The 1,012,956-nt window shown below is 36.9% G+C and overlaps 5 protein-coding genes, 5 long non-coding RNA genes and 5 pseudogenes across 57 annotated transcripts, besides 20 other annotated features; 7 read left to right on the plus strand and 8 right to left on the minus strand.

Annotated features, from left to right (window-relative positions):
• Positions 4,141 to 4,470: a silencer, noted in NCBI's record as "silent region_12159". NCBI's record gives its function as "represses an Ori minimal core promoter by ATAC-STARR-seq in GM12878 lymphoblastoid cells {active_cell/tissue: GM12878}" and the evidence as "EXISTENCE:reporter gene assay evidence [ECO:0000049][PMID:35858748]".
• On the plus strand, positions 4,264 to 43,272 carry ITPRID2 (ITPR interacting domain containing 2). Of its 15 annotated transcripts, none has more exons than NR_109843.2 (18): positions 4,264 to 4,811; positions 5,149 to 5,194; positions 8,564 to 8,613; positions 9,442 to 9,498; positions 11,414 to 11,453; positions 11,548 to 11,646; positions 13,230 to 13,438; positions 14,300 to 15,000; positions 22,433 to 22,505; positions 26,379 to 26,467; positions 27,750 to 29,539; positions 31,132 to 31,209; positions 31,289 to 31,416; positions 31,830 to 31,980; positions 33,131 to 33,196; positions 34,482 to 34,946; positions 40,695 to 40,812; positions 42,095 to 43,272. NR_109843.2 is itself a non-coding variant. In NM_001130445.3 (18 exons), exons 1-17 carry the CDS (start codon positions 4,601 to 4,603, stop codon positions 40,797 to 40,799), a joined length of 3,780 nt encoding a protein of 1,259 aa, NP_001123917.1. In that variant the 5' UTR covers positions 4,264 to 4,600; the 3' UTR covers positions 40,800 to 40,812; positions 42,095 to 43,272. The 15 variants fall into 15 exon arrangements, 13 of the variants coding, with proteins under 13 accessions (NP_001123917.1, NP_006742.2, XP_005246870.1 ...); NM_001130445.3 differs by having other exon boundaries at positions 27,750 to 28,961; NM_006751.7 differs by lacking the exon at positions 40,695 to 40,812 and having other exon boundaries at positions 27,750 to 28,961.
• Positions 4,761 to 4,900: a silencer, noted in NCBI's record as "silent region_12160". NCBI's record gives its function as "represses an Ori minimal core promoter by ATAC-STARR-seq in GM12878 lymphoblastoid cells {active_cell/tissue: GM12878}" and the evidence as "EXISTENCE:reporter gene assay evidence [ECO:0000049][PMID:35858748]".
• Positions 44,662 to 44,862: a silencer, noted in NCBI's record as "peak3962 fragment used in MPRA reporter construct". NCBI's record gives its function as "represses an SCP1 promoter by STARR-seq MPRAs in K562 erythroleukemia cells {active_cell/tissue: K562}" and the evidence as "EXISTENCE:reporter gene assay evidence [ECO:0000049][PMID:32103011]".
• Positions 44,902 to 45,102: a silencer, noted in NCBI's record as "peak3963 fragment used in MPRA reporter construct". NCBI's record gives its function as "represses an SCP1 promoter by STARR-seq MPRAs in K562 erythroleukemia cells {active_cell/tissue: K562}" and the evidence as "EXISTENCE:reporter gene assay evidence [ECO:0000049][PMID:32103011]".
• Positions 56,742 to 56,942: a silencer, noted in NCBI's record as "peak3964 fragment used in MPRA reporter construct". NCBI's record gives its function as "represses an SCP1 promoter by STARR-seq MPRAs in K562 erythroleukemia cells {active_cell/tissue: K562}" and the evidence as "EXISTENCE:reporter gene assay evidence [ECO:0000049][PMID:32103011]".
• Positions 67,014 to 243,919, plus strand: PPP1R1C (protein phosphatase 1 regulatory inhibitor subunit 1C). Of its 6 annotated transcripts, none has more exons than NR_048566.2 (6): positions 98,387 to 98,725; positions 100,373 to 100,433; positions 173,976 to 174,013; positions 176,265 to 176,325; positions 229,741 to 230,002; positions 241,508 to 243,919. NR_048566.2 is itself a non-coding variant. In NM_001261424.2 (6 exons), the coding sequence occupies exons 1-5, from the start codon at positions 98,645 to 98,647 to the stop codon at positions 229,827 to 229,829; spliced, it is 351 nt and encodes a 116-aa protein (NP_001248353.1). In that variant the 5' UTR covers positions 98,387 to 98,644; the 3' UTR covers positions 229,830 to 229,835; positions 241,508 to 243,919. The 6 variants fall into 6 exon arrangements, 4 of the variants coding, with proteins under 4 accessions (NP_001248353.1, NP_001248354.1, NP_001074014.1 ...); NM_001261424.2 differs by having other exon boundaries at positions 100,352 to 100,433; positions 229,741 to 229,835; NM_001261425.2 differs by having other exon boundaries at positions 229,741 to 229,835.
• Positions 67,146 to 68,345: an enhancer, noted in NCBI's record as "MED14-independent group 3 enhancer chr2:182819339-182820538 (GRCh37/hg19 assembly coordinates)". NCBI's record gives its function as "activates an origin of replication core promoter dependent on BRD2, BRD4, P300/CBP and CDK7 cofactors, and independent of MED14, by STARR-seq in HCT116 cells {active_cell/tissue: HCT116}" and the evidence as "EXISTENCE:reporter gene assay evidence [ECO:0000049][PMID:35650434]".
• Positions 73,674 to 75,059, minus strand: KRT18P29 (keratin 18 pseudogene 29; annotated as a pseudogene).
• RNA5SP113 (RNA, 5S ribosomal pseudogene 113) lies at positions 161,356 to 161,439 on the plus strand (annotated as a pseudogene).
• LOC102724288 (uncharacterized) lies at positions 163,320 to 171,901 on the minus strand. Its single transcript, XR_001739816.2, has 3 exons — positions 167,950 to 171,901; positions 165,136 to 165,219; positions 163,320 to 164,529 (listed from the first exon to the last, which is right to left on the minus strand). It is a non-coding gene; the product is annotated as an uncharacterized LOC102724288 (long non-coding RNA).
• Positions 223,022 to 223,523: an enhancer, noted in NCBI's record as "NANOG hESC enhancer chr2:182975215-182975716 (GRCh37/hg19 assembly coordinates)". NCBI's record gives its function as "activates a minimal SCP1, AML or CMV promoter by ChIP-STARR-seq in primed H9 embryonic stem cells {active_cell/tissue: H9 hESC(primed)}" and the evidence as "EXISTENCE:reporter gene assay evidence [ECO:0000049][PMID:30033119]".
• Positions 243,920 to 252,574: 8,655 nt separating the features above from the next.
• Positions 252,575 to 829,331, minus strand: PDE1A (phosphodiesterase 1A). 25 transcript variants are annotated; one of them, NM_001395265.2, is made up of 17 exons: positions 635,152 to 635,195; positions 634,810 to 634,920; positions 576,132 to 576,193; positions 376,835 to 376,948; positions 352,644 to 352,826; positions 346,966 to 347,032; positions 343,549 to 343,665; positions 342,540 to 342,680; positions 336,398 to 336,498; positions 318,474 to 318,599; positions 314,222 to 314,323; positions 313,973 to 314,093; positions 301,513 to 301,594; positions 299,002 to 299,122; positions 298,426 to 298,613; positions 259,570 to 259,686; positions 252,575 to 255,572 (listed from the first exon to the last, which is right to left on the minus strand). In NM_001395265.2, the coding sequence occupies exons 5-16, from the start codon at positions 352,727 to 352,729 to the stop codon at positions 259,613 to 259,615; spliced, it is 1,326 nt and encodes a 441-aa protein (NP_001382194.1). In that variant the 5' UTR covers positions 352,730 to 352,826; positions 376,835 to 376,948; positions 576,132 to 576,193; positions 634,810 to 634,920; positions 635,152 to 635,195; the 3' UTR covers positions 252,575 to 255,572; positions 259,570 to 259,612. The 25 variants fall into 25 exon arrangements, 24 of the variants coding, with proteins under 24 accessions (NP_001382194.1, XP_047300644.1, NP_001382187.1 ...); XM_047444688.1 differs by lacking the exons at positions 576,132 to 576,193; positions 635,152 to 635,195 and adding an exon at positions 829,225 to 829,331; NM_001395258.2 differs by lacking the exons at positions 576,132 to 576,193; positions 635,152 to 635,195 and adding an exon at positions 635,637 to 635,840.
• Positions 426,818 to 427,078, plus strand: RN7SL267P (RNA, 7SL, cytoplasmic 267, pseudogene; annotated as a pseudogene).
• LOC124907915 (uncharacterized) lies at positions 444,591 to 454,997 on the minus strand. Its single transcript, XR_007087329.1, has 2 exons — positions 453,343 to 454,997; positions 444,591 to 450,563 (listed from the first exon to the last, which is right to left on the minus strand). It is a non-coding gene; the product is annotated as an uncharacterized LOC124907915 (long non-coding RNA).
• Positions 611,961 to 612,091: a silencer, noted in NCBI's record as "fragment chr2:183364154-183364284 (GRCh37/hg19 assembly coordinates)". NCBI's record gives its function as "represses an EF-1alpha promoter that drives an FKBP-Casp9 reporter gene in an ReSE screen in HepG2 liver carcinoma cells {active_cell/tissue: HepG2}" and the evidence as "EXISTENCE:reporter gene assay evidence [ECO:0000049][PMID:32094911]".
• Positions 612,184 to 612,742: an enhancer, noted in NCBI's record as "NANOG hESC enhancer chr2:183364377-183364935 (GRCh37/hg19 assembly coordinates)". NCBI's record gives its function as "activates a minimal SCP1, AML or CMV promoter by ChIP-STARR-seq in naive H9 embryonic stem cells {active_cell/tissue: H9 hESC(naive)}" and the evidence as "EXISTENCE:reporter gene assay evidence [ECO:0000049][PMID:30033119]".
• Positions 666,182 to 666,391: an enhancer, noted in NCBI's record as "active region_16835". NCBI's record gives its function as "activates an Ori minimal core promoter by ATAC-STARR-seq in GM12878 lymphoblastoid cells {active_cell/tissue: GM12878}" and the evidence as "EXISTENCE:reporter gene assay evidence [ECO:0000049][PMID:35858748]".
• Positions 704,283 to 704,915: an enhancer, noted in NCBI's record as "NANOG hESC enhancer chr2:183456476-183457108 (GRCh37/hg19 assembly coordinates)". NCBI's record gives its function as "activates a minimal SCP1, AML or CMV promoter by ChIP-STARR-seq in primed H9 embryonic stem cells {active_cell/tissue: H9 hESC(primed)}" and the evidence as "EXISTENCE:reporter gene assay evidence [ECO:0000049][PMID:30033119]".
• Positions 738,333 to 738,870: an enhancer, noted in NCBI's record as "OCT4-NANOG hESC enhancer chr2:183490526-183491063 (GRCh37/hg19 assembly coordinates)". NCBI's record gives its function as "activates a minimal SCP1, AML or CMV promoter by ChIP-STARR-seq in naive H9 embryonic stem cells {active_cell/tissue: H9 hESC(naive)}" and the evidence as "EXISTENCE:reporter gene assay evidence [ECO:0000049][PMID:30033119]".
• Positions 749,083 to 757,416, minus strand: LOC124907914 (uncharacterized). The gene is made up of 2 exons (XR_007087328.1): positions 756,185 to 757,416; positions 749,083 to 749,556 (listed from the first exon to the last, which is right to left on the minus strand). It is a non-coding gene; the product is annotated as an uncharacterized LOC124907914 (long non-coding RNA).
• Positions 764,385 to 765,584: an enhancer, noted in NCBI's record as "P300/CBP strongly-dependent group 1 enhancer chr2:183516578-183517777 (GRCh37/hg19 assembly coordinates)". NCBI's record gives its function as "activates an origin of replication core promoter dependent on BRD2, BRD4, P300/CBP, MED14 and CDK7 cofactors, with strong dependence on P300/CBP, by STARR-seq in HCT116 cells {active_cell/tissue: HCT116}" and the evidence as "EXISTENCE:reporter gene assay evidence [ECO:0000049][PMID:35650434]".
• LOC101929976 (uncharacterized) lies at positions 779,084 to 827,144 on the minus strand. Its single transcript, XR_427200.3, has 7 exons — positions 826,695 to 827,144; positions 798,602 to 798,671; positions 786,958 to 787,052; positions 785,924 to 786,020; positions 785,435 to 785,556; positions 784,615 to 784,752; positions 779,084 to 779,114 (listed from the first exon to the last, which is right to left on the minus strand). It is a non-coding gene; the product is annotated as an uncharacterized LOC101929976 (long non-coding RNA).
• Positions 828,274 to 828,423: an enhancer, noted in NCBI's record as "active region_16836". NCBI's record gives its function as "activates an Ori minimal core promoter by ATAC-STARR-seq in GM12878 lymphoblastoid cells {active_cell/tissue: GM12878}" and the evidence as "EXISTENCE:reporter gene assay evidence [ECO:0000049][PMID:35858748]".
• Positions 828,444 to 828,513: an enhancer, noted in NCBI's record as "active region_16837". NCBI's record gives its function as "activates an Ori minimal core promoter by ATAC-STARR-seq in GM12878 lymphoblastoid cells {active_cell/tissue: GM12878}" and the evidence as "EXISTENCE:reporter gene assay evidence [ECO:0000049][PMID:35858748]".
• Positions 828,791 to 906,998, plus strand: DNAJC10 (DnaJ heat shock protein family (Hsp40) member C10). 5 transcript variants are annotated; one of them, NR_073366.2, is made up of 25 exons: positions 828,791 to 829,017; positions 829,550 to 829,606; positions 830,475 to 830,824; positions 832,541 to 832,703; positions 834,559 to 834,609; positions 841,110 to 841,192; positions 841,397 to 841,528; positions 842,382 to 842,475; positions 843,564 to 843,641; positions 845,033 to 845,076; positions 848,783 to 848,920; positions 852,079 to 852,922; positions 853,777 to 853,890; positions 856,132 to 856,246; positions 864,192 to 864,319; positions 864,606 to 864,722; positions 867,237 to 867,339; positions 867,537 to 867,638; positions 868,848 to 869,003; positions 870,226 to 870,359; positions 871,371 to 871,424; positions 871,694 to 871,841; positions 875,216 to 875,335; positions 887,850 to 887,954; positions 889,655 to 906,998. NR_073366.2 is itself a non-coding variant. In NM_018981.4 (24 exons), the coding sequence occupies exons 3-24, from the start codon at positions 830,621 to 830,623 to the stop codon at positions 889,664 to 889,666; spliced, it is 2,382 nt and encodes a 793-aa protein (NP_061854.1). In that variant the 5' UTR covers positions 828,791 to 829,017; positions 829,550 to 829,606; positions 830,475 to 830,620; the 3' UTR covers positions 889,667 to 906,998. The 5 variants fall into 5 exon arrangements, 2 of the variants coding, with proteins under 2 accessions (NP_061854.1, NP_001258510.1); NR_073365.2 differs by lacking the exon at positions 867,237 to 867,339; NM_018981.4 differs by lacking the exon at positions 867,237 to 867,339 and having other exon boundaries at positions 852,833 to 852,922.
• Positions 828,858 to 829,462: an enhancer, noted in NCBI's record as "H3K27ac hESC enhancer chr2:183581051-183581655 (GRCh37/hg19 assembly coordinates)". NCBI's record gives its function as "activates a minimal SCP1, AML or CMV promoter by ChIP-STARR-seq in primed H9 embryonic stem cells {active_cell/tissue: H9 hESC(primed)}" and the evidence as "EXISTENCE:reporter gene assay evidence [ECO:0000049][PMID:30033119]".
• Positions 829,024 to 829,183: a silencer, noted in NCBI's record as "silent region_12161". NCBI's record gives its function as "represses an Ori minimal core promoter by ATAC-STARR-seq in GM12878 lymphoblastoid cells {active_cell/tissue: GM12878}" and the evidence as "EXISTENCE:reporter gene assay evidence [ECO:0000049][PMID:35858748]".
• On the plus strand, positions 900,607 to 900,952 carry RPL31P15 (ribosomal protein L31 pseudogene 15; annotated as a pseudogene).
• Positions 905,092 to 905,292: a silencer, noted in NCBI's record as "peak3967 fragment used in MPRA reporter construct". NCBI's record gives its function as "represses an SCP1 promoter by STARR-seq MPRAs in K562 erythroleukemia cells {active_cell/tissue: K562}" and the evidence as "EXISTENCE:reporter gene assay evidence [ECO:0000049][PMID:32103011]".
• Positions 931,121 to 932,001: an enhancer, noted in NCBI's record as "OCT4-NANOG hESC enhancer chr2:183683314-183684194 (GRCh37/hg19 assembly coordinates)". NCBI's record gives its function as "activates a minimal SCP1, AML or CMV promoter by ChIP-STARR-seq in naive and primed H9 embryonic stem cells {active_cell/tissue: H9 hESC(naive and primed)}" and the evidence as "EXISTENCE:reporter gene assay evidence [ECO:0000049][PMID:30033119]".
• FRZB (frizzled related protein) lies at positions 945,809 to 979,171 on the minus strand. The gene is made up of 6 exons (NM_001463.4): positions 978,609 to 979,171; positions 971,320 to 971,367; positions 955,012 to 955,077; positions 950,943 to 951,147; positions 950,482 to 950,545; positions 945,809 to 947,499 (listed from the first exon to the last, which is right to left on the minus strand). Exons 1-6 carry the CDS (start codon positions 979,084 to 979,086, stop codon positions 947,383 to 947,385), a joined length of 978 nt encoding a protein of 325 aa, NP_001454.2. The 5' UTR covers positions 979,087 to 979,171; the 3' UTR covers positions 945,809 to 947,382.
• On the minus strand, positions 959,109 to 969,937 carry LOC124907916 (uncharacterized). The gene is made up of 2 exons (XR_007087330.1): positions 966,665 to 969,937; positions 959,109 to 959,626 (listed from the first exon to the last, which is right to left on the minus strand). It is a non-coding gene; the product is annotated as an uncharacterized LOC124907916 (long non-coding RNA).
• Positions 978,334 to 979,302: an enhancer, noted in NCBI's record as "H3K4me1 hESC enhancer chr2:183730528-183731496 (GRCh37/hg19 assembly coordinates)". NCBI's record gives its function as "activates a minimal SCP1, AML or CMV promoter by ChIP-STARR-seq in naive H9 embryonic stem cells {active_cell/tissue: H9 hESC(naive)}" and the evidence as "EXISTENCE:reporter gene assay evidence [ECO:0000049][PMID:30033119]".
• RNU6-1122P (RNA, U6 small nuclear 1122, pseudogene) lies at positions 986,375 to 986,481 on the plus strand (annotated as a pseudogene).

The following is a 1,012,956-nucleotide window of genomic DNA, read 5'->3' on the forward strand; positions in this document are numbered from 1 at the left end:
CTGTATAAATAATTTGCAAGGCAAAATTCTAGTGGTATTAACACCTGCTTCTCCTTCTTATCTGTACTTGGGAAAATAAGAGAAATCAAAATAACGGACTATTCTACATATTAATGCTTCCTTATGAGGAAAAGAAACTAATCTAAAAATCCTTGAATTTTTGCTAATATGGAAGAACTCTAAGATCAAAGGTTTATAGGCTTTAAACATGTAATTCTATTGCTTTAACATATATACAATAACCAGAAATACTAAAATCAGAAATACTTTAATAATTAATAATGGTCTCAAAAATAGAGGAATATATCAATAACCCAATCTAAGTCAGACTAACCAGCATTCCTCATAGTTCAATTACATGATTTGTAAATAAATCTCTGAAAATTTTTGAAGTGTTTACTCTTATTTATTAATATTTTTTCTTTTATTCTCTTTTATGCTATTGCAAATTATTTCACTGGTATCCCTGGAAATGTTAATGGATACATTGAGGGGCCAAAAAGATTTACTGTTGAAATAAATTTTATAACTATTGGGTTTAAAAAATTAAAGTTTTAAAAAACAAGTTTTGAAGACGTCTCAAGTCTTTAACATTCATTGTGACTGGGCTGGGGTGGAGGAAGAGGAGGGGGTATAATATGCAGTGTTTTCCATTCTTATTTTATATAGAATTTTTTTCTCCAGGCAATACTATCAAAATATAAAATGCTACTTTGTTCATTTAACCTGATATTCTACTTAACCTTATACCTCTGAGGCCCCTTTTGTCTTAACAAAAGATGAGAATTTGAAGAAATAACTGCAACTCTACCACTCTCTAATCAGATTCTAAATAATTAAGATTTTGATGCACAAAATACAATTTTTGAGCATATAAATATTATTAAAGAAACAATACCATAACTACAACCAAAATGGCTTAGCCTACCCAATAGTAAATCTTGTTTTGCAATTTTAAATATCTAATTAAACCAAGAACAATGTTTCCCTTATGATTCATGCTTTCCCATATAAAACTGCCTGATTTAACCAAAGTATACGTTTTCTATCTTTGCCTGAACTTATGCCAATTTTAAAATACAGCTGCATAAGCATGATGATAGATGCCATTTGCTAATATGAGAATTATTCCCCCATATGAAATTGATTTATTTTTTGCTTTCTGCAATATAATCATTCTAATAGCTATACTGAGCACCTACATTATTTCTTGTGAGATTCACATCAATTTGGGAAGGTAGTTATCATGATTGCTATTTCAAAGATGAGAAAAGTCATGGCCTTGGGATATTAGCTGTCTTGCCTTATACCATACAGCTAGAAAAAGAGGGAAACATTTCAAACTTCAGTCTAACACCAAAGACCACGTTGCTTCCACTATGTCATGCTGGATGGAATTATCCACATTTAATATACATTTCTTTCTTTTTCCACCTTGCAAACATCATTGATTCAGACAATACTCTTTTTTTTTTTTTTTTTTGAGACAGCGTTTCACTCTTTTTGCCCAGGCTGGAGTGCAATGGCACAATCTCAGCTCACCGCAACCTCTGCCTCCTGGGTTCAAGCTATTCTCCTGCCTTAGCCTCCCAAGTTGGTGGAATTACAGGCATTCGCCACCATGCATGGCTAATTTTGTATTTTTAGTAGAGACAGGGTTTCTCCATGTTGGTCAGGCTGGTCTCAAACTCCTGACCTCAGGTGATCTGCCCCGCCTCAGCCTCCCAAAGTGCTGGGATTACAGGTGTGAGCCACCATGCCTGGCCCAGACAATACTCTTTATGTAGAGCTTCGCAATGTATATTTGCAGTTGGTGTACAAGATAGTACTTGTTTGGGAGAAAATCCTCGAAGAAGCAAACATGCAGACTTTCTTCATGTGTAGTATTCATTATCGAATAAATGAAATACCTTGGGCATTTTAAAACATCTGTAAAAGTTGAGAATACAATGAAAAAACCTTACTTTTCAAGGCAATAGCATACTACTTCAAGGATTTCCTTCTCTATTACTTCTATACCCTCAACATATTTCATTAAAAAATGCCATGTAGAAGAAAGCACACATTTGTGCTACCGGAAACTGAATAATGTATATATTCTACTTTGTTACCTGCTGGTAATTTTTCCCCCTTATTACTTGACTCTGGTTGTTTGATTTTTTTTTAAACTATGGTTAATTATTGCCTTTCACAAGAATTCTTTGTTGTTGTCATCTGAAAGTGTATTTAAACAACTGCAAACCTAAATAAAATATAAGCATTATAGAAATAACATGAAGCAAATTTTAAAATAATCAATTTAGGTGTCTCTTTGAAGAACACAGAAAACAGAAACTACCTCAAGAAGACCCATTATCCCTTGTGGGATCAGCATTTAAAAGTGTAAGGGGTGCAAGAATACTGAAGAATGTTCTATCATCTCTCACAATTTACAATCTGGCTAGTAAGCCAAACATACCTTCCAGGGCCAGTCATATTATTTACTCTACAATCCAGTCCCCAAATAAATGACATAGACATGCTGTTGTATATCAGATCCCTGTGGGAGGGGTGTGATCAGGAGTGGTGGAATGGTGGAGTCAAAAAGTTCTGGCTTAGCTAGATTTTGAAAGTCATGAAGGTAGTGGACAGAAAGAACAGGAATGAATTAATTAGCAAAGACAGAGTAGGCAACAGCACTTAGATATGATAGAATTGAAGCTGGGAGCAGCAGAGGAACAGGGTGGATACGTAAGAACCCTGGATAAAACTTTGAAGGCAGCATATTTTGTGGCACTTGACCAGCCCTTTCAATGCTTCTTCTTAGGTACCTTCTTTATTCATTCTCTTTTTCATCTTCCACACAGGCAGCGAGACTCTGACCTATTTTGGAGAGCCATTAAACTGTTAGCTGCATCCTACTACAGGACCCTTGAAGGCTGAGAAAGTCTTATAGGTTCAAAGAAAAGATTTTCTAGTAGTGAAATTTCAAGCCATAGAGATATTAATATCACTGTTCTAACTCCCCTGACATTTGGCAGTACATAGATGAGACTCAGGAGAATATTATGATGGTTCTGGAAAGCTAGTCTGGATTTTGGATTTGATCTTGGGGATATTAGTAAACCATTAGAAGATGTCTTGGAATTGTAAATCTAGAGCAATGCGCTAGAAAGGAGATAGGAAAGAATGAAGGCAGGAAAATCAGTGTGCTATTTTAGTAGTCTATGACTTATGTGTAAATGCCTGGACAAAAACTAGGCACTATTTCATCTCCAGAGCATTCTTCATTCCAAATTCTCCAAAAGTTATGGTTTCCTGTAGCTATCAATGACAATGCACTTAATTACCTTGTAATTCGAATGCTTCCATTAGGAATTTTACTATGCTCTGGATTTTAATTTCAAATGAAAAATAATTCCTTCCTTAAAATATTTTGTCTACGCAAAATATTCTTTTCAATCACGTTAAGATTTTAAAAAGTGTTCTAACTTGTTCTTCAGAGCATAGCCAAGTACAATAAAATATTGGAAGCCTTACTTATATGTATAGTTCAGATGTAACATTTAGGGGAACAATGCTGCTTGATAGGTCTGTCACATTGTGTCTGGTTTTGGATAGAATTTGAGTATTTTTGCTAATGAGAATTTAAACATAACAAAACGGAATGCCAAAGCTGGCTTTAAAAAGTTTTGAACCCTGACATCATTTGTTTCTTGTATCATGCTGTCTCACCAAAATCCAAGCAACTATCTCCACATTGTCCCAATTGTTTCCTCTATTCTCCCTCACCAAAGTCCAACTTCAATGTGAAATTTCCAGATTAAATATCCTTTCACAATTCATTTTCATTCATAACATAAACACGATAAATAACTTTAAGTATGAAAGTAGCACTCCAGGAAGCTTAGTCTTTTGCAGTTTTTACATTTTGGCAACACCAATCAAGCACCTCTTTCCGTCCTTACCCCAATTCCTTGGACACTAAAGAGTCTATATTCAGGCGACTCTTTCAAGTGTATGTTTCAGGGTGCCCAAGCAGACACTTGTTTTCTCGCGGGGGATGTTTTGTGAGACTTGGCCTCCCCACTTACGTTCTATTTTTAGGTGAGGGAGGAGGAGGAGGAGAGGAGGAAAGATTATTAACAAACTAATCTTGCCCATTCCGCGGGCAGTAGTCGGGGGCTGGCCTGCTCCGCGTCGCGCCGGGCGCGCCCCGCCCTACCGCGCCCCGCGCGGCCCCGGCCGGAAGGGGGCGTGGGCCGCCGCCGAGGGAAGGCGCGCAGACGCGCAGCGGCCGGCCTGCTCCGGGCGCGTCAGGCAGGGGGTGGGGAGCAGGGGCCGGGCGGGCGCTCGGCTCCCAGCCGCGCTCCCTCGGGCCACTAGCGCTCCCGCGCGCGCCCGGCCGCCTTCATGTGAAGCGCCGGCCCTCCGCCCCTTCCCTCCCCTTCCTTCCCTCCCTCCCTCCCTGTCCCCTCCTCCTCCTCCTCCTCCTCCGGCGCCCGCTTCAGCTCCCCGGGGCCCCCTGCCCGGCCGGGCGCTGACAGCAAGGGCGGGGGTCCCTGCCGCCGCCTTGTCTCGCGCAGGGTCCGGCTGGGGTAGCGGAGCCCCCAGTGCGGCCATGGACCGGCCCCTGTCGTCGTCGGCGGAGGCGGAGGAGGAACTGGAGTGGCAAGTGGCGAGTCGCAGGAGGAAGGCCTGGGCCAAGTGCCGCAGCTCCTGGCAAGCGTCGGAGACGGAGGATCTGTCCACAGAAGCGACGACGCAGGACGAGGAGGAGGACGAGGAGGAGGACCTCCCCGGCGCGCAGCTGCCGGCAGCGGGGGGAAGAGGTCGGTGCTCCCGGCCGGGCTCCGGGGGGAGGCTGGTGGGCTGGGGAGAGTCTCGTGCGCCCTGGGCGCCTGCCACGAGTTCTGGGAGAGCCTCGGGCACGGTAGGCCGAGGGGAGAGGGGACACTTCCGACCTTCAAACGCGCGCGCTGAACGAGGCGCCCCCAGCGTCAACACAGACAACTGGGTGCCATCCGATTTCCCTGCCAAGGGACACTGAGACGTGTCGCTTAGGCTGCATTTGCCGTGGTAGATTTTCCTACTTGGGAGGGTCCAGGGTGACTCCGCCGTCGTAGTGCTCCTGGGTGGTAACGTGCTGTCCCCTCTCTCTACCCCCAGGAAACGTGCCCAACGAGAAGATCGCGATATGGCTCAAGGACTGCCGGTGAGTGCTCCCTGGTCCGCCCGCGTCCCGGGGGAGATCCGTGCGGACGGGACGCCGGAGCAGAGCCACTCGGGCCGCGTCCCTGTGGGTCCCGCGACCGTTGTAAGCTACAAACCGGAAAGTGAGCCGGCGGATAGCTTCCTCCTCTAAGCGATTAGAAATGGAAGTGCTGTGACCGCTGATTATTTGGTGACCGTGTTGACTTTACAGTTAGGACTTGAGCTACTCACGCATCGTGTTAGCATCAGAGATCAGAAATCCAGAACAGATAATCATGCCATATTTGTTCTGTTTTTATTTGAAAGAATTCTCACATCTCGAACAGGATATTTTGTTTTGCTTTAGTTTTGGCATCTGTACAACTGGCACGGAATCATTTTCCTTTCAAATGTGTTTTAGACGAGTTTAATTTACCTAACTACACTAAATGGGCTTTAATTTTGTTTCTGTTTGGGGAGCTATTAAAACTAGCTAACTTTGTACTTATAGTTTACTTCTTGAACATGGAATTGTCAGATGGCACTGGAATTCTCAGGGAATAGAACTTTTAAAAGCATTCAGACTGCATAAATCTGTTTAATTACATGCTTTGGCAACTGGTACAAAAATGTTTGATAAAATACAGAGGAGATGAATCATGTTGCACGTAAATCTGACTACAGCAAAATGTACTTGTTTCTTATTCCACTTTGCTAGTTGTAAAATCAGGAATGTAGCCTTTAAACTTTTGTTGGTGTTTGCTTTCGAGCATATTTTTGCTTTCTCAATTTAGATTTTCTTAATATTTTGTTCAAATATTAGAGTTAGGGTAGTTTGTTTTGTTTTGTTGTGGAAAGTGATTCATATGCCAGTTTGCCTCCTCTAAAGACAGACAAGATATTGGCTACCATGATATTAATGCCTTGTTTTGATGAATCGACTGGAACCTTATTGAACACTCTTTATTACAGAACTCGTACCCTTTATTGGAAGTGTCATAGACCCTTCTGAAATATGATGACATATATGGAATAACTTCTGTTTAAAGATGCACAGAGGCAAATACACTGCTTGAAGTCCTTGGACCCCAGATTTACAATCTAGCTGTAAATCAATCTCCCAGTTTTCAGATAAGCCTTAGATATTAGATACTTCACTCAAAGTATGGATCAAGAAATTGTATTAATGTGCTATTGGTTCATTTAATTGTTAAATACTAAAATAGTCTATAATGTAAAAGCTTGAAATTTTGAATGTACATGTTCAAGACCTTTTGGGTGAGATCTGATAAAACTAGTATCTTTCAGGTTTCCACTTAGAAATGTGTTTGAGAAGTTGTTTTGTAACTTTTACTTAAGTCCTTTAAAGCCTCCAATCTGACTCTTTATTTAAATACAGTCCTAAGTACAGTATTGGCTTACTTTAGGTTTCTTAAAATAGGCTTAGCATTACAAATACATTTATAATGTTTTATTGTTTAAATTCAAGTGCATATTCAAAAGAATTTTAAAAATTAAGAACAAGAGAAGAATCACACTATAGTTTAATGACATATAGGATTTAAGATTGTATAAGAGATCCTATCAATTAGACAGTAAATAAGTGCATCTTTTTTGAGACAAATGCAGTAGGCAAATGTTGACATTCACCAGGGCACAGTCAATCCCTGACAATTTCAGAAGTTTTGTTGCCAATACTGATTTATGTGGGCAGATTCTGTAGTCTGCTGCTCCTTCTCTCATGGATTACCTTCTTGTTCCTACAGTTGCACCTATTCTACACAAGAGTGGCATTCATTTGTATCCAGGAAAGCTAGAACAAGTAGTCTTTTAATCTTGGCTATATTATCACAGATTCGACTTAGGATATGTTGCATCTGTATTTTTGTTTTAAATAACAACTCAAGTTCCTTCTCAGAGTTGGGCATCTATGTATTTTGTTTATTATGTACAAATGACCTGAAGACAGCATTTTACCCACTTGATAAGTTCTCAAATAGTCTTTGTTTCTTAGTGCCGTCCATATCCTGAATAAAGATACCGTGTTTTCTTTCCTTAAAGGGAGTCTTTATTTTGATAACCATTTGTGGGGGGACTAAGTAAAAACTGCTTGAATTAACATTTAAGAAATGGTAGAGATTTTGATAGAATTTGGAAGGGAGCAACTATAAAAGTAAGATATTTGTTTTCGAAGGAGGATTCCTGTTACTCTGCTTATCTACCATTTTCTGTTAGTGCATAGACCAGTAGAGACATCTGTGGACAGAGTAATACAATGTTTACATCCAAGAAAGTAGCCATCAGGGAAGGATGACTTTTTAAAGACATACATTAGAATTTTATTAAAATATATGCAAAAAATAGATTAAAGCTTTTATTAATATATTTATGGTAATTGCTTGTGATTCTTTTACGTTTCAAAAGCACTAAGTTTTAAAGAGCTGCCATTGTTAGTATACTTGTAGAAAGTTTTAACCTTTAATTGGCATTTCAGTAACATTTCCTTGAAACTGATATTTTCATGATTGATCCCATGTCTCGTGAATTTTTAACAGCTATAAATTGTTACTGAAGAAAGGTGTGCATCACAAAACAGACCCTCCAATATAAAACAATGTGTTTCTTACTATAACTTGGTTTCAGAGAATTAAAAGTGTTTATTTTTGTATTTGAAAAAAAGATATTTCTCTCATCTGTATTTGAACTACAAGAATGAAAAAATTTTAGCAATGGCTAATCTTAATGTTGATTCTCAAGTCAACTTTTTAGTAATTTTCAAAGTTAAATGAAGAATATATATATTTTTTAGCTTAAAAACAAAGCGAATCTCAAGCTTCTACATTTACATAAAAAGATAGTTGTTGGGGCAAGGGGGAGGCATTAGGTGATGCTCTGAAATGCTAGTGATAGATTAACAGATGAGGTTTAAGGAAACTATTGGGCCTCATTTCCAACTACTCTTCACTTTTTAATTTTATTAAGGTTAAGTTACCTATGACTGAAGATTTGTTTTCTTCTAATTCTGTTTTCTTTTTTGATGGAAGGGGTTGAGAAGAACAGACATTTTCTTAATGCTTATTGTCAGTCATTCTCTCTTTTTTGCAAAGAAAAATGCCAATTCAAATCATTTGTCATTGCCATTTTTGCCCCTAATTGTTAGCACATCAGACATGATTAAATCATTCCTGCTGAACTGACCTGATGGCAGGTATTTGCTTAGTTAGTGAATATTACTTATGTAATCTACTTGCATTCCTTGTGTGTTTTTGGAGGAGAGTTTAACTGTGATTAGAAGCTTATTGAGCTGTAACTCTTTAAGTAAGGCTGTGTAATGACAACTTTCCAAATAGCCTTTCACAAGACTAAGGCTTATACGTTTATATGGTTTCAGTACACCTTTGGGAGCCTCACTGGATGAACAAAGCAGTAGTACACTCAAGGGTAAGAGAAGGTTGCCTTTCTAAATCTGTTCTTTATGACAGTTCTACTTCTTTGTCCTCTGGGTAAAAGTGTATATATGACTTATAAAAGTGATATTCATGTTTATAGTATATGCTATTCTGAGCTAGAAGCAAAATGGAGAAACTTTGTTATAAACCGTAAAACAGTAGGGAGTTTAAGCAAATTGCCTAGCCTTTTCACAACGTGAAACTTATATCTTTATTGTCCAGTTAGGTATTATAAAGACTAATTAAATATGAATATATAATATGCAAATATAAGGAAAATACTTATTGAGTGAACAAAAGTTTAGTCAACTTTCGTGCAGCATTTCTTTGCTTACATTTACTGAAATTGCCACACCTAAAATTTTACCACCTGTTCAAGACAGAATTCTAAAGTTCAAAGTACAACAAGCATGTGCAGGCAGTGGCAAGGCATATAAAAAAACATTTACAGTGTCAGGAAAATCCAGCTCCTGACTTAATATGAGATGGATAAGAAGAATATTTGCTCCAGGATCTGGTTTTCCATGAAACTCTTGGTATGTAGTCTGATTGAACATCTTCAAAAATATAAGTTTAAAACAGCCTATAGGTTGGCTTCTGAGAACTTTATGTTGCTGGAAAAGTGGTTTCTTTACGTTAAAGTAAAAGCTTATACCTGCTTCTTGAAGTTATATAATCAGAATAATGTCTGAGTACATTCAAGTCTGAAAGATTTTACTGTATAAGATATTTTGCTGGGTGAATTTAACTAAAACAGTGATTTTATATGAGGGTGGAGAGGAACAGAACACCAGGATGAGTTTTCAAATGTGTCTTTCAGGTGTGCTTGTGAGAAATGGAGGAAGTTTTGAAGATGATTTGTCATTGGGAGCTGAAGGTATGTTTGTTTGGAAGAACTGTATTTTTGTGTAGTTTTCAAATTTAAAAAAAATGAGAAAGCTGAATGGTTTCAGGTTTATGATCCTCAAGCTAAATTTAAAGGTCTTGAAAATGGCTCAGGCATATTTTACATTACCTTTCTTTGTTAATAATCTAGTCATAGTCTGTAGGATACATGTAGGGATGACTCTGAAAAACTATGTGAAGTGTCCATCTGTCTTTCTTGGACTAAATGCTTAAAGGAACAGTTTGTAACAAACCGTGGTAATATAACTGAGGGAAGAATTGTCCTGAAAAAGGAAGGACACTTAAATATTTATACATGGGAAAACAAAATTGAAGCTTATTTTTAGCGCAAAATAGACTTATGTCATACTTACAGCTGCAGCTTGTCTTTCTCTTTGCATTTAAGTGTCTCCTGTCTTTTCCCCATTTTCCTGATTTTTAGAAAATTAAAGGGGAAAGACAAAATAGCAGAGCTAATAGAATTTTATTAGAAATCATGCTGGTGTTTATTCCAGAAAGCATTAGATTTTAAAAAGTGTGTTGTGCTATTTAAAAGTTTTTACAAGTTATGTAATGTTTTCCAGTAGATTTATAATAAAGCTTTCTTGTACAAAAAATAAGAATTTTTAATTATTTTACTGGTGTTTTAAAAGCTATTTTATAGCTCATTGATCAAATTGCATAGATTATTCATAGCTGTATAGCTCAGTTATTAATGTGTACTTTTTTAAAAAAAACAAGGATTTTTAAAAAGTCTTTAAAGCTTACAAGTTGGTGAATAGTGAATTTATACATTGAATTTAATATTCTTGATTTTTTCCTGTTTCAAATGCATCTGTAAAGTAAATTACTTATTTAGAACCTTCTAACATTTAAAACTCTGGAATATGCAAATATATTAGTTCTTATTATTTCTGTTCATATATTTTCAAGCTCTATAAAGAGCTTAAACTTACTGATTCCCACTCAGTACAATTGAACATGTTGTCAATCCGTTATTAAAATGCACTTTGCACTTTTGATATTTGCCTTGGTAGTTTGATAATATTGAATGATTTTATTGGAAACCAGAACCTAAAAAGGAGTCTCATGAAAGAGTAAATCTATTATGTTGTTTTACTGAAAATTATTTCAAGGCTATTTCCATTCATTAAGTAAATAATTACTGAGTGCTGTGAGTTAGGCACCTTTCTGGTGGATGTACAAAGAAACACAAAATTGTCATAACTTTGTAGATCAGAAATGAAAAGCAATTCATGTGTGCTGAAATAGATGTGTTTATAATTAATTTTATTCTTTGTATTTGTCTATAAATTTAACTTTAAACATTAACACTTACCTGTTTAGAACTTTAAGCTAAAGTTCTATCATAAAGTTGAAAGGCAATTTTTAAAAGAAAGTTTATATTGAAATAAGTAGAAATTTTCATGTTATATGTGTGAAAAATCAGTTATAACCTTAAAAAAAATTCACATTAGAAACTGACATATACTATTGCCACACTTAATGTTAAATCATGTTTTCCTCTTAAGATATTATTCATTAATAGCTTTTAAATTTAATAATTAGTACCACATATATGGTACATATCTTCCTCATTACTTATTTCTAACCTGTTAAAGAAATTTAACTGGTTCCCTATACGTTTTTTTATTTTAAGCACTCAAGTGAGAGTAGTTAGTTTCATGTTGCCACAACACAAAAACACCCTTCAAAAGCTCCTGGCCCTGTTCTTATCTATCTGTATATCACTTTTAATAATGCAGATTTAATGGACCAAGATAAGTGTTTAATATATTTGGCATTTAATTCTAATATTGTAGGTAATTAGATTTCTTGATAATTGTATCATAGTAGTTATAGTCCTACTAACAATTGTGCTCTACGTTTATTGTTTTTACCTGTAGCCAACCACCTCCATGAAAGTGATGCTCAAATTGAAAACTGGTATGTAGCTGTTTTGTTCTATTTCTTTTAAAAAATGAAGACCTTTAATGAAAATAAAGTTATAAAGTTTTATATAATCTGATTTTGTTCGTAGCAATAATATCTTGGCCAAAGAGAGAAGATTACAGTTTCATCAGAAAGGGAGAAGTATGAATTCCACTGGATCTGGGAAAAGTAGTGGGACAGTTTCAAGGTAACTTATTCTGAAATTGTGTTGGAATTACATTGTGCTATAGATGACCTACTCTTATCATTTTTTCAATCTTGGATTTGACCTTGATCATATGAAATCAGAAAGAACACAAAAAGAGCGTTTCCTGTACCAGCACAACTGATAGGAGCTTTTTGTTTTGTTTTGTTTTGTTTTGTTTTACTTTGAGATTAAATAAAATGCAATAAATAGGCTTATACTGCTGCTGGAACCCATAAATGAGTATTTTGAGCCCTCTCAACAGCCTGAAAGAGGAACTCCATAGCGGAGTAACTTGTAGTTGTAGAGAACCAAAATTCATTGTTAAGGACTTGAGTTAACTCTGACACAAAAATCAGAATAAATTTTTCTAAGTTACAGCTTGATATTTAAGCATACTTTTTTTCAACACATTAAACCAAAGATCTTTCAAATATATAGTATAGCCAGGCCCAGTGGCTGACACCGGTAATCCCAGTGCTTTGGAGTGTCAAAGTGGGTGGATTACTTGAGCTTAGGAATTCAAGACCAGCCTGAGCAATATGGGGAAACGGCGAAACCCTGTCTTTACAAAAAATGCAAAAATTAGCTGGGTATGGTGGGATCCACCTGTAGTCACAACCACTTGGAAGGCTGAAGTGGTACCCAGGAGGTTGAGGCTGCAGTGAGCTATAATTGTGCCACTCCATTTCAACTTGGCTGACAGAGTGAGACGCTGTCTCAAAAAAGCCAAACAGAAAAATACCCTTGCCCCTCTCCCGCCCGCACATATAGTATATTAAAATACATCAGTGCATGTGCCTATGGAATCCAGTTTAAACTGTTATCCAAATTATAATATTAGAATCTGAGCATTTTGTCTGAAACAAATTGAAATGTCTCTCTGTTGAAGTTCCATCTCTAACTTTCCTGTTTTCTTCAGTGAGTCTTAGAAAGCTTGGATTATCACTGGTATGAGAGAGAAGGGATACTAAATATTTAATTCCCAATAGGATTAGAGTAGTTACCTTTGTGTAACCCACACTCTCTGTACCTTACTCCTCCTACTTCCTGAGTGGAAGTGGTTGGAGAGAAGTTGAAAGTAAGCTCCTCCCTCGCTTCTCTGAAATCAGCTTGTTATCTTTATTGTTCCTCCTAGGACAATTGCCACTCCTAGGACAAGGATAACAGAAAAGCTCAAATTTCACAAAATGTCCCTCAGTTCCTTTTAATTTCTGCTTTAATCTGTTCATTCCTTATTCTTCATCATCTGTCTTCTACTTGTTTTAGCTGCTTTACAGGGAATCTCTTAAAATGACAAAACAAATAAGGTGAGGAATCACGTAGGGAATCTCTGACTGTGTTCGTTGGGGTTAGCTCTTTTCTGCAACTCTAGCAACTTGAGACAATGAACCCTTTATAAGGGCTATTTATTCCCCAGTACACATGTGTAAACATGGTAAAATAAATAATGGTTTCCAGAGCAGAAGCTGAGAAAAAAGATTTTATCACAGGAAATCAGTAATATGTATTCATTTATAATGTGGTGTGGACTATCAATTTATTTTATATTTTCATGTTTCCTTTTTTGCCCCCTTTTTTTGTAGTGTTTCAGAATTGTTGGAACTTTATGAGGAAGATCCTGAAGAAATTCTTTATAATCTTGGATTTGGACGTGATGAACCAGATATTGCTTCTAAAATTCCTTCCAGATTTTTTAATTCATCATCCTTTGCCAAAGGGATAGATATTAAAGTATTTTTGAGTGCTCAGATGCAACGGATGGAAGTAGAAAACCCAAATTATGCTTTAACAAGTAAGATTTTTAAGTGTTAGGCATATTATTTTCTTAAATTATAGCATCTACAGCAAGATGGTCTTATTTTAAAGCCTTAATTTTCAGGAATAGCACTGGAAAGTAAAGAGATTGATTAACGCAAAAGCCATTTTTACATGTTAAAATTAAGCTATTTTATTACTCCATTTATAGTGGTTAATTTGCCTATTTTTCCCCTCCTCCCCAATTCCTGACTTAAGTGCTACCATAACTTATTTGCAGAACCTTATTGTTGTCTACAGATTGCTTTTATTCAAGAAGAAAAGAAGTAGGAGAGGAGCCTTGTTAATCTTAAATGAAGTCAGTCTGTTTCAGGAACTAGTCTGGCTAATTTGATCAGTTTCACTCATATCTTTGCTTGTTTTCTTTCTGTTAGCCAAAGATTCCAAAAATAGGATTCCAATCCTGCATTGTTCATGGATCAGTTTTAAGAGATCAATAAATCCCTCACCCTGCAAATTAGGTATAAAATATATGCTTACATGCATTTTCTTAGGAGAATTTTGAAAGAGTCTTAATGGAGTTCAAGACTTCAGAATAGAATCACAACTGTAGATTCAATAGCTAGTTCTTTCTGTTTTATTCAATGTTGCCATTATGCTTTGTGCTTATTTCTGATTTTTTAAAAATACAAATTCTAGTGCTTAGAGTAAAAATCTTGCTCCTTCCCACCCAGTGAATGTAGAGAAGGTTTAAGTGTTAGATGAGGAAAAAATAGGGTTTTATAATCTTTGTGATCTAAGTGTAGTTTTTGGAATTCTAAACAATAATATGCATTTAATATATGTGTATGTATATATATAAATATAAACATATCATTAATATTGTTTCTTTTGGTAGGCCGTTTTCGTCAAATTGAAGTGCTTACTACTGTGGCCAATGCGTTTTCTTCTTTATATTCTCAAGTCTCCGGGACGCCCCTGCAGAGAATTGGAAGTATGTCCTCAGTGACCTCTAACAAGGAGACAGACCCACCTCCACCTTTAACTCGAAGTAACACTGCAAATCGTTTAATGAAAACACTCTCAAAACTGAATTTATGTGTTGATAAAACAGAGAAAGGAGAAAGTAGTAGTCCTTCTCCATCAGCTGAAAAAGGAAAGATTCTAAATGTTTCAGTGATTGAAGAAAGTGGCAATAAAAACGATCAAAAGTCTCAAAAAATTATGAAGAAGAAAGAGTCATCTTCTATGTTGGCTACAGTTAAAGAAGAAGTCTCTGGTAGTTCAGCAGCTGTTACGGAGAATGCTGATAGTGATAGAATTTCTGATGAAGCAAATAGTAATTTTAACCAAGGAACTGAAAATGAACAAAGTAAAGAAACTCAAAGTCATGAGAGTAAACTGGGTGAGGAATCTGGTATTGTAGAATCCAAATTAGATAGTGATTTCAACATATCCAGCCACAGTGAGCTGGAAAATAGCAGTGAGCTGAAAAGTGTCCATATATCCACACCTGAAAAAGAGCCTTGTGCACCACTGACAATACCATCCATAAGAAATATAATGACACAGCAGAAGGACTCCTTCGAAATGGAAGAGGTAGGTAAAAAATTACTGAGACTGGTTTCAAGTTGCAGACTAGGAAAAAAAGTACCAAAAATGCTTATAAAATGAGAGGTAGCTAATAGATTTATACTAGAAAAATTTATTCTAATTTTGACTTTCCAGGTTTATGTTTCACAAACCAAGAATTGGTCTCAGGATAATGTGATGTCGAGGTAATGGGACAGTTCAGTAACTCCTCCAGATCTTTATCCACTAGTTGATATTTGAACCTTAACCCTCTTTTCTCTCTCAAGGGTAAGATTTTGATGCTCAAGAAAGCCCTGAGAGAGTATATTTAAATTCAAAGCAATATTGCATAATAGTTAGAAACACAGGCTTTGAAATCAAACAGGGCTTTGAGTTTTGTCTGCCACTGAATGACTGTATGCCTTTGGGCAAGCTTTTCTTAACATATCTCAGTGGTAAGGATATGTGAAGGCGGCTTTGGGGATAGTTCTTGTTATATGACTGGAAAGAACATGAAGATATTACGTACCTGCATGGGGAGGATAGGGACCCTAGAATTAGCAGGTTTGAAAGGCCACTGAATAGGGTTTCTGCAAGCCCAAAAGACCAATGTTTGGTTACTTGTTATTTGTGTCCAGTAATATACCTGATAGTTAACATAAATTTTTAATTGGAAAAGATAAAAGATACTTATTTTGAATGAGGTTCAGCTAAAACTGCTTCTGAATAGTAGGAGCTGAATAGCTTGGGGCAGGAAAACTGATTTTACCAAGCATCTACCCTGTGCTGGGCACTGTTCTTGGCTCTTGAAGTACTTCATTGCAGTCTGTGAGGCACATGGTAGTGGTCTCATTTTATACATGAGGAAACTGAGGCATATGTATGCTAATGAAGAGTTGTGGCTATAAATTATATAATGCGCAATTTGTCTTTTGTAATTTATTACATTAGATGCGTTTTAGTAATAGTTCACAGTAGTTTTAACATCACACACCATTATTTTAGGGAATTAGAAAATGAAATAATTGATTCAGCTCATAAATGTCCTCTTAGGTGAGTGTCTCTCTCTCTTGCTCCCTCCCTCCCTCCCTCAGATTAGTGAAGATTTTTCATTTATTGTAAAATTTCAGTTGCTGATACAGATTTTTGCCTTTTTGTGGTCTGTTAATACTTTAATTACAACTGAATAGTGAAATAAAAAGGGAGTAGGAGCAGCACCTTGGAATATTTTACATTTTGAGCTTTTTTTCTTTTATTTCTTTGTATATGTTTATATTTCTTCTATCTTTTTACCTCCTGGTATAATTTATTTCTCATCGTAATGAGTATGGAAGATGACTGTGATGACTACATTAAAACCTCTGTTTGTTCTTTTTCACTCTGATAACTTTTTGACTTTGTTTTGGTCTAAACTTGTTCCAGCACTCATAATTAAAGTGTAAATTTTTGCCTACCATTAGGGCCCTCTTCTATGACAATTAGATATGGCAGTTAATTTCCTTGTTTAATACAATAGCAGAGCATAAAGATCTAAACAAATTATGTTAGGTAATTGCAAATCTGATATTGGCGACTCCGAGTGAACAACACTCATATTTTCAAGTAAGTCACTCTTCAAAGAAGTCAAGGAAGTTTATTTTTAATTTCTAAAATTCCTGAATTCTAAGCTGTAGTTTTTAAAATTTTTTAAGATGCCATACACAAAAGGTTTTTTAAACACTTATAAAGTGCTAGATGTACTTTTGTGGCAAGTTAACCTTTAATGATAGTCTGGGGGTTTTTTGCCCCCTCTACTGGCAAAAAAGGTTAATGAAGAAAGCAATGTAGCATTGACGTGAACATTTTTTTGAAGTACAAGATTACATGCATTGGTGGAAGAATAATGGGAGATTTTTTTTTTAAATGAATTTATGGTCGACCACAGCTACATTGTAAATATGGGGAATTTTAAAGAAAATAATGTATCTTCAGATATATTTAAAATATGGATAAAAACCTCCTGGAAGTGTGTTTTCATCCCTAAGGGAACATTAAAGAGAGCTTGTAGAACAATGGATAAAGGAAATAATGTGTTAACTTTAATTTCCTCTTCTCCCAAACACTTGAATCATATTGACAAATGAAGAGAACAATCTTATTGAAACTGACTTTTAGATCCTATTCAGTGTAGTTTGTTGCTATTTTTCTTTTGGACCTCTTTCCATGAGGTTTGATTCTTGCTGGGAATTTTCTTCTTGTGAAAACCATGAGTAAATATAAGTTAGAGCTCCCTCTGTCTCAGTAAATCAGTTCTCAGAAACATTATCTGAGCATGAGCTGCTTTAGGAAGCTAGGAAGGAGAAAATGTTGCAGATATGTTGACTGCATGAAGCTGCCTAATCCATCTGAGACAAGAGGTAAGATCCAACAGTCACCAGAAGCAAAGAGACAAAATACTTAAATGTAAAGAGAGCTAAATAGATGATGAGACTGCTCCTGGCCTGGTACAATGAAGTGTCTGTTTCTTATGTTAGAAAAGGAAAAGGCCAGAGACTTTCAGTTAAAAGTCAACTTGCCTTATAAAGTGTCTTGTAGACTGTTTAAAATAGTTATGAATGTTTATAACGATGTTTTTTCTTTTTTTTTTTTTTTTGAGACGGAGTCGCGCATTGTCACCCGGGAGTGCAGTGGTGCAATCTTGGCTAACTGCAACGTCTGCCTCCTGGGTTCATGTAATTCTCCTGCCTCAGCTTCCTGAGTAGCTGGGATTACAGGCACATACCACCACAGCCAGCTAATTTTTTGTATTTTTAGTAGAGATGGGGTTTCACTACGTTGGCCAGGCTGGTCTCAAACTCCTGACCTCGTGATCTGACCACCTCGGCCTCCCAAAATGCTGGGATTACAGGTGTGAGCCACCACACCCAGCCTATAACTATTTATAAAAAGTTATTAAATCCTGTTCTTGAATTTCTAATTATTCCAAATGACTTGCTTCATTAATTCTTGTGTTCTTCTTGAATGGCTTATTTTGAATACGTCATGGTAACTCTCTGAAGCCATAGATTAGTAGTGTGAATGATTCACAAGTTAAACCAAAATGATCCTTCTCAAGCAGATGTTCATCTTTTAGATGTAAAGGAAAAACTTAAGAAGGAGAACTTTTATCTCAGCATTTCTGTAAGAAGTTGACTGTGTGGTCTTCTTGACCTTTAAATGAATTTTTATTTAAATATAACCATTATTGGATATACACATAATCTTTTTTAAGCTACTGATGTGTTAGTAACTGTTTCTAATCCTGTCTTCATACTAATTATTGATTTAACTAATGTACTTGACTTCTCATTTTTAGCTGTTAAGTTTTAGGATTTTTCTATGTTTATTGGTCTGAGTTAAAATAATCCCACATCAGTCAGATATTTGACAGATAATTAAGTTGTTCCTTTGGCCTTTTAAATGTAACTGTGTATGTTTTGAAGATAAGCCTGCCCTGGAATATGAACTCTAACATATGACATGCACAGATATCTGCTACTCTAAAGCCCAATTAACCACTGTTTTGTTATTTGATATTTACCTAAAAGACCTTAGTCAATTTTTATTGAAAATTTACCTGACAGTAAAAATAAATGATATTTTTGTGTGTATGTGTAAAACTCGATAGTATTTGTTTAAGATAAACATTTGCAAGTAATTTATAGAATCATAAACTAGTACGGAAAGAGATACTTTATTCATTTTCTAGTTTCTTCCCTTTACAAATGAGGAAGCATCCCCTCCCTCATTTGATATTGTTTTATAGCAGTGGTTCTTCACCATCTTTCTGAGGGCTATAATATTCCTTTTGATATCAGTGCTTCACAGGGGGAAGGAGCACAGCGGGTGTCAGTGGAGGATGGCAGAGGAGGATCTCCTGTTGTACATTCTTACTACTTTACTGTTTGAAAGTACTTTGACTTACAGTTACATTTGATCACCCCAAGGACCTATGAGGTAGAAATTTTAATTTTAATTTTGCTGTTAATTTTAATTTTGAGGCTGAGCATGGTGATTCACACCTGTAATCCCAGCACTGTGTGGAGGCTGAGGCAGGAGGATCACTTGAGCCCAGAAGTTAGAGACCAGCCTGGACAACATAGCATGACTTGTCTCTACAAATAGTTTTAAAATTAGCCGTGCATGGTGGTGCATGTCTGTAGTCCCACTTCTCCAAAGGCTGAGGTGGGAGAATCACTTGAGCCCAGGCAGTTGAGGCTGCAGTGAGCCATGATTCCACCACTGCACTCCAGCCTGGGCAACAGAACGAGACCTTGTTTCAAAAAAATGAAATAAAAAAAAAAAATACGGATATTTATCGCAGATAATTGTCAGAGGCCGTTAGCCAGTAAGTGGCATGAATAAGACTTGAATTCACGTTACTTGTGACTATACTATACAACTTGGTGAAGGTCAGATATGTTGGTATGGTCAGGCATTGTACAAGAACTAATCATCTGATGCACAGCACCATGCTACTACTTTGGAAAAAGAATGATTTCCTCTGACATTTTTTTGAGCTGTCATTAAAAATTAGACAGAATTGTAATTTCTAAAGCTCTAGTTTTGATTTTCTTTGAAAACCATTTTGATATACAATGTTTATTCAATGATGACAGCTATACAGTCTCTTTTTAAACTTTAGAGGAAGGGTTATTTGAGTTAGAACATCCATGTATTGCTGTCCTGTGCAATACAATACAGTAGTATTGTGCCTAGAAGATCCCTCTTAGTCAAGGTAAACATGACAGCTGTTAAGAAACCAAAGTGGTTCACTGAAACAAAAAGTACATTTTTTAAACAAGAGAAAGAAACCAAAGTGAGTGCCTGTCATTTTAGCAGAACATTGATTTAGAAAGATACAGTCATTGTTTCATGAAAACTTTTTTAAATGAAGTAACCCAAATGTGTGGGTTATTCTAAAGCTGTTTTTCATCTTTGAATCCCAAAACATTGAGACCATGCAATTTTATCACTTTGGTTTAGTGGTTTTTTTTTTTTTTTATATTATGAAACAGTTTTGTTATGAAAAGTTTCAAACTTACTTGAAGATTAGAGAAAATAATATCATGAACACCCATTACTCATCATTCTAATTCAGTTTTATTTGGCTATTCTTGTTAATTATGAAAGGCTGCTTATAGCAAATGACCAGAATTCTACGGAGCATTTGAAACCACTGAATAGGGAAAATCTTGTCACATAAATCTAAATTCTGTGTTCTATATTTGCTTCATAATTCTCTGTGGTGTACCCCATCTCAAATTTGACTGCCGCCTTTTGCACAATTGTGACCAATAATAAAATAAGAAATTCACCCATTATCACTAGCATGTATGTTTCTCTCTTCAGCAAGTGGGTACTCTGATTTTGCTGAGTAAACAAGAAGAATCCCAACTTTAGTTTTATTAGTAAAATGTGACTGTCTCAGCTTTTTGAAGTGCTCCTTTCTTGCACTTAATTATGGAGTTTGTAGTAAAAGGAGAGAGTAGATTTGTTTTTGCCATTGAGTAGCATCTTGAAGAATAGAATGCTGATGATATGTGTTTATTAAAGTCATGTTATTTTGTGATTAATTTCATAAGTCTAAGGAAATAGAATATGTGATAATTCTGTGTTTAAAGGTGAGCAGCCGGGTGCGGCGGCTCACACCTTTAATCCCAGCACTTGGAAGGCTGTGGCAGGTGGATCGCTTGAGCCCAGGAGTTTGAGACCCCAGCCTGGGCAACATGGTGAAACCCCATCTCTACCAAAAATACAAAAATTACCCAGTCTCATAACCCAGTCTCAAAATAAATAAATAGATTAAATTTAAAAAAAACATGACAGTGAGAGATTTGGTATATTAATGCTGTGCCTGAGCCAGTATTCCTAGAACATAAATGCAGAGGCATTGGAATTCTGCTATAATTTTTTGATCTGGTTGATATTTACTTTACAGAAAGATACTTGAAGTAGACCGAGCCTGAATAGAAGCTAATAATAGACATTTTATTGAATATAAAAAGAAAACGCACATTGTTCCCTTGCATACAAGACAATGGTTTTCCTGTTGAACATGTATCTGCTGCTTTGAAGAATTATTCTAATTTTAACAAGATAACAAAGAATAGTAGAATCTATTTTTATATATCTGATCTACAGGTGATGGTTTTGCATGAGTAGTGTGCTTTCAGTTTTCAAAAGATTCATAAACTTCGGTTCCTGGAGCTATGTAGAGCAAAGAAATCACAAATTAGAGCAAATTTTAAATTGGGTAATACTATCTTTAACCTTTGGGCTTTTAAAAATGTTGGTTATTTCACTCTTATTCCTTTGGAATATTTCTTATTCTTGAATAGCTTCATAACTAAAAACTACCAGAGTTTTCCCTAAAATGTGTTAACTATTAGCGCTTTGATTTTTTTTTTCAAGGTTGAAAACCCATATGTTCAGCTAGGTACCACACTTTACTAGGATGTTCTTTATGATTTAAGAACCAATCATTACAGAGTAAAGTGACAGAAATTACCGTGCATCTTGCCCATTCCCTATGTATTTAATGTTGACATAGAGTTAATTATGTTAGAATAGACAGAGTGTTTGTGGGGTGGAGGTGGTGATTTAGGAATCTGAAAATTTCTAAATTATGTACTTGTGCAGATAGAAAAATAAACACAAAAAGACAACTAAGTTTGATATGTTCTTTGAACAGTGTTTTCAGGGAAGATTTATGGTTAATATCTTTCATTATTTTAGTTCTGTAATGAAACCTGCTTTTCCACATACAGCTCCCAAGTTATGTCTTGAAAGAATTTCAGGACAAAGCAGTCTTAAACCTGAGCAATTTTTGATACCTGAAAGTTTGGGGGAGTTTAGAAATTCTGCAGTGGTAGCACTGTGTTCTATTTTCAAAGATGCGAGACTTATAATTACCTCAACTGTGTGTTGGTCATAATGTGCTGTAGTGAGTGTATTAGTGTTTCTCCTGGGATTTACCCTACTTTGAAGTTTAACGTATAGAGAACTTTTCCTTATGGATCTGTTTTTCATATAATAGCAACATTTTTTTTGAATGAAGCAGTTATTAAAATTTATTCAAGGTTGAAAACCCATATGTTGGGCTAGTTTGCACACTTGACTACGATGTTCTTTACTATTTAAGAACTAACCGTTACAGGGTAAAATGATGGAAGCTAGTGCACGTCTGATGCACTAATTTCCATCAGTTATTTTTCTTTGCTACAAACTTGAGTGCTGTTGTTAACTGGAAAATAGATCAGAAAATTTAGTTGTGGAGCATTCTAATAATTTTGAGGTCAGATTTCTTAAAGTTTGAATATATATATAATGTTTTGGTGCACTTGAGTTAGGTTGATTTGTTTAATAGATATTTATTCAAGAAGTTATACTTGTTTGCCTTAGATTCATTTGGTTTTAACTACTTAAAACTCTTCTTAAGGTTCAAAGTACGGAGGGAGAAGCTCCTCATGTTCCAGCCACTTACCAGCTAGGTCTTACGAAGTCGAAAAGAGGTAAGTGGACCAGTATCCACTAGTTCTGAGCACATTATCAAATATTAGTTGATTTGGAAAAGGGGTTTTATGTATCAGTATTTGTAGTATTTATGAGTGTGAAAAGGCAAAGAACACACACAGGTAGGCATGATTCACTATTGTTTGTAGAACTTTTTTTGTATTTTTTAAAAGACTTTTTAAAAATTAGTTTGCTAATTAGTTTGCTTATTCTGGAATGACCTCATTACACAATTGTGTGTGCTCTAAGTATTTTACACTATTGCATAAGAGCTAGTTGGGAAGTGATAGAGCAATGGATTAAGACTACCTTTTACATTGTTATGACTGAAAAATATACTGGTATTATCTATCTTTGGTGTTTCACTATATAAATATAGCTCCTAGGTATAACACATGAATATTCCTCTAGCAAAACCCACCAATTTTTTAGCAATAGTTAAAGCTAGTTAAATTCAAACTATGGGTCGAAGGTGAGTGGTTGTAGATACTGTTCCTCTCTTAAATTATTAATTATTGACCAAAGAACCTTTGAATCCATCCCTTTCACTTTTAACTTGCAACAACAACAACAACAAAAATGTGTGATCTTTGGATTTACAAAACTTTTGAGCTTTAGAGAAAGGGAAAGAGGAAGAAGTGAAAATGACCACTGAAGGTAGGACTGTTTATTTTTGAAACTTTACACATGCTGAACCACCCTGTTTTTTTTTTAAACAAAGATTCGTATGTATGTTCCTAGAATAGGAAATTACATGTTTGTTGTCTCCTGATCTCTGAAATTACTTCACAGGAGACAATTTGCATAAATTTTTTTCTTTTATTGCAATATGGTATTAAGAAACAAGAGCTTCACTCTCACTCGGTCACTGCAGCTCTGGTTAGACTCAAAATTGAACTTTACTATTTAATTTTCTTCCCCTTGTAAGTTCATAAATTTATGTATGTGTTTCTGAGCTGAGTTCATGGTCATCAAGAAGTGTTTGCTTTAGATAGGTAGACAGGGGATACATTGGAAAAAGCAGCTTGCCATGCATTAAAAGGAGGATAAGAAAACAATAAAATTACTTTAAGGTGTTTTAAGAGCAAGATCCCTGTAGTAGGAATGATTAGATGTGGTTTATATTCATATCTGGGTTTTTTCCTTTTCTTAGTCAGATTTTTATAAAGTAACAGTAAAATGGTTCTGTGTGTCTGTGTGCATGAGAGAGAAGAGAGAACAACATAGTTTTCATCATCTTGAAAAGTATCCTATATCCTATGTAAGTATCTTAGATTGATCATAACTGTAGAGTTAGAAACACTCGTAATATATTTACTTCAAAAGTTTAGGAAAAATGCATATAGCAGTTTGATAATAGGACTTTTGAAATCAAAATTATCTTAATCTCAAATCCAGTCCAAGATTTACATACTGAAGCCCAGAGAGGTTTAGTGACTTAATGTTTGTTACAAGTTAGCATTCGGTAGTTATGTTGAGAAAAGTTCAACATTTTTCTTATTAAAGAAGACATACAATATTTTCTTTAGTCTAGGAGAGAATAGATAGACAGTTGTTTGGTTTCTTTATGATGATACTAGACAAAGTTTCCAGATTTTTTTCTCACTTTAATGTTTCCTCTAACTTCCTAGTTTTTAATTAGAAATCATATATTGTATCTTTAGGACAGAGATCTAATCCTTTTTTATAGTTCCATCTTTTTCTGTTGAGAACTGTGTTTTTGGAAACAGAAGTGTCTGACTAAAGAACCTAGATTGTGATTTATGGTTTACAAAATAGTTTCCCCTACATTCTACTTAGTTTCTGAAGTAGCCCTGTGAGATAGATAGAAGAATTATTATTATCTCGTTTTGCAGAGGAGAGAAGCTATATTGCTTATGACGAGAAACACAGCAAGAACTTGAACCCAGGCCTCCTTGTTTTACCCATTGCCCCAAACCTGCTCTGAAGTCTGAGCAGTCTACCTGCATTATGACCCAAACTGTGTACTTAGACAGGGCTTAGCAACTGTGAGGTGAACTTGGCAGACTGTACTCTCTTGCAGATAAAACATACCTTAGCAGAGAGAACCAGTCAGAGCTGCTCACTCTGTCTTCCCTGCACTCAGGCACCTGCCCTTGCCTAGCCAGATAGACAGTTTCACTTCTAAATCGTTTAAATGACTGCATTATTCTTTTGTTGCTTTAAGGAAATGGGTATCATTGATTGAGGTCAGCAAACATTTATTCTCAGCTTATTCTAGGTACTGGGATACAAAGAAGAATAGTTTCTGCCTTCAAAAGGCTCACAATCTAGTTTAAAGATATGAAAATACGTAATTATAGTGATAACTGCTATAGCATAAGATGTTAATCATTTTACCAAGAATATAATGCCTTATCAGTACTGGTGGTAACAGCTTATTGCAGTTCAGTTTCACAAGTATTCCAATTTACGTAGGCTTATCAAGGATATGGAATAATTCCTTATATTTCATTTTGCAGTCTTGTTACTATCAAAATGATATTACAAAATTATTCTAAATTTTTAATGGGAAAAATGTATTCCATGGAAACTGAGTCTATAGTGGGGTATTTTTCAAACCAAGTTGACTTTAATAGATTTTAAATTTTATTTAATTATATTATCTGGCTCTTTTTCTATGTGGTTCATATCTTAAATGAATATGGTTTTGGTAAACACACTTTATTTAGCCTTTTGCTTTTGAAGTTCTGCAGAACTTTGCTGTCTCTTGAAGCTTCTGCCTTGATGAATGTAAGAACTGTACAGTCTCTCCCATTGTGGTAGTTGTAGTGTGGATAGAATGTGAACATACTTGCTATGCTTAGTTGGCCTTTTTACTTATGTAAAACATTATAGATCATACTAACCAGGAATTAGAATTTTGAGGCAGAAAAATAAGCAGAAAGATTTTATAAGATTAACAATATTATGTTGTAGTTGAACCTATTTGGTTGAGTTTTATGTAATTTTTATGAAAGAATTGTTTCATACCTTATACATTTGCATCATTTAAAACATCATAAAACACCAGAGACATTTAAGTATGCTTGCATTTCAGATTATTTAATTTACTGGCCTTAATTGTATTTATTTATTTATTTATTTTTTTTGAGACGGAGTCTTGCTCTGTCGCCCAGGCTGGAGTGCAGTGGCACAATCTTGGCTCACTGCAACCTCCACCTCCCAGGTTTACTCCATTCTCCTGCCTCAGCCTCTCGAGTAGCTGGGACTACAGGCACCCGCTACCACGCCTGGCTAATTTTTTGTATTTTTAGTACAGACGGGCTTTTACCGTGTTAGCCAGGATGGTCTCGATCTCCTAACCTCGTGATCCGCCCGCCTCAGCCTCCCAAAGTGCTGGGATTACAGGCATGAGCCACCGCGCCCAGCCCTAACTGTGTTTTTTAAATTGGGAAGATAATAGAAATCTTTACACACTATGCTCTCTATATGAACTTCTAAATTTACCTCCTAAATATCTTTACATATTTACATAATGGAAATGGTTTACTTTGGGACTTCTGTTTTTATTAGAGCCATCTTTTACTTCAGTTTTCCTCCAAGGATAAAACATTGATTGGATTTACCAAAATAGATTATAATTAGAGCTTAATTAATGAGCGAATACCGAGAGATTCTAATAGAAGATCTGATACAGTTTTTGTTTGAATTTGAGTTACCTCCTGTACTTTGAAGACATAATTTTGCATAAGTAATGCATATTTTTCTAAGAAGCAGTCAAATATTGTGTATCTTATATCTGCTGGGAATCATATCTCTGTAGTAATATTGCTCTCAGTAATTTCTTATAGCCACTTTTTTTATTTATAGATCATCTGTTTCTTATAGCCACATTTTTTTATTCATAGATCATCTGTTACGTACTGCAAGTCAGCATTCCGATAGCAGTGGTTTTGCTGAAGATTCTACAGACTGCCTATCCCTTAATCATCTTCAGGTAAAATTTTCTGTTCTAATAGGCACTATGATTAACTTCCTCATTTTAAGGTGGTTTTTGTATTACTATATATTTTAATATTGAGTCTGTATAATCTTTATTTTTCAAGTGACAGAACAAAACTCCTGGCATGTAGATGTTATCTAAGCATTTGACTATAAATTTTAGATTTCATTAATTCTTCTCTCTGAATATGTTTTTAAAAATATCTATCTTCCCCTTAATTTTTGGACCACCAGTAAACAGAGATTATTGTGATCATTAACCTGTTTTGTCTGTTGTTTTTCTTATTTTTTTAACCATCATTATATTTCATTATTTTACAGTAATTGTTTTGCCTATTTAATAACTGACATTAATTGTGGACCTATAGCTTGCTGAGTGTTATACTGATTTTTACACTAGGTTGTGTGAGATAACCCAGAGAACAGGCACATCTTTATCCCCAAGAAGCATATAGTCTATATGTAGAGTACACAGAATGCACAGAAAAAGCATTTGAAACATTTTTTAAGCAAATTCTAAAGAAAATTGGGATGAGAAAACTCCCAAAGAGCCTTTAGGAACATAGCATTTAAGGGGTAAACAGACAAGAGGCATATGTAAGTTCACTGAGAAAGAGTAATTAAGTGAACAGAAACACTGGGAGATGGAGGAGAAACTTTCAGAAGGTATGGAAGAAAAGATAGGAATGTTGACTGGTTTTCAAATATGAATGATAGCTTAAGAGTGAGGGGTCTTTTTGTCCTTTTATAATAACATGAAATGACTTGGGGAAAGTGTTCAGCTAAGGGAAATAACCGTAAGAGAAGAACTGATTCAGAAAAATCCGGGCTGAAACTGGAGAGATACCCTGGTCTTGGAGAGGATATGATCAGGAACCCAGGTTGGAGGGATTCGCTTTGAGTTTCCTTTCAGAATGGAGAGAAGGAGGGAATGATGGGGAGAGATACAAGGAAGTTTTTAGATGTTGGGGAAGAATGTTAGGAAGTGTTTGTCCATTTTCTCTATGAGTCAGTGTGTTGTATTGAAAGGAAAGGGGGAGGTTGTTGGAAAGGGAATTTTAGGAAAACAGTGAAGTTCTGAAATAATCTTTGTGAGAAAGTGAGAGGAAGGAGGGATGTGGTTGCTGCTCAGGAGCAATAAAACAATTTTGAGCAACAGCAGGGCCACAACTGCAGTGGAGACAGTGAAATTATAGAAGCACCATGTTGGTTTGGTATTTTGTTAGTGACTCTTCTTACATATATTCTTCATCTTTCCACCTATTTTCTTTTCACAGGTTCAGGAGTCCTTGCAGGCTATGGGGAGTAGTGCTGATAGTTGTGACAGTGAGACAACAGTTACGTCACTTGGTGAAGACCTTGCCACACCAACAGCACAAGACCAGCCTTATTTTAATGAATCAGAGGAGGAGTCTCTTGTCCCTCTTCAGAAGGGACTAGAGAAGGCAGCAGCAGTTGCAGACAAAAGAAAATCAGGTAGCCAGGATTTCCCTCAGTGCAACACCATTGAGAATACAGGAACTAAACAGTCCACCTGTAGTCCAGGGGATCATATCATTGAAATTACTGAAGTGGAAGAGGATTTGTTTCCAGCAGAGACAGTAGAGCTACTGAGGGAAGCAAGTGCTGAAAGTGATGTGGGTAAAAGCAGTGAAAGTGAATTTACTCAGTATACCACACACCATATTCTGAAATCATTGGCTTCTATTGAAGCTAAATGCAGTGATATGAGCTCTGAAAATACAACTGGGCCTCCCTCTTCCATGGACAGAGTTAATACAGCTTTGCAAAGAGCTCAAATGAAGGTTTGCAGTCTGTCTAATCAAAGGATGGGGCGTAGCCTGCTAAAATCAAAAGATTTGTTAAAACAAAGGTACTTATTTGCAAAAGCTGGCTATCCTCTAAGAAGGTCTCAGTCTTTACCAACCACCTTATTGAGCCCAGTAAGGGTTGTGTCCTCTGTCAATGTTCGATTATCTCCAGGAAAAGAGACCAGATGCAGCCCACCTTCCTTCACCTATAAGTACACACCTGAAGAGGAGCAGGAATTGGAAAAGCGGGTGATGGAACATGATGGTCAGTCTTTAGTTAAATCGACCATTTTCATCTCTCCATCATCTGTGAAGAAAGAAGAAGCCCCCCAGAGTGAGGCGCCGCGGGTGGAGGAATGCCATCATGGAAGGACTCCTACCTGTTCACGGCTTGCTCCACCACCAATGTCTCAGTCTACCTGTTCCCTTCATTCCATCCACTCTGAGTGGCAAGAAAGGCCCCTGTGTGAGCACACAAGAACTCTGAGCACTCACAGTGTTCCCAACATATCAGGGGCTACTTGTAGTGCCTTCGCTTCCCCTTTCGGGTGTCCTTACTCACATAGACATGCCACCTACCCTTACCGAGTGTGCTCTGTGAATCCTCCTTCAGCCATAGAAATGCAGTTGCGAAGAGTATTACATGATATTAGAAACTCACTGCAGAATCTTTCACAGGTATGAGAAAAAGTATGTTATCATTAGCTTTTTTCTTTTACTGCTCTGAGCACTTTTTAATTCACAGAGAAGCTAAGGCACATCAAGTATGAACTACCTCAGCTTTATTTTCTGACATGTCTAAACTTAATCTGCATCTGCCTTCGTTTTCTATCTTCCCTCCTGTTTCAAGGGAGAAGCTGTAACTAACCCTGATCAAAGTCGATTTCTCTGCTCACAAGTCTGTCTCCTTTCCAAGAGGAGAGATTTTTCTCGTTAAGTATCCTCCCATTTTTAGTCTATCATCCACTGTCTTTGTTTTAGTCTAGAATCTTTTGTCATTTCTATTATTAAAAAATCTTCCCTCTTAAAGTTCTTTCTCTCTTTCTCTCTGCTATTTGAACATGTTGACTACCTTTTCCTTTTCCAAGTTTTCTCCCTGTTGGCTTCTGTGGCACCACGTTCTCCTGGTTCTGCTCGTAGCTCTCTGACTAAGCTTTCCCCTTCACCTACTGACCCTCGATGCTGTGCACAGAGTTAGTCTACTTCCACTGGACTCAAAGACTGGAACTACTCCAGACCAGAAAATAACAAATCAGGTAAAGTGTGAATTTGATTTAAAATGCTCTGTATGTCTTGTCACTTTTAAAGTCATTCTCAGATTTGTTAGTAGACTGGAAATAATTTTCCCAAAAAAATTTTGAAAATAAGTACGTTGTCTTCAGTTTTGCCTTTTACATTTTCTTGAACATTCTCTCTGAATGAATCATGTTTAGACAATTGAGGGATTGAAGAAAATGACAATGTAATATAGTCATGAGAGCATTCAACAAAGAGTCAGGAGGCCTAGAATGAATGTAATAGACCTCTTATCATGACATAGTAGACAGGGAGCCACTTGGAAAGTAAAAATCAAAGGTGTAACTTCTCAAGTTATAATAAGATATACCTCCTCTTAACTGTAAGTTTTATCCTCATGACAATTGTCCCCTAACAGTTTTCTGTTTAAACAGAATGTGGGTGTTTCTTATTCCTCCTTACAAAATATAGTTCTGTCTGTGATGGAACTTGCAGCTGTGATTATGTCAAGCTGGGGATTTCCAGGACCCTGTCCACCAGTACCGTGGTGCATCTTTCTAGGCCACCTAGTTCTTCTGCTCCAGCTGTGGTCTCTTTCTCCTGGATATCCCAGCAATAACTCAGCTAATACATCTCCCCATGCCTACCCCACCCTACACTAGTGGACAGGTGCTTTCTATGATGTGGTCTCTGACTATCTCTCCAGCCTCATTCCTTAGCTGTAGGATTGTGCACAGGTCTCTAAACAGTTGTGTGTTCTTAGGTATCTGCACATGGCTGATTTTGTGTTTTGTTTTTTTAAAATAAAAAGATGAAGTTTCTGTTTCTCGCCCACGTGGAGTGCTGGAGACAGTGGTGTAATCATGGCTCCCTGCAGTCTTGAACTCCTGGGCTCAAGTGATCCTCCTGCCTTGGCCTCCCAAAGTACTGGGACTATAAGCCACTTTTTTTTAACCGAGATCACCCAGTCTTTGCCTTTCTTTGCATAATCAAGCCCTATTTACTGTTAAGGCTCAGTTCAAGTAGTGTTACCACTTTTGGGAAAGTTCACGTAATCTGAATTTTTCTGTGTTCATCATAGCACTCCTTCCACAGTATTAGAATTTTTTTAAAATTTCCTTTATTTTTCTTTACACTGTGAGAACACCTGAAGGCTGGGAATACCTTTTATGTTTTTATCTCACTGCCTAAAATAGTGGCATATAGGAAATGCTAAGATGTCTGAGAAAGACGACAATGATTGCTTGCTCTCCAGCAAAGTTAATAATCACTATAATCTCATGATGATATTTGCAATGGCTTCTACATTTTTGCGTTTTGATTTTGTTTTTTTTTAGTTTCGCAAGAGGGAAGTCCTGAAAGAAATAGATGTGAACTATGTTCCTTCGCCTCCTCCTCCCACGTAGATTGACTTATACCTGGAACAGCTAGCAGTACTAGGTGTCATTGGGAACTGATTTCTTTTTTCCTGCTTACAATATGAAGGTTTTTTGGATCCTTTTGTCTTAAAGAGAAAAATATATAGGCCCCAAATTCTGCCTTTTAACCCCTTAAGTGATTTGGAAGTATTCACTTTAACATTGGTTTTAATCCTACTTTTACTTTTTTGAAGTACCCTATGATGAGAGGACCTGATCCTGCTGCTGCTCCATATAGTACTCAGAAATCATCTGTTCTACCTCTTTATGAAGTAAGTTCTTTCTTACATCTTTGTGTTCCAAAATAATTTGTAGAATTTAGAAGTGTAATTTTGTTATATTGCATTCTAGAATACTTTTCAGGAGCTCCAGGTAATGAGGCGGAGCCTGAATTTGTTTAGAACACAAATGATGGATTTAGAATTGGCAATGCTGCGTCAGCAAACCATGGTTTATCATCATATGACTGAGGAGGAGAGGTAAAAGTTCATTTTGTCTTAGCACACCTCAAAAAGCTTTTCATTCAAAGTCTTCTCAACTTATATTTTTTAAAATTAGGTTTTGATTCTACTGCTGTGTACCTTGTATCTGTTTTGTGAACCAGTGTAGATAAGATTAGTCATAGATAGTGTTTTACTAAGTAAACTTGTATGCCTTCAATATCCTAAGGGTAGTGGTAACCTGCTTTCCCGTGTTTGAGATATTTGTGAGAGGATAGGGGAAGAAAGACTAATGTCCTTGTGGATACACCTATTGTAGTTGATATTGTACTAATTTCTAGAACCTGAGATTTCCATGCCTTCTGTTAGCATATAGTAGTTGTTGAAAGATTTGTGATTAGGAATCTCCAAACTGCATTTTTCCAATTTTGTGCCCTTCACCATACCAATAGGTTTGAAGTTGATCAGCTCCAGGGTTTGAGAAATTCAGTCCGAATGGAACTTCAGGACCTGGAACTGCAGCTGGAGGAGCGCCTGCTGGGCCTGGAGGAGCAGCTTCGTGCTGTGCGCATGCCTTCACCCTTCCGCTCCTCCGCACTCATGGTACGCTACCTGGAGGGTGGTCGGAGTTTTCACCAAAGGTTTATTTATAATGTTCCAATAATTTAGGACGTGTGCCTTCATTTCAAGTCATTTATTTTAATGGTATTAAAAGCATGCATACTGTTTAAGGAGCTTTCCCACAAATCAGTTGAATGTACAATTTGTAATAATTGTCATAAATAGTATATTTAGAAATATGTTGAAAATTTTTAATGATAAATTTTAATAACAGGAAAGAATAAGGGCTTATACGAAAGTTGAGGGTTTTTAAAGGAAAAATGCTAGTGAATTAACATATGACTAATGTAAATTTTAATTGTTGCATGTAACTGCAGAGAACACAGATGCATATTTTGCTGTTTTTTTTTCTTTCATGCCTTTAAATAAAAAAGTGTTCCTTTTAAACTTTTTCTTTATTTTGGATTCTTTTCCATTTGTTTTTAAAGGAATCAAATGATACCTGTATATTTTCATACATATATATACATACACATACATATATGTATTTTCCTAAATATATAGATATATATCCAAGAGAATAAAAAGAAACATGTTTTTGTACCACTTTTCATACTTCTAATGTTTCTTTCCATAACATTTGAACTTCAACAGTTGTATTATTTTTGCAAATATCTTTGAAGTTGTAGAATATGTTGCTTTGAAATGCTGAAATAGTGAATTATTCTTTGTTACCTTAACAATGTATTTGATTTTGTTAAAAAGAAATGGATGAATATACACACATACAATTATGTGTGTATATACTATAAATGAAGTAGAATAAACAATGGTGTATAAACACATATATGTATAGCATAGACTAAGGATGTTCTGTATTGCTAATGAATGTACTTTTCAACATGGTTTTGATTTATCATTCTGAGAAGTGTATGTTGGTGACGGGAGAACTAGAACATCCTTTTTGCATATTGTATCAGTTTTAACTCACAATAATGCATTTTATGGGATCTGTGACACTTGAGAGTAACCTTTGTGACATAAAGGGATGCTTCCAGGCACTAATTAGCCAATTAATTTTATTATAAAAGTCTTGTGATTTGAAAAAATATATATGTACATTATAATTATATATGCATGTATGTATATATACACACACATATACATATATATATTGTTCTTACCTTTTCAGGGAATGTGTGGCAGTAGAAGCGCTGATAACTTGTCATGCCCTTCTCCATTGAATGTAATGGAACCAGTAAGCTTCTTTCCTCTTAAATCACTGGGGAAGGGAATGATACAACATTTCAGACACATAGTTTCCCTAGTTTAGATGAAATATATGTTTATTTTAAATACATAATTTGATAAATTATTGTTGATTGGAAGTGACTTTCACCTTTGAAAGTCCATTGCTGTCTGAAGCCACTAGAAAGCCACCTGAATTGCAATAGTGATTTATCTTTCTGACTAAAGGAGGTAATGCACCATAAAAACATGTACAGTGGCTCATGCCTGTAATCCCAGCACTTTATTTAAATGGTTGAGGTGGAAGGATTGCTTCAAGCCAGGAGTTTGAGACCAGCCTAGTCAACAAAATGAGACCCTTTCTCTACAGAAAATTTAAAAATCAGCCAGGCATGGTGATATGTGCCTGTAGTCCCAGTTACTCAGGAGGCTGAGGCGGGAGGATTGCTTGAGGCCAGGAGCTCAAGGCTACAGTGAGCTATGATTGTGCCACTGCACTCCAGCCTGGGTGACAGAGCAAGACCCTGTCTTTAAAAAATAATAAGCCAGGTGTGGTGGCTCATGCCTGTAATCCCAGCATTTTGGGAGGCTGAGGCAAGTGGATCACCTGAGGTCAGGAGTTGAAGACCAGCCTGACCAACATGGTGAAACCGCATCTCTACTAAAAATACAAAAATTAGCTGGGCATGGTGGCAGGCATCTGTAATCCCAGCTACTTGGGAGGCTGAGGCAGGAGACTTGCTTGAACCCGGGAGGCGGAGGTTGCAGTGAGCCGAGATCAAGCCATTGCACTCCAGCCTGGGTGACAGAGTGAGACTCCATCTCAAAAAAAAAAAGAAAATTGATTTTTAATTTACATTTCAGGAGACATGTGCTTTCACAGTTTGATCCTGGTTCTTTAGGTAGTTAGAGCTGTAACATGACCACGTTTTTAACAGAAATCTGTCTTTATTGTGTTAGACAGATTGGTTCATTTGGGGGCAAAAGCACTATGAGTAACTATTTTTCACTAGTTACTCTTCCTTACAAGTGATTTGGACACTTTGGTGGTAACAAGTAAAATTTCATCCTACTATGTATTCTGTTTACCTGTTTTGTTGCTTCATCTCAATAGGAATTTAAATTTTACTTACCATTTTTGCAAATAAAATTGAGTAGTTATTAAATTAATGGAATAGATTTATGTCTTTACAAATTACATGATTTTAGGCAATAATGACAACCAGGACTTTAACCTTTTTAGCTACCAATCTTAATTCCAAGAGAGAAGAATAACATTTTTTTATGATCTCCAGGTCACTGAACTGATGCAGGAGCAGTCATACCTGAAGTCTGAATTGGGCCTGGGACTTGGAGAAATGGGATTTGAAATTCCTCCTGGAGAAAGCTCAGAATCTGTTTTTTCCCAAGCAACATCAGAATCATCTTCTGTATGTTCTGGTCCCTCTCATGCTAACAGAAGAACTGGAGTACCTTCTACTGCCTCAGTGGGCAAATCCAAAACCCCATTAGTGGCAAGGAAGAAAGTGTTCCGAGCATCGGTGGCTCTAACGCCAACAGCTCCTTCTAGAACAGGCTCTGTGCAGACACCTCCAGATTTGGAAAGTTCTGAGGAAGTTGATGCAGCTGAAGGAGCCCCAGAAGTTGTAGGACCTAAATCTGAAGTGGAAGAAGGGCATGGAAAACTCCCATCAATGCCAGCTGCTGAGGAAATGCATAAAAATGTGGAGCAAGATGAGTTGCAGCAAGTCATACGGGAGGTGGGTAAAATCTGTGTTTCATTCATTTATTTGGAGGTATATGTTAGAGGAGATTTTGTCTGAATATTAATTATTTACAGAATGTTCTTTTGATTCACTGTATTCAATAATTTTCACAGAGCTTTTAAATTAGCTTTCCTGTTGATCAAGTTTGTGTCAATTAAGATATATTTGTAATGGCATTTCTGCAAATTTCATACTCTAATGTGAAATAATTACAATTCTCTGTGTTCAGTATGGTGAAAAAGATATGTGAAGGACTCAAAATAAACATGACGTACTCTTTGGACCTCTTGTTTCCACATCTACAAAATGAGGATTTACAGTTTAGATCTCTTCGAGGATTAAAAACTGCATTTTATAGCTGGACGTGGTGGCATGTGCCTGTAGTCCCAGCTACTCGGGAGGCTGGGGTAGGAGAATTGCTTGAACCTGGGAGGCGGAGGTTGCAGTGAGCCAAGATCATGCCATTGCACTCCAGCCTGGGCAGCAGAGCAAGACTCCATCTCAAAAAAAAAAGAAACTGCATTTTATAATTACAATTGATAGGAGAAAATGATTTTGTGATTTTAATAAGTATAAATAGATTGATTTGGTTTGGTGTTTTTTATTCAAAAATCAAAATATACGAAGAAAAGAGGGTTTGCCCTAGGTGATAGCAGCATAAGAACTTGAAGAATTACCATAGTTATGGATGACCAAAAGAACTGCAAAAGGAAATTACATATGATTAGTAGTGAAAGTTCAAAAGTTGAGAAAATTAGTAAAATAAATGTTTTTTGCACTGAGATCAGGTAATAGGAAGGAATAGAATATATCGTTTAAACAGCTCAATGCAATTATCTCTGTTTACCTAGTAGTATTCTGTGGATTAAATTGTACATAAGCAAATGTGAAATTTGCTGTATATGCAGTTCTCTAGTATTTCAATCATGTTGAATCAAATCACATTTTCAAAACAAGCATTATAGCAGAAGACTTCATATCTGTAATTTATTTTCATGATATGACTCTACCAACTAAATGTTTAAAAGGTCTTAATTCTATAAATTTATTTTTCCTACAAATGTAATTATTTTTGTAAATTGGTTTTGGCTGCCTAATGTTTAGCAAACTCAGCATTCACCCTACTCGGTCAGGTGTGTCTATGATTAATAATCCATTCCTGTTTACATGTTTTATATCAAAGATTAGTTTTTGAGTGAAATTATGTAATTATTCTTCTCCACACTATATTTGCTAACTGAGGAAGTGGGTTTTAAGGTAATTTTTTTTTTTCTAGAAATGTGATGGTTTTGTTCCCCTTAGCTTGCTTTGGTATGAAAGTTTTCTTTGAAAACTTTATATTGCTCTTTTAAAACAAATACTCCATTCAATGCACACTTGAATCCTCATTTTTAGAATTTTAATGGCCTGATATGTCCTGTAGGTGATTTCCTAAGAATAAAGTGTTCATTTCAGACTAGAACATTGATTCTTTGGCTTATAAGACACAGCATATAGAAAATTTAGTTATTCCCATTAGGCTGCCTTGGTCCTAGAGAATTAATCATTTAAAAGAACCTCTCATTAAATATGAAAGATTTTATAATTTGCAAACACTTAAGCTGGTATGCAAGGCAAATGTTCAAAGAATTTTTCAGAATTTGTTATTTAAACCATTAATTAGAAACTACTTAGTTCTGAATTTGGCATAGGCTTGAGGAAATTGGGTTTAACATTTATTCTTTTACTGTCTACAAAGGGCCTACCCAGCAAAATATGTATAGATCAAACAAGGCATAAGAGGAGTATTGTTGTACTTAAGAAAACAAATTATTTTGAAGTACTTTAAAAGCATATTTAATAGTTTAATGCCAGTTATAATTTAAAAAATTATGTTAATATTCTCTTAGTTACAATAGTTTTCTGTTTATAAAGTATTTAAAATTTAGTTTGGTTTTTATTCCAGTCATTCAAATTGGTAACCTTTTTACCTAAATACATACTGTACTAAATTCCAATTTTTTAAAATCTTGGTGTACAGCTACCAAGAAAATTAAATTAGATTCTGTCTTCCTAGCAGATCTGAGCCCCTAATCCCATTAACAAAGCCACCATTCAGGAAGGCAAGATTTAATCTTGGGTTGAACAGTTTTGCAGGTGAGGATTAAGCATGTTTGGCAGGCACTTTCAGGAAAGTTTTCTTACTGCGTTCATGGATGCATGAAAACAATGGTATCTGTCAGGCCTTTGTTTCTTTCGTTGTACCATTAAGTGAGGTTTTTAAAAAGAGGGTTTTCATCATTTATAATGTGTTAATACAGTAGAATTCTTTTTTTGAAGGACAACATTGAAAGTCTTTTCAGACAAATATTTAATACACTAATTACATAGCTAAACTTTTGTCATATTAAAGATACCTCTTTTCTGCATGTGCATTGTACTAGGAAAAAAGTACACACTGTCTTAAAATTTGCCCAAGTCATCTGTGATGTATGTGATCAGTGGCCTGAAACTGTTTGCAGTTACTTTAAAAATGTATAAATGTGTGTAAATAAAAAGATTACTTAATAGGATGAATGAATACATGCCCACAGAAGCCAATTCAGCAAAATTAAATGTCAAGGAGTAAACATAGATTGCTTTGTGTTTAGAGAGTTATTTGTTAATTAGAGTTCATAGACTTGATTCATGCCTTTTGGGATCTTTATTAGAGCACGTCTGACATGTTTTACCCATGTATTTTGGTAAATACACAGCTTGCTCATGTGTTCTTATGGAAATTTCTTTTAGTGATCACTTGTAATAGCTGCCACTTAGTAGGCACTCAGTAAGTGCATAATAAGTGGATGTGTTCCCACATACTTCAGACTTGTAGTCAGTCTTTTTGTATTGTCGATCAGCATGACTTTCTCAATCTCAGGTAGTCTGTATTTAGCCTACATTTTTTTGGAAATTATGCTCATAAAGGTAATTTTACCATCCATCCCAGGGTAGTTTCCTCACTTCTAATCCTTCCAACCTCTCCATAGCATGGGAGACTTTAGAACTAAATTATTTGTCCATGCATTTATTCATTCAATAAATTAATAAAGACATTGTATCATTTTCAGGGCCATTTTATCTGTAGTCTGCTTTCGTTTTTCTGCTTTCTCTTCCTTTTTGTGTCTGATATTGTCTCTCACCCTTGTGCTTTCTCACTCTCTCATTGATTCATTCATTCAGACGCTTACTGAGTTCTTACTGTATGCTGAGATACACTGATAAATGAGACCTGACCTGCTCGCTGAAGGAGCTCACAGTACACCTTCCATCTGACCTCACCCTTCCTATTCTGATTCCCTTCTGCTCTCTAGAGGGAACTGTCTTGGCAGTCAGGCTCCATTATACTCCCCTCTTATTTGAGACCGTCTTGCTACAGAGTTTTCTATCTCCACTGTCATCTGAAATTGTTCTTTCTTTGTTGTGACATACCATGTAAAAGCTGCCATTCTCTGAGAATTTTGTCCCACACTAGTCTCTCATTTATCAAAATTTTTTGTTCTTATGTCATTAATGAATCAATAAATTATTTTTCCTTTAGTATTTTATGAAACCGACGAGGTGTGGTGGCTCACGCCTGTAATCACAGCACTTTGGGAGGCCGAGGTGGGCGGATCACCTGAGGTCAGGAGTTCGAGACCAGCCTGGCCAACATGGTGAAACCCCATCTCTACTAAAAATACAAAAATTAGCCAGGTGTGGTGGTAATCCCAGCTATGCAGGAGGCTGAGGCAGGAGAATTACTTGAACGTGGGAGGCAGAGGTTGCAGTGAGCCGAGATTGCGCCCCTACACTCCACTCTGGATGACACAGCAAGACTCTGTCACAAAAATAAATAAATAAGAAATATATTTTATGAAACAGTATTCATTTTGTGTCCATTGAGATTATATCATGCTTGATGGTAGGGATTCTTTTATACTTTATTCCAATAATGCCTGTACTCCCAAAAAAGATTGGCACACATTCCTGGTTTGTCAAGAATACATTTTGGCGACTGGGCGCGGTGGCTCACGCCTGTAATCCCAGCACTTTGGGAGGCCAAGGCGGGTGGATCACAAGGTCAGGAGATCGAGACCATCTTGGCTAACATGGTGAAACCCCGTCTCTACTAAAAATACAAAAAATTAGCCGGGCGTGGTGGCGGGTGCCTGTAGTCCCAGCTACTCAGGAGGCTGAAGCAGGAGAATGGCGTGAACCCAGGAGGCGGAGCTTGCAGTGAGCCGATATTGTACCGCTGCACTCCAACCTGGGTGACAGAGTGAGAATCCATCTCAAAAAAAAAAAAAAAAAAGAGAATACATTTTGGCTAGTTTGTTTTTTGAGTGATGAAGAATAATGAGATATAATAAAATGGCCATATTGCATTGGTAGCAGGACTGGAAAGACTATACTCATTGTTGTGAATATAGATTTGCAGTGGTCCTAATTCAGTATGTTGTATTTCTGTTTATATACTGTGACTAAGAGATTCTGGTTTTTAAAATATTTGTATCCAACACATACTTGTTTGAAAAGTAAATCTGAAGTGCTGTGTGCTTCAGAATCTTCTGATGTTGTTTAAAGTTTAGAAATATTGATAAAAGGTAAAGTGAAAAGCTTATAGTATTTAAATATATTCCAGTACAGATGGTTGGTAGCTAAGGAGTGTTTTGTTTCTTTAAATAACTATGTATAAATCTATGTATTGTGTACCAATTTTGCATGATAGACTAATACAGGACCATTTTTGGAAAGATTATAGTTAAGATGTGTTTGAGATGTACTTAGGAACATTGTAGGAAATAAATCAATTTGGCTGACAGGAAACTGGAAATGTAGAATTTTTAAAAGCTTGTTGAGAGTATCTTGAGTGCTTATTTGGGAACACATTATCACTTTATTTCAGGAAATACACATTTATAGCTTTCACAAAGGGCTATTTAAAAGTGATGCTGTATCATTAGAGAGAAAAGGTGGAGATAGGCATATGTAAGTGTTTGGACACCTGTAGAAGAAAATCCTGATGGAATTGTCATTTCCTCAGGTCTGTTTGCCTTTTCCAACAATAAAATGAGATGTATATCCTCATATCCTATATGCATATTGGAAACAAAAGCTTAGATGGCTGGCAGTGATACCATGCAACTAAAGAAAAAGTTATTTCTTTAGAGTTTATGGTTGTTTTGAGGATGTTTTTTATATTATAAAATAAATTGTACTAAATGATAATTTCTTCTTCCCATTTTAAATGTGTTAGGTTGAACAATATGTCTTTAGATACCTTGCTGTCAGTTGGCATAAACAGGCAGTATACCTGTATACTATTTTGCCTCTAAAAGATTTTCTCAGCAATGAGAGCACTTGTGTCTCTGCTGATTACCTTACAAAGTTAGACAATACTAAAAACATTTAAGAAGTCCTTCCAGATTATTTTTTTGACATGAGGTAAAGTATTTACTAGAAGTTTTTTAACTTATGAAATAACATTTTCTAATGTCCTCACCTTATGAATTGTGATATTTGTAATCTAGTTAGCTGAACAATTCTAGACCAGTCCTTGGGAGTCTGATCTGGGTTGGATGATAGATGGACTCGATTCCCCACTCCCTCTCTGTATTGCAGGGAGATTCACATGAAGGTGAAATTAAGAAATTGAATGCTATTTGTATTTTTTCCAAAAACAGGAAAAAATGAATTCCATTCATATTGGTAAATTTTTGTTTTATTGTTTTTCCAATCTAGATTAAAGAGTCTATTGTTGGGGAAATCAGACGGGAAATTGTAAGTGGACTTTTGGCAGCAGTATCTTCAAGTAAAGCGTCTAATTCTAAGCAAGATTATCATTAAACAGAAATTATAGGTAAATTTTTCTGAGTTTCTTTGTTGAGCTAAATGTAAATAGTAACTGGCATTTTATTCTTTGTTTTGTTAGTATACAGGTTTGGTTCTCTAGTTAAATTTTGAGTTTTAGAATGTATGTAATATGTTATTTTACAATGTGAAAATTTCACACAAGCCTATTTGAAGTGTAAGTCAAATCCCATAATACAAATCTCCAAGGAATTACTTATATTGGGTCATTCTACTGAAATTTCATTATAGTAATAAATCCTGGAATTGGACCTTCAAACCTGAATCTTATTTTGATTATAATGGTATTTCAGATGTATAGTTTTAAAGAACAAGATTTTGTGAATTAATCACAACTTCCTTTTTTTTTTTTTTGAGACAGAGTCTCGCTCTGTCGCCCAGGCTGGAGTGCAGTGGCGGGATCTCGGCTCACTGCAAGCTCCGCCTCCCGGGTTCACGCCATTCTCCTGCCTCAGCCTCCCAAGTAGCTGGGACTACAGGCGCCAGCCACTACGCCCGGCTAATTTTTTGTATTTTTTAGTAGAGACGGGGTTTCACCGTTTTAGCCGGGATGGTCTCGATCTCCTGACCTCGTGATCCGCCCGCCTCGGCCTCCCAAAGTGCTGGGATTACAGGCGTGAGCCACCGCGCCCGGCCGAATTAATCACAACTTCTAAGTATCTTTCCTAATTATTTTTATCTTTTAAAGAAACATATCCCATAGATTCATTTCTAATAATAATTTATTTCAAAAAACTCTTTTATATGTCTGTCTTAGTAAAACGAATTACTTTCATTTTATCTCGTAGCTCTAATTACATTAAAAAATTTTTTTGTAGAGATGGGGTCTTGCTATGTTGCCCACGCTAGTCTTAAACTCCTAGCCTCAAGCGATCCTCCTGCTTTAGCTCTAACTTCATTTTATATAATATATATTAATAATAATTCTTGGTGAATGCAAAAAGAAAGAATAAGTTGAGTAGAATAGAACTAAAAATATTCATTGAATAAGACATGAGAAACAAATGTAATTTGAAAAGTATAATATACAATTTCAGATATAGGAAATTGGAAAGTATTTTAATAAATTATGTCACAAAGCAATTAATAGGAATTATTTTTTTTAAAGCCAGGGATATAAGAATTAACTCTCAGGAAGATGTATAGAGATTACAGGATAATCATGTTTCTGTGTATATATATTTGCATAAAATTCTCATCTTCCTTTAAAGAAGCTTTTAATAACAGTATTTGAAAGAGGTTTAAAACTGACTTCTCTTTTCTTTTTTAAGGTTGGCATGGATCCTATTAGCTGTGTAATACTGGAATTATCAATGATATGCACTGGTGGAGGTGTTATTTGTGCTTTAGAAGATACTTGCTGTTGAGCTGGGCTACTGTATACAGTGTACAATGTGTATTTCTTCAACCATATATTTTAAAAAGACGTACATAGAAACTTAGGCACTTTGCTATTTCTTTTCTAAACTATCAAAAACTCTAGCAGTTTGAAAAGCCTAATATTTATTTGTATGTCAGTATTTTTCATTTGATTCCCTATTAGAATTAATTTTAAAACTTGAAGACTTCCAGACTTATCCAACTTATAAATAACATATTTCTTCAGACTAACATCTTAAAACACTGACCTCTATGAGGTATTTACTGTGCAATAACTGATTCATTTTTTTCAGAGCTTGAAGCATCCAATGATTTTTCCCTCCACTGCTGTTAATTAATGTCACTTCCAAGAAGAAAAACTGTTCTGTTGTAAAAAATATAATTGCTCTTAATTCTTGGGGAGGTTACTAATAGCAGTAGGATAGAATTTTATGAGGTTACCTACAACTACTTAATGTACTTACACTGTAAGCCTTGTTGCTTTACCCAAGACAAATGTAATTTTATCATTGCTTATGTAGTATTTTTCTTTTGGAAATGTGCCTTATGTTAAACACTATGTACTTTTACTTTTTGCATTGTCCAGACTTCTTTATTAGATGGAGATGTTTCTTTTTCTGTCTTCTAGACTAAATAGAGTATCATCCAAATAATGGGGCCTATGACTTGAATGAATAGAAATGAATAAGCTGGTGTTTGTTTTTTCAAAATGGAAGTAATTTAGATTTGTTCTCCTCATACATAAAATGATTTTAGTTCAGTTTTAACCAGTGAAAACTTTGTTTTTATGAAAAAAAAGGAAAATGGTTTCCCATTTGGTTTTATATGTGTTAAATAAATGTGTAAAGTAACCACCAAATGTTATTAGAATTTTTCTTCTAGCATTTATAATTTTTTCAACTCCTATTGTGTTTCTTTGTGTGTGATATTTTAATCAAAAGTGGTTGAGTTGTTAACAGTGTTCTTTGAAAGAATCTCTAAAAGGCTTATAAATGTTTGAAATATCACACAAAGGCTGATTTCTAAAATATATATATATTAAAACAATAAAGTATTTATTTTGCCTAAAGTGTTTTAGTGGTTTCTTAAACTGCAACATGAAGATTTTGAATTAGATTTGATAGGTAACAAATGAGGTCCAAAAGAATTGCAGCATATAACCCAATAGAGTGATACTCTCTTTTCCTAGGGAAGTGTTATGATACTTTAAAAAAACAATGCTTTAAAAAATGCTGTTTAAGACTAGACCACCCTGGAGAGAGGGCATGATTGAGGCCTCTTTGGCTTATCTAGTTCTGTGGTCATGATAATTACCATCAGAGGTCAAATAAAACTTCTCTTTAAAAATAAGCTATTAAACTACAAACAATAGATATTAAAATACTATTTAACTCTTTGTTCAATAACAGCAGTAATAACACCTATCAACCAAATGCCCCAATTTTTTTTTTATACTTTAAGTTTTAGGGTACATGTGCACAACATGCAGGTTTGTTACGTATGTATACATGTGCCATGTTGGTGTGCTGCATGCAGTAACTCGTCATTTAACATTAGGTATGTCTCCTAATGCTATCCCTCCCCCCTTCCCCCACCCCACAACAGGCCCTGGTGTGTGATGTTCCCCTTCCTGTGTCCATGTGTTCTCATTGTTCAATTCCCATCTATGAGTGAGAACATGCAGTGTTTGGTTTTTTGTCCTTGCAGTAGTTTGCTGAGAATGATGGTTTCCAGCTTCATTCATGTCCCCACAAAGGACATGAACTCATCATTTTTTATGGCTGCATAGTATTCCATGGTGTATATGTGCCACATTTTCTTAATCCAGTCTATCATTGTTGGACATTTGGGTTGGTTCCAAGTCTTTGCTATTGTGAATAGTGCTACAATAAACATACGTGTGCATGTGTCTTTATAGCAGCATGATTTATAATCCTTTGGGTATATACCCAGTAATGGGATGGCTGGGTCAAATGGTATTTCTAGTTCTAGATCCTTGAGGAATCGCCACACTGACTTCCACAATGGTTGAACTAGTTTACAATCCCACCCCTAAATGCCCCATATTAATAGAAATATAGTAATCAACGATTTTAACTATTTAGTTTTGAAGTCACTTTTAGTTAATTTTTGACAACACAAGATACCCAGATTTTGATAATCAAAATTAGAAATATAACAGTTGCAATAATAGGCTGAGACAATCAGCAAATTACCTACATAGTATATGAATCAAATAAGAGGAGTCTCAACAACTATCAGAGTTTTATGTTCCTTCTCCCCACTTTATTGTGTACTTAACATTTGAAAGCTATCAAGTTCAAGCCACCGTGCTAGCTGCTATGTGGAAATGAAAAATGAAAGGGTCAAAAAAAAGACAAAGTCAAGGCATCTTTTAATTTATGGATACGTTTAGAAGTGTCAATGAATAACTAAAATAATTTGAGAGACTATAGCCTGGGGTGGTCAGAGAAGCCTACCAAGGAGATGAGATTTGAGTAAAGTCTTAAAAGTAGTCAAGAACATTAGCAAAAGTTATCAAGAATACATAGAGTTTGAATTACCATGTACATGATCAAAGCAATACTTTTTAAATGCCAGGTTCATTGTGTGTATTGTGCTAAGAGCTTGCACAAAGCATAGAAGAGAAAGAAACTTGAAATGGTGATTTTGATGTTTGGAGTTGCTATGAATGATATACCATGAGAAAAACAGGCAGATTTTGAAGTACATTTCAGATTTGAAGTACATTTGAAAAATTCTCAGATTTGAAGTACATTTCTTTCCTCTAAATATATTCAGTTGAATTTCATACATTTAAAAGTACCGAATATTTGCTCAGCTGGCCATCTTCAACCTTTTCAGAGGAACATAAGAATGCAGTAAAGTGTATATAAAAGAATGTAAAGAGAACGTAAGTTTGGGCAGTTTCTGGAGAATTGCTGCATTGCCCATGTTCTTCACCTGTACAAATGGGAGTGTGGTCTTAGGGAAGGAATTAAGCAAAACTGAAGTGTATGTTCTTCTAGAATTTTTCCTCTCCTGGAAAGAAGGAAATTATAGCACTCCTAGGAAGTGGGAAGAGGAAACATCCTATCACCTTTTAATTGAAGCTGAGGGTCTACACTTTTAAGCATCACTTAGAGTTACTTATGAATATTGGAAACATTTAATTAGCACTTATTCTAATTGCATTCTAAATGTATAAAGTTAAAATGTCATAACTAATAGTTCCTCTCCTATACAGTTTCTTCTATGTATTGCTATTGAATGAGGCCTTTTCCTTTTTGTTCTCATTTCCACAACTGATGTTCCATTAGTCATATTGAGTAAATAACAGTTTATATACAGTGTCAGTGTAATAAATAATACTGTCACAAATCATAAGTAATAACTTGCATACAGAATGTCAGTGCTCAGCAGGGAGTTACAAATATATTAAAAGATAATGCATATCAGACAAATATCAGAGTCCATTTTCCTCACAAGGGTCTTTCTGCACACCCAAAGGAGAAAGACTTAAATTTTTGTGAACAATGAGCTTATTTGCTCACTCTATCATGGTAGTATTAGTACCTGTTTCTCAGTTGATAGAGAAGAATGTAAAGGAACTTTGCACAGCGCTTGGCACAGCTCAGTAAGTTAGCTGTTATGGTGATAGCAAAGATGGGTAAAGATAGGTGACAGGTAGATGAGTTTTGGCAAGTCAAAGCATTAAATGGGAAGGACAGAATATGGACTTATAGATCCAGGACTGACCTTTTCAACTTTAATGTGTTCTTTCAAGCAGTTGAACTAGGAACTGGTACCAGACTGCCGATTCTGATATAGCAGGTGAACATTAATTACTGGTTTTAACATTTTCAAGAAATTTTGTTATTTGAAACCAAAAAACTGGTCATGGAATACCATTTAGAACAGTGCTTCTCAAACTTTAATCATACAAATCAAATTACCTGAGAATCTGTAAAAAGGAAAATTCTGATTGAGGTCTGGGTCCTACCTTCTAGGATTGAATTTCTGCATTTCAAGAAGCTCCCAGGTGAGGTTGATGGTGCTGCCATGGACTGCACTTTAGTAGCAAGGACTTAGGATAGTAGGTCTTCACTACCTGTCTGCTAGATGCTTCAAAGGAAGGAAATTGTTAAGTAGGAAAAGGATTTTAATCTCCAAGGGTACGTCATCTTACAGGCCCCTTCAAGAAACTTTTCATTATAGCCAAAGTTCAAAATGAAGAACAAATGTAAGCAAAGCACATAGAAAGGAGACCTCAGGAGGGCCCACCCAAGGCATTGTGGAATTGTGCAATGGCCAACGAATGATCACAGTAAAAGAAAAAAAATTGCTGATTGCTGTTGATGGCAATGAATAGTAAGTCCTTATATTGTGTAGATTGGATGTTGAGAAAATGCAAAGACCATCTGAGTGCTTCTAGAATCAACCAGTCAAGAACCAGAATGAGACCCAAAAAAGAATTAGTCTAGAGATGCTGCAGAAAGAGATCGGATCTGGGATATGGAATTTATTTATAGCCGTTGGAGTTTGAAGGAGTTTATCATTCCTTTCAGAGAGATTCATGATATTTCACCTCTGCAGAGCACACTAATTTCTTATTCGTGTTCCTGAGTTAATTGTTTAGTAAATCCATGTACTGATGATTCATGGTTTTGCTTCGGTACATCTCAAATAATTTTATTATTTCAGCAGTCCAAGATAAAAAAGAAAAAGGCCCCTGAAGTATAAAGCAGACATCTGAGGAGTAGATTCACAAATATCTGTTAGAACTCTGTGCCTGGGCAGAGACTGCTCTTGATAGAATCAGCAGGGTCATCAGTTAAATCTCAGTTGTGAATGTCTTGATTTATGTTTAGTCAAAAAGGACTTGCATTGTTATTAACCTATTGATATCTGTAAAATATAGACATTTCAATAAGATGATGTGTTTACCCAATCTTCTTTAGTCTGTGATGACAAATGGGAATGCATTAATGATGACAGATATATTTTTCTTTTTCCATCATGTGTTGAAAGATATGTTCCTCTCCTAAATCTCATGCATTAATATTGGGGCTCCCCGAGAGTTATTCATACATCTTCATGACAGTCCTAATACGTCAATTCTAAGTGCTTTGCTCTTCTCTTGCTCTCTCTGTTGAGGGACCCAGTGCTCCCCTGCCCTTCTGCTGGGGTCCTCAATCGGCCAAGGTTATGATGATAACACACTGTATGGAAGTGGAGGGAGTGCTTCTCTTGCTGAATTACCCCTTACTACCTTAGCAGCATAGCAGCATTGCTTATAACCCAGCTTTCTCATATGAATCCCTTGTGAAAGAATCTTAGGTCATTTCTGCTTTCAGACACATCTTCATGGGGCTTGGCCATGGGTGAAAGCGCTTGAGGCAGACATTTCGCTGTCCTTCCTATCCTCTCTTCTCCTCTAATGCTGGCAAGCTCTCTCGCTCTCTGCTAAAATGCCCCCATTTAAATCAACTCATTCAAATCTACCTTGGCTGAATCATAGTAGGAACACAGTGTGGGACCAAACTGTTCCCTCCTACTTTCAGAAACAGACATGCATTTTAATGACAGATATGAGCATTCATATTTTAACTGTTCTATTCTGAAACCTTACCACAATTAATTTCATTCGACCAACACTTAATAAGCTATTGAGTATAAGGAACTAATGACAAAATTAAATTTTTAATGACCTGATTATACCATTTACTAATTTACTAATTTTACTAGCATTCGAGTCAAGTCTTTCAAAATTCACAAAAGTGAATTTTTATTTTGATGTAACTTATTAGTTTTTCAATTGTTGTATAAAAAGCTGAAAGCAGAACGCAAATAACATCATGATTTCATCAGGTATATTCCTAAACCATTTTTTAGAGTAGATATAATTCTCTAGAAGTCTTTGGTTGGTCCATTCTGCTCTATAATGGGAAAGAGAAATGAATGAAATGGCTCATAATTGCCTAGATTCTGGATACATATTATGGCAGAAATTATTTTTAGAGGAGCATAGAAACATTGAAGGAAACAATTCATCATCAGAAGTGTAGATGGATTATAGTATACAGTTGTAATTATTACTCAGGATTTTAGGGCAATTTTTCCCAATCAGGGTTAACCTCCCACAGGTTTTGAATTTGTGTCTAACAGTCCACTTATATTATTTCTTGGTTGATGGATTAGCTGCATTATGGCAAAGCTGGCTGCAAAACAAGTTTCTCTAAAATACTTTATACTTTCCAGTTAATAACAAAAGGAAAGGGAAAAGAGAAAGAGGCAGTTGGGAGAATTAGTAACAGGCTAAATTTAGACCTTTTAATGAGAAAAATTCTTCTACTATGAAAAAATTCCAACCACTGGTACTCTTAGAGCAATATGTATTTTTTTAATAGTGTGTTCTCAATTTCAGCATTACCGTTCTGCTCTTTTCTTCTTGCCCTTCAAGAAATTCCCTTGAAATTTCAGGTTGTGTAAAACAAGCTAGTTCTTGATCGGATCAGACCTGTATGTTTGAGTCTGTGTACTGAGCCTGCTAAACACCAAAGACATCTGTGTTCACTTCTTTTTCAAAGAAAATAGTGCTGAAAACATACATAACTGAAGGGAGTAGAAAAATGTAAACATTGATGGGTCCAATTTAGAGGCAGATAGACCTCGATTCCAGACCTAGCATTGCCACTTTCATACCTGTCTAAGTCTCACCTTCCTGTAAAATGAGAAGTAACAATTGTACCTACCTCTTTGGTTTATTGAGGAGATTAACAAGTGTAATAGCACAGGGATATTTAGTTAGCTGCCTAGTATATGGTAAGAGCTCCATAAATATTAGCTATTAGCAAGAGGTAATAATAGTAGAAGAAAAATACAAAATATATAGCAGTATATTAAAATATCAAGATGATACACTGCATTGGTTATCTGAATCCAACATGAGAGAAAATACAGTTGATTTTATTCCAACTTTATGTTAAACCATTAAATGTAAAAATTATGTAATTAGTCCTGCCTAATCTTTATTTAATTCAGGGAAAGTTCAATGTGAGTTACATTTTTCAGAAGTCTCTCTAACTATTTTGAAGAATACACTTAATTGGCACCATTAATTGGGATCATCAATTAGGATAGTTGCCGATGATAAAATGCATCATCCTGTATCACTTACTTAGATTTGGAGCTTCAGAAAACTGGCATTTTTAGTTCGGTTATTTGTAGCCCTTTAGTGTATTTTTATAAGAATGCCTTGACACTAATATTCTCTGATGATTATCCTGTTTCTCTTCCGTGTTTCTTATTTTTAAAAATCAATTAATGAACAATTGAACTGAGCTTTTAAAAACCTTCTAGCATAGTGATTCTCAGCGGGGCAAGGGCAGTTATCAGAGTATGTGTTGTGTGTGTATATTTGCATGTGTGAATGTACACACATATGTATGGGCATGTCGTTTTTATTCAGTTTTGTGATTTTTTTGTTTGGAAAATACTTTATTGAAATACAAACTATAGAAAAGAGCCTTTTAAAATTTCCTGAGCTGGTGAATATAGGTTTTTTAAAAGTTGAGAACAAACTTTCTAACAAATTAAGCCATTTATACTTGCTAGCATTCAGAATTAAATGATTTGATTTGTTATCAACATAGAAATATTACAAATAAAATATAATCTATCCAGTGTTCATTGTAATATTTACTTTTGAAAGGTTCTGCTCTTCAGAATATTAGAATTCTAACGGATGTGTGATAGCCAAGTGATTTTCAACTTGATTTAATTCTGAAAGACATACAATCTAAAGTTGAATAAATATTCAATAGCTAGATATTACAGAAAATTTGAACAACAATTTTTAAAACACTACTGTGGAACAGGCAGCATCTTCCTGCTAGAGGGAAGAATGTACAGCTCTGGGTCAGCTGGTTGCTGAGAGAGGAACACTTACTTAACTATGACTCGTGTATCTTAAGAGATTGAGAATCAGGAAGTGTGGACATCAGTATTTTGTGACCTTGCCATTTCATTACAAGCAAGAAAAAGAAGAGGCACTTAGGGGAAGTGACGGCCACTGCCAACTTTTTGTTTCCTATTCAAACAAGGAACATTTAGGCATCTCCAAAATATTCTGGTACAATGCTAGAAAAACATTCTGTATGCAGCAAGTGCCTCTTCTCAGCCCATCTATTTTTATGGTTGCTGGTGAGAAACTTCATAGCTATCTCCCTAAAAATTAAGAGGCTTTTAATTGAGGTGCTGATCTATAAACACAACTATAAAGAAAGCTTCACAATATCCATAAAAAGCCCCTGGCTTGGTGGTTATTTTGTTACTAAACTGTGTATTTGGCTTCTCCTCAAGAAGAAATGTGTGAGTGGTTTTATATACTTGAGCCCCTCTCTACAGATTCTAAGTACATAAAAGTACATTTATAGATTATACTGTAAGTAATTTCTTTCCCTTCAAGGGGATATTATATACAAAGATCATGCCATCTGAAGCATTAGCCATTTTGGATTACTTTTTACATTTTCCCTTGTTGAAATAGCTAAGTAAAAGTTCCACTAAGGTCCAATTACACTTAGCAAATATGTTTTATCTATTGTATGCCAGGTACTTGGCTTCTTCTCACCAAGTCATGAGATTCTATAATAACTCCTTCATATCCAGTTGTCCCTACTGTTAATGTCTTAGTTTCCACCCTCTTACTTCTTGAATTATGGCACTATTTCCCACCTGGGCCTTTCTGCCTACCAGAGTTTGCCAGTAAGCCCATATTTTTCCATTTTGTTAGAGTGGTTGTTCTAAATGCAAATATGATCCTGTCACCTCCTCACTCCTATTGCTCAGTGTCATCCATGGATGTCTCATTGTTTTTGAGTTAAAGTCCAAATGCATCCCTTTCTTTCTTTTTCTTTTTGAGATGGGGCCTCACTCTGTTTCCAGGCTGGAGTGCAGTGGTGCAATCACCGCTCACTGAAGCCTCAACCTCCCAGACTCAGATGATCCATCCATCTCAGCCTCCCAGGTAGCTGAGACTACAGGCACGTGTCAACACACCCAGCTAATTTTTGTAATTTTGTTGAGATAGGGTCTCATTATGTTGCCCAGGTTGATCTCAAGCTCCTGGGCTCAAGCAATCTGCCCATCTCAGACTCCCAAAGTGCTGGGATTACAGGTGTGAGCCACTGCGCCCAGCCAAATGCATCCCTTTCCTTTCTCCAATCCTCATTTCTTGAATCCCTCAATATGCAACTGTGCTTCAGTCATACTCAACCATGCTGCTCCATGCTTCCCTGTATTTGCAAGTTTTGCCCTCTCTGCTTGGAAGTCCTTTCCTTTTTCTCCGATGCCACCCATGCTTCAAACATCTATCTCTCCATGAAGCCCTTTGTGACCCACCAAGCAGAAATCACCGCTTTGTGTTTCCAATGTACCTAGGACATACATTTAAATGTGTGTGTGTACATATGTGTGTGTGCAGATGCATATTAGCTTTATTGAAATATTCACAGATCATAAAATTCACTCATTTAATAATACATACAAATCAACGGTCTTTAGTATGTTTACAGAGTTCTGCAACCATCATCACAATTAATTTTAAAACATTTTCATTACCCCCTAAAACTCCCAGTACCCACTAGCAGTCACTCCTTATTTCTCCTCAACCCACACCCACCATAGCTCTAGGTAGCTACTAATCTGCTTCCTGTCTCTATAGACTTGCCTATTCTGGACATTTCATATAAATGGAATCATACCATGTGTGACTTTTTGTGGCTGGTTTCCTCACTTAGAATAATGTTTGCAAGGTTTATCATGTTGTAGCATACCTCAGTACTTTGTCCTTTTTTATTGCCAAATAATATTCCCTTATATATACATGCCGGCATTATATGAATATGCCCTCATTTTGTTTACCTATTTATCAGCTGATAGACATTTGGGACATTTGGGTTCTTTCCATTCTTTGTTTATTATAAATAATGCTGCTATGAACATTTATGTGCAAGTTTTTCTAAAGACACGTGTTTTCATTCCTTTTGCGTAGACAGCTAGGAGTGGATTTGCTGGGTCATATGGTAACTCTATGTTTAACATTTTGAGGATCGTCTTTTTTTTTTTTTTTTTTTTGAGATGGAGTGTCGCTCTGTCACCCAGGCTGGAGTGCAGTGGTGCAATATTGGCTCACTACAACCTCCACCTCCTGGGTTCAAGTGATTCTTCTGCCTCAGCCTCCCAAGTAGCTAGGACTACAGGCACACACCACCACGCCCAGCTAATTTTTGTATTTTTAGTACAGACAGGGTTTCATCATGTTGGCCAGGATGGTCTTGATCTCCTGACCTCGTGATCCACTCACCTTGGCCTCCCAAAGTGCTGGGATTACAGGTATGAGCCATTGCACCTGGCCAAGGATTGTCTTCTAAAGTGACTGAACAACTCTACATCCATCAGTAATGTATGGGGGTTGCAATTTTTCCACATCCTTGCTAAACTTGTAGTGGTCAGTCTTTTTTTATTCTAACCATTCTAGCAGGTGTGAGGTGGTAGCTCATCGTGGTTTTCATGTGCATTTCCCTGAATGATGTTGAGCATCTTTTTGTGCACTTATTGGGCATTTATATATCTTCTTTGGAGAAATGTCTGCTTACATCATTTAACCATTGTTTTTAAAGTGAGTTATTTGTCTTCCTATTATTGAGTATGTGAAGTCTTTACGTTTTCTAGGTGCAAGTTCCTTAGATGCAAGTTCCTTAGATACAGGATTTGCAACATTTTTCTCCTATTTTATGGGTTGTCTTTTCATCTTCTTGATAGTGTGCTTTGAAGCTTGAAAGATTTTAGTTTGGATAAAATTTAATTGATCTATTTCTGTCTTTTGTTGCATCTGCATTTTGGTGTCATATCTAAGAAACCATTGCTTAGCCCAGGTCATAAAGATTTACTCTTATTTATTGCCTAAGAATTTTATAATTTTAGCTCTTAAATTTATGTATTTTATTCCTGTTGAGTTAATTTTTGTACATGGTGTAAGTTAATGGTCCGATTCTATTTATTTTCATGTGTGTGTAGTACATATCTTTTAATTTTTTTCATTTATTATACTATATTGCAATTAACCATTTAGTCTTCCCAATTATAATAAGACAGAAACATGCCTTACCTACTATCATATACCTAGCACAGTGTTTGGTATGTAGTAAGTGTTCTATAAATATTTGTTAAATGGAGTTGAACTAAATGGAAAATATTGACTTTTCCTCCATTATTAAAAACAACAGATAATTTTTATTGAGATATGTAATTATTTAAATTTTAGTATGATAATGTTTTACAAGAATATGTCCACTTTATGAACATAAGGATTTCCAAACTCGGTCAGATCTATAATCCATCTAGATATATTTTGTTTACTGTCAGGGAAGAAGAAGAGCTATATTATGGAGTGTTTAATTCTTCTCCATAATTTTGACATCATTGATAAAAAATATATCCTCTGAATTATTAATGTCTCTATGCAATTCTTTGTTTACTTAATGTGGCAGATTATATTTTTTAAAGATAGGTCCAAAAGAATCTCCTATCCCAACTACTCTTCTAAAACTTTGCAATTTCCTCATTAAGAACTGTAGTCTGTATGTCTTCCTCCTCTTGCAACTGGTTGGTCTCTGTGACTGCTTTTGAACAATATGAAAAATAGAATGTGGTGAAGGTAATAACCTGTGACTTTCAAGGTTAGAACATGAAAAATGCCATGCACTTTTATCTGATTCTCTTTGAATTCTTGGTCTTGGAACCCAAACATCATACTGTCAGGAAGACCAAGAAGCCTGGGAAGAGGCCTACATGGAGGAAGACAGAAGCTTCTGGCCTTTGGCCCTGGAGGAACTCCCAGCCAACAGACAGCACCAAATCGCCAATCATATGAGAAAGTTATCATGAACGTGGATTCTCCACCGCTAGTCAAGCCACCCCAGGTGATATCACAATGAATTGAAACAAGTTGTCCCTGTTAAGCCCTGCCTGAATTGTGAATTCATGAACGAAATGAATGATTGCTGTTGCTTCAAGACACTAAGCTTTCAGGATACTTTATGTGCGCATAGATATCTGTGACAAATTTTGGTATCTAGAAGTAGGATGCTGCCATAACAAAACCCTATATTTGGGCATTGGCTTTGGGCCTGGACTGTGGGAAGCAGCTGGAAGGGCTTTGAAGAGATGCTTAGTGAAAACCAAAGGCTCTCAAGTAGACTGCTAGTGGAAACCTGAAAGACCTTGAGGAGGCTCTCAGTGAAGGTTTAAAGGAAAGTGAGGACAATGGTATTGGAAGCTAAAGGAATGGGAAGCCTTGTTGGATGACGGCACAGAGTTTGCCAACATAATCATCTGTGTTAATGTGGCAAAGTGGAAATATACCTGCTAAACTCAATGATCTAGTTAAGATTTCCAGGCAGAATATTCAAAATGCCACCTGATTTTTTTTTCATCACCTATGATAAAATGTGAGACAAGAGAGATGAGCTAAAAATAACCTTTAAATATAAAAGAGTCAGAACTTGCCAGGTTTGAAATAAAATTGTGTCTTATGCCCTGATCCTCTAAAAACAATTACTAAATTAAAAATGGCTCTGGAAAAGATAAAATCAAGGGTGGATCCATAAGATTCTTTGTTAGTACTTAAGAAAGATTTAAGAGAGTGGCTCACAAAACATTTCAAACAGAAAAAGGTATTTTTATGGATCTTAAGGCCTGCCTGGCCATCTCTTCTCTGTTAAATAATTGGGTGCTCAAGTGCCCAAGACTCCTAAGGATATATTCCCATAGGAGTCTCAAGAAAACCCCAAATAGATAAGGGCTTATCTTGAAGAGCTTTGCAAATTTGGTTTTTGTCTAACGGAGTTGGTTATCAATTGATACACAGAAATCTACAAGGATTTTTAAAGAATGTATTAACTTGAGCTGAAGGTAGAGGAAACAATATAAAACAAAGAAGGCTTTGGATCTTCAAATGTTTAGAGTTTGGAAGCAGGCCTTCTCACACTACTGTTTTGTAGCATCAGATTATGCATTGCCTTGCTTGGGTAAATCATTCTCCTGTATGTGTCTTAAATCTTCATGTTTCTGTCTTCAAAGGGCATTTCATATTTCTAATATGACTGGGATTTGAGGAACAAGATGTTGTTTCCAATCCATCACTTTAGGAGGTTTTAAGGGCTTCAAATAAACTATCACTCTGACTCAGAAAAACACTAGACATTTTTTTCTTTCAGAATGAGGTCTCTTCCAACCCACTACCTATTATCAACATCCCTTTTACAGTTTATGATCCCCTTGTATCTATTTTCTGGCTTTATTTTCTATTTCTTAAAATGCATCAGCCAGGACTACATCTAATGCCTCAGAACAGATGTATGTTGCTTTTGCCAGATAAGAACAATGTTATATGTTTGTTTACCACAGTAGTACTCTTTTTGATGATCATGGAGATTATATTGTTTTACTAAATATGGTATAGTTGGAAGATTACATAAGTATCTTTGGCCATAAATCTCAGAACAAGGAGGTTACCGTTTTAACTGCTTAGATTAGGAACAGTTCAAGGATTATTGGAAATAAAGTAGGAAGCACATATCTTACCAAATGTGGTTGGTAGAAACAGTAAATATTGGCAGAATCCTGTTTGAATAGTGATGAAGGATTATTCTGTGTTTTCTATTATTCACTTCAATGATGTTGAATTTGAGGAGGTGAAGTGGAGCCTAAATACATCTGGAAGATTTCCTTTTGCATTTGGCATTTGGGGACTGGAAGATGGTGTTGCAACAGGTACATATTTGGAATTGTCTCAGACCTTGTGTGAAGTATGTCTCTCCCTGTTCAGTATGCATTTGGAGTGTCAAGAGTAACTAAGTACCAGTTGAGCTACATTCCTCATGAAACAATCTTATTATGGCAAACCCAAAGACCTTAGCCCTGGTGATAATTTCCAGAGTGAAGTGTTCACAAGATGAAATGGAAAAACATCAGCAGCCCATCTTTTTCTTTGTCATCTTTGTTTATGAAAGCCTAAAAATGTGAATGAGCTTTCCTTGTTTGTGTTTCCCAAGCTTAATAAGGACATACATGGAATTTGTCAATGTGAATTAACAATTCTATTCATGTTCTATACAAGTGGCTTTCTACTGTTTGAACAACCAGTCCCTTTTGCTGGATTTAAAGTTATTTACTTACAAAGAAACAAACTCAATTTGCTCCAATTATTAACTAAAGACCTAATGTTGATTTATGGTGCAATCTCACTTTTTAGTTCCTTATCATTTAATTAGTCTACTTTTGTACCGAATAACAGAGGGAACGTCAGGTCTTCATTTCTGATTTACTATAGCAGGATAACTTTTTTCATGCTGGTTTATGTTTGTTTTCCTAGTATTTTGCTCACTCTATTTAGAAGAAAAAGGCCAAGCCTTACAATCGCTTGCCTCAGGGTTGTGATGCAGGACTGATTTTCCAATATCAAAGGAAAATAGGCTGCTATCCTAGACTAGGCGCTCCACAGTACTCCACTCTGACCTTCGCCTTTTAACTGTTATTTGAGAAAAACCACCACTGCCAGCACCACCAGACAGCAACAACAACCTTAATATGTCAGGGTCCCTGGAGAACCGGGTATGGTACAGGCTGGGTATTCTCAGATGAGACACTCGCTGTTCAACTCAGATTACTCTTAGAGAAAAAGAACTTCCTGTAGAGAGAAGAACACACACCCTTTGTATAAGATAGTTCTCAGGGAGATGAAGGGACAAACTTTTGTGAACTTCAAAGTTCATTTAAAAGTAAACAATCTAATAGAACTTCCTGTCACTGGATTAGAAGGAAGTTAGGGACTTTAGACAAAAGACAAGGGACAAAAGAATTTAGGGGATTTCTTAAATTTGTAGTTTTCCCATGTTTGTTTGTTTTTTAATGTTCTTAATGTTCTTCTGCTTTCCCAAAATGATCATCAGTGATAAACATACATCAAAAAAGATATGTGCACAGCATCCTCCCCCTTATGCCTGGGACATATGATCCAAGAGGTTTTGAAGATGCCTGAAATCCCAGATAGTACTGAGCCCCCTATACGCTATGCTTTTTCCTATACTTAGATAACTATGTTAAAGTTTAGTTTACAAATTAGGTAAGTAAGAGGTTAACAATGATAACTAATAATAAAATAGAACAATTGTACCAATATACTACAATAAAAGTTATGTGAATAGGATCTCTCTCCCAAATATCTTACTGTACTCAACATTCTTGTGATGACGTGAGATGACAAATGCCTACGTGATGAGATGAAATGAGATGAATGATGTAGGCACTCTGATGTAGAGGTAGGCTACATTTGGATCATCTGCTTTTGGGTGATCTTGCATCATGGAGCCATGACATTGTCGATGGTTGGATGTCAGGAGCAGATAACGTCAATGACTAATGGGCAGGCGGCACGTACAGCGTGGATACTCTGTGCAAAGGGGTGGTTCACATAGCGGGCAGGACAGAGAGAGACATCCTGAGATTTCCCCATGCTCCTCAGAATGGCACACAATTTAACACTTGTTAATTATTTCTGGAGTTTTCCATTTAATAGTTTTGAATCGGCATTTACCACAGGTAACTCAAATTGCAAAGAACGAAATCATGGATGAGGGGTCAGGGGTGGGCTACAGTACTTTTCTCGGGGATCAGGTAGTGAAACTGTGCCCAGTGTTTAGACACTCTTGGGGGAAAAGTCCAAAGAATGTTGTAAAAAGAGGGACTCTCATCTGGTGAAAATTTGTTGATCCCATGCTGTTTGACTGATCCTACAACACAAATGAGGTGGGTATTTAATTCATTCAATGTGAATTGAATGTGCAGAAATGAAATTTTTTTATTTCCCTAAAACTGATGCTCATCATGTCCATTTGTATTTGGTGCTTATCAAAGTATAAATTTCAAAAAATTAAAAACACGATTCAAATATAAAATCAACAAATGTCAAAGACTGAATTAATAATCGAGGAAACTAGAGGGATAGTAAAGCTAATTGCAAAATGCACAGGACAAGCAGAAATATTACAGTACTTGGAAAAAATACTGAAATAAGATGATTACATTAAAATTTAAAACATTGGGTTTTACTCTTTTCTATCAGAACTTATTTATATCTCTACAGAGCAAAATTAATTTGAAATGTTATTGAACAAAAATTATTTGAATTTCTGTCAGCTTTCTACAAATCAACATTTCCTTTTTTAGAATTGTAATATACTTTAATTAATAGAAAACAGTAAGTTGAAAGAAAGCTATATACCCTTAGAGAATCAACCTGTTGTCTGTTTTCAACTTTGGGATTTTCCCTTTTAATGTGCTGATGTAATTAATTATATTTTCCCTCAAACTGGGAAGTACAGGGTAATTTCTTCTGATTTATAATTCCAATAAGGTGGTACATTGTAATATCAATTATTTTGACATTTATTTCATGCAAAATGTGAACCAGTATTGATTTAAAAAAATTTTAAGTGCATTCAGAAGTCTTAAAATAAAATGGTTAATGAAACTAAAGGCTTAATGAATTTTAAATACAAAGTGTATGAATATATTATAAAATATAATTTAAATCATGATTTATAAAAATATAAATGCCAAACACTATCATTTTATTATAAACCAACAAAAAATTTAGAAAAACAAAGTATTAAATCAAATACTCTAAAAGTGCTAAAAGTTTAATTAATCATAAGAAATAACATTATTCAATTTTAAATTACAAAAGAAAACAATATCTGTGAATGGTGATGTGGTTAAGTGACAAGGTTACTTTTGTGTAAATTGTTCCAGATGCTGAAAAACGCTTTTTGACTTTAGTCAGAATAGTGTGACCTCTAACTCCAATTTGAGTATTGTGGAGGTGTAAAAGAGATGCTTTCTAAATGAGGACACCATTGTTTCATGTAAGGTTTTGAAGTGGTGCAACTACTCTCCAGGAATGTCTCAAGATGTAATAATGTAAGATGTAAATAATACCAGTTCTACTGCCTACCCTTCAACTCTGGCTACTTTAAAGACTTTCTTCCTAATATAGTAGTTCCCCCTTATCCTGGAGGGATATATTCCAAGACTCCTAGTAGATGCCTAAAATTGTGAATAGGTAGGAACCTGATTGCTGTCAGTCAGAACACATTTCTGTTCATGTCTTCTGCACACACATTTCATGTCTTTTCCAACTTAACTAAACACTTATCACACACTGTGGTAACAACTTTCACAATTTGAAGTGAGACAGCAAAATGAGCACAAATTTCTTTTTTCTTCCCACTTTCATGGACAGAAGATTCATTTTTAATGTAGATCTTAGCAACTTCAGCATATATTTTTTGCCTTTTTTTTAAAGTCAAGAACTTTCACCTTTTCACTTAAAGGATGCACTTTATGGCTCCTCTTTGGCATATCCAATAGCCAGCATCACTACTCTTGTACTTTGGAGCCATTATTAAGTAAAATAAGGGTTACTGGAACACAAGCACTGTGATAGGTCTTCTGTATTTAAATAAGCCCTATGCCATTTCCATTATATGGTGCCCACCCTCATCTAGTATGGAATACTCTTTGAGGCTGCTTCCAATTAGAATTCCAGGCCCAGAGTGAAAAAAAGCTGTTTCTGCCCATAGTTCAGAGATATTTGGGCATTTTTGTCATGCAGCTTACTGTCCAACCCACCCTTCTCCCTACCTGAGTTGGAAGCAGGGCAGGGGCCTCTCTGTAAACTCACCTATGACTCACTTACCTGCTCTGCTTATTTTCAAGATTCTTTTCATACCAAAGAAGGTTTGTTATTTTTTTGTTTCCTTTTTTTGGGCTGGAAGACTGTTCTCATGTCATTTCCTGTATCATTTATATTTAAAGATTTTTAGTAAAATGATTTTCTCAGCCTTCCAGGTTTTGTTTCTTGATATTGAAAGGAAAAATTACAGAATTTTTAAAACAAAAAAAAAAAAAACAAAACAAACTCTGTATTTCTATCTCTTGCTTGCCTCTTGAAATTGAAAATAAATTTAAGAATTTTCTTGCTGAAACTAATTTGAGGGGTCTGTTTTTGAAAGCGAAAAGCCAAACTCTAAAAACTTTATATATTCTAACTATAATAATCTTATTCTTCCCGAAGTAATGAATATCTCTAATTGAATAGGGATAAGATTTTAAAAAGATACAAGGAAGTGCCAAAAAGAAAAGCATAGTAACGTATTCAAAAGTATTACCTCACTACACAAATAGAATACAAGATTTTCTACTGACACATAAAAAAAAAAAAGAACTAGGTAACCACAAAGAATTGTTTTAAAATAGCAGTATTGAGTTCTAAGCTACTTTTCTCTCTTTTCCTTGTCCATGGAACTGCTAGAACTCAGATGTTGAAGTCATTTTCTTCCTTGGCAGAGTTTCTGGTATGGATTCCTTATAGCTAGTGTGCATTTGCTGCTCCCCCTCACTCCACTGGTCTCTGGATTGCTGCCTGTCTACCATCTTCTATATCATACCTTGGAGTGTCATGTTGGGGTTTGCTGAGATCCCTCCATCTCTCGAAGTCCCAGGGTGTGCTTGGGCTCTTCTAGCAAATAATACTTCCCAGTAGTATTTTTGTGTGTGTGTGGTTTCTGTGTAGAGCAGTCTTTTTCATTTGCTCAGATTCTATTAATAATCCCATGTGTCATAAGCGTTTTGTATCCTTTTTAATTTTTTGAGAAATTAGAGTAATATTCCTCATAGGCAGAGTCAGAGGACAATTCATATGGCATTTGATTGAGTCACCTCAAAGTATCACCTTGTACTGCAAAATCAACCAGTTTCCTATGTGTCAATGGAAACATCTGGATGTTCCTTTCCTGGAGCTTTGTTTTATTTTGTTTTCTTTCTTTCTTTCTTTCTTTCTTTCTTTCTTTCTTTCTTTCTTTCTTTCTTTCTTTCTTTCTTTCTTCCTTTCTTTCCTTCTTTCTTTCCTTCTTTCTTTCTGTTTTTTTTGACATGTTCTCTAGTTCATTGCAATCTTGAACTCCTGGGTTCAAAGGATCATCCAGCCTCAGCCTCTGAAATAGCTGGGACTACAGGCGCACCACTGTGCTTGTCTAATTTTGTTTTGTTTTGTTTTTTAATAGAGATGGAGTCTCGCCATTTTGAGCAGGCTGATTTTGAACTCCTGGACTCAAGCGACCCTCCCTCCTTGGCTTCCCAAAGTGCTGGGATTATAGGTGTAAGCTACCAAACCTGGCTACTGGAGTTTTGTAGATATCTGGCATATTCTCTGAGAGGCATTGGTGTTGCCTTTATCCTCTTGTTTTTGGAGTTTTAGTTCTTGATTCCCTTTTTCCTCTGGAGTCCATTTACAACTTCTTCTTGGGGACCATCAGAATCTTTCTCAAATATACCCACTGACATTTTGTCCTGACATGTTAGAATTTTGGGTGAATATACAAATTAGGAATTTCTGGAATCCAACTCAAGCTGGTTAAATGACAGAGGGATTTATTGGCCCATAATTGGAAGCTGACATGTAAGTTGGCTCCAGGGTTGGCTTGAGTCAGCTACTCAACAGTTTCCTTTTATCTCCTCTCTGCCTCTGGCAGGGTCAGCTTCTTCTGAAGCTGGCTCTACTTTGTAGTCACAAAATAGTTGTGTCAACTCTCATAGCAATGTGGAGAAGCACATCTATGGAGGAAGAAGCTTACATTCATGGCAGAAGGTGAATGGGGAGCAGGCATGTCTTACACGGCAGCAGCAGGAGCAAGAGAGTGAGTCGGGAGGTGCTACACATTTTTAAAGGATCATATCTCAGGAAAACTCACTGTTCAGTGCAAGGACAGTATCATGGGGGATGGTGCTAAACCATTCATGAGAAATCTGCCCCCATGATCCAATCACTTCCCACCAGACCCCACCTCCAACATTGGAGATACAATTCAACATGAGATTTGGGTGGTGACACATATGCAAACCCTATCATATGACCTTTGTGTCAGGGACTAGCATATGTGCTAAAGATTCTACATACGTATTTCTGAAATGGTTCAGGGTGTCTGCCCAGCCTATTACTGCCTTTCTTTGAGAGTTTCCCTTACCAGAAGATGGACTTATTATAGCTTGTTTGTTTGATGAAGTTGATTGGATTAAGAATAGTTATTTGGTCCACATTAAGCCAATTATCTTCCCTAGGATTTTTTTTTCACTGTATTTTAAAAATACCGTCTCTAGAAATTTTGAGGTGGGATTCAAACTAGTCAGTTTCTGCTGGTGTGTGGGAGCAGAACAGATATATTCCAAAATAGAACACTAGAAGCTTGGGGTGGCCATTTTTTATATGTGCACAGAGAAACAGGATGGATTGTGAGCAGAGTTAAGGTAGTATTAGGGCCCAAAGAGGCAAAGACAAAGAAAAGCGTCCTTGGTTCCTGATGACTTTCACATTCATGGTTCAGCTGCACCTTGGGCCCATTATCTGTGCAATAGGTTTTTCAAATGAGGCACAAAGATAAAGAACAATATAATAGATTCCAAGGAATAATTATCTCTCCCTACCCAATGCCTCATAAGCTAAAGTGGGGTGCTAGACTGCCTGTGCATGATTTGCTAAGGGATAATCAAGATGGTTCTGTCAGCATGGTCATGTACCCCAGCTAGTATAACAGGGAAAACTTGGAGAACAGAGGTTTTTGTGTGAACTTTGAATGGTCTCCTCTGCCCCTCCTCATGGAAATAGCAGGATGCTTTATCTAAGCTCAAGCCAATGTGTAGGGCTTCATGGGGACTGTGAGGAGATTTTGATATCTGTATCCTGGAGATTAATGGACATAGTCAGTAGTGTTTAACTTAAGTCTGAAAAGTCTAAAGTCAAGGGATATAAAAGGAATCCACTGGGGCACTGGGAGTAGGCTGCACTTCCACTCAAATTGGCTCCTGGTTAAAAAAAAAAAAAAAGAAAGAGAGACCCTCTCCTCCCCTAACCCTGCAAAAGAGAGTTGACCTGGGGTTATCTTAAAACAGAAACTCTTAAATGACTACCTCAGTGGGTTGTATACATGAAAAAATGGTGTGTTACTGGGTGCTCAAAATGGAGCTATCCAGAAGAAGGCATTGCCAAGGTCAAAGAAACTACATTGCAGATCTTGAGTGAGAAGCTCTGAAGAAGCAACAAAAGTGTCCAACCAAGAAAGACTCAGCAATGCATCTGCTGTCCAGAGAGCATGAAAGCCACATTTTATCAGCTGCATAACCCAGCTCCTTCCTCTGGTCCCTCTTTCCTTAGTCTGACTTTGGAGAAGCCAGAGCCGTGGCTTACACAGTGTGGGAGGAGGCAGAGTTAGGAACTTCTTAAGAAACCAGCCACATCCCCACCCCACCTTCAGCCTCCATTCTGGGAATGAGGAAAGCTTGACACTGAATAAGAATTTAGATATTCTATTTCTTTACTGAACTGAACTCTAGCTTGGGTATTATTAGAGTAGCTGATATGTTTAATGCCAAAACATTACCTAAGAATGAATACACCAACTATGGACTTTATCTATAGTTTTATCTTTAATAGTGAGAAATAATACATCATTTTCTTTTCACATTTTATCACTGATGGAGGTATCACATAATCATATTAATGTATCTGCAGGATAGATGTTATCTTAGTAGGAATTATTTTCTTCCCTCTGTAATTAAGGAAACTGAAGCTCACAGAGTTTAAGTAAGTTTCCTAAGGTCCCACAACCAACAGTCAAAAGAACAAGGCTATGAAACATGAATGTTTCAGTCAAACAGTCATTCCCTTCCTGCACGCTGCACTGAACCTCAAGGACCAACAAAGAACTTGAGAATTCAAAGTGGGCAAGATTTTATCTAATTTGGGGAAACAAGGAGTGTTCATGCAAGGGGAATGGTTCATGAAATGGACTTTCAGGATGAATAGGTTTTTAGCAAACAGAGATGAGAGGAAAATAATTCTAGGACAGAAGTGACTAAACTAAGAAACTGAGGCTGGATAGGGTGTAGTCTACAAACTGTGGTAGTCTAATCTGGATACGTATAAGGTCGAGGAAGGGTTAGGGAAAGAGAAGTCTGGAAACACTGTGGGGCAATAGAATGGTAATTCTTTACTTTTTACCTTACTCCCTCTTCTGCAACTGCCTCTTATTCTTTGAGAAAAAAAGGAAGATATACTTTTCATATGATTTGGAAAGCAGAGATTATGTGCTAACATCTCACTTGGTATAGGGAAAAACTGCAAGAATTTTTTAGAGAGGTGGACCTAGTTTCAAATCCATTACTACTATAAGAATATACTATTTCTGAAACTCAATTTCCTTGTCTGTAGAGCAAAAAAATTACTCCATAGTACCACAGTGGAGGATAAATAAAATAAGATGAATATGATACACAATTATAAAATAACTGTGTGACCTTAAGCAAATTACAAATGTCATGTCTCTGTTCCTCAGTTTGCCCACCCCATTGTGTTGTCAATGACATGTTATATCACTGTTTGAAGGACTTTACAGCAAAAAAAGGTATTCTTATAAATGCTCAGTAGATGTCAAGCTTAATTTTGTATGTGTCCAAAATTAAACCTTTACATTTTAGTTACATAAAAAGGTCCTTTAAGTGAGGGTAAGAGAACATTTAAACTGAAAGTTATATATACTAGGCCTGAAATTTTTAATGGCCTTATTTAAAATGAATATAAAGGTACTTAAGGAAGGTAGCAGTTGTAGGCTTTCTTTTCTTAGGAAATCAATACTCATAAAACTCAAGGTTGGAAATGAGAATTAAAAACCACAGTGAGTTTATTTTAAAACATGTAGTCTGTCATCTTTATTTTCCCTTTGGATTACATAGTGTTTATACCCTGAGGTCTATTTATGTTGCTGCAACTCTTTCACTGACTTTGAAGTGAACTTTGTATGGTGCTAGAATCAGAGCACTAGGGCTTAGAGATCATGTATTCCAACCCTCTCATTTAAAAAGAGTAAATTAAGGTAAGAGAGTAAAGCGAATTTCCCTGATATCTTTGTTTCCTCTGAGATGTAAAAATCTCTGTTGTTCTTAACCACCAGGCTAAGTTCAGTGACAGCAAGAGTCATCCTAGTTCAGCCCCTAACATGGCCCCTGATCCTCCCCTTAACCTAGACAGTGCCTGGCACTTAGCAGACACTCCACTTATAGTTCTGGAAAAAAAGCACTTATCTCTGAGCAAAGTCTTTTACTCTCATTAGAAACTCTCTGGCATTCCTGGTATGGCTTAGGAGACTAATCACTGATAATAAATAAATAAATAAATAAATAAATAAATAAATAAATAATAAATTCCTGCTGTTCTTCTCCCAAATACATGCCTCATGGAGTTGCCTGCAGGAGAAAGAGTTCCACAGCAAATCAATACCTGCAATTTAAAGGATTCTACTCTTGCCAGGTGTGATGGCTCATGCTTGTAATCCCAGCACTTTGGGAGGCTGGGGTAGGAGGATTGCTTGGGGCCAGGAATTTGAAACCATCCTGGTCAATATAGCAAGACCCCGTCTTTACAAAAAAATTAAAAATTTAGCTAGGCGTGGTGTTGCCCACCTGTAGTCCCAGCTACTCAGGTGGCTGAGGCATGAGGATTGCTTGAGGGATTGCTTGAGCCTGGGAGGTCAAGGCGGAAGTGAGCTGTGATCGCACCACTGTACTCCAGGCTGGGTGACAGGGTGAGAGGCTCTCTCAAAAACAAACAAACACACAAAAACGAGGATTCTATTCTTGTAACTTCAAACCAATAAAAATAAGGATTCTACTCTTATAACTTCTCACCAGCAGATTCATTTAAAACCATTATTTCTTCTGTCCAGAGCATCCTAATACATGCAACTGCTCTCATCCAACTGGCAAGCACACAGATTTACTAGCAAAGTTTAGTACCTGTTGGTCAGAAGACTGCCTATTTCTTCTGGGTATCTCTTCAATGTTCCAGGAAACAAATTTCATTTATTCTTATAAGTCTGACTGTCCCAGACAAAGTTACTGTATGTACAAAAATCTGTGTATTTCTTTTGGTGTGATTCAGATGCAAGCAGAAATGAATTTTATTCATATTGTTATCTTTAAGACTGTGTGGGTTGGAGAAGGATTCATAGACAACAAAACAGGAAAAGATTAAGTCAAACAAAACAACTTAGTGGTTTTGTAATTTTGGAGGCTTTTGTCTGAAGGGAGATAGCTAAAGCTTGACAAAGGCTTCCTATGTGTGAGTAGAAGAGACAGCTCTTTTCCCTCTTCATTGGGGCAAGCACCATAGTAATTAGATTTAAAGGACACCAATAGACTTTTTTATTAGAACCAGATAACTTTCTGGTGTTTCTCAAATGAGAGAAAGGCACCTCCATGGAATGTCTTTCATCCGTTTTCAAATTCTACCAAGCCCAGTTCTTCTGCAAACTTCACCTAATGTATGTGTGATCTACAGCTGTGGTTTACAAACTGAATTCAGGTGGCCAGGCAGGGACCCCTCCCCCCGCGCCCCACTACCCGCTAACCGCCTCCCGCCACACACACACACACACACACACACACACACACCCCGCGCGCGCGCACACACACACACCCCACCCCACCACCCCGACCTCCACATACATTCCCCCGACCCCCTCCAGCAGTGAAGTCTAAGAGCACCGCGAAGTAATTTAAATTTTCGAGGGAAAGCACAGCGCCATCTGTCGGACATCATGCCAATTACTCTTGTTAAGTTCCTACCTGACGGTTACTTTATACTTTGAACTGCTAGGTACTCCTTTTGGCCTAAGGACACAGTGAAAAATGTACCGAGACCTTGGAGAGCCACGAACCAAGAAACTTCAGAAACCTCTGATATCTGATCAAGAGTTAAGAGACGTCAGAATCATCACAACTGACAAAAGGTTAGGAAAAAATTCTAAACATTTCTATTTCCTACAGACTTCCCCATTATATTTTTGGCTGCCTAAACAGAAACAGACTTCCATGATCAGGAGCTGGGCTCTGGCAGTTAACATTTTATTGCCATTTTACTGGTTATGAACTCTTTCTATGATATCTTCGTATCTATATGAATAGATAGGTGATATGTATCAGTATGTATGTGTTTAAAGAGAGATTTTTTTTCCCTAGGCATGTCTCCATACATAAATATTTTTAAAAGTTAAAAACATGGGTTCCATGTTTCGAAATGGCTAGGACAGGAGCTGTGGAGTTCTCAAATCCTAATTGAGGGCTGTCTCAGGGAAAGGTGCTGATACAAAAATCAGTCTCATCCTAGGTGACCTCTGTCAGCTTTATAAGCTCTTTGATGACTTATTATTCCATTTATAAAACAAAGAGAATAATACAGATGTTATTGAGGTTCGTGTTTATAAAATATTCTAAGATGGCCAGATGAAAAGTGTGACTCACAGGAAATGCCAAATCTGAAATAAATCATCCTTCTGAGTCACAACAAATACCTTTCAATGTGATGGAAACTTGATATTTGAAAACTCCCTTGATTAGATTCCTGTTTTCATCAGCTGTACTTTTCCTATGAAATTTGTTTACATATTTCTTTCCTCTTTACCATGCTTTCAAATTGGTTGACATTTATAACTTGAAAGAGGACCATTGAAAAATTACTTAAGGGAGACCAGCACAAATACAATTTTTTTTTCCACCAGGGAAAGGCCATGTGCGTGTGTTTAAATGTAATTATCGTTTCCCTTTTGATTTTTGTCAATCAAGGAAATAGTGTTACTAAAATGTCTGATTGTTTTATCTCATCACTACCAACAAAAACTGTTCCATTACAGTCTGTGAGGCTTTCTATTTTAGAGTGTTTTCTAGGCAATATGTGGTAATTCAAAGAGATCAAAGTAAATGTCTCCACCTCAATTCATACAAGCCTTGATAATAATATATTTTCAAAACTTGTCCATTCTAAAGTAACATTTGTCTACTAAGCCCTTTTTTGGGGGAAATTTAAATTAGTGGGAGGAGCTTATACACTATCTTTTTCATAAATAACACTTTTCTTGATTATTAAGAAGTAAATAAAATGATCTTCAATTCTAGCACACAGAGATAAGCGCCATTGAAATGTTGGTGTGCTTTGGTCTAGTCTTTTGTCTATGCATGTTTTAATATTATATACTTTTTAAATTTTATTAATCTCATTTTGTGTTACAGTTTCTTTTTTATTAAGTTGTGCAGGTTTGTTACATAGGTACACATGTGCCATGGTGGTTTGCTGCACCCATCAACCCATCATCTATGTTAGGTATTTCTCCTAATGCTATCCCTCCCCTATCTCCTCCCCACCTCCCCGCCGCCACCCCTGCCCACAGGCCTGGCGTGTGAGGTTCCCCTCCCTGTGCCCATATGTTCTCACTTTTCAACTCCCACTTATGAGTGAGAACATGTGGTGTTTGGTTTTCTGTTCTTGTGTTAGTTTGCTGAGAATGATGGTTTCCAGCTTCATCCATGTCCTTGCAAAGGACATGAACTCATTCTTTCTTATGGCTGCATAGTATTCCATGGTGTATATGTGCCACATTTTCTTTATCCAGTCTATCATTGATGGGCATTTGGGTTGGTTCCAAGTCTTTGCTATTGTGAACAGTGCTGCAATAAACATACGTGTGCATGTGTCTTTATAGTAGAATGATTTATAATCCTTGGGGTATATACCCAGTAATGGGATTGCTGGGTCAAGTATTTCTAGTTCTAGATCCTTGAGGAATCGCCACACTGTCTGCCACAATGGTTGAACTAATTTACACTCCCACCAACAGTGTAAAAGTATTTCTATTTCTCCACATCCTCTCCAGCATCTGTTATTTCCTGACTTTTTAATGATCGCCATTCTAACTGGTGTGAGATGGTATCTCCTTGTGGTTTTGATTTGCATTTCTCTGATGACCAGTGATCATGAGCATTTTTTCATGTTTTTTTGGCCACATAAATGTCTTCTTTTGAAAAGTATCTGTTCATATCCTTCATGTTACAGTTTCTTTTGGTAATTTTGATTACCATTCACTCCAATTAAGTCAGTCATGTAATATTTAACATATTTTTGCATGTGTTTAAAAAATGGCAATTTCAGATTATTTTAGATACTGTAAGTAAATTGAAATTGTGAAGTATAGATTTAAATGTATTATTTTTGAAATTTCCATCTGAAATGTTACATAATTTTGTTTGTTGAGTCACTCTGTAATTAATTCTAAAGCTCAAACCATGAGCTGTTCACACTGTTAAACCTTAAAATTGATTTGGGACCAGAAAAATTTCATCAGCTGTTTTAATTTAAATAAGTATGCATGTGCTTTGCCACTGGATAATTGTGCTAACTCAGGCCAGGTGCAGTGGTTCACGCCTGTAATCTCACCACTTTGGGAGGCTGAGGTGGGCGGATTATCTGAGGTCAGGAGTTCGAGAACAGCCTGGCCAAAATGATGAAGCTCTGTCTCTACCAAAAATACAAAAATTAGCCAGGCATGGTAGTGCACCCCTGTAATCCCAGCTATTCAGGAGGCTGAGGCAGAATTGCTTGAACCCGGGAGGTGGAGGTTGTGGTAAGCCGAGGTAGCGCCACTGCACTTCAACCTGGGCGACAGAGTGAGACTCTGTCTTAAAAAGAGAAGAAAAAAATTGTGCTAACTCTTATCAAGCAAGCCCTTGAAATTCCACTCAATTCATGAAGCCATCTCAGTTTCTTCTGGGACAGGTAGTAATTTACCCATTCTCAACCATTTAGAAATATTATTAAGTCCCTTTAACTTACTGAATCATAACAGACATTCATTCCATTGTTTATACGTAAAATTACTAAATATTAGTTATTGGGTAGTCCTAGATAAAATTTATGAAGTTAGGGTGTCTTCTTCTCAAAACTGTTTCTGTTTTGAGTATTCTTTATTTTCTTCTTATACCCAAATAATCAAAATCTGATAATTCCCATTGCATACCTTAGGAATCTGTCTCCCATGCCCCACTCAGCTCCCCTTTCCTTGCAAGGCTTGTACTTTGGACTTTTCTGAACACCACGCCTTACCCCATACTCATCAGCCAATGTTGATTCTTCTGGTGGCTGAGGGTCTTGTTGGATGACTGCATTGCTAATCTTGCCATTGCATTTCGCTAAAGTGCAAATAATTGATAAATGATTCATGAGTCATGCCTCCCAGAGTGTGTACTCATTTAATTAATGGAAGGCTTCGAAGGCTTAATTCCTAAGAGGGACTGAGTAATAATGAAAGTAGATTGAAGTATTTTGAAGGGTAGTGAGGGAAAGAAAGCTACACCCGTGTGATAACTGGGTTTCCAATATAGCTGTTTTCAGTCTGATTCTCAGAGGCTGACTTTGATATAAGAACATTTGAGCAGGAGATATGCTAAGGAAGCGCTCCCAAGAAAAATCAGCAGGGGGGCTTAATGGAAGCAGAACAGGGAAGTGGAAGTAGCTAAGCAAGGACTAATTTCAGGTCAACTCCCTTTCTCAGCCCGATCCTGCAGGGAGTTGTGCAAAGGAAATTACATTACTGATTTTGTCCTGGCTTGAGGAAAGGGAGTCATTTTCCATAGCTTGCCCTGTGGTGGCCATAAACTCCCTGGCACTTCCTGCTATAAGTATGGCCAAAAAGGCTGCAGTAAACCAAGGACAGTCCCCTTGGTTTTGAGACTGTGAGCTGTTAGAAGTACAAATACAAAAGCTGGGGATGGGCATAGGAATCATAAGGAGGCTCCATAGGGATGTGGATGAAGCACCATCTGTATATACTGCAATGGCATGAACTTAAGAGGGAACAGAGTGGATGAACAATATCCATGCAGCCATGAGTTGGGCAGTGGGTCCTTCTTCCTGAAGGTAATTACAGCACCAGATCAAGATATAGAATAGAAGTCTTTCTTGTACTCACTTCCCATCAATAGACCCCTTGAAAAGGTAATCAGTACTCTGATTACACTTAGTTTTGCTTGCTTTGTAGCCTTATGTAAATAAATCATACACTATGTACTCTTCTTTGTCTGTCTTTTATATCTGACTTATTGAGATGCATCCACATTGTAGCATCTAGAGGGTGGTCATTCTTTTTCATTGCTGTGGAGTATTCAATTATATAACTGTTTCACTATTTATTCTACTGCTGATGGGTGTTTGGGCTATTTCCAATTTGGGGCTATTATGAGTAATGCTGTTATAAATTTCTTTTAAGTGTATTTTGAGGCACAAATGTTTGCATTTCTGCAAGAAATGTGTAAATACCTGAGAGTAGAGTTGACTGCATAGACTACACATATGTTAAGCGTTAGTATAATAGATATTACCATATAGTTTCCCAAAGTGATTATAGCATTTTAACTCCCACTAGCAGTATATGTGAATTTCAGTTACTCTACATTCTCTACAATACTTGGGAGCCTCAGTCTGTAAATTTTAGTCATTCTAAATGCATAGCTTGTTTTTTAAACTGTCAGTAAATTGAAAACCTACGATTAAGAATTTTGTAGAAATTTCCCTTGATATTAGCAACCTCATTTTGAGAATGCCAATATTAGTAAATAACTACTCTCCCCACACATATGCTAAGTGCTAAATATTATTATTTATTTACTCAACTGATAAACTTGTTTTTTATTTTTAAGCATTTGGATCTGAATCAACAAGATGTCTCTCATATTGTGTATTGTGAGTAATTAATGGTTATGTCTATTTAAATTTGCTTTATACAGAGCAAAGTTTCATGCTACATAACCCATCAACTAGTTAATACATATCTTTAAAAAACATTTTAGGTTGGCTAGTCTTTAGCCTAGAACTTTCTAGCTCCAATTTAAAATTAAGACATTCCAGCAAAATATGTGGGAATATTTTGACATCTGTATGTATGTATATAGTAGGAAATGAGTCATTTTAGTGTCAGCTGAAAAAAAAGCCACATTTTAGGTGTATGAGACTATTTTTAAAAGTTGTAATTTTCTGTAGACTGAAACCTGATAGCAGGTGAGAGAGAGGTAGCTGTCTGTCCATGCATGGACTGTAATTGGAGAAAGCTTTGAGCAGTATGCCTGTCCTCCAGTATCACTGTCACTATACATCATTTTACTAGTATGACTTTAGCTTTTTAAGTGTTTTAGGACTCTGCAGTATCCAGTTAATAATGTTTTTAACTTAGGTAGTAGCCATGCTGCAAAATAAGAAGCCATTGTAGGAGGCTCCAATGATCTAAAAAAAATTAGGCTTTTATTAGATGGCAAATTTGTTCAACCATGTGATTCTTGTGTTAATTTTTCTCCTTATAACTAAAAGAGTCTTACAAAATAAAAGGTAAATATTGCCTCAAAAATTGTGGATACCTGTATAAAGCATCTGCCCTCGATCCTTATCAGCTAACACCTGCTTTATAAATTAATACCTTATCAGAGATTTGTAGAGTTAGCTACAGAGTAAGTCATTAAGACGTGGTGGTTGAAAGAAAGAAAACCAAAAATTATAGTGGAGAACTGTCTAGAGGGAAAGAAGATCTGCTTATAAATTACAGAAAACAACAACAATTTTAAAAATAATAAGTTTTTCACAATTTTTCCAAAGCCTGCCTCTGCTCATTTTAGGATGAGCACAAACCATATGGCTTCTATCTGGAGGCACTGTGAGATCAGTGGTCTGGTAATGTCTGTTGATTTCCAGTATCAAATTCATAGAAGCATACAGTAAGTAAAAGAGAAAGAGTCTTGGCAATTTTGTAGTTTTTGTTCTTTCATCCAAACAGGAAAACTGGAGCTCTGCAAAGAGTGAAGAACAACCTCAATGTCACATGAAACGTTTTCCATCCTCCATTTCCACCTATTTCTCCAAACACCTCTCTCTCCCCCTCTCTTCAACAGTTTCTATTAGTGTTTTCCGTTAACACAAAACTCAGAATTCTCTCTGCCATGGGCCCTTGTGTTTTTTGATGTTTGTGTCCTTTTTATGCAGTCTCTCCACTTACAGGCAACTGTGTCAGGCAGTGGGGACAGCTGAAATGTTGATGCTGCCATCTGGGAATCACTTTCTTGTGGGGGTCACTCATGTAAACAAAGAACACTTGCTCTAAAGTACAACGTAATCAAATCATGAAAATTATGAAACAAAACAAGCTCTAGCTCCCCTTCTGTGCCCGTATGAATTACAGAAATTCCATTGAAATGCGTTGAAATGATAGCAAACATTTTAGTAGACAATTCCATAATATACCCTGATTTTAAAAGATGGACTCAGACCAGAAATTTTGAGTGATTCTTGGAAGGTAAAGGGCAGATAAAATCACTTTGCTGGAGAAATCAGAAGAGGGACAACTGCAAAATAAAGGCTGTAACAGGAGCGTGTGTCACATCATCATAGCAGTTTTCTTGTCTTCCTTCCCTCCCTTCCTTCCTTCCTTTCACCTCTGAACTTTTTATTGACCTCCTGCTCCCCAAAGGGTACCCTGCTTCTGCTGGCTTGATGTCTTAGAACTTTGGTGTCATTGGTCTCAGACACCACTTTGCGGCGGGTGGTGGTCTTTGGATGGTTTGCATGGAGTTGCTGTTGTCCAGGGCATCACCAAGATTGAAGTCATCATCATCAAGCAGGCGGTGGTAGGTGGCGCTCTCAGCCTCCAGCTTGACCTTGATGTTCAGCAGAGCCTCGTACTCCCCGATCTGGTGCTGTCCCTCTGCCCGGCTCTGTGCCATCTCTGACTCCAGGTGCAGCAGGATCCTGTTGAGCTGCTCCATCTGCAGGGTGTAGCGGGCCTCCACCTCCCTCAGGCTGTTCTCCAAGCTGGCCTTCAGATTTCTCATGGAGTCCAGGTCCATCTTTAAGGACTGGACTGTACGTCTCAGCTCCGTGAGCGTCATCTCAGCATCTCCAACCTTGGTGGACTGCGTAGTGACCACTGTGGTGCTCTTCTCAATCTGCTGAGACCAGCACTTGTCCAGCTCCTCTCAGTTCTTTCGAGTCAGCTCATCATATTGGGCCCGGATATCTGCTATGATCTTGGCAAGGTCCTGAGATTTGGGGGCATCTACCTCCACGGTCAACTCAGAGCTGGCAATCTGGGCTTGTAGGCCTTTTACTTCCTCTTCGTGGTTCTTCTTCATGAAGAGCAGCTCCTCCTTGAGAGCCTCCATCTCTGTCTCCAGTGGCAGCCAAGTGACATTGGTCATCAGTGACCTTGTGGAGCCCATGGATGTCACTCCCCACAGACGGGTGCATGGCCAGCTCTGTCTCATACTTGACTCTAAAGTCATCGGCTGCAAGACAGGCATTGTCAATCTGCAAAACGATGCCGGCATTGTCCACAGTATTTGCGAAGATCTGAACCCTCAGGTCCTCGATGGTCTTGAGGTAATGACTCCAGTCTCTGACCTGGAGTCCCTTCTTCTCCAGGTGCTCCCGGATTTTGCTCTCCAGCTTCCGGTTCTTGGTCTCCAGGCTCCTCACTCTGTCCAGGTAGGAGGCCAGACGGTCATTCAGGCTTTGCATTGTCTCCTTCTTATTCTGGATGCCTCCCATTCCTGCCAGACCCCCGGCCATCCCCGCGGCCAGGTCCCCGGACCCCATGCCACCCCGGAAGCTGGTGGAGCGGGACACGGATATCCGGGAACCAGAGCCCCCGGCGCCTGCATAGACGCTGGCCATGCAGCTGGCCGGCCGGGCGCCGTAGTTGGACACCTGGACAGAGCCCAGGAACAGGTAGTTGGTGGAGAAGATGGAGCGAGTGGTGAAGCTCATGCTATCCAGGGAGGAGAGTGAGAGGACAGGACTCAGGCTTTGCCGACCCGTCATAGCAGTTTTCTAAGGAACCTGCAGAGAAACATCAAGCTCAGATCGAACAAAGCAAAGAGCGGGAGGGGCCCTTGGGCCAAGTATCAGGGCAATAAATTAAAGACTTTATTTGAATAATCTGGGTCCCACCCTCTAGCCTCAATAAGCAGCTGTTGACCCCAGCAGTGTTTACTCCAGAATGAAGCCTAGAGGGGTGTTTGTTTGATATACAGTGAGTTTTCCTAGGAGAGTCCCTTTTGTATGAGACTGTGGCTGGAGATAAAGGAAAGCGGAGCCTGAGCTAACCAGGGACCTTCACATCCACATGAAGACAGGGGAAGGAAGGAGAATCACTGATTCCCTTTGTCTGCAGGACACATTTGAGAGGGGGGATCTCTGAAGTAGGAGTTCAGACACAGGATACTCCCAGGGTGGGTAGTATACAAGGTAATATACAACACAGAGCAGGGCTGCCGATCCCCAAGACTCTAAATAAAAGTTATTTGTAAACCCTGGAGGTTTATCAGTCTGGCCTCCTCTCAAACATTCAAGGCAAGTTTCTATGTTCAGAGCTTATATTCAGTGACAATAAAAGAGGGTCTCATTTGATCTGATGAAATACAATACAAACATTATCTAACAATTCCGTTTGATAAAGATCATTATAAATAGCAACCCCCAAACCATAAACTTGCTAAATAAATTTAGGATAAAAGCAAGTCATTAAAAATATTTAAAAGATCCAAAATGTTTCTGAGTAGCATGAATAGAAAAAACACTATCCACATTTAAACATACCCTAATATAATTTCAGAATACCAAGGATAAATATGAAATTCGAAAAGTTGGCCAGGCGCAATGGCTTACGCCTGTAATCCCAGCACTTTGGGGGGCCGAAGCGGGTGGACCACGAGGTCAGGAGTTCAAGACCAGCCTGGCCAACATGGTGAAACCCCCTCTCTCCTAAAAATATAAAAATTATCTGGGCATGGTGGTGCGTTCCTGTAATCCCAGCTACTCAGGAGGCTGCAGCAGGAGAATTGCTTCAACTGGGACCCGGGAGGCAGAGGTTGCAGTGAGCCAAGATTGGGCCACTGCACTCCAGTCTGGGCTACAGAGAGAAACTCTGTCTCAAAAAACAAACCAACAAACAAAAATCCAAAAGTTTTTCAAGAGAAAAAAACCCAGATTGCTAATGATAGAGTTCCCATGTTGAAAGTGAAGGAATAATATTGAAGTTGTGAAAGACAAAAATATTAACCTAGAGTTCTTTTTTGCTTGTTTTTTTTTTAATTTTAATTTTAAAAAAAATTTCATGAGTACACAGTAGGCTTATGTATTTATGAGGTACGTAAGATATTTTGATACAGGCATACAATGCATAATAATTAACTAGGAGTAAATGGGGTATCCATCACCTCAAACATTTATCCTTTCTTTGTGATAGAAACAATTCAATTATAACTTTTAGTTATTTTAAATGTATAATGAATTATTGTTGACTGTATTCACCCTGTTGTGCTATCAAATACCAGATCTTATTTATTCTATATAAATATATTTTTGTACGCATTAACCAGCCCTACTCCCTCACTCCACAAGTACACGTCCCAGCCTCTTGTAACCATCATTCTGCTCTCTGTTGCCATGAGTTCAATTGTTTTAATTTTTAGCTCCCACAAAAAATGGAGAACATACAAAGTTTGTCTTCCTGTGCTTGGCTTATTTCACTTAATTAACATAATGACTTCCAGTTCCATCCATGCTGTTGCAAATGACAAGATTTCATTCTTTTTCATTGCTGAATAGTGCTCCAAAGAAAATATGTACCACAGTTTCTTTATCCATTGGTTTGTTGATGGACACTTAGGTTGCTTCTAAATCTTGACTATTATGAATAGTGCTACAATAAACATGAGGGAGCATATATCTGTTCAATTTACTGATTTCCTTTCTTTTGGGTATACACTAAGCAGTGGAATTACTGGATCATATGGTAGCTCTATTTTTTAGTTTTTTAAGGAACCTCCATACTATTCTCCATAGTGGCTATACTAATTTACATTCCCACCAATGGGGTACAGAGTTTCCTGTTTTGCTACATCTTCAATAGGATTTGTTATTATCTGTCTTTTGGAAAAAAAGCCGTTTTAACTTGGGTGAGATGACATCTCACTGTAGTTTATTTTATTTATTTATTTATTTATTTATTGAAACAGAGTCTCACCCTGTTACCCAGGCTGAAGTGCAGTGGTGCAATCTCAGCTCACTACAACATCCGCCTCCCGGGTTCAAGAGATTCTCCTGCCACAGGCTCCAGAGTAGCTGGGATTACAGCAGCCTGCCACCATGCCTGGCAAATTTTTGTATTTTTAGTAGAGACAGGGCTTCACCATGTTGGTCAGGCTGGTCTCAAACTCCTGACCTCAGGTCATCCACCCACTTTGGCCTCCCAAAATGCTGGGATTACAGGCGTGAGCCATCGCACTCGGCCCAACATCTCATTGTAGTTTAGTATGCATATCTCTGATGATCAATGATGTTGAGTGCCTTTTCATATACCTGTTTGCCATTTATATATCTTCTTTTGATAAATCTGTATTCAGATCTTTTCTCCATTTTTAAATTGGATTATTAGATTTTTTTCCTATAGAGTTGTTTGAGCTCCTTATATTTTTGTTATTAATCCCTTGTCATAAGAATAGTTTGCAAACATTTTCTGCCATTTTATGGAGTGTCTTTTTACTTTGTTGATTGTTTCCTCTGCTATGCAGAATCTTTTTAACTTGATGTGATCCTATTTATCCATTTTTGCTTTAGTTGCCTGTGCTTGTCAGATATTACTCAAGAAATCTTTGCCCACTCCAATGTCCTGAAGGATTTCATCAATGTTTTCTTTTAATGGTTTCATAGTTTGGGGTTCTTGATTTAAGTCTTTAATCCATTTTGATTTGATTTTTGTACATGGCAAGAGATAGGGGTCAAGTTTCATTCTTCTGCATATAAATATTCAGTTTTCCTGGCACCATTTATTGAAGAAACTGTCTTTTCCTCAATGTATGTTCTTGACATCTTTGTTGAAAATGAGTTCACTGTAGCTGTGTATATTTGTTTCCGGGTTCTCAGTTTGGTTCCATTGGTCTGTGTCTGTTTTTATGCCAGTAACCAAAACCATGCTGTTTTGGTTACTACAGCTTTAAAGTATAATTTGAAGTCAGGTAATGTGATCCCTTCAGTTTTGTTCTTTTTGCTCGGGATAGCTTTGGCTATTCTGGATCTTTGGTGGTTCCATATAAATTTTGGGATAGTTTTTTCTATTTCCATGAAGAATGTCATTGGTATTTGGATGGGGCTTGCACTGAATCTGTAGATTGCTTTAGGGAGTATGGACATTTTAACAATATTAACTCTTCCAATCCATGAAGATGAAATATTTTTGCACTCTTTCATTTCCTCTTTATTTTATTTCATTAGTGTTTTATAGTTTTCATTGTAAATATTTCACTTCTTTGGTTAAGTTTATTCCCAGGTATTTTATTTTATTTTGCTTGTAGCAATTGTAAAGGTAATTATTTTTTGATTTCCTTTTCAGATTGTTCACTGTTGGCATATAGAAGCACTACTAATTTTTATATGTTAATTTTGTATGCTGCAGCTTTTCTGAATTTGTTTATGAGTTCTAATAGGTTTTTGGTGGAGGCTTTAGGTTTTTACAAATATAAGATTATGTCATCTGCTGAGAAGGATGATTTGACTTCTTCCTTTCCAATTTGGAGGCACTTTATTTCTTTTTCTTATCTGATTTTTCCCTTGTACTTCCAGTACCATGTTGAATAACAGTGGTGAAAGTGGACATCATGGTCATGTTCCAAATCTTAGAGGAAAGCCTTTCAGTTTTTCCCCATTCAGTATGATACTAGCTGTGGGTATGTCATATATGGCTTTTATTGCATTGAGGTATGTGTCTTCTATACCCAGTTTTTTTAGTATTTTTTTTCATCATAAAAGGATATTGAATTTTATCAAATGCATTTTCAGCATCAGTTGCAATGATCATATGGCTTTTGTCCTTCATTCTGCTAATATGATGTATCACATTCATTGATTTCTGTATGTTGGACCATCCTTGTATTCCTGTGAAAAATCTCTGTTGTTCACGATGAATGATCTTTTTAATGTGTTACTGAATTCAGTTTGCTAGTATTTTGTTAAGGGTTTTTGCATCGATATTCAGAGATATTGACCTGTGATTTTCTTTATTTGATGTGTCTGTCTAGTTTTGATTTCAGGGTAATAATACTTGCCTCATAGAATGAGTTTGGAAGTATTTCTTTCTCTTCTATTTTTCAGAATAGTTTGAGTAGGATTGGTATTAGTCCTTCTTTAATTGTTTGGTAATATTTAGCAGTGAAGCCATGGGGGGTGCTTGGCTTTTCCTTACTGGGAGACTTTTTATTATAGCATTGATCTTGTTGCTTATTATTGGTCTTTTCAGGTTTTAAACTTCTTCAGTCTTGGTAGGTTGTAGGTGTCTAGGAATTCATCCATTTTTTCTAGGTTTTCCAATTTATTGGCATATGGTTGCTCATAGTGGTCTCTAATCATCCTTTGAATTTCTGTGTTATTTGTTGTAATGTCTTCTTTTTTGTCTCTGATTTTATTTATTTGAGTCTTCTCTCGTTTTTTGTTAGTAAGTCTGGCTAAAAGTTTGTTGGTTTTATCTTTTCAAAAAACCAAATTTTCCCTTTATTAATCTCATATTTTTTGGTTTCAATTTCATTTATTTCTGCTCTGATACCTGTGGGGTTTTTTTTCTTGTACTAATTTTGGGTTTGGTTTGCTCTTGATTTTCTACATCTTTAACAGGCATTGTAAGGTTGGTCATGTGAAGATTTTCCACTTTGTTGATGTGGGTGCTTATTGCTATAAACTTTCTTCTTAGTACTGTTTTTGCTGTATCCTACAGGTTTTGGTACAATGTGTTTCCATTTTCATTTATTTCAAGAAATTCTTCAACTTCCTTCTTAATTTTTTAATTGATCCACTGGTCATTCAGGAGCATATTATTTAATTTCCATATGTTTGTAAAGTCCCAAAGTTTGTGTTTCTGTTGTTATCAATTTTCCTTCCTTCCTTCCTCCCTCCCTCCCTCCTTCTCTCTCTCTTTCCTTCCTTCCTTCCTTTCTTTCTCTTTCTTTCTTTCATTCTTTCTTTCTTTTCTGAGATGGAGTTTCACTCTTGTTGCCCAGGCTGGAGTGCAATGGCACATTCTTGGCTCACTGCAACCTCCGCCTTCCAGGTTCAAGCAATTCTCCTGCCTCAGCCTCCAGAGTAGCTGGGATTACAGGCACGAGCCACCATGCCTGGCTAATTTTGTGTTTTTAGTAGAGAGGGGATTTCTTCATGTTGGTCAAGCTGGTCTCAAACTCCCAATCTCAGGTGATCCACCCGCCTTGGTCTCCCAAAGTGCTGGGATTGCAGGCATAAGCCACTGTGCCCGGCCTGTTATCGATTTCTAGTTTTACTCCATTGTGATCAGAGAAAATACTTGATATGATTCCAGTTATGTTTTTAATTTATTAAAACTTGTTTTGTGGCCTAACATGTTGTCTGATCTTGAGAATGATTCAGGTGCTGAGGAGAAGATTATGTATTCTTTAGTTGTTGGATGAAATGTTTTGTAAATATCTTTTGGGACCATTTGGTCTGTAGCATAGATTAAGTCCAAAGTTTCTTTGTTGATTTTCTGTTTAGATGATCTGTCCAGTGCTACAGTGGGGTGTTGAAGTCTCCAGCTATTATTGTATTAGCATCCATCTCTCTCTTTAATGCTAGTAATATTTGCTTTACATATCTGGATACTCCAGGGTTGGGTTTATACGTTTATAGTTGTTATATCCTCTTGCTAAAATGGACCTCTTTTTCATTATATAATGACCTTTTTGTCCTTTTTATAGTTTTTGTCTTGAAGTCTATTTTGTCTAATATAAGTATAGTTACTCCTGTTCTATTTTGGTTTCCATTTACATGGAATGTCTTTTCCCATCCCTTTATTTTCAGTCTATGTGTATTTTTATAGGTGGAGTGTGTTTCCTGTAGGGAACAGATAATTGGGTCTTGTTTTGTGATCCGTTCAGCCACTCTATGGCTTTTGATTGGAGAGTTTAGTTCTTTTACATTCAATGTTATTATTGATAATGAAGGACTCACTACTGCCATTTTATTATTTGTTTTCTGGTTGTTTTGTGGTCTTCTCCTCTTTCTTTACTTCTTTCCTTTTAGTGAAGGTGATTTTCTCTGGTTTTAAATTAAATTTTCTTTAATTTATTGCTTTTTATTTTTGTGTATCTGTTGTATGTTTTTTGATTTGAGGTTACTTGAGGCTTGTAAATATCATCTTACAACACATTATTTTAAAATGATGGATTCATAATGATTACAAAAACAAACAAGCAAAGAGAAAACAAATAAAATCTGTAAATTTTAACTTGATATCCCCCTGCTTTTTAACTTTCTGTTATTTCTATTTGTGTCTTATTGTACTTCTTATCCTTCCAACTTTGTTGTAGTTATTATTTTTGATAGGTTTATTGTTTAGTCTTTCTACTCAATATATGAGTAGTTTACACACCACAATTGCAGTATTATAATATTCTGTTTTTCTGTGTACTATTACCAGTGAGTTTTATACCTTCAGATAATTTCTTATTGCTATTAATGTCTTTTAATTTTGTACTGGAGAACTCCCTTTAGCATTTCTTGTAGGACAGGGCTAATGTTGATGAAATCTTTCAGCTTTTGTTTGGGAAAGTATTTATTTCTCCTTCATGTTTGAAGGATATTTTCTCTGGTTATACTATTCTAAGATACATATTTTTTTCTTTTAGCACTTTATATATGTCACACCACTCTCTCCTGGCCTATATGCCTGTATGATTTCCATTGAGAAGTCTACTGCCAGATATATTGGAACTTCTTTGTTATTTGTTGTTTTCTTTTTCCCTCTTGCTACTTTTGGAATCCTTTCTTTATCCTAGACCTTTGGGAGTTTGATTATTAAATATCTTGAGGTAGTCTTATTTGAGTTAAATCTGCTTGGTGTTGCATAACCTTCTTGTACTGGTATCTTGATATCTTTCTCCAGTTTTGGGAAATTTTCTGTTATTTCTTTGAATAAACTTTCTACCCCTGTCTCTCTCTCTACCTTGCCTTACAGCCAAAAACTCTTAGATTTACTATTTGAGGCTATTTTGTAGATCTTGTAGGCATGCTTGTTTTTTATTCTTGTTCTTTTGTCTCCTCTGACTATGTGTTTTCAAACAGCCTGTCTTCAAGTTCATCAGTTCTTTCTTCTGCCTGATCAATTCTGCTGTTGAGACTCTGATGCATTCTTCATTATGTCAATTGTATTTTTCAAATCCAGAATTTCTGTTTGATTCTGTTTAATTATTCCAATCTCTTTGTTAAATTTATCTGATAAGATTCTGAATTCCTTCTCTGTGTTATCATGAATTTCATTGAAGTTGCTCAAAACAGCTATTTTGAATTCTCTGTCTTGAAAGGTCACATATCACATATCTCTCTGTCTCCAGGATTGGTCCATGGTGTCTTGTGCCTTATTTAGTTTTTTTTTTTTTCCTTTGAGGTCATGTTTTCCTGGATGGTCTTGATGCATGTGGTTGTTTATTGGTGTCTGGGCGTTGAAGGATTAGGTATTTATTATAGTCTTTGCAGTCTGTGCTTATTTGTACCCATCCTTCTTGAGAAGGCTTTCAGGGTATTTGAAGGGACTTGCATGTTGTGATCTAAGATATTGGTCATTGCAGCCATATCTGCATTAGGGGGCACTCCAAGCCTAGTAATGCTGTGAATCTTCCACCCTCATAGAGGTACCACCTTGGTGGTCTTGGATAAGATCTTGAAGTATTCTCTGGATTACCAGGCAGAGACTCTTCTTCTCTTCTCTTACATTTCCCCAAACAGAGTTTTTCTCTCAGTGCCGAGCTGTGCAAAGCCAGCACAGCCCTAGGTCTTGACCAAAGTCCATGATAACCACTGCTTGGCTATCACCTATGTTTGCTCAAGGGCCTAGGTCTCTACAATCAGCAGGTGGCAAAGCCAGCCAGGCTTATGGCTTTTCCTTCAGGTGGCAATTTCTCCCTGGCCATGGGTGGGTCCTGAGATGCTGTCCATTAGCCAGGGCCTGGAGTCAGGAAGCTTAGGAATCTACCTAATGTTCTATTCTACTGCAAATGAGCTGGCACCCAAGCCATAAGACAAAGTCCTTCCTACTCTTCCATCTCCTTTCCACAAGCAGAGGGGACTCCTTCTGTGGCCACCACTGCCCCAGTTCACGGAGAGTACTGACTGGCTACCACTGATGTTCACTCAAGGCTCAGGGGCTGTTTAGTCAGCTCATGGTGAATGCTGCCAGGCCTGGGCTGTCCCTTCAGGCCAGTGGGCTCCCCTCTATTTCAGGACAGGTCCAGAAATGCTATCCAGGAGCCAAGGCCTGGAATCAGGAGCCCAAAGAGCCCACCTAGTGCTCTACCCCATTGTGACCAGGCTGTTTCCATGCCACAAGACAAAGTCTCCTTTACTCTTCTGTTTCCATTTCTCAAGCAGAATGAGTCTCTCACCACAGCCATGACAGCTGGGAATGTGCTAGTCACACCTGAAGCCAGCACATCTCTGAGTTACACCCAAGGCCCACAGCGAGTACTGCCTATCACTGCTGATTATTCAGGCCCAAGGGCTCTTTAATCAGCACTTGGCAAATCCTGCCAGGACTGGGTCCATCCCTTCAAGGCAGCGAGTTTCCTTTTCATCGAGGGTGTGTCTAGAAATGTCCAGGAGCTAGGTCCTGGAATGGGGGACTCAGGACTCTGCCTGTGGCCCTATTCTACTGTGGCTGAGCTGGTATCCAAGTTGCAAGACAAAGTCCTCTTTAATGTCCCCTCTACTCTCCTCAAACAGAAGGAAGGAGTCTCTTTTGGTGCTACAAGCTGTGCTGCCTGGGGTTGGGGAGTTGGCACAAGCACTCCCTTGGCCACCCCAGCTGGTGTCTCACTAGGTCACGTTCCCTGCAAGTCCCCTCACTCCACACTTAGCACAGCACCAGACCTTGCCAAGGAATTGCAGTCCTTGAGGCATAGATTGCCTTTCAGGTTTATTTAGGGCCCCAGAGTACTGTAGGCCATGGTCTTGAGGCTTGGTAGAACTCAGGTTCTGACTGTTGGGATGGATGATTCCTTTCTGTCTAGGGCTCATATAAATGCTCCCTCTATAGATGCCGGCTTAGTTCTGCCTGATGTTGCTTTCTGTTGTGCCAGGGCAACACTGAGTTCCAATGCAGTCCCACAATCCCTTTGCTCTCCTTTCCTCAAGTGCACAGATTCTCTTTGCTGCACCACATGGCCACTGCTGGGGGATGGAGAAGGGATGGTGTCTGCAATTCAAGCGTATCTTTACTACCCTCTTCAGTGCCTCTTCCAGTGATATAAACTTAAAACCAGGTATTGTGATTGCTCACATGATTTTTTTGGTTCTCATGAAGGACTTTTGTGTGAATAGTCATTTAATTTGGTGTTTCTGCCAAGGGGACAATTGGTAGAGACTTTTATTTGGCTATCATTCTCTGTCTCCTCTCTCAATCTGGAGTTCTTTACTCAGCCAAATTCACTAATGTGGGAAGGGAAAGAAAGTCATTTTTAGATATTCGAAGTCTTGGAAAGTTTAATACCTATGAATCATTTCTATAAAGCTTACTAAAGAATATACTTCAGTAAGTCAGAGAATAAATCCAAGACAAAATGTGTGATGTACGAAAAATGGCGAACAAATAGATGATTTCACTGTGGCAGATGAGTGAAGCCTGTGGAAAAGGTCATGCTGAGCATCTTGTTTCTTTGGAGGTGTATGTGGACAATAAACGTGTATTCATCCATTATATAAATTATTCGTGTAATTACTTTTTAATAGGACAAAAAAAAAACACAATACATCAACAAAGTCCAGAGGATTGAGCAACAAAGCACTTGGAGGACATTTTAGCAGAAGGAGCATTTGAACTTGGTCCTAAAAGTAGAGATGTTTGCTAAGTAGCAAACATAGGGTGGAAGGGTGCTCTGAGTCACTACAAGTGACCATATGTACAAAGTGAAAGGACTTGGGTTATTCAAGAAAGAGTAAGTTCAGTGGTGATTATGGGGTACATGGCCTGAGGTGCGCCTAGAAAATAAAGTTTTAATTTCTATTTTCTATAGAGTGCCAGATGATGAGCTAAACTGATTTCCTTATCATACTTTCTTAATTACCTACTCCTATCATTCATTTTGTTCCATGACTCATTATTTGTACTGGAAAATAAAGCTTAGCACATTACAACCTGCTAGAAATTTCATGTTCTTTCTGAATTAAGAATTATCTGTTTGCTTCCAAACTCATTATGCATATATTACACAAGCAGTATAATGAGTCATATGTTACGCTTTTTAAAACTGGATCATTAAGAAATCGTAAGAACAGATGTATAACAGTTCAAAATCTCAAGAAGCAGAGACTATGGGATGGCACTGGTGATCCCCAAAACAGGTTGCTGTGGCATAAATATGATCAGTAAGCATCTTTGACTCATAGGCCAGACCAGGCCCACCCCAGACCACCATGACCAAGACACAGAGGCAAATGCTCTCAGTCAATATAGGTTTCATGTTCTTACCGAGACATTTGCTTTTACTGGAAGTGACTCATCCTAATCAGAAAATTATTTTATTTTTAATGCTCCGTTATTTGTAGATATGAATAAGCCTACATTCTGCATGGAAACATAGGCAAGCACTCAAGAACAGCTCTTTTGCAGAGTTTACGCAGAGCCAGAAGATTGCTAAACTGAAGCAACATAAGTCCAAAACTTGAAATCATTTATAAAGAACTTATTTTTGTTTAAATAGATGTTAGAACTCAGAGAACATATACAAAGTACTAAATGTGTGTATACCATTTACATAGCAGATAGGGAGGTAAGCAGAAGAAGCAAGACAGGAGAGAGCTATTTGTCAAGTTTTATAGTGATAATAAAAAAGGCAAGACGAATGTTTCAGTGTCAACTGAGAGCTGATCATTTGTTGAAGATTAAAGGCAGAAGAAAAGGGACTTTTGGCAAAGCAGATCTTTCTGTAACGCTGTTAGTACAAAAAATAATTGGCTGCCTTTTGCAGAGATGTTCTAATCAAATACATTTCTTGAAAAAGTAAAGGCATACTCAGGATGAATACAGCATGTAATGTATGGCCCCACTGACATCTACATTCTATGAAACTTTCAAATTATATTTATATTTAATTTAAATTTACATCCCTGTTTTCTTTTTAAAAAATATTTTGAAAAGGTTGTCTAATCAATTACTGTTAGCACCAACTTTTTATTTCTGGGGATTGATTAATTAGTTTGTGGGTTATGCAGACATTTGATGACTTGTTTTTTCCTTGTATCTTGCCTTTTAAACATTATGTTAAATAGTAGCATTTTACCAAGATTGAGAGATAAGAGTTGAAATTTAAATCAGTCAATTATGCTACCTTGGAGTATTTATAAGGCTTTATATATGGGTGGGTAGAGACTTTAAGGTAAAAAAAAGTCATTAAGGAAAGAGAAATGGAACCAATATCTAGAGTTGACTTAAATCATGTATTTGCTGTTTGTCCTCTTTCCCACAGGAATCTAAGAGATGGTTGTGAATATTAATTAAAATAACATACAGAAGATTATACTCTGAGAATATTTCTTACTTGATATTTATCTATGTTACATAAATTCCAAATTGGATTCCATAGAGTATATTTGAAGGTGCAAATGAATTGAACAGAAGATGCTGTTAAAATATTTCACAAAACAACCAGAAATTCAATGAAAGTATCTTAACTGCACTTTAATATTATCACAGAATATATATATTCTAGTCTTGTCACAAACTGTAATTGGAAAAGACTGTGATCATACTCCCTTGCACAAAGATTTGGTATCCATTCTGAGATTGGATTCTTCTAGAATAAATATGAATCTGAAGCATCTCCATGTCAACCTTATATACAGTGGACCCTTCCTGGAATTGAGGAACTCAGATTTTCCAATTGTGCTATGTGATTTTCAGAAACAATTTGAGAATGTTCAGGTGTAAAGGTGTGAAATGGAGAAGACAGTCACTTGGGGTTGGAAGACACCCTTTGCCTGAGAACTATAAATCAGAATGCTCACTGGTTTCCAGAGAAAGTGAGAGTAGTTAGGCAGCAGTAGCTGCCTGGAACTACCTGATTTTCCACTAGCTATACCTGAACATCGTTTAAAAGGTTATACATATTTTAAAGTGCTTCACCATTATTAGGAGTGCAGTCTTTCCTGTCTTCAATCATTTGTAATGTCTCTCAATAAAGGCAGTACCCCAAATGCTTTTCCTGATACCTGCAAAATAAATGAAAGGAGTCCACTAAAATTCTGATGACTGTCAAGATTGTGTCAGACATCAATCATATGGGGTTACAAGGCACTGACTTAAGGGACTCTTAAAACCCTGCTTTGAAAAATTATAATATAAAATTTTGGGGGTAATTTAGATCAGTGTTCCTGATGAAATGTTTTGAAGAACTAAACTGGAGATAGTACATCAGCCTGGTAGTTATTTGTTGCCTTTTTTTTTTTTTTTTTTTTAGAATGTTTTCTCTCTTCAAGATTCTCTTTTGAAAGACATCTAAAAAGGTAAGACTGGGCAAGACTTTGAGAGAATTTGTTCTTTCAAGTCTTCCCTGATTGATAACTATTGCTAAAATATAGTTCATGGTTTGCCTACATCAGTGATGGTGCATAATACTATTTATATTTTGAACATTTCCTCTGAGTAGAAAATGTGAAGTTCATTCAAATTTATGGAGCTTCATCTTCGACTGTGTTTATTCTCTCTCTTTTTTCTCTCTCAGACAACACATTCATTTATTCTGTTTTAACTATGTAAAAAAATAAGAATATGTTGCACTTGTTATCCATAGCTTAAAGAAAGAATTAACAAAGCTAAACCAATAAAATAATAGCTATTTAACAGGAAGCTATAAGAAAACACTCTCCTGGTTCTTTCTCTTTTTATTTTTTATTTTATTATTATTATAATACTTTAAGTTTTAGGGTACATGTGCACAATTATTATTGTAGTTCGTTTCCATTGTATTACATATGTCAAGTACAATGCATATTGAAAGGCCCTCTGTGTACCTATAATATTGCTCTTATAGGTAAATGTAAGAATGTTAGGAACAGTGTTCTTTTGCATTAAGTAAGGGAGGTAAATTCAATATGATTTTGGAAATAATGATCTCATCCAAAGTAGCTTGTCCTTCATTAGAAGACAAAGCATGTTTTTTTGAAAAAGAGCTCTATTTTAATTTCTCTGATTTAAGAGAGGGTGTGAAAAATCTTTTTCTGCATCAAAATGCAAAAGAACCTTAAAAATATTATTTAAAATTATCTTTGTTATTCTGGCTCTTAATTTTTTATTAAAAAATTCAAATGTGCTCATTGTATAACATAGAAAATCATAAAGAGAAAATATATAACCTATAAACTCACCATCCAGAGACAACCCCATTAACATCTCAGAATATATTCTTCCAAACATTTTTCACACATCACACACAAAAGTATAAGTAAGCGTGTATGTATATGTCAGTAGGTGTTTAATGCATGAGTACATGCATGTGTATATATGGATACAAATCTATAATGAAATTATACTAGATACAGCTATACTATTTAAACATTGTGTGAAATTTTTGAAAATTATTTGGAAACCCTACCAACAACAGAGTTCTAGAAGTTACTCTGAATCCAAACCAAATAAAATCTTATAACATTATTTTCTTCCATTGTATTACCAAACTATTTAAAATGTGAAGAATTTTGCAAATGGGTTATTTATTCATTTATTTATTTATATCGTTGAGTAAGAGGATCATACCTATAATCTCCTACAAAGGCTACTGGCCTACTGTTCAGGAATCCTGAGTAATTCTCCTCACCTTAATATAAATTTTATCTATATATCTGTATATCTATATCTATATCTATATCTGTATCTATCTATTCCTCACTCCTCTCTGTCTCTTGAGTATTTTAAACATCTTTCCCCTCTGGCTACCTCCTTGCAGCCCAGGACATATTCAAGTCTGGTTCATCTATAAAATAAATCTAAAAAGCTCCACTCCACTCTTGCTCTTGCTCTCTACTGTAAGGTCCCATGTTTGAAGGAGGCTTTCTTTTAACTGTCAAGGTGTTTTTTAAAGAACTTGCCTAAATTATGGGCCAGGCACAATGGCTTATGCCTGTAATCCCAGCACTTTGGGATGCTGAGGCAGGTGGATCACTTGAGGCCAGGAGTTCAAGACCAGCCTGGGCAACATAGCGAGACCCTGTCTCTACTAAAAATACAAAAATTAGCTTGGCATGGTGACACATGCCTGTAATCCCAGCTACCTGGAGGCTGAGGCATGAGAATCACTTGAACCCAGGTGGAGGTTGCAGTGAGCTGAGATCGTGCCATTGCACTCCAGCCTGGGCAACAGAGTGAGAATCTATCTAAAAAAAAAAAAAAAAAAAAAAAAAAAAAAAAAAAAAAAAAGCTAGGCTAATTTTTTATCACCTACCTATTTCCCACTCTTTCCCTCAATATAACTACTAGAATTCAGTGGATAATTTTTAGATGTTTGTAATTACATCCTCTGTAGTTTTGACATGCTGATCACATGTTTCCTAAAGAAACTCTCTTCAATCTTTATTTCCATGTTGTTATTCTTTCCTGGTCTTCTTACTCCTCTGATTGTATTTTTGTGTGTGTGTGTTTGTTTCCATTTTGTCCTCTTTTCCCCCTTAACATTTGGGTTTATCAGAATTCTACACTTTTTTCTTATCTTTGCATTCCACAAACTGCTTGGATTAATTTATCTATCCCCATGTCTTTCAGGGCTTATTTGACAAGGACTCATATATTATGTGTATACCTTCAAGACAGACCACTCTTCTGTGTTATAAAATAGAAAACTGTAAGAATAATACTAATGATTTTTAAAGTGCCTAACAGGACACTTTAAAAAGTGTGGTGGCTCATGCCCGTAATCCCAGCACTTTGGAGGCCAGCAACCATTTTTTATGTCCATAGTTTCTGTAGGTCAAGAATCCAGGTAAGGCAAAGTGAAGATGACTTGTCTCTGCTCCACTATGTTGAGGGCCTCAGTTGGAACTCTCACAACTGGAGCTGACTCACGTGGCTGGGGACTGGAATTACCCGGAGGCTTCTTCACTCACATGTCTCATGGGGTAGCTGTGATGACTCAAAGTCTGGGCTCCACTGGGGCTGTTGACAGGAATCAGCATGTGACATCTTGTATTAGTCTGTTTTCATGCTGCTAATAAAGACCTACCTGAGACTGGGTGGTTTATAAAGCAGAGAGGTTTAATGGACTCATGGTTTCACATGGCTGGGGAGGCCTCACAATCATGGTGGAAGACAAAGAAAGAACAAAGGGATGTCTTATATGGCGGCAGGCAAGGGGGCTTGTGCAGGGGAAGTCCCAGTTATAAAACCATCAGATCTTATGAGACTTATTCACTACCACAAGAAAAGTATGGCAAAACCACTCCCATGATTCAATTAACTCCACCTGGCCCTGCCCTTAACACATGGGGATTATCACAATTCAGAGTGAGATTTGGTGGGGACACAGTCAAACCTCTGCATGCGACTTGGGCTTTTCACTGAATACCTTCTGGGTTCTGAATGTGCCTCATGACAGAACATTTGGAGAGTAGGCAGACAGAGCAATGCCAGAGTGTTTTTCTTTGCACCATGATGTCTGGGGCATCAGATCAGAGACTCAAACAGCTGGAGATGACTTGAATAGCTAGGGATTAGAATGCTTTGGAAGCTTCTTAACTCGCATGGCTGACACCTGGGCAAAAATGACTCACAGGTCAGGCTCAGTTGAGGGTGCCCACTGGAGTACTCACAGGTGGTCTCCATGTGGCTTTGCCTTCTTCACAGTGCAGTGGCTGTTTTCTGAGAGGGAGCAGTCCTAGCTGGAGGGACTGGAGGGGTGTTACACAGGAACTGAGTGGAATGAGCATGGCCTTTTATGAACCAGCCTCAGTAGTCAGGAAGCATCACCTTCTCTGTGTTCTATAGTTTACATATGAGTCACTTAGGCCAGCCGAGATTTGAAGGGAATTAGACTACAACTCTTGGTGGGAGAATAGTAAGGGCCATTTCAGAAAAATATGGGGAATGAGAGAGATTGTTTCTTCCATTTTTGCAAAAATAGATACCCCAATACCCCTAACTGAGCCTAGCTTTTGAGTCATTCTTGCCCAGGTGTCAGGCATGTGAGTAAAGAAGCCTCCAGAGCATTCTAATCCCTGGCTATTCAAGTCATCTCCAGCTGTTTGAGTCACAATTATGCCATGTGCTGAACAGTTTTCATGAATTACCTCTTGGAATCCTTATATCAATTCTATGAAATAGTTAAGAGTTTTATCCTTATTTTAAATTTTAATATTCACTAATTTTAACAATGAGAAAATGTAAGGAGTATTTCCATCTAGATAACATACTTGGACTAAACCAAGTCTAGAGTAATTGATTTTTATTGTTGTTCTACATCTTATCCTTACATTTTACCATTTAGTGAGTGATATGACCCCATATACTAGGCTGCTAAATCTGAATTCGTAGTTCATCATTGTTCCAACTCTCTCTTCCGTTATTATCATCCAATTTCATTAAATAACTATATTCTATGCATCTCCCTCTCCATTTTCACTGCTATTACTTTATTTGAGGCTTTTTTTCATTTCTTGAGTAGATTTTTATACATCCTCAGATAATCTTGTCTCTGGTCTTGACCCATTCCAATCTACTTCTACATGGGCACCACAGTGATCATTCTTTAAAAAACCTAAATCAAATTGCCATACTCTCTTATGTGAATCTCTTTAGTTCCTGTCACTGCCTTCAGAGTAAATCCCACATTTCTTTGCATGGGCAAGAATGACTCAAAAGCTAGGCTCAGTTGGGGGTATCGGGGTATCTACTTTTGCAAAGAAATGTGCATGGCATGCAATGTTGTCATTTCTTCCTCTAGGTCAGGGACTGAGTGAAGATAACTGGGTGTAAATAGAGTGTACGTAGTGTTAGAGGCGATGGAGCCTGTCTCTATGTAAAAATCACTTCTTTGCATAGAGAGGGCAGCTCTGTGACCTTGTGGATATCAGGGCCCAGCTTTGCAAGACTTTCTATTTTATTGAGAAGCTGAATATCTTTATTTTTGTGTGTTTTTGTGTATTTTTAAACATGGTAGCAATTAAAAACAACAACAACACCTGTAGGCAAATAAAAGAATGTCTGTGGCTCACAGTCAGACATCACCCTCCTACCTAGGTCCCCTTTCCACTTCCTATAACTCCTTTTGATCATGGCGTCACCAGCTCTATGGTGCTTATTTTTATAGGATTCTGCCTTCTTCTCTCAACTGTATGTTCTTTAGAGGTTGGGATCTTATTGTATTTGTGTTTGTATCACTGTGTCTGTCATAGAATGAGATACTCAATAAATATTTGTTGGATGTATAAATAATATTTATGAAAGCATTTTGGAAATGAATATATTTCTAGGTATACTCAGCAATTACAAGTCCAACTTCATTTAATAATCATCTCTCCAAAACAAAAAGCAGGGAGAGGCTAACATTAAGCTATGGAAATCCATAAAAGTGAAAGGTACCAAAACAAATGAAAAGGGAGATAGGTAGACAAGGGGTGAGAGCGAATTCCAAGTCTTCCTCACGTTATTCCTGTGCCTTTGCTGGACTTGAGCTAAAGCCTGTTTAAAAGTCTACAATGTCTAAAATTTCTAAGACTGTCCACACTGGGCTGTGATTGACTGTGTCCCCATGACACTCCTATTCCTGGGCTGTCCATTGAGCTGTTTCCCCAAAGTGGCATCAGTAAAGACCTACAGTGCCTCGGCTCTACAAATCTCTGTAGCTCCCTCTCTCTGATGTCAACTCACTGCTATAGCATCATGGCTAATATGGACTTGCTACAAACTCTTCATGGGTTTATGGCTTTCTTTAGTGAAACTGCCTCAACAAGAATAGAGATTAAACATAATTGAGTGACTACTCAGGAAAATTATACATTAAAAAATAGTGTCTGCATGGTTAGAGAAAAAAAATACTGAGTATGTAACACACTAATAATTCTTCAGTTCAATTCAGCACTCATATACACTCTACTGATTGATATGAGGATTCTAGAGTAAGTCAAAATTGTTAGAGTTAGTGAAGATGAGAACATGCAATCACAAAACAAATAAGGAGAAGTTTTTTTTTTTTTTTTTTTGAGACGGAGTCTCGCTCTGTCGCCCAGGCTGGAGTGCAGTGGCGGGATCTCGGCTCACTGCAAGCTCCGCCTCCCGGGTTCACGCCATTCTCCTGCCTCAGCCTCCCAAGTAGCTGGGACTACAGGCGCCCGCCACTACGCCCGGCTAATTTTTTGTATTTTTAGTAGAGACGGGGTTTCACCGTTTTAGCCGGGATGGTCTCGATCTCCTGACCTCGTGATCCGCCCGCCTCGGCCTCCCAAAGTGCTGGGATTACAGGCGTGAGCCACCGTGCCCGGCCAAGGAGAAGTTTTAAAGAACACAGTAGGCACTAAATAAATGTGGAATGAATGAATCATTGATGTTTGCCTTTAAGCCTGATAGAGATTGCAAGTATTTTATACTTAAGTGCTGTGGGAATTCAGATTTTAATATGAGATTGCAATATAGTGAGCTTAGTCTGGTAAGGCTTCTTATAGCTGTAGATCTGAAAAAATATCATATTTAAAATTGCATGGTTGAACTTATAGGACATTCTGAAAGAGTTAAAATATGGCTAATAATTTCCATGGGGGAAATTTAATTTAAATGAGCACTTGGAAAGAGTGGTTCATTTCACTTATATTACTGGGATTCGACCACATTTTATAGATAGGCCTCTTTGCCTCAATTAGGTATCAATGGTTCAGTAATAATTTAATATTAATATGAAGGTTTTGGAGTTCTCCAACAGGTTACATTGAATATAATTGAGATAATTCTATGAAAGCCCAATAATATTGTCACTCTCCCATGCATCTGTTTTCTTTGATGGAGGAAATGAATGAAGTTACAACTAGAATTGAAGGAGGACATACAAGGGAGTGCATCTGAAATGTGACTGCCAGCATTTGGGTTTTAAATAGAAGAGACAGAAAATCATTGCATTAGGGCTAGAAATCTTTTCAATGGACTCATATCTAGATGATATTGTATTTTTTCTGCTTTTGTTCATTATTGTATTTCCAGCATTTAATGTAGTCATGTGTAATACATATTTGCTTTTATTTTTGATGGCATTTAGTTAGCCAACCAATTGTTAAACAAAGTCACGTCTCATATATCTGCATAACTTTCAAGATTCATGAATTCAAGATATTTAAAACAAAGCCTGGAATAGAAAATACATTAAAAAGTTTAAAAATTTGCTTTTCCCTCTCCACCCCTCTCCTCTCTTCCCCTTTCTTTCCCTTCTCTTCCCTCAAAGAAAGCACTTGTTAATATCAGGTAACAATTAAAAAACAAGTATTGACAGTTATCAGATAAAGAAAAATAACTCTAAAAACAGTCATAAGAACTATGTATCTATGGTATTTGGAGGCAGTTACTATAGCAAGAAATACTAACAGCAAGGTGTAGGGCTTGAAAGGGTGAGCCATAGTCTTTTGGAAAATTCAGTTTATTGGAACACCTTACGTTTCTTGATAGTATTAGATAAAGCCTAATTGGACTTATTTAGTAACTACTAGATGACGAGCATCTTGCTTGTTATGTTTATGTTTAAGATAGGATGGGATTTGCAGTCTAGGAGAAGAGGCAAAAGAAACACATAGGAAATTATTATAGAATAACATAAAACTATATATAATTAAATACCAGGAGAGGGAACAAATTGAGTGATTCTTCTTGTGTGGAGAATCTGAAGGTCTCTTTCTAAGGAGGTGGAATTAGAGAATGAATATAATTTGGGTTAAAAAAGGGAGCGGGGAGGCAGGATGGCTTCCAGGGAGGTAGGGGAGGCCACAGAAAGACTGGTGGTAAGGTGAACTGCGGCAGCCTGTAGGAGGGTCTTGAGGAATCATGCAAAGTAGGGCAAGATAGATATTATAGTGTAAAATCAGGAAGGCCTAATGGCCTATTTTCCTAATGTTTTTCCATCTTTACTCCAGTATCACTTACTTTGAAGAGAGACTATAGTTGTTGCTTGTTCTAGAGGCCTTTTTAATCTTTAATGATTGAACCCATTACTTTTAAAGAGCAACGGAGAGGATTCCTTTTTCAGTCAGTTTGGTGGTACAACATCCAACTTTAGGCTCTCCTTTCTATATTGATATCTAATTTGCAATGATTGAGTATCTTGATTAATAGTATCCTAGTCATGCTACTTGCTTCTCTTTCATTCATATACCACGTCATCTTAAGATCTTTTACCATGGAATTGATGTGGTCAGAACCTCTAACCACTGCGGAGATTCTGTTGACTGCCACTGACTTCTCTACTGGCCTTATATTATAGTGGCCATCATGATGCTGTTGTGATTAAAAGCCCAAGCCCTATGCAAAATTGCCCGGGTTTGAAACTGGGCTTTGCCATATATTAGCTGGATGACCCCGGACAAATTATCTAAACTCTCTGACTCCCGATTACCTAATTTTAAATTGAGGATAGCAATAATATCTACCTCAAACAGTTGTCGGAATAAATTAATGCAGATAAAGCACTTAGAATAATTCCTGGCACATGGTATCATATAAGGGTTAATTATTACTCTTGTCTCTAATAGGGATAAAAAAATGTGCACTTAATATTTAGGAAAATTATACCCCCCATGCAAACTCTATATTAACATTTTTTAGATTATTTTACATTTAAGTTGCATTTTAAGTAGTTCTTCAAGTAAGAATTTAGCTTTAAAAGGACTTCAAATACCTTTTAACACAATCTCTCCTCTAGTGCCATAGCAAAAGGCCTGGTGTGGAGTAGACTATAGTATCTACTCAACAAATATTTGCTATGTGAATAAATAAAGTTGCAAAATACTAAACATTCAAAAGACATGTAGGTAGTTATTATGATAAATAGAGTTATGCTTCATTCTTTAAGAATACAGAGAGGTGAGTTTAAACCCAATGTGGAGAACAGTAAATCTACAAAGGCTTCCTAGAAGCAATGATACTTAACTGAATCTTAATGGACACACAGGAGTTGGCCTCATAAAAAACAAGAAGCTTAAAGGGTCTAGATAGCCCATTTACAATATTGTCTCTGATCAACCTATTCAAAATAGGGCAATTAGTTAATGAGAACCATTTTATTGGTATTTATACCAAACACATATATGAAATTTCACTTTATCACCTATTATTCTAAGTGGAATCAAATTATTCCAAGTAGATAGATATTCTTAGTGATTCTGGTTGAAAATGTGTATGTTGAAGCCTTTTGAAAAATCTGGCTGAAAGAAAAATAATAGCTATCTTTTATTGAGTGATTCCGTGCTGGCCTTGTAATGAGCTCTTTTCAGGAATTGAGTAATCTAAACCTCACAAGAAGAAAGTTCTCCTACTGCCCAAACTGATAAACTTGGTAAGTAGCAGAGCTAGAGCTTGAACTCAAGGTTGCCAAGTGCATGTTCTTAATTATTACATTATGTGAAGTTTTGTATTAACTCCTCACTAAAAATACTGTCTTGTCTTGCTTTCCTTTTATATAATTTGAAGATATATTCAAAGAAATAACTTCATTAATGATATCAATTTAGATTTTATTTCTGGAGACTTTTGTAAACTGTTACATAAAATGTAATTTATAAATTTCCCTTCGACACTACACGGATAAACTCATCACAAGATTTCTTGCTAGTCAGCACTGTTCTCCACTAAAAGTGCTTTCACATCCACATCTTTGCTTTTTCCCCTAGTGAATATAGAAAACTACTTCAATAATGCATATTCCTTTCTATATTCCTTCAACAGAATGTTGCCTATTTAAATCATTAAGATGGATTCCTAGTACAGAATCAAAATTTAAAAAATAAAAACTTCAATTGTAAATACCTGGAATCATAGTCGATGTCTAAATATATTAAGTACATCCAAAAACATATTTACAAATCTAGTATTCATCACATAATGCCTCTCAAGAAAGCAGAGATCTCAAGCAGTTTCATTTTCACACTTCCTTCATAAAAGTATTCGAATGCATGAAGGCCATCTGGCTATGTTACTACCTCCCCTTTAACATTAACTAATGTGGCAATCAGGCTAGTGTCCCACTGTTCCCTGACCACTAGCCAATATCAACCCTCTGAACATTACCCACTTCATGCTTTTTTCAAGTCCTTATCTTTACATACATTTCTACTGTTGACAACAAGCCATAATGTTGACTACCATTAGGTTTCTACTAATGTTTTCCAGTCATATTCTTCCAAGTCAGAGAATGTAACTGGCTCCACCAGGAAATAAAATAGAGGTCATTGAAGCAGCAGTGACTTCCAAGCTGTTTGCTAAATTTAGCAGCACAATACTTTCCACTCTAATGAAAACTGTGAACTGCAATTTTAGAATGTTGGAACAGGATGGGACTTTAAAGGTCATTGAGTCCAATCCCCTCATTTTTCTGATGGAAGTGTGGAGGCCTAGACGTAGCCAGTAATTTTCTGGAGGCCACAGAGCTTGTTAATTATGAAGATGGAACTCGAACTAAGATCTGCTCAGCCCTGCAGTAATGCTGCCCTCACTACACCACAGATGCTCTGCCTCCTAGGATGAGTTTAAACTAACCAGATCTTATAGCATAAACATAGCTGATATTATTGGTTGTGGCTTACCCTCCATGGCCATTCAACTGTTTCGTGGCTGAATGTGAAATAGCAAAGGTATCTGACTTATAAGTTGCTGAGAGAAATGATTCCATACCTAAACCCTGCCCCCAACTCTAAAAACTTCCTGCTTGATGTTCATCAATAATGAATGGCCCATCCCTGCAATACTCAGAGGGAGCTTACATTGCACTTTTGAGCAGCCGGTTAGTAATGTACAGTGGATAGAGCCTTTCTTTCAAATCCCAGGGCAGTGGGTCCTTCAAGGCTAGCATTGCATTTTCAATTAGCTGCTGAGTGAATGCTTGGCATGTGTATTAGTGAAGAGGCACACAATTAGCGTATTGTTCCTTTCTGTATTGTGCTGAGAGGATCCAAGGGATTGGTGGGGGAACAGGCAAGCCAGGCATCACCGTGGATGTTGAAGAAGGGGGTTACTCAAACCTCGGCATCTTCACTTGCTCGATCTGGAATTACAGCTATTTATTACGAAGCACTCTGTGTGGCTTAGTGGAGTGTGTCTGAGGAAACACATCCCGGACACCACTTAGGGTTAGTCTTTCTGAGCTCTTCACATCTCTGACTAATTATCATCATTACCATGGAGCCCAACAGTCCCAAAAAGATACAGTTTGCCGTGCCTGTATTCCAGAGTCAGATTGCACCTGAAGCAGCAGAGCAGGTATGTGAAATTGCATGGAGAACCATTCCTGTACATAAGGTAATATGAACATGCATTCTGGTTATTAATTGAAAGGTTCTTTACCTTTTGATTTTGCTAACTCTGACTTTCAAGATAATGTAAACAAGAAATAAGTTGGTTTTTACACATACTTGTATTTAAATTGCATTGGGAGAACTATTGTCTAAAATGTAACACTTCATTTGATACAAAATTAGCACCTCTGAGGGGAAAATGGCTCTGTAAGCAATTCAGATATGGATTCATAAATCTGTTCATTTTTGCTCATTAAAATAACAGTTTCAACATTTAGAGCAACTTTTAAAAATTATCAAAATGAGCAACATTTTATTTCATTTTTTATAAAATAAAATGATTGATTTAGCAATAAAATCATTAAATCCTGCAATAGTTTGAGACTATAGGCCTAATACTTTATTTTCATATGTTTTATTATTGTGGACACAAAACAATGATTATAAGTTTATATAATATATTACAGCTAGGATTTGTAGCTTTTTGTACAGTTTTAAAATCGTTTTGTTCAGACATTACAAACAGTGTTTTAACATTTCCTAGATTCTTTGTCCATGTCTAATATTGGTTTACATCTGTATCACCTTTCATATTCAGATTTACTTAGATTCTTGATGCAATGGCATCTCTTAGAACTGCAACTGTGAGGAGGCAAAAGCAAAGAAATTTATGAGGACATCAACCTAATCCATTCATTTCTTAAAACTTAAATTATTCTTGAATCCTTTTCCAAGTATTTGATATAAAGTCTTAAAAATAATTATTTAATCCGTGACTCATAGTGTTTCAGGATGTTTTGAAATCTGAGGTAGATGCACCTAGACTCAGGCCAGATAAATGTATCCTTGAACATGTGTCTATCCATGCTGAATGGGATGTTGCTTCTATCTTGGACAGGATGTCATTGATAAATTTTATTATCTATCCTACTGACACTTACTTTGGGTATTTACCCATAAATGAATATAATAAACAAATAAAGGATATTATATTCAAGGGATTCTGACAATACTATGCTCCTGTAACTCTTAAAATGAAAAAAAAAAACTTTAGAGTTTGTAATAAGTTGCATATTCTCATAAGATCCATATTTATTCTTCATTTGTTTATTTGTTCTAAATATTATACTAGAAAATAAAAAAGTTAACAAAATTAATTGAAATTCAAAGCTTATGCTGTTGATTTAACTCTGGTACCTGCTAGAAATAGGTTTCCAAGCTCTTCCTTATCCTGTTTAAAAATAAGGGTAATGAATCTTGAAAGCACCACCAATGTTATGAGGCTCCAAGCAAGCCACTAACATTATCAGGTCAACCCTGTACCTTCATTGTAAATTAATTTTCTGTTGTATCATTCAGTTGTATATAATTATTTCTTTTCCGTGGAAATGTAGCTTTTTGGTCAAAGAGGGTGATACTTCTATCAGACAGTTCAATTCTGTGGCTTTCTATTATTTCAAAATAAAATTAGTGAGCACCTTCCATGTGTCCTCCAGAAATTTGCTTTTGCATGTGGGGAAAAGATGAGGGTGAGACAGCTTTGCAAGCTGCAGAGTAACCTGGAGCAGTGTCTAATACTCACTGATATTAGCTGGGCTTTTGTCGTTCACAGATCAGGAAAAGAAGACCTACACCAGCATCACTTGTGATTCTCAATGAGCATAACCCCCCAGGTAAAGAAGCATGATGTGTTTCACACTGATGGAACAGAATGGAATTGTTTAAAGAACATCAAAGTACATGTCGTACTGAAAAGTTTCAATTTAGGATTTCACAGTTAGCAATACTCTAGAAAGCTAATCTATAAAATGGATCGTAAACAGAATCAGAAATAAATATTACAGGAATAATCTCAAGCCACAGCCTGTATTTCCTCTAGAATATCATAAGTGATGATATGCTATGAAATATTTTGCTAGCACTGGCTGTCATATGTTCAGGTGTTTGTATGGAACCTGGATTACTGCTTATTAATGAGGCTGGTGGAAAGCTGTTTAATTAGGTTTAAAAGCTCAAATTACAGCCCTAGAGATGCTTATATCTTTACAGAGTAAGTTTTTTATATGGAAAAGGTTGACATGGGGTGGGCAATGACCCAGCGTTGGCTTCAGCTTTGCTGATGACGTCATCTCTGAATAATGCAATTGACAAGTAACCAGATCAATTTTCAGCACTGCCTATTTGAGAGCCATTCTGAATGGCTGAATCCATTTGTTGAGGTTTTATTTTCCATTTCCTGTAAAAATGAAAACCGCATTATTATTCCGGATAAAAGACTATGATCTGTAATCCACAAACATTATTTACTTATTGAAGCGGGGTGATTTTTAGTCTCACATTTAAGTGCTGCTTCTGGATATACAAGTAGGATAGGAAAGGTCATGACATTAATTTGCAACCAGGCAGAACTTGGTGTTGGATTTTTTTGCAGGTATAAACAATAATGGGTGGACAAAAGGAGTTTAAACAGTGGAAACATAATATGTCTAATAATAGACTGTAGCGAGTGATCTAAGAATACCAGGGTGAAATAGTCCTTGACTTTTTCAGACTCTTTTCTAATTAGAGAAACATATAAAAAGAACGTAAACTAATAGGCTATTCATCATTTAGCCCAAATCCAAGAAAATTTTCAGGTGATGGAAAATAAGTAAGCTAATTTATTTCTGTTGAAAATGAATAATTATAATTTGATCCTATAACTTTAGGGTGCCATTGCATTTAAAATTATTTTCAAATATATTATCTCAATAAATCTTAACTTACTTATATTTGGTTAAATAAGAGGTGCAAATGATATGTAATTATAATTCTAAAATAAATACAAGTATAAAGATAAGTCTTCTCGATTTGGGGGTAATTTTATAGCAATTTTCCATCACTGCCTTGCTCATGGTAGCAAACATTTCTGTAATGTCCTAAAACTTTCCTCCCTATGCCTGCCTTAAGGTGTACTGCACAACTTGATTTCCAGGTGTTCTATCTCCTGGAGAGCAGTTTTCAGAGGTCTATAGGCATCATTGCTGTTTGAACATAGTGAAGTCATGTAAGTGACCTTCATCCTCTCATTTGAACTCCCAAAATAGCAGCTACATTCTCTTGAGTGCCAAATATGTGCCATTTGGATGAGGAAAGTGTGTATCAGAGAGGTGAAGTGATTTTTGTGGCTATTCCACTAGAAGTGACGGATTCCAGAGACAAATGCAGGTAATTCTGATACTGAAGCCCATACATTTCCACTGGCACTGGCTTTGAAAATATCAGTTTGCACTACATGGTGAAGGCTTTATAATGTGACTAGTCATTCAGGCCCTATAAACAAGCAAATCCAAACAAAGTAAATCCATTTTCTGGACCACTTATCTTAGTAGATTAAGGAATTGTACTTAAATATCCCTGGGAATAAGATTCAGTTTTTCTCTAGAAACCTTTTTTTTTGTCAGATCTCCCAATTACTAGATGGCATTGTCCCTTTTCTCTAATTGACCTCATACTTCTCTTTGTTTTTTAAGCACCACTGGAGACAAATTAGATGCAAATAGCATCTCACAGAGAACTACTTTATTTTAGTACATCACCTGCCTGCATCTTCCTCCCCCTTTATGGAAACTAGAATAGTCTACAAAGAATTAATCAGCTTTTGGCTGTGTATAGGACTTGGATAAGTGTGCATGGCAACTAGAGATTTTGGACTAGTGATGGATTTTTGTAGTAAAACCCTTAAAAGCTTATAGTTTTCCCAGTAAAAATGATCTAGCACCAAGCTTACTGGGGAAATAACTCTAAAGATAAAACAACAACAACAACAAAGAAACAAACAGCAAAAAAAGAACACTAAACCAAATCAAACTTGGATACTGGTCTTAACTAGCCATGTGATGTGATCTTGGGAAAGGGATATCTCCAAGCTTTCTTTTCTTTCTTTTTTTTTTGAGACAGTCACCCTCTGTCGCCCAGGCTTGAGTGCAGTGGCGCGATCTCAGCTCACTGCAAGCTCCACCTCCGGGGTTCACGCCATTCTCCTGCCTCAGCCTCCCGAGCAGCTGGGACTACAGGCTCCTGCCACCACGCCCGGCTAATTTTTTTGTATTTTTTTTTTAGTAGAGACGGGGTTTCACCGTGTTAGCCGGATGGTCTCGATCTCCTGACCTCGCTATCCGCCCGCCTCGGCCTCCCTAAGGGCTGGGATTACAGGCCTGAGCCACAGCGCCCGGCCTCCAAGCTTTATTTTCTCATCTATAAAATAGGGATCATAGTGTTCTTTCTTTCAACCTCACAGGGTTGTAGTAATGATCAAAAGAGTTACCATGAACATGACTTAAAAATTGCAAAGTGCAACAAAGATTAGGTATCATTAACTGATGTGTTCGGGAATACAATATTTGCATGTGATATTTAAGAACAAAGATATAACAAGAAAAACAGAATCTTCATAATCTCATCTGTTCTAAATATTTCTGCGCGATCCAACAGTTTCTTTTCCACACATTATTTGAACACTCTCTATCAAACAACAAAACAAATAAGAGTAACAACGAAAACACTCATAAGTGTTAAATGACCATTTTTAAGCAACTGTTTCTCCTGTCCCCCAAAAGCAATATGTTGTTTGAAAAACAAAAGCTGGGTGCAGCTTTAAATCCTGGTAAAACTAAACAAATCTCTTCAATTCACTGAAATTGGCCAGGGAATAATTGGCTGTTCTTGGACTCACCTGTCATTAATGCTGTTTAAAATTCAAAACCCTGCAAATCTTTCTTTATTGTCAATTAATAAAGCAAAGAAAATTAAATTCTTCATTATAGAAACATAAGTAATAAAACATTCCAATTCATATGACAAGATCAGTGTACTGCAATCACTGTTAAATGGATTAGACATAGCTTGCTTTTTTTTTTAACCTTTTGAAGTGTTTGCAGGAAGAGTAAATTATAGGAGTATTTGAAAGAATGATTATATATATTCTGTTTATATTTTGTAGAGGAAAAATAGAAAGATATTTCAAGATGTATATTCAGATTTTTTGTTTGCTAGTTCATCTATGCTGGTCTAAACACATAGATGAGATAGGCACCTGATTAGTTGTATTCTAGGGGCAGCATAATGTCCCATCAGTCCCTTTCTGACAAATAACCTAGAACTCTCAGCAGTAGAAGCACTATGTAAACAGATACTTAATCTGTTAAGGATATATCACCCTCTGGCATGGGTTAGTAAATCAGTTTAACTCAAAATAGTGGGAGATGAAACTAAAATTTTTAAATTGAAGGCATGAGTCAGGGAAAGTTTAGTAACAGAGGTGTGTCTTTAGGGTAGAAAAAGCAGAAACAATGTATTTGCTCCTAGGAATAACTCTCAACAGTCAGGTGGCAGCAAAAAGATACTGAAAAACTGAGATAGGGGAAGTAGGGAATCGCCAAAGTTCCCTATATTTCGTCTTTTTCAAATGTTTTCTGGGGCTACCAACATGAGTGACCTTTGTAGCAAACTGCCTCTCTGTATTTTCAGTTCCTCTTCTGATTAAGGGCCTCTTTATGATAAGCTCTCTGAAGCTACACAGGAGAGCATTATTATCTATTCTTATACTGTGTGCTGTTTGCTTTTACTTTTGTATAATCTGTAGTGAACTGGTTTGGTTCCTATATATTTTTTTTTATCTAGAGAGCTGCTTATGTGTAAATCCTCTCTGTAGGGAAATAAATGGCAAAGATACTTTCTGTAATTTATTCCATCACATCTATAGATATTTTAAGTCTACTTAAAAACAAGTAATGTCTTAAGTAGACTTATGAAAAGACTGTATATTTGGCTACCAGCGTTTGAAATCTAGAGTTGGAAAATAATTTCAGAAAATACCTACTTTAACCACACATCTTCATGACAGACATACATAAACCAACCCAAGTCCCTGAGACTCGCTCCATTTTATATACCTCAGAGAAGAATCCATAATTAACCGGGCTTTTCAACTCCAGCTCTGATAATTTCAGATGTTAGAAAATGATTTCTTATACCAAACTTAAATATAAATTCCCCACTTTATTCTAAAATAACTTCATTTGTTCTCTGCAATAAAAAGTCATTTTCTCACCTTTTAAAAAATATGAATGAATGATTATTTTCTTTTATTCTCAATCTCCCTAAGGGCTTTAATAAACTCTATCCGAATTCTCCCTATTGCTCTGCCTTTGAAGCCCAGAGCTGGACACAGTCTTCCAGTAAAAAGCCAGCCTAGACCAGGTCTTCTGAATATTAAAGTTTGTGGCATCCATTGTTTTCCATTTACCGTTAAGCAGAGACAATATGGTTACAGTTATATTTAATGGACCTGACGCCTACTAAACATGAGTGAGCTGTATGAGGCCTGGAGATAAGTGCAGATTTGGGTAAGTACCCAGGAGTTTTGACGTCATTTAAAAGCTCACTGTACATCTAAAAAGTGGAATCCGAAGCATAAGGTAAAATAGTTTTTTGAGTATATTTATTGAACTTCCTATCACAGCCAAATTTTGGGGAAATCGACTTTATCTTTGACCCTTTTAGTGTCAAATATCCTTTGAAATCAAGAATAAAAACAAAGGTTGTTCTCACATGCCTCAGGTTCCCAAAAGTTAGTTAATAGGAGACATAAGAGATATATGATACTAAATATAATACTATCTCCTTTCAAATTTGATAGCAGGCCTGGTCATTAGAGAGAACTGAGATGTGCAATTGCTTTGGCTATTCATTTCCAGAAACGAAAAAGAAGCCACAGTTTATACTGTATGTAGCATATTACTTTCTAAATGAGGCATACGTTTCAGGATTCTGAAACTAAGTTAAAAAAACAGATTTTGAAGCCTCTAGATTGGATTCCTGAGACACTGGATGATAGCTAGGAAATAATGCTGGACTAAGATTGAATTGTTCAAAACGCAAGGGGGCTCCAGAAATTTCTGGTGATTATTTTTTAATCCAAAAATAACAGGAAGTTTTTCAGGGTCAACAAAATGAAAGTAGAAATTTATTTCCAGTATTAAGGCATCACATGCACAAAATCTCTCTTCATGGAGACCCTCTATTTTGCAAAATGAATGATTGTGTTGTCAAGAGAAAATTGGGCTCCAGGGACCATACTGAGAAGTTTCTGGGGACTCTTAAAGATGAGTAAGACATTATCAGGCCCAGATCTTGAGGTACCAGCCACCCCCAGGGACCTCCAATTAAATGTATTCAAATAAACGCTATACTGGCCCATTGTCCACATACTTATGTTGCATTTTAAATGGTCTCATTTGAATGTGGTTGTAATTCATTTGAATCCACAATCTTGCCTTGTCTGTATTAATGACAATACAAAAAAATGGTCCAGTGTTTGAAGATCATTGAAGTGTTAGCTAGTATTAATTTTTAAGAAATTGTAAAAAAGCCTATTTATTTCCCTCAGCATTTATTTTTATGAGTTATTGAATGCTGAATGATTTTTTAAAAAGTTACACATGTGGCTTTCAGTGATTCATGTACTGTACAATTAATTGACTTATTTTCCCTTAACTCTTCAGTATGTGCAGCTAAATAGCCCAATCAGTTGGAATAATTGTGAGCCAAAGATGAGGTTCCAGTTCTTGATAGTGACAAGGCTTGCTACATTGTAAGTTTTCAAAGTAACTTGTCCAATCTTCAAAATAAATGAAAAAAAAATGAAAGGGACCTGCATTTCTTATTCAAAGATGGCCCAGCTTTTTTCTAATCCAGATGATGTTAGTCATTGGCAAATAGTTTTCCCAAAAAACAGTAGTAGTGGGTAAGAAAAAAAAAAGATCTATAGTACCCCCTAATTCATCAGGAGAGGAAGATACAATTGTGTAAGTATTATGTATCCTATATTGTAGTGTTGGTTTAACTGAGCATGCCCTGTTTGCCAATATAATTTTTGTGGAATATGAGTTCTTAAGATTTTTTTAAAATAAGCATGCTACTGATGCTTAGGTTTTTCATAAGGTTATGAAAAACATTATTGCAAATAATTGACATATTTGTGGCCAATTTGTGTTTGACCAAAATGAAATTCATATTCCAACAGTATGTAGAAAGAAAAAAAATGTAAGGATTGAGTATAAAAATCTTTTAGAGATATCTATCAAATACTCTTGTTGCTCAATTTTCATTCCACTCCATTTTTATTCACTTCTTTTCATACATCATCTCTGTTCTATATTCTGGCTAACCTTTCTTTATTTATTGAAGTAGTTCTCTCATGCTGACTTTTAAGACTTAGTCTAGACTGTCTCATTTGCATAAATCAGTCTCTGTCTTTTTCACGAATTTCTCTTATTTAAATAAACTTCAGCACAAGACTCACTTAAATTGCAAAAGATTTCCCTGAATAATCTGACCCATTGTCTGGTCATGTTAGTCTAATATTCTTCTCTTAGTTTCTACTCTTAAAGCTGTTTATTGGTTTATACATTCAATTCAATTTATTGAGTCCTTATTCTAAATCCTCTGGGAACATGTGGTCTAGGTAACAGAGAATATTATGTCTGGATGTACCATGATACAATTGTAATAACAGAAATCCGTGTTGCTGAAACCACAGTAAAGCTAATTCTGGCCAAGGCATAGAGGCACTTATTTATTATGCTTCCTAGTCTATAAAGCATTTGCATGACTTATTTTGATCTTTGGGCTTTAAGCTATTAAGGATTGAGGTCAGAGCTAAAATTTTACTGTTTATTCCAACTTACTAGTAGAGTAGATGTTAAATGCCTGTGAACGATTCAAAGTCAATCCTTCAACCTTTTTTTGGCACCAGCTCTGGTTAAAGCACAATGTTACTCTTCTAGGGGATAAAACAGGTAAATTAATTATCAATGCTATCCACATGGAGAAACTTATCTGAGACATATTTACAATCTGACATATGCATTTTTGTAGTAAAAACAATAGTATATGCCAAAAATACAAAATATATTTCATTCAGTAAAGAAGTGTCTGTCACAGGATTTTTAAAGATTAGATTAAAATGTTGTACAGTACACAGACTAGATGCCTGATAAATGACAATGATTACTTTGGGGAGGCAGACATGTAATACTTAAGAGTAGAGGCTTTGGAATCACTCAGGTCTGGATATAAATCTTAGATGGCTGTTTACTGCCTGAGTTTCCTCAGAAAAATAGCGCATCCTCCTAAGACCCAAGAAGCCACATGAGGTAGTTGGGCTCATGTGTCATCAAAATACATGTGTTTTCCCACACCACTAAATATAGAATACATTAATTTCAAAGAACTCTAGTCTGAGTCCATTGAATAAATAGGTGTCTGCATAGTAATAGACACAGATGACATCATTGTCAGTTGTTCTGGGTAGCTTAACAGTTGTTCAGTTTCAAATTTGATAGAAAAAATTACTAACAGTTCTTTCTAATTGCTTCTAGTTGATAGTCATATTCCACAAGACCATAAATTAGGGGACCTCTAACAATAAATCTAGCTAAGCTGTGTGCTTGATGGAAAAAGATTACTTCTAAATTTCTTCCTTTTTTTTTTTTTTGGAATTATTCAGGAGCAAGCCCTGGAGCCTTGGGATTTTTCTGTCTTTTCTCTCATCATTTTCTAGGCATCACTTCCACTAAGTAGTGATCTGACACAGTTTCCACAATTCCAGACACAATTCCAGACAGAATTTACCAGGGGCTTAAGCAGAAATGCCCCGGGACCTGGGCAGGTGACATAGATGAGAGCCTGGGCCCTAAGAAGGACAGTAGGCTGTGGTGGGGACTGTAGTCTACTTGGAGAACACAAGCTCCATCCAAGGCTTTCAAATTAAACAGATAAAACTGCAAAGGACATTGAGAAAGCACTATAACAGGTTGGAACACCTAAGTGGTAAGATTTTAGAGATACTGGAAAGTATCTCCCTAAATTAGTTTCCATACTACCTGAAATCTTACCTTTTGCAGTTGTTGCTATAACTTCTAAAACACAAGTACTCTGAAGATATAACACGTTGTCCTTGACACCTTAGAAAAATTGCCTACCTGGAGCTCAGGAAGGACCTGTGAAAGCCAGAGGTGGAGGGAAAGGCATGTCCTAAACAAATGTCCCAGCTGTGACAATCAGGGGGCTCAGAATTCACCTTCTCCCTCCCAGTCTGTGTGCGGTCTCTGCCCTCTCCATACTCATTTCAGATCTTCCCTAATACTTCAGGGGTTCCCAGCACATGTTGGAAAATGTTACACCTATATCTGTGAGTCTTCTCTGGGCTTGGGTAGAATATTATCTTTGTGACTCTACTTCATTTAGAATAATTTGATATAGTAAAAATTAGTGTTTAACAAAGCCATTTGTGAAATAAGTTGCCAAAATCCACATCATGAAAGACATATATTGACAATCTGATTAGAACACAATTACAATTTGACCTTGGTAATAATGCTGAGGAAAAAAAGGACTGTGCAAACTAAAAAGCTAGAGAATTTATAATCTTTCATGTTTTTTTCATTCTCTGGGAGCAATTTTCCATCATTACGGAAAACAATTTTCAGAATTACACTCTTTACATATAAATACATATTGACTTGCTTGTGAAAATAGAACTGGATGCACAACATAGAAGAATGAGAAGTTATTTTGGAATCCAATTTTTAGAATACTTTGCCTCAATGATGCAATATCATTTTATGCTTTTTCCCCTGTCTGATGATAAATAACAGAGTATTAGAAGACATATACACAGCCGGGCGCGGTGGCTCACGCCTGTAATTCCAGCACTTTGGGAGGCCGAGGCGGGCGGATCACGAGGTCAGGAGATCGAGACCATCCTGGCTAACATGGTGAAACCCTGTCTTTACTAGAAATACAAAACATTAGCTGGGCGCGGTGGCGGGCGCCTGTTGTCCCAGCTACTCCGGAGGCTGAGGCAGGAGAAAGGCGTGAACCCGGGAGGCGGAGCTTGCAGTGAATTGACATTGCGCCACTGCACTCCAGCCTGGGCGACAGAGCAAGACTCCGTCTCAAAAAAAAAAAAAAAAAGAAAAGAAGACATATACACAAATATTTACATGCATGAACACACGTACACATGATGCACACAGAGGTAGATATCCAACTGTATGTAAAAAAAAGACCCCACGTGGACTACTTAACCAAGTAATAAATCCATATCCACTAAGTAACCTGACTTACAAAAGAGGCCTGAACCTGCCAAAGTGTCTTGAAAAGCTTTGAAAATTCAGGTTTTAAATGGAATAAGCTAATAATAATTTTTTTGTTTCTAACATCTTGAATTAAAAACCAACAGATTAAAAGCAAATTGTATTATTTTAAAATCCAACCTTGAATAAAAAACATTGAAATTATTGGCATGGATTCAAGTAATGAGATTGATTAAATTATTTTTTAAAAAGTAAAGAGTATTTTAAAGAATAAATTGCATGTATTGAATATTAACAATACTTTAAGATTATATTCTCATTTGAGTAGGTTTCATATGCCCATTTTCATGATTTACGGACAGAAGTATTATAATTAGATGTAGAAATTGAGCTCCTCCAGCTACCACCTGAAAGTCAATGTCTAACTAAAATGCATCATCCATATTTGAAGACAACTTTTCAACTATTGACTTCAGCATTACAGTTAATTTTATCCCCATTCTTCTAATCACTAAACCACACAACGTTAGGATCATCTCTGGCTCCTCTATCTCTCCTTCATGTCTTAAATATAGCAATGTTTTTTCTGTTAACTCCATTCTATAGGTTGAACCTGTCCTATGTGTTTTTATTGTTTCTGCTGTGTCTGTGACACATATTGCTTTATTCTGAACTCACACTGTAACTTTCAAACTAGTTTTCTTTGACTTTGACACTGGGAGGCCATTTTGTGTAGGACTAAGAGCCTAACCTTAGAATCAGTGAACATGGGTTTCATTCGTGGCATGAGTAAATGTCTGAGTCTTAGTTTCCTCCTCCAGGAAGCAGGGATCCTGGTAACACTGGCATTGGTTGTGTTGCTGGAATCAAGTGAGATCATGCATGCTGGCAACACTATTGATGCTAGGCTCGGTCTTTGCCCATTCTGGTTTGTGTGAGAGGCTTTTGGCAGACATAATTATATGATATGTGATCGACTATGGCAGCTTTACTTTCATAATTGATTTGTCATAAGCTCTAATTTGTATCCTGTGATTTATCTGCCCTAGCTTGTAATTAGTTAAGATAAGGCACCTGGAGTCTTCTCATGAATAGCTCATCGATTTCATCATAATATACACATCATTCTCATTCCTTCTTTTGAATAAGTCAGCCATTATAGAATCTTATTACACAAATTGTTGACAACTGCACTAAAGCTGAGGCTTGATTAAAAGGAAACGAACAGAAGAAAGGGAGATGATTGTTAGATTATGGTTAATGTTACCACTTAACTTCCTCCTTTATTTTTGTGGAGGGCTCATAAAGCAGAACACAGGAACCTTGTTTATTTGCCATAGAGAACTTCCTATTTAAAATAATTTTTCAAAATGCGTAAAGATTTCCGATCAACTAGGAACAGGCTTAAGCTGGATTTGCTTCCCAAAACACTTTTAAGAATATCCACTCTTTCTTCGTGAATTTTAAGCACTTCTCACCTGCTTCTAATGGTTAAAAGGTTTTCAAGAAAGAATGCCAGAGACCCACTCACCATCACATTTCAGTGAAGCAAAACAGCATGAATGATTGGACTAAAACGGATCATCTCAATTTCTACCACAGGTCATTTTACTTGGTGAATAGCCCAGAGTTCCTGCTTCACTTAGCCAATAAAGGACAATTTTTTACTTAAGGGTCTGGAGATGTCTGCAAATATTTTCACACATTCTAGATCTACAGTACGCAGCCATCATTGGAATCAAGACAAACACCAGCTGTACTTTTCATTTAGACAGTTACAGAATAAGCAACATATTCAAAATATATTTTGAAACATGTTTAGGACACAAAAGAGAAAAAATGCCTCTAAGCAACAAGTAAAATAATTTAAAAAGAAAAACATACCAACTCAAAAGCAAATTTAAAGGGGGTTACAGAAATGTATCTTACTTTTGGTAGATTTACAGTTTGCAAATCCATTTGTTCTATAATACATGTCCTTACAAACTCTATCAAATGAATATTTTAAACTCCATTTTACAGAGAGAGGGTGATGGGTGAGCTGTTCAAGGTCAAAAGAGCTATTTCAGTAAGTAGGTCTGTAATGTACATATAGATTGTGTAACCAAGGTCAATGTACTTCCTACTACATTAATAACATCTTTATTTCTGTAAATAAGCAACACAGCACTCTTTCTATTTTATTTGTCTTTTTCATGGAATAAAATATAAGCAAGCTCCTCTTTGTAGCTTGGCCATGTGAGATTCTGTTTGATATAATATATCCCAATATGTATTTCATCTTTATTCCAAAATGAGTTGGTTTTGAAGTGGTAATTCTATACTTTTTTCTTTCTCTTCTTTTGTATTTATTAGTTAAGAAGACTGCTTTAGCATTGCTTATACTAGATATTTTATTCTATAAGCTAAAAACAAAAAAAAAAAGATAACCAAATAGAAAAAAGTAAATATCATCCATTATTCCCTCTTAGAGATGAACCCCGTTTTTTATTCATCTCTGTTTGCTTACCTATATATATCCATTTATTTTAAGAAATCATTATCTTGACTTAAATCATCATTAGTTGTGAGGCTGAGGGACATCTGGATTCTAGTTAACTCAAAACATGACCGATTTGTGCACATACAGTCATCTTCCCTTCCCTTCCATTTTAGTTCTTCTTGTCCTGTGAGACTCAGATCAAACCTCCCTTCCTTCATGAAACCTTTTTGGACCACTCCAGCTAGAAGGTTTTGCACGAGTAAGCATAATATGTCATGACACCAAACCAGGCTTGTTCTACCAGCTAGCAGTAAGTCAGTCATTGTGATGGTGGCCTTTGCAAAACAGAAAAGATTTTATTCACAAGGCTGCTGGGAGAGTAAATGAGAGAACAAATCTCAAACCCACCTCCCTGAAATCAGGGCTTGGTAGTACTTATGGGATAGAAACGGGGTTGGTCTAAAGTGTGGGGAAAGGTGATTGTTGGGTAGGAAAGGTGAGATAATCAGGATTCTGTCCAAGTGTAATCAATCTACATGGCTCTTCATAGGATGCATGTTCCAAAAATAGTGGCATTAGCATGATCTGAGGGTGGAGATTTTGGGCCTCCTGACATCAAAAGGTCACATTTTGGGCAACCAGGCAGGCCAAGCTGGAGGATCAGTAATCTCAACTAATTGGAATTGGACAAGAGTTTGCCCCCTTGCTCCTGAAAAACAACTTTTAGCAACAGTTACCATAGAGACATACACATTAGAGATATTATCTATAAGGAAGCTAATGAAAGTTTAGTTATGTATTATTTGGTTATGTGACTTTTAGCTATCTAGGTTTTAAGACCAACTAGAAGTAAGCCATTAAAGGTGAACAAGGCAGGTTAAGCTTGGTGGGCTTAATCAGGTTAGTCCTCGGTTTCAGTGATTGGATCTATTAATACATTTGCTCCAATCGATTGCTCAATGCCTTTCTGTCACCTGATAATGCCCTGAAGGAATAGATCTTGGAATTAATAAAATTTAATGTGGATGGAAAGAAGAAAGATCCATGTATATGAGGCCTTATAATTCCTCTCTGGATAGGATGGCTGCAAATAAAGCTCTGAGGATGGAGCAACCCTCACTGTGGAAGGAAAATAGAGGTCATTAAAACTAACCTGAGTGTTCCATGAGGTTTATTCTTGTCCTCCCAGTTCACAGATACCTACACTTGCTGATGCATAACCCATTGGATTATTATGAGCTCCTACATAAAATATTTATGGGCATAATTTAAAGTGGCCTTTGAAGCACAAAACACAGGCTGACCAAAGTTTTGGAATCATCTCAACAAGAATGAATTTTAGTAGTAGAAGACTTGAGCTGGTTGTTTCACTGTTTTAGTGTAGACATGCTTTGAGATAGGCATCACAGGTAATTAGTGACTGCAGATGCATAGACAATTTTGCATAATAATGATTTTGGGACTTCTGGAGTTTTAGAGGACAATTGAAAGACTGAGCGTGTTTTGTTTAATGACCAATTTTATTCTTTTGCTGTCTTTAAATTATTCACATCTGATTTTAAAGTGTCAATAAAATGGTAATGCTGGAAAACTGAATACACAATCAATTTGGCTGCTTTCTTCTAAGAATATAGGAGCTCAAGAGTCCAATTCAATGCCATCAGATAGTAACCATCTCTGTCCTACTGGATGGTCATATACTTTCCTTCCATGTGAACTTGGTATGTGCCCAGATAAATAGGGGCTAGGTTTTATTTTCATTTCCTTTGAGTTGTAAAATAAACATTTTACAACTTAAATTATTTCCTTTGTTAGCAATAAACTATCAGGGAATAGTTAGCAACCCTCCAGTCAGTACTGAAAATCAAACAGTTCATTACATATTAAATGCATTTAAAATCATACAACTTCACTCCAAAATCCATTTGATGTGTTTTCTGGTAAGATTTCTATGTAAGCAGAACTTAATGATTGTACGAGAAATCACTTTAGAGTGGACTTTGTACTATATCCTTCCTTTCCCTCACCTTATACACAAGGAATCTATAGAAACAACTTATTTTTACCCTACTGAATTATTTGCAGTCATATACGTATAGCTTCACATTACAACATTCCAGCTGCTATATTATTTTCTGACTGAGTCAGATAAGATTATGTTCCATGTATTTCTGTTATCTGGGTGCTTATTAACATGCGTATCATTGTGGACATATTGCTGTTATATTGTATAACAATGAGCTTATAGCAGGCACCAGCACCCTTTCCTTATTTCCAGCTTAGAATGTTGATATTCTTCTTAGCATTTTTTCCTGACATACTACAACCCACTTTCCATCAAGGTATTTTTTTTTCTTTTCAGTATTAAAATTTTTCTGTGTAGTAGCTAGAGTTTGCAATTGTCTCATTGTTTTTAGAACTATAGGTCTACCTTTCACTCCAGTAAAAAATCTGAAAAACTTTAGTATGAAATTCCTTATGAGAAAATAACTTTTTAAGATATGATATAAACTTGAAACTGACATAAAATAAATTGAGAAGGAATAAAAAACGATTACCTGCTCCAAATTTTATACTCTAAGAAATATATGTAAACTGAAACAAAATAATACCAAACAATAACAACAAAAACAAACCTTTGTTTCCACAGAAGTTATTGGATTTATATTTTTATTAATAAAAATTATTATGTAATAATGAGCAAGATTCCTTGGGCTTAAAGTAATATTTGAATCCCAGCTCTTTATTCATAATCTTGGTTAAATGTCTGATAAAGAAAAGAATGGCTAAGACTAATGCACCAAAATGATATTTCAAAGAACTGAAAAACAAAATATTAGAGGATTTTCATGACATTGTTTATTAATATGCTTCATGATCTAGACTGATTTACATGCTTTAAAATCTCAAAATTTAAATATTCTAATACCCTCATGAAATCCCATCAAACATTTGAGAGCAGAAAGATATATTTGAAATTTGTGTTTATAAGATCACCCCCTAGTATCTGTACATAGTCATTCTCACCTTCGTCTTCCATAACTGGTAGAATCATACCACCAAGAGTGATGCCATAAACCTCCCCCCCCCCACAACCCTGAAATCCCCCAGAACTGTCATCAACTATTATATTGGGAGAAAATTGACCTGTATTCTTTCCCATAGTCAAGCAAACCACAGGGAGTTTCCTTCAGCAGTGGAGGTTAACAACATTCTGCCAAACTATCAACATATAGGGGAAATGGGCCCACTGAATTACAAAGGAGTCACATAAATTGTCAATTTTTAAACTACTGTGATAAAGATATTTGCAATTTGTGCTTACATTTGAGATCTGCTCTGCATAATCTTGCCTCATCTTTTCCAAACAGTAGTCTTGTATTTCACTACCTTTGCTCACCCATTGCTCCTACAACTATAACACTTAGATTTCTTAGTCTGAAGAAATACAAAACCTGTAAATCTACTTTGCTTTATTCTTAGGCCTGGACCTGCATCTCTGGCCAGACTGGCTAATTGTCTTCTAAACCATTTCTACCTTAAACCTTTGATAGAATTTTTTTTCTACTTAGAATGCCTTCACCAGTACCCTATTTTACTAAATACTTGCATTTTTTAAGATACTCAGATTCCATTTTATTTCATTTTTGGACATGGACATACAAGAAATATGTTTTCTTGCAGCTCAGAGCTGAAAAAATATCACTAAGTAGAGTACAGTTAGGTAGCAGTTTATATCTCTGAATTTCCTACATTCTACCAAAAGAGGACATAAATCAGTCTTGTAGCATCTCCAAGCTAATAAACTCAATAGTCAGCCTCTATGATTTTTGCTGGATGTGTGTGTGTGTGTGTGTGTAGTGTGTGTGTATGTAAAATGGACACTACCATTTGGACTTTGCACAAATTTAATTATTAAAAAAAAGGAATGCTCAATAGCCTCCCAAGCTCCCACTAAAACCATCCCCTTTTCATTAACTTTGAAATAGATTGTTTCATAAACAAATCAGGTACACAGTAAAATTGATAAAAGCTTGAGTAGGAACACATAGCCCAGTTTTGATCTCAGCTCTATGCTGGATTACTTTCTCCAGGAATTTCAACTGATGATTAGTCAGATTCCACTTGACCATTTCCAGTGGTTAGGATTTTGGCTGGTTTTGAAGCATCACGGCTCTGACTGGAGAGCTCTAATTGTTAGAAAGGCGTGCCATATACCTAGTTAAAATATCTTTTCTGAAGCTTTCTCCTGTTAGTCTTGGTCAATTCTTTTAAAAGATCTCAGAAAAAGTGTAATACTTCTTCCAGTTGAACACCCTTCCTGTGTTTAGGGGCAGACATCTCATTTGCTCTAAGTCCTGTCTTATCTAAAATTTGCAGGTATGTTTAACTTTACAATTATGAAATATTTTTAGATGTCTCATTATTCTACTCCCTAGCAATACACAGATTTTCAGTATAGCACCAACATTTCATTCATTTAACAGATAGTTACTGAGGCCAGGTAATGTGCTGAGTTGAGGATTCACAATGAAAGGTGATGGAGTTTGTGATGGCAGAAATATAGGATGGTTTAAAAGCACACAGTAGGAACACATAGCCCAGTCAATGATAGGGAGGGTAAGGAAGAGTATGCTGAAATCTTAGGGTGAAGGCAGGGAAGACTATCCAAGACACAAAGAAAAGTAGAGGCAAAAGCCCAGAAACATGACAAGGCATTAGAGATTCAATGCTATGAATGGAGCCTGTTATGTGTGGCATGGTGTGCCATTAGGTGGAGGGTGGAGATTTGGCAGGTGCCATGTTGGCAGGCATTGTAAACATCTCAAAAGAGTTAGGATTAGGAACCACGAGATGGTTTTCAGCAGGAGGGCTCACCAGCAGGAGGGCTCACATGCTCATTTTTTATTTTAAGAAGGTCCCTGTGGCTGCAGAAAAAGAAACCTGAGTGCATAGAGATTTAGTGAACTTAATGATTTATTGGATGGCAAAATTGGAGGTGGTGATAAGAAAGAGTACTGGAGTACTGAATTAAAGCTATAGATGCTGGGGCCTTTTCTAACAAGACAGAAGCCATTTGGGAGAGTGGGGATGGTAATGAATTCAGAATGGAACCCATTACTCTAGACATGGTAGATAAAATAGCCCTCATTCTAATCTCATATGAAATATTCATAACATTCCTGGAAGTAATGGCTCAATAATGGAGCTGCTAGTATTATAAACTAATTTATTAGATGTTTTTAGAGTAAGCACAATGTGCTTATAAAAAACAGAAATGTTTACCTAGTAATTATTACTTTGATAACGTTGGCAATATATATACTATAGGCTCAATATAACTATCTTAAAAACAATTACTGCTCTTAATCATTAAAGTAAATTCAATTAGACATGTACATCATTAGCTAAGCAATTTAGATTAGTTACTCATATCTACTGATCTGCTGAGCAGTCACTGACATGCTGCCAGAAAATCTGGAGCATGGGATATTATCTCCGCTCTGACAACTGCTCCACATATAGGGGTTCTAAGGAATAGCTAATCTTAAAATGTATGGCCTCAGTTCAATATATCCATTCATATTCAAAGTCTAATGGGAGCAACATTTTTCATTCTTCTTTGATGAGTTTTATATCTTTCATTTTCAATTTTTAGGAAAGTGAGCATGTGTGACTGAACAAGTTATCTAAATATGGTTTTGGAATTTTGAAGATTTGTGAGTTAGAAGTAGCAAATTGTTTCTATCTGTAACTAGGGGCATCTGTTATATACAACATAAACACATATTTTGCATCATTTGTGTTATTTATACAATTATTTTCAAGTCTCAAATACGAGCTTACTACACTAACCATTTTCTTATTCTCTTCAGTGCCAATCTTAGAAAAATTATATTGCTTGCCAGGTAGTGTGGTATAACAGAAGAGGTTAACGTTGGAACCAAAAAGACCTAGGTTTGAATGTCATTTACTAGGTCTGTCACTTTAAGCAAGCTACCCAATCTTATGAGCTTCAGTTTACTCACATGTAAAATGTAACTAATAATGCCTACTTCACAGGGTAGTTTAAAAGATGAAAATAATAAATAAAAATGTTTGGCATTATGGCATCACAGTATTAGAGCCAAAAGTACTCACAGTAAATAAAACATTAATAGTTTGGAAGTTGTTGAAACAAAAAGAATATTCTTTTTTTCTTTCCTTAGCTGGAGATTCTGCCAATCTCATCATTGCATTTGTTATTTATGTTTGATGGTGATTTTATGAATTGAGGGATGAAGGGTCCCCAAAGATCAGTAGTTGAAATTAAAGAACTAGCAACTTAAAAGTCAATGAAAGAGAATTTGGGTTAATTTTATATTATTATCCATGATCTTACTAAATAAAGACTTCATGATATATGGAAGTGAGGCTTTGGTTATAAAAGATCAAAGACATACACTTTGATCTTCACTAGAACCTTTGAAGACTCTTAAAAATATTGCCTTTTTATTTCTTAGCCAGAAAATAAGGATTAGATGAGAGAGACTAAATGTGGATTTAAAGTTAATCGGATCTGCATATATGATATACAGCATTGATGAAACAAGATTTCCTAAGAAGAAAAAGAAGTGATACTTCAGCCAGTTTGTCCATAATTTCTGGTGACACACATTGGTTCTCAGGCCCGAAGGATAAGTGTTGCTGCTGAATGTGGTTACAATTTTTAGCAAAATCACATGGATCAATTGAAAATTCTCTAGACATGTTTTCTGGCTGGTCTGTTCCTTTTTAACAACTGTCTTAAGTTTTAAGCAGTTTCTTCTTGAAAGGCAGATGTGCTGAAACGTGTGTGAAGCCATGTGCCATTAGGAGTATAACACAAAGAAGTTGAAACACAACCCTGTACATGAACCATTATTGAAGTATTTGAGTTATTACAAAACAGCAAGAATCCTAAAGTCTTGAGCAATTATCAAAGTGACAATCATGGACATTGTAATGTTAGGATTTCAACTGGTTAATCTGCCTTCTTATTGCTTGTTGATAGCTTTCAGAGTGTTCATCATGTTGGTCTTCAAAATGAAGATGTAGTAGATATTTCCTTGTATAACTGGTTAGGTTATTTTATATATTCTCATGTTTCAGCTATAAAAATTGCTTATTGGTTTTTGTTTATTTATGCGGAGGACATAAGGGAATACTTAAAAAACTAAAACAATAATAACTAATCTAGATTTTAATCTCAAGTCTGCCATGATCTAGCTAGATAAAGGGCTAATTGCGTCATGTCTTTAGAGTTTCATTTTTTGAACCTATGAAATTAAGAAGTTTGATAAGATGACATTCTTGATCCTTGTGTTGAAATTTAACAATTTTAGTTATTGTTGGACACACACACATACACACAGGTCTATCTACGTATACACTAACATACCACATAACTGATTTCTCATGATGTTTCATCATTCTGTGGTTGTATATTATGGCTTGCTTATTTTCTACAATATCAATAAGAATACTAACATACTACTAATTCTATAGTTACATTTTATTCTACATTTAAATTATATTTAATATCCAATTGAAATTCCATTCTAAGCCTAACATTTCATAGCAGACACCACTTGAATTTTGATCCCCAAATCTGTGTTGTACATAGTGCCTTATTTGGAATTCTATGCTTTTGAGAATAACGCCACATTAAGGCATATGGTGGTGGAATAAAAGAGAACTAGATAGTAGTGGATTTTGTCCTGACTTCCACTAACCAAGTAACCTTAGTAAGGCAATTTGTCTTTCTTTTCCCAGGCCATGTTTTCCCCATTAGGCAACAGAGGCAAAGTGCCTGGAGACTAGGAGTTTTATCTGGACCTATCAAAAAATGTAAGGCCTGAAAATTTTCAGTGCATTCAGTATATGTAAAAATGTATCAAAATAGAAATCAAGGCTAGGCGCGGTGGCTCACGCCTGTAATCCCAGCACTTTGGGAGGCTGAGGCGGGTGGATCACGAGGTCAGGAGATCGAGACCATCCTGGCTAACACGGTGAAACCCCGTCTCTGCTAAAAATAATTTTAAAAAAACTTAGCCGGGAGTGGTGGTGGGTGTCTGTAGTCCCAGCTACTCGGGAGGCTGAGGCAGGAGAATGGCGTGAACCTAGGAGGTGGAGCTTGCAGTGAGCTGAGATCGCGCCACTGCACTCCGGCCTGGGCGAAAGAGCGAGACTCCGTCTCAAAAAAAACAAACAAATAAATAAAAAAATAAAATAAAATGAAATCAATACTTTTGCATAAATGTCTATAAACAGATTACATTTAGTGTGAGGTATGAGTGAATTGTATTATGCTTGATGTAATATGGGATAGACCCCTCAAGGTCATTGCCAATGCCTTTGGTTAAGGCAAACTGGTAGAGAGGGACAGACTCAATAGTTTCAAAGGACCCTTCCATCTTTAACACTTCATCATTATATTCACTGTTTTAAAATAATGTTTTTATTATCATTCTTGATGGCTTACAATAAAAAAAAACAGAAAATGGACTTCTCTGATAAATTTACTTTGAAGGTAGTAGTGTAAAGCAAGAAGGTTTTGATGTGAGATAGATGTGGGTTTATATCTCAGTTTTACCACTTAGCCATCGAAGGATCCTACAAAAGCGACATAATGTTTGTGAAATGTAGTTTCTTTTTAGAAATTTTATTTTTATGGGCATATAGTAGGTGAATATATTTATGGGGTACATGGGATATTTTGATACAAGCATACAATGTGTAGTAATCACATTAGGGTTAGTAAGGTATCCATCACCTCAAGCATTTACCATTCCTTTGTGTTACAAATATTCTCGTTATACCATTTAACTTATTTTAAAATGCACAATAAATTATTGTTGACTGTTATCACCCTGTTGTGCTATCAAATACTAGCTCTTATTCATTCTCCGTTTAGTCCCCACTATCATTCCTAGTCTCTGGTAACCATCATTCTACTCTCCATCACCATGTGTTTGTTTCAATTTTTAACTCCCACAAATAAGCGGGAACATGTGAAGCTTGTCTTTCTGTGTTTATTCCACTTAACATAATGATGTCCAGTTCTATCCATGTTGTTACAAATGACAGGACCTCATTCTTTTTTATGGCTGAAGAGTAGTCTATTGTGTTTACGTATCACATTTTGTTATCCATTCATCTGTTGATGGACACTTAGATTGCTTCCAAATCTTGGCTATTATGAATAATACTACAATAAACATGAGAGTACAGATATCTCTTCAATACACTGATTTCTTTTCTTTTGGTACAAATTATCAATGGGATTACTGGGTCATATGATAGTTCTATTTTTAGTTTTTTTCAGGAACCTCCATACTCTTCTCCAAAGTAGCTGTACAAATTTACATTCCCACCAGCAGCATGTGAGGGTTTCCTTTTCTGCACATCCTCACCAGCATTTGTTATTGCCTAACTTTTGGATAAAAGCCACTTTAACTGGCATGAGATGATATCTCATAGTAGTTTTGATTTGCATACCTCTGATGATCAATGACTTTGAGCACCTTTTCATATACCTATTTGCCATTTGTATCTCTTCAGAAATGTCTATTCAGATCTTTCGCCCATTTTTAAATCAGATTATTATGGTGTTTGCCTATACTGTTGCTTGAGTTCCTTATATATTCTGGTTATTATCCCTTTGTCATATGAGTAGTTTTGAATATTTTCTCCCATTCGGTGGGGGTGTCTATTCACTTTGTTTGTTGTATCCTTTGCTGTGCAGAAGCTTTCTAACTGGATATGATTCTATTTGTCCATTTTTGCTTAGTTGCCTGTGCTTGTGAGGTATCATTCAAGAAATATTTGCTAAGACCAAATCCTGGAGAGTTTCCCCAATGTTTTCTCTTAGTTTCATAATTTGAGGTCTTAGATTTAAGTCTTTAATCTATTTTGATTGGATTTTTGTTTATGGTGAGAGATAGGGGTCTAGTTTTATTCTTCTGCATATGGATATCCAGTTTTTCCAGAACTAATTTATTAAAGAGACTGTCCTTCCCTTGTTATACGTTTTTTTCACTTTGGTCAAAAATGAATTCACTGTAGGTGTGTGGATTTGTTTCTGGGTTCTCAATTCTGTTCCATTGGTCTGTGTGTCTGTTTTTATGCTAGGATCATGCTGTTTTGGTTACTATAGCTCTGTAGTATAAAGTCAGGTAATGTGATTCCTCCAGTTTTGTTCTTTTTGCTCAGGATTGTTTGGGCTATTCTAGCTCTTTTGTGATTCCTGTAAATTTTAGGATAGTTTTTTTTTTCTATTTCTGTGAAAAGTGTCATTGGTATTTTTATGGGGATTACATTGAATTTCTAGACTGTTTTGGGTACTATGGATATTTTAACAATATTTGTTCTTCCAATTCATGAACATGAAATATTTTTGCATTTTTTTGTGTCCTTTTCATTTTCTTTCATCAAAGTTTTACAGTTTTCATTGTAGAAATCTTTTACTTCTTTAATTAAGTTTATTCCCAGGTATTTTATTTTATTTGTAGCTATTTTAAAGATAATTACTTCCCTGATTCCTTTTACAGATTGTTTACTGTTGCCATATAGAAATGCTACTGATGTTTGTATGTTAATATTGTATCCTACAACTTTACTGAATTAGTTTACCAGTTATACTAGTTTTTTGGTGGAGTCTTCAGGTTTTTCCAAATATAAGATCATGTTGTCTACAAACAAGGATAATTTAGCTGCTTCTTTTACAATTCAGAGGCACTTTATTTCTTTTTCTTATCTAATTTCTCTAGCTAGGATTTCTAGTACTATGTTAAATAACAATGGTGAAAGTGGTCGGCCTTATTGTGTTTTAGGTCTAAGAGGAAAGCCTTTCAGTTTTCCCCCATTCAGTATGATACTAGCTTGTGGATTTGTCATATATGGCTTTCCTGTGTGGAGGTATGTACCTTCTATTCCAAATTTCTGAGGGTTTTTATCATACAGGGATACTGAATTTTGTCAAATGCTTTTTCATCATCAATTGCAATGATCATATGGTGTTAGTCCTTTATTTTATTGCTATAATGTATCACATCGTTTGATTTGTGTATGTTGAACCATTCTTGCATCCCTGGGATAAATCCCACTTGGTCATGATGAATAATCTTTTTAATGTGTTATTGAATTCCATTTGCTAGTATTTTGTTGAGAATTTTTGCATCATTGTTCAGGGATATTGGCCTGTAGTTTTCTTTACTTTGATGTGTCTTTGTCTGGTTTTGGTATCATGGTCCTTCTGGCCTCATAGGATGAGTTTGGAAGCATTCCCTTCTCTGCTGTTTTTCAGAATAGTTTGAGTAGGATCAGTGTTAGTTCTTTAAATGACGGGTAAAATTCAGCAGTGAAGCTATTGGGTGCCAGGCTTTTCTTAGTTGGGAGACTTTATAATGGCTTCAATCTCATTACCTGCTATTGCTCCATTCAGGTTTTGGATTTCTTCAGGACTCTATTTTGATAGGTTGTATGTGTCTAGGAATTTATCCATTTCTTCAAGGTTTTCAAATTTATTGACATATAGCCATTCATAGTAGTCTCTAATGATCCTTTGAATTTCTGCCATATTGGTTATGAGGTCTCCATTTTTGTCTCTTATTTTATTTATTTGAATCTTCTGTCTTTTTTCCTTCATCTGGCTAAAAGTTTGTTGATTCTGTTTATCTTTTCAAAAACCCAACTTTTCATTTCATTGATTTTTTATTTACTAATTCATTTGTTTCAATTCCATTTTCTACTGCTTTGTTCTTTATGGTTTATTTTCTTGTACTAATTTCAGGTTTGGTTTGCTCTTGCTTTTCTAGTTCCTTAAGATGCATTGTAAGGTTGGTTATTTGAAGTTCTTCTACTTTGTATGTAGGCACTTATTGCTATCAACTTTCCTCTTAGTACTGTTTTTGCTGTATCCCACAGGTTTTGGTATGTTGTGTTTCTATTTTCATTTGTTTCAAGAAATTCTTCAACTTCCTTCTTAATTTCTTCATTGACCCATTGGTCATTCAGGAGCTTATTACTTAATTCTGATGTGTGTGTGTATAGTTTCCAAAGTTTCTCTTCTTATTGATTTTTAATGTTATTCCACTGTGGTCTGAGAAATATTTGAAATTATTTCATTTTCTTTGAATTTGTTAAGACTTGTTTTGTGGCCTAACATATGGTCTCTCCTTGATAATGAGCTACCTGCTGAGAAGAAGAAGGTGTATTTTATGGCCATTGGATAACCTGTAAATATCTATTAGGTCCATTTTATCTATAGTGTAAATTAGGTGTTATGTTTCTTTGTTGATTTTCTGTCTGGATGATCTGTCCAATGCTGAAAGTGGATGTTGATGTCTCCAGGTATTATTGTATTGTGATTTATATCTCTCTTTAATAATATTTCCTTTCTATATCTGTGTGCTTCATGGGTGGGTGCATATATGTTTACAATTGTTAAATCCCCTTGCTAAACTGACCCCTTCATCATTGTATAATGACCCTCTTTGTCTCTTCTTATAGTTTTTCTCTCAAAGTTTGTTTTGCCTGATATAAGTACAGCATATATTGTATGTCATTTCTGGTTTTTGTTGGCATGGAATATCTTTTTTGATCCCTTTATGTTCAGTCTATGTGTGTCTTTATAGGTGAAGTGTGTTTCTTGTAGGCAACATAGTTGGGTCTTTTTAAAAAAAACCTTTTAGCCACTCTATGTCTTTTGACTGGAGAGTTTAGTCCATTTACATTTAATGTTATTATTGGCAAGTAAGGACTTGCTATGGCCATTTCGTTATTTGTTTTCTGGTTGTTTTGTGGTCTTCCTTCAGTCCTTGTCTTCCTTTCAATGAAGGTGATTTTTCTCTGGTAGTATGCATTAATTCTTGCTTTTTATTTTTTGCGTGTCTTCTGTATGTTTTGTGATTTGAGATTATCATGAGGCTTGCCAATAACATCTTATAAGACATTATTTTAAGCTGATGACAACATCACACTGATTGCAAAAACAAACAACTAAGAAACAGGCAAAGAGAAAACTAATAAAAACTGTTGATTATAACTTCATACACCCCCACCGCTTTTTAACTTTTTATTGTTTCTATTTATGTGCTATTGTACTTTCTATGTATTTAAAAATTGTTGTAATTATAATTTTTGATGGGTGCATCATTTAATCTTATTACTCAAGATATGAATAGTTTGCACACCATAGTTACAGTGTCATAATATTCTCCATTTTTCTGTGTACTTACCATTTCCAGTAAGTTTTGTACCTTCAGATGATTTCTTATTGCTCATTAATGTTCTTTTCTTTCAGACTGAAGAACTTCCGTTAGCATTTCATATAGGACAGATTTGGTGTTGTTGAGATCTGTCAGCTTTTGTTTGTCAGGGAGTCTTTATTTCTCCTTCATGATTGAAGGATTTTTCACTGTACATACTATTCTAGGGTAAAAGTTTGCATTTTTTCCCCCTTCATCACTTTAAATATGTCATGACACTCTCTCCTGGCCTGTAAGGTTTCCATTGAGAAGTCTGCTGCCAGATATATTGTAGCTCTGTTGTATGTTATTTTTTGTTTCTTTTCTCTTGCTGCTTTTAGGATCCTTTCTTTATCCTTGATCTTTGGGAGTTTATTGTCTTGAGATAGTCTTCTTTGGGTTAAATCTGCTTGGTGTTCTATACCCTCCCTATAATTGAATATTGATATCTTTCTCTAGGTCTGGGAAGTTTTCTGTTATTATTACTTTGAATAAACTTTCTATACCTATCTCTTTCATCACCTCCTCTTTAAGACCATCAACTCTTAGATTTGCCCTTTTGAGGCTATTTTCTAGATCTTGCAGGCATGCTTAATTCTTATCTATTCTTTTTCTTTTGTCTCCCCGATTGTGTATTTTCAAATAGCCTACCTTCAAGCTCACCATTTCTTTCTGCTGCTTGATCAGTTCTGCTATTAAGAGACTCAGATATGTTTTTCAGTACATCAATAGAATTTTTCAGCTCTAGAATTTCTGCTTAATTTTTAAAAATTATTTCAATCTCTTGTTAAATTTATCTGATAGGATTCTGAATTCCTTTTCTGTGTTATCTTGAATTTCATTGAGCTTGCTCAAAACAACTATTTTGAATTCTCTGTCTAAAAGTTTACATATCTCTGTCACTCCTGGTTGGTCCCCAGTACCATATTTAGTTAGTTGTCGAGGTCATGTTTTCCTGGATGGTCTTGATGTTTGTTCATATTCTTCGATTTTGGGGCACTGAAGAATCAGGTGTTGATTGTGGTCTTTATAGTCTAACCTTGTTTGTACCTGTTCTTCTTGAGAAGGCTTTCCAAGTATTGAAAGGGCATTGAGTGTTGTTATCTACCTGGTCACTGTAGCTGTATCTGCATTAGGAGGCACCCAAAGCCCAGTAATTCTGTGATTCTTCAAGACTCATAGAGGTACTGCCTTGGGGGTCTTGTTAAAATCTGAGGGACTTTCCTAGATTACCTAGCAGAAGCTCTTGTTATCTTTCATTACTTTCCCCCAAACAAACAGAATCTCTCTCTCTCTGTGCTGAGCTGTGTAGAACTCTGGGAGAAGTGATGCAGGCGTCGTGTGGCCACCACTGGGACTGCACTGGTTCAGACCCAAGCCAGCACAGCACCGAGTCTTGCCCAAGGCCCATGGCAACCACTGCCTGGCTACTGCCAATTGTCACTCAAGGCCCAAGGGCTCTTCAGTCAGTAAGTGGCGAATCCAGCCAGGCTGATGTCCTTCCCTTCACAGCGGCAAACCCTACTCCATCCCAGGGTAGATCTAGAAATGTTGTCTGGGAGCCAGAGCCTAGAACAGGGAACGTTAGTAACCTACTTGGTGCTCCTTTCTACTGTGGCTGAGCTAGCACCCTAGCTGCAAAACAAAGTCCTTCCCACTCTTCCATCTCATTTCCTCAAGCAGAAGGAGACTCTCTTTGTGGCTACCACTTCCCCAGGTCCATGGTGAGTACTGCCTGGCTACCACCAATGTTCACTCAAGGCCCAAGGACTCTTTAGTCAGCTTGTAGTGAACGCTGCCAGGCCTGAGTCTCTCCCTTCAGGGCAGTGTGGGCTCCCATCTTGCTCAGGGCGGGTGCGGAAATGCTGTCCAGAAGCCATAGCTAGAATCAAGGACCCTAGAAGTCCTCTTGGTGCTCTACTCCATTGTGACTGAACTGGTACCCAAGCTGCAAGACAAAGTCCCCTTTAGTCTTCCCTCTCCTTTCTTCTAGCAGAAGGAGTCCGATATGGTTTGGCTGTATCCCCACCCAAATCTCATCTTGAATTGTAGCTTCCATAATTCCCATATGTTGTGGGAGTGACCTGGTGGGAGATAATTGAATCATGGGGGCAGTTTACCCCGTACTGTTCTCGTAGTAGTGAATAAGTCTCATGAGATGTGATGGTTTTATAAGGTTCTCATTCTCTCTTCCCTGCTGCCATGTAAGATGTGACTTGCTCCTTCTTGCCTTCTGCCATAATTGTGAGGCCTCCCTAGCCATGTGGAACTGTGAGTGAATTAAACCTCTTTCCTTTATAATTACCCAGTCTCTGTTATATCTTTATCAGCAGTGTGCAAATGGACTAATACAGAGTCTCTCCCTCTGTATTAGTCACTGCAGCTGAGATTATGTTGGGTCACATCTAAAGCTGACACAGCACTGGCTCTCACCTAAGGCCCATGGTGAATACTGCTGGCTCCAGCTGATGTTTATTCAATGCCCAAGAAAATGTCAGTCAGCAGGTGATGAATCTTGCTAGTACTGCTTCCTTCCCTTCAAGGCAGTGGGTTCCTTTCTGGCCCAGGGTATGTCTAGAAATGTCATCCAGGAGCTAGGGCCTGGAATGGGGGGTCTTAGGGCTCTGCTTGGTGCCCTGTTCCACTGTGGCTGAGCTGGATCTAAGTCGCAAAAAAGTCCTCTTTATTCTATTGTCTGCTCTTCTCAAGCAGAGTAAAGGGGTCTCTCCCAGAGCTGCGAGCTTCACTGCCTGTGGTTAAGGGATGGGTGATGACTCAAGCACTCCTTTGGCTGCCCTGGCTGGTATCTCACTAGGTCATTTGCACCCCATGTGTGCGTGTGCCGGCTCCGAGCCCAGCACAGCACTAGGACTTGCCCAGGAATTGCAGTCTTTGTGGCCTAGATTGCCTTTCAAACATACTTAGGACCCCAGAGTGCTTTAGCTTGTGTTGGTGGGACTACCTGAGTCTCAGGATTCCAGCCACTGGGATGAGTGCTTCCCCCTCTGGCTAGGGCTGGTCTAAATGCCCCCTCCATGGGCATCCAATGCGAAGACTCACAATCTCTGAACTCTCTCTCCCACAAGCACACAGATTCTCTCTCCCCACCATGTGGTCACTGCTGGAGAATGGGGGAGGGGTGGCATCAGCAATTCAGGACTGTCTTTTCTACCTTCTTCCATGCCTCTTTCAGTGATATGACATTAAAACCAGAGATTGTGATTGCTCATTTGATTTTTGGTTCTTTCTTATGAAGTTGCTTTCTTGTGTGGATAGTTGTTCAATTTGGTATTCCTACAGGTGGGGAGGGGATGACTGCTAGAGGCTTCTATTTGGCCATCTTGCTCTGCTACCTCTTGAAATGCAATTTCTTTATCTGGAATATAGTGTAGTATTATTCACTTTATGTAAATATTAATATGAAGATTAAATGAAATAATACAGTTATTGGTACATGGTAGTGGTCTAATAAAAGTTTTCTTTTTCCTTCCATTTTAAACATGAAAGTCCATTGAACTGGTATTTTTATACAAGTAGTTATGCATATATTTGAAAGAGAAACTGATTTCTAGTCTTTTCTAGCTGAAATATGATAATACTACAGCTTCTATAAAACATAGGAACCATTTAGTCAGAATACACATCTAATTTTGTCCTTGTTTCTGATAACAAACTGTGAGTCTGAGTTCCTGATTTTATTGTCAGTTGTACTTATCCTTCTGTTAGCAACTTAAAAGTGGTTAGACATCTGTTTAAGTTTTATGTCGTTTTTATAGGGTAGGCCCTAAAGTATCTAATTTGTGTGATTCATAGCCAAATTTCCAATTACAGGAGTAAAGTTTCAATCTTATTTTAATCCATAATCCAAAAGGAATTTTTCCTTGTCATCACAAATTCATGACAGTATATAGTTTACCCATCTTTGAACAGGTTGAGCCATCTTTGAAGTCTTTGCCAAATACTTGGTAGGCCAACAGGCTTTATAAGTTTCTTCTAACAGTAGACATTCTAAGTGAATCAACTATATCTTTAGTGCATTTATTTATTTATGCATGTATTAAGTATACATTTAGCAATAAGTTAACTGATTATAAAAATTACATTTCTGGAAACACACTCATATATGTATGTATATATATAATCAAAATTTATCAATACATTTTAGAGTTATTAATTTATATTGGGGGACTGGTCTAAGTCCATATTTTAACTCTATAACCACTATCCAGCTACCTTTTCATATTGTTAAATCACTATCACCAGAATTTTTTAAATTCACTCTAATTTTTATATAACTTACTTCAAAAGTTATACTTATTTCTCCTTGCTCATTGTTTTTGCTTATATGGCTTAAAGTTTGTATATCAACAAAAAATGAGTGATTTTAGAGTTAGGTAAGAGGCTAGCAGTACAATTGCACAGTAGAATGTTAACATTTAAAGAATATAGGGGTGAATTGAAATAATTTTTCACTTATTTAATCAATTAATAACTATTAAGCACTAACTACATGTTCTAGGTACTGTAGATGCAGTGATGAAGAAAACAATTTATTCTGTGAGTTTGTGTTTTGTCAGCAAGAGAAATAAATTAAAACGTATAGTGCTATATTTGTCAAAATACATTCATTTACTTCCATGTATTTAATAGGAGTTTACTGCAGAACATGTTGTTTTCATAGAACTGTCATACTGTACATCTATTGTTAGTCTCAAAAGAGATGTATGTTGAAAAAGCTCTAGATTTCTGGGATAAGTCAACAAAGGGAAAGATCATACTTTTTTGTTTTGCATTGTAAAACAATGTGCTGTTTACATTGAGGAATGATCATTATTCTAAATTAATGTCAGATAAAAGAACATGGTTATAATTTAAGTTATAGTTTGAGACTTTATGTATTATACATTCAGACTAATCAATAATAGTTATTTCTATTGATTTCCTTCAAATTTTATATTTGTAATCCTGTCTTCTTAAATATTTAAAGCAAAAAATGGACAGTAATGTGAAAAAACGACTTTATACTATAAAGCTCTCAGCTATAATGATCTACCTAAACTAAGACCAAATAAAAACATTGAGAGTATAATTCCTAAGTCTAGTTTCTATGCTGGATGTGTTAGGATAAACCAGATCTCTGATTAGCGAGCTTACAAACTAGTTTAAGGAAACAAGACAAGGAAATTAGAACAGCTAACAGAAATGAGAAACAATATAAAGGAGTTGCAATAAGTAGATGATTCATTATTTAATAATGATGTCAACAGTAAATGCTGTAAGTGTTTGGAAGAGTGAGAACTCTAAGAAGATTGATGTTTTTAGAATTGACTTCATGGAAGAGTTGGAGTTACATTCCAGGCATAGCTTGTGGAAAATCATGGAGGGAGACCTTATAAAGTTTAGATTGTTCAGGCCAGTTAGACTAGAGCAGATGGCTAACACAGATCAGTGAGAATTTAGGTGTGTGGGGACCAGAGGGTTCAGGATGAATAATTCTGAATTTCTCTTGCAAAATAAAAATTATTGTCATTCTATGAGCTAGAACATGATGTGATTAAATGAGGTTCAGTCTTGCAGCATGCAATTTGAAACATGGAGTGGCATGAAAGTCAGTTAGGAGACCAGTGGAATAGTGTAGGAACGAATGATAAGGATCTGACTGGGGGATGGGAAAGCAATCGATTGAAAAAGACTAATTTCTGAGGCACTGAGAAAAATGAATCAACTGATGACTTGAATCATTGATTGGCTACTGAGTATAAAATGAGGATGATGAGAGAGTCAAGCAGGAGTCTTAAGTATGGATAATTGGGTAATTAGAAACCTGGAAAAGGAAAATACTTTTGTGGTGAAAATTAAGTTAGTCATTTACGAAAGTATAGTGAACATATATATCTATATTATAATATATTAAACACAGATAGTGAATGCAACATTACATTACTGAGATGTTATTATAAGTATATTTATGCCATGAAAAAATTCTTATACACAACAACTCAACTTCAAAAATAAGACCAAATGTAGAGATTATTTGAAAGAGTAAAGGTTTGTATCATTATAGATACAGCTTGAAGTTATCTAAGTCTTGTCAATCTGTGGAGCTAGATGTGGTCTTATTTACAATAATTCCTGAAGTTTCTTTGCATGGTAGCCATTACCTGCTAATGTGGGCCCTCCAGCCCCATGCAAAGTACTTTCTCTCATCAAATATTTTTGCCATCCCTTGGGTGGAGTATCACATGTGTACAATTTCCCATGATTTTTACAGCTCTACTGGGCACAGCTGCTACAACTTCACGCCATTTCAACCAGAAGGCACGTATTTTCTTAGTTGGTGGCCACCCTCAGCTCTGAGCCTGCTGATGATACAATGGTACTATGCTGTTTGTTCAAAAATGATTATTCTTTTTATTAACCCTTTAGAAGCGTCCCAAAATACTTAGGGCAGGTTTATTACAGAGAATGGGTAAGTGTCTCATTCAGTTTTTACTTATAGCTCTTTTCCCCATTTTTGAAGAGAAAATGAGTTCAGGGAGGTTAAGTAATGAGCCTGATACCATATAACAAATCAGTGGCAGAGCTAGAGTTTGAACTCAGAGATCTGATCACAAATCCAGTGTTCTTAAACACAGAATTTTTATGAAAGACATCCAGTTTCATAAGACAGCATTGAAATAAGCTCCAGGGATCAGATCCAGAAGTTTATCAAATCAGCAAAACATATTAAATAGAAATTCCTGAGCTGAAGCCAAGCTTAGCAACTAATTTGATGAAGTGTTCTTCAGAGTAAGCAGTGGCATATAGATCCATCTCTGTAACAGCGACTTGAGAACATCAGATATACTAAATAAATGAGATGCTTAAGAAATCAGTTCCCTGAAACTACGACCATTTGAAACTGGTTTAAACCAGTTAACTATTTGTCTGACATTTAATATTGAAGCCTCATTAGAGACATAATTAGTTTTCAGAGGAGCAGGAGATTGCTGATGACTGTAAAGATTTAAAGGACTACAGTGCCCTATGTGTATTTAAATTAAAGTAGCATCATTTTGATTTGGTAAGCTATTTTAGTATATTTAAAAATATTCATACTGTGATTCCTGATAAGTAAGATCTGAGGTAAACAGATTATATGTTTTAATTCCCACATTATAACTGCATAGAATTAGATGAAAGAAGAGTAATATCTTAGATAAAATATCTTATTAGACATGTTCATGCGTTCTGGAATTGGGGGTTAGAGAATGAGAAGGACTGTGCAACTTGTACTTTCCTATCCCTCTGTCTTTTTGAGAGCCACATGAGGATTCTCTTTGAGCATGAAGGGCCTAAGGGTAAAGGTAAACGTTTGCAGAAGCCTAGAGTAGAATAAGTCGTTCCCTAGAGGCCCCTCACATTTTGAACACTGTTTTGCATCTGTTTCCCTGACAGCCTCAGAAGAAACCACAACTCTTCTCAACATGAAGTTTCTTCTAATGTTCTTTGATTCTTTTTCTCTTCTCTTTCCATAAGGGGTTTAAAGTCCTATCCTTTCTGGTATCCTGATCCTCTCTTTCCCCACTGTCTTCCTTTCTTCTGCTTTTTAAAGTGAGTAGGAGCCCATATCTTAAGAGAAAGAAAAAGAAAATACTTTTGTTCTGACCTTCCCCAACCTTTTCTATATGGTATTTCATTTCTTTCTGGCTGTTTATGAGTCAGCTTTCCAAAGGTTAGTCTGACTTTGTTTTTGGATTCTCATTAGTCACTGAACCCACTTCAATTTGGCTTTCTCTAAATCTCCTCTCTAGAAGGTCACTTTATCCAAATACACTTGTCTGTGCTTATCTGTCTTGATATCTAAGCTTCTGTTGAAAATGCTGACAGTTTTCTTCTTGAAATTCTCTCCACCCTTTGTTTTCATGATCCCACGCCCTCTTTTTCTGTAATACCCTGGGTGACTTCTCTTTCTCAATATTGTTGGCTGGTAACCCCTGTCCCTCCTACCCTCCATCATGGGAAAGAATGGGCTGGAGTGTAAATGAATCTTTGGTAATTCAGGCAGAATCTAGATTGTTGTCTCTCATGCATGTGGTAGAAAGAGTCCTTAATTGTTTAGGAAGAAGTGAGGAGTAGACCTTTGTGAAGTTTCTTTGGGGTATAAGAAGCTATTCATATGGCCCAAGCCATCAAATTTTATGGTTATTCTTTCTCTCTCTCTCTTTTTTTTTTTTTTTTTTTTTTTTTTTAATGGAGTCTCGCTCTGTCACCAGGCTGGAGTGCAGTGGCACGATCTCATCTCACTGCAACCTCCGCCCCTTGGGTTCATGCAACTCTCCTGCCTCAGCCTCCCGAGTAGCTGGGACTACAGGTGCGAGACACCACGCCTGGCTAATTTTTGTATTTTTAGTAGAGACAGGGTTTCACCATGTTGGCCAGGATGGTCTTTATCTCTTGACCTCATGATCCTCCCACCTCGGCCTCCCAAAGTGCTGAGATTACAGGCGTGAGCCTCACGCCCAGCCAAAAAAAATGGTTATTTTCTTAAGATTTTAGATTCCTTAATATAAGAAAGAAGATGATGGCAATTTCTCTCTGCCTTTTAAAAACTGCTCCTGAAAAGAAAAAGTATCAGACAGAAAAGAGCTAAAGAGGTTAAAGGAAGGCAGGTAAAGGAGCAACTAATATGGTCTAGAAAGTATCAGGATATATTTATCCTTTCCTACACAAAACAGAAAGTGGTCATTTTAAAGAAATGAACGAACACTTTAGACATTAGAGCTAATCACCTGACACATTGCTTGATACTTATCTGTGAGGCAGCCAGAAATAGCAGGGGGAGGAGAGACCCCAGTAGAAACGCTCTAAGCCAATAGGGCTACAATCAGAGTTAAAAAGCAAGAAAGATTCTAAAATGCATTGGCAATGAACCACTTATGAGTAGATATTTCTTTCAGTCATGATCTAAATTGTATGTTTTCTTAAGAAATGTCAAACTGAATTAGTACCTAGTGTTTACTTAACTTGTGCTATTGTTTAAATTAAACAAATAATTTAATTAAAGAAACCACTACATGCTGTAAGACATAAATTGATGAAAATTTTTTGGTTAACACCATCTTCACCTGAAGTCAATTTATGTTTTCAATTAAATTAAAAAATATTTAGTGAGCATAGGCTAAATACCACTTTGCAAGGCTCTGGGGGGAAATCAGAGATAAAGCAAAATTCATAAATCTGGGTATAGACAATTTAATAAAGTTGCCTTCATTCTTTGTGAAATTAAAAAAGTAAAACCTGTAGGAAAGTAATAAGATAAAACTAGCAGCACCAAAAGAGGCAAACCAGTAAATCTCCATGCCATGAACTTTAAAATGTGGCAGTGAAGGAAAGAAATAGACTCTATCCCAACTCAGAGTGGCTGTTTACTCCTACTCCATCCCCACACACATACGTAGCACAAAATAATTCTGTGAATTTTTATTTAAAACATCCAATTTGAAAAGACTTTGATTAAAGGTGATTTCTATACAGATTTCCAAATCTTACAGGAGACAATAAAACCCTGAAGAGTAGTAACTATTAACCACTACTGTAGAATCTCAGGATCTTAGTAGAAGCTTGAGAGACCATTAGAAATCATCATGGCCAGGCTTCCATAATTAATGAGAAGAATAAGTGTATCTCCCTTATAAATAATGAATGTTGCTAACAGGTGGAGTGAACCCTAATGCAAGAAATTTAACAGTATGTTGAAGAAATATCAGAGCCAAGACCAGTGATGCCCTCCTTCCCCACTCATCCTTAGACATATGCTTAGGTTATGCAAAAGTGGATGTAGAAATACCCAATTCTCACTTGTAACTTGTGGCAAGAAGATAATAAATTAATGTGGAAATAATATCAAGAATGATCTATAGTTTGTCGTATCAAAATATAAAGAAATGGAATAGCAACTTTGTAAATATAACACATAGAGACAAATGTAAAAAACCACAATGTAGCTTGCTACAGGCAGATTAAGTAGGCAATATAGAAAAATTATCATGCAAGAAACAGAAAAAAATTTATTTGTCAATGCTCAGTGATGCAGAAATACTGAGTAACAACATGACTCTCATGATCCCACAGCTAAAAATTCAGATGATAAGAAGAAACAGTGAAATAAAATGGAAAGAATATACCAAAATGGTACCACTACTGAATTGATGAATAAATTACAAATAAAAAGGAAAATATAATAGGCAAGCTAAAAGTGAAATTACTGATCTGGATGAAAAGCTTGAGTTCATGTGTAGGGAAAAGACATGGAAACAACTTGAAAAAAAGAGTGAGGGCAAAGACAATCCAACATAAGGACAATTGGTGTCACCCTTGGCAACTGCCCCACCTCCAACAAAAGAAAACAACAAAAACAAATTATATAGTATCAAATTTTAAACTATAATACTGGAGTTGAAAGGACATTGATGATCCAACAACAACTTGCCTAGTGTGCTTAAGATAAAATATTATTATTAAATTATTGATTTTTTTTTAAGACAGGATTTTCCTCTGGTTCCTCAGGCTGGAGTACAGTGGCACAACCATAACTCACTGCAGCCTTGGTCTCCTGGGCTAAAGCAATCTTCTCACCTCAGCTTCTCACATAGCTGGGACTACAGGCATGCACCATCATGCCTGGCTAATTTTTAATTTATTGTTTTTAATTTTTTTTTGTAGAAACCAGGTCTCACTGTTTTGCCAGGCTGGTCTTGAACTCCTGTGCTCAAGCAATCCTCCCACCTTGGCCTCTCAGAGTGCTGGGGTTACAGGTATGACTCACCGTTCTCTCCCTGAAATTTAATAATAATTATTCAGATGTACAGGCATAAAAAGCAAATTTCTCCTTCTCATAATAGCGCTAAATTACAGAATATGGTAGGAGCAATATCCACATGATTTTAAAGGAAAGTGTGACCCAACATATATTTAAACCAGACAAATTATTTTTGTATTTCAAGGTACAGATATTCTCAAGCATGTAAGAATTAAAAACAGTTTTCTATGAGGCTTTCTAAAAAATAATTAATGATGAAATTCACTAAATCTGAGCAAGTTAAAAAGGACTTAGCATGAAGAAGCTGTGATACAAACAGTATTTGTGAGTGTATATCAATCCTTAGAATTAAGGTTAAATAACTATGTTTTGGAAGAGAATGTAAACATTATATCCCGAAATATAAGAATTAGAACCAAAAAATTTAAGGGTTACAAAAACAGTTTGAGGACAAATTAAAGTACTAATTTTTAAAATATTTCAGAGCACAGTCAATTGATAACCACTACACTTGAAATATTGTTAAAATAATATTCTCTATTTTTTCACAATGTAAAATTATCTTTAAAGAGCTGTTACCTCTCGGTGAAGAAATATTTATTTGAAATTTACTAACTTCTAGAAATTTACATCACTATCTTTTTGTTCATTAAATTGAAGAAGTATTATAGAACCTGTAAAAACTAGCAATATCTTGGGAGGCCGAGGTGGGCAGATTTCCTGAGCTCAGGAGTTCGAGACCAGCCTGCAACACGGTGAAACCTTGTTTCTACTAAAATACAAAAAATTAGCCAGGCATGGCAGCATGAGCCTGTAGTCCCAGCTACTCAGGAGGTTGAGGCAGGATAATTGCTTGAACCCAGGAGGCAGAGGTTGCAGTGAGCTGAGATCATGCCACTGCACTCCAGCCTGGGCAACAAAGCAAGAATCTGTCTCAAAAAACAAACAAACAAACAAACAAACAAACAAACAAAAATACTAGCAATATCGTGGATAGTAGAAATCCATTAAATTAAAAAATTAATATATTCTTCTTTTTTTTTTTTTAATGGGTACAATGTATGTTATTTGGGTGAGGAATATACACTAAAAGCTATGACTTGACAACCACCCAATCTCTGCACATAACAAAGTTGCACATGTACTGCATAAATTTGTGCAAAAAATAAAACAGGTTCTATACTCTTTATAAGGCAATTATTGACTTAAAGAGTAAATTGTTTCTCTTTCTCTTTGCCAAACCTCAAGTAAATAAAATTATTATTATTATTATTATTATTATTTATTTATTTATTTATTTTTATTATACTTTAAGTTTTAGGGTACATGTGCACATTGTGCAGGTTAGTTACATATGTATACATGTGCCATGCTGGTGCGCTGCACCCACTAACTCATCATCTAGCATTAGGTATATCTCCCAATGCTATCCCTCCCACCTCCCCCAACCCCACCACAGTCCCCAGAGTGTGATATTCCCCTTCCTGTGTCCATGTGATCTCATTGTTCAATTGCCACCTATGAGTGAGAATATGCGGTGTTTGGTTTTTTGTTCTTGCGATAGTTTACTGAGAATGATGATTTCCAATTTCATCCATGTCCCTACAAAGGACATGAACTCATCATTTTTTATGGCTGCATAGTATTCCATGGTGTATATGTGCCACATTTTCTTAATCCAGTCTATCATTGTTGGACATTTGGGTTGGTTCCAAGTCTTTGCTATTGTGAATAATGCCGCAATAAACATACGTGTGCATGTGTCTTTATAGCAGCATGATTTATAGTCCTTTGGGTATATACCCAGTAATGGGATGGCTGGGTCAAATGGTATTTCTAGTTCTAGATCCCTGAGGAGTCGCCACACTGACTTCCACAATGGTTGAACTAGTTTACAGTCCCACCAACGGTGTAAAAGTGTTCCTATTTCTCCACATCCTCTCCAGCACCTGTTGTTTCCTGACTTTTTAATGATCGCCATTCTAACTGGTGTGAGATGGTATCTCATTGTGGTTTTGATTTGCATTTCTCTGCTGGCCAGTGATGATGAGCATTTTTTCATGTGTTTTTTGGCTGCATAAATGTCTTCTTTTGAGAAGTGTCTGTTCATGTCCTTCGCCCACTTTTTGATGGGGTTGTTTGTTTTTTTCTTGTAAATTTGTTTGAGTTCATTGTAGATTCTGGATATTAGCCCTTTGTCAGATGAGTAGGTTGCGAAAATTTTCTCCCATTTTGTAGGTTGCCTGTTCACTCTGATGGTAGTTTCTTTTGCTGTGCAGAAGCTCTTTAGTTTAATTAGATCCCATTTGTCAATTTTGTCTTTTGTTGCCATTGCTTTTGGTGTTTTGGACATGAAGTCCTTGCCCATGCCTATGTCCTGAATGGTAATGCCTAGGTTTTCTTCTCGGGTTTTTATGGTTTTAGGTCTAACGTTTAAGTCTTTAATCCATCTTGAATTGATTTTTGTATAAGGTGTAAGGAAGGGATCCAGTTTCAGCTTTCTACATATGTCTAGCCAGTTTTCCCAGCACCATTTATTAAATAGGGAATCCTTTCCCCATTGCTTGTTTTTGTCAGGTTTGTCAAAGATCAGATAGTTGTAGATATGCGGCGTTATTTCTGAGGGCTGTGTTCTGTTCCATTGATCTATATCTCTGTTTTGGTACCAGTACCATGCTGTTTTGGTTACTGTAGGCTTGTAGTATAGTTTGAAGTCAGGTAGTGTGATGCCTCCAGCTTCGTTCTTTTGGCTTAGGATTGACTTGGCAATGCGGGCTCTTTTTTGGCTCCATATGAACTTTAAAGTAGTTTTTTACAATTCTGTGAAGAAAGTCATTGGTAGCTTGATGGGGATGGCATTGAATCTGTAAATTACCTTGGGCAGTATGGCCATTTTCACGATATTGATTCTTCCTACCCATGAGCATAGAATGTTCTTCCATTTGTTTGTATCCTCTTTTATTTCCTTGAGCAGTGGTTTGTAGTTCTCCTTGAAGAGGTCCTTCACATCCCTTGTAAGTTGGATTCCTAGGTATTTTATTCTCTTTGAAGCAATTGTGAATGGGAGTTCACTCATGATTTGGCTCTCTGTTTGTCTGTTGTTGGTGTATAAGAATGCTTGTGATTTTTGTACATTGATTTTGTATCCTGAGACTTTGCTGAAGTTGCTTATCAGCTTAAGGAGATTTTGGGCTGTGACCATGGGGTTTTCTAGATATACAATCATGTCGTCTGCAAACAGGGACAATTTGACTTCCTCTTTTCCTAATTGAATACCCTTTATTTCCTTCTCCTGCCTAATTGCCCTGGCCAGAACTTCCAACACTATGTTGAATAGGAGTGGTGAGAGAGGGCATCCCTGTCTTGTGCCAGTTTTCAAAGGGAATGCTTCCAGTTTTTGCCCATTTAGTATGATATTGGCTGTGGGTCTGTCATAGATAGCTCTTATTATTTTGAAATACGTCCCATCAATACCTAATTTATTGAGAGTTTTTAGCATGAAGGGTTGTTGAATTTTGTCAAAGGCCTTTTCTGCATCTATTGAGATAATCATGTGGTTTTTGTCTTTGGCTCTGTTTATATGCTGGATTACATCTATTGATTTGCGTATATTGAACCAGCCTTGCATCCCAGGGATGAAGCCCACTTGATCATGGTGGATAAGCTTTTTGATGTGCTGCTGGATTCGGTTTGCCAGTATTTTATTGAGGATTTTTGCATCAATGTTCATCAAGGATATTGGTCTAAAATTCTCTTTTTTGGTTGTGTCTCTGCCTGGCTTTGGTATCAGAATGATGCTAGCCTCATAAAATGAGTTAGGGAGGAGTCCCTCTTTTTCTATTCATTGGAATAGTTTCAGAAGGAATGGTACCAGTTCCTCCTTGTACCTCTGGTAGAATTCGGCTGTGAATCCATCTGGTCCTGGACTCTTTTTGGTTGGTAAACTATTGATTATTGCCACAATTTCAGCTCCTGTTATTGGTTTATTCAGAGATTCAACTACTTCCTGGTTTAGTCTTGGGAGAGTGTATGTGTCGAGGAATTTATCCATTTCTTCTAGATTTTCTAGTTTATTTGCGTAGAGGTGTTTGTAGTATTCTCTGATGGTAGTTTGTATTTCTGTGGGATCGGTGGTGATATCCCCTTTATCATTTTTTATTGTGTCTATTTGATTCTTCTCTCTTTTTTTCTTTCTTAGTCTTGCTAGCGGTCTATCAATTTTGTTGATCCTTTCAAAAAACCAGCTCCTGGATTCATTAATTTTTTGAAGGGTTTTTTGTGTCTCTATTTCCTTCAGTTCTGCTCTGATTTTAGTTATTTCTTGCCTTCTGCTAGCTTTTGAATGTGTTTGCTCTTGCTTTTCTAGTTCTTTTAATTGTGATGTTAGGGTGTCAATTTTGGATCTTTCCTGCTTTCTCTTGTGGGCATTTAGTGCTATAAATTTCCCTCTACACACTGCTTTGAATGCATCCCAGAGATTCTGGTATGTTGTGTCTTTGTTCTCATTGGTTTCAAAGAACATCTTTATTTCTGCCTTCATTTCATTATGTATCCAGTAGTCATTCAGGAGCAGGTTCTTCAGTTTCCATGTAGTTGAGCGGTTTTGAGTGAGATTCTTAATCCTGAGTTCTAGTTTGATTGCATTGTGGTCTGAGAGATAGTTTGTTATAATCTCTGTTCTTTTACATTTGCTGAGGAAAGCTTTACTTCCAAGTATGTGGTCAATTTTGGAATAGGTGTGGTGTGGTGCTGAAAAAAGTGTATATTTTGTTGATTTGGGGTGGAGAGTTCTGTAGATGTCTATTAGGTCTGCTTGGTGGAGAGCTGAGTTCAATTCCTGGGTATCCTTGTTGACTTTCTGTCTCGTTGGTCTGTCTAATGTTGACAGTGGGGTGTTAAAGTCTCCCATTATTAATGTGTGGGAGTCTAAGTCTCTTTGTAGGTCACTCAGGACTTGCTTTATGAATCTGGGTGCTCCTGTATTGGGTGCATATATATTTAGGATAGTTAGCTCTTCTTGTTGAATTGATCCCTTTACCATTATGTAATGGCCTTCTTTGTCTCTTTTGATCTTTGTTGGTTTAAAGTCTGTTTTATCAGAGACTAGGATTGCAACCCCTGCCTTTTTTTGTTTTCCCTTGGCTTGGTAGATCTTCCTCCATCCTTTTATTTTGAGCCTATGTGTGTCTCGGCATGTGAGATGGGTTTCCTGAATACAGCACACTGATGGGTCTTGACTCTTTATCCAATTTGCCAGTCTGTGTCTTTTAATTGGAGCATTTAGTCCATTTACATTTAAAGTTAATATTGTCATGTGTGAATTTGATCCTGTCATTATGATGTTAGCTGGTTATTTTGCTCGTTAGTTGATGCAGTTTCTTCCTAGTCTCGATGGTCTTTACATTTTGGCATGATTTTGTAGCGGCTGGTACCGGTTGTTCCTTTCCATGTTTAGCACTTCCTTCAGGAGCTCTTTTAGGGCAGGCCTGGTGGTGACCAAATCTCTCAGCATTTGCTTGTCTGTAAAGTATTTTATTTCTCCTTCACTTATGAATCTTAGTTTGGCTGGATATGAAATTCTGGGTTGAAAATTCTTTTCTTTAAGAATGTTGAATATTGGCCCCCACTCTCTTCTGGCTTGTAGGGTTTCTGCTGAGAGATCCGCTGTTAGTCTGATGGGCTTCCCTTTGAGGGTAACCCGACCTTTCTCTCTGGCTGCCCTTAACATTTTTTCCTTCATTTCAACTTTGGTGAATCTGACAATTATGTGTCTTGGAGTTGCTCTTCTCGAGGAGTATCTTTGTGGCGTTCTGTGTATTTCCTGAATCTGAACGTTGGCCTGCCTTGCTAGATTGGGGAAGTTCTCCTGGATAATATCCTGCAGAGTGTTTTCCAACTTGGTTCCATTCTCCCCATCACTTTCAGGTACACCAATCAGACGTAGATTTGGTCTTTTCACATAGTCCCATATTTCTTGGAGGCTTTGCTCATTTCTTTTTATTCTTTTTTCTCTAAACTTCCCTTCTCGCTTCATTTCATTCATTTCATCTTCCATTGCTGATACCCTTTCTTCCAGTTGATCGCATCGGCTCCTGAGGCTTCTGCATTCTTCACGTAGTTCTCGAGCCTTGGTTTTCAGCTCCATCAGCTCCTTTAAGCACTTCTCTGTATTGGTTATTCTAGTTATACATTCTTCTAAATTTTTTTCAAAGTTTTCAACTTCTTTGCCTTTGGTTTGAATGTCCTCCCATAGCTCAGGGTAATTTGATCGTCTGAAGCCTTCTTCTCTCAGCTCGTCAAAGTCATTCTCCATCCAGCTTTGTTCCATTGCTGGTGAAGAACTGCGTTCCTTTGGAGGAGGAGAGGCACTCTGTGTTTTAGAGTTTCCCGTTTTTCTGTTCTGTTTTTTCCCCATCTTTGTGGTTTTATCTACTTTTGGTCTTTGATGAGGGTGATGTACAGATGGGTTTTTGGTGTGGATGTCCTTTCTGTTTGTTAGTTTTCCTTCTAACAGACAGGACCCTCAGCTGCAGGTCTGTTGGAATACCCTGCCGTGTGAGATGTCAGTGTGCCCCTGCTGGGGGGTGCCTCCCAGTTAGGCTGCTCGGGGGTCAGGGGTCAGGGACCCACTTGAGGAGGCAGTCTGCCCGTTCTCAGATCTCCAGCTGCATGCTGGGAGAACCACTGCTCTCTTCAAAGCTGTCAGACAGGGACATTTAAGTCTGCAGAGGTTACTGCTGTCTTTTTGTTTGTCTGTGCCCTGCCCCCAGAGGTGGAGCCTACAGAGGCAGGCAGGCCTCCTTGAGCTGTGGTGGGCTCCACACAGTTCGAGCTTCCCAGCTGCTTTGTTTACCTAAGCAAGCCTGGGCAATGGCGGGTGCCCCTCCCCTAGCCTCGCTGCCGCCTTGCAGTTTGATCTCAGACTGCTGTGCTAGCAATCAGTGAGACTCTGTGGGCGTAGGACCCTCTGAGCCAGGTGCCGGATATAATCTCGTGGTGCGCCGTTTTTTAAGCCGGTCCGAAAAGCACAATATTCGGGTGGGAGTGACCCGATTTCCCAGGTGAGTCCGTCATCCCTTTCTTTGACTCGGAAAGGGAACTCCCTGACCCCTTGCGCTTCCCAAGTGAGGCAATGCCTCACCCTGCTTCGGCTTGCGCAAGGTGCGCGCACCCACTGACCTGCGCCCACTGTCTGGCACTCCCTAGTGAGATGAACCCGGTACCTCAGATGGAAATGCAGAAATCACCTGTCTTCTGCATAGCTCACGCTGGGAGCTGTAGACCGGAGCTGTTCCTATTCGGCCATCTTGGCTCCTCCCCCTATATTCTTCTATATGTGTTTATGTAACAAGAATTATCTGGCATAAGATTCACCTGATAATGATGATTATATTTGGATAGTAATATTGAGTGGCTTTCTTCACTATAGTGGACTGTCTTGCTTGAATTTTAAGAAGTGGACATTATTTTTATGTGAAGAAAAAAGTCGTTAAGTTGCTAAACATTCGGATAAAAATGTTTGGAGGCAAAAATAAAGTAAAAAAATTTAAATCATTTACTTAACTTAGTTATAGCCTGGAGAATTTGTATTTATGACTTAGGATGTCATCATTTCTTCAAACACATTTTTTAAAAGAATTCAACAATATGTTAAAGGAGAAATCAAAAGCCTTGCTGTAATTACTTAGGCATAATTTGTATTACAATAGCCTCACTTCTTATTTTCTTATCAAATATCATTTTAGTCCCATTGCAATATGAACACTGATACAGCTCTTTGACCACACACATTGTTTTCCCATGATCAACAGCTGCTGAAATGTTTTACTAGAAACTTCAAAATTTATAAATTCTATAATTTATGGTTTATATATTCTACTATGAGTAATTCTACTACTTAGCCAAACCTACCTAGAAGATTTTGTTAAAAGAAAAAAAGATTGATATTCACTTAGGAAGCATGTATGTATGATAAAGAAATTGTACCATATCTTATTTTTTCCACATTCCAGATCATAGCCCAATCTTAAACTCGGGAGATTGTTGGAGAGAGTTAGAAATTTTGGTGCCCCTTCATGGGGAAGTCCTATGGGTATCAGTTTAAAGTTTAGTATTTATTTTTGCATTGGTAGAAGGTAACTTGTTCTTTCCTAAACATTTAAATTTGTGGTTACAGTGATGTAATACACCAACAAATCATAGCAGATAAACATGGAAACTGGCCTTCTGAAATGTTCATAGTTCAGCCAAAAGTCAAGGGGGCCATCCCTTTCAACTGAGCTAATCCAATCTAAAGAAGAGTTAACATATTGGTTTCATCAGAACTGAATATCAACTATTGCATTTGTTTCTAGACGTGGTTAACTTTTTCACCTCTTTCAAACCTTGCTTTAATGTCGGTTTCTCAATGAGACCTACCCTGTCTACCATATTTAGTTTGCAAACCCATTACTCTGCACTACTGGTTCGTTTTTCCATAATACTTATTACCATCCAACATACCATATAATTAACTTATTTATTGTGTTTATTGTTTATGTCTCCATTACTAAGGGGAAAAGATCTTTGTCAGGTTTTTGTTCACTGGTATATTCCAGGAGCCTAGAGCAGTTTCTGATACATAGTGGGCCCCACCACATACTTATTTTTGATGAATTTATTTCCATTATGTTCAGTGTCTCCATTCGTGCTGAAAGGCAGTATAGTTAGCAGTGTGGGCTCAAAGTTAGACTGCTTGGGTTCAGGTTCTAGTTCCACTACTTACAAGCTGTGTGAGCTGCCCTGGATTATACAATGCCAGAGGTTCAATTTTCTCATCTATAAAAATGTTAATAATTCCACTACCTATTATGAGGATTAGAATAGCGTGATGGGATGAATAATGCCCAACATACTAAGTGCTCGATAAATATTAATGCTTTCTCCTTAAGTTATCAATATATTCAAGCCTCTTATTTTAAAAACAAAACTTCTCTTGAGCTCTCTAGGCATTACCTCATCTTCTGCCCTTCAGAGACAAACTTCTTGAGAGAGTTGTTGCAAATTCTTTATCTTTTATTTCATTTTAGCCTGTTGCAGTCTGACTTTACCCCCAAATTCACTCCACTCCAATTGCTTTGTTAAAAGTTACTATTAATAATTATCCAATAATTGCCAAATCCAGTAATCATTTTTAAAGTCCTTGATCCCTCTCTACTACTTAACATTGTTAGCTATGTTAACTTTCTTGCAATTCTTTTCTTCCCTGATTTTTGTGATGTCCTCCTTTCCTTGCCACATCTTGCTCTGCTCCTAAGTTTCCTACCACACAAACAATGATCTTTCTAGAGCTTGTAATACCTATTCTCCTCATGACACCTATACTTACTCTCTTAATTTTATTTACTCTCATAGTCTAAAACTGTCAGTCATATACTGATAACTTTCAAATCAGTGTCTTGAGCCAAAAATATTGCCTGATCTTTAGACGTCCATGTTTAAAAATCATCTGGATGTTTAACTCTGGTTGTCCCAGAGGCATATCAATTTAACATGTCTAAAAGTGAATTTATGACTTCCTTTAACTTTCCAAACTTGCTCCTTGTTATGTATTCTTTAAAAACCAACTAATAATCAATTTTTGCCCATTTTGTCTCTTAAAATATTTCTCAAATGTGGCCCACATCTCCCTTATGACCACTGCTTAACTCAGGTCCTTATCATCTCCATTCTTTTACGATAACCTTGTCTCACTCCTTGTGCCAACTTTGCCGTTACCCTTCTCTTTTCCAACAGTCATATTCTTAAAATACACATCTGACCACACTATTCCTCTATTTATGAAGCCCTTCAAAAATTTTCTAAGAAGTGCAGAAAAAGTTCCAAGCTCATTTGTGTGATATTAAAGGCCCGCCACAATGTTTCCTATTTACCTTTTCAATCTCATCCTTACGCTAAATCGCTTTGAACTGCTTCTAGGTACCAGGACGCAGAAAAGTTTTAGAAATGTATCATTGTATTCATGATATTCTCTGTTCCTGCAAAACTCTTCTGATCTTTCAGTGGCTAATTCCTCCTTTGTCAAGATTCAGGTTTAGAATCAAGAAGGCTTTTTAACTCCAGGCTATAATGTGTGTCTTCTAGAATTTTCTAGAATGTGTAGTGTTTTTTGACCCCATGAGCACACCATAATACATTTATTTATTAGTTTATTCAATCAATGAAATATTTTTGAGTGCCTACTATGTCTAGGAAACTGCCCTATTCAGAATAGAGGCAAAATCATTTTCTTATACATTGTGCTATTAAGGACAGGAAGACAAAGTTAAATCAATCACTACACAAATGTTTAATTTATGATAATTGTGATAAATGCTATCAAGTTGGATTAAAAGGTGGCATCAGAGTATATAACAAGACAGATGTAGCTTAGTCTAGGTGGTCCAAGAGGGCTCAGTCATGGAATTAATACTTTCAGTGCAAAATATGGAAGAGATAGAGTGTATATTTTTTAATTAGAAGGAAAAATATGTACAAAAGCCCTGAGGTGGGAAGAAGAATAACATGTTTGAGGAACAAAAAGAAGGTCATTGAGGCTGGAGAGCAGAGAGGTGGCAGAAAAAGCAGCATGACATGACACATTGATGTTTTTATATTAAACTGTTTCTCCACAAATAGACTATAAACTTTTAAGGGCAGGACTGGTTTGACTGATGTTTTAATTACTCATACCTATTCGAATTAATTCTGGTCAATTTAAGTAGAAGGCTTAAGTTGGAAGGATGTTAAGTCAGAAATGTGCGAATGTCAATAAGTGGGCAGGCCACAAGTAGATCCAGGTATCTAAAAGGCAGTCTCATCAAACTTATCCAAAGAGGAAAAATGTAACTCCTCAAAAGTTATTAGGTTGCTGTTGGAAAGAAAATAGGAGGGTAGGCCACCAAAATCAGCAAATGTTCACATCATTTATCATGGTCCTAGGCACATATTAGGAATACAATGAATGTTTTATGGATTGAACTGTACTCCTGTGGCTCCTTACACACCTTTAATGCACTACATTGTGATTATTTTGGGTCTGTCTCTTTTTGAAAGAAAGGACTGTGTCTGATTGCACTTTTTATTCCCAATACCTAGCCCAGTGCCTGGCACCTCCTTGTTGCTCAATAAATGCTTTGTGAGGGAATGGGAAGTGACTGTATGCCCATGTGCACATCTGTTAAATAGTTCTGTAGTCTTGACTGTGAATCTGGGCTCTTCATCGCCACATCACCTTGCTTCCTCCCATCCCCATCATTGAATAGAGTGCCGAATTCACAGTGAAAGTTTATAGCATGAATGAATGGCAAAAATGGTTGTTATTATACAAAGCTGCTTTTACATTCAAACATTCAAATGCCTAAGTAAAATATTTTTTCACAATATTTCATCAGCTTTTAGTAACTATTTAATTCTCAATTTTTCAACTGTAAGCCTCTAACAAATCATGTAAGTGCCTTACTTAAAAGAAATTGCCATGAGGAATTATGCATAATTTGTTTCTTCATAGAATTTACTTCTTGGCATTTGATATAGTTTGTCTCTGTGTCCCCACCCAAATCTCATGTTAAGTTGTGATCCAGAGTGTTTGAGGTGAGGCCTGGTGGGAGGTGATTGAATCATGGGGGTGGTTTCTAATGTTTTAGCACCATCCCTCAAGTGCTGTCTCATGACAAAGTTCTCATGAGACCTGGTTGTTTGAAAGTGTGTAGCACCTCCCCCTTCGCTCTCTCTCTCTCATGCTGGCCAAGTGAAGATGCACTTGCTACCCCTTTGCCTTCTGCCGTGATTGTAAGTTTCCCGAGGCCTCCTCAGCCATGCCTCCTGTGCAGCCTATGGAACTGTGAGTCAATTAAACCTCTCTTCTTTATAAATTACCCAGTATCAGGTAGTGCTTTATAGCAGTGTGAGAACAGACTAATACAGTATTCTTGCTACCAATTCTAAATATCCCAAGGGGAAAAAGCTTAATTGTTTCTGACTAATCCTAGAATGATTATACTATAAAGACTCATGCTATGTATGCTATACTCCCTCATTTCATTGTGTGTTTATACACACACACACACACACACATTTGCTTTTCCACATACAGGGATTGTGACTGAGCAGCAGAAGAGAAAACGGGCTCTCCAAAACAAGTCCTTTCAACAAAGTGAGTTAGAAGGCTGAAACTACAAATTCAACCTGAATTTGATTTCAATTTATTTGGTAACACAAAAAGCCCTTTTCCTTCTTACAATCTCTGTAACTCTATTTAGATAGTTTCTCCTCTTGAGGACTCAGTTGCTGTGCTTTGAACTGGTTTCAAATCCTGGTTTCTCCATTAATTATGTGACTTGCTTCTTTTATTGCCTGTAAATGGAGGCTGATAATAACCACTCAATAGTTTTGTTGAGATTAAATAGAATATAACATGTTAAAATGCTTAGCACAGTCCTGATACAAACTAAGTACTTATTAAATAGTTACTGGATTATTACTATTATTATTTGTTGCTTATTTCATGTATATAACTAAAATGCACAAACATTTTTAAACATGAAATTACTACACAGGTATACTAATACTTAATTCTGCTTTTCTGCATAAACATAATTTTTAGTATTTAGATAGTTAAAATAACTACATTTATCTAGGTGATCTCTAAGGTATCTCTGCATTCTACTATCAACATTTCATAATTCTAAATTTATTGAGAATAGAAACCGTTATTATTATAACTTAACCTGATATATACATTCTCTCTGTCTCTCTCTCTATGTGTTTGTGTGTGTGTGTGTGTATATATATAAAACATAATGGCAAATACCACAATTACTTTTGCACCAACCTAATATGTGTGTGTATGTGTATGTATAATACATGTACTATTAAATGACACATTTGTAAGTTGTAAGTTGCATTTTCAAGGTGAACTCACTAGAAGCCTGGATTTTTATCCTACCCTTCTGTTATATTAGCATGTTTCAATAAAGATAAGACCTTAGATGTTCAGTTTTTAGAAATAACACAAAGGTGAAAAAAGGAACACATAACAACATGTGAATTTCAAAGAGAGAGTGGATTTGTAGCAATTGTATTAGAGAGGCTAAATACCAGAACGGATTGAGGCTTGAAAATAACATACCATTAAACATATACATAAAATAGCTTTTAGATTCTCTAGGAGCAAAAAGAAGAAGGGCATTCCCAGTTGCTTTGTTACAATGCCAGAATATTAGATTAAAAACAAAAACAAACAAAAAAGGCAGAGGTTGTTGACTCATATTTCTTTCACAGTTTTCTACAAGAGAAATTCTCCTCCAAGTGAGGATGAAATGTAAATATTGTTAAAGAAGACTTGAATCTAAGTTCAGTAATAAAATAGGAGAGCTTGTTATTTAGCCTTCTAGGCTCAGGAAGCACTTTGGGAGGCCAAGGCCAGAGGATCACGAGGTCAAGAGATTGAGGCCATCCTGGCCAACACGGTGAAACCCCGTCTCTACTAAAAATACAAAAATTAGCTGGGTGTGGTGGTGGGTGCCTGTAGTTCCAGCTACTCGGGAGGCTGAGGCAGGAGAATCGCTTGAACCTGGGAGGCAGAAGTTGCAGTGAGCCGAGATCACGCCACTGCACTCCAGCCTGGTGACAGAGCAAGAATCCATCTCAAAAAAAAAAAAAATGTGTAAAACCAAGCAATTAAAGAATAGCAATTATAATCAACAAGCTATTGATGGCAACCTATAAAGATACAGGTGAAATAAATGAGCTGCAAGTAATCATGATGTTTATGAACAAGAAAACCTCAGAGTTTAGAAACTATGAACTGTTAATTTCACCTGAATTTGAAGCAAAATCTATTACAGACATCTCAGTAACCTAAAATGTCATTTCCTAGAAACAAGAGTAGGCTCATTAAAAGCAAATCACTTCCTCACAACTTTATTTCTACACTTTTATTAGATTATTCTATTAATTGATCAAAGTCATGCTGAAACCACATATATATCAGTAAGATATTTGGAAAATATCTCCTGATAGCTCTATATTTACTGTGGAGAATAATTGGGTTATAATATTAATATATTCAGGCAATTTCTATTTATATTTATATGTATTTTATTTTATATATATATTTGAGATAAGGTCTCACTCTGTTGCCCAGGCTGGAGTGCAGTGGCCTGATCATGGCTCACTGCAGCCTCCACTTCCTGGGCTCATTCCATCCTTCCACCTCAGTCTCCCAAGTAGCTGGGACTACAGGCACACACCACCATGACCAGCTAATGTTTTGTGGTTTTTGTAGATATAAGGTTTTACCATGTTGGCCAGGCTGGTCTTGAACTTCTGAGCTCAAGCAATCTGCCCGCCTCGGCCTCCCAAACTGCTGAGATTATAGGCACGAGCCACTGCACCCAGCCTTATTCATAATTTTTAAACTAACTATCCCTGTAGATTAGTGGATACATGGGCACCTGGAGTAAACTATCTTAGTGGTTTGCTTCTTCTGTCTCAATATTTGCATCCTTATATTTGTTTGATATTTTTTATTGACGACTTTAAGTGAAGTGTTGTTAATGCCCCCAAACTGAAAAGATATATGTAGGCATTGAATGGCAGGATCAAAGCTGAGGAGATCCTGACAAGCCATTTAGATAGGTTGAAACCCTTCAAGATTAGCTCTATCAGGGAAGAATGTAAGATCTTGTTTTTAACTAGTTAAAGTCGACTGCATACAGAAGAAAGGAAAAGGGTTTTTGTGAATCAAATCCATGGATTTAAAAAAGCAATAGGCTGTGTGTGCCTAATGTGTTTGGCAGCTGATACAGTCCTTCATGACATTAAGAGAGCTATGACACACCCTCATCAGGAATGTAGTGCTCAGTTCTAAGGATCAGCTTTTAAGAGTCATCAACTGCTATAAGTAACAAGGATGTGGGCAGAAGCTCCAGGCAGGTAGATTTTAGCTTAGAATAGAAAATAATTTTCTAATTGTTATTTCATTTTTTTATGAGAGGTTGTTTCAAAAGTCCTTAATTCACTCCCTTTTATTTAAACTGTGTAAGCTGTTATTGAAAGTCTGTTAAGACACACAGAAAGGATCCTTGCTTTGAGTACGAGTTTGGAGTAGATGTTCTTTATGTTCTTCCACACAATTCTAAACTTGTATACTCTATTTGTCCATAATATTGCAACATTTACTTTTCAATTTATATAAGTATTGATCTTCTTTTCTATGGTTGCTGTTAAGCAGAAGGAATATTTCCACTAGGATGAGAAATATGAACTTGTTACTGGCCTATTTTGAATTCCTTTCCTATGTTATCATCTTTGATTGTTCCATATAATTTTGATTGAAAGTGTCATAGAGGTAATCTGCAAATGGTACTGCTCAAACCAGCTTCCTGTTAGAGATGTCTCATTTTGTAGCTTTTGGAGTATAAGTGGGTTTTGGGTTGTTGTTGTTGTTGTTGTTCTTTGTTTTTGAGACAGATCTCACTCTGTCTCCTAGGCTAGAATGCAGTGGTATGATCATGGCTCACTGCAGCCTTGACCTCCCCGACTCAGGTAATTCTCTAACCTCAGCCTCCTAAGTAGCTGGGACTCTAGGCGTGTGCCATGATGCCCAGCTAGTTTTTTGTGTATTTGTAGAGCTAAGATCTCATTATTTTGCCCAAGCTGGTCTTGAACTCCCAGGCTTAAGTGATCCTCCCACCTTGGCCTCCCAAAGTACTGAGATTACAGGTGTGAGCCACCACTCCTGGCACAAGGGGTTTTTGGTTACGTAGACGAATTGTATAGTGGTGAAATCTAAGATTTTAGTGCATTTGACATCTAAGTAGTGTATATTGTACCCAATATGTAGTTTTTAATCCTTCACCCCCCTCACCCTCTCCCAATTCTGAGTCTCCAAAGTCCATTATTTCACTCTGTATGTCTTTGTGTACCCATAGCTTATCTCCAATTATAAATGAGAACATACAATATTAGTTTTATTCATTCCTGAATTACTTCATTCAGAATAATGGCCTCTAGCTCCATCCAAGTTGCTGCAAAAGACATTATTTCATTCTTTTTATAGCTGAGTAGTATTCCATGGTGTATAGATACCACATTTTCTTCATCCACTCATTAGTTGATGGGCACTTAGGTTGGTACCATATCTTTGCAATTGTGAATTTTGCAACAATAAACATATGCATGTGGGTGCTTTTTGATATATTCACTTCTTTTCCTTTGGGTAGATACCCAGTAGTGAGATTGCTAGATCAAATAGTAAATCTACTTTTAGTCCTTTGAGAATACTCCATACTGTTTTCCTTAAAGGTTGCACTAGTTTACATCCCCACCAGCAGTTTTTAAGCATTCCCTTCTCACCACATCCATACCAACATTTATTGTTTTTTGACTTTTTAATAGTGGTCATTCTTGCAGGAGTAAGGTGTATCTCATTGTGGTTTTAATTTGCATTTCCCTGATGATTAGTGATATTGAGCATTTTCTTCATACATTTATTGGCCATCGGTATATCTTCTTTTGAGAGCTGCCTATTCATGTCATTTGCCCACTTTTTAATGGGATTATTTATTTTTTTTCTTGCAGATTTGTTTGAGTTGCTTGTAGATTCTGGATATTGGTCCTTTGTTGGATGCATAGTTTGCAAATATTTTCTCCCATTTCATGGGTTTTCTGTTTATTCCAATGATTATTATTTTGCCATGTACAAGCTTTTTGGTTTAAATAAATCCCATTTATATATTTTTGTTTTTGTTGCATTTGCTTTTGAGGTCTTAGTCATGAATTCTTTGCCTAGGCCAATGTCTTACAGAGTTTTTCCTAGGTTATCTTATAGAATTTTTATGGCTTCAGGTCTTAGATTTAAGACTCTGATCCATCTTGACTTGATTTTTATATATAGTGAGAGGTAGGGACCCAGTTTTCTCTACATGTGGCTTGCCAGTTTTCCTAGCACCATTTATTGAATAGGGTGTCTTGTCCCTAGTTTATGTTTTTGTATGCTTTGTCAAAGATTATTTAGTTGTAAGTAACTGGCTTTATTTCTGGGTTCTCTATTCTGTTCCATTGGTCTAGGTGTCTACTTTTATACCAGTACCATGTTGTTTTGGTAGCTATAGCCTTGTAGAATAATTTTAATTCCTGTAATGCGATACGTCCAGATTTGTTCATTTTGCATAGGATTGCTTTGCTCTTCAGGCTCCTTTTTGGTTCCATTTGAATTTTAGGGTTGTTGTTTTCTAATTCTGTGAAAAATGATGTTGATATCTTTATAGGAATTGCATTGGATGTGTTTTAATCTAAGTTTCTTCACAATTTTAAAAAATGGAATATGTCATCGACATTAGATATGGACTTCTTATGAAGCACTTCTCTTACTAAAAATTGTTCCAGGCCTGGCGTGGTAGCTCACGCCTGTAATCCCAGCATTTTGGGAGGCCAAGGTGGGTGGATCACCTGAGGTCAGGAGTTTGAGACCAGCCTGGCCAACATGGTAAAACTCTATCTCTACTAAAAATACAAAAATTAGCCAGTTGTGGCGGCAGCTGCCTGTACTCCCAGCTACTTGGGAGGCTAAGGCAGGAAAATTGCTGGAACCCGGGAGGCGGAGGTTGCAGTGAACTGAGGTCATGCCATTGACTCCAGTCTAGGATGACAACAGAGAGACTCTGTCTCAAAAAAAAAAAAAAAAAAAAAATTGTCCCAAATGTAGCCACTTTCGGTATATAAACTGTATGAGCTAAGAAAATGCAATCAAAAAAGTTTAAAAATAAGAAAAGAAAAGCAAAAAAATTATCATAGTAGACCAAAGGGGTCATATAACATACGTCCGTATGTTCTTTCATGTGTTAATATAGTTGCCCTTTACCCAGCAACAAAATGTCATCATGTTTGCTTCCTTCTCCAAATTCATAACCTCTGTTTATTCTGCTTTTGGCAGCTTTATAGTGCTTAAAGTTTAATTTATAATGTATTTATCTACATTCCTTTGATCTAATATGTGGTTATTTCGTATATGTGTTTGTATCCCATTTTTCCAACTATTTTTTGAACTTCTGGTAATCTGGGTCAGTCATACTTTTTCCTTTTCCGTGTATGTAGCTCCTTCTCTTCCACTTATCTGTCAGTATATGTTGTATTTAACACATCTTACTCACGTTGAATTGTGATAATTGAATTATGTAGTTGTATTCACTGAAGAAGGTTTTCTGGAATAGAATAGAAAGTATGACTCCTTTTTTTACTCTACTTATTTGGTAAAATTTCAATTAACATTAAAGAAGAATAAATACTTCTTGATCTTTGTTCAATGAAGTTCAAGGATGTATTATTTCATGTCACAGATAAATATGAAAAATGAGTGACTTAAAGTCTCTGGAATGCAGAGACTAGAAAAGGATTTGGATGGAAGTACTTTATCTGGGATGGAATTTCAGAAAGCAAGAATAAGTGAGAGAAGGAGTAAATAAAAGACTCATTATCAAGGTCATTGCTGTGAAATGAAGGCTTGACTGTGTTGGGACCTCCTAAGATGCATCTAGCCTACCTTGCTGGGGCTGCCCACTGAAAACAGGAGGCTGAAGTTTTCACTCACTGGCTTCAGTCCTCTAGTGGTTGTGAACTGTCCCCCAAGAGCATTAACTTCACCTGCATTTGATTCTTCTAGGGTCAGAGAATGCCCTAGGGAGAAAGAGGAAAGATGCATGTGGCATGAGGTTGAGGTGGAATGAAGTAAACAAGAGCCTATTAGTCCTCTGCTACAATAGCAGAATTGTAATGCCTTATACCTTGGTCTGGAATGTTGTGTTCAGTTCTGTGCACCAGCTTTTGAGAGGTGGCATCAAGTCATGAGACAAACAGGAAAACATGGTACTGAAACCAAGTCACATTAAAAGGTACCAGGGAAGCTGGAGGTATTAGCTTTAAGAGAAGAACAGAAAATGAGATATGTTCGGTCAACTAGAGATGATTGTGAGCCTTTCTGGATGCAGGGCATCTGAAACATCTGCTACAATAAGAATCCTTAAAAAACTTGAACAACAATATTTGTTTAAAAACTTTCTCCTTAACCTTAAAAAATATGTAAGCAACTGCAAACAATGAGCCACCAGAAAAATTTTTAAAAAATTGACTATTAAAACATAATGGCCAAACATTAGAAAAGCAAAAGAGCACACAACTCAGCATTTTTGCCAGTTCACTACTCACAGAGTTATATTTAGATGAATGCAAAATGCATTTGGTCAACCACTTCGTATTCAAATTCATGTGTGTGGAAGTAAATTTGATCCATCTGTGTCTGGATTATTTTCTTAAACCACCAAAATTTTATTTTACAAGAACAGATTTCCAAAGAGTCTTGTGATACCCTCAACTTCCTGCCAAGCCTCCTCAAAAGGTCTGAAATATGGTTATTATATACTGAACTCAAAATACTTATTTAAAAACTTTAATAAGCAAAATAACAAGCAAAAGGATATCTGATTTATCTGCCGTAATGTTATTTATGTTGAAATCGAGCATAGAACATGAAAAAAATAGGAGAAAGCTCTATAAAGTATCTATTTTTTTCCACATATATGCCCAGACATGGTATGATACAAATGATCTACCTAAACAGCACGCCATGTGTAAGCAGTTTACACATGTGCCACTCATGTAAATGTGGAGTAGCTGATCCGGGACAACTTCATGCCTACCCTGAAGAGTATGCTGACGTAAGTTGTATAGGTTACCATGAGGTTTCCCCTCGAATCCTTGGTTTCTCTTGTGTCTTTTTACAGGCCTCTTCCCTGCAGTCTATTCCTTATTTGTTGCTATTACTCAGAGTTGCTACCTTGGCCCTCTGCTTCTCTAGTCCTCCACCGTCTTCCTGGGCATTCTCATCCTCTCTCATGGCTTTATTGACCCCCTAGGTGCTGAAGACTCCTAAATCTGTGTCTTCAGCTCCGCTTTCACTACTGAGAGTGACTATATCTGAATTCTACCCACTTGGATAATCAGTAAGCACCACAATATGAACAATTCCATGAACTCAAAATCTAAGCCAGAAACTGCATGTAATGTTTGACTCACTTTTCCTGTCACCTGTTCCCCCACCCTCACCTATGTCGAGTCATTGTGCAAGTCGAGTCCATTCTTTCTCTTAAGCATCTCTCTCACCTGGTTCCACCTTCATCATCCATCACCTGAATAACTGCAATGTCTTCCTAACTGAGCTACCTGTATCCAGGATGGACTCCTCCAATTCATTCTCCACATAACTGTCAGAATGATCTTTCTACGAAAGAAATCTGGTCATGCCTCTTTCTGCTTAAAACCCTTCATTGGTTTTCCATCACTTTTGGAATAAACTACAAACTTCATACAGTTTCAAATCCCTGAATCATCTAGTCTTACTAAATCTTCAACCCCTTCTCTCTGAACTCACCCCTGGCATTCTATAGTCCAAATATTTGAGCTTTTTCTAATTTCTAAAAAACGTCATGCTCTCTCACACCTCAGGGAGATTCCCACAAGCTGTTTCATCTGATGAAAATCTTTTCTCATCTCCAGTCTTACCCCACCCAACTTCCTTGCCCACTCACCTTTGCTGGCCATCTCAGCAGCAAGCTTATAAAGATTTATTTCCTTTAAGGAAAAAAATGATAAGATAGATGCCCCTGATATATGCTTCTCGCACACTCGGTGCTTCGTCTGTTGCAGCACTTATTTATCATACTGTACTGTGGTTGCTTTTTAATCATCTGTCTTTTTCAATAGAGTTTAAACTCCCCAGGAGGGTGGGAACTTAGTTCCTAAAAGGATGCATAGCACAGAGTATATATGCAATAAATTATTGTTAAAATATTGGGCACATTTTGATCCATAGTGACAGACAACCTTACATATAAGACACAGATTATCATAGGCGTTAATCTACAAACTGCATTTAAATGTGTTTTTATTCTATTTTTCTCTTTTATCACCATTATGAGAAAAAAATGGTTAGTTTAAGGCTTATACAAAGATAAAGTTCCTTTTCCTTCATCTTTCTGTCTCTCTATCTATAGATATATGTATATTCTGTTTTCCTATCTGAACTTGGTGCCAAACATATTGAGCTGGTATCTTGTTACATGTCTGTCCTTTCACAGTTCTTCCATATAGCTACTAGAAATAATCACTACAGTTTAGAACACACTGTGCAACCCTCAAGTAAATTACATTTGAGACAAGAAAACTGAGAAACTGCATGAAGGTTAAGATTTTCGGGATAGGTAAAAATAGCAAGAGCTGAAAACAGAATCCAATTACACAGGTATTTAATCCTTCAATCTTTAAAACTCAATAAATAAAGCATTGCTTTTTTTGAGGCATGTTATTTAGGATGAAAAGTGAATGTTTATTTCAGATGATCAAGTGACAAAAACTAACTTCTATATTTTTCAAGTCGATAAAAACTTATAGAAAGTGAAATAGGATTTTAAGGATATTTTTCCATTGACCTCTCTTTCTGTTAGTAACAAAAAAAAAAAAACTTCCATTGATGATAGGATGCCTTCAGTTGATTAAGCCATGAAAAGATTACCACTTTGTTTATAATCATCCATATGTATTTAATGTGTACAGTAACATCTTGTGATTTTAAGAATAAATTTTCCATCTATAACTAAAAAATAAAAGTTTTCCTCTTGTTATACAGAGTTCTAGTTAAAGAGAATGTTGCTTTATTTTATGTTATTTTTATAATGGTTGGTTTACTCATAATAGTGATACTCAGATACAATTATTTTGAAATTTGCAATGGTTATATCTACACAGTTCAAAATGCAAAAGGGTTTGGAAAAAATAAATGATTCATCCATGCAAGATATAAAATAGCATAGCTATAAAATAAGAATATGACTTAAATGAGCAATTCTGTGATTTGGCAATTTGATCAAAGTAGAAAAGCTTCAAAATTATCAAATATCCAATCATATTTGTCTTTATAAGAATACAATGAAACCTAATTTTATTTTACCTTTTACTGTATATATATTTAAAATATACAACATGATGTTTTGATATACTTACCTTAATATACATATGCATAGTGAAGTGTTTACTACAATCAAGCAAATTAACAAACCAAGTATCTCATATAGTTACTTTTTTCTTTCTCTCCCCTCCTACATTTCCTTCCTTCCTTCCTTCCTTCCTTCCTTCCTTCCTTCCTTCCTTCTTCCTTCCTTTCCTCCTTTATTTCATGGTAAGAGTACCTAAAATCTACTCTCTTAGCAAAGTACCAGTGTGAATACATTATTAACTATAGACCTCCTGTTGTACATTAGTTCTCTAGATTTACTTAACCTACATAATGCAACTTTGTACTTTGACCTATATCATCCCATTCCCCCTGCCCTTACCCCATCCCTAGTAACCACTGTTCCACTCTCTGTGAAACCCAATATTAAACATAGCTTTGCTTCAGTTTTTATACATGAATGATAATCCCCAAATTAGTCATAGAAATTATTAACTAGCAATTCAAAGGCGAAGTGGCTCATGCCTGTAATCCCAGCACTTTGGGAGGCCGAGGCAGGCAGATCACAAGGTCAAGAGATCGAGACCTTCCTGGCCAACATGGTGAAACCTCGTCTCTACTCAAAAAAAAAAAAAAAAATACTAAAAGTAGCCTGACGTGGTGGCATGCGCCTGTGATCCCAGCTACTCGGGAGGCTGAGGCAGGAGAATCACTTGAACCCAGGAGGTGGAGGTTGCAGTGAGCCGAGATTGCGCCACTGCATTCCAGCCTGGCAACAGAGCGAGTCTCTGTCTCAAGAAAAAAAAAAAAAAGAAAGAAATACGTTGATAATAATTTTAAGTTGGACAATCATGGCAAGTAATTAAATGTACAATATATAAAGAAATATTTTACAAGTTTACCTTTATATTCCAATATCTTCTCTAGAAATGAAAATCTGTTACATGTGCTCTGGCTGACTAATGCAAGTTACAAAGCAGATTTAGTAAGTCACTGTCAATGTTAGCGACCTATGTGGAAAAAAAAAGAAAACGTTTCTGTGAAGTAAAAAGAGAACTAAATATTTCAAATAGTGGTAAGCAGCTAATTCTATTCTAATTCCAGTGCCTCTCAGAACCATCTTTAAAGTGAATGCTCTCAAAATTTCCTGTCATCATCATTCAAATTGTTAACGTTTGAATAATTTTCTCATGCTCACCTCAATTATTTCCCCTACTTCTACTTGTAAGGAAATTGGTCATAAGACTTTATTTGGAGACTCTGATGAGAATACTTTTGTGATATCTTATGTAGAAAAATGAAATATTAGTGTTTTAAAATGACTAACACCTAAATTATTCAAATCCTATTTAAAGGAATCTATAGATCAAAATGACATAAAAATATATTATTGGAAAAGGATTAAATGCACATTGAATAATTACATCATTAGTTTTCCAACATTGCCTAAAACATCTAATAATTATTTCTAATCTGTAAAAGTTATGTTAAAAGTATGTTTACAATCAGTTCTCTACTCAAAAGAAGATACACTTTTTTAAAAAACTAGAATTACTGGAATAAATATTGCTGTTTAAACTGATGTCATCCCCAAAGAAAACCCATCCATTAAGTGAACCAACTTATTTTTCTGGAGCAAATTGGCAAATTCAAACTCCAAGAAGGCAGAAAAAATTGTACCAGTGATTGAAAAATCACTACTGATAAGATGATGCAATAGTTCTTTGGCTCTCATATAAAATGGTTGTGTGGTAGGATAAAATATGTCTTATAAGAGAAACTAAGTTCATAAAAATTGAGAATACTAATGAAAAGCAGACTCTTGAGGTTTCAAATAATCTGCTTTTTCTGCTCTTCTTTTACTGTGCTTGGAAGTGGCAGCAGAAATTATGAAATATAAGCAGAAAGGTAGTTTGGAAGATTTCCAACCTGAATCATGAGATAATTACTAGTTGAGAGTTCTTTTTGAATAAATCAACATAATCCATCTTGTGTTTTCTTTGTCATTTCTACCACTATTTCCACAGAGAATATCTTATACCAGGTTCTTATTGGCATCCCCTAAAATGAGCCATTTTAGGGGGTTCAGAGAGATAAAAATCTATTAAGTAATGAGGTTGTGTTCCCACTTTCATCATTTAAAATGGAAAGCTATAAATAATATTGAAAGAAAAATACAGCTGTGTGAATCTTGGCACAACAGGGTAAAACTATTCTTACCATTTTCTTCTTTTCTCCACATTCCCCTTTCCAGTGCATATAACTTTATTATTCTGGTGGTTTCAGTTTGGGCCCCAGTTTTGACTAACTCTAAGAACTCAAAGAAAAACACAACTGAAACCACTACCTAGTGGCTTAACGTGAAGCCCCAAATGATAGGCCTTCAACGGAGCCCAGCAAAGGGCTTATAAGCACAGCTCATTTTGGAAAGGGGAGAGTTTGATAAGTCAGGAAGACAGGCTTCACTATAGCTGGCTTAGGAGATTTTCATAGCCCTATTACATTTAGCCTTACTAAAAAGAAATTATAATTCTAATCCTCTGCTATACGTAAGAAATACATGATAGATTTCTCTGGCACTTTGAACAGATTGATTTTATGCTAGAATGCTAATAACACAAGGAAATGGCAAATATACATGCAAAATGAAATTGAGCTGTGCATAACAATTTCTTTCATTTCTCTTTGATTTATTCCCATTCAATTCTGAAGGCTCATGGGTCAATGATTGTATTGAATTAGTAGATCTAAAGCCTTCTATGGAATTTTTTGTTTTTGTCCCCTCCTTATATTGTTCAACTGTAGATGACCTAGTCAATAGTTGTAATCCAAAGGTCGCTGTAAAGAAAGAGATTCTACCTTCAAACATGTTAGATACAGTCTACTGCCCTACCACCCTGAAAGCGCCCCATCTCATTTGATCTTGGAAGCTAAGCAGTGTTGAGCCTGGTGAGTAGTTGGATGGGAAACATGTTGGATACAAAAATGGAGAATCTGCTGAAATGTGATAATTGAGATTTCACTGTTGTTTTCAGAGATCTGATGGTAAATTCCTTTGGAGACTGTCAAAGATAGCACCGATGTCCTTATGATTAAATCTCTGAGGCAGGCCAGGCATGGAGGCTCACGCCTGTAATCCCAGAACTTTAGGAGGCTGAGGCAGGCGGATCACCTGAGGTCATGAGTTCGACACCAATCTGGCCAACATGGTGAAACCCCATCTCTACTAATACAAAAGTGAGCTGGGTGTGGTGGCGGGTGCCTGTAGTCCCAGCTACTTAGGAGGCAGAGGCAGGAGAATCACTTGAGCCTGGGAAGTGGAGGTTGCCATGAGCCAAGATCATGCCACCACTGCACTCCAGTCTGGGTAACAGAATGAGATTCCATCTCAAAAAAAAAAAAAAAAAAATCTCTCTAGGGCACCTCAAAAAGAGGAACATAAATTGTTTTTCTCCGTTGCTACTTCTCTACACAATTATTTTTTTCCCACAAAATAGTGCAGGAAAAGATTATAAACAAAAGCTAATGAAAATATACTAAGGTTTTGAATAGTGTCCCAGTTTGCAGCCTTGGCTGAATATAATCCCTTGGCTGCAAACTGGGATACTATTCAACTTATTACACAGAGGGGTGGAACATCAAACTGAGAGATATGCTAAGCATTCTTTCAGGCCCCAAAACATGCAGGGGTTTACCTTTTCCTCTGTGAGGCAAAATAGGAAACTGATCATGTATTCCAATAATAAATTGTGCTAGGAAAGTCCCAATTTTAGTTTTAATACAATTCAGTTTACCTCTGATTTGTATATTTTCTAGGCCTTTCAACTAATGGTCTGTGGTCTTTGTATTTTTTAAATTTACGTTCTGTTTTCAAGAGATTTCCATATTATTTATTCACTTACCCAGTATAGCTTCAGAAACTCTCAAATGTCTTAAGGCAGAGACAAATTGCATGTTTTAATTCCCTGAAGTCTTCAATTTTATCACTCTAGTATTACACAATTGCCAAAATATCTTGTGGATTTTCTGTTCTCCTGTAGTGGGGCTCTGCCAGAGGCCAAATTTGAATAGTGAGCCTCTAGTTCTGAATGTCTCTGCTCTCTGTAGTTTTCTTTGCTTTGTCAGGTCTTGCTGTCTTTTATAATTTATCCTATTTTTATAGTTCTGTTAAACAATATCATTGGCCTGCTGTAAACCGATCCATACTACTTCAAGCAAAACTGCAAAATTTAATATCAAGGCAAGTTTTTTGTTTGTTTACTTTCCTAGTTTTATATAGATTATCCCCTATAGTTTCTACTCAGTTTTCTAGTAACTATTCTCCTCTCACAGCCAGGCTGTCAGTGGCTGTGTCTCTGATGCTAATGCTTGATTTCATAGAAGTTTATCTTCACCATCTGTTTATACCACCTTGCTATCTTGTACCGTTCTTTAAAAAGCCTAATTTTGGTCTTTAGGACTAAATTATCTCTCAGAACTCCACTCCATCTGCTGACTTTATTTCAGTTTGGTCTTTTGGATACAAAAGTGCTGCCTCTGCAGCCCACTCTCCACCCTCCAAGCCTCTGCTTGTGTATTCTGTTCATGTGTTAATTCTGAACAGCATGTCAGGACTACCTGCTCAGATGCCAGCCTTACCTGGTTCTCTGATCATAGTGTCACACTGTAGCAATAAGTCATCCACTGATTTCACAGCCTTGCCTATTTATTTGATTCTTCCAGATCCTAGCCAAATTAAACACTAATCTTACCTCAGTCATATCTGTTCACCTGTCATCCACAAGCCAATACTTAAACTTCGGCAAAAAGCACAGTATAAAACACATGCAAAACTGACAGGAAATTTCAAGAGAAAAACATTTTAATATAGAAGATTTTTCCACTTCATTTATTAATCTCAGTGTACTCTGCATACATTTCCTAGAGTATGAGTCTCAGAACACATTGTACTACAATTTCATCCAGATTTTTATTACAGCAGTCAACATTTTCTCTTGAGTAACTTTAAAAAGAGAATCAAACACATCCTGCCTTCAGACAAAAACAAAACAACAGCAGCAGCTGAGCTTCTCATGATGCAGCGAGATACACAGGCTGGATGTGAAAATAACCTATCCTCACCTGAATACTTTGAATTTCATGGAGGAAATTGATGGAGAAAGGTGCGGTATTTTGTTTTAAGCACTAACTCAACAGAAGAGTAAAAGAAGTGGGGAAAGAATATATGCATGATTGAGACTTTTATTCTGCAATCTTATTAGTGTTTTTTGTGCAAAATATGTTCTTAGTGCCTCCTGAAAGATAGAAGAAAAACTTAAATGCTGACCAGTGTTTAAAGTCTGTGGAATTGTAGCCATCACTCTCTTGTTACAGATTAAAGGAGGTGGAGAGGTAAAGAATCAGCCTCCAGTAATGGTTACCATGAGAGGTGTAATACTGTAGTTGAATGAATGACTTTTCCAGTGCAGGCCTATACAGGGAGAAGTGATAATATTCATAAGGCTTAGCCATGGTTTTTTTCTGGTAGCTAAATATTACCACCACATCAGTTACAGTATTTCCATTGATAGACATTTAAAAAAAACGGTCACGAAATAACTTTATCACCATACTTCATAAACTTACATGGCCTCTATTTTTCAATTTAAACTTCAGTGTGAAAAGATGTGGAATTTTCACAGCTGTGCTAGGTGAGTCCCACTGCCTTAGAAAACAATTAGACAACACTTCTTAATCATAAAATTTACTCACACATTAGAGTGAACTTGATATTGACATAATGACCTCTCTATGTTTATTCCCACTGTTTAAATACAGTTAAACCATTTGTTTTTTGATATTAGAGTGTATATGAGATGTTTTAGGTTTAGTGGAGATTGAGAGTTAATATTTTACAAAACCCTTTTTTAAATTGTGATAATACTGGTGCGCATCTGCAATCCCAGCTACTCAGGAGGCTGAGGCAGGAGAATTGCTTGAACCAGGAGGCTGAGGTTGCAGTGAGCCGCTGAGATCGCGCCGTTGCACTCCAGCCTGGGCGACACAGTGAGACTCTGTCTCAAAAAAAAAAAAATCATGATAATACAATGATTAATACTTAATATTTTTGACAAAATTATTAAGCATCAATTCTAGATTGATGATTTTTAAATAATACATTTGATAGAAGTTAAAAGGTATCAAATACCGTTGTATCTAACAAAAATGCTAGCAATATAAATAAAAACTTAGCTTTTAGTTTTTCTTTGTGGCTCCAGGTAATTCAGGAAATTTCTCTAACCTCTTTCCTAGGATTAGTTTTAAGGGATGGGATAAAAGTAAATCATCAGATTAAAAAAGTGTCAATGGAATGGTGAGAAAAACACGTATCATTGAACACAAATCTAGTCTCTGTCATGGCAAGAAAAGAATATTGGGAAATCTCAATTTCCTTTCTCCTGTTAGAGCAGACATGCTTGGCTCTATCAGCTAATAGTTATTTTTAGACAATGCCAAAGGAATGCCTTGATAAGTGAAATAATCAAGTTTATTTCTTTTGTGTGTCATATCATCCCACACAGCAATGGTAGTTTTGTGAAATTTAATTCGATTTCGGTGAATTCTACCTAACTAACTGGTTTAGGATTGCCCACAATCCTACATTCTCCTCTGACACTCACCTGCTTATGTATCTCACATTAATATGACAAAAGTGAGGCCATCACCCCAACACAGCAGGCTGCCACTTCACTGCTCAACTTGCCCTGTTGTAAATTAAGAAAAAGATATTATCCACTTAATCTTAGGATTAGTATTTGTGTTTTAACCTTTTGTTGTAAAATTAATCGAAATCACAAAACATACAATTTTTATTAACATGTTTGAATATTTTTAGTAAAATAAAATCATAATTTATTGACAGATGACTAAAATAGACTGACTTCCTGTCAGCTCATTAGAATAGCTCCCAAATGAGTGAGCCAAGAAAAAAAAATCGTATGTTTGAATTCTAAACAAAATATGGCAATATGTTTCCCTTTTAAAAAGAAATTTTCTGTTTCTTGGTACTCACCAAATATTCAGAATAAGGAGGAAATTGAAGTTATTTTGGAACCAAGAAAAACAGGCTTAGTACACAAAACAAAAGTGTATGTTTTTAAAAGAAAGGACTTTTATGTTGATAATTTCATCCGTTCAAGAAGGATATTAGTATGAAAAACAAACCAATTCTGCTCTTAGAGTAGGACAAAATTAGCTTTGGAAACAATTGTCTGCAGTTTCCTCCATCTTCCATTCTGTTTGAAGATGTATAATCTAGTTGTGGTGAAAAATGTTTTCAGCTAAAGGGTTTATACAATGTACAAATATTTGTTTTATTCACTTTGAGCGAATAGTTGATCTTTTATTTTTAAACACTTTGGAATGTATAAATATAAGTTGATCTTATTCATTGATAAAATAAAGGTCATTGTAACTATTGATCTTTTTCGATTGTCTGAAAATGGCTGTATTTTGTCATTTTTGAATACAACTTAGTGGGTAGAAAAATAGTTTTGTTTACTTCCATGCCTTTGCCTTTGCCATTTGTTATTGCAGGTGAGATTTTTCCACAGTTAATAATTGTCCTTTCTAGCTCTCATTACCCTTAAGATTTCTCTTTAAATGTGATGTTATAAACTTTTACTTCCATGGTCTGGGCGTAGAGTTATTTTCATTAACTTTCTTGGCATCTGTTTTATTTATAATATTTATGTATCTCTTCACTTATAAAACATTTTCTAACATTTCTTTTATCCTCTCATTCTAAATCTGCTCTTTTATATGATTTTGCAGATTTTTATTTATTTATTTATTTATTTTATTTATTTATTCTTTTGAGACAGAATTTTGCTCCTGTTGCCTAGGCTGGAGTGCAGTGGTGTGATCTCAGCTCACCACAACCTCCGCCTCCCAGGTTCAAGTGATTCTCCTGCCTCAGCCTTCTGAGTAGCTGGGACTACAGGTGCCTGCCATCACGCCCGGCTAATTTTATATTTTCCTCTGGGATTAGTGCTGGGATTACAGGCGTGAGCCACCACCCCCGGCCAGATTCTTTAATCTCTTCCTTATGTCTGTTTACCTTTGTTTCATGTATTTTATATCTTTATATTTTGGTATTGGATTTGGGTAAATTTCTCAGTAACATTTTTGATGTATTAATTTTCTCTTAAATTATTTCCAATCTTGAATTTTTGTTGTCATAATTTGTTTCTTTTAACTTTTAATTTGGAAATAAAAGATTCACAGAAAGTTTTAAACATAGCCTGGAGAGGTTCCAGGTTCCTTTCACTGAGTTTTCTGTAATGGTAACATTTATAGTACAATAACAAAACCATGAAATTGACATGAGTACAATGTGTGCTTATAGTTTTATGGCATTTTATCTCTTATGTAGATTTGTATACCTACTATGGCAATCAAATAGAATTATTCCATCACCACAAAGATCTCCCTCTTGCTACTACTTTATATTTATACTCACTCCTTCCTCCTCTCACTATTCTTGATCCCTGGCAACTACTAATCTCTTCTCCATCTTGAATAACAAAATGTCATTCAAGAATGTTATATGAATTGAATTACACAGTATGTGACCTTTTGAAATTGGCTTTTTTTTTTCACTCAACATAATGCCCTTGTGTATAGTTAGATTATTTTGATTTTTATCCACTGTGCCAATGTGTGTGTGTAAGTGTGTGTGTGTGTGTGTCTTTCTTTTTGAGACAGTTTTGCTCTGTCACCCAGGCTAGAATGCAGTGGTATGATCTCAGCTCACTGCAGCCTCTGCCTCCTGGGTTCAAGTGACTGTCCTGCCTCAGCCTCCTTGGTAGCTGGAATTATAGGTGTGTGCCACCACACCTGGCTAATTTTCATATTTTTAGTAGAGACAGGGTTTCACCATGTTGGCTAGGCTGGTCTCGAACTCCTGACCTCAGGTGATCCACCTGCGTTGGCCTCCCAAAGTGCTGGGATTACAGGCATGAGCCACCACACCTGGCCCAGTGTGTTTTTTAATTGGTTTACTTGGGCCATTTATATTTAATATAATTACTGCTATGTTAGGACTTACATCTACCATTTTAGTTTTCCAGTTGTCATTTTGTTTTTAGTTTCTGGTTTTTTTTTTATCTTTGCCTAGGTTACTTGAACATTTTTATAATTCCATTTTGATGTATCTGTAACATTTCTGAGTGTATCTCTTTGTATGGATTTTTAGCAATTGTGCTATTATGCATACATACTTATCACAGTTTGCTGGTGCCAACTTTTATCAGAGTATAGAAACTTCCCTCTAAGTGTCTTTACTTCCCTCTAAGTCTCTTTACCATCTCTTACTTATATGATTGTCTTAAATATTCCCTCTATATAGGTTGAGAACCATAATTTTTTATCTACTTGGCAAACATAATGTAGACAATTCAAGAGAGGTAGCAAAATCTATGATATTTACTCACATTTTTGCTTTTTCCATTATTCTTCTTTTCTTCCTGGTGTTCTAAGACTCCTTTTTTCAATCCTTTTTCTTCTGGTTATAGAGGACTTCCTTTGCCATTCATTTAGGGTATATCTGCTAGTGAGGGTATATCTGCTACTGGCAAATTCTCTTGGTTTCCTTTGTCTAATGGTGGATAAAGAAAAACTTTATTTCTCTTTCATTCCTAAAGGATGATTTTACTGAATATTGAATTCTACAGTTGATAGTTCATTTTGTTCAGTACTTGAAGACCGTTGTGCTGCTTCCTTCTGGCTTCATGATTTCTCATGAGAAATTATGCTTTCTTCTTCATCTCTTTGTAAGTCCAAAATATATGCATTTTAGAGACATTTTAAAACTGCTTTGATGTTTTCAAATTGCTCTGATGTTTTCATTTCACCTGGAAGAATTCATCTTCCACTTGCTTTTTAAGCAGCATTCCTAAAAAAGAATTTTCATTTTCTTCTTATGTTTTGAAATTTTAATTTTCAACTCCTTGTGAATGGGAGTTTTCTCTCCTTTATGCTCATTCTTCCTTGTTAATGTTCTTGAGTCTTTCTTTATTCAATACTATATACTTGTCATCTAGAATGAGATCCTAATTGGGACATCAAGGACTCCTGTTTTATGATGATACTAGAAGTAAAGCAGAGGCACTTACCTGGCTTGTGGTGGCTTGTTCTAAAATGACCACTTTCTCCCGTCTCGCTAGATACACAGATGAGTGCCTTTCTCAACACAGATGAGAGAGCCCTGCTTCCACTTCCAGGCAGCAAGTCTGGCCTTTGTCTTTCACACGAAGTCAGTTCTGCTGAGAGATTAGAAGTTCTAGTTGCCTCAGTCGACTTCTGGATCTAAAGACTTTCAGGCCCCATGGTTTCCAACCTGCTTATTGCATTTTGCTTTTCTTGTATTTATGGTCCTTGGAGATGTTTAACTAATTTTTGACTGTGGCTCTATCTTTTTAGTCATCTCTTTTTGTATTTAGTCTGCCATTGCTATTGCTTTTGAGCAGAAGAGTCTTCAAAGAATGAATTTACAAGACTGTTTTTATTGGAAGCCCTCCAATTTCCACTAAACTGACTTTTTTCCTCACATTTCCAAAATAGGTGCCTAAAATGAAGATTCAAGTGACCCTCTGTTATCTAAATTCATCAAAAGTCTGTATCTTTGGGGTTTAGTCTAAGAAATTGAGTCTCTTCTTACCAAAGCATTCTATATATGGGTCAGTGCTCTTTAGCAGCCAATATCCAGAATAAATCATTCCTTTCCATGGTTTTAGTTATTGTCTAAGGCTAGTTTCTGTAAAATTATATGTTTGATTTGACCTTGCCTACCGCTTATTTTTAATTTGTCTTATACATATTGTACTTGAAATAGATATCTTCTCAATCTCTAGAAACCAACAGAGGGAAGTCATACATCCTTATTTTTCCTCTAAGATTCCCTTTGAGCCACTTAGGCAATATTTATAAGAATTTGAGTGTCTGTAGCATTTGAACCTAGTACATTGATTTTTAAAAATGGAAGTAATGGATTCTGCCTTAAAAAGTTTGCAAACTGAACACTTAAAAATTGTTAAAAGTATGTATTTAGCACCTACTATGAGCAAATAATTGCACTACTATTGTAATTTGGAATGCAGAGAAGCAGCAAACAGATGGTCTGGTTTTATGAAACATAGGCATTAAGATAAATTTATTTGACAGGTTGTTATTGTGTGTCAGCTATGCTATTGTGCTCAGAGATGTGGAAAAATCAAACATAGAGGATAATCCTCATTCTTTTGCAGGTTGCCTGGGGAGATAAAAACACTAATGGACATGATATAGGGAATATGGTGATAAGTTCTATGAGACAGGAGTAAAGGAAGTGCTGTGGGTGTTGGTTGGGGAAGAGATGAGTTCCAATTGAGCATAGGAGAGACATGAATTGGGAAAGATTTCCCAGAGGAAATGCTGTTTGAACAGAACTCTGAGGGATAGTAGTATTTGGTATGAGGGCAGGAGTTTTCTGGATATGGGGAATAAATGCACAGAAGCAGCAAGCTGGGGGATATGTATAATCAAACAGATACTAGTGGTATTTTATTTTATGCTTTGTTCCATTATCTCCCCACATTCAGTCAGTAAGTAAATCAAGGTAAAGTGCTCCCATCATTATGGACTTATTTGAAAATTGTTTAACTCCCCATTTTTTCCTCTAACACATTTTTACTTGCATCAGCTTTCAACAACTTCAACTAAACTTTGAAATATTCTCTTTGTAAGCTCACTCTTGCCCTTCCTTATACCTCTTTAATTGGCCCTATATAACACTTTTAAATGATATTTTCATGACCTTGTTTTTAGTTACATTGTCTACTTTCTAATCATGACTCTCTGTTGCTCTTCAAAATACACGCAGAATTCTGACAGTAAGAACAAAAATGTACTCTTAGGGTGATTTTATTTGGATTTAGTGATTTTTTATTTTTCAAGTTTTTATTAATGGGCTTAATTTTTTTAAAGAGTTTTAGATTTACGGAAAAATTGAACGAAGGGCACATTGAGTCCCATGGAGCACCTTCTTCACACACAGTTTCCCTATTCTTAATATTCTAAGTCATTACTATTTAATTGTTACAATTAATAACCCAATAATGATTTTTTTAATTAACTGAAACCCATAGTTTATTGAGATAGTTTTATAATGCCTTTTTTTCTGTTCCAGAATCCCATTTAGGATACCTCATTACATTTAATTGTCATGTCTCCTTAGGCTCCTCTTGGCTATGACAGTCTCTCAGACTTTTCTTGTTTTTCATGACCTTGACAGTTTTGAAGAGTACTAGTCAGCAATCTTGTACAATGCCCTTGTATTGGGATTTATCTGATGTTTTTCTCATGACTAGACTAGGCTTAAGGGGTTTGAGGAGGAAGATCATTGATATAAAGTCTCGTCTTCATAGCATCATAGCAAGGGATCAACATGATTTATGACTTGTGTTGCCCTTGGTCACCTGGCAGAATTAAGTTTCCCACCATAAAGATACTCATTCCCTCCTGCTCCTTTTCCATACTGCACTCTTTGGAGGGAAGTTATAGTCTGTACTTAAGGAGTGGGAAATTGTGCTCTCATTTTTTCATTTTTTTATTCCTCAAAACAAACTTATGAGAAAATGAGGAAGGCAGAGTAAGAATTATTATGCTTCCTCTTTCCCATTTCACACATGAGGAAAACTCTGTAATTCAGGAATTTTACGTGGCTTAAGTGTGGTCACGACAGACAAATGGAAGAAACAGTATTAGATATTATGTATGCTCTACAGTGCTTTCTCCAAGACAGATTTTTCTGCCAGCCTCAACCATGGCTCTTTAGGCTTTCCTTAGCGTTGTCTCTGCATTCTGCCCGTTTCTTAGTTTTTATAGTTCTCATTCTATTATAGTTCACTTTTCCTTATTTTTTGACAATGTTCTTTTTGTTTCCTTTGCTCTTACACTTCATTTTTGTAGGCATTTAATTTTTTATTACAACTAGTTTTCCAAAATTGAATGAGATCTCATTGACAAAGACAAGGAGACGCTGGGTGTTTGTAGTTCACGTGTGTATCCACATGCATTCTCAGTTTGTCCTGTTCCTTTCATGAATTTAAATATCTTAAGGGCATTCTAACTAATCAATACTCAAAACAGAAATTTCTGTTTCTATCTTCATCTTTAATGATGACAATATTTCTTAAAATGTTATACTTAGATGAGTTTTACATTTTCCTCCCAAACCAAGAAATTTCTTCTTTCAGACTAAGTGGTCCTTGAGAAATGGAGAAATATAGACAAGATATGGCTGGAATAGCTACAAAAGCCTCTTTCAGAAAATTTATAGTTTTTGATTATGGGTAATCTACTAACACACTGATTTTGTTCAACCCTACTCCAAAATAGTATTTTTTTTTTCTGGTTTGATGAGAGAGCTAAACAATATTTGAAGACAGGGGTATATTCTTATGCTTCATGTGGGATCCAGTTTCCTAAAGACTTCTGGGACTGCCAACGGGGTCAGAATTTGAGGCCCTGAGGGAAAAAAAAGGAGACATTATTAAGAACATTTTGATGTTTTTGTTTAAAGAGCTGGCAACTATGATCTGTTATTGGCTTCCGTTGTACCTTTGTCTGAGTCAATTTGACCTGAAAAGTTAGTTATTTAATTTTCACTTTTCAATTTCAAGACAAGAATATAAGACTGAATTTTTTTAATCCTTGCCTTCACGACATAAATAATTGATTTTATCAGCAGAACTCAACAACAACAACAACAACAACAACAAAACAAACCTTTTTTCATTGAAATATTTAACAGTGAGGCCCTCATAATTGCCTTGGGAAAACACTGTTTTAGTGGGCATTGTAGTGAGACAGTAGGGAAAGTAAAAATCTGAATGATCAGATCCCATTGTGTTTCTAAAACATAAAGTTATAGGTCCTGGGTTGGATTTTGTAAACTCCTAATCAAAAGCAAAATATTAAGGAACCCCACTGGCATTTAATCATCCAATGGATCACAGTACATTGTTACAGTGGATCATATTTGATATTTAATAATAATGTGATAGCAAAAAATAGTGCACATTGATAGACAGGATTGTTCAATTTAGTATATCCATAGCTGCCTGAAAATGCCCCACATACTTACAGTCATTGCATCAGACACTTGTGATTGCCATACTAAACTGTCTGTCCTCCCTTATATAAAGAAAGTACAATGTATCAGAAGTTTCCATAACTTTTTAACATTTAGTAAGCAAGATATCAGATTAGAATAAACAATGGTTCCATATACTATTCCCATTCTAGCTGTTTAGCCAGTTTGTTCTCTTACTATATGAAATATCAACTTCAGGCATGGTTGGATTTATAGAGAAATTCTACTACATATATGTATATATTTGTGTGCATATATATGTATATCCACATACATATGTATACACTGCTTTTTTGTTGCAAAAGTAATACATGCTTGTTATAAAAAGAAAAGCAGTACAGATAGGGATAAAACAGAATGTGTTATTCAATCACCCCAGGATAACTACAGTTAACATATTGGTAGTCTTCTATGCATATATATATCACTTTATCTACATACATCTATCCTTTATTAAATAAAAATACCATTCATTTAGTTTTGAAATATTTTTCACTTATATAGCATGTATTTTCATGTCAATACAGATCTACATCATTGTCTTTAAGCAGATATTATTTGATGAACTTCTCATTCAGTTTTTGGATCATGGGGTTAGTCTTTGAGCCTTGGGCCTAGCATAAGGATCAGGAAAGAGGAACTAGGTGAAGAAGCCAAGAGGCAGAGGCCATACAATGTAGGTGACGAGGTAAAAAAGAAACCCAGCCCAGAACATCTTCCTGCTGTGGAAGGGGCATGTGTAAGCACCTCTTCCTCCATCTCACCGTTCCTCACAACCCTTCATACACAGCACAATCATAAGAAGCCACCCAAGCACTGTCATAAGAAATATTTGATGGAGCAATTAGTTCTTTCCAGATACATATATAGAGAGGATACTGCCTTCCTTGTAGTCATGGTGATTGGACTGAGTGGGAAAGGAGATTTGATTTGGGTAGTGACAAACTTGAGGAAATTTGACAAAGGCTCTCATTAATGGATAGTGGCAGAGGAGAGGAGGTTCCTGACACCTTAACTGTGAGGCTGATGACACCTAACTTTGTTCCAAGAGTCACTTCCCTGGTCCCCTTTCTGGACTGCTGAAAGGTGAGAAATCTGGGATGTCAAGAGGAAAGCTTTTTCTATACCTTTTTTGAAACTTTGGGAGAAGGTTATATCAAAAGGAAACCACCCACCTCTGTCCTCCTCTCCTTCTTAGCTGTAAGTTGTAGTTTTTGTATAAGGCAATTATTAAATCATTTTTATCCGTGTTGTTGAAAATGTTAATATATATATTACAAGAAAGAATATTACATGCCTAATACATTCTACCTACTTCTCTTACAGAAATAGATGACAAGAGGGGGCCCAACACACAAGGGGAAGTAAGTTTTTAAAAATATTTTGTATAAATGTGTTCAAATCAATTAAAAATGCAAAAATTTGCTTGATTTGATGTGATATAAATAATGATACAACTGTAATAAAACTTTAGATTGCTCCTTCTGACTGAATAAACAGTAATATAGTGTCATTAAAATCTCTGCCTCTCAGTTACCTTTATTCTCTACCTATGTAATGCTAACCCCTGAAAAAACTTTTAAAATAAAACATCACTTTTAATGGCAAAATGTGGTATTGACAACTTCAATTTATTGAGTGATTATATATGCACACCACAGGCTAAGCCAAGTAATGCTGGAACCCCAGAGCAAGGAGATGGGGTTGGAGGGATGACACCTCTTACAGGGTCTTCTGGTATGTGGAGCCAAAAGTCTGAGGCCAGAGTCTAGGGGGACTGAAGTCTCCAAAGCCTGAGTAAACAGATCCAACGGGTTCACCTAGAAATGTACTCAGATTTAAATTCAGCAGGCTGTCTGAACACTGTCACTCTCTATTCCCTCCACATACATGTGTAGGAGTTTATATAGAAAATAGAAACCAGGAGAGGCCAGGAGAGCATATAATATAGAATATATGAAACACAAAGTGAATAAACTAGTTCCCAGAAATGAAATAAATATTGAATAGGATGCTGTGCAGGGTTACCTAATCAATTCCCTTGATCGTAGGTGTAGGCAAACAGCAATACTTAAAGAGAAAAATGTAGAATGGACAAAATATCAAATAGTATATCACAAGACTTTTCTGAAAATTTTGTGAAACAGTAAAAGTGGAAAAGCTTTCAAAACTAAACTCTTACATAAATATAAATTAGTTTTTATTAGTAAGTTTACACTGTGTTACTAAACAACAACAATAAAAAAATTTCTGTAGATTTAATTTTCTATTTGATCTTTAAATATGTGTATGGAAGTAAATATTAAAAATCCCTAAACTGATTCGTTCTCAAAACCAGCCAGATGTGACTGAAACAGTAGAAGTGCCCCAGAAATGTCAATCATCCACATATTTAACATTAATGTAGAGTCACCCTGTCTACACCTGTGCATAGTATGTAGGTATCACAAAACTCTATTCTGGAGAAATTTGCTTACACTATTTGCTCATCTGCTATGGATTTGGTAACTGTTTTGTTGAAAGGTTTAGTTTTTAATTGATTGCTTTTGCATCAGATAAATAACATCTCGATGATACCTTTGAGGGCAGTTAATCTTTAGCAAGCACAAGGAAAGAGGCCTCAAGCTCTATTTACAACTTTGTAAAACAGTTTCTAGTTTAAACTTTGTACATTATGTTCTTGCTAATGTGCATAGCAAGCCTGGAACAATCTTCAAAAAGTATGTTGTAACTATTTACACTTGAGCTTTTCAAAGCAAAAATAATTGCCCCAGATGCAAAAACTCATTGATTAAGACCCGTACACTTGCCACATTAAAACATAAATCAACATGCTATTAAAATGGAGTCTTTGGCATTTTCCGATTGGGGGTTAGACCATGTAATTTATTAAATGAATAATATGTATATCCATTATATAGGGCTCTGTATCCTTATCTGTATTTTGACCCTGAAATAAGTTCTTATTTTTGTCATTTTGAAATGCAAAATCTCTTCAATAACTTTATCCTGATCCAATAATGCTTAGGTAAGAGTGTCACATAACAGTTTTATTAGGAAAGGACTTATCTTTTTTTTTAACATATGAAGAATGTTACCTCAACATTATAATTCCAAGTAAATGGAGGTAATAGTTGAACATGTCAATTCAAGAGGGTTAAAGATTGCTGTTACTTTCCAAGGATCTTCATTGTTCCTCTTGAATCACTCAATAACCCCACGAACAGATACTATTATTCCCTGGACATAGCTTTTGGAATATACTTTGTCATGGAACTCAGACTGTTTTTCTCTCAAATGAAAAGGATTGGTGTCTCTTTTTCTCTTTCTTTTTAAAATAAATTAATGTTATTAGGTGGGAAAGTAAAATGATTTCAAGGCTGCCATGAATGAAGAATTTTATGATTAAGTAGACCCTACAACTCCATGTATCTCTTAAGTCTGTGATATCACTAACATGTATATAATTTCTCATTAATTAGATTCTATTTCATGACAGGGAGAAATCAGAAAGCTTTTCATAACATGGCACAGTATTTATTTCCCTCACAGGTCTGATGGCATCGTACTTTGTATCCAAATCTAAGGCTTTTACTTTTTTCTCTTTCTCCACAGTTACAGAATGCATCCCCTAAGCAAAGGAAGCAGAGTGTGTACACACCACCCACCATAAAAGGTACTGTTCAGGTACTGTTTCGGGTTGTCATGAGTGGTGAATCATGGCTGGTCGGCCGTCTGTTCTCTAGGACCACATATCTGATGATAAGCTAGATCTAGTCTCAGCTCTACAACTTAACAGTGTTATGTTCAGTAAGATATCTTATCTACTTAAAACTTAGTTTCATCAAGAGTAAAATATGGGGTTGAAAAAGAAATAGCTAGTGATCTCAGAATTTCAGTCTAGAAATTCAGTTTCCAAAATAATGACAAAGATTTTTTTTTACCGTTATTCGCATACTTCCTTAAAGAGATTTTCCCAGAAGCCCTAATTACTCTTGCCAGTGTTGGCAGATGATTACTGTTTTTCTCTTGGCTAAAGCAAAGCAGAATAACTTGAATTTCAGGGAGACTGAGGATGAAGTGTTGCCTCATTGTATTGTGTCAGGAGCAGCTCTAAGAAACTCAATCAAACCAGCTATTCACTGTACATGTAACTACTGTTGAAACAACAACTAAGAATCTAGTTCAGATTCTGAAATTTTCCCCAGAATTGGAACTGCTAAAAGAAGACCTGTCAGTATCTTGACCAACATCAGTTCCAGGGAAAGCATCTCTTATTTCTCACACTGAAATGTTCTTGATTTGAGGTAGAGTCTGTCCAGTCTACTCTCTCATGTTTTTTCCAGTCTGGTGCTTGGGCTGTGGGCCCAGTGGCTGATCATACTCAATTTGTCCAGCTCAGTTTCAACTGCATGAGAGGCCAGCTGAGCAGCTTCCTCTGGAGTTTGGAGAGAGGGCTAAATTGGGAGTGAAATTTCCCACTCTGTATTTGCTCTAGATTTGGGGCCTATTCAGGGAGGCGGGATATAAATGGACACATTAATAGCTACTTTCAGTAGACTTCCTTCCTCATGCAGCTATAAAACACCATGTTTGCTTGTTCATAAGACTGCAGAACATAATACAATCATCAGCATTGTAGTTTATTCCAGGGTAATTATTGAGACTACTAGGCATCTCTCTCTGAAGATAAGTTTAATCATTTTAAAGATATTTTCCCCGTTGTAAGTGATTTTGTACTTTCAAGACACATCAGTTTTGGCATGAATGGGCAACAAGGAAAAATATATGTTCACTCATTTAATGATTTCCTCTGCTCTATTTTAGGTTCACTTAAACTAAATAAAGTAATACTGTTCTCATGTCCTCAGAGAATAATACTATTATTTTTAAAGGAAAATCTTAAACCGAAAGTCTCAAGGGCCGATGATGTTCATTATATTTAGTTCTCAAATATCAAAAGAATGTGGGATCATAACATTTAGAGAAGTTAGTCCTGTTACACATTTTTGCATAAAGCCTTATACTCTCAAGTCTCCCCGAGATACTCATTTAATGATAATCATTTGTGGTCATAAGTTAATGGCTTGAGAAAGCACAGTAATTGTTTCAAGAGGATATCAGGGTATTACTACAAGTCACATAGGTTCTCATTTATAATCAGAAATGATTTGGAAGTCCCCTGCTTATGATAAAAGAAAAGAGAAAGCTAAATGCAAATATTTTATTTGGTTTACCTGTCCCTAAGAGCTAGAAATAAATATTTTAAGACAAAATGAAGCAATGGTAACATATGGCATCTTGTGAGCACATCAAGAGGCTTCAATTATAAAAAAGATGAAAGAACAAAGGAAATGTTATTAAGATCTTAAATATAATGATACAATTGCTCTGAAATGTATAATTCTTCAAATTGCAGTTGAATGGAACATGCAGTTATTGAGTGTAAAAACATTTGCTGAGGGCACCATGGTACATGCTTATAGTCTCAGCTACTTGGGAGGCTGAGGTAGGAGGATGGCTTGAGCCCAGGAGTTGGAGGCTATAGGGCATTATGATTATGCCTGTGAATAGCCACTGCATGCCAGCCTGGGCAATATAGTGAGACCCAGTCTCTAAAAAAAATTCTAAAAAGAAAAAAAGAATTTGTACTCACAGATCCTTGTTCTACATCTTGTCATTTGTGAATTTTTAAATGACAGATATCTAAATATTTCAAGATATCTATTAGGTCTTTGTCTCATGCTAAATTTTCTTTTTTCCAGGTTGAAATATCTTGATGTCAGTTATACCTGTTATTTAGTTATTTTGCCTTCATTCTTGATCTTATAATAAGCTCCACTTTGCCTGTATCATTCTAGAAGTCCATCATTCAAAATGAATCTAATGGTTAAGATGTGTTCTGATCAGAAACTTGTGGAGACTTCAATTATGCCTGAAACCTCCTTCAACCCAGATACTTTAATTCTATTAATGCAACCCAAAATCTTATCAGCTTTTTGTGGCAGCATTACACATTGTTGGCAAATAGTGAGCTGACTATAAAATCAAAATGTCCAAGTATTTTACAGGTACAGCTTTCCATATTATTCACCATGTATTCCCCATACTGATGTCTTAAATTTGTTTATATCAGAAACTAATACAGTACTGTCATCTCAATTGAATTGCCTATGTTGGAGACAGATTGTTACATCGGCATGTTATATTTTGTATCCTGACTCTATTATTCATTCTATTTTCAGCTATCTCAATTGTGTGTCATCATAGATAAGATAAACCTATTTTGTTATTTTTATCTGATCCATAACAAATGTATGAAACAAAACACAGCTAAAAGAGAGCCCTGCAGCAGCCCATATATCCCCTTCTAATTCACATTGATCCCCTTGTCACCATCATTAAACCATTTATCAAATAGACTTATTATATCAGGGTTCCATCCCTTCATCAGAGGTTATCATCAGCACTCCTATTAGATAAATTGTTGTATTTCAGATGCCTTGTGCTAACCATGAGTCATAAATTTATGATATATATTGTGCATAAAAATGACAGAAGTTGAAGTTTGCATAGAAAACAGACTTTTTCATTATCTTGTGTAATATTGTGTTTCATGATTATGCACAGAAAGTTCAGATTATCAGAAAAATGACAGCTGATGACTAATACCCACGTACATTTCTCTGGTGTTTATATGGTGGTCAGCCCTGTAATTTACAGAACAGCCAATTAAATTATTGTTGGACTGCTTGAATCATGTTTTCAGAAAAGTGGATTTGGATGTTAGGACAGGAAATGGCTGACTCATTTCTATCCCAATTTTGTGTGTGTGTCTGTGTGTGTGTGTGTTTGTGTGTGTGTGTGTGTGTGTGTGTGTTTTACTGGAATGCAAATGCCTTCTACTGAAGAAAGCAAAGTAAGTGCTATTGATTTAAACGGAAATTGGAACATTAAACAAAGCAGCTGACTTAAAAATGACTTTGTAGAGCAGGGCCTATTAGTATTGCATTACCATTCTTAATGCATAGCCAGTCAGATTTTTCATTTACTTCTGTAAAACATCTTTTTCCTCCCATTCTTCATGATTTCTTGTAAAGACTTCAGTATCTAGATATTTTTCTTCTAAGTCAAACAGACTTCTGATATGTCAAAAATACCTTTGTATGCTTACAGCATTTTAACACTGAAGCTTTTTTTTTTCTCCAAGGATGGCTATGATCTTGATTTTTTTTTCAACCCCTTCTCATAATAAAGAAATAAATACAAATACAGAATAAATCAGAGAGCAAATCAACCTGGACAAATAAGAAGGCTAACATGGATTTTGGAGGGTGGAAGATGAAAGTGGCAATAATGGCAAGAATAAGACGTACTTCAGATCACCAAATGAAACATGATCTTCCAATCAGGGAAAACTGCTGATCATGGTGATTTCCTGGAACTCAATATGAAAGGACATGGACTTTGGCGGACAAGCCATCACGGTTCCACCCTCAATGCCACCACTTATTAGCTGTGCAACCTTCAGAAAATCAATGGGTTGTTCACCCCACAAAACAACAACAAAGAAAAATATATTCAAATATGCTGGATGTATTTGGGAAGTAGAAATGAAGATTATGACCCAAGACGCACAGTTAAGGCAAGCCACATATGCATCCGCAGTGGGAAGGGTAAAGGGAAGTTTTATTGGCACAGGGGGAAGTTCATGTAAGGTACTTGGAAACAGAGTTTATTAGTTTCGGACACTCAGAGCCAGATTTGGCATCAGTTAATTGCCAATATAATTGAATGGCAATTTAATTACATTGCTGGACATACCTGTCCAGTAATGGCTGCAGATGCCATTACTGAACCGGTATTCTTTTGAGAACATCTTATCTGAATTGCAGTAGTCCTAAAGAAAGAATTTCTTGGGAGGTTATTTTAGCAAGTCCTTGAGACAGTCTTTATCTCAGCCATATAACATGAACTCCTCCTTTTGGCTTTTTGCTTTAGTGTGTTTGGGCCTGACAAAAAAGTGATTTCATCCTAGTATCTGCAACTTTCACAGGATTAGCCTGTCTCACTTCTCTCATGGGGAAAATGAAAGTGTTGTTTACCACATATGATTGCTGTAGGGACTGAATGAAACAAAATGTGTAAAGAAAATGCTTAGATCAGGCACACAATATGTGGAACTATTTTGAATAATTATTTGAACCCTGAATTGAGAGTGGCGAATACTCCTCCTCCGTTTCTGCTTCACCCTGCAGCATGAAGGAATGATTTTGAGAGAGACAGAGGAGAGGTGAAAGGACTTCCAGGAGAATAAAATAGCTTTGTTTTCATCCCAGTGAGACTTGAAAAGTCGGGTTTAAGATGCCTAGATGTAAAATCCATGTGGATTACCACGCTTGCAACATTCACTCCACTTTTGTTTAGCACTAAGCCTCAGGTCGGCGTGTGAAGTTTATCTTCAACATTTTGCTTTCTTTTAAACAAATGTGGCTTTTCCCTCATTTCACCTAGCTCCGGTCCTCAGACATCATGTCCTTTATTTTCCGACTATTATAACATTCCTGTAAGAGATACTGATATTTCAATTAATAAGCCTTGCAGTTCAAAAAAGTTGAAAAACAAAATGATAGCTGATGTTGAATTTTGGGGTGCTATAGCAGATTATGCAATAAATATTTCTTGCCAGAGGGATGAGAAGGAAATCATCACACCATATAAATGCAGCCTACGCTTAGGCAACATAGGTAAATTAACCATGGCTGTATTGGAATGTGACCAGTTCACTCTTCCTGATTTCAAATCTCCTTAAAATTATGACTCAAAAAAACTCTCAAAAGGAATAGACTGCTGTAATATCCTGTTCTCATTACCCGTCGCACATTGAAAATTGAAGGCAGGAAGAGAAGGCAGCAAGATCTCTTAGCCTCTCATCAGGCCATCTCCACCACACTACATTCCTTTTATAAACACTCCTGTCCCTCTGTGGGTGTTCTTCAGGTATTCATCACATTTTCCTTTCTAAATCTTGGCTTTTTTGTTTGTGCTGGCTCAGTTTGTTTACTGTGTAGGGTGGGGCATATTTATGCAGCTCAAGAAACATTTTGACAGATTTCTAGATAACAAGGAACATTCTAAATATATACAAGTCTCGCTTTCTTTTTTTTTTTTTTAAACCCAAGTATGCTCCTATTTCCAGACCCACTTCCTCTGGTTCTCTTTAATTTCTTCCACTGAGTTTTATGCTCATCTTTCCTCACATCTTTGGATGTGGAGGGTGGAGTCAGGTTGGAGAAGCAATTTGAGAATGTACCTTTCTTGCAAGTCACTAAGGTATCTTTTTTTTTTTGGAGGTCAACATTGAGAGAGAATGAAGGAAGAGGAAAATACCAGCAAGTATGGGTGAACTTCATCTTTTATGACATTGTCATGGATTATTAGGTTAAAAGGTTTAAAAGACCTTGAGATAAATCAAATTGAATTGCAAATTTAAAACAGAGTCCAGTAACTTAATTAATCTCATGTGATGCCACTTAAACATTGGAAAAGAAGAGCACCATTTGTCAATATGGTTCCATTCATTTGTCTATATATATGTTAACCTATTTTAAAATTAATTAATCTTTTAAATTTATATTTCTCTGTATAAATAACATAACAGCTTTTAAAATTGCTTTCTATTTGAGAAGCAGGGAAAAAGATAAACTTTTGCATTGGGTTTGAATAGCTGAATCAAGAATCAGTTTCTTTAAATATTTCCCAAATAAGCAAATAGCAACATTCAATTGTGTAAGTACTAATAACACACTGCCACAATCACATATGAGCCTTTGCCATGTGTGGAATGCTGCATTAAAGTGGGGTGGATGCAGAGGTGAAAAGCAGAGCCCTGGCCCTGTGGGAGACCAGTCTGGAGGAAGCAACATACAAGTGGATAGAGCATAGCATGGTAAGTCCTTTAATAGGGATTTAGACAAAGACATCTGGAGATGGGAGGAGACTCGCCACAGGCTTACTGGACAGGAGGGTAAGGCCACTTTCAGATCACAGAAGGGACAGTCATATTTACATATAAGTCTGGAGAGTAAAATGGACTAGGTCATGGAAAAGTGGAATACGTGGCTCATACCATGATCATTCCTCCTGCTCATGCACACTTGTGAAGCATTTAAGATGATGCTGTAATGTGGGCAGTTAAATTCTGCATGGACCATCACAAAGAACTTTGCTGCCATGCAAAGACTAAATAGGTCTCATTAATGGGACTATGTAGATAATATCACTTTCCAAAGCATTTGAAGCCCTTGTTCATTTGATTCCAATTTAAAATTTCTGCTTCACATCTTTGTCTTTCTTCTTAATAATATTACCTTTAAAACAGAATAAATCCCAACCAAAATTACATGTTTTAAAGTTAGATTTTATATTTTAGAACAGGTTTGGATTTGTAGAAAAATTCTGAAGATAGTACAGAGAGTTTTCATATACCCCATATCCAGTTTTCCCTATTATTTATGTCTCATGTTAGTATGGCACAGTTATAATTGGTAAATCAATAGTTGTATAAAACAGTTCTTGCATTGCTATAAAGAAATACCTGAGACTGGGTAATTTATAAAGAAAAGAGGTTTAATTGGCTTATAGTTCCACAGGCTGTACAGGAAGCATGATGCTAGCACCTGCTCGGCTTCTGGGGAGGCCTCAGAAAACTTGCAGTCATGGCAGAAGGTGAAGGGGGAGCCAGCACTTTCCATGGCTGGAGTAGGAGGAAGAGAGGGAGGAGGGGGTGCTACACACTGTTAAACAACCAGATCTCACAATAACTCCCTCACACACTATCAGGAGAACAGCACTGAGTGGGTGGTGCTAACCCATTCATGAAGGATCCACCCCTATGATCCAATCACCTCCCACCAAGCCCCACCTCCAACACTGGGGATTACAATTGTACATGAGATTTGGATGGGGACACAGATCCATGCCTTATCAATATGTATACGTTGTTATTAACTAAAGCCCATATTTTCTTGGTATCTATTTAGTTTTTTTCCTAATGTCTTCTCTTCTATTCTAGGAATCTATCCAGCATACCACATTATGTGTGGTTTCATGTCTCCTTAGGCTCCTCTGGGATGTGACAATTTCTCAGACGTCCCTTGTTTGTGATGACCTTAAACGTTTTGAGGAATACTGGTTAGGTATTTTCTAGAATATCCCTGTACCGGGATTTGACTGATGTTTTTCTCAGGATTATATTGAGGTAGTGGATTTTTGGAAGAAAGACAGCAGAGATAAAGTAACATTTCATCCCATGATACGAGGGGCACATACTACCAATATGGTTTATCGCTGTTAATTTTGACCTTGATCACCTGGCTGAGGTAGTAGTTTTGGAGATTCTTCACTGTAAAGTTATCCTTTTTTTACTCCGTTTCCATACTGTACTCTTTGGAAGGAAGTCACTGTGTGTAGTACCCATTTAAAGAGTGGGAAGCTGCACTCTACTTCCTTGAAGGAAATGTCCTGTACACACATAAATCATTTGAAATTCTTTTGCACAGATTTGTTTCTCCTCCTCCATTGATTTATCTGTTCATTTATTTTCATCATTATGGACACATGGATATTCATTTTATACTTTGGATTATAACTCAATACTATATTACTTACTTTGTTGCTCAAATAGTTCCTGTTTTGGCCTTTGGGAACTTTTTCCATTGACTCCTGTGTCCCATTGACATATTCCATTAATGTCAGGGTGTTGGTTTGTTTTAGAATATCTTTACTTTCTGGGACTACAAGATTCTCTAGGCTCATTTTATGTATTTCTTGTCCCAGTCCTAGAACCAGCCTTTTCTCCAAGGAGCTCTCAAATATAATTTGAATTCCTATTTGAGTCAGTATTCTACAAAATATATGTGTGAATAAGCATGTGGTTGCTAAAAATGGAGAAATCTATCTCCTTGCAAAAATGTGTGTACACCACGTCCATTAATGTAGGCGCTATCAGTATGCTAAGGTGTACACACTCCACTCATACTAATGCTAATAGGAATCTCAGGAAGTAAAAACAATTCCTCATTACTAGAATAGGCAGATGCCATTTTTATGGACTTGCTCTCCTTTGTTTTATGCCTAATGGAGTGTTCCCTGATGTTTTCTGAGATGAGATTTGTATTATCCCTTTATAAATGTGGAATTAATAATAGACTGGCAGCCTTCTTGACGCTTAGCTGTTTGCTTTACTTAAATCAAAGATTTTAAAAAAGATGTTTATAATACCTTACAGTTGTGTAGTGTAGTGCTTCAACATATACAATGTGCTTTTGTATAATTATTTGGCTTTTATAGAAAACTATGAAAGGTAACTAAAATAGTTTATTTTGGAGGAAAGTGTGGATTACAGAGGAGCAGGGTTCCCATGTTAAGTGTCCTTCCCCTTTACAAAACTAAGTCATGACCTGAGCCTTTTTTTAGGGTGTCCTATGAAGTTTTGTTAGAATAGCAACGGGCCTCATTTTTTCCATTTGCCCATCTATCCTGTTTGCCCTAACTAAAATACAGAGACCATGCAACCTTATAGCTTGATGGAAAATTTTTACAAGATCTTTTTATACCAATGTTTTTACAAAATGCTTGGTATCTTTGTTTTTAATAATTTTAAACTCGTGTTATTGATCCTTATGTAATAACAGTTTTGTACTCAAACCAAGCTTGCCTTTAATCTTGTCTGTCTCCAGCTTCTCTCCCTCTCCCAGACAGCTGACCACACAAATCTGACTGTTTTGTTTTAGATTCCTTCAAGTGTTCACTAATTCCTTTAGAGTAAGTCCCTGGAAATGATGTACAGGTCTCTTTATGACCTTGCCTCTTCACTCCTGTCCTGCCTTGCCTCCGGCCACAGCCTTCTTTTTTCCATGCTGCAGCAATGCTGAGCTGCATTCAGTTCTTTGAAAATAATACGTGGTTTCTGGCCTCTATGCTTTTGTTCTGCAGTGTTATTTACATAGAGGCGTTTCTTCGTCCGCCTTCCTGCCAGTTCTAAATCCTTTTAGCTGTGCTTCTTTGAGACTGAGAATGCATTTTATATACCTATATATGTGATATCTGTAATTCCTTCTAGCTAGACTGCGGAGCCCTTGAGGGCAGGGCCCATGTCCTATTTGTCTTCCAGGAGCATTCTGATCTGTCTTCTATTTGAATTTTAGAAGACTCCTAGTCAATGGTGAATCAGTGAGTAAATAATCTTTCTGATTTAAAAATAAGCATCATTGGCTTAATTTTAGCCACATTGAACAAAATTATAAATTCATTCACTGACTCACACCTTCATTCTAGACTCTAATAAAATGCTTGCTGTCTGTCTTCCAGGTCATTTATTAGGCTCTTTTAGTTCAAGATAAGCTAATACAGTCCCTGTTTATATGAAAAATGTTGTCAAATGAAAAAGAAAGTTATTTAAAAAATTGTAACTTGTAAGTTCCCTGAGATTGATATGGACAATGACATTAGAACACAGAGAAGGAAATAGCTGGCACTTCCTGTCACAGCTAGGGAAGACTGTACAGAAGAAATGAATGGCATCTGTAAGTTGAGGGATGAGTGAGATTTTGCTAGAGAAATATCAGGGGTAGATTCCAGAAAGAGGGTTTGGCAGACCTGAAGGCACAGAATGTGAATGGGCACGTGAACTTTGAACACTGTGGGGTGGGGGCAGAAACTGTGGAGGAGAAAACACTGAACAGATGCAGGGGACTTGTCAAAGGTCTCCTGTGTCCTGTGCAAAAAAGTTGGGATTGTATCCCGAGACAATAGAGCACTTTTGGATAATTTTGAAGATTGCTTGACACGTTGCCATATTTCTTGTGAGTGCTTTGAAGATTTGGGACCAGGGCAAAAGGACAAAGTAGTTAAAAATTCTTCTTCTTTTTTTTTTTTTTTTTTGAGACGGAGTCTCACTCTGTCGCCCAGGCTGGAGTGCAGTGGCGCGATCTCGGCTCACTGCAAGCTCTGCCTCCCGGGTTCACACCATTCTTCTGCCTCAGCCTCCCAAGTAGCTGGGACTACAGGCGCCCGCCATCACGCCCGGCTAATTTTTTGTACTTTTAGTAGAGACGGGGTTTCACCATATTAGCCAGGATGGTCTCCATCTCCTGACCTCATGATCCGCCCGCCTCAGCCTCCCAAAGTGCTAGGGTTACAGGCGTGAGACACTGCGCCCAGCCAAAAATTCTTCTATGATAAGTTGTATTTGCCTCAGTTTATCTGCTTGTTCCCAGTGCTCTTATTTCTACAAGAATGGACAACTGTTAGCACCAATCTTTCTTTTTCTTTCATGCATTTAGACTTTCTAAGTAGTAGCTATGACTTTGATATGCCAAAATACTCATCATATTTTCTTCCAGAATAGATCAATTGAAATCCTTGTAAAATGTGTTAAAATATAAAAATGTCAAGATAAATTGAGAAATTGGTTCTTAGTGGGGCAAACTTAAGATTACATTCTTCACAAACTTGTCCTGGTCTATAACATTTTCCCTCCTAAAACTTTATATTCTTGCCTGAACTTCAAAAAGGAGCCTGATCTGCAAGATAATTTTAAGAACAGTTTTATTAATTCCTTTCTCAATAGGCTGTCATGACAAAATACCCAACACCTCAGTTGTGGCAGAACTAGATGCACTCTTTCTGTTGAGTGTTTTCTGTGGGACAGTAAAGATACCAGCAATGCTGTCAAACAGTATACAAATATTTATTAAACTTGTACTCTGTGCAACATTCTGAGATCTGTGTTACTTTAAACAAATTAACTACCAAATTCTAAACACCCTAGGTCAGATTTTGAGGAAGGTTTACAGTTTTGGATTTTTCATTAAGAGAAAAAATACCAAGCAGGATAAGAATGTTCAAAGGTTAGAATTTCAGGAAATTGCTATGTGCACAATATAAAAATTATGTGATAAGCATTGAATTTATGATCTGTATTCTACATTGCATCCTTTCTGGTATAATTACCAATGGGAGCTATGTTGTACTTTCATTATCCTTGGTAGGTATACTGAAGCTATCATTTTATTCTTTTTTATGTATAAATTTGTCACATTTTATTTTCAAAACCAAACTTAAAATGATTTTAATTGACTTCCAACAGGCGATCTTAGGAAAAGATTCTCCCATGCTTTCATCCATGTAATACCCACAAGGCAACTCATTTCCAAATACAGCTAAAGCTAGAATTGTTATAGAGCCTCTGAGAGCTTGAAATGGCTATCATTTGCCTTCTGAATCTGAGGCCATCAGCAGCCTATTACTAAATATTTAATTCTTAAAAGCCAGTTGGTCCTCTTAGACCATGGCAGTCTAAGAACCAATGAAAAGGAAGTAGGAAGTAGAAGTAAGGCACAAGATGGCTGCAGGAGATATGAGAGCAGGCTGCCTGATGAGCAGAGGCAGAAACACATAAAATTTACACACCATCACTGCGTAGGACAAAGATGATCAAAACAATGATTCAGTCACTAAGAAAATAATTACACTATTTCTATTGTAATGCATATTTTAAAAGGCAGGAAAGTGGTTTGAATCCCACTTTTCAAAAGCATTTTTAAATTCTTGTTGACAATTAACTCTATGCACTACTCTATGTCCATTTCAGGTTAAACTATGAAGTCTGAGCATCTCACTTCAAATTTTGGAGTTTCCTTTTGGGTTTCAATTGATAATCTTGAGATGATAAGCTTTGCCTCAACTTACAGTACTTCTGTGAAAAAATATATTTTATGTATCAAAAATTGTCACTGGATGATAATGCTCACATTATGTAAAAATAGGTCTCAAAACATATTTTTGTGTGGCAAAAATAAAAAAATTAAAGTAGTTTAAATGCTTTTTTTAGTATATGCTTATAATGTATTATTTTATCTTTAAGTTTTACATTTAGTCCCACAGCTTATTATGTTGATTTTTGCCTTGAAAAAGTTTACTCTGTGATTGTAGGAATTAGTCTGGATCTTTTAGAACAGTTCTTAATATCTCTAAAGTTATCTATAAATCAAGGATTTTGAACTTTTTTTTTTCTTTTCTTTTTTTTTTTTTTTTTTTTTTTTTTTTTTTTTTTTTTTTTGAGACGGAGTCTCGCTTTGTCTCCTGGCTCACTGCAAGCTCTGCCTCCCAGGTTCACGCCATTCTCCTGCCTCAGCCTCCTGAGTAGCTGGGACTACAGGTGCCCGCTACCACGCCCGACTAATTTTTTTTTTTTGTATGAACTTCTATAATAGAAAAAAGGGACCAAAAGAGAAATCCTCTCCTACTGTCTGTTCATCTTTTTTAAAAATGCAAGCAAGAAGTACTTGTTCCTGCCTTTGATGTTATTGAAGAAATAATATATGTAAAAATCAGGAGAATGGAGGGAAAGAGCATTGGATCTGTGATTTCATACACTGCACTCATTTATGCTTTAAGTCCTGATGGTTAATGAAGTCAATCAGAACCCCCCCACCCCAAACCTCCTAACTCTACCATTATTCCTTGATGTAATTCCCTCTTTGTGCAATAAGTTAATTAGTACTTTTACAATAATTTTCTTCAAAATACTTTTCTATTAATCTTTCTCAATTATGTATGGCTGTAGTATCTTGCTTATGCTATTTTCTTCAACATTTTAATTTTTCTACTATTAACAAACTTAATTGGATTTTAAATAACACATCTGTAAATCCTACCACGAAGAAATATGGAAGAGTGTTGTTTGCCAAAGATTCTTAGCCTATCTGATGTTGATCCCTGTATACTCCTTTGTACCAGTCTTACTCATCCTAAACTTTGTAAAAATAATAATGGAATTAGTTTTTCTTTGGGCCTTTCTTAGAAGATGGTAGGCAGTGTCATTTGATTATTATTAATTAATTTTTTACAGTTACTTGGGCATACAAATGTGTCCTAGACATAATGAAAACTTCTAGTCTACCTTCAAATTTTTAGAAAATTACTACGTGAATACTCATTTGTGTAAATGAAAACGAAAACTCTCTTTTATGACCTCAAAGAACCTCAAAGAATGGCAAAATAGGTTTCAAGTTTCAGATATGTAAACATTGCTACATTAAACTGTTTGTTTTAAAGTAACATAAAATGTCATAAACTTACTTTTTTTGGATTAAGATACATTTTGTGAGAGCTGAACCATGATAAAAAGGAGAAACGCCTGATCGTCTTAATTTTTATGTGAATCGACTTTAATTAACATATAAATGTTTTGAAAAATATCACAGGGCCTCACTGGCAATGTCAAAGCTTTATTTCATTTTATTAAGATTAATTAATTGTTGAATCACCACATGTCCCATGTTTTACTTATAAGGCCAAACCAAAGAATTCTTTGCATCTATATCAGCATCCTTAGCTTTTCAGACAGGCATTTTAATCTCTTCTGATCTCTGAGATAAATATATTTTTTCACGTAATTATGTAATTACTCAATAGACCAGAGCAGATCCCATGGAGCCACTGCAGTGTGTGCTGTATAAATAATGTTCTGTTCTACCCCTGATAATTGGCCAGTAGAGCCTCCTAGGAGAGTTTTTATCCCTTGAATAAACACTACATAGGCAAGGAGGGTTGACTCAGTATTTTCTTCATTGGCAATGAAACAGAAGCACTTCACACTCAGTGCTTATTAGATCATTTTAAAAAGAACACAGTGCTTATGACCCTACAGCTCCCTCTGCTGGTTCACAAAGTTTAAAAAGTACAAGTAGAAAATAATGTTTAAGAAGTGGAACCCTTGCCGGGCGTGGTGGCTCACGCCTGTAATGCCAACCCTTTGGGAGGCCAAGGAGGACGGCTTGAGATCAGGAGTTTGAGACCAGTCTGGCTAACATGGTAAAACCCCTATCTCTACTTGAAAATGCAAAAAAATTAGCCGGGTGTGTGGCGCACACCTGTTGTCCCAGCTACTCCGGAGTCTGAGGCAGGAGAATCGCTTGAGCCCGGGTGGCAGAGGCTGCAGTGAGCTGAGACCGTGCCACTGCACTCCAGCCTGGGTGAAAAGAACCTGAGCCCCTTAGGAGAAAAATATGTCATTTTTGGTATGAAATGGGGTTAAACTAAGGGAATAAGCAACAGAAAGTCTTCTTATTTTTATGATTATTAAATTGTGAGCCACCTTACTCACCATCTGTCTTTAATCATCCAAGCATATGTATTCCTGTCGTGTCTTACTTTTTGCAGTAAAAAGCAGGCTCTAGATAGAGTAGGCAGGTATTTTTTTCAGGACAACCGTAACCAAAGTGAGCTTCATGAGTCTATCAGCCCCACATTAACAGCTCTATTCCTTCATAAGGCAGATTATTATTCATAGGGGTCCTTAAGGTACCTTTACTCCATATGAAGGAGTGGCAAATGAAAGATGTAAAGAAATGAACATCTTCTTCAGACTGACTAGTTAAAATCCTATGTATCTCATCTTTCTGATATTGATAACCACCTTCATTTGGTACGGGAAAAAATAGCAGAAAGAAGGAGAACTGGAGTAGGAGAAACGTGGGCTTGAATCCCAGCTCTGACAATTCAAATCTGTGTCGTCTTCTTCCAGTTATTTAACCTTTATACTCTTTCTTGTTCACATCTATAATTTGAAGATAACCTCAGAGAGTCATGTGAGTGAAAAATAAAGTAATATATGTATAGTGCCCAATATGTAGCAGGTGTGTTTTAATTGTAGTAAACACTACTCCTGAGAAATCTGGGTTTCTGCCCCAACCAACAGAATGACACAGAGAATGTCAAAGAGAAATCATTTCCCTTCCAAACATTCTGAAAGTATGGCCAGGCAACATACAGTCAATCATATAAAATACATAGTTTTTATTTAAAGAAGTTAATGTGATGTGACTTTTCCATAGTTACACAATCTGCAATCAAATTCTATTTATTTTTTGATATGGAGACAAGATCAGAAATATAGTTGACTCTACAGAATTGTAGGTTCCAGAAACCATTAAATCAGGCTATAAAAGAAGCTATGTAAACACTATATTCTGATGAAGAGGATTTAGATAATGAGTTGTAGAGGTTGTCATAGATTATTACAAATAAATTCACGTCTCTGATAGCTCTCTATTGCTACTTACATAGCAGATGTGTTTATTTTAGTATATTAGGTTTTGACAAGACAGTAAACAATGGTTTTATAATCTAATAGCTAGATAAGGAAAAATGGTTTGAGCCTAATGTCTTACGTATTCTGAACAACAGTTTGCCTTCAGGTAATGCTGCGCTGTGTCTTGTTCCCTATACACAGGTTAGGTCATTCTTTATTATCAGGTAATAAAAAATAATAGAGGAAGTATAAGCAGTGGCTAAGTGCAAAAATCTGAAGCCTGAGAATCTCAGTTTGAATTCTAGTTCCATTTAACTGTCTGACCTTGAGAGAGTGGGTTGGATGCCTCATCTGTGCTTCATTTTCTTTGCTTCTAAAATGGAGGTAATAAAAGTGTGCACTTTGTATCAGTTTTCAAGGACTGCCTTAATAGATTCCCACAAACTTGGTACTTAACACAAAAGAAATGTTTCCTCTCACAGTTGGTGAAGCTAGATGTCTAAAAACCAAGGTATCAGTAGGGCCATGCTCCCACTGAAGGCTGTAGGGAAGATTCCTTCCTTGCCTCTTCCAGTTTCTGGTGGCCCCAGGTGTTCTTCAGCAAGTCCTCAGGTGTTTCTGGGAGTGGAACTCGTTTCTGTCTCACTCTTCCCGTGGCCTGCTCTTCTGTGTCTCTGTGTGTTGTTTCCTCTTCTTGTAAGTACATCAGTTATTGGATTTAGAATATTGGCTACTTCATCCTGTCGAGCCTCATTTTAATTACATCTGCAAAGGCCTTATTTTCAAATAAGGTCACATTCTGATGTTCCAAGTGGACATGAATTTTTGGAGGACACTATTCAACCCAATACATACCTCACTGGTTTTGAGGATTAAATAGGTTGCTATACATAAAGCACTAGAACAATGCCTGTTGCAGAAGTTTTAGTTAAGGTGACTTCTAAAATGCCATGCATAGTTCAAGCCATTTCCAGTTTCACCTAAGTTACAGATTTCCCATTGCATATCTTCTCGACAGCACATCCCCCAATAGTCTGCTCTATCTTAAACTTAAGCCATCTAAAACTGCCTTTATGTTCATCCCCAAACGAAAACCAGGGGATCCTCCAATTCCTGTAAATGGTATCACTATCCCCCATTTGCTCAGATTCAAAGCCTCAACATCATTTATAACGACTTCGTCTTCTTTGTTGCCATAACTAATCAACCTTTTGGTCCTGTAGAGTGGATCTTGAGAGAAGTTCACTTGTTATATTCTCATTTCTCCTTTTCCAGGTCAGGCTTTCTTTAACATTCACCCAGATAAAAAGCAGAGTAATACCGTAACACAATACATCACGTAATACACATTCACACATATTTCAGATAGAAACAGAACTATATTTCCTCTAATTCAGACTATATGTCTATTTAATGACAATGAGAAATATGAAATATCCAGTAAGTTGGCCTTATTTAGTGGCCCTGCATACAAGCTGACTCATTGCAGAAAAGGAGAAGCTTTAAGGGGAAAAAAAAAGGAAAATATTAACTGCTTCTAACCCACAACATTTAAATAAAGCCATTTTAATATGCATTGATTATGTTCAGCCATTTTATAGCTCTGGCCTCAGTTTTCTTATTGGTAAAATATGACCTTGAGAAAGTTATTTAAATTCCCTAATCATAAAGGTACATACTCATAAGGTTTTCGTAAAAATGAAATGAAAAAACTGTATGTAAAATGCTTCAGCATAGTACTATGCCCCTCATCCATGGTCAAGAAATACTAGTCATTAGATATAATTTTAGCATCATATTGACATAAACTCTTTAAAACTCTTACACTTATTTGGTTGCTACTTCATTTGATGATTAACTTCATTTAAAGCATATTTCCAGGTTTGATTGCATTTTAACAAGAGAGTGAGGTTTGTGCTCAGTGTGTGCAGTTGTTGGGAAGAATTTGGTTTCTACATCTTTAGCTGCTATTGGGCAAATGGAGAGGTAAGTAGTATACTCTTTCTGAGCATAGTGCCAACTGGTGTCCATATTTATACAAAAGGGGGTTAAAGGGAACGAGAAAAAGCACACAGTAAGCATTCAACAAATAGCGGCTATCAGTATTGTATAATTTTTTTTCAAGTTTCAGTTTCCGGGTGAATACAAATGAGTGCCTTAACCTCTTTTCAGTCTTCTTTCAAAGAGAAGATTCAATACATTGCAGTTGCAGTAGTTATAGAAAGTAGCTAAACAGAGAAGAGTAGAAAATTGTGATAGAAAATTTGAAATCCTTATATTTCTTTTGCTAGATTAATCAACATATATTCAGCACCTATTGAGTGTTGATTCTGAAAAGCATTGATCAGATAAAAGTGATCATTTAGTAAAGCAAATGAGAGAAACTTAATTCTAAAATACAGCTATCAGAGTTAACTTACAAATGAACTTCGATAACTTCTGGATGCATTTTGTAAAAAAAAAGTATTGTGTCATATTAAAATATGTCATAATAAAAACTCCTGCACTTAGCAGGAATTACATTAACTATGTCTAATGTGTGCGGTTGAAAAGCCACTTCAACCACTCATCACGTACACCTCATATCCTGCCTGCATAAAAGGCTGTGCCCATTTCACTATGGATATAGATTTGTTTATCCTGCATATTACCAATTCCGTATGTCCACATAAAAAGTCATAAATATCAGGGAGAAAAGCTTCATGTGCAGAAACTTTGTAGTTAATGGGAAAGCAAATACCAAGTTCTGACTACATACCTCCCTATGCCTATTTTTTTTAAAAAAAGGTCTTTTTTATTCCTGAAGCTTAAAGAAATAAACAAAAGCTATTACTTTGACAAAGCAGACACCAACATAATGAGATTTGAGCAGGATTCTGTATTTCCCTTTATCTACCACTCTGTTTTCCATAAGGGGACACAAAGACATTTTTTACACTTAATCTTGTGAGCTAGTTAGGAATTCTCACTTCACCCATGCAAAGAATAGAAACAAACTCATAAAGCAACAGATGAATGCATGCATGTGAAATTGGAAGTCATTTGCATTTAAAGTGATAGAACTTAGGTAAACAGAGGGGATGCATTTAGGATAATATTTTCTTTCAGGACTCAAAGTTCTCAAAAGAAAATATCTCACCTGGTTTTCAAGCAGGTTTCAAATTATGTTTGACAAACATGGGACATCGTCTCTAAAGCATGTGTGCACGTGTCTGGCATAAAATCAAGGGTGGAAAGTTACCCTGAAGGTCAAACGGACAAGGTTTTCTGAGTTTCTGCTTGGCCTGGTAAGACAGCCTTGGTCATGGAGGAGGCCTGATTCTGAAGACTGGGTCAATTCTGTCACTTGCATTTGTTTACTGCCCTGCCTTCGCTGGCTCTGCATCTGAGTCGCGGAAGAACATAGACTCAATAAGTACTGAATATATGTTGATTATTCCAGCAATAGAAATATAAGAATTTCAAGATTGATCTATTTTAACAAAAGCACTGTTAAACATTGAAGACCTAAGTAATATTACTAGAGGATCTCTCTGATCAACTATAACATACAGGCAGAAAGGGCATCCTTTCCTGTGTTGCCCCAGACCACCCTTTGACTTGGTCACAGAAGGATTCCAGTTAGCAATGCTTTATGGAGCAAAAAGGTACCTGTTGGGAAGCTGCAACACTTGGTGGAGTCTAATAATACCCAGCGGGAGACCACGGTACCCGGTGGGATAGAATCAACACAGCCCAACTGGAATACAGATATTTGGGAACACTGTTAGATATGTATACTCAGAAAAGCCTTGGAACATGACCAGAGCATAATAGATTCTTAAAGGGGCCTTAGGTGAGTCCTAGAGTCAAAAAGAAGTTTGAGGTATTTGTGATATTAGAATCTCATAAATTCTCCAGGCTGCTAAAGTCTAGAAGTCAAGTTACAAAAGAAAGATTAGATTATTGTCATACTTTCAATTGTGTACAAGTTTTTGGTTTCAGTCTTCAAAACAAAGATTTGAATAATTAGGTTGAAAGTGAATTTTTTCATATATATTTATTTTTATTTCAATAGTTTTAGAGGTACAGGTGGTTTTTGGTTACACGGATGAATTGTATAGTGGTGAAGTCTGAAATTGTGATGCTGCCATCATACAAGTGCTGTATATTGTAACTGATATGTAGTTTTTTAGCTCTCACCCCTCTCTCATCCTGCCCATTTCTGAGTCTCCAATGTCTGTTATACAACTCTGTGGCATAATGTATACCCTTGTGGACCTATAGCTTAGCTCCCTCTTGTAATCAGGAACATATGGTATTTGGCTTCCCATTCCTGAGTCACTTCACTTAGAATAATGGCCTCCAACTACATCCAAGTTGTTGCAAAGGATATTTTTTTTCTTTTTTAATGCCTGAGTAGTATTCTACAGTGTATATACACCACATTTTCTTTATCCGATCATTGGTTGATGGGCACTTAGTTTTGTTCCATATCTTTGTAATTGTGAATTTTGTGCTGTGATAAACACATGTGTACAGGTGTCTTTTTGCTATAATGACTTCTTTTCCTTTGGGTAGATAACCATCAGTGAGATTGCTAGATCAAATGATAGATCTACTATTAGTTCTTCGAGAAATCTCCATACTGTTTTCCATAGAGGTTGTACTAATTAAAATTTCCACCAGCAGTGTATAAGCGTTCTCTTTCACCACATCCAAATCAGCATCTGTTACTTTTTAACTTTTTAATAATTACCATTCTGGCTGGGGTGAGGTCGTATTTCATTGTGGTTTTAATCTGCATTTCCCTGATTATTAGTGATGTTGAACATTTTAAAATGTTTGTTGGTCATTTATGTATATCTTCTATTGAGAGCTATCTATTCATGTCATTTGCCTAATTTTTAATGGGATTATTTGTGTTTTTTTTTATTTTATTTGTTTGAATTTCTTGCAGAGTCTTGTTACTAGTCCTTTGTTGGAAGCACAGTTTGCAAGTATTTTCTCCCATTCTGTGGGTTGTCTGTTTACTCTGATAATTATTTCTTTTTCTGTGCAGGAGCTTTTTAGTTTAATTAGGTCCCGTTTATTTATTTTTGTTTTTGTTGCATTTGCTTTAAGTGTCTTAGTCATAAATTCTTTGCCTAGCCAATGTCCAGAAGAGTTTTTCCTAGGTTTTATTTTAAGATTTTTATGATTTCAACTGTTAGATGTAAGTCTTTAATCCAATTTGAGTTGATTTTTGTATGTGGTGAGAGAGAAGGACCCTGTTTCATTCTTCTACATGTGGCTATCCAGTTTTCTCAGCGCCATTTATTAAGTAGGGTGTCCTTTCCCCATTTTATGTTTTTGTATGCTTCATTTAAGATCAGCTGGCTGTATTTGGTTTTATTTCTGGGTTACCTATTCTGTTTTATTGGTCTATGCATCTACTTTTATGCCAATACCATGCTGTTTTGGTTACTATAGCCTTGTAGTATAATTTGAAGTTGGCTAATGTGATGCCACCAGATTTGTTCATCTTACACAGAGTTACTTTGGCTATTCATTTTTGTTCTTATTAATTTAAGGATTGTTTTCTTAATTCTGTGAAAAAATGATGTTGATGTTTTGATAGGAATTGCATTGAGTCTATAGATTGCTTTGGGTAGTATGGCCATTTCACAATATTGATTCTTCTAATTCATGAGCATGAGATGTATTTCCATTTGTTCGTGTCACCTATAATTTTTTTCAACAGTATTTTATAGTTCTTGTAGAGATCTTTTACCTCCTTGGTTAAGTATATTCCTAGGTATTTTATTTTATTTTTTGGCAGCTATTGTTAGAGATTAAATTGTTGATTTAATTCTCAGCTTGGTCATTGTTGGTGTGCTACTGATTTGTGTACATTGCATCATATAGTGATACTGATTTGTGTACATTGATTTTGCTGAATTCATATAAATCTAGGAGTATTTTGGATGGATCTTTGGGATTTTCTAGGTATATAATCATATCATTAGCAAACAGAGATTGTTTGACTTCCTGTTTTCCAATTTGAATGCCCTTTATTTCTTTCCCTTATCTAATTGCTCTGGCTAGGACTTCCTGAAGGTAAAACTTATTTTTTTCTTATCTATTTTACTTTGCAAGTTTTCCCTCTGTACATCCATCTGTATACACATAAACACACACACTAGTCTCTAAAAAAGTAAAATGTTATGAATATTCATCCTTTAATTGTAGAAAATGTGTAGTTACAAATTTTTTTCTAAAATGTTTATCAAAAGTATAAGTAGCTTTACCCTTCAGCCCCCATTCGAGTATGAACGTGAATATGGGTGCCAAAGATGGTACTTCTAGAAGATAATTAAATTCTGGTTCAATTTACTTTAGACAAAATGGGAAATGTCTTATCTTTTGTTGCCTCTAGCTTTTCACACTAAAAACAAACCCTAAAGAATTTGCTGCATGTAATGTTTTTGCTGCCTAAGGCAACTGTCTGCTCTGGCTATACAACAGAATCTATTCTAGTTATATTTGTTGAAGTTCAAATATTTGTAGTTTATTTTCAATGAAGAAATGACACTGCAACATGCCACGGGGGAAACTTGTAAAATGGGGCGGGTGAGCAGGGAACAGATAGGAAAGCTAATCACATAACACACATGTTTGTTCTACTTTGCCCTCCAGAATATCTTAGTTTTCTGGTCAAATGGAAATGTATTGATAAATCCATAAGAAAACCCCTAGATGGGTCATAAAGTAAAAAATTTTAAATGATATCACAAAATAACACAGAAGAAATATGTATACTAATCAGATATTAGATCTGGAAATATAAATATATTTACAAAATGTGTTTAAAATATAAGTGCAAAGTTAAGATTTTATAAAGAAAAAAACATGAGAAACAGGATTATAGATACCAAGAGGAAAATATTGCAATAGCTAAAACATTATTGAAAGATAAATGACAGACTAGAAAAGAAGTAGAAAAAAATGTTATCATCATTATATCAAGAGCTGTCACAAGTTAAGCTGTCATAAGCTAACACTTTAAAGGAAAGATGAATAAAAGTTGTAAACAGGCAATTTATAGAAAAATGATTGTGTTCCCAAAATAAAAAAGTTAAATCTCATTTATAATTGAAAAAATATAAAGCAAAGCAATCTACCAATTTTGAATTTTTCTTTAAAAGGATCATACTTAAACTTTGTAAGAGTGTGGGAAAAGATACACTCATGCATTGTTACAGAAATGGAAATCGATACCACTTTTTCAAGAAACAGAAAAACAAGTGACCTCTTGTTATAGGATTCTGCATTTATGAATCTGTTATAAATGTGATGTGAGGAAATTGCATACCAGAAAACATTAAGTGAAAAAAGCTGGATTCATAATTACCTGTATATTTGTATTATCTGCTGTATGATCTCAATTTTATAGAGAAAACGGAAGAAAATACAGCAAATATGCACAATAGTTACCAGTATGAGAGACTGTTTTACACCAAGATAGGAACTTAAGAATTAAAACTATAAGGCTCTATATATGTACACTATACTAATGAATACATATATGTATCCCTGATATGAAACATATAAATTCATTAATTAACACAGTAACTGTCTGTGTAAGACCTGCTATATGATTGGTCTGACAGAGATCTTAAACTTAACACGTCCCTGACAGAAACCCAGATTTTCTTCTGTCCCCTACCAGTATCTTCACTACAGGGGAGAAAATACCAAAAAAAAAAACAAAAACACTTCTTTCTCTCAGTTAATGGCCTCTTCATCCTTCTAGTTGCACAGGCCAAACACTTTAGTCTTTTTTATATTTCTTTTTAACTCTCACATTTCACATCCAAGCTACCAGGAAATCCCACTGGCTCTACCCTCAAAAAAATATACAATTACTTCTCACAAAGCCAGTTGTTATCATTGTTGTTTGAGCTGTCGATAGTTTTCACCTGGACTACTGCAGTAACCTCTAAATGGGCCGTATTGTACACCTTTGTACACTGCAGTTTATTCTTAATACATCAGAGTGATTCTTTATAGTCCTCGTAATGCCTGCAAGGCCCAGGAGCTGTAGCCTGTGACCTGTCTGACCTCTTGCCTGCCACTCTCCCACCAGCTTGCTCTGCCTGAAGCACCTGGCTTCTTTGTTGTTCCTTAAAAATGCCAGTCACCCACTTGCCTTTAGGGTCTTTGCACAACTGCTGAATTCTGTTCCTCTACTCTATATTTTCCCATGCTGCTTTCATCTTTTTAACAAATTTTATCATTTACTTATTAATCACATATGATGCTTAATATCTGGACTTTCCCACTAAAAATAAACTCCATAAGGTCAGGAATTTTTGTTTTTTGTGTGTGTGCATATTCCAGTATACCAAAGTATGCCTGGCACACAGTAGGTACTCAGGAAATATCTGTTGAGTGAATGAATGGACTCTGAGTGACTGTGACTATAAGCTCCTTGAAAAAGTGACCATGTCTGTTTTGGTCATTAATGGATCCCCAGATCCCAGCACACTATTTAGCACTTGGCACTGAATAAATGAAGGAGAATTAGATGTGGGTTGTTCAACCGTGACACAACTTTTGGTCAGAGTCCATAGTTTATAATATCATGTATTTTTCTTTGTTGCTCAAAATTGGAAATACTTACAAAGCTTTATAAGCTACACAAAGGTAATGCATAATAGTTAATGAGCTCTCACAGGGCATAACCATAGGCTAGGAAGTGGAGCGATGGCATTCTAGTGCTGCAAATGATGCAATGAAAATGACCTGATCCAAATGCTGTCACCATCTTCCAGAAGAAGAATGATCTCTTGCTGGCTTTCTTTTAAGTAATAAGATTATTTTTCATAGCTTTCAGTAGTTTTTTTTTTTAACTTTCATGGAAGTTTCCCTCTGACTTTTTATTTTGAAAAATTTAAAGCCTACATCCATTTCCCATCTGCAGACAGACACTGCATGGTATTTAAAGATTTACGGGTAGATCTCTTAGGTAATTGCCTTGAATGTTTCCCTCTGTGGTTTGCTGGGATAACCAGTGAAGATGCAAGCAAATCTTATAACAATTCTCCATTTCCTACTCAGGGCCTTTACTATCAGTAGATTTTGAGCTCAATGCTTTAGGCTATTAAAAACAAATACTTCTAACATGTTCTCGGACCTCTTGCTGTGAAAATCTTCTAGTCAATGATTAAATTTCAAGAGCCTGAACCATCACTAAACTAGTAACCATTGTTGGATAAATTTGGGAAGAGGTTTGTTGATGCTCATCTAAGCAGCCCCATATGTGGAGTTTGTTTTTCTCCTTGGTTATCAGAGTTTGTGGGTAGCAGTCAAGGCGATGGGGACATAGAATGAGGCTGTAACCAAGGAATACATGTTGGTGACTTCCATGACTAGTAAGAGTTTGGCAGTGAGGCAAGGCTAATGGGGGGTTTGGCAGTTTTCTTATCACTTGATTCTTTTTGCCTTGGAAAGTTGCATCGGTATTCCAACTACACTGACTATTTCTTTTTCTCTACTTCTTAGTAATGTGTTCTTCCCTTAGTCCTATGTGTTTGGTTTAATGTAATTAAGACTAATACAAACCAATTTGCTAATAGGATTACTAGTAGCAAGCACACTATAAATATGCTTAGCCTAAATGAATCACAATCATTCCCTGGTGCACGCAACATTCCTTATTCAACATTCCTTATTCAAATTCATTTACTCTATCTTAATAAAATCCCAATAGGAACTAGAAACTCTAGGCCTTTTAAACAGAGTCAGATAACCTCAAATGCTAGAGAGGAAGAATAAATAGAAATTTGGACCTTCTTTTATCTAGACAGCCAGGTCAAACTGGCCCTGTGCAGGACCACCATTTATTTCTTGGTTTTGTAAACTGAATCCTGTGATTACAGTGGAAATCCAGCTCTGTTCAAGAATTTTTTTCAAAGGCATGTCCAGCTGGAGCCAGACAATTCTGAAATAGATCCCAGCTGTTTGGATCATCTGAACCCGAGAATAACTAAATGCTGCCACTGAAAGCACTATCAGTAGTAAATTCTCATTTGAAGTTGTAGGTAGCTAGAATGCCAAATCCTTAAAGACCACCCCTATTTAGCAGCAGCTTGGAAAGGGTAGTAGAAGGAAGAGATTAATTCTTACTTGTGGTTTTAACTGGCCCAACTACCACAATCCATTTGGTAACTAAAATTTGTTCCAAGCATGAGCATGCTTAGATGGGCATATTTCAAAGTTGGAAAAGCTGGCCCTTTTCTAGGAAATCTTCAGATTTTTCTAACTTTGAGTTAAATGTTTCATGTATATCTTCAATAATCATAATTGTTTATGGATTGTGTATTTTGTCTCATATTTAACTTCTTTATCTTTTTATAAATGCAAGCAGGTATAGATATTTCCATAGCTAAAGTCTCATTTTCATTACACATACAAAACAGGTATTATTTAAAACAACGATATTCAAAGAGTAACATGGTAGATAACTAGAGGGTAGTTTCCTTTATTCACAATAATCATCACTACACTGTTAATTAATCTGATTGTATTTTGTCTCAGTCATATGCTTTGTTACTAATAAGATAAATAACAGTACATATCAATTTCTAAAAATTAGGTTTTATAATTTTGTTCTCCAGGTAAATAAGCCTCATAAGTTTTACTCTGTACTCATCATTATCTTCTAATGGCATAAATATTTTACAGCAATTTTAATATATTTAAATACAATTTTTAAATGCTTATAATATATTATCTTTTTATACTTACATATTCATAAGTAATATATTTGAATTTGGTTTTCACCTGAAAGTCTAACCAAAAGCAAATCTTTTCAAATATAAATATTTAGTCTCTCAAGAAATAGATTCATTTTCCTTTAGTATACGTTCTGTACACTTAATTTGTTCATTCCTATCTATGTAGAATTAATAAACCTATCCTACAAAAATACTCTGTGTACAGATGAATGCTAATTCTAATTGGGCAGCCGTTTGGAACTAAAGCCAAAATTCATTTTATTACCTGATATTATGTCAAACTACAGTTAAACAATTCTCTTGAACTATAAATTCTGTGTGTGTGTGTGTGTGTGTGTGTGTCAGAGAGAGACAGAGAGCAAGAGAGAAAAACTGAGAGAGAGACAGAAAGAGATGAAGCTGTGTAGTTCGATATGCTTTCTTAAAATAAGGCTGTGGGGAGGTAATTGGTAAAGAATGTTTTCCCAATCTTAAACAAGTAGTAAATTAGGTGATATTTTCTATTTATAACCGGTAAAAACCAGACAAGAATTTCTTTCTGCTACAACTTGCTGAACAGAGCATTTAAAACCTTTAATGACTAGATGAGTTCATTTTCTTTAAATGCTGTGCTTAATATTTAAGCTACATCTTATTTGAAATGTTAGTTTAGGATAAATAAATAAAACATTCCAGATGCAATCTTCCAGCAACGACATTCCAGCAATTTCCCTGAGAATAAAGTCAGAGAATATTCCAGGTTTTGAACGTCAAGTGTTTTCAGATGATAACTAGTAAGTTTTCCAAAACATCTAAAGTTTCAAACAAAAACTTTTAAAAAGCCTTTTCAAAAAAAGAAAAGAAACCAAATTCTCCATTTACACATGTACAGTCTTCACAGTTGAATGAGAATATAAACCATTACTTAAAAACATAAAAACTTTAAAGTTTGAGAATAAAAATAGACAATCTACTTCCTAGGGCAAGTGGAATTGTCCACAAGTCCTACCTTCCTTTCCCAGAAACAAGTAATCAAAACTGTTAACCAAGACCAGGATTAAAAAAGAATAAATGAGCTAATAGTTTTGGACATGTTGAGTTTATAGTGCCTGTATTGATGAAGGACTTTTCTTCAACCTTAAAGGAGTAATAAATTACCTTGAGCAAATAATTTCACTTAAATCTATGTAGGAAAAGCAGAAAAACAGAGCACAAAGGAGACTGAGAAGGAGAATTAATTAAAAGTAGTAGGGAGACTGCCCCACACCCAGAAGAATTATATCTCAGAAGCCAAGGGAAGTCAAATATTCAGGAAAAAGTGAATACTTAACAGTGGCAAAGACTGAAATATGATGAAATATTAAAATGTAAGAAACACTAGTTGGGTTAAGTGAATCAAAGTCTATCTATAAACAATTTCAGTAAAGAGATTGGGGTGTAAATCACACTGGATAGGTGGATGAGTGAACAGGCGGTGAGAAAGAGAAAGTGGAGCCAGCTGCAAAGACAGCTGTTTTTCTTAAAAAAAAAATAATAAAAAAAAAAGGTAAATACACTAGTAAGAGGAATGTGCAGGGTTAAAGGATTTTTTTATTTGCTTGCTTATTTCTAGGATAGAAGATACTTGAGTTATGTTTTGTAAACTGAAGGGAAGAAGGGAGTAGAGAGGATACAAAGAAGTTCTACAAAACCCTGAGGAGACTGGAGTTAGGATGTGTATGGACATCCCACCCGGCACCATCAGCACTTCCAATGACCCCATGCCCTGCTTGTTTTTCTTTTCTCTGTAGCACTGATTACCTTCAATAGTGCTATATACCTCACCTATTTGTTCCAATTATTCTTTCTCTCACTTACCTTTCCACCCTCAATCTCCTTTGGGATATTCTCATTTCCCACCATTTCCACTTACCCTTTAGATGCACCTGACTTCCCAGGGCTTTATAAAGTTTACAGATCTTTGTCTTTTGTTCTTTCTTATATTTTAAGCCCCTAGAACATAGTGACACTCAATAATTATGTGTTAAATAAAAATATGTTGGATTGTAGAATTTAAAAAAATGTAGGGATGAGTCTGAAAGTCTGCATTTTTTACCTACAAAGTAGGAATAATTAAGCTGCATGGAAGGAGGGCTAGAGAGAGTGTATTAGTCCGTTTTCATGCTGCTGATAAAGACATACCTGAGACCAGGCAATTTACAAAAGAAAGAGGTTTATTGGACTTACAGTTCCACATGGCTGGGGAGGCCTCAGAATCATGGTTAGCAGCAGACAGAAAGAGAACTTGTGCAGAGAAACTCCCATTTTTAAAACCATAACATCTGTGAGACCCATTCATAATCATGAGAACAGCATGGGAGAGACCTGCTCCTATGATTCAACCATCTCCCACCGGGTCTCTCCCACAATATATGGGAATTATGGGAGATACAAGATGAGATTTGGGTGGGGACACAGAACCAAATCATATCATTCAGCCCCTGGCCCCTCCCAAATCTCATTTCTTCACATTTCAAAGCCCATCATGCCTTCCCAACAGTCTCCCAAATTCTCAACTCATTTCATCATTAACTCCAAAGTCCACAGTCCAAATTCTCATCTGAGACAAGGCAAATCCCTTCCACCTATAAGCCTGTAAAATCAAAAGCAAATTATATACTTCCTAGATCTAATGGCGGTACAGGCATTGGTAAATACAGCCATTCCAAATGGGAGTAATTGGCCAAAACAAAGGTGCTACAGGCCCAATGCAAGTCCAAAATCCAGCAGGATAGTCAAATCTTAAAGCTCCAAAGTGATCTCCTTTGACTCCATGTCTCACATCTAGGTCACACTGATGCAAGAGGTAGGTCCCCATAGTCTTGGGCAGCTCTATCCCTGTGGCTTTGCAGGGTACAGCCTCCCTTCTGGCCGCTTTCACAGGCTGGCATTGAGTATCTGCAGCTTTTCCAGGTGCACAATGCAAGCTGTCAGTGGATCTACCATTCTGGGGTCTGAAGGACGGTGGCCCTCTTCTGACAGCTCCACTAGTTGATGCCCCAGCAGGGACTCTTTGTGGGGGCTTTGACCCCACATTTCCCCTCTGCACTGCCGCAGCAGAAATTCTCCATGAGGGCCCTAACCCCTGCAGCAAGCATCTGCCTGGACATCCATGCATTTCCATACATCCTTTAAAATCTAGGTGGAGGTTCCCAAACCACAATTCTTGACTTCTGTACACTATCAGGCTCAACACCATGTAGAAGCTGCCAAGGATTGGGGCTTCCACCCTCTGAAGCCACAGCCTGAGCTCTACATTGGCCCCTTTCAGCCACAGCTGGAGTAGCTGGGACCCAGGGCACCAAGTCCCTAGGCTGCACACAGCATGGAGACCCTGGACCTGGCCCACGAAACCACTTTTTCCTCCAGGAAAAAGGCTCCAGGCCTGTGATGGGAAAGGCTGCTGAAAAGACTTCTGACATGTCCTGGAGACATTTTCCCCATTGTATTGGGGATTAACATTCAGCTCCTCGTTACTTATGCAAATTTCTCCAGCCAGTTTGAATTTCTGTTCAGAAAATGCGATTTTCTTTTCTATTCCATTATCAGACTGCAAATTTTCCAAACATTTATGCTCTGCTTCCCTTATAAAACTGAATGCCTTTAACAGCACCCTAGTCACCTCTTAATGCTTTGCTGCTTAGAAATTTCTTCTGCCAGATACCCTAAATCAACTCTCTCAAGGTCAAAGTTCCACAAATCTTTGGCAAAAGCAAAATGCCACCAGTCCCTTTGCTAAAACATAATAAGAGTCACCTTTGCTCCAATTCCCAATAAGTTCCTCATTTCCATCTGAGACCACTTCAGCCTGGACATTATTGTCCATGTGACTTTCAGCATTTTGGTCAAAGCCATTCAACAAGCCTCTAGGAAGTTTCAAACTTTTCCACATTTTCCTGTCTTTTTCTGAGCCCTTCAAACTGTTCCAACTCCTGCCTGCTACCCAGTTCCAAAGTCTCTTCCACATTTTCTGGTATCTGTTTAGCGGTGCACCACTCTGCTCATACCAATTTATTGTATTAGTCCATTTTCACACTGCTGATGAAGACATACCAGAGACTGGGCAATTTACAAAAGAAAGTCATGATCTTCAGTAGGCTAGTCATTATTGGACTTACAGTTCCACATGGCTGGAGAGGCCTCACAATCTTGGTGGAAGGCAAGGAGGAGCAAGTCACATCTTATGTGGATGGTGGCAGGCAAAAAAAGAGCTTGTGCAGAGAAACTCCCACTTATAAAACCATCAGAGACCCATTTGCTATTACAAGAACAGCATGGGAAAGACCTGCCCCCATAATTCAACCATCTCCTACCAGGTCCCTCCCACAACACGTGGGAATTACGGGAGATACAAGATGAGATTTGGGTGGGAACACAGAGCCATACCATATCAGAGAGATTTCAAATATACTGAAAGTTAAACATTCAGTACAGACTGGTCCCCAATATGACAATTTTTCAAGTTTAGCCTGGTGGGAAAGCTATATGAATTCAGTAGAAAAAGTACTTTAAATTTTGAATTTTGATCTCTTTCCAGGCTAATGACAGGAAGTATGATAGTCTCTTGTGATGCTGGGCAGTGGCAGTGAGCTACAGCTCTGGGTCAGCCATATGTTCAGGAGGGCAGACAACCGACAGTCTAGAGTGAACTGTGTTGTGATACGATTTTGCCCAACTGTAGGCTAATGTAAGTGTTTAGGCTGGAGGTTGCACTTTTTTGAATTGCAGATGTGTAAAAAATCAGACCTTGCGATGACCTTGAGCAGTAGGATATATATAACTCCCACATGCTTAGTGTTCCAATAATGGAACAGTAGGCATAAATGGATTAAGGTAGGCCAGGCCAAGCTATGATCTTCAATAGGCTAGGTATATTAGATGCATTGTTGACTAGTGACGTTTCAACTTACTATGGGTTTATCACAATGTATCCCCATTGTAAGCCAAGGAGTATCTATGTATAGATCAAAGGTCATTCGTGGAAGCTCATGAACCCCATTTAAGAAGTGGCATGTTGGCCAGGAGCGGTTGCTCATGCCTGTAATCCCAGCACTCTGGGAGGCCGAGGCAGGCGGATCATGAGGTCAGGAGTTGAAGACCAACCTGGCCAACATGGTGAAACCCCATCTCTACTAAAAATACAAAAAAAAGAAAAAATCAGCTGGGTGTGGTGGCATGGACCTGTAGTCCCAGCTGCTGTGGAGGCTGAGGTGGGAGAATCGCTTGAACCCCAGAGGCAGAGGTTGCAGTGAGCTGAGATCGTGCCACTGTATTCCAGCCTGGGTGACAGAGCGAGACTCCATCTCAAATAAAAAAATTAAAAAAAAAGGAGTGACATGGTTTACTTACCCTATATAATCTTTTTAAAATTAGCTGCTATCATTAAACATTATTTAACATGACATTTTAGATATTTGGCTTGTCTCAGAAAGTAAGAAGATGTAGCCATATGGTCGTCATTTACAAAGTTCCCACCATTCATTATTGTATCCCTAAACCCTAAGTTTAATGTCAGCTGTCTTTTATTATTAAGCTTGTGCTATTGTCTTTTAGTGTGGCTCCTTTATCACTTCTGTCACTCCCTTGGCCTCTTTATGTGGTAGTGTCTATAATCCATAATATTGGTAGTTTTCAATGTATAAATAAGTTGTCTTCCAATGGGGCTGCAGAGGAGAAAAAGTAATATCTTTTCTTTACCCATCAGATGGGTAGTAACTGGCCAGGAGCAGTGGCTCATGCCTGTAATCCTAGCACCTTGGAAGGCCAAGGCAAAAGGATCCCTTGAAGTCAGGAGTTTGAGACCAGCCTGGCCAACATAGTAAAACCCCATCTCTTAGTTGGGCATGGTGGCCTGTGCCTGTAGTCCCAGCTACTCAGGAAGCTGAAGCAGGAGAATCTCTTGAATCCAGGAGGTGGAGATTACAGTGAGCCAAGATCGCGCCACTGCACTCCAGCCTGGGCAACAGAGCAGGACTCTGTCTCAGACACACACAAAAAAACTCTAAAAAAAAAAAAAAGGTAGTACCTGATACCCCATAAAGAAAGACAGATTAAAAAGACAAAAGCATAATACATTTATTTAAATGAAGTTTTACAAGCCTTCAGAAATGAAACCCGAAATTCTAGAGAAAACTGTGTATTTTTATGCTGTCTGATGAAAGAAGTAGGTAGTTGTGGGAAAACATAATTGGACAAAAAGGGCTATAATTTAATGGTAAAAACGGGGGAATTTAGCAAGCCTTGTTTGTTCAGATCCTTTTTGGCTTCTGGGTACAGGGTGGGACTTCTCTGGATTGAGGGTCATATGACCCTACTTTCAGGCAAGGAAGGTCAGAGAATTTCTTTATGACCATGTTTCAGTGGAGAAAGGCAGGAGAAAGACAGAGTGACCTTGCTTCTGTGGATTTCTGATTCGTTAAGGTGCCATCTTTTGGGGTATTGTATTCTGAGTCCGTACACGGCTTTCCAATGCCCTTAGAAATAGATCAAATTTCTTAGCTTAGCTAATCAGGCCCTACATGATCTGGTGGCTCCGACTCCCGTGACCTCCCCTCGCAAATCTACACCTGGCTTTAAATGCGCTCCTATTTTCTATCTTCAGTGGTCCTTTTTCTTGTTCTTAAATAGGCCAAGCAGCTTTTAGCCTTTATATTTTCAGTTTACTTTACTGGGATTCCCTTCCTCCAGATGATTAACATGGCTGGTTCCTTTGTTATCTCCCAACAGTGAGAGTGAAGGCCATAGTTCTCTTTCCGCAAAACCCTGATTCCTGTCCTAATTTTGCCACCCACACACACATTTGTTATCAAGTAGCTCCTTCTGTCAAAATCATGCAAGTTGTTCTGAAATTTCAATACAACTCAGCCTTCTGTCCTTTCAAGTTCTTCTAACTTCCATGAAAAGCTTGCTCAAGAAACAGCTGACAATTTCTTGGTGTCAGGATTAATTTAAACTTTTAGTCAGAATCAGGTGACAAAGACTGCACACAGAACAGACTGGAATCCTAAAACTGGGTTGCAGTCTGAAGAACATACACTATTACTAGACTTTTAAGCCCATTTATGCAAATGCAAGGGTACCTATTCGATATGTCCAGCTAACAGACATATCTCTGATACCACTCATTTCTCCAAAGAAAAATTATTTCTAGCACACTATATGCTAATTAATAAACTTTCTGGTCTTGATTGGAGTTACAAATATTGCTCTTCTGGAGGAGGTTTTTCATTAGAGTCCTTTAAATGTTCACTAACTAGTCCTCGAGTGGTAGTTTTCATTAATGTACTTGAAATATTTACCTGCCACCCCTAATGTGCTAGGTTAAAACACAGACTCACTCCTGAACACATACACTCACACATCACACATTCTCTCTTCTGATTTGTCTTCTAGTAAGTTATAGAAAACATAAGTATTGGGAATCGCTTCTGTATAGTACAAATGAGTGAGAATCCTTCCACTGCTACCCCCACCACAAACAACCACATACACACCAGTTCTAAGTGAATTGACAGGGGAATAAAAACTTAGTTTACTACTGGGATGGGGACTAAGAATCATTGGTTCACCCCTTTAGTCTTTCCATGAAACTGGTGAGATTTAAAGAAATTGTTTCTGGCACCTCCCATTTAACTTGGAATGTATTTTGTGACAGAAACAAGGCCTGTCTTAATTTGGCTTGAAATGGATCTGTTGGTTGTGCATTTCTGTATCTTTATGTGTTAAGTAGCTATTTCAGTCTTCCCAGAATGACTCTCATAAAACCTAGATTATGATTCTCCACTTCTTCTCTTCCTGCTCTCTCAGTAAATCATTGCACACAGGTGTACATGAGCAATTTATAATATACTGATCATTTTAAAGAATAAACTGAAGAGAGGGTTTCATATCAAATACTCCAAGGCAAACTCTTCTAAAATCATCTTGAGACATATCTCTTCTTTCAGGTCTCTTTTACCTCTCACGTGATCAAACAGATGTTTTTTTCTTCCTCTTTTCTTCCCCCAGACACTGCTCAGCTTCTGCTTAGTCCTTCTCTTCTTCTCTTCCAAAAGAAAAAGTGTTTCTTTTCTTTTACACGTGTAATAATCCTACCATGTCTCCATATCCTAGATGACAATTGATAACAGACACCCCCAACCCCTGGCCTCTACCATGAACAAGTTTATTGAAACAGCAAATGTAGGCCTTTCCTTCTAGAAGATTTGTATACCAGCAGCCTAGAAAAAAAAATTCCTCACACTGTTGCATTTGTACTTGTAGAAATATAGATTGAGTTCTCTGCACCACATGTATTTTTTGAAGCAGAAACTCATTTTAATTTGGAGATTTCTTGAGTAATAGAAACAAAAAATGCTCATTAACTTTGGATTTTCTTCAAATGTGATGGATGTGGTTTCTTATGATGATATTTCATGTATAACAAAAAGGCACAAGCTATTCTGTCTCAACACACACTAATCTAAAGTTATTTATGTAAAGAGTATTAACTTAAGAACAAATATCTAAAATAAGTAAGAGATCACCACAAGCTTTCTAAAATAATTTTGTTGAAAAAAATGAAAAATGTGATTCTAATAATCTACTTCTTCGACAGATGTAATCTGTCTCCCTACATTCTTCTGGTGATCATATTTTCTAGAAAAAAAATCAGAATTAAGAATATTTGTAATTTTGTAATAATATTAATGCAAGAAGTAGTTCAGATATTGGATTTCCTGGGACATTTCCATAATGTATGGGAAAAGTACTTCAGAACACTTGAAATTAGTACTGTCTTTGAAATATGTCTGCCTTATTCCAAAGTAAGCCCTACAAATAGAAAACAGGAAGCTATCTAAATATTATGATCTAAGGGACAGTACAAAGTCCTATGCCTTGCATTATCTTTACCTATCATAGTCTTTCTCAATGCCTGGACTAAAATTGCCATTACTTGAACGTTTCTTCTCAGGTATGAGAAAGTAATCTGTATTCTTCAGAAAAATATTGTTAAAATGTTTACTATTTTTTATTGCAAGGTGATGGGGGAGGTCACCAAATTAGTAATAACTTGTGACTAGAAAAATTAAGATCCTGGCAGAATGAGAAATTACACCATGGGGTGGGGGAAAACTAGATTTGAATTCAGGAACTTTGAGTTCCAGTGCTAGCTGTGATGTTGACTTGTCAAGAGATCATGGGCAACTCATGTAATCTTCAGCAGCCACAATTTCTCCAGTTTTGGAATAGAGTTAGTAGCAGTAGTACTTCCCAGTTTGATTTTTGCCTTAAAAAATTGAAAAGTGCTTTAGGATCAGGAAACTAATAGGGGAAGCAGAAGGGAATCGACTTTGGGTTGGCTAATGCTAATCATAAATATTGATAATATAGAATGAAGGTGCAAAGGAAAGAAGGAGGATGAAATTTCCAAAGTCATCCCTCCTGCCCCCACAAGACAGGTTAGCTGTCTCATGGGAACGCTGAGGTAAGTCATGCTTAAACAAAACCTCACTCTTACCTAGAATTGGCTGTGACCATAATACAAGGATAATTTAGGCAAGTGGGAGAATACAGATAAACAACAACAATAAAAATATGTATGGCATCAAGAATTATAGAATCATGGATCCTGGTTACTTATATTTTCAAAGCCAAATTGAAATAATGTGTTAGATAAGGAGGAAGCTCAAAGACTAATTTATTGGAGGATTTAAACAATTTTTCTTTGCTATGTTTCCCTAGAGACTTTAGGAGATTGCTTTTAAAGTCTTGTGCTATCATGCATGTCAGTATCTGATACAGTTTTATCCATAATTTACTAAAGGAGTAACAGTGGCACAGTGAAAGCTGACTGACCATAAATGCTTAGGGCTTTGTAGTATTAATATTATCGCCTCAGGAACCAAGGAAAGTATGAAATCAGCTGTGAAGATTTTGACCTCTGACCTGCAAGTCTATGATATATATCCCTTAAATAGGTGCCTTGTCCATAGGGAGACGATTAGAGACTTAACAAAAAAAAAGTCCCAAACTTTCTCTATTACCTCAGTTGTGGTACCGAGTCTAATGTTTAGACGTAACTTGAAAGATACTCCTGAGATAAAATGAAATATTTCCCATCTCTTTTTCTCAGTTCATCATAAGTGTCATTCAGAGGTAATGATACAGAAGAAAAAAGTACTTAAGTTGCCTTTCATTTCCCTTTTCTGTCTTCCATCTCAAAAGGAGATTCCAGGGAAGATATAAGACAGAGAGAGGCTGGGCGTAGTGGCTCACCCCTGTAGTCCCGGCACTTTGGGAGGCTGAGGCGGGTGAATCACGAGGTCAAGAGATTGAGACCATCCTAGCCAACATGATGAAACCCCATCTCTACTAAAAATACATAAATTAGCTGGGCATGGTGGTGCGTGCCTGTAGTCCCAGCTACTCGGGAGGCTGAGGCAGGAGAATCGCTTGAACCTGGGAGGTGGAGGTTGCAGTGAGCCGAGATCTCGCCACTGCACTCCCCACTAGCAACAGAGCGAGATTCCATCTCGGAAAAAAAAAAAAAAGACGGGGAGAATGCAAAAGTTAGGACACTTTGACACATCAAAAATCAAGTACAATTGGCTTAGGCAAAAGGGAAATTTATTGAAAGATTACTTGGTCACTTCCATTATTAAGTGAAAACCAACACCCAGGAAAGGAAGGAGGCAGCCTGCTGAACCTCAGGAAATAAAGGCTGCCTCTTTCCCATTCCCTTTGTTCCCTTTGTTCGCCTGTCTACTTCAGCCTCCACACCAGCTGCTGCCACCTTAAGTAGGAAACAGCGGTCATCAGGAGCAAACAATATCTTATGCCATTTACAATTCAAAAACTCCGTAATGATGACTTGGTTCTAGACAGCAAGATCATGGAGGAAGGATCGCGATTGTCCCAATGGTCAGAGGACAAGGCTGCATAAGAAGCAGGCAGGGCTGATTGTTTTCCCATGTTTGGTGGTCATGAGAAGAGCGGTTCCTGAAAGAAGGGGAGTGGGGAAAGTAATTCCCTATAAGAAAGGGAAGGTGGAGAGCACTGCTGAAAGAACTAAACAGTAGATCGCCATCATAAAGAACAAATTAGGAATATCTAGGGGATAATGTTACTCGGTGAGAAATAAACAAGCCTTCCTTAGAAACTTAGAAAATTATACCCTTTATTTCTGACTACTTCAAATTATGTTCTGGTAGTACCATTGGTGAATTTCCCGAGCAGGCAGCCTCCAATTGTAGAAAAGAATTGTGTTCCCAAAATTGACTTGTAAGGAGTTTGGATCTGAGAATACACAGAAACAATGCTACCAATGGTGTTTTTGCTTTTAGGTCAGTTTATAGGAGCAGAATCCTTAATATGCCTAAATTATTATACTAACAGTCCATTTCAATGTCACCAAATATCCATAAGAGAATCTTTCTCAAGAGTCCAGCTTCTGAGTACCATGAAATACATTTTACCTCCTAGTGGTGATTTCTTTTTACTGCATCAGGTCATGGTTGGGTAGATAAAGCATGAAAGGGAACTCTGCTGGGACTCCCAGGAAGTAGCAGTTTATTTGCTTTCTGTGTTGCTTTCTGATGCAGAGAATATGGAATAAAAGGCTGACAACCTGTGTTGTAGATTGAGTAACTGTTTCTTGCTCTGTGACTTCAGAAAACAGGCCTTGGTTTTCACATCTGTAATACGGTGTTGGTATGTGTACGTGTGCATATATGTGTGCTGGGAGCCAGGTGGACTGCCTTTTAAATTCAGCACTACCTTTTGAAGTTCTTTCCACCCTAAAAAGTCATGCTTCTGTGCTGAGAAAAGCACTTTCTCAAAGCCCTGTTACTGCTGAAGGGAAGGCTGCCCTCTGGGCCAGTAACTAGGTGGGGAGGAGACTAGAAGAGAGCAGCTCAGGAAAACAAGCTGCACTCCTTCAATGTCTGCTGATCTATATGAAGGCCTCCCTAGTAAAGCCAAGGGGGGTTTCTCACCACTCTCCTTTTTTGAGGTTCCCTGTATTAATAAATGAAGGAATGACAAAATAGGATTGTAAAAATTATGGAATTGTGAATATTTTCATTTGACAAATTAGCACAACAGAAATTATGATATAATTGAGCTACTAAGAATTAACTATAATATTTATAAAAAATCATTTATGGTACAATCTAAAGTAGTTCAGTAATTGAGTGTATGTGTGAAGTTTTATGAGAGACATGGAAAACATATTGTCAATAAATATGTCTGTTATTCTATATATGAACTCACCTGGAGATAGCATCAAAGACCTAATTTATGGCCACTTTTGTATGAAGCCCTAGTCAAAGGGCCTTTCTAGTAACTTTTGTGAGATGCCCTGTTCCCTCATGTTAGTAAAGTTATAGACTATTTCTAGTTAGAGTATCAAATCAGAAATAACAGTGCCGCACATTCTCAATGATCTCATTTTCCCTAATCATGTGATTGGTTATCTTATCAATTCTATTTTTTTCTCAGAGTAGTTTCTATCATTTGAGGAAGAAATAAAAGAATAAATATCCAAATAAAGATAACTAGACTAGCTGCACAATTACTTTGGGAAAAAAATTGAAATGATTATAAATCATATGCAGTGTGATAAGTCATGGACACAAGTTCAGGATACTTATTCCTCTCAAATTGTGGATTCAAATGAAATTCAATATGGGATTTTGAAAATACATCAATTTTATCAATGTTTAAAAAATTTTGTAACACAAAGATGATTTTTTTTGTAAATGTAATATATGTATGCTGAAAGTAAGGTTGTTTTCCCTACCTAGAGGAGCATTTGAAAATTTAGAAATAATGATATTTTATTAATTTTCTTATTTTTGAGGCAGGGTCTTGCTATGTTGCCCAGGCTGGAGTGCAGTGGTGCACCATCACAGCTCACTGCACTCCTGGACTCAAGTGAACCTCTCACCTCAGCTTCCCAAGCAGCTGAGACTACAGGTACACACCACCATGCATGGCTGATTTATTTTTTTATAGAGATGGGGTTTCGCCATGTTGCCCAGGCTGGTCTCAAACTCCTGGGCTCAAGCAATCCACCTGCCTTGGCCTCCCAGATTACTGGGATTACAGGTGTGAGCCCCGCTTCCGGCCAAGCCGTGATCTTAAAGCAATTCATTTATAATGTCTAAAAGTTGGGGGGAGGTTCTGATTTTGTTATTTAAAAAAAAATCTCAAGTTAGTGATACTTGTGTTGAGAAACTAAGTAAATTAAACACTTTTTCCCCTAGTTATTAAATTTGAATAGAGTGGAAATAACAAAAAGTTATCATTTTAAGCAAGAATTTTGTTTAATATTTTTTCTCTTTCATGTAATCTGTATGAAATTGCTAGTCCTTATAAAAGTTGAGCAATACATTGCTCCTTTGCTTTAAGTATTCTTCAGAAAATTTTGTAAATAGGAAGAATTAAAGAAGAGGTATTAGCTTATCTATGGAGTTTGTTAAAATCTATGTAAAAAGAAGAGAGGCTGTGATGTTACATGTGGAAGACAACTAAAACAGACCAACTGTAGGGCAGCAAATGAAAGAAGAAAGTAGGTCAGCGAGCCCCCTGGCGAACAACAAATTGCTATTATTTAAAAGGATGGTCAGAGAGTAAAACTGCCTGTGAACAAGAATGCTTAAGTGAACAATGGTAAATCTGATAGAAAAGCAGGGTCAGAGCAAAACAGTTGCAAAGCTCAGAGTGTAAACTGCATGTCCTCAGGTCAAGCAGAGGATGAAAAGCAGAACAATCTCCTCATTCAAGAAACTTCCTGGCGGCCAGCAAGCTGAGTAATGAGAAACAAACTGAGTGGAGGCCTTCCACAGAGTAAGTAGAAGCAAACAGCCTCAGGATATGGAGGGAATCGAGCAGATTTTGAGACTATAAACTCATCAGGATTCACACTTTCGATAAAAGAAAAGTTTCAGTAACAGGAGAATCACTGAGGGGACCAAAATACTTAATCAAATCTGTTGTCATCACTTACTTGTAAAAGCCATGGACCCGATGGGATTAATTAAGTGTGTTTGGTGATCAGAAAGCATTGTCAGGGAAAGCACCATTCCTTATTTTCATTTTTAAGATTTACTGTGCTTTTTCTTGCCACTAGGTAAAATTTGAGGATCAATTATATAAGATCATGTTGTCTGCAAACAAGGGCAATTTAACTTCTTCCTTTCTAATCTGTGTGACTTGTATTGCTTTTTCTTGCCTACTTGCTCTAGCTAGGACTTCCAATACTATGTAGAATAGAAGAGGTGACAGTGGGAACTCTTGTCTTGTTTCTGGTCTTCCATTGAGTATGATGTTAGCTATGGGGTTGTCATACATATATGGTCTTTATTAGGTTGAGGTATACTCCTTTTATACCTAATTTGTTAAGTGGTTTTATCATCCATTTATTATGAAATGATGTTGAATTTTGTCAAATACTTTTTCTGCACCTATTGAGGTGATCATATGGTTTTTATTCTTTATTCAGTTAATGTGGTGTATCACACTTATTGATTTGTATATGTTGAACCATCTTTGCATCCCAGGCATAAATCCCAGTTGATCATAATGTGTGATCCTTTTAATGTGCTATTGAATTTGATTTACTAGTATTTAGGTGATTTACTAGTATTTAGGATCCTTTCAATGTGCTATTGAATTTGATTTACTAGTGTTTATTTAGGTGAGGATTTTGCATCTATGTTCATCAAGGATATTGGTTTGTAATTTTCTTTTCTTGTGGCATCCTTTTGTGGCTTTGGTATAAGGTTAATGCTGGTCTCTTAAAATGAGTTTAGAAGTGTTCCCTCATCTTCAGTATTTTGGAAGATTTTGTTAAAGTTTGGTATTAGTTGTTTAAATGTTTGGCGGAATTCAGCCGTGAAGCCATCATGTCCTGGGCTTTTCTTTGAAGGGAGACTTTTTATTACTGACTCAATTGCCTTACTTGTTATTAATCTGTTCATGTTTTCGTGGCATTAGAAATATTTTAGCAGAATGGAAGAAACTGACAATGCAAAAGAGAGTGGCTAAAATTTTAGGAGTGTTCTTTGAAAGGGGAAGAGATATTGTAAAAAAAAATGAGGGGTGGAAAAAAAATGAAGGTTGAATCTTAGGAGATAAGGCAGATATATGGGTGCAGATTCAAATATATTAGTAGATTTGGCCAGGCTGATGTCATTTCTTTAATGATTGCTTTGCTTTACTATGTAAAATCAGCTGAGTTTGAGGAAGGTGTGGGAATGTTGAAGATTTGAGGAGTGAATAGCATTCTGAGACAATTTAAGACAGATTTAAAGAGGGAAATAGAGTAGATTTTTCAGGAAATGTTGAAGCCCACTTAAAAATTGTGGTCAAAAATTTTATGTGACATCCGTCAGCATAGTTTTAGGCTTTTGTCAGTTGTGCTTCTCCATTGGGGTTCAGGCATTCTGTAATTACAGAGAGGTGGATTTTTATCACAATTGTAGGTTTGTCAGATGAGTACCACAGAAGAGAGAAGGGCAAAGGTGTGGGGGTCTAGGTAAGGAAGCTTTATAGTGACGGGAGAGGGAATGGGTCATCTTGGTGGAGACTGAAGTCTTCAAGAATGATTTTAGGAGAACTGGTATAAAGAAATTTAGGGAAGTGCTATAATCTCCAGAGAATTTGATATGATCATGAAGTTGGTAGATGACAGCATAAAAGAAAGGAAGATTTGATATAGTCTGATAGCAGGTGCTTCCAAGAAGCTGAATGTTTCATTGGCAGCAGGAGAAACGCAGTAGCTGTGTTTTAAATCCAACTGAGGGTATATCACAATGGTATTGGGGAGGATGGGGATTTCCCATACACAATTCAACGCTATGGATGTATTAGTTTGCTAGGGTTGCCATCACAATGTGCCATAACAACCACAACTGGGTGGTTGAAGCAGCAGAAATGTATTGTCTCACAGTTTTGGAGACCAGAACCCTGAGACAACGGTGTCCTCAGAGTTTGTTTCCTCTGAGGGCTGAAGGAAAATCTGTGTCATGCCTCTCTCCTAGTGTCTAGTAGCCTCAGATTTTCCTTGGCTTATAGATGGTGTTCTCTGTGTGTTTTCATATCATTTTCCTTCTGTACAAAACTGTCTCTGTGTTCAAATTTCTCCCTTTTTTAAGGATACAATTGATACAGGAGTGGGGCAGGGAAGTACTGGGTAGAGAAGGGCTGTGTCCCTAGCAAGGGCTCCACCCTCGGGCCTGTGCCCAGGGGACCTAAGTGAGGACAGGCACTCCTGCTTTCAAGCCCCAATGTTGCATTTTCCAAGACCACTCTGGCCTGCCATGCCCCTATCTTGTGCCTATAAGAACCCTGAGATCCTAGCAGGCATACAAACGAGCAGCTAGATATTTAGAGGAGCAGAGGGGCAAAAAAGTGCACAGACAAGCACCAGCAGACGCTGTCAGGACATCGATGATGTGGACACCAAGGGGAATTTGGTTGAGGGTGGTGGTCGGACGAGAGCCCAGCCACTGAGTGGCCTGACTCCAGGGGAAGATCACCTTCCCACTCCATCCCACTTCTGGCTCCCCATCCATCTGCTGAGAGCTACCTCCACCACTCAGTAAAACCTTGAACTCATTCTCCAAGCCCATATGTGATCCAATTTTTTTCTTTTTTGGTACACTTGGGCAAGAATCCCCGGATACAGAAAGCCCTCTGTCTTTGCCATAAGGCATGGGGCCTAATTGAGCTGATTAACACAAGCCACCTGCAGACAGCACAACTAAAAAACTAAAAAACTGAAAAACTAAAAAAGCACACTGTAATATGCACCACTAGGGCTTCAGGAGCTGTAAACACTCAATCCTAGACCCTGATGTGGGGTTGGAGCCCCACGACTTGCCAGTGTGCATGCTCCCCATAGAGGTTTGAGCAGGGGGACACCAGAAGAAGCAAGCCACACCCCCACTGCATGCCCTTCGAGGGGTATAAGGAAAAACTCCTCCCATTTCACAGTCATTTTGGACTAGAGCCCAATCTTATGACCTCACTTTAACTTGAGGAACTGTTAAGACACTATTTTCAAATAAAGTCACATTTACAGATACTGAGGGCTATGAATTCAACATCTTTTTGGGGCACACAATTCAATCTATAACAGTGGGCTTTCCTTAAATTCTTCCAATGGTAATACATTGCCAGGGGAAAATGAACTTGCCAGAAACTTTGGTAATCTTTATTAATTTTTAAAATTTGTAATCTTTCAATATGTCATGGTCTGAGCAAAAATTGACTTTTAAGTAGAGACGTCAGAATTTGCATGATTCCAATGAAGTATTTTTGCCCAGAATTCTTCTAATCTAGGTATTAGAATGCTTAAAATTCATCAGTTCTTTCAGATTAAACGTTGTCCCCATCCTTGCCATTGTTTAAAATTCAAGCATTCTTGTCTGAGAGTCATTCCTGCCTTATTTTCCTGGAGATGTCATGGATATGAGAAAAATGTTTATAAAAACACTTTTAAAAATACAAAAACATTGTAGAGACGGAACGAAAAACAAATTAACAAGGTTTTACAAGTGGTGAGACCTAGTGTTGGCCTACTCCTCACCTTCTCTTATGCAACTGGACACAGCTTTACTGATGGTCTTATTTTGAACTCATGACTACAGAACCTCTGATGGGCACTTAGTACTTTCTGACAGGCACACTACCTTTCCTTAGTTCATTCTCTCTTCCACTCTCTGAGATGTCTATTACAGTGTATCCTTTCTCTGCAAACCTCCAGCACATCCTCCTCTTTCTCAGTCTTATCTAATGAGCTTGCTTTCTACTTTGAGAAAACCAAAGCCATGAGAAGAGAACTTTTGGACTCCCACCATGAGGTCTTCTCGCCTACCACATCTGTTCCTTTTCATAGCCTGCCTTTCTGCTTGCTATTGTAGGTGAACGTTTTGTGCTTTTCTCTAACAGCAACTCCTTCAGTTGTGCAATATAGCTATCCCCACCTGCATTCTGAAACATTGCTCTAGAAATTCTTCCGTCTGTTTTCTATGTCATAGTTTTCCTCCTCCCTATGGGATCATACCCATCAACAAACAAGTATCCTCTATTGTTTCCTAGGTTAAAAAATTCCTGTTTGGATGGAAATGTTTGTTATCTTGAATGTAGTAATGGTGTCACAGATGCTAACATCTGTCAAAACTGATAAAATTGTACACCTTGAATATGTGCAGTTTACTGTATTTCAAATATACCTCAATAAAATAGGAAAAAATTCTATTTGACCTCACTGTTCCTATAGCTAATACAGTATTTCTTAGCTCTCTCTTGCAGAAGAACTTCTTGGAGTAGTTGGGTACATTCACTGCTTTCATCTCTTCTCTTTTCAGACTCCTGGACAGTCTTCTTTTTCTGTGCCATCCTGTTCTCTTTGCACTCTTAATGTTGGAGTACTCCAGGGCTCAGCTTTTGAACATGTTTTCTTCTTTACTCATTCCCTTTCTCGGGGATCTTCAACTGTTTAACGGTTTTAAATGTTGTCTACATAATGATGACTTCCACATTAATACCTGAGCCCAGAATTCTCTTCTGAATTTCAGACACATAATAACCATATATTCATTTGGGTATACATTGTAACTATCAAATTTACTATGTTTGGCATCAGATATTCCATATAAAACTTTCTTCATCTAAATCTTCCCCATCTTAGTTAATGATTATTCCATTTTTTCTGTTACCTTGGCCAAAAACTTTGGTGACATACTTGACTGTCTTCTTTTTCTTATAATCCATATCCAGTTTTCCAGCAAATACTATTGATTCTGTCTTCCAAGGTTTTGCAGTTATTAATAAAGCTGCTATAAATATCTATGTGCAGGTTTTTTGTGTGGACATCAGTTTTCGATTCATTTGGGTAAATACAAAGCAGTGATTTCTGGATTGTATAGTATGTTTACTTTTGTAGGAAATTGCCAAACTCTCTCTCAAAGTTGCTGTACTATTTCTCATTTCTGTTGCTCCCTGTCTTCGCTAGCATTTCTCAGTGTTTTGTCAGGTGTTGTCAGTGTTTTGGATTTCAGCCACTCTCATAGGTGTGCAGTAGTATCTCATTGTTTTAATTTGCAGTTCTTAATGAAAGATGATGTTGAACATCTTTTCATATGCTTACTTGCCATCTATGTATCTCCTTGGCTGTTCAGACCTTTTTTTTCCATTCTTAATTGGATTGTTTGTTTCCTTACTGTTGAGTTTTAAGAGTCCTTTGTATGTTTTGGATAGTAGCCCTTTTATCAGGTGTGTCTTTTGCAAACATTTTCTCTCAGTCTATGGCTTGTATTCGCATCCTTTACATTGTTTTTCACAGAGCAGATGTTTTAATTTTAATGAAGAACAGCTTACCTGTTTCTTTTCTTTCATGGATTATGTCTTTGGTGTTGAACCTAAAAAGCCATCCCCATATTTAAGGCTACCCAGGTATTCTCCTATGTTATTTTCTAGGAGTATCATAAATGTGTGTTTTACATTGAAGTCTGGATCAATTTGGGTTTTTTTGGTGAAGAGTGTAGTGTCTGAATCTAGATTATTATATTTTTTTGCATGTGGATGTCCAGTTGTTCAAGTTCCCGTTTGTTGGAAAGACTGTCTTTGCTCCATTGTATTCCCTTTTCTCCTTTGTCAAAGATTAGTTGACTACATTTACATGAGTCAGTTTCTGGACTCTCTATGCTGTTCCATTGTTCTCTTTGTCTGTTTTTTCACCACACACTCTCTTGATTACTGTAGTTTTATAGTAAGTCTTAAACTAAAGTAGCATCAGTTCCCCACCTCCAGAGGTCCCTTCAAGTTCCCACCTTAGCTGCTGGCCAGATTCAGCCACCACTGGGCATGTTCACAAATTATCTCGTTGATGATGACTGAGAGTCAGTTGAAGTTGTAATATTTGTGCTCCATAAAAAGCATATCAGGACTGACATATATAACTAGAATGCAAATTTATTAATTCAAAATAAGAAATGTCATCGTCAGGTGAACATAAGACTAGCCTAATCCGTGCCTTCTCTCCTAGTAAGCAAGCTGGTGTTCTATTGCCCAGCAAGTTTACTACAATTCACAATAATACAGAGTATACCTCAAGACAGCTAAAAGACAGGATTTTAAATGTTTTTACCACAAATAAATTATTAATAAACATTTGAGGTAATGGATATACTATCTACTCTGATTTGATCATTTCAAAATAAATGTATCAAAATATCACTCTGTACTCCGTATTTATATTAAAATTAATGAAAAATAAAATTTAATAAGGTTCATTATTAAAATAAATAATACATTGTTATATGTTAATTAAAATAAAATATAACTTTAAAAACTGATATATAAAACCAGAATGTTTATTTATCAATTCAAAATAAATGACTACTATCAGGTGAAGACAATATTATTCTAGTCAGAGCCTTCTCTCCTTGTATGCTAGCTCTGTTGCTATCAGAGGTTTTCCTTGGTGAGCTCAGAGTCAGAGCTGGGTGATTGAATTATGTGACTGGGGCATACACTGGCAACAGTCTGTGGTAGCCTGTGGTAACCATTGCTTTAATAGGGAAGTACCCTGCCCAGAGGACAGAGCCTTTAAAATGCCAGCACAGGATGTTATTCTCTGGACATGGTAAAAGAAACACACACAACATTTGCTTCTGTGGCTGTAAATGCAACTCTCCTTTTGTTATTTTATTTTTAATGCTTTCAAGGCTAACCACTGACTCCTGCTGATCGATGCATTCTTTATTTTAGATATGCTATTGTGTTCAATCAATTGCAGTCAAGTCTTGCAGGCTAGGGAGCCATTCTGTCTCTTTCTAAAGTGAAATTGCCTAAACATTGTTTAGCTCCATTATGTGTAGGCTTAAAAATTTAACTCTACTTCTAAATTCATGGGGAATGCATTAGCTTCAGAAGAAAAATGGGCACTAGAGGGGCACATGACTGTGGAGGGCAAAAGCAGCAATCAGTCTATTAAAGTAATTCTCATCCTGGGCCAAGCAGCAGAATCCTTGCAACATTTTTAAAAAGAGAGAGAGAGATGATAAAGATGTGGGCTCTTTACGTTTTGATAAATGATACCATATTACTTTCCAAAGATATTGTTTGAATTCATATTTCTAATATTAATATGTAATAGTACCTTCTTCCCTACCTTCTTAGTATTTACTGCTAAACCTTTTATCTCAGCTTTGCTATTGGGTAACAGTTTTGGTAAAATATAGGTAAAAATATACAAAACATACTTATGAATAGCACATAAACATGTTGTCCCTATTTCCATGGATGATGAAGAGAAAATCATATTGCACGTTTATTCTTCTGCAAAGAAATGATGGCTTAAGTAATGGGGAGTTAAAGGATCATGTGTTGATTTGCAGCTTATATTAATTGGCTAGTCATTATATTAGAACAGAGATTAACTGTGCTGTCTACATATAATTTACGTCAAATAAAATAGAAAGGGATACATTTATGGTGAGTTCAGGAAATAATATGCTTTTAATTTTGAAATAAAATCAATATGTCCCTTGTTGTCTGTGACCTTCAGGATGTTAATGTATAGTTCTTTATTATAAATGAATGACAAGAGGATTGAACAATTACAATAAATATAAAAGCATTTTGAGAAATGTGAAATCTGAGAGATGGTGGACCTTTACTGAGGGGCCTTTCTGTTTTATATTATAGACTAAATATTATAGATTAAATTATATTGAGTCATAAAATTATAAATATATATAACTATACATACAATTATATAGAAATTATATTCCTAGCATTATTTTTGTGATAAACCTTAGGGTGCCAATACTCAAGGAACCCTTAGAAAGCCATCTTTCTAAGCCCACTGAAATCACTCCTTTGTATATAGGATGATTTCAGAAAATCAATGCCTGTTAAATCTATTTGCAAAAAGTTTTTGCGATAGGCACCAGGTTTGCTGTTTCCCATAATCTAATGAGTATGTTGCTCAATAAATGACAGTCCAAATTACTATCCATTGACTCGGAGCTCTTCTTTTCATTATCAGAATTTTCCTAATGCACCATTTGTTTTACTGATCCATAGCGCTTCTTCACTGAATTAGCTTCATTACATGCACACCATCGCCTTTTGGCTGACCTTCCCATCTGATTTGTACCTGTTTCTTTTTCATGCTCAGCACACAGTAGGGGCTTTATTATATTTAACACATACTGCTTGATGACTATGTCTCATCTCTACAGACTAGACCACAATATTTTTTTCTGTGTTTCCCAGAGTTCAGTCCAGGTTTGGGAACTGATCTAAATGCTATTTCTAACTTGGTTTTATCCTAGGAGTGTTCCTGGGCAAGGTTAAATTCTATTATCTTTCTGACTCCAAATTCTATTGAAAATCATGACAACCACAATAACAAAAGGATTGAAAAGTTATACCGAAATCTATCCATGATGTAATATCTTCTGATAATGAAAAGGGCCTCATGATCTTGAGTCACCATAGTTTTCTCAAATTCTAACTTTCTAAGAAATCAATAACAGTGGAAGATTAGGTCCTCGGAACCCAGGTAAAGAGCCCCCAATAGGAGTTAAGGGCCAAAGTTTGTGTCCCAGCTCAGCCAATAACCACTATGGGAATTTAAGCAAGTCACTTTACCATCTGAAACTGTTTCTTCATCTTTAAAGAGAGTAGAATTCAAATTCATAATTACTTGCAGATCAGAGACCCCACTGAGATTCTGCTGAAAACTATTGACCTCCTTCCCTGAAAAAGCACAAATACACTATAAATAGAATTCCAAGAAGGTCAGAAGCTCTTTAAAATCCACACATAGATTCCCTAAAGGACTTTAGAATGATTTACAATGGTCTAAAATATGTAGTTGAAAAAAATAAAATAAATCTATTTACATTTGCTACTCCCTATGTGAATTAGTTTTAAAATGTGTATTTGGGCCATTATATCATTTGACATTATAATTACTTTTTTGTAACTTATAGTACTCAAAACAGAGCTAATTTTTCAATAGTACAGAATATTTCCTTTGTGGATTAATAGCATCCTAGGATCTGCAAGGTTACGTGTTCACCCTGCTACTTAATGCAGGAATTATCTATAACCTGCCTCAGAGATGAAACTATAGCTTTGACTTGAACATGTACAGTGATGAGGAACTCACTCATTTGTTTATTTCTGGGCAAACATAAAGAATTTGGGAATTTCCTTTTTTATATTGAGTTATAATCTGCCTATACACATAAATGTCAGCCATTGACTCTATTTCTGCTCTTGGAAGCTACATAGATTAATTTTATTTCCTTTTCCAGTATTTTAGGAATTCAAAGTCAGGCTCTATTGTCCTCTATTAATTTCCTCTATGCTAAATATTCCAGTTTCATCTATAATTCCTCCAGAAAAGTGATGTCATAAAACTACCTTTTATCTCAATTCCCTTCTTAAACTAGTCCTCTTAAAATGCAGATGAGAACTAGGCAGCATGTTGCAGGAAAAGTCTGACCAACACGTGGTTAGAGAGCAATTCCCTTTCTCGTACTGCCAACTTCGCCACTAGGAATACCACCAACACTGCCAGGAGCTCTGTGCCTAGAAACACCAGGTCAAGTGAAATTGTGGTCACCTAAAATCCCTAACTATAATTAATTAAGGTTGCCCTTATACTCTTTTTTTTTTTTTAGAACTAAATTAACCTTTCTAAAAACAAAAATTCTGTTGAACTCTACCTTAATTGCTTAGACCATCATTCCAGCTCTTGGAAACCTTTACTCTTTGCCATTCATGTCATCTTTTCTTACAAATTTTGTGTTATCTACAAATGTAATGAGCCTCCTGTCTTTGGCTTCAGATTAATTGATTAAAAATATTGGCCTGTGGTTTGCCAAATATAAACCTCCCTCTATGGATTCAGTATTCAAAATTCTTCACTCAGTTACTTCACAACTTTTTTGAATCCACATTTAACCATTTGATCTACAGAATAGAGAAGAGAATAAGTATTATATTCTGCTTAGGGTCAAAATTTATTTCTTTTCCTTTTCTTCTTTTATTGTCTGCTTTCTTTTCTTCATTCCTTCACATTTTCATATGGCATATCCTTGTCTTCTAAATGGTCCCTTTTCCTGTGTGCTCATTTTGCTTCGAAGAAAAGAACCTTCAATGTGTTTTTTGGGATTCCTTGGTTTTCCGCCCATATGCAGCCCTAGCTGAGTCTGCACTTGCTCCTGAGGCTGATTGCCCTGTGCCAAGCCTCAAACCCTGTGCAGGGGAGGGATTTCCCTGATGCTTATTAGCATCTGGCAGAGGACGAAGCTCTGAGAATTTCAACAACATCCCCAGACCAATTCATTTTCATCCATCTCTAGAATTACATCAAATGTAAGTCTCCTCAAACATCAAATGGGGGTTTAAAGAAAATTAAACACAAATTATACGTGTGTTTTGGGATGCAGGAGAGGTGTAGGGAGAAAGAAATTATTACATAGTCCTCAGCAGGCTTCTCACTTTAATCTCAGCATTATTGCATCTATAATCAGATGAATATTGATGACAGGAAAAGAGAGAGATTGCCTTGAAGGCTGCTTCAAGGCACACATCAACCAATTGTTCATTATCCAATTGAAAGATGGTATTAGAGTAAACTGCTTTGGGAATCAAAGAATTCGTGGTAGATATTCTGCTGAACAGCTCTGTGGTAACATGTCACCTGCTCCTGCCTCATCAAAATGTTTCACCTGGAAATAGTAATGCCACAATTGTATAGGGCTAAGGAAGACCTTCTAACATTTGTCCAAGCGAGTGATTTTACTTTGAAAAAGGTTTGGCTTTTTCGTATAACTTTGTGACTATTATTATTATAAAATAAATTAAATGTTGTTCAGGGTAAACAAGCAGACCTATTCTCAAGTGTGGAAAGTGGGTGATTAATGGATTAATGAGTTAAACATCTTAATTACTGATTTTTTCCTTTATATTGAATCCCCTCATTTAGACAAATCAATAAGGACATTAGATTATTACCTCTTATTTAAAGAACATTATCTCAAACACAGATTTATTACTCTTGAGTTACCTTGTGAATGAAAAAGATGAGCTCTGGAGTCATTAGAACCTTTGCAAACCTGGCAAGATATAGTCAACCTCAGCTAAGGAAGAAGAGTGGTAGGTGGCTGAATGATTACTGTGTCTTAATATTTCAGAGGGAACCCCAAGACCTTGGTGCCAGGTTAATTGGTACTTCAAACCTATGATAAATCCTAGAGAATGATGGAAAGTTTGGGTCAGCAGCCAAAAAGCTAAAGGTGAAAATGAATCAGTGTCTCTTAATAATGGAACTTTATGACTTACTCATTCATACCCTCATTAATTCATTCAGTATATATTGAGAGACTATGATGTGTCAGAACTTCTCTTAGCATCACAATACTCTTACAACCTTGTACAAATCCTTTATCTTCTCTAAGTCTAAATTTTACTAGACAGGTGTTTACCACAAGGAGTTGTGAGGTTTAGTGAGTCATGTATGTAAGACTCAAGCAGAGTGACTGGTTGGACACTTAATAAACCCTCTTCCCTTTCCCTGAGCACTGAGACCTCCTTTTCAGGTAATTTATGATAATGTGAAGTGAATTCCATGTCTTAGCAACAAATTTCTCCCTACAGTCTTAGATCAAGAAGAATTGTGAGTAATGTAAGTTTTCAGATGAAATTAAAGTATTTAAATATTATTACAAGTGATAAAATATTTTTGCAATCCATGAAGTCCAAGGACGTCACTGTTTGCCAAATAGCATTCTGAGGCTTGCTGACAGCCGTACATGCAAACTTACACATTTCTTGAGACTCTTTGTTTTATAGCAAACATGAGGAATGACTTCCTTTCATTTATCAATTCTTACTAGAGTGTTTTTTAGTAATACTTAAAAAATCTAATAAACTAATTTTATAAGGTACAAAAAAGTGTAAAATTGCCCACGTTAACTATCACTATATGCAGAAAGTTTCAGCTACTCTGATATCTTAACAGAATAGACTCGAGGGAAATGAAAGATAATTTTGTAGATTGAGTGTGGTTGTTGTAATTGTCTTCTGATTTATACTCTAAATTTGAAATAATTTTGAAAAAAATCTAAAGATAGATTATTGTGGAACTGCCAAATGCATATACCAAACTGTTACTTCATTAATTCAATCAATGATTTAGACAATAAATATTAATGAGTACCTACTGTTTGCTAGGCACTGTGCCTGGGACTCCAAATTAAATTACATATTTCTCAGCATCGAGGAGTTTTCTCTGATGAGAAAGAGATGTAAACAAATACAGTTCTGTAAGGTAATTGACAATAGATGTTCTAAGAGCAGGGGGGAATATGAGAAAGTCTATCTACATGGGGAATTGGGGTAGCCATCAGAGAGGAGGCAAGCTGACACGAGAAGGGTGAGTGGGAGATTATCATGTGTGTGTGTAGGATGAAGATGTCTGGCAATGAGAACAGAACAAGAAAAGTATGAAAGCCTGAGGGAGCCTGGAGTAGCCCGGGGGAAAAGTAGGTTAGTGTTGTTAAGTGTAAATTACCCTGAAAGCAGGAAAGGCTGGTGAGAAATGGTAGAGAGCCCAGATTATAAGAGCCTTGTATAGCAGGCAAATGTATGCCAATGTTTTTCCCACTGTATAGGTTGTGGGGGAAGTTATTGAAGAATTTTGAAGAGAGAAGTTCCATAATCACTTTGGTATGTTTAGGTTCTGAAAGAAGATTCACAATATTCTGATTGTTTTGTTGTTTATAAGTTACAGAAATGGCACGCACACCCTTTTGTTCCTAGGGGTTTCAATAGTTCTTGTTGTAATAGAATTGAGGGATGCCAAAAGCAATATTTGAACTAAGTGATACATTAGAATTATAATAAGAATCTGTGAGCAGATTTTTAGTTAACAGGTTTTTAATAGGCTGTGATGCAATCCCTAATGGAGAAGCTTTAATTATGAAAGATAGCCTGCCTCTAATGGAAATTCAGCTGGGTATGTTTTTATTGCTCAGTGAATTAAAAGGTTTATATAGGATTACATTGTTAAGATTCTTGGAGAAAAACATATAAACACCAAATGAAAACTTTGCACTCTTTTCTTTATCTTTTGCAGCAAAGCGGTTAATATTCCAGAAATGAAAATCATTTAAATTTTGCATAATTTTTATAATTTCAGGGGTTAAGCATCTGAAAGGCCAGAATGAATCAGCATTCCCTGAAGAAGAAGAAGGCACCAATGAAAGAGAGGAGCAGCGGGACCATTAATTACTGGTCTGCAGCAAGAAGGCTTCTTGGAAATAACTGAACTATTAACTTTTCTGAGTATACCATGGAATTCCACTGCTTGACTTCCAGAAGCATCCTCCATCTCTGCACCCCACACTCATACAGTAGCTATGCACATCCTGGAAGTCTCCTTGACTGAACTTTAGAACTAAGTACACATTGTTCCACATCACTTATAATTAAAGAATAAGCATTTATTTTACAGTGATTCTTCTTTTTAACTATGTAAAAATTTGCATACATGTGACTGTTCTAACTTTAATACTGCCAGAGCTTAATCCTTGATGTCCTACTGATAAGGTTTGCATTCTAACAACACATGTAAATAACATCACTTTAAGAGTAAAAAATAAATAGTAAACACATTTAGACATGAGTGTGTGTGTGTGTGTGTGTGGGTTTAGCTTAAAGAGAAATATCTAATAAAGCTTTTAGCTTGAGATTTGCATTGATCATATTTCTGTATTCAGAACAGAACACAATGTTCATTTTTAAATGATGAAGAAATGCCAGTTTTCTTGATTCAATACACCACAATATTAGATACTAAACATCTTTTTCCCACCAACAACACATTAATGGTTGATTATACAACTACAGAATTCTCTTCATTTTCTAAGCTGCAAGATATATATTTCCCAGCATTTTCTCTAGTTATTAAGAAAGAAGAATGATAAATCCAAAAATCTATGCCAAATCTTCCTACCTCCTCTTTTAGCTATTACTTGAAATTTGGGCCATCTATTTCCTATTGCATTTTGATAAATAATATAGCAGTTTATAAATCTTCCATATCATAAAATAAGAAATTCCATTAATTCATTCATATAGTCATTTATTCATTAATTAAACAAATATCTTTTATGAGCTTATCCCTAGGAAGGTACTATGCTGCGAATTATAGAAATAAAAGAAAGATACTTTTACCCCTATAGAACTGGCAGAAAAGATAAAGCATTAGCATAAAGCAAGATTTTATATGACAGTGTATATTTATTGAATATGGCTTTTTCATAATTTAAAATTCTGGGCATTTTGAACAATTTTAATTATACATTATTTGTGAAGGCAAAGTATCTAAACTACAAAATTTAGGGGGAATGGAAGAATACTCAGTTTGGTCCTTTATTAATAATATTAATGAAATTCAAATGTATCATGGATAAAAAATAAAAAGATTTCTCAAAAGTCAGTAAAGGACAAATGAAGGCAGGAAGAAAAAATCAAATGTGTAATCCACTGTGGGATCTTAATATCAAGATTCAAATATGTAAAATGATTGCTTTTAATTTTGAATATGAGTTTTGTAATGTAGAAGTTAAGAGAGTTTTATGGAGCTATAAAGAATGCAGTGAGTTGACAACCATTTTCCTTAGTATTTTTCCCCAAGAAAATAAGTGTGAAACCCGTTGATAAGCATACCACATGTATAAATGACTATTCTAGATTCCTCTCTCTCTCCTTCTGTTCCTTTCTTCTGTCTTTCTCCCTCCCTCCTTCTCTTCCTTTCTTTCTTCCTTTTCTCTCTCCCTCTCTCCCCTTCTCCCTCTCCTTCTCTGTCTTTCTCCACCCCTCCCATGACTTTTTCTTTTTTTTTTAAATTATACTTTAAGCTTTAGGGTACATGTGCACAACATGCAGGTTTGTTACATATGTATACATGTGCCGTGTTGGTGTGCTGCATGCATTAACTCGTCATTTAACATTAGGTATATCTCCTAATGCTATCCCTCCCCCCACCACCCACCCCACAGCAGGCCCCGGTGTGTGATGTTCCCCTTCCTGTGTCCGTGTGTTCTCACTGTTCAATTCCCACCTATGAGTGGGAACATGTGGTGTTTGGTTTTTTTGTCCTTGCAATAGTTTGCTGAGAATGATGGTTTCCAGCTTTATCCATGTCCCTACAAAGGACATGAACTCATCATTTTTTATGGCTGCATAGTATTCCATGGTGTATATGTGCCACATTTTCTTAATCCAGTCTATCATTGTTGGACATTTGGGTTGGTTCCAAGTCTTTGCTATTGTGAATAGTGCCGCAATAAACATACGTGTGCGTGTGTCTTTATAGCAGCATGATTTATAATCCTTTGGGTATATACCCAGTAATGGGATGGCTGGGTCAAATGGTATTTCTACTTCTAGATCCCTGAGGAATCACCACACTGACTTCCACAATGGTTGAACTAGTTTACAGTCCCAACAACAGTGTAAAAGTGTTCCTATTTCTCCACATCCTCTCCAGCACCTGTTGTTTCCTGACTTTTTAATGATCACCATTCCAACTGGTGTGAGATGGTATCTCATTGTGGTTTTGATTTGCATTTCTCTGATGGCCAGTGATGATGAGCATTTTTTCATGTGTCTGTTGGCTGCATAAATGTCTTCTTTTGAGAAGTGTCTGTTCATATCCTTCAGCCACTTTTTGATGGGGTTGTTTGTTTTTTTCTTGTAAGTTTTTTGGAGTTCACTATAGATTCTGGATATTAGCCCTTTGTCAGATGAGTAGATTGCAAAAATGTTCTCCCATTTTGTAGGTTGCCTGTTCACTCTGATGGTAGTTTCTTTCGCTGTGCAGAAGGTCTTTAGTTTAATTAGATCCCATTTGTCAGTTTTGGCTTTTGTTGCCATTGCTTTTGGTGTTTTAGGCATGAAGTCCTTGCCCATGCCTATGTCCTGAATGGTATTGCCTAGGTTTTCTTCTAGGGTTTTTATGGTTTTAGGTCTAACATTTAAGTCTTTAATCCATCTCGAATTAATTTTTGTATAAGGTGTAAGGAAGGGATCCAGTTTCAGCTTTCTACATATGGCTAGCCAGTTTTCCCAGCACCATTTATTAAATAAGGAATCCTTTCCCCATTTCTTGTTTTTGCCAGGTTTGTCAAAGATCAGATGGTTGTAGATATGCGGCATTATTTCTGAGGGCTCTGTTTTGTTCCATTGGTCTATATCTGTTTTGGCACCAGTACCATGCTGTTTTGGTTACTGTAGCCTTGTAGCTGAAGGAAGTAGAGACACAAAAAACCCTTCAAAAAATCATTGAATCCAGGAGCTGGTTTTTTGAAAAGATCAACAAAATTGATAGATCGCTAGCAAGACTAATAAAGAAGAAAAGAGAGAAGAATCAAATAGATGCAATAAAAAATGATAAAGGGGATATCACCACCGATCCCCTGACTTTTTCTTTGTTAAGCCAAAACTTTCTGGAATTTCTATACCACCTGCTATGACTCTTTGTTTATTTCTCAAGTTTCTCTCTACTTAAAACCTGATTAAGGCCCTTATTTATTTTAAGTGATTTTGAATTACTTGTGTTTGGAAAACATCTCAATGCCCCTTGAGAGTATTTGAGACACCCTGAGGTGCTAAACATAACATTGCCCTTCCCTTTCCTTGAACAGATGCTTTTAAAATGCTTTTTCAAAGGGACTCAGGCAAACAAAAAGAAACCAAAGCTTTTGCTGATTTTGTAACATCATTTAGGGTAATATACAGTATAGCTTCTGGATTTTTCTGTTCTGTTCTCCATTCCTAAAAAAAAACACAAAGAAATCAAAATTAAGAACATAAGTTTTCTTTGGGAAATGGTTTCTTCCATTCTGTTCTCCACTCTCAAAACACAGAGAGAATTCAATTAAAAGCTTAAGTTTTCTTTGAGAAATATGTTGACTTTCTCAGAAATTTGAAGGAAACCAGTTGAGATAATGGCTTTTCACTTTACTTTTCACACAATTATAGTTTTCAAAAAAATTTTTTTCTAGAAGCCAACTTGGCTTCAGTTTGGAAGAATGGGCAAAGAAACTGACCAAAGCAAAGCAAAACAGAAACTATATTTCCCAGACCACATTTATAATATAATTGTTTGTAGCTGGACTTTGAGTCATTCTGACTTGGATTCAACTCCAGGCTCTACCAGATTTCAGACTCAGTTTCTTCATTTGTAAAATAGGTACAATCATACCTAACCTGCTGGGTTGTTGTGAGGCTTAAATGAGATAAGACCTATAAAATACTTAGCCAAGCTTAGTGAGCATTTAATAATTGGTATTTATTATTATTAGAGTTAGAAAGGACCTCAGAGGCCTTCTATCTTAACTTTATCTACTTCATGATCCTCTTCAACATCATGAACAAGTGATTAATCACCCCACTTATTTTACTTTTTATTTTTATTTATTTATTTATTTTTTGAGATGGAGTCTCGCTCTGTCACCAGGCTGGAGTACAGTGGCACCATCTCGGCTTACTGAAACCTCCACCTCCCGGGTTCAAGCGATTCCCCTGCCTCAGCCTCCCAAGTAGCTGGGACTGCAGGTGCCCACCACCACGCCCAGCTGATTTTTGTTTGTTTGTTTGTTTTGTATTTTAGTAGAGACGGGGTTTCGCCATATTGTCCAGGATGGTCTCGATATCCTGACCTCATAATCCGCCCGCCTCAGCCTCCCAAAGTGCTGGGATTACAGGCGTGAGCCCCCGTTCCCGGCCTACCCTACTTATTCTTGAATAACTCCAGTTCCAAGCCAACCAAAAGTTTTGATTGTTCTTCTATGTGTTAAACTCTCCCCTTCTACACCTTTCCTGCTTCTTTGATTCATCTCTGAAAACTCCAGATATTAAAGAACATTCTGATGTCATTTCTTTGATAAAATGTCATCAGTTCCTCCCAAACTTCTCTTCTCCTCCTGGCCACTCACTTTTGGATCCTGTTTAGTTGTTTACACTGACTCTAAGAAAGGCTCTGTCAGGTGAATAAGTTAGGGGTTATTTTTCTATCCTCTTATACGTGAGGAACAGGCAGACTGTGGCAGAGTCAGGCAGGATTCTTGACTAGAGTTATTTCTATTGGACGATAATTTTGTAACCCTTTATTCTTCCCAGAGTTATCCAAGGTAAGGGTATTTATAAAAAAAAATTACTCACTAATTTTTTTACCATTCACTTTTAGTGTTAATTTAATATATGCCAATGTTTTATACATTATGGAGAACAACATAATTTTAGGTTGGCCAGGAAAAATCCTTTTTTTTATAGTTACAAATATGATTATAATGTGTATTAGAAGAAATACATATCCAGCAACCCCAAATCCATGATTCCATACCTATTATGCTTAGGATGAGGCAAGTTTAAAGTGTGAGTATATTTTAGGTTTATTTAAAGAAAAATTTAGTAAAAGTGGTACCCCAATCAAAAAAGTAATATATAATTGAACGAAAGTTTGGAAGCACTAGTTTTTTGTTTTTTTGAGGAAATGATAATTTTATTGGGATTGCTAGCTAACCACTTTGGCTCTGTAGGGACAATGCACCCATTTCAACAGATGCATATTTAAATATGGAAAGATAAAATGGCATGATGTGTGAGATTTACTTTTAAATACGTAAGCCAAAACAGACATAAAGTAAGCAAGAAAAAAAAGAAAAAATATTGTTAGATAAATCAAGTAGGTGAAGTGTTCAAGAAACTAGGTCAGTGGTACTGTGAGATGTCCTACATTCTGGAGTTGTCTCTGTTTTTTCCTGGCACTATTTATTTATTTATTTTAGTTTATTATTATACTCTAAGTTCTGGGATACCTGTGCAGAACGTACAGGTTTGTTACATAGGTATACAGGTGCCATGGTGGTTTGCTGCACCCATCAACCTGTCATCTACATTAGGTATTTCTCCTAATGCTATCCCTCCTCTAGCCCCCCGCCTTGACAGGCCCCTGTGTGTGATGCTCCCCTCCCTGTGCCCATATGTTCTCATTGTCTAACTTCCACTTATGAGTGAAAACATGTGGTGTTTGCTTTTCTGTTCCTGTGTTAGTTTGCTCAGAATGATGGTTTCCAGCTTCATCCATGTGCCTGCAAAGGACAAGAACTCATTCTTTTTATGGCTGCATAGTATTCCATGGTGTATATGTGCCACATTTTATTTATCCAGTCAATCATTGATGGACATTTGGGTTGGTTCCAAGTCTTTGCTTTTGTGAATAGTGCCACAATAAACATACGTGTGCGTGTGTCTTTATAGTAGAATGATTTATAATCCTTTAGGTATGTACCCAGAAATGGAATTGCTGGGTCAAATGGTATTTCTGGTTCTAGATCCTTGAGAAATCTCCACACTGTCTTCCACAATGGTTGAACTAGTTTACACTCCCACCAACAATGTAAAAGTGTTCCTATTTCTTCACATCCTCTCCAGCATCTATTGTTTCCTGACTTTTTAATGATCGCCATTTTAACTAGCCTGAGATGTTATCTCATGGTGGTTTTGATTTGCATTTCTCTAGTGACCAGTGATGATGAGCTTTTTATCATACGTTTGTTGACCGCATAAATGTCTTCTTTTGAAAAGTGTCTGTTCGTATCCTTTGCCCACTTTTTGATGGGGTTGTTTGTTTTTTTCTTGTAAATTTGTTTAAGTTCCTTATAGATTCTGGATATTAGCCCTTTATCAAATAGATAGATTGCAAAACTTTTCTCCCATTCTGTAGGTTGCCTGTTCACTCTGATGGTAGTTTCTTTTGCCGTACAGAAGCTCTTTAGTTTAATTGGATCCCATTTGTCAATTTTGGCTTTTGTTGCCATTGCTTTTGGTGTTTTACTCATGAAAACTTTGCCCATCCCTATGTCGTGAATGGTATTGCCTAGGTTTTCTTATAGGGTTTTTATGGTTTTAGTTCTAACATTTAAATCTTTAATCCATCTTCAGTTAATTTTTGTATAAGGTTTAAGGAAGGGGTCCAGTTTCAGCTTTCTGCATATGGCTAGCCAGTTTTCCCCAACACCATTTATTAAATAGGGAATCCTTTCCACATTGCTTGTTTTTGTCAGGACTGTCAAAGATCAGATAGTTGTAGATGTGTGGCATTATTTCTGAGGCCTCTGTTCTGTTCCCTTGGTCTATATATCTGTTTTGGTACCAGTACCATGCTGTTTTGGTTACTGTACCTTTGTAGTATAGTTTGAAGTCAGGTAGTGTTATGCCTCCAGCTTTGTTTTTTTTTGTTTTTTTTTTTTGTTTTTTTTTTTGTTTTTTTTTTTTTGCTTAGGATTGTCTTGGCTATACAGGCTCTTTTTTTGGTTCCATATCAAGTTTAAAGTAGTTTTTTTCTAATTCTATGAAGAAAGTCAATGGGATCTTGATGGGAATAGCATTGAATCTATAAATTACTTTGGGCAGTATGGCCATTTTCATGATATTGACTCTTCCTATTCATGAGGATGGAATGTTTTTCCATTTGTTTGTGTCCTCTCTTATTTCCTTGAGCAGTGGTTTGTAGTTCTCCTTAGAGAGGTCCTTCACATCCCTCGTAAGTTGCATTCCTAGGTGTTTTACTATCTTTGTAGCAATTGTGAATGGGTGTTCACATGATTTTGCTCTCTGTTTGTCTATTATTGGTGTATAGGAATGCTTGTGATTTTTGCAAATTGATTTTGTATCCTGAGACTTCACTGAAGTTGCTTATCAGCTGAAAGAGTTTTTGGACTGAGATGATGGGATTTTCTAAATATATAATTGTGTCATCTGCAAACAGAGATAATTTGACTTCCCCTCTTCCTATTTTAATACCCTTTATCTTTCTCTTGCCTGATTGCCCTGGCCAGATCTTCCAATACTATGTTGAATAGGAGTGGTGAGAGGGGGCATCCTTGTCTTGCATAAGACAAAGTTTTCAAAGGGAATGGTAGAATTTTGCCCATTCAGTATGATATTGGCTGTGGATTTCTCATAAATAGCTCTTATTATTTTGAGATAAGTTCCATCAATACATAGTTTGTTGAGTGTTTTTAGCATGAAGGAGTGTTGAATTTTATCAAAGGCCTTTTTCTGCATCTATTGAGATAATTGTGTGCTTTTTGTCATTGGTTCTGTTTATGTGATGGATGATGTTTATTGATTTGTGTATGTTGAACCAGCCTTGCATCCTAGGGATGAAGCCAACTCAATCACAGTAGATAAGCTTTTTGCTGTGCTGCTGGATTCGGTTTGGCAGTATTTTATTGAGGGTTTTCACATCGATGTTCATCAGGTATATTGGCCTGAAATTTTCTTTTTTTGTTGTGTCTCTGCCAGGTTTCAGTATCATGATGATGCTAGCCTCATAAAATGAGTTAGGGAGGAGTCCCTCTTTTTCTATGTTTGGAATAGTTTTAGAAGGAAAGGTACCAGCTCCTCTTTGTACCTCTGGTAGAATTTGGCTGTGAATCCATCTGGTCCTGGGCTTTTTGGTTGGTAGGGTATTAATTACTGCCTCAATTTCAGAACTTGTTATTGCTCTATTCGGGGATTTGATTTCTTCCTAGTTTAGTCTTGGGAGAGTGTATATGTCCTGGAATTTATCCATTTCTTCTAGATTTTCTAGTTTATTTGTGTAGAGATGTTTATAGTATTTTCTGATGGTAGTTAATATTTTTGTGGGATCAGTGGTGATATCCCCTTTATAACTTTTTAATGTGTCTATTTGATTCTTCTCTCTTTTCTTCCTTATTAGTCTGGCTAGCAGTCTATCTATTTTGTTAATCTTTTCAAAGAAAATCTTTTCAAAGAAACAGCTCCTGGATTCATTGATTTTTTGAAGGGATTTTTGTGTCTCTATCTCCTTCACTTCTGCTCTGCTATTAGTTGTTTCTTGTCTTCTGCAAGCTTTTGAATTTGTTTGTTCTTGCTTCTCTACTTCTTTTAATTGTGATGTTAGGGTGTCAATTTTAGATCTTTCCCACTTTCTAATGTGGGCATTTAGGGAAGCACTGGTTTTAAATATTGTCATAGCAAACAACTTAAGTGTAAGTATTACAGAGTTCATTTAATTGTAATATAGATTTATGCATTCATAAATAAACCATATATATTGTATTTTTTTAAAAGTCTTTATATGTTTTTTTGGCCACTATCAAAAAGCAAACAGTTTAATTGCAAAATGAATAATAGAAAAAGCATGTCTACTTATGTTAAAGTGTCTATATACATATACAATTTTTAATATTTGCTTTCTCTGAGTAAGCAGAATGTAGAAGAAATGCCTTTACTTATTTTCTAACTCAGTGATTCCAAAAACCAGTCCTCAAAGCTCCATTAGTTGCATTAATTAATAAGAAATGTCTATGTTGCTGAAATGTCTATTTTGTCTATGTTAACAAAATTAAATTGTTAGATTTTATAACATCATAACATTTTGAAGAACTATATCAGAGAAGAGCTTTATAAAAATGCTAGGGGGAATGTTTGGTTTTAAATGACATTTTAAGTGAGTAAACATCTCACGTAATATGTGAGATGCAAACATCTCACATAATTCACACAGCAATGCAGCATTGTCCTGTAAATTCTGAAATAATCAACATGAATGATAGGTGCCTGATGACATTTTGTAAAGAGACTACCACTCAACCGTAGGTCTTTCCTTGACATTTATTTTGTGGACACAGACATTGTGTGTAGGGGTGCAGCCACTTCCCCTACTGAATATAATAATATATTTCATGCAGGCAATGGAGACTTGGTGTATAGAGGGAAGATGAACAAGAGACTGGATTAGAGAGAAAAGTAGGTAAAGGAGGGAATTTGTAACTTGGAGACAAGGGAAAAATTCTTGATGAAGTAAATTAAAATGATATTGGATTCATCTTTGTTTTTAATTTCTTACGCTATAAACATGACTTAACAGGGTTTTCCCTTTTCTCTGAATTTCAGTAACAATGAAGCTAATTCGAAGGAACGAACATAGTGAGAATCCCAGCAGTATATAAAATTACCATATTAGAATCCTGAAAGTAACAGAATATTAGAGTATATTCAGCAAATAATTCTTCAGACAAAGTGTTAACTTACAAGGCAGACAGTTACCAGAAGTCCAGCTGAACTTTGGTGACATAAACTTGTAAGGTTTGTGGAGCACATTACCATGACTTTGTTTTCAAGAGGTGAGAGCAGTCTAGAGGGGCTAGCATTTTCTGAGCTGGAAAATGAGTCACAGTTCTGGTCTATGGCCCTCATTTTACAGGTAGAAAAAGTGAGGCCTAGAGAATTTTTCTTCAAATTTACATTTAGAAAGTTCAAAATTGTGTCATGTAGAAAATTATTTGGCAGCAAATAAAAGAAAAACCAGCAAACAACGGTGTAGAGATATGTTTATGTCAAGTAATAAAATGTCTAGGACTGGAATAGTGAATCAAGACACCAACAAGCAACAGGCAATTTTCATTTTTCTCAACATTCTCAGAGTTGTAAACTCACATCTCAACCAAGCTGCTGCTCCAAGCATCTGGTCGGTCCAAGTAGAAAGAACAGTGGGAAGAAAAGGGGAAGAACCAATAACAAAGAAGCAAAACTTTTTTAGAAATCTTGAACTAATGTCTCGTAGGCCAGAACTGTGTCACCGGACTATCCCTTGATGCAACAGTGTTGGAGAAAGTAAATATTTTTAACCAGGTGCCTTGCCACATCCCAGCTAAATTAGGGTTCTCATAGTGAAAGTCAGCATAGGTATTTGTTGAACGTTCAGCAGTATCTGATTCCCAAGTGAACAGAGTTTTGGGATTTTCTTCTTCCTTAAGGCATTTAAATGAACCACAGACTATTCATATTTGTCAAGGAGTTAAAAATATTAACATTCTGTAGACATTTTTGCCAATTAAAAATGCATATATTAGGTAATACGGGCTGGATAGAACCAGTCAGATATTATTAACTGTTCTGTGCTGTTTTTCATAGGATTATTTGGTGAAGTTTTAAAAGGTATCCTTTACAAACACAAGACCAAAATTCTAGTTCATTATTCAATAAATATGTAGGAATACCTATGACATGCTAAACATTGTTTAAGTGCTGCTGATTCTAGGTATTAATAAGAAGTGAGAGTCCTTAAACTCATGGGTGTATATTTTAGTGTTTGAAGGCAGTCAAATACATGTAAACTAATAAAGTAATGAAATCATTTCTGATAATGATAAGTTTCTGGAAGGAAATAAAATGGTAATATTGCAAAAGGTAGCGTCTCCTTTTTATCAAAGCTGTGTGACATTGGGCAAGTCCCTTAACCACTCTAGAACTGAGTTTTCTGCTCGGTAAAACGTGGAGAATTATATAATAGAAGATCAGAGAATCTTGTCAGGGCCCCTCTGACTCTAAGATCTGTTTCTCCTTTCTAATTTTCTTTCAAGAACTGCAGGCAAGTTGTAAAGGAAAAAAGAAGAGATGAGAATAGACAGAAAGCAGCAGTATTATGAGAATATGGGCTCAGAAGAGAAATGATATCTGTGTGCTTGTATGACAGCCAACGGAATAAAATTGCTTGAGTTAGAAATGCATGAACACACATATGCATATGTATGTACGTATGTATATATGCATGTATGTATGTAATAAAATGAGCATTGTAACCAGTTGATTTTTGTCTTTTAAAACTTCCCTTTAGAAAATGACCTAAATAGTGACGATCAGTTTTTTTGCTTGTTGTTTGTTTTTAAAATTTAGAAGTTCTTCCAGGAAAACTTTCCTCTTACAAATCACTAATTGGATAATTGACTCTATCCTAGCATACAAGCTTTGTTGCTACTAAGTGCTGCATACCAGATTTTTCCCTTTACAGAGATTTACATGACATGGTATTAAATCCTCTGGAAAGTTTCCACTGTGTTCTGAAGTATTTTCTTTTTCTCCTCCAGGTGCAAAATGAGTTGATAACAACCAGAAGTTGACTTGTTAGTGCTGTGCTTCTACTCGAGCTTGGAAAAATCCCAACACAAAACAAACACCACCTCCGATTCCATCATGATGCCACGTTGCTTTCTACTGGATTACCTCCTGAAGCACTTTAGATATTTTATACATAAGTATTGACATGTTTTTCAGAAGCTGTTTCTTCACTTATTGCTTTTTTCTAATAATTTTTATTACACCATTTGCCAAGTCCTTCCCTTTGGTTTTAGTTTATTCCTCTCTACAACTAAAAAAGGGATCTTGAGTTTAGGTACATTTTAAGTGATTCATTTTTAGTTTTTCTAATTCTGGAATCTGAGCCTTCTCTTACAACAGGGAGTCTTTCAAAAACATTTTTTTGTTTCTTTTTCAAATTCCACTGTGTTTATTTATTGCCTTGTTTCTTTTTCAAATTCCATTGGTCTTGATTTAATTTAGTTCCACAGATTTTACTGATAGTCTACTACCTGCCAACTACTGAATTATGCAGCAGACTTATAAAAATAAAAAGGCTATTTTATTGTTATTGCCATCCTGCTAGTAAAGATTTATTCAATTATTTATAATTAATTAAGTGGCTTCACCTATATTTCTGTTAATAATCACATTAATTATGTATGACAGGTAGGATTTATGTTATAGATAAGAAAACTAGAGTCCAAAGAAAATAAGTGTCCCCAAATGAACCAATAATCCAACAAACGCTTCCACTAACTAGCTTCTGACCTGTTTGAGTTGTGATAGATTTTAGAATAAAAAAGCCTATCCTCCTTAGGAGCCATAGACTTTTATTCTTTCTTATACTGTCTTATATATTGACTTAGAGCTAAACTTCCTCCAATTCAGACATAAAGCATAGGCAGATACTTTTGCTAATGAGGCTAAGCTGGGAAGAAAACCCTGAGTTCTACTTTAATTCTTGGGCATTGACTTCAAACTAAGATGACTTATAAGAAATAAAAGAAGTAAATTTGAAACTTTAATAAAAAAAGTACATGGTTCATTTAAAAATGTTTCCTATGTCTAAATCTATATTTTAAAAATAACCTTTATCATGTAAAATGAGAGAATTGCTGAGTTTATGACAATCTTAGGTATAACCTTTTCTTAAAGAACAAGGCATCAATCTTTAATTTGTTTCCCTTTCTTGATTTCTCATAAGTTGCAAAATAAAAATAAAAATAATTTCACAAATTGTTCATTATTATTATCCTCCCTACTTGCCCCAGGATTTAAGTACTAACTTTTACTTCCTACTCTTAGACTTTGTATTGCCAAAGAAATAAAATATGAAAAAGCATAATCACCCAGACCTACCTGCGGAATTGTGGATTATGCTGTAGATATTAGATCATTGAAAGGAACAATATACTACTTAATGAGGAGCCAAAGACAACATTCTACCTGCTGCTCCCTTCAAGCTGAGGAATGAGTTTAATTGACTTCAAAGTCCCATTATTCTCAAAAGTAGCAAAGGTACAACATGGCTTTGCATGAATCAAAGGAAGGGAACAACAAGAACTTAAAAAAATAGTTTGCAGATGGTTGAACATCTCTTTAATAATTAGAGAAGAATATCTTTTCTTTCTTTATTGTTTACAGATACCAACATTTTTCAAAGCCTTGCAGTAGATGAGTGAGTCTCCTGTTACATTTCTCCTGCAGCATATATTCTGTGGATGTGTTTTCCTAAGCAGACTAATTATATGTTGCTCTCTTCTTTTACCCTAATGAAACATAGATTTTTCTGTTTTGAATTTGTCACTTGTTTGTTACATTTGTCAAGTGTTTTAAATATTACATTGGTCCTTTATTTGCTTTTGAGAACACCCAATAGTTTAAAAATTAAAATGACATGAAGGTCAATTCTAAGACAGGAATGATACTACTAAATCCTGGACTTGCCTATGATAACAAGCTCGAGCTACACACTTTTATTGTCAGAATAAATGGAATATATAGGAAGGAGTTAATTGGAACTGGTTAGTACCTAAATAAGATTTTTCAAAGTAAGTTTTTTGTCGTATTGGCAGAACAGTGTTAAAAAATAGACATTGTCATCATAAACACCCACAACTATATCTGTAGAAGATAATTTAATGCAATATTCTGGGGAAAATACAGTTGCCAAAATTAATCTCCTTGTTTTCTTTCATTGTGCAATGTGGAGTTAAATTTTTTTTCTATTGAGCAGTGTGTGTGTGTGTTTGTGTCTATAATTTATATATGTGCTTGTATACATTTCTATATACACATGTATGTGTATGCAAAATATGTATATATACACATATATATAAAATGTACACTAAATATGTATATATGTATATTCATAAAATGTTTTGCTGTATGGAAATAAAAAAGAAGGTTTCTAAAGGAAAGATAGAGAAGAAATTTAACCTGATTTCTATTAAATTAAGCACAGAGAAATAAAACTTTACTAAAGGGCCAGGTGCAGTGGCTCAAGCCTGTAATCCCAGCACTTTGTGAGGCCAAGGCTGGCAGATCACTTGAGGTCAGGTGTTTGAGAATAGCCTGGCCACATGGTGAAACCCTGTCTCTACTAAAAACACAAAAATTAGCCGGGCATGGTGGCATGTGCCTTTAGTCCCAGCTACTCAGGAGGCTGAGGCAGGAGAATTATTAGTCCCCAGGGTGGCTAGCAGGGCCTAGGGAAGCTGGAGATCCTGGGGTGACTGTCCCTGGCAGAGCTGGAGGTTGCAGTCACTGTCCCTGGAGTTGGAGGTTGCAGTGAGCCGATATCGCGCCACTGCACTCCAGCCTGGGTGACAGAGCGAGACTCCATCTCAAAACAAAACAAAACAAAAACAGAAAAACACTTTACTAAACAAATACCTCCCAAAGTTATAATTTCCATATTCTTGTCTGTTAGGGAGAAGCCAGGTGAGAACAGAGGAGGACATCCAGAGTAAACTGGACACAGTAACAGAGGTGAGGAGGTCCTCACAAAGGGTGCCTCCGGTGAAAAGAGAAAGATAGCCAGAGGGAGAGGACCCGAGGGAGGGCAAGGCCAGCTCCTTCCCTCTCCCTCTCTGGCCACACAACTTATTCTTAGCAGCTTCCTGTCCACTGCTGCTAAGTCATTTCCACATGAACGCGTCTTTTGCACCATGGCTATTTTCCTTTTGCCCCCATTTCTGTCTGAGGAAAGGTTTGATGGTGATTTCAGTGTTGACACACTCGACTTTTAGACTGCAGCTGACTTACCATGCTTGTTGAATGAGTCTGTTCCTCTCACATGGACAGTTTCCACTTATGAAAAGTCCCTTCCTTTTTCATTTCCTCTGCAGAAAGCTTGTTTTGCTAATGAGGAGTCCATGAAATTGGGGGAGTTTGCTGCTGTGTGTGTGTGTGTGTGTGTGTTTGTGTGTGTGTGTGTATGTGTATGTGTACATAGTTTTCCTCTTTGAGAAATTGCTATTGTTGCTTCTCAGTGCACCTGGATGTCTGAAGATATTTTTTATTTAACGAGCTGTCTAGGAAATACAAAGGTTACTGTTATTTTATCTTTATGTTGATATTTTTCTGTTTAATATTTGCATTAAAATTGTTCCCCCAAATAGAATATCTACATGATATAGCAACCAGTGAACAAATCAACATATCTACCTACACATATATATATAAATCTATATATTAATCTCTCTCTGTATCTAATTAATATATATGTATAATTTAGCCTTCCTCTCAAGCAAGGACATAAGTGGTAAATTAATGATAATATAATCTTTACTATGGAATGGCTGGTCTACTCTGCATGGAGCAACCTCTCCATCATGTGGACTTTTAAGATATTGCTACTAAAGTTAAAGCCATGCTATGCTCTTGAAACTGTAAATATCAATTAATTTTAAAAGAAAGGGGTGAAGCTCTAGGTAGGTTTTTATTTGTATAGCTCATATTATTTCTGTTTTTCTATGTGTCAGGTGATATTCTCAGCACCTTGTATAGAACATTTCACTTAATCATTCCAAAAGTACCTATTAGATAGGCACTTTAATTATTTCCATTTTATAGATGAAAAAATTTAGGCTTGTCCAAGACCACAGCACTGGTAAGTGACAAAGTGAAGTCCAAAATTGAACTGAAGGCCAAATTTCATGAGCTATCTTGGGTGAGATATTTCTTGCCTCAAGTCTTCCACATAAAATGTAACAAATTTAATGGTATCTGGATAAATACAAAATAATATTATTTTCTGTTCATCAAGGGCCAAAAAATGGGTCAGATACTGTCTGGACCCTTTAAATATTCTTTGTCATTATTTTACCATTCTATCAAAGTATTAATGGTTAAGAAATGTCTTCAGATTAGAAAATGTTACAGTTAGCAGCTACCAACCACCAATGACTAAGAATTAGTCATTATTGTTCTAAATCCTGTATGGTTCCCATTATTAATCGTCAAGGCTGTAGGAAATCAACTAGGAAATGTGAACTTTTCTTCTTAGCAAAGTTTAGGATTTGCTGTTATGAACATATCTCTACACCAGCAGACCCAACTCCCCAAGCATACAGACAAGAGAGAGATGAAGAGATCTTACTGTTTCTCTCACATAATTCAGGTTTGCTTTTAGTATGCTATTAAGAATTGATGCACTCCCCATTTGTCTGCTCTGAGAAAAAAAACATAAATGGCTTTTGGGATTTTGCAGATCTAAAGTGCTTGAAAAGTGGGTCTTATTTTGACTAAATTAACTGGAGATGTTATCTGAAAAGGACTGACTCAATCACATACCAAGCAGGACAAATAATAATACACTTTTCCTTCCTGCCTTCATTCATTTATTCACATCCATTTATTCCACAAATATTTACTGAACATTTACAGTGTGTAAAACTCAGTGCTTTTTTCCCTAAAAATCTAGCAGCAAGTGTATGACAGAGAGCTGCAATTCTTTCGCACAGAGGGATAGCAGATCAGTGTTCATCCAAAGAGGAGATGGAGTTCTGGTTAGAGGAATGAGAAGAGGCTTTGCAAGAGAGCAGGCAAATGCACAGATCCTTAGAGGAAGAAGGGACAGGGACAGGTAAAGATGACAAAGGGAGCAGCAAGACTCAGGTAGAAGAGGCACTCAGTGCAAAGGCATCAGGAACAGTGAATACTGTAATGAAGGCTAGACTGAAAATGGGCTGGGTTAGGCTGTGAGGGGCTTTGAAAATTATGCTAAGGAGTTTAAGCTTTACCTGCTGGCCAGTGGCTCTCAAAGTGAGATCCCCAGTCTACCAGCATTAGCTTTGCTTCAGGCCCATCCCAGAACTACTGAATCAGAGTCTCTGGGGATGGGGCTTAGACTTCTGTAGTTTAACAAACCCTTAAGGCCATGTTGATGCATGCTAAGGGTTGAGAACCAGTGCTGTAGCCAGGCCTTCCAAACGGATGTGTGTACTGGGAATGAGTGGCAGGTGTGCTGGAGATAGATAGTGACATTTGCAGTCCTCAGGGTGGCTAGCAGGGCCTGGAGAAGCTGGAGCTCCTGGGGTGACTGTCCCTGGCAGAAGCAGCCTCATTCTTTTTCCTAGGGTACCAAGTTCTTTGACCTGAAATAGTAGTGCTGTGCAGAGCAGGCCTGTGGGCCAAATTTGCCATGTAGCTGGTCTTTGCATGCTCTCTCCCCACCAGCTAAGAATAGTTTACACTTTTAAATGGTTGTGAAGGAGAAAAGGAAGAGAAAGGAGAAGGATCAGAAGAAACAGAAGGAGGAGGAGAAGAAAATGATGAAGGAGGAGGAGAAAGGAAAGGAGAAGAGGGGGAGGAGGAGCAGCAGGATGAGGGTGGTATAATGGTATGTGGCTTCCAAAGCCTAAAATATTTACTATCTGACCCTTTACAGAAAAATTTTGCTGACCTCTGATGTAGACAAGGAGAAATTGTTTTTAAGAAAAGGAGCAATATTTCCAAAGAATTCATTAGGGAGATTTAGCATAACAACTGTATACAGAAAAGACTAAGTAAAAAGAGCTGGAAAGAGAAGCCAAATGTTCAACACAGGTAAAGTGGTAAAGACTTAAAGAATGCAACGCTCTTTGATTAGAAAGAAGAAATGAGTCTATAATCCTTATAGAAATTATACGCTTTAAATTGACCCAAGCACAATGCCATGGCAAGGTTCTCAACAGCTGAAGAAATCATAGATTCTCTCAAGTTCAGCAATCTCTTGAAGTTTGGTTTAGTTTTGAAAGAGTAAAACGATGCTGAGGGCATGAACTCTGAAATCAGAATCCCAAGCCTGCATCTTCCAGGATGGAAGACCATGAATGCATTGCTTCTCCTAGCTTTGTCTCAGTCCTCCTCTCTATAAAATGGATATAACAGTAATATTTATCTCTTAGGATTGCTGTGAGAAATAAGTTGGTAGAGACACGAAACTTAGAACTTAGCAGACTTATGTAAGCACTCAATGAATTTTAGCGATTACATGTTCAGATATAAAAACTGTAATTACTTTTGCACCAACCTAATAGGTTTGCATCACATAGCCAGGAACAAATGCCAATATAAATGAACAAACAATAGCTAACACTAAGGTACATGAATCAACAGGCTCTAAGTTCCTTACCTCTATCAATATACTTACTTCTTGCAACAATCTTAAGAGGTAAACCCCGAAAGGCTTCAGGAATATATAGCTGCCTTCAACTTAACAAATTCAATCAAAAACAGTCAGGCTATGTTGTGTGCAAGCCGTGTTAGGCTATGGGAAAACAAAGTAACAAAACATAAACCCCTGACCCCATGGAATGTCTAGTCTACCTTGCAGACTAAGTGAAGAATGCTATGTAGATGCTATCTGTAACAACAACAAAATGGAGTTTGTTTACAAATAAGAGATTAAATGCATATTACTTTTGTAATCTGAGACAGATATCATTCAAACTATCATTTAAAAGGCGCTGTAGCTGTCACTTGCTTCTGTTTTTCAGTGGGAAAATTGTGATTTCAATGAGTGGAGCAGGAGTTAGAAAACAAGGAGTTTAGAAACTTGAAATCTCTAATTTACTTTATGTCTTTTTTTTTTTTTTTTTGAGATGGAGTCTTGCCCTGTCGCCCAGGCTGGAGTGCAATGGCGCTATCTCCTCTCACTGCAAACTCCACCTCCCGGGTTCAAATGATTCTCCTGCCTCAGCCTCCCGAGTAGCTGGGACTACAGGCACACACCACCAAGCCTGGCTAATTTTTGTATTTTTAGTAGAGACAGAGTTTCATCATCTTGGCTAGGCTGGTCTCAAACTCCTGACATCATGATCTGCCCACCGCAGCCTCTCAAAGTGCTGGGATTACAGGTGTGAGGCATTGTGCCCGTCTGAAATCTCTAATTTAATATTTCATCTGAAACCACCAAGTTTTTATATGCCCACACACACACTCATACACACAAACACACACACATACTAAGGTAAAATTGATTCATGCTTGATGCACAGGTATATTCTTAATTCTAAATAGACATTTTTATTTTCACTTGTTCATATGCATGTATGATATTATTCATCAGAAAATCAATTTTTAATAATGAACTCTAGTACACTTTAATACCTTTTAGAATGAGTACATTAAAAAGGACATATTTTATATCTATATTTAAGTAATAATTTAGAAATGCTAAGATGGAATGCCAATGAAGTTGAGGGTAAAAGTAAACATTTCATCAACATCCAAAGTCAAGGATTTTGAAAAAAAAATTTTTTTAAGGAGTATGTGATCTCTAAAAGATAATTTATAGGATCATATCTATAGAAAAAAAGTTTGACTTGGAAAAAAAATAGATTCCTGCTCTTCGTATAAACTCTCGCTCACTACAGATCATAATATTAATTTTTTCTTCCATACGTATGAGATCAGGAAGATTTTATATATATGTGTGTGTTTCTGTGTGTGTGTGTGTATACACTTCAGCTGTGTATTTCAAGATATAATATCAGTTAGTGGCTATTACTATTTACCTTCCAGAAGTTTATTAAACATGCCTTGGGTCACTCTGTTATCTTAAAATTTAAAATTACAGCACATAGATTAATACTACAGCCCCTCGATTTTGTACCTCCTCACAGGTTTAGTTCCCATTACCTTTGGAGCATCTGACTTCTGAATAGGTTGGTGCACGTCTACCTCTGTGCTCTGAAAGCAAGAAACACCTGAAAGCATGACATTGCCACATTAGTAGGGCTTTCTGAGCCTGGCTTTGCCTAGAGAAAAGCTGAATGTTGTGAGTTTTGTATTTATTTAATTTAGAAGTCCTTCAGTCAGGGGAGGTTCCTGAGAATCCTGTGCATGCTTCAGCCTCTTCAAGGTGCAAATCCAAAACAGAAAATAAGACACCCAAACAAGAAACAATTACACTGTTGGTTGGCTTATGATGGGATGTAAATACAGGACCCAAAAAGACAGAAAGTTGTACCATATGCAGAAAAATTTGCCCAACCAAATTCAGTTGCCCAAAGCCAATGCTTCTTCAGTAAACCAAAGAACAAATGTCGTCTCACACACTGCCCATCTTTTTCCTTTTCAGTTCTCCCTCATTCCTACTGCCTAAAACGAATCTTTTCTCACTGTGTGGCTCACCCCACAGTTTCAGATGGAATGAGGTCTCCCAGATACCCATCCTGCACACTCTCTGGGCTTATGTCACTGTGAAAATACACCCAGCTCCCTTTCCTTCTGTAAACCAATATCAGCTCCCTGTTTTCTTTTTGTTTTCCTTGGTATATTATGTTTCTGAATTCAGATGGCTTGCTGCTTCCAAAGTTAACACAAACCCTTTTCCTTCCACTCTAGGCTTGGCAATTAGCTCTAATGTTTAATGTCCTCTCCATCACCCTACCCCATACATTTCAAGCGTATTCTCCATAACTTTTTCTGTATTTTAAGGTTTTAAAAAAAGCTGACAGATAAGAGTGAAACACATCAAACTATGTTTTTAGGTTAACAGTTATGTATTTATCACTTGTGCAAGGTAAAGTTGCCTTTGTACGCTATATAATTCAATTGCAATATTTGATAGGCCAATGAAAACAGGATCAATCAACTATGTTAATGCCTCTTATGAAGAATTTTGCTTTCAAAGATTTTTTTTGCTCTAAAAGCCATATGGTCATGCTCACACATTTAATGTCTTTTTTCAAGTCTTAATGTCTTTCCTCCAAGTCCTCCTCTAATTATTTGTGTAAGGAACCACATTTCATCAATACAGATACATACACTTCATTAAATGACGCAAGAGCCTGAACCTTTAGCCTTTGTTCCATGACGTTTGCTGATAGATCTAAGGAAGGGTACAGTAGTCAAAAGTCACTTGTTAAGAACCTCTACTGTGAAGAAAAACAACCTTGTATTTAAGTGGCTAGTAGGTGCTTAGAATAGTATGTAATTACTGTCTAGAACAGTGATTTGTATAGAAATCACCTAGTTATCTTTGTAAAATGCCAATTCCAGTTTAATAGAAACCTGAGATTATTTTTAAGAAGTTCACAGGTGTGGACCACATTTTGAGTAGCAAGTGTAGAGTGAGGACCAGTGGTTACTTTTGAAAAGGACACTTTACAGTCATATATTAAGTATGGAAAATGGTTTCTCCCATCCACAAAAATAAAAGACACCTTTTCTACAGTAATACGTGGTTAAATTGGTCACCAAAGCACACACCGTCCTGCTGTTGGTCACTGAAAATTCTTCCCTCTCATAGTGATAGTTTTTAGGGACAAGAGCCTGCAAAATGGAACAAAGAGTAAAAAAGGAAGGTAATGAATATCATAAGCAGAAAAAAACATGACAGATCCTACTCCAGTGGCCAGAGGCAATCTAGCCTAGTGGTTTTGAGTCAGACTCCCTTAGACTTCAGATCTGGTTCCTCTACTTACTAGTTGCTTGACCTTACACAAATTATTTTACCTTCCTCTGCCACACTTCCTTACCTATAATAACGAATAATAATGCCTTACAGAGTAGTTGTAGGAAGTAAAAGAGATAATGTAAGAAAATAATATAATGCACTAGTATGACTACAATAAACTAAAACTACATGATTATACTCTTTAATTGTCAGAGATAAAAATATATCAACTGAGATGCAAAGGAAACTCTCCAACCTTCACACATATTAAGCAAATTACCTAGAAATTAATTAATGTTATTAAGGAATAAAAAGCCCCAACTAGAGCTTTAAACATAATGTTGGCCCATATATAGAAAATGTATCTTAAATATTTACAATTACCTCCAAAGAAATGATAAGATTAATGTAATAATGCAGGACATTATTAGGTGTTTGCTTTTTAGACTCTAAAATATACATTGTCTTTATTGTCCAGGACTTGTATTAAATGGTAGAGAAGGTTTGCCGTATTTAGAAAAACATTTAAACAGAGGACAGAAGGCTTAATATATTATTGCTTCCAAAGGAAATATGTGTTTTATATCTAAATTATATTTCTAAACATAAATATGGACTTTCATATTTAAAATATAGCCTTTGAAAGCTTTTTGATATTAGGTGGAAATTTATCATGTAATCATACTTAAAGTAAAAAATTCAGCTAAGTGTCACATATTTGATGACCAGTTAAGTGTTTACATCTTCTTCTGGAACTCATTGGCTTCATAGAGACACAGCCTAAGGTTTCACACATACCATGCCAGTTACTCTTAATTCAATTAATTGAGACTCACTGGGTCTTCACCTTGATTCAACACTCTTTGCTACTTTATTCTTCTCTGGTGTTGCCTTATTCACGTTGCTCTTCTTCACAGACCCTTTCCTTCTGCTGTGCTTCTGCCCAGCCCCACGTGGATGTTGTAGAAAGAAAACAAGGTGCCGGAGAAACACAGAACCAAATCCAGTGTGGAGTCTGCCAATGGAGACCTGCATGGCCAATGGAGACCTGCATGGCCTTGGACAAAGCTTTTTCTCTGAGACTTGGTTTCCTTTGTTCATATCAACACCACTTTACTGGATTACTGTGAGGATTTGAGATAATATTGTTAAGCATTGACATGGAGGCCACACATGGAAAATAGGCAATGTTTATAAACTTGTTTTTATTTACTAAATGCCAACTGATGCACCACTTAGTCCTGAAAGCTCTGAAGACAGAAGCAGTTTTTTACCTCCTCAAATATACATAGGTGCATTTTATTTGCAACTGGTTACTTTTTTATGTGGCATTCTAGTTATTAGGTATAAATTACAGTCTGTGTAGATTATCTCCTTTATAAGACTTGAAATTTCTAGAGGAAATATTGCCATATGCATATATGCACCATGCTTCCAGCCAGGAGCTTATGAATAATAGGTATAATAATAAGTAATTCAATCAGTATTTATTTAATGGAACAAAAAGCACTTTCTTACCAAACTCATATCAATTTTTAAGTTGGTCTCCTTTGGGTTTCCCCCAATTTCTCCAACTTTTCAATGCCTCACTAAATTGAATTGCATAAAACACCAAATGTTTCACAATGTTTTCCCTCAAATATGATTTATTTAGCAATCACATGTAATAAGAAACACAGAAAAATACAGCATAATAAAAACACAAGAATTGTAGGTTGTTATGTTAAAAATTAAATAAAAGAGGTTTCGGTTAAATGAAAAGGCATATAAACTGCAAGATATATATGTTGGGGAGCTGAGGTTAAAAATGCAAAGCAGGACATTCACGGTGCAACAGCCTAACCTATCAATCCCTCTCTTCAGATGGCCTCAACAGTAATGTTTGCAGAAAGACATGCACAGATAACCTCCACTCTGACTTTCTACTAATTAGTGCTCAGTAGTAGCTGTCTTACAGAGAGGAAAACAAAGGAAGGAATAAATATAAAAGCTTAAAAGAAAAAGAAAGAAAAGGAGGGAGTATAGCAGATAGAGAGAGATTAGGAAAATAAGTACAGCAGTAGCATGACAATACTTCTGAAGGAGTAAAACTTTTTTTTCTTTTTTTTTTTTTTACTGTCTCTGGAAGTTTGGTCACAGTGCTTTATAAGTCGCATAACCTGGAAAATTAGGTTAAAGCCCATATACAGAAATTGATGAATTCTTTATATTCCTCTACTTTTTAGTAATAAGGTCTTATAGATCTTAAAGTACTAATAGAAACAAAGTGGATATGCTTCCTATGACATTTAAGAAGTAGTATTTCTATTTACTTCTTTGAGAGATTCTATAGCTTTACTGAAAGACAACTGGCTCAAATAGGAACAATAGTAATTAGACTCCCCAGATAGATTCTATTTTAAATGCATGATATTTTCAAGCTGGTAAATAGCTTGCTTTAAAAAGACATTAAAAGCAGTAGTTACAGTCTCTCCATAAATAGAAATAAAAAGTCCATTTGAAAGGACAAAAAGTAACCATGATGTACATATCTATAAATGTTTTCCCCAGCACATTATTATAGATCAATCTTACTCCTTACATTTAAAAGATCAATTACCTCATAATGTCTATAATACAATTCAATTATTTAGCTGTGTTTTGCACAAGATTCAGGTGAAACTAAAGCTAAGGATCTATTCACAGAACAATTAAAAGCATTTATACAGCCTACATCCAAATATATCTTAAATTACAATGATGCATAATAAATATGCATATAGAATATGGCTTACACATTAAAAGAGATCTAAGTTGTGAGTTATAAAATCTCACCACTCAGGCTTAAAAGCTTCCAATTGTACCCTTTTCTAAAATATTGCTTAACATTGTGGAGCCCAGGAAGGAAGCAGATGCAGCAGAAAACTTGTTAGGATGCATGGATCCTCCTTTGCATGATTTAATTTATGGCTACTCCTGATTCTTTCCAGCCAATTTTTACCTTTCACAAAGATAAATTCACTGAAGCTCACAATCATTGCAATGCTTGTACAGTGAAAAGTTACAACATCTAATTGTGCTTGATCTTTCTTGTCAGCTAACAATGCATAAAGGTAGTTTTTCAGCTTTAAGCAAAGGAAAGACTTTGCACATGCTCAGGCAAAACATGACAAGGAAGCAGGGCCTCTGAGGGCTGCAGTTTGTTTCTGTGTAGTAAAATATAAAAGTCACATCAAATAATGTTATCTGTACAGAAAAGTGTGGGTTTTCATTTTCATAGACATTTTTGAACACACACACACACACACACACACACACACACACATTCTTGTCTCTTATCTCTTGGCTGGTAATATATTTTGTTACATTCTGATGGGATAAACATCCCGCTGGCAAATTTCATTTTCCATTCTAGTGTCTGTCTCCAGCAATGGTTGACGGTCTTGTTATCATGAACTGTAGATAGCATGTGACTTGCTTGTAACCACAACCATGGAGGTAATGCATTCGTGCTTTGAAACCATGGGGACGGACGCAGGCTGGTCCACGGGTTCAGAAAAAGGTTTCACTGCCATTTCCCAGTATGAGAGTTTACAAAGGTGTTCATCAGGTCACCTAGCTGGGGATCTAATGCTCCATTGTTGGACTGTAGCATTGCTCTGATGCTTCAACCAGCTCCTCAGCATCCCACCTGTCATTCTGTTCCCATGCATTTAAAATAAGAAGGACAATCTAAATAGTATATTCCCCAGCACAACAAAAAAAATTTTTCAATAATTTTGTTTTTGCTTCCTTTTATTTAAGACCTTGAAAAATTTATAGTTATAGCACTCTGTGTAAGACAGTGCAAGGAAGTAAATTTTAAAATACCTCATCTTCTGCACATGTATTGCACAGTCATTATGACAGGGTTCAAAGCAAGAAAAATTAAAAACTGTCTGACTTTTGTCTCAAAAATTTATCTGGCTTGATTGAAGAAGGCCAAATTGTGGAGGGAAAAAAATGGCAGAAGCACTGGCCAAAAACTCTGATAAAAACTTGAGTGTATTTATTTGGCCAGAGTTACTAGCTCAAAATTTATGTTCTTCTTAATTCCTTGTATAGGAGTCAATTAAAATGGCCCAATCCAATTCTATGTTGAAAGAAGAGCCATAGCTTTGTGGAAAGTTGAGAATTTAGGATGTTTTCATGCTGATTTCATTGTCCTGAAATAAAATCCAAATGAAAATATGGATCAGAGAAGAAAGAGTGGGAAGTGGTTGGGCGCATGCTAGTCAAAGAGTACAAAATTCCAGTTAGATAGGAGGAATCAGTTCAAGGGTCTACTGTAAAACATGGTTACTGTAGTTAAAAACCAATGGATCATATTCTTGAAAACTGCTGCTAAGAGAGATTTTAAATGTTCTCCCCACAAAAAGAGATGAGCATGTGAAGTAATGAATATGTTAATCAGCTTGATTTAGCCATTCCACAATTTCAAAAAAAAACATGTTGCACACCATTTTTATTTGTGAATTTAAAAATAAATAAATAAAAAGAAAAGAAAACATAGAAACTGAAGGTCATCACTTAGTCATACACAGGTATCAATTACTGTGTGGCAATTCACATTGCACTTTACATACCTTGTCAAAAATAAGGGCTTTCTTTTTTTAAAAAATTTTAATTAATTAATTTATTTTATTTTATTTGTTTTTTGGTGAGACGAGTCTCACTCTGTCGCCCAGGCTGGAGTGCAGTGGCGCCATCTCGGCTCACTGCAAGCTCCGCCTCCCGGGTTCACGCAATTCTCCTGCCTCAGCCTCCCGAGTAGCTGGGACTACAGGCGCCCGCCACTACGCCCGGCTAACTGTTTGTATTTTTAGTAGACACGGGGTTTCACCGTGTTAGCCAGGATGGTCTCGATCTCCTGATCTCATGATCCACCCACCTCGGCCTACCAAAGTGCTGGGATTACAGGCATGAGCCACCGCACCCGTCCTGGCTTTCTTTACTATCTTTCTAATAGATAGTGGTTTTACATCAGTTGGAATTTCTCTTCCTATTTCTGCTCTGGGTGTGTGTGCGTGTGTTTGTATGTGTGTGTGTTCAATTCCAGTAAAAACTCTGGTTCTCTAGATCAGATAGGCATACGGGCCTGTCAGGTAGTGTAAATGAGTTAAGTGGGCCAGTGTGAGTGTAAAACAACTAGACTCACAGGGACTGTAGTCAACTAAAGAACATAAGCCCTGCCTAAAGATATTCCAAAAGATATTTTAAATCAGTGTGAAAGTCCAGGCAAGTCTACTGACTAAATACAGCAACAAATGATCAATTTTGATCTCTTGTTGGATAGCACACTCAACGTTAAAGAGTAGACACCGGTCGTGATAGGGAACACTTTCCTCCCAGTGGGTAACAGGTCTGATAGTGGCTTGCTTTGGAAATGCCAGAAATTCCTGACATATCTTTCAAGAAAGATAATGTGATAAATGATATGCCATTAGCTTTTTAAATAATAAAGCAGCCTGGGATTATATATCCAACCATTCCATTTTATTTCCTTTAATAAACAAAAACACAAAAGAAAAATGTAAGCAAAACAAAACACTTTCGTGGTCTAAAATCTCCTAGAAATGATGGCGAAATTATACAACAATGTGAAAAGTAGATTTGAAGGGTTTCTTTCTTGTCCTAAGTGTAGTGTTGCACATTGATTTATGAAGTCTCAACACGGCACAGATTTAATTAGAGCTCAATATTTTCTGGGAAATTGCCTCACAGTGGGACCTACACATTGAGAACAAAGCAGGTAATGGCTTTCAGAGACATGGCCAGGCTGCGATAACATCTACACTTTCTGTGATGGCAGCCAGCAAAGAATTAGCTATCAGTCACAAAGAAGGTGTGCTAAATTTGCAACAGAAACCCTGCATGCCAAATCTGACCCTCAGATATATTTTTCTCTTGTCCACAAAACATTTCAAAAAACTTTGGGCCAATAGGAAAAATTGGAAGAGTTTACTTTAAGAACCTTTCTTAACCACTAGAAACAGCTGGCAACACTGGGCCCTTACTCTGCCAGAGTAAAAATCTGCCAGAGCCAAAGAGTGGCTGACTGTAGCCTTCAGATTGGGTGTGCTGTGTCCTCTCTGTTTCCAGGACTGATCACTGCCTGTTGTCTCCCAGACACCATGCCTGAGTCACAGTTGCCAATCGTCACCCCTCCTGTTGTTTTTAGACCTCACTCATTTCCCTCATTTAAAAGACCTACTTGTTTTGGGAAGCTATGTGAATTTCTGTCTGAAGTTTGAGTAAAGATATTCCAACAATTAAACTTTGCACCAATTAACTTTGACATAATTCCTTTAACATATACTGTAGGACTGTATCAACTCAGTTGCAGCAGAATTCTATTGAGGTTACATAATTAGTGAACATATAAAATTTATAAGGTGCTACTGAAGATCACATTTCCCAGAAGACTGTGCACCAAAGGCAGGGCTTTCTCAAACTGAGAAGGAAGCTAAATAATTTAACTGGCCTTGACAGAAAAAAAAAAATTGCCAAATCGTCTGCTCGGGCTTAAATATTATATTTACTTTGAGCGGGCCGCACACAAATGCAAAAAGGGGCCGGGTGCAGTGGCTCACGCCTGTAATCCTAACACTTTGGGAGGCCGAGGCAGACGGATTGCCTGAGCTCAGGAGTTCGAGACCAGCCTGGGCAACACGCTGAAACCCTGTCTCTACTAAAATACAAAAAAATTAGCCAGGCTTGGGGGTGGGTGCCTGTAGTCCCAGCTACTTGCGGGGCTGAGGCAGGAGGATTGCTTGAACCTGGGAGGCAGAGGTTGCAGTGAGCTGAGATTGTGCCACTGCACTCCAGCCTGGGCAACAGAGCGAGACTCGGTCTCCAAAAATAAAAAAAGAAAAATGCAAAAAGGTACTTCATATACAAGATGTTCACCACAGTGCCTGACACTTTATTGTTGCTATTCACAAAACTATTCTTATGAATAAAAGACAGTCTAACAACTAACTGTCTTTGTAACTCAAGAATATTGAGGAAGAAATTATTTTAAAAGCGAATCACATTTTAACACTTTCATATCTAAAGTAACAGCTGTGGAACTAATAATAACATCTCTAAGGTTTGGAATGGTACCCTCAGCATTTTCTCTTGCCCCAACCCACCACCCCCATAACAGGATGCGTTATAACACTTGGATTTTGTTCTTTACTTCTTCTTATTTTTAGTAGATATTAAGACATCTCCATTGTAAATACACATCCCTCCTTTCTAACTGCCCATATCTCCGCCATCGGTTCAAGACAGTGGTTCTCAATTTTAGTGGACAGAAATATCAACAGACTGGCTTATCAAAAATTCAAATTTTCAAGGCATCACTCCCAGAGTTAATAATTTGGTAGACTGAAAACAAGCCCTAGAAGCTGAATTTTTAAAAAGAGAACCATAGATGCACATGTTCACAGATTTTAAGGAACATGATATTTGCTTTATAATATGTACTTGCTTTGTTTTAATTACTGGGTATAAACATATTTTTACATGAAATAAAACAAGAAATCAGTCTAAAACATTTATATTTCTTACATGATGTGGAAAAAGAAATGAGGATTAAACATCCCCATGAACGTATTTATTATTGTTATTATTATTATTATTTTGAGATGGAGTCTTGCACTGTCACCCTGGCTGTAGTATAGTGGCCTGATCTCGCTCACTGCAACCTTTGCTTCCCAGGTTCAAGCAACTCTCCTGCCTCAGCCTCCCAAGTAGCTGGGATTACAGGTGCCTGCCACCACACCCAGCTAATTTTTTATATTTTTAGTAGAGACAGGATTTCACTATGTTGGCCGGGCTGGTCTCAAACTCCTGACCTTGTGATTTGCCCGCCTTGGCCTCGCAAAGTGCTGGAACTACAGGCATGAGCCACTGTGCCCGGCCATTTTTAAAATTATTTTTAAAGATTGAAAATTTCAGTTCCAGTAAATATAATTTTTGTTGATTAACAAATTAAGAACTATTTGAAAAGGTAAATATTTAAAGTTTACCTGTTAAGATTTTGTCTCAAAGGATTGATGATAGAGATTAAAAAAACTCTAGGAGGGCATTTAAATAAGAAAATTTCATCCATAATGGTATTCTGCAAACCATTTACTTTAGAAGTTAAGTTTCTGGTCTATAAAATAAAATTACCTCTCATGTTTAAAATGACAGAAGTCTTTAAGGTGTTTCGGGCCTATGAATGTGTCTCATCATGTTTTTCTTCAGCATTTACTAAGTCTTCTGAGTTCTTATGAAGATCAGATTCACCTAAAAATATAAGGAAACAAAAGCAAAACAAAACAAAATAAGGCTTTGGAAAAAACTAATAAGGTTAGGAGACTGAAGAACTTTATAAAATGTTGAAGACTGAATTTTACAATGGATTTTGTGGCACATTTTTTCAAAGACACCAAACATCTTCCTTTCAGCCTGTGGATCTACATAGTATAACAAGCTATCTTCTGTTGGTTACATAACTTTCTCAAGCTGTGATTTAATATGAAAATACAGAAATAAAATAGATGAAACATGTTTAAACATCTATTAAATCCCATGTAAAAAATCATGTTTTTTCTGAATATTTTTTAATTGGAACAAATTCCTTTAACTAAACCTTCTAATGATCAATGTTTTTTAACCATACATTGCTTAGTTGCTATGAATATTTAAAAATGAGTATGAAAGGATAGTAGTGTTTAAGATACCACCTGTCAAGACAAACTAGTCTTGGAATCACTCAGTTTCCATATAAACTTTCAAGAAAAATAAAATATTAGCATGGAAAAATCTTTCAACATTTCTGGAGAGGTTGTAGAGAATCTATGAAAATAGAAGTATAAAGCAGAATGTTTAGATGAAAGAGTCTTATTACATAAGCAACAAAGTAAACAAAATAAACAGAAATTAATTTTTGAGTCAATTACTTGAAATATCTTGAGAGTTCAGGAAATAGTCATATACAATGAAAGTTTCTTTCTGTCTGAAGTTTGAGTAAAGATATTCTAACAATTAAACTTTGCCCAATTAACTTTGTTATAATTCCTTTAACATATATTGTAGCATTGTATCAATTCAGTTGCAGCATATTTTTGTTGAGGTTATGTAATTAGTGGACATACAGAATTTATAAGGTGCTATTACAAAACAATTTTGTCTTTACGATATGGAGGGTTGGGACTTATCTTCTCAGCCAAGATCAAAATTTCAGGTAGTCTCATTACTTTCCTGATCATTCTTAGAGAACTAAAAACATCCTGTGATCACATTAAGTTGCCAAAATCTCAAATCAGACAATAGAAGGTCTGGTCTCATGTAATAAACATCGTCAAACAAAGATAAGACTCCTTTCCCACCTTGTTTGTTACAGAACCCAGAAATGTTGCCTGTGTGTGTGGAGGGGGGTGGGGTGTGTATGGTTGATGTTTCTCTCATTTCTTGCTTGCTCTCCCTCCACTGGCTACTTTGGACTCCTAAGCATGGGAGAGAAGAAAGCTAAGAGGAGCAGCAGTGTTGTAGGATGGCTTTGCACTCACTAGACCTGGCAGGCGTTTACAGCTGCCTTTATTTTCTGTGAGCACAGTCATGGGCTCTTAACAGAATTCTTGCCAAGGACCATGGCTTTTTACCAGGTTGGTAAGACCCATGAATCTCTGGCTTCTTTACAATGTCCACAGCCCCTGGAAATTTGCTGGTACATTTCCAGCTTCTGTCTGCTGAGGTCCCATCAGCTTTCCAAATGTGGGTGGGTACATTTGGTTCACATGACACACTCTTGAGGCATTTGTTTCCATGAATGACTGGAAGAAAAGCTGAAATCTACACAGCCGTCTCTCCTTTGGCTCACCTGCCACCATTTAACTCTTTAGATCTCTCAGGTAGGAACTAGATTCCATTCTCAATATCCTCTTAACTTCAATCTCTCCAAGGGTCTTGGTGAAGTTCTCCTCCCTTAATTTGAGGTGAAGAAGGAAGCATTTCTGCACATTTCCCAATAGCAGAGAAGTCTTTAAAGAAATCATCTTCATAAATCTTTTTTTTTTCAAGCTCAGTGACCTGAGCTTTTCATTTGTTTGAATTGGGAAAGGGTTTTATGCATCTTATTACTGAGTTTTGAACCTTCTTTGAAATTCTTGTCTCAAAAATCAGTTTTTTTCTGACATTTATCATGTTAGAGTCTTGGTTTAAATTCTGATTTAATATTCTGTTACTTAAGACTAGATTAGAACAGAACAGAACAGTCTAGAATAGAACAGAACATAGTAAAAAGAACAGACTGAATTACAAGAAAGAAATAGAAGTAATTAACTAATTCACTGGTTCTCAAAATTTTTTAGAGAACTTTTTATAATGGGTAAAGGCCATTACTAAGGTCATCCACCACCAAATTATTTATCTTATTTCTACTGAATAAAGAAATCAGCAGTAATAAAAGAGTAAAAGAAAAAGAAAGTAATCAAATGGCAACAAGGCAGCAATTATAAAAAATAACAAATCCCCAAATGATACACATATTATACCCAATAATAATTCTGTACATGTGATTAGCAACAATTAAAAACTATGATAAACTCAAGATAAGAGTTTCGTAGCACTGAAAAAGGGTCTTCCTTGAAAACTAAAATTCCAGCTCTTTTCAGGAGTAGACACGCAATTGCCAAGGAATTTCATGACAGCCAGATAGCAGAGTCCTCAGCAAATCCAAATTACATTATTTTAGTTGATAAATCTTTAGTTGTAGACGCCTTTACAATTAACTTGGGCAGTACTGCTTGTTAGTGACCCTTAGTACTTCATAAAAAAAGAAGTCATTCTGACATATCATTCTCCCATAAAGAGGAAACAATTTGCATTTTCAATCCATTAAAGATCATCTTAGATGACCTTTATGGCCCAAGAGTGTACCATATAAAGGCTTTGAGAAACACCCATATACCAAGGTTCCAAATGGTTTTGAATCATAGATCCCTCTTGTAGTCTGGTGAAGCCTATGGCCAGCTTTTCAAAGTACAATTTATAAATAAAATAAAACATATATGATTACTAAGAATTCTACTTAAAATACAGTTATCAACATATTTAAGTAAACCTAGTGATGTGCTATAGTGTTATATATGCTCCATTAATGCATTAAATTAAAAGGTCTAATTGAAGGTCTACCTATGTAGTTTTGAAATAGTGATATAAAATGATACTTCAAGGTCGCTACACTAAATATAAGTGTATAATAGGTATATAATAAATAGATATATAGTTCTATTGATGACAAAAATACCATAAATGTTGATGCGTATTCTTTCCTACAAATGAGGAGAATGATAAATTTCAGTTAAAGACTAGTAAAAAGAAATCCCTCTCTAAGTATTCTGACCCTCTCTATATAACTCTGGATTAAAACTTGATCTAGTCTAACTTCATTTTTCAGGCAAGAAATAGGTCCAGAATAATCGGTTGACTTTCTACAATGCAGATCATAAATAGATAACCTGAAGTCAAGACGGTTGGCTTTTAATTCACTGGTACTTCAAGAAGACCAGTAACGTCACTTTTGAATTTCATCTTACTGAAAGGATTTGCAATGTCATATATATAGAAAGCTGCTCATTAGGAATGAATGCAAGTGGTCTGTTCAAAGAAATTGCATATAAACTTGTTTGTCAGCCAGGAAAAACAGTGAAAATAAAGGAACATCAATAATTCTGTTCAGTTCAAAGAGTTTTAGGTGTTCATCTCAACCAGTTTCAAAAGTTCAAATCTAACAAAATAATTTGTAAAATGATAGAAATTTTATGGGTTTGGTTTGTAAATAGAGTCTCAATTCTTCAAGGAGCAGGGAGGGGATAGTTGTTATAGGAGAGACAGACTTACCAAAACCAACAGAAATCCTCTAAATTTAGCTAATCTAGGCTTTTAGATTGCAATTTAAGCTCACTTTTACCATATTAGAATCATAATGTGTTAGACTCATGGTGCTGTGAATAAGACTTGCAGGGAATTACACCAAACACACTATCAAGTGGATATTAGAGACTTTTGTCCTCCAGTCAGGGTCTCACTAACTATCTGAGAAATAACCTGTTAGGATAAATTATTATACAATTGAAAATATACCAATAATAATCAATACTTTGTGAACACCAACTAGGTGGCAGACACTATTCTAAGTGCTTCACTCACCTCACTTCCCTGAATCCTCACAGCAAACTTATTATTATTATTTTTTGAGACAAAGTTTTGCTCTTGTTGTCCAGGCTGGAGTGCAATGGTGCAATCTCAGCCCATTGCAACCTCCGCTTCCTGGGTTCAAGCGATTCTCCTGCTTCAGCCTCTCAAGTAGCTGGGACTATAGGCATCTGCCACCACACCCAGCTAATTTTTTTGTTTTTTGTTTTTTTGCATTTTTCATAGACACAGGTTTCACCATTTTGGCCAAGCTGGTCTTGAACTCCTGACCTTCAGGTGATCCACCTGCCTTGGCCTCCCAAAGTGCTGGGATTACAGGTGTGAGCCACCACGCCCTGCCCCCCTCACAGCAATCTTATAAAGTAAGGTTGAACAATTGTGGAAGCTGAGACATAGCTTGAAAACTATCTGCCCAAAGTCTTAAAGCCAGCAAGGGGCTGGATCCTCTGACAAAGGACAACCAGAATCTTGGCCTCTAGTTTGACTGTTTCCCAAGCTACAATCATGAGTAACCTACCCTCACCAATTCTGCTGTATTCATATGCCACCTGTCCTCTCGCTTACCTAATATTTTTCTTTAAATAGACTTTAAATATACTCCTTTAAAAATTAGTTTTGTTCTCAATAGTAATTTTCCTACCACAGAAATAAATTTGTTGTTCTTTTTGTATTTTTCTAATACCTCAAATCCATAATTAAAAGATCATTTCTCATGTAGATATAAAAAACAAAATGATTTAATAGCTTATTTTGCACTCGTTATTTTTGACTTATCTAGCCCAACAATCCCTGCATGTAAGTGGGAAAATCATCATTATGATTCTCATTTTAGAGATGAGAAAGACATGATTAGAGGGGTAGCTGACTATTCCAACGCAAAATAGCCTAGGTGAATTTGGGAGACAGAATCACAAGCTATTCCTCAGAGCAATGCCCCAGTTAATTTTTTAAATTTAACAGCAATAATAAATGGTGTTTGAAAAATACCACAAAATTGGTTTGTGCAGTCTTTTCAACAGAAATATTAGCTCTGAGTAACACTGCATTCTTATTTTTTCATAAGAAGAATATTACCTTTGCTATGTATAATAGTATTTCCTTAGGCATATCTCTAGGTTGCTTCAGCTTTACTTTTAGACCATTTATATAGTTTATGTTGCAGATAACTAGAATAAATTGGTGATCAAAGATTAAAGTTACAGTCATTGGAAAAATGTAATGTAGGATAAATCAGATATTCTGATTTTAATTGGTGTTTTGGCATCCATATAATGTAGTTTGCCTTACATGCTGGGATAAAGAAATCTATTTTAATACCAGGGGAAATACTTTCCCTATTTTTTTCCTCTTTTTTTTTTTTTTTTTTTTTTTTTGAGATGGAGTCTCGCTCTTGTTGCCCAGGCTGGAGTGCAATGGCATCATCTTGGCTCACTGCAACCTCTGCCTCCCAGGTTCAAGTGATTCTCCTGCCTCACCCTCCCAAGTAGCTGGGATTACAGGTACCTGCCACCAGGCCCAGCTAATTTTTGTATTTTTAGTAGAGACGGGGTTTCGCCATGTTGGCCAGGCTGGTCTTGAACTCCTGACCTCAGGTGATCCACCCGCCTCAGCCTCCCAAAGTGCTGGGATTACAGGTGTGAGCCACTGTGCCCAGCCTATTTTTTTCCTCTTAATTTTAATGCATTTGGAGAAGAAGCAGTTGTATGTGTTCGTTTACTTTGCAGTATGCGTGAAGGCAACAGTAAGAGAAGACAGGACTGCACACTAGGCAGAAGAAAAAGAAGGCTGTGAAAACAAAATTCCACTTAATTCCAAAATGTGCTAGCTCCAACCCTGTAAAATTAGAGCAAGTAATACCTTAAAGTGTTACATAAGACACAAATCAAGAAATAGGTAAATTATGTATTGGTTCATTAAAGAAAAACAGAAACATCTGATTTTGAGGAAAATACAACAATTTACTTTAGCAAGCTTTAGACTTACACCCAATGCATATGTGCTAGGCATCTAGATATGTAGAGAGTTTTACAGGTGATCTACGGAAAATGAAAAATTTATATGTATATTCATCTGCAAATCAGTGAAATTATACTCAACTTGGGGAAGCTAATACCTTGTCAGATAGCCAGAAATCTTAGTGTTTAAGTTACACTGAAATAGTTTAACAATGTGGGAGGTAGTTCAGCTGGCTCCTTGAAAGAGTTTTCTAAAATTGGGTCTGAAGGTTGTATATGTTTTGTTGGCACACAGGTAGGAGTATGCTGTTAGTGAAGGGATGAGGAGGTACGGTGGAGCCTGAGCAAAGGCAGAGGGTTGAAAAGAAAAATGATATGCCAGGAAAGAAATGAAGCCCAGCTGAGAAAACTACTGTGAGCTCCTACCCACTGGTTGAAGCAATTATTTCTCCATCAGAGTGTCATTCTTTTAGAGGAAGGCTCTGACACCTATTAAAATGTTATTATTCCTAGAAGGGAACTTTGTGACTGAATCGCAGATCTTCTTAAAAGAAAGCAGGCTCTGAGAGCAGGGAGATGATAAGAATGCACAGGCATTGATTGAAGGTAGAGAAGTTGGGGGTGGCAATGGAGAGAGAAGCTCTGGAGTGGTGAAGTTAAGACCATTCAAATCACACTTTATCTCTTGTAAAGAGTAGCAGGAATCAGCCATGGAAATGATCAGATTTGGCTCGTAGAGGCAAGTTGATGTGAAAGGCAACATGGGGCTGCTCTGATTTCTCAATTAGGATGAAAAATGGGGTGAAAATTGAGTCTGATGTTGGAGATACTGAAGGGTAGGAGGTTTGGAGGCAGGTAAGGGATGAGAAATTACTTAATGGGTATAATGTACACTATTCGGGTGATGGCTGCACTTGAGTGTGAGAGAAATGCCAAAAATTCACATATTCTTTATCTTTATAAATAGGACAAATTAACTGTAGAATATTGATTTTAACTATCTACCTAAGTGAGTTTCAAAAGCTAAAACTTGGAAAAAATAATCTGTAAAATGATGCAAACATTTTGGCTTTCCTTTAAATAATCTGAATAAACTATTCTGGTTGATTGAGTTTTCTTTGTAAAGCTGGATTAAGAAAACAAACAAACAACAACAACAACAAAACAAACTTCAATTGCCTTTAGTAAAAATGTCAATACATAAATCCATTTCTGTGCCTGAATGGAGAATGTTGAATATGATTGAATTTGTTTTGATGATGATAATCATGTAAAAACAAAAACAAAAAATCCTGAGGTGCATTGTTCTAAACATAAACCATTAATTTTCACTCTCCTATACATGTACACTAGATATATACGTGTCAAATAAACATGTATCATTCATCCTTATTATGAATGGCTCTAAGAAGTTGATATGGTTTAGCTGTGTCCCCACCCATATCTCACCTTGAACTTAATAATCCCCACGTGTGAAGGGCAGGGCCAGGTGAAGATAATTGAATCATGGGGGCAGTTTCCCCATACTGTTCTCACGGTAGTGAATAAGTCTCACGAGATCTGATGGTTTAATAAATGGGAGGTCTCCTGCTTCTTGCCTCTCTTGCCTGCCGCCATGTAAGCCACACCTTTGCTTCTCCTTTGCCTTCTGCCATGATTGTGATGCCTCCTCAGACATGTGGAGCCGTGAGTCCGTTAAACCTCTTTCTTTTATAAATTACCTAGTCTCAAGTACGTCTTTATTAGCAGTGTGAGAACAGACTACTACAGAAATCATTTAAAAAACAATTCTTAAATTTTCTGGTTTGTTACCATTTCTCAATTTACAAGTTAAAAAATTAATTGAAGGATCTACTTTCAATGTGGAATTTTATAACATAATACTACTACTAACAAATTATTTTTCAAGTTGCTTAACTTTAAGAATGTCAGAAAAAAACAAGGCATTCATATTATGTAATTTTACCACTTATCTGAAATCTCTCACCTATAATTTTTCATTGTTCTCTTTTTTTTTTAATGGGCCCAAACATGAATATAAAAAAATGTCCAATTTTAATTCTGCTTTTTTTTTTTTTTTTTTTAAGAGAGGGTCCCACTCTGGTTACCCAGGCTGGAGTGCAATGGTGCCATCATGGCTCACTGCAGCCTCCACCTCCTGGGCTCAGTTGATCCTCCCAACTTCAGACTCCCAAGTAGCTGGAACTACACAAGCACACCACCATGCCCAGGTACTTTTTTATATTTTCTGTAGAGATGGGGTTTCGTCATGTTGCCCAGGCTGGTCTTGAATTCCTGGACTCAAGCAATCTGCTCATCTCGGCCTCCAGTAGTGTTGGGATTACGGGCATGAGCCACCATGTCCAGCTGGGAAATTCTGGCTCTTTATGCAATAACCTTAAAATGATGTAATACACAACCACATTTATATTTTAAATTCTTCTATCTGACTAAATATGGACTAGATATATACATGTAGGATAAACATGTATAATTCATCTTTATAATGAATGGCTCTAGGAAATTGATATGGTTTGGCTGTGTCCCCACCTATATCTCACCTTGAACTATAATAAGCCCCACATGTCAGCCAGGTGCAGTGGCTCATGCCTGTAATCCCAGAACTTTGGGAGGCAGAGCCTGGTGGATCACCTGAGGCCGGGAGTTTGAGATCAGCCTGACCAACAAGGAGAAACCCCGTCTCTACTAAAAATACAGAAAATTAGCTGGGTGTTGTGACGCATGCCTGTAATCCCAGCTACTGGGGAGGCTGAGGCAGGAGAATTGCTTGAACCAGGGAGGCAGAGGTTGCAGTGAGCCGAGATTGCACCATTGCACTCCAGCCTGGGCAAAAAGAGAGAAACTCCGTCTCAATAATAATAATAATCCCCACAGCTCAAGGGCGGGGCCAGGTGAAGATAATTGAATCATGGTTGCAGTTTCTCCCATGCTGTTCTCATGGTAGTGAATAAGTCTCATGAGATCCAATGGTTTTATAAATGGGAACTCCCCTGCACAAGCTCTCTTGCCTGCCACCATGTAAGCCATGACTTTGCCATAATTGTGAGGCCTCACCAGCCATATCAATAATCTGTCTATATGTATTTTAGCATGAAGTGTTACTATAGCTCAAATTATCTAATCATAAGTTATCTGTGCAGGAAATAGCATAAGAGCATAACTTAGTAAGGAGGAATAACTTAAGTTTATAATTATTAAGAACAATATTAGTAGCAACAGTAAAAACAATAGTAAACATTCAGAAAATGCTTACTGTGTACCAAGCACTGTGCTTAGTGCTTCACATATTTTATCATCTTATCCTTTCAACACTTTTTTTTTTTTACCCAAGGTCATACACCATCTAAGTGACAGAGCTGGGCTTTCAACCCCAGAGCCATGAATTTTATTACTAAGTTGAAGAGTTTGGTAACATGGTGCTAAGGCTCTGACTCAAAGGGGAAAGTATCTATTGATTGGAAAGGGCGGGAGCATTCCTAGTCATCTGGAAAAGCACAACAGTGAAGTTTCCAGTTGGGAAATGTGGAGTAAACATGACATTTTTCATCTTCCTTCTCTAACAAGCTACTAGTATTTGAAATTCAGTTCTTCAGGGGTGGCTGAGTAGTGTGGTAGTAAGAAGTGTGAGCAGCATTTGTAAGAAATAAGATTATCTTTTTACTACTATTCTCTGTGATAAAACCAGCAGTAGAAGATAATCTAAAAAGAATCCAGCAGCAAGGCCTGCACAAGTCCTATACCCGTGGGGATTTCAAAGTAAAGGGCTGCTAATACTATAAAGGAGAAATAATAGACATTGGGACTCCAAGAATAATGAGAAGTTATTTTATTTAAAATCCAGTATAAATATATAACTGAAGTAAGTATCTATGCTTAAAAAATCAAAAGATGTAGAGGAGCACAAACCCTGTTATCATTTTTGTTTCGTTGAATTTTTTATTTTTTTATTATTATTATTATTTTATTTTATTTTATTTTATTTTTTTTTTTTTGAGACAGAGTCTTGCTCTGTCACCCAGGCTGGAGTGCAATGGTGCAATCTCGGCTCACTGCAACCTCCAGCTCCTGGGTTCAATCGATTCTCCTGGCTCAGCCTTCCCAGTAGCTGGGATTACAGGCACACGCCACCACGTCTGGATAATTTTTGTATTTTTAGTAGAGACAGGATTTCACCATGTTGGCCAGGCTGGTCTCAAACTCCTGACCTCAGGTGAACCACCTGCCTTGTCCTTCCGAAGTGCTGGGATTACAGGTGTGAGCCACTGTGACCAGCCTATTTTGATGAATTGTGACTCTCCATCCTGAAACACCATGGCTAAGCATCCATTGTAGATCTTAAAACTTCCCAAATTGTGCACACTTTGCATATTCAAACATAGCAAGAGCTATGAACTGTTTCTAACCTAGAGACTGCAAATATCACAAGTTTCTATAGACTCTAAGACCCAATTTTAGTGTTTATAATCAACAAACTCTTCAATGCAGAGGGCACTTCTTTGTATGAGTTTCCATCTAGGGAGGATGCGAGAAGAGTTAGGAAAGTAAGTTTCCTTTGATTTTTTTTCTCTTCGTTTTTTTCGTGGAGACTAAACCCACTTACAATCTTTACCAACCTAAATAATATTCACCATGTAAGTATCTGTTACAGAAGAACAAGTCATCAAATGCTGGTGGTATGCATAATCCAAAATTCTAGGAGTCTATAGATATCCCTGATGGTATTTTGTAAACACTGTTCAACAAATTTGTAAACTGAGTTGAATTGGAGCTACCAAATGCCCCCAGAAATAAATGTTTTTCCATCTCATCTTTTAGCTTGAAGCCACCAAATCTTTAAGAGGCTTTAGAGAGTTGGTAGTAGCTATGTTGATTGGGCCTAAGAATCAGCCAAGATAGAAATCAATTCCACATATTCAGCTATGCTTTAACCTGGGGTGAGAAAGTCTCTTGGCTTCTTACAAAAGTCTTTCCACGTTATTTCTTTCTCTGCTATGTACATGTCAATACCTAACTTTGGCTGGCTATGATGGGGGGTTATTTGATGGGATATGTGGAGAGAGCTAGCTTCATCTACTTAGAGTTTGTGAACGTAGTGGTGGAAGAAATTGCCTCCCTTGGATGTATATGCAAGTTGCTCCTATTGAAGTAAACTTGTAAATTCATGCTTTAAAATAAAAGCACTTTAAGCAATTAGTCACAAAGTACTTTATTGATCTACAACTTTCAGTCAGGATTATGAGAAGCAGTAGAATCTCTAATCTCTAAAGACTCATGTAACAGGTTAACTGTCCTGATGGAGGCAAACTTATTTAATATAAGTTGTGGGTGTTTTGTTATCTCTACATCAAATTACATCAAAACTATTCTCTTACTCTTGTTGTACTGCCTTTATTTGATGAAGTTTTTGTTTATTACTGATGTATTTGGGTTTCTCTGAATCAGCAGACATGCCTTCATATTTTATAGAAGTCTCATCTAAGATGGAAGGGTAATGTGGGAACACAGGAGCCTTCTGAATGAATCCCATGTCCAGAGTGATGAGTTAATATCTTTGAGTTGATATTAACTTGACTGAACTTCTATTGCTAACTCTACAAAAATTTCCTGACACGAATCAAAATTAGCGCATGGCTTCCAAGACCACTCACTACCCAGTTGTCTTGCTAAAGAATGGGCCTTGGTTATGTTTTGAAGATGACACTGTAATACACTTTGAACATCAGATTCTTGTAGGTTTTCACCATCTTCCCATGAAGACATACTGAATCCTACCTTAAGAGATCTTTTAGATCACTTTTCCTTTCCTTTTCACTTTGCATAATTTTTTTCTTTGGAGAAAGAACAAAATACAGAAATTAAATACATATGACAGAGATCAAATACTTTAGTTATACATTTTTTGCATAATTACTGGGAATTTCCTAGATTCCTATCATTAACAAGAGAAAGTTATATTAGCCAAAGTATAAATAGCAGTCCTAGAAGAAGTAAAATTAGGGAAGCTGAAGAGTTTGGGCTGTATACAGTCTAAATCTAGGCATATTTTAAGAGATAAAAATTAAAATGGTAAAAATCCCTTCAGGAAAGAATTGAATTGTCATAAACCAAGTTTACTGGATAAGCTAAAGTGTCCTCTTTTTGAGAAAATTTAGGTTTACAGAACCTTCTTTTTTAGAATCCTTCTTTCCCTCTAAAGGGTTCTGTGACAGGTATATGAAGTGGCAGAATCCTTAACAGAAAGTATTTAGATAAAGATGGTCCATTTATAACTATATAGAGTGAGCAGTTGTAGTAACCATTCAGAACAAGCTAATTCCATTGCTTGATTTACTCATCAGAAAACTGGATGGATTTGGGAGATATTTGGGGATAAACTTTATAGACTATCTTGATAGGTTAATTAAGAATGGAAAGGTGATAGAAATCACCTATCAAGATAATTCATCACACAGCAGTTCACTCGACTGATTGATGGACAGCGCCATTGCATGTTTTGTCATGAGTTAAGCATAATCTTATATATATCAAAATCATCTTAAGCAAGTAATACTTTTCCATAGCACACTTCTTTAAGGAAGCTTTCTATGAAATATCCATTCAGTCTCAAGGAACATATGTGAGCTGAGGAGAATAAGAATTAATGTAGGCCGAGTGCATTGGCTCTTGCACTTTGGGAGGCTGAGGAGAGAGGATCACTTGAGTCCAGGAGTTCAAGACCAGCCTGTGGAACATAGTGAGACCACATCTCTACAAAAGTGAAAATTTAGCCAGGCATGGTAGTGTGTGTCTGTAGTCCTAGCTATTCAGGAGACTGAGGCAGGAGGATTTCTTGAGCCCAGGAGTTTGAGGCTGCAGTGAGCTATGATTATGCCATTGCACTTCAGGCTGGGTGACACAGAGAAACCCTGTCTCAAATTAAAAAAAAGAATTATTGTAGAAAATGCCAAGTTCTAAACACTTTATATACATTGACTCATTTAATCCTCCTAACAGCTCTTGAGACAGAAACTATTTTTGTGATCCTCACTTTATAAATGAGCAAACTGAAACACAAAAAAGATTAAATCAATTGTCCAAGATTACATAACTAGTAAGTAAGGAACCAGAATTGAAAAAGATAGTCTAGTTCTAGAGTCCTGGATCCTAACTGTATATTATGCTCCCTCCCTGGGTGTAATGTACTGCCTTTTATGTTTTTGGCTTTTCTTAGTGTGATGATTAATTTTAGGTGTCAATTTGACTGGATTGAGGGCTGGTGAGGTACTGATTTTGGGTATGGCTGTGAGGGTATGTCCAGAAGAGATTGACCCATGAGTTAGTGAACTGGGCCACCCTCAATGTGGGCAGGCACCATCCAGTCAGTTAGGGATGTAGGTAAAGCAATGCAGGCAGGAAAAGGGAGACATTCGTCTTGCTCAGCTTTTTCTTTTGGCCTCTCTGTCTCTCTCTTCCTGAGTAGACACCTTTTTATCCTTTGCCCTTGGACACCAGACTCCAGGTTCTTTGACCCTTAAACTCTGAGATGCAGTAGCCACCTCCTGGGGCACTCTAAGGCCGTTAGCCTCAGACTGGGGCTGCATTCTTGGCCTCCTTGGTTTTGAGGCTTTCAGACTGAGATGGTCACACTACCGGCTTCTCTCAAAGCCACGCTACAAACTGCTTCTTCATCTTGCAGATGGCCTATCGTGGTGAGACTTTGCCTTTGTGACAGTGTGAGCCAATTTTCCCCAATAAATTCCCTTTCATGTATATTCTATTGGTTCTGTCCCCCTGGAGAACCCTAATACAGACACTGATGCCAGGAATGGTTCTAGAGGAACAGTATTCTTAAAAGGAATTTCCTTAATTGGTTTTGGGATTTCTGGAACTGACTTTATAATCTGATTAAACCTAAATAGTCTTTGGCGTGAACTGTTTATAGAGATACACAAAATAAAGGCACTTGATGCTTCTAATTCACCACTTTCAGGAGGTAAGGAGTTCAGTGACTATATGCATACCTTCCAACTCTGGTGGGAAACCAAGAAATGATAATGAAGTTAGTTGGGTGCTCTTAATATCACTGGACAAAGTGAGGAAAGAAAAAGATGAGCTCAGGGATTCCAACTCCCAGCTCCAGATGCATATACATACCCTAAAAATTTCTAAGTGTGTCCTGAAGGAGAAGGAGAATCTCCTCTTCTTTAGCCATGGGACTTAAACTGCTGAAAATCAAACACAAGCCTTCAGCATCCATCGGCTGAGTTACAAAGAAAGGTGAACTCTCAGCCTTTACTGGTATCTAGTGTTAAAGTGAGGACGTTGGTTGGGGAAAAAAAAAATGGAATTATCTAAATGGGGATGGAGATGTGTGGGATGATCCTGATGGGGGGCATTGAGCTCGTAAATTCTGAAGAGTATTTTTTGCCAAGGTGACTGTCCTCTCCACCTCCAGAGGCAGTGGCACCCCCACCCACAATGGTATCTCTTTTCCACCCCTCTCTGGGATTAACTGCATTGTCAGAAAAAAGAGTAATGGTCTCCCCTGCAGCAGTTGCCGGGCAAGACAATGCTGATTCTCCTTGAGACCCACCCCTACCACCCCTCTTTGCTTCTAAACCTGTAACTAGACTGAAATCCCAGAGGGGAGGTTCAGAGTGTGACCCACAAGGAGGTGCGCTATACTCCAAAAGAACTACTTGAGTGTTCTAACTGATACCAGCAGAAATCCAAGAAACATGCGTGGGAATGGATATTAAGGATGTGGGATTATGGTGGAAGAAACAAAGAATAAGGTCAAATTTATTGATATGAGCCCACTAAGCATATATTCTGCATTTAATATTGAAGCTCAAGGAGTGAAAACAGGCACTATAAGTTTATTTGGCTGACTGGCTGAAACATGGATCAAAAAATAGACCACCCCAGGAGTGAGCTGGGGATGCCTGATCTACCTTGGTTTCATTTAGAGGAGGGAATTAAAAGGCTTAAGGAAATTGGAATGATACAGTGGACTTGTCACATAAAACCTACTCCCCCACACTGGGAGGGTCCAGAAGATACACCTTTCACTAATATTTTAAGAAATAAATTTGTGAGGGGAGCACCAGCATCCTTAAAGATCTCTGTGATTGCTCTTCTCTGCATTCCAGAACTTATAGTGGGAACTACAATCACTCAATTAGAAAACAAATGCAATGGGAATAATTGGATCCCTGGGTGGCAGGAGCCAAGCGATGGCACTCAAATGTCAAAGGCAAGGTGGGCGTAGTTACTGGAATTAACAGCAGAGGCAAAGCAACAATCAGAATAATCTGACTTGTGTAGACCTCCAGCACTGGCTAATTAATCATGATGTTCCTAGAAGTAAAATAGATGGGAAGCTTACTATGCTCTTACTTGAACTGTAGAAGCACAAAATTTCTGGGTCAAGTGAAGAAAAGTCTAACTCAAATCTTGACAACAGGGAATCACTGCCCCTCAATCAATTTCTAGACTTGAGCCAGTTTACAGACCCAGAGCCCTTTAAGTGAAGGGGAGACCAGGTCCTGTTGAGGAAAGACTCTGGTGCACTACATAAAATTTATACTGTTAATCTTTCTCTTATACTTCCCCAAAGGGACCTCTGGCCTTGTATCAGGGAAAGGAAAATAATCAGGCTTTTCAGGGATGACTGGCCACTGGCTCTGAACTGACATTGATCCCAAGAGACTGAAAACATCACTGTGGCCCTCCAGTTATAGTAGAGGTTAGGGGAGTCAGGTGATTCATGGAGCTTTAGCTCAGGTCCAGTGGTCCCCGAACCCATAAGGTAGTTATTTCCCCAGTTCAAAATGCATTATTGAAATAGACAGACTTAGCAGCAGACAGAATCCCCACATTGGTTCCCTAACTAGTGGGTGAAGATTATTATGATAGGAAAGGCCAAATGGAAGCTATTAGAACTGCCTGTACCTAAGACAATAGTAAATAGAAAACAAGGTAGCATTCTTGAAGGGTTTGCAGAGACTAGTGCAACCATCAAGGACTTGACAGATGCAGAGGTGGTGATTTTCACCATGTCCCCATTCAACTCTCCTATTTGGCTTGTACAGAAGACAGATGGATCCTGGAGAATGGCAATGGCTTATTGTAAGCTTACCCAAGTCGTGACTCTAATTGCAACTGCTACACCCAATGTAGTTTCATTCTTGAACACATTAACACATCTGGTGCCTGTTATGCAGCTATTGTTCTGGTAAATGCTTTTTCTCCATACCTGTCCATAAGGCCCACCAGAAGCAATTTGATTCACTGGCAAGGCCAGCAATATACCTTTGCCCTCCTACCTCAGGGGTATACCAACCCTTCAGCCCTATGTCATAATCTATTTTGCAGGGATCCTGATTGCTTTTCCCTTCCACAAGCTATCACCCTGTTCACTTCATTGATGATATTATGTTAATTGGACCTAGTGAGCAAGAAGTAACAACCACTGTGGATTTATTGGCAAGACATGTGCATTGTCAGGGGGCAGGAAATAAATCCAACTAAACTTCAGGGGCCTTCCATTTCAGTGAAATTTCTAAGGGTCCAGTGGTGCAGGGCCTGTGGAGATAACCCTTCTAAAGTAAAGAGTTGTTGCATCTGGCCCCTCCTATAACTGAGAAAGAAGCACAATTCCTAGTGGACCTATTTGGATTATAAAGGCGACATATTTGGGTGTGTTACCCTAGCCCATTTACTGGGTGACACAAAAAACTGCTAGTTATGAGTGGGGCACAGAACAGGAAAAGACTGCAACAAGTCCAGGCTGCTATGCAAGCTGCTCTGCCACTTGGGCCATGTGACCCAAGAGCTCCAATGGTCCTTGCTGTATCAGTGGCAGATAGGTATGCTGTTTGGAGTCTTTGGCAGGGCCCTACAGGTGAATCACAATAGAGGTCTTTAGGATTCTGGAATGAGGCCTGGCATCATCTGCAGATAACTACTCTCCTTTTGCGAGGTAGCTCTTGACCTGCTACTAGGCCTTAGTAAAAGCTGAATGCTTGGCCTTGGGCCAGCAAATTACCATGTGACCTGAACTACCTACCATTAACTGGGTGTTATTTGGCCCATTAAGCCATAAAGTTGGGGAGACACAGCAGTATTCTATCGTCACATGGTAGTGGTATACACACGATCAGGCTGAAGCAGGTCCTGAAGGCACAAGTAAGTTACATGAAGAAGCCCAAATGCCCATAGTCCTCACTCCTTCTACACTGCCTCCTCTCTCCCAGTTTGTACTATGCCTTCATGGGGAGTTCCCTACAATCAGTTGACAGAGGACAAGAATACATGGTCCAATGGTTTGGCTGGATGGTCAAGGACTTGGAAGGAACATAATTGGAATATTGGTAACACAGAAATTTGGGGAAGAGTTATGTGTATAGACCTCTCTGAGTGGGCAAAAAATATAAAAATATTTGTGTTCCATATGAATACTCACCAAAAGGTGACCTCAGCAGAGGAGGGTGTTAATAATCAAGTGAATAAGATGACCCATTCTGTGGATACCAGTCAGCCTCCTCCTCAGCTACCATTGTCATTGCCCAGTGAACTCATGAACAAAGTGACCATGGTGGTAGGGATAGAGGTGATTCATGGGCTCAGCAACATGGGCTTCCACTCACCAAGAGTGATCTGGCTACTGCCTCGCCATAGACTGAGCACTCACAGACCAATAGTGAGCCCTAATATGGCACCATTCCCCAGGGCAGATTGATTCCATTAGACTACTTCCATCACAGAAGGGGCAGCATTTTGTCCTTACTGGCATAGACACTTAGTATGGATATGGATTTGTCTTCCCTGCATACAATGCTATTGCCAAAACTACCATCTGTAAACTTATGTAATGACTTATTCACTGCCATCCTATTCCACACAGCATTGTTTCTGACCCAGGAATTCACTTCACAGGGAAAAAGTGCAGCAATCAGCTCATGCTCATAGAATTCACTGGTCTTAGCATGTTTCCCATTCTCCTGAAGAAGCTGGCTTCTACAGTACCAGCTAGGTGACAATATTTTACAGGGCTGAGATAGATTTCTCCAGAAGGTTGTATATGTTCTGAATCAGCATCCAATATATGGTACTGTTTCTCCCATAGCCAGGAGTCATAGGTCCAGGAATCAATAGGTAGAAATGGAAGTGGAACTACTTATCATCACCTCTAGTGACCCACTAGCAAAATTTTTTCTCACTGTTTCTGCAACATTATGTTCTTCTGGCCTAGTTCTGCAGTGAACTTTGTTTCAGAGGGAGGCATGCTTCTACTAGGAGACACAAAAATGATTCAACTGAACTGGGAATTAAAACTGTGACCCGGCTGCTTTGGGTTCCTCATGATTCTTGAGTCAACAGGCTAAAAAGGGAGTTAGGGTGTTGGCTAGGGTGATTCATCTAGGCTACTAAGGGCGATTGATTGGCCTACTGTTCCACAATGGAGATAAAGAATAGTATTTCTGGAATACAGAAGGTTCCTTAGAGCAACTATTAGTATTACCCTGTCCTGTGATGAAGGTCAATGGGAAACTACAACCACTCAATATAGGCTGACTATGAATTGCCCAGACTCTTCAGGAATGAAGGTTTGGGTCACCTTGCCAGGCAAAGAACCATGACCAGCTGAGGTGCTTACTGAAGGCAATACAGAATACAGAATGGGTAGTAGAAGACATGTATAAATACCATATACAGCCATGTGGCCAGATACAGAAATGAGGATTGTAATTTTTATAAGTATTTCCTATTTTGTTAAGAATACATTTGTATGTATATTAACATGTCTTAAGCAAGTATCTTTGTTTTCTCTTTTTCCTTTATCATGTAACATAAGATTTATTGACTTAATATCAGCATTTGAATACTGTTAATTTTATATCAGATTTGAGTTGCAGGAGATCAGAAGAGTAAACCACACTCATGAACTTTATCCTTTCTTCTGAGGATGGGATTAGTACACGTTGGCTTGTAAACAGGATAGTTTCACCATGTTGGACAGAATTATGACCTTTTTATAGTCTTCATCTGGAGATTAGGTGTGGTTTAAAGAGGTGCATAATGGGTGCCAAGCTGGCAAGGGGTAGACTTGTGATGGGTAATTTTAGGTACCAACTTGACTGGATTGAGGGATGCCTAGATGGCTGGTGAAGCATTGTTTTGGGGTGTGCCTAGGTGACTGTTTCCAGAGAAGATTAACCCATGAGTCAGTGGGCTGAGAGAGAAAAAGACCTACCCTGAATATGGGCGGGCACCATCCAATCAGCTGGGGGAGCAGCTGGGACAAAGCAGGTAGAAAAAGGGAGACACTCAGCTTGCTCTGGCTTTCTCTCTTTCCCTTTCTGAGTAGGAAACTTCCATCACAGAAGGGGCTGTTTATCCTCCTTCCCTTGGACATTCAGCTCCAGGTTCTCAACCTTTGGACCCTGAGACTTGTACCAACAGCCTCCCGGGAAGGGGGTGGTCTAAGGCCTTTGGCCTCAGGCTGGGGCTCCACTGTTAACTTTCCTGGTTTCTCGGCTTTTGCATTTGGACTGAGCCAAGCCACCAGCTTTTCTGGCTCTCCAGCTTGCAGATGGCCCATCATGGGACTTTGCCTTTATGACTGCATGAGGCAATTCTCCCTAATAAATTTCACTTCACATGTATTTCTTATTGTTTCTGTCCCTCTGGAGAACCTTGACTAATCTGATGATATTTTATAGCCAAGTTTTCCACCTCCTGTGTGAAGGCAAGGTGAGATAGATGAAATAAATATACTTATTTGTGAAAATACATTATTCAATACTGGACATCAGCCATTCTTAGCTAATTAATTATTGGAGTGCTTCTACTAGTCTAGCAGAGTTAACTATTAAGTAAACTGATAACAGTAAAAGATGATGTAGGAAAGCAGCTCTTAAAAACCAGACTTTTTCCAAAAAGAAATAACTTAGCTAACCTTAAACTGAATTATGTAGAAAACAAGTCAATTTCAAATCCAACAAAAACAGTACAGTAAACCGTTCATGTTCTGAGAGACCAAAATAAATACCCACTTATTAACTAAGATGAACCCTAAGGTTAATGAAACAAAAGTTACTTCCAGGTTGAGTGTTGAGAGCTTGACTGTCATGGAAACTTCCTAAATTCCTACGGCTATAAGAAAAACCACATTCTTGGTAAACTCCCTAACAATAGGAGATATCAGAAAAATTGCAGACCCTTCCTAACTGATTTATAGCCCACACCACTACAACTTTAAGAAGACTGAGGGCCAATCTTACAAACATTCTTTACTGAGAAGTAACTAAAGATCTCAAGCCAGTTTTGGCCAGCTTACAGAGACTGTCCACAAACTTTGTATCCTATGTTTCTTTAAAAGAAAGAGCCAAATTCCTCCTCATTTTAATGCTAAATCCCCACCGCAAAATGAACATGGGATGTACATTACATATATGTTTACCCATTAGGCATGTGCTTGACTCTGCTCATAAATATGTATAGCTTTTTCCCCAAACCTGCTAAATATGTATGCCTCTATTGTGTAATAGACTCTGTGAGGCATAAAAACCCAACTACCCTTTCCCTCTTCGAAGAGAGAGCATCTTTGGTACACACTGGAGACTGTCTCTTCCCAATTTGCAAACTGATATTGCCAGTAAAACTCACCTTTCTACTATTTGGACAACCTGGTGGGTTTTTGGATGATACATTTCATCCCTGCCATTCACTCTCACTATAATATAAACATGTTTTCAAAGATATCTATCCCTTAGGACAAATGGTAGAATTAATGTAAAAGATAATTTTTTTTTTTAATTTGCACTACATTTTTGACGTTTAGAAAAGGGACAATCTAAGGTGAAAACAGGTGGACCAAGCTTTATTGTAGAAATGACAAAATTAGCAATTAGCTGCTCAAAGAAAATTTATTGGCACTCGGTAAAGACAAATGCCACAAAATGCCATTGAAACAGATATCTGAAAGCACAAGGTGCTGATGTAGCCACTAGATGAATCTGTTCGGTAGCAGTTGAGCCCGGTGAATTAAGGAGTTTACAGCTGTTATTTATGTGGCTCATGATGCTTATTGAGCAATCTGCAAAAATAGATTTCCTGTCTCACACAGGACAGGGTAGATTTCCAGCAAGCATAATCAAAATCTCCAAGTCTTTTGGTCAAATTAGAGCTGCCACCATGCACGAGGTTTTACTTAAAGGTGTTTACTGATGAATAAACTCACACTTCTGTGAACTGGTTCTTGCTTCTGAAAAAAAAAAAAGCGTACTTATTTTAATAATTTAGAGAAAATGCTGTAAAGAAGTTATGAAAAAAAGTAATTCTCATTTATAATCAGCCATGATTGTAAAAAATTACTGTCGTAAAATTATGAAGAGAAACATAATTGGCATATTTTCCTTAATTTTTAATATACTTTGCTTTTGCTATTGAAACTTTTGTGATTCTTGTATTCATCAGTGGTGATCTTAAGATGATTCATTTTTCTTTATAACTCAACTTATTTTTTACTCTACTTGAATTGTTGCCTGGATTCCTATGGAGTCCAACTCTAGTTGTTATCAACTAGAGCAGACACTCTCAGAATCTAATGAGAGATTATCTTGAAACCTATTAATATTGTCTGCTAACAAATAGTATGCAATGCAAATATTTGGATGTAGAATTTTATTATGTAAAGAAATGATATTCTATCTGTGATTTATTTTCAAAATAAAAAAGAATAAAATCATGTTTCCTTTTCCTTTATCCACAGAAAATATCTTTCTCTTATTAAAAAATGTTGAAATATGCTAACAACAACAACAAAATTTCTGATTGAATTACAGACCGGAAGGGCTAATGCTGTCACATAGGTTATAACACGATTTTCAGGTGGAATTGTGCTCTATCATTCCTTAATCTCCTGAAATGGCATCAAGGAAATTATTAAGTCTTGTGTGCATGTGTGTGTAAGTGTATGTGTGTGTATATCTGACAAGTTATAATCATGCGCAATATAATGCTATTTTTTATAATTTAATATAAATATCATAAATAATTTCTTTAACTCATAAGCATTTGGTAAACTCATAAGCATTAAGATGAACTATAGAAGGACAATTTTGGCTACATATGGGTTTTAGAACAATTCTAAACTCATTGAAATTAGGTTTCTTCTCTTTACTATTTACCAGACTTTACATTGATTCCATCTCCAGTTTAGTAGAGTTATGGAAATACAGTTTTAAGGAAAGAATATTGTACATTGAAAAAAACATACTGAAACATAAATGCTGAAAGTTATACCATAAGAATTAGCTATATTTATTTATTTGCACACAAATGTGGCATGGATTTTGTATATCAACACAATAAATGTCATAAGCTCTGAGTGATACAACTAAAATAATAGTAAAGGCAGTATTGGCTAAAATTATTGATCACAACAATGAGATATGACACACAGAAAGAAAAAAAATCTATAATACTCAATAAGGACCATCTGCTAGGGTTCCTGTTAAACAAATGGGAGGGACAAAATGCATACCTTGGATGAAGAGGATTGGTGGAGTCTTCTGGAAATAACTTCTAATATCCTGACTGTATCTAACTATGAGTAAACATCTAAGAGTTACTCCAAGACAGATGAGCTTCACAGACCACCCCTACTTTCAAATTTAGTAAAGAGTACATCATCTGATAATTCATCTTCCTACCAACCCAGATCCTTTCTTGTCCTAGTCCTGCCCCTCTTGGGAAAACATTTTATCATCACCAAGCCAGCTAATAATCTCTATGGGAATGCAGGCATGCTCCCTCTACCTTCCTTCTTACTTTTGTTGTCCATGCAAATACAGTGGACAGGAGACACACACACACACACACACACACACACACGCACACACACACACACACTCTCCCTCTCTCTCTTTCTCTTTCATACACACACACACACACACACACTCACACACACAATATTACTTAAAATATCCTTAAGTTATGCTGCTGTCAGAATCCTTCCATCAGTAGATTTTGAGCACACTTTTTGCTCTGGAGGGAAGTTTAGAGAATTTAACTAAACCAACCCATCATAATTAACTTCTAGAACATGATACAGGTTACTGGTTTTGAATTTGGGCAAAATAGATGAAAAGCCCCGCCTTTTCAAAAATTAGTTTTGTGACGTTAGACAAATAATTTAGTTTCTCTGAGTGAGCTTCACTTTTGTCAGACTAAAATTCTTTCCTTGTAGAGTTAGCTGTAATTTTTTTTGTATAGATGGTCAATGGGTGAATAAATGATAAAAAATTTCACTCCCAAATTCATAACTTTCAACATTTAAAAATAAAAATATCTGTGAGATATAACTAATCTTATGAGCACATTTGTAAGCTCATTGGATAAATTGTGCTAAGATTAAACAGAAGTAGATTTGATGAAGCAATTATGCTAGTCTTTGGGGTAAGGTTTCACAGGAAATTCTTTCCTCTTTCTGTCTGTACTCCTACCGCATAGCTATACCATATAATTTTCTGTGTGCTATATGAAACCGTGAAAAGAAATGAGAAAGTTAGATTCATTTGTAATACATGTATACACCTGTGATGCTGGAGACTTACTTCGCTGCCTTAGACCTAAGTTCTCACCTTGGATTTAGATATGATAATATCTAAATTGTAGGGTTATTTGTCTGACTAAACAGGATAGTGATTGTAATAAAACTCAGTGTATTTCCTGGAACATAAAGATGTAGTTAGTAGAATATGAATCTACATTTGATTTGGCATTAATACCAACATAATTACAAAGATTATTTACCATACATAATACAAAATATTGCATCTTAAGATGTTTCAAATATAAACAATATATAAAGTTTAATTAGTGAACTATGATAATATATTAAAATACTATGTTAATCATAAGGCAAATTTGATCTTTTAATAATGTTAATACTTTCCCACCAATTTTAAATGTTTCTCTTACTTCTAGTGAAAAACACTTCTAGTTTTGTTTTTAAATTTTTTAACCAGTGATATAAAACCTATTCCCATTTTTTTGTTTCCTACTGAGAAAATGTATGAGCTTTTCTAGCAAAAACATAATTTAAATAAACCGTAAAATGTTAAAAATATAAGCAACCATCTAACTCAGTAACTCGTGATATTTTCTAATTACAAATGTAGGTCATAGGTACAGTGATTAACATTTTGAAAAATGTCCTGAGGGTAATGAGGAAATTAAGTTTTTATAGGAATTCTAATGAAATTGAAAATAACAGACAAACCATGATCAACCCAGACAATATGCAGTATTGCATATTATGTATGGTACGTGATTTTTGTTTGAAGAACTATAGACGTCATTTTAGGGAAACCATCAGGCTTTTGCTTTGTTGAATTGATTAATCTTTTGATCAGAACTAAATTGTTCTGAAAAATTGGGAGTATTTTAGAAGCAGAATGAGAAGAGAGATAGATAGAGACCTGGAATCAAGAGGAACGGAAGCCTATAGGTTTTGGAGAGAGAGGAGATGAGTGGTAACAAAAGAAGGGATTTCTGTTCTTCAAGGTGTAAGGTTAAGACAACAGAGCTTCCAATAATTTGGAAGTATTTTCAGCACTTGGAGCGGGGCTAATTATTGGGGGTATATAACAAAGTCTTGAGTCTGTCCTTGGTGTGAGCATTACACATGAACCCAGTCAAATTCTGGTCACACATCAAACTGCTACTAGATGAGAGCGGCACCAGAATGAGAGAACTGTCTCTGAGAGCTGTTCCATACCTTGTATCCAAAGACTTAGCTTACTCTGCCCCATCATCTCTGTTCGACAGTGCAACATCCAACCCAATACTCCCTTCCCCATTATTACCTCTACTTCCCAAATTTCCACACTTCCTGTCCCAGAGTTTTCAGAAGCCACAAAACTCCCATGAACTCTTGCATGCATTACTCATATTGCAAAGTACAATTAGAGCAAGTGACTAGGTTTGAGGTATCAGAAAGCATAGCAAATGCAGACATAAAACATGAGGAGAAACTTTTGGGGAACAACCCTTACATTTAGTTTGCCCTTTTGTGATTTATCAGATTTTTAAGGTCATTTAGCTAACAAACAAAAACATACTACAAAATAGTGGGTAATACTATTTCATTTATGTGGACTCACCATTAATATCAGACTTCCACAAAGTGGAGCAAACTTTCTTCTAATCAACACTGACAGAGCTCTTACCTAGCCCTGAGTAGGAGACACCAGAAATCTGATGCTGAACAGCCCATGAGTTCTGCTCTCAAGAAAAAAAGATGATAGGCATTTGTTTGCACTGGTACACAGGGGGTCTCTGTAAATATTTTTGTAATGACTTAATTAGTGGTTCTCAACCTTTTATCAAAATCCATAGTTTTTACATTTGTAACATACTCCAATCATATCTCATAATACACAGTGGTTCTCATTGCATAGAGAAATGATGCACACACCCAAAGCAGAATGCCAGAACCTCGATAAGGCATGTGTAGTTAAATGTCCTCTCCACCTCCACTCTTACTAGAACTCTAATTTGGGTAGGCCTCCTGCAAATGCATTTCTCACTTCTTATTTTGAGAACGCAAGGTAGAATATGATAAGCAGTCTAACTACACTACAGTATGAAAGAGACAGCTATGTTTATAAAACTAAATGATAGGCTTCTTGGAGAAGATGGCATTTTAATTGAATCTTGGAAGACAGGATTTTAATAAGCAGAATGGAGGAGAAGGCCCAGGAAGAGCATTCTATGAGGAGGGAAGAACAAAACCAAAGGTAGAGAGATAGGAAAACATAGGCGTAGCTAGACTTCGAGTTGTGTGAAGAGTAACCTTAAGTTCCAGGACCAGTCATGACCTTGTCCACTGATCTTCCCAGGAGTAGAGAGCAAACATTCCAGGGTACAACAGTATGAACCAAGATCTAGATATCATGTGGGATAGACACAATGGAACTATCCCATCCCTAGGTGAATATAACTACGAAGGTTCCCATTGCCATTTCCTGACTTCAGCCTGCCAAGGTGAAGCTGGCTCAGATTTAGATCTGTACTTGGCTTGTCCTGACCATGAGCTGGTATTTCCTGCTCTTCCCCTACATGTCCTGTTGCACTGATTTAAATGCACAAAAGTGTTCTACCTAGACCTTCCTCTGTGAACTGGAGAAAGGGCATGTTGAACTTTAAAAAAATCAAGTAGTCCAGATGATGCTGATAGGCTGCCCAGGTTGAAAACTTTTGAGTTGTACCTTTGTAATAAAGGAATGAGTGAATGAATGGATAACACACAAGCACACACCATTCAAACAATTATTTAAGCTCTTCTAGGGTTAAGTGACTCTGAATATCACTTCTTAGAACTTCATGATTCTTACCTTCTGAAAGTTCCACTCTATCAAATGCATACTCCTGCTCTATTGTACTGCTAACATGATATAGAACATGATCTGAAGACAAAGCTGAAGAGGTTAAATTGGAAATAGGAACAATAAAGGAAATATATAATATAATAATTTAATTTACTAATAATTTAAAATATATAAAATTACTAACATGATCTCATTTAAACTTCTAATTACATTTTGAACCATAATTAGAGAGAGAATGATAGCAAGCTCTAGTTTTTATTTCTGAAAGACTTTGTTTTCCTCTGATTATTTGTCCCTTTTGAAATCTAAAATGTACATGTATATTCTCTCAGAATTGCTTAGGATTCAGTCCTGGGAACTTAGAAGTTATAATGTAAAGTGAACTGTGCTTTACATGAAGGGTTTTGATTGAATTAAAAAGATAGTGGAAAGGAATAGCAAATATTTTAAGAACACATACCTTATAAATACAACTTTTTAAAGTAATTCAATACAAAGTAACATTGACATGTTTTCGTTACTTTCAAAAAATCAATTTTTACTTTCTCTAAGCAACAGATATGGAAGAGTGAGGCCCACTGGTGAGTACTAATAGGCATTGCTGGCAAATAAAAACATGTGCTCAGAAAGCTTACAGAGACCCGTGAGATAAAACTACAGATAAATACCACAGGGGAATGTAGGTCTTTGAGAGTCACTGCTCTGTAACTAGTTGGGGTGGGGTGCCAAGGCTAACACTGCTATTCATTCTCCCTGAGCAGCTTGTTATCTAGCAGTCCTAAAGGCGATTTGAAAATATTCACTGAAAAAGCCTCTCTAAGTGTCCACAGAATCAGAGCTTGGGAATGGAGCCTGAAGCCATTCAGCCTTATTTCCTGATGACGTCCATGGACGCAGACCTAGGTTTTTCACAGAGAAGCAAAGGAGGAATATAAAGGTGGTACTCAGATAGATTACTTATTTATTGTTCCAATAACAACTTTTTCACATGCTCTGAAACCGAAAGGAAGACTTGGCTTGATTCAAACTGTGATACTTTTCAGAAGGAGCAAGAGAAACTCTGAGAGTCAATCAGGGGAGGGTAAAACAACTGTTTCTTGCATTTATTTGTAAAGTTCTCTGCATTACACACTGAACAAAAAGAAGGGCAAATTCACTATTCATACTCTGTTACAGTCCTCAAGTTTTTAAGCTGGCTTGTATAATCCTTTAAGTATTTTCTGGGAAGAAATAGTGTAAATAATTCAATTAACACCTTAAGATTGTCCTACACGTTGCATAAAACAGAACAGGTTATCTCATTTGTTTTTTATTTATTTTATTTTATTTTATTTTTATTATACTTTAAGTTCTGGGATACATGTGCAGAATGTGTAGGTTTGTTACAGAGGTACACACGTGTCGTGGGGGTTTGCTGCACCCATCAACCCGTCATCTACATTAGATATTTCTCCTAATGCTATTCCTCCCCTAGCTCCCCACCCTCTGACAGGCCCTGGTGTATGATGTTCCCTTCCCTGTGTCCATGTGTTCTCATTATTCAAGTCCCACTTATAAGTAAGAACATGTTGTATTTGGTTTTCTGTTCCTGTGTTAGTTTGCTGAGAATGATGGTTTCCAGCTTCATCCATGTCCCTGCCAAGGACATGAACTCATCCTTTTTAATGGCTGCATAGTATTCCATGGTGTATACATGCCACATTTTCTTTATCCAGTCTATCATTGATGAGCATTTGGGTTGGTTCCAAGTCTTTGCTATTGTGAACAGTGCTGCAATAAACATACGTGTGTATGTATCTTTATAGTAGAATGATTTATAATCCTTTGGGTACATACCACTGTCTTCCACAATGGTTGAACTAATTTACCCTCCCACCAACAGTGTAAAAGCATTCCTATTTCTCCACATCCTCTCCAGTATCTGTTATTTCCTGACTTTTTAATGATTGCCATTCTAACTGGTGTGAGATGGTATCTCATTGTGGTTTTGATTTGCATTTCTCTGATGGCCAGTGATGGTGAGCATTTTTTCATGTGTTTTTTGGCTGCATAAATGTCTTCTTTTGAGAAGTGTCTGTTCATGTCCTTTGCCCACTTTTTGATGGGGTTGTTTGTTTTTTTCTTGTAAATTTGTTTGAGTTCATTGTAGATTCTGGATATTAGCCCTTTGTCAGATGAGTAGGTTGCGAAAATTTTCTCCCATTTTGTAGGTTGCCTGTTCACTCTGATGGTAGTTTCTTTTGCTGTGCAGAAGCTCTTTAGTTTAATTAGATCCCATTTGTCAATTTTGTCTTTTGTTGCCATTGCTTTTGGTGTTTTAGACATGAAGTCCTTGCCCATGCCTATGTCCTGAATGGTAATGCCTAGGTTTTCTTCTAGGGTTTTTATGGTTTTAGGTCTAACGTTTAAGTCTTTAATCCATCTTGAATTGATTTTTGTATAAGGTGTAAGGAAGGCATCCAGTTTCAGCTTTCTACATATGGCTAGCCAGTTTTCCCAGCACCATTTATTAAATAGGGAATCCTTTCCCCATTGCTTGTTTTTCTCAGGTTTGTCAAAGATCAGATAGTTGTAGATATGCGGCGTTATTTCTGAGGGCTGTGTTCTGTTCCATTGATCTATATCTCTGTTTTGGTACCAGTACCATGCTATTTTGGTTACTGTAGCCTTGTAGTATAGTTTGAAGTCAGGTAGTGTGATGCCTCCAGCTTTGTTCTTTTGGCTTAGGATTGACTTGGCGATGCGGGCTCTTTTTTGGTTCCATAGGAACTTTAAAGTAGTTTTTTCCAATTCTGTGAAGAAAGTCATTGGTAGCTTGATGGGGATGGCATTGAATCTGTAAATTACCTTGGGCAGTATGGCCATTTTCACGATATTGATTTTTCCTACCCATGAGCATGGAATGTTCTTCCATTTGTTTGTATCCTCTTTTATTTCCTTGAGCAGTGGTTTGTAGTTCCCTTTGAAGAGGTCCTTCACATCCCTTGTAAGTTGGATTCCTAGGTATTTTATTCTCTTTGAAGCAATTGTGAATGGGAGTTCACTCATGATTTGGCTCTCTGTTTGTCTGTTGTTGGTGTATAAGAATGCTTGTGATTTTTGTACATTGATTTTGTATCCTGAGACTTTGCTGAAGTTGCTTATCAGCTTAAGGAGATTTTGGGCTGTGACCATGGGGTTTTCTAGATATACAATCATGTCGTCTGCAAACAGGGACAATTTGACTTCCTCTTTTCCTAATTGAATACCCTTTATTTCCTTCTCCTGCCTAATTGCCCTGGCCAGAACTTCCAACACTATGTTGAATAGGAGTGGTGAGAGAGGGCATCCCTGTCTTGTGCCAGTTTTCAAAGGGAATGCTTCCAGTTTTTGCCCATTCAGTGTGATATTGGCTGTGGGTTTGTCATAGATAGCTCTTATTATTTTGAAATACGTCCCATCAATACCTAATTTATTGAGAGTTTTTAGCATGAAGAGTTGTTGAATTTTGTCAAAGGCTTTTTCTGCATCTATTGAGATAATCATGTGGTTTTTGTCTTTGGCTCTGTTTATATGCTGGATTACATTTATTGATTTGCGTATATTGAACCAGCCTTGCATCCCAGGGATGAAGCCCACTTGATCATGGTGGATACGCTTTTTGATGTGCTGCTGGATTCGTTTTGCCAGTATTTTATTGAGGATTTTTGCATCAATGTTCATCAAGGATATTGGTCTAAAATTCTCTTTTTTTGTTGTGTCTCTGCCTGGCTTTGGTATCAGAATGATGCTGGCCTCATAAAATGAGTTATGGAGGATTCCCTCTTTTTCTATTGATTGGAATAGTTTCGGAAGGAATGGCACCAGTTTCTCCTTGTACCTCTGGTAGAATTCGGCTGTGAATCCATCTGGTCCTGGACTCTTTTTGGTTGGTAAGCTATTGATTATTGCCACAATTTCAGATCCTGTTATTGGTCTATTCAGAGATTCAACTTCTTCCTGGTTTAGTCTTGGGAGAGTGTATGTGTCAAGGAATTTATCCATTTCTTCTAGATTTTCTAGCTTATTTGCATAGAGGTGTTTGTAGTATTCTCCAACACCATTTATTAAATAGGGAATCCTTTCCCTATTGCTTGTTTTGGTGAGGGTTGTCAAAGATCAGATGGTTGTAGATGTGTGGCATTATTTCTGGGGCCTCTGTTCTGTTCCATTGGTCTATATATCTGTTTTGGTACCGGTACCATGCTATTTTGGTTACTGTAGCCTTGTAGTATAGTTTGAAGTCATGTAGCATGATGCCTCCAGCTTTGTTCTTTCATTTGGATTTCCCCATAATAAAAAAATGTCTTTTTTGTTGCTCAGTTTCCTCCTGAAATATGTCTTTGACATTACTAACCATACTGAAACACCTCAATGGATATAAAATTATGGATTTAATTTGTGTCACATGATTCAGTTCCATCACATTAAATCACTTAAATTCAAAGAAAAAAATAAGCTTCTAATCTTTCTTTTTCTGTAAAGTGAGGAAACATACTTGATAAATGTTCTTTGAATAATAGTATTTTAAATACACTTAATTTAGTAATCAAATATTGTTTTTCATTTCTCTTCTGAAACAACTACAAAAGCTTATTTTGTGTGTCTCGATGAGCTGATACAGTGAATCATTAGCTGATCTGGTTTTGTTTCTACTTGTTTGTTATAACAGGCTCATGCCTATTTAGACAAGGAGACACAGGGGTTGTTACTAAGCTACCCCAAAAACAAAGGCATCTATCCTTTGTCTTCAAATTCAAAAGCCACATCCATGCATGGCTAAAAGGTTTTTGGAAAATACTTAATCAAGTTCTACCTTCCCACCCATACTTCCAGAGGAGATCCAGGTTTCTCACTCCCTGGACATGGATCTAGGTTTTCCCTAAGAGAAGCAAAAAGGGGTATGAAGGTGCCATTCAAATTGGAGGAGGGAAAAGCTTAACTCCTTACCCTTCCAGTGACATATTTTTCACCCCCTATGAAACCAAAAGTAAGGTGTAAGGGAGAAAAGAGTTGGAAGATTCAAGAGACTTAGACAGTTATAGTCTGAGACGGGACCTGCTCTCTGAATTTGGCCATCCCTGTGCATTTTGAGTTATTTCCGAGGGAAAAACAAGAAAGAATTCTGAGAAAAAGTCAGGGATCCAGGGGTTAGAGAAGATCTTTGTCATGTTCCCTTATCCAGCATTCTGAACAAGGTGGGTGTTCTCAGCATGCAAGGAATAGAGGAGGGGTGGCTGTGTAGAATGTCAGGACAGGAGAGCCTGAGAGAGCGCCTGCAGTATTCAGTCAACCCCAGTGACTCTGATGTGAAGACCAGCCTGTCCTTCAGCCCTGAGAAGTACAATGAGAAGGAGAAGAAAAGAGAGCAAGCAAGCTGTGGCAAGCAAAGATGTGGGGGCCTGCCGTGGGAAAGCAAGGGGTCAGAGTCAGAAGGTGATACCAGCCAAAAACCAATGGGGGCTGTCTGTCTGGAAAGATGAGAGAGAGGCCAGAGGTCAAGCAAGAACCTGATGCTCATCTGAAATCCATTAATACCACAACATTAGTCCCCAGGGACTGCAATGCCATCTAAAGAAGGAGGAAAGAGAGGTCAGAAACCCTGGATTGACCAGGCTTACTCTGATTCAGTCAAAACACTTAAATGATAAGCTTATATTTTCTTCAAACAGGTAGCATGAGGACATAGCTAGAAACTATGTTTGGTCACAGAGAAATAATGAAGGGTATATTATTTATGCACCTGATTTGTGGCCTAAGGATATGATATGTACAGACTTAAACAAAACACTAATATTTAAAAAGTATCTGCACAGTATTTGGATTTTTTTTTCTGTCTCATGTTTTCTGCAAGATCCAGAAAACTCCTGCTGAAACAGAACAACATTTGTGTTGTCATGGATAAATTTTAAAAAGCATCTTGTTGAGTGGAAAGCAATTCACAAAGGAATGTATATGGCACAGTTCCATTTATATTGTTTTAAAACAGACAAAACTAAATTATACATTGTTTAAAATTATACAAAGAGGGATAACAGCTTAAAAAAAGAATGATTATCACAAAATTCAAAACAATAATTAGCTCATGGGTGGGAGAGAAGGAAATAAATGATTAGAGAAGGCATAGAGAGAATTCCAAGGGCATGGCAAGATCATATATTTCATATTTTGGGGCCTAGATGGTAGGTTTTCTACCTCTCTCCTTCCTTCTTCCCTTCTCCTCCTTTCTCTACCCCCTCCTCTCTCGTCCTCCCTCTTGCGCTCTGTCTCTCTCTTTCTTCCCTGCCTACTGCAGATAATCATTTGAATTTCTACTTTGTGCCAGTCTCTGTTCAAAGAGCTTGGGATACATCAGCAATGGAAACAAACATCTTTATTTTAATGAACCTTATTTTTAAGAGGGTGAAGTAGATAATAAAAATGAAGCATAATAGGTCAACAGTCTCTCCCTGCTCTAGGACTAGGGAGATGTTTTTGCGATATCTGTGAAATAGAGCTTAAGGGTTAATATGATGATGAGCAAACATCTGGAATTCTCTTCAAAGCCCTGATGCTTAATTAATATTCCAAAGCTCTAAACATCATATGACCTGCTTATTTTAATCTCAATGCAATTGTAATAAAGAAACTTTCATCTTCAGCGTATAAGACTAGAAGTGGTAGGTACTGGAAAATTAAAATGGCAATATCTGATACTCAGTGACTTTAAAATTGATCACTATGTTAGTAGATGCATTTTAATAGCTTATCATTGTTTCATTTTTATGCAATATTTCATGTATATAAATGAATTATAGATACATATATAAAGCACATGTTAGACATAATCATAATCATAATGATAAAATGAACTTTTGTGTGTCTAGTGCCCAATCTAGGAAGTAAAATTCTACTTATTTCTAATAATATGAAATTTTAGGTTGAAAAATTCTTATCTTTAAGAATGTTGAATATTGAATATTGTATATTGCCCTCACTCTCTTCTAGCTTGTAGGGTTTCTGCTGAGAGATCTGCTGTTAGTCTGATGAGCTTCCCTTTGTAGGTGACCTGACCTTTTTCTCTGGCTGCCCTTAAACATTTTTTCCTTTGTTTCAACCTTGGAGAATCTGAAAATTACGTGTCCTGGCGTTGATCTTCTCATGGAGTATCTTAGTGGTGTTCTATGTATTTCCTGAATTTGAATGTTGGCCTGTCTTGCTAGGTTGGGGAAGTTCTCCTGGATAATATCCTGAAGTGTGTTTTCCAACTTGATTCCATTCTCCCAGTCTCTTTCAGGTACTCCAATCAATCGTAGCTTCAGTATCTTCACATAGTCCCACATTTCTCGGAGGTTTTGTTCATTCCTTTTCATTATTTTTTCTCTAATCTTGTCTGCATGCCTTATTTCAGCAAGATGGTCTTCAAATTCTGATATCCTTTCTTCTGCTTGATTTATTCAGCTATTGATACTTGTGTATGCTTCATGAAGTTCTTGTGCTGTGTTTTTCATCTCCATCAGGTCATTTATGTTCCTCTCTAAACTGGTTATTCTAGTTAGCAGCTCCTGTAACCTTTTATCAATGTTCTTAGCTTCTTTGCATTGGGTTAGAACATGCTCCTTTAGCTCAGCAGAGTTTGTTATTACCCACCTTCTGAAGCCTACTTCTGTCAATTAATCTATCTCATTCTCTGTCCAGTCCTGTGTCCTTGCTGGAGAAGTGTTACAATCATTTGGAGGAGAAGAGGCATTCTGGCTTTTGGAATTTTCAGCGTTTTTGCACTGTTTCTTCCTCATCTTCATGGATTTATCTACCTTTGATCTTTGAAGCTGATGACCTTTGGATGAGGTTTTGTAGGAGGTCTTTTTTGTTGATGCTTTTGTTGTTGTTGCTTTCTGTTTGTTACTTTTTCTTCTAACAGTTAGACCCATCTTCTGCAGGTCTGCTGCAGTTTGATGGGGGTCCACTCCAGACCCTGTCACCTAGGTTTCACCAATGGAGTTTGCAGAACATCAAAGATTGCTGTCTGCTCCTTCCTCTGGAAGCTTCAGCTCTCCTGTATGAGGTGTCTATTGATCCCTGTTGGGAGGTCTCTCCCAGTCAAGAGGCGCAAAGTCAGGAACCTGCTTGAGGAGGCAGTCTGTCCCTTAGCAGAACTGGTGCACTCTGCTGGGAGAGTCCCCCTTGTTAGGGTCAGCTGCTCTCTTCAGAGCCAGCAGACAGGAAAGATTAAATCCGCTGACCCTGCGACTGCAGCTGCCTCTCCCTTCAGGTGCTCTGTCCCAGGGAGTTGAGAGTCCTGTCTGTAAGCCCCTGACTGGAGCTGCTGGATTTCCTGCAGAGATGCCCTGCCCAGTGAGGAGGAATCTAGAGAAGCAGTCTGGACACAGCCGCTTTGCTGTGTTGTGGTGAATTTTGCTTAGTCCAAACCTCTCAGTCTCCTTCACACTGTCAGGGGAAAACCGCCTACTAAAGCCCAGCAGTTTGCTTATTTTGTGCAACACTGTGTCCTTCATTCCTGTGGTGATTAGTTAAATTTTAACAGTTTTATACTGTTCCATAATATGTACATACTACAGTATATAAATCAATTTTACTGTTTTTTACACTTTATTTTGCAGTCATGAACAATGCTGCTGTGAATATTTTAGACATGTCTTTGATGCATATGCACAAAAGTCTCTCTGGGGTAAAAATACAGAAGCAAAATTGTCGAGAAGTATGGCACATGCATCTTTAAATTTCCTACAGAATGCCAAATTGTTCCATGAAATGATTATATAATTTTACCTATATACAAATAATGTGTAAGAAAACCAAAAAGCCTGGCATCATTTTTGATTCTTCTCTTCACTTTGTTTCCTACATCTAATCTGGTAACAAATCCTATCAGTTCAGCTTTCAAAATATCTGTATATCCAGAATCCAATCTCTTTTTGCTTACCCTCCTTCTACTCACACATACTGCCACAATCTTTACATATCCAGAAATTATAGACCCTCTCAACCATTACTACTTGGTCTAAGCTCCCATGTGTCTCCTGGGTTATGAACAACAGCCTTCCTTCTGATCTCCTTGTTTCTATTTTTACTACCCAAACAAAAGCACATTTTCCATTCTGTAGCAGAGTAATCCTTTTGAAACCTCAGTTCAGATCAATCAACATTTTTTCTCAAAACTCTACATTTGGTTTCCTGTCTTTCTCGGGCCAAAACCAAAGGTCAGGCACCACATTCCCCACTCATCACATTGCCTACATTATTCCCACTTGTCCAATTTCTTCCTGCTTCACTGCCCTTCTTGTTGTTTCTGGCATGTCAGGCAAGCTTGGCCTCCTAGATAATGTGGTAGCCAATCCGTTTTAAAAATTTGTTAACACCCACCCTCCCAGACCTCTCCATCATTCTCTTTCTAACCTCCATTGTGTATTTATTTAAATTATTTCTTCCTCAGTGAAGGCTTTCCTTACCAGTTTACTATATAGAAATTATCCCCAATTTCCATAGTAATTAGATTTTCTTAATCTGGTAATGTCTTTATTTTTCTTTATTTCTGAATAGTTTTGCTGGATTTAGAATTCAGCATTAGGGACACCCCTAGTTTCTATATAGTAGCCCTATAACCCTTATTTCTAGAACACATGGCAGAAACATAAATAATATAGTAATAACAGCTAACTCATATAGCGCTTAGTACTCTAGACACTTCTAAGCAAATTATATTAATAAACTCATTTAATTCTCTTAAAACCTATGGTGAAGAGGAATACTTCCTGCTATAGTGATGTAAAGAAGTCGAGTTTTTTCTCTTCATGAAAAAGCAAGTGTAAAACTGGACAGCATTAATAAAAACAACTATTCAATGACTCTGGAAATCAACCAAAGGGACATAATAATTTGAGAAACATTTATTCTTAAAAAATTGTTGGACATTCAGGTAAAAACAGCAGGAACCTGTGACCTTCTTGCCTGAAGTTACTCCCACTCCTCCATCTTCCTCTCCAACTCTGACCTGGGAATGGAAGCAAAAGCCAACTTTCCTGTTGGATGTGGTAGAATCAACTTGGAATGGGAAGGCAGCAAATAATTCTGGTTACTTGAATATAAAATGGTGAATCCACTTAGACTAGATGAGGAGAGCCCCAAGCTTTGTCAGCCTAGGGTTGGGGTCCAAGTTGGGGTAAAGGGTAAACCAGCAGGATTTAACAGAAAAACCCTAGAAATTAGAGAGCCATAGAAAGGCCATTTATAGTCAGTTTTAAAATTGATTTCAAAAAATTCAAGACAAGTTTTTTAAATATGTTTTTAAAATTAAAGAAAATAATCTTGAAGAATTAAAGGAAAATATGCTAACAATGAATGAAAATATAAAATATCAACAGAGAAATAGACATTATAAAAAAGAACCAAATGGAAATAATAAAATTGAAAAAAGTAGCTGAGATAAAAAGTTAATTCAGTGAAATCAACAGCAGGATTGAGGTGGCAGAGAAAGAAACAGTAAACTTGAAGATAAATCATTAGAAAGCAGCCAATCAAAAATGAATGAAGAAGGAAGGAAGGAACAAAAGAAGGAAGGAAAGGAAGAGAAGAAAGAAAGAAAGAAAGAAAGAAAGAAAGAAAGAAAGAAAGAAAGAACAATTAAAGAAATTGACAGAGATCCAGAGCATCCAGGACAATTTCCAGAATCCTAAGTTATGCATAACACAATCCTCAGAAGGAGAGAACAGAGAGAAAGAGGCAGAAGAAAAATATTGAACAAAATGACAGAAAGCTTTCTAAATTTGAAGCAAATTATTAATTTGTGGATTTAAGAAGCTAGTGAACACTAAGTAGAATACTGAAAAAAAAAAAGACCTAGATATATCATCATCAAATTGCTGAAAGTCAAAATAAAGTCTAGAAAACAGAAAGAAAAAGATAATACTCAGTACATACAAGGAAGCAACAATACAATTTATTTTTGGCCAACACTATCAGAAACTATGGAAGCCAGAGGCAATAGAATTACACATTAAAAGTGCTAAAATAAAAAAAAATCATTCAACAATTCTAAATCAAGTAAAATTATTCATAAATAAAAGTAAGATACAGACATTCCCAGATAAAGAAAATCTAATTGTTTGTCAGTATAACTGTGTTATAAGAAAATACTTGAGAAAGTACTCCAGTGTGAAGAGAAATGATACCAAATAGTAGCTCTGACACACAAGAAGAAATGAAGAATATCATAAGGGTAAATATGTGAGAACATACAAAAGATTGCATATACGAATGTGTGTGTCTGCCATCTGTCAAGTTCTGCAGGAATTAATGTGCTATTTTTGGCTCTCTGGTCTATTCCCAAGGCCCATCTTATTATCTCTATATCACAGCCACACTAAATTTATTACTTCAGTATAAGAGTAAATTTTGATATATGGCAAGTGCTCCCACTTTATTATCCTTCAGGAGTGTCTTGAGTATTCTTAGGTATTTGCAATACCATATAGATTTTAGGATCAATTTCTTAAATTCCATGAAAAATGTATTGGAATTTTCACTGGAAACATGTTATATTTATGGTTGACATTTGGGATAATTGAAAACGTTTCAATATTGTGTCTTTCTGACTATAAATATGATTTAACACTCTATTTTGATCTTATATTATCCATTTTAAGAAAAGTAAGTTTATTCCTGAGTATATTAAAGCTGCAAAAAACACAAGGAAAAAATTTCTGGCTGAAAAAATAACTACAAAGACCCTGGAGTATTTTAAGAAACTTCCAAGAGGCCATTGTGCAGGGAGTGTAGTGTATAAGGGAGACAGAGCTGTGGGAATGAGTGTGAGAAGAGGCAGGGGCCAGATCTGGATATGAAAGCTAATTCCTGCACGAAAGATAATAACTGTTTGAATACTAACTCACAAACCTACTAAATGGACTAATTAATTTGAAGCAGCTAATATGTCAGAAATAACTGTAGCTACCTTCCCATGCGATTGCTGTGGTGGTTGATTACTAATGATTTCCCCAATTCCTGTCTAAATTCTGAGTCAAAAAAGCAACTTAGTGAAACAGAAAAAAAACACACCCAAGTCTCTGACATGAAGTGATAACACACTTAATGCAACACAAAAGCCACTTACCAAGTAAAATCCAGGCTGGAAAGCACCTCTACGAAAGCACAGGAGTTTATATGGTACCACAAAGTTTTGTCACCATTTCATTATCTCATCTTTCAGTATCCAGTTTGCCAGCACCCACTGACACACAGATCTGCAGCCCATGTGGCACAAACAAACCAGAACCTCTTTTTATCTAATAAATGAGCCAACTTTCTCATGAATGATCAAAGAGTAGCCAAATTCCCAATACCATCAAGGGCTTACATATTCTATAGAAGAAGAAATCTAGAAGAAGTAATCCAAACTCTTAGAGGAGAAGTGAAGACAGAGAGAGATGGCAGTAAGGCCTCATAAACAACACTACCTTGTGCAGCTAACTCTTTCCACCTCTCTTTGTTCTGCTGAATGATGTCCACCAGGTTGTTCTTGAAACTCTTCAGGTCCACTGCTGCAAGGGAGTAGTCTGGGGAATAGGACCCATCACTCATGGAGCCTTTTGTATTTGATCGTCTTAGTGCATCAGCAATGTGTAACCCCACAATGGTGGTTGAGCTAACAGTAACAACCAAAGAAACCAAAAAACACCATCAGGATATGGGGTGAACAAGGAAAACCTGAAAAACTTTACAAAACCGACTAGAAAAGCAGGATAGTAGATGCTCAGTCCCAGTTCTGAGCACGTGGCAGCTGCTCATCTCCTTTCTCTCCCTCCCCACACTGGATTCTCCTTAGTACACACCTTACTTAGTATTTCATATTTTGTGTATTAAACTTCAGTTGTCAAAGGCAGATGCAATATAATATAAAGCCACTAGGTGGCAATACTCCCTAATAATTCTTGTGAGAATTCTCTGCCTAGATGTGAGAAATATAATCATTAAGGAAAGTGTTACTAAACACCACAAAGATGAAAAATAATGCAAAAAAGAAAATATCATACCTGCTTGCCACATAGGAAGAAGTTTCGGCTTTTGAGGCTTCCTCTATAAGAGGAATAACAATTTTCTCTGTTGAGTCTGTCAGAAGAGAAAATGTTGGCTCTACTATGAAATCGATGAAACCTACAAAAGCCAAAATGAGAAGAGAGAGAGATAAATTCAAGTGTTACAATTTCCTGAATTCTGAAATCAGAAATAATGAAGAGCTTCTGACAATCCTGGGATAGCAAGAATCAACTAAAATATTGGTTCTGCTTACCCTTTGTATTGTTTTAATCTAATAACAGTCTTTAGAGATGGTTTAACTGCTCTATAAAATAATACTTGAAGCCATGGAAGTGACACAATTTAAGCTTGCTAACTCAAGTATATTGGCTTTTCTATTTACTATTCAGCCTTATATAATATACGATTGCTAACAATACATTTAGATCCAATGAGAGTGACTATAGTTTCCTCTCTCAACACCAGGGATCATTATCTTTTTTGAAAGCACATCATGTGCATTTTGGATTTTATTCTTTACTAACAAGAAATCATATCTAAGCTCCAAAGAAATTAAATAATTGAAGGTTTTTCTCAGGTAACAGGAAGACAATTACTTTTTGTTTCTTACTATATCAGTCAGAGCTTTCTGCCAGTGTGTTAATATTTCAAATTGTTGTTTATTATTCTCTGGATGTAAAGTGTTAGTTCACAGCATGTGTGTGTGTTCTGTCAAATCAGTGAAGAGAAAAGTAACATCTCTGGGAGACAGCATTAATCCCACCACTTTGAGATGTCAGTACTGAATGAAGACTTTTACATTTAAAGTACTCATCAAGATAGAAAATGACACACAGAGAAAAGGGCATTGTCCTCTGGGAGCATTTTCCATCCCATGTTTAGGCAGAGGAGGAGACAACAACCTATTCTAAGGTCTGTGTACATGGCAATATCCCAGATCCCAGGACTGCTGTGGGTGCCTCAAGTCAAGAATTGTTGTTGGAAACACTTCTGAGAGCAATGGACTACCACCTGAATATAGGAGAATAGCTGGAGGTAGGCTTTTTAAGTGATAATGTCCTGTAAATATGCACATTTAAAGATTGTCCATCAGATGCTTGGATAAAAGTAATTCACATTTCAAGTAACTGGATTACTTATAGTATATAATAAGGCACATTTTTAATTTAATAAAACTTCAGTAGTTTTAATGGATGCCTTCAAGTTAAATCAGTGTTAATTGACCACCTAGGGTACTATTTTAAGTTCTATGTTCTTTTTTTGTTCTTTTTTTTTTTTTTTTTTTTTTTTTGAGATGGAGTCTCACTCTGTTGCCCAGGCTGGAGTGCAGTGGTGCAATCTCGGCTCACTGCAACCTCTGCCTCCTGGGTTCAAGTGATTCTCATGCCTCGGCCTCCCGAGTAGCTGGGATTACAGGTGCATGCCACCACGCCCGGCTAATTTTTTGTATTTTTTAGTAGAGACGGGTTTCACCGTGTTAGCCAAGATGGTCTTGATCTCCTGACCCGAGATCTACCTGCCTCGGCCTCCCAAAGTGCTGGGATTACAGGCATAAGCCACTGCACCCAGCCAGTTCTATGTTCTTAAATGCCTGAGATGTGTAGACTGTCAACTGGGGCATCACCTCTACTAACATGGCAGCAATTTGCATTACAGCAACAAGCCTCAGAAACTTCCATTCTTAGCTTGCCACATCAGGTCCTTAGCCTGCCACGTTTACACTTACTAAGCAAGGATAGGCACCTGTGTTATGGTCTCTAGAAAAACAGCTGTTGAAACTTGGATGGGAAGGGGAAAAGGTCAGAGCAGGCAGCTTTCCCCAACGCTTTGTGATGGGTGGTGCTGGAGCATAACTACACAGCTAAGAAGTGATCCTTGTGTTTATTGATCATATTGTTCAGTAACAAAAATGCTGGCTTAGGGAATAATTATTACAAGTATTTGAGCCATGCAACACATGTTTTAATAATGGACTGGACTTGAAGTCCCCAACACAAATACAGATGATAAGAATGAATGTGGTTGGGAGCATTATCATTTTGCAAATTTCCTGTTGTTGGTTAATCTATTCACATCATGACAGAATATTTTTCCAAATGAAATGTGCACTACTATATTAAGCATACCATGGAAACTTAGTGATAGAACAAGTGCACTAACATTTTCATTGAGTTGACCTATATATCTAAAGAATTAAATTACAGAAAACAATAATCAGCAACAAAACAACATAAAATGGTCTCCCACACAAGAAAATTTTATATTTTGTAAAAGGATTACAACCACGATAACAATTACATTTACTAATGTTGCTTTATTGAATTCATTTTGTGAAAATGCTTCAATAAGTCTTATTCAGCACCACATAGATCCATTTAAAAATCAAATATATCATGAATATGGAGTGAGGTTTTCATGCAAGTTACCCCTTTGAACAACATCGTTTACCCATTTGAAAACTGACAAGCACACACTCACTTTCCACCACCACAAATCATCAGAATTACCTATTTGTGACTGGGCCACCATGGTTGACTTCCGATCACAAAGTGGGGAAAATGGAAGCCCTAATTCAGCTTCTTTATCTCCCTGGAGAAAGAAAAGCACATTAATATAGACTTGGGTTGGAGAAGCTAAAATAATGAGCAACCTAAGATATAAAGCCTAGAAAAGCCACATCTTTCATTTCTTAATTAGCAATACTTTTTTCTTATTTATAAAACCAAAAGCTATGGTCCAAGTTTATATAATTTTTCTTGGATGGTCTCCATTTGGGGACATTTTGCAGGGAGAAAAATGAGGAATGTTTTCAGTACCTGGAGACTTTGCTTTGGCATTACAATCCCTTGACTTTTAAGAAACAAACATTTGCTTTTGGAATTTTCCAAAGTCACCATAAAATAACTAGCCATCTTATGTGTTATCTGACATTTAATTAACAATCCAAGTTAATTTATTTATGCCAAGTATATCAACAGACCTTTACTATCAAAATTTTGTGACGGAACTGTTTTTCAAAATTAAAAGTATATGATGTGAAACACCTTTCTATCCATTAACCAAGTTTTATTAAATCTTCCACAACATATAATGAGGAATTTCTTCAACATTCTTACATTCAGTGTGCATAAACTTATTTTAATGTTTTCTTCTCAGAGAAAATTGAAATATCAATTTTTTTATTATTTGATCTCATCTAAAATAGATTAATTGAGCACATATGTTAAAGAATTCCATTTATATTGGGGTTTTACTTCATGAGAAGTAATTAAATTTTCATCTTCTAAAACAAAGGTTGCTGTTCTGGTCAAACCTCTAATATCACAAGGTTTATTAAACTTTGGTTCTTTCCTTTGCATTAAAGGGGATGTGCTTATGAAAGAAAGAGGAGAGGATACTTCCTTGTTCTTGTTCATTTCAATTTCCTGGCCATTTGAAAGAACATTTTAGGTTCTATTTTCTCCTAATTTATTGGCTGTATACCTTCATGAGCAACACCAGCCTTGCATCATTAAGTCCATAACTTAGGATAAAATACGTAAGGACTCCACGGTTTCCTTTCACTCTGTTTCCATTAACATCTTTCTATGCTAATCTTTACAACATCATGTCAACATGTAGCTTTACAACTGTTTGAGAATATCTTCTAGAGCAGTTCCCCTAAACCATGCCTTTGATTATGAGAGTTATAGACAGAAAGTCTAGAATCAGAATTGTTGAGGAAAATCTAGATATGGCCATCAAAGAAGTAGGAAAATAGTTACAAACAGGAACATTTCACTATGTCATAACTCAGAGAAAACAAGGAATAAGAATTTCTGTGACCTCTGCCAGTAACTCCCCTAATTCCTCTGGATAATAATAACACTATTTCCATTTGAAATTGTGATTTATACTCAGCTTAAAGGACAGATGGAAGGGAATTATTAATGCCACTAGTCTTAGAGTCAGAAGATACAGTCAGCTGAATCGCTGCTGTCTAGGGGTTATTGCTGTTACTTCAGACACAGCACAGCCTTTGCTGAAATGAATTCTCCTTATCTGTTACCTAATTTTGTGATCTTGATTTACTTGTTTTAGGGATAAAATATAATAGATGTAATAGTATCTATCCTGAAGTTATCTAAGATTATTTATATGAAGCATAAAGACAGTGCCTGACACTTAGTAGTCATTAAGTTTAGCTAATAAGAAACATAATTTAGGTCAGGCACGGTGGCTCACACATGTAATCCCAGCACTTTGGGAAGCTGAGGCAGATGGATCACGAAGTCAGGAGATTGAGACCATCCTGGCCAACATGGTGAAACACCGTCTCTACTATAAATACAAAAATTACCTAGGTGTGGTGGCATGTGCCTGCAGTCCCAGCTACTCAGGAGGCTGAGGCAGGGGAATCACTTGAACCCAAGAGGTAGAGGTTGCAGTGAGCCGAGATTGCACCACTGCACTCCAGCCTGGGTGACAGAGCAAGACTCCATCCCCCCAAAAAAAAGAAAAAAAAATCCATAATTTAGAATAGCAACAACATGAATGCAATATGTACAAATTAAAGGTATTTATGATGTCTAATGCATACATTGAATAGTTTTAAAACACAGGAAATTGAAGTAGTGCTTAATTTAGCATGTAATAGAGAGGGATCATCTTTTTCTCCCTCTTTTTTCCTAGCAAGGAATTGACAAGAAAGGATTTCCACTTTTGAAAGATTAGTTTGTCTGCAGTATGAGAGATGACTTGGGGTGAGTTGAGGATGACTCCTTGGCTTCCAGTGCGAATGGAAAGGAGGAGTCTGTTGATGCCACTAATGGAAACCAGATGATCTGGGTGGGGGAAAGATTTGAATACTATTATTGATTTGGTTTCTAACATGTTGAGGATAAGGTGCAAGAATAATGTCATCAATCATTTATGTTAAAATATAAATACTAATATTACTATTGATGAAATAAAATAGAAATAAAGCTACCGATAGGCTTTTGGGAACCTGATATTAGAGATGCTTATTTAACATATGCTGATACAACTGCGTTTTATTCTTTTGTGTATTTGTTAGGTTGGTGCAAAAGTAATTGTGGTTTTTGCAATTAAAATTGTCAGTAGTCTTAGAATCAGAAGATACAGTCAGCTGTATCTTTTGCAATTAAAATTGCAAAAACCACAATTATTTTTGCACCACCCTAAATATTATAAGATTGTATCTATTAAATGCTGCTAAGCTATATTTAACTTTTTTTTTTTTTTTGTCAAGATGCTGCTATCTGGTATTTAAGGACACAAATGTAATAGATGTATTTTTATACTCTGTGGTACAAGCTCTTTGGCCCCAAAATGATAACTTTGGCCTGAGAAAGGCATTATGATGATTTACTTTCTTTTTTTTTTTATTTTTTTATTTTTTTTGAGACAGTTTCGCTCTTGTTGCCCAGGCTGGAGTGCAATGGCGCAATCTTGGTTCACTGTAACCTCTGCCTCCCAGGTTCAAGCAATTCTCCTGCCTTAGCCTCCCAAGTAGCTGGGATTTCAGGCGCCTGCCACCATGCTGAGCTAATTTTTTATATTTTTAGTAGAGATGGGGTTTCACCATGTTGGCCAAGGTGGTCTCGAACTCCTGACCTCAGGTAGTCCCTCTGCCTCAGCCTCCCAGAGTGCTAGGATTACTGGCGTGAGCCACTGTGCCCAGCCACTTTCTTGAGCTAAATTTTATAGAATGTTGAATGGCAACATATTTCCTATAGGGCTTAGGCATTTGACAGATATATGCAGGGATGACCTTCCTACAGATGGAGCAAGAGATTTTATATTCTATTTGCTTCCTGTACCTCACAATTAATTTAGAATATTAAATTTTCACTGTCAAAGCACATTGAATGCTAAAGTACATTAATTATTTAATTTATTTATAAATATTTCAAAGTATTATTTACTCTTTAGGGTGAATAAAGGCCATGAGTGCAAGATTAGTAGGGGGCCCTGTAGGTAAACTATGAAGGAACTAGAACTTTGTATAAAGAGAATGTTAGAATCTCTGAGTATAGATTTGGCCACCTTTATAATTTCCTCATTCTGTCCCAGGATAAGGAATATTTATTTTCCATCAAGGTAAAAGCAGAGGTCATCGCAATAAGCATTGTGAAAGAAGAATTTATATTTTTCTTAGAGGTTTCGCTGTCATTTGAGGATGCTGCCTTCAGGGGGCCAAAATACACTTTTAAAAATGAGGAGTAAGTAGAAAAACTAGTCCCATAGAAATGGAAACTCAAGGCAGCCTGAGGTTCTCAGGCCCCACAGCTTATACCTGTCTTTACAATTCCCTGGAGATCCTTCAGGTTTCTTCTCTGAAAGTCTGTAAGAGAACTAGTAATTGTTTTTAAATGCCTTCCTACCATTGTAAAGTGCTCTGACAGCCATTAATAAGGTATGAAATCCATTGACCTAACAGCACCTTTTTGTTGTTGTTGTTTGTTTTTTGCATTTCTCTGAAACCAAAAAAATTTCTATAGTTTTGCTTTGTTTTTGTTTTTCTTTTTTTCTTGAGAGGAGTCTCACTCTGTCGCCCAGGCTGGAGTGCAGTAGCATGGTATCGGCTCACTGCAACCTCCGCCTCCTGGGTTCAAGCGATTCTCCTGCCTCAGCCTCCCGAGTAGATGGGACTACAGGCACCTGCCACCATGCCCAGCTAATTTTTGTATTTTTAGTAGAGACAGGGTTTCACCATATTGGCCAGGTTGGTCTCGAACTCCTGACCTTGTGATCCGTCTGCTCCAGCCTCCCAAAGTGTTGGTATTACAGGCGTGAGCCACCGCGCCTGGCCAGTTTTGTTTTGTTTTGTTTTAATGAAGAAGATAAGACAGGGTAAAGTATAGAAATCTTGAGAAAACTCTTCATTGAAACTTCAATTTTGGAGAAAGAAGCAACGTCGATAACAAATATGCAGGAATCCCCTGACCACAGGGACAGGGGCTTAGGAGACACTCCTCCTAAGGACAGCCTTTGGAGACATTCTAAGGCTGAGGGTGAAATCTGAGAGACCACTGGTTCTATAGAGAATTTGATTGGGAGAGGAGAGGAGCATGCACTAATCTAGCCTTATTTGGAAAATTTAAGGAATTTAGGCCCTCTAATGACCCTTCTTTACTTCTACAAATGGGCCCTTCTAAATTCGAAGAACGCCACGAAAAACATTTAAGCATTTAATAATTACAGCAACTAATACATTCACTTTCAGTAAAATATTGGTCTGATATAACTATATTTCTGTGAATGTTATAAATATTTTATGGAATATTAGAACCCCTGGTGTAATCGGTGTTTATAGTACTTTTATGGCTCTTGAAACTAAAAGCTTTACTTTTTTACATTTAAAGTTATCTTGGCTCATAGCTACAGTTCTTTTCATTTCTGCAATTTTAGGGGTTATGTTTATGATTTTTTTGAAAAGCCAGATCCTTGGCTGAGAATGGACTAAGTACATTTGTATTACTATGGACAATGAAATTTATTTTGAAATAACACACTTTATACTACTTCTAGCAACATTTAAAAATAGAGAGGCCTGACTGTATACAATTCAAGGTAAAGTAAACATTTTGACCTTTCCTTCCAAATAACTTGCATTTCTAATTATTTTTTTCTTCTTGGCTAACAAGGTAATAATGATTAATAAATGCAGATTTTGTTCAAATATAGATTTTTTTCATGTGTCACAAAACAGCTAGTTGAAGAAGGGAAAAATCCACGTAGTTATTGTTATTTAGTTTAAAATACAAACACATTTTGATGGAAGTAACTATTTTTGTAAAAAAATTAACTGCATTGACTTCTTATCTTGCCAACCTGACATGTGTGTTCAAGAGGAGAATAAAAAGCAAAAACCTGTCTTCTTTTACCAATGATTACTTTTTTGGCTGATATTGATCTCTCTCTCCTATCAGTCATAGTTAAAATAAAGCAGCATCCTCCAAATCTACCCATTACTGTCAGTAGGTGTGTTGATCTGCATGAAAACTCGAGGAGACATTAATTGTATTAATAAATATCACAGGCTTGTTGCGAAAATGCCTTGGAAATGAGAACTCGCTCTACTGCCTTTTACCATTAGCAGCTTATTCAAGAGTCAGAAATCAGCGTTTCTCAAGACTGCAAATTCTGGATACAATTCTGATCTCTGGCTAGTTTCTCACGGCTTTAGAGGGTGAAACTAAAGTAGTAGCACTAAAGAATGGGATAACGTTGATGGGATTTTTAAGAATAATACAAATAGCTTGTCTTCCAGAAATATACAGCATTTAAAAAATTCTTAGTGTCTGAGTCCATTTGTTAAATAAAATGAGTTCGGTAGACAAACTAATAAGAAAATGATTTAGAAGTTAACACATCACAAAATTTCTCTGCATTTTTCTGAAATATTCACACACACACACACACACACACACACACACACACACGAACCTTTCTTGAAAGGTTGCTCTTGAAAAATTCTAAAAATCAGCTCTTTCCTTTGCTACTTTTCTGATTTTTTGAATTTCTATCCAGGCTCTAATTTTGTTCAAAACCAATAGAAGGAATTGCAAGTCTAGCATTACATTCTGCAGATCAAAAAGGAAAATACTTCTCTTAATTGGTTACTTTTTAAACTTGATGATTGTGTTGGAAATGTGCTTTTAAATTGTGCCCAGATCTTTAGAAATTCAGCGTTAAGTAACTATCAAACAACAAAATACTTCATAAGCAATGGTGTAGTATACTGATACTTTGCCTCGGAAAGTATAAAGCTTAAAATAGACTAGCAGGATAACAAATACCACCAATTCCTCACATTTGAAGCCCTCTTACTTTTGTTCTATCACTTTGCTCCTCACAATCATCCTGGGAAGTAGGCAGGATGGGAAAAGGTAAGAAGGTGTATAGAGACAGGAAGGGGAAGACTCATGTCTCCCACTCCTGGAAGAATGAGAAGCTAGGGCCTACCCTTGAGTTTTCTGAAGTCAAGTCCAATTATCTCTCTAATTTGCATTATTAGGCTTCTTATGTTTGACCAATGTACATAAAATACAGTCTTTAACAAGAAACACAAGATGTTTACATTTAAACTGTAGCTGAGCACCATGATGAGCTCTGGACAGACCTCTTTTGATTTACCTCAAAATCTCTAGCACAGCCAGTGGAATTTAAGACACAGTATTTAGCTTCTTAGTACCTTCCAAAGGAATGAAGACATATATTTGCAAATTGCTTTGTAAAAGTGCTGTTTTCACTGTCCGAGATGAAAAACCCAGTCACCTTGGCTAAATGCAGAGCAGAATGGTATCAGTACTGTGGGTCTGACAAAGTGACAGTTTTACAGATGGCTATGTGAGGATGAACAAAAATAAAACATACAAGAACCACTGCAGTCCTGCTAATTTCTAGGACATATGCATAGATACATAGACACAGTTCAATATCTTATGTCAAATCAGAGAAATGCATACAGCAAGGAGTTTCAGGTTCATTGCTTATTTACCTCCAAAGGTGTACATTATGCAGTATGACTAAGAATAAGTGAGAGTAATATGGGATTTATTTAGTTAGTTCAATGCAAGAAAACATTTTACCTGTTGGAATTAATATCATATTTCAGTTTAAGTTTCACAAAGAAAAACTTGTTTTGCTTGAAAGACATATTTGTTGGCAGTATAAACTTAATTATTTTGACCTTTAGCTCCACATTTTTCTGTTTTGCTGCATATGTTTCTGAAGGGGATTTGAAAATCGTTTACTTTTAAAAATCCAGAAATTGGTGAACTTTCAACAGATCTGAACTCAATTTCATTGAATTTACTAATCTCATGATCCTGTCAGGTATTCTTTGTCTGTTTTGAAATCAGTAAAACAAAAGGATAATACAAATCGTGATATTATTTGGAGATCTAATGGTAATCTTCAGGAGTCTCTGGGATTTTAGTTTTGTTTTTTCCCACAGTAATTTTTTTAGGGTCTTCTTTAAGTCAGAGATGAGCTACCTTCATTATGATATACTCTTTTTAAAAAAAATTAAAGGGAAATTTATGGGCAAATCTGAAGGGTATAAACAGGAACACTTGTATAATACTTGATTAAGATATAGAGCATTTCCATTACCCCCAGAAAGTTGCCTTAACCTCGTCCAAGGAATCCTAACCCATATAGGCACCTACTGTTCTGATTTCTATCACCATATATTAATTTTGCCAATTTTTGAACTTCATATAAATTGGTTTATAGTATTATTTTGAGATTTATTGTCATTTGTATCATTAGTCTATTTTTCATTGTTGCTGGATATTCCATTGTATGACTGTACCATGATTTATTTTTTATCCATTTCTATTTTTGATGAATATTTGGACTGTTTCTAGCATTGAGTTTTTTTAAGTAGTAGTATAATGACTACTCCTATATAAGACATTTGGTGGGCATAAATACTCATTTATCTAGGGGTAAAAGTGCTGGGTCCTAAGGGATATTAACTATCCCTTCATATTAACTTCAGTAGATGATATCCAGTAGTTTTCCAGAGTGATTGTAATAATTTATCCTCCCACCTGTGATGTATGTATGATACCTCCAGTTGTTCCTCATTTTTGGTAACACCTTATATTTTCAATTATTTTAATTTTAGTCATTCTCATGGGGCTATATGATATTTCATTATGGTTTAATTTATAATTCTTTGATAAGTAAAGAAAATGAACATACTTGTATGTAAGTATTACCTACTTGTACATTTCCTTTTATAAAATATCCATTCAAATTGGCCTGATTTTCTTTTTACTATTGATTTGTTGGAGTTCTATATGCAATTGGACACAAGTCCTTGGACAGATATTTGTAGTACAAATATTTTCTCTCAGTCTATGGTTTGCATTTTCTTAGTAGTGCCTTTGGAAGATCAGAAGTTTTGAGTTTTGCTTTTTTCCACTTCATTTTTTTTTTCTTTTATGGGTAATGCTTTATGTGTCTTCTCTAAGAAATATTTACCTACCCCCGAGATTAGAGAGATCTTCTCTTGCGTTTTCCTCTAAGATCTTTATAGTTTTAGGTTTTGTCTTAAACTCCTTAATTTTGAATTAGTTTTTGTGTTAAGGTGTAGGTAGGGGACAAGTTTCCTTTTCTTCCCATACATTCACTAATTGCTGTTCCATTTCCTTTTGTGGAAAGACTTTCCTTTCCCCATGTAGTTGTTTTGGTGCCTTTGTAAAGATCACATGACATTATATATATGAGCCTGTTTCTGAAATCACTCCTCTATTTTAATGATCTATTTGCCTAGCCCTATGCCCTATGCCAATAACACAGTGCCTTGATCACTGTAGCTTTATACTAACTCACATAAGGAGGAAGTGTAAGTCCTCCAACTTCTTTAATCTTTTTCAAAATTGTTTTAGCTGCCTTAGACTCTTATATTTCTATACAGATTTTAGAATCAGCCTTTCAACTTCTACAAATAAGCCTGTTACAATTTCTGATAAAGATTATGCTAAATTTATTAAAAATTTGTAAGAATTGACATCTTAGAAATATTGAGTCTTTCAGTCATTAACATATCTCTCCATTTATATAGGTCTTAAAATTTCTCTCAAAAATGTTTTGTGGTTTGCAGTGTGGAGGTTTCATATACATTTAATTAAAGGTTTCCCCCAAAATTTTATTATTTTATGCTGTTATAAAGCATACTGTTTTCAATTTTTATTTTCAAATTGTTTGCAGCTTGCATACAGAAACACAATTGATTCTACAACTAATAAACTCATTTATTAATTCTAGTAAGTAGCCTTTTGTAGATCTCTTGAGGTTTTCTATGCAGATGCTCATGTTTCTGCAAATAACAGTTTTATTTATTTTTATTCAAACTATACTTTGTTTTTTATTACCTTCCTACACTGGCTAGAACTTCAAATGCAATGTTGAATAGAAGTGGTAAGAGTACCTATAATGATCTTAGAATAAAAATGTTCAGTATTTCATTGTGAAGTATCACATTCGCTATAGACCTTTGATCAGGTTGAGAAAGGTCTTCTACTTCTAGTTTACTAACAGTTTTTATAATTAATGTCTGTCGAATATTGTCAAATGCATTTTGCATATCTATAGGGTTGATAATTAATATATTTTTTCCTTTATTTCCTTTAATATGGTGAATTACCTTAATTTTTTAATATTAAACTGACTCAAGTTATGATATGATATGCACTATCTTACTAAATTGCTGGATTTGATTTGCTAAAAATTTTAAAAATTAAAAAAAAATTTCTCTTTCAGTTTTATGGCAGATGTGGATGTGTAATTTTCTTTACTTGAAAAGTCTTTGTCAGGTAATGTCGAGAATTATGCTGTCAAATTTTCCTCTTCCTCTATGTCATAAAAGAATTTGTGTAAAACTGGCATTATTTCTTCCTGAAATGTTTGAGAAAATTCTCCATCTCTCAATTGAATTGAATATTGAGAATTGAAATCGGAAATAAGAATTAAAGTCATCTAAGCCTAGAGTTTTCTTCATAAGAAGAGTTAAAGTACAAATTCAACTTTTGAAACAGATATATGAATATTCAGACTACATGATTTTTTCTTGTGTCTGTTTTGGTAATTTATATCTGTCAAAAATTTTGACAATTTCATCTAAGTTTTCAATTTTATTGGCATAAATTGTGCATAATATTCCTCACCCTTTTGATGAATACAGGCTCTATAATGATATTCTCTCTTTCATTTATAGTTTTTTCCTCTTTTTGATCCTGCAAGTAATTTCATTACTTTTTCGGAGAGCCAACTGTTATCTTCATTAACTTTTGTTATTGTTTGTCTTTGTTCTGTTTCACTGTTTTTGGCTTTTATATTTATTATATCCTTCCATCAACTTATTTTGATTCAATTTTCTTAATTTCTAGCTTCTTAAGGTGAAACAGATATAACTTACTTTATTACACATTTTTTTTCTAATGTAAGTATGTGAAGCTATAAAATTTCCCCTAAGCACTGCTTCAGTTGCATCCAACAATTTTCAAATATTATGTTTTCAAAATCATTCAACTTAAGATATTTAAAAATTTCTTCTTAACCTGAAAAATCTTTGTATCTCTTTATTTTTCTGTTTTTGCATCTCTAATGTCACAGGGCTATACAGAAAGATCTCTGGTTGATTGATTGAGTATATCATTATAATTTTTAATTGACCATAATAAGCAGTTGACCTTTAGAATTTGGTAGGTTTTTACATTTAGTGTATTTTTTTAGCACAAAGCAAATTATTAAAATATTTTTCAATACTATTTTTAGGACCAAAATATTTGAATTTAGTAAGATGCTACTCAGTAACTTTCTCTAGGAATATAAATTGCAATATAAAAATGAAACCACACATTATGTCCATCAACAATGGGAGACAGAAACGTGAGTCATCCAAACATAGTAATATATTTGGTGTTTATATCTTCAGAACAGGTATAAAATTAATGAACAAACTTTCAAAATACCACACATTATGTCCATCAACAATGGGAGACAGAAACGTGAGTCATCCAAACATAGTAATATATTTGGTGTTTATATCTTCAGAACAGGTATAAAATTAATGAACAAACTTTCAAAATAAAGAACAATACTGAGAAATGAAATAATCTGAAAATACAGAAATAAAAGAACTTCTCTAAGTGGGACTGTGATATAATAAAACAAAATTATCTGATATTCATTCCCAGTTCCTAGCAGAGCTTCAAAAACCTGTGGAATTTCATGAGTGATAGGAGACTCTAGGCTAATGAGGCAACTCTGGGCCTATCCCCTAGATAGTTTCAGCATAGGGCCTGGTCACCAGAAACCAACCACATGATTAGAAAGTTGGAACTTTAAGCCAGCCAGGGGATATCTGGGAAGGAAGTGAGGCTGGAGACTGAGTTCAATCGCATGTCCAATGGTTTAATCAACCATGCCTATGTAATGAAACCTTGATAAATACTCTGGACAGGAAAGCTCAGTAGAGCTTCCTGGATGGTGAAAACATTGACAAGGCAGGATGGTGGTACTCGCTAACTCCACTGGAAATAGCAAGGAAGCTCTGCATCCAAGACCCTCCCAGACCTTTCCTTATGGGCCTTTTCATTTGGCTCTGCCTGGATTGTATTCTTTATAATAAAATTGTAATTGTAAGGATAGCACTTTTGAAGTTTTGTGAGTCATTCTAGCAAGTTATCAAACCTAGAGAGGGTTGTGGGAACCACTGAACTTGTAACTGGCTGGTCAGAAGTGCTGGTGTCCCACAGCCCCATTTGCAGCTGGCATCTGAAGTAGAGCCAATCTTGTGGAAGACTGAGCCCTTAATTTGTGCAATTTGATGCTAACTCTGAGTGGTTAGCATCACATTTGTATTGTAGCACTCCAGCTTGGATTGTGGGGGTTGCAAAACAGGGACATGTATAAAGAAAAGATGTGTACTTGTGGCAGAGAACGCCAGTCACAATCCTTATCCGGGCTTGTTTCTGACGTAACATTAGATTTTTGTTGTTGTTGTTGTTGCCTATTTCAGTTAGGCATGTGTCCACCCAGCTAAAGCAATATTTCTTGGCCTCCATTAAAATTCTGGCCAACAAGATTTATGCAGAACTGTTATATATCCTTATCTACTCTTTCTATTATGAAAGCTATTTGCTGTCTCTGCTGTGGCACTTACGTCTTAACAGCAGATAACAATTCTTAGCTGCTTTTATTTTTCTTTCCTGACAGTAGCATCTCAGATCCAAAATTTGAATCTCTTTAAAACATGTATCACACTACATAGACTTAATACACCTTTCTGATAGACTAATAAATTTTGCTGAAACCCCCAAGAATGTGTAGGTGGCCAGTTGATAATAGTAAGTCACAAGCCCTGGATTCCATACAGAAAAGGTGTACGCTAATATGCACAGTCACTATTTCCAAAAACATTTGCACAGAGTGTGAAAGAGGCACCTGCAGGAAAAACTCCTCCATTAGGGCCATGGTCCACCGATAATGCAGCTTCCAGGATTTGGCTGGGTGGCTGATGTCTGCTGCGTGGAGAATCAGGGACATGGTTTTGGCTCTGTCAATCCTGTCAAACCAAGGACATGCTTATATTATTCAAAACAAAGGAAACAATTACAGTCTTTTCTGAGGCCAAGCCCCTGGAACTTTAACATGACAAAAAAAAAAAAACAACAAAAAAAACACAAAACCTACCCTTCAGGCTGCTGCAAACTGTTTCTTATATTTTTAATTTGCTGGAAGTGACCTGACATGTCTGTAGATAAAACCATTTCAATCACTAGGTTCCGAAGATCCCTGCAGAGTCACCAAAAGGAGAAAGGTTCATTCAGCCATTTATTGTTCTGAAGTGGAACACTTCAATAAATAATCACTCACCATGTTTTATAGTTCTTAATGGATATGAACACAAAAGATGCTACTTTTTAAATGTGAAAGTCCACACACAAGTTTGATATTATTTTACCTTTTAACTGTCATGGATCTAAGAAGTTGCCAGCAGCGAGAATGGCAACGATGTTCACACCTCCCTGAAGAGCTAGTGCTTTCCCTTCTCACTCCCACAACTCTTCTGCAGTCATAATTCCTAAATATTATTATTTTTAATCTGAAAGGAACTTTAGCCATTTTAAAGAAAAACTATTCCAAATACAGTATTATATAGTATTTCAATGCTTTGAGGAAAAAAAGTAGTCCAGTGGGGCCTGAGACTATTCTAAATCCACATGTCAACCAAACTAAAAGGTTTGATGTCTCAGAGAAGAGACAGAGATAAGAAGAGCATGAGATTTCAAGACCCTATCTGATTCTTCTTCATTTTGCATTTTTAATCAAAACGACTACTATTAATAAAACCAGTGCTATTCATTCAGTATTTATTCAGCAAGGCACTGAACTGTAAGGATTAAATGTCTTCATATAATACCGATAATAAAATACTTTAGCAACTAGTTGCTTTGTATGTATACAAAGACATTTAATCCTCCTAACAATCCTGAGGGAGCATTAATATTTCCCCCCAAAGGAGACTGAGTCACCCAGTCACACAGCTGGTACATGGCTCAGATAAGATTCAACGCAAGAGGTCCCACTTCCAAAGCAGACACATGGACCACTCCTCTGTGCCAAGCTTCCATCATAAGAACCCCAGAGAAACCAAGATGCTAAAGTGAGTAGTGATTTTCTGTTTAAGCTTTTGGGATCTGACCCTCCCTAACATAAAGAGAGCCATTGGTATTACTGACTATTTTAACCAAGGCACTGTAAATACAATAACCATGTCACAAAGCCTCACACTTAGTAGAAAATAAGGCACCCCAGCAAAGCCTTGCATGTTCCACAATTCCTTGTTTGCTCTATACAGATAAGTTAAAAAAGTCACTTGTACTGGAAAACATATTTCATTTTCATTGTGTGGTGTGGCCAGTAGGATAAGCTGAACCAAAAGTGTGAAGGAAACTTGAATTACGATCTTGCACAAAGATACTTTACTTAAAGATGATATAATCTATTTAATTGCCTTTTTAAAAAAACTATATATTGGCTGGGCATGGTGGCTCACGCCTGTAATCCCAGCACTTTGGGAGGCCGAGGCGGGTGGATCACGAGGTCAGGAGATCGAGACCATCCTGGCTAACACGGTGAAACCCCGTCTCTACTAAAAATACAAAAAAAAAAATTAGCCAGCCCTGGTGGCGGGCACCTGTAGTCCCAGCTACTCGGGAGGCTGAGGCAGGAGAATGTCATGAACTCAGGAGACAGAGCTTGCAGTGAGCCGAGATTGCACCACTGCACTCCAGCCTGGGCTACAGAGCAAGACTCCGTCTGAAAAAAAAACAAAACAAAACTACATATTGATGGTTCTTGCTGAAAATCATGAGCACTCAACATTTCTATTGAATTTTTAGATAGAAGCCATGAGAATCAATACTCTGCTTACTTACTTTTATTCAAGTAGTAAGGGAAAGGAAGCTATTAATAAAATTATTCTCAATTACATTTTTTTCGCTGAAAATATGACAAGACCCATATTTGAAAAGCAACTGAATAAGAACATTTATGTTTGCTAAGGAAAATGAGATTAGAGTTTAAGGAAATCAATAGAATCTAATAAGTATATTGTGCTTTGCATATAAATGATCAGTAAATGCTAGATGTTATCAATAACCAACTAATAATATGTCAATAATTAGGCAAAATAAGAAAACATTACTTAATTTATAAAATTTTCTTGTGAAAACTTTTAAATTAATGCATTTATTTTTACTAAAAGTACTTTAAGAAATAAACAGATATGTAAACAGAAAACATCAGTCTTTAAGAAGATATCCATATTTTAATTCTTAGTAAAATGTTATCAAACGTATAGCATCAAATAGGTATTTTATAGATTTTTGGAAAGTGTTGAATCTATTAAATTCTAAAATGTATATAATATGTACACTATTTGTTAAAACAATTCTTTAAAAACATTCAATTAAAATGACTCTGAAGTTACCAAACAGAAACTTAGACAATTACAGCAATAAACTATTAGAATAAAATATTTAAAATGGTAAATAACAAAATATAATAGGAAATAAAATCACACTGAAATAGCAACAAAGTGAACTTTGAGGAAAAAATGTTTATTTCTTTGAATAACAACAAATTAATATTATAAAAATTATCTATGGGAATGGTAATCACTGATTAAGAAAATAAACTAATACCCTAGATGTAAATAATCTCTCTTAGGCTTTAGGAAATATCTCAGAACTTGTCTGCTTGTTCCTACCTTTGCCCATCTAATCGCTACATAGCCCAACAGTGGTCTCTTTAAAATTATTTCACAGTTAGATCCTGGCATTTCTAGACTGTAAATCCTCTTGGGCTACTATTTCCTGCAGAATACAGTTAACCCTTGAACAACATAAGTTTGAACTGTGTGGGACCACTCGTACACATATTTTTTCCCCTCTGTCACACCTGAGAAGCAAAACCAATCCCTCCTCTTCCATTCTCCTCCTCAGCCCACTCCACATAAAGACAGAGGATGAAGGCCTTTTTGATGACCCACTTCCACTTAATAAACAGTAAATATATTTTCTATTCTTTATGATTTTCTTAATAACATTTTCTTCTCTCTAGTTACTTTATTGTAGTAATATTGTATGTAATACAAATAACATACAAATTATGTATTTATCAACTTTTATATTATTGGTAAGGCTTCCTATCCAGAGTGGGCTATTAGTAGTTAAGTTTTTGAAGTGTCAAAAGGTATACATGGGTTTTCAGTTGAATGGGGGTGCCCCAACCCCTGTATTGTTCAAGGGTCAACTGTAAAATGAAAGGCCTGAACTGTGTCTCCAAAAGAAAGTTCCACCTTCCCTCTACCTGACAGCATTTTCTAGAGTTGCAAAAATGAGCCCATATCTCTAGATATGGCCTTGAAGAACCAGGAAACTTTGAAAATTTGAAAAAGTGTTCACAGGAGATTTAGGCTTATTTTAAACTCTGATTTTTATCTTTTACGTTTTTTAATGTTTTTATTGTCACTTTCCTTTTGGATATTTCTTTTTACCTTGATTTAAAAAAACAAAAATGAAAGCAAAAACCTTTGATATTTACATTCAATTGGAAACCTTTTCTAGTCAATTAAATGACTTTTAATAAGATTGTTGTTAAAGATAAATACAGGCCTTTTTCTGTTCTTACTATAAGAGAGTCCCATAGAATATTAGGGACATATACTAAGAAGATTCTATGATTAATGAAGTTCATATTTAATTGATTGTCCTTTACTTTTATTTGTGAAGTCCAGCAACCCTATTGTCAATTGAAGGAGATGATAATGACCAAAGGATCAAGAAAAAGAGAAGAAAGGTTATAAGAGGGATGGGGGTACATCTTGTTATTTTTCCCTACATAGCAACAAGTATCAATATACCATGTAATTTTTTTCAAGCAAACAGATGCTTTGGAGAAACATGTAAGATTTCCTCTGCACTTGGGTCATTTTAGTATATTGGAATTTTTTTCCCACGTTTAACTTTTTGTTTTTAAAAAAACCTTAACTCCACATCTTTTAAAAAAAATATATGAAAGAATGAATATAATGCCAAAATTTTGAATTTATGTAACACCCCATATTGATAAAAATTGAGCAGAGCTCCATTCCAGAGAGTGTGTAATTATGTATATAAAATTATTTGTTGTGTTGTGTGTGGTCTTATTCAGACATATGGATGTTGAGTTGACCTGGAAATACTTCAGGTCCCTTTAACACAGTCTGGCTCTGAACAAAGTCCCTAAGTACTAATCCTTCTCAGAGTCATCCAGTCGACAGTAATTAAGTTTGTAATTTGGGGAATGCATCGACTTTCATCTTTTTTCTTGACTTTAAATCGCATAATTTATTCCTTTCCTGAAATTAAATTTCCTCTAGGTTTTCTCTGAAACTCACCTCCAGTCATCTTTGGATAAATTTATCAAGATATTCATTTCTTCTTCTTGCATAAGTCGATAAGCTGCACTCACGTGGTGATTCTCAAGGACAGAGCGATCATTATACAAAATGGCAACATCTGACCTAAGAATTAAAAACAAAATGCCCAACAGAGGATTTCTTTAGACATCATGAATGTCTAATAAGACTTACTCAAGTATCAAGTCATGTGACCAGAAAACATCCTATAATTGAACAGTGAGAATTATGGAAGTACTTAGTTTCTTTTATTTTTTACTGTATGATATTTTAAAATTTTATATAAACTCTATTAGAGAAGTTTTAGGCTCACAGCAAAATGGAAGTTGGTACAAAATTTCCCATGTACTTTCTTCTACCACACATGCGTAACCTCCCCCATTGTCAACATCCCCAACAAGAGTGGTATTTTTGTTACAATTGATGAACCTACATAGACACATCATTATCATCCAATGTCCACAGTTTACATTAGGCTTCACTCTTGGTGTTGTACATTCTATGCGTTTAGACAAGTGAATAATGACATGTATCTACTATTATAGTACCATACAGAGTAGTTTCTCTGCCCCAAATCCCTCTGTGCTCCACCTCTTCATCCCTTTCTCTCCCCTAACCCTGGCAACCACTGATTTTTTTCACTGTCTCCATAGTTTTGCCTTCTTCAAAATGTTATGTAGATGGAATCATACAGTATGTTGCTGATATGGTTTGGCTCTGTGTCCCTACCCAAATCTTATGTTGAATTGTAATCTCCAGTGTTAGGGGAGGGACCTGGTGGGAGGTGATTGGATCTTGGGGGCAGACTTCCCCCATGCTGTTCTTGTGATAGTGAGTTAGTTCTCATGAGATCTGGTGGTTTAAAAGCCTGTAGCACTTTCTTCTTCGCACTCTCTCCTGCCACCATGTGAAGATGTGCTTACTTCCTCTTCACCCTACCATCATGATTGTAAGTTTCCTGAGGACTCCCAGCCATGCCTCCTGGATGGCCTGTGGAACTGTGAGTTAATCAAACCTCTTTTCTTGATATGTTACTGAGTCTCAGGTAGTTCTTTATAGCAGTATGAGAATGGACTAATACAGAAAATTGGTACTGAGCGTGGGGTATTGCTATAAAGATACCTAAAAATGTGGAAGCAACTTTGGAACTGGGTAATGGGCAGAGGTTGAAACAGTTTGGAGGGCTCAGAAAAAGAGGAAGATATGGGAAAGTCTGGAACTTCATACAGACTTGTTGAATGGCTGTGACCAAAATACTGATAGTGATACAGACAGTGAAGACTAGGTTGAGGACGTCTTAGGTAGAGATAAGGAGGTCTTAGGTAGAGACGAGGAACTTATTTGGGACTCTGAGTATTTGAGTACTTATTTGAGTAAAAGTCACTCTGGCTATGCTTTAGCAAAAAGACTGATGGCATTGTGCCCCTGCTCTAGAAATCTGTGGAATTTTGAACTTGAGAGAGATGATTTAGGGTATCCGGTGAAAGCAATGTCTAAGCAGCAAAGTGTTCAAGATGTGGTTTGGCTGTTTGTAAAAGCCTATGCTCATTTGCATAAAGAAAGAAATTACCTGAAACTGGAACTTATATTTAAAAGAGAAGCAGAGCATAAAAGTTTAAAATAGTTGCAGCCTGACCATGAGGTAGAAAAGAAAAACCCATTTTCTGGGGAGGAATTCAAGGCTGCAAAAATTTGCATACGTAAAGAGAAACCTAATGTTAATAGCCCAGACAATGGGGAAGATGTCTCCAGGGCATTTCAGAGACCTTCATGGCAGCCCCTCCTATCACAAGCCTGAAGGCCTAGCAGGGAAAAATGGATTCATGGGCCAGGCCTATGGCCTCCACTGCTCTGTGCACGCATCCTGGACATTGTGCCCTGCATCCCAGCTGCTCTAGCTCCAGTCGTGGCTGAAAGAGGACAAGGTACAGCTCAGGCCATTGCTTCAGAGGGTGAAAGCCCCAAGCCTTGGTGGCTTCTACATGGTATTAGGCCTGTAGGTATGCAGACAGTAGTAATTGAGGCTTGGGAGCCTTTGCCTAGATTTTGGAGGATGTATGGAAATGCCTGAATATCCAGGAAGAAGTCTGCTGCAGGGGCAGAGGCCTCATGGAGAACCTCTAGTAGGGCAGTGTGGAGGGGAAATGTGGGGTTAGAGTCCCCATAGTCCTCACTGGGGCACTGCCTAGTGGGGCTGTGAGAAGAGGGCTACTGTATTAGTCCATTTTCACAATGTCATAAAGATAGTACCTGAGGCTGGGTAATTTATAAAGGAAAGAGGTTTAATTGACTTACAGTTCTGCATGGCTGGTGGGGGCAGGGGCCTCAGGAAACTTACAATCATGATGGAAGGCAAAGGGGGAAGCAAGGCACATCTTAAATGGCAGCAGGAGAGAGAGAGTGCAGGGGGGATGCTGCCACTTTTAAACCATCAGATCTCATGAGAATTCCCTCACTATTATGAGAACAGCATGGGAGAAGCTGTCCCTATGATCCAGTTACCTCCCAACAGGTCCCTCCCTCAAAACATGGGGATTACAATCTGAGATGAGATTTGGTGGGGACACGGAGCCAAACCATATCAGCCACTGTCTTTCAGACTCCAGAATGGTAAATCTACCGACAGCTTGCACTGTGCACATGGAAAAGCCACAGGCACTGGACGCCAGCCAGTGAAAGCAGCCATGGGGGCTGTACCCTGCAGAGCAACAGAGGTGGAGTGCCCAAGGCCGTAGGAGCACACCCCCTGCATCAGCATACCCTGAATATGAGACATGGAGTCAAAAAGATTATTTGGGGTCTTTAAGATTAAATAACTGCCCTGCTGGGGTTCAGACTTGCATGGGGCCTACAGTCCCTTTGTTTGGGCCAATTTCTCCCTTTCGGAATAGGAGCATTTACCCAATGCCTGTAACCCCATTATATCTCGGAAGTAACTAACTTGTTTTTCATTTTACAAGCTCATAGGTGGAAGGGACTTGCCTTGTCTCACATGAGGCTTTGGAGTTGGACTTTTGAGTTAATGCTGGAGTGAGTTAAGACTTTTGGGGACTGTTGGGAAGGCATGATTGGTTTTTTGAAATATGAGAAGGACATGTGATTCAGGAGGGGCCAGAAGTGGAATAATGTATTATTAGTCCATTTTCAAGCTGCTGATAAAGACATACCCAGGACTGGGCAATTTACAAAAGAAAGAGGTTTATTGGACTTACAGTTCCACATGGCTGGGGAGAGGCCTCACAATCATGGTGGAAGGTGAAAGGCAAGTCTCACATGGTGGCCGCAAGAGAGAGAATGAGAACCAAGTGAAACAGATTTCCCCTTATCCAACCATCAAATCTCGTGAGACTTATTCACTATCACGAGAACAGTATGGGGGAAACCACCCCCATGATTCAATTATCTCCCACTGGGTCTCTCCCACAACACATGGGAATTATGGGATTACAATTCAACATGAGATTTGGATGAGAGACACAGAGCCAAACCATATTATGAGCCAAATGTTGATTACAATTCAACATGAGATTTGGGTGGGGGACACAGAGCCAAGCATATTATTTGATATGGTTTGGATCTGTGTCCCCCGCCCAAATCTCATATTGAATTGTAATCTCCAGTACTGGTAGAGGGACCTGGTAGGAGGTGACTAGATCATGGGGGTGAGTATCCCGCTTGCTGTTCTCATGATAATGAGTGAGTTCTCATAAGATCTGGTTGCTGAAAAGTGTGCAGCACTTCCCCCTTCACTCCCTCTCTTGCCACCATGTGAAAATATGCTTGCTTCCCCTTCGCCCTTCTGCCACGACTGTAAGTTTCCTGAGGCCTCCCAGCCTCACCAGCCATGCCTTCTGTATGGCATCTGGAACTATGAGTCAATTGAACCTCTTTTCTTTATAAGTTATCCATTCTCTGCCAGCTTTTTATAGCAGTGTGAGAAGAAGATAATACAATTGGTTCCTTTCACTCAGTAATATGCATTCATGTTTCCTTCATGTCTTTTCACCGATTGATAGCTAATTTCCTTGCAGCACTCAAGTTTTCTTGTCTGCATATACCACAGTTTATTTATTCAGTCACCTACTGAAGGACATCTTGCTGGCTTCCAAGTTTTGGCAATTATGAATAAAGCTGCTATAAGTATCTGTGCTATAAGTTTTTGTGTGAATGTGTTTGTAATTTTTTTGAGTAAATACCAAGGAGTGCAATTCATGGATCATATGGTAAGAGTAGTTTCAATTTTGTAATAAATTGGTAAACTGTCTTCCAAAATGGCTATACCAGTTTTCATGCCTACTAGCAATAAATGAGAGTTCCTGCTGCTCCATTCTCACCAGCTTTTGGTGTTGTTAGTGTTATGGATTTTGGCCATTTTAATAGATGTGTATTGCCTATTGATCTATTTGGTATCTCATTGTTTCAATTTGGATTTCTCTGATGACATGATATGGAATATCTTTTCATATGCCTATTTGCCATTTGTATATCTTCCTAGCTGGAGTGACTGGTAAAGTTTTTGGTTCATTTTTAAATTAGGTTGTTAGTTTTCTTATTGTTGAGTTTTAAGCATTCTTTGTATATTTTGGATAACAGTGCTTTATCAGATGTTCTTTGCAAATATTTTCTTCCAGTCTGTGGCTTGTCTTTTTAGTCTCTTGATAGTGTCTTTGGTAGAGCATAAATTTTTAATTTTAATGAAATCCAACTTATCAATTTATTATTTCATATATTGTGCCTTTGATATTATATTTAAAAAGTCATCACCAAATCTAAGGTCATCTAGATTTTTCTTCTATGTAATCTTCTAGGAATTTTATAGATTTTTGTTTTAAATTTAGGTCTGTGATCCATTTTGAGTTAATTTTGTAAAGGGTATAAGGCCTGTGTCTTAGTGTGTTTTATGCTGATGTGACAGAATACCTGAGGCTGGGTAATTTATCAAAAAAAAAAAAGAAATTTATTTATCACAGTTCTTAACTGGAAAGTCAAAGATCAACATACCATCATCTCAGGAGGGCCTTCTTGCTGTATCATCAAATGGTGGAAAGCATCACATAGTAGAAAGGCAGAGAGTGCAAGAGAGCAAACCCTCTCTGGCAAGCCCCATTTTATAATGGCATTAATTTATTTATCAGGATAGAACACTCCTGACCTCAATACCTTCCAACCCTGTCACATTGGGAGTTATGTTTGCAACACATGAATTCTGGGAAACACATTCAAACCATAGCAGTTTGTGTCTAGATTCTTCTTTGCTTTTTGCTTTTGCATGTGGATGTTCAGTCGTGTTAGCACCATTTATTGAAAAGATTATTTTTGCTTCACTGTATTGCTTTTACTCCTTTGTCAAAGATCAGTTGACTATATTTTTTGTAGGTTCATTACTGGGCTCTCTACTCTTTTTCATTGATCTATTTGTCTGTCCTTTTATCAATACTACACTGTCTTGATTACTGTGGTTTTGTAGCAAGTCTTAAAGTTAGGTAGTGTCAGTCCTCCAACTTTGTGCTTCTCCTTTAAAACTGTGTTAGCTATTATGAGTCTTTTGCCTCTCCATACAAACTTTAGAATCACTTTGTCAGAATCATAAAATAACTTGCTGGTATTTTCATTGGGATTGGATTATATCTATAGATGAAGTTGCGAAGAACTGACATCCTGACAATTTTGAGTCTATCTATGAACATGAAATATCTGTCCCTGTATTACTTATTTCATCAAAGTTTTACAGTTTTTCTTATAAAGGTCTTGTATATGTTTTGTTCCATTTATACCTAAATATTTAATTTTGAGTGGTGCTAATGCAAATGATATTTGTGTTTCCAATTTCAAATTACATTTGTTTATTGCTGGCATATAGAAAAGCAATCGAGTTTTGTGTATTAACCTTGTATTTTGCAACCCTGCTATAATCACTTAGTTCCAGGAGTTTTTTGGTCAATTCTTCCAGATTTTCTACATGGACAATCATATCATCTGCAAACAAAGATAATTTTATTTCTCTCTTCCCAAGATTCATGGGAAGAGAGAAATTCCTTTTTCTAGTTGTATTGCATTAGTATTGCATACTTCCAGTATGATACAAAAATTAGTTGTGAGAGGGGACATCTTCCCTTGTTCACAATCTTAGTGGGAAAGCTTCAACTTTTTCACCATTAAGTATGATGTTAGTTGTAGGTTTTTTATAAATAGATAATTTTCTTTGAATTATTTACTTTTTAATTGACAATTAAAATTATATATATTACGTACGAGATAATGTCTTGAAACATATATATCTTTCTATATATATATATGTATACATTTATATATATATACACACACACACATAGTGGAATGGCTAACTCAGGCTAATTAACATATGTGTTACTTCACAATTTACCATTTTTTGAGGTGAGAACACTTAAAATCTACTCTTGGCAATCTTTTAGAATACAATACATTGGGGAGGAGCCAAGATGGCAGAATAGGAACAGCTCCGGTCTACAGCTCCCAGCGTGAGCGACGCAGAAGACGGTGATTTCTGCATTTCCATCTGAGGTACCGGGTTCATCTCAGTAGGGAGTGCCAGACAGTGGGCACAGGTCAGTGGGTGCGCGCACCGTGCGCAAGCCGAAGCAGGGCGAGGCATTGCCTCACTTGGGAAGCGCAAGGGGTCAGGGAGTTCCCTTTCCGAGTCAAAGAAAGGGGTGATGGACGGCACCTGGAAAATTGGGTCACTCCCACCCGAATACTGCGCTTTTCTGACGGGCTTAAAAAATGGCGCACCACGAGATTATATCCCGCACCTGGCTCGGAGGGTCCTATGCCCACAGAGTCTCGCTGATTGCTAGCACAGCAGTCTGAGATCAAACTGCAAGGCGGCAGGGAGGCCAGGGGAGGGGCGCCTGCCATTGCCCAGCCTTGATTAGGTAAACAAAGCAGCCGGGAAGCTCGAACTGGGTGGAGCCCACCACAGCTCAAGGAGGCCTGCCTGCCTCTGTAGGCCCCACCTCTGGGGGCAGGGCACAGACAAACAAAAAGACAGCAGTAACCTCTGCAGACTTAAATGTCCCTGTCTGACAGCTTTGAAGAGAGCAGTGGTTCTCCCAGCATGCAGCTGGAGATCTGAGAACGGGCAGACTGCCTCCTCAAGTGGGTCCCTGACCCCTGACCCCCGAGCAGCCTAACTGGGAGGCACCCCCCAGCAGGGGCAGACTGACACCTCACACGGCAGGGTATTCCAACAGACCTGCAGCTGAGGGTCCTGTCTGTTAGAAGGAAGACTAACAAACAGAAAGGACATCCACACCAAAAACCCATCTGTACATCACCATCATCAAAGACCAAAAGTAGATAAAACCACAAAGATGGGGAAAAAACAGAACAGAAAAACTGGAAACTCTAAAAAGCAGAGCGCCTCTCCTCCTCCAAAGGAACGCAGTTCCTCACCAGCAACGGAACAAAGCTGGATGGAGAATGACTTTGACAAGCTGAGAGAAGAAGGCTTCAGACGATCAAATTACTCTGAGCTACGGGAGGACATTCAAACCAAAGGCAAAGAAGTTGAAAACTTTGAAAAAAAATTTAGAAGAATGTATAACTAGAATAACCAATACAGAGAAGTGCTTAAAGGAGCTGATGGAGCTGAAAACCAAGGCTCGAGAACTACGTGAAGAATGCAGAAGCCTCAGGAGCCGATGTGATCAACTGGAAGAAAGGGTATCAGCGATGGAAGATGAAATGAATGAAATGAAGCGAGAAGGGAAGTTTAGAGAAAAAAGAATAAAAAGAAACGAGCAAAGCCTCCAAGAAATATGGGACTATGTGAAAAGACCAAATCTACGTCTGATTGGTGTACCTGAAAGTGACGGGGAGAATGGAACCAAGTTGGAAAACACTCTGCAGGATATTATCCAGGAGAACTTCCCCAATCTAGCAAGGCAGGCCAACGTTCACATTCAGGAAATACAGAGAACGCCACAAAGATACTCCTCGAGAAGAGCAACTCCAAGACACATAATTGTCAGAGTCACCAAAGTTGAAATGAAGAAAAAAATGTTAAGGGCAGCCAGAGAGAAAGGTCGGGTTACCCTCAAAGGGAAGCCCATCAGACTAACAGCGGATCTCTCGGCAGAAACCCTACAAGCCAGAAGAGAGTGGGGGCCAATATTCAACATTCTTAAAAGAATTTTCAACCCAGAATTTCATATCCAGCCAAACTAAGCTTCATAAGCGAAGGAGAAATAAAATACTTTACAGACAAGCAAATGCTGAGAGATTTTGTCACCACCAGGCCTGCCCTAAAAGAGCTCCTGAAGGAAGCACTAAACATGGAAAGGAACAACCAGTACCAGCCACTGCAAAATCATGCCAAATTGTAAAGACCATCGAGACTAGGAAGAAACTGCATCAACTAACGAGCAAAATAACCAGCCAACATCATAATGACAGGATCAAATTCACACATAACAATATTAACTTTAAATGTAAATGGACTAAATGCTCCAATGAAAAGACACAGACTGGCAAATTGGATAAAGAGTCAAGACCCATCAGTGTGAGGTATTCAGGAAACCCATCTCACATGCAGAGACACACATAGGCTCAAAATAAAAGGATGGAGGAAGATCTACCAAGCCAATGGAAAACAAAAAAAGGCAGGGGTTGCAATCCTACTCTCTGATAAAACAGACTTTAAACCAACAAAGATCAAAAGAGACAAAGAAGGCCATTACATAATGGTAAAGGGATCAATTCAACAAGAAGAGCTAACTATCCTAAATATATATGCACCCAATACAGGAGCATCCAGTTTCATAAAGCAAGTCCTGAGTGACCTACAAAGAGACTTAGACTCCCACACATTAATAATGGGAGACTTTAACACCCCACTGTCAACATTAGACAGATCAACGAGACAGAAAGTCAACAAGGATACCCAGGAATTGAACTCAGCTCTGCACCAAGCAGACCTAATAGACATCTACAGAACTCTCCACCCCAAATCAACAGAATATACATTTTTTTCAGCACCACACCACACCTATTCCAAAATTGACCACATACTGGGAAGTAAAGCTCTCCTCAGCAAATGTAAAAGAACAGAAATGATAACAAACTATCTCTCAGACCACAGTGCAATCAAACTAGAACTCAGGATTAAGAATCTCACTCAAAACCGCTCAACTACATGGAAACTGAACAACCTGCTCCTGAATGACTACTGGGTACATAACGAAATGAAGGCAGAAATAAAGATGTTCTTTGAAACCAACGAGAACAAAGACACAACATACCAGAATCTCTGGGACGCATTCAAAGCAGTGTGTAGAGGGAAATTTATAGCACTAAATGCCCACAAGAGAAAGCAGGAAAGATCCAAAATTGACACCCTAACCTCACAATTAAAAGAACTAGAAAAGCAAGAGCAAACGCATTCAAAAGCTAGCAGAAGGCAAGAAATAACTAAGATCAGAGCAGAACTGAAGGAAATAGAGACATAAAAAACCCTTCAAAAAATTAATGAATCCAGGAGCTGGTTTTTTGAAAGGATCAACAAAATTGACAGACCGCTAGCAAGACTAATAAAGAAAAAAAGAGAGAAGAATCTAATAGACGCAATAAAAAATGATAAAGGGGATATCACCACCGATTCCAAAGAAATACAAACTACCATCAGAGAATACTACAAACACCTCTACGCAAATAAACTAGAAAATCTAGAAGAAATGGATAAATTCCTCGACACATACACTCTCCCAAGACTAAACCAGGAAGAAGTTGAATCTCTGAATAGACCAATAACAGGATCTGAAATTGTGGCAATAATCAATAGCTTACCAACCAAAAAGAGTCCAGGACCAGATGGATTCACAGCCGAATTCTACCAGAGGTACAAGGAGGAACTGGTACCATTCCTTCTGAAACTATTCCAATCAATAGAAAAAGAGGGAATCCTCCCTAACTCATTTTATGAGGCTAGCATCATTCTGATACCAAAGCCAGGCAGAGACACAACAAAAAAAGAGAATTTTAGACCAATATCCTTGATGAACATTGATGCAAAAATCCTCAATAAAATACTGGCAAACCGAATCCAGCAGCACATCAAAAAGCTTATCCACCATGATCAAGTGGGCTTCATCCCTGGGATGCAAGGCTGGTTCAATATACGCAAATCAATAAATGTAATCCGGCATATAAACAGAGCCAAAGACAAAAACCACATGATTATCTCAATAGATGCAGAAAAAGCCTTTGACAAAATTCAACAACCCTTCATGCTAAAAACTCTCCATAAATTAGGTATTGATGGGACATATTTCAAAATAGTAAGAGCTATCTATGACAAACCCACAGCCAATATCATACTGAATGGGCAAAAACTGGAAGCATTCCCTTTGAAAACTGGCACAAGACAGGGATGCCCTCTCTCACCACTCCTATTCAACATAGTGTTGGAAGTTCTGGCCAGGGCAATTAGGCAGGAGAAGGAAATAAAGGGTATTCAATTAGGAAAAGAGGAAGTCAAATTGTCCCTGTTTGCAGACGACATGATTGTATATCTAGAAAACCCCATTGTCTCAGCCCAAAATCTCCTTAAGCTGATAAGCAACTTCAGCAAAGTCTCAGGATACAAAATCAATGTACAAAAATCACAAGCATTCTTATACACCAACAACAGACAAACAGAGAGCCAAATCATGAGTGAACTCCCATTCACAATTGCTTCAAAGAGAATAAAATACCTAGGAATCCAACTTACAAGGGATGTGAAGGACCTCTTCAAGGAGAACTACAAACCACTGCTCAAGGAAATAAAAGAGGATACAAACAAATGGAAGAACATTCCATGCTCATGGGTAGGAAGAATCAATATCATGAAAATGGCCATACTGCCCAAGGTAATTTACAGATTCAATGCCATCCCCATCAAGCTACCAATGACTTTCTTCACAGAATTGGAAAAAACTACTTTAAAGTTCATATGGAACCAAAAAAGAGCCCGCATCGCCAAGTCAATCCTAAGCCAAAAGAACAAAGCTGGAGGCATCACACTACCTGACTTCAAACTATACTACAAGGCTACAGTAACCAAAACAGCATGGTACTGGTACCAAAACAGAGATATAGATCAATGGAACAGAACACAGCCCTCAGAAATAATGCCGCATATCTACAACTATCTGATCTTTGACAAACCTGAGAAAAACAAGCAATGGGGAAAGGATTCCCTATTTAATAAATGGTGCTGGGAAAACTGGCTAGCCATATGTAGAAAGCTGAAACTGGATCCCTTCCTTATACCTTATACAAAAATCAATTCAAGATGGATTAAAGACTTAAATGTTAGACCTAAAACCATAAAAACCCTAGAAGAAAACCTAGGCATTACCATTCAGGACATAGGCATGGGCAAGGACTTCATGTCTAAAACACCAAAAGCAATGGCAACAAAAGACAAAATTGACAAATGGGATCTAATTAAACTAAAGAGCTTCTGCACAGCAAAAGAAACTACCATCAGAGTGAACAGGCAACCTACAAAATGGGAGAAAATTTTCGCAACCTACTCATCTGACAAAGGGCTAATATCCAGACTCTACAATGAACTCAAACAAATTTACAAGAAAAAAACAAACAACCCCATCAAAAAGTGGGCAAAGGACATGAACAGACACTTCTCAAAAGAAGACATTTATGCAGCCAAAAAACACATGAAAAAATGCTCATCATCACTGGCCATCAGAGAAATGCAAATCAAAACCACAATGAGATACCATCTCATACCAGTTAGAATGGCGATCATTAAAAAGTCAGGAAACAACAGGTGCTGGAGAGGATGTGGAGAAATAGGAACACTTTTACACTGTTGGTGGGACTGTAAACTAGTTCAACCATTGTGGAATTCAGTGTGGAGATTCCTCAGGGATCTAGAACTGGAAATACCATTCGACCCAGCCATCCCATTACTGGGTATATACCCAAAGGACTATAAATCATGCTGCTATAAAGACACATGCAAACGTATGTTTATTGCGGCACTATTCACAATAGCAAAGACTTGGAACCAACCCAAATGTCCAACAATGATAGACTGGATTAAGAAAATGTGGCACATATACACCATGGAATACTATGCAGCCATAAAAAATGATGAGTTCATGTCCTTTGTAGGGACATGGATGAAATTGGAAAACATCATTCTCAGTAAACTATCCCAAGAACAAAAAACCAAACACCGCATATTCTCACTCATAGGTGGGAATTGAACAATGAGAACACATGGACACAGGAAGGGGAACATCACACTCTGGGGACTGTTGTGGGGTCGGGGGAGGGGGGAGGGATAGCATTGGGAGATATACCTAATGCTAGATGACGAGTTAGTGGGTGCAGTGCACCAGCATGGCACATGTATACATATGTAACTAACCTGCACAATGTGCACATGTTCCCTAAAACTTAAAGTATAATAAAAAATTAAAAAAACAAGAAAAAAAAGAATACAATGCATTGTTATTAACTCTAGTTGACACATTGTACAATAGATCTCTTGAACTTATTTATCCCATCTAACTGAAATTATGTATCCTTTGACCAACATCTTCCTAACTTTTATCTCCACCCCAGTCCCTCATAACCACAATTCTACTCTAGTATAGATATTCTTTATCAAGTTAAGGAAGGTCCTCTCTATTCCTAGTTGGAGTTTATATCATAAACGTGGGTTGGAATGTTTTGTAAAATGCTTTTTCTGCATTTATTGATAAGATCATGTGATTTTTTTCCTGTATACCCTGTTGATGTGGTAGATTATATTAGTTGAATTATGAATGTTGAGCCAGACTTGCATACCTGGGATAAACCCCACTTAGTTGTGGTGCTTAGCGTTGTTTTAATTATCATTATTATAGTTTAAATGTGTTTATGGCTTTTCCTTCTGATTTGTAATCCAGACACCTGCAAAATACTCTAGATATATCAAAGTGAATAAAATTACCTAACGTCTTATTCAGTCAGTGAATGAACAAACCCCTTTGTACCCATTCAAGAGTGTTGATACCATCCCTGTTCCTTTAAACTAAAATTACTTTGGGTAGCAGGTGAAGGGGATGATGAAAATCATTTGATCTATTTATGATTCTAGTTTTTTACTCTCTTATAATGTGATTAAATTTTATTGTTATAGATCCTTTTGCTTTAAAATTAAGATAGAAAAGTCGTTTTTAAAGAAAACTTAAAATGTATGCTTCATCACCCATTTAAAAGGAAGATTTTATTTTTAAAATGATGAATACATCAAGGGAAGGCTTTTATTTCTCACCTGTCTGTATTTTAATATAATTTTATTATGAAATAAATTGGTATACTTCAAGTTGCATTGATGAATTTGGTATTCTAACTTTAAGCCTGAAATATTTCAAGCATTCTCAGATCTGTATAATGGAACCTGGGCTTGTCCTTCCTCTATCCTCCTAGGTTGCCAGATCATTATGCAAGTGTGGAATGGAAGCAAAATCACTATGTTCAATCTCTTAAAATGGTGAACTCGTTCATATAAGTTGGCAAGTTGAATATTGACAACAAATATAGCAAAAAAGAAAGTCAAGTTAAAACTTGTAGCAAGTTTGCTACCACTTACCCAACACCGAGGCTTCTCTCACTCTCCTATCTCCTGGTAGATACTTAATGCTGTCAAGTGTAAAACTGCCTCACTCCAGACTTACTGTTTCAGGCTTTTCAGTGGGTAAAGTCCTAGTTATAACCTAGCACTGGCCCTGCCACTGAATATTTATGATAGAGTAGACAAGGACAAAATAAAAAATGAAAAGTTCCCACTAAAACAACACCACCACCACCACACATGGATAGCTATGTGAGATGATGGATATATTAATTTGCTTCTGTATAATAATCATTTTACTATCTGTATCTTATCATGTTATATACCATAAATGTACACAATAAAAACTATTTAATAACAACAGAGAAAACAAAAACTAAAGAAATCTGGCATTTTATACAAGCAGCCTGTTTAAGATCTGTGTCTGATAGTCTGCCAGATAAACCAAGCTTTATTATTCATCCAACATATGATAAATGACCTACCAGGCACTATTACTTTCTTTTTTTTTCTAGCACTATCATAAAGATGAAATAATATATGTCTTTAATAGCACATATTTCTAAAATAGATTTCCATTTAATAATCTTAGTTAAGGCCTAAAAAGGATTTAATGAATAATCATACCTCAATATACAGAAATATGAACTAGCAAAGCACATGTATAATTCTCATTGAAGAGATAATTGAAGAGATGTTTCCCAAGCAAAACACTGTGTGCATTTCTAGAAGTTTGCTGAGATCATGGGGAAAGCTGTGATTTTCCAGTAACATTTGCACTATATGGCACCAAATCTAGCCATAGCAGATTTGTCAGGGTTATTACATGATATGGCTCCAAGCATCACCATCTACTCTTTCAGAAACAAGCTAAAATGTGTTTTTGAACCAGATTTAATTGTAGCAAAGTATGCATGATTTTGTCTCATAAAGCTAACAAGGATGCTGAGAATGCAGCATGGTCTAATGTTTGAGATGGTCTTTGACTGCTAAGAAAAGAACAGACTCTGAGCAACATCCAGTATCCATGGTAACATGTAGCCTGGCATTTTCTTTTCACAAAGAGGAAATTATTTCCATTTATTTACACTTTCAAGGATTTCATGCATTATAATATCTGCATTGAACTCAAATCTAGCCTTGCCCTATGTTCCAAATCGCATTTTAGCCATTTTGTATTATGTAGTAAATTAGTTTCCAGATTGGAAAAAACACTCTCAATCCAAGTAACAATGAATAATATAAAATAAAATAGAATTAGTGATATAAATGACATATGACCTTATTTCATCTTGGATGAAGGCAATATTGAGAGTTAAAAATCATGTTATATTGTTGCATTTTGGTCATTACAACATTTTGGTTCATGGAATTTTCAAGTTCATGTAGAATTAATTCATTAAATAGTTGACCCTGTTAGACAATTTTTTCCCATTTTTATACAGAGTTTTAAAATATAAATTGAAAAAAACATGATTCTTCTTTTTCCTTCTCTGCCCCCATCTACCCCTTCTTGTCCTCCTCTTCCTTGTCATCCCCCTCCTTTCCTCCACCACCTCCTCCTCCCTCTCCACAGCCAAATGCATAAGTAAATCAGGACTCTTCATCCACTTGCAGATGAATAGTAAAGGGAGAAAGCTAGAGTGATGATCTAACACTGCTGCTGGAAGAGGCCAGCCCACTGGCCTTTACTTTTCAAAGTCGAAAGGGCAACTGGCATTCACTGATAACAAATCACTTGCTTTCTTCTCAAACCCCTAGAACTGTTTTCCTGTACAGAGCCCAGCTCAGTGATGAGCGATCTTTAATTAAAATCCTCCACATCGTGGATCCAGTGGATGTAGAGAGCCTTTGTTAAGCAAAATGATCTGCATAGTCTTGTTTTCCTTTGACATTAAATACAAATAAAAGCAAAAATCTCCCTATACTCTGCAAATATGGGTAGAAAAACAACATTCCTGCTACATAACCAGACTCTGACGTTTTCCTTTTCCCTCCAAACTGTATCAATCTCTGGGACCCTGGGGTTTCCTCCATTCCAGGGACAGACAGAATGCCCTCCCCAACACTTCACTGTTTGAATTGCAACTCTTCCTCTGTCTCCATCAAGGGGCTACAATGTGTAAGCCCACCCCATTTCAGGCTTTAACAGCTTGGAATTATCATGTGTCCATCTCTGGCTGTGGGAGCAGACTTATATAAGAACTGGATTGACAGTGAGTGTCCCTTTTCTCACTCCTCAATTCTGCCACTGCCATCACCTGACCAAGTGCATATAGACAGGTCACTCTACCTCTCGAGGTCTTCATTTTCTATTTTTAGATGACGGATATCAGACCAGATGATCTATACTGTGGATCTCACTCATCTTAGGGTCCTTTAAGTTCTAAAGTGTCTAATATTTTAATAAACTGTTTCTATATTCCCCACATCAAACAATAACTCCCACATCTGGAAAATCAGTTGTTAAAAATATATATATATTAAAAAACCAAATGAACTGACCACACAAGAGCCTGCACATGTATGCTTATATCAGTATTATTCATAAGTGCCCAAATTTGGAAACAACCAAGATTTGCTTTAATAGGTGAATAGATAAACAAACTATGGTATGTCCATGTAATGGAATAGTATTCAGTGATAAGAAATAAGCTGTCAACCATGAAAAGACATGGAGGAACATTAAACACATTCTTCTAAATGAAATAACCCAGTCTGAAAGAATTATATACTGTATTATTTCAGCTCTATGACATTTTGGAAAAGGCAAAACTAAAGAGACATTAAAGAGACCAGTGGTTGCCAGGGGTAAAGGGGCAGGAAGAGAGGAATGATAGCTGAAGCACAGGAGACTTTTAGGGCCGTGAAACTATTGTGTGTGATACTGCAATGGTAGATACATGACATTATACATTTGTCAAAACCCATAGAACCCATAATGCAAAGAGTGAACCTTCATATAAACAATGGAACTTAGTTAATAACAATGTATCGATACTGGTTAATCAATTGTAACAAATATCTCACACCAGTGTAAGATGTTAATAACAACGAAACTTTAAGGTAGCAGGAGGAAGCATATGGAACTCATGCAACTCTGTACTTCCTGTTCGATTTTTCTGTGAATCTAAAACTGCTCTAAGAAATAAAGTCTATTAATTAGAAAAAAAAATCAGATCTAATCTTTCCTCAACAAGAATGGAGATTTATGCAGTGGTTCAAGAGAGACATCAGCTCTTAACATATATCTCCTTATTAAGCATCCTGACTAGTAAAAGAGAAATTTCAGGATCCCACACATGTAAAGTAAGTTGGATCCTGATGGGGCCTAGACCAAATCCTGCTTCTCAGATACTGACTTCTGTGCCTAACTAAAAAGAGGTTAGGGTAACTCTCTGTTATGGACTGAATTGTGTCTGCCCTAAAATTCATGTGTTGAAGCCCTAACTCTCAGTGTGTCTGTATTTGGAGACAGGGCTATTAAGGGTGTAATTAAAGTTAATGAAGTAACAAGAGTGGGGCCCAAGTCCGTTATGACTGGTGTCCATATAAGAAGAGGAAGAGACACTGGGGTGCATGTGCTCAGAGAAAAGACCATGTGAAGACACAGCAAAAAGGGTGTTGTCTGTAAGTCAAGAAGAGCAACCTCAGAGGAAACCAAACCAGCTGACACTGTGATCCTGTACTCCTAGCATCCATAATTGTGAAAAAATAAATTCATGTTGTTTAAGCCACCCATTCTGTGGTATTTTGTTATGGCAGCCCTAACAGACTAACATACTTCTACTCTGGTATTTGATTTAAATAACTTCCATTGTAACCATCATCAAATAATTTCATTTTCTAGTTATTTTAAATTTAATACTTCATGTTGGCCTGAAAATGAGATTTAATTTTTGGATTTTGTTTTCAGAAGTACACTCGTATTACTTTCAAATACATAATGACACCAAACCAGTACCTTAAGCATTATGTTGCAAGATTTGCCTCAGTGAATAGATGTCTGACTTGTGTGGTAGTTCACAGTGTAAGTTCTGGGCAGAGACAGATTGTCTTAAACATTTTCATGTTCTTTAAATTGCTAGATATGCCACAAAATACTATACACAAGATTCTTAAAAAATAGTAGTTAATTGATTCAATTGTTAGCAGCTTAAGAAATTTTGCTAAAAATTAATTAAACCTGTTCTTATTAGAATCTTTATTATTTTTTAAAAATCCTCTTAAGTGATATGCAGAAAAATAAATTTCAAATTTTAACTAATGAAAGTTAATACTTTTTCAGACTTACCTTGTCTGAATGTGAAAGTTGTTTGTTGTCCCTGTATGCTCATAATCATGAATGGCAGCAGCAAAGACCATTGCTAAAATTTCCAGTTCAGTGAGCCAGTGCTAGTAAATTACAGAAAGAATCCATTATATTCAAGAAGTAGATAACATCTTTCCTTTCTTTGAAAAGGACTTTCAGTGCACCCTGTTTATGTAATCATATAAAATTATTTTTCATTTCTTTTAATTTGTTTCCTATTTTACCTCCACTAATTGTGCAAGATGGATGCTTCATGAAGTCAATGATTGTTTCATGGCATATAAGTTCAAAATTCAGAATATAATTGTCCTTGCTAATTGAAAAAGGAGTAGTTTTCTATGATTTAAAAGGTGAACCCTAACTGGATTTTGAATTTACAGCCATACATGTTTGGGTTCTTCTGAAATCAATTACAGTTTGGTGATTTTTATCATACAGCTCATACATTATTAAAATGTCTTTTAGCCCAAGTGTTGTAGAACAATCTACTATGAAAAAAAATTTCATCTAAAAATTAAAAATATTCACTTTCTTACTAGAGAAAGTGCACTTCATTTTCATGTTTAGAGATTTAGAAGTTTCTGAAATTCACAAATTTTTCTATTCATAACACATAAAAATGGCTGTGCAATTAACTTCAATAATGTTAAAAGAAAGAATAAATGCTTTCATGTAAAAATCCATGACTATCCGCTTTACATACATTCATCTTTCAGTTACTAACTAGATGCTTTAACAAAAGTTCCCTGCTATTTTTAGTTCATTTAGAAATAATTCAATAGTTTTTTCATCACTCATATTTTGTAAAACCCTTATACTGTACTACCCAATATGGTAACCACATGTGACTGTTTAAGTTAAAAATAAAGAAAATTAAGTAAAATTAAATTCACTTTCCCAGTTACACTAGCCACATTACATATGCCCATTGGTCACATGTGACAAGTGGTTACCATACAGAACAGCACAGACACAAAACATTTCCATCACCACAGCAAGTTCTACTAGAGAACACTATAAATAGATGGCACTTGATGGTACGAATGCGGAATCCAAAATGCTATGACACTCACTCTGAGTGGTCTTATTCTGTACACTTAAAACAATAAAAGACTTTGCGAAAAACAACAGAAAGAGATCATGTAAACTATGTGCACACTTGATAAAAGTTTGCAGAATAAAGATGCAATTTAAGAGCCTAGAGAGAAAGGCTAATTGGTGGCAGTAGATCTTGGGAAAAGGCTGGAAAAAGGCTGATAGTTAAGTGCAAGGATGGAGACAGAAGAATTTCAAATAGAAAGAGCAAATGTAGAATCATACTATAGGGTCTGTATTAAAATAGAATTGTCAATAGTACAATCGTGTTGGAGAATCAAGTGAAGTGTAACTGAAGAATATGGAGAGTATGGAAAGAGTTAATGGACTAATTTGATGAGAATTGATGAATTTAAATTTTGTGTAAAAGGTAAAAGAAAGCCATTGTAGGTCCATGAGTCAAAAATGAAGGCAGTGACAATTGTTGAATCTCATAGGTACCAAAGGTATAATCTTATTAATCTTAGCTCCCTTCACATAACCTATCATGATATTCGGCACATATTAGGAACTTAGTATTTGTTTGTTAAATTGTAGTTTTGCATTAAAAAGAGGCAACAGTGGTAAGAGACCATGGAATCAGTCCTGGTTTTAAATCTCTGTTAATCCTCAGGAAAATAAGTTATTTACCCTCTTAGCTACAGTTGTGGTGAAAATGGCATTAGTAATCTTTCCCCTATGGGGTTTAAAAAGAAGTTTTGGGTTAATGTATGCACTGCACCTATCATGTCTTGTCATATGGTAAAATAAAGAATAAATGGCATTTTGCTAGGAACTTACTATGTTAAATGAATTGATAAAGGCATTAAATCTGGGAAATAATAGCTAACATATCATTAGTGATTGTAATTCATGTACAAATGCCTCACAACTGGATGAGTGAAGCAGAAATAATTTTCAGAGCCAAAAGAAGTTAATATAACTAGCTGTTCTGTGTTCATAGACACATTTAATTGTGAGTCATTAAAAGGAAGAAAGTTACCTTATAGAGGTCTGAATTGGGATTGAGCCTCCAATGTTCCCAATGAAACTATGGAACTAAACACCATGAAATGAATAGCAATTGAAGTTAAACTAGTTTTGTACCCTAGAAACCCATTGTTTTATTAAAGAAAATGGAAAAAAACCACTTATTTAAATTTTTGAGTGGGTTCAAATTATGTATTTATAAATATAGCTGTGGTTTTAAAAAAGGCAGCATTCATTATCTACTATGATAACACAGAATATAAACTGTCAATAGTAAAAAGAAATTAAATTAGAAAATCAGAGATGGAATTAATTAGTGATTGACTCATAAATATTTACAATTATTATCTTGCTAGCTGTGAAAATTTATTATAAATACATTTCCTGTTTTTACTTTGGTTCATTTCTGCCTCCCATAAATAGTACTTTCTCCACAAATCCCCCTTACTTATTTCTGCACTATGGACTATATCATTAAGTTCCACTACAAACTAATATAGGAAGAGAGGAAACACTGAACTTTCACACTTAATTTAAAAACACATCTACTTTGCATTAGCAAAAGTAGAATTCTGGACTGATTGTTAGTTCCTTAGCTGCTGATTCATTTTGTGCTGGTATCAGAAGGAATTCTAACTCAGAAAACAGGTGCTTAAATTCATAAATTTTATAAATGACTCCTGAGGGCAAGCCAGAGAGAACGAGGTTAAATCCTGTCACTCTTCCCAACTACAGCACTGGTCAATACAAATCCAAGGTTCTTCTGATTCCTAATAGGCAGAAATAAAGGGTTAAGAGGATAAATCATGAGCAATGCAACACTGTATTTCATCAGAATTTTAGGTTGTATTTTGTCTGCAGAAATGCTCAGGTTGGCTTACTCTAGAGCGGGCAGTCATCAACTTATAAGGAGGTATTGACTGCTATTAATAACATGTATTATAACAGAAACAAAGGAAGGGAATTAACATTAACTGGACACTTTAGTTAGCTGATCTCATTTAATTCTTAAAACCACTTTATAAGATGGTTATAGGTAAATATTTTTATGCCTATGTTGCAGAAAACAAAGCTGAATCCTAGAGAAATGGATCAACATGTCAAAGGTCACATACGTATCTAGCGGCAGAGCAGGAATGCAAACCCAAATCTGTCTGATTTCAAAGTTTCTATTTTTTCAACGGATCACAATAGCATTCATTACATAAAGAAGGCAATATGCTGAACACATGCTTCTAAGGTTTCAAAAGTAGGATTTCTAGCTAATTTTAGTATATGAATGGGTAGAAGCTAATAGAGTTTTGACTTAGGACTTAAAATGTAATTTTCATGTCTGAATTACTCAGGATGTGTGAGTGTGTGCCTGTGGGACAGAAAAAGTAAATATGTGTATTATACAAAGTATGTATGTGTATTATATAAAGGGTGGGGAGAATTTCAAGTCAGAAAATCACATTTATTTCTTGATTCCTTGTGTATCTAAAAACACATAATTAACAATTCTTTTAGCTAGAATTTATGAGGTTTGACACTATTTTTCTCTATTCCTTTGAATAGGCTGAAGAAGTTTGCTGTAAGTTACCAGTATAGAAAATTGGCATATTACAATTAATTAATTAAGGTATGTTAATAGCTATTATGTTTTAGGCACTAGGTTAGGTGCCTTGCAAATGTTTTATTTACTCCTCATTGCCATTCTATAAGGTGGCTGGTATTATTAACTGCATTTTAGTGACAAGGGAAGCAATGTAGAGCTAGTGAATTAGAAAGTGGTGGGGCATGGTTTTAAACTCGTGTCTGACTGCTTCCTGAGTCCATGCTCTCTTTCCTCTTCCAAACAGTATCATATTGGAAGCCATTTATAAGAACAGAATTTCCACATAATTTGTAGAAAGATATAGTACTAAATGTTCTGTAGACTGATCAGAGAAAAATGCAGTCATTCCAAAGTGTGGAAGACTGTTTCTGTGTAGTCAGTGCACTAAAAATTCCAAAGGAACTAGATTTACAGTCATCTCTCCTCCTTCTACTCTTAGTATTAGAGAGAACGCAGTGCCAGGAGCCCTCTAATGCAAATGTTTTCTGGCCAAGGCCCTTGTATAATTCCATGTTCAAAGAGACATTTGAAGGTGACTTGACAGCACTTTATAAAACATTTGCTCCTTAGCAAATGGACTGAGTTACTGTGCATCACTGTCACCATGGCACAGGACTACAAATGTATCAAGTGACAAAAGGAGAGAGATAGGGGGACAAGCAGGTGTATGAGCATCAACTCTCCTCGGCATTGTCTACATCCAGACTTGAGGGCGTCCCTTATGACATTAACAAACAGAAGGACAATGGCTTAATTGCAATCCCTTTCAGGAATGGTCCTTAAAACATCTTGCAGATGACAACATGCATTAGTCTCCTGACAGTACTGGGCTGCTACTAGAGTGCTTCATAAATGTCACACTGATAGGGCCACCCTGAAATAGCAGGGCATCAACTAAAACACTAAAGTAGATGGCCCAGTCTTCTTTATATCAAATCTGAGGGGTGAGAAAGAACTAAAGATTTTTTCCTAATGAAAATTTCTATAAAGCTTTTTTGTTTCAAAGAACCAACACATTCATATACATGAAATTTAATAGTCACCTATCACTACTTTTTAATGTAGAGAAAACTTGTTAAAATAACTTTCCAAAAATTGTCAAGCTGACAGTGTAACCTAGTTTAGACAAAATAGTCAATACATTCATAAACTCATGTTGTCTTCCCTTTCTCCATCTATGGTAAAAGTTCTCATTATTCTCTTTAGTTCAAAGGTATTTTCTTGGTTCTGGAAAACACTAAAGGTCTACCACCAGACTATTTTTGTAATGGTTAAATTAATGGATGAGTAAAGAGGCCAGTGACACATTTTTGCTAAAGGATGAATAAAATCAGAAAGTTACATTTATATTTGGTAAGTCATAGCTGTCTCAGAAAGTGACTATGTGATCTTTGCTAACAACTTTAACTTTCTAGGAGTCATGCGAGGCTGGGCCAAATTCCCTAGTCTTACAGAGAAGTTGGAACGGCTTATTTGGTCCCATAACAGTCTTCCTTATAATTCTGAGGGTAAAACCACATTGTGGATTTGATTTTCTCTATTTACCAATTAATATGACACCCACATCTCTTCAATGTCACCTTCACACCAGGTGAAGCTGATATAGTAGACTTTTATTTGGCTCCCTTTACACTTGTAGCAAGTGTAAAAAAAATGCATTCAAGCAGGAATTTTTTTTTAAATGATGAAATTCTGGTTGCCTCCTAGGCTGAAATGGCATTTTCTCACTGCACTTCACGATTAAAGCAGGTGCTAGGATTTAGAAATCTCACATGGCCTGCTCCTTTTTTGAACCCAGCTCAGTTTTGCACCTTCACAGGAAGGTCAGTTCCTCACTTTTTACCTTCTGGGAATCATCCTGAGTTCTAAGACATTACAAAAATTCCCAACTCTCTCAGAGTTCCTGTCATACACTCACTGTTATTTCAGGCTTTGCATCACTGAATCGTTTAGTCACCCATTCACTGATTCATCAAATGCAAAGAAGAGGAAGGAAATTTTGCAAAAATTGACATTAATAATTTCCCCAAATCCCTATTAGAATTTGACTGTGATTAGTAATATGAGTAAGAGAGCAAAAGCGACTAAGGTCAGGTTAGGAGCACATAAGGAATGAGAAAAAGAGTGCTATAACTTTCTTTCTAAAGACTTTTTCTCTAGGTCACTTTTTTTGGTTGACTCCTGCAGAATAAAGGAATTTACAAACAAAAATGTTTGGTAGTCCAAATTTTGGGAAACTTTTTTTTTTTTTGCCTCTGGTTATCTTTTTTGCACTGACTTAAAGTATTTTTTGAAAAATGTGTATTATAACACATTAAGCTTCAAAAATCCAAACAATTATTCTTTATAATACTTATTACTTAGAATACCTCTATGGGCATTAAAGAGACAATAGAAACTTATAGGAATGGAAGTTTGGAATGCTTCCAAACTAACAAACCTCAGTTACAAAGACTGTCTTACCATGATACCTGTATGAAGCATTATGTAATGCACAGTTTGAGTGACATCAGCTGCATGAATCAAATTGTGATATGGATTTTTGTACTTGCTGTAACCAACTTCTAAAGCTTCTGCAAAGGTGATTAGGCAAGAAACAGGAATCTGTGGAAAGTAATAATTATAATTATATTTTGACCAAAAAAGTGGTACTAAATCAACCTGAGCACTGTTTGTCATGGAACATATTAGTGAGTCAGATGTGGACAGTAGTTTCTTTATGTCAAATGTTGATTGTTCTGAAAAACCACTTCATGAACATGTTAACTTTCATTCCCAAAAAGAAAGATTGTAACCCCCAAGTATTTGACTAGGACAGATTAAATAATAGCCTTACTTGTACTATAGGCTTGAAATTTTAGTATCTTCCGGAGAGTAGGAAGGCTAATTCGTAGAAGGGTAAATATTTCCAGTTACAATTAGTGGAGTCTAGTTTTTCTATCTTAATACAAAGAGGTTAAAATAGATTATCTCTCAGTACTTTATAGCTCTAAAAATGTGATGATTCTACAGGAAATGATGAAAGTAATAAGCTACAATCTGCTCAGTAGTCTGTATCAAATCTATTGCTTGGATGGTTCTAAATGAAGTTAATTAGAAACCCCTTCATTCTAATTTAAGAAAAGCTGGCAATAAAGGTTCATTCTGTATTTTAGGAATGCTGGAGTAGTCATATTTCTTTAAGACATAGCTGCCAAACCCTATGTGAGTGTTTTGTGAATAAGTCAGGGGATATTGGCATCTTGCTGGAATGAGGCTATAGTGGCCTCATGATCTCTAGGTGGATATATAGATGTGTCAGTGACTTGTGGAGAATGGTTCTATCATATAAAGACCTCATCACCTTAATTCTGTGACCTGCTAACTAAAACATCCTAAAATGAATTGCTTAATTACTCAAATGTTCTGCATTTTCATTCTTACTCAAATAACCAATTCTAAGAGCATTTCACTTTTGTTCCATGTTTCTGACCTTGAAACGGTTGATAAGATCATATCTGGTAAACAGTTCATAAATCATAAACTTCAGACTATGCTCTCCACTTGCTTCATTTAGGGCAAATACATCGAAAGACCATTTATCAACATCCTGTAGAAAAAAGAATAAATACTTTAGGTGCCAATATCATACTGTTTCTACGAGAATTTATTCAAAAGATAAGGCATTGTACATTTAGCAGGTCATCTTTCAATTTAGCATGTCAAACTACACTTTGACCAGAGTTTCATAGGACAGGACCACTTAGTATCCATGGGTCCACAAAATTGAGGCCATAATGCTTTATAAAGCATCAAAACCTTTTCTTTAATCCCAAAGTTACTAAAGTGATTTAATACATTTGATAATACCATAATACTGCCATTATCTTTAATCTCTCTCCAACTTCCTGCCATAAATCATTTTCTCAGAGTGGACCTCAATTTAGGGTAGAATTGCTAGTTACATAGATGATGTCAATTGGGAAATACAGAAAAAATAGTCCCGGTTTTTCTTTCTTACTCACTTGCTACATTGCTTGAAATTTCACCATAAGAGTTTGCAGTTTGGCTAAAGTTTTGATATTTATGTCCTGTTTTAAGATGTAAATATCGGCCTGGTGTGGTGGCTCATGCCTGTAATCCCAGCACTTTGGGAGGCTGAAATGGGCCAATCACGAGGTCAGGAGTTCGAGGCCAGCCTGACCAACATAGTGAAACCCCATCTCTACAAAAAAATACAAAAATTAGCCAGGTGTGGTGGTGCACGCCTGTAATCCCAGCTAATCAGGAGGCTGAGGCAGGAGAATCGCTTGAACCCAGGAGGCAGAGGTTGCAGTGAGCCAAGATCGCACTACTGCACTCCAGCCTGGGTGACAGAGTGAGACTCCATCTCCAAAAAGAAAGAAAGAAAGATAGAAAAATATGTAAATATCATAGCGAGATAGAGTATACACTATCTTTAATTATTAAAAGGTATTTTTTACACTACTTTTCAACTATTATTATTTGCTCTATCTTTGGCTGATTTACTAATACTTTGCTTGAGGGACAAGTGGTGAGGAAAAGGAAGTGGGCCTTTTGATTGAGGAGGAGGATAGTAATACTCGCATTTCATGCAGTTCCCTAGGGAAGCAAGCAGGCCAGTAGGGAAACTGGAAAGTACCCCCTAACAGAGAGAGAGGAGAGTGAGCAGGGATATAAACCACTCCAGCCACCTCATGATTTTGCTTTGAAAATCTATAGAAGCACTGTAGTCCATTCTAATGGTTATCAGAAACTGCTAGCAGGAAGGCCTACTGTTTATACACATACAGTAGGTTTAGTATTGAACAGTAAGTGGGCAACCATAAAGCTATGCGTTAATTTTCTATTTGAGTAGGCACGTTTCAAATTTCATTCAACACATTTTTCTGGAGGCCAACTCTATGTGCTATAATATGCTAGAACCAAACTAAAAATCTGATAAAAAGTATTCAGTCTCTTTTAAAAATACTTCCTTCAAAAAATAATAGTAAGAGCTTCAAATGGTATTTTTAATCACTTGGAAACAAGCACCAATGAAACAGTTTTTGGTTTGCTTGTATGTCGTTATTAAATTCCTTGCATTTGGCCCTTATTTGATCCCCAAATGCTTGCTTTATCTCTTTATATATTAAAAGTTATTATAAGTTCTGTTAGAAGGCATTTTACATCAGTAAATCTCAAAGGAGGTCAATAAATCTTTTATCAAACTCCAAAGCTAACAAACAAGAGTTAGTTCAGACTCTTAGAAGGTTGCTATTTATATTTACAGTTCCAACTTGGGGGTTCCCACTGAGTAAAAGGTTAATTCTTTATTTCTTGAGAATTTTTTATAAACCCTGATGATTTACATTTCTAAACTACTGCAGATGCTTGGCTTTTATGTCATCAGATTGAGAACAAACAGGACAAGGAGGCTTCTCAGAAAATAAGAATTATTTAACTAAAACATTCTTTACTTGGTGATATTCCCTCTCTCAACCTGTTAGTTTATATCTTTTTTACTATACAACACTTTAGAAAAAATACTACATTCTCTCATACTAAAATATTTTGTTAGTTGGTTTTTAAGCAAAAATTCTTAAAATAAATAAAATAAAAATGAGTAATTTTCTTGCTCATTGTTAAGGAAATAATAGAGAAGGCAAAATCTCTCAAGAACCGAGGAATGATTAATATCCTTTAATGCAATGGTCCTCAATATTTTGGCACCAGGGACTAGTTGTGTGGAAGAAAATTTTTCTACAGACTGAGTTGGGGTTGGATGGTTTTGGAATGAAACTGTTCCACCTCATCAGCAGTGCACAACCCTCACACGCACATTTCACAATAGGGTTTGCGCTCCTATCAAAATCTAGTGTCCCCTCTGATCTGACAGGAGGCAGAGAAACATAAATATAAAAAAAGCACCAAAGAAAAATGAGCTATCTTTTAACATTAATGAGATTAAAATCTAATATGCAGCAGAGAAAAAACAATTGCAAAGAAGATGCTTAAAATTTTTAAAAACACAAATTTAAAATTAAAAAGGAGTACAATAAGTCAGAAATAAATCAACCCAGGATCTGCTGCTGCCAATATCCTTTAAATTCTTGGTTAATGTAGAAAAACCAATATGCAGATGTTTTAGGAGACAATGTTAAATTAAATTAGGCAATCGAAACAAGTTTAGAAGGATGAGCCTACAAAATGCCTCTGTAGAAATAACATTTAGAAACAAGGCACATGAACACCACACACACACACACACACACACACACACACACACACACAATGAGGCAAGTATGTGAGCCAATAACTTTACTCACTTCAGAGTTTCAACTCTGATTATTTCTAACATATGTAGCGCTGCAATTGGGCCTTAGAATAGTGTAGCCACAGGAGAAGCCAAAGACAAGAGAGAGAAGTGTTTTTTCTTTCTTAATTTTATCTTACATTTTGTATTTTTTCAGACCTACAATCCTAAATAATTTCCTTCTGTATGTTTTGTCATTTAAACATCATTGACTAAAATATCTTTTTATAACATGCATTTAACTCTTCCATAATATATTCATAACAAAATATGTACATTTTGACAAGTACTAGTGCCATTTCAAAATGAATTCAAGATCCACATAAATAAAATTAAGAAAAAAAACACACGTGTGTGTGCATACAAACATGCATATATATATGTTGATATAGTTTGTGTAAATCAGTCATTTGAATCTACAGTGAGTCATGATTTGGAACACAGTTCATTTTTTAAATTGTTAGGATATGTTGAATTTTTTAACGTTCTAAGATGTAGGCTGCAGTAAAGACCTATTCTCATTTTCTCATAGCCTTTTTAAGAGAATTTTTTAAAATGACCATTTTATACACGAAAATAATGAAATTATGTCACCTTTAATGTTACGATGACAGCTGCTGGATATGCCAAACCAACCATATGATATGTTTTTCGGTACATTCTAAAAAAGACAAAAATAAGTGTAAATATAAAATTCATTTATTCAAAGTTTTCAACTATTTCTTAAATATCAGGGAAAAGATTACTTTTGACATGTTCACCTCTTATCATTAGTTACAGACTCCCTTTGTGTCAATAATGATAACTATAGTCACCTTTTTACTAAACATCTACAATGTGACAATGTAATATATTCTCTATTCACAATCACCCTGCAAAATTAATGTGACTTTAGTTTCCATGTAAAGATATCCTTCCCTGAACTTGATCATATTAAAAGATGCACTACACTTTGCATATGCAACAACTTTCTAACATGCCACCATATCCCTGACAGCAGAACATTCTTGTTTTATGTCCATTTATATGCCAAAATTTTTAGTCTGGAAGCTAAATGTCATTAAAATATTTCCTTTATATTTTTATATTAAAATTATAGAGGGGGATATGTAGTATCATCAGAATTTACATAGGTCCCCCTTCTTTTATTTAATGATATTGGGGAAATCATACTAGCAAAAATTGTTTAAGTTTGTTCAAATTGTCATTCAATATTAAGAAAGTTATTCAGAAAGAAAACAATGTTATTTTCATTTCCATAATAGTATCAATAACAAAAGTGGTTTTTTGTTTTTGTTTTTGTTTTGTGTTTCTTTTTCTTTTTGAGACAGAGTCTCGCTCTGTTGCCCAAGCTGGAGTGCAGTGGTGTGATCTGTGCTCAATGCAAGCTCCGCCTCCCGGGTTCAAGTGATTCTCCTGCCTCAGCCTCCTGAGTAGCTGGGATTACAGGCATGCGCCACCATGCCCAACTAATTTTTGTATTTTCAGTAGAGACAGGGTTTCACCATGTTGGTCAGGCTGGTCTCAAACTCCTAACCTCGTGATCCGCCCACATTGGCCTCTCAAAGTACTGGAATTACAGGCATGAGCCACCACGCCCAGCCAACAAAACTGTTTTTAATAATCAGTGATTTGATTTTTTTCTATCTTCTGCTGGGCAACCCAAATAGCATAAACCAAATATAAGAACCCCCTCCATGAATTCATGTGAGAAAAGAATCAATATGATAGCCTAGCATGTGATATAGTAATAGTGCTTCTATTCGGGACTCTGAAAGAAACATGTTTCCTCCTCCAAGGCCTGGGAAGAAAGAATACAATTGAGATTAATCATGTCCCTTAATTTTTATATCAAGTTAGTCCACAACGAGCTGAATTTCTAGGCTACATGGCTGTAAATTCTCCCTACAAAAGGCCTGGACAATGCCATAGCTTAATTAAATATAACGATAAATATGGTCGATGTAAGAAATGGTCACATGGACAATATTCTACGTCTTTTATAAAACCGCTATAGAAGATACTAAATTTTTTGATTCAATGTTCCTTATGTTAAAAATGCATGGGACATATTACTCAGTTTCTATGTAAAAGCCATCATTTGTTAAAGATAATCAAAGCTAAGCAATTTATCATGTTTTCCTTTTAAGTCTTGACTAGTTGGAAGTTCAGAATGAAAATACTGTGTTTAATTACATCTCTAGCCTAGGCTTTCTTGATGAAGTAGCTCTCCATTTTATTCTAGAGACCTTAAGCACAACACTTTCATGCTTCCACTTTACGTTTATTTTAAATAGTCATAAATTATTTTTGGATGTGGGTGATTAGGTAGAATAAGAAATTATCCTATATCTCTATTGAAAGATTTTAGAACAGTTAAAACTAAAAATACTTATATTAATTACTCCATTGATATAGGTATAATTATTCTAATCTTGCAAAGCAAGGAAACTACTAATCATACTATACAAGATCTAGAATAATTACTATCAACAGTGATACTCAGGTGTTTTTTTTTTTTGGAAACAGTCTTTTCCATCTGTTTCTAGTCATTACTATTAATACTAAAAAAATGGAGGTGCAGGGGAAATGGAAGGATGATGAACAGGCAAAAGCGTCAATATAAAAATCATTCAGGATTAAGAAATTTTAAAATGTTAATTAACGTTAGCTCGACTTGACTTCATGGCACAGAAAGGCAAAGAGAACACATGCTTTGAATCACATGTTAGCCACTCACTGCTGTGTGACCTTTGGAAACTATTTAATGTCATTCATTTGTAAAATGAGAATAATTATAAGCTTTTTGTGTAAATGATTCTCAGTACAAGTAAGCCATCATTTTTATTATTATTTTAACTGTTCTCATTACTTTGCAGCCAATATCATTGGTTCAAAATCTTATGTCTTTAGAGCTCTCTGGCCTCAATGGGACCTCTGATGCTACTGAGTTTCTTAAACTTGGGATAGGTTGAGAAATGAATACCAATATACTTTCTCATTACATGGAATGTAAAGGAAGACAAAGAGGATTACCCTTCCAAAGAGATAGCAAAACTTTCCCATTATCATACTTTTCTAATTCTATAATCAGGAATAGAATTCTAGGATGGAAAATTAGAAATAGAACACTAAGATGGAAAATTAAGGTGACTCATCCTTGAATTAGAATGAGCATCGGAGATATCTTAACCCAGTTGTCTCACACTTTAGTAAACAGGTGATATATTACAAGTTTCTGAAAAATGATAGTGAATTTCCTGGGCTCCTAAAGGTGGTGAAAGTCTAACTGGAAATGTAGTGGATTATTTGTGGAAGTTTCCATAATAGTTACAAGATATAATTCAAAAACTCTTTAAAAATACTATTTTAAGGACGGGCGCAGTGACTCACGCCTGTAATCCCAGAACTTTGGGAGGCCGAGGCGGGTGAATCACCTGAGATCAGGAGTTCGAGACTAGCCTGGCCAACATGGGAAACCCTGTCTCTACTAAAAATACAAAAAACAATTAGCCGTGCGTGGTGGCATGCGCCTGTAATCCCAGCAGGAGAATCTCTTGAACTCGGGAGGCGGAGGTTGCAGTAAACGGAGATCAAGCCACTGCACTCCAGCCTGGGTGACAGAGCCAGACTCCGTCTCAAAGAAAAACAAAACAAACACACAAACAAAAAACAACACTATTTATACCAGGCACTCTGCAAGGCAACAGACTTATTTAGTGGAAGGCAAGGGAAATATTGTTGCTATTTCACAGGGCTTATTCCAGTGGTGAGGAGAAATGAAAAATAAGATACAATATATGATTACAAACAGGGATAAGTGCTAGGAGGTAAACCACTGGCTGGGGGCAGCAATAGTGAGGAACAGCATAGAGTGATCCGGGAAGACCTCTGGAACGGTAAAAGGGCCAGCCCGCCATGTTGAAGGGTGGGGAGAACCACTTCTGACAGAGAAAATAACAGGATGAATGGCTCCAAGGCAGGAAAGAGCTTAGAAATGTTCTTGAAATTGAAATCAGGCTGGTATAGGTGTTCAGTCAAGGATGAAGGTTGCAGTAGATGAGGCTAGAAAGCAGAAAGGGACCTAACCAGGCTCAAGTGAATTGGGAAACCTTCTGGTGGTTTGAAGCTTAAGAATGACAGGAACTAGGCTGGGCACGGTGGCTCACGCCTGTAATCCCAGCACTTCGGGAGGCCTAGGTGGGTGGATCACGAGGTCAGGAGATCAAGACCATTCTGGCTAACACGCTGAAACCCCGTCTCTACTAAAAATGCAAAAAAATTAGCCAGGCAGGGTTGCGGGTGCCTGTAGTCCCAGCTACTCGGGAGGCTGAGGCAGGAGAATCACTTGAACCCGGGAGGCGGAGCTTGCAGGGAGCCGAGATCGCGCCACTGCACCCCAACCTGGGTGACAGAGCCAGACTACGTCAAAAAAAAAAAAAAAAGAAAAAGAAAAAGAAAAGAATGACAGGAACTAATTTATATCCTAAAAACATCACTGTGGAATGGCTTGGTTGGGGTGGTCAAGTTAGGAGGAGAGGAGCCCAGTTAGAAAGTTACTGTCGTATTTCTGAAGGCAGATAGTGGAGGCTTAGATTGTGGTTGCAGGAGTGGAGATGAGGAAGTGAGTGGATTCAGAATGCATTTGGGTAAGTAATTGCCAGGGCTTGCCAGGGAATTGAATCTTGGGAGGAAGCGTTTAAAGGAAGAAGCAACAAGACTTCAAGTAGACTTTCAGCTGTCAGGATTGAAGATGATTACTTTTGAAAATTTCCAATAAACTTGTCCCACTATTTTTATGCACCTACTAGTGGGGATTCAACAGTGATTTAAAAAAGACTTTATTTCTATATGTTCTTAGCACATTGATTTCTTAAAGACTGCTTACTAATTTAGTTACCTGAAGAACAATTTTATACTTTTATAGGCTACTAAATGTGTTTTATGTAACATATGAAAAAATTGAAATTTAGCATATTCAGATATTTTATATATTATAACCTTCTCTTGAATGGAAATGGAAAATCAGTTGATCTTCCTCCACAGTTTACATTTTTTCCCAGTTTGCCAAGTTCTGTAATATTTTTTTAAACAAAGAAGACAAAATATACATTTCTTTAGCAAATCAAACATACTCTCATGTTTCATCTGTGATTCTCTCACAGATTTTCTGATGTACTATTTAGATATTTTTAATTTGATGCTAGAGAAAAGTCATCTTCTTTAAATTGCACAGTGTATTTAACCATCTTTAAGCTTTATATTTGTTGCCATGCATTCTCATTTACACTTTTAGAAATTCAAATGTGTTTTCCACTGTCCCTTTAGCAGAAAAAAATTCAAGTTTGTAATATTGATTAACGGTAATGCCTAGAGATATCAGAAGATGAGAAATAATGCAGTTTCTCTAAAATTTAATTTTAGGCATATTGGCAAAATTTTTCTCTGTTTCTCAACTTTATTAGTTTCTAAAATATTCAAATAATCATTCCACATATAATTTCATGTAATTATTTTTTAATCTAAGGGATTTCTGATAACTACTTTTCAATTCTGTCAAACATAAAATGTCTATTTTGGCGAGTCTTTTGTAGTTTTAGTTCTAGGAAATATCTTGTTTCCTAGATGGAAAAAATAAGCTGTATTCTTAAGGGCTGAAAGAATGTAAAATTGGGTCATATTAGCATGTGTTTCACATTGAAAACTCTGATGATATAACTAGGCGTTTCTAGGGGCCATCAAATATCCCTTGCTTCAGTGACAGAAATGTTGAAAAAAAAAAATAACCTATCAAAAGTGAGCATGAGAGAGATTTCCTCCATTATGGAAAGAAGGGAAGCAAATGGTCTTCTGTCTTTAGGGCAGAGGAAGGCCTAAGTGATCTTGACATGTAGATTGCTACCCAGTGTAGAATGTATTTCATGAAATGTTACATTTTATTCAGGTAAAATTAGTTGTGTAACATATACATGTGTCAGAATTGTTTTTAAACAGTTGTTCACAAAGGTTCATTTGAGGAGAAAGGTCATTCAAAAATCTTTGCTTTCAGTCTTCATGTCAACTTAAAATAAATAAAAAGAATGCATCCGGGACCAGGTGTTTTTGTTATAGGTAAGTTCATCATAAAGTCCCAAATTTGTTCATTCTAGTTATCATTATGATCACAGTTTTCGTCAATAAGTGAAATATAGACTGCTCATACCCTTGAAAAAATGAATGTATCTGCTGCCTTTCAAATGTTACTGTCTTGAGATACCAACAATTTCACTTACCTTTCCACAAAAATTCCAGCTTGAACAGCATGCACAATGCTCCGAAATTTTGGTTTTTCCTCAGGTTTCTTTTTTGTCATCCCCATTTTCCGTGTAAAGGTAGAAGCCAACCAGTCCCGGACTTCAGATGGGACTGAGTCAGTCTGAATGTCACTGAGCTCATCTTCAGTATCCAGAAGTCTTCTACAAAAATTTATACAGATTAAACTTTTTTATAAAAAAGTGAAGAAAAACATATAACAGAAAAACAAGGATTGCAATGGGATTTAAAATATAGCCAATCACTCTCTGATTATTCCTTAATATGTACTCTCTAAAGAAAGAAAAAAAATTCATTAACATTTGGAAAGCTCTTAATTTCTCAAATTGATCATATGAAGACAACAACGAATAGACTTGAGCATTTGCAGCTTCCCAAACATTTCAGCACAATGATACACCAGTCTAGAGGTACCGACTGTTAATATCTTTAGTGTGCTATTCTAATAATGAATAAAACTAAGGAAAGATAGGGAAGTGAATTCATAAACAGATGTCTGCTATTAAAGGAAGTAACTGGAGTGGGAAGAAAAAAGGGGGATTGAATCTATAATAGTTGTCATATACTTAATAATCTTGTGTGTATCTTAAGTATAGTACATGCTATTTGAATTAGGCTTTGCAATTTATAAAAGTCATTCACAGATGCTACTTCATTGGATAAGTACCTCTAAATTTTAGGAAAATAACCACTTAAGTGCTCCCAACGATATCCATTCTATCAATGTCACAGATTTTAAAAGTGAAAAAAAAAATGAAAACACATGATATCAAATAGATTATGTTTAAAGCGCATTTCAGGTGACCACGGGGTGGAGCTCTCATGGGTTTAGAGCTGCTGGCTGAGGAAATCAACCCAGTGAGTGAGGTAGTGAATAGGAACTGAAACAATGACCACGCTCTGTATAAGCTCCAGGTAGATAAAATTGACTGGACTGCTGAGTAATAACAGCTGCCATTAAAGAGGAAACTAAGGAAACATCGTTATTTTAAGGCCAGTCAGCTTCGGCAGTCAAGAACTTCCTAGAGGTCTGAACTGGCAACATCCCAGAGGCTCCCCACCAAATACAGAAACAGCTTACAGAACAGTTGAACTTTGCCTCTAGGAAGAACACAGGCCAGCTCTGCCTGCCATTTGACTTGGTTCTTTCCTTATCTGTGCACCAATCTAAAAACTCTGGCACATGTTAGCTTCAACCTTTGGGTTTCATCTGCTTTTGAAAATCTCTTTGCCCAGACCTAGGCCTAACGATTATGAGCTAATGTTGGAAGGTGGCCAGAGATGGTTGTACATGCTAATGCCTCAGAAACAAGGCAGGGGCCATCTCAAAAAGCAGGGACAAAACAAAGGACAAAAAACAGGAGGTCTCCACAAAGAACTCAATCTGACTAAAGAGAGGCTCAAAAGGTAATATGCAGGAGAGGAACTCTTCATGTTCCTTTAAATGACCTCTCACATATGCTGCTGTTTCCTATAAACCTGCAGAAAAGTCATTTGCCAATATTTATTTTCCATGGTATTAAATAAGCATGAATGTATTTATGAAATACCTTATAAAAAATAAACATAAGTTCTGGAGTCACAAAGATACGTGTATACATATAACGATAAAAAATATTTAGAGTTGAATGTTAATACTGATTAATACTTACTCTATATGATTTTTAACTTTCTTTCTGATCTGACATTTGGATGGTTTTGATTTACCCCTAAAACACTGAACTAGAAAATTAAAGCAAAATAGTTTGTTTATCTTTTTGCCCATTTGAAATTAGATTCCCTAGCCCATTTCAGCAAGTCACTAAACTTCATGGCTTGAAAATATCACTACTTTAAAGATAATGCCATTTCTACTATCTCTTATGCAGTGATCAGATACAGTGTAGGTAGAACAAGTGGAATAGGAATCATTGTGGTGTAATCTTGTGATGTCACCATGCTCCAAGCATTCCACTGCAGCCTAGTTTTGTCAGCTAATCTCCTTAGAATGACAGAAACCTGGCTGATGGTGCCAATTCCTCCACAGTAAATTTCATGTTGATGGCTTTAAGGCTATATGTCCTATACTCATAAATGATCCAAGAGAGCTCACCAAACATGACAAAACCAGCATATGGAAGGGATATTCCACATAGTAGAGTGGTACTTAGGAGGCTGGAAATCCTTAGTCGTGATGCATGAGGTCATCTACTGAGAAGAAAGTGCATATAATTTTAGGGAGAAATAATGATACGGATTAATTAGGGACACACAAATAAAGGACGACAGTGTGTTAAGGGAAGAGCATGGAATATGCTATTGTGTAACTTGAAAAGGGAATCTTGAAAAGGCAACAACTACCTCCGTGAGGTTTAATTTTATGTGTCACCATAGGTAGGTTATGGTGGCCAGTCGTTTGGTCAAACACCAATTTAAATGTCGCTGTGAAAGTATTTTTTAGATGTGATTAACATTTAAATCAGTAGACTTTGAATAAAGCAGATTACCCTCTAAATTATGGGTAAGCCTCATCTAATCAGTTGAAAACCTTAAGAAAGAAGATTAAGGTCCCCCAAAGAGAAAGGAATTCAGCTTCCAGAACGCCTTTGAAATCAAGACTGCAACAATGACTCCTGCCAGGGTTTCCAGCCTGCCAGTTTGCTTTGCAAATTTCAGACTTGCCAGCACCAATAATCACATGAGCCCATTCCTTAAAATACGTATCTCGCTCTCTCTCTCCTCTCTCCTCTCCTCCCTCTCTCTCTCTCTCCCTCTCTCTCTCTCTCTCTCTCTCTCTCGTGTGTGTATGTGTGTGTGTGTGTTGTGTAGCTGTTGGTTTGGATAAGAAATCATCTTTCCATCATTTATGAATGCTGCGTGATAACTACCAGTGTAGGTTATAAATAAAATAGAATATAAAGACTCAGTTCTCTATTAATATTCATTTAATAGAACATACCAGTCCTATTTCTCATGTAAAAATCCTATTTGCAATGAAATAAAATGCCTTTTTAGCAATTATAAATCTAAACACCATACTGTTTAAACATTACAGAATTATTGTCAAACTAAATGAAGTGATTAAAAATTGAAAAAATGAGAATGATCCCTTATCAGGTAGAACTTATATTTTAAAAGAAAGACTAAAAATAAAATAAGAATTATGATATAAGGTTAATTATGAGAGGAAACACTATGTTAGATAAGATGATCAGATAGTTAAGACCCGAACAATGAGGAAGTATTAGTTATAGGAAAGTCTGGGGGAAGTCTGTTCTATCTATTCCAGATAGAAAGAAGGGCAAGTACAAAGGCCCGAGGCATGATCAGTATTGGCATGTTTGAGGAACAGGAAGGAGGCCAAATGTGGCTGGAGTATACTGACTGAGAGAGAGAGTGACCCAAGTTGGGAGGCAAACATAGGTATAAGTAAGCTAATATCAGGCCTTGGAAGGATTCTGTCATATTTGCAATGGCAGGTCATTGAATTATTTTAAGCAGGATGTGATATGATTTATGTATCTAAAAGACCAATGTGCATGCTGTGAGAGGAATAGACAAAGTTGTAAGAATGGTGTTTTGAGTTTAGTTAGTTTAGTTAACTGAGCACAATTGCAAAAATGGTCTTTTATTTTGGAAGTTCACTACTTTTCAAAGACCGTAATTGGTATTGAGTTGGGTATCATTTTGTCCTATAAACATATGGCTCAAAGTCTTAATGGTATATTATTTTATTGACTTATTATTATTATTTTTGAGATGGAGTTTCGCTCTTGATGCCCAGGCTGGAGTGCAATGGTGCGATCTCGGCTCACCACAACCTCTGCCTCCCGGGTTCAAGCGATTCTCCTGCCTCAGCCTCCTGAGTAGCTGGGATTACAGGCACGTGCCACCACGCCTGGCTAATTTTGTATTTTTAGTAGAGACGGGGTTTCTCCATGTTGGTCAGGCTGGTCTCGAACTCCCGACCTCAGGTGATCCGCCCGCCTTGGCCTCCCAAAGTGCTGGGATTACAGGAGTGAGCCACAACGCCCGGCCTTAATGGTATATTATTAATGTTTTCTCAGACTATACATTTTTTTCTGTTCCATTTGTTTGGTTCTCTTCTTCAGGGAAATGGATTATGCCTATCAGAGATCTCTTTTATCTAGTTTCCATATCTATCATTTTTCCACTAAACTTTTTTTGAAAAATTAATGTCTTGATCTTATCCTGTTTTGTTTACCTTTTTCTTTTTTTAAAAAAACTTTAAAGTATTTTATTTGTCAAACACTCTACTGTGTTTTCAGTTATGTCTCTTTTAAGTTTTGTGGCTTATGGCTTGGCTGTCTCTACAGGGTAGCCTCATTTTCCTCCTCCATTTGCTGACTGAGTTATGTGTACCCATGTTTCACCTCCTTGTATTATCATATTATTTACCTCTTGAAACCTTTTTCTTTGTTTTAATTGTATTATTTTTTCTACAGAATTGATGATTTCATTAAGTTCTTGAGTTCATAGGATGAGCTCACAGATTTGTACATTCCTCTGGCATGGGTTCTTTGTCATGTGTTTTTCCCTATCTTTTCCACCTTTGTTCTTGTGGTATTTTTTTATATGGATTCCATGTTGGTTTCTTTTTGAAAATTGTTCATTCTTGTATGAGAGAACTTCTTTCCAAATCAGAAGGTTGAAGAGAGGGACCAGGAGAATGTGTACAGCAGAAAAGAAGTGAATCTGGGTATGAGTTCAGTTGTATGTCTCTGTGTGCAAGAACTGACTTAACTTTCTCTTCAGCTGACAGAAATAGTAGCTGCAGGTCTGTTTCTCAAAGATTTTTCTCTGCTCTACAGCCCAGTTACAACAATGGCCTTTGAGAGCTTCATCTGCCTATGCATGCATCTCTGCTACTCCAGTGTGTGAAATGGGGGAAGCCTCCAAAGCCAGCCAACTTAACTTGACCTTTTTATTCTCCTCAAGAAGTTTTTAATTTTTCCTTTTTGAATAAGCATGATTACCTAGAGAACTCTGTACTATGCTATCCCTGCCTGAAAGCCACAATCTCAGGCACCTTCTTCATTTAGACTTTATTTTTTAGGCTTACAGAAAAATCGAGTGTATAGTACAGAGAATTCCCATTCATCTCATCTCCACCCCCACCTTCACAGTTCCCATATTACTGACATCTGGTATTATTGTGGTACAGTTATTTCAGTTGATGAGCCAATGTTAATACATAATTATTAATTAACATCCATAGTTTCTATGAGGACTCACACTTTCTGTTGTACATTCTATGGGTTTTGATAAATGTATAATGACATATGTCTACCATTACAGTATCATACAGGGTAGTTCCACTGCCCTAAAAAAAATCCCTATACTTCATCTATTCAACCTTCCTTCCTTCCCTCACCTCTGGTCCCTGACAACCACTATCTTTTTGCTGTCTCCTTAGTTTGGCCTTTTCCAGACCATCAGATACTTAGTATCATATAGTAAAAGGCTAGACTTTTTAATATTGGCTTATTCCACTTGGTAATATGCATTTTTCTCCATGTCTTTTCATGGCTTGATAGCTAATTTCTTTATATTGCTAAATAATATTCTATTGTGTGCATAGATAGTCTATGCATTCTACTATTGAAGGACATCTTGATTGCTCCAAGGTTTGACAATTATGAATAAAGCTCCTATAAACAGGTACAGCTTTTTTCAACTCATTTGAGTAAATGCCAAGGAACACAATGGCTGGATGGTATCATAAGTGTTTAGTTTTGCAAAAACTGCTAAACTTTCTTGCTATACCATTTTGTATTCCCACCTGTAACGAATGAGCCAGAGGCCAAGCTGCCATCATCTCTTGCCTGGCCTCCTGTGCAGCCTGCTAACTGGCCTCCCCCTCTTGCTCCTGACCCCTGTCAGTCTCTTCTTCCCTCTACAGCCAGAATGCCTCTTTTAAAGTTTAAGTCAGACCACAATGCCTTATTCATAAAGCTCCACATAAGTCATCTCAAGCTAAGTCTCCAACCTCACCTTTTAACCAGTTCCCCTTTATTCATTTTGCTCCAGTGACACTAGCCTTGCTGGATGCAAAGCTGCCAAGCTTGCTTTTGCCTCAGGGCCTGTGTACTTGCTATTCACTCTACTTAGAATCTTGTACTCAGATATTTGTGTGAATCATTTCCTTACTGCATTTAGGTAGAGAGGGCATCCCTGTGCCTGCCCCCAATAGTAAGCATTTTTCATTTTTATTTTGTCTTTTTATTCTACTATAGTCTTTTTTCTTTTTTCTTTCTTTTTTTTTTTTTTTTTTGACAGAGTCTTGCTCCGTCGCTCAGGCTGTAGTGCAGTGGCATGATCTCGGCTCACTGCAGCCTCTGCCTCCCATGTTCAAGCGATTCTCCTGCCTCAGCCTCCCAAGTTGCTGGGATTACAGGCGTGCCACCACACCCAGCTAATTTTTTGTATTTTTAGTAGAGACAGGGTTGGGTTTCGCCATGTTGGCCAGGCTGGTCTCAAACTCTTGACCTCAAGTGATCTGCCTGCCTCAGCCTCCCAAAATGCTGGGATTGTATACAGGTGTGAGCCACCATGCCCAGCCTTACCCTGTTATAATCTTCTTAGCACTGACCACTACTAGATGCCATACCATATGTCCACTGGTTGGTTTGTTCATTTTATGCTTACAGTCTAGCAGCCTGGGCTGCAAAGACCTGGAGAGCAAAGAGTTGGCCTTCTGTTGTACACTGCTGTATCATCAGCTTCTAAAATCATGTGTGACACAGAGCAGGGGGTCAATATATATCCACTGAATGGCTATAAAGTGTCTAGAAATATTTACATTAGACTAATTGTAACTGATTACCTTCATGAGTGGAGTAAGGATGGAAATGGTAGAAGTTTTAATGTATACTCCTGTGCAATTTGATTGATATAATCAAATTTATTGCTGCTTATGCAGCAACAACATCTTGGGAGCAAATTCACTGCTGCCAATCATCTCCTTCATTGCCTTTAGATTAAGTTGTTCCTGAATAATCATGTTGCATATTATTGAAACAAATTGTGGGGAAACATATATATTTGGTGTAGAAAAAAAAAACTAAACATTTTTGATAGCATTTTAAAGTCACAGGAAAGAAAACTTAAAAAAAGTATGCATTGTTTATATGCCTTTAGCCAAGAAACTCAGTATTTCTGTCAAATATTAGCTCTTTTATGCTCATTTATCACATAGAGAAGAGTAAGAAACTTCTAATGAAGACATAAGTAAGTGTTCACAGGTTCATTAAGATGGTTATTCCAGTTTGGAGAGAAGAAAGTTGAAAAACAGGTAGATCAAACCTAAATTTGAATAAATTTTGAAAATAAACTAATAAACCTAAAGACATATTTCTCCCTACTCCCCTCCATTTACCTCTTCTTACTTATTCATTTTCCCTTTCCCTCGTACCCGCCTTGTACTCTGTGTCTTCTTCCGTCTGATCAACATGAGCAGCTCCTCAAGTTTCATCTGACCACGCTAGACAGTGCAGGAACAAAAACTATAATGTAATATGGACTAGTCATTGTCATCCTGTACTTTTTCACCGGCAGATAATTATTATAAAGAATTTTCCTATACATTTATCTAAGACATGAAAATATCTGAATACTTGTATAAGATTATGCCACATGTAAAACATATATTTTGTCCTCATTTCATTTTTGAAAGAAATTTGTGCAAGGAGGATGATAAAATAGGATCTCAACTATCATAGTTAATTTTGTTTTACAAACATCTAATAGCTTCATTGCTCTTTATTCTAATGTTAAAGGGCAGAGTGTGCATAATCATTTACATTGTAAATGCTTTTTAAAAATGAAGACTTTGTTTTTAAGAAACATACAACGTGAAAAAATGATGACTGGTACATTTTCCTTAGGAATTCTTAAAATGTGTCAAGACCAGCCTGGCCAACATGGTGAAACCTTTTCTCTACTACAGATACAAAAATTTAGCTGGGTGTGGTGGTGCATGCTTGCAATCTCAGCTACTGGGGAGGCTGAGACAGGAGAATCACTTGAACCCAGAACCAGAGGTTACAGTGAGCCAAGATCACACCACTGCACTCCAGCCTGGGCCACAAGAGCAAGACTGTCAAAAAAAAAAAAAAAAGAAAAAAGCAATTCTTAAAACGTGCTATACAGAAAAAGAAACGATAAGGAATATATGTGTAAAATGTTACCACTGTTTACCTCTGAAAAATGCTCCCACTGGTGTTTGATACTTTAGTTTTTGTCCCAGTGGAGTCAATAAAGCATAAAGTCAAGGGTTTCTAAACACGACCTGGGTGCAGATGGCAGCCGGTGAACTGTGAAAACTGACCCTGCATCCAATCTGTGACTCAACTAATCCTTCGGAGCTATTTATAATCATAATTTTCTCTTGAAATCAGATGACATAACTCCCAAAGGGCTTATATTTTGAACTAAAAAGTTTGCAGGGAAGGGAAGTAAAGAAGGAGGCGGCCACGGAAGGAGAGGTCATGGGATTTTGACTCTTACAATCATATGTCAGTGAAAATATTTCTGTCCACAGTGGACTCTTGGAAAATGATTACATTCATGTACTGATGTGGTTATTTCTGGGCAATTGGTACCCGCAATTACACCTTCTAAGTGCTAAAATTCAAGTGCTAGGTGCAGTTAGGAGATACTGGTTTCTCAAGTTTGAAATGTTCCTTTCCTGCTTTACTATTCTTATAAAGGACATGTTTCACGCAGCAACGAACTCATTCAGTTCTTTCCCCTAACATTTCATGGGCTCAGGGTAGGAGCATATTTCATCCAAATACCATTTAACTAAGTATTTTAAAGTTATATATCAGGTGACTAAACTGCTATATGTTCTATCCTTCTACCTTTTAATAAGTTTCATAAAAGACAGACAAGTTGGGTGAACTGAAAGTTCTCAGCTCCTTGTGTGACAGCGCTGGGCCAGCAACCTGCAGCTCCACTCTGCACCACAGGTGGAAACCTCAGCCCCCAAGTACAGTCTCCATCAACCTACCTAGCTTTGAAAGGAGCTGCTTCTTGGCCACTCCTTGGTTTGAAAGGGTACAAACACCAATAGCGTCCTGGGTCCCTTGAGAGGAAAGACCTAATAAGAAAGCCCAGTAAGATGTAGGAGACAGGCTTGGGGACCTTTGGGTAGAGAATGCTGGGGTCTTCTGCCCAAAATAAGGTAAAGGAACATACTGGGAAGAGCAGGGAATTCCAGGGTCCTACAGTATCTGGAGGGGGAAGAGGGCCATGAGCTTCAGGTTCTTCTTGGTCTTGCGGGGCAAACCATGGGGAGAGGAACACCAAAGAGAGCCCTTGTCAGGCCCCCTGAAGTGGGGAATCATGCCCTGGGAAGCAGCTTCACTGGCCTGGGGCTAAAGGTGGTACTGAACTCATATGTTGCGAATATCTTCCAGGACAGATGGAGGAATTAAGGGTGGTTCATCTTTCCATAGTAGGAATACTCTTGTTGGAGTAAGTGGTTTCCTCCTAGGAGAGTCCATTAGTATTATCTCTTTGATTAACCTATGTCTGCGTTCTGAGCTGCTTGTACCCTTCTTCACCCTTACCCCCCAACCCCCCCCCCAAAAAAAACAGAAAACAAACCAAAACTCTAAAGGTAACACCAATCCTTCACTCAGGCTTCAGAACTGTTTGAGGATCGATATAGATGATAATGCCAGCTGCTTTATTGCTTTCTTACTAAGAACCAGGCAAGAAACCAAGCTTTAGCTTATTTAATCCTCATAATACCACCATGAGAAAGATCTAATTATTATTGATACTTCTATTTTACTGATAAATAGACTGAGGCACAGATGTCTTGAGTGATTTGTGCAAAGTCATTCAACCAGGAGTGTCCATGTCACATTTTTTGGTCATGTATGTCTGGTTTCAGGGTCTGAGTTACTGATTGATAAGTTATCCTCCACTTTAAACGCATTTTTTTCATACTGAGTACCCAGACTGCCTTCACATTCGGTCAATGCTAATGCCAGTAATCATTTTCTCTATCTCCTCTCTGCCTTGAAACTTATGGTTAAAAAGAATTGATCTTAAAAAGTCTTAAAGGAGTTTGATCTGTCTTGATCTGTCAGGAAATCTTTAGTTGGAGGAAGCTTGAATTTAATTTCCAGTGCTAGTATGTTGAATTGTTTTCTCATAGAGAAATATATCTGGATGACAAAATTTCAGGACACTTTGAAGTACAATAAATTAAATGTCAGGATGGAAATAGGTAATACATTTGAAATGCCATATCTACTTGTCAGTAACCTACTTACTAAGTGCTAAATACATTTGAATTATTTCTTTCAGGCCACCACTGAAGCATGTTTATTTATTCCCTGTTTTGTTCCAAAAAGTATTTAAAATGGCAAGCTTACCAATTTATCTCAATAGCTTTTTTTTAAAAAAAAGTTTCCTGATAGATTTGTTCAATGTTCCTCTGGTATTGTTAGCCTCTCCTCGACCCAACTTTTTTTTTTAACTGTGAGAAGATGACCATTGTACATGAGTGACTATGAAGACTGAACTTTTGGGTGGAGAAGTCAGTTATGCCGACCTTAGCTCAATTCCCAAAAGGCAAATCTTGGCGTAAATGAGGTCAAGTAAGGATAATGTTGAAGTTAGATGTGGCTTTCTCCAAGGTAAGACCTACGGAGTGCTTGGTGCCTCCTCCATATCCAATCTAGGAAGCAAAGGTGGAGGCAGTGGAGGTCCTGTCCTCCAGGAGAGGCAGAAAGGACCCAAAGAATGTTGAGGGGAAGGGCCTGAGAAAGAGTCAAATTGCTTGGAGAGCTGGGATCAAGATTGTATTTTTGGAGTCATTTGGGGATGGAATTGGGATTAATGGGTGAGGCAGAAAACTGCCCAAAGCCTTGCTGATGACTCTTGGCTTCCCACCAGGAAATCCTCTTGGCTCAAAAACATTTTTGAAAATATTCCATTAGGCATAGAGCCTAATGCTCCACTGATTAACAAATTTTGATTAATAAGCATCCTGTGTAGTTAGAAAGACTGCCTCTGGAGTCAAACTCCTGGCTTCATCACCTATTGGCTGTGTAGTTTTGGAAGAAATATTTCATCCGCGTGAGACTTAGTTCCTTTATCAGTACAAAAAAAGGTTGGAATTGGGGCATTTTAGCACAAAGTTATCTCATTTACAACTTGGAACAACACTTGGGGCATAGTCTTGATAAGACCTTAAATTTCTAACCACCAAATTTCTAATGGTCTCTCTGTTTCTCTTTTTTTGTGTATGGTCTCATTGTGACATCATCTAGAAGAGTAGTTTCAAATTGTTGTCACTAGACCAGAAGAATTAGCATCACCTGGGAACTTGTTAGAAATGAAAGTTCCCATGCTGTAAGACCTATTGAATCAGAAAGTCTGGGAGTGAGGCCCAGCACCCTGGTTTAACAAGCCCTTCAGGTGATTTCAATGACTACTAAGGTTTGAGAACACTGTTCTCCTTCATTCACAGCTTGCCAATTAATGGAAGCTCTATACCAAGAAAATACGATTTACTTATTTTCTATGACATGTGCTGAATGGCACTGCTTATTTCCTTATGCACATTATTTCACCGTCAGTGATGAGGCATGTTGGTGAATTATATCGGGAGGAACAGTCAGAAGAGTCCCCATGAAAGTATTTTAATTAATGAATCTTTTATAATGATGTTACAAATGGGAATTATCTGTATGTTACTTGACTGAGAACTAAAAAAGTCAATTTTCAACAGACCATGGGTGGAGAATGTGTCCTTAGTAGAGCAGGGGTATATTTGGAAGACAAGAGTGTAAGGGGAGATAAGGAATATATTTCTTTCTACACCCATGAGGCCAAAATAGTAGGGATGATGACAACTGGGAGGTAACGGTAGCCAAACAGAATAGCAAAATAAGTATCAGTGTATATAGTGTGTCCTTCACAAATATTTGTTGAATAAATGAATAAAAGTATAGAAAACATAGGCATAGGGTCTCTGGTTTTAGGGATTTTTAAAATATTCAAGTATTTGCACTAGTTAGGTATTAGCCCAGATGAAGAATAAAGTCATTTTTATTTGCTTATTTTGATGCATATGTTGTATATGTCAATGTTTTTAGTCACATCCTGTTTAATGTAGAAAAAGATATTTTTCATGTGTAAAAATGTTTAAAAAAACAATTTAAAAAGTATTTTCTGTGATCCTGTAACTCTTTGTATATATGGTCAGCCATGAATTCACTCACTGACTCAAGTTGTAAATGACACACAATAACCTACCTGAAGGAGGGAAAAATCCATGTCCCATGGAAGGAAGAGAGACCCAGGAAAAGATAATAGAAGAATATGTGATAAGTCAGAGTAAAGTTTCCAGAGTAAAGTTTCCATTCCTGTGATTGTCCAAAGATACCCCAGATTAACGAAGAGTAGTCAGAAAGGAAGGCAGGAGAGATCTTGAGAAGGAACACTGGATCCTGCCTGACCTCTAATCCAAGACAAACTGTGAGAAGGGTGGGAGCATGCCCCAGATAAGTTTCCAGGATCCTGCAGCAGAAGCCAGCTGAATGCCCCACCCTATCCCCAGCCCCTACTCCTGGGTGGAGCCTGCAGGACGGCAAGGTCCCTGTGTGGAACTGACTAATGTGTGTCTACACAGATAGGCCTGAGACAGCCTCACAGATAATGGTGACTCCAGCTAGACTGATGGGGATGGAAATGAGATAAAAGAGATGGAGAGTAGACAGAAGAAAAATATATTGGGAAGTAGGCTATATAAATATAGTAAAGAATGTACAAACATCTTTGTATGTAGAAAAATGTAAGTCCCTCATTTCTAGTACTTGATACTTGCTCAAGAAACACCTATGTTGTTCGACTTTATGATGGGATCAGTGTTTTGAGGGTTACCTTGGAAACTTAACCTATTACCTCATTTCATGGGAAACTAGATTATGAATTATTAGTGGTTAACTTAGAAATCAAACATTTGCATTAGGATTTATTGTTAGGGTAAAGTGACTCCTGGGAAGGATTAGAGATGAAGAACATGAATTTGGAGCAAGTCCAACCTACCTGGCTGTAAGAATGCTGTCAATGACAGGTGACATCAAACCTAAATGAAAGTGGCTCAAATAATGTAGAAATTGATTGATTTCCTTAAAAACAGTTAAAAGTAAGTTGACTCCAGTAAGGGATTTTTTAAAATCAGGAAGTCAATGATATCACCAAGGACTAAGGTTTCCTTTGTCTTTCTACATGAACAACTTTAGTATTAGGTTTAGCTTTCTGCTTGAAGCAAGATGGCTGTATTCACTGTAAGTATCAGATGTAGATACACCACCCAGAAGCATGACACCCTTCCTATGAAGAGGAAACCTTCTGCCAACACCCCCCTTCATTCTGCCATTTATGCAATTCTCATTGGCCAGAATCATATCACATGTCCAAGCCTAAACTCACTGATTAGTGAACTGGAGAACAATAACTGGTTAATATCAGTTAGGAGTCATCCATCCTGAGCCTGGGGCTGATGTTGGTGTCCCCTGAATCACTTGGCCTTAAAAAAGGGAGTAAATAATTAGGGAAAAAATGGGCTCTGTTGGCTAGGAAAAAAGAGAAAAATAGATGTTTGATATATTCCATTTAAGTTTGAACTTGTCTCTGATGCTTAATAATTATATAATCCTAAGCAAGTCAATTACTTTCTTTATGCCTTAAATTTTTTAACTTTATAGTAGAAAGAATATAAGTATCTAATTTATAGGCATTTTTGAGAATTATATGAAATCATATATGCAAATTGAATAATATGTTGCCTTGGATGTAACTGTCAAATGATTTTCATTATTATTATTATTGGAAAAGAATAATATTTAAAACATCTTTTTAAAATGCAGCAAATATTCATTTATATTACACTGAATCAAAACATCACTAATAGTCAGATCTTATTCAACACATAGAGCTTTTTTGTTAGTCATTTCTCAAAAGATCTGGTCAGGTTTTTTTCCCCCTTTTCAGGAGTGAGGCTGTTTTTGAAAGTTTGTAGAAAGTAACACACCACAGATGGACAGAAAATAGGAAAACCAACCAAAAAGTACTGCAACTTTTTCTAAGTGATTTTCACACTCCACCTACAGGGTGAGAACAGCCTACAAACACAACACTCCAAACAGCCACCCCTCCCCACAACTCACACCACAAAAATGGAATTCAGAAAAATCATTACTTGATTTTTAATGATTCACTGAGTTCCAGCAACGTCTTAGCACATTTTCCTCAAACTGATTTCCTCAGGGACTTTTCCAAATGGAAATAATTTGAAGAATACAAGAGCCCATACTTATAAATGCTAAGCAAATGATAAGCAGTTTCCTCCTGTCACCCTCCTGGTAGTCAGAGTAATTGAGTCATGAGCAAGTCTTTACAGGGGGACTTTGGAACCATGGATAAAATCACACAATTCCAGAACAAAAAGGGACTGGAGACTTTATCTTCCACGTGAAAAAAACAATGATTAGAGACTAATCATTAGTAGGAGCAAAGCCAAGAAAGGAGTTGCTGAACTGCCAATCAAGGGCTTTCCACCACATCCCACACAAACCCCGATCCAGGTCCCCTGCTTGTGACACTAACAGAAACATTTTAGTTTTCACTGCAGAGACAACACAGTTGTGGTTTGAGAAAGCACTTTCCTCCATTCTCAGTTCTTAAGCGTATGACTTAAATAGAGTTGACCACCTATCTTTCTCATGGGATGCTTGACGACTGACCTTGTATATTCAACTCCCCTGGACACAATGACTGGTTGAGGGATAAATATGTTACCTAACTAGAGCCAATGAAACATAAGGATATGCTTATCGGATCCTATGGGAAAGAAAACTTTTCTCATTCCTGTTGGATTTGATGGTGTGAGGATGTGAAGCTTGGAAATACTGTCACCATCTTGCTACCAGATAAAACATCAAAAGAGCCATTCCAGAGCAAGCAAAACAGAGGTGGACCTGCTGACAGACATCATTTGTGCCCTAGATCAACCTGTGTTTATAGTCACCACTAGCCATCAATATTTTGGCCATGAAAGCCAATAAGTTAATCATTTGTTTGTTTAAACTGGCTTGGTTGGGTTTCCTATCACTTACAATTGAAATATTAATAAAAGCCGTTCATTAGCCCAATCTATTTCTCTTTTTCCTCTCTCTTATTCTGACTCTAAATGCCAAAGGAGCACACATGAGTGAGTGCCATCATGATGTGCAGGTTGTAGTGATTAAACATAAAGAGTTTGCCCTCCACATCATTCCCCAAGTTTAGCAGCTCATTATTCATACGTTAGCCATAACTCTTGCAGCGCATTTACCCATGCTAAGCAGCTGAGTTTAAAATGAAATACCAGTGAGTCTTTCGGATTTTACAATGCTACTCATGTTTTGCTTACTTGAAGACCCTTGGCTGTGCACTAGTTAACTCCAAGTTCATCTACACTTTTTCTTTTCTTTCTTTCTTTTCTTTTTTTTTTTTTTTTGAGACAGAGTCTTGCTCTGTCACCCAGGCTGGAGTGCAGTGGCATGGTCTCAGCTCACTGCAACCTCTGCCTCCTGAGTTCAAGCGATTCTCCTGCCTCACCCTCCCAAGTAGCTGGGACTACAGGTGTGCACTAGCGCACCTAGCTAATTTTTGTATTTTTAGTAGAGAGGGAGTTTCACCATATTGGCCAGGCTGGTCTTGAACTCCTGACCTTGTGATCTGCTGACCTAATGATCCACCCGCCTCGGCCTCCCAAAGTGCTGGGATTACATGCGTGAGCCACCGCACCTGGCCACATCAACATTTTCAACCAATGTTTGGCTATTTCTCTCTTCCTAGATAACTTCCCAAGGATGACTTCTTTTTTTTTTTTTTTTTTTTCTTGTTTATTTTTCTTTTATTTTTCTTTCTTTTTTTTTTATTATACTTTAAGTTTTAGGGTACATGTGCACATTGTGCAGGTTAGTTACATATGTATACATGTGCCATGCTGGTGCGCTGCACCCACTAACTCGTCATCTAGCATTAGGTATATCTCCCCATGCTATCCCTCCCCCCTCCCCCAACCCCACCACAGTCCCCAGAGTGTGATATTCCCCTTCCTGTGTCCATGTGATCTCATTGTTCAATTCCCACCTATGAGTGAGAATATGCGGTGTTTGGTTTTTTGTTCTTGCGATAGTTTACTGAGAATGATGGTTTCCAATTTCATCCATGTCCCTACAAAGGACATGAACTCATCATTTTTTATGGCTGCATAGTATAAGTCAGTGTGGCGATTCCTCAGGGATCTAGAACTAGAAATACCATTTGACCCAGCCATCCCATTACTGGGTATATATCCAAAGGACTATAAATCATGCTGCTATAAAGACACATGCACACGTATGTTTATTGTGGCATTATTCACAATAGCAAAGACTTGGAACCAACCCAAATGTCCAGCAATGATAGACTGGATTAAGAAAATGTGGCACATATACACCATGGAATACTATGCAGCCATAAAAGGATGACTTCTTGACCTAATCTTTCTAGGAAGCATTTTTTTTTCTTGTCATGCTAAATACGTTTTTTAAACTTTTCGTTTCTGGGCTACAGATACCAACCTTTCATCCTAAAAACAATGTGAACAAAAACATACAAAAAGGATTCCTCAAGTATATGTCCAAATCAGTAGATTGGTCTATCTCTGTTTTTTGTACTCGAGCAAATTCTGGAAAAATAGTCTATACTAATTTCTTCACGAAGCCATTCCACATTAATTCCTCATAGTATCATCTTCTGGCTGGTAGCTTTTTCTCTTTGCTGAAACTCTACTTCAGGGCATTAGGAATCTCCCAACTCATCCAGTGGTTCACCCTGTGGCATTTGATTTACCCTTTTCAGTAACCCTGCTTTCTGTTAATTGGGCAATTCATATTTGTCATATATGCCTGTTGCTTTGGTGTCTATTCTTTCTAGTCTCCTCTTTGGTAGCTCCATGCCTTGCCTTAAATACTCAAGTTTTCCTTAACTACCTGCCTGTCTTTAACTACCCTCCTGTTCCACACCTCCAATTTTATCCCCTCCCTTGATTTAAATTAGTGGGATAACATGGTAGCCCATTTTGATATGGAATTCCAAGCGTTTTTTAAACCTTAATAGTTGAAAGTGAAAAAACTTTGACATTTGAAAAGTCAAAAAATTGGTTTAGTCTACATAGATAGGCTTTATTTTACCTTCAGTGCAGACTAATTCTTTTGTTTTATAAAAAATACTTTGAATAGGTCTTTTAGTTACACTAAAAAAAGTAAGGGCTCTCCTTTGGCATTTAGAAGACTGAGACAATGGGATTCCAAGAGGCTAAACATCTCCAGAAAGTAATGCTCAAGCTTGTCTTCACCATGAGCACAGCTGCATCACTCTCAGGTTCTGTGTCCTTTAGAAAACTGTCATGTTTTTTCTAAATGTGAATTTAGACTGCACAGTCTTTTAACATAGGGGTTGATCCTTAGAGATGAATGACATTAATTTTGATTGGCCCCTATCTTTATTTTAGTCACAGAACTTGAGGTCCTGAACTCAGGACAGCAAGACATGTCAAAAGGACTTCTGTAGTGGAAGGTCTCTGTGACATGGGCATCAGGCATTAGAGGATGCACCAAGATGCTTGATAAGGGACCTCTATGAAAGGGCTTAAGTTGTAGATTTTTGAAAGCATCTATCAGCTGGGCGCGGTGGCTCACGCCTGTAATCCCAGCACTTTGGGGGGCCGAGGCGGGCAGATCACGAGGTCAGGAGATCGAGACCACCCTGGCTAACACGGTGAAACCCCATCTCTAGTAAAAAGACAAAAAAATTAGCTGGGTGTGGTGGCAGGCACCTGTAGTCCCAGCTACGCGGGAGGCTGAGGCAGGAGAATGGCATGAACCCGGGAGGTGGAGCTTGCAGTGAGCCGAGATTGTGCCACTGCACTCCAGCCTAGGCGACAGTATGAGACTCCATCTCGAAAAAAAAAAGAAAAGAAAAAAAGAAAAAAGAAAAAAGTAAGCATCTATCACTAATGCCTTATTGCAATTATAGCTGATTTTAGCTTCAGTTTGGAGAACAGGAGGAAGGGATTGAACTCATGCTTGGGATCCTGGCTATACACAGCTGGACTTGAGGAAAAAAATAGGTAAGAAGAAAAAAATGCAAAGGAACAATTCATCAGTCTGAAGCCAGAGAGCTGGCTGCAAAGGAAAGTGACAGCCAGGACAGACTGGTGAAATAAGTAAACATTCACTGACCATTCTCAAGAACTTTAGGATGGAGAACATATTCAAACAGTAAAGGAGCTCCAACTATTGAACGTTAGCATCAAAGTAAAGGTATTTAAAAATTCTGAGACCCTTGAGTTATAATTCATATCTCTAAATGGCACTATATTTCTGAGCTTCCATGCACATATATCTAGCATATTCCAGACATATTTTACCTTTAGTCCTCTTGTTAGAAGCCATGTCTTTAAGAATAGGCAGGGAGAGCTTTGCCAGAGAACAAACTCATTAATACTCAAAAATGCCTGCAAGTCTAGAAGTCTAGACATATCTGGTTTGGAAGTCTGACTCTGTATAAATTCTTACCCCATTCTTACCCCATGTTACTCCCTCTGGTTATCAGTTACTGTTGATACTTGGTGTTTCCTCCTTGTAATCTGTCACTGTTGCTTGGGTCTCTCTCTAAATCTCTCTGTTTCTTGTTTGAGCATTTGTTCTTGTGCCTAGGTTTGTCTTCACAATTCTAGACCCAGTTCTAGCCACCAGCTGCCTGCACAATTTTGCTCCTGATTCTGATTACCAGTGTGTCTGGTATTCATTTCAGGTACTCAACAGGTATTTGTTAAATGAGTGAAGATTCCTTGGAAAGTCCCTCTACTCAGTAATTTCAAGGATCTTAGCCTCTAATGTACCCTAAATGACGCTCAATTTCTTTCTACCAGACTAACTTCTCAAAGTACTGATTGACATCAATGCAGTATCTAACCCCAAATTAAGGATCCCTAGATTTAGCAAGACGCAAAAGTCAACTGATGTTTTTACAGAGATAATGTGACTCTGTATTAAGGGAAAGGCACTCTTTTCCATAATTTTATGCTTTCATTCCTTGGTGACCAGTACCCGTTTTCATTTTCTCAGGATTAAAAACTGCTCTCAGGGAAGCATTTGTTACCTTTATTAGAATATGTAAATCATATAGCTTCATGTGTTATGTATCCCAGAGTTATTTGCATTTTACTCATACGTAATAAATAAGAATTTTATTTAAAATAGAAATATCTTGTTATTATTTAAATTTTACTCTTAGGCATTGTTACACATTTAATTCTCATATCAACTTTACGAAGTGAACATTGTCCTTACTCTTATTTTGTAGATGATAAAGCCAGGGATGTAAAGTAACTTCCTTAAAGAAAGAGTATTAAGTAGAGAATCCAGACTTTGAACAACCTACTCTTTCTGAATCCAGAGTCTAAGCGCTAATCATCGAAATTATGAGACAGATTGGTTCATGTTAAACAAAGAAAGTTATAAATTGTGTTTTTAGGAGGTATTAGTAAGCACAATACCGATCTTGAAAGTATATCTCTCAGGCAGCTGCCTGCCCTGCTATGCATGAGGCCAAAAATGCTACTTTGCTTGGCAATATCCCAATCCAAATAAGGACAATCGAACATATTTTTTTAGGCTACATGTTTCTGGATTAAAACTTTGTAAGTTTGAAAAACAATAGCCTCTAGAGACAGTTCTGAACACAAGACTCATAAAGGATTGGCATTTGCATTTGAAAATGTCTTTTAAAAAATCCAGCAGTCATATTCATTAGGGTATTGTGCTATTATCTCCACTAAGAGTCAGAATTCAGAAACTTTTTATTTTTCTCACCAAAATCATCTTTAAAGGGAGATTTTTGTTTTGATTGCTTTCTTAACTGAAATTCTGCAATCATTAAGGCTCTGTATGTGTGTGTGTTTTAAACCAATTAATAATTTGTGTTTTACATTGCTTTATTTTGTGCTGACTTTTTTCTTTCAGTCCAGCTCAACATTCAAACAATACCTCTCTGGAATACTCACGGCATCGAATTTTCTATCAAAAAACATTTCAGAAGTCAAAAGGTTTTTAAAGTTTAAAAGCAACTAAATGCTTCTTGGACCTGACTCCTTTTACATAATCTCTGTTTTACTGATAGTTTTAAGGGAAATGGTACTTTAATAATTGTATGGACATCTCAACAGAAACATCCTCAGTTTACTGCTGTGTATCTTACTAAGTATATAGAAAATCAACCACATAAATTATTATTGTTCTAAAAAATCTTAAGCTGATATTTTGATCATGAAATCGCAGCTCTTAGGAGATTTGTAAGAGGTAATCTTAGGTCTGACCTGTGGTATGATGGTAAATGTTTAACAACAGACTCTCCAGAAAAAAATAAATTCTGATTTGTAGCATGTTATTTTTCATGGGTGTGGATACTCCCACGGTAGCCATTTTCAAGCTAGCCACATGAAACTACTGAAGGCAGAATTGGAAAGAGATGCCACACAATCAGTACACCACTGGGGCTGATGATCCTGACAACCTGTGCACTTTCATCAAACTTCAGTGTCTCTGAAGTCACCTTTTCATCAAATGTTAGAAAAGGGATGAGGATGAGAATTGCACTTCATAGCCCAAGCCCTAGGGTCAGACTGCCAAGGCCCTAATCCAACTCTTCAACTCCCTGTCTTCCCTTTGGTAAGCTATGTAACTTTTCTGTGATTTAAGTTTTCTCATATACAATCTGGTAATAATAGAGTTTCTATTTCATAGGACTTTTATGATGTTTAAATAAAATGGTATATATAAAATGCTTAGAAGATTTTTTAGCATATAGTGGGCCCTTAATACGTGTTAGCTACAGGATTTACAATTCCAGCTATCAAAATGTTTTATATGTTGTCATCTAAATCTTTCAGAGGTCACTAAAAACCATTCTGTTTTATAGGAATACTCTGAGAAGAGTCAGGTATAGAGGAAGGAGTACTAAATAAGAAGTCATGGGTTAGGTTTTAGTCCCAGTTTTGCCAACACTTCCATCCATGACCTGTGTCAAACCGTTTCCCTTCTAAGAGCTTTAATTATCTCATTAGTAAAATGCAGAAAGTAATAATCATCCTGCCAATCACATAGGATTGTGGTGACACTAATGTGAGATAATGAAACTAAGAGCCCTTTGAAGATGATACAAATGTGGGGTATTATTATTAATCCAATTTAAAACTCATGATGCCATGGAAGCATTATAATAAAATAATAAAAATTTGGAGTAAATATTAGGAATAATGTGGTGTTAAAAGATGGAATGTTTTGTTATGTGAAGGAAAAAAATAAATGAATTTCTACCACGAAGCAGGGCAGCGTTGTGCTCAACCTCTTTTCCCCGCAAAAGAGCAATTTTCAAATGAAAAAGGGCTATACTTTAGGTATAATATACATTTAAATGAGTTAGGGATCATAGGGAACTAAGTTAGCAAATATCCATGGAGTCATACTTCTCAGGGAAAGGAAATGCACCAGAAAAATGAATAAATAAATAAAGCATATAATAATCTATTAAATGACAGACAGGACACTTAGGCAAACCAGGTAGTTAGCATTATGCCATTAGAAGATGAATAACGAAATCTTCAAATCGTTCTTTGGTTCTAAAGTTTTATAGATAAATAGAAAAGAAAATATCTGTTCAAGGACAGATTGAATAAATCTTAAACCTGTTAAGTTGAATCATCTTGTGAACAATAAGAGCACACATAAAAATGAGGGAGCAAGGGAAAAACATCAGATATTTTTAAAATTTGCACTTTGGATTCTGTTTACTTAGAAGAATCATGTACATTCATACACATTCAGTGAACATTCACCAAGAAAATAATTTCTTTCTTTCTCCTTTCTTTCTTTCTCTTTTCCTTTCTTTCTTTCTCTTCTTTCTTTCCCTTTCTTTCCTTTTTCTTTTTTTCTCTTTCCTTCTTTCTTTCTTTTTCTTTCTCTCTTTCTTTCTTCTTTTTTTATTTCTTCTTTCCTTCTTTTATTCATTTATCTATTGACATGATCTCACTCTGTCACCCAGATTGGAGTGCAGTGGCACAATCTCAGCTCACTGCAACCTCGGCCTCCCTGGCTCAAGTGATCCTCCCACCTCAGCCTCCCAAATAGCTGGGACTACAGACACACGCCACAATGCCTGGCTAATTTTTGTGTTTTCTTGTAGAGATGAGGTTTTGCTATGTTGCACAGGCTGGTTGTGAACTCCTGGGCTCAAAAGTGATCCGCCCACTTCAGCCTCCCAAAATGCTAGGATTATAGGTGTTAGCCACTGTGCCCAGCCTGTTTCCTTTTCCTCAAATAATTTCTCCAAGCTATGCTTTAGTAGAGGAGTTTCACTCTGCAGACAAAGAAAGAATCGCTTGTGCAACAAAGCTCTCAATATGGCCTCTTCTGCCAGCTATTAGTAAAAATTCTCATTGTCAAATATTTAAAAAATCAGAATAAAATAAAAGGAAACTTTTAAGTTTCCTTTTTCAGTGAAAAAAGAAGAATGAGAGACTGTTTACGTAGTATACTACCTTCCATGAAAGGATGAGGCAAAAATACAAAATAAAAATATGTAATAAATCACTGGAAAGATGTATAAGAAATTTATGAGAAACAGAGTAGACTGTGACCAGGGTAGAGGCAAGAATTTCATCATGTGAATTTTTTACTTATTAAACAATGTGTGTGTGTGTGTGTGTGTGTGTGTGTGTGTGTGTATCTGCGTGCCTGTGAAGTCCAGTACACATAGGTAAATAAAAACCAATGTTATTTAGTTGCCCATCCAGTTTAACATTGCTCATCTTCCCCAAGCTTAGGCCTGGGACAGGCATGGACTCCTGCTGAGTGGAAGGGGCCTAGTGGGTGTCCTCACCTCCATATTCCCACTCACTGCTGCTTCTGGTTGTTTAGCAATGCGGTGCGAGAGGCAGGAAATTATAGGACCAAAGGGTCTGGCTAGACTGGTGGTTTTGCTGTCATCTATGTGACAAATGCCCAAATGCTGCCTATTTTTTTTCTCCTGGGGACCATTTGTGGGTCCTTCAGAGACAACTTGCTAACACCAAGAGAGTACTTTGAATATATATATTTTCTACTATTTTAGCTGAATTTTTATAATTCCTACCCTGGCTCTTATACCATCACTTACTCTATGCAGCCTCTTTTTCACTATTTGACTTAAGTAGTCTTTGGTGCTTTAAGAGACCTCTATTCTACCTGCTTTATGGCTGTGAAAAAAATTAGCACCTTTTCCATGTCAAATGCTGGAAATGCATGCCTCTCTCCCCACAGGTTCCCTCTTAGCTCTGAATTCACAGGTAGCCCTGATTAGCCTGTCACTTTTATCCTTTTTGAGAAGAGAATTAGGAACCAGATATCTTTGAACACCAAGAGACACTGGTCACATCTCCTGGATTTGCCAAATATCCTCCAGGGGGTGAACAGCCTCTTTGAGGGTCACAGCACTAAGCTGGCAACCCTCTTCAAATAAGTCCCCCTTTCCTAATCTCCTTACAACTGCTAATTATGAGGCTAGGTTTGGATGATCAAAAACACACATTTGGGATGCCCCTTAGCAATCCCTGCATAGAGGGCCTGTTAGACACATCTCATGAGAATGTGTGGGCATATAACACCCATTTTCCTAAAGGGACTCTGACATTTGAGATAATAGGGAAAATCCTTACATCAGTGAAAACCAGTATAAGCCTACACGTAACTCTGACATTTAAAAGTCTGAGCCCAAGGAGACTGAGGATGGGGGAAGAGGAGATTTTTTTTTCACTTTAGTGTTTGACTATCTTATGACATTCAAACATTTGGATTAAAATGTGTATTAATTTTAGAGAATCATAGTCCAGTTAATTAGCTACATGAAGAAGAACATTTCAAATTTTAATAAGATTTGATTTTGGTTTCACAGGAAGATATGCTAAATTCCTGTTTGAGATAAAGGAGGGTCAAGAAAGAGGAAGAAAAACGGGAGAGAATCAAAGAAGATAAAAGAGAAGAAGGTTAAAACTTACCTTGTTTCATCGATATAAACTGCTTCCAGCACAGATGCCGCATATTCAATATTCTTCTTTAAGTCGACGACGTTAACATCACCTCTTTCCAGCTGCTTCACCAAGCATCTTAGTCTATTTCAAAAAAGTAGCCAAAGAGAGAAAGAGCAAGGAATTTATTGTAACTATATGGAAAATAGTACAGTATTAAATACACTCAGTTAAGATTTTTAACATAGCTATTTCTAGGTCAACAAATAGCATTATTTTCAGATTTTTTTTTGATATAATTAAGACCAGTCTTTATTATGTAAGGAATTATTAGGTATTATATTCAGCTCGCAATAATATTAGGAGTATGGGTAGCTAGTTTAAGTATAATATTTCAGAGATAGTCTTCCTGAAAATTCAAGACAATATAGACATTTTCAGAAAAGTATATTCCTATAATTTATTCTATGGTTTTTCTGTTTTTTTAATGTTGGCACTAGGAGAATATTCAAAGGACACTCTTCTTAATTCACAGTTGCAAAAATATGGAACCAACCTAAGTGCCCATTGACCAATGAGTGGATAAAGAAAATGTGGTATATATATACATATATATATATATGTATATATATACACCATGGAATACTACTCAGCCATAAAAAGGAATAAAATAGTGTCTTTTGCAGCAACTTGGATGGGGCTGGAGGCCATTATTCTAAGTTAGGTGACTCAGGAATGGAAAGCCAAATATAGTATGTTCTCACTTATAAGTGGGAGCTAAACTGTGAGAATGCAAAGGCATCTGAATAATATAATGGACTTTGGGGACTCACAGAGGAAGAGTGGGAGGGGGTGTGGGATAAAACACTATATATTGGGTACAGTGTACACTGCTCGGGTGATGGGTGCACAAAAATCCCAGAAATCACCACTAAAGAACTTATCCACGTAACCAGAAACCACCTGTACCCCCCAAAAAAACTACTAAATAAATAAAAAATTAAGAAATAAAATTAAAAGAAGACTTCATAAAATAAACAAAAAAACAAAGAGTGCTTTTCTGACTGCTAGATTCGCTATTATTCACTGTATAAAGCAATAAAGACAGACGAAAGGCAAACATTATTTTAAAAGTTAATTGAGACAAGAAAAAATATACGTATGTGTCCTTAGTGTATTTACTGCACTCATTTTTCACCTGAGGCAAATTTGAAAATATTTTCTCATGTTTGAGTCCTTAGGATGATGTGTCCCAATGCTCTGAGGAATTTTAAAGTATAGGACTCAGCTAGATGCCTGAGTTACAGAAACCACGAGATAATTAATCTTAGTGTATTAAGCCCCAAGCCTTGAGATAATTGTTATATAGCAATAGGTAACTAATAAAGTAAGGTGATACAAATTACCTTAACAAGTTTGTAACAGCTTTGGCAACTTCTATGCATTAAATTGTAAGCTGCGTGTTTCTGAAGATACTGCTCTTTACCAAGTACAAAAGGAACATATTCCTTACTCTCTCCATACTACAGATAAGCAATATGAAGACTACTTGTCTATTTTCCTAAGTCATCAGACAGAATTTAATTCCATTCTATTCAGAGGTATTGCAAAAGAGAGTAGATTGCGGCTACTTTTAGGCACTCCCTTAGAGATAATTTAGCAGATTTCCTAGCAATTTATTTTGGATAATTTTCAATGCCAAGGGTGAAGATACAAAGGCAAGTTAAGAATTTCAGCAAAGGTATTTGACATTTCTCCACCCATAAGCAATAGTTCATTTCTCTATGGGAAAAAAAAGACACACCTAAATGAAAACGTCTTACTCAGGAAGCTGTAAACAATTACTTTTTTTATGCCATTTACTTTTGTATGATAAAATATCAGCAGGCAATAACATTGAAAAATAAATTGTATATACCAATAAATAAGTCTTATTAATACAGAATAAGCAAAACAAAGCACAACAAAAAGGCAACCAAAACAGGTTACTTAGAAAGGAAAAATTAAGCCTGGCTTTGAGGCTTGTCTGAAACACCAAATGTGGTTATAATGGATCAAGATACAGAGGGTTTTGAGATTTTTGTAATGGTTATGACCCAAGAACATTATTCTTAGTCAAACTGTCCTTTATTTATGAAAGTAGAAGATAGAGTTTTTGTTTTTCCATAGTCCTGCAATGGCTTAGAAATATACTATCATATGTCTTTCTTGTGAAAATTACTTGAGTTCAGCTTGGTAATATAAGGTGGCTTAAAAACAATAGTACTTCAAAGGGTTGCCTTCCTTTTCCCTGAAAAACTGCATTCTACTTTTATTTGTTAGCGATTTTCCCACTAAAAACACTACATTTTCTAAGCTCTCTTGAAGCTAGGTATGGTCACATGAGTAAATTCTTGCCACAGATGATGTGCATGGAGGTTGTTGGTGAAACTTTCAGAACAGTTCTTTGGAGAGAGCTAACTGTACCGGAAGGAGTTCTCTTGCTGTCTGGAATGCAGCGGAACTCTCTAAAGGCCAGCAGCCATCTGGGATCATAAATGACCTGGCAAAAGAAAGCCACACACTAAGCATGGTAGAAAAGAAAAAATGGAAGTGGCCTGGATATCATGCTATGGGTCCACCTGAATGAAATCGCCCATCTCTGGACTTGTTTCTGATGCAAGAACAACAAAAATTGCATTTAAGCCACAATTATTTTGTGGTTTCTTTTATAGGCAAATGAACCCAAAACACACTGATAAATGAATAGAGAATGAAGCAAAATAAGGTTGTCAAGAATGGAGAAATCTTCATTATCAAATGAGATGATGAGTACCCTAGGAGACCATGGACAAGTGCATTTCCTAACTCACAACAGCCTGTGGTTGTTCCTAGGGGATTCATCCCATCTGCAACTATAACTGATAAGACTTGTGAAAATCAAGAGGCTCTAATGCTTGCACAATGAACATGCCCTTTCACACAGAGATCTCAATGTGGTTTAAAAACAAAATATTATGAATTATGTCTTGATAATTCATAATTAGGTATATAAACCTATAATTGGACATAAAACTTCCACTGGGGAAAAACACTTCAGTAAGGTTTTACCACCCAATTAGAAAATGTAATCGCATATAGTTATAACTCAGTAAAACCATATCCCCTCATGCACACATGCACACACACACACACACACACACACACACGCCTATATTCACTATGCCAACCCCAAAAGACTGGATAGAAATGTATATTGGGGGGTTACTAGGACTCGTTTTTTCTCCTTTGCTTCTTGCACTAAATTTTCATTAATGAGTGCACATTTCTATTTACATAAAAAGGAAAACCTTTATATTGTAAAAATATTATTTACAACTAGAACACGAGCTTAATGGAATAATTTATATTATTATTACTATCCTAATTGTAATCATTTATATCATCACTATCCTAATTGCAAATATGCTTTTGTAATCAAATTATATATACAACAATCCTCAACAATCTTATTTCGGCTATTATTTTACTTTCTTCCTAGATAATACAAGGTCAAACATCTTCATGAATAATTTTCAAATGATTGTATGTTCTGTACTGGTGGGTTCCAAAGTGTTAAGGCTTTATTGTATATATCTGTACAATTTTTTTTATTTTTAAGATAATCACATCCTATTTACCTAATTCTTAAGCCATCCAATAGACAAATTCTCAGAGCTGAAAATAAAATATTTTATGCACAAAGTCATGTGCATAAAATAAACAAGTTCCCTTAATTTAGCAAAAATTCTTTTTAATAATGATTTTGCTTCTTTCATCAATCAGGGTGGACAAGCTGAGTAGAAAACAATGTTCTTAATTTCTGGCATAGATAAGTTGTTCTGGTTCCCAAAGCTTAGGGTGAGGGCATGTTCTTGATGTTCTAATCTGAGCAGTTTCTGACCCAGAAAATTGTGGATGAGGACGGCTACTGTGTTTGGTAGCAAACCAAGTTAACAGCTGTTGTATCAAGCAGTATAGACAACTTTGCTAAAAAGGTGTTAAAAAACCCAGTTCAGTTAGATAAATGATTATTGGGTATCTATTACTGCACCTAGGGCTGTGTAAAAGAATAAATATCTATATATAGATATTAGTACATATATAAGAATACATATGTATACATTAGTTTATATATACAAGGATACACACAAAACCACACTTATATATACATATATACATATATAATGCATGGGTACCTGTGTGTGTGCACAACAATACCTTCTTCAAGGTATTTGCAATCTCTGAGGGGTGTATGACATGCAAACAATGTGGTCAAATGTCAAACTGCAGGTATTTCCCGTTGCTTCTTTTATGCACACCCTAATTTCTAAGCAAACTGGTGTAGTCACTCTTCCTCAAAAACCCTCACATCATCTTAGATCCCAGTGCTTCTCTCTTGCTGAACTCTCTTTCTCCCATGTTCCTACCATTTGTTACTGTCTTAAATTATGTTTGGTTACCAGGCGTATCTGAGATGCTACCTATCTCGTAAGTCCTTTGAAGATGCCTGTTCATTGTGATCACTCCCTACATAGAAACTAAGCCACATTTTATTTGTTTCTCATTGACAACGTTCACATTTCTCTGACTTTCATATAATTTCAACTTTTTGATATGATAGTTCCCCAACTGGTCTCTCAGCAAATAAAAAATTTTCAGGCATGCAAACAAGCAGAAAAATTCACCCATGATGAGGATAAAAATAAATGAGTTAAAATTAACCCAGATATGACAAAGAAGATAAATTAGTAGACAAAAATGTTGATTGTTATTATACAAATAAAATAATATAAACAACATTATGCCAATAAATTCAATAACTTAGATAAAATGAATTATTTTCTTAAAAGACACAAACTAACAAATATCAAGAAGAAACAAATAAATGAAATTTGTAGCTAAAAACCCTTTGCATAAGAAAACTCCTGGCCTAGAAGACTTCTCTGGTAAATTTTGGGAGGCCGAAGCGGGTGGATCACCTGAGGTTGGGAGTTTGAGACCAGCCTGGCCAACATGGAGAAACTCCGTCTCTACTAAAAATACAAAATTAGCTGGGTGTGGTGGTGCATGCCTGTAATCCCAGCTACTCAGGAGGCTGAGGCAGAAGAATCACTTGAACCCAGGAGGAGGAGGTTGTGGTGAGCCAAGATCGCCACGATTGCACTCCAGCCTGGGCAACAAGAGTGAAAAATCTGTCTCAAAAAAAATAAATAAATAAAAATAAAAAATAAAAAAATTAAGGATGTAATAATATTTTATACATACTTTTCCAGAAAATTGATCAACTGTAAATACTTCTGAACTCATTCTAGGTGACCAAATTATTTTTATAACAAAACTAGATGCAATCATTGAGGAGGAGGAGTTCTATTTATATAAAATTTGAGAAAATGCAAATGATCCTAATAGTGACAGAAAGTAGATACTAGTTGTTTAAGAATGAAGAAAGCAAGAATCAGGGAAGAAGAGGTTCAAGGAAACTTTTGAGAGTAATGGATAATGTTAATTTTCTTGTTATATGGTGATGGTTTCACAAGTGTATACCTGTGTCTGCACTTATCAAATTGCAAATTGCAAGCTAAAATATGTAATCAGTAATTTGAGAAAGAAAAAGGCTATGGGCTAAATAGAGGCTATTGGTATATACCTTCATTTTTCATCTATTTTATTAAAATATTTAGAATTCTAAGTTATATTATCAAAGACATGAAAAAAATCTAAAGCATCATTAATGATCTTTTCCCAAAGAGAATGACACAAATCTTTGATAATTCCTAAGACTTTAAAAATCAGCCTGAAAATATGTGCTGAGCACACTTTGATCTGCTTAGTTTTTAAAGGGACTTCCTTACCTTCTAACGATCAGGACACATAAAAGAAGACAGAAACAAAAATAGCAATACCATCTTTGAAAGCAATTGATTGGCTCTGTGGTTAAATCAAGCAATTGCAGAAGACACATAATTTCTTCTTTTGAACAAAGAGTACTGAGTTGTAGAAAATTATTGAGTATTTTAATTCAAATACAGAACTGCTACATTCCAAATGAAAAGTTACTCAATGTCAAATGATGCAGTTTTTATAACCAAGTACTCTGAATACCTTCTAAGCTACCGTTACATAACCCAATCTTGCAGAATGACCACCTACATAAGTAACAATGTTCTCATATGGAAAAATCCTGTGTGTCTATGCATGTCTTTTTAAATTTTAGGATACAAAATACCCAGGATATCCCTCATGTGACAGAGCATGAATAAAACGTAATAATTCAATAAATAAAATTTATTAAAATAATTTATAATTATTATATAACTATCAACGTTCCCACTTGTGATCTGATTGAAATACAAAAGTGAAAAGGATATGGTTGTAAGAAATCCATACTAAGAATCAGAAGAGCTAAAGTTAAAAGAAATTATATACCTATAATATATATTAATATTAACATTAAAATCTGGCCATAAGCAGAAGCGCATGAAATCGCATAAATAGAAACTATCAGAACAAGAAGCTACTGTGTCATTTTCAGTAAGTCCTGCTTGACTCTAAAACAATAAAAAGTTGATAATAAAATCTGTTAAATAATGAAGTCTTATCTATTCTGCAGGTCGATGCTCAGGAAATTAAACCCTAACCTTAATCTAAAATGCAGGGTTTATGGACGTAAAGACTTTTCCAGTATTTTTTTCATACAGGCAAATATAACTGTAAAGCTCCATGATACCTTTATTTTATAGGATAAATAATTCCCCAAACAATTTCTATAATTGAACACAATGAAAACAAACGGGATCAATGGCATAATGCACAGCATGAGGACTACACTTAATAATATTGCATTGTACACTGGAAATTTGCTAAGAGAGTAGACTTTTAGGTACCTTTACCACCAAAAAAAAAAAAAAAAGCTACCTATGTGAAATGATGGATATGTTAATTTGCTTGAGTGTACTAATCATTTCACTGTATATGTATATAAAACATCATGTTGGTCTACCTTAAACATATACAACAAAAATAGTATGGCAAACAGTATTACTCTTAAAAATGTGTTTACAGTCTACATTTAAAGGAGCAAAATAATCCTATTGAAGCAGAGAATATGTGACTGAAAAAAACTCTTTTAAGTACAAAGGAATATATTCTCTCTTCCCCAAAAGTCACAATTTAGGTAAACTATTTCTTTACTTCAAGAGGTATTAACTTTTTCTACAAAAATGGACATTATGTAATTTCCAGTTTGTTGAAGAGTTCCTCGTAAGTACAGAGATGTAAACATTCAAAGAGTTAGAAATGCTTTCAAGATCAATTTGTTTCTCCTTGAAGATAAGAAAACAGTAAGATCATATCGAGTCTAAACAAGGAACCAATCAAGTGTTTCTGGTCAGTGTTAACCATCTGAAATAACTGAGTCATATTACATCATTTAACTGTGGTATAATTTTTATATTGTTCAAAAAGAAATAGACAAAAGGGTATTTATGGTTTGCATTAACTCCTGGTAGATTAAAAAATTTCTTTATTGGTGCTCACCACTGAAACATTAATATGACTTAATAAACTGAAACAGAGACTGAAAAGAACTATTAAGAAACAAACAAAAAACTTTGAGAAAAGAGATTGATACATGATGCAAAAACATGCTACTTTTTAAATGGAATAAATGGTGATGAAAGGGCTTTTGGAAATTAACACTAATAATTTACATGAAAATGTCAACAGAAGGGGTAGAGGAAAAGTCCAATTTCTATCCCAGGAAGTGGGCAAAAAGACAGCAAGATGGATACTAGAATAATAAAGAAAAACATTAGAGAGCCGGTTTGGGAGATCTAATATCCAGCTAATTGGGGTTCTACACATAAGGAATACAGAAGAGAATTAGACAAAATTATCAAAGAAATAGTCACTTTCCCAGAACTTAGAATCTCCATGCTGAAAGGACCTCCCAAGGCCAGCTTCATGGGCATGTACCTGTGCAGTCACTCAGGGCCTTGCACTTGGGAGGGCCCTGCACTTTCCTTAGTGCTCTGCTGTCGCTATCTTGAAATTCTTGATAATTTTGAGCAAGAAACTGCATATTTTCATTTTTTCACTGGGTCCTGCATGTTATGCAGATGGTCTTAGGTCTGACCTAGAATTCTATACTCAGCCAAACTCTCAATCTAGTTTGAGGAAAGAATAAAGGCATTTTCAAATATTCAACAACTTCAAAAATTTGAATTTTCATGCACTCTTTTTCAAGAAGCCACTGAGGAGATGCATTTGACCAGTACAAGAACATAACAGAAAATCTAAGACAGGTAAGTTGGGAAGGGAAGTCTTACAATAAGAGGTATGTGTCCATCCTGGAAACTAACTAGTCCAGATTGAAGTATGAGTACAGAGGAAAGGAAGTGTGAGAGAAACCTGTAAGGGAAAAAATGGAACTAATGACCAATGGAACTGATAGAATGTTTGGAAATTCGTTTTGACAGATCAAGCATTTACAAAATTGTGAAATATATGTATGAAAAAATACAATAATTATGAATCTAGGAGGAAGAAAGAAGTTGTATGAGATAGGAAACAGTCATAGTTTACTATCTGATTGACAGTTGAATAATATATACAAAGTCATATTACTATAAACACTAGTAATTTTAAAACAAAATAAGGCACAATATCTCTTTTGAGAACATTAGAGTAAGGAAGTTGATGAAGTTAATGTACAAGAGTTATTTCCTCTATTATCATTGTGGATGTCCATAAAGTCTGAAATTGATAAATCAAGAAAGAATACAGCATTTTATTTGGAAATATAAATCTTCCTCCAAAAGAAGGAAGGACTAAAAGAGCTAAAACATTGTGATTATTCACTTCTGGGGAATTGACTGATATCTTTTGATAATTAAAAAAAGAATTTTAATGATGTAGTTCCCTATTTAAGTAAAATGTCCAAGTCACAAGGAAAGTGACTTAACTTAGAAGTCAGATCCTTTACTTGGTAGTTTTTGAATCACTGACCATGACAAATTTAAAAGCCTGAAAAATAAAAAGATGTCAAAATTCATCTTGAATTTAAAAGGTTTTGAAAAGGTATGAAGCATCCAAAGTTGATAGTGATGTTGAGATACAGTTCTAGGCTCTTTTAGGCATATGGCTAAGCCAAGGATAAAAAAAAATAGATTTAACATAAAAAATATATATATATATATCTTTTGTCACATATATCATGCTTATCTACTGAACTAACTGAAAACAGGCACATATTTCAGGTTTGAGGTAGACATAAAGAAGAAAATACACATTAAGTGAAAAGAGAAAGAGAAATATGATGAAACAAACTATGATGGCTGAATTTATCTTTTCTTTTTTCTTTTTGCAAAATCAGAGGAAAGAAAAAAGTGTGTTGAGTACTTTTACAAAAATCAAATTAAATTGTGGCTTAGAAAGAATGAAAGTGAGGAGATAAAAGGTTGGTTGGGCAAAGAACTCTGAGATTTGGGTGCTCCTGAAGCACTAAGGTGGTGAAAACCAGTAAAATCTATTACTATATTGGCTGAGCAAAGCAATCTCAGCACCAGTTCCACCAAAAATAACAAAGGAATGGTTAAAAGTGGTATATTAGACCAAACAAAATACCATGTACTGGGTGGCTTATAAACAAGAGAAATTTCTTTCTCGCAGTCCTGGAGGCTGGGAAATCCCTGACCGAGGTGTTGGCAGATTCAATGTCTGGTGAGGGCCTTCTTCCCAGTTCATAGATGGCTGTCTTCTCACTGTAACCTCACATGGTAGAAGGAGCAAACCAGCCCTCTGGGGTGTCTTTTATGAAGACACTAATCCCATTCAGGAGAGCTCTGCCCCCATGATCTAATCACCTCCCAAAGGCCCAACCTCCTACCGTCACCTTGGAAGGGTTAGAATTTGAACCTATGAATTTTGGGGTGACACAAATATATCAAATGGCTTGGGATATTTATTCTTAATTAATGCAGTACCATGTACCGACACACTTCAAAAATGCACTAGCAGAGAAGAAAATCTTTTAAAAATAGATTTTTACACAAACATGCATACGGAAAAAAACCACAGAAAGAAAAGTCAACATGATATTTTTCCAATTACAATAGATCACACAACACAAAAATATCTAAAAACAGAAATATTTCCATGGCAGATACTATTGGAGAGCATAGAAGTCCTTCTGTTACTCTTGATACTCAGTGATAGAAAAATTGAGTCATTTCAAGAAGCGTCTCTTGAAAGGCCAATTTTTTGGAGATACAATTTGTGGCATAAAAAGCAATCAAATCGAGTCCAAAAGAATTGATTGAGAAGACAACTTTTATTGTGAAGGTTGTTATATGTATTATAAAAATTATTTTAGACTCCAATTTGATTGATTCTCTCTCTCTCTTTCCCTCTCTGCCTTCTTTCATGTATGTATGAATACCTAAGTTTCAAGAAAAAACTAAAGTTGAATGACAAAAAACTCATATTTGGTTTTACAGAATTTCCCTTGCTTCTGTAGAAATGTAGCTTTTGTAGCCATAATCTCTCAGAATCATTGTAAATAATTCTTTCTTTATGATATCTTTGAAGCATTATATTGACATTGACAGAAGTAGTTTTGAGAACGCATCATCACTGGTATAAACTTCTGAGTTGCTTAGCAAGGCTTAACAATAAGAATAAAAAATGAAATACTACTAAATAAGTTAAGGTCTAACTAGGAAAACAAAACTCTGAACATTTAAAACTAAGTTTAATTCTTGCAATTGATTACTTGGATGATGGGAGATGAGAAAACAACCAGGGAATAGTGAGGATAACCCAAATAAGCAACTGCAGGAAGCTTTTGGAGGGTCAAAAGAGGGAGGCAGGATCACCAGACCCCAGTGGCTTTGGGAGTTCCTGCAGAAGAGAGAAACACCAGTGGGGACTGCCCACGGCAATCTTGAACCACAGAAGAGACACAACTAATGTAAGAGAGGCTTCCTCAAGGCAGACAGAGAGGGAGAGGAATGCCCTGGCTTTTACCTTCCTCCTCACCTATCCTGACTTTATATGCCACTGGCCAGATCCAAGCACAAGTCAGCTGACAGGAACCTGGGAAATTTAGCTATGATTATACAGAGCACTGCAGGGCAGGGATAAAGCAAGGAATAGATCACAGGCTAGTAGGCCCAGAACCGCAATACACAGTACCCAGAAGGTGTCAGAAAGTTTTTCTTGAGATTTGCAAATAAGGCAGAAAGGTAGGTGGCATGTTGTTTCTGTCACATAAAGGCAAAGCCAACCAAAAGGTATCTAGAATAAGGTATTTAGTTCATCTTACTCTTTGATGTTGATTAAAGGGCCAAGGTTTAGCAAGGCTGTTTAGTTAACTTGCAGATTTTTGTCTGGTGTGAAAAAAAATAATTTTTATTTGGCAGAATAGGCACCCTCGTAAATTCATAATCTCATTAGACATCAACTAGATTTGCTTCTAACACAGCCATTTTATTGAAACATTGCCTATGTATATCTAACTTTCTAAATGCTCTTTCAACCAGTCATAACTTCTTACTGATTCCCTCATTATTAATGATTTAAATAGAAACATTGGCATATGCTCAATTTATATTTGCACATGACTAATACTTTTACCTTTGGAAAATTATATATTAACAAGGCATTACAAATTTTGGTACAATTAATTTCAACACCTTCAACATATAGGATAATAAATAATACTCCTAACTCTAGAAAGGAAGGAGGAATCTAAGAGATATAAAATTAATGACCAGAAAAATCATTTCCTTCCTCTCTCCCTTCCTTCCTTCCTTTCTCCCATCCTTCCTTCCTTTTTCCATTCTCTCTCTTTTCTCTGTTTCTTTGTTTCTGGTTTCTTTCAAGAAAACTAATAAAGACATGGCTCTCATGAGTTCCTAGAATGTAGACAAAAAATGAACAAAAATTGGTCTTAGAAGCTATGCTCCAAATAGCAACTGCTGCAGGAAGTCAGGGACCCCAAACGGAGGAAGCAGCTGGAGCCGCGGCAGAGGAACATAAATTGCAAATATTTCATTTTAATATGGACATATATCAGTTCCCAAAATTAATACTTTTATAATTCCTTATACCTGTCTTCATCTCAATCTCTGAACATAAACTGTGAAGATTTCATGGACATTTATCAGTTCCCAAATAATACTCATAATTTCTTACGCCTGTCTTACTTTAATCTCTTAATCCTGTTATCTTCGTAATCTGAGGATATTTGTCACCTCAGGACCACTATTGTACAAATTGATTGTAAAACATGTGTGTTTGAACAATATGAAATCAGTGCACCTTGAAAATGAACAGAATAACAGCAATTTTAGGGAACAAGGGAAGACAACCATAAGGTCTGACTGCCTGTGGGGTTGGCCACAATACAGCCATATTTTTCTTCTTGCAGAGAGCCTATAAACAGAGGTGCAAGTAGGGAAGATATCACTGAATTCTTTTCCTAGCAAGGAATATTAATAATTAAGACCCTGGGAAAGGAATGCATTCGTTGGGGGAGGTCTATAAACAGCTGCTCTAGGAGTGTCTGTCTTATGTGGTTGAGATAAGGACTGAAATACGCCCTGGTCTCCTGCAGTACCCTCGGGCTTATTAGGGTGGGGAAAAAATCCCGTCCTGGTAAATTTGAAGTCAGACCAGTTCTCTGCTCTCGAACGCTGTTTTCTGTTGTTTAAGAAGTTTATTAAGACAATATGTGCACAGCTGAACATAGACCCTCATGAGTAATTCTAATTTTGCCCTTTGCCTTGTGATCTTTGCTTTTGTCCTTGCCCTGTTTCCTCAGAAGCATGTGATCTTTGTTCTCCTTTTTTGCCCTTTGAAGCATGTGATCTTTGTGACCTAATCCCTCTTCGTACATACCATCCCCCTTTGAAATCCTTAATAAAACTTGCTGGTTTTGTGGCTCAGTTGGGCATCATGGTCCTACTGATATGTGATGTCACCCCTGGAGTCCCAGCTGTAAAATTCCTCTCTTTGTACTCTTTCTCTTCATTTCTCAGATCAGCCAACACTTAGGGAAAATGGAAAGAATATACGTTGAAATATTGCGGGCGGGTTCCCCCGATAAGCAATTCATTTGGGAATGCCATCATCCATTTGAATTTTTGATTTTTAAAAGTAAAGATCAAGTGCTGAGCATTTCCCAAGAGACCACCATAGTCTCACTGCATATGCATGACAGAATTCTCCACCTAGTTGGGCTTCTCTTGTAAGTTCATATCTGCCCCTACATGAGGCAAACAAAGCAAGTAACTTGGCAAGACGAATTTCTGATCTTAAACATAAAATAATGTACTAAACAACAACAAAAAATTGCCCTAGGTTGTCTTTAAGGAATTCTTAATGGTCTAGATCCTTGCTAGAGAGCTACTGGGTGCAAGAGAGACACCTGATTCTTAAGTGAAGTTTTTCTCATTTAACTGAGGTAAGCACAGTTCCATCTATATTGAGATGCACTGAGTTTCAGCAGGTGTTTCAGATGGAATTAAACTGCCCTGTGGAAAAAACAATATGGTATGTAACACTGTCAGAAAGCTGCTCACCTAGAATGGCTCACACTGTCACTTGGTCTTATCCTACTCTACTGTGTCCCTACCATGACAAGGTTACACTGAACAACTGTCAAGTACCATCCTCCACTACAGTGTATTCAATGTCAATCAATTCACAGTACCAGACAGATATATTTACCATATGTGGTCTGGCCAAGAGATCCTGATGACTTCTTCTTGGAAGATCAAAATTTCTTCATAAAACATATTTAATATAGTGATTAAATAGGACAATTTCTTAGTAAGTCTTGAATTCTCTACCCTTTCCTGTGTCCCTACAACAACTCACATCAAGACAAGCACTAGTCTGAAAATGGGCACATTTTCACACTTAAGGATCACATTTAAGGATGTGATTTAACAAGCTTACACAATTGAGTTGAGTCTTCTAATTTCAAAGTCTCTAGTGGATATAACACACACACAAAAGTGGATATAACACAAACAATCATCAATCTGCAGGAGAAGATGAGCTGGAGCATAAACTTTTGACATTATTTTTCCAGGTATTTAACCATAAACACTAAAAGGCTTCAGTTCTATGTTTTGGTAGACTAAGATATAGAGAAAGTTTAGCATTAAAATAGAGTCTTTAAAGAAGTATCATCAGTAAAATTTACATTTCTATCATATGAGTGGTTTATAAGTCATTTTGATTATTTAGCAGTTCATTCATAGTTTTGATCTAGTGTATAGTGGTAAATAGAAATGTTGTTTATGTATTATGGACTAGACTTCAAAATTACATGGATACTTATCAACACTAAAAATCTAACTGAAACAGTGATTCATGTTGGTCCAAATGTAAGAGGGGCCTCAGAAGTGAATACCTGTTTGACATTCCAGAAGGAGCCTTCACTCTGGTAAGTTCAACCCTGTTCTCTATAGTAGCCCAGCAATGATTAATTTGGAGGGGAAGAAAAATCTGGTAGAATTGACTAACCCAAGAATATGTGAAGTTCTTTTTACAATTTTTAACTTTTTAAAGTAAGCCAAACACAGTTTATACAGATTTGTATAGGGTATTAGGAACAGAAGCATTAATGTAAAAGCTTAAAGTTTAAATTCCAAGATTGAAGTTCATTTCTTTTCCAACTCAGATACCTTACATTGGTAAATGACAGAGACTTTTATAGTTTCTTAGAGACTCTTATAAATTATGTTCTTTTAAACAATAACCAAAATCCTAAACCAAAACAATAACCAAGGTATAATGAAAATAGGGCATAGAGGCAGGATTCTTAAAAAGTAAATTATCAGTTTTTTAGTTTAGTTTTTCATCTTATGTAGGCAATGAATATTCACTGTCAAGAGTTGGAGGATGAGCAGATTTTCAACAACGGTCTGTAGTAGGAGAAAATATGCCACTCTGTAATTCTTAGACGAGCACAACCTAAATTATCATGATGTACAGAAACTCCCAAAGCATCCCAGCACCATAAAAAAATAGAGAAATCTTATCAGTCTTCTTTAGGACTTGTTCCCTGGGAAGCCAATGACCATCAAAACAGAATGGCTTTGGTTACTGGTAAGAGCAACCTTCCTTGTAGAATATATATTCATGGACCAGATTTTTAAAATCCTGCTTTCTTTTTCTTTCCACAGTCAATATTCTTGGAAGAATATCAACCCTGAATACCTATCATGTATCCTTTACAGCTTCAATGGTATAGGGTCTACATATCTTCAGGAAAATATCTTTGTAAATCTAAATATTAAGGTTTTCTTTGGTCTTTCTCATTCTTTGAACTTCACTTTTAAAACATCTTTATTGGAGTAAATTATGGACAAAATTAAATGGCATATTTAATTTACAAATACATATAGTTTTATAATGAAATAAAATATATTTAATTTCTCTTTCTCTCTACCTATCTCTGAAATCTTTTTATAAAAATTAGCAGTTTCTTCATCCACTTAGTCCTACCCTATGTTCTGCTCACTGGGACATCTCTTTAAAAATACTTTGATTGTTTTTTTCTGGGATTTTACTCTACATTTTAAAATGGTATGCTTATTCTGCTATCTCTTGGTTTATTGATACTGGATACCACCTATTGGCCTCCTGTTACGGTGAATAAGGACTTAGGTGTTTTTTATATATCTGCTCCATTTTACCTTACCCTAAGTTACCAAAAATACTGTTTTATAATACTTGTAACATTAATAATCAAGGTTTACATTTTTATGATCAGACATACAGTGTTCATTACATAGCTGAATAGTGTATGAAGATTACATTTCCATGCCTTTGGGTTTTTTTTATTACCCAAAGTAATGAATTACTGCATTTTTTACTAACATTATGTTCTGAATGTCTATCCAAATTTTCCCCCTAAGCCCCATTTACATCTTCCAAATATCAATCAGCACTTCCTCTTTTATGCTGGAAACCTATCTTGGACCTGTATCTCTGGCTCACATTCAGATCTGTTGCTCTCCAGATCTTACACAGCTGTCATCCTGAGGCTGCCCTTGACCACATTTCCTGTTGGATTCCCTGTTTCTGGATTCTATGACCTCACTTCTGAATTTTCTTCTGTTTTGCACATTCTCCAGTAGTTTCCAAGAAAGTGTGTATGTGACATAAATCACTGAGTTTCTGAATGCTAAAAATTTTGTTCTTTCTTCCCACTTGATTGATAGTCTGACAGAATATTCTAGATTGAAAAGAATTTTCTCTCAAAATGTAAAGGCTTTTCTTCATTTCTTCTGTTAGGGGGAGTCCTATGCCTAGTGACTCTGCTCTGCCAGTTACCACTATTCCTTCTGTTTACATTTTTCAAAAATTCGCTAAAATAACCTATTCTCTAATGCCTTCTCTTTTTTTCCTCTTTGATTTTGTGGGTTTATAAATTTTTATTTTCAATTTTAGGGGGTTTCAAGCTGGAAAAAAAATCAATACATGTGACCATCCATCACCTTATTCAAAAGTAAGATTTTATTTTTTTTGCTGCCTGACTAAATTGGCAAAATGATAGTAATAAGGTGGCAGCAAGGTAAAAACTTCTTTTTAATGATGTACCTAAATAACTGCACAAACTAACAATGACGAAACAGATAAGTTACAGGGCTGGTGCAAATGGACATTACCCATTTGGTATTGGAAAAATTATAGAGATGTTTTTCACAAACAGAAGATAATCTCTTTGTTTTTTCTGGGGCAGAAAGAATAACTGAGGAAATAAAAAATAAAGAATTATAACAGAAAGTCCATTTAGATAGTAGGAAGAATCAAGTTTGATCTAGATCTCAAGGGAGTCTGTGTATTCTAAAATGCATGAGTCATTTTCATTTTTTAATTTTAGCATTAATTTTGTGTTTTCATCAGTTACTTCATTTTCCTTTGAAGGTGTGATATTCTGTCAAGTTCTATAACACGGATGCTGGTTTTCTACTGCAATTTGCTTTTAAAATGTCCAGTGGAAAGAAATGCTAAAGAACGTTATAATGAGTGCTTTGTCTTAGTGATGTTTAAAAGAACCTTGCCTCTCAAAGAAACTGCTTAAAACAAGCCTGTGGAGCAAATGGTCATGCAACTTTAAAATGCTGCCAGTAAAATAGCTAAGTAATCTCAAGAAACCCATCTGAATGCTAACCACCTAGACCAGAAAACTCAATCCAAACTCCAATAATCAACTGCTTCGTGAAAGAGCCAGCTGCTGAAAAGATGTTCTTCCTACTGCTGCTAAGAAAGAAAAAATAACTGTGCATACTCTATGTACACCATATTCAACACGTGCTTTTACAGCCAGAAGAGAACTGAAGAAATCAGTGGAGTGTGATAAATATCAGTGTGTCCAAAGAAATCAGTTTGTGAAAATTTCATTATTTTTTTAATTTTCCCCTCTCAACGGCTGCTTAGATTGTTTTACAGTCACTCTGATTTAGCAAGAGAATATTGACTGGAAGGGAAAATATTTTTTAATGCTGTGAATAAGCAAATTGTCAATTTTGCTTCTAACACTAAATGTCTTAGAGTTTAATATTAAATATAGTTAAGAAATTTTAGAAAAATAAACCTGAGACTAAAATGATAAAGAAAAGAAACAAATATATTATTGATACCATTTTGTATGTTTATTATTGATCACCCAAATCATTCACCCCATACCTGTGCCTTTCTGTCATCTGGAACAATGTTACCCTTAATGATGTTATTTTAACAGACAGAATGATGACAGTTTAATCTTGATATGGGAGTAGGCCTATCCAGTTAACTCTGGTTTCTCAACTCACTCACCTCTAACTCTTACAGAAGATATTTAAGCATAATCCTAATCTTTTACCACTATTCCACTCACTTATCCTCACTACTTTGTCACTCTTGAGCTCTTTCCTGTCTCCACTATCCATGCTCAAGTAGGTCTTGGCTACCTTTCTGCTCCAAGAAGAGATGATCATTGTCAGGAAAAGTCACTGTAGCCTCCTTACATACAAGCCTCCTTACATACATTTCAAGTTAGTGACCTGGGTCCTCTGATGTTCTGCCCTAATTTTAGCTATCAAACATCTTCCCTAAGAAAAACTTTCTATGTGAATAAAATTCATCCTTTTGAATTAATTAAGTTCATAGGTGTCATTGTTACTTAACTCAAGATTATGAAAACCTCAGCACCAAAGCATACATTCTCACCAAATTTCAACTCTCAGCTCTATTGCATGCAACACACTCAAACATCCCAATATTTGTAGGTAAGGAGACATCCATATCATATTTCATATCCTAATATTGGAGATTTGTGTTAGTTATGTGTGAGTACCTATATATAATTCCAAAACTTGGCATTATTTTCCTACATACACCAAGAATTTAATTTGTTTATTTTTTTGCAATTTATAAATGATTGACCCAATATATAAATATATAGTCTACATGCATGTTTTGTGTCTTAATAAATCTGTTAGTCCTCAATTACAATTGGCAGTCCAGTTCATTCAATAAACTATTAAAACTTCCTTAATGTTCACAAAAGCCCTAATGAAATAGTCTCAATTGGAAAATGTGGACACTGCGCCTTAAACTTTTACAGAACCTGTGCATAGCCATACTGTTGAATCACAGAAGAGGCATGTCTAAAACAAGCAGAACTTTCTCAGAATCCATGCTATTTCCATCTATATAAAGCTGGAAATAACACTAAGATTATGGGTAGTAAATTTAGTAAATACCTTAGGTGTTAATCAATACTAATAAGCAATAGGAAAGAAATATTTTCTTTTCAAATCTTAAAGTATAAACTGTCAACTCAATGTAATCGTTCCCAAGGACTAGGAAATGTAATGGCAAAGTAAAATCACTGGACACTTGTTGAGTGTCCACATATGTGTGGTCAGGTAAGTTTTACACATAGTAGTAAATGGTCACCTATATGTTATGATAAAGTGATTCTGATGTAATGTTTTGACCACCAAATCTTTCCAAAAATAATAAAACAAGTTGCTTAAACTGGTATATATCTTTGAATAGTCCACCTTATCAATATGAGAACATGGTTTTGGTATAAAGGGTACCTGAGTTACACACACACACACATACACACACACACACACACTTTAAGACTTGGTGGCAGCCTTCATTAAATGCTATATAACACAAATTATTAGATTTGAGAAAATGACAAAACAATATAGGGCTCCGGGATTTTGATATTATTTATTTATGAAACTGTTATGAGTTTTTTTAAAAAAAATCTTTTCAACTTTTAGCTCAGAAAAAAATGAGTTAAATCTTGAGTTTTACAAAGATACAACCTGAAGTTTTCCTAGAAGGAAACAAAAGATGTATTCACCCAGAAGGAAATGAATCATGCTTAGGAACTGGGGTCTGTATTTGAAAACAAAAGACAAAGAACCATCACTACAACTTGACACATTTCGACAAAGTTGTAAAGATTATGAAGTGAAAGTACAAAGGAGGAGGCTTTTCATTAAATTAGTGGTTAGCTAGGACTCTATGAAAAGCGTCATGGCTTGTAAAAGATTATCCATTATCAAACCTCATTTTAACATCTTTTTTTACAGATAGTGGAAAACTTTGATGACACATGAAGCCTATTGCCACTTAGGATTTCTAGGAGGTGGTTTTTTAATAGTAAAAGTTATAACAATCAAGTACATACCTTCTTTTTCTCTGGGATACAACTGTATCAGGTCCCAGCTTTCAAGCGGCTAGTGACCTGGCAGCCCTTACCTGGCCTATTGCAAGAATCAGTCTGGGAGAACAAGAGGCAGTAAGGAAAGGAAATGGCATATATGAAAGAACAGAAGGATATAACCTGAGGCTGCATTGTCCATGATTTTAAATTCTAGTTTGAGGAGTCTGTGTCTTACAATACATGAAAGATTTCAAGAAATTGTCAGATGAAAGTAGTTTTTGGTAAATTGACTTAGCTTACTTCTTAGCTAGAACAAATCTTAAATGCAAAATAACATTTATACTTACAAATAAATAGCTGCATTAGAGGATTTTTACTGACTGATATATCACTAAGATTTTAATAAGATGACTGATAATTAAAATATAAAATTGGAACATAAAATTAAATTGAGCAAACTCACAAATTTGGAGAAGCATTGGCTAATTTGTTATTTTCACTATCTTTGCTAAAATGCATATAAATATATTTTGGAGGGAAATGAGTATAAGTTGAAATTTTATATAATGTCATTAATTATCAGATACACAACAAATTTATCTTGCTTAAAGGGGGCATGTTGGCTAAAATGATTCAGAAGAAAATAATCAGATTTCTCCCATTTACCTAAGTCAACAGAAAATATAGATGGGTGGTAATTTTTTAATAATAAGGACATAATATAAAATCCCCCTAAATTTTTAATCTTTTCTTTATGCAAGCCTTTTGTCATCAATATAGGATCATGTTGAATATTTTCCCATTCTGGAAATAAAACAATAATAACTAACATTTATTAAGCACTTTACATATAATAATTCCTTTCATCTCACATTGATTTTATGAAGTAATTTACATTTATCTTCATTTCATGATGAGGAATCTGAGACACCATGAGATTAAGTAACTTGCCTAAGGTCACACAATTAGTTGGTAGTTTCTTGGATAGTTAGCCATGCACTTTTAACCAATGCACGAGTTAGCTTAGCTATCTTCACTTTCCTCAAGCCAGCATTCTTATACTCTTGTACTTTCTCTTCATAGCAAACTTGCACGCAGATAATTGTTTTGCCGCCTCTGATTCCCTCCCCAGTGCCTGCCTTCCACCCATCAAAGTGGCACTGCAGCCACTCTTGCTTCTGCCATCCTGACTTCTGCACAGCTATATCTAAGGATACTCCTTGGTTTTTATGTTTTTCAAAGCTCTGCAGCATCTTTCACTTCTGGACACTCTTCAGAGTGTTTTCTTTTCTTGTTTTCTCTGGCATCATCTTATTTTTGTTCAAGCAATAAAGTTGGTTTTTCTTCCTCAATTTCCCTTTCTTCCCTCCCTCTGCTAAGGACATTTAAAATGCATGAACCGACCCTTATTTGTACCAAATTTGCTAACCACTAATTTAATCAACAGGACACTTAACAGAGGGAGGGAAGGAAGTGGCCAAAATCAGATTTACTAAGAAACGATCTGGTCAAATTATGTCTAAGGACACTTAGCAGAGGGAGGGAAGGAAGGGAAGTTGAGAAAAAACTGAGAGAGTAGAGTATAACCTTCTTCTCCTAACCACTTCCCATGTGGATGTTGACTTTGACAATATGAGTTACTTTGGCCAATGGAAAGTCAGCATCTTGAAACAAGTGGCAGCCTTAAATGCAGCAGCTTGGCTTGGCATCTCAGGCTTCTGTGACCCACCATAGTAAGAACATACATATTCCAAGTAGTAGGTGGCTGAGGACAGTGAGGAAACACATGGAGCAGACTTGAGTCTAACCTGCAGCCTGGAGCCAGGCCCAGATGATCTTAGCTGAGTTCAGCAGAGGAATAGCAGACTTGCAGACCCATGAATGATAAATCAAACAAATACTATTATAAATCAATGGAAAGGTACAGATTCAACTCCACTACTTATCATGAAACTTTAATATAGGCAAGTTATTTATCCTCTGTAAGTCTTAGTGTTTTCATCCGTAAAGCTGGAAAATGAATAGTTTGCTTTACTTTTACTTGATTTGTAGAGAAAATTAAATGAAGTAATATATGTGAAGTGCTTAGCACAATGGCATAGTATGAGCCCAATTAATGCTAATTTAAGCAAAGAATGTTTTCCTTATTTCCAGACTCAAATATGACGCTAGAAAGCTGCTCTGGGAGGGCACTTCGAGAGCTCAAAATCAACAGGTGTCATAATGAACTCATTACATTTCCTCCTCCTCTGATATCTAACATTGTAAATGACAGCCTTTTTTACACAGCTCACAAACGAGCAACTTAGGGGTCCTCCCTACCTTTCTCCTTACCACTTTTCTCTGATTTTCAATCAAGTTTTTTTTTATTTTATCTCCTGTATATGTTATCTGTTCATCACCTTTCCTTCATCATTACAGCCACCATCTAAATCACTTATTTTACTGCATCAATACCTATTTTAGTTAAGGTAAGGCTAAACACTGTAAGAGGTAAAATCCTCAATCCAGTCATTACATAATCAGTTTGCTTCTCACTCATAAGAAATCTTAGTTGTGAGTTCCTGATTAGTGAGTGATTTCGGACCTAAGCTCTTTCCATCACATGATGTCACTATTTTCAATACATGGCTTCTTCCATAGTCGCTGTATTCACATTAAGCCGGTGGAGAGGGAAAGAACATGGATGGTTGTATGTGGAAGGCTTTATGGTTAAGAGTTGGAAGTGGTGCTCATAGCTTCCACTCATATTACATTGAGGATAAATCTATCATATGATCACATCTAACTTTAAGGGAGGCTGGAAAAGGCAATCTGACTGTATGCCAAAGAAAAAGAGGTAATAGGTATGATGAACAACTAGCCATACATTAACCCAGTTCCCTCAGTGGCCTCCATGCTTCCAGCCTAGTCCTTTTGCAATTCAGTTCCTACAAGAAGCCAGAGTTTTGTTTGTTTGTTAAACATAAATTGGATCATCTCACTCTTATGTTTAAAATTTCCAATGTCTTTCAGTAGGGCATTGACTAAAACCCAAACTCCTTACCTTGACTTCATAATCTTGCCCCTGCTTTACCTTGCTGAACTTGTCTCATTCCAATCTCTTCATCATGCACTATGGTTTACTCACATTGATTTTCTTTCTGTTCCTTGATCTTCTGAAACAAACTCTTCCCCTATGATCTTTATACCAGCTCTTCTTTCCTTCTAGAACACTCTTCCATAATCTTCACATAGCTGGTATCTTCCTCCCACTAAGACTTCATTTTAAATGACACCTCTTCAGAAAAGCCCTCCCTGACAACCCAGTCGAAAATAATCACCCAGTCACTTTCTACCACATCGATGTATTTTAACATTCTACATAAAACTTATGAGAATTTGGTAGGTTTCTTTCTGTCAGGCTATTTATTTTTTATTTGTCTGTCTATCATCTATCTATCACGTCTATTTACCTATCTATTTATGACTCCACATGCAGACAGAGATCCTTGAGTGTTTTATTCCCCACTGAACTCTATTACCTAGAATACTAGCCCTGTTTGGCACAGGGCTACTTGAGTAAAGTTTGACTCACTAATAAAGTTTGCTGAACTTTCTGTGCACTAAGGTGGGAACACTTTCATCCCACCAACCAACTCTACTGAGCTGAAAAAGACAAGACAAGTTTGTTTCTTACTTAGCATTACAAAAGATACCTGTGGTTGAAAGTCAGGTTTACTAAGAAACAAACTGGTCAAATTATGCCTAAAGAACTGCTTAGCTGACCAATTTACTTGTAAGCTTTTCTCTTTCCACTGAGCCTAAGACTCTGAATGTAATGTCTGATGGTAGACAATACATTTTTTCTCACTTAGGCAGGAACCTGTGTTTTTTGTTTGAAGGAAATTTTATATTTATGTGTAGTAAACCACTTAATTTTTCAGCCTGGAACAAATATCCTCTTTAATTTAATGAATTGAATTGTTCTTCTTGTTTACATTGATAAATCTCAGTTCAAAGAGAGAACAAGTGTATTACATGGCATTTAAAATTAAAAATTAAAAAGAGTTTTACAAGGAAAGCCAAATTATTGGTACTTAAAACAATGAAAGACATTTATTAACATTTGATAAGTGTTTCAGTACAATTTTAGTTTGCAAATGTGGAATGAAGACTTCTATTTTATTTCCTTCCAATAGAATGTTTGTAGTAATAAAATCATAGCAGTTAATAGTTGCTGAGAACTTTTGATATGCCAGTCACTATCCATGCTTACTTTACAAGAACTGTGTGAACTTAGGCAAGTGAGGCCTAAAGAGGTCAAATTACTTTCCCCAAATCAGAAAGCTATCAAAGGTAATCGCCGTACACAGTGCAAATGCAATTTACAAATCACAGTGTAATCTCTATGTCCTGGACTACAAGAAACTGCAGTCAACAGGTTCGTCTATCAACAGGCATTCTGTCTTAAGTTTGAATATCATCATTTTCATAAGGCATACTTTTAAGTTCAGTCTGTAATAATCATCCAGTTCTCCTGGATGATGTAAGGCATAGCAGATTCTGGCAAATCTACCCAGAATTACCTTCATGGCCAGCAATTCAATACTTGCAATAAGAACTACCAATAACATTAGTTTCTGCCTGTGGAAGACACCACAGAAAACGCCAAGTACAACTAGCTTGGGGGAAACTTGAACTCTTAAACAGATCACCAATGTAGCATCCATGTCAGACGTGTTATCCAAAAGGAGCTGCCAAACCTGCTTGTGGAATTTCTGTGGATGACTATGCTTGCTTCCCTCTCTGACTTTGCCACTTCATCAATCCCTCAGCCCATTCCCGCTTGAGTACAATCGAATATTAGAAATGATGCACATTAGAAGTTAAGAAATCAACATGTTTCAGAACTTCAGATTTTGAAAGACTTTTAAAAATAGTAATCTGGTTTAAGATTTTTCTTTTGACAATGAATCAAATCATTTCAGAGAGATTTGCCATTAGGAGCAGTCAGGACTAGGACTCCAGGCCTCTTGCTCCTGGATTCACATTCCTTTTGCTATACCACTCTTCCTCACCTTGCTACTTCTGGTTGTCCATAATTCTTTAGAGTTCCCTGGACCTTTAGAATCTACATGATTCCCGAAGTTAGAATCCCCACCCACTCCCATTACAACACCAATATTTACCTATTCTGTTTCCTTTATTCTCAGTGTTCTTTTTCTGTTCGTTTAGATATTAGAAAATTGCATAAATTAATTCTAATGCCTATATTAATGGAGGCTACAGATTGAAATACTTCTTTCCCTTTCTAGCTAAAGTTTTGTTTATTTAAAAACACACCATTGCAATTACTAAGATTTCAGGTAACATAGCAGACCAAGAAGAAAGACATTATGGGCAGGCATTTTTCAGAGCCCCTCACATCATTTGAGGGAGAGCCCAGCTTCACATAAAAGACACAGAAGCGGAGATGCAGTGGTAACATAGCAGCCAGAACAAGTTAAATAACATGGATATAAATATTTTAACTAGGGCTAGACATCACTCCCTGTGTTTTAATATTGTATCTCTCCTTTAATCACAAACTCTTCCTTGTTTAGTTTTCTGGTTCAAGAAAAAGCAGATTTCAAGAGGGGCCCTTTTAGCTTTTAACAGGAAGGACATTTTCTACAGTTATTTTCTCAAATGTAGCAGTTCGTTCAATTTCCTTATTGGATTTCTAAGCCTGAAACTTATTATTGCCTTTTGCCTACTAATGGCAAATGTATGTACTTAATTCTAAAATTCTCATCTTCTCTTTTGATTCTATTATTACTCCTAACCTACGAGTTACTTTTTTGATGTTTTAAATCAATGTAAATAAAATCAGTGATGATTTTCAAAAATTATAAAAAATATTCAAAGAAAAATAACTAGAAATGTAATCTCATCTTGAGACAGACTCAGCTATGTATGGATCAAACATATTCTGTATTGACATAAACCCCACAGTAGGTTTCCAAACAAATTTGTTAAAGGTTACATTAAATTATCCTAATAAAAATGTTCAATTTTGCTAGAAAAAAATGCATGCCATAGTAACATGAAAAATATGAAAAGTAAATAACTGTCAATTGTGGAATTAAATTAAAAAATTAAAAAGTCTCTTTTACTCTAAAGCAATATGCTCAGTGATTGAGATCATCAATAAATTAGGTCTGAAGACAATTTTACATATTCTATAGCCTTTTTTGTCCATTAAGCTCAGGAATTACCAAAATTAATTAATGCCAAAACTTGAGAAGAAAAGTATATTGAGTATGCATGTATTAGTATGTTTGTATGCATCTTCTGGGTAAGTCATCTTTTTTCAAAATAAAATAAAATAAGATAAATGTTTAGTAATATCCAAATCTTTTGGTGGAAAGACTGAAAGCCTTCAGGTGTTTACTAATTTCTCTCAACCTTACGGCTATTGTCTAGCAATACTAACTAGGGATAAAATGAAAAACACAAGGGTAGAACTAGTGGTAACTTTGGTTAATCTTAAAACATGAAAAAACTGTAACAGATGAGTCTCTGCCCTATATACAAAGAATAAAGAATCCAGCCTCCCTCTGCTTGCCTGAAGGGGCCTCCCCATGTCCCTTCTTTGAAACTCTGTATTTCTATGGCTTGTATGCCTGTCACTGCACTGATTTCTTATTTTGCTCCAATCTAATCCATCCTTTTTTAGAGCCTTTTACTGTTTCCTTTCTCATTCTTCTGCTTAGATGATAGTGTTGTCGAGGGTTCTATTGTTGCTTCTCTTCTCATTTTACTCTACATGCCACTGAAAATCTACTGCCACCTATCAGCACCTCCTACTTGAGTTCTCTATTTAGAATTTTAACCAATAACTTCACCTTCCATAACCCCAGCTGGAGCTCATGAACTTTCCCCCAAATCTGCTCTTACCCACCTACACTGAATTTTATATAAATGGCACCAACATTCGCCCAGTCCTGCAAGCTAGAAATGTGGTTTTCATGTGTTCTGACTTCACACTTACACTAACTCATCATGTACAGTTATACATTAAATGCCACTGATTCTCCATCATAGCTCATCCATTTAAACTTTCCTCTTCTTTCCTGCAGCCACAATGTTAGCTCTGATCCTGACCATCTCTTGCTTGAACTAGTAATTCAGTCTACTAACTGGTCCATCCTCCTTCTAGACCCTCCAAACCTCTCGTCCTGCCTAGGCAATCCTTCATGTACATTACCACTGATCTTCATAAACCACACATTCAACCAAGATTAAACTCTTCAGTCTTCCTATTGCCTTCAGAGATTTCCAAAAGAAATTTCTCACCATATCTACACCTGGAAACTCTGTCAAACTGCTAGTCAGTCTTCAAGAACTAGATCAAATGTTTACTTCTTTGTGAGATCCTTCATGACCTACTGATGCAGGGTTAATCACCCCTTCTGGTAACAGTATTGCACGTAGTGCATATCTCTTTTTTATATTTACCACACTGGTATGATTATGTGTTTACATGACTGTACTGCCTCTGGATTGTCAACTCTTCAAGGCTCTGGTTGTAACTATTTATCTCTGTGGTTAGGGACCTTAAGTTTTCTGCAGAAAAAATATACCAATTCCCTCTGGGAACATGAGAGACTAATAGGATTTGTTTAATTTGGAACATAATCCAGCAACAGTTTAGAGCATAAAGTGGAAGAATGAGTGGAAAATAGGGACAAGGAAACAAGTAGGAAATAAGCTGCTGCAGTACAAACACAGAAGAATGACAAAGTCCTGGATAAAGACAGAGCTGGGGGTCTGCCGAAAGGGCATTGCTGAATTTTGGAGAAAACTATTTGCCTATTCATAGGATTTAAATTCTGACATTCAAAGAAAATTTTTAAAATTTTGTTTAATAATATTTGTATGCAATTTGGAGAATAAATATATTCATTGTGTTTCCCCTCCCCTAAATATCGTTTTGCATCATTGGGAGGTGAAACAGATGCTCAGGAAGCATGACTGTTACTTGTAGTTTAAAAAATGACGTATTTCTTGGTTTTAAAAAAGAAGACTAGTAGTATAGTATGATCTATAAAACTGTATTGCCAACTTGGAAATAAATGTCTCTATGATAAAGGTAAGAAATATTCTTTTTGAAATATTCATATAATTGGATATGCTTTGTGTGTATAAGGGGCTTCACAAGTGTTCTTTTTATAAGCTTCTGAAAGACCAGAGGCTCTCTCTCTCTACTAATCCTATCATCTGATTAGAATGCAGATATTTTGGAGAAATTTATTTTTTGGTTATTTATGTTGACCTATATTTTATGCCTAAATTTTCAACAATTAAGCTTCTGAGAACCCAGTGTCTATAGATCTAACAATTTTTATGACATTTATAAACAAAAAAATTATCTTACTAGTTTCTCCATTTTTCATGTTTTCATATTTTAAATAATTTTTAATTAAAATAACACTTTAACATGTTTTAGCCCTAATTTCTGCTTAGGTTATCTGTCACACAGAATTTGATAATTATTTCTTTTTAAAATATGTATTCCACAATAGTGAGACTATTCAATATTCAAGGTATATTCTTGTAGTACACTCAGAATCTATTCTCATCAAAATTATGTATTTCTGAATAATAGTACAAAATTTGCTATTTTTATTTTTTATAATATCATAATGCAGAAAACAGAAACAAGAAAGTGGAAACCATACATGCAATTGCAACATCTTTCAGGAGAACATAAATTAAGTAGTAAAACTCTTTCTCTATCTCCTCTCTCTTTCTTACCTTTTAAATTAAAAGTTTGATGTTTCTCATTCCACATTTTTCCAGTGGTTATAATAATATGCATCTATACAAATATCTGTATATATAGCATAGCTTTTTGTTATAAAAATGAAGTCATATTGTATATACTATTTTGCAAACTTAAAAAATATTGTCAGTGTATCATTGTGAGGTTTCCAATTCAGTATATCATACATAAAAAGTAACTCCTTTAATTTTTAAAATTGAGGTATAATTTACCTACAGTGAAAGGGATACATCTTGAGTGTACAGTTCAATGAATTTCAACAAATGTATAGATGAGTGTAAGCAGGTACTCTTTTCAAGATTTAGAACCTTTCCATTCATTAGCTGATATTTTAAAGGTATACCACAGAATTGACAGTCATCAGTTACCCTCTGTAAGAATTATTTAAGAATTACAAGCTGAGAACCCTGGATCCTCTAGAAAGAAAGTTGCATCAAATTCTTCCTCAGAAATTTGAAAGTAAAAGGATGGAATTTCCAGACAACAAATAACGCAACAACCCTTGTATCATTAAAACTTACATTCAAGAAAATAAATTAGGAAAAACAGTAGCGCTTTGATTTTAAAAAAAATCTTCAGAGAACAGCAATTCTGCAGCAACATTATTACTCTGAACATTTTAGTTACTTCAGTATTAATGATCTATATTTTTTTCCTCTCACCTGGTACTGATATTGTTCATTTGCTAACACATATTTGAAGGAAAAAAAAACACCTATAGCCTTTAATGAACTAATTATCACATGCAACTTCCACGTACATCATGATAGTATGAATAATACAATAGTGTCCCCTCATTCGTGGGGAATGTGTTCCAAAACTCCCAGTGGATGTCTGAAACTACAGAAAGTACCATAAACACAGCCTACATGTGATGACATTTAATTTATAAATTAGAGACATAAGAGATTAACAGCAATAACTAATAATAAAATAGAACAATATAACTGTAAGAGGAGTTATGTGAGTGGTATCTCTCCTTCTTAAAACACCTTATTGTACTGTACTTATCCTTCTTATGATGATGCGAGATGATAAAATGCCTACATGATAAGTGAAGTGAGGTGAATGACATAGGCATTGTGAGGTAGTGTTAAGCTACTAATGACCTTCTGACAATACTCAGAAGGAGGATCACCTGCTTTCAGGGTTCCTGGATCATCAAGCCATGATGATGTCTATGGTGTGATATTAGGAGCAGATGATATTGATGACTGATGGGTAAGTAGCATATATAGCACAGCTACGCTGGACATAGAAATAATTTATGTCTCTGGCAGGACAAAGTGGAACAACAAAAGATTTAATCACACAAATCAGGATGGCACACAATATAAAAACTACGAATTGTTTATTTCTAGAATTTTCCATTTAGTATTTTTGGAGAGCAGCTGACCACACTTAACTGAAACCTCAGAAAGTGAAACCTTGGATGAGGGGGGAGCTATTGTACAACATAAGTAAACGTGATAAATGTAAATTAATCAGAGAGCAATTAATCTGGGCTCATTAATGATAATTTTTCAAAATAACATTGGCTTACAGAAAGGTATGTTTTTCATTTAATTTTAGCTTTTTATTGGAATGAAACACTAATATTTTCATGGCATTGTTATGCTTTTAATAATGGCATTAATAACTCATATGAGTTTTATAATTCACAGGTTGCTTTCATATACAAGATCTCAAGTAAGCATGAAAACACACATATGAGGTAAACGTGCTACGTAGACATTGACAATGCTGCTCACACATTCTGTTTTAAGAGAAAGTCCAAATTTCCTTCTATAGGATCCCCATAGGCAGCCATATTTAATATCACATTACCCTGTGTCTTTCAGCATCAGCTAATCGGGCAAAAGGTGAACACTGATTCAAGGGTGGTAAGTTTATAGAGTATCAAGTACTATATGATGTAGCCTGGCACAAAAGTTAAGCTGGGACCAATAGACTTTCTGTTTTAAAAAATGTGAATTGAGAAAGAGTAATAATCAAGCAGTTAATAGTGGCAGGTAAAGACGAAAGGGTGTTTACAGAGGTGAGCCATGAGGGCAATCAGGGTCATCAGGTGTGATGACAAATCAAAGTTATAAGGGAACAGAGGGAAACAGAAATGCCAGGAAAGAGAAACCTTTGGCCCATGAGAGGGAGAAGGATAGGTAGTGCCCAGAGCTGAGTGCCCCAGTTTTCCGCAGCTAATTTTAGGTAACTTGGTTAAGTCTCCGTTTATTGCAACCAAAAACGACCAATCAAAATAAAAGGTAATCTTTTTTTTTTTTTTTTTTTTTTTTTTTTGAGATGGAGTCTCGCTCTGTCGCCCAGGCCAGACTGCGGACTGCAGTGGCGCAATCTCGGCTCACTGCAAGCTCTGCCTCCCGAGTTCACGCCATTCTCCTGCCTCAGCCTCCCGAGTAGCTGGGACTACAGGCGCCCACCACCGCGCCCGGCTAATTTTTTGTATTTTTAGTAGAGACGGGGTTTCACCTTGTTAGCCAGGATGGTCTCGATCTCCTGACCTCATGATCCACCCGCCTCGGCCTCCCAAAGTGAATAAAAGGTAATCTTATCCCTACTTTGTAAATCGAATAACAGAAATTCAAAAGAATGGAAATCACCTATCTACTATCAGATGGTCATAAAGTGTTTTAGTTGGTAATGGAAGACAAACCTCTTAAAGTCACATCAATGGTGTGTTCACAGATGTTTTCTTAAATCTAAAAAGTTGTCAGAATTATTAGGAGAGTTTTACAGCATGCCAATTTCCAGGCCCTGAATGGTATCTACGGATTAATAGTCTTCAGGGATATGACCATGGCTTAATTTCAGAATTTTAAATGAGTTCCCTGATATTATTCTGATGATCATTCAGATTGAGAGCTAAAATGTCTACTTTTAAAATAACTTAAAACTTTCCAAATTTGTCTCTTTGTAAAATTAGCTTAAGTCCTATTTTTGAATAAAATATATATATACTGAGAAAGAAAAAAATGTTTGATTTAACATTATTGAACAAGAACTATAAAAATGAAGAAACCTGGATGTTGTTAACTATTGATTCCTTATAAGGAAAAGAAATTAGAATTTATTGGTCACATTTCCAATATTTGAGCATTAGAAAGAAGTCCACCATAGTCTAGTCATACAGATGTGGCTTGCTAGATACTAGAAATTTACTCGTTAATTAACTTAAATAGTGGGAATGCAGGCAAAACATAAAACTCTGAGTTCACAATTGGTTGAATATTTTAAGCAAGGTAATGCTTTCAAGCTTTCAATTTTAATACCAGTCAGTATACAGAAACTAAAAATATAATCATGGTAAGCTCAAATGTAGGCACGTGTAACGCATTAGAGTCCATGGAATAAGGCCAAAAAACACTAACTTAAAGTATACTGCCTTGATTTGACATTTGGGGTTGCTTTTGAGCTCACCTCGGGCTCTCTGGGCTGCTGTGCCCCAATGCCGTGCTGTAGATTTCTATCATCTTTTTCTTAGTTTTGATACAACTCCCCCACTGTCATACATATAGGACAGTGGGGATGAAGTCAAGGCACACATTTGCCTACTTATCAACTAGGGTGAACTGAAGAAAGTACTTTTGGTTTTGCAAATATTTGGATGTCTGAGTATATGTGGCTACTACTGGGGAAATCCTACTCATAGATAGATGATATAGATATACAGATATAGACACAGATACAGATATAGGTATAGATACCGATATAGATATAGACCTTTCCCTAAGGGCATAGCAATGAGTGGCCTATGATGTATTGCCTAAGAAAAATAAGGCTAACTAATAAAGAGGCCACCGATCTTCAAGTGAGGAACACCTAGCAAAATTGCCTTTGGAGGCTCTAAAATCTATCCCACCAGCCACTGGATGTGTGTGATGATTAATTTTATATCAACTTGACATAGAGTGCTCAGATAAAACATTATTTCTGGGTGTGCTGTGAGTGTTTCCCAATTAGATTAGTATTTAAATTTATGGGCGCAGTAAAATAGATTGCTCTCACTCATGTTGAGTACACATCATCAATCCATTGAAGGCCTGAATAGAACAAAAAGGTGGAAAAAGAAGGAACTCACCCCTTTTTTCTTTCTGCCTTCCTAATTGAGCTGGAATGTCAGTCTTCTCCTGCCATTGGTCAAGGATTTATGCCACAGGCTGCTCTGGTTCTCAGGCATTCAGACCTGGACTGGAATTACATCACTGCTTTCTTGGGTCTCCAACTTCCAGAAAGCAGATCTTGGGACTTCTCAGCCTCCATAATCATGTGAGCTATTCCTTATAATAAATCTCTTCCTAAATATATCCTCTTGGTTCTGTTCTTTGGAGAACACTGACTAATATGATATATTATGATCTATATTCTGCCATTGGATTGGTTAACTATAAAGTAATTTTTGGCAGTTACAGGGTTATAAAAACTGTTACTTATTACACAAAGCTTCCACTGTCTTTTCTTGGTTTTGATCTTTCCCATTAGTGAAAAAAAAAAATCCTACTAACCCTCTTTTCCTCTTCCTCCTCCCACCCATTTGCTTATTAAACTCTATTTCCTGAGCCCAGTGGAGAAAAAAACAAGAGCTATTTTTTAATCTTTATCCTTGGGCTGGCCACAAAGAGGAGGTCTGATCATTAAATTGGATTGGGGCTCATTTTTATAAAGCCACTTTTAAGTAAGTGAAAACTAGACAACGTTCCCTAAGGACAAATGTGAAAGTAACAGTCTAACGTAGGATTACCAAAAAAGTCAAAAAGCCTGTGCTCTTGTTTCCATTCTACTTCACATACACTAAGACGTTAGATGTCACTTATAAAAGATGCTATCAGTGCCTTGCCCATATCTGTTCAGCCTTTACCATTTCATTCCATGTCTCCTCTACTTCCAACATCCAGCAGCTAAATCTCTACCTGAGAACTTTCCCTGTATAACAGAGCCCACTCTGCCTATGCATGTGCCTATGCTTCCAGAATCACACCTTGATTGGTATATGAATACCCTACCCTCTCACTCCATTTATGGTATAACTCTGAGGTGTGTGTTCCATACTGTTTCCTAGAGTTCCCCAGCAAGCTCCAGCTGACCAGTGGTAACTTGCTAAAGAACACATTATTTCCTCTATTACTTCCCCCTTCCTTACCAATGATCCTGACCAGCAGCTGGTCTGCTTGGAGGAATCATATGCAAAGACATTATTGTCTTATATTAAGTAGCAGATACTCAGGGTATGTTAGCAGAATTGGGTAACTTGTTAGACATATGGCAACAAGAATTCCATTTCTGGCTGTAATTGCAGTGGTGATAATCCCTGGTGTACTACAGCACCACAATTGTTAACTCATCTGTGAAGAATTGGGATAAAATACAAATGGAAGAAGATACTTACACATAGCATCTGAGAGCTGTAAAGGCAATGGTAATTATAGGACCTATGAAATTGGGCGGCTGTTGATAAGTGCCATTGCAGCGCTTAAAGCAAGAAAATGACAGTATCAGTTGAGCTCACTGTAAACTCAGGGCAAGGTGCAAAGACCAAAAAGTCTCTGTGGCTGTATTTAAACACACCTGTCTTCTCCAGCTGGAGTAATATGTTGCCTTATTGTGAGAAAGGCTAAAACAGAACCAGTAAGTCCTATATGGTGAAGTAAGGCCCTGAGAAGAAAGAATATGACCATGATATGTGGGATGGGGACAATGCGGGTGGATGCATTTGGTAAAACTGAGTCCTCCAATTTCTTAGAACCCCAACAGAAGTGCCTCACCCCGAGTTGTTAGAGGATAGCAGCCTTTCTTTTACTGGAGACTATACAAAGACCTCACCTGAAGCAGATGGCTCACAAGCTAATCTTGCCCCACTTTACCTCATTACTTCCAGAAAAATAATTAGGGTTAAGTCTCAGCATGACCCAGCTGGAGAAACAGTCCCTTCTATAGGAGGAAGGTGATTATTAACCTAATTAACCACAGGATATCAATATTATATATTAGCAAAAACCGAGAGAATATGCCTGAGAAGAAGTCTTGAGGACTCTAGACTTTAAGCGCTGAAATATAAGTAATGGAATATAAGGTTGAATATATACAAATACACACACACATTTAAAAACAGATCAAGATCAGGGGAGCTGAAAAAGCTAGTATTTGACTACAACGGAAATTTACAATCTCTCAGCCAGTGTTCCAAGCAGAAACAGTAGTAGATTCAAAACCTATTAACTAGGAAAGCTAGGTCCCCTTGTAGAAGAATCCTGCAACACCATAGCAAATGTGTAGAGTATCAATTCCCCAATATTTTCGCCGAAATACCAGGGTCTCTGTACACTGGGGAAAAATACATATTTTAAGGTGTGTTGGATACCAAGAGACCCTGAATACCATCAAGGCCTGACTGTTATAGGGTATATAGATGCCAGGTAATAAATGGAGGCCTGGCCCAAGTCTGTCTCACAGTGGACATAATATGTCCACAAACTCATCTGGTGATTATTTCCCTAGTCCTTGAATATAGAATCTGGATTGATATACTTAGCAACCAGGAGAACCTTTCAGTTGGTTCCCTGATCTTTTCAGTAAGAGCCATTATGGTAGGAAAGACCGAGTACAAGTCCTTAATACCGCTTCCTCCTCTCTGGCCAGGGATGTAATTCAAATGCAATGTGGCATCCTAGATGAAATGGCAGAGATTAGTCCCACCACCAATGACTTAAAGGTCCAGGATGGTCATCTCCATCATATTCCCAATTAACTCACCATTCTGGACCTGCAAAAACAGCCTAGAACATGGCACATGGCAGTCAAATACTACAAATTTAATGAAACAACAGCTCCGTTTACAGTTTCTGTGCTAGATGTGTTATCTGTTCTACAGCAGAGTAAGAAAGCCTCTGATATACAGTATACAACTGCTGAAATGATAAATTTTTTTCCATACTCATCAGAAAGAAGGATCAGAAGCAGTTCAGATTCACATGATTGCATAACAATGTGTTCTTGATTATACACCAAGATTGCTAACTTTCTTGCTGTCTAACACAATATAGTCTGAAGGGACCTTGATCATTTCGACATCCTTCAGAAAGTCACACCGGTGCATTGTATTGACGACAGCATGCTATTTAAACTTGAGCAGCAGCTAGCAATAAGGACAACCACACTGTGACATATCTCAGACAGATAGTGGGAGATAAATCTTCCTAATTCAGGGGTGTATCACATTGGTGAAGTTTGTAGTAGTCCAGTTGTCTGGGACATGCTGTCCTATATGCCCCAAGGTAAAGAACAAGTTATTGTACTTTGCAAATCCAGCACTAAGAAAGAAACATGACCCTTAACATGGCCTCTTCAGATTTTCAAGTCAGTTCTGCCCCATTTTGGACTATTCACTGATCTGTTCATCAGGTGAGCTGGATGTTAAACAGATAAAGCCTAATATAACAAATATACTGAGAAAATATAAATAAGCTTCAGGAATAGGTAGACTAGCTTCCATGTTTCACTGACACGTTTTTCATACCTATGGCTTCATGGGAAGTTCCATATAACTGGCTGATGGAGCTAGAGTAAAACCTGGACTTGGTTCATTGATAGGCCATTGCGATCAATTGTTGGGAGTTCAAAGCTCTGTACTAGATCCTCACTCTGTGATATCCCTGAAAGACAATAGTATGGACAAGCCTTCCCATTGGGCAGAGTTTTGAGCAGTGTATCTAGCCATCAATTGTGCAGGGGCAGAACATATATTTAAGAGAAGGATATATATGGACTACTGAGCAGTTACAAATGACTTGAATGTTTAGTAAGTGGCTTTGGAAAAAGCAAGATTGGAAGACTAAAGATAACAATGTCTAGAGAAGAAATAGTGGAAATAATTATAGAAGTAGGCACAAAGTATGTATATCTTGGCCTCTTGTATAAATGTCCTCTGAATTAGATGCACTGAACAAACAAATGGATAGAATTACACGTCTAGTAGGACAAGTTGTTTTTGTTTTTCTTGGCTATTACACTTGTTGTGTAATGGCCCATGAAATGAATAATTACTGTGACATGAATGTACGCTATGCATGGGCTCTCTCTTGCAAAGTTGTTCAAGCTACTTCCTCCGTCAAATGACTGATTTCTCATAATCAGAGACGAACTTGCAAGTTGGTTGCAAGTTGATAATATCTGACATTTTCCTACCTGGAAAGAGCAGTAATTTTTCATTATTGGGATCAATAAATATTTTAGATATGGGTTTAGCTTTTCTAAGTGTCTCATCTAGCAATATTATCCAAGGACTTGGAAAATGGGAGATTTATCCTCACAAGATGGTATATGATATCTCCTTGAACTAAAGAACCCATATTACAGCAAAGGAAAGATGACAAAATGTAAATGACTGAAATATCACTCATTTTACAATATATTGCATTACCCCAAATCTGCTGGCCTGACAGAATGTTGGATTTGTTTCTTAAAGGCACAAGTAAACAAACCAGTCTGTGGATGGCACTGTTACTCTGTGAGATTTGGATATTATCCTTTAAATGCCAGTGGCTACTATATGGTGTTGTGTCTCTAACAGGTGGAATACATGGCTCTGAGAACCAAAAAGTCAAACTATAAGTGCCCTTTTATTATCTCTCGAAGTGACCCAGTTGGGTGATGTGTGCTTCCCATGTTCCACTTTCAACTCAGCTGTAAAAGACACACTTGATTTCCAAGGTGTGGTAGTGGTGCAGGGGTGCTTTTACAAGGGAGGATAGAGTAAGGGTTCTACTAAACTATGGCTGCTACCTGATCATTTTGTTATCCTGATCCTGATATATTAGAAGGAAAATATAAAACAGTGAGTATGCTGACACAAATAAATCATAATCATAATGATGAGAAAGAAGTATTGATGCAAAATGATAATGAACAGTATGTCTTAGAATTCAGGGGACTCACTGAGGAGCTCTTGGTGCCCCCAAGCCTAGTGATAACCATGGACAAACAATTACAGTGACCTCTGTCTGAAAAGGTCATAGTAACCAGGGGCTCAAGCCCCTCAGGATGAAAGTCTTTGTTACCCATAGGACAAACCTACACCTACAGAACTACTGGCCAAGGATGAGAGGAATCTAGAATGAGTGATAGAGGAGGGGCATGATGATTATTAATTATAGTTTTAGGATTAATTGCAGCAGTAAGGACTACAAAATCTACCATTAAGTCTCCTGTACTAAGTTGTTGGGTTTTTAAAAGAAATTGTAATCTCTTGCCACCTAGAAGAATATGTAGCAGGAATGGGGTGAAGTTAATGGAGGCAACAGTGGATATTAATAGTGGTAGGCTGGATTTTAGCAAACACCCATAATAACTCAGCCCTTAACATTTCCATACATGCCAGCCCAACTTTCAACTGCAGTTCTTGCATCTCTTTATCTGACTTTTTTCTCTGGCTATTGAAGCCTCTTCTGCCCTTGCACATGGTAAGATAGATTGCAATAGAAATAATACCCCTACGAGAAACCCTCAATTATCGGCATGCCTCAGAGATACTGTGGGCTTAGTTCCAGACCACTGCAATAGCGCAAATGTGAGTCACACAAATTTTTTTGTTTCCCAGTACATATAAAAGTTATGTTTGTACTACACTGTAATCTCTTAAGTGTGCAACAACATTATGCATAAAAATGTATATAACTTAATTTAAAATACTTCATTACTAAAAAATGCTAACAATCTTCTGAGCCTTTCAGCAAGTTGTAATCTTTTTGCTGGTAAAGGGTTCTGCCTCTGTGTTGATGTCTGCTGACTAATCAGGGAGGTAGTTGCTGAAGGTTGAGGTAGCTGTGCCAGTTTCTTAAAAATAAGGCAACAATCAAGTTTGTCACACTGACTGACTATGTCTTTCATAAAAGATTTATCTGTAGCATGCAACCTTGTTTGATAGCATTTGACCCACAGTACTTCTTTCAAAATTGAAGTCAGTCCTCTCAAACCCTGCCACTGATTTACCAACTAAGTTTTTTTTTTCTTACCAACTAAGTTTTTGTAATATTCTAAATACTTTGTTGTTATTTCAACAATGTTCACAGCATCTTCACCAGGAGTAGATTCCATTTCAAGGAACCACTTTCTTTGCTCACGCATAAGAAGCAACTCTTCATCCACTTAAGTTTTAACATGAGATTGCAGCAATTCAGCTACATCTTCAGGCTCTACTTCTAATTCTAGTTCTCTTACTATTTCTACAACATCTGCAGTAACTTCCTTTACTGAAGTCTTGAACCCCTCAAAGTTATCCTTGAGGGTTGGAATCAATGTCTTCCAATTCCTGTTAATGTTTATGTTTTGACTGCCTTTCAGGAATCATAAATGTCATCTAGAATGGTGAATCTTTTCCAGATGCTTTCAATTTACTTTGCCCAGATCCAACAAAGGAATCACTATCTATGGCAGCTATAGCCTTACGAGATATATTTCTTAGATAATAAGACTTGAAAGTCAAAATTACTCCTTGATCCATGGGCTGCAGAATGGACGTTTTGTTAGCAGGCATGAAAATAATATTAATTGTATACATCTCCATTAGAGCTCTTGAGTGACTAGGTGCATTGTCAATGAGTAGTGACATTTGAAATGAAATCTTGTTTTCCAAGCAATGGGTCTCAACAGTGTGCTTACAGTATTTATAAACCATGCTGTAAACAGATATGCTGTCATCCAGGCTTGATCGTTCCATTTCTAGAGCACAGGCAGAATAGCTCTGTTATTTTATTCTTAAGGGGCCTGGGATTTTCAGAAGGGTAAATGAGCATTGGCTCTAAGTTAAAGTCACCAGCTGCATTAGCCCCTAATAGTAGAGTCAGCCTGTCCTTTGAGGCTTTGAGAAGTCAATGTCTGGCTTCAAAGCTTGGCATTGACTTCTCCTATTTAGCAATGAAAGTACTAGATGGCATCTTTTCCATTAGGCTGATTCATCTTCACTGAAAATCTGTTGTTTAAGGAAACTACCTCATCAATGATCTTACCTCTATCTTCTGGATAAACTGCTGCAGCTTTTACATTAGTATTTGCTGCTTCATCTTGCCCTTTTATGTTATAGAGATGGCTTCTTTTCTGTTTGTTTGTTTGTTTGTTTTTTTGTTGAGATGGAGTCTCGCTGTGTCGCCAGGCTGGAGTGCAGTGGCAAGATCTCTGCTCACTGCAACCTCCGCCTCCCAGGTTCAGGTGATTCTCCTGCCTCAGCCTCCCGAGTAGCTGGGACTACAGGTGTGTGCCACCATGACCAGCTAATTTTTGTATTTTTAGTAGAGACACGGTTTCACCACGTTGGCCCTTGACCTCGTGATCCTCCTGCCTCGGACTCCCAAAGTGCTGGATTATAGGCGTGAGCCACCATACCCGGCCGATGGCTTCTTTTCTTAATCCTCATAAACCAGCCTCTGCTAGCTTCAAAATTCTTCTTCTGCAGCTTTCTCACCTCTCTCTATCTTCATATAATTGAAGAGAGTCAAGGCCTTGCTCTGGATTAGGCTTTGGCTTAAGGGAATATTGTGACTGGTTTGATCTTCTATCCAGACAACTAAAACTTTCTCCGTATCAGTGATAAGGCTGTTTTGCTTTCTTATAATTCATGTTTTCACTAGAGTAGCACTGTTAATTTCCTTCAAGAACTTTTCCTTTGCATTCACAACTAGGCTAATTGTTTGGCATAAGAGACATAGTTTTTGTCCTGTCTTGGCTTTCAACTTGCCTTCCTCGTTAAACTTAATCATTTCTAGCTTATGATTTAAAGTAGGAGACATCTGACTTCCTTTTACTTGAACAGTTAGAGGTCATTCTAAGGTTAACTGTCCTAATTTCAATAATATTGTGTCTCAAAGAATAGGAAGGCCAAAGAGAGGGAGAAAGACACGGGAATGGCTGGTTGGTGGAGCAGCCAGAACACACACAACATTTATCAATTGAGTTGGCCATCTTATATGGCATGATTTAGTGGTGCCCCAAAACAATTATAATAGTAACATCAAAGGTCACTGATCACCATAACACACATGATAATAACAATATAGTTTGCAAGAATTACTAAAATATCACACAGAGACATGAAATAAGCATATGCTATTGGAAAAAATGGCACTGATAGACTTGCTTGATGCAGGCAGTGTTGCCATAAACCTCCAATAAAATTAGTATATAAAGACCCCAACTCCATTGTCCCTCAGATGAAATAACTCTAAGGAACATGCATTACATTTTTCCCCAGAGTCGCTCAGTAGGATTGAGTTTCAGTTGTCCACCAAGAAAACACATGAATTAATAACACTTGCCTAATAACACATTATTGGCTTTCTTCCTTCCTTGTCTCTCTTCTCCAATCTTCTATTAATGTTTGTTCGGATTACTTCCACTTTATAAACAAACTAAATTCAAATCTTTTTTTCAGAGTCTATTTTTGGGGAACTTCAAAATAAGATAGCAACTAATCTCCAGGTACCTCAACTTCCCCCGTTGTTAAGTAAGTTTTTCCTCTACATCATGAATAAGCCATTTTTTTTTTTCTTTAAAGGGCCAAATACAGGCCTTACAGGGCATACTTTCAGCTTTACCCTTACAGATAATACATAAATAGATGAGCCTGTGTTTCAATAAAACTTTATAAAAAGAGACTGCTGACCAGATTTAGCTCATGAACTATAGTTTGCTGATCCCTGCTCTAAATTAATTCCAAGTTTTTTCATGGTCTAAAATTCAGTACTGTATGCCTCTGAATTCGGACAACACTTTGGAAATCCTACAAATTGCAAGAGATTATCAGTAGCTCTATAAAGAGATTATAAAGTTTATAAAAATCAAACAATCTAAAATTGTTGCTAAGCATTAGAATTTCAAAATTTATTCTCTAATGATAAAAGTGATGTATTTATTACTGTTGTTGTTTTTATTATCTTAAAAGTAGATAATTATTTTTATTATATTGTAATTTGACAAATTATAATTGTATATATTTATGAGGTAAAAGTGATATTATGATATAGGTATACAAAGTGGAATGATTAAATCAAGCTAATTAACATATCCATCACCTCAAACATTTACTATTTTTTGTGATAAGAACATCTGAAATTTACTCTCTTAGCAATTTTAAAATATACAATACACTATTTTGAACTATAGTCATCATACTATGCAATAGAGTTCAAAAAATTTATTTCTCTTATTTAACTAAAACTTTGTATTCTCTTAACAATATCTCCTCATATCCTCCACCCCCAGCCTCTGGTAACCACCATTCTACTATCTGTTTCTTTGAGCTCAATTGTTTTAAATTCTATACATAAATGAGAACATGTAGTATTAGTTTTTCCTTGCCTGGCTTATTTTACTTAGCATAATGCTCTCCAGGTTCATCTATTTTGCCACAAATGACAGAATTTTCTTCCTTTTTAAGACTGTGTAGTATGCCACCATGTATACGTACAATATTGTACAGCATTGTAAGTCATGCTGCAGTGAACATGGGAGTGCAGATATCTCTTTGACATACTGATTTCAAATTCTTTGGATACATACACAGAAGTGGAATTGCTGGATTCTATTGTAATTCTATTTTTAGTTTTTGAGTAATCTCCATATAGTTTTTTGTTATCCCCATGTCATTTTTCACAGAAATAGGAAAAAATCCAAAAATTCATATGGAACCACACACACACACACACACACACAAAAGCAAGGCAATATTGAGCAAAAAGAACAAATCTGAAGACACCATACTACCTGATTCCAAACTATAATATAAATCTATAGTAATTAAAACAGCATGGGACTGGCATAAAAATAGACACATTTGCCAATGGAATAGAAGAAAGAACCAAGAAATGAACTCAAACATTTACAGTCAATTGATTTTTGATGAAAGTGCAAGAATACAATGGGAAGAAGAAAGTCTCTTCAATAAAAAGTATTGACAAACATGAAGAAAAAGAATGACATTGGATCCTTATCTCACTCTTTATAGAATAAACTCAAAATGGATTAAAGACTTAAATGTATGACCCGAAACTGTGAAACTACACTGAAAACACAGGGGTGACACTATACAACATGGGTCTGGGTATTGATTTTTTAGATATGACCCCAAAAGCTCATGCAACAAAAGCAAAAGTAGATAAACGGGATTACATCAAACTAAAAAGTTTCTGCACAGCAAAGCTACAATTAGCAGAGTGAAGAGAGAACCTACCAACTGGGAGAAATATTTACAAGCATATTATCTGTTAAGTGGTTAATATGTATAATATAAAAGGAAATTAAACAACTCAATAGCAAGAAAACAAATAACCTGATTAAAACATGGGCAAGGGGCCTGAATAGATATTTCTCAAAAGAAGACATACAAATTACCAACAGATATATGAAAAAATGCTCAACATTACTGCTATGGTTTGAATGTCTGTCTCCTCCCAAAGTCATTTTGAAATTTAATTATCATTATAACAGCATTAGAGGGTGGGACCTTTAAAAGGTGATTAAACCAGGAGAGCTCTGCCTTCATGAATGGATTAATGCTGTTCTCACAGGACTGTGTTTTTGTTGTGGGAGTGGGTTCCTTATAAAGGTGGAATGTGCTTTCACTGTCACCCTCTCTTGCCCTTCCACCATGTGATGATGCAGCAAGAGGTTCCTTGACCGATCCCAGCCTCTTGATTTTTGTCTTTTGAGCCTCCAAAGCTGTGAGTCAATGAATTTCTGTTCATTATAAATTACTCAGTCTGTGATATTCTGTTATAGCAGCACAAAACAGAGTAAGACAATCACTGGATCATTAGGAAAATGAAAGTTAAAACCAAAATGAGATATCGTCACAAGCCTGTCAGAATGGCTACTATAAAAACATGGAAACAGCTTGGGCAACATAGCAAGATCCCATCTCTACCAAAAAAAAATGCTTTGCTGGGAATCATGGCTTACACTTATAGTCCTAGCTACCTGGGAAACTGAGGTGGGGGGATGGCTTGAGACAGTGAGCTATGATTATGCCACTGAACTCTAGCATGAACAACAGATACAGACTGTCTAAAGACAAAAACAAAAACTAAAATTACAAAAGAGATGAAAGATGACAAGTTGTTGGTGAGGGTGTGGAGAAAAGAGAACCCTTGTACACTGCTGGTAGGACTGTAAATTAGTACAATCATTATGGAAAACTATATAGAGCTTCCTCAAGAAAACTAAATATAATCGTTTTTTAACAGTTAGCATTAAGACACTGACAGTTAAATGAAAATTGAATTTGAAAAATAATGTCCACTGGAGAAATTACTCTTTTTAATATGGCAGGCCTTGTTGACAACATTATTCTGCACAAGTTTAACAATTATAGCCTAAATCAGAACAAAATCACATCCAGCTTAGAGTGCTCAGGGAGAAATACCACACATAACATATATAATAACTAGGAAACATAAAAAGGTTGTTCTTTCAAGGATAATTCTATAATGAAATCAATTATGTAAGCAATATAAGAGAAATTGCTTTTATTTAACTCCAATAAAGATGGATGTGGTTTGTGCAAATCATCACTTTTAAATTGCTAAAAATATATTAAATATTGAAGTGCCAAATAAAATACATTGCTGTAAATCTCTTTTAAAGTCCGAAATGTAATTTAAAGTCATTGAGAAATTTATAAAGCAAATCTTGGTATAATAAGCAACTATAAATTAAGTAAATCCATATGTGGATCATGTTTTCTCCCCCTTCATTTTTAACCAGGCAGAATATTTTATAGGATAAAATAAAATAAAATGATCTAGAAATTAGTAAATTGTAATAAAATGTGATATTTGGTCAAGCATAGTTTTTTAAACTTTAAACAACAATGATGTAAAAATTTTTCACTTTCATCCAATTGTATGTTTTTATATCTTTTTTACAGATACAATGTGAGTTATAAAGTATGAAAGCCTTTGAAACAATCCAAATACTTTTTTATATTTAGTTGAAGGCAAAATATATATGCTTCTTTCCTTATAAAGTGCAGCGTGCAACCTATAAATCTCTAACATTGATTAAAATTCAGCTTAGTCAAAGCACACATACAAGCTGAGAATTCTGCTATGTTTATTTTTCCTTTTTAAATTGGAATCGTATTTATGCCCTTATCTTACCTATGTCCTTATTTCTACAACTTATCCTAAATGCCAGGTAAATATCTATTAGTAAGGTTATGAAATAGCATTAGTCTTGCTTTAAAAAAAAAAAAAGTGACAAAGAAGTTCACACAGGGAAAAAGCAGAGTTTGCAAATTAACCTAAGAAGAGCTTCATGAAATTCAGGTTTTCCTTTTACGTAAAAAGTTGGATATGATTTTTGTTTATTTAAGAGACTCAATTGCATTAATTCTGAAAGGAGACAAGACTTATTAACTATCCCTTTATTTTACAGAACCATGTTTTTTCCTTCTAAAGTTGTAAACTTAAGTAAAGAAAAATCAGTGTGTTGTGTTTATATTGAGACAATAAATTGTGACAAAATAGAAAATAACATTGAGCATACCATCCTTATAATTCTACAATCATGGGTAATCACATACACAAAAATATACTTTATTGCACTTACACCTAACCAAAACTTAAGGCATCTCCATTTCTGCCAATAAAATGTGGCACCTAGAAAATAAAAATAAAATAAAACAAAACAAATAAGTACCCAAAGTGTCAGAAGAAACTTAGAAGGCCAGCTTCCTACTGATGAAGTCACAGTTACCTTCTAAGAGTATAAAGCATTAACTGTACCCATGATCTCTAATCAAAAAATATCAAAGATGAGAAAGTCTATTCAATTTGAATATTAAATCAGTAATTTCAGTCAAAATCACATGTGCAATTGTTTGAAGGGCGAGAAGAATGAATCAATGAAGAAAACCTTATTTTTCAGATATATGCAGTCAGGTAAAATATGCATGAAATACAACTGATGGAAAATATCAAAACCATAATTTTAAGAATGTTTCTGACACAAAGACATGGAGAAGTGAAAAAACTGCATGTGATTGATGTGAATAGCTCAAGTATGGTGGAAAAGTTGCCTTGGAACTCAATAAAATAGTTAAAATAGGAATCAAAGGCACCAAGAAGGTAATTTAAAAAGAGAGAGGAGAGAATGCCAATGCAATAAAAAACATCAAATTGGTTTTAGAAGTGACTAGTTGGCAGACAGCCCTAAGGGAAGAGACAGAGTTATCAGAGTAATTGAGGCAAGACACAAGGAACATACTAAAGATAAGCAGAAAATATAGATGAGGCAAAAATGAAATCTGCAGAAAGAAGAGACAAAACCAGGGCTTAATTTCATCTTTGAAATAAGAGTCTATCATTCACTTCAACATTGCACACATTATTGTTATTTTTATTAGCACAGATGGTACCATTATATGCTTAGCTATAACATAGCAGGAATCCAAAGAAGTGTTCTAAGAAATCCTGTGGTTTCCTTTCCTTTATAGTTAATAACTTATTAATATCTTCTCTTTAGAGGAGAACAAGATAGGCAAAGGAAATAACTATTCCTTCAGGGGGCTATGGAGGAAATAGCAAAGGTCAAAAGTTATGGAAAAACTTTGAACGTTGAAGGGAAATCATTGAAAAAGAAAGAAATGCTTTGCAATTGTAGCAACTTTTTTTTCAGATTAATACAATATGTGTCATATACTCATTTAGGGCTTTATAAACCTTGAGAGATAGTTTGACTATATTACACTATTCCATCCTCAGTATATCTTTGAGTGGTAGGCAAATATTATCCTAGTAAACGAGATGTATTTAACGCAAATTTATTCCCCCAAAGACAATATAATTGGCATTTAATGTCCTCCTTTAATTTCTGCCACATTCTCTTACAAATTTTACCAGCTTCCTAAAGCCAAACTGAACTCCTCACTGCTCCATGGCTGCACATCTCACTTTCACGTTGCCATACCTGTGGCAGAGACATTGTTATGTGCTCATCAAACTCATTTCCTTCTTCTAGGAACCCAGCTCAAACTATATCTCCCAGTGCTTTTTGCAGATAAACAAGGCCATGTGACCATGTTCTGGCCAATAGAGTGCAGGCAGAAATGATATACTCAACTTTTATGCCTGTCCTCCAAAATCTCCCACTCGATCTGCCACATAAGCGCTCTGCTTCCATATCTTTCTTCCCCTGTCTCCAGGCCAGATACAGAAGACACAGTGGAGGATGCCAAGACCTACACTCTCTAGGTTTGAGATCCTGCCTCATCCGTGGGAAGAATGCCTCCTGAATATTGAAGTGAACTGCCATGTGGGCAAGAAATATAACATTCCTCTGTTAAGCCACCAAAATGTTGGATTATTGAATAGCAGTAAGTTTTTCCTAACTCATATTATAACTTCACTCTTCTGCTTTTCATCTATTTAGATAGAAACTCTCTAACCAAGTGAACCTACTCCAGAAAAACTTTCCTGACCACTTCAGCATGTCCCAGTTTTCTCTACTATTAATCAGTTCTGCTTACTGTTTCATGTGCATAAATATATTTTTTAAAAATCAGGTTCATTGATGTATAATTTATGTAACAAAAATAATCTTTCTGAAGTGTACAGATCAATAAGTTTTAGCAAATGTATATAGTCACGTTACCATCACTACACTGAAGACACAGAACATTTCCATTACCCCTAAAAGCTGCATCATTGCCTTTTCCCTCAATTCCCTTCCTACTTCTGGTCCTACAGTTTTGCTTTTCTAAAATGTCATATAAATGGAAGCATACCATCTGTAGCCTTTTGTGACTGGCTTCTTTCCCTGAGTATAATGCTTTTAAGAATAGCTCATGTTATGGCCTCTATCAGAAGTTTGTTCCTTTTTATTGCTGAGTACTATTTTTTTTTGAATGGATGAGCCACAATTTGTTTATTCATTCCCCAGCTGATGGACATTCACATGTAAGTCTACATATCTTGTATGATTTCATTTCTCTTGGATAAATACCTACGAATGGAAGGGTTGGATTGCATATTAGGTGTAAGTTTAACTTTTTAAGAAGCTTCCAAACTTTTTCCCAAAGTGACTGTACTATTTTGTATGCCCAACAGCATTATATAAGTTCTAGTACCTCCACATTATCACCAATGCTTAATATGGTCAGAGTAAAATAAAAATTTAGTCATCCTAATAGATGTGTAGTGGTATCTCACTGCAGTTTTAATTTGCATTTCCCTAGTGATGAATGCTTCTGATGCTATGAGTTATCTTTTCATGTGCTTACTTGCTATTCATGTATCCTCTTTGATGGAAGTGTCTTTTAAATTTTTTTCCCATTTTTAGTTGAATTATTTTTATTATCCTTTTTCCTTTTATAGAATTTTGAGAGTTCTTTATATATTCTTGATGTAAGTCCTTTTTCAGATATATGGTTTGCAAATATATTTCCCTGTCCATGGCATCTTTTCATTCTCTGTACAATGTCTTTCAAGGAGCAAACCTTTGTGGTTTTTAAATAGTTAATGAAGTCCATCATGTTTTTTTAATTTTGTAGATTATATGTTTTGTGTTATATCTAAACAATATTTGCCTAACTCAAGATCACAAGGCTCTTCTCTTATAATTTCTCCTAGATGTTTTATAGTTTTAGGCTTTACATTTAGACCTATAATTCATTTTGAGTTAATATTTTACATATGATGTGAGATACTCCTAGCAGTTTATTTTATTTCTATACATAGACATCCAATTATTGAGAGCACCATTTGTTGAAAAAGCTATTATCTCTCCACTGAATTGCCTTTGTACCTCTGTGTAAAAAATAGATTGTCCATATATATGTGGGTTAATTTGTGGACTCCACTTTATTACATTTCTCTACTATCTACCAGTGATGCCACACTATCTTGATTACTGTAGCTTTTAATCAATCTTGAAATCGGGTAGTGTCAGTCTTCTAACTTCGTTCTTCTTTTACAAATTTATTTTGGCTATTACAGGTTCTTGGCATTTTCATATGGATTTTAGAATAAACTTTTTATGTTTTACCAAAAAAAAAAACCTGCTGGGATTATGACTGGGGTTATATTGAAATTGAACCTATAGAACAATTTAGTGTGAACTGACATCTTGAGTCTTGACCATAAACATAGTATATCTCTCTATTTATTTGTGACTTCTTTAATTTCTTTCTGCAATGCTTTAAAATTTTAATACATAGATCTTGCATATCATTTATCAGATTTACTCTAAAAATTTTCAGAATATCTGTTGCTATTGTAAATATTAGATATCCTATTATCTTGCTAAACGTACTTATTAGTTCTAGGAGTTTTAAAAAGTAAATTATGGCCAGGTGCAGTGGCTCACGCCTGTAATCCCAGCACTTTGGGAGGCCGAGGCAGGCAGATCACGTAAGATCAGAAGTTCGACAGCAGCCTGGCCAACATGGTGAAACCTCGTCTCTATAAAAAACATAAAAATTAGCCAGGTGTGGTGGTGGGCACCCGTAATCCCAGCTACTCAGGAGGCTGAAGCAGGAGAATCGCTTGAACCCGGGAGGCAGGGGCTGCAGTGAGCTGAGATCGTGCCACTGCACTCCAGTCTAGGTGACAGAGAAAGACTCCGTCTCAAAAAAAAAAGTAAATTATTTCCGGCTTTCTACATAGGCAATCAGATGTTCAGCAAATAACAGTTTTAATCCTTTCTAATCCAGATTTTTCTTTCTTTTTCTGGTATTGTTGCATTTCCTAGAATTTCCAGACCACATTGAATAGCAGTAAGAGCAGACATCTTTAACTTGTTCTAGTTGACACTTAATTTTATTTTCATATTTTGCTTTTCATACACTTTGGTATTTCACCTGTATTGATCTGTATTGGTGAGCATATTGAGGAATGGTAAGAAGTGTGTGGCTTCTACAAACACTTTAATTTATCAATTTATTTATTTTGAGTCTTACTTTGCATATAGGATGAAACATTAGTAGGTTTTTAAGGGGAGATAATATGAAGAAGTCCACTTAAGTACACTTGAGTAATCATCAGTTATGCAAATATGTAATTGATCTAATATTAAAGGGTAACTCATTTAAAAAGACTGGGAATACCTAGTGCTGGCAATGAGGTAGAGCAACTTGAAACATACGTATTGTAGGAATACAAAATGAAGCAGTCACTGTGGAAAACCTAGCATGTTCTACTAACGGTAAATATGCATTTCTTATACAGTCCAGCAATGCCATTTCTAGATAGTTACCCAAAAGTAATGAACACAATATGTTAATACACAGATTTGTACACTAACATTCATAAGAGCTTTATTCTTAATAGCCAGACTAAAAGCAAACCCAAATTTTCATCAACCAATAAAAATATAAACAAATTATGATACACCAATACAGCAGAATACTACTCCAGAGAATAAAAATGAATGAATAATTGATACACACAGCATCATGAATGAATCTCAAAATAATTACACTGAGTAAAAGAAACCAGAAGCCTAGTAAAGTCAATTCCTGTAGTCCCAGCTACTTGAAGGCTGAGGCAGGGGGATTGCTTGAATCCAGGAATTCTGGGATGCACTATGCCAATAGGGTGACCTCCTGGGAGTGCGAGACCACCAGGTTGTCTAAGGAGGGGTGAACTGGACCAGGTCAGAAACAGGGCAGGTCAAAACTCCTGTGCTGATTAGCAGTAGGATTGCATCTGTGAATAGCCATTGCACTCCAGCCTGGGAAACGTAGTGAGACCCTGCTTCTTAAAGAAAAAAGCAGCAGCGGAAGAAGAAGACACCACAGCCACCCGACAAAAAGAATGTCATTTATGTAAAATTCTAGAAAATGGAAATGAATTGATAGTGATCAAAAGCAGATAAGTGGCTGCCTGGGACCAGGAGGCCAGAGAAAAAACAAAGGGAGAAATTTTCAAGGAGCATATGGAAACTTTTTGGGGTAATGTCTATTTTTGTGATCTTGATTGGAGTAGTAATTTGATGAATATATATCAAAGCTTATCAAAATGTATACTTTTTATGCATGCAATGTATTATATGTTAATTATGCCTCAATAAAACCGTTTTTAGAAAAAGAAACCTTGGGGAAAATTATATTTATTCAGTTAGATTAACTTGTCTTAGAACTAAATGTCTTCTGAGACTGTCCCAGTTACAAGCATATCAAAACAAAACTGTGTGTAAAGGTGAGGGTTTAGGGGTCTGGAAGGTATGTTTTCTTAGCTAGACCCTGAATTTTCCGTGAACACTTTAAACTCAAAAAATCATCATAGAATGGCTTAGTAAAATATCCTGATTAATAATACTCCTTGATTAATTCTTAAATTTTACCTTTTAAATTGTAAAACTATTAATATGCCTTCAGAAAAAATGGAATGACATCAAGATTTTTAAGGCCATAATTAAAATACATTTATATGCATGTGGTCTCTCCAATCATTTTCATTAATAAGTTTGAAACTATTATTACTTTGAGCATATTTTTCAAGCATTCATTTATCCATTCATTCTTCAAGAATTATTTTTTTACCATCTACTATGTGCCAAGTACTGAAGCTATTGACACAGAGTTTCTCTCTCAGAACTTACTTCTAGAAAGCTAGAAGACAAATATTAGTAAATAAAAGCAAAATGCATATAATTAAAAGTTAAATTCTATAGCAGAAAGGAAAAGAAAGCAATGTCTGATTATCCATTCAAGGAAGCCACACCAGTTTATTTTACATGTATTGGTTGAAAAAAGAAGAGTTACTTCTGGGCTCCTTGTGAGGAGGAGTTGGGATCATGAGGATAAAAAGTACAAGTTGTGTCTGTCTCAGCTAATGGTCCCCATGCCCAACTTCAAGAACTGACTCTATTAGAGAAAAAGATTACATATCTGGGATATCTATTTTAGTGAGGGACTTTCTGGGACACTGGGGCACATGTAGGATGCTTTAGTGCCTGCCCAGACTCCCAGCACAGAGTAGGAGAGAGAAATATTCTTTTCTACAGTTTCAAGGTCCACTATGGGGTTTTGGCAGAGAGGATCTGGGAAATTCAATATACATTTTGCCCTTAAAGGGTTTGCAGTGTTAAGAGCACCAAGAAAGAGCATCTCCTGGCAAACACATCACCATTTCCACTGGGAACATTGATGATAGGTGTCTGGCAAAGCTCTGTTCACAAGTGGCTTTACAAGCAATAAAAATTGACCAAGAGGTAAGAAACCAGAAGAATCTGGAAGTTGTGAACTCAGAGGAGACATCCTGGTGTCTCTGAGCAGTAATTGAATAAGTCTCTAAATCTGGTTGGAGGACCTTGCTAAGCAGATGCATCCAGGAGTTGAAGATGTACTGCACAGGTTCTAAATAAGCAAGATGCACATCAGATTATTCTAACTCATCCATGTGATCAGTAGGGTAACAGGGGACTTTAACATAAAAATGAGGTAATTTATGTGGTCAAACTTTGAAAGAGTGTAATGTTTTATAAAGTTGTAGTGCATTATACTGATGTATTAAATTATACGTTTAAACTTTTACAAAGATCTTTTACATATTTTTCTCATTTGATTAAGTAAATGTTAATTAAGCAAACAGGAATTATTATCACTATTTTACAGAATAGTGAGCTGAGATTCAAAGGAAATAAGTAATTTGCCCAAGACTATATGTTTGGTAAATGGCCCAGATAAGGGTGGGTCTTTTGAATTCTAATCTAAAGTACTTCACATTCTACTAAGCTCATAGTGTTAAGAATGAATTTGCAATGTCAGTTTTGTTAATACCTAAAATATTTGTAAAAATATTGTTGGTGTCTTCATTTCTGGTTTGGGATTGAAGAGAAGATATTCAGAAAACTAAGAATGATGAGTATATCTTTTAATTTTTATTCTCTTTTTAAAACTGCATGACAATAAATATTGTATATTGTACTTTACTTTCAGTAACTGTTATGCAGACTGCAGACTCTGAATATACGAAAACATTTTAAAAATTGTATAAATTGGATATTACTAATTTTTGAAAATTGAAGGTAAAAACATGGACATTTGTCTCATTTGGATATGTGTTGGCTTAGTATTAAGTAAAGAAAATCTGCCAAATTGCTGTAGGATTGACACACTCATTAAAAAGAGTGAAAAGTTACTTACATCCTTTTGTAAGACTTTAAGGACAATCGTATTTTCATTGTTCTTCCTCTGACCAGCCTATGATTAGGTTTAAAAGGCTTGTGTTTTGGTTTCACCTTGCTTCCAAATAATACATTTCTGGTTTGGAGTTTAGACAAGTTTACTTATGCAGTGCATCTTAATGCACACACTTAAGTATATTCTCATACAAACCAGATGTTAGCACTCACATGCATTTATACTTTATGACACGTGGAGTGATATGTAGCTCCAGAGTTGTTTCAAATATTTTTGCTTAATTTTTTAAGAAAGCAGATGCTCTTGGAACATTTCTCACAAACTTTTTTTTTTTTTTTGAGGATAAGAGTACTATTGGATAAAACTATGATTCATTGAGCTAGGACATTCTGCATAGTATCATTCTCTCCACTCAATGCTACCATCATCCACCTTAAAGGACTACAGCCATTACATTAACAAATATATGTTGAACACCTACTATGCACCAAGTATTATGCATGCCATGGCAAATTCTAAAATGAAACATGCAGTTCTCATTTTTACAGACTAGAAATGCAGATAGGCAAGTACTCTGGCAATCATCGTATAAGATGATGAGTGCTGCAACAAGGAAAAGCAGAGGCATACATAACAATGAGTGCTGCAACAAGGAAAAGCAGAGGCATACATAGTGATGTGTCCGAAAGCCTGAAGGTATGCAAGAGCAGAAACCCTTCAGCAAAGATAATGAATGTGGACCAGAAAGTTTTACTACTAGGAGACAGCCAGTGTGGTAACGGGGCAGGGACCTAGGAACAATGGAGGTGGCTCTCTTTCAGTTCTTAATTGATTCTTGAGTATGCTTAAATTCTGGGTGGGAAAATAAATAGACATGAGAAAGCTAGAAAGAGAAGGTGAGCAAGAGTTAGAAGGAGAAGGGAATAGGTAGACGGGGGAGAAAACAAATCACTTTTTTGTAAATATGCCTGACACTTTAAATACTATTGCATTTATATCTCTTAATGCATGGATATGATTATCTAACTCTGAAAATTTGATTATTCCCAATTTACAGATCAATAAAATAAGACTTAGGAAGTATAAGTCAGGTGCCCCAGCATACAACAAGCCAGGCTGATATTCAAATACAGAATTCTCTGGCTATAATACATATTTTCTTTTAAATACACCAGATTCTCAAACATTTAAAACCTTTCTCTACTTTCACAAACATGAAAATTTCAGGCTCACACTTTTAGCTGACTTAATATGTCCCCTCAATATAGATCACTATAATCTGTATTCTCACTAGCCAAGAATTTCAATCCCTATAGTTTGTAACACAAATCAAATTATATTTGTTATTTCTAAATATAAAACTGCAATGCCAATGATGCATTTTCAACCTACACACACCCTCTGACCCCAGTTGTCCCCTACTGAAAATCACCGCTCACATCATGCTATTCCCTGGCCTCACCAGTCCTAATCTTCATATCGAGAAATGATTCCTGCCATTTGTCATTTTCAATATCCTTCATTTAGAAAGATCAACAATGTTATACACATAAGTCCATACAATCAAGAAACAGCTTTCACAGATAGCATTGTTAGGAGGTGCTAAGGCTGTTTTGCCGAAAATTAAATGCTGCAATAGTAGCATGCTGGTTTCACACTCTCCCTGGAGCTCTTCATCTTGAGGCCCATATGACAATCATGTGAATAAAAAGAACTTCACCCACAGGACCACAGCTGCTGCCAAATGCTCACTTCAATGCCTTGGAGACTCTAGGAGGAAAGGAATAGCTTTGCAGCAACATGATAATTCTCTGTGACTTCTAAAATTTTGCAGAACACTAGTGGTCCTAATTTTCACTAGAGTCACCCTCAGCTGCAATCTATATGATATGAGCTCTTCTTTATTCCTTTCTTTTTTTAAAACCTTTAAAAAGACTTTGTTCAGCCCACATTGATTTCAATATGTCTTAGTATTCTCAGCATGAATTACTCATTATCCTATTTTCTTAGTCATTCTTCCTATGTTTATAAAAATGTGTTGAGAACTGCCTTGGAGAATGAAGATATTCTTTTCATCACCCTCTCTCTCATTTTACCTTTCATGCCTTCATGTTTTGAAAATGCAAGATTATTTCTCGTCATGTATTGATTTTCCCATTTCGGTAATTTTTGCTTTTGCCAAAAAAAGAAATTGTGCAATATGCCCCTTATCTCAGGATAAGATGATTCTTTTTGATTTCTGTAAGAGGATCTACTGACTGAAATTCTTAGCAGAATTATACAGAGTTAGGAGAAAAACTAAAAACATATCTTTACATAACCTAAACATGTTCTGTCAGGTCTTTATTGATGTTATTAAACCAACACTGTTAACTTTGACATGGATGATGAAATTTATAGGGAACAAAAGAGATTTTTAAATTTTTTTTAAAATCTAAATCCCTGTTTAACCTTTTGTTTTCTGGGCTTAAGTTAACTGAAAACTAAACAATGCTCATTGTGGTCTGGCCTTAATTTTCTATCTTAAATCTATTCATATTTAGCTGTAAGTGTATCTTTATTTACTCCTATATTTCTAAATGGAAGTTACTTTGCTTGAACAATTAGCATAATACGCATTAATGGGGTGATGTTATGTAGACTTCATCTACTCCTGTGGCAATCTAAGGAATAATTTTCCCCAAACATATTTTCTGAGGTCTCAAAAGGACAATAGAAGTAAGAAGTATGTTTAAGCACCTTTCCTAGCTGGCTCATTTGTATCTGTACAGCTGTTCTTTAGAAGCTGCCCAGAATGACTTCAGCTCCTGCTGACAAGCACAGTAACTCATCAAGAAACATAAAAATTGGCGTGACAAAGTAAATAAAGATGATACACATTATTTAATTGGCATGTAATGGGATTATTTTCTTTAGAGTTAGACTGTAATATTCTGAATATTTATTCAGTCTCTCCAGGATTCTAAGACTATGATAAATCAAGAAGCAGTTTTCCATTTTCACATTTCATTCTTGTTTAGAGTAGCATAGACTATGTCAGTGGTCTGCATTCTCTGGTGGATTTAAAGGCTGGTAGGCCCTATGTTGCCTATATTCAGTGTCTTTCATTCACCAGGACCTATAAAATAAGGGCCAACTGGAAGCTATACAAGTCGTCTTGGCTCATAGTCAAGACTGGACAAATACAATAACTGTTTAATTAATGAATATTCTAAGTAATGCATGAGGCTAGGTATTGACCCTAATATTAGTGACAACATAAGCTCAATATAGGAAGATACTGTCCAGTTCCTTTTATCCTGTGACCCAAGAACATGGCTGGTTGGTTTTGTTGGTTATTTGAGTGGAGGATAATTACCAGAGCATGAGCATACTCATTCAGCAGACAGCTGGTGTAACCTGCCGGATCCTAAGGTGCTGGGGTATGAGGGCTCTGTCTTTGTGTAGGCCGCACTGATGAAGAGGAAATTTGCCAAAGAAGACTTGAGAGAAAAATACAGCTTCACATAGGCTCAAGAAATAATATTTTCTAAATTTACAAAATTTAAAAACTGTAGTATAAATCCAAGTAAAAATAAGAAACAATATTATCTGGAACAGAAAAAACATTTTTGAATAAAATTTATGTTTATCTTTGTTAGGTTTGTAAGTATATATTAGCAATAAGTAGATATTTGCTTTGAATTTGCTCTTTTCAGGACTCAATACAACCAGCTTTTTGAAAGTTAGCTATTAATTTTAGCAATAAATCACTTTTCCAATGTTCGTAGCTAACTTCAGTTGAATAATTTTCAATGGACTAGTTACAAAAGACCTATGATTAATATAAATTTAGACATGTCATTTGACAGAAGATCTTGATGGTTTATAATAGCAAATTCACTGTTACTTATTTTGTGACTCCTTTGTCTCCATGAGATCTAATTTCCAAGGTATACCCTAAACCAAAAATATTCCACATGTAAGCTATTATGCAAATGAAATATTTTGCAAAATATTTTGTCCTATTTCACTAGTAGGTATACAATATGTAATCATTAATTAAATTATTTACTAATGTATCTATTTACACATTCAATCTCATGCAATAGGTTCTAATAAAATGCTTAAATAATCTGCTATCAACAAAAAGCAAAAAATAGCATTTAGGGCAAATAACTGCTAATGACTTGTGAGTGACTGTTTATTTAAAGCAGATAGATGTTTTGCATGTTGCATGAGATGTAAAACCAAGATGATCATTAAAAACAGGAATAATGGCATTTTCCAGAAAGAACATTTACTGGTGCCTTCTGACTGAATTCCAATTCATGAGATCACAGCCAGAATTTTCGAGCTCTCCTGTAGTTTCAATTGGCATACTTCTCTAATTCTTGCTTATTTCTCTGTGAAGGGACATGGTGTTTCATTTTTAATAGTTCACAAGTTCTCCCCAAGGCAATATATGTTAGAACAAGTCTGATGATTAGTTACAAATCAACATGTAGCTATGAAAAATTAACTTTCCTTCCAAAATCTTTGCTTTTTTTTGGTTTTATGAAGTATCAGGCACTGTTAATAATGAGTTTCAACAATTAATGAAAAGAACAAAATACAATCGGTATCCTCCTACTATATGGATCAAAGATGAGAGAGAGGAGCCACAAAGAAGGGAGTCTATTACTTTGACAAGGAGTAAAATGATCCTTTCATTTTAACTACATTGCTGAACACCTGTTTTTTCACTAATGGAATAAAGATCTTGGCCTTTACAGTGGTTTTGCAAATTATTCCTTTAGGACTTGCATCTAGAAGGATTCTTTGACACTCACCTAGAAAGCACCTCAAGCTGAAAGTTGTACAAACCTTCCCATTGCCCCTTCTCTCCTCATAGAGCTCTCCAAATTTGCATGTTTTATAGCTTTAAGCTTCCACGTAAGATTTTTATATAAGGGAAGAGTTTCATGGCTAGGAAGCAATTTATAAACCACCAGGCTAGATATTATTTTAATTTCTCTTCCAGCTTCACCATTCTAGGATTCTAGGAAATGATGTTTTACTCTGGATTTAAAATTTCAAGGTAATTACCTTTAGAAGGACAGTGTGGTGTTCTGTCCCTAATCGTTGGAAATAAGAGCTCCAAAGTCACGTTGCACTTTGAATTCCTTCTCTCCTACTTACAAGTTGTGTGATCTTGGGCAAATTATATTTTCTTTCTAAACCTCTGTCTTCTCTTTTATAAAAAGAGATAAGAGAAGAATCACCAGGATTGAATTCAATATTGTATGAAAATTTCTTAATATGGTGTTGGGCACATAGTAAGCCACAGAATCAACTCGAGACTTCATAGATTCCAGACTATTAGAAGCTGATATGGTTTGGCTTTGTCCCTACCCAAATCTCATCTCGAATTGTAGCTCCCATAATCCCCACGTGTTGTGGGAGGGACCCAGTGGGAGGTAATTGAATCATGGAAGTGGGTTTTTCCTGTACTCTTCTCATGATAATGAATATGTCTCAAGAGATCTGATGGTTTTATAAAGGGCAGTTCCCCTGCACATGCCCTCTTGCCTGCCGCCATGTAAGATGTGCCTTTGCTCCTCTTTTACCTCTGCCAAGCCATGTGGAACTGTGAGTCCATTAAACCTCTTTTTCTTTATAAATTACCCAGTCTCAGAAGTTTCTTCATAGCAGTATGAAAATAAACTAACACAGAAGCTGAATTCACTTCTCATGAGGCAGACTCTGTTAGACAATTAAAAAGTTATGTGATTCACCAATAGTTTTTATTTTTATCTTGATGGGCTTTTTACTTAAGACACTCACCATTTTTATAAAGTTTAGTAAAAGAATTTGTAGAACACTCCAGTGATACAGATAGGTGAAACTATATTCTTTTTATTTTAGAAAATAAATGATAAAGTAGATACGTTAAATGATTTCGCAAAAATAAATAAATAACTAGGCTGTAGACCCAGAAATAAAATCAGAGAGTATATTTCTTGAAAATATCTTAATTACATGTTAGTTGATTGTTAAACTATGCTTAGTTCCTACAAAATGAGTTCTTATCTGAATGTTTTAGAATACTCAATATTCTGAGTGTTATACATAATATAACTATTCTACATCTTGTAAGACTCATAAAAAGTTGTCTGCTGACTTATTACAAAATAAAACAAATGTTATTTTAACCTTATGAGCTTGAACAAATAAATCTAAAATAAATGGCTTTATAGAAGCCTTTGAACTTATAAACCAATTAAAGCAATGGAAAACAACTACATATATATAAAGGACAGAAAAACATACCCGGTTTATCTCTTCTTTGTGACTAATAATTGTGGCTTATTGTCAATGCTGTTCGATATATTTTGTAAATTTATGGAAATGAAAACAGACAAACAAAAAACTCCCATTTCTTCTCTCCAAATAAGAGATTAGCTATTTCTATCAATGGGACTCAGTCACAAGAGTTCTAAAGAGAAGTTCTTCATTAGAGAAGTAATAACTATAATAAGGAATGTTTTCTCTAAGAGGGAAGAGAGAGACTATTAGGAAGTTGAACATAGGCTGGAGACAGACAAGAAAAAAATGAATTTTTAAGAAACATCTCTACCCCTGCCCTAATGTTTACCAGTTAAGAGCCAAAAGTTTCTTTCAACTTCTTGGAGGCAGGGGAAATTCTTTGGAAGATTTAAGTGCCTGTCGGAGGAGCGCTGAAAAAATCCATCTTCAGCATTAGCACTGCTTGGAGGGTCCTTGTCTGGAGAGGTAGGTCTGGCTATCGTCAATGAATAGGGCAGGAAGCCCCCAGGAACACAAGGAGGATAGTAACGCAAGTATTACATCTCACGAACTCTGAGGCACCCTGTTTCTGCCAGAGGTGTGAGACTGTACCAGCTTCCAAGGGATTTCCACCAGAAGCCCCACACCCTGGTAGAGCAGACCAGCGTGTCAGTGTGTTGCCACACCATCCAAGGCACAACTGTAGGGCCTGACATTGCAGTAGGGCTGTGCAGCCTTTTCAGGCACAGCATAGATTTTCTCAGTGGGCCAGGGAATCAATCAGAGACTCGCTACACCAGTAGGGAAGACATTTCTGCTTTAAGAACCATAGGAGAGTGAAAGACAGACCCATAAATATAGGTGGTGCTATTAATTTTTACTGTTTATTTCCTAGCAAGATGCCTGGAAAAATTATTCATTACAAGCTTATATGCTTCATTTCATTTGAATCTCAATATATTACTATAAGGGAGATAGGAAAAGAAGTATTATTTCAGTTTCGTTGAGGAGGGGATAATACTAACGGTTCTATATCTCAGTGATTAGAGAACAGGGAGGAGAATCTATTCAACCATAATTCCCTCACAAGAATCTTGACTTCAACATCTAATCCACTAAAATTTCCATTTTGGGAACTTGCATACAAGATAATCGATGTATACAAATTTAGGCATATTTTAAAATTCTAATTTTGTTAAATATGAAAATGATGTGCATAAAATCATCTTAATGTCTAAGTTTAGGGGATTCCAAAACATAGTTACTTAGTTGTCATAATTACCTGTATATGAGAAAATTAAAAACAGATGAAAATCAGAGACCTTCTATGTAATCTTAAATATTTAGACTTTCCACCTAATGCCAAGCATACTCTATGTTAGAGGTCAAATCTGTTATGTTACTTTTTCTTGAGGTTTCATATTTTGCCCCAAACCTACAAGAAAATAAATCACTGTTCTGTGGGTACATTGGGTAGCACACGCTCATCCCACGTCTGTACTCCTTTGTGATGTCTCTTGGAACTTGTTCTTTTTTTGTTCCCCCAGCATAGACGGTTTGTCCCTTCCATCCTCCATTCACTGTACAGTTGACTGCCCTCAATGCAAAACCAAGTCAGCTGAAGTTAGTCACTCACAAAAAAATCAGTGCTTCAGTCTTGAGCAATAAGTTCAGGAAACATTTAAGTGTTTATTACGTGCCAGTTGCTTTCACAAAGGTTATCACAACAAATTCTGAGGTAGACACTATTACTCCTGCAGCTCAGAAAGGTTCAATGATTTGCTCAGGGTCATGGAACTAGTTATTTCTGGGATTCAGTCCAAGATTTTGACTTTGAATTCACTGCCCTTTTTCCTATCCTATTAACACACATCAGGGCTAAAATCCCAGGGTACAAACATACATTTGACTAGTCAACAGGAGCAAAAATGGTAATAAATTCAGGCCATGCTGAGCAATTAAAAATAGGAAGATATAAGTCTCAAGTATGAGAGTAATGGAAAATATAGACTTGTTGGTTAGTAATTAATTTAAAGTTACATAGATACTTTGTCAACCTATAACACTAAATGTGACTAAAAAGCATATGTGGCTTTACCATACAACATATACAAAAAGTAAAAATGAATCAAAGATCTAACATAAAAGCTAAAACTATAAAAAATCATAGAAGGAAACATAAGGGAAAAGCTCTATGATACCAGATTTGGCAACAATTATTGGATATGACACCAAAAACATGGGTAATGAAACAAAACAATGGAAAAAAATTGAGTTCATTATAATTAAAAACTTGTACATCAAAGGAGACTATCAACAGAATAAAAAAGCAACTCAAAGAATTGGAGAAAATATTTGTAAATCACATGTTTAATAAGAGATTAAGATCCAGAATACATAAAGAACTCCTGCAACTTAACAACACCAAAATAAAAACCCAGCTGGGCGTGCTGCCTCACGTCTGTAATCCCAGTAGTTTGGGAGGCCTAGGCAGGTGGATTGCCTGAGCTCAGGTGTTCGTAACCAGCTTGGGCAACATGGTGAAACCCCGTCTCTACTAAAATACAAAAAAATTAGCCTGGCATGGTGGTGTGCATCTGTATTCTCAGCTACTCAGGAGGCTGAAGCAGGAGAATTGCTTGAACCCAGGAGGCAGAGATTGCAGTGAGTTGAGATCACGCCACTGCACTCCAACCTGGGTGACAGAGCAAGACTCCATCTCAAAACAAACAAACAACAACGACAAAAACAAACAAACCAGTTTAAAAATTGGCAAAGAACTTGAATACACATTTCTCCAAAGCTATATAAATGGCAAATGAACATATGAGAAGACACTTAGCATCACTAATCACTAGGAAAATGCAAATCAAAACCACAATGAGATATCAGTTCACACCAATTAGGATGACAAGTATATATATATTTTTTAAAAAGAACAGAAAATAAGTGTTAGCAAAGATGCAGAGAAATTGGAACACTTGTGCATTACTGGTGAGAATATAAAATGGTGGACCCATATCTACCCACAAGAATTGAATGCAGGGACTAAAAGAGATATTTGTAGACTAATGTTTATAGTACCATTACTCGTAACAGCCAAATGGGGAAAAAATTCAAATGTCCATTGATGAATTTGTGGGGAAACAAAGTATGACATATGCATACAATGAAATATTATTCACCCTTAAAAAGCAAATAAATTCTGGTATATGTTACAACATAGATAAACCTAGAAAATATTATGCTATGTAAAATAAGTTAGATGCAAAAAAGATGAACACTGTATGATTCTTAGAATTATACATGAGGTTCCTAGAATAGTCAAATTCACAGAAACAGAAAATAGAACAGTTGTTCTCAGAGAATGGTGAATTATTGTTAAATGGATACAGAGTTTCAGTTTGGAATGAGGAAATAGTTCTGGAGATGGATGGGGTGATGGTTGTACAACACTGTGAATGTAATTAATACTACAGAATGGTATGCTTACAAATGTTTAAGCTGGTAAATTTTATGTTATTTTATCACAATAATAATTTTTTCTTAAAGACTATCCCTGCAGTTACTTGGTAAGAGTGAGTTAGAAGCCCTGAATAAAAAAAGTCCATGTGGGGATTAGGATCAGAGACTGGAGGGAGGCACACACATTACCTTTTTCTGAATATTGGTGATTCAGTCTTTCAATTATTCAACATTTAAAAGCATATGTTAAGGCTCTCATTTATTTGTAATGTAAACAAGATATTATCTCTGTGCTTAAAAAGCTCACAGACTATTTTGAGTAAACATTATCTCAACAGAGATACCTGTGATGCTAAATTGGTTCACTATCTCTCATTCATTCAACAAATAATTATTGAATATCTAGCTGACTAGGAATTCTTCTAGGTCCTGGGGACACTATGGTATATAAAACAAAGTTCCTGTTTTAGTAGAGCTGACATTTCTTTGAACAAGACAGAAAAGAGGCAAATGAGTAAATATGTAATGTTAGATGATGATCAATGCTGTGGAAAAATTAATGAGTGTAAGGGAGAGAGGGAATGACTGGTTGGAAGGAGCAAGTCGAAGTGTATTGGAAAAAGTGATCATGTGATACTGGAGTAGAGAATTGAGTGAAAGAAAATGTAGGCAATGTGGATATCTGCAGGAAGAGCATTCCAGGCAGAGAAAAATTTATTTTCAGAAGTCAATTAAATCCCTCAAATAGGAATATGCTTGAGTGTTCAGGGAAAAGTAAAGAGGTCAGCATGGCCGGAGCAGAGGTTTTTGAAAATACTTTAAATTTTAATGGTAAGGAGATGAGGAAAAATCAACAGAAGTCATTGAGATGGAGTGGCCAATGAGTGAGGTGAGGGTAGAACCAAGTGAAGAAATTATTTCAAAAAGGAGGGAGTATTTCATCACCTCTAAATCTGCTAACAGTTTTTATAAACAGACTGAGCTATGACCACTGGGTTTAACAACACAAGGTCACTGAAGACTGGCTGGAGACACAGGGACAAAGCCTGATTCCAGTGGGTTTGAGAAGTATGGAGGAATAGGAAGTAGAGAATGCACTGCAGACAACACATTAGGACTTTGTTATAGATGATGAAGAGTGGGGAGAAATGTGGGTTGAGGAGGGCTTTTTCTAAGTAGAAAAGATAAAAACATGTTTCTGTGCTGAAAGCACTAAACCAATAGGACAAACTGATGGAGTGAAGAGAGGGAGCGATGTCTGGAGTAAAGTGAAAGGTGAGAAGGAATGCGATTTAGCACCTAAGTAGAAGCTATGGCTTTAACAGGCAGGCTCTTCTACGTTTATAGGAATGAAGGTAGAATATGCGAATATAGGTGCTGTTAGGGAGGTAGATGTGCGGGAAATGTCTCAAGTTCTCTTCTGATTGCTTTTATTCTGTCAGTGAAATAAGAAGCAAAGTCACAAAGACTATATCTAAGAGTGACAGGGCAGAGACCAAGAAGGTGTGAAATAGATTCTAAGAGAGTATTTAAGCCTGTAGCAGTAGGAAAACATGGAATGATTGCCAGGAAACATTAAGGGATTATTTGAGGTTGATGGTGAATTTAAACACAGAATATTAAGCATGAGTTTGTTTTTATTCAATGACACCACCAAAGTGCTGGTGTGAATCATTTAAAAGTTCATTGTAATATTATTTGGGTTTTGCCAGAAGAATAACATAGAAAGAAATGGAACGAGGGCATTGAGAGTACATGGAAGGTCATTATTGCAATGATGGATTATTGAGTATAAGTTGGGGAGAGAAATAAAGGTATAGTTCAGGGACATAGTAAAAAAAAGTGGTGAGATGAACAGATTTTAAGTTCTACTATGATCAAGAATTTTTGGAGTTGGAATACGAGAGGGAGGGAACTTGAAGGACGAGATGCAACTTGAAGGCTGGAGACTGAGATGCTAGAACCTGAGATTGTGGAAGGGGTACGGTTATTAGGTCTAGAGGATGACCACGGGAGCAGGTGGTTAAGAGAGTGAGGAGAAAATCTAGAATGAGGAGATCAAGGAACTGAAAGGCCAGAGTTCCATGGGGGAACCACCATGAAATACTTCTAGAGACTGTGACAATAAACCAGTGCTAAACTCTTCAAGGACAGGTAAGTAAGGGTCTCTGCATTATTTAGAATCAAAGTAACATTGAAGAATGGTGTTGGACAGCAACTCATCCTCCATAGCAAGAGCTTTTAACCTGGGCTTTATGGAAGGGTTTCTAGAGTTCCAAGAACTCTACAAAATTGTAAGCAACTTCTTTTCTTTGTGTAAACATGGGCTTTTCTCTAGGGAAAGAATCCACAGCTTTCACAGGTTCTTAAAGTGGTCTAAGTAATAACTTCAAATATAAACAACTACCAGCAGGGGTAAAAAAATTATACACAACAAAAATAAAAACTGTAATTCACATGTGATACATTCCTATGGCTGTCTTTACCAGTAGGCATAGTAAATGATTATATATGGCTGTAAAATTTAAATTGCCAACCTCCTATTCCCTGTGCTCTCAAATTTCACTCCAGCCATAGTGGCATCTTAGTTGTTCCTTGAATATGTCAAAATCTCTGCAGTTGTAGATTGTTGCACTCACTGTTCTTCATCAGAAACTTTTTCTATCCATATATTCATAAAGTTGAATCTCTGGCTGCCTTGAGATTTATACTCAAATGTCTCTTTATTTTATTATTTTTTTTTTGGAGATGGAGTTTCACTCTAGTTGCCCAAGGTGGAGTGCAATGGGGCAATCTCGACTCACTGTAACCTCTGCCTCCCAGGCTCAAGCGATTCTCCTGCCTCAGCCTCCCGAGTAGCTGGGATTACAGGCACCCGCCAGCAGCCCGAGCTAATTTTTTGTATTTTTAGTAGAAAGGGGGTTTCACCATGTTGATCAGGCTGGTCTTGAACTCTTGACATCAGGTGATCCACTGGCCTCAGCCTCCCAAAGTGCTGGGATTACAGGCGTGAGCCACCAGGCCTGGCCTGTCTAATTACCAAATAGGGGTTTCTATCTCCTATCTGCAAAGCACCATCACCACTCCAGGGACCACTCCTACTTTCGGATTCCAGTTTAGTTTTCTTCATACTAATTATCTCCACTGGACATATTTTCTATCCATTAATTTGCATGCTTACTGTTTATTTTAGAAAGACTCCACAACGAAAGTTCCATGAAAGCGGGTTGTTTTCTGTTTTGTTTTTGCTCGTTATATTCCCCACACTTAAAATGGTGTCTGATATATAATGACTATTTAATAAACATTAGTTGTTGAATGAACCTCAAATTACCATCTGTGACTATTTAATAAACATTAGTTGTTGAATGAACCTCAAATTACCATCTGTTATTTCTCGGTTGGGCATCGTGGCTCAACGTCTGTAATCCCACCACTTTGGGAGGCTGAGGTGGGTGGATCACCTGAGGTCAGGAGTTCAAGACCAGCCTGGCCAACATGGTGAAACCCCATCTCTACTAAAAATACAACAATTAGCTGGGCATGGTGGCGCGAGCCTGTAATCCCAGCTACTAAGGAGGCTGAGGCAGGAGAATCACTTGAACCTGGGAGGTGGAGGTTGCAGTGAGCCAAGATCATGCCATTTCACTCCAGCCTGGGTGACAACAGCAAAACTCAGTCTTAAAAAAAAAAAAAATACCATCAGTTATTTCTTGGGTTACAGCACTGAATAATTTCTTAAAATGTAAATATTTTCAGAAGGGTTATAAGCCTACTTCTTTCTCCTCTATCTTACTTTATCACTCTCTAGCCTTCTCAGTCTCATTATTTCTCTGATCCTTAAATGTTATTAAGAAACACACATAAATGACCCTTATGTGCAAGCCCTTCTCTCAGCTGTTTTCTCTCTGGCTTCAACCGTCTCTTTCTGCAAGACTGCTTACTGTCCCCTCTGTCGCCCTCCTGCCCTCTCTGCCTCTGAACCCACGGCAATCCCACTACCATCGCTGCAGCTCTAGAAAGGGGTCTCTCAAAAGGTCAGTGATGACCTCATTGCCAAACATAGTCATCTGATTTTAGTCCTCAAAATATAAAAAGTTATCTTTGGCCTTGCTGACTAGTTTCTTGGTTTCTCTAGCATCACTCTCTTGGTTCTGCTCCAGTTTCTTGAACCTCTCTCCCACACAGTCCTTTACAGCATCCCTTTCATTTCTGAATATTTCTTCCTTCCCTGGCCCCATAGGGAAATCTTGCTCCATGTGTTCTTCCTGGAGATCTCACTGGGCTTCCACTGGGAGCTGTAAGTGGCTAGTTTCCAGACATTGTGCTCCACCTTGCCTCTTAAATTCCAGAGGTACCTTTTTACCTGCTCACTGAACATCTCCACCAAGGGGGCTGTGAAGTCTTTGAAGCATATCTATTTATTTTGTATCCCCACTGACCTTCTTTCAGATGAGCAGATGGAGGCATAGAGAGGCTTAGTCACTTAGCTGAGATCACACAGTTAGGGAGTGGATGACTATAAACATCATACTGACTTGAATCTTGACGCTGAGGAAATTACTTAACTTTTCTGTGCTTAAGTTCACTCATCTACAAAAGGAGATTTTTAAAAGTCCCTATAAGTCTTGACTCTTTATCCAATTTGCCAGTCTGTGTCTTTTAATTGGGGCATTTAGCCCATTTACATTTAAGGTTAATATTGTTATGTGTGAATTTGATCCTATCATTATGCTAGCTAGTTATTTTGCCTAATAGTTGACGCAGTTTCTTCATAGTGTCGATGGTCTTTACAATTTGGGATGTTTTTGCAGTGGCTGGTACCAGTTTTTCCTTTCCATATTTAGTGCTTCCTTCAGGAGCTCTTGTAAGGCAAACCTGGTGGTGACAAAATCTCTCAGCATTTGCTTGTCTGTAAAAAATTTTATTTCTCCTTCGCTTATGAAGCTTAGTTTGGCTGGATATGAAATTCTGGGTTGAAAGTTCTTTTCTTTAAGAATGTTGAATATTGTCACCCACTCTCTTCTGGCTTGTAAGGTTTCTGCTGAGAGATCCACTATTAGTCTGATGGGCTTCCCTTTGTGGGTAACCCGACCTTTCTTTCTGGCTGCGCTTAACATTTTTTCCTTCATTTCAACCTTGGTGAATCTGACAATTATGTGTCTTGGGGTTGCTCTTCTCAAGTAGTATGTTTGTGGTGTTCTCTATATTTCCTGAATTTGAATGTTGGCCTGCCTTGCTAGGTTGGGGAAGTTCTCCTGGATAATAACCTGAAGAGTGTTTTCTAACTTGGTTCCATTCTCTCCCTCACTTTCAAGTACACCAATCAAACGTAGGTTTGGTCTTTTCACATAGTCTTATATTTCTTGGCGGGTTTGTTCATTTCTTTTCATTCTTTTTTTCTCTAATCTTGTCTTCACACTTTATTTCATTAAGTTCATCTTCAATCTATGATATCCTTTCTTCCGCTTCATCGATTCAGCTACTGATACTTGTGTATGGTTCACAAAGTTCTCGTGCTGCATTTTTCAGCTCCATCAGGTCTTTTATGTTCTTCTCTAAACTAGTTATTCTACTTAGCAATTCCTCTAACCTTTTTTCAAGGTTCTTAGCTTTCTTGCATTGGGTTAGAACATGCTCCTTTAGCTCGGAGGAGTTTGTTATTACCCTCTTTCTGAAGCCTACTTCTGTCAATTCATCAAACTCATTCTCTGTCCAGTTTTGTTCCCTTGCTGGCAAGGAGTTGTAATCCTTTGGAGGAGAAGAGAAGTTCTGGGTTTTGGGAATTCTCAGCCTTTTTGCACTGGTTTTTCCTCATCTTCATGGATTTAACTACCTTTGGTCTTTGATGTTTGTGACCTTCGCATGGGGTTTCTGGGGTTTTTGTGTGGATGTCCTTTTTGTTGATGTTGATGCTATTCCTTTTCATTTGTTCATTTTCCCGCTGCAGGTCTGCTGGAGTTTGCTGGGGAGCCACTCCAGACCCTGTTTGCCTGAGTATCACCAGCAGAGGCTGCAGAACAGCAAAGATTGCAGCCTGCTCCTTCCTCTGGAAGCTTCGTCCCAGAGGGGCACCCACCAGATGCCAGCCAGAGCTCTCCTGTATGAGGTGTTAGTTGACCCCTGCTGGGAGGTGCCTCCCAGTCAGGAGGCAAGGTGGTCAGGGACCATTTCACGTGGAAAGACACACATAGGCTCAAAATAAAGTGATGGAGAAATATTTACCAAGGAAATGGAAAGCAAGACAAAAAAAAGCAGGGATTGCAATCCTAGTGTCTGATAAACAGACTTTAAGCCAACAAATATCAGCATAGGCAAAGAAGGGCATTACATAATGGTAAACGAACCAATGCAACAAGAAGAGCTAACTATCCTAAATATATATGCACCCAATACAGGAGCATCCAAATTCATAAAGCAAGTTCTTAGAGACATACAAAGAGATGTAAACTCCCACACAATAATAGTGGGAGACTTTAACACTCCACTGTCAATATTAGACAGATCAACGAGACAGAAAATTAACAAGGACATTCGGGACTTGAACTCAGCTCTGGACCAAGCAGACTTAATAGACATCTACAGAACTCTCCATCCCAAATCAACAGAATATACATTCTTCTCAGCACCACATCACACTTCTTATAAAACTCACCACATAATTGGAAGTAAAACACTCCTCAGCAAATGCAAAAGGACTGAAATCAAAACAAACAGCCTCTCAGACCACAGTGCAATCAAATTAGAACTCAGGATTAAAAAATTCACCCAAAACCGCACAATTACATGGAAACTGAACAACCTACTCCTGAATGACTATTGGGTAAATAACGAAATTAAGGCAGAAATAAATAAGCTCTTTGAAACCAATGAGAACAAAGACACAATGTACCAGGATCTCTGGGACACAGGTAAAGCAGTGTTTAGAGGGAAATTTATAGCACTAGGTGCCCACAAGAGAAAGCAGAAAGATCTAAAATCAACATCCTAACATCACAATTAAAAGAAGTAAAGAAGCTAGAGAAAACAAATTCAAAAGCTAGCAGAAGACAAGAAATAATAAAGATCAGAGCAGAACTAAAGGAGATAGAGACACGAAAAACCCTTCAAAAAATCAATGAATCCAGGAGCTGGTCTTTTGAAAAGATTAACAAAATAGACAGACCACTAGCCAGACCAATAAAGAAGAAACGAGAGAAGAATCAAACAGCCACAATAAAAAATTATAAAGGGGATATCATCACTAATCCCACAGAAATAAAAACTACTGCCAGAGAATACTATAAACACCTCTATGCAAATAAACCAGAAAATCTAGAAGAAATGAATAAATTCCTGGACACATACACTATCCCAAGACTAAATCAGAAATAAGTTGAATAACTGAATAGACCAATAACAAGTTATGAAATTGAGGCAGTAATTAATAGCCTACCAACCAAAAAAAACCCAGGACCAGACAGATTCACAGCCGAATTCTACCAGAGGTATGAAGAGGAGCTGGTACCATTCCTTCTGAAACTATTCCAAACAATGGAAAAAGAAGGACTTCTCCCTAACTCATTTTATGAGGCCAGCATAATCCTGATACCAAACCCTGGAAGAGACACACACACACACACACACACATGCACACACACACACACCAAAAAAAAAAGAAAGAAAGAAAATTTCAGGCCAATATCCCTGATGAACATCGATGCAAAAATCCTCAATAAAATACTGGCAAACTGAATCCAGCAGCACATCAAAAAGCTTATGCAACACGATCAAGTTGGCTTCAACCCTGGGATGCAAGGCTGGTTCAACATATGCAAATCAATAAACGTAATCCATCACATAAACAGAACCAATGACAAAAACCATATGATTATCTCAATAGATGCAGAAAAGGCCTTCAATAAAATTCAACATGGCTTCATGCTGAAAACTCTCAATGAACTAGGTATTGATGGAATGTATCTCAAAATAATAAGAGCTATTTATGACAAACCTACAGCCAATATTATATTGAATGGGCAAAAGCTGGAAGCGTTCCCTTTCAAAACCAGCACAAAAAAAGGATGTCCTCTTTCACCACCCCTATTCAACATAGTTTTGGAAGTTCTGGCCAGAGCAATCAGGCAAGAGAAAGAAATAAAGCGTATTCAAATAGGAAGAGAGGAAGTCAAATTGTCTCTGTTTGCAGATGACATGACTGTATATTCAGAAAACCCCATTGTCTCAGCCCAAAATCCCCTTAAGCTGATGAGCAACTTCAGCAAAGTCTCAGGATACAAAATCAATGTGCAAAATTCACAAGCATTCCTATACACAAATAATAGACAAACAGAGAGCCAAATCATGAGTGAACCCCCATTTACAATTTCTACAAGGAGAATAAAGTAACTAAGAATACAGCTTATAAGGGATGTGAAGGACCTCTTCAAGGAGAACTGCTCAAGAAAATAAGAGAGGACACAAACAAATGGAAAAACATTCCATGCTCATGGATAGGAAGAATCAATATCATGAAAATGGCCATACTGCCCTAGGTAATTTATAAGTTCAATGCTATCCCCATCAAGCTACCACTGACTTTCTTCACAGAATTAGAAAAAATGACTTTAAATTTCATATTGAACCAAAAAGGAGCCCATACAGCCAAGACAATCCTAAGCAAAAAGAACAAAGCTGGAGGCATCACGCTACCTGACTTCAAACTATACTACAAGGTTACAGTAACCAAAACAGCATGGTACTGATACCAAAACAGATTTATAGACCAATGGAACAGAACAGAGGCCTCAGAAATAACGCCAACACATCTACTAACTTCTGATCTTTGACAACCCTGACAAAAACAAGCAATGGGGAAAGGATTCCCTATTTAATAAATGGTGTTGGGAAAACTGGCTGGCCATATGCAGAAAACAGAAACTGGATCCCTTCCTTACACCTTATACAAAAGTTAACTCAAGATGGATTAAAGACTTAAACGTAAGACCTTAAATCATAAAAACCCTAGAAGAAAACCTAGGCAATACCATTGAGGACATAGGCATGGGCAAATCTTCATGAGTAAAACATCAAAAGCAATGGCGACAAAAGCCAAAATTGACAAGTGGGATATAATTAAATTAAAGAGCTGCTGCATAGCAAAAGAAACTATCATCAGCATGAACAGGCAACCTATAGAATGGGAGAAAATTTTTGCAATTTATCCACCTGACAATGGGCTAATATCCAGAATCTACAAGGAACTTAAACAAATTTACAAGAAAAAAATAAACAACCCCATCAAAAAGTGGGCAAAGGATATGAACAGACACTTATCAAAAGTAGACATTTATCTGGCCAACAAACATATGAAAAAAAGCTCATCATCACTGGTCATTAGAGAAATGCAAATCAAAACCACAATGAGATACTATCTCACGCCAGTTAGAATGGTGATCATTTAAAAGTCAGGAAAAAACACATGGTGAAGAGGATGTGAAGAAATAGGAACACTTTTACACTGTTGGTGGCAGAGTAGATTAGTTCAACCATTGTGGAAGACAGTATGGCGATTCCTCAAGGACCTAGAACCAGAAATACCATTTGACCCAGCAATCCCTTTACTGGGTATATACCCAAGAGATTATAAATCATTCTACTATAAAGACACATGCACACATATGTCTATTGTGGCCCTATTCACAATAGCAAAGATTTGGAAGCAACCCAAATGCCCATCAATTTTAGACTGGATAAAGAAAATGTGGCACATATGCAACATGGAATACTATGCAGCCATAAAGAAGGATGAGTTCATGTCCTTTGCAGGGACATGGATGAAGCTGAACACCATCATTCTCAGCAAACTAACACAGGAACAGAAAACCAAACACCACATGTTCTCACTCATAAGTGGGAGTTGAACAATGAGAACACATGGACATAAGGAGAGGAACGTCACACACCAGGGCCTGTCAGCGGGTAGGGGGCTAGGGGAGGGATAGCATTAGGAGAAATACCTAATGTAGATGATGGGTTGATGGGTGCAGCAAACCACCATGGCACGTGTATACCTATGTAACAAAACTGCACGTTTTGCACATGTACCCCAGAACTTAAAGTATATATATATATATAAGTCCCTATGAGAGTTGAACAATGAGAACACATGGACACAGAGAGGGGAACAACACACAACAGGGCCTGTTGGGGGTAGGGTGTGAGGGGAGGAAACTTAGAGGATGGATCAATAGGTGCAGCAAACCACCATGGCACACATAGACCTAAGTAACAAACCTGCAGGTTCTGCACATGTATCCCTTTTTTTTTTTTTTTTAAATAAAGAATAAAAATAAAAGTCCCTATGATACAAAGTGGCTATGAGAATTAAAATAAAATACACATATAAAATAGTATTTAGAAGAGTACATTGTAAGTGGTAAATACTTGGTACATAGTAAATGGTAAATACATGTTAGGTTGTATTTTCCTTATCTGGAGTTTAATGTATACACTTTGCCTTATATGTACAGTGTGAAGTGCACAACCTCAAAGGTAGGGAAAGGATTTGAACAGAAAAAGATGGAAAGATTGTGACTTTCAAAGGAAAGAAATACATACAAAATAAAGCAGAACATTAAGTGGAAAGAAAGAAAATATCCTACATGTTAAGAGTTTCACAGTTAATTTCATGTAAACATTATATGAAACATACTTAGTTAACCACATTATAATACAGAGTTATGTTCAATTTACCATCTAAATGGTAGAGTGTGTGTGGAATCTTCAGAATGTAAATAATTGTCATTTTCAAAGTCATGAAATTATTAATTACCTAAAACTTTTGGTAAATAACATGTCATTTCATCTTCTCCACTGTAAAAATTAGCCCTTAGAATCTAGAAATTAGCTTTTCACTAGAGTTTCCAAATAATTTGGAGAATGGCCTTTTGTACTTTCAGATGCCAGAGCACTTGGGAAGAAACAGAAGCTATCATTAGAAAGCTGCTTCATTTCCTTTCCCCATCCATGGTCAATAACCTTCGACAGCTGATCTAAAAAGGTCGCCTATTCTAAGTATCACAGGATAGAGTTATGTCAAATTGGACTTAATGAATGTTGTTACCTTTTTGACAAAAAGCAAAATGATCCTTTTCAGTGCACTAAAGGTAAATATAGGATTTTAAAAAAAAAGAAAGTGTGATACCCCTCTGTTATTAGTAATGTCTATGTCAAAATATTAGACACTAAACCAAAACTACCTTTGTCAATTTTCATCCTCAATGACCTACCTGTCATTTGATGTTCCAGAGCCATTAGGTCTATATCACATAGGTATGTTCCTACTGGATCCTCCATTTTTTAAATGTCCTTCAGCAAGACCTGCACACTATTAGCACAGTTTGAATGGATTAAAATATTCTAATGCCATCATTTCAGAGGTAAGTCTACAGAGAAGAGACAGTCATTCAAAGATGCATGACACTTTGGATCCATTGAGTTCATCCTCTTACTGCCTTGAATGAGGCCACAAGAGAAGTGAGGATGCTGGAGCTGGCAGCACCTACATGTGAACCCTGACTCTAACACCCAGTAACTGTTTGATGTGGAATTACATAAGCCATCTTTGGGTCTCAGCTTTCTCATCTGTAAAATAGGTATAATATCACTCACTTCACAGGGACTTCATGAAATGAGCGTGTAAAATGCTTTTAATAAATGTTAGTTCACTTTCTTGATCTAACATGAGAGTTCTTTTCTTGTTGGTTCTGCACTTAGAATTTTAACTTGCATAAGTACCTATGTAATCAAAACCACTTTACTCATCACAATATCAGCTATCACTGATTCCACCCTTCCACTAAGCATATGGTTTTATTTATTTGTTTGTTTGTTTGTTTTTGAGACAGTGTCTCATTCTGCCATCCAGGCTGGAGAGTAGTGGTGTGATCTCGGCTCACTGCAACCTCTGCCTCCCAGGTTCAGCCATTCTCCTGCCTCAGCCTCCCAAGTAGCTGGGACTATAAGCACCTGACACCACGCCTGGCTAATTTTTGTATTTTTAGTAGAGACGGGGTTTCACCATATTGGCCAGGCTGGTCTCAAACTCCTCACCTCGTGATCTACCCGCCTCGGCCTGCCAAAGTGCTGGGATTACAGGTGTGACCCGCTGTGCCCAGCCGGTTTTATTTTTAACCAGAAGGCAAGGGCTTGAGATGACAGACAAGTAAGTCATCTGTTTTATTTTGCCTGACTGCACCCAATAGTAGCAACCAATATTTCAGTGGTAACTAGACTGAATTTAATGAGGTGCTTGAAACTCTTAGCCTTATTTTCTGTTGATGATTATCAGTGTGTTTCTGAAGAATATGAATTTTAATTAAATTCTTCCTCATGGATTTGTGCTGAAGATGTTTTTTTTCTATATGTTTACAAAAGGATAACCTTGCCCTAACCTCAAGGCATATTTCCTCTTCTTTGTACCACTGCATAAAAGAAAATTTTACAGGGTGTGTTACTAGGAGTCCTTTAGTAGAACTAAAAGAGACACAATGAATAGAACCACTTCCACTTGTTTAATAGATTGTGAAGACTTTCAATGAAATTTGTATTTCTCAAAGGTGCATTTTTTTTACCCTACCTCATTTCATATTACTTTTTTATTTCTCAAGTTGCCTGAGAAAATGTTCAGTATAAACTAGATGCTCTTATCCATGAATTTCCATTCTGTAAACAAAAGTATGGCAATAAAAATCTCATTCTTGAAAATTACTTTTTAAAAGAGCTATAAAATTCAAACACAATCTAGATTCAACAAAAATTAAGCTTACTTAATTTGAATAAGATGCTTTCATTACTGTAATAATATGTAACTCAAATAATCATCAGAACATAACTGCTTTGAAAAGTGACTCAATTCAATTCTTTGTGTTAAAATGCTCACATAAAAATGGCCTGAGTTCTACAAGTCCTGTTCTATCTGCTGGAGCCTACTGCACTTCTAAATCTTGAACAATTGGGAGTTAAAAGGCAAGGGCTGGTCCCTCTTTCAGAGGAAATTAAATATTCTACTTCCATCTATGACAGTGGTTCCAAAACCTGCCCACTCATAATCTCTTGTAGAGCATTTTAAAAATATTAACACTCCATGAAATTTTGATTTAGCAGGTCTACTCCATGTAGATTCCATGAAACTTTTGCAATTATTCTTATGTTTTGTGAAAGAGGGAGAAGAGTTTTCATTTTCTAAAGTCCTAAACCCAATTTACTTAGGGCAAAGGGAATGATAATCATATATTCAATATCCTACTTTATTCTAGAGATGTAAATATGCCTCAGAATAATCCTGATAAAGCAAGCTCTTGCTGCGTAGTTTGGGCATAGATGGCTGAGATTATACTGTAAAATGCAACTTTCATTAAAGAACAATTTATGGGGATTGTTGAATTATGACAAGGCCAAGGTAAACGTTAAAATGAAGTATATGCAGTTTGTAGATTTATAAAATTGTCAGAAGAGTTTCAAAATAAGCAAATGGCTGCTTTTAAGGTCATTTGTAATATATGCAACTGTACTTCTATTTGCTTTCAGGCAAATTATATCCAATTTAAATGTTATTCTTCAGAAAGTATGTCTAATAAAATTCACCACCATAACTTCTGCATGGGTAATGCCTGCTCTCATCACTGAAGACTAGTTTGCTGTCAAAACTTTCAAAGAGCCTCCAAGTGAAATGAATACTGAAGAATAAAGCTTCTAAAGGCTATTTTGGGTTCCGACACCTCCTTTCTCATGTGGCATTAAACTAAGCCAAGGGCACCTTGTCTCATAAAACTCACTTCATGAAATACCTCTTGTAAAACTGCAGAAAATGGGAAGTTTGAAATTAGAAACAGAATACAAAAGAGAAGCTAGCCCTTAACTACATGTAGCATCTTCAGATTTTTAAGTAGGAGGAAAAGTGGTTAAGAAAGGGTTTTCTGTGAAAATTGCATGACTATGTTATATATAAATTAAATAGCTAGAATGTAAGGGACAATAGCTAGCTTTTCTGTAGCCCTGATGTTAAAACAGAAGGAAGTTAACCGAAATCTGGGTATTAAAAATAATTTAATGATGATGAATGTTTTAACAGATCAAATGGATATATTGTAGAGAATTTCTCTTACCTCTCCTTTAGAGTCATGATGCCTGGTTATGCCAGGCTAGTTGTAGAATCATGGATAAATCAAACGGATCTTCTAGGTCTCAGAATTCTCATTTGTAAAATGGAGAGTTTGGATACGTAATTTAACTTCTAAGGTGTCTTCCTGTTCTCTGGACTCTGACTTAAAGTGTTATTTCCTCCTAGAAGCTTCGAAAGTGTAAACTGTTTTCTAACATGCTCTGGCATTGTTTAGTATGGTGCTGAGCATACAGGAATTTGGCTGTTCATTAATAATAAAACCTAAGTTTTCAATAGTATGTTACTCCTTCAAAGTACTCTTATAAACATCAACACTTTCAATCCCAATTCTCACAACGTTATAGAGAGGAACATGGACATGAATAATTCCCTTCATTTTATTAAGGAGAGAAGCAAAATTCAAGCGATTTGGGATCCTATCTAAATTACAAGACCAAGAAGTAGCCAATCTGGCTCAAGAAGCCAAGATTTCTAACTCCTCATCCACAGCATCCTATTGATGAAGTCATTTGTATGAGTTGTGCTTGTATACAGAGGCTATTTTTCTAAATTTCTAACTATAAAAACAGCAATATTTGTGGCAATAACTGTTTTAATGTCATCTTTGAAGATATCCCCATTGTTAATCGTCTTTGTTTAGTCCCATGGTACACTCATATGGGAACTCCAATCTACCTCATAGTTCCCTTCCCTGAAGATTCAGCAGCCCCAGAAACTCCAGCCTGGCCTGGTCATATATTTTGATAAACAGGTGTGACATGCAGTTTTATCTTATCCATCACCCCCATAAAGCATAAGCTCTTACTTATGAAATTTTCTTTGTAACTTCACTGAGTGAGCAATTGATAGGGAGAAAGCTATTCTTACTCTGGTGCTTTATTGTGTTCACATGTGACACTTTCTTTGAATAAGCTACAAATTTGGTAAAATTTCTTTATCCTCTTTTTTTGAGATAGGGTCTTTCTCTGCCATTCAGGCTTGGAGTGTAGTGGTGCAATCATGGCTCACTGCAACCTCAAACCTCTGGGCTTAAACAATCCTCCCATCTCAGCCTCTCCAGTAGCTAAGACTACAGACACACGCCACCACACCCAGCTACTTTTTTTAAAAAAGTGTTATTTATTGTAGAGACCAGGCCTCGCTATGTTGCCCAGGCTGATCTGGAACTCCTAGCCTCTAGTGACTCTCCCACTTCAGCTTCCCAAAGCACTGGGATTAACAGGCATGAGCCACCACACCCGGCCCTTTTCTATAGTTATCTTTTATATATTAGCAGAATTTTCTCATATTTGCTCCCAGAAATTTTGTGTTAAATGTTCATTTTATAACTATTAAACAATCTTTTATGTTTTGGCTGAGAACATTTCACTTCTTTGTACTATACCTGGACCAGACTTGGTAGACAAATCAGAAAGTGTTGTTGTTGTTTGTTTTTATATAGTATTTTTTGTTTCTTAAATTTTAAGTTCAGAGGTATATTTGTAGGTTTGTTACATAGGTAAGCACGTGTCATGAAGGTTTGTTGTAAAGAAAGATTTTTCAAAGATTCTGAAGCAAAAAACATCACCTAAACATAGGCCAGGCACGGTGGCTCACGCCTGTAATCCCAGCACCTTGGGAGGCAAAGGAGGGAGGATCACGAGGTCAGGAGATGGAGACCATCCTGGCTAACACGGTGAAACCTCATCTCTACTAAAAATACAAAAAATTAGACTGGCGTGGTAACACGTGCCTGTAGTCCTAGCTACTCAGGAGGCTGAGGCAGGAGAATCACTTGAACCTGGGAGGTGGAGGTTGCAGTGAGCTGAGATCGCGCCACTGCACTCCAGCCTGGGCAACAAAGCGAGACTCCGTCTCAAAAATGAAAAACAAAACAAACACACACAAAAAAACTAAGTTAATTTATACTGAGTTTTCTATTTAAAATATAGAAATAGTCATCATTTATATGGAACCATATTACATAACATAATTTCATATGGAACTCTTTTGCAAGAAAGTCAATAGACTCTTTCATACCTATAACTAGAGATTCTAATGTGTTATACTGAAGAGAGGTTCAGGGCTCCAGAATAATAAGACACTTTCTCTGTCCCTTAGACTCCTATGCAGGATAAGGTGAATATACAATATGTATATGCACATACATGCGTTCACATATGTTTGTGTGTGAATACATGTACAAACTGCATATGAAGAATAAATGCAACTATAATTATGTTTTATAATTGGACTATGGAGTGGATACATTGTCTTATATACAAATAGGCCCATAATACTCATTGGTTGACACCTGAATGTTCTGCATGAATCAGTTCATCCACTTAGAGTGTGCATAATTCAATTTACAATGTCACCACCTGCAAGGACACGGTCAATTCAGGTATAGTCACAGTTCAAGGTTGTTTTGTTTGGGCATTTTGGTGGAAATTTAACATTAAGCAGGCAGGTCTAATTCCTGCTTATTCACTATAAATTAGAGTTAATAGTTATCACCTTATTCCCTGGCTAACATTTAATAGATATACAGCACTATACCAACTAACCACTTCACAGTACATATACATAATTTAAATAGGAAATAATTCTGAAGGTTTTCAGATGCCATAAGCAGCAGACCTAACTAGGTGATCTTTGAATTTTATTCTTACAATATTAGTATAATATGTTTCTTCTAAGATAAGAAAACAACTAGAAAATTTGTCATTAAAATTGCTCCAACCTCTAAAAATTCTTACACTTAAAACATTTTGCAGCCTAATTGACAAGGTTAGCATTTTATACAGGTCTATGTCTTCTAAACTATTATTGTGTTTTTGCAATATACTTATCAATTAATTGTGATAACAATTAAATTGGGTATTGTGGTACCAGAATTACAATATTACCATTTATGATTTCTTATATTTAGTAATTAAGATATTAAATGTTTTATCTCTGGCAAGAATATCCAAAGACCATCGACCATATTTTATCTCTGTCAAGAATATCCAAAGACCACATTACTATGTCCAAATACATAGTAATCTCTTAATCTTTTTCTTTTTCTTTTTTTTTTTTTGTTGAGGCAGAGTCTTACTCTCACTCAGGCTGGAGTGCAGTGGCACAATCACAGCTCAGTGCAGCCTCAACCTCCCTGGGCTCAGGTGATCCTCCTATCTCAGCTTCCCAAGTAACTGGGACTACAGGCACACGCCACCATGCCTGGCTAATTTTTAATATTTTTTGTAGATTCAAAGTCTCATTATGTTGCCCAGGTTGGTCTCAAACTCCTGGGTTCAAGTAATTCTCCTGCCTTGGCCTCCCAAAGTGCTGGTATTACAGGCATGAGAAATGAAGCCTGGCCTTTTAATCAATATTTTTGAAGCCATCACTGAAATTTAATTGAAAATATTGTTTATATTTTTGCATCATACTATAAAATATATGAATATAGGGAATCTTATTCATATGCAATGAAATATATATAATGTTTACAAAGAAAATATGAACAAATATTTTAAAATGAAAACTCAGGATTATAAGTATACACAAATACATTGTATGTTGATTTGCTCTTACTAATGGCTGCAAATTGGCTTCAATCTTCCTAGCTATTGTACTTAATTATAACATAATTTGATTGTCTCCAGACTCCATACTATTTTATACACAATCACTCAGAGCAGAGCATTCGACTCATCTTGGCTTTTTTTAACACCTCCACTTGTAGTCATGGCCTCTGCTTTACCATTATGTCAATACTTATGGTTATTTTCTGGACAAAGAAATATTCAGTACCAAAAGTGTATTTCTATCTTTACCTTTGCAAGATGGAAAACTGCTTGCATCTTTAAAGTAATAGTGTCTGTACTAGGTTTTTGTTTGTTTTGCTTGTTTTTCTTCTTTCTTTCCTTTCTCTCTGTCTCTCTGTCTCTCTCTCTCTCACACACACACACACACACATACACAGTGTGCTCACACACTCACACAAAGATTTCAAAGATTTTAAGAAAGCATCTCATCCAGGCCTCAAGTTCAAAGTGCCAGTTATTTGACTTCCCTGACAGAAGCCCCTGCAGAAAAAAAGAGCTTGTCCCAAACCCACAATCTGTAAATGGCCACCTCATTCTGAAGTGACCTCAGAGAAAACACCCCGATTCAGTGCACTGTCTTTTCCTTGGTTTTCTACCAGGTCTGCACTCTTCTCTTAGAATCAACCAGGATACCCTGGCTTGTTTTGGGGGCTAAAATGGGATGACTATTTTCAAGTCTTTATTTAGGCTTTATTTGGTTATTTATTTATTTAGGCTTTATTTATAAATGGCTTCCACATTTATATCTTTAGCCTAAAGCTCTCTATCCCATCACCATCTCCACTTAGATAATTAATAGACATCTAACACTGAATATGCTGATAAATGACCTCCCAGGGTTTCACCCTCCATTTCTGATGTCCCCATCTTGGTGAACGGTGGCATGTTCTTCAAGGTGCTAACCCACACACCTTTAAGTTATCCTTGCGTTATCTTTCTCCTTCACCTCACATAGAAATCCAGGACTTAGGACACAATTTCTTGCCTATAGTACACCAATAAATATTATTTCCTGCTTCGTCTCTTAGCTTTCCATCATCTATTCTGAACAGCAGTCAGATTCTCTGCCAAAAACCATCCATGTTTCCCTATCTCACTCAAGGTAAAAACTGAGCTTGCTAATACGACTTAAGAGACTCTACACAGCCTTATCCCAGTTATTACAGACCTCCTCTCCTCCCACGCCTCCTCTTAATCACACTTTCTGCAGCTACCCTGGCTCCCCTGCTATTCATTGAACATACCAGCATGCTCCTGCTTAAACAGTCTTTGTAATGGTTGTTTCCTCTGCCAGGAATACTCTTCCCCCAGGTTCTGTGTGGCTTGTTCCCTCATCCACTTCAAGTCTTTGCTCCATCTCTTTCTCATCAAGGCCACTCTGACCACCATAGTTAAAGCTGAAGACTCTGCCAGCACTCTCATGTCCCCTCCCCGTGATTGCCTTTGCGTTATTTCCATAGCATACTCCACCATCCAACATACTAAGGAATGTACTTATTTATTACTTTATTGTTTATTATCTGTCTCCTGCAATGTTACCTCTGCAAGGAGAAGGAAATGTGTCTGATTAAGTCAAATGAAGTAACACGAGAGTGAGGGTATCAGACACATATATAGTAGACAGCATAAATGTTCCTTAAAGGAATATATTATCATCAGGCTTTTAGATCTGTATGTCTTACCAAAAACAGACAAGCTATGTTATTAAAGTTTAGATTTTCTAGAAACATAAATATCTTCAGCATTTATCTATTCTAGTTGTTTACTAGTGTAAACATTTAGTTTTTAAGGTATATTATCCCCACCAACAAGAGGCAAAATAAATAAATAAATAACAAAAAACTCAGCAATTGTGGAAATTAATCTTAAATTTTAGCTTATTCTATGGTTAAAAACAATTGCAAAAGGAAAACTCAAAACTTCCTTTAATGGAACACAAGGATAGATTAAGAAAAAATACGGTAGAACTAAAATTTCCATAAAAGAGCAGACATGTTTTCTTATGGATACCAGATCAGGGAGGGTAAGTTGGAGGTAAAATAGAGAAGATGAAGACAATATTTACTGAGTACCATGTCAGGAACTGTGTTAGAAATTTTATTTCATATTGCATTATTTTTCAAATCAAGCAGTTTAGTTTTAAAAGAATAATACATGTAATGGTACAATGTTCTAAAGGTATAAAAGAGTATACCCTAAAAAGTAAGTCTCTCTCCCATCTCGACACCTGCAACACATCCAGTTCCTCTCCCTGGAGGGAAAAATTGCAACCTGTTTTTCCTGTAACCTTTTAGAGATGAATCTATGCACATACAGATGAAGGTATCTGTGCATATTTACATATCTGTACAAAAATGATCATTGATTCCTACTTCAATATGAGAAAATCAACTCAGAGGGTTTAAATGACAATCCTATGATCACTCAGAGAATAAATAACAGAGCCAGGATTTGAGCTCATACCTGTCTACATCTAAGCCCGTACCAAAGAAAAAAATCTCAAGTATTTCACCCAAGACTTCTGAGAAAATTTACTTGTCCTTCATAGAAGCACTTTTCTTTCATTTGGCAGCTGGTAAAGAAGTAGACTATTAAGACACTGTATTCTTTTTCAGAAAATTATTTTGAAACCAAAGCTGAGATAAAGGTCTATAAGACAGACCCGATGGTCAAATGGTTAAGTCCTCATCTATGTCAGAAAGAAAGACAAGTTACCAAAAAGCTGAGTTTTTTTTTTCCCTCTGGCCTATGTGTAAAAGCCATTTAGTCAGAAAATGTTGATTTAAATCCTGATCAGAAAATTTTTAATTTTGTTTAAAGCTCCAGATCTCTCTTTGATAAGTACATTGACCTACCATGCTAATAACTCAAGGAGAAAGGAATATGCACAGAATCTGCTATGAAGAAAGCGATTTTCCTAATTTCAACTATGAGTCTAATTTAAAGGGGTAAACTCAGAAATTAATATTAAAATCTTCGGAGCTTTCAGTATAATAGCTCATTTGTGCTATGTTTCTGTATAACTCATATATTCAGTCCCAATATTAATCTACTTGGGTATCCATTTCATTTATTAAAATTATGTTTCCCTCCCTCGTAATCTCCTTTAATAACATACTTTCTTTGCCTCTGGTACAATCATGGATTGAAATCTTTGTTAACTGTAGCATGAATTCTGTCCTTGGAACATTGTTTTTTTGTCCACGTATTGAAACTCTCCAATGCATATCAATTGCCTAATTTAAGACAGGTGCCATGCTAGATATTGTGCAGTAAGAATGAATACGGTGAATGCTCCATTTTCAAAGAAATTGCCAACTGCTAGAAAAGACAAGAATGTATATAAATAATTATAGTGCAAAGCCATAGAAGAGATATAAACAAAGCACTATGTGAGCACAAAGTTTTGAGTATTCATTTTAACAGAGAGGATCAGAAATAGCTTCATGAAGGAGGAGCATAAAAACTGAAAATTAAAAAGGGTTTATGCTAGTTGAGGGGAAAAGTAAAAGAAAAAAATAGAATGGTAGTACAGCGTTTTCTTTGAAAGAAGCAACACGTAGTTTTGGGGAAAAAGGATTTGTAATGCTATCCACAAATGAAGTGACACATTTAAGTCAATTACCCTCCTAGAGATTTGAGAAGACTATTGCACTTAAACTCACCCATACTATGCTGATGTAAAACCAGCCAGCATTTTTGTCATTTATTTGGGACCTACTACTTGGCTATAATCACAGATCTTTAAGAAAAATAATGTATCCCTTAAATTAAGGATTTGCTTTATGTTAATAGTCTTTAATAAGCCAGTATGGGCAAAGGAAAGTAAACAAAAAGTAGAAAGATGCCATTTCTCCATTTTGTGTATGTTGCCAGGAATCTTCAGGAACTTAGGCAGATTGTTAGACTCTTTCAGTAAGAGGAACTAATCATGCTTAAGAGAAAAGTGGTAGATAGAGAAGGTGAATGGGGCCATTGAACATGTATAGAACAATTCAGGATTCTGTGACCTCTGACTTTACGGATATCCATTACTTATAGGAATCAGCCCACATCACCTAACAGGAAGGCCATAAATTCCCTAGAAAAGATTTCCTCCCATATTCTCTCATGGTTCAGGGAATTTCTCCTGGTTCTTCGCACATGTTCCAGCTATTTCTCCTGTCTTTGACACATCTTAATAAGTGTCACATCTATACATGTATAGATTACATGTATCCAATTGATTATTTGGACTCTATGCTATCCTGTCCATTTCATTTCATTCCATTTCTTTGATCCATAAAGTAGTTCTTAGTTCATCTTAGCTCTATGTTTAGCTACACTCCCAGTTGCATCCCTGGATCTCAAAACCTTACCTTGTGACAGAGCTTTGGGCTACTAGATGTCTGAGAGGGTAATTGAACCTTATTCTAAATTTTTAGTTCAAATTGTTCTGTACTTTCCTCTACTAAAACAGATTGAGCTAGACGGTTTTGTCTGTGGATAGAGGAAAGAACTCAAGACAGAAAAGGCTGTGTAAAGGAGGTGGGACAGTTTGAATTTCCGTAAAAAGTGTTACTATAACACCAAAATAAACTAATCTGTTCTGATAAATGTTATATTAATAGGCATCTCCAATAAGGATCTAGGTAGAATAAAATGTCATTGCTATAGTGATTTCAGTCTCAGGAGAATTGAAAATAACTCAAGGGTACGTACAGACCAGACCTTTGACTGCTAAGTTTATTTAGTTAGAAAGCTCTTTGCTGTGGATGCCAGGAGAAGTATTTCAATATACTGAAGATTACAAAATGGAGGTCACTGAGAAAAAGGGAAGCCTCTGTGGGTGAACAACTTAATTTTTTAACTACCATAAATAAACAGGATAAACATAGAATCTGTCTGAAAAAGACACACTTTCCATTTCTCTTTGCCAAAATCAAATACTGGCCTCCAACTGTGCCAGCATAGGTCAGCAAAGTAACATGGCTGTTGAGTTCTTGGGATCTTAACTACAACAACAAATTGAATGGAAAAGCTTTTCAGTAACAAGCATTTATGTTTAGATTTTGTCATGTTTTTTATTTTTCTTGGTCAGAGACCAAATTGGTGGAATTTTTAGTAGTGTTTATGACACTGAAAGGCACGTGAAATTTCTGTAAACCATCAATCTTCTGATTAGAAAGATTAAGATTTGTCAAACTGCATTCCTTCCCAAAGTCATAGCCTTCTAGACATGGTACTTGATCTGAAAATTAAAACACAAACATCGGAGGCTGAGGCAGGAGAATCGCTTGAATCCGGGAGGCGGAGGTTGCAGTGAGCCGAGATTGCACCACTGCACTCCAGCCTGGCAGCAGAGTGAGACTCCATCTCAAAACAAAAACAAAAACAAAAGCACACAAACATAAAGACACACGCAAACAGAGATTAAAAGAAAAGATAGCCTAAGCCTCTGGAGGGTAACAGTAGGCGAGTAGCAGTGAATAGAAGAATGCAAGATTTTTTTACTACTGTATTTTTTTTAACTTTTTATTGACATATAACATACATACAGAAAATGCACAAATCTTAAGTTACAACCTGATGAGCTTTTCTAGATTAACACTGGCTCCCAGATTAAGAAAGAAAATATTATCAGGACACTGAAAGTTCCATTTATTCCTCTTTCAGTACTTATCCTGCCCCCACCGAGTGTAACCATTACTGTGACTTCTAACACCACAGTAACTAACACCATAGATTAGTTCTGCCTATTTTTAAAATGCATATACATGAAATTACACCGTGTGTACTCTTCTGTATTTGGTTTCTCTGATTCAGCATTATCTTTGGGAGATTAATGTATCTTGTTGTTTGTGGATGTACTCTGTTTCCAGAATTAATTGTGCATTTGGATGATTCTCAGTATTGGGCTATGAGAGATGGAACTTCTGTGAACATTCTTGTACATGGCTTTAGATGAATGTATGCATTTCTATTAGATATTTTCCTTGGAGTGGAATTGCTGGGGATGCTTATATCCTGTGTGCTAGCTATCGTATCTTTATTTGAGAATAAGCAGAAGTAGTTTCTCACAAAGAATGGCTACATACAAGGTCAGTTATAGAATGTACAGGTTACAGTGCAAAATAAAAATGCAAGGCCCCTTTTTAAAAAGCAGGAAAAAAGTGCAGTTCAAGGTATAAAGTTTTTTTCTTTCTTCCATGATGTTTTTCTTGACTTGTCATGATGATTTTTAATTGCTATATAATTATATTCTAAGTAAAGAAAAGCTCCAGATTCCTCATTCACAGTCAAGAAGAGTGGTGTGTTCAGACTCTAGGAGGACATTTCCAGTTATCTCCATGGACTTCTCATCTGTAGAGTGGGGCATGGCCAGAGCAGTGCCAGAGAAGGGACCAAGGTAGAGTCCCCCAGGACCCAGCTATAGGGACAGTACTGCCCCCACCCTAGCTACTACCAATATCACCCTCACACGTTGACTCACCCACCTATCATTACTCCCTGCCCTATAATATTCTGCTCCCTGATTTTCTTTATCTCAAAGAAAGGCTCTAGTTGTTACCACTCTGTAACTTTTATAGCTTCTCTTTGTTTTTATGAACTATGATAAATGCAAGTTTGGCTTATGGTAAAAGATGTTTTTGCTTGTTCTTGTTTCAGCAGTATTAACAGAAAGCACACTGAGCAACAGAACGTGTTCTTGGGATAATTTGAAGAAAAATGCTTTTGATATAAGCAGACCCTGTCTTCTAGGGACTCTAGAAATAATTTAATTAAACTCCAACTTTGCCTCGCAGCACTTGAGGACTACAGACAATTTTGTCCTCTTAGTTCATTGCTTCTACAGCTTAACCTGTGTTTCCCAAAGTAGTCATCTAAATTTCCATTTTTTAAATAGATGTAAATGTGGATAAATGCTTACACCTTCTGGTACATTAACAATGGGTACAAGTAAGGGGTAGTTTCTAGTCATTTGTTTTTATCCAAATGTCTCAAACTGATGAAATCCAATTTCTTAGAAGATAACTACGAAAATTGTAGGCTGATTAGACACATTTTGCAGCTATCTTTTAGGACCTGATTATCAAGCTGGAAGTGGGGGAAAAGCAGTACCAATTTAGAGTATCAACACTGAAGAAAACATTGAATAAGAGATGAAAATATTCCGACAGGGTGATATCAGAGAATGTCATTTTTCATCACAAATTTGGAATACTTTTCCATGCATGTCACAAACCAATCATTTCAACTGAGGTGTTTCAAGTGTCAGCGTTGGCACTTTACCGTGACATTTGTGATCAATCATAGCAATCTGTACTCACTTCTGAAAGTAAAATCACAGCCAACACTCTATCATCCCTGTTCTGTTGTGCAGACAAACTTTACTGAGCCATAAAAGGTTATTTTTTAAGGCAACGGATCTGAACCATAATTAATTGATGTTAATAATCCACTTGATGCTGAAGTTCTAGAGCATTATCTGGATTAAGAAAATAGGTAGATGCATATTAACAGTTTACCATATACACATTCAGTTAGTCATATGCCAAAAATGTATAAGAAATATGCACACATACCCACCTAAAATAGAGTCATGCATGTCAAAACATTTGTAATTTTCACACATAAAGATGTTATGAGATACAGACCTTCATGGGTCTCTTCATTCCTACATGTGCTGCCGTGTGTGCACCAAGACTGTGGAACCACAACCACTTTTTACCCAGGCTACTTCTCACATTATGTTTGCTTCAAGCCACCTTGAGGGATGAGGTAATGTTTCCCATTGGGACAAAGAGCAGGCTTGCCTACTGTTCACGGTGTAAAATGGGTTCCCAAGCCCAGTGTTCCTCAACTGTGATGCAAAGCCACTGCATGAGCAGTGTCCACCTGAGTCTATGTCACATTGCCCCTGTGGGACTTGAGGACAAGAAGAATCCATGCACATGTTGATACTCATGCTGCTTGCAGTGCTGTGCACAAGTAGAGTTTTGCTTCTGAACCCAGGAGCCTTATGCCTTCTGCCAGCATCCATGATGCCTTAAAAGGCTAACTTCTTGGCTTCTAAGAAGGGTTAAATCTATTCTACAAAAATGGGGCTCAAATATAAAATACTGAAACAAAATAAAAATGAAATATTAAAAAAGAAACTAAGAAAGGGAAGAAAGAGGAAATAAACCAATAAAGAAAGGAAAGGAATAAACTACTTTATGGACATCAACACAAGGACATCCAATTTACTGGAAAGTGATGCTCACTCTGTTGTTTTTTTTTTTTCAGTTAATTTTCCTCTTAATTGTGTGGGCATTCTGCCCATTTGCTAGCTGGACTAAAAGAGTTGCCTACAGTAGCTGACTTGATGTGTGGCAGAAAGCATTCATTTTAGATAAGATTTTGTAAACAAAACACAACTGTTGCATTCAATTAAGCAGTGAATACATTTCATCTTGAGTCATAGAAACTATCAGCCAATCGTGCTTCTAAACTGAGAACTTGAAAATCATTAAAAAAAATAAATCAACAATTTGACCCAGTGTATCTCAAATATGTGAGACATACATAAAAATTCAATACTTTAACATCTCATTTCATTTGGGCTGGGCCTAAGAGTTCAATGAGATAACTATAAAGCAGAGCTAGTTAAATATAAACATCTGGATAAGCAAAAATGTAGCTTGACAACTACTATCACAATTACATATGGAAAAGTCACGTATGGATTTTACAGCTGCAAGCTAAAAAACAGACACTTGCTCATGGCAAAGTAGACAGGCCCAGTAAGTGAAATTATGTTCTGTTTCGTCTGTCTTCTAAAAATTAATCTGCTAATTGATTATTTGGACCATCAGCACTTATCAATGGCAGCAGCTTTATTGCTTTTGCTAAATCCAGAATTATTTGGTGTGAAATGCATATTATAAAAAACAAATACAAATATACTTATGAAATGCAAATGTAGGCTCACTTATTGATTGCTCTAAATCTGAATATTATACATGTTCTAACTCTTTCACCTCTATTCTGAGGTATAAACAAAAAACAGTTCACTAACTTGCTAGGAATTTTTCTTTGCTTGGTATTTCACAGATTTTGATGTTTTGTTATAGCATTATCTGTGGAAAACAGATAGAAAAATAAGGTAATTTCATAAGTTCCCTTCTAATTCTAAGACACATAATTTTATAGTTCTAAATTCATGTCTACAGCATGCACAAATACACATATTGAAAGGAAACAATGAAAATTTTATATTTAATTAGAATGGGAATTAAAATAAAAGTTTATATTTGTAATATAAAAACCTATCTGTTTCAATTCTGTGAGATCGAGCACAGGGTAAACAGAATAAAATACTCACTACATTAAGATGTCAGTTAATCAGTATGGTTGAAAATTGGAATTTCTGAGTACCTAAATTCTCTGGTTAAATAATGGATCTAATTTTCACTTATTAAACTTAATCTAATTTTAATAAATCTAATTATATGGTGATTCCAAGAAGTAGTATATAGAAACCTGCATTTCAGAAACTCTTCTTGAGTGGCTATAATTTTATCAGTAAATCTATGTACTGTATACCTTTGAAAATATATCACTTTGCAACCATAAGACTTTAGTCTGATAACCAAATTGTCAACCACACTTTCACGAACGAGATCTCCTGAATACATAAAGTATTCACGTAAAGATGATACACAAAGATGACATGGAGTAGAACCCCCTGCCAATCTTCAACTGATAATTGACACCCAGTTTAAGCAAGAAATAAATTATGTTTTTTAGTCCACTGAACTTTGAAGGCTGTTTGTCACTGCAGCATAATCAATCCTATCCTGAATACCATAATTCTCATCAGAAACAAATGCCCAGCTATTTTGTACTACATGCAATGTCACACTGGTGACTGTCAGTAGACATTCCACCACTATAGAATCTACCCATCCGAAATATTTGAAAGCGAGAACAGGGGCACATCCTATCAATCCTGTAGTTTCCCCTTAAATTAGGAAGATAACAAGCCAGTTTTATTCACAGGAAAATCACGTTTTCTGCCTTAAGGTTGCATTCCAAATCAGGCTTTACTGACAACCATCTGGATGCAAGTCAATCATTAAAAGTTGATTATAGCTATTCATGATTTTTCACAGTAAGTGTCAGAACAACTTGGCAGATAAGGGCACTGTCTTCACTTTAAGAGAAAATCCACAGTGAAAAACATCTATGGCAACAAGTGCTTGAGAAAAGACCTATTTGTGAACAAATAAATGTGCTCAGGTTTTTGATGGATAAAGGGGAAAAATTAATGTAGCTTTTAAACACAGAAAAATATTTAAAGGTGGACATTTAATAAATAGGTTATATGTCAGATAACATTCAAATATTAGTACCTACTATTACTTTAAAGACCATTTTTAAAAGAACGCTGGAACCTTAGACCAGAGGTTCCTAATTATAGGTTTGTTGATCAGCTTTATCAGTATGACTTTGGGGTAAGGGTACTTTTTAATAATAGGTTCCTGGACCCTGTCCAACATAATAAAGTGAACCAAAGTATTTTTAATAAGGTTCCTAGAGAACTTTTGATCCATAATTAGTGATGACTATTATAGCCAGCATGTATTTGAAGTGTTAATGCACTTCACTTAATGGAGTATTTATTTTACAATTCCCCTGATACAATAAGAGATAAGTTGAGGCTTTGTATTTTAATGGACATTAATATTTAATATTAGCCAATCTTTCTCATATACACAAGAAAACATAATTAAATAAAAAAGAAATGTATATATGTAAATATTCTATTGCCAGTTATATCAATTGCTGAATTATACTAAAATAAATATGGCCACTCTTACCATTAAGACTTAGCAACATATCCCTATCAACAGTTAAAAACAAATCCATTTCTGAATTTGTTTTGATACTCACAGTATAAAGAAGACAGTAAGTGTAGGTACATAAACATATTTTCAAATGACTCATATTTGTAAAACCTTAGGCAAAATAATTATAATTTAAAAATTTTAAATTTTAAAATATTTAAATTTTATGCTATTTTGATTTCATAAAATAAACCTAAGTTTGAAGATAAAATTGTAACACTATGAAACACTCCAGATAATACTTCAATCTTATTTATAAATAACTGGATTTTATCTCTATATGTTTTATGTAGCTATTATTACAGCCAGAGTGTGCCATATCTCATCATACATCTGAATTTTACATGTATCCATTAATATAAAAATTATTGCTATTGAATTCTAATTTTCTAAAGCATTTTTTTCCTAAAAATAGTTTCATGGTAAAATTTTTAAAAAGGCTTTTAATTAAGGTAGAGTTTTGGCAGCAATGCTGTTTCTATGACAACTCATAATTCCAGTTTAGTTCCTTCAATGTAATATTAAAAGTTAACAACTCTAATTGAGAACACATTTAATGAAATTTTAGGCTTTTGATTTAAAATGACTCTCTCCTTTAAAATAATTTGTCTGAAATATTTTCATTTGCATTGAGTTATAGGGACCTGAAGAGAAACTACGTTTGCTTATAATTTTTGAGTTGTTTATATTCTAGAATAGGAAAGTCTAAGTTGGATAATAGTTTCTAGCATGCAAGTGTTGCACAACTTTCAGGCAGCTACAGGTCAGTTTGATTGTAACAAGAGCTTTTGAATTATTCTGCTGAGTGCTGATAATAAAAAACAATTAAACTATACCAAAATGAAAAGATGTTTTGCAATGTTACTAAAATTCCAAAGAAAGAAGACTTAAAGTGGTGTGCAGTGGCTCATGTGCATAATCCCAGCACTTTGGGAGGCTGAGGCAGGAGGATCACTTGAAACCAGGAATTCAAGAAAGAAGACATTAGTAGTGACTAGGGAATAGTTTAGTAGCACAAGTCTAGTTAGTGAAAAAAAATCAAAAGATTACATGACCTTGTGTCTATATACTATGTTACAAAACTTTTTCCATCTAAGTTTTAAAACGTAAAATCGTATATTAAGAATTTTTATTAATGTCAATTAGTAATTATTAATGTATTAATATTAAAATAGAGATTTCTCATTGCTGTCTTATGATCTAATAATTTTTATGAAAAGTGGTTCTCAGCACTTTGGGAGCCCGAAGCAGGCGGATCACTGGAGCTCAGGAGTTCAAAACCAGCCTGGGCAACATGGAGAAACCCCATCTCCACAGAAAATACAAAAATTAGTGGGGTGTGGTCCCAGCTATGTGGGAGGCTGAGGTGGGAGAATCTCTTGAACCTGGAAGGTGGAGGTTGCAGTGAGCCAAGATGGCGCCACTGCACTCCAGCCTGAACGATAGAGTGAGACTGCCTCAAAAAAAATTAAAAGCACTATTCACAATAGCAAAGACTTGGAACCAACCCAAATGTCTAACAATGATAGACTGGATTAAGAAAATGTAGCACATATACACCATGGAATACTATGCAGCCGTAAGAAATGATGAGTTAATGTCCTTTGTAGGGACATGGATGAAGCTGGAAGCCATCATTCTCAGCAAACTATCACAAGGACAAAAAACCAAACACAGCATGTTCTCACTCATAGGTGGGAATTGAACAATGAGAACACTTGGACACAGGAAGGGGAACATCACACACCGGGACCTGTTGTGGGGTGTGGGGAGCGGGGAGGGATAGCATTAGGAGATATACCTAATGTAAACGATGAGTTAATGGGTGCAGCACACCAACATGGCACATGTATACATATGTAACAAACCTGCACATTGTGCACATATACCCTAAAACTTAAAGTATAATAAAAAAATTAAAAGAAAAAAGAAAAAAAGAAAAGTGATTCTTAAAAAATAAAGATTCAATGAACTACAGAGAGAGAGAGAGAGCAAGGAGGAAGGAAAACAAAAAAAAACAAACAAACAAAGAGAGAAATGGGTAAAGGAAAACCAGAAGGGAGAGAGAATAGGACTGGTAGTCTGAACACGTAGATGACATCAATATTTTCAACCATCTCTGAAATCAGTTCATTGCTGTAAGTCTTCCTAATGTATAGGGAAAAGCTTAAAAAACAGTATTGCATGGATAATCACAAATTCATTGACCTTTCTTTAGAGGAGGAAGTCAACCTACAATATTCCAAGACTGAGCTGTACTTGGTTATTTTACTGCCAACAGATTTTGAGCATTGCAGAAAGTGTGTTTATTTATTTATTTATTTATTGGCTATTAGGATCATTATTATTTAAATAAGAATATCACTATTTCACATATATCAAATCCCAGCAGGAATAATTAACATTAGTAATGTCTGGTGAAAATACTATGAGAAATTTTAACTAAAAATGATAAATTTTAAAAATTGTGACTTCGTCACCAATTCTGTTGTATTCTGAATAATATTGGGTTCCAGACTTGATTTTAATTTAAATTGCTCCATAATGCCTTTCAAAGGCAGCTCCACTGAGTTAAGGCACATGCCTCAAAGAAATAAATGGACTTTTATCAGTAGATCATGAAATATATGTTAGATTTATAAGCAGTTTGTCCCAAGCTACCATGTGGCTCCACTGATGCCTGCAGATCAAGGTAGGGAAGTCAGCACCCACTTCCTTGTGATGAGCTGTGTTGCAGTTCTTGCCTCTAAGTGGATGACTATCTCTTGGTTGGCTCTCAACCATTTCTCAGCCACCTTCCATTTTCTAGGCTTGTGTTTTGGGTGGACATGATTGCACCCTTCCTCACTTAAAGTTATCTTTTTAGGGACGAATCCGATGATACCACCTTTTCATGTAATCCTGTAATGGCTTCATAGTGTTCGTATGTTAGGGTTCTGGAAAGCCATGGATAGCCTGATTCTAATCTTCCTTTCCATATTTATCTCCCTCTACTCAGCCACTCTCCCTCAAGGTTCACTTAACCAATCACTACTTCTTAAATTTACCTTGTGTTTTATGTCCCCATGCCTTTTCTGATGCCCTTACATCTGCATACTTTCTAAATCTTTATATGCATCAGGAAACTTCCTTTTTGAAGTTTTGTCTAACCCAACTAATCAGAATTAATCTTGCCTCCTTTGTGCTGTTCTGCATTTATGTTTTTCATCCCTTATCTATTATCTTCTTTTCCTAGACACCGTGTTTTTCTCCATTGGTATCATCTCTGTGCCTCCTCTAGCACTTTGTTCAGATTTATTTCACAATATTTATCATGCTATATTATAGTTGCATCTGTATCTTGCTGTTTTCCTATTACACTACGAGTTTTTTGGTAGCAACAATATTCAGCTAATAGCTAACATTTTTTGAAGGCTTACTAAGCGACAGGCAGGATCCTAAGCAATTTACATACATAAATCCATTTGATTCTCATAACAGTCCTAGAAGGTTAGACTATTATTATCCCCGTGTTACAGATGAGGAAACTGAAGGAGAGGCAAGTTAAGTAATTTCCTGAAAGTTTTGTTTCTTGTTATTAGAAGAGATGGCATTCAAACTGAGGCCATCTGACTCCATAACCCTAGTTATTTAACTAATTTGCTACACTGCTTGTCCTTTCATCTTCCTTCCATTCCCTTTCTTCCTTCCCTTCCTTCCTTTCCTTCCTTCCTTCCTTCCTTCCTCTGTCCTTTCTTCATTTCTTCCTTTTATTCTTTCTTTCCTTTCTGACTTTACAATACTTACTATAATTCCTAACATGTAGCTGTGGATGTTTCTTGAACAAGTTAACATTGTTTGAACATGTGTAAGTCTTTGGGAAAGGTAGGCACAGCTTCTTCCCAAGCAAACTCTTTAAAAGTTTAATAAATCTAAGTTAACTTTACATAAACAGTTCTGCTTCCTTAGTTTGAAACTGATAATAACCAGAATCCATTTGAAGCAAAATTTAAGTACACTCTTTCAGAGCACACTAACTCACTTAGTGGATAGTCTCTTAAAAAGCAAACTCAAAATGACCATGTTAAAACTTGTAATAAATAACAGTAATAAATCCCTCCATCCGATTCTTGATAGGTTTTATTGAGCGACTTTATAACGTAAAACTGCTTTTAGAGAGGACAAATTTACAAGCTCTTAGCTGACACATCAATGATTTACGTAAATGACTTTTTCAGTTTTAAATCAGTTTCTGGGTCTAAGAATTTGGATGCCTAAGTATACAACTGTACTAATGCATTTCCCTCGTTTGAAACATCATTTTCATGCATCAGAAAGATTATTGATGTCATTTTAATGAAGTATTTTTTTGTTTGACATCCACATCAGTATAGTAAATGAGTAGTTAAGATCTGTATGGGATTGTATGCCATAGAAACACTTTATGTCACTGAGACTAAAGCTCCCAGCGGTCAAGAAAAGTAACAGGGAAAAGGTTACAGAAGGCATTTTCCCATGAGCTTCTATTCCCTGCATTCATAAACCTTCCTGTCTGAGGAAACTCAGATGATCACACCACACCAAACATTAGCCGGCAAAGAAGGGCAGGCTTATCTTGAGATTGCCAAGGAATGACATGTTTATTTAGCTTTGTTTCTTGAAGATGGTCCAACGATTTTATACAGTTCAAACCTGCAATTTCTAAATTCTATAGAGCCCTCAAAATGGAACCCAAATACCATGAAGAAAATGCTACAAAAGTTTTAATGTAGCATTCCTCTTTCTCCCAATGATTATTCTATGAAAACTACACACTTAAAATGCATGACTCTGGGCTCCTTTTCTTTCCGGATTACACCAACTCCAGACACAGACTTTGACACTGTTTTGGAACATTTAACATAGATACGACTTCTGGAGAAGACGTGATGAATTACTACATTTCCTAGTACACATTTGTTTGTGATTAATCTTAGATTTCATTATCTGATGTGGAAGAACTGTTGTGTTTTACATGTTTTAAAATATTAACTTCTTTATCCCAGACTTTTAAATTCGTATAATCTCATCCATCACTCACAGAGAGTGAGGCAATCGGATTTGGCAAGTGTCCCCGTTTAATCTAACTCAGTTTAGGAGCTAACTATAGTATACTTAGGAAGTCACTGTGAGCGGGGCAGGGAGACCTCACTGGAACACTCTGAATTGCAAGACCAAACATAGGGATAGAAGGATCCCTTATTCATGTTAGGTTTGTCTCCATATGAAGCAGTTTAGTGTTTTTTTTTTTTTTTTTCGTAACTTAAGATTGGTTTAACCATTAGACACAGTGGGCATAGTGCCCAGGGCCTATGACGCATGTAGAGACCTGCAAAAATATTCTTATTTTAATTTCCTTTAAAATATGACGACAAAGTGAATATAATAGTAATGTATATATTCAAATCAATCCCACCTGCATTTTTAGAAGTTTTTTTTTTCCCCCTATGGTGGAAGGGGCCCATGAAGGCAAAAATGCCCATGGCCCAACAAGTCATAATTCAGCCCTGTACTCAGTTGATCTGCTGTATGGATTCTTGACAAGTTTTAAAATATTACTTGTAAACAAGTCCTGGGTCCTCAAGTTACAAGTTATGTCTATTGGACAAATCACTTAACCTCCCTGAGCCTCAATTTATTTATCTGTAAACAGGAATAATAATAATAAAGGCTTATTTGTCTGGCATTCTTCTAGATACATTATTAGCATTACCTCATTTAGTCCTCCAACAACTTGGGAAAGGGTTGAGTAAATGAGACAGACACTGCAATCACCATTACACACCGGCCGAAACTAAGGATCAGAGGTCTGATCTGATTCCCCCAAGTACTTACAATTAGTGAGTGATAGTGTAAAGATCTGAATCCAATCTGATTTTAACACTTGCTTTTTTCTAACATCACTATGAGGATTCTGTTATTAACATGATTATTTTTACATGTGTACATAGTACATGTGAAATAATGTTAGATATACGTAATGCATAGTGATCAAATCAAGGTATTTGGGGTATCCATACTGTGAGGATTAATAGGCAAAAAATGTGATCTCTAAACACCTAAGTATCATTTAAATATAAAGTATTTAATTGCAAATGATACTTGCTTTTGCTAACATTTTTTCCCCAAAGGATTTGTAAATCTAAACATGAGAGTTGTATTTAGATGAAACTACTTGTTTGTCTAATAGGTTTTATTCAAATTTATGAAAGGATAGCACACAGCTAAATATTTAGAGGATAAGGAAAAAATATGAATGGCCAGGTTTCCTTTAATTTCTACACACACAGTTCAGCCTCATATCTCTGTGTATATTTTTTTAGTCATAACCATGCACATTTTATGAGGAAATTGATAGTAAATCATCAAATTATGTTTTAAATTGCTCACAAAACAGCTGGATCCCTTAAACATTAATTTAGCAGGGAACACAGCCACTTTAATAGGAAAATGTTTAAGAGCTACATCACACTTTTTTCGCACTTTTTATCATGAGGAAATCTTAGTTGGGAAAAGGCAGGTCAGGCACTAACACTGGTAACATAAGGGAACCAAAATTCCCTTGACTTTTCTAGATCCAGGGAGGCTCCTGCTTTTCCCCAACTGCCAAGTTCTTTGATTGAGGACATAGCAGTGGCCAAGCCATCTACCAAGCAAAAGGAACAGTTTCAACTGCAGGTCAGAAGAAACCCCACAGAATCGTTACTATCCTAGAATGCTGGTTGTGTAAAGAGTTTGCTTTAGCATCGGTTTTCATTTTATGAAAGAAAAAACAAAGGCCAGGTTGGTGAGGTGAGTTGAGATTAGTGGCAGAATTTGCACTAGAATTCAGATGTTTGCTAGTCTGGTACTTTCTTCATAATAATATGAAAAGTATTAGCAAGAAGAACATGTATTCATTCTGCAAATCAATCCAGAAGACCAATGAAATTATACCATTTACAGACTTATCAGTTAAAGAAGGATGTCCCCCAGGCCTTTTTGTTGGATAAACATTTGTAATCTTATTAAAAATTACTGGAAACCATAGTAGTGTCAGCAGTAGCACGGGAAAAAAGTAGAAATAGAACAGAAATAAAATAAAATAATGTACGGTAGCCATCTCACACTAAGACAGGAACAGGTGATTACAAAATTTAAACAATAATAGACAATTATAAGAATAAAAAGTGACCAACTGTCCTGGCCTGCACAGGGCTGAGAGGGTTCCCAGGACAAAGGACTTTCATGTTAAAACCAAGAAACTCCCATGCAAACTGGCACAAAATGCCTAATATATTGTTTCTCTTTAAATTGTCAATTTACCTTTTATCTTCCTTTTATTTTCAAACTTATCTATAAAAATGTGGTTGTTGTTGTGGAAGACAATGTAGTGATTCCTCAGAGACCTAAGAAATACCATTCAACCCAGCAATCCCATTACTGGGTATATACCCAAAGGAATATAAATTGTTGTATCATAAAGACACATACATGCACTATTCATTGCAGCACTATTCACAATAGCAAAGACATAGAATCAACCTAAATGCCCATCAATGATAGACTGGATAAAGAAAATGTGATACATATACACCATGGAATACTATGCAGCCATAAAAAGGAATGCGATCACGTTCTTTGCAGGAACATGGATGGGCCTGGAGACCATTATCCTTAGCAAACTAACACAGAAACAGAAAACCAAATACCACAGGTTCTCACAAGTGGGAGCTAAATGATGAGAACACATGGATACATAGAGGGAAATAACACACACTGGGGCCTATTGGAGGATGGAGGGCAGGAGGAGGAAGAGGATCAGGAAAAATAACTAAAGGGTACTAGGCTTAATACCTGGGTGACGAAATAATCTGTACAACAGATCTCCATGACACCCGTTTACCTATATAACAAACCTGCTCATGTACCCCTGAACCTGAACTTAAAAGTTAAATTTTAAGAAAAGAAAATGTGGTTGTTAACATTTAGTAACTAATAACATGCATATATGTTCCTATACAAAATAGAGAAAATAAAACAAGATAAAAATCCCTACTTCAAAGACATTACGTTCTACTGGAGGAGAAAAGAGAGAATATAAATACAATGAAGTATATGATATATTAGAAGATTCCAAGTGTTATTGAAAAAAAATAGAAGAGAGACATAGAGTTGATCCAGGGTAGCAACTTTAAGTACGATAGCCAGAGAAGACCTTTCTAAGAAGGTGAAATTTGAATTTAGATGTGAAGGAGGTAAAAGAATGAGCCATGTGGATGTCTGGGAAAAGTGTGTTCCAGGCAGAGGGAGTAACACACGCCAAAATTCTAAGTGGTGATGAAGCTCTATTTGTTTGAGGAAGAGTGAAAATTTATTGCAGCTGGGGACAGAGTAAAAAGAAAAAAGGCTGCAAAAGGCATTTGAATTCTCCAATACCATTTTCTGCATCATGCAGTGCTGAGTACAGCATTGACTATGGAGTGGTTTCATAAGGAGGGATGAGAAAGTAATGCTACTACATTCTAGAGTTAAGTTTCTAGAATTAGAAATTAACAAGGCAATAGTCTCAATAAAAGATGTGTACCACGAACTATGCATATAAGATTTTAGAGGCTCAGAACGTATAGATGGAAATAGATAGAAAGAACAAGCCATGGTACAGATCATGCCACCTCCAGATTGAAAGGTATATCATCACCAAGTCAGCCACCCATTTGTAATATGCATCATGGTTCCATTTTGGTTCCATTTATGCTCTGCCTCCACATCTGCAGAGAAAACACATGACTATTTAGCAGGTCACATGAAAGCTACAGCAATTACCCAGGTCTTAGCCCTAAATATCTCCAATAGAACAAGGATATGTTGGCTCTAAGTACCTTCCTTCCCTGAGTCCGCTTCTTCAAGGTAACTCTGGTCTTTACAACCATACCTTCAGTAAGAAAGGCTAATGTGGCCAAGAGCCAGGCAGGGCATATTAAGCAAGTGCTTTACAGGATTCAGGTAGAGCAGTCCTTCCCCCAGCTTACACCCTATCCCATGTGTGTTAATTTCATATCTTCTCCTTTGTTTCTTGTTGTGTGTTGTGTTGTTTGGGTCAATAAAATGCCTCTCAGTAATCTTAAACTCTATCAATTTTAGTTTAATTTAATATTGCTTTCACAGCATTCTCAGACTATATTAGAACACTTTGGTAAAAAAAAAAAAAAAAAAAAAAAAAAAAAAAAACCTTATTCTGAATTATTTGCTAGGAATCTTACCCCTTGCAGGAAAAGCTAGTACATAGCTCTGACATTTCAGGACAGCATAGCATTAAAATATACCCAACTTTTCTCTCAACTTCCAATGCATCCTTCTTATTTTAATATCTTACTATATTTGTAACAAATAAAGATATAGTTTAATTTTTATACTTCCTGATGGAGAACTTTTAAGATTTTATAATTTTTAAAAAAAATAGCATGTTACTTTTCAAACATGGAACGTGTTTTTACAACACAATAAACATAAAATAGACTCCCAGGTGTTGGTAGACATTGTATTCAGTTAATACAATGACATTTTTGTATGTCTAAAACAGACATTGTATTCAGTTAACAAATTGACATTTTCATACGTCTAAAACAGGCAAATATTGGCACTTTCATATAATTCAAATTAATACATCTGCTGCTCTAACCCTTATCTGGTTTAGGCCTCCTAAAAACTGACAGCTAATAGTTTTTCAGCATCTGATTGAGGACTGCTAGTTTTTCCATTGGTTCTTAAGGCAATGCCTTCCATTACAGGACAATTTCAATTTGTAGAAGGTTCTCCCTAATTCTAAGTACAAATCTATATAACTGTAACTTCAATTTATGAGTAGGGTGTTCATATTCTTTATCATGCAAACCAGAACTCTTTAAGAATGAAATAGGATGCTCTTAGTAATTACACAGGGACAGCAGGTGTAAGCTAAGATGATGCCTGGCAAATGTGCAGTTGCAATCATCTTGCACATAAGTCACGGTGAATATAGGTGATTCCTCTTTTGCAAGCTAACCATTAAAATAACTCATTATTTCTACTATTGCTGTTTTCTCCTGTTTTCATGAAATTAAACACAGCTCCATTTTTTAGATGATTCCTCTGCTGGCATAATTTTGAACCCTATACACTTAACTTAGCTAGTATAAATATGTTAAATACATATTACAAAGCAAGGAGAATCAGATTAAACTAAGTCAACTTCTCAGTCACAAAATGGACAAATTATAAAATTAACAGCAATGCCTATCCCCAAGTTAATTATCGGTTGTAAATTGCAGGCTCATCATGTGCTCCTTCTTTCCTTATTTCTATTCATCCTGTGTTCTTCTCCTTACTCCTCTCTCTCTCTTACCAGTGTCTTGGGCCTGCAATGATAGAATTAATATTGTTTAGACTTGATTTTGTTTCTCATCATTAAAATGTGCTGACCCATCCCAGAATTCTTTTGATTGAACATATGCTAAAAATCTCTACTTGTTAGCCTCCTTGATTAGAATCTATCCCTCATGTTGTATTGTTCTCCATGTAACTGAAATCAAACTACAGATGATAAAAGTGACTAAAACTTATTAAAGGGCTTTGTACCCCACAAACATTCAATAAATCAATGGTTCTCACCTATGCTAGGTACCACACCCCTCCGAGGTGTACTGTCAACTGTTAAGAGATGCTAAAAGGAGTGCAACGTGCAGGAATTTGCCTCCTGAGTACTAAGAGATGTTCATCTGGCAATAAACAGTTAAAATCAGTGACACACTGTTGAAAGGTGATGACGTGAATTGTGAGAAACTGTGATTACTTTTATAGGAGCAGGCACTGTGAGAAGTTTCTCTTCTAGAGTCATTTTAAAAATTTAATTATTCCTTATGTGTTTAGTGCTATTTTGACTTTTTTAGTCCTCTCAAGGGTGGTTCCAAAAGTTCCAGTATTAAAGAGTTTGCCTCAAAAAAGGATAAGATCCACTGTAATAAATGTTTGTTTATAAACAGGTGATTGACCAATATGAGTTAAAAGATGAGAAAAAGGAGATAGAATGAGAAACATGTTTCCCAACTACCTTTATGGGTGAGGTGACATTTCTGTTAGAGCTGGATCAAAAATCACATTGATCTATCAATTATGATTTGCCGTTGGATCTCTTAAAGTTCGTCACATAACCTTAAACACCCTAAACTAACCACCTCTCTATAAAATAATCATATCCCCATCCTCATTAATTTAATAACCTATTGTTTTTAAATTTGAAAAATGAATTAAATATTCATAAAATTTTGAAAGTACTATGACTAAAACAAGCAATATGGACAATATGAAATTGAAAGCTCATTTCACATGAGACATTTTAAGCATGAGAAGCCAGACTGTTTATGTAAAGCTTTATTTTGGGACATTAGCTTTCCCTTTAATAGAACATCATTTCCTCAGACTACATGGGTTACTATGGTATCCCGCTTCTATTTGCTTCTGCTAATGTTCTTCAGTCCATTAATGTTCAATTGTGAAATTGTTTTGACTAGTGGGCTTGGCAGTCGTGGCTAATGTGGAACAATAAGAGCAGATCCTTGAGCAATCAGAGTGGTACAGAAATAAACAGAGTAAAGCATCATCGTCACAAGCTTGTATTAAATCATTGTGGGCTTTATTACTATGACAAGATAATCGTAAATCTGACAAAAGTTACAAACAAAAAGCAAGTGAGATTTCAAGTACTTCTTGACCATCTTTCTTCAAATTAACACTGATCACTAATGTAGTGATCACCTAATGCAGGCAAAAATATAGTCTGCTTCTTTTAGTCAAAAATATTAAATGGTTTATAAAATTTTCAAGTTAGAAAAAAAAACAAGCTTGCTTTTGTTGATTCCTTGATTTAGAAGTCATATGGAAAAGATTTTTTTAAAATGACAGCTGAGTTTAATATTAGGGCTCTTTTAGGAAAACTATTTCTTATTGAATTATTGCTAATTGTTGGAACTATTTAGTCTCTTATGACTAGAATCACTAGAATCAGATGTAAAAATAATTTGTTCATTTGTTTACAAGAGTGTGATATCCATATTACATGATACACTCAGTAAATTTGCTCACATGATTTGTTTAAACCTTTTATCTTCATATGTTTCAAGTTCAAACCAGCATTAAAAACTTAAAACCTGTATTAAACATTAGAAAAAAAAACACTCTAATGAATTTTAAAATACAGTGGTGGGAATTTGTTCTCTTAATAAAATGTCTAGTGGAACAAAAGAACTTCCTTACAACTTGGGTAGTTAATTTCTCGATAGAAGAATCCTGACAAATTAATGTGGCAATGTAGCAAAGCCAATTCAAGCATGAAACTGCATTTGATGGGACAAGTAGGGTTTATAGATTAGTCAGTGAGTTTTAAAAATCCCATTAGTACCTAATACTTTAAAAAATTAATTGAAAAAATAAAATTATATTTTGCCATGCACAGATGCCTTAATATATAATTTTTAAAGTCACACGTAAACATTAACCTGGAAATATCTATCTTATTTTTATTTATTATCTGTCTTTAAAAAAATCCACTTTATTGAGATATAATTGGCCTACAAAAAGCTGTATATATTTAATGTATAGAACTTGATCATTTGGTAGATAAATATATACCCATGAAACCAACACCACTCTGTCTTTCTTTTACTTTTTCTTCTAGAAAATTTAAAACACACACAAAAGGAGAGAGGTTAATATAATGAATTACCATACATCCACCACTCCACTTCAACAATTATCAATAGTTTGCCAATCTTTTCTCATCTATCTCCACCTACTTATATTTGTAAGAGTATTTTAAAGTAAATCTCACATTTAATATCACCTCACCAGTTTACACCTCAGTATGGATCATTAACAGATGACACTTTTTCCATAACACTTTCTAATATCATTATCGCATTTTACAGCATTATCAACAATTCCTTAGTATCATCAAATATGGAGTTCATGTTCAAATTTTATTATTTTCTCATACATATTTTCTCAGTTTCTTAAGTCCAGAACACCCCAGCCCCCCCCACCCAAAGGCCAGACATTGCATTTGATTGATAAGTTTATGAAGTCTCCTTCAATACATAACATTTTCCCCTTCCCACTCTTTTTTATTCATTCCATTTATCTGTTGAAGGAACCATCTCACTTGTCCTATAGAATGTCTACATTTCAGGTTTCACTGATTTTCTCCTTATACTTCTCATCACCTTTTTTTTTTTTAAACAGAAGACTACAATGGGGCTGAGAGAGATTAAATGATTCATCTGTTGTTGCATCAGTAAATAATAAACTTAGGGCTGCAACTCACTCTCTGTTGTTGAATCTAGAGCTTTATGCAATCTCATGAAAAGGCAGAGCAAGAAGTTTGCAGACTGGAAACTTGGGATGGGAGCCCATCCTATTTTCCAGCTGAGTGAACTTGGGCATGTTATCTAAACTCTCTGAGACTCATTTTCCACATCTAAAAAATAAGGATAATAAAACTCTCCTTACAGAATTGGGAGTGATGATTAACAAGTAAAAATATAAAATCCCTTCCTTGCCCATAGTGAACACTCATTAAATGGTAGCTGCTTTCACATTATTATTTCAAGATTTATAAACTATCCTTTTGGAAAGGAAAATGTTAGTTTTTATCTAAAGTAGTAGCATATTTTGGTTACTCAACCGGCCTAGTTGTAGGGAGTTAGACTCGGATAAAAAACTGCTAAATAGTCACTAAGTATTTTTTAATATCAAATCAAGCAGGAACCATTGTATATATCACCTTAGATTACTTCCCCGTCTTTCTATCTCAAATTTGATCTGTCTCAGCAAGCCCAATCCATTAGGATATTTAGTATGCCTCTCTATTTCTGCATTCTGTCTGTCTCTAGTCACATCCCCAAAAGTCACCTAACAAGCATGCCTAACTCAGTGACTCCCTTTCCTCTTTTCACAAGCCCATGCAGTGTACATTCTTATTAAGCTAATCTTCTTGATACATTGTTTTTATATAATAGCTTCTTATCGCACAGGTTTATTGTTTCATTTTGTTAACATCTATTTAGAAGACATAAAATATAATTATGTGTAGCCTATTTAAAATAGAATTGATTGCTTAAAAGGCAGCTGCAATAAAAATATAAGTAAAGTGGTCTCTTTCCAGTTTGACAAAGCATTTATTGGAAATAAGGGGGAAACGTTTCATGGTAGCTTCATCTTTACCAAGATTACCTCTAGTGAATTTCAGGTCTCTGGGGTGTCATATAAATAAAGGAAGTAGCACATTTGCAGAACACTTTGAAGAAGTGGTCAGAAGTGATAAATCCTGCAGCATAAGTCAAGGAAGATGAGAAGAAAAAGAGACTCAGAAAAAAAAAAATGGCCATCAGGTAATGCCTTCAGACCTTGGAGGAGGTCCATTGATATGGTGAGAACTAAAGCCAAATTGCAGTGTCATAACAAATAAATTGGAAATGAAGAATTAGAAGCAATGCATCAAAACCAAGTGTAGTGCAAATGGAAGGTTAGAGATAAACTCATTACTTGAAATGAAGGTAAGTGTAAAAGAAGCCTTAGAAAGGAGTTTCATTGGCTGGGCGCAGTGGCTCACGCCTGTAATCCCAGCACTTTGGGAGGCTGAGGCAGGTGGATCACCTGAGGTCAGGAGATCAAGACCATCCTGGCCAACATGGTGAAACCCTGTCTCTACTAAAAAAATACAAAAATTAGCCGGGCGTGGTGGTGGCCGCCTGTAATCCTAGCTACTCGGGAGGCTGAGGCATGAGAATCCCTTGAACCTGGTAGGCAGAGGTTGCAGTGAGCTGAGATCACACCACTGCACTCCAGCCTGGACGACAGAGTGAGACTTTGTCTCAAAAAAGAAAAAAAAGAAAAAGAAAAGAAAAAAAGAAAGGAGGTTAATCTTTTTTCCTGTGAGATAAGAAAAAAGGAAGAAAGGATGGCTGATTAATTAGTTAAACTTTGACATGGAGATGAACGAAATTAATAGGTCGCATGCCTAATGGACTCTAGTTCCTTGAAAGGATCATAACAGACAGTTTGCTGAGTGTTAGGTTGAGTGTTTGAGGAAACTTGTAAAGATTTCAGACAGTTGGTGAGAGAATGTGAGAGACTGATGGGGAATCAAGAAGAGCTGACTGTGCCTGAACTTTTATTTAAGGATGACTGGGAACAATGTCAGGCAATTTTTCTTAAGCACCACCCAGGCAAGGAGCAGCTCAGAGGGGGCAGATGATTGATCTGAGATTTGACAAGAACCCAGAACCCAGAGAATGTGGCAAGACTGCTGTTGCTGGTGAGACTGCTGTTAGATTTAAAATGAGTTCCAACCTGGGTAGGAAGAGAAAGAAAGCCAAGAGTGAGTGACAAACTGGGAGGAAGAGATTATGATGAGCTCGTGTGTGTTACAGAAGGACACAGAAAGTGGACTTTTAAAGTTCAAGATCTCAAAGACAGGACCATGTGAGTGTGCTGTTGAAACAGAAAAGTTATGGGATTGCAGGAGATTAGGAGTTCGTTGAATGCATTATCATTGAACATGCTGAAGTTACAATCTTTCTAGAGACTTCAGAAACCTTCCAGCAAAGACCCAGAAAAAAAGAAAAAGTTCAGAAAAACTGCGAAAAGAGGCTCTAAAGTCTTACCACAAGATACAGCAAAAGAGGAGGAGGACTACTCAAACGCAATCAATTAACATATCTGAGAAATACAAAGAAAAAGTTTTCCCAGAGGTATAGGCTAGGCAGAAAATCTTAGCCCATCCAAAGCAGCAGCTGGATGGAATCACAACTTAATGTCATTTGATTCTAAAATCTTTGAAAAATATTAGAACAACAGTTCTAAAAAAAGACTACGAAAAAAGTAGTTATAAAATATGCACTATAAACATTTATTAAATATAGACTTCTTCCATATTAAATTATTCTTTTAATACCTACAGGCATTAGTTTCTATTTAAGATCAAGGCCCTGCCAAATTTTGTTTTATTAACAGAAGAAAACCAGAAGAAACTTCCCCAAGCAGTATTTTAATTGAAATGTTATTTTTATAAAATGACTATCAGGTCTCCTGAGACGAAAACTTATTCTGATAAAAGTTTATTGTTAACAGGACTTCAGGAGCTGAGCAAAGGGAGAAGATTGCAACAAGCAATGAAAAGCTCCCAATAAAAGTACAAGCAGACTGCCCCACAATGTTTCAGCAGATAGGCAGAAGAATTGACACATTTACAATTTTGCCCTAATAGACATTTTTAAAGTTTTTCCCTAACAATTTGTTTACTGGATATCTGGGAGGTCATGGATGCTCTTTAGGATAAAAATGACTCCTCTCAAAGGTGATAGTAATAACCATTTGTTTAGGTGTTCCTAACACATAGTCATGTCTTGCCTCATTAAAAATCATGCATGATTATCTTACTTTTATGATAAATGTTAAAATGACCTACAAAATGAATTAACATTTATTTATTTATTTATTTAGAGACAGGGTCTCACTCTGTCACCAGGCTGGAGTGCAGTGATGCCATCTTGGCTCACTGCAACCTCCGTTTCCTGGGCTCAAGGGATCCTCCGACCTCAGCCTCCTGAGTAGCTAGGACCACAGGCATGCACCACCACGCCTGGCTTTTTTTATTTTTATTTTTGTATTTTTAGTAGAGATGAAGTCTTGCCATGTTGTCCAAGCTGATCTCAAACTCCTGAGCTCAAGCAATGCGTCCACCTCAGCCTCCCAAAGTGCTGGCATGGGCCACCATGCCTGGCCAACTCTGATATATTTTTATTACCGTTAATTGGCATAATTTTTTTCAAATGTGCATATCTTGACTTGCATACCAAAATGTGAGTTTTCCGAAGATACAGTAAAACTGTGGTTTTATTTTTATTTATATAACTCTTGTATTTATACAACTCATCTACTGCATAACTGCTATGAGGAGGAAGGTATTGTGTTTGACATTACATAGGGGAGAAGTATTGGTAAAAATGTGGAATTTATCTTAACTAAAATGTTAGGTGTATAGCATAAATTCAATAACTGTTTGATAAATAAAATGATAATTGTGATCATTTTATCTATATTTAAGTGGGAATGGGTTTCAATTTTCTCTTTTAAAAGGCATTTTAAAGAAAAACTTTGAACATGTCACAGACCAGGATGTAAAAATAGTGACAACAAAGAATTAAACAGGTAACACTGTTATATGCTGCTGATATTACAACAGTTCCTTAAGTACTTTCTAATTTAGTGAAGAATTCAGAGCTAGGCAGGATAGGGACTGGAGAAACAAATTTCACCCCCTAGTCTGACCCTGAAGAGTGAGAAGGTACAATGTTTAAGAGGGTGCTATGCCACAATCTCAGGTCCAAATTCCAAAGTTATTCATACTAGAGAACCAATCTAAGGGGCAATTCAGAACACAGAGAAATTCAGGAACTGGCTGATTGCTCAGGAGTGAGGCAGACCAACGGTTAGCACTGGGAAGTGTTCCCGTAGGAGAAAAGGCTCAAACACCAAGATGACTCATAAGACAAAATTCCATTTCCTGTACAGAGGGACAGGCTGGAACAAGGCAGCACAGAAAACAGAAATGTCATAAGGACAGTGATAAAGGAACAATGTGCAGGCCAGGGATCCACTCATGACTTAGGAAAAGGGACTAAGACAAAGGCCCAAGCCCTGTGCACTGGGACCCTATGTAGTGACAAGGAGAAATTGTTGAGGCTGAGCAGTTTCACGACCTCACATAATGCCAGTTCTTACCTGTGGTTGTCTGTGAAGAAGATTAGAATGAAAAATACATCACAGGGGCTTCAATGATTTACTTGAGTCAGGCATCCTGAATCTTGGGGTTTAGTATCAAACACTGCATTATAATAATGGAAGGGGAACCAATTACTATCCAATCTGCCTCTTTTGGAATGGCCTCAGGGGTGACCTGGGCTGCATGTGGTACTGTCAGGAGAACAACTTTCAACTTCAATAAAATGGTGGAAGGCAAAGCCAAATGACAAGGGACTGCTAAGGAAAGGAGGAGGAGAGAGGGCAGAGAAACCAACAGTGTAAATTACTTCTTCGACAATCTATTAATGTCAGTACAACCACATATCTTAGGTTCAAAAACTGGAAAAACTTAATCATTAAGTGATTTGGTCATGGTGGGCTTAAAAACAGAAATTTAAAGGCAGTTCTAAAACTCTAATAAATCATTGTTTTAAAGTTCTCACACAGCTGAAACAGAATAAGGCTACTTCATAAAATTTCCTTAAAGTAAACATTCAAATTTCTCATAGAAAAAGTCACAGGTTGCTAGAAATGTATTATAGCACTTCACTTGAGAAACAGAAGTAAAGCAGTGAAGAAGGAGAAAGGATAGAATTTAGTGACTAGTAAGGCTGAAAAATGAATATTTTTTTTCACATGAGCTTGTTTAAAGGCAGAAGAAGGAATTCAGGCAGGGACAGATTAAAAATACATGTAACAAGAAATGCTTGGGGGAGATATATGACAAGAAAACAAGAGGAAATGTTATTAATATCACAGGAAAAGAAATCAGATTTTCACATGATGACTTCATTGAGTTGCCAAATCATGTGCAAATGTTGTAAAGGGACTAAAAAGATATGCAGTAAATAGAAAAGGACAAAAAACAATAAATATTAATGGCTTTGCCACAGCAGTCATTCAATTATTTAATCAATAAATTTTTACCAAGTATTTGGTGAATGGTGGAGGAGAAATATTAGATAAAGTACTAATGTTCAAAAAATTAAAAATTTAGTCAATCCACATATATGATTAGTCAAAATTTCTTTATAACATATACTTATTATTTTTTCATATGTGACATTTAAAATTTATATGTACATTCATGGGTCAAATCAAAATAGATAACTCTCAAAGACTGATAGGTACTTCTACGATAAATATCATCATGAACACTTGAATATTCATATAGAAAGAATAAACTTTATCCCCCACCTCACACCATAGATAAGAATTATTTCAAGATGAATCAAAAACCTACACATAAATGATAAAATTATAAAGCTTATAAAAGAAAATACAGGAAAATCTTTGTAACCCCAGCACAAGCAAAAATTTCTTGAGACACAAAAATACTAACCATAAAAGAAAATTGATAAAGTTTACTTCATCACAATTAAACTTCTGCTATTTAAAAGAGACAGTTTTAAAAATACCATTAAGAAAATAAAAATTCAAGTAAGAATTAGAAGAAAAAATTCATCAGACATATATCTGACATAAGTCTTACATACAGATCATATTAAAATCTTCTACATATAAATAATTAATAGAATAAAAATGAACATGATACTAGAATAAACACTTCACAAAATAAGACACACAAGTGGTGAATAAGCACATAAAAAGATGTTCAATATCACTATAGCCAAAAGGGAAATACAAATTAAATCCAATGATTTACCACTTTTGTATTAGTCTGTTTTCATGCTGCTGATAAAGACATACCCAAGACTGGGCAATTTACAAAAGAAAGAGGTTTAACTGAACTTACAGTTGCATATGGCTGGGGAAGCCTCACAATCATGGTGGAAGGCAAGGAGAAAGTTTCGTCTTACATGGATGGCAGCAGGCAAAGAGAGAATGAGGAGGATGCAAAAGTGGAAACCCCTCATAAAACCAACAGATCTCGTGAGACTTATTCACTACCATGAGAACAGTATGTGGGAAACTGCTCCCATTACTCAAATTATCTTCCACCAGGTCCCTGACTCAACACATGGGAATTATGGGAGTACAATTTGAGATGAGATTTGGGTGGGGACATAGAGCCAAACCACATCATTCTGCCCCTGGCTCTTCCAAATCTTATGTCTTCACATTTCAAAACCAATCATGCCTTCCCAGCAGTACCCCAAAGTCCTAACTCATTTTAGCATTAACCCAAAAGTCCACAGTCCAAAGTCTTTTCTGAGACAAGCAGGTCCCTTCCAACTTTGAGCCTGTAAAATCAAAAGCAAGCTAGTTACTTCCTAGATACAATGGGGGTACAGGTATTGGGTAAATAGAGCTGTTCCAAATGGGAGAAATTGATGAAAATCTGAAATCTTCCAGGACAGTCAAATTTTAAAGCTCCAAAATAATCTCCTTTGACTCCAGGTCTTACATCCAGGTCACACTGATTCAAGAGGTGGGCTTTCATGGCCTTGGGCAGCTCCACCCCTGTGGCTTTGCAGGGTACTGTCTGCCTCCCAGCTGCTTTCATGGGCTGGCATTGAGTGTCTGTGGCTTTTCCAGGCACAAAGTGCAAGCTGTAGGTGCATTCTGGGGTCTGGAAGATGGTGGCCCTCTTCTCATAGCTCCACTATGTGGTACCCCAGTAGGGATTCTGTGTGGGGGCTCCAACCCCACATTTCCCTTCCACACTGCCTTAGCAGAGGTTCTCCATGAGAGCCCCATCCTGCAGCAAACTTCTGCCTGGGCATCCAGGCATTTCCATACTTCTTCTGAAATCTAGGTGGAGGTTCCCAAACCCCAATTCTTCACTTCTGTGAACATTCAGGCTCAACACCATGTGGAGGCTGCCAAGGGGTGGCTTGCACCCAATGAAGCTATGGCTCAAGCTCTACGTTTGCCCCTTTCAGCCAAAGCTGGAGTGACTAGGACACAAGGCACCAAGTCCCCAGGCTGCAAGCAGCATGGGGACCCTGGGCCCTGCCCATGAAACCATTTTTTCCTCCTAGACCTCCAGGTCTGTAATGGGAGGGACTGCTGCAAAGATCTTTGATGTGTCCTGAAGACATTTTCCCCATTGTCTTGGGGTTTAACATTTGGCTCCTTGTTACTTATGCAAATATCTGCAGCTGGTTTGGATTTCTCCTCAGAAAATGGGATTTTCCTTCCTATTGCATTGTTAGGCTGCAAATTTTCTGAACTTTCATACTCTTCTTCATTTTTAAAATTGAATGCCTTTAACAGCACCCAAGTCACCTCTTGAATGCTTTGCTGCTTAGAAATTTCTTCTGCCAGATTCCCTACATCATCTCTCTCAAGTACAAAGTTCCAAAAAACTCTAGGGAAGGGACAAAACGCTGCCAGTCTCTTTGCTAAGACATAATAAGAGTCACCTTTGCTCCAGTTCTCAACAAGTTCTCATCTCAGCATCTGAGACCACCTCAGCCTGGATTTCATTGTCCATATTATTATCAGCATTTTGGTTAAAGCCATTCAACAAGTCTCTGGGGACTTCCAAACTTTCCCACATTTTCTTATCTTCTTCTGAGCCCTCCAAACTGTTCCAACCTCTGCCTGTTACCCAGTTTCAAAGTCACTTCCACATTTTCGGGTATCTTTTCAGCAATGCCCAACTCTAATGGTACCAATTTACTGTATTAGTCCATTTTCACACTGCTGATAAAGAGATACCTAAGACTGGGCAATTTACAAAAGAAAGAGGTTTAATTGGAGTTACAGTTCCATGTGGCTGGGGAAGCCTCAAAATCATGACAGAAGGCAAGGAGGAGCAAGTCACATCTTATTGGATGGCAGCAGGCAAAGAGAGAATGAGAAGGATACAAAAGTGGAAACACCTGTTAAAACCATCAGATTTCGTGAGACTTATTCACTGCCATGAGAATAGTATAGGGGAAACTGCCCCCATGATTCAAATTATCTTCCACAGGGTCCCAGTCACAACACATGAGAATTACGGGAGTACAATTCAAGATGAGATTTGGGTGGGGACATAGAGCCAAACCATATCAACTTTTAACCCACGTGATTGGGTAAAAAAATTATGAAAATGATATTGACATGCTTTGGATATTTGTCCCTGCCCAAATCTCATGTCGAATTGTAATCCCCAATGCTGGAAGTGGGGCCTAGTGAGAAGTATTTGGTTCATGAGGGTGGCTCCCTCCTGGCTTGGTGCTGTCTTGGTGATAGTGAGTTCTCATGAGATCTGGTGGATTAGAAGTGTGCAGCACCTACACCCCCTGACCCTTTATCTTTCTCCTGCTCCTGCTCTCGCCATATAACATGCCTGCTCCTGCTTTACCTTCTGACATGATTCAGATTCCTGAGGCCTCCTCAGAAGCAGATGTCAGAGCGATGCTTCCTGTACAGCCTGCAGAACTATGCACCAATTAAATCTCTTTTCCTATAAATTACCCAGTCTCAGGTATTTCTTGATAGTGATGCAAGAACAGATTAATACAGACATTGTCAAGTGTTGACAAGAAAATGAAGCAAGTAGAACTCTCCTAAATTGCTAGTGGAAGTGAAAAATTGTATTACAATTTTAGAAGTTAGTTTGGCAGTTTTTCATAAAGCTAATTACACAATCTCTTTATGACCCAGCAGTTCCACTCCTTGGTATTTACTCAAGAGAAATGAAAATATGTGTCCACAAAAAGACTTGTACAAATATGTTCATAGTAGCTTTATTCATAACAATCCCAACATGAAAATAAACCACACGTCCACAAATGGAAATTTGATGAAGAAATTGTATTGTGTTCATACAGCAAAATGCAATTCAGACAGTTTTTTTTTTTTTGAGACAGAGTCTTGCTGTCACCCAGACTGGAGTGCAGTGGTGCGATCTTGGCTCACTGCAGGCTCCTCCCCGCAGGGTTCATGCCATTCTCCTACCTCAGCCTCCTGAGTAGCTGGGACTATAGGTGCCCGCCACCTCGCCCGGCTAATTTTTTGTATTTTTAGTAGAGACGGGGTTTCACCGTGTTAGCCAGGAAGGTCTCGATCTCCTGACCTCGTGATCCACCCGCCTCAGCCTCCCAAAGTGCTGGGATTACAGGCGTGAGCCACCGTGCCCGGCCCAGACATTTTTTAAAAAGAATCAAATACTGATAACAAAACAACATGAATTATCTCAAAAATATTATATTGAGCTAAAGAAGCCCAACACAAAAGTTTGCATAATGAGTCATTTCATTTTTATGAAGTTCTAGAGCAGGTAAAACTAGGCTACTGTAATACAAATTTGAACAAGATTGTTTCTGGGTGAAGGGGGCGTATCAATATTGACCTGGCCATGAAAAACCTTTTTGGAAAGATAAAAATGTTCAATGTTTTAATTGGTGATGTGTTTGCATACTGAGTCAACAACTGTCAAATTTTATTGAACTAAGTACTTAAGACCTGTGTTATATAGTATATAAATTACACCTCAATTAATTAAAAATTGCCACCAAGTGATTTCTAGGAGTCCCTTTCTACTCTAATACTCTTGTCATGACCATAGTGATTTTCCAAGTATTAGCTGTGATACAAATAATTATTGAAGGAACTCTGTAAGTTACACTTAGACCCGTTTGCATGTTACTGTCTTAAAGCTTAACGCTATTTAAGTGTTTAATGAGGTCCAATATGCAACTAATGAACTATCCAAATAAAATGCTACCATATATGACTCATGTTATGCACTGTATTGTTCAACAGCTGTCAATCTCAAATCTTCTGACTTCCAGTCAGAACTACACTACTATGAAAATCCTGCTGTTTTGTTATTACAGCTTTTTACTACAAAATCTTCGTATTATCCAGTATTTTTGGATTTTTAAAGGTCATTCTTATTTTAACATAGCTTTATCTGTATCAAAACTAGATAGTCCTAATCTAAACATAGCATTTGTTCAGACTCTCAGCATGTCCCCAAGGGCAACATGAAACAAGTTGAATTTTATTTTTGACAAAACTTTTAAAGTTAGTTTTCATGAAGATTATGTTAAGCAATTGAAAAATGAGAATAAGGATGAAATAGTTTTGTGTAAATCCCACTGATACCTACTTTCACAATTTAAAATAACAACTTCCGTTTTTTCAACAGTGTAAAAAAAAATTCCATCCTAGAACTACTTAAATCTTTGCTTCATGCCAAATACTTCACAAGATAGAATAACAACATAATTACAATGTTCTAAAATGGATTTAGCAAAGCAATCACAAAAGTCCTGCAATGTTAAAAGCCAGATATTAGATGCAATTCCTTCTCACTCTCTCTTCCATCCTGACATAAATTACAAATGTCAGTTTCTTTCAAATGAAACTGTGTGAATATCAAGCCTCTAGGAGAGATCATGAAAGCACATGGCCCTTGCTGACAGGATCTCTGCAGATCTTTTTTCTTCAAACTCAGAAACTACAGAATCCCAGCTGTTCAAACGTCTGATAGAAATAAGGGCTTGGACAAGTTCCATCTGGCTGAACTTTAACAGCACAAACAGGAATAAAGCAGTACTCAAAGGCAAGGATTTTGAATGACTAAATATTCCTGTAAAGGTAAATTAGAACAAAATGTATAGTAATATAACATAAAATAATTTAAGCATAAAATGTTAACAGGATTGTCCTCACTTCAGTATTCCATCTAAAATAAAGATATGCATGTATTTATTTATGAAATATTTTTCTTTCCAAAAGTGGGTATTTTTCAGGATCATCTTGCTTAGTCTACAGCAGTAGGAGAGGTTTCAGTGAGGATGAAGATCTTTTCTATTGTTCTATTCCATCCTTGATGGTCCAGGGACTTGGAGGAGCCCCTTACTTTGTAGCAATTCACAGGCAAAGCTGGAAATTCTGGACTACCATCCTGATGGTACACTTCTGAACGTGGCATACAAAATCTATCAAAATCACATTTTCTTTTAATTTTGTTTTCTCTACCCTTTCTTTAAATGCTTACTATGGTCCTTTACTCTATCATGCCTCTCTACATTTACCTATTTTCTCCCTGATTCTCCTCTTAAACGCCAAGTCATCTTAGAAGACCCAGCTCCTCTTTTTTTTTTTTTTTTTTTTTTGAGACAGAGTCTTGCTCTGTCGCCCAGGCTGGAGTGCAGTGGCACGCTCTCAGCTCACTGCAAGCTCCGCCTCCTGGGTTCACACCATTCTCCTGCCTCAGCCTCCCGAGTAGCTGCGACTACAGGCTCCTGCCACCACGCCAGGCTACTTTTTTGTATTTTTTTAGTAGAGACGGGGTTTCACCATGTTAGTCAGGATGGTCTCGATCTCCTGATCTCGTGATCCACCCGTCTCGGCCTCCCAAAGTGCTGGGATTACAGGCGTGAGCCACCGCACCCAGCCCCAGCTCCTCTTTAACTTTCCTAGCTTTCTGTCTCTCCTGCCCGGGTAAAATAGATCATGCCCTTTGCCCACTCACGGCAATGTGATACATTTTCTGGTTCGTTTTGAGAAGAATGGTATATGTGCTAATTTTATAACAAATAAAAACAATTTAAAATTTATCTTCAATGGATCTTTTGAAAGAGTCATTTTGCAAAAATTTGAAATTCATGTTGCAGGTAATCTTATAATTTTTGTCCTTAACTGTTTGTTTTCAATGAACATTTGTAGAATTTTTAATTGCGAAAATTATTTCTTCAACTTTAGGATAGTTATAATTAGATAATTATAAGGATTATTATTTGAGGATAATTATTAGGCATGGATAGTGCCTAGCAGAATCCAGTTCACAAGGTAACCAGACTAATAGTTATTTAATAAAGCAATAAATATCACTGAATGAACCTCAGCTGGGCCATGACCAGTTACTATGCTGAAGAGCACTAAAAAATGCACCAGTATCCTAGAAATGAGAAGTCAGATACAGGGCATACTGTAGTGTGTCTGGGAGAAGAATACCTGTTGACTTCGTAGTCAAGATTACTAGCCATGGCAGATGTGATGGTTGTATTTGAGCCAAAGCAGTGATGGACATGGAGAAGTAGTAATGAGCTCTAAGCACTTAGAATCTAGAAGTGGTCAGGACAGGAATGTAGACAGTCAAATTATATGGTTACTCTGATATGATTGTGATAGGTTTTCTCTTTCTTCATGAATGTGTACTTTTTTTTTTTTTTACATTTCTCAGAAGAAATAGAACTATTGAAGTTGTAACAGATTTTTAACACAGACTATGTTATTTTTCATCTAGAATACTGGGAGGAAGGGGAGCTTTCTATCAGCTCCCACTTCATCATCATGCTCTTTCTAGCCCAGTCATGAAACATCTGAATTCACTGTTGGGATATCTAATTAGGCCAAAATGTGATTTAGAATAGTTGCCAGAGTAGTCAATGAAGCGTTACATTATAAGGCTCACAGGATGGTGGCGAATTGCCCTTTTAAAGGGCCTTTGTTGAATGTATCAGTGTAATGTCATGTGTTGCACAGAAAGTACAAGTTGCTTATAAACGTTATATTAGGCCAGGCACGGTGGCTCACGCCTATAATCCTAGCACTTTGGGAGGCGGAGGCGAGCAGATCACGAGATCAGGAGTTTGAGACCAGCCTGGCCAACAGGGTGAAACTCCATCTCTAATAAAAATACAAAACTTAGCCAGGCATGGTGGTGCATGCCTATAATCTCAGCTACTCAGGAGGCTGAGGCGGGAGAATCGCTTGAACCCAGGAGGCAGAGGTTGCAGTGAGCCGAGATGACACCTCTGCACTCCAGCCTGGGTGACAGAGCGAGACTCTGTCTCAAAATAATAATAATAATAATAATAATTATATTAACTGAGTTTAATTTTGTTCCCAAAGAGTAACCATTTAGATATGTTTTAATTTTTATTTTATTCTTACTGAAACATAGTCATTGTTTCTGGATCACATGTGTTTTTCACTAATCCCTAAATTATTATACATTTCTGTAACAATTATTATTTGCAGTATTTATATTATGTATAATATTAAGTTTTGACAATAAACAAATACATACTTTTGGTAGGTAGACTTCTAGGAATGACCCCCCAATAACCCTTACCTTTTTATAAGCTCTCCTTTGAGTATAGGTGGAAACTGTGACTATGATAAAATATTACTCTGCTATGTTATATGGTAAAGCTAGACTTAAAATTAGTAGATTATCCAAGTGTTCAAATCTAATCACATGAGTCCTTTAAAAGCAGAGTTTTCCTTGAACAGTGATATAAGAAGGCAGAAGAGCAAATAAGAAAGATATAAAGCTAGAGAACGTTTTGACAAATGGTTTGAAGATGGAAGGGCTCAAGAACAAGGAAGAAGAGCAGTCTTTAGAAGCTAAAAGGTAGCCCCTGACTAACAACCAGCAAGTAAATGGAGACTTCACTCTCACAGCTATGAAAAGAAATGAATTCTGCCAAAATATATTGCACTTGGAGCCAGAGATTTTCCCAAAGCTTCCAGATAAGAGCCCAGACTAGCTAACACCTTGATTTCATTCTTGTGATATTCCATACATACATCCCAGCCTAGCATGCTTGAATTTCTGACCCACAGAACTTTTCACTAATAAATAGGTGTCATAAGCTACTGTTTATAATAACTTGTTACTTAACCAAAGAAAACTAATATAGCATCTGAAATCAAGAGACACACAGCTTAGTTTACTGTTTAGAAAAAAAAAAACTAAATTTTGAGGATATTTTCTTTTGGAGCAAAATATTCCAGAAACACACTACTATTCACTTAACATCTATTTTTTTCTACTTTTATACTCTCCTATAGGCTGTACTAGAAGATTTAAATAGGTATCTTCCAAAATATGAATTATAGCATTTTGTGTAAGTTAATAATTAAAAGTCTGAAAAGCATGTATGGAAAACATATTTAAAAGTAAGAAATGGTGCTAGATAAATTTAAAGTTTCCATAGCTAAATAAGTAAAATTGACCAAGATAATCATTAACAACACCATACCACCAATACGTTAAAACCCCAATTAAATATCTCCCTCATTCTGGTCCCAAGTCTTCTCCTTGCCTCATCTGCAATTAATCCCATTCTCCAAGACTCCCCATAATCTAAAAATAGCTTGGGAATTTCTCATGCCGTCTTTCTAGTAACCTATTCCTCACTGTCTGTGCTCTCTTTTCTTCTCTTTCTATCCAATTTCCACCCATACTTCAAGACATATTTAAAGTCCTTCCTGAAGTTCTTGCAACCTTCTCTTGCTGTGAAAATCTTTTTTCAAATTCTCAAGTGCTTCTTATCTGTGCTGAGTTTTTGCTTTTCCATTTTATATATTTCCATCATCTCAAATATCATCTTGAGCCATTAGTTAACTGATCTTGTCTCTCTATGTAGATTGTAGTTTAATGAAGGACAGAGATAATGTCATAAATACAGGAAATGACCAGTATATGACAGTTTATCTGAATATTTATAAATATGAAAGAAAATTTAAAAATAAATTTAAAACATATATAATACAAGGCGAAGGAAAAGTGAATTAGATAACATTTTAGATCTAGTTGGATGCAAGAAAATATGCCGACTGGAGAGAGGTAGGCAGAGCAAGATGGCAGAGTATGGCCCTCCAGTAGTTATCCCCCAACAAAAACATCAATTTGGAAACCATTCATGCATGGAAATACCTACACAAGAGCTAAGAAAACCAGGTGAGAGATCACAGTATCTAACTGTAGCAAAACAGTGAGAAAAGATATAATACGGAGGATGGGAAGGACAATTTTACATTACTCGCATCATTCTTCCCCAACCCCAGGTATTTCAGCATGGAGAGAGATGCCATTTGCTTGGAGGGAAGAGACAGAAGTGAGCACAGGACTTTGCCTTGGATTCCACCACACGGCCTACTACAGTAAAACTCAGCACTGGGAAGACTTCTATAGTCTCATACTCCGTGATGGTACTTTTGGACTGAGCCTGTAGAAATGCCTTGGTGCCATATTGGAGCACACAGCCCCAGGATTTAGGCTTCTGTGGTAGACTTGATCTCTAGACCACATCACCAGCAGGCTGACTTCAGCAGCTCCATGCTCCAGACAATCCTTAGTGACAGGCAGCCCTCAGTGGCTCTGAGCTTCTGGCCCATCCCAGTGCCATGCCTGCCACAGGGCTTTCCCAGACAAAGCCAGTTTACAAATACTGAAATGAGTATCTACTTTTTCAAATATGCACACATAGACACATGACCACAAGAATCAAGAAGAATTAAGGAAACATCATCAAACAGACAAAATGAGGTTCCAGTGATTGACCCTAAAAAATGAAATATATAAACCACCTGACAAAAAAAATTCAAAATAACCATTTAAGTAGGCTTAGTGAACTTCAGGATATATGAAAAATGATTCAACAAAATGAGAAAAATAATAAATTACCAAAAAGCAAAATTTAATAAAGAGAAAATAATAATAATAATAATAATAATAATAATAAAATAGAAATCCAGGAGCTGAAAAATACAACAAACAAAATTAAAAATTAAAAATGCTATAGAGAGTAAATTAATGAAGTAGATACAAATAACTTGAACTCCAAGACAGGTTATTTGAAAATATGTAGTCAGAAGAGGGAAAAAAATAATAAAAAGAAATCAGGTTAGCTTACAGGATTTGTGGAACAGCATCAAAAGAGCAAATATTCCAGTCACAGGAGTTCAAAAAGGAAAAGTGAAATATAAAGGGATAGAAAGCTTATTTTATAAAATAGTAGCAGAAAATTTTCTAAACCTGGAGAAAGATGTAAATATTGAAATACAGAAAGGTCAAATATCTCCAATCAAATTCAATTCAAATAAGACTACCCCAGTACCTATTATAATCAAACTGTCAAAAACTCAAAGACAAGGAGAAGACTGAAAGCAGCAAGAGAAAAGAAGGAAATAGCATATAATAGGATTCCAGTACAGCTAGGAGCAGACTTATCAACAGGAGCTTTACAGGCCAGGAGAGGGCAGAATGATAGATTCAAAATCCTAAAGGGACAAACTGTCAACCAATAATACTGTACCCAACAAAGCTTTATAAATGAAGGCATGATAACAACTTTCCCAGAAAAACAAAAGCAGAGGGAATCCATCTCCACCAGGCCTGTCTTACAAGAAACACTAAAGGGAATTATTCAAGTTGAAAGAAAAGGATGCTAATGTGTAACATGAAGACATATGAAAGTACAAATCTCACTGCTAGTCACACAGACAAATTCATCATACTCTAATACTATAGTGGTGATACACAAATCACTTATAACTTCAGTGCGAAGGTTGACAGTCAAAACTATTAAAAATAATAATAGCAACAGTAATTTGTTAAGAAATATGAAATATAAAAAGATGGAAATTATGACATCAAAAAGTCAAAATGTGAGGGGAGGAATGGAATAAATGTATATTTTGTGGGTTTTTTTAAAATCAAAATCAAGTTTTTATTGGCTTAAAAGAAAGTTATTAGATTTTTTGCAAGCTTCATGTTAATCACAAAGCAAAAATCTATAGTGGATACACAAAAAAATAAAAAGCAAGGAATCAAAACATACCATTAAAGAAAAATGCTTAGATGAAAGAAACAGAAAGAAAGAAAGAAAGAAGAAGAAAGAAAGAAAGAAAGAAGAAAAAAAGAAAGAAAAGAAAGAAAGAAAGAAAAAAGAAAGAGCTCTCCCTCTCCCTCCTCTCCCTCTCCCTCCTCTCCCTCTCCCTCCTCTCCCTCTCCCTCCTCTCCCTCTCCCTCCTCTCCCTCTCCCTCCTCTCCCTCTCCCTCCTCTCCCTCTCCCTCCTCTCCCTCTCCCTCCTCTCCCTCTCCCTCCTCTCCCTCTCCCTCTCCGTCTCCCTCTCTCTCCACGGTCTCCCTCTGATGCCCGGCCGAAGCTGGACTGTACTGCTGCCATCTCGGCTCACTGCAACCTCCCTGCCTGATTCTTCTGCCTCAGCCTGCCGAGTGCCTGTGATTGCGGGCGTGTGCCGCCACGCCTGACTGTGTTTTTTTGGTGGAGACGGGGTTTCGCTGTGTTGGCCGGGCTGGTCCTAACCGCGAGTGATCCGCCAGCCTCGGCCTCCTGAGGTGCCGGGATTGCGGACGGAGTCTCGTTCACTCAGTGCTCAATGTTGCCCAGGCTGGAGTGCAGTGGCGTGATCTTGGCTAGCTACAACCTCCACCTCCCAGCCGCCTGCCTTGGCCTCCCAAAGTGCCGAGATTACAGCCTCTGCCCAGCCGCCACCCCGTCTGGGAAGTGAGGAGCGTCTCTGCTTGGCCGCCCATCATCTGGGATGTGAGGATCCCCTCTGCCCGGCTGCCCAGTCTGGGAAGTGAGGAGCGCCTCTTCCTGGCCGCCATCCCATCTAAGAAGTGAGGAGTGTCTCTGCCCGGCTGCCCATCGTCTGAGATGTGGGGAGCACCTCTGCCCCGGCGCCCTGTCTGGGATGTGAGGAGCGCCTCTGCCCGGCCGCGACCCCATCTGGGAGGTGAGGAACGTCTCTGCCCGGCCGCTCCGTCCAAGAAGTGAGGAGCCCCTCCGCCCAGCAGCCACCCCGTCTGAGAAGTGAGGAGCCCCTCCGCCCAGCAGCCGCCCCATCTGAGAAGCGAGGAGCCCCTCCGCCCGGCAGCCGCCCCATCTGAGAAGTGAGGAGCCCCTCCGCCCGGCAGCTGCCCCGTCTGGGAAGTGAGGAGCGTCTCCGCCCGGCAGCCACCTCGTCCAGGAGGGAGGTGGAGGGCCAGCCCCCACCCGGCCAGCCGCCCTGTCTGGGAGGGAGGTGGGGGGCACCTCCACCCGGCCGCCGCCCCGTCTGGGAGGTGGGGGGCGCCTCTGCCCGGCCGCCCCTTCTGGGAGGTGAGGAGCCCCTCTGCCCGGCCACCACCCGGTCTGGGAGGCGCACCCAACAGCTCACTGAGAATGGGCCATGATGACGACGGCGGTTTTGTGAAATAGAAAAGGGGGAAAGGTGGGGAAAAGATAGAGAGATCGGATTATTGCTGTGTCTGTGTGGAAAGAAGTAGACATGGGAGACTTCATTTTGTTCTGTACTAAGAAAAATTCTTCTGCCTTGGGATGCTGTTGATCTATGACCTTACCCCCAACCCTGTGCTCTCTGAAACATGTGCTGTGTCCACTCAGGGTTAAATGGATTAAGGGCAGTGCAAGATGTGCTTTGTTAAGCAGATGCTTGAAGGCAGCATACTCGTTAAGAGTCATCACCACTCCCTAATCTCAAGTACGCAGGGACACAAACACTGCGGAAGGCTGCAGGGTCCTCTGCCTAGGAAAGCCAGAGACCTTTGTTCACTTGTTTATCTGCTGACCTTCCCTCCACTATTGTCCTATGACCCTGCCAAATCCCCCTCTGCCAGAAACACCCAAGAATGATCAATAAAAAAAAAAAAAGAAGAAAGAAAGAGAGAAAGAAAGAAAGAAGAAAGAAAGAGAGAGAGAGGTTGGGTGTGGTGGCTCACGCCTGTAATCCCAGCACTTTTGAAGGCTGAGGTGGGCAGATGTCCTTAGGTCAGGAGTTTGAGACCAGCCTGGCCAATGTGGTGAAACTTCATCTCTACTAAAAATACAAAATTAGCCAGGTGTGGTGGCGCAAGCCTGTAATCCCAGATACTTGGGAGGCTGAGGCATGAGGATTACTTGAACCTGGGAGGTGGAGGTTGCAGTGAGCCAAGATCATACCATTGCACTCCAGTCTGGGTGACAAGAGTAAAACTCCATCTTAAAAAAAAAAAAGAAAGAAAAAAGAAAGAAAGAATCACTCTACAAAACAACTAGAAAACAATAAACAAAATGGCAGCAGTATCAATAATTACCTTGAATGTAAATGTATTAAATTCTCCAATAGAAAGACACTGAATGGTTGAATGGATAAAAAAAGACCCAAGTATATGCTGCCTACCGCATACTTCAACTGTAAGGAAACACATAGACTCAAAGTGAAGGGATAGAAAAAGATATTCCATGGAAATAGAAACCAAAAAAGAGCAGGAGTAACTATACCTATACAGACAAAATAGACTTTAAGTAAAACCTATACAAAGAGACAAAGAAGATCATTATATAATGATGGAGGGGTCAATTAAGCAAGAGACTATAATGGTTATAAATAGATATGAATACAACATTGTAGCACTTAAATATATATGAGAAATATTAATAGATCTGAAGAGAGAGACACACTGCAATACAATAATAGTAGGGGATATCAACACTCCACTTTCAGCAATGAACAGATTCAACCAGACAGAAAATCAAGAAGGAAACATCAAAGTTAAACTGCAATCTAGGCATAACAGATATATACAGAAAACTTCATCCCCCAACTGCAAAATACACATTCTTCTCAACTGCACACAAAACATTCTCCAGGACTGATTATATGTCAGGCCACAAAATAAGTCTTCATAAATTTAAGAAAATTAAAATTTTATGAACTATCTTTTCTGACCACAATGGTATAAAACTAGAAATTAATAACAGCAAGACTTTCAGAAGATTCATAAATACATGGAAATTAATATGCACCTAAACAGCCAATGATCAATGAAGAAATTTAAAGAAAAATTTAAAAATATTTTAAGACAAATGAAAATAAAAACACAACATACCTATGGGATATAGCAAAAGCAGTTATAAGAGGAAAGTGTACAGCAATAAATACCCACATCAAAAAAAGAAACATCTCAAACAATCTAGCACTGCACCTCAAGAAAGGAGGAAAGCAAGAACAAATTAAGCTTAAAGTATATGGAAGGAAGTAATATAGATCAGAACAAAAATGAAATAAAGACCAGAAAAAATAGAAAAGTTAACAAAATTAAGAGTTGATTTCCTGAAATGATGATTAATATCAACAAACCTATAGCTAGACTAAGAAAAAAAGAGAGAAAACTCAAATAAAAACTTTTAAATGAGACATTACAACTGATAAAGCAGACATACAATGCATCATGAGAGACTACTATGAACAATTGTAAAAGAGGACTTCAAAAGATTCATGGAAAAATGAAGTTAAAAGATAAAAATAAAAATTATAAACTTTAGTTCTCAAAATAAGTTCAATCAAGTTCAAGATACTTTTGTAAGTAATGATACCAACCATTAAGTCCATCCCTAAAGAACTGAGAATCTTGAGAATTTAACTGTGTCAATGCAGTCTTTTTTACATTATTAACTAAAGAAAAATGAGTGCTTTATACAGATATTTTTAAGATTAGGAAACAAAGCAAAGTCAGGAAACTATCAACAGAGTGAACAGACAACCTATAGAATGAGAGAAAATACTTGCAAACTATATATCTGAAAAGGGTGTTTTGAATATATGAGGTTGTGTATATATTCAAAATATACGAGGTATACAAACCATAGCAAGAATACAAATAACCCAATTAAAAAATGGACAAAGGGCATGAATATACATTTCTCAAAGAAGACTTATAAGTGATATATTAAAAAAATACTTAATATCAGTAATCATCAGGGAAATGCAAATTAAAACCAAATAACATGCAATAAATAAAATAAAACCAAATAAAAGCAAATAAAATGAAATAACACCTCACAGCTGTTAGAAGAGCTACTATCAAAAAGACAAAAGACAGTGTGATGGTTAATAGTGTCAACTTCATTGGATTGAAGGATCCAAAGTATTGTTCCTGGGTGTGTCTGTGAGGGTGTTGCCAAAGGAGATTAACATTCCAGTCGGTGGATTGGGAGAGGTAGACTCACCCTCAATCTGGGTGAGCACCATCTTATCAGCTGTCAGTGCAGACAGAATAAGGCAGGCAAAAGAAGGTGGAAAGAGCAGACTTGCTGAGTTTTCCAGCCTTTATCTTTCTTCTGTGCTGGATGCTTCCTGCCCTTGAATATCGGACTCCAAGTTCTTCAGCTTTTGGACGCTTGGACTTACACGGGCGGTTTGCGAGGGGCTCTTGGGCCATCAGCCACAGACTGAAGGCTGATCTGTCAGCTTCCCTACCTTTGAGGTTTTGGGATTCAGACTGGCTTTCTTGCTCCTGAGCTTGCAGAGGGCCTATTGTATGATTTCACCTTGTGATCATGTGAGTCGGTACTCCTTAATAAACTCCTCATCATATATACATCTATCCCACTAGTTCTGTCCCTCTAGAGAATCTAGACTAACACAGATTTTGGTACCAGGAGTGGTTCTAGAGGAACTGAATTTAAGGATGGATTTCTTTAGTTGGTTTTGGGGTTTCTGGAGTTGGCTTCTTAATCTGATTAAACCCCAAAATACTAAGGACTCTACTTCTAACAGTATGGAGAACACTGATAGTCTTTGGCATGAACTGTTTAGAGAGTTATACAAAATAAATGCATTTGATACTTCTGAATCATCACTTTTGAGGGGCAAGGAGTTTAGTGACTCTATACATAATACCTTCAACCATATGTGGAGAACCAAGGAATATAATGAAGTTGGTTGCTCCTAAGTTCACTGGATAAAGTGACGAAAGAAAACAATGACCTCAGAGATTCTAATTCCTGGCTCCAGAAGCATATACTGAGCCTCAAAACTTCTAAGACTGACCTGAGTGAGTCTTACCTCCTACAGACAAAGGGCTGACATTGTGGAAAATCAGACACAAGCCCTTATCGTGTGAGTGGCTGAGCTGCAACAAAAGGTGCACACTCAGCCTCACCAGGTGTCTACTGTTAAAGTGAGGGCATTGATTGGAAAAGAATGGGTCCCTGCAACTTGGAATGGGGATGTGTGGGAAGACCCTGATGAGGCTGGAGCCACTGTGCCCAGTAGTGACAACATCCCTACCCACAACCACACTACCATCAGCCTTCTCACCTTTCTCTGAGGAGAACAACCATGCACTGCCTGAGGCAACAGTGATGGCCTCCCCTGAGGCAGTTGCCATGCCAGACAATGCTGATTCTCCTCAGGACCCACCACAACAGCCCTGTTTGCTTCTAGACCTACAACTAGAATCAAGGGCCAGCAGACCCCTAGAGGTGAGGTTCAGAGTGTGTCTCACAGGAGGTGCACAAAATTCCAAAAGAACTGCTTGAGTTTTCTAATATAAGCAGAAATCTGGAGAACGGCTCTGAAAATGGATATTAAGGGTGTGAGATAATGGTGGAAAGAATATAAAGTTGGTTCAGGTTGATATGGCCTGAAAGATATGGGCCATCTAAGGAGGGCCCATATCCGCATTTAACGTTGCAGCTCTGGGAGTTATATTGATATGGGCCCTCCTTAGAAGGCCCTCCTTAGAGGGCCCATATCTGCATTTAATGTTGCCAGCTCTGGGAGTTAAAAAACGTTCTAATAGTTTATTTGCTTGGTTAACTGAAACATGGACCAAAGATGCCCCACTGTGAGTGAGCTGGAAATGCCTGATCTCCCTTGGTTTAATGTAGAGAAAGGGATCCAAAGGCTTAGGGAGATTGAAAGGCTAGAGTGGATTAGTCACTTTAGACCTACTCATCCCAGCTGAGAGGGTCCAGAAGACATACCCTTCACCAATACCTTGCAAAACAGATTTGTGAGGGGAGCACCTACATCCTTGAAGAGCTCTGTCATTGCTCTTCTCTATATGCCACATCTTACAGTGGGAACCACAATCACTCAACTGGAAAACTTAAACACAATGGGAATAATTGGATCCTGAGGTGGCAGGGGCCAACTGGAGGCACGCAACAGTCAAAGGCAAGGTGGGTGTAGTTACCATAATGAACAGCAGAGGCAAAGAAGCAATCAGAATAGTCTGATTCATGTAGAGCTCTGGCATTGGCTAATTAATCACAGTATTCCTGGAAGTGAAATTGATCGGAGGCCTGCTGTATTCTTACATAATTTGTACATGCAGAAAACTTCCAGGCTGAATGGACAAAAAACTAATTTTAATTATAAAAATAGGGAATCATGACCCCTCAATCAGTTTTCAGACTTGAACCAGTTAACAGAGCCAGAACCCCTTTAATGAAGGAGAGGTCAGGTCCCGTTGAGGAAGAACCCCACAACACTACTGACAATTTATACTGTTAATCTCTCTCCCATCCTTCCCCAGGGAGACATCCAGCCTTTTACTAGGGTGTATCAGTCCATTCTTATGCTGCTAATAAAGCCATGCCCAAGACTGGGCAATTTATAAAGAAAAAAGAGGTTTAATGGACTCACAGTACCATATGGCTGAAGTGGTCTCACAATCATGGCAGAAGGCAAAGGAGGAACAAAGGCACCTCTTACATGGTGCCAGGCAAGAGAGACAGCATGTGCAGGGGAACTACCCTCTATAAAACCATCAGATCTCATGAGACTTATTCATTATCACAAGAACAGCACGTGAAAAATCCAACCCCATGATTCAATTACCTCCCACCACGTCCCTCCCACAACACTTGGGAATTTTGGGAGCTAATATTCAAGATGAGATGTTGGTGGGGACACAGCCAAATCACATCATTCTGCCCCTGACTCCTCCCAAATCTCATGTCCTCACATTTCCAAACCAATCATGCCTTCCCAACAGTCCCCCAAGGTTTTAACTCATTTCAGCATTAACGCAAAAGTCCACAGTCCAAAGTCTCATCTGTAACAAGGCAAGTCCCTTCTGCCTATGAGACTGTGAAATCAAAGGCAAGGTAGTTACTTCCTAGATATAATGAGGGCACAGGCATTGGGTAAATACACCTATACCAAATGGGAGAAATTGGCCAAAATGAAGGGGCCACAGGCCCCATGCAAGTTTGAAATCCAGTGGGGCAGTCAAATCTTAAAGCTCCAAAGTGATCTCCTTTGACTCCATTTCTCAATCCAGCTCACGCTGATGCAAGGGGTGGGTTCCCATGGTCTTGGGCATCTCTGCCCCTGTGGCTTTGCAGGGTACAGCCTCCCTCCTGGCTGCTTTCCTGAGCTAGTGTTGTGTCTGTGGCTTTTCCAGATACACAGTGTAAGCTGTTTGTGGATCTACCATTCTGGGGTCTGGAGAACAGTAGCCTTCTTCTCACAGCTCCACTAGGCAGTGCCCCAGTAGGATTCTGTGTGGGGGCTCCCACCCAACATTTCCCTTCTGCACTGCCCTTGCAGAGGTTCTCCATAAGGACTCTGCCCCTGCAGCACACCTCTGCCTGGACATCCAAGCATTTCCATACATCCTCTGAAATCTAGGCAGAGGTTCCCAAACTTCAATTCTTGACTTCTGTGCAGCCACACGCCCAACACCATGTGTAAGCCACCAAGGTTTGGGGCTTGCACCCTCTGAAGCAATGGCCTGAGCTGTACGTTGGCCCCTTTTAGCCACAGCTGGGATGCAGGGCACCAAGTCCCTAGACTGCACACAGCAGCAAGATCTGGACCCTACCCACAGAACCTTTTTTTTTTTTTCCTACTAGGCCTCTAGGCCTGTGATGGGGGCACTGCTGTGAAGGTCTCTGACATGCCTGGAAACATTTTCCCCACTGCCTTGGTGATTAACATTTGGCTCCTCATTGCTTATGCAAATTTTTGCAGCCAGCTTGAATTTTTCCTCAGAAGATGGGTTTTTCTTTCCTATTGCATCAGACTGCAAATTTTTCAAACTCTATGCTCTGCTTCCCTTGTAAACATGTTATGATTCCAAACCATATTTTTGTGAATAAAAAACTGAATGCTTTTAAGAGCACCCAAGCCATTTCTTTGAACACATTGCTGCTTAGAAATTTTTTCCACCAGATACTCTAGCTCATATCTCTTAAGTTCAAAATTCCACAGATCTCCAGGGCAGGGGCAAAATGCCATCAGTCTCTTTGCTAAAACATAAGAGTCACCTTTGCTCCATTTCCCAACAAGTTTCTCATCTCCATCTGAGACCACCTCAGCCTGGACTTCATTGTCCATATCATTATCAGCATTTTGGTTAAAGCCATTCAACAAGTCTCTAGGAAGTTCCACACTTTCCCACATCTTACTGTCTTCTGAGCTCTCCAAGTCTCCAGGAAGTTCCAAATTTCCCATATTTTCCAGTTCTTCTTCTGAGTCCTCCAAACTTTTCCAACCTCTGCCTGTTACCCAGTTCCAAAGTTGCTTCCTCATTTTCATGCATTTTTAGAGCAGAACCCCAATCTATTGGTGCCAATTCACTGTATCAGTCCATTCTCACGCTGCTAATAAAGATATACCCCAAAACTGGATAATTTATAAAGAAAAAGAGGTTTAATGGACTCACAGTTCCACATTAACTGTTAGGTTGCGGGGGGCCTCACAATCACGGCAGGAGTTGAAGGAGAAGTAAAGGCATGTCTTACATGGTGGCAGCCAACAGAGAGCATGCAGGGGAACTACCCTTTATAAAATCATCAGATTTCATTAGACTTATTCACTATCACCAAAACAGCATGGGAAATTCCCACCCCCATGATTCAATTACCTCCCACCAAGTCCCTCCCATGACATGTGGGGATTATGGGAGCTACAATTCAAGATGAGATTTGGAAGGGGACACAGCCAAACCAGACCACAGGGTAACTGCACTGGGGAAAGGGGAATGACCAGACCTTTGAGGGGCTGCTGGACACTGGCTCGAGCTGACATTGATTCCAGGGGACCCAAAACATCAATATTGGTCCTCCAGTTAAAGTAGGGTTTGTGAATGTCAGGTAATTAATGGATTGTTAGTTCAGGTCTGAGTTACAGTGTATCCAATGCATTCCTGGACTCATCTTGCAGTCATTTCCCCAGAGCCAGAATGCATAATTGGCATAGACATACTTAGCTGCTGGCTAAATCCCCACATTGGCTCCCTGACTTGTAGGGTGAGGGCTACTATGATGGAAAAGCCAAATGGAAGCCTTTAGAGCTGCCTCCACCTAGAAAAACAGTAAATCAAAAACAATATCACATCCCTGGAGTGGCTGCAGAGATTAGTGCCACCATCAAGGACTTGAAAGACGCAGGGGTGGTGATTTCCATAACATCCATATTCAAGTCTCCTGGTTCGTTGTGCAGAAGACAGATGGATCTCTGAGAATGACCATGGGTTATCATGAGCTTAACCAAGTAGTGACTCCAGCTGTAGCTGCTGTACCAGATGTGGTTTCACTGCTTGAACAAATTAACATATTTCCTGGTACCTGCTATGCAGCCATTGATCTGGCAAATGCCTTTTTCTCCATTCCTGTTCATAAAGGCTGCTAGAAGCAATTTGCCTCCAGCTGGCAAGACCAGCAGTATACCTTTACTTTCCTACCTCAGGGGTATGTCAACTCTCCGGCTTTGTGTCATAATCTTGTTTGCAGAGCCCTTGATTGCTTTTCCTTTTCACAAGATATCGCATTGATCCATTATATCGATGACAGTATGCTGATTGGATCCAGTGAGCAATAAGTAGCAAACACTGGACTTATTGGTGAGACATTTGTGTGCCAGAGGACAGGAAATAAATCTAACTAAAATTCAGGGACCTTCTACCTCAGGGAAGTTTCTAGGGGTCCAGTGGTGTGGGGCACGTTGAGATATTCCTTCTAAGGTGAAAGATAAGTTGCTGCATTTGGCCCCTCCTACAACTATCTGGATTTGGGAGGCAACACATTCCTCATTTGGGTGTGTTATGCCAGCCCATTTACTGAGCGACCTGAAGTGTGCCAATTTTGAGTGAGGTCCAGAGCCAGGCTGCTGTGCAAGCTGCTCTGCCACTTGGGCCATATGATCCAGCAGATCCAATGGTGCTTGAGGTGTCAGTGGCAGATAGGGATGCTGTTTGGAGCCTTTGGAAGGCCCCCATAGGTGAATCACAGCAGAGGCCTCTAGGATTTGGGAGCAAGGCCCTGCCATCTTCTCCAGATAACTACTCTCCTTTTGAGAGACAGCTCTTGGCCTGTTATTAGGCTTTGGTAGAAACTGAACTTTTGACTAGTGGTCATCAAGTCACCATGAGACCTGAACTTCCTATCATGAACTTGGTGCTTTCTTACCCATCTAGCCATAAAGTGGGTCATGCACAGCAGCATTCAGTCATCAAATGGAAGTGGTATATACGCGATCAGGCTTGAGCAGGTCCTGAAGGCACAAGTAAGTTACGTGAGGAAGTGGCTCAAATGCCCATGGTCTCCACTCTTGCCACCCTGCCTTCTCTCCCTTAGACTGCCCCGATGGCCTCATGTGGAGCTGACAGAGGAAGAGAAGACTAAGGCCTGGTTCACAGATAGTTCTGCATGACGTGCAGGCACCACCCAAAAGAGGACAGCTGCAGCACTACAGTCCTTTCCTAGGACATCCCTGAAGGACAGTGGTGAAGGGAAATCTTCCCAGTGGGCAGAACTTCGAGCAGTGCACCTGGTTGTGCACTTTGCTTGGAAGGAGAAATGGCCAGATGTGCAATTATATACTATTTCATGGGCTACAGCCAATGGTTTGGCTGGGTGGCCAGGGACTTGGAAGAAGCATGATTGGAAAATTAGAATACAGATGGGTAGTAGAAGAAGGTAGTCATTAATACCAGCTACGACTACATGACCAGTTGCAGAAATGAGAACTGTAATTGTCATGAGTATTTCCTCCTTATTTTGCTAAGAACATGTTCATGCATATATACACTTGTACTAAGAAAATATCTTCATTTTATTTCCTTTCTTTTTCCTTTATCAAGTAACATAAGATTTATTGACTTCATGTCATTATTTAAGTGTTGTTATCTTTATGTAATAGCATTTAGGTTAAGGATTAGTATGCTCCCGGTTGTATGAAGGATAGCTGTATTATGTTAGGCATAATTATGACCTTATTATTGTCTTTATTTGAAGATTATGTATGATTTCAGGAGATGTATATGGGTTTAAGTTGACAAGGGGTGGACTTATGATAGTTAATACTGAGTGTATTCATTCACTTCCGGGTGATTTGGCAACTGCTTTTACCTCTGGTTGTATTGACTGGGAAGTGAAAAGCAGTGTTTTTTTCATGCATCTAAGAAACAACATAGCACAAATTTATCTACCTGTGGGTATTTCCCTTTTAAGTCTTCTTCAAGACTTGGTTATGGTTGTGCAAGAAATAGATAATTGAGGTCATTTATCTCATAGGAAATACTCATTACAATGTCAAATATAGGCCTCACTTCTCTGTTCCCATGCCTTTCTGCATGCACTATTACCTTTCATTTCAACGATACATACAGTATATTTTTAGGACATTTTGAGAGGCAGCAAACTCAAAATATGTAGTAACAATAATGAACCTAACATATTTGAGGTGATGGCAAGATGAACAGAAATAACAAAATTTACAAATGGGCTGGCTATTATTATATATTTCTGTTCTTGTAGGTCGAAAACAGTTCAATATTGGCAATTTCATATTGTTTAATCCTGTATGTCATGATTGCCATATCCCCAAAAGTGATTGTAAAACACCATTTATATGACACATGATTTCAGAGACATTACAATGTGGAAAAAAATGTGTAAATCAGAATTTAAAAATGGTATTTTTCAATTAACGCTTTCCCTGAAAAAAAGTTATATATGATTTTAAGAATTATTAGTGTTAATGTCAGACATGAGAAAAAATTCTGCGATAAGAAAACCGATAAGGAGGATAGTTTCACTGAGTATTTCAAAGACCCATTAGAAGAAATGTCCTCTACCTGTTTCAGCAATACAACGGTGTCTTTTCAGTTTTTTTCCTATTACGCTATGTCACATAATGTTTAGTACTGGAGTCACATGTACAGCTTCTTATCTCTTTTACTGTATAAACTCTTTAAGATCAGGGATCAGTTTTTGGTCATCTGTGTGTCTCCTTCACCAGGTAGCATGGGGCTTCATATAGAAAAATGATCACTATCTACCTGATTGAATGAACGGATGCTAGAAAAATGTAAAAGGAGCTTGTAACAGTCTCCGCACTTACAATTTATTTGGGGAGATGAAATTAACTTGCATAAAACTAAGACTATTCTATTCTATGTACAGTAATATTTCAGAAAATAAAAAGAATTCTTTCTAAAGATGTTTACATGAGAGACATGGTATTTCAACTGTGCTGAGAACAGATGAACATGGTTTAGATAGATGAGGCAAGAAATGAAAGACATCACTGGACACTGAAAAAAATGACAAAAAGAGAGAAAATGTAAGAAATAAAAAAAAAGCTTGAGTTGGGTGAAGTCAGTGAGGAAATTCTTATTCTACTCTTGTAAAACAGTTTTTGTTTAAAATGTACAGTCTTGAATTATGATCACTTAAGAGGCAGACAGATATTTAATATTCATACTGGAAATAGCCATATCCATGAATTACAACGCAAACTGTCAACGTTAAATATACAACTACTGATCTCTTATGCCACTTGACTCCTACTGACATGAAAAACCCACAGTTCAACATTGTCATAGATGTGAATATAGGGTTACTAAATATATTTTAAATTCATTATACTTTTTGTACTTTGATGACTCATTAAATCATTTACCATTGACTCTTTATCCTCTAGTATTTCATTAAAAGCTATTTTACAAGAGTATAGGTCATGTTCTTTTGCACAGTTGAATTAAGATTCCTTATAAAATATATGACCTTATTTTCAGCATCCTCAATTGAATTATAAACAGAGATGACTGTGATAATTACACAACACTAAGTCCACTGAGCCTTCAGAGGTGCTTGGATCAGTACTGACCACAAGTGACTACTTATATATTAGGTCTGTTTGATTACACTTAAAGTGTAGGAGCATACCGCTATCTTAAATCTTACTAGTTTTTTCATTTTTGCCTTCTTATAATTAATTCATACAAATGGCTTGAATCCTGTAGATACTTTACTTTTAGAAATCTTAAATTTCTTTTTTAAAATTTATTTTACTTTAAGTTCCAGAATACATGTGGAGAATGTGCAAGTTTGTTACATGGGTTTGAATTTCAACATGAAGTTCTTTTACCTATGTAGTTCTTGGTAAACTACCAAATTCCCCTAAACTTCAGTTTGTTAACTATAAAGCAGGATTAATAATAATACCTATTGAACTATCCTACTAAATGACATTTTGATGACCGTCAAGGATGAAGTGGGCTGAAACTGAAAAATAACCCTAAAGTTTTCAAAATTACGGCCAGTTTTCTCTTTAAAATTTTTTTTGTCTCAGTTTAGCCTATAATTAGAATATTTTGGAGGACTATGTTTATTACTCATTTCTTAGTATTTTTAACCCATATTTTTTTCTTCACTAATATAGTTTATTTTAAATTTATATGCTACAAAATAATGCACTTTTTTGGTATAAAATTCTATGAATTTTGACACATGCATAGATTAATGTGTCATTACTCACCATCAAAATAGAATACAGAACAGTTCCATCAGCCAAAACTATTCCCTTATGTGACCCCTTTTAGTTAAATCCTGCCCCCTCTGCTTCTAATCCCCGGAAACTCCTGATATGCTCTCAATTTAATACATTCTACATCATGAAATTAATACATGCTTATTGTAAAAGGTTTTAAAATGGTATACATTAGTATGTAAGTTTAAAAATGAGTCTTCTCATTCCTTTTACCAATATCATCCCTCTAAGCTTATCAATTGTAATAGTATATGTATCCTTTTACAATTTTCTCAATGTTCAACTTATACAAGTATTTACAAATGTATCTAAACTTACAGAGTCTCACTCCTATTTTTTTAAGTGAAACCATTCTAGTATAGAGTTTACATCTCACTTTTTCAATACTAACATATTTGGGGAGTATTTCCACATTAATGTAGAACTCTATTTCACTCCTCCTAATAGCTGCCTATGTTCCATGGTTTGATTATACTATAATCAATTTAGTCAGTCTCCTGTAATGGCAATCATTAAGATTGTTTCTAATTTAGGCAGTTACAAACAATGCTGAAATCAAGAGATGGTCCTAGATACTGATGTTTTTATTCCTGCATGAAAGACTTCTAAAACAGGATTGCTAGTCTAAAGCTATGTATTTATAATTTTAATAAATATTATAAGGTTATTTCCTCAAGAGATAGTAAAAATTCACACTCTTTCCTTTGCCCACAATGAATGCTATCAGTCTTTAAATGAAATATTGTTTTAATTTGCCTCCCACTGGCTACTATTGAAGATTAAGATTTTTACATATTTATTGGCTATTTGATTTTTTTCTTCCCTAAATTCTTTGCCAATATCACTGAACAAATGTCTATTGGGTTATTTTTCCTTTTCCCATGATAAAAGAAGGTTCCATGTACTTGACACAGAGCAGATCCTGAGCAAACTGAATTAAAATTTTCCTTTATCTTTTCCCAATTGTTGTCTCAAGTTAGCAACCTTTCTGACATGGTGGCAAGACACTTTCACATATTAGAATACACTTCTGTAAAATAAGAAACAGTTGCTCCATTTACATTACAATAATTTCAAGACAAATCCTTTATGGATAATTCTCCAAGATAATGTGCCTTCGTATATGGCCCCAGAAAGAGCTTTCAGAACACATGTGTTTGTTTTCTCTTCCCTCCTTACATCTTTACCCAAAGGAGACTCTCAACATCTCCTTAGATGCTGCAACCCTAATTAGCCCTCCAGAGGACTCTCAGGAGCACTCTCAGGGGAGTTTTCCAACTAAGTAACTAAGGGATCAAGCATAACTGCATTTTCATTCAAAGGAGCCACTCTCTAAAGGCATGAAGAGAAAGCGGAATGATGTCTTTTGAGTTTAATACAGTAAGAGGAAGGAGAGACTGGGAAAAATATTAGGAAATCAAGGCCAAAGCAGGGTAGGGCAAGAGAAGGACCACTTGCTGGGGTGAATAATGGCAGGTACTATCTTGATTTCCTGCTCTAAACTCGTCACAGAGATTTCTTTCATAAAGTTTAGTAGAGAAACCACCTTTGCCAAAATGTCAGAGCATTTCTCATCTTCAAGTCCAGTTACCAAACATTAATGATTCCTATCAGAGAGGAGTTTTTATTATTCCATTGGTGTTCTCTTTTTTGTAAGTCCCTAGTTCTGTTTCATAAAAGTTCTGATTCAGTAAAAAACCTGTATACCCTCTGAGGCTTCCTCCACTTAAGAAAATAAAGGATTCACAGCTGAATTCTATCAGAAGTATAAAGAGGAGCTAGTACCATTCCTTCTGAAACTATTCCAAACAATAGAAAAAGAGGGACTCTTCTCTAACTCATTTTATGATGCCAGCATCATCCTGATACCAAAACCCAGGAGGGACACGACACAAAAAGAAAATTTTTGCCAATATCCCTGATAAACATCGATGCGAAAATCCTCAATAAAATACTGGCAAACCGAATCCAGCAGACGTCAAAAAGCTTATCCAACACGATCAAGTTGGCTTCATCCCTGGGATGCAAGGCTGGGTCAACATATGCAAATCAATAAACGTAATCCATCACATAAACAGAACCAATGACAAAAAACATATGATTATCTCAATAGATGCAGAAAAGGCCTTCAATAAAATTCAGTAGCCCTTCATTCTAAAAACTCTCAATAAACTAGGTACTGATGGGAAGTATCTCAAAACATTAAGAGCTATTTATGAAAAACACACAGCCAATATCATACAGAATGGGCAAAAGCTGGAAGCATTCTCTCTGAAAACCGGCACAAGACAAGCAAGGATGCCCTTTCTCACCACTCCTGTTCAACATAGTGTTGAAAGTTCTGGCCAGGGCAATCAGGCAAAAGAAAGAAATAAAGGGTATTCAAATAGGAAGAGAGGAAGACAAATTGTCTCTGTTTGCAGATGACATGACTGTATATTTAGAAAACCTCACTGTCTCAGCTCAAAATCTCCTTAAGCTGATAAGCAACTTCAGCAGTCTCAGAATACAAAATCAATGTACAAAAATCACAAGCATTCCTATACACCAATAACAGACAAACAGAGAGCCAAATCATGAGTGAACTGCCATTCACAATTACTACAAAGAAAATAAAATACCTAGAAATACAACTTACAAGGGATGAGAAGGACCTCTCAAGGAGAGCTACAAACCACCGTTCAAAAAAATATGAGAAGACACAAACAAATGGATAAACATTCCATGCTCATGAATAGAAAGAATCAATATTGTGAAAATAGCCATACTGCCCAAAGTAATTTATAGATTCAATGCTATCCCCATCAAGCTACCACTGACTTTCTTCAGAGAGTTAGAAAAAAAATACTTTAAATTTCATATGGACCCAAAAAACAGCCCGCATAGCAAAGACAATACTAAGCAAAAAGAAAAAAGCTGGAGGCATTATGCTACCTGACTTCAAACTATACTACAAGGCTACAGTAACCAAAACAGCCTTGTACTGGTACCAAAACAGATTTATAGACCAATGGAACAGAACAGAGGCCTCAGAAATAACACCACAAATCTACAACCATCTGATCTTTGACAAACCTGACAAAAACAAGCAATGGGGAAATGATTCCCTGTTTAATAAATGGTATTGGGAAAACTGGCTAGCCATATGTAGAAAACTGAAACTGGACCCCTTCCTTATACCTTATACAGAAATCAACTCAAGATTAAGATTAAAGACTTAAATGTAAAGCCCCAAACCATACAAACCCTGGAAGAAAACCTAGGCAATACCATTCAGGACATAGACATGGGCAAAGCCTTCATGACTAAAACACCAAAAGCAATGGCAACAAAAGCCAAAATTGACAAATGAGATCTAATTAAACTAAAGAGCTTCTGCACAGCAAAAGAAACTATCATCAGAGTGAACAGGCAACCTACAGAATGGGAGAAAATTCTTGCAATCTATCCATCTGACAAAGGGCTAATATCCAGAATCTACAAAAACTTAAACAAATTTATAAGAAAAAACAAACAACGCCATCAAAAAGTGGGTGAAGGATATGAACAGACACATCTCAAAAGAAGACATTTATGTTGCCAACAAACATGAAAAAAGTTGATCATCACTGGTCATTAGAGAAATGCAAATCAAAGCCACAATGAGATACCATCTCACGCCAGTTAGAATGGCGACCATTAAAAAGTCAGGAAACAACAGATGCTGGAGAGGATATGGAGAAATAGGAATGCTTTTACAGTGTTGATGGGAGTGTAAATTAGTTCAACCATTGTGGAAGACAGTGTGATGATTCCTCAAGAATCTAGAACCAGAAATACCATTTGACCCAGCAATCCCATTACTGGGTATATACCCAAAGGACTATAAATCATTCTAGTACAAAGACACATGCACACATATATTTATTGCGGCACTGTTTACAATCACAAAGACTTGGAACCACCCAAATTCCCATCAACGATAGACTGGATCAAGAAAATGTGGCACATAGGCCAGGCGCGGTGGCTCAAGCCTGTAATCCCAGCACTTTAGGAGGCCGAGGCGGGTGGATCACAAGGTCAGGAGATCGAGACCATCCTGGCTAACACGGTGAAACCCCGTCTCTACTAAAAATACAAAAAATTAGCCGTGCGTGGTGGCGGGCGCCTGTAGTCCCAGCTACTCGGGAGGCTGAGGCAGGAGAATGGTGGGAACCCGGGAGGCGGAGCTTGCAGTGAGCCGAGATCGCGCCACTGCACTCCAGCCTGGGCGACAGAGCCAGACTCCGTCTCAAAAAAAAAAAAAAAAGAAAATGTGGCACATATACACCATGGAATACTATGCAGCCATAAAAGGGATGAGTTCATGTCCTTTGCAGGGACATGGGTGAACCTGGAAACCCTCATTCTCAGCAAACTAACACAAGAACAGAAAACCATATACTGCATGTTCTCACTCATAAATGGGAGTTGAATAGGAGAACACATGGAAACAGGCAGGGGAACATCACACACTGGGTCCTGTCAGGGGGTGGGGGGCTAGGCAAGGGATAGCATTAGGATAAATACCTAATGTAGATCATGGGTTGATGGGTGCAGCAAACCACTATGGCACGTGTATACCTACGTAACAAACCTGCACATTCTGCACATGTACCCCAGAACTTAAAGTATAATAAAAAATAAAATAAAATAAAAGGTCAGTTTAATTTGGGGTATAACTTATGTCAATAGGAACAAATTTTTTTTTTAAAAAAAGTCATATCCTACAAGAGGAAAAATATGCTTTGGAAATGGTCCTGGTAAATATGAAATAAGCCATGAAGAAATTCTATGCTTCAAATAGGCTGAAAATTCATCCAAGTCTCAAACCTGACGACTCTGCCTTTTTCTCTCTTGGATATCCTCTGCCAATTAGCCAAGGAGCAGAGAAGAGCAAAGGTGAAATCACTATAGGAAATGGATGAAATTCTTTATATTCCATAGGCCAACTTCTAAGAGAGATGACTCATTCTTTGGCTCTCAAAATGATATCCCAGGACGACCCTTCTACATCAAAAAGGAGAACAGAAGACATTACTGTACACTACTGGACACTTTATAAACCCTGTACACTTAGGCTACACTAAATTTGTTTTTTAAATGTTTCTTTCTTCAATAAACAAATTAACTTTTTCTTACTGTAACTGTTTCATTTTACAAACTTTTAAATTAAAAAACATTTCGACTCTTTTGTAGTAATACTTGGCACAAACACATTGTACTGTTGTACAAAAATATTTTCTTTCTTTATGTCCTTATTCTATCAGATGTTCTGTATTTTTAAAACTTGTATTTTTTTTTTACTTTTTAAATATTTTGTGTAAAAACTAAGATACAAACACACACATTACCCTAGGGCCACACAAGGTCAGGATAATATCACTGTCTTCCTCCTCCATATCTTGTCCCCATGGAAGTTTTTTGGGGGCAATACCACGCATGGAGCTGTCATCTCCTTTGTTAACAATGCATTCTTTTGAAATACCTCCTGAAGGATCTCCATGAGGCTGTTTTACAGTTAACTTATTAAAAATATAAGTAGAAGGAATACTCTATAAAATAACAATAAAAAGTATAGCATAACAGTACATATACCAGTAACATAGTTATTTATTTTCAAGTATTATGTACTGTACATAATTATATGTGCTCTACTTTTATACAACTGGCAGTGCAGTAGGTTTGTTTACATCAGCATCACCACAAACATGTGAGTAATGCATTGTGCTATCACATATGATGGCTACCATGTCACTAAGCAATAGGATTTTTCAGTTCCATTTTAATATTATGGGATCACTATCATTGTATATGCTGTCCATTGTTGACTGAAATGTTATATAGCACATGACCGTACATATATGACTCAGTGGCAAAGCCCTTCCCTAGGATAACATGAGGAATACAAAGGAAATCAAAGATTTAAATTTATTGTCACTCTTCTACTTTCTCTGGGGTCATTTACATAAGAAGAACAAGAAGACACAGCTGCTATTGCAAGGAGGCTTATTGCCATCTAATACTGCATGGGGCCCCCAGGGTCAGTGAAGTGTAGTTCACAATGCTAAGTTCTGAATAGGATTTTATCAAGCGGTCCTGACATAAACTTCACTTGCAGGAAACTACAAATATGCATCTCATAGGATATTTTGCTCCTTTTATCTACTGTGGTTTTTATTCCTTCAATTTTCATCATTTCTGGCTTTCACTTAATTCTGTCAAAAACTACACTCACCAAATCCTTGTGCCCTAAAAATTTTAAGAATAAAATATTGGGTGAAGGGGGCTGCTGGAAAAATGTCGGTCAAAGGGTACAAAGTTTGAGTTAGACAAAAGGAATACATTTTTTAAGACCTTCTGCATAGCATAGTAACTGTAGTTAATAAGGTGTATTTCAAAATTTCTGAGAGTAAAGTTCAAATAGTCTCACCCCAAAAAAATAAGTATTTGAGGTGATGGATATCTTAATGAGATAAATTTGATCATTCCACATTATGTACATATATCATAACATCACATTGTACCCATAAATATATGCAATTATCATTTGTCAACTAAAAGTAAAAATAATTTTTAAAATAAAATATTACTAATAAAAAGAATAACATATTGCTCTACAAGTATTTTCTCCTCAATTTGAAAGCTTTATGGATCCATCTTAGGTCAAAGAAATTTTACCAAAAAAAAATAAATTTCCTATTTGATAATAATAGCTATCATTTATCAAATGCTTAGAATATTTTGAGCATGCTGTTAAGCACTTTCTATATAGTACTTCATTTTATTCTCACTTCAACTGTATATAGCTCTATTATTATTATTCCCATTTTACAGATGAAATAAAAGTTCAAACAAGGCCTAAAATTACAAGCCATTTTTACAGATTATATTTAGGGGACCAAGGCTTAAGAATTCTGAAATTTACTATATTTATTTAGTCATTCTCATCTTTAGCATAAACCTAACAGAGTAGTTTTGTGGATCTGATTAGCAGTCAATTTATTTTTAGGTTTTTTGGCTCACAGTAAAAAAAAAAAAATGTAGATTTCCAGTAATACTAGCAGACCAAGCATGACACATTTTAGGCGTTTGCTTATTATTCATTTGTCATCTGTTCTTTCATTCAGCAAGTATAAATTATCAACTGCTGTGCTCAGAACTCTGGTGGACACAAAGAAATAAGAAGCTATTTCCCACAATCATCCAAGAAGATTTACAGAAATAACCCTTAGTTTTAGCTACTGGCATAGTTAGCATGTTGGATATTGGAGTAGATCATTTTTTAACATTCCTTTTTTATGTATAAAAAATTATTATCAGAAATAATCATGAAATGAGATAATAATAACAGCTAGAAAAGAAATGCAGGCAGTAAATATTTTCTTTAGTTGAAATTGTGCTGGTATACCAGTTTGAAAAAACAAATAATTTTTTAAAACTACAGATATTACAAGAAATGAAAAAAATGCATTGATTTTTAAAATTATATTAATAAATTATTTTATTTATACAAAAGTGAAAAGGTATACCTTCTTGTTGCTCTGTCACAGTAATCAATACTATCTCAGTTTGTTTTTAATTGTAAATCCTGCATATTTTTCAATGATGTTGTCTAAATTGATCTTCTTTAAATATTCATGTTCAGTAGAGAGTATAGCGAGATTTATCAATCTATTTTCCCCGAGAGTACTTCAAAGAGTTTGTTTTAATCAATTTACTTTCAAAATGTTTTCTTCACATGAAGCAACAGATATAAAAGTGGATAGGAAACGTCTTAAATATAAGTTTGGCAGAGATTTATGAAATCCCATTTCATAATTAAATGCTGTTCATGTCTTTGTTTCTGCAGATTGATTCTAACAGCTTTCAAATGTCTCTGTCATAAGAAAAAAATGCTACTAAAAAATCTTCATCAAAAAAGTCAGCATACATGTGTATTATACTTGGTAAACATTTCCAAAGTTTATAATTGTTCAGGATAATTTGAGTTTAAGTACAGTTTTTGCATTCTTTCCTTCAACATACTTTATTATTATTTTTTTTTTATTTTTTGAGATGGAGTCTTGCTCTATTGCCCAGGCTGGAGTACAGTGGTGCCATCTCAGCTCACTGCAACCTCTGTCTCCCAGGTCCAAGTGATTCTCTTGCCTCAGTCTCTGGAGTAGCTGGGACTACAGGTTCCCGCCATCACACCTGGCTAATTTTTGTGTTTTTAGTAGAGACAGGGTTTCACCATGTTGGCCAGGCTGCTCTCAAACCCCTGGCCTCAAGTGATCCACAGCCTGGGCCTCCCACAGTGCTGGGATTACAGATGTGAGCCACCGTGCCCGGCCAACATACTTTACGTAGCATATTTGTAACAAATGCTACCACAGTGACCAAAAAACAGAACTTGACCAACCACTTACTCTTGAAGCAAATGTATGTAGCTAAGTCTTCACATGTTGGGAGACTAGCCAATAATTGGAAACGCCCTGAAAGTTTCTCCCATGAAGAATACAATGTTTCTTAAAGAATAAGTCATATGTACATGTATGTATATGTTATATATGTGTGTGTATACTATATATCCATACATATTCTATATGAATATAGATAAGTAGATAATTTAAACTCAACAGCATCCACAGCAATTCTTTAGGAGTTAGACAAACACAGAACTTTTGAGGAGTATTTTATTGCTGATGTTGTTTAGAATTGCTGGCATGTGATGATAATAAAAAGGAGACCAGGGAGATCTTACCCCACTGCCCCACACATAGCTAATCACTGGTGTAAGTCACTGGAGTTTAGTCAATCAATTTATGCAAAATTATTTTTTAAAAGTATCTGCCAAAAAAAAAAAAAAAAAAGCAGTGGCTACCTAAATCCCTCCCACCTTTTATTTTCCCACACTATTACTCCAAGCTATTTGGAAATGACATACCTGGACTACCCATGGATTTTGCAGTTTGACAGATGTGGTTTTCAATCTTGGCTCTGCTACTTTCTAGCTGTATTACCTTAAAAAAGTTAGCTAACACCTCAGAGCTTCACTTTTAATTTCTCAAATGTGAACAATACTTACTAGAATGACATACATTTCATAAATAACAAATGAAAAGCACCTTCACATATCAAGTGCTTATTAAATGGTAACTATCATGATTATCCCTTAGCCATGGCCCTGACCTATCACCTGCTACAGACCCTTAACTATTTCAGGGTCTTTGGGCAGTAATTACCTGTGATAAAGGGTGGACTAAATGAAGACGTTAATTTTTTCCCTAAAAGATCGTGTTAAATTAGCGTGCAGTGTCTTCTGCACCACCAACTTAGCTTCTCATAAACTGTTTAAATAAATGATCTACACCTACTGCTCTCTCTATCACTACCCAGTGTTCATAAACTGCTCATTTTCTTCCATTCTTTTAAAGGTGGGGCTTAAATGTTACCAACAAAAAACATCAACACCATGGCCTTTGCTCACTCTCACAGAAACTTTTCACAAAATTCGGGAACTGCAAAATCCACTAGAAGGAAACTGGGGGATCAGCTAGAAGCCAATCCACTCACCTTGCAGAGAGAAAACTGATTATCGGTATGGTGAAGTGATTTGTTCTACCAGCTAGTGGCTGAGCAGGGACTCAGTCAGGCTGCCCAGAGCCACAGGTCTTCTGCCTCCACAGTAGCTCCTTGGGCTCCAGCTTCATTATTGGTCACTTCCTGCTCCGAAACTCTCCATTCTTTCTTCATTCTTCTGTAATTCCTCTCTCCCCTAATAATGCTGGGCATTTCCCTTGATTCATTTTTCAATCCTCCTCCCTTCTCCTTTTACATGCTTTTCCTTAAAATCGAATCCTTTTTCCACGTCGATTAGCACCTTTCTCAGTGTCTCCTAACTCTCACTTCAGTTCCACTCCTAGACTGTGAATAGCCTGCTAGAAATTTCTACCTGAACAGAATAATGACTTCAATGATTAATCTCAAATATTGGATACAAACTTAATTAGATAACCAATTAAATAAGGCCCAAGCCTTTAAAGGAAATTTAATGTTATTTGTTATTCAACAAATATTTATCTAGCACCTATTAGGTAGGAGGTACTGTGCAAAGTATTGGAGATACGATATGTACAAACCCAGTCTCCATTCTGTGAATACACAACATACATTCTAGTGGAGAGGGCAGACACTAAGCAGATTGTAAAAGTAAATGCATAGCTAAAAACCATGAAAAAGCCTTCAAACAAGTTACAGGTGCTATGAAATAACCACATTCTTACTTCCTGATGGGCCTGTGGGTGCCTGTTTGCTTACTCTTCCATTCATAGCAATTGAATGAATGGGAGGGTCACTGGGTATACCATAGGCATAAGGGAAGCCAAAATGTCTTTTTATAGATGAACCTCCAGTCTCATTGATCTCATTCAAGTGCAGTGGTCAGGAACATTACAATTATATGTACCATATGGTCTATTAGTAAAAAATATTAATATAAATTAAATGTGATGTTTCTTCTTTCATGATAAAGACATTTATATCACATAGTTTATATAGCCAAGTCATAATCAATAGTAAGGATAATAATTTTAATATAAAGAACTCAAAATCAAATGTGTTTTACTGCTTTTTTCCATCTTCAGATAAATGCATACTTTTTGGAAATAAACGTACAAAAAATTTTCAAAAAATTGTATAATAAACAGTTCAGTTAATTTACCGTTTTAAAATGCATCCACAGGCCAGACATGGTGGCTTATGCTTGTAATCCCAGCACTTTGGGAGGCTAAGGCGAGAGGATCACTTAAGCCCAGGAGTTCAAGAACAGTTTGGGCAACATAGTGGGACCCTGTTTCTACAATTTAAAAAAGAAAAATTTTTTTTTTAATTAGCTAGGCATGGTGGTGCACACCTGCAGTCCCAGCTACTTGAGAGGCTGAGGCACGAGGATCACTTTAGCCTAGGAAGTCAAGGTTGTAATGAGTCATGACCATGCTGCTGCACCCCAGCCTGGGTAACAGAATAAGACTTTGTCTTAAAATAAATAAATAAATAAATGAAAGAAAATGTACCTACAGTTTGAAACTATGAATAAACATTTATCAGAGTGTGGCTTATTTTAAAGTAAATATGCATATTTTATGAATTCTTTCCAACTATAACAATAATAAGCAATCTAAATATTTAATGTGAGAGTCTCTCTAATGTACATATAAGAATTGTAGTACAATTAATAAATGGCTGTGTTAAGAAAAATACAGCTGGGCTCACATGATCAGTGTCATTCTGTGCAAAGAATTTCTGTCTCAAACTCAACCTCATCAAGATAATATAATTACTTTCATTAGCAATGTAGAATAATAAAACTTGGAAGATATCTGGGTAAACATAAAGGACTGAAAAATTAATGTCTTCCCATCAAGCTTTAATTGTTCTTCACAGTTGTTATTTTTTGACAGATTTCCACTGACAAGACACAGAAAAGAAGTACCATCCATTCCCTTTGTGCCTATCCATGCCACACTAAGGCCATTTACACAGTGTCTCCTCAATGTCACTCTAATATCACCATCAGGTTTTCCCTGGAGCTTCATTTGTAATTGGTTAATTTGGGAAGTTTGTGTCTTCTCCCAAATAGAATCTGCTACAGTTTTTTCCCTAACTTTTTACTAAGGTGTAACATTCATACTGAAAACTACACAAATAATAATTTTCATAAATGAAACACATCCATGTAAGTAGAAGCCAGATCAAAGAAACAGAATGTTCGTTGCCAACACCCTAGAAGACCCTTTCATGTTCACTTTAAGTGGTTCCAAGGATAACCACTGTCCTACATTAGTGTTGCATACTCTGTTTTTTCTTCAGCTTATATAAATCTTTCACTTTTTACTATATTAGTGTTGTCTGTTGCTGAAACCTAAAAAAATGGAATCACACAATATATTTTTTGTCTGCCTCCTTCCATTCAAAATTGTGTTTGCGATATTTGCACACACTGTTGCATGTATTTTTGGTTCCTCTTTTCTCACTGCTGTATAGCATTCCACACAATTTACTTACCTATTCTACTGTTGATGAACATTTGGGTGGTATTTTTGTTTGAGGTTATTATGAATAGTGCCTCTAAGAACATGCTTGTACAGGTCTTTGATGACAATTGGGGTATGTATTTACTTCTGTTTGGCTTGGAATTTCTGGATATACCTATGTTCACCTTTAGTAGATACTACAAACAGTTTTTCAAGTTGTACCTCCTTTCAGTCCCATCGGCCATGTATGAGAGTTCCAATTGCTCTAAATCAATGGTTCTCAATTGGTCATAATTTCACAAATGTCCAGGAACATTTGGCAATGCCTGGGGACACTTTTGGTCTTTACAACTAAAAGGATGCTACTGGAATCTTGTGGGTAGAGACCAGTGATGTTGCTCAACATCTTACAATGAACAAAATGGCCCCAACAACACGCCTGTAATCCCAGCACTTTGGGAGACTGAGGTGAGCAGATCACAGGTCAGGAGTTCAAGACCAGCCTGGCCAACATAGTGAAACCCCGTCTCTACTAAAAATACAAAAATTAGCCAGGTGTGGTGGCATGTGCCTGTAATCCCAGCTACTCGGGAGGCTGAGGCAGGAGAATTGCTTGAACCTGGGAGGCAGAGATTGCAGTGAGCCAACACCGCACCATTGCACTCCAGCCTGGGCAATGGAGTGAGACTCCATCTCGAAAAAAAAAAAAAAAAGATTATCTATTCCAAAATGTTAAGTGTTGGAGTCGAGAAATTCTGCTTTAAACTCTCACCAACCTAGGTAAATTTTTGACTTCTATATTTAGCCATTTCAGAAAGCATATAAATGTATTGCACTGTGGTTTCAATTTGCACTTCCCTGACAACTAAATATAATCATTTTGAAGGCTGAGATTTGTTTCTTAGACAGCTATCCAAATTTTTAGTTTCCAGAAATGACTACTCCAAGATCCCACCCTAAACAGTAGACAGTTCTGTTTATTCATTCAATATCTGACTCTAGAGCATAGTTGCTGAAATCAAGTGGACCTCGCTTTGACTCCAAATTCTTCTACCCAGCAAAGTTATTTAAGCTCACTGAAATTCAGTTTCTTTATCCATAATATGGGGATACTAATGCCCATACTTCAGTATTACTGTTATAATTAGATATAATGTAGGTAAGATCCCTGGCATGTAGTGGATGCTCAATGGTTATTACTGCCATGGGCTATAAGAACAAGAGGCACAAATAAATTAGACTAGAAACAGCACGGGCTTGAGAGTTGATGTGTGTTCTAGTCCTGACTCTACCACTAACTAGCTGTGAGGACTTAGTCAAAATACTTAATGTCTTAGAGTTTTTCATTTATCTATGAAATAAGACAGTTACACTAGATACAAGGTTTTTCTAACTTGATTATTCTCTAATTCTATGGATATGACAGGGTCTTAGCCATCAAGTTTACACTAAGAAGGGGAAATAGGACATGCATTAAACAATGACACAAATTACTGAGAAATATACTCAGAAATTCAGAGCTACAAATAAAGTACTACTGCCATGCAAGTTCAAAGGAATAAAAGCTTATTTTGGTTGGAACAATCAGGGAGCCCTTCATAAAGACAGTGGCATTTGAATTAGGACTTGAAGCATGGACGAGGACAGAGACCAGTTCAGACAAAAGAGAGAGAAGCATAAAAGCAGACAAAGCAGAGTAGACAAAGGCTTAGGAAGGGAAGCGTAAGACAGGTCCTAGGAGCAATAAGTCACCCAGAATGACCGTAGCATAAGAGTTGTGAAAGGAGGAAAGAGATGGAATAGATGGAGAGTAGGTATAAAGTGCTTGCAATCTCAGAAGAATCCATGTTTCACTTGGTAGAAAATAAAGGGCCATGGCAAATTACAAATGAAAGGAGTGACATAACCATGACAAAGTTTAAAGACTAATCTGATAACTTGAGAACCAAGGAACTGTGGAAGAGGGGCTGAAGACTAGAAGATTAATTTTTAAATATCATTAAATTTTAAATGGGAGGCTAGAGGGCTTTGAAGTGGAGAAGCACAAAGAAAAGAGTAGAGAAAGAAATGTTCTAAGGACATAAATGAAAGGACTTGATAATTGTTTTGTTAAGAATGATAAGAAGTAGAGAAGCATGAAAAATAACAGACATTTGAAATCTAAATGACAAGAGGATTAAAAGTACAGGGAAGTGTTTTATGCTGTCCTTAATAGTTTTCAACAAAGAGGCTCAAAGCAGCTAGGCTAACCTGTTCCTCTAAGCAATATTTCTGAAACAACAATTTACTGAAAACTTTCATATGTTTATAGATATTTGGCACAAAGAAAGTTCCACTGTCAATTTAGGAAACACTAAATATCATATCTTTGCCTTAAATATTTACACTTAACATAAACGTTATAAAGTTCTGGGAAATCCTCTTGTAATCCTGTGTCTGTGTGTGTCTGTGTGTTTATGTTAGGGTGCACATATGTGTGTGTGATAAATCTATTAAATCTCATGGTGCACTAGTGTTACAAGGGACAAGGTTTGGAGAGATAAGCATGTGCTTCTGAACTTATTATTATTGTTATTATACATGCATTATAAATCTCTTTCAGAGAGATTAGTATTGGTAGTATTGGGTATCAGGAGGTCATCAGGTGGACATGTTTAAGAAATGTAAAGAAATGTGAATCGGCACTCAGAATAGAGTTGAGATCTGCACATGTAAATTTGAGGATCACCTAACAGAAGACAGTTGAGATTAAGAGAAGAGGTGTATTCACAAAGGACAGAAGAAGTTAATGGGAAGACATGGAAGCAGAGGACGATTCCTGGTCTACATTTTGAAGATAAATGAATGGAAGGAAGAGACTGAATTGTAACTAGATGGAGTAGATAAGAGGAAATTATTTTAGAATGAATAGAATGAACATCTGCAAGTAACTCAATAAGTTATGAAGATATCACCTAAGCATTCTAGTCTGAGTCTTAAATGTGGAATTCCAGACCCCCCCAGGGGTCTCATTCTTTAAGGGAAAACCCAGAAACAACATCTACCTAGGAGTCCTAAGGCCACTATCTGCTCAGATATAAACTCACAGATCTAAGGTGACCTTCAATGTCCTAATGTTTGTTTACAGAGGTAGGTAGAACTCCTCAGGATAGCATAGTAACTGGCATAAACACTTGTTTTCTGGATATGCAGCAAGTTGTTCTCACATAGAAAATATTAGGCATTCTGGTTTCTGTCAAGGGAGAAAGGATGAAAGAAAAGAGAGGGCAGTGGGAAGGGGCAGCATCAAATTGTTATCTAGACATCTAAATGAAGAAAAAAAAAGATTCAAGCGAAGGTCCTTCATTAGCTCAGTGTTGACATTGCTTCCATTAAATGGATGAGTGAGCTAAATTCCAACTGAGCTAGTAGAGAGAGTGGGAAATGATGTGTTGGTAGGCAGGAAGAAGGATAAAGCAGAACAAATTATCCAGATTAAACACACGGATCAAAATTTTTCAACTTTAGCAGCTCAAATTCTACATCAATTTGTCTAAAAACTGGTACAGAATAATTGAAAAGAAATTTTACATAATGTTTAGCTCAGTGGTCATTTGGTACAACTGTTCAGCTCCTTAGACTGGAGTCGGAAAGTATTTTCCATTTTTTAAGTAAGCACCAATTTGGGATAGATTATTATTGAAGTAAACATCATGAAATAATGGTTCTACCCTACAGATAGAAGCATTTTAAAAAAAATTCTGTCTTTACCACTCTGTACCACATAAAATATATTGCCTTCAATAAAGACTTTCTAAATATTTTATTCCTAAAAGAGAGAAAATAGCCTTCTGAGGGCTTTGTGTTGTTTGCCTAGCCAACTGTGGAATATGTTTTCTCTTCAGAAAATAAATTCTTGGTATGTTTCAGAAAATCACAATAAGTAAAATATTTTAAAATAACAAAACATGCAAGCTTCATAGCACCCAAGAATGGTCTCAAACACATTAAAATAAAACAATGAATTTTTAGCATTTTGGATACTAGGAAATTGATGGAAAACAATGTCTGAAAATATAGATTAATAGGATGGCTGTCAAATTATATTTTAATCATTTCTATTAATGAAATCATGAAATCCAGTTCTAGTCTTGTACAACCTAGAAGTCATATCCTTCAAGATCTACATCTTTCTGCTGTCTAGGAAAATGTTATTTATATTATGATAGCAACAAATCTCTTCTGTTTAGAAACACTTTCAAAGCAACTGCCTGAACTTTATTTTTTCCCTCCTGTCTTTACTTCTTCTAGAGACAGTTCTTTATGTTCTAAATTTTCTAGTAAGTGTATCATATGTGATATGTTAAATCTATATTTGTGCAGTCATCACAGTAAATCGTATGACACTGAAAACATATAATTTACTTATCTCAACTTTTTTTCTCTCTCCATGTCTAGAAAAGGAAACTTGCATGGAAATCATGGGTATTAAATAACTCTAAGTAGCTAAAAACAATGTTTAAGGACATTCAAATCACTTCCTTGGCTACTGAGAATGGGTTATACCTCAAAGAAGAACCATATGCCTGGCCTGGCATGCACACTAAGTTCTCCTAACATATTTGTCATAAAAACTAAATCTGTAATGGCAAGCCACACTTAATCTGCCTGTTCTTAATGTCAGTGTCCCGTGTCTCTTTCTCTAACTTCCTGTGACCATCTGAACTTCAATTTCTTCATCTATGAAATGGGGAGCTATATGGTTTCATTACAGGGCAAATGTGCAAGCAAATAGTATAACAGATGTATAAAATTAAAAAATATAAACTAAATATGGGATTCTACACACCTACAAATTATCATTATTCAACATGGCATTATTCGTAGATGTTTAACTGTCTATTTCTCACTAAGTGTGAATTTCAGGGCGATGATTTTTTAAAAATCTCTTCAGGATGAAGCAAGGGAAAAGACACAAAGGCAAGTTAAAATGCTGCCAAATGGGTGTACAGTGACACCTGGGTGTGATAATCCACACATAACTTCCATCTGTTATTTCTTAATTTACGCTCAGCTGTTTCAATAATGTGACATCGTTCATCCTCTCCCAATCTTTTCAAAATATTTCTTCTTCCTTTTTTTAAACTCACATCATCACAGTTATGTAATAAAACATTAACTATTCCTTCAACTAGGCAACATTTTTTTGCCTGACTTCTCTAAGAGGAGATGAAAAATGTTAACTATGGAGAAGTTTCTTGAGGACAGGCTATCTTCCAGAAAACATAAATAAGAAAAGAAATAATTAAAGGAGGAGAAAAGACTAGCTGAAGCACAGTGAATTTCAGAAAAATAAAGAAGGCATGTTTTGGAGAAATTTAGGAAAACTAAAATATGTTTCTTTGGAACACTACTTTCTGGGGATATTAATAAGCATTATACATAAATAGACTGTTTAGGAAAATATTAGAGTAAACGAGTTTTACTACAAAACTTCTAATATGCTTTGTAAATCTCTAAGAGGGAAATTAGTGTGACTGGAAGTAATTCCCAAACTCATTTGATGCTTTTGTTCAGAGTATCTCAGGGGAATGGTGACCTACGACCAAACAGTATTTTGGAAATGCTGAGCTCAAGATTCAGTTCATTGGATTTGTCAGTTTCAACATCATGCCACATGGGTGACAATACACAGTCACGCAATAGACACACACTGTATGGCCCTGGACTCTCTAGCCCAAACCAAACTGAGCCACGCATCCCTTCGCATGCAGATGCTCAGCACTTGGCTGGCCAATGAAGAATTCTCCCTATTCCTGAGACTTTCCCAAACACTTTATGCACTTTTAGATTCCCACGCCTTAGCTGATGTTATACCACTTTGCTAATGTTCCTTCCTTCTTCCAGTTGCCTGTCAGAATCCTATTCACCCTTCAGTGTTCACCTGCAAGTGTTTTCCCTTCTTCTGTCACTGTACTTTATGTGTGCTTCTCTTTAGGTCTGTGGTTTTCAAGTGTGGCTTAGGGAATTTAAGAAAAACACTGATTCCTGGGTTTTACCCAGAGATTTTGATATAGTAGGTCTGAAATACCACCTAATTTTTGGGATTTTTTAAAATTCCCCAGTGAGTGCAAGACACAGCCAATATTGAGAACTGTTGCTTTGAAGTTCATGGTAGTTTGTCTCTGTTCTATATCCTAAAAAAGCATTGAAGATTTTTTAGAGGAGACATTTATCCTTCTTCATATTCAGAAGTCCACTGTACCCAACAGAGATTTTTCATGAAAAATGAAAGAAAAAAATAGCTTATATTTCCAATTATGATGTTAATCTTATCAAAATGTTTTACAAATTATTTTGCCTTTCCATTCCTAGTGTAAATTATATCATCAAGGAAATGGGTCCCAAATCTAGCAATGAATCAGACAGCTTGTAGGAATACATCAAACCTTTCTACCCCCAGAGTTAACGAATCAAAATCTCTGGTTACAAATGCAGAAGTTTGTTGTGTTTTGTTTTTGTTTTTGTAAACTGCAAGTCTAATGTCAATTTAAAAAAAAATTCATTTTGTGAATCACTGTTTCAAAATAAACGTTATATAATTTGCAGGTATTACAAAAATATTTACCTATTATAGTGGTGTTTAGGAGGGTTCAAAATAGAAAACGTTATCATAAATCTATCCCATAAAAAAATTTTAAGATAATAAATTTAAGTCCCAAGAGAATACACATTATAGCTAGAACTCAAATTAGATTCAAATGCATAAGGAAGCTCTGTTTTATTATTACGATTTCCAAAGCCTCCTTTCCCTGTCATAGTTTTAGTGTATTTGGAATGGAATTGCCCAAAATTATGTAATTAATTATGTTCAGCTTCTATTAAAATAATTAATTTCATTAAGTCGGCTAGCATGACACTTGGTAAAAATCAATTATTGAAAAAGAACTGGGAAAATGTGGGCAGTCATTACGGGTGTAATAGCTCATGTTTTAGGGCAATTAGGTGAAACGTTTTTACTTTTTAACTTTTTAAAACTTCTTAAACCAGGAATCTCAGGCATGCTATAACCCTGGAGTCAGGTGAACCATGTTTGACCCTTGGGTCACATGAGAGTCATCTGGACTACACTGCTTCATTCATATATATTTTTTTCCTGTCCTCACTGGTCACTTAGACCACTTAACAACATGAAATGAAGATCAAACTATGTGCTTTTTCTTCAACAGCGGAATGAACTGCAGATGGAGTAAGGGAAAGAAGAATCAAAAAAAGCATAAGCGTTTTAAGAGCAGAATAATCGCATTAACTGATCCAAATGCAAATGCTTCCTCATATCTACACCCTTTGGTTATGCCCTCGCACACCAACACTGGGCTTGGCCACGTGGCTTTTTTATTGTTTTTTAAATGGGACAGTAACAACTTAACTCAATCAAACTTAATCACAACCTTGAAAAAGTTTGTGAGTTTCCTCTTCCTCTTAAGCCGGCCCACAGAAAACCCACCATCTGGCCACAGATGCATGGAAAAGACCCACTGATATCAACCAAGCCTGGCACAAATCAGCAGAAACATTCAGCTGACCCACGGGCGCAGATCATTTTAAGCCACTATGCTTTGGGAAGATTTACAAACTGCAATCGCTGATACAATTGTCTTCAATGTTTAAAGAGCTAAACTATGCAAGAGAAAGTTTAAATCCTTCCTGTTCCAGTTCCACTAAAAGAGAAAAAAAAAAAAACATTGTACTGATAGGAAGACAGATTTCATTTTAAGAAAGTATTTTCTAACAAGTTAAGTTCAAATTTGAAATGCCTATAGGCAATGAATTTCCTGACACTGGAATAATTCAAGTTGGTGCTAACACAAATGCATTTTATTCATTCAAGGATTATATACTTCATCTATTCTTTTAATGCTACAAAATTATATACAAGTTATCAGTACAGTTATGCTGTAGAGTATATTGATTTTCTCATTCTTTTTTTCTTTTCTTTTTTTTTTTTTTTTTGAGATAGAGTCTCACTCTGTCGCCCAGGCTGGAGTGCAGTGGCACGATCTTGGCTCACTGCAACCCCCACCTCCTGGATTCAAGCAATTCTCCTGCCTTAGCCTCCCGAGTAGCTAGGACTACAGGCGTGTGCCACCACATCCGGCTAATTTGATTTTCTCATTCTTTAATAAGGATTAGAAACAAGAACCAAGTACTCATCCTCCTAGTATACCTCTTGGATGTAACTGCCAGAATTTTCAGCTAAGCTCTACTGGCCATTTGTTCACCCCAACAATAGAGAGAAGACGACTGTGTGGACCTAACAAAACAAACTTTTCATTCTATCATTCATTCATTCATTTCAAGGGGCACCAGCTAGCAGTCTGCAGCTAGATCCTGTTTAGTGTTTTAGTGTTTTTTAAAATGTCAAACTACATGCCTTTTGTTTCGCACCTACTACGTTCCCACCATATCCTACTTCACATATTTACAATACCAGTGTGGTCCCTGTAGGTATTTAAGTTGAAGACTTGGGTGAATTCTTACTTATAAAATACATTCTACTAAAAGTTATGAGAAATACAAAGATGAATTCAGTATTGATTCTAGCCTCAGGGATCTTATAGTTTCGTAGGGGAGCTGATACCCTTACTTAATTAATTATAATAGAATTATAATAATTATAATAGAAGTATAATATAATTAATACTAATTAATTACTTAAGTATAATAGAATGAGAGAGATGCACAGCAGAAGAGGTGCAGATAAAATGCCACTGTGCTGTTAGAAATAATAATTGGATGCAGCTGGACTGAGCAGTAAATGCCTAATGGGTCCAAAAATTAGCAAGAGTCTCTTTTTTTCTGTTTTCTGTTTTGTTTTGTTTTTTTCACAGAAACATCACTATTAGAATAGATATGTCTTTGGCATCTCTGTTAGTGATCTCTAACAAACAGGTGGGCCCAGATCATCACATATCCCTATTTTCATCCAAATTTAATTTAATGATATAACTTAAAAGTGACTTGACCTGGTGGGGATTTTCTTTTCCTACCTCAGTTGGAACTGACATAACTGCCACTTTTATATGACAAAGATACAGCCCTACTGTTTTTCATTACCATTGGTTTCTAATCAATTTGTTCCAGGCTCTTTGATCCTTAAAAAAGTCAAATTAAGTATTAATATTTTAAAGCTGAAGTGATGGTTTTCATAATAAAAGCACATAACTTTTCAAGCCTATAAGCAGCTGGTTAATACATATACAATTAATATTTAAATATCTGTTTTGGTTTAATGTAAAAACTCTTCAAAAATAATATCCTAAAATCCTAAAGGCTGGAGACACCAAAACACTAAACGTGGATACCAACTTGACTCAGAACTAATGCTTCTACATAACAAAACGTAAGACTTCAGTGCAGCTGGCTTGGATATTACAAAGATAATAAATCTGGAAGTATTATCATCTATTACTTCAAATGCACTGGAACTTGCCCCGTACATTTCCAGCAGCTCCAACTCAGGAAATGTTGAATTTTCCTCAATTATAGCTTGTGTCCAAGTGGCCGTAATCAAATACATAAATAAACTGAAGCTTTCCCATGAGAACTAACTGTCAAAACTACATTATGTCCAGTCACAGAACTGAGAAGACTAGGTTCAAAAATACTGCAGACTTCTTTAAATTTATTCCATCTCTACATACCTACAGGTCGTCTTTTAAACAAGTATCCATCAGTATGACTGTTTCTTCTTTTCATTGCTTTTTACCTAAACACTATGTGAAGTAGTCTGACTACTATAAATGTAAAATTTTCCAGATGGCATAAAATCACTAACAATCCCAGTAGATTGTTTTACCTGCATAATCTTAATTTTCCTTATTTTGATCATTCCAAATCTTTGAAAAGCCATTTCTAAATCTTACCAATGTCTAAGATAAATGTACATGTCATCAAGCTGCTCTAGCTGAGAAAACGACATTTGTGTAGCTCCTGAGTGGAAGACACCTCCCCACATTTTAATCGTACCCTGTTCCTGACTCTATACCCAAAATTATTAATTGTAGATTTAATACTGCCTCATGGAGTTATCCAAAAGATTACATGCATATAGCTTGCCTAAAAATACACCAAGTTTTCTATGAATTTTCCCTCTTGGTGTTAATATCAACACTTGCTACTGCTGCTGATAATTATGATGCTAGTTTATTGGAGATAATTTAAGTTGTGCTGACTGTGGGTGAAATAATACCAGCAGGAATAAATGCCTGGCATTAAATTTACCTCCTGCTATTAAAATGTATAACAAATCATAGTTTATCTATTAGTGATGACCTCTTAAAAATTAGAGCTACTTTTATCACAACTGGAAAAATAACAAGGCACTGTAATGTCTGAAATTTTCTTTCATGGTAAACATTATCTGCCTTACACTCAAATGTGTTTATTTGTTTTCCTTTGATCTTGGTAATACATTTCAAAAATCAGTAAGTTACTAACAGCAATAGGTATTAACCATACCCATTAGGTCCACAAACAAAATTAGGATGTGCTTTTCTTTTTCTAGGCTTTCCTATTTCATCCCACTGCTTTCTCCATTATTAAATGAAGAAAATATGCCTGCCAAATACACACTCAGAACTCCTCTGCTAACAGATACTTGCGAAAATAAAGCTTCTGAGAAGACGTAAAGAGAAGAAACAGCGTGATCTGAATGCTGTGAAGATCCCAATATGATGTTCACTAGTCTTGAAACCTGGCTGCCTTTAGTGTCTTCGATCCTGGATGTACAGACTTGTTCTCAATTACAGGCCTAATAAGGAACTATTTGCATGATTTTGTTTGTGGCTTTTTAGTTTTATTTCTAATGGAAAATTACCACAAAAGTGACCTAATCACTTCTGAACCATGAAAGAGCTTCAAAAAGTTGTCAGTTCCAAAGAACACTAAAGTTTAACATATAAGAATCATTTCAATTTACTTTTTAAATTCATTTTTTCACTGCCTACTTCTGGAAAGAATTTGGAGAGACAAATGGGGAAAATGCACATATAATAGAATTTGATAAAACAAAATATCAAGTAAGAGAAAATAATTGTAACAAAAGCCCAGGCTTAAATGGTTTGAGGCAGTGAAATTCAGAAAAATACTTTTACTGGTGCAATTTTACTAGAAGAAACAGATTTTTCTTGGCCTCATAGTCTAAGGTTGATTTATCACAAGGGAATATAGAAAGTTTACTAAGCAAGATGAGTATGCAATAAGGTGGAAATGTCTTCAACAATTATTTTACTAAAGTTATATAAAGATCCTTCATTTGAATATGTTACATCATTTAATATTAAAACACAAATTAATGAATATAGTCATATAAAGAGACAAATTATTATAATTACCAGAGATAAAGATCTCTGGGAATATAGAAACAAAGGTTTTCAAAAGCCTAAAGGAATGTATCTATGTGAGGTCTCATATATGAAGTGTTGATTCACATCTTGGATTTTAAAGATATATGTACAGTAATTTGTTACATGCTGAGGACCTTAGTATTATTGATTGAAAATATATTAATATAGTTTTGTGATTGTGTTTTCTTTCCAGAAAATTATAAAACTCAAAGTATTTCTCCTGAGGAAAAGGAGCATCGTGTTTTCTCAACACCAGTCTGAGCTGGAAGAGCCTGTGCAGGCAGAATCACAGCGTGCCCAAAAGGCACTCACCATGCACATATGCTCAGGGCTGGATAGTCTCATTGATGCCACACTTCCACATGATAGCCATAAAGGAGATAATATAAACTCCTGCCTTGGCCATAAAAGAAACTTAGCCTTTCTTCCTTCCCTCATTGACATGATATGAAAATATATACCTAAAATTTCCAAGGAAATTTTTTAAAAAATAGATTTGATAACCTCATGATACGAAAATATATACCTAAAATTTCCAAGGAAATTTTTTAAAAAATAGATTTGATAACCTAACTACAGGAAATGATTTGGAATCTTTACTGTAGGAGCCCCAGACATTCTTAGAGGCAGGATCTAAATGATACGTAAGATTCCTCCCAAGCCTCCTAATATCGTAGCCAGCTACAAAATTTCAACGTTCACCATCTACTCCAAAACCTCTCAGTAACTTTTTCCACTTGATGGATGACTTTTACTTTCTGAAACTTAGGATGACTGTGCTGATGAAAAACTGATTTTAATTAAATCTTGAAAATTAAATTGGAAAAAAAGCTCTTGCTCTCATATCTTTCAGGTCACTTAGGTGTTTAGAATGAGTCATTCCTGAAATCTGTCTCTTCCATTTCAATCTCCCAGGATGTTATCACCTCCTTTATGGCACCCATTGCCTGCCTGTAGCACATTTATCTAGGTATATCCTCAATGATATGTCACGTGAGGGCACATAAGTATTTTTCTCCCCATATCTGAACTCTCAAGCACCATGAACTCAGAAGTGGACACTTGTAGTCAATCAGTGAAGGCCAGGTGACTAGAATTAAAGCTGGAGCTTCAATTATAGGGGAAATTAGCCTGTATATAGAAATTTGAAACTATGTCAATGAGCCAAATATTTCAAAAAAAAAAATCCTGGATTAACCTTTTTTTTTTTTTTTTTGATGGGGTCTCACTCTATAGCCCAACCTGGAGTGCAGTGGCGCAATTTCAGCTCACTGCGACCTCCGCCTCCAGAGCTCAAGCGATTCTCATGCCTCAGCCTCCCAAGTAGCTGGGACTACAGGTGCACACCACCACACCTGGCTAATTTTTTGTATTTTAGTAGAGACAGGGTTTCACCATGTTGCCCAGGGTAGTCTCAAACTCCTGAACTCAGGCGATCCACTCACCTTGGCCTCCCAAAGTGCTGGGATTACAGGCATGAGCCACGGCACCCGGCCAAATATTTCTTAATGACTGAAATTTTAAATGAATTACTTTTAAACAGCCAAGATACTATTTTCATAAAATGTCCATTAAGCTTATAACTGGCCCCACTAGCACACAAAACACACTGGTACAGATTTGCCTGTCAAGTGGATTGAGATCCAGTGTGCAAGGCCCCTAGGAAGTGGGGTGCAGTTACAAGTACATACTGAGAAGGAAAGGTCTAGTACATGGGTCTCTGAAAAGTCAGGCTTGAGAAAGATGTCTCAATGTGAGATGCCAGACAGCCTAGGGAAAGCCTAAGAGAACAAGGTGCCTAAGAAAGGAGGCTGACGAAGAAAACGAAGTGAGGCATGAGATAAGAAGCAATGCATCAAAAGCAAGCTTAACCCACTGCCAGCTTCCCTAAAAGTACAACTAGCTATCGGGAAGTCTGTGTTATGGAAATCAGCCCCAAACTTTCTCTGTGCAATTAAGCCTAGTTATTTGAATCTTTTAAGATATTCTCCATCTCCCTTTTCCCTAATCACAATCATAACCTGGTAAAAGCAATGCCAACTGTCAATGTGCCAGATGACCAATAAATCCTGCTCTCACATACAGCTTTAATCTGTTATCAGTCAAAGACCCATTTCTAGACCTACTTGTAACAACTCCCTGGTGAAAGTATGAGAGCACCAGGATCATGAAGCAAATCACTTGAATTTAACAAATTTTATTCTAATTATCTGGGCAAAGAATCTCAGCTTCCACAAAGTTCTATTTTTTACATAAATAAGCACAGAAGTGCAGTTAAGTTGCAATCCACCTTCCCCATAGCACCTAAGCATATAATTAATTAATTAGGAAGAAATGAGGATTTGGCATAAATCAGTGGTGAAAACCACCTGCTTCAATCCCCACAGCTCTCCAAAGGGGTAATACAATAAAGATGATGGCTAGGTGGATCTGATTTTATCCAACACAACCTTGCCTTTCCAAACTGCTGTGGGTGCCCTCTGTGAGTTGTGCCTCACTGGTGTTGAGTTTAGAATCATCTGGGCAACTATCATACCTTTTTGAAGTCGCACGTGCACTTGGGAGAATATAGATACTACATACAATTGGAAGAACTTTTTAGGAAATATGGTAGGTGAATATATTTTGGGGGTCATTTTAGATTTTTGGTTATTTACCAACATCATTGCATAAGACACAAAAACATATTTAAGTAGAGGGGGATAGTAATATTAAATCCATATATATGAATTTAAATATAATTTATGTTCAAAGGAAGACTTTAAAACAGATTCAAGCTAACATCTTGTTTTAAGCATTACAAAGGTATAATGTTGCTATTAATAATTCAGTAATGATGTTTAATCAGTAAAAATGGCCACATTTTATATAATTATATTCCTCGAGGTCTACTCATTCATTATGTAGAAACCACAGAGAAATTTTGCTCATACGTTTTATCATCCTGTATTTAATTCCAGACAAAAACCAGTGGTTGCAACTTGACCTTAACATTGCTAACATGTAGTATCTCTGCTTTATCTAGAATATTATTTTGTGGAAAGACAAAACTGATATATAACTGACTTTCTTAAAAATCTTCTGTTTTGAGGGGCAAAAATAGGGTTCAATTTCTAGATACTTTTAAATTATTTTTTATTTTAAATTCTAAAGTACATAATAGGTAACTAAAGAATCCAGAATTAAAGAGTCAATGAAGAAACAGCTGCTTTCTTAAAGAAAGGGTGTACCTCCCTCCAAAATTAAACTTTAGCTCAATCCATTATACTGTATCTACATTTTGCCTGGTCACAGATTCCACCACAGTGTAAAATTTTTCCTATCACCCTGTTGTTTCTTTAACTGCTGGTCTGATATTCCTGAGCGAGCTGTAAAATGTGCACTCTAGTAAAGTAGCTATCAAGTTCAAATTTATCTCCCGACACTTCACTCCAGAAAGGTGTAGTATTCACAGCACTGAAACACTGCCCTTGCCTGTAATCAGTTGAAAGAACTAAGCACAACGTTTCCTATTTAGAGGGCTGTGCAACAGCCTACAGAAACAGCTAGAGATTGCATAACGTTTCCAAAGTTTTTCCAGTACTATGTCACTTATGTGTTTGAATAGTTAAGATTTTGTAAAATGTATTTTCAGGAGTTGATAAGAGTTTGTGCACAAAGTTTCAGAAAACAGAAAACAAAAAGGCTCCCTCAGTATGCCTGAAGTTAAACTTTAAGCACTCTTGATTGCTCTGCTGTAGCTTAGTGGCAGAATCCCCAAATTAAGGATGAAGGGAGAAACTATTGTTCCTGACAGCCCTAGAGCCACCTGCGATGTAGCATTACTTACCTAAAGATGGGTCTTTGGAGATGTTTCTTCCTGATTGTGACATGGTCATCCATTTAAAGGTGAAGGTTTAACTTCTTCCTGGAAACCACTCCAGAAACTCCAGAGAGGAAATGTGGAAGCTTATCCTGATCTATTGTGCTGCAAGGAGCCCAGAAAGAAAAAGTAGTTTCCTCTTTCTCTTTTTGGGTGCTGGGAGAAAACTTCCCTGTTCTCTGCCAGCTGAGCAGTGTGTCCATAGAGGCCACATAAGACAGGCACGTTGGGGCACTCCCCCACAGAGCAGGGTGTGCAAAAACCACCAAGAGTCACGTTGATCCAGGCAAGAGAAGTGCACGGGACCCTCCGAAACAGAACAAAACAAACAGAAAACTTCCTACCCCAGTGTCATCCAGGTAGGAACTCCCTAAGTTATTGCAGCCATGAGAGCTCTCCTTCCACATGCTGGTCAAGCTCCGAAAGGCTAAGTCCCTCCCTGTCTTTAAAACAGACTGTTCTGAGGCTCAACTTTTTTTCTTCAAAATAAAAGTTGTACAGCTGGTTCAGCAGCCCCATGTGAGTACCCTCTGAAAGTTTGTTCTCTTAAAATAAGAACTGTATACAAATTAATGAAGAAAGATAGGCTCGGGTTGCATGGCTGGCTCTGCTTCAGATTATAATTATTTTACAATCTTGCTTGTATTCATGCTGGCTGAAGTGTGGAGACGACTCATCATTTTTAGCACTTATAATCTAATAACCTCCTCTTGGCTGAAGTTGAAGATGCCATATCAACTGATAGAAGCCCATGCGAAGCTGACCAGAGCTACAAAAGTTAGAAAAACAAAAATTGCTAATTTCTACTGGTGACATTATACCCAGATGTCTGTACCCAAATGTGGTTTCCAACTAAGAGGAAACATCTCTTGCAAAAAAGAGATGGAAACACACACACACATCCACATGCTTTTTTTTAACAAAAAGCCCCTCCAAAGTGCCTGGGAGCCTATGGTTTATATATTATGTGATGAAATTTGGATTTATAAAAGTAAAAGGAAAGAAAAGAAGGTATAAAAGAATTTGTGAACAGCTGAAAATAAATGATATTAAAAATTGTTTTCTTTTAGAAGACAGATTTACACTGCGGGAACTCTTATTCTAGCTCCAGATAAAGGGAATGCTCGTATTTTAATGTAACTTATTTTGGAGACCTTCCTGTATCTGAATCACTAACAAAGTTCCTATTCAGTCAATAATGTCATAAGATTCCAGGTCAGAGATTTGTAATAAACTAAATCATTTCAAAGCATGATTAGAATGTTTTTAATATATACATGTAATAAAAAGGGAAAAATGAGTAACGTGCATGCCTTTAGTTGAATGATCCATAAAAATAAAGATCAAATGTCACAAAGGAGGATACTATCTGTAGTTATTGGCACTCTCCAAATACTTCCAGGGAGAAAGATCACCTTTTTATTTTCCTCCCTGAGGAGAGATAAGGAAGGAGAAGAGAGTTATAAGGGAATCATGGATTTTATCGAGCCGTTCTAATCCAAACTAGGAAATGTAATCATTATGAGAGCATTGAACTAAAAATAAAATAAATGGGTTCTAGTCCTAGTTCTATTGCAAATATGCCGGGCCACTGTGGGCAAATTTCTTGACCTGTCTGAGACCATTTTCTTGTTTGTAAAATGAAATTATAATATTAATTGAATTCTATATTTCTTTCCAGCTTTAATGGTACTATCATGTTATTTCTAAATCTGATTCGCCTGCTTCTTGCAAAGAAACTGCCATAGAAGTTATGATGCCTGATACTTCAAAAACTACACACTTATTATGTACTGTTATAAATAAATAAGGAAGCTATAAATAAAAAGATGATTTTATATTATGTATAACATATTTATATAGATATTACATAGTTATGTAGTGACATCTATGTCACTGTTCTCTTTATGATCAATAAGTACCAATGATAAATTCACATGTGTGCTATACAGCAGTTAAATATACTGACCATGTATAAACAAACTTAGATACAGATCTTTGAAGCAGATGCTTTATTATTACCATATGCTTTGGCTTTCTTTGTATTTAGGAAAGCACATAAGAAATAACACATTGTACAGGTCTTCTGGGAGGGATTTTGCGTTTGTGGGTAGCATTCAATTTCTGTAGTCATGGTTTACCTATATTACCATTAATATAGCATAAATCTTCCTCCTGAGGGAAAATTCAAGAAAATAATAAGCCCATCAACTTTTAAAAATTAACTTTCATTTTGTCTTCTTTTGAATTGGAAATGTGAGACAATTTCTACATGAACACAATGGAGGGAACTCAACATAAATACTAATAAACATCTAGCCAAGGTACAGTTCAAACGGCAAGCAAGTATGAAATATAGCTTGAAGTCCAAAGGCTTGATTACCAGCTGAAGAATCTGAAAGTTGTTAATCATAGGAAATCCATAACATACTTCATTACCTTAGGTTTATATTCTTTTTTCTTTCTGTGATTAAGTTAGAAAGTTTAGATTCACTTTATGGAAAGCACTATATTTAAAACCAATCTGAGACCCTATAAAGCATTCAGATGATACCAGTAAATTAAATATTCACTGGGCACAAAGAAAAATATATATTTCTTAAATGTTTTTATTAGCTTTTTCTCAAAGAACATTTAAATTTAACATTGGAAAAAAGTTGGCTTTATCACCTTATTCAACTTTAATGTAGTATTCAATAAGACAAAGATTTCATGATTATTAATTAAATTACTAAAATATATTCCTTACATTAACACAACTGTAGTGTGCAAAATACTAAAATATATGGCATAAATAAAAAGGCCAAGTCTTCTATACAATAGACTATAATTTATTATGAATAGTTTTTTTCCTGAGGGGGGTCAGAAAGGGTGTTTTTATTTTTCCTGTTGTGGAAAAACAAAGTCAGGCTGACTTAGTCTAACACGTTCACACACATACCCTACCCGACTCAGTGCTGTTAGAAATCGTCCTAACTGGTGCTCAATAAATATGTTAATTTTCTAAAACACAAATCAGCTGAAACACACCAAGAATTCCATCTAACCAACTCATTTTGTGTGACAAAACACATAGATCAACCCATGTGACTTTTCCAACCAAAAGTACCCTAAGAGTGTCATGGTATTTTCCATTAAGCATCATGGAGAAAAGGTAAGCTTTTCTTTTCCTGATTTTCTTCATTGTTATAGTCTGGCTGTGTTTGTAATACACAAGTGCCAAAGCATGCAATGGCAAAAAGGTCATTTGATATTATGCCATCCCAAGCACTGGAAAATGCATGGGTCTGCAGGTTCTCAGTTTAAGCACGTAAGTCTAGTCAAATAGGACGTGAGACCACATGTGTGTTCTTTTTGTTAAACAACATTTAATTAAACACAGTGTTACAAGTTATATATTTTAATGAGCTTCAAGTTAAGTGCAGGAGGGAAACGAAACTGCAAGAAAGAAAGGATTAGATGGCATTTTAGGTTTTACCATGACACATATATGATATTATCTCAATTTAAAAAAGAGCTTCTGCACAGCAAAAGAAACTACCATCAGAGTGAACAGGCAACCTACAACATGGGAGAAAATTTTCGCAACCTACTCATCTGACAAAGGGCTAATATCCAGAATCTACAATGAACTCAAACAAATTTACAAGAAAAAAACAAACAACCCCATCAAAAAGTGGGCGAAGGACATGAACAGACACTTCTCAAAAGAAGACATTTATGCAGCCAAAAAACACATGAAGAAATGCTCATCATCACTGGCCATCAGAGAAATGCAAATCAAAACCACTATGAGATATCATCTCACACCAGTTAGAATGGCAATCATTAAAAAGTCAGGAAACAACAGGTGCTGGAGAGGATGTGGAGAAATAGGAACACTTTTACACTGTTGGTGGGACTGTAAACTAGTTCAACCATTGTGGAAGTCAGTGTGGTGATTCCTCAGGGATCTAGAACTAGAAATACCATTTGACCCAGCCATCCCATTACTGGGTATATACCCAAAGGACTATAAATCATGCTGCTATAAAGACACATGCACACGTATGTTTATTGCGGCACTATTCACAATAGCAAAGACTTGGAACCAACACAAATGTCCAACAATGATAGACTGGATTAAGAAAAAGTGGCACATATACACCATGGAATACTATGCAGCCATAAAAAATGATGAGTTCATGTCCTTTGTAGGGACATGGATGAAATTGGAAACCATCATTCTCAGTAAACTATCGCAAGAACAAAAAACCAAACACCGCATATTCTCACTCATAGGTGGGAATTGAACAATGAGATCACATGGACACAGGAAGGGGAATATCACACTCTGGGGACTGTGGTGGGGTCGGGGAGGGGGGAGGGATAGCATTGGGAGATATACCTAATGCTAGATGATGAGTTAGTGGGTGCAGCGCACCAGCATGGCACATGTATACATATGTAACTAACCTGCACAATGTGCACATGTACCCTAAAACTTAGAGTATAATAAAAAAAAAAACATTAAAAAAAAAAAAAAAAAAAACACAACACTGCTTCTTTTACTCTTCCTTCTCTACCATTCACCAAAATTAAAGCTAGCCTTGTGTATGATTAGAGTACCTCACACACCTAAACTCCAGTTTAGTTGTTGCCAATCTTTTCTCTTTTTTGACATATCATACATGAAAGATAAAGTGTGCATGTGATCCTCCCCCAGGAAAGTTCCAAGGTCTTGCTAAAACCATGAAGAGTAAAACGTGGGCATTAAATGCAAACACTACTATAATTTTCATTTGTCATAACTAGGAATATCACATCAATAAAGTGGAACACCACTTGGTCAATTATACCATGAGATAAATGGCAGGGTGTAAATTCTTCCTCATAAACTAACCATAACTTTACCGCTTTACCTCTAGAGGAAAAACTACTGCATATAAGTGAGTGACAGTAGAATCATTTTCGAGATAACTTAAATCTGATTTATCCTTCCAAGGTAAGTCATTCACAACTCTCAGCATTTTGTTCATTCTTTATAACACATTTCTTGCTACAAGTTTTACAACTGACTAAGAAGCTAGTAGATACATGATAGAGCTGGGATTTGAACTCAGATGTCTCATTCCTGAGCCCAAGCTTTTACTCCTTACAGTAGGCTGTCATCTTGGCAAGCACTCTGTCTCTGGGGTCACTCAGGATCTTTCTGGGCTGTATTTAACATTCTATTGGGAAAAAGAAGAAACAACTTACCACTCCAGAGAGTTTCTATTCTTCTTCTAACCGCCTACCCTACTCAAGTGTCATAACATTGCCAATTATGTTCCCAATACCTACAAAAACACCAGCCCTAGAAACATTTCCAAAGGGCCCTGGTTTACTTGATATCAAGGTGAATTGAATAGGCTTATAGATTATCTCCTGCTAAGATATGAATGAAAGTTCTGTTCTATTATAAAGATCCCTAGACTAAAGTCAAAGAACATATATTTAAACCCCAGCTTTAGCGGCAAGTTTCCCTTCAACTCCCTGTATGTCAGTTTCCTCACTAATCAAACTAAGAGGTTGGACCAGATGACCTCTAAGATCCTTTCCAGCTCTAAAATTCTGTGCCTCTCTGACTAACCCTATGATAAAATGTTAAGTTATTTAAATTTAATGTCCAACCAAGAATAAACTCTGTAGTCATTTTTAACTCTCCTTAACCACAACAAGGTCATGCATACCACCAGAATACTTTTCATCCCCATTGTTGTAGGATTAAAAATACAGCACACTACTCAAATGTGAAAATAAATTAAAGTATCTTTTTTTAAATTGAGCTTTGCTGTTGTTGTTGTTGTTGTTGTTGTAGTTGTTGTTGTTATTTTCCTTATAGCTTCAACCAGGAACTACCCTCACTAAGCTCTGGAAAGGCAGGGATTAGTGTCTGTTGTATTCCCTGTGCATAGTATATAAAAGATGCTCACTGGTTATTTGTTAAGTGAATGAATACATGAACAAAGTGATCATTAATGCTATCTCATCATCTTTTTATATAAATACATATTCTTTTTCTAAAAACTCAGTAATATCTGTTAAATGTGTAATCTTTCATATTTCCTCCAGCCCATTGTTTTTCTTCAAGGAGACACCTGAGTTTATAAGGAAGAGGGTTTCTCTGACCTTGAGGTGGCAGGAAAGAAGTGGTCTCAGCCCCAAACCTGCAGGTCCCTGATCTCCTTTATGTCCTCTGGTCTCTGCAACTATGTCCCTTGTCTGTCTTGTCACTTGGTTCCCTGCACACATCTACAGCTAAAATCCAGGGCTTCTCTGATCAATTGCCTCAGTTTGGGAACCTTGGTCATTTGTCATGGATTGAGCCAATCTCAGCCTTCCTTGTTACTTCAATATCCTCTAAGTCTCATCCACATCCTCCACCTGGATCTCTATTGAGGCTATTAAACCTTTGGCATCTGTCTAGGACCCCCAGCCTCCTACTGTGGTCATGGCAGGCTCATGACAGATACACTGCTCCATCTCAGCTAGCTTTTGACATCCTCACAGGGCTAGCAGAACTTCCTGAGACTCCATCCCACACAGGCACTGAGGAAGACTTGGGATTGGCCACACCATACCACCATTTTTACTCTGTCATAGCTAACTCACTAAATCACAGCAAAATTCACTCTGCTTTAGCTTTTCACTTTCAACCAAACCTGCTCCTCCTCTGGGATTTCAGCTTATAGGAAAGAAGTCAAAATACTTTGACCATTTGCACAAAACACCTTCTTTTGGGGGTTCTCTTTTCTGTACTTCATCAGGGCAGAAGAAATGCTTTCTTAATTTATCTCCTGCATACCTTTCATCCATGGTCTATAACAGACCCAATGTTCAAGTCTACAGCCCTTGATCATGTATATCAGGTAGAGCTTCAGGGATTTAAGAAATAATTTTTGGTGTGAACAAAGTCTGGCTTTCAGAAATATTGTCTTAAAGGGGCTCAAAATTTCCATTTAGGTTTTCAAAACTGGCCCACACCCATGCTTCTGGTCATACACATCAAAATGGAAGATAGACAAATACATTATCACTATATATGATGAAACTTTCTTATTCATTTCATTGGGTGCATAATGAGTACAGCATACCACAATATCCACATTCTGCCTGATCCGGCCCTCGTGTACCTGTACCCTTCATCTCAAAACCCTGACCTTTGGCTCATTCCCCACTACCTGTGCTGGCATTTTGTGCCTTGAACACTTCACGCTCTTATCCTGCTGTTTCTGTACATACTTTTCCTTCTGTTTGAAATGCTTTTCATCCTGCTCATTGCTCAGATATCATTGCAGTGTCCCTCTTCAGAGATGTGACTCTCCTGACAACTCTATTTGAATTTCATGTACCTGTACCTGCAGTTTTTCCTCCCTCAGCAAGTATCATAATCTGTGTGCATCATAATCTGTTTAATTTTTTATTCACAAATGTATCTGTTCAATGCATGAATAAATCCATTCTGCAGGATACAATAACTGAGGAAAAGATCAGAACATGTAACTTACCCTGACTACTATAAAAATAAACCTAGTCAAGTTATACCAAAAATATATTTTTTCTCATATATGTGACTGTAAGACCCTAAAAACAGACTCAGTGATCTCTTGTAATGCTTCAAAACATTTTGTAAAACTTACATTCGTGTTTCATATTTGCCATTACACTTCTTCAAATCTGGAACTTTACATAAACGAGAGCAAATACAATGGCATCTTGGTCCATGTTGTTCTGCTGTAACAGAATACTTGAGACTAGGTAATTTATAAAGAACAGAAACTCATTTCCTCACAGTTACAGAAGCTGGGAAGTCCAATATCAAGGTGTCAGCCTCTGGTTTAGTGAGGGCCTTTTTACTACATCTTCAGATAGGCAGAAGGCAGAAAGGAAAGCTAACTGAAAATGAAGCCCTTTTTTTTTCCTGAAAGGGCCTTAATCCCCTTAAGAGGGGAGCAGCCCTCCTGGCCTAATCACCTCTTAAAAGTCCCCACCTCTACTACCACACCGAAATCACTTGAATTTTGGAGAGGACACATTCAAACCACAGCAAAGAGAATTGTAAAATTAACAATACAACTGAGAATCACTTTGAAAATGGTTCTCAGCCTCACCAGAAATGTTTTCTACCTCAGGGGAAAATTTTCTATTCACTCAATAGCTTTATACTAGATTCCCTTGATTTGTGTATCAGACTCAGTTCATTGGCCACAAATTCAATAACAAAATACACAAGAATTATTATTTTCTTAGATTAATTAATAATAATGTTCACATTTATAATTTCTAGTGACAGAAAAGCTGTTCCCCAAATTGGCTAACTCCCCGGTCATTTAAATCCATCAGAAACAAGGCTTTCTATGTCACAAAGTAGAAGAAATTCCTCTTTGTCACTGAAGTGTAGGAGTAGGTAGGTTAAAGTTTGATTGGCTCCAATTAGCACTCCCACCACTTCTCACAGCCTTAAGTGCTGCCCATCAAAAAACTTCCTATAAGTAGTGTAACATTATATGAAAACATCATCAACAACAACAACAATAGAAATAATTTAAAACAGATTCTCATAGCCAAACATCCGTTGCTTAGTGTGTAATCAACGAACATACAAATCTACTATTAAAGGAAATGGCTTTTGTATAGTAGGTAGTTAAAGGAACATTGCAAAAAGAAGTCTCCTTAATATAAAATTCTCTTTGAGTCAGAGGTCTAAAAAGGAGATGGCTGAACAGGGGTTGGAAGGATGAATAGATATTCAACTAGCAGGATAAGAAGAAGAGCAAGCAGAGTGTTTCATAAGCCCTAAGTACCATGCAATAATACGTGATTTCAAGTGCACATGGTGGGTGAAGCAGTGTGGTGTCAGTCATGCGGCATTCGCCTGCAGTTACAGAGGCTCACACCATCACATAAAAAGAGGGGTTGTAATTAGGGAACAATTACATGTTCCATGTGATATCAAAGTTTTAAAGCATCTGATTCAGAGGTTTCCATTACTCCCCAAACATGCCAAAAATATTCTTATCTGCAATTCTTCAGTCAGTGGAAAGCTGTTCAAAAGTAGCTGCATACTGAGACTTGGTTAGTTTCTCTGAAACTCTGAAGTCCATCACAAAATCAACAACCTAACTTCAATATTGAGTCCTCCTTACCAGCTTTCCTCCGTATTTTAAGTTTGGCTTCAATATAATGCTAAATTGGATTAGCAATTTTTTTAAGTCTGCTTAAGCTTTCAGTAATGCTTATGAATAAATGTTCAGAGCTACAACCAAGAAATGAATTGAATCAATGTCAGTAATGGAAAATTCCTAAATGCTAAACTATTGGCTTCTCTAAGCTTTGAGAATTAGACAGCAATAGAGATAATCATGACTCATGCTGACTGAGTAGAACCATCCACTGACTTTGCCAGACTTCCAATAGTGTGTTTGGTAAGGTTCTGTGTAAATAATCCAAATGTATAGAAATAGGTTACAACACTTATTACCTTTCTAAAATAAAAATGAGTTATTAACAGAGAAAATCAATACCACATATATTTGTACCCTCACTCCTTAAAAAACTCATTCTAGTTTCAGCTTTTCTCTTTGCTTCTATGGAATACTCCCTCCACTCCAAGTGCACTGTAATAATCTATCCTTGGCAATCTCATCTTTGGAATTACTATCTTCTTTTGAATATCAATGTATCATTACTATTAATTGTTCTATGACATGCCATAGTTACCATAATTTTTTTGTACTTTTATTTTATTAAACTCAAAATTCAAATTCCATACAGGATTTAAACTGGTCAGTAGTGCTTTCCCAAGCCCCATACTGGACATATTATTTATTGCATCATCTACTGCATGGCTCGATACCAGAAGAGAATACTGGAAATCAAGTCTATCTTAGAAATGCTGCATCTTTTTCAACATTATGAACCCTCATCTTGCTCTATGGTACTAGAAAATAATAATTTTCCCTCATCTGCTCTTTACATGACCCAATGGAAAATGTGGAGGGAGGAAAGTTGGCATGTGTTTGGCAGTCATTAACTGTGTCAGGTACTATACTTTATATGCCCTGTTTCAGTTAATTCTACATAACACACCCAAAAGGTAGAATCGCATATCTTCATTTCACACTCAAGGCAACTAGACTTTAGAAAAGTTATATAATTTGCCAAAGACTATATAGTTCGCATATTACAGTAATAGGATTTGAATCCAGTCTTTCTGATGCTGACCTCTTTGTTCTTACTAACATATTGCACTGCCTCTCCATGATCATATTCTTAGTTTTAATAACAGCCTTTAAAAAGCACCTTGGCCAACCATATTTTTAAAATTATAATTCTCTGATAATTTAAATTAAGTTGAACCCTAGCAGGAATTGAGACTTGATTTCAGAGACACATTTATCTGGTTTGGGTCAATCTCACAATACAAGCCTTACATGTGGATGGATCAATGAACCATGAAAAGCAGAAGACTGAATATTTGGATGCTTTAAAGTTTAAATTTTGCCATTTGTTTGCTGTATAATCTTCATTGAACAAAAGTGGATAAACAAAACTTCTGGTCAAAACATCACTGAGAAACTCTTGGGGAAAAAATCAGATTAGTAAATGTGCAAATGAAGTTGTGATATATATCCCCAACGTACAGAATGGGTCTCCAACACAAAGGTGTGTCTGTAAGGTAATTTTCTCTTTGAAATCCTATTTGCAACCACCCAAACCGTAAAAATAATTAATTGATTAATTAAAACTCTCTACCTTTTCTCTAAATCACTTCATAAGATGTTTCACCTTCACTGAAAAGGCTAGATAGGCTCCATTCATAGACTTGTAAAGCTAAGAGTTACCTATGAAATTACCTAGCCCCTATATCCAATAAAAGAGCTGTTGCCATTACAGAGCACATATGTACCAGGCACTGCTGAGGATTCTACAGAACCTATTACACTGAATTCCCCAGATGACAATATGGGATAATATTAGTATCCTAATTTTAGAGATAGCTAATATTGTACAGCTGGGACTGACAAAACAAAGGTTTGAACCTGGGACTGCTTTTCACCAGAGTCCACAGAATTAATTATTAGTGCCTTGTAAGGTTGGGTCCATCTAATATGATTCACTTTGATTCTTTCTCTCTGTTTCTTACAATCATTTTATATTTTTATCTTCACTCTTTTCTTTTGCTCTGTTTCATAAATAATTTTCTTTTCCAGTGATAAGCATCAAGTGTATTATTAACTGGTTCTTATCTTAAATTTATGGAGATTCTGAATTCACTTCTCTTGGTTGTTCTGCAAATACAGAACATTGCTGCTGTTTTGAATGTACACATTGTTTCAGTATAGTTCATGAACATCAATTTTTTGACCTTGAGGTAATGAGTTATTTGTTATAAATAGAATCATAGACTTCTGGAATCTGAAGGGATTTTCAAGGTCAAGTTATTCACCTTCCTAGCCATTACAGAACTCCTCTTGTTTTTCCTCTCAGAGAGCACTTACCTCTCAAGTATCCCTGAGCTGGTAAAAGTAAATCTACAGTTCCCCTGATCTCCAAATTTAAGACCTCTCATAATATGAGCATTTCATCTTGTTAAATGCTACTTGTATTTAAAGATAGAGACTTCTTATACCAAGTTATTTAGCCAATACACAATCAAAAAACAACAATCTACTCCAAGAATGGAGGGAAAACTGGCTGCGTTCAGCTTACTAAGAAGTCCTATGTTGGTCTCCAATGGGGCCACCTCTAAGGCATATGGAAAGGTAAATTTTGATTTTAATTTTTAAATCTTGAAATATATTCTATTTTTAAAAGTAATTTTAATACAATTAAGTGCATTCATAAAATAAAAGGAACAAAAGAGGCAAAGAGGGGAGAGAAAGGAAGACTCACAGAGGAAATTATGCTGTTTTAGCAAGGTTTAGCCAGTGCTTGGAAGTTCATCAGGGGAAAATTATTTACTAGAAAGACAATGCAGAGAAAGAAAGTTCAGTCAAAAGATGGTAGAAAGTAATGCAGAATCATGAAATGCCATAGTATTCAGGAAGGTATCCTGGCACGACTTAAAGGTAAAAATATGAGGAGAAATTACAGGAGACGAATCTGAAAAATTATAGAGACCAAATTATATATGCCATACTGAAGAGCTGAGACTATATCCAATAGGCAATGGGGAGCCACTAGTGGGCTACTATCAGAGAAATGATACTTTCTACTTTGCAGTTTTGGAAGATGTCACTGAACAATGTAGAAAATATTTTTTAGGATTACAAGTATGGGTATAGGGATATCAGTAAAAAGCATGTTAGAGTAGTCTAGGTGAAAGATGACTGTAACTTGAAGTAAGGCAAAGGCATTAATTGCAAAAAAGAGTGTATTCAAGAGATATTAACTGGGATAGTACATAGGTTATAGTGCATAATAAGGTGTACTGAATGAAAAAGAAAAAGGATTCTAAGATAATAATTAGATTTCTGATTTGTTATCTGGGAGGATGGTGTAAGAAGACCCAGATTGGTAATAAGAAGAAAGAAGTATAATGGTAAGTTTATTGGTAACACATAGTGAATTTGTGATGCCAAAAGATGGTTCAAGTGAAGATATTTAATGGGCAATTAGATATTTGAATGGTGCAGGGGGGTAGTGTGATGAAAGAGGAAAGAAGACAGTTATGGAGATAAAATGTGGGGGAGGGGAGTTGCATAAATATAAAATTATGAACGTGGATGGTCTTGCTCAGAGAGAACATTTAGATTACAGAAGTAAAGTCCCAAGAACAAAACTCTGGCAATTGAGGAGATGGACAGGGACGAGTATTCAGCAAAGATGTCAGAGAGAATTGGGAGTCAGGAGGAGAAGTTTGTCCTACAACAGAAGTGGAGAGGGCGTCAAGTGGAAGAAAGATGTCACTGGTACCAAAGCTGCAGAGCAGTCAGAAAGACTAGTGGAACATTTCCACTAAACATTTCCAGTAAAGTTGGCAGCATGGAAGCCACTGGTGGCCTTAATTAAGGCAGTTTCTGTGCTGGAACAATCCCATATTCAGTAAGACAAAAAGTTCTGAAACCAAGAAAACCTTTAAGGTTGGGAGAATTTTTCTGATTAGGCACACAAAACAAGCACTTCAGTTAATTGTTTCTATGGAAATAAATATGAAAGGAAGATATGGGCTAACTGTACAAATATTTGAAGTCACAGAAAAAGTACATATGGCTACCTGTTTACATGACAACATTTTACTTTGAGCAAGTTGTTGTTTCCTACCTTAATGCCTTGATTTAAAGTTTCTGAGGATATTTTCTTTTGGGAGGACATGTGTAGGAACACAACAGAAATATAAACCAAAAGAAAAGTTGCCCTAATTGTGTCTTCCTCAGTTGGAATTCACTTGAATAATCTTTTTTGGTTATGGTATACGTAGAAAGGGTGACACTGCTGTCCCAGAGCATATAATTTAAGCAAACACAGATTATCTCATATATCCTCCTCTTCCTTTCAGGATTCATTTCCAGAATCCCAGTGCTCTCATTTTAATTTCTGGAAGTTCAAATCTCAAACTGAAGCAATCATCTAGGGTCACTAGTCTACATATTTTCTTCCCATTCTGATTTCTATAGAAACTCACATATTCTGTGTTTCATTGGCTCAAAATGGTACTCTGAGCCAGCTGACCCGAGGAAGAAAGGGAATCTGCTAATATATTAGGAGATGACAAATTCCTCTTATTACATTCTGGGACGCAATTATCAAAAACTCTAACAGAAAGTAACTGTGGCAGACCAATGGGATGCTACTTAGTTATAGGCATGCCTTTAAATCATACCACATAGCTGTCTATTCTTCCTGACTATATGCAGACATCATATACTTCCACTCAACTGCAGCAAATGCCTATTGTGTTTTCATTTATGAAGAAGAAATAATAAATGCTTGACATTTCTGCATTATTAAAACAAGATATATTCTAAATAAAATACTTTTCTATTGAGAAATGAATTAACAGTACATAAAACTTAAGGCATATTCTCAATATTATAATTGGATTTTTCCAAATTATCCAAAATGCTTATTATCCCAATATTATGTGTTTAAAATATTCTTTATTTTCTCTTCTACTTTAAAATGTTACTTTTATTATACATTTAATTTTCATGGGTTTTTTTTTGCTTTATTTCTCTTCTTTTCTGTTGATTTTTCTGCTCAAGCACCAAACTGGTTTAATTACTGTAGCTTTTAGTATGCCTAAGCACTGAGTAATAACAGTCTTCCTTCAGTTTATTTTTCCCCTTACCACGAAAATTTTTTGGATACTAATGCATGTGTACTAGTCCATTCTCATGCTACTAATAAAGACATACCTTAGACTGGGTAATTTATAAAGGAAAGAGGTTTAATGAACTCACAGTTCCACATGGCTGGGGAGGCCTCATAATCAGGACAGAAGACAAAGGAAGAGCCAAGGGTCATCTTACATGGCAGCAGGCAAGACGGCTTGTGCAGGAGAACTCCCATTTATAAAACCATCAGCTCTCATGGGACTTATTCACTACCCAAGAACTGTATGGGTGAAACCACCCCCATGATTCAATTATCTCCACCTGGCCCCATCCTTGACACATGGGGATTATCACAATTCAAGGTGAGATTTGGGTGGGGACAAAGCCAAACCATATCAGTATGTTTATTCTTCTCCATAAATTTATTTTTATATATAATCATTTTATATGTATAAATCTCCTATTTATTTGAGCAAAAGAATATTGAGGATAATAGGAGCCAGATTGCTCATGATTGGAGACGGAATTTCACATATGGAAAGGGGAAGAACTAAAATAGGTACCATGGCATTGGCTAGAAGTTAGAGGTACTGGTATAAACTATAGGTTTTATAAATATAATATATACAACCCTAGCTATGTCCAGTGAGAGGAGCAAGAAACAACGCCACAACAGTAGCAATTAGCACACCTAGCACTCAAATTTTGTTTTCTATATAAGGTTCACTACTGAAAGTGATCAAGATTCCTTATATAATAGGCTGAATCCAGGGCTGGGGAGAGAGAAAGTGCAAGATAAATCTGGAATACATCACACTAGAAGGTAAGGATGCATTCAAAGAATGATGGTAGCATATCAAAAGAACATACAAATGAGCTTGAAGAGGCTTCATTGATCAAATCTGGGACAATCTGAGCATCAAAATAAATAATGATAGCAATGTTTTATGTCTTATTGCCCACTGAATAAAATCAGAATCCATGAGTCATTTCTGATAAAAAATAAATGAATGAATACATTAGGAATAAAGGTCCTCCTACTGGAAAACATCAACTGATAAATACCAAAGGAATGATAGAGCTAGAAAATCAGTGAATAGTAAAACCACTGGGTGAAAATTTGGTGAGAAAGAAGCAGGATATTTATACATCCTCAATATATCATTCTATAAATTTCTAATTAATTCAAAAATTAAAAATGGGAATATTACTGGTATTGCATCACTATTAGGACAAACTAGGATTAATTATGTGCCTCCTGACCCAATATCACAAAAACAAATCTACTCATTTTTGTAGAAATAAAAATTTCTAATTCTTTTCTTGGAAATACCAAACATAACCAAAGTGAGGGGAAGTCTATAAATAATTGGCCTGTACTCTAAAAATGTCAAGGTCAAAAAACACAAGGAAAGGTTGAAGAACCACTCCAAATTAAAAGACCCAAGAGAACTGACAACTAAATGCAATGTATCATCTTAGATTTCCTTCTACATTAGGAATGACATAGATATAAAAGACTATTGGGACAAAGACAAAACTTGAAAAAGAACTGCAGATTAAACAGTATTTTACCTGTATTAAATTATTTGATTTCATTTGTGCTATATATGTGCAAATGTGTGATAAAAATTATATGCATTGTGTAATACATATTTAATTTTATTCTATTCATATAATAAACAATATTTATATGCATGTTTAATTATACATGAATAAAGAGAATAAAGACAATGATAAATGGGGCAAAACATAAACAATTGTTCCTGGACTTCCCTGTACTATTCTTGCAACTTTAAAATTACACTAAATTTGAAAATTTTTTTAAAACTTGTTGCAACTTTAATTTTTAAATCATATAGAAATTATAGATTTTAAAAGGTCAAAGGAAATGTATAATTTAGCATCATCTTGAAATGTTGTATCTTACAATAAATTTTGCTACATCAAAACTTTGTGATGCCATATTTCAGAAGCAAGGTTAACAACTCTGGGAGAATGACATCTGTGTATTGTCTCTATTCACAGTGATTTACAAACAAAACAAAACAATCCGTAATAAATAAGATGGGTAATCTGTGAATATGTTGAGTAATAAACCCAACCAAAATATTCCCCCTTCACCCTGAAGGGGGTTCAGGTAAATCCCCCTTCTGAGGTTTACCTGAATTCTTCAAGTAGAACTAATCATACAACTCTTAACTCACATGCCATTGTTTTTCTAATTTTCCTAGGACATATAAAACTTTCTACCTCGGATAATAATTATGTATACACACATTATCTTTGAGAATCAACTAAAAAAAAAACCCTTAAGGATAAAACTCCCATTTGCTTAAAAATCTTTCAGTGGCTCCCAGATGCTCTTATGATGGTCAAACTGTTTAATTTATATTACATAAAATATTATATATTTAAGCTTCATAAATCACATATATATAATATAGTCTGGCTATGATATGGTTTGGCTCTGTGTTCCCACTCAAATCTCAGGTTGAATTGTAATTCTCATTGTTGGAGGAGGTACCTGGTGGGAGGTTATTTGATCATGGGGGCGGATCTCCCCCTTGCTGGTCTCGAGATAGTGAGTGTGTTCTCATATATGATGGTTTGAAAGTGTGTGACACTTCCTCCTTTGCTCTGTCTCTCTCCTGTCAACATGTGAAGATGTGCTTGCTTCCCCTTTGCCTTTCACCCTGATTGTAAGTTTCGTATGGCCTCCCCAGCCATGCTTCCTCTACAGCCTGTGCAAATGTGAGTCAATTAAACTTCTTTTATTTTCTTTTTTCCTTTTTTTTTTTTTTTTTTTGGAGATAGAATTTCACTCTTGTTGCCCAGGCTGGAGTTTAATGGTGTGATCTTGGCTCACTGCAAACTCTGCCTCCTGGGTTCAAGCTATTCTCCTGCCTCAGCCTCCCAAGTAGCTGGGATTACAGGCATGCGCCACCATGCCCGGCTAATTTTGTATTTTTAGTAGAGATGAGGTTTCTCCATGTTGGTCAGGTTGGTCTTGAACTCCTGACCTCAGGTGATCTGCCTACCTTGGCCTCCCAAAGTGCTGGGATTTCAGGCGTGAGCCACCGCGCCCGGCCAAACTTCTTTTCTTTATAAACTATCAAGTCTCAGGTACTTATGTATAGCAATATGAGAACAGCCTAATATAGGCTAGGTCTCTCAAAATCTCCCTACCCACTCATTCACTAAATAGACACATGGTCCCAGCTTTGGCAATATTGGACGACTTTCAGTTCACCTAAATCATTACATTTTCCCTCCAAGAAGTTTTAAGTTCCTTTGCCTAGAATATGCTTCCTTCAAATTCTTCCCCCAGCCATTTCTGGCTTCATGTTTAACCCTCAGTATGGGTATGGGTATCTCTTGCTTCTAGAAGTCTTCCTTGAGAATCACATCTGAGATAGATGTCCCTTCTTTGTGGCTGTGTATTTTTACTTCCAGTTTCAAATCATCAGTAGCATGATTACAATAGCACTTATACTTCTTTTCATTAATCATTAACTGTAACTTTCCTGTCTCATTTTGTACAGTATTGAGAGAATAACTCATCTTTGTATTCCATACATTTCTTTAATACTGTCTTGTATAAAGTAGCTTGGCAATTAATAAATGCATATCTATATTGTACTTGAGCAAAATGCTACTTATGAATTTTGAGTTTGAAGAGAAATCCATCTAACTGTCTATCAATATATCTCTCTCTCTCTTTCTCTCTCTCTTTCTTGCTGAGACCACTGAGAAGGCTTAGAAATAATGGCAGCTCAGTAGTAATGGGCATACCTAGCACCAAGGCCTTAGCTTCTATATATCATTATCTACTAAAAAAGAAATCGTCATCTATCCACACTTACATGTATGCATATATAGCTGAATAACATGTTTCCCAAAAGAATGTACTTCAGTACTTAATTTAGTACTCTTATTCTTCTTTTTGAATAGAACAAGGAAAAAGAACTCTTCAAAAAGAGTGGAAAAGATAGCTAATCCTCTGTGGTTTTATGTGCTAAAACAGTCCTGAGATACACAAGTTAAACTTGGCATACTTTGGATCTGGGCCAAAAATTGTTTTTATTGGCTGTAGAAAATGGAATTTTAGACCATGTTGAGCCATACTATAATTATGTTTGGAAATGCATGATGTGATGGTTGAGCATTCAGTGCGACTAAATGAGTTTATATCTTCTGGAAAGTGATTGATCATATTTTCCCCAGCATTTACGCCTTATGCAGGCAAAAAGAAAAGTTTTACTTCTTAACACCATTTACTGAAAATATAGAAACACAAATATTTCCAAAAGACAATGAGGAATTATAAAGGAACTTCCTTCTAAGTATAGATATCAAGATCTCGACAGGGTTAATGTAAGCCTAAAGTCAGCTTTTTATTGATAGAAAAACAACAGTAAAACAAATCATTTAGAGTAAATAGTTTATGCCTTGAGCTATCGCCTCAAAATAAACATTCCATTTTCCCACTTGACATTGACTCAAATGACATTGTTTTGCTTCTAAACAGAATTATTTTTTCTAGGTTCCACGGATGTCGGTGATTTCCTTCAGGAGAGTTGAAACTGATAAATATTGTTTTAGAGAGCTGATCTGGGAGTTGAAAGGAAAATATTTTATGCCAATAAAAATTAAATTAGCTTCAACGTGAAAGCTATACAAAAGAGGAAAATACATAACACAGGACTATAATTCAATGATTTAGGCAATGTTAAGAGCTGAAATACCATAGAGCTTTTAATATTATTATTTGGAAAAGTTTCTGCCTAGGGCAATACCAATGTAAACATTTCCAGTTTCATCCCTGCCAAATATTGTTGTTTTTTCCATTATTGAAGCTTAAAAATACTTGGGCTGTTTTAAAGATTAGTGTGTTGGCATAAAACCGCACATGCTTCCTAGAAGTATGTTCTTTAACCCTCAATCATGACATTTAAAATTATTTTTCATGATACTTAAATATTGTCAAGGTACTTTGGCATCAGAAGAGAATTTCACCAATTCTCATTAGGCAATTAGTTATGATAGAAATGAGGTAACATGCTGAGCCATGAATATTCAGTATTTATCACTACTTAAAATGCTAATATGCAAGATAAAAATGCCAAGTACACTTTTTTGGATTCATTTAAACTTAAATCATAGGGATGGCATTGTGTTTTCACCATCTCAGCTTTCATCATTATATTAAGATTTTAAATATAATAGCCAGAATATATTAATTACAAAGCAAAGTGGTCAGCAATGGTTTCCCAGGGTTATTTTGTAGTATCTTAAAATGCTGGCCAGATGAAAAGCATGCATAATTACCACATCTCCTGCCTAGAAGAGATTGTGGACCACTCAGCTCTGTTAGAACAGCATACCAGTGAAGTCAAAGCTCTCACAAGGTTCAATTAACATAGGACAAAGATAAACTTATCTTAGCCATTGATATCATAAAGGCATGCTGTTTACCCCAAATAAAATCAGGTCAGAGGATGGAGATAAATTTTACTGCCATTAAACATTTGTTAAATTGAGTGCAGTCTCCTGTTTTGGTCAGGAGTGGCTACTACAACATACCTTGACTGAGACTAAGTATTCTGTGTCTAAAATGTCAGATTTAAGAACTGAGGACAGATATCTATTTGCTTTGAAGCAAAGAGCATGTATTCAGATTGAAAATTTGCTTTGTAAATGGAAATGGAGAGAACAATTAACAAACTTGCTAATATTGTCATTTGGTTAATTAACTTACCTACATTACACATGTGGACTGTTGAGTTCAAATGATTAAATATTAAGTTTATGTGCCCTTCAATGATTAAGCAGCCTTCTCTGGTAGAGAATAAAGAGCATGAACTCTGGAATGGCCTGCTTTGATTAGAATCCCAGCTCCTCATCTAACAAGGTATGTGATCCCCAGAAAATTTTTTAAAATAGTTAAGGTTAAATTTCCTCATCTTCAATGAAGGGAAAATAATCATCACCACCATATGGGATTTCTGTGTTTTTTAAGTGAGATAATATATATATATATATAGACCACATAGACAAATGCCTGATACATAGTAAACCTGCACAAAATCTTTTGTTTTGTCATTTTAATCTATACATTAAACTCCAGAATTACACTTACAAGTTGGTTAAGTTCAAAAGGACGGCCACTGGGAAAATGTTTACTTTGAGAACTTTTTTTTCACTTACACACACACACACACACACACAAACACACATACTCTATTCATATTTTAAATATCACTGTTTATTATATTTCCCTTTATAAATTTTCATGTTCCTCATTATTCCTAGATAATGTTGCACTTAGTTTTGATGTCCTAATATCTCATGTCATCTATGAGCAATCATTTCCAAGCAGATGAAGCTGGGACATGGCCACATAAGACCGTATCAGAATCTACTGAGAGATTTTCCAGACTGTAAACACACCGGACCCTCTACTTCCCATTCTTGCCAAATTCTGACACTTTCCAGTGACCTTCCTGATTACCAGCTCAGTTCATGAGGAGCCCTTTTTGCTGATGGCAATGTGTGCCACAAGTAAAGAGGAATAGAAGAAACAGGCTGTAGACCACCAACAAGTAAAGGTCCTCACACTTCCCAGTAAGGATGATGCTATTGTAGGCCTGGAGACTAAGGGATCCCTTCTATAAGGCACACATGCCTACCCTGTAAAGCCCATCTCAAAGGCTATATTTTCAACCTTATTTTCACTGGTGCTCTCTGCTCTTTCCCTCTGAACAACCATAAATCTATCTATACTTTCCTATGGCATGGCTCACTTTCTACTATGTATTATAGTTTCTTATGTCCATGACACATTTCCCTACTAGGCTTCTGTGCATTTCAGATAATAAGTGATTTCTGAATTAATTAATTAATTAACTAATTAATATCAAATGTCTCCCTTTGAACTGTGCCTAAACTGTTTAAACAGGCTTGCGTTTCAGAGTTTCATCCATAGCCTGTCATATGGATGTTTCTGATGAGCACAAACATTGGTCAACTTTTTGACATTATGGGGCTAGAACACAAACTTCTTGGAGCTCTGGCTTTATCTCCTTAACTATGTGATCTTGTTTCACAACCCTGGCGTTACTGCTATTTTCCCACATCCCAGTCATGCCTTATGATGACAAGCTGCATTTTTAACATTTTAGTGCTACAGGATAGGCTCAGTGAAACTTCTTTTAATTTGCAAGTCTTTGGCTTTCCTAACATTTCAAGATTCTAACACTCATGCTTGGCACATTGGGTGTGCTCAGTAACTTTTGATTTTATGTCTTAAATTCTCCCTTCCTTTTCTCACTCCTTTCTTCTTTATTTTAAACCATTTTGGAGCACATGTTTCTAATCAATAAACAAAATCACATCATTTGCTTAGTCTTATCATTTAGATTTTTTTTTGTTCTTGTGTTGAAAGCAGATTTTAAAGACTGGTAGTTTAGAATTACCTTTGAATTATTCTTTTAACTTATGTTTCCCTTGTTGAAGTCTGATTTACACATATCCCGAAACTCCAAAATTGTAAAGTATATGCGATGTTTTAGAACCCAACAGAAATGTTGGGTTATGGACCATTCTGCTGTGAAAATTGTGAAGAATCTCAGATATTTAGAACTGAAAGAAAAAACTTCAAAGGCATTCCAAAACAGCTCCCTGTTCTTTCCACATTATATCCAAAAAAACTATCACCCACTGCTAATGACTGTGCATGCCAGCCAATTTTCATCTACCAACAAAGGTATTCACTTTCAGCAGAGTTCCAAATTGGTTTAATTTAGTGCAGTTTGATGGATAAAATCTAAATGATCTTTTTTATTTAAAAACTAACACTACAGAGTTGTCTTAATCTACTGTGATTCCGTTTTTAGCAGATACAAACATAAGTTATGGTGTTGGTGTGGAAAGGTACTATAGAGATTATTTGGTTCAGACTCTATTTTCCTCTGGGGAAACTGAGACCACAAGACATACTAAAGCAATATCCTTTTACTCTAGCCTACAAATTTAAAATTGATTCTTCTCTATATTTAAAGATATACGTTTAAATTTAAAATAATAAGTATTGGAGATTAACAGAATTGTACCACTACAGGATCACATCATACACATACACACACACACACACACACACACACACACACACACAAACAAAACCCAGGAAATCCTTCTAAATCTTCTTAGGATAGTCTTGTCAAACCTTGTAATAAACCTGTGAATAAAAGGCATCACAAAATGATAGCTTATCTAACTGTGGAAGTATCCTTCCCAAACATCTAGGCTGACCCAGAAAAAATATACCAAAAAAAAGAAAAGCAAATGAAAACATAATTAACTCAACTTTACCAAAAATGAAACAGAGAAAGAAAGAAAGAGACAGAGAGAGAGAGAAAGAGAAAGGAAAGAAGGAAGGAAGGAAGGGAGGGAGGGAGGACGAGCGGGCAAAATAACACAAAATAACAGCTCCATGGAAAAATTCATTCTGTATCATGAATAGTGAAAAAAATGAGCAGAGGCTATAAGAATAACCTCCCTCACCTCATTACCTCTTCCTATACTCCTTCACCAAAGGAGGGTGTTTGTAGTTCAAATATTGTCAACAACATTTCAAGTTGAAAGGAGAAAGTATCTTTGTCTGATTTTTATGCCATACAGGCTTATTTTCCACATTTTCTGAGAGACACTAAACATTCACTCTTTGGCATTTTTACCTTTATTTCTACTTCTATTTCTATAATTCTACTAAATCATAAAGTCCTAGTATTCATAAAATCAGATGTGAAAAAGACCCATATTTGAATGTTGGTTACATTACCTACTAGCTATTCAACACTGGATAATTTTCTGAATATCTCTCTGTCTCACCTTCATATTACTAAAATAGGCTTGAGAATAATAACTACTACATAGGGCTGCCCTAATAACTGAAGAGAATCAGAGTGAATTTTGACCCCTCTATAGTATATGTAGCATTTAAATTTAAATTTTTTTAAGGACTAGACTTCAGCTATTATACCAAACTCAATTACACCAACTTGGATCATCCATGTAAAGCATTTATAATGCTACAACATAAAATGTGCTAGCTAAAATTATTTTTAGGTTGCTGTCAAGATTAAATAAAAGAAATATATTAATTTCTGAGCATAGAACCTGGCACACAGTAAATGGCACTCAATAAATGTTGGCTTTTTAATCATCATCATCATCATCACTGGTATTATCTTTAATTACTCCTACTGCTAACTGCCTTCTCTTTTATTCAATACCAAAGGAAACAAAAGCACCATCAAGCACATATCACATTTTCAAAAGGCTGTGACACCAACAAAATTTACTAACCAGAGAGAAAGAGAGAATGGACAAAGGAAAAGAATGGAAGAAATGGAGACATAAAGTGCCACATTGAGCTAGAAAGTTTCCAACTGAAAAAATAAGCTATGAAATCTTCCATGAATAGAATTCAGGGCTGGCCAATTTATGACTCCACCTCATGTCATGTGCCTCAGTTAGCCCAGAGGCCAAAATGTAAGCATTTGCCCATGAAACTGAATTTATTGGCTCACAGTAGGAAACAATATACCAATGACATCAAGCTAGTCCTCAAAAATGTTTTCATAAAAAAAAAAACCAACATTACTAGGGCAATGAAAATTCCCTGCAGTTTGATTAAATAAAGACTGGTTAAGATCAAATCAGGCTTGTTCCTTTTAAGGCTATTGTTTTCTTTTTCAAATTTCCAAAGAGCCATGCTTTGGAAATTATAATTTCTTCATCAGAGAGATGTTACATGAATATCACTGTATGACCTGGTAGCTTTTCACTATGTATAAAAAAGACACAAAGAAAAAAAAAAAGAATTTCTCACATTTGCAAAAATTAATGTATACTGACTATAAAGGGAAAAAAGCAGCTATTTACGGCTGGCACTGTTTGTTGTATCGGTTTCTGAAACAATAGAGAATATCAAAGTACGTGAATCACCATATACAAGTTCTTTCCTTCTGAGAAATCTAATTTACAAATAACTTAAGCCTGTATTCTGTAATTCCCATTGAAGTAAGTGAAAGTTGGGTTCTGAGTCTCATTTAGATGACCAATGCTATGGAAATACATGCTTGAAAGATATTTTTCTTTTTATTAAAAATATTTTAACTAGGGCCGGGCGCGGTGGCTCACGCCTGTAATCCCAGCACTTTGGGAGGCCGAGGCGGGCGGATCACGAAGTCAGGAGATCGAGACCATCCCGGCTAACACGGTGAAACCCTGTCTCTACTAAAAATACAAAAAAATTAGCCGGGCGTAGTGGCGGGCGCCTGTAGTCCCAGCTACTTGGGAGGCTGAGGCAGGAGAATGGCGTGAACCCGGGAGGCGGAGCTTGCAGTGAGCCGAGATCCCGCCACTGCACTCCAGCCTGGGCGACAGAGCGAGACTCCGTCTCAAAAAAAAAAAAAAAAAAAAATATTTTAACTATACAAATGCATAAAGTATTAGTATGTATGTGGACATATGAAAAGACAAAACTACGCACACTCCCCAGATCTATTTCTGTTATTAACTGGCATCATCAGAAAATGCTGTACCTTACTTAACTGTGTAAGTAGCTCTTTAAGCCTTTTTTAAAATGTTAATTTTTTTATAAAAATTAATCTGAAATTTATTATATACTTTTACCAGTAAGAATTCTGCTATTGTTTCAAGCCATAATCAGGGACCTGAGCTCACATGTCAATGCAAACTTGCATAACCTATACTCTAGTTGCTTAAACTTTTGATGGTACCAAGAACACCGAAAGAGAAGCAAACTGAGGATGCTCAGAGTTGTGCAGTACCGCTTCCCATGCAGCTCTGAGCTGCCCCTCTCTCCTACTGCCTCCACGGCTTTGTCTTTCTTACTACTTCTGCTCTGCACTGCTTTCCTCCAAGCACCTCTGCTTTCCTTTTTTCCTTTTTCTCTCATTCACCATTCAGTGCCAAACATGAGCTAGAACTTCTGCTGGGCACTGGTTCCATAGCAGCAAAAAGACAGACACATTTTCTTTTTTTTTTTATCTGAGTTTGTTTATTGTTCTGATTTACTGAAACTTAAAATATTCCATCAAATTATCCAGGAAAATCCAGGTGGCAGAAATATATAATATGTCCATTTCATCAAGAGGTCTCGAATAAATTTTAAAAGTCCAGAAAATGATATATACTATGCTATTTAAATCAGTTCTATCTTCTGTACGTAAGAACTCAAGTACAGAAACAAACTGTGGTGCTGAGGTAACATTGTAACCCGCTACCAACATGACTGCATAGGTGTCTAAGGTTAAGAGTGAACATTACTGTGAGGTCTCAAGTTATTTGATTGATCAGTCCCATTTGAATTTCAATCCAAGCAGCATATTTTACATGCACCTGAAGGAAATATCTTCAATGTGTTCATGTGTGTGTTTATGTGCACATATGTGTAGGGGATGACTGAAAAACATTGATAAGTGCACGCTAGAAGTCTGCTGTCCTAACAAAGATTAAATTCCTGTCTCATTTGCATATGTCCTTGAAGCTTTTGTTTTGTTTTCTTTGTTGTTCATGATTTGTTCAGTTTAACTTCCAGCACCTTGATTCTGTGATCACCACTAATCCACAAAATCTTTTTTCTGCTCAGTGAACAATGCCACTACATTTTACTGGAACAGATTGTTGCAATGAAGCATTTACCATCTCAGTTTCTACTGAAGCCCCAAGCAAAAAAGGTGACAACTTGCCTCATGTTTCACAGTGAGCTGGAGGCCCATCAAAGTAAGACTTGCAGAAGAAGAGTTCGAGAGCCAGTAACCTTCAAATGTGCTCCATTTAAGTCTGCTAAAGCCCTGCAATGCCAGTGGTTAAACACCATGGCAAAACCAGAATAATCAAGGGATAACTTTCCTGCCCTTACCTTTTTCTTCCCACTCCACATCCAGTCAAGCAAACATGAAGCAGCCCTGTAAATAGGTACTAGCCAAGAAAAAAGAACAGATGGTGACTGCACTTGCACTTTTTTATTTTGCCATGGACAGTCCGCACAAACAGATCCAAGCTGACCTATTAGAAAACCTTTCACCTTAAATGAAGATAGATACTTTATTTCATTCAACTAGGCATATCATTACTGAGACTATTTTTTCATGTGACCAGAAGTGACTTGACGTATTTTTATGGCCTAAAAATGATCAGATAAATTATAGTTTCTGCTCAAGTTTTCATTGTCCACCTCAGCAAAGCATGGTGGTAGCAAGACTCCTCATTAGGGTAATTCCTTTGTTTCGGCACTATCGTTATTAGTCATTCATTATGAAGCTGATACGGTGATGAAAGAGCTCAAAAAGCTTTTTGGGATACCACTTGATGCAGGCCATTTTTTTTCTCAGTCCTGGAAAAAGTCAACAAGACAACTCCATAGCCAAATTGGACACATGATGCCCGATTTGGTCTACTTATTTTCCAAAAGAATTGTGAACTTCTTCATTAAAAAAAAAAATCTGTGTGCAGGAAATTACTTTAACAGACGAATTTGCAATATCCTTGATGAACATTGATGCAAAAATCCTCAATAAAATACTGGCAAACCGAATCCAGCAGCACATCAAAAAGCTTATCCACCATGATCAAGTGGGCTTCATCCCTGGGATGCAAGGCTGGGTCAACATATGAAAATCAATAAATGTAATCCAGCATATAAACAGAACCAAAGACAAAAACCACATGATTATCTCAATAGATGCAGAAAAGGCCTTTGACAAAATTCAACAACCCTTCATGCTAAAAACTCTCCATAAATTAGGTATTGATGGGATGTATCTCAAAATAATAAGAGCTATCTATGAAAAACCCACAGCCAATATCATACTGAATGGGCAAAAACTGGAAGCATTCCCTTTGAAAACTGACACAAGACAGGGATGCCCTCTCTCACCACTCCTATTCAACACAGTGTTGGAAGTTCTGGCCAGGGCAATTAGGCAGGAGAAGGAAATAAAGGGTATTCAATTAGGAAAAGAGGAAGTCAAATTGTCCCTGTTTGCAGATGACATGACTGTATATCTAGAAAACCCCATTGTCTCAGCCCCAAATCTCCTTAAGCTGATAAGCAACTTCAGCAAAGTCTCAGGATACAAAATCAATGTACAAAAATCACAAGCATTCTTATACACGAATAACAGACAAACAGAGAGCCAAATCATGAGTGAACTCCCAGTCAGAATTGCTTCGAAGAGAATAAAATACCTCGGAATCCAGCTTACAAGGGATGTGAAGGACCTCTTCAAGGAGAACTACAAACCACTGCTCAAGGAAATAAAAGAGGATACAAACAAATGGAAGAACATTCCATGCTCATGGGTAGGAAGAATCAATATCGTGAAAATGGCCACACTGCCCAAGGTAATTTATAGATTCAATGGTATCCCCATCAAGCTACCAATGCCTTTCTTCACAGAATTGGAAAAAACTACTTTAAAGTTCATATGGAACCAAAAAAGAGCCCGCATCGCCAAGTCAATCCTAAGCCAAAAGAACAAAGCCGGAGGCGTCATGCTACCTGACTTCAAACTATACAACAAGGCTACAGTAACCAAAACAGCATGGTACTGGTACCAAAACAGAGATATAGACCAATGGAACAGAACAGAGCCCTCAGAAATAATGCCGCATATCTACAACCATCTGATCTTTGACAAACCTGACAAAAACAAGCAATGGGGAAAGGATTCCCTATTTAATAAATGGTGCTGGGAAAACTGGCTAGCCATATGTAGAAAGCTGAAACTGGATCCCTTCCTTACACCTTATACAAAAATTAATTCAAGATGGATGAAAGACTTACATGTTAGACCTAAAACCATAAAAACCCAGAAGAAAACCTAGGCAATACGATTGAGGACATAGGCATGGGCAAGGACTTCACAAAAGCAATGGCAACAAAAGACAAAATTGACAAATGGGATCTAATTAAACTAAAGAGCTTCTGCACAAAAAAAGAAACTACCATCAGAGTAAACAGGCAACCTACAAAATGGGAGAAAATTTTTGCAACCTACTCATCTGACAAAGGGCTAATATCCAGAATCTACAATGAACTCAAACAAATTTACAAGAAAAAAACAAACAACCCCATCAAAATGTGGGCAAAGGTTATGAACAGACACTTCTCAAAAGAAGACATTTATGCAGCCAAAAAACACATGAAAAAATGCTCACCATCACTGGCCATCAGAGAAATGCAAATCAAAACCACAATGAGATACCATCTCACACCAGTTAGAATGGTGATCACTAAGAAGTCAGGAAACAACAGGTGCTGGAGTGGATGTGGAGAAATAGGAACACTTTTACACTGTTGGTGGGACTGTAAACTAGTTCAACCATTGTGGAAGTCAGTGTGGCGATTCCTCAGGGATCTAGAACTAGAAATACCATTTGACCCAGCCATCCCATTACTGGGTATATATCCAAAGGATTATAAATCATGCTGCTATACAGACACATGCACATGTATGTTTATTGCGGCACTATTCACAATAGCAAAGACTTGGAACCAACCCAAATGTCCAACAATGATAGACTGGATTAAGAAAATGAGGCACATATACACCATGGAACACTATGCAGCCATAAAAAATGAAGAGTTCATTTCCTTTGCAGGGAGATGGATGAAACCGGAAGCCATCATTCTCAGCAAACTATTCCAAGGACAAAAAACCAAACACTGCATGTTCTCACTCATAGGTGGGAATTGAACAATGAGAATCCATGGACACAGGAAGGGGAACATCACACTCTGGGGACTGTTGTGGGTGGGGGAATGGGGGAGGGAAAGCATTAGGAGATATACCTAATGCTAAATGACGAGTTAATGGGTGCAGCACACCAACATGGCACATGTATACATATGTAACAAACCTGCACATTGTGCACATGTACCCTAAAACTTAAAGTATAATAATAATAAACAGGTTAAGAGAAAAAAAAAACAGAAGAATTTGCTAACAAATATGTGTGTGCTGACTGTTCAAAGTAAATTATATTTAGATTATTTTCAACACATTAAACTTATGCATTTATTCAAATTAACTCAAGAAAATTCAGATCTAATTCATATCTTTGAAACCACATAGATGTGAACTCAATGTGGATGTAAAATGCTGCCCAACTAGTCATCAGGGTTACCTAGCTCTAATCGGGTTCTCTAACATATTATACTAGTTCTTTCAGAGTGTGGTCCCTGGATCAGTAGCATCCACTTTACCAGGGAACTTATCAGCCATGCAAACAATCGGCCCCCCTTCCCAAGCCTACTGAAGTAGAAACTGTTGGGGGTGGTGGTGCTAGGGGCAGCAATACGGATCTTAACAAGACCTTCTAGAGACTCCAATGCACACTAGTTTCAAAGTCACTGTATTGACACAAAGATCTTTTAAATAACAACTATTTCATAGTGCTCCCCTTATTAGCCTAAATTTTATAAATGACGTAACTTACCCATATAAATTTTTGAATCAATATAATACCTTAGCTGTGTAATGCCTAAATAAAAGTAGTACAATAAAATAATCTTAATTTCTCTATATTAGCATTCAGGCATGATGACACTTAGAGATTCTGAAGTATTGAAACAATTGAACCAATCACCGTGAGTACAACAGCTACACATGCAGAGAAGGAGGGCAGTGAAAGATTCTTGACAAAAATATCATGATCACATTACTGATGTGATACAACTGAGTAACTCTGGGAAATTTTAAACTACAAAGAAATACAATCCTCAATCTTTTATCAATATGTACAATAGTAGCACTCCTGGAAAATCAGTGTATACTACAACTGCCAAAAAATGTGCGTGTGTGTTTATATGTAAAATCAAATTAGTCTCTATGCTCCAATTAATATAAACAGGTTCTCTCCTACACAAATGTCTGGTGAGGAATTTAAAATTCTTGCAGGAAAAATACAATCTTTTATATTGCAGGATGGATAGCATCTCACACACTAAATGCCTGTGGTTAATCATTGGAACAAGCATAAAAACATCCCCCAGCATTTTTAAACATTTCCTAACAGTAAGTATGAATGCCTTTGAGAACACTGAAAACCAGACAGTCTGGACTGATTAAGTTGGTACACGTTCCCTTTCTTGTTAGGATGCATACACGTTTCCAGGCGAGGTGTGCTCCATCTCAAGAAACAATTCCACTTTCTTAGTAGAGGAGAAACTTACTGATTCAGACAATATAAGGAATTTTCTGCCCTGCTGGATTCTTTTTGCAAAATTTTTATACTCTAAAATATTCCTAAATATTAGCTGGTGGCCTCTTATTTTATTGACCTTGTCATGAAATTACCTGCATATGATATAGTAGGCCATTTTTCTCAATTATCATATATGTTTATATTAAGCACTTAGTTAAACAGGTAGAAAACTGTAAATAAGCAAGATTTCTTCAGCCATCTGCCTGTAAACAATAAAATCTGTGTGTAAACAAAAAAATTAGATAAAAATCTCAGGAAAAGAATTAAGTTTGTAGATGGTAATTAAGCATTCTAGATTCTTCAAGTCAACTTCCAACTCTGAAAGTCTACAGTTCTATGAAAAGGTCCTTTGGACAGTATAATGCCAAAGTAGATTAATGCTGATGTATGGTTTTGGTAGTGATGATTAGAATAGTGTGATGACTGGCAAACCTCAAAATAGAAAGTCTTCATTCTTATGTAAGTAAATTATCTTACAAAAAAGCATGTACAGACAAGCAGTACTTAGCAAAAATAACTCTAGGAAGTGCTTTAGACTTATATATTGTTTTGATATTGTGTGAAGGACCATTTCTCCACATACAATAACTGGATAAATAACAGCTATGGTAAAGGGGAGAAATTTAAAATGGTTACAGTAAGAATAGGTTTGGTTTAATGAAGGGATAAATACTGAGCATTAACAATTCATTAGATTCTATTTAAGATGTAGCTTTATTTATGACTTGTGTTGGGCAAAGTAAAATTTATGCTTAGGTTTAAGCCAAAATTTCTATACATCCTCTATTGATAAGGGAAACACTCCTCTATAAAGCATCAATATTAGCAAATGTACATAAAAAATACATGATATTGAGATACATATTTACAACAGTAGTTACAGCAAGTAGCTTGAATGAAAATTTTAGGAGAATGCCACTTGTCTTGTCTTGAGATAATGTGTAATAACCATGGTACAATGGGAAACAAACAAACTAAGATCATCAATCAAATATGAGAAGGCTTCCTCAAATCCAACACTTTGGGACTAACCCCAATCTGTAACAAGCCTCCCAAGAAAGGCATTCATAATAAAAAAACAAAAAAAGCAATATTTTCATTCCTTATTATCTGAATTGTATTCAGCACATTGTCTGTGGCAGGCACTGCCATGTGCTTTTGAAAAAAAAGAAGTTAACAAAATGTGTAAAGTCCCTGTGTCCATGGAGCTTCCATTCTAACTCAGGATGGGAAAAAATCAGTAATAGGTCAGGTACAATAAGAACTGTAGGAATTAACAGGCTATGTGAGGGGGATATAGAGTGACCAGAGTGATATTTTATAGCTGGTGTTAATTAAATCTTCCCAATAATGCCCTAAAGCAAATAAAGAGGGTTCATTTGAGTGTAATCGAGAAAACTAAAGCTCAGAGATGATTACAGGAAGTAGCAGACTCAAGACTAAGTCCCAGCATTCCCAACTCAATCTTATACTCATTTTATTTTATCACCCTGCCTCTGATTGGGAAATTATGCTTATCTGAAGAGTTCTTAACAAAGCAAAATGTGGGGGAGGTCAAAGCTGTAGGCAACCACTTTTAAAAACACTGGACAGCAAAAACAACTTAAGCCATCATAAATTCCCACTAATTAAAATGTTGCTAAGTGCCCTGATAATTACACCGATAACTGTGCCAATCCACTCTTCTAGCCATTTGTGGTCCAGCTTTTCATCTATCATATTCTAAAGATTACTCCTTAAGCTTATCAATATCTTCTCTTGTTCTTTTTTATTCTTACACAATATAGTAAAAGCACTTCACATTAACATAATAAACACAATAGCAATCTGTTGCCATAACTCATGAAGTATTTTATGATTTTAATACATTTGGTTTATCACAATTTTTATTCATCTCTAAGATAAATAATACCTATACCTATTACTGGCTGTTAAATTAATCTCAACAAACAGGTAGAGGGTTCTTGTAAAAGATTAATATTTAGTTAATGAAAATTTGAAGCACCAACATCAAAGACAGAAGTCCTAATACAAAGCACTAAATGCTTAACATCTTAAGAGAGAAGTTCAGAGAACCTATAAAATCTAAGTTCTCAGAGGAGGGAATGTTATAAGCCTCCCCCTTGAGAAGGCTCCCTCCAGTGCATATTGAGAGGAAGTTGGACAATAAGAATTTCCTTCAATTCTAACAGCAAGCTTTAAAGTTCTCCCTTTCTTATTCTCCTAAATCAAGTTTTATGTTCTGCCTTGAATTCATTAACGCCTGTGTTTATATCTGTCAGGTGAAGCTTGGTCAGAAAAGGAATTTACTAAAAGGATACTGGGTGGTTGCACTCTTAATCCACAAATGATCTCTAACTACTCAATGCCTTCCCATCAGTAACTTCACATTCTGAATCTGCTCAAGAGCATCAGTTGACTAAGCCTAGGCCCCTAAAGAAACTCTAGTTGCCAGGAAGTGAAGAAGGAGAGGGAATATCTGGCCACCTTTAGCTTCCATAACAGGAATAACTACCAACATTCAATGAGGAATGCTACAAAGGGGGTAGAATGTGAGCAGCCAAAAAACCCCTAACAAATATCCACTGTAGCATGCACAGTATTTCAGTATTTTTTTCTCAAAACGCTGAGATTCTAGAGAATAGTAATCTTCCCCATTGTGCTTAGCACCATACCTAGCACAAATAGGAGCTCAATAAATACTAAGTTGCTTTTATCATATTATTCCACTTTAAACCCTTAAGGTCAAATAATCCACTTCTTAGCCACCTCAATCTCCATTCACTGACAACTGCCAAGTCATCTTTTGTTCTTCCTTCTTCCTCACTCCTGTTATTTAGTCCATGGCCACAATTGATACTACCTCTTTTAACATCTTGCTCATTCATTCCAATCCCTCTTCCAACCTACCACAAGAGTGACTTTCCTAAAAATACAAATCTGCATAAAATCCATCAATCCAACTATTGTTATCTTTGTCCCTCAGAGGCAAGAGAATATCTCATACCTTGAAGCCTTCAGTCACAGGTCCTCTCATTTTCAATACTCCCAGCAGCCTCTTCGGTGACAGGTGCACATTCAACCCTCAAGACAGGTCAAGCCTCACTTCCCCAGTGTTACTTCCCATCACCAGTTCGACCTTTCATTCAAAAACAGTAAAAGCCCTCTGATCCCATGGAATATTGAAACCCATATGTAACACATTTTTAAGAGATGGGGTGTCACTATGTTTCCCAGGCTTGCCTCTAACTCCTGGGCTCAAAGAATCCTCCTGCTTCAGCCTCCCAAGTATCTGAGACTAACTACAGATGTGCACCACCGCACCCTGATTGCAACCTGTATGTAACTTTAATATTGCATTTGCCTTGTTTCCTTTGCTCGACTAAAGATGACTTTTCTTTCATGTATGAAACCAGAGTTCAAGTAGAATTGTTAGTGGACAGAATTGGATTAAGTATGCATAAACAAGAGTAACTAAAAAGAATAGAGCCTCTAATGTTCAACTGTATTTGAACAAAAGGAATAAGCCATTCTGCTGAATAACTATAACTACAAATTAGAAAATATCAGGTTTTCAATGAGAGAGAATGTTATCATTTTATTAGGTTGGTGCAAAAGTAATTGTAGTTTTTGTTATTGCTTTTAATGGCAAAAACTGCAATGACTTTTGTACCAACCTAAGAGTAGCATTCTTATTTAACCCACTCTCCTCCACTTGGTATTACAAGGAAAACAAAAGGTGGAGGGCTAAGAGGGAAGAGAATTCATGGTCAAATGAACTAAGGAAAAATAAATAAGCTTCTTTACTATTTGCCAAAGTTTTTAATATACTAAAGTACCCTATGAGTGGTCAGAAGGTGACCTCATATGCAGCATTTCACAGACTTATTTGGCCATGGAATCTTTTTCTCATGAAGTGTTTGTGAGCCTGGAGTTCTGAGGTGTATTCGTTAGCAAATATTATTCTACAGCATAGAACTATAGGAATCTGAAAGGAATACGAAAAACTAAAGTAAAGTTCAACCACTTCCACTCTGGCACATATGACTTCATTACATGAAATAATATATTGTACAGCCATTAAAAAAAATTTGAATACTGTCAACTAAATTGTTTCCATCGAAAAATTTTAAAAACCTTGGGCCAGGTTATTCATGATAAAGCATGGATGTCTGATCCACCTACACAGTTTTACAACCAGGAATACTGAATCTGCCCTGCTATTCACTTTGACTCTCCCATCTCTCTCCCATATAAGGTATCCAAGAGTGATAAGCTTGGGAATAATAACCAAATAGGAAACAAAATATCCCATCATTATTAGTTGAGCCAGAAACCAATAATCCCTCACCAGCCATATCATAACCCATGATGGAGTGCACAATCTAACCCTCCTACATTCCCCTGTAACAGCGTCCTGTATGTTGCAAGTGACAGAAATAGACCTCAACCTGACTTAAAGAAAGACAGGAAATACGTAGGACCTATAAATGAAGATTCCAGTGCTGGTGCTTTCTTCAGCTATGGTTTGATTCAGAGTTTCAAATAATCTCATCAAGATTTGTTTCCTCTGCATATCTCAGCTGTCCTTTCCCCTGTCAGTAAGCCTCATCCTCATGGTGTATCTCATTGGCAGCAAAAAGGTTATTCTCACCTCTTCACACTCACAAATCCAGTAGAAGAAAGATATAAACTAGTTTTTCCCAGAAGCCCCAGAAAAATTTCTCTTGTGTCTTATAGCTTTGATTGGGTTGCATGCTTATCTGTTAATCCAGCGAGATAGACAATGCTTGCTGGATTAAACCAAGGGGGCTCATTCTCTTTAAAAAGTATTCTCAGCAAACTATCGCAAGAATAAAAAACCAAACACCTCATAGGTGGGAATTGAACAATGAGAGCACTTGGACACAGGAAGGGGAACATCACACACCGGGGCCTGTTGTGGGGTGGGGGGAGCGGGGAGGGAAAGCATTAGGAGATATACCTAATGTAAATGACGAGTTAATGGGTGCAGCACACCAACATGGCACATGTATACATATGTAACAAACCTGCACGTTGTGCACATGCACCCTAGAACTTAAAGTATAATAAAAAAAAGAATAGACATATAAAAAAGTATATATATATATGTATATCTTATATATATGTGTGTGTATATATATATACATATGTATATCTTAAAAGCAGGACTGAGTTCTGATCAGCACCCTCAAACCAGACTCTTGGTGTTTAACAGTCTGTTAGGTTTAGGCTTGATTGTGGAGAGGGACAAGTGACAAGGACAGCCACGTTTAGGCTAACCTACTCATTCTGTGCATGAAGAAGGGAAAAAAAAGGAACAGAGCATGGGCCCTGCCTTTTAGCATGCAGTGGTTCTCAACAATTTTCTTAGATATTGACTAGTCAAATTAACATACTTCCACCTTAAGAGAAGGATAAGGGAAAAAAAAGGGTGTAAGCAGGGAGCCCTAGAGGCAGTACTGCAGTGAGAGGGGACACATATGTCCCCTCCCCAACAAGAAATGCTAGGATTATTTTTCCCTACTGATTTTTTAAAAATTCAGAATAAAAATATCAAAACCTTGAAACTTTTTTTTATTTTTTGAAATTTTAAAATAAAAGTAAAAAGGGATGATGTTATTCACAATCTGTTTTATGAGTTTTAAGGTCAAATGCTAATTATATTTTTCTTATGACTAATTTTCTGCATTGTATTAATAAAATGACTACAATTCTAAGGGTAGGCCGGGTGCGGTGGCTCACACCTGTAATCCCAGCACTTTGGGAGGCCAAGGCAGGAGGATCACTTGAGGCCAGGAGTTCGAGACCAGCCTGGCCAACGGGGAGAAACCCCGTCTCTACTAAAAATACAATAATTAGCCAGGCGTGATGGCATGCACCTGTAGTACCAGCTACTCGGGAGGCTGAGGCGAGAATCCCTTGAACCCAGGAGGCGGAGGTTGCAGTGAGCTGAGAGTGCGCCACTGCACTCCAGCCTGGGTGACAAAGCGAGTCTCCATCTCAAAAAATAAAAATAAATAAATAAAATAAAATAATAAAAATAAAAACAAAAAATTTAAGGGTCTCAATGTATCTGAAAATATTAGTTAATTAAAAAAACAAATATGTATTGCAAAGTTAGACTCTCACCCCCTGGAATGCTACAGTATTCACAGCACAACAAATATACTACACACGTTATCCCTCGGCCTTCAACCCTTAGATTTAGAAAGCAAGCCCACTCTGATTTAAACTCCTTTGTGTGAAAGAAGAGAATATTTATGCTGCATTGTACTTCAACTAGAAAAGAAATCACCTGCTGCAATTTTGATAGCCTCAAACAAGAATGGTTACCGTAAGAAAAGAGTTGTGGAAGACATACTTTTATTTTCTTCTGTCAAGAAGAGCAGGAACAATTCAAGATCTTTCCACTCACATATGGCTCTACGAGAGGAAGAACAAGTACATTTTGCAAGGCAAAAATTTTATGTTTTGTTAATATTGATTAACAAAACTATAAAAGATAATTGGTGTCCAAGTCCCTGTAAGGTTAAAATAATATGCAAAATATGTACCACTTATTACAAATTCAGAGTTAATTTTCAAAATCATAGACAAGTACAAGCTGTGGAAAAGCATAAGCATGAAATCAGATTCACCCAGGGCTGCCAAAGAACACTTCTAGGAGCCCATGGTAACAGAATTATCTCCTGGCAAAGAAACTTCTGGCAAGGATATGAAGCTGGTAATGACGAGGGAAGAACTGCTTCTATGCCAGCCCCACTTCTCACTCTATCTGTTAGATAAGTGAATGGGTATTCAGAGCCACAGTGATGGCTATGCTACTCTATGAAAGCTCTCTCCCCCATCCTGACCTGGTCACCTATACCAAGCCATGCCAAGAATCTAGAACTCCCAAAATTTTCTATGTTTTCTTTAGGCTACTGATATCATGGAGATTCTACAATTGTTCACCCGAAATTCTGAGTAGTGTTAATGAAAAAATTATTCAATGACACGTGTTAAAGCATGGTAAGAAAGACTTTACTTAGGACCATTGTGACAGGCATAGGGACCACTGCAACAGGGTCTTGCAGTGGGGTATAAGGCAAATACCCTATTCCAAACTCCAAAAACAGCAGCGATGAGTGAAAATTTACAGCCAAAAAGCAGAGTGCAGGTCAATACATGAGAAACTAGTAAAAAGGAAATATTAGGGGTAAGGAGAATTCTGCTTAAACTGACCAAATACCTCTCAGTAGGAGTTTTGGCCACCCTATCTAAAATAGACTATGCATCAACCTCTTATTTCTATTCTATAGCTGATTTATTTTCTTTGTCAAAGAAAAACCAGAGCTGGATAGTAGTTAACATGGTAAAAAAAATAATAATAATAACAGATTTAATTTATGACAATTGCAGTAGAGAGAAAAGAAACATCAATAAAGAATCAGGCTCAATTCTGAATACAGCATAGGCAAGTGGGAATTCATAGCCAAGGATCAGGGTCAGGGTGGTCAGTGAATAGAAAATCACTGAAGGGAAACATCAGCAGTAAGGAGGGATTCTGGCTAAACCAACCTAATAGGAATCTTGCTCAAGTCAGACCAGGGTGCTGAGACCACCAGAACGAAAGCACCATTGTGCACAGACCCTTTAGCTTTTTTCATCGCTGTATGCCTCACGCTAAGCAGAACTACTGATACATGATGAACACTCAATCAATGTTTTTGAATGAATATTTAATTGAAGAGTGAGACTTAAAGACTATTAAAAAATATTAACTGTATGTTAAAATACAACAATATTAAAAGTATGTTTTTCTACCTCTATTTTGTTAATTTGACATTGCCTCAGTTTTTTTAATTTGACTTAATCCTTTACAATTATAAAAAATAAACTGTGATGGCTAGCGAAAGGAACAGTGCCTTTATTTCATAAGGACTGCAGTAATAATAATTTAATGGGAGATGACAATTTTGAACTACCAAATATTTAAAATCTAACCTAAAGTTTACTTTTCAAATCACAGTGGAATAACTAGCTTTGCTTTCATCCAATAATATTGTAAATGTCTATGCCTAAGAATTTTTACAATTTTCCTTTCCAAACATGCATACAAAAGAATTGGAATTTGAGAACCTCTGCTTACTTTGATTCAAAAAACAGTTCAGAGCAGTGTCTCAAAAAAATTTTAATTTTTTTTTTAAATCTGATACATTCAATCAATTATATTGATACATTCAATTAAGAGTTGTAGAATTCCTAATGAACCACAGGAATTAAAAATTTTTTTAAGTAGAAAATAAGATACTCTTTGGTTTAGAAAGCATTTATTTTCTTTATTCTGTCCTTTGGCAAGTATAATGTTTGAGAGTAGCACTATCTAAATTACTCCATAAAATATTAACCTTAAAATATGTTTGATGCAGTTTAAAGCAATAATTTTTGTCCAGTAGACACAAATATTTACTGACTTCACGTCTGCTGAATTTAGTTATCCACAGACAAACATGGAAGATATTTCTTAATATCCCCCAAATCACGATTATTACTTCATCTTTTAAACATAACTATTCAGAATCAATTTTTTCTAAAAGCCTTAATAAAATTTTGACATATCCATTTTGATGATGAGAACATGTCAATTCATTAAATAAACAGTTTACTTTTGTGGCCCCAGTGTCTAGAGTGATGCCGGAAAAGAGTAGTATTCAAAAAATATTTGTAAAAATAAATAAAATTACATAAATATTTACTATACCAAACAATGATACAATTTAGGGTAATATAAGTAAAGAATTTTAAGGTGTTGCCTACACTTTTGTGTGTGTGTGTGTGTAACCTGCCAGTTCTTTATTCCTAAGGTCTTGAATGTGTTTGTCACTTGTTTTCTTCATAATGTCTTTAAATGCATACGTTTCTCTTTGTCTCACAACCCCTGAACTAACCTGAATACCTCAGTCCTCTTTACTCTTGTACTTACCACAAGTTTCATCTTCTATCCTACTATTTAAAGATATTGAGTTTATCTTTCCCAGACCACATTTTCTTCCTAAGAGTTACCTTCCCAGGAACCTAAAAGGCATCCTATTTCTCATCAGACTAAAATCAAACTCTTAGAGCTAGGAAAGAAAAACCCTACATTTGTCTTCTTTTCTCATTCTCTTAAATAAAATGTTTGTCATTGATAACTTCTGCCACCTCTCTGGGCTTTAGTTCTCCTAGAAAATGTAGAGAAACTAGAAATTGGGGAAATTGAGGAGTGGCATGGTCCTACAAATGTGAAGGTATAGTAACATAAGTCCACGAAGTATGTTGGCAAAATAGTAAACCATCTCACCTGGAGAGGTGAGGATGGAAACAGTGAAATAGAACATTGGAAAGTTGGGAAGACCAGAGAGAAGAGGATTTAGAATACTAGACAGAGAGCTATGTACACTGGTCTATAAACAGTAAGATCTTCAAAGAAGGGGTGTTACTCGTATTCATCACTCCATTCTCAGGAGTGGGGGCTCTTGACTGAAGCATCCAAAAAGAGCACACAAATGGATCATTATACAGGAGGTGGAAGTGTTGGTTAGAGTTGTGAAGTAAACCAAAGTTCTATTCTTCTTCCTAACTAGTGCCTTCTTTCTTCTCAAGGGAATCCTTATTTTTGAAAAGGCAACAGGGCATGGACACAGTTTAGCTGAATAGAAGCCTAGAGAAAAATCAACTCTGCTCTTCCCATACGGGTATACTAAGAGGAGCTCTTAAGATTTGTCTTTTGAGCTGCTAGGCTCACCAGACTAAAAAGGCAGCTAGAGATTAAAGTGTATGCATAGCTTATATCTTGGGAAGGAGAAAGAAAGAAAAGGAAGGGATAAAGGAAAAGAAAAGATGGAAAGAAATAACGAAGAAAAAAAGAAGAATGAAAGAAGGGAGGGAGAGAGGAAGGGAGGGGAGGAAGAGAAAGAGGGAGAGAGGAAAGAAAATTACCAATATCAGGAATGAAAGAGACCACCTCACTACAGATTTTATGGACAGTAAAAGGAAAATAAGGAAATTGCAGGATATGAAGAAGATATTACAAACAACTTTGTGCCAATAAATTTTGCACCTAAATGAAAGGGGAAATTCCTAAATATCACATGAAGAACATTTTTAAAAATTGAGTAGTTTTATATTAAATTTAAAAATTTCAGTTTGTAATTAAAACCTTCCCAAAAGGAAAACATTGGACCCAGATAGCTTCAATGGGGAATTATATTAAACATTTCAGGAAAAAATAGTAACTATCATCCAGAAACTCTTTCAGAGAGTAGAGTATTAGAAAAAACTTCCCAATTTATTTTATTAAGCCAGAATTATCCTGATTCCAAATCCAAACAAAGATAACACAAGAGAACTGCAGACCAATACCACTTGAAAACAGAGACTAAAACTGTAAAAATAAATTAGCAAATCAAATTGAGCATTATGTAAAAAGGATTATATATCATTACCAAAGAGATGTTTGTCCTAGGAATGTAAGATTTATTTAACATCTGAAAATTAATCAATGTAATTAGCCATATTACTTGAACAAAGAGAGAAAACCATAGATAGGCATACCTCAGAAACATTGCAGGTTCAGTTCTAGTCTACCACAATAAAGCTAACATAATAAAATGAGTTACACAGATTTTCTGGTTTTGCACTATGTATAAAAGTTATGTTTACACTCTACAGTAATTTATTAAGTGTGAAATAACATTATGCCTAAAAAACAACATAGATACCTTAATTTAAAAATTCTTTATTGCTAAAACATACTAACGATTATCTGAGTCTTCAGAATCATACTCTTTTTCCTGGTAGAGAATCTTTCTTCAGTGTGATGGTTGCTGAGTGATCAGGACGGTGGTTGCTGAAAGTTGGGGTGGTTGTGGCAATTTCATAAAATAAGACAAGAATGAAGTTTGCTGCATCAATGGACTCCTCTTTTCACAAAAGGTATCTCCGTAGCATGTGATGCTGTTTGATAGCATTTGACTGACAGTAGAACTTCTTTTGAAATTGAAGTCAATCCTCTCAAACTCTGCCATTGCTTTCTTAACTAAGTTTATGTACAAGTTTATATCTGTTATTGTCATTTCAACAATGTTCATAGCATCTTCACCAGAAGTAGATTCCATCTCAATAAACCATTTCCTTTGCTCATCCATAAAAAGCAACTCCACATCCATTGAAATATTATTACAAGATTGAAGTAATTTGGCCACATCTTCAGGCTCTATTTTTAATTCTAGTTCTCTTGCTATTTTCACCACATCTGCAGTCACTTTCTCCACTAATGTCTTAAACCCCTCAAAGTCATCCATGAGTGCTGGAGTCAACTTCTGAACTCCTTATGTTAATGTTGATATTTTGGCCTCCTCCCATGAAACACAAATGTTCTTAATGGGATTTGGAATAGCAAATCCTATCCAGAAGGTTTTCAATTTACTTTGCTCAGATCCATCAGAAGAATCACTATCTGTGGCAACTATAGCCTCATGAAATGTATTTCTTAAATAATAAGACTTGAAAGTCAAAATTACTCCTTGGTCCATGGCTTCAGAATGGATGTTGTATGAGCAGGCATGAAAACAGCATTAATCTCCTTTTACATCACTAGCAGAGCTCCTGGGTGACCAGATGCATTGTTAATGAGCAGTAATATTTTGAAATGAATCCTTTTCTCTGAGCAGTAGGTCTTAACAGTGGGCTGAAAATTTTCAGTAAACCTTGCTGTAAACAGATGTACTGTTATCCAGCTTCATTGTTGCATTTCTAGAATAGAGGCAGAGTAGATGTAGCAAAATTCTTCAGTGCTCTGGGATTTTCAGAATGGTAAATGAGCACTGGCTCTAACTTAAAGTCACCACCTTCATCAGCTCCTGACAGGGGAGTTACCCAGGCTTTTGAAGCTTTGAAGTCAGGCATTGACTTTTCTTCTCTAGCTATGAAAGTCCTAGATGGCATCTTCTTCCAATAGAAATCTGTGTCATCTACACTGAAAATCTGTTGTTTAGTGTAGCTACCTTCATCAATAATCTTAGCCAGATCTTCTGGAAAACTTGCTGCAGCTTCTCCATCAGCATTTGCTGCTTCATCTTGCACTTTTATGTTAGGAAGACAGCTTCTTTCCTTAAACCTCATGAACCAGCCTCTGCTAGCTTCAGACTTTTCTTCTCCAGCTTCCTCACCTCTCTCAGCCTTCATAGAATTGAAGAGGATTAGGGCCTTGCTCCGAATTAGGCTTTGGCTAAAGGGAAAGTTGTGGCTGGTTTGATCAACTATCCAGACCACTAAAACTTTCTCCATATCAGCAATAAGTCTGTTTGGCTTCCTTATAATTCATATGTTCACTAGGATAGCACTTTTAATTTTCATCAATACTTTTCCTTTGTGTTTACAACTTGGCTTACTCTTTGGTGCAAGAGGCCAAGCTTTCAGCCTATCTCGGCTTTCACTGTGCCTTCTTCACTAAACTTCATCATTTCTAGCTTTTGATTTAAAGTGAGAAACATGCAACTCTTTCTTTCACTTGAACATTTAGAGGCCTTAGAGGCCATAGAGGTCATTGAAAGGTTACTAATTGGTCTAATTTCAATATTGTTTCAGGGAACAGGGAGGCTAAGGAGAGGAAGAGAGAGAGAGGGAATAGCTGGCCAGTAGGAGCAATCAGAACACATGTAACATTTAAGTTCTCTGTCTTATTTACATGTGGTTGGTGCCCCACAACAATTGCAATAGTAACAACAAAGATCATTGATCACAGATCACCACAATAAATATAATAATAATGGAAAAGTTTGAAATAGTGCAAGAATTATCAGAATGTGAGAAAGATATTAAGTGAAAACACGCTGTTAGAAAAATGGCACTGGTAGACTTGGTCAACAGAGGGTTCCCACTAACTTTTAATTTATAAAAAGCACAATATCTGTGAAGTGCAGTAAAGCCAAGTGTAATGAAATGAGGTGTTTATAGAATCATTTCAGTAAATTTAGTGAAAGAATTTGACAAAATAGACCAACATTTCATAATAAAAGCTGAGAAATCTAGAGCTTAGCAGGAATATCCTTAACCTGATTAAGTGCAGCTATGAAAAACTACAGCTAACATCAAACTCAATGGTGTTAATCTCAATGCTTTCTAGCATTCTAAATGTTCGGTATAATTCAATTCTCCAAATATTAATTGAGCAGCTATTCTCTAGCAAAAGCTATTATAGAAATAGCTATTTAACAGTAAACAAGAAGACAGTTCTTCCTCTCTAGGAACTTATAGTTTAGTAAGAGAGAGAAATAGGAAATTTCAATAAAGATATGATAACACTGTGAAGTCAGTAAATACATACAGGAAGCTATATATTCAAAGTGGAGGGGCCTCCACTACTGTCTTGCAATCCAGGATTTATTCTGAAAGTGGGTTTCTGTACATTGAGATCTTAAGAATGGGAAGAAGTCATCCTGTGAAATGAGGGTAGATGCAAGAGACAGTATGCACTGTTCATGGGACAGCAAATAGGTACTATATACGAACACAGTCATGGAGTGAAGAGAATCTCAACTGTGTTACAGAACACTTAGAAGAAAGGTTTTGCACAAGGAGCATTAGGCTCAATCCAGTGGGAGATGACATTTGACTTCACATTTTTATAGAGATACTATGACTATTTTGATATAGCAATTTGTTTTTCATGAATTACCTTGTCTGTGTTCTAAGTGATTTTTGTGCTTAACTACTGCATGTAGGTGGAATAACATTTCAAATAGTTAAAATTATATACACTTATCTAAAAAACCGAGAGTAGGCAAATGACAATCTTCAAAATTTAGTGAACTAAATTTTTTAAGTGGTAACATGAAAGTCAACTTGCTCTACAGACCAATACATTTATATCTAGAGCAAAAATATTATCTAAAGCCATCAGCTATAATCCATAGTCATGTGGCTTTAGAACACTTAGAAGTTATAAAGAAGAGATACATTTCAATAACTGTTTATTTAATAAAATGGATAATATATCACAAAGGTATTATATGTCAGGCAGATGAAAAATATGAATAAGAAGCTTTCCCTATGCCTACCACAGAATTGACCTCACCTAGTCCCACAATCATTAGATGTTCTGAAGAACCTTTTATACACAGTATAATTATTGATGTTCTCACAAGAAGCCCAATTATAATAAAGCAAAATACAGAAGTCTCTTGAATTATGACTTCTCAAATTTTGACTAAAATGAAACTAGTTTTTGAGTGTAGGATAGAAGGTAAGGTAAAAGTTTTCTAAGTGTTTCTTCTCCAAGATATACCAACCCAATTCCTTTTACCTATTAAGATGCTATGTACTACACACCACTTTATTACACTGTACTTTGGAAAGAGAATTTTTACGTTACCATTTCCTTCTTTTTTAAGAATTTTTTTGTAGAAAAGTTTCTTGAATAGGAATAGTGTTCCAACTCTTCAGTGAATGTCAACAAGAAAGTCAATGGTTCAGCAATACGGTGGCTAAAAGAGTTTCATAAGACACTCTTCCTCTAAACTTTTTTATTTTAAAATCCATTTAGAAAGAGAAAATATTTCCAAAAGGGGACAGAATGTATAAGGAACTCAAACAACTCAACAACAAAAAATTCCCAAATAATCCCATTTAAAACTGGGCTAGGGCAATGAATAGACTATATTTTTAAAGAAGACAAATGTCCAACAAGCATATGAAAAAATGTTCAACATCACTAATAATCAGATGAATGCAAATTAATATCACAATTAGATACCATCTTACACTAACGAGAATGACTAATATTAAAAAGACAAAAAGTAACATGTTGGAGAGGATGTGGAAAGAAAGGAACTTAAAACACTGTTGGTGAGAATGTAAATTAGTACCACCTTTATGGAAAACAGTATGGAGATTTCTCAAAGAACTAAAGAAGGAATGACCATATGATTCAGCAGTCTCACTACTTGGTATCTACCCAAAGGAAAAGAAAAATCATTATATCAAAAAGATATCTGTACTTGTCTATTTATCACAGAACTATTCACAAAAGCAAAATATGAAATCAACCTAAGTGGCCATCAATGGATAACTGGATAAAGAAAATGTGGTATATATACACAATGAAATACTATTCAGCCACAAAAAAAGAATAAAATCATGTCTTTTGCAGCAACACGGATGGAACTGGAGACCATTATCCTAAGTGAAACAACTCAAACACAAAGACAAATACTAAACGTTCTCCTCATAAGTGGGAGCTAAATTATGTGTACACATTGAAGCAGTGTGTGGAATGGTGGACAATGAAGACTTGAAAGGGTATGAGGGATGAGGAGGGGTGAATGATGGGAGGTTGCTTGGTGGGTACAAAGTGCATTACTCTAGTTATGGATGCACTGAAGACTCTGACTTCATGACAGTGTAGTACATCAATGTAGCAAAATTGCACTTGTACCCATGAATATATACAAATAAAAAAGCTCATTTCCACATAATCAACTCTAGCTCAACTGCTATTAAATTCACAGACCTTCTAAACAAAATCTGATTTGTCATTTCTCACAGTAAAGATTTTCTTTAGGCAAAAAGAAAAACAAAACTTTTTTTAAATAAATACATTTAGAGCCGGAGAAGAACTTCTTTAACATTAAATCCTACCTTTAGTATCCAGACTCATACATAAGCTTTTTAAAAATTTTATTAATTTTTTTTTTTTAAATTTTTTATTTTATTGTTATTATACTTTAAGTTTTAGGGTACATGTGCACAATGTGCAAGTTAGTTACATATGTATACATGTGCCATGCTGGTGTGCTGCACCCATTTAGCATTATTTAGCATTTAGCATTAGGTATATCTCCTAATGCTATCCCTCCCCCCTCAACCCCACAAGATGGATTAAAGACTTAAACCTTAGACCTAAAACCATAAAAACCCTAGAAGAAAACCTAGGCATTACCATTCAGGACACAGGCATGGGCAAGGACTTCATGTCTAAAACACCAAAAGCAACGGCAACAAAAGCCAAAATTGACAAATGGGATCTAATTCAACTAAAGAGCTTCTGCACAGCAAAAGAAACTACCATCAGAGTGAACAGGCAACCTACAAAATGGGAGAAAATTTTCGCAACCCACTCATCTGACAAAGGGCTAATATCCAGAATCTACAATGAACTCAAACACATTTACAAGAAAAAAACAAACAACCCCATCAAAAAGTGGGTGAAGGACATGAACAGGCACTTTTTTTCTTTTTTTATACTTTTAAGTTCAGGGGTACATGTGCAGGTTTGTTACATAGGTAAACGTGTGTCATGGCAGTTTGTTGTGTACATCATTTCATCACCCAGGTATTAAGCCTAGTATCATTAGTTATTTTTCCTGATCCTCACCCTCCTCCTACCTTCCACCCTCTGATAGGCCCCAGTGTGTGTTAATTCCCTCTATGTGTCCATGTGTTCTCATAATTTAGCCCCACATATAAGTGAGAACATCAGGTATTTGGTTTTCTGTTCCTGCATTAGTTTGCTAAGATAATGGCCTTCAGCTCCATCCACGTTCCTTCAAAGAACATGATCTCATTCTTTTTCATGGGTGTATAATATTCCATGGTATATATGTGCCACCTTTTCTTTATCCTGTCTATCACGATGGGCATTTAGGTTGATTCTATGTCTTTGCTATTGCGAAAAGTGCTACAGTGAACATACATGTGCATGTATCTCTATAGTAGAATGATTTATATTCCTTTGGGTATATACCCAGTAATGGGGTTGCTGTGTCAAATCGTATTTCTGCCTTTAAGTCTTTGAGGTATCACCACGCTGTCTTCCACAATGGTTGAATTAATTTACAATCCCACCAACAGTATATAAGCGTTCTTTAAATTCAATATAAACATTTTTTGGTGTGTATATATTATGAACCTACTTTGTGTAAAGTGATGGGTAACCATGAAGAGTAAATATTTACTTGGGTCTAGGTATTTTACTATGATGAAAGTTTTACTCTTTCGCTTCAGCTAAGAAAGGCTCTTTCAGAGTGAGAAAAAAAGTATTTGTAAACATGTTTATCAAATGAAAGGACCCAACAGGAATGCCTCAGGCGTCATGTGCAGCAGCAAAGTAGGCTATTCAGCAGTGGAGAAGTCATTTACTCAAGGAGGCCAAAAGCTGCCCTAGAAGTAGAGGATGCACTTTGGGGTCCAACAAAATGCACCAAAATTGAACATGGACTCCATTCATAATTAGCATGTGATCTTGATCAAGCCACTTAACTCCTCTGAACCCTGGTATTTTTTAACATATAAAATGCACATTCCTAATTTTTAAGGATTTGTGAGAATTAAACGAGATTATTATAAAGCACATAGTAGGTGCTTATTAGGTCAGTCCTCTTGATGATATATACAAGTTCTATCAGGTTACTGCTTTTCCTCAATAATACAGAAAAAAGATAGAATATGAGGACAATTATATATACATAAACCCTAATAAAACTCCCTGGCTTACTCTTTCCAAAAAGATTAAGGAGAAGACGATGACCAAGAACACTCAACTGCCCAAGCTGATGCTGTAAAGCTCTACTTACACAAAGACAACATAGAATTCCAACAGAAAAATAGAATTTATGTAGAAAACTGGGCTAAGACATACAGAAATTAAAACTCCTCACAAAAGAGAAGATAAACACTGCCACAGTCTCTCTCTAAATGGGAAATGGATCATGTCTGAGAGAAAAGAGTCAGTGTGGCTTGACATCATTCTGGGGTATCCCTTGTCACAGCACTTTTAGAGGTAGCTCTCTGTGTTTCTCTTTAGATAGCTTTTTCTCTCATCTCAAGGACTTGTCTATACCTTCTTGAAAAAGTAAAGTAAAAGCTTAGACACTTTCAGGAGCCAAGTAAGAAGTTAGAGCCTTCCACTACTTCAACAAGCATGGCAACAATGGACTTCAGGAATGGGATGTCTTCCACATCAGCACTGTCAAGATGAGACCTCAGGAAAAAAGACCAAGATGAGTGCCATCTGGGACAGCAGCAACAGGTGCAGACTAAGGCCATCAGGTGATACAGTGTTGATAGCCCCACTAATGGAGGCAAGACAGGTTAAGAAAAGTGAAGAAATTGAGGGTCTCCCCATTCCTCTGCCCAAACTCTTCAAATCAGACATTGTGTTTTATATACAGTATCTCACTGAGGGGAATAAATTTGCAAACTGAGAAGTGATTTATATTCCAAGCAGCTCCAAAGGGCTGGAATCCACAGCCAGACTATATGCTTTACCATTCTCATTATTACTTTAATAGTTTGTTATTACCAATATATTCTGGGAGAGCTAGGGTTATAGTTTTTGTGACTGAAATTATCTCTTAGGAAACAAGCACGGGCTATTCATTCTTTCTTCCAACATTAAGGACCACAAAACACTTCTCAAACATACCAGATTTTTTTGTCAACTCTCTTGCCTTTAATGAAGTTAATATACAACTTCATTTTATTTCACTCATTAAAACTGTTTTATCAGTTTCCTTAGGCCATATACTCAGCAAAAAGTAGTAGAATGGAAATGGAGCCCTTTCAAAATCCTTAACTGCTTGTTTACCAAAATGTTATACAATGAATTTCTGTTCACTGGTTTCTGAGATAACATAGTTTTTAACATTGTTTTTAAGATAACACAGAAAAAGTTTTGAGGAGGTAGGATGTTGATAAAAAATTAAAACTAGGTGCACTTAAGGCTATATGAGAAAAGAACAAATGTTTAAATTTTTTCTCCAAAAGAACATATTAAAAGCTAAATTTTATACATGAGCACAAAAAGAAATACTATATTAATTTTAAAAGGGTTATTTTTATATTGTGACCAATTTTCATTTAAAGGTGAAATATCACAACAATAAATATGTATGTTCTGTATCCACAGGTTGGTTAACTATTAATTAGAATTAATTATATTTTTAAAATTAAGGCTGGATGGGGTGGTTCACACCTGTAATCCCAGCACTTTGGGAGGCCAAGATGGGTGGATCACTTGAGGTCAGGAATTCAACACCAGCCTATTCAATATGACAAAACCCCGTCTCTACCAAAAATACAAAAATTAGCCAGGTGTGGTGGTACATGCCTGTAATCCTAGCTACTTGGGAGACTGAGGCAGGAGAATCACTTGAACCCAGGAGGCACAGGTTTCAGTGAGCTGAGATCCCCACTGCACTCAAACCTGGGCAACAAAGCGAGACTCTGTCTCAAATAAATAAATTAATTAAATAAAAGTAGTGTTACCCATCTTAGCATGTTATTTCATAATGCACACATTATTTTGATTAATAGACAGTACACTGCTTTGCTGATTAGGACATTTACTGAGTGTCAAAATTAATTCTGATTTAATAAAATTAATGTGGAATGTTGCAGGATAGCAAAAGTAGAATCAAAGCTTATCAGAATTAAATAACACTATTTTTCTAGTTTTCTAATTTTCAGTGATCCATTTATTTGAAAAGGAGCTTGGGCAAGTTTACCCTGAAAATGAAGATACAGAACTGGAATATAGTAACATAAAAATGAAAGAATAAAAGACCAATAATAAAAGTGACTAGGAAGCAACAATTATATAAGAAGGTTTCAATTTTTTACATGGCTAAGGTTTTCATAAAAAAAAAAAAAAACTCTGAGCTTCCTGGCAGCCAAAGTAAACAGGGAAATGTTATGCATTATACATGACACATTTTGCCTCATGAAAGAAGATACAACAATAAATCAAAAGAAAGATGTTTATTCTAATATTTAAATTCTGTTAAGAGTTTGTCATATGGGCTATGACATCAAAAAACAAAAGGAACAGCATAATAATTCGTAAGTCAAAGGCATTCATGGATTTCCATCACTTCAAAAGAACATCAATAAGAAGCCAATATATCCTATATTGAGAACCTATAGCAGTAAGTGTACTGCGGGGTAATGCAAAATAATTCATATATGTAGCCTTCCAATTATCTGACTCATGTTGAGGGTAAAAGAGAAAAATGTAGTCTGGTTAGCATGTCTTGGATTATAACTTTCATTAAGTCAACTAGTATTTATTGATTATAATAGCTGCCATTAATTGACTATTTACTGGGAACAAGTGACTATGACAGCTGCTTTAAACACTTGACAATTTAATTATAACAGTCCATTTCAATCAAGGCAAATGAAGAAATTGAGGCTCAGAAAGGTCAAGGAAAGTTCCTTGAGTCACGTAGTGAATGGTGAAATTGAGATGTGAATCTGGTGTGCTTGGCTTCAAAGACAATGTTGTCAACTTCTCTGCTGTCCTGCCTCCACATATGGTAAGTGCCATGTTCTAGAAAACACAGCGTGTAGGGTTGAAGGTTAACTGGCATTTGTTTGAAACTGCACACAAATTTTCACATATTTAATTTCATGCCACAAAACAAATCCTAGACATAGAGAGCATTATCACAGTGATCTCCATTTTGCGAATAAGAAAACTGAATCCAAAGATGCATAAGATTGCATAGTTACGGTAAACGACACACGAACTCACTCAAAGTTTGAAAGCCCAGAGCCCTTTCATGCTTTTGACAGAAGCTGTATGATATAGCTCACAACCCAATCACAAAAACATCATTCAAGTGATGCACGTCTCTTTTGTGGAGGACTGGGGGATCTTCATTCTCTAGATTCCAGGTGTGTAGGAAGAAAAGGTGGGATTTTATTGCAGGAGCCATGGAGCCTGACTCACATTCTTGCCGTGACAAAGGACAGCTGCATGTCAACATGGAGTAGAGCTGAAAGAGTAACTGCAGGCAGAGATGAAACTCATCTCAAAAAGAAGCAGCTCAAACCAGTATACACCAACGTGAAAACGATCCATTGCTAAACTTTTTTTGTTTCTTTGATGAGTGTTTCTTTTAAGTAGAATTTTGAAAATAAACAGGTAACTCTAAAGATGTATTTCTTTGTGTCTCGATACTTGCTATAATCCCCAAAACACCAATGGAATTTTATAAATTTTCAACCATCTTGTTCAATACATTTATGATAAAACATCCATTAGGTATTTCTGAGTCAAATACTGAGCTGGTTATTCCTGCTATGCAGAAAAAAAAAAATAGTGCTCTATCATTCTCTTGGATTGGCAGTGAATTCCTGGAGCACTGCATTGAGGACAATGTCCAGCCTCAGTAGGACAAGGTGCTTTAATAGATGAACAGTATCTTACCTGGGCTGAGAATGGGGAAACTACATATGCAAGCCACATATATACCACTCTTATTTCAGGGGCACCTTCATACCTACTGTATTTCCTCATGTCATTTATCCCTGCAAATACCTTTTAGTTCAGACCAGGTTTTAATTGGAAAAATCACAACACAAAAGTCAAACATAGTACCTGGACTGATCATGTCTGGATATCACTGCCAATACATTTGTCCTGCTGCCTCCAAAATTTTGTGCAATTTCTTGGCTAGCACAAACTCTTTTCTTAGTGTGTAAAAGTTGACATTTTTCTATATAACTTTTCATGCCCCAGATCCCATATTTGGAGGCTAATAGAGTGAACACTTCACATCTCTCATCATGCAAGAAATGAAGGGGTTATAAATCTAGCTTATGACTTTAAAAAGGTTACTAGACCCCTTAATCTGGCCTTGGGTGACTTGACTATAACAACATTCTCTTCTCAAAACTAAAATTATAATGGCACAATGTCTGAAAAATGACTCCTGTCCTGTTGTATTATTTTTATATACCATCTTGCTTCAAAACACAATAGATATGATTGATGATATTCCCTTATTAATCCTGTTTAGTTAGAAGTGAGGAAAAAGGATAAAAGCCTTACATATCTCAAATGCAAATATATGTGAATATTAATCCTACAAATGGATAATCCTTTTAGATCATGTTTATAGAGCAGTCTATATAGAAAGTGTTAGGATTTTCTTAGACAAACTCAAATCAGGAAAAGTGAACTTTACTTCTATAAAAATCAGCAATTGTAGGCATCTTAAGGATGCATAAAAGCAATATGCCTGTCATTACATTTACTCCCACTCAAAAGTTCACCCAAAAGATAGTTATGTTGACAGCTTACCACGTTGGCAATCATAACAATTCTTGGATAAATTTGGGCATTACAAGTTATGTTGAAATGTGAAAGCTCTAATTTAACCCCTAATTAACAGAATCATTGATTTCAAACTCACAGATATAATTTTACCCTCTTCTTCATAAAAAGGAAAAATAGGGAAGAAAGGCAGGCAGGCAAGAAGGAAGGGAGGAAGGAAGACAGGCAGGAAGGAAGACAGCCAGACTTAGGACACATGACTGATTTTGATCTAGTCCTAAAGGATAAAAATGCGTTAATGTGCAGATTGTGACAACACTAAAGACTGTAAAAAAAAAATTAAAAGATAAATATATATAGCATTTCAGTCTTTATCATATTCTGCCTCTAGTATTTGTTGAGCACATAATAAAGTATAAATCATACATAATAGAAATAGTAATTATTGTACTATATAAATACATATCTTGCATTACAATTTCTTGCTTTTACTTATTTTATTATCAAAGGTCCTGGTAAAAGACTTTACCTGCAGAAGTCATTTGATTCTTTATGTACATAGGAAGAAAGGACTAAGTATGAATTCTGTCCTGTTGTCAATGATAAGCTGTTGAAAATTATTCTATCATATCTGTTTCATATGGAGAACAAAACTTCCTAAAATATCATAGTACCAATTACTTTCCTCTCTCAAATACAAGGGACTTTTTCTATTAAACATTCAGCACCATTATGGTGAAGAACAGTAATCACAAAAACAAACAAATGGACAAAAAAGCTTTACCATCTTGATCAACAGTGTTTTCAGGTATGACTGCTAAAGCAAAGAAGAGTTTCTTTATGACAAAAACAACAATTTTCTACCAAAGAGAATCCAATATCATATTCTCTCCCAATTACAAAAATATGCTACTAACTCATATATGGTCAAATAACACTCATTTTATTTAACTCCTAAAACACAACGGTATTAAGTGCCAGAAACTGTACATGGTGATTAAAACCTACAGTTGGAAGCAATCGCATCATATATAAAGAACATATTTAAAGTTCAGAGAGCCCAGCCTGTTAGAGATAGCCACCTCCTTGAAAGGCTTTCTGAAAAATGGTCAGTTAACAGAACCAGAAATACAGTCGGCCTACTGTATCTCTGGGTTCCACCTCTGTGGATTCAACCAACTGTGGATGGAAAATATTTGGGAAAAATTTCCACAGGGTTCCAAATAATAAAATTTTAATTTTCCACCTGTGGAGTACTACACTTAATCCATGCAAATGAAGTGATGTGTAGGCATTGTATTGGATATTATAAGTAACTAGAGATGATTTAAAGTATACAGGAGAATGGGTGTAGGTTATATGCAAATACTATGACACTTTATATAACGGACTTGAGCATCTTCTGAGGTTCTGAAACCAATCCCCCACGATAATGAGGGATGACTGTACTGCCACACATGTGCATGTACATACACAAACACACTCCCACCTACTAAAAAGATGATTGATAGGAAGAAGAAGGAGGCTATGCTTTAGGGAGGCTGCATTCATGGAAGGGATATTTCCTCTCTTCCCTCCCTGCTGGAGTCAAAACGGGTACTTTGTAGCCACTTGCAGAAACCTTTACCTCCTCTGTCCTCTCTCCAGGTTCCAAGGATCTGGTGCTGGGAAGGAAGGTGGGACAAAAATAGAGAAGACTGCTCCTTCCATTCTTGCACTTCGAGTTTGCAGAGGGATGTGAAGAGTTTTACACCGGATATAAGGGTCATACTTTAAAATAAACTGGATGAAGTTTTAAAGAAACAAAAAGAATCAAACTAATAAACAAAAGCAATCGAAAAGTTTTGAAACAAGACTGGTTTTTTTAAAGGGGGGCACTACTTTGTGTGAAAAGGAAGAGTGTAATAACATAACTAGGGACAATTGTAAAAAAGCAGTTTTATGTTTAGGCCTCAAGAAACCACTTACATATCCATTATTGTTAAAATACAATAGCATTTATCATAGTCTTCAACAAGTGAACCTCCCTGTCATGGAACCTGTGCTTGAATACCTCCATTCATATAGAGCTCACTAGCATACTGATGAAGTCTAATCCATTTTTTTGAATAGCTCTAACATTTGACTATGAAGTCTGAAGTGAAAAAATCTCCCAAATGCTGAAAATATTTCATTCTAACTACAGAAAAAGGAAAGAATTTCCATTAACTCAAAATGGTAATGACTGATTTGATCATCATAGAGAAACATGAAGGAATTTATAGGTTGGAAGTTTCTGTTCTTGTGGAGGAAGGACCTGATTTAAAGCACAGTACAAAAATCCCAGATTGTGGAAATAGCTAGTGACTGAGGGTGTCCTGGAATGCAAGAAAAATGAATATGTGGGGGAAGGTACAGAAAAGCACCAACATTGCCTTATAGTCCAATCTCGTCTCTTTTCTTTTAGATTTTGTCCCTGCAGAGCAGATGGCACATGGCCCCAGTGCTCTATTAAGTTACAGTAAATCAGAATGAGAAAGTCCCATACTAATCTGATAAGAGGCATCTACTAGTTGGATAAGAGCATTGACTTTAGAATCAGGTGAACTTGGGTTTGAATCAGCTCAATCCCTTGGCAGCTGAGTGACCAATGTAATTATCTCAGCTACAGAACTGGAGATATACGATACCTTTACATTCTGAGATCCCCTGATTCTAACATATAGTCTCTGTCTTTTCCTTCCCTTCACTACCTATTCACAAGAAAGTGAAATTTACACATTGTCACTATTTTCTTATTAACAGTCTGTATATTTTTAATTCCATGGTAAATTTAGAGTCTGACAAAATTGATTAAGCGCAATAATAAAATAAAATCACTCTATTAATAAATGTAGGAAGTAAAAAGTAGAGATTTAAAAAACCTGAGACTTTATAAGATTTATATAACTTTTAGGTTATCACCTAGTTTTTAAACTGCTATAAGACAAACAATCTATCAGTATTGAGAAAAATTTATAGTTCCAAAAACCTTTAACTTAATTTTTAAAGTCTAGTTAAAGTATAAGAAAAAATATGATTATGGAGTTTTTCAGTTATCATTTTTCATTTGTCAAAAAAAGAAAGCCCACATTTCATCAAAATATTTTACCAAATTCAAAATGTTAGAGACTTCTGACCATGAAGGAGTAAAAGGATCACAAACAGTCTCCACAAAAAAAAAATGAAAATAGCTATACAACTGGATCACATTGTCAGGACAATAATTCCAGGATCTAGAAATCAACCACGGGCAAACAGCAAATTGAGAAGCATGTATTCACCAGAAACTATGGAATGTCAGTTAACAGTAGGAGTCTGCGGAATTCCAGCCTGAAGCTATTATCCCCATCCACTGCCCTACTGGGTCAACATGGATATTTTACAATAGTGGCACTGGTCTTGAAACCAGCAGCTTCATTGCTGGAGGTAGCTGACTTGATTTGGAACAGAGTATGGAGTTCAGAAAGCATGTGAGTTAGAGAAAGCAAACAGCAACATGACAGATTCCAACCATGTCAATTAGCTGTAACTAGACTTAAACACTACAATCAAAAGGCAGATTATCAGACTGCACGCAAAGACCAGATCCAACCAAATGCTGTCTATAAGAGATACACTTTAGATACAGACATAAACAGGTGAAAATAAAAGGATGGAAAAAGCTATACTGTATAACCATCAGGGAGCTGATGTGGCTGTATTAATATCATACAAAAATACTTTGAAACAATAAATGTAACTACAGACAAAGAGGATCATTCATAATGGTCAGAGGGCCAATACATCAGGACAATATAGCAATCATAGCTGTATACTTACACACAGAGACAGAAAATACCCAAAGCTAAAACTGACAGAATTTAAAGGCAAAATAGGCAATTAAACAATTATAGTTGTATATTTTAATACTGTATTCTCAATATTTGATAGAAAAACTAGACAGAAAAAATAAAGGGGTATAGAAGACTTGAACAACACAATCAACTAGACCTGACATTCAGAGAGCACTCCACCCAACAAAGCGAAATACACATTATTTTCAAATGCACACACAATATATGCTAAACCAAAGAATACATCTCAATAAATTTAAAATTATTGAAATCATTCAGGTATTGTCCACAACCACAACAATAATCAATTAGAAACTGACAACATAAAGAAATTTAGGGACTCCACAAATACATAAAAAACAAACAACATACTCTAAATAATTCACAGATAAATGGAGTTATAATGGAAATTAGAATACATTTTGAACTTAATAAAAACACAACTCATCAATGTATGAGATATACCTAAAGCAGTGTTTTAAAGAAAATATAGCTGTCAATGTAAATACTAAAAAAATTTTTCAAATAAATAATCCAAACTTCTACTTTAAGAGCCTAGGAAAGAAAAGCCTAAGCAAGCAAAAGGAAGGAAAAACTAAAGATCCAGAAATCAATTACATAGATAACATAAAACAATAGAGAAAATCAATGAAACCAAAAGTTAGCTTATTGAAAAGATCAACAAAACTATTTTACCTGTAGCTATGTTAACCAAGAAAAGACACAATTGTTACACTCAAGAATGAAAGAGTAGACATCACTATGAATTCTTCAGAAATTAAAAGAACTATAAGAGAATATTTTGAACAACTCTATGCCAAAAAATTGGACAACTTAGATGAAATGGACAAATTCATTAAAAGATCTAAATCACTACAAAAGACTCATAAACAAAAATCTGAATAGAACAATAAGTAAATAATTGAATTAGCAATTAAATTCTTCCCACAGAGGAAAATTCAGGCCCAGGTGTCTTCCCTAGTGAACTCTATAAATGTTTTTGAAAGGAAATAATACTAATCCTACACAACCTTTTTCATCAACTAGAGGTGGAGGAACACTTCCCAACTCTTTGCATAAATTCAAACCCAAAGATACCACAAGAAAAGAAAACTATAGAACAATACTTTTCATAAACATATACCAAAAAATCATTACTAAAATAGTAACAAACATTATATAAAAATCAACTCAAGATGGATTACAGACATAAATGTAAAACCCAAAACTATAAAAACTCTGGAAGATAATCTAGGCAATACCATCCTGGATACAGGAACAGGCGAAGACTTCATGATAAAGATACCAAAAGCAATCGCAACAAAACAAAAATTGACAAGTGGGATCTAATTAAATTGAAAAGCTTCTTCACAGCCAAAGGAACTATTGACAGAGTAAACAGACAACCTAGAAAATGGAAGAAAATATTTGCAAACTATGCATCTGACAAAGGACTAACATCCAGCTTCTATAAGGAACTTAAACTAATTTGCAGGAGAAAAACAAACAACCCCATTAAAAAGTGGGCAAAAGACATGAACAAATACTTTTCAAAAGAAGACATACATGCAGCCAACAAGCATGTGAAAAAAAAAGCTCAAAATCACTGATTATTACAGAATGCAAATAAAAACCGCAATGAGACACCATCTCACACCAGTCAGAATGGATACTATTAAAACATCAAAAAATAACAGATGCTGGCGAGGTTGTGGAGAAAAGAGAACGTTTATACACTGTTTGTGGGAATGTAAATTAGTTCAACCAATGTGAAAGACAGTGTGGCGATCCCTCCAAGAACTAAAAGCAGGCTTACCATTCAACCCAGCAATTCCATTACTAGGTATAAACCCAGAGGAATATAAATCATTCTACTATAAAGACACTGGCAAGCAAATGTTCACTGTAGCACTATTCATAATAGCAAAGATATGGAATTAACCTAAATGCCTATCAGTAACAGATTGGATAAAGAAAATGTGGTACATATACACCATGGCATACTATGCAGCCATAAAAAGAATGAGATCATGTCTTTTGCAGGAACACGGATGCAGCTGGAGACCATTAGCCTTGGCAAACTAACACAGGAACAGAAAACCAAATATCACGTGTTCTCACTTACAAGTGGGAGCTAAAAGATAAGAACTCATGAACACAAAGAAGGAAACAACAGACACTGGGGTCTACCTGAGGGCAATGGGTGGGAGGAGAGGGAGGAGCAGAAAAGATACCTATTGCGTACTGGGCTTAATACCTGGGTGATGAAATAATCTGTACAACAAACCCCCGTGACACAAGTTTACCTATGTAACTTTCACACGTACCCCCAAACCTAAAATAAAAGTTTTTTTAAAAAGCTATAGTATCAAATATAAATTAAAGCAGTAAAATATACCACTTTTTGTGAAAGATGCAGAAAACAAAACGGTAGCAAACCAAATCTAACAACATATAAAAGAATGATACAACACATCCAAGTGAGATTTATCCCAGGAATGCGAGACAAGTTTAAAATATAAAAATTAATTAATACAATACATCACATTAATAGAATAAAGGACAGAAAAGCATATCATTGTCCTAATAGATGCAGAAAAACTATTTGACAAAATCTAATACATATTCATGATTTTAAAAAATTCAACAAACAAAGCATAGAAAGAAACTTCATCAACAAGGGCATCTAAGAGAAGCATTGAACAACCCCCACTTAAGACAGAACTAAGGCAAGGGCATCTGCCTGCTTCACTACTATTTATTATCAAACTGGAAGGTCTACCCACTACACTTAGACAAATCAGAGCAATTACAGGCATACAAATTAGAAAGGAAGAAGTAAAACTCTATTCACAGACTACAGATTCTTTAGGTAGAAAAACCTAAAGAATCTATAAAAGGAAGACAGACTAGATACTATTAAATGAATATAGCAAGTTTGCACAATTCATGATCAATATAAAAAAAATTCAAATGTATTTCTATATAATAGCAACTAAAAATTCAAAAATGAAAATAAGAAATTCTATTCAAAAATCATCAAAAAGTGTAAAATTCTTAGCAATGGGTTAATAAAAGAAGTGTAAAATTTGTACACTGACAATAATAAAATATTACTGAGAGAAATTAAAGAATATAAAAGTAGATGGACATTATATGTTTATGATGAAGACTTAATATTGGTTAACAAGAAAATTCCCAAGAATTGATCTACAGAAACAATAATATTTCTATCAAAACCCCACCAGGCTTTTTTTGTAGAAGTTGGAAATATGCTTCTAAACTTGAGAGGGAATTATAAAGGATCTAGAATAGCCAGAACAATTTTTTAAAAGAACAAAGTTGGAGGATTTACACTTTGAAGTTACAAACTTACTATAAAGCTACAGTAATCAAGACAGTTGGTACTAGCATAAATTGACATATAGACAAACAGAACAGAATTGAAAGACCAGAAATAAATCCTTAGATTTTTGATCAATTCATTTTTAACAAAGCTACCATTGGGAAATGGATGATCTTTTCAACAAATGTTTCCAGGTCAATTAGATATCCATATGCAAAAATATGACTTTCGGCCCTTACCTCAAACCATACACAAAGATTAACTCAAATAGGATTATAGACCTAGATGTAAGAGCTAATATTACAAAGACTTCTAGTAGAAAACAGGAGAGAATTTTTGTGACCTTAGATTAGGCAAAGATTAAGACACTAAAAGCATAATCCATAAGGGAAAATGATAAATTTGACTTCATTAAAATTAAAAACCTTTATTCTTCAAAAGATGCCATTAAGAAAATGAAGGACAAGTAATAAACTGAGAAAAAATATTTGTAAATCATCTATTGGACAAAGCACTTGTGACCAGAATTGATAAAGGACTCTTAAAACTCAAAATATGGATTTAATTCATCTTAAAAATTGGCAAAAGAATTGAATAGATATTCTATCAAAGAGGCTATACAAAGGACAAATAAGCACATGAAAAGATGTTCACCATCATCGGTCATTAGAGAAATGTAATTTAAAACTACAATGAGATACAATTCCACACCTGCTAGAAGGATTCTCATTTTTTAAAACTGCCGTACCAGGTGCCAGCGAGAAAGTGAAGAAGGTGGAACTCTCATACACTGCTGGGGAGACTATAAAGTTGTATGGCCGCTCTGGAAGATTAGCAGCTTACGAATGGATTAAACCAACACTTACTTTTGGATCTAACAATTCCATTCTTAGGAATCTACTCAAAGGAGTTAAAAACATATATTTATACAATCTTGTCAACTGATGTTCACAGCAGCATTATTTGTAATAAACAAAACCTGTCAATCCACTGGTTATTTAATAATCAAAATATGACATCTATAAAATTGAAAACTATTCAGATATAAAAAGGAATTTCAAAGGAATGAAGTTCTGATATCCACTACAAAAACACTGAGAACTGCATATTGCCTGATAGATCATTTACCTGTGGTTGGGGTGTGGGGATGGGTAGGAGTGGGCCATGACTGCACATTGACACAAGGGAACTTTTAAGGATTGCATAACTCTAAAAATTTTTTGAAAATCACTGAATCATATATTTAAAAGGATAAATTTTATGATATGTAAATTATGCCTTAACAAATCTGTTTAAAACTGTCATTATTAAACCAAAAACTTTTACTTGGAGCTGACTTCCTAAGAAAGTTTGTAATGAAAGATATCCTGTAGCAGAAAGACTCATGCATAATATGTTCAAAAGGGGTTCATTAATGTCAGAAAAAATATCAAATAATTATTCAATGCATGTGTCAAGATCTGAATATACCACTGTTTATAGTTTTCTTTTATAATAAGTAAATCTTATCAGAGTGGTTTACAATATTGAACAAAAAAGTATAAGTTGAATAGAACACTCATAATTTTGGATTTACATAATGTGTGTAGTTTCACAGTTTTTACTAACATTTTTTTCTGAAAAGTTCTCAAAACCAGTTCCATCACACTGATATGTTTTAATAAATCAGAAAGTTATAACTAGGGTACAATTCACAATTTGTAATCTGTCAATATTAAAATGTGATTAACCAGTTTGGTTCAATTAAAATGACTATAGCACTTGAAAATGTTTCTCTTTTTCCCTATGTCAAAATTTAATTTACCAAGGGCTACAGTGGATTCTTCACAACTGCGACCTTCTGAATACACTGACTCAAGATAAAAGCAAATAAGTGATTACAAATAAGCTAGATAATGATATCTAGGAGGCAATATATGAAAAAGCAAATCATATAATAAAAGTTCAGATATCCACTTTATTTGGCAAATTAGATATTTCAAAGTGTTTTGTTATGCCTTATTTCCATTTAGATATTGTACTGTAGTGTTGATTCACATGTTAACACTATACTATTACTAAAACAATGATAAATACCTGTCTATCTACTGAAGCCTTCTGCAAAATTAACAGTTTTTGAAAATTGTAAATACATGAAATGTGAAGATGAAGGAAGAATATATAAGGAATCAAAAATATTCTATTGTAATTTGCCCACCAAATTATCAAAAATTAAAACTAATATCCAATGCCTATAAGTGTGTGATGAAACTTGCCCTTACAGAAATTATGTAAAACACAGTCTGATAATATGACTCAACAATTTGAATGTATAGATGCTATTTGTCCAGTCAACGAAAAACAGTGGATGTCAACCAGGTGTTGCAGGAATGATTCAGGCCCTGGAAAGAGAGCATGTTCAAAAGCAAAGTAAAAGTGCCTGCTTTTATGAAGTTTGCTTTCTAATGGGCATGGGCAATTAAGCAAATAAATAGTATGTCAGAAGGTGAAAAGTTTATAAATAAAACTAAGATAGAATAAAAATGTACAGACTGATATTGGGGGAGCTATTTTATAAAAAGTGGTCAAAGAGAGCTTTTCTGAGAGACGACATTTGAGTTGAGCCCTAAAGGAGGTGAGAGGGTGCACTATGAATGTATCTCAGACAAGAGTGTACCAGGAAGAGCAAAGGGCAGATTCACAAGCCCTAGGGCCTGAGCATGCCTCAAGTTTAGAAGGAGAAGCAAGAAAGCCAGTGTGGATGGAGCCAGTGTGTGAGAAAAGAAAAGGACATGAAGTTAAAAAGATGGAAGAGAAGGGCCGAATTACAAAGAATAAGGATGTTTGATTTTACTCTGAGATAAAGGGCCAATGAAAGCTCTCAAACAGAGAAGTGACATGATCTAGCTTCCTCTGTAAAAGGATCACTGACACTGCGTGAAAAAGAGCAGAGGTGGAAGAGTGGATTAGGGAGACCGTAGCAGGCCATGGCAGGTGGGAGTATTCCAGATGTGAGAGATGACAGCAGCTCGGACCAGGGAGGTTGCACTGGATGTGGTAAGAAGTGATTGGATTCTAGATATATTTTGAAGGTAGATTCCACAAGATTTCCTGATGAATTGGATGTGGCTGTGAGTGAAAGTCTCTCAAGCTTTTAGAAGCTTCTGGTACAAGAAAATGACAGAATGGAGTTGTCATTGACCTAGAGGAGGAAATCTACAGGAAGAGACAGTTTTCCAGAAGGACAAAAGGGGAAAATTGAATTTGGTTTTGGAAATGTTCAGTCTGAGCAACAAGAGGTGTTGGATAAACTGTAGTTAAGTCTGGAGAGGTCCAGGCTGCAGATATAAATGTGGCACTAATCGGTAGAGCATGATAGATTGATGGAATATAGCACCATGATGCTGGATGTTATCACACGGGGCAGTAGCACAGATAAAGACAATTAATCTGAGAATTCAGCACTGGGACATTCCAAAATTCCAATGTGTAAAAATAAGGAGAAATCATCAAAGAAAACTGAGAAGGAGTAGCCAATGAAATAGATGGAGAACCAATAAAGTGTTATTCTGGAAGCAGTAAAGAAAGTGTTCCAAAAAGAAACTTTAAGCTAAATGTTGCTAATGGGCCAAGAGAGATAAAGATGGAGAAGCGAACATTTGACTTGGCAATATGGAGGCCATCAATGACTTTTAACAACAGCAGTTTCAGTGTAGAAAGGGAGATATAAAAAAATTATTAGAGTGGATTCAACATCAGATGGAAGCAGAGCAAGTGAAAACCATGAGTAGTCAACCTTTAAGGAGTTTTACTGTAAAGGAGAACTTTGACTTACAGGAGGATGACATAGGTTAAAAGATTTTAATTTTTATTTATTTATTTATTTACTTTTTGAGACGGAGTCTCGCTCTTTCGCCCAGGCTGGAGTGCAATGGCTGGACCTCGGCTCACTGCAAACTGCCTCCTGGGTTCACGCCATTCTCCTGCCTCAGCCTCCCGAATAGCTGAGATTGCAAGCGCCCACCACCACGCCCAGCTAATTTTGTTTTTGTATTTTTAGTGAAGACGGAGTTTCACTGTGTTAGCCAGGATGGTCTCGATCTCCTGAACTCATGATCCACCCACCTGGGCCTCCCAAAGTGCTGGGATTACAGGCGTGAGCCACCACGCCCAGCCAAGATTTTTATTTTTTTAACCTGAAAATATTATGGTACACTTATAGGCTGATCAGAATTATACACTAGAGAGGGAAAATAATGCAAGCTAAAGCAGGCACAATTTTAAGAGTGATGTCCTTGAATGACAATATACTTTAGTATACAAGTAGGGGATGGTCTTAGACAGGCGCACTGACAGTTCATTGACTATAGCAGAAAATAATGCAAAGTGTAGGAAGAGATATGTGGGGCTGTAGACATAGTAGGGAAGGGCTCTTTTTAGTAATTCACTTGCTCAACAAAGTAGGAAGCAGGGGGGAAGGAAGCATCTGAGGTTTGAGGAGGCAGGAAAAGGCTTAAAATAATCATTCATGGTTATATTTAGGTTGATGGGAACGTAATTGCAGTTTTCGCCATTACTTTTAATGATTTTAATTACTTTTAAAACAGCAACTATGTTGGCACCAACCTAATAGGAAGTGCAGAGATTGGTGGACAACAAATAGGGTGCACTTGCAGTTTGTGGTCATACGTTTAGGGTAACAGCAGTCAGTATAATAGTGTGTTTTTCTCCAACCGCAATCAGCTACATGAATGCAAGCATGAAATGATCAGAGTGGAATTTAACCAGGAATAAGATTTTTCGGGAAGTCTATACATGAGAGGGACAAGGGAGTTTAGTGAGTATGCAAGTGAGGGATATAATAATGGACTGTGGCATTTAAGCTTCTTGGGGGGACATGGGCACATGGGAGGAGCAGAAAGGAATGAGAGAGGCAGTGTGAAGGTACAAAGAATTGGAGGTCCCAGTAGGGAAGAAAAACTACTGTAGTTGAGGTGCTACAAGGACTACGCTGGAAAATAGGAGGCAGTGATGGAAAAGTTGGTCACTTGAAATTTAGATTTGACCCAGCATACTTACTTCTGGACATTTGTCCTAAGAAGAAAGACGAAATATGGGAAAGCTGTTTCCTAGTGTTTATAATAGCCCTAAACGATCTACAGCCATACCACTCTCAATACACCTGATCTTGTCTGCTGTGGTTTTATGAGATAGAATGTTATTTTTCCCAAACACTTTACATTTTCCTACTACCTTGCATATTCTCATACTTTTTCCTTGACTATCATTCTCCTTATTGCTACTTAATAAAATCCTTCAAGATACCAGGTAAATGCCACTTTTCCTACCAGTTGTTTCTTATTTCTCTATGCACTTGCAGAGGACCACTCAGGCTTTTTATCTCATTCTACATTGTGCATTCAGATGTCTAACAGTAACATTAAGATTCCTTGCTTAAGAGTTGGCATATGTTCGGCCCATTAAACTCCATGCACTCATGACCTTTATTATTATTGCCATGACCTGATGCCCCACTGCTTGATCATTGCTTTTAGAGGCTAGTCTGATCATTTCCTATCATCTTGCTTTGCCTTGCCAATATCAATACAGTTGCCCCATGACCAAATCCCTTTAGATTTGTGAATTTTTTTGTCCAGTGGGATAATTTCCAGTCTTGACCACAAAACTTCAGGCTTCCTCTCCTCTACCTATTTCATACTAAATTGGACTACACTATAATTATTTATACCAATATCTAATTATTTATGTGATTATTTGTGTCAAAGTCTAACTCTCATACTAGCTTTTAAGTGCTCGACTTCTTAAGGTTTACAACTATATTTTTATCCATCTAAAAAAGCAAGCATCAAGCTCTAAATATGATAGAAGCTCAGTACATTTTATTTTGAACAGGTGAGTGAGTTTGTGAATGAGTGAACTGATGGATGATAAATGGATCTCTTTATACTTTTGGCTTTCAAATCTAAACATCACATAAAATTTTTAGTAATAGCAAGATTCTATCAAACTTTCTGAAATTCTGAGCTTAGCTCCAACCTATTGATGAAAATTATTTACGGTTATAGATCATATTATAAATTATCACTTTTGCCTATCTGACCTTAAAACAACTCTGGATGAAGAGTAAAATATTCACCTTGTGAATTAGTTTCACTTAGAGAAGAATCAACTTTTCTGTCATGAGCTTTAGAGAAGAATCAACTTTTCTGTCATGAGCTTTTGTGAACAATAAACTTTTGTTTATTGTTATATTTTTAAAACAAGGCTAACTAAATTTTTTTGATGCAGTGAAACATGTTTTTATAAAGTCTGATTCTCAGAAAGATTCTGTGACAAGAGATATCCACATACTAAAAAGTCATTGGCACTTCCTTTGCTATGCACATACTAAAACGTGTGGGGAACTACACAGTTTCCAGGCTTAGAATCAGTGTCAGTGTAATGCCCACATGTACAATTATGGTGGCAAAAAAAAAAAGGGCAGGGACCAGCAGGCTTTTCAACCACACTTCTTTTATTGCATAAAACATCTACTCTGTGCTTACATCATCCTAATCATTACAACAGCTGTAAGACCCCAAACAACAAAACACTACCAGAAACTTACAAAACAAAAACTTTAACAATTAGTCAAAGCATGCCTTGCTATACCTAGTTTTTAAATCACCCCTTAACTGCATAAATTTTAATCGGCAAGAGGACTTTCTCGACTAACTTTTTTTTTTTTTTGGAGAGACAGTGTCTTACTATACTGGTTAGGCTGGTCTTTTTTTATATATATATACTTTAAGTTCTAGGGTACATGTGCACAACGTGCAGGCTTGTTACATATGTATCCATGTGCCGTGTTGGTGTGCTGCACCCATTAACTCGTCATTTACATTAGGCATAGCTCCTAATGCTATCCCTCCCCGCCTCCTCACCCCGTGACAGGCCCCGGTGTGTGATGTTCCCCTTCCTGTATCCAAGTGTTCTCATTGTTCAATTCCCACCTATGAGTGAGAACATGCAGTGTTAGAACTAGAAATACCATTTGACCCAGCAATCCCATTACTGGGTATATACCCAAAGGATTATAAATCATGCTGCTATAAAGACACATGCACAAGTATGTTTATTGCGGCATTATTCACAATAGCAAAGATTTGGAACCATCCCAAATGTCTGTCAATTATAGATTGGATTAAGAAAATGTGGCACATATACACGACCGAATACTATGCAGCCATAAAAAAGGATGAGTTCATGTCCTTTGTAGGAACATGGATGGAGCTGGAAACCATCATTCTCAGCAAACTGTTGCAAGGACAGGAAACCAAACACCACATGTTAGGCTGGTCTTGAACTCCTGGCCTCAAGTGATCCTCCTGCCTCAACCTCCCAAAGTGCTGGGATTACATGTGTGAACCACTGAGCCCAGGCATGGACTGTATTTTGCAATGCATGCTTTACCACTGTTTGAAGAAATTCCAGATCATGGCATGTGAACAATTATATAAACAGAGAATGATAATGTTCCTTAATTTGGTGGCTTTGTTAAGTCCTTCAGAAATGTACATTCAAAACAATCGAGGTAGGCTTTAAAGGAGCATTCAAAATCATTAACTGAGTCTTCAACTGAGTCATTTATTATAATTTGAAGAAGGTTGAATGGTCTTTACTGGGATGTCTCTTGAGCAAAGGTAACCTTTTATCATCTACATATCCAAAAGCCTTAGAACTGTCAATTTTGTTCTCTCATCTAAATGTGTAGTAAGCTTACAAGATCATTTGGATTCTACAAAAAAAAAAGAAAAGAAAAAGAAACTGTGTAGACTATGGACTACACAGAAAGATTTATACCTTCTGTTACTTAATATAATTGATCATACTCTCCACACCCAATGCTCAGCCCCTCTGCCCAACCACCATCCCTTAGCCCAGATAATACAAATGGCGAGCCCACAGTTTTGGCTTGCAGACATGAGTAACTGTTTAAGAAACATACTGATGTCAGCATTGTGTCTTTTATGGTTTTCTTCCCATTGTCCCTTCACACTCTCTGGATTTCTTTGTCTCCACCCCTGGATGAATCCACCTCCCACAGACATTCTGGCTCCTTTTAGTCACAAGATGGTTCTCATCTCAGAAGTCAAAATGCCCAACGACCAATGTAATAATCAGAATTCCATTTTTTTTTTCAAAGCGAAGAATCTGAAAAGCCTTACCCTCCCTCCCAAGCCCAGGCCTGCTTCCACTTGGAATCTTCTTCCTCTCCAACTCTCCAACTTACTAGGCTCCAGGGGAAAGGAATTAGGAGAAACAGCACACTTTTATATAGCAGATGCAATTGGTTCCTTGTGTTGGTTCCTTCTAGATGCTGAATTTGTCTCTTGTGAGATTCCCTTCTCCCAACAGAATTCTTGGATTTTTTTAGCTCTTTCCTCTGTGGTCTTCTCACTGCAGTTTCTAAGGCTATCCTCTACCTGACCATTAAGGACTCCCTTTCTCATCCCTAGCTTCAGTGGTCCACTCTGTCGGGGGTGCTCGGCACTTCCAGGCAGTCATCTTAGGCAGGATCTCTTGAATTGGTCCAGGCTGACTTCTTTCTAAGGTGCACGTGGCCGGCAGAGGGACACGTGCCCCTGACATTAGTACAAGCCCATTGGATCTTCTTTCTCCTTGCTGACAAAGGCAGCTCCAGTCACAGTCTCTTGGCTTTAGCCTTTTCCTTGGGGTGGTAAGGGTACCTGCATACTGACAGAGCTCACTTCAAATAAATCCTGAAATCCTCCCTTTCAGTATCTCATTCGATACAGACCAGAGGAGGCCTGTCTCTAATGCTAGAGAACCCATTTTGCACTCACTTAGCTATCCTCTATGGGTGGTCCAGCATGTAGAATCTGGCTTTGGTTGGCACCTTTTGAAATTTTCTTGGCCTTCAGTGCTTCAGCCAGGGCTAAAATGGAACCAATCCCATTTTAACATGCTGTAACACATGGGTTTTATTTAGTCTTCATAGTGTTGACCCAATCAGTGATTTTTAACGCTGTGATTTGTTTGCTAACATTTTTAAATCAAAGGATTATATATTTTAAAATATGGACCTTTAACTTTCCTCTAAAAGAGAAAGTAAAGGCCCCTTAGCCTCCTGCCCCAAGAGGCAACAAGTAGTCTCTGAGCTGCTACAGTCAGCAGCCACCCCCGCTCCTTCAAGTATGGCCCCTGATAGAATTTGAGTTTGAGACGCCTGTCCTATCCCTCTCTCCATCCAAATCCTACCCTTCATTAAGATTCATCTGAAATCTCCTCGAGAGACAGACTGATATAAAAGAAAGAGCAAAAATATTTAAATCCCACTCTATAGTCCAATGTCAGTATAATTTCATGAAGTTATCTAATCTGGAGTGTCAATGCACTGTTCTTCAAAATGGCAAAGGCAATATTACTTTACAAGGCTTGTATGGAGATTTAGTGGGATAACAAATACAAAGTTGCTGACATACAACAGATATAAGTCCTCTCAACCATAAAGAAAAACACATATCTTCCAAATTTTATAATGTACCCCCAATTAATAGGAATTTGTTTTATCTACCCTATTAGAGGAAAGACTGTCTTTTATTTTTTTATCTCTTAAGTAACCTAGTTTAATATTAAACATGTAATACAGGTTCATACACTCACTGCAGAGATATTACTTAAGAGATAATATTAAACTAGGCTACAAAATATTGTACTAGGCTACAAAATATTGTCCAGCATTTAAATACTACCAAAGACTGCTAGGAAAAAAAGCCTTAAAAGGAAAACATGTTGATCACATTGTTATTGTATTTTAGATAATCATTCCATTTGGAAAACAAATTGTAATGTGGTTATGTATCTTTTTTATTATTATTTTCTTAACGAAAAGAAGCAGTAGAAATAAAAATACTGAAAGTGACAAAAACTGGGATCTGGTTATAGCTCTGTCACAAACCGTTATTATGATAGATAATTTAGGTTGACTCATTCTATTTGGAGAGATTTGAAAGCTAAAATCTATATCCCTGGGCCATTTTAGCTAGGCTTCTAACGTGAATTAGGTACTGCCAATTGAAAGGGGCCTGAAAGCATTTGGAAGGCAAAGTGAGGAAGAGCCATCTTTCTGCTGCTATTTTGGCTGACAAACAAGGTCATGAGACAATTGTATTGGCTGGACTTTGCCTTTGCATGTCTAGCCACTGGCTCCATAGGTATCTAGAGGCAGCGGACTGATAGCAGCAGTAGTGATGGCAGCCCAGAGGCAGTAGCTTCCTGACTGAATCACAGCTAAGCTTTTAACTTGCTAATCCAGTAGTGGCCCTGACTTCCGGCTCCTATAGACATTCCTGTGATTTTGTAAGCAACTAATTCCTGTATTGAATCCCTTTCTGTTTCAAATACCAGTGGGTTTTCTTTCCTGCACTGAACCCTATATGATACAATTACTTTAAGGTTACTTATTTTGGCTTCCTTATATGATAAATGGAGTTGGTATATGGTCTTACTTCACAGAGTTTTCCAGACAATTAAAGTGAAAAAAAATTTTAATTTATTTTAAATTATTGAAAAACTTTAGTGCATCTCTTTTAACCATGGCCAATTGAATACATGTATTTATCATTGTTATCTCCTAAAACTCCACTAACATGACAGTAAAAACAAAACATGTTATAAATCCCTCAAAAGGACAGTGTGAATAGGAAAGAAGTAACAAAATCCAAGAGAATCAATTCGTTTTCGGGAGTGTGGAAACTAGGTGGAGGGGTGGAAACCTTAGCAAAGGATGACAGCAGAAACAAGGGTTTCACCCTAAAGATCCCTGAAAAGATGCAGGAATTGAAGGCACCAGGTATCACAGCAGTCAGGGAAGCAGAGTGGTGCTGAAAGTGGGGTTTTGGCTATGTAAAGACAAGGTAAGTCCTTAATTTCCTCCTCAGTACCTGGTAACTATTGTTCCCATGTCGCTTTGGGAAACAAGGTGTTTGTTTTCTTGTGAAATTAAACCACAGAGGTGAGAGAGGTTAAACTTCTATTCTTAATAAGTAAAAACTACATAATGAATGTTATGGCCCCAACGTTTTTCCTCATTCCGTTCTAGAACAGACACAAAAAGGCTTAGACATACTAGACAGGATATTAGATTATTTGCCCTTATAGAAAATACATAGCTCCAAAGAAAGACCTGTGGACACAGGTACCGGCATTTGGTAACCACCCAATTAAAAGACAGAGCACCCGGCAGGGCGCGGTGGCTCACGCCTGTAATCCCAGCACTTTGGGAGGCCGAGGTCGGCGGATCACGAGGTCAGGAAATTGAGTCCATCCTGGCTAACACCTTGAAACCCCGTCTCTACTGAAAAAATACAAAAAAAATCAGCCGGGCGTGGTGGCAGGCACCTGTAGTCCCAGCTACTCGGGAGGCTGAGACAGGAGAATGGCGTGAACCCAGGAGGCAGAGCTTGCAATGAGCCGAGATCGCGCCACTGCACCCCAGCCTGTGCGACAGAGCGAGATTGCGTCTCAAAAAAAAAAAAAAAAAAAAAAAAAAGACTGAGCACCCACCACACTGTTATGAAGCCCACTGTCCATTCACACTGAATGTCAATGAGCTCTGCAGTGTCTCACTTTGCAATGCGAGAAGGCAGCCAAGAATCACCAAACCTCTGAGGAAAGCCTTTAACATGAAAGATACACTGAAGTGAACACAAAGAAAGTGGCACTCCAGAGAAAAAGTCTATTCATATAGAAGAAGAATTGTTAATCAACTAAAACAATTTCAGAGCTATAAAAATTATTATATACATAGCAAAAGAATGGAATGCTACAAATAAGAATCAAAGTAAGAATGTTATCAGGTCTCAGAAAAGTATTAGAAAGGCTGAGAGATAGATGTTAAAGTTTTGTATTTTTTTAAAAAGGCAAAAATTGGCAAGAGGAGAAAAAAATATAAGAAAATTTCAGGCTTAATCCAAGAGGTGCAAACTAAAAATCCCAGAAAGAAAAAAAAATAAGAAAAAAAGTTATCAAATTAAAAAAATGAAATATTCTCCATACTGAAAGGCATGTATTTCCAGACTGAAAGGCATGTATTTCCAGACTGAAAGGACCAGTCAATTTCCCAGTATCAAAATTACCCTAAGGCCGGGCGCGGTAGCTGACACCTGTAATTCCAGCACTTTGGGAGGTCGAGGCAGGCAGATCATGAGGTTAGGAGATCGAGACCATCCTGGCTAACACGGTGAAACCCCGTCTTTACTAAAAATACAAAAAATTAGCCGGACGCGGTGGCGGGCGCCTGTAGTCCCAGCTACTTGGGAGGCTGAGGCAGGAGAATGGCGTGAACCCGGAAGGCGGAGTTCGCAGTGAGCGGAAATGCGCCACTGCACTCCAGCCTGGGCGACAGAGCGAGACTCCATCTCAAAATAAAAAAATAAAAAAATGACCCTACTAAGGTTTTTTTGGTTTTTGTTTTTTGTTTTTTTGAGATTGAGTCTTGCTCTGTCACCCAGGCTGGAGTGCAACGGTGCAATCTCAGCTCACTGCAACCTCCGCCTCCTGTGTTCAAGCAATTCTCCTGCCTCAGCCTTCCAAGTAGCTGGGATTGCAGGCATGCACTACCATGCCAGGCTATTTTCTTTCTCTTTTTCTTGTTTTTTTTTTTTTTTTTTTTTGAGACGGAGTCTTGCTCTGTCACCCAGGCTGGAGTGCAGTGGCGCGATCTCGGCTCACTGCAAGCTCCGCCTCCCGGGTTCACGCCATTCTCCTGCCTCAGCCTCCCAAGTAGCTGGGACTACAGGCGCCCGCAACTGTACTCCGCTAATTTTTTGTATTTTCAGTAGAGACAGGGTTTCACCATGTTAGCCATAATTTTTGTATTTTTAGTAGGGACAGGATTTTACCATGTTGACCAGGCTAGTCTCAAACTCCTGACCTCAAATGAGCCACCAGCCTTGGCCTCCCAAAGGGCTGGGATTACAGGCATGGGCCACTGCACCCGGACTAAGGTTATTATCACGAAATTCCCGAACAGCAGAAATAAGAAAAATTCCTGGCTTATGAGGGTTGGGAAGAACATCACACAAAAAGAAGACTGAAAGGCCTCAGGCTCCTTGATAGCAATACCGAGAGTTAAAAGGCAATGAACTGGTATCTGCAAAATTCTGAGAGAAAGTATCTTTTACTTATGTTTGAACCAACTAACCTGTATCAAAATAAATATATCTTCACATATGAATTCATTTTTACACATGTATTTCTCAAGTGCCCTATCTCAGGAACTATTGGAGAAGCTCATCCCCTAAACAGGGTAAACAAGAAAGGATGAGATCCAGGAAACAGCAAACGCAATTCATGAGAGTGCTGGAGGGATTTCCCAGAATGAAAGCAAAGGGCAGTCCCAGGGGATGGCTGTGTCTCCAGCTTTAGCGAGTCCCAGTTGGAGCTGGGGGACAAAGATTTGAAAAACAATACAATACCAATTAAAAACAACAAAAACAAAATGTCTCTAAGGAAAAGAGTGGGACAGAAGAAGCACATGATGGTAATATATTGAAGGGTTTTGCACTTCTTTCGGTGAACTCAGAAAGAATTAGTGATAGGTTTGCAGTAATCAAGTCCAACAAAGTAACAATTAAAATGAGATATTTATTAATTCCAGGAAAAACAAGAAGTTATACTCCATAGGAACATATTCATACTTTACTACTTGGCTCAGAAGTGAAGCCAATTCAGTCATAAGACTACAAACCTCAAATACTGATTCACTGAAGTGGTCATAGAACTACATTGGGAGGAGGGTCAGTCAGGAGGGGGTGGCAGGAGCTTGGTCTAAAAATGCTCAACTTTCATCCATGTTATATGAAATCAGTAAAGAATATTTAAAATAGATAAATCAAAAAACAACAACATTAAATTATTATTTAAAAATAAGGAAAAGCAGAAAAAGGATCTCCAGGAGCTGAGAAAAGTTTAATCTATCAGCCAAAAAATGCAAAGTATTACTGATGGGAACATCTCACTAAGGGTCCAAGAATTGCAAGAATTACTTTGGGATAAGCAGCCTGACACTAAACTTCAAATAAGAGCCACCCTCCAATGCCAAATAAGAAATTCAACCAAAACTTCAAAAGATTTTTTTAAATATTGACATAACTCACATATAATTATCCCCAAATTAGCTTATTGCATGAAAACAGAAGATTCCATTTCCAAAAGGCCAAAAGTAGATGTAAAATCTATCCAGTGACCTCAACATGGCAGTCTTACAACTGTTTAACATTGTGACCCAGCAAATTCTATATATAATGACACTAATTGTGACAAAAATCAAAATAAACAATGACTTTCACTTCTCCTCACACCTGATCAACACTGTATTGTAGTTAGTGAATAGCAGTTGCATCTACACCAATGTACATAATTTTGTATCATTGTTTTATGTGTGTATGTGTGTAGCTATTTTGTTATAAAATTTCAACCAAAACGAACTTCAGTCTTGGTAACAAAATCATCAGAAAAAGGAACAATTAATTGCTTGCTGAGCATGTGCAAATTTACAAAACAATTTGGCTTTTCAGATGGAATTTGAAGGCCTGAATTATTTAAGTCAACTGAAACTACTACTACTGTGAATAGAGGCACAACGACCCTTATATAGTGACATAATCATCACATCCTTCTGGTTAATAACATATTTCACAGCAGTCCTTCATTGCATGCTTGGCCTGTTGCTACTGATCCATACTTTAAATTTGCCATCCACCACCATCAACACCACAAAGAATAAAGCTCAGTCACTAAAGCAAGGTGAAGGAAAAACCCTGTTATGAGTTTTGATGACACTGTTTAAGTGTAACTTCTATTGTTGTATAGGCAATACTTTAAAAGCTGTGGTCAAGGAAAAGCATCCTAAAAATTAGATCTGCCTGCTTTGTTTTCTTTTCAGGAATAGCCATGCTTTCAAACAGCCTCTTCTGTTTTGAAGAGAAAGCCTCCTAATGAAATGTAAAGGTGCTCACAGAAGTCTTCTACAGAGGAAAATAAAATCTCCTACCATATATTCATTTCACAAATTATATTTCTTGTGTAAGCTTGTCTAATTCAATATGTGTTTATTATATCATTTTGTGCCTTTAAGAAGAAAAGGTCACTGATTCTAGTGCCCTATTCTAGCAATTCATTACCGTCTTCTCTACCACCAATTCATTGACCTCACCCACTTTCTCCCTGTCCATACTTCCTCCCATGTCCTCATTTCTCTCCCTACCCAACTTAGATCTCATGGTCAATCTAGGTTTAACACCCTGTCCTTTAAAGAGGCCCTCAAGCTCCAGTTTTCCCTCTCTTCATCCATCACACTTATGTTTTCTGGCAAAATATGAACTCTGTAAACCTAGTTCTGAATCTGCCCTGAACCTCTGAGCCTGCATGGAAACAGCTGAACTGAACGTAACAGGAAAAAAGGCACACAGGGACACAGATCTGACTTTAAATACGACACCGCTGGCAGGCCCTCAGACTGCCTGCCCTGTCCACCTCCTGTCCTCAGCCACACTCCTCTCAGGTGACTCCATCTTCTCCTCCTTCCTCAAATGCCTCTTCAAATAGCCTCTTCTTTAATTTCGCTGAGTAAATAAAAGTAACCAGAGTTTTCACCTATCTATCTGCAAATGTTCCCAAACATTCTGTCTTCCCTCTTGCTATCATAGATAAGCCGCCCTGCTCCTAGACTTAGGTGACTGCTGAAAGAGGTAAAGACATAAGTCCCCTTACTGCTCACCTACTCTCTTTCGTGTGTGTGTGTGTGTGTGTTTGTGTGTGTGTCTGTGTGTCTGTGTATCTGTATCTGTGTCTCCATTGTTTTTCTTACTCTCTACAGACCTGTAAATGTTAGAATGCCAGAGAGCCCTCGATCCTCTTCTCACTTATACCAACTTTCACTCCCTGAACGTTCTCATTGAGTCCTGTGATTTTAAATACACCCATATATCAACAACTCCAAAATGTATGTGTTCAGCCCTGACCCCCTATCTGTCCAGCTATGTATGTATTTGTTAAGGCCACTTGAGCATCTAATGGGCATCCCAAAAGCATGGATTTAAAAGAGGTTTTTATTTCCACAGCCATCCTCCCCATTTCAGGAAATAGTACAAGTCAACAATCCCTTTTCCACACTGAAAATTCAAAAACCCTAAAAATCAGACTTTTTTCATTTGGCAGCAAAACTTGGCCAGACCTGAGCTCATCTGACAGCAAAACCTGACCTGAACTGAGAGGAGAGCATGTATTAAGTGAATACTTATATGTTTTGTTGCAGATTTGTGCCTATGGAGCTACCCCAAACCCCACTGGGAATATGTGATGATTTTTGAAATAGGCACATTATTACCTTTCTAAAATTTGGAAAGTTGTGAATTTGGTTCACATCTGGGCCCAAAGGTTTCAGGTAAGGAACTGTAGACCCAGTTGTTCAGGTTCTCTCTTTCTCTCTCTCTCTCTCCCCCTCCCCATTCTTTCTTACACACACACACACACACACACACACACACACATACACACACACACAGCATTGTGCCTCATTCTCTTCCATCCTTTAACCCCATATCCATTTCATCAGTGCATTCTGTCAGCTCTAATCTCAAATATGTCCCAAATCTTCATACTTCTTACCACCTCCAAAGGCACCAATGTCACCAAAGCTACAGAACCTTCACGTGGACAAAGGTCAGAGCCTTGTGACACATCCTCCTATTTTTAATTTTGTCCTTCCTTGCCTCTCCACTTCTTAGCTTTATTTTCCACAAAATGGTCAGAGAAGTCTTCTTAAAACATAAATCAGATCTGCCACCCACCCTGATGCTCCTAAGGTGAAAGGGCTTCCCATCATGCAGGAAATAAAATCTTGACTTCTTATCAAGGCTTGCTGGATCTTGGGTCATCTGACTTCTGCCCATCTCTCCACATTCAATTATTCCACTCTTTCTCCTACCTGTACTACAGCCCTTCTGCTCTTACTGGTTTTCTTCAAACAGGCCAAGTGCACCCTGCTTGGGGTGTGTGCCCTTGCTTCCCTCCGCACACCAAGGCCAATGCTTCAGGCCTTGGTGTCACTCACTATTCACTTCATTAAGGTCTTTCTTCACAAGTCACCATCACGAGAAGCTCTTTCCTGACCACTCTGGTCTAAAATACAGACTTTTGAAACTCCCAAGAGTTTGTTGCTGTACCGTTTTATTAAAATTACATTATATTCTTTTGCCTGATTATGTAACCCCACCATCAAAATATACACTTCAGGAAGGTAGGGATCGTATCTGGACTGTTTATTGTTATATCCCTGGTTCCTAGAGTAATGCTGGAACTCTCCATGCGCCAGTGAATGAATATTTGTAGAATGAACAAATAATTAAGTTGTATTAATAAGTCAACAGAGTTGAGTTAATAAAAGAATATTAACCCTACTTTCCAAAGTATCTCAATGTTTTTAAAAGTATCAGTATAGTCTGGATGAATTTGGCTATAACTTTTTTTCTGAATGACACTCATTCTTAAGATAGTTCTAACCAGTGGCTAAGATTACCATAGTGTGACTCACGCTGTATACATTAGTGTTTACTGCTATACCCACAAGACATACACTTAACAAAACAATCTGAATTCATCAAGGACAGCCTTTTCTTTTCATTCTTTGCTTTTACTGTGAGCTGAATTTCTCTTTCTAAGGAATTTAAGATTACTTAGCAATATGTTTCTAATTCCAAGGTGCGCTAAAGTGATTCCATGTGATTTCTTGTTTCCCAGGTAATACTGGTAGATACAACCAAATTATCTAATTACAGAAAGTGTGTATTATGCAAATTTAGCATAGAATTAGGAATTTTAAAAACATAAGAATGGAGATAAACAAGAAATCATTTTTAGTATTTTATCATTTTTTATTTAGTAAAGATAAAATTTACAGTAAGGAATTTTAAAAATTATTGCCTCATGTAAAATAATTGGAAAGTATATATAATAAAGTCATTTGGGGACTAATGCTGGGAATATTTTAATCTCTTAAACTGGGTATTATTTCGGTTGTGAATTTCATTTTGGAACACTCTCAGTTATTAAGCACATATGATTAAGCATATATGATCTCCTTTTGGATAGATGAGTTAACTTTTACAGAGAGGCATCTTCTGATAAACACTGTATGAGTATTTATCCCTAACTGAAATTTGGTTCACATGATAGAATAAATAAAGTCTGAGAACAAAAATTAAGTGACAGCTTCAAAATGGTGACTATTGTCCAAGCTTCATCACACACCTTGGACTTGAATGTCTGGTAAAAATGAAACTTGAGAAATGTTAAAATTGTTCAATTACATTGGAAAACTTCAAGATTACCTTGCTTTGTAAGTTTCTTTTTAAGGACCCATGCGAAGAGTCTTCAACTCAGTAGCAAACAACATGTTGTAGCCTGGAAGCCAATTCTAAAGTATTTAGCCTGATTGCCTCCAAATTCAGTCAGCTTATCTCCCTGTCTGACTCACTGCAATTGGGAAACTTCAGCAGGCAATTTTCTCTCACAGGACACACAGCCGTCTCCACTCACTAAGAATTCTCCAGGCTGCAAGGCCACATGAGGCCAGAATGTTCACTAATCACTGAAAGATACTGTCAGCATAATCCTAATTATTCAGCTACATCATGAAACAGAAATTTCAGTTTTCCTGGTATATGTGTGGTGGAGAACTTAGGAAATTAGAACCTTGGACTATAAGAAATTCATTAATTCAGTCAGTGTTTAAATCTCTTCTGCCTCCTACCCACTATGTAGTTATCTAGAGTCGACTTTTACCTCAATCTTAACATTTGGCAGAGGAATGGGGAAAAACAAACACATTGTTTCCCACATAGATATACCAAAAAAGTAATTTACAGGAACAGCTATCATTCGTAGATGCTTATTCTGGGCCAGACACAGGGCCTGGGCACTTTGATTTTATTACTTTATCCCTCACAATTTTGAGAAAGTTGGGTAGTCCTCACTCACATGTCCGGTAGTTAACTGTTTGGTTTAGAGGGGCCTCAGCTGGAGTGGTTTATATCCACCCCACATGCCCATCCTCCAATAGGTCTCACCAGGCTTCTTCACACGCCAGTTTGAGGGTTCCAGAGAGCTTAAACTCCAGTGCATAAGCCCTTTCTAAGCCTTTGATTGTGTCACATTTGGTAAGGGCCCACTGGCTAAAACAAGCTGCATGGCCAAGAGTAAGTATGAGAGAGATTAGTCAAGAGAATGGATACAGGAAGTCATGAATAAATTGGGCCATTACTGCAACAGTAAACAACAACATGATAGAATTTCTGGAAAATAAATAAATAATATCTTTGGAAAACTCAAGATATTGAAGCAGAGATTTGCTAGGAAATGAAGTATCAAAAGGCCACACATAAAGATGCTTGTTCATACTGCAACCAGTGGGAAGTACTGGAAATTTTTCAAATTCTAAAAGTTAGAAAGGAACCCGTTAATCTATATGCTAGCCATCTCTAAGTGCAATGCATAACTAAATATCAGAAAATGATGTTATGCTATACAAGTTTTTATCAACTGAATTCCCAATTCTATATAAAATTTTTCCTTTTTCATTCTTAGCCTTTTCTTTCCTTCGTCATTCATCTTTTCTTTCCATGTAGAGTTCGTAAGAAAGCAATCTGATCGAATTCTTTTTTTCTCCTGTTTCTCTTTGTTCCCTATGCAATTGGTTTGATTATAAGTAGGAAATACCGTTTGTCTTTACAACTTATATCTTATTTTAAAATAAGACCAAATAAACAGCCATTTTATAGATGTGACTTCTTGTGATGACTCCTTAAAAATTTTAAAGGCTAACTAGTGTGGCTAATGGACACATACCCCAAATCAGCTCTCAGCTGCTAAACTGTTCTTATAATATTAATGCTTCTCTGGTTTCCACAATTTATTCTCATTACTATTTTGATTCTCTCTCATTTTTTCTTATCATTTACTCCTTTGAACTAATCAAATATTAGCAAATGTTTCAGAGCTTATGAATGTAAAAATTGAAGTCACTATTTCCTGCCCCCCTCTTAAATCTGGAAAGATAATCTTATACTGGAATGGTTCAGATAACAGAAGAAATATGTAGGTGGGGAGGAACAAGATGCAACATCACTTTCTTCTTTGTCTTTGTGGTTGCAAAGAGGAGGCCTAGAAAACTGGGAACTGGGCCTTCCCATGCCCTGTATGACCTGTTGTCAGGGCAACAGGATGTGTGGGGAGCCCTGGCCTTTCTAGTGCCTGTTGCCAGGGTAACAGGATATGAACCATCTTCTTTTATGCAACTATGCAGTTTCCCTGCTTTACTCTATACTTCTCTTCTATTTGGTGGGAAATTACATTTGTTCACAGAAATCTAAGAGCAATACAAGTTCAGTACACAGCTGCTGAAGGAGCATGCACTGGAAGAAATATTTTATGTGGACACATGCCATTGATAGTGTTGCTGGTGAAAATAATATGTAGATGAATTTTATTAGACTATCTTTCTAAAAAGAGAGACCTCAATGTTTATTTTCGTAAGCTCTAAAATATTTACTAATTGGCTATTAGTTCAAAGAAATAAATGACAGTAGATGATGAGAAAGTAGTAACCACAGTAATAGGTAGAAAAAAAAAACTTTAGAAACCAGAGACTTATGTGAAAAATTCAGAAGCTAAGAGATCATTGTGGGTGCATATCAACTAGCTTTTGTTGTGCAACAAAACACCGACAACTTAGTGGACAACAATAATAAACATTTATTGTTTTCTCACAATTTTGAGAAAGTTGGGTAGTCCTCACTCACATGTCCGGTAGTTAACTGTTTGGTTTAGAGGGGCCTCAGCTGGAGTGGTTTATATCTACCCTACATGCCCATCCTCCAATAGGTCTCACCAGGCTTCTTCACACGCCAGTTTGAGGGTTCCAGAGAGCTTAAACTCCAGTGCATAAGCCCTTTCTAAGCCTTTGATTGTGTCACATTTGGTAAGGGCCCACTGGCTAAAACAAGGTGTATGGCCAAGAGTAAGTATGAGAGAGATTAGTCAAGAGAATGGATACAGGAAATCATGAATAAATTGGGCCATTACTGCAACAGCAAACAACAATATGATAGAATTTCTGGAAAATAAATAAATCATATCTTTGGAAAACTCAAGATATTGAAGCAGAGATTTGCTAGGAAATGAAGTATTGAACAGCCACACATAAAGATGCTTGTTCATACTGCAACCAGTGGGAAGTACTGGAAATTTTTCAAGTTCTAAAAGTTAGAAAGGAACCCATTAATCCATATACTAGCCATCTCTAAGTGCAATCTAAGAATGCTTGAAAAAAATACTGTGTAGTTTAAGTTCTGTTTGGGAAGTAAGGCAGAATAAACTATATTAAGATTATTTTTCTGAAATAAACAGAAGAAAGACTACTCATTTGACTTCAGGGAAGAGCATTCTTATGTGCTTAAGTTTTGTTATAACAAGAATAGAGTAGTAGCTTAAGCAAAAATAAAGTACCTAGATTTAATGGTTAGAATTCTTTTTTTTTTTTTAAGGATAAAAATTTTATGATTATCTCAATAGATTCAAAAAAATCATTCAACAAAATTCAACATTCTTTTATGATTTAAAATTCTCAATAAATTACTAACATAAGGCATATACCTTAATATAGTAAAGGCCATATACAACAAATCGATAGCTAACATTATAATCAACGGTGAAAAGCCTAAAACATTCCATCAAAGACCACCAACAAAACAAAGGTGCCCACTTTCACCACTTCTGTTCAACATAGTACTGGAAGTCTTAGCCAGACTAACCAGATAAGAAAAAGAAATAAAAGATATTCATGTGAAAAACAAAAAAAAAAGGTAAAAGTGGTTTACAAATGAAAGGTGAGTTAGGTCGGAAAAACTGGCATGTGGAGTAATTCATTTATGTTTTCTAAGCAAAAGTTCTCTACGTGGATATTTAGGAATGACATTACTGACTTTGTTTATTTGCTGTAAACACTGAATAACAGAATACCTAAGGAGCCACAAATAAACATCAACAAGTAAAAAAGAAAACTAGCATAGCATTTTTAACACAGAGTATAAACACCAAGATTCAGAAGTGAGATATTTTCCGGGGTATCAAAGCCATTTGTAAATTTCTTTTTTTTTTTATTTTTTTTTTATTTTTATTTTTTAAAGCTTGTTGATTATTTTTATTTTATTTTATTTTATTTTATTTTTTATTTTTTTTTTAATTATACTTTAAGTTTTAGGGTACATGTGCACATTGTGCAGGTTAGTTACATACGTATACATGTGCCATGCTGGTGCACTGCACCCACTAACTCGTCATCTAGCATTAGGTATATCTCCCGATGCTATCCCTCCCCCCTACCCCCAGCCCACAACAGTCCCCAGAGTGTGATATTCCCCTTCCTGTGTCCATGTGATCTCATTGTTCAATTCCCACCTATGAGTGAGAATATGTGGTGTTAGAATTCTTGAATTTATTTTCATTGGTTAAAAAAAAATCTTCTGAAATGGGCACCCAGACATTACTGTGCAGGGTTTTCTTGGTTGTTTGGTGTACCAAAGGCCAAATAAGTTACAGTGATTTCGCAAAGGTCCAAGCTCTAAGGAGGTAAAAGAGTTTAGAAAACATCAAATTCTCTTGTAGCTATTAGCTAGAATCATTGTTTAAATAAATTAATTTAAAAGGTAATGGTAGCACATGTCCTAGAGAAGAGAAACAAAATTGGGGAGTTTCTGACATCCAAACCATACGCCACATGATAACTCCATTTGGTATTCAGCTTTGAGTACGCAAAACTAGACAAACAGATGGCAGGACTGTGGAAAAAATCAAAACAAGAGAACAGCTTTTAATTCCTGAAATGTCAGGTTTTATACTGAGCCTTGCGTATTAAGTAGAATTATCTAAGTCAGTGTTCAGTGGAATAAGTATGGGCCTCAGAATTTGGCCCTCCCCTTACTAAATGTGAAATAGTGGCCAAGTGGTTTAATATCCTGGAGGTTCAATTTTCTCATCCGAAAGACTGGAGATAATTGTACTGAGCCATACAGATAAAAAGTAAAATCTTTCAGAAAGTAACAGGCAGAAAACAATTATAAAGTATGATTACTACTATGATTCAATTTTGAGGTGATTTTTAAACAATTTAAGGTAACCAGAAATGTAGTTGATACCAAAGTTGTTCAGCTTTGTCTTATCTTGCTCCAAATACAGCTTATTTTGAACCAACTCTTAGAAAGTCCAGTTTTAAATGGACCAGAATTAGTACATTATTGTTTTTCTAATAAGTTCATTTTTATTTTCTTTTAAATTTATCTACAACTTGTTTTAAAAGAATCCCTTGAACATCCATACTTATGCAGAGTTTAGTTAATGTTGACCTCAGGTTTCTTCTCCTGGAGACTCTGGTGCTTAGAGATTTTACTATTTTTTTCATGACTCATTATAAACATATTTGAATAACTATAAATATCAAAAATTTGCCTATCAAAAATTATCTGCATGACTGAGCTTTTTGTCGGCCTATTTAGTAAAAGTCCACGTTTTTAAATATTTTATAAAATATAAAATAAAATTTGATCTTTTTAAAAAGCTTCAAGAAAGTATAGCTGAAAGGAGAAACCAACCAAAGGGTCATGTTTCATATATATGCTTCTAATGAGCTATCATCATTGTTATGCCTTCCTTAACTATAGTCATTCATGCCTAAAACTTGCTCAGACTGGATATGTGGAATAGTGTGATTCTCATGAGACTTTAACGCTATCATCTGTTTAATAATGTTAATTAAGACTTTCTTTCATATCCAAAAGGCCTACTATAGCATAGTCCTTTACCAGATGATAATCAAACTTGCTCACATATTACATTTGACTAGCTAATTGAAATATGTTAAATGACAAAATCTGATAACGTAATGGAAATACAGCATTTTCTAAAATGAGTCAGCAAGGGGATGGACATGGGACATGATAGCAATTACCTAGAAGTCAAGTCTGTTGTGAACCAGGCTCAGGTTATAATAAGAAAAGGCCTAAAGAATAATTTTCAAGCCAGAGTGACTCAGGAAAATAAGTCTAGCCCTGAGATAAACATGATTATAGAGACCTAAAATCCACTATAAGGCTACCTCAAGATGTTGACTTAAAGATGCCCTCAAGACAATTCTTCTATCAGTGAAACTCTCAAAGCCCACTTCTCCTCAGCTCTCTCTCCTTATATACCCTAGTTCCTGCTCCAGGGAAACACAAATCCTTATGTATAATGATTCTGGTGAAGAGAAACCTGGGGAGTGAGAATACTTCCATTGAGCTAAAAGAAAGTTGTCTTTCTGCATCTTGACAACCCTACTCTGTGCATTGATTCTGATAAGAAAAGTACATGAAAATATATAGAATTGTGTTTCTGCATTTAATATTAGCAATAATAATGACTGACAAAAGCTAGGAATTCTTGAATTCTGGATACTTTTCTAAATAATTTGTGTGTCAACTTAATTAATTCTCTCAACACCGATGAGATACGTGATGATATTATTTCCATTTACAGATAAGAAAATTGAGGAATTGAAAAATCAATCAAGAGGGAAAGAGTCAAGATGGTCAACTAGATGTAGCCAGGAAAACCTTCTCTCACCAAGAGACCAGACCATCAAAAAGACCGGCACGCTCCAAGCAGATCTTCAGAAGGGCATTGAGAGTGGACAGAGGAAACAGACCCTGAGCTGAAGAGAAAGGAGGCTGCGAATGCTGTATGGGATTGCCAAGCACCAGGACTCATTCCTGGACCAGAGGAGCTCCTGGGGCCAGGGTGAGTAAAATAGGTGGGGAGTGGCCCACTCTCACCACAGACCTCCAGAATCCTAGCTGCAGGAGACCCCATGACACATACTGACTTTTGAGCTGGCAGGGAGAGCTTCTTACAGAGTTGATAGGGGTGGGACTTAAGCCTGCACAGAGCCTGAAGGGTTTAGTGTGGGAACAGCTATAGTGGAGCACAGCCAGGGATGCCCATCTCCCAAGGCCTGCCATGCTATGCTAACAGGCTTTGGCTTGTGTTGACTCAAATCTAGACAGAACAGGGCTATTTTCCCCATGAGACAGAGCCAATCTGATCTGGGAGCCCCCCTGTTTGCCAGCCTCTCCCCAGAGTCCTTGCTTGGACACACCCATTTGCAGTGCAAGCACAGATACTGAACTGGGGTGCTTCCCAGTGGACACTACCACAGCTCCTTCACCAACAGACCCTGTCTGACCATCAGAGAGCTTCTGCAGATGGGCCCCTGCCAGTGCACACCCATCTGCCGCTTCCCCTACCACCTTGCCAACACATGTTCACAAATGTGTCCTGCAGCTGCCCAACATACATGCGTGGACCACACTGCCCCACCACCACCAGTGCACAGGCAGATCCCACCACTGCTGCTGCCAGTGCATGTGTGCAAACCTCCTCACACCACCATCCCATTGTCACTGGTGAATGTGCACACAGAGCCCACCACCTCACCACTACCCTACCGCCACTATCGCACATGTGCACATGCAAACCCCACTGCTACAACCTCAATAAAGTCCTTTTTCCAGCACCTTTCTCCCCATCAGAATGTTGTTGCCAGTGAACTGGAAACACCTCAGCCCCTCCAGTGCAGCAGGTGCTTAACCTCAAGGGGCCATAAAACAAAGTCATGGGCCTGGTCCCAGGCCCCAGTATTAGAGCATGCAGCCCAGGAGTGCTGAGCTGAGACTTGGCCCCCTGAAATAATCCAAAAACAAAGCCAGTCAACTCAACCCAACTTATACCACAGTCAAACCCTCAAGTGCATGAAAGAATATAAAAGCAAAAAGCCCCATCCAAAGGACAGCAACTTCAAAGATTAAAGAAACATCAGCTTACACAGATAAGAAAGAAACAATGCAAGAACTCTGGCAACTCACAAATCTAGTGTCTTTTACCTCCAAATGACCATAACAGCTACCCAGCAATGTTTTTTTACCAGACGAAATAGTTGAAATGACAGACACAGAGTTCAGAATCTGGATGGCATGGAAAATTATTGCAATTCAAGAGAAACTTGAAACCCAATTCAAGGAATCTAAGAAATCTATTAAAATGATTCAAGAGCTGAGAGACAAAATAGCAATTTTAAGAAAGAAACAAACTGTTCTGATAGAGCTGAAAAACTCACTACAAGAATATCATAATACGATCACAAGTATTAATAGCAGAATAGACCAAGCTGAGGAAAGAATCTCACAGCTCAAAGTCCGATTCCTTGAATCAACTCAGTGAGACAAAAATAATGAAAAAACAATTTCAAAATGAACAAAATCTCTGAGAAATATGAGATTATTTAGAAACCAAACCCATAACTCAATGGCATCCCTGAAAGAGAGGGAGAGAGAGCAAGCAACTTGGAAAACATATTTGAGAATATTGCTCACAAAATTTTTCCCAACCTCACTAGAGAGGTTGACATTCAAATTCAGGAAATCAGAAAACCCCTGTGAGATACTATACAAGATGACCATCCCTAAGACACATGGGCATCAGATTCTCAAAGGTCAATGTAAAAGAAAAAATATTAAAGGCAGCTAGAGAGAAGGGCAGGCTGCCTACAGAGAGAACTCCCTTAGGCTAATAGCAGACCTTTCAACAAAAACTCTACAAGCCAGAAGAGACTGGGGGCCTATATTCAGCATCCTTACAGGAAAAACATTCCAACCAAGAATTTCATATCCAGCCAAACTAAGCTTCATAAAACAAGGAAAAATAAAATCATTTTCAGACAAGCAAATGCTAAGGGAATTTGTTACCACCATACCTGCTTTACAAGAGGTCCTTAAGGGAGTGCTAAACATAGCAACAAAAAACTGTTACCAGCCACCACAAAAGTACACTTAAGTACATAGACCATTGACACTATAAAGCTTGTACACAATCAAGTCTATACAACAACCAGCTAACAACATGTCAGGATCAAATCTTCACATATCGATGTTAACCTTGGACGTAAACAGGCTAAACGCCCCACTTAAAAAGCACGAAGTGGCAAGTTGGATAAAGAAGCAAGGCCCAACCTGTATGCTGTCTTCAAGAGACTCATCTCACATGTGATGACAACCATAGGCTCAAAGTAAAGGGATGGAGTAAGATCTATCAAGCAAACAGAAAACAAAAAAGAGCAGAGACTGCTATTCTAATTCAGACAAAACAGAAATTAAGCCAACAATGATCAAAAAGGACAAAGAAGGGCATTACATAATGATAAATGTTTCAATTCAGTAAGAAGACTTAACTTTTCTAAATATATGCACCCAACACTGGAGCATCCAGATTCATAAAACAAGTGCTTAGAGACCTACAAAAAGACTTAGATAACCATACAATAATAGTGTAAGACTGCAACACCCCACAGCATTTCTATACACCAGTAACATCCAAGCTGAGAGCCAAATCAGGGACGCAATCCCATTCACAATAGCCACAGAAAGAATAAAATACCTAGAAATACTACTAACCAGGGAAGTAAAAGATTTCTACAACAAGAATTACAAAACACTGCTTAAAGAAATCAGAGATGACACAAATAAATGGAAAAACATTCCATGCTCATGGGTAGGAAGAATCAACATTGCTAAAATATCCATACTGCCCAAAGCAATTTACAGATTCAATGTTATTCCTATCAAACTACCAATGAAATTTTTCACAGAATTAGAAAACACTATTTTAAAATTTATATTGAATCAAAAAAGAGCATGAACAGTCAAAGCAATCCTAAGCAAGAAGAACAAAGCCAGAGGCAGCACACTACCCAGCTTCAAACTATAGTACAAAGCTATAACCAAAACAGCATGGCACTGGTACAAAAACGGACACATAGACCCATGGAACAGAATAGAGAACCCCAAAATAAAGTTATAACCATCTGATCTCCAACAAAGTCAACGATAACAAACAATGAAGAAAGGACTCCCTATTCAATAAACCATGCTGAGATAACTGGCTAGTCATATGCAGAATATTTAAACTGGACACCTTCTTTTCACCATATACAAAAATCAACTCGAGATTGATTAAAGACTTAAATGTAAAGCCTAACCTATAAAATCCCTAAAAGAAAACCTAGAAAATACCACTCTGGAAATAGACCCTGGCAAAGATTTCATGAGGAAGACTCCAAAAGCAATTGCAACAAAAACACAAATAGACAAGTGGAACCTAATTAAACTAAAGAGCTTCTGCACAGCAAAAGAAACTATCAACAGAATCAACAGAAAGTTTATTTTGTTCTATAGTTCTGCAGTTTTGAAGGTTAAGTTGAATTCACAGGAATTCTGGTTTATTTAGCCACACACCCAAACCATGTTCTTCCATGCAAGTTTAATCTGCAATAAAGCTGATATTTTGATTTTCATCTACGGGACTCCTAAACCTATCTCTCTCTTAATTCTGAACTTGGGCAGGAATTATGGGTATCATTCATTAGCACTTCCTCTCACCCTAGCATCTTATGAGGTAGGTATCAGTTTTGTCCATGTCTCAGCTGAAAAATAACCTAAAAGAAGTCATCCCTGAATATCCAAAATACTTTCCCAAAGGTGCATTTTATTCTGGTCACTTCTTACTGCATATTAACTTGCTTTTTATAATTTACTTTTTTGTTGTTTGTCTCCTCTACAGGAACAGTAGCTTCTGTGTCTAACATTGTACCTGACACAGTATACAATCAGAGTATATTTATTGAATGAGTAAATGAATGATCAATTCAATTAATGGATTTTACAAATAAGAAAAGTGAAGTTTAGGTAAATTAATAACTTTTCCATGGACACTCAGCTAAAAAGCAGGTAGTATTGTAATATTAGAAAATATCTGATTAGAGTTCAATTTCTAAGCCACCTAATCTGTAAGGTATTCCACCTTAATAATGTTAGTTCTATAAACTATAACATAATGTTATGTAGGACTGAATATTAAGACTACGTCTACACATCAAAATGAGTTTTGATGAAGTGGTTTTCTTCAAAACAAATTATGATTATGATTAAAAGACAGATTTTTAATAACTGATTTGCCTGATTAATCCATCAAAACAGTCACATACTGAACAACATACAGACTTATCAACAATTTCCAAGAAAGATCACATTCTCTTTTGACATTTGAAATGAATCCAGTAAATACCCTCCATCTCAGAGTTTGGTGAGGAAACTGGTGTTTTGGGCATGCAAGTCAGGGTTAGATGGAGGTACAGTGAGTTAATGGCTAAGAATAAAGAGTATCTGAATCCAATGTGCCATAGAGTGAGGCAGGGCTTCACCACTAGGGATTGTGCGTGTGTGTGTGTTTCTGTGTGTGTGTGTGTGTGTGTGTGTGTGTGTGTGTGTGTGTGTGTGTGTTGGGTGAGGACAGGAATGGTCATGTTGATGTGTTCTTCTGGTATAGAAGGCATGTATTAGATTTTTATTGCTACTGTAACAAATTTACCACAAACTCAGTGGCTTGAAATAAATGAATTATCTTCAGTTCTGTAGCTCAGAAATCTGGTGCAAATTTCACTGAGTTCTAGTATCAGCAGGACTGTATTCTTTCCAGAAGCTCTAGGCACATTCTGTTTTATTATCTTTTCAAGTTTCTAGAGGTTGCCCTTGGCTCGTGGCCCACTTTCACCATCTTCAATAGTAGCACAGACGAGTTAAGTCCTTGTCACTCACTCCTACTTTTTCTTCTGCCTCTCTCTTCCACTTTTCGAGCCTTTGTGATTGGCCAGGCATGGTGGCTCACACCTGCAATCCTAGCACTTTGGGAGGCTGAGGTCAGCGAATCACTTGAGCCCAGGCATTCAAGACCAGCCTGAGCAACATGGCAAAAACCCATCTCTACTAGATCTATAAAAAAATTAGCCAGGTGTGGTGGCACATGCCTGTAGTTCTTGCTACCTGGGAGGCTGAGGTGGGAGGATCACCTGAGCCTGGGAGGTCAAGGCTGCAGTGAGCAGAGATCGCACCACTGCACCAGAGTGAGATCCTATCTGAAAAAGAAAGAAAGAGAGAAAGAGAGAAAGAAGGGAAGGAGGGAAGGAGGGAAGGGAGGAAGGGAGGAAGGAAGGAAGGAAGGAAGGAAGGAAGGAAGGAAGGAAAAAGAGAGAAAGAAAGAAAAAGAAAGAAAGAAAGAAAGAAAAAGAAAGAAAGAGAGAAAGGAAGGAAGGAAAGGAAGGGAAGGAAGGAAGGGAGGGAGGGAGGGAGGGAGGGAGGGAGGGAGGAAGATGAATCTTTGTGATTACATTAGGCTCACCTGGGTAATACAGGATACGCTCCCTATTTTAAAGTCAGCTGATTAGCAATTTTAACTCCATCTGCTCCTTTAATTCTCCCTTTCAAATGAAGTAACATATCCTTTGGTTCAGGGGATTAAGACGTGGACATTTCTGGAGGGTGATAAGTCTGCCTACCCCAAGCCTGGGAATTGAGTTTTAAGGAGAACCATTGTAGATCCTTTTCTGGTGTCTTCTGAGACTGTCATCTTTTCTGTATTGGATGCAAGATAAATATAATGTTAGAGCTAGGTATATCTATGTTTAAACCCATGTTCTACCAGATACTAGCTGCATAACTACTTAAGAGACTTATGTTTTTAAGAACACTGGTGGGGAGTAAGAATACAAATATGTTATATCTGCACAATTCTAACAATATGATGATAAAGATGATAAAGCAAACACCCTTCCATCTTCTCCATGTTTATTCCAGCTGTGAATCTATCTCCAATCCTCCCACCTGGTTTTAGTCACTATTTTCGCAGCCTGGCTGATCTAATTTTCTAGTTACAGCCAGTATAAGATTCAGAATTTTATTCATTCATTGACTTAAAATATTAATTGCATTATCTCCTATGTGCTAAGTACTGTGCTATGTGCTGGAATCCAAGAGCAAATCCAATGAAGTGAGCATAGCTCTTGCACTCAAAAGCTGTGGTTGAATAGGGAAGGTGGATTTTGTTACGAGAAGAGAAATACAGGTTATTTATGAGCTGAAAATAAAAAACTAATCTAGTCTGGAAGGTCAGGAAGAATTTCCTTTGCAAGTGAAATTTAAGCAGCAATCTTTGCACATTTTTAACAGGATATCTATCAGAATTTTGAGTGGGACAACTCCTCCTGATAAGGAAATGCCCTGAGCTCTGCAGGACATTTAGCCTACCCGGACCCTGCTGCCCACTAAATGCAGAAACACCTTGCCATCACTGCAACCACCAGAAACTTCCCTACGCAACTCCAAAAGCTTCGTATAGAACAAGAGCAAACCTGGCTGAAAGGAAAACGGAGGAACAGTTGCCTCCAGAAGAGAGAACAAAATGAGCACAGGAAAAGGGGTGGTAAGCAATGTTTCTTTTGGGTGACCCTAGGTCTGAATAGGAGGCATGTCACAGAAGGAGAGGCATTAGAGGAGAATCCAAAGATCAAGCTGGTATACAGTGACCCTGTGAAGGATGCAAAGCTTTAAAGGTGTTTAAGCAGAGAGTAAAAGGATCAAATTTGTGTCTTATCTATAATGCACCTTCATCCTAAAGTATGGTTCCAATTTGGGAATATGATGCTAATAGCTCCTGTCACTTCCATGTTTTTTTTGCTAATTTTTATTTTAAATGTATATTTCTGCTACATCCTCTTGGTGATAAGGGCCTGGACAACTCCATCTGAGAACTACACAACATACTGCCCTCTTCAACAATAACAGTTGCTTAGAATTAAAAGATTACCATCTAATTCTTCTCTCCTTCACTTTTTGCTTCTAAACATTTTGTCCTTCACTATTGATAGTCATGTTCACTACCCTACCAATCACAGAGAAAAAAAAGACAACGAAGCTTAACTTAATGTCTTTCAAGCATTGCATTCACAATTCCAAGTCTTAAAATTAATATCTGGACATTCGTCGGGATGGGGGAGATAAGGAGGTATGTGTCGAGACGTGTAAAATTAGCGATCAGATATAAAGTTAGCTTCTAACTGAAATTGTGATAGATTCTAGTACTATGTTTATAAAAACTGAAGGAACTGGGGCAGTAAGTACTATGAAGTGGTGAGTATTACATTTTTGTCAGTAGTTTATGGTTTCTGGCAGTTCATACTTTCTTCTCTTCTCTTGAATGCCTGAGTAAGATAATACTTTGTTTTAGATTTTTCCCTATAATTTCATGTCGTTTTCACTGAATTTTCTACCTGAAAAATGCTCATTTTCAGTTTTCTGAAAATGCTGTCACCTCTTAGATTGAATTCTTATAGCAATGTCACTAACTGGAAAGAGCAACACCAGTGTTTTTTAAATGTTTAATTTTTTAATAAAATCCACAGGTGTGGAACTCTTTGTATGTTTAGAGAAAAAAAAAGCAACAGTACATGACACAAAAAGGCATTTATCTTTCAAATGGAAAAGAAACACAATGCATAGGTGAAATACTGTAAAATCTTCAAACCAACTTTCCACATGGAAATCAATGAAATTGACAATCTTTGAAAGACTATCAATAGCTATGTTTTCTTAGTATGTAGGAAGAAGTCTAGGTCCCAAATTCATAAGAAACTTCTGAATCAGAAATTTCATTTGGTGTTGAGATGGCATAAGAAATAGGAAGTGTTTTCCAGCCCTAAACGATTGATAACTTATGGCCAAGTATATAATTCTTTTTAAATCTAATTTATGAAAGACCTGATGCCATAGTTATTTGCCCATATTTCCACCATCATAGATGATGACTTGTAGTGTAGAATCTAAATTGTTGTACTGAGTAACAAATTAGTGGTTGAATATGGAAAAAGATAAATAAAAAGATTGTAATATAAGAAGAAAATTAATAGACTAATGCAGAGAAGTCTACATCAGAATGGGAGTAAGAAACTGTTTCACCTTTCTTGTCACAAAAGAAAAAGAGATTTCTTGGCACATAACTTTATATGGTGTCTCAAATATTATATGAAGACAATTTAGAAGAAGCTCAATAAAAGAAAACAAAAATGGTAGACAGCATTGATATTTTAATTTAGTTACCAATGTTTTCCACGTGTTCCAAAATTTAAAAATTATTTCTATGGACTCAAAAGACTCTCTAAAATGTTATGTCATATAACAATCCCTATAAGATATTTTCTCTAAATATCTACCTGTAATGGTTCATGATTTCTACATTTAAGGCATAATTGAATAAACATTATTTTACTTTCACCTTTGTCTCTATTTTTATTTAACCTTAAAATTTACATACTGGAAGCTCAATTAAAAACAGTATATTATGCCAAAATAAGTCAATATATTTATAAAGTACAAGATTTTAAAAATCACTTTCTAAACAAATATCTAAAGGTCTTTAGTCTATTTTAGCAAAAATAAGAAAACTATTGCACAATTGTTTGATAGGTTTAATGAGTAGCATGATTTTAATTGCCAAAACTTAAGTGTAGAATTCTAGTACCAGCAATTTTGATAAGCTAAAATTCTGTTTGAATCAATATTGCATTTTAAATAGACAAGACAATATCAGCAATGGAATAGGGAGTCCCTCATATCACTGCTCTGAATGCAAACTATACAAAAGACCATAATTAAACAATTTGGTTGTCATTAGTCATGCAGATTTTAGATTTAGAGTTTCTCGCTTTGACAATTCTAAGCCTTGAACACTGAAAATGTACTAAGTCAAAGTACAAGTTAAAGTGATAGTACCAAAATGCAATTTCTTCTTTATTCAATGAAAAAGCAGTCATTTTAGTCAGTTAGATAATGATTTTTAAAAGAAAGAAAGAAAGAAACTTGGTTAATGATTATTTAGTGGCTCTAAATAAACACAACTCAAAATTAATTTTGCATGTACATATTTTCATATATCCTTCTATCAATTCATGAAGATCTACTGTTGGATGACTCTATCACCCTTTTCTGAAATAAAATGACAGATTGATCTCTGAGACCAACTGATACAGTGAGTCAGTAACTTTGCCCTAAAGTATCAAATAAACACAAAATCACTTTTCAAATTTCTTAAAGACATATGCATAAATCCACCAGCATACATCTTCATACATTCAAGTAACTACAGGAAACTAGAAAAATGCAAACAAAACAAAATAAGCAAAACATCCTTCTAAGGAGAAGAAAATCTAAAATAGGTTGTAATGAGAGACATAATTTTCCCGGTACTGATGTTCATCCACTCATTAGGCTAAAACACAAATCATCTGCTGACTGCTAATGTTTAATTTGCATCTATGCTAATTAATTTTGAGAGCTGTTATTTGCTTTGATAGGATTACTTGTTCCGCTAGAGAACAACCTCACCAAAAAGCTGTAATTTCTAAATCTTCAATGGATCTTAGAAACAGATTTCTAGCTCATCCAAATAATGTAAAGATGGCTTCCTTTTTGAAAGTTATTCTCTGCTATATGTTCTTTGCATTATTGTGCTCTTACACTAATGCACTGTAAAGCCATGTATTACTTCAAGAAGTAAGAAAATATACAAAGAACAATATTTAAATACACAAACATCATTAAATACAATCAAATGGAGGAAAGCAGAAGGAATTTTTACCTCTAAACAAAGTTTGATGTAATTTTCTTTAAAAAAATATCAAACAGGGACATCAAATTTACTCAGGTACTGAATTTTTAAAAATAGTGTGTAAATACAGCATTAGAGATATAAATCTTAGAAAATCTCTATTTTGCATAGTGTAGGATTCTTTCAGCTGTTATTATAGAAAAGCAAATATATTAATATTTTCATTTGAGATCTGCAAATATACTAAGCAATTACAACGGCCTGTAAAATTCATATTCATATTTCTCATTTTTATCCAAATGTTAAATCTGATTTTTAAATTATGACAATTAAGATAAAGCATACAAACAGTGTGGTGCTGAAACACTAAACAGGAACTAGTAGCACACACAGCTAAAAAAAATGTAAGGGTGTAAATATCAAGCTGAATAGCATTGCAATTAACGTCTGACTTAGGTAATTACATCCCATGTTTGACATAATGCATAATTCTTGACCCATTTTACTAAGGGCTATTATGTACTATGGACTATTCTGTACTCTCAGGAGAAGTGAACTGTGAACTGGTTAATTTAAAGCCAAAACTCTCCAATAAGTTTGATATGCTGTTAATATTTTTATCACGTAAACATTTTTTCTTATAGAAATATCATTTAAGCAAAAAGAAGCACAATAAAGTATAATTATTTATTATCATATTAATCATCTCATTGCTTTTCCAAATCTAATCACAGAGAAAGAAGTATCAGTCTTATTTCTCTCTCTGCTTACCTGAGGGAAATTTTATTTGTGGCAGTATCCCGGCAAATGGCTTTCTTAGTTACCTTTCTGCATATCTGAACCACATATCTAAACAGCACATACAGAATGCGTAAAAGAAACCATGTAATATGACAGTAAAGTGACTTCTCCAGAAGTTACCTTACTTTAATAACATGTGCAAGTACAAAAAATCATTCGTCTTTCAACAAGTTGTTAGCTGAGGTAGGCACATTTTATTTTTCGAGAGAAAATCTTTCTAAAGGAAACTAGCCCACAAAGGCGGATAGCACCAACAATTAGTCACGTTAATAGTCAAATCTTTTGGGGGGAAATAAAAAGCAAAGAGCATACTCACATTCCTTTCAGGCGCTGCCACATTTTTTCAGTCTGTTCTCCTGTAAGATACTTAAAAGTGGTGTTTTCCAATTCTTCAATCTCTGTGGCACTAGACCCCATGATGATGCTCCTAAGACAATACAGTTACAGTCAGTTTCAGCAGCTAGAACAAGCATTCCTCAGTCCATTACAAATCTTACACACTTATACAGTAGCCTCTCTTATCTATCAAAACAGTGCTGATGTACAAAGCTGAGGGAAGACTCTGACAGATTTGCTATTGACTTTGACAGGCATATATCCACTGCTCACCACCTCACCACCCCCCTAAGCAGACAGCAGTATAAACAGATGCTCTGACCTCACAAGAACAATCCGTACATGTGAGCCTGCTACTGTACTACTGACCGACTGAGTACTCAAGCTCTCCCCAAAAGCAGCTCATCTGTTACTGTTCTGTGCACTGAAGCACATCAGAATTCCTACAGTTTACGAGCTCTATTATGCACAAGAGAAACGTGAATGACTTTCGCGCTCCAGAAGAAGCTGAATTCCTCTCTACCAACAGAACAAGGGCAGGATGTAATAAGGAAACAGATGGTAGGAGCCAGTATCAGCAGCACCACCATGAGAAAAAAAAGTGCCTGTTTAAATGCCAAGGTTTTTTTCTCTAAATTGATCTGAAACTAACACTTAAAAATGTATCATCATCTAACAATAAATGCAACAAATATTAATGATAACAAAGAGAAAATAACATCTAAAGCCATACAGAAGAACACAGCTCCACAGGTTGTTATTGCAAGAATATGTACATCAACTGATGCTGTAAGCATGCTTATTCACCTTCTCCTAGCAACTCCACACAGTAGGTAACTGCCAATTTAACCAGTGGAAAATACGGCAGCTGCACACAGCCTGCTCTATGAATCCTTTGGGGATTAAAAAATAAATAAAATGAAACTAGTGTAAATGCACTTGTGTGTGTGTGTGTTTTTTGAAGGAAAAGGGAATAGATTTGTGTGTGTGTGTTTATGAGAGAGAGAAGGAGAAAGGGAGAGAGGGACAAGAGAGAAACTGATGGTTTGCGGCTTGTGCATTTTAGAAGAGAAATGAGAGAGAGTGGACATAAAAGGAATCAGAACTGAGTCGTCTGCCAAGCTCCTAACACATGGCGAGCTTTCTTTGAAACAAGCACAGACCTTAAGTATGAGCACCATAACAGCTCTTGCTATCTGCAAGCTGCTATAGAAAATATACTTATAAACAATATTTCTTCTTGTTTGTTTGAAAACCCAGATGTAGTTTTATTTCTTCTTGCAAGAAAACTTGCCTGTTACTATGAGTTTTAAGGTAGAGACATTCAAAGATTGGTAATAACATCCAATATTTGTTGAATATTTCTGATGTTTCAGACAATGTTCTCAGTACCTATTACATATTACCTTTTTAAATTCTTACAAGATGCCTGTGAGATAGGCAATACTCCTGTTCAACAGTTGAGAAAACTGAGAAACAGAGACATTCTCCAGATTTAAAGCTAATTCTTAAAAATGGGAACTATTATTAACAATTAGTCTTCCAATGTAAAATTACTATGTCTATACAAATGACACTGATGCTATCTAGTAGTCAGTTATAATGTGTACGTAAAAAGGACCTTTGCAAAATGTTATAGAAAATGGCTTCTGATTTGCAAATTATAAGAGGGTAAATCAAGTGAGGCTTCCATTTTCCTTTCTCAGACAAGATATTTCCAGAATTCAATCTGAATGTAATGTCTTTAGCTAGCAGACAGCTTTGTGAAATTAAAACTTCATTCCTATAAGCATTTACCAGAGTTGTCAGAAATAAGTGAATCTTTGCCCTGAAAGTACCAATTTTACCCTCACTGTGCCTTCATTTGTAATCTTAGCTATATTCATGTAATAAACTGTTACCTGATATTTCTTTAATGAAACAGTCAACAAACATCTATGTTCTGCTTTCAAAGAAATATTGCAGCCAAAAATCTCCATAGATAGCAAGTACTCTATAATTATTATTTTATGAATCAAGATACCTAAGTCCTTGAGGCTATACAGATGATTTTCTAAATATGACATGAAATGTCAAGACCTCACATTGACCAGCTTACCAATAACATTGCAAAGTAAATAAAGAATGAGAACTATTCTACTTAAGTATATGTCTAAGAATCTTGTTTCAATACTACAATTCATTTGCCCTTTGCTTTCACTATGTAACTTCTATCACACATTGATATTTAAGACCTCAAGGTATACTAATTCGGTCACTTACTAGAAAAAAATCCTTAATCATTTCATTAAATGTTTCATAAAATAAAATTTTGAATAATAAACTAGATAAAATAGCTTATTATTTAAATCCTTGACCAAGATAATCTTCATCCTTAGGAAGTATCAAAAAGTTACTTCTGTTAACATAGAGAATTCAAATCATTTTTCTTTGTTAGTTTACAAAAAAATTCAATATAAGTTCTGCAAGGGAAAATTGAGAAAATAGTCATAAAAATACAGTAAAAAATGATCCAATTTGTATGTCCCTCATTTCTCATAGTTTCCATTTATTTTGCTTTAACTCTACAGTCAGGTAAATTATCTCTATTAGAACAAGTAGTTCCTTCATTCCTGTTTACCTAATATTTTATTAGGAATGGTGACAAAAATGTATAGAATGAATTTAGTATCTACTATTGCCAAAATGTAATATAACATATACTCTAAATCTAGACTACCTGGGTTTGAATCCTTATTCTTTCACTGAAAGAATTATGTGATTTTTTACAAGTTACAATTTTTGTCTGTTTCTTCATGTATAAAATGAGCATAATAATAACATCTCCTCATAGTGTTCATGCACTGAATGAGTTAATACAAGTAAAGAAATTAAAACAGTTATCTGGCACATAATAATTGCTTAATAATTATTAGTTCTTATTATTATTGATAATATTACTTGATTTTTTTCCTTTTCATTATAGTGTAATTATTCAATAGATTTTAGTGACAATTATTTCCCAAATCATTTGTAATCATTGTTTTTATGCATTGCTGGTGTTCCTTTTGTTTAGAAACTACATCCTTATTTATAAGCAAAATTGTTCTAAGTATTTGTGTCACTAGGTTTATTGGTTTTCGTATTAAGGTTATATTGGCTGATGTAGTTTGGATCTGTGCCCACTCAAATCTCATGTTAAAATATAAGCCCCAGTTCTAGAGGTGGGGCCTGGTGGGAGGTGATTGGATCATGGGGGTGATTTCTAGTGGTTTAGCACCATCCTCCTGCTGTGGTCATGTAAGATGTGCCTGCTTCTCCTTCACCTTCCGCCAAGATTGAAAGTTTCCTGAGGCCTCCCCAGAAGCAGCTATGCTTCCTTTACAGCCTGCAGAACCATGAGCCAATTAAACCTCTTTTCTTTATAAGTTACCCAGTCTCAGATATTTCTTTATAGCAATGTAAGAATGACTAATACATTGGCACCATGTAACAAATGGTAAAGAAAATAATTTTAATTCTTTAGCCAGTAAGCCATCACTCAATGACAAAGATAAATGATGACACATTCAGAACACCAAATTCAGAAAGCATACCATTCAAATACTCGTTAAAAATAATTACATGAGTTAATATACCTGAAAAAAGAAAAAAAAGTAATTAATGAGAAAAATCAGAAACATAGCAATGGAAAATCATAAACAAAATCCCAAGTTAGCATCTGTGAAGAAGGGCTAGGAAGAAATCAATTCAGGTGAGAACAAGAAATCATAGGGATCAAAAATATGGCTTCAAGAAAAAGTGGATTAAATTCATCAAGAATATTTAAAAACAAAATACTGTTTTATTGATAATAAAAGTACATTATGTTTTCACTGACAAGAAAATAATTTAGAAAATATCTTAATTTCTGAACAATATCGCAGACTAAGGTACTCTTAAAACTTCCAGACCAAAAATAATTTTCAAATATTGGAAAAATTCCAATAAATATTATTTTGAATGCATAACTGAACCTATATAAAATGAAGTCCAAAATGAACAGGGACAAAAAAATTAGAATTGTAAGGACATTTATCAAACATAGTAATCTACAGCCTTGTATTATAATCAGTATATAGGAAACAGAAAATAAGGGTTTGGGTCTGTACAGTATGAAGACTTGAAACCAAGGTCCTCCCAGAAAGATAGAAACCATAAAAGGCTACCCATGTAGTCAATTTGTGGACAAGAAAGCGTTAAGTGTGGCCAAGAGATACCTGAAAAAATGTTCTCTCTCAGCTTAGTCTCTAGGAGAGGAAAAACAAAATAAAAGCATTCTTTGATAGATTTTAACAATGGAACTGCCATCTATGAGTTTGATTAAACTTAAACTACCAGCTTTGTCTGAGAAACAGCAAAACTTAAAATGATCTTGGGTTAGTGGCATCCAAGGTTACCTAGAATAAGGAAAGCAAATTTCTTTGGAGGAATGAATCCTGAAACACACCTCTTAAAATTCTTACAGATAAATCTAGTCAAATATGAGCTTACAATTCAAAATTATAAAACACATAGTTAATCAAGTCATCACTAGTAAGAGTCACTAGACAAAAACTAATAGAACCACACCCTCATTTGTTTATGAATATCTGTTGCTATGTTTCTGATTTTTCTCATTAGTTACTTTTTTTTCTTTTTTCAGGTATTGTAATTACCTAATAAGTTATAACAATGTTTAAATTTTAAATAAATAGAAAAAATTATTGGTCAAAACATGACCAATAAAAGATATTCTATTTTTTTAAAGGACCATTCAGGAAAAGGAAGTAAAAAGAATTTTTTTAATTAAAAAAGAACCATTGAAATTACATATTCAATGTACAAGGTAAGAACAGAAAGAGAATTAGCTAATAAGAAAAATATGAAGAGGCTGGGAGCCATGAGTCATGCCCATAAACCCAGCACTTTGGGAGGCCAAAGCAGGCAGATCACTTCAGCTCAGCAGTTCAAGATTAGCCTGGACAATATGGTGAAACCCTTTCTCTATAAAAAAAAAAAAAAAAAAAAAAAAATATATATATATATATATATATATATATATATATATATATATATATACACATATATATATACACACATATATATACACAAAAAAGCCAGGCATGGTAGTGTGTGCCTGTAGTCCCTGCTACTTGGGGGGCTGAGGTGGGAGGATCACTTGAGCCCAGGAAGTTGAGGCTGCAGTGAGCCTTGTTCATGCCACTGCACTCCAGCATGGGTGACAGAGAGACCCCATGTCAAAAAAAGAAAAAAAGAAAAGAAAAATCTGAAGAAATTGCCCAAAATGTACAGATAGACACAGAAGTGAGATTATGAAAAAATAACTTAGACGTCAAGAAAGACAAAAAAAGTTCCTAATGTACATGTCTAATATGGTTTGGCTGTGTTCCCATCCAAATCTCATTTTGAATTGTAGCTCCCATAATTCCCATGTGTTGTGGGAGGAACCTGGTGGGAGATAATTGAATCATAGGGGTGGTTTCCCTTACACTGTTTTTGTTGTAGTGAATAAGTCTCATGAGATCTCATAGTTTTGTAAGCCTTTTGCTTGGCTCTCATTCTCTCGTCTGCCACCATGTAAGATGTGACTTTCGCCTTCCACCACGATTGTAAGGCCTCCCCAGCCATGTGGAACTGTGAGTCCATTAAACCGCTTTTTCTTTATAAATTACCCAGTCTCAGGTATGTCTTCATCAGCAGCATGAAAATGGACTAATACAGTAAATTGGTACCAGTAGAGTGGGGCACTGCTGTAAAGATACTCAAAAAGTGAAAGCAACTTTGGAACTGGGTAACAAGCAGAGGTTGGAACAATTTGGAGAGCTCAGAAGAAGACAGGAAAAGGTGGGAAAGTTTGGAACTTTCTAGAGACTTGTTAAATGGCTTTGACCAAAATGCTGATAGTGATATGAACAATGAAATCCAGGCTGAGGTGGTCTCAAATAGAGATGAGGAACTTGTTCGGAACTGCAGTAAAGGTGACTCTTGCTATGTTTTAGCAAAGAGACTGGTGGCACTTTGCCCCTGCCCTAGAGATTTGTGGAATTTGGAAATTGAGGGAGATGAGGTAGGGTATTTAACAGAAGAAATGCCTAAGCAGCAAAGCAGTCAAGAAGTGACTTGGGTACTGTTAAAAGCATTCAGTTTTAAAAGGGAAACAGAGCATAAAAGTTTGGAATATTTGCAGCCTGAGGATGTGATAGAAAGGAAAAGCACATTTTCTGAGAAGAAACTCAAGCCGGCTACAGAAATTTGCATAAGTAATGAGGAGCCAAATGATAATCACCAAGACAATGGGGGAAATGCCTCCACAGTATGTCAGAGACCTTTGTGGCAGCCCCTCCCATCACAAGCCTGGAGGTCTAGGAGGAAAAATGTTTTTGTGGGCCAGGCCCAAGGCTCCCGTGCTGTGTACAGCCTAGGGATTTCGTGCCCTGTATCCCAGCCAGTCCAGCCATGGCTAAAAGGGGCCAAGGTACAGCTCAGGCCATGGCTTCAGAGGGTGCAAGCCCCAAGCCTTGGCAGCTTCCAGGTGGTGTTGAGCCTACAAGTGCACAGAAATCAAGAATTGAGGTTTGGGAACCTTCACCTAGATTTCAGAGGATGTATGGAAATATCTGGATGTCCAAACAGAAGTTTGCTGCTGGGGTGGGGCCCTCATGGAGAACCTCTGCTTGGGCAGTATGGAAGGGAAATGTGGGGTTGAAGCCTCCACACAGAGTCCCCACTTGGATACTACCTAGTGGAGCTGTGAGAAGAGGGCCACCGTCCTCCAGACCCCAGAATAGCAGATCTACAAACAGCTTGCACCGTGCACGTGGATAGGTACCACAGACTCTCAATGCCAGTGCATGAAAGCAGCTGGGAGGGAGGCTATAACCTGCAGAGCCACAGGGGCAGAGCTGCCAAAGACCATGGGAACCTACCTTTTGCATCAATATGACCTGTATGTGAGACATGGAGTCAAAGGAGATCATTTTGGAGCTTTAAGATTTGACTGTCCCACTGGATTTCGAACTTGATAGGGCCTGTAGCCCTTTTGTTTTGGCCAATTTCTCCCATTTGGAACAGTTATATTTACCCAATGCCCATACCCCCATCATATCTAGAAAGTAACTAGCTTGCCTTTTATTTTACAGACTCATAGGCAGAAGGGACTTGCCTTGTCTCAGATGAGACTTTGGACTGTGGACTTTTGAGTTAATGCTGAAATGAGTTAATACTTTGGGGGACTGTTGAGAAGGCATGATTGATTTTGAAAAGTGAGACCACGAGGTTTGGGAGGGGGCCAGGAGCGGAATGATATGTGTGTCTCCACCCAAATCTCATTTTGAATTGTAGCTCCCATAATTCCCACATGTTGTGGGGAGGACCACTGGGAGATAATTGAATCATGGGAGCTGATTTCCCCATACTGTCTTCATGGTAGTGAATAAGTCTCAAGAGATCTGATGGTTTTATAAGCCTTTCACTTGGCTCTCATTCTCTCTTGTCTGCCACCATATAAGATGTGACTTGATTTCCACCATGATTGTGAGGCCTCCCTAACCATGTGGAACTGTGAGTCCATTAAACCTCTTTTCCTTCATAAATTACCCAGCCTCGGTATGTCTTTATCAGCAGCATGAAAATGAACTAACACAATCTCTTTGGATTTTCAGAAGTGTAAAATAGATTGAATACAGAAGCAGAAAAATATGAAAAGGAAGCAATTAAGACGATTCCAGAATCAGTGGAAAACAAGAAAATTCAAATTCAGGAAGCAAAACACATTGCAAACTCTTACTAAAAAGAAATTCAGGCTTCTGCTTCTAAACAAGATTGAGTAATGAGGACCATCTAAATTAGCCAGAAAGCAGACAAAATATATTGTTTTCAAGCCATTAGCCATCAGGCAACAAGAGACAGTATCCTTATGAGAAACAAACAGAATAAACTGTATAGTTGCCCCAGATTAGCAACTTTGAGAGAAATTTTAAACCACAGTGAAGGTAATGGGATGCCAGATGAAAAGATGCCAGATGAAAAGCAGGGGGGTGGGAAAACTCAAAGAAATAATAAATAAAAGCCTTCCAAATTTGGCAAGAGACATACACCTAGAGACTCAGGATGAATGGATCTCAAATAGGGTAAACCCAAAGAAATCCACATCAAGACATATTGTAGTGAAGATTCTGAAAACTAAAGATGAGGAAAAAATCTTGAAAGCAGTGAGAGAAAAATTCTTACCTATAGAGAAAAAACATTTACAGTGACAATGGATTTGTCATCAGAAACCATAGAGGGCAGAAAGATGTGGCACAGCTTTTTTCAAGTACTACAAGAAAAGATCTGTCAAATTTGAAATCCATATTCAGTGAAAATATTCTTCAGAAATGAAGGTAAAACTAAGACAATAACAGATAAAGAAAAACTAAAAGAATGTGTCACCAAAATACCTTCTTTAAAACAATAGCTAAAGGAAATTGTCCAAACAGAAAGAAAATAATAAAATGAAACTTGAAACATCAGGAAAAAACAAAAAGCACAGTAAGCAAAAATGCAGGTAAATATCATAGCCTTTCTTCATCCTCTTGAGTTTTATAAATTGTTTAAAAGTTGAAGCAATAATTATATCATCTGATATGGTTCTAAGTGTATACAGTGGAATATATAAAATTATTATAAATGGGAGAGAGTAAAGGGACATAAATGAGGTGAGAGTTCTATACTTCTCTCAAACTGATAAAATAATGACATATCAGTAGATTTTTATAAGCTATGCATAGATAGTGATATCAAAAGGAACTATCAAAAATAGCTATTTAAACAAATACACTTAAAAATACAGATATAGATGAATCAAAATAAAATTCTAAAAAAAAAGTGCTCAAGTAACCGATAGGAAGACAAAAGAAAGAAAACAGAAACAAAAAACAGAAGAAAAAACAAGAAAGCAAAAAATCAAGACTTAAATCCTAACATGTCAATAATTACATTAAATGTAAATGATCTAAATGCTGGTCTATAAGAAAAGCACTTCAAATGTAAAAGCTCAAATGGATTAAAAGTAAAAAGGTAGTAAAAAAAAAAAATACCATAATAATACTAACCAAATGAACACTGGAGTCATGATAGGAATATCAGAAAATGTAGATTTTAAAGCAAAAATTATTAAAAGAAATAAAAAGGGCATAGCCTAAAGATAAAGAGTTTAAGTTCATTAAGAAGATATAAAAATCCCAAATGTTTATGCACATAAAAATCGAGTTTCCAAACACATAAAGCAAAAATAATACATAGAAGAGATTTCATGTATTCTACAAGATTTTCATGTATTGTTCACGTATTTTCTTCTATAAGGAGAAGCAAACAAGTTCACATTATAGTCATATAATCTAATATTTGTGGGTTTTTTAATATACTTTAAGCTCTAGAGTACATGTGCACAATGTGCAGGTTTGTTACATAGGTAAACATGTGCCATATTGGTTTGCTGCACCCATCAACTCATCATTTACATTAGGTATATCTCCTAATACTATCCCTCCCCCAGGCTCCCACCCACCTACAGGCCCCGGTGTGTAATGTTCCCCGCCCTGTGTCCATGTGTTGCATTGTTCAACTCCCACCTATGAGTGAGAACATGTTGTATTTGGTTTTCTGTTCTTGTGACAGTTTGCTAAAAATAATGGTTTCCAGCTTCATCCATGTCCCTGCAAAGGACATGAACTCATTCTTTTTTGTGGCTGCAGTAAAAAGGTATTGAATACTGATGTGTACTACAACATGTATAAATCTTAACACCATTTTGGTAAAAAAAATTTTTTTAAAGGATACAAATGTATACTTGGAAGAAATAAATTCTAGTGTTCTATAACGCTGTAGGATGACTATAATCAACAATAATGTATTGCATAGTTTCAAAGAGCTAGAAGAAGGATATTAAATATACCCAATACAAAGAAAGGATCAATGTTTGACATAATGGATATGCTAATTACCCTGATGTAGAGTACACACTCTATGCATCACAACATCACTATGTATCCAATAAATATGTACATTGTGTCAATTTAGGAATGTTTAAATTTTTTAAAAAACTTTTTTAAAATTATAAAAAGCCAGACACAAGAGATCACATATTGTATGATTCCGATTATATGAAATGCAGAAAAGGCAAATCTAGAGAGTCATGAAGTAGATTAGTGGTTTCCAGGGGCTGGGGTTAGGAAAGGGGATTAACTGTAAATGGACATAAGGATCTTACTGGGGTAATGAAAATGTGAAACTGTTCTAAAACTCAATTGTGATGATAATTGCATCACCTGGTATGTTTACTAAAAACCTTTGAATTATATACTTAAAAATCAATGAATTTGCCAGGCACAGTGGCTCACGCCTGTAATCCCAGCACTTTGGGAGGCCGAGGCGGGCGGATCGACACGAGGTCAGGAGATCGACAGGACGGTGAGACCCCGTCTCTACCAAAAATACAAAAAATTATACGGGCGCGGTGGTGGGCGCCTGTAGTCCCAGCTACTCGGGAGGCTGAGGCAGAATGGCGTGAACCCCGGGAGGCGGAGCTTGGAATGAGTCAAGATCACGCCACTGCACTCCAGCCTGGGGGACACAGCGAGACTCCGTCTCAAAAAAAAAAAAAAAAAAAAAAAAAAAACAATGAATTTTGTATTATGTAAATTATACCTCAATAAAGTTGTTAAAAAGCAAAGAAGAGGCCAGGCGCGGCTCAGTCCTGTAAACCCAGCACTTTGGGAGGCCAAAGCCGGTGGATCATTTGAGGTCAAGAGTTGGAGACAAGCCTGGCCAACATGGCAAAAGCGCATCTCTACTAAAATACAAAAATTAGCTGGGTGTAGTGGCGCATGCCTGTAATTCCAGCTATTTGGCAGGCTGAGGTGGGAGGATCACCTGAACCCGTGGGGTGGAGAGCGCAGTGAGCCAAGATCACACCACTGCACTCCAGCCTGGGTGACAGAGCGAGACCCTGTCTCAGAAAAAAGCAAAGAAGAAAGAATTACATTTTTTCCAATGGATTTCAAATATGCAGTATGTTCTATTGATATATCAATAACTTTTACATAATCACAATATTATCAATTCCCATTTGATAATCTTCTGAATCTTAGTAAAAGTGATGGAATAGCTGCCAGATAATGGGAGAAAAATGAGGATGAGAAGTGGAGGGAAGTTTATGATTACTGACATTCTCAGCTCATATTATGGAAAATTAAATGATACTGTTTAAAGTTGAAAAATCAAGATATAGAGACTTGAAGTTGAAAAATCCAGATAAAGAAGTTTAATAGATTAGAATCATTATCAATAGATATAAAAGTGTAAGTATAATTGATTAGAATAATTACAATGGAATATCAAAAAATAATTCAACTTAAAAATTAGGAGGAGAGGACCACAAATTTCTGGTCTTTCAGGGTATAGAGACATCATATAAAGTTTAATGTTGATAGATCAAGGTATCAAAATTTGAGCTCCATGGATATGGATTGGATCACCAGATTAAATAAAAATGAAAATAATTGAAGAGGTAAAACTCTTTCTTTCTGTGCACTTTTCTAGATATCTTTATTTATATAATTGAGGCCATCTGCATGTGTATTTCATGGTTTAACTCATTTAATATGATATCAATGGCAACATTTTATATTTTTTTCTAAATATAAAATACATATTATTGTAGAGAATTTGAACCAGTATCAAAAAATGCAAAGTAAAAAAATGAAAGTCACTCATAACCCCTGAGAGGAAATAACAACTACAAATTAGATTATGATGTAGAGGCATATAAAAGTATATACTCCTTTATCCTTTTAAAATTGTATTATGCACAGTTTCCCATTCCCTTAACTTCTCTTCAAAATTGTACATCTAATGGCTGCATAGTATACCATCATTTGGTTGTATCATGATTTAGCCAATCCCTGTTTTTTTTTCCAATTTTCCTTTGTTATAAAGAATTCTCTAATGAATAGTTTTGCATCTCAGTGCTTTTACACATCTCTATTTCTTAAAACAAATTTGCATAGAAAACATATTGGGTCAAGGGTTATAAATCTAATGTAAGATCTTTAATATTTACTCCAATTTATTTCCTAATCTGCAATGTCTGAACATTCACGTTTCAGAGGATGCTAACTAATAATGGATATTAAATTTTTTCTTTCAAATTACTTACCAGTTTGATAAGCCAAAAGGTCTTTAAATTTATTACTAATGAGAATTAATGTATTTTTTGAATTTTTGTACCACTTTAAAAAAAATACCTGCTGCAATTTTTAATCTTTTTTTCTTTTCTAGGGATCACAATATTTATTATTAATTTGTAAAGATTATTTTATATTAATTACTTATATTAATTTTTGGCCTATCATGTATGATGCAAATACCTTTTTTCTCATCATTTGTAATTCAATTTTTATTGAATTTTTTATGTTACACCTAACTTTTTATGTAGTTAAATTTGTTGAATTCGTCTCTTTGTTTCTGCTGTTGCTCTTTTGCTTTAGAGGTTTTTCCTAAAGTCAATATCCAACACGTATTGACCCAAATTTTATTCTAATTTACATGCAGCTTTATTTTGTTTACTTAATGCTCTAGTTTACATGAAATTTACCTGTGTTTAAATAAAAAACACACATCTAGCTATTTTTTTCCAAAGATTAAATGATGGTCCAGAACCATTTACTAAAATTTTTCTGCTGCCTTCATTGGTTTGAATTGTGGCCCTTATCAAAAGTATTTTTTTATATATAAGTACTGTATTTGTCCCTGAAGCACCTCTACTATTTCATTGCCCCATCAGTCTATTTTTATGTAAGTCCTACAGTTTTAGTAATAAGGTTTTGATGCATTTTAAATTACATTTAATAGATACTATTTTGAAGTGCTTTTTCCAGGCATACATTATCTGTTAATCTCACATTAATATTACATTCATTTTATAGATGAGGAATAGTGAACTCAAGGAGATTAACCTCCTGTCTAGTACAAGACAGAGTCAGGATTTAAAACTCATGTCTAATTCCAAAGCCTGTACTCTTAAATACTTTGTCTTTTACTTATTCCTTTATATCTTGTCATCAGTCCTAAGTATTTTATATTGTATGGCTATTATGCTTTCGTATTTTTCCATTCTGCCTTCTAATCATTGCTGTTTATAAGAAAACTAGTGGTATTTTTATATTATTTTCTATCCAATTAACTTATTGAATTTAATTTTTAGTTAACTATCTTGGAGTTTTAGTTAGGTAATCCTGCTGTCAGCTGTGAAAAATGATCTTTTGCTTTCTCTTTTGGGAAGTCTTTTTAAATGTATGTACATTTGACGGGGGTATATAATTAATTTCTCAACCATTCTACTAACTGTGAATATTTAGATTGTTTTCAGTTGGAATGAAAAATCACCCATTTCTCTGTTCCTCTGATTGTCATGTCCTTGAGGGCTATTATTAAGAGGGCAACGTTAATGCATATCCCCATGTTTGTGTCACAGAACACTACACTGTGCATTACGGAAAATGGGTTTTAAATGAACATTTCTTGGCTTTAGAAAATTGCCACTTTCATTGAAGATCCAAGGAATACTTTTTCCTTTCTTATTATAAACAGTCTGCCTTAAAAGAAGCATAAATTTAGGCACACTGAACATGCTAAAGTGAACAGTCCGAAATAGCGAGTAGGGTCACTGTACCACACAGCTCATCTTCACTGATATAGCATGAGCTACATTATGGCATTTGTATGGCTGTGACTGACACAGTATTTACAATGTTATAATCTGTGCACATGAGCAGATTACAATCTAAACTCACACTTCTCAACTTCTGTGATTTGTATCAACTGAGAACTCAGGAAGTGTGATGTTAAAAAGCTACAGTTTTCCAAAATGTTATACAGGAAGCATGTACTTTCTTTTTTCTACTTAGGTACATGTCATAAAAACCAATTCACATTTAGGAAAATTTTAGTATATTCTATCCTCTTATTGTGTTTCTGGAACAGTTTATGGAATATTATAAAACTTTCTTTCATCTCTAAAACACTAGTTTTCATAATACTTCTATTGTTTCACAGATCATTAATTCAGGAAATATTTATTCATTCAATAGCAGAAATTGTTGAGTGCCTACCATATGCCAATCATTGACCTATGTAGCAAAACCTGATTGATCAGCAGTAAAGAAGACTATAAAAGCTTTGCCTTTATAGGGCTTATATTCTAGTGATGAAAACAGAAAATAAATAGAGCAAAGTCTGCACTGGAGAAAGAAAAAGGAATGTGGAAGATTGTATTTTCCAAACATGGATAATATATTTATATATACCATTACACATGTTCTTAAAATGTCACATTCCCCTCCTCCCTTGAAGCTGGGTTAACTTTTGTAATTCCCTCAACTAAGAGAATGCAGCAGAAGTGATACTCACTGACTTTCCAAGACTAGATCATAAATGGTGGTATGGCTTCTACATGGCTAACTCTCTCCCTCAGGACATTTGCCTTTGGAGCCTTGAGCCACCACGGAAGAATTCTGATTACCCTAAAGCCACCATGCTGGAGAGTCCCTACAGAGAAAAATGACTAAGGAGACCCACGTGTTCTAGTCCCCAGCTTCTTTAGTCTTCCCAGACCAGGTGCCAAACATGTAAGTGAAGGCTAAGAGATGATCCCAGCCATAGCCGCTGCATGAATGCAATATCATAAAACACCCAGAGCCAGAACCACTTAGTTGAACCATTTTCAAATTCCTGACCTCACAGAAACTGTGAGAAATAATAGTTATTGCTGTTTTAAGCAACTAAGCTTTGGTGTAACTGCTTACATAGCCATACCAACTGGAAGAAGCAGAGTAAAGGAATATTGAGGGATAGGAGGAGGTTAGATTTTACATTGATATTGAATGTAGGCTTCTCTAAGGTTTTAAAATTTGAGCAGAGAAAGAAAATGTGGCACATATACACCATGGAATATTATGTAGTCATAAAAAAGAATGAGTTCATGTCCTTTGCAGGGACATGGATGAAGCTGGAAACCATTATTCACAGAAAACAAACATAGGAGCAGAAAACCAAACACCGCATGTTCTCACTCATAACTGGGAGTTGAACAATGAGAACATATGGACACAGGGAGGAGAACATCACACACTGGGACCTGTCGGGGGATTGGGGGCAAGGGGAGGGATAGCATTAGGAGAAATACCTAATGTAGATGACAGGTTGATGGGTGCAGCAAACCACCATGGCACGGGTATACCTATGTAACAAACTTGCACGTTATGCACGTGTATTCCAGAACTTAAAGTATAATAAAAAGAAATGAAAATGAACAAGAAAAATTAAGAAGGCCTGTATATATCCATGGAAAGAAAATTTCAAGCAGAGGGAGCAGCAAATAAAAACTTCCTGAGGCTGGAGATACTTGGCATATTAGACAATCAGCAAGGTGTGTTGCTGGTAGGAAGTAATCAGAAGAAAAGTGGGTGAGTGGATGGGAGAAGTCATGTCATACAGAGCCTTGGAGGCCCCTGAAAAGTCCTGGAATTTTGTTCTAGGTGTAATGGGAAGCTCTTGAAGGATTTTGAACAAGAGATTGAAGCTCTTCAAGACTGAAGCTCTTGAAGGTTTTGAGCTCCGATTTATGTGTCAAAAGCACCCTTCTGTATGACTTCTTCCCCTGCACTCTCTTTCCCACTGATTTGGTCCAGCCACACTGGCCTTTTTTCTATGCCTTCAACATACAAAACTCTTTCCGGAGTTAGGTCTTTGAGACTACTTTTCCCTCTGCCAGCACCTGCCTCCTCATATCCTCAAATGGATGCTGAACCAAACATTCCTTGGTCTGTTTATCCAGCCTAAAATATCAGGCCACATCAGGTGACACTTCCAATCACATTTCCCTGTTTTTACTTGTTTATGGTGTGTTGCTCCTTCTCAAATATAAACTCCCATGGCAAGAGAGACTGTGCCTCTCTTGCTTTTTGATACATGTACAGAAATATAGAACAGTGTTTGAAATAAAGTAAGTGCTCTACCAGTATTTGCTAGATAAATGCATGAACAACAATATCTTCTGTAGATATTATGAGAAGGAAGAAATACAAGGTATGAAAAGATATTGGCATGCACCATTAATTTAGAGAATTTTATTGTTTATTTTTTCTCCAATTTTTTTTGCTTTTTTTTGCTGGACTCTATATTCTTATTAGCCTCATGCCATATAAGGAAAATATCTTCATTTGTTTGACTATACACATTTCACTTTTAATTATAAAATTATGTAAATATCTTATGAATAGATTCTAAACAAGAGAAAAACTTCAATAAATATTCATAGAGATTTTTAAATCTAAATATCTTTGGAAATATTTTAGGCCTAGTACTCCTCTACTATATTCCATGACATTTGTTAAAATTGGGTGAATCAAATACATATGGTGTCAGATTTTGTAAAACTCATTTTGATTTTAAGTGGTAAAAAGTACTCATTCAGTAAAAACAAACATCAACATTATATGAATTAAGCCTACAGTAGTAATGAGTTACGGCCTGACCCAACATTCATGTCTCTGCCCTTTGCTACCTCAGGTCCATACCTAAGATTATGTCAAAATCAATCTATTGTGTTAGAAATTGCCAGCACATCCACACTATCTTTAAAGGATCTCATTTGCAAGATCTTGAAGGTTTTGAGCTCTGATTTATGTGTCAATAGTACCTTTCTGTATGACTTTTTCCCCACACTCTCTTTCCCACTGATTTGGTCCAGCCACACTGGCCTTTTTTCCATTCCTTCAACATACAAAATTCCTTCCTGACTTAGAGTCAGGTAGGGTTTCATAGAGATAGGGTTTCACAAACATGGTTTATTTTACTCATAGTAAATTTCCAAGTTATCTGAATCAAACTTAAATTCTGTGAAATTCATATCATAAAAGATTATAAACAAAAGAGGCTCTCGAGCCATCACAAATCCTTGGGAGCTTTCAAGATTTTCCCTGTCCTCCCACTAGCTGCTAGGTCAAGTGGTGGGCTTGCATTATTAGTTTTATTTTGAGTCCCTAGAACAAACAGTGAGCTTTCAGAGACAGCCCAGGATTTATAAACCAAAGTTCTGAATATCAACCCCAAAAAGGAACATTCGTGAGCATAACTCCACTAGCTTTCAAAGCAATTGAATAAAAACCAATAGTTTCTATCCTAACTTAAAGCTATCTATGGGAATATTTGGTTCATTGTTTGTTAGCTAGAAAAAGCTATAATTTTATTTTGTTATATACATCACATCCCATACTGAAAGTCTTCATTTTGCCAGGAAAAAAACGTTGTGTTACTCCACTACTGTACATGTTATAGATTATTTAGTGCCAAGGATATCTTATAGTTTAGTATGAATAGCCTAACTGTAGTTTCAGTGCAATGGGCATTGAATGACAATGAAATGCATTGTTAATAAACACTTGTAAAAACACCTATCAAATGATTTGTTGACTTCATTGTCAGTTTTATGCAGATATGGAGTAAAGTTCATTCAGCTATGCTCAGGAAGTCATTTCTTTCCCTTCAAATATGTCTCCCACTTGCTTGATAATGACTAAAATTATATTTAGAAGAAAGCTTTTTATTGTAGCATTACTTAGAAATATCAAAATGCAAATAACTCTTGGAGAAATAAGACATTGACCTAAAGTTCCACAAAGGCATAAATTACTGACATCAAATCATTTATTGAAAGAAGTAGGAAGTGGCTGGGTGCAGTGGCTCACACGTGTAATTCAGCACTTTGGGAGGCCGAGGCAGGCGGATCATTTGAGGTCAGGAGTTCGAACCCAGCCTGGCCAACATGGTGAAACACCGTCTCTACTAAAAATACAAAAATTAGCTGGGCATGGTGGTGGGCCCCTGTAATCCCAGCTACTCGGGAGCCTGAGGCAGGAGAATTGCTTGAGCCCAGGAGGCAGAGGGTGCAATGAGCTGAGACATACCACTGCACTCCAGCCTGGGCAACAGAGAGACACCCTGTCTCAAAGAAAAAAAAAAAAAAAAAAAGCAGCAGCAGCAGCAGCAGCAGCAGCAGCAGGAAGTCAGAAGAGGTCATGAGCACTTTAGTGCATGAAGGAGACAAGGGATACAGAAAAGGGAAGCTATTTTGCAAGGGACTAACCTCTCCCACTTTAAAATCTTGCCAAATTATTAAATTGGCCACACTGATGTAGAATAACTACTTCTTAAAACAAATAGTGTCTGAGTTAACCAAATTCTCTATATTTAAAAATTTTTAAGTTAGTTATTTCTTGATTTAAGTAAAGCCATATTTTTTACATTCAAAATTATATATGATCTTGACTTACACAGTTTTACCTTTCTTCATATGTACACAGTTTGTCGAAAACTGGTATAAAATTTTCAATTCACTTATGTAGTTTTAATAAATATAATGAACATAAATACATATTTATTTATATTGCTCTTAATTCACATTGACACAAATACATGACTATGTACTTGTATTACCGTATGTTAATATACATGCATAGGACCTCCCCCAACTGAAAGGCTCCATAAAATACTAAATATTCATTACCTAATTGTATATTTATGCTTATTCCATGCAAGAAAACTCAACTGCTTTCCCTATTACCATTAGCTAAAACCCCCAATATAATTGCAGCAATTATCTTGGAAGGAGGGAAAGATCCGAGAAAGGAACGATGGCTGATTGGCTACAAAATCAGAAATCAAAGAAACAAGATATATTTATATGTAAGAGGATAGAGTTCAAAACATATACAACAATATCTAATCTAAACATACTGAAAGTCACTACTAACCTCACATGATTTAAATGAAAAAGTTATATTTATAAAGACCCTTACAATAATTTTGGCACACCATGGTGATGCAGTAGAATCAGTGCTGGATTTGGATTCACAGGAACTGGGTTCAGGTTCTGGCCCTACTCCTTGCTAATGATCTAAACACTTAAGCTCTCTATATTCCAGTTTCTTCATCTATAAATAAAAAGCCAACAGAGATTAAGATAAGCTTAGATCTATTCCCAGTCTTACCACTTTCCAACTCAGTAACCTGGCAGAAACTGCTTAATATTTCTAGTTTCCTCTGACATAAAGGACTAACCACAGAACTTCCTTCACTAGGTTGTCATGAGGTTTCAGAGAGGAAATACATGTAACATGGTGACCATGGGTCTTGGTGGAAGGAAACATTCAATAAATGCAATATATTATGCTATTGAAGGGCTGTGAGAAAAGCTGCCCTACTAACCTTAGAGTTTTCTTGTGAGGCTCAATCTCTAATAAGGTTTATAAAAACCTATTACACATGTAACTATTTTAAAACCCATTACAGACTGACCATTAGGTCTATATTTGTTCATATTTAATTTAACTGATAATAGAGTATTAATGCTCTGAACGTAGAAAATTTGAAAATGTGTTGTTAGCCATGCATGTTTGCAGGCAAATCTGCTTGTGACTTAATTACCTTTACATGTTAGAAAAGGAAATATTAAGTTTAAAAATTCCAAATTAACTATTGTAAATGAAGCTTTATGTGTGACTTGAGCAGGAAAGACTGGCTTAAGGAGAGGCCCGAATATTAAGATTCCTTTTCCAACTAATAAACCTATCAATTCCAAATCCAAAGCATGAAAATTAAAATCAACCTGGGAATTTAATGTCAGGAATTTAGAAACATTTGCTGAAAATATCTCAATTAACCTATTTTAAAAATTTTATGTGATTATAAAATACATTGCTTTTATTAGATTATTTTAAAATCAAGCATTGCCTTTTCAAATTAGTTATTATTTTATACATCTATACCTATGCGATTTCAGAGAAAATATATACTTTAAGTTAAAAATCTAACCTTAAATATTTCAAAATGTTATATATTCTGCGAATTTTCTAAACTACGCTCAATTTCACAAAAAGATGTATTTGATCTTTTATTTGACAGCTATCTCTATGTATGTTCTTTAAGGCCAAATTACTTTTAACATTAGAGACAAGGCCCAGATTTTCTGAACTGCTAACCAGTAGATGTTCCAAATAAATTTAGGTAAAAACATCACTGAAGATGTATGAAAATATCTTGCATTCTGTATGAATTAAACATTTGTGTAAATTTAATGAATATATTAAATTACATATAGTATCTAATATATTCCAAGTGTTGAATGTCTTGAATTATTTTATTTGTATTTCCAGTTTTTAAATTTTTTATAAATCTCATTTAATCCTTCATAGCATGTTCTATTATTTTATTAGGCAATAAAATAGTAATGCCTATTTAGGGAATAGAAATCTCTTGGTTCCATGGCATATCATTAGAATTTCTACACTACGGGTTTACGTCAACGAATGATAAATTTTTGGTTAAGATGTCCAACTGGCGTATTAAAGCCAATTGTCAAGATAATAACTTGGATGTTTCTCAGTATTCACATTTGTTTTGATTTCTCTGCCAAAATCATATCTTTATCTCTTAGGGGGAAATCACGTTAATGAAAATAAGCATATGTCTTCATGTCCAAAAGCCAGAACTCACAATGCAATGATAAAGGAAATTAGAGTGTATGTACATTTATAAGCATTATCATTGATGTACCTTGCTTCCACATCTCGTTTTTCCTTTGGCTTTTTTAAGAGGCTGTGTTTTTGTGAGTGTACTCTGAGTGAGTCAGCTCAAGGCAGCTGCTCTATTTCCCTGAAGTTACAAATCCAGGAAGCAGTGGGCACTGGAAAGGGTAGCCATCAGAGGAGACCACTCAAATCATGCTTTATACCTGCACTATATATGAAATATTGATAGTGTACATAGCTCAGATATAGAAATATAAATAAGATTGTGGAAAATAAAGTCCATTTTCTCTTAAGTGTATTTATTAATGTTTTCCCAAAAATGCCCTGGAAATGAAATAAAACATACAGATTTGTATGATTAATTCTAAGTAGCCGACTATTCTACTCATTGTAAGACAAAACCCTAATGTACCACTGACCATTGTTATAAGCCACTACAACTTGCTATTGTAACTATATTTCATTAGATAAACCAGATTACAAGATTCTTAAGGACAGGGACTGAGATTTGTTTGGGTAGTCCAACCCAGGGTTTAAAATTAGGACTCAGCTTTGTACATCAAACTATAAAAGGAACAGGGGATGCCTACATTATGGGTAACAGTGTTTTGGTGGATTTTGTTTTTTACATTTTGGGTTATTTTATTTTGAACATTAAAATCAAACTTTAACCTTATTTTAATCAAAGACATGTAATCTTTATGTCCTTGACAAATTAAACATTGGAAACAGTTCTTTTAGAAATTTTTTCATTAAAAAAAAAGATGTCTCAATTTATCTTTCAAGGTCAGTCTATATTACACTCCAGATACTCGTGAAAAATTTTTGTGAATTATAATGTGAGATTTATAATTTAACTGAAATGCTCTTCTTAATAGGGTTTCTTTTTAATAGGATGTAGACTAAAACTATATGGCAATTGAGCAGAGCATTATGAAGCACCATATGGGCTTCTAAAATGAGAAGATGATACACATGGGTCCTGCCAACTCTTCCTCTCTGTCTCTCCTTCCCCACCTGCCAGTCTCCCTCCACATCCTGAATTCTGTCATGATATTGAATGTCTTTGGTGAAAAATTACTTAAGTAGTGGTCTCTGTATTTTTCAACTAACTTCTCTCAGTAATAAGCGGGAGAAAATAAAAAGAATCCTAACCTTCTTAAAAATAAGTGACCTGGTTCAAGTTGCAGGACTATCAACACATAAACTTTCCCAAATGAGGTTAAGAGGTGACCAAGCAATTAATGACCTGACCATAACTGGCAACCAAGACTGGGTGATAAACAGATACTACTGAAATTAAAGCAGGGCAACTTGCTCAGAGTAGCAGCAGGACTAGCCCTGACAGATAGTGGTAAACAAAAGTAATTGAAGTAAAATACAGCTGTCTGGTTTCCCTCCTCTGTTTATGGTCAAGTTTTAGTATCTTTTCTACAGCATGCTTTCTTTTGCTGCTTTTGCTTCCTTCTGCTGTCCAAACTTAGACTTTTGAGTCTAGATGAGTTTAAGTCACAAGGAAAAAGTTGTCTAAAATATTCATAAAAACATGGGATTTGCGACATACCATCAGCTTAGAGAGCTAAACATGTGGCACCTGCTCTGGTGACAAGAAATCAAGGTCAGCCTAAAGGAAAGTGATGTCGTGGAGATAGAATTTGTTTGAAATATTCTTTTCCACTCACCTTCCCAATCCCTCCTCCTTCCTCTCATTTGAATGAGGAAGCTGCCCATTAAAATGTAGTATGCATAGCATCATTTCAAAACTTTATCATTACAGTTACTGGCCTTGCTTTTCTGCCTCGATTTGTCTGTTTTTCTTGATTCTCTCCACATTGGCTTCTCTGATGCTTCCACTTGCCTTCCCCTTTTTTCCTGTCTCATCTTTCTGGTTCATCTCCTTCTTTATTTATCTCCTTCTCATGTGGTGGAAAGAAACAAAGAGGTAAAATTACTGTAAAAGTTGTGATGAGGATGAAAAGGAATAAACAGTACAATAATCACGTCTCATTTTATCATTTACTATTTGTGTAATTATTATTTTTATAATAATTAAATAAATACCGGTCTTACTGGAAGTGTGCTTCTTTTTATCCTTTAAATATGCCCCTTTAGAGCTTAGTTATTAGATGTGCCATGTGTTTTCTTAGTTCATAGCCATTGTATTCACTAGGAAAATTCAAAAAGGAAAGACAGACACAAGTGTAAGAATAGCAGACAGGATGAAGGAAGAAACCGGATACTACTCCCTGTCTCTGCTGTGGCTGGCTTCTCTGATAATGGCTGCACCTTCTTCATGGCTCCGGATCCCACTGGACAATCCCATCCCCTGTGGTCCCAGCTTCTCCCAAAGCAGCCCCTTCCCTGGTCCTAGACCCCACCCCATGGGCTCCAGTGACACACTCAAGCACTAGGAATAGTAGCAGCTCCCTGCACTTGCTGTCCTCTGAGTTGTTGCCCTCTTCCCTGCTCAATGTCTTCTTTCTTACATTTCCAGTGTAACAAATTCTCTCTAATAAATTCCTTCCATTTGAAATATCCAGAGTGGTTTCTATTTTTTTAATAACTCTGATGGATACAAATACTATAGTGGAAAAGACATGAGATGAGAAAGCCTGATTTCAAGTCTTAACTGTGACTAAGTAGCTAGAAAGTTCCGGTCAGGTCATTCAGCCTAGGGTTCATAACATTGCTTTATGGCTCAGAGCTCAAAGTTTAAAGTGAAAGCTCTCTAACTCACCTTATGAACAGACCTGTCATATTAAAACTCTCTGTTCCTCTGTAAAACATACTGACTGACTTCTGCAGCACAGTGAAAGGCCAAATCTGTGATCTTTTTTCCAGGAGTTTATACTTCTGTTTCTACACCGTAATTTATGTTCTTACCAGCAGTCAGTTATATTTATTCCAAAATCTATTTATGCCAGTTGTTAGTATAATTACATAATGTAATTAGTAAGTGACAGAGGCCAAACCTGTTTAGTGACTTTTATCATACAGAGTTTTAAGAGGACTTTTACTATATAGAGAAGCAAGACGAAAGTGACCTTTTCAAGTACTATAGAGTTAGTGGAGAATAACCCATTGCTCCCTTCATCCCCTCTGTGGCTGAGGAAAGTTATTTGAATTGGTTCTCCAGCTCTGGTCTTTCAACCAAAAGTGTCTCCCCTTGTTACTGAAGCAAGTGTTGGTAATCATCTCTTGCCTGAAAGTGGCAGAGTTCCTGATAAGCAAAATACCAAGAAGAAGCAGGAGAGAAGGGGCAGATCAGGAGGATGAAGTGCCAAGAGTCCAGCCTGCATTCCCATTGTGCTGTTGCTAGGATGCACCAGGGTGTCTGATACACACCTAGACAAAGGAGAAGGTAGCAAAGTTAAAGCCATTTTGCTTATATCCATTCCAAGAGACCACTCACTGGATGGATGTACCCCAAGAGCAAGGCATTCTTGGTGGTCCATCTGCTGTGGGAGGAAAGAAGGTAAAGATAAAGCTGAGACTAAGATGGATACCCCCTATCAGAGGGCTGTGCATCAAAAGGCCCCTATAAGGCCCTGTGAGGAAGCAACAACTGGGGAAGGGTGATAGCATTTGAAAGCCACGTGGATAACGAAGCATCGATCACTCACAAAAGAACAGCAACTTCATCACCACCCGTGAGGAGTGGTTCTCATCCAAGAACAAGAGTTACAATCAACCAGAGATTCCAGCCAACTTGCTGTGTGTTGTTGCCCTGTTGTTGGTTCCTCAAAGGGCAGATCCTTTCATTCCCTCTTCTTCCTTGCCAAACCAATACCAGAGGAACAAGTCTGGAGAACAAGAAAGGATTCACCTAAATGAAACATTTTATTAACTCTAAATGACAGGGTGTTGTAGAATTGAACTGAAATAATCTTAAGGAAACTTACTACTACAGAGCAGAAGATATGGTTAACTTGAAAGAACTACCGCTTAAAGGACAATAGAAGTTATTAAAAAGTTCAATCATTTCCTGTTTTTACCTCCAAGTTGCTATTTCATCAAAACAGTTACTTTCACATTATTTTTTATGGAATCAAAAAAATGATTAAGAGGCACTCGCAGCTAACTGAAGTTAGTGCTCCTTCAGTAGATGAACTCACTTTACAATTTTTTAAAAATAAAATTGAAAGTATATTAGTGATTATTAGGGGTAAATACATCTAAAAATAGGATTTAACAAAAAAGAGCCTTCATTAACAGCCCTAGTTAATAACTGCATTTGCAAAATACAAAAAGAGGCATTTGCACATCCTGGGTGCTGGGTTTCCATCTCGTTGTTGGGTTCCTGTTCTAAACGATCAGCCTACCCTTTCTGATCTAGCACCCTTTTGCTGTCCATATGTGTCTAGCAGAACTGTCATCTCCTAAAATAAATCTACCCCCACAAAAAAGAGAACCAAAGAGAATTCTTAGGAAACCAACCAAAGTTGATGTGTTTTAACCCTCCATCTTATGCCTTCCTGCCTTTGATGATGAGCATAAGATATTTTCTTGATGAAAAGACTCCAGACGGGAACTAATTAATCAACGACATCAGAATTTACTTCGTGTAAGTTGTTTTTATTAATCAGGCCAGGTTAACCAACAGTACTCAGTAAATACTAATTAAAACACATAAGATATGCAGACACTTGACACATTCTTCATATTGCATAGGAAGTGTACATAGGCAAATATCCTTTAAAAAAATAAATCTACATTAATTTACACTCAGGCAGACTAGGCTGATGCCTTTGTAATGTAATTTGGCAGTTACCAGAAGGCCCATTCTGACCAAAAATCTCTCAGAAATGTCCTGTGAAAGAGCCGGAAATTTCTATGACTAGAATAAATACTAATATATTTATCAATTATTACTCTTAATGGCATCATGTGAATTAACTGATAAAGTAATTATTTCCCAGTTCTCTGAGAGGTTAGTACCTAGGACAAGTAAGTTTTGAAGAAAAAAGTTAAATAGCCATTTTTATTGCAACAATATCGAGAAACCGAGAAGTAGGGTCTGAGAGAGATGTGTAGATATGGGAATTGCTTACCCTAAAATAAAATCACAATTTTTCCTGGGACTGGAATTCGGTACCATTTAATTCCTATCACAAGTTTAAAATAAACATCTCCTTTCCCAAGTTTGTGCTTTTTCCCAAGGAACTGGAAGATGGAAAAAGATTTGCTTTTATTCTCATCTTAAGTCAGTGAACATAATATTTGCTCAGACACCAGAGGTGAAATAGTGGACAGCAGATCAGCGCCTAAAGAAACCTGTGCTCCAGATTCAGCTGTTACTAACAGGAAACAGCTGGTTTTGCCTTTTTTCCCAAGACCTCCTGAATAGTTCCCTGACTTTCAATTTTTGTTTTTAAAGTACCTGAGCCAAAACAACGGCAAGCTTGATTTTTAAAATAGGATCAGTGACAAATGCTGAAATGCCAAGTCGAAACGCACAGGATACGACCAAGCAAAATGCAAGAAGGAATTTGGAAGGCAGATTAGGGGAATGTGGATCCCAATCTGTGCCTGACAACTGCTCTCAATAAACTGTGCCGAGGTCAAAGAAACATTTGGGAGTTTATTCAAAAACACACACAGACCAAGGAGACAGATGCTGCTTTTCCACAGATTTTTAAGAATTTTTTTCTTTTTTAAATAAGGAGGCTAGAGCACTTCCCAAAATTATGGATTTCTACCATTCTTTGTGGGTGAAATTTTTTTCTCCCATTGCCTAAACCCTTATCTGGGGTAGGTTAGGTCCCTTTGGTAATTCCCTAGTTCATGCAACACTAGTATATTTTCCCCACTTGGAACCAGATTCCACTCATGGTTCTGCATTCCCTCAGATAGGTCATGCTAAGGTCAAACAGCAATTCCACAATGCAAAAACTAACCACTGCATGTCCTCTAAGTGTGTGCAGACCAGTCCTAAAGAATGTTCCATGTGGATAATCAATTAAGTATTTTTGATAATCACAATTTGTAAGACTAACAGGAAGCAGAGATGTGTTTAAGACGTTAAGTCCAACTAATAAAGCTTAGAGTATGCAGTGAAGGTAAATGTATATTAGTATGTCTACATCATAAAAGAAATTAATATTTATAAACTACCTTGAAGTTCTCAAGTATAATTCACTTTGGATTATAGAAGTTTTGAATCCCTCAATCATCAGTGTTTCCATTTCCCTTGGAAAAAAATCACTTTTATGGAGAAAATATTTCAAAAAATATTTGAGATATATTTGAATAGCCAAAAAATCTTGAAAAAAAATAACAAGCACAATCGATTTCTATTGTATGTTTCATAGAAGATAAAGTTAAAGTCTACTTTAACTTGCAAACCAGAATTACATTTCTATTAATTTAGATTTTGTCTCTTTCAAATTACAAGTATTGATTATGCAAAAAGGCACAAAACCAATAATTCTAAAAGAACATAGGAAATTAAAAAGTCATGAGTTACACATAAATCAGGAGTTAATGGTAATATTATCAGCAATATAGTATTGTATTATGCATACAATGTATAGCATACTGAAGAAGGAAAGAGTGAATTAGGAAATATGACTTGCAGATCTCTGGAAAATACCTCCAAATTTGAACAAATTGTGTACTTAAATAGGAAACAAATGCCTTTTTCTGTCTAGATTATATTTTGTTACAAATCATTCACTATAAGTAAAGGCAAAACTGGGGAACTCTCTTCCAATTTAAATAGACATGGAATACAGAAGACAGAAGCAACGTTATTATTCTAAGTACATATTTTTTTCATTCCTTCACCAAGTTATTAGGGTTCTTTCAATGAGATAGTGTTTTTTGACATATTTGTGTGTGTATATGTTTATATTACTTATAGACAGGGTTATTAAATAGTTTTTACTATCTGTATTGTTTAATTCCGTTTTATAAATAGTAACATTTGGTTAAGGTAAATTGATATACAAATGAAATCAGGAAGAAAATCTGATTATTCTCAATTTAGCTATTATCTTTATGTCTTACTTAGCTTTTCCCTACGACATTTTTATTTTCACCTTCATAGTCATTCAAAGTTATTAGATTTTTCTAGCCATCAATGAAGAAAAAGAGGAACATTTTCTCTTGGAGATTCCTAGTAAAGAAGTAGCAAATTTCTGACCCCAGATATCCAAAATAATCAAGACCGGCATTAGAATCCAGGTTCTACCTCTGTTTAGCCTACTAGAGAATTCTTCCTATAAATAAAGAAAGTAAATGTGAGAATGACACGTAACTAGTTGAATTTGTCTTTTCCCAGTCCACCAAAAATTCCTTGAACTCTAAACAAAGGTGTTAAATACCATGAAATAAATAATTAATTAGTTTCAAACTTAGTCTGGAATAGATTAATTCACAGGGCACTTCGCTAGCCTTTCTATTTGGTTATTACAGCTGTAATAAAACCCCATTCTCCAGGGAAATCATGCTCTGGGCAACTATTATACTTCTCTGGCACAGATCATCAGAATTCAGGGCAATTCCAGCCAAGCCAGACTCTTTGTTAGCCTTAGTCTACTACTAAGTTCTGAAATACTGGTAAAGCAAGTACTGGTGATTTTAAGACCTTTAATTCCGTTCTACTGAAGAAAAAAAGGAATAATATGTTAATGAACAATTACGACGCTCCAGTCACACTTCTAGGTGCATTAGACACATTATTGTATTATTCAGGATGCCCTCACTGTTATAACAGACAATCCAATAGTTTTCATGCCTTAACAATAGGATTCTATACCTCTGTGCCAGGTAAAAGATCAATGAGTGTGTTTGGTGGGCAGCTATCAGGAGTTGACTCTGGAATCCAGAATTGTTTCCATCTTGTGGTTCCGCTATCCTGTAGAGAGCATGAGAGTCTCCTGTTGGATCTTCTGTGTCCATATGGCAAATGGAGGAAAAAGGAGCATAGAGGCAAGAGGGGCTCAAAATTGTATGTAAGTTCTGTTCACATTCCTTTAACCAGAAACAAAGCACAAGGATATACCAAACAGGAAGGGAGCCTGGAAATATAGTCTACCAGTGTACCCAGGAAAAAAAGAAACAGATTTGGAGAATAACTGGCCAATGTTTCCTACAATCAGCAAATACAAAAAAAAAAAAAATCCCTGACCTTTAGGAACTTACATTCTGTCTGGCGGAAACAAATGACTAGAAAGAGGCATAATAAATTATAAATTGCATAATCTATTATAAAATAATAGCTACAATTGGGGGGTGCAAAGAAAGCTCAGAGCAAGGTAAAAGGGAGAGGTATCTTTTGACAATAGCTATAGGTGGCTGTGGCAGGGTAGAAGATGGATCACTGTTGAAGAGTCAATCAAAGGAATGAGAGGCCAATTATTGGAGGAATCATCTTTGCCAATAATGGGATAATGTTGGAGAGAGTGATGGTGATCCAGAAGCTAAAATCGGAGCGAAGTGGGGGCTTGGGGTTGTCCCATGAGTAAGCTGATAACAGTAATAGAGAAAAGCAGTGGGTGTCGTGGAATTTGGAATTTTACAGGAAAGAAAAAGAATGATCTGAAAGCAGCAATGAGGAGAGAAGACAATGCCTACTCCCAACTTCAGGTCCAGCTATGAAAGAGTTGTGGAATTAAAAGCAGCCACCACTTCAGAGGGCTGCAGAGAAGGAATGCCCTCTTGTGAGAGACCAGTTCCCCCTAGAAAGCATTCTTATAGAAAGAATGTCAATGATATCAGGATTTTAGGAAATCTGGCACTTTCTGTGGTGACCGGTATGAACAGAGATAAGTGGCATACTGAGATTTGTCCTGGTGGAGTCAGGCTGAAATGGTGGCAAGCCTACAAGTGTCCAGGACATTAAGGAGTGAGGATTGGCAACTCACTCTTGACCCCTGCTAAAAAATCAAGGTAGATAGAAGGCTTAGGATTAGGTTTTCTTAAACTCAGTTCTTGACTTCAATCTGGACCTCTTTCAAGAAGGGGGAGTTTATGCCAAACACAGTGTCTATTTCTATACTCAGAGAAGCTAGAGATTACTCTGGATGAACAGATAAAGTCACAGGGGTGTGTGGTCTTGATCTAGAATGTGGCCACTTTTTGACTTCCAATGATCACTACCAGCCAGCCATCACATACAACTCTTTGAAACCTTTAAAAAATATTTTAAAAGATATGCTATTTGTTTTACTATTTCATTTTTATCACATAATGAACCCAAATATTCCCATTACCTCTCCAATAAGTCATATTGGGCCTGAGTATCACTTCAGTTTTTCACATATAATGCCTTTCCAAACCTATAACATATCTTTCCAGGGCTCTCAAAAACAGGGAGAAAAATAGATTCTAAAGAAAGCATGTTAGCATAAGCAACTCCCCAAATTTTCAGCTCTTCCTTCACATGCTCTTCCTTGACACAGCATTCAGCTAGTCATCCAACAGGGAATTGTGAGCAGCTATTGTACTGGGAACTGCAGTAGGCAATTGTTTGTAAAACAAAAGCTACACAAAGTTTTTTTTTTTTTTTTTTTTTTTGAAACAGAGTGTCGCTCTGTCACCCAGGCTGGAGGGTGGTGGCGTGATCTCGGCTCACTGCAACTGAGAGACAGGACTAGCTGGATTTCCTAGGCCAACTAAGAATCCCTAAGCCTAGCTGGGAAGGTGACCGCATCCACCTTTAAACACGGGGCTTGCAACTTAGCTCACGCCCAACCAATCAGAGCGCTCACTAAAATTCTAATTAGGCAAAAACAGGAGGTAAAGAAATAGCCAATCATCTATTGCCTGAGAGCACAGTGGGAGGGACAAGGATCGGGATATAAACCCAGGCATTCGAGCCAGCAATGGCTACCCCCTTTGGACCCCCTCCCTTTGTATGGGAGCTCTGTTTTCACTCTATTTCACTCTATTAAATCTTGCAACTGCACTCTTCTGGTCCATGTTTGTTACGGCTCGAGCTGAGCTTTCGCTCGCCATCCACCACAGCTGTTTGCCGCCCTCGCAGACCCGCTGCTGACTCCCATCCCTCCAGATCCAGCAGGGTGTCCGCTGTGCTCCTGATCCAGCGAGGGGCCCATTGCCACTCCTGATCTGGGCTAAAGGCTTGCCATTGTTCCTGCACGGCTAAGTGCCTGGGTTCATCCTAATCGAGCTAAACACTGGTCACTGGACTCCACGGTTCTCTTCCGTGACCCACGGCTTCTAATAGAGCTATAACACTCACCGCATGGCCCAAGATTCCATTCCTTGGAATCCGTGAGGCCAAGAACCCCAGGTCAGAGAACACGAGGCTTGCCACCATCTTGGAAGCGGCCCACCACCATCTTGGAAGTGGCTCGCCACCATCTTGGGTGCTCTGTGAGCAAGGACCCCCCAGTAACACAACCTCTGCCTCCCAGGTTCAAGTGATTCTCCTGCCTCAGCCTCCTGAGTAGCTGGGATTACAGGTGCATACCACTACAACGGCTGATATTTGTATTTTTAGTAGAGACAGGGTTTCACCATGTTGGCTGGGCTGGTCTCGAGCTCCTGACCTCAGGTGATCCACCTGCCTCGGTCTCCCAAAGTGCTGGGATTACAGGCATGAACCACCATGCCTGGCATACAAAGATTTTTTTAAATAAAATGTTGTCATTCTCCTTGAGGAGCTAACTCATAGTTGGGAGCATGTGGAGATATGATTACAGTTCAAGGTGTTAAAACGAAAATATGTACCAAATGCACTGGAGGAATTGTGAAAAGAATGATTAACTTGCCTGGGAGGAGTTGAGAGACTTCTCACAGGAGGTTTCATTTAAACTGGAACTGAAAGTATGAGTAGGCATTTTCTAGATGGAAAATGAGAAGACAAGCATTCAGTCAGAGGTACAAATGCACACACAGAAGTGCAGAGCAATCTGCATGACAGAGTTATGTATATCTCTATAACAGATTTAGGGGCTATAAAGAATCCCCGTATGTCTGGAATGGTGGGTGCATGCCGAAAAGTATCAGGAGACTTTAGACAGTCAAGGCCAAAGCCTTGAGCAATGAAGTAAAAAACTGACAATGGAAATCATCACAGACTGTTTTAGGCAGGGGGGTTACGGGATCAGGTTTGTATTTCAGTAGATAACTCAACTTTATAGTGGAGAGTTGATTACAAGGCACAAAACTCCAGGCAGGTAGACCAGTAGAGAAAGGACTATAATACTTAGATGAGACACGAGGGCCTGAAGGAAGGCATCTCTCAAAGGAGTCACACCATTTTCCTTTGACTAAATTTAACCTACAATTCAAAGAGATCATTTGTTTGGAAACCAAATTTTCTAAACTATTTCATATTCCATTTTAGTGCTTTAAATTAAAACTAATTTTAAATCCATCTTTGATGAAACTCCAGTCACGATTCCCCTTCTGAAGTCTAAAGGTACACAAAAATACATTTCTTACTGATATAAACATAGAATCACAGATTCTCAGGGCTTGAAAGTTTTACTTCACTTGGTTCACCATCCATCTGATGTTGGAAGCCTTTCTAAGCTCTCCTTGCCAAGCCATCTTCTGGACCAGGCTTGATCATCTCCAGGAATGAAGTATCTAGTGAGGTGGTGAAGGTGTGGGTTCTGAAACTAAGCAGACCTAGATTTGAGTTCCTATTTCATTGCTTCTACTTGTGTGAACTTTGGCGAGTTAGTTAACTTTTTTCTCAAAGCTTCATAATCTGTAAAATGAATGTAATATTATTTAACTCATAGAGTTATACGAAGGAAATAATGCATGCACAGCCTTCAAACATGTTTTATAATGTTATCATTATTTTTAGTCATGTCATTATTATTATTAGTTTCCAAGGCATTCATCTTCTAATGCTGGACAGCTACCTTAGAAAAGTCTTCATTCTGCCAGTTCATAGAAAAATATGGTTTCATAATATAATTTAGCAAAACGAAGTCAGTATTTCCTTAGCTGTAATTCACCATAAAATTTGGAGGAAACTCTTTGAAAAGGATTTGCACAATCTCATCGATATCTTCTCAGGATTTCAAGACATCATTTCAAAAGTGTAAACAGAGAAATAGTTGAAATATTGAATCTATAAAGCCCTGTCAGTAATATCTGTCTCATAATACTCATATAAACTAAAGAGATGTGAACAAACGTAATCTGTTACCTGACATCACTCCTGGGCAATGACTCAAATGGCAAATTTAATTACAGTAGCACTCACAGTAAACATTCCCTGACTTCAGAGCTTTCTGTTGACAGAGGCACTCTAGACAATAAACAGAATCTTAACCAAAAAAGGATTTTATGAAGCTTTTCTTAAATTCACAACAGCTTTCCATGCTACCTGAGTTAATTACATCATTCAAACACATTGTCGGTGAATGTTTTTGTCAAGATACTCCGAGCGTTTGATAATAGAAGTAAGATAACAGAATCAAGATTTCAGGAGCTACAATAAAATAACTTCTAATCGGTGTGGATGCCACCTGCCATAACTAGTAAATCCTGATATATGTAAATGAACCTCTTTTTTCACATAAATTAACCAATTCTTTTTTAAAATGTCTTTTATGTTATAGTGCAGTGAAAAACGTCAACAATCTTAAAAATCACATAACCCTTTCTTCACATTTAAGAATATGTACTAAGAATGCATAATTTTACACTGAGAAAATTTTGCCCAGAACATATTCTCAGAAAATGTTTGAAATGTCATTATTAGTTATCAGGAATTTTTTAAGATAATATTCTTTAAGAATGTCATTGTTGGCTGGGCGTGGTGGGTCACGCCTATAATACCAGCACTTTGGGAGGCTGAGGCAGGCGAATCACCTGAGGTCAGGAGTTGGAGACCAGCCTGGCCGACATGATGAAACCCCTGTCTCTACTAAAAATACAAAAATTAGCCAGATATGGTGGCAGGCACCTGCAATCCCGGCTACTCAGGAGGCTGAGGCAGGAGAATCGCTTGGACCCGGGAGGCAGAGGTTGCAGTAAGCCGAGATGTCGCCACTGCACTCCAGCCTGGAGACAGAGGGAAACTCCATCTCAAAAAAAAAAAAAAAAAAAAAAAAAAAAAGAGTGGCATTCTTTTGACTTAAGATAATCATAATCTACTCTTGGATGGATAATTAGAACTGTGTGCATTGGTGAATTGAAGAGGGAAACAAAAAAACTCATTGGAAGACAATCAACAATAAAAATGAAGGGAGTGATGTACATAAGATCTGACAAAAGAAAATCAGAACTGACCATATTGAAATTATTTGAGATGGTAGCTACAAACATGGAGCAAGAAAAACCTTTGGAAATAACTATTTAAACCACCTAAAATTTCCCACCAAAGATCCACCAAAGAAAATATGGCAATGAGGCTGAGATCTGAAAGATAATTTGGCTGTTGGGGTGGTGAGAGAGGAAGAGAGAGCCACAGGCAGCCAGGATATCGTGACTTTTCAGCTTACTTGTAAGCAGTTAAATTGGTTTACAAATTATTCTATATAATGTTAACTAAACTTATTCTCAGAAAATGCACAAGTGTCTTAAAAATACTCCTATAAATAAATTAAACATTAAAGACAGTGTAATAATGATGCAAGCACCAGCAAACAATCAGAAAACAAGGAAGCTAACCCTCCTGTTAGGAAATGTTCCTCAATGGCCATATTGGGAATTGAAAGCAATGAGTCCAATGAGCCCTTTAAACTTTTTGAAATTATGGAGACTATAAAATAAATTTACATGAACTTTCATTTATGATGAATGCACTGCCCTAATTTTATTTCTTAAAATATTGTCTAATGTGCTTCAGAAGCCATAACTAGAAATATGACATTTTAAAATATTTTCATGCCATCTTCATCTCAGCCTTTTCAATTTCTATTTCTCCGTTTATTTTATAATATATTAGGTACTTCATATAGTAAGCCTGGTACTTAAACACTAGGACCATAGTACATGTATATTGTTAACGAATAAATAAATATTGGTGATGCAGTGAATACACATTTTCACTGAAAGCTGAATGGTAGAATTGATATTTACCCAAAGCCAAGTATTATCATCCTGGAGAGAACACCTGGAATTAGAATAAACAAGGCTGGGCACGGTGGCTCATGCCTGTAATCCCAGCACTTTGGGAGGCCGAGGCGGGTGGATCACCTGAGGTCAGGAGTTCAAGACCAGCCTGGCCAACATGGCAAAACCCTGTCTCTACTAAAAATACAAAAATTAGCCGGGAGAATCACTTGATCCCAAGTGGTGGAGGTTGCAGTGAGTGGAGATTGCACCACTGCACTCCAGCCTGGGTGACAGAGTGACTGTGTATCAAAAACAAACAAAAAAAGAATACATTAAATTTTATGAAAAATATTTATTTCAGATCATTAAAAATTCTAGTGCTTCCTTTTCTAAATTTTTATATTATTGTCTGAACATAATTTCTCTGCACTGTCATCTCTAGATTATTTCGGCAATCACTGTTTATAGATTCTGGCCCATTTAAAAATGTCTCTAGGCTGGCACAGTGGCTCACACCTGTAATCTTAGCACTTTGGGAGGCCAAGGTGGGCAGATCGCTTGAGCCTAGGAGTTCAAGACCAGCCTGGGGAACATGATGAGACCCCATCTATACAAAAAATACAAAACTAAGCCAGGTATGGTGTCATGCACTGGTAGTCCCAGCTACTTGGGAGGCTGAGGTGGGAAGATGGCTTGAACCCGGGAGGCAAAGATTTCAGTGAGCCAAAATCGTGCCACTGCACTCTAGCCTAGGCAACAGAGCAAGACCCTATCTCAAAAAAATAATAATAAAATAAAAATAAATAAATAAAATAAAAAAGTCTCTAAATGTCTCCATGCACAGAAGAATATTATTCAGAAAACAACTTTTAGTAGCATATTTCCTAGAGATAATTTTATAAAACATCCATAGCTTGAGCAAATCTTACAAATCTTTCATCATCAACTACTGAAAGTAGCTGGCAGCTATAGCAATCATAAGTTTTCTATTGAAATTTTAACTGCCATAGCCACAAAACTTTAGGAACTTTTCTTTATAAATTGTTATAAAATCTGTTATTTCAAAGTTTAATTAGTAAGTACAAAATATGTTTGGGGTAATCCATTCTTCTCCTAACATAGCTCTTCATATTCTTATAACAGTTTGAGTTGAAAATAATTTATCATTGATGTATATCATTTTGTAGGATTTTCTTTCCTGTAAATTTTGAGAAGATAAGTTTGGCATCCTTCTGTTATTTCATTCTCACTGGATGTGCAGGATTCTCAAAGAAACATTACAACAGTTTGACAACTCTTTTTTTTTTAATAAGGCAAGTACACCAAAAGAGTCTACAAATATTTTAATTATGATATAATCTAATATATATTATGGCGTTTAAGATTTAAGATTAACATTGTCATAAAAAATAAGTTGATCTTCCCAAATTTATGTAATATTCTCATTTAATATACATATTAATGGCTACTCCATATCTCTATTTAGCCCTTTGACAGTCTGTAATAATATAAAATAAAACAAAATTAAAGCTTTTACAATCATTATTTTACTTCTAGCATAATATGCTACAGCCATAATGGCCTTTAATCTATGTAAAACCAGGACTGCTACAAGAAGTGAAAGGTACAAGATCATGTCAGTTTTTTCCTTTCAACAAATATATAGTCAACTGCAATTTTAAAACATCTGACAATGGAAACTGTAAAAGTGAAACAGCTAACAGTTCTTTCATAGTGCATGACAAGAGTGATTTATAAAAGCCATGCCAAAGACAAAGGATTTGCAAAAATAATAAATGTGCTTTCCATTTCTCAATAAATCATAGTGTACAGTATTTAAACTGTCAGTACTCAAATCATGCAGTCTTCCATAAAAGAAAATGTACTCTTCCTCCTAGCTCTGTTTGGGAAAGAAATGTCTGCAGATCAGAATGTGGGCTTGAATCAATGTCAACATTTATTCAATCTCAGTGACTCCAAAAGGCTGTTGAGGAACGTTTTTTCTCCTCCTTGCCAGGAAACATATTCTTTGATCATCGCTAATATCAAAGCCTAAGCCTAAATCCAAAGGGAAAACAAAATAGTGATTTTAAAGGACTTACTGTTCTCAAACTTTGAGAATACCTCAACCAAAGAGAGCTTTTCAAATCATATCACCTTAATTTATCTTGACTCCTTATATTTGCCCAGTGATCAGTTTTTTAAAAAACCATTATAACATTAAAATTAAAGGCTGAATAAGTGAAAAGGTAAGACAAAAACCTAATGCAAAATCTCCAAAGTTAACTTTGAAAAGAAGTAAAGGCTGCAGATCTGGAATCCAGAGAACAAGGGAGACTGATATAAAGTGAAATCAGGAATAAGCAGTGGCTAGATTATACAGAGGTCTGTAAACTATGGTAAGAAGCTTGGATTTTATCCTAGGTTAATAAAGCCATGGGAGAGTGTTTTTAAAACAGAAAAGATATAATCATGATTTTAAACCATCACTCTGACCACAAAACATCCATCAGCACAGCTAAAATTACAAATAGTGACAACAGTAAATGTTGACAAGGGTATAGAGCAACCAGAATTCTCTGACATTGCTTGTATAAACGTAAATGGATAAAATCACTTTGAAAACTACTTTACGGTACCTACTAAAGCTGAACATAGGTATACCCCATGGCCCAGCAATTCTCTCCTACATATATTTCCAGTAGAAATGTGTACATATGTTCAATAACAAGATACTTAATAGAATGCTTGTTATACCATTATTCAAATAGCATCAAACTGAAAACTACCCCAAATGCTCATCAACGGTGCAATAAAGTGTATCATATTCACACAATGAAGCACTATATGTACAGCCATCAGAATTAATCATTTACAACTAAACAAAACAGGATGACTCGCACAAGTATCATCGAGCAAAAGCCAGTTACAAAAGAATGCTTTGAATGAATCCATTTAAATTTTTAAAAAACAGGCAAAGCTAACCCATATTTGTAAGAGACAGGATAAGGGTTACCCTCAGTATGGGTAGGGAGCAGCCAGTGACTGGAAGGTAGTTTGTGGGGGAAGAGAAGCATTAAACACATTTTCTTGGTGGCAGAGGGATGGATGAGGAAGAGATAGGGATTCTTTTTTTTTTTTTTATACTTTAAGTTTTAGGGTACATGTGCACAATGTGCAGGTTAGTTACATATCTATACATGTGCCATGCTGGTGTACTGCACCCATTAACTCGTCATTTAGCATTATGTGTATTTCCTAATGCTATCCCTCTCCCCTCCCCCCACCCCACAACAGTCACCAGAGTGTGATGTTCCCCTTCCTGTGTCCGTGTGTTCTCATTGTTCAATTCCCACCTATGAGTGAGAATATGCGGTGTTTGGTTTTTTGTCCTTGCGATAGTTTACTGAGAATGATGATTTCCAGTTTCATCCATGTCCCTACAAAGGACATGAACTCATCATTTTTTATGGCTGCATAGTATTCCATGGTGTATATGTGCCACATTTTCTTAATCCAGTCTATCATTGTTGGACATTTGGGTTGGTTCCAAGTCTTTGCTATTGTGAATAGTGCCGCAATAAACATACGTGTGCATGTGTCTTTATAGCAGCATGATTTATAGTCCTTTGGGTATATACCCAGTAATGGGATGGCTGGGTCAAATGGTATTTCTAGTTCTAGATCCCTGAGGAATCACCACACTGACTTTCACGATGGTTGAACTAGTTTACAGTCCCACCAACAGTGTAAAAGTGTTCCTATTTCTCCACATCCTCTCCAGCATCTGTTGTTTCCTGACTTTTTAATGATTGCCATTCTAACTAGTGTGAGATGGTATCTCATTGTGGTTTTGATTTGCATTTCTCTGATGGCCAGTGATGGTGAGCATTTTTTCATGTGTTTTTTGGCTGCATAAATGTCTTCTGAGAAGTGTCTGTTCATGTCCTTCACCCACTTTTTGATGGGGTTGTTTTTTCTTGTAAATTTGTTTGAGTTCATTGTAGATTCTGGATATTAGCCCTTGGTCAGATGAGTTGGTTGCGAAAATTTTCTCCCATTTTGTAGGTTGCCTGTTCACTCTGATGGTAGTTTCTTTTGCTGTGCAGAAGCTCTTTAGTTTAATTAGATCCCATTTGTCAATTTTGGCTTTTGTTGCCATTGCTTTTGGTGTTTTAGACATGAAGTCCTTGCCCAAGCCTATGTCCTGAATGGTAATGCCTAGGTTTTCTTCTAGGGTTTTTATGGTTTTAGGTCTAATGTTTAAGTCTTTATCCATCTTGAATTAATTTTTGTATAAGGTGTAAGGAAGGGATCCAGTTTCAGCTTTCCACATATGGGTAGCCAGTCTTCCCAGCACCATTTATTAAATAGGGAATCCTTTCCCCATTGCTTGTTTTTCTCAGGTTTGTCAAAGATCAGATAGTTGTAGATATGAGGTGTTATTTCTGAGGGCTCTGTTCTGTTCCATTGATCTATATCTCTGTTTTGGTACCAGTACCATGCTGTTTTGGTTACTGTAGTCTGGTAGTATAGTTTGAAGTCAGGCAGCATGATGCCTCCAGCTTTGTTCTTTTGGCTTAGGATTGACTTGGCAATGCGGGCTCTTTTTTGGTTCCATATGAACTTTAAAGTAGTTTTTTCCAATTCTGTGAAGAAAGGCATTGGTAGCTTGATGGGAATGCTATTGAATCTATAAATTACCTTGGGCAGTATGGCCATTTTCACGATATTGATTCTTCCTACCCATGAGCATGGAATGTTCTTCCATTTGTTTGTATCCTCTTTTATTTCCTTGAGCAGTGGTTTGTAGTTCTCCTTGAAGAGGTCCTTCACATCCCTTGTAAGTTGGTTTCCTAGGTATTTTATTCTCTTTGAAGCAATTGTGAATGGGAGTTCACTCATGATTTGGCTCTCTGTTTGTCTGTTATTCGTGTATAAGAATGCTTGTGATTTTTGTACATTGATTTTGTATCCTGAGACTTTGCTGAAGTTGCTTATCAGCTTAAGGAGATTTTGGGCTGAGACAATGGTGTTTTCTAGATATACAATCATGTCGTCTGCAAACAGGGACAATTTGACTTCCTCTTTTCCTAATTGAATACCCTTTATTTCCTTCTCCTGCCTGATTGCCCTGGCCAGAACTTCCAACACTGTGTTGAATAGGAGTGGTAAGAGAGGGCATCCCTGTCTTGTGCCAGTTTTCAAAGGGAATGCTTCCAGTTTTTGCCCATTCAGTGTGATATTGGCTGTGGGTTTGTCAGATAGCTCTTATTATGTTGAGATACGTCTCATCAATACCTAATTTATTGAGAGTTTTTAGCATGAAGGGTTGTTGAATTTTGTCAAAGGCCTTTTCTGCATCTATTGAGATAATCATGTGGTTTTTGTCTTTGGTTCTGTTTATATGCTGGATTACATTTATTGATTTGCGTATATTGAACCTGCCTTGCATCCCAGGGATGAAGCCCACTTGATCATGGTGGATAAGCTTTTTGATGTGTTGCTGGATTCGGTTTGCCAGTATTTTATTGAGGATTTTTGCATCAATGTTCATCAAGGATATTGGTCTAAAATTCTCTTTTTTGGTTGTGTCTCTGCCCGGCTTTGGTATCAGGATGATGCTGGCCTTATAAAATGAGTTAGCGAGGATTCCCTCTTTTTCTATTGATTGGAATAGTTTCAGAAGGAATGGTACCACTTCCTCCTTGTACCTCTGGTAGAATTCGGCTGTGAATCCATCTGGTCCTGGACTCTTTTTGGTTGGTAAGCTATTGATTATTGCCACAATTTCAGAGCCTGTTATTGGTCTATTCAGAGATTCAACTTCTTCCTGGTTTAGTCTTGGGAGTGTGTATATGTCAAGGAATTTATCCATTTCTTCTAGATTTTCTAGTTTATTTGCGTAGAGGTGTTTGTAGTATTCTCTGATGGTAGTTTGTATTTCTGTGGGATCAGTGGTGATATCCCCTTTATCATTTTTTATTGTGTCTATTTGATTCTTTGCTCTTTTCTTCTTTATTAGTCTTGCTAGTGCTCCATCAATTTTGTTGATCCTTTCGAAAAACCACCTCCTGGATTCATTAATTTTTTGAAGGGTTTTTTGTGTCTCTATTTCCTTCAGTTCTGCTCTGATTTTAGTTATCTCTTGCCTTCTGCTAACTTTTGAATGTGTTTGCTCTTGCTTCTCTAGTTCTTTTAATTGTGATATTAGGGTGTCAATTTTGGATCTTTCCTGCTTTCTCTTGTGGGCATTTAGTGCTATAAATTTCCCTCTACACACTGCTTTAAATGTGTCCCAGAGAGTCTGGTATGTTGTACCTTTGTTCTCGTTGGTTTCAAGGAACATCTTTATTTCTGCCTTCATTTCATTATGTACCCAGTAGTCATTCAGGAGCAGGTTGTTCAGTTTCCATGTAGTTAAGTGGTTTTGAGTGAGTTTCTTAATCCTGAGTTCTAGTTTGATTGCACTGTGGTCTGAGAGATAGTTTGTTATCATTTCTGTTCTTTTCCATTTGCTGAGGAGAGCTTTCCTTCCAACTATGTGGTCAATTTTGGAATAGGTGTGGTGCAGTGCTGAAAAAAATGTATATTCTGTTGATTTGGGGTGGAGAGTTCTGTAGATGTCTATTAGGTCTGCTTGGTGCAGAGCTGAGTTCAATTCCTGGGTATCCTTGTTAACTTTCTGTCTCGTTGATCTGTCTAATGTTGACAGTGGGGTGTTAAAGTCTCCCATTATTATTGTGTGGGAGTCTAAGTCTCTTTGTAGGTCACTCAGGACTTGCTTTATGAAAGTGGATGCTCCTGTATTGGGTGCATATATATTTAGGATAGTTAGCTCTTCTTGTTGAATTGATCCCTTTACCATTAGGTAATGCCCTTCTTTGTCTCTTTTGATCTTTGTTGGTTTAAAGTGTTTTATCAGAGACTAGGATTGCAACCCCTGCCTTTTTTTGTTTTCCATTTGCTTGGTAGATCTTCCTCCCTCCTTTTATTTTGAGCCTGTGTGTGTCTCTGCACGTGAGATGGGTTTCCTGAATACAGCACACTGATGGGTCTTGACTCTTTATCCAATTTGCCAGTCTGTGTCTTTTCATTGGAGCATTTAGTCCATTTACATTTAAAGTTAATATTGTTATATGTGAATTTGATCCTGTCATTTTGATGTTAGCTGGTTATTTTGCTCGTTAGTTGATGCAGTTTCTTCCTAGCCTCGATGGTCTTTACAATTTGGCATGATTTTGCAGTGGCTGGTACTGGTTGTTCCTTTCCATGTTTAGTGCTTCCTTCAGGAGCTCTTTTAGGGCAGGTCTGGTGGTGACAAAATCTCTCAGCATTTGCTTGTCTGTAAAGTATTTTATTTCTCCTTCACTTATGAAGCTTAGTTTGGCTGGATATGAACTTCTGGGTTGAAAATTCTTTTCTTTAAGAATGTTGAATATTGGCCCCCACTCTCTTCTGGCTTGTAGAGTTTCTGCCGAGAGATCTGCTGTTAGTCTGATGGGCTTCCCTTTGTGGGTAACCCGACCTTTCTCTCTGGCTGCCCTTAACATTTTTTCCTTCATTTCAACTTTGGTGACTCTGACAATTATGTCTTGGAGTTGCTCTTCTTGAGGAGTATCTTTGTGGCGTTCTCTGTATTTCCTGAATCTGAATGTTGGCCTGCCTTGCTAGATTGGGGAAGTTCTCCTGGATAATATACTGCAGAGTGTTTTCCAACTTGGTTCCATTCTCCCCGTCACTTTCAGGTACACCAATCAGACGTAGATTTGGTCTTTTCACATAGTCCCACATTTCTTGGAGGCTTTGTTCGTTTCTTTTTATTCTTTTTTCTCTAAACTTCCCTTCTCGCTTCATTTCACTCATTTCATATTCCATCACTGATACCCTTTCTTCCAGTTGATCGCATCGGCTCCTGAGGCTTCTGCATTCTTCACGTAGTTCTCGAGCCTTGGCTTTCAGCTCCATCAGCTCCTTTAAGCACTTCTCTGTATTGGTTATTCTAGTTATACATTCGTCTAAATTTTTTTCAAAGTTTTCAACTTCTTTGCCTTTGGTTCAAATTTCCTCCTGTAGCTCGGAGTAGTTTGTTCGTCTGAAGCCTTCTTCTCTCAACTCGTCAAAGTCATTCTCCATCCAGCTTTGTTCCGTTGCTGGTGAGGAACTGCATTCCTTTGGAGGAGGAGAGGCGCTCTGCTTTTTAGAGTTTCCAGTTTTTCTGCTCTGTTCTTTCCCCATCTTTGTGGTTTTATCTACTTTTGGTCTTTGATGATGGTGACGTACAGATGGGTTTTTGGTGTGGATGTCCTTTCTGTTTGTTAGTTTTCCTTCTAACAGACAGGACCCTCAGCTGCAGGTCTGTTGGAGTTTGCTAGAGGTCCACTCCAGACCCTGTTTGCCTGGGTACCAGCAGCGGTGGCTGCAGAACAGCGGATTTTTGTGAACCGCAAATGCTGCTGTCTGATTGTTCCTCTGGAAGTTTTGTCTCAGAGGAGTACCCGGCCATGTGAGGTGTCAGTCTGCCCCTACTGGGGGGTGCCTCCCAGTTAGGCTGCTCGGGGGTCAGGGATCAGGGACCCACTTGAGGAGGCAGTCTGCCCGTTCTTGACTGGTGATGTGTACACGAAAAGCACAGAATCAAAGAGTCCTACTTTGCAGCCATCCATTACAATCTGCCTTCGATACATCTGGTTGAACCACTGGTGATGAGAAACACAATTTATAAGGGAGACTGTTCTTTTTTGGAAGAAAAAAAAAGAATCTAATGACTCACATGCTATTTATTAGAGTCAAGATTTTTTCTAGTTATTCTTTCTGAAACATGAAACAATCCACTTGAATTTCCAGTAAAAGTTCTTCCAGGAATTGAACACAGCAAACTTACTTTGCCCTTAGTTTTTTTCCCAGGTTAAACAACTCAGCTCCTTAATCCACTCTTCGTAGAAATTATCACAGACTGACCCATCACCATCACTACCCTGATAAGCTTTCATTTGCTAATATTACTAAGAAAAAGAAGAAAGAGACAGGGAGTGACTTGGATCAGACATGTAGACACAGAATACAAAATTTATGGAATTGTGAGTTCAGGGAGTCTCAGAGCTCAGTGATTTGAATGAAATGCAAGAGATTTCAAGGGTGGTTCAAGGTAGCTTCCAGACCTTCTGCTTGACATTCTTATTCTAATTCACTTACTTGTTTTCACATAGGCCATTAATTCTCTCTCATCTACAAGCCTTCCTTCATGTGTCACAACTATGTTCTCCCTCCATTGAACCATAACAAACCTTGGTCAGAACCTTAGGCTAAACTTCTCCTGTTTTAAATCAATTCATTTCCCATATCTATCTACCTGCCATACTTTTGACCCTACACCTTCTAATACTGTAATTTTTAAGTTATATTTCATATAAAACTGGTAAACTTCTTAGTCATCAATATTTCGAAATAATTAACAATGAACATTAAAAAGAAAAGAAAGAAGACAGGAAATAATGGAGGGAAAGATTTCAGCAATTTTACATTCCAAATATATATGATTTAATACCATATGCTATGCATAATATAAATTATATAATATATATTTATTATACATCCTATGAAACAGGAAATAAGTAAATTATATTAGATTTTAAATATTTCTTTCTAGTTTCTCAAGATGTAGTTTCATGCATGTAACTGGAAAAGGCTTCAGTGTTAGTTATTTATCTGATAATACGTCCTTAAAGTTCTCAAGTTTATATTTGAGTCCAAACTTCTATAAAGCTAGGAAGCTGATCCTAGTGAGAGTGAATTTGCCAAGTTTTCTTTCCTTCCTTTCTTAACATTCTAAGACCATCTACCAGTTGTGAGTTGATTTTTCATCTTCTGTAAATAGCAACACTGCTATGGAAATATTTTTTATAAACTTAGCTTTGCATAACATCTTCAAGCAATCCAAATTTTTAAACTTATTCCTGTGAATACCTAGATTTAGTTTACTGTTTACTCTTGCTTTGCAACATAGAGATAATTCATGATAACCTTACATATTTTGTTTCTTATATAATTATAATTTAGAATGAACAATTTGAAGTGTTAAAAGCCCTGGATAAGTCTAGCTTGATTAGTTACTTTATTTATTAGTAATTAGTTATAACATTTTTTAAATGCAGAACATTTTTGCTGCCATAACCAAATTTAGCTGTATGATATTCTAAATCACTCTGTAATGCCATCTCGTAACAATTTGCTATAACATTACCATGAGAGAACATTACCAAGAATTAGGAAATCAGCAAGAAAACTACCTGATTCCCACAAAACGTTTGCTTCCAATTGGATGACTGTGAAACTTCGTTTTCCTGGCATATTTGTGTTTGATATCTCTCCCAGCTGGTGACCTACTGCTCTAAGGTAATTCTTCAGAAAGGGAAGAAGATTTTATAGCAGAAGTACTATTCATTTACTTTTCTGGCACCTGCAGAAGAAACCTGGAATGATATACCTGGCTTTAAAACAAAGAGTCAAATAGTTATGAAAAGGAAAATCTTTACTCATTTAGACATGAAATACCACCAAATTGGGAAACTTCAAAAATATGTCTTCTCGTCTTCCTTCCATTTACAACAAACAAAATCTCTTTACTAGGTTTTCTAAAGCAAATACAGTGATTTCTAATTGCTCAACAAAAATAATGTTTTAACAACTAATCATAAATTTCAGCTTGCAATATTGCAAATTGAAAAAATAATATTCATTTTGATTTTTTTATATTCTTGGTTGAAATAAAATCTAATTTCCCTGATAATGAGTTTTTAATATCTTTTATATAACGTATAAATCATTTTAATGTTTACTTTTTTTTTCTTTTTTTCTTTTTTCTTTTTTTTTTTTGAGATGGAGTCTTGCACTGTTGCCAGGACTGGTGTGCAGTGGCATGATTTTGACTCACTGCAACCTCTGCCTCCCGGGTTCAAGCAATTCTCCTGCCTCAGCCTCCTGAGTAGCTGGGATTAGAGGCGCCCGCCACCACGCCCGGCTAATTTTTGTATTTTTAGTAGAGACAGTGTTTCACTATGTTGGCCAGGCTGGTCTTGAACTCTTGACCTCTTGACCTCATGATTCACCTGCCTCGGCCTCCCAAAGTGCTAGGATTACAGGTGCAAGTCACTGCGCCCGCGCCCGGCAATGTTTAAGTTTTCTAAATAACTTTTTGTATAGCCTTTTTTGTAGAGTTTCCTTTAGTTAAATTTAAATTTAAAATGTAACAGTATTGTTAAAATTTTTGGTTTTTAATCTGTTCTTTAATAACGAGTTATTAAACTAAAGTTTACATTTATAAACTTAAGAAAAAAACATTTTTCATTGAACTCATATTTCTGATTTCCTTAGCTGTTATTAAAACTTTGAACACCAAAATTATTTTAAATTTATCTTCTATCCTTTTATAAAATGTTTTTATAGTAATAGTAAACACAAAGACTGGGCGCGGTGGCTCACGCCTGTAATCCCAGCACTTTGGGAGGCCAAGGCGGGCAGATCACTAGGACAGGAGATCGAGACAGCGGTGAAACCCCATCTCTACTAAAAATACAGAAAGTTAGCCAGGCGCAGTGGCGGGCGCCTGTAGTCCCAGCTACTCGGAAGGCTGAGGCAGGAGAATGGCATGAACCCGGGAGGGGAGCTTGCAGTGAGCCGAGATCACACCACTGCCCTCCAGCCTGGGTGACACAGTGAGACGCCGTCTCAAAAAATAAATAAATAAATAACACAGAGTAGGTACATATTTCTGTATTTATCATCAATACAAATATGCTTAGTTGGTATACAACATGTAATTGCACTCAAAAAATTCATACAAGTTTAATTAGCTGAATAAAATGGCTTAGAAACTTTTTCTTGAAAAATCACATATGTGATCATATATATTTATTTCCTATAGGCCAGGCACGGTGGCTCACACCTGTAATGTTTTAAGAGATTAATCACCAATCTCATCTTGCCAAGTTGCAAATTGAAAAAAATAATAATAATAATATTCATCTTGATATTTTTTACATTCTTGCTTGAAATAAAATCTAATTTCAGCCCTTTGGGAGTTCAAGACGGGTAGATCACTTGAGCTCAGGAGTTCAAAACCAGCCTGGGCAACATGACAAAACCATATCTCTAAAAAAAATTTTGAAGTTAACTGTGTGTAGTGGCACATGCCTGTAGTCCCAGCTACTTGGCGGGGCTGACGTGGGAGGATCACTTGGCCCAAGAGGTCAAGGCTGCAGTGAGCCGAGATTGTGCCACTGCACTTCAGCCTGAGTGACAGAGTGATAACCTGTCTCAAATATATATATATATATATATATGTATTTCCTGTTGTAATAAAATAAAGCTCATAATTGTTTGCTGAACATTAGCTCTGACCTACAATTTTTCATTATGCTCTGTATAAATTCTCTACTCTAGCTAAATGGTTTTATAAGGGAGGCACTATATTCAGCTATGGTCAACCTGCTCCCAGCATTCTGCTCCATCATTCTGAGTGTCCTCTTTATCCTCAGGGTCTAAGACGCTCATTGAGCTCCTTGGGCGTCAAGCAGTAGGATGGTAGAAGGAGAAAAGAAGAGCAAACTTCCTCTCTTTAACGAGACTTTCTCAAAGTCCCACAGAATGACACAACACTTTGTGCTTATATTTCACTGGCAAAAGCAGATTACTTTGATTAACCTGGTTTCAAAGTAGAAATGGAAAACATAGTCTTTTATCTGGTTACATGGCTGCTCTGAAATAAAACTGAAGTTCAGCAATTGAGGGAGAGATGAGAATGGATGTTGGAGCTAACAATTAACAATCTTCTGCCATTTTTATTTGAATAAGCTAGATTCCCATTAACATCTTGGTTCAATACATTTTCCTTTCTTAAAAACCTTCTTTCGATACTACTCTTACTGAAGTTCTAGCCTTTCTTCAATGGCCAGTGTAGTTTCTAGTTCTTCTTAAGTGTTTTCCAACTGTCCCAGACCTCATGCAAAACTCCTACAGCATTTTTTCAATCTATACCACTTGTGATATTCCCAAGGTGAATTTGCTTCTGCATCCTGTGCTGTGTTCCCAATCATGTCTGAGCTTCATAAAATCAGAGACCATGCCTTTTGCTTCCTTGCTTCCCTGGGGTTTGGGGACACAAAATTGTCTCTATCTTATTCTACAAGAGATTTGAGGTGGTTTACGTAAAACATTCAAAGGGGAGATAAAATGTTAGTAAAAATCTGGAGCAGGGAAAATACAACCTGAAATAGGAAGCCAAGACATAAAGAGAAGGGAAGTAGAGAGTATAAAATAGAAAAATAAAATAGAAAAATGCAGACTGTAAGAACCTACTTTAAAACATTTTTAATACTGAGCTTCATATTTGACTCTAAGACACATATTTGACTAAACTAAATATGTTATTCCTGGTAACCAAAGTGAAAGAGAAATAGAGACAGTTGTAAATGACTGTTGAAAAAGGCAGGGAGATTATCAGTGAGAGCAAATCCCTTTCTTATCACTAAATTTTAAAATATGTTCTTCACTCAGGTCTTTACAATGTGAGACAAAGTAATACAGTAGACAAAGCCCTCAGTAGCATTGTCATGTCAAATACAGCGACAAATCTATGAAGTTGTTTCTTAGAGCATACACCAATAAAAGAAAGGCCTGGCATCAGACACAGTAATGAAGTCTATTTTAGAAACGGTCAGTGTTCAATATGATCATTTTCTTATTGTTTAAAATAGGGTAAAAAGGAAACCTAAAATAATTGGAGCAATATATGTCCTTCAGTCATTAATACCTAATGCTTTCTTCATCTTGCTTCTGAGTTGGGCCAGATAGTGGAGAGCTTAAGGATTTGTGTATCCATATATTAGACATGAAAAGCTGTATGAGAAAATGGCACGGGATAGAGATAAAGGCACTTGTTGCCTGTGGAGCACTGGGTAAGTCATTTGACATCTCTTTGCTTTAATTTCCTCATCTGTAAAATGAGACTAATAATTGTACCTAGCTCATTGAGTTGATATGGATATTATAACAAAATCATTCGTAAGGTTCTTAGAGCAACAGCTGGCAACAGCAACTGCTATAAAATAAGTGGCTAATTCATTTTAAGTAGATGCTAATGTTTAAATACTCATATGAAGATTAGAAAGCTGACTGTAGCTTTTATTTTAATGGGTGCCAACAATTTATCCTTGAATGCTTCCTGATTATGAGAAGAATGGTAAGAGCTATTTTCATGGATGAAACTGAAATTTTTAGTTTGCAATTCAAACCTTTAAGATCATGTTTTTCATATGCTTTCTTTTAAAATAGGGGTCATTGAAATATCACCAAGAGGAAGAGAATGAAAAAAGAATAATGTAAATACCCTCATTATTATTCTACCAATCAAATCATAGAAGAGATGATAGGACTGGACAAAGAGAATTTCAAGAAAATAGCATAAAATGATTACCACAAACTTTGAGACTTTGGAGGTTTGTTAAGCCTCTTATTTTCTAATTCTTTGTCTAAAGTGAGTATGGATCTGTGAAGGCAAATGTCATGAATTATAAGGAAGCTGATGTCTCTCTCTACATCATTGTTAAAATTAAAAATTGGTAAAATACAAGAACTGCTTATTGCTGGATTAAAGATAACATTCAATGGCACTTTCCTGTTATGTGAGAGCAAAATAGGATGCTAACTACTAAATTAAACAATAAGTTTATATTTAAAAATAATAATAATAATAATAATGTCAATCATAGAAAATGTTTTAAATGCCAGTAAATCTGATTTCCGAGAGTAGCAAAAAAAGCTCAAATAACTTTCAGGTCTCCGGTGTAGTAGCAACTTTTCAAGAACAGTATCATGATCCATTATGCCAGCAGAATTCTAAATCTACAACACAGCAGTCACTCAACCATGTCTCATTATCCAGAAAAGGTCCTTTTAAAAATTGACCTTACTCTATGTTCACTTCCTAAGAAAAGCTAACCATGTGGCAAAGTCATCTTTGTGATGACCTCATGACAGCCCATAGCTTATTTCTCTTAGAACTGAAGTGTCAGCTAACTCCCCTTAGAAAGATGTTTTCTAACTGAACTATAATTCCTGAGAGGCAGAGACTTTTTTTGGGTGGTTTTATGTCTCTACAGATCCAGGAACTGACACTGTGCCTGACATTGAGCAAATGTTCAATATTTGTTTGTTATTGAAAGAATGGAAGTCGGGAGAATGTCTTCTTAGGAGTGTGTTTTATGTGCTTATACGAAGCCCATTTTGCATGAACTGGTGAGGTAGAAGACAAGGGAAGGAAGAGCTTTCACTAAAGAAGAATGAGGAGAAAATTCATACAATAATCTCTCCTCTTCTGGCAATCTAGGAGAACACTCTTCTGATATAACTCTGCAGGAAAACAGGTACAGGAGGAAGGAAAGAGAAGAAAATCATCCACTATTCCTTTAAACAAACTGGCTCTTTCTTCTCATGGTTCCAAGTTTGTTACCTTAAATCACAATCACTATAAACCAGTTTAGAAAAGTATGACAATAATTACTATCCAATTCCTATCAGCCCTGGACTTGCTAGGAAATTTTCTACTTCATTGTAAAACCTCTTGCTAAACATTTATAAGGCCTACAGTGTTTTAAAAGTGAAAGATAGGCCAGGCGCGGTGGCTCACGCGAGTAATTCCAGCTGAGGCGGGCGGATCACGAGGTCAGGAGATCGAGACCATCCTGGCTAACACCATGAAACCCCGTCTCTACTAAAAATACAAAAAATTAGCCGGACATGGTGGTGGGCGCCTGTAGTCCCAGCTACTCGGGAGGTGAGGCAGGAGAATGGTGTGAACCCGGGAGGCGGAGCTTGCAGTGAGCCAAGATTGCGCCACTGCACTCCAGTCTGGGCGACAGAGCGAGACTCTGTCTCAAAAAAAAAAAAAAAAAAAAAGTGAAAGATAAATCTTATTTGCCACCACTAGAGGAGACAACAGTGCCCAATCTTTACTCTAGAAAGTGATAACTAAAATGAAAGAATTCAACATCTAACTTTCCTTTTTAGAGGAATTCTAATTCATCTCTGTTTTTAAATCCCCAATGAAATAATGATTTAATTAGACCAAAGAATGCTAAAGCCATTTGGGGTAAGGCTGGTGAGAAATGGGCTCTGCCTCGCACGTTATTCTATAGACTGCTTGGCAAATACCTGATACCGTTTACAATGTAGTTTATGACTACATTGTAATGACCCTCTCTTAACCCACTGATCAAGCTTAGCAAACTGTGGGAGGAAAACCTGCTTTCATGTAACTGTTGGGTGTAAAATATAAAGACATCACTGATCCTGTCAAAAATGTTTCATCTGAATCTCACTGAGGCTTTGGGACTAACTTCCAGATTGACAGAAATAGAGGACAGAGAGAAACAAGCTGAACGATGCCATAAGGAAATCATTTTTTAAAAAAAATACAGAATGTGGGACATTTCTCAAGACAGCTATACTAGTCTCTTCAAAAAGCTAATTTCACAGGGAAAAACAAACGAGGGGCTATCACTAAACTAGGACAGAATCTAAAGGGACGCAACAACAAAATGCAATGCAGGAATCTTAATAGATCCTGGTTTGAAAAATTTGTCTATTAAAGACATTTAGGGGACAGATGATGATATTCATATATTAGTGAGGAATATACGACATTAGCAAATCGTTAGTAATTTCTTAGTTATAATGGAATTGTAACTATGTATAATTTTGTTCTTAGGAAATGCAGGCTAGAATATTTAGGTAAAGGGTGATGATCTCTGCAATTTATTTTAAACGATTCAGCAAAAATATACTTTCATATAATATATAAAATTCTAGTAATATCAATCGGGGTTCTCTAAAGGGACAGAATAGGATATATATATTTATATATTTATATATACATATGTATATATATTAATATATATACATATGTATATTTATATATTATATATATTAATATATACATATGTATATTTATATATTATATATATTTATATATTTTTTTATACACACACACACACACACAAACATATATATATACGGAGTTTATTAAGTGTTAACTTACAAGGCCCCACGATAGGCTGTCTGCAAGCTGAGGAGCAAAGAAAGCCAATCCAAGTCCCAAAGGTGAAGAACGTGGAGTCTGATGTGTGAGGGCAGGAAGCATCCAGCACGGGAGAAAGATGTAGGCTGGGAGGCTAGGCCAGTCTCTCCTTTTCATGTTTTTCTGCCTGCTTTATATCCGCTGGCAGCTGATTAAAAGGTGCCCATCCAGATTAAGGGTGGGTTTGCCTTCTCCAGCCCACTGACTCAAATGTCAATCTCCTTTGGCAACACCCTCACAGACACACTCAGGGTCGATGCTTTACATCCTTCAATCCAATCAAGTTGACACTCAGTATTAACAACCACAAGTCCAACCCTTGTCAACTTGAACCCATACACATCTCCTGAGATCATACATAATCTTCAAATAAAGACAATAATGTCATAATTACACCTCACATAATACAACTACCCTTTGTACAACCAGAAACGCACCAATCCCCAACCCAAATACTATTACATAAAGTTAACAATACTTAAATGCTGATATGAAGTTGATAAATCTTATGTCAAATGATAAAGAAAAAAATATTTTCTTAGTACAAGCGTATACATGCACAAACATGTTTTTAACAAAAGGAGGAAATACTCATGACAATCACAGTCTACGTTTTTTTTGTTTGTTTGTTTTGTTTTTTGAGACAGAGTCTCACTCTGTTGCCTAGGCTGGAGTGCATTGGCACAACCTCGGCTCACTGTAAGCTCTGCCTCCAGTTTCAAGTGATTCTCCTGCCTCAGCCTCCCAAGTAGCTGGGACTACAGGTACACACCACCATGCCCAGCTAATTTTTGTATTTTTTAGTAGAGACGGGGTTTCACTATGTTGGCCAGGCTGGTCTTGAACTCCTGACCTCATGATCTGCCCACCTCAGCCTCCCAAGGTGCTGGAATTACAAGCATGAGCCACCGTGCCTGGCCTGAGCCACCACTGTGCCCAGCCTACAGTCTCCGTTTCTGCAGCTGGTCACATGGTTGTAGCTGGTACTGATGACTACCTTCTTCTACGACCCATTCTGTATTCCCTTTGCTTTAAGCAAGCACCTCAGCAGGTCATGGTTTTTTTCCTGGTGGAATGATCCAAACCTTCATTCCTGAGGGGTCTGAGACACTTGTGGTCCTGCCTGGATTGGGCTGTTGTCGTTTCCCATTGACCTTAATCACAGAGTATGATAATACTAAAAGACACCCTAATTGATCTCCTGTATTCCACGAATTCTCTTCCTTACCTCCATTGTGGAGGAGTACACTGATTTCATACTGATAGTCTGGGTCAATCACCCCAGCCAACACTATAACTCCCTTCTTAGCCTGTTGACTTAAAGATAGGAGGAGCCCAAAGTGTCCAGGTGGCAATCTTAACTTCTAGTTTAATGGAATAATTGTTGTGACTCCTGGTGGCAATGTTCCTTCCTCTGGAACTAAGACCTCTAGGCCAGCAGAACATAATGCCACAGGAACAGGAAGCAAAAATTTTGCTAGGGGGTGATGGTGAGTGGTGCCACTTCCACTTCTGCCCTTTGATTCCTGGACCCATGAATCCTGGCTATGGGAGAAACAATACCAGGGTCTGCCAGCCTAGAGGTCTTAGTTCCAGGGGAGGAACGCTGCCACCAGGAGACACAATTATTCCATTATGTATCTATATATATATAGATATATATAAAAACTTAATACTACATATAGTATTAATAATATATTATATATTATAATTATTAATAATTAGTATTATTAATTATTAATTACTTAGTCTTTGCTCCTCATCTTGCAGAGAGCCTATTGTGGGACCTTGTGATCATATAAGTTAATACTTTATATATATATAAAGTTAATACTATATATAGTATCATATTATTATACTATATATAGTATTAATATATTATAATATATATTATTAATACTAATACTAATTAATTAATTAGTACTATATTAAGAACACACTAGGTGCTGTATATACATTATCTGATTTGCTTTTTAAAAATTGTGATAAAATGCATATAACAAACTTTTTTATCTTAACTACTTTTGAGTGTACAGTTCAGTGGCCTTAATAAATTCAAATTGTCATATAATCATTACCACCATTCGTCTACAGAACTCTTTTCATCTTGCAAAACTGAAACTCTGCACCCATGAATCCAAAAGTCTCCATTCCTCTTTTCCCTAAGCACCTAGTAACCACCCTTCTACTTTACGTCTCTATGAATTTGACTACTGTAGGTACCTCTTACAAGTAGAATGGCACCATATTTGTCTTTTTATGACTGCTTGTTTCACTTAGCAAAATGTTCTCAAGATTCATCCTTGTTGTAGAATATGTTAGTATTCATTTCTTTTTAAGACTGAATAATATTCCTTTGTATGTATAGGCCACATTTTTCTTATCCATTCATCTACCAACGAACACTTGTGTGGCTTCCACTTTTCTGGCTATTGTGAATATTGTGGCTATGAACATCAGTGTACAAATATTTCTTCAAGATCTTGCTTTCAACTCTTTTGTGTATATAAACAGAAGTGAAATTGCTGGATTATATGGTACTTCTAATTTTAATTTTTTGAGGAACCACCATACTGTTTTCCACAGTGGCTACACCATTTTATATCCCGACCAACAGTACACAGGGGTTCCAATTTCTCTAAATCTTGCCAAAATCTGTTATTTTGTTTTGTGTTTTTTATAGTAGCCATCCCAATTAAAGCCATTAAAACCACTGATATCACCAGTAGATAGAAGATGGTATCAGTGGTTTTTATGACTTCAATCGACATTTCTGTAATGATTGGTGATTATAAGCATCTTTTCATATATATCTTAAGTAGAAAAATGTCTCTTCAAGTTTTTGCCCATTTTTATTTGGTTGTTTGCTCTTTGTCCTTGCATTATAAAGGTTATTTATATATTCTGAATATTAACCATATCAGATATACGATTTGCAAATATTTTTTCCAATTCCATGAGTTGCTTTCTCTATTGATTGTATTATTTGATGCACAGAAGTTTTTAATTTCAATGTAGTTTAATTGATCATTTTTTCTTTTGCTACTTGATTTACTTTTCATATTACTTTGAGAGATGTATATTTTAGCCCAATTTTATACAGAAAGAATCTGAAGCTTAGAATATAATTAACTTGGCCAAGTCTACACTACCATTATGAGGTGAAGCCGAGTTTCAAATTCAGTTCCATCTGACATCTCTATAAGCCATGCTGCAGTACTAATTTAAATATTCATATTGTTACCAAATTAAGAATAATTAATTAGAATAAACTTTCTGTCCCATCCTGAATTTGCAGATTTGTCAGTTCTACAAATATAGAGTCTGATTAAATTGATTAAGAGAAACTCTTTCCCCCAGATGGCAAAGCTCGGACAGCCAGATGTCTTAGATATTGTATTCTTTGACATGTGAACTGCTTAGAAACAGAGAAAGATAAATAGTCACACAAGACTTCTGACAGAATGTCACTGTTTAGAATAACTAAAGCAAGAGGTGAAGGGGTCAAACATGATAATCAGGGAATGCTGAATGTGGCAGCAGGTCCGATGTGTGAGATCACCTCTAAAATTGCACTCATAGAATTGCATTCATAAAATTGCACTTACAGAATTGCCAAAGAGAGTTGGTAGAACCTTCTCAATAGGTAAGAGCAGCCTGGCCAACATAGCAAAACCCCGTCTCTACTAAAAATACAAAAATTAGCTAGGTGTGGTGGCCCGTGCCTGTAATCCCAGCTACTCAGGAGGCTGAGGTAGGAGAATCGCTTGAACCTGGGAGGCAGAGGTTGCAGTGAGCCTAGATCTCACCACTGCACTCCAGTCTGGGCGACAGAGCAAGACTTTGTCGAAAGAAAGAAAACGGAAGGAAGGAAGGAAGGAAGGAAGGAAGGAAGGAAGGAAGGAAGGAAGGAAGGAAGGAAGGGACGGAGGGAGGGAGGGGAAAGAGCAAGGAAGAATTAGTTAAAATTTAAAAATTAAAAAGTGTCTTTGCACAAGGACCAGAAAGAAGGCTTTTCTTTTTCCATTTTCTGAACCATGAGCTTTGGTCTAGAAGAAGCCCGAAGTCATGAGCCAGCCTAAATCATGGAACCTCTATAATAAAGCATAACATGGATCTCTTTCCTTCTAAACTCCCTTCTACTCTTTGGCAGGAAGCAAATTTAAGGGTCCTCTTTTATACCTTATGTATCTATTAAGCTTATCATCTGAGTTTCTTACAAAGCAAATTTAAGGGTCCTCTTTTATACCTTATGTATCTATTAAGCTTATCATCTGAGTTTCTTACAAATTTTATTCCAAACATAGGAAACAAAATAGAGACCTAAAGCTTCTAACATTAAAAAGGCAATATTTTATGATTTCAAAAAGAAAGTCTATATTATTAAGGTTTAAATTAGTAAAGTTTTGAATAATGTGACCTGGCAACATCTATTTTAAAATATTCATGTACTTTGACCAACAGATTCATTTTTTCATAAGCTTATCATTTAACAGCAAAGAGGACAGGGGCCCTGGAAACAAACCAAAGTTCATCAGTAAGGGAATGGTTGAATAAGTACATTTATACAATAGAAAAGTATACTGCTATTTAAAAAATAAGCTAGCTTTTTTACATGAACCTGAAAGAATGGTATTTCCACTCCATGCAAACAGTAAGTTGTAGCAGTGTACATAGTTTTGCCCTATTGTGAGCTCAGGAAAGGGCAAGGAATGGTAGACAGTGAGGTGCTAACATGGGTTACTTTAGGCCTGAAGGAAGGTTGAAGGGAGTATTATCAGCCTCTTCTTAGATCTCACATGGTGACCTTGTTGCAATAACAAAGTACTATTATATAATTTTTTAATCTAGTAAAGACAAAATTCTGAAGTTCTGCTCAACAAATACAATTTGTAAAGTCAAGTTTTAGGCAATGGAGTTGCTTCTCTTTCTTTTTCCTAAAAGACACTTAGTTATCTATTCACACAAAAGGGAAAAACAAATGTTTTCACCTTGAGTGAAGTGAATAAATAACCTGAAAACAGTTTTGAAAGCTCAGAGCCACTTAATTCTAACTTGATTATAACAGGAAAACAGTGAGCTTAATGTATCTCAAAATAAACATGCTACAATGGATTTAAGAAATACTTATTAGTTGACCATCTCTGCTGCTGAATGGGGCTGACCCCAGCTCTGGAGTCAGACTGCCTGGTTCAAATTCTGTCTGCTACTCACTTGCTTGCTACGTAGCATCTGACTCCTTATTTATTCTCTCTGTTGGCCTCCCTTTGCTCATCTATAAAGTGGGAGGTCACTCCCTTAGCAAGGTGGCAGGCATATAATACATGGACAATAAATGTTAGGAGTTAGGCACTCTGCTATAGAGTTCAGTCCCTGCCCTTAAGTAGCTCATAGCAAAGCAGCGAGACAAATATCTAAAAATTAGCAAGAAACACAGCTAATGAAGATTTCTTCTGCAAGGGATCAGAATCATTTTCAGTTCTCCCCAAGTGGCATGGTCTGCAGCAGCTTGAAGATCAGCCAAGGGCTATGAGTATATAGAGCCACTTTGACTGTCATTGTTGGCATAAGTCTGAAAGGAGAACAAGTTTGAAAGACGGGGATAACTGTTTTCCTGTTTTCCATCATACCTAGAAGCAAGTACATGGTATGCCCAAAAAAAAAAGGAGAAATGAGCATTTTAAATCTAAATTACTTTCATATAAATTATTATAATAAAGTGGTATACACTTGTATAATTTGGACAAAAGAATGATCATTATAGGACTAGAAGAAACACAAATGGAGGGCATTAATTCCATGAGAACAACAAACAGTGAAAGAATGTCTAGCTAACTCTTCTTGTCCCCAAAAATGCTATCAGCACATATTTCACTATAGCTGATCATGAGCAATGTGACTTCATTAAATGCAGATAAATACACAGACCCTGTTTCCATTTCATTCAGGCTAACAACATCTTCAAAACAAACTATAACTACTCCTTTGATAACTAAAATAAACACACAAATTAATCATTTGAATTTCCTAAATTTGCCTTGCTTAACAAGGAATTCACTGTATCACAGAGAACTTCTTATGGTTGGATTGTGTTGGCCAAAATGGTATATTGACGTCCTAACCCTCAGTACCTCAGAATGTGACCTTATATTAATTAATAGTTTGCTGGGAGTACCATAACAAAGTACCACAGACCAGGTAGGAAGTTTAAATAACAGAAATTTATTTCCTCACAGTTCTGAAGGCTAGAAATTTGAGATCCAGATTGGATTCATCTGAGGCTTCTCTCATTCGCTTATGGGTAGCTGTCTTCTCCCTGAGTCTTTACACGGTCTGCCTGCTGTGCCCGTCTGTGTCCAAATTTTCTCTTCTTATAGAGATACTAGTCATATTAGATTAGTGCCCACCTGCTCACTTCATTTTATCTCTTTAAAGACTTGACTTCCAAATATAGTCACAATCTGAAGTGCTGCAGGTTAGAACTTCAGCACTGAATTTGGGGGTGGAGAGCCAGGGGAAACAGTTCAGTCCATAGCAAGGTTGAGAAAGATTTTACTATAACTTAAATGGAAGACTGGCTTTCAGTCAATCCATTTTCAATGTACTTAGTGCCACTGTAAGTACCAGGAATAACGTAGGTTTTTAATTTAAATGTATTACTAAGAGCCAAGGGATATTTAATAAAGGTGCACTTCCTTTTAACAGCATTTGTAAACATCCTCTGCTTGACACCGCTCAACAATGGCCTTAGTCATATAACTTCATTACTTATCTTTTGGGAAGATAAGTAATTTTTGTCCCTTTTTCCCCATTATTCCACATAAATTACATGCCTTGCAAAAAAATGATCTCCCAGCTGCAAAATATATATGCCTCTTTTCTGTATCTTGTCACTCTTACTCTCCCAGTCTGAAATACCTTACCATCCTACAGCTTTCAGTATTGCTGACAATATCAGATAACATCTAATAAGATAACCATAGCTGTTGACCACATAGGCAGTCATCATTTTCTTCATAAATTGAGTCTGATGACAATAAAACAAGTGATTTAAAGTTGTACCTGCTAGCTAGTTTTAATTATACCAAAGCAAATTTTAGTCCCTGGAAGATACCTATTTTCATAATTGTTGCACAAAGTCAGTGAAGACCATCCTATCTTCCCCAAAGACCTGGTAAAGAAAAACTAAGGATGTTGGAGTAGTCTCACAGGTTTAATTCTTCAAGTGTAGACTCAGACAAGAACAGAATTGGGTACAAACCTCAAACGGCCTCATGGAGACTCTCTCTTGCCAAAGAAAATAGCTGCAGACTCTCTCAGCATGCAAAAAGGCTCTGTGCATTCAAAAGATAGCACCCATATTCTCCAATGAAGGGCCTTTGCACACAAATGCCCCTGTGTGTGAGCCCTCCAGCATACTTCTCATTTTTACCTAAAGGAATAATTGGGAGACCTGCACCCATGTCAGAAATCAAATCAATCTATTATTTCTATGTTATAATTCTCTGTATCTCACATTGGTTAACTGTCAGTCTTCCCTGTTACAAAGAAATCAAAGAAAATACCAGATTGAGAAATCAGAACCAAGTTAGTATAGGACACCCAAGAAGAAAAACCTGTACTTGGAAAACCTTAGACTATTTTATCTGGACAGAAACAGCTGAAGAAACAGAAGCCTAGGGCAGTGAAATAACAGGGCTAGCAACTGGAGAGCTCACTAGAGACTCAACCAGAACGTGAGCTGATCTCAATCCACTCGAGGGCAGCTTCCATATTAACCCCCCTTCTGTATCACCTGGGGGAGGCAGAATGGTTTTGTTATCTGGTTTGAGATACTGAGAAAAATAGAAATCCTATGCGTTTTTAAAATACAATACTAAAGCAAGCTCTCCAACTGCTCCAGGTAAAACTAAAAATGACAATAAGGAAATACTGAATCACATACCAAAGCATGCAATTTCATGTAGTAGAATTTTAAAATGTTTAGCTTAATATTAAAAATAAAGTAAATTACCTGACAGCCCCCTCCACCCTAACCATCCACTTGCACCTCAGAATTTCATTTTATAGGCCTTCCTGGCTTTAAATGCAAAGGTGGCAAGGATCAAAATGTCTGGTTAGATGGATACTTCCAAGGAGTTGGAAATATAAAGCAATGAACTGGGCAAGAATCTTCAAAGTTATGTCAGTTGGCATGAAAATGTGGACATCTTCTCCAAAAGGGCATAAAAATTGATCAATGTAATTTAGCAAAAAGCTTTTGAATGCCTGGTATGTGCTTGTTGCTATGCTACACGCAGATGGTCATTAAGATGTAGTCTCTGCTTCCAAGGAACCCAGGCCTAACAAAGGGGATAGATACCAGATTAAAAAATAAAACAGTATAACTGAAATTTTTAAATAATATCAAAGGCACTACAGAAACAGGAATTAATTTTGTGGAAGTCTGAAACACTAAGACTTGATCAATATGTGAGATCTCAAGAATGAGTAAGGATATATGGACAAAAGAGATGGGAGAGTGCCACTCGGGCCAAGGGGAACAGCTCGTACAATGATGCACAAATGCAAAATCTCAGATGTCTGCAAGGAAGAGAGTGCCCTAGTGGGGCTAAGGTCTATATTACAGAACACATAGGAGAAAGCTTGAGTTGAGATCAAAGGGATAGACCCAGTTATAAGAAACTTACTACTAAGCTAGCGGACAGAGCCTATGGGACTTGGAAAAACACTAGTGACCATAGGATCAGAGATATAACCTGTGTTAAGTCAGATCATTTTTGTTTCCCACATTTTTCTGTGCTTGTATCCTTATATTTGTGGTTCTGTGTTTGGCTGATATTTGAATATTTCATGCTATATTAATTGTAATAAAAAGAACTGAAAATGGGGTTCCTTTTTGCGCTTGAACCAGACCTTTAAAATAACTACAGCATAGCCCCAGAGAATGGTTTGATGATGGTGGGAGTGATTAGAACAGAAAAACCCCAAGACAAAGATAAATCCAGGAGAACAAAGAAACAGCTGCTTGTTCACCTGCTCTCCTCTTCAAAAATCATCTCCTTCCAGTGGTAAAATCCATGGAGCTTCTGGGTTTTGTTTTTAATAAGAGAGGCTGTTCTTTTTTCAATAGCTGACACTATATGATTCAGCTATTACGCATTTAATAAGAATTGAAAGAGAACAGCAAAATATCTATAATCAAAGAAAATTCAATAATTGAGGAAATTATCAGAATAATATATGCAAACTGACCACTTAAAATTATTATAAAGATATAGTAGAAATCTGTTTCACTATTTATCTGAAACATCTGGCTTTTCTTTCTTCAACTGCAGACGTAAGAGCAAAATGCCTTTCTCAAGGAGCTGGAAGCCATCCGTCCAAAATGCAATCATCATCATCCATGGATGCCTTGCTCTAAGTTGTAAACCTGCCTCCTGTCATGAAGATATGGAAAGTTTACTTTTCCTTTGGGTAAGTCCAATTAGCAAACACAGGCAATCTATGATTCTCCTCACCCCGGCTCTTAAAAACTCTCCAGCCCTTTGTTTTGGGGAAGTTGGGTTCAATCTCTCTCCTCTACTGAAATAGCCTTGAATAAAGTCTTCCTTGCCTGTTTAACTTTTTCCAGTGCAATTTTTCTGCATTATTCACATCAAAAAAACAGTCACATATTTCTGCTATACTGTATTCCCAGTGACAGGTCTTTGCCTTCATTATACAATGTTTCGCATGAATTTAAAAATCACCTATTTAGTGTTCCACAGAAGACCCACCTGAGGTAAGCATATTGTGGTGATTAAATTTTTGCACAGAAGTTGAAATTGGGATGATTTAAAACTTGGAACTCAAAATTAACAAGAATTGGGTCACAATTCCTATCAAGAGATTCAATAATATTATTAAATCCTTCAACCTCTGATTTCCTGATAAGAAATCAGAGATATTACGTGATCTCATTTAGAAAGCTGGCCAATGCTACATTCTCTTATTAGTTAAAAAGGCAGCTCTAGAGATCTTGCAAGGAGCCACAAGGAGTTGCAGAGAGAGAACACAGCAGTGTTGGACTTAGAGAGACTTCAATCTGAATTCTAGTTCTACTGCTGACTATCTCTGTTAGTTAAAAAGGCAGCTCTAGAGATCTTGCAAGGAGCCACAAGGAGTTGCAGAGAGAGAACACAGCAGTGTTGGACTTAGAGAGACTTCAATTTGAATTCTAGTTCTACTGCTGACTATCTCTGTTAGTTAAAAAGGCAGCTCTAGAGATCTTGCAAGGAGCCACAAGGAGTTGCAGAGAGAAAGCACAGCAGTGTTGGACTTAGAGAGACTTCAGTTTGAATTCTAGCTCTACCGCTGACTATCTCTGTGACTTTACAGGCAAACTACTTAACTTAAAGATTCAGATTCCCTGTCTTTAAAAAGAAGATAATAATAATCACTTGGACGTCATGCTGTAAGTCATATGTGAGATGATGTGTGTAAGTGAGACAGACGGTGGCTGTCGTCACCTGCTCAGGCCACTAGTGTCTGAGACAGCTGTGCAATGCTCACCATCTAAAAGGGAATTGACAGTATGTGCCAGAGAAGAGTCAGAGACTTCTCCAAAGTGAACTCTGCCCTCCTAGGGTGATGGGAGTCTCTTGCCAGCAACTGTCAGCACTTGTGGTTGAGGCTCACCTCTCAGCAGAAAGCCTGGCTACACCAGGGCATTGGCTCTCCTCTGTCCTCACCCAAGAGCAAGTGCCTCAAGCTATCTTGAGCACAGGAGGAAAACCCACCCCAATAATTAACTCCACAAACAGAACAGACTCAATCCACTGTGAAAGGTGATATGAGAAAAGCTTTGTTTTTGAGCTGGTTCTACAAAAACAAAAATACACAAAACAAAATCAAACAATAAACCTGGACGTAAAAAAAGTAAGAGGGTTCTTCAACTTCTTGATTTTTTGAAAAACGTTATAAAGCAAAAGCTTTTAACACCTAAATAGAGGAGCACAGTAATGTTTTAACTTCAGTAGGAGAATAAGAACTGGATATAAATTGGCAGGAATTGCATTTCAGCTCTAACTCTCATGTATATCCCATTTAGTCTTTAATATTTGGCAACAATCACCTGGAAAGAATTGACATCTTCCAGGAAATTTCATCACACTAGAGATCCTGATGAAAATTAGATTCGTGATAGCAACATGTCCCATAAAGTATCTCATTCAAAAACTAATGGCGTGTTATTTTTATGAAGTGTATTTTGGGAGTCTCACTCCTATTTGGGAAATTTTTATTCTTCAATGTCCTCAATCAGAGATTTCTCCATTAAAATTCACATATAAAAATTTGTATATGAACCACAGAAAGTGATCGTATTCATGAGTCAAATAATAGATTTGTCTTAAGAACTACCTAGGTTTGAGCACTTTTATTTCCTCATTCAAAAAGCAATTCAGAACTCTTAAAAAAATTGATAGTCTATAACCACCTTTAAGAAAGTGGGTTTTCAGTCCACTTTCTTAATCTTACACTTTCTATTCCCCACCCACATGACTTTGCTTTTCTCCTGGCAAGAACAGATAATAACACAAGGAAAACAAGAAGGGCAATATCTGTGCTGATTATTCAGAGAAGCAAAATATTTCTCATCTTTGTATATTCGTTGGTGGCAAAAATAATTTTCCTCTTTGTTCCCATAGATACAGTAAGTCTGATTAGTAATCAGAATAATAGATCATAAATCACAAAGCCAGTTAAATATCATCTGTCCTTATGTAATATTTTAAACATATTCTTGTTTACTAATTGGTCCCATTTGTTACAATAACATGATTTTGAAAGGTGATTTGACTTAAATTTAGATGCATTTCATATATACATGTAGAAAAAAATGGTATTACCATGCTTGACCATGTGTAAACTGTAATCAAAAAGATATTACACAGATGATATAGAATAATGTATACCTATTTCTAAGACAGGTCAAAATACTGAATGTTTTCGCATTTCCCATATTAGAAGCACTTTCGGTTCTATCTCCCCCATCTTTCTCCTACAAATTATGAGGTATTCATTTTCAGTATTCATCCCGAGTAAATAATCTATAATATTCAAATAGAATATTATTTTTTTAAACTTCAAAATTGAGTGACAAAAATATCTTATGGACATTAAGGAGAAGTCAAGGCAATGTAAAACAGCAATTAACTAGAAGGGATAAGAAAAGGACAATAAATATTTTAGAGAACACATCCCAGCCTGAACCTTGTGCACTACTCTACTCAGCCCACTATGCAGACCACCACTATCAAGGGAAGATTGGTGCCTCTTGCTCTCCATGACTTTGCTTCTGAATCATGCTTCTTGTTCCTTGTCTTAAAACTGCTTCCAAACCTCCCAATTATTTACTTTGACTGTCTATTTTTTCTACTACTTTCCTCTGAGGACAACTTTGCATTGCCTGTTACATGTTACACTGCACATGGTATTATTTGTAGCTAGGTTTCTCAATCTCAGCATTATTGACACTTTGGACCAGACAAGTCTTTGTTATGCATTATAGGATGTTTACATCCTACAGTGGCCTCTACTGACTAGATACTGCCAACACCACCCCTCTCAAATCTTGTCAATCAAAAACGTCTTCAGACATTGCTGAATATACCCTAGTAGGCAAGATCAATGGCCCCTAGATGAAAATCACTATTTTACACTGACATTTATTCATGCATTCATCCATTCGATAAATGTTTATCAGATGCATATTATGTGTCAAATACTGGACTACAATAGTAAGAAAGATACAGTGGTTGCCCTATCCTAAAGTCTGGTTATAAGTGTGGACAAGTAATCTGTTAATTATAATTTAGTATATGAAGAGATAAAAACAAAGCACTACTAAAGCATAATGAAAGGGCACGTAACCCAGTTTGGCAGGGGTGGGGGGTGTAAAGCTTTTCACAAAGGAAAAGGCACTTAAGCACATACAAGAAAGATGAGTGGTAATTAGCTCAGTGAAAAATTTAAAAGGCACAGAGTGCTCCAGACAAAGAGACCAAGTAGGCAAATGCCTGCAGGTCAGCATTATTGGGGCACAGAGAACAGTAAGCAGGAACCAGGTCACACAAGGTTTTGTGTTTCATATTAAGGAGTTTGACTTTATTCTGAGGATAATGATGAGCTATGACCTTGCTCCTCAGGACAATGCTAGTTGGGGTCCCCTGCCCTGACTCTTATAACTTGAAATAAATGTCCTTCTAACATATGTCAGTCCTTGGGTACTTCCATGACAGCCTAGAACTTCTCCAACACAGCACTCTTTTCAAGCTTTATCCACTCTTTTAACAGGTCCAATACAGAGACCATCAATCTTCCAGGTCTAACCATAAAAGAATGAGAAATTATCTCTACAATTTAAACTAAAATGATTTGCCATTTTTCACTATTGCACAAATAACTAAATTCTGAAGTTATTCCACGTGGTTATAACTAAGTGGGGTACCAACTTTTCTGTGCACTAACTAAGAATTAGTTCTTTCAGAATATAAAGAAAGTTAATTGCCATTTACAGATGAAACTAAGAAAAAATCAAATCGATGGCTGATCGGGTTTAGACAAGTTCTACTGACTTCCCCTTTCTTAGTCTTGATGTTATATCTAGTTATATTTGTCTAGAGTTCACTGGGGAATTTCTGAGCCACAATAACTCAATTTTTAAAAAATTAAATGTCTAATACGTTCATTACATAAGCAATGGATTTAGTCTTTGTGTGAATTAAAAACACTAAATATGCAGCCAATGTTTGTTTAATATACCACACAACTAAAGAAGACATTTAGCATGAGAGAGAAAACAACTTGATGTGACTTTGAATAACATCTGAGTCACAAGGAAGAAAATCAAATAAATGCTCAACATATTGGGAGAATGTTTTTAACCAAGCAGTGACTGTGTTTTAACAGAATGTGGTTTTGATATGTGAAGTTTGGAATGTGAAGTTTGGAATGTGAAGGATGAAAAATTGGTAGCATTGCTTTGCAATTAAGTAACCTTACTCAAACCAAAGCTTTGTGGAATATGTCTATTTGCAAGTAAGTAAGTTTGAATTCATTTCCTTCTCATCATCTGTTCACTACAGCATAAAACAGGGAAAAAGAGAGCGCTGGGTAAAATAAAACCAGAGTTGAGCTTCTCTCTCCAGTTTTGTAAAGATTCATCTTTTCATCTGGAGTAAGTGGCCCAGGGATCTTTACTTTTGATTTTTAGCACATTTCAAAGTGATTCTTGTCCATTGATCTTTCTCTCACAGGTGAACAAAAAGTTCCTGTAGTTTTAAATTTCCATAAATTCTGCTACATTTTAAATTCTGAATATTTAGAAAGACTCTAAAGTGCTGGAGAAATTAACCTTCCCCTGAAACTCTTATTACTTCTGTCTAAATTTTCTCAGCAAAAATACACTCAAATATCACTGCAGGTCTTAAAAATGAACAACCATATGACCCTTTTTCATATTATCTGTCACCTCATATTTAAAAAGTATCTCATCCTTTCTAAGTGGTCATATCTGAATGTCTAATTAAGATTATAAAACCTATTAAAGAAGGTTAGAACTGAATTCTTTTTTCCTCACAGTATTTAAATTTTTAAAGATATTCAACAAAAGGTAATCATTAGGTAATAATTTTAAATAATAATTTTTAGCCGGGCGCTATGGCTCACGCCTGTAATCCCAGCACTTTGGGAGGCCGAGGCAGGCGGATCACCCAAGGTCAGGAGTTCAAGGCCAGCTTGGCCAACATGGTGAAACCCCATCTTTACAAAAATACAAAAATTAGCCAGGCATGATGGCGGATGCCTGTAATCCCAGCTACTTGGGAGGCTGAGGTGGGAGAATCACATGAACCTGGGAGGCAGAGGTTGCACTGAGCCGAGATGGCACCATTGCACTCCAGCCTGGGCGACAGAGTGAAACTCTGTCTCAAAATAATAATAATAATAATAATAATAATAATAATAATAATAATAATAATTTTAATGATCTTTTGACACAATTATATTGTTTTTTTTAACTTAGCAAGACTGGGCCTGAAAGAGAAAACAGAAGGAAAGATAGCAGAGGAAGAAGGGAAGAAGGAAAGGAAAGAGGGAAAGAAAGAGAAAGAAAAGAAAAAAAGGGGAAAAAAAGAAAAGAAGGAAGGGAGGGAGGGAGGAAGGAAGGAAGGAAGGAAGGAAGGAAGGAAGGAAGGAAAAAGAGGTATGATTGATGTAATTCATAGAAGCTACAGTGTGACAATCTCCACTGAGATTCAGAATCAATGAATAGTGTGCAAGTGTAGAGATTCCCTAGCCCAAAAGATCAAATCCAATCTGAATGAATATAATAATACCCTTAAAGAAAGATGTCCATTATGACTTGGTGGAAGATATGAAAAAGCAGGGGTATTCTGTCACAAAATCATCTAAAACAAAAATTCAAGGAGAAAAAGAAAACTAGAAGTGCCCATCCAAGCCTCATCCAGGAAAGAAAGCATTTTAGCCAACTATACTTAGAGTAATGCAATCCCACGAAAAATGCTCTTCCTGTCAGGGAAACGAGTACATCAGGCTAAAGAAATTTGTATCTATCTAAATCTCACTGCTCTGATTCTGATTTCAGATGGATGTGCCTACAAATCGAGAATACTCTCATTTAAGAATGCTCATAAATATTGATATATTAACATTTCTATTCCATACATCAGTCCCACAAGCCTGGTCAATGGAAGTCCATCATACCAGTGGTTAACATACCCACCTAGAGTTACTACACCAGATTTAGGATAACATATACTTACTAGTATAATAATCAGCCAGGCTTCCTCCAGTGGACATCCTAACCACGCTATTAGCTTTTGGTGCTCTCCATTTGAAATTTCTACAACTAAAACTCGTCCATTTCTTGTCAACATTAAGCAATATGTACAAACCATAAAGACAAGTTATAGGTGTCCTTTCTGGATGTTCTTCCATCATACATAACTCCCTCTGTGTGCTAGATTCTTTAGTAAGTAGTGGAGACGTAGCATACCCACCTTGATATAGCTCACAACCTGGCAGAGGAGACTGAAATGTGTATAAACGTAGTTAGGCATGGTGGCTCATGCCTATAATCTCAGCAATTTAAGAGGCTGAGGCAGAGGGGACTGCTTGAGCCCAGGAGTTCAAGACTAGCCTGAAGAACAAAGTGAGACCCCCATCTCTGCAAAAAATTTAAAAGTTAGCCAGGCATGGTGGTGCCCGCCCATAGTCCCAGCTACTCAGTAGACTGAGGTGGAAGGATCTCTTCCACCCAGGAGTTCAGGGCTGCAGTGAGCTATGACTATGCCACTGCACTCCAGCCTGGGCAACATAGCCAGACCCTGTCTCAAAAAAAAAATGTGTGTGCACATGATATAGTATTAAAAACACTATAATGGTGCTTTGTGGGAATGAAATTGAAGCAAGTGGAGGGGGAACTTAATTCTGCATGCAACTCAGTTGAGAGGGATCAGTTCTATAATTTAAATAACCAAGAGACTTTACCAAACATTCACCATTTTTTTCATAAAATAAAAGCAATGATTGCAGAATTTGTACTTATAGATGTTCTAACTGATGAACGACTACCCCAGATATTTTATATGCAAAGATTTCCATTAAATATAGGGAAAACCTGGTTCTGAGAGGAAAATATATCTGTTACGTAAAATTGAGAAAAGCATGTGACTCCCATAGTCCCATTTATTTGCACCCACTAATTTGCACTGGAAATGACTTGCCTACTAGCGAAACAACTCAGTTGTGTTCTCACAATTGGATCTAAGACATATTTCTAATACCACCCACAGTAAGCAAGCCCTGTGTCTATTTTTGCTCACCATTGTGTCCACAGGAACTATAACAATGCCTCATACATAGAAGATGCTCAATATAACCTATTGAATATACAAAACAAATATTTAAGAATGCCAGTAGTTCCTTAAGATACTGGGTGGATCATCAATGTGTTAAAAGGTTGAAACTGGACCTATTCTTTTTAGAACTAACCTAAACAAAATTAGTCATGCACAATCATTAGGATACTTTGATAAATATAAATACTCCCTAATAATGAGGGGTAGATAAGGGCCATAGGTCTTCATTCTCAAAATTTCTTAGTCTACCAGGTGTTCTATTACAATAAGTGTAAGTCTCAGATCAAATTCTGTGACACACTCAAACATATATTAGCAAGCAGGCACAAAAACAGTTAAGTCCCAGTTATCTGACCTCTTGGGAACTCCAACTATCATGTTCCATCAAAGATTCATTTGAGAGAATTGCAGCAGTATTCTGGCAGCAAGAGTCAGCTAAATTTCTAGTCAGAACCGGGTGGCAGAATCCTCAGTTAATGGCTACACATGGGACCAAATAGCATTCTAGACCTGGGATACCACCCTGATGGGTCTAGGCTACGATTTCTCAACCTTGGCACTACCAATATTCTGGGTTGTGTAATTCTTCATTGCGGGTGAGTGATGAGATTTTATACATTGTAGGGTTTTCCACAACGCCCTGGGTATCTACCCACTAGATGTCAGTAGCAGCCTCTCCCCCAAGCTGTGACATCCAAAAATGTCTCCAGACATTGCTAAATATTTTGGGACAGGAGGTTGAGAGGCAAAATCACCCTAGTCAAGAACCACTAGTCAAGCCACCTGGTTCACTGGAAATTTAGTCTCTTTTTAAATTAAGTCAGTTGTGCCTATGCAACATTTCTAACCAATTCATACATCTTGAGCATTCTCATTCCACCAGTGAAGAATCATTTCTAACATTGCTTACAACATAATTAGGACACCTACCAGTGCTCATCAGAAAGCAAGATATGAGAGTGCTAGTAGCAGGTGCCTCTGAAGAGTGCACTCCTGATTAGATTCTTTCAAATGCTAACTAACTGCTTGTGGTGGGTGTATGCCTGATTAGAGTATTTCAAATGTTAACTAACCATCCTCTGACTTCAAATCAAATAAACACTTTTTCTCTAATTTCGATGCCAGCTTGGTATTGCCCCCAAGCACCTCAGAGAAGCAACCACTGGAAAGCTTAAGGCTAAACTCTCAGGAAAAAAGTGATAAAGCTGATAGCAATAATGCCAATAACTTAAACACAAGCATACATGCTGTAATCCTACTGCCAGAACAACTGAGATGTAGCATGCTCTACAGTTTCTCTCCGAGTTTCATCCAACAAAAATGATTTTGCTCATGCACAAGCATATTCATTATAGCAGGTGTTCAGTTCAAAGAATGAATTATGGGCAAAAGTTTTGCAAGTATATAAATATTTGAGTATTAAGATTTAAATGGTGCTAGATTCCTATATCCACATGGGGTGCATTTACACTTGAACTTGGTTACGTATCTTCCCAACACCAGCTTCCATGACTGAAAATTAAGAGGTGGTTTTAGATTATTTCAATTTTGAACTGAGTAAAAGTATGATTATGCTGACAAAAGACAGCTACTCCCCATCCAGGACTGGATATTCTGGAGATGTTTTCTGCATACAAAATACAGGAAAAAAAATAAGGACAGGGCAAATCAAGTGAATCCAATGAAATAATCACAGCCACATGGAGGTGTTTTGGATAAATTATACTCCTGGTCAGGGTGGCAGAGGTTTTATGCCTGACACAGAAAGAAAAAGAAAGAATGAATCAGAAAACAAGTCAAAAAAGGAAAAAGGGTAGTTGATACATTTGTCAAAACAGACATCTCTTTCACACACACTGTTGTGCCTCTCTGGACAGTGTACTTGAATCTGCTAATCCACCCAGTTAGGAACCGAAAGCATAAAACGACGAGGTGACCCAGAGGCCTTACCCCTAAAGATAACTGTGAATGCCAAGGATGGTGCCCACCTAGAAGGAGGTTCAGTTGACCCTCTCAGAAGAAACAGGAATAAATTCTACCCAATAATTAAACGTATCTACACACAACACCATTAATGTACACTGATTGCTTAGGAGACAGTGAGAGTTCTATGCCCCTGAGAGTCTTCCAGGGAAAAAGACTGGGCACAAGTGTTGTTAAAAACATAGAAGGTGTTATCTACCCAGAAGTGTTAAAATCATTACTGTACTTGCAGTGTCATCCCCAAACAATCACAAATAGGTTAGCTCTTTTTGACTTCCCTATCACCTGCTGGTGGAATTTGGGATCAAACCTAGGGATTAAACTGGGCAAGTCTGCACTTGAATCCAGTTATAGTTTCCTTTCATTACTAAAGAATCAGAGAACAGATATTGTCAAGAATACTAACAGAAGAGCACTGCAGTTGAACCAGAAAATTGGGAAGAGATTGGCAGAGATCATATAGAAGCCCCATCAATCCACTACTGTTCGAATTAAGTACTCAGGAAATCTAGACTAGTAGATAGGATAATGTGGTTCCACTTAACATAAGGACAGAATAATCCCTCCTGATGAGTCAGACCCGTGGGAGGGAATTTGTGTTGGATTTGAAAAAACTCCTTTGGAGTTTCTGCCAAGCAGCATCTTATACTAAAAAGATATATAATTATGTAGAGTGACTAATTTACTTTTGCAGACCCCTTACATGTTACATGAAATAAAGTCTTCTGTTTACCTGTTTGTCTCTACCACTGGGACCATGTCTTACAGGACAGGGACTGTGTCATCTGCATTCTTTTGTCTCTGTAGTGTAACACAGTATGAACACCCAATAAAGGTCTTTTGAGTGTTGAATAAATAGGCAGACAAGTCTTTATGCAGAAAAACTAATAGCATCTGCATATTTGAGTATTCCCTTGTGTGATTCCAGGCCATTTGTGAAACTTCAAATAAAACTGTCTTGAAAATGCATGGGCGTCACTTCTTCTATCCAGAAGTAATTTTTATCTGTTCCCTTTGTTACTTATATCTGTTTATTAGTAATTAAACTTATAAAAGGGCCCTTAAGTCTAGAAATCTAATATAACCATAGATTCTTTTTACTTTATAAATAAAAAGACCTGCTGAAATAATAAGGTGAGATTAATTCTTTTCAAAGCCTATATCATGGTTTATGATCTAAATATATTTTAAACAACCTAGTCCTAAATTTTTCATTTACTTTTAACACTCATGTGCATTAAATATAACCCAAATGATTTATTTATTTCTAGATTGCCAAATGTGAAGATAATACCATAAGCTTACAACTCTCTAATCTAAAATGTGGACATCTCTAGATAGAGTCTAAGTATGGCACTTTGCACAGCGTATTTCTTGGTAAAGATTTAAGCAATTGTTGAAGATCTGTGCTGTCTCCTTTCTAGTCCTCACAGCAACTCCTACACAGTGACTACTGAGTAGTACTCCTTTGTGTTAGCAGCTGGCTTCCTTATTTCAATATATTTTAAGAAACCTCTAAGTTGCAAACTAAAGCCCTATTAAGGCATTCCTCAAATTCTTTTTGACTAATCTAAGATCTAGTTTCAACATGACATAACTTTTCTTTGTCATATACAAGTCAGATATTAAATGAACACAAAATGAATTTCCAAAAATAATTTATAAAAGATACTGGCATTTTTATAGGACCACTTCTTGTATAAAGGTATTTAACTCGACACTTAGTCTTCTGACCTATAATATGTAACAGCAGGATTTTTTAAAAGTTGTTTTTAAGCAGGCACGGAGTCCAACTTATTTAATAACTCATTTAGCACAGAGATCTACCATTCAGAATGGATGCTGGTGGTCATAACACTGGACCAGGTCCTGAACTGCTCCTTCATGCTCCTTATTAGTTTCTGGATAATGGGAGGCCTGGGTGAATTGCAGGGATTCAATGGAATGGCAGTACGGGGCACTCAGGTAATTGAGGCAATGGCTATTTATCAATTATTTAGATTTTTGCAATAATTTAACAACTGTGCATAGTTAGTGGTACACATTCATATAAAATAAGCCCTGTGGTAAGCCTTTTTGTTACTTTTTTTCTTCTAGAAAAGAAATGGACGATAAAGACAATTGAACTAAGAGCCGTTTCACTTTGAGGAAGAGAGTATCCTATTTCACAGTGTTCTCAGGGATTAGACATAATCAATTTAAGCAAGGCCTGAAGCTTCTGCAATTGAGGAAGAAAATGCTTTTTAAGAAAAAAACATATTTCTTATGCAAATTTTACAAAAAACAATAGGACTATATGAACACATTTCTAGAGTTCCTCCCAGAGGACCTAAAGCTCCAACTTCATTATCATCACTAAATCCTCCTCTGCTGATTGTCCAAAAGAAACTGCACAACTGATTGACTCTTTCAAAGATTCTCCTGTGCCCAAAATAAATTTTAACCCTAGCAAACTGAGAAATTTATTAAAATCCAGAATTAACATTACACGTCACATTAACTGTGTTTTTATATAGTAAACAGGAAAATAAATAGGTCAAGGCTGAAAATGAGATAATATATGCTTATTTTCTGATCCTACTCAATCGTTTTCAACTTGGCCAAAGATTATTCTTATAGCTTAGAATGGGGAACTCTATAGCACCCATAAGGCTGTCTCTTTCTCCCTCTGAAGTCTGTGTTTGAAATTCTTTCCTTATACAAATTGCTATGGACTCACTTCAAGCACCAAACTAAAATTCAGCTTTCTCTCGCCATCAGGTGGATCTCTTGATATGACTTGCTGGTGGGTGAGGGTGATTTGTCTGCTTTCATCTGAAGGAGGAGGACTACTATTTTGACATCCGGAATAAAGATTAGGAGGGTGAGGAGATGACTATAACATTGGCCTCCTGTCAATGCTTATAAAATAGAAGTTCTCAACCCTCATAGCACAGTAGAATCAACTGATGCTAGGGCCCATCCAGACAGATTAAACCAAAATCTTTGGGGTTGAGGCAGCAGCACTTTTAAAGGAGTAACTTAAAGTAGGTGATTCAAGGTGAGAAACACCACTATAAATTTATAGTACAAGCAAATAAAGTCAAAAGCTAAAACAGCAACAACAACAACCAACCTTTGTTTCATAAGGGAGTATTTGAGACAGAACAGGCATAAGGAGTGTTACTTAAGTCTCTAAAACAAAGTCTAATCAAGTAAGGTACATTCTTTGGTACGCTGGACCAGGCAGCTATGAAAGTTCAAAGAGAGTGAACACATGGAGTGAGCATGGGTGTTTTGCAGCAAGCAGCTGCAGGCAGAGCACTGACAAGCAGCCCTTCAGGCAAAGGGGAGTCCGAAGAGCACAGAGTGATCAAGACAGTGTTCAGGGCATGCACCCACAGACTCTTCTGAGGCACACATGAGACATACCTTCCCCCAGGGAGGCTGAAGACTTAGGTGAGAATTTGCAGAGTCTTAAAAGTGCCAGCCACATCGCAAGGGGAGAAGGAAAGCCAGTGAAATTTGAGCTACTGATCCTGTTACCAAAGTGGCGATACTCTTCAATAATTGGTTTATACTTTAAATACTTTTATATCTTTAACATAATATTCACTATGTGCAGGTAACTCCATTGAAAAACAAATAAGGCTATCAAAGTTGAGGGCCATCAGTAACTATGAGGCTACTGTATAATATGAACTGTCTGCATGAATAATAAACTGGATGGATGGATGGATGGATGGATGGATGGATGGATGGGAAAAATGCAAGAATTTGGGCAAGGACAAAGAGAGTAAGGCAAGAATCAACAGCTACAATGAAAGCTGTAGAGTAACCAGAAAGCTGATTTTTAAAAAATAGAAGCAATGAGGTGTGAAGAATAGAACTTTCATATAAAGAATCTAAACACACTGCCAGGCGCAATGGCTCATACCTGTAATCCTAGCACTTTGGGAGGCTGAGGCAGGTGAATCTGTAGAGCCCAGGAATTTGAGTCCAGCCTGGGCAACATGGCAAACCCCGTCTCTATTAAAAATACAAAAATTAGGTGGGCACAGTGTTGAATGCCTGCAGTCCCAGCTGCTCAAGAGGCTGAGGTGGGAAGATCACCTGAGCCTGGAGGTTGAGGCTGAGGTGAGCCATGATCATGCCACTGCATTCCAGCCTGGGCAACAGAGTGAGACCCCATCTCAAAAATTAAAAAAAAAAAATTTTTTTTTTAAATCTAAACACATTATCTAAAAATGATTTGGAGTTTCAGACTTAAGAGCAATTATGAGAAATGAATTTGACATCAAAATCTTAGAATTGCTGAGGAATTTTAATTCATGGAGACAATGGAATGTACCAGGATAGGTATATGACTTATTCTGGAAGATACAGACTATGTGGTTGCTATGCCTCACTAAGGGGAAATATATCTGAATGGTGCATGTGAAGGAGCCATCAATAGGTTCAAAGGCAAGGCTGGAGGAAACAGAGAAGCCAGCGCTTGCAGGCTATTGCAGAGGAAGAGAGGAACTGGTGGGCCAGGACAGGGCATGAGAGCTGAGGGGTCCTGGGAGGGTCCTGAGAGGTGTGGGGGAAAGGGAGTAAAGAAAGTAAAGAATACAGGGGTAGAGAGACCGTTTCCACAATACCCACCTCGTAATTTTGCCCAAAGCCCACTTCTAAATTAAGAAGTGTACTTTTTCACATGTAAATAGAAATCTCTAGATGCTAACTTTATTTTGAGTAATATAAGACATACTTTGAATTATAAACTTTTCAGGCATTGTCAAGTCCCCAGGGAAAATGACGCAACCTTCAATATCTTCCCTACAACAACTGCGGATGGTGAAGCTCAGAAACAATCCTTCCACAAATAGAGATAACATAGTTTCTTTTGCATTTATCTTTGGTCATTCAGCAGTTTGGAGACTTCTCAAAAGGCACTGAGGCGTTAAGAAAATCCTCTTTTCACCAAATTGCTGTTCTCCCATGAAACTTTTCTGTTCTTTTAGAACACTTTAAAATTTCCTTGTTTCAGCATGTTAAAGAAATGTGAAATTTAAGCGACTAAGTCAGCCTACTGGGTCACCAATGCAAAATTACTGCAATCTGTTTCTCAGTTTATCAGGCTCCCTAAAGACCATTAAGTCCTATGCACAGCCATAACAGCTTCATCTTCAAATGCTCAGAAACATAGCCCAGAAATTAAAATGGGAGTTTAATTTATTCCTTCTTCTGTTCAACCCTTAATCTTTTTTCCAGTGCTTCTGCAAGCTGATTTACTTTAAATTGCAATTATCCTAAGAAGAAAATTGTAAAGGAAAAAGAACAAGGTTCTCAACCGGGCACAGTGGATCACGCCTGTAATTCCAGCATATTGGGAGGCCGAGGCGGAGGGATCACCTAAGGCCAGGAGTTCAAGACCAGCCTGGCCAACATGGGGAAACCCTGTCTCTACTAAAAATCCAAAAATTAGCTAGGCATGGTGGCGGGCACCTGTAATCCCAGATACTTGGGAGGCTGAGGCATGAGAATCACTTGAATCTGGGAGGCGGAGGTTGCAGTGAGCTGCAACGCACTCCAGCCTGCGTGATGGAGCGCAACTCTGTCTCAAAAAAAAAAAAAACAAAAACAAGGATCTTTGCCATTAATTCTGCTTTCACGCTCTCCCTTTCTCATTTCCCATGTTCTATACTCCCTATCAAGCTCTGCCTTTCGAGTGTGGGGGCAGGGCAGAGTAGGGGAATCCTCACCCTACCAAAGCCTCTGATGACTCCTTCTTCCACTAAGCTCCTGCACCACTGATTATTTTAACCATTCACTTTATACTGAGCATGTGTATTACAGTTACTATTACTGCGTAACAAATAACCACAAAACTTTGTGGCTTAAAACCACTTTACTATGCTCCTGGATTCTGTAGGTCAAGAATTAAGATAGCACACAGCTTATCTGTGCTCCACAGTGCCTGGACTTCTGCAGGGAATTACTCATGGGATGGAGGCTGGAGTTCTCCAGACAGCACAACCGCTGCCATCACGCTGGCTGCAGCAGAGAAACACGGCTGGGGCTTCATGCTCCATGGAGCCAGTGAGAGCTCTGCCCCTTCTGAGTTGGGGCAGGAGCTCCGCAGGTGTCGCTGCAACTACCCAAACCATGGCTGCAGACTCATGCATCCTGCACTCTTGGGAGCCCAGGAAGGCCCCCCCTACCCTCACAGGCTCAGAAGTGACTGCTCCCACTGCCTGGCTTTTCCCTGCTATGGGTGCCTGCTCCCATGACTGGTGGTGGATCCTGGCTCTGCCTCAGTGGGACTTGAGCTGGGGCTGTCAACTAAAGCAGCTGCTTGAGCTCTCCATGTGGCCTGGGCTCCCTTATACCATGGTGGCCTTAGGGTAGTCTTTTTCTTTCCTGGACGCTCATCTGCAAAAGCAAGACAGAAGCTACAATGCCTTTTATGACCCAGCCTCCATAGCTATGCAGGCATTTCCTCTCCATCTACTGGTTACAAGTGAATCATTAAATCCGATCAGATTTAAAAGAAAGGACATACATCCCACCTCTCAATGGAGTGCCAGAGAACTTGTGGATATGTTTTAAATCCACCACAATGTGCTTCTCTGTGTTATTATTTCTTATGTATGTTCTGGCTTTTAAGCTTTATATTCTTTAAACTGATAAAATTTTCAGAAATAACAAAAATACAGAATGCCCCCACTAGATTTGAATTTCAGATGAATAGGACATCCTTTTACTATTAAAAAAAATTATTTGTTGCCTATCTGAAACTTAATTTTAACTGGATGGCCCATCTTTTATCAGACAAGCCAACCCAAGCACATATCCCTGTGCTATAGGCATCAGAGAGGTTTAATTATGCCAGTTATTGACCCAAATGTAATATCTGATTAGATTGCTAAATAATTACATGTACCAGATCTCTAGACTCTACTCCCTCCATTGCAATCATAAAAGTAAAATCCCATATTCCACCTCCAGATCTTCAGGTTGCTACTTCAACATGACAGGAAAGTCCCTTGAAGCCTGGTCTAGGAGCACAATCCTACTCTACTCCCAGGAGAAAAATAAATCCTTAAGTAAAAATTTTCAGGTTTTAGAGTTTCCATCATTGTTAATTAGATTTGAACACTCTACAGCAAAGTTCTCTTAGGTTTTGAAAATAAAATTGGGTAGTTTTATAAGAGCTGATTATTAAAAAAATAAGTAATGCTATTTCAAAATGCTCCTGCTTTTTTTGTCATCATCAACGCATTTCTCTTTCTGTACCATCTGTTGCAGAATATTCATTTTCTGAAAGGTTTTTTTCAGGTTGCTTGCTACACAATTTTCAACAACAGAGGAGCCATAGAGAGTACTCAACATTATTGTAAGTTGTTTAGAAATCCCAAGCCTTGTTTATGCACTGAATACATAAAAGTACTCTTACTGTTTTGTGGAAATTCACATTTTAATTTTCACACTTGTGTAGCTGAAAAAAAATATTGAGTTGTCCACTGGATTTCCTTCATGGAGAGAGCTGTTTTACTCAGAAACATATCTTCAGGTTTGTTTACAAAAATCAGGTCTTTGGGGGATGGATTTAGATGACAAAGAAGAGTTTTAAAAGAAAAGTACTCATAAAATGAAGAAACAAAATCAGAGGTTGGGCATGACTGAGTTACTGAGTCAGGATGAAAAGAAAAAAGTTCAGAAGAAAAGTTAGCCCAGCCATGCATTGAAATACATGTCCCCTAAAAGAAAAGATGACCACTTTGTAAAAATATATACAATGTTTTTAAACAACGTGTGGTAGACTGTTTGCAAGTTGGCTCAATAATTCTTCTTCCTATATCCTTTTCCTTGATTATCCCCTACCCAACACTGATTCTGGGCTGGGCCTTCAGTCTTTCCTTGATCAATGGCAAATCTGACACAGGCAGAGATTTTTTAAGTGCTCATGTATTAAGAACATGTCTCCTGCTACTTTTCAGAACTTTGTGGCTGCTATCATGTTAAAAGCCAAGGCTAGTCTGCTAAATAATAAAAGAATATGGTCCAGTTGTTACAGGATCTTTGGGGTGTCACTTTTCTGGCCGGAAACCTCTGGCTGGTGGTGTGTTTGCCCACCTTTTGCTCAGGCCCAGCTTGTTCCACCCACTCGGCCTGGCAGGCTGCACTTGGATCACACTACCAGCATGGATGCCACATCTGCCAAGGGTGAGCCAGGCATGGAGCTGCAAGGGGTGTGTGAGCAAGTGAGTGTAGGGTCCGGCCACTGCACATAGTCACACTGGCTGCTGCAGTGTGGCAGGCAGCTCCAGGTGCTGACACAGGTGCCAGCTCTCTGCAAGGCTGCAGCTGGACCAGCTACACTGCAAGCAGCTTTCCCAACTGGCACCAAGGAATTCAGCAGCACGCAGAAGCTCAGAGATTCCAAAAACCATAGGGCCTCAAAGAGGGAGTCATGGCCCTGAATGTCTAGGCTCCCCAAAGGGCCTCAGCTCTTCTCTTCATCAGCAATGTGGTGAGCAAGGGGTATGTTTCTGTCCTGTGTCTGTTACAGATCTTCTAGACTTGCCATTTGGTGGGCCCCAAGTTCTTGTCCTGTGACCAGGAAGAATGAGGCACACAGACAAATGGAGGGTGAGCAAGATGAAGAGAAGCTTTATTGAGCAGTAGAAGAGCTCAGAGACCTGCTGTGGGTAGCTCCTTTCTGCAGCTAGGATGTTCCAACGAGTGTTCAGCCTTCAGCAGAGAGGAGGAGGCTCTGGGTTGGGTGGCTCCTCTCTGCTGGCAGCCCATGCCATCCTCTCTGCAGCTCTTAGCAGAGTAGAGACCCTGGAGTGGGAAGCTTCTCTCTGCTGCTGGTCATTCCATCATCTGCTCATCTCTAGCTGAGCCCAGGACTTTTATGGGCCCCAGAGGGGATGAAGTCACACCAATTGGTCCATGGGCAGCCATGGGTGGGCCCAGAGAAAGCACCACAAGTTCCCACTCCATTCCGTGGGACTGGCAGCCCAGCCCCCAGCCTTCAGGCCCTCCCTGTCCTAAAGGTAGGGTCTCACTGGGGACCTTCCCCCTTCCACCCAGGAATCTGCCTGCCTCCTGCTGCCATTCATGGTGCCCAGGTTCAGCCCCAACTTTGCTCCAAGATGAGAGCAGGCACTGATAGCAGGGAGAATCCAGGCAGAGGGAGCAGGCATTTCTGAGCCTATGAAGGCAGGGGGGCCTTCCCGGGCCCCCAAGAGTGCAGGATGCGTGAGTCTGCAGCCACGGCTTGGGCAGCTGCAGCAACACCTGGGGAGCTTCTGCCCCAACTCAGAAGGGGCAGGGCTCTCACTGGCTCCATGGAGCATGAAGCCCCAGCCATGTCTCTCTGCTGCAGCCAGCATGATGACAGCGGTTGTGCTGTCTGGAGCGGCCACTGCCATCAGTCATCCCTATCACCCCAGTCAACATCCAACACCAACTGGTCAAATTAAAAGTAAAGCCATTCTAGAATAATCAGCCCTCAGATGGACATGGAACTACTTGGTCAACCCACAGATTCAGGAACAATAATAAAATGATCGTTAGCTTAAATTTCTTGGGTGGTTTCTCATGAAGCAAAAGCTAACAGATGCAAATATCTATTATCCAATTTTAAACTGTACACTGTACTATGATACAATCTTACGTTTTTGGTCCCACATATCCAATAAAAATTTTCTAGACAATCAGCCCATGATTGGTGGTGATTTGGAAGCAGAATAAAATTGGGCAATGGCAGTAATTTAAAAATAGAATAGTGGAAGAACAGGCATGAGAAAGGAATTAATAGAGGAGAAGATAAATTGTACAATAGACAAAGAGAATAAAACAACATTAGAAACTCAGGCCAAGAATAAGTGGCTTTCATGAAACTGAAGATACCAGAAGAGACACTGGGTTAGAGGTTGTAGCCAATTACATTAAATGTAAGAATACAATATCAACTCAGTTGATCTAGGGAACATCTAAGAAGCTGACACTCGGGTTGCCCTAAAATACATCACACACACACACATACATACATACATACATACATACATACATACATACATACATACCAGTTTGGTGGGGGAAGCTGATATACACTCTCTCTATGTGGTCATCTTTGACATTAATTTGAAAGGCAACTTGGCCAGAATTAAAGATGAACCCAGTTCATAGAATGACAAAAGTCCTGGCTGTAACTTAGGTGTGTTCTTTTATTGTTTCTAGAAATTCTCTCACCTTTCCTGTCTGTAAATAATTGTTTAGGAAAATATCATCAGTTTTGCTGATATTCACTCCCTAAAAATGGTATAACTGAGACCACATTGATTACTACTGGAGGTTAGCACAGAAGAGGTGAGTTGAAGTTTTTTGTTTTTTGTTTTTGTTTTTGTTTTTGGAGATGAAGTCTCATTCTTTTGCCCAGGCTGGAATGCAGTGGCGCCGTCTCAGTTCACTGTAACCACCACCTCCCAGGTTCAAGCAATTCTCCCTGCCTCAGCCTCTTGAGTAGCTTGGATTACAGGCACCTGCCACCACACCCCAGCTAATTTTGGTATTTTTTAGTAGAGACAGGGTTTTGCCATGTTGGCCAGGCTGGTCTTGAACTCCTGACCTCAGGTGATCCGCCCACCTCGGCCTCCCAAAGTGAGTTGAAGTTTATTAGTAGTTGCAGAATGCAGGTAAGAAGCTCAAGTAAAATGCAGACTGTGAGAGCAGCAAAATAGAAAGTTAATTATTTGGATGTTTACACTGAAATTTTAGTTTGCTCAACAAGATGTGGTATTAAGTTAAATTCCTTTTTTAAAAAAAGAACTCAGGTCAACAAGAAACATTATCAAAAAATGTAAACTTTATACCAAGAAAGAGCCAGAATATTAATAAATAATTTTAAAATTGCAGCAATTTAAACTCCTAAAATTTCATAGAGTGATGTTTAGATTCCTCTTTCACTCTGAAATATCTCAACCTACTAATACTTCATTGGGTTAAAAGTAAACCCTTTCATAAAAGTGATATTTTATAAAATAAATTATATACTATTCCTAGAAATTTAGTTTTAAAAAAAAAATTCATACACTTTTCCTAAAGTATACATGCCCAGAACTATACAGGAAGTATTTACAAATTAAGAAGATCTTACTGGAATACAAAAGAATAAGAATTTTAATTATATCTGAAAGAAATTATAATGAAATGTAAATAAAATTTTATTTTAATTTTTCATTTGGAATAATTCTGGTTAATTTGTAGTGTCTGTGCACTAAAATAGATATTCCATTTACATAGAGCAGTGCTTAGATAACCTGTCTAATTATTTGAGAGTTATCAGCACTTTAAGCCATTCCTAAACTAGCAATATAAATTTGATACATTACACAAAACATTTCAAGAGGAAATTTGCTATTTCTTGAACATTGCTTAGAATACTAACCGAATGATCTTAATTTTAAACATGCTGTCAATCATTATAATCACAGAAAACAGTCATATTCAGAGAAATGGAAAAAAGTACTTCCCATGAAGAACTACTTAAAATGACAAAAGTAATCATTTGCTCAGTCCAAGGATATGGAGAATACAGTGGAAAGTTTATCGAAAAAGACAACCAATGAAAGAAGTTACAGGTTTTCAGAAATCAAAGTTTTTAAAAGATAGTCTATACGTATTTTATTATTATCCCTAAGCATGCTACTACTGATTAATTTTAATTTCTGCATTTGTTGCTAATTGATGAGGAAAATGCATGCCATATATATAAAATAGCCATTCCTGGTAAGAATTCACAGCATTCTAAGAAATTTAACCCAAGACAGTTTTGAAAGCCAGGTTATATTGGTTTTTTAAGTGTTTCATGATTGTTACTCTTTTTTTAACTCATAAAAGATTTACCAAGTGTTTAGTATTATACGTCAGGTACTCTCAAAGAGTTTTTTCCACTCTAATGAAGAAAATAGAAAAGTGAACCAAAGAAAGAAAGATATTTTCTTTCTAACGTTTCTTAAAGTGTGACTTAGTGGCCAGCTTCAGAATCACTTCATCAGTCTCTGGGTGGGGGCCTGAGGGGAGTGGATTTTTTTTTTTTTAATCATGTTCCTTGGTGGATATTTTTCCTAAGATTTTAAAACCACTCACCTAAAACTGAGAGCATTTGACCTTAACAATTCATTTCAAGCCCGTCTCTGCCCTGGGCCCTGCCCTGGTCCAATTAGACCTACCGATGACAAGAGGCCCCGCCAATGCAGAAGGTGACCTCAAGCCCAACCTATCTGTGGTACTACCCATCAGGGCTGCTAATCAAATATTTCTGGTGCTTTCCTCTTCCTACACTAGCTGTTCCCTCACAGCTAGTTGTGACCCTGTGATCAGTAGTGGCATATGAGATGTAAACAGAAGTCATTCCAGGCAGAGGTGTCATTCCAGGCAGAGGTGTCACTCCAGCCAGAGGTTTTAAAAGCTAAAGCATGAGTTTCCATATCCTTTTCTAAATTCCTTCATAACTGTGGAAACACAGGAATGGATTCTCCCTCAGTCCTTGAGTAAGGACAATGTGGAGCACATCTCCAATGGATGGCCTCGTGAAATACGGGTAAGAAATAAACCTGTTTTTTAAGTCATTAAGACATTTAAGTTTGCTTGTTTCCACTATCCTGATGGCTACATAACCACACCAGCTACATAAAGTACAAAAAGTCATCAATCCATTGATCCAGAGTAAAGGGAGAACTTTCAAACCTCTGTTATCCCCTCCTAAATTTCACCCAAGCATCATAGTCAAATTGTGTCTCTGAGTATTCCACAAATCCAGAGCTGCTCACCAAGGGTGAAGTAAAAAGAGAGGAAGGAGTAGCTTCGAACTAAATGTTAATGTGAACTGTACTTGTGATGGGAATTACATCTTAGAATCAAAATTCCAATTAAACACACCTGCACATACACACACCAAAACATCTCAAGGATGTCACATCTTCCAGGTCTCATATTTTTTTAATGCTTCCAAGGCCTATCTGATTTTCAGACTTATCTCCTGTGACTTTGTCAATAGGATATCATGCCATTACTGTTCAATAGGATATCATACTGTCACTTAATGACATATGACTTTATTACAATGACTGTGGAAGATAGGTATGAAATATCTCTATAGCACTGTCACAGAAAGAATAAATTACTCCCCAAGGTATGTATGTATGTACGTATGTAGTTATTTATTTGTTTGTTTTTGAGATGGAGTCTCGCCCTTCACCCTATCGCCCAGGCTGGAATGCAATGGCGCAATCTCAGCTCACTGCGACCTCCACCTCCCAGGTTCAAGCAACTCTCCTGCCTCAACCTCCTGAGTAGCCAGGATTACAGGCACATGCCACCACACCTGGCTAATTTTTTGTATCTTTAGTAGAGACGGGGTTTCACCATGTTGGCCAGGCTGTTCTCGAACTCCTGACCTTGTAATCCACCCGCCCTGGCCTCCCAAAGTGCTGGGATTACAGGTGTGAGCCACCGTGCCCAGCCTCCTCAAGGTATTTATATAATGAAAATTCAAACCCAGTTTTTTTCATTCATTCAACTATTTAACAAGTATTTATAGCTACTGAGGATACAGCAGTGAACAAAACAGACAAAAATCCATGCCCTGTGGATGTTATAATATAGAAAAAGAAGACAGGAAATAAACGAATAAGCTTATCATATAACATACCAGCAGGTCATAAATACCATGAAATTAATAAAACAAAAATTGTATATCTAACTTTTCAGAGTGAAGGTGTCTTGCATTTCCAAATAGAGTGGAAAAGGAAAGTATTCATGAGAAAATGGCACTGAAGGAATGGAAGGCCACATACTGACAGCAGAGGGGAAGCTCTTCAGGAAAAGGGAAGAGCAAGTACAAAGGTGTCACCAAAATGCCAGGGGTTCAGTCCAGGTCCTGCTGCTCACTGTGCACAAAGCCAGTCACTGAGACAATAAGTATTGCCAGAGAAGAAGGTGCTGCCGCTGAGGAGATGGGAGACCAGTCTCAAATCCATCTCCCTGATGGTCTAGAATTAAGGGTTTAAATGGCAGAGAAGAAATGTAACGTGGGGGGAAAAAAAAAGACAGGATTTAGGGATGAGTAAGGAAGAGGAATTGGTCAACCAGAAGCAGGTGGTTAGTTAGGCAATTATGATGGGTGTTGGGTCTAGTGTCTCATCGTCCAGATGTGGTGATCTGGTAAGTTTCAGTTCCTTGATACTATCTGGGAGGCCTGATGGTTGGTTTTCTGAGAAAGCAACTCACATAAGATAATTGTAACTTTCTCAAGTTTTAAGATTGGGAGGGCCAATTTCTATGTTTATTCAAAATAAACCATAAATATCAGTTCTATAGGACAATTGGGCCGGTTTCAAAGGCAGGAAAGCCAAAGTATGCCTGGATTGTTTGAGGAATAGCACTTTAAGTACACTTAAAATGAGTGCATTTCACTATACAGTTGTCTCTCAGCATAGTGGGGGATTGGTTCCAGAACCCCCGCGTATACCAAAATTCATGCAAACTCAAGGCCCAAGGTCAGAACTGCAGAACCCACATACATGTGAATAGTCAACCCTCCCTATACTGGAGTTTCACATCAATGAATACTGTATTTTCCATCCACGTTTGGTTGAAAAAAGTCTATGTACAAGACCCATGAAGTTCAAACCCATGTTGTTCAGGGGTCAACTGCGTGTAAATTTACCTTTATGTAAATAAAGCTGATGTTTTTAAAATAAAATAAAAGGTTCATATTACAGGATGAGTTCTCATAGAAGCAGATTCTAACAAGCACTTTACAGCACATGATGTTACTTAGGAAGTGACCTTGGGAACGGCACCTGTGGAAGGGGGAGGAACTAAGTGGGAGTGAATAAAGGGAGAAGGCACATTGGGACTTCAGGCCAAAATACAGCTTCTGCAGACTCCATGGGGACTAACAAGACCCTTCAGAGTTATCGTACATTTGGCAAAAATGACCAGGCCTTTATACCTCCACCTGTATCAGTCACTCAGCATGGGCTGAGTCCTGGGAAGAGGGTATTGGGACTAAGAAAACAATACCCCTAAAAGAAGCCTTCAAAAACAGCCTCAGAAGCAAGAGTTTCCTCCGACCTTCTCCTGCCCTTCTGTCTCTCAGTTCCATTCTCCCCTGAGGCTAGCCTAGAAACTAGAATTCCTCTTCTCCAAGAGGGGTGGGGGTTGCGGGGTTATAGAAACCAGGACCCCTTTTCCCTGAAAATCTAAAAATATTACTGTAACTTTTCTGCCACTTTTCTGCGGAAAAACTTACCATAAAGAAATTATCTGACCTACCTTGTTTGACTGTAGGTCATCATGAGAGGTGACACCCGGGCTCGCTCTCGGCGCCTCCTCGGCCTTGGCGCCCACTCTGGCTTCAGCCCGCAGCTGCACCGTGGGAGCCCTTTTCTGGGCTGGCCAAGGCCCAAGCCGGCTCCCTCAGCTTGCGAGGAGATGTGGAGGGAGAGGCGCAGGTGGGAACCTGGGCTGCGCCAGGCGCTTGCGGGCCAGCGCGAGTTCCGGGTGGGCGTGGGCTCGGCGGCCCGGCACTCGGAGCCGCGCCGCACCTGGCAGTGAGGGGCTTAGCACCTGGGCCAGCAGCTGCTGTGCTCGATTTCTCGCCGGGCCTTAGCTGCCTCCCCACAGGGCAGGGCTCGGGACCTGCAGCGGGCCATGCCTGAGCTTCCGCCGTGGACTCCTGCGCCTCCGGAGCCTCCCCGACCAGCGCCGCCCCCTGCTCCACGGCGCCCAGTCCCATCAACCGCCCAAGGGCTGAGGAGTGCGGCCGCAGGGCGCGGGACTGGCAGGCAGCTCCCCCTGCGCTCTGGTGCGGGATCCACTGGGTGAAGCCAGCTGGGCTCCTGAGTCTGGTGGGGACTTGTTGAATCTTTATGTCTAGCTAAGGGATTGTAAATACCCCAATCAGCACTCTGTATCTAGCTCAAGGTTTGTAAACACACCAATCAGCACCATGTGTCTAGCTCAGGGTTTGTGAATGCACCAACTGGCACTCTGTCTCTAGTTAATTTGGTGGGGACTTGGAGAACCTTTATGTCTAGCTAAGGGATTGTAAATACACCAATCAGCACTCTATCTAGCTCAAGGTTTGTAAATGCACCAATCAGCACTCTGTGTCTAGTTCAGGGTTTGTAAATACACCAATCGACACTCTGTATCTAGCTAATCTAGTGGGGAGGTGGAGAACTTTTGTGTCTAGCCCAGGGATTGTAAAGGCACCAATCAGCACCCTGTCAAAACGGACCAATCAGCTCTCTGCAAAACAGACCAATCGGCTCTCTGTAAAATGGACCAATCAGCAGGATGTGCGTGGCACCAGATAAGAGAATAAAAGCAGGCTGCCCCAGCCAGCCTGGTAACCCTCTAGAGTCCTTTTCTGCATTGTGGAAGCTTTGTTCTTTTGCTCTTTGCAATAAATCTTGCTGTTGCTCACTCGTTGGGTCCACACTTCCTTTATGAGTTGTAACGCTTACCGTGAAGGTCTGCAGCCTCACTCCTGAAGCCAGCAAGACCACGAACCCACCAGGAGGAATGAAAAACTCCAGACGTGCCGTCTTAAGAGCTGTAACACTCACCATGAAGGTCTGCAGCTTCACTCCTGAGCCAGTGAGACCACCAACCCACCAGAAGGAACAAACTCTGGACACACTGCCTTTAAGAACTGTAACACTCACCGCGAGGGTTCGCGGCTTCATTCTTGAAGTCAGTGAGACCAAGAACCCACCAATTCCAGACACAATCAGATTCCCATTCCAGAGTGGGTCCCACCCCATTCCTAGGAAAAAGAAACGGATGGGGCACAGTGGTTCATGCCTGTAATCCCAGCACTTGGGAGGCCGAGGCAGGTGGATCATCTGTGGTCAGGAGTTCGAGACCAGCGTGGCCAACATGGCAAAACCCCATTTCTACTGAAAATACAAAAATTAGCTGGGTCTAGTGGCACAGGCCTGTATTCCCAGCTACTTGGGAGGCTGAGGTAGGAGAATCGCTTGAACCCAGGAGGCGGAGGTTGCAGTGAGCCAAGATTATGCCACTGCACACCAGCTTGGGAGACAGAGTGAGACTCTATCTCAAAAAAAAAAAAAAAGAAAGAAATGCATGCTCAGAGGAGCCAACGAGTCTGGACAAATAGGCCTTGCTGGGTTTCCCCACTCAGCCTATTAGCATTAGACCATACCCTTTTTGTCCAATCCTATTTCTATACAGCTCTTTATGCTTTGTCAAACCTAAGCATAAACATTGACAATTTCCCCTATATCTTTGGGTCTTCCTTCTGAAGTCTCTTTTGTACACATTAAGTCAATTCGTATGCCTTTTCTCCAGTTAATCTGCCTTTTGTGGGCTGATTTTTTCAGTGAACTATCAGAGGGCAAAGGGAAAGTCCTCCCTCAGCTCCTACAGCTGTAATCATGGAGGTGGTGCTCTCTGCGGTTGAGGCAATCCCTGAAGCAACTGACCAAGCTGAAACTGACCAAGCTGAAACCTTTCTCAAAAATCTTCTGTGGGTTAAAGTCAGATTAAAAAAAAAGAATGGCAATATTTTAAAGGATTACATTGTAAAATTATTTTTAAAACTGCTTTAAAATAGTAAATTAAAACAGTTGAAAATCTTTTATTTAAATCAGAAAATAAAAGCTAGGGTTAAATAAAAACAAAAAAGAGAATAAAAAGTATGTCAGACAAAAGCAATAGCTCAAAATTGAATAGGATTGGATAAAACTAAATTATAACAAATTTATAAAACTTTGAAAAAGAGAGAAGAAAATAAAACTGAAAAATAAAAGTAAAATTAAGTATCCTAAAAACAAGAAAATTAAAGGCAAATATAAACTTGAATTATTAACAATATAAGCTATTATTGCTGTAAACTTTAAGAGAATAAAGTAAATTATATAACAGTGGTTACAAAGTATTTTATATACAAAATGTAAAAAACACAAAGTGCAAGCCAAGTGCAGAATATGTCCAGAGGTTCTGCTTTTTTGACTCCTCATTTGTCGTCTGAAAATTTAAAGTTCTTTGAAAGGATATCCAGGTAAATTCTTTAGATGAAAAGCAGAAGCTCAGGTAATCAGAGCTATTGCCTTACAGGGCCCAGTTTCTTCTCTATCTCCCTGAACCTCTGGTCCTCCCAGTCCCTAAACCTACAATACGTAAGTGAGTGATTCAGCCCACTTCCAATTCCATGCACTGCCATTTGGAGGTGCTGGATAACACAGCAACATTCAGCACCTGAGCCACACAGAACTCCAAGCTGTTTACCACTTGAGGAGCGCAGGAAAAACAAGGAAAAATGGACTTCAAAATAGCAATAGAAAAAAGTGATTTCAAAGAGAACAAACCACCCCTTCCCAAAATGTATCTCAAATATATATGCCAAAAAGGTAGCATGAATATAAACAAAATAATCCCAAGGCACAGTATTTCCTCTTTGCTACACTTTTCACCAAACTAATCTTCTTAACCAGTATAGACAGTCTGTAAATTTAAACTTCAACTCATCTTCCATTTTGCTTGAAGTAGCAGATTTCAGAACCCTGGGATTCATAGACTCTTAGGAAAGTATGCAATTTTAACCTTCTGCCTTAACTTACGACCTAAAATAATCCCAGAAAAACTGTCTTACTGGTAAAGATTCCAAAGACGGTGCTTTTACAGCATTCTTTAGTAATTATTTAAACATTTAACAATTTATATTGCCAGGAAATATATATTAAAGAAAGAATGAAGAAAAAAGAAAAAAAAAATCATGTCTATTTGAAAGCAAAAGAATTGCAAAGCACAAAAATAAGCAAATAAAGAACAATAATATTTGAAACTGATGACCGGCTTTAAATAACAAAGTTGAATATAAGTAAATGAAGATGTTTGGTCAAATAACTACTTTTCCCAAAACAAGAACAGCCAGGCCAGCTGCTTCAACACCTTCCATGCCCTGCTGACAAAATCTCAACCTCAACACTGAACTCTGTCAAAACAACAGCTCCATTTTTTCCAGGTGCCCTAATCAGATGACAAAGTGTCAACTCAAATATACTTTGCAGCACAAAGGACTCCAGCCCAGTACTAATTTCGTCCAAAACAAATATACACAATATTTTAATATTCAGAAAAATCTACAAATTAATCTATCAAAATAATTTCATTTATAGGAATTTTATATTCTTAGTGAACATAATATTTAACAATTCAGTCGTTGTGAATCATGTATTAAAGGCTAATCAGGTTGCTTAGACAAAGATATCAATTTCACAGGTATTCAAGACAAAAAAAGGTCTGAGTGAAGGAATTTCATGGATTGAAATAACTTTTCATAGACTATTGTTCAGAAACAGATTGGAGTCAAAAATGAACATTCTCTAATACCTAATTCTCATATATCCAGCATGTTTATTCTTCCAGTATGTAAGTTCTCATTACACAAATGCATCAGTAGAAATTTATTTGGGTTTGAGCACCCTAGGCTATGACACTGAAATCTTCTGTTTCTGCAATTAAATGATATTGAAGTATGAAAACAGGAAAAAAAATGACAACAAAAAACACCTTGTATCATAAAGGCCACATGTATTTCACTCCAATCTATATGTAAATTAATTATCTTGCAAGGCAAGAACGAAAATGGCTTTCACTATACACTATTTTTCTTTTTCATTGGGGCCTCTATAAAGATGGGGAAAAGCAAAAAAGTAGGCGCATGATATTTTCTGTTCCTATTTGCAAACTGTCAACTGACTTATACAAAAACAAAGCAGGACCAATATGAATATTTAGATCGAAATTAAATTGAACAGAAACGAGATTATTTTATAAACTTTTCCTCTGAGATAAATCATGGACCTCTATTTGGGGGAGATGGGAATAACCATTTGCGAGATCGGCCTCCTCCATAAGCCACCAATCTTATTCGTTTTTGCAGTTTTTTTATCTTTTCATGAGTCTTTTGAATATGAGTTCTTTTACTCACACTGAATCTGCAGGGCAAGAAATGTTTTTAAATGCACAACTTTGTAGTTATACAAATTTTACATGAGAATTCAACATTTAAAATTCGTAGCAAATTGGATAGTCCTGATTTAAATGTAATATAAAAGATTGAAGCATTTTTATCTCTGTTATCAGAGAAAAATACCATGCATGACACTATTTTTTATATTTGTCAAATTGTTTTCATGAGTTTTTAAAATTATATTATTGAAGAACAATTGTCAAGGATTCATTTATTTATTCTATACATAACTTCAAATAACATCATTAAATAGGGGGCCGGGCACGGTGGCTCACGCCTGTAATCCCCAGAACTTTGGGAGGCCGAGGCGAGTGGATCACGAGGTCAGGAGATCAAGAACATCTTGGCTAACACGGTGAAACCCCATCTCTACTAAAAATACAAAAAAATTAGCCGGGCATGGTGATGGGCACCTGTAGTCCCAGCTACTTCGGAGGCTGAGGCAGGAGAATTGCGTGAACCTAGGAGGCAGAGCTTGCAGTTGGCCAAGATTGCTCCACTGTACTCCAGCCTGGGCGACAGAGTGAGACTCCATCTCAAAAAAAAAAAAAAAATCATTAAATAATGTTTTCATATACTTTGTTTTTATACAGGGTTCCATTGAATGGTACGGTGGTAAAGTCTTAAGTCAATAAAAGATCAACTATCTTCAGTTATTAAGATATTTTGAATGCATAAATACACTATGGTTTCAAATCCTAACTTCAACACTTATTAGCTGTTCATTTTGAGAAATTTTTAACCATGAGTTTCCCGAACTGTTTGCCAAGGTATTCCAAGGATTGCCATGGGGTATTTTAGGTTTTCAAGAGCAACACAGTGATACTCAACATCTTTTCAATACAGTGCAAACAGGGTCAATATTAGATCATGCCACACTCCTTTCAATGATGACATATTTTTGCAAAGCTGGGTTTTCAGAAATTAGTATGATAAGCAAGTACCACCTCAAATTCAATGTAAAACACAAAATTGGGGTGGAGGTATCCTATCTGATGTAAAGTTTGCAAAGCTGTGCAGTGCCCAAAAGGCAAGTACATCCTGTTAGTAATTGTGGTTAAGAATGAAGTAAAAATAAACTTAGCTTCAATTTATGTATATTTTATTTTCCAATGGCTACCAAGTTGATAGAACCTACATACTTATTAAGGTTTTAGAACTAATAACTTAGTCAAGGAAACTTTTAGGAATACCTTTAGGCAGAGTGGTGTGAAAAATTACTGAGACGCTAAGAACATTGTGCAGTGAAAAAGTTTGGGAACCTAGGAGTATCCCTCTGAGAGGCATTTTCTTTATCTGTAAAATGAACATAATAGCTAGCTCATAGAGCTATTGTAAGAGTCAGAGTTTATAATGAATGTAAAACTGTCTAATATAAAGTCCATATAAACTCTATAAATTTTAATTCTTTATTTTTTCAAGTGACTTAGCTTTTCAGTTTTGAATATTATTATATGAAAACATTTTTCTTTGCTATATTTATGTAAGTTATCACTTTATTACATAATATTTAAAGTAACTAGCATATCTTTTTTTTTTTTTTTTTTTTGAGACAGAGTCTCACTCTGTCTTACCCAGGCTGGAGTGCAGTGGTGCAATCTCAGCTCACTGCAGCCTCCACCTCCTGGGTTCAAGCAATTCTCCTGTCTCAGCCTCCCGAGTAGCTGAGACTACAGGCATGTGCCACCACACCCAGCCAATTTTGTATTTTTAGTAGAGACAGGATTTCACCATGTTGGCCAGGCTGGTCTTGAACTCCTAACATCAGGTCATCCACCTGCCTTGGCCTCCCAAAGTGCTGGGATTACAGGCGTAAGCCATTGTGCCCAGCCTATCTATTGTTATTATACCTGAGGAGATGCTCACAATTCTTATCCCAAACCTTAGCATGAAACAAAAATGATTTATGAATTATCAAACATAAAGTAAAATATGTCCTGTATAGTTTTAATATTGATGATACTTTTAGAATAAATAATTCCTATACACTCCGTTAGTCAGAATATTTCATAAATTAGAATATTCTATTTTCCTGAAAATTCATTTATAATTGAATCCAAATGCATGCCATTTTCACCATTTCCTAAGACTATGTAGCTATGACAGATGATTTGAGAATGTGTGACATTGTTACATAAATTTCATTTCATTTCTACTTCCATGGGAGTAAGGTCCAGTGAAAGCCTCCTGAATAAAAGTAGGCTGCAGTTCTGTTCAGACTCCAATGAGTAATTTTGAATCATTTGACTCCTCCTGGTATATGATGGCATATCTTTGCAAAGCTGGGTTTTCAGCTGTAAAACCCAGCTAAAATGACAAGATCAGTCTTGCCCCAAAAGCAGTAAGAGATACAAAAAAAAAGTGGTAGTTATTTATATCTTATTAGAACAATACAATTAAAATATTATTGGGAAGATAAAACTGCAACACTTAGGAAAAACCCAGAAACAATATAAGACCATATGTCATTAGATGCTAAATTAGCAATTTCCCTATTAAGATTAAATATAATTATCTCGACATGTGTTATTAGTAGCATTACTAATAAAATAACACATTGCTATTGTCTATTTTTTGTTGCTGTAACAGAATACCTAAGACTGGGTAATTTATAAAGGTCAGGAACTTATTTCTTAAGTTCTGGAGGTTGGGAAGCTCAATATCAAGGGTCCCACACCTGATAAGGTGCTTGGTGCTGCATCATACCATGGTGGAAGGTAGAAGGGCAAGAGAGCATGCATGTGCACACATGAGAAGGGAAGAAAGAACAGAAGGAGAGGGAGAAGGAAGAGGGACTCAAACTCATCCTTTTATCAGAAACCCACTCCCACGTTAATCAACCCATGCCCATGACAATGGCATTAATCCATTCATTAGGGTGGAGCCCTCAAGACCCAATCACCTCTTAAAGGTCTCAATTCTCAACACTGTTGCCTTGGGGGTTAAGTTTCCAACACATTAACTTTGGAGGTCACATTCAAACCATAGCACTTATGAACAATAATGAATAAATTATTTAACATTTTTTAAGTCTTAGCTTCTCAGCAATGAAATAAAAATTATAATGGCATTTACTTCATAGGAATGTTGTAAGAATTAAGTTCATTTATGGGTTAAGGTCAGCAATTTGGCACAGTGGCTAGAATAAGGCTTCAATCACCTACCTCAGTGAGATGCTGAGGATCACACTGCTGGCACTTTTGGAGCCTATGGCAAAAGTTCAACACTAAAGTTTATATAGTCTTACAACAAGTTATGAGGTATCTCCTATTATCCCCATTTTACCAGTGAGGTAGCTAGGGCTCAAAGAATTATGTAATCTGCCTCAGAAGGTGAGAGGCAAAGGCCAGAGTAATAGGTAAACTCATTCATGTGGCACACCACAAGGACAGGTTACTTCAGATGGAAGATACCCACTGTAAGGATATAATATGTCCAGAAAATCAACCTAGCAATAGTTGAGTAAAGTCTCATGACATGCCTGTCTGCATACCTCAGCAACTCCAATAGAAAATCATTTTCTTGATTCAGCTTCTCTGTTTATGCTTCTTCTCCTGAGACTACATCTTTATCTACACCCACTGCTGGAGCCAATTATTTGTCTTAGTCAGACTCCCCAGGAGAGGACATCACACTCCAGAGAGCATCTTTGCTAGGCAGTTTTCCCAGCTACTTCATGAAGTGGTTCTCAATCTTGACCATGAATTAGAATTATCTGCAGATCTTTTAAAACATACCAATCCTGGACCTGCCCCAGACTAATTAAATCAGAATCTCTGGGGACAGCGGGTATGGGCTAAAACATCAGCAACATTAATTATCCCTGTGTAAGCCTAATGTGCAGCCAGGTTGAGATCCATTAAACCTCAGTGGAAGTCTTTGATTCAACAGCTGACCTCAGGTCCAGGGAGTGATGCCTTATGCCAGACTTCCTCCAAAGGAAATATGACTGGAATTTAAAAGTTTTGTGGTGTGTGACAAAGAATTAATCTTGCCCAAACAGAGGTTTGACCTTTGCCTTCCATTCCTGGGAGGTAACCTCTATGTCCTTGGAAGGTCCTGCCTAATCACATTGTTTTTGTGTACCTTGGAATCTTGGACCATGCCAAATATCCTACACTAACAACGTGATTTATGGTTGGGGCCTTGATATACATGATATCAACTTGACCTCTGAAGGGGCTGGAGTCTAAAATCAGCCATATGAGTGGTCAATCATGTCTATATGGCCACACTTCAATAAAACTGGACACCAAGGATTGAGTAAGCTTCCCTGTGTCAACACCCCACACATGTTGTCACACATCATTTCAGGGAAATATTAGCACTGTTTGCGAGGCTCTACCAGGGAAGGATAACTGGAAGCTCATGCCTGGATTTCTCCTGGCCCCTGCTCTATGGACCTCTTCCTTTGGCTGATTTGAATCTATATCCTTTGTTGTAATAAACTGTAACCATGAGAACAACAGCTTTGCTGAGTTCTATGAACACTTCTAGTGAATTATTGAACCTAAGAGTGGTCTTGGGGATCCCAGAATTTGCAGTTTATGTCAGAAATTAGGGTGATCTTAGGGATCCCCTGAACTTTGCATGTGGCCTATTCAGTTCACCCAGTGCAGATGGCCTCCTCTCTGAAGAACACAACAACTGCCATTCTGGATAATTCTCCATTTGAGTCATAGCAGCATCCTCTCATATCTCCATGCCTTTGCATTGGCTTCTTCCTGTTCTTGGAATGTCTTTACTCATCTTCATCATCAAGTCACTCCTTCTCATTCAATGTACTTTTCTCAGGTGTCACTTGCCCCCAGAAACCTCCACACCCCATCTGGATTACATGTTAGCCCTTTATGTTCTCTTAAGACCTTACACCCATTTCTAACATAACCTTATCATAGTGTAACCCTCATACCTAAAGCTTGCTATTTTTGTTTTCTTTCAATCTCATACATCCTTGATAGAACTTTGACCAAGTTCAATTTTAGCAGCAAAGAAACTCCAGTATTTCATTCATCCTGTTTTCTTTCTCATTTACTGCTGTGCTGCCTGCTTAATGTTCTAATGTCACGGACATTGTGTTGTTACATTTGAGTTTTATTATTTGTGAGAAATTACAGGAAAACTGAAAATAAATGCCATCAAGAGAAAGAATTAGACAGACAGAAAGAAGGAGAAAAGACTGCAAATTTCACACATCAGTAATATTTCCCCTCAATTTGGGAGAATTATTATAGTGTCATAAATTTTCGATTTGGCCAAGTAAGCAAGTTAACAAAGCTAACCTATTATAATACTCCATTCTTATCACATTGAATAAGTGGATATTTTAATAAGATATGAATAGAGAAATTATAATAGCAAGAATTAAGAATGTAGAATTAATTTACCCTTAGGATGAACTCGTTATAGTATCTTTTGGTTCAAAGTGGAGGTGGAGGAAGTAAAAGAGTTTGACAAGGAAGGTGAGCAACACAGTGGCATTCAAAGAACAATAAGGCTGAAGAATCTACACTAAGAATCATTGTTGAGCTTTGATTCTGCTTGCAAAAAAACAAAAGAATAGATGTACATGAGAATTTAATAAAAATAGAATTGACAGTTTTCTCTGCATACTGGCAATAGGTTTACTGCTTTAAAAGATGGCATGCATTGCATTTCTCTCTTTTGTGTCTTTGATATACATGGTTATTTCCGGGAACATGAGTCAGTGACAACAAGATTCAACTGAAAAATTATCTGTTTACAGATTGTGAGTTTCATGAGGCAGAGACTTTTATCTTTATGTTCCTGGCACAGAGCACAAGCCTGGCTTGTGTTTGTTAAATAAATGAATGTCCTACAAAGAGAAGACAACCTCAAAGAAAGTCTCTGTTCTGACACCATGTTAGGATTATAGACAGCATTAAAGCTGGCCAGAATAAACGACATAATCTATGGCAGTGACTCCCAAATTTCAGTCCTTCGTCCAGCGCCAGTTAGTGATTAAGTTGTCATTGACTCCTCTGCAAAAAAAAAAAAACAAAAATAGGCGGGTGAGCGGGGGCAGGGTTGGAAGATACTATAACAAGTTCACCCTAAGGCTCAATTAATTCTACATTCTTAATTCTTGCAATTATAATTTCTCTATTTACATCTTATTAAAATATCCATGTATTCAATGTGATAAGAATGGAGTGAGTATTATAATTTGTTAGCTTTATTAATATGCTTACTTGGTCAAATAGAAAATTTACAACACTATAATAATTCCCCCAAATTGAGGAGAAATATTACTGATGTGTAAAATTTAAAAACCTGAGAACACCCAGAAAAACGCTATAGATCCCTCAGAAGATGAGGAAAGAGCAAAAGCTCTGAGAAGACATTGTGTGACCCATACAAGCAGAGGGCTGTGCAGCCAGTCATGCCTCAAAATGACCAGAGAGGAGAGTAACATGAGCAAACCATGGCAGCAGAGCAAAATACAGCAGAATTTGTCAGAGCCACTCACGGAGTGAGTGCCTACATGGAAATATTTCTTATTCAGAGAGGTTTTTGACATGGGGAAATACTCATTGTGAAACACTAAGATTCTAAGACACTAGCAGATTTTATATCACTTTGAATTACCTATTAAATAGGACAAGATTTTTTTCTTTTATCAAAATTTCCTTTTGACACATAAGTGTTATTAGACATGCAAGTTCAGGAGTTTCATGCCACTGAGTTTTCATGGTGTCAGTCTGTTTTGTGTTGCTATAACAGACCACAGACTAGGTAATTTACAAAGAAAAGGCATGTATTGCTCACAGTTCTGGAGACTGGAAAGTCCTAGGGCATGGTACCAGCACCTTGCAAGGGCCCTTGTGCTGCATCATCACATGGCAGAAGGCAGAAGCGCAAGAGAACACACTGGGGAGCAAGAGAGAACTCACTTCCAGAAGTTTTTTTTTAAGGCATCAAACCCATCCATAAGGGTAGAATCTTTGTGGCCTAATCACCTCTTAAAGGCCTCACATCCCAATATTGTTACAATGGCAGTTACATTTCAACATGAGTTTTGGAGGGGATGAACATTCAAACCATGACACATAGTCTACTGGGATTTTTGGTGGAAATTAAGCCAAGTATAGAATCTCATAAAATAAAGAAGTTATTAACTTTAAAATGTATTTATTTCTTTATTTAATAAATAACAATTAATTGAGTCAATTTGAGCCTCTGGGAACACAACTATTAACACATTTCTATATTAATATGAATTTCAGTTATTTGATTTGTAAAGCTTAAAATGATTTCACAAATAGTTATTCAATCTTTGTTTATTGCTTTCAGACATCTGATTGAAATCTATTATTCCATGTACTTTTTCAAGTTTGATTATAGCATCTATAAATTTGTCCAGATATATGTGTGGAATTATCCTGACAAAAATATAAGTTGGCACCTTCCTCTAAGAACAAAATTTATCTTCTATTGTTATCCCCCATCCAAACTGGGTCATGCTGAACTAGAATAAAGAGTAAGAACAAGGATTTGAAAAAGAGAAAATACATTTTATAATTCTCTTAAAACAGGAAACAGAGGCTAGAATGCTATGAATCCAAGCCTCTTATGCCATTAGAAGAACAAGAATAATAAGATTTATGTTTTTCATGTTCCTTTTCAGTTGTCTTATGTAATGCTATGGATTTAATTCCACAAAGTTACATATACACAAATATAATTTTCTTTCTTTCCTCAAATTCAGTTTCTATTTTAAGCACCATTTCACCAGGATGGCAAACTTTAATCTTAGCTCATTTGAGTTCGCAACTCCAGTTTTTCTGGGGCTCTAAATTCTGGGTGTCTATATACTGCCAGAGGATTAAGGAGAACACATTTTGTCCTCAATGCATATGATTCTTCAGATATCCAGTATGCTGTCCACCAGCCCATCCAATTATCAGCCCACACAAGACATTGCTGAGACAATTCGCATTCCTGCCTACATGGCCCTTTAAGGTTCAGCAGTTCATCTACTCCCTGGATATACTCCTAGTGACACAGAAATTATCTCTGGAAGGTTCTCTGTGCCCCTTCTGCCGAGATGCATAAAGCAGCCATCTCCTCTCTGACACTCCGCCACATCCCAAGACTCTAAGTCTGAGAATTGGGAGCAGATCCCTTTCTATCTTGGGTTCTACAAACTTCTCATATCTTTCCACATCTCCAGGTAATATCTTAGAAGCAGGGCTATCCATCCTTCTCTCTGTGACTCAGAAACCTTCATAACTAGGAGAATCTTTTGCTATCTGCAGTTGACACTCCCCACTCCCTTAACCTTGCTTTGAGAGTGGAAGAATTACTTTCTCTATCAAATGTTTTTGCTTCAAAGAGCACCTAATATAATCTCCTCCCAGGGGCTGAGCCTTTTGGAAACACAAAAGCCTCAGTAAAAAGGAGATTCCATCCTTTTTACTCTCCAACCTATCACACTCTCCTCAGGAGGAATAATACCCGTTAATATCCTTAAAACTGAGGTCTGTTGTGTTCTATAACATCAATTGTTTTTCAACCATTTACAATAACTTAAAAAAAAATTTTTTTTTTTGGTTATCATTATACAAATAATTCCTTGTTTTTCTCTCCCTTTGAATGTGTTGTCATAGTTTTTGGTTTCCAAAAGAAATTTTTAGAACTTGATTTTTGTGAATATAGCAAAATGTTTATTGTTTTTTCTAACATTTATACAATTCCTGAGGGTTTCAAAGTATTTAACTCCTATATAATTAAGTGAATGACGGTAGACAAGAAGAATACAGCATTACATCCTGAAGAAAAATGAGCTTTCTGATTTAGTATGAAATTTACAGGATGTGAATTACAGTTCATGCATATTCCTTTGGTTTGCTAATTTATAATGCATTTACTTAATAATGGAAATAGCCTCAAGAGAGAATTACACATTTTCATGACTTTGGAGAATGAGATTTGAAAATCTAATTAATGGCTTCATTTGTAAACTACAGAACATTATAGACTGGTTATCTCATTTCCAGATGTGCAAAATATGCCATCTTAGAGAGGAATTGAGGGTTAAGTATGCTCTAAATACTTTTATTCATAAAAAGAATGACTGGAAAGAAATGAGACTATTTAGTATGACATAGAACCACTATTTAAAACTAGGTAGCAAGTGATTGTTTTGATATAGTCCTCTAATCCAAGTGGTTCTAAACCCTAGCTGCATATTAAACACACGTGACAAGATTGTTTTTAATGTCCATGTCCTGGAACCATCTATAGAAATACTGATTTAATTTATCAGAATTGAGTGGGGTATATTTTTAAAAACTACTCAAGGTAATTTAAAATGTGCAGCCAGTGCTGAGCACCACTGCTCTGTCTCATTAGGTCAGAAAATAAACACGAGAAGGAAAACTGTGCAGTGATAGTTTCCAAAATGAGTAAGATAAACTATCCTGAAGTAAGTTCTTAGCAAGCCAAGTAGTCTTTTGTAAGTGTTGGAAGCACACTTCCAAGCAGTCTTCCAAATTTTTTTGCCATAAAGAAAAATAAATGCCCTTTATATGGGGTCTACACAGAAATGATAGGAATGAATGTATATTAATTTTACAAATTGGTTCATACCATCCTACATCCAAGCTGCCGATTATCCACTCCCAGGTCAGTAGGAAGCAAAGGTACTGACCTGGGCTGAGATCTCAGAAGGCTGAGCTAGATTTGATAGTAGCCAAGACTGCCCCAGAAATTAGGGACTCTGAGAGCCTGGTGAAACACAACATAAGTATAGGTCCAAAATGAGAAGAAAACTGGAACAATAAGCACAGAGTCAACAGCAAGAAAGACACAGATTCAAGGACATATTCAGAGATGGAGTCTCAAAAAACAATCTTCAGTGGATGGAAGTATTTTTCTAATAGCAGAGTCTGTGGGTAGGGAGCATAGTTAGAACAACACCACCCAAAAGAGGATATGGCTTAATTAACAATAAATGGCACTCAACAACATTATTATTATTGAAATGCAGTGTTTTACTTGGTCCACACTGAACTGCAGTTTGCACAAGTGGTTGAATTAAAACTCTGCCACTATCTATGTGCATAAGTTGACATCTGTAAATGCTTTGGGGCCTGGCAAGAAGAAGGAGGAAAAGATATGAATAGGTAGGCATATGCATACACTAAGCTGGGAATCTAATGAGAGGAAAGAAATGAGGATGGAGGTGACAGCACAATTACCATCCTTTCTGCCCAGCCAACAGACTGGTATAGACATTGCATGTAGAGAGAAGTTTAAAAGCAGAAAGACATAGTACACTTCTCTAGGATAGCCTGTGTTCCATTTCAGGCACAAGGAGTCTCAAGAAGTCTTGTCACAGGGCCCAAAAGACAGAAAAAAAACATTAAAGCAGTTGATATTTTACCTGCTCTTTCACAGACTAGGGTCATGGCCTGGGACGCAGGGTTCTTACCAGCAAACTGACTTCTAATGCACAGAAGAGAGTGTCCTCATAGGAGATAATAGCAGAAGAGCCATTAGTGAAGGGACACTAGTGAGGGGGCACAGAGACCCCTGACTACCTACAAGACATCTTCCGAAGACATGTAGATATAAAGAGAGAGCCTTAGGAGTGGAGGGCAGGTCTTGCATAAGCAGGCTGTAACTACAAAAAACTGTCTTCATTTGGATGTTAATATCATTGACTTCATTTCTGCCCATAGGCTACAGCCTAGGTTATTTGGATTACGTTATTATTTAATGAAACACCGTGACATAAGTTTTCTCAACCATCAGCTTGCTTGAACATTATACAAACCCTTTAGATAAGAAGACAGGCCAGGCGCGGTGGCTCACGCCTGTAACCCCAGCACTTTGGGAGGCCGAGACGGGCGGATCACGAGGTCAGGAGACCGAGACCATCCTGGCTAACACCGTGAAACCCCATCTCTACTAAAAATACAAAAAATTAGCCGGGCGTAGTGGCGGGCGCCTGTAGTCCCAGCTACTCGGGAGGCTGAGGCAGGAGAATGGCGTGAACCCGGGAGGCAGAGCTTGCAGCGAGCTGAGATCACGCCACTGCACTCCAGCCTGGGGGACAGAGCGAGACTCCGTCTCAAAAAAAAAAAAAAAAAAGAAGAAGACAGGTTTTGGTTTTATTCCCATTTTACACTGAAATCCAAAAAAGATAAATGCCTGCTCAATATCAGCCACAAAAATTTAACTTTGTGTCTCCTGATTTAAAATACGTAATAAGCCTCCTGCTAGCTACTATGCTCAAGGCACAGGTGGGCACCTCTACTCCTGGCTGCAGCTGCTTATTGAAAAGGTCTGTACTCAAAAGGAGAAACAGAAGCCACCGCATTTGTTAGCCAATAATCAGATGCTCACATACCAGTGGATTCAGAAACATTTGTCAATAGTACTAGATCCTAAGAGGAATGTATATGGTAAGTCTTTACACTGATATCATGGGGACCAATGAACACTATTTCCAATAGCACTTTTTAAAAGACGCAGAAACCTTTCTTTTATGGCCAGCCCTTATACCAACCCCTAATGAAAGCTGGGTCATATGAAATCTGTTCCTGGCAACCATGAGCAATATAATTTTTTGTAAATTTCTGTCTTGAGCCAGTTTTGAGGCCCTGGCTAGAGGCCTGTCAGTCCCCTTCTTGAGCAGCTGATTATTAAGTCTATACCTCAACCACATTTCTTATTGGGCTCTCAGAACCTGGGCCACTATGCACGTGTCCTAATTGCCCTGGGGCCAGATACCAGACAACCAAGAACAGTTCCATGCCCCAGAGATTGAGAAACAATTCAAATTAGCCAGTCCACAGGGAGCCCAGCAAACCTAGCTAACCCCAAACCTCTTTCCATACTTCAGCTGCCCCCTACAATTCCACCTTAATATTACCCTTGCAACCCCCTGCTTGTGCCCCCAAAATTTCATATGTTGAAGCTCTAATCCCCAGTGTAATGGTATTAAAAAGTGGAGCCTTTGGGAGGTGATTAGATAGATTTAGATGAGATCGTGAGAATGGTAGAACACTTATGATGGGATTAGCGATGAGATTAGAAGGAGAGACACCAGAGCTGCTTCTCTCTGCCATGTGAAGATACTGCAAGAAGGTGGCTGTGTGCAAGCTAGAAAGTGATCCCTCACTAGATCCTGACCATGCCAGTAGCCTGGACTTTCCAGCATCCAGAACTGTGAGAAATTAATTGTTGTTTAACATCCATTCTATGGTATTTTGTTATAGCAACCTGAGCAAAGACAAAATCTTATAAAACACCATATAATGACAGTGAGGTGAGATGGTCCTCCCAGGAGTACAAGATGTTCTGGTGCTTGGACTTGACACGGGTACAGAGATTGGAGAAATAGGTAGTTAGTTTAACTTTTTCTGACTATTTCTTCCAAATATTTGTTGTCTCTTCTGGACTCTTAACAATTGATATTAAGTTCAGGGCACTTGCCTACATGCAGAGACCATGCCTTGAAGAAATCTCTCTGCTTTAGGGAACAGGATAGAGGTAGTACCAATTTATGCTAGGTTAGGAAAATAACTCTTGGCTGAATGGATGGATACAAGACCATCTCACTGGTCCTGACAGAGTCTAAATTTCCTTTCAGGTTTCATGTGGGAATAGACTTAGTAACAGAAAAATGTGAAAATTTGAGTTCAGTTTACATTGCTTTTAAGTTGTCAGTATCATATGATAGCCTAAAGCCAATATGTACTTTTGAGGGGTGCAGGGCTAAAAGGCCAAATGATCACATACTTCTAGCTCAAAGGAAAAGAAGCTCAAACCTTGATGTCTTCTAATAAAGACATCCCTCCTCATGTACAGCAACATATGCCATAACACTGGCATCTACTGTTGCCTGTATGTGAGAAAAACAAAAGAGAAGACAGGGAATTAGAAAGATTTACAGGGATAAAATTCAAACAATGCCTATGATCAAAGACAAAGGCAGAGACAGAGGAAAAAAACACCTCAGAATGGTAACGCTGACAAAGCAGGAACAGGTAAGCTGATCCTGCTCACCTGCTGCTCCCTGCTGCCTTTGAAATCTGCAGGGCTTCCACATGTTGGAAGTGCAGGAAGTGACTGAAAATGAGACTGTAGCTTGACACTTGTCTGATTTGCTCCCATGAATTTCCAAAACAAAAAGCAAACTTAAACACCAGATAGCTATATCTTCAGCTCACTTTGAAACAGCAAATGTGAATAGATCTTGAGAGTTCTAGTTAAAGCTTTTTACTGGTGAAAACCAGAATAACACTCAATTGAATCTGAATTCAATTTCAGAGAAAGGTTAGTGAGAAACTTTAAAATCCACAAAGTATTTCAGGGAAGCAAAGGACACCTGAATTTTTTTTAAAAAAGCCCAAGGATATATTTTAAAATGTTATCTGTTTAAAATGCTGCTTTAAAGGCCATTGCTTTTGAAAATTCTGATTATTTCAAACACATGTTGAACATATTAAACTAATTTTAGAGTTTGTGATATTAATCCTTACACTGGTATAAAAAAAAACCATGATGACTCCCTTCATTCTGGAGAACATTATATAAATACATAAACTTTTAGCAACAACCTAAACTTTTAGCAACAACTTGTAGATCCAATAAGAAAAAAATGTTTCCTAATATGTAATTGCCTTCGAGAAAAAAAAAAAGATCAAAGAACAAATGGCTTTATATATATATATATATATACATATATATACATATATATATATACATATATATACATATATATACATATATATACATATATATACATATATATATACATATATATATACATATATATATACATATATATACATATATATATACATATATATATACATATATATATACACATATATATATACATATATATATACCTTTAGACTGTAGATCCAATAAGAAAAAAATGTTTCCTAATATGCAATTGCCTTTGAGAAAAAAAAAAACCAAAGGACAAATGTCTTTATATATATATTTATATTTATATATAAAATATAAATATATATATTATTTATATATAAAATATAATATATTATTTATATATAATATAAATGATATATTATGTATATATAAAATATAAATAATATATTATGTATATATAAAATATAAATATTATTTATATATAAAATATAAATAATATTTATATATAAAATATAAATATTATATTATTTATATATAAAATATAAATAATATATTATTTATATATAAAATATAAATAATATATTATTTATATATAAATAATATATAAAATATAAATATATATTATATATAAATAAAATATATATATTATATATATAAATTTATATATAATATATAAAATATAATATATATATTTAATATTTATTATATAATATATAATGTATATTATATTTAATATAAATATATATTATATTTAAATATATATATATAAAATCTCTTTCAAGTAAATCATTGAGTCACTTTCAGTGCATTCAAGATTGCTCCAACAAATAGCTTATTTAAAATAGCTTTTCAAGTTTGATTAGCATTCATTTTGTCTAAGGAAAAACATTGCTCACACATGATATTTTAATTATGTCTATTTGCTGTGCTTACCTAAAAAAAAATTTCCAGACATCTGCAGCTGAAAGTTAAAAATTAATTCAAATTGCTGGGTGCAGTGGCTCATGCCTGTAATCCCAGCACTTTGGGAGGCTAAGGCGGGCGGATCATCTGAAGTCAGGAGTTCGAGACCAGGCTGGCCAAACTTGTGAGACCCCATCTCTACTAAAAATACAAAAATTTAGCCAGGCGTGGTGGTGCAATCCTGTAGTCCCAGCTACTCAGAAGGCTGAGGCAGGAGAATCACTTGAACCCGGGAGGTGGAGGTTACAGTGAGCTGAGATCATGCCACTGCACTCCAGCCTGGGCAACAGAGTGAGACTCCATCTCAAAAAAAAAAAAGAAAGAAAGAAAAAAGAAAAGAAAGAAAAAATTAATTCAAATTATTTATAATGCTATTTTCACCTCTAACAGTGCTTCTATGAAAAAAGTGTATGTGTGCACACACACACACACACACACAGTTTGCATTTTTTTACCTGAAAATGGAACCCTAGTGACCTAGAAGCAACTAACTGACTTCAGAGGACTTTGCTTATCCTTACTTGGCCAGAATCCGATTATTGTTATCGCTAATTTTCATTTTAGAGAAATAGAAGGATGTGAAGTAAGCAATGTCTGAGAAAAGGGAGGTATCCCACTGGGATCTAAAAACTTCCAGCAGGAAAACTAGAGAGCTTTCTGGAGGAAAAAATACATTCAAGTAGTTTCATCAAATATAAGACAAATATATTTTCACATTTTAACATTTTTTAATTTGGCATATACCTCATAATTAATTTGCTAAGCAAGCCTAGTTTAACTAGAGTTCTTTTCCTTTAATTTTAATACATAAAATAATAATCCTCTGACAATTAACACCATGTTAGAATGGATGAAATATAGAACAAAGACTGAAGAAAAACAACCAAACCCAAGAGGACATTCATTATGAAGAACTCAAGGAAGTACATGATATTGCATCAATGTATAGTATTAGTACTCTCAGAAAAGCTTGTAGAAATACGTATTACTAATGGTCTGAGGTGTAGAAGTAATTTTCTTTTCTTAATGTCTGTTTTTTTTTAATTATTCAACACATAGATGTAATTTTATGTAATAAGATCATGTTAATCATTTCTGTTTTTGATTTGGCTTTGGTCTTTTTAAAATATTGTTTTCATTGTTTGCTTGGCCATCTGTAACAGACACACCCTACTCTTGACCCCCCCAGTGATCCATGTTCTCGTAATCATCTCCAGTCCTTGGATAAGTGGGACATGCAACTTTCTTCTAGCCAACAGAATATGGCAAAAGTGATGGTATGGGATGTCAGTCTTGTGATTGTATTTCATTTCGTAAGACTCCATCTTAGCTGATTTAGCAGCAGGAGATCTCCTGCTGGCACTGAAGAAGCAAACAGACATGCCAGAACTGCCTATGGAGAGGGCCATGTGACAAGGAATTGCAGGTGGTCTCTGAGACATAAGGGTGGCCTCCAGCCAACAGCCGGTAAGAAGCCAGGGCCATCAGGCAGGCAGTCCCGAGGAAATTAATTCTACCAACAATAATGCAAGCTTGGAAAAGGATCCTGAGCTCCAGAAGGGAATTCAGTCCTGCCAACACCTTGATTGTAGCTTTAGAAGATCCTGAGCAGAGGATTCAGCTAAGCTGTGCCCAGACTCAACCCATGGCAACAGAAAATAAGTGTATGTCATTTTAAACTTCCGAATTTGTGTTAATTTGTTACACAACAGGAGAAAACAAGAACATTCCCCTTCTCTTTTCTCTTCCTCCCCTCTATCCACATTACTACCACCACCACCACTCAGATAACAGGTGATGAAGTTCCTTTGATTATAAAATTACAAGTATTTACAAAATACACATACACTTATAGTGGGAGGATCTTACTTATGTTTCAAAACTGGGCTATTACACAGTTTATCAGCATCCTGCTTTTCTCACTCAACCATACCTCATGGAAATCCCTCCAGGTTTCCTACTATCTTTCTAACACACAGTCTTTTTGATGGCTACAAAATAGCCCATGGTATTAATGTGCTATTATGGGCATTCACTTTGTTTCCAGTTCTTATAATCAACATTATGTATACATGTTCATTGGTGCTATTATTTTTACTAGTTAGATTCCTAAGGGTGACAGTGCTAGATCAAAGCATCCTATGCATTTATTTCTGCTAATAGATGTTACAAGATTACATTCCAAAAAGGATGCTAAAATGTAAGTTACTACATTTTTGTTAGAAATATCTGAAACTACCATTGCCTATCCATTCTTTGGCAGAAAGTGGTGCTTTCCTTCTTTTTAGGTTTGGCCAGTGTGTGAGGTATATAAATGTTAGTTTAATTTGTACTTGCCTGCCTATAAGAAGTTTGATCTTTTTGGGATTAACTCTTCTATGATTTGCCTATTTTTCTCTTTTGCCCATTTTTCTATTGGATGATCTCCTCATCATTTGTAAGAACTCTTTGTCTATTATAGTATTAATCTTCTGTGTTCTGCATTCAAACATTTTTTTTCCAAATCTATTGTTTTTTCTATTCACTTTTTTAAATGGTCCTCTTTTTCCCCCTAGTTTATACTTATAATCTTGTAGATTTTCCTGTAGGTGTTTCTTGTTATGTTGCTAACTTTAATATTTAATTCATCCCAAATTTATCTATATTGTGTAAGTCAGTGATACAATTTTATTTACTTCCTGATGGATTAGCCAATTGGGCTAACACCATATGTTGCAGGAAACCGTGATTTTCCCAATGAGTTAAAATACCACCTTGGCTGTATGTTAAATTCTCATCCATACCAGGATCTATTTTCAGATTCTGGATTCTTTTCCACTGATCTATTCTGATGCCAATGCCATATTGATTCAAATACAATAAATTACAGCATGTTCTCACATGGTAAGGCAAGCTCCCTTTCTTTAATCCTCTTTTTTAAAAAAAAAAAAACTTACCTGATTTCAGCCATTTATTCCTTCATGAAAATTTTTAAACATTTCATCAGTTTGATGGTTCTAATTTAAAATGAATTTCATTTTTATGTAAACATTTAGAAGATTCATAATGTTATTAATCTTTTAATCCAAAAATGTATTCTAGCTTTTTATTTATATCTCATGTTCTTCAATACAAATCTATAGTTTTCCACACAGGGATGAATCCAGCATCAGCTCTCCCTTCAGGACCTTGGCAAGATCCAGGTGCTCACTAGAACACAGACATCATAAACACACCAAAATTTCTTTTTTCCTTCTTTCCCTTCCATTTTCTTACTTCAATTTAATATTTATTAACTTAATGAGAATTTGAGTTCTGTATTAATTATGGTTCTCCAGAAAACAGAACTAATCTAATGTACATATACGTTGTGTGTATATATATATGTATACACACACACACATACAGATATAGAAAGAAATATTTATTATAAGGTATTGGCTCACACAATTGTGGAAGCTGAGAAGTCCTACAATCTGCTGTCTGCAAGCTGGAGACCCAAGAAAGTCAGTGGTATAATTTAAAAACTTGACAGCCAGAAAGTCAATGGTGTACATTCTAGTCCAAATCTGAAGCCCTTAGAACCAGGTGTACTAAGGGCAGAAGATCAATATCCTAGTTCAAGCATTCAGGCAAAGGAAGGGTGACTCCAATCTGCCTTTGCCTTCTTTTTTTTTTAATTAATTAATTTATTCATTTATTATTATTATACTTTAAGTTTTAGGGTACATGTGCACAATGTGCAGGTTAGTTACATATGTATACATGTGCCATACTGGTGCACTGCACCCACTAACTCATCATCTCGCATTAGGTAATCAGGCTCTCAATGGATTGTACAATGCCACATTAGGGAAAGCCATCTGCTTTACTCAGTTCACCAATTCAAATGCTAATCTCTTCAGGAAAACGCCTTCACAGGCATACCCCCCAGAAACAATGTTTCACCATCTATCTGGGCACAATGAACCAGTCAAATTAACACATAAAATTAACCATTACAGCTTCCTACAGTTGCAAAGCACTTTCATATGATAGGATACTATATAGTTTGTAATTTCTATTTAACAGGCATTAACGTAGTTAAAAATTAACTGTATATTAGACAAATAAATGCTTTTGTCACAATTTACTTTTCTTCCTCTCTGACATGGTTTTCACATGGAAGTATTCCTCTGCATCTCTTTCAAGTATGATGCTAGGAAATTGTCAAAATTTACATCTTGCTATTCTCAAACACGTAAGTGGAACTCAGAGTCCAGCTGAAACAGCAATAATTACCATTTGTTTTAGAAATTCTCATAAATAAAAAAGCATTATTAATCAAATTAGTGGAATGAGATATAGCTGAATCAGATACACTGATACTAAATTATAGTGACTACTTTCTTTTTCCCTTTTTCATACCGATTTTAAACAACTTTCAAAGGGTTTTATTCTCTTCCAGACTGAAGTATATAAAGGGTGAGAGACAGTTAGTCTGGAGATGGGTGGAAAAGGAAGAAAACCTTTAGGATACATAAACACACACACCAAGAGACAGAGAGAGAGATTTTTTCCAAACATACATTTCATCAGATTTAAAGTCAAACAAAAATACAGTATGCTTTCATTAACTGTACCACCATTAAAAATAAAATTTTAAGTTACGAGTATATTTTAATGAGTGTATTTTAACCACTTTTATCTTAGCAATCAAATAAATAAAACTGATGATGTTTTACAATCGTTCTATGTAAGATTTAGCATCCACCTGAGTAAATGAAAGAATAACTGCAAATGTGAATCTTCCTTTTTAAACATTTGATAATGAATTCAAAGATCAGCATAATACTACTTCTCATTTTTTTTTTCTTTGTAAGTATGTCTCCTACTCCTCCAGTTGCCTTCTCTCTCCCTTAGCAAGAAGATAGCACTATTAGATACTGCAAGAAGAAATACTCTCTTTCTACCTTAAAAATCATACCTTCTTTCCTCCACTGTTACCATGCCCCACTGGGTTCTAGACTTATGAAAATGTCCTGGTTTTTACAAAGATAGGAGATAATTTTTAAGCATCTCTATAAATGAAAGCAAATAGACTACACCATAGAATTGTTTATAAAAGTTCAAATTACATTTTGAAAAGATTATTATTCTTATAAATACACAAGTTTACTTAGCCCCCCACAATTTTAAATAAAAGTTTCAAGTTCAGGATATTATAAAACAATCTCAAATTGTGACCACTATAAGGTGGCAATGCTGCTTTGTTTCTCTGTTTCTTAATTTACTCAATAAAAAGCACAATTATTTCCCAAAAGCCTAAGAAAAAGGAAAATGATTTTAGGACTTCATGGTAAACTCAAAGCACCTAATCCGGTAGCATTCAGATTATGCTGTATCCATTTAGGTCTTGAGACTTCCCTTCAAATTATGCTATATGACAAATAAAGACGAATTTCATGTTGGCTCCATTTGCTCCAACCAAAACAAAGTAAGATAAAATGGCATGATGAATGGATTTACTCAGATACATTTAGGATGGAGATGTCAGTGTCACAGCAGGTCAGCATAAAATGGGTAAATAGCACAACATGAATAAGATTTTCAGTTGCTCAGGTCAACAATATGACAACGATTGCATGGACAATCTGAAAATCAAAAACAACTTTATCTGTGTAGTCAAATAGATTTTCCTCAAGCCATGCAAAATTAAAAAGGTCCACCCTGTTGCATTCTGCTCCAGGCTGGTATTTGTGCTTTTCTTCCTGTTTCCTACCTACATTATTCTCCTCGGACTCCCCACTAGTCTCAGTCACTTACACTTAGCCTGAAAACTCACTCACACCAAAACAGAAATGGCTGGTGTTATGTCCAATTATCTGCACTTGGAATATTCTTAATATTGGCATGGAAGGCTTACCTCTTATTAAAGGAAACCATGGGGAAGGAGGAGCGTTGTTAATCTGTGACCTGAGTCATGGATTTCTTCTAGCAGAAATAGGAATCATGTGACTTCTGGACCCACGGCGTTCTCATTTTGTTCCCACTCTTCATTTCATCTTGCCCCTATTTCAGATATTCTCTTAAATATTTCTAATCATTTGGCCTGCATCCTAAGAGAACATTACATTCTTCCAAAAACAGACTTCCACCTATCTCACAACACGTAAGTCCAAACTGAGTGATTAAAAGGATAACCAGGCTGGATGCAGTGGCTCATGACAGTAATCCCAGCACTTTGGGAGGCCAAGGCAGGCAGATCCCATAAGCCCAGGAGTTCAAGACCAGCCTGGCCAACATGGCGAAACCCTGCTCTACCAAAAACAAAAAAACAAAAATTAGCCAGGAGTGGTGGTGTGCGCCTGTAGTCCCAGCTACTGAAGAAGCTGAGGCGGGAGGATCCTTTGAACCTAAGAGGGAGAGGTTGCAGCGAACCAAAATCACACCATTGTACTCTAAGCCTGGATGACAGAGCAAGACTCTGTCTCAAAAAACAAGAAAAAAAAAAAGATAACCCCTCAATTTCAGTAGCAATCCTTTTATCTGACACATCAGCACTGGTTATATCATCAACTAATCAAAAATAAAAAGTATTATACATCCTTTAAACATTCCATCTGAATTTAAAATGTACAAATGTACATTTATTTTCTAGTTTTTTTCACGTAGAGCCAAAACATCTCCAAGTATGGGGACTCAGCTGATGAGTTTTGAACTATGTCTAGTGTGAACCACACGTAATGCAGTCTAGTGTTTCCAATTTTTATTGTTTAATGTGAAGAGAAAGCAGCTTTCTATCTCCAAATGTTTATAATACTAAGATTAAAAGTAGAGAAAATGAAAACTCCAGGAACAAGGCAGACTAAAGAGCACACAGACAGTTGAAATAAACCAAGCAACAGCAGGGGAGTCCTGCTTTGCCGAAAGAGGTTTGCAACCATCATTTTTGGAGCATGAAATTGATCCTATTAGCATTTTCTGAGATGCTAAGGATTGCAGGTGTCACTATTATTCACTAAATAATGTTACCCTCGCCTTGAAATGCAAAATCTTTCTTTCACATGGGGAGCATTATGCGGTACTCAGAGAAAAAAACAAGTTTCTAATGTGAAGACTGAAAATAAAGGTCTACAAGAGGACTTGATGAAATGCAAATGAATTGTTTTAACAGCAATTTGCACTGGCAAAATATTAAAATGATCAAAATTCACACAGCATATATGGATGATGATTCATCTTTAGTCAAAGCTTAATTACTACATTCATCCTAATGATTGGAACCTGTTCCAGAAATATTGAAAACAGGTGCAAAATAAAAGGTAGTATAAAATGTCACTCACTGTGAAATAAACTGCAGTTGCAATTATTATAAGTAATGTCATGCAGCTTATGGATCTCAAAAGCATAATCTGAATTTTAGAATTATAGGACAATAAATCAATTGGATACCGCTCATTATAAAAAATGTGTTCTCATACTCTGCGGGAAAAGGGGAATTGGGTACATAGCCACATTGTAAATGGAAAAAAAAAAAAAGCTGATTTTTAAAATTTTGATCAATACTAAGTTTCGGTATTTTTTCTTTAGAATTTTTTGATGTTGCTTTTAATACCATTGATTTAATGTAATAATAGATAATTCACATGACTCAAAAATTACAAAGTTCAAAAAGATACAGTGAAGACTCCTTCCAAGATAATTCCCATCTGCCCATTCCCAACTATCGCCTTCCCAGTAACAATTGTTTATATATATAATTAATACTATATATTGATGTTTCCAATTTATGCTAATAGTAGTATATTATAGTTTCCTGGACCTTTTTTGTTTAATATACCTTAGAAATCTTTCAAAATTAGTACATAGAATACTTCCTTGTTTGTTTTTATCAAATGAAAAATATTTCATTGTATGAAAAACCATAATTTATTTAACCAGTACATCTTATGGACTTGAACAGGTTTAGGAGAGTTTCTGTCACCAGTCTAGCTTATCACCAGCTGTTCCCACATCTTCGGTTGGCCAACTTTTCATTTTAATCATTTATGGATCACTTTGTTTTAAGAGTATCTATCTCTCTCTCTCTCTCTCTCTCTCTCCACATATGTGGAACTTCTTTTTAACTTCAAAGAGTGTCCTTCATATGGGAGGTGAGTTTTTTTGGTTTTCTTTTTCCAGCTTTATTGAGGTATAATTAACAAATAAAAATTGTACATATTTAAGGTATAAGGAGGTAAATTTTGATTAATGTTTTCTGAGGTCTGCTGCCACTGAATTCTCCCACTGCTCTGAGTCCTTATTTTTCTTTACTTCCGTCAATAAAGCTTCTGCTCGATCTCACCGGTATTTTTTTTTTTTTTTTTTTTTTTTTTGAGACAGAGTCTTGCTCTTTTGCCCAGGCCGGACTGCAGTGGCACTATCTCGGCTCACTGCAAGCTCCACCTCCCGGGTTCACGCCATTCTCCTGCTTCAGGCTCCCGAGTAGCTGGGACTACAGGTGCCCGCCACCGTGCCCGGCTAATTTTTTTTTGTATTTTTAGTAGAGAAGGTGTTTCACCGTGTTAGACAGGATGGTCTCGATCTCCTGACCTCGTGATCTACCCGCCTCAGCCTCCCAAAGTGCTGGGATTACAGGCGTGATACATTGAGCCCGGCCTCACCTGTATTTTTTAGGCTTAAAGTAATTTTTAGCCTGCTGATTAATAGCTGTCTCCTAGTTCCAACAAAAATGGAATTCACTGGGGTTTTTTTTCTTTTTTAACTCTGTCTTTAACTTTTGGATAATTTCTAGAAGGAAAACAGCATAATCCTGATTTACCTTAGTTAGGTTTGTACGGGAAGTTCAGAAACGCTGCTTTCAAGTGATAAAATATGATTTAAATCACCCAAAAGGTGATTAAGTCACCCAGTTTCCCTTCATCATGTAATTTTCACAATGAGAAAAAAACCCATTTAGCACGATTTTTATTTCAAACAAACGTATTTTGCTTTCATCAGTACATGTATTCCCTAATCAGCAAAGCGAACTTTCTCCCATGTATTATAATAGTTTATAATTGCTTCTTAGAGGTGTAAAACAATACAAATTGATTATCTCACAGTTCTATAGTTGAGGAGTCGGTCAGACCCTGCTTAGAGTCTCACAGGATGCCCGATGAGGCTGCGCTCCTTACTGGACACTCTAGGGAAGAATATGCCTCCCAGCTCAGTCAGGTTGCTGGCTAAGTTCAGTTTCTTGTGTTTGTAGCATTAAGGTCCCTATTTCCTTGCTGGCTGTCAGCAGGGGGCTGGTCTTTGCTCCTAGAGGCTGTGCACATTCTTCTCATGCTTTTCATGAGCTCCCTCCAGCAATGGCGGGTTGAATACCTCTGGCAATAAAATATCTCTGACTTGTCTTTCTGCCACATCTCTCTAACTCCGCCTGAAAAAACAATTATTTACTTTTAAAGGCTCATGTAATTAAGCTAGGTCCAGCAGGACAACCCAGGATAATCTTCCTATTTTAATGTCTGTAACATTAATCACATCTGCAAAATTCCTTTTATCATGTAACATCTTCATAGGTCTGGTGATAGGGCATGAGAATTTAAAAGAGGTCATTATTCTTCCTAGACATCCTATAACTGCATCCAGCATTTGAGACATAGCAAAATAAATTTCACCAAAGATATACTACTCCATTGATTAGCTAATATAATCTCCTAGTTCTACCCTTTGGCAGACTGAAAATCCCACAGCAATCCAGAAAAAGTTGATGAACTGAACTGTGAAGAACCAAGTTGATTAGTGGCTAATCCATACAGATGCCAAATATGGTGAAGATTAGAATCTAAGCATAAGAATCTGAATTTTTAAATATTCCTCAAGTTGTCAAAAAATGAAGCTAATAAAATGGAAATATGAAAGACCAATTAAAGAAAAGAGCTCATATCAGTGTGGCTAATATAAGAAAATACCAATGATGAAGGTTAGAATCTCAGCATAGGAGCCTGAATTTTCTTACCAAAGAATCAGTACTCTTCCAAAATGTCAAAGTCAGGCCGGGCACTGTGGCTCACACCCGTAATTCCTGCACTTTGGGAGGCTGAGGTGGGCGGATCACTTGAGACCAAGAGTTCAAGACCAGGCTCCCAACGTGATGAAACCCCATCTCTACTAAAAATACAAAAATTAGCCAGGCATGGTGGTACGTGCCTGTAATCTTAGCTACTCAGGAGGCTGAGGCAGGAGAATCACTTGAACCCCAGGAAGCAGAGGTTGCAGTGAGTCAAGATCATGCCACTGCACTCCAGCCTGGGCAACAGAGCGAGACTCTGTCTCAAAAAAACAAAAAGTCAAAGTCATACAAAAAAGGAAAAGACCACGGAACTATCACAGACGGGAAGAAACAATGGAGAAATAAAAACTAAATGCAATGTGAAATCCTGGATAAATTCTGAAGGAGAAAAGAAACATTATCAAGGAAATTCATGAAATTCTAATGGAATCTCTTAATTAATAATATTGTACAAATATTAATTTCCTGTTCTTGATAATTATCCTTTGGGAGTGTAAGATGTTAAATAGAGGAAAAAGGATGAGGGATTGCTCATGCATTTATTCTATAAGTCTAAAATTAGTTCAAACTAAATAATTAAAATAAAAATCAGGCATACAGTCGGGTGCAGTGGCTCACACCTGTAATCCCAGCACTTTGGGAGGCCAAGGCAGGTGGATCACCTGAGGTCAGAAGTTCGAGACCAGCCTGGCCAACATGGTGAACATCTCTACTAAAAATAACAAAAATTAGCCAGGTGTGATGGCGGGTGCCTGTAATCCCAGCTACTCAGGAGACAGAGGCAGGAGAATCACTTGAACCCAGGAGGCAGAGGTTGCAGTGAGCTGAGATTGCGCCCCTGCACTCCAGCCTGGGCGACAGAGTGGGACTCCATCTCAAAAAAAATGAAAAAAACAATTTAGGCATACAAAAAGATGGCTTTCTCTTCTCCTCCTGAATGTCACACAAAGGTATCAGGGTAAATGGGAAAAAGCCCATTATTTTCAGCGAAAAACATTAGATATAATCTGCATAAAAATTTTAGCAAAAGCAACTAAAATCATGACAAAGTGACAAAGTTGCACAGGAAGATTACAACAGAAGCAGTAAAAAGAAAAGTAAATGACAAGCCAGCCTAGCGCTTCTGGTAGGCTAGGGGCTCGCACTGAGATGATAAAACTATCACCTTTCCACACAAGAGATTCCAGATCAGGAGGGAACCAGATAGAGACTGAATAAACAGAAGCCATGTGGTGAGGAAAGTGTAGCAAAGATACTCAGAATTTCAGTGGTGAGAACTCAGAAAATGTCAGCCCAGACTCTGAAGACACCTCCTTTCAACAGCAGGGTCAAGGAAATCTAACTCATGACATTTTGAAAGATCTGACAGTGCTGATACAAAATTTCAGTATGAGAAACAGAAAGAGCAGGAAAACTTACCAAAAGAGGAACATACATCATAAGTAGATAAAAACTTGGATTAAACATTTTTCCATGAATTTCAGAACTTAATAAAGCAATTGCTCTCTGAATATAAATCAGAAGGCGAAAATACAAGAAGGCAAAAGAGAAATGGTAAGAAAACCTAAGCAGAGAGTAAGAAAACAGAAGAAGATGAAACATGACCTGAGAGAACTCAGGAAAGAAAGTGAGGATTAAAATAAATTTGCCTGTAATCCCCACACTTTGGGAGGCCAAGTGAGGCAGATCTCTTGAAGCCAGGAGTTCGAGACCAGCCTGGCCAATGTGGCGAAAACCCGTCTCTTACAAAAATACAAAAATTAGCTGGGCAGGGTGGCACACACCTGTAATCACAGCTGCTCAGGAGGTCGAGGCAGGAGAATCACTTGAACCCAAGAGGCAGAGGTTGCAGTGAGCCAAGATCATGCCACTGCACTCCGGCCTGCATGACAGAGTAAAATTCTCTTAGGAAAATAAAAAATAATTAAAAACTATCATCTAAATGAAAATAAAATCGAAAAAGAGAGAAATCCTGTGAAAAATACAGTAAGAGATATTGACATATTTAGGCCAAAAAGAAGAGTAAGCAACATGAAATGAAAACAAAATTTAAAAGAATGAGAAAATATTAGATACAGAAGATAAGCAAAAGAGATCCATCATACATGTAACTGGAATCCTGAGAGAATAAAACAAATACAATGGAATAGAACAAATATATAAAGATATCAATCATAAAACAGCTCTGAAACATATAATTTATATAAATATATATTTATTATATATATGCATAGATAATCTATATATTATAATAAAAGGACACATTATTCAGAAAAAAATAAATTAGAATGCTCAACAATATGGTCTATTCCTGTTTAAAGGATGTTAAAAAAAATGGTGAAGTCTAGCAAGAACTTTAAATAATTTCTTGGGGAAAATAATTCAGGCTGTATTCATATAACTCCTCAATGTCTTATAATACTAGAGGACAGTAAAGCAATACCTACAGGGTTCACAAAAACCAAAGCATGGGCTAAGAATTTTATATCTTGCCAAGCTGTTATTCAAGTGTGAAGGTTGTGTATACAAGAACTCAGGAATGTTGGTTCCACAAGCCTTCTTGAGGAAAATATTAAAATACAAACTTTACGCAAGCGAAGTCAGGAAAACTGCAGCAAAGAGACCATAAATGAGGACTGAAATATATTTCTCTTAGAACTGACACTGAATAAAAGTGGGGATAACAGTGAACAATCAGAATGTAAATATTACATGCTCTGAAGTTATTGAAATGATACAACCCATCAAAACAGGAAGGGCATTAAGGAAAGAGGTAGAAAGTAAATAAATATTCTGATTGTCCTACCTGTCAGCTGGGAATAAAAATATTTGAAGCTGACAAATCAATTAATAGAAACATACGTATATTTAAGAATATAAGAGTAAATACTAAAATGATTTTATTTTCTAATATCAAATGGTGGAAGAAGGAGGGTGCATGGAAGAAGATAAAATGCTAATTTTATCATTTCTCTTAGTAGGATCGATACTGTAAGACAAAGGGTATAATACACAATTATATTCATGAAAGCAACCACTAGAAGGAAAAAAAGAATTCTGAATTATCAGAAAATATGCAGGCCGGGTGCAGTGGCTCATGCCTGTAATCCCAGCACTTTGGGAGGCCAAGGCAGGCAGATCACTTGAGGTCAGGAGTTCAAGACCAGACTGGTCAACATAGTAAAACCTCGTTTCTACTAAAACTACCAAAATTAGCCAGACATGGTGGCACACAGCTGTAATCCCAGCCACCTGGGAGGCTGAGGCAGGAGAATTGCTTGAACCTGGTAGGTGGAGGTTGCAGTGAGCCGAGATCACACTACTGCACTCCAGCCTGGGCAACAGAGTGAGACTCCATCTCAAAAAAAAAAAGAAGAAGAAGAAGATATACAAGGAATACAAAGCAAGAGAACAAACCATGTAGTAAGTTTTCAAACATGTGAAAAATGAAAGAACATTAAGATTCTAGGTACACATTTTTATAGATGCATAAAGAAACTCTGAAAGGATAGAGTTTACATTAAAAAACTAAAAAGATGGTTGCCTATGTAAGAGGAGAAGTGGGAAGAAGAATGTAGGGAAAGTACTAGGCATATGGGGGAAAAGGATGAGACAGATTTTTCACCATTCTATTTTAGTTTAGGATTACCTAACCAGAAAATCAAATAAAATAATGTAAAAAATATTTTCAATCATTAAAAACTAGGCCAATTTTTTACCTGTTGTCATAGTTAAGCTATTCCCCATATTTCATAACTAATACAAAGAGTGATCATTAGATATTTGTCCAAAACTTTGGGTATTTCAACATTTTTCCCAAGAAAGCAGTTATAAATTGAAATTTTTTAACTAAGAGCAAACCACTAATCCAAATGAGTTTTTTGGACTTTTATTCATCTCATTTATAAAATGAATCATTATGATGAAAAAGAAGACAATGAATTTATAATTAACAAGTTACTATGGTTTCATGTTCTGAGAACGTTAGTCTTCTTTCACATCTTCACATAATAAGTTAATTTTACAACCCGAATAATGACTAAAGACCTCTACAAAGTTTTTCTGAGGTTACAAGCAATTTATTTATTGTTTTTGTAACATATTTATTGTTACTATTCTTAGGCAGGATAATCATTTGGAAATTTGAGCATGTCAGTATAGCTGCTCTCCCAGGTACATGAAACAATACATGTCTTCACAGTTGACATTTAAGCAATCTTCAATTGTCGAAAGGTGCATCCAAGAAAAGCTATCTGCACACTTTTCTAATTTACTATGACGTACCTCCTAAGATCATCTGAGGCCTATTATTTAAAGTCACTAGAAACTTTCTTTCCTAACCAATTGCATTTAATCATAAAGACAAAGACCTATGAGAAAAGTTTTCACGGAAAGGTTTCATAGGACAAACTTAACTATTATTTCTAAAGCAAACACTTCAGCAGGGGCTACACATGATATGGAATCCTGCAAATTATTTGTAGTCTAAAATATTTCTTTTACTTTTGCTTCACTAAATTATAATTTATGTAATATAATAAGAAATATTTGGGGCTCAACGCTTTGGAAACTGTATAAGCCAGAACATTTTCAGCATCAAGTGACAGAAAAATGTAAGTGAGAAGATCATAAAAGATAAATCTCCTGTTAAATCCAGGAATTTAAACAACATCATCAGAACTCTGTTCTCTTTCCTCCTTGACTTTGGCTCTGCTTTCCACTGCTTTGCCTCAGATCAGACAGGATTTGAAATGGCTGCAGGTATCCCTAAGACCATGTGGATTAGAGATGTCATAAACCTGAGGACTCTGAATTTGCCCACTGTGAGTTACATGCTCATCCCCATAGCAATCACTGAGGTCAGCGGGATGCAGCGCTCTGATTGGTCAGGCCTGGAGGGTGTGCTATGGAGGATTAGGAAACATAAATATGCAGCCAGGCCACACCGGTTGTTATGAAATTGGGGAAGAGATGGCTCCCATCTCTTAAAAGGAATTGGGGAAGAGATGCTGAAGTTTATCTATACATTTTCTTTTTCACTTACCTCTGATGCTAAGATATCTAACCTAGTAGAATTAACTTTAGAAGTTCTGTAAAGTTGTCTTTGAAGCCTTCCATCATCTCATTTTAGAACCCTAAGTTATTTTAGGGAACATTGTCTGGCTTAAATCCTGAAAATTGCGTCTTCCAGTGACACTTTAGATTTCCCAGTGACAACCATTTACTCCCTTTAATTGGCTCCAGAAATGCCTTCCTTCTGGAGGCAGGAACAAACACAAGTTGACACCCTTAAACTGAGTGTCAGGGACAGGCATGTGCCCAAGCATGGAAAATCAGAGGTTACAAGGAGACCTGATGCCCATCATTTATCTCAGCCACATCCTCCTCTTAAAGAATATTCCCTGTCTAGTGCAGCCCTCCAGGTGAGGCAGCCTTAACCTTTGCTTCAGGCCCAAAGACAACTACTGCTGGGTCCTGGTCGTCAGGATCCTGAGTCCTGCTCAATTCCTGGCTGCTTGCTTCTGCTCCTCCAGCTCCGTATTAGCCAGTCACAAGTTACCAAGCACATTCAAATACTTGTAAACCTCCTTTGAGGCAGAGTATAGTTCTCATTTTATACAGATTAAAAATTAGTGCTGAGAGGTTAATTAATTGCCTGGTACGGCACAGGTAAGCAGGGAGCCAGGTCTGCCGCCTAGGTCTCATGTTTTTCTCCCTATATCCAGCTTCCAGGTTCTCTCTGGGTCTGGCTCATCTTATGCCTGGTCTTGGGTACTGCCCTCAGTCTTACCTTGTCTTTTCTCATCTTGCATTCTCATCTCAGCTTCCTGCCCAACCGTTATACATTGCATAACTTTCTTCCCAATATGTTTGCTCTACAACAAATGGTATTATTTTTCGAGTGAGGCATTTTTTGAGTTATAGTTCTAAGAAGGAAGTGAAGGCATGTAGAAGTAGACAAGAGGAGTCATGAAAGAGAAAGCTCTCTCACCAGAACTATTAGCATTGCTCTTTATCTTCAGGAAGAGAAAGAAAAGGTTTAAAAATGGAGGTCCAGAAACAATGGCTACTGTTCAGGGGGACACTACAATAACAAAAAGAGAGAGAAACTCAGTGTCAGATCTTTAAATGAAAGAATTGATATGAAGGACATTTGCTTTGGCACATCTAGAAAAATATGAGAAAATAATATATTGTAATTTATTTGCAATATATTTAAGCTGCTTATGTGGATGGCTTATTAATTAGGCCAGGAATTCAGCCAAGTCCCATTGATTTATACAACCAAAATTCTTTGTTTAGCTTATGATGGATGATACATAAATGCTGATGATTAATCTCTTGTAAGTTTTCCCTTTTTTTAATTCCCAGAACACTACAGTTTGCCTCAAGTGAGTTGATGCTCTTCATAGCCTAATTGTCATATTTAATTTGTTAAGTCAGAGATACCTTCTCTCTAATCAATGATTACACACACACACACACACACACACACACACAGAGCCTTGTAATGAGCTTCTACACCTGAGGATTTACCAACCACCAAAAATGACTTAAATCTGGGCTTTTACTTCCGATGTCTCCAGGTCAGAGTCTTAAGACTCTGTGTGTGTGTGTGTGTGTGTGTGTGTGTGTGTGTGTCTGTGTGTGTCTGTGTATGTAAAGCCATGTATGAAACCCAAAGTTGTTATTAGATCCAAACCATGGAGTTTGGGATGGTGGTTTCTAGAGTTAATGGATCAAAAATAGTTAAGTTCAAACATTCATCAGGTTTGAAATAAACTGTAATGCTCTTCTAATACAGTAAAAGGATCCTAGCAAAAATTCTACATTAGAAGGTAAGAATTATAACTCTCCAAGTGCATGTTGTTATATAGTTTAAGAAGTACAATCCATGGTGTGGAATGAGTTACTAAACTAGAAGATTGAGCTTCTGACACCAATTTTGCCAAAGTTACTAATACTGTGACCTTTGGCAAGGACGTCATCTCGCTGAGCCTGATTTTCACATCTATGAGTGGGAAGGATACAACCTGTTCAGAGGACTGTGGTGATGAAAAACTGTGACAAGGGAGGTAGCATAAGAGGCAGAATGACTAGCACATGGTTCCTTCTTCTTTCCCAGTTCTATTTAAGACCTAAACAGGATCAGTGAAACCCACCAAGATGTTGGAACATAAGTAGAGTCTGGAAAAAAAACCATAATATAAACACATATATTTGAAAAATAGATAATAGCATTAAATTATTTCAATTTTGAAAAGTATAGTAATTTAAAATGAAATTAATTATTTCTGCTTCCTCAAGCATGCCCATGTCTTCTGTATTTTTTTTTTTTTTTTTTGAGACTGAGTCTCGCTCTGTTGCCCAGGCTGGAGTGCAGTGGCACAATCTCCACTCACCGCAAGCTCAGCCTCCTGGGTTTACGCCATTCTCCTGCCTCAGCCTCCCGAGTAGCTGGGACTACAGGTGCCCGCCACCACACCCAGCTAATTTTTTGTATTTTTTAGTAGAGATGGGGTTTCACCATGTTAGCCAGGATGATCTCTATCTCCTGACCTCGTGATCTGCCCGCCTCGGCCTCCCAAAGTGCTGGGATTACAGGCGTGAGCCACCGCCTCTTCTGTATTTTTGTGGCTACTTTCTGTTATGGATATTTGTTTTAATATAAATATTCCGTTTTACCTGATGAAATATTTCTGTGAGGGCATTCTTTCTAATAAAATTGTCACTTATTATAAAATCATCACTGGCAATCTATCTTTTTTCACATTTTCTTCATCTTTACTAAGCCATTCAAGCGTGGTTGGCATTTCTTATTCAAAACACATCAATAACACTGGAGGCCAGAGAACACTTATCTTTTTTTGTCAAATTGAAGTCAGCTATTGTACTATTTGGAATGTTAATGGAGAGCTTGTCAGATATTCAGATAATAATGAAATGTTTATCAAAATCATTATGCTCAAAAAAACAAAAGTTCAAGATTTCTAAAGTAAACGAAAAACAAAAATTTTTGCAGATTAAGTCTACAATTTCTAATGAAAAGAAAAAAAATTAATATATGGCCACTACAGAACAAAATATACTAAATCCAGGTACAACATAACTGTTAATTTGAAAAGGTAAAACGGTGAAGGTTATGCCAGCTTCTTGTTCCATAGTTAAGAAAAATCCATGTTTTAAATATTACCTCCCTCCTCAACAAGGTAAATTATTATTCATGTTAAATGTCATCCAAAGTAAAGAATTTGCCTAAAATATATTTTCTCTTTTTCTAAATATGCTGAATGAGTGATTCGTATCCTCCCCATTTGGGGAAGGAAATGTCATATTTTGGTTGAAAATAACTTCCAATAGGCTACATGGGGATATAAAAGATAAATTTTTAAAAGGGTATAGTAAAAAAAAGAAAAAGAAAGAAAACAACCTTCAGCCACTCTTTTACAGAGTTAGATGGATAAGAATATAGGTTGGATTGGTCATGGCTAATTACATTAAGAATTAAGGAAAATGGGCAGGGCATGCCTGTAATCCCAGCACTTTCAGAGGCCGAGGCAGGTAGATCACCTGAGGCCAGGAGTTTGAGACCAGACTGGCCAACGTGGTGAAACCCTGTCTTTACTAAAAATACATTAAAAAAAAAAATGGGCATAGTGGTGCGTACCTGTAGTCCCAGCTACTCGGGAGGCTGTGGCAGGAGAATCGTTTGAACCCAGGAGGTGAAGGTTCAAAAAAAAAAAAAAAAAGCCATACGCGGTGGCTCACACCTGTAATCCCAGTACTTTGGGAGGCCACGGCGGGCAGATCACAAGGTCAGGAGTTCGAGACCAGCCTGGCCAACACAGTGAAATCATGTCTCTAAAAATACAAAAATTATCTGGGCATGGTGGCAGGCGCCTGTAATCCCAGCTATTCGGAGGCTGAGGCAGGAGAATCGCTTGAACCCGGGAGGCGGAGGTTGCAGTGAGCCGAGATCGCGCCACTGCACTCCAGCCTAGGTGACAGAGCTAGACTCCATCTAGGAAAAAAAAAAAAAGAATTAAGCAAAGTCACCCAAAAAGAATAATTCCCAAGTCAGTGAAACATAAGTATAACCCAATTAAAGGTAGTAATATTGCTGAAGAAATTATGTATTAAGCAGAATGAAAGATCAGCTAAAAAATCATAGGAGACTCTTTTGAAAACATTGGCAGTGCCTACACAGATGGTGTCAAGAAAAAGCAGTAAATTTAGCCATCAGGCTCTCTGGTAATAAACTGGTTTCCATCTAGGCCTGCGTGGAGACAAAGCAGATGTGGCCATGCTGATAATTGGATTCCAGTTCTTATCACACAGATAATGGTAAAGTAAGAGATTGGCACGATGACTTTTTGCATTAGTTTTAAGAATTTGTTGGGAGTTTGTTTCTTTGTTTTTAACAATGTTGAACCCACCTGTGGAACTGACCGAATTAGGATTTTTAAGGCTGTCCAGCTGAGGACCAGCCCCTCAGCACAACAAAACCTCCAAAATGACTTCACCCCAGGAAGTCTCTTCTCTCAGGGGACATCACTGCGTGCACTCACCTGTGTCCCTGTACCTTTCCATATGCTCTATTAGGGTGATGCTTGCACAGATGAGGGATCTTGACAAGATAGATTACTGAATGGATGGATCAGCAGTTTTCAAGATCAGAATTTATTTCTGGTCTCTTTCCAATAAAGCATAGTTAGATTAGATTGGATCGTACACCTTCCCAGAACAACTTAATACAATAACAATCATATAATTTGTCATTTTTCCTATGGTATCTTTATGTGCTTTGTTTTTATAATGTGCCAAGAGCCTCATGGAATTCAATTTAAGGGTTATTGAGGTAGTCTATTAAGAGTTATTGAGATAGTTATTGAGACAGACTATCGAGATAATCAGCAGCTTCTGCAGGGATAAAATGGAGTCACTTAGGAAAAGACATATCACCTTTTTCTGAGCAGATAAGACTTAAGTTGAACACCATCTGGTTCCAAAACCTTTCATTAGTGTATGGCTTTTAAAGATACGATGCTACAGTAAAGACTAAATCATCTTGGTGGCTACAATTTCAGAATCATTTACTCCAGTTCAATTTAGCATAAGAAGCCTCTGTAGAAAAATTGGCTTTCGAAACCCAAATTACACAGTGAGCTGATAAACAATTAAATGAAATTCTGTCATTGACAGGAAGAGCTAGGCAGAGGAGGACAAAAAAGGGAGAGAAAGATGCCCAAATTTACTGAGGAAAAAAAAAGGCACAGGAAAGGAAGTGAGGTGAGTATCGGCAGGTTAACCTCACATCCTTCTGAGAGACTTTCCTCTAGAAAGCTGATTTTCAAATTTGCTTGAAGATAAGAACTGACTAGAACACTTGTTTAAAAAACTCTCAGGCCTCAGCCCGGACCTACTAAACCATGGTATATTGGAAAAACCATAGTATATTGGAGAAGAAACCTGGTAACCTGGCAATCTGTGCATATAACAAGTGCCTCACGTGTTCCTCATCAGGTAAGTTTGAGCTAGCACTGTAGCTAAAAAGATGTTTCTATGGGCTTGTTGGGACATTCTGAGCCTTGCGAGTAGTAAGCCTCATTCTTAATAAGACGGTCCAGTTGTTGGAGTCAGAATAGGAGCTCTGATTCAGACGAGCAGAACAAAAACATTAAGGCCTCACAGTTTGTGGCAAGAGCTTAAGTAGATGCAGTAATAAGTCCAGGCTGGGCACAGTGGCTCACACCTGTAATCCCAGCACTTAGGAAGCTGAGGCTGGAGGATCCCTTGTGGCCAGGAGTTTGAGACCAGCCTGGACAACAGAGCAAGCAAGACCCTGTCCCCACAAAAAAAAAAAAAAAAAAAAAAATTAAAAAAATTACCTGGATGTAGTGGTGCACTGGTGCATGCCTGGAGTCCTAGCTGCCTGGGAGGCTGAGGGAGGAGGATCACTTGATCCCAGGAGATTGAGGCTGCAGTGAGTCATAATCATGTTACTGCACTCAGCCTGGGTGGCAGAGCAAGACCCTGTCTCTTTAAAAAAAAAAAAAAAAAAATTCAAGACAAGGCAGTTAAAGCCAGTTGCAATTAATTTAAATAAACACCAACAAAGCATCCTAATACCTGTAATATGAAGACATGGGTGCAAATGCCAACACTTCCAGTCACATTTTTATCATCTATACAAAAGAAGTGATGATATCCAGTTTATAGATGTTATTATCAGAGCTGGTGTTTGAAAGTGCCACCTAAATATGAGCAATTATTGCTACTAGGTAAAGGGTACCAGAGCAAGTGCTCATATCAGGACAGTCAAACAAGAGGTGTCCCTACAAGTGGGTGGGGAAACACAGCAATGGGAATGTAGAATGGAAAAATTGTGAGGTGTGTGTAAGTGGCAGCAGGTAGCAGGCCCCTCTGGTGGCCTAGAATACATCTGAAACTATCATCTTCAGGCATAGAAAGAAGAAAATGAGATGTGAGTTAGTTGAGAAGAAACTGGATAGCTGAGAGATTACCAAGATAAGATTCAGACATATTAAAAACAATCTTGGTACCCACTGCCTGGCGACAGGGTATGTGGTAGCAGCTTTGTGCAACATAAGTTATTAGCACAGAAACCAAAATCAGAATAGGAAAAGCAACATGAGCTATTCCTAACACTTCAGTTCCCCTTGGTCAGAGGTAGGAAAGTTGAGCCTACAAATAGGAATAAAGTCCCAGCCGTAGAACATAGAGAGACGCAGGAAGCTAAAGAGGTTTTTTCAGGGGGCAGGTAAACCTTGTTCAATCATGAAATGATGTTCAAGAGAGACATCTACTGGCCGGGAGCAGTGGCTGACAATTGTAATTCCAGCACTTTGGGAGGCCAAGGTGGGAGGGTCTCTTGAGCCCAGCAGTTCGAGACCAGCCTGGGCAATATACCAAGACCCCACTCTATACAAAAAAAAAAAAAAAAAAATTGAGATGGAGTCTCGCTTTTTCACCCAGGCTTGATTGCAGGGGCGCAATCTCAGTTCACTGCAACCTCTGCCTCCCAGGTTTAGGCAATTATTTGCCTCAGCCTCCCAAGTAGCTGGGATTACAGGCGCCTGCCACCACGTCCGGCTAATTTTTGTATTTTTAGTAGAAACAGGGTTTCACCATCTTGGCCAGGCTGGTCTTAAACTCCTGACCTTGTGATCCATCCACCTCAGCCTCCCAAAGTGCTGGGATTACAGGTGTGAGCCACTGTGCCCGGCCTACAAAAAAATTTTTTTTTAAATTAGCCAGACATGGTAGCTCATGCTTGTAGTCTCAGCTACTCGGAAGGTTGAGATAAGAGGATCACTTGAGCCCAGGAGTTTGAGGCTGCAGTGAGCTGTGATCATATCTAGGTGTGATCGTACTCCAGCCTAGGTGATAGAGCGAGACTCTCTCTCCAAAAAAGAGAGAGAGAGACATCTGCTGCCAGCAAAAAGATCCTAGATCTATCCATAGGTTTAAAACACACATGGCTTTAGGTGCCAGGTAGATGAGGAAATGTATAAGGGCACAGGGTCTCAGACTATGGGAAAACGCAAGTATTGTTTAGTATTTAGAATGCAATCACTGAAATGCAGTCTAACTCAGATTTTTAAAAACCTACTAACAAGCAAAACTGGTCTCTGGGCTAAATAAAATCCCAGGAGACCAGGTTTTAACATGAATGGCCCAGAGCAGAGAGCACAGATACAAATATGTAGTGTGATGTATTCAATAACATTAAAAGTTATTTTTTTAACTTCAGATTCAGACTTAAGGAACATTCAGTTAGCACCTACTATAACCTAGGAATGAGGCCCTCCTATATACATTTCATGTGCATGGAAATAGGGAAGAACCAGGCTACTTGAATCAAAACACTTTGATAACCTTATTCCCCAGAAAGCATCTCAAAATTCTGATTTCATGTCTACAATAATGATAAAAATGACAGTAGTAGTAATAACAGTTATACAAGGTAATTAAGTAAAATGTCATAAAGTAATGTAGGGATAACAATTATACCTATACATATTGTAACTCTAACTTTTTTAACGTAAGTATACTCTCTTGAGAAATTAATTGTATCCTCGGCATTAAAGAACTTAAACCATCCCAACTGAAAACACTTGAAAGAGAACAGGAAAATCCCACTGCTCCATGCTGACAACTGATATTCAAGATCTTGCGTAAGAATTCTAACCTTCTTGGAAGTATTCACAATGACTTTTAAATATCTGCCTTCATGTTACATTTAAAAAGGCTTCTTGAAAAACAATAGGAGTAGAGTGCCCTCTAGAGTCTTATTTGTGTTTTGTTTTTTGGGTTTTTGTTTTGTTTTGTTTTGTTTTTTTCCAGATGGAGTTTCGCTCTTGTTGCCCAGACTGGAGTGCAATGGCATGATCTTTACTCACTGCAACCTCTGCCTCCCAGGTTCAGGCAATTCCCCTGCCTCAGACTCCTGAGTAGCTGGGATTACAGGCACCTGCCATCACACCCAGCCAATTTTTGTATTTTTAGTAGAGATAGGGGTTCACCATGTTGGCCAGCCTGGTCTTGAACTCCTGACCTCAAGTGGTCCACCCGCCTTGGCCTCCCAAAGTGCTAGGATTACAGGTATGAGCCACCACACCTGGCCTTGTATTTTTAATGCCAAATTAGGGGGGTAGATAATTTGATCATTTCTGGCTGCAGTCATTGAAATTGAGAAATGTGAAAAATTTGACTATTGCTGCTACAAAAATGTATCTCTTTACAAAATTTAGTATGATCTTTTTCCTCCCAAGAGAAATCTCTTTGAACATTACCTATCTACATAGTTAGAACAGACAAAAATATTAAAGATTTGTATTGAAAATGTGTTAATTTGTATTCTACTTTCTATGTCCTACACATACAAATTTATTCAAAGGAATTCTAATATCAGTATGACTATTTCATCTTTTGTGTGCACTTTTTAAAAACTTATACATTCATTTCAGTCCATAAGTTACCAAAAGGGAAACAATATTTGTTAATCTAACATTTGAGGCTTCTACCTAAAATTTATACAACGCATTTGGGTAACTAATAAACGCTTTTACACATAGGTGCATTAACATACACTGATTAAAATAAAGGCATAGCTAGAAATGTCTTCGCCCCACTTAAGACATACAGATCATCACAAGGCTGTGATGGCAGGCCTAATAGGAATATGTGAAGCCTAAAGCTGCAAACTTGGAATCTGCAGTTTAACAAAAGATAGGCTTTGCTTTTACATCTAGCACTCCACTATTTATCAAGGAAGTCAGGGATCCAACATACTTAGCTCTAAAATGGGATAATATTGACAGCTGAGCTTATTATGTATTTTTAATGTATCAATTGTAAAAATTTATAGGAGGGCTGTATAGATCATAAATAGCAATGCATATAAGGTATGTTTTCTGTTTTTCACATAAAATGGAGAGTTCAGCCAAGTTAGGTCATCCTTGAATAAAAACATGAAGCATTCTCCCAGTATTATTGCAGACTGCTCTTCAAGCTTCTTTGCCAATGTTTTCTCCTCACATATATATTACCTGTCCCTTGACTATAAGTGTTTTAAATATTCTTTGGGACTCTTCCCTATGACCTGTCTAATTTCACTGCTGAAATTCTCCCTAGAGAAATTTTTCCCTCCCAGGTCTTTAGATTCCTTCTGCAGTCTAGAAACACACTTACCTCTCTAGATCGACCTCCTACGATCTGGATCCCTATTTCAACTGCCTATTTTACACCTCCTTCATCCTCAGCGTCAGAGGAACCCTAGGCCTGAGATCAAAGACATACAATAGAGATCTGAGGCAAGATGTCGTCACTGCAAAATGAGTCAAAACATGCATGGAACTATCCTCCCCAGCCACAGCCGGATAAAAAGGTATAGCTCACAGGATGTGAGGTGGGGCACATCCTCTTGACGCAGTCCACCCCTGGTACCATTGAGACCCACTTGTACCCTATATTAAATGCAATTCATCACTGAGTGTTCAAGGTGGTGGCCTCTTCAAAAAGCTTCATATACAACAGTTACAGGTAGAAACTACAAATGCTGCAACTGGTACCCAAATCATAATTCATATTCATATTTCACTTCTCTATTACACTTTGTAATTTCTCTCTCCCTTTTGTCCATCAGGTTGCTCAGTCCCTCTTTTGCTGATATAGGTTGCTTGTCTAATGGAGTCACCCAAACCTTCAGCTGATTCTGAGTTCTTAGTTGTTTTGTTCTTACCATGTTATGGTCACTGCAATTTCTGGTTCATCATTGTCACCAGACATGGACACACAAGTGCACCTCATGAGTTCTACTGTGTAGTAGCAACTCTAGCTCTTCAGGATCATGGGGCTCATTTCCCCCAGGAATATACTTCTTTTTTGGCTGCCATTCTGCTGGCATGAGGAGCCCATAACATAGGAATCACTTTCGACCCTTTTGAAGTAGTCACAATTGCAGGTTTAGTGGGCACTTACCATATTGCTGAGTGCAAATATTCCCCTAATATAGCAGAGCTAATTTATTTAAAAAAGGAAAACATGAATTCCATCCTGAGGTGGACCTCAGGATGATAGGGAGGGGAACCAATTCTGTTTCCATGTCTTGCTTCCTGGATCTGCATATTTTAGCCATGAGAGACACCTCGCTATGTATCGCTAATGATTTAAGGCAATTCTGAAGGACATTGACTAAATCACTCCATAATTTTAATCATTTGGTTTTTTTCGAGGGGATGTGGTGTGTGGCAGGACCAGAAAACTATTTGGCCATACACTTGCTTACTCACCTCTTTCTCTATGAAATTAGGCTCTTGATCTGACAGGATGTTTACAATATTGCTTTTGTAAATCATACATTCTGTAAGTGCTTGAATGAGGTGTTGCAGAAACCCCGTTATCAAGGAAGGAAACCCATATCTAGAAAAGATAGCAATTGAAGAATCAGTTTCATCTTCAGGATGGAAGGGGATTGATGTAATCAACTTGCCATCAAGTGATTACTTAATCTCCTTGAGGGATGGGAACATATAATTGATCTCTGCTTCTGATAGGCCCAGCATTCAGCAGCACTAGTAGCCCACTCATCCTGGCTGATCTGGCTCAGATACGAGTCTTAACCTCTGCCATCATTGCTACTCTGAAACTCTGAAACTTTATAGGGTCCTTCTCCCAGCTTCTGACACAAACGTGCCTTACTGGGGCAACTAGGGTACTCTCTTCTTCCTGCACATCAGATCCATCATCGTCACTACACATGGACCAGTTGGCACAATGGCATCAATGTAGTGGACAAATGAAATGATCTGTGAAATATTAAAATAATCAGAGTCCCCACAGACTATATTTTTATAGACTATAAGAGTGTTAATAATACCTGTGGAAAATAGTGACTGTATACTACTGTCCATCTAACATAAAAGTGAATTAATTATGAAACTCTTGATTGATAGAGATTGAAAACTGCATTTGTTAGATCAATACCAAGTACCAGAGGCTATATTAGTTGATTCTAATGGAAATAAAATACCTGACACCACTGCAGTTGCACCCACCACTTGGTTAAGTTTGTGGTAGTCCACCACCGTCTACCAAAATTCATGTTGTTGTTGCTTGGGTCAAACAGGTTAATTGAAAAATAATGTGTTGGAAGCAACCCTGCATTCTTTAAGTCTTTGGGAGTAGCACTAACCTCTGCAATTTCTCCCAGGTTGCAGTTTCACTTGGGATTCTGTTTCTTGGTGTTGGGAGCTGGACTCACTGTAAGATATATTTAGGTCAGGACTCCATTTAGCATCTGCTCTTCCAAGGTGTCACTTTAACTAGGGATCATAGTAATATTCCTGTTTAAAATGTCCCCTATTTTAAGTGCCAGCTCAGATAATTTATCCAAAGCCCTTTGAAAGGCCTTTTTTCAACATGTAATCTGATATATGCTTTAAGTCCTTTTGGGGCAGGAATGGAGACATATTTATGGCATACACATGAAGTAACCTCTCAGGGTCCCTCCTCAAGTGAACCTAGCCTTCCCTTCAATGAATGGGCTCTGGCTCTGTGAACTAGCTCAGATCTCTCTAGCTCAGTCTGGAATCTATTCATTGTCCACCATCCCATCTGACATCAGTCTTCTGTTCACAACTCTTTTTTTTCCATTTCTTGATGTTAACAAGCTGTACCTCTAATGGGCTTTCCATGTCTCTTCTATTGGGAACACCATGATGTATGAACACTTGCCACAGGTCCCAGTGGGTCAAGGCCTCCTGGTTATTCATCTGGCCTTTTTGCTCATTTGTCCTGTCTAAGGTACCACCATTTGGCCTCAGAAATTCTGGAATCCTATCATTCCTATTTTGTCTAGGCAACCACAGATGCCAATCCCCAACTCTCAACCATAGCGTAAAGAGGATAGTAACTACAGAGCTTCTCGAAGATGCCAATGTCTGCCTCAAGGTGCATTCCTTATTGCTTTAGTGAATGAAGTGTCATCAGGGCTCTCCCCGGGAACAGAGGCAGGAATGAGAGTTTTCTAGTCTCCCATAATAAATCCATTCTAACATGCCCACTTCCCTGAGCTTCTAACTCCATTCCTCAATACTCTGTCTAAAGGTTCTGGCTTCTCTAACTAGCTTCAAAGAGCCATCCTAGCAGGGCATTATGATGGACTCCAGGTGTTTTCACTAGGATGTTAAATCTTGAGTCATGGGAAGGTGAACCCAAGTCAATAAACTCTCCACTTACCAGCCTTATATTCTGCACCAAGCCCCTGGCTAATGGCCACAAGATCTATTTCCACACCTGCATACCTAGTTCCTGTTGGTACAGCCTATCCAGATCCTGCCATCCTTTAAAGAGTAAACTATTCCTCCCAGACTTTTCTCCTCAAGGAATGCTCAGATTTGACCCTTATTTCTAGCCTCTAGACAATGAGAGAAGGAAGGAAAACATGCATTATTTTGCAAGGCATTTGCCTGTGTTGAGGTCTTTCAGGAGAGTTTTCTTTTTCCCCGGCAAGGAGAGGATACTCTCCTCTAGCCAGTAGGTGGGGGTCACCTCTGACAGCACAGGAGAATAAAGGGTTCAAAATTCTCTGGCACATCCACCAAATGTCTTCATTCCAGTTCTCAAGTTTCCGTGATCTGAGCCCTGAATCTAATTTAGGAAACCTGCCAAGGCTTCTCACTCCATCTCCTTTGCAACTTGACCACTGTCACAATTAAATTCCAGTCCCAATCTATTCTCTGGCTGCAGGAGATAAAGATCACTTCAAAAACTGCCTTGAAGGCCTGCTGGGTTTCACAGTGTCCTGATTGATGGTTGGCTGACCTGACCCTGTGGTTGTCCTTCATCAAGCCTTTTAAAGCAGTTAGCAAAGGCCAGACAATTATACAGTCATTATTTCCCCCACATCATTCTATTACTGTAGCTGCCAGTATTTTACCTTCTACCTGTTGCAAGTGCAATCCACTACAGGTAAGATTCTTAGCCATCATGATACCACATTACCCCAGGAGTTCTCATCATTCCACTGAGCACCAACACATCAGTTTTCTTCCAAAAGACCTCTGAGACACATGAAGTACAGATTTAGAAATGAAGTATAGATCTATATTTGATAGTAATGAAAATAACATTCATTACAATCAAAACCTCTAAAAATCTGAGTGGTTTGACTCTATCTTACTTTTGTCAAGCAGCCAACTTGTGATTTAGCTATAATGCACATTCTATGATAATTTCACTTTGAAACTATAAAAATGGAAAGATGGGAAGAGCAAAAGAAAATCATCACTTTCATCACTTAGCTATACTGGATGAGGTATCAGGAATATGGACTGATGACCAATAAAGTAAGACAGACTCTACTCTGAGCCCTGGGATGAGATTTTAAGTTCTGCAGAAAATGGAAACGAATCTTTAAAATGTCCTTTTACTTAGTCTTCAATGAGTAGCTGTACCTAAAACAAGAAAAGCCTATTTGCAGAAATTCAAATAATCATTAAACTGTATTAGGCATACCATATTTGTATTCCTTCATTTATTTTTATTTTATTTGAAAACTTTCCAATAGTTCAAAACTACATGCTGGTATTATCTCATTTAATTTTTAAGTATTCATACAATAGATCCTGAAAACACATACTGAAATAGAGCTTGGCCAGACTTAGGATGGTGTGATTAGTCATTTTCTTCTTTTCTCTTATCTATGTTTTCTAAATTCCTTACAGTAAAAATGTATTATATGCAGAATAAAACACAACTGGCCAGGTGCGGTGGCTCATGCCTGTAATCCCAGCACTTTGGGAGGCCAAGGTGGGCAGATCACAAGGTCAAGAAATCAAGACCATCCTAGCCAACATGGTGAAACCCCCTCTCTACTAAAAATGCAAAAATTAGCTTGGCTTGGTGGTGCATGCCTATAGTCCCAGCTACTTGCGAGGCTGAGGCAGGAGAATCGCTTGAACCCGGGAGGTGGAGGTTGCAGTGAGCCAAGGTCGCGCCACTGCACTCCAGCCTGGTGACAGATCGAGACTCCGTCTCAAAAAAAACCCAAAACAAACAACACAACTATATTACGTTAAATTTTTTCAACCGCATTTAGAATATCAAATAGTTGCTTGAGCCAAGTAATGTGTCAGACATACATTTTATTGTCCTACCTCTACCAAATATTCCAACTTAGTCCTTATATTTAACACTATTACAAATATAAATCTCCAGTGAAGATGATGTCAGCCCTAACAACAAAAGTGATTAAGGATAAACAAATATATAAAAAATACTTGCCAGACCTTAGCAAAATCCTAAGTGGGCAGGATTTATTTTATATTGCTACTCTACCTTCTCTTTCTATACCTTTCACTAATCCATGCCCATCTTTTCATCATGTATCCAACGGTCTTAAGCTGTAGAGCTTCTGTGACATCAGAGAAAAATAACAAAAACACCTGATAAATTTATGTTTCCATGGGCATATGCTATTTCTTCTAGGAATATTTACATTGTAAAAATAAATATTAATAATGAAAAATAGTGAAATTTTAGACATTAGTAGGAGGTATATTTTTTGCTTCCAATTCTCCTAAAATCAACCATGTGGGAAGCCCCAGGTGGCTAAAAACATCTCTAAGTTTAGCTGTCCCTTTGTAGATGAGAGATCATCAGCAATAATGTGTTATAATGGCTTCTGTATCAGATAGAGACCATTTACTGTGTAACTTTGGAAAACTTATTTAAGACTACTCAGCCTGAGGTTTTGTAGCTATAAAATGGGAATAATATCTACCCTGCAAGGCAGTTGTGAGAAGAACAGTAATGACATAATGTGTGTATCGCATAGTACCTAGCACATAAACAGCTTCTCAGTAAAAAAAAAAAAAAAAAAAAAAAAACAAAAAAACTTTTCTTCCTGCCTTTCCTCCTGTGTTAGTTTCCTAGGGCTGCCATAACAAAGTACCACAAACTACATGGCTTAAAATATCAGAAAAATATTCTCCCATTTCTAGAGGCTAGACGTCCAAAGTCAAAGAATCAGCAAGGCTGGTTTCCTTTGAAGGCTCTACATATGAATCTCTTCCATGATTTTCTCCTAGATTCTGGTGATCACTGGCAGTCCCTGATGTTCCTTGCCTTGCAATTGTAACACTCCAATCTCTGTCCCAGCCATCATATGGTATTTTTCTGTGTGCACCTTTGCCCTCATATGGCCTTATTAGAAGGACACTGGTCATTATATTTAGAGCCTACTCCAATCTTAACCTCATCTTAATTTGATTATATGTGCGAAGATGCTGTTTCAAAACTAAGGTCACATTCACAAGTTCCAGAGGTTTGCACTTCAACGTATCTTTTTAAGTGATGCAGTTCTACCCACAGCATCGTGATTCTATAATGACATAGCATAGGTGGATTCCACAGTGTAACTGAGAGACTAACCCAAGTAAAGATGATTGAAGGAGTGGTACTCTATTAATAAGCGTAACAAGAACATGGTAGAAGCAGCTCAATAAGTGAGAAATGTTTGTCATTTTGTGCTGAATATAGCAATCATGTACACAAATAGTATAAGTTCTCTCAGTCATTCAACATTTTATCAGTTCAAGGGCAAAATTCTTTTGGATATGAGATGTCCAGAAGTTTCTCTTTGTATGCATACAAGTGCACTTTACTGCCATTTCCCACTCCTTCTTAAATTCCATTACTTTCAAACACTGGCAAATCTTTTTTCCCATTTTGAAAAAGGGTGAAATTTCTGCAAATTCTCACTGCAAGCCATCATACTATTGACAGGGACTGGAACACGGAATTGAAAGAAAAACTCATTTCTTACTACACTCTTTTTACCTATTTGAATTTATAATCTGCCTATATTACCTATTTAAAATAATTAAATTTTAAAAGTTACCTGATATCGACCCACTTATACCATCCATCTCTCTATTTGTAAGTTCCATCTACTTAACAAAAGCCTCTTGCCAAGCAGAATGTCTTCATCAATCTCCAAACCTCATGAATATTTCTATTCTGAATATTTTTTCATTCTTTCTTAGGAAATTTGTCTCTAGACAATGAAATGTTGTTAAGGAATAGTCTAAGTGTGAAAGGCTGAGAAATCCTTGAATAAATCTGTTAACTGGACTATTTTACATTTGTTCCCTTTATAAATAAGATTTACAGCCTCATAAAAATACAAGGAAAACATGAAGCAGACAAGAATCATATGCCAAACATAAATGATAGGGCATAATAGAAATAAAACCAATTCATAAAGAGTTGTACATAAATCTTGAGGTAAATGAAATAGTCATTCTTTGAAATGAGTTCAGAGTTGCACAAAATAAGATGATATCCCTCCAATTCTATAAAGTTATGTCTCTATTATTTTATGAAAACATGAGATATATTTATAAACTCTTTCTACTCATATGGTAGTGAAAAGGTTATATGAAAGAGCTTGAACTCAAAATTCCTTGGTTGGATTCCCAGTTCTACCCAATTCTACCTGCATAATTTGAGGAATCACCAACCTTGGTATTCCTTTCCTCACTTACAACATCGCTGCTAAGCATTATGAGATACTTATGTAGCATGATGCCTTGTAAACTATAAATGTAGGTATTACTAATAAACAGAAATGTAAGTATTAATAATAAAAACCACATCTCAAAGGTAAAACAAAATACTATGAAAATGTTTTTTCTGTCACTTTAGGATTCTCTAATGCTGTCATAATTTTGTAAACACTCTAACATATTCAAACTGCAAAAGAATAAAATTATACCAGAAATTATTGCTGACTAACAGCAAGACATTAGTAAAACTTTACAATAAGTTACCAAATATATCATGGGCATGGCTGGATGTGTGTGTATACATGTGGCTTTGAATATAACTGAAACATCAGCTGTAAACCAGTGAAACTCAGAAGCTCTTGGATTAAAATTCATAAATTATCCAGCTACTGAAGGGCACATGAAAAAGATGGTCCCCAGCCTTATCTAAGAAATGAGGCTGAAACCATACTATCAATGTAAGGCATTTGGCAGCTTAAGGTATATGCAAATATTTAGAAAAGAGAAAGATTCATTGACACCTTAAGATGATGCCATGAAACAAGAAAGAAAATGCTTCTCTGAGAGAGTGGAAGAAAGAGGAGAGTGACACTCTGCATATATGCAGGATCTGTGATAATTGGAATCCTAAAATGATCCCATTGCCCCTCATCCTGTATAACCCTATTCCCTTGTGTGTGGGGAGAACCTATGAATATAAGATTTCACTCCAGTGATTGTTACATTGCATGACAAAAGAGATTTTGCAGCTATAATCAAGGTCCCAAATCTGTTAACTGAGTAAATCAAAAGGTAGGTTACCTTAGTTGTTCTGACCTAATCAGGTGATCCCTTCAAAGCAAGAATTTTCTCTGGTTGGCTTAAGAGAAGGAAAGCAAATACTGTAGCCATGTTGCAAGCTGTCTACAGAGAGGGGTGGCCTTCAATTGCTTAGAGAGGTGCCCAGACAACAGCTAGAAAGAAAACATGGACATCGGTCCTGGAGCTGCAAGAAATTAAAATCTGCCAACAACCTGAACGAACTTGTAAAAGGTCCCTAAACCCAGATAAGAACCACAGCGAAGCTGGCACTGGGATTGCGGCCCTTAAGACTCAAACAGAGAGTTCAGCTAACCCGTACCCAGACTCCTCGCCCTGGAAACCCTGGGATAATAAATTAGCAGTGTTATAAGCTTCTCACTTTGTGATAATTTGTTACATAGCAATAGAAAACTAAGACAGTAGCAGAACTGTGGAATCTGACTTCCCTCTCCAAATGCCTAGTATTGGTTTTTGTTTTTGAAGAAGGCATACACAAAAACATAGCTTCTGAATGACATGTTTGACATTTGAATGTTTACGCCTAGTGAGTTGACATTAACAGATGTTTAAAAACGACAGTTTTGTCATAAATCAATTCTCCTCAGTTGCAGAGTAACTTCTTCCTGTTTATCACAGAGATTAAAAAGATTCTTAAATATTCAAGTTGACATATCCTCTGGATAATTTAAGATGCTACACCAGATTGCAAACTTTAATCACTGTGCATTTAGGTGTATAATTTTCTGAGATTTTTATGCCTGACAGAAATGCTCTTACCTAATATATGCCCATATACTAGAAAGAATAATAGAATTTAAATCAATAATTATTCAGTGGGCACCTTCTATATATCAGATACCAGGTTAGGTGCTAGAATCAAAGACAAATTCTCAACCACTGATTACAAGCAAAGACTACAGTTAATGGTGAACTGTTAGAAACATTGCCATTAAAAGCAGAAACAGAGTAACCCCCATCACTACACTATTTGATGTGGTTCTAGAGGTTGTCCTAACCATGAAGCTAAACAAGAAAAAATAAAAATATGGAACGGCTGGAAACGAGGGAAATAAAAATTGACATTATTATCAGACAATGTGACCACCTACAAAATAATCCTACAAGAAACTATAGACAAATTATTACAGTTAATTGGATGTAATGGTTGGATGTAATGTACCAAATATATTCCTAAACTAGCAATAAATAGCTGTATAATATAATTTTAAGAAATATCCTTTGTAATAATAGCAACGAAAATGTCAGGTACCTAGAAATAAATGTAGCAAAGGATATGTGAGACATTGTAAGACTTTACGGAATTACATTAAAGGAGACCAATTCACATAAAGACACACATTCTGCCCAAATTAATCTTTAAAACTGATACAGTTTCAACTAAAAATCCAAAGAAAATTTTACTAATTCGACCAGCTGATTCTAAAATTTATATGAAAAAAATCAAAGGGCCACTAATAGCCAAAACCATTTTGAAAAAAACTACAAAAAATATGATAGGGGAGAGGGGGCTTACCCTACCTAACATGAAGACTTATAATACAGTTTAAATGGTATACTATGACCTCAGAAGTAGATAAATAGAACAGAAGAAAGAACCAAAAACAGGTATGTATTGAGAAACTTGATATTGCACCATAAAGAGAAGTTGAAATATCCAAAAAAAAGTTTGTTAATAACTGGTTTTCCAGTTATCTCAAGATAACTAAAAAACCTACATATTAAAAGGAAATTTTTATATAGGAGAGCTTAAAAATTGAAAAAAAAAAGAAAAAAAAAACAAAAAAAAACTTTTTCCCGAATAGCCACGACAATCCTAAGCAAAAGGAACAAAGCTGGAGGCATCACACTACCCTGCTTCAAACTATTCTACAGGGCTACAGTAACCAAAACAGCACAGTACTGGTACAAAAACAGACACATAGACCAATGAAACAGAATAGAGAGCGCAGAAATAAGCCTGCACACCTACAACTGTCTGATCTTTGACAAAGTTGACAAAAACAAGCAGTGGGGAAAGGACTCCCTATTCGATAATTGGTGCTGGAATAACTGGCCAGCTATATGCAGGAGATTGAAACTGGACCCTTCCTTACATCATATACAAAAATCAACTCAAGATGGATTAAAGGCCTAAATGTAAAACTCTAAAAGCCCTGGAAGACAACCTAGGCAATACCATTCTGGACATAGAAACAGTCAAAGATTTCATGATGAAGATACCAAAGCAACTGCAACAAAAGCAAAAATTGACAAATAGGATCTAATTAAAATTAAGAGTTTCTGCACAGCAAAATAAATTATCATCAAAGTAAACGGACAACCTAGAGAATGGGAGAAAAATTTTGCAAACTATGCATCTGACAGAGGTCTAATATCCAGCAACTATAAGGAACTGAAACAAATTGACAAGAGAAAAACACACCACCCCATTAAAAAGTGGACAAAAGACATAAACAAACACTTCTCAAATGAAGACATTTATGCAGCCAATGACCATATGAAAAAAAGGTCAACATTACCGATCAATAGAGAAATGCAAATCAAAATCACAATGAAATACCATCTAACACCAGTTAGAATGGCTATTACTAAAAAGCCAAAAAATAATAGACACTGGCAAGGTTGCAGAGAAAAAGGAACACTTATACATTGTTGGTGGGAGTGTAATTTAGTTCAATCATTGTTGATAGCAGTGTGGCAATTCCTCAAAGACAGAAAAACCATTCAAGCCAGCAATTCCATTACTGGGTATATACCCAAAGGAATATAAATAGTTCTATCATAAAGACACATTCATGCAATTGTTCATTGCAGCACTATTAATAATAGCAAAGACATGGAAACAACCTTAATGCCTATCTATGGTAAACTGGATAAGAAAATGTGGTACATATATACTACAGAATACTATGCAGTCATAAAAATGAATTAGATCATGTCCTTTGCAGGAACATGCATGGAGCTGGAGGCCATTATCCTTAGCATACTAATGCAGGAACAGAAAACCAAATACCTCATGTTCTCACTTATAAGTGGGAGCTAAATGTTGAGAACACACGGACACATAGAAGGGAACAACAGACACTGGGGCCTACTGGAGAGAGGAAAGTGGGAGGAGGGAGAGAATCAGGAAAAATAACTAATGAGTACCAGGCTTAGTACGTGAGTGACAAAATAATCTGTACAACAAACCCGCATGACACAAGTTTACCTGTATAACAAACCTTCACATGTACCCCTGAACTTAAAAGTTAAAAAAAAAAAGAAAAACGGTCTGCAAGATCTCCTAAAATAAACCATAAGAAAGTAACTTATAAAAATTTAAAATTTTTGAACATTAAGAGTCCCCATTTTCTAAAGTGAAAAGATCAGACATAGACTAAGAAAACTTATCTGAAACCCTTTTATATAGCAAATGATTAATATCCCAAATGTATTTTTTAAAAAACTTTGGTAAGAAAAACAGTCCAAAAGAATAATGGGCAAAAATTGGAAAAAGTAGTTGACTTTACTAGTAATGAAGGAAACACTAATGAAAGCTACAGTGAGAATTTTTACACATCCATCCAATAAATAAAAATTTAAAAATCAATTAATAGTAAACCAGTGTATAGTTTGGTGCAAATCACTTTGGAGAACAATTTGAGAACATCTGATAAAGTCAAAGATGCACAGATCCAATAACTTGCAGTTCTGCTGCCAAAGAAATTTTTGCAAATATGACCATGGATTATTATACAAACATTACTTGCAAAACATTTGGATACAATATAAATGCCCATCAATGACAGAATAGGTATGTAATTTGTGGTATATTTATACTTTGGAAAACCACATGGCTATAAAAAGAGTAACACAGAACCACATGTACTAAAATAGGAAAGCCTCACAGTGGCAGAAGGATAACTAAAGTACTAATATTTATTTGAAGTTTTGAAACTCCACTATCTTGTTATGGGATGAATACAAATGTGATTAAAATAATGACAACGCATTTGGCTTAAAATGCTAAGTACCAAATACAGAATAGTGGTTCCTTTGGTTTGAAGAGGAAGGAAGGAGGGAATGTGATTGAGTTTAACATTTAAGAGAAAGACACCATTGCCCATCTAAATAACCAGGTGTCTGGCAGAAAGAAATATCCCTACCCTAAAATGAGTTCTAATTAATGAATGCACTTGGATCCATGGAACTTCTGGATCAAAAATATCAAAGGCTTCATGATACCAAGAAAGTGCTAGCCAAAGTGATTTCTGTTTTGAAATTATTCTAAAGAGATACGTAAGTCAAATAATAGTATCTCTTTTTCATTCTCGGGCTTAAAACAATACATATTACAATAATGGCATGTGGCACAATTATTTTTCTCAAAAAAAGTAAATTCAAAATACACAATAGTTGTTGTCAAGGGTAGTTGTTAGGACATCTTCTTTTAAAGTTTATAAACAATGTTCTTGAAAATTTTTAATCAAATCAAACTTTGTTTTCTCCAAACGGTTTTGCTATGAAAAATTATAAACATATAGACAATTGATAAAATACTACAATAAACTAGATTTTTTGTTTCACTTTTAACTTTTCAGTAAAAAAGACTTCAGAAGTTTTCTTGTCATAAAAAATGTACATGCTTACAAAAACAAAAATTGACAATGGGTCCTAATTAAACTAAAGAGCTTCTGCAGAGCAAAAGAAACTATCATCATAGTGAACAGGCAACCTACAGAATGGAAGAAAATTTTTGGAATCTGACAAAGTCCTAATATTCAGAAGCTACAAGGAATTTAAACAAATTTACAGGAAAAAAAGAAATAACCCCATCAAAAAGTGGACAAAGGACATGAACAGACCCTTCTCAGAAGACATTTATGTGGCCAACAACCATATGAAAAAAAATTTGACATCACTGATCATTAGAGAAATGCAAATCAAAACCACAATGAGATACCATCTCACAGCAGTCAGAATGGCAATTATTAAAAAGTCAGGAAACAACAGATGCTTGTGAGGCTGTGGAGAAATAGGAATGCTTTTACACTGTTGGTGGGAATGTAAATTAGTTCAACTATTGTGTAAGACAGCGTGACGATTCCTCAAAGATCTAGAACCAGAAATATCATTTGACCCAGCAATTCCATTACTGGGCATATATCCAAAGGAATATAAATCACTCCATTATAAAGATACATGCACACATATGTTTATTGCAGCACTATTTACAATAGCAAAGACATGGAATCAACCCAAACGCCCATTAATGATAGACTGGATAAAGAAAGTGTGGTACATATACACCATAGAATACTATGCAGCCATAAAAAGGAATGAAATCATGTCTTTTGCAGGAACATGGATAGAGCTGGAAGTCATCATTCTCAGCAAACCAACACAGGAACAGAAAAGGAAACACCCCATGTTCTCACTTATAAATAGGAGCTGAACAATAAGAACGCATGGACACAGGGAGGTGAACAACATACACTGAGGCCTGTCAGCAGGGAGGGAGAGCATCAGGATAAATAGCTAATGCATGCAAGGCTTAATTCCTAGGTGATGGGTTGATAGGTGCAGCAAACCACCATGTCACATGCTTACCTAAGTAACAAACCTGCACATCCTGCACATGTAACCCAGAACTTAAAATTAAAATTAAATTTTAAAAAATCACCCCTCAAAAAATGTACATGCTTAAATTAATAAACACACATAAATTTGGCTTAACGAATTAAAGATTACTACATGTTTTAAAAAATCATAGACAAGGGGCTGGGTGTGGTGGCTCACGTCTGTAATCCCAGCACTTTGGGAGGCCAAGGTGGGTGGATTACCTGAGATCAGGAGTTCGAGACCAGCCTGACCAACATGGTGAAACCCCATCAATACAAAATTAGCCGGGTGTGGTGGCGCATGCCTGTAATCCCAGCTACTCAGGAGGCTGATGCAGGAGAATCGCTTGAACCCGGGAGGCAGAGGTTGCAGTGAGCTGAGATCATGCCATTGCACTCCAGCCTAGGAAACAACAGTAAAACTCTGTCTCAAAAAAAAAAAAAAATTATAGACAATAACATACTCAAAAGGGTAAAGCTTGACAAGGTAGCAAGAAACAGAGATTTTGCCAATTGCCAAGTATGTCTATTGCAACTCTACATTCAGGAACCAGGGAAGAAATTACCAGCTAACTTCTACCTCTATCTAAGCCTTTGTCTATCACCTGGCCACCATAAGCTCCCATTTGACTGGTACAGTATAGCAGGTTTGGAGTGCCCAGGAATAGCATCAGTTCATATTAAGTGTCTAGGAATATCTGAATAGTCTGGGTATTTCCTTTTTCCCAGTACACAGTCACGGTCTAGGTACTTCCTTTTTCCCAGTGCACAGTCCTGCTAGTAAGTCACCCTTTGGGAAAGAATCAGGGGAAATTTTACATTCTATATTTGGTTCTGCTGTAGCATCCTTCTTCAAAAGAACCTGGCCTCCCCTTGAATCAGGGGGTTCTAACCTGTGAACTGGTTTAGCTCTAAAAAGTAGGTAGAAATCCATCACTCTCCACTAGGTGGCTCAAGTCAGGTTTTTAGCCACCAGACCTGCAGTTTCTGTTTTATAAATTAAGCAGCTTTTTAGTAGGCTGCTCATCATTTTCATTTCTGGTAACCACATGGTCAATTAGTCACTACCAAAAATTCCTGCAGGTCTAAATAGTCTGATTACCTTTACAGTAATCAGAATCTGCCAGCCTTTATAACAAATATGGCTGCTTTATCTTTGGCAGTTAAGTATTGTCCATTGGCCTCTGCTCTTTCAGGGTCCCATCATCCCTATTGGAATCAGGGAACCCATCACAATGGTGGTATTTCCCACCATCATATGTGGCTTACATATGAGAGCCACTACAGTGCTCTTCAGAGTGTGGGTGTTCCCCTCACTAATGTGTTTCTCACTGCTTTCAAGGGAGTATCCTCTGAGTCTCCTCAGACAATACAGTTGAGGGTAGAGGGACACAGCACCCATATAACAAATCATTCCTGTTCGAAGTCTTTGGAGTCCTAAACTTTTAGATTCCTTTCTGCACATGTGAAGTCAACAAACATTTTCTGTAAAGGACCAGATTGTAAATATTTTAGGCTTTGTGAGTCAACAGTCCAAACAGAAGAGATTCTGTCACAGAGGGATTAGAATTGCTATATCTGGAAAAGACAGAACAATGTCAATGTTCAACTTCCAAAACTGCAACCCAAAATGAGAGATTTTATAAGTTCCAAAATCTCTTTCTTTCAAATGAAAAGTAAACCCTTGGGATCTGAAAATAGGGCTTTATTAGAAGCCATAGTGTAAAGAATACTTGAGATATAATATCAAGGAAGTCCCACCAGAGATATTAGAGTCTGCTAAGGGAAAGGATTGAAGGAGGGAAGTGGGATGGTGCTGATGAAGATGCAACACCCTTCCCAACCCATGGACTTCAGTCAAAGGGAAAAGAGATTCCTAAATGGGTGGAGAAGGAATCCAAAATTATCTGGGAGGCTGCTCTGTCCTTCTCAGTATAGCATGGCTGAGAGGTATTAGTCCATGATCAGAGAGCAGTGAGTATTTAAGAGTAGCCTGAGGTAGCACCAATTCTCCACAGCTGACTTATGATTCCCAAGGGCTCAGAGACGTAGGATTTGTAGGGGTTCTGAGAAGGATGCTGGACAACTAGAGATCTGCAGTCAAGACAGGAGATATGGGGCAGGCACATCACAACAGTGACAAATGGTAGGAACCATGGACTTAGGCAGAGGGCACTTACAGATGAGTGTTATAAGCATACCTCTGCAAGATTAGACCAGACCAATCAACTTCACTTCAGTGGAGACTAGCATGAGACCGAAAAAAAGGCAAAAAAAACCAATAGAGGCCACCAAGAGTAACTGTAAGCCACACACACATGCATACCCCTAGACAGTCTCTAGAAATGGAGGAAATGGAAGAGAGATGTCAGGTTTGAGCCCAAACTGAGGTTCAAGGGGGAGTTGGTGGATGACTGGTAGGTAGTTGAAAGAACACTCAGGGGGCTGCAGTCAGGTGAAATATGGCTTTATTCTCTCTCTGGGCACAAGCCTTTGTCTCGGCTGCCTGCTCCTGCCACAGCCCTTCTCAGCAGCCAGCTCTTCGGCTCCTGCTGCCCCAACGCATACAGCTGCACTCCCTGGAGCACTCACCATTTCCTGGCTCCCCACTGTCTGCCTGCAAGGTGGTTAGCTCTGGCTCTCTCTTACAGAGTCAGCAGCTTTACTCTCTCTCTCTCTCCTGCCTCGTGCGAGCCGGTGGCAGCAGGGCAGTTACACTCCTTACAGACAACAGTGGCTCAGAGCCAAGTATGAGCTTAACAAACAGGTTACATAATGCATGGGACTGTGCACCTGTGCTCCAATCCCACTCATCATGCTGTACTGGATGTTTATCTTGGCCTATTCTTGACCACAGCATATCCATTTTCCTTTCAAGAGGCCTTTGATAGAGGAGAGAAACAGCCTTTCAGGAAGGTTGAACTTTGAATTAACTGTTTCCCCCAAAGAAGCTATTCTAGACTGAAAAGACCAAATAACCTTTAATAAGGCAAGATTAAGTGTACTGACCCTTCACTCACCCCAGACACACTATTTACAGGACTCCAAAGATCATTCCTCAAAACAAAGGAATACTACTTGTTTTGGCCCATTTTGTTTGTTAGGTGTGACTTTTAATACAATAGCCCAGTAGGGTCAGGTGTTGCTTAATTAAAGTGATGGGAATTATTGTTTTGACAAAGTCAAAGACTGTTCCCAGATGTGGGTTTTTAACCCATCTTTTAACAAATATTCCCACCAGTCAAGGAAAATTTGTTGAATTTTGCTATAGTTTCCATGTATTAAAAGTTGGAAGTTTGTTTTGTTTTCTATTTTCAGTCTCTTCTCTGACTTTACCTTTTGTTAAGATCTCACCCTTCTTTAAAACAGCAACCTTCGCTATTTTTCCCTATTAAGCATGTTATTTCTTTCCCATCTTCCTGATTAAAGATTTTTAATGAACTCCCCATCACTCATATTTTCGTCATTAATTCTGTTTATAATCCCTTGTATTTTACATTCTATTCGCACAGCTCTTGACTGCCTTATCATAGGTGGTTCCCACACTTCTTAACTCTCTCCTTTGAATCCACCTTTTACGCCATGTGTATGGTAAACACCCTGATAGCAATGACATAAGCATACCCTGAAAATGCTCCCATATGGCAGACGCACCTGCGTGTGCGTTCTGAGCTAAGGAATCCGGGAGTGGCCAACCCAGAGATTCATTCCTTGTCTATTAGGAACATCTGAGCCCTCGGAGCATCCCATGGGAACATGGGCCACACACGGGCCCATTTGGAGCACATGAAGGTTGCCAGGTGCAGGTCATTAAGGGATGATGGTGTTAAGTAAAAATGCTATATAAACCACATGCTGTTTGCAAGCAGTTTTGGTTTTCCTGGCCAGCTCACTGCCACAGGGCCATGCAGATATCTTGTCCAGCCCACCACCACTGGATTCTCTCTTCCCTGTATATAAGTGCCCAGTACAACCCCATGTCTCGTTTGCTGGCTCTGGGTCTCTTTTTGGCTTCTTGAATCAAAAGGTACTCAGGGGGTTTACCCTACACCTGTTTAGAGAAAAAATTCCAAGGTCTTCAGTTGTTCCCACCTAAACCATTTAACTGTTTTACAAGGACTAGTATTTCTCAATCCTTAATTGCACACTAAAGACTCCTAGGAAGCTTGAAAAATTAATATAGAGTCCTGAGCTCTACAACAGGGCAAGTAAATCAGAATATCTCAGAGTGAGACCCAGCTATCAATAGCTTTTAAAAGCTCTCCAAGCTATTCTCATGTGCAGTCAAGGTTGAGAATCATTTATCTAGAACTAGATCAAGTCAAAGTTGGGCTAGATTGTCCTAGGCCTAGGGCAATGATGCATCACAATCACCTGGGGGATCTTGTTAATATTCCTGGATTTCAGACCAATTGAATTAAAATCTCTAGTGATGGGTGCCGAAGCCTCTTTTTAACAAGCTCTCCAGACATTCTTATTTAGCCAAATGGTCCTGGTGTGGTGACCAGTATTTGGGAAACCAATCACCTACCAATGTTTCTCAAGCTTTAAGGCACATAAGAATCACCTGAGAAATCTTGTTGATGTGGAAGTTTTAATTCAGTAGGACTATGGTAGAACCTGAGAGTCACTATTTCTTTTAGAGGGGAGGCGGGTGGTGGATGGAATCTTGCTCTGTCGTCCTGGCTGGAGTGCAGTGGTGTGATCTCGGCTCACTGCAACCTTTGCCTCCTGGGTTCAAGTGATTCTCCTGCCTCAGCCTCCCGAGTAACTGGTTTTACAGGCGTACACCACCAAGCCTAGCTAATTTTTGTATTTTTAGTAGAGATGGGGTTTCACGATGTTGGCCAGGTTGGTCTCAAACTCCTGACCCCAAGTGATCCGCCCACCTTGGCCTCCCAAAGTGCTGGTATTACAGGCATCCAGCCACTGCGCCCAGCCATACTATTTCTCATAAACTCCCAGGTGATGGTTATGCTGCAAGTCTATGGATCACACTTTTTTTTCTTTTGAGACGGTGTTCTCGCTCTGTCGCCCAGGCTGGAGTGCAGTGGCGCGATCTCAGCTCACTGCAAGCTCCACCTCCAGGGTTCACGCCATTCTCCTGCCTCAGCCTCCCGAGTAGCTCAGACTACAGGCGCCTGCCACCACGACTGGCTAATTTTTTTTTTTTTTTTTTTTTTTGTATTTTTAGTAGAGACGGGGTTTCGCCGCATTAGCTAGGATGGTCTCAATTTCCTGACCTCGTGATCCACCGGTCTCAACCTCCCAAAGTGCTGAGATTACAGGCGTGAGCCACCACACCCGGCCTGGATCACGCTTTTGAGTGGCCAGCACTCAAATTACACAAACCCCATTTTTCCTGATAGGTACATTTCTTGACCCTTCCTTACTAGCATCATTTGCAGCTTTGCTCTGGTGGGGTGGTTGTGACTTTCTTTTTCTTTTTTTTTTTTTTTTTGAGACAAGTCTCGCTCTGTCGCCCAGGCTGCAGTGCAGTGGAGCGATCTCAGCTCACTGCAAGCTACACCTCCCAGGTTCACACCACTTTCCTACCTCAGCCTCCCAAGTAGCTGGTACTACAGGCACCTGCCACCACGCCCGGCTAATTTTTTGTATTTTTAGTAGAGACAGAGTTTCACCATGTTAGCCAGGATGGTCTCGACCTCCTGACCTCATGATCTGCCCACCTCGGCCTCCCAAAGTGCTGGGATTACAGGCTTGAGCCACCGTGCCCGGCCGTGACTTTCTAAAATGCCCTCTCCTTTCTTAGTGACCATACACCCCGCAATACTCCCCTTACTCCAGCTCCTCCTCGAATTCTGCCCGCTAAACCTCTCCTCTAAATTGCTAGAACATTTAATGTGTCCAAACTAATTTTTCATGCTAAATAGCATACTTACCAATTATTTTTAAATGGTATGATTTTCTTGGATCCCTAGTTTTCTTCAGTGACTATGCTGAGGATGTAGTAGGTATTTTTTAAAATACTGGCTAGTTAAACACTTGAATAGTTATATGGTAATTGTTCCCATTGTTACCTATTGGTTGAGAAAATACACATTAAAATATTACTATCAATTTGTTAATGTTTTTATATAAGCATATTTTACTTGACAAAACAGCATGTATGCACCTTAAAATAGTGTTACTTTACCATTACTTTTAATGCAAAAACCCCAATTACTTTTCACCAGCCCAATATTACAAAAGTGTGAGATATCATGAATTTGGACTGTTGACAAATAACTCAGAAACCTTTAGTTAGTATTCACACAAAAGGTTACTGACATAAAAGAGAGTCAGTCATTAAACAGTTGTCAACAAATATAACAAAAAGAGAATTTATAAAAGAAAGAGACAGGGTAGAAAAAACACACATAGACTATCTGAGAGCAGTGTGTTTTGTTTAACTTTTCTTTGGTAAGCTGATTGGCTGGAAGCCATCAAAAAGACAAATGTGGGCAGCCTTTCCTGGAGCACATTGACCAGCCGTTAGTAACAACTATTGTAGTGACTTCTGGATTCTCTGAGAAAGTAAGCTGAGCAGCATTCATGATAAGCTGCCTCTGTAGGATGCCTGCCACGTCCTTCTGTTAACATTTCCACTTTGGTTGGGCTAAACTTACACCATATGCCCCTTCAAATCTGAATTCTATCAGTAATTCTTAATCTTCATTTTAATGTGTAATAAGAATTTTGTGGCTCATCATGTCTTCCTACCTCAGATTGAGAATCCCCATTCTAAGGCACCATCCTCGTCATATTCTCATGTGCATGTCCAGTAGTTATCACGTGACTCATAGACTTGGCATTCTGCTACTCACGTCACTCCAGGATTGACTCTTAGAAAACAGCAGAGTAATTTTTCCGGTGTAAAAGAATGACAATACAACAGAAAAAGGGTCCTCACATGTTTTTGTGGCAATCCAGTTGCTACCAAATATTAATGAAGATATGCCATTATATCATTAGCCACATGCCATTTTAAACATATCATTGCCTAAGCCACTATGGTGACTTCTATAATTCTGATTGTTTCAGATTGATGACTTTGTAATCAATATGTTAGGCTGAGCTTAAAATTTCAAGTTTTGATATTGTCTTCATCTGAACATGTGAGTTATTAAAATTAATCAAAATAAATGTGTTATTATCAAAAGGTATAAGTGTTGAAAGACAATGTTCCATGGATCTCTTGTGTTTCTGCACCTCTTACGAAGCACAAAGAGGTAAGAAATATGACTCCACTTCTTTTTACTGGTGTCTTCCTTTTAGTTCAATACATCTAGATGTAGACAATAGCATGCTAAGAAAAGTTAAACAATAAAAAATCATGAGAGAATTATTTTTCAGAAAATGCGTCACTTAAAATATGTAGTATATTGGGGCAGCATTTCAATATAATATTAAACATTTTAAATAAGTAATTTTTTAGTATATTGTAATCTAATTCCATTTAAGATTTCGTTTTAATTTTGTATAAATTAAAATAGTCATGTATAAACATGACTATCTCAGAATTCTTTAAATAGAATTGCCTTAAATATGTTGCTTATTCAACCCAAATTTCTAAGATATATGCTCTGATATAATAAAAGCCAAGAATACTATAATAGGAAACCTTAAGTATAAGAAAAACACCCTAATTTCTTGCTTATACAAATCAGCTCCTCTGTATTTTCTAGGCTGATCACCCTAAAAAGTGGTCATAAACAGGAACATCCAGCCATAAAACTAGGGAGAACTTACCATCCAATAAAAATAGTGATTCTTATAGAGTACTTATTATGTCATAGGTAATATAACTTCATATATATATATATATATATATATATATATATATGAATTGATTTAAGCCTAATGGTAAAATATGAGGTAGAAATTAACAGCCCTGCTTTTATGGATGATAAAGCTAAGGAATAGAAAATGTATAGAATTTGACCATGATCACTGTTAGTAAGTGGTATAGCCAGGAACTGAACTTAAATCTGGCACCAAAAATCTATGTACTAAAACACTGTGCTACACTATACACTAAACCACTATGTGACCCAACTGCAGTTGCATTGCTTTCAAACTTGCCTCATGATTCAGTCCTTTCTATACACTGATATTTATTAAAATGCCCATAGTGCCTTCTGTTAGGTACCATAGACAAACACAATGAAACAGGGTCCCAGCCTCCAGTAAACTTTTCCCCAATTATCTCATTAAATGGCTATTTATTTAATCTGTGTTCTTACCTTAAATTTATAATAATCTGATAGCTGTTTATGTAGAACTGGCAAATAAAAAGCCAGTATCATCCCTACCAATATGAAATCTTAGAATGCAGGGCCTAGGACAAAATAAAATTATATATTGAATCACATTTATTAATCCCATTCACAGATACATATATATATATATATACCCCACCACCCCACCCACTCCTGTCCCACAAACAGACTCCTTCTTAATCTATTCAGAATTGCCACCTCTGATCATAGTGAGGCAGAAGACAAATTCAATGGTAGATTCAAAGTCATGTGCCTGAAGAAGTTCCATTTTCACAACTGTTTATAAGAAGTTCAAGAGGAATACTTTCTACTTACCTTTCTTCTGTACATCTTTTTTGTTTTGTTTTTTGTTTCAATTATTTTATTAATGTGCATAATAATCCCAGCAGACAACATGTATTCAAGCAATGTTAATCAGTTCCCTAGGCTGCAACCCCATGATTTAATGGGCCATTTGATTTTCTTTTCAAAAAAATTTTGATGTTTTTATTTATTTATTTAACTTTTATTTTAGGCTCAGAGGTACATGTGCAGGTTTGCTACATAGGTAAACTTGTGTCATGGGTGTTTGTTGTACAGATTATTTTGTCACCCAGCTACCAAGCCTAGTACCCAATAGTTATTTTTTCTGCTCCTCTCCCTCCTCTCACCCTCTACCCTCAAGTAGGACCCAATGTTTGTTGTTCCTTTCTTTGTGTTCATGAGTTCTCCTTATTTAGCTCCCACTTATAAGTGAGAACATGAAGCATTTGGTTTTCTGTTCCTACATTAGTTTGCTAATAATAATGGCCTCCAGCTCCATCCATGTTCCTGCAAAAGACATGATCTCATTGTTTTTTATGGCTGCATAGTATTCTATGGTGTATATTTACCACATTTTCTTTATCCAATCTGTCATAGATGGGCATTTAGGTTGATTCCATGTCTTTCCTATTGTGAATAGTGCTACAATGAATATTCACATGAATGTGTCTTATGGTAGAATGATTTATATTCTTTTGGGTGTATACCCAATAATGAGATTGCTGGGTCAAATGGTAGTTCTGTTTTTAGGTCTTTGAGGAATTGCCATGCTGCTTTCAATAATGGTTGAACTAATTTACACTCCCACCAACAGTGTATAAGTTTTCCCATTTCTCTGCAACTTCTCCAGCATCTGTTATTTTTTGACTTTTTAGTAACAGCCATTCTGACTGGTATTACATGGTATCTCATTGTAGTTTTGATTTGCATTTCCCTAATGATAACTAATGTTGAGCTTTTTTTCATATACTTGTTGATCACATGCATGTCTTCTTCTGAGAAGTGTCTGTTCATGTTTTTTGCCCACTTGTTAATGGGGTTGTTTTTCTCTTGTAATTTGTTTAAGTTCCTTATAGATGCTGGATATTAGACCTTTGTCAGATGCATAGTTTGCAAAAATGTTCTCCCATTCTGTAGGCTGTCCATTTACTCTGTTGATAATTTCTTTTGCTGTACAGAAGTTATTTAGTTTAATTAGATCTCATTTGTCAATTTTTGCTTTTGTTGCAATTGCTTTTGGCATCTTTCTCATGAAATCTGTGCCCATTACTATGTTCAGGATGGTAGTGCCTAGGTTGTCTTCCAAGGTTTTTATACTTTTTGGTTTTACATTTAAGTCTTTAATTCAGACCAAAAAAAACCATTCAAAAGATAAATGAATCCAGGAGTTGGCTTTTTGAAAAAAGTAACTAGTAAAGAAGAAAAGAGAGAAGATCCAAATAAACACAATTAGAAATGACAAACGGGACATTACCACTGACCTCACAGAAATAAAAATAAACACCAAAAACTACTACAAACACCTCTACACACAAAAATTAGAAAACCTAGGTGAGATGGATAGATTTCTGGACACATACACCCTCCAAAGACTGAACCAGGGAGAAACTGATTCCCTGAACAGATCAATAATGAGCTCTGAAATTGAATCAGTAATAAATAGCCTACCAACCAAAAAAAAAAAGGCCAGTACCAGATGGATTCACAGCCGAATTCTACCAGATGTACAAAAAAGAGCTGGTACCATACCTACTAAAATTATCCCAAAAATTGAAGAGGAGGGACTCCTCCCCAACTCACTGGGAGGCCAGCATCATCCTGATACCAAAATCTGACAAAGACACAACAGAAAATAAAATTTCAGGCCAATATCATTAATGAACATTGATATAAAAATCATCAATAAAATACTTTCCAGCCGAATCCAGCAGCACATCAAAAAGTTAATCCACCATGAGCAAGTAGGCTTCCTCCCCAAGATGCAAGGTTGGTTCAACATATGCAAATCAATAAATGTAATTCATCACATAAAGAGACCTAAAGACAAAAACCAAATGATTATCTCAATAGATGCAGAAAAGGCTTTCAATAGAATTCAACATCCATTCATGTTAAAAACTTTCAATAAACTAGGTATAGAAGGAACATAACTCAGAATAATAAGAGCCATCTATGACAGACCCACAGCCAACATCATACTGAATGGGCAAAAGCTGGAAACATTCCCCTTGAAAACTGGCACAAGACAAGGATGCTCTCTCACCACTCCTATTCAACATAGTATTGGAAGTCTTGGCCAGCGCAATCAGGCAAGAGAAAGAAATAAAGGGTACCCAAATAGGAAGACAGGACGTCAAACTATCCCTGATTGCAGACAATATGATTTGATATCAAGAAAACCCCATAGTCTTGGCCAAAAGCTCCTGCAGCTGATAAACAATGTCAGCAAAGCTTCAGGATACAAAATCAATGTACAAAGATCACTAACATTCCTATACACCAACAACAACCAAGCTGAGAGTCAAATCAATTCCCATTCACAATTGCCATAAAAAGAATAAAATACCCAGGAATACAGCTAACCAGGGAGGTGACAGAGTTCCACAATCAGAATTACAAACCACTGCTCAAACAAATCAGAGATAACACAAACAAATGGAAAAACATTCCATGTTCATGTATAAGAAGAATTAATATCATTAAAATGGCCATTCTGCCCAAATGATTCGATGTTATTCCTATCAAAGTACTGATGACATTCCTCACAGAGCTAGACAAAAACTATCTTAAAATTCATATGGAACCAAAAAAGAACCGGAATACCCAAGACAATGCTGAAGGCATCAGGCTACCTGACTTCAAACGATGCTACAGGGCTACAGACAGCATGGTACTGGTACAAACACAGACACATAGACCAATGGAACAGAATAGAGAGCCCATAAATACGGCCACACACCTACAACCATCTGATCTTTGACAAAGCTGACGAAAACAAGCAATGGGAAAAGGACTCCATATTCAATAAATGGTGCTGGGATAACTGGCTAGCCATATGCAGAAGATTGAAACTGGACCCCTTCCTTACAACATATACAAAAATCAATTTTTCTGTACATGTCTGACTGCCCATTTTATCAAATAATCTCAGTTCAACCCAGGAATTCTATACTCCTTCCTAATAAAATACTCAATAAAATAGGAATAGATAGAAACTTTCTTAATATATCGCAGCACAAAAGCCAGGAGCATATAATAAGGAAATACCAGAAGCACCCCTTTTAAAGGCAAGAATGAGAGAAGGAAAACTACTATCACAAGTACTATTTCAGATTGTATAGGATGTATTAGTTGTAACGCCATTAAGAAAGAGAAAATATGGCTGGGCGCAGTGGCTCACGCCTGTAATCCCAGCACTTTGGGAGGCCAAGGCAGGCGGATCATGAGGTCAGGGGTTTGAGACCAGTCTGGCCAACATGGCAAAACCCTGTCTCTACTAAAAATACAAAAATTAGCCAGGCATGGTGGTGGGCGCCTGTAATCCCAGCTACTCGGGAGGCTGAGGCAGCAGAATCGTTTGAACCTGGGAGGTGGAGGTTGCAGTGAGCCGATATCATGCCATTGCACTCCAGCCTGGGGGACAAGAGCAAGGCTCTGTCTCAGAAAAGAAAGAAAAGAAAGAAAGAAAGAGAAACTATTTAGGGCCTGTGAATTGAAAAATGTCCTAATTGCTTTCCATTGCTTAATAACATAAAAATCATATTATATGGTATATACCTGCATGTGCCAAAAAAATTAATGGGAAAAACAACTACAAACAATAAGATTTCAGGTATATTATTTAGGTAGCAGAATATAAAATTAATATACAGAAATCCATAGAATTTATCAAAACAACAACCAGTTAAATGACATAATGGAAACTAGGATGTTGTTTACTATAACAGCAAAAATATAAAATGCTAAAAATATACTTAATAAAAAGTTGATCTCATACAAGTAGAGATTAGAGTAGTGGTTACCAGAGGCTGCGAAGAGGAGGGGGAGAGGGAATGGAGAGGGTTGGTCAACAAGTAGAAAGTCATAGTTAAATAAGATGATTACTTTCTAATGTTTCATTGCACAGTATGGTAATTATAGTTAACAGTATATTGTGTATTTCATAATAGCTAAAGGGAGAATTTTATATGTTGTCACATTTCTGAGATGATGGATATGCTAATTATCCTCACTTTGGTTTCTCTTTTTTTTTTTTTTTTTGAGTCAGAGTCTCACTCTGTCACCTAGACTGGAGTGCAGTGGTGTGATCTTGGCTCACTGCAACCTCCACCTCCTGGGTTCAAGTGATTCTCATGCCTCAGCCTCCTGAGTAGCTGGGACTACAGGCACATGCCACCATGCCTGGAAATTATTATTATTATTATTATTATTTTTTTTTTGACACGGAGTCTTACTCAGTCGCCCAGGCTGGAGTGCAGTGGTGCAATCTCGGCTCACTGCAAGCTCCGCCTCCCGGGTTAACGTCATTCTCCAGCCTTAGCCTCCCAAGTAGGTGGGACTACAGGCGCCCGCCACCATGCTCAGCTAATTTTTTTTTTTTTTTTTTTTTTGTATTTTTAGTAGAGACGGGGTTTCACCGTGTTAGCCAGGCTGGTCTTGAAATCCTAACCTCAGGTGATCCACGCGCCTCAGCCTCCCAAAGTGCTGAGATTACAGGCGTGAGCCACCGCACCGGGCTCTAATTACCCTAATTTGATCATTACGCATTGTATACATGTATTGAAACATCACACTGTACCCACAAATATGTACAATTATTACGTGTCAATTACAAATAAGATAAAACTTTTTAAAAAAGGAAATGTAAAATCCTCCGTGAGAAAAAGATCATTAAAACCCTTCTGAAAAAAACACAAATATAGACGTGAACACATTTCTAGAGCCATTTCATGAAGAAGCAGACTCAGTATCACAAAGATGTCAGTTCTTTCTGTGTTAATTCACAGATCTAATGTGATTTTATTTAAATAATCAACAACTTTTTTCCTAGAGCTAATAAAATTGATTCTAAAGTGCATATGGAAAGATAGGGAAGTCAAAATAGAACAGGAAACCCCTGAAATATAGAAATGGTGGGTAGGGGGAAGATGGGAGGAAGAAGGACTACCTCTACCAGATATTACAACATTATCAAGCCTCAAAAATTAAAATAATATGGCATTGGCATATGAGTAGTCAGACCGTGAAACAAAATTGAATGCCCAGAAATAGAAAAAGTACACATAGAAACATAATAAAACATAAAGCAGCATTTTGAATCAAGATAAAATATGGTCAGTCAGTTCTGCTAAAGTGGCAAATAACCATTCTTACAAATTACGCCATTATGTAAACTCACACAATAAAAACCACAGGGCATATAGGGGTCAACATTCAAAAACTTTATCAGCGACTTTTTTTTTTTTTTTTGAGACAGGGTCTTGCTCTGTCACCTAGGCTAGAGTGCAGTGGCATGCTTACAGCTCACTGCAGCCTCAACCTGGGCTCAAGCAATCCTCCCACCTCAGCTTCCCAAGTAGCTGGGACTACAGGGATGCATCACCACGCCTGGCTAATTTTTGTTTTTTTTGTACAGAATTTACAAAAATTAAATTTTGTACAAAATTACAGAGTTTCACCAAGTTGCCCAGGCTGGGACACTTTTTTTTAAGATGGGAATTTAATAAAAAGCATAGCATAGTTTTATACATGTTAAATAGTTAAGAAATACATAGATACTATTTTTTAAATGGCACTTAATCTTAAAAAAGACCTGAAATTTGCTTGTGAAAGTGTATGTAGGAAAGATTGCAGCTTGTGAGTTACTAGGAAATGGTACAAGGAGGATTCTCACAGTTTGTGACGTTTCACAGCTTTAAATTCTTTTGATGCAGGGAAGGCAAGTCTTAAAGTTGGGGTTTAGCCCAGGAAGTTTCTTGGCTTCACCCAGGAAAGAATTCAAGTGTGAACCAGTGGTAGAAGAAAACAGCTTTATTGAGGCAGCAGCATTACAGCTCCATGACTGCTCCTGCAGGGCAGGGCTACCCCATAGGCAGTGTATAGACAGTAACAGCTCAGGGATACTTCTGCACTCTTATTTATACCTACTTTCAATTACATGTAAATTAATGAGATTATTCAGAAATTTCTAGAAAAGGGGTGGTAACTTCCAGGTTGCTGCCGTGGAAAAGGGCAGTAACTTTCAGGTGTTGCTATGGCAATGATAAACTGTCATGGGGCTGAAGGGTGTATCTTAAGGAGAGGTACTTTTGGTGCCTCTTCCTTTCTTCAGCCAGTCTTCAATCTGGTCTGGAGTCAAGTCCTACCTCCTACTTCACTGGGGCCTGTTTTTTTTGTTTTTTTTTTTTTGTGCCTTTGAGATGTAGATCCTTCAAGAGATACATTTTCAATAACAGCTGTTTCCTCAAAACTGAAGTTTGATACAATATATAGCCTAGCTCTTCAATTCACATGTGTTTCACTGCTGGAAATTCTTTTATAATTATTTAATTATTTATTTTAGAGAGAGAGAGTCTTGCTCTGTTGCCCAGGCTGGAGTGCAGTGCTGCAATCAGAGTTCATTGCACCCTCAAACTCCTGGGCTCAAGCCATCCTCCTGCCTCAGTCTCCCAAAGTGCTGGGATTACAGGCATGAGCCACCATACCTATCTGGAAATTCTTTCGTGGCTTTTTTGTGCACAAAAAAAACCTGACAGCTGAAGACTTTGAACACTACAGTGATGTTTAAAATTGCCAAACGAGCACCTCTAAATTAAAAAAAAAAAAAAAACAGTTATTCAGGATTTGTCAATATCTACTTAAGGTCTTTGCTTTGTATATAGATTACTCTTTCTCTTTGTTTTTTTGTTTTGAGATGGAGTCTCGCTCTGTCACTGAGCAGTGGCACGATCTGGGCTCACTGCAAGCTCCACCTTCCGGGTTCCCACTATTCTCCTGCCTCAGCCTCCCGAGTAGCTGGGACTACAGGCGCCCGCCACCTCGCCCAGCTAATTTTTTTGTATTTTTAGTAGAGATGGGGTTTCACCGTGTTAGCCAGGATGGTCTCCATCTCCTGACCTCGTGATCCGCTCACCTCGGCCTCCCAAAGTGCTGGGATTACAGGCGTGAGCCACCATGCCCGGCCTACTCTTTCTCTTTGATTATAAGAAAGGCTGTTCTCAACACAGTTTGGTCTTCAATCTATATTCCACAATTTTTCCATTTCTTCTATTTCTTGAGACCTCCTTTTCTTATTGACTTCACAGCACTTGAACTTGTTCCAGCCACGATGTTTCTTTTATTTTGTGGAGTTTCTGACTGTCTACAATGTGAACTTCCATATGCCTTTTACCTGAGAGAGATTGTTACGGAATACCAGGCATTTGGTCTAGGTCCAGTTGCTTGCCACACAGAAGGCCAATCACTGAGATGAGCATTGCCTGAGAAGACTTTAATCGGGAGCTGTGTCTGAGGAGATGGGTGATCAGTTTCAAATCTATCTTCCTGACCAACTAAAAGTAGGGGTTTATATAGCAGGGAAGAAATGTAAACATGTGTGGGGAAACAGTAATTAGGCAGGGGTAAGGAAGAAATGTTGCTCAACAGGAAGCAGGTAGTAGGTTAGGCAGTCATGATGGATAAAGGGTCTGGTGTCTTATTTTCCAGATGCAATGATCTAGTAAGTTTCAGTTCCTTGATACTATCTGGGACTCCTGAGAGTTCATTTCCTGAGAAAGGAGCTCAGATAAGACAATTATAACTTTCTCAAGTTCTAAGACTGGGAGGCTTAGTTTCTATGTTTAATCAAAGAAGCCCTAAATATCAGCTCTATGGAATAATTGGGCTGGTTTCAATATCACATATTTTCTCATTTCCCTCAAAACTTTTACTATGTCAAGACTTTACCCAATATTTAGTTTTTCTTTTTCATGCACTGCTTAGCATTTTTGAACCAGCCTGCTTAGGCATGTGTGGGAAGTTAAATGAATGTTGTTGTTGTTGTTTAACACAGAAAAGTTTACAAATGTGTAAAATAATAGCAAAACACAACCTTATCAGATAAGATTGCAGTGAACTGAGGTAGATGTCTGAGGACTGTGTGTGTGTAGGGGTGTGTCTGTGCATGTTGTACTCCTCCATAGGGTAGCCCAGTTAAGTTTTTTGTGTGAGTTTTATGTTTCTAACATAAAATTGTGCATAAGAAAATGCAAATTTAGTGTTATGATCAAACATATATGAATTGCATTGGAATATATGAATTGCATTGGAACAACTTGTGTTTTCTTTTTCTTTTCTTTTTTTTTTTTTTTGAGATGGAGTCTCACTCTGTTGCCCAGGCTGGAGTGCAGTGGTGCGATCTCGGCTCACTGCAACCTCCGCCCCCCAGGTTCAAGCGATTCTCCTGCCTCACCTCCTGAGTAGCTGGGATTACAGGCGTGCTGTAATTTTTGTACTTTTAGTAGAGACAGGGTTTCACCATCTTGGCCAGGCTGGTCTTGAACTCCTGACCTCATGATCCACCCACCTCGGCCTCCCAAAGTGCTGGGATTACAGGAGTGAGCCATCATGCCCGGCCAACAACTTGTGTTTTCAAAACAAGTATAATAGCGGAACTGACTACACTTTCTAAATGTGGAAAAAGATAAAATTGAGTCCAAAAAATAAACTCCAAATGGATCAAAGATCCAAAGGTAAAAAATGAAACTATACAAGTATGGGAAAAAGACAAGTACAAGACTAGAATTTCTATACATCCTGCAAGTGGAGAAAGTTTTCTAACCCCAAATACAAACTACAGAAACAATAAAAGATTTACAAATTTGACTATATCAAAAACTGTTTAAATCATGACCGATAAAAATAAAACAAAACAAAGTCAATGAAGAAAAATAACAAGTAGGAAAAAAAGCTTGCAGCTTTTCACTAGCAAAGGGCTTAACTACTTTTTAGGTAAAGACCTGAAAATCAAGAAATATGATAACAGCATCTATTGGTAAGGCTTTGAGGAAACAAACTGCTGATAGAAATGCAAAATGGGGCTGGGAGCGGGGGCTCACGTCTGTAATTCCAACCCTTTGGGAGGCCAAGGCAGGAGGATCACCTGAGGTCAGGAGATCGAGACCAGCCAGACCAACATGGAGAAACCCCATTTCTACTAAAAATACAAAAAAAATTAGCTGGGTGTGGTGGCGCATGCCTGTAATCCCAGATACCTTAGAGGCTGAGGCAGGGGAATCGCTTGAACCTGGGAGGCAGAGGTTGCAGTGAGCTGAGATCACGCCATTGCACTCCAGCCTGGGCAACAAGAGCAAAACTCCATCTCAAAAAAAAAAAAAAAAAGAAATGCAAAATGGTTCAACAGAGGATCATTTTGTAATACCTAAAAAAAATTATATAAAAATGATACACCAAAACTATTTCTAAAGCTTCATTCCAAAAATAAACTGCCAAAAATACTAAGAAAATTTACTTGACAATACCGTATGTAATATATGTACATTGTGTATTATATATAGTATACATTTTATTGTATTTTCTAGCCAATACAGGCTGCTAATTAAATAGCTGAGAAAAAATAAGCTACATAAATATTTAAACTAAACAATTCTCACCAAGAAAGAACTCACTAGTTTATTACTCTGCTTTGAAGTAGAGACTACAAATCCAAACTGCAAGCCTTATGTAAGTAATCACGTCAAGAACAGACTTTCCTGAAGAAGAAAATTCTACAAGCTTTTAAAGATGCAAAACATATAATTTTTTTTTTTGAGATGGAGTCTTGCTATGTCACCCAGGCTGGAGTGCAGTGGCACAATCTCAGCTCACTGCAACCTCCGTGTCCTGGATTCAAGTGATTCTCTTGCCTCAGCCTCCCGAGCAGCTGGGATTACAGGCATGCGCCACCACACCCAGCTATTTTTTGTATTTTTAGTAGAGACAGGATTTTGCCATGTTGGCCAGGCTGGTCTCGAATTCCTGATCTCAAAACATATAATTTTTAATTGACCATATAACATATCATTTCTAATTAACCATATAAATGTTAAAATTATTAATTTCTTAAATGATGTATTAGGTTATATTGGTGTCATTCATATATACGTATATAAATGACACATTCATACATTCCCAATGAGAAAGGGAGGGGTAGATTCAGAGAGACAGCAGAAAGAAGAGGAGATTTAGCATTTAAGAAGTGCCTTGCATGATGCAAGCTTTTGACAAGCATTTTAATAATAGCAGCACTGTGGTTATTCTGAATATATATATATATTCAGAGTATATATAAATATATAACATATACATATATATATACACACACACACAGAGAGAGAGAGAGAACAGATAGACATATCTCCACAAAGTAACTTTGTAAAACCTTGACTATCAAAAGAGAAACAGATGGCTTGCCTGCTTTTAATGCCCAATTAAACTTATATATACTAAAGAAATAAAATAATCCCCACTGCTTATTGTTAGTCTTTGTAGTTAACAAAAGGACATTCTCTGCTTTCGAAGCTCACTGAAGTTTTTAGTAAATCAGCTAATGATGTATTTGTATGCTATGTATAATATGTTTATGTAATACTCATTCTCATTATTGAAAAAGTGGCATAGTTGACTATTCTTTAATTATTTCAATGGAAACAACATTGACTTTGGAGTCATACAAACTTGGAATTAAAATTTGGCATGGCATTTTGATAGATGAGTCACTTTGTGCAAGTTATTTAACCTCTCTAAAATTCAGTCTACTCATCTACAAATTGTGAACAATCAGTGCTTGCTATTATTAAAACGCCTGTCAAAAGTTAGGACCATGGGAGGGACTGCCTGAGTGCTAAATCTCCTCTCCTGTCTGCACTCTGTCTGAGTGTGCCCTTCCCTTTCTTGCTGGCCTCTGTGATTAGAGCACAGACATTCAAGGCTCACCCTAAACCAAAGTGTTACATCAGCAAAACTGATCAAAGTGCTTTTGCTTTTTGATCACGCACCTTCCTCCCCATCTTATGTGTCCAATATTTTCTTTCCACTTCCCTAACAAAAGTCTCCTCTGCTAATTGGCAAGTGAAGCTGAATATATTATCCCTGCCAAGATAATATGCATTTTAATAAGACACAAAATCTATTCTACTAGTCATTAGAGCAATCTTAATCATCATATATCATATAATGATTCTGTACCACATAACGAGCTTGATTTGAACCAAGTTGAACAGGCTTAACAGCCTGCTCTTCCAGAAAAATTGAAAAATATTTTATATACCCTTCTTTTCCTTCCCCTCCAATAGGCAAGTTTATGGACTGGAAAATTTTCTGATCACTCCAGAAGTCATCTGCAAAGTAGGAAGAGAACTGAAGTAAAATACACCTTCCAAATATATACAACAATAACAAAAATGAAAAAAATCTATTAATATAATTATATGATTTTTCTTCTTTAATCTGCTATGGTAATGACTTATATGAATAGATTTCCTAGGGTTAAACTATCTTTCAACCTTGAAATGCAAAAAAGTACTTGTTTATGGTTTATTTCTCTTGTAATACATTGTTAAATTTAATTTGCTAATATTTTATTTAGATATGTATATCTATTCATGTATATTTTTGTTTGAACTATTCTTACTAGTATTCAGAATTAAGGTTGCCTTTAAAAAATTAATTGTGGCCATTTTGCATCCATTTTTGGTCTGAAATAGCAAGTAATAGAGGAATTATAAGTTATTTGAAAGTTAGGTTGACAGGCGGTTCCAAGATGGCCGAATAGGAACAGCTCCAGTCTACAGCTCCCAGTGTGAGCAATGCAGAGACAGGTGATTTCTGCATTTCCAACTGAGGTACCGGGTTCATCTCACTGGGGCTTGTCGGACAGTGCATGCAGGACAGTGGGTGCAGTGCACCGAGCATGAGCCAAAGCAGGGCAAGGCATCACCTTACCCGGGAAACGCAAGGGCTCAGGGAATTCCCTTTCATAGCCATGCAAAGCTGTGACAGATAGCACCTGGAAAATTGGGTCACTCCCACCCTAATACTGCGCTTTTCCAATGGTCTTAGCAAACGGCACACCAGGAGATTATATCCCGCGCATGGCTTGGAGGGTCCCATGCCCATGGAGCCTCGCTCAGTGCTAGCAAAGCAGTCTGAGATCAAACTTCAAGGCGGCAGCCAAGCTGGGGGAGGGGCGCCCGCCATTGCTGAGGCTTGAGTAGGTAAACAAAGCAGCCCGCTGGGAAGCTTGAACTAGGTGGAGCCCACCGCAGCTCAAGGAGGCCTGCCTGCCTCTGTAGGCTCCATCTCTGAGGGCAGGGCATAGCTGAACAAAAGGCAGCAGAAACCTCTGCAGACTTAAATGTCCCTGTCTGACAGCTTTGAAGAGAGTAGTGGTTCTCCCAGCACGGAGTTTGAGATCTGAGAACGGACAGACTGCCTCCTCAAGTGGGTCCCTGACCCCCAAGTAGCCTTTCTGGGAGGCACCCCCCAGTAGGGGCAGACTGACACCACACAGGGCTGGGTTTCCCTCTGAGATGAAACTTCCAGAGGAACAATCAGACAGCAACATTCGCTGTTCAGCAATATTCCCTGTTCTGCAGCCTCTGCTGCTGATACCCAGGCAAACAGCGTCTGGAGTGGACCTCCAGCAAACTCCAACAGACCTGCAGCTGAGGGTCCTGACTGTTAAAAGGAAAACTAACAAACAGAAAGGACATCCACACCAAAACCCCATCTGTACGTCACCAATATCAAAGACCAAAGGTAGATAAAACCACAAAGATGGGGAAAAAACAGAACAGAAAAACTGAAAATTCTAAAAATCGAGCACCTCTCCTCCTCCAAAGGAACGCAGCTCCTCACCAGCAACGAAACAAAGCTGGACGGAGAATGACTTTGATGAGTTGAGAGAAGAAGGTTTCAGACAATTAAACTTCTCCAAGCTGAAGGAAGTTCGAACCCATCGCAAACAAGTTAAAAACCTTGAAAAAAGATTAGACGAATGGCTAACTAGAACAACCAATGCAGAGAAGTCCTTAAAGGACCTGATGGAGCTGAAAACCATGGCACAAGAACTATGCGATGAATGCAAAAGCTTCGTAGCCGATTCGATCAACTGGAAAAAAGGGTATCACTGATTGAAGATCAAATGAATGAAATGAAGTGAGAAGAGAAGTTTAGAGAAAAAGGAATAAAAAGAAATGAACAAAGCCTCCAAGAAATATGGGACTATGTGAAAAGACCAAATCTAGGTCTGACTGGTGTACCTGAAAGTGACAGGGAGAATGGAACCAAGTTGGAAAACATTCTGCAGGATATTATCCAGGAGAACTTCCCCAACCTAGCAAGGCAGGCCAACATTCAAATTCAGGAAATACAGAGAATGCAACAAAGATACTCCTTGAGAAGAGCAACTCCAAGACACAAAATTGTCAGATTCACCAAAGTTGAAATGAAGGAAAAAACATTAAGGGGAGCCAGAGAGAAAGATCCGGTTACCCACAAAGGGAAGCCCATCAGACTAACAGCTGATCTCTCGGCAGAAACTCTACAAGCCAGAAAAGAGTGGGGGCCAATATACAACATTCTTAAAGAAAACAATTTTCAACCCAGAAGTTCATATCCAGCCAAACTAAGCTTCATAAGTGAAGGAGAAATAAAATACTTTACACACAAGCAAATGCCGAGAGATTTTGTCACCACTAGGCCTACCCTACAAGAGCTCCTGAAGGAAGCACTAAACATGGAAAGGAACAACCGGTATCAGCCACTGCAAAAACATGCCAAATTGTAAAGACCATCAAGGCTAGGAAGAAACTGCATCAACTAACGAGCAGAATAACCAGCTAACATCATAATGACAGGATCAAATTCACACATAACAATACTAACCTTAAATGTAAATGAGCTAAATGCTCCAATGAAAAGACACAGACTGGCAAATTGGATAAAGAGTCAAGACCCATCAGTCTGCTGTATTCAGGAAACCCATCTCACATGCAGAGACACACATGGATTCAAAATAAAGGGATGGAGGAAGATCTACCAAGCAAATGGAAAACAAAAAAAGGCAGGGGTTGCAATCCTAGTCTCTAACAAAACAGACTTTAAACCAACAAAGATCAAAAGGACAAAGAAGGCCATTACATAATGATAAAGGGATCAATTCAACAAGAAGAGCTAACTACCCTAAATATATATGCACCCAATACAGGAGCACCCAGATTCATAAAGCAAGTCCTTAGAGAACTACAAAGAGACGTAGACTCCCACACAAGAATAATGGGAGACTTTAACACCACACTGTCAACATTAGAGAGATCAGCGAGACAGAAAGTTAACAAGGATATCCAGGAATTGAACTCAGGTCTGCACCAAGCAGACTTAATAGACATCTACAAAACTGTCAAACCCAAATCAACAGAATATACATTCTTCTCAGGACCACACCGCACTTATTCCAAAATTGACCACATAGTTGGAAGTAAAGCACTCCTCAGCAAACGTAAAAGAACAGAAATTATAACAAACTGTCTCTCAGACCACAGTGCAATCAAACTAGAACTCAGGATTAAGAAACTCACTCAAAACCGCTCAACTACATGGAAACTGAACACCCTGTTCCTGAATGACTACTGGGTACATAACAAAATGAAGGCAGAAATAAAAATGTTCTTTGAAACCAACGAGAACAAAGACACAACATACCAGACTCTCTGGGACACATTTAAAGCAGTGTGTAGAGGGAAATTTATAGCGCTAAATGCCCACAAGAGAAAGCAGGAAAGATCCAAAATTGACACCCTAACATCACAATTAAAAGAACTAGAGAAGCAAGAGCAAACACATTCAAAAGTTAGCAGAAGGCAAGAAATAACTAAGATCAGAGCAGAACTGAAGGAGATAGAGACACAAAAAACCCTTCAAAAAATCAATGAATCCAGTAGCTGGTTTTTTGAAAAGATCAACAAAATTGATAGACCGCTAGCAAGACTAATAAAGAAGAAAAGAGCAAAAAATCAAATAGATGCAATAAAAAAATGATAAAGGGGATATCACCATCGATCCCACAGAAATACAAACTACCATCAGAGAATACTATAAACACCTCTATGCAAATAAACTAGAAAATTTAGAAGAAATGGATAAATTCCTTGACACATACACCCTCCCAAGACTAAATCAGGAAGAAGTAGAATCTCGTAATAGACCAATAACAGGCTCTGAAATTGAGGCAATAATTAACAGCTTACCAACCAAAAAAAGTCCAGGACCAGATGGATTCACAGCCGAATTCTACCAGAGGTATAAGGAGGAGCTGGTACCCTTCCTTCTGAAACTATTCCAATCAATAGAAAAAGAGGGAATCCTCCCTAACTCATTTTATGAGGCCAGCATCATCCTGATACCAAAGCCTGGCAGAGACACAACAAAAAAATAAAATTTTAGACCAATATCCTTGATGAACATCGATGCAAAATCCTCAATAAAATACTGGCAAATGGAATCCAGCACGACATCAAAAAGCTTATCCACGATGATCAAGTGGGCTTCATCCCTGGGATGCAAGGCTGGTTCAACATACGCAAATCAATAAACGTAATCCAGCATGTAAATAGAACCAGAGACAAAAACCACATGATTATCTCAATAGATGCAGAAAAGGCCTTTGACAAAAGTCAACAGCGCTTCATGCTAAAAACTCTCAATAAATTAGGTATTGATGGGATGTATCTCAAAATAATAAGAGCTATGTATGACAAACCCACAGCCAATATCATACTGAATGGGCAAAGACTGGAAGCATTCCCTTTGAAAACTGGCACAAGACAGGGATGCCCTCTCTCACCACTCCTATTCAACATAGTGTTGGAAGTTCTGGCCAGGGCAATCGGGCAAGAGAAAGAAATAAAGGGTATTCAATTAGGAAAAGAGGAAGTCAAATTGTCCCTGTCTGCAGATGACATGATTGTATATCTAGAAAAACCCATCATCTCAGCCCAAAATCTCTTTAAGCTGATAAGCAACTTCAGCAAAGTCTCAGATACAAAATCAATGTACAAAAATCACAAGCATTCTTATACACCAATAACAGACAAACAGAGAGCCAAATCATGAGTGAACTCCCATTCACAATTGCTTCAAAGAGAATAAAATACCTAGGAATCCAACTTACAAGGGATGTGAAGGACCTCTTCAAGGAGATCTACAAACCACTGCTCAACGAAATAAAAGAGGACACAAACAAATGGAAGAACATTCCATGCTCATGGGTAGGAAGACTCAATATTGTGAAAATGGCCATACAGCCCAAGGTAATTTATAGATTCAATGCCATCCCCATCAAGCTACCAATGACTTTCTTCACAGAATTGGAAAAAACTACTTTAAAGTTCATATGGGACCAAAAAAGAGCCCACATCACCAAGTCAATCCTAAGCCAAAAGAACAAAGCTGGACGCATCACACTACCTGACTTCAAACTATACTACAAGGCTACAGTAACCAAAACAGCACGGTACTGGTACCAAAACAGAGATATAGACCAATGGAACAGAACAAAGCCCTCAGAAATAATACCACACATCTACAACCGTCTGATCTTTGACAAACCTGACAAAAACAAGAAATAGGGAAAGTATTCTCTAGTTAACAAATGGTGCTGGGAAAACTGGCTAGCCATATGTAGAAAGCTGAAACTGGATCCCTTCCTTGCACCTTATACAAAAATTAATTAAAGATGGATTAAAGACTTACATGTTAGACCTAAAACCATAAAAACCCTAGAAGAAAACCTAGGCAATACCATTCAGGACATAGGCATGGGCAAGGACTTCATGTCTAAAACACCAAAAGCAATGGCAACAAAAGCCATAATTGACAAATGGGATCTAATTAAACTAAAGAGCTTCTGCACAGCAAAAGAAACTACCATCAGAGTAGACAGGCAACCTACAGAATGGGAGAAAATTTTTACAAACTACTCATGTGACAAAGGGCTAATATCCAGAATCTACAAAGAACTCAAACAAATTACAAGAAAAAAAAAACCCCATCAAAAAGTGGGCGAAGGATATGAACAGACACTTCTCAAAAGAAGACATTTATGTAACCAACAGACACGAAAAAATGCTCATCATCACTGGCAATCAGATAAATGCAAATCAAAACCACAATGAGATATCATCTCACACCAGTTAGAATGGCGATCATTAAAAAGTCAGGAAACAACAGGTGCTGGAGAGGATGTGGAGATATAGGAACACTTTTACACTGTTGGTAGGACTGTAAACTAGTTCAACCATTGTGGAAGACAGTGTGGCGATTCCTCGGGGATCTAGAACTAGACATACAATGTGACCCAGCAATCCCATTACTAGGTATGTACCCAAAGGAATATAAATCATGCTGCTATAAAGACACACACACACGTTTATTGCGGCACTACTCACAATAGCAAAGACTTGGAACCAACTCAAATGTCCAACAATGATAGACTAGATTAAGAAAATGTGGCACATATACACCACGGAATACTATGCAGCCATAAAAATGATGAGTTCATGTCCTTTGTAGGGACATGGATGAAGCTGGAAACCATCATTCTCAGCAAACTATTGCAAGGATAAAAAACCAAACACCCCATGTTGTCACTCATAGGTGGGAACTGAAAAATGAGAACACTTGGACACAGGAAAGGGAACATCACACACTGGGGCCTGTTGTGGGGTGGGGGGAGTGGGTAGGGATAGCATTAGGAGATATACCTAATGTAAATTATGAGTTAATGGGTGCAGCACACCAACATGGCACATGTATACATATGTAACAAACCTGGATGTTGTGCACATATACCCTAGAACTTAAAGTATAATAAAAATATATATATATATAAAATATATATATGTAATATATATAAAAGAAAGTTAGGTTGAATTCAGATATAAAACAATCTGGACTTGAAAACTTTTTATGGTTATCTTTAAGAACCTTTCCTAGTTCTTACACAGTAGTCAGTGTAAACATATCTGCCTCCTCTTGGGTCATTTCAGATAATTTATATGTTTCACTAGGTATCTGTGATTATGTTTTACTTAATCAGTGGTTACATAATTTATTGACTTTAAAAATAAATCTAGTTTCCATTTTTATTGTCCCAATTATTTGGCACCTATAGTCCTAGCTACTTGGGAGGCTTAGGTGGCATGATGGCTTGAGCCCACGAGTTTGAGGTTGCAGTGAGCTATGATCATGCAACTGCACTCCAGCCTGGGTGACAGAGAGAGACCCTGTCTCCAAAAAAATAAAAATAGATAAGCAACTAGGAACTCAACAATTAAAATAATTCCCTAGAATCCTATGAATCTTTGTTTCAAATTTCAAATATATATAAAATCAGTAAAGAGTATAGTGAACTCCCATTTATCTATATTACCCAACTTCAACAAGTATCAATTTTGGTCACTTATATTCATTTAACTTCTACCCAATTCTCCCCATCCCATATTATTTTGAAGCCAATCACAAATATCATATCATTTTATCATAAATATTTGTATTCCTTATTTAATAAGGAATCTCTTTCAACATAACCACAATACTGTATTATTTGTATTTTCCTAGCAGCTAATAATGTGCAGCAGCCTTTTATGTGCTTGCAGGTCATTTGCATAACTTCTTTGCATAAATGTCTTTGGCCATTTTTAACAATTGGGTTACTTGGTTGATGTTGAATTATAAGGGTTTTTAAATATATTCTGGACACTAGACCCTTATCAGACATATGTTTTTCAAGTATTTTTTTCTTTTCGGTGTGTTGTCTGGTCACTTTCTTGATAGTGTTCTTTTTTTTTTTTTTTTTTCTTTTTGAGATGGAAACACTCCACACTGTTGCCCAGGTTGGAGTGCAATGGCGCAAACTCGGCTCACTGCAGCCTCCACCTCCCAGATTCAAATGATTCTCCTGTCTCAGCCTCCGGAGCAGCTGGGATTACAGGCACCCACCACCACACCCAACTAATTTTTGTATTTTTAGTAGAGACAGCATTTTGCCATGTTGGCCAGGCTGGTCTCAAACTCCTGACCTCAAGTGATCCGCCCGCCTTAGGCTCCCAAAGTTCTGGGATTACAGGCATGAGCCACTGCACCTGGCCTCTTGACAGTGTTTTTATAAAAACAAAGCTGTTTAATTCTGATGAAGCCTGTTTTATTTATTTCTTCTTTGGTTGTTTCTATCTTTGGTATTATATCTAAATATCTAAGAGACCATTGCCTAATCCAAAATCATGAAGATTTGCACCTATATTTTCTTCTTAGATAGATATATTTATGTCGTTGATTCATTCTGACTTAATTTTTGTATGTGGTGTGAATAGAGACCCAAATTCATTCTTTACCATGTGGATATCCAGGTGTCCTAGCACCATTTGTTGAAAACACTTCTTTCCCACTAAATTGTTTTGGCTTCTTTGTTGAAAATCAATTGACCACAAATGTATGGGTTTGTTTCTGGGCTCTTAGTTCTATTGAGATATATTGATACATATGTCTGTTTTGCCAGTACTGCAGAGTCTTGATGATGCAATGGGCTCAGATGGATTCTGTGCATGCAGTGAGTTTGCGCTGCACTTGAGAAACACTGAGCATCGGGAATCCACTCCATCTACAGAAGCGGTAACGAAGCCTACTCTCATCTGAGAAATGATCCATGTAAAAGGGCAGTCAGGTTTGAAACACCCAGAAGACATGTAGGAATACAAGAGATCCATGAAGAGATCTCTTCTGACAGGGGGAAGGGTCTTTACTTAGAGTTGGAAAGAACACATCTGTGTTAGAACAAATGTTTACAGAAAAAGGCACATATCCTTGACTAATACAGCATGTTCATATGCTAAAAACCCAGAAAGAAGAAAAATTCAAGAGAAGAAGAGCAACTGATGGAAGCAGACTCCTGAGAAAATGGATTATGGAACCCAGAGCTCCAGTGGAAGAATTGAAAGACTGTTGATATTACATAGAGGAAAAAAAAAGGTGGGGGGGGGGCAACAGTTGTTTGTTTGTTTTTTTTTTAAAAAGACAAGAAATAGAGAAGAAATTATAAAAGTGATTGTTTATGATGATGGGATTATTGATGCTATTTCTACTTAATATACTATCCCATTTTTTGGGAAGTAACATATTATTTTATAATCTAAAAAATGGTTACCATTGTAAAATTTTTTTAATTCAGAAAAGCATTTAGATTACAAAATTAAAGAATTTAGAAACTATAATTAATGAGTATTCCTATTGTTTTCTTTGAAAGGCATATTTTAAATTTTTATTCCTCGCATTATTTAAAAGCCAAGCATGGCTAGCCTGACATGTAAGGGGCTTGGAAGTCACCACTGCATCCTAACAACAAGTAAAAGGCTGAGAAAACTGAAAAATCAACAACACTTCTTAAATTCATAAGAGAAGAGAGGTCAGAGGGCAAACCACTGCCCCCAAAATTGAGTCACAATGTACCAAACCAGAAAACATCAAGCAGAAACTTTCATGGGAACCAGCATGGAAGTAGGAAAACTTAAACTATAATTGCAAATTGCAGGAGGTTCAGTGTGGACATGTCTGAGAGTTTAAAACTCATTAAAATTTAAAATTTCTGCTCTGCAAAAGAGAATGAAAAGATAAGCCATCCTGGCTAACACGGTGAAACTCCGTCTCTACTAAAACTACAAAAAAATTAGCTGGGCGCGGTGGCTGGCGCCTGTAGTCCCAGCTACTTGGGAGGCTGAGGCAGGAGAATGGCGTGAACCCGGGAGGCGGAGCTTGCAGTGAGCCGAGATCGCGCCACTGCACTCCAGCCTGGGCGACAGAACAAGGCCCTCTCTCAAAAAAAAAAAAAAAAAAAGAAAAAGAAAAAGAAAAAGAAAAAAAAAGAAAAGATAAGCCACAACTGGGAGGAAATACTTGCAAACAATATATCTCATAGCGGACTGTTACCAAAATATACAATTAAGAAATTGGCCAAAGACCTTAACAGACACCTCAGCAAAGAAAATACACAGATGGCAAGTAAGCATATGAAAAGCTGTTCCATGTCATATGTCAATAAGGAAATCCAAATTAAAGCAAGATACTACTACATACCTATCAGAATGGCCAAAATCCAGAACACTGACAACACCAAATGCTAGCAAGTATGTGGAACAACAGGAACTCTCATTCATTGCTGGTGAGAAGGCAAAATGACACAGCCACTTTGGAAGACAGTTTGGCAGTTTCTTACAAAACTAGACATACTCTTGTCATAAGATCCAGCAATTGCACTCCTTGGTATTTACTCAAAGGAGTTGAAAACTTATGTCCGCACAAAAACCTACACACGGATATTTACAGCAACTTTATTCATAATTGCCAAAATGTGGATGCAACCAAAATGTCCTTTAGTAGATGAATGAGGAAATAAACTATAGTACATCCAGACAACGGGATATTATTTACTGCTTAAAGGAAATGAATTATCAAGCCATGAAAAGACATTGAAGAAACTTAAATGTACATTACTAAGGGAGAGAAGGCATTCCGTAAAGATAACATACTGTATGATTCCAACTACATGACGTTCTGAAAAGGCAAAACTATGGAGATAGTAGAAAGGACAGTGGTTCCCAGGAATTAGGAGGAAGGAGAGATTAGTAGGGAGGAATGAGTAGGCAGAGTGCGGAGGATGTTTAGGACAGTGAGACTACTCTGTATGACACTATAATGGTGGACATATGTCATTATACATTTGTTCAAATCTATAGAATGTACAACACCAACAGTGTACCCTAATGGGCTTTGGGTAGTAATGATATGTCAATGCAGGTTCATTAATTGTAACAAATCTACCACTCTGGGAGGGGATGTTGACAATGGGGGAGGATGTGCATGTGTGGGGACAGGGGGAATATGTGAAACCTCTGTACCTTCCACTCCAGTTTGCTATAAACCTAAGACTGCTTTAAAATAAAGTCTATTTTCAAAAATTTCCTATGAAATGTATGAAGCATGAAGCAATATAATTTGTTATAGATCATTAGGTCATAAAGTCTAATGTTTTAAGTTGAAATCATATAACTATATAACAATAAAAAGACTCATAAGTATTTCTCAGGACAAAATTTGTCTTAGATTCTAAGCATTGATTTTTATCTCTCAGTTTTTTCTATCTTGAGCTTGAGCTGATCACTATATCAATTCTAAATGTTACATATAAGCTTATCATTTGAGAAATGTCAAAAGGCCAAATTGCACCAAATCTCACCCCCTCTGATATACCAAGATGGCTGAAATTCCCACCATGAGAGTCATTACCATCTTTTAAGTGATTATGTCTGCAGAAAGCCTGTACTAAAATACAAATGTACTTGGGGGAGGTGGGGCTCATGAAGGCAGGAGCACTCAACGGCACAATGGAAGGAACATGGACCTTGGGGTCTCACACACCAAAGTTTGCATGTCGACTCAGCCACTTGCCACTTAACTGTGTGACCTTACGAAATTGCTTAACATATCTAAATCTCAGCTTCTTTACCTACAAATATGATTCTAATTCTCACAGTATTATTTCAAAGACTATTTGTGATAATTTGGAGGAGTGAGGGATCTGAATCCTAGATCTCTTCCTCAGTTTCCATGAGGACACTGCTTCCCTGTCCCAGTCCTTCCCCAGGGGAGGAGAAGTGCCTGACCTGATTGGATTTACAGAGAGGCCCCTCTCCATAGAACTATGTTGACCAGAAGGCAAAACACCACGCTGCCAGGTGGACAGGTGATAGTCTCTCTTTCATTCTCTCAGGCCTGCCTGCTTACACAGTGAGTACCTGTGTTTTTAATTTTTATGTGAGAAGCAGACCAAGAGAGGCCTACTTTGTCAACCCCAGCTTCTCTGCTATAGGCAGATCAGTGACACTTGGATTCCAAAGTCTAGGCTTGGAGGGAATTAGGACGCATTTCACATAGCTCAACCCAGTTTTAGCAGTATGGCTAAGACACTGGGCGCTGTATGACTCCATTCTCTGCAGCTATACTCTGTTGATGAGAAAACCCTGTTGGGGAAAATAGATGAGTGCTACAATTCAGGCAACAAATCCCACTATGTCATTCCAATAATAATAAATTTGAAATAACAATCACTGCACCTGGAGCCAAATAGGCACTCAATAAATGTTAGTTCCTCTCTCTCTTCTTGAGAAATTCATCAAGTTGAAAATATGTTCAATTTTCTGTTAAACTCCTCTCAGGCATCAGAAGAGCAGCATTGAAGGTTAGCATTTTCTCCTAGCTGTGCTGCTGCTAAGATAACAAATATAAGTAACAGAATACCAGCTCCACAGTTCTGACATGCCCTGTTGCCATTCCTAAAATATGGCTCCTCAGTCCAGGCTTCAACACCAGATTTTAAAGAGCTGATTAGGATTTTATTAGGAGAAAGTGGTTCTTTATCATCTACTAAAAAAAATCCTGCAGGAATCTATCTTAGGCTCTTGGACCCTGAAATTCAGCTCTTGGGAGTGTATCTTAAGGTAAGAAATCTGAAATAGCAAAGGCTGATATTATATCAGCAGAATGATATTTACATCAGCACTATTTGTATGAGCAAAGGAAAACATGGAAACAACTTTAAAAACTAAAAATAACTAAAGAGTGGTTAAATAAATTATGCTAACTCCATCAGTAAAATATTATATACTATAGCATTATTAAACATGCTTATAAAGATTATGTTATAACATGGAAAATATTTGTTATGATTTTGAATAGAATGAGCAGAATAAAAAATAATTTTTCATTATTTTACAGATTTGTAAAAACTGAATGATGACATAAAAGTGCTCATAGTAATTATATTAGCGTGGCAAATAAAAACACTCTTTTTTCCTTTTTCTACTCTTCTTTTTTATTGCCTATTCTTATGGAAAAAATATTTCTTTTTAAAGCCCAGAGACATTTGCATGTAGTGAGCACAAAACATAGTCTATCACCAAGGCAAAGGGATAAAACTGCCTGGCTATGACTTCATTCCCCCCTTGAAGGCTGTTCTTAATGTTCTTTTCAAGCTGATTTCATCTCTAAATGCACTCGTGTGGGAGAACATAAGAACACAGTGCATTTGGCCCTGAGACCTCTAGCTCCCAAGGAATGGCTACAGACACTTGGCAATATTTGTCAACTAACATGAGGATCAGGCAGTAACACTGTTATTCTTAAGCATTAAAGACTTCACGTCTATCCCTGAGGTAGCCCTTTATCAGTAAAAATAAATGCTGTATTGATCCCTGTTGAACTCAGATCTCTTTTTATCATAACCCAAGGTAAAAAGGGATAGGTGGTAATATTCTCACTCCATGAAGGAAACCAGGGTAGGAATTGTTTTCATCAAAGTAACTAATGCTTCTAGGCAAAGCACCGCACTAATAAACTGACTATTCATACCTTCAGAAAGCAAGTCATTCTATTGCTTTTCCCAGTAAAGAAATGGATACAACCAGCTGATTGTTTGAGGTTCACTAAGTGTCACATTTTGGTAAATACACCAAATTTCAGAACCAAATTTTTCTTACTTTTTGGTTTCGGAAAATTGATTTTATCAGCTCACTGAAGAATAAAGCACTGGTGATTTTGATACCAATAACATATTTTACAATAAACTTTAGCATGCATAAACAGTAATGGTTTATTTTATAAGAATGAAGATGTATTTTTTCTTCTGTAAGATATTTGTTATTGGATTTGAGTTAATACCTCTTCAAAAAAAATAGACTATAGGAGGCTAGTTAGAGTATGTAGAATTTTAGATGACAGTTACAGGTTCTTAAGAAATATTTCCACCATGCTAAAATAGCATGATAAGATGCCATTCTGAGCTGTAAAAATATTTCTGTATAAAGAACAAGTTTGTTTATTTGTTTTTCTTTGATGTTACCATTTGTTGAATGCTTACTGTGTACCAGGCTTTTTAAAAACATGTTTTCTTAAAATAATTCTCAAAACAATTTTGGGAGATAAACAGAATTACTATGACTGTTTTACAAAGAAGAAGACAAGAGGTCAACCAATTTGTCCAGAGTTAAATTGGCATAGCTAGGATTCCAACCAGGCCTGCCTCTTTTTCCTGTAATCACTGCTCTTGACCATGAGGCTCAGCTGGCTACTGGTGCTACTGTCATCTAACCTGTTTCTCTTCTCTTGGAAAAAAATGGACAAGACCTTATTCTCCAGCTTTTCTTTCTCTATGAAAATGATTCTAATGAGGAAAACCACTTTCTCATTGCCTCTGTCATTGTACCACTTTTCTTGACATTAATACAAGTGCTTTCATAGTAGGTCACATTTCCCAAGAATAAAAACCAGTGATTTACTCTCATGTTGGCTGAATTGTAAGAACATCTTACTCTAGTGGCTTAACTGTTTCCAAAATACAACACACAGCAAATTTGTTCTAAAATTTCCCATTTAAAAAAATATGTAGGCCGGGCGCGGTGGCTCACGCCTATAAACCCAACACTTTGGGAGGCTGAGGTGGGTGGATCACCTGAGGTCAGGAGTGAGTTCGAGACTAGCCTGGCCAATATGGCAAAACCCATCTCTACTAAAAATACAAAAGAAATTAGCTGGGTGATGGTGGGGCGCAGTGGTTCACGCATGTAATCCCAGCACTTTGGGAGGCTGAGGCGGGTGGCTCACAAGGTCAGGAGATCGAGACCATCCTGGCCAACACGGTGAAACCCCATCTCTACTAAAAATACAAAAATTAGCCAGGTGTGGTGGCAGGCACCTGTAATCCCAGCTACTTGGGAGGCTGAGGCAGGAGAATCGCTTTAATGCGGGAGGCAGAGGTTGCAGTGAGCTGAGATTGTGCCTCTGCACTCCAGCCTGGGCGACAGAGCAAGACTCCATCTCAAAAAAAAAAAAAAAAAAACAGAAAGAAAAGAAAAAGAAAAAGAAATTAGCTGGGCGTATTGGCAGGCACCTGTAATCCCAACTACTTGGGAGGCTGAGGAGAGAAAATTGCTTGAATCTGGAAGGCAGAGGTTGCAAGGAGCTGAGACCACACCACTGCACTCCAGCCTGAGTGACAGAGGGAGATTATATCACACACACACGCAAAAAAAGTAATTCATTAAATGCATGTCCTAATTAGTTTTCATTTAAAAAAAATCTTTCCTGAATGAACATGAATATTCTGTTTACTTCCTGACTTTCTGTTTTTTGTTTTTGTTGTTGTTGTTTTGAGATGGAGTCTTGCTCTGTTGCCCAGGCTGGAGTGCAGTGGCGCGATCTCAGCTCACTGCAAGCTATGCCTCCCAGGTTCACGCCATTCTCCTGCCTCAGCCTCCCAAGTAGCTGAGACTACAGTCGCCTGCCACCACGCCCGGCTAATTTTTTTGTATTTTTAGTAAAGACGGGGTTTCACCGTGTTAGCCAGGATGGTCTCGATCTCCTGACCTCGTGATCCGCCCGCCTTGGCCTCCCAAAGTGCTGGGATTACAGGTGTGAGCCACCGCGCCCGGCTGACCTTCTGTTTTAGTAATATTTTCTTTTATCCTAAACGTTAAGGTTTGCTTAACTTTTTTTTTTTTTTGAAGTTTTGCTGTGTTGCCCAGGCTGGAGTGCAGTGGTGCCATCTCAGCTCAATGCAACTTGCACCTCCCGGGTTCAAGTGATTCTCCTGCCTTAGCCTCCCAAGTAGCTGGGATTACAGACGCGCACCACCACACCAGTCTAATTTTTGTATTTTATAGTAGAGACGGGGTTTCGCCATGTTGGTCAGGCTGGTCTTGAACTCCCAGCCTCAAGTGATCCACCCGCCTCGGCCTCCCAAAGTTACAGGTGTGGGCCACTGTGTCCGGGCTGGCTTGCTTAACTTTTAAACCTGTGTCCAAATGACTAAAGTACCAGATTTGTCCCAAACCACCGATTCACTATCACCCTCTTGTGATTCTAGGTAGCCTTCAAAGACATGAGAGAGGAGCTGTAGTCTCTAGGATCTACTATAAAAGCACAGAGCTTTTATTCCAGCAAAACTAACTGACTGAGACAATGCTAACAAGATCAATTTTAATCATTGTTTAGATAATGCCTGCCTTTAATGTTAACACTCATTTAAAGAATACAAATAAATAAACAAAATTTAAGGAAGACTCAGCTAAATTTGGGGCTCTAGATTCTAGGTTTCTCTTAAAGAAACCAATTTACAGAATTTAATTTGCAGAATTAAGATTAAAATTGTGAGAAAAACTTTAGCATGCATAAACAGTAATAATTTATGCATATTACTTATTTATTGATTGATTGATTTTTGAGTGGAGTCTCACTCTGTCGCCCAGGCTGAAGTGCAGCGGCAGGCTCTTGACTCACTGCAACCTCCGCCTCCTGGGTTCAAGCAATTCTCTTGCCTCAGCCTCCCAAGTAGCTGGGATTGCAGGCATGTACCACCACACCTGGCTAATTTTTTATATTTTTGGTAGAGACAGGGTTTCACCATGTTGCCAGCTGGTCTCGAACTCCTGACCTAAAGTGATCCACCCACCTCGGCCTCCCAAAGTGCTGGGATTACAGGTGTGAGCCACCTCACCTGGCCTATTCATATGGCTATTTATTGGCTACAAAATATGCAAAGCAGCGTGCTGCTTTTGGTGAAGGACCCAAAGATGAATAGATTCTCTACCCTTAGGAGTGGGCATTCTAGTGAGGGAGAGGAGAAATGCACACAGAAGCTGGTATGTGATGCACTTCATAAAATATGCACAATGAATTAATATAAGGGGTTGGAGAAAGACACATTGTCTTATTTTTCATAATTATAAAAGTTATAAAAAAGGTATTTTGCATAGAAAACATAAAGAATATTGAATCAGAGCAATACTTTTAAAAGCTATTTTCTAATTATTTAGAACTCTGATAAATTTACCACATATCATCTTCATAATTTTTGCTCTGAGTCAATCTAAACTCTTTATTAGAAAAGTGGCTAGTGTTGCTCCTCCTCTCACATTGGTATGATTGGGTTAAATTCAAGTCTTTTTTGTTAGAAGTGAAATGAATAAATAGGTGACAGTTAAAATATATCAGTTTGGATTTGTGCAAATTATCACTGTCTTTCTTGTGATCTTTCAGATAGGAAAATCACACAAAGTACTTTCTGAAAGAATAACCATTACTTTTAAAGACTTCAAGTTATAATGGCACATACAGATGAAAGTTAATGATATGAACCTGTTCATGTACTTAAGCTGATTGTTAAAATGGAACGCAACCAACGAAATTGGTCTAGATAACTTAATGAAAGCATGATAAAATTTCTTTCAGGAGCGGGTATGGGTAAGTAGTCAAGTTATATATTTAATGTTACATAAAAATCCTACTTGTGATTTGATCTTTATTTCTAATAACTCTTCAATCTCTAGTGGCAATTTATTTTGAAGTTCCTGTTAGATTAATTTCAATTTACATTCCAGAAGAAACAGGCCTATCTTTACTCATTAATTTTCGCAGCTGTTGACAGGTCAGTGACTCTCCATGCTAAAAGAGTTCTGATTCTAATGTAGAGTATACAGTTATGAGTGTAGGCAATGGTTAGAAATTCCAATTCTGATCAGGTTGCTGAATGGCATAAGGGAAAGGGAGAAGAATCCTAAAAGAGCTAAGCAGGACCCAGCTCCCGGGTTGGGTAAAATTTATGCCTCCACTCTACAAAAATGGAGAATGTTAAACATGTTTTATAGTCCTGACCCTCCCAAGGCAAAAATCTAAAGAAGAAAAAATGTCATAAATGGAATTGAAAGGCACCTTCTCCTCACATAGCCTGGGATCTAATCAGTCCAGGCTGGGAATCCCAACTCTGCCAATTAGCTGTGTCATCCTGAACAAATCATTTCACTTTTCTGAACCTAGGTCTCCTCATCCATGAAATGGATTCTTCTTCTTCAATTTCAGAGAAGCCACAAGGATTAAAAATAAAATACATAAAGTACCTAATAGAAAGTAAGGCATATTCCAGGCCATCCATAAATAAGGTTCCAGCTCTGGTCAATTCTTGTGGCCATGGTTACAGGAATGTGAAATTATAGGATAAATATTTATAAAAACTCAGTTCTGGCCGGGCGTGATGGCTCACACCTGTAATCCCAGCACTTTGGGAGGCTGAGGCGGGAGGATTACCTTAGGTTAGGAGTTCGAGACAAGCCTGGCCAACATGGTGAAACCCTGTCTCTACTAAAAATTACAAAAAAAAAAAAAATTATCTGGGCGTGGTGGCAGGCACCTGTAGTCCCAGCTACTCAGGAGGCTGAGGCAGGAGAATTGCTCGAATCCGGGGGGCAGAGGTTGCAGACAGCCGAGATCACGCCACTGCACTCCAGTCTCAGCAAGAGAGAGACACTCCGTCTGGAAAAAAAAAAAAAACAAAAAAAAAAAACTCAAGTTTTTTAAAGCTCCCTGTTCCTACTCATAGCTCCTCACTCATACCTCTCCAGTAGTTTTGCCTCTCAAGTCACGAAGTTGCTGCAGCTATTCAGGGCTCTGTGAAATTCAGAATTCAAGGTAATTGATCTGGCAGTGAATCTGTGGCTAGGGGGAAAAGGCATAATAAGATCCATGAACTAAAAATAGAGTTAAGGTTGTTAAAATGTATTAGGAAGTTAGGCAAAAATCTAAATATACGATTCTTGGGAGAGGAAGGTCAAAGTAAGAATTTTCTTTGTAATCTTTGTTTATATGTGCTGTGTCTACAAATATTTACCATATTAGAAATTAAAACATAAATTTAAAATGTTTATTACTTTATTTAAAAATAATCCATTACATATTAACATGTATATTTGTGAAAAATTTTCCCCAAAATTAATGAGTAAGATGGCAGCATTTTACCTTTCTGCAAATCTCTTAATGTTTGGCTTTATAAAGGTCAACTAGATTTTCATATCTGTGGTGTCTACATTCAATCTACTGTGGTATCACACAACATCACATAGTCTGTGGAAAACTTCATTGTATATTTAAGAATGAAAGTGGATAAAAGAATTATCATGAAAGTAGTTTTAACCTCACAAAGCCCTGGAAAGAATTCGGGGGTCCCCAACAGTCCCTAGATCGTACTCTATGGACTCCTGGATTAGATATATACACGTTTGTCCTAGTGATTGACTAAAGTATTTAAAAACAGTATTTTTTTTGATTCTTAGATAGATCCTGGAGAATGTGGCAAACCACAACCTATAGTTCTCTTACTTCTGCAACTGTCAAATTGATAAAGTAGAAACAAAATCAAACAAAAGGTTTAACTTTAAAAATGTACCATGTGAAAACCTCCAGGTGTCCTGAAGGGCCAAATCTCATGTATGATAATTTTTTAAACAAAAATTCTATATGATGTGGAGTTTTTCTCCCTTTTCTTTCCCAGTATAAATATGGCAGCTCACGTAGCCTAATTAATAGTGGGTGACATCTTCTGCTGGCTCAGTGGCATTTTTACAAAGTGAACAAAAACAATTATTGAGGGCACATAAGGAGACAAGCATAGTGACAATATGTTTGCTGCCATCGACTTGGTGGCAGTCTACCCTTTAGCTTATTTAACTAATTAATATGCTAATTAAGAAAACCAAAGCCATTGATGAAAACATTTTTACAAAGAGTAGATTAGGTCTTTGGGCTATAAATTAATCTTCATGAGGGCTAAGTCTTTTTTTTTTTTGTTTTGGGGGACGGAATCTCGCTCTGTCACCAAGGCTGGAGTGGAGTGCAGTTGTGTGATCTTCCCAGCTCACTGCAACTGACGCCTCCTAGGTTCAAGCGATTCTTCTGCCTCAGCTTCCCAACTAGCTGGGGTTACAGGCATGCGCCACCAAGCCCAGCTAATTTTTGTATTTTTCATAGAGACCAGGTTTTGCCAGGTTGACAAGGCTGGTCTTGAACTCCTGACCTCAAATGATCCACCTGCCTTGGCCTCCCAAAGTGTTGGGACTACAGGCATGAGCCACTGCACCCAGCTGAGGGCTAAGTCTTTAAAAACAAAAAAGTTCATGACAGTAGAGTTAAACAGTTATATTTAGTTGCAGAATATTACTGATTTCATTATTATGCAATGATAATTTCTTACAAATGGAATAACTGCCTTAAATGATTTACTGCTAGTGACAGGAGACATACAAGATTTTGTGGTCAGTTATGCAACGGAATTGTTAAACCTAAATCTGACTATTAGAGAAATTAAAACCTTTAAATGGAGAATAGAATAGAAGCCTATAGTCAAATGTGAGATGTTGACTATCAGGTATAACAAATCCAAAAGCCATCAGCAGGTCAGGCATTTGTACCTAGATCTAGACACAGGGAAACAGTGGTTCAGTGTCTTTAAGCCTCAAAGAGCCTCTTAGCGGCTACTCCCTTCTCTGAAATTCTATTCCCTCCTTTAGGGACAGAGAATGCTTGTCCTAATTATTTAGCATCTCCATTCAACATTGAGTAGGATTCTCAGCATATTAGCCTGAAGTTGAAATTTGAAATTTTTATTTCATCTTACTTTTGATTATGTTAATTTGGGCAAAGACACATTCAGTTCTGTTTGATGTTTTACAATGTTGAGGAGGAAAATGCCCCTGGAAAGAGCATTTAGTAAATAAATTCCTTTAGGTCTAAAACATGCTAACCAAGAAGGAGTGAATCATATAACTTGAAACTGGTTGAAATGAGTAATATATTTCAAGGTGACCAAAGTAAACTTTTCTGATTTAAAAAGACAATCACAGAAACAAGTTGTTTTGTATTGTTTTGTTGTTAACACCCAACCCATGTTCTTTCTTTGTTTTCATATTCTGGCTACCAAATCTGAAAAGGCACATGGCTTCCAAAGCAAGCAGAAGTTGCAAAAAACAAATCATGGTTCCACAGTGTCTGGTTAGTCAAAGAGACCAATTACATGCTAGAAATGTGCGAAAGCCTGGGCATTCTGATTTCACACTGGTAGTAACAACGGAGTATGAAAGAGTAAGCAGTAACTTAAATATGTTCCAGGGTTTATAGCAGCAGAGGTAACAGAAAATTCTGTTTTCTCTTTAAAGTAGAATGAAGAAACCCAAAAGTAAAACTGGCAGTGAAAACAATGGCTGATGCATAGCAGTAATGGTCAGGCACTGTTCTGAAAGCACTTCACTTCTACAATAATCCACTGTTCATTGTGCCCCACAGGATTCTTTGAGGGAGATACTAGTTTATTCCCCCTATTATATTTAAATAACCCATGGCCAAAGAAGAATTACAAGGGAAATTAGAAAATATTGTGAACTGAATCAGAATAAAAACACAAGCATCAGGAATTATGGGATGCCACTAAGACAGTACTTAGAAATTTAGAACTTTAAATGTTTATACCAGAAAAGAAGAAATATCCAAAATCAGTAACTTAAATTTCCAGCTTAAAAGGCAAAAAATTTAAAAGAAGATTAAACCCAACATAAGCAGGAAAAAGGAAATAAAGATAAGAAAACAATCAAACTAGAAAAGAGAAAAATAAAAATCAATTAAATCAAAAGCAGATTATTTGAAAAGATCTATAAAATGGATCAGTCAATAGTTTGATTAAGAAAAATGAGAAAGAGCAGAAACAACCAATGTCAAGAATGAAACAGGAATATTACTACAGATTCCCCAGATGCTAAAAGATAATAAAGGAACTGTGAGAACAATTTTATAGTAATAAATACGACAACTTAGATGAAATAGACAAATTTCTTAAAAGACACAAATTACTAACACTCAAAAAGAAATAGAAAATCTGAATGGTCCTATATCTAGCAAAGAAATTACATACATAATTTTTAAGTCATATAAAAACCTTCCCAGGAAGAAAACTCCAGGTGGATTCACCATGGATTCTATCAAATACTTAAGGGAAAAATAAAATAAATCTCTCTCTGCAAGTACAGGAGAAGAGTACACTTCCTGACTTATTTTATGAGTCCAGCATTACCCCCATATCAAAAGTACAGTCTAGGTAGAAGTCGCAATTAAATTGTGGTTACTAGAGGCTGGAAAGGGTAGCAGGGAGGAGAGAATAAGGAGAGGTTGGGTAAGATACGCAAAGTTACAGCTAGGTAGGATGACTAACTTCTAATGTCCTATGGCACTGTAGAGTGACTATAGTTAGCAATAATTTATTGCATATTTTCAAATAACTGGAAGAGAAGATTTTGAATGTTCCCAACACAAAGAAATAATAAATGTTTAAGGTGATGGATATGCTATTTACCCTGATTTGATCATTACATATTATATATATGTACCAAAATATCACTCTGTACCCCATAAATATGTACAATTATTACATGTTAATTAAAAATACACAGTTTAGGACTAGGCTCCCCAGATTCAAATTCCAGTTCTGCCCCTACTAGCTTTGCAACCTGCCCCCATGATTCAATTATCTCCCACCGGGTCCCTCCCACAACACGTGGGAATTTTGGGAGCTACGATTCAAGATGAGATTTGGGTAGGGACACAGCCAAACCATAACAATAAGTTATTATGTTATTATGAAAAAATTATATGAAAATAATGCCTCTGCTAACTTAAGTAAGTGCTGTCACAAATATTTCAGTTAACTAATTTTGGTATTCTTTGTGGGCTCCAGATCTACACTGCCTGTATTAGTTTTTGCACTGCTCTAAAGAACTTCCCTGAGACGGGGTAATTTATAAAGGAAGGAGGTTTAATTGACTCACAGTTCTGCATGGCTGGAATGTGAAGGAAAAGCAAGCACCTTCTTCAGAAGCCCATCAGATCTCTGAGAACTCACTATCACAGAACAGCATGGGGGAAACCACCCCCATGATCCAATCACCCCCATCAGGTCCCTCCCTCAACACATGGGGACTACAGTTCGAGATGAGATTTGAGTGGGGACACAGAGCCAAACCATATTACTACCTATGTTGGAATCCAAATTCTACCGCTTACTAACAGTGTGACATTGGCAAGTGGCTAAACCTCTCTTTGTGTCAGCTTCTTCATCAGTAAAATTGACTTAATAACAGCATTTACCTCATAGGGCTGTTGTGACAATTAAATGTATTATTATAACTAAAGTGCTTAAAATAGTATCTGAGAATTATAAAGCAGATGTAAGTTTTGGTTATTTTGATGATCATTATTTCATACTGGTCAAAAAAAACAGGAACCACAGATTATGTTCCTATGTCATCTATTTACATTTGAGTATCTTTAGGCAAGTCACTCATCAGTCTTCCTGAGCCTCAGTTTCCTCCTCTATGAATTGAAGGAATAGACTTCATGATCTCAAAGATTGTACCTGGTTCTAAAATTCCAAATCTTTTGAGGAATTCTTTTTCTTAAAAAAAAAAAAAATTTAGAAAAACCCATACTTTCCTTTAATTCTCCTCTAAGCACTTCAGCCCCAAATTAAGTCTTTTGGGACCATATTGCTCATATAACTCATTTGACAAATATTTTTACATATCAATTGTTTGTTCTTCACCTACTCCCACCGGGCCAGACATAATAACTTTAGGAACAAAGGTCCACTCTTACTTTTTTGTACATAATAAACATTTATTCTTCATTTCATCCTAATGCATGTATTGAATACATGCCAAGCACTGTTCTAGCTAGGCATTGAAGGAAAGATAAACAAAACCAGATTCCTGATCTCAACGAATTCAGTATAGTAGACCAACCAATGAAACGTAATTATAATATATTGTGATAAATGCAATAGTAAAGGATGGAGTGATCAAATATGCTTAGCTGGAGCTTACAAAATGATTTTCAGAAGAAGCATGAACTAGATCTTGAAAGATGAGTAGCATTTCTCCAAATGAAACTGAAAAAATGAAATGAAATGCTTTCTTTGTAATAACATATCTCATACATATATCATGGTGCTGTTGTATTGAGTTTTGATTTATTACACTGAGACTGGCAAGGCCTTGGTTTCCCAAGCAAGTGGACATCCTTGATGTCAATTATCTGAAGTAGAGATGTGTCTTCAAACATCTTTCTCTTCCCCATCATGACCAATTTATCACCAAATCGTACCTACTGCCTTCTCTTTTGTTTGTTTGTTTGTTTTTGTTTTTGAGACAGAGTCTTGCTCTGTTGCCAGGCTGGAGTGCAGTGGCATGATCTTGGCTCACCACAACCTCCGACTCCCTGGTTCAAGTGATTCTCCTGCCTCAGACTCCCGAGTAGCTGGGATTACAGGCACACACCACCACGCCCAGTTAAGTTTTGTATTTTTAGCAGAGATACGGTTTCACCATGTTGGCCAGGATGGTCTCGATCTCCTGACCTTATGATCCGCCCACCTTGGCCTCCCAAAGTGCTGGGATTACAGGCGTGAGCCACTGCACCTGGCCCATATTACCTTCTACATTTTTTAAATTTTAAAATATTTAATTGACAAATAAAAACTGTGTATATTCAACATATACAACATGATTGGATATATATTCTATACTGATTACCACAGTTGAATGAATTAACACATCTATCACCACTCAGTTATGTGTGTGTGCATGTGTGCATGGTGAGGACACTTAAAATCTGCTCTCTTACCAAATTATAGGAGACAATATATTATTAACTATAGTCACTAGGCTGTATATTAGATCCCCAGAACATATTCATCTTACAACTTAAAGTTTGTTCTTTTTGACTACCATCTCTCCTTTTCCCCTCCACCACATCCCCTGGCAAGCACTGTTCTCCTCTCTGCTTCTGTGAGTTTTACTCTTTAGATTCTACAGATAAGTAAGATTATACAATGTTTGCCTTTCTGTATTTGGATTATTTCACTTAGTGTATGTAATGTCTTCCACATTTATCTATGTTGTCACAAATGGCAGGGTTTCCTTCTTTTTTATGGCTGAATAATATTCCATGGTATATATACCACATTTTCTTTATCTATTCATCTGTCAATGGATACTTAAGTTGTCTTCATACCTTGGCTCTTGTGAATATTGCTGCAATGAACATGAGTTCCACATTTTTCTCGAATCTGTTTATTTCTCCACATCTATGCTAACTCTACCCTAGTCCAAGCCATTGCCATCTCTCACCTGGGCTATTTCAGTAGTATCCTAGCCAGTTTTCCTCTATCTTTTGTTGCTCTCCTCCAACATATTCCTCAAACTTTAGCTAAAACAATTATTACAAAATAATCATGCCCTTTCCCATCTTGAATAATTAATACCAAAGCCATGAGAAGAGAGGCTGAGCAGTGTCAGAACCCAACCAGTGTGAGGAGAGTGTTCATATAAGGCAGTGAGGGTGAGTCACTGTGTATTGGAACCCTTTGAGAATGAGATGTGTGTCCCTGCCAGAGAACAGCCTGGAATAGGTTGGAACCTGAGTGGAGTAAACAGAGCATCTGCTCAGGTGAGCAATCCAGTATAAGGTAGCGGGGCAATCACACAGGGGATGATGGGGAGCATCAGCAATAGAAGATTGGTTATGTATACATACTCATTCAGTGATAACGAGAACCAGTTTCCTTACTGTCAGACAGAAGAGCTACATTTATGGAAAGAAAAAACTAAAATAAATCTGACACCTGTGATATTACATTGCAATTGGAAATATTGGTGTAAACTCACAGTTTTATACATATGTAAATGTGGAGGTGTATATGTGTGAGTATGTGTGTATATGTATATACATATACATATATTCTCTACCTTTGTCCACCGAGAAGACCTGGAAGCAACAGCAGCCCCAGATTATGATGAATGCCTAGGACCTAGATCTTGCCATGTAAATACCATTCTTCCAAAGAACCAAGGCTTCTTAGAGAAATGGCTAGTATAATGGCTGAGCCAGGAAAAGTCCTGGATGAGCCTCGAACATCTTATTGTGCACTAAAATAAGCATACCCAAAGAATGGTGGGATTGTCAAAACGACACATAAGCCAGCTTGAAAGAATTCCCACTGGTCCAATCTAGAACTACTTAAACATCTAAATAAATGGTAATAATGGATTTTAACCCATAGAATAAAAAATCCATGAATGCATAATAATATAAATCAATGAATAAATTGGAAGTTTGATGAGGAATAGAATATGTTCATAGAGTCTCAAAGCACCTCCAATAAAGGACTTATTACAAAAGGAGAAATGTAACATTGCCATAGAAAAGCCTCTCAGACATCTCTATAATGAAGCCATCTAAGTTAAAACTACCAACAATGAGACGAATCAAAATTTGCAGCCTGCAATGGATAGACCATAGGGTCAGTTCTGTTAGATTCTTCCCAAATACATAACCTAAATCTAATCGTGAGGAAACATCAGACAAACTGACACAGAAAGACATCTACAAAATAATTGGCCTATATTCTTCACAAGTGTCAAAGTCTTAAAAGTCAAGGAAAAACTGAAGAACTGTTTCCAACTGAGGGAGCCTGAAATATCAGGACACTAAATTGAAACAAGTAGTTGCCAGGTAGATCTTTGTACCGCAAATATGTTATTGGGACAATTGGCAAGACCTAAATGGGGTCTGAGGATTAGATGGTAATAAGATATCAGTGTTAATTTCTGGATTTTGATGATTGTGTTTTGGTTATGAAGGAGAATGTCCTTGTTTGTTAAAAAACATAAACCAGTTTTGGGAGACAACGGGACAAGAAGTTAACAACTTACTCACAAATGGTTGAGGAAACAAAATTACTTGTTCTATACATTTAACATTCTTGTAACTTTGAAATTCTTTTCCATTTTTTTCTTTTTTTTTGAGACGGAGTCTTGCTCTGTTGCCTAAGCTGGAGTGCAGTGGCCTGATCTCTGCTCACTGCAAGCTCCGCCTCTCAGGTTCATGCCATTCTCCTGTCTCAGCCTCCTGAGTAACTGGGACTACAGGAGCCCACCACCACGCCTGGCTAATTTTTTGTATTTTTTGTAGAGATGGGGTTTCACTGTGTTAGCCAGGATGGTCTCAATCTCCTGACCTCGTGATCCGCCTGCCTCAGCCTCCCAAAGTGCTGGGATTACAGGTATGAGCCACCGCGCCTGGCTCAGTTTTTTTAAATTAAATAATTCAATACTGTAATGACATTCCGTTGTTTAAACACTTCTGTGGCTTCCCATTGCTCATAGGAAAAGGCCCAAACTCCTTAAAATAAACTACATCTTGTCCCTGTCTGCTTTTACATTCCCATTTTGTTGACTCTCTCCTTTTGGCTTGCTACATTCTGGTGATCTTTTTGTTCCTTTAACACCCATGCTCTTTTGAAGTACAAGAACTATGCACTTGCTGTTCAATCTGACTATAATATTGCCTAATTTTTTGCCCATATATGTTAAATTTCTTCCTTTTTATTTTTATTTTTGGTGAAACCTTTGGCAAATCTTTGCCCCTAGAGTAGCTCACAACATCACAACACTATGTATTCTTCCTTCATAATTACAGATTTGTTTGAATAATTGATGTGTCCTCTATTATCCTACTTACTGAGGGCAGAGCTATGTCCTTGCTCACCACAGTAACCCTAATGACCTAGCCCAGAGAACAGTAGACTACTTTAATTAATAAATTAAATGTGCACTTTGGGAGGCTGAGGTGGGCAGATCACCTGAGGTCAGGAGTTCGAGACCAGCCTGACCAATATGATGAAACCTCGTCTCTACTAAAAATACAAAAATTATTTAGGTGTGGTGGCATGTGCCTGTAATCCCCACTACTTGGGAGGCTGAGACAGGAGAATTGCTTGAACCTGGGAAGCAGAGATTGCAATGAGCCAAGATCGCACCATTGCACTCCAGCCTGGACAATAAGAACAAAACTCCATCTCAAAAAATACTAAATAAATAAATAAATGAACTGTGTAAGATTATCAATCCATCTGTGCTCTTGACTCCATCCCTCTCATATCTGTGGCCTCTTTCTTTTTTGGCTTCTACTCAGCTTATGAACTTGCTCAAGCCTTTCCAAGCCTAAAGCATTTCCTCTTTGGAATCCACATCCTCTTCTAGTTACATGAGTTTCCTTCCTCTTTTCACCCAAACTCTGAACAGAGTATATGTACTTGCTATTTCCATTTCCTCAGCTCCTAGCCAATCTTTAGTCTACTACAATCTAACTTCCAGCCTTACCATCCACCAAAATTGTGCTTACTAAGGTCCCTATAACCTCCTAATTGCCAGACCTAATTAACAAGTTGCAGTCAGTATCTTATCTGACTCACTCTAACTTCCTTGATGTTTAGTTCCTTTTGCCCATCTCTGATCATCTCTTTTTTACATCCTGTATGGGTTCTTCTTCTTCAGCCTATTTCTCAAATTAATGTTTATTCATTCAAAAAATATTTATGTAGTACCTACCATATAGTAAGAACAGCTGGAGCCATAACAGTAAATAAAATGAACAAAAATCCACCTTCATGAAGCTTAGATTCTTTTTCCGTGTGTGCTTTCATTCTTGATGTTAGAATTCCCCAAGGTTTTAATCCTTGGTCCACAACTTTACTTATTCTGCACACTTTCTTTGGGTGATCTGATGATTTTTCTCCTATTTTTTCTCCAATCTAGACATTACCCATGAGTTTTATGCAGGGTATATTCACTAAGATATGATCTAGGAACCTTGAACTAGATATGTCCAAGTCAGAACCCTTTATCTTTTCCCTAAACAGATCTTCATTCAGTGGGTAGTATTCAGCCATAAGAAGTCAGAAGTTAAACTTAAATCTTTCCTTTATCTCCCATATCCAACCAATCACCATCTCTTACTTTTTTTTTTCCCCCAAGACAGAGTCTTGCTCTGTACCCAGGCTGGTGTGCAGTGGTGTGATCTTGGCTCACTGCAACCTCTGTCTCCCGGGTTCAAGCGATTCTCTTGACTCCCGAGTAGCTGGGATTATAGGGGTGTGCCACCATGCCCGGCTTATTTTTGTATTTTTAGTAGAGATGGGATTTCACCACGTTGGCCAGGCTGGTCTCGACCTCTTGACCTCAAGTGATCCACCCGCCTCAGCCCCTCAAAGTTCTGCGATTACAAGCGTGAGCCACCACACCCGGCCCACCACCTCTTAAAGCATTTACCCTATTTGTCTAACATTCTCCTGTTCTTTCTCCAGTTTTGTATGCTTTGCATCCTCTCTCCAATAGCTGCCAGGATGATCTAAAATACAATCTCAGTCTCTTTTTTAAAAGCTTCCTCATCACCTAAGAGATAGAAATCTATGTCTTCATCTTGGTATAAAAACCTGTCTGTGATCTGGTCCCTGCTTCATCTTCCAGTTTTCTGTTTGTTTTTCAATTTACTTTAAGATTTTGTTACAGTGTGTAACAAAATGGTTACACACTGTGTCATAATGCTTAACATCATAGTCTCTGAAGCCAGGTTGCTTAGATGTGAATCCTAGCTCTCAAATATTTGCCTCAGTTTCCTCAAATGGGAAATAGATATAGGAGCCACTATCTTGTAAGATTATTTGGAGGACTAAATGAGTTACTACATGTGTGCTTAGACCAGTTCCTGAGACATATTAACTACTATTACATCAGGCTGCTTCTAATGTTTGCCTTTGTTCATTCTACTTCCTCTTCTTTCCTACCAAGTATTAGCTTAGCCATAGATCCTGTGTAGTTTTCCAAGTTTTTAGAAGCTGACACTTGATTTACTCCCCGAAACTGTTACCAATCACAACTTATTTCATGTTAGGGTTGATGTTATAAGCAGGTATCCTCTAGGCTCGGTTTTCTCTTTTAAATATAGAAAATGTAGTAAATATAACCACTTCAATTGTTATATTGCTGTGGGACAAAATGCAGTTCCTGTACCATAGCAGTAGGAGATCAAGGTAAGAGAGAACAACGATAACTCCCCAGTTTCTAGCTTGTATGACTCAGAATCCAGAAAATATTGTAGAAGTCTCAAATGCTTGTTGATACACACGCTTACACAAAATTGTAAATGTTTTAATTTCCTTCAAGTTTCCTACTGCCTCTTCAGTCCGCTAGCCTGATACTGCAATCAGTGTCGCTTCAGGCAACTTCTCCTTTCTCCGCCAAATTTCGCCTTTCGGTCTCACCCACCCATCACCCAGACAAATCCTCCAAAGCTCCGTCTTCCCTTTAAAAGACTCTCAGGGAACTCAACCCCAAAACCCACCCTCTGGGTTTCCCCGTCACCCTGGCAACGGAAGCAGGAAGAGGCGGGCTTCGCCATCCACCCTCCCCGCCCGCGGCAGGCGCCGGCCGCATTGGTGAGGGGGCGCGGGCTGCTTGGCCAGGGCAGTTCCCTCAGCTCCGGGTTGGAGCCGGAGCCGGAGCCGGATCCCGCGCACACCGCCACGTCAACCTAAACCTACACCGCCCTCTCCACCCCACCGCCGCAGCGCCCGCTGGGCCCGCAGCGGGTCTCCCCAGGCAGCGTCCTCCACGCCTTTCCCACAATGCTCCGCGCCAGGCCCCGCCCCGGCTCGCCGTGGAGACCGGCGCGTGAGGAACCTACCGGTACCGGCCGCGCGCTGGTAGTCGCCGGTGTGGCTGCACCTCACCAATCCCGTGCGCCGCGGCTGGGCCGTCGGAGAGTGCGTGTGCTTCTCTCCTGCACGCGGTGCTTGGGCTCGGCCAGGCGGGGTCCGCCGCCAGGGTTTGAGGATGGGGGAGTAGCTACAGGAAGCGACCCCGCGATGGCAAGGTGGGCATGGGCCCGGGGCTAGGGCTTTGCTGGAGCCGGTGGTGGCCTGGGCCCTCCGGTCAGGGAGGGGCGGAATGGCTGAGCGCCTGAACCTCCCTTCCTGTGCGCTCTTAAGACCTGGATATTGTGTTCTCGCTCCCCACCTTCCTCCTCCCTGTTATTCACACCACCCTTCCTCTGCCCAGCGATTCCCTCTCAGTTACTTACACTTTCTCCCTAAGTCCGACCTGAGACTTCAGACACCAGCAACACTTAACAGCCCTGTTCCCCCGTGTCTTCATCTTTACCCCTCTCCCCTCTCCCACTCTGCAGTGATGGCAATGCGAAAGCTTGCGCCTTGCATTTACCTGGCGCTTCCACCTGCCCGGTAGCTCGGGCCACGGGCAGTTCGGCCACACCCACGCTGAGAACAACCCCTGGGCGAGAAACATCTTATCCCAAAGTGTTGATTGAGACTATGCCCTCTCTTTTTCTGATGGTTGTTTTCTTGTTTGGATACTTGTTAATCTCTACATCATTATATTTTTCAAAGGTATATTTTTGTGGAATGAAAAGGAAGTATTAGAAATGAGCTGAAGACCATTCACAGGTAAAGAGAAAAATTTTTAAATATACATTTAGGATTAAATGAAAAACAGAAATGAGGTGCGAGGAGCGTTAGATTTTTCAAAGCATTACGATCTCTTTGGAACTAAAATATAGTGGTTGAAATGTGATATGATGAAGTAATGATTGTTTTTGCCCTGCAGAGAGTATGTCTAAATAACCGATTCCCTTCTCTTTTTGTGTTTTGTTTCTACTTACACCAAACATGAACTTTGCAATAAAATTACACTGGTAACTTACAATTGTTTTTCTACTATTTTTAAAAAATGGCCTCTACTTAAATTCAGTATAAGCACCTTCTGAGGAAACTCCGGGAAGAAGATCGACTGCTGTGTAGATTGTCTATTATAACAATATATTTCACTGTCATTTCTGGTAGGGTTATATGAGAAGTAAAAAACCCTATGTTTCCTTCTAGTCCCTCCCAAGGACATTTCCTACAAGTGAATTCTGCTGAAAATGAAAATTAGACAGCTTTAGGAGGTAAAGAAGTAGCTAAAAGGAAGAGGTATTACAGGCAACGCTATAACTGGGTAGAAAGAGGAAGCACCTGTAGCTCATTGCCACCTTTGTGTTCTGATGCTCGTCAGAGGTCTTTTCTCAGTGTATAAATTGCTGAGGGTGTGTGTGCAAGCTACTTACTACCACTCATGACCTTTTTTCTGCTATCTTCAGTGATTTCACAAATCTAGCTACATGGATGTAGAAAGAGTGAAAAATAGAACCTGGGGCATTCACACTGATTTGCCATTTAATGGAGATTGTATTGCTGACCATGTTCTGTGATAAATAAATTGTGCTATTATTGTTTAGTTCAAAATGTATTTTAACTGCCTGCTTTTCTTTCTTAGATTAATATTTTTGGGGACAGATTTGTGATGCTTGATTCACCCTTGAAGTAATGTAGACAGAAGTTCTCAAATTTGCATATTACATCAACTGGAACCAGCAGTGAATCTTAATGTTCACTTAAATCAGAACTTGCATAAGAAAGAGAATGGGAGTCTGGTTAAATAAAGATGACTATATCAGAGACTTGAAAAGGATCATTCTCTGTTTTCTGATAGTGTATATGGCCATTTTAGTGGGCACAGATCAGGATTTTTACAGTTTACTTGGAGTGTCCAAAACTGCAAGCAGTAGAGAAATAAGACAAGCTTTCAAGAAATTGGCATTGAAGTTACATCCTGATAAAAACCCGGTAGGTAAACGTTTGTTTTTAAAAATATTTGATTATATTTTTGGTACATTTTGATATTTATTTAAATTGCTTTAAATGATCAAATGCTTAAGAATAATCATATGTCAAAATTATAATTCAACTTGTATGCTAGAAACAAAAGCACCAAAATGTTCTGGATTATTTAGGATCCCGTGAAGGAATGTCAGTACCAAAAATTCAGTTCCCTCTTAATTTGTAGACGATTTTCCAACAATTCTATTAAAGACATTAACCCCAAAACAAACGATAATATCCGTGAAGTAGTTGAAGTAGTTTTCTTATTAAAGTAGGTTAAGATCAAGTGTTTTAGAACAGGAACAAAAATATTTTTTTAAAACTCAGAGGGTATGACTTGCTAAAAATAGAAGTAATAGCTAATAATAGCATGTTTTAACTTTGACTGTTTTCTTCTGTGTATGCACAAGTCCACAAACCAGAGTTAGAAAGTTTTATAAATTAATACTTCACAGCAGCTGAATATAATGCCAGTCATAAATATTTATGTACACATTAATGTAAATCTTTCAAAACTAAACTCATTTTAATTTTTATGGTGTTTTTGTAATTTATTTGATTATTTCTTAGTGAGATTTAGCGTTCATCATTAACAAGAAGACATAGTTATAATTTTCTCTTTTCTAGGTAGAAGTTTTAAAATAGGATTATTTTCATTGCATAAAGCTGAGCAAGAGAAACAATATTTCTTTAAATATTGTTTAGTTGATTATCTTTTCCTAAGATCCACATTCTATTTAAGGTTTTTATTTTTTTTTAATTTTTCTTTAAAATTTCAAATAATGATTTTTAAGTTTCCATATAAAAGACAGTAGACCTTCTACCATCCGAGTATTATTTAAATGAAAGCATCCTTCAGAAACAAATTTTATGAAGCACAGTAACAAGGAAGAAACATTTCCGATCCAATTTTGGATTGTTTTCTTTTTTTTTTTTTTTTTTTTTTTGAGATAGGGTCTCACTCTCTTGCCCAGACTGGAGTGCAGTGACGCCAGCGGCTTCCTGCAACTTCTGCATCACAGGCTTAAGCAATTCCCCTGCCTCACCCTCCTGAGTAGCTGGGATTACAGGCGTGCGTCACTACTGCCCAGCTAGTTTTTGTGTTTTTAGTAGAAACGGGGCTTCACCATGTTGGCCAGGCTGGTCTCGATCTCCTGACCTCAAATGATCCACCCTCCTCAGTCTCCCAAAGTACTGGGATCGATTTTGGGGTGTTTTCTGATACTGGCTTTTATGTAATTAGCTGATAGATTGGGGCACATCCTTTTTTAATTAAGTTGATTTTACCTCAAATAGAAAAATAACCTACAAATGTATTGATTTATAATTGTTATAGGAGTAAAAAATATTTATGAAATTAAGAGTTTCAACAGGCTTATTATTTTCAGCTGCATTTTTTAGGAAGAATAACTCATGGTCTGATAACGTCTGTCAACCTTTTGAAGAGTCAATTATTTCATTACTTTTCTTACTTTTTTTTTTTTTTTTTTGAAGATTATAGTTTCTTAAAAAATACTTCATTTCAACCCATGGTAACTCATGTCATGTTGTATTACCCCTCCTTATGTTGGTATATGGTCTCCCAGAAGTTACTAGATTAATTAAACCTACATATATGTTTTGAAGAAACTTGGATTGTGTATCTGAAATAATTGTATTATATCTAATATTTTTTAACAGAATAACCCAAATGCACATGGCGATTTTTTAAAAATAAATAGAGCATATGAAGTACTCAAAGATGAAGATCTACGGAAAAAGTATGACAAATATGGAGAAAAGGGACTTGAGGATAATCAAGGTGGCCAGTATGAAAGCTGGAACTATTATCGTTATGATTTTGGTAAGGTGATACGATATTACTTATGAAATGTGTTTTATCTGAGTAAAAGAAAAGTGAATTCTGTTTCACCACTTAGCTTATATATTTAAGATGCGTCACTTTGATTAGCTCCTTTTAATTTGCTGTGGGAGTGAAATTTAAAAGGAATGTCAGTTGGTATACAGAGATGATCTGTACAGATATGAAGTTGTATTGGTTAAATCTTGTTAAATACTTTTAAAATAAGGATTGCTATTTAATAAAAAATATGCATTCATGGACTGCATAATGACATTTCACTTAACAATGGATTGTATGTAGGACATTGGTCCCATGAAATTATAATACCATATTTTTACTGTACCTTTTCTATATTTAAATACAAAGATACTTAGCATTGTGTTACAGTTGCCTATGGTATTCAGCAGTAACATGCTGTACAGATTTGTAGACTAGGTGTGTAGTAAGCTATACTATCTAGGTTTGTGTAAGTACACTCTGTGATGTTTTTGCAACAACAAAATTCCCTAACAACACATTTCTCAGAATGTGTCCCATTAGTAAGTGATGTATGACTATATGTTTGCATTAGGGGTAGCTAAATATTTCTTTCAGTATTTTTTAGTATTGAATAATATTAATTTCTTTCAATATATTTTAGAGCATCATATTGTCCAAGAAAGGCGAAACTTCAAGTTTAGTAATGATCTCTTCAATAGAAATGCCGTCCTTCTCATATGGAACCCTTACTGATTTTTAAGGTGTTTTGGCCTTCGGTTGACATTAAGGTCAATACCTTGAAACATTATCAATAAAGGTTCCATATGAGAAGGACGAAAGGTGTTTTTTTTCTTAAACATGGAGGAAAAAATAAGGTGGAAGGAGGAAACAAAGTAAAGGAACTAAGGAAGAGAGATTGTAAACACACAGGTATCAAGGGAGGAAGGTGTGTTCAGAGACCCAGTGTTTCTCCTAGTCATTAATTAACCTCAAATGCAGGCTAAGAACTGAATATGCTTCTGTATTAGACTAAATGAAGTATTTTAAATTTATATCTGGAGGATTTGCTTTTAGTAAATATGATTTTTTTTCAAAATAGTATTTTCAAGTATATTCTCTACACCTTGATAGTCTATATCAAGAGTTAGCAGACTGCATTTCATAGGCCAAATCTGGCTTGCCATTTGCTTTTATAAATAAGTTTTATTGGAATGGAATTACTTTAATTTGTTTACATAATATATGTGACTTCTTTCACACTTCAAGAGCAGAGTTGAGAAGTTGTGATAGAAGCCATACATCCCACAAAGCCTAAAAAATGTATATTTACTAAATATTTGTGTCTGCCTCTGCAAATACTCTAAGCTTTTTAGCAGAAGATATTCTAACATGATACCATGTGTTAAAAACCATATAATCTGAAAATCAAATGAGGTCTGTAGTCTAGTTAACAGTGTACCACTCTCAATTTCCTGGTTTTCGATATTGTGCTATATAGCTACATAACATGTCACCATTAGAGGAAGGTGAGTAAAAAGTATACAAGAGTCTATATTTTTGCACCTTCCTGAATCTGTAATTATTTTTAAAACCATAATATAAATTTTATATGGAGGTAAAATTATGTGAATATTACGAACTACCGCATACACATCTATGAGAGTCCATATCAGAATTCTAATATCTTTAGATCACCCTAAATGTACTGATAGTATTATTTACTTTTTTTTCACTTAGGATGTTGCATATTCTCTAAGTTTGAGATATAATATAGTAGTTTGATTTTTTTGATGATTAAAACGAGTAATCTATTTTTATGTTGCAATTTATATGGTGAAGTTTTGATTTTATAATTTTTATATACTTTTAAAATTAGGTATTTATGATGATGATCCTGAAATCATAACATTGGAAAGAAGAGAATTTGGTAAGTTTGTGGGCTTAAGGTTTTATAAAACTAATACAAGTTCGATCTCATCTAAAACTCTAGGGGATATATATGTTTGAAATTTAGAAATCTTTTGGAGTTTCGAACAGTAATAATGTAATATACTGTATCTTAAATATTTCTAGCAGAATGTGGGGAAGTGTACCATAATAAAAACATTAATATTTATGTAGCAAAATGTGTAAGTATATATACTAAATAAAAGAAATTTAAAAATCAGTTCAGATCAGGTTTGGATGCCAAGTGAGCTTGCTGCAAACTTACAGCAAAACTTCTCAGAGCTTTTTGATTTTAGAGTTTTGGATAAAGGTATAGTTATTTTGGAAGTAGATTTAATTTGATTGGCAACTTTGTGTGAAAATGGCCATAAAAATACAGTTCTGCATTTTCCATTGCATTTTAGAAAATTGTATACCAGAATAGATTCTTATACTTTCATCCTTTGTACAGTAATAATAGGTTTATTTTTTCTATTTCAGAGCAATAAATTAAACTTCAAATCAAATTTCAATTTTATATTGCTCTATCACAATTGTATTTAATTTAGAAAACTAAAATACAGCCAGGCGCGGTGGCTCACACCTGTATAATCCCAGCACTTTGGGAGGCCAAGGCAGGCAGATCGCTTGAGATCAGGAGTTAGAAACCAGCCTGGCCAACATGGGGAAAACCCTCTCTACTAAAAATACAAAAATTAGGTGTGCCTGGTGGCACGCACCTGTAATCCCAGCTACTTGGGAGGCTGACGCACAAGAATCGCGTGAATCTGGGAGGCTGATATTGCAGTGAGCCATGATGGCACCACAAAAAAAAAGAAAACTAAAATAGCGTACCAGTCGCAAAAAATACATATAAATCTATATGTTTTTCATATATTATCGTTAAAAATTTATTACAGCTACTTGATTTTATACAGTTTGTTCCTTCTAAGCAAGGGTGGCTTTTTTTTTTTTTTTTTTTTGAGACGGAGTCTTGCTTTGTCACCCAGACCAGTGTGCAGTGGCACGATCTTGGCTCACTGCAACCTCTGCCCCCTGGGTTCAAGCGATTCTCCTGCCTCAGCCTTCTGAATAGCTGGGATTACAGGTGCCCGCTACCACACCCAGTTAATTTTTGTATTTGTATTTTTAGTAGAGACAGGATTTCACCATGTTGGCCAGGCTGATCTCGAACTCCTGACCTCAGGCGATCCACCCACGTTGGCCTCCCAAAGTGCCAGGATTACAGGCATGAGCCACCACATCTGGCCAAGGGTGGCATTTTAATCTTATTTTCTACATCATGCTGGTGAGCTTCACATACAAAATAGCTGTTCAATGTGTTACTTTGTTAAAAGCCTTCTAGGTGAACACTTGAACATGTTCTAAGTGAATAGAAAATACATCTTTCCTGTGTTCTGCAAATAAGACAATTTGATTCATTTGGATTGTTAATAGAATTAATGCTCATGTCACAAGCTGGTAGAATCATAACTCTCGTGTGAGTTATATAAACCTATAGCTGTTCCTGTGTGGTTTTTATTGTCTCTCATCTCCTAATATATCAGTAAGTGTTTTGTGTACCAATGGTTCAGAAAACATCGGAATTACAGATAGAGGAACTGAACAAAACTTGCAAGCTTACTAATCCATGAGTCTACCTAGAATGAGACTTCACTGATAGTTATATTGTATATGGGTTCACACTTTTTCAGATGTGTCACTATGCAGAAAAGCTTAAGAACTGTTAATAGTTCATATAGAACCCCAAATGGTAGTTCAAGATAAATTGCAGCCACAAAACTTCAGAGATAATTCATAAATAATTAACCTTGCTTGATGAGAGGAATGAGCAGGAGCATTGTTGTGATAGAGAAGGACCCTCTAGTGAAGCTTTCCCAGGCATTTTTCTGCTAAGCAGATGTTATCATTTCTGGCTCTCTAGAAAGTCAACAAGCAAATGCCTTCTAAGCTCTTCTATTATATGCAGCATAGGTTAAGTAGGTTTAATCAATTCTGACAGCTACTGTAAACTCTGAAAGAATAAAATAAGAGACCTACATAATACAGTAAGGATTGCGGGGATTAAATTTAATATAAGCCCTAAATAAGACATTACCTTGGAAAATCACTTTATTTGAAAAGATTGACTTTTTTTTAACAATTCAAAACATTAATACATACTTGCTAAAATTATAGATTTGAACATGTGATATCTAGCCAATAGTGCAGTTTATATTTTATCTGTAAAATGACCTGATGCAAATTACAAATTTTACTCACTTAAAAAATTTAACATTGTAAAAATGTGCTTTCACATTCAAGATAAAAAGGCGAGGGTAATCTGCTTTTGGTTAAAGGATTTCCATATGATTCCATGTTAAAATTAGTTAATATTTTAAAATAAAAATTTCAGAAATTACAGTAAGACATTAAAACATGCATGGTATTCTAAATACGTGCAACTAATTCAGGCTAATTAGAAACAGGTACAGGACTCAGTGTTCACCTACATTTCAAGTATAAGATAGACCTGTGGGGAAAAAGTTAATCTGTACCTTACAGGCAAAGTAATTACATTTTACTTTGCTAATAGAAGCTGTTAACTGGAGTTGTATGTATATTAACAGACAGTAGCTGTAGTTGTATAGTTTAGAAGTGGAAAGTTGCATTTTGAAATGTAATAATTCTATTCTGGGTCACTGTTAGGCACAACATCCCATTGAGCTGTGATGATACAGTATTTAAAATATTTTAACTTTATTCTTATTACTCAGCAATCAGTGGGAACTTGGCAAATATGAGAAGTGCTCGATGAAGACAAAGTACAGGTGTACCTCATTTTATTACACTTTGATTTATTGCACTTCATAGATAATGCACTTTTTTTTCCTTAACAAATTGAAGGTTTTTAGCAACCCTACATCAAGCGAGTCTATCAGCTGAACGTGTTTCCAATAGCATGTGCTCATTTCATGTCTCTTTCTCACATTTTGGTATCCAAACTTTTTCATTATTATTCTGTCTGTTACAGTGATCTACAGTCAGTGATCTTTGATGTTACTATTGTAATCATTTTGGAGTGTGCCCATAGGATGGCATACTTAATTTTTGTGTCTATTCTGACTGCTCCCTCTTCCTTCTCCCTTTTCTCTCCCACTTCTTGGGCCTCCCTACTCCCTGAGATACAACATTACTGAAATTAAGCCAATTAATAACTACAGTGACCTCTTAAGTGTTGAAGTGGAAGAGATGCACATCTCTCATTTTAAATCAGAAGCTAGAAATGATTAAGCTTAGTGAGGGAGGCATATCAAAACCCAAGACAGGCTAAAAGGTAGACCTCTTTTGCTAGTTAAATTATAAATGCAAAGGAAAAGTTCTTCATGGAAAGTAAACGTGCTACTCCAGTGAACACACTAATGATAACACAAAACAGCCATACTGCTAACATAGAGAATGTCTTAGTGGTCTGGGTAGATCAAATTATCTACAACATCCCCTTAGCGAAAGCCTAACCAGAGAAAGACCCTAATTCTTTTCAATTTTATGGAGGCTTAGAGAGATGAAGAAGCTGCAGAAAAAAGTTTGAAGCTAGAAAAGGTTGGTTCATGAGGTTTAAAGAAAACAGCCATCTCCATAACATCAAAATACAAGATGAAGCAGCAAGTCCCGACATAGAAGCTGCAGCAAGTTTTCCAGAAGATCTAGCTAAGATCATTGATGAAGGTGGCTATACTAAACAACAAATTCTCAATGTTAATGAGACAGCCTTCCATTGGAAGAAGATGCTATCTGGGACTTTTTTTTCATGCCTGCTAACACCATATCCATTCTGCAGCCCGTAAATCAAGGAGTAATTTCAACTTCAAGTCATATTATCTAAGAAATACATTTCATAAGGCTCTACCTGCCATAGGTAGTGATTCCTCTGATGGATCCAGGCAAAGTAAATTGGAAACCTTCTGGAAAGGAGTCACCATTCTAGTGTCATTAAGAACATCTGTGATTCATGGAAGGAGGTCAAAATATCAGTGTTACAGGAGTTGGGAAGAAGTTCATTCCAACCTTCATGGATGACTTTGAGGTGTTCAAGGCTTCAATGGAGGATGTAACTGTAGATGTGATAGAAATAGCAAGAGAACTGGAATTAGAAGTGGAGCCTGATTATGTGACTGAATTGCTGCAATCTCATTATAATGATCTCATTATAATATAATTATCTCATTATAATAATCTCACCATGGGGCGGTGAGGAGTTGTTCCTTATGGATGAGCAGAGAAAGTGATTTCCTGAGATGGAACCTACTCCTGGTGAAGATCCTGTAAACAATGTTGATATGACAACAAAGGATTTAGAATATTACATAAACTTGGTTGATAAAACAGCAGCAGGGTTTGAGGCCAGTTTTGACTCCAATTTTGAAAGAAGTTCTACTGTGGGTCAGATGCCATCAAACAGCATTTCACGCTTCAGAGAAAATCTTTCAGGAAAGGAGACATCAATCAGTGTGGCAAACTTCATTGTCATCTCATTTTAAGAAATTGCCACAGCCACCCCAACCTTACACAACCACCACCCTGATCAGTCAGCACCCATCAACATCACGACATGCATGACTTGCTGAAAGGCTGAAATGACTGTTAGCATTTTTTACCAATAAAGTTATTTTTTGTTCCTTGGTTGGTTTGTCACCCCACCTGGAGAGTGCAGCAGCAGGATCATAGCTCATCACAGCCTTGAACTCCTGGGCTCAAGCAATCCTGCTGCCTCAGTCTCCCGACTAGCTGAGACTGCGGGCATGTGCCACCATGTCCAGCTATTTTTATAGAGACAGGGTCTTGCTGTGTTTCCCAGGCTGGTCTCAAACTCCTGGGCTCAAGTGATCCTCCTGTCTCAGCCTCCCAAAAGGCTAGATGACAAGCATGAGCCACTGCGCCCAGCCTATTTTCTAATTAAGGTATGTACATTGTTTTGTTTGTTTTTTTTTTTTAGACATAATGCTATTACATAATACACTGTATATAGTGTAAATATAACTTTTATATGCACTGGAAAACCAGAAAATTTGTGTGACTCCTTTATAGTGATACTTGCTATGTTGTGATTTGGAAACAAACCCACAATATCTGAGGTATGCCTGTTACCAGGGTAGGAGACATTTTTACTACAAGAAAGGTTTTGTGTCAAATACCATTCAAATTTGTTTTACAGCATATTTTTATTTAAGACTTATGAACAGTAATACCTTGTGTAATTATTGCTTTCTATTTTTATATAAAAATAACTACCTCATTACTTGTTTATAGCTGATAAGATAATCCCTTCTTTCATTAAAGTTTGCATTAATTCTGTTAATATTTTTACCTAAATTTGTACTGGTTTGTGGTCTAAACCAATATGGCAATTTTTTCGACCACCTCTATAGAATGGTCATTTGCCAGACTTTGAAAACATTGCCAAAGAACAGCCCATAGTCCTGAATTACACACTTTGCCTGTAATGTGTAGATTAACTGTTTTCCCACAGGTCTGTCTTATACTTGAAATGTAGGTGAACACTGAGTCCTGCACCTGTTTCTAATTAGCCTGAATTAGTTGCACGTATTTAGAATACCATGTGTGATTTAATGTCTTACTGTAATTTCTGAAATTTTTATTTTAAAATAATAAATTTTAACATGGAATTATATGGAAATCCTTTAACCAAAAGCAGATTAACCTCGCCTTTTTATCTTGAATGTGAAAGCACATTTTTACAATGTTAAATTTTTTAAGTGAGTAAAATTTGTAATTTGCATCAGGTCATTTTACAGATAAAATATAAAATGTACTATTGGCTAGATATTATATGTTGTTCAAATCTGTAATTTTAGCAAATATGTATTAATGTTTTGAATTGTTAAAAACCTCAACCTTTTCAAACAAAATGATTTTCCAAGGTAATGTCTTGTTTAGGGCTTAGATTAAATTTAATCCCCGCAATCCTTACTGTATTATGTAGGTCTCTTATTTTATTCTTTCAGAGTTTACAGTAGCTGTCAGAATTGACTAAACCTACTTAACCTGTGCTGCATGTAATAGAAGAGCTTAAATCTCAGTCACTCTTACTATTTGTCTTCTTTATTTCTCTCATGCACACAAACTCTTACGTGAGGTTTGGCTGCTATTTCTTGTGCCGTCACTTTTTACAACTTTATGGCCATATTTATCTTGCAGTTTGAGGCTGCTTCTTTTTCAAGTATGGGCGTAGGAGAGTTTTTTTAAAAAGCTATTGTTGGTTTGACATTTGAAATGTTTCTTGTGGAAAAAAAATTTTTAATTTTTTAAAAATGTCATTTATGTAGAAGATATAGAAAAACATCACACAGAAAATGAGAAAGACAATATGAAAATTGCATGACTTTTTAAAATTCTGATCTCCACAAAAAGTTTTTAACTAAAATATGCATGAACCTTTAATAAATAATTCTAAGTTGTTTGCATTTTATGTATTTTTAGATGCTGCTGTTAATTCTGGAGAACTGTGGTTTGTAAATTTTTACTCCCCAGGCTGTTCACACTGCCATGATTTAGCTCCCACAGTATGTATTTTTCACATCCTCATTACTAGTTTTATTTCTAATTGATCTGCAATTTATATGTTAGAATTTTTTTTTCTATGAATAGTAATCAAAAATAATTATCAAATACTTTAAATGTCTGGTTTAAAAATATATAGCTTGGAGTGTGTTCAAGGGAAGAAAAGTGGTCTTATCAGAGAAATATGTTTTCTTTTTCTGTCATAGTGGAGAGACTTTGCTAAAGAAGTGGATGGGTTACTTCGAATTGGAGCTGTTAACTGTGGTGATGATAGAATGCTTTGCCGAATGAAAGGAGTCAACAGCTATCCCAGCCTCTTCATTTTTCGGTCTGGAATGGTAAGGGATAAAGTTAGCATTTTTTAAATTTGTGAAACATTATGACAAGTTAAATAGTAGAGAAAATAACAGTATGTAGAATTTGCAGAACATTTTAAGTCTTGTTTTACAAGGTGCCATCTCACTAGTCTTCTGTAATAATAAACATTTTGGATTATGAATTTTTTTTTTTGAGATGGAGTCTCACTCTGTTGCCCAGGCTGGAGTGCAAGGGTGCAGTCTCGGCTCACTGCAACCTCTGCCTCCTGGGCTCAAGCAGTTCTCCTGCCTCAGCCTCCCGAGTAGCTGGGACTACAGGCACCCGCTCCCATGTCTGGCTAATTTTTGTATTTTTAGTAGAGACGGGGTTTCGCCATGTTGGCCAGGCTGGTCTTGAACTCCTGACCTTAGGTGATCTGCCCACCTCAGCCTCCCACAGTGCTGGGATTACAGGCGTGAGCCACAGTGCCTGGCAAAAAAAACACCATTGACTTTGCTATATTTTAAAATTAAATGTTTGCCAATTTCAGTTTCTGTCTTAAGGAACATAATTTATACAATATGTATATTGTATTTGGTAGTTTACAAAGTATTTTACAAGTGTTGTCTCATTGAATGTAAAGCTCTGATATCTTTTTTCTTAGTTTCCAGTGAGGAACCTGAACGATTATAAATGGTATTATTAAAATGTGTTCCATAGAATCTGTACTGTCAAGATTATCAGGATATCATTTGGAAATACATTCTGCTATTGAGAAATAGAGCTTTGCTGCATTATTCAAGATAATGTAAAAATCAAACTCTTTGGTATTATTTTTATTGAGTTTTAAAAAGAAAAAGTAAAAGATGTTTCTCTTCTTACAAAAACCAATAGGCCCCAGTGAAATATCATGGAGACAGATCAAAGGAGAGTTTAGTGAGTTTTGCAATGCAGCATGTTAGAAGTACAGTGACAGAACTTTGGACAGGTAATTTTATTTTCTTAATTTGCTTGATTTTCAGGGTATTTTGAAATCAGTATTTTGTTTTTAATGGCAATATTAACATTTTGGTCATGGTATTGAAATTTTAAAGTGTCTTTTCCATGTTTCTTAGAAGGGAATTGTGTCATTTACTCTGAACTCTGCTGAATTTAACAAACTAGTTAAATTTTTACAGAAACTTGAACTATCGAGATATGGGAAATGGATATGAGATAGGGCTACGGTAAAAAAGGCATCTCTCAAAGTGCAAAAAATGTTTTGTAATACAAGTGTTTTATTGCTTTTTTAAATATGCTTATCAATCAGTAAATTCAAACCTATTCTGTTTAATTTTAAAGTTTAAAAATGCTTCTAATCTTAGGCTTTTAACTCATTAACTGCCTTTAGGCAGATTAAGCTAATAATAGTATTTGTGGCTCAAGATGTTCATTTTATTCATTGAGTAAAGTTACGTGTCAGAAACTATTAAATAGTGGGGCTGCAGTAATAAAATATATAGTCCCTGCCATCAGTGACTTCATTAGTGAGGAAAACATTAGTAAACAATTAAAATGCAATATAGGTACTATTATTATAGAGCTTAAGGGAGCATAAGATGTGTAAAACAACCCAGTTGGGGAAAAGAGAAAGAGTTAGAAAATACTTCTTGAAAGAAGTCATATCCAATCTGTCATGAAAATGAATAGGAAGCCTTAGGAGATCACTGTGTATTTGGGGAACTGGCAATACTTCATGAATCTGACAAAAAGATCAATAATTGGGTCAAGTGGTGTGGGGAAATATAATATAGCTGGCTAAATAGGTAGGCAAAGCTCAAGTCACAGGGGCCTAACTTGCCAATTTGAGTTTTTTTCTTAATGAAATAATGAATTTAGGTTTTATATGATGAAAAAATTGGAGAGCCATTGAAGGAATTTGTCATACTCAAGAGTATCTTTGGAAAGATAACTGGTAAAACTCAGAGTGGATTAGAAGAGGGTGAGATTAGAAAGGAAAAATTACTTAGAAGACTGTTTCCATTAGTAAAGGAGTAATAGGTGATCAGAATTTGCTTTTTTTCTTTTATTTTTAAGGAAATTTTGTCAACTCCATACAAACTGCTTTTGCTGCTGGTATTGGCTGGCTGATCACTTTTTGTTCAAAAGGAGGAGGTAATACTATTTTTTAATTTTGTTGGAATGAGAACATGACATTTAAATTTTTGGTGACAGTTTTAAGTATGCTACTGTAATTGATTATTAAGTACTAGAAACTACAATTTATGCCCAGGATTACAATTTTTTTACTTAATGAATATTCGCCTTTTTCATTATTTTACACATGAGGTTATTATTCATTTTTTAATGTATCCTCTATGTTTTTATGTTCAGTGGACCAGTTTTTCAGCTTAGACTCATGATAAATTGTACCTTCAGATAGCCACAGATGTTATTTGACAATTTGCAAAAATAACTAGTTGTTTACAGCTCTAACCCCTCCCAAAATAATAATTTTTTGGAAATATGGACTTTGCTTCATGCTTATATATATCTCTCAAACATACATAGATTTGCCTCATACAATTATATACTTGAAGATGACAGCTTCTTCTAGGAACCTTTCCTTGAATAAATTAAGTTGAAAATTCAGTACTCTGCATAGCAAGCCGTAAACTGTAAACTGTGTTCAAGCAATGTGGTTGGTTAAAAATTGTTCTAAGACAACAAAATATTATAACTCAATGTATTTGCATGTATTTAATCCCAACATGAGTCTTCTCCCCACATTTCATCTCTCAGCCTTCATGCTGCTATATTGAAAAGGTACTGCCTTGTAACTAAAATCAACCCATTACCCCATCCTGTAAGGCCTATGCTAGAAAGACACTGCCTTGCAGCAAAACGTCAGCCTTAAACTTAACTAATCACCAAGGGATTTTGTCTCATTTTGGCCTATTGCCCAAATTTCTGTTCATCCACACATGAACAAAAGTTCTTACATTCTCTGAGATTCTTTTACTTCTCACCTCAAGTAAATTGCTTCTCCCTGTCTTTGTAGGCTCTGTGATGCTATAGCTCTCTTTCTTCTAAATCTTCTCTCATTGTATTCTAGTGTTCATATTTGCAGAACTTTCATAAAAATAGTGAAGGCACTATTTAAAGATTTTATTGTATTTTGAGGATCCTTTATATACTTCTATCAAATATCTATTACATTTTATTTCCCCCCAATTTTGAGATCTCTTGGATAAAATGGATTGTTGATAGGAGGAGAGATTGAGAGTATTAACCTAAAGAGAGAAAATTACTTTTTCTCTGTAGCTAGACATCCTAGAAATTAAAGGGAGAGAATGAAAGAAAGAGGGAGCGAGGGAGTGTGTGTGTGTTTTTGTGTGTGTGTTTGTATGTGTGTGTGTGTAGAAGGATTTCCATATCTATCAATAGAGTCCAGCTCAATTAATTGCCTTCGAATGAACATGGTAATTTGGGGGAAAGGCAAATGCAAGTATTTTCATCAGGCTTAATAAAGGTAAAACTGCCTCATAAGGTTTTTTTGTCCCCAGATTGTTTGACTTCACAGACACGACTCAGGCTTAGTGGCATGTTGGTAAGCATCAATCATTTTGTAAAACTATATCACCATGTAAAGAAACACATTTAGAAATTGATTTGAAACATTTTCTTCCCTTATTTCTTGAACATTTAACTCACCTATTTGTAATCTTATTTTCTGATGACTGTATTCATAGCTATGTGTTTTTTCCTGAATAATTAGTTACGTTCAATAAATTTTAACGTGGTATCAATTCTAAGTGTCATTTACTTTGTAAGTATTCTGTAATTTATAAGTTCCTCTTCAACTGAAGTTACATGTTAGTGTTTTTGTCATTTCCCAACTTTATCTTTTGTTGTTTTCTTTTTTAGTCATTTTTAAATGTATATAGCTCTCATGTTATGGCTGGGAAGTAGCCTGAGTGATGTTGATTTTTTAACACCATTGAAATACCCTTTGTGGCTTTGTGGCTTGACAAAGCCACACAAATTGTCAGTTTTGAAAATTTTGGAAATTCTTTGTGAGCTTGAATATAATAATGTTATGTTAGGTGTAATATATGTTAGGTGTAGTATTACATTTATTAGATCAGATTTATTAATCATGTTATTTGTTTTTGGACTACATGATCTATAATTTCTAAGAGGGATGTATTAAAATCTCTACCATCCATCATTGATTTATCTATTTCTTATATTTCTGTCAGTTCTTCCTTTACATATTTTGACATTATATTGTTGGCAGCAGTATGATCATTATATCCTTTGGCGGCTATTTATTTCTCTTTGTGCATTATGGATTTGTTTACACAAATTCTGTTTTATTTGATATTAAAATCACTAACTTAGTATGCTTTTGTTTCATTCCCTTTCTTATTTCACCCTATGCCTAGGCCTTTAGTTTTTCAGCACTACACATTAAAATCACCTGAGGAGCTTTTAAAAATAATAAAAAAACAAAACCATGTCCCCCAGACCAATTAAATCAAAATATTCGAGGGTGAGGACTGAGCATTAGTATCTTTATTTTTTTTTTAATATTTGGTGATCAGAGTGATTGGCCTATATTTTTCCTTTCCAGTAAAGTCTGTGCACTTTTAGCATCAAAGTTAGGCTGGCCTTTAAATGTGTTGGAAAGTATTATCTCTTTTTCTCTTCTTTGGAAACAGTTTCTGTACAACTGTTGTTATTTCTTTCTCAATTTTTTTTTTTTTTTGGTAGAATTTATCAGAAAACCATCTGGGCCTGAAGTTGTCTTTGAATCCATATTTATAGACTTTTCTCCAATCTCTCTCAGATAGATAGATAGATAGATAGATAGATAGATAGATAGATAGATAGATTTTCTACTTCCTCTATTTGGTAAATTCTGTTTTTCTAAGACTTCGTTCTTTGAAGCAAATGTGTAAATGTATTGCTATAAAATTGTACATAATATCCTATTTTTTTATATCTGTAGTATCTATAGTGATGTTCTTTCTTACTTTCTGATCATATTTTGTGTGTGTGTCTCATGTCTGTTTTTATTCTTATTCTGTCCAAGGAGAGGTTTCTTAACCTTTATAAGTCTTTTCAAAGTCTCAAGTTTCAGCTTTATTGATTTTTTTTTTTTTACTGCCAGTTTCTTGATTTCATTGACTTAAGCACTATATTTCCTTCCCTCTACTTTTTTATGATTTAATTTGCTGTTCTTGAATGATTAGTTCATTGATCTTAGGCTTTCCTTTCTAATATATGAATTTAGATTATAAATTAGTGACTACAGCTTTAGATACATCTTCTATTTTGATATATATATATAGTATTTTGATTATCAGTTTAAAATATTTTTTAATCTTGATTTTTATTTCTCTTTGAATCACAGATTCTATATTTTTTGTTCCTAATCATAAAGGTTATTTTTAAAAGTAATTTTGTTATTTTTGGCTAGCTTGATTCTACTGTGGATAATGAACATGGAATCAGTTTTTTTAAGTTGTTAAGCCTTGTTTCATGGCCCAACATATGGTAAATTTTTATAAATGTTTCATATGCATTTGAAAATGAATCCTGTAATTCACAGGTACACATTTCTATAAAATCAGTTGGGTCCAATTTGTTAGCTATGTTAATCAGATCCTCTAGATCTTAATAATTTTATTGTCTGCCTATTCTATCAATAACTGAGAGAGTGTCTTAATATCCTCCACTACTTTGTGGATATTTCTATTTCCTTTGTTTCTGTCAATTTTTATTATCTATTTTGATGCTTTGTTATTAGATGGATATTAATTTAGAATTGTATGTTTTCTTGGTGATTTGAATCTCTAACCTGATGAAATAACCCTCTTTATCTCCTTTCGTGCCTTTTGCCTCCAAGTCTACCTTGACTGATAACTAATATAGCTACACCAGCTTTCTTTTGTTTAATGTTGGCATTTTTCCATTTTTTACTGTCACCCTTACTGTATCCTTATATTTATTGCCTGCAATCAGCATGTAATTAGGTTTTGTATTTATCTAGTTGCTATTTTTTATCTTAGTCCATTTACATTTAATGTTATTCTTGATATATTTGGCCCTATGCTTACCATCTTGTTAGTTTTATATTTGTCCTACCTGTTTTATAGTCCTTTTTTCTTTCCTTTTTGCTTCTTTTGGATTAAGCAAGTGATTTTTAAAATTTCATTTCCCATCTCTACTAGCTCTTTGGTTACCTGTCCTTTTATTGTTCATTTAATGGGTACCCTAGAAATTTTGTACATGTATCCTGACTTACTCATTTGCTACCTAACGCAAGAGTACTAAACAGAAATTATTTTACTACCTCTGAAACTTTGCTGTTATGTATTCTAATCAAATATGTTTTTTTCTAAGTTCTGTCTTAAATGCAGTAAAGTGAATACATCTTAAATGTACAACTTAATTTTTACATATATATGCTCCCATGTAACACCACCTAGATCAAGATCTATTCTTTCTTAGCTTTTAATTGTTTGTGATTTTCTGAAGTTTCATTATGATATACATAGGTCTTGAGTTTCTTATTTATTCTGATTGAGATTAACTGGACTTCTTGATCACTGTAGGTTAATATCTTTCATCAGTTGTGGAAACCTGTCAGCTGGTATTTCACTTTTTGTTTCTATCTCATTCTCCCTTATCTTTCCGAGATCCCAGTTGAATGTATGTTAGAACTCTATTTGTTTACTAACTTGCCCAGTGCAGAAATTTTTTTCAGTAACTTAAGGTTATGAGAAATGTACTTTTCGTACAGGATTTTTGGAGCTCACTAAAGGATTAGCTTAGCCACTGTAGATGAAAACTGGGAAGATACTAATTTAAATGCACATTGTAGACACATACAGAGAATGTCTCATAAACTGTATAATTACTAAAAGGATAGCCACAATGAAAAATCTTAAACAGTAGTTTGGTTTATTTTCTTTAACCTGAAAGACTATTGGACAGCTCACTTTCTATAAAAATTGTAAATGTCGTTTTTTGTGGATTCGTAGAAAGAATTATAAAAAGTAGATTTCTACTATTAGGGAAAAACCATTTCTCAAGTTACTAAGTACAATTTTTTGCACTTAATATTTCTAAATTTATTAAGTAATTTATAATATTAGAAATCTACTTTTTAACTTTGCTGTAGAACTAAGGCATGAAGTTTTAATTTTTTGGTAGAAAAATTGTGTTTTTAGCTAAGTAAAGCTCTAAATCCCTTTAACTTTTTGCCTCCCATTTACAACATGGTTTGTTGTTTCTTTCCATTTTAGGATGGTCTTGTTAATGTAGGATGGATGGACTGTGCCACCCAGGATAACCTTTGTAAAAGCTTAGATATTACAACAAGTACTACTGCTTATTTTCCTCCTGGAGCCACTTTAAATAACAAAGAGAAAAACAGTATTTTGGTATGAATCACTTTAAACTAATTTATTTACATATAATGTGCAAACACCCTCAAAAATAATACATTATTTTTGTAAGCAGTGAGCAAAGAAATGAACAATTTATATTGTCTGATTGTGGAACCCTTATTTAGAACACATACTTAATTTCTGAGATTCTTTTTAATACATGCTTCAAATTATAAAATTTAAGGATTATTTTTAAACTGACGATTACATTTCATTTAAAGTCATTACATCTTTACATTTAAAATTACCTTACATTTAAAACCATTATATTTTTAAACCCCAAAAGTATGGAGTACATTCCTGGGTTATACGAAAGAGCATTTATAGCATGAGTTTTCATTGTTTTCTATTTAATTGTTTATTTTGTTTTTTTTGAGATGGAATCTCACTCTTGTCGCCCAGGCTGTAGTGCAGTGGCGTGATCTCGGCTCGGTGCAACCTCTGCCTCCTGGGTTCAAGTGATTCTTCTGCCTCAGCCTCCTGAGTACCTGGGATTACAGGCGCCTGCCATCATGCCTGGCTAATTTTTGTACTTTTAGTAGAGACGGGGTTTCGCCATGTTGGCCAGGCTGGTCTTGAACTCCTGACCTCAGATGATCCGCCCATCTCGGCCTCCCAGAGAGCTGGGATTACAGGCGTGAGTCACCGCACCTAACCTAATTGTTTATTTTCTAATGTTAAAAATATAGATCAGTGGTAGTTTTGGCTGGGGCCTAAGTATTTTTCTAAAGCACCCCGTGGGATTCTGGTGTAAACTCAGTTTTGACATCTTGTAATGTGGTATACCTCCTTAAGTTTGAGTGAGGAAACTGAAGCTCAATCTAGTTGTCAAGGAGCTAAGATAAATAGTGGGATATTGGATGGGTCACTACGGAATCCCAAAAGAAAGTAAGGACTGTGATAAGACAAATCTCCCTTAGTTTTCCCTCTGTACTTTAATTCTGCTTTTTTAGATGTTGATAAAGATAACATATACTCATTTCAGAAATTCATATATGGCACAGAGCTGTAAAAGAAGATGCAAAATTCCCTAAAACCAAATCACTAATAGACAGCCACCATCAAATCTTGGTAAATACCCATCCAGATCTCTACTGAAATATATATGCAATTACGACTTTGTGCCAGCAATTCTCTAGTTTATACCTGTGACTCAAACCTCTGTTCTCCACTCCAGATGTATTATACACATGCACCTATACGTATATGTGTGGATGTGTGTGTGTGCTTGTGTATGTATATGTGTGTGTGTACATACTTACATATCACTGCTCATTCAATATCTTCCTTAGGATATTAGTCAGTGTCTCAAATTTAAATGCCTATAACCATATTCCCAATATCCCTCCATAAATCTGCTTCATCCAGTTTTTTCCCATATTATTTGATGAAAACTCTGTCCTTTATTATTCAAGCCAAATGCCCTGGAGTTATTCTTGATTTCTCTTTTTCTCATACCTTATAACCAATTCATCAAGAAAATCTATGGCTTTATCTTTAAAATGTGTTTATACACATCAAATGGATGGATGGATACAGATACGTAATTTTTCATAAATGGGATTGCATAGTAGATTCTATTTTGTAATCTAGTTTTTTCACTCAGTGTATCAGGAAGATGCTTTCTTATTTAAAAAATGTACATTTTATATGCATACTTTATCATTTTATAAATGAATATGTATACATTATCCTTGAAGTAATTAATGATCCCTGGATGGTAAGTCACTGACTAGATGTGACATACTTAGTTTAATCAGTTCTTTCTTGGTGTGTGTTTCTACTTTCTCAAGATGATAAGCAGTGTTGTAATGAGCAATCTTGTATCTTTATCCTTGTGCACTTTTTCAGTTATCTGTTTAGAATGGGAGCATTGTGGCCATTTTAAACTCAATTGGTATTGCCAGATTGCCCTCCGGAAAAGTTGTACTAGTTTATTCTGTGCCATCCGTCAACAAGGATTGCCTACACCCTGTCCAACAATAGAGCCTCTTGCCTTGAGTATTATAATCTCTGGGCTTCATGATAGAAAATTACAAGGTCAAAGGCTGTCTGAGACAGGAAACAGAAATGAGTGACTCTGGAAATGTAATAACAGGGAGTGGTGAATTAAACATTACTTGTCCCTCCCCAAAAGCAGTCAGGTTTTTTTTGGTTTTTTTTTTTGAGACGGAGTCTTGTTCTGTCGCCCAGGCTGGAGTGCAGTGGTGCGATCTCCACTCACTGCAAGCTCCACCTCCCGGGTTCACACCATTCTCCTGCCTCAGCCTCCCGAGTAGCTGGGACTACAGGTGCACGCCGCCACACCCAGCTAATTTTTTGTATTTTTGGTAGAGACGGGGTTTCACCGTGTTAGCCAGGATGGTCTCGATCTCCTGACCTTGTGATCTGCCGGCCTCGGCCTCCCAAAGTGTTGGGATTACAGGCGTGAGCCACCGCACCTGGCCGCATTCAGGTTTTAAAAAATATAAAACAGTATGCCAGCTAAATATATCTGGTAGGTGGAATTCAGAGGCTAGATAAGACAGCAGTCCTTTATAGGTGTAACTAACAAATTCTCCTCTAACAGAAACAGGTTTATAATGAGATTCTAGTAGATTAAGCACTGCAAGTTTATATAGGCTGTGTAATAGGCATTTTAGTAAAAGTCTTCATAGTGAATAGGACTAAAGTGAATAAGATGTAGAACTGAGGCGTGAAAGATTTGTTATGGCATTTTAAGCTCTTTGATAGCAGGAACTATTTCATATAGACCTCTAAGAATGTTTATGATATATATATATATATAGTATATATCATATATATTTATATATATTTATATATATAATATCTCATATATATTTATATATATATATATCTCATATATATATATTCAGTTTTAAGAAAAGAATCTTAGGGAAAAAACCTGAATTTTTATTCTTATGTTGTACCTATTATTTTTAGCCATATGTTTGTTCTCATGTCTAGCATGATTAAACTGTGGATTCCATGATTGTTCGTACAAGTTTTTAGTGAATTTTAGATCTTTCAAGTAATACTTAAACTGTTAAACATAGATGGTTCATAATTAAAGACATATATTAAACTCTGTTTTGTCAACTTTCATATACATTTTCTTGATGTAACCATTGCTGCATTCTTTATAATAACAGCTGCTTCATTGAGAGAATCAGACCAGCAGAGAGAGAGAGTTATATGACAAAATATGCTGAGGATAAAATATTGACAAATAAAGAAGATTTGTTAGAAGGGCCTTTTATACTCGTTTGTGTTTTAAATAAGAGACTCGGGCCGAAAACAAGTTTAAGATAAGATCTGTATCATTGTATTTTACTCTAAAAACTCCTAAGTGGTTTGGTTTTTAGATGAAAACCTCTATAATGAGCAAAAGTCCATTCCAATTTTCCACTTCTAAGTTCCTCTTAATTAATCTTAATTATTGGTTGGGGAATGAAGTGTCTTTGATAGTCTATTATTCTTCCTTCTAGTGTTATAAAAATTCTTAAGTGAATGTGTAAAACATTGGCATTCTGTAAAACATGATTAGCATTAAAATTAAGCTAAAGATAATGTGGTTTTTCTTGATGATTGGGAGGTCACTCAGGATTTTTCTGAGCATTTTTATAGAATACACATCATAGTTAATTAAAAATTCCAGTTAATGCAACATCTTATAATGGAATTTATTGTATATCACTATTTAAGAAACAGCTTAGTTATATAATATTTTTGATAATTGCCAAAATACACTTTTTTTGAAAAAAGACATTTGGAATTGTTTGAAAAACTATTTACCTTCTATAATCATTTTCCTAAAAATACTACATTGGAAATTGAAAAAACAAAAGATATCAAATATAATGAATATTTATTCAAAAAGATTACAATGTGATTTTCTTTTTCTAGTTTCTCAACTCATTGGATGCTAAAGAAATATATTTGGAAGTAATACATAATCTTCCAGATTTTGAACTACTTTCGGCAAACACACTAGAGGTAATGTTTTTATTAATAATGATAAGTAGCAATGAATGTTCGTAACATTTCAGGTCTTAACATTTTAAAATTAGCATTTGTTTTATTCATCTCTAGAGAGAATTGAAAGTAGCAGTTTCAAAGGATTATATATTAGTCAATTGTAGGTTAAATTCTAATTGGATATCTGGTGTTGCTAATTCAGGATGGATCTGTAGTTCTGGAAAACCTACTCAGTCCTGAAGGTGGGCTTCAAAAGGAACATCAGAAAAGGCAGAATTTTAATCAGAGCAACTTTGGGTCTGATTCATAACTTTTTGTTCTTGCTTACAGAACGGATTATATTGATTACTAAGAAGAAGTATTCAGTTTATGGATAGAATGCTGAGAAATATTGCTTGTGGTAGAATCAGTTTTTTTTCCTATTAGGTTGGTGCAAAAGTAATTGCAGTTTTTGCCATTTGAAAGTAGTGGCAAAAACCACAGTTACTTTTGCACAAAACCAAATACTTCCTAACCACAGATCTTTTGAAGTCTGTATCACTACGAGATCTTATGTGCTAAGCCTGAAAAAGCTGACAACTTTGCCACCCAACTTTTTAGCTATATGCTGTTAAAATCATGTATTTGTTTTTGGCAGTCATCTACTTTAAGATTTTATAATTTAGTGACTAACCCTCCTGTAATATTTGTTGATTTTACATAGCATTATTCTAAGTAAACTACAAAATAAGAGAATGAGTGGGTCCGAATTTTAGACAGTATTTTGAAATAATGGGTAGGGGAGCTAAAACTAACTTCAAGTCATAGAAATGAAGATTAGAACCCTTAGAATTTCCCATCTCTGACATTTTGTTTTCTTTATCACTTTTAAGGATCGTTTGGCTCATCATCGGTGGCTGTTATTTTTTCATTTTGGAAAAAATGAAAATTCAAATGATCCTGAGCTGAAAAAACTAAAAACTCTACTTAAAAATGATCATATTCAAGTAAGAAAAATGTATTCTGCCTAGCCTTCTGCTGGTGTACTTTGTTGTTAATTTAATGCATATAATTAAATTTTAAATAACATAAAAACTCTTATTTGAAATTATAAGAAGCCTATAAGTGCTTTTAGTCTTGGTTTGTGCTTGCTTTTCCTCTTTTTTATTAAAAGTTTATATGTAATCTGAAAGTGGTTAATTTTCACTTATTTTGGCATTTGATAAACCTGTATCATACAATTTTTCTGGAATGCATACTGTAGGAGGTTATCTTTCCATTTTTTAAATTCTTATTTCTTTATATAAGTAATTCTTGGTCGTTGTTTAAAAATCAGGACAATAAATAAGTACAAAAATAAAGCAATTATCTAAAAAAATCACCCATACTCTTAACATTGTTCATAACCCTGCTATGTATTTACTCTATATAACCATTTAAACATTTTGTGAGTGCCCATATGCATATGTAGGCATATGTATATGTGTGCACATGCATACATATTGTAATGGCCATTGTAATAGACATACACGTGTAAATTTATATGTCTGTGTTTTAATCAAAATGGATTCACTGTATGCTTTTTTTTTTAACTTCTGTCATACAACAATATCATAAACTTTTTCACAGACCTGTAAAAATGCATATATATTTATATGGATATAAAATCTCTATATCCATGTACACATGTATATCCTCCTTATTCCCTAAAGGCTACATAGTGGCTTACTATATGGTTATGCCATAATTGTTTAGGAAATCCTCTCTTACTGATTTTATGTTGTTTCCTTTATTTTTTATATCAAACGATGCAGAACTTGTCTTTAATATGGGAAATTTTCTTCTCTTTTCTTTTGAGACAGAGTCATTCTGTCACCCAGGCTGGAGTTCAGTGGCGTGCTCTTGACTCACTGCAACCTCAGCCTCATGGGTTCAAGTGATTCTGGGTTCCAGTGATTCCCTCCAGAGTAGCTGGGACTACAGGCGCATGCCACCAAGTCCGGCTAATTTTTGTACTTTTAACAGAGACTGGATTTCTCCATATTGGCCAAGCTGGCCTCGAACTCCTGACCTCAGGTGATCCACCCACCTCAGCCTCCCAAAGTGCTGGGATTACAGGCGTGAGCCACCACACCTGGCCACATGGGAAATTTTCAACTCAAGGTTATGTTTTCTTAAATGGTTTTTATTCTCATTACTAGAGTCCTCCAGAAAGTTTTATCAGTTTATAATCTCACTGACAGCACGTGAGTGGCCATTTCTCCACGCTGTGCCCACCATGGTACTATCGTTCTTTATAATCTTCACAATTCCGATAGGCCACAAGTGATATGTTAACAATATTCACTTTCATTTAATTGCTTTCAACTGGTCGGGGAAAAATACTTTTTCATGATTATTAACAAATCATAATTGTTCTCTAGTTAATTTTCTCTTTATATCTGTGGCCCATTTTCTTTTTTCTGATGGGATGTTTGTCCAGCTTTTTCTTTGTTTTTTTTTCTTTTTTTTTAATGCAGTGTAGTGTCACTCTGTCAGCCAGGCTGGAGTGCAGTGGTGCGATCTCGGCTCACTGCAACCTCCGCCTCCTGGATTCAAGCAGTTCTGCTGCCTCAGCCTCCCAAGTAGCTGGGACTACAGGTGCAAGCCACCATGCCTGGCTAATTTTTGTATTTTTAGTAGAGACGTGGTTTCACCCTATTGGTCAGGCTGATCTCAAACTCCTGACCTCAGGCAATTCAGCTACCTCAGCCTCCCCAAGTGCTGGGATTATAGGCATGAGCCAATGCGCCTGGCCCTTCTTGTTTCTTAATGGATCTTCTCTCTTAAATGCCACAGATTTGTTCCTGGTTTATATTTGGCTGTTGTGCTTACGCTCTTCTTTTTCACACTCTTTGAAAACATCACTTTTTTCTTCATTATTTCTGCTTCTGAAAGTGATCTCTCCTCTATCTCAAGATTATATAAACATTCTCTACATCTTCAAAAAGTAGGTTTCTGGAATAACTTCATATTTTCTTGGGAATTCCTCAGGTTTTTTTTAACTCTCTAGGAAGCATTTTTTTAACTAAATTGAGTCTTAATATTAAATGTAAATGAATTATTTCTGTCTCTTATTTTCGTAGCCTATTAGCTTCTGTTTAAAAACTGTGTCATTAGGGCAGTGCCATTTTTGGATTATCATGAATATTTACAAATCAAATGGGTAAGACAGTGTTTTTATCAAATTTGACCTTTTTCTCCTTTAGGTTGGCAGGTTTGACTGTTCCTCTGCACCAGACATCTGTAGTAATCTGTATGTTTTTCAGCCGTCTCTAGCAGTATTTAAAGGACAAGGAACCAAAGAATATGAAATTCATCATGGTAAGAATGGAAAAAAATGATAAAAAAAAACTTAGCTTCATTTTCAAATAGAAGTTTTCTAATTGTGCTTTTTAAACTTATTTTTTACGGACATGCTTATTGTAAATAACTTTTCTCAGTAAATATGAGGACAGATATTTTGAATTATATGTAGTCACTTTATTCTCTTTACCCTTCTTTTTAACATGAATGCCTTTTCTCTATTCAGTATTTTGATCAGGATTTCTGGTGATAAGTCAAGCTAGTGAGAAATTTAAGTCCTGCTTGTTTGCAAAAGTAAGCAACACCTGCAGTTTATATTCCAGCTTGCCATGTGTATCATCTCAGCCATTATAGGCAATTTCCAAACATTCTTTTGGATGTTTCTCCCACTAGACTTCCAGACTTCTTCATTAACTGCCTTGTTATCTTTCTTGCATTTATAATTTTATTTCAGCTTATTTGGGACTTTAGCTCTGCATTCATGTGAGTGCAGTCTCAATTCCAAGAGTTTGGACTACAGCAGAGTCCTTGTCCTGAAAGAGGTCAAATATAGCAAAAGAAACACACAGACTACCAACTACCATGCAGTTAAGTGAACAACAGATACCGATGAAATGCCCATTAGCACCTAGCACTGCTTTCAATGTTGAGGATATAAATTTGTAAGACATGAACTCCTTCAAGAAGTTTAAAATAGTGTAGCGGGGAACAGAGGAGGGAGATCCATAAGAAAACAAAAAATACTTTAATGGTCATTGTATATTAATGACAACAAGATCAAATAGATTTCTGCATAGTAGAGGTCAAGAAGTGGTATTTGAATTGAGCATAAAGTGCTCAATTTCCCCAAGCAACTATAGGGGAAAAGAAGTGAGACCTCTAGGCTGGAGGAACTTTGGGGTAAGATAACCCTCACAGTAACTACTGTTTATTCACTGCTGTCTCCAAGTCAGACATTCTGCCAGAAGCCTTGCATACGTGATTCATTTTTATCTTTACAACAGCCCAGTGAAGGAGAAAATGGAGACTCAGAAAGGTTAAGTAACTTGCCCTATGACAGACATACTAGAAACTAGCCATGGTAGATTTTGAATCCAAATTTGTCTGACTCCAAAACCTAGGCTAATAGCCGTTAAACTATACCATGCACTAAAAGTGCTAGAAATGACTAAGTTTTAATAATGGAATAATACTCTTTTTTATCTCTGAAATAGTTCTCAGACCCCCCCTCTTCTCTTCTCTGTGCTTACTGCTTTGTTTCAGGCCCATCATCGCCTTCATCTATGATAGTATTATCCTCTGGGAGGATTGCTTATCTCCTAGCCTTTCTTCCTTAAAATCAATTCCTTGTTGTGTTTGCAGTTATTACCCATTCTTGTGTCACTTTTCTGCCTTGACTTACCTTATTTCTTATAGCATAAGCGTCAGATTCCTTAGCATAGAAGCAATAATCTCATCTGTTTTGCTCACTGCTCTATCTCCAGCACCTAGAATGGTGTCTGGCACATAGTAAGAACTCAGGAAATGTTTGTTAAGTGGATAGGGTATGTTCACAGTCTGGCTCTGCCAGTTTTTCCAGTCTTAATTCCCACTGCTGCCCCTCCAGATAGTCTTAGCTCCAGCTACCTTTGGATGTTTGTGAATGCCATGTTCTTTCACTCCTCTGTGCCTTCACACGATTTTTCCTCCTGCATTATAATCACTCCTTCCTGTTCCACAGAATATTTAGCAAACTCCAAATTGCCTTTCAAAACTTAAAGCAGCTTCTTCCCTGGAAAATATATTATGAATCTCCAAGCACTTCCTTTTATGTGCTCTTACTAACTTTGTAATAGAACTTACATTGTTTCTTTGGATTAAAATAGTTATTGAGCATCTGCATGTACCAGGTACAGTACTGAGGAATAGGAAAAAATGTGAACTATACTTAGTAATCTCTAATACAAAGAACATTGTGGACTATTAGGGAAAACAGACAAGTAAACTAACAAATTTTTATTTTTTTTTTTTATGGACAAGTTTTTTTTTTATTTGAATTTTTTTTTAATTTATTATTATTATACTTCAAGTTTTAGGGTACATGTGCACAATGTGCAGGTTAATTACATATGTATACATGTGCCATGCTGGTGCGCTGCACCCACTAACTCGTCATCGAGCATTAGGTATATCTCCCCATGCTATGTCTCCCCACTCCCCCCACCCCACAACAGTACCCAGAGTGTGATATTCCCTTCCTGTGTCCATGTGTTCTCATTGTTCAATTCCCACCTATGAGTGAGAACATGCAGTGTTTGGTTTTTTGTCTTTGCGATAGTTTACTGAGAATGATGATTTCCAGTTTCATCCATGTCCCTACAAAGGACATGAACTCATCCTTTTTTATGGCTGCATAGTATTCCATGGTGTATATGTGCCCATTTTCTTAATCCAGTCTATCATTGTTGGACATTTGGGTTGGTTCCAAGTCTTTGCTATTGTGAATAATGCCGCAATAAACATACGTGTGCATGTGTCTTTGTAGCAGCATGATTTATAATCCTTTGGGTATATACCCAGTAATGGGATGGCTGGGTCAAATGGTATTTCCAGTTCTAGATCCCTGAGGATCTAGACTGACTTCTACAATGGTTGAACTAGTTTACAGTCCCACCAACAGTGTAAAAGTGTTCCTATTTCTCCACATCCTCTCCAGCACCTGTTGTTTTCTGACTTTTTAATGATTGCCATTCAAACTGGTGTGAGATGGTATCTCATTGTCATTTTGATTTGCATTTCTCTGATGGCCAGTGATGGTGAGCATTTTTTCATTTGTTTTTTGGCTGCATAAATGTCTTCTTTTGAGAAGTGTCTGTTCATGTCCTTCGCCCACTTTTTGATGGGGTTGTTTTTTTCTTGTAAATTTGTGTGAGTTCATTGTAGATTCTGCATATTAGCCCTTTCTCAGATGAGTAGGTTGCGAAAATTTTCTGCCATTCTTTAGGTTGCCTGTTCACTCTGATGGTACTTTCTTTTGCTGTGCAGAAGCTCTTTAGTTTAATTAGATCCCATTTGTCAATTTTGGCTTTTGTTGCCATTGCTTTTGTTGTTTTAGACATGAAGTCCTTTCCCATGCCTGTGTCCTGAATGGTAATGCCTAGGTTTTCTTCTAGGGTTTTTATGGTTTTAGGTCTAATGTTTAAGTCTTTAATCCATCTTGAATTAATTTTTGTATAAGGTGTAAGGAAGGGATCCAGTTTCAGCTTTCTACATATGGCTAGCCAGTTTTCCCAGCACCATTTATTAAATAGGGAATCCTTTCCCCATTGCTTGTTTTTCTCAGGTTTGTCAAAGATCAGATAGTTGTATATATGCGGCGTTATTTCTGAGGGCTGTGTTCTGTTCCATTGATCTATATCTCTGTTTTGGTACCAGTACCATGCTGTTTTGGTTACTGTAGCCTTGTAGTATAGTTTGAAGTCAGGTAGTGTGATGCCTCCAGCTTTGTTCTTTTGGCTTAGGATTGACTTGGCAATGCGGGCTCTTTTTTGGTTCCATATGAACTTTAAAGTAGTTTTTTCCAATTCTGTGAAGAAAGGCATTGGTAGCTTGATGGGGATGGCATTGAATCTGTAAATTACCTTGGGCAGTATGGCCATTGTCACAATATTGAGTCTTCCTACCCATGAGCATGGAATGTTCTTCCATTTGTTTGTATCCTCTTTTATTTCCTTGAGCAGTGGTTTGTAGTTCTCCTTGAAGAGGTCCTTCACATCCCTTGTAAGTTGGATTCCTAGGTATTTTATTCTCTTTGTAGCAATTGTGAATGGGAGTTCACTCATGATTTGGCTCTGTTTGTCTGTTGTTGGTGTATAAGAATGCTTGTGATTTTTGCACATTGATTTTGTATCCTGAGACTTTGCTGAAGTTGTTTATCAGCTTAAGGAGATTTTGGGCTGAGACAATGTGGTTTTCTAGATATACAATCATGTCGTCTGCAAACAGGGACAATTTGACTTCCTCTTTTCCTAATTGAATACCCTTTATTTCCTTCTCCTGCCTAATTGCCCTGGCCAGAACTTCCAACACTATGTTGAATAGGAGTGGTGAGAGAGGGCATCCCTGTCTTGTGCCAGTTTTCAAAGGGAATGCTTCCAGTTTTTGCCCATTCAGTATGATATTGGCTGTGGGTTTGTCATAGATAGCTCTTATTATTTTGAGATATGTCCCATCAATACCTAATTTATGGAGAGTTTTTAGCATGAAGGGTTGTTGAATTTTGTCAAAGGCCTTTTCTGCATCTATTGAGATAATCATGTGGTTTTTGTCTTTGGTTCTGTTTATATGCTGGATTACATTTATTGATTTGCGTATATTGAACCAGCCTTGCATCCCAGGGATGAAGCCCACTTGATCATGGTGGATAAGCTTTTTGATGTGCTGCTGGATTCAGTTTGCCAGTATTTTATTGAGGATTTTTGCATCAATGTTCATCAAGGATATTGGTCTAAAATTCTCTTTTTTGGTTGTGTCTCTGCCCAGCTTTGGTATCAGGATGATGCTGGCCTCATAAAATGAGTTAGGGAGGATTCCCTCTTTTTCTATTGATTGGAATAGTTTCAGAAGGAATGGTACCACTTCCTCCTTGTACCTGTGGTAGAATTCGGCTGTGAATCCATCTGGTCCTGGACTCTTTTTGTTTGGTAAGCTATTGATTATTGCCACAATTTCAGCTCCTGTTATTGGTCTATTCAGAGATTCAACTTCTTCCTGGTTTAGTCTTGGGATAGTGTATGAGTCGAGGAACTTATCCATTTCTTCTAGATTTTCTAGTTTATTTGCGTAGAGGTGTTTGTAGTATTCTCTGATGGTAGTTTGTATTTCTGTGGGATTGGTGGTGATATCCCCTTTATCATTTTTTATTGCATCTATTTGATTCTTCTCTCTTTTTTTCCTTATTAGTCTTGCTAGCGGTCTATCAGTTTTGTTGATCCTTTCAAAAAACCAGCTCCTCTTTCTGCTAGCTTTTGAATGTGTTTGCTCTTGCTTTTCTAGTTCTGTTAATTGTGATGTTAGGGTGTCAATTTTGGATCTTTCCTGCTTTCTCTTGTGGGCATTTAGTGCTATAAATTTCCCTCTACGCACTGCTTTGAATGCGTCCCAGAGATTGTGGTATGTTGTGTCTTTGTTCTCGTTGGTTTCAAAGAACATCTTTATTTCTGCCTTCATTTTGTTATGTACCCAGTAGTCATTCAGGAGCAGGTTGTTCAGTTTCCATGTAGTTGAGCGGTTTTGAGTGAGATTCTTAATCCTGAGTTCTAGTTTGATTGCACTGTGGTCTGAGAGATAGTTTGTTATAATTTCTATTCTTTTACATTTGCTGAGGAGAGCTTTACTTCCAAGGGTGTGGCCAATTTTGGAATAGGTGTGGTGCAGTGCTGAAAAAAATGTATATTCTGTTGATTTGGGGTGGAGAGTTCTGTAGATGTCTATTAGGTCTGCTTGGTGCAGAGCTGAGTTTAATTCCTGGGTATCCTTGTTGACTTTCTGTCTCGTTGATCTGTCTAATGTTGACAGTGGGGTGTTAAAGTCTCCCATTATTAATGTGTGGGAGTCTAAGTCTCTTTGTAGGTCACTCAGGACTTGCTTTATGAATCTGGGTGCTCCTGTATTGGGTGCATATATATTTAGGATAGTTAGCTCTTCTTGTTGAATTGATCCCTTTACCATTAGGTAATGGCCTTCTTTGTCTCTTTTGATCTTTGTTGGTTTAAAGTCTGTTTTATCAGAGACTAGGATTGCAACCCCTGCCTTTTTTTGTTTTCCATTTGCTTGGTAGATCTTCCTCCATCCTTTTATTTTGAGCCTATGTGTGTCTCTGCACATGAGATGGGTTTCCTGAATACAGCAGACTGATGGGTCTTGACTCTTTATCCAATTTGCCAGTCTGTGTCTTTTAATTGGAGCATTTAGTCCATTTACATTTAAAGTTAATATTGTTATGTGTGAATTTGATTTTATGGACAAGTTTTTAAAAGTGTTTGCAGTGGAGAGTATTTATTGTCTATTGCTTAGTAGTAAATTACCCCAAAACTCAGTGGTTTAAAACAAACATGTATTAATTCACAGTTTTTCGTGGTCAGGAATCTGAGAAAAATTTAGCTGGGTAGTTCCAGACACGGATTTTCTCATGAGGTTGCATTCAAAATATGCAAGGGCTGTGGTCATCTGAAGTCTAGACTGGCTACAGGGTCTGGTTCCAAGCTTACTTTTGTGATTGTCAGGAGGCCTAAGTTCCTCACTGGCTGTTGGCAGAGGCCTCAGTTCCTCATCATGTGGGCCTTTGTAGGGCTGCTCTCAATATGGTAGCTAGCTTCTGTGATAGTAACAGAGATGAAGAGAAGTAGATTTGTAAAAGACCAAGAATGCAAAGTCAGTATTACTTGGTGACTGATGAGATGTGTGGGAGGTCAAGAGAGAGAGAGAGAGTCAAGAATAATACCTATGTTTCTGACTTGACGAAATTGCAGTTGAGTGATTGTACCGTTCAATGTAAGTGGACTGTGGTAGCAATGTAGAAAATGGATTAGTTAAGGAAGACTGGGTGAAGAAACACTAGCTAGGTTATTGCAGAAGGCCAGACTGAGTTCAGGCAGTAGCAATGGGTTGGAAATGGTAAGAGATGGAATGGATAGAATTATTATGATACAGGGCAGAGAAAGAAGTCAAGGCTCACTCTGGGGAATTATATTTAGGCACCTAGTGGATAATTATGTTATTGCCAAGATAAGGTTGGTGAGAAAAGGAGCAGGTTTGGAGGAAAATAACACAGCCTCAATTTGAATATATTGCCATGTGTCAACGACAGAGACGTCTTCTGAGAAATGTGTCATTAGGAGATTTCATCCTTGTACAAACATCAGAGAGTGTACTTAAAAAAAACTAGATGGTATAGTCCACTACACATCTAGGCTATACAGTATAGCCTATTGCTCTTAGGCTACATCTGTACAATGTGTTACAATGTACTGAATACCATAAGCAACTGTAACACAGCGGTAAGAGTTTGTGTATCTAAATGTATCTAAACATAGAAAAGGGGTAATGTGTTGCACTACAGAGTTACAACAGCCACACCATCACTGAGCCATAGGAATTTTTCAGCTCCATTATAATCTTATGGGACCCCATCATATATGTGGTCCACCATTGCCTGAAATGTCATTATGCAGGACTGTATTGTGTTTGACGTGTTTACGTGATATCCAAGTACAGTTTTTCACTGGGCAGTTGGTAATATGGGTTTTGAATTCATAAGAGAAGTCTAGGTTGTAGAAAATGATTTAGGAGTTAGGCCATAGTAATCACTGAAGTAAGCATAATTAATTTAAAGAACCCTATAAAAAAGTCATTATTCTACCTCTGAAGATGAGGGAACATTTCAAAGAGATTTTGACTTTTTTTTTTTTTTTTTTTTTTTTTGAAATGGAGTCTCACTCTCACCAGGCTGGAGTGCAGTGTCGAGATCACTGCTCACTGCAACCTCCACCTCCCAGGTTCAAGCAGTTCTCCTGCCTCAGCCTCCTGAGTAGCTGGGACTACACACGTGGCCACCATGCCCAGCTAATTTTTTGTATTTTTAGTAGAGACGGGGGTTTCACCATGTTGGCCAGGATGGTCTCGATCTCTTGACCTCGTGATCTGCCCACCTCGGCCTCTCAAAGTGCTAGGATTACAGGCGTGAGCCACTGCACCTGGCCAATTTTGACATTTTTAACTAGTCCAGGAAACAGAAGAGTGTGCAAGAAAAGGGTGCTCCTATCAGAGCTAAGCCCTGTATAGTATACAGCACACTAAAACCTCACCAAAATCAATTTGTTCATAATTTATCTTCTTTAGTATTCTGAGTATTAAAACTTTGAAATGTCTCTGTGCATACAAAAAGCAGAATTTGGATTTGAATTTCTCTCATTCACTTTGAAAGGAAAGAAGATTCTATATGATATACTTGCCTTTGCCAAAGAAAGTGTGAATTCTCATGTTACCACGCTTGGACCTCAAAATTTTCCTGCCAATGACAAAGAACCATGGCTTGTTGATTTCTTTGCCCCCGTAAGTTATTTTTATCTGTCAGATTCTAACATTGTCAGATCTTCTCCTGTTATGGCAAAAAGACATTTTCTAGATAACTTTGAATCATTAGTACAAAAACTGTGTCATTCCATTATGGCCACTAATGCATATTGCTTTTAAATGAGTGCTAATGTAATTACTCCTCCAGGGAAGGTTTGCCGCTAAGTACAGTTTGTCTTACTTAGCATATTACTTGTTGCAGAAATGATGGGGGGGTTTTTTGTGTCATTTGGCTCGGTGCTTATGAATATTTTTTCTTTCCTAGTGGTGTCCACCATGTCGAGCTTTACTACCAGAGTTACGAAGAGCATCAAATCTTCTTTATGGTCAGCTTAAGTTTGGTACACTAGATTGTACAGTTCATGAGGGACTCTGTAACATGGTAAGGCAAAGTATCAAAAATTATTCTAATTAATTTTATAAAATGAAGACCTTTTGGCTGTTTATTATTAAAACATTAAAATAACTTAGAAATAATACATCTTCTATTTAGAGTAGTAACAAATTATTTAAACAAAATAATATTTTTAGAAAGTGGTATCAAATATGATTGGATTAAACCATGCATAGCTAATCAATGCATTGAATGTAAATAAGGTCTTATTTATCAAACTCAGGCAACTATTTTCATTAACTTCATAAAATGCTTATATGATTTTCCAATTATTGAAGATTGTTATATTTCTTTAATATTTTTGACATTTTATAATTTTTTTCCTTTGGCTTTCTTCATACTTCTAAGTATATTTGCTGGAAAGAAGTTAAAACAATGAACAAGCCTTTTGAAATCTTTGTTTAAATGAAATTATTTTCTCAGGTAAATATTCACTCCTCAGTTGCAGGAAGAACTAAAAATTATATACCGTAGAATGAAAGTACGTAATATCACGTATAAAATACTTTGGGCAAAAAAAAAAAAAAAATCAATCCTATAGTAGATCTATCTCCAGATCTATTAGTCTTTAGGAAATTGAATGACAGGGGAGCATGTTAAGTGACACCATGGATATGAAATCTGCACTTCCCAGTATGGGAGAACTTTACAGGACAAATACCCAGTATATACATTGTATATAGTGGAGGAGAGATTAAAAAGACTTAAAAGACTATCAGTCAAATACAACATTTAGACTTTGTTTGGATGCAGTTTAAACAAACCAAGTGCAAAGAAAGAGATAATTGGGGAAATGTGAACACTGACAAGATATCTGATGATTTCAGGTAATTATTGTTAGTTTTTGACAACAAAAATGATACTTTGGTTATATGGAGGGGAGTCCTTATATTTTAAATATACTGAAATATTTGTGGATGAAATTATAGATCATCTGAAATTTGCTTTAAAATGATCTTGGGAGTAGACTAGAAAGGGAGTATAAGTGAAGTAAAAGTAGCCATGAGTCAGTGATTATTGTAGCTATATGAATACGCGAGAGTTTGTTGCTCTCTACTTTTGTGAATGTTCTAAATAACTCATAAAAAATAAAATGTTTTTAAAGAACATAGATGGAGAAAAGATAAAGGGAAAAAAGAAATGGGAAGAGGAAGGAAAACAAAAGAAAGCCATACATTTTTAGAACATCACAGAAGTTTAAGCCAGCAGCAATGGCACATGCCTGTAGAAATTTCATTAAAATACATTTTTATAAAAGGAAATAAACAAGGCCTTTGGTTTTGAATGTTTTCTCTGTAACTTTGAAAGAAATGCCAACCAAAGATACAAAATTGATGTGATAAACAATAATTATCTTAATTTTAATTTCTTTAGTTTAGTTTTTTTTTTTTTTTTTTTTTGAGACAGAGTCTTGCTCTGTTGTCCAGGCTGGAGTGCAGTGGTGCAATCTCAGCTCACTGCAAGCTCCACCCCCCGGGTTCATGCCATTCTCCTCCCTTAGCCTGCCGAGTAGGTGGGATTACAGGCACCCGCCACCACGTCCGGCTAACTTTTTGTATTTTTAGTAGAGATGGGGTTTTACAGTGTTAGCCAGGATGGTCTTGATCTCCTGACCTCGTGATCCTCCCACCTCGGCCTCCCAAAGTTCTGGGATTACAGGCATGAGCCACTGCGCCCAGCCAATTTCTTTAGTTTTTCTACTTTTCATCTTAGCTCATTAAACATATGTGAGTTCAGTGTAAGGATTTAAAACTATGATATCGATTTACCTGGAATAGAGGCCAAGATTCACTACTCACCAATTAGTTGCCACTCACCAATTGGTTGACTTTGACCAAGTTACTTAGCCTCTCAGTAACTTAGTTTCCTAATTTATACAGTGGGTTTTATCATTTTAGCAACTAAGTATAATTGTTGTGAAGAATAAATGAGAAACTACATGTTAAATGCTAAAATAATGCTCAACACATAGTTAAATTTTAGCTATAATTGCTTTGTTAATCAGTGAATTATTTGAATTTGCACACATTTTTCAAGACTAATATAAATGTTTCCATTGTTTTTTCAAAAATTATTTTTGAATCCTGGTCAAAGATTCCAGTTTGCTAATGAGTACTTAAAACTTTAAGAGTGCAAAGTTCAGCTACAGCAAATCCACAGACAAGGATCTCTTTATAACTTTTTGAAAAATAAAAATAAAAGCTTTAGAGAGAGGCTTCCTGGGCTGGTGCCCATTTTAATTCTGAGAAGGAAATTAAGCATTTCCTACTATAAAGGCTATCTTGAAGAAGAATAAAAAGGGATTACATTCATAGGGCATGATTCATAATTCTTTAACCTAAAATATAATCATGTACCCCCTAATTATTTGTGTCTTTATTCTTGCTGTTTTATTTCCTGATCATCATCTATTTCTAGAAAAAGTATTTATTATGGTTTAAAAAAAAGACTCAAGCTAGAGATATAGCCTGTTGTTTATAGCCTCTTCTTACCTTGGTTCAGGAGAGTAAAAAGGGACCATTCGTATAATTACCCATGCCGATTTCTCAATGTTTCAATGCCTATGGTTCTCATGGCGAATGGAGCAGCTATAAATAAGGATCAGGTATTCATCAGTATTTAGCAGTATTCATCACCATAAGTCCTTTGCTAAATTTGGTGAGACTAAAATTTTTGTCACCAGAAATTTAGAAATGGGTTTTTAAAATCTTGTTCTTGTTACTTAAAGGCAAACTTGTTATAAATTTGTAACAAATAGGTGAAATCTATAAAATCTTTAATTCATATTCTCCTTCCTATCAGTATAACATTCAGGCTTATCCAACAACAGTGGTATTCAACCAGTCCAACATTCATGAGTATGAAGGACATCACTCTGCTGAACAAATCTTGGAGTTCATAGAGGTATTTCAGATTATAGACTATGTGACTAGAAATTTGTCTGTTTCTATGTAAACCCTGTATGAATGTTTCATATTGTTTAATAGGATTTACTCTTTTCATGCCCAAACTATTTTCTTACAAAATGATTTTTAAAGAATTTTTCTAATGTTTTACTCTTCTTATATACTTGTCTGTAAACTCAAAGTAAATCTGTGTTTTATTTGTTACCTGGTATGTACAGTGCCTTATAAACAATGGACACAATTATTTATTGAACATATGCAATGTATTTTCACCTTGTCACCCCTTTGCACTGTTTTCTCTGAAAACAAGTGTCTGGCATCTACAGCATCTTTTTTTTTTTTTTTCTCAGTAACACTCTTGATAGAAATACTTACAGGGGACTCCTAGAAAAAAAAAAAGAAAATTTCTAGTTTATTATTATCCATTTGATGACCCTCCAACCCTGTCCTACTCACCTGTTCCTCCTCCTCTGACGTAATGTTTTGTCTTGTTTTCCCAGTGAAGCTAGCCTCTTCATCAGTATTACCTGACTGTTGTAGGCTGAAGCTTTGTTAAAATATCATTTGGAACAAAGAATCTGTAGAAAGGTGTAGTATCTCCAGTCAGAATGTCAGAAAAATGAGATAGTAGGCTTTCCACTAGTAATTAAAGAATCATTTCCAAACCAGTCATTCTTGGTTCTAGAACAGAACTTTATGGCCTCTGTAGACATCCAGGCAGCCCTTGAAACTCTTTTATTATCCATGCAGAAACTTAAAGTTGCCTCTTTGCCTGTTATGATTTTAGTGATACATAGAGATAAAGGATAAATAGACCTTGATTTTTTACAAAACTAATGAGCAAAATCCAAACTTAAAAATCTAAGTTAGGTTTATTTTCATATTTTAAGATAATTCACATTGGATTTCTTTTAGCTATCCTTAAGCATCTTTTGGTTTCTCAAAAATGGGAACTTTCTAAAGGACATACACAGATTGAGCACCCCTAATCCAAAAATCTTAAATCTGAAATGCTCCAAAGTCTGAATTTCATGTTTAGACTTGGGTTTCATTCCCAAGATATATGCAAATATTCCAAAATTCAAAATTCTCAATACTTCCAAGTATTTTGGATAAGAGATACTCAACCTGTACCAACAATTTGCCAGGAATATATGAACAGCTATGCTTTATATATATGTTATAATGGAAGCTATATTCTCTTCAGGATCTTATGAATCCTTCAGTGGTCTCCCTTACACCCACCACCTTCAACGAACTAGTTACACAAAGAAAACACAACGAAGTCTGGATGGTTGATTTCTATTCTCCGTGGTGTCATCCTTGCCAAGTCTTAATGCCAGAATGGAAAAGAATGGCCCGGGTATAGTAAAAATAGTTTATTTTAAATCTTAACATTTACTAAGAATGTTTATTTAACAGAATTATTTTGAAACGGATGTGAATGAACCCACAACTAAATTATTACTTAATAACAGTACTGATCATACCACTTTGATTCCAGCTCTGTTTCTGTCTGGTGTGTGAATGGTATAGCCTACCATTTTTGTGTGTATAGCATCTGGTACACTTTTTTTTTTTGGTCGGGTAGCAGGGGGCAGAGTCTCGCTCTGGAGTGCAGTGGCGCAATCTCGGCTCACCGCAACCTCAACCACCCTAGTAGCTGGGATTACAGGCATGTGCCACCACGCCTAGCTAATTTTTGTATTTTTAGTAGAAACAGGGTTTTGCCATGTTGGCCAGGCTGGTCTTGAACCCCTGGCCTCAAGTAATCTGCCCACTTCTGCCTTTCAAAGTGCTGGGATTACAAACATGAGCCTCCGTGCCCAGTATATCCAGTACTTTTGACTAAACTGTTGCCAACAACAACCCAAAAATTTACCTCATATTTGTTTCAATTTTTTCTAATTTTTTTCCTGCTTTATTTTTAGAGTTTAAAAATATCATTTCCTGACATACTGTAGGACTTAAAAGTAAGAAAAAAAAGCTTTCAGCATGTGTATTTAGAAAATTTCCTGAAAATAGGCACCATGTTTTAAGTTGTAGAAGATTGGAAACAAATCACTTAAATACCAGAATGGAAAATGCAATTACTACTTCACATTTGTTTACAAGATAAAACACTAAATCTGAGTTAAAGTGATTTCTAGTATCTTAACATTTAGGATTACATATTTTTGTGCTCTTTTCAATAAAATTTTTAAGTTCAGGTGTGAGTCAGTATAACACATTAGACACCTACAAAGCTTGTTTTCATTGGAAAGAATACTTTGAAATATTGCAAAGACTTTCATTAGTTTCTAGCACTTTGAATTTTAGAAGTATATAGTTTTTTCTCATGTAACAGTTAAATGAAATAAATTGTTTAATCTGCAATAATTTTAGTAAGTACTTAATTACAAAATTAGATTACAAATTCATTAGTATAAATGGTCTATTATATGTTAAACCCTTATCCATTTTTATTGGGTAAAAGTCACTGATAAATAATATAATAACTGTTTCACCATAATAATACAATGCTTATTTCTTTATTGCAAACATATGTAAAAAGTTATGGAGGTAATCTGTTTTTTCTTTTACAGACATTAACTGGACTGATCAACGTGGGCAGTATAGATTGCCAACAGTATCATTCTTTTTGTGCCCAGGAAAACGTTCAAAGATACCCTGAGATAAGATTTTTTCCCCCAAAATCAAATAAAGCTTATCATTATCAGTAAGTATTCTCTCATATTTGAAGACATTTATTATAATTATTTAATTATACACTTAACAGTTAAGTTACCTGAACAAAATAAAAGTTAACCCAACAAATATTTATTGGGAGCCCACTACGTAAAGATAGTTTGTTAATGAACATTTCAGAAGATGAAAAGGGAGTATTGAACAGTCTCACTGTGCATAAAGCTTATAGTCTAGACAAAAAGATAAGGAAAGGAAGAGCTAACATTTATTAAGTCCTTAAACACCTTATTTGGTTTCAGGTACTATATTAGATACTTTACTCACCTTATTTCCAATAATCCTCACATATGCTCTGTGAACTAGGAATTACTACCCTTCCTACTATTACAGAGAAGTAAACTGTGATTCTCAGACCTTAGAATCCAAGGTCTAGGAGTTATCTAAGGCTTAGATAACTTCCCCAAGTCACACAGCTGCTAAGTTGAAGTTGAGGTTTGAACCCAAGTCTGTCTCAGCACCCATGCTGTTTCCACAACACCACGTGGTATTTCAGGTAGAAAACTCAAATGTAAGGTACATATGATGAATGTTATTAAACAAGTAAAAATGAACCATGGATTTCAAGAGAGGAAAGGGTCACAACTATGAGGAAATTATGAAAGGCTGCATTTTGTAGGTAGTTTTTGACATGTGTCTTTAAAAATGGGTAGGAATTTGACAGACAGTAATAACTTGAATAAAGATTCAGAAACTAAAACCCTTGGACATTCTGAGTTTCGCAATTCCCATAGGTCTACAGGAGATGTCCAGTAGACAGCTAGACATTCTGGGCTGTCTGGGGCACAAAGATACCAAGACTAGAGAAAAATACATTTGTGAGGCCTTATAACCAGAATTTGTAGCTAGGTATATTTGAGAAGAGAGATACCAGATGAAATCAATCAATATAACTTATTTTTTAAATTGCTACAATAAGATTGTTTTCTGAATACATCCAATAATAGAGAATCCTATTTACAACTAACATTTTTTCTTCTCTCAGCAGTTACAATGGTTGGAATAGGGATGCTTATTCCCTGAGAATCTGGGGTCTAGGGTGAGTAATTAAAATATATATCATTGTATAAAATAGATTCAAAGCCATTTACCCCCCTTTTATATCAATAGTTAAATTTACTGTGGGTTAAGGTTCTAGCATTTTAAATTACTTAGTAAAGTATTATATTAACCAAGATAGTACTGTACTTTATTACATTGCCCTTCCTTGACATCATTTTTAACTTAGAAAGTATTACAATATTATTGCATTTCATATGTTTGCTTTGGTTTTATATAATGAAAAATGATTTTGATCATTTGCCACAGATTTTTACCTCAAGTATCCACAGATCTAACACCTCAGACTTTCAGTGAAAAAGTTCTACAAGGGAAAAATCATTGGGTGATTGATTTCTATGCTCCTTGGTGTGGACCTTGCCAGAATTTTGCTCCAGAATTTGAGCTCTTGGCTAGGGTAAGTCATACCTGTCTTAAATAAGTTGTAGCCACATTCATGTTTTAGTAATTAGATAAAACATTGTAAGTATGTAATTTTTAGGTTTTTTTCTTAAATGTTTCCTCTGAATTTAAAAATAGCTATTATATTTCTATGACTGTAATGGTTGTAGTAGATTTCCTCTTTCTTTGTTAAAGCTTTTAGCTAACATCTTCTCTATCTTGGTAGACATCATCATCTACTAGCCATAAAAGCCAGAAACGTCTCTTTCTTCTCCCTCTTGTCTACTTTCTCCTCCCCACCCCAGTACTCTGTTGCCCTCCAGGCAGTTACTAGATTGTGTCAGTTTTATCCCCTAAATGTCTTTCAAATGTCATTTCTTATTCATCTCTACTGCTAACCTGTTTCTTCAACCCTTTATCATCTCTTGTCTAGACTTAACCATATTTGCCTTTTAAGTGCAGTCTTCCCTTGATATACTCAGGGGATTGGTTCCAGGAACCCCCATTCCATACCAAAATCTGTGCAGCTCAGGCCTCACAGTGGGCCCTCTGTATGCAGGGTTTCACATCCTATGACTATTCTGTTTTCCATCTGCAATTGCTTAAAAAAAAAAATTCCCAGTTCAAGCAGTTCAACACAGTTCAAGCCTTTGTTGTTCAAGAGTCATCTATGGTATTATACTGTCTACCTTTGTCAGTGCTGCCCTGGTGATCTTCTAAAATATTTCCCTCTCTGACTTACTAAGTTTCTTAATATGCATACATTGACTTCAGGTGTCTGATATGAGCTCTATCTCTATTGTCCACCTCACACCTTAGATTCCAGTGTAACAGAGTACTCCAGGTTCTCTGAACATGTGTCCTTATTTACATGCCGCTCCCTCTCTCTAAAATGCTCTGTCCTTACCTTGGTCATCTGTATTTTTTCTCCTCTTACTGCAAAACTCAGCTCCGATGGCACTGCTCTATTCTCTGCCCTTCTCAGTTAATCAGTGTCACCTGGATATGTTATCAAGTGTACTGATACAGTGCATATTAATTCTTTATTTATTATTACTTGAAAGATATTTAATTTGACCAGAAATAAAAGGAGCTGGATACCAATGGAAATAATTAGTTGTAGCAATTTTGGGTTTTGTTCGGTTGGTTGGTTTTATTTTTCGGTATAGCATTGTCCATCTTCCTTTGTAAATGGCTGTCTCTTCCTGAGGGCAAAGTCCATGTTTTATTTATTTTTATATCCTCAGGGCCTAACTCAGTAAATGCTTATATAAAATTAAACTGAATACATACCCTCAATGCAGTCTGAGCTTTTGGTGTTTCTTTCTGTCGTAACAGTCTTATTAGTGACCTAATCCAGATTGATAGCTTTCTTGCCTCCATAACTCGAGGAACTCTTGCCACTAGTGTTGGTATAAAACACTCAACTGGAATGAGAAAGTCAGCTCCAGTTCCACCAGTTCACACTAAAGCTTAGCATCCCAGGCCATGGGAATTTTTTAGCAGAGGGATTTTAAAGGTCTTACTAGCTATAAAAGATTATTTTTGTTATTAGCTGGTGCATCAGATAAGAGGTTTATTCTTTCCATTCTAATCTTCTTATGCTTCCTTCTGTAATAATTCTGCTTTACTCCATTTCTCATGTACTAAAAACTTTAGTTATAAACTTTGTAATGCAACTCTATATTGTATCTAGTAGAAAATTATTAAACATGAAAAAGACCATTTATTCAACAAATTTTAAGTACCAAATGAAAAGCCATTATGCTAAGTAGTAGGGCCACGTAACTCCACATGAAAGAAAAGGAAGATGAAAAGAAAGAAATTCCATGTCTTTAAGGAGATTTTAATCTAGTGGAAAGAGAAAATGGAAATAAATATAAGTAATACAAGATAATTGCTACAGTAAAATTAGAATGAAGCTGGAACAGGGGTAGAAGGGTGTCAGTGATGCCAGAGAAGGATGTTTAGAGCACCAGAAACAGTATGGTGCCATCTCATAAGTAATTGGAAATACAAGTAAGCAAATATACAAACATTTTGTAAATGACATAGACACTTACGAAATTAACATTTCTACATTTTTCTTACTTTCGGTATGCAAGTGTGTGTGTCTGCCTACATGCTTGTGCCCTAACACAAGTTAGTCTGCATTTTAGTAAACCCCTGCCTTGGGGACGAAACTAGAGGCAGCAAAGATATTTTAAGTGTCCTGAAGTGAGAGGTGATAACTTTAATCAGGATTAGGGCATTGGTGATAGAAAGAAGGGGACAAATACAAAAGACAGATAAGAATAAATAGGATTGAATGTGATAGATGAAGGATAGAGAGGAGTCTGGATGAGCCTAATTTCTGGCTTGAACTGAATGAATAGAACGAGGAAAAGTGGGTTCAGGGGACATGCTGTGTTTGGATGCTTATGCGGCATTCACCCAAAGCAGGCCAATGCGTGGTTAGATATGAAATCGAAGAGAATGATTGGGGTACATCAGCATATAGATATGTAAAACCACCTTGGGCACCTGTTCACAGTGAAAAGATTGTTGATCAAAGATGGAACTCTGATTGGATATTATAACTTGAGGGGCAGGTAAAGGAGATCCTCATGCTGGAAAAAGGAAGAACAGTCAGAGGGGTAAGAAAGCCAAGAGAGAGTAGTGATAAATGCTAAAAAAGAAAGAAAGGAGTGGTCAGCAGTAAACATCAGTTGCGCAATAAGAAGACCAAAAAGTGCCCAGTTTGGTCAAGCGGTCACTGGTGAACTTACAGCAGTTTCAGCAGAGGGAGCAGTAAGCACAGAAGACGACTAAAATGTTGCCAAATAAGCAGACAATGGGAAGCAGTGAAACAGTAGACTGCTGCTCAGGAAAAAAAAAAAAGAGAGAGAGCGTGAGAAGCACTATGACAGAGGAACCATAATCCAGGAAGGAATCCTTTCATGATTATATACATCTTCACTGGAGAATATGTGTTCTGACAGGGAGGGACTGGAGAATACAGGTGGAGTAAGTCAGCCTTCACGAGACAAAGAGTGCCCAAAGAGTCCTACCACAGCACACCCCCAGTGAAAGGAGAAAAAGATAGAAACAGAAACATGTTTATGGTATGATGTGCCAGTAGTGGGTGGCAGGAAGAAGTTGAGACATTGCAGGATAAAGCTGCTCAGTTTTCTTGATGAGGCAAAGGAGGGTTTATTTGCTGTTGGAGAGGTGGTGCTAGGTGAATAGGGGCTTAAAGGGATAATGTGGAAATAATCTTGTTTGAGTAGGAAGAATTAAAGTTTTTTAAATAAATTCTTAGATTCAAAATGTTTTATATCCTATTGCTTTGTTGTTGCCAAAATAGTTTATGCCAAACAGAAAATGGCAAACTGTATTTTTCTTTTTCAGATGATTAAAGGAAAAGTGAAAGCTGGAAAAGTAGACTGTCAGGCTTATGCTCAGACATGCCAGAAAGCTGGGATCAGGGCCTATCCAACTGTTAAATTTTATTTCTACGAAAGAGCAAAGGTATGTCCAGACTTTCCTCTGTTCCTTCCCTTAGTAGGCCAAGCTCAAAAGATGTGTTTCAGTCTGAGTAATGTTTTTTTTCTGTTTTCTCATCCTTGTCATTTTTTTATATTATTACATATTACTGATACAAGTTTTTAAAATTTACATGTATACCAAGCGATCTTAAAAGGTTTTTTGTCTTGTGGTTGATACAGACTCAATTGCCTTAACATTTTTATACTAATGAATAGGAAAACTACTAGAAAGAGACAAAAAAAGTATTATTCGTGATAATCTTTGAGTGCTGGAATTCAAGGTAATTTTCTACTTTTCTGTGAAAGGTTATGGTGACTGTTGAGGTCACTAAGAATACTCTATAATACACACTGCTGCTTGGAATAATATTTCCTTAGTATATTTCTATTCAGTATACTTTTTACTGAATAAGTTTCAAAGTAATGAGCTTCCTTTGTGGGGAGGAAAGAACAATGATAAAGTATTTGCCATGTACTCATGTTTTCTGGTAAAACATTAAAAATAGATAATTTCAAATATTTTTATACTTTTTGTCCAGAGCTTATAGCTTGCAGTGAATGCCAAGAATGAGTTCTCAGACAATTCCAGCTGAACGGGGGCAAGATAGCTCTTCTAAGAGAGTCCACCCCAGCATTCATCCGCACAGTATTTATTGAAAGGGCTTGTTAAACCACAAACATCCACTAGATGGCTTGAGGTCCAGTCGTGAGACACCTGTGGCCTTGTAAAAGCACTCAAACTGCATTCTCAGGAGGCTGTTTTTAGCGTTCCTTATCACACCACACACTCCACTCCTGTCCTGTTTTCGGGATCAAGGAATTTCATTCTCATGCACAAATAACATACACACAGTGCCTCAGTATTTTTCCATGCCCCGACCTCAAATGCCACGTACATAAGGTTGAATATATTGCCATGCTCCCCCGATGTCTCCCTCTTCTTTAATTCTTAGCACATGCTGGTCATCCAATGCAAGGTAAACTTCTATTGTTCTTCCTTGGTCATAGATACGTTGGGTGGCAGCACAGAGCCGTCTGCAAATGCCTAGCAAACAGATAAAAAAAAGAATAAGTACAACGGCCATCACCTAAATGCATATGTTTAACCCAGACAACCAAGTGTTGGGGTTTAACCAATGAAAACTTTCTTGTAATTGCTGAAGGGTACTTGTTTGTAGTTGCTGTGACTATTCTTCAAGTTGTTCAATTTACACTCAAGAGTGGAAATTTGAGAAGACAAATAGTCGTGATAAGCCCCTTGCAGATGTGCTTTCACTCTCTCCCAAGCATATTGGGAGCTATTATATGGCAGAGGTGTGACACAGAATTATATTGCCAATCACAATGTAAATTTTGACGGGTAATGAATGCCTGCTGCTGATCCCCTAGCCATTCAAAAGTGGCTTCAAGGGTCTCTAAGTGAGACAAAATAGTTTTATCAATATTTACCTATTCCTGAAATTCATGGGTTACATTATATACCATGTGGCTTATCACTGAGGCTGTGTGAATAGATTCTGTCAGAGAAGCAGTTGCAGTAGCGGCAGTTGCTAATATAATAATAGCTGAGAGTAAAAAGGCAACTGAAGTGGCCAGAAATCTTATTTTTCAAGTATGAGACAATGCTTTTCTAAATAGGTGCAGGGTGGAATCCTCTTCCTAGCTCCAAGTTAAATTTACAGGCAGCCACCATTCTGCATGCCATTTTAAGATCATGACACAGGTTATATTTAATTATGTAACGTTTTGATGAGAGAAGCATGTAGCATACCAACTACTGGAAGAGACTTTAATACTATAAAAGGATTGATTCTGCTCTATGTTAGGAACACCTTGCCGAAACAAAAGTATATAAGGGTGCATAGTACAAATCAAGACTATGTCGGTAACATTATTATGCAGAGAGAGGGTATAGTTGCCACCGCTAGTAATATACTCACCATGGGAAAGAACCCATTCAAAAAAAGGAAGTCCTAATCTCCAAATCTGGGTATGAGCATGGCTTAAAGCTTGTTTCCCTTTTACTTGTAATATTGGTCCTAAAAGCCCATACTCTGACCAGATGATAGAACTATTGGAGGGACTCCTAAATCCAATAGTCTGATCTGCAGACATAAGATTACCATGGGGACCCTAATCAAGTAAGGTGTCATTATCAAACAGAGGCTCTTGATGCAGCGCAGGCTGTTTGCATGGCGACCACTGGATGGCCTCACACTTATATCGCCAGTCCGTACTCAGACAGCATATAGGAAGATCAGGCACTTGTGTAGCTTCATTAGAGACCTCAGTAAGATTAGTGCTAACAGCAGACATAAAGGTCAAGTTTGCAAACTTAGTATCCCTTTGGGGCTGGTAATAAAGATACTCCTGAAGAATGAGAGTAACACACTTATCATGTGCTATTATGGGGAAAAAAAGGGGGATTACTAGACAATAAAATCAAGTAGTAATTAAGTTTAATCCATCCCAAATTTTCAGTTAAGGGGTAAGACAGGGGCATCTATCAACCTCCTGTCCCAAAAGTATCATTGGATGACAAAGGCAGGTCAGCATCCCACCATGTAATAACATTAAAAACGGGGATTTAAAACATGACTCCAATAAACATGTTCTTGAGCTGATCCCACTTGGCAAAGGACAAGAATTGCCAGCCACCCCAACATCCATGTTTGTCTTACTTTCTCAGAAGTTTCCCCAGTTACCACCAGATACTTAAGAAACCGATTCCATGCGGTTGCGAGGGCTTCCACAGCTGCAAGCCAAATAGATGCCTGTTGATTCAATTTCTTTAGCTGTCCCCAGGTAGTGTTAGGTGCCTTCCAAGTCATCACCTTCATTGTTGTGGTCGATTCTCTAACAACAGGTCCTGTTCTCGAAAAGAGAGCCCCATATTCCCCGTTTTTTGTTTAAGATATATATTAAGAGTTTGATAAGCTTGTTTAACAATGGCTTGACTAGTTGAGGTATAAGGAATACTAGTTTTGTGTTGTATGTGCTAAAGTTGCAATGCATATGCAAATCGAGCACTAAGCTAGCAAGGTCTATTATCAGGTTTTATAGTTTGTGGAAGGTTTAAAGTTATAATGGATTCAAATAAATGACCAATTGCATCTTTAGTTTTTTTTCTGGTCTGGGGGTAGCATGTATTAGGCCTGTGTAAGTGTACACGGTAACGTGGAGAAATTTAAAACGTTTAAAGGGTGGATACTGAGTAACATCAGTTTGCCAAATAGCATTAGGCACCAGACCTTGTAGGTTGGCACCAAGCCTTAAGGAAAAAGGGGAAAGAGAATGCTGTTGGCAATCAGGACAAGTTTTAATAATCATGCGAGCTTGAGCAAGTGTCAAATGAAACTGTTGTTTAAGAATCCAGGCGTTCTGATGAAAAAAATCATGATCAGCTGGACTCGCAAAAAAGCAGGAGAATCTGCAGACCACATCTATGGTCATACTAGAGCATCACCTTGAGCATTCTTTTCTGATAAGGGACCAGGTAGCTTAGAATGAGAGCGAATATGTATGATGTAAAGAGGGTGATGATGGGACCGAGGAGCTCTTGTGCTGGAAGAAACAAAGCTAGTAGGGGTTCATTAGTAATGCCCTTCACATGTGCAAGATTTAAATGAGTAATACTATACACCATGTAAGCAGAATCACTAACTATATTTATGTCTTGGTGAGGAAAAGTTGGTTGCATGCTGCCTTCTAGGTTTTATCTCAGATAGCTCTGGCTTTCTTGCTACCCACAGAGGCCTGGGGCAGGAGAGTTGCTAAGATGCAACTAACTTTTCCTTATACTCCAGGGAAGCAGAAAAAAGACACGGCCAGAAAGGCTGATGCTGGAAATAGGAAATGAGAACTTGCATATTAGGAAGACTGTCATAATCAGCCACTTTCCTTCCCTCCTGTAGGCACCCCTCCAGCAGGGAAGTTTGTTGAGGAGACGCAGCCACCTAATCATACAAATGTTCGCTGACCGGGGGTATAATCTAAGAACTGTCACTTGGGCGGCCTCTAATCTACTTAAGGGGGATGGGAGGTGCTGTTGCCTGAACGGGGCCAACAGATGCAGGTCCCTTTAAGGTTGGAGGAAAGAAAGGCAATGGCTTTTCTGTAGGGGGAGGAAAAGGCTCCAGTCTGTCCTTATCCTCACTAGAAAAAATATACTCCTTATGCCCTACAGAAGGGAATCAAGTAGAGAGAGGAGCACCCCCGTGCTGTTCTGGTTCCTGTTTTTCCTCACTAGAAAAAATCTCTTCCTTATTCCCCATAGAAGGGAATGAAGCGTAGAGTGGAATCTCTCCCTTTAAATCTTCCAAATTCCTTTCAGGTGGAGATAATGGGCGATCTGGTGGGTAAAGAGGATACCACGCAGAGCGTACCGGTGCCCAGGTGGCCAAAATAGTAGCGTTAATAAAATGACCTTGCTCATTTCCTCTTTTCAGGCAGTGACCTACCTGCTTCCATAACCCTAAATCTAAGGTTCCGTGATCAGGAAACCAAGGGCATTTCTGCCAAATTAAAAGCATAAGCTTGTGTAGAGCTCCAGGATCTACAGTGCACTGGATAGCCTTAAGTAGCTGTTGCACTGTTTTAAAAAATACTTTCTGTTCTTTGGTCATTTCCTGACCCATGATAACCCAACCCCTGGTATTTTATGCATGGGTCCCATCCTCCTGATGGGAGTCAGGACTGTCCCTTACTGGGATTCCTCGAAAATTGATGAGCTCTCCTCCTTCACACATAACTTCAAGGTGATCACGTCGAGGGCACCACTTGCAGAGCTTATAGCTTGCAGTGAATGCCAAGAATGAGTTCTCAGACAATTACAGCTGAGCAGGGCCGGTGAGGGGGTGGGGGGCAGCTCTTCTAAGAGAGTCCACCCCAGCATCATCCGTCCACCAAGTATTTATTGAAAGAGCTTGTTAAACCACAGATATCCACTAGATGGCTTTTTTGAGGTCTGGTCATGAGACACCTGTGGCCTTGTAAAAATGCTCAAACTGCGTTTCAGGAGGCTGTTTTCAGCATTCCTTATCATACTACACACTACACTCCGTATCCTGTTTTTAGGGTCAAGGAGTTACATTCTCATGCACAAATAACATACACACAGTGCCTCGGTATTTTTCCATGCCCCAACCTCAAATGCCATGTACATACGTATGAATATGTTGCCGTGTGCCCCCCACATTTTGAAGGAGAATTAGGTTAAGATCTGATGTTATTTATTGGTGGTTACATTTTGTGATGAATAGGGCTAAATTAAGAAATTGGATGATGAATTTCAGAAATCTAGAATTGCCACACATCTAGATTTTTCAGTGAAGGTTTTTGATTTGTCAAGAATCTGTCTTAAGAACAATCTAGAGCAAGCAGAACTTGATGGAGGTGAGAGGCAGCTTATATCAGAGCCTGAGTCTTCATTTCTTTGAATCAACAGCTCTATTTCTCAGTTTTCAGAATAGCTGAGAGATGGGTGACATAAATAGGGATCTTCTTCAGATAATATCAGAGAAGTATCAATTTAATGAGCAGTTACAAGAGTTAACCATACCATAGACAGAGCTGTTTGAAAAGATGTTGCCATGTGTCCAGAGGAGTCCAGGGGACAAAGTTAGGAACCAAACATCCCTGTCCAAATTGAAAGACAAGGGTAGCATTCAGCCATTGAGGCCAGACAGGAAGGCCAAAGCAGAATAATGGTTGGAGTAAGGAGAAACACAAACCAGGTGGGCAGTTACACACAAAACAAAATTCTAGCACATAGTTGGGGATTAGAGTTCACACCAAGATTAAGACAACAGGTGGCCCCAGATCCAAATAAGCAGGTCAGGATATGCTGACCTGTTCCTTCCCCTGCTTTTCAGCCACCTTCCTGCTGTGCGCAGATGAAAACTAGGAGATACATGTTGCTTTCCATTACTGTTGTTGGTCATGGTTGGGCAGTGCTAATGATTGTATTAGAGTGGAATGAGTTCGGTCCTCTGGGAACATCTTTTTGTTTGTTTGTTTTAATTATACTCTAAGTTCTAGTGTACATGCGCACAATGTGCAGGTTTGATACATAGGTATACATGTGTCGTGTTGGTTTGCTGCACCCATCAACTCATCATTTACATTAGGTATTTCTCCTAATGCTATCCCTCCCCCAGCCCTGAACTCCCCAACAGGCCCCAGTATGTGATGTTCCCCCCACTGTGTCCAAGTGATCTCATTGTTCAATTCCCACCTGTGAGTGAGAACATGAGATGTTTGGTTTTCTGTCCTTGTGATAGTTTGCTGAGAATGATGGTTTCCAGCTACATTCATGTCCCTGCAAAGGACATGAACGCATCCTTTTTTATGGCTGCATAGTATTCCATGGTGTATATGTGCCACATTTTCTTAATCCAGTCTATCATTGATGTACTTTTGCGGTGGTTCCAGGTCTTTGCTATTGTGAATAGTGCTGCAGTAAACATATGTGTGCATGTGTCTTTATAGTAGCATGATTTATAATCCTCTGGGTCTATACCCAGTAGTGGGATTGCTGGGTAAAATGGTAATTCTAATTCTAGATCCTTGAGGAATCGCCACACTGTCTTACACAATGGTTGAACTAATTAACACTCCCACCAACAGTGTAAAAGTGTTCCTGTTTCTCCACATCCTCTCCAGCATCTGTTGTTTCCTGACTTTTTAATGATCGCCATTCTAACTGGTGTGAGATGGTATCTCATTGTGGTTTTGATTTGCATTTCTTTGATGACCAGTGATGATGAGCATTTTTTCATGCATCTGTTGGCTGCATAGATGTCTTCTTTTGAGAAGTGTCTGTTCATATCCTTTGCCCACTTTTTGATGGGTTTTTTTTTATTGTAAATTTGTTTGAGTTCTTTGTAGATTCTGGATATTAGCCCTTTGTCAGATGGGTAGATTGCCAACATTTTCTCCCATTCTGTAGGTTGCCTTTCACTCTGATGATAGTTTCTTTTGCTGTGCAGAAGCTCTTTAGTTTAATTAGATCCCATTTGTCTATTTTGGCTTTTGTTGCCATTGCTTTTGGTGTTTTCGTCATGAAGTCCTTGCCCATGCCTATGTCCTGAATGGTATTGCCTAGGTTTTCTTCTAGGGTTTTTATGGTTTTAGATCTTACGTTTAGGTCTTTAATCCATCTTGAATTAATTTTTGTATAAGGTGTAAGGAAGGGATCCAGTTTCACCTTTCTACATATGGCTAGCCAGTTTTCTCAGCACCATTTATTAAATAGGGTATCCCCATTGCTTGTTTTTGTCAGGTTTGTCAAAGATCAGATGGTTGTAGATGTGTGGTGTTATTTCTGAGGGCTCTGTTCTGTTCCATTGGTCTATATATCTGTTTTGGTACCAGTACCATGCTGTTTTGGTTACTGTAGCCTTGTAGTATAGTTTGAAGAAAGGTACTGTGATGCCTCCACCTTTGTTCTTTTTGCTTAGGATTGTCTTGGCAATACGGGCTCTTTTTTGGTTCCATATGAAATTTAAAGTAGTTTTTTTCAATTCTGTAAGGAAAGTCATTGGTAGCTTGATGGGGATGGAATTGAATCTATAAATTACTTTGGGCAGTATGGCCATTTTCACATTATTGATTCTTCCTATCCATTAGCATGGAATATTCTTCCATTTGTTTGTGTCCTCTTTTATTTCCTTGAGTAGTGGTTTGTAGTTCTCCTTGAAGAGGTCCTTCACATCCCTTGTAAGTTGGATTCCTAGGTATTTTATTCTCTTTGTAGCAATTGTAAATGGGAGTTCACTCATGATTTGGCTCTCTGTTGATGGTGTATAGGAGTGCTTGTGATTTTTGCACATTGATTTTGTATCCTGAGACTTTGCTGAAGTTCCTTATCAGCTTAAGGAGATTTTGGGCTGAGATGATGGGGTTTTCTAAATAAACAATCATGTCATCTGCATACAGGGACAATTTGACTTCCTCATTTCCTAATTGAATACCCTTTATTTCTTTTTCTTGCCTAATTGCCCTGGCCAGAACTTCCAATACTATGTTGAATAGGAGTGGTGAGAGAGGGCGTCCTTGTATTGTGCTGGTTTTCAAAGGGAATGCTTCCAGTCTTTGCCCATTCAGTATAATATTGGCTGTGGGTTTGTCATGAATAGCTCTTATTATTTTGAGATACATTCCATCAGTACCTAGTTTATTGAGTTTTTAGCATGAAGGGCTGTTGAATTTTGTCAAAGGCCTTTTCTGCATCTATTGAGATAATCATGTAGTTTTTGTCTTTGGTTCTGTTTATGTGAAGGATTACATTTATTGATTTGCATATGTTGAACCAGCCTTGCATCCCAGGGATGAAGCTGACTTGATCTTGGTGGATAAGCTTTTTGATGTGCTGCTGGATTCAGTTTGCCAGTATTTTATTGAGGATTTTCACATCAATATTTAGGATTTTCACATCGATGTTCATCAGGGATATTGGTCTAAAATTCCCTTTTTTTGTTGTGTCTCTGCCAGGCTTTGGTATCAGGATGATGTTGGCCTCATAAAATGAGTTAGGGAGGATTCCCTCTGTTTCTATTGATTGGAATAGTTTCAGCAGGAATGGTACCAGCTCCTCTTTGTAGCTCTGGTAGAATTCAGCTGTGAATCCTTCTGGTCCTGGACTTTTTTTGGTTGATAGGCTATTAATTATTGCCTCAATTTCAGAGCCTGCTATTGGTCTATTCAGAAATTCATCTTCTTCCTGGTTTAGTCTTGGGAGGGTGTTTGTGTCCAGGAATTTATCCATTTCTTCTAGCTTTTCTAGTTTATTTGTGTAGAGGTGTTTATAGTATTCTCTGATGGTAGTTTGTATTTCTGTGGGATTGGTGGTGATATCCCCTTTATCATTTTTTATTGCGTCCATTTGATTCTTCTCTCTTTTCCTATTAGTCTTGTTAGCAGCCTATCAATTTTGTTGATCTTTTCAAAAAACCAGCTCCTAGATTCATTGATTTTTTGAAGGGTTTTTTATGTCTCTCTTTCAGTTCTGCTCTGATCTTAGTTATTTCTTGTCTTCTGCTAGCTTTTGAATTTGTTTGCTCTTGCTTCTCCAGTTCTTTTAATTGTGATGTTAGGGTGTCAATTTTAGATCTTTCCTCATTTCTCCTGTGGGCATTTAGTGCTATAAATTTCCCTCTAAACACTGCTTTAGCTGTGTCCCAGAGATTCTGGTATGTTGTGTCTTTGTTGCCATTGGTTTCAAAGAACATCTTTATTTCTGCCTTCATTTCGTTATTTACCCAGTAGTCATTCAGGAGTAGGTTGTTCAGTTTCCACTAGTTGTGTGGTTTTGAGTGAGTTTCTTAATCCTGAGTTCTAATTTGATTGCACTGTGGTCTGAGAGACAATTTGTTGTGATTTCTGTTGTTTTACATTTGCTGAGGAGTGTTTTGCTTCCAATTATGTTGTCAATTTTAGAATAAGTGCAGTGTAGTTCTGAGAAGAATGTATATTCTGTTGATTTGGGGTGGAGAGTTCTGTGGTTGTCTATTAGGTCTGCTTTTTGCAGAGCTGAGTGCAAGTCCTGGATATCCTTCTTAACCTTGTGTCTCATTGATCTAATATTAACAGTGTGGTGTTAAAGTCTCCCATTATTATTGTGTGGGAGTCTAAGTGTCTTTGTAGGTTTCTAAGGACTTACTTTATGAATCTGGGTGCTCCTGTATTGGGTCCATATATATTTAGGATCGTTAGCTCTTCTTGTGGAATTGATCTCTTTACCATTATGTAATAGCCTTCTTTGTCTCTTTGATCTTTGTTGGTTTAAAATCTGTTTTATCAGAGACTAGGATTGCAACCCATGGTGTTTTGTTTTGTTTTGTTTTGTTTTGTTTTTTGGTTTCCATTTGCTTGGTAGATCTTCCTCCATCCCTTTATTTTGAGCCTGTGTGCATCTTTGCACATGAGATGGGTCTCCTGAATACAGCACACTGATGGGTCTTGACTCTTTATCAAATTTGCCAGCCTGTGTCTTTTAATTGGGGCATTTAGCCCATTTACATTTAAGGTTAATATTGTTATGTGTGAATTTGATCCTGTCATTATGATGTTAGCTGGTTATTTTGCCTGTTAATTGATGTAGTTTCTTCATAGCATCAATGGTCTTTACCATTTGGCATGTTTTTGCAATGGCTGGTTCCAGTTGTTTCTTCCCAAGTTTAGTGCTTCCTTCAGGAGCTCTTGTAAGGAAGGCCTGGTGGTGACAAAATCAGCATTTGCTTGTCTGTAAAGGATTTTATTTCTCCTTCACTTATGAAGCTTAGTTTGGCTGGATATGAAATTCTGGGTTGAAAATTCTTTTAAGAATGTTGAATATTGGCCCCCACTATCTCCTGGCTTGTAGGGTTTCTGCCGAGAGATCTGCTGTTAGTCTGATGGGCTTCCCTTTGAGGGTAACTCGACCTTTCTCTCTGCCTGCCCTTAACATTTTTTCCTTCATATCAACCTTGGTGGATCTGACAATTATGTGTCTTGGGGTTGCTTGTCTTGAGGAGTATCTTTGTGGTGTTCTCTGTATTTCCTGAATTTGAATGTTGGCCTGCCTTGATAGGTTGAGGAAGTTCTGGATAATATCCTGAAGAGTGTTTTCCAACTTGGTTCCATTCTCCCCATCACTTTCAAGTACACCAATCAAACAGATTTGGTCTTTCCACAGAGTCCCATATTTCTTGGAGGTTTTGTTCATTTCTTTTTACTCTTTTTTTCTCTAACTTTGTCTTCTCGCTTTATTTCATTAATTTGATCTTCAATCACTGATACCCTTTCTTCCACTTGATCAAATTGGCTATTGAAGCTTGTGCATGTGTCACCAAGTTCTTGTGCCATGGTTTTCAACTCCATCAGGTCCTTTAAGGTCTTCTCTACACTGTTTATTCTAGTTAGCCATTCGTCTAATCTTTTTTCAAGGTTTTTAGCTTCCTTGCAATGGGTTCAAACATCCTTCTTTAGCTCAGAGAAGTTTGTTATTACCGACCTTCTGAAGTCTACTTCTGTCAACTCATCAAAGTCATTCTCCGTCCAGCTTTGTTCCATTGCTGGCGAGGAGCTGCAATCCTTTGGAGGAGAAGAGGCGCTCTGATTTTTAGAATTTTTAGCTTTTCTGCTCTGGTTTCTCCCCATCTTTGTGGTTTTATCTATCTTTGGTCTTTGATGTTGGTGACCTACAGATGGGGTTTTGGTGTAGATGACCTTTTTGTTGATGCTGATGCTATTCCTTTCTGTTTGTTAGTTTTCCTTCTGACAGGTCCCTCAGCTGCAGGTCTGTTGGAGTTTGCTGGAGGTCCACTCCAGACCCTGTTTGCCTGGGTATCACCAGCAGAGGCTGCAGAACAGCAAATATTGCAGAACAGCAAATATTGCTGCCTGATGCTTCCTCTGGAAGCTTTGTCCCAGAAGGGCAGCCGCCTATATGAGGTGTCTGTCGGCCCCTACTGGAAGGTGTCTCCCAGTCGGGCTACATGGGGATCAGGGACTCACTTGAAGAGGCAGTCTGTCCCTTCTCAGAGCTCAAATGCCGTTCTGGGAGAACCACCACTGTCTTCAGAGCTGTCAGACAGGAACGTTTAAGTCTGCAGAAGTTGTCTGCTGCCTTTTGTTCAGCTATGCCCTGCCAACAGAGGTGGATTCTAGAGGCTGAAGGCCTTGTTGAGCTGTGGTGGGCTCCACCCAGTTTGAGCATCCCTTTCCACTTTGTTTACCTTCTCAAGCCTCCACAATGGCAGACACCCCTCCCCCAGCCAGGCTACCACCTCACAGTTCAATCTTAGACTGCTGCACTAGCAGTGAGCAAGGCTCCATGGGTGTGGGACCCTCTGAGCCAGGCCCAGGAGAGAATCTCCTTGTCTGCAGATTGCTAAGACCTTGGGAAAAGTGCAGTATTTGGGCGAGAGTGTCCCGTTTTTTCAGGTAGTCTGTCACGGTTTCCCTTGGCTAGGAAAGGGAAGTCCCCTAACCCTTTGCACTTCCCGGGTGAGACAACACCCCCCCCAATCCCCGCCCTGGCGTCTTCTCGCCCTCTGTGGGCTGCACCCACTGTCCAACCAGTCCCAATGAGAAGAACCAGATACCTCAGTTGGAAGTGCAGAAATCACCTGTCTTCTGTGTTGATCACACTAGGAGCTGCAGACTGGAGCTATTCCTACTCAGCCATCTTGGAATGCCCTCTCAAACTTTATCCAGGAACATCTGTTCTTGCACAGTTTCGATGTTTTGAGGCTTTTGGAGTCAGTGATGCTTTTTTTTTTTTTTTTTTAACAATTGTTTCATGTTTCCGTGACACTATTATTAGTATTTATTTTAGGTACATTATGGGTTAACTGCTTTTGCAGCATTATTTCCTTGAAGAGAATAAATTTGAATTTCAAACACTTCAAGTTTTGGAACAAAAGAACTTGAAAGCATATTTAATCAAGTTTCTTAGGTGGAAATGTTATGTTTTTATTAAATACTTAAAAGATAACAAGTGTTTTTAATTTTAGAGAAATTTTCAAGAAGAGCAGATAAATACCAGAGATGCAAAAGCAATCGCTGCCTTAATAAGTGAAAAATTGGAAACTCTCCGAAATCAAGGCAAGAGGAATAAGGTATGGACTAAGCCTAGAGTTGACTTTGGCAAAAGTTGGCAAAAGTTAGCAAAATCTATTTTTCCTATACATTACATGCATCCAGAGACAACAAAATGAGGCATCAAAAAATAGTAAGATAGCTGAAAATTCTACTTTGGGAAATAGGACAATCAAAATGTAGCCTAGACACTGAAATGCTTTTAAAAATTTGGACAAGTAAAACCACTTAACAAAAAATAGTGACTGTGGTCCATGCAAAAACATGTATACAAATATTTATAGCTGTATCATTCATAATAGCAAAAAAAAGAAATGTCTGTCAACTGACAGATAAATGAAATGTGGTGTATCCATTGAATAGAATATTTTCAGCCATAAAAGGAATGAAGTACTGACCTATGCTACAACATGTTTGAACTCTGGAAAATGTTTAGTGAATGAAGCCAGTCACAAAGGCCAAATATTATATAATACTATTGATGTTAAATATCTAGAATAATCCATAGGGACAGAACGTAGGTTAATGGTTGCCTGGGGCCGAAGTGGAGTGGGATAGAAAAGAGCAAAAATGGGGTAACTGCTAATGGGTAGTAAGGAGTTTATTTTGGGAATATGGAAAAATGTTTTAAAATTAGATTGTAATGACAGTTGGACAACTCTGAATATACCAAAAACCACTAAACTCCTTTAAATGTGGGAATTTTATGGTATGTGAAATATATCTCAACAAAGCCATTAAAAAAAAAATAGTGACTGTGGCCATAAATTATTTAAATTTTGTTCAAATGTAAATAAAGCATTGAATTGTTAGGAATAAATATACTGGAGCCTCATAACACGTTTTGAATAGCAAATTTTCTTTTGTTCTTGGTGTAATCAGAATGTATTGAAACCCATATTTGTGTTGGCCCCTCTTTGAATCTTTAATCTGTCAAGAAGCAGCACAACCTTTTTCCTGTTACTCTTCAGAAGGCAGTTCAGTTTTACCTTTTTCAAATCGGTGTTACTGTAGATCATACTTAAAAACAGAACAAAGAGTCTATGAATGTTGTAGTGCTTTTAAAATGGAATTTAATACAATCACATGAGGTATCTCGGATTCTTTCCCTATGAGGCGAAAGGAGGACAAAATAGCTCAGCCTCTGGAAAGGGCTAGAGAAGACTGGCTTTATAGCACCATATTAGACAATAGGTTCTACTGTAATCCAGTTCAAACTGCAGACCCCAATAGACAAAGCCTTACAACCTACCTCAAGAATATTTTTTACGAATCTGAAAGGTAGGAAAGAGTTATGAGTCTGTATTTTCTTGGTTCCACTGAACAAACATGTTTTTCTAGTGTTTCGCTATATTAGTTTTCTCAAGATATTTTATTTTGAAAGGTGTAACTTTTATCTCATTAAATATTTGAAATTTAAAAATTGTCATAATCTAAAATATCATACCTGAAATTAAGTTAAAGAGAATACCCAATATGCTTGAAATTATGTAAACCTATATAGTTAGTAATATCTGCTGTGAGCAGGTAAGAACTAGGATATTCTTTTCTTTTTTATTGTTATATTTTGGCAAAGTATATTTCATGTCATGATCCATTAAATAAGAATATTGAGTATTTCTGAAAAAGTAAAATGTTGGTTTGTGGTATTTCACCTTATTTTTAACATTACCAACTCATACTTTCTCCTTTCTCTATCGCCTTTACATTATTATTATAGGATGAACTTTGATAATGTTGAAGATGAAGAAAAAGTTTAAAAGAAATTCTGACAGATGACATCAGAAGACACCTATTTAGAATGTTACATTTATGATGGGAATGAATGAACATTATCTTAGACTTGCAGTTGTACTGCCAGAATTATCTACAGCACTGGTGTAAAAGAAGGGTCTGCAAACTTTTTCTGTAAAGGGCCGGTTTATAAATATTTTAGACTTTGCAGGCTATAATATATGGTTCACACATGAGAACAAGAATAGAGTCATCATGTATTCTTTGTTATTTGCTTTTAACAACCTTTAAAAAATATTAAAACGATTCTTAGCTCAGAGCCATACAAAAGTAGGCTGGATTCAGTCCATGGACCATAGATTGCTGTCCCCCTCGACGGACTTATAATGTTTCAGGTGGCTGGCTTGAACATGAGTCTGCTGTGCTATCTACATAAATGTCTAAGTTGTATAAAGTCCACTTTCCCTTCACGTTTTTTGGCTGACCTGAAAAGAGGTAACTTAGTTTTTGGTCACTTGTTCTCCTAAAAATGCTATCCCTAACCATATATTTATATTTCGTTTTAAAAACACCCATGATGTGGCACAGTAAACAAACCCTGTTATGCTGTATTATTATGAGGAGATTCTTCATTGTTTTCTTTCCTTCTCAAAGGTTGAAAAAATGCTTTTAATTTTTCACAGCCGAGAAACAGTGCAGCAGTATATGTGCACACAGTAAGTACACAAATTTGAGCAACAGTAAGTGCACAAATTCTGTAGTTTGCCGTATCATCCAGGAAAACCTGAGGGAAAAAAATTATAGCAATTAACTGGGCATTGTAGAGTATCCTAAATATGTTATCAAGTATTTAGAGTTCTATATTTTAAAGATATATGTGTTCATGTATTTTCTGAAATTGCTTTCATAGAAATTTTCCCACTGATAGTTGATTTTTGAGGCATCTAATATTTACATATTTGCCTTCTGAACTTTGTTTTGACCTGTATCCTTTATTTACATTGGGTTTTTCTTTCGTAGTTTTGGTTTTTCACTCCTGTCCAGTCTATTTATTATTCAAATAGGAAAAATTACTTTACAGGTTGTTTTACTGTAGCTTATAATGATACTGTAGTTATTCCAGTTACTAGTTTACTGTCAGAGGGCTGCCTTTTTCAGATAAATATTGACATAATAACTGAAGTTATTTTTATAAGAAAATCAAGTATATAAATCTAGGAAAGGGATCTTCTAGTTTCTGTGTTGTTTAGACTCAAAGAATCACAAATTTGTCAGTAACATGTAGTTGTTTAGTTATAATTCAGAGTGTACAGAATGGTAAAAATTCCAATCAGTCAAAAGAGGTCAATGAATTAAAAGGCTTGCAACTTTTTCAAAAACCTGTTAGAATATGCTTTATTGTGTTTTGAGGAGTTTTCCTTTTTTTCTTTTCAATATCACTTTATCCTGCTCACCAGTATTTCCTCATAAGGGTTATTATAGCCATAATTAATGTTAAAATAGACTTTGTTCTTCATATTCTCCCATCTTTTTCGCTACTATATACTCTGTCTGGATTCTGCTGTATGCCTGTTGGCATATATGGAACAGTCACCACTTGTCACACTTAACACCAGCTTTTTGAATTATGATCAGTAATGGCAAGAGCCTTTCATTCTCGAATGTTTAAAGCCTAGGAGTTCTACAAAATTGGCTTCTTTCTACAAGAATCCCAAAATGGAATGCCTAAAGAAGTCTTACTTGGGTAAATACTTACTAAAATATACTGGTTATGTGCATATCACCACACTGGACACTGAGGAGTGTTCAAAAGGAATCTAAGACATGGTCCCCATCTTCCAACTGTCTGTAATTCACTGTTTTGTCATTGAGCTCATAAGGTACTTACATTACTACCTATAAATGTTTCCTGTACTTGTTAGTTGTTGAGAAACATTTTAGGCAGTAAATAAAATAGTAAATATTATGTGTCCTATAATTTGACCTAAGCTGTGTGCCTTTGGAATCAGCTCTAAGCCAGGGCCCCCTGGGAGTCATGTTAAGAAACACGTATCATAAAGTGACATACATCAAGGTTATCTTATATAGTCATAACAGTATTATTGGGTCTTTCAAAAACAGCTGGCAGATTGAGCTTTTAATGGCTATATTGATACAGTAGATAGAGCACCTCTAAGGAGTACCAGGTATAATGTGCCATTTCTCTCAGCAACACCATTTTTGTGTGCAGCTGACCCTCTAACATGGTATCAATTCTAGCTGACCAAAGCACATTCTATCAGGCAGCCAGGCTTGGAAATTAGGTCCATTTAAAGTATGTGGCTTACAGTCAGGTATGGTGGTGTGCGCCTATTGTCCCATCTACTTGAGAGGCTGAGGCAGGAGGGATTGCTTGGGCTCAGGATTTTGAATCCAGCCTGGGCAACATAGCAAGACCCCATCTCTAATAAATAAATTATGTTTTGGGCATTAATGATGTTTGTCTATTCTGATTTCTCAAATTTTATTTAGGTCTTTCATAGCTTTTTTATTTAAAGGTATATGATTAAGATAAAGGAAAAGTAAAATGAAATGTTTATGTAATTTTATATTCTCAAAATTTTCTTTAAATTTGCTCTGTTTTCTGACAGTGCTCAAAGTGGGAATTTTTTTAGAAGTACGGTTATCAAAAAAACACATTTCCTATGGGACACACATTTCAAAGATGTTTAGTACGATAAAATTTTTAGTAAAAGGGTAGCACTTTTAAGTCATTTGAATAGAATATTTGTGTAATATTTAGTCTAGTGTTAGTCCTTAAATCTGCCAACAAAACCAGATAGATGTCTTAAAGTAGGCACATTTATTCCATTGTGACTGTTAAGAAATAATAAAAGATTAAATTAACAAAATGCATTTTAAATTTTTATGATACCTATAGAAAATTGATAATGAAGATGAAAAGTAAATAACCTTTCTGATAATATTCTACTTTACACATATACTGAAAACTTACTTACATATACCCAAATTCTTCTAGTGAAGAAGTTTGTAATATGGTTTGAGTATTTGTCCCCTCCAAATCTCATGTTGAAATATGATCCCCAGTGTTGGATATGGGGCCTGGTGGGAGGTGTTTGGGTGATGGGGGCTGATCCCTCATAAATGGCTTTGTGCCTTCCCCAGTGGTAATGAGTTCCTGCTGTGTTTATTCCTGCAAGAGCTGGTTGTTAAAAGGAACTTGGCACCACCACCTCCTCTCTTTCTCGCTCCTTCTCTGTGTGACATGCCTTCTCCCCCCGTGCCTTCTGCCATGAGTAAAAGCTCCCTGAGACCTCACCAGAAGCTGAGCAGATGCTGGTGCCATGTTTTTACAGCCTGCAGAACTGCAAGTCAAATAAACGTTTTCTTTATAAGGTAACCAGTCCCAGGTATTCCTTCATTGCAATGCAAAACAGACTAATACAGTTTCTTTTCAGTAAGAATTACAAAATTTAGGCCAATGACCAAGCTGAGTATAAATTACTAATCATACACAAAAATGTGTTTCACTGGCTTGAGTCATTTTTCTGTTTAACACTGAATTTACACTTAGATTCTTGTACTGTCACTGAGTCCCCTTGTAAACAGCTAGGTATATTTTGTGAATGGAAACTAGCCAAAAATACAGCCAAAGTCTCAACGCCAAACTGGTCTACATCAGTATGGACTCCAGAAATGCATCTTTCAACCACTTGATTGCATTAAGTAGTCATTTGAGTGCATCACCTAGTGGCCTTTGGTCCTGAAAGTTAGCAATCATCCCCAAAAAGGTCTGTGTTAATAACTGATAGACAATCTTCATTAAGCAACTGCTGTTTTTTTTTTTTAATACTTCAAGTTCTGCAATACATGTGCAGAACATGCAGGTTTGTTACATAGGTATACATGTGCCATGGTGGTTTGCTGCACCCATCAACCTGTCATCTACATTAGCTATTTCTTCTAATGTTGTCCTTCCCCTTGCCCCCTACCCCGCCGACAGGCCCCATTGTTGATGTTCCCCTCCCTGTGTCCATATGTTCTCATTGTTCAACTCCCACTTACGAGTGACAACATGTGGTGTTTGGTTTTCTGTTCCTGTTAGTTTGCTGAGAATAATGGTTTCCGGCTTCATCCCTGTCCCTGCAAAGGACATGAACGCATCCTTTTTTATGGCTGCATAGTATTCCATGGTGTGTTTGTGCCCGTTTCTTTATCCAGTCTAACATTGATGGGCATTTTGGTTGGTTCCAAGTGTTTCCTATTGTGAATAGTGCTCCAATAAACATACGTGTGCATGTGTCTTTATAGTAAAATTATTTATAATCCTTTAGGTATATACCCAGTAACGGGATTGCTGGGTCAAATGGTATTTCTATTTCTAGATCCTTGAGGAATCGCCACACTGTCTTCCACAATGGTTGAACAAATTTACACTCCCACTAACAGTGTAAAAGCATTCCTATTTCTCCACATCCTCTCCAGCATCTGTTGTTTCCTCACTTTTTAATGATCGCCATTCTAACTGATGTGACATGGTATCTCATTGTGTTTTTGATTTGCATTTCTCTAATGACCACTGATGATGAGCTTTTTTTCATATCTTTGTTGGCCACCTAAATGTCTTCTTTTGAGAAGTGTCTGTTCATATCCTTTGCCCACTTTTAATGGGATTTTTTTCTTGTAAATTTAAGTTCCTTGTAGATTCTGGATATTAGCCCTTTGTCAGATGGATAGATTGCAAAAAGTTTCTCCCATTCTGTAGGTTGCCTGTTCACTCTGATCATAGTTTCTTTTGCCATGCAGAAGCTCTTTAATTAGATCCCATTTATCTGTTTTGGCTTTTATTGCCATTGCTTTTGGTGTTCTAGTCATGAAGTCTTTGCCCATGCCTATGTCCTGAATGGTGTTGCCTAGGTTTTCTTCTAGGTTTTTTATGGTTTCAGACCTTACATTTAAGTCTTTAATCTATCAACTTAATTTTTATATAAGGTGTAAGGAAGGGGTCCCAGTTTCAGTTTTCTACATGTGGCTAGCCTGTTTTCCCAACATCATTTATTAAATAGGGAATCCTTTCCCCATTGCTTGTTTTTGTCAGGTTTGTCAAAGATCAGATGGTTGTAGAAGTGTGGCGTTATTTCTGAGGGCTGTGTTCTGTTCCATTGGTCTATAGCTCTGTTTTGGTACCAGTACCATGCTGTTTTGGTTACTGAGCCTTGTAGTATAGTTCGTTCTTTTTGCTTAGGATTGCCTTGGCTATATGGGCTCTTTTTTTTTTGGTTCCATATGAAATTTAAAGTAGTTTTTTCCAATTCTGTGAAGAAAGTCAATGGTAGCTTGATGGGAATAGCATTGAATCTATAAATTACTTTGGGCAGTATGACTATTTCACAATATTAATTCTTCCTATCCATGAGCATGGAATGCTTTTTCCATTTGTTTCTGTCCTCTCTCATTTCCTTGAGCAGTGGTTTGTAGTTCTTGAAGAGGTCCTTCACGTCCCTTGTAAGTTGTATTCCTAGGTATTTAATTCTCTTTGTAGCAATTGTGAATGGGAGTTCACTCACGATTTGGCTCTCTGTTTGTCAATTATTGGTGTATAGGAATGCTTGTGATTTTTGCACATTAATTTTGTATCCTGAGACTTTGCTGAAGTTGCTTATCAGCTTAAGGAGTTTTTGGGCTGAGATGATGGGGTTTTCTAAATATACAATTATGTCATCTGCAAACAGAGATAATTTGACTTCCTCTCTTCCTGTTTGAATACGCTTTCTTTCTCTTGCCTGATTGTCCTGGCCAGAACTTCCAGTACATAGGAGTGGTGAGAGAGGGCATCCTTGTCTTGTGCCGGTTTTCAAAGGGAATGCTTGCAGCTTTTGCCCATTCAGTATGATATTGGCTGTGGTTTTGTCATAAATAGCTCTTATTATTTTGAGATATGTTCCATCATATCTAGTTTTTTGAGTGTTTTTAGCATGAAAGGGTGTTAATTTTATCGAAGGCCTTTTCTGCATCTATTGAGATAATCATGTTTTTGTCATAACTGCTATTTCAAATGTTTGGAGGAAGTAAAATGTCTTTAAAAGAATAAGTGTTGATTTTTGGAAAATATGAAATTGGAAACTTAGAAAACTTGAATTCTAAGTGGCTATTTATATTACCAAGCGGTAAAACATTAGCTAACTAAAACATGGTTCTGAAGCCAGTTAACTAGCAAAAAGTCCCACCTATGCATTGAAATATCTTTCTCAAGTCATTAGATAAAGTATATGGCGTTAAGGCAAAAAATACATATACACACACAAAAAAAATATTTCAGCAGCCACTGCCAACTGAAAGTAATAAAATGAAACAATTTGTTGGCTTTAATGTATTTAGGAAAAATCATTTATTTACAAAACATCTTCCCTTTCTTATCATGAAAATTATGAAGATGAGGTAAAGTCTGTTCCATTTTTCCTCTATTTTTGAGAAATCTTAGATTTATCTTTACCAGTCTGTAACCCAGCTTTCTTGTTTTATATTTTAAATATACTTTCTATTTTGTGACAGGAGTGAAAAAATGTTTAATGATTTTAAACATGTTTATATATATTTTTCAGACTTGGAACAGCAGTATCTCATGTTTTACTATAAAAACTTGGGTATATTACTTGAAGATCAACTATATTGTTATTTTTAGTATGTTAGCAATTCATCTGTCAATAATCACCAAAGAACTCAAGAATGAATAACATGATCTATCAAAAGGCCTATAATCTCAATCTTCATGTTAAGACTTTGGAAAGTTAATTTGTATTAATTAACTAATATAAATTAATCCTATCAAGTTAATTTGTAATAAATTCAAGATGCAAAAAGAAAACCTATTTCACTACCGAAATTAAATAAACTTTAAAATTCATTTTGTTGGCTGGGTGCAGTAGCTCACGCCCATAATCCCAGCACTTTGGGAGGCCAAGTGGAAGGATCACTTAAGGCCAGGAGTTCAAGACCAGCCTAGCCAACATAGTGAAACCCCATCTCTACTAAAAATACAAAAACTAGCTGGGCATGGAGGTGTGTGCCTGTAATCATCTACCCTGGAGGCTGAGACAGGAGAATTGCATGAACCCGGAGGCAAAGGTTGCAGTGAGCAGAGATCACACCACTGCCCTCCAGCCTGGGTGACGGAGTAAGACCCTGTCTAAAAAAAAACAAAACAACAAAAAAAATCATTTTGTTGGTATTTTATATAAACTTAAGAAACCTCCCCACACAAACACACACAGCCATATTGTCATCTCTGAAGACAGCAGCCACATGTGTCTTATTCCCTGCAGTGTTGGCAGAACCTAGCACATTGTTGACCCGTAGAAGCACAGTGTGTATTTCAATTGACAAACAGCCAGAAGTATTATACTGTTGACTGTGTTTAAAACTAATTTGCCAGAGCTCTACTGTGATAAGAATTTCTGACTAGAAATTATAAATTCATTGTTTTATGCCTTAAAAATTATAAATAATGATAAGTTTAATTTGCAGCCCTTATAGCTTAGAGGCATTGTAGTTGATATTATAGTAACCCTTTTAGATGTTAGTAACTTTTATTGTAAAATTTAAGGTAGCTCTACCTGCTAAAGTAGCACCTATTCTTTTGAAAGGAACTTTCTCAAAGGATTTTTAGGGCTTCATAATTTCTTGTTGCTCTGTGTAAATCCCTCTGATAGGCTTCCCTGAAGGATTTTAAGCAGAAATAACATCAGGTACCAGTAGATGGCAGTGAAAAATAAGCAGACACATTTTTCTGATAAAATGCCATTTCTACCTCAGTACTTGATAAGAATCACACAGTCTAGCTGGCCTTTGTGTTTTCACTAAAAATATCCTGAATTATCAGTCAGTTATGTTTGACTATGAGAAATTGCAGAAAAGTTAAAAGTATTTCGCATCCAAAAGTTTGTAATCTAGTGTAATAAATAGGACAGATACTCAAAGTGTATGAATGGTATGACAATAAATTTAGAAAATCATACAGGCACACACACTGCTATAGACATGTAAAGATACATACATGTATTGGAGCTCAGCAGATTCCCATTCATGAAGAATGGTGCCTGTGTAACAGTATAAATGGATCACTTCTAATAAATAAAACATAAAATTGGACTAATAGCTTAATTTTTTTTTTTAATTCAAAAATCTCAGGGTTTTCTGGGGCTTTTAGTACTCCTTTGTGAAATAAGACACATAGTCTTCAGGTAAAAAGAAAGAGCTCTTGGTCACAGAAATGGGTGTACTGAATTCTCGCCCTGTAGTCAAGTACTTACTATGAGTTTGGAAAAATTGCTTACTTCATATCTGTATCCTAATTATCCTAATTAACTCGTTTGTTAAGTGGAAAAAATATTTCAGTAGGTAGTCATATAAATAAGATGAGGTAATGTGTTTAGAAAAACAAATCAATGTGCAGGCAAGAATCGGGAATGTGGGAAATTTTGTAGGACAAATGGTATGATTTCTTTAATGAAAAAGACAGAGAAAGGTATCGTATAGCTTAAAAGGAAAAAGAAAAAGAGGCTTTTCAGTCATGAGCCAAATGCAGTATGTGGGCTATATTTGCATCTTGATTTGAACAGACTATTGTATACATTTATATATACATAGATCTATAGAGACAGTAGGATATATTTCATATATATATGAAACAGTTGGGGAAATCAGAATATTTGAATTTGATATTAACTAAGAATTGTTTGCAGGGGATGTTGTTGCATATTCTAATGACTTTTTTTAATAATGAAAATGTTTGGCATTTGCTTTAAAATAATCCAGTAACCAGGATCTGAGAGAAACCAAAAAAAAGTGGGGAGATAATAATCCAGGGACTTTGGGTAGTTGTTAAATGGATGGCTGTATCATAAGTATTGAAGCTGATAAGGGATAGATATGGGTTGATTATATATTTGTTTTGCTGGAAAATGTTCCATGATACAGTTTTAATAACAGTTTTAATTTCAGAAACGCAAAATATTGTTTTTACAACTAAGATAACATTGAAATTTATACAGAACCCCAAATGACAAGTGTATAATCAACTGCCAGGAAATCAGTTTACCTGTTAGAGGTAGAAAAGTTACAGGATAAAAATGGAATTGGTTGGCACTAAGTAGGACCACTTTCGAAGAGAATGGGTAGAATTCATTTTCTTTTCATTACTTCCTTTCAGCGTGGAGCCTGAGCATCATTTCACCATTTTGAGCCTCAAGCTCTCAATATACTGGAAAATTGTAATCCTGTTCCCTTCACTGAGGTCATAATACTGAATTCTGAAATGGAAATAATTGACTAGAGATTGTCTAGTCAAACTAGACTGATGAGGTCTCACCATTTTCTTCAAGGAAGATCAACTGAACCTGCCTGAAGGCACAGGGTACACCATCTTCCTAAGGTGTGACCTCCTGTTCCCAAAGGAATAGACCTAGGTGACCAACCAGCAGCACCTAGCTTTTGCCAGCTACGCAGCTTTGAATAGCCTTCCACCCTTGTGTCCTTCAAACCCCATTCTTGCCAAAGCCAAGTTCTCTCCCTCCCTCTCAACAGATTTCTCAGCACACATCAGATTTCACACCGATCTATGAAAAACTATTTTTAGAGATTATTACTATGGTCCGAATGTTTATATCCCCTCCTGCTCTCCCTAAAATTATGTTGAAATCCTAACCCCCAAGGTAATGGTATTAGGAATGTGAGGCCTTTGGGAAGGGTTTAAGTCATGAGGGCAGAGACCTCCTTTTTGAGATTGGTACACTTATAAAAGAGACCCCAGTATCTTGCTCGTCCCTTCTGCCATGGGAGAACACGGTGAGAGCGAGCCATCTGTAAACCAACAAACAAGGCCCTCACCAGGCACTCAATCTGCCAGCACTTTGATAGTGGACTTCCCAGCCTCCAGAACTATGAGAAATAAATGTGTTTTTTTAAGCCAGCCAGTTCATTTTGTTATAGCAGCCTGGACAGACAATATATTGAAAAAAATCAGTTTTGCAGTTCCACTGGTCAGGTGAATGCCAGAGGAGCTGGTCCACAGTCATAGGCGTTAAACTTCTTTTGGAAACTATACTGGCTTGACAGTCTCCCCATACTGATTCAGACTCCAGCAAGGTGCACATCACCCGCTAGTCATTGTGGCTTCTGCTGCTTTAAGGTTCTGGAATTATGGAAGAAAATAGGGTGGGCCTACTGTCTCTTCCCACTGTTTACCTGGTGTTTTGATTCTGAATAGTTTATAAGCTCTGCTATTCAAGAAGTTTATACAAACCCGTAATGTACTACCAAACCGTTCATTCATTATGACAAAACTGCCTACCAAAGCCACAGACTTTAAGTCTTTGCAGGATTACCACTGAAAGTTCACATGCTTGGTTAGCAGTCTTAACCTCTAACCAACTGAACAAATCGAAGACATTTAATTTAGTCAAAATAGGCATGGGAATGAAAGTGAGACTTAGAGGCAAAGAATGAGGCCAGGTGCGGTGGCTCACACCTGTAACTCCAGCACTTTGGAAGGCCCAGGCAGAAGGATTCCTGCAGACCAGGATTTCAAGACCAGCCTGGACAACCTGGTGAAACCTCCTCTCTACAAGAAAATTCAAAAATTAGCCAGGCGTGGTAGGGTATGCCTGTAGTCCCAGCTACTTGGGAGGCTGAGGTGGGAGGACTGCTTGAGCCCAGGAGGTCCAGGCTGCAGTGAGCCGTGATCACACCACTGCACTCCAGACTGGGAGGCAGAGGAAGACCCCGTCTCAAAAAACAAAAGGTAAAGAATGATTTTAGGAATTAGGTGTCTCTAAATTGAAGTAATGCTCACATAGAAAAATTAAGGCATATTATTTTACTGTACTCTCAGAAAGATGTTTAACAAATACTTGAAGAGCCACTATTTAAGATAAATGAGAGTCCTTTCCAATTTGAGCCTCGCAGAGTGGTTCCTACAGAGAAGGGTGGCAAGAAGGGCTGTTCTGCCATCAATGAGGTGGTGACCCGAGAATATGCCATCAGCGTCCACAAGCCCATCCATGGAGTGGGATTCAAGAAGCATACCCCTCAGAGCACTCAAAGAGATCCGGAAGTGTGCCACAAAGGAAATGCGCGTTGATACCAGCCTCTACAAAGCTGTCGGGGCCAGGCGAATAAAGGATGTCCCATGTCTTATCCATAAGCAGTAGTCCAGAAAACATAGCGAGGATGAAAATTCACCAAACGAGCTCTTATACTTTGGTTACCTATGTACCTGTTACCACTTGCAGAAATCAACAGACAAGGTGGATGAGAACTGTAAATCATCAAATAAGTTATAAAACCACCAAAAAATAGGAGAAAATGGGAGTAAAAACAAAATGTATAAAAAGTATTAAAATTTGAAAAATATCTTGGAAATAAGGATGGACAGTTTAAGTACTTATCTCAAAAGGAAAAATGTTAGCAATTGGTTGTAGCAATACGTCCGTCTGTAAGTGATGGTCATATTTGTGTTCTTTTGTCCCAGAGAACAAAAGGAAGTGAGCTTATCCCACAGCACAAGTAACGTCTATTTATCTCAGAGGAAATCCAGGGAAGTTCCTACTTGGGAAAACGGAAAGGTAGACTATTCAGAAGTTTTCTAAAATGGACTTCAAGCTCTATGACTTTATGATCACTTAGTATGTCTACGGATTTTTTGGGGAAGAGAGATTTCACGTTAAAGGTCATTTTGTGTCTTCTTTAAAACTCTTGATTCCTTTTAGAGTTTTTTAAATTGTGATAAAGTACATGTAACAAAATTTATTAATCATTTTAAAGTAGCATACAGTTCAGTAGTGTTAAGTAATTTCACATTGTTCAACCCATCTCCGTGACTTTATCTTGCAAAACTGAAATTTTATATCCATAAAGCAAAACCTTTTTATTTACCAATGCTGCTAGACCCTGACAACCACCACCCTACTTTCTATCAATATGACTACCATAGATATTTAATGTAAGTGAAATCATACACCATTTATCTTTTTGTGATTCCTTATTTTACTTAGCGTAAGTCCTCGAGACTCACCCATGTTGTAGCATGTGTCATAATTTTCTTGTTTTGAGACGGAGTCTTACTCTGTCCCCCTGGCTGGAGTGCAGTGGTGTGATCTCAGCTCACTGCAACCTCCACCTCCCAGGTTCAAGCGATTCTCCTGCCTCACCCTCCCAAGTAGCTGGGACTGCAGGCATGTGCCACCACGCTGGCTAATTTTTGTATGTTTAACGGAGACAAGGTTTTAGTGTGTTGGCCAGGCTGGTCTCGAACTCTTGACCTCAGGTGATCCGCCTGCCTTGGTCTCCCAAAGTGCTGGGATTACAGGCGTGAGCCACCGCACCCAGCCAATTTTCTTCCTTTTTAAGGCTGAATAATATTCAATTATATATACATTCTACATTTTGTTATTCGTCCGTTGATAGGCTGCCTTCACCCTTTGGCCATTGCAAATAATGCTGCTATAAACATGGGTGTACAAATATCAGAAACCCTGCTTTCAGTTCTTTCAGCTATATACCTAGAAGTGTAAGTCTATATCATAGTAATTCTATTTTTAATATGGGGGGACCTCCATACTGTTTTTCATAGCAGCTGCACCATTTTACATTCCCACCAATAGTGCACAAGAGTTCTGATTTTTCCACATCCTCACCAACACTCATTTTTTTTAAATAGTAGGTATCCCAATGAGTGTGCGTTCATATCCCATTGGAGTTTTGATTTGTACTTTTAGAGTCTTTAAATTATTACTTTTTCCATATCAAAGTACTTTGTGGGAAGTTGGTTATTTTACATTCTCATACCATGCTTTGTATTACTTTCCCATTTGGATGCCCTTTTCATCCTTCACCTCATCCTGTAAACCCAAAATCTAACTTAAATCCCAAATCCAACTTCCACTGTAAAGCCTTTGCTGACTTCTTTACTTCACATTGATTTCTGAATTTCTAAAAGTTCCTCATTGTCTACCACAAAACTAAGTATTTGTTTATAAGAAAAAGCTTTATTTAGTCCTATATTATTCTCTGATTATTCCATATGTTATCTTCCAAACTAGATTGTTAGGTCTTCAAGAGCAGAAGAAATTTATTTTATACTTATAAACTTCAAGATTTGCTGAAGTACTTTGGGTGCTAAATGCTTCTAGCTTATTCGTTTAGTTTACATGACTTTCTGCATGTGAAACTTGAGAAAACTGCAAATCTAATACCTTGGTCTTACAGAACTGAACAATACTTAAATGTGTTTAAACCTGCTATATAAAATGTCAGATGTAAAAGCGAATATCTAATGAAGCACCTTTTCCCTTTTCTAAAATTCAATAGTAAGGGCCAGGCACAGTGGCTCACACCTGAAATCCCAGCGCTTTGGGAGGCCGAGGCGGGTGGATCCCTTGAGGTTAAGAGTTCAAGACCAGCCTGGCCAACATGGTGAAACGCCGTCTCTACTAAAAATACAAAAAAAAATGGCCAGGCGTGGTGGTGCACGCCTGTAATCCCAGCTACTTGGGAGTCTGAGACAGGAAAATCGCTTGAACCCGGGAGGCAGAGGTTACAGTGAGCTGAGGTCACGTCACTGTACTCCAGCCTGGGCAACAAGAGTGAAACTCTATCTCAAAAAAAAAAAAAAAAATTACAATAGTAATAATTATGCCTTCTAACACTAAAATCAAATAACCTTACTTATCAGTTACATTGCCTACTAAGCTGACTTATTTTCTGACTTTTCCTTTGCTTTATTCTCTTATTTCTTCCAAGTAACCATATTCTCTTTTACCCTCCTGTTCAACTGTCTATGCTCCTTCTCTCTTTGTTCACTATTTTGATATTTAAATGTTATGACTTATTTTCAAGTAAATATTTTTTTAATTTCTTCATTTGGGATAAAATATTCACTACATAAATTTAGTGGATAAATACCCCCACAGAGATCGACCCTGCATGAAATGTGTTCCCTCAGAAGTAGGGCAATTCATTCATTATGAGATCAAGCCATAAAATTTAAATCCAAGCAGTAATTCTCCAATTAAAGTAACTCTAGAGCTTAGTTTTCAGTCCTCCTGAATCATAACTAGTTGGCAACAAAAACTAGTATGCCTTGGTGTGAATAAACCTTAACATAGAAACTCACCCAGCCTCAAAAGTTAAAAATTAAGAGAGATATGTATTCAGGTGGCCATTTATACACAATATTTTTGAATACTATTCTGGCCAAATTAGTATAAAATGGGTTACTCTAAAATGAAATTTTAAAAGTATATAAACATCTTAAACTTTAAAACTTCAGCCCAGCTAGAAGTCAACGTGTGTTTCTGAAACTATGCTGGGGAAAGTAGCTCTGTCCATAATGATTATATAGTTGTTAGCAAAATATTGGTCAAAACTTTTTCAGTTTAATGAGTTTCAAGATATTCTTCAAACTGGCCTCTGTGAACTCTTTCTTGACAAGTGAAACCTGGCTCCAACAATGACTACTTTATTCTACCTCTCATTTATTTTCTGTTTAATAAATCCAGTATTTGGGCATACAAACTGTATACAACATTTTATAACACTCTAATGTGGATAAGACACCTCAAAAACAGGAGTTTAGTCATTTCAGTCACATGTTTCTAATACATGATAAGATTTGCAGTTATCGTTTAATTAATTGCAATATGGAAATAGATACTAAAAAATCTAAATTGCATCTTACATTTCAACAATGGATGTTTAAAGCGTTTAAAAGTTATGTTTTGCATTTTACAACATATTGAAGATACACATTTTAAATTTAACTCTAAACAATGCAATAATCTAGAGAATCAGAGAATTGGATCCTGAAACACCTTATAAGTTCAGTCCTGTTGATTAGTATGTTTCCCTGTCCTAGAGTGCATGAACTTTCAAAGCCAGGACACAATCTTGTTCACTTTTCATGCCATCATCTTGACACTCAATACATGTTCAAAGAGTAAATTAAAGAAAAAAGAGATGCTCAAGTCAATTTATAAGTAATCCTCACAAATGCTTGCATACCATCAGTGAACAATTATTTTTTTATCTCCATGCTATAATCTTGCACAAGTTTCATTAGAATTAAATGCACTATCTGAAGTCTATGTTTATTAAATGAGGATTACAGTAGTTGGTTATCTTTGTGAGGGGTTTTGAGGGTTGTGGAACAGGATAACATTTTGAGGTACAAAAAATAATGAAGAGGATATATTCCAATTTCTTTCCTTCCCCAAGGCTTTTCATTACAGCTGTTATAAACCCTGGTAGAATTGATTGGTTTCCTTTTCAGCTTCCTGTTTTGTCCCTCAATGTTCACAAAAGTCCCATCTGATAAATGTATTGTTTAACCTCTCATTGTTTGAAAGAACACCTCTTTGCTCCCCACAGATTACAGACCTATTGGCTTAAGCAGTCCATCTAAATGCATGCCAGTTTCTTTCTTGATAAATTAGAGGCCTATAACCTCAAACCAGTTTATCTGCAAGAGAAGTGTGTGAAGTTAGACTCAATTCTTCCGCTAATGGAACATCGTAATCCTCCTTGTCATCTTTCCTTTGGCCTTCCTGAATAGAAATCATTTATGAGGAAGTTACATGAGCTCAACATGAGCCCCATGTCACTCAGCAAACATTTATTTGAGTACTTACAATGTGCTAGGCTTTGTTCTATGCATTTAAGATAGTGTATTAAATGTATTGACCTCATGAAGATTCTATTCTCGCAGTGGGGAGATAGACAATAAACAATTAATATAAGCAAATGTTAAGTATGTTAGAAGTATGTTAGAAGATGTGCTGTGAAATAAAGAAAAAGGTAGACCAGGGTATGAGGGATTAGGAGTGTGGGGGCAGCAGCAGGAGAGTTTCGGTATTAAATAGGGTGGACAGGGCAGGTCTCTTGGAGAAGATGCCATTGAAGGAGGTGGAAAAAATGTAGCCACTAAATGGGCTGAGGGTAGAGCATATGAACAGAGAGAAAGGCCAGAGGACAGGCTCCAAGGCATGCTTGGCAGGTTCAAGGAACAGCAGGGAGGCTCATGTGGCTGGAATGGAGTGAGCTAGCAGGAGAGAAGATGAAGTTAGAGGGAGAGAGAAAGTGGGGAGCCAGATCATAGAGGGCTTTGCAGGTCACTTGTAAGGACTTTAGCTTTCTAACTTTTGTAAGGACTTCAACTTCTACTCACAGTGAAATTGTGAAATTCCAGAACCAAAAAGAAGATCCTGGTAAAAGAGAAACTTTCAGCAAAATATATTTAACATTTTATTTGAGTGAAGAACAATTCATCCATCAGGCAGCACTGAGAACCAGAAGACATTCAGAGAGCTCTGCTTTGCGAGGTATGCAGTGAACATTCATAGACAGAAAACAAAAATTAAGTACAGAAATAGCTTGATTGGTTACAGATAGGCATTTGCCTTATTTGGACATGGTCTGCTCCAAATAAGGCAAGTTGGCAGCATGCAATTGGCTGTGACCTATCTGTTACAAAAATATATCTATATAATCCTAAATTAGGTTTCAGTTTATTTAAGTACTAAATTAGGTTGCAATTTATTACATGGGAACTCAAAGTCTGGAGACAGCCTCAGGCCAAGGTCCTCTTGCTTATTTAATTTAGCAATCCTAAAATTTTCCAGAGAGGAAACACATCACACACACACACACACACACACACACACACACACACACACACACTACCTACAAAAAAATAACAATTAGAAAGTAATTGGAGCTTGAAGTATTCTAGAAGACTTTGGAGCAAAGCCTTCCAAATTCTGAGAGGAAAATATTTTTAACCTAGGATTCTATTCATACCTACCCAGACTAACAAGTAGCAGGCAGATGATAAATATATTTTTAGGTGGTTAGGTGATGAAACACCTCCTCCAAATGAAGGCATAAACAACAATGCATGGGGATCCAAGAAACAGTGACTCCAACCCAAGAGAGCAGTGAACAAATCCACAGGACAGCAGCTAAGTAGGAGGCCTAAACATCACCTGGGGCAGATGGGGCGAGAGAGCAGAGAGCTTGGGAAAGAAGTCTCTGAGGAGAAAGAATGAGGCAATAAGTCAGATGCGTATTTGCGGACCTCAGAAAAATTTGAGTACATAGGAAACAATAGATGAAGGATAGAAATAATCCATTCAGATTCTCTCCTTTGCATGATGACCACATTAAACTTACAGAGTAAGAAATGTCATTCTAGATTTGATTCTACTGTTTGTCTTTGCAGTGAGCTATGTTTTTTTATAACATGTAGAAGTGAAATAAACTTGTCACAAAAATGCAAATTGTGTCACCAATTTTCAGCTTAACAACATAAAAATAATTATATACACTGACCCAGGTTAAGGACGGGTAGAAGTACGAATGTCCTTATCTTCCAGAGTGAAGTGAGGCTGTAGTCAGGCATTGCAAACTCACATAGTTAAGGGTGTTTTGTAGGTAAAGTACATGACGGTAGTTAGTGCATGCACTATTTTAAAAAGGCAGTAGTTTCTCTGCTCCAAAAGAGTATTGTCATGAAGAAAGAGACCCAGATGTTCCAGTTTACCCAGAATTTACCCCAATCCGGGTTTTTATGTAAAATATTTCAAATGTTCACAACTACTTAAAACATTTAAATATATGAGGGTCAAACAATACCATATCCAGCCTGGGGTTTCCAGTTTGTGACATTGCTACAGCAGATGGATAAGAAAATGAAGTAAGGTGTTTGAATGTATGAAATTAACCAGTATAGATGTTAAACTGGCAGCAGCAGCTCTAGAGTATGGAAGGGCCATCCGGTCAAAGTCAAGGTGAGGGGAATTTTTTTAAAGCTGTGTTGGCATTGCAAGGATATTATTTGCATTTATTGGGGAGGAGGGTAGGGGGAATTGGGGAGCTAAAATTCTTTCCCCCCAACACTTGGAGAGCAGTGATAAAACTATATTGGGAAGGAAGAGGTAAGGAAGAAGAGAAAAAGTGTAGTGTGCTAAATCCTCGCCTATCATAATAATAAATCAAATGCCAATATCTAAATTAATATATTCTTAAAGTACTATAAACATGTTAAATACTAAAAAATGAAAAATTAGTAAAAATGCCTGTCTCAGGAAACAACAAAACTACTTCTGCATTTATCCCTTGCCTAGCAATCCTATTTTTAAGAACCTACACGGAAGATATACCTCAACAATTTGAAAATACATATATACGAAACTCTTCATTGTGGCATTATTTGTAATTTAAAAATACTATAAACAACCTAAATGTTTATAAATAGGAGATGAGTTTTATAAATTATAGTATATATACTCAATAGAATACTAGGTGTGAATTTTTTCATTTTTTAAGAGAGAGCTATATAAACTGATATGGAGTGATTTCTAGGATGTGTTATTAACAATACAAACTTCAAAAGAATATCTAGTATGGCACCTCTTTTTGTAAAAAGAAACACATGAAGGATAAATGAGAAATTAACAAAATTGGAGACTACAAGGGTATGGTAGGATGGGGTAAAAGAATAAAGGAGAGAGCAACACTCATCCAAATACACCTTTTTGTACTATCGGAATCACATTAATGTTCTACATACTCAAAAAATAAAGTCAACAAAAATGCGAAAAAAGCTCTGAAACTGAATGCAAACAAATAGAAATGAACTCAATTTTATTTCAAATGAAACATAACTGAAGGGAAAAGGGAAACTCATCCATGGAACTATGAAAAATTAATTTGACTGTATGTGTGCAGTCTAGGGAAAATGCAAATAAATCTTGAACTCTTTTTCGTAGTTTTTTTTTTTAATTATGATATGGGTGTAGCAGTTCCTAAATTCCCTGTATACCATGGAACTGAGCAAATGAGTTAATATGTTGATGTTGTTGAGAGCTGGGATTCTCATTATGGGGGAAAAGAAGTTCAAATGCAGAAAGAATAAAGTCAAGAAAGTGGAGTTGGATTGAAATTGGAGGCGTAAGCCAACAGGGAAGGTAGGTGTGTGCATGGATGGATGGGTAGACATGGTGGTATGCTGGAGCTTAGTCCTATTGGCTCATTAGACACAATTATGCATCTTTTCCCAAATCTGCATTTAGTGACCTCACATTAGTAGCTTGAAACCAGCCAGTACTTACACCATGGAAATTGGCAAATACTAGAAATTAGGTCTTCTGGCCCCTTCCCCCAGACCTAGTTGTTAAACTTTTCCAGCTCACCACTGGATAGATACGTTTTGTAGCTCTATCTGCTTAAAAGGTCTAAAAGCAATTACACCTCAGCAGAAAACCTCAGCATGTAATGTCCAGATCTTAGCTTCTAAATTTCATTCCTTGGTTGGAAAAATTACTGATTTCAGGACTGCCATAGAAAAGGTACAGGTGGGGCTACAACATCTTTTTATGACAGAAAGTAAGGATCCACTCAAAAACTAAAATACCTATGTCATAAGGACACACAAGGCAGCTTGAAGGGACATCCTCTGTCCAAATCTCAGACATCAATACAAGGTCAGTAATAAATTATAACCCATTGAATAAAATAGGAGTCCCTGAGGCCATACTGATGATAGAATGAGAAAGGGAGGGGGGCATAAAAGGGGAGGGAAGGAAAGACAGAGAAGCCAACAAAGGCTCTTCCTTATAGCACCATGTAAACTGATAAATGAAGGAGTGCTGGAGTTATTTTTTTTAAAAAATCAACATTTTGTGATGATACTAGCAAAAATTGGTTCAGAAAAAAAGTAATCCAAAAAAAAAGGATGCTAAATTGGGGAAATTCAATAAGGAGCGGAAGCATTTCTGTGGTCTCAAAGTGTCTCTCCACAGACTTTATTAGTTACAAGGGGGAAAAGAGTAACTATAGAGTAGAAGGATGATTACACCTCAACCAGGTGATCGTATTACCAATGGGGAGCAAAGGGATAAAGTGTATCTCCAGATATAATGTCCTGAGAAGGAAATATTACTTTTATGGTATTCCAGCTGGGTGTGTATAACCTGAATCTAATAAAGAGGGAACATCAGAGAACCCTAAATTGAGAAACATTTTAAAATATCAATATCAAAAACATCTTTGAAAAGACACCACCAAAGAAAGTACAGACAATAAACACATAAAGTACGCTCAAGATAATTAGTCATTAGGGAAATGCAAGTTACAACCATAATAAGATACTACTACACAATTGCTAGAATCATTATAATTAAAGATAGGCCATTGTAAATATTGGCTAGAAAATGGAAGATCTGGCCAGGTATGGTGGCTCATGCCTGTAATCCCAGCACTTTGGGAGGCCAAGGCGAGTGGATCACCTGAAGTCAGGAGTTCAAGACCAGCCTGGCCAACATGGCAAAACGCTGTCTCTACTAAAAATACAAAAATTACCTGGGCGTGGTGGCAGGCTCCTGTAATCTCAGCTACTCGGGAGGCTGAGGCAAGAGAATCACTTGAACCTGGGAGGTGGAGGTTGCAGTGAGCCAAGATCGTGCCACTGCACTCCAGCCTGGGTGACAAGAGTGAAACTCCTTCTCAAAAAAAAAAAAGAAAAAAGAAAACGGAAGATCTGGAACTCTCATATAACGCTATTGGAATACACAATTGTACAACCACTTTAGAAGTTTAACAGTGTAAGTTAAACATACACCTATCATATAATACAGGCATTTCCTTATAGGTATTTACCTAGAAGGTACATAAGTCTATACAAAGACTTGCTTGTAACTATTCATGGTTTCATATGTAACAGCCATGGAAACAACCCAAATGTCCATCAACAGGTGAATGGATAAATAATCCACACAAAATAATACTTCTCAATAAAAATGAATGAGGCTGAGCACAGTGGCTCATACATATAATCCTAGCACTTTGAGAGACTAAGGTGGGAGGATCACTTGAGTCCAGGAGTTTGAGACAAGCCTGGGCAACATAGCAAGACCCCATCTCTAAAAACAACAAAAAGTTTTAATTAGCCAGGTGTGATGGTGTGCACCTGTAGTCCTAGCTACTTTGGAAGCTGAGGTGAAAGAATCACTTGAGCCTAGGAGTTTGAGGCTGCAGTGAGTTGTGATCGCACCACTACGCTCCAGCCTGGGCAACCAAGAGAGACCCCATCTCTGATAAATAAAATAACATAAAATAGATAAAATTTAAAAATGAAACACTGATACATGCAACAACATAGATGACTCAAAGTAGTTATGCTGAAAGAAAAAAGCTACATACCTTGTCATTTCATTTATATAAAATTCTAAAAACAGTGATGGAAGGCACATTAGTGGTTGCGTGGGAAATGAGAAAAGAGTGAGTGGCTGGAAGAAGTTACAAAAGAACACGAAGAAACATTTGGTGGTGAAGAATATGTTTCTTATCTTGATGATGCTGATTGTTTCACAGATGTATACACATTTAAAATGTATCACACTGTGTAATTATCTACTGTACAATTTATCATGTCATAATTTTATCTCAATAAAGCTTTTTTTAAAAGTGAGAGTGTTTTAGTGTGTTAATATTGTGAAAGACAGAAAAAGTCTAAAAAATTACTCCAGAATAAAGGAGATTATGATGAGTAACAAATGCAGCTCCAGGACCCACCTCCCGCCCCCAACAGATACCAAAATTTGCAGATGTTCAAGCCCCTGATATAAAATGGCATTGCATGTGTATATAAATCTCTGCATATCTTCCAGTATACTTTAAATCATCTCTAGAGTACTGATACCACCTAATATAATGTAAATGCTATGTAAATAGTCATTGTACTGTATTTTTTAGGGAATGATGACAAGGAAAAAAATGCACATATTCAGTATGGACACAATTATTTCTTTTCTGAATATTCTGGATCTGTATTGGTTGAATCCTTGAATTTGGAAACTGGATACAGGGGGCTGACTGTTAATACAATACTTAATCCTGAACTGGATTTAGCAATAAAGGATAATAAATCCTCTAGCAGACACGATTGAGTCAGTTGAGAAAATTGGAATACAAACTACAGATTAGATACAATATTGAACTGTTTAGTTTCCTGGATTTAACAGTTGTACTTAGATTATATAAAAGAATATTCAACTTGTGCTTAGGAAATACATTACTGAAGTATTTAACGGTAAAGGGCCATGATGTATGCAATTCAATTCTATACTGTAATTCAATACTAATTCAAAACATTCAAAAATTAATCATATATATGTATATAAAATGAGAAAATGGTAGTATAAGTATGGCAAAATATTAAAAACTGGTGACTGGATAAAATGTAAAAAATAAAAAGTGTTTAAGTGGTGGCATCTGAGTGAAACAAGAGAGAAGAAGGTCGGTGCAAAGGATTATTGCTTTTTCATTTAGCATTTTTATGCTACTTTATTTTTAAAATAATGTTGATATGTTTATTAGTTTGGTTTTATTTTTAAGTTTAAAAATTCTAGGAGTCCTTTATTGAGACTTTTTTTTTTATTGAGACTTTTTAAAAATCATCAAGGTTGCACCTGCTTTAGAATTCAGGATGGAGTGCTCTATGGGGAACTTTTTGATCACAAAAAGCCACAGAGTCATTTTGGCTCCATGTATTTTGAGGGCAGTCAATGGCTCAGGTTTGGTTTCACTGAATGTGGCCTTGTAGAGACTGGGTGGCCCTCTATTCAAACAGCATCCTTGCAGTTCCTCAGCTTTTACAAGAATATCATCCTTCCCCCATCAGTTGACTACTAAAGCTAAAGCTCCACATTTAAACAGCACCACAGAAGAGCTGCACTCCAGGTGCTGGCCAGGAAACAACAAATTCACTACCACTCAAAGTTCTACAAAAGCCCAATTGAGAGGAATAATAATTACAGATGGTAGCCTGTAGGATCTACAGTTCATTCTTCCCTCTAAATAGCCTAAAATGTTTTCCTAAATTAAGCCAGACCAGCAGAGATCCACAAACCTGACCACATCTTCTGAAATCCCCACCCCTCCTGGATTGCCTTTTACTGAATTTGGCTTTGGTGTTTGTCATACACTATGACACAGTGAGGGATGTTGTAAGAAGCAGCCCTATGAAAATCTGTTGGACTTATTGGAGAATAGTGTCCACTTCATCACATAGTGACTTCTTTATGAGATTTACAAGAGAAATTTCTTTCTGGTCTCCCAACCAGAAATAATTTTGCTGCTCTTGAGCAACCAGCTTGTTTTTATCTTCTGAACACTGTGAATCATTTAACTGATCATTTTTCCTTCTCAATTTTATTTGGCCAGAAATCTTAGAGGCAAATTTGTGGTTTGTCTCTAGCAGAACCATAGGACCTTACAATTTCTGTTTTGTATATCAACCTTATTCCCAGCTTCATTGTTGAGTCAGTAACATATGATAGAGCAGAGGGCTTGGCCGGGTTTGAACCTCAGAGCTCTACCACTTAATATTTGTATAGTTTTAATCATGTATCTGTGCTTCAGTTACCTCATCTGTAAAATGGAGATGATAATACAGGTTGAGTATCCCTTATCCAAAATGCTTGGGACCAGAATTGTTTCAGATTTTAGCGTTTTTATGATTATGAAATAGTTGTATATATGTATATAATGATATGTCTTGGGGATGGGATCCAAGTCTAAACATGAAAGTCATTTGTGTTTCATATACACCTTATACATGGAGACTGAAGGAAATTTTATACAATATTTTAAATAATCTTGTGCATGAAACAAATTTTGTGTTAAGTACTTATGTGTAGAATTTTTCACTTATGGTGTCATGTCCATGCTCAAAAGGTTATTTTGAAGCTTCTCAGAGATTTCCAGATTAGGGATGCTCAGCCTGTAATATTGTTCCCATGAAGCTGTTGTCAGGATTGAATGAATTCATATACACAAGGTGCTTAGAACAGTGCCGATCATATAGCAAACTGTCTATGTTTAGGCACTATTGTCCTCATCTCACCTTTCCTACTCTCACTTTTCCTTGATGTCGTTCTCCTCTCCCACCAATTTTTAATGTAATCTTTTTTCTTGTTATGTATATATATTAAGCCACCTTAAATGGTTCCTGGAACAAGACTGGGAAAAAACAAAAGCAAGGAGTGCAAAAACACCAAAATGTGCGTGGCAATCAAGAATAAATCAGGAGTAACCAAATGAAGATATTAACTTCTATTAAAAAAAAAAAAAAAACGTACACAATAGCTACAATATGGACCATCATCTTGCTAGACCTTAATCTGGTACTTGCATCTGTAGAAGATACTAGAAGTCTGATCATGTGCTGATTTGCTCCCAATTATAATTTGTTCCGATGATGGGTTCTGTGAGAAAAGCTCATTATACCAAATAGCTGTTCAAAGATTGCCACCGTAAAACTACCTGAAACTCTTTATCAATTGACAAGATAAACCTGGAGGAAAGGCATTTCTCTGCTTCATCTTTGATTAGCTGAGGGTCTGAGCCTCTAAGGAAGCATCCGATTACTTGGCAAAGGCAACGCCTCCTTTTTTTGTGTGTCTGGAAAGCATTTATTCAGATAAAATAAAAGTCAGCTGCAAGACACAAGGAAAGATATAAAATAGTAAAGGATACTGTTTAAAAAGCATTGAAAAGTTTTCCTCTGATATTAAGTATACTTTAATTAAAATAAAACTTTGTGTTTTACTTCTCTACAATTCAAGCAGCATTGATGATGTGCATTATACAGTGTCTATTTCTCTCTACTTTTCTTCTCTCACTTCCTGTCTCTGGTGATAGCTATTGGAAGGGCTGACCTTGGTGTTAGGTCAGAGATCATCAAAGGAATCCCTTGCTGTGCAAAAATACTTTCTCCACATATGAGTTGCTATGAATTAGAGCTTCACTCCTTTGATTTAAATCACAGCAAGGTTTCTCCTATTCTAAGGAAAGTAGCCCAAAGAGAATGTCTGGTATTGAGCCTTCTCAGCCTTGAGATATTGGATGCTTAACTAAAAGTAAGTCTTAATAAACGAGGAAATTTAGTCAACAAATGTTTACTCAGCACCCACTATGAGCTCAATAGGGATTGGAATTAACAATACAGTGTTCAGTCATGGGTCATCCTAATGAAGAGATATCAGAAATAACATGACAGATGATAAGGGCAAAAAAATTACAAAGCTGGGAAGGGAAAAGAGTGATGGCAGAGGTGGGATGGAGATGGAGGGATACTGCTTAGATAGGAAGGTCAGGAAAGATCTCACTGATGAGAGAAGAGCTATCACAAGAGGGCTGTGGTGAGGAAACGGGTTATACTAAGGTAAGGAAGGAAGGAAAAGCAGCCAGCAATGGAAGAGTAGGGGTCCTAGAGTTAGTTTTGCTGGTTGCTGAACAGGAGTCAAGTTCTGAGTCCTCATCTTGGCTCTGTCAACTCCCTGCCATGCTTGACCTCATCTTTCAGATGAGAGTAATAATGCTTGTCCTGTCTGTACCTTGGAGCTGCTGATGTTTGAGATCATATTAGGAGAATATTTTGAGCTCTACAGGCAGAAAACATTAGGAAAGTACAAGGTACAATTATGTTGTTTTCCCTGTATTTTTCTCCTGTCTTTTTCAGTTTGACTGCTCTTTTATTAAAAACAAACAAACAAACAGAGCTGGTGACCTATTCCTCCCTCTCTGTAAGCCAACCTCATCTGTCAGTTTAAATGTGTCTCATCTAGCCAGGGCAGGCCTGAGATCCTTCTCCATACTGAAAGGTCAAGGTCAATATGAAACTAAAAAGAAAATGTTCTACCATTAAAGCTAGACTTGGAGTGTAAGGCTTAACCCTACAAGGAGGATTCCCATATAGAATGTATTCTCAGAAGAGCAAACAAACACAGGATGTCACTGAATCCTTGAGGGAGGAAAGAGAGTTTTGTAGATTAACTCTCTGGCAACAGCTCACTTATTTAGCATTTTGATGGTACTGGAGAGGTGGCAGAATCTTACAAGACATAAAGTACTTTTTCTAGGTTTACACAGTTCAATTAACTTCTTATAGCCCTCAGATTTTGTTCCAACTTCCTTTCATTTTCTTTTAGCTATAACAGGTAAAGCAGGAGAAAACAAGATAAAGGAAGAGAAAAAATGGGAAAATTTCTAGTCAAGTACTAAGATTCATTGGGAGCAGCAAAAGTTCATGAAAATTTTTGGAACTCAAGTTCTTAAATACTCATAATGGTATTTAAAAAAATGCTCTACCATAGAAAATGCCAAACATATACAGAAAGAGAGAAAATACTTGAGTGAACCTCAAGTACCCATCATGTAACCTGAGCAACTTTCAAATCATTGCCCATTTGTTTCATCTGTGCGGGATCCAAATTCTCTATGCCTCCATGGATTTTTTATTTTTATTATTTTTATTTTTTATTTTTTTGAAATGGAGTCTTGCTCTGTCACCCAGGCTGGAGTGCAATGGTGTGATCTCAGCTCACTGCAGCCTCCGCCTCCCAGGTTCAAGTGATTCTCCTGCCTCAGCCTCCTGAGTAGCTGGGATATTAGGCACGCACCACCATGCCCAGCTAGTTTTTGTATTTTCAGTAGAGACACGGTTTCACCATGTTGGCCAGGCTGGTCTCAAACTCCTGACCTCGTGATCCACCCACCTCAGCCTCCCAAAGTGCTGGGATTATAGGTATGAGCCACCACACCCGACCTCCACGGATTATTTTTAAGCAAACTCCATCACATCACTTCATCAGTAAGTACAGTTGATTGTCATTATTCTTGGAAGTTATGTTCTATAGAGTCATCACAAACACAATTCAAGTAGATACTAAACCACTCCTCCTAGGGGAAATAAGAGGGTAAGTTCCTGCAAGCCTCTGGTCACATTTTTGTCAGCTGGTCAATACATAACCTTGTTTTATGTGTGTTTCTGTTTAGACACCTGATTCAACATGTGTTGTTGACTTACTAACATTGAAGTAATGGCCAACAGCACCATAACTCATGCCTGAATGAAGCATATTTAACTCGCGTATTTTCTGTGTAGAGCTATCACAGCCTTGCGTATAGAAACCCTAGACAGCACTTTAGCACTTGCTTGGGGGCCACTGTAAACAATACAATTACCAACAACGAAAATCACAAAAATGTGATAAACACAGCACTAAATAGCCCATGAGAAGGACACTCGTTTACAATCTGAGGGCTGAACCGAGAAAGCAGAGTTCCACTTTGCTCAACCTCAGCTAGGAATGTGTACTTCGGGTCACTCAAATGTTTCCCACCCTGCACATATCTATAAGTGACCATGAAAGCACCATGAGTATTGATTTTGGGGTTAGAAACACATTTTAGTGAGTAGGCAAACTTATAAATATGAAGCCACAAACAAAGCCCAACTGTATTTTGTCATGTATTTCATGTAAAGATTGATTTTTAGTAACATAAACACAATACCATGTTTTCCACTGAGGATTAGCACTCAAAGATGGGTATTTTTATTTATTTATTTACTTTTAAGCTTTTATTTAAATTTGTGGGGACATGTGTAGATTTGTTACCTGGGTGTATTATGTGATGCTGAGGTTTGGGGTACGAATGATTCTGTCGCCCAGGTACTAAGCATAGTACCCAACAGTTTTCCAACCCTTTCTCCACTTCCTCCCTCCTCTAGTAGTCCCCAGTTTCTATTGTTGCCATCTTTATGTGCATGAGTACCAAATGTTTAGCTCCCACTCATAAGTGAGAACATGTGGTATTTGGTTTTCTCTTCCTGCATTAGTTCACTTAGGATAATAGCCTCCAGCTGCATCCATGTTGCTGTAAAAGTTATGATTTTGTTCTTTTAAAAAACTGGCATTTTTAAGTGACATTTGTCATTCACACATTAATTCAAACATTAAGTAACTACTGCATGCTTTAATATTGGTTGTGACTTAGCTTTGTTAAAGACAAAGCTAGAATAGTAATTAGGTAATGTCCCATCTCAAATATGATAGTATAGGCCTCCTTCATTATTAATGAAAAAATGGTTCTAGGACCCCTTACAGGTACTAAAATCCACAGATGCTCAAGTCCCTTATATAAATTGACACAGTATTTGAAATAACCTACTCACATCCTCCTATATATTTAAAATCACCTCTAAATTACTTATAATACCTAATATGACAAAAATGTGTGTAAATAGTTGTTATACCATGTGTCATTTTTTATTGTTGTATTGTTATTGGTTTTTTCTGAATACTTTTGATCCATTGTTGATTGAATCTGGGGATGTAAAACCCATGAATATAGGGGACTAACTATAATTGAAAGTATGTCAAGGGTTTTGAAAAATTTTTTCTAAATTTGAGGGCAAGATTTCCAGTCAGCATGAGGCGTCATTCAATATTATTAATATTATTACATAGAAAGTACTCTTTAACTGCCCACATCCTTAAATAGTTGTTAGCTAATCAGCTACTGTGCTATTCACTTTTATATTTCTGTTTTTGTCTTGCTATATAAAAACTGCCCTTAATGGAACTTGTTAGTTGTTTAATGTTTACTTAGCAAATGTCCATTTTAACATGGCCGAGATCCTGACTTATAATGGCAATTTTATTTTTCACAGGTAGCAAAATACAAGAGTTCCAGCAATATGATTTATCCAGGAGAATTATCTCTGAAATGTGGGCAAAGCACTTAAAAATGTAGAAAGAAAGTTTCCCATTAGCAATCTTGGCGGCCCTTCTCTCAAAGCACCCTAGCTCAATTTTTAGGTTATCAGCACTTGAATGGCTGGATCTATACACAACGGGGAACACATTTAATGAAACATACAACAAGACTGTTTCAGTCCAGAGCCCCCAAGAAAAGAAGTTGGAAAATAAATTTCCTTTTAGACTGTCATTTCCAGAACGTTTCAACAATGTCACGTAACATTCATCCATTTATTGATGAGTGAAGTATTACAGATCCAAAGCATTATTTTCTAAACAGTGAAATTACAGTTCTCAATCCAACCCCTCAATTTTCATTTACAACGATGATTGTAATCAAAACTGCACAATTTTAAGTAATTGCATTTGATTAGTCCTATTTGGTCATAGAAAAACCACACTGTGGGACCACCATATTTGAACATGTGTTTATATGTCTTACACTCAAAAGTACTAGAGATTTAAAAATTAAGTCATTCAGAAAACTTGTGTTCACATGTGAATAATTCCAAACTAAAATCGAGGTTGCTAGTAGAAGAAGTTTAAAGAGGTTTTTCTAATATGACTAACAAATTCTTCCTTGAATCTTTAGCTGCAATATATATTTCAGAAGAAATATTCCAATTTATTTAAGATATAATAAAACCTTGATTAAGCCCCAAACCCACTCTAAGCTCCCAGTTAACTGGAAAGTTCTTGCTCTTCACCTTTATTTTAGAAAACTAAATTATAAACTATGCTGATACTAATGCAGTATTTGTGTTGGTGTGTATTAAACAGTTAACTTATAGTATTAATCCTGGGATGTATACAAATTTAGATTAATCTTGCATAATTTTCCAAAATGATTATATATTATCAGATTAATATGGGGATACTGAAAAAATCTAAATAATGTGAAATTAAAATATCTATACTGCATAGTTCTTAATAAAGTAGGATAGTAGATTAATACATTTAGGGAGTCCTTTATAAAGTAAGAGCTGAAGCAAGGAGAGATAGTCTGATTAACTCAAGGATACTCAAATAATTCTTTTTTCCTTCACATTCAGTTCATCTCTCAGTTCAGTCTTTAATCTCTCACAAATCCTTATCCCTTCTAGACACACTGATACTGTCTTTATTCAGGCTCTTTCATCTTTCTCCTAAAGCTTTATTCTTAGCCAATTTGTCCTCCTTAATGCTGCCAAAACTATGCTTCTGGAATAATATGATATGTATTTAAGCTCTCAATGGTTCCCCTTTGTCTACAGCACAAAATACAAAATCTTTATAGTTTAGTATACAAGATGTTTTTCGATCTGCCCTGTCTCCCCATGCAATTTCACCTCCACTCTTTCCTATTTTCTTCCCCCCTCATTCTCCCTCTCATACTACACATTTTGGCCATATTCAACTAATGCCAGTTTCTGAATGGTCATTCCATTTTTAAATGTCTCTATGCCTTTGTACATACTATTCTCTCACATAAGCCCTCAATAGTAGTGACCACTATTAGCTATAATAAAGTATTGTAGCAATAACACAAGCAGCAAAGTATGTCAGGGCCAAGTTGAAGTGCTCACCCTCAAAATCTGGACCACGTCCATTCTAAAGCTGCTCTCCTCCAGGTCATCAATAACCTCCATTCTAGGGTCTTTGTTCTGCCTGCCACTTACTTGACACCTCACCAGATTGATCATTCTCTAGTAAAGGAAGCTGCTCTCCCAGCTTCAAGGACATACTCTCCTGGTTTTCCCTCACTGTGCATGCCTGACTAGTCTGCTTGCATCTCTCCTGTTTGACCTCTAAACAATAGAGTAATCCAGGACTCCGTTGTCAGCTCTCTTTTTGTCTGCTCTTCTCTATCTACATTCACTTGTTTCTACGTTCACTCAGTCTTCAGTATCTCAGTAATATGTCCTCACAGTTGCTCTTGTCAAAATCCTAAAAGTGATCTCAGATACCTTTATTTGCCTCACCCCCCATAACTAGCTCATCAGCAAGTCCTGTAGATGCCACCTCCAAAATATATCCTGATTTTTTCTCCTCCCTCAAACTCCCCAGGCACTACCCTGTTTGTAGCCCTCACCCTCTCTTGCCTGTATTACTGCACAGCCTCCTATCTGGACACCATATTTGCACTCTTCCTCTTCCACAGTTAGTTATTCATAAAGCAAAAGTGAGTGTTATAAAGTATAAATTCAACGTCACTCTCCAGCTGAACAGTCCCTCAGTAGCATCCCATTGTACTTAGAATAACATGAAGCCTTCCCCATAATTGCCAGCAGTCTTGATGGTGTAACCCCTGCAGATTCCTCAGGCTCATCTGGGATTCCTCCCCTCCGCCTGCTACCGCCAGCTACACTGGTCTTTCTCTTCTGTTGACTACTCAAAATCACTCTTCACCTTCTGGGCCTTTGTACTTTCTGTTCTGTCTGCCAAAAATACTCTGTCACATATGTGATTGGTTCTTTCTTGTCATTTAAATTTCAATTCAAATCTTACCTATATAAGCCAGTTCTTGAAAATCTTGCTGCTCTTATTTACAACAGCCTAATTTAGGTGATTAAGTGCACAGTGGTTCTCAAAAATAAGACAGGAAACACACAAAGAAGAACCAGTGTTGGAGAAAATGCGTTCAATTCAGGACCTGTTTGAGTTGGAGATAGAATGCCCACCAGGCAGCTGAATATTTGGAACTGATCCCCAGGAAAGACAAATGGTTGGCTATGCAGTTATCAGTGCACGGGTAGTAGCTGAATACATGAAAATAGCTAGATTTGCGTCAGGAAATGAGAGGTGAAAAATTATAAAAGAGCTGAGAACAGAACACTATGAAATGTTGCCCATTTATTTTATTGTTTTTGAGACAGAGTCTCACTCTGTTACCCAGGCTGGAGTGCAATAGCGTAATCTTGGCTCACTGCAACCTCTGCCTCCCGGGTTCAAGCAATTCTCCTGCCTCAGCCTCCTGAGTAGCTGAAATGACAGGCCCACACAACCACACCCGGCTAATTTTTGTATTTTTAGTAGAGACGGGGTTTCACCATGTTTTTCAGGCTGGTCTTTAACCTCTGACCTTGTGATCTGCCCACCTAACACTCCCAGAGTGCTGGGATTACAGGCACGAGCCACCACACCCAGCCGAACTGTTTCCCATTTAATTGACGGGTATAGGAAAAGAAACCACAAGAGCCAGGAGATAAAATGGAATAAGAAAACCAGTGAAGAAGAATGAAGACAGAAAGCAAGGAGAAAGAAGCTTCCAGAAGAATGAAGTGATAAACTCCAATAGGAATTTTAAAATGTGGAAAAAAATGAAAAGGGTTCATTGCTTTTGGAACTGAGATGTCAGTGATGGCCTGGGCTAGAGCTTCAAGGCCAATTGCAACAAAGTGGAGGTAAGAGAAGAAGGAATGACAGTCCATGGCGTATTTATCAAATGCCTGTCTTCTTCACCAGATTAAAATCCCCACAAGGACATAGCTCAATCTTTTCAGTATTTTATGTTTCCCTGAGCTCAGTAAAGTGCTGGACAGATGGTGGGCACTCCTCTCCCCAACATATTTGACCAGTGAATGAATGAATGGGATAGGGTGGGGAGGTAGACGGAAAAAGAAAAGGGGAGACGAGAAAGAAAAAAAAAAAGGAGAAAGATGAAGAAAGAAAGGGAAGAAAGAAAAGAAAGGGAAACAATGATACAGCAGTATCTAATTGTATCAAACATACAGGAGGACCTAATTGTTTTCAGGGTGGGAACATCTTGAGCACATGTGTATGTACAGGCAGAGGTAATCCAATGGGGAGGGTTTTAAGACACAGAAAAGAGAAAGACAAATAGAATGAGAAACTTCTGTGAGAAGGTAAGAGATGGAATCAGGAACTAGTAGAAGGATGAATTTCATATTGGTAGTTCAATGAAAATTAAGTTTCAGTAAGACTGAATGTCATTGATAAGCCACAAATGATCTACAAGGGTGATTTAAATTATTTCTGATACTATCATTTGCTTATTAATTGGTTTAATAATGAAATTATATAAAATGGCTGTTTATATCCAATTTTATATTCTTGACTGCATCCTTAAAAACCCAGTTATTATAACCATTCCTTGGTTAGAATTTGTAATTGTTCCATCAGAGTTTTCAGAACAACTTTCCACTTTTGCCATAAAACATTACTTCTGAAGGTGAGGTAGAAATAAGACAAAGGATAAAGAAAAATATACTTAATTTTCACATAGCATAAATGGCTGAATCTCATATTTTTTAAAAAAAGGTTGTTCTGGTTTGTCAATATCAAAACCAATAGAGGGTGAAAGGAGAAACAGAAATAAGATCTGTTGTTTGTTATAAAAAAGATTCCAGGCTAAGTTTAATACATTTTAATCCATGTCCTCTGAGGGATGTAAATCTCTCTCCACCTCCAAAAAGGAAAAAAAATAACAACGGAATAGCCATTAAACTCTATTGCAGTGCTGCACTGCTGTTGCCAAATTTCTTATTTACTAAAATTGAACTGTCGTAACATTTGTCCCGTATGCTCCTACCTTGAGACCTTGAGGACAAGGCTCTACTGATTTCTTTGTGCCTTTTTAAGACCTTATTTTGGCCTCAGCCCCAAACCCAAGGAAACAAATTTGAGTTTTACCTAATTTGAATATTTGTTGAAGATAGGTAGTACTATGCTTCAAAAACTAGGTTCCTAACTAGGACCTAACATCAGATTCTTCACCTCTGTTTCTTAGGATGTTTGTCAGATCTGACCTTAGAGATAATTATTTTCTAAGACGACATTTGTAGCTCAGGAAATAGGGATGGCTGAGCCATCCACCACTAGTCATGGATAAAGCTAGACAAACTATCCATGAGGTGACCTTTCAAAGTGGCTGATGACCAAAAAAATTAGGGAGTCCCATTTGATTCTTCTAAAATAAGTTTGAATCTAGCTTCTTCTCTGTCTCAATTGTACCCACTTTCCCTAATTCAGAAGACAGCTATCGTGGCCACTGATAACCAGAACCCACGTTTCCATTTTGCTTTGGAGTCTTTGTTTTTCTCATTAAAGTCTCTTACAGTAAGGATGGGCACTATAACTAAAGGGGAAGCTTGCTTTGGTCTAGTTGGTTAATTTGCAGAACTAGTAAAAGGTATAACTAGAGACAACTTTGAAACAAGTGGCTTAGATAGGATTTTGTGGCTGTTTGGGTTTTTTTTTTTTTTTTAAGGGTAGATTCCTGTCACGAGCAATTGAAAGTTCTGTAGTAAACACTGTTGGCCACTCCACCAGCATCCATGCCCCCTCCTCCTTGACCGAATCACACTCCTCTCTGCACCACCTTAGAGCTCCTCAGTGCCCACCATGTCCTGTCCCAGCACTGTGTGGTTGCTGACAACTCCATGCAGGGGCAGCCTGCTGTGCCTCCGCCTGAGGCACCTGCCAATCTTCTTCACCTGCTGGACATCTCTTCACTCCTATCCTCCCTCCCTGCCTTGCAACACAACTGAAGTGCAGGGGGCTTCCACACCCCAGGATTCCTTTGGACCAGTGAGAGATGGGAGCCATTGGATAAATATTTCATGTTTCACTCCACCCTCAACATAGCCCTGAACTCAGTCTCTCCTAGACTCAGGCAAATCCCTTTTTACCTCTACCCCAATAATTCAGTCTTTTGAATCTTTGAAACCCCATTTTTTTTTGAGATGGAGTTTTGCTCTTGTTGCCCAGGCTGAAGTGCAATGGCGCGACCTCAGCTCACTGCAACTTCTGCCTCCCAGGTTCAAGCGATTCTCCTGCCTCAGCCTCCCACATAGCTAGGATTACAGGCACCCACCACCATGCCTAGCTAATTTTTTGTATTTTTAGTAGGGATAGGATTTCACCACATTGGCCAGGCTGGTCTCAAACTCCTGACCTCAGGTGATCTGCCTGCTTCGGCCTCCCAAAGTTCCAGGATTACAGGCATGAGCCACCGCACCCAGCCAAAACCCCGTTTTTCTCTAACTCTTGTTTCTTAGTGAGTTTTCCGAGTTAGGTTGTTGTGGTTTTTCTAGGGAGGAGAAAAATGAAGGGAAAAAAAAGTGAGGAATGCTTACAAAGCATGATACCTGTGGTTCATTCCAGAAAGGTGTGGCACTGACCATGAGTGACACGACCAAAAACTACATTCGTTCATTCATTCATTTAGAGACCAGGTCTCACTCTGTCACCTAGGCTGGAGTGCAGTGGTGCGATAATATCTCACTGCAGCCTCAAACCTCAGGCTCAAGCAATCCTCTCACCTAGCCTCCCGAGTAGCTGGGACTACAGGCAGGAACCACTACACCAGACTAATTATTTAATTTTTTTGTAGAGATTGGGTCTCACTGTGTTACCTAGGCTATTAAGCAATCCTCCCACCTCAGTTTCCAAAAGTGCTGAGATTACAGGCATGAGGTACTACACTGGGCCCAAACCATCTTTTAATTATATTTCTTTAACACACTGAGGGAGACACAGAGACCCCCCCAACAATACTTCTTTAAAATTTCCTTTAAATTCTCTTACATTCTTCAAGTGCCCCCTAGTTTTCTCTCCTTCAACTTTTCTGCCCAGCCTGTACTTTTAAAATTCAAAACCTCCTCTCTTCAGTCTTTATAACATTCTCATGTTAACTTTTTTCTTAAAGTCCCTTTCCTCCACTTCCTGCTCCCATGGCACTGACTCTATGCCCCTTCTCCAGATCTCAACCATAAACAACAATAACACTTCTGTAAGTTTTCTAGGAGTGAAAATACCTTAGGAGGTGTCAATGACTCAGGATTCGTTTTATAGCAGTGGTCCTCGAAGTGTGGTCCCAGAGCAGCATCCACAAGCACTAGTACTTAGCAGTGGAAATTCCAGGGCCCCGCCCCAGACCTCCCGAATCAGAAACTCTAGGAGTGGAGCCCAGCTCGCTGGTTTCACAAGCCCTTCAGGTGATCCTGATGCAAGTATTATAGTAACCATTGCCACATGGTTCTCATTCAGCCCTCACTGTATATTAGAATCACCGGAGGAGCATTTAGCCTTACAGATTCTTGAGCCCTAACCCCAGGGATTCCATTTCAGTCGGACTAGGGTGGGGCCCAGGCTTCCAAGGTGATTTTGCTGTTCCACTAGGGTTTGAAACACTGCACTATCCTTAAATAAGAACTAAGTAAAACCAACATTTTTTCTATTGTGGAGGGTTAGGGAGAGGGGTAGAAGATGGTGCACGTTTCCTGGTTTTCCTGGTTTGGAATATTTAGATATATTTATAACCTTAATTCTAAAATAATCATTACCATGAGTATAAAGCAAGACTGCATGTCCAATTTTTTAAAATTTGGTTCATTAAAATATATAAATGGTCTTTAGAATTTTGGAGCCACACACGTGGTAGAACTGCTTAAAGTAAACAGAACTATTCCAAGCATCGTGGACACTGAGATTGGCGACCGGGTACCTGTGGTTCGTTGATGGCTGGCTGGGTGCCTTCCCCCCTTCACAAATTTAGCAACGCTTTAGGTTGGTGCCCTGGGCAACTGGCCTTCTCACACCTTCCCCTCTGCCCCCTGTCCTTTGGAACACGACTACAATTCTGCTAATGTCTTCAGACAAAGGCATCATTTTATTCAGCTTTTATTAATAGCAGCAAGTGTTAGAGACTCTGTAGACTGAATCCTGTGGGGAGAAAAGTTAGAGACCCGGTGTGAATTTAAGCATCACCAGCACCTCATCAGGCCACATTTCCATGTTCTTTCCATAAGAACCAAAATGGACAATGGAAAATGCACCAATTACAATTTTCCTAATGGGAATGAGACACTGCTTTGGGGGTTCACTAGTGAAGTTTATGTTTAAATAACATGCATAATCACACAAACCTCTCTTTTTTTGCTTAATCTGCCTCCATTTATCACCAGCTGATTTGACTTAGGGATTTTTCTTTCCATTTAATTCATCATATGGCATGTAGTTGTAAGTAGTACAACGTTCCTCTTTTAAGAAAATTAAGGTTGACCAATATATTCAAGTTTCAATATTTCCATCTTGTTTGCATGAACTACCTTGATTTTCTCCTAACAATTAAATTAGCCAAAAATCCAGTGTTATCTGGTTACCACAGGAAAAATCACCAAGCTCCAGTTCAGCAAAAATTACAAAAGCATGTGGTATTTATAAGAAACTTGAGTGCCAGCTTGTCCCTATGCCCAGCAACAATAAAATGTGAATATCTATTCTGTGCTTGCAGTATGGTAAGTGAGCATAAAGGAAAGACGTAAGACAGGCACTGTGGTTCTCCTTCAAGTAACAGTGCATCTGTTCTTTTGCTCATGACATTCTAAACTGTGCTAGGAATGGCTACTCACTGTAAAAAACTACCTACCAAGAATTCCACAATATCTTGAATCTTGTCTGAAGTTACCTGCAAAATTCAGACAAAATAAAAGTTGAAGGAAATACAAGAGACAATCTGAGGACTTGTCCAAGTCAGACACATATTACTGTATTTCCTAATGTGTAGGTGTCATTAAGTTGTGTTATTAGACATGAAGTGGTGGAGTGCTCAAGGAGGCGGAACCTGGACCTTTCTCTCACAACCTACTGATGTGCAGAGTCTGAAGGCAGCTGGGGAGATAAATTTTCATGAGGACATCCCAACCCCTTCTGAGCTTTCAAGTGATTGACACCTATCAGAGGACCCAAGAGGACTGGACTGAAGGACCAGCAGCAGGAAAGGGCAAAGCTCCTGACATTGAACCACACACGGTGGTGGTAGAAAAGCCGGGCGAGGAACGTGGTGCACCTCAGAGGCTCACCAAACGGAGAGAGGGTGTCTGGCCCATGGTGGTGGGTAGATCCCAATCCCTGTCCTGGCCCCAAGATGCAACCTTTGTGAGAAGGCTTCTAGGCTAAGACGGTACCAAGGTAGATACTTTCAGCCCTCACACATGCAGGAACCACCACAGTTAGGGCAGGGGAATTCTTTAGGCTTGGTAAGAACCACGCAGGATGTTTAGCACTTAGACCACCTTCTGAGGCACAACCAAAGGACCTGCAAACTCTAAGCGAGCACTTCAGCTTTCCAGGTATCTGCTGGGACACTCTCTCTCTGATGTGGGCATGCAGGGGTCCACTGAGGCGATTCCAGCCTGTGGAGGTGCACCTTGGACCCTACTCATGTGGTGAGTCCAGAGCCACCTGGACTGACTCTTTGGACTGGAGCAAACAACCTGGGGTTGGAAGCACATTCTTTCGATAGACAAACTGAGAGCTTAGGCTACTTAACTGACTTTTAAAAGGGGTCTCTATTAAGCAATATATTTTGTTTGGTTTTCTCAAAGGGACCAAATGTACACAGGAAACTCAAAGATTTAGTGCCCACTTACTCCTTTTCTGAGCCAGTATCACTAGTGAAATTATAACTAGGAGGAGCCACGAGGTAGTAAAATTTGAGATTTAAAATCTAATGGGCTTTTAAAGATTCTGTCTTGAAGACAGATGATAATAACACTCCCAGAATGTGAAACACGAACTTTAGCCTCAGCCTTTTACCATTTTCTGATTAGTCTGTGGATTAGTCAGATATATTAAGTCAAAATTAAAACTAGACTTCTTATGCTTAAAAATTACATAAAAAAAGAAACAGTACATGAAGATTCGCAAGGAAATGATGATGTCAATTTTAGTGGAATTTAACTGCAAAAAGCAGAACCCAGAGGAGACGATGCTTGAGTCCATCTTAAAAGTTATATGTAAACCAGCCAGTTAAGAAAGGGCAGAATTACTAGACCCTGATGGGCAGCTAAAGAGAATGCACTGGAATTTTGATCATAGACAATCAGAAATATTGTGTGCCCACAAAAAGATCTTAGAAATGTTGATTATATATTATAAAAATAAAACCTATGGATTGTAGTTGATAGCTTAAGAGATACAAAGTATAGGCATAGTAAAACTCATACCAACAGAACTCTGATGGAACTGTTACCAGTGGCCGGGCGGTGTGTTCAGTGCTCTCACTTGACTGTAGTGGTCCTGTTAGGCAGGTAATGTCATTACTCCCCCTTAAAGATGAGAAAGCTGAGATCTGACATATTTGATGCTGGATTTATGACTAGCACCTGAGGTTGCTCTCCCACCCTAATGTGATTATATGGCCTCGTCTTTTTTACCCCTTCCAAAGATAACAAGCATATTTAGGTCCCCAGGAATGTTTATGGGACATTCACATATGTAGTATGGGAATTAATTTATTGGCACAAGTTGTGAAATTGGATGCTGGGCTCTCAGATCCCTCTATTTTTTGCTGTTTGTTGTTTGTTCGGTTGGGTTTTTGGGTTTTTTTTTTTTTCGGTTCTTAACAATTTTTTATTCTTTTTCTTTTTCATTTTTGAGGCAGAGACTCACTCCGTCACCCAGGCGGGAGTGCACAGCTCAGGGCAGCCTTCTCCTCCTGGGCTCAATCAATCCTCCTACCTCAGCCTCCCCAGCTAGCTGTGACTACAGGTGTGTGCCACTACACCTGGCTAATTTTTTTTTTTTTGCAGAGACGGGGTTTCACCATATTGCCCAGGCTGTTCTCAAACTTCTGGGCTCAAGCAATCTGCCCACCTTGGCCTCCCAAAGTGCTGGGATTAGAGAGGTATGAGCCACTGCACCTGGCATTTTTTATTCTTCTAATACATTTTCTCCCTCTGCATCCTCAAATCATATGCAGACTACCAAATGTACTTTTGAAACAGTTGGTTGCAAAAAAAGATATTTTCATATTTTAATATTTTTAACCTCAGATTTTTTATGCAATTGTGATCATTATGTACACAACCTTGAGTCCTCCTTTATTCATTTATATTCTATTGTAGGCATTTTTTACATCTTTAAACAGTCTTCACAAAAATATTTACTAGTTGATACTATTCTATCAAGTGGCTAAATCACTTAACCAATCCTGTCGTGTGATATGAAGCTAAATTTAAGTATAAAAGTTAACCTTACTTTAGCCCTTGAGGTCTAGAAACTAATCAGCAGATACCACTCTCAGAGTTAGTACCTAAAAGGCTATTGCAATCAGTAAATTACATAGCATGTCACACTTGATCAATTTTTTACCATATTAACAGTGATTACAAGTTTCTCAAGTTTCACAAGGAAATCAAATAATTGACCACAGCTGGCAGTATTTTATTTTACATGGAACACCACAGCTGGAGGAATTCCAGCCTAACCTTGAACAGGGCTTTAATTGACTGCAAACATTTAAGGGCCATGTCTTATGCTGACTGATTTTCTCTTCTTTGCTAACCTTTCATTTTGTGTCTGAATATTTTCAGGAGTACTCACAGGAGTTACATAGCTTTCACTGAGGCCCAAGGAAAACCCAGGAGCCCAGCAAGCTTTGTTCCAAGAATGAAAAAAAAATAATAATAACCTCCTAAACATGTAGGATCTAACATAGACATTTCTACCCAGCAATGTTTTGAAACTCACTTGATCCCTTCAATTTCACAGCTGTTTCAAATCGATAAGCAGTGACAGTAACTTTAGAGAACATGTTCTGAATACCAGTCATTCTTGCCACAGGATTTTTATAAGCAAGGATGAAATAAAAATGAGAAGAACAAAAGAGAAATAAAAACTTTTCCTGCCACTTAGGTTTACAACCTCTTACTGACAATCACATTTTCCCTGAACCAATTAATTAAACACAGAAGTGCTCTATGAGTATGTGATCATGTGATATGCAGCTTTATCAATATCTTGTTTATCCATTCCGCAGGAATGTCACTATGTAGTTGCAACAGTTTTGACATTTGAAAGAGATGTAAAATCCGTTCACAAAATTTGAATCAATATGTGTGATTTAGACTTTAATTTTCCTAAAGATGTTTAGTTTTCATTGAGTACTGTTAGAAAAAGGGGGAAAAATGGCCAAAGAAGCATTTTCTAGGATTGTCCTTGACTAACTAAAAATAGAAACACAGAAGCAAAGAATCCAATCTTATTACAGCTGCATTTTACTTGACAGAACAAAGAATGCTGCTGTCTACAGTAAAAGCACTTTAAGGTCGACACTTGAAATAACAAAAATAATCCTTAAAAAATTAAATAACTACAATATGTCATACCCCAATCTTAAAAATATAATTAAGGATCAATTGGAATCACCTGGAAGAAAATATTTTCACTTCTAATAAATAGCTGTGTGTATATAATGTACACCTCCTATAAGCTCTGGTCTTCTATAGTATAATGTTAATTTTAAAACTTTGATCAACATTTTAAAGTTTGTATATATATTAATAACAACATAAGAATGACTATAACTTATTTTCAATTTTAAGATGTAGACTTAAAAGGTCTCTTCATGGGGAACAATTTTTTAAAGTATTCTATTTTTAGCAATATTCAAGCTTTTACTTTCAGTATTTTCAAAATCTTACTTTTAAGAAAACATTGACCAGCAACTTTAAATACACCTCCAGTTTCTATGGACCATTTTCTATGGCCTTTCCTGGGTTAACACGAACATTACTGTTGCACACACTATGCCACCAGCGATCAGCTTTAGGGGTATAAGATGTCCCATAGGTATATTATCCCACAAATTATTTCAATAACATTTAGAACCAAGATGTCATTTGGAGCCTAGAACAGTTTATAAATTTTTTTAGGGGGAAAGTACATGTCAAAATTGTAAGATATTAGTAACAAGAGAATAACTCTACACAATTTTAAAAGCAAGTAACTTAAGTTTATGTTAACACGGCACATCTAATTGTCAACAAATGCAGCCTGTATTTTATTTTTTTAACTCAGCCTAAATGCTTCCAGTCCTTTCCTTCCACGGTGTCAAATGGAGCTGTTGTGTAGGCAAAGTGTCTTTTGTCCCATCACGTGTGGGAATTTAGTAACCTTTTCACCATGACAATTAGAAATAACAAAGAGGTATCTATTCATTCAGTATAAATTCTTAGCATTAATAGTTGGCCCAGGACTGGTAAAGTTATTAGACTGGTTCATATCTGGTTCATTGTGTTTCTGCCTTGGTAAAATAAGCATTCAGCTAGGGTTCTCATGCTTAAGGCTAGACACCAGTTAATAGGGCAAAAGGTAACAGGGCAATTTAACTTTTAGTTAAGTGTTTTTCCATTAATTGGGCCACACATTCTTACAAGCACAAGTGCACACAGTTTGGTCCTGAGAAGATTTGCAAGCGTTTTGTGTGTCTTTTGTTAGTTCCAATATACAGCTTATCCTTGATTTAGCAGACTACAGTTATACAAGACTTTTCTTAATTGCTTTTCATGCATAGTTGGGAGAAACAGCAGGCAGCCTTTAAGCAGAGGTTTTGTGGCCCAAAATGGTAGCTTCAAGTGCCTCCTTCCCAGTGTTTATTGTTGACAATTCAATTAGCATGCCAAAGCAGCTGTGCGCTGTAGCAGGCAGGGTCAACCAGACTGCACAGAAACTAATTTTACTAACAGAGGGGCAAAATTCGCTGTGCTGCATTTATCTTATGCATTTACTAAAGAGCACGACAGGAGAAAGCTAGCCAGTTCTCCCCAATTTAAATTAATCTTGTGGAAAGTCACACATGTAAGCCATTTTTGTTCCATTAGTGGCTGATGAAAAGCTATTCATTTTCTCACTCTTCAAGCTTTAATAAAAGCCACACTTGGCAACAATGAGATAAATACCTCATATTCATGAGAAGTTTTATTTTAGTGAAAAGTGACTTTTTTTTTTTTTTTGACATGGAGTATCACTCTTGTCACCCAGGCTGGTTGCAGTGGCACAGTCTCGGCTCACTGCAACCTCCACCTCCCGGGTCAAGTAATTCTCCTACCCCAGCCTTCCCAGTAGCTGGGACTACAGGTGTGTGCTACCAGGCCCAGCTAATTTTTTTTTTGTATTTTTTGGTAGAGACAGGGTCTCATCATGTTGGCCAGGCTGGTCTCAAACTCCTGGCCTCAAGCCATCCGCCTGCCTTGGCCTCCCAAAATGCTGGGATTACAAGTGTGAACCCACTGCGCTCGGCCTAAAAGTGTATTTCTTAACCAAAGAAAGCCAAAGAGAATAAGGCTCATATAAGGGTATTTTATGGATAATGCAGTCAACAAAGATAATTTGGAGAACCACAAGCATACTGAATGATTTAGTCTCTCCTGGTAGTTCAAATGTAATTGGTGAGAGACAACGCATGGTGCAGAGACATGTAGGTAAGCTGAAGGGACTCAAGGGCCAGATGGGAGAAGCTCCTTAGGGTCGGATCTGGCTCTGTAGGTGATTCTGGGGCAGCTCTCAAGCAGGTGCTCCATGTTCTGCTGGTGCAGCTGCGCTCTGGAGCCACGTGCCACTGGTTCCTGGGGGTGCATGTTAGAGCTCTGAGGTGACTGCTGGTTCTCCAAGAGTTCAGCCATGAGATTGGCCACAACAGTGTGCGTGACAACCGGACCCTTATGTGTCCCAGCCAGAAGTGGGGAGGGAAGTCACTCCTGATTCCCTGTTCAACACTGTTGACTTCTCAGGTGCTAACATTTAATATATATATATTTTTTGAGACAGGGTCTCTGTCACCTAGGCTGGAGTGGAATGATGCAATCAGTAGTTCACTGTAGCCCTGACCTCCCGGGTTCAAGCCATCCTTGCACCTCAGCCTCCTGAGTAGCTGGGACTACAGTTATGCACCATCATGCCTGTTTTGTTTTGTTTTGTTTTTTTTGTAGAAATGGGATCACACTATGTTGCCCAGGCTGGTCTTGAACCCCTGGCCTCAAGTGATCCTCCCATCTCCACCTCCAAAAATGCTGAGATTACAGGCATGAGCCACCATACCAGGCCTAATGCTTCCTTTTTAATAACTTAGGTTAGACTTTGGACATCATCTTTGACTGATGGCTACAGAAAGTCTGAGTTGGAGGCAGAGATGATAAAGGATGTAACCTCACAAAGAAATAGCATGAGGTGGCTATCTACCTGACCTATTCAATTTTCATACCTAAAATTCTACAAACAAGCAGAATTGGAAAGTTGCCTTATTTTTCTATTGTAGCACTACTGGCAAGGTTTCCTGAATCATTTTATTTTCATCCTTTCATTGTAACCACCTAACAAGTCCATTTTGCCCGCTGCCTAGACAGAGCCAATTTATTAAAACAGGGGAATTGCAGCCAAGTGCGGTGACTCACACCTGTAATCCCAGCACTTTGGGAGGCTGAGGCAGGCAGATCACAAGGTCAAGAGATCAAGACCATACTGGTCAACATGGTGAAACCCCGTCTCTACTAAAAATATAAAAATTAGCTGGGTGTGGTGGCGGGCACCTATAATCCCAGCTACTCAGGAGGCTGAGGCAGGAGAATCACTTGAACCTGGGAGGCAGAGATTGCAGTGAGCTGAAATCGTGCCACTGCACTCCAGTCTGGCGACAGAGTGAGACTCCATCTTAAAAGCAAACAAACAAAATCAAAAAACAAAAAAAAAACAGGGGAATTGCAATAGAGAAAGAGTTTAATTCATGCAGAGCTGGCTGTATGGGAGATGGAAAGTGAGGAGTGCTGATTGGTCAAGTCAGAGATGAAATCATAGGGAGTTGAAGCTGTCCTCTTGTGATGAGTCAATTCCTGGGTGGGGACCATAAGACCAGATGAGCCAGTTTATCCATCTAAGTGGTGTCAGCTGATCCATCGAGTACAGGGTCTCCAAAATATCTCAAGCACTGATTTTAATATTTACAATAGTGATATTATCCTCAGGAGCAATTTGGGGAAGTTTAGAATCTTGCAGCCTCTAGCTGCATGACTCCTAAACCATAATTTCTAATCTTGTGGCTAATTTGTTAGTCCTGCAAAGGCAATCTAGTCCCCAGGCAGAAAGGGGGGTTGTTTTGGGAAACGGCTATTATAATCTTTGTTTCAAAGTTAAATTATAAACTGAATTCCTCCTAAAGTTAGTTCAGCCTAGGCCCTGGAATGAACAAGGACAGCTTGGAGGTTAGAAGAAAAATGGAGCTGGTTAGGTCAGATCTCTTTCACTGTCATAATTTTCTCAGTTATAATTTTTGCAAAGGCAGTTTCATCATCATTCTTGCCCCTTTTCCAACCTTTCTTTAAAATGTTTTTATCTTACCATTAATTTGTACTTCTTTAGGGTTTAACATTCTAGTGCTAAGCAACCCCAAAATTGTTATTTTCACCCCTAAATTTCTTAAGTTGGCTTGCCTGTGGGCTTATATTTTTATTATTTTCTGTAAATTCCTCATCCTACCTTTTTTTCTTTTTTTCTGGATTAGACTTCTAGTCAAATGCTACCAGCCTTCAAAATAAACATTTCAGGAATTTTGTGTATGAGGGGGTACAGGATAGAAGTCCAACACAAAGATGAGATCCCCAAACTTTTAGATGAGCGGCTCTCATAAAGAAAATAGAGAATTGGAAGAAATGAGTTCTGAAATAAGATGGAAACTCATTTATACAAAATCCACTCATGGAAAACTTCACATAGACTTGAATGTTGAGATGACTGGCCTTCTTCACGTTGCAAAGTGACAGATGGCATCTCCTAAGAAGCTTTATAGCCTCATGATCTCCTTCTTAATTCCAAATTATTTAAATACCATATATTCTCTAAAAGCCTTATGAAAACTTTGTTTAATACAACTTTTACTGTGTTTTTATCTACTCATTATGTATACTAATCTGTATATTCCCTGGGAAAAGTAAGAATTTTTTGGAATATCAGCATAACAAATGACTTCTTTCTTATGGGATGTTATCTCTATTCCACAGCTTTTCAAAGTGGTCTCTAATGCTTACACCGTACACACATATGGATTTGTCAGGATCCCATATCCCCAGATCATAGTTAATTATAGCTGACACTTGGAAATTTGGTATACTTGTGAGAAATTAAAACACCAGATTAGCCAAGACTTCTCTTACTTGCTTATTTGCAAAAATATATTTTTAACTCTGGGAAAACATCTCCTAACTGAAACCTCCTAAAGTCAAGGTCTTAATCCACAGGCAACACAATATTTCACATATGCTTTTAAAGTCTGGTGTATTCATCAATTAGAATGATTCAGTGGCGGTCATTTAATTATTTCTCCCAGGCCACTGAGAAATGTAAGCAAACTCAGATAACAAAGTTAAAGTCTGATTTATTAAGGTGGTATACATATTTCACATACCTAACTCATTCCTGCACACTGGAGCGGGATTAAGTGATGCAGAATCATGGCTAAATCCATAATCTTGCTTTTATATCAACTTCAAACAGAGGTCAACACTGACATATTTACACCTATATAAAGCCATATCCATTATATTATTAAATGCCCTCCTAAATATTCCTAATAGAACTTTTTATGATGATTGCAACCCCCTGGAGACACTTCTACCCAGCCTTCAACATATTTTTACTAAGATCCTGTAGTTCCACATGAAAATAACTTTTCAATTTAGCATTTCTACTTAATCCAATTTAAAGGCTTTGTCCTGTCTCATTTAACTTACGGAATGAGAGACCAGTAATAGGAACAGAAATAGGAACTTTATATAGTTTTAAAATATGTTATATTTACCAAATACATGTGGGTGACTCTCAAATGTTTACATATAGCTCTCCCCTAAGTCACAGACTCCTATCTACTCAACATTCTCCTGCTGAGTAACTAATAAGTATCTCAAACTTATCACAACCAAATTAGAATTCCTTATCCACTCCTGACCCCATTTTTCCCTTTTTCTAGGCTTTCCTCCCCCTGGATGATAGTTGCACCACCATCAACCCAGTGGCTCAAGTCTGAAAAGTTGCTCAAGTCATCTTTGAATATTTTCCCAGCTCCCTACATCCAACTCATCAGCTAGTCCAATGATTTCAAAGTCTAATCGGTATCTTAAATCTGTCCACTTTGCTCTGTAATGCACTGCCACCAGCCTGATCCAAACCACCATCTTCTCTCACCTTTACTACAAGAGCCTCCTTTCTCTAATCATGCCTTAACCCCAGATCAGTTCTTCCTTTGGAGTCTGAGTAATCTTTTAATAACATATATCTGAGCATGTCATTCTCTTGCTTAGAACACTCCAGTGGTTTTACATACCACTTTGCTACAACCCAACTCCCTAATATGGCTACATGGCCCTTCACTTTTATTCCCGCTAATTTCTCCAACTTTACCTACTACCTTTCTCTCCATTCCCCAACTACTCCATGCTCACGTCCTCTGATTGGCAAGGCAATTTCCAGCTTCAGAATTTTCAAACGGTCCTTCAACCCACCTGAACTGCTGTCCCCACATCCAGCATGGCAAGCTCCTTCTTATCCTGTGAAAATCAACTGAAATCTCTCCTCCTCCTAGAAGTCTTCCCTAGCTACTAAGTGTGAATCCAGATTTTGTGAACCCTGAAGCTTATACAACTTGGTAGAAACGTTTTTATAGAAAAATAACGTATTAAAGCCTTAAATGTGCACACTTTGCAAAAACACATGATCATGGAAATACTCAGGGCCTTAGAAGAGGCCAGTACAAGTGAAGGACCCTTAAGCTTTGCCTCATGAACTTTACAATGATTCTAACTCTGTGACTACCCTTATTAAGCAGGTTTTCTCCTCCTGCCACCTCTATCTCTGATATTCTTTATTGCATCTTATTAAAAGTAATGGCAAAAATCGCAATTGCTTTTGCACCAACCTAATATTTATTTCTTAGCACTTCTCACAGTTTGTCACCTGTGTGCCATCTGCCTCTTACATTTGTCACCTGTGTGCTGTTTGGCTCTGCCTTTGTGTACATTGCAGCAGGGTAGATACTGCGAGTCCACCCATTACCATAGCTGGCATTTGACACAGTAGCACTCGGTTAAGACTTGTCATTGAATGAATAACAACATGTCCTTTGAGATTAATTGTGCTAGATAAAAGCAAATAACTATTTAACATTTTAAAGTTGCCATGTCATTAAAGCAGCTTTTTTTCCTTCCCTTGCTATCTTAAGAAGCTGACAGCGTGACACAATTTCTGGGGCAGGGGAAACTATTGTTATACCCTATCTACTCCAAGCCTCAGGAATTTTTAAAGCCACAGCCTAATTTCAGAGACAAATAAGCAGCTGTTCATGAGGGTTCAGCCTAGTTACCTGGTCAAAATCACCATGCTCGGTGTTTAGAGGAAGAGCTCTGCTTCAAACTGGCTTCTGGCCGTGGTGACGCTTGACTGGGGCTAGGGTGCCAGCAGCCATCCTGGAGCTCAAGACGCTTCCTGGGCTCAGGCCTACCCTCTCCGGATACATTGGTGCACCTGTTCCCTCTTATCTGATTTTTTTTAGTCAGCCTGTTCTCATCACTGCAAGATGTTTCCCCACTTTCTGGGCTGTGGCTCTCAAAAGGGGATCAGGCAAGGGGCCTGTAGTTTGTCTAACCCCTCCCAAGGAGAGCTAACACCTGCACACAGACAGGTAGAGGTGTTATTTGAAGCTAATTCCTTTCTTCCCGAACCCATAGGAGAAAACCAGCATGAGATTTTACTAAGACTTGCTAGGATGATATTCAATCTAAATTTGAAGTACTTTCAAACTTGGCTTTTTAAGTTAAAGGGCTGAACAAATACTTGGGGAAAATTATAACATCTATAATTGTAGCAAAATGTTTCACATAATTTGACATCTTGTGCTAAAATCTGCACTGTAAATTGCCAATAGCAGAAATTATTAAATTCTAGAACTATCTACAAATGGAGACTATTAAATGTCTTCCAGTGCACTTTTAAAAAATGGGATGGTTGGGAGGCCAAGGTGGGTGGACCACTTGAGGCCAGGAGTTCAATATCAGTCTGGCCAACATAGCAAAACCCCATCTCTACTGAAAATACAAAAACTAGCCAGGCATGGTGGTGCACACCTGTGGTCCCAGCTACTCAGGAGGCTGAGGCAGGAGAATCACTTGAACCTGGGAGGTAGAGGTTACAGTGAGCTGAGACCAGGCTCCTGCACTCCAGCCTGGTCAACAGAGCAAGACTCTGCCTCAAAAAAAAAAAAAAAAAAAAAAAAGGAGGCGGGGTGGAATGAATAAGCCACTATCTTACATGGTTTGTATTTGTTTTTACTTGGACTAGATAAGACTTAGTCGGGTATCAGGTGGAGAATGCTACAAAAATCCTGTTTGCCTTCCACTGAAAATCCCTTAAAATCCTCAAAAAAAAAAAAAAAAAGCTACACAAATTTAGAAATGAACTCAAGTTTCTTTTGTATTTATATGAAAACTGCATTTCATTTGTTGAGTGAATGGCTCAGGATCTATACCGTTCATTTATTTGGGACAGGTTAAACAGTCAGTCAGAGTGTATATTTTATGGTTAAATGAACCTGAGCTAGGTTAATTATGGTAGCAACTGACTCTCAATCCTATTCCTTGCATATTGACCTTAGTATGGTGATATTTAACTCTAAGCTGCAGTATATTAAACACAAACTTCTGATTGGAAGCAGTTTCAGAATCAATTTGCATTCAAATAAAAAGCCACTTCAGTGAGAGGCACATTAAGATGTTTAAATTATGAGGCATGTGGGATTCATCAAGCAAAGAGAGCAGTTGTAAATCAAGCTTATGGTGAATAGGTTAAACATACAAGAGGGTTTTAGTGCTACAGCAACACTTCCTAAGATCTTTTAGTTTTAGCAACTAAAATGAAAATTTTTAAGAAAACAGTGAAGGGTAAACAGGTTTTCAAAAAATGACAACTACAAACCATATTTATAATTTTTCACTGTCTCTGGCATGCCAGCCTTAAAAATGTGATCATTAGCACTAGGACTACATTTCAATACATCATACTAGAATGAATGGGAGGGTGGGCAAGAGAGAAATGAGACCAGCAGTTTAAGGAATTTTTTTTAAAAGAATGGCCCTTTGTTCTTCTTTCTTTTGTAGACTCCACCACCTTGTATTACATGCAGATTTTTCTCTGCTGGATTATCTTATTTTACTTCTCACTTTCAATTCCTAGCACTGAGCCTCGCAGCAAAATGGGTGTTTGTTGAATGGGTGTGCAAGAGCCAAGTGGGTACTCTCTGTCTGGACATGGGCGCTCATTCACGCAGGACTTTATTCCTAAAGAATGAGCCTTTGCAGAAACAAAATAATATTACTGGGAGCCCATTGGGTCCTGTGAATAATTGTTTCAGTTGGGAGGGTCAGGGGAAGGCTAAAATCTCTCTCGTGTGCGTCTTTCTCCCCTTTCAGTCCCCATTTCCCTGCTCTAGGCACTCTGTTCTCTCGGGCAGCTTCTAGAGCCCCTTTCAGCCCCAGTTACTTAATAAGCTAATTGTTACTAAGGAATAGGGACTGATATATTTCATATGCCCTTGCATTTTAAGTGGATTCATGAAGACAACAATGATTGACCCAAAAGACTGAATCTTTAATAGTAAGATTGCAGGTAACCTTTGTTAGTAGTTAAGTTTCTAATGCTACCAAACCACCAATTTCATTAAGTTCCAAGAATGATAAAATAATTCAAGCTAGTTAGGAAACATTTTATTAGGCACACACAAGAGTAGGCAAACCACAAGCCAACAGCCAAATTCAGCCCACTGCCTGCTTTTATGAATAAAGTTTTATTGGAACACAGCCATGCCTGTTCACATATATAATATGGTCTATGTCTGTTTTTGAGCCTCAGTGGCAGAGCTGAGTAGCTGCAACAGAAACTGCATGGCCTGCAAAATCTTAAATATTTACTATGGGACCCTTTACAGAAAAGTTTGTCAACCCTGGATTAGTTTCTTCCTTTTGCAGCTGGGTTTTTGGTTATCGTCTGTTTTTCTAAAAGGGACTAGTCCAAGGCCTTTATGAGTTGTCCTTACTTCCCAGTTTCAGTAAAAGCTGCCTCTGTTTTGAGAACCCTCAGTGTGTAGCCTGGAATGCAGAGCCTGCACTTTTGAAACATAAACACTTTGTCTCGATATAATTTTAGTACTTCTGGAACTCCCTGGGAAATGAAAAACACCAAGAAGATCCTCTGACAAAAATTCAGCTCTTATTGAGAACACATATCTTTTCAAGGGGTCTCTCCTTGCTGACCTAAACTATGAATAATAACCTTTTTGGGGAGCCAAACTTTTATAAATAACATTCAGAGAAAATTGTTTTCTTTACTTTGCTCTTTTATATAAAGTAACCTATTACTTACAAAGGATAATAGTAAAGTATAAAAACGTGATTCCACTTGAAAGTTCAAGGAATAAATGAATTAATCTGGAAGTTAACATCTCCATAGAAATAACCAGCATGAAGACATTAAAATTCCTATAGGTTTACCATTCCCTATATTTAAAAATGGTTGGAGGCTGGTCCCAGTGCCTTGGTATTTACAACTCATTGATCACTACCAGTTACAGACTTTTTTTCTTCCTTCTTCACCCCCATTGCTTGACTAGCCTTAAAAAATAATAATTATTAAAAAAAAAGCATGGCTGCAGAAGTCTTTTGGTTCTTTGGTTGCCAAAATAAATAAAAGTGTTTGGAATGAAACATAAATTTGTATTGTGATATATTTGTAGATTTGAGTACTTATATGGTTTTTCCAGAATCTTTTGTCCAGTCTCTTGATCATGCTGCATTTTAAGCACACCTGCCTCACTGGAGGGAAAGGAAAAGAACTTTAATCTTCAATTTGAAGAAAAATTGAGAATTTTTTGAGTCCAGCATCTTAAAGATGGAGAACAGAGAACAGGCAGGAAGTGTGATCTCTCGAAAGCCACTTTTCTTCTGGGCTTAGTGAGCACTCACTAGAACCCTGTTAGAGAAGTGTGTACTTCATAGAGAGGAGCTGGGAGTAAAAGGTGGAATGATTCTGATTCCTATTAAACACCTATCATGCTCCAGGCACTGCCCAACAGAATCCATCCAGCTCATCTCTCCTAATCTTGAAGCTTGGAAATAAGGCTAAACAGCCAATGAGTTGCGAAGTGAGCATTTGAATCCAAGTGCCCTAACTCCAAAGCTCTACTCAAGGTATGGTGAGGGAGCCATTTTGAATGATTGAATGTCTCCAAATGTTGTCCCTAAGGAAGAAGGAGTGTGGGCAGCTGTGGTTCCAGGCATCGTGTAGGCAAGAAAACCTCAGGACAAGACTGCCTGAGCTGATGACCTGAAAGGAATCGAAATGAGCATCATGGATATTGATCAATGGATTTAAAGAATATCAGATATTTGCATCATGCCTGATCTTCTAGCAATTCTGAAAATATTCCTGTAGCTATGTGTTTGATTTAATTAGCCAAGCAATATGAGGAAAAGCAGAATAGGCAAGAATGGCCAGGAGGGAAAGAGATGAATGTGAGCAGACAGGACAATTCAGTATTTGTGGGTATAATATTTTCTGAGCATCACGGGTTTTTTTTTTTCTGTTTTTGGTTTGTTTGTTTTGTTTGTTTTTCTTATCTTAGGCCATGTTTTATTAGAAAGAGCTGGCTGGTTAGATCACTTACAAGACACCATATCTTGAATTTTCAAAGAAAGAGAAACCTTCACAGAGCAAGGGACTCATGGCAATTCCAGTAATTAATGAGAAGGAAAGAAAAGGCCAAATTTAAACATGTTTTTTTTTTTTTTTTGGCAGAAGACTTCACCTGGAGTATCATGCATCTTTTAAAGCTTTGATATATTACTTGAGTTTTAGGTCGTAGAGAAAGTTTTCCAATAGGAATTTTGTTCATATTGATCTCTCCTTTTGCCAAGTTGTCCCACAGTTCAACTCAAATTCTTCTTTTCAGTGCTAGGACAGGAATACCATCTCTGGGAAGCCATGATTCCCTCAGAATCACCAAAATAATGTAGAAATAAAGACATTAGAGTGAACTGCATCTGCTTTATTTATTGGATTTACCACCCAGTATAAACAAGAAATCCTTTGTTCCCTGTTTCATTGACTTCTTAACATCTCAGAGCTATCCTATGTTTCAGACATCACCCGACCCACCCTTGCTGAGGCCCCAGACTATCCTAAGTCCAACCCTGCAATCATAACATCAACCTCACATCGTGATGCTAAGTGTGTGGGGAGGGAGGTGGTGGCTGTTTGCAAGAGTGGCCACAGTACCACTGTGTAATGAGTGGGGTCATTCCCCTCCACATCCCTGTGGTGAGTAGAAAATTCTTTCCCGCATTTTCTTTCATTTCTGTGTCAGTTTCCTCAACAGCCCACAAATCCTTTTTTTTTTTTTTGGACAAATTTCCTTGAGCACAACCTTTCCTTCTTCATGGGACAACTCCTCAAGTTCTCAACAACCACCTAAGTAGAAACATGACAAACGTTTGCATTTCATCGGAAGAAAAACATATTTAGTTGTATTAACATGTTGAATCCCTGTCATAGTGAAAATACTTAATGAATGAAAAGCAGGGGGAATTAGGTCAGGTGGAATAGTTTTTCTAGATTATGGAGGACTCTGGTGGTGGGAAACATAGGGGGCATAATCTAAAAAGGAGAAATGGGAGTTCCCAGTGGAAGTAGTCGTTCTCGTTTTATTTGTAATAATTATCAACTTTTAATTTCAACTTTCTTCCAGGTGTTGTTGAATACAATTAACTGTTTACTTTTCTACAAATTCAAGGGAAAACAGAAACCTTGAAAAATGCTTTTCTGAGAGTCACACATTTTTAAACAACTAATGCCCCCAAAATTACTTAATTCACCTGCCTGTCTGTATGGAAATAATTCTACTGAAATTCTGATTTCATAAGGGAGGACACCTGAAGATGTGAAGTGACTGTATCTTGGATTAGAGTTGGGCCTATATTATATAGGCTTTCTAACATAGTTGGTAGACCTCAGTTTAAGAAATAATAGCTATTGTTATATTTATATTATTATTTATTATAATCCAATAATAGCAATAGCTACCACTATATGCCTGACACTATGCTTTTTCTTTTTTTACAGTGCTAGGATGCATTTACCTTTTTATCAGAAATTGCAGTGGTGGAAAACATATAATTTGGGAAATAAGATTATGAGGATCTAAGGCCCAGCTCTGCTACTTACACAACTCTGAAGTTCTAAATACTCATTTAAAAAAAAAAAATCTGTTATATGGGAATAAAACATCTACTTCAACAACTTTCAAGGAATAAGTGAGGTAACATATGCACAAGTGTTTCATATAGAGTTCCAGCCACTGTTAGATGTTATTACCCCAAACAGATAATTATGAAAGGTATGACTATACTGTTTTTGTTAATATTAATACATCTGGGTACCATACTTTTAAATTTTATAGGCTGGATTTCAGTAACACCATATTAGAAGTCTCTGCTTTATTTTTACCATCTTCTTGAATTTTTGTGTATTAAAATATGTTAAAACTCAGTGCTAAATGTCAATCTTGAAATACCTTTAGTCATTTTACTTGTTGAAATGTAACAGCAAATAATTTCTTGCAGAAGGCAATAGGTAGTGCTATTTGCTCACAGTGATTATAACTTTTGTTTTTGCCTTCTTAATGTGTAACACATGTGGAAAGACAGTTTGTCTCACCCCATCCCTGAATGCTGGGTGCAACATATGGCACTGAATCAGATTACATTGTATGTGACACAGTAAAATACATATCCATGAAAAGAGAATCCATGTTTGCTGCTATTTAAGTATTTGCTACTTTATTCAGCATGCATCTGACTTTAATTTGGCTAAGAAAATTAAAATCCTAAAGTTGAATAAAATTTTTTAAAGAAATATAAATTTTATCAATCTCAAGGTTACTGACAAGGATGCATGTATATTAAATTTTTAGTGGCTTTAAAAGTTACTATCTGCAAGAAAACCCTATAGAGAGGCATTAACGAGGTGTCTTTGTACTATGGCAACTAGAGTAGAAATGGTTTTGCAGTCTCCTGAGAAACGTGACCATCATGATAAATCACGCCATCCTCCCAAAAGAGGTCTGCACAGTTTATTAATGAAGATATTGTAGCTATCAAACTGAAAAACCAAATGTACTTTATTCATGGGCTTTATACCATTAGAAATGTTTAAACAGCTGACAGAAGCCTCATATAGGTGAGCAAAATCAAACATTGCCACTATAGATGGTAGTGGTAAAACAGTAGGTTGTAAAATGGCACCGAATGGAAGGTGGTTTAAAAAAAAAAAAAACTGCTGAATCTAAGAATCTGGCCGTGTTTTGTTTATATTAAGCATAAAGTGTGTCAAATTCCTACACAGAAACTGATCATACCCCCTTTACCCAACCCCCACCCCCCAAAAAAAACTGCAGAAGCTGGAAACATCTGCAGCTTTTATACATCAAAAGAGTTCCTTACTTAACATTGCTTACTGTGCATTGAGAGAGTTGAGGTTTGTGGATTTGAGATAACGGTTCCTTTAAACCTCTCCTGTAGTCAATTCTTGTCCTTCTTTACAGAGTTAACGTGAGAAAGCCTGAGGAAAACAGGCTGAGGCACCAGCACTACTTTCCACCCCTCTGTCCTCAGGCTCAAGTTGAGGCTTACATACCAGGAAGAGAGATTCTCAGGGGCAGTCCATCCACGGTGGCGCTTCATTACTCCCCAGTGACACCCAACTCACCTTTTAAGGGTAGGACATCAGCACCTCAAAAGAGATGTCCTTGCCATCTGAGAATATAGCAACAATGGGCAGATGGCAAGCCCTTTGGAAGTGGTCTTTTGGAAGCTCAAAAGACTATGCAGTCCTATAGGCAAAGGTGGGAATGTTTTCTTCTGGGGCTGGGGAAATTGTTGGCTTTGGAGAGTCAATCAGAAGGCAGGAATGTTCCCTTACTCTGTCACCTTTAAATATAGGGAGATAAATCTCCAAGTAAAGGGTTTATTTGGGAATATAAGAATTGGAATTGTAATTCTGGGCACACAAACCAGTGTAGCCTCTAGTTGTGTTCAAAGAACAAAGAGAAAGGCTGGGGTTTTATTGGGGAAGAGAGGAAGGTGATCTAAATGGTTTTGAATGAAAGTTCACTGGAGCCAGGCGCGTCTTGTAGGATCTAGCAAGTTCTGATTGGTGAGTGGCAGCAGCTAGGTAACTTTATCTTAAGGTTAGAGTTAGGTCTTCGTGATTTTTCTGTTGAACTGCAAAAATGGTTCCTGGAACAGGGACCTGGGTGCCTTTCCCCATGGCCTCCCGACTCCATTTTAGTTGGGTATGATATGAGTGACTCCAATTTGTAGAATGAACTTTCACACTTTTGTTGTTGTTACAGAGACAGGGTCATGCTCTATCGCCTACGCTGGAGTACAGTGGCCGCAATCATAGCTTACTGCAGCTTCAACCTCATGGGCTCTAGCCGTCTTCCTTCCTCAGCCTCCCAAGTAGTGGGGATTACAGGTGCACTCACCACACCCAGCTCACACTTTTAAAATAGAACATTTAGATAGATGATTATTTACCATTTTAGGAAACTTTTGTTCAGGAATGAATTTCATCCTTGCTTGATTATCCTTGTAGAAGGAAACATAGCACGATTTTTGCTTCATAAGCATTTTATTTTCAGCACGCCACAGCTTAGAAATTTGGTTCTACTAATAGCACACATGTAAATGGCAGAGAATGAAACTTTCAAGTAATTGGCACAGGCTCTAAGGAACTCTGCCAGAGGAAGGAAGTACAGATGCTCCGCCATTTACGATGGGGTTACATCTGGATAAACCCATTCGAAACTGAAAATATCGTAAGTTGAAATGCATTGGGTTACATCCTGATAAACCCATTGTAAGTCAACAAATTGTTAAATTGAAGCATTGTAAATTGAATCATTGTAAGCTAGGGACCATCTATAAAAGCATCATTTGTTCACCACAGCCCCTGGGATCTCACCACAGCTTGGGTAATGAGAAATGTGCAATTGGTTCAAAAGTCGAAATAACCTCTCTCCTGACAACCATAATTCATTTTACTAGACATTTTTCGCTGAGCATTAAGCAGCACAAATCCAAATGATAAAGTGCAGGCCAGTTTGCAGGCCTGTATTTTAATCCACCTTGGGTGTGAGTGCAAGGACACACATGTACACAAATACAGACACACACACAACAGAAAAAACAAAAACAAAAAAACCTGCATATTTTATCACTCTGTAATCTACAGCATTTTTATGGAGCCATGTACTTTTAAAAACTAACCCTGGTGCACGTGCATACATAATCTTTTCCTGGTCAATACGGCAATTCTGATTTATTTTAAAAGAAGAGAAAAAAAAAGACTTTCACCAATGGGTTTATTTAAAAGGAAGCAAATTAAACAAAACTATGGTGATAACAGCAGATGTCTAGTTATAATTCATTTCTCTAATGCTGATTAATATATTCATGAACAAATCAAATGTATTGCCAAAAGAAGAATGCTACCATTAACACCCCAGCGGCTACTGGTTTCAGTTGTGCTTCTCAATCAGGCAAAATGTTCTTTCTTAAGCTCCTATTTATTTTACTTCCTGACAGTCTCAAAAATAATTCATCTTGGGTGTTGTTTCCTCATAAACACTTCCTGGTGCTTGATTGCTTTGCCTATGTGACATTTGACTTCAAACTGCCATTTTACCTTTATAAACATTTGGAACTTTCTAAGCATGAGGAGAATGCCCAAAAGGCATACAAAAATAAGGCTGTAATTAGATCGGCAGAGTATGTTTTAAGGCATATCTAGCTTTCTGTGAATACCAGAAACCTCTCTTTTCATCCAATATTGCATTCCCAATTGGGGTGCAGAAAGTAAATTAACATCTGGAGACTCCAGCAAAGAGGCTCTGGTAACAGCATGTTTAATTTATTATTATTGCAAAAGAACAGTTTTTCTCATGATTAGTGAAATAGAAAACTCACAATATACTTAAGAGTCTGCCCCCAAACCATTACAAAGGGGTTGAGAGAAGAGAGAAGCAGAAACCAAAAGAGAAACAGAAGTAATAATCAGTTATCACATGATTTTTATAGTAAACAATAGAATATGATGTGCAATAGTGCAATTTTCCTTTGCTAGTCCAGCAATGCAAGTAAGTCTTAATAGGAAGTCCACTGTGTTACTTTTTGTATTTCGGGATTTAGTTGCGTGCTTGCCGGGGGTTCGAGTTCCTGCCAGACTTCTGACTCTGAGTGGAATCACTATTGCTAGAATCACTTTTACTGAGTCCAAGATGACGAAGCTTCATATCCCAGCGCTGTGAAATTTAAAATAGAAAATAGTCACAAGCACATATCACCAGGGTCATTATTTCCATGATTCTAACAACTGGGTCAGACTGCAAGTTCAGATCTCTGAAGCATTTTGCTACTTTTCCAAAAGTATCAATCTATTTCCCAGGGTAACAAGAAAACTGATGCAATATGAACATTATTCTCTGACTTTAACAAGCGCAACATCTATAATGTATTTAGTAATGCTTTCTTATCAAACCTTAAACTTAAAATGTCCATGTCTATAAATGATGACAGAAATATCTCCCTATATCTCTGGGTATTTCCTGAGGTAACATACAGGAGGCTAGTGCTTCACAGATACTCAACAAATGGAAGATTTACACACAGAATTTGAAGGGAAGGCTATTTTTCAACATCCTCTCTTAATACACATAAGAACATAGCCTTTTAAAGTCTATGTGATTTGAGCAGTGAAAAAAAAATGGAAATTTTTTTGAGGGATGGGGGGGTCTCAAAAATATTTTTCTAAGTAATATCCACTAAGTACAATGAATAAAACAGACAAGGTCCTGCCCTCGTTCTAAGTGTTACAAAGCAGGTATTAGCAATGTTTTTAATAAACACAATCAAGTTTAGTAATATTTCATATTAACAATGTCAATAATATTTTCATGTAATTTAAGTTAAATGGAAGTTATATTACATGAGGATAGGTAGGGAATACGAACTACAGCTGTACTTCCCAAACTTCAAACACGGATATCATATGGGGAATTTGTTAAAATTGCAAATTCTCATTTAGCAGGTCTGAGACAGGGCCGAAGATTTTCATTACTAACAAGCTCCCAGGTGATACCTATGTTGCTGATCCAGGGACCACACTTTAAAGAGCAAGCACCATCAGATCCTTGGGTCAGATGGCCCAAGTTCAAATTCTAACTCCACCACTTACTGTGTGAAGTTTCTTGAACTTACTAGACCTCATTTTCATCATGTATATGTTGGAACTGATAATAGAATCTACTTATAAGTAGATACATCTGAAGATTAATAAAAATATAAAGTGCTTAGCACATAGTAAATGTGTTATTGTTTTTCTGTTACTGAAGGTAATTCTTCATTTCAGTATTCTTTACTCCACAATCTTGTCTTCATATTTTAAAAACAGTCTGATTCTCAACTTCCCAAGGAAGTCCAAACATCTTGAATCGTCTGCTATAAGAGACTTAGGTAAACAACCATTTGCATGAAAAAAACATAATAATGTTTCTTATAAAATTATTGATTCATCCACTGAGAGCAAAACTCAGCTAAGAGCAAATCTGATTGAAAAAATAACATCCTCCATAAAACTCTTTTTACACATCTTCAAATTGACTGGAAAACTAAAATAGGAATCTCAATAATTCTGGCCAAAGGAGATTTTCTACCCAAACTCTTTAGCCCTCAATATCTGCATATGAATTTAAAATTGTTCAAATTATTGGTTTCTTTCCTTTAGAATATTTAAATCCAGACTGAGAATATAAATGACTTTACAATAATAACTCTGCAAGTCCCCTGCGGAAAACAATGGGAAATATTGCAGAAAGCAATGGGAAACAGGACAAACAAGCCATGTGTCCTGTCAACAACACAATGATATTGTTTTGGTACCAAAAGAGGAGCAGTAAGCCTTGTTACATGCTTCGCAGCAGGGATATTGAAAGCTTTTCCAACTGGTACAGGAATTTAGGACAAATTCCAGTTCTGCATTAGCAAGCAGAAAACCAAATTAAAGACAGTAAGAGATTCCAACATACTGAACAAGAGCCACTTTTTTCTTTAATAAACACCAAACTAATTGAAGAGAGATGCAGAGAGAATGCCCGCAAGTCTGAACTTGAAATGCATCTCCCTTTTGACAAATCTACTAAAGGGGAGAAGAACTTACTGGAGGGTAGTTTCTCCTTACAAAATAATGCCCTCTACATTTTTGTAGGTCACTTAAACCCAAACGTGTCTGCCGTGTCAAGTGCCAGATGTATAAGATAAACCGCCCAGGGGTGTTTAACTTACCATGTAAATGTTTCCCAAGCCTTCAAACTTGCAGAAGGAAGAGGATGTATTATGTTTGGTACAGTTCCCACTCCCCCCACCCACCCACACATCCTTTGAGATTTTTTTGTCCCCCCATGCATTCCCCCACCCCATTCTTTTCTTTAAAACAGATTTGCTTAGTGCAGTAAGAAGAAACAAAACCTTCTATAATACAGTACTGTACTATGTGATTTTAAAAAATGTATCAATTCCACAATCTAAGAGTTATTTGGCTTAAAAATAAGGCTACATTACTGCTCTAAGGACCTAATTTATTCAGATCTCTTCTATACAGATGAATGTAGCTACACTTTGTACATAGGAATTGCTGTTTATTCATCGGACATCATTGTTTATTTTCCTTCCCATCATTTATTCTCCCCTTCTCACAAACTGCAGTTTGTTCAAAGAAGCAATATCCCCAGGTTTAAAAAGACTACATTTTCTAGCCTGTTTTGCAGCTAAGTAAAAACTGCTTGATGAGGCTCTTGGAAATCCCTTTTACCTCCTCTTTTTCCTGCCTGAAATGTACATGTGATACTAGAGGCAGAGCAGCCATCTTGTGACCTCCAGGTGAACATGAGTATGAAAGCGATGCCTTTAAAAATGGTAGAGTGATAAGCTAGAAGGAGCCTGACAACATGAAACCACCCTACCAGGACTGGACTACAGCTAGACTCCTTGTGAAGAGACATTAGGGCAACTGTAGTTAGATCTTTGATACACATACAGGGAACTCATTCCTTAAATAAAATAGACATTAAAGACAAATTCAGCTCTTGGAGTATATAAATATATGCATACTAAATTTTAATATTTCTCATATGGTTGAAGGCAGCTATTTCATTTCAATGACAGATGGCTGGTTTTCTACTTTTGTTTTGTTTTCTGTGTATTACTTCAAACATAAAATACAGGCTTACCTTAACTTTTTTACCGAGTCGATCCTTCCACTTCTCAGCTATAGAGCCTTCCACCAAGAGTAATCTGTATTTTTGAAAGAAGCAAACATTTTTGAAAAATTAAAACCTGTTACTGAAAAGTACAAGGAAACAGTACTTGAACAAGAAAGACTTATATGTTTATTCTTGAATAGGACAGCTAAGATTTAGAACAGTAATTATTAACCATTTGTAAGTCACAGACCCCTTTAAGAAACAAATGAAGTTATGGCCCCTCTCCCAAGAAAAATGTAAACCTATAAACTACACGCATACACCCATTCCATATATGAAATCAAGAAACCCAACTAAAACTTATCTGTAATCCCCAAGAAGGTAGACAGATCCCAATGTAAAAATGCGAGGGTAGCATCTCTAGAGACAAATTTAATGAGAGTAGGATAAGCAAAGTAGTTATTCTGTATCCTTAAAGAGTGAATTACCTGGAACGTTCCTCATCTTCATAGCCCATGATGATATATTCCTCATTAACATTAAGTGGAGGGCAGAGGCAGCCAGAGCTGGTATAGAGGTTGACAGTGTCCCGTGGAATGTTTACCAGAGAGGACTTTAGAATCTCCTTCACCTCCACTACTGCAGTCACATCATGGCACTTAGTCTTTATCTCTTTAACTTTAGCCCGAATGACTGGGATAAAAGACAAGAAAAGCTGATAATAATATGACACATAATAGCTACCCCATTCAAAAAAAGCCAAAGTAGGCTTCTCTTTAGTTAATTCTTATCCACTTGATATTCAACGAATGGAACAGAAAAGTCAGCCAGATATTTTTGCCTTAGACTGTAGTGTGTGACATAAAACAACACACCTGACCTAATGCTCAGCCCTGCTCTCTTTCCAATTTGTGGCTGTGTATATATTTGCATGTATTTATGCATGTGTGTGCATGTGCTTTTGAGAAATCCATTTAGAGAATCAAAGATTGAGTCAACAATCTGATACAATTTTTCTCTAAAATTCCATTTTGGATGTGTATATATGCATGTGCAGTTCCAATTGCTGCCAAGAGGAATTTAAACTATGTTAATTTTACTATATGAAAAGACCTAATACTTAAATATGCTTTATTCCTTGTCGACACTGTTTTATCAGGTCCATTAACAGGTTTTCTCAAGTAGTGGGCCTCTGTAATGTTATAAAATTGTCCTGCTCAGTAGTGTTCCCAAACTGGTTCTGCAATCTTTTCACCTTCCTCATCTTGGCTCACTGTTCAGATATTAGCTCCTTTCTTTCTTTGTGGTCAGTACAGATTATCTTTTATATTCTCCTTTAGGTGGGCTACATTTTCTTCTTTGTTCGGATATTAGGTCCTTTTTTCCTTTGTGTTCAGTACAGATTATCTTTTATATTCTCCTCTAAGTGGGCTATATTTACTTCTTGAATAAAAATGGTCACCACTAGATCTTATTTCCTCCATCTGCTTTGAAGTCAGACACTCCAACATTCCTTTCCCTCACGTGCTATGGAATATATTCTCACGTGTCAATGGCATTATTCTACCTCTCTCAATGGATATATTGGCACCCAATTTATCTCACAAGACTTGCTTTACTTATCAATGTAACAACAAATTGCCTTCAGTTGCAAAGTTAAAGTATGTGACTCAGAATCTAGAAAGTACAGATCTGCTTCTTTTCTGTATCTCTCCCCTTTAAAAGAGTCAAGTTGTTCAGATTCCTGCTTCTAGTAAATGAGCTTTTAAAAAGAGAAGTTTTAAAACACCAAGAAAGAAGTAAAAATATCAGTAAAAAGCCAGTGGCATTTCTCCCAGTACCCTCATTGCTCCAGTTCACTATCCATGGACATTATATAGAGGAAAACACCGTTTATCCAAATGAGTCAACATTTCAAAAACTTCTTAGGCACATAATTGCAAACCACTTTAATCTGAGTACTTTCCCACATATTTTAGAGATTTTGGACTATAAAGGATTAGAAGAAAGTAATCCTTGAAAAATATAAAACCAGCTAATCAACCATTCCCCCCATTAATGTTCCAATTTCGTCACAAAAACTTATTCTACCAGTACAACACACATGACAGAAATTAGTTACTAAGGAATTCTAAAAGCTTCACATTTCAGTCTTCCGAGAATTAGTTGCCTCAAGTATGAGAACGTGTAGCAAACAAACTGTAACTACCCAACTGTCCTCGCTTGGTTTGACTGGCAAGTGGAGCCTCTTTCTATTCATGTTCTCCCTATTCTGTATTTAACAAAAGATAAGATTGCCCTTTTTGAAATGCCATTTGGCAGAATCAGATGAGAAATTCACAACCCCAGCTAGCAGGCATTTTTGTGTGTCCTGGCTTAAGTGAACGTGCTTCATAGCATCCATCAACTATTAGAGATTAGTGAACTGTGCAAATGTTCTCAAACTAATGATTTATTTACCCAGTGTCTACTATTTTCATTAGAAATGTTTAGCACATGTACCCACTCCAAAATAAATATCTTTCTACAAGACCTACTTTTTCACTCAAGTAATTTGGTTAACACTTAAGGAGTTTTTCCCAGAATTAATCTAAATGAAGTAGAGGTTTTGTCTGAATTTCCAACTGCTCCCACCTTGACATGCAGATATAGAAGATAAAAATATTTTGGAAGTAAAATATACTTCCTTTTCAGAGTTCTTCCTTCTATTTAACCATTTGAGTGCCTCCCTTCCCCAAAGAAACTGTAAGAAATCCCAGACAAATGGCAATCCTGAAACTATGATCAACTTAGCTATTACTTGGCTACAAAAAAGAAATTATCTGCTCCTTTCCATTAATTATAATCCATATCCCATTTTATTATGATATTCATTCAGCTACTTTCTCTAAGACCTTCACTTTCCATGACTTGTCATTCAATTTTTAACAAAAATAACAGCAACAACCATTGAAGCACTACAGAAGCTAGATAAAATAAAACTTGATAATAGGATACATAAATTAAATATAAATAATTACATTTCCCTGATATAAAATTGATATGTTTTTATTCTTAGTGTTACAGTATATAAAAGTTCAGAAAGCATTTTTCAATCTTAACAAGCTAATCTCCTAGAAATTAAGGGCTCCCTTTTCCCTAGGCTTCTTCACATCAATCTGTAAAGAAGCGGGTTCTTAGATAAGCAGCCAGGCATTTGACTTCTTACATAAACATAAGCTTACAAACTTAGAAAGAGCATCCATCATTGACTAAGAAAAGCTACAATCCTCTTAAGAGGAGTAGCAGGCAAAACATAGAAATTAATTCCATTGAAGAAAAATTTGGGAAACAAGGTGGATTTGTTTTAAAGAGATTTAACTAAACCCAAAATTTTCAACTTTATATTTTTTAATACACTGCATTTTGAAAGATATTGAAGCTAACTTTTACAGTCTTATTCATTTCTCTCCTTTCAATTCCCAAAAGTATAGAAGAAATAAATCTGCTGTATATATCCTATATACTTTAAAATAGTGTACATAAATGTAATAATAAAACTCTTATTTTAATAAGGTTCACTGTAAAAGTCTGTTTAATCTCCATGTTTACTCATTGACTCAACATCAATAGTCTTATGCAGAGATAGTAACATACCTTTTATTAATACCATAGATATTAGAAAAAATCAAAATGCATATGGAATACAGTAAATATCAGTCCCTTATGTGTCAACGGGAAAGCTCTGTTAATTGCCCTTTCTAAATATAATGACTGTATAAATGAATTTATGACTCTAAAATATACACCAGCATCCAAAGTACATTGTGAACAATCAAAGAAGGGACTACTTAGGTTCGATAATCATTGATAAAATCAAGATGGTAATATATCTCATGGGGCAGCTGAGAAAATTAAAGATAATGTATGGAAATCACTTAGCACAGTCCCTGATGCAAAAATGGCAGGCTTTTTAATCCTTCAGTTAAGTTTGTCAGCTACATTTGGATTGGTGGCTCTTCAATTAATATTTAGTTTATTAGAATGTCGGATTTTAAGTCAAGCTAGATAACAACACATTTCCTTCGCTGAATACCAGCAACTTCTACAAGTGTTACTTTCCAAATCTGTCAGTGTTTTTCATGGGATAGACTGACTGAAGAAGTCAAGTTTGAGTCTTTTAACAGTTCCTTATGCATCAAAGTGCTCTGCTGTTCACTCAGTGAAGCACAACTGATGGCCTATGCAACCCAACTTGAGCTCAAATCCTCCTTCAGCCTCCAGGCAGGGAAGAGTCCCATGTATCTTGATACTTATCTCTGTGTACTTAAGTGCATGGCTCTAGGATGACAATACTGCTTGATGTGCTTCAACATCAACCAAGTGTTAAGCATTTTGCCCGTGTGAGACATTTTAATTGGTCGGGGCAGAGGGACTATGCTCCTAAAAATAGTCCTTCTGTTTTTAAGCCTTATTCTTAAATGGCTCCACTCGTTTACATGTGCACATCCTCATAGGTGCATCCACACACCTCTCTTAACACAGCAGTTTATACATCAACCATGAAATTTTCCTTACCATAGTTGTAATTGTTCCGGAAATAGGTCTTCTGTGTAGCTCTAATAGGCTTACATTTACAGCGTTCTGAAAAACACATTTTAGTTATAAGCACATTTCCAATATTAGCTTTCTTTTGTTTTGCTCAGACTCACATTTTTTGCTCAGACTAGATCTCAATTTGGTGGTGAGAAGGCTCTTGTCAATTCTGTGTGTCTGAATTTTTTCTCCTGGAACTACATTCATGTTTATTCTATCTACATGTCCTCTTATTCAATGTCAGTATGCTCATGAGAACGAGTTTCCATTCTCAACAAACCACCCAAATCCTGAGGAAATGCTGTTCACCCCCATGCATGAGAAGAGCATGACCCCTTAATCCTGAAAGAGGTATGCTTTATGCTTATGGAAGTATTAATATTATGAATACCAACTGGGAGGCAATTTTCTGCCTATGCTCAGGTAGCTGGTTTGCCCTGTGGACTATCACCTAATGTTTTTTTACTTTTAACAGATGACACAGTACTCCTCCTACTATTAGCTCCTAGATCTGAAAGCAACTCAAAGAGATAAGCAAGTGTTATTACAACCCAGTGAACTTGGTGAAGTTCTTAAGAGGGGCAGTGAGCCCCTTCTATAGGTAAAATAGCTACCATTCAACTCAATGGTATTTTTGTGCTTGTTGGAGGAAATTATGCAGGTATTTTGAAAAGAGAAATTTCATTTTTTAACAATATTTGGTGAGTAGTGACCAGAATGCATATTTTATGTATATATTAGGTTGGTACAAAAGGAGTTGTGGTTTTGGCCATCATAATAATAACAATTCTAATTATCTCAAAATGTTTCATCTATAGGGTAGATTCATTTGACACCTTGAAGAGTAGATTATTATACCTTTTATAGAAGAGCTACAAAGCTAATATTACTTAGCTAAGAAATATACATCATAAGCATGGCAAATTGTCAGGAATTAATGTCAATATAAAAGTAGAAAATAATACACAATTATCTTAAAATATTTAATTATATGTAAAGATTTCTTTAAATAATGCCCCTGAGAAAGCTTTAGTAAAAATTAAATGGTATGTGCTTCTCTTTTGACACAGAAAGGAAATAAGAACACATAAATTAGAGAAAGGACATCAACAAAAAAAGTTTCACTTAAAAGGCATTTTATGGCTGGGCACAAGCGCTCACGCCTGTAATCCCAGCACTCACTTTGGGAGGCCAACATGGTGGGGGAAAAAAAATTGCTTTAGCCCAGGAGTTCAAGACCAGTCTGGGCAATGTGGCAAAACCCCGTCTCTACAAAAAATGCAAAAATCAGCTGGTGTGGTGGCGTGTGCCTGTAGTTTCAGCTATTCAGGAGACTGAGTTGGGAGGATCACTTGAGCCCTGGAAGTCAAAGCTGCAGTGAGCCAAGCTCAAGCCACTGCACTCCAGACTGGGTGATAGAGTAAGACCCCGTCTCAAAAAAAAAAAAAAGTTGTTTTATGTTAACATGGGGAACAATAAAAGGCAGAAGCTTTTGTTGACCACTTGTATTTTCTAATGAAAATAAATTTTATTTCCAGTTGAACTTGTCAATAATACACTTTAACATAGCAGTCCCGAAAAGAGTATCACCCTTCCTGCCAGAGAAATAAGTATCTCTACTGGGGATAGGTAGCAGCAGCAACTGTTGCTCTTGCCCATGACAGAAATGAGAATTCCTCAATACCACACACAGCTCCTTCCCTTGTTCTCCTGATAATTTTTAGCACACAATTTCTGTGAAGATCTCAGCCAATAAACAATGAGTAACATTAGTGCTTGTTGCTATTTTGACAAAAACTATTCCAAAAATAACTTTATTAGCAAAATGATTGTATTATCATTTAAAAGAGAACAAAAAGTTACCTAGCTTTTGGCGTTCTGTATTTTATTCTGTATTAAAATGTTACATGTATTTTTAAAGAGATATTCTTGAGATGAGAATATTTCTGAAGACGTAAATTTTATGGTATTAGGTTTATAAATTATCCTCATCCATATATAGACTTGTGATTTTTCTACTTAAAAATAAATATCTATCAAAAATAAGTCATGTAAATAAATTACACATTTGTAATTCTTCAGAAATTTGCATGTGCTCAAATAAAAAATTTTGGCAAAAACTATAGCAACTGTCACTGAATTGAGTCTAATTTGATGTTGTTACTTACATATCTTTGCTTGGAGCATAAACAAATGGATTCCATAAAACTTTCCAGGCAGGGATTTTTTTAAATTATATTACAAAATGATTTAGTAATATTTCAAGTAGGCATTTACAAAGCTATGCATACAACTACATATACATAGCTAGACTATTACCTAACAGCTAATGAGCTAAGCAAATATTCTCGGGACTAAATTTTGCTCATCTGCAATATACTTCTTATTTCTGCTGGTCTCCAAGGTGACAATGCCATACTAAATATATATTTTAAATATTTATATGGGACAATATGTCCCAATCCCTAGCTCTTGCCATAAGCAAATTATCTGTATAGTTCAAGTAGCTCGATAAAATAACAGTAATAAGGAGAAGCTGAGTTTATATCCACAAAGCTCAAATATGAAAGAACCTCCTCTCATTTATGCTTACTCAACCCAAAAATTCATATCTTAGGTTATTCATGAAAAGGGTATCTTAGATCAATAGATCTGAAACATAATCCTCATCTGAATTATGTTTACACACATCAACGTACACATCCCCACAAGCCCAAGAACTGTGAAATTGTGAAGAATCAGAGAGAGGTATGTTGCATGCATTAGCTGTCACCTTTTTTGTGCCTGCTACCCTAAATCAGATGTAACAGTTTATTTTTATTACCTATAGTTGATTTCTTGATACTCTTTTTGGGGGGCCTGTAGCATTACCATCATTTCTTGTTTAATTGCTAGTAATCTTCCTCTCCCAACCTCCTAATGGCACAAGTTTTTTAGAATGGAAAATGAAATCTATTATTTACTGAGCTTTGCACAAAAACCATTAGATATTGATTTTTCTGTATTTCACTGTTGAGAAGAAAAGCTTATAAATGAATTAGCATCTGCCTTGGTGCTTTATGTAAGGAAAAAAAAATACTTTAAAAGTTAAAGGAGTTGGTTTTGACAAAATAGGCTAAGTAGTGACAAAGAGATCTTCAAACATGGGCAGTTTTAACATTAGCAATTCATTTACCTCAAAGCCTGAAATTAATACAATACCTTCAATTGTGGGACAGAGTGCAGTGCTACATTTACCAGCAGCCATGGAAAGGACAGAAAACTATTTTCAGCTTAGTTCTTCCTCACATTCCTTCCACTCCTCTTGCTTGATTTTTCTAGTGACTCTCCTAATACTAATGATCTCCTACATATCTGCTAATGAACCTGGAGACTGTTTATTTCATAGAAACATGAGTTTATCACCCTAGTAGAAAGAAATCTGAGTTTGCAAAGTTAACATGCCCAGTACTTCGCAGAAGTTAGTCTGCAGCTCAGGGGAAATGCCCCATGATACACGCAGTGCCCGAGCAGTGAACAGCCTTGCTGCCTCAGAGTAGCTTCTTATAAAGATCAAAATAGTTCAGAGGAGACAAGAATCTTAGCCTTCTTTATTCAGTTTTGCTCATACAAATATGCTCATTTATTTTTTAAAAACAAAAGGATACTAGTATTTTTGATATGATCTTAGAAGATCTAAAGAAGTCTAAGTCCCTGATACAGCTATGAAATATGACACTCACTGGACTGTCACTATTTAATGCAACATTGTTTGAGTTCAAGCTTAAGTGTGATAAAACTTTCTAACTATCCCTGACCTTTGTTTGAAATTGAATGCTTTTGGGTCTTATCCAGAGGTGTAAGACTATAATTAACTTCATCAGATCCCCAAACTCTCATAACCTTTCATGTACCATGACTTTGGAGGACTACTATGTTTGAGTGGATATTTTTCTGTTTTTTCTAGGAAAAAAAGCCTCAGATCTGTGCTTAGGATTTATTGTCAAAAACTATGGGGAAGGAGAGAAGAAAATACAATTGTATTTGTGTTACAATCTCCTTTATAACTTTTTCAAGACTGACCTTTTCTAATCAGATCAGAGTTTAAATCATTTTAATTTTTACCAGATGCACTGTAAGTCTCATATCCTGGCATTTGACCCCTGAATCCCAATTGTCCTCTTTTCCTCCATTTTAAAACACATAGGAGCAAAGCACAACACATTTTAAAAGATATAAAAAATAAAATTTTATAATTTGAAGATCCAGGTCCTTAACTATGACTTTTTTACTGAGCTCTAGATCTATATTTCCAACTGCCTGTACGAGGTATCTATGAGCAGTTCCAAAATTTTTAACAGTTCCATAATTTTTAACATCTGGTAACATCCATCACACCATGAATTTGTCTTTCTTCTGTAGAACTGATAGTAGTATCTTCTGACTCCATAACTCTGGTGTATCCATTCTTCTGTAAATATGAGATGAGAAAGGGAAAGAGAACTAACATTTGTTGAACTCTTTCAGTCACTTACATATGAATTCATTCATTCTGCAAATATTGGGCATCTGCTACATTCCAGGCTCTGTGATAGGCATGTAGGACACATGATGGGCACTACAGACAATCCAGAAGAGGATAAAGACATTGAACAAAGAAAGTACACACAAAATAATTTGTCACATGTGATACATGACATGAAATTAAAACACAATGTATATGTGTAATAAGAACATATAACTTAATGACCTAAACTAGTCTGGCCTCCAATATACTGTGAGAAAATGATATTTAAAGCTTTGGGTGAGTTGTAGTTCTCTAGGCAGGAACTACATCTTTATATATAAGACAGAGAATATGAAGTCCATAAAGGAGACTGAGAAGCAGCATCCAGTGATGTGGAAGGAAATACAGGAGAGTGTGGAATTGAAAAAGCGTCTTCCAAAATAAAAGCAGGGTAGTCCTCTGTGTCAAATGACCCTCAGAGCTAAAATGAGTTCAGAGAGAAAAGGGTCCACTAAATTCAACTGGCAACGTGATGACTGGACCCTGAGCAAAAGAGAGAATAGGACTTTGAAAGCTAGAAGACTTTATCCACTACACAAGAAGGAAAAGGAGAGAAAGGTACTGATATTGACAAGTTTGTAAATTGGTTGGTGGAATAATGAGGGTGTTCTTTCCAATGGCTTTTACCTTCTCATTGAAGAATGAAGTGAAGTCATCAGCTATGGGGAATGAGGGGCTACGAAAAGCAGGATGTGGGCATGTAAGCAAAGAAAGTATAAAGCAGTTATTTCATCAAATAGAAAGGCAAACCTTATAGTGGGTAAGAATGCTTGGCAATCTTGATTGTCTATTTGAATTTTCTATCTTGAATTTAAAGTGAAACCAGTCACCTCAGTTGAGTAATTTTCTCAAATAACTGGAGTTGGGATTTGCCAGATGAGTATGGAAGAGGAAGAGAAAGCAAAGAAATTGAGGGTATCTTCAAGGGTATCAGTATTGCAGTAGACCATGATATCTCACATAGACAAGAAGGCCAGAGGCTTAGCAGATAGTAAGCAGTAGCTGATGGATAGGTAATCTCAACATGGTAAAAAAAAAAAAAAAAAACAGCAGTGATGATACTGCAACAAATCATCTGGAATGAAAAGAGGCAGCAGGCAAAGAATGGGATTCTTAGAATTAATATTACAATGCTGGCACCACTGCTAGCACCACTGAAAGGCCCAGAACTGCTCATGGAAGTGAGTGGCTGGGGTAGAATAGACAAGCAGGTTAGTAAAGTGAAGAAATCAGTGCACTAGATGGATCATCTACCTTATCATCACAGCTATCAAAACAGCAGCAGGAATGGATGCCATGGTGGAACTTGTTCAGATAGCCCTTAAAACAGAAGATGGGCAATATACCACTTGGCCATTCAGGAGGTCAATTCCACTATCCTTCTAGAAACAAGGCGATAGTAAAACATCCCTAGATTCCACCCCATGGAACACATTCCCTCTTCCCAAAATTGCAAGTCATCAAATGGACACTTAATGGAAAACCGACAGGGTCTTATTGTTCCTAGGGCATTAACAAACAAACAAAACACCCGAACCCTAGAGTCCTGGTGTCAATGATGAAAGGGAAGAAAACGAACAACAACAACAACAACAGCACAACTCCTGCAGATTCAGAAATCAACTATATTAAACTAGGAACCATATAGAAGTCATATTGGTATTATGCTCATACAAGGGTGTACTTTTACACAATTAGAAATAAAATAAAATGATGCACAGAACTCAAAGTCTCAAAAATGCCATGGTATGCCAAAGCAGCCAGTCCCAAGTGTGTACAGTATGCTTCCATTTACGTGAAGCTGAATAACGACACCCATCTATGGCAATGAAAATCAGAACTGTGCTTGCCTCAGGGCAGAATGGGTGATAAGACACCAGACAATTTAAAGAAATGTTCTTTAGGCCGGGGTGCGGTGGCTCACGTCTGTAATCCCAGCACTTTGGGAGGCCGAGGCGGGTGGATCACGAGGTCAGGAGATCGAGACCATCCTGGCTAACACGGTGAAACCCCGTCTCTACTAAAAATACAACAAATTAGCCGGGCGTGGTGGCAAGTGCCTGTAGTCCCAGCTACTCGGGAGGCTGAGGCAGGAGAATGGTGTGAACCCGGGGGGTGGAGCTTGCAGTGAGCTGAGATCGCGCCACTGCACTCCAGCCTGGGCGACAGAGCAAGACTCCGTCTCAAAATAAATAAATAAATAAATAAATAAATAAATAAATAAATAAATAAATAAATGTTCTTTATCTTGATCTGGATGATGGTTACATAAATATATACATTTGTCAAAATTTAAATGCAGCATACACTTAAGATTTGTAGTATTTTACTGTAAATAAATTATACCTTAATAAAGTCCTATTAACAAAAAATAAGACATTTCTTTCATTTTTTTATAAAAGGAAGTGTGTCTTGACTTAGTAACCATTCATTACCTATGTAAAACAATATTTATTTCCTACACCTATACACAGGGCAAAGAATATCATATTAAATTTTATTTTGGATTACACCAGTATATGGAAAATGTGATGAAGTTGACTGGTGAACCTAGGCGATATAACAAGGCTTTACAAAGTAAAAGTAACATTTGCTCAACTTAGCTGTAAAAACAAACCTCAAATATTGTAATAAAGGACTCAATTCACAGTAATTTGCACTTTGTAAAAGAAATTGCTTAAGACTGACAGAACTAACGCTATATTAATAAGAAAAGGAAATTCAGTTTATTCCTTTTTGTCTTTGGAAAATTTCAAATAAACTGCCTTTCACAAGTTTTCTGCATCCAAGAGTTATTCAGAATATCCAAAATATAGAAAGAGTCAATACAATTATGCTTGTTTTCCCTCATGACTTCTGAAGTGTTGTTTTGAGATAGACTCTAAGGAAGTCAATTAACAAAAAGAAAAGGGGGCTTCACAGCCTCTAGAACACCATGTGTCCACTCAATGCCAAGTATTGAAAAGAGGTGAAAGGAAAGGGAGTGCCAGTCACCTATTTGCTCTTTCATTCCATGTCATTGGCACATATTGTGCCTGATACGAGTAAGTGTCCCTTATATTTTTTATTAATACATAATAGATGGACATATTTTCAGAGTACATTGATATTTTCATACATTCATATAATGTGTAAATATCAAGTTATAGGGTAATATCCACCACATTAAACATTCCTCTTTATGCTGTGAACATGTGAATTATTGTACATATTGAAATGTACAAGTAGATTATTGTTAACTATAGTCTCCATACTGATCTATCAAACACTAGGTCTTCCTCCTAACTAACTGTATATTTGTCCTCATTAATCATCCTCTCTTCATTCCCTCCTCCACGCTACCATTCCCAGCCTCTGATAACCACAAATCTACTCTCCAGCTCCATGAGATTCACTTTTTTCTGTTTTTAGCTCCCATATATGAAGGAGAACGTGTGATATTGGTCTTTCTGGGCTTGGCTTATTTCATTTAACATAATGACCTCCAGTTCCATTTTCCTTCAAATGACAGGATTTCACTTTTTTTAATAGCTGAACAATATGTCATTGTGCATATATACTACATTCTCTTTATCCATTCATCCACTAATCAGCACTTAGGTTGATTCTACATTTTGGCTATTGTGAATAGCACTGCAGTAAACATTGGAATACAGATATTCTTCAATGTATTAATTCCCTTTCTTTTGGATATATACCCAGTAATAAAATTGCTGGATCATATGGTAGTTCTATTTTTAGTTTTTTGAAGAACTCCCTATTGTTTTCCTTAGTGGCTATACTAATTTACATTCCCACCAACAGTATACTAGAGTTCCCCTTTTTCCACATCCTCGCTACCGTCTATTGTTCCATCTTTTTGATAAAAGCCATTCAAACTGGGGTGAGATATCTCACTGTGGTTTTGATTTGCATTTATCTGATTAGTGATGTTGAAAATTTTTTCATATACCTGTTGGCCATTTGTAAGTCTTCTTTTGAGAAATGTCTGCTCAGATCTTTTGCCCATTTTTAGATTATTTGTTGTTTTTTGTTTTGTTTTTGCTATTGAATTGTCAGAGTTGCTTATATATTCTGGTTATTAAGCTCTTGCCAGATACTTTGCAAATATTTTCCCTCATTCTATGGATTGTCTTTTCACTTTGTTGATTGTTTCCTTTGATGTGCAGAAGCTTTTTGGCAGGACAAATCATTACATTTCTAATGAATGGTGAGATCGGTGGACTAAAACCAAATAAAGTTTCAGTACTAGGGACTTAGAAAAGCAATGGTGTCACATACTTAAATGAGAAAGTTACAAAAGAGAAAGTTTTAATTAAACAATTACTTCAGGGCTGGGCACGGTGGCTCACGCCTGTAATCCCAGCACTCTGGGAGGCTGAGGTGGTTGGATCACCTGAGATCAGGAGTTAGAGACCAGCCTGGCCAACATGGTGAAACCCCTTCTCTATTAAAAATACAAAAATTAGCCAGGCGTGGTGGCGGGTGCCTGTAATCACAGCTACTCAGGAGGCTAAGACAGGAGAATTGCTTGAACCCAGGACATGGAGGTTGCAGTGAGCTGAGATCGTGCTATTGCACTCCAGCCTGAGCAACAGAGTGAGACTCCATCTCAAAAAAACAAAACAAAACAAAAAACAAAAAAAAAACAACTTCAGTAATTAAATACATTATTTTTGAAGTACTCAAAGAGTACCCAGGTAGAAGTGTTACAGGAGGGAAATGTGGTCCTAGAGAGTAATCACAACTAGAGTCATAAAAATGATAATTCAGCCTATGTAGCTTGATGAACTCCAACAGGAGGAATCCCTATGAGGAGAGAGGAACAGAAGCCAAGCACAGAGCCTCAGTGACTGTCTATAGCTGAGGGACAAGCAGAGAAGAACTAGGACAATTTGGGTAATAGCTCAAGGAGAGAAATGCTTAGGAAAGAGAACTGGTCAAAAGTATCAGTTGTTGCAAAGTAATGGGGAAAAAAAATCCTATAGTTTTAAGCTACTGTAAAATCACAAAAATACTATTTGTCTATCCTTTTTTTTCCAATAAGGTGTGGAAGTTGGCTCTACAGTCAGTAAACATTTGTACCAAAGAAAAAAACTGAACTTCTTCCCAAAATTGGTAGTAAGCCAGCAGGGAGGAAAGAAGTGTAATAGAAAGAAAGAGAGGGAATGGGTCTATACTACCCAAGCTAAGCATAAATCATGTCAGCAAAAGTGGGAGTGGCTGGGCAGGCCTGGCAGCTGCAGTCATCAGGAATCTCCAGTTGCTCAGTGGCCACCAGGCAGCTACCCAGAGGAGCTTCTCTGGAGCACCTTTGGAACAGCGCCAAGAGCAGGTTAGTGAAAACTCTGGGAGAGCATCTGACTTACACTAATGTTCCCTAATTTAAGATAAATCAGAAGGGAACTCAGATCAATACAATCTGATTTTATATTAGGAAACAGGCCCCAAGAAATAATTTGGTCACATTTATATATTTAGTGTCAGAATTTACCAACTCTATCTCCGCTCTGGAGACATTTGTGTTTTTCAAATGTGAAAGTTCATAAATTGGTCACCCTCACAAAGCAGAAAATTGGAAGAATTACTTTTTGGAATTATTTTAATTAAAAAAAACCCTTTGCATTGGACCACTTGAATATCTGCTTTAATTTTCTGTGTGCTGATTTGATAGATCAAGTGACTAGGTGAAATAGAACAAAAATTGTTTTCCTCCATATTACACGCTATGGAAATAAAGAGCATCTATTCCTTATTACAATAGTGAATTTGCAACAGTAAAACGTACAGTTGGATGCTGTTCAGAGTCATTATCTCAAAAAAAGAAAAAGAAAAAATAGTTAAGCTTTGAGGCAAAGAATATATTAACTAGAGTGAAAGAATTTCTTTTCCAAATTCCAGACAGAAACAGCTTGACACTTTGGAAAGAGGTCCTTATGTGGGTTACAGTGTTTTCATGCCTTCCTCATTTCCTGTTTTATCATGATCAACCTCAGCTGTTACATTTCTCCAAAGCATAAATTTTTGAGTGTGAACAAATTATATTTCCTTTTCAGAACATGTGAACATGTTAGTGTTTTTTTCACAAACAGAATGAGCTTTGGTTTTGCCTATTTGTTTTCATCACTCTCATTATGCCAGAGAACTGGAAAACATTTTTAAAAGACGAACAGTAAACACTGACTCTGAGAACACCACATTCGTTCTAGGTAGTTTTACATGTTGAACTGTTTTTTGTATATTGTTGATAGTGTTGTTGATGTGTTTTCTTTCTTTCATACATTGAAGTGCTATATTACTCTAACCATAACTTTGGAACAAATTGGTAACATATACATGTCCTTGGCCAGAAATTTTGACCCACCAATTGCAGTTTTATACAAATGAGCTTTTCAGTTCGGGTTGAGAAAACATAATAGAAGGAGTGACCCTTCAAATAGCAACATTACTGGACAGCAATGATTTCCAACTGATTTCATGATATTGAAAAACATTATCAATTATATAAAGTAACAAAACAATTCTAAAATAATTTTAATTTACTTATGTATTTAATGGGATAAATATTTGTTGGGACACCTTTGGTAGACATTCCCTCAGATCAAACATATCACCATGATAAGATTCAGTGGAAGTCAACAGAGAAAACTGTCCCAATGTAATGAAAGTTGATATTTCAAACTTATTTACAACTTAATAAAATAAATGTTTCATTTCCACAGATAAGACACCTTATAAGGCAGGACATACTCACCAAAATCAGTGCAAAATACTAGAGGAAAGTGAAATGGAATATATGGTACTCATCGCAGCTATCATATTGTAGAAATAAATGCAGCATTAGTCATTGTAACAAAAACTGAAAACAACCCAAATATCCATGAACATTAGAATGAATAAAGTGTACCACATTCAATGATAGAATACAATATAGCAATTAAAGTGAAAAACTACTGCTATACACAGCCTAATGAAAAGCATAGGAAGTCACATGCATATACAAAAATACATACTGTAGAATTCCATTTATATAAAGTTCAAGATCAGGCAAAATGAATTTATGGTACTAGAATTCCTGGGAGTAGTTACCTTTGAAGAGAAGGGTGGGGGTAGTGACTTGGAGGCTTCTGGAGTGCTGGTAATGTTACATATCTTGGTTGCAGAGAGTGGTTACTTTGTGAAAATGCACATTTATGATTTGTGCACTTTTCTGCATGCATGTTATACTTTAATGGTTTATTTTATGGTAAGATGGAATAAGTAGATTCCATCTTGTTTCTCCCACTGAAAGCAGATCTGAAACCTGAACAGAGTGCATGAAGCAGCAACATAAGAACTCTAAAACGTAATACAAGCATAACAGGAAGACTGGGGGGAGAAAATAATACCATAAAACTATAGTGGGCTCATCATTTTTTCCCTCTGGTATCCACCAGTCTGGTGTCAACACAGCCTGTATCGTAGAGGCAAGCATTTTGCAGACAGAGTACACTCCAGTTCTAACTCAAGAAGTGGAAAGGATCTCTAACATATCAGCCTCTTGCATTCCATTCCTCCAGGCATCCTGGGACTGTGGTAACAGCAACGGCTGCAACAAGGGAGACCCTCAGGAGCCCAAAACTTTGATGAAGGAGAGAATCTTACCCTCTGATTGGAGGACTTGTAGTTCCAAAAGACTGGGGCAAATCCCCATTACTTTGTCTCTCTCTCTCTTTCTCTGTCCTCCCACCACTTGGCCCCATAGGAAGGAGCAGTCACAAGAAGCAAATCACAGAGTAGGATAAAGCTTTCTAGCCAAAGGACCAAAACGGGGGAATTCCAAGGAACTGAAAAGTGCAAGGGAGATCAGAGAGATAAAGGAGCCTGGGAAAGGATTTTGTAAAGTTGTTTATGAACTACTGAAGTCACCCCTGGGCATGTGTGACTCTGACATAAAACAGTGTATCACAGATTTCAAAAACTGCACTGTAGGATAAAGTATTGCTCTGACCTCATACTGGCCACTGAGTGGTATACATGTGGGATAGATATGGAAGGTACTTCGAAGGCTTTGGAAATGGAACTGACATTAAAATCACAACCCACAGAAGACCAGTCAGAATTTGCAGCCTAATCCTAACTAGGTTAACTGTTGCTAAAATTAAAAAAAGAAAATCAGCATTTTCCATATAACTTTAAGTAAACAAGACCCAAAGCTTTATTGCATGATATTCAAAATGTCCAGGATTCAACCCAAAATTACTCTACACATGAAGATGTAGAGAAAAAAATGTTGACTTGAGTGGGACAAGACAATTAGGTGACACAGATGACTTTACGGTAGCTATGATTAAAATGCCTCACAAATTAAGGGTGAATACCCTTGAAATAAATGGAAAGATAGAAAGTCTTACCAAAGAAATACAAAATATAATGAAGAATCAAATGGAACTTTTAACTTTGAAAAATATACTAACAAATAAAAACTATCTGGATGTGTTTCAGAGAGTAGGAGATTGAACAAGACCAACGAAAGAGTCAATGAACTTGTCGCTAGGCCAATAGAAATTACCTAATCTAAACAAGAGAGAAAAAAGATTAGGAGAAAAAATTAACAGAGCCTCTCTGGGGCCTGTGGAACAATATCAGAAGATCTAACATTCATATCATCATAGAAGAGACTATTGTGTAAAAAGCAAGTATTTGAAGAAATAATTCCTAAGCACTTCTCAAATTTGGCTAACATTATAAATTTATAGATTCAAGAAGCTCAGATAACCCTAAACAGGGTAAACTCAAAGGAATCAATGCCCAGACATGTAATAATTAAAGCACTAAAAACTAAAGACACAGGAAAAAAAAATCAAATGCAACCAAAGAAAACTGATGTATTACTTACAGGGAAACAATTATTTGCAAGACTGCCAATTTCCCATGAGAAACATTGAAGCCAGAAGGAAGTGGAATATTTTTTATGTGCTAAATGTACTGCAAACCTAGAATTCTGTATGCAGTGAAAATATCCTTTAGGAATGAAGGTGAAATGAGAATATTTTCAGGTAAAGGAAAAAAGAAGTTTTTGCCAGCAGAACTGCTTTAAAACAAGTACAAAAAATACTTAAGAAAGTTCTTCAGACAGAACTTCTGTCTGAAGAACAGAAGAGAAAGAATACCAGAAGGAAGTATGGAATGTTGGAAAAGAAGGAAGAATAATAGAAATTAAAACATCTGTAAAAATACAGTAGGCTACTATTCTCCTCAAGTTGTTTAAAAGATATGTAATTGTTAAAAGAAAAAATATAAAATTATCTCATGAGGATATATATATATCTCACATACGTGTGTGTGTGTGAGAGAGAGAGAGAGAGATACAATCCAAAAGAAAGAAGAGAATGTGAATAAAAAGGAGAGGGCACAAACAGAAAATAAAACAGTAGATCTAAATACAAATATGAATAACTACATTAGCTGCAAATGGTCAAAACATACCAATCAAAAGACAAAGATCAACAGTATGGATTTTTTTAAAAAGACCCAACTATATGATGTCTACAAGAAATGTATTTAAAACACAATGACTTAAGTATGTTAAAAGTAGGATAGAAAAAGTTTTGCCCTGCAAACACTAATCAAATGACAGCTGAATTACCTATAGCAATATCAGAAAAAATATAATTTAGAGCAGAGAAAATTACCAAGGATAAAAGGACACTACATAATGAAAACATCAATTCACCAATAAGACATAAAAAATATTAAACAAGTATGTACCAAACAGAGCTTCAAAATACATGAAGCAAAACTGACAGACTGAAAAAAGAAATAGAAAAATCCACAATATTTGGAGACCTAATCACCCTTCTCTCGGTAATCAATAGATCTAGTAGACAGAAAATCAGCAAGAATATAAAAGAACTAAATAACAGTATTAATCAACTAAATTGAATTGACATTTAAAGGACATTCCACCCAACAGCAAAATACTCTTTTTTCTAAGTGTACATGGAACATTCACCAAGACAGATTATATCCTGGATCAGAGAATAAACCTTAATAAATCTAAAAGAACTGAAATCACACAAAGTATATTCTTCAACAGTAGAATTTGAAAAATAGCAAAGATAATAGGAAAATCCTCAAAAAGCAGCAAATTAAACAGCATAATCCCAAATGATGCACAAGTCAAAGGAAATATCAAGGAAAAATATAAAATATTTTGAACTGAAGAAAAATGAAACTATCAAAATTTGTGAGATGCAACTAAAGTCATTCTTAGATGGGTATTTATAGCATTACATTATATTAGAAGAAAGGTCTTGGCCGGACATGGTGGCTCACGTGTGTAATCCCAGCACTCTGTAAGGCCAAGGTGGGTGGATCACCTGAGATCAAGTGTTAGAGACCAGCTGGCCAACATGGTGAAATCTTGTCTCTACTAATAATACAAAAATTAGCTGGGTGTGGTGGTGCACACCTGTAATCCTAGCTAGTTGGGAGGCTGAGGCAGAATTGCTTGAACCCAGGAAGTGGAGGTTGTGGTGAGCTGAGATTGCATCACGGCACTCCAGCCTGGGCAACAGAGCAAGACTCCATCTCAAAAAAAAAAAAAAAGTCTCAAAACACAATATAAGCTTCTACTCTAAGAAACAAAAGAAAAAGCAAAATAAACCTCTAAAGCAAGCAAGCAGAAGGAAATAATCAATAAAATTGAAAACAGTGAAACAATAGAGAAAATGAATAAAACCAAAAGATGTTTTTTGTATCCAGAATATGTAAAGAACCCTCAGAACTCATTAAGAAAACAACCCAACTTAAAATGGGCAAAATTATTGAACATTTTACCAAAAAGCATATATGTGGATAGCAAATAAACACATGAAAATGTATTCAGCATCATTAGCCATTAGGGAAATGCAATTTAAAACCATGATGAGCTATTATCACATACCTATTAAAATGGCTAACAATAAAATATATTGATAATACCAAGGGCTCGCAAAGATATAGAACAACTGGAACTCTTATACATTACTAGCACAAAATTGAACAGCCATCTTGGAAACAGTTTGGCACTTTTTTACAAAGCTAAACATATACTTACCATATAACCCAGTGATCCTATTCCTACTTATTTAGCCTAGAGAAATAAAAACTTACATTCCCACAAAAACCTGTACTGGAATGTTTATAGTAGCTCTATTCGCGATTGCTCCAAACTGGAGACAACCCAAACTTCCTTGAAGGAGTGAATGGGTGAACAAATGGTCATACATCCAAGTAATAAAATATTCTGTAATAAAAAGGAATGCACCATTGATATATGCAGCAATTGGTTAAGTCTCAAAGGCGTACTGTCAGTCTGTCTATATGGACAATCGAACCTCAAATAGAGAAAACTATAGTGATAAAGAAAAGATGAGTGATTGCCAGTGGATGAAGATAGGGAAAACTTGTAATTATAAAGGGATACAGCTTGAAGGAGTTTTGGGAGGTGATGGAATTGTTCTGTATCCTGATGTGGTGGTGGTTACATAAATCTCTACATAATATTAAAATTCATCTGTACCAAACTATATGTCCAAATAAAAGTCCAATTTTACTACGTGCTAATTTTAAAAATAAAATTAATATAAATGAGGGAATTTTAAAAAGTTTACTTGTAAAATGTAGGGCACAAGCTTCCCCATGAATGACTTAAGTATCTAAATTACATCAATGACTAATCTGACCACAAATGAAAACCAGGAAGATAATGATATACTCACCACTGCTTGCCCCTCTACAGTTTCCGTTACTAGAATCCATAGGAAAATCTGAAAGGAGGTGACAGAAAAAAGAACTATAACATATCTATTTCAAGAATTCCTAAAGATAAAAATCTAACTCAGTCACAAGTTTGATTTGGGTAAGAATCCAATTGTCTGAAGGAAGTAGATTTTTATTAACGTCATGAGGTCGGCATTCTTATCATTCATGGGTTGAGTATGGATGAGACTTATTTTTTCATGTGGTTATAAGGAAATACTCTTCTGAATACTCAACTGTGCATAAAATTTTAGAATTTAATAATTTATTTGAATTTCACAAAATTTGTAAATGATAAGCATCCTATCATGATAAAGCCTATGCAAATATTAGGCACTCATCCAACACTTATGACTTGATGACAAAAAAAAAACCAAACGCATCTTCAATAAATGGACATATCACACTGAACTGGTATATATTTAAATCCTTAGTTCCTAAACGAACACTCAGAAATCATTCTCATGTCCTTTAACTGCAGGCTAAATAATTCTTCAACAGAAAAGAAACCTACTATTCAGGGACTATTCAAGCCAGTGCAATTAATAGATGTGACAATAATTAGAAATTGCTATTGATTCTTTTTAGGATGCCATAATCCCAGAAAATAGTAATGATAAAGGTTTTCTGTGTTCTAATTAAGAAAGCAGCCTCTAATGAATAACAGTGCACCAGCGGAACACCGTGCTGAGAGATGCTGTACCTAGCAATATATCCTTATTGACACTCCAATTTAGTACTTTATATAAGAGTTTTACATTTGTAGTAACACTTTATGCTAAACTAATTTAATGCCTCTATTTATTCTAGGAGAAAATAGTATTCTTCCTTTGTCCTTTTTGTTTATAGGTCCTATCAGGAATAAATTAAACAAGGGGTTAATACTATTTTAGGACTATAACACCCACAATTACAATTAATGAATTACTTTCCCAGGTTTAGTAATCATCAGCAAGTATTTAAAAAGCAATATCCAAGAAAAGACAGCAGTCAGCAAACAAACAGATAAGCAAGTAACAAACACTAATTCTAAAACATTTGGCTCAACTTGGGCATAAACTATTAATTACTAATACTTTCATTATATTCAAACATTTATTCATGATAAATGTACCCAAGTATTACAGTAACGTGCCAGTGGTTTTTCTATTTCTGAATAATCATGTGATAAACTACATACAAAAATAATGTCTTCATAAAGGAAGAAATTATATTGGCCCATATTTGAAATGTTTATTGTTCAAAGGTAGAAATAAGAGTGAAAAATAAAACTTTGCTTGGTGAAAGGGAATCACTTCAAAATAGCTAAGCCAAGGAGAGTGTTTTACTTCTTCCATTCTTATTCAAAGGAAAATGTTTCTACGCTTTTACAAATGCTTAGAAGTCAATTGTTAGAACTGTAAGACAGAAAACAAAAATTTTCTAATAATTGATCAAAAAATTATTGTCAGAAAGTTAAACTTAGGAATTCTAACAACAAATTACCCTAAATGAAAATATATATTATTAGTAAGGATTTTAAGCAAAAGATTTGCATTTCAGAAAAAATGTCTATTGGAATATGGAGGGGAAATACTGGAGATAAGAGAGACCATTATCATCCTATGGCCATAATCCTGGTGAGAAATGGTAAGGTCCAAACTAAGAAAGTAGCATTAGAGAGGGAGAGAAGGGAATTTGAGTCAGAGTAGACCAAACAGCATGTGATACCTATTGAGTGAGGGGAATGAGGAAAAAGGTAGAATCAAGACTGCTTCCCACAGCCAGGTATGGTGACTCACACCTGTAATCTCAGCACTGCGAGGCCAAGGCAGGCAGATCATCTGAGGTCAGGAGTTCGAGACCAGCCTGGCCAACATGGCGAAAACCCATCTCTAACAGAAATACAAAAATTAGCTGGGCGTGGTGGCATGCACCTGTAGTCCCAGCTACTCAGGAGGCTGAGACAGGAGAATTGCTTGAACCTTGGAGGCAGAGGTTGCAGTGAGCAGAGATCACGCCACTGCACTCCAGTCTGAGTGACAGAGCGAGACTGTCTCAAAAAAAAAAAAAAAAAAAGACTGCCTCCCAGGCCTGGACTACTAAGGTATGGTGGTACCTTTCAACAATATAGAAAATACTAGAAAGAAACAAGTGCATGACTATGGGGAAATGATGAGTTCACGCTGGGGCATGCTGAGACCGAGAGACTAGGGACATGAGAATCTGGAATGTATAATCTCTACTATCTCAAAATTGCAGTGAAGTCAGAATCTCTTATCTCTTTGAATCCATTGTCTAGAAGCCACCTTTTATTCTCTTAAGCCATAGATAAGTGTACTTCAAAATACAATGAGAAAACCTTTGTTCCTTTAACTGCAATCTGCTAGGCAAAGAATAACAGATTCTCTAGAAAGTTAGGAATTACATTTCTTAAGGGACAAAGTGTAGTGTAGAACAGGCTCTGCTTCGAATTCTCTTTTTCTTACTAGCTCTGCTAACTTGGACAGTAACTTAGCTTCTCTATATGCCTTGGCTTCCTTTTCTCCAAAATGGGAATAATAATGAATGTGCAAAATGCACTCAGGACAGCACCTAGAACATAAGTGTTGGTTGCTTTTATTGTGTTGCTAATGGTTCCTGTCCTGAGGATGACACGTCCTCTCCCCAATGACGTTGTTGTTAAACATTTATATTGTGCTTTACCGTTTATCAGTAACTTCATATTACTATTTCTTTTGTTCTTCACAATCCCTAATGAATGTCAATGTCAAGCGACTAGTTCAGTGTACAAAATTAATGGCAAATCTAGAATTCCAACTAAGGGCCTGTAACTCTAAAACTGTGGTTTTCTCTAAATTGAGGAGATGTAGCCAATTCTTAATTATTCAAAACTATCTCTATTTGTTGGCTGTTGGTCTCCTCATTCTAGACACCAAGTAGAACTAGAAGAGCTAAATATAACCTAGTCAGTTTTGCAATTTGTAGCAACAACTATTTGAAGGTTTAGTGGGAATGAGATAAAAAGTAAATTATTAAGATTTGGAGACTACATAAGATTACATTACTCCTGATAATGGGGGTTGCTCTAAATAAAGTTAAATACTACTAACATAACACTGAGATACTCTTCCCTAACCCATCCAGAGTGCCTTTCAGTATTTTACACAATGAAGGATCCTCAGAAGCATGTTTTCCCTTTAATTCTAATCTAAAATTTCCATTTCTCCTTTCCATTTTCCTCCTCATATCACACTAAATAATTCTTCCTTCTTGGTACTTGGCCCCTCAAATATTTGTAGAACAGGGCTAAAGAAAAGACTGCCTGTTTCTCTGAGAGTGGAGAAACGATTAAATGGCAGCTCCTGCATATGAAAGTTGGCACGGCTCATGCCAAGAGAGAGAAGGCCTGCAGAAACGTGTTGAGCAAGAGCTGGGGAGAAAAGTTAACACTGCCCCAGAAGCCAGCACTGACTGAGGAATGATTATAAAGCCCTTGGCACGGCAAACTGTAGGTGTTGTGGAAATAGCTGTGAAATATCATACCATAAATTTTCTTAACTGCTTGATTCCTGGGTTTCTGAGATGAATTATTTGTAATTAACTCCTCCACCAGACTCATTCTTTTTTCTGTCGCTCCCAAGGGGATCTGCTCTTGAGCCTGAGGTCTAGGTCAATTTGTGTAAAAGGAAATACTAACTTTATATATTTAGAAGAAATAAGATTTGTTTTTCCAGTTAGGTCCCAGTGTAAAGCTTTTTTGTTTTGTTTTTCCCCAGAGATGAACTAATAAAAGTTCTAGGCTGCATCTGCATTTACCAACATAACCATTTCAAAAACAAAATAGAAAATGTTAGTCAATTTGTTTTAACAGTGATAATAGTAAAACAGCAGCAGCACTTTTTTCAGTGCTTACTAAGTACTAAAGCAATGCTTTATATGCTGTTTAATTTCTTTTCTTTTCTTTTCTTTTTTTTTTTTTGAAACACAGTCTGGCTCTGTCGCTCAGTCTGGAGTGCAGTGGCGCCATCTCAGGTCACTGCAACCTCCACCTCCGGAGTTCAAGTGAGTCCCTTGCCTCAGTTTCCTGGAGTAGCTGGGACGACAGGCACGCACCACCATCCCAGGCTAATTTTTGTATTTTTAGTAGAGACAGGGTTTCACCATGTTGGCCAAGCTGGTCTCCAACTCCTGACCTCAAGTGATCCACCCGCCTCGGCCTTCCAAAGTGCTGAGATTACAGGAGTGAGCCACTGCACCAGCTTTAATTTCATCTTTACCATGCCCTTGGGATGTAGATAGTTTTGTCCTAATTTTACAGATAAGAAAACTTTGAATTACAGAGGTCATATAATTTTCCTATAACAATAGTTGATGTCGGGGCAGAGTCATTCACACCTGGTCTGCCCCACTCCAAGCCTATCCTCTTTACTCACCACACAATATTAAAGATTTGACTGAATGTCATCACTAACTTGCTGAATGACTCAATTGAGCTGAGTTTTCAGATAATCAGTTGTACATGTAGTCACACAAAGTTATGCAAATATAAAATGTGTAAGATGAATAATAATGGTCAGGATGGAACCCGTTCTTTTCAAAAATATGATTACCCTTAGTATTTTGAAAGCAAAAAGTAGTTTCAAGCATTACTCCATTTCAGTAAGACTGCTTTGTAAAAGGTCCTAAGCTTGTTTGTGGAGTCATGATATACTATGAGAGAACAGATCCCCATGAATGGGTAGGATTTGAAAATCCTCTTGGCATCAGAAGAATGTGAAAGATTGTCCTATTTTATTCAGGGAGACCTCATTTTTATATCTAGTTGGACAGATACTAGTCAAAAGACACAGGGATTCTGTTTATACCCAGTTGAATAAGAAAAAAACCTTGCTTTGTGAACTATCACTTCCCACTGAACCAAAGAGTATATTGGATATTGCATGGTAAATTACACTGGCCACATGTGGTAGTTCCTAAGTAATTCCAGGTGTCTGACAGTTTGACCCAGCATAGGGAATGTAATTTTCAACAAGCTGGCCCTGGAAGCCAGGAGACCCTTCAGGCTACAATCTACACACTTCATTCCCAATTTCCACCTCCCCCCACCTTTGAGCTCCCCTTGCCATCATAGCCTCTGGTTCACACTGAAGCTTATGGAAGGGAGCAGGGATGCCATCACTAACTATGATTCCAACTACCACCTATTTTTCTAGCAAGGATGCTGCCAGTAAAGCAAATACTCTGGCATTTTAAAGAAGCTTAGAAATCAGGTCCCATGAACTGACAAATTGTTTCCATGCATGTCCTATTTGAGTGCTTCAATGAGGCAACTGTTTCCATGTTTGTTCCACAGTGATTGGTAACTCAGGGACACTTAATGAAACTGCTTCCTATCCATATTGACTATGGCTTTTTGAGAGCCATTAACCTTGCCAAACCTCACTCACTCTAGGTCCACCTCTAAGGGAGGTTTAAGAGCAAGTTTTGTGCTTTACGGGGAGGAATGCATTTCAGCCTGAACCACTGCCACCTCATTCCTAGCCCTTGGCCTGAGAGGAGCACCTGCATTTAACTGATTCTAAGTGCCTGGCAAACCAGAGCGGCAACTGCACTGAGCACTTCCAGACTCTGCAGTCTGTGACTTTAGTGAGTACGAAGCCTCAAGCATGCTCTTTTAGCAAAGATTAATAGCAAATACATTTCTGTGATGATTTTGCACAACTAGCTTTTGGTTCTTGATTAAAATCAAGAAGACAATAGGTATATTCAAAAAGTGATAAACTAAGTGAGGTCACCATTAAAAAGTTCTTGAAATTCTTCTGTTTATTTTTTTTCCTTCAGCTATTTTTACAATTACTTCTCCTTCTCTCACTTTGTTAAATGAGTCAACGTGCACAGAAGGTAATTTTTCCAAATCAATTTCCCGATAACTAAGAATTACTACCTGGAAATGGACTGGGGACATGCGCCTAGACTGCGCAAGTTGAAAGAGGAAGGAAAGTTGATGCCCAAGAAATAAACAGATGGAGGCAACCAAGTCAACACATCTAAGAACAGAGTTGTTGGGGGGTGGGGGATGTGGTATGAAAGAGGACCACTCATGAAAAAAAATTGCCTTCTTTATAAAATATATGAAGGGTAAAATTTGAGGTTGGGTTAGTTGGTAGAAGTAATACTGAGTTAGAATTAAATGGACCATAATGAAGTAGGTTTAGTTGGGGTCTTAAAGTTACAAATGTCATAATTAGACTAAACACTAGTGAGAAAACAACTTGTGATTGACTCCATTAAATTTAGAGCTGCAATAAAGTTTTATGGTAGGGAAAGACTGAAATGACTGTGGTTGGTGCACACACGGAAAAGGAGCATGAAATAAGGTATTAAAGACAATTTTTTTTTCAAAACATGAGAGTGGAATAAGGGGTGAGATTTAAAATAACATTACGTGAGTGTATGATAACACGCCTTAAATATAACTCCTTTCATCTGTATGCCACTTATAAAATGACTTGAAGGCATGTGGGCATGTGAAAAGAGCTCAGTAATTTCAGTCTGCCAGCTCTATGGCAAGCCACAGAAGCTAATTAACAGTGCATAGCAATGTTTCACAATTGTTTCATTCTGGAATGGAAGAACAATTTATCTCATTGAAAGGAGGGGGAAATTTAAGGTGAAGGTAATTGCTCAAACTGGATCTTGAGCAAACACATACCCCTAACATCTGTCGGTTAGAGTAAGGTTATTGAAATTATCTTGGCATTTTTAATTAGAAGAAAATGGGGCTTCAGTTTTCTGTTTCCTCCACACAATCTTAACAAGCATCTAAGACACTAAAGATACAGAAACCTGATGACTGAGATTGCCTGAGAATCAGCAAAGAAAACCCAATGATTATAAACACATTTTAAAAGAAAAAGAGCATCACTTTACAAAATGTGGCTACTTGCACATGTAAGGAGTTGAAGTGAAGGATTCCTGTGGAGTAGAAGTGTGATGGGTTTGGAATGCATGGATTGTTTTAGAAAGATCGCCTATTGGAACACAGTGCCAGAGTGCATCAGTTTGGAAGGTGATAAGGTGAGGGTTTTTTTGTTTTTGTTTTTGAAAAAAGAAGAAAGAAGAAGAAGGGTCTTTGATAGAGGAGCAGTTATGGGAGAGATTAAGTGATCCGAAGAGAAAAAAATTAGAGAGTAAAGGCTAGTAACAAGGACTCCAAGAATTGAGGAGGCTGTAGGGTAAGGGAAGGGTGGGCCGTGTCAAAACTCACCAGCTCCGTCCGCAGTAACGATGGCCTCGGGAGAGATGCACACGCCCCTGTCGTACACTGGCAGCTCCTCGCAGGCCAGGTTCTCCGGCCACGAGTGGCGGTACTTGATGAGTATGGGCTCACAGCCCTGCCGGGCCCGCTCGCACACAGACTTACAGGGCTTGATGGGCTCGTGCTGGAAGTCAATGGTGCAGATGGGCGCGTACATGGCACAGAGGAAGAAGAGCAGATCGGGGCTGCAGTGGGTGCCCAGCAGACCTTCGAACTGCTCGATGGCCAGGATGGCGTTGGCCTGAGTGCTGTGGTGCAGGTGGTTGGGCATCTTAGTCATGTTCCAGGGCAGGGACTTGCACAGGGGGATGCGGACGGGCTCACAGGCTGCAGCCCGAGCCCCGGGCACCCGGAGCAGGCAGAGAGCAGCCAGGGCAAGCAGCCCGGCCCGCAGCAGCAGCATCCCTCCCGGGCTGCCGCAGACCATGATCCCGGCAGGATGGGGCAGGGTGCAGCCGCGCAGTGGACGCCAAAAGGCCCGCTCCGCCGTCTCCGCCTCCCCCGCTGCAAGTGGACACAAGGATCTGGGAGCTTCTCCTCCCCCGGCAATCACCGCTTCCTTGGATCAAATTCCCCCAATGGGGTCCCACGAGCTTTACCGAGCTCCAGCCACCGCCCCTGCCGCCCAGGCTGCTCTTTCCCAACGTCTAAGCCTTCGGAAGCAGCAACATCTATTTATTCCTCTCCCTCTGGCAGAAGCATCAGACTTCGCAGATCAGTCAGATAAGAGGGACACGAGAGGAGGCGAGGAAGACATAAAAACAAAAGTAGAATTCAGCTGAGAGCTAGTTGGAGCTCTGGGGTGTCTCCTCCCCTAGATCACGCACACAAAAAGATGCTAAAGAAAGCATTAAATTCCCCAAAGTGAGGAGGACAGAGGGGTTGGGGGGAAGGAGGGAGGAAAAGCTCCTAATGGGAGAGAAGGGTGCAGTAAGAGTTTACAAGTCCTGTGTGGGCTAAGAGCTGCGGCCGCCGCTGCGGCTGCGACCCTGGCTGGCAGGAGGGACGCTCAGGAGGAGCCCCGCAGGGACGTCTGTGCCTCTGCCCGGGCGGCTCTGCACTTTCCTACCTCCCGCCTGAGAGGGAGCTCCGCCCCTGGGGCAGTCTCTGCCCTCCAGTGCCGGCTGCTCTTCCCGAGAATGGAGTGGGCGCCCGGGGAAGAGAAGGCCTGGGAGTCGCAGGCGGTGGGGTGCGAAGCCGTGCGAGTGCGAGACCCCAAGACAGCGCCGAGTCGAGCGCGCCCTCACACTAGGGAACCCGTCTTTGGCCCCAGAAACGAGCCCCTAGCCCCTCACTGAAGAGCCCACCCCAATTCCCTACGGAAAAGTCCCCCTAGTTCCCCACTTGGGAACCCACCCGAGACCCTCCTTCCTGGAGGTATTTCCTTTAAGCAAACTACAGCTTTTCCTCTGCAATCACTGGCTCTGCAGAAAGTCAGACCTGGTGGGGGGAAAGGCTTAAGCAATGTCACTTTGTCCAAGTAGCGGAAAACACAGACCCCTGCGAGCAACGGTGGAGCCATATCAACCCAGAGCTAGTGACTACAGAGGTCTCCATTTTCAATAACTGCGGGGGAGGAGGTGGGGGGAGGATTGCCTTTAAAAAAAAAAAAAAAGAGAGAGAGAAACAAAGAAATGCTGTTCATGACTACAAATAGGCCACCAGAAGCAAGGAAAAGGGGTTTTTTCCTTCTATTCCCGCCCCCCCCACCTAGTGGAATTAGAACTCTTGAGCTTTGCTCCTTAAGGGTTAACGTGGAAACTAACAGCTCTAATACACTTGGACTTTTTTTTTCTGATTTTGCTCACGGATAACATGGCAGATATTATTTGTTATTCTCAGCAACAATTCTGCCCGACACTTAAAAAAAAAGTGTAGGAAAACGACATCACGCAGGTAATAATGATGATTATAACAACAATCAAAACCTTTCCATCCAGATGAGTTCAATCTGGAGGAGAAAATGGAAAACAGATCCCCTCCTGGTCTGCTTCTTCCACTAATGAGCTCCCTCTTCCCCCCACCCCCGCCCCACTCTACCCTTTCAGCTTATATTGTAAATGGAATGACCTGCAGAGGCCTTCACACTATGCCCTCTCAATGGGAAATCACTGAGCAAAAGGATTGCCGAATGTCAGAAAACACAGCCTTCATTGAGAGGAGAAGGAAACAAAACCTGAAACAAAACAGGAAGTCACCTTTGCTCTGCATCACTGAAATATTTCTCTGCTTCAATTTAGCCATCTCTCACCGTCCATAACAAGCAGAGAAATATGTCCCCACTTCAGAGCACATAGTGAGATGCTCATTTTCATTCCCTAGAGTGACTTGACAGCACTTATAAAATGTCAATGCTAACTTGAGTTATGGAATTTTATATCTAAAATGATCATAAACAGCAGTTTGTGACTGCTGTAAATTTTTTTGGAAGGAAGTTTGTTCCACTTATGGTGGCGGGGGCGGGGAACACCAGATGGTAGACAGGGAGTCAGTTAGTATACAAACTTTGCCTGGTCTACAATTATCTAGTGTCATGTAAGAGAACAAATTCAAAAATTGTACAAACGAATTTAAAATGATTTATCAAGTAAAATTTAGAGGAAAAACAACTTTAAAAGACAGTCAACATTAGAACATTTTGGGACTATTTTGTATAAGAAAAATATAGCTGAGATTTTCAATAATTAGAAGAAAAAACATCAGGAGTAGATGTAGTAGATTGTTTGCTAAATACATTTTTCTGTTCATCTTAAGTCTTACAGTGTGAGAAGAAATGTGCCAATAGTTTTAAAGGTTCTACAACTATTTGAAACAAAGTCTGTTTTCCTTCCCCTGCACAAAAGTCAGCTATCTTCTTTGTCTAATAGGTCCCCTTACAACTTTAATCCAAATTTGTTTTTATAAAAGCCCAAAATAAATGTCACTGTCTTGAGGAAGCCCTTTTGAGTACCTTGTCTAGTTGTGTTCATTTTTCTGGTTAGTTACCCTTGAACAGTGTTTGTTTTTACAAATTATTCCTTTATTTATTTATTTATTTATTTTGAGATGGAGTTTTGCTCTTGTTGCCCAGGCTGGAGTGCAGTGGCACTATCTTGGCTCACTGCAACCTCCACCTCCCGGGTTCAAGAGATTCTCCTGCCTCAGCCTCCCTAGTAGACTCACAAGCTCCCCACTTGTGAGTCTCCAAAGTCTGTTATACCTCTCAAAGATATGCCTTCTTGTACCCATAGCTTTGCTCTCATTTATAAGTGAGAACATACAGTATTTCATTTTCCATTCCTGAGTTAAATCACCTAGTATAATGGCCTCCAGCTCCACCCAAACTGCTGCAAAATACATTATTTCATTCTTTCTTCTGGCTGGGTAGTATTCCGTGGTGTATATATACCACATTTTCTTTATCCACTCATCATTTGATGGACATGGACACTTAGTTTAGTTCCATATTTTTGGTTGATGGGCACTTAGTTTGGTTCTATATCTTTGCAATTGTGAATTGTGTTGCAATAAACATATGCATGCAGTTGTCCTTCTGACAAATTGATGTCTTTTCACTTGGGTAGATACCCAGTAATGGGATTGCTGTATCAAACTGTAGGTCCAGTTTCGTTCTTTGAGAAATCTTCACACTGTTTTTCATAAAGGTTGTACTAATTTACATTTCCACCAGCAGTGTATAAGCATTCCCTTTCACCACATCCACACCAACATCTATTGTTTTTGTTTTGCTGAGACGGAATCTTGCTCTGTCTCCAGCCTGGAGTGCAGCGATGTGATCTCAGCTCACTGCAACCTCCACCTCCCAGGTTCAAGTGATTCTGCTGCCTCAGCCTCCCGAGTAGCTGAGACTATAGGCACGCACCACCCTGCCCAGCTAATTTTTGTATTTTTAGTAGAGACAGGGCTCACTATGTTGGCCAGGCTGGTCTCGAACCCCTGACCTCACTCAGGTGATCCAACCACCTTGGCCTCTCAAAGTGCTGGAATTACAGGTGTGAGCCACTGAGCCCAGCCAAGTTTTGCCATATTTCCCAGGCTGGTCTCAAACTCCTGGGCTCAAATGATCTGCCCACCTTGTCTCAAATGATCTGCCCACTTACAGGTGTGAGCCCCCACCAAATTATTAATATACTAATACTCTGCTGGAAACAAAAAATCTATGGACACCAGATTCAAGGACTTCAAAGGGCTCCACACAATGCATATCCAGGTTATGATATGCATTGGTTATGATAGCCAGAGGACACCTGGCTGTCTGAGAGCTGCAGCATAGCGCCCCCTAGCACCTAGTTGGGACTATGGGTTAATTCCAGGCTCAACCACTGCTTAGGAAGTGCACCCAGACCCAGTGATGGCCAGTCAAGCTTCTTAGGATGAGTAATGATACCATGATCATTGACATTTGGTTTAACTTCCTGACAGGTAGGTGTTCCTGTGGCAATGTCAAGAAAAAGATCATGCTAGAGTATATTACTTTGATATAGCCATATTACCAAAATTCAAATTTGGCCAATTTCCCCCTCCCTGCCCCAATTTTGCAATGTCTTATTTTGTCAGTAATTTGAATATTCACATTATTTTTTCATCTGTTTAAATAAACTGTAAACCTATCCTAGGTTTGTGTTAATAAGTCTGCCCACATCTTTCCTATAAGAAAATGTGTTTGCAAAAAATAAGAAAATATTCTTACATTTTCACAAGCAGAGCTGATATGTAAAATAGTTAAAAACTGGTACAGTTGAACACCAGTGAGTCAGAATGGCTGTGGCCAGGCCCATTCTGTACTATCAGGGTATCAAGGAGCAAGGAATTAGTGTTTATTGAGTACTTGCGAGTACTTTATGTGAGGTATGTAAACCACTTTTTAAGCACATAAACTGCTCAAGGTATTAGTTCCAAAGATGAAGAAAATAAGGCTCCATAAGATGAAGTTTCCCAAAGTTCTCACAGATAAATAAGGGCCTGGCAGAGTGGGATTCGAATCCATGCTCTTTTAACAATTCCAATCATCTGTTTCATAGGCAGAAAAGAGCCAGGGAAAGGGAAATATCAGGGATCTCTGTGAGCTTGGGTCTCAGCCTGCACCCTGACCACACCAACTGTCAGATATTGGCTCTATCTTCTTAAGAATGGAAAGATGTCGGCCGGGTGTGCTGGCTCACGCCTGTAATCACATCACTTTGGGAGGGCAAGGCGGGTGGATCACGAGGTCAGGAGTTTGAGACCAGCCTGACCAACACGCTGAAACCCCGTCTCTACTAAAAAAAAAAAAAAAAAAAAAAAAAAAAAAAAAAAAATTAGCCAGGCGTGGTGGCGCATGCCTGTAATCCCAGCTACTTAGGAGGCTGAGGCAAGAGAATTGCTTGAACCTGAGAGGCGGAGGTTGTAGTGAGCAGAGATCGAGCCACTGCACTCCAGCCTGGGTGACAGAGGGACACCCGTCTCAAAAAGAAAAAAAGAATAAAAAGATGTCAAGATGTCAAGCCCAATGAGAAGCTTTGGATTTCAGATGGGGAGACCTCCTTGCTCATAGCCTCTCCCTGAGGTATTCTGCAGACCTAGTAATTCCTTGAGTTCTGCCTTAGGAAGAAGATCTTACCCTTTCCCATCTCCACGCAAACCAATAAAAGCTTCCCAACTGTTCAATGCAGCAACATTAGGGCAATGATTCTCAAACTGAATCATGCAGCGGAATCCCCTGGAAGGCTCCTGAAAACACAGGTTGCTGGGCTTCATCCAGAATTTCTGATAAGGTAGGTCTGAGAATTTGCATTTCAAATAAGTTATCAGGTGATCCTAATACTGCTGTCGAAGAACAACACTTAAAATCACTCTTTTGAACTAGATATTAAGCTCTGATTTACCCCAAGTAAATGCTTTTCATGCTATAAAGATTTCATGATTTTATCTCCTTTTATCTTTTCTCATAGGAAAATTGGAAACAAAATTGTAATAAAGCAACCTAATAGCTAAATGACTCTCTAAAGTTTGTCTAGATAACTCTACCACTCAAAGATCATAATAATAGCCCCAATGAGACTCAGCCTTACAATCAGCTGGCCCTCTGACCTTTATGTACTGTCCTAAGGGTCACAGCGTCACTCTACCTCTGTTGTAGAAGAAGAACGATAGATCCAGCTTCAAAGAAGTTCCAGAGGGAATCTTAATATCTTAGTGGTGGAATGAACCTCAACAATCTAATCCACCCACCTCTTTCACCTCTGCAACCTTCTAGCCCTCCCCTCCATACCTTAATTTGAAAAGAAGACTTGAGATAAAATCACTTACCCAAAATCATGAAGTTAATGGCACGTATGGCAGATGTACCTACCAGCAGCAATAACTCAACTTAAGCATACCCTGAGAATGACCCTATGGTCTAAAAACAATGTGTGTTCAGAGCTGCGAGGTAAGGAATTCAAAAGTGACCAATCCAGAGATTAATTCATTATTTATGAGGAACATATGAACCCCCAGCCCATCCCATGGAATGCAGGCCATACAGGGGATTGAGGCTGTTTGTTTTGGGTTAAATGAAGTTTGTTAGGTAGGGGTTCCTAAGGAGAGGGTGCCAAGTGAAAATTCTGTATAAACAGCGTGATTTCTACAAATGGTAGTGGTTCTGCTGTCCAACCTACTGCCACTGGACTACCCTGTATGTAAGTTCCCTCAGTAAACTCCATGTCTCATTTGCTGGCTCTGGGTCCCTTCTTCAGCTTCTTGAACATGGTATCACCCTTACTGAAGTCAATAGGGGCCTGGTGTGACACGGCAACTCATATGGTTTGACTGTGTCCCCTCTGTCCCCAGCAAATCTCACCATGAATTGTAATCCCCATAACCCCTATGTGTCAAGGGCAGGACCAGGTGGAGGTAATTGGATCATGGGGGCAGTTTCCCCCATGCTGTTCTCATGATAGTGAGTGAGTCTCGTGAGATCTGATGGCATTTCCCCTGCTTGCGCTCATTCCATCCTGCCGCCCTGTGAAGAAGGTGCCTGCTTCTCCTTTGCTTTCCGCCAAGATTGTAAGTTTTCTGAGGCCTCCCCAGCAATGCAGAACTGAGTCAAGTGCTGGGATTACAGTAAATTCTATTTAATTTTCTAAAACTATCTGCATTTATTATTTTGACTGAAACATAAATATTGTCCCCACCATAACTAGAGACCACTCAATGGTACCATAGCTAATCTGACGTGAGATTAAATAAAATTTTGGTGACTAATTAAAAATAGGATTATCCTAGATTATCCAAATAGGCCCAACATAACCAACAAGGTCCTTAAAAGACTCATGAAGTAAACCTAACAATGCCATAAGTGTGACATTTTGGGACGAGGGAGAAATGTCAAGAGGCATTTTAGGCAACTTTCTACGTGATATGTGCTATGTAAAACTTAGTCTGGCCAGGCGTGGTGGCTCATGCCTGTAATCCCAGCACTTTGGGAGGCTGAGGTGGGCAGATCACCTGAGGTTGGGAGTTCAAGACCAGCCTAACCAACATGGAAAAAATCTGTCTCTACTAAAAATACAAAAGTTAGCAGGGCATGGTGGTGCATGCCTGTAATCCCAGCTACTCAGTAGGGCTGAGGCAAGAGAATCACTTGAACCCGGGAGGCAGAGGTTGCGGTGAGCCGAGATTGTGCCATTGCACTCCAGCCTGGGCAACAAGAGTGAAACTCCATCTCAAAAAAAAAAAAAAAATTACCCAGCTTTGTGCTCACTTCACCAGCACATATACTAAAATTGGAACAATACAGAGAAGATTAGCATGGCCCCTGGGCAAGGATGACATGCAAATTTGAGAAGCCTTCCATATTTTTATGAACAGAAAGGAATAGCATCAACATCAACAAAAAGGATGTCCACACAAAAACCCCATCTGAAGGTCACCAGCATCAAAGACCAAAGGTAGATAAATCTGTAAAGATGAGAAAAAAACAGCGCAAAAAGGCTGAAAATTCCAAACACCAGAATGCCTCTTCTTCTCCAAAGGATCACAACTCCTCGCTAGCAAGGGAAGAAAAAAACGGGACGCAGACTGAGTTTGATGAATTAACAGAAGTAGGCTTCAGAAGGTGGGTAATAAAAAAACTCCTCCAAGGCATCATGCTACCGGACTTCAAACTATACTACAAGACTACAGTAACCAAAACAGCATGGTACTGGTACCAAAACAGAGATATACACCAATGGAACAGAACGGAGCCCTCAGAAATAATGCCGCATATCTACAACTATCTGATCTTTGACAAACTTGACAAAAACAAGCAATGGGGAAAGGATTCCCTATTTAATAAATGGTGCTGGGAAAACTGGCTAGCCATATGTAGAAAGCTGAAACTGGATCCCTTCCTTACACCTTATACAAAAATTAATTCAAGATGGATTAAAGACTTAAACATTAAACCTAAAACCATAAAAATCCTAGAAGAAAACCTAGGCAATACCATTCAGGACATAGGCATGGGCAAGGACTTCATGTCTAAAACACCAAAAGCAATGGCAATAAAAGCCAAAATTGACAAATGGGATCTAATTAAACTGAAGAGCTTCTGCACAGCAAAAGAAACTACCATCAGAGTGAACAGGCAACCTACAAAATGGGAGAAAATTTTCGCAACCTACTTATCTGACAAAGGGCTAATATCCAGAATCTACAATGAACTCAAACAAATTTACAAGAAAAAAACAAACAACCCCATCAAAAAGTGGGTGAAGTATATGAACAGACACTTCTCAAAAGAAGACATTTATGCAGCCAAAAAACACATGAAAAAATGCTCATGATCACTGGCCATCAGAGAAATGCAAATCAAAACCACAATGAGATACCATCTCACACCAGTTAGAATGGCAATCATTAAAAAGTCAGGAAACAACAGGTGCTAGAGAGGATGTGGAGATATAGGAACACTTTTACACTGTTGGTGGGACTGTAGACTAGTTCAACCATTGTGGAAGTCGGTGTGGTGATTCCTCAGGGATCTAGAACTAGAAATACCATTTGACCCAGCCATCCCATTACTGGGTATATACCCAAAGGATTATAAATCATGCTGCTATAAAGACACATGCACACATATGTTTATTGTGGCACTATTCACAATAGCAAAGACTTGGAACCAACCCAAATGTCCAACAATGATAGACTGGATTAAGAAAATGTGGCACATATACACCATGGAATACTATGCAGCCATAAAAAATGATGAGCTCATGTCCTTTGTAGGGACATGGATGAAGCTGGAAACCATCATTCTCAGCAAACTATGGCAAGGAAAAAAAACTAAACACTGCATGTTCTCACTCATAGGTGGGAATTGAACAAGAGAACACATGGACACAGGAAGGGGAACATCACACACCGGGGACTGTTGTGGGGTGGGGGGAGGGGGGAGGGATAGCATTAGGAGACATACCCAATGCTAAATGACGAGTTAATGGGTGCAGCACACCAACATGGCACATGTATACATATGTAACAAACCTGCACGTTGTGCACATGTACCCTAAAACTTAAAGTATAAAAAAAAAAAAAACTCCTCCAAGCTAAAGGAGCATGTTCTAACCCAATGCAAGGAAGCTAAAAACCTCGAAAAAAGGTTAGAGGAATTGCTAACTAGAATAACCAGTTTAGAGAAGAAAATAAATGACCTGATGGAGCTGAAAAACACAGCAGGAGAACTTCATGAAGCGTACACAAGTATCAATAGCCAAATCGATCAAGCAGAAGAAAGGATATCAGAGATTGAAGATCAAATTAATTAAGTAAAGCATGAAGACGAGACTAGAGAAAAAAGAATGAAAAGGAGCAAACAAAACCTTCAAGAAATATGGGACTATGTGAAAAGACCAAACCTACGTTTGATTGGTGTACCTGAAAGTGACGGGGAGGATGCAACCAAGTTGGAAATCACTCTTCAGGATATTTTCCAGGAGAACTTCCCCAACCTAGCAAGACAGGCCAACATTCAAATTCAGGAAATATAGAGAATACCACAAAGAAACTCCTTGCAAAGAGCAACTCCAAGACCCATAATTGTCAGATTCACCAAGATGGAAATGAACGAAAAAATATTAAGGGCAGCCAGAGAGAAAGGTCGGGTTAAACACAAAGGGAAGCCTATCTGACTAACAGTGGATCTCTCTGCAGAAACCCTACAAGCCAGAAGAGAGTGGGGGCCAATAGCCAACATTCTTAAAGGAAAGAATTTTCAACCTAGAATTTCATATCCAGCCAAACTAAGCTTCATAAGTGAAGGAGAAATAAAATCCTTTACAGACAAGCAAATGCTCAGAGACTTTGTCACCACCCAGCCTGCCTTACAAGAGCTCCTGAAGGAAGCATTAAACATGGAAAGGAAAAACTAGTACCAGTCACTGCAAAAACATAACAAATTGTAAAGATCATCAACACTATGAAGAAGCTGGATCAACTAATGAGCAAAATAACCAGCTAGTATCATAAGGACAGGATCAAATTCAAACATAACAATATAAACTTTAAATGTAAATTGGCTAAATCCCCCAATTAAAAGACACAGACTGGCAAATTGGATAAAGTATCAAGACCTATCGGTGTACTGTATTCAGAAGACCCATCTCACATGCAAAGACACACATAGGCTCAAAATAAAGGGATAGAGGAATATTTACCAAGCAAATGGAAAGCCAAAAAAAAAAGAAAAGAAAAAAGCTGAGGTTGCAATCCTAGTCTCTGATAAAACAGACTTTAAACCAAGATCAGAAAAGACAAATAAGGGCATTGCATAATGGTAAAGGAATCAGTGCAACCAGAAGAGCTAACTATCCTAAATATATATGCACCCAATACAGGTGCACCCAGATTCATAAAGCAAGTTCTTGCAGACCTACAAAGAGACTTGGACTCCCACACAATAATAGTGGGAGACTTTAACACCCCACTGTCAATATTAGACAGATAAATGAGACAGAAAATTAACAGGGCTATTCAGGACTTGAACTCAGCTCTGGACCAAATGGACCTAATAGACATCTACAGAACTCTCCACCCCAAATCAACAGAATATACATTCTTCTCAGAACCACACTACACTTATTCTAAAATTGACAACATAATTGGAAGCAAACCACTCCTCAGCAAATGCAAAAGAACAGAAATCATAACAAACAGTCTCTCAGAGCACAGTGCAACCAAATTAGAACTCAGGATTAAGAAACTCACTCAAAACCACACAACTACATGGAAACTGAACAACCTGCTCCCGAATGACTACTGGGTAAATAACGAAATGAAGGCAGAAATAAAGAAGTTCTTTGAAACCAATGAGAGCAAAGACACAAGGTACCTGAATTTCTGGGACACGGCTAAAGCAGTGTTTAGAGGGAAATATATAGCACTAAATGCCCACAGGAGAAAGTGGGAAAGATCTAAAATCGACATCGTAACATCACAATGGAAAGAACTAGAGAAGCAAGAGCAAACAAATTCGAAAGCTAGTAGAAGACAAGAAATAACTAAGATCAGAGAAAAACTGAAGGAGAGAGAGACACAAAAAAAACCTTCAAAAAATTAGTCAATTCAGGAGCTGGTTTTTTGAAAAGATTAACAAAACAGATAGACCACTAGCCAGACTAATAAAGAAGAAAAGAGAGAAGAATCGAATAGACACAATAAAAAATGATAAAAGGGATATCACCACTGATCGAACAGAAATGCAAACTACCATCAGAGAATACTATATACACCTCTATGCAAATAAACTAGAAAATCTAGAAGAAATGGATAAATTTCTGGATACATACACCCTCCCAAGACTAAACCAGGAAGAATTAGAATCCCTGAAAAGACCAATAACAAGTTCTGAAATTGAGGCAGTAATTAATAGCCTACCAACCAAAAAAAGCCCAGGACCAGACGGATTCCCAGCCGAATTCTATCAGCGGTACAAAGAGGAGCTGGTACCATTCCTTCTGAAACTATTCCAAACAACAGAAAAAGAGGGACTCCTCCCTAGCTCATTTTATGAGGCCAGCATCATCCTGATACCAAAACCTGGCAGGGACACAACCAAAAAAAGAAAATTTAAGGCCAATATGCCTGATGAACATCGATGCAAAAATCCTCAATAAAATACTGGCAAACAGAATCCAGCAGCACATCAAAAAGCTTATCCACCACGATCAAGTCAGATTCATCCCTGGGATGCAAGGCTGGTTCAACATACACAAATCAATAAATGTAATCCATCACATAAACAGAACCAATGACAAAAAAAAGATGATTATCTCAATAGATGCAGAAAAGGCCTTCGATAAAATTCAACACCCCTTCATGCTAAACACTCTCAATAAACTAGGTATTGATGGAACGTATCTCAAAATAATAAGAGCTATTTATGATATCATACTGAATGAGCAAAAGCTGGAAGCATTCCCTTTGAAAACTGGCACAAGACAAGGATGCCCTCTCTCACCACTCCTATTCAACATAGTATTGGAAGTTGTGGCCAAGGCAATCAGGCAAGAGAAAGAAATAAAGAGTATTCAAATAGGAAGAGAGGTAGTGAAATTGTCTCTGTTTGCAGATGACATGATTGTATATTTAGAAAACGCCATCGTCTCAGCCCAAAAACTCCTTAAGCTATAAGCAACTTCAGCAAAATCTCAGGATACAAAATCAATGTGCCAAAATAACAAACATTCCTATACACCAATAATAGACAAACAGAGAGCCAAATCATGAGTGAACTCCCGTTCACAATTGCTACAAAGAGAATAAAATACCTAGGAATACAACTTACAAGGGATGTGAAGGACCTCTTCAAGGAGAACTACAAACCACTGCTCAAGGAAGTAAGAGAGGACACAAACAAATGGAAAAACATTCCATGCTCATGGATAGGAAGAATCAATATCATGAAAATGGCCATACTGCCCAAACGAATTTATAGATTCAGTGCTATCCCCATCAAGCTACCACTGACTTTCTTCACAGAATTAGAAAAACTACTTTAAATTTCATATGGAACCAAAAAAGAGCCCATATAGCCAAGATAACCCTAAGCAAAAAGAACAAAGCTGGAGGCATCATGCTACCTGACTTCAAACTACACTATAAGGCTCCAGTAACCAAAACAGCATGGTACTGGTACCAAAACAGATATATAGACCAATGGAACAGAAAAGAGGCCTCAGAAATAACGCCACACATCTACAACCGTCTGATCTTTGACAAACCTGACAAAAACAAGCAATGGGGAAAGGATTCCCTATTTAATAAATGATGTTGGGAAAACTGGCTAGCTACATGCAGAAAACTGGAACTGGACCCCTTCCTTACACCTTACACAAAAATTAACTCAAGATGGATTAAAGACTTAAACCTAAGACCTAAAACCATAAAAACCCTAGAAGAAAACCTAGGCATTACCATTCAGGACATAGGCATGGGCAAAGACTTCATGACTAAAACACGAAAAGCAATGGCAACAGAAGCCAAAATTGACAAATGGGATCTGATTAAACTAAAGAACTTCTGCAGAGCAAAAGAAACTATCAGAGCGAACAAGCAACCTACAGAATGGGAGAAAATTTTTCCAATCTATCCATCTGACAAAGAGCTAATATCCAGAATCTACAAGGAACTTAAACAAATTTACAAGAAAAAAAAACTCCATCAAAAAGTGGGCGAAGGATATGAACAGACACTTCTCAAAAGAAGACATTTATGTGGCCAGCAAACATATGAAGAAAAGCTCATCATCACTAGTCATTATAGAAATGCAACTCAAAATCACAATGAGGTAGTATCTCACGCCAGTTAGAATGGCGATTATTAAAAAGTCAGGAAACAACAGATGCTGGAGAGGATGTGGAGAAATAGGAATGCTTTTACACTGTTGGTGGGAGTGTAAATTAGTTCAACCATTGTTGAAGACAGTGTGGCAATTCCTCAAGGATCTAGAACCAGAAATACCATATGACCCAGCAGTCCCATTATTGGGTATATACCCAAAGGATTATAAATCATTCTACTATGAAGACACAAGCACATGCATGCTTATTGCAACACTATTCACAATAACAAAGACTTGGAACCAACCCAAATGCCAATCAATGATAGACTGGATAAAGAAAATGTGGCACATACACACCATGGAATACTATGCAGCCATAAAAAAGGATGACTTCATATCCTTTGCAGGAACATAGATGAAGCTGGAAACCATTATTCTCAGCAAACTAACACAGGAACAGAAAACCAAACACCACATGTTCTCACTCATAAGTGGGAGTTGAACAATGAGAACACATGGACACAGGGAGGGGAACATCACACCCTGGGGACTTTTGAGCGGGGTGGAGGGCTAGGGGAAGGATAGCATTAGGAGAAATACCTAATGTAGATGACGGGTTGATGGGTGCAGCAAACCACCATGACACATGTATATGTATGTAACAAACCTGCACGTTCTGCACATGTATCCCAGAACTTAAAGTATAATAAAAAAACTTACATTTTATTTAATTCTTTACTAAAAAATAATGAAGTCCATATAAAACAAAAAAAAGAAAAAGAAAATAAAAACAAAAATTACCCAGCTTTGGGAATTTCTTCATAGCAATGTGAAAATGAACTAATACAGTAGTTAAGTGTGTTTGCTAGTTTGATCTATTTACACAATTCTCCTTCTCTATTGGTAGTGTGTGTTTTTCTTATACACCTGGAAACAGAAAATGCCTATAGAAATATATCTGATAATTAACATAATGGTATTCAGTTTATGTAATACCTTAAAATAATCTTTTAAGATTATTTTAAGTCTATTATTATAGACTTTTCAAGCAGTCCAAAAGGTTTTCAGGGTCTGGAAGGGGAAGTGTGGGGCACATCCAAGAACCCACACTGTAGGCTCTCCCCATGTCAGTTGAAACCCCGATGATTCTGAATTTCTGTCTAATCTCCCTTTGACAAGATATAATTACAGATAATTTCTAAAACACCCTTTCTATCATCTTACTCTAGAATAGACCTACATGTTTTGCCACATCTTTTGTATTATCGTATCTTTTAAAGCCTTATTTTATTGCTTATTTCTCCTTATGGTAACAAAGGAGCAACCAAGTAGCATACAGGTCATTCCAACATGAGTTTTATGCTGCAGTTATAATGTAGACACCTAAACAACTCATTGTGACCGAGGCCTAATTAGAAACTAGCCTTAAAATGATCCCTCACAAGACAATAAATCCAACAGAACAATCAAAAGGGCTGGGCATGGTGGCTTACGCCTGTAATCCCAGCACTTTGGCATTAGGCAGGCAGATTACTTGAGGTCAGGAGTTCAAGACCAGCCTGGCTAACGTGGTGAAGCCCCATCCGCATAAAAATACAAAATTTAGCGGGGCGTAGTGGCATGCACCTGTAATCCCAGCTTCTTGGGAGACTGAGGCAGGAGAATCACTTGAACCCAGGAGGCAGAGGTTGCAGTGAGCTGAGACGGCACCACTGCACTCCAGCCTGGGCAACAGACCAAGCCTCCATCTCAAAAAAAAAAAAAAAAAGCAATAACCAGGTTAACCCTCATTCATCTATGATTTGTTAAATGTGAGTCATACCTGGATTAAGAAAATATGGCACATATACACCATGGAATACTATGCAGCCATAAAAAATGATGAGTTCATGTCCTTTGTAGGGACATGGATGAAATTGGAAATCATCATTCTCAGTAAACTATCGCAAGAACAAAAAACCAAACACCGCATATTCTCCCTCATAGGTGGGAATTGAACAATGAGATCACATGGACACAGGAAGGGGAATATCATACTCTGGGGACTGTTGTGGGGTTGGGGGAGGGGGGAGGGATAGCATTGGGAGATATACCTAATGCTAAATGACGAGTTAGTGGGTGCAGCGCACCAGCATGGCACATGTATACATATGTAACTAACCTGCACAATGTGCACATGTACCCTAAAACTTAAAGTATAATAAAAAAAAAAGAGTAAAGGAAATGAAAGCTACCATAATATAATAACAAAAAGTCAGTGCCTATGAGAGACAAAAAAAAAAAATGTGAGTCATACATCTTACGTTTAATCTGGAAGGCAAATCAGTCTCTTTCATTGATATATAAATAATGATAAAACTAACCTGCAAACTTGGCAACCACATAAAGTATTAAATCCAATGCATTTTTTTAAATCTAAACTTTTGTCTTCAGTCTTGAAGAATAAATGCTAATCAGAATGTCAGAAGTGCCTATTGAAAGATTTTTAGGGGTAAAGTAAGACATTTCAAAATAAATTAGCCAATGTAAAGGACCTACATCTTAAGATGGATCCTCCTAGTGCTCAGAGAACCTTCCCTGGGAACAGCTTTAGTACCACTATATCACTAATCAACAGATTGGCCCCACCTGGGAATCCTGACCTGCTGCTCCTCTTGCTAACCCAACAACATTAACCATCCTGTGCAATTTTTCCTCCAAGATATTTTCTAATTGAGGCCCTTATCCTCAAGGTGGCTCTCAGCTATCTATCTCACTCTTCCCATCACTGGGTAATAACTTTACCTCTGGCTAATACTCTTTCAATCTTTCTGTCCATTCTTCCATCACAAGGAACTGAATTATTATAATGTAACTCAGGCCAGAAAAATGGGATCCACTCAATGCTAACATCCTTAGTAACTCAATAGTTAATTTAGTAGCTAGAGAATTTCCTAATTATAAGTCTCGAAAGGTGAATGCAGACATCTTGCCTTTTTCTTGGGTATATTTAATCATATTTCATAGATACAAGATAATAATTCTTAAAGTGTAGCTGTAAGAGAAGGCAAATACAAATATTTTATTCTTCCTCTGTATTTTATCTCTCTGAAATCTACGCCTTAGAAATCCATTTTTCCTTATTAAAATTTTGGCTCCTTTTTTTCATGTGATTACTCACTCATTTGGAAACAGAAAGAGTCGAAATTAAGTCAGCTCCAGAGGGTTATGCTTTGAATTTTGTAGCCTGTATAATAACAGCAAATACTTATATATTTAGGTTGGTGCAAAAGTAATTGTGGTAAAAGTAATGAGAAAAAAAAAACGCAATTACTTTTGCACCAACCTAATAGCATTACTGTGATTTATTATGTACCAGGCCCTGTTAAAGCTTATATTTAATCACCACAACTCTAAAACATAGTACCATTATTATTATTCCCATTTCGTGAATGAGGACATTAGGCCGCAGAATAATTTTCCCAAGATCCCATGACTTAATAAGAGGTCATGTCAGGATTAAAATCCAGACAATCTGGCTGCAAATTCTGTACTCCCCGTCACAACACTGCATTTCCTCTGCATGGAAATTTACTCCTTCAGTCTTAACCCAGTGCCCACTAGAAAAAGTCTGGCATGTTTTAATATAAATACCTCACCTACTAAATTGCTGCCAGTCCCTCAGATATCTTTTTTTATAACAGCTGCATTGAGACACAATTTGATTTCCATAAAGTTTACCCTTTTAAAGTATATGATTCAGTGGCTCTTTGTTTATTCACATAGTTGTGTAATCATCACCACAAACAATTTCAGAACATTTTTATCATCCCCAAAATGAAACCTCATACCCGTTGGCAATCACTCCCATTTCTCCCCCGTAACTCCAGCCCTAGACAGCCATTTATCTATCTCTATGGACTTGCCTATTCTGGACATACATATATGCCTATTTATATAAAGAGACTCATAGAATTTGTTGTCTTTGTAAATAGCTTCTTTCACTTTACATAGTGCTTTTAGGTTCATCTATGTTGTAGCGTATATCGGTACTTAATTTCTTTCTATTGCTAAATAAATTCTACTGAATGGATATATCTCATTTTGCTTATCCATTTATCAATTGATAGACATTTGGATTGTTTCTACCTTTATGGCTATTATGAATAATGCTGGCATGAACACTTGTGTACAAGTTTTTGCATTAAATATACTTTCATTTCTCTTGGGTATATACCTAGAAGTGAAATTGAAATTGCTGGATCACATGGTGACTCTATTTTAACATTTTTAGGAACTCTCAAACTGTTTTCAAGGTGATTGTGCCATTTTGTAGTCCTACTAGCAAAATATAAAAGTTCCAATTTCTCCACATCCTTGTCAACACTTATAGATACAACATTTATATAATCTTTTTTTTTATTATAGCCATCCTAGTGGGTGTAAAGTGGCATTTCATTGTGCTTTTGATTTGCAGTTTCTTAATGACTGATGACGTTGAATATCTTTTCAAATGCTCATTGGCTATTTGTACAACTTCCTTGGGGAAATTGCTATTCAAATCCTTTGCCACTTTTTTTTCTTTTTGGTCTGTGTTATTGCTAATACCTTTGCCACTTTTTAATTGAGTTACTTGTCTTGTTTTTGAGTTTTAAGAGTTCTTTATATATTCCACATACAAGTCCCTTATTAGATATATGATTAGAAAATATATTTTATCATTTTATGGATTGTCTTTTCATTTTATTAATGGTATCTTTTGAAGCACAAAAGTTTTTAATATGGATGAAGTTCAATTTATCTTTTTTCTTTTGTCTCTTGTGCTTTTAGTGTCATATCTAAGAAGCCAAGGTCACAAAGATTGGCTCCTTTGTTTTCTTCTAAGAATTCTTAATAGTTTCAGCTCTTATCTTTAGGTCTATAATCCGTTCTGGGTGAGTTTTTATGCATGATGTACGGAAGTGATTCCACTTCATTCTTTTACATGCTACTATCTTGTTGTCTCAGCACTTACTTGTTCAAATATTGTTTCCCTTATTTCATTGTCTTGGCACCATTGTCAAAAATCAGTTTACAGGCCAGGAATGGTGGATCACACCTGTAATCCATGCATTTTGGTAGGCTGAAGCAGGCTGATCGATTGAGTCCAGGAGTTCAAGACCAGCCTAGGCAACATGGTGAAACTCTGTCTCTACAAAAAATACATAGAAATTAGCTAGGCATGGTGATGCATGCCTGTAGTCCCAGCTACTTAGGGGGCTGAGGTTGGAGGATTGCTTGAGCCCGGGAGGTGGAGGTTGCAATGAGCCGATATCATGCCACTGCACTCCAGCCTGGGGACAGAGAGGGACCCTGTCTCAAAAAAAAAAAAAAAAAATCAGTTGAACATATTTTTGGACTTTCAATTCCATTCCATTAATTCCCTAGATATCTTAATTCAATCTGATGATAATTCATAAAGACCTTAACATCAAGATTGGTTTGATCTTAGGAAATGTGTCTTGCAAAGCCTGTCACCCTTGAGCAATCTCTCAGGAAAGGAAAAGAAAGACAGGAAGATTGCGATTTCCAAATTCTACCTTGAACGTACGACTGATATGAGATCAATGCAATATTATTAACTGAATGTAACAATAAATAATTTCTTGAGCCTAAAGGAAAAATATCTGGTCAAACTGTTTAATTACTGCAACATTATGATGTTATGGAATACATCTAGGGGAGGATTATATCTTCCATCTTTAAATAAAAATCTGCTTTTACTTATTTCCTTCATAAGAGATAGTTTCCAAGCCTCTCTAGAAAATTAAATCCATGACTATAATTTATAATAAATATTTGTTTTGATCCTCAATCTTGGCTGTCAGTCTGATTATTACAATGTTGAGTTTGACAGAATAAAAACAGTAAGGACAAGTGAGAGTCTCAATTATTTAATTGACTTGATGAGTCTTAGAATTTGATAGGACTTTGCACATAGGTCTTCTGAGAAACCTCCCCCTTCCCCTACAGTAACATGTCATGTAAAAGACAGCATAATAGGAGAGATTCCCAGAGAGAGAAAGAATCAGGAAAGAATGTTACCTGGAGTGACGTCACTCAATTATTCTCTGAGGTGGAAAGAGAGATGGGCACAGAACATCAGCCATCCTTTCTCTTGGACTGATAAAGATAGAACCTGGCAAAGCTTTGAAAATAACACCCACATGAAGATAAGTTAAGGCCATACAGATTCCTTCAAAGTGACTGTGCCATTTTGTAGTCCTACTAGCAACATACAAAAGTTCCAACTTCTCCACATCTTTGTCAACACTTAAAGATACAACATTTATATAGTCTTTTTTATTATAGCCATGCTAGTGGGTGTGAAGTGGGATTTCATTGTGCTTTTGATTTGCATTTCTTTTGCACTTTGAAGGCCATACACAATATCTTTTTTTCTTTCTTTCTTTTTTTGAGATGGAGTCTCACTTTTTCACCCAGGCTGGAGTGCAGTGGCACAATCTCGGCTCACTGCAACCTCCGCCTCCTAGGTTCAAGCGATTCTCCTGCCCTAGCCTCCTGAGTAACTGTGATTACAGGTGCACGCCACCACGCCCAGCTGATTTTGTATTTTTAGGAGAGACGGAGTTTCACCATGTTGGCCAGCTGATCTCAAACGCCTGACCTCAAGTGATCCACCCCCTCCGCCTCCCAAAGTGCTGGGATTACAGGCATGAGCCACCGCGCCCAGCCTGCAGTACACAATTTCTATAAATTCTTCATCTCTCTTGATAGAAGTTCCAATGTTGACTTATCACTAGTAATTGCCAAACAAAAACAATTTGAATTCTTTAAATATTTTGCAAGAGTATGAAATAGCATCTCTTTTTTTAGATTTCCTTTTTTCCAGTTTTGAAACTAGAACAAATTTAATTTGTAAGTAAAATATAATCTGCTTTGAATAAAAACATTCAAAGATCTCCCAAGAGGGCATTGGAGTGGAACGTCCACTGGAGTCCATTTATACTGTTTTATTTTAATGTTTCTGATGATGATAATCACGGTGATTAACACAATGAAAATACAGCTATTAAGGTCTAGAATACTGTGTCTAGTAGGACCAAACTGGACAGGATACAGAAGAAACTATGAAGCCTCTTTGGGGAAGGAAGTGGAATATAATATCTGAGGAAGGTTTAAAATAATATTGTTATTCTGAAAAAGTTAATTCATCCAATTCATTCATTGAACATTTATTGCTCACCTTCTAATTACCAGACAATTTTAGGGTGCTGAGATAACGCAATAAACAAAGCAGGGTCTGGGCCATCATAAAACTTAAACTCTAATAAGTTTACTTTACAAGATGGAAAGAACTATAAACAAGTCGGTCCTATATCTTCACTGAGGGAAAACTAAGTTACGACATTGTTTATGTTACAGTGGAGAAGATTTACACCAGATTTGAAGAATGTTCTAGTGTAGCGGTTGGTAAATTCCTGAACTTGATTTTTTAAAAATTAAGTTACGTAGAATGAGAGAACACTTTTCTCTTCAAAGGGTTTAGATGACACCACCCTGCGAGCCAGGCCATATACATCAGTTTTCTTCAGAAAGGCCATAAACCTAATGTGCAAGGAGGGAGGTTGGGAGACAGGGCTTTAAAAGAACTGGCAGGTGGAATACAATTAATTGGGCATTTTTGATAGTGCCTATAAACTGCTTTTGAAAAACTGCTTACATTTCACCAACGTATGTCAATGTTGGCATATATTTATTTAGTCATTTTTCATTTTGTAAGAGCCTAAATGTGTATATTTGAAATAATTATTTGTCCTGCAGGTGACACATTTGATGTTTCATTTCACCAAGTTGTAGGTCCATATTTTCATTTTATTTTTGTTTCTCATCTCACATTATCCATGAACAAGCATTTTGCAGAAAATTGCATTTTCCTTTTCTAGGTATAAACAATTTTTAACTGCAAGTAACTGTAAAACACTATGCCAGGTTTGCATAGGCTTCAAGGAACTCTCTGTCATTTGGTGCCACATCAACAATTGGTGCTGCCTAGTGTTAAAAATATCATTTCTGGCGGAAGTTTCAGTGGGGAACTCTACAGTGTTTTACACCTGCTGTGCATTTTGTTTTCGAGCCTGTTTTTCTCTGAAGAATGGGGTAAAGCCAACAACAGGCTAAAATTTTCCCTAAAGTATTTAAGAAGAACCAAACAGAAGGCTGGAAAATTATAACACTTAATTCACAGTAAGACTATGACAAAGGAACTAAAAGCAGTCAAGAAACGACTTTACATAGAAAAGGGTTTGGTCACATGTAGAAAAGAAAAAATCATGCAAATAGACTGCCAATCAATTGCTTCTATCTAGCTATGACTAGCTCTAGGTTCTGTTTATAAATGAATTTATTCTATCTTTTTAATAAATGTAATGTTCCTTAGGTATTCACACATTCCATGTTTCAACCTAAATGCAAATTTACTTTTTCTTTCCTGAATATAGAGAATGACGATTTGTTTCATTTCACATATAGATCTAAAAATATATAAATTACATATTTTCTTTGCTCTGGTAAGTGGATATAACCAATATTACTATTATATCACTATGGTTACTATATACGATTGAAATAAATTATTAAGAAAAAGGGCAGAGAAAAATGTTTGATGGCTTCCCATGATCAATACAGTATGAACCCCCAAGACAGAGAAAGACAGATGTGGAAAGAACAAAGGAAATGAAAAGAAGTGTAGCAAAACAAGATTGAAGGATGCTAGGGATGAGCTTAATGTTAATGGGGAAACAAGAATGTATTTCCACAGAGAGGAGGAAACACCCACTCTTCTCCCCAGGACTAAAAACAACATGGGAGGAACCTGAATGGAGGTTTTTTCAGACCTGTAAATCTGAGCGAAGGAGGACATCTGGGTTTTCCTCTCTCCTTTGGAACTCTTAAACACTTTTCAGGTGCCCTGTGTGGTCACTTCTAGGGATGGCTCAGCCTGCAGAGGAGCCCTGCAGTGGTCCAGCACACCCATGACTGGGTGCTTAATTCTTATTAATCCTGGGATCTAAAATTAGCAAGACCCGTTAGTCACATATCTAAAGCCACATTCTCCAACCAACTTTATATTAGTAATAATATCAATCAGTTAATCTGCTGTGACTTTTATTTCAATTAGTTTTTAATTTGGATTGGTAAAAGAGGTGTTTATTTACCGGGCCCCTTCAAGATTTACCAGGAGTCTAATTTCATCCCGTTGCCCTCAGGGACCGCTGCATACTCCTAGAGTCTAGTTCCTCTATAGTGTGGATGATAATGAGACCTCTGTGCAGGTAATGAGGCTCTGTGCAAGCCATCTTAAGGAGACAGCACCAAAAAGAATACAATTCCAAAGAGATGCTGTGATCCTAAAGTACTATTCTTTACAATAATATTGGTTACTTTTTCTGAATTTTATTTTTAACTGACAAATAATAATTGTATATATTTAGGGTAAAATGTGATGTTTTGATATGGATATACATTGTGGAATGATCAAATCAGGCTAATTAATATATCCATTACCTCAAATACTTATCATTTCTTTGTGGTGAGAACATTTCAAATGCATTCTTTTAGCAATTTTAAAATATACAATGCATTATTATTAATAATAGCCACATGCTGTGTAATAGATCACGAAAACCTATTTCTCTTGTCTCACAAACTTTGTACCCTTAGGCCAAGTGCTCCCTTTTCCCATGTACACCCACCTCCCCAGTCTCTGGTAACCACCATTGTGCTCTCTACCATGATGAGATCGATGTTCTTAGGTTCCACATATAAGTGAGATCATGTGGCATTCGTCTCTCTGTACCTGTCTTATTTCACCTAACATAATGTCCTGTAGGCCCATCCATGTTGTTGCCAATGACAGAATTTCCAGTTTTTTTAAAGGCTGAATAGTATTTCATCCTGTATGTATGTATGTGTGTATATATATATATATATATATATCACATTTTTAATCCATTCATCTGTTGATGAGCACTTCGGTTGTTACCATATCTCGGCTGTTCTGAATAATGCTGCAATGAACATGGTAGTTCAGACATGTCTATGACATACTGATTTCAGTTCCTTTGGATATATGGCCAGAAGTGGAATTGCTGGATCCCTAGTGGTTATTTTTATAAATAGTATCACAAAGAACAAATAAGTCACAGAATAATAGAATATAAAATACTGTTTACCAAGGCATAAACTCTCACAATTTTTTTTCTCTCATGTATATCATGACCCCTCCCCAACCAATTTTCCTCTCTTATTACCTGTTCTTTGCTTTTCTACAGACAAAAATGCCCTGGAGATTAAGTACTACATACATATAAGATAAAACAGATGGTGCACTGAATAACCCCCATTCCCTGCATCCCTCAGAAAACCCAGGACTGAAGTTGCTTTTGACATACTGTATGTTTTTTATAAGGCCAAAGGTGTATTACACATTTTTATAATGTGAGTATTGTTGGGAACCTGATACGTACTGTGGTTAACGCCATAAAATATTTGAAGATTCTGAGGCAAGGTCCGTGAAAACGGCTGAGCGTTTCAGTGAATCTGCTTGTAATTCAACATGTGTCCTTCCAGGTTTGTAATACTGTCACCAAGACTCTCCTGCTTGTTTTATTTGCAACTCCCCACTGATAAAAGTAATGAATTCCAAGCGTGTTCACATGAGCCTGTGAACCAAGACTTAAGTCATAAATATGTTCCCTGGTGATATGGAATGGTTACAAAATCGTTATGTTTTGGGATAAAAATGTCTATATACTTCCATTATTAATTAGTATTATACAATGTTTATGAAGATTTATAACTGGGTAATCTCTAACTGATTTCTCCCAATTTCTTTTTTTTTTTTTTAAGAGTGTGTCCACACATAAATATGTATTTACTAGGTAACAATAACATGTAATCCCAAAGGGAGTGGTGATTAGCATTAAGGCATTCTAAAATCCTTCATTGTTTGAAAGGATTATTTGCTTGTCTAATTATTGACATTAGACTGTGTGAGGTGAAATATGTCCTTCAAAATGTGTCTCAGGTAGCCACTACAAAAACAATAGCGCACATAACTTAAACTAATAAAGGAGAACATACCCGAGGAGCAGAGAAAAACTGAAAGTAAAAACTTCAAAATGAATCTTTTTTCTTGAGAGTGGGCATAGTCTGGAAATGATTTACAGTTGCAAATGTTCCAGAGGTTGCAAAAGCCCTCCACCCTTGTGACCTTCGAACCCCATTTGCTCACCAAACCCAAGGTTTCTCTCTCTCTCTCTCCTCCTTCTTCTTTATATCTCACTATGCATACATATATATATACACAGATCTATATACTCAGTTCTTTTTATGGTCTCTACTTATTTTTAGATCAATACTATAGCTACATTTTAAGTTCTTAAAAGACATTTCTATGATTGAATCTATAAACTAATAAAGAAATTTGACAAGTTAACAAAAAGCTAAGCTGAGTATAACTGAATTTTGACCTACCTGGTTGTTTGCACAGGGTGTTAGGATTTTAAATATCTATTTTCAATGGTAAACCAACTCTCAATGAAATTTTTGTAGCTTAAATCACTATTTGATCAGAAGTATATATTAATTTTTTCATTGGTGATAATTTAGGGTAGAAAGAGGAAGGAGAAAAAAGGCAGGTCATGGAGACATAGAGAAACTGTCCGGGATTGGGAATTAGTTTGCAGCAGAAACAGGGAGAAGGAAAGAGCCTTCCCAGCCAGTTTCATCAGCTATTTATCATCACTACCTTCTTCCTTCTTTCTAACTCTGATTAGATCGTCCTGATTTGACAAATTAATCATCCTAAGGTTAGGATTAGATTCCATGTCTCATTACTATGGCCTCTAGGAAAGACAAGACAGTCTATACTTGTGAATGATGCAATAAACCATAGCTAATATCTGCCTGTAGCCTCTATTTATGAAGCACAGCTTGATAGGAAGAGAAGACTGGAGCTTTAAAATTGAATTAAATGAGCAAAAACAACTCTTTAGACAGACGTTCTATTCTAGAGAAAAAGATCTTTAATGTTTAATTTATAAAACTCTTCAAACTCGTGAATATCCAGCAACAAATTTTATACCTATTTGATTGATTTAAAGTAAATTAATTAGAAAAGCTTTAGACTTAGACTTCCCATTGCAGTATGATTAATTTACCAATCTAAATTTAAGATTCTGTAACAAATTATTCACATTATTTCCCCAAAACCCATTAAATATTACGTTGACTTGAAAATTCTCCTAGACTGCCGTTTTGTTTAACTTGCCATATTTTTGTGTATGGAATGAATGCTCTTTGGTGGATGCATATTATGCAGTTTTTTTCCACGTAGACATAAAATATCAAATAGCTAAACTTAAGTAAAACCTGATTGCTACCAATTAGAGGTTCTTTAGTGTAATGTTTTGAAAATGTTCTAGAATTTACAACCTCTGAAAAAATAAGCTTTTTGCCAAAGTCAGTATTGCTGAATTTGCCTAGTCCTAAAGGGATAATGCAGGGGTTATCTCCCTAAAGATTCAGAAAGCAAACAAACAAAAACTTAGATTAATTATACCAGAAGTTCTGGAGCTCATTCATTTCCTTTTAGTTTTGTTGAGTGGCAACGACATGAAGTGAATGTTAAAATTTATGAAAACAGTCATAGGATTTATCTTTTTTATGTGAGAGCAATTATGACACTTCAGATATGTTCTGATGTTCAACTTAATCTTTCCAGAAAAAAGGCTTTTGGAAGAAAATCTAACACTGCTAATAATGAAATCAGATGCTTTGACTAGAAGAGTCTTAAAACGACCTATTCCACCAAATGCCTTATGCTCCTTTCCTGCTCAATGGAACACATCACTTGTTATTGGAATAAAATTATAACTAAATAACTTTAACACTAGGATTTTCTGTAGATCTTTATCCTTAGGATAAGCACATGGACAATTTCAGCCCTGTAACTGACTGCAATAAAAAGAACAATTTGGGCCAGGTGCAGTGGCTCATGCCTGTAATCCCAGCACTTTGGGAGGCCAAGGTGGGTGGAACATGAGGTCAGGAGTTCAAGACCAGCCTGGCCAAGATGGTGAAACCCCGTCTCTACTAAAAATACAAAAATTAGGCTGGCACAGAGGCAGATGCCTGTAATCCCAGCTACTCGGGAGGCTCAGGCAGGAGAATCGCTTGAACCCAGGGGGCGGAGGTTGCAGTGAGCTGAGATCGTGCCACTGCACTCCAGCCTGGGTGACTTAGTAAGACTCTGTCTCAAAATAAATAAATAAATAAATAAATAAATAAATAAATAAATAAATAACTATTTGGCTTATTTAACGAAGTGTTTGGTCATTACTTTCTCCTTTGAGGCACACAGGAGCAGAGAGTAGCTGTATAAAACTGAAACCACTCTTTGAGGTTACGAAAAATGAATGTGATGGGACACATACCCTAATGAGTTTTATTTTCCTACAAGTGATAGGAAGGAGACAGGAGACAGACACATTCCTATGTAGTCAAGGACAGGTTCCCAGTGAAACCCAACATTCACGTTAAAGAGAGCCTGAAGCCAGAAAACCGAGCTGCCAGTTTCGGGTGGAATACACCACCAGAGTGAGAATTTCCTCCATGCCTTGTAGCCAATGGAATGGTGCTTTTTCCAGGCCTGACCATGGACCAATCAGCATGCACTCCCCCATTCTGAACCCATAAAAACCGTAGACTCAGCCTCACAGATGGCTACCTGATTTCGGGTTTCCTCTCACACAGAGGGCTACCCACTTCAGGTGCCCTCTCATGTCAAGAGCTTTTCTGCTGCTCAATAAAATTCTTCTCTGCTTTGCTCACTCCCCGGTGTCCACATACCTCATTCCTCTTGTTTGTGGGACAAGAACTCGGAACCGCGGAATGGCAGGTGCAAAAAGAGCTGTAACATGCATTCCTGTTCCCCAAGCTAGGAAGTGGAAAAACCACTGGGCAGCATGCATCCCCGTTCACCAAGCAGCGGGTGGCAGGAACAAACGAGCTGTAACACACCCCCATCCGCCAAGCTGTGGGCATCAGAGAGAGCTGTATCACACCCCCGTTTGCCTAGCTGTGGCATAAAGAAGCGAAGCAGTTGGGTGCCATTCCCTCCTGGCTGGCTTGCCAAACTACAAAATCCACATTTCTTGGGGGCTCAGACCTCAGGACTCCCTGAGTGAGAGGTGTGACACCCACTGGGGCTCTGTGGTTGCTGGCATCCCTGAGTTTTCAGTTGCCACCGCATTCCCCGCATCTAGACTTTTGCACCCAATGTGAAAGCCACCCATGGCACACCTAGTCCAGCTGAGGGCTGAGGGCAGAGTCCCTGTTTGGATGCGGGATCTGGGCAGGGGCACAAGCTGAGCCCAGCCTGCGGGCCGAGTGGGTAGAGTGAGCCCCAGGCGCCGAGTGAGGCCCTGAGCAGACGCCACAGCAGCTGCAGAGATTTCTGGCTGGTGAAGTGGCACTGAAGGAATCCTGTAATACCAGGAAGTGTTCCAACCATAACATAACATGATGTGAGCACCAAGTCAGGGACCTTCAGAGGAAGGAGAGACTGAACTCCATCTATCTTGTTTCTTCGGTATGGTACCTTAAATACCATGGATGTTCAATAAGTGTAGATTGTAAGAATGAGTGAATGAGAATTAGTGAGTGAATGAAAAAATAGAACATGTGCCTTTTTTTTTTTTTAGTTTAGCAACTTTTGTTCTTTCAGAATATTCTGAGATAAAAAATAATGCTTTTTTAAATTTCACAGCACATTTTCCTAGTGAGGTCAAATCCAAGGTAAAGGGAAGAAATAAAGCAGCCCTTGGAAGTCACCGTCTGTGCCCTTCATAGCGCTTCAGAGAGGACCCAGAAGGTCAGAGGGGCTGCTTAGACCCAATCTCCAGCATTAGGAGGTACCCAGAGTCTTGGTGTCCAGCCTTCCCCTAACTCATGCTTCTTCAAAGAGGCATAAGAAGTGGGCTGGGGCTGAGACTTATTTTTTGAAGTTTTAATCAAAGCCCTGTAGAGAGTTGGCTGAGGATCCTCAGACCCCTAACATTCTCTCCCTGTTTAATCCATGCTCCCCAACCACCACCACCACACCAAGGGTCCTTCTGCTCTTGGACTGTATGCCCCTTCCATAGAACCCATTCTATTCTTTGCTCCAAGCCAACACACAGCTGTTTCTCAATACTGCTAAATTAAACTAAATTTGGCCAAGGCCACCTCCTTACTTTGTTTCTGCCTCCTTACTTTGTTTCTGCCTCCTTACTTTGTTTCTCTGTAGCAAACTGCGGCCTAATAGCACATAAACAAAATGCAGGCTAACACTTGAGTAGCAAGTAGCTGAATCTCAGCAAATTATAGTAGCCAAACTTCAGCCAATTACAGGCTGCCAACTAATCAGTCCATGCCCAAATAAGGCAAATGCCAAGCTGTAACCAATCAAGCTGTTTCTGTACATTATTTCCTTTTTCTGTCTATAAATATTGCCTGCCACGTTGTTCCACATTGCTGGATAGAGCTCTCTGAATCTCCTGGAAATCCTCATCTCCATGATTTCTAATTTTTTTCTTTTTTTTGCGGGGGGACGAAGTTTTGCTCTTGTTGCCCTGGCTGGAATGCAATGGAATGATCTCAGCTCACCGTAACCTCCATCTCCCGGGTTCAAGCAATTCTCCTGCCTCAGCTTCCCAAGTAGCTGGGATTACAGGCATGCATCACCACGCCCAGCTAATTTTGTATTTTTAGTAGAGACGGGGTTTCTCCATGTTGGTCAGGCTGGTCTGGAACTCCCCATCTCAGGTGATCCGCCTGCCTCGGCCTCCCAAAGTGCTGGGATTACAGGTGTGAGCCACCGCGCCCGGCCCAGGATTTCTTAATGTTGAAGGGCTTCATGGTTCAGTCCTGGTTCTGAATGCTGTCCAATTCATGAATCATTGGTCAAAAAAACTCTGTTAAATTTAATTTGTCTAAAGATTTTCTTTTAACAACACATGCTCTCTGCTCTGGCCAAGCTGATATATAAGCATGATCTTCGTGAACTCTTCCTCAACCCTGGCAGCCTGCAGTAACTGCACTTATCACAGCTATGTTACTTAATCATATTAACCCTTAATGTGTATGCATATATTAATTTCTGGTGCTTCAAGGTTGAGGGCCGTACCCTAACTATTTATATCCCACTATTCTTTGCAGTGTTTTGTTCTCATAGTAGCTTATTCGTATTTGTAATCAAAATGAGAATATATTCTTTTCCTCTGGAACTGCCTTCTGTATCTTTTTTATTTAAGGCATGTTAATTCAGAGCAAAGACTTTCTGAAACATTATGTGATAGTTGTAGAACAAGAGGTAGCCTCCTTGTTATGCAGAAGAGTCAGCTAAGTAATTTCTCCACCCAGAAAATTCACCACTCTCATAGATATGAAGGAGGTCAAGTGTAAATTTTCTCTGTAAAACACAATTACAACAAATCCAGTTTACATAACCAACATCACATAACCGTCATGTGGTCATGGAGGTGATGATGATGGTGGTGGTGGTGATGGCAGACCATTTGGATACCCTAGAAGATGACCCTCAGAATCCTCATCTCCATAATTTCTTAATGTTGGAAAGCCTGAGTTCAGTCTTTGATACGCTTCTTTTCTCTATACTCACTCCCTTGGTGACTTCATCCAATCTCACAGCTTTATATTCTATCTAAAAACTGTTAATGTCCAGATTTATGTCTCTAGGCCAGATCTTGCCCCTGAACGCTACTCCACATTTCCACTGGGATATCTAATAAACATCTTAAATTTAACATGCCCTAAACTGTGCTCCTGATCTTTCACCACCACTTCCACCCCAAAACAAAATAATGAAAAATTTAAAAACTGGCCCACTAACAATCTTTCCAATCTCAGTTATGGTAGTTCCTTCCTTACAGTTGTTCAGGCTGAAATCCTTGGAGTCATTCTTCCTTTTAACTCCACCTTCAAAATATGGAAAATTCTGGCCATCTGGCCATCTCTCCATCTCTCATTACTCCATGTTAGCCCAGTGGCTCAAGTCTAGATTATTGCAGTAGCCTTCTAACTAGTCTCCCTGCTTCCATTTTCAGCTCCTTACAGACTAATCTCAACACAGAAGTCAAAATGATACTTTAAAAACATAAATTAGATCAATGTGACTCCTTCAATGTCCTTTACTTTCACTTAAAGCAAACATCAAAGTCTACAGTGGCCCACAAGACTCTACATGATCTACCTCTTCCCTCTGTTCTCTGACTTCACCCCCACTACCCGTCCCCTCATTCATTCCACCTTAGCACATATGTTTCTGGCTGTGTTTTGAACACATTGGGAATGAGAATGCTCCTGAGTCATTGATTTTTCCCTTGCTGATCCCTTGGTCTGCAGTACTCTTTCTCCAGATGTCCATGTGACTCACCCCTATACCTCTTTAATGTTTTCACTTAAATGTTAACTTCTCAATGGAACCTACCCTGACTACCCTATTTGAAAAGGTAAACACCCAATCCCTTGGCCCTCTTTATCCCTCCTCTTCCACTAATTTATTTTTCCCCATAACTCTCATCACCTTCTACATAATTCGTGTATGTATTTTATTGTCTACTTTCTTCCCCTAGAATGTAAATTCAAATGAAGACAGTGATATATCCATTTTGTTCTCGTGCCTATGAAAGAGCCAGGCACCTTATAGGCATTCAAAAAATATATGTTGCAAGAATTAATTAATGAATGGCTGAATCATTCATTAATTAGGTCATAATACAGTCTTAATTAAGTCATAATACAGTCTTCACTCACTGTAACATAAAGGAACAGCAACATTAGAAGTTACTCAAAACTCCACCAAATATATACCATCTTGACCTTGGGTAAATCATTGAACTTCTCTGACCCTCGGTGTTCTCATCTGTAAAACAGACATAATAGTCCTTTCTCATTCTATATCAAAAGGCTGTTCTGAGGGTAAAATAAGATAAATGGTAAGATGAAAATGGTATAAACCTTAGGTAAGTTCTAGCCTTAACAATGTCAAACAAGTAATTTTAATAATAAAATTTCAGGGATAAGTCAACTCAGTTCCTGAATTTCTTTATTGAACTTATTGTCTGTTTGACTTACTTAGCATTTTATCACATAATAGTCTAAAAAATTTCCATTAATTTCATTTATGTTTACTCCTTCAACTTTTCAAGCTTGTCCATTAAAATGAGATTTTTATTATTGCTTTTATTGTCTTATTATAGTAAAATTTCTGAAGGACAAATTTTGTGATATATATTTTTATACTTCTCTTTTATATAGGTTGTCATACACATTTGATTGTTACATTTTTGTCAAGTGAACTTATTGGATCCCTAGAAAAGTGAGCCGTGGTGAAAGTGGCTCATAAATACTGGCTTGTAGAACTCAGGTCCAACTGACTTCACAGCAATATATAATTAACATTACAATATTACATAATTATGTTATTATAATTATATAATTAACTATAAATGGAAATAGAATATCAAACTGGTTATAATCTTACATATTATTTTATCTTGCCTTGAAGCAACACTGTGTTCAAACCATCATAAGACTAGTAAAAATATAATGAAAGATCATTATGTTTTTATAGCCCTGGGTAGACCAAGACATACAGTTACATCAAGTTAATTACATATACCAGACTTATTTGATAATTATCGCACTCTAATTCACCCATAATTTTCAGGAGAAAATGTAGGGTTTTGATCTTTGTAATTATTTTCTGTCAGTTTTCAGGACAACAGCTTTGCACAACTAATGCTTATCCATAAAAATCATAGAAAAAATTAAATTATCTTTCATTAAACCCAGTCTTAGCAACACTTCAGAAGCAAGTCTAGGGGAAGCAGCTGCTTCTGTTAGGCCAAACTACCCAGGTTGGGAGTGGTGGCAGGGGTGGGCAGAGACCTGGAGGTGCTGTGGCCACAAGAGAGGAAATCACACCTTCTTCTTAGTGATAACATAAAAGCACACATCTAGGAAACGTAGCCTAGGAGCTTCCAAAATCTGAACATCTTCAGAAAAGAATGTTCCACACCCTCCTTCAGTAATGACTAGGGTCTGTTCCACAATTTAAATAGTCTGCATTTCCCAGAATTATCTGCTTATCTGCAAGACTTCCACGTGCACCCAAACCTGTGCTCTGTGGGACCCTAGGGACACAACCATCATCCCTGACCTATTTCTTGGTCCCAAGTTCTATTCTCTTCACTATCCCCAGAAATAAGCACCCAAGCTTTTTTCACTTAAAATGTGGTAAAGAGAATTTTTACAGGGAAGTTGAGAAGAATGATGAGGATAGACAACATGGGAGGTAACAGAGTTGGCAAACTGCTCAAAGTCACACTCCCAGGGGTGAGCTTCTGACTCCTTTTGGAAGAAGCAGATGCCTGCTAGGACTTTAGACCTCCGTTTTTCTTTCTTTTTTTTTTGTCTGAGGCTGGGACTCACTAAATTGGTTCCATTTCCCTTCCCCATCGTTAGAGAAGGCTACCAGCTCCGTGTGTGACCTGAGCAAGTGTCTTACCCTTTCTCAGTCTCAGTTTTCTTCCCTATAAAATGACAGTGATAAAGCTACTAGACCCCACGAGGTTGTTGTGAAGATTAAATGTGTTAATACATGTAAACGCCTAGAACAGTGCCTGGCACATAGTAAAGCCCGGTAAGTGTTAGCTATTATTATTATTATTTGTCCTGGCAAGGATCTCTTCCCACCCTAAAAAAAAGTACCGCATCTCTTTGTCACATGGGTGTACACTGCCTGTCCAAGCATGCCAGGTTTCATGGCATCCAATGTATAGGGCCTCTGCTCCAGCCAGACACAACACAATATTTCCCTCATCTGCCCCATTCTTATATGAGCTCATAACTTATATTTTCTCATCAAAGGAAATGGGTAATTAGTAGTTGCCCATCTTCCACTGGAAATCTAGGGAACTAGCTACAGATCTTTTCCAGACAGTAATAGTTCTGGTGACTCTCAATGAGGCCATTTCTGCCTTTGGATGAGACAGCCTGACCAATAGTATGCTTCATAACTAAGGAGACCATCATCATCCTGGTTTCTACAAAGAGTGTGTGGAGGAATTGGCACAGCTACATTGAAAATTCTCACTCCAAGACTGTCCACTCTTTGCTTCTCCTGAATTGCAAAGGGTAGGCAGAGCTGTGAGCCATGCTCCAGGTGCCTTCAGCTACCCTCCCCCGTACAAGATTCCTGAAAAGCCAGGTCAGCTCTACCCTTGCTGTGGGCCTTCAGTCACATGTTACCATGACAGACGAAGAGAGTTACGCATCTGTTTTAAAACATGGAAAACAGAGATAAGGTGACCTGTCTTTGAGAAAGTAATACATTTGTTTGTTCAACAAATATTTACGAAGTATTTACTCTGTTCTAGGCCTTGAGTTTATAGCAATGAACAGAAC

Source organism: Homo sapiens, chromosome 2 (assembly GCF_000001405.40).
Source record: "Homo sapiens chromosome 2, GRCh38.p14 Primary Assembly".
Lineage (NCBI taxonomy): Eukaryota > Metazoa > Chordata > Mammalia > Primates > Hominidae > Homo > Homo sapiens.

Excerpts from the sequence above, each read along its gene's own strand:
- FRZB (NM_001463.4), bottom strand. The coding sequence starts at position 979,086 with ATGGTCTGCGGCAGCCCGGGAGGGATGCTGCTGCTGCGGGCCGGGCTG. Across the intron at positions 955,078-971,319 it reads CTGTAGAGGGGCAAGCAGTG|AACGCTGTAAATGTAAGCCT; the intron begins GTGAGTATATCA and ends TGTGTTTTTCAG. Across the intron at positions 950,546-950,942 it reads GAAGATGAGGAACGTTCCAG|ATTACTCTTGGTGGAAGGCT; the intron begins GTAATTCACTCT and ends TCAAAAATACAG.
- ITPRID2 (NM_001130445.3), top strand. The coding sequence starts at position 4,601 with ATGGACCGGCCCCTGTCGTCGTCGGCGGAGGCGGAGGAGGAACTGGAG. Across the intron at positions 5,195-8,563 it reads ATATGGCTCAAGGACTGCCG|TACACCTTTGGGAGCCTCAC; the intron begins GTGAGTGCTCCC and ends ATATGGTTTCAG. Across the intron at positions 11,647-13,229 it reads AGTAGTGGGACAGTTTCAAG|TGTTTCAGAATTGTTGGAAC; the intron begins GTAACTTATTCT and ends CTTTTTTTGTAG.
- PDE1A (XM_017004294.3), bottom strand. The coding sequence starts at position 634,910 with ATGGGGTCTAGTGCCACAGAGATTGAAGAATTGGAAAACACCACTTTT. Across the intron at positions 318,600-336,397 it reads AACTTTCACATTCAGACAAG|GTCAGATGTTGCCATTTTGT; the intron begins GTAAGTCTGAAA and ends TTTAATTCTTAG. Across the intron at positions 298,614-299,001 it reads TCTTCCTATGTGGCAAGCAG|CTCAACCACCATTGTGGGGT; the intron begins GTATGATATTTT and ends TGTTACTGTTAG.
- PPP1R1C (NM_001261424.2), top strand. The coding sequence starts at position 98,645 with ATGGAGCCCAACAGTCCCAAAAAGATACAGTTTGCCGTGCCTGTATTC. Across the intron at positions 98,726-100,351 it reads CACCTGAAGCAGCAGAGCAG|CTGGGCTTTTGTCGTTCACA; the intron begins GTATGTGAAATT and ends CACTGATATTAG. Across the intron at positions 174,014-176,264 it reads GGCCCAACACACAAGGGGAA|TTACAGAATGCATCCCCTAA; the intron begins GTAAGTTTTTAA and ends CTTTCTCCACAG.
- DNAJC10 (NM_018981.4), top strand. The coding sequence starts at position 830,621 with ATGGGAGTCTGGTTAAATAAAGATGACTATATCAGAGACTTGAAAAGG. Across the intron at positions 843,642-845,032 it reads TTTTTGTTCAAAAGGAGGAG|ATTGTTTGACTTCACAGACA; the intron begins GTAATACTATTT and ends TTTTGTCCCCAG. Across the intron at positions 853,891-856,131 it reads TTAAAAATGATCATATTCAA|GTTGGCAGGTTTGACTGTTC; the intron begins GTAAGAAAAATG and ends TTTCTCCTTTAG.